This window comes from Bubalus bubalis, chromosome 7, assembly GCF_019923935.1.
Source record: "Bubalus bubalis isolate 160015118507 breed Murrah chromosome 7, NDDB_SH_1, whole genome shotgun sequence".
Lineage (NCBI taxonomy): Eukaryota > Metazoa > Chordata > Mammalia > Artiodactyla > Bovidae > Bubalus > Bubalus bubalis.
The window spans coordinates 16,688,549-17,776,735 of NC_059163.1; the positions used below are offsets into that span (position 1 = coordinate 16,688,549).

General features: G+C 38.9%; 1 protein-coding gene and 1 non-coding gene across 17 annotated transcripts; both read right to left on the minus strand.

The window, feature by feature from the left end:
- Positions 1 to 425: 425 nt before the first annotated feature.
- ARHGAP24 (Rho GTPase activating protein 24) lies at positions 426 to 553,253 on the minus strand. Of its 16 annotated transcripts, none has more exons than XM_006079368.4 (10): positions 552,879 to 553,253; positions 457,718 to 457,918; positions 302,539 to 302,626; positions 70,711 to 70,833; positions 47,687 to 47,894; positions 12,908 to 13,040; positions 11,793 to 11,866; positions 9,160 to 9,281; positions 7,051 to 8,128; positions 426 to 1,443 (listed from the first exon to the last, which is right to left on the minus strand). In XM_006079368.4, the coding sequence occupies exons 2-10, from the start codon at positions 457,895 to 457,897 to the stop codon at positions 1,200 to 1,202; spliced, it is 2,250 nt and encodes a 749-aa protein (XP_006079430.2). In that variant the 5' UTR covers positions 457,898 to 457,918; positions 552,879 to 553,253; the 3' UTR covers positions 426 to 1,199. The 16 variants fall into 16 exon arrangements, with proteins under 16 accessions (XP_006079430.2, XP_044801621.1, XP_044801627.1 ...); XM_044945686.1 differs by lacking the exon at positions 552,879 to 553,253 and adding an exon at positions 463,398 to 463,540; XM_044945692.1 differs by lacking the exon at positions 552,879 to 553,253 and adding an exon at positions 463,505 to 463,524.
- Positions 553,254 to 1,075,604: 522,351 nt separating this feature from the next.
- Positions 1,075,605 to 1,075,676, minus strand: TRNAE-UUC. The gene has a single exon. It is a non-coding gene; the product is annotated as a tRNA-Glu (tRNA).
- Between the last annotated feature and the right edge of the window lie 12,511 nt (positions 1,075,677 to 1,088,187).

Consider the following 1,088,187-nt stretch of genomic DNA (forward strand, 5'->3'; position numbering starts at 1 on the left):
AAAAACAAATTAGAAGCCAGATAGTTTCTTCCAAACTGTCTCCTCCTTCTCCTGGTCCCTGTTCCCTCCATCACCTCCCTCTGGCTTCAAACTACCTTTGCCAGCTCTCGTTCGGAAAGGATCCTAGATGACAACAGAACAGTCAGCCTGAGCAAAAGAAGAATATAAGGCACGTACTCCAGCAGTTTCACTGAGAGAGATACGGTAATACTATTTCACTGTTTGCATTTCCAGAGGGCAGTTCAGGGCAGGGGGAGGTTGGTAGGGGGACAGGAGCTCAACGTGGACACCATAATTAGCAAACATTGTTTCTCAACTTCCCAACGGCAGGAAGAATTTTCTCTCATAACCATCCAGCAGAAAGAGTAATTCAAGGCATGACTACTTAAATGCTCTTTTTTTTTTTTTTTAATGATTTTCCCCCCCCCCCCTCTAAAGTGCATCCTGCATAGGAGACATGCGTCTATGGCATGGGCAAGACAGACCAGGGGACTTGAGAAGGAGAACTTTTTACTTAATCTAAAATTTCCTGTGTCAAACCATCTCATCAAGAAAACTGAACAGTGTCAAGGGCAGAATTCATAGAGTGATTCAAAGTTTCCTGGGGATTCCATCATATTTTATAAAATTATTTACATTTCTCTTTTTGGTCACGGCAAGGTCTATCAGCACAAACAGCACAGCCACAAAGTATTCTTTTGATTTTAATAACTCATCTCATATATATTTTTATATATTTATATATCTGCTTATCTCCGTTTCCTCAGCAAAAGGGGAAATAAAAATATTGATCTATAAAATAAGCTGATGATAACACAATGCCAAAAATAGCTTATGTTAAGTGCAAGGGGTGAAGCTTGAAAGCAAGCTAAATTGCAATGACATACTGATTTAACATTTTAAATACAAGACTGCCAATAAAATAATTCTTGAGATACGCTTCTTGTTTTTAGTTCACTTTTTAAAAACTACTCTATATACACATATCCAGTTGTAACACTTAACAGTAGCATTATGGGACATGATACAACTTTGGTACACATTGAAGATATGGGTGGGTAATGTCTATAAATGATATGCCTTCCCCAGCTAGAACTCTGTACAGCCAGGTGACCAGCCACCTGGTCCCATATAATCTTCCCACCAGAATCCCCAGAGTCCTTCCCAGGGCCACTCGAGACAGCAGGAGAGAGAGCCCCTCACTGGATCCATATCGTGTTTCCTCTCTCGGTTCTCCTGGGTTCCACTGTCAGCTCCCCAAACGTGGAAAAAAACTGCTCCATCTCTTTCTGAAGCATGTCATTTCTTTTCTCTGCATCTTCTTTTGCCCGTTCAGCATTTCGCATTTTGATTTCTATCATTGTGAACTTTTTCCTTTCTTGATCCAGTTCATCGTGGAGGCTCATCATTTCTGTTTCCAAAGTCAAGTTTCGCTGTTCTAAGCTGCACAGGGTGGAAGAAGGAATAAGACATAAAGTAATTTTGTTTTTTGAAATGTAAAAAAGATTAAAAAAATATTTCCTAAACTCTGTCTCTGCAATGCTTTGGAAACTGGAACGAGCCCTTTCAAATCAGTGAATCAAGGTCCACTGATTAATACATACATACATATATTTTCTTCTTTTTCTTTTTTTTACTATTTCATAACATGATTCACCATCATTTCTGCAAGACCCCAAGACCTCTCTTGGAAGTACTTCATTGTCATTTGATAGTGAATGAGTGAATTTCAGCACAAAGAAGCCAGAGACCAGGGTCATCACGCAGCACAGAATTTGGCAGAAGCAGGAGGGAGCCCAAAGTACAAAGCTTCCTGCGTCATTAAATGTAAATTTGTCTTCACTAAAAGAAAGAGGAAAGTCTGATAAAGTTGTAGAGAAAATAGGGCCATCAAATTTGCTTTCTACCAAAGGAAAAAGAGTGACAGTGAAAATGTCATTGCTAGAGAGAGTAAGTCCACATTTAAGAATGGACTTAGAAGGGACTATACAGCATCCCTCTTATAAAAGTGGTTCTAAAAGTAGCCGCCTTACATTAACAAGAGAAGTAGAACTTACATGTGTTGAATAAGTAATTCACCTGACATTTTGTGACAACAGAGTCCACTTAAGTAGCCTGCTAGCTGCAATTCTGTCTTCCAAGTTAAAGTATCTTAAGATCACTATACAGTAAATTCCCTACATACAAATGAGTTCTGTTCCAAGACCACATTTGTAAATCCAATTTGCTTGTAAGTCCAAGAAACAAAGTTAGCTGAGGTATCCAACTAACATAATTGGCTATATAGCACTGTACTATAATTGGTTTATCATACTTTTCACAGAAATAAGACATTAAAAATACAAAAAAGAAAACATTTTTAATCTTACAGTATAGTACCTTGCAAAGTACAATAATACAGTACAACAGCGGGCATACAGGGTCTGGTATCAAGTAAACAGGCAAGAAGAATTATTGCCTGGAGGAGGGAGAGGAGGTAGGAGATGGTAGAGCTGAAGGATCACCAGCAATAGGAGTCAGAGGCAAGTTGCAATTTTGCTCACACCTGACATTAATGGGATGCACATCTGCATCTTTGAAAGTTTACAACTGGAAGGTTCCTATGTAGGGGACTTGGGCTTCCCTGGTGGCTCAGAGATAAAGAATATGCCTGCAATGCAGGAGACGTAGGTTCAGTCCCTGGGTTGGGAAGATCCCCTAGAGGAGGGCATGGTAACCCACTCCAGTATTCTTGCCTGGAGAATTCTATGGACAGAGGAGCCTGGTGGGCTACAGTCCATAGGGTTGCACAAGAATTGGATATGACTGAAGTGACTACGCAGCAGCAGCAGCAGCATGTAGGGGACTTGCTGTATTTTATATATTGATAGCTGTGTTTTTTTAGATGGCTATATAATTTTAGATAATTTCCTAAAAAGTAGAGTTTTCTCCATATTCACTAAGTTCCAAAACACAACTTATTATTGCTGTTGCTCAAGGAGGAACATTAAGCACTTCTTTATTAGATGATATGTGTTGGTAATAGCTGGCATCTTAATTTCTCCTGTTATGCGTGGAAGTTGCAAGGGTATGCTTGAATTTGCCATGCTACTGAAATGTGAGAGGCTAATGCACACTTAGCACTCAAAAATCTGATTATTCTAATAATTTTCAAATTAAAATCTCAATTATTTTTCTGCTCTGAAATAATGAGTCCCATATGTTATTTCATCCAGATAATCATAAGAACACTTAAAGATGAATCCACTCTCCCTTTGTAAGCAACTAAGATTAAAAAAAAAAATCACATTCTTTAATTAGTTTGGAAGGCCATTTTGATCACACGATCACGTGTTTTACATTAAAAACCTGGTAATGTGCTGGTTCTCACCCAGAACTATTTCCCAATATATTCTCTTTACTTTGTAAAGCTATTTGTTTTAGAAATAAAAAAGTTGGAAGAAACTCAACCTTTGATATCAAGGAAGACTATCCTTTAAAAATATACTAATGCATTTGTACATATCAGGCACCTGTATGAAACTTCCTGGGATCTAATGGCTGAGTTGAAAATAGAAGAAACCCCTCCCATTGCAAGCACAGACTAATGTTGGAAAAATATGTTAGAAAAATATTTTTAAAATACAAAGTTAAAAAAATAAAAGAGCATCTTCAGGTATCAGAACCAAGGAAGAAACAAGGTTAGAACAGCAAGTGAAAACATACGAGGGGTATTTGTCTCAGATAGAAGCCCTAGAAGCTGCGACTAGGTTTTCACTTTTCACACAGGGAAGAGGACATCTCCAGTATAAGAGAGACAGAAGGCTGAAAGTGACTCAACTGAGAGCTTGGAACATCAATAGTCTTTATGGCAAAGAGACTGCAAAAACTCTACTCATGGGCTGAGTGAGGTGACAGAATTGAATCAGAAGAGGAAATAAATAAATGAGAAAACAGCTTTGAGAAAAACTACCCAAATGCCTCATGGAATGAAAAAAGATGAAAATTTAATATAAAAAGGTGAAATTAACAAAGATGGAGAGGGAGATTGGACTAAGAAGGTCCAACATACTTTAGTAAGGGATGTAGAGAGAAAATTCAGAAAATGGGGGAGATGAAATAAACAAAAGAGGAGATGTACTCTTTTGTACTCCAGGACTGAAAAAATATGTCTTCAAATAATTATACACAAAACTTGAAACAATGGAAAATATATAGCAAGGAGTTATTAATTAAAATAGAAATTATATAGGAATATTAACATCAGAAAAATATTTGGGGGCAAAAAGCAATATTACTATTATTTTATGATAAAAGGATCAATTCATTAGGGGGATATAAGCAATTCTGGACTTGCATTCATCTAGTTGTACAGCCCCAAGTTACTCAATATAAAATATAACAAAATTATAAATATAAATAGATAAATCCAAAAAAATTAGGAAATTTTAAGAAAGCTTTGTTAGAAATTATAGATCTAGCAAATAAAATTTAGGAGAAATGCAAAATATTTGAACAGCTTGATTAACAGATTTGATCTATTGGTCATATATATAATCTCAAACCAATAATAAGATAATACTTCTTACCAGACCAAATGACTGATATCTATAAATGAATTGATCTGACCACAGTATAATAAAGCTAGAAACTAATTTGAGGGAGGGAAGAGCATTAAACTCACATGTTTAAAAACTAAAAATCATATATATCAATGATACATAAATAAAGTAATATCTATTTATTTCTCCATGATCTATCTATCAAGGGATGTATGTATATATGTACACACATATCTATCATCTATCTAGCCTCAATACTTGTAGAGTTAAAAAGGAATTGAAAGAGAAATATATAATTTTAAATAATAATGATCAATAATTAGAACAATCACTTCTTATACTGCTTGGCTTGGTCATATGGCAGATCCTCTACCCTGTTTTATCATGGACCTCTTCCTTTGCTTGTCAAGCGGGTAAAAATGCCAATGAAAGAGGCCAATGAGATGACATTCTGTTGAAACGTTCTTTTATCAAAGTCTCTGAAATGCACCACAGACTCAGAACATAAATGTAACACCAATGTTCTCATAAATGAATGTGTACATTTGCAACTGTTCAGAATAATATATGTTCTATCTTAATTCAAGTTTCAAGTGTCATCTCTTGCTTTCCACTGCTAAGTGCTAATTTACCATCATGCATTGGCAGCAATTCAGAGATTTGGTAGCCATTGGTTCCATAAACTACATTCAGAAAGAAGAGCAGCCTTATAAGATGATAACGCTCTTTTTTCTTCTTATTTAAGTCTCCTGTCACTTGGCATTATTTAGAAAAATTCAAACCAAGCTTCTGTTTCCAACAAAGTAATTTTTCAATCTAACGTGTAAGTATTTTTATTTATTTTTCCATAGCTCTTAAAAATATGTATCTTTTGGCTTGATAATTGATAAATGGATGGGAAACATTAAAATACATTAAAAACAATAAAATACAACTTTATATATAAAGAAAACAACCATGTGTGGTTTAAGGCCATGGAAGCAGTTGAACAGGACAAAGATGTTCACGTACTATGAGGATCTTAGAACACGAAGGGGTCTACCAAGGCTGTGCCTGGGACTGGGGCTGAGGCCCCTAGAGGGGCTACTTCAGGCTGAACTGAGCCTCAGACCTGCTCTTAAGAGTGCAGGGTCCTTCCCCTATACTACACTGAAAGGTGAACAGAAAAACAATCAGTTTTGTAATTCCTGTAACTCTGGTGAAATTGTGGAGTGTGGTGATATTCAGGTTTCCAGCGCAAGGCTGTACTTGGGGGGCAGCAGCTCCATTTTCTGTATTGCTGCCTCTCAAGACCTTGGAGCATCTGATAGTCAGGGGCATTGTCAAGGCAGTATGCTCAGCCAATATCCTTTATCTTTCCCAGGTTACCTCCTTGAAGTTGCTAAGCCAACTCCTCTCTTGGATATTTTATAAGAAGATGTCAACTGGTATCACTTGGGTTTCAGCACAATGGTTTCCTTATAAATCATATTTTTTGCTCCCCGTTTGTGCTACAAGTTTCCTGTCTATATGACTATATTTCACGCTATCACTTTTCTCACAAACTTGCCTGGATTCCAATCTCAGAGTAAAAGCCAAAGATTAAGATGATCTTGAAGGTTCTATGGTACCTCTCTGAGCTCCTTGTCCATCCCACCTCAGGGCATTTCCACTTCTGCTGGGTATCTGCATCATTGCTTCCTATAGGGCCCTACACTTAGAATTACCCTCAGCAACACTTCTCACCCCTCTTCCCTGCTTCAGTCTTCTACTTAGCATAGGATCAGTTTACTTATTTATCTCTCTCTTCCAGGGGACTGTGAGCCTGTTCCACAAGGGCTGAATTTTTGTCTTCTTTACTCACTGCTGAATCCTCGTGGCTTGGTCTGAGCCTGGGAGAGAGCAGACAAGCATTCACCCCAAGCATTCAACCATGGAAATAATGAACAACAAAGATCTGTTTATTTTCCAACTTTTCTTTACTCTCATCATCCTCTTCCTGTGATAACAAACTCCTTGTTCTCCAGACATCCCTTCCCACTCCTCTCCCCAGCTTTTGAACCTAAATCCATGCTTTTACTAATAACAAGAGGTAGAATTACTGAGCATCTGCTCTGTCCTGGGGACAATGTGTAATGATTTCTTAACACGATTTTGAGGTTGGTAAAGAATCTGCCTGCAACGCAGGAGACCCGGGTTGGATCCCTGGGTTGGGAAGATCCCCTGAAGAAGGAAATAGCAACCCACTCCAATATTCTTGCCTGGAGAATCCCCATGAAAGAAGAGTTGGACACATCTGAGCAATTTTCATCTTGAGGTAGATTACTACTAGAGTTTAAAAATTTTCACATTGGCAAGCTGAGACTCACAGAGATGAAGTGAACTTTCCCTGAGTCCCACAGCTTACAAATGTCGAACGTAGGACCTGAACCCAGGTCTCTGACTGGAGTTAGCGGATTTAACCCGGGCGAGCCTCACAGGAGGCTTGTCGCACCCTCTCTGGCCACTAGGGGCTCCAGGTTTTCCTCACCTCTTTATCCTGGACTCATACTCTATCTTCTGTTTGGTCATTTCCTGTTTCAGGCTGGACACTAAGCTGTGCAGGGCGCTGTGGTTGCTGGTGGTGTTGCTAACGAAGGTCTCACTGTTGTCGCTGCTGCTGGTGGCCCGACTACTGCGGCCGCCCACACTCCTCCGGTCGCTTTTGTTTTCATAGTCCGCGGGGTGGGCGAGGTCGTCCTGCGGGGGCCCATCCAAAACGGGGTCCTCAAAGTTCCCACCGTAAAAGTCTTGCTCCGGGCAGGTGGTGGTGGAGGAGCGGCAGGAGGTGGAGTTCTCGGGTAGGGAGATCTCACAGGAGGAAGTGGACCAGGTGGCGCTGTCGACGCTCTGCTTGTCGTCGAGGCTCATCGCCGAGAACTGTTGGTGGACGTTATCGTAGGTGGAGAGCCTGTTGTGCTGGCCCGACTCTCCTGCTTGCTCTTTCTGCTTATTATCCCTCAGGGTCACGTAGCCATTGGGCAGCCAGCTCATGCTGCGGCCATTCCCGGGGTTCCCCAGGGTATCAGAGTTCAAGATGCCCATGCGCACGGTTCCGTTCTGCACGCTGTGGGTGCCCATTTTGGTACCAGACCCCTTCAGGGAAGAGGTCCTTCTGGCCTGTAAGCTCCCATTGGGAGTGGTCTGGGCTTTCTCGAGTGCTTCAGCATTACTGCTGCTGAAGGACCCATTGGTGACAATTCCACTGCCCTTGTTGAAGGCGGGATTCTTTTTGACCATGAGAGGGGGGCTTCTAGAGACATCCAGCTTGTGGATGCTGTTCCTGGGGCTGTTGGTTTTGCTGCCTGGCAGAGCTGTGGGGGATCCATTATCCGTGCTGCTTCTTTGGGGAGACTCAGGCTTGTCCCAAGAGCACCGCCTTACGGGACTGTCCTTGGTATTATTGTTCTCCTTGTTCTGTAGCTGCCCCATGAGGGCTTTTTTCTGAAGGTCATTGTTGTTGTTGCTCATGCCATCCTGGGGCTTGCTTTGCAGCTCTGCATCTTTGGGGAAGAGGCGATCATGTTTGCCAATCATCACTGACATCAGCTGTTGGACCACCACAGTGCCTGGAATTGCAAAGAAAGCAAAGGCGTATGAGCAAAACAGTTTTGATTTGTCTCCTATTTTGAAAGTGACTTTTAAAGAGCCATATTTAGGTACACATTCAGCATTATTATTAGCAGTGCGAAACTATGTTTTTCATGATAACAATAGCAATTGTTGTTGTTTGGTCACTAAGTGGTGTCCAACTCTTTTGTGACCCCATGGAATGTAGTCCACCAGTCTCCTCTGTCCATGGATTTTCCAGGCAACAAGACTGGAGTGGGTTGCCATTTCCTTCTCCAGGTTAGGGAGACAAGAGCAATTGCAGCTAAAAACTTCTTGAACATTTAACATGAACTGTACTAAGCACTTTACTTTTGTTAGTTTAGTTGGGTTTTTTAAAATTTATGAATAGATACTGTTATTATCACTATCTAATAAAGGTTAAGTAACTTGACCAATGTCCCAAGCTCTGAAGGAGAAAAAGAAGAGCTTAAAACCAGAATTAACTAGCTCGCCAAGACCTGCACATCAGTGCTGCTACTAATGCCCACAAGAAAGAATGGTACTCTAGCAAGGACACCTGCTGAAAATAAATAGAAGTAACCTTTCATTGTGATAAATAATTTGAGGTATCTTGTAGTATAAAAAACAAGAAATTCTTCATGTTTCAACCCAAAGTAAATAAGCAGCATTGTCTTAGAGGCCCATGTTTTCTGCCTCTTGAAGTCAGTCCAAAAAACGAGAACTAATAAAAATATATTAACTTAGAAGCATAACTATTTGAGGTTTCAGAAAATTGCATCAAACTCAGAAAGTGAAGTAGACTTTTCCAGTTCTTGTGTGATATTTTACAGATGATTTATGCAAGTTCTGTTAATTCTCATGAAAATATGGAGGAAATGCTTAGTAACTTATGTTTAGTAAACTCCTCAAAAAATGCCTGGCTCTCAAAAGAAGGTTTTACATTTGAAGAACTTGAGTCCATAAATGAAATTACCATGGGTTTACTGACTGTTCTTCTGATGACGATATATGATAGTAATTCACTTACCCTCCATAATGGTCAAGGGATCTTCCACTTTGGGACGCAGGATATTAGGGCCAAAGACAGTGGCCAAGTTCTGCACACTCATTTTGTTAATTCCTGAATAGGACTGCACTTCATCCAAGAACCTGTTGAGTAAAAGAGTATGAACAAAACACAATGGGATCAAATTTGTCAGTGGAAAAAAAAATGGGTTATTGGGAAATTTATGAACTGGAGTCTGTTCAAAGATGATCATGGACACACAGTCATTTAGAAATTCAAACATCTCTCTGCCAAATGTGAAGAATATATATTGCAAATTTTTAAGTATCAGAATCATAAGAGATCATATAAAGTATCTGCTCTGGCCTGGCTTGGTTTCCCCTGTCAGTCACAGGAACGAGTGTGTTTGGATAATGCTATTGTGGACTTGAGATTCAAGAATATGAATTTCTTTCTTATCTCTAAGTAAATATCCAATTTATATACATATTTAATTGGAGAACTATAAAAATAAGCTTGTCTGGTACAATCTCTTATTTCTGAGAAGAGGAATCAATCCCCCTTGTGGGTAAATTTGTGAGCCTCAAATTTATAGTCTATTAAAAAAGTGACATCAAACATGGTTTAAATTAAAACCTCGGTTCTATTGATATGAGAAACTGCAAACACAAATTGTTTTAACTTGTTAGGTGCTAAAGAATAAGAGCCATGCAACAGTCCTTTCCTGGAATGATTTTAGTAGCAGAGATTGTTTCTGTAATCTTTCAGCTTTTGTTCATTTCCCATCCCCTCTTCAGTACTACAAGAGCTTCTATTAATTCATGGCTTATTGATTGTACTAATGAGACAAAGAAGCAAGAAAAATATTTTTAGAAAACTTACTTTGTGTGTTATTTAAAATAATATATTTCATTCTGTGCCAGTCATGGTGCTAGCTTATTAAATTCTCATAGCATCTCTGAGTGAGCTAAATACTATTATTATCTCCACTTTACAGATGGGACACATGAGGCACCAGAGAGGTTAAGAAACTTCTCCACGGACACAGAGTTAATAAGCGGAAGAACTGAGACCTGAACCCAGGTGCTCTTACCCTAGGGTCTGGGCTGTTGACGACTATCTCATGAGTTTCTAAAAAGGTGCCTATTTCCACATGTTCACTACTCTTATACATCCTAAATTACAGCAAAATCAAAGGGCAAAAAGTCCAACTACCATTTATTATTTGAAATAGATGAAATTAGTAGTGTGGTGTGCTCACTCAGTTGTGTCCAACTCTTTGCGACCCCATGGACTGTAGCCTGTCAGGTTTCTCTGTCCATGGAATTTTCTAGGCAAGAATACTGGAGTGGGGTGCCATCGCCTTCTCCAGGGGATCTTTCTGATCTTGCTCTTCCTGTTGTCTGGCAGATCTTTTACTACTGTGCCACCTGGGAAGCCTTTATTAATCATTAATCTCTTTATTTAAATTTAATATGCTTCATGTATTTCCACTATACTCCAATAACATTTTTAAAAATAAATTCAATGTGTTTCAGTCATATATACTTGATTTCTTAAGTAGCAACACAGACATGGGACATGCCATCCCTGGCCTTAAACATGGTCATTGACAGAGAGTATTTTGAAGCACAATTAGTGTTCTAGCAAAATTGAGTTACAATGTTTTTTTCAGTGAGCCTTGAGAAAAATGGGAACAAATAATATATTAACATTCATCATATGTATAAATATATATGCATATAAAATTTTTAAAAATGTATTGGAGTATAGTTGCTCTACAATGTTGTAATAGTTTCTGCTGTATAGCAAAGTGAATCAGCTATCCATATACATATATATCCCCTCTGTTTTGGATTTCCTGCCCATTTAGGTCACCACAGAGGATTGAGTAGAGTTCCCTGTGTTACAGAGTAGGTTCTCATTACTTATTTATACATAGTATCAATAGTGTAATATACTTTAATTTTTAAAACAATCATGTGAAATGTGTGTTTTCACTACCCTTTTATCTATTAGGACTCTTAGTCTCAAAGAGGAGAAGAAAATTGCATAAAATCATGTAAGAAGTCAGTGGTAGAATCTGGACTCCTAGATAAATGATTCTCACGCCAAGATACAGGCTCCTTCTGTTAAACAATGGTACATGGTACACGTACAAACAACTTTGATGGAAGTTCAAAGCCACATATCTTCAATATGTAGAGGTCAGAGAGACTTCAGAAACAACAGATTACAAAATCAAGCAATTTTAGTCCTCAGAGAAACCTTTGAGATCACCTTGTCAAACCTCTTAACTTTACAGAGGCCAACACTGGAGCTCAGAGCAGTTAAGTGATTTTTGTTGTTTTGTTATTTTAGTCACTAAGTCATGTCCAACTGTGACCCCATGAACTGCAGCCTGTCAAGCTCCTCTGTTCATGGGCTTATCCAGCAAAGAATACTGAAGTGGGTCGCCATTTCCTGCTCCAGGGGAATCTTCCTAACCCAGGGATTGAACCCGCGTCTCCTGCATCTCCTGCATCGGCAGGCGGATTCTTTACCAGTGAGCCACCAGGGGAACCCAACTGATTTTTATTCATTGTCAAAATGGACTATTGTCAGTGTAAATACAGTCTTTTTAAATTCCATTTTGTCTTTAGGACAATTCTTACCTGCAAATATACTTGAGAAGGTTGTAATTGACCACTGGCAAACTCTTCACTTGCTTCGCTAATTCTTTAACACCCTGAGTATAAAGAAGAGAATGCATGTTATCTAAGTGTTGACCTTGGAATGGAAGCACATGGGAAATGGGCATGCAGTTTTTTGTTTTGTTTTGTTCTTGTTAGTTTCGCCTATTACCAGTGATGGATCCTGTCTTAAAAACTTGCCACTATCACAGAGAGCATTTCAGAAATATTTTCGAAAGATGTGAAAGCATCTCAAATATCTCTGTGAGTACTATTTGTGGAGAAACAGATTTAACATTTTTAACATTTGTTCACAACTGACTGAAAAGGAAAAATAGCCTTATTTATAGTTAGGTTATTTGGGGCTTCCCTTGTGGTTCAGAGGTTAGAGCATCTGCCTGGAATGCGGGAGACCTGGGTTCGATCCCTGGGTCGGGAAGATCCCCTGGAGAAGGAAATGGCAACCCACTCCAGTACTCTTGCCTGGAGAATCCCATGGAGAGGAGCCGGGTAGGTTACAGTCCATGGGGTCGCAAAGAGTCAGACATGACTGAGTGATTTCACTTAGCAAACCACAAAACTTAAACTTAGTAGCCTTAGGGTCCTTCCAATCTTTAGCATTTAGGGGGCAGTGTGGCAAGGAGTGCTGATTTCATTTCTTCAGCTCTACTTTCCTTTTTAATGAGAGAGAGGATTATAAATGGGACCTGTGTTAGTGAAAGTGAAGGTTACTCAGTTGCGTCCAACTCTTTGCCACCCTATGGACTATACAGTCCATGGAATTGTCCAGGCCAGAATACTGGAGTGGGTAGCCTTTGCCTTCTGCAGGGTATCTTCCCAACCCAGAGATCGAACCAAGGTCTCCCACATTACAGGCAGATTCTTTACCAGCTGAGCCACTAGGGAAGCCCAAATGTAAAAATCTAACTGTGTAAAAATCTAACATGTATAAAAATCTAACTGTGTGTAATGTCAATACTTAGCATAGTGGAAAACAATCCAAAAACAGGGCAAAGGAAAATTTACAGGTTAAAGACAAGGAACACTGACAAACCCCCCAAATAATAGCATTTTAAGAAATAGTTGCATTGACTTACAGCTTCCTCTTCTTTGCTGAGCAGTTTGGCACAGGACAAGAAGTCTTCATACTTGGCATAGGGAATAACCGGTTCTGGGAGTTCTCGGAGATACAGTTTAAGAAGTGATGCCACTGTGTGTACATCCGTGTTGCTGTGGGGATAGAAGTATGAAGATTTTATACTATTTGATTAATTTTTCATCAAATATACATCTAAGAGTCAGACTTCTGTATTCTGTTGGCAATTAAATTAGTCAGTCCAGCTTTCAAGAGGCATGTACTTAGGTAACGCCTATTAGATGCTACCACAGGTGGGGAAGAGAAGGACCTAGAGGGACTTGGAATCCTCAGTGTGGTTTGAAAATATTCAAAAGTGCAAACACTCATCTTTTGTGTGTATCTGATGTTAAGCAAGAAAGTTACTTTCATAAAACAATGAGAATATATGTACCAGATTTTAAATAAAACATAATGCAGCATACCCCGAATGCCCAATCTACATATGTGTGTGATCAGTTATCTCCAACTCTTTGCGATCCCTGTCCCACCAGGTTCCTCTGTCCATGGAATTTTCCAGGCAAGAATACTGGCATGGGTTGCCATTTCCTACTCCAGGGGATCTTCCTGACCCAGAGATCAAAGCTCTGTCTCCACATCTCCTGTATTGCAGGCAGATTCTTTAACCACTGAGCCACTGGGAAAGCCCTATGTGTATATTAATTAATACAAAATTAATTATCTCTGGATCCTAAATTCATTTCTTCTTCTCTAGAAGACATTGGTGATTGGTTATAGACACATGAAGTTTAGTATGGCATGTTCTAGCTTTTTAATAAAGCTCATTTTAAAGATGGTTGTTCTCAGCATGATTGCTTGTCTAATAATCTAAGATAGCTGTGAATCCTTAGAGTCTTTTAGAAAGCAAAGGGAGGTGCTACAAAAATAAGCACTGAAAACTCAATGTGTCCTTTGTGTAATACGCAGAATTTATTTTTATTTTCTGCTGAATACCAGAGCAGCAGGATAATCTGCTGAAATATTAATTTATATTTTTTCTCTGTATCCCCTGTTAATCCATGAAGATGGCTGACAGTAGAGATAGTAAGAGGCAGTTGTTTGTTTTGGGGATTTTTTGGTTTCCTTTTGCTTTGCTTCTTGGGGGCTGGTGGGGAAAAGGAGCATGGGAAGGAGAGGTGGTGGTCAGGGGGAGGGTGAAAGGTCAATTGATTCCCAGGAAGTGGGAAGAGCGGTGGCGAGCAAGACCAGGGATTCTGTAAGCTGTGGGAACAAACACTCCACTCCCTGACTCTGCTTTGGGAAGTACTGAGTCGCTGAAAGGTCTTCCTTCAGAAGCTGGGATTCAGGCACTGGGACTTCCTGCCTCTGTGACTATTCTCTTGCCCCAAGGGTGACATAGAAGCAGAGTTGAGTTCATAGTTCTACATGGACTGAAAAAACGGGCATCTCAGTTCTCAATTTTGGACTCTCAGTTTGATTTCCTCAACTATTTCCCCCGCATCTATTCCGTAATGGAAATTACAGAAAACACAATGGCTAGGACCCTAAGGAGTATTCTAGCCTGCTCATAATTTATAATCTGGTGGGGGCAGGAGACAAAGTAGATAACACAGGTGCATGCAGGCTAAGTCCCTTCAGTTGTGTCCGACTCTTTACAACCCAAAGATCCAAAGGATCGTAGCCCGCCAGGCTCCTCTGTCCATGGGATTCTCCAGGCAAGAAGACTAGAATGGGTTGCCATGCCCTCCTCCAGGGGATCTTCCCTACCCAGGGATCAAACTCGTGTCTCTTATGTCTCCTGCATTGGCAGGTGGGTTCTTTCCTGCTAGTGCCACCTGAAAAGCCCTAATAATACAAGTCAGTCAGTCAGTTCAGTAGCTCAGTCGTGTCCGACTCTTTGCGACCCCATGAACCGCAGCACGCCACGCCTCCCTGTCCATCACCGACTTCCGGAGTTGACTCAAACCCATGTCCATTGAGTTGGTGATGCCATCCAACCATCTCATTCTCTGTCATTCCCTTCTCCTGCCCTCAATCTTTCCCAACATCAGGGTCTTTTCAAATGAGTCAGCTCTTCGCATCAGGTGGCCAAAGTATTGGAGTTCCAGCTTCAACATCAGTCCTTCCACTGAACACCCAGGACTGATTTCCTTTAGGATGGACTGGTTGGATCTCCTTGCAGTCCAAGGGACTCTTGAGTCTCTCTAACACCACAGTTCAAAAGCATCAATTCTTTGGCACTCAGCTCTCTTTATAGTCCAACTCTCACATCCATACATGACCACTGGAAAAACCACAGCCTTGACTAGACAGACCTTTGTTGACAAAGTGATGTCTCTGCTTTTTAATATGCTATCTAGGTTGGTCATAACTTCCCTTCCAAGGAGTAAGCATCTTAATTTCATGGCTGTCGTCACCATCTGCAGTGATTTTGGAGCCCAGAAAAATAAAGTCAATAACACAAGTATCTAACTGCAAAGTGTGTGAATGATAATAAGGAAAAGTATTGGGTGCCATCTAATAGCAAAAAAAGACTAATTCAGGAGTTGAAGGGCTTCTCTGAGGAAGTGATGCTGAGGCTAAGATGTGAAGGAATGTAAGAATGAACTGAGAATGAAGAATAAAAGAAGCCATTCTGATTAAAGCAAGGCAGGTAAACAGAGCCCAAAGTGGGAAATTGACAATAAGCTAAGGGAGAACAGAGGTCAGAGGATGAAGTCTGAGCAGAGGGGAGCATCCTCAAAGACCACAGGACTTCATCTACCTCAGAATTAGACAGGGTAAGGGCTGAGGTTTTCCATTTTAACATCGAGCCAGTTGGGGCTGGTAGGATATACTGTCAACCATTTTACAGATGCTAAAATGATGGGGGTGTTCTCACAGGACCTGTCTTTAACCAATTTTATTCTTTTCATAATTATAGAAATGAATTTTTTTCTATTAAGTTTCTAATAGACAATATAGAAACCATCTTAAAGGCTAGTAAAGAAAATAAAAATCATGTTTCTGGGACATCTTGAAAACTGTGTTCAAGTTCACTTATTCCTAAAAATACTTTCTAAAATATTTTTTGAAAAGATATACATAAAATAGTCGTAATGGTAAAGCAAAATAAAAGACACTAGTTTTTTTTTTTTTCTTTTCTGGTAAATTACTCTATTTCATACAGTCCAAAGCCCCCCTGTGTTTCTCTAGATATGCAGTAAAGCATCAGACGCTTGAAAGCACAGTCACGAGTATTAACAGAACCACAACCTAGGGCAGGATATGCAGTGACATCTATTATTGCAATTGAGGATTTCCATTTTTTGATTCCATTCATATCTAGCCCACTCTATTCCAATCCAATCCACGACTAGGTTGTTGGGTTGTGTTGCCTTCAAAGTTAATGCTCCTTCTAGTAGCGTTAGAGAAAAGCACAGCAAAGAATACCAAAATAATATAAAATGAGTATAACTTCAATGGGGCTTCCCAGGTAGCTCAATGGTAAAGAATCCATCTGCCAGTGAAGGAGACATAAGAGACTTGGATTTGATCCCTGTGTACAGAAGATCCCCTGGAGAAGCAAACGGCAACCCACTCCAACATACTTGCCTGGGTAATTCCATGAACAGAGGAGCCTGGTGGGTACAGTCTATGAGGTCAGAAAGAGGTGGACACACCTGAGCCACTGAGCCCATGTGCGTAATTTCAATATGTGGAGTATATCAAGTATAATTTATAGGCTCATATAAATAGAATATATAAAAATGTGAATTAAATGCAATAAATAAATGAGACAATAATGATAAATAAGAAATATATTTTGAAGAAATCTGTTTGTGTTTCCATGATGAACTATTCATTACATTGCCTGTTCCCAAGCACGCTGTTTTTAAGGTAGCTTGCCTGTTGTCGTTGTTTAGTTGCCAAATTGTGTCCGACTTTTGCGCTCCCATGGACTGTAGCCTGCCAGCTTCCTCTGTCCATGGGACTTTCCGGGCAAGAATACTGGAGCGGGTAGCCACTTCCTTCTCCAGGGGATCTTCCCCACCCAGGGACTGAATCCATTTTTCTTTATCTGCTCCTCTGGCAGGTGGATTCTTTGCTACTGAACCACCTGGGAAGCCCAGCTGACCTGTTATTTCCTGTATTATTTTGCTTCTAATGAAGTTGAGCTGTAGCAGTGAGGACCTTTGAACAGTAGGTGGCGCTAAAGCAAAGTTAGACTAATGGCAATGGTGTGAAAACTGTGAAGGATGAAAGAGCGCAGAATCATTCTTCACCCACCAGCAATTTTCTTAGCACCAAAGCTGCAGTAATGCTCCAGGAATAGAAATATCTGAGCTATGAATCAAGATAAGAGATGTGAACCGGGATAACTATTTTATTCCTTCCCTAAAGTGATACATTAATTAGTTTCCAGCATTATAAGTATATACCTATACTCTGCTAGTTATATAAAAATGGTAAGAAAAAAATGACAAATATGTTATTTTTTATTTCAGTTAGTAAAGGCTATTACATTTTTTTTTTGCTTAAAGGCAACAACTTAAAAATTTATGACTTTTTGAGATGCTTTGCTAAATTTAGGTTATTTTGTAGAAATAGAGACTTCTCCCTTTGCATTGTGCTCTCATTTTTAGCTTTGTTCTTTTTCCACTGAACTTCCCTTGTGGCTCAGCTGGTAAGGAATCTGCCTGCAATGCAGGAGACCTGGGTTCAAACCCTGGGTTGGGATGATCCCCTGGAGAAGGGAAAGGCTACCCACTCTAGTATTCTGGCCTGGACAATTCCATGGACTGTATAGTCCATGGGGTCACCAAGAGTTGAACACGGCTGAGTGACTTTCACTTTCCCACTGAATGGAAGAAAACAATTGTTTCAGGAAGACTGGAACATGTTTGTCAGTTCCAGTTCACCTCAGGAGGATCCTAGTCCATCCTCCTTAACTGCCAGTAGGCTACTCACTGCAAGGGGAAATCTGATGTTTCTCTGAAAAATCTCTTTGTATATCCATTCTACAAACAGCTACCTCCTGCATCTAACTCTGCAGCCTTGTAACTCTTACTGAAAACCCCCTATTTTGCCTAATTAATATTTGCTTTAATATGTACAGTCAATTAAGTACATATCCATGGTATGCGTTAATTGCTCAAAGTATCTCATGCGATACACTCTTTGCCTCAGAGAAATATATCATGTCTTACAACTAAGTAAATTGACTGTATTAGAACAAGAGTCGATATACAATAGGGAGTTAAAATCCCTAAACTGGTTAATAATAGTAGTAGTAATAATAATAGCAACAATAGCAGCAGCACACACTTATACACATCTGTCCCTGTCTCAGGTCCTCAGAGTAGCCCAACGAGTGGATCCTTTTAAACTCCACTTGGGTAAACAAACAGGAAACTGCACAGAAAGCAAATTGGAGCTAATCACTGAGATATGAGGGGTTTTGTTTTTTTTAAAGAAGCTCTTTTGAAAAACATTTTATTTACTTATTTTTGGCTGCCCTGGGTCTCGCTGCTGCACATGAGCTTTCTCTAGTTGTGGCGAGCAGGGGCTACTCTCCAGTTGCAGCGCTCAGGCTTCTCACTGCGGAGACTTTTCTTGTTGCTTTCGAGTTCGGGCTTTGGAGTTTGGGCTTCAGGAACTGTGGCACATGGGCTTAGCTGCTCTGCGGCATGTGGGATCTTCTCCCACCAGGGATCGAACCCACGTCTTCCACATTGGCAGGTTCATTTTTTTACTGGACCACTAAGGCAGTCCCAAGGTGGGGGTTTGGGTGGTTTAAAAATCACACTCTTGGTAGAAATTCAAAACTATGTGCTAATGTAAATTCATTACCCAGACCTCAGGTCTTTTTCACTCACCTGGTGGTAAAATCTGTTTTCAGAAATTAAGTTAAAAATTGTGTATGTCATATCCAGTGAAAGCAAAAAGACCATGGCAGGCCCAGGGATCCCGAGTGAAAGAGCTATCAGGCCAGAAGATGCTCTGTAGAATATGTCCCTTAATTGCTCAACAGATGGAGTTTGTTTCACCTTAGATTGGACTTGGACTTTAATTCTGGTTTCTGTGGTGTTTTTTTAAAATCAAGCCTGATTTCCATGTGACTTTCTATAAAGGACCCAATTTTACATCCTTGCAGGTCTTCCTTTGGTCATTTTGAGATTGCTCTATCATTCACTCACCAAATAGTTCTTGAACACCTACAGTGTCTACTGCCTTTCACCCCATCCTAGGTATAACAGACATGAACAACATAGATCTTTTTTGTCCCCCTTGGGCTTATATTGTTAACCCATCATCATCAACTTCCCTGATAGCTCAGTTGGTAAAGAATCCACCTGCAATGCAGGAGATCCTGGTTCGATTCCTGGGTTGGGAAGATCTGCTGGAGAAGGGATAGGCTACCCACTCTATTATTCTTGGGCTTCCCTTCTGGCTCAGCTGGTAAAGAATCCGCCCGCAATGAGAGAGACCTGGATTCAGTCTGAGTTAGGAAGATCCCCTGGAGAAGGGAAAGGCCACCCACTCCAGTATTCTAGCCTGGAGAATTCCATGGACTGTATAATCCATGGGGTCGCAAAGAATCGGACACGACTGAGCAAATTTCACTTTTCACTTTCATCACCATCAACACGTTTCCATACCATGCTTCATTTGTTTGACTTAAACTTTTTCTGTATATTCCAGGTGGAAAGTCCCTGCCAGGTGTGTGGTTGTAAGAAGCTTTTTATACTTCCCAGAATTTGCTTGTTTATTTATAATCTATGTACAATATAGGCCTCTGACTAATCTGGGAAAAAGGAATCTGACAACAATCCCTCTTGCTCATCCTCTAACCCCACTTCCACCTTCCCTGATAAACAGACTCATGCACACAGATAAGGAGAATGCCACAGTGATTACAAGTATAATACCACACAGATCAAAACCTTAAAACTTTTAAGCCTCAAAATTAGAAGTGGGAATTTTTCACTGTGGATACAGAACACATCATAATTTAAGTGACTAAAATGAATTTCCAGTGTACCCACACAGGAAATTTATTACAGTTATTGCAAAGTTCTTTGCAACACATATAGTGAGATGACCTAAGATCTGCTTGGAATTAAGAAAAAATAATGTAATACCCATCAAGTCACAGGGAGAACATATATGAGACTGAAACATTCAGGAGCATTACCAAGATGAAGCCTGCCAACAAACTGTCTAAAACTACACGCTGTTCTGTGCGCCAAATTCACCAAGACATAGAAAAGTGAGTCCAAAGGCAGTAGGCAGTTCCAAACTAAACATTTACAAGAAAAGTCTGGTTCTGTTCTAGCTTTTCTTTTTTTTAAATGTATCTGTCATAACCAGATACCAGTACGCTTTTTGGCAGTGAAATCTGAATCTGGTTAAACTGTCTCGCCTCACTGTAGTTATGTAAGAGTCACTGCTGAATTACATACAACACCAAAGGACAGTTTTATCCGTCTGGACCACACTGAATTAGTGCTTGTCTCCAAGAAGCCTCCAGGCTTAAAAGCGACGATGGCAGAGAACTGCATGATGACCCTTGTATGGACTGAACACGTTTCCCCCAAATTTATATGTTGAAATCTCAACCTCCGATGTGATGATGTTTCGAGATGGGACCTTTGGGAGGTAATTAGGGTTAGATGAGGTCATGAGGGTGGGACTCTGGTTTGATGGGATTAGGGTCTTTATAATAAAAGACACAGGTAAGCTTGCTTCCAACTCCACTTGCTCTTGTGCCCAGGCAAGAGGAAAGGCCAGGTGAGTACAGGGTGAGAATGTGGCCATCTAAAAGCCAAAGAGAGAGTCTTCACCAGAGCCCACTCATGCTGGTATCCTGGTCTTCGACTGTCAGTCTCCAGAGCTGTGAGAAAATAAATTTTTGTTGCTTAAACCACCCCGTGTGTGGTGTTCTATTAAGGCAGCCTGCGTGCATGCGAGCCTGCTCAGTGTCTCAGTTGTGTCCGACTCTTTGCGACCCCCTGGACCATAGCCGACCAGACTCCTCTGTCCATGGGATTTCCCAGGCAAGAACACTAAAGTGGGTTGCCATTTCCTCCTCCAGGGGATCTTCCACCCCAGGGATCGAACGTGTATCTCTAGCATCTCCTGTATTGGCAGGTGGATCCTTTATCACTGAGCCACTTGGGAAGCTGTAATCTAACTCCCAAATCTGCATCTGGTGAGCTTACTTATAAAACCATGAAGGTATTGACAGAGTCCTAGGTAATGAAATGTCATCAGAAAGACAGAAACATGCTTTTAGATAATGTGGGTTTATGGACATGTTGCCAGATTAACCAATGTGACACAGAAGAAAGTGATTCTCAGCCTTGGTTGTTCACTGGAGTCCCCGGAAAGCTTTTTAAAAACACTGATGATTGGTTCTTATATATTCTGATTAAATTAGACTAAGTGAAGCTTGGGCATTGAAATTTTTTAAAGAGCTCCTCTATTCTCCAGGTTGATTCTTAATAAAGAATATGTACTTGAGGTGGAAAACTTCCAAATAAGGAGGCAATTCTAATGTGTAATGTCATATGTTAAAATCTGGCTACTCTACCATCCATTAGAGCTGACTAATTACATACTCATCTCCCCAGTGTTCCTGATGACAAAGGTAGGAGGGATGGTGATGGGAGATGTTGTTCCTGCTCAAACCAAACTGTCACGTTGACATTTTTTTCCTACTTCTAAGTTACTTACACGTATGTGATTACTTATGTGTGTATAGACTTCTCCCTTAAAATGTTAGCTAGTCTGGAAATCAATCCTGAATATTCATTAGAAGGACTAATGCTGAAGCTGAAGCTCCAATACTTTGGTCACCTGATGCAAAGGGCTGACTCATTAGAAAAGACCCAGATGCTGGGAAAGATTGAAGGCAGGAGAAAGGGACTACAATGGACGAGATAGTTGGATAGCATCACTCAATGGATATGAGTTTGAGCAGGCTCTGGGAGATGGTGAAGGACAGGGGAGCCTGGTGTGCTGCAGTCCATGGGGTCACTAAGAGTCAGACATGACTGCAACTAAACAACAACAAATCAGATAACAAGAATATTTGACAGTATGATATAAACCCAACATACCATACACACATATGCACACACATGTGCACACACACATATATGTGTATAAGGTATTCAAAATAAGAAATAAAATACTCTGAGTGCAGGTGTAGGAAGATATTCCTTTGAGAAATCTGAGCTTGATGATTCCACATAATAGAACACTCAAATGAAAATAGCTATATCTCTACATGAGAAAAAAATTCATGGATATTCCTTGATTTGCTATTTCTGACAAATATTTCCCATGGGTAAGTCTCTAATTTCATTCATATTTTGCCACCTCACTCACCTTCTCCTTCTCTGGCCATCATTGCTACCTAATCAGCCCCCAAGCCTTTTTCCCTCTGCTGGCCTCTAAGTGTTATTTTCTGTGTATACACCCTGGCTAAATCCAGGAGGTCAATTATCACTTCTCCACAATGATTATGAGTATACATCTCCATACCAGACTTTTCCACTGAATTCTTAGACATCCTATATCCTCTCTGAACTCTGTATAAACAAAGCTGGATAACAGCAAAAATCTTGCAATAAAATTCTTTCTTTACCATTTTCTCAATGATGAATGGCATCACCATGCATACAAACAAGCAAGAAACCTGGAAGTCAACCTAAATTTTGCTTTTCCTGAGACTCTATATCTAAGAGTGACTGACTAGTGATTCTCAGACTGAGCTGCAGTTTGGAACCATCTGGAAAGTTTGAAAAATGCTAATAACTGGATCCTATATATTCTGATGTCATACCTTATGAATCCATTCCCTCTTTATTGACACTACTCAAGTTCAAGATCATATCACTCACTTCCATTAATATAACAGCATTGGTCTTTTTTGCTATAAGCCTGTCTTCCTACCCTAGACCCCAAACACACATATATAGGTGATAATCATTTTACCAAATACATAATAAGTGACAAGTAAAATGCCTTGTCATATAGCTTTTGAGGCCTTCCCAGGTGGCGCTAGTGGTAAGGAACCTGTCTGCCAATGCAGAAGACATAAGAGGTACAGGTTCAATCCCTGGGTCAGGAAGATCCCCTTGAGGAGGAAACGGCAACCCACTTCAGTATTCTTGCCTGGAGAATCCTATGGACAGAGGAGCCTGGAAGGTCCATAGGGTCACAAAGGTTTGGACAGGACTGAAGTGACTTAGCACGCATGCATGCATAGCTTTTGGATACTACATCTGAATACAAAGGGAGGATGTTTAAGAATATAAGATAAATATATATCACAGAGAAACATACATACATATTTTATAGGCAAGTCATTAGAGGTGACATCATTTAGTCAGTTTGGATTAGTGTTTGAGAACATTGCTTCACTTTATAAATAGCCACACTCTTATTTCTCTAAGTAAGTTAAAAATTTAGACTAAAAAATAAAAATAAAATCCAACGTTTTCCATTACAGCACCAAGGTCATTTCACTGGAGTGGAAAGGCTAATGCAAATTAGACATTCAAAAGGCTTTATGTAGAATATTCAGAGACATTTCCTCACAGCAATATTACAACAGTATAACTCTATTTTAAAAAGGCTACCATATTCATAAATAGGCTTTCAATTCCAACAATAATAAAAACAAAAAACCTAAATAAACCTTAAATTGCTAATAGTAGAGAAGTTCTGGACATCTAACACACAGCATAGTGAATTCAGTCAACAATATTGTATTATTAATGTCAAGTTTGCCAAGAGACTACATCTTAATTGTTCTCACTAAAAAAAAAAATTATAATCATGTGATCTGGTAGATCAGCAAATCTGGAAAACTCAGCAGTGGCCACAGGACTGGAAAAGGTCAGTTTTCATTCCAATCCCAAAGAAAGGTAATGCCAAAGAATGCTCAAACTACTGCACAATTGCACTCATCTCACACGCTAGTAAAGTAATGCTCAAAATTCTCCAAGCCAGGCTTCGGCCATACGTGAACCATGAACTTCCAGATGTTCAAGCTGGTTTTAGAAAAGGCAGAGGAACCAGAGATCAAATTGCCAACATTTGCTGGATCATGGAAAAAGCAAGAGAGTTTCAGAAAAACAGCAATTTCTGCTTTATTGACTGTGCCAAAGCCTTTGACTGTGTGGATCACAATAAACTGTAGAAAATTCTGAAGGAGATGGGAATACCAGATCACCTGAACTGCCTCTTGAGAAATCTGTATGCAGCTGAGGAACTGCAACAGTTAGAACTGGACATGGAACAACAGACTGGTTCCAAATAGGAAAAGGAGTACATCAAGGCTGTATATTGTCACCCTGCTTATTTAACTTATATGCAGAGTACATCATGAGAAACACTGGGCTGGAGGAAGCACAGGCTGGAATCAAGATTGCCGGGAAAAATATCAATAACCTCAGTAATGCAGATGACACCACCCTTATGGCAGAAAGCAAAGAAGAACTAAAGTGCCTCTTCATGAAAGTGAAAGAGGAGACAGAAAAAGTTGGTTTAAAGCCTAATATTCAGCAAACTAAGATCATGGTATCTGGTCCCATCAGTTCATGGCAAATAGATGGAGAAACAGTGGAAGCAGTGGCAGACTTTATTTTTTTGGGCTCCACAATCACTGCAAGACGGTGATTGCAGCCATGAAATTAAAAGGTGCTTACTCCTTGGAGGGAAAGCTATGACCAACCTAGACAGCATATTCAAAAGCAGAGACATTACTTTGCCAACAAAGGTCTGTCTAGTCAAGGCTATGGTTTTTCCAGTGGTCATGCATGGATGTGAGAGTTGGACTATGAAGTGAGCTGAGTGCCGAAGAATTGATGCTTTTGAACTGTGGTGTTGGAGAAGACTCTTGAGAGCCCCTTGGACTGCAAGAAGATCCAACCAGTCCATCCCAAAGGAGATCAGTCCTGGGTGTTCATTAGAAGGACTGATGTTGAAGCTGAAACTCCAATACTTTGGCCACCTGATGCAAAGAATTGACTCATTGGAAAAGACCCTGATGCTGGAAAAGATTGAGGGCAGGAGGAGAAGGGGATGACAGAGGATGAGATGGTTGGATGTCATCACCGACTTAATGGACATGAGTCTGGGTAAACTCTGGGAGTTGGTGATGGACAGGGAGGCCTGGCGTGCTGCAGTTCATGGGGTCGCAGAGTCGGGCTGGACTGAGCGACTGAAGTGAACTGACCTGGTGAGATGCTAGTGAACACTACAACGGCAATCCTGCTGTGATATATATGTTATGGGCTCCCCAGGTGGCGCTAGTGGTAAAGGACCCCCCTGCCAATACAGGAGATCCATGAGTCAGGGTTTCAGTCCCCCAGTCAGGAAGATCCCCTGGAAGAGGACACGGCAACCCACTCCAGTATTCTTGCCTGGAGCATCCCATGGACAGAGGGACCTGGTGGGCTACAGTCTATGGGGTTGCAAAGAATTGGACACGATTGAAGCGACTTAGTGTGCGCGCACACACACACACACACATGCACATCTGTTATATTGAACAAACACTGCATGCCTTAAACTTACAACATGTTTTATGTCAATTACATCTCAATAAAAATAAATTTAAAAAGGTGTTTTCAGTTACAAAATTAATTAACATATATAGTAAAATGAGTTAATATGGCCCTTATGACTTGGGATCCAAGGTCCACTGTTATGTCCAAAGTTAACTTGGAAGTAACATTCAAACACTCATGGTGCATCCTTTTACTATAAATGACATTTTGTGTGTGTGTGTGTGTGTGTGCGTGTGTGCACGCGCTTGTGCTCAATCATGTCCAACTCTTTATGATCCCATGGACTGTAGGTCACCAGACTCCTCTGTCCATGGAATTTTCCAGGCAAGAATACTGGAGGGGGTTGCCATTTCCTTCTCCAGAGGATCTTCCTGAACCAGGGATCAAACCCACATCTGTTTCATCTCATGCACTGGCAGGTGGATTCTTTACCACTGCGCCACCTGGGAAGCCCCATAAATGACATTAATACCATACAAACTCTTGTTATATGCTATGAAAAAAATTTTCCCATACATTTTTCCCATAGAAAATAAATCTGAGGTCAAAGAGTCACAAAGATTTTATTAAACTAAGACTCTATCCATATTTATAATGTATATAATACTTAGAATAAGTATTAACCTAAAGAATTATTTGAAGGTCACCAATGATGTGATTAGAGATAGTCCATTTGCAAACCACAGAGATTCTGCATGTGTATTTACATACTATATATACATATATACATACTACATACACATTAAGGTACTACAAATGCAAATAAGCAACATGTAAAACTAGTCGGTGTGGAAGACATTAATAAGAAAACAAAGTTATATTAAGGAAACTTTGGTGGTTAGTTTTCAATAACTAGAAAAATTATTCTAGAAAAATTATTTGTTATACTTAACTCTGAGTTGCAAGGAGTTAGGCACGATTGAGCACTGCTGCTGCTGCTGCTAAGTCACTTCAGTCGTGTCTGACTCTGTGCGACCCCATAGATGTCAGCCCACTAGGCTTCCCCGTCCCTGGGATTCTCCAGGCAAGAACACTGGAGTGGGTTGCCATTTCCTTCTCCAATGCATGAAAGTGAAAAGTGAAAGGGAAGTCGCTCAGTCGTGTCCGACCCTCAGCGACCCCATGCACTGCAGCCCACCAGGCTCCTCCGTCCATGGGATTTTCCAGGCAAGAGTACTGGAGTGGGGTGCCATCGCTGTCTCCCCGATTGAGCGCGCACACACACACACACACACACACACTATTTATAGTACAAGGATGCACCATTTGTGTGGGAATGTTACTTCCAAGTTAAATTTGGATGTAACATTGAACCTTGAATCCCAAGTCACCAGGGCCATATTAATTCATTTTAATATCCATGTTGATTAATTTTGTAACTGAAAACATATTTGTTTAGTTTATTTTTATTGAGATATACTTGACATATAACATCGTGTTAATCTAAGGTGTTATTCATAGACTTTTTGACGATATATCCAATTGGTTTTATGGTATGAAGAAAATGAATCAAGACTCCCCCTGATTGACTATGCATGTTGGATTTTGTGTTCTCTCAGTGCCAGAACTTTATTATATTTATTCAGAATTGTCTCAGGAGAAAGCTCTAGCCTTTGACATTGCACAGAGTATCTATTGTTGCCAATGGAAGAAGTAGTTAGTTTGCTACGATTTTTAATAAACATAGGCATTTCTAATTTAGGTTGGGAGTCACGATGGAGTAATATCCACGCGTTAATACTTTCTCTGGCTGTTCTGTGAAATATGATTTCCTAAATTCATGAAGTGTGAAATATATGCCAGGAAATGCACGAATGATTTAAAAAATTGGAAAATTATTGTCAATTCAGATGACCTATTTTCAGGTGGATATAAAGAAAGCACTCATAGTAAGTGACACAAGAAAACTCATTGACAGATATTTTAAAATTATATGTAACAAATTGCACTTATTATTCATTGGATTATGTGACTACAGCTTGAGAGAAGTGGACTAAGATACTTCTTGTTCACTTCACATATCCCCCAGGAATGGCTCAGGAAAAAAAAAAACAAAAAAAACTGGAAGGAATAACATATATTTGCTAAGCAAGACCATCCCCAAGAAAAAGAAATGCAAAAAAGCAAAATAGCTGACTGAGGAGGCCTTACAAATAGCTGTGAAAAGAAGTGAAAAGCAGTGGAGAAAAGGAAAGATATACCCATTTGAATGCAGAGTTCCAAAGAATAGCAAAGAGAGATAAGAAAAGGGAACCCTCTTACACTGTTGGTGGGTATGCAAACTAGTACAGCCACTATGGAGAACAGTGTGGAGATTCCTTAAAAAACTGGAAATAGAACTGCCTTATGATCCAGCAATCCCACTGCTGGGCATACACACTGAGGAAACCAGAAGGGAAAGAGACACATGTACCCCAATGTTCATCACAGCACTGTTTATAATAGCCAGGACATGGAAGCAACCTAGATGTCCATCAGCAGATGAACAGATAAGAAAGCTGTGGTACATATACACAATGGAGTATTACTCAGCCATTAAAAAGAATTAATTTGAATCAATTCTAATGAGATGGATGAAACTGGAGCCTATTATACAGAGTGAAGTAAGCCAGAAAGAAAAACACCAATACAGTATACTAACACATATATATGGAATTTAGAAAGATGGTAACAATAACCCTGTGTATGAGACAGCAAAAGAGACACTGATGTATAGAACAGTCTTATGGACTCTGTGGGAGAGGGAGAGGGTGGGAAGATTTGGGAGAATGGCATTGAAACATGTATACTATCATGTATGAAACGAGTCGCCAGTCCAGGTTCGATGCATGATACTGGATGCTTGGGGCTGGTGCACTGGGACGACCCAGAGGGATGGTACGGGGAGGGAGGAGGGAGGAGGGTTCAGGATGGGGAACACATGTATACCTGTGGCGGATTCATTTCGATATTTGGCAAAACCAATACAATATTATAAAGTTTTAAAATAAAATAAAAAAAAAAAAAAAAAGAAAGCCTTCCTCAGTGATCAGTGCAAAGAATAGAGGAAAACAATAGAATGGGAAAGACTAGAGATCTCTTCAAGAAAATTAGAGATACCAAGGGAACATTTCATGCAAAAATGGGCTCAATAAAGGACAGAAATGGTAAGGACCTAACAGAAGCAGAAGATATTAAGAAGAGGTGGGAAGAATACACAGTAGAACTATACAAAAGAGATCTTAATGGCCGACTCACCTAGAGCCAGCCATCCTGGAATGTGAAGTCAAGTGGGCCTTAGGAAGCATCACTATGAACAAAGCTAGTGCAGGTGATGGAATTCCAGTTCAGCTATTTCAAATCCTAAAAGATGATGCTGTGAAAGTGCTGCACTCAATATGCCAGCAAATCTGGAAAACTCAGAGAAGTGGCCACAGGACTGGAAAAGATCAGTTTTCATTCCAATGCCTGACAAAGGCAAAGAGTGTTCAAACTACTGCACAACTGCACTTATCTCACACACTAGTAAAGTAATGCTTAAAACTTTCCAAGCCAGGCTTCAACAATACATAAATTGTGAACTTCCAGATGTTCAAGCTGGTTTTAGGAAAGGCAGAGGAACCAGAGATCAAATTGCCAACATTTGCTGGATCATAGAAAAAGCAAGAGAGTTCCAGAAAAACATCAATTTCTGCTTTATTGACTATGTCAAAGCCTTTGACTGTGTGGATCACAATAAACTGTGGAAAATTCTGAGAGAGATGGGAATACCTGATCACCTGACCTTCCTCTTGAGAAATCTGTATGCAGGCCAGGAAGCAACAGTTAGAACTGGACATGGAACAACAGACTCGTTCCAAATAGGATAAGGAGTTCATCAAGGCTGTATATTGTCACCCTGCTTATTTAACTTATACGCATAGTACATCATGAGAAACGCTGGGCTGGAAGAAGCACAAGCTGGAATCAAGATTTCTGGGAGAAATATCAATAACCTCAGATATGCAGATGACACCACCCTTATGGCAGAAAGTGAAGAAGAACTAAAGAGCCTCTTGATGAAACTGAAAGAGAGAGAAAAGTTGGCTTAAAGCTCAACATTCAGAAAACGAAGATCATGGCATCTGGTCCCATCACTTCATGGCAAATAGATGGATAAACAGGGGTAACATTGTCGGACTTTTTTTTTGTGCTCCACAATCACTTCAGATGGTGACTGCAGCCATGAAATTAAAAGATGCTTACTCCTTGGAAGGAAAGTTAAGACCAACCTAGACAGCATACTAAAAAGCAGAGACATTACTTTGCCAACAAAGGTCGTCTACTTAAGGCTATGGTTTTCCCAGTGGTCATGTATGACTGTGAGAGTTGGACTATAAAGAAAGCTGAGTGCCGAAGAATTGACGCTTTTGAACTGCGGTGTTGGAGAAGACAAGGAGATCCAACCAGTCCATCCTAAAGGAGATCAGTCCTGGATGTTCATTGGAAGGACTGATGTTGAAGCTGAAACTCCAATACTTTGGCCACTTGATGCGAAGAGCTGACTCATTTGAAAAGACCGTGATGCTCGGAAAGATTGAAGGCGCGAGGAGAATGGGATGACAGAGAAGGAGATGGTTCGACGGCATCATTGACTCAATGGACATGAGTTTGAGTAAATTCTGGGAGTTGGTGATGGACAGGGAGGCCTGGCATGCTGCAGTCCATGGGGTGACAAAGAGTCGGACATGACTGACTGAGTGATTGAACTGAACTGAACTAAAGTATACTATGATTATGTAATTATCTAGTGAGATGTGATGGAGAAGGCAATGGCAAGCCACTCCAGTACTCTTGTCTAGAAAATCCCATTGATGGAGGAGTCTGATAGGCTGCAGTCCATGGGGTCGCTACGAGTCGCAACTGAGTGACTTCACTTTCACTTTTCACTTTCATACATTGGAGAAGGAAATGGCAACCCACTCCAGTGTTCTTGCCTGGAGAATCCCAGGGACGGGAAGCCTGGTGGGCTGCCGTCTATGGGGTCGCACAGAGTCCGACACAACTGAAGTGACTTAGCAGCAGACTTAGCAGCAGTGAGATATGAATGATGATCTCACATTTCTTGTTTAAAATGGGGTATGCCATCTTTCCTAACATTTGACTCCTCATGTACAGACATGAAGTATTCTTTCATAGAGGGTTTATACAATGCTACCATCGTTCATATCTTGACATTAGTAACTGTATGTACCTGAGACTGTCACATAGCTCCTGCTGGCTTCAACTGTACTCAGTACTTGAAGCATTATGAACTGTAATTTCAGTTTCATGTGGTCTTCAAAATCCTGGCAAACAGTTAATGAACTTGCCTTAGCTAAGATAGAGAAGTTACAGCTGTATTTAGTTACTTTACAATTTTATGTTGTCTGCCTACATATTTTTCCCTTTACTAAACTCCACAGATGGAATTTCAGGAGAAACAAAGGAAATGGCATCATCATAATACATTCAACTATTAATCTTTTTTTTTTTTCTGAGAGATTTCAGATTATGCAACCAAGAATGTTCCAGAGAAGCATTATTGATGTTCTGATGCTGATGGGCATATGCTAAAAATATCTTTTAAAATTCCCCCAACAGCATTTAAAATCCATGTACATAATTTAATATTTTCATTTTTAAATAAAAAAACCAGAACTAAGTATCACACATAATTTTTCTAGTTATTGAAAACTAAATAGCAACCAAAGTTTCCTTAATATAACTTTTTTTCTTATTAATGTGTCTTCAACACTGACTCTTTTGCATGTTGCTCATTTATTTTTGTAACCATCGTAAGTTTGGGAATTTTTGGAGGAGAGGGGCTGAGTGGCAAGGCCTGTGGGATCTCAGTTTTCCAACCAGAGATGCAGCATGTGCACTGGAGGCACAGAATGTTAGTTAACCCCCGAACCACCAGGGAAACCAAAATTTTGGAAGATTTTGATGATCTGACTCTAGGATAAACAATAAAGGAGGCAAACATTCTTTTCCAGAATACTTATTTTCTTCTAATAAAGTCAATAATGTAGGGAAAAAAAATCTTTGTGCATTATAAAGGAGATGAATAAAGGTTTAGTTTTACATTGCTGAATCTATGATTCATAGTCTTAAAAGGAACTTAAATGGATTTTTCTGGTGTATCCATGTGAATCTACAAAATCAACACCAAAAGTGTTCAAATCCACTCAAAACTTGTCCCTCCTTTGGACACTTCAGTGGTCTTTTATTATGACACAAAAGCATTCTCCACATGTGAGCTAAATGATACCATCCCAGTTGGGGCTTCCCAGGGGGCTCAAAGGTAAAGAATTTACCTGCCAATGCAGGAGATACAGGAGACATGGGTTCAATCCCTGGATCAGGAAGATCCCTTGGAGGAGGAAATGGCAACCCACACCAGTACTTTTGCCTGGAAAATTCCATGGACAGCAGAAGCCAACATTACAGTCCATGGGGTTGCAAAGAGTCAGATATGACTGAGTGTCTGATCACACACATATATATTGAGGGAAAGAAGAAAAAGTTTTAAAAGAATCCAATTATATACTTATTGTGGCTCTCACACTAAAATGTTGTTCAGCTCTTTGTTGGAAAGGATACTTTACTACCACATATACAGTTGCTGCTGCTGCTGTTAAGTCACTTCAGTCGTGTCTGACTCTGTGAGACCCCATAGACGGCAGCCCATCATGTAAATTCCCTATATTACAGCTCTTCGAGTTGTGAACTTTCAAAGATGCAAACACGTATTCCATCCATGTCAGTGTGTGCCTGATAAGTCGTGTTCAACTCTTTGTGACCTCATGGACTGTAACCTGCCAGGCTCTGCTGTCCAAGCATTCTCCAGGCAAAAATATTGGAGAGGGTTGCCATTTCCTCCTCCGGGGATCTTCCCAACCCAGGTATCAAACACACATCTCTTGCATTGCCAGGCAGATTCTTTATCACTGAGCCACCTGGGAAGCCCAATGCCAGGCATGAGAGAAATCACAGCTTGCCCTCCATTTCGTATTGCTGACCATCCTTCAGCTCTACCATATCCCACCCCCTTCTCCCTTCCCCAGTCAGTAACTCTTCTTGCCTGTTCGCTCAACACCAGTCCCTGTAGGCCAGCTGTTACACTGTACTACTGAACTCGTCAAGGGACTGTACTGTAAGATTAAAAATGTTTTCCTTTTGTGTGTGTGTTTTTAAAGTATTATTTGTGTTAAAAGTATTATAAACTTATTACAGTATATACAGTATTTGTGTTAGTTGGGTACCTAGGCTACGGCAGGAGGAGAAGTGGGTGACAGAGGATGAAATGTTTGGATGGCATCATCAACTCAATGGACAAGAGTTTGAACAAACGCCAGGAGATAGTGAAGGACAAAGATGTATTGAATGTCTACATTGTGTCAGACACTGTTGTAGATGTTAGGGGAAAAAAGATGATCAAGAGTCTTAAAATTCTCTACTTTCTTTGAGCTCATGTTTCAGTTACACATGCAGAGTTTTGCTTTACAAATATAGATTTTTAAGTGAATATCAACAGTGAGATCGTCATGAGTATGTATATGTAGGCTTCTATAGTTCACAGATGTTTACCTTAATTCCCAGAATACAATCTTGTTTCTTTAGCAATTTTTCAACCATTTCCTTATAATAAAGTATCAAGATAATCAGAAAAATAAAAAACCGTATGCCTTCTAAGATGTATTTAAAGAATGGCTCATACACATATAAAATGATGCACAGAATCAGTGTCATCAAGGAAATGCGAACTACAACAGCAATGAGATACCATTCCACATTCACTAGAATGGCTAGGATAAAAAAATGAAACACTCATACATTGCTAGTAGAAATATAAAATGTTGCAGCCATTTTGGAAAACAGTTTGGCAATTACCCAAATGTTCAACACAGGTAAAGCCTAGCAATTCCACTTGTAGGTGTGCACCAAAGAGAAATGAAAACATGTCCACGCAAAATGCATATTCACAATATTACTTCTAAAAGCCAAAAAGCAGAAGCAACTGAAATATCTACCAACCGATAAATGAATAAACAAACTGTAGTATATCCACACACTGAAGTTCTATTCATGAATGCAGAGCAACAAACTGCTGATATTTGCTGAAATATGGATGAAGTTCAAAAGCATTATGCTTAAGTGAAAAAAGCTGGATGCAAGAGACCATATATTGAATAATTCTATTTATACAAAATGTCCAAAAAAGGGAAAATCTATAGAGACAGAAAGTACGTTAGTGACTGCTGGGGAGGAAGGGCAGCTAGGAATAACAATAAGGGTACAAGAAATGCTATTTGAGTGATGAGAATGTTCTAAAACTGATACATGGTAACAGCTGCATAATGTGGGAAATCTGTTAAAAATCACTGCCTTGAAATGGGCAAATTGCATGATATGTAAAATGTAACTCAATACATTTATTTCACAAAATATATACCTTTAAGGGATGTACTTTCACCAAACTCCTGCAAGAATATTTGCAATCTGACTTACAAGACACACAAAAACATATTTTCAGAATATAAGACCTTATACGTATCTTACTTATCTGTTTCAGTAGGAATCGCTATGGAGATTTCAAAACTGAAAAGAAGATATTCTGTATTAAAAACACTGAAGAGTTCATAGTTAAGCACAATTTCTGTATTTATGTGTTCAGGCATATTACTTTTCCTTGTCACGCGTGCATGCTATGCATGCCAAGTCACTTCAGTTGTGTCCAACTCTTTGTGACCCCATGGACCACAGCCCGCTAGGCTCCTCTGTCTATGGAATTCTGCAGGTAGGAATACTGGAATGGCCATGGCTTCCTCCAGGGGATCTTCTTGACCCAGAGATCAAACCTGTGTCTCTTATGTCTCCTGCATTGGCAGGAGGGTTCTTTACCACCAGTGTTCTTGCCTGGAGAATCCCAGGGACGGGGCAGCCTGGTGGGCTGCCGTCTATGGGGTTGCACAGAGTCGGACACGACTGAAGTGACTTAGCAGCAGCGGCGCCACCTGGGAAGCCCAAAATGTTAAAACCATCATCATCAATGTCATGATACTTAAATGATAATAAATATGCTAACTGCCTTCTTCACATTGTACCATTTATTCCTGGTGTTTTTGTTCCACTCTCTTTTATTTTTAAGTGCATGAATACAATTGAGGGGGTTGTTAGGGATTATTTCCATTTTACATACAAGGACACTAGGAATTTGGAGAAGTAACTAGTCTCAGATTGTTAACATATGAAGTAAATGGTGCCTGCTTCTCATCAAAGTCTGAACTCTTATTCCTCCACTGTTTCTTACAAATAAGTACACAGATGCCAACTGACAGATATGCCAAGTACTGGGAAAGTTCTCGGTTAATTGGCTATTTTTTTTTTTTTTTCATCACTCCATCAGGTTAGTGGAAGTGAGCTTAAATTTATTCAAAATTAAAATGAAAGGAAAAAGAAATTCAGGTCCCCCGCTTCAGATGTACTTTTAAAATACATTACCAAGAGAGTAAGCATAATGGAACACGACAGATTTCCAGCTAACAATCTGTCTTACATAAAGTATTTAGTAAGTATTCATTTGAGCAAGTATTTTCCACATATGAAACATTTTCCCTGAAGCTCATTAATTTTTCAGACCTTGGTATGTTTACAAGAGGGTTTCAGGAGACTCTTGCAAGTTACACCCATGGTTCAAATTAGATATGAAGCCAAACATTCACGGAAGTAGGGCTGTCAGTACTGGCGAAGAGTGGACTGTATTTCCCAAAGTGTGGTTGTTGTCCAGTCACTAAGTCATGTCAGACTCTTTGCAACACCGTGAACTGAAACACGCCAGGCTTCCCTGTTCTTCACTGTCTGCTGGAGTTTGCGCAAACTGCTGTCCATTAAATCCGTGATGCCATCCAACCATCTCATCCTCTGTCACCCCCTTCTCCTCCTACCTTCAGTCTTTCTCAGCATCAGGGTTTTTTCCAATGCACTGGCTCTTCACATCAGATGGCCAAAGTATTGGAGCTTCAGCTTCAGCATCAGTCCTTCCAATAAATATTCAGTGCTGATTTCCTTTAGGATGGACTGGTTTGATCTCCTGGCAATCCAAGGGACTCTCAAGAGTCTTCTCTAGCACCACAATTCAAAAGCATTGATTCTTTGGTACTCGGCCTTTGTCATAGTCCAATTCTCACAACCGTACATGACAATGGGAAAAATCATAGCTTTGACTATATAGACCTTTGTTGGCAATGTGATGTCTTTGCTTTTTAATATTCTGTCTAGGTTTGTCTTTTCTTTCAAGAAGCAAGCATCTCTTAATTTCACGGCTGCAGTCATTATCCATAACGATTTTGGAGCCCAAGAAAATAAAATTTGTCACTGTTTCCACTTTCCCCCCATCTATTTGCCATGAAATGAAGGGACCAGATGCCATGGTCATAGTTTTTGGAATGTTGAGTTTAAAGCCAGCTTTTTCATTCTCTGTTTTCATCCTCATCAAGAGGCACTTCCAAATCAAGTGCCACATGGACAGGACATTAAGTGATAACAAATGACACAGTAGCAACACTAGTACATTTTTGATTTGCTATTCCTGATTATTATATCAAGTGGAAGTACCAGTTGGGGATGAAAGAAGTTCTCAAGTGCTTCTGGCACCTGCCAATCTTTACTTTCATCAAATAAACAGAGGTTCCAAGGGTCAGAGTTTTCCCAAAGCAGCTATATTCAGATAGCATTTAATAATATGCTTTGTGGCCATTGCACTTGTGCTGTATTAACCTTGTATTTATAGCAAGTGATGCTGCTTTTTAGGGGGGAAAATATCAAGTTCCTTTTACAATGAAATTTATCAAAAATAAAAACACTGAAAAAAATTTAAGGAAAAATATCAGAAAATCAAACACAGGTGTTACAAGAATATGGTCAAAGTCAGGATAGTCCTATGTCATTCGACAGACATTTGAAAAGTACTCTAATACAATGGTTATCAGTCTTGTCAAGCCACCATAATATATAAGAACTGCATCAAAATATAGAAATGTTAGGAGCTACCATAGCTAAATAGATGCCCAGAACTTTGGAGGGCTGACTTCTTTCTGAACTTGGGAAAATCATCTCAATTGCTGAAAATAAGTAGCTAATTTGCCATCTATAAGTTCAGGGCTTGCCTTAGGTGAACCCCTCTGAGTCTGTACTTTGCTTTTCCAACTCTACCTGTTCTTATGCCCTCAAGCTACTATTTTGTTTCTTCACTTTCCACAATCAGGCTCGGCAAGATCTTTAATTTATACTATGATACAAATGCTCTATGTCTGTAGTATGTTATCCAACTCCACAGTGTTTGAATTTTAACATGGATCAAAATATTGTTGTTCAGTAGCTAAATTATATCTTACTCTTTGTGACATCATGGACTGCAGCACACCAGGCTTCCCTGTCTTTCACTATCTCCTGGAGTTTGCTCAGACGCATATCCATCGAGTTGGTGATGCCATCCAACCATCTCATCCTCTGTCATCCCCTTCTCCTCCTGCCCTCAAAAATCTTTCCCAGGATCAAAGTCTTTGCCAGTGAGTTGTCTCTTCCCATCACGTGGCCAAAGTATTGGAGCTTCAGCTTCAGCATCAGTCCTTTCAATGAATATTCAGGGTTGATTTCTTTTAGGATTGACTGGTTTGATCCCCTTGCTGTTCAAGGGACTCTCAAGAGTTTTCTTGACATCAAAGCAAAGGTATAGGGATGTATTTTTTAGGCTGTTCTAAAATTTCAGACCCATTTTAGCAGATAGGAAATTTTTTATTTTACACATAAAATGCATTCCCCAGAAAGTAATTTATTTTTCACAACAGTGTAAGACCTGTTTAGCCAAGTCAGAACTAATACGCTGCTCCCAGTAGTGCCTTGATGTTAATTTTTGTCTTCATTTCATATATTAGAAAATGGAGGCATGTCACTATCAGATCAGATCAATCGCTCAGTCGCGTCCGACTCTTTGCAACCCCATGAATCGCAGCACGACAGGCCTCCCTGTCCATCACCAACTCCTGGAGTTCACTCAGACTCACGTCCATCGAGTCAGTGATGCCATCCAGCCATCTCATCCTCTGTCGTCCCCTTCTCCTCCTGCCCCTAATCCCTCCCAGCATCAGAGTCTTTTCCAATGAGTCAACTCTTTGCATCAGGTGGCCAAAGTACTGGAGTTTCAGCTTTAGCATCATTCCTTCCAAAGAAATCCCAGGGCTGATCTCCTTCAGAATGGACTGGTTGGATCTCCTTGCAGTCCAAGGGACTCTCAAGAGTCTTCTCCAACACCACAGTTCAAAAGCATCAATTCTTCGGCACTCAGCCTTCTTCACAATCCAACTCTCATATCCATACATGACCACAGGAAAAACCATAGCCTTGACTAGACGAACCTTTGTTGGCAAAGTAATGTCTCTGCTTTTGAATATGCTATCTAGGTTGGTCATAACTTTCCTTCCAAGGAGTAAGCGTCTTTTAATTTCATGGCTACAGTCACCATCTGTAGTGATTTTGGAGCCCAAAAAAATAAAGTCTGACACTGTTTCCACTGTTTCCCCATCTATTTCCCATGAAGTGGTGGGACCGGATGCCATGATTTTTGTTTTCTGAACATTGAGCTTTAAGCCAACTTTTTCACTCTCCACTTTCACTTTCATCAAGAGGCTTTTGAGTTTCTCTTCACTTTCTGCCATAAGGGTGGTGTCATCTGCATATCTGAGGTTATTGATATTTCTCCCGGCAATCTTGATTCCAGCTTGTGTTTCTTCCAGTCCAGCGTTTCTCATGATGTACTCTGCATAGAAGTTAAATAAACAGGGTGACAATGTACAGCCTTGACGAACTCCTTTTCCTATTTGGAATCAGTCTGTTGTTCCATGTCCAGTTCTAACTGTTGCTTCCTGACCTGCATACAAATTTCTCAAGAAGCTGGTCAGGTGGTCTGGTATTCCCATCTCTTGAAGAATTTTCCACAGTTTATTGTGATCCACACAGTCAAAGGCTTTGGCATTGTCAATGAAGCAGAAATAGATGTTTTTCTGGAACTCTCTTGCTTTTTCCATGATCCAGCTGATGTTGGCAATTTGATCTCTGGTTCCTCTGCCTTTTCTAAAACCAGCTTGAACATCTGGAAGTTCATGGTTCACATATTGCTGAAGCCTGGCTTGGAGAATTTTGAGCATTACTTTACTAGCGTGTGAGATGAGTGCAATTGTGCGGTAGTTTGAGCATTCTTTGGCATTGCCTTTCTTTGGGATTGGAATGAAAACTGACCTTTTCCAGTCCTGTGGCCACTGCTGAGTTTTCCAAATTTGCTGGCATATTGAGTGCAGCACTTTCACAGCATCCTCTTTCAGGATTTGGAATAGCTCAACTGGAATTCCATCACCTCCACTATAAAGAAGCAATTTTCCTCCAACCCACACTTCTGCAGCCCACTGTCTGTCTCCCATGTCCCAAGTTGTGGTTAGAACACCATGTGTTTAAGAATGCATATAAGGATTATCTGGGGATTTGCCCGAAGTGCAGATTCCTAGGTATCCTCAATCCTTTTAAATCAGAATGAGAGCCATTGGGGTCTTGAGATCTCTCTCTGGGTCATTCTTTTCCAAAATAATGTTTGAGAATCTGTAGTGTGTCCCTTTCAAGGTCACTTTTTATAACTCAGGTCAGTAAGGCTCAAAATATGGCTACCCAGAGGGTAAAATTAAAATGTGTCTGGCTTTTCCTAAACATTAGGTTTTTTATTTATTTATTTTCATTTACATCTGTAGACTTGAAGTTTGTTTAGTGATCCTGAATCAGTCACCAACACAAATGAAAAATAAACAAAACAGGAGAAGAGGAGGAGGGATGAAGGCAGAATGAGCTCAGTATAAGGGGGAGGGCAGTTGGGGTACCTCGGACAGCAGCTGTCTTATGGGATTCTTGGACAGTGTGTAAAATCGCAGGCTTCTCCAGCCTTCTGTCTTAGCTCTTAAAGGTGGTGGTGTAAGTGTGTAGTTATTTTGTTGCTGAGCAATTAATGCTACAGTGTGACACCCACATGGCCATTTTTGACCCTACCTTCCCAGCTCTTCCAAACTGCATCTTCTTTAACAGCTGATACCATCTGGAAAGCTTTGGAAACAAAATAACACTTGGCTCCTAATCTGGTTTCACACATTCTGCATTTCATTTTTGTCCCTTCAATGTGGGGAAGTTTAACATAAAATGTTATATTTTGATTTGTTTCACTTTGAAACAGAAATAATAAGAAAAGAATGGTTAGGAACTCCAACATCTGTTGTTTTTTACAGTTGACATAAACTGATTAAATACAAATTCTTTCAGGTCAGTGAAAGTGTCCTTTCTCACAGAATTCCCTTTGGTCAAGGAGTCTGTGGAAATACCTCATCTAACTGTGGGAACAAGTCATTCATATATAAAGGCCTCAAACCTGGACCTCAGAACTGGGAAAATAGCATTTGATACCGTTAAAGAAGAGCGGAAAGTGCCTGGTCTCATAAAAGCTGGCACATGCACTTGCAATTTCTAAATTCAAGCAGTCTATGTTCTACATTTCTCTTTCTCAAACCATCTTTTTCTTCTCTTGTAACACAAGATATTTCCTTTCATTCGAATATGAAATATTAACTTCCAAATGGATCCACAGCTTCAAAAGCACAGGCTGATTTATGAACACAGATGCTCAGCAGTATATGACTGATATATACAAAACATTGAAAACAACAACAGAGGAGAATGAGACAAGCCCATATGATGGTATGATGAATTATTACCAGTTCAGCTCGGTCGTTCAGTCGTGTCCGATTCTTTGCGACCTCATGGGCTATGAATTATTATATTATCGCTGAAATCATGTTTATGAAAATTACTTAGTGACATGGAAAGTTATTTATGATACAGTGTTAACATGAAAAGGCAAAATGCAAAAACTGTGTGATTCCAGTATTTGTGTGTGTGTGTGTGTGTGTATATAATATATATAAATCTGCAATTAGATATATCTTTATTTTTATTCTGTACATATCAACTTATATATATATATATATAAGTTATATATATATATAAAACAAGACCTCTCTGGGTTGTTTTGTTTTAAAATATTCATCTTTCTTTCTTATATGCTTCTATATTGTATACAAAATGTTATAATTTAAAATGTGATTTTAATAATGTTTATATTAAATTTTAATAGCACTATACTTTTATAAGTATAAAATGTTATTTAAAAAACTTACTTTAAAACTCAAAGAGCTTAATATTAGAGCTATAGTACTTACTATTAGGCCTTAATATTAAAGTTAGAGATGGTCTTTGCAGAATTCCTGTGGGATTCTCTTTCCAGATTTTAATAAAGATAAAGATGAAAGCTAAATCCAATTGACTCTTTAGTGAGATATAAGCTTTGTTAGAATAAACAGGGGATACTATTTATTCATTCTTATTCTTTAACATATTTCACAAAGAAAATTTTCTGTACTTTGCTTTATATACTAATATCTAGTCAAAACATTGTGCACAATCTATATTTTTAAACATATTCTTTTTAGATCACTTTGAGGATGAACACTGGTGAGAAGAACTTGAACTAGTAAATGTTCCCCAGCAGTTTGCCTTCACATCCCCCCAAACTGAAACCTGAACTAGGACTTGATCACATGAAATTTTAAACTCAGCTAGTTCACTAAAAAATCTGATGGGCTGAATACTGTACTTGAACACATTTCCAAAAGTAATTCACTCTCCTTGGAAAATTATGGATTATTTATTCCCAAAGAATGTAGTTTACAATTACACTTGGTTACAAACATGTGACTCTTTTTATTTTGTGGTCCATGGATGTGGGAATTCTTTTTTTTTTTATCAGCAGCAATTTTCATATCTGCCTCCCTATGACTAAGGGACTCAAGCTAAACAATTTACTTATCAAAACAAGCATATTCAGATTGCTAGAGTATGATAACATGATCTCTTTTGATTTTCATCCCTAGCTCTTGGTCAGAGCACCTAAAACCCTTGTAATTTCATAAATTACAAGAATATAGAAGCATTTTTTGTTATTTTCTTTTTATCCCCGGTTCCTAAAATAGTTCTGGAATGAGGAAAGAGAAAGGAAAAATTCTTCGTTATTCCTACCAAGTTCTTTCAACTGTGCCTGAATTTACTTAAGGCATCCTTGAGAAAGTCCTTAAGGAGCATGAAGGGTGGAGTGGGTGAAGGGTGGTTGCCAGAGAAACCAATCAGAATAGAAGGTTGGAACCCTAGCCCCAAAGATTAATCAATCATGCCTATGGCAAGAATACTGGAGTGGGTTGCCATTTCCTTCTCCAGTGGATCTTCCCAACCCAGGGATTGAACCTATGTCTCTTGAGTTTCTTGCATTGGTAGGTGGATTTTTTACCACTCTGCCACCTAGGAAATCCCTATGTAATGAAGTCTTCATAAAAATTTCCTCACTGAAGGGGTTCAGAAAACTTCTAGGTTAGTGAACATGTCCAGGTAAGTGCAAGGAAGGTGGTATAAGTGGGGAGGGTGTGACTGTTCCGAGCCCCTCCGCCATCCCTGCCCTACACCTCTCTTTCATCTGTGTTCCTGAATTGTACCGTTTTATCACAAACCAGTAACCTGGTAAATTGACTGTTTTCCTGAATTCTGTGAGCTCTTCTAGCAAATGATTGAACTTGAGGACTCTCAGATTTATGGCTGGTTGGTCAGAAGTACAGGTGATAACCTGATGGGACTCCTGATTGGTGCCTGAGGTGGGTGGGGGGTGGTGAGGCAGTCTTGTGGAAGTGAGCCCTTAACCTGTGGGGTCTGAACTAACTCTGAGTAGTTATTGTCAGAACTGATTAACTCATAGAACAGTCAGTGGGTGTCCATCAAGAACTGGAGAATTTGCTTGTTGTGGAAAACCTACATATTTGGTGTCAGAAGTGCTCTGTGGGTAGATTAGTAGAAAATATTAGTTTTCTATCACAGAGTGATTTTTTTTCTTTTTAACATGTAAATAAAAATTTTCCATTTGTTTAAGTGTCTTTCAATGGATTTCCATTTCACTTAGAATAAAAATGACATTTCTTATTATAACATACTGCATTGTTCAGGATCAACCTCTTTCACCTCATCTCCAAGGACGTCATTGGTAAATTTTACCCAAGATACGTGGAGGATATAATACAACCTACATACACTTTTTCTGAAAATAGAGGTTGAAGGAATACTTTCCAGCTACTTTTGAGACCAGAATTTCTTTGATAATAGAAGTAGTCAAATGCATTACAAGAAAATAAACTGCTGAGTCAGCAACCACAAAGCAGATGGGTTCAAAAATCCTCAGCAAGTTGTTTAAGAGTAATACATCACAACCAAATGTGGTTTATTCTAGGAGTGCAAAGATGGCTTAAAATGTGAAATCCACCTCATTAACATAATTAAACAGAAGAATCATATAATTTCTACAGTAAATATGGGAAAAGAGGACTTGATAAAATTCAGTTGTCAGTCATTATTAAAACTGTTAGCAAACCAGAAATAAAAGAGCATTTTCAAACATGATAAAGGGCAACTACACAGAACTTATAGCTACCATCATGAATAATAGCAAAAAACTAAAAACTGCCCTCTACATATAAGAAACATATGTCCACTCACCATTGTTATAGTTCTTAGCAAGGACAAAAAGACAAGAAAAAGGAATACAAAGCATATCAAAAAAGAATAAAATTCTCATTATCTACAGTCAATAAGGTCATGTATAGAGAAAATCCTAAAAGATCTAAAAAAAAAATCCTCTAGCATTTATAAATAAATTTGTCAAGTTTGTAGGAAAAAAATCTCTCTATAAATCTCATATTTATATAATCTAGCAGGAGAAATTAGAAAATTAAACATAAAAACAATGGTATTTATTGGAGCATTAAGGGTGAATGTAACAAAACAGAGCAAGATCTTACAGTGAAAATTACAAAATACTGCTGAAATATGAAAAGTCCTAACAACAGACTGGTTCCAAATAGGAAAAGGAGTACATCAAGGCTGTATATTGTTACCCTGCTCATTTAACTTATATGCAGAGTACATCATGAGAAACGCTGGGCTGGAAGAAGCACAAGCTGGAATCAAAACTGCCAGGAGAAATATCAATAACCTCAGTAATGCAGATGACATCATCCTTATGGCAGAAAGTGAAGAGGAACTAAAAAGCCTCTTGATGAAAGTGAAAGAGGAGAGTGAAAAAGTTGGCTTAAAGCTCAACATTCAGAAAACGAAGATCATGGCATCTGGTCCCATCACTTCATGGCAAATAGATGGGGAAACAGTGGAAAGAGTGTCAGACTTTATTTTTTTGTGCTCCAAAATCACTGCAGATGGTGACTGCAGCCATGAAATTTAAAGATGCTTACTCCTTGGCAGGAAAGCCATGATCAACCTAGATAGCATATTGAAAAGCAGAGATTACTTTGTCAACAAAGGTCTGTCTAGTCAAGGCTATGGTTTTTCCAGTGGTCATGTATGCATGTGAGAGTTGGACTGTGAAGAAAGCTGAGCGCTGAAGAATTGATGCTTTTGAACTGTGGTGTTGAAGAAGACTCTTGAGAGTCCCTTGGACTGCAAGGAGATCCAACCAGTCCCTTCTGAAGGAGATCAGTCCTGGGATTCCTTTGGAAAGAATGATGCTAAAGCTGAAACTCCAGTACTTTGGCCACCTCATGTGAAGAGTTGACTCATTGGGAAAGACTCTGATGCTGGGAGGGATTGGGAGCAGGTGGAAAAGGGGACGAAGAGGATGAGATGGCTGGATGGCATCACCGACTCGATGGACAGGAGTCTGGGTGAACTCCGGGAGTTGGTGATGGACAGGGAGGCCTGGCGTGCTGCAATTCATGGGGTAGCAAAGAGTCGGACACGACTGAGTGACTGAACTGAACTGAATGACACATTGAAATGGGCTATGTTCAAGGATTAGAAGACTTCATATTTTTACACTGTCACTTTTCTTCTAATTGATTTCTAGAGTCAATGAAATATCTATCAAAATCATATAGGCATTTTTTTGGTAAAAACTGACAAACTTACACTAAATTTTTTAGAGATACGCAAATGTTGTAGAATATACAAAACACTCTTGTAAAGAACAAAGTTGGGGAACTTGCTCCAATTTATTTCTAGATTTTAAAGCTATAGTGATTTTCTTCTAAAATAACATCCCACAAATTCTTCCTTTCCTGTACATGTGTGCCACTTCTATCCATTAAGCTCTGGAGTTTATTTCCTTTCCCTGAAATCTAGGCTGCCCCTCTTTCGTGACTTGTTTTGACCAATGCGGTGCTTACAAGCTTCCATATTCACTCTCTTAGAAGCCTGAGCCATGTCACTGAGTCTGATTAATCTGATATAGATAAAAGTTGCATGAAGAGATGCTCTACTGGATGTGAGACTTCAAAGAGAGAGAGATTGCAGCCTCCAGCAATCTTCTGTGTACGCTAAGTTGTTTCAGTCATTTCTGACTCTTTGAGACCCCATGGACTGTAGCCCGCCCAGCTCCTCTGTCCATAGGATTCTCTGGGCAAGAATATTGGAGTGGGTTGCCATGACCTCCTCCAGGGGATCTTCCCTACCCAGGGACTGAACCTGTGTCTCTTACGTCTGCTGTGTTGGCAGGAGGGTTCTTAACCACTGGCACCACCTTGGAAGCCCAGCTAGCTTAGTCATCTCAGATAATGCTCCAGACATGTGAGTGATGCCTTAGATCCTTCAGACTTAACTGATCTATATTAATCAACACCACGTGTTGGAGAAATGAGCACATCCTCATCAAGTCCTGCCTAAATTGCTGATTTATGAACAAGTGATTGGTTGTTCTTGCTGATACCACAAAATTTGGGGGTCAGTTCGTATACCAGGGTAGAAATCTGACTGAGCAAATGAATGACACTCCTTTTTCTCAAAGCAGGCTACTAACATCATCATATCGTGCCTTATGCTGAAATACGCTCTGTAAGTCTTTTCTACAAATTTTCTAGGGAACAGGCAGTTTCTGTAGATACACTTCAGAAATTACAAGACAAGGACATTTTTGTGCAGCATGAAATTAACTGAAAGACCTTTCGGATTAAATTTCTGATTATAAAAGTTAAGGTTTACTGAATTTATAGTATAAAAAAGGGGAGTACGTTCCTCTTCATTACACAAAATTAATGTTTATCTTTTCTTATATTTTCTTTGGTCTCAATGCATTGATGCATTTTATGGAAAAAGTGCATTTTTTGCAATTGGGATCATATTTTATATAAAGTTTATTGTTAGCCCATCGTTATCAGGAAATAGTTGCTTACAGGGCACATCTCTTCTTACAAGTACCCTAAGACATAAAATAGACCCTTATTCTCACATTTAGCAAAGATCTGTAATCAGAAACAAACTTCAAATGCTTATGTCAGGAGAATTTTTAATAAATAAACTTTACTATTAAGGTCATCTGCGTGTACTGAGACCATTACATAAATACAAAGAGAAAGGTCATTGAAATTTATCAATGTCACATGAAGTTCGTTGTACAGAATACTGTTTTCCCCTAATGTGATATTTTATTAAAAGAATCCCATTGACAAACTTTTTTCTAATTTTAGCACAAAACTTCACATTTCTCCTAGATAAACCATTGTTTATATATTCTAAACAGGCCTGAACTATGGAACCACTGAATTTTTTTTTTCCAAAGTATAGACTAAGACATGAGGCTCCCCCACCAAAAGTATATCTGCATTTTTGAAATGTATTCTCTGACCTTAGTTTTGAATTCATTTCCTTACCTTTACATTTAATTTTCTATCAGGGAGGATTTATGAATCTTTATAAACTGTGATACATTTTGTAAAATTAATTTACCTGTCTTATTTTTCCATTTAGCATTATATAATTAGCATTTTCTGAACATTTTAATAACTAAGCAACATTTTATTATAGTAATCACACTACAGCTAGAGATAATAGATTGTGTTCATTCTTCAGTATTATAGAAATTATAAGAAACAACTCTGCACTTCAATTTTTTCACAAATTTGGTTTTTTTCTAGGATTGGGCTTTCCTTAAGGGGTCTTGAAATATATTACCAAATTTCTTTAGAAAGATTACAATGATCTCTAATCATGAGGGTGCCTACCTCAACACACCTTGCCAGCACTGAGTAGTATTATTGTTCAGGATTTTGTTAATGTGACCAGTAAAAGGATCTCAAATGAGTTAACATGATTTTTAAATTATTATTATTAGCACAAACCCATACTCTCAATGATGCTTCCCTTACCTTGTATCAAGTATTCAAGAGTCTTCTTGTCTATTTGTTCTATAGACCTGTGTCTATCCATGTGATAATTCTATACTTTCAAAGAGAAAGTACACTACATGATTACCTCTAATAGTGAGAAAAGTCACAATATAAATGTTCAACATTACTGAAGTAGTTATATGTGACATAGCTACAGAGTGAAACGATTATTAAAAATTATGCTTATAGAGTTTGCCAATGATCAGATGTTAAATTAGAATATGTTGGCATAAAGGCATTTTTCAACTATTGATATGGAAAAAAAAAACTTGTTTCTGTTGAATTAAAAAAAATGAAGAGGTAATTAACAAAATATTTTCAGTGTTTAACTCAGTTAGTGGAGTTATGGGTGCTTTATGCATTCTTTGCTGTAACTTTGTTTTCTAAATTGCACCAAGCTATATACTTTCCCTTGCTTCCTTGCAAATCTATTCTAGATTAGGGTGTGGCTATATATTTAAGACACAATGCTTGTAATTACATTGTCAATATCCCAAGCTGTTGATCAACACTTTAAATATTCTTCATCTGAAAGAATTCAAAGAAACATCAAACAAGAGAAGACTGCTATTTTAAAAATTCACTTTTCCAATGCGAAAGTTTAATCTTTGATTTGAGACCAAAGGAAAAGAATAAATAATAATGTTTTAAAGGGGGAAAAGCATAGCAGAGAAAGACACCTAATACCACATTTTTGATTCTGTAACTTAATAAACACAACCCATCTTTGCGAGGCCATATAATTCATCTTCTAAACTGTGACAGTATCAATTCAAGTTACGCCATTTCAGCTCACAGCAACCTTTTAGTTTAGTTAGTGTCTCAGTGAAGGATGATTAGTAAAATCTTGAAATCTACCTGTCAAATGACGGCTTCTCTCCACAGTCAAAAGCATCCTGCAGTTCCTTGACCAGGTTAGCCTGGCCTGGCAGTCGGAAGAGACCCTCTTCCTTCAGCCCCCTTTGTCGGATGAAGTCCACACACTGCTCCACCAACATTGGAGCCAGGCGGTTCCCATATCTCTTCTCATAGCGAACAGTATCTTCCAGTTTCTGTCCGAAAATGCCTGGAGAAATAAAGGATCACAATGAATTTGAGAGATTCATCTGTTCCTACTGCATAAGTTTAAGCAACCTCTGGGAGATAGTGAAGGACAGGGAGACCTGGCTCTCTGCAGTCTATAGGGTGGCAAAGAATTGGACACGACTTAGCGACTGAACAACAACTCCTACTACTCCTTTGTTCTAACTGCTGGACCACAAGAAAATTCTCCTCTCTTCACTTTTGTTTTCTTTTTCTTTTTTAAATAAAATGGCACCTTTTGTTTTCAATCAAGTGATGATGCCATGATTATAATCAACGTGATAAACCATGAAAAGAGACACAGAATTTTCACCCATATAAAATATTTCAGACAGTGTCTGCTCTTTAAAATCTTAAACTATTAATTTACTGGAAAGAAAAAAATTGAATTATGAAGCTCTATGTTCCAAAAGTGAGGAGACAGGGTCATGGTGGTTTTTCCTAACAAGAATGAGTATCTGATTACATATTGTCTAGAATTAGCAGCACATGGGGGTAATAAAAATCAAAACCATTTTGACCAGTTTTATTCATTATTTTTAAATACTTACAAATGATGCATTTCTTTGTGCATGCATTTGGGGCTGAATATCCCCACTCTTAATCCTTGGTACCCCACTGATTAAGAAACAATGCCTCTAAAATATACTAATATGACTTGGAACTTGGAAAAATAACCAACCAATGAGAACAGAGGAAGAAAAGAAGCCAAAGCAAATATGATTCCAATGTTCCCAGATGGGATGAATATTACTGAAAGGTTTTAATGGCCTAATGAGTTTCATAAAAGGGGAAGAAAAATTTGTGGTGCATGTTGAAACTATGTAAGACTCTGGAATGTTTGGGGAATTATTTAAAAACTATTAAATTCAGGATTTAACAATAAGAACATATGCTTTACTTCTCTATCGGTAAAATAATTTATGTATGGATTCAGTAAAGTAAAACCATCACATTCCATGCAATAAACACTTGCTACCAAAGAGAATATTCCTAGCCTAGGCAGAAAGAAAAACACAACAAATGAAACTATTCTCCAGCTGGTATCAAGTCTAGCACTAACGTATTCCTTTTAGGAAAAAGGGTTGAATGATCTGATGTTAATATTTAAGTGCATATAAAACAACTGGAAATTAGCTGAGTTTGTAGACTTTACAACAAGTAGTTTCTCAATAATGGTATGTTAAAACTGGAATCACTGACCTCTGGATTTTCTGTTACTTGAGGCAGTGTCTGATACTTTATGAAGTGGTGATAATGATTTGAAACTCTTTTAGTTATTTTAATAACAAAGCTTAAAAGTGATTATGAATGAAGAACACTGACTCTTTCTCTATGGAGCACTTTTGTGCTTTCTTGCTTGGAATGTTTGGATTCTATCCTGCCAAAATTAAGGAGATAGCCTTTCAGAGGCACTTATAAATTAAATAAAAAAATAATGTCAACATTAGGGAATAAATCCTATCTATCTGATTTTTCACTTCTTTTTCTTTTGGATTGACACGTTATTAATACATAAGGTATCTCCCTAAATCCAGCAGAAAAATCTATTAAAGATGTTCCAGTTCAACCCCAATGTGTGCTACAAATTAGAACCAAACTGCCAAGATTTAGTTTTACACAGTAATGAAAAACAGGCAAGCATGCTTTTCTGATCAGTGTCCTTTATGCCCCCAAAACTCAGGGAGGTGATAAAGGATACAGTAAGTTTTGCTTTAGATGGGTATTCTGGTTTTCTTTTTTCCCCCCTGTTACACATAGGCTTGCCTGTATGATAAGAATTTTCTTAAGTATAGCAACAAACTAAAAGCCAAGAGCCCCCAACATTCGTTCATGCATTAAGTACCTAACATGCACTAAGTTGTTGACATGTATTCTCTTATTTCCATAATAAATATACATGGTAGCTATATTATACCTGATGAAACTGAGAAAGATTAAATACATAAGGTTAGTTACACAGCTGGAGAAGGCAATGGCACCCACTCCAGTACTCTTTCCTGGAAAATCCCATGGATGAAGGAGCCTGGTAGGCTGCAGTCCATGGGGTCATGAAGACTTGGACACGACTGAGCAACTTCACTTTCACTTTTCACTTTCATGCATTGGAGAAGGAAATGGCAACCCACTCCAGTGTTCTTGCCTGGAGAATCCCAGGGACGCGGAGCCTGGTGGGCTGCCATCTATGGGGTCGCATAGAGTCGGACACGACTGAAGCAACTTAGCAGCAGCAGCAGCAGTTACACAGCACCAAGTCGCAGAATGGAAATCCTTATCTAGACTTAACCTTACAAATCTTTGCTTGTCTCTGAATACTTGTCCTCTTCCACTTTATTTAACTCAATCATCATGTGTTCTCATTTTCTAGTAATTTAAAATATTAATAAATTCTAAAAGTGAAGAAAACAGCATATCTTTTCTGTGCTCTGAAAAATGGTAATAGCTGGGCTGTATATATGTATGCCAGGCATGGGTACAAGCAGTTTATCTGCACTTCTGTTACTTAAAACTCACAGCATTCTATGAGGTAGGCACCACCATTTTACTAAGGAGGAGACTAAAGCACAGAACAATTAAGTAACTTGCTGAATGTCGCAAGGTAAAAGGTGGAACCAGGATTTGATCAAGGCTGTTGAATTTCAGAGCAACTGTGTGTGCATTACAAAATATTGCATAGTGGGCATAATGGCTAAAAATTGAGTTACAGAGGAAGAGCCGACTCATCAGGAAAAGACCCTGATGCTTGAAAAGATTGAGGGCGGGAGGAGAAGGAGGGCAGAGGATGAGATGGTTGTATGGCATCACCGAATCAATGGATATGAATTTGAACAAACTTTGGGAGATTGTGAAGAACAGGGAAGCTTGGAGTGTTGTAGTCCATGGGGTCACAAAGAGCTGGACACGACTTAGTGACTGATCAACAGTAGAGGAGGTAACCTGCCTCTTACTAGTTTTCTGGCCTCAATTCCCGTCATCATATTAAGGGTGGGGGAGGAGATTTCTGTTGAGAAAATGAAAATTGGGGGGAAAGGTGGAAGAAAGGAGAAGGAAAAATTCAGCATCCTGGCCAACAAAATGATTTCCTTAATATAAAGAGCTAGGCAATGGCACCCCACTCCAGTACTCTTGCCTGGAAAATCCCACGGACGGAGGAGTCTGGTAGGCTCCAGACCATGGGGTCACTAAGAGTTGGGCACGACTGAGCGACTTCACTTTCACTTATCACTTTCATGCATTGGAGAAGGAAATGGCAACCCACTCCAGTATTCTTGCCTGGAGAATCCCAGGGACAGAGGAGCCTAGTGGGCTGCCGCCTATGGGGTCGCACAGAGTCGGACACAACTGAAATGACTTAGCAGCAGTAGTAGCATGCCTATTTAGCAACAGAATATGTGAGAGAGTTTTAGAATGTAGACAATATGTACACGTGCTTAGAATTCCTGTGGGGAAAACAGTAATTTTCTGCTGTTTATCCAGTCTTGCAAAGCATTAGGTAATGATTAGTTGTATATCCCCCAGTCTGTAGCATTGGAAATAGAATGTTTCAAAGGTCTCTGACTTACAAAGGTAGATGGTGAAACAACTTCTGTATAAGAATTTTTTGTTTTTGGTGTGGAAGTCAGGGAGAAATTGTGTGCTTAGTCACTCACTCATGTATGACTCTTTGCAAGCCATGGACTGTAGTCTGCCAGGCCATTTGTCCATGGAGATTCTCCAGGCCAGAATACTGGAGTAGGTTGCCATGCCCTTCTCCAGGGGATCTTCCCAACCCAGGGATGGAACTCAAGTCTCCCTCGTTGCAGGTGGATTCTTTACCATCTGAACCATCAAGGAAGCACAGGGGAAAACTGGAGTTGCAGAAACAGAGAATGGAGCTAAGGGCACAGATAGAGGGGGAAAGGGAAGGAGCAATGAACTGATAGATTGGGACTGACATATATACACGACCATGTCTAAAATAGATGGCTAGTGGGAACCTGCTGTATAGCAAAGGGAGCTCAGCTCTGTACTCTGTGGAGACTTAGAGAGGTGAGACTGGGGGTGGGGTGGGAGGGAAGCTCAAGAGGGAGGGGATACATGTATACATATGGCTGATTCACTTCATTGTACAGCAGAAATTAACACAGCATGGTAAAGCAATTATACTCCAATAAAAGAAGCTGCTTTAGCTAGAACTTCAACATTTAAACTTCAAATTTTAAAATTAACAACAACAAAAAAAGCACAAAGGTCGTGAGCTATCCCCAGCTAGCAGCATGAAGAAGAGGATGCACCGATTAGTAGATTATTAACGAGAATATTCCCTGTGGTGTGAGTCTTGCAAGCAGTTCCAGCTATGCCCAGGTAAATTCTCAGAGAGGTTTCACATTCCCTAACAAAAGCATCCTTGGAATTTCTGGGTGACAACAGTATGTTACGCATATTTCCCCCTGGAAATTCACTGATGGTGCCATAAAGCATCATTCAGGACGTGACTTTCCACTAGACTGAGAAAGTAAATTACACAGGTGATTTTATTATATCTTTGGGAGGCTGTTTCAGCTGGAGGGAGACACAGAGAGGAAAAAAATATATATAGAAAATCTAAATAGCTTCAGGATTTGTGAGGTTCTTTCTTTACATGTAAATTATATACTCCATAGCTAGAGGCAGCCTGTGGGATCACTGAGTGTGATCAGAAAAATATATTCAAATTCTACTCATCACATAAATAAATAAAACACAAAGCCAAACATCTTTGGACTCTTCATGCTTTGTAATTATTCAGTTTGTTCCTTGATTCCAAGCTAGGTATAACACTGGCTCCATTTAATCACTTCATATCTTCTTGCTGATCTGTTACAATATAGCCTCTGACACCGTCATTTCACTAAAAGAGCTTTCAGAATAATTACCAATAACTACCTAGTTGCCAAATCATTGACAGATTTATTTTTTGCAGTACTTTATGGTTCACTCCCTTTATAAACCATCAATCTCACTCTTCTTACTGATACTTCTCACATCTTATGTAATTCTTGCCTTCCAGAACATTCTTTTTAGTCTCCTTCTTGACTATACAATCTACTACACCCTTCTTATAAGTTTGCTGGTCCTCTGGATTCTGTCCACAGCTTAGTTTTCACCTCACTTTACACAATTTCTTTGTTGGATTATACTCAGTCTCACGGTGTAACAATTATTCCCAGATTTGTATCTCAATCTGGGCCCCTCTTGCACTGGATTTCCAAGTGCCTATTAGACCCTTCAACATGGGTATCTCAAAACATTGTCAAACTCAAAATTTTTAAGACTTTCTGAATTATTTTTCTTCAAAACCTGTCATACTTCCTATAATCCTGATTTTGGTTCTCAGGATCCCTCCTGACATTTGAAGGGCCATTTGAGAATGGACCTAGATTGCACCTTCCTTCACAAACCTCATTTAATGACCACATCAGTCCCTTCCAAACTCATTGCCATTAGATCCTCAATACCTCTTAACTGACTTTTATAGAGCCAAGTTTCCAAGTCAGGCAAGTGTTGCCATAGTGATAGTCATAATATTTAAATCAGATCACGTCACTTTTTTTGTTTAATTTCTTCCAATGGTACCCACTGGCTAACCAAGCTCCTTTTCATGAAATGTGTGTGTGCTCAGTCATGTCCGACTCTTTGCAAACCCATGGGCTGTGGCTCAACAGGATCCTCTGTTAATGGCATTTTTCAGGCAAGAATACTGGAGCAGGTTGCCATTTCATCTTCCAGGGGATCTTCCCGACCCAGGGATGGAACTGCATCTCCTGCATTGGAAGGTGGATTCTTTACCACTGAACCACCTGGAAGCCCTTTCATGAAACATAGTCTCTGTAATCCAGTCTCTGCCGCTTCATTGACAATTCAATCAACAGGCGGTTAGGTAGCACCCTTTCCATGCCGGGTTCTGGGCCATATTCACCCTCATTACTGCTGCTCCCTCAAAAACAACCTACTCAGTAACTATATTGAACTATTTGCTGTTTCCTATGTGTGTTATGACTTATTATATCTTTGGGTGTCCTGGTAGAACATAAGTCATATTGTCAAGAGTCAGCCTAGGAAAACTTATCCTGAAAAATTCAACTCATATAATCTCCTGTGTTGCTGCTGCTAAGTCGCTTCAGTCGTGTCCGACTCTGTGCGACCCCATAGACGGAAGCCCACCAGGCTCCCCCGTCCCTGGGATTTTCCAGCCAAGAACACTGGAGTGGGTTGCCATTTCCTTCTCCAATGCCTGAAAATGAAAAGTGAAAGGGAAGTTGCTCAGTCGTGTCTGACTCTTAGTGACCCCATGGACTGCAGCCTACTAGGCTCCACCATCCATGGGATTTTCCAGGCAAGAGTACTGGAGTGGGGTGCCATTGCCTTCTCCGAATCTCCTGTGTTAAGTCCTTATAAACATTGCCTCATACCCATCCCAGTCACAAACTTGTTATGTTTCTTCTTTGATTTATTAATATATCATTTTCTAATTATTTATTTAGATCCTTATCCACACTGAACTAGTTCCCCACCAGTCAAAAAAGGATTGTTTAAAAAATAAAAAAAGATTATACTTTCACAATTATTATAAGACAACAATAGTCTACATTTATTATTATTAAAAATGATGCTGGATAACAATTTATACTACTATTTATTTTATAAACTGAAGGGAAGTTTGAGTAAATTTCTTAAGGTTCTTCAGACACAAGGACTGAACTGGGATTTGTGACAGATGTGAAGGACTCCAAGGCTCATACTTCGTTCTATCATCGTGTCCTGGTATGAATGTTATTGTCCCTCCCAAATTTCTATGTTGAAAATCTAATTCCTATGGGAATGATTTTTGGAGGCAGGGCTTTTGAGAGGTGATTAGATCATAAGTATCCCTTCCCCTTGGTGACTCAGATGCTAAAGAATCTGCCTGCAATGCAGGAGACCCAGGTTCGATCCCTGGATCTGGAAGATCCCTTGGAGAAAGGAATGACGACCCACTCCAGTATTCTTGCCTGGAGAATACCATGGACAGAGGAGCCTAGTGAACTACAGTCCATGGGGTCACAAAGAGTCAGACATGACTGAGTGACTAACCCTTTCACCTTTCACCCTAGGTCATGAGTGCAAAGTTCTCATGAGTGGGATCAGCATTGGGTTGGCCAAAAAGTTAGTTTGAGTTTTGTCATAAGATGTTATGAAGGACTTGAATGAACTTCTTGGCCAACCCAAATACCTTTATAAAAAGGACCCCAGAGAGCTGGCTCTTTTTCTTTCTACTCCTTGAGAATGTAACAAGTGGACAGTCTCAATCCAGAAGAGGGAGCTCATTGGAACCCATTCATGCTGGCTTTATCTCAGTCTTTGAACCTTCAGAACCATGAGAAATAAATTTCTATTGTTTAGAAGTCAAACAGGATGTGGCATTTTGTTATAGCAGCTTGAATGGACTTAGGCACACTGCCTTATTCTCTGGAACTCAATACCAAAGTGGGTAAGGATTGAGTGTTCCATAAACATCTGTGGAATTAATATAGGCATTAAAACAAAATACTTCACCCCCTCAATTAAAGGAAATAAATGAATAACTCCAAGGTAAAATGAAACTTATCAAGACTTCACAGGTTGTGGTACTGATTTCTACAAAAACTTGAAAACAAAAAAGTCTTTGTTGATGAAAAAGGTACAAGTTAGCCAATTTCTTGGTCATTACATACATTTTCTACCATCAACTATTTTTCAGAGTTCCCTGACCCTCCCATTCCATAGATTACTGCCAAGTCATATAGAGAATTTGCTTTTACTTATATTTCTATTTACTGCAACCCTGCTAGAAGAGTAAGTCTTGGTGTGACCAGGATTGTAATAATTTTCAATTAAAAATGAACATATGCCCATGGTAAATGGACAAATCAAAATAAAAGACATAGTATAGAACTAAGAAGCAAAGTCAGCCAAGGCTTACTTTGGTCTCTCACCAGCAGTTTCTAAGTAGCCAACAAACCTTACATGAACAGAAACCTTTGAATTCAAGAAGCTCAGAATCTATATAACAACCAAAGAATTTGGTAAAAGCTTGTCTCTCCTTGTCAGAATGGGGACCAAGGGAGAAAAATAAAGTCTTGAAATAATTAAGAAAGTGTAATAATGTGCAAATAGTGACCTGGTAGCATTGGTCCTAGACCAGCAGAATAATTAGCAGAGTAATTAAACTCATCATTTACATCCAGGTACCAAGCCACAGAATTTACACGTATTTTCTTATTTGACACTCACAGACATTCTACAAGGGCATCTCCCTTCTATAAACAGCCTCAGAGATGCAAGGTTACCTAAAGTCATACATACAGAAAGCAGTAGATCTGGGATAGGAACACGGGTGTATATGATTCTAAAAGTCTTTCTTTTCTACTGGATTATATTAACTCAATTCAGACATACAGTTTTTTCCCCACAGGAACACTGACTACTCTCTTAGGATCATGTAGTAGAAAATGTCTTTCCATAACTTCCAAAGATCAAATCTGATTTCACGTTGTTCATATGAATCACTGCCTTTCCAGATGAACCCATAGTGAGTCTTCTTATTCATAAGCTCCTCAGAATTCATACATAATTTGTTGTAGTGCTTTTTACATATTAAACAATTCCTTTTATTTATGCTTCCTTATCCTCAAGGAGGGTGTGAGCTTACAGATTCCAGGCAACCTGTTTTGTCTGCTTTCTCACCCCCAGAATCACTTGGTAGGTGACTCTGTAAAACTGTGATGTGTGAACTGATGAGCTATTAATACTCACAGCACCATTTAAAATTATATTGATTTAAATAGCAGCATTCTGTTGGACAAATCAATTTCCATAAATGTGATTATAATATCCAAAATATACAACTAACTTAAAAAATTATTGGTTGTATTCATTATTACTATAAAGATATTCTATTCTGTTATTGCCTATGAACTAGTAGGTTATAATACTGTACGTCACCAGTTTGTAATAAATCTTAAATCGTGGATTGAAAAGACCTATTGCTGTTTTTAACTTTCAGAAGAAATAAACAAATACATATATAATATATATGTCAACACACACATGCACATATATATATGTATACACACACATATATGTATCTTATCACAAATGTGTTTAAAAGCACTTGAAGATAGATATGAAGATAAAGTGGCCTGATGGCAGCATGCAAGACATATAAGGGAGGGCTTCCCTGGTGGTACAGTATGTACCACCAATGCCGGAGATATGAGTTGGATCCCTGGTCCGGGAAGATTGCACATGCTACTGAGCAATAAAGCCCATGTGCCACAACTATTTAGCCTGTGTTCTAGAGCCCAGAAGCTGCTACTACTAAGCCCACGTGCTGCAACTACTGAAGCCTGAGCCCTAAAGCCTGTGCTCTGAAACAAGAGAAGCCACCACAGTGAGAAGTCCATGCACCACAACTAGAGAGCAGCCTCCATTCCCTACAACTGGAGAAAAAGCCACGCAGCAACAAAGATTCAGTGCAATCAAAAATAAATAAATAAATTTAAAACAGTAAATATAAGGACTACAGAGTAAAGAATACAAGAGGTGAACAGAGACAGCCTAATGAAGAAGTGAGAGCCAACAATGACTTGAATAAAATGTGGACAGACTGCAGAGGAGGGATAATGAACAGAAACAAAGCAGTGGGGTAGGAGATAGGTTCAGGGAGGAAAGTGGGGCCAGTCTAGGGAAGTGGGAACAGTTGTAATTGCTTAGAAGGCCTTGATAATGACATGAAATAGTCAGGAGATCCTCCTGGGAGCAACAGGAACTCATAAAACATTTCTGAGCTGTGGAACACTGCTTAATAGTACTGTTTCATGAATATCAGTTGGATGACCCTTAGCAAATTAACTGTATGAAACATGCGAACAATATTGAGGGTAAAAAGAGGTGAGGATGGATGCTGTCTTGAAGAGCCACTTTTAAGGTTAAAATCAGTTTTGTGCTTCTAAGATGTTTGTTCCTTGGAAGAAAAGCTAAGACAAACCTAGACAGCATATTAAAAAGCAGAGACATCACTTTGCTAACAAAGGTCCATATAGTCAAAGCTATGATATTTCCAGTAGTCAGTCAGGTATGGTATGGATGTGAGAGTTGGGCCATCAAGAAGACTGAGAACTGAAGAATTGATACTTTCAAACTGTGGTGCTAGAGAAGATGCTTGAGAGTTCCTTGGACTGCAAGACCAAACCAGTCAATCCTAAAAGAAATAATACTGAATATTCATTAGAAGGACTGGCGCTGAAGTTGAAGTTCCAACACTTTGGCCACCTGATGTGAAGAGCCGACTCACTGGAAAAGGCCCTGATGCTGCGAAAAATTGAGGGCAAGAGGAGAAGGGGACATCAGAGGATGAGATGGTTGGATAGCATCACTAACACAAGGGACATGAATTTGAGCAAACTCTGGGAGATGGTGAAGGACAGGGAAGCCTTGCATGCTGCAGTCCATGGGGCCGCAAAGAGTCAGACACGACTTAGCAACTGAACCACAACAACAATTTACAAGAGCCAATACATGGAAGCAAACTAGATGACCATTAATAGATAAAAGGGGATAAAGAAGATGTGGTGCACATATTTTAATACAATGAAATATTATTCAGCCATAAAAAGGAAGAATCAGAGTCAGTTCTATTAGAGTCTGTTATACTAGTGAAGTAAGTTGAAAAGAGAAAAACATCATATATTAATGCATATATATGGAATCTAGAAAAATGGTATTGATGAACATATTTGTAAGGCAGCGGTAGAGATGCAGACATAGAGAACAGACTTATGGACACAACGGGATACAGAGAGTGTGAAATGAACCGAGAGAGAAGCATTGAAACATACACCACGATATGTAAAACAGACAGCCAGTGGGAATTGGCTACCTGACCCAGGGAGCTCAGTCTGGTGCTCTGCGACATCCTAGCAGGGTGGGATGGGGTGGGAGATTGGAGGGAGGTTCAAGAGGAGGGGATATATAGAAATATATATGGCTGATTCATGTTGATGAATCAGAGGACAACACTAAAGCCAATACAACATTTTAAAGCAGTTATCCTGCAATGAAAAATAAATAAATTTTTAAAAAGTCAGTTGTGTGCTTGAAACAATAAAGGCACAAACAACTAAGGTGATGGAAACAGAAATGAAGCTGAAAGTATATAAGGAAGGAAAAAGCAATACGTTGCTCTTAAGTTGCTAAGTTGTGTCCAACTCTTTGTGGCCCCACAAACTGCAGCCCTCCAGGTGCCTCTGTCCATGGAATTTTCCAGGTAAGAATACTGGAGTGGGTTACCATTTCCTTCTCCAGGAGATCTTCCCAATCCAGGGATCTCTTTCGTCTCCTACATTGGCAGATGGATTCTTTACCACTAGTGCTACCTGGGAAGCCCACAGAAGCAATATCGTATGACCACCAAATGGTTATTGGAGATGGAAATGGCAACCCACTCCAGTGTTCTCCCCCGGGAAATTTCATTGACAGAGAAGCCTGGTGGGCTACAGTCCATGGGGTTGCAAAGAACTGGACATGATTTAGTTACTAAACAACAATAACTAAATGGCTATGGCATGTGTGGGGGGAACAACTGGGGAATTAATGATGACGTATCTCCAAGAAGAGAGCAACTCGAGAAAAAGACAAGATAAAGTTAGGGCATAAAATTGTACTTTAGTATGTCCTGTGATCACAACAATCGTAAACCAGCCAGCCCTTTCTGACTAGAAATTTCACTGACATCAGGATCCAAAATATTACGCACCCCCAAGTAATCAAAAGACGAGTTATGCTCTGTATATTCAATATTAGTCTTATGGAGGTAAAAAAAAAATAAAGTTTCAAATAGCAAAAAATACATTCTAACCTTTATCTCAGCAGAACATAAATCCAACAAAGCAGCACTCTCCCCAGCTTCCTGCCTGATAGATGGTTCACATTCCCTCGATTTTTAAAACCACTGGGAAAGTATGTTCTGAGACCCTTGTGTATGTGTGTGTGTGTGCGTGCACGTGTGCTCAGTCGCTCAGTTGTGTCCAATTCTATGTGACTCTATGGATTGTTTCCCATCAGGCTCCTCTGTCCATGAGGATTTTCCAGGCAAGAATACTGGAGTGGGTTGCCATATCCTCCTCCAGGGGATCTTCCTGACCCAGGAATGGAACCCATGTCTTCTGCATTGACAGGCAGATTCTTTACCACTGTACCACCTGGGGAGACCCCTGCTGCTGCTACTGCTAAGTCGCTTCAGTTGTGTCTGATTCTGTGCAACCCCACAGACGGCAGCCCAACAGACTCCTCCGTCTCTGGGATTCTCCAGGCAAGAGTACTGGAGTGGGTTGCCATTTCCTTCTCCAATGCATGAAAATGAAAAGTGAAAGTGAAGTCAATCAGTCGTGTCGAACTCTTAGCAACCCCATGGACTGCAGCCCACCAAGCTCCTCCGTCCATGGGATTTTCCAGACAAGAGTACTGGAGTGGGTTGCCATTGCCTTCTCCAGAAAAACAGCTGCTGCTGCTGCTAAGTCACCTCAGTTGTGTCCGACTCTGTGCGACCCCATAGAAAGCAGCCCACCAGGCTCTCCCATCCCTGGGATTCTCCAGGCAAGAACACTGGAGTGGTTTGCCATTGCCTTCTCCAGGGGAGACCCCTATTAGTACCTAAAGAAAGAAGCAGAGATGGAAAGAACAGTAAAGGACAGAAGAGGTCTGAAAGAGAAAGGATGGCTGAGCAGTGAGTTCCACTGGCTCAGTATGGAAGCTGCAATCCCCACAGACCTCTGGAAACTTCAGTCCAACTCCCCTCTGCATTCTGAAAGCCTATCCATTCTGTCAGCCTAGCCAGGACAACAGAGAGAATATGTTTTAAATATGGATCAGGAAAAGCAGACATGTCACCATTTTTCACTTCTGGATGCCTTCCCATGATTCCTGAAAGGATTTCAGGGGATACTTTCTAAGAGGCTTGAGAGAGGAACTCCAAAACCCCCATCTACTTCTAGAACTCCCGGAGCACCCAGGGGATGACACAAAGAACAAAATGACACTCTTTTCTTAAGGTAGCATGGCTTGGGAACCTGGGATTGAAAGAAAAGTTCATTATTTTCAGTGCAGGCCCTTGAATAAAGATCTAACTCTCTGCTGGACGCTGCTGCTGAAGGGACTGGCTAGTGCAGCACAGAAACAGTCTCACAGCCACAGCCTGGCACTTTTTCCTCCAAAGCCTCACTGCCTAACTGGCTGAGCAGTGACCTGGGAGAGGCTGGTATGCAGGGCTCAGCAGAAGGGGAGAAGGAACTTAAAAAACAGCTGAACGCTTCCGGTACGTCTCCTCTGACAGTGACCAGAATGCAGCTTTGTCAATTAAAAATCTGTTAATCCTTGACTCAAATGCTGAACATTCCTCAGATTACCAAGACTTCGCAGAGGCAAGGACAATCATTTAAAAATAGCCCACGGGAGATGATAAATGGACGCTATTCCCACTCTGTGGCTGCCCTTTGCCAGCCTGCCCATGTTTTTTTGTTTGTTTGTTTGTTTTTTGCAGCATTGCCTTCCCTTGCTGATATTTCAGGAGAGAGGGAAGGGGGCATAATGAATAGCAGGGCTAGCCAGGATTCTTGGAGAAGTGCTATAGCTCACGACAAGACAGAAAGTGCAAAACATAAAAAAACCACTTTGTGTTTCAAAGATAAAGTAATTGTTCCCCAGAACATTCCATGTGACAAATGAGCAGTGATAACCTGGAAATTAGACCTTCTCTCCTTGTTTGGATAAACCCAATTTAGTTGCCGATGGGTGGAGGGAGCAGAAGAGGGGATGTCCTTGAAGCAATCAATTCCTAGCTTTTTTCAGTTTCATTGTCAATTTCTCTATCAATGATGCAATCTTACAGTAACCACAAGATCTCTAGAGATCTGTAAAATATGAGATGTATCTCTCATTTAATTGTCTTTGTGGATGAGAGAGCAATATAAATTAACACCCAATTCCTTGCTTATAATATATGATAATGATTACAACCAGATATTAACTGCTCAAAGGAAAAGATTCAGAAGGAACGAGGCTGTTTTTTAAAGTTCCCACTATATCCTGCTTTAAATATGGCTTTTTTCTTCTATTTTTTGTTAATTACTAGATAGAGAATGTTAATCAATGGGCAAATCAAAGCAAAAAGGGGAGAAGGAACCACATTAGATGTTACTCAAATCAGCTCCTGATTAAGTTATTAACTTAGTATACACAACTTTAAAATTATAATAACCTAGTTCCAAGTTAAATAATTTGATTTAATTACTCCCATTTTTAAGTCAAAGGACATTTTAAAGTATTTTGATACATAAACATTTTCTAGAAATATTCTTTATATATATATTTTGTACCCTTTAACTCCCCCTACACAAGTCATTTCTGAAACAGTTTCTTTTACTGATTATAAACTCTTATTTTCCCACTCCTTGTTCCTGATCGTTCATATCTTTGCCCTCTCCCAATGCCACCTTCTGATATATTTGGAAAGTCAAGGTGACCCCTATTTCTAATCAGTGTTAATCAATATGATTGAAAGCCTTCTGAAAAAGAGTCACTACAGATAAAGTGATTACTAAAATTTTCTCATTAGGGAAGGTGAGGCAAGGGCAGGCAGACAGAATCAAAGTGATCTGATGGGAGCACAGGACAGAGACTTGACAGGGACTCATCTCAAGGGGGAACAACAAGGGTACTGGATGTGGGTCTGGGAACAGCCCAAGGCAGCCTTGGGCCCTCCCCCCAGCATGGTGGGGCCAGCTTGCTTGTTCTCCGGCTGTCAAGGTGATCCCATAGGACCACCTTTCTTTAAGCCCCGCCCACTTGGCCCATTCGCAGACAGTAACAAACAGATCGATAGGCGCCTCCAGAAATACGTGCAGACAAGCAAAACCACCTATAAACCACTCTAGTGCAGTTTTAAACTCTTGGTTTCCAAATTCCCATTTTGTCTGAGCATAAACTGACCTTAAAGCATCAGAAAATATCTGTACATTTTTTTTAAGGACATGAACATATTATCTACCTACCTTTCCGAAAACTAAAACACCGTTTGATTCTTCGGTATGTAGTTTTAGGAATGAAAGTAGTAGACGCCAAGGCACCTGAGGGGCGCTCCCCAGTATTTCGGTCTTCAGGCATCATACAGGCCCAGAGTTCTGAACCCAGTTCAGGCTTCCTTTAAAACCTGCCTCTGGGCGATCTCAGGACCCCACAGCCACTCTGCCTCATGCTTGTTAGGTTTGAAGCGCGGTTTCCTAGAACTTGAAGATTTTGATCAGCCAGGTCCTGGATGGGGGACAAGTTATCCCCTCTTATTTACTTCTTTTTTGGCCCCCCAAAATAATAATTTCCTTTTCTCTTGCCTAATCCCGAGAGTTCTGGAGGCTGTTTCTTTTTAAAGTTTCTGCAGACATTCCAAAATGTCACAGCAAAAAGCACCACAGCAAGCAAGCTGCACCTCCCATTCAGACAGCAGGATTGTTTAATTTTTTAATTGAGAACTGGCTTCTCAGCTGGAATTGGGGGGGGGGTACTGAGGTTCCTCTGGAAAGGTCAGCAAATAGCCATGAACCGGGGGCAAGAGGAACAATGACCACAAGGCCCCTGAGGGATATACTTCAGGACCGTCCTTGCCGGCTCCTTTCATCTGAGCAAAAGGGGAGGCTGATAATGGCACCTTCTCCAGAAGGCATTTCGATGCATGAGAGATTCTTTTCAAAGAACTCCCTCGGTCCCTTTACAGCACCCCTCAGCCTTTGATGCTCTCGGCGGGCTTCTCCCTTCTGTCTTTAAACTCCCGGGGCTCTCCAGGGACCGCCACGTCAGAACAGCCCCAGTGCCAGTTCCAGGAAGGCTCAGGAGGATCCCTGTTGGAGGCAGCTGCTCAGGGAGCTTTTCCTCCCCCTCGTCCCGCTCCTGGTCCCCTTTTCTCAGTGAGAGCTGGGCGGGAGCTGGCAGGGCTGCAGCCGCCCTTACCGCGCCGCGGCTGCGGCTGCCGTCAGTGCCCGTGGTCACATGCAGCAGGTGCAGTCACAACAGTGCGAGGGGGAGGAGGGAAATGCCACGCGGCCGTGTGAACCCCTGGTTTCTTCCTCTGACTTTGCCGCTGCCTCCCCTGGCGGCTCTATTCCTCTACATACCTTCACAGCTGGCTGCCTCAGCCCCAAAACATCCCCACGGGGGGGTCAACTTTTTGACCCTTCCTTTCTGCATTTATTCCATTCCTACACAAGATTTTTTTTTTTCCAGGTACTTTGCCACTGAATCTATTTGTGAGTGCCGATCTCAATGTGCATATCATTAAAACCTATGGGTGTAGGGACTTCCCTGGAGGTACAGTGGTTGAGACTCACCTTTCAACCCAGGGGGTTTGGGTCCCATCCCTGGGCAGCGAACTAGGATCCCACATGCCTTGTGGCCAAAAACACAGAGAACATAAATAACAGAAGCGATATGGTAACAAAGCCAGTGAAGACTTTAAAAATGGTCCATATTAAAAAAAATCTTTAAAAAAAGCAAAAAATATGTGTATGTTTATACACACGTGTGTGTGAAACAGAAAAATATTCAAAACATAGCAACAAGGAATCTGCAAGTATAACCACAAAACAAGTTAACTCCTTTACACATATATATATTTATATCTAACTAAAACGGGTTCTTATGTGTGTTTTTACATTTATATATTTATTTCTCTGGCTGTGGTTTGAAAATTGATCCTGTTTTTATATTTTCCCCAGCTCTTGCATGCACCCACTGAACCCCAGCCCCCACGTCTTACCAACCCCCTTGGTCCTAGTCACTGAACAATTGACTGGCTAGGTTAATCATTCATCCACCTGGCTGTTCCATGAACAGATTGGGAATGCGAGTGCTTTAACCCCAACTGACCCCTCTGGCCTCTGGGTGCCTTCCGAGCCTTTCAGCAGGAGTGTTAAAAAAAGCTGTGAGGAATACTACACAAAGGTCCTCCCTTGAGAAACTTCATCATCATTACTCTGATGAGCATGCCTAGATAGGAGAACTTCTGTTGGAAATCGTTATTATTTCTGTCCCATGGTTCAAACATTGTTTTTGTTTTCCCCGTCACAGCAGGATGCTAGGAAAAGAAGGAACTGTGACATACATAACTCTGTCCACCAAGACAGTGGCAGTGCTGGAGGGAGGCACCTTGGTGACTGAAAGCATCTCTCCTCTGAGCCTTGGTATGGAGGGAATGCATGTAATCACAGGACTTTGGAGTTGGACTGAATCTTAGTTGACACATTTTTCTCCAGTGTTATTTCACAAGTATGGAAACTAGAGGTGGGAGTAACACCACTTATGGGAAATGACACAGTGGTCTGTGTCAGAGGCAGGACCACAGAGCTTCTTAATTAACCCCTGCTTGCCCACGTGCTAGTTATTCATCATGAGGATTACATTCAGTATTTTTACTGCCTTGATACATCTCTGACTCAAGGCTTTTCGTAAGGAGACAGAGATATACAGGAAGAACCCGTTTTAGTTAGTAGCTAAAATTAGGCTCTGCATTCAGGTCTAATGAACAACTAATGGAATTCTTACTCTCCCCAGATCCCAGGCTGGGTACCTCCATATACACTGCCTCAAAAACAGTGAAAAAGGAACCCAGAGAAAAAAAAGACAAAAACAAACCAACAAGACAAAAACAAAGCCCTAAAATTTTCCAAAGTTAAATACATGTTTCGACATCGCAACTTTTGGATTTGACTTTTAAGCAGATACCATGTACTTCTCAGTGAGCATTATGAATAGGGAAGCAACTTTATCGGGGGAAGTTAATCAGGTAACAGAAAGTGGAGGTATCTAGATTCAATATTGAACTAGGTTATCAGGTTTGGTTGTTAAGAGAGGATGTCTCCTTTTTGCATTTCCACTGGTTCCTTTCCTTCATCTCAGTATTCATCATAAGTTTGTTGTATTTCATAGGAAGAAACACCAAAGTCTATATTTTATGATTTTCACTTAGTTTTTAATTTCTAAATATTGAAAAGCAAGGCAACTTCCTCAGGTGTTGCCTATATTTTAATTAAAAGTCCAATATAAAAACCATAAAGAAGAAATATATTACATGGATAAACAACCTGAACAAGATAAGCTCCAGTGCCTTATGAAAATCTGTAACTGTTTAAAAACACAGGCTGTCAAACTGCAGTTATAGACACTGAATTGTCATAATTGCTTTTCATTGGAGAATACATTTCCCTTTCCTATCTTCATCACAGAATCCAAGATCATTAATCCCAAATAAATACCTGTTGGCTTCCAATCTCCTTCCCACTGCTCAAAGATTGTTGCTGTCATTGATTAAATGGCATCCATAAAGACTTTTCACCAGGTGACTTTTCACCCTGATTTATCATAGTCTATGTAGTACCTTTGGATACATCTTCAATGTATTTATTGCAAAGAAGACATTTCATTGTCTATAATTGCAGTTCCCCCATCCCAGCCCTAAGCAATCAGTAATCTACTTTCTGTCTCTATAGATTTCTCTGTCCTGTACTTTCATATAAATAGGACTATAGTTCAGCAGTAAAGATTTGGCCTGTAATGCAGGAGATGCAAGAGATGCAGGTTTGATCCCCAGGTTGAGAAGATCTCCTGGAGAAAGGCATGGCAACCTACTCTAGTATTCTTGCCTGGAAAATTTCACGGACAGAGGAGCCTGGTGGGCTGTGGCCCATAGTGTTGCAAAGAGCTGGACATGACTAAAGTAACTGAGCATGCACGCACATACACATACAGCTCCTTCTGGCTGGCTTCTTCCTCCTAGCAGGTTTTCAAGATTCAATTGCACTGTAGCAGGTATCAATACCTCATTCTTTCTATGGTTGACTAATCCATTGTATGAACATACCACTTTCTGTTTATCCATTAGTGCATTTCCACTTTTTGGCATTTAGGAATACCACTTTTTGGCATTTAGGAATAATGCTGCTATAAATATTGATGTACAAGCTTCCCAGGTGGCACAATGGTAAAAAATCTGCCTGCCAATGCATGAGACACAGGAGATTTAGGTTTGATCCCTGGGTCAGGAAGATCTCCTGGAGTAGGAAATGGCAACCCACTCTAGTATTCTTGCCTAGAAAATTCCATGGACAGAGAAACCTAGTGGGCTACGGTCCATGGGGTCACAAAGAATCGGACACAACTGAATGACTGAGTATACCAATATTGATGTACAATTTTCTGTGTGGACATACATTTTCATTTCTTTTGGGTATATACCTAAGATTACAAATGTTGGGCCATGTGGTAACTCTATGTTTAATCGTTGAGAAACTGCCCAAGTTTTCCAAAACAGCTACATTTTACATTCCCAACAGGAATATAGGGAGGTTTCAATTTCTCCACATCCTCACCAATACCTGTTATTATTGAATTTACTGATTCTAGCAATCCTACCGTGTATGAAACAATATCTCATTGTGCTTTTGATTTTTATTTCCTTGATGACTAATAATGCTGTGCATCTTTTCATGTGCTTATTTGGATATTTGTATGTTTTCTTTGCAGAAATGTTTATTCAGATTCTTTGCCCATTTTTAAATTAATTCTAACTGAGTCAAAATTTTGATTTGTCTTTAGTTTTGAGCTGTAAGAGTTATATATACATTCTGGATACAAGTGCAAAATCAGATTTATGATCTGGAAATACTTCCTCCCATTCTATGGGTTGTCTTTTCACTTACTTGATGACATTAATTCAGATTTTTTGAAGGACTCAACTATACTCATTCTACTTATCACACTTTTAAACACTCGTGTTTTTTATGTACTGAATAATATACTATCAATAAAACAGGGACTTGTAATTGTGGGCTTCCCAGGTGGTGCTAGTGGCAAAGAACGTGCTTGCCAATGCAGGAGACATAAGAGACGCTGGTTTGATTCCTGGGTTGGGAAGATCCCCTGGGGGAGGGCATGGCAATCCACTCTGGTATTCTTGCCTAGAGAATTCCATGGACAGCGGAACCTGGTGGGCTATAGTCCATACGGTCACAGAGAGTCAGACATGATTGAAGAGACTTAGCACACGGTCCCACAGTGAAAGTAACAGATCACACTATTGTGTAATAAAGCAGGAAGCTCACTAGTCAGAAGACACAAGGTTTCTTCCTACTTATATTACTCAGGATATGACACTTGAAAGTCATTCTTTCTCGCTGGGTCTTAATGACCTAATCTACAAAATGTGAGGTTGAACTAATGGAGTGATTTTAAAATATTCTTAATCAGTGAAAAACTCAGCTTATTTTCAAGGAAGTACTAAGTAGAATCCCTAGGATAAAGGAATTCTCAGTCACATAAATTTATTGTTTATTGCCCAAATTTATAATATTTCTTTAAAAATCAATCAGTAAGTATAGAGGAGCCATATTAATACGAACACTTGAAACAAGATTTTTGGTGACATTTGCAACCTTCTATTGGGATCAGCATCAGTTTGGTTCTGCATTCTGTAATAACTTTAGAAAATTCTGACTTTAAGATGAGTCACAAAAAAGATTTCTTGCAAATTGAATGAGTAAGAGTTTGGTGTTCAATCTCTTAACACTCTTCAATTAAACAAAGAGGGCAAGAGAAGATTTATTCTTCAGACTATTGTTTCTATTCTAAGTGCTCTATGTTAAAATAGATCTCTTTATTTTTTTTAATTTTATTTTATTTTTAAACTTTACATAATTGTATTAGTTTTGCCAAAGATCTCTTTAAAAGTAAATTTGAATCAAGCATTTGCAAAATTTTTGAAGCATATCCCATAGGATAAAGAATGTAAACTAATCAACTACTAGAGTTCCAGGTTCATAAATTTGAAGATTAATGCTTAAGAACCAAGATCATTTGTGATACCCCTGTGCTGACAGGACTTGTTGTGGCCACTGATCTGGTGAAGTAAACTGGATCTCATTCGTTTTCCTTAAGAAAAGGACAGATGGAAGAGGAGGAAAGGGAGAAAGTAACACACTTGATGGAAATAATCCCCCAACAAAAGTACCATTTTCTACAGATATTAAGAATCCTCCTGAACTCAGGAGCCCCCAAAATCTGATAATGGAGGGGAGAAGAGGGTCTTTAGAAACAACACAAACTTTGAAAATACATATCCTTAGTATTCCCCATAAATCCTTGACCCTGAAGGTAACAGCACATGTATCTCTCATGAATAATCACGAAGACCCCTCTGCTAAGGCACTGGGATGGAGTCTTAGCCCACCAGCCTCTTCAAACATTTTGAAGTCTTATTAGCCATTTTAGTATATGAATAGGGTGACCATACAAATTGCCATCCAAACTAGGACACCATGAGAGCGAGAGGTAGCACTATCAATAATTAGCCTGGGATTTACTGTTACCCCTGTTACACTGTTACCAGGCAAACTGGGATGAATGGTCAACCTCTCCTTTTCCCACATCATGCTAAAGGACCACCAATTTTAAGACATGTACCACCGCTTTTATAAAATATCAACACATCTTCCATGCAAGTTCACTATTTTAACTTTAACCTAACTTTTCAAGTTTTTAAACTAAATTTTTGAAGTTATTTTAAAATATAATAAGGTCAGTCATTAAGAAGCATCTGATATGTTAAGGGAAAAACATTTCACATCTGAATTCAGGGTGCTGACAATACACAAAAGAGAATATAAAATAAATACAAAAGTTGCAGTTGCTTTATTAAATATGCATTTGATTTATGCCATCTATTTTAACTACATCAACATAAAATAATTAGGTTTTACAGTCTTAGAAATACATGTTAGTTATAGATGAATATTTTGGGGTCCTTATTTGTTTGGTTCCATTTACTGAATTTTCTCTTGAAATATGTTTTTCTGTTTATATCATTTTATTTTATAATACTTGACAGAAAAGATCATATCTTTTATCCTTCCTTCCCTCTTTTAGCTCTGTTCATAGCACCATAAAACTTTTTCTTCAAATATGTATTCTTTACACTGTATAAATAATATTTTTTTTTAAAAAAACACATTATCCAACCCAGAAATGCTTTCCTGATTTCAAAGATTTTTTTTTTAACTCTGTTAATTAGCAGATTCTCATTCAATGCTTTGCTACTTCTGTTTGATACCACCGTGCATTTGGGGACTGAAATCTCATCCAAAACTAACAGTCAAAATGTTTTTTGTCCTGTATCTACATGCTATTAACTAATCCACATTTATGGTATCAGGGTCATATATATTGTTAGTACAATACAAAAAGGAACAATCTAAAATAAAAGAAAAATATTATATCTTTTTATAATTCAAAGTATTCATGAAAGAAATTTGGTTACTAATGATATTTGATCCAAATTCCCAGGTGGTGCTGGTGGTAGAGGACCTGCCTGCCAATGCAGAAGACATAAGAGACATGGGTTCGATCCCTGGGTTGGGATGATCTCCTGGAGTAGGAAATGGCACCCCACTCCAATATTCTTGCCCAGAGAATCCCATGGACAGAGGAACCTGGTGGACTACTGTCCATGGGGTCGCAAAAGAGTCAGACACCATTGAAGCTACTCAGCACACACACAAGCATTTAAAAGTTACTTAGATATGTGTCTAAAAATAAATCAGTAGTCTACTACTTACTTTAACATTCATTCATGTGAAAATAGGAGTTGATAGTGACACTGGGTTGGGGAAAGGATGAACAGGTTTGGACAACCTTCCTGTTTTTCCATGATTTTAAAATATACTCACCTCCTCCAAATGGTCCCCAGATGACTCGGCGGATGGACTTGACCCAGTCTTCCATATCATTCTGGGTGCTCGCCATAAGGAGATAGCTCTCATGATTGGCTGTCATTCGATCTCGATCACCTCCTGTAAAAAGACAGGAACAGTTACACATGAGTGTATGCTCAGCCAAAGTTTCCTCATCAGCTGCCTCCGATGAATCCCTGAAACATAAACTGTACCTAATGCAGCTAGCACTAGGTTCTACCCAATGAATTGAAAATATTTACCATGGTTTCAGCATGGGGAAAAAAAAAGAATCTGCTTAAAAGGGAAAGGCTCTTATGTTTCCAAGAGAAAGCCAGCAAACAAATGTCATTCCCCAAACAAAGCCTAGCTTTTTGTCCTAGCAACAGCCCATAGGCCTGCATTAACTCATAATCCAGTCTATTCACACTGCACTGCTGAATAAGGAAAAATAGCAATAGCAAAATGAAAGATGGAGAAGTGGTCCACAGAGCCTGAGCTTTCATTCCAAGCAAGAACTGAACAGTCTGCCTTTGCTCAGCACACACAGGGAGGCCACCAGGATATCATGGTTGAGAACAAGAGTCCCAGGAGAGGGGAAAGAGCCACATGTGAAAATCTGACCCAGAGGTTTTGCCTCTATTTTTCTGTGCTGGAAAAGGGAGCCTCTTCTCCTTGATCACAGTTTCAGGGGAACAGACAAAAGAAGACAGAAGCCTGGCCAGTCACAATGGCCAAATCAACATCCCAAATGGCCCTCCCACCTAAGAGTGAGCTTTAGGAAACCTCAGCAGTTAACTCCTTGCTTGTTGTTCAGGTGCTAAGTTGTATCTGACTCTTTGCGATCCCATGAACTGCAGCATGTCAGGCTTTCCTGTCCTTCAATATCTCCTGGAGTTTGCTCAAACTCATGTCCACTGAGTTGGTGATGCCCTTCAACCATCTCATCCTCTTCGCCCCCTTCTCTTTCTGCCTTCAATCTTTCCCAGCTTTAGGGTTTTTCAGTGAGTTGGCTCTTTGCATCATGTGGCCAAAGAAAAGCGTTAGCTTCAGCGTCAGTCCTTCCAATGACTATTCAGGGTTGCTTTCCTTTAGGATTGACTGGTTTGATCTCCTTGCCATCCAAGGGACCCTCACAAGTCTTCTCCAAACCACAGTTCAGAAGCATCAATTCTTTGGCTCTCAGCTTTGTTTATGGTCCATTTCTCACATCCGTACATAACTGCTTGCTTGTTGGTTTCTCTTATTTCCTCCTCCCCTTCCCGGAAAGATAACACATACACTTTGAAACCTGTATAATCTCTGAAATCAAGCTTGAAATGCTAGTGGTCTCTGAATACTTTTATGCTTAAAGGAGTATTTCTGAAAACAAGTATCTGAGACTGAACTGCTTCACTCTCTTTACTCATGACTAGCATTGTTCACAGAAGGAATAATTAAGAAATTGGATCACTAAATACTTAATTCTGAATTCTGATAATATGTCAGTATTATTCGATTTCTAAGGTGCTCAAACTATCTATGCACAATTTAATTTTCATGAAGTGCTGGAAAGGTGTAGCCTTGGTTTGGATGAATTCATACCCAGTGTTTTATTTGTTTAAGACATTGCTGTCATTTGTTTGTAAGTGATCAGAGCAGATACCAACTGTTTTAATTCACAGCCCTTTAGTTCTGAGAGCTGGCTATCACACCTTACAATTGAAGGAGCTCAAAAACAGCTCCTTTATGAGGAGCTTGAGGCTCCAATTTACAAGTCCCACCACTCCCTATTCTTGCACATCCAGCCTCATTTGCAAAGCTCCAAAAACTCTAGAATTTGAGTTTGTGTTCTCTGAATTTTATACAAATGTCCTAGGTTGGAAATATGACGTTTCTAGCATGATGCAAGTTAACAGAACAGGTGAGAGGTTAGAGAAATGAAATAACTTTAAGCCAATCAGTAGAAATGCCAGCATTGATGTTTTACATTTCAATACAATTGAATTAGGGGGTGGGGATGGTGAGAGACAACATCCAATCAGTTTCCTAAAGTTTATAAATCTCTTGAATAAACAAGAGGAGCCTTTTCACTTTGAAGAGAACAGCTCACTATTAGGGAAACAATGACCCTCTTACACTTCTAGGTCTATCCTAGGTCAATCCTCATACTTGTATCTGAAAAAGTATAGGTTCAGGATATCAGAGAAAACCCTGCTGAAACCGCAGTTATATTTTCTATTAGCAGTGTATCTTCTGGGAAATCACATAACTTCTGGAAACTCAGTATTTTTAGTCATGCTTTAGAAATAATAGTCTCTAATAAATTTTTTGTGAAAATCAAATGAAACGAAGTTAAAATACTAGTACTGTTAGGCTGAAAGAGAAATTCTGAAAATATTCATTCATTCTAATTTAACTGCCTCCTGTATCTACAAATGCAAAAAGGACATAGTACATCTAATTTGACCTCAGAGATATACAAGTCGAGTATGCTACTAAGGGCTTAGGAACAATTAGTCAATAATACACATACACAGGAGGCTTTTTTTTTTTTTTTAGAAGGCTGTCTTTCTTTGATACATAACACTGCACATTAAAATTGTATACTGTACATGTAGGAAAATTTGCTAAGTCACTTCAGTCGCGCCCGACTCTCTGTGACCCCATGGACTGTAGCCCGCCAGGCTCCTGTGTCCATGGGCTTCTCCAAGCAAGAATACTGGAGTGGGTTGTCAAGCCCTTCTCTGGGGGATCTTCTCTGTAGGAAAATCTACCACACATTAATATGCATATGCATGACTGTGTGACATAAGTAGCAGAAAGAACTAAATGACAAAAGAAAAAGATGCTTCATTTGGCATGGCATAGTACTAAAACTTCATTCTGTATCTGATCCACTCATAAAAAACATTACCATTTTGAAATCAAAATATTTTAATTATTGTCTTTGCCTGGAGGATGCTTAGCAATTCAGACAGCAATATCCTGCTGTGTCACTCCCAACCCTGGCAGAGACAGGCCTAGTAATGAGAGTGAGCGACAGCCACTGGAGTGTTTCTGCCTGAAAACGGGGGGAAAAAAAGAGAATGATAAGCACTACAGGCCATTATCCCCTGACTTTTCATTTGATTCTCTATCTCTGCCAACGATGTTGTGTGTCTGACCCTGAATCTCATTTTGACTGTCAATCACAGATATAAAATCCCACCTGTGAATTTCACCCATGGATATAGATCTCAATTCTTCAGTTGAATTAGCAGAAGAAGGGGAAGAAGATTTAGAAAGACTTTTCTCTATAGGTCTCAGTGGAAATAAAAGACTCATTGCTAAGAATGTGATTAAAACAATTGGAGACATTTATATAGATATGAACTAAATTCTCTGCACTAAAGGTATGTGATTTCTAACTGGAGAAGCCACCTGTTCCTAATTCATGACCCTTCAGTTCTGAGAGTACGGTGTTCTGAGAGTACACAGTTCTGGTACGGTGCCCTGCAATTGCAGGGACTCAAAGACAATTTATTAAATGTATGATTTGATAAATGAATAACCTCAATGTTGACTTTCAAGGATTGGGATCAAGTTTCACTCTTAATGTTCCATTTAACTATTTAACCTAAAATTCTTTCAAAAGGTAAAATTTTAAAAAGCATCCTTAAGATGTAACTACCAGAGTGATAGTATTATAGTCATCTTCAATCCATGTATATGTGTAATATGGATATATATTATAATATAACCAGTATACATTTTCCATTTGTAAACTCTGCTCGAACATAAATATCTATGCAGTGCTATTTTTATTTTTTATTATTATTATTATTTTTTAATTTTATTTTATTTTTAAACTTTACATAATTGTATTAGTTTTGCCAAATATCAAAATGAATCCGCCACAGGTATACATGTGTACCCCTTCCTGAACCCTCCTTCCTCCTCCCTCCCCATTCCATCCCTCTGGATCGTCCCAGGGCACCAGCCCCAAGCATCCAGTATCATGCATCGAACCTGGACTGGCAACTCGTTTCATACACGATATTTTACATGTTTCAATGCCATTCTCCCAAATCTTCCCACCCTCTCCCTCTCTCACAGAGTCCATAAGACTGTTCTATACATCAGTGTCTCTTTTGCTGTCTCATACACAGGGTTATTGTTACCATCTTTCTAAATTCCATATATATGCGTTAGTATACTCTATTGGTGTTTTTCTTTCTGGCTTACTTCACTCTGTATAATAGGCTCCAGTTTCATCCACCTCATTAGAACTGATTCAAATGTATTCTTTTTAATGGCTGAGTAATACTCCATTGTGTATATGTACCACTGCTTTCTTATCCATTCATCTGCTGATGGACATCTAGGTTGCTTCCATGTCCTGGCTATTATAAACAGTGCTGCAATGAACACTGGGGTACACGTGTCTCTTTCCCTTCTGGTTTCCTCAGTGTGTATGCCCAGCAGTGGGATTGCTGGATCATAAGGCAGTTCTATTTCCAGTTTTTTAAGGAATCTCCACACTGTTCTCCATAGTGGCTGTACTAGTTTGCATTCCCACCAACAGTGTAAGAGGGTTCCCTTTTCTCCACACCCTCTCCAGCATTTATTACTTGTAGACTTTTGGATCGCAGCCATTCTGACTGGTGTGAAATGGTACCTCATAGTGGTTTTGATTTGCATTTCTCTGATAATGAGTGATGTTGAGCATCTTTTCATGTGTTTGTTAGCCATCTGTATGTCTTCTTTGGAGAAATGTCTATTTAGTTCTTTGGCCCATTTTTTGATTGGGTCATTTATTTTTCTGGAGTTGAGCTGTAGGAGTTGCTTGTATATTCTCGAGATTAGTTGTTTGTCAGTTGCTTCATTTGCTATTATCTTCTCCCATTCTGAAGGCTGTCTTTTCACCTTGCTAATAGTTTCCTTTGATGTGCAGAAGCTTTTAAGGTTAATTAGGTCCCATTTGTTTATTTTTTCTTTTATTGCCAATATTCTGGGAGGTGGGTCATAGAGGATCCTGCTGTGATGTATGTCAGAGAGTGTTTTGCCTATGTTCTCCTCTAGGAGTTTTATAGTTTCTGGTCTTACGTTTAGATCTTTAATCCATTTTGAGTTTATTTTTGTGTATGGTGTTAGAAAGTGTTCTAGTTTCATTCTTTTACAAGTGGTTGACCAGATTTCCCAGCACCACTTGTTAAAGAGACTGTCTTTAATCCATTGTATATTCTTGCCTCCTTTGTCAAAGATAAGGTGTCCATATGTGCGTGGATTTATCTCTGGGCTTTCTATTTTGTTCCATTGATCTATATTTCTGTCTTTGTGCCAGTACCATACTGTCTTGATAACTGTGGCTTTGTAGTAGAGCCTGAAGTCAGGTAGGTTGATTCCTCCAGTTCCATTCTTCTTTCTCAAGACCACTTTGGCTATTCGAGGTTTTTTGTATTTCCATACAAATTGTGAAATTATTTGTTCTAGCTCTGTGAAGAATGCTGTTGGTAGCTTGATAGGGATTGCATTGAATCTATAGATTGCTTTGGGTAGTATACTCATTTTCACTATATTGATTCTTCCAATCCATGAACATGGTATATTTCTCCATCTGTTAGTGTCCTCTTTGATTTCTTTCACCAGTGTTTTATAGTTTTCTATATATAGGTCTTTAGTTTCTTTAGGTAGATACATTCCTAAGTATTTTATTCTTTCCATTGCAATGGTGAATGGAATTGTTTCCTTAATTTCTCTGTTTTCTCATTATTAGTGTATAGGAATGCAAGGGATTTCTGTGTGTTGATTTTATATCCTGCAACTTTACTATAGTCATTGATTAGTTCTGGTAATGTTCTGGTGGAGTCTTTAGGGTTTTCTATGTAGAGGATCATGTCATCTGCAAACAGTGAGAGCTTTACTTCTTCTTTTCCAATTTGGATTCCTTTTATTTCTTTTTCTGCTCTGATTGCTGTGGCCAAAACTTCCAAAACTATGTTGAATAGTAATGGTGAAAGTGGGCACCCTTGTCTTGTTCCTGACTTTAGAGGAAATGCTTTCAATTTTTCACCATTGAGGATAATGTCTGCTGTGGGTTTGTCATATATAGCTTTGATTATGTTGAGGTATGTTCCTTCTATTCCTGCTTTCTGGAGAGTTTTGATCATAAATGGATGTTGAATTTTGTCAAAGGCTTTCTCTGCATCTATTGAGATAATCATATGGTTTTTATTTTTCAATTTGTTAATGTGGTGTATTACATTGATTGATTTGTGGATATTGAAGAATCCTTGCATCCCTGGGATAAAGCCCACTTGGTCATGGTGTATGATCTTTTTAATGTGTTGTTGGATTCTGATTGCTAGAATTTTGTTAAGGATTTTTGCATCTATGTTCATCAGTGATATTGGCCTGTAGTTTTCTTTTTTTGTGGCATCTTTGTCAGGTTTTGGTATTAGGGTGATAGTGGCCTCATAGAATGAGTTTGGAAGTTTACCATCCTCTGCAATTTTCTGGAAGAAAAGAGATCATAGCAAAAATCAACAAAACCAAAAGCTGGTTTTCTGAAAGGATAAATAAAATTGACAAACCATTAGCCAGACTCATCAAGAAACAAAGGGAGAAAAATCAAATCAATAAAATTAGAAATGAAAATGGAGAGATCACAACAGACAACACAGAAATACAAAGGATCATAAGAGAGTAATATCAACAATTATATGCCAATAAAATGGACAACGTGGAAGAAATGGACAAATTCTTAGAAAAGTACAACTTTCCAAAACTCGACCAGGAAGAAATAGAAAATCTTAACAGACCCATCACAAGCATGGAAATTGAAACTGTAATCAAAAATCTTCCAGCAAACAAAAGCCCAGGTCCAGACGGCTTCACACCTTAATTCCACCAAAAATTTAGAGAAGAGCTAACACCTATTTTTATTTTTTAAAACTATCTTTTAGATATTAACTTGGGTTGGTAGCAATGCTTTGGTACTAGTGTTAACACTTCAAGCATTTGATTTTAAATTAACCAAGTAGGTCACATAATTCAATTTTACTTGTTTACATGTAATTGAAAGTATGTATACATTTCATTGGGATCTTCTGTATATTTGCATTTAATATGAAGTTTTTCCTTCCCCAAAATAAAATAAATTCTCCAAAATAAAATAATTGGCATGATTAACTTTTGCAAAAATTAAAAAGTAGATTAAGAAAAGCCTAATGAATTTAATAGATTAAGAAAAAGCTTAATGTAAAATTCAAGTGTATGTGTGTGTGTGTGTGAGTCGCTCAGTCGTGTCCAACTCTTTGTGACCCCATGGACTGTAGCCCATCAGACTCCTCTGGGATTTTTTCCAGGCAATAATACTGGAGTGGGCTGCCAATTCCTCCTCCAATGGATCTTTCCTACTCAGAGATAGAACCCACATCTCCTATGTCTCTTGTATTACAGGTGGATTCTTTACTTAACCCTGAGCCATGGGGGAAGCCCAAAGTAGATGCACAGTTATTCAATAAATAAATACAAATATTTACTACATGGAAACTTCAACCCCTCTTATATGACAGAATAATAATTTAAAAGATAATACTTTTGACAAAAACCTCTGCAAAGATTTTAAATATTTAAGAGAAATATTGGGAATGGTATACTGAGATATATATGCTCACTGTTGATGGGAATATGGATAATATTCCTTATGATGAAATCACTAAAATTAAGATTTTGAAGAATATTTGTTAATATGAACCTTTAATACACAAGAGAATGTACAAATTATATAGATACACATATGATATCTCTATTTTCATATAGATATAAAGCCAGATAAATAAGGTACTAGATTGAAACACACAATAATTTTAATGATGATTATCTGTGAATGCTAGGATTGGAAAATTTTTGCTCTCTTTTCGTGCTTTTCTGTATTTTCCAGATGTTCAGCTATGTATTATTTTATCATCAGAAAGAAATTATTGCAAAGAAGAAATGATAAGAATTGTATGCTCATGAAAGCATTAATCAGCAAAAATTCCAGGTGAGCTGGAAGGTAATTATGACTAACTTCATTCAGTGCTGCTTAAAATGCTTCAATTTTGAACTTTCAGAATTCTCAGTAGGTTATCTACCTATGACCTCTTTCCTCTTTCCCAAAATACATCCCTGAGTACATTCCCAAGAGAGGATTTGGGGCAGCAGACCGGCATTGCTCAAAGTATAGGCTGCGTCATGTAACTAGGACTTTCTCAGTAAAATAGGCTGCTACCTTTCATAAAGACAATATTTACAGAAATATTTCGCTGAATTTATTGTGTGGAAATTTCCAAAAGCAGTCACCAAAGTAGGTTATTATCCCTTGGAGAATTAACTGTAAATTGTCAAAATTATGAACTTAAAAGCAAAATGATCAGAAGTGAAACATTATATGTGTATCAGCTCAAGTAAACAAACTTTTAAAGATACACAGTGAACTACTTGCTTGTGTTTAAACTTTAAAACAACTCGCTCATGGGAAACATTTGGGTTCAGTTTCCAAGCAGAGTTCATGGTACAGACCTGAGGACATTTCAGTGAACACCTCTGATACTGTTAATAATTTCAAGGGCCAAATGTTTCCTCATTCCCAATTACAGATCAGTTCAGACTGAGACCTAGTGTACTACCAATTTAATTAGAGCTTACAGAAAATATTTAAGTGTTTCAAGTAGGGCTATTAATTTTTACACATATGACTCCAAGGTCTTAATTTTTTAAGCATTATTTTCTTCAGCACTTAGTCTGAGTCTTCAGTAGTAGAACTCTAATGATAAATTGCAAGATAAAAAGTAAATTATGAAGCACATCAGTGGAAAGTTACTGAAATAGAAAAACATTTCTTCCCTTTTATGGAGAATGACATTTGGAAAACAACCAGTGTCCTGTGAACTACAAGCAACAAATTGTAGGTTTCTATGGATACAATCATCTCAATAAACAACAACAAAAAAATAATAAAATAGCATGTAATTTACAAAATAAGGCGAGAGAAAAAATTGACCTCACATTCAATATCCTTTTCATTTTTTCATGTGTACTATAGAGACATTGTTCTCTGAAAATTAAGAGTTTTGGTATGCTTTACTAATCATAATTTTTACAAGTATTTTTTCCTCCAAGGTTAATTTCAAAAATATCAGAGTGGCAAAATTTCAATGCATTTTGTCAACAGAAACTTTGCATTAATCTTTAATGAGATTTAAAAAATGTTAATACTCTTAAACAAGAAAATGAGAATTAATTAAAGGCCGAAGGCTGTACCATCAGTCTATAGTCTGCTGTCAGGACACAGCAAACACATTACTAAATGTCTTACATTATAATAAAATTAATGTGACATTTTAATTTCATGACTACTTTATAATACTGTTTTACATACTTCTTATACTCCTTACTAGATCATATTCTTTGTTTTTATTTTTTTATTTTTAAACTTTACAAAATTGTATTAGTTTTGCCAAATATCAAAATGAGTCCGCCACAGGTATACATGTGTTCCCCATCCTGAACCCTCCTCCCTCCTCCTTCCCCATACCATCCCTCTGGGTCGTCCCAGTGCACTAGCCCCAAGCATCCAGTATCGTGCATCGAACCTGGACTGGCAACTCGTTTCATACATGATATTTTACATGTTTCAATGCCATTCTCCCAAATCTTCCCACCCTCTCCCTCTCCCACAGAGTCCATAAGACTGTTCTATACATCAGTGTCTCTTTTGCTGTCTCGTACACAGGGTTATTGTTACCATCTTTCTAAATTCCATATATATGCGTTAGTATACTGTATTGGTGTTTTTCTTTCTGGCTTACTTCACTCTGTATAATAGGTTCCAGTTTCATCCACCTCATTAGAACTGATTCAAATGTATTCTTTTTAATGGCTGAATAATACTCCATTGTGTATATGTACCACCGCTTTCTTATCCATTCATCTGCTGATGGACATCTAGGTTGCTTCCATGTCCTGGCTATTATAAACAGTGCTGCGATGAACATTGGGGTACACGTGTCTCTTTCCCTTCTGGTTTCCTCAGTGTGTATGCCCAGCAGTGGGATTGCTGGATCATAAGGCAGTTCTATTTCCAGTTTTTTAAGGAATCTCCACACTGTTCTCCATAGTGGCTGTACTAATTTGTATTCCCACCAACAGTGTAAGAGGGTTCTCTTTGGAAGAAGGAATCATCCTATCATATATAGCTACATTATGTGTAAGCTGAAAACAGCTGTAAACGCACATTTATTAACCAACTATGATTGGTATTTATTATTTATGGTACATTTCTAAAATTTTCTAATAATATTTATAAATGATTTATTTTGAGAGTCTGTCTATACTTGGCTAGTTGTTGTTGTTCAGTCACAAAGTCATGTCCGACTTTTTGCAACCCTACAGACTGCAGCACACCAGGCCTCCCTGTCCTTCACTATCCCCTGGAATTTGCTCAAATTCATGTTCATTGAGTCTGTGATGATATCTAACCATCTCATCCTCTGTCATCCCCTTTTCCTTTTTGCCTTCAATCTTTCCCAGCATTACGGTCTTTCCCAGTGAGTTGGCTCTTTGCACCAGGTGGCCAAAGTATTGGAGCTTCAGCTTCAGCATCAGTCCTTCCACTGAATATTCAGGATTGATTTTCCTTAGGATTGACTGGTTTGATCTCCTTGCTGTGCAAGGGATTCTCAAGTGTCTGTCTTCAGCATATTTCTAAAGTATCAATTCTTCAGCACTCAGCCTTCTTTAAGGTCCAACTCTCACAGCCATCCATGACTACTGGAAAAAACATAGCTTTGACTAGATGGACCTTTGTCAGTAAGGTGATGCCTCTGCTTTTTAATATGCTGTCTAGGTTTGTCACAGTTTTCCTTCCAAGGAGCAAGCATATTTAATTTCATGGCTGCAATCACCATCTGCAGTGACTTGGGAGCCCAAGAAAATAAAATCTGTCATTGCTGGCACTTTTCCCCCTTCTATTTGCCGTGAGGTGATGGGACCAGATGCCATGGTCCTAGTTTTGTTTTCTTTTTAAATGTCGAGTTTTAACCCAGCTGTTTCACTCTCCTCTTTCACCTTCATCAAGAGGCTCTTTAGTTCCTTTTTGCTTTCTGTCATTAGGATGGTATCATCTATATATCTGAGGTTATCGATATCTCTCCCTGCAATCTTGATTCCAGTTTGTGATTCATCCAGCCCGGCATTTTGCATGAGGTACTCTGCATATAAGTTAAATAAGCAGGGTGACAATATACAGCCTTGATGTACTCCTTTCCCAATTTGGAACCAGTTTGTTGTTCCGTGTCTGGTTCTAGCTATTGCTTCTTGACCTGCATGCAGGTTTCTCAGGGGGCAGGTAAGTTGGTCTGCTATTCCCATCTCTTTAAGAATTTTCCACATTTTGTTGTGTGGATACATAGTCAAAGGCTTTAGCATAGTCAATGAAGCAGAAATAGCTATTTTCCTGAAATTCCCTTGCTTTCTCTATGATCCAACGGATGTTGCAATTTGATCTCTAATTCCTCTGCCTTTCACAAATCCAAAGGGTACATCTAGGAGTTCTTGGTTCAAGTACTGTTGAAGCCAAGTTTGAAAGATTTCGAGCATAACCTTACTTGCATGTAAAATGAGTGCAACTGTCCAGTAGTCTGAAATTCTGTGACATCGTCCTTCTTTGGGATAGGAATGAAAACTGACCTTTTCCAGTACTATGGCCACTGCTGGGTTTTCCAAATTTGCTGACATATTGAATATAACACTTAAACAGCATCGTCTTTTAGGATTTTAAATAACTAGCCTGGAATTCCATCACCTGCTAGCTTTGTTTGTAGTAATGTTTCCTAAGGCCTACTTGACTTCACACTCCAGGATGTTTGGCTCTAGGTGAGTGATCACACCATCATTATCCGGCTACAGATATAGAAAGCATTGACCTAAAAATTCTATACCGTACAAATGATTTCTGATGATCTTTCTACAGGCTTCACTCTAAGAAATGTCCAAATATGTGACTATCAGAGCAAAAGTGATGCCTGGATCAAATTGCAAAGACAGATATGTGCTTATGAAGAAGTACTGAAAAGTGGTTAAGAGTTAAGACAGAGAAGCCAGATTCAAGTTCAAATTACTCACTGACTAGCTATGAGATCCCTCAGCTTTAACTGAGGGTGACGAGTACCTGCTTCTTAGCATTATTGTGAATTAATCGGGCAAGTAATACCACAAAATATGTTGTATAGTGCTTGGGACATAGAATACCCTGCTGCTGTAACTGCCGTGTATCATTGCATGCTTGCTTAGTCATGTTCGACTCTTTGTGACCCTATGGACTGTAGCCTGCTAGACTCCTCTATCCATGGGATTTCCCAGCAAGAATACTGGAATGGTTGCCATTTCCTTCTCCAGGGGATCTTCCACGATCCAGGATTTGAACCTGCATCTCCTGTGTCTCTTGCACTGGCTGGCAGATTCTTTACCAACTGTACTACCTGGGAAGCCCCACTGCCATGTAAAATTCAAACATAAAGTTTTTTGATAAATTAATTAAATATTTATAATTTGAATCCCTTAAAATGCAGGAAAGTAGCTTACTTTTGAAAAGTATACATATATTCTGACTAAAGCTATGTCAAAGCTATGGTTTTTCCAGTAGTCATGTACGGATGTGAGAGCTGGACAATAAAAAAGGCTAAGCACCGAAGAATTGATGCCTTAGTACTGTGGTGTTGGAGAAGACTCTTGAGAGTCCCTTGGACAGCAAAGAGATCAAATCAGTCAATCCTAAAGGAAATCAACCCTGAATATTCACTGGAAGGACTGATGCTGAAGTTGAAGCTCTAATACATTGGCCACCTGATGCGAAAACTGACTCATTAGAAAAGATCCTGATGAGGAAAAGACTGAAGGCAGGAGAAGAAGGGGATGACAGAGGATGAGATGGCTGGATGGCATCACCAACTCAGTGGACATGAGTTTGTGCAGACTCCAGGAGATGGTGAAGGACAGAGAAGCCTGGCATGCTGCAGTCCATGGGGTCGGAAAGAGTCAGGCATGACTGAGGGAGTGAACAACAAAGCTTACTATTGAAAAAAATTTTATATATATATTCCAACTATACTTAAGGAAAGTCCTTTTATAGGAAAGTAACCATTGATTTATCTTTTAAGGAAATGTTAATTTTCATATTGGTCATGTTTTAAAAGTACAATTGTGATACATTTATTTTCAAATGATTAATTAAAACTTTACAAACTTAAATAGACACAGTTCATATTTCCTCTAATTTTCTACATTTCTTGGACTCATTCTTTCAAAAACCTACTATTTGTGCTGAGGACATTAACTATAAAAAGTGATACAATTTTTACATTTTGGGTAGCTGTTTTCCAGATTGCACTGAGCAGTCAATAGAAGTCCAATTTAAATCCAACAATATATTTTGGACTCACTTCTGTCAAAGATTCAGGATCGAGTCACTTTCTTCACAGTATCTAATTAAATTTTGCTGATGAAAACTGAGAATTTAAAGTAGAACATTTCTTTAGAAGAACCAAAATATGTAGACGTTTGCCTTTTAATTTAGCTTGGCTCACTTTGGGAGATCAATGAATTAAAAATCTTATCTGATTGACATAGAAGGCAGGCAACGCAACGAGAATAAATGACATGTATATTCGGATCAGAGTTACTCTGACAGTGGTGATACAGATGAAAGTTACAAATGAAAGCAAGTCCCGATGCAATAATCTACAAGTTGTAGCAAATGAAATGCCATTCACAGTTTAAAAAGCAAGGCACAGAGGTTTTGCCTTGAATGAATCTAAAGTGAAAATGTTCTTCAATAGGGAGGTCCCTTAACAGTATAATTGATGACTTTAATATTGGGGAATATTGGGAAATTTTGGAGAAATGTTTTGGAGTTATATTGAATTTTATATTCCATATGAACATAACAATAAACTTTTTATTGCAGCATTTCTCAAAGTGTAATGAAACTCGTATCTGTCCAAGAGAATAATAGGAAACAACTGAGAACCTGTTAGACATGCAAATACTTGGTCCCAAGCCCAACTGAATGAGAAACAGTGGTGGTGGGACCCAGTAACCTGTGTTTTAAGGTGCTTGCCAGGAGATTTCTATGCACCATAAAGTTTAAAGAAATCAACCATGAATATTCATCAGAAAGACTGATACTGAAGCTGAAAATCCAACACTTGGGCCACCTGATGCAAAGAGCCGACTCATTGGAAAAGACCCTGATGCTGGGAAAGATGGAGGGCAAAAGGAGAAGGAGGCAGCAGAGGATGAGAAGGTTAGACAGCATCACCAACTCAATGGACATGAGTTTGAGCAAACTCCGGGTGATAGTGGAGGACAGGGGAGTCTGGGGTGCTGCACTCCATGGGATTGCAAAGAGCCAGACATGACTTAGTGACTGAACAACAACAAGAGAACTTGTTATAACAGGCAGAACTTACAATTTTAGAATTGATGCGTTTCAACTGCATTCATTGTATTAGCTTGCATCCATGCCTCATTCTTTCATTGACAGCCATTAAGCCAGAAAGTGTTAAGCTTTAAAGCTATGAATCATATAACTTATCTAATTGCTTATTTCCATTGTAAATGATTAACACTCTGCAACTAGTTTTGCAAGGACCTGTCTTTCAAGTTGGAATTACTGAGTCTATCAAATTTGTGGGCCTCATGCATTAAAGATACTATGCTTTTATCAGAGTAAACATTAGAGCATTTATTTTTGCACTTGAATACAGATTCATTATACCTCTTTTCTTGGTTCTCAGAGTCTGAAGAATGAAACAGACCATTGAATTTGGGGAGACATGCCATTTTCGAAAATCTAGATTAGAAACTTGAAAAAATTATAAAAATCCTCTCATCCTGTTGTTTAGCTGCTCAGTTGTGTCTGACTCTTTTGTGACCCCATGGACTGCTGCCCACCAGGCTCCTCTGTCCATGGGATTCTCCAGGCAAGAATACTGGAGTGGGTGACCATTTCCTCCTCCAGGGGATCTTCCTGACCCAGGGATCCAACTCCCATCTCCGCATCTCCTTCATTGCAGGCAGATTCTTTACCGCTGAGCCATGGGTAAGCACCACCCCCCACCCAAATCCTCTCATATCCTACTGCTTTTATCATTTTTGAATAGTGCAAAAATGCAGGATGAATAATATTATGACAATTTCAAGGTAAATTACCTTTATCTCCTGATTTTACTTGGTTTCTACAACTACCCTGAGAAATAAAACAGAACATTCATTCATTTATTCAATTAATATTGATCGAGCACCTGTACTGTGTCACTCTTCTGAGGATATAGCAGGGAACAAAACAAAGGGAAAGATGTGGACTGAAGATACAGATTTGGAAGTCATCAATGTGATAATATAAAAAGACATAGACCTGGATGAGGTCCCCAGGGAATACTGTAGCTAGACTAGAGCAAAAAAGTTCAAGTGAGCTCCAACTTTTAGAGATTAAGAAAAGGAATCAGATTGAGATGATGGGAAGAGAAACAAGCGAGGTTGAGTAAAGAAAGTGATCAGGTGAGGGTCAGATGTTGTCGAGGGCATTCAAGAAGATGAAGAGTTAAGTACAGACCACTAAATTAGGGGAAGCAGGGGTCACAGATTAGATAGCATGGAGCTTATCGGTGACCTTGAAAGACTGACTAGGCCAACACAAATAAAATCATCATTGGAATGTGTTCATCAGATCATGGAAGAAATTGACATGTACAAACTGCTATATTTAAAATAGATAACCAGAGAATTCTCTGGTTGTCCAGTGGTCAGGACTCCGGGCTTTCATTGCCAGGAAGCTGGGTTGAGTCTTTGATCAGGGAAATAAGATCCCATAATCCAGTGGTATGTCCATAAATAAATAAATAAAAGTGAGGTAACCAACAAGGACCTACTGTATGGCAGCATGTTTAGGGAACTCTGCTCAGTATTCTGAAATAACCTAAATGGGAAAAGAATTTGAAAAAGAAAGTCCAGGTGGTGCAGTGGTAAAGAATCTGCCTGCCAGTGCAGGAGACACAAGAGACATGGGTTTGATCCTTGAGTCAGGAAGATCTTCTGGAGAAGGAAATGGCAATAAACTCCAGTATTCTTGCCTGGAGAATTCCATGGACAGAGGAGCCTGGTGGGCTACAGTCCATTACAGTCGCAAAGATTCGGACATGACCGAGGAACTAACACTATGGGAGACAGAAAACAGAAATGGCCAATATAAACAAGTCTCCTAGGCATTTTAATGTATAGAGAAGCAGAGAAATAGGGGTGGTGATGGGTGAGAAGGGGCGCTGTAAAGGGATTTAAAAGGAGAAATATTTCAGAATATTATATTCTTACTGGACTTATTCACTGGAGAGGGAAAATTGATGATGTAACAGAGAAGAGGTTTAAAGACTCATCTATATTTCTTTAAAGCTATGTTCAAAATTTCTCATCATCTCTATGACAAACTCTAGGTCCATCCACGTCTCTACAACTTCCAGTTTCATTCCTTTTAGTGGCTGATAACATTCTGTCGTGCCACACTGTGTTTATCCATTCATCTGTCCCTGGACATCTAGGTTGCTTTCATGTCCTGGCTATTGTAAACAGTGCTGCAACGAACACTGGGGTGCATGCGTCCTTTTGAGTTATGGTTTTCTCAGAGTGGGACTGCTGGGTCATATGATAGTTCTGTTTTTTAGTTTCCTAAGGAATTTCCATACTCTTCTCCATCGTGGCTGTATAGAGTGAAATAAGTCAGAAAGAGAAAAATAAATGACATATTAATGCACATACGTGGAATCTAGAAAAATGGTACAGATGAACCTAATTGCAGGGCAGGAAGAGAGATGCAGATGTAGACAACAGACGTGTAGACACGGAGGTGGGAGGAGGAGTGGGGTGAGTTGGGAGATCGGGACTGGCATATATGCACTGCCATGTGTGAAACAGCTAACTAATGGGAGCCTGCTTACAGCACAGGGAGCTCAGTGCGGCTCTGTGCTGACCTAGAGGGGTGGGACGGGGATGGGGGTGGGGGAAGGTGGGAAGGTGTCCAAGAGGGAAGGGATATATGTACACAAATATCTGATTCACTTCATTGTACACTGCAAACTAACACAACATTGTAAAGCAACTACACTCCAATAAAAAATGAAAATAAAAATTTCTCACTCTTTATGAATCTTTAATAAGGTTTGAAAATTGATATAATGAATTTTCCCTCAAGTGTATTAATTTCAAAATATATAAAACATCTAGGAGAGAACCCCTGAAAGAAAAAGAAGAGACAGAGTAGCTGTTTTCCTCACATCTCTGCCTGAGAGCAGCATAAGGAGGTTATACGGAAAAGTCATCTTTTAAAGTTAGATTTTACTATTTTTATTTGAACACAATTTTCAGCATATTTGCTCAATAGGAAATTTCTGGCAACTTAATTGGGATAATATTCTTTATACTCTATTAGTTTTAATTGCCACAGATGCTAATTGCCCAGCTTTACATAGCAGCAATTACATAAAATGTGTTTTTATATAAACAAAAGAATTGATATCTTAAAATGCTATGATGCAAAACTCAAAATTTAATTATTTCACTCAACAAATGACAACTAGTAATCATTGTGATAGTGTAAAATTAAGAAGAACTCTTTGATTTAGGTTTCAATGTTGTTCTCTTGAGCAGCTAAAATTAACTTTGTGATCAGAAGAGCTCAACTGTACACTGTGCTTTATTTCCCACAGTTTATGAATTTTCTGTTTTCATGAGATTTCATGTATATATGAAGGGTAAGATAAAAAATTTGTCTTAAGAATCTGGAATTTGAACTTAGGCTTTCAGGTAAAGACACCACTTCAAAGAGCACACATTTGTATAATGTGTCAAAAGCCTAAACAGACAAGATCATTTGTATTCTGAAACTATTATCAGTTCCACTGGCAAGGATACCTGGGAATAATTTCCTAACTCACTTGATATAAATATTTTTGCTGTTGCTTAGTCGCTCAGTCATGTTCAACTCATAAGCAGTGAAAATTTTTAATTCCAGAGAATTTGAAAGGAATTTCAACTTTTTGAAATCTGTAAGACTGAATTACTATGAAGTCTTGCCTGCATGGACTGTAGCCCACCAGGCTCCTCTATCCATGCGATTCTCCGGGCAAGAATCCTGGAGTGGGTTGACATTTCCTTCTCCAGGGGATCTTCCTGACGCAGGAACTGAACCCACATCTCCTGCACTGCAGGCAGATTCTTTACCACTGAGCCATAAATATATTACACATTAATTCTATGATTTCCTTAAGTTTAAGCAGTTTCCACAATGAATGGTGAAAAGACTCTGTATGTTCACACAGTGTCTGGGGTTAGGGGTGTCACCTAATTGTCCTATTCTAATTTAAATAATTCCATGATCCTACAGGAGTAGGGACAGGACACATATTGGTCCCAAACTGACTACAGACATAGGAGTTCCTAGAAAGAATACTCTTCCATATCTGCTTCTTAATCCAAATTTAGAATGGTTAACACTATCAGAAGGGCTATGCAACACAGAATTTCATTTTTAGTTTTCATATTGGTGACATGAACACATTTTAGGATGATTTCTTTCAAAATAAACACATATGAATATACTCATAACTGCATTCAGGTTGATTATAGATCATTTGATCTATTCTTTTTTTTTTTAATTTTATTTTTAAACTTTACATAACTGTATTAGTTTTGCCAAATATCAAAATGAATCCACCACAGGTATACATGTGTTCCCCATCCTGAACCCTCCTCCTTCCTCCCTCCCCATTCCATCCCTCTGGGTCGTCCCAGTGCACCAGCCCCAAGCATCCATTTAACTCCTTGCAGGCAAGACTTCATAGTAATTCAGTCTTACACATTTCAAAAAGTTGAATTTCCTTTCAAATTCTCTGGAATTAAAAATTTTCACTACTTATGATAGGTTGAAAATGAAAGTTGCTCAGTCATGTCTGACTCTTTGTGACCCCATGGACTGTCATGGAATTCTCCAGGCCAAAATACTGGAGTGGGTAGCCCTTCCCTTCTCCAGGGGATCTCCCCAACCCAGGGATCAAACCCAGGTCTCCCACATTGTAGGTGGATTCTTTACCAGCTGAGCCACAAGGGAAGCCCAAGAATACTGGAGTGGGTAGCCTATCCCTTCTCCAGTGGATCTTCCCAACCCAAGAATTGAACCGGGGTCTCCTGCACTGCAGGCAGATTCTTTACCAACTGAGCTATCAGGGAAGCCCTATGATAGGTCAGTGCATCAGTTTTCAATATAATCAATATAATGACATTACAGTCAGGATTAATAAGTCAGGTAGGAAATTTTATTATTAAATGAAGGTGTAGGATCAGTAAATCAGTTGGTGAAGAGATGATTTAAGCCAAGCAGAAGGCAATGGCACCCCACTCCAGTACTCTTGCCTGGAAAATCCCATGGATGGAGGAGCCTGGTAGGCTGCAGTCCATGGGGTCGCGAAGAGTCGGACACGACTGAGAGACTTCACTTTCATTCTTCACTTTCATGCATTGGAGAAGGAAATGGCAACCCACTCCAGTATCCTTGCCTGGAGAATCCCAGGGACGGGGGAGCCTGGTGGGCTGCCGTCTCTGGGGTCGCACAGAGTCGGACATGACTGAAGCAACTTAGCAGCAGCAGCAGCAGCAGCAGATATGTACTGGCAGAGTTTAACTAACTTCAGAATTTTTGAAAGAAAAATATTTATGGAATCTAAATGCTTAAATATAATAGGTTGGCAAGTATTCATTATCTACTTGGAAAGATTTTGGTATAGCTCTATGACTGCCTTGGGAGGTGACAGAAGTATTAATTACTAATGAGAATTAAATATATTGTACAATTTAAAATGATACAGGGATTTCAAGTAGTATCTTTTGTTATTGTTGTTCAGTCTCTCAGTCATGTCTTGACTCTTTAACAATGTTTATTTCAGTTCAGTTCAGTTCAGTTGCTCAGTCGTGTCCGACTCCTTGCGACCCCATGAAGGCCGCAGAAATCTAATCTGTCAAATTCATGTTTATTGAGCTTTAAGCAAAAACATATAAAAGTTATTTTTAATCATAACATAATTTACTAGATTTATATGTAAAATAGGAATAACTGGAACTACAATTGAAGGCTCAGAAAACTCTAGGGTTCTACATCTTTAATTAATGGAATAATAATTTAAATACAATTATTCTTGCCTTGTAGCTCACATGATAAAGAATCTGCCTGCAATGCAGGAGACCCAGGTTTGATCCCTGGGTTGGGAAGATCCCCTGGAGAAGGAAATGGCAACCCACTCCAGTATTCTTGCCTGGAGAATCCCATGGACAGAGAAGCCTGGTGGGCTACAGAACATGGGGTAGCAAGAGTTGGACATGACTTAGAAACTAAAGTATGCTGCTGCTGCTAAGTCGCTTCAGTTGTATCCGACTCTGTGCGACCCCATAGATAGCAGCCCACCAGGCTCCGTCGTCCCTGGGTTTCTCCAGGCAAGGATACTGGAGTGGGTTGCCATTTCCTTCTCCATGCATGAAAGTGAAAAGTGAAAGTGAAGTCGCTCAGTCGTGTCTGACTCTTCACAACCCCATGGACTGCAGCCTACCAGGCTCCTCCATCCATGGGATTTTCCAGGCAAGAGTACTGGAGTGGGTTGCCATTGCCTTCACCAAGAAACTAATGTATACCACCACAATATTGAGGAATGTTTGCCTCAGCTAAAGTAAAAGTGTTAGTCGCTCAGTCTTGTGTGACTCTTTGTGACTTCATCAACTGTAGCCTGCCAGGCTCTTCTGTCCCTGGAACTCTCCAGGCAACAATACTTCAGTGAGTCTCCATTCCCTTCTCCAGGGGATCTTCCTGACCCAGGGATTGAATCTGGGTCCCGCACCGCAAGTGGTTTCTTTACTCTCTGAGCCACTAGGGAAGCCCAGTACCCCTCTTAAATGATTTTTCTTTTTAAATCTTGAGTAGACACTAATTTTAAAGCTCAGAAACACATCAAATCTATCTTACTAAAATAGTAAACTTTCTGTTTACTCCAAATTAGATTGAATCTGACTAATTATATCATAATTATTATAGAAAGGTTTTCTTGGGCTTCTTAAAAAGTCAATTTTATAGTTTTCGATATCATTAAGTTAGCAAATGAATGAAAATCTGAAAGTCTCCCTTAAAACTATGGCTCTCGTAACCATTTGCAGGCTGAAACATAAATATGGAGTCATATACTACTTATAACAAATGAGAACCATCTTGAGAGAACCATCATAAAGCCAAAAAAACAAAATATTTCAAGAATTCCTTCCTATTTCTCAAAATAATCTGCAACTACTTCCAAAACCTTAAAAAACAGTGACCATCCTTAGCAAAGAGAAGTATAATGTTCACTTAGGACAACAACAGAATGTTCCAAGTTCTCATAATTATCCACTAATCTACAAATATGTTAAAAAGTAAAAAAAAAAAAATGCCACTTCACTTTTGCATGAATTTTGGATAACTGAGTCCAAATGAGAATTTAAAGAGGAACAAAGGCAAGGAAAAGCCCCTAGAAAAAACTCTCAGATCTTTCACATTGCGTTCATTTTTTTGTTATATATTATGTTTCATATATAATACAATATCCACTTCTTTGAATTCTTAAAGCTTTACAATTTTCTAGACACATGCAATAAATTAAAATTGATCCTGCCTGCTGATAGATTGATGTTATGCATCTCATAATTTTAAATTGAAGAGCAGTCAGCCAGAATCCACAAGTCAATTCAACTCAGCATACCATTATTAATTAACGTTTAATGAATACCCTCGGGTGTCTGCAGCAGCATTCGAAGTCAGTAAACCAGTTGCTGTTTGGGGGTATGTAGTCTAATTCATATATAATTACCAACCTAAATCTGACTAAACTCTGAATACAAATTGGCAGATCGATGGGTATATTGTTAAACTAGAGGCAAGGTTCCAAAAAAAGAAAAGTGAGAAAATATTATTTTTTTCAAATATAATGTACAAAAGTCACCAAAGAGGTAATAGATATATGCTATATATCCTGATCTTTTGTGTGGTAGGTGGGGTGTCAGGGCAAGAGAATAAAATGAATGGATAGATACACATCTCTTTATACATATACATCAAGACAGAAAAAGAAAAGGGATATAAAGCCAGTTATTTACTGAAGAAGAAAGTTTCATAGTTGAAACCAAGACTAAATCAAGGTCACTGAGTTTCTCTTCAGTAGAGTTCATAAACACCTCAAAGTTAGCAAATTCAATATTTTAGATAATGGAAAAATCTGACCCTTTTCAGAAGATGTGAAGAAAGTAAGCGAGAACTAGCTATGAGAGTTGTTGAAAGATCTTTCTTGAATAACGTAATAGAAGATTAGAGACTTATATGACTCCATTCACTGAACATTATCATTTTTTGCTCTTTAATATGCATGTAGGGGCTTCCCAGGTGGTGCTAGTGGTAAAGAACCTGTCTGCCAATGCAGGAGACTTATGAGACATGGGTTCAATCTGGGTCTGGGTCGGGCAGATCCCCTGGAGGAGGGCACGGTGACACATTGCAGTTTTCTTGCCTGAAAAACCCCATGGACAATGGAGCCTGGCCGGCTACAGTCCATAGGGTCACAAAGACTTGGACACAACAGAAGCAACCTAGCACACATTCATGCACGCACAATATGCATACAAGCTTGACCTAGAGTATATTGAAACCCACCATGAAGACTTCTTTACGGTTTACAACGTATTTAAAAGGAGGAAATGAGCAAAAATGGGGAAATTATTCAGTACCCAAACTATCAATAGAGGCCAGCAGAGAACAACCATACACGAGAAATGGTGGAATAACTTACCGACTATTGTAAGTGATCCACCACCCAAGACAAAAGTTACCATGTGAATCCAAGTTAGAAAGTTATTTTGTTGATGATTTGTTTGTTTGCCCTTTTAAACTTTTTTAACTAGTCAAAGTACAATATTGTGGTTATTTTCAAATGTACAGCTTCACATTCTTTTCCATTACAGATTATTACAAGATACCCAAAATAGTTCCCTGTACTATATGGTAAATTCTTGTTGCTTATTGGTTTGTTTGCCTTTTTATCTATAGTTTCTCAGCCTAATAACAGGTTATTATTTTGTAATCTAGAATAAGAATTTGGACATAATAGTCTCTGTGTCTAAAGGGAGTACTCCTAACAATTAAATATAGCTATTGGTACTTTTCATACATTGTCTCATTTAATCAATAAAAGTAACCTGTGAGGTAAGAATTACTATGTCTCTTTTACAGATGATAAAAACTGAGCATCAGAGAGGTTTATTCATTTACCAGCTGCTAATAAATAGAGCTGGGGTTTGAACTGCTTTCAGTTTAACCCCAAAGGCCAATTTTCTTTTCCTATTATTCTTGATTTCTTCAGAATCATGCTATGCTCTTTCAGGAATCACCTTGTCCTCTCTGTATAGTATCTCCTTCCTCTTTTCTTCATTAGAACAATGAAAGGTCTTACCCAAAGGAGAAACCCCGCTGTCTTTCCAAATAAAGTTGACTCCTCCCTCCCTGACTTCCCAGCACTTTGAATGTATCTATTGGAGAAGGAAATGGCAACCCACTCCAGTATTCTTGCCTGGAAAATCCCATGGATGGAGGAGCCTGGTAGGCTATGGTCCATGGGGTTGGAAAGAGTTGGACACAACTGAGCGACTTCACTTTCTTTCTTTTCTGGCATAGTACACGTAACATTTTGTTATTAAAGTTGAATGGCATCACACAAGCATTTGACTTAACTGAATAGAAAATCTGTTTACTATTAATTTTTAAAGAAAACATTACTCTTAGTAGTAAAAATTTTCAAGTATCACGGCAGGCTCCATTAAGAGATGATGTGCCAGATATTGTCCATGAGTTCCTTCAGATACGCTCTGCACTTTTCCATCCAGACTCCTGCCCAGAGAGACTAACTTGCATGGATAATAGAACCAGTTCCCGTCCTTATAGTTTTCCCTTTGGATTAGGCCAAAATACAGAGCTAACTCAATGCAACCCCAGAGCTAAGGAGTCAGGGAAATAAATACTCTGATCTCACACTTCTATCTCACCTCCAATCTGTCTCCTGCCATGGCTGCCTATTGGCTAAAACCAATACTGCCATCTTTTTCCAGGATTGCTGTTTGCAAATAATTGCTCCATGATTATAAGATTCCTCAGATAGACGAGAAGCAGCTAAGCATCCCTTTTTGGATAAGTTCATCATCAGCAACAGGACATGACATGGCAAGCACCAAATTAGTCAAGAGCCATTGACACAAAGATGATTGTCATAATTGTTCGCAAGTAGTATGCCTTTGAGTAGGAGAAATTAAAGAGTATATGAATCTCCACTTGCTGTTCCCAATAAAAGCAGGGGCATTGTGGGCAAATACAATGATTACACATATACAAATGCATACATACACTGACATATACGCTTGCTCACACAAAGACACTTTTGCTGGTAACCTTGTATCAGGCAGGAATTCATTTGCACATAAGCTTATAATGAAGAGAAAATATGTAATATTAAAATCATCCAGGGAATCAATTTCAAAGAGAGTATAGAAGTGCAAGATCTTTGATAACTATGCAGATAATACTTCTTTTTACTTAATTCATCTGGACAGATCTACTTAGGTTTCATAAAGGGATTCAGGTGAACAAAATATATTGAACATTTAAATATATGCATAATTTTAAATAAAATAAACAGATTTGCTTGGCTATTCATGTTTGAGTTGACATGGGAATTCCAAATGCTAACTTGGCCACAGCGGGGCTATTCCTTTTTCTTGGTACCTGACAACATATTAACACCAGGAATACATTAACAACTGCAAAGAAGAAAGGTGGTAAAATGAAAATCCAATTCAGAGGTTCAGAGTTCGGTCAAGACTGAATCATTGTTCCATTGAAAGATGTCTGAGCAAGCAAAATGTCATGCAAATCATATTTAATTTTCATTTTGCATCTACAATTTGATTTAGATTTAGTAATCAGAAGATTTAATAATCAGTCAGTTCCTTGCATATTCAGTCTCCTTTTTCACCCATATGTACCTTCCTGCCAGGACTTTAACCTTCTCCTTTAGTCAAAATAGAAATAATAAAAATATCATTCTGATTTATAAAGAATAGCACAAACTGGTGGGTGAGAGACTCTTCCTTGACTAGGATCCCTGTTTAAATATAAAAATCATAGATTTCATGTAGCTCAGCCACATCTCTCTTATCTTGCCCCTCATGAAATTTTGGCAGTGAATCAGTCTATTATCGTCATCTTCCAATGATGCTGAGAACTTTACTGTCCAATATTATGCACTAAAAATTCCAAATGCTAGCAATGATGAAACTTTGAGATCTATTCTTTAGTTATATGAAATATGGGGTCAGTATGGTGATGTTTTTTTCTACAATTTTCCATAATTTTTTTCAGTTTTCTGCTTATGTTAGTTTGTAGAGCAAAAATTTAAATGGTACAAAATTTAAGGAGCATCAAAGCACATAGTAATCAACATAAAACATTTAACAGAAACAAATTAATATTTAAAAAGCCCATCATGAATGAAATATAAAAATAAAGACACCATCACTATTACTGATTTTTCCTTTTGCCTTAGGTTCCTATCGGTATTATTGATCCTAGCCCAATTAGTTTGAATGTTATCAATCCCAACTATTACCTTATTTCTAAACTCCCATTTCTGCCAAGTGAGCATACCCCCTGCCTTCCAGATGATAAACCCTTTATTCGACTCTGAGAAATAGCAGAGAGAGATATAATCAACTTCGTTATAAAAATGATGGGCTTCCCAATTGGCTCAGATGGTAAAGAACCTGTCTGCAACGCAGGAGACACAGGAGATGGAGGTTCAGTTCTTGGGTCAGGAAGATCCCCTGAAGAAAGGAATGGCCATCCACTCCAGTGTTCTTGTCTGGAGAATTCCATGGACAGAAGAGCCTGGTGGACTACCATTCATGGGGTTGCAAAGAGTCAGACATGGCTGAGTGACTAACACTTACGTAAATGATAAGCTTTAGTATGCTGGAAAAATCTATAATATGCACCTTGTATGCTGGTATCAATTACCATAATTCTTAAATGTTTGTGATAGGTTTTCACTATCTTTCTTTTGTAAGAAGACTGAAAAAGCAAGACAATTCCTGCATAGTCTCTCTTTATTGTAAACTCCTGCATTAAATACAGTTCCTGGACGAAACAATGTCTTTGGCCTCTAGCACCTGGTTAAATACAGCTTAGCAGTAACCTTGGTGCCAAGATGAAATGAGCCGATGGCCTTATTTCAGCTCCTTCTTGGCAGATGTCCAGTGTACTAATTGGCACCCAGAAGACAGCATCATGAAACCAACCAAGGTGAATTAAATGTGTAAAATAACCCATGGACACAATTTTAGGGCATCTACAAACTTGAAATCAGGCATATGAAGTTTTATTTTTGCTTCACTAAATGTAAGGGGAAAATTGACTGCTTTCTGACAATCCTGCTAGCATTATAATTTTAAGCAGAAGATTCTTTATATGTATTTAGGATAAGGTACAATGATGAGCTTATGATCCAAGGAGGACTGATGCTCAGTGCAAACCAATGGCAAAGGGAAGCATCTCTTCACACAGAACACATGGAGACAGGACTCTTCATTCACTTTCTTAATATTTTATATCAGATTTACTGTGTAATAAGCACAGAGTTGTTAAATACAGTGGAAGAAAGAACTGGAACAAAACAGGGCAGGGCAGATAAAGGAATAACAGGGAAAGGAAGTAAACAGTGTGGATACAGATATAATATCTAAGTCCATTATCACACACACACACCATTATCACAAATTTTTTTAAAGAAACTAAGCAACGGATGATGTTGTCTGTAACTATAAGAAGATTTAAAGAAAATTTCTTCTACTTCAGTGATATAATGTACTTAGTGTGCCTAGCTTAGTGACTGGCCCATGTGAAGTGAAAAGACACTGATTAACAAATCACTCTTTTTCCAGAGGTAAAACTAATGATTCCTTCCTCTTCTTTTTTGATAACATTTTCCAATGTTATGGAAATGCTTCCTTTCTTAGAATTGTGACTGTATGTCTACCTCCAAACCCAAAATGTCTCTAATATCTTTCCCTAGTGGAAGAAAAATACAAATATAATTCAAACTTCTTCTGAATATATTACAATAAATTAAAAAACTCAAGTAACTAATTTTGACAAATTCTCTGTCCCCAACCTCTGAACATAATTTTAGATTTGATCCTCCAATTAAAGGCAATAATTTTTAAAATTATTTATTTTAATTAGAAGATAATTACTTTACAATATTGTGATGATTTTTGCCATTCATCAACATGAATTGGCCATAAGTATACACGTGTCTCCCATCCTGAACCCTCTCTCCACCCCACCCTATCCCTCTCTGTTGTCCCAGAGCACTGGCTTTGGGTGCCCTGATTCATGAATCAAACTCTCAGCTGATCATCTGTTTTACATATGGCAATGTATATGTTTCAATGCTATTCACTCAAATCATCCCACTAAAGGCAATAAATAAGCATTTGTAATTTGCCTTTTTACCAGTCTATTGGTAAAAACTTGTGATATGAAAAGAAGCACTCACCAACAAAGTGTGTTTATTTCTAAACTTCAATTCAGCAGATTTCTAATAATACAGTGACAAGAGCACGTTTGGTAGTTTAGCTCCACGGAACCATTATTCCATTCAGGGAACAGGCACTCAAGTCACTGAAACAAAACACTCATACATACTTATTTATTTGCTTTCTTCCTGATTATTTCATGCAGTCAGAAAATAAATCATACAAATGTTGACTTAAAAAAAGAGTCACAACCTAAAAGTTGAGCTATGCTTTATTGGTGGGAATTTTTAGAACTTCAAGCCTGGGAGACACCATCTCAAATAACCCGGAGAGAACCATTTTGAGGAGGCAGTGGGGAGGGGTCCGCTTATACTGAAGTTTGCAACAAGGGGTAGGAGTCTGAACATCAAAACCTTATGATGTAAGCTGGTGCCCTGGGACAAGCCAGAGGGATGGGGTGGGGAGGGAAGTGGGTGCGTGGGTTCAGGATGGGGGGACACAGATGCACCTGTGGTCAATGCATGTCGCGGTATGGCAAAAACCACCACAGTATTGTAAAGCAGTTATCCTCTGATTAAAATTAATTGATTTAAAAAACGTTATTGTTAATTAAGGAAACCAGATATCTCAAATTAAGAAATGTAGTGCTTTTCTATGTATGCAAGATGCAACAGTCTGATGTTCAACCAGAAATCACTGAAATCATTCCTTTCATATGCATCTCAGCTGTATGGGGGCCAGCATCCTGAGATTTGATTTTTTGCATCCTTAGTTCCTCCCTCACCATAGGGAGTGGCAGCAGCTCACTGTGGCAGCTCAATGGCTGCCACATAGCAGGCACTATTCTTCCTGGGCTCAGAAATTCACATTTGGAGGGCCAGGATCCCTGAGGGCTGTGACATCATCGTTTATTGATATGGCAGGAAATACTCCATTTCACACAAAAGTAATGTGACTCTTCAGTATTTAATTTTTAGACACCATTTAGGCAATAGAAATATTCCATTCATAGGTCTAAATGGAGGTAAAATGTTTTCAATAGCTTTGAATGTGGCCCATTCTCAAATATGTTATAACCATATTGCATTAGAAAGCAGTACTGATGTAAACAACAATTTGGATCTTGTCCAATTTTATTCAGCAGAATTTCTCAAAGGACATTCTGGAGAAAATAGATTTCACAGTCTAGTTTTATACTCAATATTTTGAAATAACTGATAAGGGAAAAGGACCTGAAAAAATATGTAGAGATATATATATATATTTATTTATTTATTTAGAGCTGAATCACTATGCTGTACACCTGAAACTTATACAACATTGCAAATCAACTATGCCTTAATAAAAAAATAAAATATAAAGCACCATGGACAGAAAAAAAAAGTTATCCAGGATCAAGTCCATCTGAGAAACTACAGGTTACACTAAGGTAGAGTTAATTTCTGCAGGATTTCCCAGAACCTCAATATTTAAAAATGTTTTACAAAAATGCCAAGAAAGGATGATATGCAGATGATACCTCACATCTTGATATTTGAGGATGTGACCACATATTTGTATTTTTAAAACAGTTCCTAGAGTAATTTTGATGTTTTAAACACCCTGTGTTTTTGTTTGTTTGCTTTTGTTTGGTTTGGTTTTAGTTTTTCAGGAATACTTCAAGCTGTAAGCAGTTTGAAGTCTCGAGGTTGTACTTCACATTACAAATAGTGGAAGTTTTCAAATATGTCTCTAGATAAAGTTAACTTAGTAAAATTTTTATACTTATTGAACTACATTCTGGAAGGAGAACACCAAAATATTATGGCTATCCAGCACAAGAATCCTGAGGTGAACAAACTATAAGATTTTTAATAAGAACCAAAACTAAAAGCTCATTTTTAAGTTGCAATAGCCTAGCTTCAGTAAAATCAAATGTAGTATATATATCAGTGCTTTTAGCATTGCCATAGGTCCAGCATATATCAGAAGAATTTTAGATTTTAGATGCTTTTGACCAAAGATCAAAATGTTCAGTTAATTAGAAAAATTATTTGACCTTGCTCCCCTCTCTTACATGCAATATAGAACTATACAAAGTTTCTAATTTAAAAAAAAGTTAAACATAGTGTTTTTGATATTTTCAATAAATTGGAAGGATAAATATTTTTCAGTACACTCTCAGTTACATCCTCAGTTGATTATTTTTAAATCATACATGAAAATACCCTGTTTACTAGAGACAAAAAAAAAAAAAACCTGAGATGTGGGACAGAACAATTAAACCTTTCACCAAAACGCGGGTCAGTTTCAACAAGAAAGTTTTATGTTTTCATCAAATTTCAAAACTCTGGTCACATCTGATTGATATTTTGTTCCAGACAGGATTGATCTGCTTTTTAAAACAGATCTGTGACTCAAGCCAAGGGGAACATGTTACAAATAAGGGCAACCTATGATTACCAGACCATGATTACCAGACCATGGAAGTTTTATTTTCTGCTCTCAGCCAACCTTAAAAACGAGTGGCCAGTTAAAAGCTGAAAGGTTATTTGAGACAGAGAACTGTGATGTTGTATCAACCTACATTGGAATGTACAAGTATAAAGACACTAGATCCCCTCAATGTGATCATTTGGAAACCAAACTTCCTGGGAAAGAAAATATCATAATCTCTAAATTAGATGGACCAGTAGGCTTCATTTGTTAACTCTGTCTGCTGCCTGAGTTAATAGAGACTTTAAAATCTTCAAGAGTCTCTACCACAATAGAAGTGTTACACATTAAATATACCCTGAAGAGTATGATGCAGTCAATATAACTCAAATGCCATATATAGTTTGGTAAACAGAGAGTAATGTTGCCTGGAGAATCTCATGGACAGAGGAGCCTGGTGGGCTACAGTCCATGGGGTTACAAAGAGTCAGACACACCTGAAGCGACTACACAGACATGCACAGAGAGATTGCCAACAGAATGAACCATCTCTTATGATCAGTAAGTCTACAATAAATATTTACTTTCTATTTGGCAAACAAATAACTCCTTGGCTGCTAACTGAGATTCTTGAATGAGCAGGAGTACAATACAGTTGCTAATGCAACTACCGTATTATTTGGCTTAATTACTTTCCCATGAAAGTTTTCAAGTTACTTGCTGAGTAAACAAAACGTGCTTTTCAAGGAGGTAACCTATCAGCTAACAAACATTATCGATCCTATAATATAATGTCTTCTGCTTAGGATTCTAAAACAGCAGGTAAAAATCTGTTTACACATCAGATGGTCTACCAAGTCTGCTCCATCTAGTCTACTAATGATACGTAATTGAGTCTAGTCTACTATATGATACGTAATTGAAATGTAAGAAAGATTTCTTACAGTTTCGAGGTTCTTTTCAGTTATTTTTTGCTCTATGATTTCCCATAATGGATCCTGACAAGAAACAAACCATTACAACTTTCTATTTCTCCTCTTTCAATATGAAGGAATGAAGTTAAATTGAAGAGAGATCTCCATAACATAAATAATTACCTTTGATGATGTGCAACTCAGGTTGGTAAATCATTTATTTTTCTTATTTTTTTCTGACATATTTCTAGAACCAAAACAAAGGAGAAAATATGACTGCCCTAGAAGATGTTAAGTAATTGGTCTTGGAAAGATTTCCTTAACCAAGAAAAAAACAAGGTGACTGCACTTCATATGTTAAAGTTGCCACGAAAGTGAAAGTCGCTCAGTCGTGTCAGATTCTTTGTGACACCATGGACTATACAGTCCATGGAATTCTCCAGGCCAGAATACTGGAGTGTGTAGTCGTTCCCTTCTTCAGGAGATCTTTTCAACTCAGGGATCGAACCAGGGTCTCTTGCATTGGAGGCGTATTCTTTACCAGCTGAGCCACCCAGGGAAGACCATAACATGTTAAGATATGTATAAATAGTAAAAGGTTAACTTTGCCTTTAAGAATGAAGGTCACTGTTGGCACTGAGAGGTCACATGGTGAGTGTAATCAAAAGGGAAGAGTAATATTTATTGTACACCAACTATATGCCTGCCAAGCACTGTGTTTGGCATTTTTACACATTTTACTGTATTTAATTCTCCCAATAATCCTGCAATAGAGGTTTTATAATGTCTGTTATACAGATGAGATAACTGAAGTTCAGAAACATTGAGTACTCTTTTGACATCCAAGAGTCATTTGTTACTGGGAAAAGCACGGATGTTCACTATGCTTTGCTGGCACAAAATAGTCTTACCTAACCAGTCAGACCATAACATATACTTGCTTGAATAACACCACCAAAACTGTCCCTAGATAATTTGATAGGAGATGACTGTTTAAGTTATCATGATTTTGTATCAACAAACCATGCTGTTGTAGGAAGTTTAGAATGATGTAAGAATACTCTTCTTCCTATTGGGAGCAAAATTGACTCTATTTTCTCTAGATTAGGAACATCTTTACTTTGAGTACTCCCCAGAAGATAAACAACATTTCTAAGCCCTGAAGGCTTAACCTTGAAAATTAAAAATGTATTCATAGGTGAATTTTTTTTTTTTTTTTGCCAAATGTAGTTAGAAAAAGAAGAAAAGAGAAAGAAAAGAGACATAAGAATAGAGATAGAAAAAGACAGATAGAACCCTGAGGACAGTTGTACGCCATACAGAAGAGAGTGACTTTAGAGTATTTATTCTGGAGTTTATGGATAAGGACAACTTTATATATACCTATATAGGACACAGAATTTTCACAACCTTGACGTAATAAATAAGAGTTTCTTCACTAGCTTCCCTTGGTGTCACGGGTAACCAATGTTCTCCATTTCCTTCTATAAAACAGATTCATTTTTCCTCATAGGACTCGAATAAGTTTTGTGGCTGCCTTCCTTCTTGTGTGTGTGTGTGTTGTTAGTTGCTCAGTTGTGTCCGACTCTTTGCAGATCTAATTCTGCTTCCATCAGCTGGGTAAATTGTGTTTCTTGCCAAACGCATGTATGTAAGTCAGACTTGTTGCAAAGGCCATGAAAAAGTTATTCGGTCAGGAAACTTGCATAACTTGTTATAGAATTTCATAAATTTACTTGATCTAAAAACTTTTACTTCACTCCAATACCTACAGAAAAATGGTCTGATGTACTCAGTTTCATAAATATTATCATGTAGTGTATGTAATATGAAGTGATCAAACATGGAGGCAAAAAACAAAGAGAGGTGTTCCTATGAAAATGAGTTTAAGGATTTGCTGTATAAGACTGACATAAAGTCATTATTAAGTTAGATGTGAGCAAGACCAAAGTAATAATTGGTTTAAAAAAAAATCACACCTCAATATATTGACCTGACTTTAAAAACAAATCATAGAAATCTAGGAAGATTCTGAGCTTATATTACTTTGTAAAGAAACTGAATATGAAAATTGCAAGTGCTAAATTTTGCAAGTGATAAAAAGACAAGAAGAAAACCAATCATTAGGTTCCTACTCAAAGAGCCCAGTCTCACATCAAAATTGGCAACTGCATATACACTTAAATGTTTTAAATTGATACAAAACTTCTACATTGTGTATGTCCTGTTTCACAGTTCCCTACTTTAGCCAACATTTTCAGTGGATTAATTAACTGAACATCTTCTAGTCCAAACATAGTGGTGAAGAGAATTTCAACTGTATGGCCATGATACTCTACAAATTTATCTTACAGATATCTTCTCTTCTTTCTAAAGGAAGCTGTCCTTTTCCGCTATTGCAAGAGAAAATCAGCAGTGTAGAGTTCAAGTATGAGTGGAATTTGGAGGACTGATTTTGTTCAATGGAAAGGCATCAAGTCTGGAAGCCTGGGCTCAGCATTTCTGGGACCCCAGGAGAATCTCGTGACTCTGTGGTGCCAGGAACACTCTTTCTTCTGTATGAAGAAAGTTTTGGTATTAAAAATGATCTGCAGGATAAGACAACTTTAAATTCCTCATATTACTTAGTTTTACATACAAATGAATATTAATTGCACTTGCTGCATACTCTATTCCTTCTCAGACTCAGTCAAAATGATCAGCCAATCCATCCTGAATAGATAAGAGAAGAAAATATGCTGATACAAAGGAAGGATGCATTTGATATTGTGTGTGCTAGTCACTCAGTCGTGTCCAACTCTGTGCGACCCCATGGACTGTAGCCCACCAGGCTCCTCTGTCCATGGAATTCTCCAGGCAAGAATACTGGAGTGGGTTGCCATTTCCTCCTCCAGGTATTTTCCTGACCCAGGGATCAAATCGGGTCTCCTGCATTGCAGGCAGATTCTTTACTATCTGATTCTTTCACAGCAGGGAAGCCCCATTTGATATTAAGAACCTGTAAATATATAGATTAGCAGGTGGACATTGTCAAACAGCTGTTAGAAACAGCTAGACTATGTTCTTTGTTCAATAATTTCTGTGTTTGCTCCAAGTTTGCTTTGCACTGCAGGCTGGAAGCATAAGCACTTTAAAGCACACATTCTTTTTGTTCTTCTGGTTTCTTTATCATGTTAGCCATTTTAATGTTGCAGAACTTAGTAGACATCTCTCCATTGATAATTTTATAATCTTCATTATTCTGTGAATACCTTTATCATGTGAGGCTTGTCACATTTTAAAAATATTATCTTAATGGATATGGACTACTTTAAATAGTTTTATATATTACAGATGGCGATCTGAAGTTAAGGTGTTTTGGAATTTTGAAGAGTATTGAAATTAGACTTAATTTACTGTTTGGTTTAAATTTAATTTTGCCTGGAAGCTAACCAGATGATATCTCAAAGTATATTTTGTTTCTAGAACTTAAATTATGTTTGCCACATAATCTCAGCCTTATGTCTTTATCACTGGGTACTATCTTACTACCTTTTCACCTTTAAAGAATAATTTCTCCATCTTCCTTTTCCTTGTTGATTCTACCTCTGCATAATGGAAGTCGTCATACAAAAAGTAAAGAAAAGAAACAGTGACCTCTGAAAGTGTGTAGATGAAGTGAAGATAGGAACTGAAAGGTTCTCCTGAACAGTGCCTGTAACACAGCCAATCCATTTACTGATTAACTGACCTTGTCCCCAAAGCAAAGGAGGTACAATGCTATTTTAGTTACCAATGTAGTTTTGTTCTTTTCTTATTTACATTCTATAAATAAATTTCAAGCAATCTATGTAGTAGAGAAATTCTTATTCCCTCTAAAGATTTTTTTTTTCTTCACAAAACAGAGATTTTCCCAAAACAGAGAAAAGAGTAGTTCTGACTTTAGACATTTTACTAACAAGCTGCTGCTTTAAGAATTTCCAGAAAAGTTATCTGGTTATATTTTTTAATACAGGATCCATCAGTTTTTCTTTAAGCCACTAAAAATCTTAGACACATATTAAATCCCTGTAAGACTGATTTGATTAACTCTCTTACATCTTGCTAGCTGTTTGTTTTTTCTTAAGAAAAGTGGTGAACCATTGAGATCCTAATTCTGCCAGTTGATCAACTATCCTGGTTTGATGTTTTTGAAAATGCATCAGTCTTTATTCACGTTCACGTCCTGATAATTTACTTTGTAAATGCACTTTTTAATCTTACATGTATCCTAGACTAAACTACTCAGAAAGGACATCTCATCAACTCCAGCCTGAGGCAGTCATCTTGTTCTATAATCAATGAACAGGGTGTGACCATGTAGGTACAGATGCGTACCTAAGAGGGTATATGCACCCACGTTTAGGCACGAAGCTGATAGTGCTCTGTGCAAAGTGCCTTGGAATAAAATACTATTGGTAATTCAAGCAAATCATGTTGAAGTTTTATCGAGAGTTCTGGACCCATCATTCATGTAGTCATGTGCCACTTGGCCATGACTGAAACTCCACGTGCCACTTGCTGAAACTCCTTGGACCCATTTTCTTCCTGTGTAAGATGGAGATGACATTTTTCTATTGACAGTTCCTCAAAAAAGAGTATAATAATTGGCCTCAGAAGAAGAACAACAACAATAGTTTTTAAAAAGGCATTTCAAGAAGGATAGTAACAGTTTAATATTTTGAGGCTCAATTTCATTTAGAGATCTTTCCTAAAACCAAAACAAACAAACCCAACCAAACCCCAACCCCTCCCATGAAAAAGTTCCCCTAACGGACAAGCAAAACATCTAACCAAAAAAAAAATGAGCAGTAAATTGCTATATAGAAAGCATTTCTTATGCCTGGTCCATCTGAACCCGAGTCAACTCAGAGTGGATACATGTGTGCGTGTGTGTGCACGCGAACACACACACAATGTTATCTTCCCCCACCGCTGAGCATTTCTTTTCCTTCCTCACTTGTCTTGCTCTGTCTGTCAATTTAACCACTCTTCAAGTTGAAAAAAGAAAAGAAGAAAACTGGAAAACCATAGGAAGAAGAATAGATGATGAGAAAGTATCATAAAGAATGAAGAAGATAAATGAAAAAGAACAAATATAAGAATGGATGGAGAGGAAAGTAAAGGAATAAGAAAAGCAATAAGATGAGAGTTATGGGGAGAGAAAAGTGGGAAGCTGTTGGTTTCATTTTAATACTGATGATAACATTAATTTGTGTATCTGGAACCCAAAATGCAGGGCTTCCAGCAGCCTGGCCTAGGTCAAAAATCAAAATGAACTCAGCACGCACTCAGGGAAATGCCTCACTGTCATAGAAATCTAACACCAATCACAACCCTCCAAATCAGCTTACTCTAGAAAATGGGACCTGCCAGCCTTATAAGGAAATCCTTGACCTCCTAGCTAATCATGCCCTGCTCCAGCATGACAGACAGCTTCTCCAGCTCCTAAAACAGGCTCCTGCCATGACCCTCAGGAGTACTGCTCCACCACTGTGAGGCACTGTGCTCTCCCAATCCATGCGTTGATTCCCCTTGAATAAAGAATATCAGACTCATTACTAAATTGCTGTAGTTTTGAGAATATCAGACTCATTACTAAATTGCTGTAGCTTTGTCATTTGACATTGGTTAATCACCCTTTTGAGTCCCTGTGAAATTTTTCTCTCCATATCTTTAGATATCTACGTGTGTGCTAAGTCACTCAGTCGTGTCTGACTCTTGGTGATCCCATGGACTGTAGCCTGCCAGGCTCCTCTGTTCATGGGATTCTCCAGGCAAGAATACTGGAGTGGGTTGCCATGCCCTCCTCCAGGGGAGCTTCCTGATCCGGGGATTGAACCCAAATCTCTTATGTCTCTTGCACTGGCAAGTGGGTTCTTGATCTAAATTACCATGTTTGTTGCCATTAAGTTAGTTACTTCTTTTTTTAATATTAAGAATAAGAACAATAATCCATCATTCCTTAACACTAGAGTTTAAACAGATAACTGAACCTAATAATATCTTGGGGTCACATTTACTACTATGATCAATGTTAGTGAAGAAAAGCTGGTGTATGTAGTCCTTAAATAAAGCATATAACACACAACTAAATAAGAAAAAAAAATCTGATTACATGCAGTATTTAGAGTGGTTTCCCTCACACATGTCTTTTGAATGACTATTGACTTGAAGTGGGTGGTGCTTCTGCCTGAAAATTGATCCGTGTTCACACTAGCATTTGAACTGAGAGTATGGTGGAACAGGGATTGATTTGGTGAGTGACTCTGCATCCTTTCAAGAAAGAACTCAATCTGTGGGGAAAAAAGATTGAGACATCCATGTGTCCCGCGGGAGTGGGTAACTGCTAAAGAGGAGAAAGGATCAGGTGATACAGCACCCATTTCCTTTTAATCATATCTTCCTCAGTTTGGTTCATATGGCGCATCTAAGGCAGAAGGTTTGAATAAACTCTACAAGAGATATTAAAAGCAAACTGCATGAAAGGTTTTGAGAGTTCAAAGAAGTGCATCCTGAGCTCATGGGGAAGAAAGTCTTCCGTCTAACATTGGGGCGTGATAGGTTCTGCAAAGGATATTATGTCTTGAGCAGCATTGCAGACAATTCTGTATTTCAATAGAGAAATGAGAAAGAACATTGCAATTCAGTGGCATTCAAAAGAGAGCCCCAGAGCAGAAGCAGACAGCGACAACTGCAACCGTGGGAGCTGAAAGCATGGTTGAGAGAACAAGCATGCAACACCGTCAGGGCCTCCGAGCATCAGGAGAAGACGGAGAAAGTGAAGGCGCAAAAGGTACTGGGATAAAGGAACCTTATCTCTATGGCCCTCAAACAAGCAAAGAAATACACTGCTTGCTCTGGGAGTGAAACTTTAAGAAGAGGAATCTGGTACCCACTTCTAAACACATTCTAGATATGAGCCACTTCTACACAGAAATTCTATAACAACATTATTGGGGAAACTTCAGGAGGCGAGAATTTCCAGCATGAGGTTGCAAAAGGTGCCTGTGCTTAGTCACTCAGCCATGCCCAACTCTTTGTGACCCCTTGGACAGTAGCCTGCCAGGCTCCTCTGTCCATGGGATTTCCCAGGCAAGAATACTGGAGAGGGTTGCCATTTCCTTCTCCAGGGGACTCTTCCCAACCCAGGGATCGAATCTACATCTCCTGCTTGGCAGGGGGCTCCCCTGAGCCACCTGGGAAGCCCAATGTTAACAAAATAAACTACAGAAAATATTCTTGTTATATTTCTACCACTTCATTAATACAGATAAATTTGGTTTAAATATCATATCAAATATTTTATTTATTTAGCTACACCTGATATCAAGAGGCACATGCTTCCTTAAGAGTGGGAGCTCTTTTGTTCCTGCATTTTTGTTTCAATAAGGTAATTATTCTTATGAATTTAGTCATAGAAGCCATTAATGTTACATTGAAGTATAGTCTACTATGGAATTAAGGTAATCGATCACTATAGACTGTGAGATCTATATACAACTATTGGAAGAGAGAAATGGCCTATAAATCTTTCAGACAGGTTGTGGGAACCAGTATTAAATTTCCATATTATTAGGCAGGCAGGCTAGAAACAATATCAAAATACAAAGAAATAAGATAAGAACTATCTAGCACTCAGCTTTTGAAAGTTATTTTGTTGATCATTTACCTCCAATAAGTCTGTCAAGCAAAATTTCCATAGAATACTCTTTATTCATACGTTGCACCATTTATGTTTAGAATCAATGCTGACTTCAAAGATTGCACAGACAGAAGTCAGACTGGATGCATTTTAAGGAATTAGGATTTAGAAATATGAATTATGTCATAAAACATTGATGCAGAACATACCACATCAATAGTTGCAAAAAATAAAAACCAAAAAAGAAAAAATCTCTCCTGCAAAGTTTTCTCAGGAAAACAAATACACAAAATGGAAAACCCAGATGCTCAGAGAGCATGGGATGGATTCCACAGTTACTTATATGTGATTCTTCATGAGTGTTTTGTTGCCTGGAGCCCAGGGGATCTTAGGGATGACTGCCTTTAACATGAGAAACTGGTCATAGTCCAGAAAAATTTCCACAGGCTTCGACAGTTCTGGTTTTAAACTCACTAGTGTAAACTTCTCCATGGCAAGCCACAGAAGCTGGCAACAATAAATAAGTAAATTATGTCCTTCATTTTCATCCCTTTACCAATTCTCTGTTTTGTCTCCTGCCTGTTAAATATTTTCAAGAATCATGTGGGGTTTGGTCACCTACTGTCATTAAATTCCTAAGTGATTCGACTTGGCCTAGAGTTGACAAAGAAGATGAGCAAACTTTCCACCCTCAGTCATGTTTCATGCTGAATGCTGTGGATGTGAAACACAGCGGGACCTGGGGTCCTTGCCCTCCATCTCCTCAGTCTGCCTTTTGTCTGTGGAAAAACTTTAGCCAAGAAATAAGTTTAATCCGAGAAGTGAGAAAATGCAGAAACAAAGAAAAACAGTCCAACAAGACTGAACAATAATAGTTTAGTCATTAAGCCTAGTCGAGGACCTTCAGTCCCTCTCCCAGGGCTATAGATAGTATCCTGCTGCATTTCCCTTTAGCTGTTTTATAGATACCAAAACCCCCACCAGGTGGAAGAAATTAACTACACCATGATCAGACTAGTCGTAACATAAGCTGCCACGATTCTGAGAGCTGATCTCAGAGAAATGGGAACAAACTGACCCTGGAACTGAAGATCGACTGTTCTTAAAACAATCAAGATGATGCTGGTCAGACCACCACGTGACCAATTTCACCGCATGACTGTCAGAGCTGACTGTGCTGTTTCTACACTTAGCCCCCTCCTTCCATCTATAAAAGCTCATGCCCACTGATTGTCAGTGTGTGTGTGGGGGGAGGGGGCGGGGGTTGACTTTTGGTCAGGAGTCCACTCTCCCTACCTCCCCCGGGTTGCTGGCCTTGGAAATAAACTTTCCATCAACCTTGCCTCTTTATTGGCTTCAGAGAGCTAAGCAGGAAGACCCCCACTTTCAGTAACAGACGAGCCTGTTGTATCTTCAAAAACCAAGAGAAGAATGTTGTTCATAGAGGAGGAAGACAGGAGAGAGTAGACAATCTACACTTTTCCTGGAACTTCTTTCTTTTTTGGTTGTGTCTCCTCCTCTCCTGTCAGATAACTTTCTTTATCGTCGCTCTAAATAGTGACCTTCTGGTGTGAGGCTTTTCCTGAGGAATCTCATTTGCTTCTGCCAGCTTGGTTATTAACACTGGGGTGATGGTTCCTAATTTTACTTCTCCATCTCTTATATAGATGAGAAATGTACTCTACTGAATGCAAACATAAAGTATCCCCAAATAAGAATCTGTAGAAGGAAATGGCAAACCACTCCAGTCTTCTTGCCTGGAAAATCCCATGGACAGAGAAGCCTGGTGGGCTATAGTCCATGGCATTGCAAGAGTTGGAGACAATTCAGTGACTAAACCACCACCAAATAAGAGTCATCCATTTCACCCCCAAATCTGCATTTTCTCTTGTCTTTCTTATTTGGAAGTTACTTTAGTCCTATTGCAGAATGCTTCAATCCCCACACTGAGGTTCCAGACTTTATCAGTCACTGAGCCTGTCAATATTGTCGTTGGTCAGTTGCTATGTCCGACTCTTTGTGACCCCACGGACTGTAGCCTGCCAGGCTCCTCTGTCCATGGGATTTCCCAGGCAAGAATACTGGAGTGGGTGGTCATTCCTTCTCCAGGGGATCTTCCCAATCCAGGGATGGAACCTGCATCCCCTGCATTGGCAGGTCGATTCTTTATCACTGAGCCACCAGGGAAGCCCTGAGACCTGTCAATATTATGTCCAAAGTCATTTCACCTCTCCAGTTCACATTTCTCATCAAAGCAACACCTGGTCCCTAGCTCAGGTTGTCATCATCTCTCACCTAGATCACTACACTGTCTCCTCACCACGTCCCATCTCTGGTATCGGCCGTTAGCAATTCCACTGTCACATTGACCCTCTGCAATCTTCAGAACAGACATTTGCTGTGTACTTACTGATGCCTGCCAGCTCTGTAAAGTTCCTGTCCTAATGGATTTTGTGTGCTACTGTGATAGATTTCATTTGATGATTCTTCAGATTAAAAATCCATCATTAGAGAATAAGGTCTCCAGTTTTAGAGGTACACAAAGCTCTTAACAATCTGACTTTAGGGAACTCGACTCAATGCTCTGTGGTCCCTAAATGGGAAGGAAATTGAAAAAAGAGGGGATATAGGTATACGAATAACTAATTCACTTTGCTGTGCCATAGAAACTAACACAACATTGTAAAACAACTATACTCCAATAAAAATTAAAGAAAAAAATCCAGTCTGACTTCAGAAATATTTCTAGTCCTCTTTTCAATCAGAACCTCACTCTTTTCACCATTTTCTTTTTTAAATTCTAGCTGCTATTACCTGAATATGCTTTTATTAATGTATTTCCTCCTGACTCATTTATTTGCAAAATTTCTATTAAAGCTTTAAGACCCTAGCTAGAAAATGTCACTTTCAGTGAAGTTACCCTTGCCGTCCTAGCCAGGTTTCATTGATGCTTCTTTCATGTCTATGTTTGTTCATGCCTCTATCACTGATCATATTCACAGAATATTATAATTCATTGCTTGCACCTGTATGTCCCCCTCTAGGTTGTAAGTTCTTTCATTGCAAAAATGACGTAGTCATCTTTGAATCTTGAGTCCTTATCAAAGCAAAATTTCTACCATGATAAGAACACGGTAAGGATGTGTTTAAGGACCAAAAACAGAAAAAAAAACAGGAAAAAAAAGGGAAGAGGGAAAGAAAGAGAATAGTGAACAGAAAGGTGGGGCATGCTCCGCAATGCCCTAGAGGAATGGGATGAGGAAAGAGGAGGAAGGTTCAACAGGGAAGGGATATATATATAAATATGTCTGATTTGCATTGTTGTATGGCAGAAAACAATGCAACATTGTACAGCAATTTCCCACCAATTAAAAAAGAGAAAAAGAAAAAAATAAAATTGGTAATTTATTGTATTTCCAAGTTTTATAGATTTCCAAATAATTAAAAAAAAACAACAACAAGAATACAACATATGACAGAGTAGGGGGAAATGAATTTGGTTCCAGCTAATCTTAAATGTTAGTTTCATCTAATTAAAAGAAAAAAAGCCAAAGTTTAAAAAGCTACAAAAAAAAGAAAAAGAAAGAAAGTTGGGGGAAGGGAAGTTTTCAGGTTAAAAGTATGGGTGATAAAATGGTTAAGGACCTTTATTTTACACTCAATAAATGCTAAGGATTAGGTGTCATTGTTAGCTGACAGCTAAGAGGAAAGACACTGATTGTCCCCAGCAGACCTTTCATCATTCTAATGATTCATTTGCTTCAGCTGGCTCTTCATAACAGAGACGCTTTTCTTTCCTGTAACCCTGACAGTATGCTGGGGAAGAAACTATATATACATCATTCACAAGAAAATGAAAACTATAACCCCCTTTTCAGCTCGTGGATTTAGGAAATAAAAAAGAAGAAGAAGAAAGAAGTGGCAATAAAAAATGAATGAAATGGCAATAAAAGTCTTGGAGGGTCAAGACAAGATTCTGCCAGGGCGCAGATGATTTATACATGCATAAGGCATTGGGAGGATTAAGAAATATTGTGCTGGGGCTGCTTTTGCTACTATAAACTGTAAATGATAGAAATACCAGGAAGCATGGCATTATTTATAGAAGAGGCCATTTCAATTGCTGTGTAAACTTTGGGAGATTGAATGTGCATTACCTTAACCAGATACTGAGTGTTTTCTCTTGACTTTCCATCCATTTTGCTCTGTAAACACCAGTACACAAGCAGCTAAACAGTCACTGAAGGAAGACGTGTGGTTATCAAAGTGCTCTGACATATCCACTACAGAATCACTGTGTATACTATTGGGTTGGCCAAAAAGTTCTTCAGGCTTTTCATCAGCTGTTACCAAAAACCTGAATGAAATTTTTGGCCAACCCAATATTATACTGTGTGACTAAGCCTAGCAAACAACAGAATAAAAGGTGTTTTATTTTCATTCTAATTTCATGAGGTTTTATACTAAAAAGGAAACAGTGATTCCTTTGAGATTTCTCCCTAAGTATTTATTTTATCGAGAAATGCTAATGTTAATTACAATTTTGCTAAGGAGGAAGACATAAATTTGCAGTTTACCTGCAGTTAGCACAAAAAGCTGACACATTGAATAAATACGAGAATTCTGCCTCTCTTACCACCTTGCAGGTGACTACTAATGTAAACACTTTCTCAGCAGGAATGGGAAACAAAGCTCCTGTTACAGTACAACTCTATGCCCAAATAGAATTTACTTTTTGTTTAATTATATCTCTGATATTTTCTGGATGAATTGGGTAGGATTTTCTTCCACTTGAAATAATTACCTAATAAAGTTTAAAAGACAGACTTAATAAAGTTTTTGACTGCTGTAAAAATTGCTGCTCAGAACAATTAATGCAATATAAAATATATCTTAAGCTATAAACATCACTAGTAAACAGTAAAAATAGAATTTTTTTAAATCCAGATCACTGAAACATGCCAAAAATTTCAAACAAGGGCCTTAGAAGCAAAAGATCACAAATACACGAAATTTGTTTAATTGTATTCAGGGGTAGTGATTTTTAAAAACACATTATATGCCAATTTTTAAATAAAGCATGAGATGCATAGCCTTTCAAAAAATGTATGAGATAAAATATAGACTATCTTGTGCCTATATGAAGAGGGGAAGGGAAGGTGAAAGATACGGAGAAAAAAGATAGAGAACAGAAAGAGAGGTGGAAAGTAGGTTTACATGATAAAAGGTGAGAGGGGTGGTACTTCCTCTGGGTCCCAGAAAAAAAACTGACCATAGAAAAAAAGACAGTATTTATCATAAAGCACCATTCAGGCTTGTTAATATCAATATGTATCTTGTGTTGCAAGGAAAACTATGATTCATATATAATCCAGGATAGTCTCTAGTTGGCAAGGAAAGATCAGCAACTTATATATATAAAACTTTATGGTCTCTGTGATGACCAGTAATAAACTCTAAGCATAAAACAGATATATAGTCCATCATGAGTCACCCTTATTTAACATTATCTTATATCAAAACATGTATCAACTATTGCTTTAACATCTGAATGTATGGGGTTAATTTAAACTACTTTATTTGTATTTTTTTTAAGGAAAAATGCCTGCAGTGTAGCATCAACATTTTGGCTGCTTTATGAGTGATTTCAACTTAGAATGTGTTAGTCTATGTGGAAACAAAGAAGATACTCAAGTAATACTTTCAAAGCTCTAGGAATATGTATCAATTTTAAAGTGCCATTCAGAAAATAAACATCAACTGTTTATCATGTCTTCCCTCTCAATTAGTTTGAGTAGGCTAAAATCAAGGCTATTTCAGCAGTGATTTTAGGAGAAACACACGATCTTGGTCTATGGTGATAAAGTTTAATACTTGTAGGACCATTTGTAAAATGCTCACCTTTACACCTCATGAGAATGTTAATCTGGAGTCAGGATGAAAACTAAAAATGGAAAGTCTACTCTATCCATGGGCTGCCTCACTGTTGTATATGAATCTTTTTAAGCAATCCAAGTTATAATTCCTATTTCACTTAGTATATATGTTTTACAATCATAAAAAAGCAAATATGTTTTATGATTTTTCTGTGAAGTTTAGCATATTATAGTAAGTAAATCATGTTTTAAGATAATGGGCATTGACAATCTTTAAACTTTTGCTAAAAACATGGTTTGCTAAAGTGTATTTTCAGCCCTTAAACAATGAATTAATTCTGAGTCCAGCTACTGCTAAATTAGAGATAAACCTGAATATAACCCCTGAAAGTATTTTGAAATAAGCATAAGAAGATTCAAAATTCTCTACAGCACTAGAATAGTGATAGTGTGATTTTGATTAATATTTATCTTTAATTTTTGAACAAGTCCAATAATTAAATTGATTATTAGATTCCATTTTAAAATTCTCTAAGTGAGGGCTTCTCATTCTAGGCAGTGCATTAATTATCCAGGATTTTGCTCTCTGAGGCATAAAAGACAATAGATGAAATATCAACCAACATAATTTACCCTCTCTAACTCTAGCTTTAGACAATTAAGGAGCCCAGATGCTAAGAGAAATGACCCCTGTACTAACCATAACAACCTGCTGTTTTAGTTTTCCATATGGTTTCACGAATGAGACATTATCAAATGTTTGGAAGCATATGGAAGACCTAAGAAGAACTACTGTCTTCTTACTTTATTAGAGAAAGCTCAAAAAGAAATTAATAGGTATTAAACATTTATTGCATTGCCTTTTATTTTACAATTTAAACCATACAGTGCATGATCAAACAGTGCTTTTGATATATTCGAAATTCCTATATTTCAGAGACACTGAATAATCTTCCAAAATGTCCTTGAAAATTCTAAAAATGCATTATTACATTCTCTGAGAAAGTTAATACCACCCTCAAACTGGACTTATTACTTACAGATTTATAAAGAAAACGTACTATGAATTCAGCATTTGTAAAAATGGTCTTTACTTGAAGAGCACAATTAAAAAGGAGTATAAATAAAAACATACACTTAAAAATCTACACATAGACACTAAGTTTCCAGAGGAAATATAAACCTAAATTAGGCTATCCATGTAGATTACAAAACTAAAAGCCTAGGGGAGTTATATTGCATTTAAAACACTATAATTGAAGCCACATACACAAACAGTAAACTCTGCAAAAGGAATCACAATGAATCTAATATGTACTGCAAAGACACTAAATCCTAAAATGTCTTCTTAAAATTCATTGGCCAATAGTGAATAAATACAAAAAAAAAAAAAAAAAAAAAAGGCTATTTGCCTTAAATAAGAAAAATATTCTCAAGTCTTACTTTTTCCCCTGTTTGCTTCTATCTGGTGACTATCAGGTGACTAGAATTCTTTAAGTCTATTTGAATTTCTTGACAGACATAAAGAACCTATACAATTTAAAAATTTCCGAACCCATTTTCACCGTATTCACACATACAAAGTAGCAAATGTTAGAGATTATATTTATACATACCATTTACTTATGAAGGCAGCAGAAAATAAACTGAAATAATAAATCTTTAAAACAACAATTTTAGTTGACACAATAATGTCTCTCTGCCCTCAAACCCCAACCTCCATCCTCAACATTTCTAAATATTTCTAAAAAGGAAAAAAAAAAAATCAATGATTTTTACCTTCCATATTTTCTAGAACGAAGTCAAACATGCCATAACTTGACAGTTTCAAATTCAATCTTCCTTCACTAGACGTGTGTTTGTGGATAGCGGGTTCATTTCTAGACCCTCCAGAAGAAAACTAACCCAGACTAGAGGTTTGCTGACTTGACACTCATCCCTCCTTTTATCAGCTAAGGGTGAGAGACCAGTGACCACACATAATAGTTCCGTAACTCCCCCTTAACAAATGTTTAGAAAGCTTGTCTTGACAGAAACTGATTACAGGGATAAAAATCACACCCCCTTGTCCCCTCACAACAAAGAGCTCAACAATGAGAAGATTAAAAGACAAGCTTTGAAGTGGCTTACTGTCCCCCACCCCCCCACCCCCACCGGTCTTTAAAGTCAAAACAGACACAAAGTTTTCCCCTCATTAACTTTTCAGCATCTTCTTATTTGAATGAACTGAAATCTTCTAAGATCAGATAGTACTTAAAGGGATTTGCCTGAGAAAGCTTGAGCAAAATGTCTTTGAAAAATAGGGTATAGAAAATAAATTGGAATTGCCAATTCCTTAAGTAATGATTAGGTAAGTTGAGAGTGTTAATAAAATGAATACTAAGTCATGTATTATTGATTACAACTTAACCTACAGGTTTTTGCCCAAGATTTAACCACTTTTTGCCTTTTTTTTTTTTTAGAACAGATGCTGTAAATAAAGTTTTTGCACACTTGTCCTCAAAACAACCTCAGGAGTTTTAAGTGAACAAGTTTTGTTTTTTAAAATCTCTATTTTGTAAATAAAGAATTTGAGACATAGGGTGTTTTCCACTAAATGTACATGAAAAACTATAGCTCAACATGCAATAAAACTAGAACAAATAGTTTTAGTGTACTTCGTAATCATGGTGGCTCAGTGGCAAACAATCCACCTGCCAAGCAGGAGATACAGGTTTGATCTCTGGGCCAAGAAGATTCCCTGGAGAAGAAAATGGCAAACCACTCCAGGATCTTTGCCTGGAAAACTCCATGGACAGAAGAGCCTGGCAGGCTACAGTCCACAGGGTCGCAAAAGAGCTGGACACAGCTTAGCGACTGAAACAACAACAAATAATCATATAAGACCAAAATGCAGGAAAAACAGATTGAATGCCTTCTCAATTTCTTATATTTTCCTAAATTCTATCTGTGTGTTTGGGTTTTCACTATGCAGCCATATTGCTCCAGAAACTCTCATGAGACTTGGCTCCCAGAACTTGTACTATCTTGATTCTTTCATTTCTCCTAGCTTAGCTAATTATTCAAGGTTTTGTCATGTCATGTCTCTTTGTTTGTGTAATGATGTATTATTCTCCTTTCTCTCAATGTAACACGCCAGCAAGTTTTCCCAGCACCTGCACTAGCAAGGCTGGAAGACTTTGGCCCCCAAATAAACTGTTCTTTCCTTTGGGTCTTTGCTAATGGCACTCCCTCTGGTTGGAACAGTCTCCCAAGAGTGTTTTTTCAACCTCAGTTGCATATTAGAATCACCGAGAAAGGAGAGGAACCATGCCATATTTTACAAGCCAATTCAGGTGATTTCAATAGTCAACTTAGGTGAAAAACCACACAAACCTATCAAAATTTTCATCTCTTCAAACCTTGCTTATAAACCTTTCAGCCATATTGAAGTTTCTTTTGCAAATTTCCAAGAATCCTTGCCAAATTCTTCTTTGTATGCAGACAAAGGCTCTTCTCTGAGCCCTTCTTCTTAATGATAAGCTTACAAAGGGGGACAAATGACGGTCTTCCTCACTGCTCTACCTTTGTATCTGTTTCCTAGATCTGTTCCTGCTGATTAGCTTGACACAGACCATTCAGACCAGGAAAGGAAGTTTTTAAATATTCTCAATGTCTTTCCTCACCAATCTGGGTCAGTCCAGCGAGGTCCTACTCCATCTCCCAGTTGGCAGCTGCAGTGCAGGGCATCCTGTGCTGTGGAGTGCTGAGTTGTGTCTTGCCCAAGACTCTGGTCTTCAGTCTGCTCTGGGCAAATCCTGCTTTGGTTCCTGTTTGACTCTCATTGGAGACTCTAGTTATACCCCAGGACCTCGTTCCAATCACTGGGGTTTCGACAATCATATGCTGATTCTGGCCTGCCATTTGACACCTGCATTGTCCTTCACATTCTCTGTTGCTACATTCTAATCATCATCTATTAGAAACCTCCTCCATCCTCGGAAAATCTTTGCAGAATGCTTCCTGGATCCCTTGGCCATGTATAGCACTTCGTGATTGACTCACTAAGCTGGCGGTCAGTTGGACCTGCCTTGTGTGGCTCCAACTGTAAGAATTATGTTGGGTCCCAGATCTGTTCTTACTCACCCAATGTGTTTTTGGCTCTTAGAAACTGTCAGGCATTACACTGGAGCCCTCATGTAGATAAGAACAGTGTCTTACTTATCTTTTGCTGTTATATTTCACAAAGTACCTGGCACTTGTTCAAACTGTTTTGCACATTTTATTTATTTTATTTTTCAAAAGATTTTTTTTTTAACATAGACCACATTTAAAGTCTTTATTGAATTTGTTACAATATTGCTTCTGTTTTAAGTTTTGGTTTTTTGGTCCCGAGGCATGTGGGATCTTGGCTCCCTGACCAGGGATTGAATCTTACTCCTTGCATTGGAAAAGGAAGTCTTAACCACTGAACTGCCAGGGAAGCACCTGCACATTTTATTAGGGAAAAAAATTCATAAGCTTAATTTTAAGAAAATGAACCTTATTTAAATTTTCTATCATTCCCATCCTTGTTCATTGCACTCAAATATCTCAACATATAGAATTAAAAAATAGAATTCAGAAGAACCAAAAAGATTATTGTGTTCATATTTTTCACTTTATAGATCAGAAACTAGGGAACAGAAGGGCTTAATGAACTGGCCAATGCTGTGCAAATAGTTAGTAACAGAGATGGTGGATAGCCTAACTTCTAATGCTGTCATCTTAATTATCAGGAGGGTCTGAAGATGAACATAGCATCATGGATAAAAAATGGGAGAAAAAGACCACTGATTAAGCACTTGTTGTGTCATGTCCTACTCTTTTGCAACCCCATGGACTGTATCCTGCAAGGCTTTCCTTGGGATTTCCCAGGCAAGAAATCCATGGGATTTCCCAGGCAAGAATACTGGAGTACTTTGCCATTTCCTCCTCCAGGAGATCTTTCTGATCCAAGGATTGAGACTGTGTCTCCTGTGTCTTCTGCATTGGCAGGAGGATTCTTTACCACTGAGCCACTTGGGACACCTAATTCAAACTCATATTTTTTCTTTATTCACAGTATCCAATGGTGACTTCAAGACCCAAGGGAAACTTCTAAGAGAATTTAGACCTCATTAGAAACTGTGCACTAGGAATCATTATTTGAAAATTTCATCAAGTTTTATATATCTTTAGAAAATCAGCAAAGTAAAATGTCATTTACTTATCATTTAGATCACCGGGGCTTCCCTCGTAGCTCATTTGGTAAAGAATCTGTCTGCAGTGCAGGAGACCCAGGTTTGATTCCTAGGTCGGGAAGATCCCCTGGAGAAGGAATTGGCAATCCACTCCAGTATTCTTGCCTGGAGAATCCCATGGACTGAGGAGCCTGGTGGGCTGCAGTCCATGGGGTTGCAAAGAGTAGGGCATTACTGAGTAACTACACTAACCCTTGATCACCACTTATATACTACTCAGAAGATATGTTTTGAAGGAGAAAGTTTTTACATAATAATAAGTGCATAATTCTTTTGATTTGAGCCTAAAAGCTGACCTAAAATTGTGAAAATAAACTATTTTGAATTATGTTTAAGGGGAAAAGAGTGAGCACTGAATTTTGCAACAATTTACTACAGGCCTTAAAACATGTAGCCTTGTGTGCTCATCCAAGTCTACAATCTTTTACGTTTTCTCTGACTGAAAAGTCATCAAAGTATTTATGATGCTGATTATATTCAGCAGAATTTATTCCCCCACTTCGGACATTAATGTGTGTTTGGAGGCAGGTGGTCACTGTTGTAAAAGACCACCACGTGTGAGTGTTGTGTGCTATTTTGCCACCAGCCAGGTCTGATTTTCACAGAATCAAACTCCTCAGAAAATCAGTTAAATAGGGGAGATTTTAACTTAGTAGAATGTATTGCTCATGGTCACAGACAATTACAAAGAAACTATCTTGTCAACATAGGTCCCTGCTTGGTAAAAATGTACTGTTTTGGTGAGCAATGTTGGTAATGAGGTAGGTTAGGCCCGTGTGCAGAGGGAAGGGCAAATGGGACTCTCTACCTTTATCTTCGTTTTTTTGTAAATCTAAAACTACTCCAAAAAATAAAGTCTTAAAAAAATTATATATATATATAAGTGGCTCAGATGGTAAAGGATTCATGCAATGCAGGAGACCCAGGTTCAATCCCTGGGTCTGGAAGATCCCCTGGAGAAGGGAAAGGAAACCCCACTCCAGTATTCTTGACTAGAGAATTCCATAGACAGGGGAGCCTGGCAGACTACACAGTCCATGGGGTCACAGAGAGTCGGAATGACTGAGCAACTAACACTTTTTTCACTTTTTCAGGAAAAAAAAGAAAGAAACTACCAGAAATTGGTACATACAGTGAAAGGAGAAATGAAGCTTTATACCAGCCTATCACATACTGTGTTATATAGTGATCACAATCCTGACAGTGGAGCTTCTAGTAGAGGAATGGAATCCAGAGCTACAGAGATGCTCATGGTGTTCAGGACACTGAGAACTGCCAGCTTGTTTCCCCAGGTAGTTCAATATACGCTCATCGGGTTGAAGGTACAAGCATCACTGATTCACATGGTTTGACCAAAATAGACAATTCTGACCAAATAGACAATTCAACAGTCTCACTGTGGTCTAACCTAGACTTGAGGAGATGAAAGAAAACTTACCCCAGAGATTAACATAAACCATGTAAAAAACCCTGCACAAGCTGCTCATTCTCCGCTATTTATTTTAATGAACAAAAAGCATGGCAAGGTTAATATTACAAAATAAATAAAACATACAAATGTTGCCTCCTCAAATCATTTAATTTTATTATTTTCTTTTCTATTTTGGTTACTATTCTTAGCACAGATACTATTTTATGCTATTTTTCAATTATTATAATAGTAATTAGTATTCATATTATAAAAACACATTCATTTTCAACAGCTCATAGTTCCACGAGATGGAAAACATAATTTAATCTAAGAAATGACAGTAACATCTTTAAGAGGATAAAAGCAAACCAAAATGATTATTAAACTATTTATATTTTATTAATGCTATTGGAACCAAATGGTAATTTCCCTAACTGGTCCATAAAGGTACATTTTTCTTGATCACTATCATTTGTTGCATTTATATAAATATATAACAGCTAAACAATGATCATAGAAAAGTCCTCAAGACTCATAAAGATAGGCAATGTGTTGGACAGAAATAAATTGTATCTCACTGTAATGCAAAAAAAAAAAAACTCCCAAAGAGTAATTTTCAGAATTAACCTAATACAATTGATATGTGCATGGACCACAATTTTACTGATTATGTTATCTTAGAGAAAATTCATAGAACAAGATCATAATGTTGCTATTTTATGCAAAAAAGTCAAATAAAATAGTATCCTCATTACTACACATAGTTACTATGCTTCTATAAAATATATACAAGTCTTCTATTTCTTAATATTTTAGAGATAAAAATTCCAGCTTCAAGCAGCTAGCCTCTGTAGTATATCCACAAGCACTGAAACATCTGGTATTGTACTCGGTTGAATTGCTTACTGGAGATTGAGTGCCATGTCAATTTTTCATACCACATTTTTACACAGTTTCTTCAATGCTTTCATAAAGGTGATATCTTATAAAGCTTGGCCAAAGAGAAAAATTCAATGTTGTAGAGAAAATGGACATAATGTAAGAGAAATGTTATATCAGAGATAAGGGGGGAAAACTTAAAATTGCTTTTTTATTAATCTCTTAAGGGATATAACTGGAGGAGCTTCAAGATAGTAAGATTCTCTGTGATAACAAATACTATGCTCTTTTATAATGAAACAAATGGATTATACAAGATCAAAAATGACAAGATTTTCATATTTTATTCCAAGATAAGAGATAAAAGACACGAACATAGGATCTAAAAAATGTATATATAATTAATGCTGCTTCAAAATTGACTGAAAATATCACCTGGGTCTGGCTTAATTTTCATCTATTAATGAACACGCATTATTATTGTTTATTAATAGGGGTCTTAATGTAGAATTTTTCTCCTCAGTCTTAAAAGATGATGGAACAATTAGCAATTAATATTAATTGTAACTTTAGAAAATTAACTATCTCTTATATAGTATACATAAATGTGGGCTATACTGTGGTTGTTCCTACCTTTTTAAAATACCTGAACACACAGTCTTCCCGAAATCTTTATTAAGGAATTATCTCATTGCACACTGTATTCACTTTCTACTAAAAAAGATGCAAGTTGGTCTTTTAAAAGAATTTACAGCATCCAAAACACACATATACACATATCTGTCTATATATGTGCCTGCTTGAAAATTAAAGGGATAAAATAAGCTTTTTTGAGTACTTGCAATTAACTGAAATAATGGACTTGATAGATAACAGGATAATTTAGCTAGATATTACAAAGATATTTTCTCTTTTATGAATTCCATTTTTGTTAGCTACAAAATAGGGTTACTTCCTAACCATTTTAACATCAAATAAACACTATAAAACTCTGAGGTGTGCATTAATTTAATATTTAATTAACTGTCAATTCCTTGTATTTTCTATATATTATTTTATTCTCATAATCATGCACAAAATTTTTCTTTCACTAGTAAACATAAATGCATGAAACTCCATATTGTTTGGGCACATTTAATAAGTTTTCTTAAACAATTTATGAAACACCTAATTAAGTCTTTATCAAACATAAAAACATTCTGAATAGTTTGCCCCTACTTAATTTCCTTATATTTTATATAGGATGAAATGTGCCCTTATGTTCTTATACTTTTATTTCAAAACAGAAATCTACATTCATTACTCATTTTTGCTTTTTCTGTATCACCCTGAATTAAATAATAAATATACAATAGGGATGAAACATACAAAACAACAACAGAAATCTAGCTGACTGAAAAACAGAAATCTAACAGACTGCAAATACTTAAAACATTTTAAATTAGCTACCATATTTTCTAACAGTCTCAAGAAAACAAAAAGAGAGATGATAGATAAATATAGAAAGATAGAGCTGGAATACAGAAATGATATTTATAACTGAAGATTTATATGAAAACTGAATTTAATAATAATGTCATAGTTAAGAAAGTACATCAATTTCAAACTCATGTCAGCCTTAGTCTGTTATCTTTTTAATAGATAAAAGGAAAAGTCTGATGAATGGTAGAATTAGATTGACTGCGAACTATCCAAGAATCTCTTTTTGATCAAACTTATTCAGGCTCCTCTGAACTCTCTTTTCAACTATATCCTGACTCTTGAATTTCTGTTTGTCTTTGCATTACCCAATTTTAGCAAGAATCTTGCTAAGTCGGTTTAGCTAGAATCCCCAACCTTGGTATCTGATGGGGTTCCTCATGCCCTAGTAACCCCACATGATGTCTGATCACCCTGGCCTTCCTTTAGCAAGAGTCCTGTTAGGTTGGTTTAGCCAGAATTTCCCCTTACCCTTGATGTTTCCTCTTAGTAATTTTCTATTCACTGACCCCTCACCTTCTTCCTTGGCTATAAAGTCCCAAGTGGACTTTATATATATTCTTTGTTATATTCGGAGCTGAGTCCAATTTCTCTCCTCCACTGCAAAACCCCAGTGAAGTGGTCCCCATATCTATTGAAACGGTCCCCTGGAATAAAATCTGCCATTGTTTAGTTGTTAAGTTGTGTCTGACTCTTTTGCAACCCCAGGGACTGTAGCCCGCCATACTTCTCTGTCCATGGAATTTTCTAGCCAAGAATACTAGAGTGGGTTGCCATTTCCTTCTCCTAAATCTGCCTTGTGCTGTGCTGTGCTAAGTCACTTGTCATGTCGAACTTTTTGTGACCTTACGGACTGTAGCCCACAAGGCTCCTCTGTCCGTGGGACCCGCCTGCTCTGTCCAGGCAGGAATTCTGGAGTGGGTTGTCATGCCGTCCTCTAGGGGATCTTTCCAACTCAGGACTGACCTGCATTGCTTGGGTCTTCTGCATTGGCAGGTGGGTTCTTTACCACTAGCTCCACCTGGGAAGCCCCAAATCTGCCTTATTAGTCTTTAATTCATGGGGCTTCCCAGGTGGCTTAGTGGGTAAAGACTCTACCTGCAATACAGGAGATGTGGGTTTGATCTCTGGATTGGGAAGATCCCCTGGAGGAGGGCATGGCAACCCAAACCAGTATTCTTGCCTGGATAATCCCATGGACAGAGGAACCTGGAGGGCTACAGTCCATAGGATTTCAAAGTGTTGGACACAACTGAAGCAACTGAGCGTAGCACAGAACATCTTTAATTCATACTGTGAAAAATATTTTTAACCAAAAAAGCACACAAATATTCTTAGGTAGTGCCAAAAGAAGCTTTATAACACAAAGTTGTCATGCAATTGTAAAACAAGGGCACTAATTGGGAGTCTTTACAGGATGGTCAAGTACCAGTGAGGTTATATTCAATTCTATCACATTTACAGCTGATGGTCAGAGGGGTTGAGTACTATAATCCACTGGGTGCTGGAAGGAAATATTACAACTTGATTTGATATTATTTTCATAGAATAAAAGAAAGAGATCCAATGTTAGAAATGTTTAACATGCGATCGAACCTGAGACTTTCACAGAGTGCAGAGGTCAGACACTCAGTTTTGCTTACTGAAGATGAAGATTCTTGAGGGAAGAGGAGGGGTTTCACAAGGAAGTGAAAGCAGAGATCTCACAATTGTATTTGAGCTTTGAGGATACTAAATATATTGTACTTTACAGGCATGTGGTTCAGTGAAGTAATGGATCAGAGCCTCCATTTCAAGAAACTAGACGGGGGAGCCTGGTGGGCTGCAAGTCCATGGGGTCACTAAGAGTCGGACACGACTGAGCTACTTCAACTGAAGTGACTTAGCAGCAGCAGCAGCAGTCCTCATGAAATGAACAGATAGCATACAAATATTCCTTCCAAGAAACCAAGAATTAAAGACAATGCTGGTAATTCAAGCACAAGTCAGTTCCATCAGGTAAATCACAAGATGAAACAATCTAACTGGGTGTGAGGAAAAGCAGTCCAAAAGTGGTGAAAACATAAGATTATTTGAAACATAAGTATATCTTCTATCTTGGTTGACAGACTTTGCCTTGGGTGTATGTTGATTGCCTGGAATATATATTCTGCCCTTGTGGGACAATGTATTTCAGTCATAATAGTCAGCAAAATAATCACTTCTATAAAGATTATGAGAGGGACCATATATTAAAGGTATGTTTCATTTAAATTAAGATATTTTTGCATTAGTCATAAATGAAGTTATTATTTTTAAAACACGATCTCTTCTGCTCTGTGTTTCTTTGACCTGAATTTCGTCATGTGTGATTGTACATAGAGGAATAATACCAGTAGGATTTAATAGTAGTTTAGGTTCATACATGACTTTTTATTAGAATGTTAATGCTTTGAAGAAATCAGGCGCAATCTTTATCATAATAAAAGAGAAAGCCTTAGCGATATTTGAAAACCTTAATAATGGAGCTGAAAATCTACAGAGGGGCCTTCTTCCAATAGTGACTCATTAAGGAATTTTAAGAACTTCTCATCTTTCTAATAGTGTAGTTGTATAAACTGCGTAAGATACATACTCTCACTTAAATGGTGGATTAATGAGAAAGACCACACTTGGGGTGAGATTTTTTATTTTGATGACAATGGTGTCTATTAAAGCAAGTTCCAGAAAAAGATCTATTTCTGCTTTATTGACTATGCCAAAGCCTTTGACTGTGTGGATCACAATAAACTGTGGAAAACTCTGAAAGAGATGGGAATACCAGACCACCTGACCAGCCTCTTGAGAAACCTATATGCAGGTCAGGAAGCAACAATTAGAACTGGACATGGAACAACAGACTGGTCCCAAATAGGAAAAGGAGTACATCAAGGCTGTATATTGTCACCCTGTTTATTTAACATCTATGCAGAGTACATCATGAGAAACGCTGGGCTGGAAGAAGCACAAGCTGGAATCAAGATTGCCGGGAGAAATATCAATAACCTCAGATATGCAGATGACACCACCCTTATGGCAGAAAGTGAAGAGGAACTCAAAAGCCTCTTGATGAAAGTGAAAGTGGAGAGTGAAAAAGTTGGCTTAAAGCTCAACATTCAGAAAATGAAGATCATGGCATCCAGTCCCATCACTTCATGGGAAATAGATGGGGAAACAGTGGAAACAGTGTCAGACTTGATTTTTGGGGGCTCCAAAATCACTGCAGATGGTGACTGCAGCCATGAAATTAAAAGACGCTTACTCCTTGGAAGGAAAGTTATGACCAACCTAGATAGCATATTGAAAAGCAGAGACATTACTTTGCCAGCAAAGGTCCGTCTAGTCAAGGCTATGGTTTTTCCTGTGGTCATGTATGGATGTGAGAGTTGGACTGTGAAGAAAGCTGAGCACCGAAGAATTGATGCTTTTGAACTGTGGTGTTGGAGAAGACTCTTGAGAGTCCCTTGGACTGCAAGGAGATCCAACCAGTCCATTCTGAAAGAGATCAGCCCTGGGATTTCTTTGGAAGGAATGATGCTAAAGGTGAAACTCCAGTGCTTTGGCCACCTCATGCGAAGAGTTGACTCATTGGAAAAGACTCTGATGCTGGGAGGGATTGGGGCAGGAGAAGAAGAGGACGACAGAGGATGAGATGGCTGGATGGCATTGCTGACTTGATGGACGTGAGTCTGAGTGAACTCCGGGAGTTGGTGATGGACAGGGAGGCCTGGCGTGCTGTGATTCATGAGGTCGCAGAGTCGGACACGACTGATCAACTGAACTGAACTGAACTGAAAGCAAGTTTCCTTCCATACCTACATCTCAAAGAGATTCAAGTTGCAAAGGCTTGACTGCCTGACAGTGAGGTTTGGGCCAGTTTCTATGGAAATTTAACAGTGCTAATGTTTATATGCAGACATTTTCCACTTTTGTTTGTGCTCTATTTTCAAATTGCTCTAGGTTTCAAATGATCTCTTCTTAATTCTATGGGAAAACTCAAGCCTTAATACTTTTATTAAGTAATTTTGCAAGATGGAATTTTTATGAACTCACAGGGAGCTTAATAGGAGAAAGCCTAATTTAATCATCCAATCTTAAATTTTTTTCTGCGTGTTTTAAAAATACATTAATAAAAATGTATAACATACAAGCAAATAAATACCTTATTTACATTGGAATGCATAGTCTATTTATTGTATTTTTTTTAATTGAGGGAGCACAGGTGAAAATGTTTTGTGGGTACTACTCCAATTTTTTTATTACCCTCCATGGAAAAAAGTGAATAAAAGCAGACATCAGCTTCAGTGTGGAGAATGAAAGTGAGGAACTCTCAACGAACGGGTCAGGTAACAGAAACCCAAGATGGATGGATATACTGAAATAGAAATGCATGAAATGATGTCACATGAAATGAGTGCTTGGAAATAAAAGCAAGACAGAACTCGGTCATGCAGCAGACAAGAAAGGGATCTCTCATTCTGAACATTCTGAACGCCCTGTGGCAATGTTTATCACATTACATTCCAGTTGGTTTTTGCTGTCCCCACTCCTGGGACAGGGCACCATGTCTTATTGAGCTTTAAAAACCCTCTGCATTTGGCAAATGCCTTGGTATGCAGGGCTTCTCTGGTGGCTCAGAAAGTCAACAATCCACCTGCGATGCAGGAGACCCGGGTTTAGTCCAGGTTCCACCTGAGTTGGGAAGATCCCCTGGAGAAGGAAATCATTACCTACTCCAGTATTCTCACCTGGAGAATTCCATGGACAGAGGAGCCTGGGGGTCACAAAGAGTGGGATACAACTGCGCAATTAACACTTTCACTTTCCTTTGGTATGATTACAAGCATTTGCTAAGTGAATAAAGTGATTTATGAAAAAAGATGTGGCTTCACTTGGAAAGGAAATAGGGTCAAAAGCAAGAAAATGGATAAGAGAATTAATATTTATCAAAGTCACCTATGTGTTAGAAGGAGAGTCAAGTACTTCATTACTCTAAGTTGTTCTTACAGCTCACCTATTCCCATTTACAGAGCAGAAGCTGAAGATCAGAAGTTGATTTGTTCCCCCAAAACAGACATAGCTAGTAAATTGCTGGATCAGAATCTGCAATAGGATCTGACCTGGGAGTTATACTATCATCTTCCTTATGTTACCAGTAAGGGGTAGGGCCTCTGTTGATTGCTTGCTTGGTGACTCAGTTGTGTCTGACTCTTTGCGACCCCATGAACTGTAGCATGTCAGGTTCTTCTGTCCATGGGATTCCCTGGGCAAGAATATTGGAGTGGGTAGCCAGTCCCTTCTCCAGGGGATCTTTCTGACCCACGGATTGAACCCAGGTCTCCTGCATTGCTAGCGGATTCTTTACGGTCTGAGCCACAAGATTGAAGTTACCATCATAAATCTTTTTAGGCATAAGTAACATGGATACCAGCTTCAGAGTTCTGTAAAGTGCAGAATGAACTATGACTTCCCAATCAGGGAAGAATAACCGGCCATTAAAACTTACCTTTTCTTTATAGTTCAATTCCAATGGATTTGTTTTTGTTTGTATAAGATATGGCTTAAGACTTAGAGTGATTTCTATAATATATTAATGTGTTGATAGGTTCTGTCTCTTAATGTGAAATATAAGACAGGAAATTCAAATGTTCTTGTGAAAGATAAAAAATTTCGTTAAGTTCAAGGTTGCCAGCCTATAATCAAAACACAACCTATTAGACAAAAACAAATACTCGTTCAGCCTGTTTGAAGTATGTGAATAAATAATTCATGTATATTTTTGCAGTTCTTCCTATAAGTACACTGGCAATTTAGACTTAATATGTGATGCACACTAGACTTTGGTTAAATATCTAGTTTAAAGAGCAAATTAACTTTTAAAGCTCATGGCTGTAATCATTATTTTTTGATGAAAACAATTTCTTTTTTACCCACATCTTAGCATAATAATGTCATCCAATAATTAAGAGTCTTCAGGAGAATAAAACATATGGATAATACAATGCCGCTCTTTGATGGTGAAAGGAAGGGTCAGTTTGCTCTTACTACTTTGTCCCTCAAGCAGGGGAGAATTAATTTTGGAACAAATGAAGCTTAAGCTTCAAGGCTTCTCAACTGCACAGCCCTCATCCAAGGTCCTGCAGGGGTTATGTCAAGCTGCTCACATGGTCATGTACTTTTGTAAAATTCTCAAAAGTAAGATGCGTTAGCCACAGTCTTGGAGAAGGCAATGGCACCCCACTCCAGTACTCTTGCCTGGAAAACCCCATAGACAGAGGAACCTGGTAGGCTGCAGTCCATGGGGTCGCTAAGAGTCGGACACAACTGAGCGACTTCACTTTCACTTTTCACTTTCATGCATTGGAGAAGGAAATGGCAACCCACTCCAGTGTTTTTTGCCTGGAGAATCCCAGGGACAAGGGAGCCTGGTGGGCTGCCGTCTATGGGGTCACACAGAGTCGGACACGACTGAAGTGACTTAGCAGCAGCAGCAGCCACAGTCTAGTAAACCCCCTGTTTGCAACCATCGTACCTCCCTTGGTCTGTTAACACTGGAATGGGCACCAGCATTTTTGGTATCCAGATAAGAAGACGTACTGAGGATACATCTAGCTCAGGTTCCCTGGTGGCTCAGCTGGTAAAGAATCTTCCTGCAATGCAGGAGACCGGGGTTTGATTCCTGGGTTGGGAAGATCCCCTGGAGAAGGGAATAGCTACTCACTCCAGTATTCTTGAGTCAGACACAATTGAGCAACTTTCATGTTTTTTCACTTTAGTGGAATATATGCATGTGGTTCAAGGAAAGGCTGAATTATCTTTTCACTCTTTCTGTAGAAAGTGATACTACAACATAGTTGTCAAAAGGTAATCAGAGAGTACTCTGTCAATTAAGGTAGGGCAGAAGGCGTTTTAGGCATTCTGTAAGTAACAATCCTGTTATTTTTCTGGATTTGTGATTCTTGTGGGTACTGGGTTGCTGTCATAAATTTGGAATTTGTTGTGAATTCTTTTTCATTCTGAGATCACAGTTGATTTCTTATTCATAATTTTGTACTCTTTCTCTTAAATACGACTCCCACATGGTCTAAGTTTTAGATCCCTCAAACCTTACTTTATAGAGTAATCTGAAATATTCATGGAGACATTTATATACTTTCTTTATATACTTTATACACATCTATACACTTTATATACTTTCTTTGGAATAGACAAGAAAGTCAACAGCTTTCTTCCAACTAGGAATTATTTAAGAGGTATTTATTTAAAAAAGAGAATACATAAGAATAAAAGTCTAGTCTGTCTACTTAATAATTCCTCCCCTTGTTTCAACATTACCGAGGTAAGCAAGTAGAAATACAATGGTACCATTTAGTAGGTACTATTCAGTGCAAAGAAACAAAGTAGATTTGTGAAACAGTAAACAATAAAATAGAGTACATGCCATCTTTAAAACAAAGCAGGTTTTATTCTTTAATCTCTGTGATATGTATGAAAAAAAAGTTTCCTTTGTAAATATTTACTATCAAAGGAAAGGGCCTCAAAACCTTTGCTAGATAATTAAATGTTATTATACAATGGGAGTGGACTTTAAGTGTGCCCAGAGCACAAAGTAAAACCCTTAGAGACATCTGTCCCAATGTACAAAACACCATAGTCTCCAAGAACCCTATGTTCAAATCACCCATAAATATGTGAGTTCGTGGAAAGAGAAAGTCTCTGATAATTAGTGGACTTTACTTCTGAAGAAGTTAACCCGTAAGTGTTGGGGCAATCTGGATAATAAGCTACCATACACAGACAGACAAATGAGAGTCTTCACTGATGAGTGAGGAAAACTCAGCAGAGTACACTGGATTTATATTTCTTCCTGAAGAGCAAAACTAACAACTGAAGTCAATTTGCTTTATAGGCATACCTAGTGAATGACTTTATGGCTTAAATTTCGTCTTTGAAAGAAAATATAGACATATACGTCTGAAAGTCTTAACAATACAGGTAGGATGTAGACTTGTATTTATAGACATGATTGGCACTGCTTAAGGCTGGGGAAAGAGAAAAAGATAAGTTATGCATAGTATATGATAACATAAATTATGAAGCCTCTTATATTGCTCTCCTGTAAGTGTGGCGCTACTAATAATTATCATAATAACAGCTAACATGTATTAAGTGTTAGGCACTGTTGTAAGGGCTCCACATGCATTAATTCATTAATCCACACAGCATCTCAGCTAGCTACATTACTATCATTCCCCTTTTTTATATGATGAAAATTAAGGTGCAAAAGTACTGAGATACTACGCAAAGGCACGAAGCCACAGTACTGGCAGAGCAGGGCTTCAAACCCAGGCAGCGTGGATGCCTAGTCCAAGCTTTTCACTTTTATGTCATATGTATCATGAGCTGACTTCTCTCTTCTGAATAATTCTAATTTCAAATATTCTCCCTTAATCCTTAATACAAATTCTATTTCTCTGATATATGCCTCAACTTCAGTTTCAGAAAACAGTTCCCCAAAATTCAGTATAATCAGCTCCTTTACCAAGAGGTTTCTCTTAATCTACAAAAGAAAAACAAATAGATTATGGAAATGTATGGGTAAAGAAAAGCTTTTTCTTTTCCACAAGTTGGTGTAATAAAATATGCTCCTTTATTTTATCTGACATCTGATTGGAGAACTGTTCTCCAATCAGATGTCAAATTGGTGAGCTGAGAGTTTCTCAGTTTTGCATTTTGCTTTTTTTTTTTTTTTTTTCCTTCCCCAGAACAGGACTGTAGTATCTTAGAGTTAGATGATAATAGAAGACACCAGGCAAATGCAGCTGAAAGCATCATCTCATAAAAATGACTAGAAATTAGAGCTAATGTAGTGAAATACCAGAGTTCCCTATAAGGAATGATAGAAATGGAAGAGAAGCAGGATCTTCTTGGAACTACAGACATAGACAACTGGGTGTTCCAACAGCCACCCCCAATCCTCACTTGAGTTTCTGTACAGACTGGTATTCAGTCATGTATCTGTAATATGTAGCAATGTTGTACTATGTAATAACTCACTTATTTTGTACTTTGGGTTACAATCCAATACTTCTTTATTTTTTTTTACATTTTTTCCCAGTTTTATCTATTGGGAGCTCTTTCAGGTGGTTATTTTGTTCCTTTGACATATCCCCATAACTATGTTTTTGCTTTTAAATAATACACCTTTAGCTCTGGCCCTACAGAATGCTGCAGGTTCATCTTGTATATTTCCTGCCCCAGACCTAGAATCAGACATTTTTTTCCAGGAGACCTGATTCTTTGTTGGATAATAGTATTAGAAACCAAGATCTGGGTGCTTGGTGTATAACTGACATTTAAAAAAATATTCCGTGGAGTGTTTCATTAATTTTCTCAAATTTAAAAGTGACTGCTTTTTCAGATCATACCCTTTCCCTATAACTTACTCCCTTTTCTTCTCCCTTAACGTCCATCCTCTTTTCACAATATTCCTAAGTGGCCACTATATTCTTTTTTCACCATTGTCAATGGAGGAAGTGTGAATGCCCTACAGTTCAAGATTTCCAATTATATGGTGAGCAAGATTAAAACAAAATCACAACAGAAAGAGAACTTCATCCTACCATCTGAATTCTAATCACCATTTCTATGCTTGTGCTCAGTGAGTGTACACTTTTGGTTCACAATGACCTCTGGACAAGGTTATCTTGGTTGTCATATATCATAATATCCACTATCCACATATAAACTCTTAAGAATTTAAATATAGAAAGTTTAGATCACCTAGATCACTATTGCCTGATAATAATAGCACTAGGATTGAGAATTGAATATAAAAATAGGAGTCTAAAAAAAGGGGGAGCTGTAACTTCCAGGCATTACTATGTTTCCATATTTTTCTCATAAAAAAAAAGCACAGTAATTTATTGGGCAAGCTAAATGATCTGTGCTATTTTCAGGAAAAGAGGATGCCTCAGCAAAAAATAAAAAGAAGGAAATCATATGTTTATTATTGCTTATTCCCTCATCAACTACAGTTCTGTCAGCATCCTCCAATCTCTGGACTGCTGGAAAGCCAAATATTTTCTACATTAGCTATTTGGCTAATAAACATAGGTCTGATGTTCTTTTAAGTCTGACATCAGTTGTAAATTCAGTAGAATCCATGACAATGAGGCCCAAATTATACTTAGATGTGTTAAAGATGGAGCATAGAGTATAAATAACCATGACATTTTAGAAGAAAATAGAGCTCTTCAGTCAGCATTACATTAAAAAAAAAAATGAAAATGACTGGTACCGGCCAGGTGCTTTATGTAAACATAAATTATTTCATGTAGTCCTTTGCTTTAGTCTTCCTTATTCATTCAAAAACTAAAGGTTAAGTGATTTGTCCAAACATCCATGAAGCATGCAGTAGAGTCCAGATTTAAAGATATGACATTTTTTCTGACTGAGATTCACAAAGAGTGTAAGAACCACTTATACACTATGTCTGTCAGGATACAAGCAGGAAACAGCCCATGCAGATTAGGATAATTGGTGGAGGGGTTAATGAAAAGACTACTAAAGACATAGGTAGGCAATAGGGAAACCACAAGGCACTTCCCAGGCTGGGCACAGTAGAGTAGTGCCCTCCCCCAGGGTACAGCCAGCCAGACACGACCCACCCAGCCCGCCACCCACAGTGAAGGAGTCAGGCCAATAGACACCGTCCTTATTCTCCCCCCATCACCCGATGCCCTGATTAGGTCCTCTGTGAGCCAACTCCCACCAAAAGGCATAGGACAAGAGAGAGAGGAAGCGGTCCTCCCAGTTCTGCCTTCTGGAGTGGAGAGCAGGAAGGGGGTGGTGAACAGTGGCAGGAGAGGTAATCGCAAGAGTTCAGCGAATGCTGACATTTCTCTACCATTGGTTTAAGCATAGAAACAACATAGGATTCACATTCATTTAAATATGCTACGTATTTATTCTCTTGAAAATAAACTTGAAAAACAGCAGGAAAAAACCTTTGCACCGAATCTTTCTAAATGTGGATGGATCAAAGGTGAGTTTGTTCAAGTGGAAAAAACAAATCCATAGAAAAACCATAGAAACCATGGCCAAGGCTCAAGTAGAGCCTTTGCTGGTTGACAAGGTGAACCAAAGCAATGTCTTATAAGCCAGGACTCTGTCCATGAGATTTTCCAGGCAAGAGTATTGGAGTCGGTTGTCATTTCCTACTCCAGGGGATCTTCCCAACTCAGGGATCAAACCCATATTTCTTGTGTCTCCTGTGCGTGTGCCCACACGCGCACACACACACACACACACGACTCTCCAGGCAACACTTATTGCTCAGTGAAGAGATTCTGAAGCATGAGAAGTTATTCCAGAAGAACTGAGGCTCTAGTTCCATTACTGAGTGGTTGAATATTCTTAGACAAATGACTTAATAACATTGCTTTGCCTCAGTTACTTTCTCTCTCTCTATTTTGATACCTAATATATATTCAATAAGTTATCAAATTAATATTGCATAAGATCAGCATAGAGTGAATCACATGGTCAAAGATGTTTCCAATAACCATTTCTCTGCTCATTTTAACTGATTTTTTTGATTTTCTTTTCATTGTTTGGTTTTTCAGTGTGAATTATCCAAAACATATATAAATGTACAAGGAATAGTTTCTCAATAAATACAAGTAATAAATATTTAAGCTAACTTTTAAAATTCAATAAACCAATAATCTTTTGAATGTACTATAGATGCCTTTGACAGAAGAATCCAATTGGAAGTCTTTTTGAATATGTTATGCTAATTGAAATGAATAATCCCTTTTCTTTGTTTATTTTGATTTCAATATTCCAGACTTATTTTTACATTAAATTACATAATCAGTTCTGGAAAACATAAATAAAATATAATACGCTTCCTGATCAGCATAGGTAATTTATTTAAAGTGAATAGGTGATTTCACCTCAATAATCTTAGGATTTAATTTGGTCACAATAATTATTGACCTAGAAAATCAAGAATTAGCTTAAAAAGCTTTTTGCTTATAAAATGAAGTTGAATAGCACTGTAAAGAAATAAATAAGAATTCTGAAACTCATCCTAACAGGTAAGCCTAGAAGGAAAATTGTTCTCTAAGAGGATTTAGCAAATTTTATCAAGTCATTTCTCCACCTATATATCTCAAGAAATCTGACTTGCCTCCTAACGAGTGTTAGATGGGAAATCAGGGCCATGACACCACATGAAAGAGGGAGATGGGTGTAGCATATGAAATTTATTTTTTCAGGGTGACAGAGTTTAGTCATTTCAAATGTATGTACATTCTCAAGATGCTATTATAAATGATTTACTTCAAATACATTTTAGTAAAAAGCTTCAGAGCTCTTCTATTTCTTTAAAACACATGAAAAATCAAAAAAGTTTACCCTGCCTAAATGCTGTGCATTTCTGTGCACTTCTTACTGCTCTCATTCATTGCCAGTGGGCCTGGCTCATGAACTCACCTCTGAAGGATTCTTCTTTCTTTCTCATACTATCGTTTACATTCTCTGCTTCCTACCCAAGCTTGTATTTGGGGTCTGTTAGTCCAAAAAAACAAAACCAAAAAGCTAATTTTCTTCCTTTTCAGAAAATTACCTGTCCTGTCCATCTTAAGTTTGGACTCAAAGTTTTCATACAGATGTCTTTGACATGCCAGAGGAGAATAACTTTGTTTTTCTTAGGATATACTGAATTTAAGATAAATCTGTGCCAAATTTTACATGGCTATTCAAGCCTCTTATACGACTATATTATTTTATTTGGCAGGGCTCTACTAAAAGTCATACTAAAAGTTCCCTAAAACCATTCAGATTTGTATTCAAGGGGCAATGAGCTGTTACCTAGCAAATGTACTCCCCCATCACACCCCGTACACTTAATTTGACATTTCAAAGATCCTATTTCAAAAACATTAACAATAAAAATTTTACTGAAGTCCAGGTGTATGTAGGATACTTTTTAGACATTAGGGAAGCAAATGTTATAAGAAAAACTCTGCAACAGTGATAAGTAATAGTATTAAGGAGTGGAAAATACCTTGTGCCCTCAAAGTAGTGCTCGTTCATTTAACTAATATGTTTGCAGCATCTATTATCACCTAACACAGTGGGGCTAGAAACACAAAGATAAACAAGTAGACCTAATCCTTGACTTCACTGACCTTACATTATAGTGTTAGTGAGAGATGATTTTTTAAAAAAAGGTCTATAAAGTTGGACTATAAAGAAAGCTGAGCGCCAAAGAATTGATGCTTTTGAACTGTGGTGTTAGAGAAGACTCTTGAGAGTCCCTTGGACTGCAAGGAGATCAAACTAGTCAGTCCTAAAGGAAATCAGATATTCATTGAAAGGACTCATGCTGAAGCTGAAACTCCAATACTTTGGCCACCTGATGTGAAGAGCTGACTCATGTGAAAAGACCCTGATGTTGGGAAAGATTGAAGGTGGGAGGAGAAGGGGATGACAGAGGATGAGATGGTTTGGATGGCATCACTGACTCGACGGACATGAGTTTGAGCAAGCTCTGGGAGTTGGTGATGGACAGGGAGGTCTGGTGTGCTGCATTCCATGGAGTTGCAAAGAGACAGATATGACTGAGTGACTGAACTGAACTGATAATATAAAGTAAATATATAAATGTCTAAATAATAGAGATTGCAGTAAATGCTGTGAAAGAAACAAATAGAGTTTGGTGATAGAAAATAATGGGGTGGTAGCCTACACTATTTAGGGGTGGTTAATAAAGGCCTCTCAAGTTTAAGCTGAGACTTGAATGAGCAGCCAGTCACTCAAGAGAAATAGGCTGCTGGAGTGGAGAGATGGATTTAAGTGTAGAAGCCTAAATTAAAAAAGAAAAAAAAATCCTGGTGGTGTATGTAGGAGTCACTGGAAAGCCACGATGGCTAGAACATACATCTGGAGAGAGTGGCCCAAAAGAAGATTAGTGATGTACCTTGTCATGCTAAGTCTACAGGTCATGGTGAAGCATGTGGACCATTCCAAGCAGGGAAGCAACAGGATCTGTTCTCAGCAGGGATCTCTGTTGGGCTCTGGAATCCTTGTTCTAAGCAGGGACCAAACAGTATTTGTTTGTTTTAATGGCTATTTTGTGGAGAATGTGTTTGAGTGGAAAAGAGACATTTTAGGAGATGCTTGCAGTAGTTCAAGTGATGGTGGTTTGTGCTCGAGTGATAGCAAGAAACATGAAGGTAAGTCCAAAGATGTGAAACATATCTTGGGAATAAGACTGATAACACTGCAAATGAACTGAATGTGAGACACGAGGAAAAATGGGACCCTACCCAATATTAGATGAATTATGTTGCCACTTACTGAGCTAGGAAAGGATGGAAAAGGGACTGGTGGTGGCAGGGGAGTGTATATACAGCGGCATTTTGGACAGCTTAACTTTTAGATCATAATAACCATGAATCAGTTATGTGAGTCCTTGCATCAAGGGAGAGGGCCAGGGCAGGAATTCAGAAGAAGAGGCTAGCCCTGGTGGAAGAGCTGAGACTCTAGTTGGGACCTGAAGGAACAGTCAGCCTTGGAGAATTAGAAAAAGAAGATCCCATTCAAGGTACTTAGAAGCATGGGTTGATCTAATTGTGGAACAATAAAAAGTTTAGCTGCAGTAGAGATTTCTTGTAGGAATGCACTAAAAGAAAAAATGTTGGAGAAGTAAGTAGGAGTCAGATTAAGAGAGCTTTTAAACTCCAAGTTTATGTTTTTGTTTTTGTTTTTTTTTTGCCTAATTTTAAGGAGCCATCTGAGCTTCCCAGGTGGCTTTAGTGGTAAAGAACCTCCCTGCCAATGCAGGAGACTGAGACGTGGGTTTGATTCCTGGGTGGGGAAGACCCTCTGGAGGAGGGCATAGCAACCTACTCCAGTATTCTTGCCTGGGGGATCCCATAGACAGAGAAGCCTGGCAGGCTACAGTCCATAGGGTTGCAAAGAGACAGACACAACTGAAGCAACTTAGCACACAGCTCAGGCAGACATCCAGGGTAACTGAGTAGAGATGCAGAGTGGGAGGTGTTGTGTCAGTGAAAGTGAAAGTGTTAGTTGCTCAGTCATGTCTGACTCTTTTGTGACCCCGTGGACTGTAGCCCACCAGGCTCCTCTGTCCATAGAATTCTCCAGGTAAGAATACTGGAGTGGGTTGTCATTCCTTTCTCCAGGGTATCTTCCTGACCCAGAACAGGGATCAAACCTGGGTCTCCTGCATTGCAAGCAGATTCTTTACCATCTGAGCCAAGAGGGTGAGTGAAGGGTATCATTTAAACAGTGACTTTTTGTGTAAGATTTGGGGAGGTATGGAAAGTATTAGGCTGATGTGATGGTCTCTCAGGACACCATTTTAATAATTGTGGTATGAATGGATGTTTGTGCTAAGATCATGGGCCCAGAAACAGAAAGGAAGAGAAGGATAAAGTAACATTAAAAAATATTTGGTGCCTGAGACATCAAGAGGGGAGGGGAAATAGAGGAAATAATTTGGTAAATACCATTCAGCCTTTATTCCTTCCTTAACTAACCACTATACTTTGGCCACGTGCCTAAGCAGTGTGTATTACGTATGCCTTGCTTCATGCTGGAATGGCTGACTCTGATCTACAAAGCCATAGTGGGAGACATCAGGACAAAATTGGTGATTGCTGGGCCAGACAATTTCCAGCACAGAAATAAGGAATGCTGAAGGGTTTGATGAATATCTGCAAAATCTACACTTTCAGCAAAGAAACATGCGCAACAGCACATATGTTATGCAGCCCTCACAGCATTTAATCTTTTCTTATCCTACTTCATATAAGGCTTTTTATTTTATGGGAAGGGGGGATCACCACAATGTAAATTTTGCAAAAGTACACCAAATAAACAAGGGGGAAAATTCTGTCACCAGCAAGAGCTAGCTGAATGCCAAGACAGATTAACAGCCTGCTTTATGTTTAATTTTGACATTCTTATTTTTGTTATGTTGTTAAAACAGTATCTGGCCTTGGGCAATTCTTTCCCTTTTTGTGTCCTGGTTTTACCATCTACAAAAGGAAATCACTTAATCTAGTGAAGTGGGAGAGAGTTGTATTTGAGACCATGTGTGTGCATGCAGAATAATATATATTCTTAAAAGGCACCTAGAAAATATAGAGGCATAAAATAGATATTAAATACTGACAAATGGGTCTGAGCAAAACAATATTAAACATAATGCATTCCTTCCAAAGCATTTTATTCAAACCAGCAAGGAAAGATTTAATAATATTAATAAGCAACCTGCTCACAAAATATGATGAGTAGGGAGAGTGACTCTCATGATTCATTTTAATAACAAATGAAAAGATAAAATGGATGCCAGCAATTGCCTTCCGTAATGCCCACCTTCATTCCACTGGTGATTGACAAATTATTTTGTATTGTACCTAGAGTACAATATTAAATCTACTCCTAATCGTTCATCATTTTATGGTTGTCCTGTCCTCAGGAACTCCAGTTATGTTTAATGCCTACTTTCCTGCTGTAATTGGCGCTTCATTCCAAGTGAAGTCATCTATTCTAAGCCAGTTTTGGGTTTTGCAGAGACACATGGAATAAAAGCCTTCCAGTCTGTTCAGACTACTACGCTGGTGATTCTATCATAATGGGTCCTGAAATAAATGGCTGAAGAGTTGTCCCTGCCTAAGGGGGGCTGACAAGTTGAATATTAAACCATAATGAAGAGATGTCACAAAAATATCGTGTGTACCTAATATCTGGTCTTTGGAGAGACCATCTCTATAAATCGCGATTCTTTCATGGCATTGTCCATGTTTTCTTTGGATTGTATGTCAACGTGCTCTCACAGGGCACCATATTTCAACAAGTCACCCTGCTTGCTCCCACCTCTCTACACACTTGCTTTTTATATTCTCCATAAATAGCACTTAGTCCTATAATTTATCTTCCATGCCTCATTCATTCTAAATCTCAGCTTCTTGGCCCTGTTTCTGCCATATTAAAATACTTCCCATAGCAAGCTCATGTTTAAAAGGAAAATCAATTGTTCTGATTTATCTGACGTGAGCTTCTGGGTGTTTTTATAACTTATTGTTCACTCAGGTCAATATCTCTCCGATACCATCATTAAATATTAAAGGATGCTTAAGGGCACTATGCTTATCAGAAAGCTCTGCCCTGTTATTACAATACTGGGGAAAAGGATACTCTCCCACTAGGGAGAATGCTTCGCTTTTTTAAAACTGCAAGCTCTAAAACGGGTCTGCCACTTTGATACGGTGGTAAAGAGATTAAAAGATAACCAGGAAAGTTCAAAAGGATGGTCATTGTCTGTTGCCCCCTCTTTCCGCCTGCTACAAAAATGGCCTCATTAGTAGGCGTGGGCCCTTAAATGAAATTGAAAGCTAGAACTCCAGGGTAGAGCATGCTGGGAGAATCTGTCAGTAAAAATAGTCCACACACAGATATATATGAACGCACTTACTGGAAAGTCCAGACATCTTACCCCTGGCCTGGAAACGTCACTTGTCAACATAATCCTACCTATTAGCATGGGTCTGTGGCGATACTAAGACCTAAATCTTTCCTAAAACATCTGAAAAGGAAAAAAAAAAAAACCCACATGGAACTATAATTCCTAGTTATAAAGAGAGAGAATATTTCAGCAGTTAGGGTGCAAAGTTTATCATGAATTTAAACAATTGATTTGTAATTACTAAAACATGCCTGCACTTACTGAGTACTTTCATTTTTATCTGCCAAGATGATTTATCCTTCTATCACCATTTTCTGTCTTTGCTCCATAAGTGAACATTCTTTAAGTAAATCTCTTTAAGATTCTGATGTCAAACGTTCATGAAATAATTCTTAAGGGATGTCTGAAGGGATGTCCAGTCCTTCATAGCTCATGGTGGAGGAACTGACTGTTTAGTGCACAAAACCCAAGCTGTTCTCAATTAAGGCATAAAGACAAGGGCATTGTGTGTGCATGTGTGTGTGCGCACACACGCACACATGTGCCATGAGGTAGATATCAGATCTCCACCCCTCACTTTTTTCCAATGGTAAGAGGTCTAAGTTTTAATGACCACAGAGACCTGCAGTAATGTGTGAAAGAAGGAGATACTACTCATCTAATGTGAGTTCAGGAATCTGCAGACTGACTAACGTACCCCTGTTGCCTTGCTCTTATTTCATAAACATTAGAGTTGTCTCCTTAGCTCCCCAAAGCTTAGTCCAGTGCTTTGTACAACTGTATTATTTCTTGAAATTGCACAAATGAGTGTCTTATCCAAGAGGAGCATGCATTTACGTGTCTGTTCTAATTATTCTATACTTCTCACCACTCTTGTGGTATGGAAGAACTTATTCTGTGGTATAGAAGTGAAGTTGCTCAGTCATGTGACTCTTTGCAATCCCATGGACTGTAGCTTACCAGGCTCTTTTGTCCATGGAATTTTCCAGGCAAGAGTACTGGAGTGGGTTGCCATTTCCTTCTCCAGAGGAACTTCTCGACCTGGGGATTGAACCCGGGTCTCCAACATGGCAGGCAGACGCTTTACCCACTGAGCCACCATGGAAGTGCCTATTTTGTGGTAGGTACTGAAGAAAAAGTAAAAAGCAACATCTGTTCCACTTAAAGCTCTAAATTGAAAGCAAAAGAGATTTTTTAAATGACTAATTTAATCAGAAGCATAATTATTAAAGTTATGAGCTCAGAATCAATGAGAGGCCAAGGGTCAGGCTTCAGAGTGTCAGAGGGCTAGAAAAGTAATTAAAATAAAAAGTAGGGTCCAGAGGCACAGTACTCAGCCTACCACAGTAACTTACCAGGTATGGTGTCTTTTGCAATTATTGTTCAGATGTGAACTTTCCAACCATTTCTGTCTATCCTGTGTATCTTACAACTGAGAGAAAGCACTGAATTGGTCAAAATAAATCCATGTGCTATTCTCTGCCTCTACTGGACTGAGGCATTAAGGATCCAATGTCTTCTGCTTCTTTAAGATAAGGTGTAAGCCTAGATTTTTTCCTACCATTAAAACTTCACAGAGATAACTTCTGAATAGGAAATGAAGCATTATGAGGGAGAGTAAATGGATTCCAGGAGTAGGAGATGGCAACCCACTTCCAGTATTCTTGCCTGGAAAATTCCATGCACAGAGGAGACTGGTGGGCTACAGTCCATGGGGTCGCAAAGAGCTGGACACGGCTGAGTGACTGAACACACACACAGGAAGTATAAAATATATGTATATATATAAAATAACATATATATAATAACTGATCACGATGATTAACTTGAATTTGTAACCCATGCTTTTCTTATTCCTAAATAAACAAATAGTGGGAAATGGAGTATATGCAATACACCCGATATTTCCAGAGAATATTCTATTCCGATACTCTTATTCTAGTAACGTTATTGCTGCATTATGCATTTAATTTATATTCATGACAAGCTTCTTTTTCCTTGCTGTTGGTGAAAATAAATATTTATGAAATCACCTTTGTTCTGCTTTCCCCACAGTCTTTGAAATAGCAAGGAAGTTTGTTCCTGCTAATAGTTTTGATCATTACCCTGTAGTAGTAAATTCCTGAACAGCAAAAAATTTGCTTTGCTTACTACTGTATACTCAATGTCTAGAACAGAGCCTGGCAGAAATGCTCAATAAATACTTGCTGAATGTTGATTTCTTAAACGTGTTCATACCAGAATGCTAATTGAGCCACTGCTTATAACAACACAACAAAAATGGGAACAGTCTATGTATCCAGCAAAAGGGGAATAATAAATATTGTTTGATGGATAAATATCTATGAGATGTGCATGATATGTCAAATTTTTTTAAAAAAATGAGTTACCAAATGAATAACAATATATCGTAGTTTTTAAATATTAAGAATATACATAAAAGTAGTTATAGAAAAAAGTACTAAAATGATAAGACAGCTTAGTATTAAGAGTAGATTTGGAAGGGAAGAATAAGAAAGCTACTTTCACTTCTTATTTTACATAATTTCTTTAAAAAATACTTTAATTATTACAACAGAATGACACATGCTTTGTAAAAAGTAAGTGCTGATAAGGAGGACTAAAAAAATTAAAACATCTTTAACTTTTAAAAATTAAAACACAGAATCACTGGGCATCTATCTACATAAAGATATTTTTTAACCAAAATGAAATCATTCTGCACATAAGGCTTTTCTAGTAAATAACACCTATATTTTCATTTCAGTAAATTTTCATCTAATACAGAAGAAATATTTGTAATTGTCTTCATCAAAATTTAACTTTTGTTCTTAGAAAGACATAGCTAAGTAAAACAAAAAGGCAAGCTCTGTACTGAGAGAAAATATTCATGATACCTACATTTATCTGACAAAAGACTTCTATCCATAATATATAAGGAATTCTCACTACACGTTAATAAGAAGATATAAAGCCCCTTAAAATAAACTAGCAAAATATGTGAACAGTAAACCAAAGAAAATATATAAAAGGCAAAAAAGTATATAAAGAGATACTAATGTCATTAGTCATGAGAAAATAAAATTAAAACCACAGTGAAATTCCACTAAGTTCTACCTACTAGAATAACCAAAATTTAAAAAAGAAAAAATGACTGACATTACCAAACAGTAGCCAAGCTGTGAAGCAACTGAAACTCTCATATATACTAATGAGAATATAAAATGGTACAAATCATTTGGAAAAGAGTTGGTCAATTTCTTATACAGTTAAAAATGCACTTTGCAAATTACTCAACCATTCTTCTCCCAGGTTTCCCTCAAGAGAAATCTAAACTCATGTCCAAAAAAGAATTGTATATGATGTTCATAGAGGCTTTATTTATAAGAGCCCCAAACTTGACCAATGGTATTAAAAATTGATTTTATATGGAAAATAGCACATCACTTATAGAGGACAACTCCAAAGCCAGTCTGAGGGAATGAGGAACTGCTCAGTATCCTGCTTTTCTACATAGAATGGAAACATCATGGGAGTCTCAGTCTTCATGTAGGCTATCAGAGTCTGTCTAATTAATCCTAGACTTGGTGATCCTGTTTGAGCACTCTCACTCAAATGTAGGATTAGAATGTCTAGGCTTAATTTCACAGAGCCTTTTCTCTGTGTAACCCAGTCGTGTTTTGTTCCATTTCAGATGTAGATTTCTGTGGTGTAGAGAAGAAAGAGTAGATTTCGAGTCTGAAAAACGTAGTTTCTCTTTGGCTTAGTGTTCTTATACAAAGACATACACGCAAATAATGTTTGGCTATAACAGACTAGTAATCTAATACAAACAAACTCACAGGGCTAGTGTGAATACTACATGAGATAAACCACAGAAAATTGTTTTTCAAAATGGAAAGAGCCCCACCAGTATCCGATCTTAGCTGCAATCCTCAGGAGTGATGGTGGTAGGCTTCATACAAAGTAGATTGCACCAGGCTACCTGACATTACTGTTACAAGAACAAAACAAAGTTAACATGAAGCTAAGACTTTCAAACGGAGAAGGCAATGGCACCCCACTCCAGTACTCTTGCCTCGAAAATCTCATGGACAGAGGAGCTTGGTAGGCTGCAGTCCATGGGGTCGCTAAGAGTTGGACACGACTGAGAGACTTCACTTTACTTTTCACTTTCCTGCATTGGAGAAGGAAATGGCAACCCACTCCAGTGTTCTTGCCTGGAGAATCCCAGGGACGGGGGAGCCTGGTGGGGTGCCGTCTATGGGGTCACACAGCATCGGACACAACTAAAGTGACTTAGCAGCAGCAGCAGGACTTTGAAAAGTACAAGGTCTAGTAAATAGCCCCTTGTTCTTAAGGCAACCCCAGGACTTTAAAGGTACCAAGTGTTGTTGTTTTTCTTTTGGAAATGCTGCCCGTTAGGTGTTGGAACTAATGACACGCATGGCTAAGGATCTATTTCCTATATTGTGAAGTCATCCCTGAAAATACCATTTCAAGTGGCGAAACTCCAGGGACCAAGGGCATATGAGATTTCTGAGCTCACTCACTAGCTCAGCATAACCCCTGGTTTCACTTTAGACCTAGTGGGAGAAACATGGTCACTGAACTGTGAGGCTTTGGGGCTTTCTAGGCTAAAGGAAAAGAGAGAAGTAAAAAGAGCAATTAAGAGATGGATTCATGGAAACTTGGAACTTTCCACAAGACACCTTAAAGATTAAGAGATAATGTTTTAGAACACCTTCAATTTATAAGTAAAGTGGGAAAGTTGGGAAAAGGGAAGAAATAACTTCCCCAAGACAAAGCTGACCAACACATTAGTCTTAGTACTTTTCTTCCTTGTCATTGTTGATGTTGAATTTTCACCAGCTAACAACACACCAGCACCATTATCTAAAAATGCATTGAGTCTAACTAGTGAAATCAATTTGCTAGTTTTTCAATTCTGTAAATTCAAAATGCCATTTGTTAAGTGTGTTGAAAATGAGGACCTATAATGGTCCTTGCCTCTGTGATTTCAGTTCATGTGGACAAGATTTCTGTGGCAGTCATCATTTCACAGACTATCTTTCCATATGTAAATATACCGTTTGGATATTTTATATCTCATATTAACAAATTGAAAAATGGGAGACATTTCATTGGTCAGCTCACTTGTTTCTGATTTGAGGTACAGAAATGGACATAGTAGATTTATCCCATGCAGAGACAGTGTGGTGAACTGGGAGAAAAATATAGAACACAGAGGCTACCAGCTCTGCCATTTACCATGTAATCAGGTATAACATGAGCTTCCCAGGTGACTGAGTGGTAAAGAGTCTGCCTGCCAATGCAGGAGCTGTGGGTTTGATCCCTGAGTCAGGAAGATCCCCTGGAGAAGGAAATAGCAACTCACTCCAGTATTCTTGCCTGGGAAATCCCAAGGACAGAGAAGACTGGCAAACTACAGTCCAAGAGTTGGGCATGACTTAGCAACTAAACAACAACAAATTGGGTATAACATACCTAGATTCACTTATTGTGAGATGTCTTCATTTGAAAAACAAGTCTAAGTCTTCTGCAGCATTGAGATACTTGAAACCACTAAACCTGCAACCTGAGCGACTGATGATTGGGTCCTTGGCAGTGCTGACCCACCAGATATCACCACATTCTGAACCCTACTGTTGTGAAGAAACAGATCATCATTTAGCCAATGAGGACGTTATGTGCGTCTGAATCTGATCTCATCTGCTCCCTAGGCAGGTCTCCTTGCAGTTCCTCCAACAAGCCAGGTACATTCCCACATCTGAACCTATCCATCTGTGGTTTCCTCTGTTTGGACAGCTTGTTACACAGCAACCTCCCTTAGGCTTTGGCTCACAATTCACTACTTAGAGGTATGTCTTGAAAATCCTACATAAGATAGTGCCCTGCTTCACTCACTCTTTGGTCTCTTTTCTCTTATTACTCTGCTCTATCTTTCTCATAGCCTTTACTGCCTGGAAAGCTTTACATTTATTTTACTAAGCATTATCCATACATAATGCAATATTATTATATATCTTCTGGTATCTAAAATGTAAGATTATCAAGGACAAAGAGACTGTCAGTTTGACTCATTGCTATATTCTCAGTATTCAGAATAATACTTATCACATAATTAACATTAACAAGTATTTGTTGAATGAATGAAAAAATAAATCAGGCAAATTTTCTGGGGATTCAAAATGATCAGGTGATATTTTAATTTTTCTTATTGTAAGTTTATTGCAGACCAAATCAAGAATTGATAGATATTGAAGTATTATAATGTTATAAAAATGTACTGGAATAATTTTTTGTATGTATTCCAGAAAGTTTTAGCAGAAATGTGATGTTTAGAAATTCCCAACAGAGTTCATAAATGGATGTGCCCTCAAAATTCCCCCTTTTATTTCTAGAGCCAGCTGGCATCTAAGATCTTTTGAAAGAATGTATGAATTTGGATTTATTTTGGCTAAATTATATTCTAGCCTTTGCAAGAACTGAGCTATGAAATGGTGGCAAAACTATTGTAAATCTCACTATGACATCTTACCCTGAAATATGCATAATCAAATAGTTCTAAAGGTGGTCCTCTGACTGAAGGGTAACTTTCTACATAACTATATTTTAGATATCAAACTTTGTGAACTTGTTTCTTTATTGCTTTTCTTAATTAAAAGGCCAGAAATCAATTTTTCTGAGACCCTTGGCATGGTGATGAAAACAGTCTTGGAATCCAGACAAATTATTTTTTATCAAGGTAACAGGGCAGAGTGAAAGTTGGTTAATAACCACATTGTGAAGTGTGAGAATTACCCCATTACTATTAAGTGAGAATTAATTGATTGTTTTATAGCTATTCCAATAGGAAATGTAAAAGTCTTGACTTTAAAAAAGCACTTGCCTAATCCTAATGATGGATAGTAGATGATATATGATTTATGTTTACATACTCATTCTACCGAAGAAGCAAAATTAAGATATTAAAGTAGTATCTCAATAAAAAGCATCGTTGATCAAAAATCCTGACTTGATTGTGAAATGCTGAGTTCTTCAATCTCTTACGTTGCTGGGAGCAGAGCAGAGAGGGAAGACAAGCTGCTGCAAGAGGACAGCTTTGTTTGTTTTGCCTTCTACCAATGCATAACATTCCATAGAAAAGCAGTAATAATCAGAAATATTAAAAAAAGATCTTCTTTTTACTTTAAAAAGAATAATCACCAATAAATCTTCTTAGTAGCTAAATAAACTTTTCTAACGACTTTGAAATCTTTGGTATTAAGAAAAAGTGAGTCCTAGTCTAACCTTCTCAATACCCACTAATGGAAACTATTTTTAACTTGATTTTCCTTAATCCTATTAACATAACTGGAAGCTCCCAATTCATAATTCAGCATTTATTATTGCTGATGAGAAATACAGCAATGTCTTGTATGTTTTAAGTAAAACATATTGAAAGGAGAGGGAACAAATAGAAATGGGAAAAAATCCTAAGGAAGCAAATGCAAAAACTCAATTAAATTCCAAAATATGTACACAGATATACAGTAATGCATTACATGACTGCATACATTAATGTTTCTGTAGTTTGAGAGGGAGACACACAAGTAAGGATGGGATTTTTCCACTTACTACCCATGTGACTTTAGCAAGGTGTCTAATCTCTATTGGTCATAGTTTTTTTAAATCTTAACATGCTAAATTCAATATACATGTAATCTAATAAAATAGAATGTTTCGTTCTATCTTTAAAATTCATTATCTGTCTACACATCCCTTGTTCCACCCTGCTCAGACACAACTTGCACGACACTTGTATACACACATTTGCACACTCATGTGCCCATGTGTACACTCACACATCTATGTCCATTGTAGGAATGCAAAACAATGTGGAACAATAATTATCCTGCAAACAACTGAATTTTACTCTAATTACAGTTGCATATTTTTTCAATCTAATAACACTGTAATATCTTCCATGTCATGTTCAGTATTGTACTATTAATTCTACAGAACAAAGCATGTTAAAAATTTTTCCTGAGTACTAACAAAAATCACATGAAAAATGACTCATGAGAAAGGTTTAGCTTTGAATGAACAAACTTTCCATAAACTGTCTCTCCATGAATATATACAAATTTATATTTGTCAGAAATTATGTTAAATTATAATATTGGATATAGAGAATCATTATTTCTTATTTTTTTATTATGCACCAATCTCTAAATTCAGATTTATCCTATCAGTTGGAATGAATGTTTAAGCAATATTGGTATGCTGCTGCTGCTAAGTCACTTCAGTCGTGTCCGACTCTGTGCGACCCCATAGACGGCAGCCCAACAGGCTCCCCCGTCCCTGGGATTCTCCAGGCAAGAACACTGGAGTGGGTTGCCATTTCCTTCTCTAATGCATGAAAGTGAAAAGTGAAAGTGAAGTCGCTCAGTCATCTCTGACTCTTAGCGACCCCATGGACTGCAGCCTACCAGGCTCCTCCATCCATGGGATTTCCAGGCAAGAGTACTGGAGTGGGGTGCCATTGCCTTCTCCAATATTGGTATACTTTGGTTTAAATATGATTATCTTATTAGCTTAGCTAAGAAACTGTACATTATTCATAGAAACCACCATCTGCCTTCTAATCTACAATGGATGAGTTAAAAGACTTCAAGTCTAAATTTACGAATCTACTATCAAATGTTTCTTATCACAAATCTCCTTCGGATCTTCTGTTATTTGCATCTTGAATATGGATATTAGCTTTGCCACTTACTAGCTGTTTAACTTTTCCTTACCTGTAAATCTCAGAAAATAATATAACATAGAACTAGAATGCAGGTTTCCTGACAAATGGTGCAGTTTTGATTCTGTTAATCTATTTTATGTTATGAGACAGAGAAAATAAAAGAGCTATCTAGCTAATCTAGCATTTTAATGGCAGTATTAACCTAATATAAAATCTTACTGTACCATCAATCTAATATTTTAAAAACTTAAAGGCAATCATAAAAATTCTAATGGTAACTTGTATATTTGACTCAATAATAATGACAAATTTATTACTCTGCCCATGAGCTCATTTCTTATGGATAATTACAAGAAAAAAGTATAGTATACTTCATACCCTATGCATTTTAGTTTTTTTCATACATTTAAAACTTCTTAATTTGATACATAATTTTCATCCCTTCCACATTTTTCCATTTTTACCTTAGTAATAAGGAAGAAATATGAAAAATTACAAAGAGAGAGAAAAAATTGAACTGAAATATGCAAGAAGCTTTTGAGTAAATTTTGGATGGGAAAAAAACTGGAGGCCATAAATATTTGTTGATTATACATTTTTCAAATATCTTAATGTGAATGGGGTATTTCCTCATGTGAAGTTTTTTATTTTTACTGCTAAGTCCAACTGGTCAACGATGAATCTACTTGGCATTATCAAGAATAGTCAATGGTCATAGAAAACAAACATAATTACCAAAGGAGAAAGAGAAAGGAGTGATAAATTAGGCAATTAGGATTAGCAGATACAAACTGTTACTTCTAAAATAGATAAGCAACAAGGTCCTACTATTTAGCTTACTGTTGGGAACTATATTCAACAACTGTGAAAACCATAATGAAAAAGAACATGAAAAATAATATATATGTATGCACTTTGCTATATACCAGAAACTAATCCAACACTGTAAGTTGACTATGCTTCAACTAAAAAAAAAAAAAAAGCAGTCAATGGCATGGCCTGACTGACTTTGAAGTCAGAATACCATTTGCCCCTGGTGGGTTTTTGGCTGGCTTATTTGACCTCCCTAAGTCTATCTTCCATGTGTACATCAGGGGTATTGATACCACCCTACCAATGAGCTGGGAGAACCAAACGAGACAAGTTACACAATACACTTGGCACAGAGAGTCGCTCAAACAACATGAGCTCCCTTCCTCTTCCCCTAATGCCAGCTGGCTGGCAGGCCACATTAAACAAAAAAGGAAGCTGTGTTCTCCTTTTTCCAGACAGCTGGTAACCCAGACATCACAGGCCTTTACAAACAATGTTGACTTATTTTTGCCACAGCTGATGTGTATAAAACGTGCGTTGCCAGTTCTCCTCATGGTTTGAGTTCATGACCATGGAATAATTGACTTGTTTTTTTTTATTGTTTCTCATTTTATGGGACCCAATTGAGGTAAAGTGGCCGTTTCATTATGTTTTGTACATTTCACAGACCTGGAGGACTTCGTTTATTGTCTTGTAATAACACCAACAAAAATGTTTAATACTGTTTTGTCCCCATCCCAGCCCTCTAATGTATCTCCTGTTAAGCCTTCCAATCTGTGGATGCAGGTACTGGGAAACACAGGTTCAATAACTTGCCCAGCATCACCCGGGTAAAAGGGACAGAGTTGGGATTTGAATTGATACATCCTGATCACAGAGTCTATGCTCTAAATTCATGGAAATGAAAATGAGAGAGCTTGATACTCCCATGGAGTGAACACAGGCTTTAAACTCCCATCTGCTTTCCACTGCACAGAGGTCAGGGTATAGAACATATCACCAAATATCAGAATGATGACAATTATGCATTTATTTAAAAAGAAAAACTCTGGAATTTCCTCTTGAGCGATATATATGCATCTCCTCTTTTTTCTTTTAATATTTATTTGGCTGTGCCAGGTCTTAGTTGTAGCATGCAGGATTTTTGATCTTTATTGTGGCATGTGGGATTTTTTTTTTAACTTGTGGCATGTGAACTTTTAGTTGTAGTATGTACGATTTAGTTCCCTGATCAGGGTTTGAACTCAGACTCCCTATATTGGGAGCATGGAGTCTTAGCCACTGGACCACCACAGAATTCCTTGCATCTCCTTTTATACCACTCAAGTAGAGTGCATGTTTAACAGGCAACATAGTTTAGAAGTGGTCAACAGAGGATGAAATGGTTGGATGGTATCACTGACTCAATGGACATGAGTTTGAGCAACCTCTGGGAGATAGAGAAGGATAGGGAAGCCTGGCATGGTCCAGTCCGTGGGGTCTCAAAGAGTCGGACACGACTGAGTGACTGAACAGCAACAACAAAAATATTCAGTAGTTTCAGAGGCACATTCCTCCTCTTTTGGGTCTCTGTTACCTATGGGGAAAGGGTAACATAAGCTGGCTTGTGTGTAAGTGCTTAGACTAGCGCCTGGTACACAATGAGAACTATACTAATTATTTACAATTTTGTTAATATTTTAATGTTATTATTATTATTTACAACCCAGAGGCTGCATAACATAGTGTTTAAGAGCCCAGATTTGTGAACCACGCTGGCTGGGTTCTGACTTCAAATGCACTCTTAACTAGCCAGATCAGATCAGATCAGTCGCTCTGTCGTGTCCGGCTCTTTGCGACCCCATGAATCGCAGCACGCCAGGCCTCCCTGTCCATCACCAACTCCCGGACTAAGTTGTTATTTAACCTCTTCAATTTCCTTACCTGTGAAATGAGAATGATAGAGCTTATTGCATAACAATAAGAATTACTGGGAATAGTTTCTGGTTTACCACTATGCTGCTACTGCTAAGTTGCTTCAGCAGTGTTTGACTCTGTGTGACCCCATAGACGGCAGGCCAACAGGCTCCCCTGTCCCTGGGATTCTCCAGGCAAGAACACTGGAGTGGGTTGCCATTTCCTTCTCCAATGCATGGGAGTGAAAAGTGAAAGTGAAGTCGCTCAGTTGTGCCCAACTCTTAGCGACCCCATGGACTGAAGCCTGCCAGGCTCCTCCATCCATGGGGTTTTCCAGGCAAGAGTACTGGAGTGGGGTGCCATTGCCTTCTCCAACATAAGTCCCATACATATATTATATTTTAGTACTGTTATCATCATCAATTTTATCTATCTTACTATAGGAATAGTTTTGTTTGTTCTTTTGTTTTCCTTTGTTTGTTGTTTTTTTGGGTTTTTTGGGCCCTGATGCCTAGTTTGTGGATCTTAGTTCCCTGACTAGGGATCAAACTTGTGCCCACTCCAGTGAAAGCACAGAGTCCTATCTCTGTACCACCAGGGAAGTCTCAATTTTTGTTTTTATTAGAATTATTTCTTCAAATGAAACTGGACACAAAAGTCCAATATACATAAAGCAGATTTTATATTGTATGGCAATGTGCATAAAGCCACCACTGTCTGGATAAATGGGGGTGAGAATCTCTTCCTCTGACCTCACCCTAGCACACCTGCACATAAGGCACATCTGGGAGCACACTTCATTCAGCAGTGTTAAACAGCCCTGGGCACCAGCAGGGTGCTCCTTGGCAGCCTATAAAGTCGAATTGAGGAGGGTTGATTAAGCAACAACTTAAGGGCTCCTGGCCTCTTTTGACTTGAGGCTAATTGAGTTTGGACCCGACTCGGCTATTTGATAGTTGGGAAGTAATTCCATCCCTTTAACACTTGGTTGTTTCCTCCTTTGCTGTGAGATGGAAATGACCCTATGACCACTTCATAGGGCTGTATTTGGGTAAATAAAAATCTAGTGTAAGTATTTATATCATCTCAATGACACACAAGCCCCAAATTATTGGCGTTCAAATAATCTAAAAAGAGAATTCTTCCATCACTACTCCCTCTTTGAACACTTGTCCTGAAAAAAAAATATGAAATTATATGAAAGGATTGTACTTTTATAATAATATCTTCTCCTTTTACCCATCTGGTAGAAATAGGAAACGTTGTAATGTACTGCATTTGTTTAAAATAGGAGTTATCAGTAGTCGATTTTGGAGTTTAAAAATCTGCCCATATTTCCTATTTTAAGTAAACAACATAATTTGGATACATCAAAATTTGTACTGAAAAGCAAGCAAGCACACATTTTGAAAACTACATATTTTAACCAAACTTATACCAATGTTGAAAACCATGTGTGTGTGTGTTTTAACAGAGCTTAAAATTATACCTTTTGAATATTTAAAATTATCTCTCATTCATATTAACTAAATCTCAGTTGCCTTAAACCTGGCCTGAAATTAATTACAATAGAAAGCTTCATTACGCATTCTCCCTCAAGAATAGGAAGCAACATGAAATAAAAAGATATATGTTAGAATGACTGAATTCACTAGGAAAAAGAAGAGATACACAAGATCCCTACCCCCTTTCACATCTGAAAAGCATTTTAGAAGTTGAAAAGAAAGTTCCTCTTCACAGAATTTATACAATTTTCAATCACTAGCCCTGAAATATAAACTTGAATTAGAATAAATGAATGCAAGATTTCTAGTCTGACAATATCATCTGAAAGCCTTCCCAATAAGAAGATAAAATATAACAAGAAACTGAGGGAAACTATCAGTGTGGCCAAAGCAAACAAAGAACTGTGCCATGTTATGTGGCTCCATCCTATTTGATGTTCAGTGAATCCTTTCACACTATTTTTTAAAAAAACAAGAAAACAGCAAAGGATCCTCCCTCTCTCCTAGAAGCTGTTTTAATAGAGCCTCAACCTAACCCATTTCGAGAGTAAGGATTTACAAGCTGCAGGGGACTACAGTATGGGCTTCCCTGGTGACTCAGAGGGTAAAGAATCTTCATGCCAATATAGGAGACATGGGTTCGATCCCCAGGTTGGGAAGATCCCCTGGACTAGGAAATGGCAACCTACTACAGTATTCTCACCTGGAAAAATGCCACAGACAGAGGAGCCTGGCAGGCTAGGGGGTTGCAAAGGGTTGGACATGGCTTAGTGACTAAACAACAACAAAACAAAGAGACTACCGTGTACTTCGTCTCTCTTTGTTCAGTTACTTGAAAAATCAATTGTGGTAGAAGTTTCCTCTTTTATTTGGTCTTTGATCACAGATTATCTGCTAAAAAAGGTGAAAATATGTAGACATTCAAATGACTTGATCACCTACTTATACTTCTATGGTCACAGTTTCATGAGAGTGTTTTTCATCATGAGTCACTAAACCAATACAATATTGTAAAGTTAAAAATAAAATAATAATTAAAAAAAAAAGAATTTCCAGAAAAAAATGCATACTGTACTGATCATACAGAAATAGGCCCTATTGAATGAAAATATTCTATTGAACTGTCATTCTAGATTCAATTTAAAACGATTCCCCATGTCCCTTGAGTACTTTTGAACTTAACATTAGTTTTCCTAAGTAATTTTTTTAATCAAAGTTTACTTCTATTTATTCTGTCATATGTTTTTCATTTTTGCTTTTTCTTATTCTTTTCCCCCCATCCAGATACAGGTTTCTTAAGAAAGGTACTTTATACCTTCTAAATTAATTTCAGTTAAATTAGTATTTATTTTACATCTGCTTTGGTCAACAGATTGGAATTATTTTATTCTCAAAATTATTTTATTCTCAAAAAGTGTTAGAATTACAGTCAGAGATATGTATATTTAGTGCTTTATATGTAGTGATAAAGAAATTCTGTGTGAACTGTTACCAGGGATTCAAATTTGAGAAAATATTGATAAAAGGTAAAAAATATCTATCCTCTGATATTCAAATTTTAATCGATATGGACACTTTCCTCTGTGAGAAAGGTACTTGGAAGCAAGAACTATGTTAAGTAATACCAAATTGCTGTAATACCAAATTACAAATTGCTGTTTTTCATGTTTAAAGATAATTTATGTGATTATTTCTGTTGAGTTCATTCTGTTTCATTACAATTTCCCAAAGCTGTAGGTGTAGCTAATATTTCATTGCCCTTGTGTGTTTCCCCTTCCCTCTAGAATTAAGTATATGTCAAACATGTATTGCTTCCCAGGTGGCAAAGCGGTAAAGAATCCACCTGTCAATGCAGGAGACACAGGAGATGGAGACACAGATTTGATCCCTGGGTCGGGAAGATTCCCCTGGAGTAGGAAATGACAACCCACTCCAGTGTTCTTTCTTGGAGAATCGCATCAACAGAAGAGTCTGGCAGGCTACAGGCCATGGAATCACAAAGAATTGGACACGACTGAGCATGCACGAGCATTTATTAGCTGTCATGTAAGGCAATTAGTTGTTCAGGAGAATGCCATCGACAATACTCAGGTTGTGGCAACTGACCTATGTTTTTTCATTAGAACTGTGTTTAGACCTGAACATCAGCAAAAAAATAAAAACAAGGAACTCAGTTTAGCCAGAGGCAGGTGCAAGGAGAGGAAGAGCAGACACATCCAAGGTGCATCCTCGGGTGAAAGATGAAGGCAACAGGTGCACAGAGACGGCAGGTAAATGGAGGGGGTGTGGAAAGAGTGACGAAGAGGTGAGGTACGGAAAGCATTTTTTTGGTGTATGGATGAAAGGAAATGTGCCTGAAAGATCACAGACCCAAATACCTTTTCCCCAATACTAGCAGCTTTTTTTTTTTTCCCCCTCAATGAACCTTATTTTAGCATTAAGTTGTATGACTCAGCTAGCTGAGTCAACTTAAACTATAGACCAGGTTGGCAGAAAAAAAGCAACATATACAAGCAAAGGAAATGTGGGAGAAAACATATGAGCACTCTCTGTATATAGTGATCTTCTGAGTTTTCTCCTAAGGGATAAACTACAATGAAGTAAATTAATGATAATTGAAGTTTAACTCCTAAAGATATCCCCAGAGATCAACATTCCCTTAAAAATTAATTGCCATAGCTGTGCTGGAATAATGGCCTATACTTGCTGAGTACACATATTAATGGGGCTTCTGCATATAAACATTATTCTTTTTTCTTCTCCTTCTTGGCATTTGCAGGTTGTGCTTCTATTCTATGAGCTAGAATAGCTCCTCTCAAACTTTATTGTATAAATAAAACATGAGGTTTTAGGTAAAGATGCAGAGTTTGATTCAGTGGACCCTTAGATGAGGCTGAAGGTTCTGTATTCCTAACCAGCTCTGAGGTGATGCTGATGCTGCCAATCCATTGACCACACTTTGGACAGCACTGACGTAATAAAACAGCCAGTCCTATTCTCTGAATTCTCCCTGGCTTTCTTTTTTAATTATTTATTTATTTATTTGGCTGCACCAGGTCTGAGTTGTGGCATGTGGAACCTTTTAGTCATGGCATGTGAACTCAGTTGCAGCATATGGGTTCATTTCCCTGAACAGGGATCGAACCCGGGGCCCCTTCTCTGGGAGCACAGAGTTTCAGCCACTGAACCAGCGGGGAAGTCCCTTGTCATCACCTCACTAGAGCCAACGTTATGAGTTGAATTGTGTCTACCCCCCAAAGAAAGATATGATGAAGCTCTAACCCCTGGTATCTCACAATGTAAACTTATTTGGAAATAGAAAGGGTCTCTACAAAGATAATTAAGTCAGTAGAGTAGGCGCTTATCTAATATGACTGGTGTCCTTATAAAGAGGGGAACTTTGGACCCAGAGACAGAGACTCACAGGAGGAAGATGATGTAAAGACAGAAGGATAAGATGGCTATCTACAAGCTAAGGAGAGAGGCCTGGAACAGATCCATTCCCAGTAGCCTTCAGAAATGGCATTGACCTGCCAGCACCTTGATTTTAGACTTCCGGCCACCTAAAGTGTAAGACAGTATATTTCTGTTGTATAAGCCACCCAGTTTGTGGAATCTTGTTATGGCAGCCTTAGGAAAGTAGTACAGATTCGTATTAGCAGCTTTTCCATGACACCTTTCTCCTCTCTGACCTGTATGAACCATTTCAGCACACCACTAAACTTAGTACAATGTCAAGAATGTGAGGGCAACATTCCATACACAGATAAGGTAACACAGAGGGCTAGGTCATGTTTCTCAGGTCTGCCTAAGACAAAAGCTTGGATTGGCCCTAGACTTGTTGCAGGCGTTAATCATGGAACAGGTTAAATCTACCGTCTGGGTTAGTTCCCCTTGTGTGTGTGTGCATGCTAAATTACTACAGTCATCTCCGACTCTGAGACCCCATGGACTGTGACCTGCCAGGCTTCCCAGGCTTCCATGTGATTCTCCAGGCAAAAAAACTAGAGTGGATTGCCATGCACTTCTCCAGGGGATCTTCCCAACTGAGGGATCAAACCCACATCTCTGTTGTCTCCTGCACTGGCAAGCAGGTTCTTTACCACTGCTGCTGCTAAGTCACTTCAGTCGTGTCCCACTCTGTGCGACCCCATCGATGGCAGCCCACCAGGCTCTCCCGTCTCTGGGATTCCCCAGGCAAGAACACTGGAGTGGATTGCCATTTCCTTCTCCAATGCAAGAAAGTGAAAAGTGAAAGTGAAGTCGCTCAGTCGTGTCTGACTCTTAGCGACCCCACGGACTGCAGCCTACCAGGCTCCTCCGCACATGGGATTTTCCAGGCAAGAGTACTGGAGTGGGGTGCCATTGCCTTCTCCGTCTTTACCACTAACACCACCTAACACTCAAAGGACATAGTCTCAGACTTTTGTGAATCTTGAAATTCTCAAATGCTTCTATAGAGAATAATTTCCTTCAGAAAATGAAACTTGGAGTGTTCCTTTAATAATCCTATACGCATAGACCTAAAATAAATTATAAAGGCACTGAAATGGTTTTCCACATCATTTTTTTTGTCGTTGTTGTTGCTGCTGCTATTTAGCACATCTGGTGGACTCCTTTTTACGTAGATCATCGGTACTGCCAAATTTGAACTCCATCGTTTATTCAAAATTGCCCTTGTCTATGAATTCCCACTTGTTTCCACCTCTTCACATTGTGCTTCATACCCTACAAAGTGCTTTTCTTTTTGAAGCCACTTTTCTGCAATGAAACAAGGCTGTTCTATTTTTGTTTTTATTTTTATTTTTTTATCTATTTTTGTTTTTAAATCACACTATGAAAGTTACTAAGTTTGCAGTGAATACACATGGAAAGAACAATCCATATAGATTTTAATGTGAAAAGTGTAGGAAAGAATGGGGTAAACTGATCTTACTCAGTAGCTAAATGATGGGTCTGGACAAATCAGTCTCACTCCAAACATGATTCAGATACATTCCTCAGCAAAGTGACAAATTACTCAAGATCTTTGCATTCATTTCAAAAGAGTAAAACACAAGCTTCCAAGGTCTGTGAAAGTCAAGGGTGGGGAGTTCTTGATTTTGGTACTTAGCCATTTCTGAATATAGTTCATCTCATTTTTTAAGCTCTCTGTGGTTCCCAACTGGGGGGTGGTACCACTCCCTGAAGGGGTGTATGGAAAAGTGTAGGAGTGTTTGAGTTTTCAGAAGAAATGGAGGGAGTTATTGGCATTTAATGGGCAAGGCCTGGGGAAACTAAATAAAGCAAAGCAAGAGATAATAAATCTTTGCCCCTCGCCAGACGCCTACAGCTTCTCTATGTTGAGGCCCTCCGCCCATTTGGACATGTCTTTAAGATGAATGGTCTTTCCAGTTTGGGCTCTGGGCTCACCTCTTGACTTCTACCCGAAACCATGCTGACTTCACAGGTTTCCTTGTCTCTGATTTAACAGGTGTGCCATTCCTTTGCATGTTCAGAGAATGCTGGTTTCTCCCCCCCTTCACTTATGGGCTGTAATGAAGAACATACTGTGTAACTAACATATCTATTCTGGATTGCTGCTGTTGTTTTAGCATTATAGACAAATCCAACATGTATTTCAGACAGGATATCGTGAAGATGTTTTTAAGCATTCTTTTTGCAACCATCCAGCTCTCTCCACTATTATGGTTATGGTCTCATTTCTTCCTTTTTTACTTCCTTCTTCAAACACAAATAAGCACTTGCTCTAAGACATGGTGTTCAGACTCATGGAAGAAGGTTACATATAATGATAATCAGATCTTCCTTCCAGTATAGCCAGATTTACCATCTTTTATTTCTCATTATTTATTTTCCTTATTCCCCCTGATAACTTTCCCCAACTTTGAGCTTTTGCCTGATCTGAAAAAAAAAACTCACTCCACAAAACTGTGACAATTATATTTGCTAAAATATCTCCTTTCACATCTATATTGATTAGCTTTTTAATGATTTTTCCCACCAAAAAACAAGTCTACATACATAATTTATCATTTTAACTTTAAAATTTGTAATGTATGCTAACGTCAGAGATGTTACAAACTGAAGCTTAAAAGGTTAAACAACTTTCCCACAGTAAAACAACTTGTTCATGGATTTAAAAACAGGTCTAACAGCCCCTAATGCCTGTGTTCTTAATGAATATAAAATATTCCTGATAATTAAAATCACCTTCTTGTGACTGCTAGTGAACTTTATATGCCCTACTTTTAAATCTCAGCATAGACGCGGTTGACCTTCATTCTCAGCGCCTTGGCTAAATTCATCACGACTGTTTTAGAAAAGCGGTTATACCTTCCAAGTTTCTATTACAAATAAATCAAAAAAAAAAGTTTAAAAGCTTCCCTGGGTTTCTTAGCTAATACAAAACCCACAGAGCAGAAGTTCCAAATATAACTAGGTAGTCCTCTGTGATTTTTCAATGTCTGCAGGCTTTTGAAGTGCTGTGAATGTGCCTTAATCTGTTGCTAGGAACACTGCGCACTGCTCCAAACAGGCTGCCAGTCTGAGAAACCTAGCGTGAATGACATAAGTGTTTCTTTCATCCAGGTCAGAGGATGGTGTGCGGTGTTATGGGAGGTCAGAGGAGGGGAGGAATTCAGGATCGAGAGAGGAACTAGAGGAAAAGGAAGTGACAAAGAAGAAAGAGGCCACAGACCCTAAAGGAAAAGCTTTCCAACTGAAGCTCTTCTGCTCTTACCAAGCACACTCCCCTTGAGAGCTTTTCGAGTTGGTTCAATCTAGTCTGACAACAGCTCAGAAGGGCCCGGGCACAGCTGACAATATTTCGTTCCCTTGTCACTCCATGGAAATCACAGATGAGAAACCTGCTGATACCAGAGTCAGTGAAGCCACTTTGAGGCCTCAGTCATGCGTCAGATTTGGGAATCAGGAGAGTTCAGAGCAAGAAATCAGTCTGTAATTTTTTCCCGGTACTGGTCTGGTCCCAGGATAAAACCCAGAGCATCTGCTTTGGAATGAAAACAAGAAATTGGTGATTTACACGTATCCCTTTCTTTGCTTCCTTTCATCTCAGGATCTTTGGTGTCTGAAAGACACAGAGAATGATGGGGAAGGTGTGTGGAGAATGAACACTTAGAACACTTCCCTTCTGCTATAACCATCGCAATTACCACCAAGCCCAGGCACCTCTCGAGCAGCAGGCTGCCACTTCTACTCCTGTTCATGGCTGCTTAGTGATTCGGTCACTGTAGCATCTTCTCTGTGCAAATCAGTACACCAACGCCTTCTTCTAGTGTGCGTGTAGTTTCATATTTTACGTCTAAATCTTCGACTCCTCTAGAATTTATTTTGGGGTAAAAGATAAGCCCTTGTCCCCCTCAGATGGCTATCTTGTTGTACCCAATTGTGCTCAGTTGCTCTTTGTGACCCCCTGGACTGTAGCTTGCGAAGCTCCTCTGTCTGTGAGATTTCCCAGGCAACAGTACTGGAGTGGATTGCCATTTCCTACTGCAGGGGATCTTCCCAACCCAGGGATCGAACCCAAGTTTCTTGCATCTCCTGCATTTGGCAGGTGGGTTCTTTACCACTGCACCACCTGGGAAGCCAGTAGTACCAATACCTGTTGTTAACTCAGTCATTCTTCCCCCACCGTTTGGAAGTTCCATATTTATTACACAATAAATTCCCATGGGAAATTCCAGTAACTGGAATGGAGAAACTAAATAGGGAGAGGGAGAAAATTCTCTTTCCACTGCAACACCGTATGCATGCTTTCTCCTTTCCTTTATGTTTAAAAACGACGAAACAGAAATATTACGAGGGAAAATGCCACACTTCTAAGGCGTCGTCTGATTACAGGTTATTTTTAGCACACGTTGGTCTATCCTAATTTGATAAATTAGCTATCCTATTCATCTGCTAAATGTTCTTGATCCCTCTGTGCATTACTGCTGACTGAAGGAGTAGGGCATTATGAATGACGGTTTTGCTGGTTCAGCTGAAACAGAATTGTTACTCAATTTATATATGTCCCTTGCCACATTTTATATTTGTTTATACTAGCAGCTCGTCGTGAATATTTTTAAGTGACAAGAGACTCAGCTTTTGTTTGAGCAGAATAATCAACATAATTTGCTCTTCTTTCCTTAATTTCCTTATTATGAAAATCATACTGGAAACAATGCAAAGGCTCTTAGGGAATCTGAATAAAATTCTGCCAATGAGCTCAGGTGACTGAATGAATCATTTATTTATCCATTGAGCAATTATTTATTAACTTGTGTGTGCCAGGAGTTGGTTCCAACCAAAGGTGAATGGTGAGTGCATAAAGTTAAACTTTCTTTAATAATTACAGCCTATTTAAGGATTTTAACACAACTCTAATGTGGAAGCATTTATTGTTAGACTCTAACTCGAATAATATACAGCTGTGTACGCCAAGTAAAATGTGCCTAGTTTTTAAATAAAGAGGATTTAGCTATTTTTTGACCTTTTTGTTGTTTTAAAGTATTGAATTTAAAAAACAAAACCAACTGAACCAAAACCTTTCTGGAGTTTACTGGCAGAGGTCGTGGAATTGATGAAGAGGTACATTTCATGTCAAGAGATTGTTGTCCATAGTGGACCAACCAGGTGAATACCAAATTTGGCAAAATGATACTAAGTAATCAATATATTTCTGTTTGGCTGTGCTAGTGTGTATTAGCAATGCCTTTTAATTTTCTGTATTTCTTAAAAAAATTTTTTTTTTACTGGAGTATAGTTGCTTTACAATGTTGGGCTAGTTTCTGTTGTACAGCAAAGTGAATCAGCTGTATGTATACATGTATACACTCTTTTTTGGATATCCTATCTGTAATCTAGAAAAATGGTACAGATGAACCTATTTGCAGAGTAGAAATAGAGACACAGACATAGAGCACAAATGTATGAACACCAAGTGGGGAAATGGGAGATGGAATGAAACGGGAGATTGGGATTGATACATATACTCTACTATGCATAAAATAGATAACTAATGAGAACCTGCTGTATAGCACAGGGCACCTACTCAGTGCCCTGTGGGGACCTAAATTTTCTGTATTTCAAATGTTTGGCATCTGGGCTTTGTTGACCATAAGCAAGCTGCCCTTTCTAGGGCAAGCCAATTCCTAAAGATAGGAAAGACTAACCCAGAGCATGCCTTTTAATGCAAATAAATCAGTTCTGAGCCCTAACCCCAATCAGGTCCTTTATCTGAGTCTCACAAGGCACTCATACTCTGGGCTAATATCCATTTGCCCTAGGCATCTCAGGACCAGGTACGTAGACAACTAGAGACTCTATGCCCCAGAGACTGCTGAAATTATTCCAACGATACAAGCCTAAGCTTTCTTACCCTACTTTGTTCTTCCCCAGTTCAGTTCAGTCACTCAGTCATGTCCAACTCTTTGTGACCCCATGAACCGCAGCATGCCAGGCCTCCCTGTCCATCACCAGCTCCCGGAGTTTACCCAAACTCATGTCCATTGAGTCAGTGATGCCATCTAACCATCTCATCCTCTGTCGTCCCCTTCTCCTCCTGCCCTCAATCTTTCCCAGCATCAGGGTCTTTTCAAATGAGTCAGGTCTTCGCATCAGGTGGCCAAAATATGTGTTCTTCCCCAAGGAAAGCACAATAAAGGCTCTTGGCCATGCTTTCCTCTTTCTCTCTCTCTGCCTTCTGACCAACCCTGGGGCTTCCCTGTGTGGCCCTTCAAGACACGCTGTGTCCAGCCTTCTGAAACTGAGTAGCTCACTGTCTTTGCAATAGCAATCATCTCCTGATCTGTTGTTCTCACTCTATATCTAAATAATAATAAACCCAACATTTTAATTATTTCTTTAATTTTTAAAATCTTTACTTAGTTTTGTTTTTAAATTTTTGACCATGCCACATGGCATGTGGGATCTTAGTTTCCCAACCAGGGATTGAAAACTTGCCCCATACATTGGAAACAGAATCTTAACCACTGGGCTCCCAGGAAGTCTCCAAAGCTTACATTTTAAAGTTGAGTTCTTATATTAACTTATAAAGGAAAGGAGATACTTCCTTATGGCTACAAAATAATTCCTCTTAACATATTGATGTGTTCTGATAAGAGTTATTCAGTATGCAAATCCCACACTACAGGAGAACAGGAGTGAGAGAAGGGACAGGCTCTAGTGTGTTTTATACTTTATCATAAAATATATTTCTAAGCAGGCTGATCTTGAAAATACTCCATCACAAAAGAACATCTAAGAGTCACTTTGTATTGACTTTGGAGAGTTGGAATAAAATTCTTGAACATTCCCTTACGATCCAAAATGTTTGTAACAGGAAACTCTGCAATAATTTTTTGGTGATGGTTTCTTGGCCTTTAGAGATATCTGGAAATTGTAATTTTATTCTCTTGAAGTGATTATTCAAATTATATATGGATGAAAACTGTTTGGCTATTAAAATGTAAAGAGCTTAATTGGCTGTTAGTATTTCTTAAAAATTATTTGTTTTGTGTGGTAGAGGGTAGCTATTGGAGGGCACTGGTTAAACATTAGGGTCAGGTTTGAAGCCTGCCCAATGGGGCTTCCCAGTTGGCCCTAGTGGTAAAGAACCCCCCCTGCCAATGCAGGAGGCATCAGAGACTTGGGTTTGATCCCTGAATTGGGAAGATCCCCTGAAGGAGGACATGGCAACCCACTCCAGTATTCTTCCCTGGAGAATCCCATGGGCAGAGAAGCCTGGTGGGCTACAGTCCATGGGGTTGCAAAGAGTCAGACATGACTGAAGCAATTTAAGCATGTGCTAGAAGAAATAATTTAAGGGTTGTAAAAACAGGATTTATACTGGTTGTAAAAATGTGTAAAAAATATGGTGATGCATTTTGTGTGGAGGTCTGTCACAATCTGGGCCCACCTGCTAGCAACCAGACTCTGCCCATTCTGTTTACTTAGAAGACACACTGGATTTAAGACAGATGAGGCAGATCTCTTGAGAAGACTTGTAGAAATGTTTTTCATCACGGTCTCCAGTGGAGAACTGCCTGCAGCCACCTGCTCCTCCAGCAGCTGCCAGGTTCTTGCAGCCCAGGGGTCCACCAAGCAGTCCAGAGATGATCTGGGCACTCTATAGCCTCAGGGGGACATCTACCAGAAAAACAGATCATACACCCTGCCTCCCATGTTTCTTGTCCAGAAACAATCTGGGCCTACTTTAGGGAATCTTGAAATAATAATTAAAAGTTGTGTGAATGCTCATGGCTTCACCTGAATGTACAGTACTTCATGAGGAATTAATAGGCAAAATAGAACTTAATTACCTTAATGCTAAGCTGGTGGCTCAGATGGTAAAGTGTCTGCCTGCAATGCGGGAGACCCGGGTTCGATTCCTGGGTCAGGGAGAACCCACCCCAGTACTCTTGCCTGGAAAATCCCATGGATAGAGGAGCCTGGTAGGTTACAGTCCATGTGGTCACAAAGGTTTGGACACAACTGAGCGACTTTACTTTAGGGTAAAAAAGACAACCAATACTACTTTAAACCAATCCCATACACTACAAATCATATTTAATCTCAATTTACCAAGAGTCTTCATGACAGGGTAACTATGCTGCTATGTGCAAACATTTCTTGATAAAGGTTTCAAAGCCCAGTAGCAGACTAGATGGCTAAGAGCATGAATAGCAGAAACACTAAGTGAGAGAGGCATGGCCATTGCCTGCCTGGGAGCCATTTCTCAGTCCATTGTTTCCCAGTGATCATCACATTTCCTGCTCAGAGAGGGAACATTTGTCTCTTGGTCTCAGGGAGGTGGATCTTCCTCCAGGAGGTAAATCATCAATTGCTTTCTTACCCAAGAAGAAGAGATTGAGTGTAGATCAAAAGAAAGAAGGTTCAGTAAATTCGGTGGCACCCCACTCCAGTACGCTGGCCTGGAAAATCCCATGGACAGAGGAGCCTGGTAGGCTGCAGTCCATGGGGTAGCGAAGAGTCGGACACGACTGAGCGACTTCACTTTCACTTTTCATTTTTATGCATTGGAGAAGGAAATGGCAACCCACTCCAGTGTTCTTGCCTGGAGAATCCCAGGGATGGGGGAGCCTGGTGGGCCGCCGTCTATGGGGTCGCACAGAGTCGGACACGACTGAAGCGACTTAGCAGCAGCAAATTAAGGATTTACCAAGTTTAAAGTCTAGAATCAGGTATAAAGCTAAAAGAAGAGAGGAAGAGAGAATACAGTGTGTTAAGAAAATTAAGCTTTAAAAGAAAAAAAATAGAGATAATCATCAAATACATAAATATAGCCTAATCTTTTCCTTTAACTAGGAGTACTTAATTGCATAGACATAAATGTGTTTGCACAGACTAGCATGTGCTTTGAGGTCAGTACCTATAATCTCTAAATCTTTTTAAACCTCTTTGTATGCTATGGTAAGCTAGTTATCTAAAGAATAAATGTGGACACTATTTAAGGCATTTCTCGGCTGCTTACACTGATTGTGGTTTATCAAAGAGATGACAAATTTTCGAAGGTGGAAGTGACCATGGGTACAGATGGACACACCACATTCAAACATATCAGACTGCACTCATCAGAGAGACAGGACTTCTCTGGTGGCTCAACGGTAAAGAATCTGCCTCCAATGCAGGAGACACAGGAGACACAGGTTCAATCCCTGTATTGGGAAGATCCCCTGAAAAAGGAAATGGCAACCCACTCCAGTTGCCTGGGAAATCCCACGGACAGAGGAGCCTAGCAGGCCACAGTCTATGGGGTCGCATGAGTCAGACAAGACTTAGCAACAAAACCACAACCACCACCATCATAGAGACATGGATACTCTCGTGTTTATAAAACCATGATAAGAGGTCTTCCACTACCTCTTTTCAGTCCTGGTGATAATGTTATGTTACACCCTTTTAAAGAAGCAGTCAAATTTGAGATGGAGGCAGCTGAAAAGTCAAGGTATTAATAGTATAGATTCTAATATGGAAAGGCCAACTAATCATGAATTCTTTGTACACCTCAGGTTTCATATCTATCATATGAAAATATTTCTGTCCTAAACTCATAGAAAGCACGACAATGGAGAACAGTGTGGAGATTCCTTAAAAAACTGGAAATAGAATTGCCTTATGATCCAGCAATCCCACTGCTGGGCATACACACTGAGGAAACCAGAAGGGAAAGAGACTCGTGTACCCCAATGTTCATCACAGCACTATTTATAATAGCCAGGACATGGAAGCAACCTAGATGTCCATCAGCAGATGAATGGATAAGAAAGCTGTGGTACATATACACAATGGAGTATTACTCAGCCATTAAAAAGAATACATTTGAATCAGTTCTAATGAGGTGGATGAAACTGGAGCCTATTATACAGAGTGAAGTAAGCCAGAAAGAAAAACACCAATACAGTATACTAACGCATATAGATGGAATTTAGAAAGATGGTAACAATAACCCTGTGTACGAGACAGCAAAAGAGACACTGATGTATAGAACAGTCTTATGGACTCTGTGGGAGAGGGGGAGGGTGGGAAGATTTGGGAGAATGGCATTGAAACATGTAAAATATCATGTATGAAACAAGTTGCCAGTCCGAGTTCAATGCACGATACTGGATTCTTGGGGCTAGTGCACTGGGACGACCCAGAGGGATGGTATGGGGAGGGAGGAGGGAGGAGGGTTCAGGATGGGGAACACATGTATACCTGTGGCGGACTCATTTTGATATTTGGCAAAACTAATACAATTTTGCAAAATTTAAAAATAAAATAAAATTAAAAAAAAAAAAAAAAGAAAGCACGACAATGTTAGATTCAAGTGTTTTCTGCTCACCATTCCACAGTGTTGTGACGAAGCCTAAAAGCAAGAAACTATGAAGAGTGGATCCACGGAGCTCAGCAGTTCAAGTGTATGTAGCAACAGCTGACATTCTAGTTTAGAAGATCAGTGTCTTTCTAAACGGACGTAATTCAAAAGTGGGACAAAAAATTTTCTTATTGTATATTGTTTGTTAAGTGTTTTGAACAACTTCAATGTTTACTGCATTTTAATACATCTTATGTTACTTTATTAGCTTTCCAAATCTACCTAAATGAAAATAAATTTTAAATAAAATTTTAAAATCTATATTTTTAAACAAATTCTATCAATCTAGGCAACAGAACTCAAGTTGATTAAGTATATTCCACAGGTAGGTTGAAACCATGTCTTATTAAGAAATTTTGCTCTGGGCTTCATTTCTGCACACTCTGAATTTCCTTAAATATGCTATTGTTCTTTCATTAGACTTATAAATTTAGCAGTTGAAGTACTTTTCATATCCCAGTGCACTTTCTCCTCATTTTAATGTATTGTTTTCCTCTCCCTGTAAAATTTGATAGCTTTTCAAACTTTTGCTCGTCCTATTTTCACTACCCAATTCCCAAGAGCTTTCTCTTTTAGCGCATGTGTTTTATTAATACAAATCTCCTATGTATTTATTTAGATATAATAATACACTGTATCTCCTTTACATTTTGCGTAAGTCCATTAAGTAGCTAACACACAAAACTGGTGCAGCCTTAAGGCCTGTCAGCTTAGCCAAGGGTACATTCTGGATTCCTATTTTATTCCTAGTAAGCACATATTCCATGTCCCCACATGCCTTCACAAACACACACTGCAGCTGTATTGTCCTTGTGCATACAAAATGCAAAGTTCCAAAATTTAAAATACGCTGATAACAAAAGCTTTAGGAGCTGATTAAATTAATAAGTACATCAAAATATAGCTAAGCAAAATTTGTTTTTCTTTTGAGTCTCAGTTTCTTTTTTAAAAATTATACCCTCCCCCCACCACACACACACCATTGGCCAAGCATAAGTTTTCATTTCCACAAGCAAAAACGCAGAAAACTCCCATGTTACTTTTATCACCAGATCAGACCCTAAGACACTCTGCTCTCTCCAAAGTTTCACCTACTAAAATATGAGCAAAGAATACACCCCAGCAATTACTCCAAAAAACAGCAATCCAGATTTCTATCGGAAGCAGTTTTCACACGCTTTCAAATCAGTGCTGGAATCCCGTCTATGAACAGCTCTATCATTTGGCAGCAGTGATCAATGAAAGAATCCAAGCAAAAGGCACCAAACTGTTCACATCGCAGGGTAAGAACAGCAGTTCGTCCAATCTGTTGCCATAATTTGGACACCGTGCAGCACTGAATGGGTCACCATAGAAAACAATAAATCAAACCACACACAGTCTGGGTCCTGAATTTGCAGCGACAGAAACCTCCCCAAATGAGCAAACACAATCAACAGCAATACCTGGCAAGTTGTCTCCAAAGTAATGAGAAAGCACCCAGCTCTCACCTTGCACAAACACACACTTCAGCAGTCAGTGACAAAGGCAGGCTGCACTTGCAGGCTGGGAGAGGGAGCCAGCTGCTCTGTCCTGAGCCGCTTAAACACAGTTCAGCCCTGCTGCCGCTCGGGTCCTACTCTCCGTTGGTTCCCGACAATTTCTCCCATGACTCCATCACGCAGGAATGGAAACCAACCGCTGCCCTTGCCCCAGCACCAGCAGGTTCCCCGGCTACTGAGCTCAGGTAAAAATGCTGAGTCGTGCAAGGTCATTGCAAGGTGAACGGGGGGCAAAAGGAATGAACAGGGGAAAGGGAGGGACCATCAAGGAAATACTGTAAACTTAAGACACCTTGCTTTTCAAGAGATTTTGAACTCCATAAATCAGAGCTGCAACAATAGTCAGAGAAGCAGTAAATCTGAGAAGCCCCAAATGGCTCAGTGCCAATCTGCTAAGCCAGAGGCACTCTTGAGTAATCTCTCTCTCTCTCCCCGCTTCCCTCTCTTTATCTGTGTGTGTCACACACACACACACACACATATACATACACACGCACACACACACACACACACACACACACACATGGACTTCAGTGTAGCTATTCTAATAGATCAGACGTCCTTTTCAAGCCAAAAAGTTTTTTGTACGCCCTTTTAATGTGGTTGCTGCTCAGTCACTAAGTCATGTTTGACTCTTTGCGGTAACACAGCTTAAAGAAAGATCTTAGAAAATTAAAGTACTTGCCAAAATCAAAATAAAATAATTCTTTTCAGAATAAAATCATTTCTGCTCCATAAACTAATTCACATTAATGAAGTCTTGCTCTGGGGACTCATATTTGAATTATGTAAATCCCCCATATTAAAAAGACAGTAAAGATACATCTATTTCAGAGATGACTGGCAAAATCAACTAAAACTTCTCATAAAAATTCTTGCCATCTTTTTCAAGATTAGTCTTGACTGATGCACATTTTAATTTGGAGAGATTTCAGAAAGGCGTTTCTGGCCTAAAATATAATCATTCTGCATGTAGATGTTCTAGGCAGATACAAACATGTTTATAAATGTTTCCCTGTAAAGTCTGTCTAGGTTTTTTTTTTTTTTAATTGGGGTACAGTTGCCTTATAGTGTTGTATACTCAAATGAAGCAGGTATATGTGTGTGTGTATATATATATGTATATATATCTCCTCACTTGTGGCCCCCCTCGCATTCCACCCCATCCCACCCATCTAGATCATCATAGAACACCGACTGAGCTGAGCTCCCTGCCCTAAACAGCAGGTTTCTATTTATCTTATTTTGGTTTTCCTATCTGAAGTGGAGAAGAAACAGTTTTTAAGCTTGCCAAAACATTATAAAACATTATTTCTCATTGTTTTCTTTTTTATTCTTACAGGTAAACCATTATTCACTGAGGATTAGATTGATCGCATTAACAGGAAATCATTCTTACTCTTTAACCACTTTCCTCTCCCCTCCTTCTCCAACCATGTAACATGAGCAACTCATCTAACCTACTAAACATTGGGTTTATAATCTATAAAATGGGAATTTACTGCCAATGTCTGCTTTGGCTCCCTGCTGGGTCAATATGAGGATGAAATGAGACAGCACGTAGGAGCAAACGCTTTATAAACTGTAGAGGGCTAGAAAAAAATGTACTTACTGCATTTTCCACCCTTCTGTTGCCCTAGTTTGGTACTGGGACTAGTGAATTACTTTCTGTGTACTCAAGGAGGACTCCTCAGGCTTCATGGGAGAGTGTTTGTTTCAAGTAGGCTATAAATAGAATTCAAGATTTTATTGAACTGCTGTCCTCCTGGTGGCAGATCTTGACGGCAGTGACCACATGGCCAGAGTCAGCCCACTGTGAACAACATAAGATCTGTCTGGTCTTTAAGGACAAATGAGACCAGCTGAAAGCCTGGTAGAAAACGCTCTTGTGCATGACTGGTTTCACAGTTTCTGGTGTCTAGGAGTAAGACTGTGTTTAAGGATGTTGCCCAGGAGGATTAATGAAGGGGAAAGTTTGGGGAGAGAATGCCAAGTTCACTGCTGAGTTAATTCAGTAACAAATGCATCAGGCCATTCATGTTGATGTTCCTACAATTATGTATGCACTATTTGGAAATTAGGTTGAGGGAGGGTAAAGGAAAGAGACTAATGGGAAACAGGAAAGGAGTTAACCTATGAACATGTGTCTCCTGAGACACACAGGGCTGGGGGCTTCACGAATGTTATCTCAGTTAATCCTTGTAGATGCTATGAGGTAATTGGTGTTATTCCCAATGTATTGCTGTTGTTCAGTCGATCAGTTGTGTCCGACTCTTCGTGACCCCATGGACTGCAGCACACCAGGCTTCCCTGTCCTTCACTATCTCCCAGAGTTTGCTTAAACTCAAGTCCATTGAATGGATGATGCCATTCTATCCCATTTTATCAGTGAGAATAATTTGCCTGCACACTGTTACTGGTGAGTGGTGGAGCTTGAACTACAATCATGGTCTGCCTGGCCTTGAACTTGGAGGAAATTTGTTGATTTATAACTTTCTCAAAAGAGGAACAGAAATAAAATGTGCTTTATAAATACAGAGTAGAGAAGACAAGAATGCAATTATCACAAAACCTTGAGAGTATCTGCCAGGCAAGTTAGCTTTTATAAAGAGCACAGAAATGTTTAGAAAAAGTTTTGTTTTTGTTTTTGTTTTTTTTTAAAAGGAAGTTGATGTAGGATACAGACAAAAAATGATAGTTTTTGTTAATATGTGCCTATAATTCTTTTTTTTTAATGGATCTGGCCTGTCTTCAAGCTGAAGATGAATGTCTATTTATTTTTTACAGAAAGGAACAGAATATGTATTTATTTTAAATTAATTTTTATTGGTGCACAGTAGCTTTACAAGGTTGTATTAGTTTCTACTGTACAGCAAAATGAATCAGCCATACATATATACACATCCTCTCCCATTTGGACTTCCTTCCCGTTTAGGTCACCACAGTGCATTAAGTAGAGTTCCCAGTTGCAGTGGTAAAGAATCTGCCTGCCAATGCAGGTATGGGTTTGATCCCTGGGTTGGGAAGATCCTCTGGAGAAGGAAATGGCAACCCATTCCAGTATTCTTACCTGGAGAATTCCATGGACAGAGGAGCCTGGCGGGCTACAGTCTATGGGGTTGCAGAGTCAGACATGACTGAGCAACTGAGCACACATTCATATGCCATACAGAATATTCTGAAGATGTGAGTTTAGAGGTGTTTCTATATAGTAGACTACCACTCCGTTTTTCACAAGTATTATTTTATTTTAATTTGCTTAAATTACAAGATCCTTAGAAACACCCACAAGGGAACAGCAATCTCTTACCCTTAAATGTAGCAGACAAGGCATTTTTTTCAACTACAGTTTGGAGTACTGTATCAGAGTCACAATTTTCAGTTCCCTGAGTCTGAGGATGTTAATAAAACACCAGGTTCTTTCTACTAGTTTTATTGGAATGCTAGAAGCAGAGCCTGAAATGCAGCCCTGCATGGTATGTGTTTCTGCTCTCCTCATTTTAAGTGGCACTGCCAGCTAAAAGAGAAACCTTGAAATTATATCTGCAAGCCAGCAGGGCAATTCACACCAAATCCTTCAGATAGGGTAACTGTTCGTGCCTTCAATCTCCTTTCCCATATTTTTACAATCTTCTCTGAGAATGCCACTGGCTGATGATACTTTGCCTCTGCTTTTAATACTCTCATGTGCAAACTGCACCATCCTCCATCACTTCATAAAACCAGCCTCTTCATCCTTGCCAAATCTAGCCTTAAAAAGAAAACTAAATTCAAAATCTTGGAGCTAGAATCAGTGTGTTGCAGATATTTTCTTTAAAGAGATAAATATAACTGGACCACTGATTAAACTAGTGATAAGTCAAAATAAATAGCAGAGAAAAAGAATAAAAACAGGGACTTTAATATTTTTTCAGGTTAAATTCTGAATAAAAAAACAAAAGCACTAACATCATCCTGAATAGCCAATCAGCCCACATAAAACACGGTAAAAGGCCTTCAGCTATTTGGCATTCATTCCATTGCTATTTTTGCTCAGAATACACATTGTGACACTCAACCCTCTTGTTCTATGGCACCATATTTAACTAAAGAGCAAGTAAACAACGTTAGTCCATAGAGAAGTCTATGATGACTTATATGGGGGTGGTGGTTTAGTTGCTAAAGTCATGTCAGATTCTTGCGACCCATGGACTGTAGCCTGCCAGGCTCCTTTGTCCATAGGATTTCCCTGGCAAGAATCCTGGAGTGAGTTGCCATTTTCTTCTCCAGGGTAGTTTCCTGCCCCAGGGACTGAACCCAGGTCTCCTGCCTTGCAGGCAGATTCTTGACCAACAAAACCACCATGCAGCAAAGTGAAACAGCTGCTTTCTCTTATTCCCAAACTCGTTTTATTTCTGAAGAAAGGCTAAAAACACAACCATGTCAGAATTATTATTTGTTTTAAATTTAGAAACTACTGCAGTGATCTTTTAACAAAAGAAAAATCTACTGGCAAAGTTTTCAACTATCTCTCAAATCAAAAATAATGAAAAAGGAAACATCATTTCTGGCATTTTCTACCAATTGTTATACTGTCCCATTAAAGCACTTGGTTTTTCAAACACTTCAGCTAGTGTTTTCCTGAGTGTAATTTCACAGAAGAAAATACAGAAGAGCACATTGCATCCTCTCTTTCTTTGTCTCAGAAACTTCATTTCAAGATCCTGATTTCAAATCATGTAATACCATAAAACAGGCTGAGCTCCAAAGAACTGATGCTTTCGAAATGTGGTACTGGGGAAGACTCTTGAGAGTCCCTTGGTCTGAAAGATCAAACCAGTGAGTCCTAAAGGAAATCAACCTTGAACATTCTTTGGAAGGACTGATGCTGATGCTGAAGCTTCAATACTTTGGCCACCTGAGGCAAAGAGCCAACTCATTGGAAAAGACTCTGCTGCTGGGAAAGATTGAAGGCAGGAGGAGAAGAGGATAAAACAGGATGAGATGTTTGGATGGCATCACTGACTCAATAGCCATGAGTCTGAGCAAACTCCAGGAGATAGTGAAGGACAGGGAAGACTGGAATGCTGCAGTCCATGGGGTCAAAAGAATCGAACATAACTGAGCAACTGAATAACAACAACAACAGATGAAAAGAAACTTGTATTAAAGTTTAAGTGTATAAAGAAAGCATTTGGAAGCATGGGCCAGTATTTGCAATGGGTAAAAGAGCAAATAAGATGGTTTGGTTTTCTGCTTGGTTCTTGCTTCCTTTCCCAATGATGATACCTTCCTGAAGTGTCCTACTGGCAGTATTTAACTTCACACAGATATTAAAGGAGGTCTGGCCTGCAATCCTTAGAATCTTTCCAGTTAGGGTCGAACTGGGTTCCTGTATGAGTACAATTCGGTTGTTTCTAGTTTGTAATCTAATGAGAAAAATGGTTTTGCTAGCATATTTTCCCCTGCCCTCCCCTTCAATTTAATTCCTTTTCTTGGGCCTTAGAAACAACACCACATGATAATAACTATTATTAGCGATGGAGGGCAAATATTGTTAAAACACTGAAGGTCATTTAGGGAAAAATGTAAAGTAATCTGAAATGTGTAAGCTTTTAGATTGTCAATCATTTTATGTGGATGCTTAAAGATACATATATTGGGTCTCCTAATGTATATACAGTCAAAATCATGAAACTGAACACTTCCTGAACAGTAAAAATTTTTTATCTTGAAACATAATTTTATTTTGTATTGAAGACATTTTTCCCCTGAAGCCTAAAAGATGTTTCTGTTCATATCTCTCTACTCTATGCTGTAAATAATCACTGTCCTGATTTTACTGAATGTTTTCCTAAATATGTTCGAGTGGTTTTAGAAAAAAATACTTAGGAGTATAAATTAGGAGAGAAAAATTCTGAAGATTATCATTTTGTGAACCCAGGGAAAGGGATTTCTGGGTATTTAAGTTGTTTTAAAATGTACAATCAGGAGCATTGGACATATTTGAAATTTTCATAAAAATATAGTCTTGCAATATAATTGTCACCCACGTACAGTGTGACAGGCCATTATAGTCAGGTGGTCTGAGGGAAAGCTTTCAGTCACCTGGCAACCTGGGCTAGGTGACTATAGCCTCAGATGCTGTTCCACCAACATCCTTCAGTAAGCGCTCCTTTTGGAAGCCTGGGACCCTCTGGGACCTGGGTACTTCTGTTTTCTACAAAGTAGGTCCTTGAGGGTAAAACCTTCAAAACATCAGTGTCAATGTCCCTTGAAAGTGAAAGTGTTAGTCACTCAGTCATGTCCAACTCTTTGGGACCCATGGACTCTAGCTCACCAGGTTCCTCTATACATGGAGGGGCTTCCAAGGTGGCTCAGCGGTAAAGAATCCATCTGCCAATTCAGGAGACTTGGGTTCGATCCCTGGGTCAGGAAGATCCCTTGGATAAGGAAATGGCAACTAACTCCAGTATTCTTGCCTAGAGAATGCCATGGACAGAGGAACCCAGTGGGCTACAGTCCATGGAGTCACAAAGAGTTGGACATGACCTATCCACTAAACAGCAACATTAACAGCAGTGAGACAATAGCAACAATTTTTTATCTTTTTTCTATTTTCTAAATATTCTGCAACAATTGTTACTACCATGTAGTAAAAAGAAAGAAAAGAAAGGAAGATGGAAAAAAGAAGAAAAAAAACCCCAATAACTCTAGATCATAATATTTTGGAATCATTTTTGAAAAAAAATTTCGAACTAACTCACCCATGTTTATAATCTCTGCAAGTGGAAACATTCAGTCTTTATATCTGTTATTATCATTTCTCTTACCAACTGTATTAAGTGTGTCTGTGATCAGAGTTTTGGAATCACTGTGCTATGCTTAGTCACTGAGTCATGTCCGACTCTTTGCAACCCCATGGATTGTACCTGCCAGGCTCCTCTGTCCATGGGGTTTCTCCAGGAAAGAATACTGGAGTGGGTTGCCATGCCCTCCAGGGGATCTTCCCAACCAAGGATCAAATCCACGTCTCCTGCAATGCAGGCGGATTCTTTACCATCTGAACCACCAGGGAACCGCTTGGTTGTTCAGTTGCTCAGTCATGTCCGACTCTTTGTAACCCCATGGACTGCAGAATTACAGGCTTCCCTGTCCTTCACCATCTCCCAAAGCTTGCTCAAACTCATGTCCATTGAGTCGGTGATGCCATCCAACCATCTTACCCTCTGTCCCCTTCTCCTCCCAACTTCAGTCTTCCCTAGCATCAGGGGCTTTTCCAATGAGTCAGTTCTTCACAAATTAGTGGAATTTCAGCTTCAGCATCAGTCCTTCCAACGAGAATATTCAGGATTGATTTCCTTTAGGATTGACTGATGTGATCTCCCTGTAGTCCAAGGGACCCTCAAGAGTCTTTCAATACCACAGTTCAAAAGCATCCTTCAGCACTCAGCATTCTTTATGGTCTAACTCTCACACCCATACATGACCATTGGAAAAACCATAGCTTTGACTATACAGACCTTTGTTTGAAAAGTAATGTCTTAGGAATAAGTAGAGAACCCCTACTTATTCCTAAAAGGGGAATGATGAACTAACAGTATATACAATCAAGAAAATCTATTGTCTTCTAAAAAAAGAGCTTGCTTTAGTGCATATTTTATAGAGCTCTGTTCTGTAAAGTCAATATAAATTTATTTGGGGGTAACCAGGGTGCCTCAACTCACTCCCGTTTTCTGGCCTGGAAAAAATTCCATGGACAGAGGAGCCTGGTGGACCACAGTCCATGGAGTTGCAAAGAGTCGGACACGACTGAGCACTTGTCAGCAGCAGCAAGCAGGGTGCCTAAGGGAGAGACTGCATCGCTGAAGTCACTTGGGCCTTACTTGCACTTTTGTTTGTGTTCTATATATCTTCTGACCTAACTAGGAACCAGCTGGTAGAGAACACGGGAGTTACAAGAAAATAAACAAACACCAGCCTGTTAATTAAGTGGCAGACTCAGGTCCTCAATTTAAGTGTTTCTTGTTCCCAGCTGTGTTGAGCATAAAGGTCTTGAGGCCAGTCAGGAGTATTTGGACTCAGGTTAAAATTCATTCACCTACTACTGTTTTATTTGTGTGCTTGTCTGCTTAAATAATATTTGAGGAACTGGAGAAATAGAAAGACTGAATTCATGCATATTGAGCATTTAAATTTTCAATAGTTAAGTCATAGACATATGTTTTCCTTTTTAAATTGAATAAAAATTTTCTAACATGCTCATAAGGAGAAACAGGTTCATTAGATAAGCAGGAAGGGGATGGGTTTTGCTCTTTAAACAAAAAGCCAGCACAATAAAACTGAGAGAACAGTATGCTTTTCAGATAATACTGAGCTAGAGGATCAAAAATATAAAGGTGTGATATTCTCAAAACAACAATCTCCAACAGACTTTAAGAAAAACAGTAAATTCTTCTACTTATTTATATCTTTGTTTGGACTGTGACTAAACAAATGTGTGTGTTTACATTATTCCTACTCTTTAGTTGGGATACTATTAGAACTCCAGGGTTATTTTTGGAAGCTAAATAAAGTTTGAATACACTTAAATTATATATTTATGGAATGAATTCATCTTGGTTGGCTAAAAATTTGAGAAACATGATTTATTTATTCATATAGAAATTATAGTAAAAGATGTTTTATGGATTCTATTCAATTCCATTCTATCATGAAAAAAGACAATATTTTTTAGTTTAATCTATTCAAAAGGAATAATCACATTTCATCTTCTGTTTAAAATTTAGAATGAGTTTTTGTTTAAATATCTTAATATTAAAGAAAATTTTATATATATATATATAGCTCCCTCAACTATATACTGTGTGTATCTATCTACTATCTATCTACATAATGCATACACACATTCCAGCCTTTATCCATATGTAGCATTTTATGTGGTTATTGTCATAGTTTATTTATAAATTTTTAAATACTATTTCACTTTGAATATTTTATAAGCATTTTCCTTTTATCAAGAATCATCAAATGAGATACTGCAAAAAAAAAGCAAAACACTTTCAAATTGTAAAATATATAAATAAAATTATTATTTTATTTGCTGTTTTCAATGTCTGAATAATATTCTTTTGCATGGTATAACACAGGCTATTTGTCTGTTACTCTATTTGGAGGCATAAACTTAGCTTTCAGGGTTTTCTTTTTAGTAAATTGTATTACCCACTACTAGGAATATTTTTGTTTTTCTGTAGATTTCTTTTTTCAAAGCCTTAGAATGAATTTCTAGGAAAAAGGATTGCTATGTTAAAAAGGCTAATCTAATTGGGAGCTTTATTCTGATGGCAAAAAATTAGCATATATTAATTTTAAAGTACCTCTTTTGGGGACAGAATGTGAGTGAATGAGCACGTTTATAAGTATTTGTTATAAATTATTTTGGATACTTTAATCCATATATCATTTTTTTGTGTTCTGATGGTTCAAGTTGTTTGTACAAATTTTGTAACCAGGCTTATTTTTATCTATAGAACAAGGACAGACATTATCCCAATAAAACATTAGATACAAGCTGGTGCTGATCCTCTCTTTCATTTATACATGAGGATAAGTTCTAAGTGACTTCTTATACATTCTGGTTACCATACATCTATGTCACCCAAAGAAACCACTGCAATTTTTATTTGATAAATTCCATGTGTGGATCCTTTGAAGGTCTCAAAGCACATCTTGCAAATTGAAAAATATCATTAAAATTAATGATGGAGGAGAACAGCCATTGTTTCCATGTTGCAATTCATCAATCACTTATTCACAGTAAGAGGCATATTTAAATTTATTCACATTTTACATTTTAATAGTTGCTTTAAAACTGTATCTTGATACTCATTCAATATGTCCACATAATTTCCATATTATTTAATCTAGAAACAATAGAGTACATTATAACAGTGAAAACAAATTTGTTAGTCATACATAAATTTGCTTTATTAAATTGAACTTATCCAACTATATCAATAGAGCATTTTTAAGGAATTATACTTAAATATGAGGCAGGAGTTTCATCCTTTTAGCCTACAATAAAACACATTAGAAGTATATAAAATAGAAGGATTAACACTGGTATAATTTTGCACTGACATCTTTTTCTTATTCACTTTTCTTGTCTCCACCATTGCACTTTTTGACAAGGGAAACTAGAGAAATAAGAAGAATCTTAGCACCACTAAGAATTAGCAGCAAATGGAGAGGTGTCCTTGTCTGGTAGAAAGAGAACAGGAATGGGAGGCAGGGGAAGTCTGCTATTTGTTGACTGAAAACCTGGGCACATCACTTTCCCTCTCCAGGCCTCAATTTCCTTACCTGTCTAATGACACTCCAATAAGACAATGGATGCTGAGATGTCATGTAAACTGAGAATCTAAGGAGTTCCTATCAGATGTTAATCTGTACTTAATTTTATGAATTTGGTGTTGGATTTTTGTTGATTTTAAAATGAGCTCCATGGCTTTTACTGCTAGGCAACTATAAATAATAACACAATATAAAGGTCCATTACAAATCTTTCAGTTCATACCAACAGTCATTCATAAAGCAAAAGATAAACAAGTGATGCAGACAAACTGAAGTCATAAGCATTTCCATGAAGCTTTTCAAACTGGCTAAATGGCGGTTGTCAAAATTTTTCTTCTGATACCTACTACCCTTCACATGTCCCATGACATCTCCCATTAAAACAACAGCAAAAAAAGAATCTTTATAGCAACAAACAATCTGTTGCGACGAGGCTATTGTGACATTTTGAAAAGGAGGGGAAGACGAGGATAAACAAGTAGGCACAGGCAATAGTGGAGGTAATAAACACCTCTCCCTCAACAGGGGATCAATAAATGTCAACCAGCTGGAGAGAAGAAAACAACCCAAAGAAAGATTTCACGGAGGAGGAAGAGGACTCAGCACAGGGAAGAAACCTAAAACAGGAGACCTATTTCTCTCTAATGAAAAGTTATAAATTACCTGAAACTAGTTTTCACTTTCTCACAAAGTTGTCAACGCTAAGGTCATAATATTAGAAAGAAAAAGGGATTTGCTGACATCTCATTGAGGCTCTTGATGATAAAACCAATCACCTCTGTGGTGGTGTTGAATGTCTCTTTTTCTGATTTACATAGCAATCCAATTAGGCTAACTCCTAGAGAAGGAAATGGCAACCCATTCCAGTATTCTTGCCTGGAAAAAACTCCCACGGACAGAGGAGCCTGGTGGTTGCGAAGAGTCAGACACTATGACTGAGCAACTAAGCACAAGCATGAAATTAGGCTAAAATGAACAAGAAAAGGAAAAGAGCCCACAAGACACCAGAGGTTTGTGCTTTGCCTTCTTCATCATGTTTCTGAGAAAAAAGAAATTAATTAGAGAGTAAAGACTTAATGCATATAATCATTTCCATTTTACAGATAAGGAAAATGTAGCTTAGGAAATCAATACCACTCTGTCATAATATCGATATCACCCAACAAGTGGTCAATAATTCTACACTTTCTTAGGTCTAAATCAAGGAGGGATATAGGCACTTGGATTTTAATAGCCAAGATAATGGGAATATCAGACACAAATCATGCTAAGAATTTAAACAAAGAAACTAGCCAACTGGGACAGATCTCAACCTAGAACCAGAATCTGGGGTACAGGGCCATGATTTTGTATTAAATATCTCAGAAAAGTCTCTACATTAAAAGGATTATTTTCACTGTACTATTTATACTTGGCTTTAATCACATGATAACATGTGAAACTCTTAATTCCAATAAAATGAATTATATGCAAATTATAAAATTATTATTAATTTTAACTTAAGTAATAAATTAAGTAATAAATTACCTATTATTTATCAAATAAATGATTCAATAAATTTTTACACCTGCATTCTATGATGACTTCTAACTTCCATCCACCTACTTCTCTCTTAAGGATATAATGGACACCTATCAAGTAAAATCTGCTTTACTATTTAGGTAACTTTCACTTTAAGGAATTGACCATGAATCATAGATATGAAAAAGACTGTAGGAATTTTACAACTGAGGACACTGACACCTTCAAATAAAAAGTCTCTTGCTCAAAGTCCCATAAATACTGAGCATTTGACTCTGGCATACGAAACAGCATGGGATTCTTCATTTGGTTGTTATTCCTACTTTACTACGAAGTTTTGTTTCATGATTTTTACTCAAGTAGTTGGTCTTTTTTCCCTATTGTTACAGATCCACTGCCCCAGATGGTCAAAAAGAGGTGGTTTACAGAGAAATCTAAACTGACTCATTCCCTGTTGCTCCTGTCCTCTCCTCCTATGTGAATGTTGGGCTCATTGAGGTCTACCAAAGTGAAGGTGTCAGTTGCTCAGTCATGTCTGACTCTTTGCAACCCCGCAAGGCTCCTCTGTCCATGGAATTCTCCAGGCAAGATTAGTGCAGTGTGTATCCATTTCCTTCTCCAGAGGATCTCCCTGACCCAGGGATTGAACCCAGGTCTCCTGCATTGCAGGCAGATTCTTTACCATCTGAGCCACCAGGGAATTCCAAGGTATACCGAGGTGATTACTATTCTGTCATGGACTTTGCAGTGAAGACCGACCATGGGTATTAACTCATCCTGATATGAGGTAGTTGTACTAAAAAGAAAATAAAGCAAGAAGAAGGCTCTCAAAGAGTAGAAGCAGCAGATTTTTCTGGCATTCTGACTAAGGTCTAAGTTGAGAGGAACATGGAAAGTGCCTAGCAAGTCAATTGATTGAGAGGTCATAAGATAGAGCCTCCTACTTTGAGACAGAAAAGGGCCCATGCTGGAACTGAAGCCAGTCTCCCTGGAGAACAGGAGAGTCGTGGCACAAAACCACATGTGTGTGTGCTTAGTTCTCAGTCGTGCTCGACTCTTTGTGACCTGATGGACTGTAGCACACCAGGCTCTTCTGCCATAGGGATTCTCCTGACAAGAATACTTGAATGGGTTGCCATGCCCTCCTCCAGGGATCTTCCCTACCCAGGAATCAAACCCAGGTCTCCTGCATTGCAGCAGGATTCTTTACTGTCTGAGCCACCAGGGAAATAATTGCTTGTTATTTTCCTTTATTTTCTCTGGGATCCTTGTGAGAATCCAGCCTTGCATCAGGTGTTTTATTGGCTGTAATTGGACTGGCTGTACTGATAAATTATGAAAGCAAAAGGCTCTATGAAGTCATCACAAGATGACTGCAAATAGCTCATAGAAATAAATCTCCTGAAGGGAAAAAACGCTACAGGAAGTCAGGCGAAGGGAATGGGAGTTACACGTCTCCATGTGAGACTCTCTGACATCTTAAAAATCATGGGTTTTATTGTTAGGGCTGGGGATAGTTTTCTTAAGGTAAATGAAGATATTTTTGGCTGGGGGAAAAATCAGTTTCAAGTTCCAAATTTTCTGTTAGTTTTATCTAGATTCTGAATAAAGTATGAATTAGTTTTTTGGAACTTAATAGATGTCATATAAAATAATCTTAAGTTCAAGATACTGCTTTCAAACTTAAAACTCCCATGAACTGACATCTGATAGAACAGCCAGGTTTACTTTATATAGCTATTACTATTCCAATAATCATGTTATGAAGAAATATGAAAATGATTTTTTGAAAAGGTGAGAAATTCTCACTTGGAGGTCTGATCCTTATTATTAAAAATACAATTATTATAAAAGAAAATACTAACTATGTCACCAGCTTTTATTTCTCTAGACAGAAAGTGATATGAAAATATCACAGAAGTTATATGAAAATATTTGAAAAAAATGCTAAAATCAATTTTGCATTAATGCATGTATTGATTTTTCTCTAGCTCCTCCTAAAGATTTTGAACTTATTCATGTTATAATAAAAGATGTGAAGATTTTCTGTTTAATCAGTAAATACTTGCTCTTAATTCTGGCTAAATCTTCATCATTAAAATTTTCTACTTTTACTATAATTATCAGTGGGATAAAATGATAAATATTTAAGTAGTGTAATAAGAAAAATAAATTTTAGGCTAAAGGCATCCTAGAAATTTTGTTCTATAGATTAAGTAGCATGAATATAAGAAGGAGTGGAGATGGTCGATAATAGGGTAACATCCTTGTCTGTCAAGCCAGTGTGGATTGGGAATTTCAGGTTTCTGACTAGGACTCTCTATGCTTCAAGCATGGACATCACCAGATGGTCAATAGGGAAATCAGATTGACTGTGTCTCTGCAGTCAAAGACGTGACTCTGTATGGTCAGTACAAACAAGACCTGGAGCTGACTGTGGCTAAGATCATAAGCTTCTTATTGCAAAAGTGCACGTACGTTTGCTCAGTCGTACCTTACTCATTGAGATCCCCTGGACTGTGGCTCGACATGATCCTCTGCCCATGAGATTTTCCAGGTAAGAATACTGAAGTGGGCTGCCATTTCTTCCTCCAGAGGATCTTGCCAACCCAGAGATCAAACATGTGTCTCCTGCATCTCCTTGGAGATATCAAGAGAATATTTCATGTAATGAAGGGCGCAATAAAGGACAGAAGCAGTAAGGACCTAATAGAAGCAGAAGATATTAAGAAGAAGAGGTGGCAAGAATACACAGAAGAACTAAACAGAAAAGGTCTTAATGACACAGATAATCGTGATGATGTGGTCATTCACCTAGAACCAGACATTAGTCATCAGTGCAAATAAATAGAGGAAAACAATACAATGGGAAAAACTAGCAATCTCTTCAAGAAAATTAGAGACACCAAGGGAATATTTCATGCACAGATGGGCTCAATAAAGGACAGAAATGGTCTGGACCTAACAGAAGCAGAAGATATTAAGAAGAGGTGGCAATAATACACAGAAGAACTGTACAAAAAAGATCTTCACCATTCAGATAATCACAATGGTATGATCACTCACCTAGAGCCAGACAGCCTGGAATGCGAAGTCAAATGGGCCTTAGGAAGCATCACTACAGACAAATTTAGTGGAAGTGATGAAATTCCAGTTGAGCTATTTCAAAAGCTAAAAGATGATGCTGTGAAAGTGCTGCACTCAATATGCCAGCAAATTTGGAAAACTCAGCAGTGGCCACAGGACTGGAAAAGGTCAGTTTTCATTCCAGTCCCAAAGAAAGGCAAGGCCAAAGAATGCTCAAACTACTGCACAATTGCACTCATCTCACACGCTAGTAAAGTAATGCTCAAAATTCTCCAAGCCATGTTTCAGCAGTACCTGACCCGTGAACTTCCAGATGTTCAAGCTGGTTTTAGAAAAGGCAGAGGAACCAGAGATCAAATTGCCAAAATCCATTGGATTATCAAAAAAGCAAGAGAGCTCCAGAAAAATATCTATTTCTGCTTTATTGTTATGCCAAAGCCTTTGACTGTGTGGATCACAACAAACTACAGAAAATTCTTCAAAAGATGGGACTACCAGACCACTTTACCTGCCTCTTGAGAAATCTGTATGCAGGTCAGGAAGCAACAGTTAGAACTGGACATGGAACAAAAGACTGGTTCCAAATCGGGAAAGGAGTACATCAAGGCTCTATATTGTCACCCTGATTATTTAACTTATATGCAGAGTACATCATGAGAAATGCTGGGCTAGATGAAGCACAAACTGGAATCAAGATTGCCAGGAGAAATATCACTAACCTCAGATATCAATAACCTCACACCACCCTCATGGCAGAAAGTGAAGAAGAACTAAAGAGCCTCTTGATGAAAGTGAAAGAGGAGAGTGAAAAAGCTGGCTTAAAGCTCAATATTCAGAAAACTAAGATCATGGCATCTGCATCACTTCATGGCAAATAGCTGGGGAAATGGTGGAAACAGCGACAGACTTTATTTTTGGGGGCTCCAAAATCTCGGCAGATGGTGACTGCAGCCATAAAATTAAAAGACACTTACTCCTTGGAAGAAAAGTTATGACCAACCTAGACAGCATATTACAAAGCAGAGACATTACTTTGCTGACTAAGGTCCATCTAGTCAAGGCTATGGTTTTTCCTGTGGTCATGTATGGATGTGAGAGTTGGACTATAATGAAAGCTGAGCACTGACGAATTGATACTTTTGAACTGTGTTGGAGAAGACTCTTGAGAGTCCCTTGGACTGCAAGGAGATCCAACCAGTCCATCCTAAAGGAAATCAATCCTGAATATTCATTGGAAGGACTGATGCTGAAGCTGAAACTCCAATACTTTGGCCACCCCATGCAAAGAACAGACTCATTTGAAAAGACCCTGATGCTGGAAAAGACTGAAGGCGGGAGGAGAAGGGGATGATAGAGGATTAGATGGTTGGATGGCATTGCCGACCCAATGGACCTGAGTTTGGGTGAACTCCGGGAGTTGGTGATGGACAGGGAGGCCTGGCGTGCTGCAGTCCATGGGGTCGCAAAGGGTCAGACACAACTGAGGGACTGAACTGAACTGAACTGAACAAGGTAATGCACAAAATCCTTCAAGTTATGCTTTAACAGTATATGAACGGAGAATTCTAGATGTACAAACTGTGTTTAGAAAAGGTAGAGGAACCAGAAATCAAATTGCCAACATTCATTGGATCATAGAGAAAGCAAAGGAACTCCAGAAAACAATCTACTTTTGTTTCACTGACGACCCTAAAGCTTTTGACTCTGTGGATCACAACAAACTGTGGAAATTTCTTAAAGAGATAGAATACCAGACCACCTTACCTGCCTCCTAAGAAACCTCTATGCAGGTTAAGAAGCATCAGTTAGAATCAGACATGGAACAACTGACTGGTTCCTAAATGGAAAAGGAGTACATCAAGGCTACATATTGTCACACTGTTTATTTAACTTCTATGCACAATACCTCATGTGAAATGCTGGACTGGATGAATCACAAGTTGGAGTCAAGATTACTGGGGAAATGTAACAACCTCAGACATACAGATGATACTATTCTAGTGGCAGAAATTGAAGAGGAACTAAACAGCCTCTTGATGAGGGTGAAAGAGGAGGGTGAAAAAACTGGCCTAAAACTCAGCATTCAAAAAACTAAGACCATGGCATCTGCTCCTATTCCTTCATGGCAAATATAAGGGGAAAAGTGGAAATAATGACAGATTTTATTTTCTTGGCCTCCAAAATCAGTGAGATGGTGACTGTAGCCATGAAATTAAAAGACTCTTGCTTCTTGGAAAGAAAGCTATAACAAACCTAGACAGCATATTAAAAAGCAGAGATATCACTTTGCTGACAAAGTTCCTTATAGTCAAAGCTATTTCCAGTAGTCATGTATGGATGTGAAAGTTGGACCATAAAGAAAGCTGAGTGCTAAAGAATTGATGCTTTTGAACTGTGGTGTTGGAGAAGACTCTTGAGAGTCTCTTGGACTGAAAGGAGATGAAGTCAGTCCTAAAGGAAATCAACCCTGAATATTCATTGGAAGAACTGATGCTGAAGTTGAAACTCCAATACTTTGGCCACCTGATGTGAAGAGCCCAGTTCAGTTCAATCACTTAGTCATGTCTGACTCTTCGGGACCCCATGGACTGCAGCACACCAGGTTTCCCTGTCCATCACCAATTATCGGATTTTGCTCAAACTCATGTCCATTGAGTCAGTGATGCCATCCAACCATCTTATCCTTTGTTGTCCCCTTCTCCTCCTGCCAGCAATCTTTCCAGCATCAGGGTCTTTTCCAATGAGTCAGTTCTTCACACAAGCCCAACTCATTGGACACAACACTGGTGCTGGGAAAGATTGAATGCAAAAGGAGAAGGGGCCAACAGAGGATGAGATAGTTAGATAGCATCACTGATTCAATGGACATGAGTTTGAGCAATATCTGGGAGATAATAGAAGACAGAGGAGCCTGGCGTGCTGCAGTTCATGGGGTCATAAAGAGCTGGAGATGACTTAGCGACTGAACAACAAGAAGTATATGCATCAACCATATAAACCAGCAGCCAGATCTCACATCTGGGTAAACTCTCCTCTAGGATGAGGAATAATGCAGTAACATATGCTAAAGGAAAGGGAAGCTTTCAAATTTACATAGTTTAAAATTTTTTATTAAAATTATTTTATAGCATTTGCAATTTAGTATCTTAATACAAAGCCTTTTTGATCCACACTAGTTATAACTCTAGACATCATTTCAAGTGCTACCATTTTTAATTACCAATCACTTTCCAAGAAATACATACATATCAAAGGATCTCATAATTAGAGAAAATGCCAGTGGCCCTGTAGTTCAAATTTGTAAAGTGAAAGTGTTAGTCGCTCAGCAGTATCTGACTCTTTGCAGTCCCATGGACTGTAGCCTGCCAGGCTTCTCTGTCCATGGAATTCTCTAGGCAAGGATACTGGAGTGGGTTGCCATTCTCTTCCCCAAGGGTTCTTCCCAACCCAGGGATTGAGCCTGAGTCTCCTGTAAGCAGATTCTTTCACCACATGGAGCACCAAATTCCTCCTTACTCTTAATTTTAAAGTATGGCTTGAACAATATTTTTTTCTTGCTCATTATAACAGACCCTTAATATTAGAAAGGTTCCAAACTTTTTATGAATATGGAAATGTTTACACTGATACTATATATCATGAAAATTCACTCATGAATAGGAAAACCCACCAAGTAAATACTGAGAAGGTATTGATTAATAAATACATTACCTTCATACTTTCTCCTCTGTGTTAATAATTATAATAATACACATTTCTGTATGACAGTTTCTCAAATTACTAGTAAATTATTTGTTACATAGCTCTATAACTAAAAGAGAAATGACATTCTAGAACATTTTTGTCTGACTGGGGTGAGAGAATGAAGTGCTGGTGTTTAGCCAGCTTGTGGTAAAACAATGTAATACTTTCATTAAACTATTTATTACATTTGGAAAGCAGAGCGCCAGTAGGATAGATGAGGTAATAGAGATTTGAGGACAAATGATTTTCTCTATATCATTAGAAAATTAAGTTGTGCAAAGAAAATCTATAAAATGGAAAAAAAAAATGAGGCATAAAACAGCTTCCTGACCTGCCCAGAACATTCAGCTACATTAAGCAGGGGAACCATGAGAAGTAACTCAGGTCATGTTACCCTACAGTCCATGCTGCTGACGCCAGGCTGTGTTGGATTATGTATTTTGCAGCATATTGATGCATATGCCTCTTGCTTTAATTATGATCAAGAATAAAATGGATAGCAGGCTATTAGCACCATGACCTTGGAGGACTTGAGCATTCCTCAAGATATTACCCCTGTTATTTCACGTGTGAAGAAACTGAATCATACAAAGGTTAAGGGCATTGCTCAAAGTCAAAAAGCTATTTTGTGCTGAAAAATAAAGACAAAGGAGATATTATCTAACAAAATTGGTAATTTAGTTATATAAAAGGCAAGGCTGACATTTTTAGAATAAGTTCAGTCATAACGTCTGCTATTTATGGAGTGTTGATTATTTTTCAAGGACCTTATGTACATTTTTATTATTCTCCCAACAGCCCTGAAAGGTAGATGATCATTTTATGATATAATCCTCATGTTACAGATGAAGAAATTGAGTCTCAAAAATGTAAATAGCTTGCTTGCCCCAGATTACACACACACGTAGCAGATGATGAATCCGGATTTGACTCTGAAGACCACACTATTTTCAAATATAATGTTGGGGGACTCCAGTTGATATTTCAATGCTGGAGGTTGACTACGGAAATAAATCCCATAGCTGGGCACATCAGTTCCTTACCATCTGTCTCGCCTCACCTCATTTTGCTGATCCTGTTCTACTTCTTATCAATCCTCAGGTCTGGAAAACCCCATCCATGCCATTTCACTAAAATCTTCATTTATCATCTAAGCTTGCCTCATCAGACTGTTTTGTGGGCCAGAAGATTTACACAACAAAGAATGTTAGAACTATTTACTAAAAGTCCTGAAGTAGATCCTATGCCTGAAAACAGGGGAGGGGAGTGCTAAAGAATGTTAAATAAACGTTTACATGTAGAAGTATATTCAGTTCCATTGAATATATGGAACTATATATTCATGTGTTAAATCACCTCAGTTGTGTCCGACTCTTTTTGACCCCATGGACTTCAGCCCATGGGTTCTTCTGTCCATGGAATTCTCCAGGCAAGAATAATAGAGTGGGTTGCCATTTCTTTTTCCAGGGGATCTTCCTGACCCAGGGATCGAAACTGAGTCTCCTTCAGCTCCTGCACTGCAGGCAGATTCTTTATTGCTGAGCCATCAAGGGAAGGTTTTGGAAGTGACTAACCCTTGAATGGAATAAAGTAACTCTGTTTCTTATCTGGGATACTTATTTGATGAATCACATGAATAACTCATTTACTGGCTTTGTCATTAATACTTCGATATGAATCTCTATATAACTAGCCATATATGATTATTTCTTCTCTTAATTTTATATACTTACTATCAACTCTATTAAAATGGAAGTACTTTTTTTGAGGTTAAAACTTTTTTTATTATTATTATAAGCAGAAAGTAAGGTATAAAGCCAAAACTTGAACTGGAGAAGACTCTTGAGAGTCTCTTGGAGTGCAAGGAGATGAAACCAGTCAATCCTAAAGGAAATCAACCTGAATATTCAATGGAAGGACTGATGCTAAAGCTGAAGCTCTAATACTTTCAGCACCTGATATGAAGAGCTGACTCACTGGAAAAGACTCTGAGGCTGGGAAAGACTGAAGGCGAAAAGAGAAGAGGGTGGCAGAGGATGAGATGGCTAGATAGTATCATCAACTCAATGGACATGAATCCGAGCAAACTCAGGGGGATGGTGAAGGACAAGGAATCCTAGCATGCTGCAGTCCATGGGGTTGGAAAGAGTGGGACATGACTTAGAGACTGAATAACAACAATAACAAGCAGAAAATAAGGGGTAAAGCCAAGACTTGACCACATGACCGCCTGTCCCCAAGGCTACTTCCTTCCATTCTGCTATGATGCTTCCATGACACGCACTGAGTAAGTGTCTCCTGTGTAGGCTCTATCATGTCAAATTACGTCTCTCCAATTTCAGCTATTATCTGAGCAAGCAAACAAAATTCCTTGGCTCTTATTTTCTCTGAACATGATGTAAGGGGATAGGTTACAGAGATGAAAAAATATTTAAAAAATTACCTCACTCTGTACTTTTATTTGCTGTACATACACTGCAGAATGATATTTTATATAATTATCTCTTTTATAATTGTCTTTTGGGCATTAATATTCTTTTAAAATATAGCCTTTTGTTCATTATCTTTGAATTAAGAATACATTTTCCATAACTTTTTTCTATTATCTATCCTTTAGTAAACAAAAAATCTCAACTGTTAATATATTCCTCTTATAAAAAAATGATAAATCTTTAAGTGGTTCATTAAACAGATATAAAATGCTCCTTTTAGCTGTTTCTTCTCATTTTGGAATATGTTGCCTATAAAATGCTTTTGAATGATCAGTTTTGTTGACTGTACAATATTTATCCTTGAGGTATGTGATGGTTTGGTTATGTGGACTGGCTTGTTGTTTTTCATTTAAACTTCTTTCAATACCTAATTGAGATATACCAAATTATTAATGATGTTGTCAATGGTGGCTAAATATAAGTCAAGAAATGTTTACAGTGATGACTGAAGAAACGGTTTTCTATCTTGCTTGTAAAGATATTAATGGAATGCCCTTCTGTCCTAAATCAGTTAACCCTGGAGCTGGTATATCCCAAAACTTCAACAAGGTATCAGTAATGACTTTCTATCCAAGGCTTATGAAAGATACTCACCTTTGCTGTAGGTGGGAGGAGTTGAACGAATGATTCTGCAATGATCTCCTCTATGACTTCCAGGAAAGCCCAGCCTTCACTTCATGTGTAACAAGAGCTTGTTCTATGTCCACAGATTAATTTTCCAAATCACCTATCTTCCCTCATCATACAAAACATTTTTTTTTTTTGCTTTACTCAACTGCTTTTACTTTTGGATCTTTTTCTCTCATAATTAACACAGATGATTACTACCATATGGACATCTGAATGAAGTAACAGGGATGGAAAGTATCATTCAAAAATCTCAAACAAGACTAAAGAAGAGCTGCTGTATGAGGGCCAACTTTCTTTCATTCTAGACTTAAAAGTTCACATTCTCTAGAGGATTTCTCTTGAGCTTCCTTCTCTCTGATAATTTTCAGAAAATAAAATATGAACAGAGGCAGTGGGAAGATGCAGTGGAGTTAATACCTTCGAAATCTGGACATCTAGTTTCAGACCACCCCTCTCTGGGGAAGGCTAAGGAAAGCTGGCTACTAACAACATACTTCCTTTTTTACCTGAAAAAAAACTCAAAATACTTTCATCTGAGGCAACTGAAGTAGCATCAGAGACAATAAAGTGTAACTGACAGGTTCACATTTATGGGGAAGAAGGGTTTAAACAGCTGAACAGAAGCTGACCTAGAGAAGAGCACTACCGCTCAGAGGTGAATCTCATCACCTGCCTGGATACAGTCTTGGAATGGCAGGGTGTGGAAACGCCCAGTCACCCCTAGGACCGAACAGTGGGAATTCTGCCTTATATTGATGCCTGCTACACAATTTTACCGAAAAGATCATATTGAGGGGCTTCCCTGGTGGTTCGGTGGTAAAGAATCTACCTGTCAATGGAGGAGACATGAGTTCAATCCCTGGTCTGGGACGATCCCACACACCGCGGAGCAACTAAGCCAGTGCACCACAATTTTTGAGCCCATGCTCTAGAGTCCACACACCACAACTACTAAAGCCCACGTGCCTTACGGCCTGTGCTTCACAACAAGAGAAGGCACCACAATGAGAAGCCTGTGCAGGGCAACTAGAGTAGCCCCTGCTCACCGCAACTAGGGAAAAGCCAGCGCAGCAAGGAAGACCCAGTGGTGCCAAAAGTAAATAAATAGATAAAATTACAAAAAGATCACGTTGAAATAAACAGCATAGTTTGGGGATTGGAGGAAAAATACAAAAATGCTGGCATGTCCAGTCTTTCATTATAAGAAGAAACAAACAACTATATAAAACTATCAACAACTAAATAAAAATATGTATTAGTTAGGAAAAAGTCCTCTGCTCCCAGGAAAGACAGATCAGCATTGTGTTTATAAATGTCTACAGAGGGGAAAATTGAAAATCGTCTAGGGGTGCTGGGATGGGGTTGGGAGGGAAGGAAGGGGTGATGTGGAGACAGAGATTAAGAGAAGGACTTAGGGGCTTCCCAGGTGGTGCTAGTGGTAAAGAAACCCCCTGCCAAAGAAGGAGATGTAAGAGACATGGGTTCAGTCCCTGAGTTAGGAAGATCCCCTGGAGAAGGAAATGGCAAAGCATTCCAGTATTCTTGCCTGGAGAATCCCATGGACAGAGGAGTCTGGTGGGCTACAGTCCAAAGGGTTGTAAAGAGTTAGACACAACTGAAGCAACTTAGATTAGAGGGATAGGGACCCATGTGGTGACCTCAGAGTAAGAAAAAGCCATTGGAATAGTGGGGTTTGAAATACCCCATGGAGATAACAGGACTAGAGGAGAATGGTGACTTAGCAAAGTTCTGGCTCCAAGGTTGGACAAAGCCGCCAGTGACCTTGGCACAGAAGCAACAGAATTATCCATCATCAGAGCATTGTGTGGCTTGGGCATTGATCATTTCAGCCTGGTGTAGGTTAAAGACCTGAAAATCCTTTCTCTGAAATTTTAATACAGCCCCTGTTTGGAGGTGGGAAAGATGAGATGAAGAGGAAAAATAATGGCTAAGGCTGAATTTATATTTCTTCACTATCCTGGTGACTTGAATTTCAAAGTTTAGTTTAAGTTGGTGAGAGAAACAATGAAGTGTTAGGCACTGAGTCAGTTGTGGGGTAAAAATTATACTGTGACAAATACTTGTACAATCTTACAAAATACAAAAGGCTTTCTGGCTCGAAGATACTGATTATTACTTGGAAATATCTTTCTGACACCAGGCCTCTCTGATTTGGGTAAGAGGGTAAATATAGCTGTTCTGCTGCTGCTGCTGCTGCTGCTGCTGCTAAGTCGCTTCAGTCGTGTCCAACTCTGTGCGACCCCATAGACGGCAGCCCACCAGGCTTCCCTGTCCCTGGGATTCTCCAGGCAAGAACACTGGAATGGGTTGCCATTTCCTTCTCCAATGCATGAAAGTGAAAAGTGAAAGGGAAGTTGCTCAGTCGTGTCCAACTCTAGCTACCCCATGGACTGCAGCCTACCAGGCTCCTCTGCCCATGGGATTTTCTAGGCAAAAGTACTGGAGTGGGGTGCCATTGCCTTTTCTATAATAGGCTAATACAGACCTTCTGTCAAGTTAAACAGTGTATCACAAATGTTTTTCTCTGCCACCTGAAAAATGCTTTATTCAGATTGACCCAAAGATAATTAGAATTGGCAAAAAGCTATATGTAGCAAAACCTACCTATTTTGAGACTGTCATGAGCTTTCTCTTAATTATCTAATTCTTGAGTTTCATTGTATCCCCATTTTACAAATGGAAAATTAGAACTAGAGATTGTGTGTGTGTGTGTGTTAGTCACTCAGTTGTGTCCAACTCTTTGCGACTCCATGGACTATAGACAGCCAGGCTCCTCTGTGCACAGAATCCTCTAGGCCAGAATACTGGAGTAAGTTGCCATCTTCTTCTTGAGGGGGTCTTCCCAACCCAGGGATTGACCCTGGATCTCCTGCATTGCAGGCAGATTCTTTACCACCTGAGCCACTAATAAAGACTCAACTAGAGATTATCAAAGTAAATTTATGAACATAATTATCATTTAAAGAGATAACTGGTGAAAAATCTTTATTTCTTAATTCCCGTTTTTGTGTCTGTCTTAAGAGATAGCAAGGGGTTATGTAGCAACCTTCTCTTGAATTCCTAATCCATCCCCCAGAAAAAAACAAAAGTTACATCCATAGGGAACAACTGTTACACAATAGATAATGTCATCTGTCTCAGGCATGTTAGGATTGTTTCCTAAAGCCTTCTCTCGAATGAAATGAGAAATAGAATACATAATTTTAGACCATGCATTTCATGATTTTCTAACACTACTGCCAAATGCAAAGTGTTTTCAATAATGACCCTGCCACACACTCTAAGCTGCAATGAATTTTAGCTTTATTGGCAGAAAGCATTACTTCCTTGCTAAGAAGTATGTGACAGAGTCCCCTAGATGCAACTTATCCCTGAATCTACTTCAGGCTTCTCCTGGACTCCTCACCTTAGATCTGAGGTAACCAAGACTGATAAAGTGCAACTGGTTTAATCTATCATGCTTTCCAGTCTGTAGGGAAACTTACTTAATTGGGAGCCATTAAACTGAATCATATTGGAACAAGTTTAGTTTCTAAATCCAGAGTTCCTGTTTGCTAAGTGTTAGTGTGTTAAATCACTCAGTCATGTCCGACTCTTTGAAATCCCATGAATTGTAGCCCGCCAGACTCATCTGCCCATGGAATTTTCCAGGCAAGAATACTGGAATGGGTTGCCATTCCCTTTTCCACGGGGTATTCCCAACCCAGGGATCAAACCCAGGTCTCCTGCATTGCAGGCAGGTTCTTTACCAACTGAGCCACCAGGGAAGCTGAAGAACCAAGTCAAACAGGTTCTTAAAAATCTAGTCAAATAAAGCAGTTGAATGGGGGTAAGGCTGCTGGTATGAAACAGAGGAAATGTTACATGTACAAAAAAGGGTAACAGTGTGTCTGATGAACACATATTTAATCTGGGATTTGTGGATTTAGCATGAATTTCCCAGGTGGCTCAGTGAGTAAAGAATCTGCCTGTGATGCAGGAGCCTCAGGAGACAGAGGTTCAATTCCTGGCTCAAGAAGATCCCCTGGAGGAGGGCATGGCAACCCACTCCAGTATTCTTGCCTGGAGAATCCCATGGACAGAAGAGCCTGGTGGGCTATGGTTCATAGGGTCACAAAGAGTCGGACACGACTGAAGTGACTGGGCAAGTACACATGGACTTCAAAGAGTCTATGATGCCTTGCCTGAAATTGGATCCAAGAGTGTGTGATTATCTGCACAAGTGAATTTTTCTAGGGAGATTATCCTGACTAAATTTCCAGATAGGTTTGTTGAGGACAGCTGTCAAGGGTTTGACACTGCTAGGTTGTGGCTGACCTCTTCTTGAAGCTCAAAGCTGATCAGTGCGACTCTACGTGGAGCATGCAAAGTTAATGAGCACTAATGGGGCATTAACAAAAGGCCAAAGGAAAAATCTCAAACTCAGGAAATTTACATTTTAATGCAGTGGCACACCTGAGCAAAGTATCTCAAATCATAAAGCCTTCGCTATTAACCCTACACAGCAGGGGAATCATCTGTGATCAAGACAAATTTTAATATAATCCCTAATCAACACAGCAGAGGAGAGAATTTCACATCTCTCTCTTCCAGATGGTGCCATTTTATCAGAGCTTCACTTCTTGGTATGCTCAGTTAATTAAAGTCCTTACTGTTTGTTAATGGCAGATTTGTGCAGCAAAAATGACTCTGGAACAGATGTCGGCAAATTTGTCAAAGTGGCTGGATAATCATCCTGACTGCTCTGAAGGACCATTCCATTTCACCCACACTCAGACTTGCAGGAGTCAAATTTCACCTTTGTCTTTACTGCTTTGAAAACGGAGCAAGGGGAAGGGGTAATGGTGGAAAGGGGAAGAACAGCCAGATCCTTGGTCAAAGTCATTCACTTTGCAAGGAATGATTAGTAATGAAGGCATTTCGGCAGACAGTTTCAAATGCAGAAGTATCAAGATGATATATTTTTATGAGACTCTGCCTACACGTGTCACTGCAGGCTCCCTAATCAACTTGCATGCACACTTGCTATAAACTTGCAGCTCAAATAAACTTTTATCTCATATCTTTGTTCCTGTTTTGTCAGCCTATGTCTGCAACTATAATGGCACCCTATTATAACCAGAGATTAAAGGAAAAGGGAATAAGGAGAAGCCAGTGATTAACACAAAAATCAACCAAAGCTACGGCAGGTAACTTGTCTCTCCTCTAAAGCTCTATGGATCTTTGAACTCAAAATTGCAGAAGGGGAGTTTGGAATATTGTTTGTCCTTTGGCAATTTTCAGAGCACTGAATATAGTGAATGCTTCCAATAGGAAAACACAAGAAAGGGTTAGAAAACACAGCGTCATTACAATAAGATAAAATAAAACAGTTAGAAAAATATAAAGCCCTGTACAGATGCCACATCTTTTTAAAAAATTACTTAATTCTGGTCTCTCAGAAATGTATCACTTATGATGTAATATATAATGATGAAAAAATCTTTATCTGGCCTAGTAATTTGATTTGCATTTCTGAGCTGCCTAATCCAACTACATAGGCAAGTGTGTGTAAGTGTGTGTGTTTTAAATAAACCAAAATCACTTATATACTGTTTGGTAGTATTACCTAGTTCTTTTAAAGAAAAAAAAAGTTATCTCGTTTATGTTAAAATATAATGTGTTTTTTTGTGATTCATTAAATTTTTGCTTTATATAGAATTTTATATCTAAATTTTGCATATGATATATTTCAGTATATAGTTAGTAAAATTATTGATGGATGTACAGGAAAAATGTTATATAAGACCTATTGTAAAGATGAGAAAGAGCTGCCTTGAAGAAACATGGAATCATTTGTCAAAGTTATTGGGGCTGAACAAAAACCAGGACTCAAGTGGCTTCCATATCAAGCTTTTCTTTTTTTTTAATTATATAGCACATCATAATAAACTTCACAAAACTTTAAAAAAATTTCTTAACTCTAACAGTACCTATAGTCCCATTCCATAACATCCTATTTAAATAATTTACTTATTTATAAAAATATTGGGTTGGCCAAAAAGTTTGTTTGGGTTTTCTGTAAGATATTTCTTCCTGCGATTGGGAATAGAGCATTTACATTTATAATAAATGAAAATGTGTGAAATTAGTAGGAGCCTCTTTAATAAAATTATGCAAAGAGTCATGGCATACTGTTTTCAAAGTCACTTTACATGGCTCCACAGTAGAGGGCACAGTGAAACTCCCAGAAAAGAGGTGAGAACTGCCTTTCAAATAACCAGCCTGGGCAAATGGCAGAGGGATATTGTGGCTATACATTTTAGAAACATAAAAATCTCCTAACTTTTAAAAAGTTTTGGGGACAAATTAAACTTCAAGTCCATGAAACAAAAGGAAATATATGCGAACACAAAGATTAAAAATGTAAAGGGAAAAAGGCAAAATGAGCATCATAAAAAAAGATACACAAATTGTTCCAAAGTGCAGGTGTGAAAGTATTAGCCTAGTTCTCTGATCTAGTGAAGATTTCCCACCTTTCCTCCCCTTCACCCCAACAATGGGGAGGAGACCTTGAAAGGGATCCATCATCCATCTGTCGTAGACAACAGATAAGCTCTATTTTAGTTAGGAAAATGTTATTAGTCATTAAGCACACTTGCCCATAGTTCTAGCATTTTCTAGTATTTAGAAAACTGCTCATGGGAAGCTCGGCCAGTAGAGAAGGCGACCACTGGCAACCATGGACTCCCATATAAGCTTCACTCAAGCACAGAGCCAGACCTTGACGTTTCATCTTAGTATTCTGAAGTTTACAAAGTACAGGGCTAAGCACTGCAGGTTCCCACGATGCATCAGACAATTCATTCATCTTCACATATAACTTGTTTTTATCTTAACCTAGTATTTTTCCTAATTATTGTTTTGCAAATGCAGAAACAGAAATGAATAAGTGCTAAGATAACTTCCACGAACTTTGCTAAAGATCTGGGAATTCCAAAGCAAGTTAATCCAATTCAGACCCCTGCTCTTTTCATTTCAATGTGTTGCCTATTAAAACTATCTTGACTTTCCATAAAAAATATTTTTCAAACTGAACATTAGCTACTTTAAATCTAATTGTCTTGATTTTTTCTATTTAAAATTAAGTATTATTATTCTTTATTTACCATTGATAAGTCAATAATCATAACGTTTGACTATTTCTCTGGGCATTTCCACATTCAAGTCTTAAGTTGAACTCTTTTAAGTTTTCTGTTGCTTGGAGTTGAGCACATGAAAAGCCAATCCTAGCTCAAAACTCTTTCTAGCTTTAAAACATAGAGGCAGTGGACTAAGAGGAAATTATTTTATTTGAAAATCTTTCAGTTCAATTCAGTTCAGTCGCTCAGTCGTGTCCGACTCTTTGTGACCCCATGAATCGCAGCACGCCAGGCCTCCCTGTCCATCACCAACTCCCGGAGTTCACTCAAACTTAAATCCATCAAGTCAGTGATGCCATCCGGCCATCTCATCCTTTGTCGTCCCCTTCTCCTCCTGCCCCGAATCCCTCCCAGCATCAGGGTCTTTTCCAATGAGTCAACCCTTTGCATGAAATGGCTAAAGTATTGGAGTTTCAGCTTCAGCATCAGTACTTCCAATGAACACCCAGTACTGATCTCCTTCAGAATGGACTGGTTGGCTCTCCTTGCAGTCCAAGGGACTCTCAAGAGTCTTCTCCAACACCACAGTTCAAAAGCATCAATTCTTCAATGCTCAGCTTTCTTCACAGTCCAACTCTCACATCCATACATGACCACAGGGAAAACCATAGCCTTGACTAGACGGACCTTTTTGTCAAAGGAATGTCTCTGCTTTTGAATATGCTATCTAGGTTGGTCATAACTTTCCTTCCAAGGAATAAGCGTCTTTTAATTTCATGGCTGCAGTCACCATCTGTAGTGATTTTGGAGCCCCCAAAAATAAAATCTGACACTGTTTACACTGTTTCCCCATCTATTTCCCATGAAGTGATAGGACCAGATGCCATGATCTTCGTTTTCTGAATGTTGAGCTTTAAGCCAACTTTTTCACTCTCCTCTTTCAAAACATAGGCTTCCCTGGTGGTTCAGTAGTAAAGAATCCACCTACCAATGCAGGAGACTCAGGTTCAATCCCTGGGTCAGGAAGATCTCCTGGAGAAGGAGATGGTAATCCACTCTAGTATCTTTGCCTGGGAAATCCCATGGACGGAGAAGCCTGGCTGGCTGCAGTCCATGGGATCACAAAAGAGTCGGGCACGAATTAGCAACTAAACAACAACATTCAATACATATAAATGTTATCTTAACTGGTCTTTACAACAACCTTTAATAAAAAGTATTAGGAGGTCCTGAGAAGTTATTTGTTTAGATATGTATAGCTAGCTACTGGTGGAAATCCTTGGAAGACACGAAGCCAATACTATCAGTTCTCATCCAAACATTGTCTACAAAAGGGTCCTAGTTAATGGATTTCAGTTATTTCAATCTGCCACCAAGTTTATCCCTATTGTGAATGGCTCAGTCTGATTATTAGACTTGTTACATAGAATGTCCATGCTTCAGATTCCAGGCTTACCTAGTTCCCTTTCATTGTCATCTAGATATCTTATATATCTTAACTGCATGGAGCATAGACGATAATTTTACTGACAAGAGGGATCCAGCTCAAGCAAAATTGGGGCTGGGGTTCTGGTCTTCTCTATCATTATCTTGAGCTTGGATAATGTCAATAATCTATGATACATGAATACACTAATAATGAGCTCACAGAATCCGACTAATGTATTGCTATGGTAAGGAATGCCTCCTTGAGATAGCTGGCTCATTTCTAGTTTCTGCCTATGCAAGCACAAGGTTTATTCCACAGGGAACACTTTAAACAATATTCAAAGGATTTATACAGTATAGAGAAATGTAACAGTCCCAAAGATACTCTGGTTACTCCTATTTTATTTAGAATATATCACGAGACACCATCATTTCATATGCTTCATATGAAGGAATAAACTGTAAATATATTTCAATTTTTACCTGGAAACAAAATTCCTATAGCATAAAAACTCATCTTTCATGAGAGAGAGAAGTCAAATTTTAAAATTAACCACGTAGAAAATTTGGTATAATGTTTAGTTAATTAAAGCTAGACTCGGTAACTTTTCCCAGGCTTTTTACTTAAAGTAAAATTAGACCAAACTCAAAATATAAATGACCAAAACAAAACTATTTCCTGGGCACAGACTCTCATTAATCAGGAAGTCATTATAATAGGAATATATGAGAAGACAGTAAAATACAAGTTTAGAAATTTATCACCCAATTAATTGTTATTTGTATGCATTTTAAAATTGCTCCTTGAAGAACAAAAAAGAAAGAAAAACATGGAAACCTATAAAACTGTACATAGTTGAAAATGACTGACCATGACTGACGAGACATAACCATCCATACATCATCTGTTCTTTGCTGTATTCATCTTAAAGCTGTATGTCCTTCAGAAGTTAGGAGTCATTTATAAATTTAACAAAGGAAAAAAGATACTGTGTTTAAATAATTTCTTAATGTAAACTCCCTTTTTCTGTTACTGAAAAATTTCAACTGGAAATATTAAGTCAACTGGATATATTCCCCTTGTGAATATCTAGGTTATAATCTACCTGTGCTATAGTTTTCTTGCATAATATAAGGCAAACTTTAAAATTCTTCCTGATTTCTAACATTGAAGGAAAATAAGAAGACTATAAGATTATAAGCATTTTTTCCATATAGCCTGGTTCAGTTGCTCTGCGTCAGTTAAGTTCTAGCCTTTTGATATTGCTTCATAAAATAAATTTATATTCTAATAGCTAATTCTAAAAGCAAGAACAGCTTATGCTTGAGCATTTTTATATATATATATATTTTTTTTTTTCTCCTCTTCCTCTTTCTCCTCCTCTTTTCCTTCTCCTTCTTCTGATTCCTACCTTTGTACTACGGTGGTTTGGGATGTTATTATTTTAACATTTGCAGCCTACTTCAGCCTGGGATCTATCTGCTGCTAGGCTCTTCCTGAGCAAATCGACGCCCCTACAAGAGCCAAGAGCTGGGAGGAACTCAGCCATCAGTCACTAGCACAGACCTGATCTGGTACCTTAGTGTTCATTCTAACTTTTCTTTTTCCTCATTTATATGTTTTGATATTGTTTTTGTTGCTTTTTCCCCGATATTATTAAAATATCTGATTTTGGGAATAAATAGCATGAGTACCTATTTTCTTTTTATTTCTTATATATATCCCGACAGGATATATATACTTAATGTATATTAATGTTAATATTTAATTTTGCTTACCATGAAGAAATCAAAAATTGAAAGGGAACTGATTTTTGATACCCTGGTTCATTATCAGAAATCCAGCCTCACTTTACTACCAATATTACTTTTAATCATAATTTTAAATAATTTTACTCTTGTATATAAAGTTGCCCCCCCCCAAAAAAAAATCACACAGGTTTCTTATGTACCCTCTACCCAGATTCCTCTAAAGATAAACATATTTGAAAATGGTGGTCAAAACCAGGAAAGTAACATTTGTACAATACCATTAATAAAAAACCAGATCTTATTGGTGCTTTGCTAATTTGTACATGCAGTCAATGGGGGTTGGGGGTTATAGTATAGTTTGTTGCCCTTTAGTCGCTCAGTCATGTCCAACTCTTTGTGACCTCATGGACTGGAGCCCACCAGACTCCTCTAGCCATGGGATTCTCCAGGCAAGAATACTGGAGTAAGCTGCCATTTCCTTCTCCAGGGGATCTTCCTGACCCCAGGATCGAACTCAAGTCTCCTACATCTCCTGCATTGGCAAGGTGGCTTCTTTACCATTGAGCCACCAAGGAAGCCCATAGTATAGTTAGTTCTATGAAATGCATCACATGTATTGATTTGTGGAACTATCATGGTAATCAGGATGCAGAGCTCTCCCATCACCCCAAATAAACTCTCATGGTACACTTTTAAAGTCACAGCCTCCCAAATTTCAACTCCTGCAATCGCAGCTTAGTTCTCCATCAGTATAATTTTGTGATACATTTCAAGAATGATTTAGAAAATTGAATCACACTGTAGGCAGTCTTTTGAGATATGTTTTTTTTTTTTTCCAGCACAATGCCTTTAAAATCCACCCACATTTTTGTTTATATTAATAGTCTGTTTCCCTTTTTGCTGAATTATATTAGATGGTGCATATACACTGCTATTGTGGAGAAAAATGTTTGATAAATACATCCATCCTCTCATCTTTGAAAAAAAGTTATATTTTGTAAGTTTTTTCATTCTGTTTTAACAAAAATCCCGAGTTCAAAACTTAATTCAGACACTAGCATTTTGCTTTGTAGTTTTTCCTGTTAGTATAAACTCAATGGATTTGATTAAGCTAGATGGTCTAAATTGTATTCAAGATCTAAAATCTTGTAAAAACTGATGTAAGACAGTGAATAAGCTCAAAGGGGCATAAGGAATGTCTTTAAGGCATGCACGAAATTCTGATGTTTCCCTCCTTAGCCCGTGCTCCTATTCATCCAAAAGTGTTTTGGCCCATCCAGTGCAACCTCCTCATAGTCTGGTGATGTTGATCCAATGAGGGTAAGGGTAAGGGAAGCAGAAACATAATGCCATGGGATTTCCCTGGTGGTGCAGTGGTTAAAAATACACTTTTCAATGCAGGGGACATGGGTTTGATTCCTGGTTGGGGAACTAAGATTCCACATGCCTTGGGGCAACTAGGACCATGGGTCACAACTACTGAGTCTTCTCACTCTAGCGCCTGTGCTCTGTACCTAGAGACAGCTCACACACTGAAATGAGCAGTCTACACGATCAAAAAAAGGAAGAGGAAAACATAATGCCAGACGAGGGAACACATGCATGCGTGCACGCGCGCACACACACACACACACACACACCAGCCACACCGATTTGAAGATGGCTAAAGTCAGACAAATCTGAATTAACAGTACGGCAGTACTCCATAACAGGATTTTTATTACAACTGTCGAGCGGAAAAGCTCTTTGGCTGCTAAGTTCTTGAATTCATCCTGCCACAATATGGATGCAGTCAGCCTAGGAAGAAGCCACCCAAAGGAAAGAAATACAGAGAATCAGAAAATAAGCAACACTTTTGAGATGCTGACATCATTTGAGATTTCACTTGCGATCTCACTACATTTACTCTGAATCCATCCTTTTTCCCTGCTCTGTGAAAATGGTACACGCACGTGTGCTCAGTCCATCTTTGTGAGAGCCCAGGCAAGGATACTGGAGTGGGTTGTCATTTCCTCCTCCAGGGGATCTTCTCAACTCAGGGATCAAACCTGGACCCTTCCCGACCCCAGGGATCAAACTCGCATCTCCTGCAGCTCCTGAATTGTCAGGTAGATTCTTTACCCCTTGTGTCTCCTGGGAAGCCCTGTGAAGGTTGTTAGGTTCGATCTAAAAATATTTCCTTTGCCAGTTGGCACCGTGTTAAAACTTGGCCAGTAGAGGGCATATGAGAGACATTGCAGAAGAAAGTAGGTGTTGCTTCCTGGTTCCTGTCTGGTGGCTCTACAGGTTCTCCAGCTTCCAGCCCTTCCAGTCTACAGAGGCTTTCTCGGTGCCCAGCAACTGCAGCTCTGGCAGCTTCTTTTGCATCGAGCATCTGCAGTGCATCCCGGCCCTAATACTCAGTGGCCAGCAGTTTCCCCCATACCTCCTCAGGCCCTTTGGTAACAAGCATCTCCAGTGAGACAACTCTCTGTGAGTTTTCTGACACCCTGGACAGCACATTTCAGCCATGTTCCAAAGGAAAGACTTTGAAAAAGTTCTGCCAGTGCTGTACCACAGTGATACTTGGCCATTTAGTGAGCTAAGGCCATACCCTGTCCAAAGGTTTCTGGATTTCAGCAGGGTGGGAGGGGTGGGAATTTCATTGGGCAATCAATCACACCTCTAGGACTCATAGCTGCTATTTATATCTGAAATATGTATATTCTTTGGAATTCTTTTACTTCTTACTAGCCATTTTTCTAGATGTAAAGAGGTTGCCGACATATGATAAAATAGGGAAAAAAAAAAAAAAAAAACCAACAACAAAACACTATAGAAAAGAAGGCTTCCCTGGTGGCTCGGATGGTAAAGCGTCTGCCTCCAATGTGGGAGACGTGGGTTTGATCCCTGGGTCAGGAAGATCTTCCTGGAGAAGGAAATGGCAACCCACTCCAGTACTCTTGCCTGGAAAACTCCATGGATGGAGGAGCCTGGTAGGCTACCGTCGGACACATCTGAGCAACTTCTCTAGACATTCTTCTACTTCTTACGTGTGTGCGTGCTAAGTCACTTCAGTCATGTCCAACTCTTTGGAACCCTATGGACTGTAACCCGCCAGGCTCCTCTGTCCATGGGGGTTCTCCAGGCAAGAATACTGGAGTGAGTTGCCATGCCCTCTTCAATGTACTAGTCAATTACTTATATACTAATCCTCTATTACACTTAATAATTCTTTATACTAAACTTCCCCTGTTCAAATTACTATGTGGTTTCTCTCTACTGATTGGATTCAAATTGACATACCATGCCTGAAGGCTGAGCTACCCTTGGATTTCTCAATTTTGTGATCTCATAAATTCCATTTTTTGTGGATGTTGGCTATAGTTACAACTGAAACTGGAAAAGTTCTAATACAAATAAGGTCCATGAAATTAATAAAAAGAATACTACAGAGAAAATTGTCTTAGAAAGACATACACATAAAATTCCATACACATATTTTTAAAAAGCAGACTAGAATAGTCAGACTTAATTAACACAGATTCCAATTCTAGAAAACTTCTGATCTACACAGGAATGGTATTATAGTGATACTTTGGAATATGCTTTAAATTGTTTTTTTTTTTTTAAAAAAAACTTATGAGTAAACTTCACATCTTTGGTTCTGGACATTAGTATAAGGGACCAGATTTATGTTATATGCCTCCTTGCATGCAGAAGGGAAACCATTTCTCAAGGAATTGACACCAAACACTCTCTGGTGGTGAATTAATGTAACTAAGTAAACATTAAGTAGTTAATGCACTTACGCACATCCAACGACTAGCCAAGATGAACAAGTGTTCATCTGAATGAAAACTGAATGAAATAGATACAGTAAGCTGAGTGGCCTTAAGTGAAGAAGTATTATAAATTATTTTTACTTTTAGTTTTGTGCTTTTAAATTATTTTATGTGTATACAGAAGTTGATTCTTAACAAGTTTTTTCCACCATGCCTCATTCATTGAAAACATCTCTTCTTTTTTGGAATAGATATAAATTGTGTAGTCAAATTACAGTAAATGCTAAAATAACAAAACCTGCATGGTTCCTAAAAGATACTTTCTGAGTAAGAAAATAGCACACAAATAAATAGCCTGTTTCAGATTCTGACTGCCAAAAAGTAGGAAATGCTGCAATGATTTGGATAAGAATATTTAATGATTGTTGCCTATCTACAAATTTCCAATGAACTAAGATACAACAAACAGCAATATTCTAGATAGGATCTGCCACTAGTCAGATCAATAAATATTTCAAAACTTAAAGAAAAATTGACTAAAACACAAACAAGTAGAATGTCAAACTTTGGTTAACAAGCCTCCAGTGTCTACTGTCAATAATATGTGGGTAGGAGGAGTGGCCAGATTTTAAGGGTCTCAGCCCAAACTGTGTTCCTTTGATTGCTTTAAAAGAGATAAAGACCTTTATATGACCAAGAGTTAATGACACTTGACTACCCTTTCTCAGCCTGTCATCTCTTTCAAAGCTGTATGAAGGTCCAAGAGATTCTAAATTATTTGGATTAGAGGTCTTGTCACTAAAGTTTAGGGTTCAGTTCAGCTCAGTTCAGTCGCTCAGTCGTGTCCGACTCTTTGCAACCCCATGAATCGCAGCACGCCAGGCCTCCCTGTCTGTCACCAACTCCCGGAGTTCACTCAAACTCACGTCCATCGAGTCAGTGATGCCATCCAGCCATCTCATCCTCTGTCATCCCCTTCTCCTCCTGCCCCCAATCACTCCCAGCATCAGAGTCTTTTCCAATGAGTCAACTCTTCGCATGAGGTGGCCAAAGTACTGGAGCTTCAGCTCTAGCATCATTCCCTCTAAAGAACACCCAGGGCTGATCTCCTTCACAATGGACTGGTTGGATCTCTTTGCAGTCCAAGGGACTCTCAGGAGTCTTCTCCAACATCACAGTTTAAAAGCATCAATTCTTTGTTGCTCAGCTTTATTCACAGTCCAACTCTCACATCCATACATGACCACTGGAAAACCGTAGCCTTGACTAGAGGGACATTTGTTGGCAAAGTAATGTCTCTGCTTTTCACCCCACTCCAGTACTCTTGCCTGGGAAATCCCATAGACAGAGGAGCCTGGTGGGCTGCAGTCCATGGGGTCGCAAAGAGTTGGACATGACTGAGAGACTTCACTTTCACTTTTCACTTTCCTGCATTGGAGAAGGAAATGGCAACCCACTCCAGTGTTCTTGCCTGGAGAATCCCAGGGACGAGGGAGACTGGTGGGCTGCCGTCTATGGGGTCGCACAGGGTTGGACACGAGTGAAGCGACTTAGCAGCAGCAGCAGCAGGGGTTGAAATATTACAGAGATTTCATGTTTTCTTGACTAGTGTGCTATTTTTAAGAAGTGACTTGATTGAGTTCCAACATTAATATGTTTGAAATGTATTGATATTTAGAAAGAAGTCATGCATTCCTAGCTTACAAATTCTTTTTGATGTTTTCAAGAAAAGGCTAAATTGATATTTAAAGTGAAGTTTTGGATACTAAAACTTGGCTTTTATTACTTAGAAATGAATTCAAAGTAGTTTTCTTTTTCATTGAGTTGAGAATATATTAACTTGGTCTCATAGCAGTATACATAGAAGAATAATCTTTTTGTTTCTGTTAGTGTATTGTCTGTTTTTCCTTTGAAGCCCACATACTCTAACAGTAACAAAATTAAGGTTATATGAGGGAAGATGGGAAAATAAAATAAGGAGTTCCAGCAGAATTGGAGCCTGGTGGGCACCCCAAACACTGGAAGAGGGACCCAATTATTATTTACTACACATATATTTTTTTTACTACAAACTTTACATGAGCTGTTTCATTAGACTTCACAATAGTCTTGTGAAAATAGCATCATTATTCTCCTGTGGAGAATAAAACAAAACAAAACAAAACTGAAAGCCAAAATAGTCCACTCTAGCAGACTCTAGTTCAAACCCTAAGTTGTTGGAATCCACAGCCCAAGGTCTCTCGAATAAACCATACTGCCTTTCAGTGGGAGAAAGAGGAAGAGAATAGAAAATAGAGCCAAGACAGAGAATGAGGAAGAACAAGTCATGAGGTTATTACCATATATATATATTTTTAAACATCTGGGTAAGGTTGACTCCTTTGTGTGAACTTGGTGTGAATTTCTATATCAAAGTATGTGTCAATTCTCAGACAAATGCCAATTTTAAAATATTAAAATGTTTTGATATTTGGCAAAACTAATACAATTATGTAAAGTTTAAAAAATAAAATAAAATTAAAAAAAATAAAATAAAATATTAAAATGTGAAAAAGTGGAATGTGGAATGAAGGAAATATGATAGTGAGAGGTGACATTTTTCTCTATACTTGATAGAGCCTCCCTGACCCTGGCTGACAACTACTTATGAAAATGCCCTTGAGCTGATTAAGGAATGTTTCTCCCTTTCATTCCTAATACCTCTCAGGCTGTCCTTTGAGGAGAAAAACCCAGTAGGTACATGAGGGTAGATTTTATCAGTTGCAGAACATATCAGATGAAGCCACTGGTGAGATGAAACAGAGGGATGAACATGGTTACAGGCTCAGTATTACTCATTTGAAAGATCACATAACTGAAATTTCCTGAGATGCTTAAGATAATGTTTAAGTAAAAGAATCTGCAATAATACCTTGAAGATAGCATATTTTAAAAGCATCATATACTATGGTTATATTTAGGTATTATTTTTTCTCCGCTTGTATTTTATTAATTATCCCACTGACTTCATAACTAATGTTACAAAAAGGGTACTGAAAACGTCTGCAGAATAATCTTCAGTGGCATATGGTATCTCTTTTTCATTCCACCACTTCCTTATGTCAATGGAATTCAGATACCCTCTTGACAGATGTAAATTGCATTATGAAAGTCTCACACTTCAGTAGACTCAAATGACCTAAAAGCGACAGAAATGGTCATAGAAAATTGACATCCCATTAAAGGTAAAAGTGTATTTTTCCTCAAAATTCAAGAATATATGACTTTATCCCCTCTCTATGATATTCATTTAGATTGTCTCATTAAACTATTAAGCATGCCTTTCCCCGTCAACATAAGGAATATAGTTTCCTAAAGAAAGTGGCGAGAGTTATACACTAACTCTTCCTAATCATTACCTCATAATGCTAAATAAACCAAAACATTTTCTGCTCAGGTGAAACCTCAATAAATTTCCTTCAAAAATCTTCTTATTTATACCCCCATCACTTTGCTTTCTTTTTCTTGTAGGATACATGCTGACAATGAATCATAAGTTTGCAAAAAAAAAAAAAAAAAGGTACTGCTTCTGTGTGTGTGTGTGTGTGTGTGTGTGTGTGTGTGTGTGTGTGTTGGGCAACACCCACTGTGCTGTGGACAGTGGATTAATAATGAAGAGAATTTTCTTAGGGGCTATTAATCTCTTCTTTTCAAAGAATACACAAGAGCATTCTACTTTATCGGGATAGGAAATAGCCTAATCTCATTCCCATCACATATTTTATCTAAGATAAAAAAAAGAGTATATACAAACTGAGGGTCATAATTTTAAAGCTGTGAAGACTTGTTTAAAAACAGAATGTGATGGAAAAGAGTTTACCAGGTACCATAAACAGAACTAAAAGAGGAAGGACTAGCCTATCTTTGGATTATTCTGTGGGAAATAGGTTTAAAATTTCTACTCACCTCATCCTCATTTATCTGGGCTATCGTTTGCAAGCTATGTATCCACCCAGTTCCTGTATTTTAAAAAACCATGTCCCCAAATCAAAGCAGATATCTCTAAGTAGTCACCCACTTAAGGAGACATACAACTTGCTTAACTTGGTTTCCTTAAGGACTCCTCACCACAGAAATTTATTGTAAATAAGAACTTAAGATTTATTTAAACTTAAACCTTACAATTTATTGTAAATGAGAACTGCTGGCAGTTTCTTGAAGTATACATTTTAGAGATGTTTCATACTCAACAAAGTACATCAAACTTACTATCTAGACAAAGTTAAAGCTCGCATATTCTGTACTACCTAATGTTTACAGACGTAGGGGGTAGTGAAGTTGTATGCTGCAACACTTAATGACCTCCAGCTAGGACAAAATTTCATTCTTTAAAAATTTATTAGTGTTATGTAACTGGGAGCTAACTTTGCTTCTTTTATATCTGTCAACTCTCTATTTATCTTACTGTCTCAATTTATGGGGCCAGGAAAAATATTCTTCCATTTCAACTAGAATTTCCTAAGTACAGAAAAACAGTGAGTTCTCTGCCTACACCGACAGTTTTGAGCCTAATTAAACAATGACAGTGAGTTAAATCCAAATATTAGTTGATGGGAGCAATTTGTTCATGTACTTCAATGGTGCCTGACAATAAGGTCTGACAGAGCTTCAAACTGTACTATCATAAATCAACTTGATGATTCTGCACTTCTGAAAGAGGAAACACAGAAGCTCTTTGAGATCAGATATTTCCTAAGAAAATCAAGTCAAACAGGGATACTGTTGGGAAGAAAGACATACTGGCAATGTTTTTTGAGCAATTAGCATTTTGGAACATTATCCATAAATTGTCACACTGTGCTGTGTGTGCTAAGTTGCTCAGTCATGTCAAGCTGATTGTGACCCCCACAGACAGTAGCCCATTTTCCAGGCAAGAATACTGGAATAGGTTGCCATTTCCTTCTCCAGGGGATCCTCCCAACCCAGGGATCAAACCCAGGTCTCCCGCGTTGCATGTGGATTCTTTACTGATTGAACTACCAGGGAAGTCCGAAGCAGGAAGAGGGGATTTTAAAAAGATTAAAAAAAAAAAAAAATGAGGGCATGGACTAGTTTCAGGGTAAAAAAAAAAAAAATTGTGAGTGTTCAGATTAACTTTGGGGACAACTGCAAAAAATTGGAGAATTTTTGAGAGATAATGCAATGAGTCAACAAGTAGAACATAATCTAACATACTTAAAGTTTACTGGAATTAAAAATTACATTTACAGTTAATGGGCAAGTTTCTTCAAAGCAGTCTATGCTATTGAGTAGACCATGTGCACTTTGGCTTTTATATAGGTAAAATATAATACTCCATTTCCTTTCAATTCCTTGATTTGGGGTTCTTTTTCAGCACCAACATATTCTTAACTCTCTTAATGCTGATCACCATGTTTATCTAAAATACAGTTTTAAAAATTGCTAAAACTTTAGATTTTTAATGGGGAATGACAGCAAATTTTTCCATATTTGTATTTTTAAATATAAATTTGTTTCAAGCTCAAAGAAAAATTTAAATAGTTGAACAAAAAGTAGTATCTCTATCACGTTCACTTGTTTTTAATTTTCAAATGTTATCAGTGTTGAGAGTTTTTTGTACATTACTTCTCATTAATGTATATATAAATGAACACACATTTTTAATATTATTTTTAGTTCTTTGAAATTCAGCTCTGATTCCAAAATTAAATAAGCACGCTTCTTTCTTTCCATCATACTCCTTTAAGGGATATACAATGCACACCTGTACATTATTGACAATCTCTATCTTTACATCTTTACTTGTGAAACCCTCATTTTCTATCAAAATATTTGAAGCATTTTTTGTTGTTGTTGTCTTTGTCTCCATGTTTATAGCTTTACTAGTCAGGATAGGCTTGGAGAAGGCAATGGCACCCCACTCCAGTACTCTTGCCTGGAAAATCCCATGGATGGAGGAGCCTGGTAGGTGCAGTCCATGGGGTCGCTAAGAGTCGGACACGACTGAGCGACTTCACTTTCACTTTTCACTTTCATGCATTGGAGAAGGAAATGGCAACCCACTCCAGTGTTCTTGCCTGGAGAATCCCAGGGACGGGGAAGCCTGGTGGGCTGCTGTCTATGGAGTCGCACAGAGTTGGACACGACTGAAGCAACTTAGCAGCAGCAGCAGCAGTCAGGATAGGCTGAATGATGCTGCACTAACAACCAGTTCTATAGGAAAAATTATGTCTGATTTATACTATTGTCCATTGTGGGTCAGGAGGAGCTGCAGCTCATCATACTCATTCAAAGACCCTGATAAGCACCCCTACGCTCCTAGAGCAGCAGGAAGAGCACACAGCATTCTGGACAGTGGCACCTAAAACTTCCACCCAGAAATAAGACGCATCATTTCTGTCCATCTTTCATTGGCTAAGGAAAGTTACATGGCCCATGGCTCCCTTCAGAAATGGGAAATATAATTCTTTTATGTGATCCGAGAGCAGAGAGCTGAAAACATTTGGTGAACACAATTTGTGACTCTGATTTTCATACATGTAATTTCTTTTCTGAGGTCATCTCTCAAATCCTAACCATTTTTTGGAAGATGGCAATATTTTATAGTATTAGTATCTATCTTTACCCTCAAATATGCATTCAAAGTCTACCTGAACATGCTACAGAAGCAGAATTTATTTATTTTTTAAAGCTTTTTTTGTTTTTGATGTGGACCATTTTTAAAGACTTTATTGAATTTGTTACAGTATTGCTTCTGTTTCATATTTTGGTGTTTTGGCCTTGAGGCACGTGGGATTTTAAATCCCTGATTAGGGATCGAACCCTGCACTCCTTGCATTGGAAGGCAAAGTCTTAACCACTGGTCCAACAGGGAAGTTCCCAGCAGCAGCAGAATTTAAAGCACTGAGAAATTGGTAAGGCTACTATAAAAAAAAAAAAAGTAAGACTGCACACATTCTCCAAATGAAGACATTTATTTCCAGTTCTATCTGCTTTTTTAAATTTTGGGACAACTTGCTGTATACACTATTTCATGGAGTTCCTTCTTTTCTGTGATTCTTAACTTCTTTGTTGGGTTAGAAAAGGTAAACACAGAAGAGAGTCTTGACCAGCCTGGACTGGCAATACGTGGCATGCGCCTGCTGTATAGATCTTACAGACCCTAGTTATAACAAATGTTTACTGATTAGTGTTTAAATGCCTGATATATTTATTTTTAGACCAACTTTTCATTTTTTCCAATCCAACTCATGAAGAACGAAATCATATGTGAAACAGTCACACTAAACTTGGCCCCAAACAAAAGGCTATGAGTACTGTGCCTGGAAGAATGCTTATTCATTACTCCCTAGACTAGCATATTTCTCAGCCGAGAGAAGAGCATATACTGTAGCCATGGAAAATCTGGGGAACTGGAACTCTTGAAAATACCATTTATGCTACATCAAACTTGAGCCCACTCAGGCAATGTAAATCTTTCCATATGTGATGAGTGCTTGCTGCCCAGCTTCCAATTCTGAAAGAGACACTGAAAATATCCCAAATACTCCTTTTTAATTTATACCAAGAGTCTCCATCTGTCTTTATGCTTTGAGTTAAGGAATGGTTCTCTAATAAACTAGAAAGAGAGGAGAGCAAAGAGATACTATCTCATATTTCAGGTATAAATTGAAACCATCTTCATATCCCAGAATAGATCTACATTTCAATAAAAATTAATTGCCCCTTCAATTGTAGATAACAACAAAATTAAAGACAGCCAAAACACAATCTATCTTGAATTTTGAATTGCATCCTAAAACTCTCAATGTTTTGGCCCAGGATAATGTTATGGGGACCATTTTCTTAATCCAAAACCAAGACATATGGCGTGATAAGGAATGGTTTGTGCTGCTACATGGGGAGCAAGAGATAGTCTGAGAGCTGTAATAGAGCCAATAAATTGCCAAAATCCCTAAGGTATTTAGATGACTTAAAGCAGTGCTTTTCAAGTATGACCCATGGACCACTTGCATCATTATCACCTGGAGTTTTTGTTAAACTACCTATTTCAGGGCCTTGCGCTAGACTAACTGAATCAGACACTCTGGACAAAGGCTCAGAAATCTGCTTTTTAGGTTCTTCAGGTGATTTTTACACCTGCTAAAGGAAATATTATACTCAAGAGTTCCTGAGAGAAAACAAGAGAAAGGAGTATTAACATCAGGGCATTGGAGGACAGGCCAGGAACTCAGACAAGAAAACATCCTTATTTAGATCTTAAAGCAAGATGTAGTAATCTTGGAAGAGAAAGTGTCAGGCTGATGCCACTTTAATAGGACTTCCCAAAGGGATTTAGAAGAATCCTTGACATTTTACCTAAGGAAGGTGGGCCACCATAATCTCCAGGAACAGCCTCTATAGGGAATGGATTGAAATAGCTGCACTAACTTCCCCATCCCCTATAACTTTCTGGTAGTCAATCACAAACATCAGAAGCCCAGACTAGGCATTGTTGTTGTTGTTGAGTCGCTAAGTCCTGTCTGACTCTTTGTGACCCCATGGACTGGATTTCCCAGATAAGGATACTGGAGGGGGTTGCTGTTTCCCTCTCCAGGGGATCTTCCTGAACCAGGGGTCGAACTTGCATCTCCTGCATTGGCAGGCAGATTCTTTACCACTGAGCCACCAGGGGAGCCCTAGAATAGACAAAGCCCTACAGAATATCTGGTTTTCTCTGATCACTAACACTGGTCATATGCAGAACTCTACTACTGTGTGACTCACTGCTAGCCCTGCCCCAAAGATTTGAGATCTCCTATTGTAACCTGAGTTCTTGCTTTTTTTTTTTTTTTGGTGTCTCAGTTCCTATCTAATGTCTAGTCCCCAGGTGCTTAAGGAGCCTGCATCTTACTTTACATTTTACTCTTAAGAAGAGTCCTCTTCATGAACTCCAGTCAATCTGCGGACCGATTTCCCTGAAAACACAAGGCTGCTTGACCTGTTCGGCATCCCTCTTCTTTGACTGCCTGCCATCTTATTCTCTTTGACTGACCAGACCTCATTTGCCATATTCTGGTAGGCCTGATGCTGACTGCTTCTCCAGATTATACCTCAATGTTGCTTAACCTGGCGGATGCAGTGTCTGGCCTTTCAGAAAAGATTTTTGTTCAGAGCCTGCATTTGCCTGTGCATGGAGGGTTAATCTCTTATCCCACCCATGCACACAAGTCTACTTCTGCACACCACTCTCTTCTATCTGCACAATGAATAGTAAGAAACTGGGCCATACATAGGCAGTTATCGAGTTTTGGCCAAGAAATCCCATAGATGTCCCAGAAGACCAGTGAAGACCTAAACAGATATGAGTTAGAAAATTCTCCCATCAGTAAGTTGCATTATGAACTCCTCAGGGAGGCTCAAGCAGGAGGGTGTATATGTATACTTATAGCTGATTCATGTTGCTGTATGGGAGAAACCAACACAACAGTGTAAAGCAATTATCCTCCAATTAAAAGGAAAAAAGAACTCCTCAGGATCTTTACAAGGAACTTCTTGGCAAGTACAGATTCAGCCTTTACTCTTTGAGTAAACTGTAAACTACTCAGAAAGCCAGTCAGTGGCTTTTTTTTTCCTTTCTCTATGGCGCTTACAGACTTGGAGCAGATTTTTTTTTTTTTTTTTTTTTTTTGTAGCTTAGCTGTGTTTTAAGAACTTGGGTAAGGATCACTCATTACCAGTATGAACTCTGTTTATAAGGTACTTTTTGACAGGCAACAATCCTGAGCACTTCACTAAAATTTCAGCATTTGCTCTGTGTCCCTTAAGAGAACATCAATAAGGAACAGAAAGATAACAGATGTTTCCGGTCCTTAGAGATCAGAATTTGAATGAGATGGAAACTAAAATATGAGGCTCTATGAAGCTGTCTCATGTAGAGATTCTCCTATAAGATTTTTCTTTTCATTCCCTAATCCTCTCACCTCTACGTGGAGCTCAAGACCTACAAACGTCACATCCTATACTTTGTCTTTCCAACCTTGATCTTCCTCCCACTTCAAAGAAAAACAAGTACAGTTTAGACTTTTAAAATGAAAACAAACATTATTTCCACACTAGTATTTTTTATAGTAATGTAGACGAGAAAGAGCAATTGGTTTAAAAAACGATTTCTGTAGAAGAGAGGAATGGGAGTTCTATAAAATCCAGTGCACAACGTAAAACTTCTTCATTCTTTGTTACTGTCAAGTGGTTAATCCAGGATCCCCCCCTTTCCTAGAAGCCATATGACATTGTGGACATTTAGGGTTCCATGTCTGGGACGAGGGAGAGTGGAGACGTGGTCCATGGTCACTATACACTGCCCACATAGGCTTCTCTGAGATGCTGATTTCCTCCTTTCTTGTCAGTTGGTGGAGGTCAGTCCACATACCCTGGGAGTAAGTCCTCTTTGTCCTGACTCCTGACATCACGCTGCTCCTTCTCTTCCCCTCTTGGCTGCATTTACAGCATAAGGATCAGCTGGGAGAATGTTTTGGACATGTCTGCCTAAAAACTCATGTCTAATGACCTGGCATCAGGCAGAACAGCACTAAAACTGGTTCCAGTTTTATACTTCCATGCACTTCATATAGGAAGTAATTTATAGATTCCACTGCTCCTGTTTAGTCTAAATCTTTTGTGACCCCATGGACTACAGCGTGCCAGGCTCCTTCTGTCAGTGTGATTTCTCAGGCAAGAATACTGGAGTAGGTTGCCATGTCCTTCTCCAGGGGATCTCCCCAACCCAGGGATTGAACAGGTGTCTCCTATGTCTCCTGCATTGGAAGGTGCATTCTTTATCACTAGTGCAACCTGGAAGCCCTCTCTTACATTTCCCCAATATGATCCAGGTTTTCAGGTCTGTCTCCAAGGTACCTGGTTCAGGGAGTGAGAGAGAGGATGCCAGAGCATGGAGCCCCTACGTGGGTGAGCCCACATTTTCCAAGCATCTGAGGCCCCTCTGCTTTCCTTTAATTTTTTCCTTTGGTCCCACTACCATGAGAATCATTATCTGCTCTTGGGGATGGGATAAAAGGTCTGCTTTATTTTGTTTTTGTCATTATTTTGAACCTGAGGATTTAAGAAGTTACCTTTTGAAACTCAAAAGCTGTCACAAACAAAAATATCTAAAACACTTCTTTCCGAATTAGGCCTTTCCTGAGGCAATATTTGTCATAAAACAAAAGAGATTTGAGCAACTACAAAAGAACAGACCATGAATGAATATCTCAAAATATTTCTTGAATGTTAACACTGAGTCTAAGCTTCCATCATATATAGGGATTGCTGAAACTCTGACAAAAGGCAAAGAAGCTAAAATTTTAAAAGTTTAATGAAACTATCCTTGACCCTAACCTGAGTGGCAAAAATGGTCATCAACTTTATCATAAAATCTGAGTAAATGTGGAACAAAATATATTTAGAGGAAAAACCTGGAATAATATACCCAGAGGGAAAAAGAAGCAAGCTCATGGTCTTTTGCCTGTGTCTTTTTATTTTCCAATGGACTGACCAGATGTCTAGAGGGACAGGCTGGCCCAGCCTTTCCATACCATTGTATGGGAAAACCTTACACAAGATTTATGTTCCTTGGTAACAAGAAGACTAGAGCAATACCAAGCCCCTAAATTTGGCATCTGTGCATCAGGCAATGTGCTGCACACTGGCCAGACAATCTATAAGACAAAAGCCTCCAGGAGCTTACAATGCAGTGGAGCTAGGAAAGTAAGCTAGCAAATAAGAAGTTAAAATGCAAAACAATGGAAGTCAATGAAGAGGGCTGTGGAGTTGAAGTGCAGGGATGGGGCAAGGGAGAAAATCTCAGAAGAGGGAGGTACTGATTTCTGGAAAGACAGGACTGACCAACTGTCTTTCTAGGCTGAAAGACCCCACCTTGTGTAAAATATAATGCAGAGGGGAGACTGCAGAGATGCTAATGCCAGGTGCATATATAAGAAAGTGGCAGAGATGGAGACACACCTGAGGGGAGGGAGGGAAACAATCATTCTTATCAAGTTCATCATCTCGAGTCTTTTCCCCCAATCTCTGCGTGTGTTCATAAGAGATTAGTTTTTCATAATTTTTTTTTTGCTCCCGTATTACTTTAAAAAAAATTATTGGAGTATAGTTGTTTTACAATGTCGTGTCAGTTTCTTCTGTACAGCAAAGTGAATCAGTCAAACGTATACATATATCCCCACTTTTTGGATTTTCTTCCCTTTTAGGTCACCATAGAACACTGAGTGGAGTTCCTTGTGCTATATACAGAAGTTTCTCATTAGTTATCTATTTTACACATCGCATCAACAGTGTATATATGTCAACCCCAATCTCCCAATCCATTCTACCCCGTGGTTTGTCATATTTCAAAACTGTATAACATAAAGTTCATACTTTCTGAAATGTATGAGTTTATCTCTGGCATAGAGCCTGACTTCAGAGAGGACTGTGGAGCACTGGGAGTTGTACTTTGCAGATAACTCAAAAAATTTCATTATTTTATTTGCTATACATATATCACTCATTCTCATTTCAGAAGTTGAAGAAGTTGAATATCAAGCAGATGGAAGGCTTTCTTTACCAAAAAGCAGCTCCTATGAATGAAAAAGAGATGGATCTTAATATACAAACTGAATGCTAACAATTCCTGCTGACTCAGAAAGAGAGAAAAGGGGAGAGAAGAGTCAGGCTTATTCTTTGTGAGTTTGAGACCATTCGTTTCAATCAATATTCCAAGTTGCCAGTATAAACGCAAGGTAGATGTTCTTCCAGAAGAAACATGTTGTGGACTTGCTTTATGATCATGGAAAAGTCACTTAGCCTACTTTGAACTGTTTTGGTCATTTGAAATATGTGCAGGCTCAATGACAAGATCTTTAAGATCCCATCCAACTGCCTTATTGTATGATTTGTGCAACTTCCATTTAGAAGTAATTAATGAGCTGATTAAGGAAATGAAATAAACCACAGAACCCTTTGATGTTAAGAAAGAGCCTAAGTCGTCTGACAGAACTAATTTCACGGTCTCTAGGGGAAAGCCCTAAAGGAGACACTAGCATAGCTTTTAAAAAACTCATATTTGACACAAGGGCAAATGGTCAGTGTGTTTACCCAAAGAGACAGGCATGTATCAATTTGGAAAAACCATATTAATCCATTGCTCTAGGTTAAAATTATAGTGAAATAATATTCCTCGAAGACACCTGAAAACACTTAATTGTTACTGTGGAGTATTTCTGCTTAAATTTGACTATGTCCCTGCATGGATTCTTAAATTCAAAGAAAGATAAGCAGTAAGCTGGATTTAGAAAAGGCAAAGGAACCAGAGATAAAATTGCCAACATCTGCTGGGTCATCAAAAAAGCAAGAGAGCTCCAGAAAAACATCTACTTTTGCTTTATTGACTACACCAAAGCCTTTAACTGTGTGGATCACAACAAATGGTGGAAAATTCTGAAAGAGATGGGAATACCAGACCACCTGACCTGTCTCCTGAGAAATCTGTATGCAGGACAAAAAGCAACAGTTAGAACCGGACATGGAACAGCAGATTGGTTCCGAATCAGGAAAGGAGTACATTAAGGCTGTATATTGTCACTCTGCTTATTTAACTTTTATGCAGAGTACATCATGCGGAATGCCAGACTGGATGAAGCACAAGCTGAAATCAAGATTGCCAGGAGAAATAACAATAACCTCAGATACACAGATGACACCACCCTCATGGCAGAAAGCAAAGAAGAACTAAAGAGCCTCTAGATTAAAGTGAAAGAGGAGACTGAAAAAGGATGAGATGGTTGGATGGCATCACTGATGTGATGGACATGGGTTTGAGTAGGCTCTGGGAGCTGATGATGGACAGGGAGGCCGGTGCTGCAGTCCATGGGGTCGCAAAGAGTCAGACTGAGCGACTGAACTGAACTGAAGCAAATGAGGCAGGAAATTTATTATCAAAAATCCTGGGTAGACTTCTGGTTATTCCACCTGTTTGCTTTGTGACTATAAGGTTGAGTTGTAGAGAATAAAGAAAACCATAGCAATATAAAAGTATTTATTTGTACCATGTAGTTTATAGTTATCAAAAAGGGGAAAATAATGGTTTAACTTTTCTCGTTCTCCTTTCTTAAAAGAAAAAAGTGAGACCAGAATGCCTTTGTCTCAAAATGAAATGACACACTCATCACCACTTGCAATTAGACTAAGGTCATTGGTGTTATCGGAGAAGGCAATGGCACCCCACTCCAGTACTCTTGCCTGGAAAATCCCATGGACGGAGGAGCCTGGTGGGCTGCAGTCCATGTGGTTGCGAAGAGTCGGACACGACTGAACGACTTCACTTTCACTTTTCACTTCCATGCATTGGAGAAGGAAATGGCAACCCACTCCCGTGTTCTTGCCTGGAGAATCCCAGGGACGGGGGAGCCTGGTGGGCTGCCATCTATGGGGTCGCACAGAGTCAGACACGACTGAAGTGACGTAGCAGCAGCAGTAGCAGCAGCATTGGTGTTATTTGGGTTTGACTTCAGTGTTGGGTTGTTGTTCAGTCACTCAGTTGTGTTTGACTCTTTGCCACACCATGGCCTAGGCCTCCCTGTCCTTCACTATCTCCCGGAGTCTGCTTAAACTCATGCCCATTGAACTGGTGATGCCATTAGACCATCTCATCCTCTGTCGTCCCCTTCTCCTCTTGGCCTCAATCTTTCTTAGCATCAGGGTCTTTTTTTTCCAACTTTAGTGTAGGTTTCTTCATTAAGCCAAATGAACTCAAGAAGAGTAAATAAGCCAGTCACTTTAAAATTAATTAGGTTTCACCTTTTAAGAATGTTCAATATAAATCTAATAAAATTTGCTCTTTTGAATAGGAAATGAAGGAAGGAATGCATGGGAAGTGTATAGAGCACTAGCTAGAACACATACATGTTATTCATGATTGGAACTCTTATTTTATGTGAGAAAATGAAAGCTTACAAATATTAAGTAGCTTGCATAGGATAGTACATGTGAAGTGTACCAGAGCTGGGTCCTCAAATCCTGAAAGTCAACTCCATAGCCTTTGCTCTTGATCTTCTACTAAGAACTCACTGAAAAATTAGTTGGGGGGAAGACTATACATAGATATGTCCTTTAAATTGCCAGTGGTGTGGATTGGAATGGTAAAGGACTGAAGAAATAATTAAATTCTGAAGAAGATGGTGCCCATGAGAACAATGAGAAGAAAATGCTGAGAATACATATTTTTGAATCCTGTAATCACCATCACCTGGCTATATAGGAAGTGAGGAAGAAGATAAAGATGAAGGACTCATTTGAGTGGAGGAAAGACATTGAGTTCGAAACACTAGAATACCTGAGACAGGTATTGTATAGGGGGCTCTGACCAGCAGGGCAGCTACTTAAGAAATAATATATAAGTGAAATGGCATGGCTGTGTTTCAAGAAAACTTTATGAAAATAGGCAGAGGGCCAGATTTGGCCTGTGGACTATAGTTTGCCAACCCTCATCCTAGATAGCTCAAAGTAAAAGGGAATATTATGGCAATTTTGCTTATATTAGCCAATATGCCTATAGGCCCATCTGTCACTGGCCAGGAGTGAAGATGTCATATAGGCAGGTACTGGCACAGGAATGGGGGTAGTGGGTTACCATAGTAAACCTCAGAATCTAGTATGGGAAAGAAACAGAAATAGGAATTCCCAGCTTGGTCCCCAACTCATTAAAAATGACTGAGTCTACATACAAAATGTACCTTTCTGACATAAAAATACCTTTTCGATATTCTGTATAGTCAATTTGGGACTAAAATACAGCCCAGTTCCCTGCCAAGACAAAGCATTGTGAATCCATAGGAAGGGGGCCTTTAAAACAACTTGTACAAAGTATGAGTTGGAAGAGATCTTGCTGACCTGATCTCTAGATTGGGCTTTAAGTTGAAGCCATGAGACTGGATGCAGTCTTCTGAGGAAGAAAGTATAATAGGGGGAAATCAAACAATAAAACAAACACAGAACCAGGAAGTGGCAAGAAGACAGGAGACCTCTGAAGAGAGTGAAGAAAAAAGGGATGGAAGTGCAGGCCAGTATCAGATCCCTGATACCCCAGGACAGAAATATTTCAAGAAGAGAGCACAAAGGTAAATATTATAAACGGTAGCAAGGGGAGGTGGGCACGAAGATAAGAAGCTGTTGGATTTAACCATCAAATCAGCCATCATTAGCAACCTCTGAGAGATTTTCAGTATTGTGATAGAAATAAATGTCCAATTGCAAAGAGTTATAGACTCAGAAACTCCAATACCTTGGCCACCTGATGTGCAGAGCTGACTCATTTGAAAAGACCCTGATGCTGGGAAAGATTGAGGGCAGGAGGAGAAGGGGATGACAGAGGATGAGATGGTTGGATGGCATCACCAACTCAATGGACATGGGTTTGGGTGAACTTCGGGAGTTGGTGATGGACAGGGAGGCCTGGTGTGGTGCGGTTCATGGGGTCGCAAAGAGTCGGACATGACTGAGCGACTGAACTGAACTGACAGAGTCAGAGGGAGGCGAGGAAGCAAAGACAGAAAATTCAAATTTTTCTTGGCACCAAAAAGAGAAAACTTGGTTGAGAAAGCTGAGTGTGTGTTTTTTCAGTGTAACAGAGGCCTGAACATTGGTTGTGCTCTGAGGAAAAGCACAGGAACAGGTAAAAGGACATAATTTATGAAGCAAAGCCTGGTTTCATCTTCATAAATATTTTGTTTAAAAGTTCCATAAAGAGCAGTGGCCCAGGAAATGCTTAAGCAAATACTCATTAATGAAACGACAGCTATTTAAAAATGTTCCCATAGCTGTTATATGTTTATCACCCCTTGTGTAATAAAGACTTCTGGCATGGAATTTTGAGTTCCTTCTTTAGTATGAGAACGCTTCCGTTCCCTGAGGATTTTCAGAGAATAGGGTACATGGTTGACCTCTTACTCAACAGAAGGAAATTATGCTTTCACCTCTTGCCCCTGAATAATTTTATCATCCAGTCATTACTTCTTCTGGATGAAGACAGAAATTAGACTGAAAGCCGGAAGCCTAGATGCTAAATGAGTAATATTTCCGGACTTAGTTCCCCTACTCTGTAAAACGAAGGATTTAGACTTGCTCATTGCTAAGTCGTCATAGCTCTAAAAGAACCAAATGAGCAGAAAAGACATATGTAAATCAATGCTTGTTCTTATTTTATTTATCACAGAACACACTGAAACAATGCAGGTCCCCAACAGTGGGGGAGGGGTGTATTTTATTATGTGTGGGATAGTCATAGAACAGAGGATTATACCCTTGTCAATTATTTGTTTTCCAAGGTGTTCTGAAGATATAGAAAAAGTTGCCAATAAAATTTTACATGAAAAAGGTGGAATCCAAATTTGCAGTGTGAAGCCAATTTTGTAAAAATAAGGTGAAACGAAATATTGGTGCCATATTATGAACACAGATACAGAAGGAAATCTAACAATAGGAATTACTCTACTAGAGAGTGAAATTCGTGACAATTTATTTTCCTTTTATATTATCATTCTCTTTATAATCCTCGTAATAGTTAACTCCCTTGTGAGTTAGGAAAGGTGTTTTACATTTGAGGTTTTACAGGAAGGTCGCTTTCATTTCCATTGTACTCAACTCTACTTAAAATGTTTTCAAGTGGGGAGGAGGACCTCTGGGTGCTAACTTTCCTGATGGACTAGCCCTGTGCTCTGGAGAAGGACTACAGAAGATATGCTTGATATTAAACATATTCAAAAGCAAGTTGGTTGGAGATAGAAGATACAGACAAATGAAAACTGCCCCTCAGAATTATTATTTTCTTGTTAATTTGGAAGTGAAGTGAAGTCACTCAGTCGTGTCTGACTCTTTGCAACCCCATGGACAGTAGCCTACCAGGCTCCGCTGTCCATGGGATTTTCCAGGCAAGAATACTGGAGTGGGCTGCCATTTCCTTCTCCAGGGGATCTTCCCAACCCAGGGATCGAACCCAGGTCTCCTGCATTGCAGACAGACGCTTTACCGTCTGAGCCTCCAGGGAAGCCCTGTTAATTTGGAAAGATGTAAGTATTTTACCTAGATCTTTGTAACTTATCTAATCTTTGTTTAAAGCTTAACAAAATAATATTTGGCTTGTAAAATTGTCTTAGACTCAGCCATTGCCATTTTTATTTATTCTTCTGTTTCCACCCCCCCAACTATTAATACAGCAAATGCTAGCAGCATCTTCTTGTATCAAATGCATTATCAATTCCACAATGCTTTCAGTGAAATCAACAAACCAAAAAGGGGTATTGGAAAATGGCTGATACCTCCATGTCCTCCAACTCTACTTTTTAAATTATTATTGACAATGGGCACCTGATGCTGTTTCTTCGTAGCAATTTACAGCTCCAAATTACTTGTTGCTAACAGCAATTTCATAATTTGTTAAATGGCATTATATAATGAAATTTTCATGTTTTAGCAGTGAACTAAATAACAAACACTTTGGTAATAAAATATGAAGTAAAACATATATGGTTTTTGGATCATGTATTTGTTAACAACCTTTTAAGTTATATTCACTTAACAGACACTTAGATCTGCTGCTGCTCAGTGGTGTCTGACTCGTTTTGACCCCATGAAATGTAGCCTGCCAGGCTCCTCTATCCATGAGATTTCCCAGGCAAGAATACTGGAGTGGATTGCCATTTCCTTCTCCAGGGGATCTTCCTAATCCAGGGATTGAACCCATGTCAACGGTGTCTCCTGTGTTGCAGGAGGGTTCTTTACATGCTGAGCCACCTGGGAAGCCACTTATTGCACTAAAACGTACCAAAAGAATCTCGGTCTTTAACTACATCACCTCTTCAATTGTCCAGAAGTATTGATTTAGTTCATCAAAAAAGGCCAGTATATAAGGACATAGTTCTGCGGTTTGAGCATCTTTTCTTTCCTGAGAGGCTGCAATTGAAAATAAGCTAAATGCAGATGTTTATCAGAACAAATTAATTATCTCTCTGTTCACCAATTGAAGAAATATCAGTAGCTTCTCTCTCTAGTTCACATCCTACAGCATTAAGCTTGACAGCCCCTTGGAAAGCATACATCTTGCTCACTGAATTCTAGTTTAAGAGGGGCTAGCTTTGACTACTTCTGGAGAATTCTCACAAGGTTGTGCGAAAAAAAAGGATCCTTATAAGGCACTGAGGGCTTCCCAGGTGGCACAGTGGTAAGGAATCTGCCTGCCAGTGCAGGAGACTCAGGAGACGCAGGTTCGATTCCTGGGTCAGGAAGATCCCCTGGAGCAGGAAATGGCAACCCACTCCATTATTGCTGCCTGGAGAATCCCATGGACAGAGGATCCTGGTGGGCTACAGTATAGAATGTTGCAAAGATTCAGATACAACTGGGTATGCACGCAGACACATAAGGTATTATCAGTGAACACTGTCACACGTTAATTTATTTCAAATTTTCCTTTCTTTACTAATTTTAAGAGTCATTTTCTAAATAGAAATCTTCCCAAGTGTGCATTCCTAATGACACTGAGTTTTCAGTGATAATATATATCATGCGTCAAATTTTCTAATTAGGTATGAATGTGAAAATTAAATTTTAATTAACCTGAGATAGTCAAGTAGAGAAAACTTTCACTGAATTAACATAGTATTCTTTCCATTTGAAAATGACTCATGTCATTTCACTAAAAGTAGGGGGCAAAAATAAGCAAAATTTCTACTTTTTAGATAATGTTTCTACATTTATGCAGACCCTAAATTCACTGTTGCAAACAAAAGATAGTCCCTAGTTCATTGTTTCAAACAGAAAGAGCGTGTCATATATATCACAAAATGCTTTTACACCTAGGACCAATTTCCGCAGCGACTAGGTGAAACCTGTTTGTTTTTTTTTTAAAATAGTTTCAGTTTGAAAAGAGCCTTCAATACAAAAGACCTCACAGCGTAATTCTTTATAAAGCTCTATGATCAAGGAATTAGCAGTGGATTCTTATTAAAGCTGGAATGTAGAACTACCCTGGACTCAATCTATAGCTTCACATATTATCTAACATATCCAGTTTTAATTTATTTCTTGTGTCAAACAGAATTAATGATCAAGATCATTGAGAAACCAGTGATCCATTTTGCTCTGAAATTCACTACATAAAAAATGTGGGAAGATAAGAAAACATATATTCAGCTACTATATTCAATGTTTTATGGCATTTTCAGCTTAGAAAAAGCTGTAAATAAGAGAAAGATGCAGATTTTAAAAACCAAGATATAATGGAGACAGTTAGCCTTACTTTCCTCTTTTTTTCCCTAAAGTTTCATCAGCACACAGAAGAAGCATAGATTAGATGACAATGATCATTTTTCCTTTTCTCTCTTTTCTACCAAGCAGTATTATGCTATTTCTCAGACACACATGCATGTGAACAGCATATATGTGAATGAGGCTAAAATAATGTACTTAGTACTTGTCCACTCACGCACGCTCAGTTGTGTCCAACTCACTGTGACCCTATGGATGGACTGTAACCTGCCAGGCCCCTCTGTCCATGGAATTCTCCAGGTTAGAATGTTGGAGTGGGTTTCCATTTCCTTCTCCAGGGGACCTTCCCAATCTAGGGATCAAACTCTCATCTCCTTATCTCCTGCATGGCAGGCAGATTCTTTACCACTGTGCCACCTGGGAAGCCCATATTTGATTAATACTAATTAATATTATAGCCCCCTTGAAATTGGTTAGTCACTGATTCCTTGACACATGCCTCCGGTAATTGTGTAAAAAGGAAAACAAACAGCACTTTCTGTATCTGATGTAGGAATGAGGTAGTTATCCCAGAGCCACTTCCATGGCAACTTCTACTACAGAACACAACTAAGAGTTTGGACACAAACCAAAAGCCTCCTTAGCACCTAAAATAGATGTCACTATGTCTGTGCACTTTGGCTCTGCACTTTCCTCATAAAAGATTCTCTTGGGTCTTCGGATAAAGTTATAGCCTCTCATTCTTTCCATATTTTTTTTTATAAACTTGTTTGTTTTCTGGTTTTCTTATGCACAGCACAAATGAAATGATCATTACAAAGAGATGGTTGAAGCTGAAGAGAGTTAGTAGAGGAATACAAATTGTCCACACCAGCAGGTAAAGAGATCACAGTTCCATATGGATGATGAACACAAGAAAAAAAAGTCCCATAAAAATAATACAATTTTTTAAAGCACAGTAATTATGTGACCTTATGACGTAAAAAGGATGGCCTTACACACCACAGAACAGGCCCTGCAAGTATTGTTATGTTATAGAATAAGTCTATGATGTGTATTCATGATGACAATACTGAGAAACTCACAAAACTTTGAATTTAGTCCTCTCCAGAGAGACAGTAAAATATCTAAGGCTTCCCAGGTGGCTCAGTGGTAAAGAATCCGCTAGCCAATGCAGGAGACTTGGGTTCTACCCCTGAGTTGGGAAGATCCCTTGGAGGAGGAAATGGCAACCTAATCCAGTATTCTTGCCTGGGAAATCCCATGAACAGAGGAGCCTGGCAGGCTACAGTCCATGGGGCTGCAAAGAGTTGGATACAACTGAGCACATACATATTATTATAGATTTTAGAAAGATAACTCTCCAAAAAATGGCTAAATTCTCTCTAAACTTTTGGAGTTTTCAGTAGTAAACTTTTAAGCTTCCTTTTCTGGAAAGTCCATAGATAGAAAACTCCGTAGTTCTCTGTTACTTGTTTACTGACCAGCAGTGAATACTATATATAGTATTAGCTAACCAGGCCTCTGGGGCAAGAGGGACATCTCAGATGACAGTGGTAAATGGGGTCTTATCTGTCCACTCCACTGCCAGGTGGGCTACTCCTCTTCTGCTCTGAAAACCCCTTCAGAGCTCAGTGATTTGAACTCTTATAGCAGATATCACTCTTAGAAATGCTGTCCCTTTAAGGTGGATGAACTTAATAAGATAAACTTCATCCAAAAATTAAAAAAAAAGAAAAGTTTACCAGAATTTGTAGAACTAAATATGGATAAAGGGAAGGAAGGGTTAAAATGAACAAGTATAGAAACAAACTAAAGATAAAACTCCAGTTTAAAACCTCATGTTTTCCAGGTCAGATACACCAAGCTGTGATGAGGTCAGGGAGACTTCACCCAGACAGTTTAAGGGCCTGGGCTTGCCCTGTGCTGGTTTCCTTATCTGATTGACTCTATAGGTTCTGCACTTCAAGCTGACAATGGATTAACCAACCTCGGCCCCTCTTCCCCAAGTCAAGAGCCTTCTGTACATTCTGTAATATTAAAGCATATCCTGCTTTATTCAACCTGAACAATCAAACATAAAAGCCACCCATGACAAGAGTCAACAAAGGACAAAACTAAACTAAGATTCAATATAAAATAACAACAATTCTTAGTTTCCTAAAAGCAAAACAAGATCTTAGCAGCTTCAACCAACAACAGCTCCAAAGCAATACTGAAACGCTCAAGAGCTAAGATATTCTAAGAGTGTGTTTTCTCTCAGAATAGAGGCAAAGTGGGAGAAAAAGGTCAGATGACCACAGAATACTTGTGCCTGAAAGAAATGAACCTTGAAGGAGATTTCTATGAGTTAAAAAACAGTACCTTATAAGTAACTGGTCTGGTCTACTCACAGCTGTTTCCAGTGTCGACTCTTGTTTAACTGTCTACTGACTTCAGTTTAAAGTTAATTCTGTTGGCAAAAAAAGTACAGAGCTTGTCTGGAAAGTGCTGTTGGGACATAAACCATTCCTTTCAAAGCGGTGGTAGCTGTATTAAGTTTTCTTGTAGAGGGGGATAGAAATCCTTCCTGTAGCAAATCTTCTTCCTCCTTCCCCTCAGACTTACTCAGTATCCTCCTATCCCATATACTGAAGAAAGAGACAGAGAGGGAAGAAAAAAAAAAAAAAAACTGCCAGGAAATATACCTTAAATAATGTAGTATTTGAGCATTTAGAAATAGACCAAAAAAAAAAAAAAGGGCGGGGGTTAAAAATGAGAACCAGAGAAAGCACATCAGGATCTTAAATATAATTTAGCCCAATGCCTTCACTTTATAAATAATGTAAGTGATGCCTAGAGAAAATACGATTTGTGCAAAGTCACTCACAAAGCTCATATGTGTCAGCTAAGAAAAGCTATTGGATTTCACAACTCCCAATTCAAGGCTTTTTCTATTACGCTATTGTACCCGAGGGGAAATGGTTTACCTTTTTCCTCTGCATCCTTGTAGAATACCCACACGAGCTGGCAGCGAGAAGTAATACAATGTCAGAACCACCTGTTCTCAGAAAAAAGCATTTCCCTCCACTTCACAGTCCTTAATATTGAACATCTCTCTCTCTAATGTCTAATTTCTTCTATATTTAGGAAATAATATTTTCCTCTGCTGATTTCCCAGAATATTTTTTATGTCTCAGGAGTTGCCATTTTTCAGGGGCTATGAATATCCTTTAGTCCTTACAGAGGACTCCTGAAAAGGATGGAGCTATGACAGTTGTTAGAGTAAGTAGTTACTTGGCTCTTGAATCAGAAACACATTATTATTACCAAAAATCTCTGCTTCTAAATTGTAAAAAAAAAAAAATTTCACCATATATACAAGTTTATTTTTTGATCACTTTTTAAAAATATTTTTTTGATGGGGACCATTTTTAAAGTCTTTATTGAATTTGTTACAATACTGCTTCTTTTTTTATGTTTTTAGCCATGAGGCATACAGGATCTTACCTCCCCCACCAGGGATCAAACCAACACATCTACACTGGAAGATGAATTCTTAACCACTGGACCACCAGGGAAGTCTGCGATTCTTGACTATGACTTTTTATATATTTTGTTAAATATAAGATAAACATCACAATAATTTTTATTTGGTATCTGTCACATCACTTTTCCTACTTATATATGAGAAATTATTTTTCTTGAACTGAAGGGATGATTTCTTTATTATAATTTTTAAAAAAGTTTCCTTTTGAAATAATTCATTCACTTATTAAACAAATATTAATTGAATATTTATAAAGCTACCTCATCCATCCCTTGTGGAATATAATAACTGACAAGCAATAGCTTTTTCAGAGAAGTGCATAATTTTCAAATAAAATCAAAGGGTTTAGATGGGAAGTAAGGCCAATTTTCTATAACTTATGTTTTTCTTCATTCCCATACATCAACCATGTGCCCAACATTTACTTACATTCTACCCATTGAGTCATTCACTCTCAAAAACACCCATCCTAGGGTCCGATAAGCCAAAATATGAAGTGGCCCAGGCTAAAATTGCTCTGGTCACTACTGATCTTTCTATTTGATATGACTCCTTAAAATATTAATGTCAAATCAACTTTACATGCTATGACTCAAAGACACAATTAACTAAATTCTCAGACCATTAAAGACCATTTTCAAACTTTTACTCATTCCTTATCTCAGAAATTCACTGTTTGGTTTTGATATTGCTTGTCTACTTTTAAGATTCCATTTATCTATGCTTGTCCTGGTCTTTGGCAGAAAGCAATGTAATTGTGGACAAATAATTGCAAAAGTATATTTTAAAAATGAAAATTGGATTAGATTTTTAAAAACATTTTCCAAAGTGTTGAGTAATTAACACATACCATATAAATCTTCCAACCCTGACAAATAAACAGTTGATATTCAGAACACGTAAATGTTGAGAGAGAAATCTTGTAAAACATACTCTGTGCTTCTTGACACAATGGTAGATCCTATTTTCCTTTTGTTCTTAATTAATCTTGCTTGATTGAGCTCTAAGAAAATGAAAACCCCACAGACATTAACATCTAATCTACATTTATACCTAACACTAATATGTCAAATATGACAAGAGTTTGACACACAGATGTGTATTCCTTGGGTTTACTAAAATTTTTCCATATTTTTCCTTTACTTCTTAAGCTTTTACTCTTTATTTGAACATTTGGCCTTTTGGATGTTAGAAGGGGCAGGAAGGAAGTGTGAGTAAAACCTTAAAGGAGAAGTAGGCTGTGAGGAGGCACAGAGATTCAGATGGAATGACTGACGTCAGGGTGATTCAGGGCTGTTGAGTAGACTCAGGGGAAAAAAAAGGTGTAGAGAGAAGTCATGTACCCACAGGTTGTTTAGAACAGAAGTGGGTTGAGTCACAGACAATAGATTATAGGTACTGATTTCAGGAACCAAAGTCTCTCAAAATAGGGTAAGCAAAGAAAGAACCAGCAATTTTGGTGACCAGTGCAAGCAACAGGAAATTGGCCCTCAAACTTACTTTGTAATTCATAACCCTGTTCCTTTCTCCCCATTGAGAGGGAAGCAATTGCTGTCAATATGTGAAATTTAGCACTATCTAAAATAACACAGTGGTATACAATCATTTTAAAAAATCCTCTCTCTTTATATTTAGGTCCCTTGGACATATTCCAGGTTGCCCAACTCTGGGCATGCTCTGAATTTCAGAGTCCTTAGGTAAGTTTAGAGGGGAAGAATTACTGTGTTATGAAGATGGAATCTATGGAGTTGAATTCCACTGATGGGAGTAGCACTTAGAGCAGAGGTGAACTCCAGGGCAGACTGTATTAACATAGGCAAGGCCGTCGGAATTCTCAAACTCTTGGTCTCCTCCTCTCAATTTTCAGGTTTACAGTAACATTAGAAGAAGGTTTGTACTAAAGAATCCCAGAGAGCAGTTTTGTGATAGCAGGGAAGGGAAGTGATCACGTGAACAGCTGTTAGATTATTTTGTGTTTGGGAAGAGTTTTCATAGGTGGACATTTTTAACTGTCCCAGGAGACTGACGCATATAAAAATCTCAAGCATCAACTCTCTTAAACTAGTTCAAGCTCCTGCTTGCTATGTTGCCTTCTCTGTTCACAGTCCAGTCTCCTCACAGCAGCCAGAGTCACCATTCCACTCTTCATCTCCTCTGTTGGTTTCCATCATCTCCTGCTTTATATCATCCAACGGGTTCCCACCATCTCTCTCCTTCATTCCTTTCAGTTTCGCATTATCCTCTGGTTCACTGTTCAGTCATTTGCCATTATTCCTCGCTTCATCCCTACAAGGGTTTCCCATTTTCCCCTGGTTCACACTGTCCAAAAATTTCCCTTCATTCTCTGCTTCATCCCTACAATGATTTCCCATGGCCCTTGGTATAAATCCAAATGCCTAGCCACAGCCTCCTAGGCTTTCCATCATTTTGCCTCCATTTATCTTTCCTACTTTCCTAAATGCTGTTCCATTTGTCTAGAAAGTGCCTTCCTCATATCTTCACAGAACTATTCTCTTCTCAGCATTCAGAGCTCATTTTAAATGCTTCCTCTCCAGAAAAAGAATATCCTGACTAGTCTGGTTAACCATCCTCCCGACCACATACACACACTCTCTCTACCTTGTTTCTCTACTTTGGTTTTTCTTCACAGCACTTACCACTACCCAAAATTATCTTTGGTTCTTTTTTAGTTATTCATTAATTCAATTAGTTTAAATATGTTCACTGTATCTCTTCTAGAATAACCTGCTATATAATGCAGGGAACACAGACTGGTGCTCTGTATGACCTAGATGGGTGGGAAGAAGGTTCAAGAGGGAGGGGATATATATACACATATATAGTTATGTGTATATATATACATGTATATAGCTATGATTGATTCGAGTTGCTGTCTGGCAGAAACAAACAATATTTGTGAAGCAATTATTGTCTGATTTAAAACAAATAGAATAAGTTTTATAAACTAATTATAAAATATTATCAGAAATGTATCAGAAGTTACAAATAAGATCAGAAAGATAAGATTTAGGCTCTTTTAAACCTCATCATCCCCTGTGTTCAGAACAGTGTCGACTATAAAATGGCAATCCACTCCAGGACTATTGCTTGGAAAATCCCATGGACAGAGGAGCCTGGTAGGCTACAGGCCATGGGGTCGCAAAGAGTCAGACACGACTGAGTGACTTCACTTTATAGTCCCGCCTGGGTTACTACTCTTCATTCAACAAGCAACTAACCTAAGCCCACAAGCATGAGGGCAAAGACTAACCCACCTTTACAACTGATGGAACCCTGAAAATCTCCTCGTGGCTCAGCAGCTAGGCATCCCAGAAATAAAGAGCCCCTGTTGGGCTCTAGGTATGTAACTGTTCCTACACAAGGGGACTCTAAGCCCTTAAATTTTCTTAACACAAAGGCCAGAGTATACCTCTGACTTGTCAGAATATCCTTTATGGATACATGCACCAGACTAGGTATGGGATTATATTTGCTAGAAGGTCCTGAGAGCTTCCGGATATTTCCTTTGTTTCCTAAACTCTACAGTAACTGCCTTTATTTAAACAGCAGATATCCGACAACAAATTCCATCCTTTCCAGGTGGTTTCGAGAAACTGCTCTCAGCTGCCAACTCTTTAGGAGAAGAAGCTAAATCTTTGCATTCACAACACATGTTTTCTAAATGAAAAGGGGGAAGACTAAGTAATTTTAGAGAGGTGAGCTCACAGATAATCTCATCACCATCTCAGTCTTCCTCCACACTGATTCAGAGCTCTCCAGTGAGCTGTGAATTGGATTGCCTCCATCTCCTCTCCTACTGCTTCCTAAATACCTGTTCTAGTGAGTCAGCCTCTGGGTCCTGGGGCTCAGATGCACTGTGGGACGATGAGACTGGCTCAACACATGCTGGGTCCAGTCACATCAGAAAGGTACTGAAAGGGAAACTTCCCTGATGGGCCAGTGGTTAAGACTTTGCCTTCCAATGTAAGGGGTGTGGGTTCAATTCCTGACTGGGGACCTAGATCCCACATGCCTCATGGCTCTGCTCCAAAAAAAAAAAAAAAAACACATAAAAAAGAAGTTAAATAAATAAATAAGAAGTAATATTGTAACAGATTCAATAACAAATTTTAGAAAATGGTCCACATAAAAAAATTTCTTTAAAAAAGAAACATGCTAATGTGATGGTGGGCAAACACAGGGGGATTCCTTGTTAGGAAGAAAATGATTTTTCCCAAGCACACACCACAGCAGTTGTCCCCTAGGACACAATGATGTAGAGAAAATCCCTTGCCAGAACACTGTTGCCACTAAATGGAAAATAGCATCATATAAAATAACTGTTGGAAAAAAATGCCATTTTCTTATGGACTAAGATAAAATATTAATCTAAATACATAGGTGCCACTTATTTAGTCAATAAATCAAAGCTACAAATATTTTTTATTGCTTCCTATCAACAAAGTTTTATGCTAAGTCATGAGGTCTCTCATCCTGGAGTCTGAAGTCAAGTCGGCCTTAGGAAACATCACTACGAACAAAGCTAGTGCAGGTGATGGAATTCCAGCTGAACTGTTTCAAATCCTAAAAGATGATGCTGTGAAAGTGCTGCACTCAATACGCCAGCAAATTTGGAAACTTAGCAGTGGCCACAGGACTGGAAAAGGTCAGTTTTCATTCCAATCCCAAAGAAAGGGAATGCCAAAGAATGTTCAAACTACCACAAAATTGCACTCATCTCACATGCTAGCAAAGTAGTGCTCAAAATCCTCCAAGCCAGGCTTCAACAGTATTAGAACCAAGAACTTCCAGATGTTCAAGCTGGATTTAGAAAAGGCAGAGGAACCAGAGATCAAATGGCCAACATCAGTTGGATCATAGAAAAAGCAAGAGTGTTCCAAAAAAAAAAAATGTACTTCTGCTTTATTGACAATGCCAAAGCCTTTGACTGTATGGATCACAACAAACTGTAAAAAATTCTTCAACAGATGGGAATACCAGACCATCTTACCTGCCTCCTGAGAAATCTGTATGCAGGTCAAGAAGCAACAGTTAGAACCAGACATGGAACAATGGACTGGTTCCAAATTGGGAAAGGAGTACCTCAAGGCTGTATATTGTCACCCTGCTTATTTAACCTACCTGGAGAGTACATTATGCGAAATGCTGGACTGGATGAAGCACAAGCTGGAATCAAGATTGCCAGGAGAAACATCAATAACCTCAGATATGCAGACACCACCCTTACAGCAGAAAGTGAAGAAGAACTAAAGAGCCTCTTGATGAAAGTGAAAGAGGAGAGTGAAAAAGCTGGCTTAAAGCTCAACATTCAGAAAACAAATATCTTGACATCTGGTCCCATCACTTCATGGCAAATAGATGGGGAAACAATGCAAACAGTGACAGACTTTATTTTCTTGGGCTCCAAAATCACTGCAAATGGTGATTCCAGTCATGAAATGAAAAGACACTTGCTCCTTGGAAGAAAAGCCATGACAAACCTAGACAGCATATTAAAAAGCAGAGACAGTTCTTTTCTGACAAAGGCCCTTCTAGTCAAAGCTATGGTTTTTCCTGTAGTCATGTATGAATGTGAGAGTTGGACCATAAAGAAAGCTGAGTGTCGAAGAATTGATACTTTTGAACTGTGGTGTTAGAGAAGACTCTTGAGAGTCCCTTGGACTGCAAGGAGATGCAACCAGTCCATCCTAAAGGAAATCAGTCCTGAATATTCATTGGAAGGACTGATGCTAAAGTTGAAGCTCCAATACTTTGTCCACCTGATGCGAAGAACTGACTCATTGGAAAAGACCCTGATGCTGTGAAAGATTGAAGGAGGGAGGAGAAGGGGATGACAGAGGATGAGATGGTTGGATGGCATCACCGACTCATTGGATATGAGTTTGAGCAAGCTCCGGGAGTTGATGATGGACAGGGAAGCCTGGCATGCTGCAGTCCGTGGGGTCACAAAGTCGGACATGACTGAGTAACTGAACTGGACTGAACTGATGAGGTCTCTATAATAATCCCCTGTTATATCATGGTATGATAATATTTCCGTATCCAGAATACAGAATTCCCTAGGGAAATAAGGTCTCTCTTCCTTTCTTTACTTCTTTATTTTCTTCAGTTTATTGAAGCCTGTATTTATTAAGTTCATATAATGTGCAATGTTTGAGTATAAAGAAAAATACAAAATCCAACATAGGGAATCTTGGAGGTGAAAGAAGTCTACTGACTATTGGGAAATCAACACTGAGTTATAGGAGAACACAATGGAGGGCTTCCCTCATGGCTCGGTAGTTAAAAAATAATCCACCTGCCAATACAGGAGATGCTGGTTTGACCCCTGAGTTAGGAAGATCCCCTGGAGAAGGAGATGGAAACCCACTCCAGTATTCATGCCTGGAAAATCCCATAGGGAGAGGAATCTGGTGGGTTACAGTCCATGGAGTCTCAGAGAGTTGCACATGACTGAGCGACTGAGCAGGCACACATGTGACACTATAAGAAGGGACATGACCAAAGGTTTCCTTGAGGAGGTGCAACCAAGAAATACTTTGAGTGCATCAGGAAAGGAAAAGGACTAACATTTCAGGCAGGAGATAAGGATAGAGTTGGGCCACTTCAAGTAGTTCTACAGAGCTGGAAGGTAGAATGAATAACATACCGTAATGGGTAAAATGCTATGCTATGCTATGCTAAGTCACTTCAGTCGTGTCTGACTCTGTGTGACCCCATAGACAGCAGCCCACCAAGCTCCCCCGTCCCTGGGATTCTCCAGGCAAGAACACTGGAGTGGGTTGCCATTTCCTTCTCCAATACATGAAAGTGAAAAGTGAAAGTGAAGTCGCTCAGTCATGTCCGACTCTCAGTGACCCCATGGACTGCAGTCTACCAGGCTCCTCCATCCATGGGATTTTCCAGGCAAGAGTACTGGAGTGGGGTGCCATTGCCTTCTCCGAATGGGTAAAATATGCAGAAAGAAATATAGGCAAAAGCCAGAGTCAGGAACCTAGGCTTTATCCTGAAGGTTGTGGGTCGCTACTAAAGGATTTTAAACATTGGCTATTTTGGTTTTAGACTGCTAAGTAGAAAAAGAATTTAGGAACAAGTGATCTAAAGGACGACTTAAGAGGATGCTACTATACCACTGTAAGACATTGTGATGGTCTGGAGGGACTGAAAGACAGAGATGATCTCAAAAGATATTGAAATTGTTCCATAGGTAGGAAGATATAGGATAGACAAACTTACTTCCAAAATGTCCATAAAATCATTGCAGAAAAATGTATGCAGTGTTAGATGTGCATGAAAATGTAAATCCTTATTATATAAAAAACATTTTTAATAAAGTCTATCCATTTGCTGATTAAGAAGCCGAGGCACCAAACTTAAAAGAGTGATAGCAGAATTTGAACTCATGTTCCCATGGCTACAATATCATATGTTTTATGCTGAATTGTCCATCCCTTTTAGGAGATCATAGATTTTGGACACCTTTTTAAACTTTGGTGACTAGGATTGAAGAGACTGGAATATACTTTGGCAGAATCTTAGAAGATTCCTTACTTAGGCAGACTGTTAAGATTTTTCAGTTATAAGCATGTTCAGATTTGAAATTCAACACAAACAATGGGCTTCCCCAATAGCTCAACAGGGTAAAGAACCTGCCTGCAATACAGGAGACATGGGTTCAACCCCTGGTTCAGGAATATCCCCTAGAGAATGAAATGGCAACCCACTCCAGTATTCTTGCCTGAAAAATCCCATGGACAGCAGAGCCTGGGGGCTACAGCTCAAAGAGCTTCAGGAAGTCAGTGAGTGAATAAGCACGGCATACAACACACAAAGAATTATATGTGCATTGTGTCTATGAAACTGTATGTTTTGCTCCCTGCAAAAGCACAAACCCTTCATCAAATTCCTCTTGATAATGTAATCATTTTAAGCCTGAAAGATTTATTCACACTCTATAGAAGGATAGCCGGTTGAAACCAAAATGAAAGTCAACTTGGCAGATATCCTAGTTCAATCAAGTCAAATACTGAGTTTTGAGTACAATGCAGTTTGAAAGACAAATCAGCTTCAATGAGTCTAGGAAGGGAAGAGGCAAAACTCTTGAGACACTGAAAACAGAAAGGGGCAGACAGCTCAAACAGGAAAAAAAAATGCTGAGATTTGTCTTAAAGTTGGAGGAGGGAATTCCTTCTCTAACATATTTTGCACCTACTACAGGTAGGATAACCATATAGTTCACTATCCAAAACTTGACTCTTTTAGATTAAAAAGAGGCACTGATTAATTACAGTGGGATAGCAGATAAAAACTAGGGCTCTTACAGACAAACCTGGATATACACCATCCTACCTAGAGGTTTGCATTAAACCTGCCTTTCAGATGATGATATTATCAAAAATGAGGTCATTGGTTTTAAAGTAACTGGCTCTTAAAGTGAGTCAAGATTGAAAAAAAAAATTTTATACAACTTGGACAAGGTATTCAAATACATATACAAGGGTCAGATCAACTGAACCATTTGGGATGTAATAATCCTTTTAGTTCCATAGTTTATTGTATTAAAAAATGATGTCGAACAATAAAAATTACACTTCATTTTAAGACAGTAACAGACAGCAAGTATACAGTGTTTGGTAATAGTAGTGTTAGTCACTCAGTTGTGTACAATTTTGAAACCGCATGGATTATAACCCACCAGGCTCCTCCGTCCATGGAATTCTTTAGGCAAGAATACTGTTGTAGGTAGCCTTCCTTTCTCCAGGGGCTCTTCCAAACCCAGGGATCAAACCCAGGTCTCCTGCATTGCAGGTGCATTCTTAACCACCTGAGAGACCAGTATCTGGTATCCCATAAAAAGTAATGTATTCACATACACATTTTTGCTATAAAATATAAAGATATTAGTTTTGATGGGTGCCCTGAGCTATTTTGATTATTTCAAAATAAGCACAGGCCTTATTGTTCAATGCATTAACCATAACAGAATCAATATTAATAACACCAAATTGAGTAGAATCTCAATCCATTTTTTTTCTTAGATGAAAAAAATCCTTTTTTTTTTCTTAGATTTTTTTTTTAGATGAAAATATCCTTTATTATATGGCAAAGTTCCTTACTAAGCTGGACAAAAGGAAGGATGAGCATAGCACAGGAAGCAAACATTCTCAGGTACAGACAGGAGATATCAGCCACAATTAATTAGGTTTCCAACCTTGGACAAAACAATTGACTTCACTGGGGCTTAGTTTTCTCCTATTTAAAACATGAGTGGATTTAGTTTGAGTACATCAGGGGTTATTTCACATGTGAAGTTGGACTATCCTCTGAGATAATTATCTCCCATATGTTTTATATTTGTTTAAGGTTTATTCATCTATGAGGACTAAAGATCTGTTGCATCATAAAAATACTAAAACAGCCAGTTATTGAAGAAACAACTGCACTGGTAACCACAATTATGATTTTTTTTAAGATTTTCCAGAATAAAAACATAGACAGTGGGGAAACATTTTATTTTTTAGGGCATAATAGGAGGACTGTTAGGATTTTCTTATGGGAAAAGTCATCAGATACAAAATGTTGAACCACCTAGTGCTTAATATTTTTTAAATATTAAGCTTCTTTGGGGTCCCCAAACCACTGAATTTATACAGAAAAACAGATTTTTCTCAGAAGTATAGAGTTGCTTCCTGACACTGTCACTTTTAACAAGGAAAGAATGAATCCACATTTACAAGACAGAGTGTTGGAAATAAATAGAGAAGGCTCCTCCCTGTGTTGTAGTCCTTGACAAGTCCCTAGATACATGAGCATGGTTCAGAAAATTATAAAAACAAAGTGCCCATCAATTCTTTGACATTGGACCTCAAGATTCAAGGCCAACAAAGACACTTGCTCCTTGAAAGAAAAGCCATGACAAAACTAGACAGCATATTAAAAAGCAGAGACATTACCTTCCCAACAAAGGTCTGTATAGTCAAAGCTATGATTTTTTCATTAGTCATGTATGGATGTGAGAGTTGGGCTATTAGGAAAGCTGAGCATAAAAGAATTGATGCTTTTGAACTGTGGTATTGGAGAAGACTCTTGAGGGTCCCTTGGACTGCAAGGAGATCAAACCAGTCAATCCTAAAGGAAATCAGTCCTGAATATTCATTGGAAGGACTGATGCTGAAGCTGAATCTCCAACACTTTGTCCACCTGATGAGAAGAACTGACTCATTGGAAAGGACCCTGATGCTGGGAAGGATTGAAGGCAGGAGGAGAAGGGGATGACAGAGGATGAGATGGTTGGATGGCATCACCAACTAGATGGACATGACTTTGAATAAGCTACGGGAGTTGGTGATGGACAGGAAAGCCTGGAAGGCTGCAGTCCATGGGGTCCCAAAGAGTCAGACATGACTAAGTGACCAAACTGAACAAAAAATAATGAAGATGAATATAATGTAAAATTTAATGTTTCTACCATCTTAACTGTCACAAATTCTATTATTAAGGATCAACAGTTGTAGTACATCCACCCAGATGGTCTATCCATTCGTCCATGCAACTATCTACATCTGCACACATACATACATATGTATATCTACAAATCTGGTTTTCAAAAGGTAAACATTCCCTTATTTACCCCAATTTTTGAAATTATTAAAATGTGTTTACCTTTAGAGACAAGCAAGCAAACATAATTACACATATGTCTTCTTTAATCATCATAAATCTCTCTCCTCCATTCTTAATAACTTGGACTTACACAACTTCTCAGGTGGCTACAAAAAATAAATGCAATGATATTTTACTGGCAGTCAAGAAGCTTAACAAAATGAGTACCTAACAAACGTTTACCGATTTGAATGAATCACACCAAGGATCCTAACCTCATCAATGTGGAAGAAGCCGCCATTAAACGATATCATGTGAATTGACTTCCCTACTACCCATTCCTCTGTTTTATCAAGTGTTCAAGAATTACTTATTTGAATACTTCTCAAGCATTGCTTTTGTGTGAGGATTTGTCTGTTTCAAATATGAATACTGTATTTTTCATCACTATATGACCACTAAGCAATAAAAAACCATACTTGAATAGATCCATCTTCACAAAAAATTGTCCCCTGAAATTTCCTTCATTTTAATCAACACATTGTTGAATTTATTAATCCCCGCATCCTTATTTGAGATTACAAATGTCAATGAGTATTCCCCATAGTTCTACGGTGAAAAAGTAGTCCCACAGGCCAGTTTAGCCAGCAGTTATTGAACTGGTAAGATAATTACTGGCAGTTTTCGCTTACTGAGAAAATAATTTTTTTCTTTCTAATCTGAGTAGATTCTTTATATCTTTATCCTGGAAATTATCAAGTCTTTTGGTTTTTCAATAAACTTCAACTTTGATTTCTTTCTTGATATTATTCAATGAATCTATCATCATCTATGTTAGTAATACTTTCTTATTAAAGAATATATATTTCAGTCAAAGAGAGAGATGTCATTGGACTTTGTTGGTGAAATGCTAGAGTGTTTTTATTCTTTAAACTCCATTTGTTATTGACAAGTAGACAACATTTAAAGACATGAGTAGATGAGATGATCAGAAAGAGTGAGTGTAACTAGCAAAGGTGAACAAGGACAGAGACCTGTGGTATTTCAATGAAGTGTTAGAAGTATTGGGTGTGTGTGCGTGTGTGTAATTTATAAATATATGAATGAGACATATATGTATTGGAATTCGCCAATCGGTGAAAAACTTGGAAGATTCCTGTTTCTACTCAGAGAGATGTAGTACAGAAATAGCTGTGCAAAGGTGGAAGGGCTATAATAGAGATATGAGTCATTATTAGGTGTTTGTAAGAAGAGAATGACAGAGGATGAGGTGGTTGGATGGCATTACCAATTCAATGGACATGAATTTGGGCAAACTCCAGTAGATGGTGAGGGACAGGGAAGCCTGGCATGCTGCAGTCCATGAGGTCACAAAGAGTTGGCCACGACTGAACAACAACACTTTTTATTTCAGCACAATTTCAAACTCACAGAAAGACTGTAAGAATACTGCAAACAAAACCTATATACCCTCTACCCCAGTTTACCGATTTCCATCTACCAATCTCTGTATAGGCATATGACTTTTTCTCTGACTCACTGAGAGTGAGTTGGAGTCAATGTGCCCTTTAGCAGTACACAGTGTGCGCTTCCTAAGAGCAAGGATATTTTCTTATATCACTTCCCTACAGTTCTAAAAATTATGAAATTTAACATCGAACAATATTATTATCTAATCCACAGTTCACATTCACATTTTTAAATTGTCCCACTAATGTCCTTTAGAGCTACTATTTCTGTAGTTCAGGATCCAGTCCATAGTCACCCATTGCATTCAGTGTTCTTTTTCTATAGATTCCTTTAATTTGGAACATTTCCTCAATCTTTGTCTTTATACATCTTAAAATTTTTAAGGGTACAGCAAATTATTTTATAGACTGTCTCCCAGCTTGGATTTGCCTCACATTTCCTTAGTATTAGACTCAGGTTATACATTCTTAGCAGAAATGTCAGGGAAGTGATGTTTTCAACACGTTATAGCAAGAAGCACATAATGGGAAGAAAATTCAAAAAAGAGGAGATACATGCATATGTATAGCCGATTCACTTTGCTGTACAGTAGAAATGAAAACATTGTAAAACAACTATACTCCAAAAAAAAAAAAAAAAAGAATCACATGACATCAGGTTGTTCTGAAATTGATGAAATTTGATCCATTTTCTTATCATACTCTTACACAGCAGTTTTTAGCACCCATTGATTATTTCTATATTAGCTGTCATTTTATTGTAAAAGAGAGCTTTCCCATCCCATCTATGTATGTATGTATTTACTTATTTATATTAAAATAAACTCATGGATTTTTATTTTATTCATTTATTTATTATATATTTTAATATTGAAATTATTTCAAATGTGGCCAATAGGAGCCCTTTCAGCCCAGATCCTTTGTCCTTTTTTATGTCACTATCATTCTTTGAGCACGTTCTTATTTCTGGGACAAAATGTTTCAGGCTTAGCTATATGTTCCCTGTCCCAGACTCAAATGAGTCTTCTCTCCTTGATTTGTCTTAATGGAAAACAGCATTTAGAAACCATATGCCATGGGACTTCCCTAGTGGACCCATGGTTAAGACTTCACCTTCCAATGCAGGGAGTGCAAGTTCAATTCCTGGCCAGGGAAATAAGATCCCACATGGCTTGTGGCCAAAAAAAACAAAATGTAAAAGAGAAACAAAACTGTAAAAATTCAATAGAGATTTTAAAAATGGTCCACATCAAGAAAAGCTCTTAAAAAAAAAAAAAAACACATGCCAAACACTCATACCATTGCTTCTACCGTCTTGCCAGACATAGCTAGGGGAAAAAAAATTAAAGATATAGTATATATGCACACACACATGAGTATATATTTTATTTATTTAATCATATATTTCAATTTCTCACAACATAATTGGACTCGCAGGTTTAAAATTATGGGCAATTATTACTTATACTTCCATCGCCTTTCCCATCTTTTCCTACTTTTTTAAGTATATATAAATATCTCAAAAATAGTAAGAATGATGCTATACCTACCTTCTGTTCTATAACTAAGTGTGTGTGTATGTGTGTGTGTGTTCAGTTGCTCAATCATGTCCAAATCTTTGCAACCCCATGGACTGTACCCTGCCAGGCTCCTCTGTCCATGGGTTTTGCCAGGCAAGAATACTGGAGTGGGTTGCCATTTTCTTCTCCAGGGGATCTTCCCGACCCAGAGATCAAACACATGTCTCCTGCTTAGCAGCAGATTCTCTACCACTGAGCCACTTGGGAAGCCCTAGTCCTAGAGTTAAATTAATTCAGTGTCACTGTGAGAATTTTATCATACATTCCCATTCTTGAGTTTTTGATTTTGGTTTCACAAAATCCACACTTGAGTAATTTTTTTTTCCAGGAAGGCAGATAGGTATTATATCATTGAGAATATACTCCTACAGCAGCTTGGTGGATATATTTTCATTGGTATCACTTATTATCCTCCAGTATCTCCTGGCACTCACAATTTCTATGAAGATGTCAGAGGTAAGCCTGTATTGTTTGTTTTTCCCTTTCTATGCAACTTGATTTTATTTTATCATCTGGATGACAGTAGAATTCTTCTTTTTCCCTTAATGCTAGATAACAGGTTATGTTTGGATATCCTGTTTTATGTCAACTTGATGGACCCATTCAATCTGCAGACCCAGATACTTTTATTCTTTTCTTCTTTCAATATGTTTTAAAATATTTTTCCTTTCCATTCATTGGTTTTCACCCTTCAGAGATACCTATTTTTCCTTCTTTCTATCATTTTTTTGCTAATTATTCTAATTTCTGTATCTTCCTTCTGCTTTTGCCACAATTATTTCAAGCATTTCCTTCATGCCAGTGATCTCATCTGTAGTTCTGTCTTTCTTGATTCCAATTTATCTGTTAGATTTATAAGAGTCTTGTTAAAGTTCTCAGTTTGCCTCCTCAACTCTGAGCATTTTTTTTCTGTTGTTTTATCATTGAGTTCACATCTATGGAATTCATGGTTTTTCTTTAGATAATGTATTTTCTTTCATAATGCATAACATTGGGTACTCATGGAGGACTTCAGATTTCTATCTCATTTTTATCTTATCTTAGGTAATTTTTTCAATCTATATTTGACAGGCTAGTTTCATTTGTTTTCATCTTCCTTCCTTTGTTTTTAATTATTTACTTTTTTACTGTTACTATTTTGCTAGAGCATGTTTGCAGGTTGTCATGCCAACTCATTTCACTTTGCTCATGGTTAACAAAGCCTGCACATCTAAACAATCTCTTTTCTCTGAGCCTGTGAGCATGAATCTCTTTGACACTTTTCCCACCTTGTAAGAACACTGTTTATCTTTCCTTCAAAGCAAAGATGTCTGGACATTTCTTTAGGAGTCGGTATGTTTCTTTGATTGTACCCGCAGAAATGTCTTAAGCTTTTCAAATTTAGACCAATTCCTTTCCTCAACAGTACTTCCAAGGGCCTAGTTATAAACAAAAATTGATAATGTAAGCACTGCAGCCTTATATATACAAACATGTACTGTATTCTCCGGTTCACACATCAGAGAATTATTTGCTCAACAAAAACAAGGATAACAGAAATTTAATTCCTATATGTCATAGTTTGGGAAGAGCCTCTCTTTCTCTCTCCAGTCATATTTGACATTTGTTAACAACAGCTAGAAATGTTATAACTGCCATGGCTAAAGCACAGTACTAAAATTTGAAAATATGTTTTCTTTCTTCTTTAATAACTTGCCCCGCCTTGCAGTCGACTGGCTGAAAAGCAGATGCCCCTTTTCTTCCTCCCTCTCAGGTACTCCAGTTGGTTTTGTTGTTGCTGAGATGTGCTAAGTCTCCAGGGCTTTCAACCTATACAAATAACCCTTCTTCCTCTTCCATGGGCTTCCCCGATAGCTCAGTTGGTAAAGAATCCACCTGCAATGCAGGAGACCCCGGTTTGATTCCTGGGTCGGGAAGATCTGCTGGAGAAGGGATAGGTTACCCACTCCAGTATTCTTGGGTTTCCCTTGTGGCTCAGCTGGTAAAGAATCCTCCTGCAATTTGGGAGACCTGGGTTCGATCCCTGAGTTGGGAAGATCCCCTGGAGAAGGGAAAGGCTACCCACTTCAGTACCCTGACCTGAAGAATTTCATGGACTGTAGAGTCCGTGGGGTCACAAAGAGTCGGACATGACTGAGCGGCTTTCACTTTCACTTTTCTCCTCCATAGGAATGACAGAAACTGTACAGTCTTACATCATGTAATGAAGAGGATGAAGCATCCATATGAATGTGCTTATGTATCATGTGTGTTTATGTATCCTGGTCACACAACACATACATTACCAACACACAAATGAAAATTTGAAAGAAAATAAAGCACCTATCTACATGGAAGGGGCTTCCCAGGTGGCTCTAGTAATAAAGAACTGCCCGCCAATGCAGGAGACACAATAGACATGGGTTCAATCCCTGGGTTGGGAAGATCCCCTGGGGGAGGGCATGGCAACCCACTCCAATAGTCTTGCCTGGAGAATCCCATGGGCAGAGGAGCCTGGTGGGCTACAGTCCACAGGGTCGCCCAGAGTTGGACATGACTGAAGCGACTTAGCATGCATACACACATCTACATGGAAATAGACAGTTGGAAGTGGTGCAACCTAGAGAAAAAAATTTAGTGAAAACCAAAATATTAAAATATTATTACCTGAAGACTTGAGCTGACAAGGAGAAACACACTATTTGAGATTATTTATTAAATGTGAAAGTTATGAGAAAGTTTTCGTTTGATGTTGAGAAGCCGAAAAAGGCAAGTGAATCCCGCACGGTTTGTTTTTTTCAAGTTAGAGCTAATGAGTGACCTTAGGGACGCAGGAAGTCTTAGTCTAGCGGGAAGCACTTGGCATAAGTGGAGAATTTTATGTTTCCTCTGATTTATGCTTTCATCCTGGGAGATTTTTCTTCTGTTTTTCACACGCTGTTTCTCTGTTTGTGGTCTCTGGTTACAGAGGGACAAATGCACACTCTGCCAGTAGATGCTGGGCCAGGCATGGCTGCTCTTCTCAATCTTAGCAACATATGATCACCTGCAGATCTGCCTGAAAATACAGATTCTGATTCTGGCCCTAGGGAGAGAGTGGAAACCTGAGAATCTGATTTTCTTACACATCCCAGTTGATGCTGCTGGTCAGAGGGTTATACTTCGAGGGGCAAGGATCTGCACACTACTGATTTAAAAGGTATGATTCTATTTAAATGACCAAGAGATTCTGCAGGGGCCAAGGAGCAAGGGGTTCTTTGTGTTAAACGGCACTCCTGACACTTACATGCATGCTAAGTCACTTCAGTGGTGTCCAGCTCTTTGCGACTCTGTGGACTGTAGCCCGCCAGGCTCCTCTGTCCAGGGGGATTCTCCAGGCAAGAATACTGGAGTGGGTTGCCAGGCCCTCCTCCAGGGGATCATCCTGACCCAAGAATTGAATCTAAATCTCTTATGCCTCCTGCATTGCAGGCAGGTTCTTTATCACTAGTGCTACCTGGGAAGCTTCCAGACATTTGAGCAAGTGCAATCAATTCCAAAACCTTCTTCTAATAATTTTATTATTCACTCCTTTCTTGTCTTTCTTTATCTCTATTGACTTTTCCAATTCCCAGCTCCTAGCTCCTTCTCCACTTCCTTCTTTTATATATAAAAGATGGATGAATCACAATATTCAGAATTAAGAAATGGGGACATTATTTAGATGGATTCTCCCTTCAGGGCTTTAAGTATTTTGATTCTGCATTTCCATTGTTGATATTATTTTAGGCTGAAAATAGATTGCAAAGAACAAGACATCTGACTCAACAGTAAAGTACAGCAAATCAACGTGTTTAATGTTTGCACAAACTGTAATCCATAAGTCATTAAGGGTGGGGAAAAAACAAGCTTATATCGACAGAAATAAAAGTCGCCCCAAGACTAAAAATAACCCTGTGCTCTTGAGTGTAAAACTATCTCTGCTCTGTTCTCAACGTTTCATCACTAAAGGACTAGGCTGTACGTGAGATTTCACGTTTTCAATGACAGTGGCCACTGACTTTTTAAAAAATGTACTTTCCATTTGAAAAACTGGTTTCTCTCTTGACACCTAGAATTAAATTTTTAATTTTCAAATCTCTTCTTACTGCCTATTTCCATGATCTTTCATAGTTATTTTGCTAAGTTTTGTCCCTCTGAAACTACCAACACATAGTAATTTTTAAACTTAATTGCTAATAATAATTAAAAAAAAAACAGCAGATGCCCACAGCTCTTTATTTAAACTACGATTGTGTTTGGAGACCTAAGAGAATATGAAAATATTCTTACCCTTAAGAATTTTTCTATTCCTTCCTCAAAAATCTTTGTACATCCATACCTTAAAAAAAATTCTTGATTCATTTTTTTTCTAGCATTTACTTGCTAAATATTAATTATTCATCCTGAATCCATACATTGCACTTAGGTGCTCTGAAGTTAGTCAACAAATCAATCAAACTTCATAATTCCACTCACAAGCATGTTCTAATATTGTACTCACTACACAATCAAACTCATAAACCATAAACAGAATTATTCTCACATCAGTACCACCAAATTAAGTTTAAAAGCACATTTTAAGCCATGGCAAGTTTTTACTAAACTTGTCGTCTAGAATGTATCGGGCATTCAACTTAAGAGTGGACTTTCATTTAAACATTAGCTCAGGAATTAAAACTTAATGCTTGATTCCTGATCAGTCATTCATTAAATGGTCAAACAAATATTCTATTTTTATGATATAGAAGCAGATGCAGATGAAACCTTTCAAAGATAGTCAGGCATGTGTGCAAAACACAAAAATCTCCAGATCCTCCCCACGATAATGCCTTTTACAGGACAACAGTTAAGTATACCTGGTTTGTTTAAATGTAAACACGTGTAGGAGTATTGTAGGCTTTCTGAATTGAAAAATGGGAAGCTGCTGTAGAGCACAGGAGCTCAGCTCAGTGTTCTGTGATGACTTAGAAGGATGAGGTGCTTTGCCTGATGCTGGGAAAGATTGAAGGCAGGACGAGAAGGGGACAACAGAGAATGAGATGGTTGGATGGCCTTACCGACTCAGTGGGCATGAGTTTGAGTAGGCTCCGGGAGTTGGTGATGGACAGGGAAGCCTGGAGTGCTGCAGTCTATGAGGTTGCAAAGAGAAAGAGTCAGACATGACTGAGCGACTGAACAACAACAACAAGAGGGGTGATGTGGGGGTTGGTGTGGGAGGGAGCTTCAATAGGAAGGCTGTATAGGCATACCCATAGCTGATTCATTTAGCTGTACCGCAGAAACTAACACAACATTGTCAAGCAATTCCACTCCAATGCAAAATAAAAATAAAGGGTCTTAGCCTAAGGAAAAAGAAAGAAAAGTTTTAATGAGGAGAAATATCATGAGATATCTTTGAACATAAAATAACAGAAGAGGTTTGCACTTATGTCACACTAATGCCTCTATCCTTCTGAACAGCCAGACACTGCTGTTTCACTTAAGTAGCTTTCTGTGTAGATAGCAAAAGACCAGACATAAGAAAATGTCCTTGGTTTCTCCTCCTCTTTGTTAGCTGCTGGTAAAAAAAGAAAAACAACAAAAAAACACAATTACTTCAGAGATTGGAGAAAAGGAGGGAGAGGAATGTACCTCTTGTCTCTGTAAACAGCTCGACACTAATAAAATCTCAGATCTTGCTTCTCAATCAATACCAAGCTCTGTGCTTAAAAGCGCAGCATCAAAGCAGGATTTCATCTCATTAATGATATCAATAAAGGTTATCTCTACATGGAATGAAAAGGTCACTAATCAAATTGCAGTGCCTCCCTCACATGATTGTTGCTTGGGAATGCATTTCATTGATTGTTTAAGTTTCCTTGCATGGGATCTCCTCCTCTTTAATGTATTGATTATTGCAGGGGAGGACAATCATACAATGTTGTATTGCAAAGTTCACTTCACAGTAAAAGAAAAGTGGATTTCTTCAGCATATCTCTCTATAATGCTCTAAAATAAAGTGAGAGGAAGTACAAATGAAAGGAAAGCTGGAGGAAAGAAAATTTGCTTAGAGTTTTGGGCATGAAAAAAAAAATTAAAAAGCTGTGAATAAATTTCCCAAGAATCTGTCAGTGTTGTAAACTGCACACCATTCAGCATGACATGTTATGCTCAGGTCTATGCTTTTACAAAATCTGTTGATCTATTTCCACGCAGGTCATAACATTTATTAGGAGAGACAGAAAATGAACATTTTTTAAAAAAATGAAGTGTGATATATATTCTAATATGGAAAATATAAAATGCTGACTTCTGGTGTTTACATGCAGTGTTAACCATGCAATATTAATGTAAATATCAATCCTGTTTATTTGCTTTTGCATTTTGTATAAAGGTCTTTTATGTAGAAAGGCTTTCTCAATCCTGGTAAGAAAGCATGCTTATGATAGCTTCAGTTGAGTACAGTTCAGTCACACAGTCGTGTCCAACTCTCTGCGACCCCATGAATCACAGCATGCCAGGCCTCCCTGTCTATCACCAACTCCCAGAGTTCACTCAAACTCATGGAATTTAGAAAGATGGTAACGATAACCCTATATGCGAGACAGCAAAAGAGACACAGATGTACAGAATAGTCTTTTGGACTCTGGGAGAGGGAGAGGGTGCGATGATTTGGGAGAATGGCATTGAAACATGTATAATATCATACATGAAATGAATTGCCAGTCCAGGTTTGATGCATGATACTGGATGCTTGGGGCTGGTGCACTGGGATGATCCAGAGGGATGGTATGGGGAGGGAGGTGGGAGGGGGGTTCAGGATGAGGAACACGTGTATACCCGTGGTGGATTCATGTTGATGTATGGCAAAACCAATACAATATTGTAAAGTAATTAACTTCCAATTAAAATAAATAAATTTATATTAAAAAAAACTCATGTCCATCGAGTCGGTGATGCTATCCAGCCATCTCATCCTCTGTCGTCCCCTTCTCCTCCTGCCCCCAATCCCTCCCAGCATCAGAGTATTTTCCAATGAGTCAACTCTTCTCATGAGGTGGCCAAAGTATTGGAGCTTCAGCTTCAGCATCAGTCCTTCCAATGAACACCCAGGACTGATCTCCCTTAGGATGGGTCTGTTGGATCTTCTTGCAGTCCAAGGGACTCTCAAGAGTCTTCTCCAGCACCACAGTTCAAAAGCATCAATTCTTCAGCGCTCAGCTTTCTTCACAGTCCAACTCTTACATCCATACATGACCATTGGAAAAACCATAGCCTTGACTAGACGGACCTTTGTTGGCAAAGTAATATCTCTGCTTTTTAATATGCTATCTAGGTCGGTCATAACTTTCCTTCCAAGGAGTAAGCATCTTTTAATTTCATGGCTGCAATCACTATCTGCAGTGATTCTAGAGCCCAAAAAACCAAAGTCTGACACTGTTTCCACTGTTTCCCCATCTATTTCCCATGAAGTGATGGGACCAGATGCCATGATATAGTTTTCTAAATGTTGAGCTTTAAGCCAACTTTTTCACTCTCCTCTTTCACTTTCATCAAGAGGCTTTTTAGTTCCTCTTCACTTTCTGCCATAAGGGTGGTGTCATCTGCATATCTGAGATTATTGATATTTTTCCCAGCAATCTTGATTCCAGCTTGTGCTTCTCCCAGCCCGGCATTTCTCATGATGTACTCTGTGTATAAGTTAAATAAGCAGGGTGACAATATACAGCCTTGACGTACTCCTTTTCCTATTTGGAACCAGTCTGTTGTTCCATGTCCAGTTCTAACTGTTGCTTCCTGACCTGCATATAGCTTAGAGGGTACTTTATTAAGTATGTCATAGACTACTGAAAGTTTGGAGGCTGTAATAATTCAGGAGGGTAAAAGAGAACTATTTAAGACATGCTCTCCCTTTGAAATAAGAAATCAATGAACAGAACCAAGAATAAATGACTGAGTAATCCTAGACTCCTCCCTCCGTGACACTGAAGCCTCTGGTTTCCTACCCTGTCTCCCCAACTAGCTCGTGGTTAAATACTGACCCAGGCTTCTTTCTTGGTTCCTGCCCTCTACTTTTTGTTGTTGGTAGGTATACCCTACCCAAGGGGCATCAGTTATTCCAGTGGCACTGAGATGGATCTAATAGATTTTCTGTAAATTGCCAAACTAACAGGTTTTATCACCTGGAAAATACAAGAAACAGCTGCTTATGCAAGTGCCCTAGGCACCTTAGTTAATAGTTCTCGCAAATAATATGACACGGGCTATAATTCTGGTTTGCTGCACTCAGTGTTTTTCTTAATATAAGAAAATAATGGTCTGGTGACCATAGCCACATGTCAGTGATTTATCACAACTGAGTGCCATATACTGCCTGCTTTTTCAGAACAAAATAACTACCAAATCATTCCACTTGAAGCACTAAGTTCCTGCAATTATAAAATACCAGAATGTGGCAGTGGATATGTACTCAAGACACAGATACAATGTTTGCAAGATGCCACATTTATACTTAAAACTATTTAATTTTAGATATTAATAGGAAAATCAGTCATTTGAAAGAAGACTTAAGCTATTATGTCATGAAATTTTAAACATGCACTCAGAAACTCCAAGTTTTATAACATGCCATCTTGGTTTTCCTTTCTTTAAAAGAAAGCATTTCTGAATTCATCGATTCTTTACGGTTCTGCTAATTAAACCAACGATACAGAGTAAATGTTTTGTTTTAGGCAGAGTAGAATTCTTCACATAAGTGTAACAGAAAATTAATGAGGAGCTTGTGACTATAAGGAAAGGCAGCAGATTCTAAATGCTAAAGCATGGGTTAGACAGACCTGGACCAATCCTAGCTCATTCCCTCATGGGCTACATGACGTTGGCATTTGTTTTTCAAACTTTTGGGTCCTTCACTTTCATAATTTATAAAAGGGAGATAATAATCTATCTCCTGAAATTGTCTAAAGGAATGATTCAGATAAAATATGCAAAGTAATTAGCATTGCCATCTTTAAAGAAACCATAGTTTTATGAATTATACTACTGTTCATTTATGTTAATTACATTTGGTACAGAGAAGGTTAGAAAAGCGGAAGGCTGGCAGTAGGTTATCATGTTTTCTCTCTTGGATCCATCTTGTTTTATTATTGTTCAGTTCAGTTCAGTTCAGTCACTCAGTCTTATCTGATTCTTTGCGACCCGATGGACTGCAGCACACCAGGCTTCCCTGTGTGTCCATCACCAACTCCTGGAGCTTACTCAAACTCATGACCTTTGAGTTAGTGATACCATCCAACCATCTCTTCCTCTTTTGTCCCCTTCTCCTCCTACCTTCAGTCTTTCCCAGCATCAGGGTCTTTTCAAATGAGTCAGTTCTTAACATCAGATGGACAAAGTATTGGAGTTTCAGCTCAACATCAGTCTTTCCAATGAATATTTAGGACTGATTTCCTTTAGGATTCACTGGTTTCATATCCTTGCAGTCCAAGGGACTCTCAAGAGTCTTCCCCAACACCACAGTTCAAAAGCATCAATTCTTTGGTGCTCAGCTTTCTTTATAGTCCAACTCTCACATCCATACATGACTACTGTAAAAACCATAGCTTTGACTAGACAGACCTTTGTTGGCAAAGTAATGTCTCTGCTTTTTAATATGTTGTCTAGGTTGGTCATAGCTTTTCTTCCAAGGAGCATTTTTTTTTTAATTTCATGGCTGCTGTCACCATATGCAGTGATTTTAGAGCCCCCCCCCCCAAATAAAGTCTTTCACTGGTTCCATTGTTTCCCCATCTATTTGCCATGAAGTGATGGGACCGATTGCCATGATCTTAGTTTTTTGAATGTCTATTAATTTTCTTGAATGTTTATTAATATTATTTGAATATTATTATTATTTTCATTTTTTTAACTGGAGGATAATTGCTATACAATGTCGTGTTAGTTTCTGCTGCGCCACAACACCAGTCAGTTATACATGTACACATGTCCTCTCCCTCTTGAGCCTTGCTCCTGCCCACCTCCATCCCACCCGTCACACACAGCACTGAGCTGAGCTCCCTGTGCTATTCGGCAACTTCCCACCGGCTATTTTATACATGCTAGTGTGTATATGTCAACACTACTTTCTCAACTCACCCCACAGTCTCCTTCCCCAGCTGTGTCCGCAAGTCTGTTCTCTACGTCTGTATCTCTGTTCCTGCCCTGCAAATAAATCCATCAGTACCGCTTTTCTAGATTCCAAATAAATGTGTTAATATATGATATTTGTCTTTCTTTTTGGATCCATCTTCTAACAACCTTATTCCCTTTTCATTCTCTTGGAAAATGCACCCTATGATTTTCTGGATAGGAGACAAATGCTCAGAATCAAATATTAGGCTTCAGTGTAATCGCATGCTATGTTGTTGTTGATGTTTAGCCCCTAATTGTGCCTGACTCTTCTGTGGCCCCTTAGAGTATAGCCTGCCAGACTCCTGCCTGTGGGACTTCCCAGGCAAGAACACTAGAGTGGGCTACCATTTTCTTCTCCAGAGGATCTTCATGACTCAGGGATCAAACCCTCATTTCCTACAGCTCCTGAACTGGCAGGCAGATTCTGTACCACTGAGCCACCAGAGGAGCCCAATTGCATGTGCATATAGTTTTTACATAAAAACAATCAAATTTCTTCATGATACTGATAATTGTTCTATAACATGGCATAGTGTTTGGACACTCTTTTGAGCAGTTCATTTTTCTTTAAATACTGTTCCCTAATTCACCCAAAACCATATGACATTTCAAATGGAAAGCTGAGTTTAAGCAGAATGCTGAAAGATGCACCCACTGATGGGATGTATTTATACTTACCAGCAACAAAAATTTTACTGTGGCCCCCGGCCAACTGGCTCTGTTCTCAGAAAGACAATATAAAGGCTGCGAGACATAAACAGGAACTTTGGGGAAGAAACAAAACAGCCCTGTTGATCATAATACAGCCGTTACTATGGACTCAGTCTTTAATCTCCCAAAACACCTTCAATCCATTTGTTGGTTCACTGAGAGTTATGCTCTCCCTGAGAAAGGAAGAGTCAACATCCATAAGGTTAAGTCCTCAGTGATGCTAAAGTAGAAAGATATCATCTCTGCCGCCTGCTCCCTGGCGTGTTTGCTTCGGAAACTTTCAACATCATTCCATCCCACGGAGAGAATGTATTGTAGGCATATTTTTGTTTCATCTGAAACTCCAGCCCTTTCTCATACCATATTCATTCTTCACTGGACCCATGCATCAAGACTTTATTTTCTCTTCCTTTCAAAATATCCTCTTTCTACATTGGTAGATGCCAAGGACTGGGGGGTGGGGGTGAGGAGGGGGGATGGGGAGGTAGTGTTTAATGAGGACAGGGTTTCAATTTAGGAAGGTGAAAAATTTGGAAGATGGATGATGGTGAGAGTTCCACAGCAATGTGAATGGACTTAGTGCCACTGAACTGTATAGTTAAATATGGTTAAATTAGCATGTTTTATATTATGTGACTTTTACCACAATAAAAAAAGACATTAAAAAGTCTTCTTTCAGTCTACTCAGGCTTCCAAATATAATTTCCATTGGTCTCCCTTTAACTCTTTCTCTCAGTTCTACCATTCACCTTCTTTGGATCACAACTTCTGGCTTAGAGGAAATAACATGAAAATTCACTCATATAAATAAATGACCAATAAAGACCCATGTATTCCCAGCGTGGCTCTTTTAGGGTGGGATACATGTGATCACTGAGGAGTTCTGGTGAGAATCTTGTCAGCTACTCAGAGGCACCAACAGATGCTGAGACTAAAAAGAAATCATCCTCAGGCTTGGAGAAAAAAAATCTCTAGAACTATCTTGGCTGCACTGATAAGGTTTGGGTACAGCAGCTGGCTCAGTGGTAAAGAATCTACCTGTCAAAGCAGGAGACTCAGGAGACAGGGATTTGATCCCTGGTCAGGAAGGTCTCCTAGAGAAGGATGTGGCAACCCACTCCAGTATTCTTGCCTGGAGAATTCCATGGACAGAGGAGCCTGGTGGGCCACAGTCCATAGCATCACAAAGAATAGAACATGACTGAGGGACTAAGCCATGCACGCACATTCATTTCTTTAACTTTGATAAAGCACAGAATAACAAGAGAGAATCAAATTACAAAGAACTCCAGCAATCTGCGTGCTGTTGTGATCCGAAGCACTGCTGAGGCAGATGGTGGTGCAGCTTCAGCAGCACCAGGAAAGCGTGTGACTGTAACCCTCCTAAAATAATCTGACTAATGTTTTCCTCATTACCATGTCTTCATTTTTCCTGTTGACACTGTAATGCCTACAGAGATCCCATTACTGTTGTTTTCCAAATTTTTGCCTTAAATTATTGATAAGCTGTTGGCAATACTGATCCATAGCTGAAAATAGGTGGAGGCAGGGAGCTAAGAAGTGTATTTTAGAGAGCAGTTGGAACACAACAAATTCACATCTGTCAAAACTGGAAAGCAGAAAATGTACATAAGATACAGCTGGACTGCTCAATTTGTGAACTACTTGGGGCAAGTTAGATCTCTTCTGAGTACAATTTGTAAGAATCACTAATGTGACAGGCCTTGAACTCTTCCAAGTTCTGTCCTTCTTGGCTCCAGGGCCTTGTCTTCTTGCTACATCTCATTATACTAGCAATTATAGTCCAAACAAAATCATATGGCAATGATTGAATTGGCTTCAATTCTTGCTCCAAAGGTAAGTGTCATGGGCGCTTTTGGTCCTACTCCCTGTTTTTCCTGTTTGGAAGCAGATTATTCAAATAGCAGTAAGAAAATGTCATTTCTATTGCCATATGGGAAACTCTAAGCTACAGTTAAAGAAAGTTCAAGTAGGAAATTTTAAGTTTCCTAGATTTGCCTGTATGACTCCATCACAATATAAAGGAATGACATTTCATAGGATTGAAGCACTGATTAAATATGAAGTATTACTATAAAAGCAAATTTCAAGTTAATGAGCTCATTATAACTGCTGAATACTATTCTAGTAGTATTAATAAATATTAAAATAATCCAATCCTGAACCACATACATTTGCCTTGACTTCAGTTATCCCAAAGTTTAAATGTTGTTTATCATCATTTGGGGTTAAAATCAGATGTCCCCTTATTGAATAATCTTGCCAACATTTACTCAAACAAGTAAATAGCATTAAACATGGTAGGATGTAATTCAGTAAACCTGAATCAGAAAGAATAAGAAAGAAAAGTCTATCTTTATTTGGCTAAATGAAGCCCTATCTACTGCAACAGTTTGGAATGCTCAGGTATCAACACACATTTTCCTCTTGTCTTTGCCACTTTGCTTCTCTGAATCAACTACTGAATCTCGAAAATAGAGGTGGATTGTCTTTGGCCACACCCTAACTGATGCACAATTACAACATACAAAATTTTTGAAGACAAAGCCCCTTCCTTGGACTTCCTTGGTGGTCCAGTGGATAAGAATTCACCTGGCAATGCAGGAGACAGCTTCAATCCCTGGACTGGAAAGATTTCACATGCTGTGGAACGACTAAGCCTGTGTGCCACAACTACTGAGCCAGCATGCTGCAATTACTGAAGCCCACATGCCTAGAGCCCAGCGCTCCACATAAGAGAAGCCACCGCAGTAAGAAGCCCACGCACCACAAATGGAGACTAGTCCCCACGCTGCAACTAGAGAAAGCCCATGCCACAGCAACAAAGGCCCAGCACAACCAAAAATAAAATAAAAAATAAATAAAATTTAAAAAGCCCCTTTCTCATTCCAAGAACTGATGAAGCACATTAAAAAAAATAAAAGTTAAACAGCCAACCTCTTCCCTCCTTAAGATCTGTTCTATTCATTCCTTCCTTCCATTCCCACTGCTCTAGCCCTACTTCACAGACTCATGTCTTCAAACCCGGACACTTTCTTCTACTTCCTAACATGTCTTTGCTTTCAGTTTTTGCCCCAGGCCTACAGAAAGAGAAGCTGTCCTCGAGTGCCATTCTGATTATGTAGCTCTGTGCAGACACCTGCTGAAGTGACCACAGAATACATTTCAAACTTCTTAGTACTCTGCGGAAAGCCTTTTATGAGCTGAGTTCAACCTCTGTGCCAGCATTTCAGTCATCAGTCTCTCTTCACCAGCCAGGGCTTCCCTGGTGACTCAAATGGTAAAGAATCTGCCTGCCATGCAGGAGACCTGGGTTTGATCCCTGGGTTTGGAAGATTCCCTGGAGAAGGGAATGGCAACCCACTCTAGTATTCTTGCTTGGAAAATTCCATGGACAGAGGAGCCTGGTGGGCTACAGTCCATGGGGTCGCAAGGAGTTGGACTTGATTGAATGACTAACACTTTCTTTCTTTTCACTTCATTAGCCAAGCAGGTATTGATTAATTATTCTGTTCCTTTTTGCTAGAAGGTTATTCCCACTACTTTCCCTGTAAAGAATCTTACTTATGTTTTGAGACTGTGTTCAAATGCCAGTTCCCCATTAAATCTTCCCTGAGTCTTCTGGCACTGAAAGTAATTTCTCTGCTTTTTATGTTCCCTTGACATTTGGTTATATCTTTCTCGTATAGTTCTTATTAAATTATCCTTCTTAAAATTATTAGTATATCGGAATCAATTCTAATACAGAGAGTCCCCAGTTGACACATAGAGAAAAATAGAGATTGGGATTTATATTTTCCCAGTGATATTCAAATTATAAGCAAAATTTTACACTAGTAGGTTATATTAAGTTAGCCAAAAAGTTTGTTCTAGTTTTCAGTGAGATATTATAGAAAAACCCAAACGAATTTCTTGGCCAACCAATATTTATGCTAAGTGAACATCTGAGAGTTAAATTTGGGGGTGAAAATGCAATTATTTCTATAAATTGAGAACTTTTTGGATAGTTCATGCCGTCCTATGAGATAAAATGGAAGGAGTACAGTAATAATAAGAGGAAATTAATTAATTAATAATAATAATGAAAGGGTAATGAAAATAATTTTTATGCTCAAGTCTCACTAGTGAAATTATAGAACTTCCTGTACCTTAATCCTCTCTTTTGCTTAGAAGGGTCCTGGGGTGACTCACGCATCATATTCCTTGACCGCATTGTATGTTTCCATCCAGAGACTGGGGTTCCTGTGTTTCGTGCTTACTGCGTGGTGCACAATGGCTCAAATGCTTCTTCTCTTTTGTTTCCCCTCATCCTTGCCACCATCCACAAAGTTAGTTGTTCCCCCTCGAGGCGTTTCATAAAGTCATTTCACTGTCAACCTGCTCACTTCCCTCCAGTAATGTGCCACGTGCACTGAGGAACTGGGGTCCTCTCTCACAGCATAAAACTGCAAAACGAGATGCTCACACGCCTTTCTCAAATTCCCTTAGAATGCTGCATGGAAAATAGTGTGAGTGGCAGTCCTTCTTGCAAACATATCACCTAGATGAAGCCAGGACCCTTGGCTCATTATTGAATGGAGAGGAATATCCCTTCCCCTGCCATCCCTTTTCCTCTTTGCCCCAGCTCTTTGGAGAGGTCCATTCGTTGTCCATCACTTCTCACTCCTGGACTCTAGGCCTTCTCCTTCACTCTCTACTCAAACTGTGGTTTGACTCTCAGCATGGACACAGAGAACAGTCCTTTGGGGATCCATACCCCCACAGGTATACAACTGTCTCAAGTTAAGTGTAGCTGATGAATGCCTTGGAACTGACAGATTTCTTGCATTAAAATAGCTGGCTTACAATAGAAACAAAAGCAAAAAGAACCAAATGGAACCTAATTAAAATTATAAGCTTTTGCCTAGCAAAGGAAACCATAAACTAAATGAAAAAAGCAACCTACAGAATGGAAGAAAACATTTGCAAATGATACGACCAACAAGGTCTTAATTTCCAAGCTACACAAACAGTTCATACAACTCAACAACAGAAAAGCAGACAATCCAATCAAAGAAATGAGCAGAAGACCTAAATAGACATGTCTCTAAAGGAGAGATACACGTGGCCAATAGGCACATGATAAGATGCTCAACATCTCTAATTACTAAGGAAATGCAAATCAAAATTACAATGAGGTACATCTCACACCAGTCAGAACAGCCATCATTAAAATCTCTACAAATAACAAGTTCTGGAGAGGATGTGGAGAAAAGCAAACCTTCCTACATTGTTGGTTAGAATGCAAGCTGGTACAGCCACTATGGAAAACAGTGCGGAGGTTCCTCAGAAAACTAAAAATAGAGCTACCATAGAATAAAGCAATTCCACTCCTGGGCATGTATCCAGACAAAACTCTAATTGAAAAAGATACATGCACCCCTGTGTTCATAGCAGCACTATTCACAATAGCCGAGACATGGAAACACTCTAAACGTCCATCAACAGGTGAACAGATAAAGAAGACGTGTCACGTACATACAGTGGAATACTACTCAGCCATAAGAAGAAGGAAATAATGCCATCTGCAGCAACGTGAATACAACTAGAGATTATCATACTAAGTGAAGGAAGCCAGGAAGAGAAAGATAAGTACCATATGATATCACTTATATGTGGAATCTAAATAGGACACAAATGAACCTATCGACAAAACAGAAACAGGCTCAGGACCTAGAGAAAAGACTTGTGGTTGCCAAGGAGAGGCAAAGTGGAGGGATGGAGTGAGTACAAGGCTGGAGTTCGCAGATGTAAACAGTTACATATGAAATGGATAAACAAGGTCCTACTGTATAGCCCAGAGGACTATATTCAAGATCCTTCAATAAATCATAATGAAACTGAATCACTTTGCTGTACAGCAGAAATTAACACAACACTGTAAATCAACTGTAATTAAAAAAAAAAAAAGCAAGGTTTTCTTTGTCTTTTACTCAAGTTTTTGTGAAACAAACGCACTCACATGAATAAAGTATTGGTGCCATTGCCTTTTATAATGAAAGTAGCTTCCCTGGTGGCTCAGATGGTAAAGAATCCGCCTGCAGGGCAGGAGACCTGGGTTCTATTGCTGGGTTGGGAAGATCCCTTGGAGGGCATGGCAACCCACTCCAGTAAAGTTGCCTGGAGAATCCCCATGGACAGAGGAGCCTGGCGGGCTGCAGTCCATGGGGTTGCAGAGTCAGACACAACTGAATGACTAAAAACAGCACAGCAGTAAATAAACTTAAAAACTATTAGACTTTTTTCTTTTCAAAGCACATGATGCACTCTAGCAAATTCCTAACAACTGGTTCCACTGACTCCCTGCTGCCCTCTAGTGAGTGTCTGGTATAGTCCCCTTGGGTTCCAATCAGGAAGAAAGTAGTAGACCTGGGAGAAAGAGGGAGATAGTCTGACCCAAAACTGCTATAACTGATTCATTCCAGGCTCACAAAGGCCATCTGATCTCAGAGAAGAGGTTGATGCCAGGAACCTTCAGGCAACTGTGCTGCTCTGGTCAGAAGACAAACAAGAAAGCACACAAAAATAACTTTGGAACATAGTTAAGATTACTCAGGGGCCCAGGAATACCCTGAAATGAATTTATTCCTGATCATTGCTGTAGACTTAGGACCAGTGCTGCCACTGGGGGATTCCTCATATTCTAGTCCTAATTCGAACCCCACAGTCATCAGGGGGCTTAGGAGTTATACTGCCATTTGGTAAACAGGTTTTGAATCCTGGAGGTCAATAAAATACAGCCAACTGCGGAAAAGAAAATACCTTCTATAGCAAGCCCCTGTCCTGGTGGCTCAGATGGTAAAGAATCAGCTTGCAATGCAGGGGACATGGGTTCAGGCTCTGGGTTGGGAAGATCTCCTGGAGGAGAGAATGGCGACCCACTCCAGTACTGTGGCCTGGAGAATGTCCACGGACAGAAGAGCCTGGTGGGCTACGGTGCATGGGGTTGCAAAGAGATGGACATGACTGAGCGACTAAGCACACACATAGCAAGCCCCAAGTGAACGACATCTGGCAAAGGGGCTGGCACCGTCTTGTGTGATTTATGAGACTTTTTCTCTCTAACAGTATGAAGACTTCCTTTACGCCAAGCTATTGTAAGTCATTGAAAAGTTTCCAGTCATTGAAAAAAGAAAAGATAGTAAGACGAGAACCTATTCGGTACCTCAAAATATTTGTTCAAGACACTTCCCTCTGATTCTTATCATTTTTGGAAATGAGGAACTAGGCTCAGTAAGTTCTTTCCCAATAAAAATAAGGGAATATTCATGAACAATACCATAAAATGATATTATAATGGAAAAAGTCTTGAGGTTGGAATTTCAACCTTTGAAATCAGATATAAAATGTGAAGGTTCTAATTTTTAGAAGGTGAGTTAGGTATGGGTCATAATGTTCATTCCCTAAAAATGTCTATTTTTATTAAATGTATAGAATAACTTAAATACATGCTTGTGTGCTCAGTCATGTCTGACTTTGAGTATCCCATCAGGCCCCTCTGTCCATGGGATTTTTCAGTCAAGAACACTGGAGTGGTTGCCATTCCTCCTCCTGGAGATATTCGCGACCCAGGGATTGAACCCATGTCTCCTGCATCTCCTGCATTGGCAGGCAAGTTCTTTACCACTGAGCAACTCAGGAAGCCTAGAATAGCTTAAGTCCTCGCAATCATTTTGTAGGTGTACAGACCTGTAGTTTAATAAGTACATTTATTAATTATTAAAAACCAATTTGATGGGTATGGATATATAGTATAGTCTGTTGGATGTTGCAATCTCCAGCATTATTGATGTCTTTGCATTTTATCTTTTGCTAGAAGGGGCTGTGAACAATACTCAACTCAATGTAACCAGTCATAATTGATAGAAAATAATGGAAGCTTCCCAGAGCAATGTTTTTCCCCACAGGTCAGTAGCTGAAGCAGTGCTGACACATGAAAGAATATGTTTACTTTCCAATATAATTAAAGAAGAAAACATACTATTCAATCAGTGAAGAATTCAGGGTTATGAAACCAATGTGTTGGTATTATTATTACTTCATGTGTTGTAACACTCAGTACCATACAAGCTTTGACATGTCTGCATTCTGATCTCTGACACCAGATACACATAGAAATATAACACCCTGAAGTTGGACTTCTCAAGAAACTTCCACCCTCTGAGTTTAAAGGCTCTTAGCACGTAAGCAAGTTAATTCACACGAAGGGAGAATTGTCCCCATAAGTAGGTGGAGATGATAAGCAAAAAAAAAAAAAAGTTATATTTTATCATTCTGGAAAAAATGCAAAATAAACAACCTCATGGAAAATCACAATGGGAGAATCACCTCCCTTCATTCATTTGTTCAGGACTCAATGTAGAGCTCATGACCCCAAGATACAATCTTTGTTCACAAAAAGCTTACAGAACTTAAACTAGAGGCAATCCAAACCAAAGACAGACATCTGAAGAGCACTGTATAGCTACAAATCTCCTTCACAAGCATCTTCTAATCTGATTCTTGTAACAACCATATGAGGTAGATAGCAATAATCACCCCAGCTTTACAGACTTGTAAACAGAGGAACCAAAAATGCAAGTGGGTTGTTCAGTGTTGCATGATTCACAAATGTCTCAATCAGGACTAAATACACTTCTAAGTTTAGTGCCCTTTCCCCTACATTCTGATTGATTTCATTACTTGGCAAACATCAAAGTCTCTTACCAATTGCTCATCCTTATTTTTATAAATTTTCAAGAGGCAAGCCTACACATTACTTGCTCACAAGAACTTAAAGTTCAATGCCTACTCTATTCGAACCTGAGTCTCTTATTTAGTGCCGCCTGGGAAACCCCTACCTAACTATGCAGTATTAAATTCTTCATAAATTCACAAACTTTTAAGTGGTAACTTTAAAGTTGTGTTGCCTACCATATATCTCCTTGGAGGACAATTCCAATCTGATCTTTTCCAGGGAATAAGATGAGAACCTAAATATCACTGAAACTCTAATAAGGATAATACATGAGAAAAATCTGCTGTTTACTGCCAATGGAAGTTATAATCTGAAAGCTAAAGTGAAAGCTAGATAGCATATTCAAAAGCAAAGACATTACTTTGCCAACAAAGGTTCGTCTAGTCAAGGCTATGATTTTTCCAGTGGTCATGTATGGATGTGAGAGTTGGACTGTGAAGAAGGCTGAGTGCCGAAGAATTGATGCTTTTGAACTGTGGTGTTGGAGAAGACTCTTGAGAGTCCCTTGAACTGCAAGGAGATCCAACCTGTCCATTCTGAAGGAGATCAGCCCTGGGATTTCTTTGGAAGGAATGATGCTAAAGCTGAAACTCCAGTACTTTGGCCACCTCGTGCGAAGAGTTGACTCATTGGAAAAGACTCTGATGCTGGGAGGGATTGGGGGCAGGAGGAGAAGGGGATGACAGAGGATGAGATGGCTGGATGGCATCATTGACTCGATGGACGTGAGTCTCAGTGAACTCCGGGAGTTGGTGATGGACAGGGAGGCCTGGCGTGCTGCGATTTTTGGGGTTGCAAAGAGTCGGACATGACTGAGCGACTGATCTGATCTGATCTAATGCTTAGTAAGAAAGGTAATGATAAATAAGCATATTCCCAGGAAATCTATTGCTTGTTCAGAAAAATAACTGCTGATCTGAAAATAAGTCAGAGAGAAATATTCCTCTTTTCAAAACCACTTTAACAGACAAGTTTTTGAGGAAGCCATCAGCTAGTGCACGAAGGCTCATGTGGGGGTCCGCAAATTGCTCTATTGAAATGTTGGCTGTAAACACTATTATGAAACATGTGCAGATTCAAAAGCTGGAGTGATACTCTGGCATCAAGGGAAAGGTTTATTAGCCACTGATGCATGTGCTCATGAGACTTTGAAATAAAGGTCCCACAAAATGACTACCTTATTATCCGAGAATTCTAAGTACATACTGGAGGCTCTTGCCCTTTCCAGGGTTAAGCCCTATGGAAAATGGTGATTTTCCAATGATGCCAAGTCCACTATGCCAAGAAGACAGAATAAGAAAAACAGAAGATAAAAAAGTAACCTTGCAATTATCAGAACATTATCTCACCACTGGAACATTTCCATGTAACTCAAATCTGTGGTCTTCATTCTGTAAGGGGCTTTGTGATCAGTTTAGCCATCGTTTCAAAAAGACACATTCTTTCTCTTCTTCTACACCAGTGACAAGGAGGTGTCAGAAGATACCTTATCTGCTCATCCTCTTACACCCACTGAAAACTTTTCCCAAATTAAACATCAACCGGCTAACTGAAAAGAAAGTTTAGTCCTATTTATGAAAAGACTATTTTAATCAAGGCTGCCAAAATGTATATTGCTTTATTCCTGGCAAGACAGAACCTCTACGGTGCTGAAATTCTGGCAGTGATTAGAGGCAGTATCTCTAGTCACAGGTCAGTATAGAGAATCATAAATCAGGGTGAACATTTATTGAATATTTAAATATTAAGGTTTCTTTGTGCCATGCTAGGAAGGTGTCACGGACTTTGCATATATTTTTTCAAGTAATACATATGAAACACAACCCAGCTATTTTAATGAGAGTTTTTAACCCATTTACCCATTTTACAGAAAACTGACGCTCAGAAACATGGAGCAGTTTGCTCACAGCATGAAGATACTGAGTGCCAGTGTCAGATTTGAAACTCAGGCTTTCCCTTTCCAACTCCCATGCAAGTCCCTCCACAACACCAAACTGTAAGCACAGGATCTCTCTTTGCTCGTCTGTAACAGAAAGACAGGCCCTGATATTTGATGCCAAGTGATCAGCTCTGAATGAGAGCCCAGCCAGAGTCTGGAGCTGTATCTGGGTTTCCTGAGTTAATGAAGAGAATAAACACAAAGGCAGTTCAGCAGACGCCAATGACTCTGAGGCAGAAATCTGTGCTTCCTAGACTTGAAGCTGAGGGTGGCTCTGCAGTGATTTACACTGACAGAAGCCTGTGAAACGGGGCAGTGATGCTTCCTGGTGGGCATGGAGGACTTTGCAAGGGGTGGAAAGCAATGCTGGGAAAGCTGTGTTTATCCACCGAGCTCCCCAGTAACTGCACTCGGTGGTCTGGAGAGGCGCTCTCTTCTACATTGCCTTGTAGTCTGGAGATTTGAAGTGAAGGAGAGAGAAAGGGAAGGAGAGATGGGGGAAGGAAAGGAGGAAGAAAGATGTGGTTTATGAATAAATAAATCCTTGCTTAAGAATTTAGAGTCAAATATTGTGTTGAGCAGTGCTTGCAGTAAGAATTATGTCATTTATTTTTAAGGCATGTATATCTGTATGTGTTACTGGAATCAAGCTAGAAAGGTTAACAATTTACCAAATTTCATTCTAGAGCCAGCCTGGTCCATATTTTCTCTTTTCAGCTACCCAATTCTCTATACAGCTACCTAATTCCTACAATAAATGACTCTGTCTCTGGCACTAGAGGGAACAGGAAGGCAGTCACCTGGGAACATTCCTGAATGGAAATGTGGGTCTAGTTAACAGGAAACTATGATTTTGTAATGATAACAATCCATATAGTTTTCTCACTTGATCTAACAGTGCATAGCATCCAAGACAATTCCTCTCTGTTTTGACAGCTGCTAGAAATTAAAAATAAACAAAGTTGGGCCAAAAGCCTTGAGAGGAATTTTACCATTAGGTCAATCCAGATAAAATTGCCAATATTTGACCATTTTTTACTTACAGACTCCAGAATTTATTTGGTTAACCTAATATATAAATTTAATACACACACAGCATTTGAGACAGCTAGTATGCCAAGATATATATATATGTGTGTGTGTGTGTGTGTGTGTGTGTATTGAAGTCCAGTTGATTTGCAATATGGTGTTAATTTCAGGGTACAGCAGTGATTCAGGTATATGTGTGTGTGTGTATATATATATATAAATGTTTTTCAGATTATTTTTTCTTATAGATTATTATAAGATATTGAATATATTTCCCTGTGCTGTACAGTAAATCCTTGCTGCTTTTCTATATTATGTATGGTAGTTTGTATCTGTTAATTTCATACTCTTAATTTATACCTCCTACACTCCCTTTCTCCTTCGGTAACCATAAGTTTGTTTTTTTATGTCTGTGAGTTTGTTTCTGCTTTTTAAGTAAGTTCACTTGCATTACACTTTAGATTTCACATATAAGTGATATCATATAATATTTGCCAAGACATACATGAAAAGATGCTCAACACTGCTAATCCTCAGAGAAATGCAAATCAAAAGTACAGTGAGGTATTACTTCACACTAGTCAGGATGGCCATCATCAAAAAGTCTACAAATAATAAATGCTGGAGAGGGTGTGGGAAAAAAAGGACCCTCCCTCACTTTTTGGTGGAAATGCAAATTGATGAAGCCACTATGCAGAACAGTAAGGAAATTCCTTTGAAAACTTGAGAATTTCATGAAAAAAGAGAATTGCATGAAAGTGAAAGTCGCTCAGTTGTGTTGGACTCTTTGCAACCCCATGGACTATAGAGTCCATGGAATTCTCCAGGCCAGAATACTGCAGTGGGTAGCCATTCCCTTCTCCAGGGAATCTTTGCAGCCCAGGGATCGAACCGGGGTCTCCAGCATTGCAAGTGGATTCTTTACCAGCTGAGCCACCAGGGAAGCCCACGAATAATGGAGTGGGCAGCTGTTCCCTTCTCCAGGGGATCTTCCTGACCCAGGAATTGAACTGGGGTCTCTTGCTTTGCAGGTGTATTCTTTACCCGCTGAGCTATCAGGGGAGCCCAAAGAGAGTTGCCATATGATCCAGCAATCTCACTCTTGGGCATACATCTGGAAAAGATGAAAACTCTAATTTGAAAAGATACATGGACTCCAATGTTCACAGTGGCACTATTCACAATAGCCAAATCTAGAAACAAAAACCCTAATGTCCATTAATAAAAAAGTGTTAAGTGTCCATGGATAAAGAAGATGTGGTACAAATATACAACTGAATATTACTCAGTCATAGAAAAGAATGAAATAATGCCATTTCTAGCAACATGGATGGACCTGGAGGTTATCATGTTAAATAAAGTCAGAGAAATACAAATATCATGATATCACTTAGATATGGAATCTACAGTATGATACAAATGAACTTAATGACAAAGCAGAAACAGACTCACAGACATAGAGAACAAATTTATGGTTACCAAAGAGGGAAATGGGAGTGTGGGAGAGATATATTAGAAATTAGGTATTAGCAGAGATTAATACAAACCACTATATGAAAAATAAACAACACAGTCCTATTGTATAACACAGGGAACTCTATTCAATAGCTTTTATTGATCTATAATGGAATATATATATATGTATATATATACAGTATATATATATAATATACAGTATATATATATATAATATACAGTATATATATATATATAACTGAATGGTTTTGCTGTATACCAGAAACTAATGCAACATTATAAGTCAGCTATACTTCAATAAAAAAAATGCCAAAATATATTTATGAGGTTACAGTTTTGTTTTCAGTAGTAAATACTGTAGCAGCCTAAATATCTATTAAAATCTGGATAAAAATTTTATTTATTTTGCATATCTACAATGCAATACTATGCAGCTATTAAAAAGAGCAAAGTATATCTATGTGTAATGATAGCAAAAGGCATCTAAAATAAATTCTAAGTTTAAAAAATATACAGAACAAGAATGAACACTATTTCCAATAAATTCACAAGTGAATGGCTAAATTATCTTATTTACAAATAAACACATACATCTATTATTTGCACACACATTCATTTATATAAATATAGTCAGGGAGATTGATGATGTGAAATGTGTAATTCACGAAAACATAAGTTCATATAATGCTTTAAGAATGATTATAAAAAGGCAAAGAAAACATATTTTGAAAACCACAACAAGAACTGTGTAGAAGGGAGGAGAGCTCTCTGGGATTTCGGCCCTGCAATAGAATGGGGAAGGGAGAAATCTCTGAGTGGAAGAAACAGGGAGGACATAGGAAGGAGTCTTCCCTGGTGGCTCAGATGGTAAAGAATCTGCCTGCAATATGGGAGACCTGGGCTCGATCCCTTGGTTGGGAAGATCTCCTGGAGGAGGGCGTGGCAACCCACTCAGTATTCTTGCCTGGAGAAGTTCATGAACAGAGGAGCATGGCAGGCTACAGTACATGGGATCACAGAGTTGGACAGGTCTGAGCAACTAACTTTCGATTTCAGGAAGGAGCCAAGTTAATTCCCTGTGCTCTCGATAGAGGGCGAGCAAGAGCCATTTAAGGATTAAGTGGATCTACTGGGACAAGTTGACAAGATCATCTTGACCCTCTCAGTCTCCTGAATCCCTCACCTTCCTGCTAGAATCCTCTGTCCTGGTTCTAGAACCACAGCTGCTAAACTAAAGTTTAGGAATCTCTGATCTCATTGTCCAGTTAAACAGACTTCCCAGTCACTCCATATCACAATTCCTTAATTTGTTTTATTTTTCTTGAAAACCATTGCACTTGGGTTTCTCTGGTGGCGCTAGTGGTAAAGAACCCATCTTTCCATGCAGGAGAACTAAGAGACATGGTGTTTATACAGTATGTAAGAACACTGAGATTTGAACTCATTCTGATTTTCCAATTATGCACCAGGAAATACTACCTTTCCACATTATTATTTGGGGAATAAAACATATTTCTTCCTTCAGACATTTTTATTTTCGTGTCTATTTGCAAAGCTTTTATATATTACATCATTTAACTATTAGTTTCTTAGAGTCTCTCATTTGCATCTATAATTAAAAATATATCCACATCTCATTTAAACACCAAAATTTTTGTCACAAGCTAGTTTGAATTATATATTCTTTCTACTTTTTATTTTTAATTATTGAGGACAACTGAGTTTAATCTACTAACTTTCCTCTGCTACAAAAAAATGTGACTATAAAGCAGCATCATTATTTTTATTCTTAAACACTGTTCCTGGATTTTATATAGCTCACTGTCTTTCTAGTATATCAGACTACTTTCTTAATTCTGGTATGATATGTCATGTGTGTGAGAATAGAGGATGTGTATCGCCAACCTTATCACAGAGTGAAAATCTTTTAAGAACTGTGGATAGTGTATATTTTAATAAACAACACAGATCATGCAGCTGTTTTAGAGGATTCGACTTCTATACGTGTTCATCATTCACAGAGGTAGGGGCATGGCCCAGGTTGCTTACTGTTAAGACTGACATCAGAGCTAAACACACATGAAGTCATCCATGTAAGTTAGGCTCAAGTTCATTCTAGCCATGTACACACTTGAAGACAAGTGACTGTCTTACAGAGGAACTGCAGAGGGCAGTATTGCTGTGTATTTTGCACATAATGATTAAGAAACTATTACTACTGAGCCAAACAACCCAGGCATCAACAAAAATAAGTGTACTAGGTTAAGAGTCTAATCAGCTTTTTTTTTTTTTAACAATACATAGCTTTTTACTTTTATTTGAAAATCACTCACAAACTTTTAAAACATTAGAAGTCTACCCTGTACCCACACCAAAATCCTCTCAATTTATTTACGACACAATTTTTATTGACTGTTCTGTCCTAATGATTATGTTTTTAAAACATTAAAAATTATTTCATTTTGGGTTCTAAATATAAAAGAGAGATGATCACTTTTTGGCTGTTTTAATGTCATATTGTGGTTGGTTTTCTCTTTTTGTTTGTTTCATGCTTGGTGCTTCTTTTTGCACAGTAGGAAATCACATCACATCCTCTAAGGTTACCTCTCAAATGAGATTTTTTTTTTTAAGTTGTACTAGACCTTTTATACTTTGGAAGTATTTTAATAGTTACATTTAAAAAACGCAACCAAAATCCAAACTGACATAAAAGCAAAAAATGGAAGAGCTTATGTTTAAAGAAAGCTTTGCTCAGACATTTACTTAAAAGGGAGGCGAAAAAAAATTTTTTCTAATGCTGTTCATAATGATTTTACATGACAGAAAGAAACAGCTATTCTCAATATATATTGGTACTGACTGGCAATGGGATCCAAGCCATGGTTTGTGTGTGTGTGTGTGTGTGTGTGTGCACACGCGTGCGCACACGCACACACCCTCAGACATGTCTGACTCTTTTCGACCCCATGGACTGTAGCGTGCTGGGCTCCTCTGTCCATGGAATTTTTCAGGCAAGAATACTGGAGCAGGTTGCCATTTCCCACTCCAGGGGATCTTTCTGATCCAGGGGTGTCTCCTGCATTGGCAGGCGGGTTCTTTACCACTAGTGCCATCTGGGATGCCATGGTTTGGTTACACATAAATAAGGGCCAGCCATGCAAGCAAGCGGAGTGCCTCTCCTATCCAGGCATGTTGCTAAGGGATACACAGAGAAGAAAAATATAGCCCCTGCCCCAAGTAATTCACACTTTATTTTAAAGGTCAGGGTATGAAATAAATGCTTAAAAACTTGAAATTATATTGAGGAAAAAATAACAAATATAAGAAATATCATAAGAAAAAAATGTATCTTTCATGACTTAGTGGTTTAGTGGTTCTGGGAGTGGTTATTGAGAGGTTTACTGGAAGAGGAACTGCAAAAACATGTTGAATTTGAAAACATACAAATTCTAGCCTCCCATCTACTCCAACTGATGAGAATTCTCCCTTCAGTGAACTCCTCCAGTACTTTCTTCTGCACAGAGAACTTTCCTACATGTAATACATAATTTTTTTCTTTTTTGGTACTCTGGCTTCCCAGGTGATGATCAAGAATCTGCCAGCCAATACAGGAGACATAAGACACAAGAGTTCGATCCCCAGGTTGGGAAGATCCCCTGGAGAAGGAAATGGCAACCCACTCCAATATTCTTGCCTGGAGAATCTCATGGACACAGAAGACTGGCAAGCTATGGTCCATAGGGTCACCAAGAGTCAGATACAACTGAAGTGACTTAGCGCACATGCACTCAGTCAATTAGATTAAATATGTCTTGAGTTTAGGTCATCAACTATTTGATCCATTTTTTTATGTCTTTCATACTGTGTAGTGTGCGAGTAGATACATGATAGATACTTGTTGAATTTATAAGATTTTCCTCTTTTCACCTTTTCCTGGCACCAATTCACCCATATCTGACAACAACGACCTCTTTGAAGATAAAAGCACCTCGCTTTAACCTCACATCCATATTTAAACATTGTTTAGAATGAATAATGGAGACTATTGAGACTAGATTAAGATCCAGGAGGTTTCTGAAAATGAAGGGCATATTTTGACTTGTCTGGCTGTGGATGGAGCCTTGTATACGAGCCTCTGTACCACCTGGCTAATTCCCTCTAATGACTGCAGTATCTATTAAGAATTCTCTGAAATATGGGCTTCATGAAGGATATTTATGGGGACAGGTATATTTTTAAATCACTCAAGAACCATTCAAATTAAAGCAGCACTGCATAATGGAAAAGATCCCTGAACTAATATGAAAGATGATTCAACACAAGCAGCCCCTCGTGCTATGAGTTGCTCTGGAGTTCTGTCAGTCAGGAATGTCATAACCACCTGCGTGCTCAGTCATGTCTGACTCTTGGTGACCCCACGGACTGTAGCCTGCCAGGTTCTTCTGCTCATGGAATTTTTCCAGGTAAGAACTGGAGTGGGTTGCCGTTTCCTCCTCCAGGGGATCTTCCTGACCCAGGGATTGAACCCGCATCTCTAACGTCTCCTGCGTTGGCAGGCAGGTTCTTTACCACTAGCGCCACCTGCGAAGCCCCAGAAATGTCAGCGCTACAAGCAACTGCCCGGTGTGTCTCTAACAACGTGTGTGGAGGGGAGGGTGGGGTTTACTAGAAACCTTGGTCTATCTCAGTCCCGAGTACTCTCTCTCCCTCTCACCCTATCTTTTTCTTCTTAAACATGTGGAGTAGCCTTTAATAACCAAGATGCCAAAGGTCTGTTCTCATTAAATTCTTACTCAGAGGACTCATTTGCATGCCCAAGTAGGAAATTTCAGTGACTCAAGCCTCATATTTTTCTCACACATACAGCATAAGGATGCAACTGAGATTTAAAACAGAATTCTAAAAATTCATAGATTCAGGGGCCATGGGGTTTGAAATCAAGCAAATAATCATTCCAGGGAACAGAAGCCAGGTCGCCTGCCTCTCCAGGGTGTAAGCTTAATGCCAGACATGTTTGAATTGTTGTGTTACCAGTGAAGGGCCCTGGGGTCTTACACAATGAAAAGCATTTTTCAAATGGAAAATGGCTTCCATTTTTTTCTCCTATGAATATTTGGAAAACATTGAATGCATGTACGGTAATCAAAACAAACACAGCAGAACCACTGGAAAAAAAGATTTATTCACAAAGAGATGGATTCCTTAAAAGAAATGCTTAAAAAAGAAAATCCTGAAAATGAAAATCACCGACTGAGCAACAATTCAGTAGCTCTTAGTAAAACCATCAGTAAATCATAGGATTTGAGATTTGGAAAGTCCCGAGAAGTTAAATACTCATAGTTTTCAGCTTCAGTGCATGCTGCTGTGTTATGAGCTACGTTTTGCAATTTAGGAGTAGCTAATGACTAAATTAGTGACATTGGCAAATCTACTGATTTGCTTATTTATGATTAAAGTTATTTAACGTTACTTTCACTTGAGTTTTGGGGTGCTTCCTTGAGTGGGAAAGCAAGAGGCAGAATTACAGTCACTGCTCTCTCATGCTAACTTGTATTGAGTCTCAGTTGGCCTGGGGGCGGGGGAGGTCTCAGAGGAAACAGGAAGAAAGACTGGGATCTGTCCCTCCAGGGAAGCACCAACGCTTCTATTCTCTGTGCCTTTGGTTTCTTTCACTCTTTCAAACACTTGACTGACTTCCCTTAGTCTTTTTCCCTATTTCTCCTCCAAGGTCGCAGATATCTTATAGTCTCCTAAATATCGTAATGACAGTGATGTATTCTAGCTTCCATAGAAGTTCTGATCCCCCCCCCCCGCCCCTCTTTTCCAGACAATAACCGTATACTGTAATCTAACAACATGGTCTTCCTTTATTTTCAATTTCTTCCTGGAGAATCTGGATTTCAAAATCATTCATGACTGCTCAGAGATCCAGATTCTCTTGCTTTAACTGTGTTCCAAAGGTCCTGATAATGCATGGAAATTTCACATATGCTGTGATTATCTAAGACTTCAGTACCTGGGTCTCATGTAAGCTATGAGGTTTACAACATTTTAACAAAATTAGGGACTCCGTGTGAAATTTCAGACACACTTTACCATAAAATATCTATGTTCTAACAAGTTTAAACAATATGCTAAAGGTCATAAAATGATTATTCATTGCTTATTAACCATGTGCAAGATGGCATTGGGATATAACAAAGTTAGGGCAATGTTTTGGCCCCCTAAGAGAAGTATAAGCTAGCTAGTGATATTTAAAAAATAAAAAACAAAACTTGAAACCATTAATAATGAAGAATATACAAACATCAGATACAGCACATGCTTTGGAGTTATACAAACCAAAGACGAAAATTTGTCATAAACCTCAGTTTTTACATCTATAAACTAGACTCAATCATTGTGAAATTTACATCATACTTCTTTGCCTGGTATAGAGTAGGAATCAATGAATTATTTCAACTTGCATTTATATCTATATCTATCTAAAGCTACACATAGATATCTGCATGTCTACACACACATTTATCATTCTCATCTTTTCTCCTTGTTTTTGTTTAGTTGCTAAGTCATATCCAACTCTTTGCGACCCCATGGACTGTAGCACATCAGATTCCTCTGTCCATGAGATTTCCCAGATAAGAATACTGGAGTGGGTTGCCATTTCCTCTTTCAGGGGATCTTTCTGACCCAGGGATCAAACCTGAGTCTTCTGTATTGGCAGGCGGATTCTTTACTGCTGAGCCACTGTGGAAGCCAATCTTTCCTCCTATTCTTTTAGCACTTTGGTAATTCTGTTATTTACTGATTCAGAAATGCAGGTTTCCTATTCCATTCAGTGCGCAAAATCAGTCTCGATCTCAGCTGAATAGATGCGCAGAGTTAATCAGTATTCTTTTTTTCCACTCTCCTCCCTTACTGTCTTGTGCCTTCCCTCATTTTCTCCGTTTCTATGTTGCAGGATATGAGAGAGACACCATCACTATCTCAGGTCAATGACTGTCTATCTCTCGAGGAGAAAGCAGACTGTTGGGTCAGCTGCCAGCTTCTGCCTCCAAAGCCGAGGACAATTGCCCACTCTGTGCCCTGGTGACCAAATCCTGCCAACTGGTGGCAGATGGCGTCTTCCCTAAGAGTCACATGGCAATTGGCCTGTTCACTCCACCCAACTTTTCCATTCCCTCCCCCACTTTGGCAAACAGAACATAGACTTTGAAAACACTGTCCTGTTTTCCATAATCCTCTCAGTGGAAACAAGAGTTTTTAAAGAGCAAATCGTTTTAGCTGGTGGAGTGGTGTCTGCTGCCACATAAAACATGAAGGCAAAGCACCAAGGTCTGCAAAAGAAGTTACCTCCCGGGGACACTTCTTGCCTCTCCTACACTCATGGAACAGAGCTGACAGTTTGTAAAACCACGCACCAAAATGTCACTAACAAATTTAGTTTCTGTCTCAATTTTCAGTCAGTTTCATTATCACCGCCCTTCTTCCAATTCCAAGGGAGGAAAACAGCCCACACTCAGGTAAGGCGAGGCAGAACCTGGCCACAGTCCTTGCAACCATTCACCAGGTATGGGGCTTCCCTGTCTATCTCCAAACCATGTGCATGTTCAACTGGATAAAACTGAATCGGAAACAATAAATATGTAACAGACAGCAAGAAGCTTCACACATTTAATGACACCACTCTCAGACTATTGCCTTCAGAGATATTTCTGAAAATGAAAACAAAACCCCTTTCTGTCTTAAAAAATTCTTTTCCTGTACTTCTGAGTCATTTAATAAGATATCACCATTGACATTTCCAAGAAGTCTCCATTTTTCTCCCTGATAACAAAGGCCATTCAGGAACCATCATCCCTCTTGATCCAGTGTTGTTTCTACAGTGTCTTTTCTCTCTTGCCTAGAGGGACGTACATATCCACCCTTCTGATGCTGAAGGGGGAGAAAAACCTGTTAGCATTTAGTCTCCTCAGCTGTTTCTGAAAGAAGCACAAAATGGTTACATGAAAGGGACCCTGGCTCTGCCATTTTACCTGCAGACCTTGGACAAGTGACTTCACCTTGAGCTTCCTCTTCTTTGTAAAATGATAGTAAAAATAGCAGCTACTTTACAGTATAGTTAAGTTAAAAAGGAATTCAAATGTAATGAACGGAAAAAATGCTCATAGAAGTTAGTGTGTTCCTCTTGTTCTTTTGTGCCCCAGGGATCTATGTTTTAGGAGAGTGTGGGGTTAGTGAGGAGCGGCTACAAGTGGCATTAAATTTGAAAATATCCCTGAACAGAGGACATGGTAGGTGAGGTGGGTGCTTGGCTGACGATAAGCTAAGCCATTGCCTAAAATATGCAAAGAATGACATCTCCTTTCACTCACTGGATATGAAGGAACCAGGAGCAAGAAGAGGGAAGAAAGAGAATAATGAGAGTGTGTCCTTGTATTTGATTGATTGTTTAAGTCTGCCAAATATGACCTGAGCACAGAGAATACAATGATGAAGTCATTAAATTCAGAATGTAAAGCCTTGTGACAGATATGAATAAGATGACTAGTAAAGAATACTATTATGGGAGAAAATATTTGCAAATGATACAACCGATAAGGGGTTAACATCAAAATGTATAAATAGCTCATACAACTCAACATTGAACCAAAACAAACCATACAACTCAATTTAAAAATGGGCAGAAGAACTGAAGAGACATTTTTCCAAAGAGGAAATGCAGAAGAATAACAGGCACATGAAAAGATGTTCAAATCTCTAAACCCTGGGGAAATGCAAATCAGAACCACAATTAGATATCATCTCACACCTGTCAGAACAGCTATCATCAAAAAGAACACAAGTAACAAATGTTGATGAGGGTGTGGAGAAAAGGAGCCCTCCTACTGTTGGTGGGGGTGGAAATGGTGTAGCCACTGTGGAAAACAGCATGGTGATTCTAAAAATAGAATCACCACATGACCTAGTAATTCCACTCCTAGGTACATATTCCCTGGGCCCAGCAAAGGGACCAAGTTTCCCGAGTCTAGAAGACAAGGGGTAACACCCCAAAAGACAGACTCATTTTCCACTCTACCTTCATTGGCCAAGCAGCTGCCAAGAACAAAGGTTGCATCTCCCGATACCTGGCAAACAAATGCAGTATTGCCTCACAAATCGATTGCTTCTCTGAGGTGCCCACCAGTGTCTTTGGGGAGAAGCTTTGAGAACAAGTTGAGGAGTGGCTGTCCTTCTATGAGACTGGAGAGATTCCCTGAAAGAATCTGGATGTCATGAAGGAGGCAATGGTTCAGGCAGTGGAAGCAGCTGCCAAGATTACTAAGATGCTCAAGAAACAGGAGAAGAAACTCTTGAAGAAGGAAAAGAAAAGGCTGGCTGCAGTTGCCCTGGCTTCTTCAGAAAATAGTAGTGCCCTGGAGGAGTGTGAGGAGACAAGTGAAAGACACAAAAAAGAAGAAAAAGCAAAAGCCCCAGGAGGCTCTTCAGGAGAATGGTACGGAAGACCCATCTGTCTCTTTTTCCAAACCCAAGAAAAAGAAATCTTTTTCCAAGGAGAAGCTAGTCAGTAGTGATCTTGAAGAGACAGCTGGCACTGGAAGTCTTCCCAAGAGGAAAAAGGAAAAGAGGTTCTGAAAGAGGAAACAGTTATTGACCCTGATGAGTCAGAAAACAAGAGGGTCCCCAAGAAAAAGCAGAAATTGTCTTCCAAGGAGAAGCCACTCAGCAGTGGACCTGAAGAGGCTGCTGTCAGTAAGAGCAACAGCTCCAAGAAAAAGAAAAAGCTCCAAAAGCTATCCCAGGAAAGTTAGAATGGACATCTTCCTAGTGGGGCATAACTTACAGAGGTATTCCCCATCCCATCCCCTAGAGCCCAATAAAAATGAAAACAAAAAACAAAAACATGAATTTTAAAACATACATGCACCCCGCTATTCATAGCAGCATTATTTACAAGTATCAAGGTACAGAAGCAAGCTAAGTGTCCACCAACAGATGAATGGATAAAAAAGATATGGTATATGCATACACACACACACACACACACACAATGGAACACTACTCAGCCAAACTTTTTTTTATGTATGGCAAAAAACCCAAAATTTTACCATTCACAGCAACATGGATGGACTTTGAGGTCATTACGCTAAGTGAAATAAGTCAGACACAGAAAGACAAATACTGTATGATGTCACTTATGTGTGTGTGCTAAAGTCATTTCAGTCATGTCTGACTCTTTGTGACCTTATGGACTGTAGTCTGCCAGGCTCCTCCATTCATAGGATTCTCCAGGCAAGCATACTGGAGTGGGTTGCCATGCTCTACTCTAGGGGATCTTCCAGACCCAAGGATGGAACCTGAGTCTCCTGTGTCTCCTGTATTGGCAGGCAGGTTCTTTACCACTAGCGCCACCTTGGAAGCCCCAATGTCACTTATATGTAGAATCTAAAAAATAGAACAAACTAGAGAATATAACAAAAAAGCAGCAGACTCACAGATACAGAGAACAAACTGGTGGTTACAACAGAGAGAGGGAGGAGGGGCAGGATAGGGGTAATGAATTAATAAGTAGAAACTATTAGGTATAAAATAGCCTACAAGGATGTACTGTATTTAATACAGCCTGGGGAATATAGTTGGTATTTTCTAATAACTATGAATGGAGTATCATCTTATGACTCACTATATTATAACCTGTAACAGATAATATTGTACATCAACTATACTTCAATATAAAAAAAGAATATTAGGTTGGTGGATTCCTTCACTAGGAATCTCCTCTGAGAAGACATTTAAATTGAGACTTGAATGATGAGAAATACCCAAAAACAAACAAGGCAAACAGAAACCTGGGGCAAGAGCATTACAAGGAGGGAGTTCAACATGCATAAAGTAAAGCGAAGTGAAAGTCGCTCAGTTGTGTCCTACTCTTTGCAACCCCATGGACCATACAGTCCATGGAATTCTCCAGACCAGAATACTGGAGTGAGTAGCAGTTCCTTTCTCCAGGGGATCTTCCCAACCCAGGGATTGAATCCAGGTCTCCCACATTGCAGGTGGATTCTTTACCAGCTGAGCCACCAGGGAAGCCCAGGAACACTGGAATAGGTAGCCTATCCCTTCTCCAGGGGATCTTCCCAACCCAGGAATTGAACCGGGGTCTCTTGCATTGCAGGTGGATTCTTTGCCAGCTGAGCTATGAGGGAATCCCAACATGCATAAAGGCTTTATATTTGAAAAGCCTGAGATTTCTCATGAACTCTAAGGCAAGCTGGTATGGCTGCAGCATGGTGAGCAAGAGGTGGGGGCTGATCCTGCAGGGCCAGAAGCAGGAGTCTGGATGATATGCTAAGTGCCATGGGAAGCTGTTGAAGCCTTCACACAGCCAGGGACTTGGTTCAACTTACGCTAAAATGATCCGTCTGGAATCTGGGAGGAAAATAGAGTTTGGAAGTCTAGGAGACAGATGATATGTCCTAGACAGGAATGAGAAAGAGATGATGAAGGAAAGAGGACAAAGTGGAGATAAATGTTAGAAGTACAGTCAGCACCTCTGATGGTTGGGATGTCAAGGATGAGGAAGACATAAGATTTAAGGATTGTGTCCTGAGTGATCTAAAAGTCCAGAGTTTTTCATTCAGTGAAATGCATATTGGCAACCTGGGGATGGACACCAGAGGAGAAGTCCAGGCAGATTCCAGTTATCCAGACCAAGGGCTGTGGGATGGCAGGAGGGGAGGAGGCACGTGAGAGGGGAGCCACGTGGGGAGCCCAGGCAGTTCATCTAGCCTGAAGATAGAAACAGGCTGGTGGTCCCATGAGGAGAAGCAGTCAACAGAGCAAGCCAGATGAGGCACAGTCTCTAAATGCTCCTTTTATTTTCAAGGTTTTAGTAACATCACAAGGCAATCTATGGTGATCCCACGTAAGAGCTCGAGCATCTTCCCTGGGGCTAAAGTAGATAGCAGGCAGCGGACAAGAGAATGATTGAAAATTAAAGAATGAGACTCTTTAAAAAACATGCCTGGTCTCGTGCTATCTGCAGCTGAATCAACCAGAGGGAGAAAATCTCATAACTTAACGAATCAAAAATAGTGCCAAGACAATCCTACAGGGAAAATGCCCCTTTCAACACATGGTGTTAGAAAAATGAGATATCCATGTGCAAAAAAAAAAAAAAAAAAAAAAGCTAGACCTTTTCCTTACACCATAAACAAAAAATGAAATCAAAATGAATCATAGACTTAAATGTAAGAGTAAACTATAATAAAATCTTGAAGAATAAAACTTCATGACCTTGATTTAGACAAAGTCATCTTTGATAGGGTACAAAGTGATAGGAATGTAAAAACAATGCCATCACTTTGGGAAACAGTTGGGCAATCCCTCAAAATGTGAAACATGGGGTTACAATGTGACTTAGCAATTCCACTCCTAGGTATATACCCAAAAGAATTGAAAATATATGTCCACACACAGACTTGCACATGAATATTCAAAATAGCCAAAATGTGGAAGAAAAGCAAAATATTCATCAACAGATTAAATAATAGTGTGGTATGTCAATATAATGAAATATTATTAATCAGTGAAAAGGATTTCAAGTTACAACATGGATAAACCTTGAACATGTGCTAAGTGAAAGAAACAAGTTATGAAGATCACATATTGTATAGCCCCATTCATATGAAATGTCCAGAACAGACAAATCTACATGGCTAGAAAGTAGATTGATGGTTGCCTGATGTCTGAAGCTTGGGTGAAGTAGAAATGAAGTAATGAGTATGAGGTTTCTTTCTTGGGGTAATGAACATGTTCTAAATTTGATTATGGTGATGACTGAACCTCTCTGTGAATATAATAAAAAATATTTAATTGTATACTTTAAAGGGGTGAATTGTTTGGTACAGGAATTCTATCTGAATCAAACTGTTAAGATCAATCTTTCTGATAGAATAGTTACAAAAGTGAAGTGAAGTCACTCAGTCATGGCAGACTCTTTGCGACCCCATGGACTGTAGCCCACCAGGCTCCTCCATCCATGGGGTTTTCCACGCAAGAATACTGGAGTGGGTTGCCATTTCTTTCTCCAGGAGATCTTCCCGACCCAGGGGTTGAACCCGGGTCTCCCACATCGTAGGTAGACGCTTTACCATCTGAGCCACCAGGGAAGTCCTAATAGTTACAAAACTACAAGTTAATTAACATGTTTGCCCTGATGGCTCAGAAGGTAAAGAATCCACCTGCATTGCAGGAGACCCATGTTGACTTCCTGGGTCGGGAAGATCTCCTGGAGAAAGGAATGGCAACCCACTCCAGTATTCTTGCCCGGAAAAATGCCATAGACAGAGGAGCCAGGCAGGCTACAGTCCATGTGGTTGCAAAGAGTCAGACACGATTGAGTGACTAACACTCACTTCACTTTCCCATACAAAAGTTATCAAATAATATACTGCCTTTAAACAAGCCATCAAATTTTGTCAATTTACATTGATTTGCTTACTTGGACTGCAAGGAGATCAAACCAGTCAATCCTAAAGGAAATCAGTCCTGAATATTCATTGGAAGGACTGATGCTGAAACTGAAACTCTAATACTTTGGCCACCTGATGTGAAGAACTGGCTCCTTGGGAAAGATCCTGATGCTGGGAAAGATCGAAGGCAGGGGGAGAAGGGGATGGCAAAGGATGAGATGGTTGGATGGCATCACTGACTCATTGGACATGAGTTTGAACAAGCTCTGGGAATTGGTGATGGACAGGGAAGCCTGGCGTGTTGCAGTTCATGGGGTTACAAAGAGTCGGACATGATTGAGTGACTGAATTGAAGGTAAATATTCAAGAAACACTGGCCATTGCACTGAAATTTTTCAGATGATAAACAGTTGGCATAACAAGATGGTTCAACATCATGTCACACTGTTCGATAAATCTTCTCTCCTTCCATATGGCATTTTCATGACTTTTAGTCCATTTCTTAAATTAGTTTTCCATGAAATTATTTACCATCTTATTTTTAATACACTTATGCATACACACTTAACAAACTACTGAGAAGACCCAAAAGTTTTCCTATCACTCCATATTCTGCCTTCATTTTGACACTGGGCAACACTCTGTCCACAAATGTATATATGGCAGGATAGGGGGCGGAAGGCTTCCGAATTCTCCATCTGCCTTGGGACATAGATGTAGTTACTTCAGTGTCTGTCCCTCAACAAGCATGCAGGACTGAGGCCCCCCACCCTTTACAGAAGATGTATAACAGTTGAGAGCAATGGTTGGTGGTTTAGTCACTAAGTCCTGTCCGACTTTTTGCAGCTCCATGTACTGTAGCCCAACAGGTTGCTCTGTCCATGGGATTTTCTAGTCAAGAATACTGGAGTGGGTCTCCATTTTCTTCTCCAAGTGATCTTCCTGACCCAGGGTTCAAAACAAACTCAAATCTTGCTGTTTAGAGGAAGAATCCCTTTAAAACCTAACCCAGACATTGAATGGTAATTTAGCCGGGGCGGGGGGTGAGGAGGGGGTAGGAATTGTTGTCAAATATGGAAGCAGTTTCCTAATCACATGATGTATGAAAATAACAGAAATTTTCATCAGAAGATATATTGAGAGTTAAGTACAGACACTGTATTCTAGAGATCTAATGAGAAAACTCAGTATTTTTACTAGAGGACAAAATTTTAATTTCTCTGATCATTTTCTATTTCTCATCCTAGGTAAATCAATTTGGATCTGAACTCTGTACCACAAATTTAGTTCTGTGATCTTGGAAACCTTCTGAATCTAACTTCACCACATGAGAAAACAATATTTAACTCATAATGATGGCAAAAATTAAATAAAATTATGTATAAAGAGAACTTAATACTATACTTAGCACTTAAAGTACATCAAATAGTAGCTATTGTGATGATTACTAAATTGTCATCTCTGTACTACTAAAATCAAGCAGACTAGAAGTAGTCTTGCTACTTAAACTTAAGAAATCAAGGAACTTTAATACCAATACAATCAACAGATATGGAAGAGCAGAAAGACCACTTAACTGGGAATATGGGCATTTATACAAGGTTGTTCACAATAACCTCTCAGAAAGCCATAATCCTCACCATGAAATGAACACAACAATCTTTGAGGTTCCTTACAGCTTCTATAAAATAAGAGAAAAGGACTCATTGAATTTCATTTTCCTTAACATATTCTTTACAATATTATTTTTGTCTTAATTTCAGACTCAAACTAATTTCTTTTAAAGACAATTCATGTTTGGAATAGAAGGATGGAAAACATAATGGAAAATCACACAAAAACTAGTGAATATAATCTTTTCATGCATTTAAATCTATAATCTTGGGAATATATAAAAAAAAGCCACGCTCACCTATCCCTTCAATAGAAAAACACTTTAACTGTCTGGAGTTGACATGAGTGAACAAACTTGTAAAGCCCTAAAAAGCAAGGGATCTTATCTGATCCAGATTCCAGATTTCTCAAAAATGGGAATAACATGCTAGACTTCCTATTGCTGTTCTAACCACATCTAAGTAAACAGTTACTTGTCCCTCACTGAAGAGGTTGATCTTTACCATTTCTGTTATGGGAGATAGTTTCTATCTCATGTATGTGACCAGCATTGAGAAATGCCAAGAAACTACTTCTTTATTGTTATTTTTTTTTTAATGGACAAGTCTTAACTCTAATTTGGAACACATTTTTAGTTCAAACAATCCTTTCAAAAGTAACATCTATGATGCATATTGTAAGAAGACATTTATTTTAAATCTTGAGATTCTAAAAGAAAACTATATTCCCCCATTTGATTTTTTTTTTTTTTTTTGCAGTGGTGTTGGAGAAGACTCTTGAGAGTCCCTTGGACTGCAAGGAGATCCAACCAGTCCATCCTAAAGGAAATCAGTCCTGAGTGTTCATTGGAAGGACTGATGTTGAAGCTGAAACGCCAATATTTTGGCCACCTGACTCACTGGAAAAGACCCTGATATTGGGAAAGATTGCAGCCAGGAGGAGAAGGGGACGACAGAGGATGAGATGGTTAGATGGCATCACCGACTCAATAGACATGAGTTTGAGTAAACTCCAGGAGTTGGTGATGGACAGGGAGGCCTGGTGTGCTGCGGTTCATGGGGTCACGAAGAGTCGGACACGACTGAGCGACTTCACTTTCACTTTCCACTTTCATGCATTGGAGAAGGAAATGGCAACCCACTCCAGTGTTCTTGCCTGGAGAATCCCAGGGACGGGGGAGCCTGGTGGGCTGCCGTCTATGGGGTCGCACAAAGTTGGACACGACTGAAGTGACTTACCAGCAGCAGCAGCAGCAGGTCTCATTTAGAAGTAATCTTTGATATTAATTTGCCCAAGAAATCCTCAAGATTCAAGATTTGCTGATCGTTAATTGCTTCAAAGATGGTATTTTCCAGAACTTGAGCCCAATGTGGTGGTTTATTCACACAGGGCTCAGAGTCTTATGTAAAGCAAGCCAAGCTGCTGCTATGTGAGTGCTATCTTTCCTTCTACTGTGGACTCTTTGCTCTGACCCTTTCAGTATAATTTATTTTACATTGGTGGTAGTTGTCAAGATGATGTGCTCTTTCATATGCTTAAATAGACAACCTAAAGGTGAATATGAATTTTGCAAATGCTGTGAAAGTGAGAGCATGTAAAAGCTTCAAATTTAAATATTTAAAAATGAGATCTCTAATTAGTTTGAAGAGCAAGGAGACGGTAATACTGCACTTTGAATCAGATTGTGTTTTCGGCCACTATTAATATACTAAGTCATGATGCCTGGTCTTTCTGCATAATTCAGCCAGTTACCCATAAGCTGAGCATATAATATAATGCACTCCCCTTGCACGGTCAGTCCCATCACTAGGAGTACCATCAGTAGTATCATTTATGCCCTTGAGGCTTTGTGTTCCAGGAAACTAATGAATAGGAACTGCTATCTCCCAGGAAGTGAAGGAGACATTCATCTCAAACGAAGCAGTGGTTATATCCACTGGGGTCCACGAATTAGCAGCAAAGTGGGAACAGAATGGGTGGGTTTAACGTTTGGTTGTTAGGTCATATTGACCAAGGACAGGAGTCATTTATGACAGATCTAGATTTTCTGCATTTTGAGAGGGAATGGAACACAACTGCATAAGAGAAACCCACTGTTTACACAGGCACACAGATCATCCCATTCTTTTTTCACTGACTTCTTTTGCACAATTTGAGCTTTACACATCATATCAACTAGAGGAGAAATTGATAGAGGATGGTGTTATTAAGACTTATCACTGGATTACAACACAGTAGAAATAAGGAGGTGCCCCTAAAGAGAAGAGGGCTGAGGACAAGTCAGACATGCATATGATGGGAAGACTAATGGGATGAAATGATGTTCAATGGGTGACAACAATTTGCAGACACTGACATACACACTCTCCTCTGGTAATTCCATGGTGCAGTGTCTATTTCACTGATGAGGAAATGGATGCACAGCAATTAGAGGACTTGTCTAAGAGATACAGCAGAAGTCTCATTTCACCCACCTATTAGTTCTATAAATTCTGGATTGCTTCACAAATGGGTTTAAGCAGTGTTTTACAGAGGGTTCAGTGGAACTCCATCTCTAAGGGATGTTCTCTGGGATGACAAACCATGACTGCTTGAGAATAAGAATTTGCTACATAATATCTGGCTCATAGTTGACTCTTACTAATGTTTGTTGAACTAACCAAACCTTGAGTGAGAACTGAGTAACAGAATTAGTGTTATACTCAAGGCTCTTGATTATCAACCTCAGAACCTACCCATTTCTAGATTATACCGACTTCCTATATCTCCCTTCCCCCTTCTTTTTCACCCTTCCTTCCGAGTTCCTCTCTCCTTCTCTCCGTTCTTTTCTTCCACAAATATTTATTGAATGGCCACGATGTGTTGGGTAGTTTTCTATGTGCTAGAGATAAGATAATGAGCCAAAATACAGAGATCTAGTTTCATGCAATTTACATTTTTGTGAGGAAACTTACATTTTAATGAGCAAAAAAACCAAACATAGAGCTCTCATGAAACTGACATTTTTTGTAAGTTAATAAATAACTCACATTATTTATATAAGAAAAATGGGTCATGGGTCTTCAATCATGGGTTAAGAAAGACTGGGATGGAGAATTAAGCTCAGGGATAGCTGGAGAAGCTAACTGATTAGGCACTATCTGAGAAATGAGTAGGAGTTATCTCAGGAATCTTGCAATGATGGGAAGGCTAATTTTTAAAAAATAGAACAGCATATAGAAAGGCTCTGTGGCTAGAGTGAAGCATGACACATTTGAGAAAGTGAAAGAAAACCAATATGGTTAGAGTCCAGAGAGCAAGAAAGAGATGAAACACACTGGATAGTCTATGTGGGGGCCTAATTAATGCTTTTGAACTGTGGTGTTGAAGATTCTTGAGAGTCCCTTGGACTGCAAGGAGATCCAACTAGTCCATCCCAAAGGAAATCAGTCCTGAATGTTCATTGGAAGGACTGATATTGAAGCTGAAACTCCAATACTTTGGCCACCTGATGCAAAGAACTGACTCACTGGAAAAGACCCTGATGCTGGGAAAGATTGAAGGCAGGAGGGGAAGGGGACAGCAGGGGATGAGATGGTTGGATGGCATCACCGACTCAATGGACACGAGTTTGAGTAAACTCCAGGAGGTGGTGATGGACAGGGAGGTCTGGAGTGCTATAGTACATGGGGTCACAAAGAGTTGGACATGACTGAATAACTGAACTGAACTGAACTGATGGGCTGTGATATGGTTATTAAATAAGAGATGACTTGATTGGATTTGAATATCAAAATCATCACTCTGTATAAGAGAGCTCTGTACTTTCTGCACAATTTTTGTTTTTAATAAATCTAAAACTTCTTTAAAGAATAAACTTTATTTAAAAATATCACTCTGGCTGCACTGTATGGGATAAAACAGAATGACAGGAAGAGTGGAGTCTCCTAGCTCTCCTCTGAGTGAGCTAGGAGAAAATTAGAGATCTCTGAGACATAGAAGAACAGACACAGAGCCCAAGGTCCCTCTTCCATGAAAAGGTTAAGCAGACAAGGAGGAACAGGCAGTGGTGACTGAGAAGACAAGGGCAGTGAAGTAGGAAGAAAACCAAGAAAGTGTGTCCCTGAAGCCAAGTGAAGAATGTGTGTCAAGAAAGAGGTGGTGATTGATTATATCAAGTGGTCTTATCAGCAATTATTATTATGAGACCTGAAACGTAATTGTTGCTTTTAAGAAAATTAGAGCCCTGTTAATGACAATAATAAGAAAAAGTCAAGTGAAGTGTGTTGGGGGACAAATGGATTGGGCCAAAGACAGGAACTGGAGAGAGTGTAGTAAAGAATATAGAGCAGTTTTATTGAAGAAGAAACAAAATATATGATGTAGTGGGAGGAGTGTGGCCAAGAGGTTTTTTTTTTTTTTTTTAATCAGAGGACTGATAACATGATTGTATGCTCATATTTTTAAAGCTTTAGTATGCATACGATTAATTTGCTTTTTTAAATAAAAATGCCAGTTCCCAGACTACCCCTGTGAGCCCATGGGACTATCTCAATTTAGAAGACAAAGTTACATAACAAGATGCAAACAGTACAATCAGGAGATTAAGAGAGGCTCCTGAAAAGGTGGGAGTGGGTGGAATTCAATGACAGATGCTAGATTGATTTAGGGAGGAAAAGAGACCAGTGCTCTGTTGTAACAGAGGGGAAGAAGATCAAATGGCAGATGTAAGCAGTTTTGTATATTTGGTATCAGGAAATTGAGGTAATTTCCATAAAATTAAGTTGGCAATAAGGTTCTCTGTGGGAGGGAGAGGCTAAAGAAAAATAAAATAAAATAAATCATCTCTTCAAATGAGATTTGATTTGCACCAGTTAAAGCCATATGGGAATGAGTTGTCATTCAATCAAAGAACCCATTATGACAAATCAGAGCCCCTGCATTAGAGCCAAAGAGCCCTGAAGCACAGATCTGTCATTATCTCCCCTGTGATTGCTGTAAGCCAGTGACACATCAGAAATAGTGAGTCATGAGATGATTGGTGCTGGAGAAGTGAACCCTACCTCGTGGCATGTCCCTGCACTAATCATTTTCCAGAAGCCTTAATTGCCTGCCTTGATACTCTTTGCTCCTCTACACCCTGAGTGACAAGTTAGTAATTCACTGTGGAAGGCTTGAGCAACCAGATGAGATCTATCAATGGTTTCTTTGGCTTTCTCCCCTGACTAGACACATCACAGTAGTACTTAATGCATTCGTGTACCACTTTTGGAAAGGAGTTTGCTCCTAAATAAAATTGAGCCTGGACTTAAAAAAAAAAGCCCAAAGATACTGACTACTAACAATGACACAAGGCTCCATGCCTGGTCGATTTCCTTTAGACAAAGTGATAAAAGCAAAGGACAACAACAAAAACAAACCATGGAACAAAATTAAGAAGTTTAAATCCAAGGACAATTTGCAGGAAAGACTAGCTAGATACAAAATATCAGGGCTTTCTCTGGGCAGCCTCCATTTCTATTTCACAGGTAGTTTTGTTAATACTTTGGCTGGTAAATCACTCAGGTTTTCCAACCTTTTATGAAAGAGATGAGTGGAACTCTGAATTGTGGCTTGGTGTACAAATAGCAAGGTTTGAATTTGTGCTTATTTCTTTGAAGAATATGGCTCAAATAGTACATAGTAAATGTGAGAAAGACTTTGCCCCATAAAAAGAGAGGCCTCTGGAAGAACAGTAATATCTCACCTTTTTTACTTTGTCATGATGTGAGCTGTGCTCTTCCAAAATACAGATGTTGGAGATCTAACATCTAGCACCTCAGAATCTGACCCAGTTTGGAAAGAGGGTTTTAAAGAGGTGTTTAAGTTAAAATTAGATCATTAGGGTAGGCTCTAAGCCAGTATTGTGCTGTGCCTAGTTGCTTAGTCCTGTTAGACTCTTTGTGACCTCATGGGCTATAGCTCACGAGGCTCCTCTGTCCATGGAATTCTCCAAGAAAGAGTACTGGAGTGGACTGCCCTGTACTCCAGGGGATCTTCCCAACCCAGGGATTGAACCCAGGTCTCCTGAATTGCAGGAGATTCCTTACCATCTGAGCCACCAGGGAATCCCAACCCAACATTACTGGTGTCCTTACAGAAAGAAAAATTAGGACACAGACATACACGGAGGGAAGTGTGTGAAGACAGGGGAAAGGCAGCCATCTACAAGGCAAACAGAGAGCTCTCAGAAGAAATCAATCTTACTGACACCTTGATCTTGGACTTTTAGCCTCCAGACTGTGAGAAAATAAATTTCTGCTATTTAAGCCTCCCAGTCTGTGGTCCTTTGTAATGGCAGCCCTAAACAGAATAATAAGCACTCTTTCTACTCCTCCGTATTTCTTGTCACAGATACACAAACATGTAGTTTAAAACTACTGCTGGGCTTCCCAGGTGGCTCAGTGGTAAAGAATCTGCCTGCAATGCAAGAGACACATGAGATGCGGGTTTGATCCCTGGGTCAGGAAGATCCCCTGGTGGAGGATATGGCAGCCCACTCGAGTATCCTTGCCTGGAGAATCCCATAGACAGAGGAGCCTGGTGGGCTACAGCCATGGGGTCGCAAAGAGTTATGCACGACTAAGCGACTTAGCAGGCACAAGCATGCATGCATGCCTGTCTGACAGGGAGGTCCGATACCTTCTCTTCCTACCCTGGCCTCCAGGGAGGCCATCACAGCTTTCTTTGCTCACCTCGTCTTCTCCCCTATGCATCTCTTCTCCTAGGTCCTAGGTTTATTCTACTCTCAAATATCTAAAGCAAAGAGCTTTGTAGTTACCAAACTATTTAGCAAATCACCTGGAATAAATAGGGGTTTTATAACTCCTAGGTGGCTACTTCAAGTTACTAGTTTTCTTATTTAGGGTGGAGGGATTTTAGCAGGTAGGAGTACACATTTCTGCTGCATCAGGATCTCTCCAGACTTCCATCTGGGCCTTTCTAGGCCTCAGGTCATGGGCTGTGAAGATGGACAATTCTCAAGAAAGGAGGCATTTGAAAAACAGACAGGGCCAAGGAACCCACAAGTCAATAGACAAAGATAACAACCTTTCTAAAGCCAGGATGCCACCCGGACCCCAGGATGCAGATGGTCCTTGAGGTTTCACTTTTGGAAACATTCAAGACCAGTTCAGCTCAGTTTTATACTGAAAATCAGAATGAGAAAAAGAAGAAAAATGAAAATGGCTACCGTGGTTCCGTGAGAGTTGGCGCAGGACGTGAAGTCATGCTGGTTCCATCCTTGCTGCCAGCTATTTCCCACCCTAATTATCAGCAGCTGCTCTGCAGCACGCTCGTCCTCCCGATATGCTGCATTTTCTGTGAGACATTTCTTTCTCAGTCCCACATCACTTCTAACCTACAGTTGTTCTCCTCACTGACCACTGCCTCATTCAGACACACTCCTTCTCTATGACACAGCTCAAGGAAGCCCTGCCACAGAAAAAGAGGACAAATCCTCTTTTCCTAGTAACAGCCACTGAAGTTCCTTTAGCCCTGTACTGTCTGTTTTCTGAGCTTGATTGGGTTGCAAAGGCCTTTATGATTATTGGATAAAAAAAGACAGGTGAACTCAAACAGCCTGCGAGGACATAACAGGTCACAGAGAACAATGAGGGGGAAGGGATCACATTTATCCCAGCAGATAACTTGTTCATCAACAGCTTCTATCATGAAAATACTAAATGACACGATTGGTGTTGAGTAGTTATGATGGACTGAAGGGAGAGACAATGCAGACTGCTTTTAAAGAGCATAGAGTCGGTGGAGTTAAAGAACTTCTTCAGTCTCCAGTCTCCTAAGGCATAGAGACAAAGAACGGTGATGAAATTAAATACCTCAGAGCAGCAAGGTTCTTTTCATTTTAGCTAATCCAATGAAATCCAATGAAATCATTCTCTGAATGATAAAACTGAGGTCTAGTCTATTCAATAATTCAGTGAACATGCATTGAGCGTATACTACAAGTGAAGTAAGTCATAAAGAAGAAAACAAATATTGTTTGTTTTTTTAACACATATATATGAAATCTAGAAAAATGGTACAGATGAACCTATGTTTCAGGGCTGAAATAGAGACTCAGACATAGAGACTGGACATATGGAGGAGAAGGGGAGGGTGGGGCAAATTGGGAGAGTAGCGTTGACATATATACACCACCATGTGTAAAACAGATAGCCAGTGGGGAGCTGGAGCGTAATACAGGGAGCTCAGCTCGGTGTTCTGTGATGGCCTAGAGTGGTGGGATGGGGCTGGGGAGGTCCAAGAGGAAGGGGATATATGTATACATACAGCTGATTCACTTTGTTATAAGGCAGAAACTAAAGCAACATTGTAAAGCAATTGTACTCCACTTAAAAAATTAAAAATAGTTATATTTTTTAAAAAATATCACATCTGATGGAGAAGGAAGAGACTACAGATAACACAAGAAACATGAGTCCCAACTGGAGCCTATTATACAGAGTGAAGTAAGCCAGAAAGAAAAACACCAATACAATATACTAACGCATATATATGGAATTTAGAAAGATGGTAACAATAACCCTGTGTACGAGACAGCAAAAGAGACACTTAGGTATAGAACAGTCTTATGGACTCTGTGAGAGAGGGCGAGGGTGGGAAGATTTGGGAGAATGGCATTGAAACACGTAAAATATCATGTATGAAACGAGTTGTCAGTCCAGGTTTGATGCACGATACTGGATGCTTGGGGCTGGTGCACTGGGACGACCCAGAGGGATGGAATGGGGAGGGAGGAGGGAGGAGGGTTCAGGATGGGGAACACATGTATACCTGTGGCAGATTCATTTTGATATTTGGCAAAACTAATACAGTTATGTAAAGTTTAAAAATAAAATAAAATTTAAAAAAAGAAAAAAAAAAAAAAAGAAACATGAGTCACATGGAGAGAAGAAGGAGATGCAGATTACACTAACTCTGAAATCCCTAACCTCATTTCTTCATTTGTCGTCCTTTTTTTCCCTAACTTTTGGATACCTGGCTCTATGGGAGCTAGTATGTGTGTGTGCTCAGGTGCTCGGTCGTGTCCGACTCTTTGTGACCCCAAGGACTGCAGCCTGCCAGGCTCCTCTGTCCTTGGGACTTCCCAGGCAAGAAGAGTGCAAGGGGTTGCCATTTCCTTCTCCAGGGGATTTTCCTGACCCAGGGATCAAATCTGTGTGTCTTTGTAGCTCCTGCATTGGCAGATAGGTTCTTTGCCACTGAGCCACCTGGGAAGCCCTAAAATAAATCTATTCATATTCTCATTAGTACAAGAAAGCTGCAGCATGTGGTGGTTTTGTGGGCTCAGTTGAGTATGAAGCCCAGTTGTAGCATTTATTAGGAATGTGAATTTGTACCACTGTTGAGCAGTCAGGGAATGACATCTATCACAATTGTATTTATATTAAATGAACTGTTGTATTTAAAACCTGACATACATGAGTACAGGGACTGATTCATAATTCAGTAAACATAAGCTCTAAAAATTATGGGAGTGTTTCTCACACTGACGTTAAAGGGAAACTGGTGGGATAGTAGTAGAGATATGCTCATAAATGACAGGTGGGGTGAAAACACACAGGGCCCTGTGGGGCTTCCAGGCACAGAGGTCTTTTTTGTCCTTCATTTCTTATAGGCAAGGTTCTAGCCTCCACAACCTTCCTTGAATTCCAAAGGGCAAATTAAAACAATCAAACAAGCCCTTGCTAATCAAGGGAGGAACAGCCAAGAAACCACCTAAGGCAAGATTAAACAAACCAGAGAGGCTCATCAAGATTAGGAGACCCTTGTTCAGAGCCCTAACATACGACCAAACCCTTTGCAGCCCTATGGATTGCAGTATGCCAGGCTTCCCTGTCCTTCACCCTCCCCTGGAGCTTGTTCAAACCCATGTCCATTGAGTCAATGATGCCATCCAACCATCTCATCCTCTGCTGTCCTCCTGCCTTCAATCTTTCCCAGCATCAGGGGCCTTGACAATGAGTTGGCTCTTTGCACCAGGTGACCAAAGTACTGGAACTTCTGTTTCAGCATCAGTCATTCTAATAAATATTCAGGATTGATTTCTGCTAGGATTGACAAGGGCTTCCCTGATAACTCAGTTGGTAAAGAATCTCTGTGCAATGCAGGAAACATTGGTTCAATTCCTGGGCCGGGAAGACCCTCTGGAGAAGGGATAGGATACCCACTCCAGTATTCTTGCCTACAGAATCCCCAAGAACAAAGGAGCCTGGTGGGCTACAGGCCATGGGTTGCAAAGAGTTGGACACAACTGAGCGACTAAGCACAGCACACACACTTATAGCTTTAAGACGCTAATGTACATTGTGAAGAGGAGGATTTAGGAGAAACATCATGTTTATTTCATCTTTCAAGGGATGCTTCCATCTCAGAATACTAGTGAATATCACCCCAAATGTGTGTGGGCTGAACAAAGTATGGGGAATGTTTTTCATGCTAGGCACACCCAATCTCCTATTAATGGTATTCACTGCTTCAAAAGCACATCACAGATTTCAGCTCTGGTCAGATTGTAGAGTTCTGAAGGACCTAAGACAGAATTTAAAGTGAGAATTTCAGTTTGGTCGCTAAAACATTTTAGATTCATCATGATTGGTGGGGGGAGAAAAAAGACATTATTCCAAGATGGAGCTTCTAAATAAAAATATTGGCAAAAAGCTCCTGAATCATGATGTTGAAGCAGTGGCTAATGCCATGGCCTGGGGAGACAGGCTGTCCCAGAGTTCTAATTTTGGCTCTGGTGGCACCAGTGGGGATTAGTGATTTATAATAGTATCTTCCTGCTCCTTTTCATAGTTTTGCTGTTTTTAATCTAGCACAAGAGTTGGCTAGTTATGGCCCATGGGCCAAATCTGGCTCACTGTCAACATTTTTAACTGATTAGAGAACAAAAATCCAAAGAAGATAACACTTCTTGATATTTGAAAATTATATAAAATCCAAATTTTGGTATTCATTACTAAAGTTTTTTTTTTTTTTTTTTTACTACATTGGATCTTCATTGCTGTGCAAAGACTTTCTCTAGTTTTGGTGAGAGGGGGCTACTCTCTAGTTGCAGTGCCAGGCCTTCTCATCAAGGGGTTTGTGGAGCACATGCTTTAGGTAAGTGGGCTCAGTCACCTCACATCATGGGGAAATCTTCCTGGACCAGGGACTGAACAGGTGTCCTTTGCTTTGCGAGGCAAATTCTTAACCACTGGACCACCAGGGAAGCCCAATTAAGTTTTGTTGGAACACAGCCATACCATTTGTTTATGCTACAATGGCAGAGTTGAATGGTTCTAACAGAGACTTCATGGCCAGCAAAGCCTAAAATACTTGCTTTCTTGTTCTTTCTGGAAAATGTTTTCTGACCCTTGAAGTAGGATATAAAATGAAGGAAGGAATTAAATGTGAGTAGGTCAACACGTCTACAAACGCTGTCAGACAATCCTCCTCATGTGGACACTTCTCATAAGTGGATCTTAAGATCGGTTTATAAAGTGCTCCAAATGTCTTTTGGTTGACAGGGGAGTAGCTGGAATCGCAAGAAATCACAAACATTTTAAAATGCCCCTTGTGTTATTTTAATGGCCTCTTTTAAATGTATATTTTAAAGCATTCTAAGTAGGAAGGGAATTTTGAAGCAAACATCTCAAATACATTTTTTTAAATAGAAGAATAGACAGTAGTTAAAGCATGCTGATTTTCAATGCATTTATTTAAGTCATGTTCAGAACTACTTGTGTATACAGAAATATGTTTTCATACCATAAACAGTTCCTACTCACATTCCTAAAATGATTTGCACACATTAACCAAGCAAAGGGGAAAAAAAAAATACAAGCTTCAGGGCTGCCTACAGACTTAGGCAGACAAAAAAAGAGATTGTCATATTTGCCTTTGGGTAACAAATTTAATTACATGGATTTCAACTTACAGTACTAACACAAAAGGGATAAAATAAAGGGAGTGTTGTAAATTAAATGCCTTAGCAGCATATTTAACCAGTAATCAAGAAAATAACCAATTTCTATACTAAAATACTATTTAAATATCTCCACATTTTCATATAAAGTAGATGCTAAATACTGGTTTACATTTAGAATGATGGCAAATTAATTTATCCAATAGCATTATTTGATCACCCTAGCAGGAGTTGCAAAACAGACATGGATGAAAAACTTTCCTCACTGATGTCACATAATTATCTCAAAAACTCAAAAAACCGGCTACACTTTTTTCTCTCTCAGAGACACCCATGGATATCTCTCAGAATTATCTATTTCTCAGATGGCCATAGCACAGCTATACAGCACAGCTGCACTGAACGCCTAAATAGTTCACATTTTGGTAAATTAAAAATTTTATAGCCTCCAGAGCCATGAAATGTTCTATCTAGAAGAAAGTTTTTTTTTTTTTTTGGTAAATACATAAAACAGGTCTGTAGAGCTATACAATCATAGAACCAGGGAGGGAAAAACTCACAAGTGAATCAGGGTGGTAAAAGTGAAACACTGATACTACCCCATATTTGTACCCTACATAGTTACAAATAATAGGAAAAAATTGTAATGTTTATGCAATACCTGTTTAGATGAAATAGATGATGTATAGAACATAGAGACAAATACCTAAATATAGAGACAGAGATAAAGATCAATAACATCTCAGGTCCCTAAATTTAAGGTACAGCTCTAAAGCTGGAATCCACATTGGGTTTCAGGGACTCTCTGAAACCCCCTAAAGTGTTTGCAATTGTGGTAGGTAAACACTTTTTTTTTTTTTTTTTTAAGTAAGAAGATCCGTAATTCATTTATTGGACTCTCTAGGCATCCATATTGTCTAACTTTTCAATTAGCCCTTGAAAATCCTTCTGGAAAAGAGTTAAAATGGAAATATTTTTCCTTAAAATTTAGATAAGTAGTATGTAATTATCTAAGGATATTTAATAATTAATATATTCCTGGTTAAAGGTGAGATTAAATGACACTTTCTCTTTTGTTGAAGGATTAATTTCATTTCCAGGCAGACAAAAATCACTTCAATTACCCTTCAAATTTTCTCTTTTTTTCTTTGTTCCCATAGTTGGCTCTCATCTTTCACCCCGCTTTCTCCTCTGTTCACCTCTTCTTTTTTCTTTCTGTGGGAAGGACGAAAGAGGAAAACCTCCAAGTTTTAGTCATTATTGATTTGGAGCACTGGGTTGAGACTGGGCTTTGGAAATCTGCAATATTGGTAATTGCCCTTAAAACTTGTAATGAGTCTCTGCTTGGACAACACTGTGCAGGTCACTGGACTGATTCCCAATAAAGGAACAGTAGTAGGTCTGCTTATCAGTGCCTAGACAGTGGATGATAACTTGGCCAGGGTGTGGAGGGGTCTAGTGAAGAAGTGAGAACAATTTTAGCAGTGTGAGTTCTGTCACGAACAGTATTGAACCCCAGTGTGTAACAATTTTCTGAAGGAAAAAATTACAGGTCCAGATTTTTCCTTTGATACAGTTATTTATATACATGAAAGGGCACTGCAGACAAGTGTGGTTTTCTTCCCTTTTTTTCATTAGAGTAGAATTGTGGCCTTCTAACTTTAAGTCAACATCTTTACCCAAGATGCTCCTTGGAAGAAAAGCTATGACCAACCTAGACAGTGTATTAAAAAGCAGAGACATCACTTTGCCAACAAAGGTGCATATAGTTAAAGCTATGGTCTTTCCAGTATCATGTATGGCTATGAGAGCTGGATCATAAAGAAGGCTGAGCACCGAAGAATGGATGCTTTCGAACTGTGGTGCTGGAGAAGGCTCTTGAGAGTCACTTGGATAGCAAGAAGATCAAGCCAGTCAATCCTAAAGGACATCAACCCTGAATATTCCCTGGAATATTTGATGCTGAAGCTGAAGCTCCAAAATTTTGGCTACCTGATGCAAAGAGTCAACTCGTTGGAAAAGACCCTGATGCTGGGAAAGACAGGGCAAGAGGAAAAGGGGGCGACAGAGGATGAGATGGTTGGATAGCATCACTGACTCAATGGACTTAAGTTTGAGCAAACTCATGGAGATGGTGAAGGACAGGGAAGCCTGGTGTGCTGCAGTTCATAGGGTTGCAAAGAGTGGGATATGACTTAGCTACTGAACACAACAACAAAAACATTTTTCTGATAGGCTTATGTATAAAAATAGTTGCCTGTAAATGAAAAAACCTATTCTTACTTCAAGTGCCCAAATTCTCATCCTTAAGCTAAGAGATACAAGTCTATCCACTTCACTGACTACTAATAAAAAGAGTTCACAAGTTCATTATTTCAAAAACTAGGCCCCAGCCTCGAATACTCTATCTCATATGTTAAGCCAAAATATATATATAAAATCAGTAATAAATTATATATATATATATACACACACACACATACATTTATTTACTAGCTAGTGTTAGTTATTTGACCTTGATCAAACTACTTCTCTGTTCCTCAGTTTCTTGATCTGGAAATGGATATAATAATAGAGTTGAGGATTAAACAATAATGTAGTGAGGGTTAATTGATACATTTAAAAAGTGTGCAATAAAAAAAGAAGGACAAAACAAACCAAAATAAAAAAGCCTGTAACATGTCTGGGATACAGAAAGCCGGATACAAAAAAGCTATAGATACTCTAATGGATATACTGTGATGCTTTGTCTAGATTCTAGAGGTTGTTACATTGGCTGCTGTAGCTCTCAGAGACCCTCATGGAAAATTTCTCCATTGTAATGCAGAACTGCTTCACCTGGGTTTATTTGTCTCATCTTCCCGCAGTGAATGACTTTATTAGCTGATGCCAGGAAACAAAGGCTTGGAAACTCAGGTTAAGGTTAGAGGGACTCTAAGAAGTGTCCAAGCTTCAGAGTTCCCCAGAGCATCCGCTGAGACCTCAGGTGCTGCGGCGCAGCAGGCCAGCTGCCGCTTCTGCCGGATCCTGCCTTCCTCACGTCCTTGGAGTATCTCCAGAGAGAACCCCCAGTAAACGTCCCAACATAACTCTTCATCCATGTGTTTATTTGGAATTCAATGTAAGATTATAGATAGACAAAAAGTTATCGTTCCATTATCCTGAAATTGCTACGATCTAAATCTGAAGACAAAAGTGCTAAAACCTTAAGTTAAAACAAAAATCAGTGGAAGTTATGCCTGGCCACTTACCTGTAGGGCGTCCCTGTAGGAGAAAATGCATTTCAGAGAAGGAACCCAAATGCCATCTCCCTGCCCCTGTGTTACCAGAGAAAGACTAGAAAAGAGGATGTGCCACTTGGATATAATGGTTTTCAAGCCAAACAGTGCCACTTGGATATAACGGTTTTCAAGCCAAACACGATTTTTTTGAGGAGAAGGGAAAGAATTTCTCTCAACCATCAGAACAAGTCAGGGAAGCAGAAGCGAGTAGGTCATCAGTTTTGAAGCTAGAACTGCCACCCAGCCCTTCTCCAAGTTGAAGACTCTCATGAGGCATGAAACCACTGAACTGCTGGGTATGACGCTCATGCTTCATGGGGAATGGGGCGAGATGGAAGTACTGAGGGAAGCAGTTTTCATTACCCTTTCTTGGCAGATCAGGATACGTGAGTTTCCGGGTCACCAAATAAGCTCAACGAAATCAGCTGGCCTTTAAGCCATTTTGTTGCTATGCCACCAGGACCATGCTCAAGGTGGAGGCTCCTACCACACGACGTGCCTTTCCAATTCTAGGGACATTACATAATCTACACATGCATCAAACGAGAGATGCAGCATTTGAAGTGGGATGAAACAGCCGTTAGGGTTTCCTAGGTGACGCTAGTGATAGAGAACCCGCCTGCCAATGCAGGAGACCTAAGGGAAGCAGTTTCCATCCCTGAGTCAGGAAGATCCCCAGGAGAAGGAAATGGCAACCCACTCCAGTATTCTTACCTGGAGAATCTCATGGACAGAGGAGCCTGGTGGGCTACAGCCCATAGGGTTGCAGAGTCAGAAATGTCTGAAGCAACTTAGCATGCAAGTAGTATCCAGTCAGTGTTGAGAGGCTACACCACAGGGGTAGCTTCTCTGGAGGAAGATCTCTATCGTCTTCCATCTTTCTCTTGGTATCATTACCAGAGAGGAAGGCAGAGGAGTAAGAAACAGGATCTGAGGAGCTTCCCTCCACTTCGGGCCCTAGAGCCATAAAGAGGTCTTTGCTGCACCAGGAGATGCAACGATTCCACACAGCAGGAAGTAAGCCTTCAACACAGCCACGGCAAGTAGTTACTGCCAACAGTAAACCCATTTCATATGCTTGAGTTTCCTCCATAAATCTGGTAAATGCATACACTTCGTTTCCTCCATAAACCTGGTAAATACATACACTTCAGTAAGAACTCGGCACCTTGCGTTACACTTCCAGGTGTTAGGGATACGGTAATGAGAAGAAAGCTGTGGTTCTTTAACTAGATAAAGTACCTACTTCCTCGTCTCTTTTTACCTGTCTCTGAATTACTACTCCTTTTTCTCCCTCTGGCAGAATATTCTTCTAAGCAAAGACATCATCATTCCATCAATTACTCTGTTTATTTTGTTTTAACATCACAAGGGAAACATGCACAGAACACATTTGGAGAAGCAATGAAACCAACTGCATTTTCTTTCTTCAAGTACTATACACGAAAGTCTGCCAGCATTCCTTTCTCAACCACATTTCCCCAAAGCTTAGCACTTGGCTATAAAAGTTCACTCCAGCCTACAATTTGGCATGTCTGTCAGCAAAGTCTTCAAATTTGCCAATTTGGCTAATGTCTCCTTTTTGAGTAGCAAGCAGATAAATAGGAAACAATTGGAGCAAAATGCTATAAATCATGACATAATTCAGAGAGACAATTCATTTCATGGGATAGTAGTCTATAAGAAATTAACCCTAAATTATGATAGTTTTTTTTTCACATAGACTTTTTATAGAAGTCTAAAATCTGCATAGAAATGCAATACAAAACAAATGTAATTAAATACTATACAAAAACCTGAAAGTCTTAATTCTGTTGAAAAATCTTTTTTTTCTCTCAGAGTTACACATGATTATTATTTAATTCCACAGGACACTTCAGACTAATGCAAAAACAAAAATGAAACGAAACAAAACTCTGACCTACATAATATATATTGATAAATTATAAAGGCATAACTTTATAGGTGCTGATGGTATATAAATAATATAAATATGCATGTTTTATTTTATATATATAGATATACATGTGTATATATGTGTGTGTGTGTACACACAATTTTACACAGACATTCATACACAAATGTGTGTGTATGTATATAGTGCTAGAATATTTGGCAGAGCTTTCTGGAGGTATTTGCCATTTTTACTGAAAATCATTACAAGCAGGTATGATTAAAGCATTTAATCCTATTCATTGACTGTAACTTGGGTAGTTGGGCTTAAGACATTTGTCCATAAAGACAGAATTGTGTTGGATATGTAAGTATCATTTGCAGGATGAATTTTCAGAAGTGGTGATCGAGAGAATTCCACAGAGAAAGCCAGTGTAGAATAAGTATGTGTTATGAGGATCTGCAGACAGGCAGTCCTGCAGAAGATTCTATATAAGACATTGATCACATTTCTCCACTCCTTCCCGTCTCCTGTATTTTCTGACAAATGAAAACACTCTTGCAGCTTTCCAGATTCCCCACATCAAACTGTCACACAGCTGGAATAATTAGAAAATAGTATCTTGTTATTCTAACTTACAAAGATAAACCAAATGCTCTGCTATCTTTAAGCAATCTTGATTTTTGCAAAAACTGGTTAAAATCATGTGATACAGATCCCTCCATTCCAATACATGTACGGAAGCATTTGCCTGGAAATTCCATCCTAATGTAGGGACATACCCAAAAGCTCTTATGACCAAGACTAATGGCACATACACTGGATTCCTAATGCAGCCATAGTATTTTTTCAGCTCTTTCTTTAAAGAAGCATTTGGCACAAGTCTCTTGTTACTGCCAAAGATGATTCAGAATTATTAAACCTAATTTAGAAGCTACTTCATATTGCATTAATTATTCAGGAAGCATCTTTTCAAATGAGCTATGGGCATAGTATGTTTATTTCCATAACTACTGCAGCCACCCTGAACTTCCCTGAAAAACATTACTTTTTTGAAATGACAGCTTTCAGATTCCACAGCACACAGTCTTAAACTCCTTAAGCTTTGCTCATTAAAAGCCATTCTGTCTTACGTGTTGCACATGAAACACATACCCTAGAATTGCAACCTTGGAAAGGAGGTTTTGTGACTTTCTGGGTTTGAAGACACAGCTCTTTCTAGAACAGTGTAGGTGAGAACATCTTCACCAAAAAGTGCAATCTCTACACAAATGGGAGACTGCATGAGAAAGTAGACCTTTAGTATTATCGGAGATGAAGAATCAGAGCTGCCAGTTTAATACCATGCTCATTTCAACGCTAACAGGCCTAATGTTTGAGAATAAATAGTGAAATTTCCTCTACTGATACTTCAAAGACTTTGCAACATCTGGAATTTGGTTCCATATAGGGTATTCCACTAAGAAGTAAGTATAACAAGATTTTAATAGAGCAAACAAGGTTCAGGTTTCTTACAATATGTTTTCCCTGAGGGGAAACAAGTAACACAATGCATCTGACTAACCTTTCTGCACTTGAGCTGCATTAATTAACATTTAGTCATGGATTCCACTGTGAGCCAGATGAACTCAGAGCTACAGCTGTTTTCACTGAGGGAGGAAAATATGCTTTTGCATTTTAGATTCCCAGCATTTACAAATCTGGGGAAAATGTTTTACTGACTGCCTCTGCACCAGCATTATTGATATGCATTATATATTAGTCACACAAATAAATTCACACTCACCCTAAGCTGTGATGAAATCCATGTTGATATCGCATCAACTGGCTCAGTCAGAATCAAAGATATAAAAGCCACATTCCTAACTCCCTTTTTCTTACAACAAGAGTTAAAAAAGGGCTAAGGAACTGACCAAGGAAGTAGATCATGACCTTGAAGAAAGTGTTGCTGGGTGACTCAAAGACTTAAGTGCAGATGAGGTATTCTGAGAGGGGTGGATGCAAATGACTAAAAGAAAAAAAATGAAAAGTGAACAGATGTTGAAGACTGAAGACATGGAACTCCAGGATCTGATCACTTGGCAGAGATGTCCTCAAATGCTCTAAGCCAAACATGTGGAAGTGGTTGGTTGTGAGCAAAACTGGTGTGACTGATCCTTTGTCAGTCATTGAAGGACGGCTTTTGTTCTGTTTTGATTTTATAGCCGATGCTCCTTAAAGATGAAATTTTGTGAGGGAACCTGATGCTGAATCAGCTAGGCAAGGCATTCTACCTGGAACACCTGGTCAAATCTTATACTGCAAGAGAGCTGTAGAGTCACCTTTGCCCCAGTAGTCCCCATAGGAAGGCTGTATCATGCCTTCTGGTCCACTCTGCAGTCTCATGGACAAATGGAAATCCAGTAGTCATGTGGGCAAATGCATGTGCATAGGTGTGTTCATTTGTACCAGTGTACAAACCTGGAATCATTAGTCTCTGTGTGAATACCAACCAAATTTGACACTTGCCTCTTCAAATGAATGTTCACTTGAGAAGAATAAAGGCTGTCTGACCTGTCTTTACCAACATGGAACAGCAATTCTTGAATCAAAGCAGAAAAATATCTTACCTGGAACTACTTCAAAAAGAAACTTCCCTGGGCTCTCTTCATTGCAGGGATGTTCAAGCACTTTATTTCCAGGCAGGAAAATTGTACCCTGTGAACACAAATGCCCTAAATATCAACATCATCAGATGGCAAATATCATCATCACCAGTGAACATCCAAGGTGTGTCTGTAACCCAGTATTTAGTGATGTGCATCTGACTCATTTATATTCCCAGCTAATCAAAAATCACATAACAGCATCATATACATTCAACATTTAACAAATATTTGTTGAGCACCTCATAGATATAAAACACTGTGTGAGGTGCTGAGTACTTTTTTTTTGTAAATTAATTTATTTATTTTAATAGGAGGCTAATTACAATATTGTAGTGGTTTTTGCCTGAGAAGGCAATGGCACCCCACTCCAGTACTCTTGCCTGGAAAATCCCATGGACGGAGGAGCCTTGTAGGCTGCAGTCCATGGGGTTGCTAAGAGTCGAACACAACTGAGCGACTTCACTTTGACTTTTCACTTTCATGCATTGGAGAAGGAAATGGCAACCCACTCCAGTATTCTTGCCTGGAGAATCCCAGGAATGGGGGAGCCTGGTGGGCTGCTGTCTATGGGGTTACCCAGAGTTGGACACGACTGAAGCAACTTAGCAGCAGCAGTGTTTTTTGCCATACATTCACATGAATCAGCCATGGATGTACATGTGTCCCCCATCCTGAACCACCCCCCCCCATCCCATCCCTCAGGGTCGTCCCAATGCACCAGCCCTGAGCTCCCTGTCTCATGCATGGAACCTGGACTGGCGATCTATTTCACATATGATAATACATATGTTTCAATGCTATTCTCTCAAATGATCCCACCCTTGCCTTCTCCCACAGACTCCAAAAGTCTGTTCTTTACATCTGTATCTCTTGCTATCTCGCATATAGTGTCATTGTTATCATCTTTCTAAATTCCATATATATGTGTTATTATACTGTAGTGGTGTTTTTCTTTCTGACTTACTTCACTCTGTATAATAGGCTCCAGTTTCATACACCTCATTAGGACTGATTCAAATGCATTCTTTTCAATAGCAAAGTAATATTCCATTGTGTGTATGTACCACAGTGGAGATTCCTTAAAAAACTGGTAATAGAACTGCCATACGACCCAGCAATCCCACTGCTGGGCATACACACCGAGGAAACCAGAATTGAAAGAGACACATGTACCCCAATGTTCATTGCAGCACTGTTTACAGTAGCTAGGACATGGAAGCAACCTAGATGTCCATTGGAAGATGAATGGATAAGAGAGCTGTGGTGCTCCTTTAAGCATCAATTTAGTAAATGTATTCTGTGTGCCAAAATCTTTTACTGAGCATTCAACCAGCATAATATTATTTGTTAGAAAAATTTTATAAGGTAGGTATTATATATCCCCATTTTATAGCTGCAGAAACCAAGGCAGAGGCATTCAATAACACAGCCAATGCTCCCATAGCCTTCTCTTCATTATCTTCTCTCTTTTCTGTTAAATTTTCTTTTCTATAGTGGATCATTTCCGTCAGTACTGAGACATATTTTAAAAATTACTTTTTTGATTCCACCTTCCCCTCCAGTTCTCATTTCACTTTTTTTCCCTTGCCTAGCAATGAATTCTCTACACTGAATCCATTTATTCATATGGATTCACTGTAGCTTGGTAAATTTTCAATCCTCCATGAACTTGACTCCTTAGGAGCATTCAGCACTATTAACTACTCTTTCTTGATGTCTTTATTTCCTTGCTGTCTTAGTTTCTCCAGGTTTTCCTTTTATTTTTCTGTCGACTGAGTCTCTTTTGCTGGTAATAACTGGCCTTTAAATGTTAGAGTTTTCCAGAGATTTATCCAATGCTTCCTTCTCCTCTGACTTTATACACTCTTTCTCTAAGCTATCTCATCCATGCCTATGACTTGAATAACCAACTAGAATCCAAAGAATATCAAATTAATATTTCTATCAAGGACTATCTGACCTCTAGACTTTTGTATCCAAGAGCTTATTTGACATTTCCATTTGGATATTTAAAATGCATCTCCAACTAAACTTAGCAAAATTCAAATGCAGTTAATTTAGGTCCTGTTTATATATTCCCTAAAAGGTCTGTATAGACAAAGCTATGGTTTTTCCTGTAGTCATGTACGGATGTGAGAGCTGGACCATAAACAAGGCTGAGCACTGAAGAATTGATGCTTTTGAACTGTGGTGCTGGAGAAGAATCTTGAGAATTCCTTGGACTTCAAGGAGATTAAACCAGTCAATCCTAAAGGAAGTCAACCCTGAATATTAATTGGAAGGACTTGGAAAGACTGAAGGCAAAAGGAGAAAGGGGCAGCAGAGGATGACACAGTTGAATGGCATCATGAACTCAATGGACATGTCTTTGAGCAAACTCTAGGAGATAGTGAAGGACAATGGAAACTGGCATGCTGCAGCCCAGGGGTTGCAAAGAATAGGACATGACTTAGTGACTGAACAACAACTTGGGACCACCTTCCAATCAGTTGCAAAAGCCAGAACCAGAGGAGTCATTATCTCTATGGTATCTCTACTATTCCCTGGTGGCTCAGACAATAAAGTGTCTGTCTGCAATGCAGGAGACCTGGGTTCGATTCCTGGGTTGGTAAGATCCCCTGAAGAAGGAAATGGCAACCCACTCCAGTATTCTTGCCTGGAAAATCCCATGGATGGAGAAGCATGGTAGGCTGCAGTCCATGGGGTCGCAAAGAGTCGGACAGGACTGAGCAACTTCACTTTCACTTTCACTACCACCACGCCCTAGTCCAAGAGACTATATCTCTTATCTGGAATGTGTCAAATACCCCCTCACTGAATTTCTCACACTACTCAAACATCTTTTAATTATTTTTTTTCCTGAACATGGTCAGAGTGATCTCTAGAAACATAAATTTGATCTTGCAACTTTCTTGCTTAAAAATGTCCAAAGGCTTTCCTTTGTCTTAAAATAAAGTTCCGTGTGGGCTTTCCAGCTGGTGCAGTGGTAAAGAATCTGCCAGTCAATACAGAAGACACAAGAGACATGGGTTGGAAAAGCCCCTGAAGCTAGAAATACTGAAGACAAAAGGAGAAGGAGGCAGCAGAGGATGAGATGGTTAGATAGCATCATTGACCCAATGGACATGGATTTGAGCAAGTCCAGGAGAGAGTGGAGGACAGAGGAGCCTGCGGTACTGTTGTCCATAAGGTCACAAAGAGCTGGACAGGACTTAGAGGCTGAACGAAAACAACAACAAAGCTCTGGGTGGCCTGGCTCCACCTACCCCTCCAAACTAATTTTCCCACACTTACATTTTCAGTACTTTCTATAATCCAGCCAACTGCCCTTCTATAAATGTCACCATGTTCTCACTTACCTTAGGACTTCTTTCTCTCTTTGTTGTTTTATACCCATCTTCCAGACTGACTACATATAAAATATACTTGCATAACTTCCTGAATGTTCCTTAGACTAATTTACCACTGTATGTAATTATGTTATTTGTAAAATTATTTGATTAATGTCTATCTTCATCATTAAACTATAAAAGAGCAAATGTAATGTGCTTTTTAAATTTTTTATTTATTGACTTATTTTTATCTTATATTTATTTTTATCCTCAAGGTGTGTGGGATCTTGGCTCCCTAACCAGGGATCAAACCCATACTCCCTACACTGGCATTGTGGAGTTTTAACCACTGGACCACCAGGGAAGTCCCAACAATGTATGTTTTGTACCTTAAGCTACCGGCAAAGCCTAGCACTTCACATGGCAAAAGGTTAATGCTTTAAAAAAGGGTATGGTTGAGTCAATGAGTACTGTTAGTGCAATAAAACCAGTATTCAAAATAAAGCACAATGGGATTCAAAAGCCTATACTCGGTGCACCATATTATACTGTCCATTTTCCCAGCTTGAAGCAATATTTAGCTCAAATACTTTACACAACTTTCATTCTACCTTGTTTAGCACAGAAAATTATAGTCATCTTATTGGTCCCTCCATCTGGGCTTGGAGTGATAATGGACAGCACTGTCTAACTAAAACCCAGGGAATTAGAGGTTAGAAGGGTCCCTCCCTGTCCGTACTTTACAAAGTGAGGTATTGGAGGCAGTGCCTTTGTTTTCCTCCTTCAGGAAGTAAAATATCTTAGTTCTCATCACATCTAATGTTCCTTTGCCTATGGATTCCGTTTTACTTTCTAATATTTTTTAACAACTTAAGACTTTGAAATATTCATGGTAATTAAGATCATTATAGAGAGGTTTATATAGAGTACTAAAATCAGTTGTTTCGATTACTAGTGGATTTTACTTACTGAAATGATTTTGTGAAATAATTAAATGTGTGATTTAGCCCAACTTTAGAATATACTACCTAACTTTCAACATAGATACAACATTCATTTCTGATTGCATATACATTTGTATGCATGTATATATGACTCATTTAATTCTATGTCTTCAGGTTCTATACAGAATCTTAAACTGTATGTGTGCCCTATAAGTTAAATTCAAGCCACTTTTCTGCATAAATTATTCCCCTCCATGAAATCCCAATCCACCTCGCTTGGTAATTAAAAGAGAGAGTAATGCTATCCTTTGTTGTCTCTTTCGTAGATGAGAAATAACTACTTCTGGCTGAAATTTTCATTTTCATGTTCAAGTTTGATATTACACAGGTTTTATATTTTGACAGTTTTCCAAACAAATTGTGATGTAAAAATAATAGTTTATTTACCAGTAGGCAATGTTTAGGACAGGGTATATTGTAATAGACAAACATTTACTGCAGTTACTTCATTAAGTCATTCAATAAGTAAAATAAAATCCTTTAATTAAAATGCCTAATTTGATCACCTTGTATAGAAACCAAGCAGTTAAAATCTATAACTAAGGGATAGGTATTAGCTGTGATAGTTATCTTCTAAATATTTTGTAAAGTATATATTGTCAGAAAATGCACATAACCAAACAAAAAAAATCTATAATTTATCCATCACCATAGACAACCAATATTAAAATACACATCTCTCCATATTTATATGTATATAAATATATATGTGTATTAAATACACAGTATTTTTAAAAAAAACAGTCAAAATACTTATCATGTGCTTCAAAATTTAGGTCATATGTTGTTATTATGCTAATTTAACAATCTACATCATTTTTAAAAACTAGCACAGTATAGTACTTACTCAAATATACATACTTTCACATCCTCTATTCTTATAAGTGTAATTTTTTGTGTTACTATATATAATGTTTTCATGAACATACATGAAGCTAAATCTCTGACCTTTTCCTTAACTTGCTTTTTAGGACAAATAGAGAAATTATTAATAGTACTCAAACATATGCACTGTTCATGTGGGATTGGTTAATTCTTCCAGAGTTGCTCTAAACTTGCTAACCAAATGAACAGCTAATAAGTATATATAATTCAAGTACCTCATATAATTAAGACTTCCCTGGTGGCTCAGATGATAAAGCGTCTGTCTCCAATGCGGGAGACCTGGGTTTGATCACTGGGTGGGGAAGATCTGCTGGAGAAGGAAATGGCAATCCACTCCAGTACTATTGCCTGGAAAATCCCATGGACAGAGGAGCCTGGTAGGCTACAGTCCATGGGGTCGCAAAGAGTCGGACATGACTGAGTGATTTCACTTCACTTCACTTCACTTCTTCATATAATTAAGGGCTTCCCTGGTGGCTCAGATGGTAAAGAACATGCGTGCAATGAGGGAGACCTGGATTCGATCCCTGGGTTGGGAGGATCCCCTGGAGGAGGGCATGGCTACCCACTCCAGTATTCTTGCCTGGAGAATCTCATGGACAGAGGAGCCTGGCAGGCTGTAGACCATAGTATCACAAAGAGTCAGACATGACTGAGCCACTAACCACAGAGCAGCAGAGCACATATTATTGAAACACAATGTATTGAGATACAACCAGATGTCAGACACTATTTCTAGAACTATCTCAGGTGATGTCAGATATGTGAAAGAAATAAACTCTACTTTCAATAGAAGATTAACACAGTATATAACTGCAGAACTAGTAAGTGCAAAAGTATGTTGAAAAACAAAAAGAAACATAATAAAAGTTTAAGAAGAGAGTGCCATAAGAGCAATCCGATTAGTTAGGAAAGATAATAGGAAAGATTTTTTTTTAAGAAGTTAAGGCTTTAAGATTTAATGAGCAAGGGATCAGTTCAGTTCAGTTTAGTTCAGTCTCTCAGTCGTGTCCAACTCTTAGCAACCCCATGGACTGCAGCACACCAGGCTTCCTTGTTCATCACCAACTCCCTGAGCTTGCTCAAACTCATTGAGTCAGTGATGCCATCCAACCATCTCATCCTCTGTCATCCCCTTCTCCTTCTGCCTTCAATCTTTCCTGGCATCAAAGTCTTCTCGAATGAGTCAGTTCTTTGCATCAGGTGCCAAAGTATTGGAGTTTCAGCTTCAGCATCAGTCCTTCCAATGAATATTCAGGACTGATTTCCTTTAGGATTCATTAGTTGGATTTCCTTGCAGTCCAAAGGACTCTCAAGAGTCTTCTCCAACACCACAGTTCAAAAGGATCAATTCTTTGGTGCTCAGTTTTCTTTATAGTCCAACTCACACATCCATACATGATTACTGGAAAAACCACAGATTTGACATTAGATGGACTTTGTTGGCAAAGTAATGTCTCTGTTTTTTAATATGCTATCTGGATTGATCAAGGCTATGGTTTTTCCAGTGGTCATGTGTGGATGTGAGAGTTGGACTAAAAGAAAGCTGAGTGCTGAAGAATTGATGCTTTTGAACTGTGGTATTGGAGAAGACTCTTGAGAGTCCCTTGGGCTGCAAGGAGATCCAACCAGTCCATCCTAAAGGAGATCAGTCCTGGGTGTTCATTGGAAGGACTGATGTTGAAGGTGAAACTCCAATATTTTGGCCACCTGATGTGAAGAGCGGACTTATTTGTAAGACCCTGATGCTGGGAAAGATTGAGGCAGGAGGAGAAGGGGACGAGAGAGGATGAGATGGTTGGATGGCATCACTGACTCAATGGACATGGGTTTGGGTGGACTCCGGGAGTTGGTGATGGACAGGGAGGCCTGGCATGCCTCCCCAGTTCATGGGGTCACAAAGAGTCGGATCTGACTAAGCGACTGAACTGAACTGAGGTTGGTCATAGCTTTTCTTCCAAGGAGCAAGCGTTTTTTAATTTCATGGCTGCAGTCACCATCTGCAGTGATTTGGAGCCCAATAAAAGAAAATCTGTTTCTGTTCTCATTTTTTCCCCATCTATTTGCCATGAAGTGATGGGACCGGATGCTATGATCTTTGTGTTTTGAACACTGAGTTTAAGCCAACATTTAAGGGAGGCCTGGCATGTTGCAGTTCATGGGGTTGCAAAGAGTGGGACATGACTGAGCGACTGAACTGACTGACTGACTGAAGGATTGTTCATGACATCAAGGACATGCTGTAGGAAATATAAGCCTTAGAAGAGGATGCTGCAGTTTATGTCCATGACAGCTGAGACCCACAGAAGGTTCTTGAGCAAAGCACAGGCGATTTAAAAATACCAGCCTCTTAGTAGTTTGTTGCTGCTGCTGCTGCTAAGTCGCTTCAGTCATGTCCGACTCTGTGCGACCCCATAGATGGCAGCCCACCAGGCTCCCCCGTGCCTGGGATTCTCCAGGCAAGAACACTGGAGTGGGTTGCCATTTCCTTCTCCAATGCATGAAAGTGAAAAGTGAAAGTGAAGTCACTCAGTCGTGCCCGACCCTCAGCGACCCCATGGACTGCAGCTTTCCAGGCTCCTCTGTCCATGGGATTTTCCAGGCAAGAGCACTGGAGTGGGGTACCATGAAGCAATTAATTTGACATAAAATGGCAAAGTCAAGCCATAAATGTGTTAGCAGTAGAAATCTGCATTAGAGATGAATTATTGGAGATCTATTTTGAAGAAATATGAAAGAAACTGGTTATAATTTTAACTCAGGGGATGAAGAAGGAAGAGTCAAAGATGACTTCAGTTTTTCTCTTCTGTATATTTGAAAGAAAGGTGTAACCTCTTGTTAGAAATGAGGATTTAGGAAGAGTCAAGCTCCATGAAGCCCATGCTCTTGAGCCCAAATTATGTGATATTCTTTCATTTTCTTTTAGAAGCTATGTTGGGTATTCCCTGTTTGCCCTCCAGATCTATCCATCAGTCTGTTCTGTGTCCTAGGAGACTAACCTCTATAAATTGCATAAACCAGGCTCTCTTGATGTCTGACTTCAGACTGGGTTTGAGAGGCCATAGCAGGTGGTCAGAAGGCCACCAGAGTCAAATCAAGATAACCATTGATCTATTACATTCCATGTCAGGCAGTGTTTTATGCCTGTTGTACTGATTACCGTAGTCCACAAGTTCTAAACCTGCAGGTTCTCTGGCTTTTCCAGTAGACAGGTGGTGGTTTAGTCACTAAGTCGTGTCCGACTCTTGGGACCCCGTGGGCTGTAGCCCACCTGGTTCCTCTGTCCATGGGATTTCCTAGCCAAGAATACTGGAGTGGGTTGACATTTCCTTCTCCAGGGGATCTTCCCAACCCAGGGATTGAACCTGGGTCTCCTGCATTGCAGGTGGATTCTTTACCTACTGAGCTAACCAGGGAAGACTAGAGAGGTAATGGGTTCCTCCCTGTTTTTAGCCCCAGGGCTTTTTCACTATCGGTTGGTTTCCTTTAGCCTTTCCAAAACTTTGTAAATGATTTCTTTATCACACACCCTTCAATTACACTTTTTGAAGCAGAGGTATCAGCTTCTTGCTGGGGATCCTGAGAAAATAACCAGGGTACAAATATTCTGGAATTTTTTTTAAGAAAGAGTATATTAACCTAAACCATGGTGTTCAATATGCTTCATTGCAAATTTTGGATGATCAGAGAGAAGAGGCTCAAGAACAAAAAAGGGAATGTAATCTTTTTGACAGGAGTTCACTACATATGGCAATAATCAGCATATTCAGAATGGAATTATACTTAGTTTTCTCCCCTCTAGGGACTATCCCTTTTATAAGGAATCTTTAACTTTTCAAAATGGGATAATATGTTATTTTTTTATATATATATTTGACAGCTAAGAGTTGGCAAAAGAAACATAATTCAGAACCACACTAGTATTTTGCTTTCAGCTAAAATTGCCATTAGAAAAGCAGCTCATCTCTAGTTAATATCAGATCCGCTGACAAGTGCTCACTCTGATCTTTGCAACCCCATGGACTATAGCCCACCAGGCTCCTCTGTCCATGTAATTTTTCCAGGCAAGAATACTGGAGTGGGTTGCCATTTCCTTCTCGAAATATCAGATCACTGAGCCCAAACCACAAGATACTGGAGGTAAGGCTAGATGCTGTTGAAAATAAACATGGTATTTTTTATTCTCTGGGATTTGGACTGGAAAAATATACGCATGTGCTGTATCTTTGTTAGTTTCATAAGTACTAGAGCAAATTCTTTTTTTTTTTTCCCAGTATGAACAATGATCATGAGCATCACAAGAAACAAGGTGAAGTCTCAGCTTGACAATACATATGAATTTTTAATATGACCAGACAGAGGTTTGAAAATGATATCAAGGGAGGGAGGCTCCAGAAGGAGGAGATATATATATATGAGTATGACTGATTTGAATTGATGTATGGCAGAGACCATCACAACATTGTAAAGCAATTATCCTCCAAGTAAAAAAATAAAAAAAGAAAATGATATCAAGGTGAAATAAATATTACTCAACAATTTTTATTAGAGTATAATAGAGAAGGTTTCAGTAGAGTAGATGGGTATAATTTGCTTCTTTGTAGCAAGTAACTTCATTAATTCATTCAACAGTTATTAAATAACACATAGCATGTGCTAGGCCCTGTCTTAAGCACAGAGAAATGTAATGCTAGAATGTGCTAATAATGCCTTTATACTCCTGGATCTGAGAATCACTCAGGGAAGACAGGAAAAAAAAAAAACAAAAAAAAAAAACAGAAAAACAATTACAGACAAGCCCCTGTCACGAAAAGGAAATAGGATACTCAGTTCAGCTCAGTTGTGTCTGACTCTTTGCAACCCCATGGACTGCAGCACACCAGGCTTCCCATACTGTATGCTTATAAAAGACATAAATTGTATCCACAAGTGCTCCAACCATATCCCAATCTACCGATGGCAATGAAGTCAGTGGTTAAGTAAATAAATCTATTCTGGAGTCAAGCTGCCTCGGTTCAGATACCCACACATCAGCCAAGTGACTTCAGGCAGGACACTTATCCTCTCTATTCCTCATGTTCTTCATCCTTAAAATGGAATAAAAATAGAACCTTCTTCATAACTGTGAACTAGCATATGTGTGGTTTGTAGAAAAATGCTTGGTACACAGTATTTTTAGCTGCTTTTAATATTTTTTTAAAAGTCTTTCTTATATTCCAGAAGCCTCAAAGTTATTTTGGGCCCATATTTTGCTAATCCTCCAACAGTGAGATGATTCTAATAATGGTTCAAAAGGCATCTACTAGTATCATGAACAGGGAGGGGAACGAATTAGAAAATTTGAAGTTAGTTTTTTACTATCATGTCTGTAAGACTAGATTAAAACCAACAAACCTCTAATTAGCAATGACAGAACAAACAGCACAGCAGAAAAGATGTTGATAATGATGATTGCCAATGTTTCTTGACCATTTATTACTTTGCTCAGCAAATGTGTATGCTACTTATATCATTAATTTGCCTAGTGACTCAGTCATAAGTGTCTCCCATTTTATACATGAGGCAAATTAAGCTCAGGAGGCACCAAGGGAAGAGGCTGGCAGAGTAGATTCCAAATACTTATTTGCATTAATTATTAACACAATTTATGTTCTTAGCTCTAATCAATCACTTTTGCTTAAAGCAGTTTGAAGAATTTTTATCAATAATTATCAAGTTTCTCCTTCACCTCTGAAATTAGTTACACTGCTTTCTAGGGTGCCGTCAGGGAGATAAGAGATGGAGAGATTTTCCAGTTGGTTCAAATTTAGGATCTACCAAAGTAATTCCAATGTGCAAACTGTTTGGGGAACACTGACTCAAGCATTGCTATGAATTATCTATTAGAAAAAATATACATGTTTCAATGCCATTCTCCAGGTTCGATGCATGATACAGGATGCTCGGGGCTGGTGCACTGGGATGACCCAGAGGGATGGGATGGGGAGGGAGGTGGAAGGGGGGTTCAGGATGGGAAACACATGTACACCCATGGCAGATTCATGTCAATATATGGCAAAACCAAAACAGTATTGTAAAGTAATTAGCTTCCAATTAAAATTAAATAAATTTATATTTAAAAAATAAAGATTTTTCCAGATTAAAAAAAAAAAGAAAAAATAGCATAATATTAAAAAAGCTATACACTCTGTAGAATGTACTATTTTTTCTTAGCTAACAAAACTCATCAAAGCAAGTAAGACATGTAATGTTTCCAAACCATTACTTAAATTAACCATGATAAACATGATAGCATGAGGCCATTTTATGATTATGGATTCATGGAAAGAAATTCTCTATACAGAATTCTCACCCTGATGCTTTATATTCTAAACTGCAGATTTAGCACTTGAGAAGCACTGTCATTCTGGGTCCACTTTAATTTTAGCACAGCATTTGTGAAACATTATTACAGATGTTCAAATCCTAGAAGGCTACTAAGAGCATTAATTGTGATAGAAAAAACTGTGCAGTGTTTTGATGTGATTTATTCTTTTTTAATTTAAATTTATTTATTTTAATTGGAGGCTAATTACTTTATAATATTGTATTGGTTTTGCCATACATCAACATGAATCCACCACGGGTGTACACGTGTTCCCCATCCTGACCCCCCCCTCCCACCTCCCTCTCTGTATTTTTATTTAAACGTTTTTAAGGACTTCTCAAGTGGTCCAATGGTTAAAACTCTGCGCCCCCAATACAGGGGGCCTGGGTTCAATCTCTGGTCAGGAAATTAGATCCCAAATGCCACAACTAAAGATACCAAGTGCCACAATTAAGACATAGTTAAATATAGATGAACATATATGTGTGTGTGTGTGCACATTTGAAGGCATTAGAGTATGACATACAATAAACTCTATAAATATTAGCCGCTATTATTGTTGTCATAATGATTGTTGTCTGAATGCCGCAACTAAGACCCAGGGAAAGGAAATAAATAAACAGATATATGTAGTTTTTAAATAACAGCTTTTAAATCTTTTTTTTTTTTTTTTTTTTTTTTTTGAGACACAAGGATCCCTGCCCCGTGTGAACTCCTCCTCTGGACGTAACAGAGGAAGTTCATGAATTTCTTCCCTGATAGCGTCCTTCTAAATAAACATTCTCCCTGGAAATACCGCCATTATCATTCAGGCTCCATTTAGGTCACTCATATCTCTCCACATGGGCTTCCCTGGTGGCTCAGCGGTAAAGAATCTGCCTTCAATGCAGGAGATGCAGGAGACTCGGGTTCTATCCCTGGGTTGGGAAAATCCCCTGGAGGAGGGCATGGTAACCCACTCCAATATTCTTGCCTGAAAAATCCCATGGACAGAAGAGACCTGTGGGCTACAGTCCATAGAGTTGGAAAGATGGGACATGACTGAAGCGACTGAGTATGCATGCATCTGTCTACATGTTTTTAATTCATTGGAAATCGAAGAAATTCCTTGGCTACAGAGGGGAAAACAGATTGGAAATGTGGGAAAAGGAAGATGTCATTATTTTAAACCTAAAATTCTACAATTACACTCTCAAAATTCGTAGTCATTTTTCTCATACTTATCTAATAGATGAATCCCTTTGTGATAATCACAGGCATCTAGAATTTTCCCACAACATCTAACAACATTTCTTAAGGTGCCCCATGCCATTTTCAAAAGATTGTGCTGCTGTGATGTGCTCAGTCATGCCTGACTCTTTGCAGCCCTATGAACTGTAGCCCACCAAGTTCCTCTGTCTATGGAATTTTCCAGGCAAGAATACTGGAGTGGGTTGCCATTTCCTACTTTAGGGAATCAAACCAGTCTCTGTGTCTCTGCCTTAGCAGGTGGATTTTTTTTACCAATGCACCACCTGGGAAGCCCCTAGAAAGACTGCAATTGGAAGAAAAAAATCCAACTGTTGACACAAAATCTATCCCCTCAAAGTTTCTACTCCAAATTCTTCCCTTCAGAGTGAATCTTCTTTTTCCATCTTGCATCTTTACAGCTAACCATCCACTGAGATTTACTGTATACACAGCTGCACATTTTAATCTTATAAAACACTGTATGTGGAGGTACAGTTACTATGGTCCATTTCATAGAAGGAAGGCCAAAGCATAAATAAGCTGAGGTGAGCAGCTGGTGAAGTGTAGAGATACAGTTTGACCTTCTATAAACCCAAACTCCACTTCCTTAACCAGTTTTCTTTCTATGATAGAAACCTGTAGTATGGTTTACAAGGCCATTCAGTTACTTGTTTATTCATCAAACACATATTTACTTTGTATATATGCCAAAATGCTTATAAAAATGGAATGTTAATATGAGCTATCTTCAGATAGGTCATAGATAATTTTTATTTTACTAAGTTATTCTTACTTTTTAAAAAAAATTAAAATGATGAGTACATATTACTGTGTACTAAGAAAAAATATACAAATACATATTTTAAAGCAAAAAAAGTGACAATACAAGGTAGGGTTGAATAGGAGCATTTTGGAGTCTCAAAGTTAGGCTTCTGCCTTGAAATAAGGACTATGGAAGTAGTTCTTTTTACAAATCAAAATACAGTCCAATACCCTGAATATTGGCCATCCAAAGATATCAGGTCCTAATTCCTGGCACCTGGGAATATTATCCTGTTAGGAAAAAGATCTTTGTAGATATGATTAAGTAAAGGATCTTAAGAGACAGAGTTGTCCTGAATTACATGTGTGGACCTTAAATTCAATCAGAAGTGTTTTTATAAGAACCGACAGAGAGAGATTCAGTGCACCCACATAGGAGAAGATGATGAGAAAAGGGAGACAAAGATTGGAACCAAGAAATGCTTCCATGGTGGTTCAGTGGCAAAGAATCTACCTGCAATGCAGGAGACTGCCTGCAGTGCAGAAGACTGGGTTTGATCCCTGGGTCGGGAAGATACCCTGGAGAAGGAAATGACAACCCACTCCAGTATTCTTGCCTGGAAAATTCCATGGACAGAAGAGTGTGGTGGGCTATGATCCATGGGCTGGCAGAGTCAGACACAATTTAGCAACTAAACCACCACCACCAGCATCATAAGCTGGAGGAATTTAGTCCTAGAGTCTCTGAAGGGAGTTTGGCCTTGCCAACATCTTGAGTTTCGACTTCTGGACTCCAAAACTGTGGGAGAATAAACCTCTGTTGCTTTAAGCCACTAAGCCTGTGGTGATTTGTTATGTCAGTCAAAGGAAACAAATAAGGATAAAGACATTGAAACAAACTTTCTGAGGACCCCTGTGAATGTGCTAAGTTGCTGCAGTCCTGTCTGATTCTTTGTGACCCTAGGGACTGTAGGCCACCATGCTCCTCCATCCACGGGATTCTCTCCGCAAAAATACTGGAGTGGGTTGCCATGCCCGCCCCCTGGGGATCTTCCTGACCCAGGGATTGAACCTGCATCTCTTATGTCTGCTGCATTGGCAGACGGGTTCTCTACCACTAGTGCCACCTGGGAAGCCCAGTGGGGTGGAGCTTATAAACATCTGACATTTTGAAAGGAGTCCTCTGCTAATTCTCAAGTGCTGGTAAGTGGTGCCTAAATTTTAATAAGCTCTGATTTAGGGGGAGAATTCACAGTGTGCAAGGCACTCATAGGTGGTGGCTAAAGAAAATCCTTCCTCATCCAACCCTCAACTCTCAGTAGGAGGAACTGATGACACCAGTGTGGCTTCACATTTTTGGGATCCCAGGGCAGAATATCTGTGGCAAGATTAAGACTTATTCGGAAATGACCGGGTTCAGCTGCTAACCCTTCTCAGTTAGTCACTGGGACTTTGACCTTTTATTTCATGTCCAACAGTATACGCTATTTTACAACCTTTATTATTTCTCAATTAGAAAAAGAAATGTAAGTTGCTCAAGGGGTGGTAAATGCCAGGGGTTTGACGTAAAGCCTATAGCAGAAGAAAAAGGAAAGAACTGATTTTGAAGTTTGTGTTTCACTGTGAAAGAGAAATATAAAGAGCAAAACAGACATAGCTATATAATGCTTATTATGGGAAAATCTGGAACCCTAAAGAGAGGGGTCCAATAAGCCATTATCAATGGATCAGAAAGTTGTTAATAATTAAACCTTCTATTTAACCCTTTAACTAATCAACTCTTTGTATGTTTAAAAATAAAGTAGAAAATACCCAGGTTTAACCTTGGAAGAAAGTATATACTAGCTAAATCCATAATACCAAAATAAGTGCTGTATTAAGGGATGTGGAAAAAGTGTTCTTGCTAATTTTTTGACAACAGAGTGAAATTATTTTAGAGTTGGTATGATAATTTTCTGGGCTTACCAGGTGGTGCTGCTGCTGCTAAGTCACTTCAGTCGTGTCCGACTCTGTGCGACCCCATAGACGGCAGCCCACCAGGCTCCGCCGTCCCTGGGATTCTCCAGGCAAGAACACTGGAGTGGGTTGCCATTTCCTTCTCCAATGCATGAAAGGGAAAAGTGAAAGTGAAGTCGCTAGTGGTAAAGAATTGCCTGATTATACAGGAGACTTAAGAGATGTGGTTCAATCCCTGGGTCAGGAAGATCCCCTGGAGTAGGAAATGGCAACCCACTCCAGTATTCTTGCCTAGATAATTCCATGGACAGAGGAGCCTGGCAGGCTACAGTCCATGTGGTCACAAAGGGTCAGACATGACTGAGAACACATGCACACATAATAACTTTCCATATATTTGAATCTCAAAACTGAAAATTTTAACTGAGAGGAAAAAAGTCATCAGCAGGAAAAAGTCAATGCAGGACTTAAGCACACAGCTGCTTTTGACATTCTGAACTTTAGAAAAAAAATAAATCACCTTTGGCTTACTGTACACCTATTTTTCTTGGCATGCCTCTACTTCTTTGACCTACAATTAACCATGTTCTATGTAATCCTTAAAATATGGTCCTGAACTTGCAAGTACAGTGTGATATTTACTTCTGTAAAGGAAATATGCTTTTGCAAAATTAAAGAAGCTTAACAACATATTCTGTTGCTAAGGAAAACATTACTCTCATCCACTGGTGGCAAAATGGTAACATTTATACAAAGGGCACGTTGGTACTATTTATCACACCCACACGCACAAGAAATGGCTTATGTGCACAGTCCTCGGCTTTCCAAACAGCATTACGTGTAATAACAGGATTAGAAACAAATCAAGTGTCCATCAATGAAAAATTGGCTAAATAAACAATGAAATATCTGTGTAATGGAATATTATGTGGCCATAAAAATAAAATAAGCCTTATCTATTAAAGAATACATATGAGAATACATATATGAGTAGTTCTCTATGGGATATATTATCAAGATAAAGGGTAACTTGATTTAGAAATAAGCATTCATTTATTTTAAAATGTTTTATTCAGATTTAAAAATTTGAGATTTTTAAATTACTGCAAAAAAATTCAGTCACACCTAATGATTTATTAACAGAATGTAATGGTGGTGTATTGGGCTTCCCTGGTGGCTCAGATAGTAAAGAATCCACCTGCAATGTGGGAGACCTGTGTTTGATCCCTGGATTGGGAAAATCCCCTGGAGGAGGGTATGGCAACACACTCCAGTATTCTCTAAACAGAAATCCTGCTGATGTGCCATAATAAGTTGTCTATTAGGTTTTAAAAAAATCACTATAGGGCATGACACAATACCACAAATTACAGTAGGGATATTTTGTAAGAACTTATTCAAACTTGATAATTCTGAGTAACTGTATCTTTTGAATACAGCACTTAAAAATGTAATAAATATTTTAAATGAGGAATAAACAATGACAAGAATATAGATTTGTATTTGCCCTTATTCACATAAAAAATCATGGGTATACACACACACACACACACACACACACACACACTGGAGAACTACTCAGCCATAGAAAAGAATAAAATTTTGCCATTTGCAACAATATGCATGGACCTGGAGAATATTATATTTAGTGAAATAAAAGAGCCAGAAAAAGACAAATACTGTATGTTATCACTTACAGGTGGAATCCGGAAAATGTAAGAACACAACAAAACAGAAACAGACTCTCAGATACAAGAAACAAATTAGTGGTTACCAGTGGAGAGATGGCAGAGGAGAGGGACAGGCTCGGGACAGGGGACCAAGAGGAACAAACTACTGTGTAGAAAAATGGAGTGTAATCCATAAAAATATTGAATTGCCACACTGTACACTTGAAACTTACATAATATTGTAAATAAGCTATATTTCAGTTACAAAAAGTAGTTATCTAGGGACTTCCTTGGAGGTCCAGTGGTTAACACTCCATGCTTCCAATGCAGGGGGCACAGGTTTGATTCCTAGTCAGGGAAATAAGATCCCATATGCCACATGGAACAGCCCCCAAATAAAAAATATATACATTTTTATTTACAGCAAGAGTGTGTTTATGGAGGGTAAAATAAGAATAAACAGGGTATAAAACTTTTCAATGTAAACATTTAATACAGTTTTGATTGTGAAATTATTTGAATGTTTTTATCTACTCAGAAATTAAATTTATAATGAAAATAACATGCAGAGAAAAAAGTTGCACAAAAATACTAACACCTTCTATGGCTAAAATTTTAAATAGTCTTTATACATTTTTTCCAGAATTTTCTACATTGCAAGAATACTACATTTTTTTGGATATAAAAATTTTTATGTTTGAGTTAATTCACTCAGTGTTAAAGATAAAGTTGATGGCTTCTATATGTGTCATTCTAGATGAGCTAGGACAACTTGGAATTTAGAAACTTCAGGAAGTATGAGGCTAGGTGTAATTTTCTAAAAAAATTTTTCGTATCCAAGTTTCTTTGATGATGCATGTGAATTTTTTTTATTTTATTTTTATTTAATTCTGTCCTTCCTTGGCAAACAACTACTCTTCTTGTTTAGTAAAATAATCTCAGGGGAAAATGTCTGTGACTAAAGTTTTGGACTCAATAGTCTAATATTTTTTATCTCAGAAGTTCCATTGATTTAATAGTTGTTCTCACACAATATTACACTGTTTGTTTGTTCCTGGCTCCTGCCCCATGCTACTCAAATGGCATTGATTTGTTTCTCTATCTTAAAAATACTGACTTGGCTTCTATAATTAAGAGGCAATGTGCTTCAATTCTAAGTATTCATTTCACAATGCCTCTGTCACATTGACTAGAGACAACGTAGTCATCCAATTAAAATCTAGTTTAATTTGCAACAGCTAAAATTAATATAACAGTCTTTTCACTTCTAAAACACATTAAGGAGAAACTGTTGAAGTTGTTTTCTTGATAAGTGTTTTAAGAGGCATCAGTTTTCCTATACAAAGAAAGCACTGTAACAAAACACAAGTAGGTAGAATGGCCAGATATCAAGACAATGATACTCTCGTAACACAGCATGAATTGTTATTGCATTCCTTTCATCAGAGGAGGCTCTGTATGCCAAAAATATAGCAACATATGCAGTAGGTATGGCTCCAGGAGATGGTGATGCACAGGGAAGCCTGGCATGCTGCAGACCATGGGGTCACAAAGAGTCAGACACAACTGAGAGATAGAACGACTGACGGAGTAGATGAAGTCCCTGTTCTCAGGAAGCTTACATTTTAATGAAGGAAGAAAGGCATAAATTCACCTATACATAAATAATTTTGAATCACAAGGGAATTATAGATGATGTAAAGTACTGTGCAGTTAATTAAAAAAGGATGTTCTATGTGAAAGTGCCTATGTGTGGCTACTTTGGAAAGATTGTTCAGAGAAGATTTTTCTGACCAGATGACATTGTAGCTGAGATCTGAATCCTAAGAAATGGCCATCCAAGTGAAAATGAAGGAGAGAACAGCAATGTCTGAAAGGAAGGCAGGGGTGATCAGGTTCTACCTTATGAGCTAAGGTTGAGTGTTTGGATTTTTATTGTGAGTGCAGTGAGATGCCACTGAAGGATTTTGAACGTAGTATCCAAAATCACTGCAGATGGTGACTGAAGCCATGAAATTAAAAGACACTTGCTCCTTGAAAGAAAAGCTATGACCAACCTAGATAGCATATGAAAAAGCAGAGACATTACTTTCCCAACAAAGTTCTGTCTAGTCAAAGCTAAGGTTTTTCCAGTAGTCGTTTATGAATGTAAGAGTTGGACTATAAAGAAAGCTGAGCACTGAAGAATTTATGCCTTTTTAACTGTAGTGTTGGAGAAGACTCTTGAGAGTCCCTTGGCCTACAAGAAGATCCAACCAGTCCATCCTAAAGGAAATCAGTCCTGAATATTCATTGGAAGGACTGATGCTCAAGCTGAAACTCCAATACTTTGGCCACCTGATGGGAAGAACTGACTCACTGGAAAAGACCCGGATGCTGGGAAAGATGGAAGACAGGAAGAGAAGCAGGTAACAGAGGATGAGATGGTTGGATGGCATCACTGACTCAATGGACATAAATTTGAGCAAGCTCTGAGAGTTGGTGATGGACAGGGAAGCCTGGTGTGCTGCAGTCCATGGGGTCACAAAGAGTCAGATATGACTGAGTGACTGAACTGAACTGAACTGATCAACTGCTTCAAGGTTTCCCTCATGGCTCAGTGGTAAAGAATCTGCCTGCCAATGGAGAAGTTACAGGTTCAATCCCTGGGTCAGGAAGCTTCCACTGGAGAATGAAATGGCAACCCACTCCCCTGTATTCTTGCCTGGGAAATCCCATGGACAGAGGAGCCTGATGGGTTACAGTCCATGGGGTTGCAAACGAGACATGACTTAGTGACTAAACAACAACATCTGATTTGTATTTTCAAAAGAATACACTGGCTATTGGCTAGAAGAAGGATCACAGAGGGATAAGAATGAAGCAGACACCCAGACTATCAAGATAGTGAAGACCAGTACCCATTAAGAAGAAGAAAACTGATGGTATTTAGATTATGTCTTAGAGGTAAACAGCAGTTGGTAATGTGTTCGGTGTGGGGCTTAAGGGAAGAGAAGAAACAACCACTGGAGCACTGGATGGTTTCACATGGAGAAGATAGCAGAGGGGAGAAACAGGATTTGGGGAGAAATCAAGAGTTCAGCTTAGGCTGTATTCAGTTTGAAATGCACATTATACATACAGGAAAATGAGAAGTAAGAAGTTGGTTATACAAGCCTTAATTTCCAGAAAGAGATATAGCTAGAGAAAATTATTATAAATATTTGTATTTGATTCCTTACTAGGAAAATGGATCTAAAAAGGAGCTTTCTATAGAGGTTTGTTGATAGGTTTAAATAAAATTATGTATATGAAGAGTTTAGCATAGTACCTGATATATGGTTAGTCATCAATAAATAGAAGCCATTATTAAGATGGCTTTTCATCTAAGTCTAATTGGGTGATTCATTGGGTACAGAAGAGAGTTTTAGCTCAATAAATGTTTTCTATTATTATTTACATGTATAGCATAATAGAAAAAACACATATTGGAAAGTGCTCACACATATACACAGATAATGTTACTCAAAATAACATATATTGAAGAATCAATGAGGCCTGAGAAAGATACTGCTTGATACATCTGTGAGTTTTCAGGTTCATTTTCCCAGGAGTTTTCATTTGGCAAATTAGGAAATGAAAACCAGCAAGCCTCTGACCTAGAATTAGTCTCAGTCCTAAACAATAATTTCTCAGCTCACTTGGACCATTATGCCAACTATAAACAACAAGCAGGTGGGGATTAGGGGGAAAAAATGACTATATCCTTTTTTTTTCCCTAAAAATAATTATAAAATTAACAATTAATTTAGGCTAAATCAGATAGGCAGAACTCAGGGTGCAGCAGTCATGCTGGTCTCCTTTTCATTCCAGGTTGAGTTAATCAATTTTCATTCTTGTACCACAGGTACTGCTGACCTAGTTTCTGGATAAGGCAAAAAACAGTCCAACTTTACTAAGGATCTTTAGATTTTCTTTCTTTCTTCCTTTTTTTTTAAAGTAAATACAGCTTGTGTCCTTTACATATGTTCAAAGGGCAGAAACTATTTTTCAACTATTTCTATTTTTAATACAAAATAAAAATTTGTAGGGGATCACTGTTTGTGATTACCTATATGTATATCCAGTACTTTCTGAAGGTCTAAAATTTGAATTTAAATCCAGCTATATTTTATGATTATCATAACCACTGATGTATTAAAAACTTCATTGGAAATACTTTTCTAGACAGAGTGAAAATAGAAGTTAAAGAGATTACAGTTACCTCCTAGATAGTCAAAATAAAATACTAATTCAGGAAGCATACAGAAGGATTCCAAATGCCTCTTGTAAGGAAAATTTAAAAAGTCCCCAATATTGTAAAGTTAAAAAATAAAATAAAATTAAAAAATTAAAAAAAAAGTCCTCTAAAATCATTTGTATTTCTGCATTTTCCTTAACCCTACATTCTGGTAAAAATATTTCCTTGTATGTATGTATAACAATGGTATTAAGCAAGAAATTTGAATTTTTAAAAATTAAACAAAAAAAAGATATTCCTAATATCTCAACTTTTAAAAATTAATGATTGTTAATTACAGAAAAATACTGAATTAAAAGTAGCCTCTATACTAGAGTTCTTCACTATAACAGGTGAATTTTAGTAAGCAAGGTGAAATTTTACATTAGCGTTTATTGTTCACTAGTAAATTTCACAGTATATTAAAATATTTCTATTTAATAGTCAAGTCAAGAAAATACATTTTGTTAAATTGTCTTTAAAATATACCTAGTGATTCAACACATGTAGAATTTGACAGATTTGGAATCTCTCAGGCAAATAATTTTTCTAATGGGAATCTGAGAGGTAATCTGCCCTATAACCTAAATTTTTATCTACATATCATATATGTAGAGTTGGAAAGTTATTTTATCTACATATCATATATGTAGAGTTGGAAAGTTATTCAGTTCATTCTCCTAAAAAATACCCTGATTCTGTCTTCATCCATTTTCCGTGAACACTCCAATGAAAAGGCACTTACTATCCCTTGAGGAAGTTCTTTTCATAACGGTAGCCTGTAGTCCTTCCCAAGATTTGCTTCATAGCCAACTACAACCTGACATTCGAGAATCTCTGCCGCTGCCAAATATTTGATTGATAATGTTCTTTGATCCTTGATGTCTTTAATGACTTATGTCCACACTAAGTCTTATATTTTGTTCATTCATTCAGAAAAATTAATGTCAAAGCACCTCATCATCCACACAAACTGCTTTGTATCCCAGCTTGTTGGTCCTTAACTGTTGGGGCATGGTGCCCCGAACCCAGCGCTCCAAATGAAGAGCCACTGACTAGCAGCTAAGAGCATAGTTTCTGGAGTCAGACTGTTTTTGCTTACATGTAAGCTCTGTGGCTTGTTAGAAAGATATAGAGCAAGTTCCTGATTCTATCTGTATCTCTTTTCTATCTATAAAACCAGCAGTTGACTTACAGAACTGTTAGCAGCCTACCACAATGCCTTCACATGGTATGTAGACAAAAAAAATGCTCATTTTTAACAGCACAGGACTATAAACTAATAACCTTCTATACCTAGACAATGCAATTCATTCAAAAGTGTTTAAAATTTTGCTAATACTTCAGGTGTTCTGGTGACATTATTGTTGCTTCCAGAGAGTATATGATCACTTTTCATGTGAACTTCTTTATACACACAACTACTAATTTTACATGCATTAGAGTAATGATTTATCCTAAATGTGTGTGTGTGTGTGTGTGTGTGTGTGTGTGTGTGCGTGTATACATATATATAACTGAAAGTGTTAGTCACTCAGTCATGTCTGACTCTTTGGGACCCCAGGGACTGTAGCCCACCAGGCTCCTCTGTCCATGGGATTCTCCAGGCAAGAATACTGGAATGGGCTTCCCTGGTGGCTCAGACTGTAAAAAACCTGCATGCAATGCAGGAAACGTGGATTAAATCCCTGGGTTGGGAAGATCCCCTGGAAAAGGGAATGGCAACCCACTCCAGCATTCTTGCCTGGGAAATCCCATGGACAGAAGAGACTGGAAGGCAAGAGTTCATGTGATTGCAAAGAGTCAGACATGACTGAGCAGCTAAGCATGCATGAGTGGTATACAGGTGGTCCCTGACTCACTATAGTTGAGGATATAGTACTCATACTATCATCTCAAGATTGATTGGGAGGATTTAATAAAGCAACAAGAAACTGCTCAAAAATTGTTAGCTGCAATTGTGTGCATGCTCAGTTGTTTTGGTGGTGTCCAATTCTACGACTCTATGGACCATATACTACCAGGCTCCTCTCTCTATGGGATTCTCCAGGCAAGAATACTGGAGTGGGTTTTCATGTCATTCTCCAGGGGATCATCCTGACCCAGGGGTCAAAGCCACATCTCTAATGTCGCCTGCATTTGTCAGTGAGTTCTTACCCACTAGTACCAATGGGGAAGCCAAAAGTTGAATACTACTCAGCTATAAAAAGGAAGGAGCTACTGAAAACACAGAACAGCATGGTTGAATTCCCAGTGCATTATATTTAATAATGAAACAAGGCATATAGCCATTGATCCTATATGGCTATATGCCATAGATTGCATTTATATTTAGAATAGCTAAAACTATAGGAACAGAAAAAAATATCATTTGTTACCAGGGGCTGAGGGTAAGAGAGGGGAAAACTGTGAAGGGGCATGAGAGAATTTTTGTGTTGTGACGTAACAAATCAGTGTCACTGATACTCTAGGGAGCCAAAGGGATTCACAGTGCTGCCAGCCAGTCAACCAAAAACAGTACTTTATCCTGTCAACTACAAATTGACACTTGCCATCTCCCTCTACAAGGACTAAATCATGTGCTGTTGCAGCTGATGATTTTCCACACCCCACTGAAAGGAGTACAGGGTAGAGAGCAGAAATTAGCTACTCTGTGCTCTGAAAAAAACTGGCAGAACCAGTCTTCAGATAGTTGGATATTTTCAAGAGCCAATTTTACAAGTCCAATTCATATCTCCACTCATATCTAGAAAAGCATTAATCACAAACAAAGCAAGAGGATTCCAGAAGAACATGTACTCTGCTTCACTGACTACATTAAAGCCTTTGACTGTGTGGATTACAACAAACTTTGGAAAATTCTCTAAGACATGGGAATACCAGACCACCTTACCTGCCTCCTGAGAAATCTGTACGCAAGTCAAGAAGCAACAGATAGAACCAAACATGGAATAGACCGGTTCTAAATTGGGAAAGGAGTACATCAAGGCTGTATATTATCACCCTGCTTATTTAACTTATATGCAGAGTACATCATGCAAAATGCTGGACTGGATGAAGCACAAGCAGGAATCAAGATTGCAGGGAGAAATATCAATAACCTCACATATGCAGATGACACCACCCTTATGGCGGAAAGCCAAGAGGAACTAAAGAGTCTCTTGATGAAGGTAAAAGAAGAGAGTGAAAACGCTGGCTTAAAACTCAACATTCAATAAATGAAGATCAAAGAATCCAGTCCCATCACTTCATGGCAAGTAGACAGGGAAACAATGGAAACAGTGAAGACTTTCTTTTCTTGGGCTCCAAAAATCACTGCAGATGATGACTGTAGCCATGAAATTAAAAGCTTCCTCCTTGGAAGAAAAGTTATGACCAACCTAGACAGCATGCTAAAAAGCAGAGACATTACTTTACCAACAAAAGTCCCTCTAGTCAAAGCTATGGTTTTTCCAGTAGTCATGTATGAATGTGAGAGCTGGACCATAAAAAAAGCTGAGCATGGAAAAACTGATGCTTTTGAACTGTGGTGTTGGAGAAGACTCTTGAGAGTCCCTTGGCCTGCAAGGAGATCGAGCCAGTCAATCCTAAAGGAAATCAGTCCTGAATATTCATTGGAAGGACTGAAGCTGAAGCTGAAGCTCCAGTACTTTGGCCACCTGATGTGAAGAGTTGACTCATTGGAAAAGACCCTGATGCTCGGAAAGACTGAGGGCAGGAGGAGAAGGGGACGACAGAGGATGAAATGGTTGGATGGCATCACCAACTCGATGCATATGAGTTTGTGCAGGCTCCAGGATTTGGTGATGGACAGGAAGCCTGGTATGCTGCAGTCCATGGGGCTGCAAAGAGTTGGACACGAGAGTGACTGAACTGAACTGAAAATCCTACATGGTGAAGACTACTCCTCATGACTAGCACAAATCTGTAAGAAACATGTGCTTGATTGCATGTACTCCCACTTCACCAAAATCACATATACACTCACTTTCTCCCCCAATACCTTTTTGTAGCAGTTTCTCATGAGTTATCTGAGGTGTTGTCTCCCAGGCTATAGTCCTCATTTTTTTCCCCAAATAAAACTTAACTCAAAACTCTCACTTAGTGCATTTTTTGACAATTTTTATCCTGGTGTTCAGGCCCACCTACAATCTCACTCCACTGACCCTGAATTCCTCATCCTGTGGGATCCTCTCCACACACTACTCCAGGGAGACTGATCGATCCCATGCCCCATGCAATAATCCTGTGAAGTTCTCCTAGCAAGAATGCCCAATTCCTCTTCTACTCTTTATCCTCATGTTAGTAACATGCTCAAAGACAGGAGTTAATGGCATGATGTATTTTTTGCAAGCCTTTCCACAATATCACACTCCACGCAGAGAAATTATAGTGTCTTTGGTAAGTACTCAAAAAATATTTGTAGAATGAGTAAATGAATAAATAAGTAAGTAAGCATGTGAATGAATTCCCTATATAGCAAAGGCTCTTGGTGACCAGGCAACTTTTCATTTGAATTAGTCAAATAGAATAAGCCATGAGAGGATCTGTTTTTAATGTAAACAAAAGATTAAATTTCCTACATTTTTGTCAACAATGACCTGATTGCCTCAGTCATTATCTTGGTGGGATCTTTATTTGTTTTATTCATTTATCCCCCTCATCCTGTCAATGTGAAGACTTCTCTTTTTTCCCCCACATGTGATATTTCCTTTCACATGGGTCCCTGTGATTCTCTTACTGGCAGTTTCTGACCTACATTTCTCTCCACTCACAACCAAACTGGTCTTACGCAGAGCAAAGGTCTTCTTCATCATCACACTGAGTACATCTTAACACTTTTCAGACCCAGACTGTAGCCTTCAAGGGTCACCTATATGAAGCTAATATTTGACTTATTCACAGGCTGTTAATGAAGCTGGGTGGGTGGGGGACTGAAGGTACTTGAACTTCAATACACAAATACACAGACCAAAGTCACATCAAAGTAAGCATCATCTACATTTTCACAGTAATGAAAGTCTAGTTTAAGTGTTCAAAACTGTATACAAGTAATGCTGTGAATTAAACATGAATTTATCATTACAACCTGGTTATGGACTCTGAAAACAATCTCAGTTAGAGTACATCAAAACTCACAAGCCCTCTGAGGCAAATAAATAAACAGTACACATTTGTCTTTTTGCTTTTAGTATTACACTGAATAACTCATTGACAATTTGGGTATGAAAATATTACACCTTTCTTATCCATTCATCTGCTGATGGACATCTAGGTTGCTTCCATGCCCTGGCTATTATGGGATGAAACTGGAGCCTATTATACAGAGTGAAGTAAGCCAGAAAGAAAAACACCAATTCAGTATACTAACGCATATATATGGAATTTAGAAAGATGGTAACAATAACCCTGTATACGAGACAGCAAAAGAGACACTGATGTATAGAACAGTCTTTTGGACTCTGTGGGAGAGGGAGAGGGTGGGATGATTTGGGAGAATGGCATTGAAATATGTATAATATCATATATGAAATGAGTCGCCAGTCCAGGTTCGATGCAGGATACTGGATGCTTGGGGCTGGTGCACTGGGACAAACCAGAGGGATGGTATGGGGAGGGAGGTGGGAGGAGGGTTCAGGATGGGGAACACATGTATACCTGTGGTGGATTCATTTCAATATATGGAAAAATCAATACAATATTGTAAAGTTAAAAAATAAAATTAAATTAAAAAAAATATTACAAAATTAAAAATGACTAATTTTTTTATTGTCTTAAAAATGTATCTTTTCCTATAATAATTTGAAATCTATAAAACACTAATATATAAATAAATATTGAAGTATTTCAGTTAAAATAATTGAAGAAATATATATCATTAAAACAGATATTAATAAATTATTAATAAGGTTGACATCTATTTAATATGGTGCTAGAAAGCAACCTGTAATAATCATTTTAATATATGCACTATTCTAATTTTATGAAAACTGCATTTGTGCAAATATAATGTACATTTGTTTCTCTTAGCCATAAAAAGGGAAGTCCATGTTAAAAACTTGTTTCACTTCTTTATTTCATTCTGTCTTTTCACCAAAATATAAAAGTATACTTCCCTTTTTAACTTCCTCTTCAAGGTTCATCTTATCTTTATCCTCATGTATAAAAGTCCTAAAGAGGGAAGCTTTATTACACATGGGTATGTACATTTTATACACATATATATTCTAGCCAGAGAGAGAGGGGGGAAAAAAAGAGAAAGAGACATACATTCACAGGCCAACTGGAGTTTAGTAGAGATGAAATAACCTTTCAGAGGAGAAATATGCACCATGGGACTGATGGATTTTTGAATGGCCTTCTTTTGACTGAGGAACTAGGTCCAAACCTCTGGTTATTTTGTTCTCTCAGACGAGACATGAAGGAAGTGTGATGTTACCACAGTACAGATGGTTTGAATGATTAACTTTCAAAAAAGAATTTTATTAAATCCACTCGCCACATGTTTGCAGTCAGCTGGAGCCCTCATTATAGTATACACATACATATAGTATGCATCTGTGAGTACATGACTTTATATGCATCTTGATGTCACTAACACTATAGTTTGTGCTAATACGAGGGTTTATAAGTTTTCTGAACATCTGTCAGGACCACCCAAGAAATTCTCAATTTTAAAAAGAGAAAATTGCAATCAACCCAAATCTGACCAGATAAGATAGGGACTACAAGGACAGACATTTCCTTTTATGACAGTTGTTTTAAATTCTTGATTTATTGATGTTATTTATTTTACAGTAGGATGCAGTCATGCAGAAAGTACAATTTTTTTTAAAGATGCAACAAATATGACAAAAAAGTAGCTAGTGGTTATTAGACAAAGGAGATCAAACCAGTCAATCCTAAAGGAAATCAATCCTGAATATTCACTGGAAGGACTAATACTGAATGCTAAAGTTCCAATACTTTGGCACCTGATGCAAAGAGCCAGGTCATTGGAAAAGACCTTGATGCTGGGAAAGATTAAAGGCAAAAGGAGAAGGAGGTGGCAGAGGATGAGATGGTTAGATAACACTGCTGACTCAATAGACATGAATTTGAGCAAACTCCAGGAGACAGTGGAGGACAGAGGAGCCTGTTGCGCCACGCTCCATGCGTGCACACTACGTTGCTCCAGTTATGTCCGACTCTTTGCGACCCTATGCACTGTGGCCCATAAGGTTCCTCTGTCCATGGGATTCTCCAGGCAAGAATACTGGAGTATGTCATGCCCTTCTCCAGGGGATCTTCCCGAACCGAGGATTGAACAAGCATCTCTTTCATCTCCTGCATTGGCAGGTGGGTCTTTACCACTAGCACCACCTGGGAAACCCTGTACTACAGTTGCCAAGAGTCAGACAAGCCACCACCACCACCTTTGAGGGATAATTAAGTCATGAGGATGGGGCCCTGGTCTGATGGAATTAGTGGAGGCACCCTGATCTCAGACTTCCAGCCTCCAGAGCTCTAAGAGAAGAAATGTCTGTTGTTTAAGTCACCTAGTTGATGGTTTTTGTTAACTAGTCTGATGGCAGCCCCAGCAGACTAAGACAACTCCACGGTGTTAAAGGTGGAAACTTTGAACTGATGACACCATGAAGGATATTATTACATAGAGAAGTGTCATGTTCCAACACAGCTTATAGCACCTCACACGTGTTGAGACATTTAACATTCAATTAATCCCACGAAATCTTGCTAATTCTCTCTCAGAAAAATTTCTGGAATCTGCTTACTTTTTCATTTACTACAGCTATGCCCCTATAATAGCCTCCTACACAGTCTGCCAGCCACCCCTCCAACCTCCTCAGGCAGCTACGGTCACAGAAACCTTATTAACTCTCTACGCATCCATCAGTTCATCAAATGATTAAACACAAACATTTCCTGTTAAGAGTCCTAGTTTCAGACTGACAAAGGTTTTGAAACATCTGTACACCTGAACTCACTGAATTTTATTTAAAACTGTCACAGTGGGCAGAACCATTAGGAAATTTTAGTGAGAGCTTGGTTATATAGATACTGCTGGCTGGCTGCCCCTCCCACTTTTCTGTTCCACACTCACACTCCCATCAAATGTACCACTTGCTTAATCATGCTTTATAAATGACACTATCATACATGTGCTAAGTCACTTCAATTGTATCCTTCTCTTTGCAACCACATGGACTATAGACCAACTGCTAGGCTCCTCTGTCCTTGGAATTCTCCAGACAAGAATACTGGAGTGGGTTGCCACACCCTTCTCCAGGGAATCATCCCAACCCAGGGATTGAACCCTCGGCTCTTGTGTCTCCTGCATTGGTAGGTGGGTTCTTTACCAGCTGAGCCTACTGGGAAGCCCCAAATAACACTACAATGTGACATTACATTATATGTAAATATTAAATGTTTACATATGTAAACATTATATGTTAACATATGTAAACATTATATGTTAACATATGTAAACATTATATGTTACATTAATATGTAAACATTAAAAATAAAATAGGGACTTCCCCGGAGTTCAGGTGGTTAAAATTTAGCCTTTCAATACAGGGGGTCTGGGTTCAAACCCTGGTTGGGGAGCTAAGATTCCACATGCCTCATGAACAAAAAAACCAAAACATTAAACAGAAATGAGATTGTAAGAATTTAAATAAAAACTAAAAAAAATTTTTTTAAGGACTCAACATTTCTATCAAGTTTTGTAGCTTTTCAACTTGGGCTCTTCCAATGTTTTTTTAAGGTTTTTTTTTTAGGACCATTTTTAAAGTCTTTATTGATCTGTTATAACATTATTTCTGTATTTCTTTTCTTTTCTCTTTTTGACCATGAGGCACATGGAATCTTAGCTCCCTGACCAGGGATTGAACCCACACCTCCTGCAGTGGAAAAGAAATTCTTAACTACTGGGCTGCCAGGGAAGTGCTCAGGGCTCTGTCGATTTTGATTTTAATTTCTCTGCAGCATCTACTATCACCTCTGGTCAGGGCACCTGTCCTTTTTCAGCTTGCCTCCACCTTCTCCACCCCCCGCCACCCCTGAGTATTTTTACCTTCTGTGCTTTACTCATGCTCTTCACTCAACCTGGGATGCGCTTCCTCTCATTTTCAGTTTTCAACATTTGGCCTATCTTAAAGCTCAAACTCAATCTTCTTCACCATTCCTTTCCTCAGATACTAAGCCCCACTGATCGCCATTTTACCTAATTTGTTAGTCTCTCTTTTAGAACATAGGAACATATTTATATTATCTTATCTGCTGTCTATTATACAATGAGTTTCCCAGGTGGGTTGGTGGTAAAGAATCTGCCTGCCACTGCAGGAGACACAGGTTCAATCCCTGGGTCAGGGAGATCCCCTGTAGTAGGAAATGGCAACACACTCCAGTATTGTTACCTGGAGAATCCCTTAGACTATAGAGGAACCTATTGCACAATTGAGCTTATTGTCATAGCAGTGTGTTATGTTGTCCAAGTGATGTTCACTGGTTTTATGCCTTTTTTTTTTTTTATTGCACACAACTAGATTGTTTTTTATGTTGACCATTTTTAAATTATTTACTGAACTTGTTACAATATTGCTTCTCTTTTATTTATTTATTTATTTTTTTGTCCCTGAGTTATGTGGGATCTTAGTTCCCAGACCAGGGATTGAATCTTCACCCTCTGCATTGGAAGGCAAAGTCTTAACCACTGGACCACCAGGGAAGTCCCTACACAACTAGATATTTAAGCTCCTTGAGTATAGAAGCAGTGGACATTATCGTTTAAAACTTCTTTGGAGCATATCCCAATGCTAAGGACAAAGTAGTTCACTGTGTATAATAATCAATAAAAGTTTGTTAGCATGACAAATGCATGGTGGTTGATTAATCAAGTTGGAAAACAACATAAAACTATGAGATCCTTTCCTCACTAGCTGACCTTGATTTATCTTCCAATGATCTTTTGTGGTTCAAAGGGAGTATTTCTTAGGCTTCCAACTGTAGCACAACCATTATCCTTTGATATTATTATCCTAGCCTACATCTGAACTGCACTCCAAATACATCCAACCAGGAAAAATTCTTCTGTCATTTCCCAATCCTCTCACTGCTTCTTTTCCCACTGGCAGGAAGAGGAGGTCCTCAACAACTTGAAAAGCGCTCTGTTGGACTCATCATTTCTGCATGGTGTCCTTTTATATAAGTTAACAACAGAGTCAGGCAACTCCTGCTTCTGCCTAGCTGACAGAGCAGCCCCTCTCCTGCCTTAGCCGTGAGGATGACCGGCTGGCACGTTTATTTACAATGAGCACAATCCAGTTCTGAGTTCAGTTGAAAGAATTTGCTTCAGAAATAAAGTGCTTGCACATGTGATGTCAGTGAATCCTTTTCAACAAACTAAGCTGCCATTTAATGCAGGCTTTAAAACATATAAAAGGATACCTAACTTAAAACAAAACCATTACAGGCATTAAAAGTGAAGTCAGAAAGATTAGCAAAGCAAAGGAAACAAACCATGAATCTGAAATAATTCAGATAAATCATTCAGCCTTATTGGGTTCTAGACAGGGTTGGTATTTCTTGAATATACACCTGCCTTTTTCTTATTTAATTGGTAAAAATATGGTGTAAATGTTTTTCTTCCTATTATTTCCTTGCTAAGTTATCAATCTGAATTCTGCTGCTGCTGCTAAGTCACTTCAGTCATGTCCGACTCTGTGCGACCCCAGAGACGGCAGCCCACCAGGCTCCCCCGTCCCTGGGATTCTTCAGGCAAGAACACTGGAGTGGGTTGCCATTTCCTTCTCCAATGCATGAAAGTGAAAAGTGAAAGTGAAGCCGCTCAGTCGTGTCTGACTCTTAGCGACTAGACCCTAGTAAAAACTGATGATGGAACAGAAACAAAACAAAACAAAACAAAACCCTACTGTTAATCAATAGCACTCAGGTTCAATTAAAAACAAACAAACAAACAAACTATTGGGTCCCAAATGAGACCCATCACTCTCAACTTAATTCATATCATCAGAAAAATTAAAATCATCCTAAGCTTTGGCAATGTTAGTCTTTCTCTAAAAATGCTACATCATCATCATCATCATCATCATCATCTTTTATCTGTACATGACTAAATAGAAATGAAAAGGAAACTGCCCATGCCTCTGGCTGACTTAAACTATGTGTAACTGTGTCAACATACTTCCTTCAGGAAGATAAATTCAAGTTATACTCTATCAGTATATTTCCTCCATGGAACTGTATATGCTTTTGAGTAACATGTGTCGGAGACAGGAGGTAGGGACAAGCAAACACTGTGGAATACATTTTATCAATTAATTTGGTCTCTTTCAAATAAAACTGACTAAGAAGAAATTAACTGGATTTACTCTAATGAATATTAACTAATATCAGTTAATTTGAAAACAGTCATCTCTTATTTATTTGACTTCCTGCTGTTATAGACCATCAAATGACCTAGGTGTGATTTACTCAGCTTCAGAATTTTAACATATTAATGTCAATATTTCAGAGTCAGTGATAATCAAAGAGACCACAAATCCTTCATTAACAATCACACTTGCTATAGCAATGGGGCTTTAGTTCAAAATAGAAGGTTGCCAGTTTAAAAAGAGGCACTTCAGACAAGAATTCCCTTCTTTTTCATCTATGGGATGATCAGGCATTCTGATTACACTAAGAAGGTATGTTTCAGTTTTATTTTTAAGCTCTTTCAAATGGATAAATGAAGCAGAAGTAGCTAAAGTCTTTCCCCATGCCCACATTATGGACAAACATCCAGGTGAATGAAAACCCTGTCTTCACTGTGTTGTCCCCCATGGCCTAGGAGAATATGAGCCAAGGTCTTTTGAGGCGGGCAGAGAAATAGCATAGTCCTGTATCAGCATCATTTCATTTATTTTTGGAGAGATGGATACATACGGAATCAAAATAGTGTTTTACCTTACTTTTCACTGTGGGAAGTACAAAATAAGTGAAAAAATACATATATTACAGGTTTACAGTGGAGATGACATCTTGGGGTTTGGATCTTTCTAAAACCCCAAATAAAAATGCTTAAAATAGATTTTGGGGTCCTAAGGGTATCATTTCATCTTCACATCAATTGTTGTTTTCCTAACTGAACTAAACATGACTTTGTATTTAGTTACTTACCCTTAATAACTTATATAAAACCTGAAAACTCAGTGCATGATGTATGGGGCTATTTCATTCCTTGAGGAGATTTATTTATGACAAGACTTATAACTGAATAACTACATTGAGATGAAGATGCATCTATATAATTAGAAAAGAAAATTCTCTAATATTTACATACAGTGGTCTAATATATTCTTTCTTTGTAGGCCAACCATCTGACCTGCCTCTTGAGAAACCTGTATGCAGGTCAGGAAGCAACAGTTAGAACTGGACATGGAACAACAGATTGGTTCCAAATAGGAAAAGGAGTATGTCAAGGCTGTATATTGTCACTCTGCTTATTTAACTTCTATGCAGAGTACATCATGAGAAACGCTGGGCTGGAGGAAGCACAAGCTGGAATCAAGATTGCCAGAAGAAATATCAATAACGTCAGATATGCAGATGACACCACCCTTATGGCAGAAAGGGAAGAAGAACTAAAGAGCCTCTTGATGAAAGTGAAAGAGGTGAGTGAAAAAGTTGTTTTAAAACTCAACATCAGAAAACTAAGATCATGACATCTGGTCCCATCACTTCATGGCAAATAGATGGGGAACCAGTGGAAACAGTGACAGACTTTATTTTTGGGGCTCCAAAATCACTGCAGATGGTGACTTCAGCCATGAAATTAAAAGATGCTTCCTCCTTGAAATAAAAGCTATGACCAACCTAGACCGCATATTAAAAAGCACAGACATTACTTTGCCAACAAAGGTCCGTCTTGTCAAGGCTATGTTTTTTCCAGTAGTCATGTATTGATGTGAGAGTTGGACTATAAAGAAAGCTGATCATCGTGCTGACGAATTGATGCTTTTGAACTGTGGTGTTAAAGAAGACTCTTGAGAGTCTCTTGGACTGCAAGGAGACCCAACCAGTCCATCCTAAAGGAAATCAGTCCTGAATATTCATTGGAAGGACTGATGGTGAAACTCCAATACTTTGGCCACCTGATGCAAAGAACTGACCCATTGGAAAAGACCCTGATGCTGGAAAAGATTGAAGGCAGGAGGAGAAGGGGACAACAGAGGATGAGATGATTGGATGGCATCACCAACTCAATGGACATGAGTTTGAGTAAGCTCCGGTAGTTGATGATGGATAGGGCGGTCTGGTGTGCTGCAGTACGTGGGGTTGCAAAGAGTTGGACACGACTGAGTGACTGAACTGCACTGAACTGAACTGAGGCTAAAAGCTAAAGTAAACTGGAAAAAAATGCATAGTTATTAAGTTGTTGTTGTTCAGTTGCTAAGTAGTGTCTGATTCTTTGTGATCCCATGGACAATAGCACTTCAGGCTTCCCTGTCCTTCACTATCTCCTTGAGTTTGCTCAAACTCATGTCCATTGAGTCAGTGATGCTATCTAACCATCTTATTCTCTGCCACTGCCTTCTCCTTTTGCCTTCTTTCCCAGCATCAGGGTCTTTTCCAATAAGCTGGCTCTTCACATCAGGTGGACAAAGTATTGGAGCTTCAGCTTCAGCATCAGTCCTTCCAATAAATATTCAGGGTTGATTTCCTTCAGTATTGACCAATTTGATCTCCTGGAAGTCCAGGGGACTGTCAAGAGTCTTCTCCAGCTCCACAGTTTGAAAGCATCAATTCTTTGGCGCTCAGGCTTCTTTATGGTCCAATTCTCACATTCATACAGGACTACTAGGAAATCCATAGCATTGACTATAACGGACCTTTGTCAGCAAAGTGATGTCCCTGCTTTTCAATACACTATGTTTGTCATAGCTTTTCTTCCAAAGAGCAAGCATCTTTTAATTCATGAGTAGTGCTATAATCTTCAGTCAGAAAAGGAAAACTTTCATTCAAAAAGCAGTTGTATTGCTCCAGCCACCAGGCACACCATTGGTGAAAAAGATGGATAGAGCTCCTGTTTCACTGGAACTTACATTTGGCATAATCACTGGATTCTGACTTGTGCTCCTGATACCCCTGACTCCAGGTCCCCTGTTCTTTCAAGGGAAGACTAGGGGATCTCTAAGTAGATCTCTAAGTCCCTCTTGCATTAACAGCCAAAGATTCTCTACTGTGTCAGCAATCCCATAGTTTCCCAGAACTTAAAGAAAAACAAAAGCTATGTATAAAGAAACAAATAAATCAAGAAGGGCACCCATCTATTTTCCAAACTAAGTAACTCCTCTGCAAAATTTCAAAACTTCTTCCTATTGATTTCACCCTAAACAGAAATCTTAGTTAAAATTATCAACCTATCTATATATCCATCTATAATCTATATAGTTAGAACTTGGAAAATCATTCTAGAAGTTGATAAATGTATGATCATTTCCTCTCGTTCCATCTCTACATTGACACAGAAGAACACTTGGTAAGAATCCAAAAAGTTAGTGGCAAGGGTTCTTCCACCTACTTTCTAGTAAAATATCTTCTGAAAATATTTGTAATGCTCATGTTTGGTGGCCAAATGTCTGAAGCAGAGAAGACTAATCGACTGATACAATAACTTTGTTAAAAATGTATCCTCTTCTTTCAAAGTGCTTCTTGCTCTTCCAACTGGGTGTAACCTTATAATTTAAGATACGAGACAATAGAAGTGTGTTCAAATTTTGCAAGTACATTTGGATTTCAAAGGTAGGCACTCTTTTTCAATAAGCAATCAGGCTTAAGGATGCATTTAATGTCTGAAGAGGATTCTTCACAAAGAGAAGCATGAGGGCAGCTCACACACACACACACACACACACACACACTCACACACACACACACACACACACACGCACACACAGCTCTCTAGCCTGTCAGTAGTGTTGCAAGATATTCTGAGTAACCTTTCCAATACTACATACCTCCCTAAAAGTTCACTTGGAAGCTTTCATTTAAAGTCTCATCAATACAAGCCATCACCAGTGGCTCAGTTTTCTTGGTGAACACTTCTTTGTCATGACTCACTCTGGAAAAATATAAGTAAAGTTCCTAAGCTTATATATATTTGTTACCTTAAAGAGGTTTGATAATGGAGCATATTAACCTCATGCCCTGAATTTAATACATTTTTAGATTATAAATTAATAGTGCCTTTTTCTCTAGCAAATATTTGCTCCATTTCTTTTATTCCTACTGACTCATTATTATTTCTTATACTATCATTTGGTGCGGTAAATATGGGTACAACTTTTATGGCACTCTTCCCATCAAGTGATGAAATGTTTGGTCTTTCCCTTAAATATAGGTGGACTGTATGACTGCTTTGAATTTGTGAGAACACTGCCTACTGGGACATACACTGGGAGTCCTTATTCTCTACAAAAACCTACCAGGTATCTAGAGATACCTCTGCTAGAGAGCCCACACATAGATGTGTCAATCAACAGCTGTGATTGAACCCAGCTGTCTGAACCTAGTGCCAGACATGTACGTGAATCTGTCTCGAGCCCTTTAGAGCAGCCCATCCACTAATGAATACCACGAGTGCCTTTGGCTGCTGTCAACCAGGGCAAAAGAACTGTTCAGTCAAACTGTCCAAATTTCTGATCCAGGAAACCATAAGATATAGTAAAATGATTATTATCCTAAGCCTCTGAATTTTGGGATAGTTTGCAGTGATACACAATAGAAGCATAATATGGTATGGAGAATTCAGTGGCTATTGTTAACAAAAACCTACAACATGTAGTATGGCCTTTGGCTGAAGCAAGAAGTCTTCAGAGAGACTTCTGTTAGGGGTTGGGGGCAGGAAAGACAGTGAGGCAATCAGAAACTGGAGAAAAGATAACCCTAGGTATGTAGTGGCAGAGTGTTTGGCAACACTGTACCATTGATAAGGTATAAAAATATATATACTTAATGAACTGGTCAATTTCACTAAGATATTCAGGCAGAATGTTGAAAATGACAACTGTTTTCTTTTATCTACATAGGACAATGTATAACTAGAAAATGACAAACTAAAAAAAAAAACATACTATAAAAAGGCCTTTAGAGAAAATATATAAAGAAGACAAAACTTACTCATCAAACTGTTTTTATAATGCCCAGTTTCTCTAGGCAACCTAAGAGCACAGCATAAGAGCAAACAGCAAATTCAGAACACCACCAGTCAAGTGGTAATCATTTCAAAAGTATGGCTGTAAGACCCCTTGCTGAGACCTCAGATCGATTCTAAGGGTGTGCAGTAGAGCCTCTGAAAATCTCAGGGACATGACACTCAGACCCTTTTTATTTGTACTTAAAAGAGCCTCTAAAAATCATAAGGGTTTACCTTGTAGACCACTAACTAAACAAAAAGTCTTCTAAGAAGCTTAGGGCATTATTCACCAGCACTCTGACTCTACATCCAAGATAGAGAAAGGCCTAGTTCAGAAAAAAAAAAAAATGTAGTGTAGCTTTTGTTTAATTAAATGTATTATAACATGATACACTGAAGGCCCATGCAGTCCAATGGGTCACAAAGAGTTGAAAGCTACTGAAGCGACTCAGCCCGTACTCACACTGAAGGGCTACAACATTTTAGAAGAAATTATAGCAGCTTGGGGGCTTCCCTGGTAGTTCAGATGGTAGAGAATCTGCCTGCAATGCGGAAGACCAGGGTTCAATCCCAGGCTGGGAAGATCCCCTGGAGGAGGGCATGGCAACCCACTCCAGTATTCTTGCCTGGAGAATTCCCCACGGACAGAGAAACCTGGCAGGCTACAGTCCATGGGGTTGCAAAGGGGCAGACATGACTGAGTGACTAGGCACAGCACAGCACAGCAGCTTGGATGGTCAAGGATGCACTACAGCACAAAATAAAATGAGACCTATTATCGTCAGCCGTCTGCAGCACAGGAGGCAGTCTAGAAGGCCATTTCCAGGAGCACACAGAGCGTTTCTTATGTCAAAGAATGAATGACTTCGGAGAATAGAGATATATAGATATGGGATTTGTTCTCTAGATGTAATTATAATTTTTAAAAATTAAAACATAATGTTTTATCACTAATCATCAGGGAAATGCCAATCAGAACCACATGAGCTATCACCTTACAGTTGTTAGAATAACCCTTATTAAAAAAAAAAAAAAAAACGAAAACAAGCATTGAAGAAGTGGAAAACTTGGAATCCTTGTGCAGTTGCACTGTTGGTAAAACAGAAAATGGTATAGTCACTGTGGAAAAGAGTTCAAAGATTTCTCAAAAATTAAAAACACTGTATGATTCAATGAGTCCAATTCTGTGTATTTATCCAAAACAACTGAAAACAATATCTCAAAGAGATGCTTGTACTCATTATTTAAAATAGCTAAGAGGTGGAAATAACTTAAGTGTTCATCAATGGCTAAATGGGTAAAGAAAATGTGATAGATATGTACAATGGACTATTATCCAGCTTTGGAAATCTTGATATATGCTTCAACATGCATGAACCCAGAGGACATTATGCTAAGTGACATAAGTCAATCACAGAAAGACAAATACTGCATGATTCCACTTACATGAGGTATCTAAAGTAATTAAGGGCTTCCCAGGTGGCTCAGTGGTAAAAAAAAAAAAAAAAAAAAAAAAAAACTGTCTGTAAATGCAGGAAACATGGATTTGATCCCTGGGTCAGGAAGAGCCCCTGGAGAAGGAAATAGAAACCCACTCAAGTATTCTTGCCTGGGAAAGCCCATGGAAAAAGAAGCCTGGCAAGCTGAAGTTCTCAAGGTCAAAAGAGTTGAACATGACTTAGCAACTAAACAGCAGCAACAAAACTAGTCAAAGTCTTAGAAGCAGAAAGTAAAATGGTAGTTGCCAGGGGCAGGAAGAGCGGGGATTGGGGAGTTGCTATTTACCATGTGTAGTGTTTCAGTTATACCAGATGAGAAAGTTCTAGAGATAACTTTGTGCTGCGTAACACTGTGCATAGAGTTAATAATCCTGTACTGTACAGTTCAAAATTTGTTTAGAGTAGATCTCATCTTATGCATTTTTATCACAATAAAAAGCTATTCTAAAAGGCATATATTTTCCATGTTCAAAACTAGAACACTTTCTAACACCATCACACACACAAATCTCAAAATGGATTAAAGATCTAAATATAACACCAGAAACTATAAAACTCTTAGAGGAAAACATAGGCAGAACACTCTCTGACATAAATCACAGCAAGATCCTCTATGACCCACCTCCCAGAGAAAGGGAAATAAAAACGAAAATAAACAAATGGGACCTTATTAAACTTAAAAGGTTTTGCACAATGAAGGAAACTATAATCAAGGCAAAAAGGCAACCTTTAGAATGGGAGAAAATAGTAGCAAATTAAACAACTGACAAAGAATTAATCTCCAAAATATACAAGCAGCTCATGCAGCTCAATACCAGAAAAATGAACAACCCAGTCAAAAAGTGGGTCAAAGAACTAAACAGACATTTCTCCAAAGAAGGCATACATATGGCTAATAAACACATGAAAAGATGATTAACATCAATCATTATTCAGTTCAGTTCAGTCACTTAGTTGTGTCCGACTCTTTGCGACCCCATGAATTGCAGCACGCCAGGCCTCCCTGTCCATCACCAACTCCCGGAGTTCACTCAAACTCATGTTCATCAAGTCGATGATGCCATCCAGCCATCTCATCCTCTGTCATCCCCTTCTCCTCCTGCCCCCAATCCCTCCCAGCATCAGAGTCTTTTCCAATGAGTCAACTTTTCGCATGAGGTGTCCAAAGTACTGGAGCTTCAGCTTTAGCATCATTCCCTCCAAAGAACACACAGGGCTTATCTCCTTCAGAATGGACTGGTTGGAGAAATGCAAATCAAAACCTCAGTGAGGTATCATCTCATGCTGGTCAGAATGGCTACCATCAAAAAGTCTACAAACAATAAATGCTGGAGAGGTTGTGGAGGGAAGGGAACCCTCTTACACTGTCGGTGGGAATCCAACCTGGTACAGCCACTATGGAGAACAGTGTGGAGATAAAACTGGGGGGAAAAAAAAAAAAACCCTTAAAAAACTGGAAAAAAAAAAACTGCCATATGACCCAGCAATCCCGCTGCTGGGCATACACATGGAGGAAACCAGAATTGAAAGAGACACTGTTTACAATAGCTAGGACACGGAAGCAACCTAGATGTCCATCGGCAGACAAATGGATAAGGAAGTTGTGGTACATATATACAATGGAATATTACTGAGCTATAAAAAGGAACACATTTGAGTCAGTTCTAATGAGGTGGATGAAACTGGAGCCTATTACACAAACTGAAGTAAGTCAGAAAGAGAAACACCAATACAGTATATTAATGCACATATATGGAATTTAGAAAGATGGTAATGATGATCCTATATACAAGGCAGCAAAAGAGACACAGATATAAAGAACAGACTTTTGGACTCTGTGGGAGAAGGTGAGGGTGGGATGATTTGAGAGAATAGTATTGAAACATGTATATTACCATATGTAAAATAGATGACCAGTGCAAGTTCGATGCATGAAGCAGGACACTCAAAGCCAGTTCTCTGGGACAACCCAGAAGGATGGGGTGGTGAGGGAAGGCGGGGGTGTTGAGGATGGGGGGACACAGGTGCACCCATGGCTAATTCATGTTGATGTATGGCAAAAACCATCAACATATTGTAAAGTAATTATCCTCCAATTAAAAATAATTAATTAATTTTAAAAAAGAAAAAGGTAATATGTTCAAATATTACAAAGTGTGACAACTTCAAAATACTTTATAATAATCCAAGGCACCTATTATCACAGAGGTCATGTTTTAATTTAAAAAATAGCTCTAATAATTAGCTCAAATATTCTTTGGATGAGTAGATGAGTTAAAAGTTAAATCATCAATCCAACAATTAGAAGATTACGGCTTAGGTCTTTGCATAGACCTGTCTATAAAATGAGGTTTTTAAAAGCAGTTTTTTCTTTTTTCTTTAATCATCACAGACAAGGATAGAATTTCACAACTCATTACATTGTGTGGGAGAGTTTATGCAAACACGTGCTGACAGATGGGAAGTTTCTAATGGACAGCTCCAACCCCTTCCATTCTGCTTTGCATATCTCGAGTTATCAGAACTGCCATTTTTTTTTTTAATCAAGACTCATTGTTTCCTGTTTATCCCAATCTCTGCCTCAGTCTCTCAGTTTGTTCACACACAAAATTGAGGGAGGTGAGAATTGGTAATGAAGTCAGGGAAAGTGAAGGGTGGAGGGTTTGGTTCATCCAAGTTCTGAACCCAAACCTACGGACCAGCATAGGTAGAGAGGCCTATAATTTCCCTCATTTCTTGGAACACAGCAGGCAGAGAAGGGAGAGAGATCTTTCTGGCAATGGGACATTAATGAGCAAAATTAATATATATTACATATCTTTAGAGTGTTTAACTATTAGGTAAGCATGAGATCCATTGGCTACATTGATCAGAAACACAAGCAATGCTACTTCTTGAAGCAGTAGTTCTTGAAGGAAAAGCTTCTCTCTATTTTGTCCCCTTCGCCCAAGTCCAATACTGTTAAGGTAATCAATGTAGTTTTCATAGTGCCTGCTTCTGAAGGTCTATTATTGCATATGTGTGTGCTCAATCACTTCAGTCATGTCCGACTGTATGCAACCCTATGAACTGTAGCCCTCCAGCCTACTCTGTCCGTGGAATTCTCCAGGCAAGAACACTGGAGTGGGTTGCCCTGCCCTCCTCTAGGGATTGTCCTGATCCAGGTATTGAACCTCCATCTCCTGCACTGCAGGTGGATTCGTTACCACTGAGCCACCGGGGAAGACCCAAGAGGAGGTAAATGTGCTATGCAAGCAAGGTTGACAGAACCAGGTAAAGTGGAAGGAATATTTTTCTCTCAAGTATTCAACCTGAGCCCTGAGCTTCTGCAATCCTTGAAAGTAACTTCTTGAGTTCTGTTCCTAGAGGCTAAACTGATGATTGTGCATTTCCATAGTACCCCTACGCTACGCTACGCTAAGTCACTTCAGTCGTGTCCGACTCTGTGTGACCCCATAGACGGTAGCCTCCCAGGCTCCCCCGTCCCTGGGATTCTCTAGGAAAGAACACTGGAGTGGGTTGCCATTTCCTTCTCCAATGCATGAAAGTGAGAAGTGAAAGTGAAGTCGCTCAGTCGTGTCTGACTCTTAACGACCCCATGGACTGTAGCCTACCAGGCTCCTTTGTCCATGGGATTTTCCAGGCAAGAGTACTGGAGTGGGGTGCCATTGCCTTCTCCGATAGTACCCCTAGCATATGTCTACTTGCTGGTTCCCAAAACAATGCAATTTGGTTTACATGGTGGCCATGTGGGAAGTCCACTAGAGGTGAAAAGTCAAAATGGCTGCCTGCAATTTCCCTCTTCTTATTCTGTAGGGTTCACAAGATGAGGCCTTATTGCCTTTGCTTTGAAATAATGTGTTACGTCTGAGGCAATGCAAACCACTGTTCTTCCCAAACAAGCAAGATACTAGGGCTTTCTGGCCATATGATAAATGAGCATATGTTTTCAAATTACAGCACTCTGTTGAATTAACTGTAAAGTCACATAAGGTAAGTAATCAGGGATATTTGTCTATCTGTGTCTGTTACATTTCTGTACATTTTTACATTTTAATGTTGTGACGGTGGACCACTGCTATGGGTACTTAGAGGACACTGCCTTACTCAGCGTGGTGATGCTTCCTGAAACAGATCCTCTTTCAGGGCACAGTGAAACACTGTGGTTAAGAGCCCAAACTTGAGTCAGACAGACTGATGTGAGTTAGGCTCCATGGTAGTTTCTCACCCTAAGCCTCTAAACTTTGCCCTGCTGCTGCTGCTGCTAAGTCGCTTCAGTCGTGTCCAACTCTGTGTGACTCTGTAGACGGCAGCCCACCAGGCTCCCCCGTCCCTGGGATTCTCCAGGAAAGAACACTGGAGTGGGTTGCCATTTCCTTCTGCAATGCATGAAAGTGAAAAGTGAAAGTGACGTCGCTCAGTTGTGTCTGACTCTTAGCGACCCCATGGACTGCAGCCTACCAGGCTCCACCATCCATGGGATTTTCCAGGTAAGAGTACTGGAGTGGGCTAGTTTTCATCTATAAAAGGAGAATCACAGTGTACATTCTACAGGTATTTTAAGAATTGAAATATATACTCCATATAAATTCTTTTGAACGACAGTCAACACATAGTAAGTGCTCAATAAATCTTAAGCTGCAATATTTCATTTCTCTTTCTCTTCTACAAGAAAGCTTTTTGTTATTGAAAATACCATCAATAAGGAAAAGAAGGCATGACTAATAAACACATATTAACAAGGTTGATCTATAACTTCTCCCCAACTTGGCCAGTTCCATTTCCTCCATGATGATCATGAAAAGCTGTTACCTGTTGTTATGTTGCATATGGGATCTCAAAACACCGATTTTTCTGAATTACTACATTTAAGTTTCATACATATACTTCTTTGGCCTCCTTCCCAGGAAAAGTGGGCACTCTCTGGGGTGAGCCTGTGATTTCCAGATTTATTCAGAGAACTCAATGAAGCTGTTATCTCTCACTGACCAGCCATGTCTGGCTCCAACGTTCCAAACTGGAAAAAGTCCTGGGAGGAAGTGGACAGCTGCATGTCATGTGAGTTAGCAAGAGCTTTCTTGAGCTTACATCATGTTTAATTGTATCAAATGCTGTTTCATTATGTGGTTAGGTTTGTGGTGCTTCTTGAAGGAAGGAACATGGAAAAAAATTACTGGCATCTGAAACAAAACCAGAAATCTCTGTTCATTGGGAACCTCAAATTAGACTTGAGTCATAGGATTGTCGAGTTGTTCAGGCTGGAGTCAGCTGGGGTAACTGACTTCTTAGAGCACAATACACATATTCTTATTAAATCTCATTGTCTAAAAAAAAGAAAGAAAGATTCTCAGAAAACAAGATGTGGGAAGAATTAGGACACCGTTTTAGCTTCAAGTCTTAAAATGAGTTGACAGAAAATTCTATGGTAATTCTTAAATAAAAGCTCTGGTGTATTCATGCAAGACACACTCCTGGATGTCAGGACCAACCTTGCAACAAGACAAGCTCTAAGATTCCTCTCTATAGTATTTTTCCCTTTATCTTTAGGAAAGTCTTAGAGAAATATAAACAGAAAGGCTCATCACTGAGATTTTTCTCAGGCTCATTAGAGGGGACTTTTAAGCTTTGGGGAGCATGTGAAACTCAAAGTAAAGTTATACTTCCTAACTCATGATATATACAGTGTTATATCTATCCAAACAATGAGGAGGAGACAGTTATCCATGCACAGGGCTTCAGGATACTTCAATTTTATTTCACCTCTGCCACTTCACTGCATGACTCTAGGTTGATTACCTAACCCCTCTGAATCTCAACTTACTGTGAAATATGTCAAAACAACACTTATCTCCCAAATTTCAAATACTGCACAAGTACAATGCTGGAGTACGATGCTATTGTTGGGATGAAGAAGCCATAGCCCTTATCCCCGGATCTCAGTGTAGGACCATCAAAAGTTGAATGAGAGAAGACACATGAAACTACCGTGGTACATTTTTAGCTCTCAGTATTAATTGGTTTCAATTTAGTAATAAAATTCCAAATCTGTATTTACTTTGGTACTATGGTATTTGATGAAATGTTAATTATGCATTGGGTAGTAGGTAGGGCTTTTTAAAAACCTTTCTAAACTGCGTTTCATCTAATTAGATGTTGAGCCATGGATAGGCATGGAGGAAAAAAAAGAACATCCACAGGGAAATATATTTCAGTAATGAAAAAAAGAAAAATTTTAAACATTAATGAGGGTTGTTCAAAGACAGAAAGGGAAACTATGGGTTGTCAGTGTTTCTCATCAATGAGACTGCTTACATAGAGGCCGGACAGCAATCTGGTGATGCTCATGTCAACCAGATTCATAGTATTGGAGATCACTGTGCCTGGATGATCACTGTGCCTTGATGACTTTTCCTGAGCTCCCTCATTTGGGCCAACAGAAGGACTCTTTCATCTCCTTGGAAGGGAGTAGAGTCAGAGAGAGAGAACTTCAAATGAGTAGCAAAGTTTCAAAGCTTCAGGTCAAGAACATGACAGAAAGTTTCAATTAGGCAGAACCAATATATTTCCTTGTATCTACTCCTTATTTCCACTAGGTTAAAAAGAATATGAACTTGGATCTGTAATGGGAGAAAAAAACTGAAGGAGAAACAAGAGAGATACCAGTCAGACTCTCATAGAAAGGATGCTGTGTCCTGACATCCTTGAGCTGACCTCAAGGTCAATTTGTCTGGAAAACAGGTGATATGTTTTTCACCCCATCCCATTTCATGGGGCAGTGTCTGCAGAGTGTGGATTCAGGGAGCAAGGAGGAAGAGTTTAATCTTCCTGAATCTTCAAGGAAGGCACTGGAGTTAGCTGAGAATGAAGAAGGTCCAATATGTGGGTGAGGAAGAAAGAAAATTTATGAACTGAGGATCAGAGACCGGGAAGACACAGGACATTATCACAGCAGATACAAGTGTTATTGTTGTTCAGTCGCTAGGTTGTGTCCAACTCTGTCGCCATGGACTGCAGCACGCCAGGTTTCCCTGTCCTTCACTAACTCCTGGAGTTTGCTCAAACTCATGTCCAGATACAAATATGTAGAGGTGACTTCTCTGAAGGAATGATTTCTATTGCAGTGGATGCTAACACCTCTTTAGGTGCTCTGGTGACATGTATTGGGTTGGCCAAAAAGTTTGTTTGGATTTTTCGTTAGATGTTACAGAAAACCTGACTGGACTTTTTAACCAATCCAATGCTTTCTAGAACATAGTGCTTTTTCTGGACACAAGGAGAAATGAAATCCTGTTTCAACTGACTGTAAATCTGAATTTACAAGAATTGTGTGAATCATGCTTTGACTATAATTCAGAATAGAAATTTAAAATTCAGACTAGTATGAAGTATATAGTATATTCACACATAAGAATTGTGTGAATCATGCTTTGACTATAATTCAGAATAAAAATTTAAAATTCAGACTAGCGTGAAGTATATGGTTTCCCAGGTGGCACAAGTAGTAAAGAATCTGCCTGCCAATGCAGGAGACAGGAGAGATGCAGGTTCAATCCCTGGGTCGGGAAGATCCCCTAGAGAAGGAAATGGCAACCCACTCCAGGAGGCTTGCCTAGAAAATCCCATGGATAGAGGAGCCTGGTGGGCTACAGTCCATGGGGTCACAAAGAGTCAGACACAACAGAGCATGCACATACATACCCACATATCAACTGTAGTTACATTTTATTTAACGCTGGGTTTGTAGTCTGAGAGATTGATACTACCCAATTTCATAGTCCTTTGCAACTCTGAGTATCTAAAATTGTAGTCTAAATAAGACTAAGCTTTCTGGTATTAATTGTACTCCTCCAACTAACTTTATTATTTGGCTCTTGTTTCAATGTTTTGTTTGTCCCTGTTATTAAATGCCTCTTCTAAATTCTTTCTGAAAGCATTATAAATAAAAACAAATTTGGGCACTGGACCCAGATCTCTTGCTGATTATGCTGAACTCTGATACTAATTTTCACATGAAAATAACCCCTTCAAAATAATTTAGCAAAAAATAGCCTACAAAATTGAAAAATAATGCATAATACCAACACATGGTTGGTTCAAGTTTGTTTTCCTGACAGTTGATGAAATGTGTCTCCCTGACTTAAATAGACCCATGGCATCACTTGTTGACTAGTAAACCTGGGCTATATTCCTTTTGAAGGATCATTATTAAAAGCAATGAGAAGATCAAAGGGATTTTACCCTTGAAATGTTATCAGAGGACACACAAAAGTTCATGGTTAAAAACTCACTTTACCATCAAGAACAGCAGCAGGAATGGATGCATCCTTAATGACTTGTCAGGTCAAAAGGCTAGATAAAACATATATTCTGAATGTGAAATTGGCTAATTAAGCCCATTGTTCCCTGGCTGTCACCCTGAGGGACAGCAGGGAGGGATAAGCTGTGCGCCTAACTAGGTTGAGTGGCAAACCTGAACCCCCTCTGCCTCCCAAAGGTGCATATAAAACATGGACTGCCTGCCAAGGTCAGGAGAACAAGCTAGCTCTCTGTGTATAAACATGCTAACATAAAAATGGAGGATTAAAAGCTCATTAAGATGTTGTGATGAGGATAAAGAGAAAAGACTGGAGCAGAAGGAAAAGCAATGACCCACACATGTGTCTTTTGCTAATGCCCTTTATTTAATCAAAGCTCAGAATTCAGAGGTTATCCAAGCTGCTCAGGAGTACACTGCATAGTGTAAAACGCCTGCACAAAATCACCATTTCCCTGCAGCATGAATGCTCTGCTCTGCCTCAGGAAGGGTCCCTCCTTCCTGTGTGGCTGAGCCTCCTTTCTTTGAGTCTCCAGGAGGCAGAAGCTCTGTTTGCTTCTTTCCAGCTCTGCCCTTTTTCGGAGTGCTGGTACCTGTGTTATTTAAGGAGCCAGGGATAGGAAATACAGGAATCCTTTCCTTAACAGGCTATTATACTTCAAAACAACTACTTCATCTGACTGAATTAAAGAGCAGTACATTTAGGGAGGGCTTCCCTGGTGGCTCAGCGGTAAAGAGTCTATCTGCCTGCAACGCAAGAGATGAGGGTCCAATCCCTGGATGGGGAAGATCCCCTGGAGAAAGGCTTGCAACCCGCTTCAGGATTCCTGCCTAGAGACCTCCATGGACAGAGGAGCCTGGCAGGCTACAGTCCATAGGGCCACAAAAAGTCGGATGTGACTGAAGCAATTTAGCACACATGCATGCACGCATGCACATTTAGGGAATGAGATAATACTGCTCTGTTTGCTTTGGTAAGACTTTCACAGGTGAACGAGGGGAACTTGGCTCCCTCCAGAATACACTGTTCATTCCCATAATACTGCCCCTCACTCTCCTCCACTCCACACCTATGACACACTGTCCTTTCCAACAGTGGATCCAGAGGAGCTGAAAGGCCACCAGGTAACAGCAGGAAAACCAAACACTAAGGTTTCTTGGCTTGTTGTCCAGTGCTCTTTTTCCATTTCCCTGAAATTCTGACCACTCACCCATCACTCTTTAACTCTGCCCCTAGCCCCCCAACACCAAGTCCCGATTGATGTGCAGATGTAAACACGAATCTGGGGGAGCTGGCTTAACACTCATTGCTGAATTCTAATGAAAAAACTCGGTGATGTCCGTTTACAGAATCTTGCAAGATGATCTCTCAGAGTGCCTGGAATATGAAAGGCAGCAGCAGAGAAAAATGTCAGAGCTAATTTGCTGTGGCTTTTGGTTGAATGCAGAATGGCTCATTAAAACCTTAAACAGGTGGCAGGTTTGGCAGCCCACTGTGTGCATGCTCTGGACAGATTTATTATGCCTTTCATTTTCAAATATTTATGCAAAAACAGACTCCATGAGATAAATGATCACGTTCACAAGAGCATTCTGTTCAAGGCTGCTGTGATAACTGCCATATCAATCAAATTATGCAATGAAAACTTACCATCGATTTTACAATCATCATCAATTATTTGTAACTTAGGAAACTCTTTTCATTACTTTTCCATTTTAGTTTTGCAACCTTCCAGACAGTTTTTACTTAACAGCAGGAGACAGGGCCACAAAATGGGAACTATCTGCAGGTATCACCCCATATGCCAAGGTTCAGAGTGGGCATCTGATATGCATTTCAAAGCAAACATAATTCCGTGTGAAGAGCATTGGCTCCAAGGATCCTGTGTAATGACTGCAAGTAGAAAGGAACATGTAAATATTAGGGGCAAGTCCAAACATGGAGGCAGCTCTGTTTCATCAAATGAGTTGTTCCATAAGCCTGTTGAAGCTCAGCATAATGTCAAGCAAAGCAAAGTACGCACTTCAGAGTCACTGTTGAGTCCTTAATGTTGTTGTTCAGTCGCTAAGTAGTGTCCGACTCTTTGCAACCACATGGACTATAGCATGACAGGCTTCCCTGTCCTTCACTCTCTGCTGGCGTTTGTTCATATGCATGTCCACTGAGTCAGTGCTGCCATCTAACCCTCTCATCCTCTGCATCCCCCTTCTCCTCCTGCCTTCAACCTTTCCCAGCATCATGTTCTTTTCCAATGAGTCAGCTCTTTGCATCAGGTAGCCAAAATACTGGAGCTTCAGCTTCAGCATCAGTCCTTCCAATGAATGCTCAGGCTTGATTTCCTTTAGGATTGTCTGGTTTGATCTCCTTGCAATCCAAGGAACTCTCAAGAGTCTTCTCCAGCACCACAGTTCAAAAGTATCAATTCTTTGGTGCTTAGCCTTCTTTATGGTCCAGGTCTCACATCCATACATGACTACTGGAAAAACCATAGATTTGACCAGACGGACCTTTGTGAGCAGAGCGATGACTCCTTAAACAATTGCAATAACCCCCTAGACTCACTGTGATCACTTTTCCAGGAGCTGATAGTTTCTACTAGTGGCATCTGCCATTTGCAGAAGGTTGGTTTCATCAGCTTTAAACCCTACAGGAAATTTTCTGCTAGGATATCCAGAAATGAATCCCCTCAATCCACTCTCACAGAACTTTCCAGATATTTTTGACCATGCAATGTCTGAAATTTCACACAGATTGACCAATGTAACATGCTGCCAGCTAATTTCTTGTCATCTTGATGTACTAATGTCACTTCTCACAACTGCAGGATACATGCCCAATCTCACTTCTCACAGTTGCAGAATACATGCCCAATCTCACTTTTCACAGTTGCAGGATACATGCCCAATCTCCTTCATAGAGGACTAGTAAGGGGGACAATACAGCTTCCATTTGTTCTTCCACTGAGCTTCCATTTCTTCTTCCATTAGGGAAACTCTGATTTTTTTTTTTTTTTTAGCTTTTTATTTTGTATTGGATTCTGTGTGTGCTCAGTTGCTTCAGTCATATCCAACTCTTTGTGACTCCATGGACTGCAGCCTACCAGGCTCTTCTGTCTGTAGGATTCTCCTGGCAAGAATACTGGAGTGGGTTGCCATGCTCTCCTCCAGGGGATTTTCCTGACCCAGAGATTGAACCCGCATTTCCTGCATCTCCTGCTTTGCAGGCAGAATCTTTACTGCTAAGCCACTGGGGAAGCTCCGTATTGGAGCCAATTAACAGTACTATGACAGTTTCAGGTGGAAAGCAAAGGAACTCAGCAATACAAATACATGTATCCATTCTCCCCAATACTCCCCTTCCATCCAGGCTGCCACATAACATTGAGTAGAATTCCCTGAGCTAAACAGCAGGTTCTTGTTGGGAAACCCTGGATATATTCTCTGCTGTTTTAGCTGAGCTTCTCAGGGATACATGCATCTTAGTTTTTCAACTGGCTTCTAACACACAATTGTATCTTTCCATCTTCACTCCTGCCAAGAAGGCTTACCAGTCTTTACTTATTTTTTTTCTCACTAGAAGTGCTCTCCTCTCTATTGCAAACCACATCATATATCTTCTTTTCAAAACACTTCTCAAGAATAACCTCTATGAAGATTTTTCAGCCTTAACTCTCTGATTTCACATTGTTGCAGCTTCTCTCTTAGCACCTGTGAATAGGTCTGTACAACTCTAATTAGCTAGATGTATATTTACTTGTGGCCATTTTTGGTTTATATTTTCATCCCCATCATCTATTAGGAACTCTCAAACACTAAGAAAAAGCCTACCTCAAGGCAGATCCTTCAGATCAATTCAAAAGTCCTAAAATGTGAACAATTAGTTCAAGGTGTACAGGGTTAGTCTGCATATATCCTGCATAGGCAATATTATGCAGGCTGACATGTCTTTTATGGCAATGAAGGGTGCCATTAGCTCATAGGATTTCACTATTAGGCTGTCAGAAGAATGTAAGATTACTCTCAGAAATACTAAGTTGTAATCCTTGCTGTCTCTGCACTTACTAGCTTTGTGATTTCAAGTCACATAATGTTCTCAGACTAGGCTCAGCTTTCTAGTCTATAGAATGTGCAAAACAGCATTGCTCTGGAAACTTTTAAAGGAAGGTTGACTTAGATGAGGCATATATGCACTCATTTAGGAAACTATAAAGAAAGATATAGTATTCAAAAAAAGAAAGATAAAGTATTATTGTTATAACCATATATTAAAGTTTTTTTTTTATTTTGGGATAAGTGATAAAACAGCACAATTGATATAACAGTCTTGAAAAGATGAGTATACCTTTGACAGTAGATGATAAATAATTTTAATTTAATATTGAGATGGGTGATTCAGCAAGACTAGTTGAATTTGCCTGCTTAATCCCTTTTAATTAGTCTAGTGATAACAGAAATAAACCCTGCTACTTCCCCTAGAGCAGCGGTTCTTAGAGCATGGTCACTGGTCTTGCAGCAATAACAGCATCTGGGAATAGTCTTAGAAATGCAAATTATGGGCACCCCAGACCAACTGAATCCACATTCCAGCTGATGAATGCCAAACACTGAAAACCACTGTCTCAATTTGTAGGCTGTTAGTTCAGATACCACTAACTTGTCCAGTAAGCTTGGAGGCCAAGCTGGGATAAGAAGACATTATGAGAGTCTGTATATGAAAATCAACTAATTTTTTCTGATTTTCAATCAATGCAGATTTCTTGTGATATTATTTTCATGGAATATAAGCTAGGCAACAAAATGGGGCTTTGTCAGCCTTGATAAGTCTTTTTTTCTTTAAATAATAAATTCACATATATTTTTTTAAGAAGAGCATGGCCAGATCAGGGAACCAGAGTTGAGGGTTCTAAAAATATGGCTTCTGAAGTTACAAGGGAAACGTCTCTGACTTTAGGTGACTAAGTGCATGAGACCAAGGTTAGCATCAGCTTCAGAGTAACACAAGGCAGTGCTGAGATGACCCTGCTTGTGAAGTGAAAGGTTGTACTAAAACATCCTATACAACTCTATCAGCTCTCCCCGTGCTAAACTGGAGTCTTCTTCCTATTTTTCTTTCTCTTTCACTCACATTCTAAAAATTGGTTTCTTAGAAGAGAAGCCATGAAGGAAAGTCCAGAGAGAGAAACCCTGAGAAGTTTCATTTGCCATACCATGAAGTAATTGAAATAAAGTCATAAGAACTAATTAGAATTCAGCTGTGATATAAGTAAGGCCACCTGCTGCTGCTGCTGCTAAGACGCTTCAGTCGTGTCTGACTCTGTGCGACCCCATAGACGGCACCTAGGGAATACTTTTTAAGTAAGTTCTTCACCTCCCCCATTAGAGATAACAGTTTTCATAATTTATATCATTACTCTCATATATGAGTTTGTACCATACACTTGCACATTCATAAATGATACACAACAGTATCAACTGGTTTTTATTTTATATAAATGACAGCAGTTTGGCACTTACTTAAAACTCATTCATTTTAACTCCAATACAGTGTACTGACTTACTATCCCTCAATTTATTTATCCTTAGTCTTATTACTGGATGTGAGTGTTTCTGAGTATTCCTAATTACAAACAGAACTGAATCAATACTCAAGTATTTCTCTCCATGAGCACATGTCCAAGAGCTCTTTAGAATAAAGCTGATGGTAGAACTGCTATGTAGTATGGTACATTTCACAGTTTTGTCAATTTATATTTCAGGAATAATACAGGAGAGTTATCTTATTCTCACACCCTCATTTGATAGAGTCTGTCTTAATTTTATCAATCTCATGTGTATGAAGTACCATATTTTCATTTGCCTGCTTCTGAGCCTTTATAATGAGATGGATCACCTTTTCATATTTCATTGTTATTAAGGTTTTCTTTTATGAGTTGCCATTCTAATTCTTTGATGTATTTGTCTGTTGACCTTTGCCTTGAATACTTTTCAAATATTAATTTTTTCCAAATATATCTATATATGTACATACATATATATATAAATGATATAAAAATACATACATCTTCCTAAAAAAATTCAGCTGTGAAAAGAATATGAAACAGTACCAAGTTTTAAGAATTACACAATCAATTATGTCTATCCTTTAAAAGGAGCCTGCATGTAGGTGAGTGGGAATGCCTTGAGGACTTTTTGTATCATTATAAAGTGGGATGAGGAACTGTCCCAAATAAGGACAGTACAAATACAGGTGTACAGCATGGGATCTTCAAATCTAGGACACTGAGTCCCTGATGCTGGGAAAGGTTGAAGGCAGGAGGAGAAGGGGATGACAGAGGATGAGATGGTTGGATGGCATCACCGACTCAATGGACATGAGTTTGAGCAAGCTCTGGGAGTTGGGGATGGACAGGGAAGCCTGGCGTGCTGCAGTCCATGGGGTTGCAAAGAGTCAGACATGACTGAATGGTTGAACTGAACTGAACTGAAGGGGAGGGAGAATTTAAGCAAAAAGAAGGGCAGAGGTCAACACAACTGCTACAGACTGAGCATGTTTCCTGTCAAAGCTCATCTTTGTCTTATTGAGGGAAAATCTCTTCTGCAAGCTTCTTCTATCAAAAACATACCACAGCCACCGGAAAGCTTAGCAAAGGTGAAACTCACACTCCTCTGAGTACAGAAATTAATGCCTACCAAAACAAAACAAAACTCCAGTGCTCTTAGAGAAAGGATGACATAGATTCAATGTATTATTCAAGATAGCATGCTATTATACCATTATGGCTACAGAACATCAAATTATCAGACATAAAGAAAATAAGTATTCAGTAGGGGAGATAGTTAATTATACAAAGAGAGACAGCTGACCTCTGAATACTAGAATTTAGTATTTTACATTTCCACTTTTCAAATGTCTTTAAATAAAGTTTTCCCTGAATCCCCATCCTGATTGAGACTCAGCAGCAAAGGTTTTCTTGCCACGGAGAGATCCACACAGCCAGCTTCTTCCTCACTGCTGGAGCCCAGCTGGAACCAGAAGCCTGCCTCTATTTCTTCTTGGCACAAAAACTCAGAGCTGACTGGGTAGCCAGCTCTGCTGCTGATACAGAGCAATAATAAAGCTGATGATGAACAAAAGTCTACCTAACTCACTGCCAAGACCAGTCTCTGCAATTCCAACTGAGGGTGGGCTGGGTGGGGTAGGTTGGGAGAAGATACTCAAGTACAGTCTCTCCCACTTGGAGGCTCCACATTGCCTTTTCCGTCTATCCTGTGCCATGACTGGAACAAAGTTATGAGGTCCCAGAGTTGAGAAACCATTCATGCACTTCTAAAGGGCAGCCATTCCCCTGTGTTCAAGCTCAGTCGTGTCTGACTCTTTGTGACCCCATGGACTGTGACCCACCAGGCTCCTTCTGTCCATGGGATTTCCCAAGCAAGAATACTTGAGTGGGGTGGCATTTCCTTCTCCATGGGGATCTTCCCAACCCAGAGATCAAACCCTGGTCTCCTACATTGGCAGGTGGATTCTTTACCACTGCACCACCTACACTTCCACTTTTAAAGGGAGGCTGGACTAAAAGGATGAAAGGAAATGTACAAGCAAGGGAGGTTTGTAGCCAGAAATTGACAACTCTCATCTTGCCACCACATGTCTTAACTGGACTTCTTCTCTCCTTACTTCATTCCTACTCCACTCAGATTCTCTCCCAGTGCTTTTGTCTTTATGCACGAGGCTAAGTAATTCATGAATTGGAGAAGGAAATGGCAACCCACTCCAGTGTTCTTGCCTGGAGAATCCCAGGGATGGGGAAGCCTGGTGGGCTGCTGTCTATGGGGTCACACAGAGTTGGACACGACTGAAGTGACTTAGCAGCAGCAGCAGCAAGAAATTTTAAGAGAAATTCAATCTGCATGGTTTATGATTCATTTATACACATAAAACACATCAGAATGGCAACTGAAGGGCTTTCTAAGCCTGCTTTCCTGAGCCTGCTTCCTCATTAGGAATGGAAAACTGTGCTGTGTTCATATTAAACCCATTCATCTTTTCACGGGTTAATGTTTCACTAAAAAGCTTGGGTCCCAAAAGGAAGGAGTAAGTTAAAAGTTGGTAACTCTGCTCCATAAATGGGGGGAAAGCACTGACCACAGACCTCAGGTCTTTTGAGGATTCTCTAAGAAAAAGCTTAGAGATTTCCCTGCATTTGCTCAGTGATACTTGCAATATATTCTGCCATTCAGTAGAGGCTTCAGCAGGTATTCATTTTTACAGGCAATCCTAGTCATCAGTGATAATTTTCCAAGCTCAGAAGTCAGAATAAGAAAACTTTTACAGAGAGCTCTGCTTTCAAACAGCTTCCCTGGTGGCTCAGATGGTAAATAATCTGCCTGCAATGTGGGAGACCCAGGTTCAATACCTGGGTGGGGAAGATCCCTTGGAAAAGGGCATGGCAACCCACTCCAGCATTCTTGCCTGGAGAATTCCATGAACAGAGGAGCCTGGCAGACTACAGTCCATGGGGTTGCAAAGAGTCAGACACAACTGAGCGACTAAGCACAATATCTGTTTTCAAACACGTAAACGTGTGGAGTTTCCACAGTGGTTTCCAGAAGAAAAAGAAATGTCTTTTTAACAGAAATAGAAGCCTGTACTCACAGATCCAACATGAAAGGCTGGAGCACAACCTCTGTTTATATTGGGTTGGTCAAAATGCTCATTCAGGTTTTCCCACATGATGTTACAGAAAAACTCAAATGTAATTAATTTTTGGTCAATCCAATATATAGGTCCCAGCTTCCTCATGAACAAGCTTTGTGGGGTCATTTCTATTCATTCTTACACTTATTAGATTATTCACATTTTCATTTGACAAATACTTATTTCATTGCCCACTTGAAGCCAAGTATTTGGAATATGGAAATGCAAATTTTTTTAATTTCTTGGAAGGAAAAATGAAAGCAAATATAATAAGTTTTATAGTGGCCCTGTGGACAAAATGGGCTTCCCAGCTGGTATTAGTGGTAAAGAACCCACCTGCCAATGAAGGTGACATATGAAAGGTGGGTTCAATCCCTGGGTCAAGAAGATCCCCTAGAGGAAGGAATGGAAACCCATTCCAGTATTCTTGCCTAGAGAATCTCATGCACAGAGAAGGCTGGCAGACTTTGGTCCATAGGGTCGCGAAGAGTTAGAAATGACTGAAGCTACTTAGCATGCATGAACAAAACACAGAGGGAATATAAAGAAAACTGAACATTTAATTCTTGCTGGGAAGGACAGAAAGGTTTAGAGAAGGTACAGCTAGACAGATAGGACAATTCAAGGAAAGGGAGGTCTAGTCAGAGGGAATGTCAGTGCAAAGGCACTGAGGTAGAAACGAAAAAGCGCATTCCCCAAACTAAAGGGAATTCAGTATTGATGAAGCAAAAATATTAAGTGACATCTGAGAATGTCTGAGTCAGGGGACAGATAATGAAGGGTTCTGTATGCCATGCAAAGAACTTTAGATTGTATTTTGTAGGACAGTTGTTCTTAACTGGGTATATCCTAGAGATTCTATTCCAAACACATGCTCTGACTCAAGAGATTCCATTTTTATAGGTCTTGAGTGAAGCCTTTCATGTACATTTCATGTACGTTTTCTTAACCATTCACAAATCGTGCTGCATGTCCCTGCTCTAGGTTTTCAGTTCAGTTCAGTCGCTCAGTCGTGTCCAACTCTTCGAGACCCCATGAATTGCAGCACGCCAGGCCTCCCTGTCCATCACCAACTCCCAGAGTTCACTCAGACTCACGTCCATCGAGTCAGTGATGCCATCCAGCCATCTCATCCTGTCGTCCCCTTCTCCTCCTGCCCCCAATCCTTCCCAGCATCAGAGTCTTTTCCAATGAGTCAACTCTCCGCATGAGGTGGCCAAAGTACTGGAGTTTCAGCTTCAGCATCATTCCCTCCAAAGAAATCCCAGGGCTGATCCCCTTCAGAATGGACTGGTTGGATCTCCTTGCAGTCCAAGGGACTCTCAAGAGTCTTCTCCAACACCACAGTTCAAAAGCATCAATTCTTTGGCACTCAGCCTTCTTCACAGTCCAACTCTCACATCCGTACATGACCACAGGAAAAACCATAGCCTTGACTAGACGGAAGACGCTTACTCCTTGGAAGAAAGGTTATGACCAACCTAGATAGCATATTGAAAAGCAGAGACATTACTTTGTCAACAAAGGTCCGTCTAGTCAAGGCTATGGTTTTTCCAGTGGTCATGTATGGATATGAGAGTTGGACTATGAAGAAAGCTGAGCACCGAAGAATTGATGCTTTTGAACTGTGGTGTTGGAGAAGACTCTTGAGAGTCCCTTGGACTGCAAGGAGATCCAACCAGTCCATTCTGAAGGATTTCTTTGGAAGGAATGATGCTAAAGCTGAAGCTCCAGTACTTTGGCCACCTCATGGGAAGAGTTGACTCATTGGAAAAGACTCTGATGCTGGGAGGGATTGGGGGCAAGAGGAGAAGGGGACGACAGAGAGGATGAGATGGCTGGATGGCATCACTGACTCGATGGACATAAGTCTGAGTGACTCCGGGAGTTGGTGATGGACAGGGAGGCCTGGCATGCTGCGATTCATGGGGTCGCGAAGAGTTGGACACAACTGAGCGACTGAACTGAACTGAACTGAACTCAACTGAAAAGGACTGTAGGCATGGGAAAGCCATTCTGCTTGAGTGTTGGTAAGTCTCTCTGTGGGAAATGTGGTGGAAATTTTGCAAGTGATAAAAAGACATACCAGGCAAGGAATGGTTTGAGAGGGAATGCAAACTTTCAGGCAAGAATGCTGTGTTAGAATGTGGCAGGCAGCAAGGTAAGTGCATCTGAAAGAAATGATGGGAATCAGATCAGTAGGAATTGATGACCTAAAATGACATTTGCTCTCTTCTTTATGCCTTGGTGACAGCATTCTCCAAGAAGGGAGATATGGGGTGGAAGAGAGGGGGATGAGGAAGTGAATTCAAGTTCTCATCTGTTTAGTTGACTGGGTTCAGGATGTAAATTATATAGGAGACTGAGAAGGTATTAATTTAATATTCCCTGGCACTTTCTCATCTGTTTGCAGTACTGGTGATTTGGGAGTGGTTTTATTTGAGTTGGCTAACACAGCATTTATTAAGGTTTCACAATTCCAAACACCACGGGCAAGTTGCAATTCTAACAATTTATGTCAAGTAAATGTCATACAGAATCACCCTACCTTCCCGTAAAGGTTGGGAGGACACTAAGTAGGCAACCTCTGAGAATGTCCCCCACCTTCCAATCTGCTCTCTTCCTCTGCTGGAACAACTGGGTACCGTGGTCTATGTTCAGCTTCTTTATTCACCCAAACAAGCTTAACAGCTTATTGGATTAAAAAAAAGTGGTTGGGTTATGTAATATTCAAGTAAGAGAAATTATTCTTGGGATAGAATCAGGTTTGCAGTCATCTCATCCCAACTCAGACAAAAATTACTTTTCACAGCTTCACATTCCTTCTTTCCTCCTTCTACTTTTCCTGGCTCCCTTCCAAGAGTCAGTGCTCTGGGGATCTGTTCTTCAGCCCCACTATAGAGTGTCGACATACTTTCCTATACAAGTGAAGAACTTAGCTTGCCAACATCCTGGGTTTGTTTTTCCTGAATTACTGAAAAGATCTACATATTTGATTGTGCTTTTTGTTACAGTTTTGTGTGCAGGAGTAGATGCATTAAAAGATTTTTCTACCACTATTTTCTGTGGAAAGTTCAGTCCACTAAAATATATATGATTAGACTGAAATGTCTGATATATCACATAGAAACCTATGTTCTGCATGTTTGAAAGTACAGGGTCAATGCAGTTTACCTTTTAATATATATCTATATATATTATAGATATCTATATCTAATATATATCTATATCTATATCATATATATATAGAGAGAGATCTGTATCTAAGAAGTGAAGTGAAAGTTGCTCAGTAGTGTCTGACTCTTTACAACCCCATGGACTATATGGTCCATGGAATTCTCCAGGCCAGAATACTGGAGTGGGTAGCCTTTCCCTTCTCCAGGAAATCTTCCCAACCCAGGGATTGAACCCAGGTCTCCCTCATTGCAGGCAGATTCTTTACCAGCTGAGCCACATATTAAAAGGTAGACTGCACTGACCCTGTATTTTCAAACAAATATATATATATATATATATATATATATATATATATATTCAGTGTCAAATATATATATATATATTGTAGTGTCAGTGATTTTGGAGTAGTTTTATTTGAATTGACTAAATAGCACTTGTTAAGATTTCATAATTCCACACACCATGGGCAAGTTGCAATTCTAACAAGTTATGTCAACTAAACACATGTGCATATAAAAATTTGCAAATTAAACACATTATATGTAGTACATATGTATTTGCATGCTTTAATTATGTTGCTTTAGTCATGTATGACTCTTTGAGACCCTATAGACTGTAGCCTGCCAGGCTCCTCTGTCCATGGGATTCTCCAGGCAAGAATATTAGAGTGGGCTGCCATGCCCTTCTCCAGGGGAACTTCCCAACCTGGGGATCAGACCCGCATCTCCTGCATCTCCTAAATTGCAGGTGGATTCTTTACCCACTGATCCACCTGGGAAGCCCAAGTGTATGTGTATATATAGAAACACACACATATATATATATACACATATACATTTTTTTATTGGTGGTTATTTTGAATGGTACTTCCAGCTATCAAACATTATCTCTCACTTCTTTTTCTAACTTCCCCTTCTCATATGAAGTCTAGCAAGATGTAAAGTGTGACTGTCCTGGAGAGATTAAGATGGGCCTCTTTACCTGCTATCATACCCTATTTTCCAAATAATACATTATGAATTTTTCATTATATGTGTTGCCACAATATGTTGCCAGTATGGCCTTGACATCTGAATTAGGTTAAACTTCAGATTAGGGTCAGACTTCCTCAATTAAATAACAACATGCTGTTTCTCTAGGCAATTTGCTTTGGAAGTGAAAGTTGAATTTTGAGGCACTTCTCCCTGGGTGTCAGTATAACAGGTGGATTTTGAAGGCTCAACATTCTTCAACTTTGTGCACTCAACAGTGAACTGGGAACATGGTCACTGAGTTAGAAGCTGCAACCACCGAGATTTCCAGAGCAAATCCTGTCCCTTGTTGATGAAATGGCTGCTAAGAGAACCACAGGAAAGGCATGATACAAATGGCAATGCTAGAAATTCTAACACAGTGTAAAATCTAGATGCATCCCGTCTAAGACTGCACCTTGGCTCAGACCATGACATCTCTCTCCCTGGTTTTTTCACAGACTCCTAACTGATGGTCTTAACTTTGGTCTTCCCTTCTCCTTTCTCCTCTCCAAAACCAGAGGCATATAGTGAATATCCAACACTTTAGTTTATAAGCTTAAAACCCTACATTGTTCTCTGGGTCAACTTCCAGTTCTTTACTGTAGATTGGATCCCAAGGCCCATTATGAAGGACTGTTTTCCCTATGCATGCGCGTGCACTCAGTCATGTCCAAATCTTTGTGGCTCCATGGACTGTAGGCCAGCAGGCTCCTCCACCCATGGGATTCTCCAGGCAAGAATACTAAAGTGGGTTGCCATTTCTTACTCCAGGGGATCTTCCCAATCCAGGGATCAAACCCACGTCTATTATTGTCTCCTGCATTGGCAGGTGGGTTCTTTACCACTAGTGCCATCTGGGAAGCCCTGTTTTCCCTATATCCATAAGTGTTGTTTCCTGAGGCTCTCATCTCTGAAACGCAGACAAAACACGATATGCAAAATCCCATGCTCTTTGCAAGGACAATCTCTTCTTTTCTCATTCTAGTTAACTCTCACTCATCTTTTGATCTCAGATTAGAGGTTATTTCTTCTAGGAAAATACCTTTAGTCCCTTCTATGTACTACTATTCTAACCTGTACTTGTCTGTGTTTAGTTAGCATTTTACAAGTGCACTATAATTGTCTATCAACTTTCCTGCTCTTTCATTTTCTCCATCAGCTCCACCATTTTCTCCATCAGAGCTTGTCTTATTTTCCTAGAGGCCCCTGTGGCTTGCTCCCTGCCTGCACATAGTAAGCTCTCAGTTACCAGCTGTAGCATAGATGAATAAATGGAATAAAACTGAACACTATTTCTGTTTTGTTGTAATGGTCTTTGACTTGATGACAGAGAAATTACAAACTACAAGTCTGGAGAAAGTCTATGAACAAAGGATTAGGGTAAGTCAATCAAAACACTGAGAAGAAAATGGGCCAAGCACTTTAGTAAGACACTCATTATACTCTGAATCCTGTGTTTTTTTTTTTTAATTATCAGTCTATCAAGAGTACTGGGGCTTCCCTGATGGCTCAGTGGTAAAGAATCTGCCTGTCAATGCAGGAGATGTAGGTTCAATTCCTGGGTTGGGAAGATCCCCTGAAGAAAGGAATGGCAACCCACTCCAGTATTCTTGCCTGGGAAATCACACAGACAGAGGAGTCTGGAGGCTACAGCCCATGGGGTCACAAAAGAGTCAGACATGATTTAGAAACTAAAAAAACAACAAAAAATCAAGAGTACTATAAAGAAAGTATCTCAAGATATTGTGCCAACTAGCATCTAAATAAGCCTTCAGATGCCTACAATTTTCACATTTAAAAGATCTTTGGAATATTTCACTCAACCACTTAAGGAAGCCTTTGTATTTGTTTATTTAGTACAAATGCTTCGTACAAATGCTTCTAGATGCTACCAAACTCTTTAACTTCAATTTAAGTGTTTTCCTATTCTTTGTTTCTAAAAATAGATGGGGGGAAAAAAAAGACACAAACCAGTAGCTAAACAACTGTGAACCCCAAGAGAATCAGACAACAACCCAATAAGAGATTTAAGAAATTCTTTTCTGCCTTTCTGGTCGATTTCTATTCATCTTTCGTGGTAACATGTGATTCTTTAGGACACTGAATACAGAAAAACACAAATATTAACTTACTGGTATAGAATTCAGTAATATGATTTATGGGTCTTAGGAGAAGAGCATAAAATGAATGACAACATTAAACAGAACCTACATATTTGATAAATTAAATTGAGCTTTTTGTGTAACTTGCAGTTTCTGAAAGTTTACAAGATTAGGGAAAGTAAAGAAAGACCTTGTGATGATCTGATTAGCAAGCTGTAATGGATCAAGCCTGTAAGCTATTTCCTTTTGACCACCAAAGAAAAAGTTAAACCAGAAGAGTTTGTAAATGGAGTTGCCCTGCTCCTTCCCTGGTACTTTAGAAAGATTCACTCCCCAGTCACTCAATTGTAGTTAACTGCACTACTTTTCTTCCTTGCTGATTATGAACCAGTCACAATCTGTATTTTATACTTCTGACATTACCTGTTCATTACATTTAATTTCAGGAAGATGCCCCTACACATCAATTTTGCTATAAACGTATTTACAGCAAAATCCATGAAGTGTTCCTAATGACTTTTCTAGGTTTGTAACATGTATCAGTCATCCTTGTAATATTCCTGATCAAATGTCTGGATTTAAGTATTTTAGTAAGAAAATGGAAGCCACATGCATCAAGGTATTTGTCTATGACTTTCTATTTCGGAAGTCTTAATAAAGGTGGTGTAAGATGAATTGAAACTCTCAAAATACCAAATGGACTAGAAATTGAAACTCTAAAAATAACAGAGAAAACTTTGCCTAACAATAGCTTTCTAAAGAATCCCCAGGTACAGATTCTCTTTTAAATTAATTCAGCCAAGTCCCCTCCCCTTGCTGTGTTTCTCACCATTTCATTCCTTGCCATCCTGGACATCTGAGTTATAAAACCAGTAGTTGTGAATGAATGATCTGGCTGTTCTGTTATATTTACATGGAAGATGCATTTTAAAGCTACTTTAACACATTATTTGAAAAGAAAAGTTGACATTTTAGAAACAAAAAAATGAGAAATATTGAGCAACACTAAAGTGTGAGAGTTAATTCAATCACTAGCATCCACATTTTCCCTGCTTTGTGGCTGGTGGGTAGGTCTAAGGTATTTACTGATTGGCTTCTTTCTCTAGAGAAAATAATGCACATAAGGAGAGAATGAGAGGGGGAGTCACAACTAAGTTAATTATAAAATTAAATTTTAGGTACTCTACTACGAAGTTAAAAGCCTTTAAAATCTTAGGCTAAGCAGATTTCATTTTTTCCACACAACCCACCAAGGTTGACTGAGAAGTAATAAGGCCAATTTCCCCTAGCAACAAGTCAGGCTGCCCTCGTAGCTGCTTGTGTAGCTGCCAAGCATTCTGAACTTTAAGGAAAAAGGAAGCTATTTTGAAGAACTAACAAGTGAAAAGAAACCAATTATTTTTCAGGATGGCCTCAAAAGAATATCTTCTAAGCTATCAGACATGGTGCTTAGAGAACTGAGTGGTACTAGGGATCCAAAACAAGGGAAAAAATGTAAATAGGAAAGATTCCTAATATAATCTCTCCTTTTATAAAGTCCTTCTATCATGAAGATTTCCTTTTCATAAAAATCAGAATGAGTAAGGGGATAAAAGAACTATAACATATAACATATATTACTGTAACATATAACGTATTAGGAAACATATTAATAACCTTGCTGTACTTTATTTATAAAAATGTTTATCAAAATGAGACAGAATTCTCTAACATGTCTAATATGTAATATATTATATCTGACATATCATTTCAAGTAATATAATAGAATTGGCAGGGAGACAATTAACATGGCCACTCTATACATCTGAAATACTCGAACCTATGTCCCACCTTGTCTCAAACACAGGCATAGTTTGAGATACTACCGCTATTCTATAGGAATTTAACTAAAAAAATTTTAAATCAGATAAACTTCTTCATTTTTATTTTTTGACATTGTAATTTTTGAAATCAGCCTTTTGAAAATCTAAGAGGCAGAATCCCTGGTTTCACTTCCCCAAACCACTCCATTAGCAGCCTCCTCGTTCTATTACTGGCAACTCCATCCATTCAGTTGTTCTGGCCAAAAATTTCAGTCCAAAGTTTCATTTCTCAATCTCAACATCATTGACACTTGAGGCTGGAATGTTCTCCTTCGGAGAGACCTGTTCTATGCATCATAGGATGTTTAGTAGTATCTCTGGCCTCTGTCTGCTTGACACATAGCATCTTCCCCAGGTAGGATACCCAATATATGACCAGACACTGTCCAGTGTTCTCTGTCCCCAGCTGAAAACCACTGCCTGAGAGTCATGATTGACTTGGATGTCTCTCACACCCCATATAAATCTCCTAGCAAATCCTATTGGCTCTGCTTCAAGACATACTGAAAATACAAGGACTCCTCACACCTCCACTGCTTATGCCTTGATCCAAGCTGTCATCATCCAAATCCTAGATGACTCCAAGGGCCTCCTAACCTGTCTCTTTGCTTCCACCCTTGGCCATGTTTATTCCCAACACACCAGTCAGGGAGATACTACTAAACTATTATAAACTTCTCTACACGAAATCTTCCAATAATTTTCCCTCTTACGAAGAGTAAAGCCAAAGTTCTTAAAATGGCTTTTCTGATGTTATCTCAATCTACTCCAATCACACTGGCCTCCTTGCTCTTTCTAGTACGTTTCAGGCAGGATGCTGCTTCAGGTACCTGCTGATTCTTCTGCCTGGCAGGCTTATTCCAAGTCTTTGCTTAAATGTCACCCTCCCCCCTCAGTGAATCCATCCCTGACAACTAGATTTGAAAGGGCACTTCTCTCTACCCCAAATCTCTGTCCCTTTTGTTGTTATTTTTCTCCAAAGTACTTACCAGCTTACTGTATCATACATTTACTAATTTTGTTCATTATCTGGTTCTTCTCACTAGGTTGTATATTCTATGATGATAGCATTTTCTACTTAAAAAAAATTTTTTTTTATTTTACTAATTTATCTTCAGGGCCAAAAATAGTTCCTGGCACATTATTGAGAGGCTCTGAATCAAAATGAATGGAATGAATGGTCTCTGAAGGATTAATACTGGATACCCTCAAAGGGACTTTTTAGGATTTTCAAAACCATTTATCTAGATTTGGTTATTCAGTTTAGAGAATGAAAATGTAAATATTTTATTTGTGATAGTTTCAAATTTTTGAAACTGTTCTGAAGTCTCAGAACAACTTTTCTTATAGTGCCCTTGAATTTGAAGAGCAAGGTGATACAAATTTTTGCCCTTGATGCTTATAGAACTTCAAGGAAATATTTTTAGATTTTTCTTATGCTTGTTAGTTAAAACTAAACAAATCTTTACAAAACTCATTTAGTCAAAACTGAATCATAATATTGTTTAACACAACCTAGAGCCACAAATTTCTTCAGTGCTTCATTCAACCTATATCAATTTTTAAATCTCAACTATGGGGTCGCAAGGAGTTGGACACGACTGAGCGACTGATCTGATCTGATATGATGCATAAAAGTATAAAGTTTGATTTTGCCAAACAATTCATCTTACAATTAAAGAAAATTTGCTCAATATCTTGTAATAGCCTATAAATGCAAAAGAATCTGAAAAAGAATATACACACACACATATGTATACATACATATGTATAACTGAATAATTTTCCTATACACTTGAAACCAATACAACATTGTAAACTGACTATACTTCAATAAAAAGAAAGAAAGAAAGAAAAAAAAAACTCAACTCCATTTTCAACAGGAAGTCTTTTTCCTTGCTTTGTCTGGATGACCTCAGCTCATAGCAATGCTACTGTCTACCTTGGGACCATTCTCTGTTAATTCTTTTTATAAATCAAAATAACCACTCAGAAAATATCCTCAATTGCTTGAATGTTGAAAACACTTGGGAACAGTTTAATTTTTCAGGTGGTTTGCTTATGAGGGCCTATATTTACTTTTGATTTCTTTTACTCTTAATTTTCTTTTGTGAGTATCACATATGAGAGGCTGAAGGGCTTGGATTTCTCTGCTTACCTCCCTGGCTGGGTAAGTCTGCCTTTCCCATGTGTCTTTGCCAACATCATACTCACAGGGCCAGTTAAAAGGAGCTCTAAGACTTGGCCAACCACAGAGGAAACAAATGGCTTCAAAGATTCCCATGGCCCACATTTGCGACTAATCTGTGTGAGAACATGCCAACATTGCTATGAAGATGGTCCTGGGAAAATGAACGTAAATGTAATGATGCTGAACCAAATTCAGAATCAAATTTAGTCTCATGTAGTGGAATACTTTAAAATTCAGAAAACCAATGCAAAGCAAGTATTTTTTGAGTGCTTACTGTATGCTTAATTCTGTATATAGCACCATTTCATCACAATAACTTGGGGTTCAAATAATATTTATCAAAAAATTTCTATTTGGTCCAACAAACAACAGGTTGACAATAGTAGTTCTTTTCATTGGTTTTCATGGCAAGAAAACCAATGTGTACTGAACTTTGTCTCAGAGTCTCGATAATGAATTTCACAGAATGATCAATTACATATTCCTTCAAATTTAATAATCTTGCTTTGCTTACTGATAAAAAGGGGATAGTAGATCCAAGAGTCCCAATATCGGGAGCTTGATTTTTTTTTAAATTATTTAAAGTATACTATATAGACATTTATACAAGAGCAGTGTAAAGGAAAAAAAAATGTTCCTTCTATTGTCAGGGGCAAAAAGAAATTCTTGACAAATTGGTCAGTGAGAATGTGATTGTAAGTGAAGAATAATTAGAGCTGTGACATTGGTAAAACTTGCATTTTGTAGTCATTAGCAACCCCTGAAGTATTTGTACTTTGCCAACAAAATGAGAATATTTTTTCCTTGTGAAAGTGCCTAGAGCATAAAGTCTTTAATTTCTCGAATACCCCATCCCTATGGGAGAGCAGGCAAGCATGAAGTGTTCGAAAGACTCCTGTTTTGACTGCTTTACCTCCCAGATTTCATTATTTCAGTTTATTTTTTAAGACCCAATTTTATTTATTTTTTCATTTTAACTTTTGGCTGCATGGCATGTGGGGTCTTAGTTCCTCAACCAGGGATCGAACCCATGTCCCCTGCATTGGAAGGTGAGGTCCTAATGACTGGATCACCAGTGAAGTCCCCAGATTTTTTAGATACCAATGGAAACTTTCATCCCTGGCTAGATATTAAAGATTCATTGCTAATTTCAGTACACAAGTTCTGAGAAGGAAGGGTTAAAAGAGAAGAAGGTATTTCCCCTTTCCTTGCAGAATTCCTTCTTACACTTTACGGAACTCTAAAGGAAGAACAAAAGTAGGCCATTCAGAATGCATTACCTTTTCTCCAAAGGTTTTAGTGTGCCTGACAGCACTTCATTAAAACACAATCATGAGTAGGTTCCAAGAAATTATTTTTCCAATTATACAGCTTACATAAGTTGAGGCTTGGAAAGATGGAGAAATTTAGCCATGTCCTCCCCCACCCTCCAAAAATCAAAAGGTTAAGGAGGAAAAAAAATCCAGCAATACTTACATCAAAAAAAATGAGGATAAAATAAAAACAAGACAAAAATTCTTTTCTTGTTTTATTCAATAGAAAAGTGATTCAAAATATCATTAAAATGTGAGATCTGTATTACTTATATCCTTATTTTGACCTTATTTTGCACTATTCTAAGAAAATTAGAGATACCAAGGGAATATTTCACGCAAAGATGGGCTCAATAAAGGACAGAAATGGTATGGACCTAACAGAAGCAGAAAATATTAAGAAGAGGTGGCAAGAATACACACAGAACTGTACAAAAAAGAGCTTCATGACCCAGATAATCACGATGGAGTGATCACTCACTTAGAGCCAGAAATCCTGGAATGTGAAGTCAAGTGGGCCTTAGGAAGCATCGTTACGAACAAAGCTCTTGGAGGTGATGGAATTCCATTTGAGCTATTTAAAATCCTGAAAGATGACGCTGTGAAAGTGCTGCACTCAAAATGCCAGCAAATTTGGAAAACTCAGCAGTGACCACAGGACTGGAAAAGGTCAGATTTCATTCCAATCCCAGAGAAAGCCAATGCCAGAGAATGCTCAAACTACCACACAATTGCACTCATCTCACACACTAGTAAAGTAATGCTCAAAATTCTCCAAGCCAGGCTTCAATAGTACATGAACTATGAACTTCCTGATGTTCAAGCTGGTTTTAGAAAAGGCAGAGGAACCAGAGATCAAATTGCCAACATCCGCTGGATCATGGAAAAAGCAAGAGAGTTCCAGAAAAACATCTATTTCTGCTTTATTGACTATGTCAAAGCCTTTGACTGTGTGGATCACAATAAACTGTGGAAACTTCTGAAAGAGATGGGAATACCAGACCATGTAACCTGCCTCTTGAGAAATCTGTATGCAGGTCAGGAAGCAACACTTAGAACTGGACATGGAACAACAGACTTGTTCCAAATAGGAAAAGGAGTACGTCAAGGCTGTATATTGTCACCGTGCTAATTTAACTTGTATGCGGAGTACATCATGAGAAACGCTGGGCTGGAAGAAGCACAAGCTGGAATCAAGACTGCTGGGAGAAATATCAATATCCTCAGTTATGCATATGATACCACCCTTATGGCAGAAAGTGAAGAACTAAAGAGACTTCCTTGAAAAGATTGGCTTAAAGCTCAACATTCAGAAAACTAAGATCATGGCATCTGGTCCCATAACTTCTTGGCAAATAGATTTGACAGACTTTATTTTGGGGGGCTCCAAAATCAATGCAGATGGTGACTGCAGCCATGAAATTAAAAGATGCTTACTCCTAGGAAGAAAAGTATGACCAACCTAGATAGCATATTAAAAAGCAGAGACATTACTTTGCCAACAAACGTCCGTCTAGTCAAGGCTATGGTTTTTCCAGTAGTCATGCATGGATGTGAGAGTTGGACTATAAAGAATGTTGAGCACTGAAGAATTGATGCTTTGAACTGTGATGTTGGAGAAGACTCTTGAGAGTCCCTTGGACTCAAGGAGATCCAACCAATCCATCCTTAAGAAGATCAGCCCTGGGTGTTCATTGGAAGTACTGATGTTGAAGCTGAAACTCTAATACTTTGGCCACCTGTTGCGAAGAATTGACTCATTTGAAAAGACCCCGATGTTGGGAAAGATTGAAGGCAGGAGGAGAAGGGGATGACAGAGGATGAGATGGTTGTATGGCATCACTGACTCAATGGACATGAATTTTGGTAAACTCTGGGTGTTGGTGATGGACAGCTTGGCCTGGCGTGCTGCAGTCCATGGGGTTGCAAAGAATCAGACATGACTGAGGGACTGAACTGAACTGAACTGAACATATATTGTTGTAAGCTTTTTCATCAACCTATACTCTGGTCAAGAATAAGTCTAAATGAACTATGAAAGGACAAGATTTAGTCAATACTAGGACTATTAGATCGGAGAAGGCAATGGCACCCCACTCCAGTACTCTTGCCTGGAAAGTCCCGTGGATGGAGGAGCCTGGTGGGCTGCAGTCCATGGGCTCGTGAAGAGTCGGACACGACTGAGCGACTTTACTTTCACTTTTCACTTTCATGCATTGGAGAAGGAAATGGCAACCCACTCCAGTGTTCTTGCCTGGGGAATCCCAGGGATGGGGGAGCCTGGTGGGCTGCCGTCTATGGGGTCTCACAGAGTCAGACACGACTGAAGCGACTTAGCAGCAGCAGCAGCAGCAGGACTATTAGATAGGTCACTTCTGTGAAACTCACATGACAGCCGTGGTTAAATATGGCCACAGGCCATGATTACGATGCCTGCATTTTTAAAAAGCTGATTATTTAAAATTAAGATTAGTAAATCATTCATATGAGATAAACTATTTTTTTCTAAAATACTGTACATCTTTCTGCTGTTATTCATGGTGCAGTATTTTTATGCTTAAACATTTTAGGCTAAGTAAAAATCCTTGCTTTCTTATAGTGTCATTAAATTTTTAACTATAATTTCAAATTCAATGGTTTCACAGATTATTTCTCGTTCTCATCTTAGACAGTGCTTTGAAACATATTTCAGAATTGCCTCTGAAGAATAAGAATATTAAGTGGTCTTATGTTTATGATTACCACTTTTTCTTACTAATAGTAAATAATTCACAAGCATACTTTGACCCGAGAATATAGAATTATAAGTGTCCATGCAAGATGCAATAGCTGTAGGCAAATTCTAAAACTGCAACGTGCAATTTGAATTTATCCAGCAGTCAAGGAAACAGCATATTTATTCTATTGGGAAACAACCCAATAAAAGGAGTCTTCTCATCAGCTACTGAGTGGAATTGTTTTATTTTATTCTGATAAAAATTTTGAATACTTTCTTCAAGTGTACAGTACATTATTCTTTCAAGGCACAGTCTAATGAAACTTCATTTTAAAGCTTCAATGTCTATGATCAAGAGTTATGCATAAAAATTTCCTCTGGCAGTTATTAGACTGAATAAGTTATTAAAATGAATATGAATTAAAATTTTCTATTCAGCTCACTTGATATGAAAGTTATTTTGCAGAAGCATGTCTCTAAAGGACATTACTCAGTAACAGTACTGAAATAATACAACTGAATAATAAACCTGGTAAAAAGTCCACAGGAGTATTCATGGAAAACAGTTACCTAATTGTGAGGCTATTTTCACCCTACCACCTTTGAACATAGATAGTTCTTACAATCGAACCACAAGTAAACCTAGACAGAATACTGTGTTCTAGCAAAGAACATTCACATCTCCATTTAGCCCTAAAAACATTCACCAAAAAAGTTATATTCTATTAATGAAACGTATCTAAAATACAAGAAATATTTTTAAAATAACCATTTTTAATTGAGCAAAAATCCTTTGTGCAAGTAAATGAGAGAAAGAAAATTAAAACAGAGCATCTTATAAATCAACAGATAATTTTCTATATATTCGATTACCAACTCTGTATGAATTATAATATATGAAAATTTTTCTTATATTCAAAACTATGTCTTCTGGTCTTAGGTTACTAATTCTAAGCTAACATACAAAGTACACAGGTATACATGCATGTGTTTATGTAATATCAACTGTCATGACTGACAATTTATATAGCATTGTCATGCATGACATGTCATGACATTGTCAATTCATGACAATTGTCATGAATCTGACAAAATATAAATATATTTTTAAAATTGTCAATAGCTATGGTAACAATAACCCTGTATACGAGACAGCAAAAGAGACATTGATGTATAGAACAGTCTTTTGGACTCTGTGGGAGAGGGAGAGGGTGGGATGATTTGGGAGAATGGCATTGAAACATGTATAATATCATATATGAAACGAGTCGCCAGTCCAGGTTCGATGCAGGATACTGGATGCTTGGGGCTGGTGCACTGGGACGACCCAGAGGGATGGTATGGGGAGGGAGGAGGGAGGAGGGTTCAGGATGGGGAGCACATGTATACCTGTGGCGGATTCATTTTGATATATGGCAAAACCAATACAATATTTTAAAATTAAAAAATAAAATAAAATAAATAAAGTGTCAATAGCTAGATTTGAATCTGTGACCAAGTTCATCCCAATCCTGCTCTTGTTCTGTAGAATATAGATTTACATAAGCTACATAAAGAGCCTCAGATTTTCCATTTGCAAAATGCAGATGAATGAATTTATTTTTATTCATGAATTCATTTACACTAAAAGTATAGGCATATAAAGATCATGGCATACAAAATGAGGGCCTTCCCTGGTGGCTCAGTGGTAAAGAATCCTTTTACAATGCAGGAGACATGGGTTTGATCTCTGGGTCAGGAGGATCCCCTGGAGAAGGAAACGGCAATCCACTCTAGTATTCTTGCCTGGGAAATCCCATGGACAAATGAGCCTGGCTGTCCATTGGGTCACAAAAGTCAGACACAAGTTAGCTACTAAACAGCAATACAGCATGAGAGGCCTGGATTTGAGTCCTATCTCTATCAACCACTAACTATCATCATGATAGTTTCCTCGTGTGTAGAATAATAAGACTGATATTGTAAGATTGTTTTAATCATCGAACATATATATATTAAAATGAACATTTTCTGATATATACTCTGGTACCAAAATGTTACTTCTATTTCTAATTATGCACTCAGTTGCTCAGTCAAGTCTGACTCCTTGTGACCCCATGAACTGTATCCCGTGAGACTCCTCTGTCCATGAGATTTTCCAGGCAAAAACACTGGAGGGAGTTTCTATTTCCTACTCCAAGGGATCTTCCTATCTCAGGGATCGAACCTGTAACTCTTGCATTTCCTGCACTGGCAGGCAGATGCTTTACCACTGGGCCACTTAGGAAGCCCACTTCTCATTATAATCTTTATTAATAATAAAATTAAAATGAGGGAGCATGTATTAGTTGCACCTAGAGCAGCAATGTCTAACAGAATGTTCTGCCATGATGAAAATATTCTATAATCCGTGTTGTCCAATATGGTAGTTGCTAGGCAGACATGACTATTGAGCATTCGAAATGTAGATAGTACAACTGGAGAACTCAGTTCTTATTTTAAATTAACTTATGTTTAAATAAACACATGTGGCCGATGGTTACTGTATTGGAAAGCACAAATCTAACGTACCTACATCTACACAAGTGAATTTCATCTTGTTTAGATTTTCTAAGTTTTTCTACCACATATTACACAGATTTCTCAAGACCCCTTCGCCAAACTATATAATTAGTACAGAAAATCCTCCAGTGACTCTGTAATTATTCATACGCAGAATAAAATGACTTTTCTGTCTACAACAGTAATGTGTTCCTGTTTAATCTGGTTCTATGTAATCAAAGGTCACATATTTAAACATAGTAATGTTTCATTGCATATTATTACTTTGGGGTTGGAAATTTTACCAGCCTCTCCCTTGACTTTTGGACATAACTTAGTCTTGCCTTTAAGTCACAAGTTCATCATTTTGAATATCATTTTAGGGGGAAAAAAAGCTTTTAAAACCATCATAAGTTTATAATACATCTCAAGAGCTCTTAATATCTTGAGGCAAAATTAAAATTCAAGGAAAACCAACACACAAAAAAAGTAACGAGGAAAACAAACCTATGTCCAACTCAAAAAATAAAGAAAATCATTGATTACAATCATCATATAAATACCTGAGTTCTTTCAAAGTTACTCTACCAACCAATCAAGACAGATCAACTGCACAACAATTGCATATGTAATGGAAGGGCACCAAACACACCACCTCTATTGACTTTCCTAAAATCTATAGTTTTTATATCCTTCCAACAGCAGTATATCTTCTCTTTTATTTGTGATACATTACTGATTGAAAGAAAGGTAAATTATGCCTCATATCTACAAGAATTGGTGCTAGAATGATTCAGGAAGTTCTTACTACAAAGTTTGAAAATTTTCCTTCTTCATTTTCACCATCATGAAACACTAATGAGAACTTTGGCTATGCTTTTAAAAAATTGCCTTGATAAAAATTCTAGGCACAAGAAACATACATGCTAGTATTAATGGGAATGCTAACAATAAGGTCCTTGACAACCTAACTTGTAATATGGATCAACTTCTCAAGGATTTCTTCAATACATAGAATTTTATGTTCTGAATTATATCCTATATCATAGAGTGAATCAGTAAAGGATTTTTGTGGGACAATAAAATAGGACAGGTATTACTAATTAGTAACTCTATTTCCTTATATAGAGTATTCTCTTTATCACTTTTGATTAATCAAGCTGAAATCACAGAATGACTTCTTATCTCAATATGAAATAAGAAATAAATGTAGAACAACTCTGAATCTCTATATGAACACGAATCATTAATTTTTCATAGTAATATATCATGAAGCATAGAGCCATGTTTTGCTCTAACACTGAAAAATACCTATTGAAGTGAGCAAGCAAAATGATGGAGTAGTTTCACCAGCATTTTAAAATTCTCAGACTATAAACTGTACCAAGAAATGAATTTTCTGAGGAAGACATTAAATTGTTAACTATCAGAGTTTTCTGAACAATTTTCATATCTTTAAATCCACTTGTTAATAATTATGTCTAATTCTGAAAGATAAAAACCATCCTTTTAAAAATAAGATCTAGTTTAGTCAATGATATTTTTCATTAATCTTAATGAAATAACTAATAATGGAAGATGGTTAATATAATAAAAAAAGCTGACCTTGAGGAGATATATATGCAGGCAGTCATCAAAATTATTAAATTATATAAAGATGCATAATAATATAAGAACACTTATGAGCTAGTCTTAAGTAAAACAGAAAAAATTCAACTACATGTCTACTATGTTTACAGTTATTAAATCTATTCAGTTCAGTTCAGTTGTTCGTTGTGTCTGACTCTGCGACCCGATGGGCTAAAGCACACCAGGCCCCCCTGTCTGTCCATCATCAGCTCCTGCAGTTTACTCAAACTCATGTCCATTGAGTCGGTGATGCCATCCAACCATCTCATCCTCTGTCATCCCCTTCTCCTCCTGCCTTCAATCTTTCCCAGCATCAGGGTATTTTCCAATGAGTCAGTTCTTAACATCAGGTGGCCAAGATTGGAGCTTCAGCTTCAGCATCAGTCCTTCCAATGAATATTCAGGACTGAGTTCCTTTAGGATTGACTGGTTGGATCTCCTTGAAGTCCAAGGGACTCCCAAGAGTCTTCTCCAGCACCACAGTTCAAAAGCATCAATTCAGTTTTCCTGAGTCCTCTGTGGCCCATGCATCTTATGTCCAATTCAAACCACCAGCAAGCCCTGTCATTTCTGCTGCTAAACCTTCACAAATCCATCCATGTTTTCATCCCTGGACTGATGAATGTCTCCTACTGGTCTTCTCCTGGGGTGATTCTGAGTAACTCAGAGGAGGAGGTTCAGGTCCTCCAAGGAAAAACCCTCACACTGTGACCAATACCAGTGAGGATCTCCTGACCAGCCCTTGCTCAGAGGATGATGAATGGCTCAAAATGACAAGTTCTGAACAAAGTAAACTATTTTTTTTTCCTCAAAGGCATTAATAAGTTTCAAAAGCAGTTCCTTTCATAATATGTCTGCACCAGAAATAACAATTAGAATTATAAAACATTAAAAAATTTCTCTTTTGGCCACACTGTGTGACTACTGGGATTTTAGTTCCCCAACCAGGGATTGAACCCACATCCCCAGGAGTGGAAGCACAGAGTCCTAAACCACTGAACCACCAAGGAAGCCCCTATAAAGCATTCGGAATAGTGCACTGCCACGTCCTGCCTGAGAGTGCAGAATTACTGTTCTTTCTTTGTAGGCATGTGGCATGGGATTGACACAATGGAACAGTATTTGCATTTGTACTGTCTTAGAATATACTTTAGCTTGTATGTTGGCTATAAATCTGTGGATAAAAGAGGGTTTCCTCATTCATTTTTCTCTCTAGGTTCATGACAGGGAGGGGAATACCCATCTGCTTCTACCCCTTTCTATTGCTCTAACCCAGTCTGTTAGGGGCATCAGCTTGATCTGTCACTGAGAGAAAGCAAAACCCAGTGCAAGATTCTCATACAGCTCTAAAAAAGGCTTGCTTTCTTTGTGATCCAGTGTCCATTTTGAAAATGCCTATCCAGTCATCAGATATGAGAGTTGCACCATAAAGAAGGCTGAGTGCCAAATAATTGATGTTTTTGAACTGTGGTACTGGAGAAGACTTTTTAGAGTCCCCTGGACAGCAAGAGATCAAATCAGTCAATCCTAAAGGAAATCAATCCTGAATATTCATTGGAAGGCCTGATGCTGAAGCTGAAGCTTCAATACTCTGGCCACATGATGCGAACAGCCAACTTATTGGAAAAGATGCTGATGCTGGGAAAGGTTGAGGGCAAGAGGAAAAGGGGATGACAGAGGATGAGGTGGTTGGATGGCATCACCAACTCAAAGGACATGAGTTTGAGCAAACTCTGGGAGACAGTGAAGGACAGGGAAGCCTGGCATGCTGCAGTCCATGGGGTTGCAAATAGTTGGACCTGACTAAGCAACTGAAAAGGAACAACAACATATAGTTTCAGTGGCTATTCTTCCAGGATAAAGTTCAAACAGGATCAGCAAGGTTTTATAATTGTCACTCCTCATGGTCAAATAGCAGTTCAAATGAGAGTATGGTTACTGAAGGGGAAAAAACTCTTATAGTGTACCTATACCCTAAGGTTTCCCTGCCCCCCAAGTCTTCTCTACTCAACAGCAGCCTATTCTTATATTTAAAACCTCTTAATATATTTTCCACTACTTTTAGAAAAAGCTTAATTTTTTTTCCAGAAACGTCCAAGAACCTATGTGTTCCCAGGTCTGTCTATCCCTCCATCTCCCTCTTCTGTTATTTTCCCTCTTGCTCAGTAAGCTGCAAGTTCACTGATTTTTTTCTAACCTCGATATCTTTGCATGTGCTATTTCCTCCACCTAGAAAATTCTCTGCACACATCAATAGATGTTCCTACAAGAGTAACCTCTGCTTAAACTTCAAGTGATTAATGATCACCTTACCTAAAGTCAGTCCAAAAAAAATGTTATCTGGAAAATTGGGATTTTTATTTAGATTCTCTCAGGGAATTCTTAACTTCATGGCTAATAGTTAATGCTCAATTTCCAGTTGACTAAGGATCTTGACCTGGGATATGTATTACTAGAAGAAAAGGTCTCTTAAAGGATCAACTCTTTAAGATATTCATCTTCTCAACTGGAACCCTACCTCTTTCATGCAGTCTTCTCTGACACAGGATGAACTTCCTTCACCTTATTATAATGTATACTTTTTTCATTGTTAAGTTTCCATAATTCATTGTAGATAGCGTTAACAATATGAATTATTCTGTTACAATAACATATCAAAGCCAGTGCTTACATGGGCTTCTCTGGTAGATCAGCGGTAAAGGATGTCTGCCAATGCAGGAGACACAGGTTCAATCCCTGGGTTGGGAAGATCCCCTGGAGAAGAAAATGGCAACCCACTCTAGAACTCTTGCCTGGGAAATCCCATGGACAGAGGAGCCCAGCAGGCCACAGTTCATGGGGTTGCAAAGAGTCAGACACAACTAAGAATCCAAACAACAACAGTTTATATAAGGTTTACTACTGGAGCCAGGCAAATGCTCTAAGTAATTGATGTATATTAATCCATTGACTGATGTGAAGACTGGGCACAACAGCCTAGTAAGATGGGCACTCTTACTATCCACACGGCACAGATGAGAAAGCTGGAAGTTCAAAGACTGTTGACGAAGTTTTTATTCAGCTAGTGATAAAGGTGTGTCTCACACTCAAGGAATCTGCTGCTAGTAATATGCTAAATACACACTCAATATTGAAAGAACAACAGAATGAAATAATTGATCGTTTCTTTGCAGTAATTCTCTTGTCTTTAGATGATTTTGCATGAAAATTTTTGAACTGATTTTTCAAAGGCATGGACCAAGAGTACCCTAGCTTCTTTGGGGGACACTAAATAACCACCAAATTGTGTTGATTTCAAGATCTTTCTGTGTTGTTGGGTGTTGTCATTATAGACATGCCTGAATCGGCTAAGTCTGATCCTGCCCCTAAAAAGGGCTCTAAAAAAGCTGTGACCAAGGCCCAGAAGAAGGACGGCAAGAAGCGCAAGTGCAGCCGCAAGGAGAGCTACTTCGTGTACGTGTACAAGGTGCTGAAGCAAGTCCATCCGGACACCGGCATCTCGTCCAAGGCCATGGGAATCATGAACTCCTTCGTCAACGACATTTTCGAGCGCATCGCTGGTGAGGCATCGCGCCTGGCGCCTTACAACAAGCTTTGGACTATCACATCCAGGGAGATCCAGACCGCCATGTGCTTGCTGCTACCTAGGGAGCTGGCCAAGCATGCGGTGTCCGAGGGCACTAAGGCTGTCACCAAGTATACCAGCTCCAAGTAAATATAATATGCCTTATAATATGCTGTTAACAGAGAAGGCAATGGCACCCCACTCCAGTATTCTTGCCTGGAAAATCCCATGGACGGAGGGCCTGTTGGGCTGTAGTCCATGGGGCCGCTAAGAGTCGGACACGACTGAGTGACTTCACTTTCACTATTCTGCTACATGGTTCATTTCTAAAATCCACCCTCTTTTGCTTCATGGATAACAATTTCTTTCATGGTACAAACTTTCAAAGAAAAATGTGCATTATTTTACCTCAAACCACTGCCACATAGCATTATGGAAAGACCATACACTTCTTTTATTTATACTGTATTGCTGAGTATAATGTCTCTGATTGTGTAAGTAAGAAACATGGGAGGTAATGTAGTGGAAAGGCTATATGATTTGGAGCCAGAAAGTCTGGGTATTTTTGTCCTTTTTTCTTCCATTGCTAGTCACATGACTTTCAGTGTCTGCTTTGATATCTTTGAGCTCAATTTACTCACATATAAAAAGAGGAAAACAATGCCTGACATTTAAGGCACTATAAAAGGGTAAAGAATATCAAAGAAATACAAAGAAAGCATTTTCTTTGCTGAAGCTACTGAATATATGCAAGATATTACATGATGCTGAAAGACAGTCCACGTGGACTTTATTTCTTATCCAATGAATGACAGAGGAGGAAAGATGAATAGACTATCAGAAAAGTTGTCCTGGTTTTGTTGGACTAGTCTTGTTTCACAATTAGAATATATCAGAATTTGAGACTAAGTCTCAAGTTCTGTGGATCAGGAATGTTTATGACAGACCATCATGAGAGTCATTGATTTCTTAACCATGTATTAAAGCAATCTGGATACCAATAACAAAAGAATACTTTACATTATATTAAAGAATACCACATTATTAAAGAAGGGACATGTGTTTAGTACAATAAGCCCTAGACTTAGAATCAGAATGCCTAGGTTTTAATTCAGGTTGTATGATTAATAGCTGTGAGAATTTCATCTAAAAATTGAACACCTCTGAAACTATTTCCTTAGCTCTAACATATTTACCCAAAGGATTATTATGGCTACTAAATACGATAGTGAATTTTAAAACACAAGACCTGGTTAATATGCTAAAGGTCAGCCAAGATTAAGGAAACTACTAAACTGAAGCCATTCCATGACTAAGGAATTGGATTGGTCTCATAAAATGCAGAGCTCTTGTCATGGCTTAGATGTTTAGTTAATACCATGGAATTGAAGCCCACCACACCAAAAGTTCCTTCCACGATATTTGCCTATTCTCTAGTTCATTTGTAGCCATTTTTAGCACCTTAATTTCAGAAACAGAAAATAGATATAATATTTTTCATAATACAGAGTTCTGAATGCACGTATGTGACATAGCTGTGAATTCTTTGTAGGAAGGATAATTTCTATTGACAATTTTTTAAAAACACAAGATTTTAATATGCTCTACTTTAGAACATTGCAATTGGGTGTACTGTTAAAAAAAACAAACAAACAGGCTTTATAGAAGGAAATCGAGTGGCAGATACTGGAAAGCTTCCCCATGGACACAATAATTAAGTTCTAGGAGGCAAGGGTGACTACAATTTCCAGAAATAAAACTAATTTTTAAAATAGTTAAAATATATCAAACCAGCATGAATTTCACAAGCTGAGACATAATTACTTTTCTAGTTCATAAATCACAAGCTATATCATTCCTATTAAAATTTTAGAGGATACAACAACAGTTTTCACTTCCATAACATACTTGGTTCTAGGATTTTTGGTAGTAAATGGCAACATTACATTTTTGGTCTTGATTAATTTAAAGTTGTCCATTCTGCCATCGGTTGTGAATCTAATGTGCTATTTGCAAAACCCCAGAGTAAAACACATATTTAGATATTCTTATCATTTGCACTCTCAAAGAACACACAGCACAATTCATTTTACCTGTGTGAATCTTTTCATTTGTTCCTGTTAGTTTTAAGCAAATAATGCGACCATGTACCTAAAGCTCAGTACAAAATTTATGAAACTAAATTTAAACTATAACTGAATATCTGAGAATAGCATGCACTATTACAATAAAATGTCAGAGTGTCAGACAGAAAGGTACCTTGTTCAAGGCTTTTCGGGGACCTCTGTGAGACACAACTGACAAAACGTTACCTATCCTTAATCGACATGGCATGGGAGCAGGACTTTGTTTAGAATCAGTTCAGTTCAGTTCAGTCGCTCAGTCATGTCCGACTCTGTGACCCTATGGACTGCAGCACACCAGGCTTCCCTGTCCATCACCAACTCCCGGAGCTTGCTCAAACTCATGTCCATTGAGTTGGTGATACCATTCATCCATCTCATCCTCTGTTATCTCCTTCTCCTCCTGTCTTCAATCTTTCCCAACATCAGGGTCTTTTTCAAAGAGTTAGTTCTTCACATCAGGTGGCCAAAGTATTAGAGTTTCAGCTTCAGCATCAGACCTTCCAATGAATATTCAGGATAACTAGGTTTCTGAAGAAAATCTGTAAATGCTTACATATTGCCTCGGATAGGTATTAACAAGTCAGTGTGAAGCATATATAGTTGACTACATTAGCTGACCTCCCTAGCGGCATTTGGGCATTCATTCTATCAAAGAAAGTATTCAATCAATGACAGTCACTCTTCTATGCATTAGTGATACAGCAGTGAACAAAGCAGAATTACATCCCCCACTCATACAGCTTACATTCTAGTTCGGGAAAACATATTAAATAAATAAGTAAAATGTATGGCATAACAGATGGTGATAAGTTCTATGGACAAAAATAAAGCAGGAATGAATGGGGTTTAGTTGCAGGAAGAGGACTACAATTTCTAAAAGCTTGGTCCAGTCCAGTTGACTGAGATGACATTTGAGCAAAGATTACTGACATCTGAGTATTTAGTGTATCTTGTACCAACCACTGCCAATAAAGGCAACATCTTTATTATCAACTTTTATAAAGTCATTACAGTTAAAACACATCTTTACAACCAATACTGGATTTATTCTTTGAGGTAAACATTCTTTCCCATTAATTTTATATGTGGAAATAATGAAATGACAAATGTTTAAATAACCTGTTCAAAGTCACTCTCTTGTGACAGGTTAACTAGGATTGGACCTCAACCCCAAGTTGTTTGACCCCTCCACTTGTACAATTACTACTTGTGAGCTGGGCTTCCCAGGTGGCTCTAGTGGTAAGGAATCCACCTGCCAATGCAGGAGATGCAAGAGATGTGGGTTAGATCCCTGGGTTGGGAAGATCCCCTGGAGGAGGAAATGGCAACTCACTCCAGTATTCTTGCTTGGAAATTCCATGGACAGAGGAGCCTGGTGGGCTACAGTCCATAGGATTTCAAAGAGTCAAACACGACTGAGCCACACACACGGTGAATATGGAGGTGGATCACTACAGCCTAATGTGAGTATTAAGTGCCAAAGTCAGTGCCCGATTTGCTGTTTTGCTGTGATTTGGTTGTACTGTGTTTCATGAGTGTCTCAGTAACTCAGTAGAAATTATGCAAAATATACTTCATAAAATGTAAATTATAGTATTAAATCCAATTTCACAGTTGTTTCTTGCACTGTTCACCCAACCTGGGGACCATGGACCTAACCAGATTGCCTATCTCCTCCCACATTGACCCCACTTCACTTATTAGAGAAATGTCTTTCAAATGCAGACATCTAGCTCTAATCCTGTATCATGTAATTTCTTCCCAATTCCTCAGTTTCAGTTAGAATTCATTTCTCTCACCCTTATACTTTCAACCTAATTGCTTAACTTAACGAGATTTTAATGTATGTTTGTCTCTTCTACTGAGCTAAGAATTTTTATATGGCAGGTTCAATGTTTTTTGTTTGTTTTGCTTTGTTTTATAAGCTATTGTATTTTTAAACATTATTTTATTATTCTTATTCTTATTTAATTTATTTTTATTTTTTTGGCCATGCCACACAGCGTGTGGGATCTTAGTTGCCTAAGCAGGGATCAAACCCACACTCCCACATGGAAAGCAGGGAGTGTGAACCACTGGACAACCAGCTAAGTCCCAAGTTCAATTTTTTTCCATCTTTGCATGCTACATAGATCTGAATGAAGTTGCTTGAATTGAAATCCAATAGCAAACAACCTCATTTCCCCAACTAGAGTCTAAAATGCATAGCAATATGACCAGATCACTGTCTACTTGTTCACCATATATTTTTGCAGCAACTAACAAGCATACATAGAAGACAAATAAAATAAAATTAACAAAAATGAAATTATAAACTAGTCAAATAGTGACATCTGCACATAGTTTATACACTGAAGGTCTATGAGTTTATAACTATTTAATCCTAAAATGATGCATCTTTGAAAAGTGAATTTTGAAATAAAAAGAAATACAGCTTTAACTTGAAATAGTATAAGAAATAATGGACTTATTCCAATAACAGACTTATTTCAAATTCATATAGTCAAAAGATGTACGGCATAAATTAACACAACATTTTAAAGCAAGTATCCCTCAATTAAAAATAAATAAACTTTATAAAAAGAGGGGAAAACTGAACAAAAGGTACAAATCTGTGGCTTATCTTTTTTCCACATCTTAATGAGTGTTACAATTAAATGAAATCTTTGAAAATATGTGCTCAGTGAGATACAACTCACATCTATGGTTTAATATATGGACAACCAAACATTAACACATTCCTCAGTAATACAGCTTCATGATATATTCTGAAATCTTCATAGAACCAGGATGATCATTTCAAAGCCATTTAAAATCTGTCTCATATAGATTCATCAAAATGCTCTAAGTGAGATTCAGTTTCTTCTTGTGGGCTTCAAAATTATGCTATAAAAAAAGCTTCTTTGAGAAATATTTACTGAGAGTCAACATGTTTTCCTCAATATGTGCTTTTTTTCAGAGTTAAAATGAAATTTACTAAGCCAGGACATTTACCACAAGAAAGCATACAGTTTCGAGGTCCATTTGCCAGTGCCAATAGCAAAGACACTTGCTTTTTCCAAGTCAGTCTACTTTATACAAAGACTACTTTCATACTCAGAAAGCATTTTCCAGTATTAAGGTAAATCTTCATATACTTCTATCTCTATATAGTTCCTTTATAACCAAATCTGCACTTCAGTGTTTCTCTTGATTATCATACAGACTCTTTCATTCTTAACCACAGAGCAGTGATATTAATATTGCATGCAATCAAGACTTTTAACAAAACAGAACCTAAAGAACGTGTTCAAGGACCAAATTCTATTACTAAAGCCACCACGACTCTGTCCGGTTTATTCTGCAAGTTTATCTTATGAAATAATGTTTAAATTAAATGTGCCAATGACCAGAGCATGAAAATAATTTTGTAATATGGAAATTTTTATGAAGGAATTTGTTTTCAGTGATAGACTTACTCTTTATTATTAAACTACCTGGAATTTTAATCTTGAGCTACAAGGAAAACAAACTCTACAGTATAAAAATAAGCTGATGTCCATGGACCATAACTAGAATTTATCCAAGAGAAAACTGCTTAAATATAATTTTATTATCTAGGTTACTTTTACTTCTACTGGTAATTTTTTTAAAGTAACAGATCGGATACATGTTGATATATGGCAAAACCAATACAATATTGTAAAGTTAAAAAATAAAGTATAAAAAAAAAGAAAATAAAAAAAAATAAAGTAACAGATCATTTTCGGGACCATCATTTTAAGGCCTGATCTTTACAAAAACTGTAGGAAATGAGTTTTTCATTCCTCTTGCCATCATCTAGTTTGGTGGCTCATGAGTTCCTATTTATCAGATGAAACTCTGACAATTTAATGAGATTTTGCCACATCTTACAAAATCCATATATAATTGTCATATACAGTACAATGAATGCTACACACAGGCCTGCAATATTCCCTCAAAGAAAAGTTAACTACAAAAGAGCAAGAGTAGGTGCTTATCTACATCATTCAAAAGCTTATATTGTTTATCTGTGAAATGCCACATGCATATGTCATCTTCATTAATTAGTATTTTTGAAGCCTCATGGTGCCTTCGTAAGGCCAAAAGTTATTTTAATAGCAAACAAAAATTAAGATAATAAATTCTAATGGTTGAGTCATCTCTAATTTATCTAGAGAATAAATTTCCTACAGAAATAAGTTACTCATTTGATAAATGGCTCTAAGGAACTATGCCATTATCATCAGAGAATTAGAGGCTGTTAGAACTATAATAGGTCTTAGATGCAATCTGGTACTATTTTTTTTGTTTTCAAATACAGACAGAGTCATTAAATGACTTGCCTCTCTTATGCAAATGGTTACTGATGAAGTCAAACTTAGATCTCTTAACCGAAGATGATATCTTTCAATTAAATAAAGCTACCTTCCCACAGTAATAATTATACTAACATCTGATGATTATCAAGAAATTCCTATATTCCAAGTCCTATTCTAAGCTATTTACTCATTTAATATTCACAATAACTTATTTCTATTCCTTAGTACTCTGAGTTCTACTATTTTATATATGAAGAAACTCAGACAGCACAGTTTAAGTCATTGCTCTTAACGTAACTTGGTAAGACATTGAGCTGTTGTGGCTGCTGAGCCCTTGTTCTAAACCATGCAATATATGATTGTAAATACTTTGCAGATAGACAACTTTCTCCTATGAACTGTACCAAAAGTGAAGTGAATAGCTTTCATCTTTTACTTAGACTAACCTCCAATCTGGGCTTCCCAGGTGGCACAGTGGTAAAGAATCCACCTGCCAGTGCAGGAGATAGATGCAAGAGACACAGGTCTGATTCTTGCACTGGGGAGATTCCCTGGAGGAGGGTATGACAACCCACTCCAGTATGCATGCCTGGAGAATCCCATGGACAGAGGAACCTGGCAGACTGCAGTCCATAGGGTCGCACAGAGTCAGACATGACTGAATTGACTTAGCATGCATGTACTACAAATGATAATGCCAGTTCACATTCATTACTTCATTCATTTGTCCATTCCATCAACAAATATTTAGCAAGAGCCTACTATCACTAGACACTCTTCCAGAGAATAAAAGAAAGATTTCTGCTCTCGTAAACTCACACTCCTGTGCAGATAAAAAGACAATAAAGAATAAGCATAATGAACATACATTTTATAGTATATTAGACATTAATAAAGACTATGGACAACAATAATAAATAAATAAATAAAAGAAAGAGTAGAAGCAGAAGAAAAACAGAAGACTCTTCAGAGTCCCTTGGACAGCAAGGAGATCAAACCAGTCAATCCTAAAGGAAATCAACCCTGAATATTCATTGGAAAGACTGAAGCTGGAACTGAAGCTCCAATACTTTGGCCACCTGATGAGAACAGCTGACTTATTGGAAAACACCCTGATGCTGGGAAAGACTGAGGGTAGGAGGAGAAGGGGTCGACAGAGGATGAGATGGTTGGATGTCATCATTGACTCAATGGACACGAACTTGGGCAAACTCTGGGAGATGGTGAGGGACAGGGAAGCCTGGCATGCTGCAGTCCATGGAGTCGCAAAGAGTCAGACATAACTTAGTGACTGAACAATAACAATAACAAAGAGGCAGGTTTGGTCTTATTTGAAGTGTAGAAGGGAAGGTAGTTTGCAATTTTAATTAGTGTGATCCAGATAAATCTCCTAAAGAAAGTGTCATTTGAATAAAGACTTAATGAAGAGTTAACCATGGAACTGTTTGGAAGAAAGGCATTTGAAGACAAGGGAAGAGACCTTGCAAAGGCCACAAATGAGACTATCACTGGGGTTTTGATCCAAAATTAAGGGGAGTGGTCAACGAAGAGAGAAGTGGAAGATTCAGTCAGAGAGACACCAAGACACCAGATAGTGAAGGGTCTTGAAGACCATTACATGTGCCCTGGCCTTTGTTCTAAGTACCGTGGGGAATAATGCTGGGTTCTGAGCTAAGGAGTGACACCTAAGAAGAATCACTGTGGCAGTTACATTGAAAATGAACTGCAGTAAGACAAAAATAGAAACAGGAAGACAAGCCAAAGGATCTGGGAGAAAATTAGCTATGAAATAACAGTGGCTCAGACCATGGTGATAGTAGTAGAGATGTAAAAAGTGATAAAGAAGTAAACAGTGAGAAACAAAGAGGCTGTGTGACCTGAATATCAAGTGAAGAAAATTAATCAATTGTGTCAAAGTCTGTTCAAAGCTCTAGTAAGAGAAGGAATAAAAACTGACCCCTGGACTTGGCATCACTGAAGTACAGGTCACTTTGACCATTAGTGGAATGGCAATAGGTAGAAGTAGGAAAAAAGGAGCTGGATTCTAGTATTAAATATTTTATTCTATTCTCATTATTAATGTCTTTTTCATTTCTCCTTATCAATTTGGGGGCTTATGGAGGACGAGGTCATAGTTTTTTATCTTGATAGACTTTAGGCTTGATAGTTTCTGATCAATATCAAGTGTTCAAGTACTTTTTCCTGTTCAAGGAATGAAAAAAATTTATATATAAGACAAAATTTTATCTTTACTGTAACTTAACTATATAGCTGGACAAACAAAAGTCTGGTTAAGACCAAAACTTCTGAAGCTGTTCAGAGGAAGAAGTACTCTTTGAGGACTGGGTGATCAATCACAAAAATAGGGAGATTTCAGATGGACTCTGGAGAAGTGTGTCAATGTGCACACAAGCACTATTACTCTGAAAGACTGGCTGCACTGTCACTTTGTTTGATGGCAATGACACTTCTCTCTTAAAAGAAGAAGGAGGAGGAGTTGAATTCTGTCGCCACCCCACAGAAAAAAATTCATGTTGTAGTCCTAAAACTTGATACCTCAGAATTTCACTGCATTTGAAGATAGGATCTTCAAAAGGAGTGTTGCATTAAAACAAGGTCGTACTAACCCAGTATGACTGGTGTCCTTATAAGAAGAGGACTTTTGGACACAGACACATACAGAGGGAAGAGCATGTAAAAAGAGGGAAAAGATGGTCATCAATAAGCCAGACAGAGGCATGAAATAGATTCCCCCCAACATGCTTCAGAAGGAAATAACCCTGCTAGCACTTTGATCTCATACTTCTAGGCTTCAGAACAGTAAGAAAATTAATTTCTATAGTTTAAGCTGCATAATCTGTGGTACTTTGTTATAACATCCCCAGAAAACTAATATAGAATATAAAGTTAAAATGGCTCATCCTTTACACTCCATCTGCAAAGGATAGGAAGATTCCCCAAGAGCATGAAAGGTAAACTAAGAAGTTCTGAAATTTCTTCTGAGTTTGCAGTGATGTCTATATGCTTGCATGCTACAATCTTGACTGACTCCACATCCAACTATAGAAGTAAACACTGCTCCCATAATTCAATCAATATAAAAAACATTATATTATATTTTAATAATCCTTCAATTGGTCTATACAACTCTATAGCTCTCTGTCTGTATTAGATAATCAAATCTTGACTATATTTATGCCAATGCTATGTGCTAAGTCGCTTCAGTCACGTCTGACTCTTTGCAACCCTGTGCACTATAGCCCACCAGGCTCCTCTTGTCCATGGGATTCTCCAGGCAAGAATACTGGAGTGGGTTGCCATGCCTTCCTCCAGGGGATCTTCTCTACCCAGGAATCAAACCAGCATCTCCTGTGGTCCCTTCATTGCAGGCAGATTCTTCACCGCTGAGCCACCAGGGAAGCCCATACTCTAGTAATTAAATGCAAACTGTAATTTAAGTTTTAAAAAAAAGCTTCAGGAGATTTCTTGTTATCACAGATCCAGTTTGACAAGGTGTCCCACACATTGTGGGAGTGCACATATACAGGCTCATGTGAGCATACGTGTGTGCACACACACACAGAAAATTAAAATCTATGTTAATAGTAGAGGAGAAGAAAAAGGAAAACCACATTTTGTATTGTTAAGTTGAGAGTCATGGACTGACTTGTTCAGGTTGAAAATAAGTTGGTATCACTATGGAATTTCTCTTTCCATAACTATTAGAGGGTCTGAAGAAGTCACATGCCAGTTGATGAATGCATCCTTTCAGTTTTTCAAGTGTTGCCAAAAGGTGTTAAGAGAGAAGAATATTAAATTGCACCAGGCTCTTCTCTAAATTCGTTGGAACAGCTGAATTAAAACCACTAAGTCAAGCAGAATCTTACTCAGCAGAAGGTGTATCTTATTACATGTGGAAGCCTACTAAATATCATTAAATGTGGTATTTGGTTCTAAAATAAAATACCAGAAAACTAGTATAAAATTATTTCTCTCACTAAAGCATTGCTATAGTTCTTCTTAAATCAGGGCTAAGCTAGAGTTTTGAACATGCAGGATCGTGCCGATTGGTGAGAAGGAGAAGATAAGACAGGTTATTACAAAGCTATGCCACATTCCTGGCCTCCATGGTACTGGTTACTAAGGAAAAAGAGTATCCTGTGACTGGGGTGGTGTGTGGTGTAGAAGAAGCTTCTGCTCAGGAGCTGTGGCAGAGGGCATGTAGATTTTGGATAGAGTCTCATAGTAATGCACACCACAGTCCTAGTTCTTGGCAACAGTCTTCTGTGTTAATACCTGCTCCTATTTTAAAGAACAGCCTCAACTATCTCTTTGATATAGATCAATGCTGTGTAATAGACATACATGAACCAAATACTTAATATCATCTAGCAACTACATCAGTTAAAGTAAAAAGAAACAGCTGAAATTAATGTTAATTATACATTTAATTTAATATGTCCCCATTCTCATTTCAATATGATTATATATTGAAAATATTAATGAGATATTTTACATTCTTTTTTCTTTCAATGCAAGAATTTTGAAATCTAGTGTCTTTTATACTTAGTGAAGTGAAGTTGCTCAGTCGTGTCTGATTCTTTGCGACCCCATGGACTGTAGCCTACCAGGCTCCTCTGTCCATGGGATTTTCCAGGCAATAGTACTGGAGTGGATTGCCATTTCCTTCTCCAGCGGATCTTCCCGACCCAGGGATCGAACCCAGTTCTCCCGCATTGTAAACAGACAGATGCTTTACTGTCTGAGCCATCAGGGAAGACACTTAGAGTACATATCAATTCAGATTAGTCACGTTGGGCTCAATTGGCGCTAGTGGTAAAGAACCCACCTGCCAATGCAGGAGACATAGGAGATGCGGATTCATCCCTGGGTCAGGCAGATCCCCTGCAGGAGGAAGTGGCAACTCACTCCAGTATTTTTGCCTGGAAAATTCCATGGACAGAGGAGCCTGGCGGGCTACAGTCTGTGGGGCTGCAAAGAGTTGGACAAGACTGAGCAGCCATGTGTTCGACAGCCACATGTGTTTAGTGGTTACCATGTGTGGCTATTGACAATAGATGTTGGACTCTATTACTGACGAATACCAAGAAGGTGAAGGCATGTTTAAAAAAAAACCAAACAAACAGTGAAGCTAAATGAATGCCTATTGGTATCTTAATTAACCTAAAGTGTCCACTTTTCCTGATCCTGTCACTTACTTGTTGCCAAATTTTGGTGTTGTAGAGAATGTAAATGAATTTTACATTTCATGTAAAGATGGGCACAATAAAGGATAGAAACGTTATGGACCTAACGGAAGCAGAAGATATTAAGAAGAGGTGGCAAGAGTAAACAGAAGAACTGTACAAAAAAGATGTTCAGAAGAACTATACAAAAAAGATGACCCAGATAACCATGATGGTGTGATCACTCACCTAGAGCTAGACATCCTGGAGTGTGATGTCAAGTGGGCTTTGGGATGCATCACTATGAACAAAGTTAGTGGAGGTGATGGAATTCCAGCTATTTCAAATCCTAAAAGATGATACTGTGAAAGTACTGCACTCAACATGCCAGCAAATTTGGAAAACTCAGCAGTGGCCACAGACTGGAAAAGGTCAGTTTTTATTCCAATCTCAAAGAAAGGCAATGCCAAAGAATGTTCAAACTACCACACAATTGCACTCATCTCATATGCTAGCAAAGTAATGCTCAAAATTCTCCAACCTAGATTTCAACAATATGTGAACCGAGAACTTCCAGATGTTCCAGCTGGATTTAGATAAGTCAGAGGAACCAGAGTTCAAATTGCTGACATCTGCTGGATCATCAAAAAAGCAAGAGAGTTCCAGAAAAACATCTATTTCTGCTTTATTGACAATGTCAAAGCCTTTGATTGTGTGGATCACAACAAACTGTGGAAAATTCTGAAAGAGATGGGAATACCAGACCACCTGACCTGCCTCCTGATAAATCTGTATGCAGGTCAAAAAGCAACAGTTAGAACTGGACATGGAACAACAGACTGGTTTCAAACTGGGAAAGGAATATGTCAAGGCTGTATATTGTCACCCTGCTTATTTAACTTATATGCAGAGTACATCATGAGAAATGTCAGGCTGGATGAAGCACAAGCTGGAATCAAGATTTGCCAGGAGAAATCCTCAGATATGCAGATGACACCACCCTTATGGCAGAAAGTGAAGAGAAATTTAAAAGCCTCTTGATTAAAGTGAGAGAGGAGAGTGAAAAATCTGACTTAAAACTCAGCATTTAAAAAAACGAAGATCATGGCATCCAGTCCCATTATTTCATGGCAAATAGATGGAAAACAATGGAAACGGTGACAGACTTTATTTTCTTGGGCTCCAAAAACCACTGCAGGTGGTGACTTGAAATTAAAAGATGTTTGCTTCTTGGAAGAAAAGCTATAGCCAATCTGGACAGCACATTAAAAAGCAGAAACATTACTTTGCTGACAAAGGTCCGTCTAATCAAAGCTATGGTTTTTCCTGTGGTCATGTATAGATGTGAGAGTTGGACTGTGAAGAAGGCTGAGCAGCAAAGAATTGATGCTTTTGACCTGTGGTGTTGGAGAAGATCTTGAGAGTCCCATGGACTGCAATGAGATCAAACCAGCCCATCCTAAAGGAAAACAATCCTTATATTCATTGGAAGGACTGATGCTGAAGCTGAAGCTTCAATACTTTGGCCACCTGATGCGAAGAACTGATTCATTTGAAAACACCTTGTTGCTGGGAAAGATTGAAGGCGGGAGGAGAAGGGGACATCAGAAAATGAGATGGTTAGATGGCATCACCAAATCTATGGACATGAGTTTGAGCAAGCTCTGAGAGTTGGTGATGGACAGGGAAGCCTGGTGTGTTGCATGCAGTCCATGGGGTTGCAAAGAGTCAGACATGATTGAGCAACTGAACTGAACTGAATTGAGTGACCAGGAAGCTTATGTGAAAGATCTTTAGACTGAAACCTTGACTCACTTCACTTTCTTTGCCAGTGGATTTGAACTATGATTAGACTTTAAGGATGAATAAGGAGTGGATTATTTTTATTTGAATCATAGGAGAAGAGAAAGGAAAATAGACAAGAGCCATAGAGTTGTAATAATTATGAGAATCTGAAGGATCTGTCACTGAAAAGGCATTTTGGCCCAGTGCACTCAAACCTGAGATATGGGACAAAGATAGTCAAGAAAAAAAAAAATAAAACTTGCAGGTATTGGCATTGGTAGTTTCATTGAGGATGGGAGAATCCTAGGGACACAGGTCAAGTCTGCCACCACTGGACACTGAGAGTGGTACTGCTGCTTAAGCAAGTATGAACAGAAGGGCCTTCTGTGGATGTCTGTAAAAATTAGATTGTAGAAGATGAAGCAGTGATAAATGTGAGGGGAAGAAACCAATGACTGATTTGGAAGCCAAAGGGAATAACTCAGTGAGCACATAGTAGACATCATCTGATAATAGACACTAGTCTTGAGATGCATTTAAAGATGCTTAAGTCCCTGAACAGTAAGAAAAAACTGAACCAGATAAGTCCTATATTTGACCATTATCATGATCTCAATTTGCATCCAGCTGGAAATTAAAAATAGAGAAATCGAGTATTAGTGATAATCAGAGGCAGAACAAATTTTTTGGACTAACTCTTGAGAATATTTAGAATACTGAACTCATAAATTCTTGAAACAAAACTGCTCATACTGAGATGTTATCTTTTAATTTTTTCATTGCTTATTAAATACATCAGTATATAATATTAACTCACTGATTAAAAGATGGCCAAACCATTTGTGAAAAATTTTTTTCATTCCCTTAGTTAAATAGGGTGGATAATTACAACATGCAAAATACCAGTTGCATAAAAAGGAAATGGCAACCCACTCCAGTATTCTTGCCTGGAGAATCCCGTGGACAGAGGAGCCTAGTGGGCTGCTGTCCATGGGGTCGCACAGAGTTGGACACGACTGAAGCGACTTAGCATGCAATTACATTCAAGTGTCATGTCAAGTTATTTAAATAAAAACAGTAATCATTATCTTCAGAGGAAGCTACATTATGTTCCTGCAGAATGTAGCTGGAAAAACAATTAAGGACCTAACCTATGACAAATACCAAAGCAACATTTACTGGGGAAAAGAAAATCATGTTGATTGCCAGCAGCAGAACCAGAAGCATCTGCTTACCAAGCCAATCTAAAACGCAGAGCTTAGCTTCGGAGAGAAAGAAACAGGCTCCCAAAATATTTTAGGAAGTACACAACAATCATACCTATTCTAAAAGTGTATCTTAGGAATTATTGATTTACAACTGTTCATTAAAAGGGAATAAAAACTAAAGTCTTAATCTAAAATCACTCTCTAGTTTCCTAAATCTTGATGCATAAGGTAAACAGGTAAGATAGACAATGGTTGTAAATATCACTCTGCTAGAAGAACTTCTTGGCAAGAAACTGTGCTATTTTACATAAGGCAAAATAAAGAGCAATTTACATGAAATTCTTAGGACTTTGCAGATGCATAAAGGTATAAGAAATTGCCTAGTTTAAACCATGGTAACATAGTTCTGTACTCATAGAAGATACTGAGTAAATACTTCTACCCACTCCAGTATTCTTGCCTGGAAAATTCTATGAACAGAGGAGCCTGGTAGGCTAGGGTCCATGGAGTCACAAACAGTCAGACACGACTGAGCAACTGAGCACAAGGAAAGACTAGACTACATGCTCATTTGTCAAAATCATTTATAGTGGGTAACTTTCTAAGCATTTTTATATAATCCAATGAAGGGTAAGCTATCATAAAAAAACATATGCCTTCCCTATGTGTGTAATTTATAATAAGATTGACAGATAACCAAAAAAATACACATCACGAGGAAAAGAGACTTAGGCAGCCAAAGAAATGCCAGACAGTGAGAAAAGCAAAGGAAAACACAGACAGCCATTCAGATGAACTGTTCGTAAGACAGGTGCCAAAGTTTCCACATGGGCAATGTGGTAACACTATATGTAGACATATACCAAGCATTTTAATAGGCAGGTTTCACTAGGAGCTGAAAACAGTAGGTGTTAGACAACCGTTTGCTCATTATTATTTTTCCTTTGGGCCAAACATACATATAAAAGAAAAAAAAAATGCTATCCACTGGAACAAATCCAAAAGGAAAATGTTTTAATAAGCCTAATATATTCTAAGTAAATGATACTGTTCTCTGGGTAATTAGTGTCGTAGAGCATCTGTTATCTCGCCAGGGAAAACAAAACCTAATTTTAACTCCTCATACTCTAAAACATTTAGAAACCTGCAAATGACACCCTCATGCCATGAATAAACATACAGCCCAGGGTAATTGCAATTGCAAAGCTAAATGGAGCTTGGAGAGGCAAGCATTTCATAGACATTGCTATTAGACATGAATTTGCTATTAATTAAAGCAGATTTGGCAGCTGAACTACCTACCTATTAACAGAAAGTGGAATTTTAAATTATCACTGTATACATGTGATATAAAAGACATAAAACACAGCGAGACACAAAATGAAATGAAACACGAAATGAAACATAAAAATGTTTCATTTTCTATTTTCTTTCACAACGTGTATAGCCTACCTTAGGTTTTGTTATGTAAAATCTAGTGAGATGGACTTCTGAGGACTTACACGAGGCGAATGCAAGAAAATATGTCCTGACTCAAACAGATCTCTTCTTTTATGAATAAAAGAATGGTAGTTCTTCAGGCAATACATGTTTCCTCCTCCCCAGTTATGTGACACATAGCTTAGAACAAGAAAAAATTCTCTATGGAAGGTCAACCTTTACTTGTGGCAGAAACTTCTAATTGTCTCCCAATATATGTGTTTCCTAATTGTTTTAAATAGGAATATAAGCTAAATATTTATATGCACACATGACTGTATGAGAGACCAGAGAACATATAGTGAGGAAAAAAAAACAAAAAAGATGAATCTGATAAAGGCTGATAAAGTTCAGAAAAGTAGTGGGGAAAAATACAAATATCAGAGAAATAAAGAAAAGATAAGACAATATTAGAGCAGACAAATTATAAGACACAGGTGTGCCAGAAAACATGAAAGAAAAAAGTTTTAAAGAGTTAAATGAGTTTAATAAAATGATAGATATGGAAATCAGACAAAGGAACATGCAAAATATTAAAGTATAAATTACAAGGACATTTTCCAAACTAAGGAATAATCAGATCTAAGGATACAGAAGATACACCCCATAGTAGGACCATTTCACAATGAGATGCATTCCGGTTACATTATTGTATTTGTTAGCCAATGAAAAAATTATTTGGGTGGCCAGGCATGATTAAATCACTTTTAAGCAGTAAAAACTCGGTCTGATCTCAGTTTTCTCCACCACAATATTCAACTTTTAAAAAAAAAGTAAAAAATAAAAAGGTGACAAAGTCCTCAAAGACATAAAATTTGATCTAATAATTTTCCACTCATATTTTTCAACAAGCAAAACCAAACTCATATTGCTATGAGCTCATCTTGAAGAAGTGACTTGTGTAATAAATAATTTTTGCCAAAAATAAAAGAATGGGAAAAACTATAGCAAAATGAGATGATGTGAACATTGAATCTATTTAACTAAAACATATGGGGAGCAGGGTTATAGAACTTCTATATATGTTATACATCCTGATGGTGTGATAATCTAATAAAATGGGCAGGAAAAGAAAGAGAAAAGATTGGAAATTTTACAATGTACGGTCAAGTTACTTTTTCTCTTATACCTAGCTGAAAAACTATTATTTAAAACTGGTAACTTGGAGAAGTTTCAGTTTACTTAACAGCATATAGGTATGCATGAAGACATACAACATTGTCAAACTGGGTGTGAAGAAAAAAAGCTAATGGCAGAAATACACCAATATAATCATTGTTCTTTCTAGGGAGTAAACAGATATTTGTGTAAAATATAGAGAATTAAGAATTTTATATAAATTGACTAAGTTTAGACATATCTCCTTATGTAAAAGTGATTTTTCCCATATTATCAGAAGAAACACATGCAAATCAAAGGAAACAGAAGTCCCAAAAACCAAATGCTGAAAAAAATAAACATATTATACAAAGTAAAAGCATACTGTATTGTAAAAGAACATGAGATAATTCTCATATTAATCATAACAATATATTGTAACTGGATTAAACTCAACTATCTTTTATAAAAGAAAATAACAAATTGGAAAAATGCAGTGAAACCTGATTATCTGATGAATGTGAGAGATGAACTAGAAAAAACTAAGCTTAAAAACTAAACCACTTGAATGAAAATTTCAATATATTCCAAAAGAGTAGAATAAGCATAAATATCTTCTGATAATCACTTAATAAAATTAGGAATTAGCAAGAATAAGAAAAAATAGCTAAGAAATTGACAATTTTTAAAAATTAAACTAACTTTGTCTTCAAAAACATGAGTCAACAATGAAATCAAAGCTAAAATTTTAACATATGGATAAAAATAATAGACTAAAATAACTATCTGGCAAAGCTTAAGGAAGAGAACTAAATGGAGCCTAGAAGACTATGTCAACTTTAAACATTCATATTAATCTTAATTTAGAAAAATGAAATAAAAAGTTGACACATAAAGAACTTTGAAAAAGAGTAAAACAAAAGATTAGGGAAGGCCAATTGAGGAATTAAAATAAGAAAAATATAAAAATATTATAAATCATTAGAAATAGTAATAAAATAATAAATCATTAGCTAAATAAAGTTTAAAAAACAGATTCATAAGAAATTATGTAGCTCAAACTTTTTGAAAATACATTTTAAAACATATATGTAGTGTTTGATATTCTAGATAATATAATTTATCAAATATCAGAAAATGTAGGAAATTTCAACCACTCAATTTACAAGTTTGGAGACATTTTTTTTATTGCAGTGATTGTATGAGTGGGTACTAATGGCATCTGGTAGGTAGAGATGCTGCTAAATATCCTTTTTTCTGTTTTTTAGTACCAGTAAGGATGCATAGGTCAGTGTTGTAAAACTGTCCAGAAATGTTAATAGTATTGAAGTTCCAGGTATTGCTAATTATGCTGGTTTGTAGACTCTGCTTTGAGTAGCATTGTTATAGAGCAAGAGTCAATAGGCTTTTTTCTCTAAAGAGTCAGAAAGCATACACTTTTAGTCTTTGTGGACCATACACAATCACTGTTGCACATTCAGTGTTTATTTGTACAACCCTTTAATACTTATGTAAAGCTATAAAGAAAGCTGAGCACCGAGGAATTAACACTTTGAACTGTGGAAGCACTCTTGAGAGTCCCTTGGACTGCAAGGAGATTGATCCAGTCAATCATAAAGGAAATCAGTCCTGACTGTTCATTGCAAGGACTGATGCTGAAGCTGAACCTCCAGTACTTTGGCCACCTGATATGGAGAACTGACTCATTGGAAAAGACCCTGATGCTGGGAAAGATTGAAGGCAGGGGGAGAAGGGGACGACAGAGGATGAGATGGTTGGATGGTATCCCCTACTCAATGGACATGAGTTTGAGAAAGCTCTGGGAGCTTTATATATATATAAACTATTTTTAGCTCATTGTTGTTTTTGTTAAGTTGCTAAGTCATGTCTAACTCATTTGTGACCTCATGGACTGTAGCCCACCAGGCTTTTCTGTTCACGGGATTTTCCAGACAAGAATACTGGAGTGGGTTGCCATTTCCATCCCCAAGAGATCTTCCTGACCCAGGGATCGAACCCACATTTCCTGCCTTGGCAAGTGGGTTCTTTACCATGGAGCCACCAGGGAAGCCCATCTTAGCTCAGACCTTACCAAAATAGACCCTTTCATAAATAAAAGGATTATATATATGTTGTGGAATAGTACAAATACAAAGAATATAAATTCTTCCTGAACATGATAAAAGATATCATTCTTAGTCCTAAAACTAACCCTCAAAATTAATGACAAATTCTAGCAGGTCATTAATTTCAGGGACAAGTAGAGGATCTTCAGTATTACCACTATTGTTTCACACCTTTTAGTGATGATAGTCAATATAGTCATACAAAATAAATAAATTGTTCTTCTAAAGGTTGTCAAGCAGAAACATAGTAGAAACCAGCTATATGATCACCATGTCTACTTTTTTTTTTTTAGTTTGAAAGTGTTAGTTGCTCAGTTGTGTCCAACTCTTTGTGACCTCATGGACTGTAGCCCACCAGGCTCCTCTGTCCATGGAATCCTCCAGGCAAGAATATTGGAGTGGGTAGCCATCCCTTCTCCAAGATACCTTCACAACCCAGGGACTGAACCCTGGTTTCCTGCATTACAGACAGATTCTTTATCATCTGAGCCACCCGGGGAAGATTGGATACATATAGAAACTAAATTTCCCAACAGGCAAGGCCATATATGAATTCTACAAGTAAAACAAAAGCAGAAGTGAGGTGTACTAATTCCAAGTCTGTCTAATAAAAGCATTCCAGGTGATCTGGGTTCTCATTTCCAACATGTGCCAGCTGGATACAGAGAATCCCATGTAGAAATCTGAAACCCAAGAACAGGGCTTGGTTGGCAAACCAGCTCATGGGCCAATGCTGGCCCACCCCCTGGTGTTGTAAATTAGGTTTTATTGCAGTCATACTTACTCATTTACGTATTGTCGATGACCGCTTTCAAGCCACAGCTGAGCCGTTGTGAGAGAGACTGTATGGTCAGTAAATCATAAAATATTCATGGTCTGGCCCTGTACAGAAAAATATTTTGACAACCTATGCCCTAAGATGATGGAAATAGAAAATGCATGTTCAGTCTCTCAGTCATGTACAACTCTTCTCAAATCTATGGACTGTAGCCTGACAGACTCCTCTGTCTATGGGATTCTCCAGGCAAGAATACAGGAGTGGGTTGCCATTTCCTCCTCCAGAGGATCTTCCTGACTCAGGGTAATAGAAGACAGAAGACACTTATATCTCTGAGTTATTCCTTGGGTAGAGCCACCCCATCCCATTATACTGTATCCAACTGTATCCTAAAATAAAGCTTTATTTGTTTAAGCCTTTGAGATTTAGTACTTACTTCAGGCGCTGGCTAGGGCTGGTTATATTGGGAAGGTGAAATTATGAGCAGATATGATGAGTACATGCTTTTGAACTGTGGTGTTGGAGAAGACTCCTGAGAGTCCCTTGGACTGCAAGAAGATCCAACCAATCCATTCTGAAGGAGATCAGCCCTGGGATTTCTTTGGAAGGAATGATGCTAAAGCTGAAACTCCAGTACTTTGGCCACCTCATGCGAAGAGTTGACTCATTGGAAAAGACCCTGCTGCTGGGAGGGATTGAGGGCAGGAGGAGAAGGGGACGGCAGAGGATGAGATGGCTGGATGGCATCACAGACTCGATGGACGTGAGTCTGAGTGAACTCCTGGAGTTGGTGATGGACAGGAAGGCCTGGCGTGCTACGATTCATGGGATCGCAAAGAGTCGGACACAACTGAGTGACTGAACTGAACTGATATACAGCCGTGTATGTGTTTTTAGTGATTAGTATAAGCACTGTCAAATGTAAAGAAATATCTTAAATTTTTTTCAGCAATCAGATTGCCAAAAATAAAAAGTTTGACAACACATAATGTTAGAGAGGGTATGAATAAAAAATACTGTAATACCTTGCTAGCAGTGATGTAAGTTGGTGAAATTCCCATAAGTGACCATTTGCAAATATCTACTCAATGGTAAAGAATCTGCCTGCCAATGAAGGAGAAAAAGGAGATGCGGGTTTGATCCCTGGGTGGAACAGATCCCCTGGAGAGGAAATGGCAACTGACTCCAGTATTCTTGCCTGGGAAATCCCAAGGACAGAGGAGCCTGGAGGGCTACATTCTATGAAGTCGCAAAGAGTTGGACATGACTGCACAAATACTGTAAAGATCCCTATTGTGGATATATGGATACATTCAACATTTAGATATATTTAACATATAGTTATACAATTTATATATATATATATATATATATACACAAATAAATAAAACATGGATGGTATATTTAACAGATATTAGATGCATGAAAAATTGTTATGCTTTTCTACCACTTATTGCTATGTTCAGTTCAGTTCAGTCGCTCAGTCGTGTCCGACTCTTTGCAACCCCATGAACTGCAGCACACCAGGCCTCCCTGTCCATCACCAACTCCCAGAGTTCACTCAAACTCATGTCCATCGAGTCGGTGATGCCATCCAGCCATCTCATCCTCTGTCATCCCCTTTTCCTCCTGCCCCCAATCCCTCCCAGCATCAGAGTCTTTTCTGATGAGTCAACTCTTTGCATCAGGTATACATGCAAATATTTGCATCTCATAATCTGGAGTTTAGAGAAAAAGACTATTTGTAAAAGGGAGTAAAAGAACAAATAAGCAAAAAATAAAGCATTTGTAAAACTGGGCATTAAAAAACAAAAATATAAAAAAGTAATCTGATACCTTCTATAACATCTATTTTTATAGACTGTATAATTTACACAAAGTCATGACCAACTAGAGAACTGGAATGGATGATTAGAGCCCTCAAACATTAGAATATCTAAAATATTACAAATAAGAATCATAATAAGGAATCATCACAAACTGTTAAAATTAATGATTGTTCAAAGGTCAGACATTATAAAAACAAGAAATCTCAATAAAGCTAGAATTCACAAATTCATATAGACTAGGATTTCCATAACTGCCTGTCAGCTATTCTAATCACAATATTAACTACTTGGAAATTTCAGGAAGGCTGTTACTAAGATAGCTTCAAATATTTTATTTTAAATATGCCCCTCAGCTGCTGGATTAATATAGTTTTGCGCCTTTGGTTTTCAGGCTGGAAAATGAGATGAAGAACTCAATGATGCAGAAAAGGCATAAAAGTTCCTCTTCCTTTAAAGGTAGCAGTTTGTGGTTATTGTAACTCCGAGTTCTCCTTGAGTCAGATCGGCTTTAAGGCACATAATTCAAATACACATCCTTCCAGCATCAGAGAAACACAAATACATGAAATTTTGTCCATAACCAGCTGAAGATGCTGTTTTGGGATAGGCACTCTAAAAAGTATTTTTTTCCTAGAGAAATAATGCATGCAAGACTCTGAACGACCACAGCTTTTTTATCATGGTCACATGATTTAAAACTCTATTTAACTAATAAAGCAGGTCCTTTCAACTAAGTGTTTCACTAGTTCCTTGTATGAGGGATCCCCACATTAATTATTAATGAGCAATTAATATGGAAGCGGTGCAGTCACTGGTCTGCTCTCTACAAGTTTATATTTGCTTAAAATTTTCACAATATAATTAATATAATTAATCCTACACCATGGGCTTATTCTTGATTAACTTTTTTTGTTATCAAAAATAACATCTAGCAATTTTTTTTAAATTTTATTTTATTTTTAAACTTTACATAACTGTATTAGTTTTGCCAAATATCAAAATGAATCCACCACAGGCATACATGTGTTCCCCATCCTGAACCCTCCTCCCTCCTCCCTCCCCATTCCATCCCTCTGGGTTGTCCCAGTGCACCAGCCCCAAGCATCCAGTATCGTGCATCGAACCTGGACTGGCAAAGATGGATGTGAGCATGATTCATGTCTGAAGTTATCTGACAACTGGAGAAAAGAATCTGGCACCCCAGCCATGCAGACCACACTTGCAGCAACCCTTGTAAAACAGTACCCTGGTAAGCTTTATTTACTCCTGCTCAGGTGAGCTGCATATTAAAGTACTGAAGATCAACCAAATTAATCTCTCAGTGACTATTATTTTTTCCAATCACCAGTCATAAAATTAATTTTTATCTTTGTTTTAAGAAGGGTTTAAACTGAGACATGTTTTAAGATAAAAATCTAGCACAAAGTAAAATAAATACAAGTAAGATAAAGCAATAAGACTGAGGTGGAAGGAAAATGAGGGAAGGAAAACAAAATGAAGTATGGAAGGAGATTAGTATATAAATTGCAATTGCATGCCCTAAATCCTGTGTAAGCAGCCTGAACCGAGAGATCAATGTTCTCGAAAACTGACAGTTGTTCTCTGGGCTGGGAGTATCCCCTGGAGAAGGAAATGGCAACCCACTCCAGTATTCTTGCCTGGGAAATCCCATGGACAGAGGGGCCTGATGGACTACAGTCCATGTGGTTGCAGAAGAGTCAGACACGACTGTGACTGAGCATGCACATAGGCATCTGACTCTTTGATGGTTTAGTTTAATCACAGGATCTGTGAGAAAATTTTAATAATGATAAGGTTATACAGGATTAATCTCCTAATATATGATGTTATGAAAAGGAGTTACTGTGACATTTATGTACTTTAAAGTCATGGAAACCTCACCCTTGGACATTATATAGTAGAGAGCAATGGTTCCAATATGTATAATTTGCTCTATGGTTGGTGCCTAGGCTCAGGATCAGTCCACCTGCGCTCTGGCTCCTGGCTGGCCCAGAATAGATCATCCTAAGAAAATGAGAACTCTGCTGGAAGCAGTACAAAGCAACCTCCTACGGTAGATCAACATACTTCTGGTCAACATCAAGTCAAGGTTTAGGGAACATGATAAAGATGTCTAGACTTTGGAGCACAACTTATCCTGGAAAGTCCTCTATAGTAGCTTGTCAATGGTTGTTTGCCTGCTTTTTTTTTTTTTTTTTTTGGCTGTGTCTGGTCTTAGTTGTTGCACACCGGCTCTTCAATGCAGTGCACAGGCTTAATTGCTCCATGGCATGTGGGATCTTAATCCCCCGACCAGGGATGGAACCCACGTCCCTGCATTGGATAGCATTTCTCAACCACTAGACCAACAGTGAGTCCCAGTCTTCTTATATAAGGCTATTTGTCCTCTTTTTCAGGTTCAATGCAGGATACAGGAAGCTTGGGGCTGGTGCACTGGGATGACCCAGAGGGATGGTATGGGGAGGGAGATGGGAGGGGGGTTCAGGATGGGGAACACGTGTACACTCGTGGTGGATGCATGTTGATGTATGGCAAAACCAATACAATATTGTAAAGTAAAAAACAAATATAATAATAATTAAAAAATAAAAAAAAATTCAACATCTTTAATGAGATATAATTCATCTAAGGTGTACTATTTAGTGGTTTTTAGTATTTGGTCATGCAGCTATCTGTATAACTTCAGAACATTTTCACCATGCCTCAGAGAAATTCCCTACTTCAAACTCCATACCCAAGGTAGTCAAGCCCAGTCTAATGCCCAGTTGTTGCCTAGGTGGGTCTTCTGAAAGTGGGAGAACATTATGGATTCTTTACCACTGAGCCACCTGGGAATCCCAAAGAGTCACACAGACACTTATTAATAGATGGCCCTCCTTCCCCATCACAGCATTGTTTTTCTTGGATTGTAATTTGACTTGATCTCACATGCCTACACCTAGAAGTATCAAAGATAAAGGCCTGTGAAAACTAACTTTTCACTTATCCTAAGGATGTTTTCTATCATATTACAGTGTTATTCTCAAAATCATCCACAAAAGAAACTGAGTCTTTATAGATTTGACTGTTCTGAGTATTCCATGTAAATGGAATATACAATATGTGCTTTTTTGTAACTAGCTTCTTTCACTTAGCATAATGTTCTTTTTTTTGACATAACATTTTTTTTAATATTATAATTGATTAACAGCATTGTGTTAGTTTCAGGTATACAGAAAAGTGCTTTAGATAGACAGGCACATATATATATTCTTTTTTAGATTCTTTTCCCATATAGGTTATTATAGAGTACTGAGTAGAGTTCCCTGTGCTACAGAGTAGGTCCTTGTTGATTATTTTTACATATGGTAGTATATATATGTCAATAACAAACTCCTAATTTATCCCTCCCCACTTCCCCTTTGTTAACCATAAGTTTGCTTTCTAAGTCCATAAGACTGTGTTCTTTTTTTTTATGTGCACCTAAACAATACACTCTTCATTTTCATCATCATTGAGATCAACTTGGCATGCAGGAAAATGCATCCATTTTAAGTCTGATGGTGTGCTGTGCTGTGCTAACTTGCTTCAGGTGTGTCCAACTCTTTGCTACCCTATGGACTGTAGCCCTCCAGGCTCCTGTGTCCATAGATTTCCCAGGCAAGAACACTGGAGTGTGTTTCCACGCCCTCCTCCAGGGGATTGTCCCTACCCAGGATGGAACCTGCATCTCTTAGGTCTCTTGCATTGGCAGGCAGGTTCTTTACCACTAGCACCGCTGAATTTTCACAAATAGGGACATCAATTTAATCAGTACAATCAGTACAAGATATATTTGCCTGAATAAAGTATACTCAGCTGCTTCACATGTCAGGTAATAACAAACTCAGCTAAGTTTGAATTTCATTTTTTTTCAAGGGAAAGGAAAGTATACAGGTATCTATTCGGTAGTCTACTAGTTTACATAGGATTCATACCGTCAGCTCTTCAGCATACAAAATCATTATGTGTAACTGATTCACTTTGCTGTGCAGCAGAAACTAACACAATGTTTTGTAAAACAACTATACTCCAGTAAAAATTAGTTTTAAAAAATAAAATTTTAATAGTAACAACAACAACAAAAAGAAATCAACCTTAAAGATATGCAGGTATTCTGATATGCCCCCTTCACCAGAATAAGTGCAGTTGACCTCTTGGTATACAGTTGACCTCTGAACAACATCTTTGAATTGCTTGGGTCCACTTAGAGATTTTTTCAAATGGTAAACAACATATTATTGCACAATCTGTGGTTGGTTGAATCTGTGGTTACAGAACCACAGACATGGAGGACTTATTGTAAATTATATGCAAGTTTTCGAATTTGGGGGGCTGGGGCTTGGCACTGCTAACCCCTGCCTTGTTCAAAGGTCAACTGTACTTAGGTAATCCTACCAGATCCCACTGATTCAGTTCAATTCAGTCACTCAGTTGTGTCTGATTCTCTGCGACCCAATGGACTGCAGCATGCCAGGTTTCCCTGTTCATCACCAACTCCCGTAGCCTATTCAAACTCATGTCCATCACGTTGGTAATGCCATCCAACCATCTCATCCTCTGTCTTCCCCTTCTCCTCCTGCCTTCAATCTTTCCCAGCATCAGAGTATTTTCCAATGAGTTAGTTCTTCGCATCAGGTGCCAAAGTACTGGGGTTTCAGCTTCAGCATCAGTCCTTCCAATGAATATTCAGGACTGATTTCCTTTAGGATGGACTGGTTGATCTCCTTGCAGTCCAACAGACTCTCAAGAGTCTTCTTCAACACCATAGTTCAAAAGCATCAATTATTTGGCAGTCATCTTTCTATAGAGTGCAACTCTCACATTCATACATAACTACTGGAAAAACCATAGCTTTGACTAGACAGAGCTTTGTTGGTAAAGTAATGTCTGCTTTTTAATATGCTGTCTAGGTTGGTCATAGCTTTTCTTCCAAGGAGCAAGCTTCTTTTAATTTCATGGCTGCAGTCACCATATGCAGTGATTTTGGAGCCCCCCCAAATAAAGTCTCTCACTGTTTCCATTGTTTCCCCATCTATTTGCCAGGAAGTGATGGGACGAGAAGGAAGGTTATGATCAACCTAGATAGCATATTCAAAAGCAGAGACATTACTTTGCCAACAAAGGTTCGTCTAGTCAAGGCTATGGTTTTTCCTGTGGTCATGTATGGATGTGAGAATTGGACTGTGAAGAAGGCTGAGCACCGAAGAATTGATGCTTTTGAACTGTGGTGTTGGAGAAGACTCCTGAGAGTTCCTTGGACTGCAAGGAGATCCAACCAATCCATTTTGAAGGAGATCAGCCCTGGGATTTCTTTGGAAGGAATGATGCTAAAGCTGAAACTCCAGTACTTTGGCCACCTCATGTGAAGAGTTGACTCATTGGAAAAGACTCTGATGCTGGGAGTGATTGGGGGCAGGAGGAGAAGGGGACGACAGAGGATGAGATGGCTGGATGGCATCACTGAGTTGATGGACGTGAGTCTGAGTGAACTCTGGGAGTTGGTGATGGACAGGGAGGCCTGGCGTGCTGCGATTCATGGGGTCGCAAAGAGTTGGACAGAACTGAGCGACTGATCTGATCTGATCTGATCTGATGGGACCGGATAATGGATGCCATTATCTTAGTTTTCTGAATGTTGAGTTTTTTGGGTTTTTTTTTTTTTTTCATTTTATCAAAATAAGTTTATAGAGTCTAAATTTCAGGCACACAATTTGTTAACGTTAACAAAGAGAATAATAGAAGAGATTTCTGGAGGAAAAGTAAAAGAATGGAGAAATTAAATTTATATTACTACAATAGGTAATATGTTTTCTGAGAATTCATCTAGTGAAATAAACTTCTAAACTGTAATATAGCTATTTCTAACATCTAAACAACATATATGGAATCATAATACCCTGTAAATATATCAACTTTCCTATATAGATATGCTATTTCCATATTGTTGAGTTTTAAGCCAGCTTTTTCACTCTCCTCTTTCACTTTCATCAAGAAGCTCTTTAGTTCTTCACTTTTTGCCATAAGTGTGGTGTCATCTGTGTATCTGAGGTTATTGATATTTCTTCCGATTAGCTGTCTGTAAATACTCAATGCTTCATTTCCATAAGCATGCCTTGTGCTTTCCTGTTTACAACAGAGCACTAATCATTGCCTTTCCTATCAAAGAAGACATTTAGGGGCTGAAGGTTTTTTCTGTTTCCTTCCTAAAGACTTTTTGTGAACAGATAGGACAGAATTCTTTATCTACTGCTTCACCTAAGTTTCATCAATATAATCTGATTACATATTTTTCCACTAAGTTTTAAAGAAGAGTGGCATGCTTAAAAACATAAGAAAATGAAAATCCACACTTTTTATTCTAACTGCAAACTTGATCTGTTTGTCTTTTCTATCTTGATTTTCTTTTTGCCCAAATGTATAATGATGCTTATCTCCTCTGATTCTTACTAAAAAGGGGTGAAGTTAAACTGATTCTATAGCTGTGTGTGTCTAATTTTTACATTAAAAATTGCATTATTTTTCTTTTTTCTCTTCTCTCTGCACATTCTTTGCCATGAGACTCTCAGTACTCTTCCCTGCCCTGTTGACCTTAGACTTTAACCAATAGGATGTTAGTGGACATGATGCAAACAGAGGCTTGAGGTATGCTTGTATTACTGAGTTTTACCTCTTGAGCCTCTGTGATTACCAAGAAAAAGTCAAGCTACAAGTAGTCCATGGGCCAAGGAAGAGAAAAGCCATGTGGAACAGATCTGGATTCAATCTGCAGCTTATAATTCAACTCAGCCAAGCTCAGCCTATATCAACCTGTCTACAGCTGTGAAAATCTAATGTGAAACCAAAAAAAATTGATGGTTTTTTATGACACTGAGTATTGAAAGGTTTTTTAGGCATTATTATGGCAAAAGATAAATGATAATGAAATTGATACCTAGAATTACGGTACTGCTGTGCCAAAATCCAATATGCACAGCATTGACCTTCAGACCAAGTGGGGAACGACAATAAACTATTAGAGGAGGCCAGAGAAACAGGGAAGCATTCATGTAGTGCACCAAAATACTTGGTACAACTGTTGCTTGTGTTACCTTGGAGATGGAAAAAAACACCTAGCAAACTTGTGAGCTTAGGAAAGCAGGTTTTCAACTGGGATATTAGAAGCATGAGCAGGCTTCTAGTAGGTGTATCTGCCAAGGTGCTACAAGAAATAAGTTCAGCGAATAGCTGACTGGTTTGCAAACAGAGATGAGAGGACGTATAGTGAGTTCAAAAATTCTAGGTTTTGCTGGGCAGAAAAATGAAAGTTTCTCATTTCTAACTTTATCAGTTAGTAAAACGTCATCAAATTACAGTTTAATCTGGGGGTAAAAATCATACAGCATATATATGTATATTAACCTTATGATTTTTGCCCCCAGATTAAACCTTAATATATATATATGTGTGTGTGTGTATATATATCACAGTGCCTGACACTTGGAGGCATTCAATAAATTTAAGATCTTTTATAACAGGACTGGTTTCATGCAGTGAAATATTATAGAGCAGTTCAAATTAATGAACTAGATACTAAATATTGATATGGATAAATTTTTCAAATATAATGCTGAGTGATAAAAGCAAACTACAAAAAGGAGTTAAAGATTATTATGAGATTGATTAAACTTTTAAAACATTTGCTGAGTGTATATTGTTTATAAATATCCACGTGTATAAAAATGTGCAAAAGCATGCATGAACACTAAACATACCAACTTCAGGAGTAGTTAAGTCTAATATAAAGGTGAGGGGGAAAGATAGGGCTTTCCTTAAGTTTACAACACTTTGTTTCTTTACAAAAATATTACCTGAAAAACTATGGCAAAAGGTTAATTCTGTTATGTGGTGCATACACAATTAACTCTTAAATCAGTTTCCTTTTTTTAATTAAAGCTAAAAATAATACTAAATGGAAAAGAAATAGAAATTACTCCTTTGAGTATACAGCTTCAGGCCAGTTCTTCAGAGATGAAAATAATAAGGTGAAAAAAAAAAGAAAATAATAAGATGATATTTAAATACTAAAGCACACATTTTGCTACTTGGATCATTTTAGTCTTAAAATACAATTTTCACACCTGAGAAGAAGGTCTAGAAATTGGCATATCACCTCTTGCATCATGCATGTGTGTGTATATATATGAATTTAATGAGAAAGAACCCAATTTATACATGTACATGCCTGGCTAGCCACCAAAGAAGAAATGAAACCTTAATTATTTGCATCAGTTATTTTTTAAGGGTTCCTTGCCAGTGCATGGACTCAATTACAACAAACCCACTGGTACTAACCTGGAGAAAAGTACAGGTCAAGTTAAGGGATTATAATTAAATACCTGGATGAAGCAAGAAATGATGTGCCTACCGCATAAAGTCAGGTGAGAGTTTGAAAATAAGCCAGTTGCTATGCTCACATTTTCCCTGCATACCCCATCAAGTTTCAACAAGTGGGTAGTACAGATTTTCATCAGACTTCTGTAATCAACTCAGAGAATAATCATAATTTCCAACTGTACTCTGCACCATCTGAGAGAGACCCATGTGCCTGAACTGCTTTTGTTAGTAAAGAACATTGTGAAAGGATGGGATCAGGTCATGGAAAGAGGAAGAGAAAGTGGGACCACCAACGACCAGCTCAGGTAATGAGTTACTGATTCTTGCAGTTCTAATGAATAATCCAAATGTTTCCAGAAACAACAGTTTTTCAAACAGGAAGAGCTAAACACAATTTGTAAAGCCCTAAAAACACAGACACTTGAAAGCCATCTTTTTCCTTAGGTGGATAATTGTCTTGGTATCCAATGGAGATGCTTGTTTATTATTACACACAGATTTTCACTTCTCTAACAGAGTGACAAATGTGTTTCTCACCTATTAGTTTACTCACATAATAATATTAGGAGAGTCTTTTTTATCTGAAAATTTATTGTCCAGGTCCCTACATTTATGAGGTCATACCGAACAGCAAAGGCTTTGATAATACAAAATTTTCACTTATAACTAACCTGTAAGATTAGTCCTCATGCAAACATTCTTCCCAGTTTACCCCATAACCATAGCACATACTGGCAATTATAACTTGTTTATATTAGATGAAATACAATTATTTGCATGACTGTATTTTCAAGACAAATCCTAGTAAAACTTTATTGCTTATGATGCAAATAGGTGCTCTGTTTACATGGATTCATTTCTTTTCTATTTCCAGTTTTCTTTAATAATGAGCATCCTCTGTTCTACTCTGACCACAGTTTTTAGATGAATATACTGATGTCAAAAGGCAGTCTTTCTCCATTTCTTTCATATCCATAGAACACCACTCCAAGAGCCTAGACAATTCCAGGTCTAACTTATGTCACAGTTCATGCTTTCACCCATTATGCAGTCTAACTTTCTAAGAGAAAATAATAAGAGCCACCATATTTGAGATGTGACTTTAAGGAGTCATAGAGAAACAGTGAAAGAGACAGTAGAAGATTCTTAATAAATGTGAATGAAACCTTGGGAGCTTCTAACACACAAGACCTTTGAAACTGGCAACACTCTTCACCATGATAGCCACAATCACTGAACATGAGAAACGGGCATGTCAGGGGCTGTTTTCCCTGACATAGACCCTCAGGGACCGGAAACCAATTTGACAGACTTATTTCTGATACACTCCAATGCACCTTCACCTGTATCAGAGCCTTTGCATCTGATCGATTTCTGTTGATGATACTGAGCCAAATCCATTAAAATGAATCAGTTTGGCTCCATAACCCATGAGTGCTCTCTAAGGAAAACATGTCTGAGAGCATAGCATTCTATGACACTCCTTCAATTCAATTTACCAGTGCAAACCCTCTACTAGACCTGAGGAGTGAAGAATTGATTCAGATTTGATCCACACTCCCAGGGTGCTCACTTGGATAAACAATAATCATTAAATTGCCTTATGCCTAAATCAGCAGGTAGTCTAAAACTATCCATTGCCAAGTGGATAAACATAAGTTCCTGTAGATACGGTGCGGTTTGATGACATTTAAAACTGCCATAATGCTAAATATAAAGAATCTCTTTTACAATTCACAATCCAACCAAAATTTCCCCACCCCCAAAAAAGGGAATGCATTGGGTTGCCCGCTTCACTGTTGTAATAAAAGCAATAGAGAAGGCACGGTAAAAGAAACACCATGATAGAAAACAAGTGAAAGCATTCCCAGATTAGTTTAAAAATGTAAGGGCAAGCAGTTTGCAGAATATGTTAAAGGAGAATAAACTTGCCTTAGAAATGGATAAATAGTGGACTGACAGTGAACCTGGAGCATTCGCAGAAGCAGGGACAAAAAGTTAGTCTTGCAACAAAGTTAGCACTTGTATCTCAGAAGAATGTGGGGCACATAGAATGCGATCAGCTGGACTGCTGGACTAGGACACCATAAAATGTCCTAGATGAGAATGGAAACAATGCCTGCTGGCTAATGATGTTCATCAATTTCTCAATGACAAGAAAATTCAGTTGATAGAAGCACCCAGTATATAATATTAATATTATTCAGCTTACACTTAGCAAATGGAGTAGGAAATGTCAACTCACTCCAGTATTCCTGCCTGGAGAATTCCATGGACAGAGGAGACTGGCGGGCTATAGTCCATGGGGTTGCAGAGAGTGGGACAGGACTGAGGACCTCAACCCACTCACTTAACAAAATAGATGATTGTATAGAGTTTCATTTCAGAGTATGGATTTAATTCCTAATTAAATAATAGCAAGCATTATTCTAGCCAACAAAGGTCCATCTAGTCAAAGCTATGGTTTTTCCAGTGGTCATGTATGGATGTGAGAGTTGGGCTATAAAGAAAGCTGAACACCAAAGAACTAATGCTTTTGAACTGTGGTGTTGGAGAAGACTGTTGAGAGTCCCTTGGACTGCAAGGAGATCTAGCCAGTCCACCCTAAATGAAATCAGTCCTGAATATTCATTGGAAGGACTGATGCTGCAGCTGAAACTAATACTTCGGCCACCTGATGCAAAGAACTGACTCATTGAAAAAGACCGTGATGCTGGGAAAGATTGAAGGCAGGAGGAGAAGGGGATGTCAGAGAATTAGACTATTGGATGGCATCACCAACTTGATAGACATGAGTTTGAGCAAGCTCCAGGAGTTGGTAATGGACAGGGAAGCCTGGCATGCTGCAGTCCATGGGGTCACAAAGTCAGACACAACTGAGCAACTGAACTGAACTGATTATTCTAGCACTTACTATTACTTTAGCACTTTTGTAAGCATTTTATACACACAATTTATTTTATCATGATCATAAGCTTTGCCAGAGGCAATATTATTATTCTAAGTTTACAGATGGAAAATCTGAGTGACAGAAAGTTCAAGTAACAAAGGTCCTACAGATAGTAAGTAGAAGAGACTGGTTCAAACTAAGCAGTCTGACTCCAGAATTCATCTCCGAACTGTGCTGCCTCTCCAAAGAAAATGCTCAGATTTGATTATATTAACAAACTCATGGGAAAGAATATTTATTCAGTACTGTCAACCAGATGCTATATTGACCATATGGCTTACAGAGATGAATACCATTGCATACATGTTTATATGTAAATTATGAACACAAAAGGTCTCCTAGAGACTAGATTATATATGACATTAGTGCAGGGCATAAAGAAAGGAGTGATCAGCATTTTATACATGACTATTTGTCCTAACTATAGCACTCATTTCTTGTGGCCTCTACTGACAAAAACAGAGAATCATTAAGTAATCAACATCCTTTTAAAATTTTTATATTAACATGTCTTAAGTGTGTTAGGGTTTCCCTGATAGCTCAGTTGGTAAAGAATCCACCTTCAATGCAGAAGACCCCAGTTTATTCCTGGGTCGGGAATATCCGCTGGAGAATTAATATGTCTTATGTCTTAAAGTGTTACATATTTCAACAGTCTCCTTTCCTTCCTCCTCTGTTTTGTCTCTCCCTTCCTTTTTTCATTCTTTCTTAAGTTCAATTCACACTTTTTTAAGCATATAATAGAACAAGACACTTCCTGCAATAGAATCGGTTAAAGACAAAAAGGGATCCTGTAAAGAAGGCACCTTTAAGTAGAGTTTGGAAAATTTCATTTTATTCTTAGTTTCCCACTGACACATTTTACAGCTTCCTTTGTGTAACTGCAGAGCCACAGACGGTCAGAGACCCACCTGCATCACCAGCAGCCCCCAGAGCTTTAAGCTGGTCTGCAGCCAGCACGAGGCCTCCTGTACGCGCGTATTCCATCTCAAGTGAGCCCCATTAACACCTGAGAAAAAGCAGGAGACCCAGGGACTCAGCCCTGAGAAGCCTGGCGCAGAGTGGCCTCTGCTCCAACACCTGGACTGAATGAGGAAGTATCAGAGTTACCGTGTGGCCAATCAAAAACACTTTCCTTTTCCTTCCTTATGATTTAAAATTCATCCCAGAGTGGCTATGTTATGTGTTGAAATAGACACATCCACAGAGAAAAGTCTAGGAGAGATTAAAATGGATTGAAATTATCAAAGATATTAGGGAAGGGGTAAAGAGACAACTGAGCTGTAAATTTCTTCGTGATACTGAATGACTTGATTGACACCAGTGAACTTAGATTGTGTGGTGCTTTTTCTTTTTTGCCAATTTTAACTTCTTTGAAGAATCTTTGTGGTTAAAATAAAATGAACTTAAATGGATTTAATGCAGAGTGCAAAGCTCTTAATAGGGAATGCTGTAATCTATATTTCGTTAGTTCTGCTGAAGCAGAATGGAAATCGTCTGACAATTCTAGCCCTGAGAGAGATTCTGTTTTTCTCATTCCATTTATTTATAAGGTCTATCCAGCTCCAAAGGGAGAATGCCCCAAAGTAGATGGACGTGAACTCACACCCCCTCTTACAAAAGGACTTCACAGAAGTCTAGCCGCATGATATTGAAGATATCCTTCTACACTGCAAAGCCTGCTTGCATAGGTCTAACAGCCCACTGAAGGAAGTAAAGCATTTGTTATTAGTATCTCTCATATTCTTCAAGATATTTTCAAATAATGCCTTATCTGTCTTTCTTGGGTGAGTCCTTATAAAACAACAATCATTTCCCACCTTACCCTCCAGCTTTTCCTCCCCCCTTGCTAGTTCGAGTTTTCACCAAAACGTTTAACTCTGTCTGGAATATTATGTATTTATATATTGTCAGTTTCTATCTAGTAGAATGAAAACCTTTGTTTTGTTCACTTGTCTACCCTGTAACTTGGAAAAGTGCCGGTCAGATGTAGTCAGTATCTGTTAAATGAGTAAATAATGAATAAACAAATGAGCATAAAGTCTCAACTTGCTCAATTTATACAGCTAATTGGTGGTAACCTCTAGAGTTAAACCTTCAACCTTGCAAATCTATATCTATTGTGCTTTCTGCAAAAATCTTAGAAGTCCCTTTGAGGCCTGATATCTGAAAAAGTAATTTCCCAAGGTGTTTGGCACCCATAGTAGGTACTCAATAAATTTTGTTGCATTTGAATCTGAAAAAAACTTAATATACTACCCACCACATAAATGGGCTTCCCTGGTGGCTCATGTGGTAAAGAACATGCCTGCAATGCACCGACCTGGGTTTGATCCTTGGGTTGGGAAAATCCCCTGGAGAAGGATATGGCAACCCACTCCAGTATTCTTACCTGGAGAATCTCACGGACACAGGAGCCTGGGAGGCTACAGTTCATGGGGTTGCAAAGAGTCAGACACAACTGAGTGACTAACACTTTGACTTTTCACTTCACCACATAAATGGTATGATTTTCCACATTCCTGAAAGTCTTTGAAAGAACTCTACTGGGAGAAAGGGAGAAGTAGACAGTCCCTGAGATTTCAAGGAGAATAAGCAAAGCAAGTCAGTTAATAAACATAAACTATAATTCTTCAAGGAATCCACTGCAGTCCTCATTGGTTACTCCACACACCCTCAAGCCGATTCTCCCCACTAATCTCTTCAGGGTGAAATGTATCTTTTTGGTGTTGAACTTAATGCATGCTCTTTGTAGAAATTTAGAAATGCACAGAACAACACATGGAAGAAAACATAAACCTGTACTTTTACTGTTCATAAAAATAATTATAATATGCCTCTGTATATCTTTTCATATCTACCATATGCATGTATGCATATTGTGTATTGTAAATAGCTGAGATTCTAATGTACATACTATTTCTCTACCTGCTTTTTAAAAATTTAAATATGAATCATAAGCATTTCCCATTTCATTGGCTATTCTTAAAACATGAGTTTAAATGACTTTTTCTATGGATGCAATAGAATTTGTTTAACCATTCCCATATTTGATCCTAATCATTTACTACTATAAACAAAGACCATGAAAATATCATATAAATGAATATTTGTAAAATTTTATGAGTATTTTTTAATATACATCCCTTTTTGTGGAATTGCTCAGTCTAGAACATGCATTCATTTTTTCATTTCATGTTTAAATCTTGATTTCTCATGTATAGTTTCCTCAAACTATAGACATTTTATGTTTTGAAGAGTGTTGTGGACCCTCCATCTGGGTAGGCTATATTAGATTAAACTGTCTTAGCAATATATTTCCCTAAAGTTTTGTCAACATCTTATGATTAAAAATTTCATAGACAAATTAGATTGCTCATTTCCTATAATTTTATTTTATGACAAAAATAGTATATATTCATTACAGAAAATATGCAAATCTAGACATAAAGCAGAATAAAAGAAAAACCACCCACATTCTATCACATGCAAAACTTAACACTTTCAGGCACTTTCAGCTTTGGTTCTTGGTGTATATTATGAATGACCATAGTAGTATATCTAAAAATAATTTAAAATTTTAAAAGTAGGAGGAAACATATATTTTTAACTAAAAATATGAACATTTTCTCCTTTTTATTAGTTATTCATCTATAAAAATATCTTAATGGCTGCTTAGTGCTCCAATGTATGAATAATATTTTTCTCAAGTCCCTTATTTTTGGTTATAAAGGTTAATTCCAATCATATTACTTCAAGCATATTGAATAATGAGACATATATTTATTAACCATGGGTAATTCTTTCGATTCGTCTCATATATCTATTTTTTTTTTCAAAAGATATAGGATTAGTTTTTTTCCCATCATTGGACAGCTGGGGATTTTTACAGCAGGCAAGATAAGCAACCAGCCAAGGAAGTGCTTCTCATTTTAACATGCAGAGAAGAACATCTCTGTAGTCACCACAGTTCAAAGCATCTTTATTCAAGCCTAATGAGTCATCTAAGCCTGTTACTGGAAAACAGGAAGTCTCAAGTTCCAGTCCAGTTTTGACATCATCTGGGCAACAGTCTAAGGCAACAGCTTGTTCTGCAGGCTGGATTCTGACTGCAGACGTGATATTTACTGAGTTGCCTTACAAGGATTTGCAAAGATGCGTACCACCTTTTAAACAATTCTAAAAATACTGAGAGGGGCTAATGAGGCTCCTTTTTGGTCAGAGTATCGCCAGGCAGCAACTTGAGTAATAATGAGAGATGTTGTTGTCCAAACGAAAGCTCTGACTTTGAAAGTAGAACTTATATGGATGCTTAATTGATTCCGAGCGTCTAGTCCATCCTCCATCAGTAAGCTAACTACCTAACTAATTTGCACAGGTGCATTAATGAGTCATTAGTGTTGTCCCATAAATGTCTCACCAATAACCAGCACAGTGCTAGAAATACATGAGGAAATCAAAATTTAAACATGAAATGAAAGAATGAATGAGTGAATATGTCTTCTTCTCTCTTTACTTATACCAAGTTTTCTAATATATGTAACTCATACTGTGACTATTTTGATTTTAATTTGACCATCAGCTGAGAAGTGAGGAAACTAATGATATTCTGATGATCTTAAAGGCTTTAACTGATTTCTTTGTTCTTATTCAGAAAAATCCCCAATATCTATGTATTGAAAATAAAGATATTCAGTATTCAAATGATCTTTATAAGAGTCCTTTGAAACACATAAGGAACATTTTTATAACTAAAATATTATTTTTAATTAAAAATGTTGATGTGAACTATTTTAAAAAATTTTATTAAATTTGTTACAAAATTGCTTCTGTTTTATGTTTCAGTCATTTGGCCATGAGGCATGTGAGATCTTAACTCCCCAACCAGGGCTCAAACCCACAGCACCCCCTTATCACCGCCCCCACCCTCCACCCCTGCCAAACCTGCATTGGAAGGCAAAGTCTTAACCACTGGACCACCAAGGAAGTCCCTTAAAATATTATTAAAGGCCAAAGTTAATAAGTTATTGGATGGTGGAAGGTGCCAAGGATGATAAATGAGAAGCATGTGAGCTGCAATTATCAGCAGCAGACAAGAGCCCAAAGGAAGAATTGTCCCTGCACAGATGCATTTCCAAAGTGGCGGCCACCTCATCATGGTCTTAAATATTCAAATGAATAACCATACTAAAGACAACTTCATGTGCATTTTCTTATACCCCCAAATTAATAGAGAACAAAAAGCCATGTTAATTAAGTAAAAGTTTAACTTTAGTTTCTTCTGAAAGTGAAAAACATTAGTTTGCCTACAATGATTAAGCAGTTTATTTCCTCACAGTGCCATGAGGTGTAACAAGATAAACGGGCTGGTGCATTGAAGAAAGCAGCATCTTTGCTCATAAATGTCACTGAAAGTAGGTTTTTATGAACTTGAAATATAAAATAATCCCTAACACAGGAGACCTTAAAACAGGGAAGCTGATGTAGGGAGGCAGTGATGATTAATCAAAGATAATTTTCTCGGGGTCATCACAAAATATACACTGCGATATTTTGTTCTGAAATGTAATAATGTTGGACCTGAGATGAAAGTCCCTTTTACCAAGGACTGAGGAATTCAGAATGGAAAACTCAGAGGAAAACATTCAGAACTTGCTATGGCAGGAAAGGAGAGGCCACTTTTTGATTCTCCAAATCAGTTGAATTAAAACCTCCAGTGAGAATTTAATATAAGACAGCCTATTACATAATTTTGGACTTTTTTGTGCACCATTACTTTATTTGCTTCCATTAATAATCTCTTAGTTTGGAATCCTATTAGTAAATTATTTTGAATATTCATGTATATAATATGTGAAATGTGTGTGTGCACATGCTCAGCTGCTTCCATCGCTTTGCAACCCCATGGACGGCACCCTGCCAGGCTCCTCTGTCCAGGGGATTCTCCAGGCAAGAATACTGGAGTGGATTCCCATTTCCTACCCCAGGAGGTCTTCCAGACCCAGGGATTGAACCTGCATCTCTTGTGTCTCCAGCACTGGCAGGCAGATTCTTTACCAGTGCACCACCTAGGAACCCCCCAACATGTGAAATACATGAGTTTAAAAGATGGCATAGTGACAAGCAGGGAGGAAGGTAGTAATATCACTAAATTTTTGTGATAAAATAGATTCTTTGAGTACCTCTGACATAGCCACTGCTTCCTTCTAAAATAGGATTATGCTTTCTTGCCTTATCACATTAGCAAACTTGTTTGTATAAAATAAAACATTTCGTGGAGGATGATTAAAAATCACTCTGTGGCTCTCAAGAAGTTTCTACCAACACCCAAATCTTCCCTTAAACGTTTTGTGTTTCCTCCAAAAAGCAGAGCCTCATTATAAACTATGTGGTCATTTGCTTTAAATATTACATTTTACCTTGAAAATTATGTGAAATATATTTTTTCAATACTGCTTCCTCTTCAATGTTCAATGCAGAGTTTTATCTGTATCATAGCTTAGGTTTGATTAAAAAAAAAAAACCAGACACAATTCTGGGGATAGTAATGTAGATATCTCACTAAATGCTCTATCACACAGAAAAAGTCTAGCTATCTTGCCATACTCAATAAAGCCCTGCTTCCCAACTGGGTTTATACATTCAATACTATCCCATTCAGAATCCCAGCAAATTATTTTTCAAGTATCTACGAATGGATTCTAAAGTTTATGTGAGAGGCAGAAGAACCAGAATAGCCAACACATTATTGAAACAAAAGAACAAAGTCAAGAACTGGCACCACTCAACTTTAAGACTTATGAAAAAGCAACAGGAATCGAGACAGTGTGAGGTTGACAAAAGAACAGACAAAAAGTTCAGTGGAATGGAGCACAGAGTCCAGAAGTAGACCCACATATCAGAAATATACTCAACTGATCTTTGACAAGAGAGTCTCTTCAACAAATGGTTTTGGAATAACCAGACACCAATATGAAAGAGAGAGAGAGAGAGAGAATCTAGAATAGACCTTAATATCCTTCACAAAAATTAATTCCAAATGTATAATAGACCTATAATTAAAACAAAAAACTACAAAACAGAAGATCATTGGAGAAAACCTAGATGGCTTTGGGTATGATACATTTTAAAATATAAACACCACCAAAACATGATCCATAAAAGAAAATAAATGATTGATAAGTTGGACTTCATTAAAATTTAAAACTTCTGCTCCATGAAAGAATGTCAAGAAAACAAGAGGACAAGCTATAGACTGGGAGAAAACATTTATGAAAGGCACAGCTGATAATAGTTGGTTTTCCAAAATATAAAAAGAACTCTTAAGAACTGTGTGTTCTTTGTTGATCTCTATGAATTAACAGTTTTAAAGAATCTGTGACTCCTTGAAGTAGTTTTTCTACATGGACCAAAGGAGAAGATTATATCCATTTCTGTTTACTTTCTTCATAAAGTATTCTATAAAATTTCAAAATAAAACTTTCAACATAGAAATACCAAAATTCAAAAAAAAAAAAAAAAAAAGCACACACACACAAAAAAAGAAATCCAAAATTCAGCATGCAATACTTCAGAACCTAAGCAGTTCCACCACTGGTATTTGTATACTGTACAAAAAACTTTTTATCGGTTCTCAACTGGGGACACCTGGCAATGTCTGCAGGCATTCTGAGTTGTTACAACTCGGGGAGGGCATGCTATTGGCATCTAGTGGGTAGAGGCTAGCGATGCTGTAATTCACAAGACATACACACAAGGAACTGGTTGGCCTCTAATGTCAATAGAGTTGATGTTGAAAAACCCTACTTTAAAGTGAGTTAAAGGAAAGATTCAAATAAAGTGGTTGCTATCAATACATGTAACACTGGGCAAAAAGTTATCTCTCAAATGGGTTTTGATACAGTAGAAATAATACAGTTTATTTCTGAGTGTTCATTCAGACATTTATTTACCTAACAAATATTGAGCACCTGTTGTATGCCAAGAACTATTGTACATGAATTCCTAAGGATACATCCTTAAGTAGAACAGAATACAATTTCACTTCTACAGCAGTGACATTTTAGTTGAAAAATAGATTACAAAAAAATAAATTGAAAAATAAAGACTATGGTGAATGGTACAAAGGAAAGGAACAAAGGGGGCTCATATAGTGTTGAATATTCATAACATTCTTAAAAAATGAATAAAATAATAACATGTCATAACATTACTGAAGTGTTTGGACAAAAATGAATATAATCGTTTGTGCTGTAAAAACCACCCTAAGAGCATATTCAAATTTTATCCATCACTTAGGAAAAAAGACTTATTTGAGCATTTATTTCTTACATTCTTTAGTAAGAGATGACCAGAATGCAAAGCTAAAAAGGCTTTTCAAGGCATGCATGAATTTTAATATATTGCCCCAGGAATTTTTTTTAAAAAAAAGTTTATGTGGGAGCTGTTAACAGAGTTGAATAATTATAGAATATTACATGCTGCTGCTGCTGCTACTAAGTCGCTTCAGTCATGTCCGACTCTGTGCAACCCCAGAGACAGCAGCCCATCAGACTCCTCTGTCCCTGGGATTCTCCAGGCAAGAATACCAGAGTGGGTTGCCATTTCCTTCTCCAATATTACATGCATGTTGCATGAAAAGCATACTGATGGGAACCACATCAGGAAGGAGAAGCAGCGCAAATTCTTCAACTGAATAGCTCAGCCCAGAAGTTCCTGAACTATGAAAATACTTTACCATATCTGATCTAAAATTTGCTTTGGAGTTTCAGCCTTCCAAAGGAAGATAAGTGATCTCTTTAAGCCACTGTAAGAGAAATTTAACAATATGCTTGGATGCTCAGTCAGGTCTGACTCTGCAACCCCATGGACTGTAGCCCGCCAGGCTCCTCTGTTCATGGGGTTCTCCAGGCAGTAATAGTGGAGTGGGTTGCCATGCTCCAGGGCATCTTCCCAATCCGGGGATTGAACCCAATGCTCTTATGTCTCCTGCATTGGCAGGCCAGTTCTTTACCACTAGAGCTACCTGACAAAACACACATCTGAATGTGCTGTGCCTTCTAGACCTTTTTCTCTGATAGATGAAAGTCCCATTTCCTCTCTCCTCACTTGAAGTACAGAAAGTTCTGTTTTCTTAGTTTCTTTCTTGCTCTTCTGAAAATACTTTCCCCTAAGAGACACATGCCCCACTCCAGTACTCTTGCCTGGCAAATCCCATGGACGGAGGAGCCTGGTAGGCTGCAGTCCATGGGGTTGCTGGGAGTTGGACACGACTGAGTGACTTCACTTTCACTTTTCACTTTCATGCACTGGAGAAAGAAATGGCAACCCACTCCAGTGTTCTTGCCTGGAGAATCCCAGGGACGGGGAGCCTTGTGGGCTGCCGTCAATGGGGTCACACAGAGTCGGACATGACTGAAGTGACTTAGCAGGAGCAGCATCAAGAGATACATGTGAATTACTATTCAATTGGATGCATTAAATTTTAGTTTTGTATTATACCTACCATGAGTCCTACATGTAAAATTCAAGTGGAAATGACTCTACTATTTATATTTTGCATGTTATACTATGACCTTAAATCAGCACCATACTTGTAGTAATTACAGATGTTGTATAAATTGTAGTCTGCAAAGATAATACTCTTTTTAAACAAAATGAATTAATTTGACATTGTTTATTTGTTCATTCAGTTAATATATATTTAACACTTACTTTATACTCAACAACCTGTTATATGCTGGGACTAAAACTGAGGATAAGGTGGCATGGTTTCAGCTGTATGGGACTAATGTTTTATTTGGGAATACAAACAATAAATATGTCACAAAAAGAATTTATAGTTATAAATCACGATAAGTGCTGTATATAGAAAAAAGAAACCAGTGTGCTGAAATAGAGAATTGGGAGATGGCATAGCAGATTTCCTCTCTAGAGAGGTCTACAGTGGTAGAAGGGAATGGCAGGTGCTAAGGCCCCGGGGTAGAAAAGAGCTGGGTGTGTTATAGACACAGAAAAGAAGGCACTGCGACTGAGGCAGAGTCATGAAGTGAGAAGAGGACAGGAGAATCTGGAGCTATAGGCATGTCCAGATAATACAAGCCTCTGTTGAGGACATTTACCCTTCTCAGCCTCAGTTTCCTTATAAATGAACTGAAGGGTGGCTTTTAGGAAGAATGACAATTAGCTACCGTAATTGTGATATGCCTAAATACGAATAGTTAGAATTGGATATAGCTGTAGAATGTGAGAATAGCTCCATGTTAGTGCCCAATGAATTCAGACTCTCAGTAGCTCTGGATTTTGTATTCACTTATTAATCATACAGAACACAGCTAAATTTTTACCTCATTTAAAAAAGAAAATAAATAAATTTCAAAACTAACAAGATGAATTGACATCAAATTGATCTTTTGAGAAGTCATAAAGTTTCTACTTTTTTGCTTTATAATGTGCTGCATAAAGAACAAGGATTCTTGTGACATATTAAACTTTAACGTATCTATCCCTCAGGATAAGCTTGAAGTCATCCTCCAAGTTAAAGTGAAGGATGAAAGGTGCACGTGAGAATCTCCCACGTGCCATCTCAGTTGTCACATGCTGTCATCCATCATAATTATGAATTCACACGTCTTCAGATATATTCACCGATATTTTAATGGGGAAATTTGTTTGCTTAATTTCATGTTATAACCAATTTACTATAGGCTCAACTGATAGATAGCATCACTGACTCAGTGGTCACGAATTTCAGCAAACTCCAGGAGATAGTGAAGGACAGAGGAACGGTGCTGCAGTCCAGGGGGTTGCAAAGAGTTGGACATGACTCAGCCACTGAACAACAACAATTGACAGTATTCTGACAGTCAAGTTTTATTTATTAAGACTATTTATTAATCTGTTAAGGAGGCAGCCTTTCCAGATGGAAATTATCAAGGTATTTATAATTACAGTTTTAATAAAAAGTCCACTTCCGTGTGTGTATATATATATATAATATCTCATTAAGCAAACATCTATTTAAGGCCCTCCCACACATCAGTGTCTACACTGAGAAAGATGCAGGCACAGGCCAAAAGAAGCATAAAGTTAACATTTTTGCAAGTTTTTCTTTTTTTTAATTTAAATTTATTTATTTTAATTGGAGGCTAATTACTTTACAATATTGTATTGGTTCTGCCACACATCAACATGAAAAGAGATTTTATACAAACTTACTTGCAAGATCTTTGGGGGACTCATATGACTAGAGATAAAGAACCAATGCATACATAAAGTTTGGGAACGGGTCATATGTTTTTCTGCTCCTTACCCCTCTAAACAATTCCTACCCACCCTGCGAGGAACCACTTTTCTCTCCTCCAATAAGGACTTGATTTTCTCCAGAAACTTGGTTTTCTGAAGTATTTTCTCCTTTATTTATCTCGTATTACTCTCAACTACATTATTTAAGTGCTAACTATGTGCTTCAGCTTCAGCATCAGCATCAGTCCTTCCAATGAATATTCAGGACTGATTTCCTTTAGGATTGACTGGCAACTCTCAAGAGTCTTCAACACCACAGTTTAAAAGCTGAAGCCACCTGATGCAAAGACCTGACTCATTGGAAAAGACCCTAATGCTGGGAAAGATTGAAGGCAGGATGAGAAGGAGACGATAGAGCATGAGATGGTTGGATGGCATCACCGACTCAATGGACATGAGTTTGAGCAAGTTCCCTGAGCTGGTGATGGACAGGGAAGCTTGGTGTGCTGCAGTCCATGGGGTCGCAGAGTCAGACATGACTGAGCGACTGAATTGAACTGACTGAACTATGTGCTAGGCAATGGGAACACATAAATAAGACTTTGTAGCTTTCCTCACCAAGTACATAGCCTAATTAATAACTATATTTAAAGCAAGGAACTCACATATCAAAAACCTAAGTATTGAGTTGTGAGGTTTTAGGCACAATGAAAGTTGTTGAGTATTTAATTGAAAAAATAATTTGTCCATTTCACTTTAAATGAAGAAAAGGAAAAAATTCTATATTTTTTAAGTTACCAGTTTATACCAATAATGCCTTCTACATTAAGATCAGGTGAAAAATATTTTCTAAACATTACTTCAAACATGTAATTTATTTATGAAAGTGCATGCTCAGTCACTCAGTCATCTCCAACTCTTGTGACCACATGGACTGAAGCCCACCAGGCTTCTCTCTCCATGGCATTCTCCAGGCAAAAATACTGGAGTGGGTTGCCATTCTCTTCTCCAGGGGATCTTCCTGACCCAGGGATCAAACCCACATCTCCTGTGTCTCCTGCACTGTTGGGTGGATTCTTTACCACTGAACCACTTAGGAAGCCCCATTCATGAAAGTGGCATCTACATAAGATGTATATTTAAGTATTAATGGTTACAATGAAATGTGAAAACCTTGCTTTAAAAAAAAGCTATTTTTCAATGACAGACTGAGTGCTTTGTATAAATCTGCTAGTCATTGTTCCTTTAACATGAACATTTTTTCTTTGACAAATGATCACTTTATATATTTTTAAAATTTTATTTTATTTCAAATGATACTTGGACTTAAAAATATTGTTATCTCTAGTTAGAGAGGAGGTAAGCAATGGATATTTTGAATGCTACTGAAAAACACTAATGGTAAACTTGAAGTTGGACTCCTTGCTCCTCATTACAGTAAAAGAAATTCTAGCCATTAAAGCCATACAACTTTTATCTTTTTTGTTTCTTAGAACACCTGATAAATCTGTATGTAGGTCAAGAAGCAACAGCTAGAACCAGATATGACAAGAGACTGGTTCCAAATTGGGAAAGGAGTACATCAAGGCTGTATATTGTCACCCTGCTTATTCATCTTGTACATCATGTGAAATTCCAGTCTGGATAAAGCACCAGATGGAATCAAGATTGCCAGGAGAAATATCAATAACCTCAGATATGCAGATGACACCACCCTTATGGCAGAAAGTGAAGAAGAACTAAAGAGCCTCTTGATGAAAGTGAAAGGGGACAGTGAAAAAGATGGCTTAAAATTCAACCTTCAAAAAACAAAGATCATGGCATCCAGTCCCCTCACTTATTGGCAAATAGATGGGGAAACAATGGAAACAATGAGAGACTTTATTTCTTGGGCTCCAAAATCACTGCAGATGATGACTGCAGCCATGAAATTAAGAGACTCTTGCTCCTTGGAAGAAAGTTATGACCAACCTAGACAGCATATTAAAAAGCAGAGACATTAATTTGCCAACAAAGGTCCATCTAGTCAAAGTCATGGTTTTTCCAGTAGTCATGTATGGATGTGAGAGATGGACCACAAAGAAAGCTGAACACTGAAGAATTGATGCTTTTGTACTGTGGTGTTGAGAAGACTCTTGAGACTCCTGTGTACTGCAAGGAGATCCAATGAGTCAATCCTAAAGGAAACCAATCCTGAATATTTACTGGTAGGACTGATGCTGAAGCTGAAACTCCAATACGTTGGCCACTCAATGCGGAAAACAACTCATTTTAAAAGACCCTGACGCTGGGAAAGATTGAAGGCAGGAGGAGAAGGGGAAGATAGAGGATGAGATGGTTGGATGACTTCACTGACTTGATAGACATGAGTTTGAGCAAGTTCTGAGAGTTGGTGATGGACAGGAAAGCCTGGTGTGCTGCAGTCCATGGGGTCAAAAAGACTCAGACACAACTGAGCAACTGAATTGAACTGAACTGAACTGTGAACACCTAGGCAAATGATGGATATTATGTTCAATTGTTTTATGTATAAATTCTATTCCATTTGTATTTCAGTAGAATATTCCCAATTTCATCCCCTTGAATGTGACCATTTTTATTTTACAAAAGCTGGTTTTAAAACTGAGAGACAAGTAAGATTACAGGGAGAAAGTAATGCAGGATTTTAACTGTCCTCCTCTTAACCACAAGCATGTCCAGTTAAACCAGAAGAGAATTCCTTGAGTCGCTGAAAAGGTTCCATCTCCCTTCTCTTCTCTTAACTCATCCAACTTTTATCTGAACATCACTAGGAAAGTAATATTTTCTATGGAAGATAAATAAAAACTGGAAAATACTCACTCCAAAGTTGTTATTACAACTTTATTATAAGTCTCAGGACCTTGACTCTTGATCATTCTGGCTGTCCACTCTCTACTTAATATTTAACTTTCAATGCTGGCACAATTTTGGCTCCATACCCCAAAGCACAAAAGACTGCAGGCACATAACGAGTAGAATCCTTAGGATAAAACTGGACTCATAAACATGCATCACAGTTTTCTTCATATAAAGTGAAAGCACAGTTCCAGGAATTATTTGGTTTCTGCTTGTCATATCCCATTCTGTCTATACCAAAAGATTTTAACCACCAATTGTGATTCTGGTTAGGTAGAAGAAAGTAAGTTTTAATTGCAAAATGATATTTTTTTGCATATGTGGGCATTTATTATTATATTGGTAAATAAGAAACCAAAAATAAAGTATACTAGTTCCTTTGGAGAAACTATCATCCTAGGTATTGCTGAGTGAGAAAAGCAGGATGGAGAAAAGTTGGCATGTATGACACAATGTTTTTAAAAGAACATACCCTCCTATTTTGCAAGTAATGGTGAGTATGAATATTCATGTGTATGTATATTTCCTATAATTATATGCATATGAAAAATACAGAGGGAAAAGTACTAGGTTGTTAACATGGGACATTTTTATTTGGGGAGAAAATGAAAAAGAAAAGAGGGACAGAAAAATGTCAAAAAAAAAAAAAATGTGGCACTGAAAAAGTCAACAACATACTCCCAAGGGTTGGAGAATGAACATAGAGAGGGTTGCTAGGTGAAGACAGATGTCTGGCAATGGCAGAATGAAGAAGATTCCAACTATATTAATTAAGTAAAATTATGTATGCATACATATTTATTAGAAACTTAATGTGATAAAATATATTACATTTGGTCATTTTGTTAAACATTTCAGCAATGCTTTCATTGAACTACCAGTGATTTCAAACCAGTGAGTCATTTCCAGTGCATTAATCATCCTCCTTTTAAAAAAAAATCATACATTTTATAATTCATTTTTAAACAATTGATAAACATCCAATAATGGAATCCAACTAACTGAGTTAGGTCATCATCCAGTACTATTAACAAAAAATTAAGATACTTTGAGCACTGAATTTAAATCCAAAATGTTCTGTTAATGAAATATTTCAGGGTATCTTTCTTTATTGTTTGATTTTTTCATTGAACTGTTATGAAATAATATGTGATACCTGATGAAAAGAGGAAATTAGATACAAATTAAAGAGGAGAATACAACATACATTGATAGTAACAATTATTTGAAGAATAAGAGCATCAGGAAGCAGTCATTTTGTAATTAGCAAAAGAAAAATGTCAAGATAAAGGATGTGATGAGATGTATATCAGTGTGCATCCTTCTCCTTTATTGAGATCTTTATATCCTTGCTGCTGCTGCTGCTGCTAAGTCGCTTCAGTCATGTCCGACTCTGTGCGACCCCATAGACAGCAGCCCACCAGGCTCCCCCGTCCCTGGGATTCTCCGGGCAAGAACACTGGAGTGGTTGCCATTTCCTTCTCCAATGTATGAAAGTGAAAAGTGAAAGTGAAGTCGCTCAGTCATGTCCAATACTTAGCAACCCCATGGACTGCAGCCTACCAGGCTCCTCCGTCCATGGGATTTTCCAGGCAAGAGTACTGGAGTGGGTTGCCATTGCCTTCTCCGCTTTATATCCTTAGGCAACTTCAAGTGGCTGCCTCTTGCCCTACCACTGCATCTTGCAGGATTCCCTTGACCTTTTCTTGGAGGGCAGATCTAGTGATAACAAACTCCCTCAGCTTTCTTCTTTCAGGGAACACCTTACTTCCTCTCCGTGTTTTGAAGGCTAGTTTTGTTGGATACAAAATTCCTGAAGATGTCGTGTTTTTTTTTTCCCCTTCTTTTAGCACTTTGAATATTTTGACAGATAAGAAATATGTTGAAAACCTTATTGCGAATCTCTTGTGTGGGACAAGTTACTTAAGTCTTGCTGTTTTCAAAATTCTTTTTATCTTTGACTTTTGATAGTTTGATTATAATGTGTCTTGGCATGGTTCTCTTTGGGTTTGTCCTACTTCATTATTGAGTTTCTTTGGTGTTTACATTCACATCTTTCATGAAAGTTGGTAAGGTTTCAGCCATTATTTCTTCAAATATTCTCTCTGCCTCTTTCTCTCCTCTCCTTCCAGGATTCCCCCAATGCTTATATTGGTCCATTTTATATGGCACAGATCCCTTAAACTTTGTTCACATTTTTGTAATGATTTTCCTTTGTTCTTCAGGCTCAGTAATTTCCATTCTTATATTTAAGCTCACTGATTATTTCTTCTGTCTGCTCAAATCTGCCTTTGAATGACTCTGAATTTTTTATTCATTTTATTATTTTAGTTCCAAAACTTCTTGTTGGCTTCTTTGCAGGTTTTCTATCACACACTAGCAAAGTAATGCTTAAAATTCTACAAGCAAGGCTTCAGCAGTACATGAACCATGAAATTCCAGATGTTAAAACTGGATTTAGAAAAGGCAGAAGAACCAGAGATCAAACTGCCAACATCTGTTGGATCATCAAAAAAGAGAGTTCCAGAAAAACATCTACTTCTGCTTTATTAACTATGCCAAAGCCTTTGACTGTGTGGATCACAACAAACTGGAAAATTCTGAAAGAGATAGGAATACCAGACCACCTGACCTGCCTCCTAAGAAATCTCTTTGCAGGTCAAGAAGCAACAGCTAGAACTAGACATGGAATAACAGACTAGTTCCAAATCGGGAAAGGAATATGTCAAGACTGTATCATGTCATCCTCCTGATTTAACTTATATATGCAGAGTACATCATGTGAAATGGCAGGCTGGATGAAGCACAAGCTGGAATCAAGATTGCCAGGAGAAATATCAATAACATCAGATATGCAGATGACACCACCCTTATGGCAGAAAGTGAAGAAGAACTAGAGTCTCTTGATGAACATGAAAGGGGAGAGGGAAAAAGATGGCTTAAAGCTCAACATTCAGAAAACTAAGATCATGGCATCTGGTCCCATCACTTCATGGCAAATAGATGGGGAAACAATGGAAACAGTGACAGACTTTTTTTGGGGGGGACTCCAAACTCATTGCAGATGGTGACTGCAGCCATGAAATTAAAAAATGCTTGATCCTTAGAAGAAAAGTTATGACAAACCTAGACAGCATATTAAAAAGCAGAGACATTACTTTGCTGACTAAGGTCCATCTAGTTAAAGCTATGGTTTTTCCAGTAGTCATGTACGGATGTGAGAGTTGGGCCATAAAGAAAGCTGAACACTGAAGAATTGATGCGTTTGAACTGTGGTGTTGGAAAAAACTCTTGAGACTCCCTTGGACTGCAAGGAGATCCAACCACTCAATCCTAAAGGAAATCAGTCCTGAATATTCATTGGAAAGACTGATGCTGAAGGTGAAACTCCAATACTTTGGTCACCTGATGCAAAGAACTGACTCATTGGAAAAGACCCTGATGCTGGGAAAGATTGAAGGGAGGAGGAGAAGGGGATGACAGAGGATGAGATGGTTGGATGGCATCACCAACTCAATGGACATGAGTTTGAGCAAGGTCTGGAAGACAGTGAAGGACAGGGAAGCTTGGCGTACTCCATCCATGGGGTCACAAAGCGTCAGACATGACTGAGCGACTGAATTGAACTATCTCTTTATTGATATTTCCATTTTGTTCCTATATCATTTTCTTTACTTTCTCCACATCTTTCCCTAGTTCTTTGCACATCTTTAAGACAGTTTGAAACTGATTTTTTTCTAGTAGATCTGTGATTTGTTCTTTTTCAGTGATAGATTCTCTTGATTTATTTTTTCCTTTAAATGGTCCATACTTTCCTGTTTCTTTAAATGTCTTGTGGATTTTTGTTTTTGTTGTTGTTGTTGCAAACTGGACATTTAAATCTGATTATGTAGTAACTCTGAGAATCAAATCCTCCTCTTTCCCCAGAACTTGCTGTTTTTGTTTATTGTCTGTTTTATTGTTGTAGGCTGTCTCTGTGCCAAGAATTACCCTGAGTTGTAAACTGAAGGTCTTCTCATATCTTTTCAGAGCCTGTGAAGTTCCCTTGGCATGTGTCATCACTTTCTAATTTTCTTCCTAAATGCAGTTGCTTTTCAATATTCTAGCTTTTAATGTCTGGCTTCCAAAAAGTAAAAAGAGAAACTAAGGGGGAAGGGGTGGGAACAAAAGGATACAGGCCCTTTAAATACCCTGGAAGTCACTTCAGCTGAGAGATTTGCAGCAATGGTGGGAGATGAAACAACAATGGATGCCTGCTTCTTTGAACTTCTGTGATCAGAAGAAGCAATCAGTGATCAGAGAACAGATGCCCCAGATTTGGAGAACAGGGTCCTTTTTTGCCCATCCTGGCTTCCATAAATTCTATACAAGTTGCTTCTGCAACATATGCACAACTTCCTGCCATGTGGCTGGAGGTGGGTGATGGGTAGCTGCTACTCTGCTAGGAGCTAAAACTGATCAAAATTATATTCATGATCATTTATACTGGCCATGCCTTCCCCTGGAATTACAAGCTTCAAAATAGTTACATCAGACAGATTCTGCCAGCACAATCTAGGTGGGGAGACAAATTTCTGATGCGTCCTATTCCACTATCTTCCCAGAATCCTCCAAAATAATATTGATTTTTAACTAAAAAGACAGTGCCATCAGTTTCCTGATGGAAGTACTTATATACAGGCTAGGCACTGGCATTCAGAAAGGAGTTGGAGACTGGGACGCAGTTTCTTAATGGTAAATCAGAGCAAGGCATCTTTCTTCTATTTGTCAGATCATCATTACTAAGTCAGGCTTCCCAGGTGGCTCAGTGGTAAAGAACCCACCTGCCAATGCAGGAGATGCAGGAGACATAGGTTTGATCCCTGGGTCAGGAAGCTCCCCTGGCAGAGGGCATGACAACCCCCCCAGTATTCTTGCCTGGAGAATCCCAGGGGCAGAGGAGCCTGGCGGGCTACAGTCCATAGGTCACAATGAGTTGGGCACGACTGAAGCAACTGAGCATTCAGGCATACATTACTAAAGTCAGCCTTAACATTGTATTAATTATTCTAGTATGACGAAACACACTGTGATGCCTACACTTAACATTATTGGACCTCTTGGGAAATGAATACGCTGTATAAAAGTCATATAATTCACAAGCTACACTTGTCTTTGTAATGTTTCTTTTTCAGTTATTTCAATCTCTGAAACCATTTTGTGAGGCTTGTTTTCATTTTCCCCTTTTATTTTACACTTCTTTCATAGCCCTTATTTGTATTTCTCTACCTAACCATTTATTTAGCAGCAGCTTTTCATTATGTTCCCCAAAGTCTTTTTACATAAACCACACAGGAAAAGAAGGTACCAATTTTCTAATTCAGCAGGGTTATTTGCATTTATGAGCAAATGCTAAACACTGAAATTCAGTGAGAAAATTAAACCATGAATCTCAACCTAAGTATGGTTTAGTTCTTTAAAAGGAACTTTGAGACTTTGCCTACACCTATAAATACCATCTAATTTGTTTACTGTTAGGTGCTTTATGCTATCACTTTCTAGGTACAAAATGAACTAGGCAAAATAGACAATGTGTCTATGGTTGCCAGAGGGAGACTTATTTCTAGTGAAATCTTCATATATTGGATGTCTGAAAGGAAAGGAGCTTCCCATTTCCTGATGTGCTCCATCAACCTGAGAAAGGGGTTATTCCCTTGTTGTGTTTGGCTTAATAGTTCAGTTTGTACCATTTATTGGAGTAGGGGAAAGTTTTCAGGTTCTGCAATGCCCCATTTCTTTCAGGTTCATTAATGTCCCTTGGACAAATAGTGTCCAGGTCTGAGTGAAAAAGGAGGTGGAGTTGGTTATAGTGAGCATGGACATATTAGGCAGATTAGGGTCAACAGAAGAGAGCAAAATCATAAAGAGGTTGTTGTTTTTTTAAAAAAGGAAAGTATATAGGATTGCAGTGTTTGTCAGCTGAGTCTCTTCTTTTTTCTTCTTTTAAAGATTTTTATTTGATGTGGACCATTTTTAAAGTCTTTATTGAATTTTTTACTACCTCTGCTTTAGCTTTTTTTTTTTTTTTTTTGGCTGTGAGATATGTGGGGTCTTAGCTCCCCAACCAGGGATCAAACTTGTACCCCCTGCATTACAAGGTGAAGTCTTAACCACTGGACCATCAGGGAAGTCCCTAAACTCACGTTTCCACATTGACTATATGATTACCTTTCATATGAATGAATCAAAGAATGGATTTTGTGTTCCATTTAGTCTCTTTTGTACCTGTATACAGTTAAGTACATTTTAAGTAATGTTTTCATTTTGTTTTGTTAATGTACTGACTGGTGAATGGATTGGAAAATGATAGGTGACTTTTGTGGGGTTACAAAATACTTGCTTGCCATATGTTTTAGAGAGAATAAGCCATTACTGGCTTCCCCAATGGCTCAAGTAATAAAGTATCTGCTTTCAATGCAGGAGACACAGGAGACGTGGGTTCAATCCCTGGGTCAGGAAGATTCCCCCTGGAGGAGGAAGTGGCAACTCACTCCAGTATTCTTGCCTGGAAAACTCCATGGACAGAGAAGTGTGGCAGGCTACAGTCCATAAGAGTAGCTCTTGTCCAAAGAGCTGGACAAGACTGACCATGAGTATTGATGATGATGATGAATTCTAATGAGTTCTTGACATTCTAATGCTTGTATTCAGAAGAGATGGAAGTTATTTTAGTAAGTACCCTGAGACAGAAAATAAGATTCCTTTCTTTACATATGGATTAGAGGGCCAATTCAATAGCTATTCAATCTAAGGCAAGGCTGGTAGATAGATTTCATCTCTCCTGAAAACCCTGAATGACTTTTTGTGGCTGCCTGGAATGCTATATTAAGAAAGATTTCAATGCATTTACCAGCCTAGTGAGAAAGGAGTGCTGGGATGGAGTGGACAAGTCTGCCTTGAAGATAGAAAAGAAGAGGACCCACTTCTGACAAACCAAGCCTAAGATCATTGTACATTAGACTGTATGTTAGGCCAGAGGTTTTCAAACTTATTTTTGCTTCTGCTATGATGTAAGTAATTGGTAGTAAAGCTAATAATAATGTATGCATGTTGTCTTTGTGGATGTTGGTTGTTCATGGTCTAGAAATACTATTAACTAACATACACTAAGTATTTCCTACATGCCATATACCGTGCTAAGCACCTTATAGGTAGCAGCTCACAACTACCATTTAGTGCTCACACCAATCCTTTGACAAAGTTATACTAGGGTCAGTTCTCAGCGCCTTATCTGCAATTCCATGCTTTTCTCTTTTCATGAAGAGTGTCAGAGTGCCAGTAGTACAGAGACTATGTTGAATGCACTGAAATATTTGAAAAAGTGAAATTTTCTCAAGCTTTAATAGTTTAATGACTTGTGACACACCTCCTAGCTTATTGACACAGGAGCATAGCAACACTCAAGTTGAGCCCTCTGATACTACACTTGCCATTCTGCCCAGACTCACTCCCTAATCCCAGACTGAATGTCATGGAAACGTGCGAGTTTTTGATAAAATGGAAAGCAGGTGATCATTGGTAGAGGCGTGACTGCCAGTTCCCCAAAAGTGCTATCAAATCAGTTACAACTGCAAATAGTACAGGTTAGTGGTGCTACAAGAGAAGGGCAGTAAACCTACTTTAGTTAATCCTTTCATTTTACACATGTGAAAACTAAGACCAAGGATTCTTATTTATATTTCACTACTCTTTAACTTTTTCCTATACATATTTTAAGAACTGTGGCAAATGTACTGAAAAAAGTGAGAGTGTTAATGTTAAATTTTACATACACCCTTAGGTCTACTTTTATGTGCACTGATAATTTTGACAAAGGTTGTAGGGAGTAAAACTCGATCTATTATAATATATATTATTTGGGAGGGCAAATATGTCAGATGGCAGGTACTCAATGAGGGTTTATTTTAATTAAAGACAGAAGACAAGGAGAAAGTGAGAGAAAGAAGAAAGGAACAAGAAAGAAAGGGAGGAAAGAAGGAAGCTTTCCCATTCCCAATGAATTAAAATCTCATCTACATTAAATAGTCATGTTCTAAATAGTAGCATCTCTGGGCTAACAATTCATTCTCTAGCACTCATATATTAAGCATTGCTTTCAGAGGGACTTTTTCCTTCTTGAAAAGGAGATAATCAAACTGAACATGCAAAAAATATAGTAACTAGTACACAAATATGGCATGGTATGGAAATTTACAAAATGGCTTTGAAAACTATTCAATTTAACTTCTAGACTTTTAATTAAAAGGAAAACATCTGAAAATTAAAATCTACATTCTATTTTAAACTCTTGAATCTACTTTAAAAGCATTGGGTAGCATACAGGATTAGTATGTACTATGTATTTCTATCAAAGTATTTTGATGGTAAGATATCTCAAACTAAAAAAGGCACCAAAACCACAAAATGTAAAATTTCTCTCAAAATTAACACAATATCCTTTACTTTTGTTGTAAAAGATAAGGTTTCTTTGTGATATATTTAACAAAGAAGATCTGTCAAGCTGACTTCTCTGAAGCACAGCAGGTCTCCACTCTAACCAACTCAATGCAAAGATATGGCTCTAGCTACATTCAAACAGGAATTATAAGGCTCAAAAGAGGATCAGAAATGAGAACAGCTTGATATTGAGAACCAAAGAAAATGAAAGGTGTATACATCTGTTGCTAATGGATTAGCCTGAGGTGTAGAAGTTGTTAATAAGAACCAGATTCATTATCTGGTAAGTTTTCAGACATGCCTCCAAACTGGTTATTATCATAATTATATGATAAAAAGAGCTTGCTCCAATATTAAACATAAAAAAAAAATGTATTTTCCCTAGTCAAGTTTACTAGTGCTATAATGTTCTGTCCTCTGGCTTTTTTTTTTTTTTTGTATTGGGTAAACGAATTTTGGAACACTAATAAAAGATGCATTTCAACAGTTATTAAAATTTCAAGCTAAAAATATATTAGAAATCTTCTAGTGCAATCTTCTGTTTTTTGTTTTGTTTCCTTTTAAGATAAGCAAATGAGTCTCTAGATTAATTGTTTAGGTTTTTAGTAAGCAGAGTTAAGATTAAATTCAGGTCCTCTGATCCTTGCTAGACCCCAATCCCATTTGTTATCAAATGTAATTCACCCCCACGCAAATGCCCACAGAAGCTAAAAGGAGGTGGTGGAGTTTACAGAACCTCTATCCATCATATGCCCAGTGCAATTTCGTTTACAAAGTTGTCTTCACCTGCAAGCTTTATTTTGCAGGTGATTTACCTCTAAGACTATCACCTGATGGCCTTTAGAGAAGAGACAACTTCTCATGTTTTTCCATTTTAAATCAGCTCACTATTAAAAGAAACTTTCTGGGTCAGAAAGAAAGACTAAGTATTCAGGATCCAAAGACTTCGGCAATCACTGCCTTTATAACTCCCTCTCAAGCATTAGTTAGAAACTTGCATGGACAATAAAATATAGGGCTAATGTTTTTGCAAACTTAGACCAAAAAACAAAAACAAAAACAGAGATTTAATCCCCATTATGAATTTTAAAACAATCTCAGGTAAAAGTGTCATCACTTCAAAATTGTGTACTTTTCCAGAATTATTTTTTATAACCATATACTTTGAAGAGTTAGATATTCATGTTGAACTCAAGTTTATGATACTGATAGGGACAGAGTAAAGAGATGAAGTAGGTGGGTTAAATAGTTAATCCCTCAAGAGACTGTAGTCATTATAAAGAAAAAAAGTATGGGAGACCACTGTAAGTTAAGGATCACTCAATAAAGCAGGTTTTCTTAACCACAAAGCCAAGCAACAAAACCATGCAACAGAAGCCTGAGACATGCCACCAAACAATAAAACAATGATAGCGTGAGACCCACATCTTGTCCAATGAGTTCAGTAAGTTAATGACTCCTAGGATATGCTCCTCTGTGCACACTCTGAGACATAAAGAATCAGAGCTCCTTGGAGTCCTCCCAACACATTTCAGCATCATTATTACCTGTCTATGTATCTATTCATTCCCTTCATAGCTCTTTACTATGTTACTATTACGTGTTCCAAGGTTGTCTCCCTTATTATAACCAATTGTCATTATAAATTATCAACATTAATGTGATCTACTAGATGATGTTTTTTTTTTAATTAATTATCACTGGCGACTTGAATTAGGTACTAAATGCTCTAGCGTGGGGGATATCTAGAAGGAAAAAGAGCCAATTATCTCTTCAACTTTTGCATCTACTTTGTTCTTAGCCCAATATATAAAAGACTTGATCCTCATTCCTCATTGGAGAAACAGTTTATGACTCCCTGAATTTGTCTGAGTTTCTTTTTTTTGTCTCTGCATCTCTGTCTTGCTCTTTTCTCGTTCTCCATTCTGTTTTTTCAGTGTTTGATTCCAGGGATTCTCGTGGTTGAGGAGGGGGATGGGGAGTGAAAGGGGGATGAGGATTAATGTCTGCAAATGCTCCAGATTATTCTTTTTAACCCATTAGTGGGAACCACCACTAACACGATGACCAGTGAAAATGCCCTCAATGGGCAATGGTTTTGACAGGCTAGTACATGTTCTCCCCAGTTCCCTGTCACATGCCTAAGAAGATAGTCCCTGGTACATTTCCTGATTAGCCATTTCCATTTTACAGATAGTAAAACAGTCATCAGCCACTGCTTGGTATCACGTTTGTCTTGCATCAGAAACAGAATACATCACATCTGTTTGTTGTCCATGAATTCTCTTCATTGTATGAGTTGGTAAAGACAGCCAGAAATAAAACTCAGGTTTATGTCAGGTGGTGTTAATGGATCTGAGCAGGATAATATGAAATAACCAGAAGTAGGGACCACCTGGAAATGCCTACACAGCTAACAGAGGTTCCTTTCATGAATGACTGTAAAAACTGAGTCCTGGATGTAGGCAGGTGGGATTTAGCAGGGTCTTTATCCCATCTTGGCTGCACACTCTGAGGACACATCCCAAGCTGCCAGGTATCATCTACAGAAGCTAACATCTCCTATCCTAGGACCTCTCAGCAGAAATTAAGTTATTAACCTAATTCCTAGAACTCAAGGATGCCTATAAATTGCCATTATTTAAAATGATGGGTTCTTCATCAGGATTCCATGCAAGCTACATTCCTATTTATCCATTTCTTCTTTTTTTTTTTCCTCCCTTATTTGATAAATAAACCTACTCAAAAACATCTCAACTCTAGTTTAGATCCTGCTGGCCTCCTAAGAACATTTTTTTTTCCTTTCTGACCTTCTTTTATTATTTATTTCATTGTTCTGCCCAGTTCTGCCACTTGTTATCTTTGGAACATAGATTATTTTAACCCTTATGAAGCTGAGTCTTACACAGAAAAAACTGCATAGAGTATAATAGTACTATCAGAATTAATGAGATAATAATATAAATAGGATAATGAACAAAGGACACAGCACATAACTATTCACCAAAAAAAAAAAAAAAATTGCCTCCTTTCATCTCCCTGGAAAGCTACAGTAGTCAGATTATTTTAAAAATATCTTCAATTTTTATTACCTGAAATTATTTTTAATTGCCTCTTTAATAAAATATTTGAAATTGAGGAATTGGGGCTTGACTTTGTTCCACTTTAAAATAAAAAAGCTAATTACTATATTAGTTTCTGAGCATTTAGTAAAATCACTAATATAATTCATATAAGAAAATCTGAGATTTTCAGAGAGACATCAAAACAAGAGTTAGAAAAGTATCAATTATATGGAATACAACCAAATACAAGACTTCAAGGATAGCATTGTGCTCAGTCATATCTTACTCTTTGTGATTTCCTGGACTGAACCCATCAGGCTCTTCTATCCGTGGGATTCTCCAAGCAAGAATACTGAAGTGGGTTGTCATTTCCATCCTGAACCAAGGATGGAACCCACCATGTCTCCTGCATTGGCAGGCAGATTCTTTATTACTGAACTACTTGAGATAGCATATTCCTATTTCCCAATCCTAAGAGGGGAGAACAAGTCAGAAATAAAAATGTAATTTCTATTAAAATAACTGATCAGAGATGTGTAAACCTGGAAAGGCAACAAATACTGCTTCTGCCAATAATTATTTCTATGATCAAATTAAATTATGTGATTCATAATGTCTTAATTACAATATGTTGCAACTTTCAGTTCATATTATGTATTTTGACAGATATGTATTTGAGTTTCCTTACCCAGTAATATTATGATGTGTTACAAGATTTATAAATGAATACCTGATATTTAATTGACCTCCCCTCTGTAAGTGTTTTGGACAAGGACACAAAGAATGTCACAGTCTCTGCTTTGAAAAAGGAATTCACTGATAGAATCTCAAACAGTAAACAACAATCTGATGAATGATTTATGCATGTTTGAAAACCCAGCCAAGTTTTCTATTTCATGAGTTTCGCATTTCATAATTTTGGAAGGAAAAGGCTTCAGAGGGAGCAAAATAATTGTTTATATCTTTAAAGCATCCTCAATCATTTTTTGGAGAAGGCAATGGCACCCCACTCCAGTACTCTTGCCTGGAAAATCCTATGAACGGAGGAGCCTGGTAGGCTGCAGTCCATGGGATCGCTAAGAGTCAGACACGACTAAGCAACTTCACTTTCACTTTCACTTTTCACTTTCATGCATTGGAGAAGGAAATGGCAACCCACTCCAGTGTTCTTGCCTGGAGAATCCCAGGGATGGGGGAGCCTGGTGGGCTGCCGTCTATGCGGTTGCAATCATTTTCAAAGAGTTAAAAAGAGAAAAATGCTTTAAATAAACATTGTATTTTTATCACAATTGCATATGAAATGATGATATCTCAAAGAGGAAATTTTGAAAACAGTGAGCATTTTAGATGTGAAATTACGTTATACCTGTGATAATGACTAAAACTGCCTTCCGTGAAGATTTTTGTTTAAATATTCAAGATGCAAACGAAGAACACTTGGAACATTCGTGAAATCTTTGCCTGATTGGAAAATGGACTGCTCATTTTCCCCCAGTGTGCTAAAAGGTAAAGTGCCCCAATTCCAAAATATCTATGGATAGTCCATGAATATTTAGTAGGCAAATGTAAAGATTTGGGGAAAAAATTAAAGGATTAGTTCAGTGGAAGAATTATGAAAGTTTAATTTCTAGAAAGCAGCTGCATTTGTGGGGCTAAGAAAACTTCTAGAAATCCGGAATCAAAGAGCAGCTCTGAAGCCATCAGCTCCATCTCCTCATTTAACAGAGGAAGTCCTGAGAAAACTAAGTCAGGATGATATGCTCCATTAATAGAGAATTAAGTCCATAACACAGGAGGAAACTTTGGCTCCTGCAGCAAGCATTATGTGCTTTGTAAAACACAGAAATTTACAGGATGTCAACTTTCTCATTAAAATCTAGAGGAAAATGTAAGTCTTAAGTCTAGTCACTAAAAAAATTTAAACTAGGAAAAACGGTTCAAAAATAGAAACAGGAATTTTGGCACTGCAAAACTGTCTGAAAATGCATTAGAGTCTTACAGCTGATGTGTCCGGCCTTCCCTGGAGAAGCTTCTGAATGCTAAATAACACAGTCAAGTTAGGGTTATGTTCAGTTCAGTTCAGTCGCTCTGTCATGTCCAACTCTTTGCAACCCCATGAACCGCAGCATGCCAGGCCTCCCTGTCCATCACCAACTACCGGAGTCCACCCAAACCCATGTCCATTGAGTCGGTGATGCCATCCAACCATCTTATCCTCTGTTGTCCCCTTCTCCTCTTGCCTTCAATCTTTCCCAGCATCAGGGTCTTTTCAAATGAGTCAGTTCTTTGCATCAGGTGGCCAAAGTATTGGAGTTTCAGCTTCAACATCAGTCCTTCCAATGAACACCCAGGACTGATCTCCTTTAGAATGGACTAGTTGGATCTCCTTGAAGTCCAAGGGACTTGCAAGAGTCTTCTCCAACACCCCAGTTCAAAAGCATCAATTCTGAGCTCAGCTTTCTTTATAGTCCAACTTTCACATCCATACATGATCACTGGAAAAACCATAGCCTTGACTAGATGGACCTTTGTCAGCAAAGTAATCTCTCTACTTTTTAATATGCTGTCTAGATTGGTCATAACTTTCCTTCCAAGGACTAAGCGTCTTTTAATGTCACGGCTGCAATCACCATCTGCAGTGATCTTGGAGCCCCAAAAAATAAAGTCAACCACTGTTTCCACTGTTTCCCCATCTATTTGCCATGACGTGATGGGACCGGATGCCATGATCTTAGTTTTTTGAATGTTGAGCTTTAAGCCAACCTTTTCACTCTCCTCTTTCACTTTCATCAAGAGGCTCTTTAGTTCTTCTTCTCTTTCTGCCATAAGTGTGTGTCATCTGCATATCTGAGGTTATTGATATTTCTCCCAGCAATCTTGATTCCAGCTTGGGCTTCATCCAGCCCAGAGTTTCTCATGATGTACTCTGCATAGAAGTTAAATAAGCAGGGTGACAATATACAGCCTTGACGTACTCCTTTTCCTATTTGGAACCAGTCTGTTGTTCCATGTCCAGTTCTAACTGTTGCTTCCTGACCTGCATACAGGTTTCTCAAGAGGCAGGTCAGGTGGTCTGGTAGTCCTATCTCCTTCAGAATTTTCCACAGTTTGTTGTTATGCACACAGTCAAAGGCTTTGGCATAGTCAATAAAGCACAAATAGATGTTTTCTGGAATCCCCTTGCTTTTTTGATGATCCAGTGGATGTTGGCAATTTATGTTGTTTTATTCAAACAATCAGTGTCCATGGCAAGTATGGTCAGGAGTTTTGCATATTCAACCCATATCTAGGTCAGTGAGCTCACATCTACAGATTCAGTTTGTTATTCTAGTCATCCACTTGACAATTTCTCAAAACTGATCACAAGGTAGGCCAAATAGAAGATGTGCATCTACTTATCTGAACTATCTTTTTTTTTTTAATTTCAATGTGGGATGAAACATTATTTAGGCATGTGTGACCCCATACTTGAAAAAATAAATTTAAGTAGGAATACAGGTTCATTGGAAGGACTGATGCTGAATCTCAAATTCCAACATTTAGGCCACCTGATGCAAAGAACTGACTCATTTGAAAAGACCCTGATGCTGGAAAGAAGAAAAGGAAAGATATAAGCATCTGAATGCAGAGTTCCAAAGAATAGCAAGAAGAAATAAGGAAGCCTTCCTCAGCGATCAATGCAAAGAAATAGAGGAAAACAACAGAATGGGAAAGACTAGAGATCTCTTCAAGAAAATTAGAGATACCAAGGGGACATTTCATGCAAAGATGAGCTCGATAAAGGACAGAAATGGTATGGACCTAACAGAAGCAGAAGATATTAAGAAGAAATGGCAAGAATACACAGAAGAACAGTACAAAAAAGATCTTCATGACCCAGATCATCACGATGGTGTGATCACTGACCTAGAGCCAGACATCCTGGAATGTGAAGTCAAGTGGGCCTTAGAAAGCATTACTATGAACAAAGCTAGTGGAGGTGATGGAATTCCAGTTGAGCTATTCCAAATCCTGAAAGATGATGCTGTGAAAGTGCTGCACTCAATATGCCAGCAAATTTGGAAAACTCAGCAGTGGCCACAGGACTGGAAAAGGTCAGTTTTCATTCCAATCCCAAAGAAAGGCAATGCCAAAGAATGCTCAAACTACCACACAATTGCACTCATCTCACACGCTAGTAAAATAATGCTCAAAATTCTCCAAGCCAGGCTTCAGCAATATGTGAACCATGAACTTCCTGATGTTTAAGCTGGTTTTAGAAAAGGCAGAGGAACCAGAGATCAAATTGCCAACATCCGCTGGATCATGGAAAAAGAAAGAGAGTTCCAGAAAAACATCTATTTCTGCTTTATTGACTATGCCAAAGCCTTTGACTGTGTGGATCACAATAAACTGTGGAAAATTCTGAAAGAGATGGGAATATCAGACCACCTGATCTGCCTCTTGAGAAATTTGTATGCAGGTCAGGAAGCAACAGTTAGAACTGGACATGGAACAACAGACTGGTTCCAAATAGGAAAAGGAGTTCGTCAAGGCTGTATATTGTCACCCTGCTTATTTAACTTCTATGCAGAGTACATTATGAGAAACACTGGACTGGAAGAAACACAAGCTGGAATCAAGATTGCCAGGAGAAATATCAATAACCTCAGATATGCAGATGACACCACCCTTATGGCAGAAAGTGAAGAATTAAAGAGCCTCTTGATGAAAGTGAAAGTGCAGAGTGAAAAAGTTGGCTTAAAGCTCAACATTCAGAAAATGAAGATCATGGCATCTGGTCCCATCACTTCATGGGAAATAGATGGGGATACAGTGGAAACAGTGTCAGACTTTATTTTTTGGGGCTCCAAAATCACTGCAGATGGTGACTGCAGCCATGAAATTAAAAGATGCTTACTCCTTGGAAGGAAAGTTATGACTAACCTAGACAGCATAGTCAAAAGCAGAGACATTACTTTGCCAACAAAGGTCCGTCTAGTCAAGGCTATGATTTTTCCTGTGGTCATGTATGGATGTGAGAGTTGGACTGTGAAGAAGGCTGAGCGCCGAAGAGTTGATGCTTTTGAACTGTGGTGTTGGAGAAAACTCTTGAGAGTCCCTTGGACTGCAAGGAGATCCAACCAGTCCATTCTGAAGGAGATCGGCCCTGAGATTTCTTTGGAAGGAATGATGCTAAAGCTGAAACTCCAGTACTTTGACCACCTCATGTGAAGAGTTGACTCATTGGAAAAGACTCTGATGCTGGGAGGGATTGGGGGCAGGAGGAGAAGGGGATGACAGAGGATGAGATGGCTGGATGGAATCACTGACTCGATGGACATGAGTCTGGGTGAACTCCGGGAGTTGGTGATGGACAGGGAGGCCTGGCATGCTGTGATTCATGGGGTCGCAGAGTTGGACACAACTGAGCGACTGAACTGAACTGAACTGATGCTGGAAAACATTGAAGGCGGAAGGAGAAGGGGACGACAGAGGATGAGATGGTTGGATGGAATCACTGACTCAATGGACATGAGGTTGAGCAAGCTCCAGGAGTTGGTGATGGACAGGGAGGCCTGGAGTGCTGCAGTCCTTGGGGTTGCAAAGAGTCAGACGTGACTGAGCGACTGAACTCAACAGGTTCACAAAGCTGTGCTGAGGGTCTTGCTGATGCATTGAATTGATTCCATCAAGCTCTTCTATGACTATGACACAAACAGGAACAAAGAGTTTGAAAGAAGTAATTTAGCACAGTTAAAATATATTGGTGGGCCAAAAAGGTGGTTTGTGTTTTTCCATAACATCTTATAGAAAACCCTGAACTTATTGGTCATAATGATCATGCCTGGATTTCAGAAGCTCAAGTTTAAGCAGGGAAAGTGTGTGGCCTGGTAATGAGCTCTTAGGAGCAATAAGCTGTGGGTGTACTGCCTGTGAGAGCTAAAGGGTGAAAAAAAGAGAACAAGATGCTGCCCCATGTCCAACATCCTGGGTAGTCGATGTTTATGACCATAAACATAAACAGGCACAAGTTAGCCAGAGAAACAAGAATAACCAAGATGGCCCTGTAGTCTCCTTACAGCCATAGGCTCTTAGGAAGAGATGCATTTGTCCTTTTTTATTCTTCCTCCCTGCCAGTCCAGAAATGTCAAAGAGAAGAAAAAGGTACCCAATTCATGGTCCTCACACATGTGTAGACACACACACACACACCCAGTGCTGGAGAGAGGGGAGAGAAAGTGTACCTGTGCTTCCTGTCTATATGAGGTAAGCCATCCAGGCTGGCAAGCATTGGGGTAGGGTGAGTTGTTGTTACTGTGTAGTTGCTAAGTGATGTCTGACTCTTTTGTGACCTCATGGAATCCTCTGTCCATGGGATTTCCTAGCCAAGAATACTGGAGTGGGTTGGCATTTCTTTCTCCAGGGTATCTTCCTAACTCAGGGATCAAACCCACCTCTCCTGCATTGGCAGGCTGATTCTTAGAGGGACATAAATGAGATTTAAATCAAGCATGAGGCCTGAGTTTTAAATTAGGTTGGAATTTAATAATTAAAAAATGGTAGTATTTCCTCAAAAGGTTAAACACAGAGTTACTATATATCCCATCAAACCCACTATTATGTATATAAGCAAGAGAAATGAAAATGTATGGCTACACAAAACCTTATACATGCTCACAGCAGTCTTATTCATAAACGCCCCAGAGTGGGAAACAACCCAAATGTTTGTCAACTGAAGAATGGATATATATATAAAATGTGGTATATCATTACAATGGACTTTATTAGGCCATATAAGGAAATGAAGTGCTAATACAGATACAACATGGATTAACCTTGAGAATATTATGCTAAAGGAAACCAAAATTCAGAAGGCAAGAATAATAATTCAAGCAACCAGGATTGCTTCCTTTTACACAAAAATTGATACAAAATGTTTCATAAATCATAATTTACAATTGATAGTCACTGAATAAACATATGGAAATAACATTGGAAAACAGAGACCATCTGAATTTATGCAGAATAAATCTAAAGAAGAAGGGACAGAAAGATTGAGTGCTCAATAGAAATCTGAAAGAAAATAAATAGCAAATAGCTACGAAATACTTTATATACCAGGGGGAGAAAAAGTAACCCTTTAAAATACATTACTCTAAACACTAAAAATAAAAACATTCAAATTACATTTCCAACCATTAATTTTTTCCCCTAAATTCTCTTCTCCACTAGTTGGGGTGATGGAAATAAACCTAAGTTTATGCTGATGGTTCTAGTTATTGAATTCCATCACAAACACAAAAGCCTTCAGTCAATAAGTAAATGTTAGAAGCAGAACTCAAGGGATTCAACTCCAGTAGTTCTCTCTCCAAATTGTTCTTCAGGAATAAGTGCTGTGAGTGAGACGAGAAAGTTAGGGCTGCCTCCCTCTGGGTTGGTCCAGTTTTGCAAAAAGAATCCTTAAAGCCTCCTCAGCTGTCATCAAAATCATTTGGTAAGCTCTGAAGGGGTCCCAAAAGTAATTTAAACAAAGAGAAAAGACATACTACAGAATTTAGCATTAGCTTTTTTTTTTTTTTTTTTTTGAGAATCCATTTAAATTCAGTGTATTGGCAGCATAGATCACAAGGGAAAACAAGTTATTTTCTGCTCCTATGTTAGCATTACTTACAAGGGCTGATCATCTACCGTTTCAGTTTTGTTATACAATAAATAAGGTGCTTATTATAGATATTGATTTCTAAACTGCTGTGTCAGAGTATTCTGATGGTAAAAGACGATGAAAATGATGGCGATGAGAATGTTGACTGTGGCATCGGTGGCAGAAACAACAGCAGTTGGTGGCACAGTGGTGAAGACTCCATCTGCCAGTGCAGGTAACATAGGACACATGGGTCTGATCCTGGGTCAGGAGGATCCGCTGGAGTAGGACATGGCAACCCGCTCCAGTATTCTTGCCTAGAAAATTCCATGGACAGAGGAGTTTGGTGGGCTACAGTCCATGGCGTCACAGAGTTGGACACGACTGAGCGATTGATTACACACACACACACAGACTGAGAGATTAGTATGTGGCCAGGTATTGTATAAGTATTCTAGAAACATCATTTCATGTATGCTAACAACTACTTATGAGATAGGTATGATTATTACTCATAGTTTACAGATGTGTAATTTATCCAAGTAAACAAGTAATTTACCACAGGCTCATCACTAGTGATATAATCTAGGCTGAACATAGGCAGTGTGACCCAAGAAACTATATACAAAACAACTGGGCTCAGCCACTCTCCAGAGAAATGCCTACACTGGACAAAGTCAATTCTAGAGGACAGTATGAGGATGAAATTTTCTCTCACACTTATCCCTCTGCCCACCATGCCCATCCATCCATCAATTTCCCTTCATCCAAGACAATCTTTGCTGATCTTTCACCCCAAGTATCCTTTTCAGCAGCAACAGATTTTATCCACTCTTCCTCTTACAGTCAAAAGTGACCTGATGGGATTCATGGTTAGGTAATAATGGCTGCTGCTGCTGCTAAGTCGCTTCAGTTATGTCCGACTCTGTGTGACCCCATAGACGGCAGCTCACCAGGCTCCTCCATCCCTGGGATTCTCCAGGCAAGAACACTGGAGTGGGTTGCCATTTCTTTCTCCAATGCATGAAAGTGAAAAGTGAAAGTGAAGTCGCTCAGTTGTGTCCGACTCTTCACGACCCCATGGACTGCAGCCTACCAGGCTCCTCCGTCCATGGGATTTTCCAGGCAAGAGTACTGGAGTGGGGTGCCATTGCCTTCTCCGAATAACAGATGACAGAAGGCCAAGTGTTTGTGGTATAGTTGCTTTTCAATAATTTCTCTGCAAATTATTTCACTACACAAAATAATAAACAATACAAACAGACAGAATTGCAAAACTGTTGCAGGAGGCCTTTTTGGATAGGTGAACATTTTGGATTCCTTAACAGTGAGATGCACATAGAATAAGCCCTATTTTCACTGTTTGGCTCTAAATCCAATAAACCAAGAAAAATATGCACATAAAAGCAAGGGGAAATGTAAGGTCTCAGAATAAAATAAACAATCTCTAGCACTGCTTACTGGACTTGTAACAGACTTGTCTGTGTTTACATCTCCAAATTCATCTCTTATCCCTGCTGTCTCCTTTCTAAGGTGCTGAAATACTTAACCATTATTATGGTTATCAAATCGTCAACGATCTACCAAAGGGCCATGACCTACACCTTTAATTCTGCCACATATATCAACCAAACAGCTTATAATAATGTTATGTTCTCCTTCATTTCTGAGGTTAAATATATCTTCTTTAGAAAAACTCTCCCTGAACCTTGAAGTGGTTATAGATGCCCCCTTTCTGTTGCTTCCTAAGTATTCTCTACACTTTCTTTATTTAAATACTCATTACATCGTACAGTAACTGCAATTGACTATAACAGCCACTGGAACTGAATACTATCTTTATGGATATTTTTTAGTATTAATTGATCATCTGTGGCAGTGACAGCTAGCTCTTTTTCCATACCCATGTTCTCCTCTGATCGAGGATAAAGTGGGTACATGCCCAGCCTCCTGTGCAGTTAGGCATGATCATGTGACTCAGTCCCAACTACTGGAATATGAATAGAAGTGATAAGAGGCACTTGCACACCGAATGGTCTATCTAAGCCTTCTATGCAGTAGTCTATTTTATACTCTTTCTAGATTACTGGAAAGGAAATGATCCTATGATAAGTTTCAAAGCCAAAAGTTAAAACTGCAAAATCTCCAGAAGCTTAAGTTTCTAAACAGTTATTTGAAGCAGATCTCCTCACTTAGTATCACTTTGGACTTTCACCTGAGAAAGAAAGAAAGTTCATTTTAAACCCTTGTTCATTTAAACTACCGCACAATTGCACTCATCTCACACGCTAGTAAAGTAATGCTCAAAATTCTCCAAGCCAGGCTTCAGCAATATGTGAACCGTGAACTTCCTGATGTTCAGGCTGGTTTTAGAAAAGGCAGAGGAACCAGAGATCAAATTGCCAACATCCGCTGGATCATGGAAAAAGCAAGAGAGTTCCAGAAAAACATCTATTTCTGCTTCATTGACTATGCCAAAGCCTTTGACTGTGTGGATCACAATAAACTGTGGAAAATTCTGAAAGAGATGGGAATACCAGACCACCTGACCTGCCTCTTGAGAAATTTGTATGCAGGTCAGGAAGCAACAGTTAGAACTGGACATGGAACAACAGACTGGTTCCAAATAGGCAAAGGAGTATGTCAAGGCTATATATTGTCACCCTGCTTATTTAACTTATATGCAGAGTACATCATGAGAAACACTGGACTGGAAGAAACACAAGCTGGAATCAAGATTGCTGGGAGAAATATCAATAACCTCAGATATGCAGATGGCACCACCCTTATGGCAGAAAGTGAAGAAGAACTCAAAAGCCTCTTGATGAAAGTGAAAGTGGAGAGTGAAAAAGTTGGCTTAAAGCTCAACATTTAGAAAACGAAGATCATGGCATCCGGTCCCACCACTTCATGGGAAATAGATGGGGAAACAGTGTCAGACTTTATTTTTCTGGGCTCCAAAATCACTACAGATGGTGACTGCAGCCATGAAATTAAAAGACGCTTACTCCTTAGACGGGAAGTTATGACCAACCTAGATAGCATATTCAAAAGCAGAGACATTACTTTGCCAACAAAGGTTCGTCTAGTCAAGGCTATGGTTTTTCCTGTGGTCATGTATGGATGTGAGAGTTGGACTGTGAAGAAGGCTGAGCGCTGAAGAGTTGATGCTTTTGAACTGTGGTGTTGGAGAAAACTCTTGAGAGTCCCTTGGACCGCAAGGAGAGCCAACCAGTCCATTCTGAAGGAGATCGGCCCTGGGATTTCTTTGGAAGGAATGATGCTAAAGCTGAAACTGCAGTACTTTGGCCACCTCATGCAAAGAGTTGACTCATTGGAAAAGATTCTGATGCTGGGAGGGATTGGGGACAGGAGGAGAAGGGGACGACAAAGGATGAGATGGCTGGATCACTGACTCAATGGACAGGAGTCTGGGTGAACTCCTGGAGTTGGTGATGGACAGGGAGGCCTGGGGTGCTGTGATTCATGGGGTTGCAAAGAGTCGGACATGACTGAGTGACTGATCTGATCTGATCTGATCTTTTTATAGTCGGAGAAGGCAATGGCATCCCACTCCAGTACTCTTGCCTGGAAAATCCCATGGACGGAGGAGCAGTAACAGTTATATCATCTTTTGTTTCTAGAGTCTAGCATAATAACTGCAGGAACATTAGAATTCTACAAATATATGTTGAAAAAAAACTAAGTGAAAGAATGATGAGTATGACCATCTCAAGAAATAAATTCTTTTTTGTCAAATTAATGTTATAAAAATAGCTAACATTTACTTTATATTTACTATATGCTTCTCCTTTCTAAAATTCTTTACATAAATTGATCTCACATAAACCTCTTTTCCCATTGTACAGATTATTGAATTGAAGTTTAAAACCAGCTTATTCAGTCTAATATATCATAGTTATTTGGTAGACGAATCAAAATTCAACCCAAATAAACTGACTCAAAAGCCTATTTTTTTAACCACACTGATATAAAATAAAATGCTATGCCTAGATGACTTCTATAAGCAATAAAAAATTATTTGACCAATAGCAGAATAAAACATTCACTATTAATAACACTACCTTGATATGATTTCTAGAAAAGAGGTAAGAGTTCCTAAAAATTTATGATAACACACAAATCCTTCTTATGTGTCTTTTAGGATGCCAAGAGACTTAGATACTACACTGAAAGTCAGTTGGGCTTCCCTGGTAGCTCAGGTGGTAAAAAAAAAAAACCCTCCTGCCAATGTAGGAGACATAAGAGATATGGGTTCAATCCCTGGGTCAGGAAGATCTTGCCTGGACAATTCCATGGACAGAGGAGCCTGGTGGGCTACAGTCCATTGGGTTGCAAAGAGTCAGACATGACTGAGCGACTAACACACACACACACACACACATACAGAAAGTCAGTTATGTGTGTTTCCAGCATTATTTTACACACATAATCAGCACTTTGGCTGCTTCTGGGTCATATACTTTAACAGAGAACACCAATTACCTTAGAGATTTCTAGATTTCATTAACTCACGTTTCATTAGATATATAAAATTAGAGTTTACTCTTAAACCAGTAATCAATTCTTGCACATTTAGAAGTCAGGATTCAGGTTATAATTCACTTAAAATCACTTTGTTCTTTAAGGTAAGAAAATCCATTGTGATCTAATACAGTGTCATCTTCATCAGGTCCAAAAAATACCTTCCCACACAACTGGATCAATATCTGCTGTAGGAAGTCTAGACTAGATTAATTGGGTTAGTGCCTGTTTGGATTTTAGTCGTTTTATCAGGAGTCCCAGGTTGGCTTCTAAAAATCGATGCTTTCCAGGGTATGTCAAGTTCTAGTACCCAAGGTATATTAGAGATATTCAATAGTATGGCCAAACTTGAGACTCGGCAGTTATTTAAGTAATAATATACTTCAGGATAGAAGTAAAGCAAATTGTTCCCCAAAAGCACTAGGAATTTATCACTAGATTCATTTAACAAAATCTATATAACTGCTTTATTTTTAAGATAACTATAATAATCACTTTTTATCTATGTATCAGCTTCATCCCCTCTGTTATAGTATCTATAAGGCCACAGTCATTTGTCATGATTATTAATGAAAAATAGCCATACAGATATTGTTACAAGCTTAGTTTAAAATATGTTTTAAAACATTTTTCATAGCTATCCAGAATTCCTAGGGGTACATAAGGTAGATGAAAGATTTCTTTTTAAATAAATTCTTATGTACAGTATAATTTTAAACTTTTTTCTATGTATAAACAGGACATTATTTTAAAGATTAAAAATAGAATAAGTATTAAATAAATATTTTAAAAAATACAGAATTATAAAATGCTTACAGCAGTGGCCTATGAGTAACAGAAATTATGGATACATTGGTATATATTCAAACATTGGCTGCATACATCACTATTCTGTTGGTTTTTTCAGAAACAACCAAATCAACTTTATTTTTTAAATCTGTTCTAAATAAAATCTGTTTCCATGATAATTACAAACAGTGGAGTTTCTGGAGTGAGTTTGGGCTAAGATGAACTAAAATTTCATTTTTAAAACTATAGGATACTAAATATTTTAGCTTGATGTATATTAAATATAAAACACTTACACTTTGAGGTAGAACCCCAGGGGAATTCTGGCTACAGGCTGGAAAGTCTCATTTACAAAAAGATATTGTCGCCAGAGAAAGGAGAACCTAGAGGGGCTTTTGCCTTTTGCTCAAGAAGAAAATACAAGGGTCAGTTTAGAGACTTTCTAAGTTCCCAGACTTGCCCAGATTGTGGAATATTTAGGAAGCAAGGTGCAACCTGAATAAGAACACGGTACATCAATGTTAAGTTTAAGTAATTAAGTCTATAATGTACTAAATCAGATATACTAGGTTCTAGTAAACATGAAAATTGTACAGATGGAAGAAAAACTTAATTGAGAAAAGTATATTCATTAACATAGGTTTTCAACATATTAGGTGTTATGGATTGAACTGTGCCCGCCCCTGCACCCGCCACCATTCCCATTAAAGTCCTAATCCTCCATGTCGCTAGGACTTTAATGTGAATTATGGAGGGGGGCACAATTCAATCCATAACACCAAATATGTTGAAACCCTATGTTAATGAATATACTTTTCTCAATTAAGTTTTCCTTCCATCTGTATGGTCACTTTCACAAGGAGATAATCAAGGTAAATGATGCCATAATGATGGGGCTAATCTGAGAGGACTCGTGTCCTTGGAAGAGGACACCTGAGCTTTCTCACTCTCCAGTGCACAAAGCAAAGGCCATGTGAAGACAGAGAGAAAGTAGTTTTCTACAAGCCAGGAAGACAGGCTTCACCAGAAACCAGCACTGGAAGCATCTCGATCTTGGACTTCCAGCCTCTAGAACTCAGAAAATGAATTTCCGTAAAAATTAGATACCTATTCTATAACTCCAAGTCTTTTCCTCTGCTCTGAATTCCTCTTTCCAGTTTAGGTACCTGGAAAATTCCCACCAATCTTCAACATCCTAGTTAAGGGTCACAGCCTCCTCGACTCCTCTAGCCAGTCATCACTCCCTCCCTGGCACTAATTATATCTGTGCTTTCTGAGTACTTCACGCTTACATGTTAGTCTGTCACAATTATAATTCTATTTACATGTTTCCCCAACAGATGTGTAGTTTTTAATAACAAGGATAATGATGGAGCTTGACTCTCTTTATTGAGTTGAGAAACTCAGAGAAAGTTTCACTAAAATAAATTGATAGGCTTTTTCTAGGATAGGAGGGACACATACTTCAAGGATTTTAATACTTTAATTTTAGAAATACTATTAAGAAAGAGGAAAACCAATTCAGATTAAGTTTATTGAAAATTTTCAGCTGGTTAGGAATGCTCAGAAGAGTAAATTTTTTCATTTCATTAGTGATGTTTCCTCCAGTATTATTTAAATAGCCCTCAGCAAAAAAATATGAAGGCCAAGGGCATTCTTAGGCTTGAAGGTGCCCATATTGAAAATAGTCCTTCTGACTGAAAACAAATCTAAAGAAAAGCTGCGGATTTGTGAGCAGGCAAAAGGCTAAGCTGAAGGAACATTGGATCAGGAGCAAGGAAATTTGATTTTCAGTTTGTTATTTGCTACTCACCAACAATATCTCTTGGCTGATACATACACTCTCTCTCACACACACACATACACACACACACACACACACAAACACACATGCATCCTTTATCTATAAAGTGAGGAGTTTTATAACATTTTTTTCCCTGTTTTAACATTTTTCCAAGGCTTTCAATTGCTACTTATTGAATTTTTTAGGGTTATTCTATGATATGTCACTACAGGATTTTTTTAATGTGATTTAAACCACATTGTTTGAAAAAGAGGTTATGATTTTGATATATGAAGCTGAGAATAGTCCATGTTACAGCACCTGGTCCTGGCCCAACCCTGCTTGGTTTAGATATCATTTATTGACTCACCAACTCATCCAAAAATGTGCCTTGCACTTACAATGTGTCAGGCAGGCATCTATTTCTCATTTTAAAAATTCACTTTAAAGTAAGGAATGAATCCATTCATGGACAAATACACAGTCCTTTCAAATTACAAACTGTCCTCTGACATAGACACTGCTGTTTTCATCTGATTCTGTGTATACATGTCTAAACATCTGTGCAAAATATTAAAATTTAAAAGTACAATGTCAAAATTCCTGGTGCTTACATGAAAGATTGTCCAAAAATGAATAATAATTCAAAGTTATTCACCCCAAATTATCTTACTTTGTTAACAGCAAATCTTTAACAAGTAATAATTAGGAAGAAAAAATATGCAAACTTTTTTATGGAGGAATAATGGTAATCTATGTTTCGTTTGTATAAGAATTAGCCTTTTCTTATCAATATAACTCTATTTTGTTAGTTTCACATATTATGTCTACAAATACTAGTAACATACTAATAGCAAAATACTGCTTATCTTAGAAATACTATGAATTAAATTAATTTTCACTTCAATTCAAATTTCATTTGAATTGATCAGAAGTTTTTGCATTTCTTATTTAAATTTCCAACTTTTTATCAAAATAACTACATTGCACAGAATACTGTGACTCTGTCGATCTTCTGAGAAACCCCACAGAGGACAATAACCAAAGCAATTTGATAATATCCTCTTTGAACAGTTTAAGGGGTTCATGTACATATTCTCTGACATCTGCAGGTTCTCAAATTTTAGAAACATTAAGCTCAATCTTGATCTATTGTAGTCAATCTTCATTACTAGAAGGTACGTTGAACTCACCAAAGAGTCAGAACAATTGTTTAGTCTGCTTCAGCTCTCCAGTCACTCAGCTCCTAAAACCTCTGTTTGCTCCCCTAATCCTTTGTTTAGGTTCTAGATGAGACCTAATTAATGATTTAATTTGTACTCATTCTGGTTAACAACCCAGCCCATCCAAAGTATGCCAGAACAAAAGTCCATAGAATAAAATATTGAATGTTACTCATCCATCTCCTTCTGTATTCAACATGGTCCTCCATATCAAAGTTTCCATAATGAATGCCTCATGTTCTACTTTTTTTCACATTAACCTGAGTTTGGTAAAAATAATTTTATGTTCAAGATAATACCTTACTGTATTGCATAGTATAAAACAAGGTACAATGAGAAAAGAACTCTAGAGTATAAGATAACAAACAAAACTCCTTGGCCTCTGATCTCTATATGATGGTGCTCATCTCAGCCACAGTTTCTTCATTTGTAATAATAACTCCCACATTCCCCACTGTTTTGCTATGATGAAAGGAATGTCATTGCTGTTGCTCAGTTGCTCAATCACATCCAACTCTTTGTGACCCCATGGACTGCAGCATGCCAGACTTCCCTGTCCTTATGGAAATGCCTTATAGCTGTCATGACATAAATACAGGATAATCTTATTAACTTATTTATGAGATCTTTGAATGAAAGCATATGAACTTGGACTTAACTAGAGGCAAACATGGCACCACTATCTAACTCTGGGTAATATGCTTTATACCTAAGCATTGATTTCTTCATACATGAGGCTAATCCTACCTCGAAGGATTATTTTAAGCATTTCATAACATATATATACCAATTCTTAGTCAAATGCTCGGCCTTGGTAAAGGTATGCTAAAAAACAGAAATTTCAAAAAATGAGTGGAGAATGTAATTTCATTGCTACTTTTATGTATTAATAATTCAGTTAGACTAATGAGAAGTTTGTTAAATTATGTCTGAGGAATTTAAAATACTAAAGCAGAGCCTTGATCCAACTTCCTAATTAAGTTCTCAAATTTTAATACAAGGAAAATAGCCCCAAGAACATACCGTTAGTGTTTATGTAAACTACCCTAAAACATTTTTTCTCTTAGTTATTTTATAGATGTAGATGAAGGAAAAACACAGAGGGAATGCCTCCATTCCCATCTTCTTTCATCAATTGATAAGCAATGATCACAGCTAAGAAAGCTTGTTGTAGCTACAGGGAAGGATGGAGAATTTTTCCTAATTGCAACCCAGAGATCTGTGGCTGAGGAAATGAGAAGTAAACAAGCAACTAAAAGACCATTAAGAAACCACAAAGAAACACAGAAACTGTCCCCGGGGGATTATATTGTGTATGCTGGTTGGATGTATGAACACTGTCTGGGTTTAGCACTACATCCATATTTTATGTGAGTTAAAGCAGAGAGAAGCCCCCAGAGAACAGATACTGACAATGTCTCATAAATTAAAGTTCCAGTTACAGTTTTCCTTCAAATCTTTCAACTTGCTTCTGAGAAAAGGAAAGATGCTTTGGCTACAATATATATATCTTCTAACAGAGGTCCATTAATATTTTCATACGATAACCCCCATGTCCCCTACTGGTTTGCTATGATGAAATCAGTAACAAGTATGGAAATGCCCTATAACTGTCATGATACCAATATGAAATATTCTTTTTATTTTTTTGAGTACTTCTCAAAGATATTCTTATTAATTTATTTATGAGATCTCTAGAACTCATTTATTTTGGTCCAGCTTAGTAAAAGTCAAAATTAATATTCAACAAGTATAAATTTGTCTCTTGGCCTCAATTAGCAAGTTTATCCTCCTGAACCAAAGTAAACAATGAGTAAAAGTGTGAAAGATGCCAGTGAACTGAAGGAGACCAGGGAGATTGAGTTGACCTCAGTCTCCAAGTTTCTAACAAACCCCACCACTTCTTAGGCTACTAAGCACTAAAGTGCTTTTTATTTTTTCCTACTTACCAAGGGCTTGGTTTCATCTTCATCTTTGAAGTAATAGAGCTGATCACCCTTGAGCACAAACCAACGGGTATGCCAAGTCTTGACAAAGCCTCCTTGCTTCCTCAGCCACCCACACTTCACAGCATTGTTCCTCCCTAGGCCTTGCGGGGAGTTCTCCATGGAGTCATTGTTCTCCTCCATTATCAAGCTGATGGACTTTTCCTATGTAGCAAACAAAAAACAACAAAAATAAGGTGCTCTGATATAGCCAACCCCCTCTTAAATTACCTGTCCCTTAAAAAAAAAATGCTGGAGGAATAGTGAAAAATGTACATCAACTCACATTCCAAATTTCTAGAAGCAAACCACAAATGTGACAACAATATTCCTGGAGGAAACTTGGACAGAGTTCCTTGTGTCTTCCCTAAATGAGCTAGTCAACGATGTGATAATATCTCTTTTTTCCAAAGTGGAATTAAAGAATAGGAAAGTTCTAGACGTAATGTGTTAAGAAGTTGGAGGAGGCAGCTATGCGCACCACTACACCATGGTCACAAGAGGCAATATTTGAAGACAAAATAAAAACCACCTTTAAAAAAACAAACAAACCCAGGACTCTCGTGATAATGGGCCTCTGTGTCTGGTGTGCACTGATTGGAGCCTGCTAGTGCAAGCCTGTGATTATTTGAGCAAACTTAGTCTCACACATGTTAAAGTTTAGAGGGACTATTTTAAAAACCTCAATGGAAGGCATTTGTTTTACATATGTGAGAATTTCTCAAGCTGTCTCTGCCTCTCTCTCTCCCTTGAGAGTTTCTTTGGCTGGTCAAGAATTAGTGCAGCTGAAAAATGTTGACGAAAAATGCAAACAAATGAAAAATAGCCCGGCTTGGCCAGTGCATCTCCTTCAGACTTCTGGAGTGAGTGGTATGTTCCAGTCAACTGCATGATGAAGAAAATTTCAAGGTTATGCGGGAAGGAACACAAGGCCAGACACACGGTACATATCAAGCATATGAGTCTATCTTAGAGCCAATATTAATCAACAGGTGAGATGCTAAGCTGCCACAGTAAGTAGCTGGTTTTCTGGAAGAGCCAGGGAAAAGTAGTTAAGAACAAAAGACATTTTCCTGTCCCAAAGGCTTCCTGCAGGCTTTTGCTAATGTTTATTCCTAAGCATTTTTCATGAAGTGAAAACTGCACTCTGACCCTTGTGTCTTTCTTGAGGATATAAGGATACAGATTAATTAATAAAACATAGAATAATTCTGTGCTGGCATATTCATTCCAAAGCTTCTATTTTTTCAGCTTAATTCCAGAAAACAAGTTGCTTTCTATCTAGTCTTTATTTCACCACGAATTTTTTCAATTAATTTGTATATACACAAGTCTAGTTGTATACTCCATGAAGTTTCAATTGTCAGCCCTCAACTATCTACATTTCTTCCTTGAAGGTACAAGGATCAACCCTTCCATCATTGGACCTCTATAACTGAAGCACTATGAGAATCGCTTTAGCTTCTATGCTAAGATGCCCATGGAGGAGAAGGCTATGGAGATGGTGGGGAAGTGCCCGGACAAATATTTCCAGCATCTCTGTGATGACCTGGAGGTGTACGCTGTTCATGCTGGCCCCTAAATGTGAGGTCAGAGGACCTGGGGCTGCTGATGCGAAGGCAGGGCCTAGTCACTGACCAAGTCTCCTTGCATGTGCTCATGGAGCAGCACCTGCCCCTGGGGTACCAGCTGCTACTCACCCCTTGTGCATTCTGTCTTCCCTGCCCAGTAGTGGCCAGGCCTCGACACCTGTCCTGTCCTGGTTTCTTTCTTTTTTCTTCCCATTTTATTTATTTATTTTTAATTGGAGTACAATTGGTTTGCAATGTTGTATTAGTGTCTTCTGTACAACAACATGAATCAGCTTTGTGTTATGCTTCCCTGGGGGGCTCAGATAGTAAAGAATCCATCTGCAATGCAGGAGACCTGGATTCAATCCCTGGGTCGGGAAGATCCACGGGAGAAGGGAATGCCAACCCACTTCAGGCTTCTTGCCTGGAGAATCCCATGGACAGAGGAGCCTGGTGCAGACTACAGTCCATGGGATCACAAAGAGTCAGACACAACTGAATAACTAACACACAACATGCATATATCCCCTCCCTCTTGAGCCTCTCTCTCACCCCCCGCCTTCATCCAACCCCTCTAAGTCATCACAGAGCGAAGCTCCCTGTGCTTTACAGCAGCTTCCCAGTAGCTATCTGTTTTACACATAATAGTGTATGTTTCGGAGAAGGCAATGGCACCCCACTCCAGTACTCTTGCCTGGAAAATCCCATGGATGGAGGAGCCTGGTAGGCTGCAGTCCATGGGGTTGCTAGAGTTGGACATGACTGAGCGACTTCACTTTCACTTTTCACTTTCATGCATTGGAGAAGGAAATGGCAACCCACTCCAGTGTTCTTGCCTGGAGAATCCCAGGGACGGGGAAGCCTGGTGGGCTGCTGTCTATGGGGTTGCACAGAGTCGGACACGACTGAAGTGACTTAGCAGCAGCAGCAGCAGTGTATGTATATCAGTGCTATTCTCCCAATTTGGCCCACCCTCCCCTTCCCCAGTCCCTATGTCCACATGTTCAACTTCTACATCTGCATCTCTATTTTTGCCCTGCAAATAGGTTCATCAGTACCATTTTTCTAGACTCCATATATATATATTTATATTATTATATTATTAAATATATAAAATATGTGTAATACATAACATCATTCTAATGTTTATTAATTATAATTACAACTATTAATCATATACATAATATACATATATTAATATATAATTATATCTTTGAATTCAGTCCTGCCATTCCAGTTACAGGGGATGAAGAAGAGCTCTGGTTCTATATACTTCTTATTTTGATCATTTCAACCATCCTCTGAGGAGCTCTGCCTCTTCTATATGTATTCCAATCTAGTTCCAGCCTTGCTTTCTATCTTCATCTCCTCAAACTACTTTTAAGCCTCATGTAGGTCATTTGACTGCCATCTGTTTCATTTAGTACCCACTTTTCCCTTTCTTATCCTGAAACACCTTCTAGATGAACAAGCTCTCATCTCTACAAAACATCTTGAAACTTCCTTTGGTCCATAGGGCTTTCCCTTGGCAATCACCACTCCCTGAAAGAAACAGTCTCCCATCGTGTGTGCGCATGTTGTGTGAGCAGCCTGGATCATGCCTGATGCTTCCAGTTTGTTCTGCCCTTAGGGCAGGATCTTTCATCCCTTTCTTTCATAGTATTTGACCTAGTGTAAAAAGCCAAGTAAACCTCACTCTAAATGAATAATGAATGCTGTAACTTAATATAGATAATAAGTAAGCTCCTTGGAAGGAAAGCTACAACAGACATATACAGCATGTTAAAAAGCAGAGATATCACTTTGCCAACAAAGGTTTGTATAGTCAAAGCTCTGGTTTTTTCAGTAGTCACGTATGAATGTGAGAGTTGAACCATAAAGAAGACTGAGTGCCTAAGAATGGGTGTTTTCAAATTGTGGTGCTGAAGAAGACTCTTGAGAGTTCCCTGGACTACAAGGAGATCAAGCCAATCAATCCTAAATGAAATCAACTCTGAGTATTCATTGGAAGGACTGATGCTGAAGCTCCAATACTTAAGCCACCTGATGCGAAGAGCTGACTCACTGGAAAAGACTCTGATGCTGAAAAAGACAACGCAAAAAGAGAAGAGGGTGGCAGAGGATGAGATGATTAGATACCATCACTGACTCAATGCACATGAATCTGAGCCAACTTCAGGAGATAGTGAAAGGCAGGGAAAACCCGGTGTGCTGCAGTCCACAGGGTCACAAAGAGTCGAACACAACTTAGTGACTGAACAATGACAATGTGTATTTAGACCACCCTAAATAATCTTTTTTCATTTCCTGGCATTTAAACAGTTCACATCTACACAGCTTGCTATTTCATCATCACCTATTAATTCTTTAACCAAATATCCTAACTTACAAATTGAATAAGTCCTTAAAACAAACATTTCAACACACACCCCCACATGCACACATAAAAATCTAGAATTCATTGCACAACAAGTTTTTTTTCTTTCCAGCCCTTTATTTCTTTCCTTTCATGTTAATGCTTTCTGTTTAATTTGAAAAATCCCCTCTGAAATGCTTCAAGATAATTAGCAACCTACCATCAATAATATAAAAAATAGAAGTGCCCAATTCCACATTTGTCTCCTATTAATCCTTAGTAAAAAACGTGTGCACATTTGAATGTGGTTTATTATTCTTCTTGCATATGTTGTTTATAAGCCTAGTCAAACCAATGATAGCATCTCTCACCAAACCCCTGGCTACAGTGCCCAAATTTTCATGACTTCAGATTGCATCAGAAAGTATTTCAATGGTACTAATTGTAACAATCATTAAAACAGAAATGAAAACAGATTGTATCATATCCCTAAGGGAAAATAATACCACAGTTATTTTGATTGAAGTTAAGTTTTACTAAGATAACCATAATTTTTATAGAGGAGTCTTGATATTTCTGCAAAAATCAAAAGCTTCAAATTCTACCCTTCATCTTTAAGGATGTTGGATTGGATGATTTCCAGCTATGGTCCCTTCTTGCACTCTGAAATCTACCATCTCTGTAATTCCATAAGCATAAGGACACCAGATATCCTCAATACTTAGTATAACATCTGACATATGGTGAAGCTCAATCAATGTTTGATGAATTAATAAATTTTGCAATAGGCTTGGTGCTAGATATCTAAAAGTGAACATGATCTCCTTCTGAAACGTGATCTTGCCCAAAACCTGATCTTAGTAAAGGCTACCATGATATGCCTAGTTAGGGAAAAAAAAAAAGTGATCATTTTAGATTCCTGATTCCTCTTCACCCTGAACATCAAATGTATCTTTAAATTCAGAAAGTTATACGTCCAAAAGATATTTCAAATCTATCCAGTTGATTCCATCTCCATCTCCACTCTATGACCCAAGCCACCACTGTCTTTGATTAGATGATTCTAATAGCCCAGCAACTAGTCTCATTGCTTCCATTTTTAACCACAAACATGAACACATAGGCACATGCTCACACATTTCCTTCTCCACAAAGTAGCCAAAGTGAGCTCTGAAAAATTAAATCAGACAATGATTCTCTACATGGACAATTTTGATTGGTTCCTACTGTACTTACTTTAAAATCTGGAGGCGTAAACATGGTATCCTGCTGCTGCTGCTACTGCTAAGTCACTTCAGTCGTGTCCGACTCTGTGCGACCCCATAGACGGCAGCCAACCAAGCCCCCCCGTCCCTGGGATTCTCCAGGCAAGAACACTGGAGTGGGTTGCCATTTCCTTCTCCAATGCATGAAAGTGAAAAGTGAAAGGGAAGTCACTCAGTCGTGTCCGACTCTTCACGACTCCATGGACTGCAGCCCACCAGGCTCCTCCGCCCATGGGATTTTCCAGGCAGGAGTACTGGAGTGGGGTGCCATTGCCTTCTGCGAAACATGGTATAGAAGGCTCTGAATCATCTGGCATGTGTTTACCAACATAATCTAATCTCATTCTACCTCCTTCACACTTCCCCCCATAACATACACACTTTAAAGCTCTGAACAGTATAGTAACACCAGCTGACTTTCAGTTCTGGAAACACAGAAGCTCCTTTCATGCCTTGAGTTTTGATGATTGCTGATCTCCACCTAGGCTGCTCTGCCTCATTCTCTTAACTTTACATGGTCCATCTCTTCTCATCCTTTAAGTCTCAGCCTGAAACCTACCTCCTCCAACTGTCAGTACTAATCACCTAGCAAATCAGCTTCCTTCTTGTTATTCTCTGCTTCTCAGGTGGCTCAGATGGTAAGGAATTTGCCTGCAATGCAGGAGACCTGGATCTGATCCCTGGGTCGGGAAGAGCCCCTGGAAAAGGGAATGGCTCCCCACTCCAGTATTCTTGCCTGGAGAATCTCATGGACAGAGGAGCCTGGTGGGATACAGTCCACGGGGGTCGCACAGAGTTGGACATGACTGGAAGACTAACACTTGCCCTCTGTTATTGTCTATCCCTGAACTCTGTCTTCTGTCTTCCTGACACTTCTCTAAATTGCTGCTTCTTCACCTGTTTACTGCTGATCACCCCTTCAGGATCCCATAAACTTCACCAACTCAAGGACTTCCTTCTTCTCACTACAATATACCCAGTGCTTACTTGCTATTCAGTAAACAACTGTCCAATCAAGGAGTGAAGCCATGTAACAATCACAATAGAATTCCTACAAAGAGTATTTCAGAAAGTTGTAAATTTGCATTTAATGCCTTAAAGAATATGGTCTACTGTAAGAACTTGATTTTTTTTCCCCCCTTGGACACAGGAGACTTCCATTAGCATTAAAATTGTACTAAACACAATGTCAAAATCATCAAACTGAAGTGAACCTGAAATTGCCCTTACTGAAGAAATTCAAAACTTCCTTTTCCTTGGCAGGAAATACATGTAATCAATTCTGGTTTTGCATGAAGGAACGTATGGTTCACTCACTCAGATTCTGAGAGAATGTTTAACTGAATCTGCACTGGGAAAGTATTTTCCTTGTGGTCAGGCTATGGCAGCTGGGTAGTTCATGAGATTTCCAGTAGGACCAATGACCTCAGTGTTTAGCAAAGCAACAGAACAATAATATAAATAAATGGTTACCCTAAACTAAAACAAAAACAGAATTAAGTTAAGTTGTATCTTTACAACCTGAATGATAGCTACTGTACCATGCTGGGGCTTAAAAAGATCCCCTCATTTGATGGGATCACAGCTTTAAATTATTTTCCAGCAGTGGAAACTGGTTTGTGTATCTATTCGTATGGTTCTTTTTGCCATCAGATGGGCTAGGAACAGATGAAAATATTATATGAAGCAATCAGAGATGAATTTCATGCTCTTAACAGAATTTTCTAGATGCCAATAGCCACACACATAGGTATTTATATTTGTAACTTTGTTTCCATAAAGAATATATATATATATGAACACACACATAAACAAAGATGTTTATAAATAAAATGCCATATGACATAGAGTTGCAATGTGTTTGAATTTACCTACAAGACTAGTTCAGGAAACGCAAGAGAATAGCAGGAGAAGGAAGCTAGAGGAGAAGGGAGAACACGTGCTCCCACACATGTGGGACAGACGGGAGGTGCATTTTCACAGCACGTGTCAGCTGCCTGAGCTCTGGTGGGGAGAGTGTGTCGCAGTGCACGCGTGATCCCAGAGCCTCTGCGTACATACAATTTAACACCACATGGCCACGCAACACAAACTCCCCGCTATTGTTCAAAAAAATAGGGATGTGTTCTGTTGCTATGAGAAAAAAAACTGCCAGAGTTGGTAAAGTACTGCAATTTGTGAGCGATGTGTGTAACTTTTGAGAGTCGTTTTGTTCACATCCGATTGTCACCATTTGTGTTGATATTGGAACCTAACACCTTTGTAAAATGAATGTGATTGCACTCTACATGAAGTATAACTACAGAGGACCAATATATATCTGAGTTCTAACCATTCTCTTTTTTTAATATAAATTTATTTATTTTAATTGTAGGCTAATTACTTTACAATATTGTATTGGTTTATTTTTTTAAAAATGTCTTGTAGCTGTTGCTAACATGCTGGTTTGTCAAGCGGTAGTACATTTTATTGAGCTGTATGCCTAAATGCTGGGCTTCCCTGGTGATTCAGTGGTAAAGAACACGCCTGCTAATGCAGGAGATATGAGTTCGATCCCTAGGTTGGGAAGATCCTCTGGAAATGGTGACTCACTCCAGTATTCTTGCCTGGAAAATTCCATGGGCAGAGGAAGCCTGGCAGGCTCAGTCCATATGATCGCAAAGAGTTGGACGTGACTTAGGGATTAAACAACAACATGCCTAAATGCTAGCATATTACCTTTCTACAGGTAATGGTTCACACACAAAAACACACGGAATAAACATATGATGTGTATATACTCACATATACGCATATATGGATGTGCTCACACACGTGTGCATACACATGTATATGCATGTGCATACCTACATACAAATACACACATCTACACATGCTATTTACAATGTACATGTACATTGCTTTTGTATTCCAATCCTCTATGATGAAAAGGATGTCTTTTTTTTTTTTTTTTTTTGGTGCTTAGTTCTAGAAGGTCTAGTGGGTCTTCATAGGACTGTTCAACTGCAGCTTCTTCAGTATTAACGGTTGGGGCATAGACTTGGATTACTGTGATGTTGGATGGTTTGCCTTGGAAACAAACGGAGATCATCACATTTACAAAGAATGTGAAAAAAACAATTTAAAGAATTAAATCTTAGTAGCCTAAGTAACTGCTAACTAAAGAAAACTGATGAATGAAAACCAGTTCAATTTCTGTCCCTCACCCTCTACCACTCCACCAGAAAACTAAATCAAATTATGATACCTACAAGGCAATCAGCACTCTAAGTCCCATGGTACAGTGGATCTAATGGAGATTGTTTTAGATTTGAGATAAATTTCAGGAGGCCAGATCTGTTTTTCAGGAAGTAATTGATTTTTTTCTAAAAATCTCTTGAAAGAACCTTGGGTTTCATACATGGTTGTTTTCACTTAACTTCTCTCCATCCCTCAGCTCCTCTAGAAAGGCTCCCCTAGAGCTACTGCTGTTCCCAATCTGATTTTTCCCTTCCATGAGCTTCCATGTCACTCTGGACTGAGCCTTTACCACATGTGGTCATATGCTTATTCCTGTTTAGTCTCCTACAGCATAACTCATGGAAGATATGGGTTCCCTTCCTCAGGGAAGATATGGGAAACCCGCCCCCCACACTCTTCTAAATACTAAATAATTAGAATATGCTAAATACTCAAAGTTTTGTTAAATAAATGTAAGTGAATGAAGAAATAAAGAAATAAACAAATCCATCAGTCAGTCTTTGGGGCCTAACTGAATGGACCTCAGAGCCCTCAAGGTTCCCCAGAGTGCAGTGCAAAAATCCTAAACTATTTGATATTATTATATATGTCAATGAAGGGATTTCCCTGATGGCTCAGACAGTAAAGGATCTGCCTACAATGTGGGAGACCTGGGTTCAATCCCTGGGTTAGAAGATACCCTGGAGAAAGGAACAGCAACCCACTCCAGTATTCTTGCTTGGAGAATCCCACTGAAAGAGGAGCCTGGAGGGCTATAGTCCATGGGGTCACAAAGAGTTGGACACAACTGAGCGACTAACACTTCCACTTCCATACCAATGAAAGGGCTTCAGTCCAAATTCCTTCACCTAAGTTTTAGTGGCTTAAAGCTAAACCAAACTTCAGAAATTGTTGAGCAAAGGGAACTCCCATTTTTTTCTCACTGGATGTTACCCATAAGTATAACTCAAGTTAAGTAAAGAAATATTTCTTCTTAAAACTGTAGAGTCTAAGTGTAAAGAAAGCAGGAGAATTGAATAATGTACAACAGTCATGAATACAAAGTTTAAAATAGTCACCAGAAGAGCACACCTGGGAAAAATTTAGCAGTAATAACTTTATAAATGTGCAGTTATTTTCCTGAAGAAACACTAAATATCCTGCTCCTTGATTCATTTGAAATTAAATTGTCCAAAACAACAGAGAACAGACAAAAATAGAAAATTATGTACCTGTTGGCGTGGATCAGAATGTCAATCTATATTTTATATTTTAAGCTTCAATGTTTCCATATTCACTTTAAAAAAAGTTTAAATATTTACTTTGTGTTTGTTGTATGTTTAATGACATTCTTGGTAGAGAGAATCTGCTACCACTTAAGGAGGTTTTCATTCAACTGGGAGAAAAATATTCTAATATATATTTAGATGTGTTCCTACTGACACGTCAGTCTCCAAGGAATTAGAAGAAAAAAAAAAAATTGAGACCCACTGGAATTCCCAAGGGTGAATAGAAACAAAAATCAAATTAAAACAAATGCTTTACCATTGATAGAACCAAGAGAGAAGGCAGATACATGGCATCTATATTGCTACTCTTAAGCTCATGAAAGACATTATTAATTAATCACAATTCTTTTCCTGAGAAACCTAGATGCACTTCTCAATTCAGCACTCTAGATAGTCACAACCAATCAATCACATACAAAAAGGAGAGAGAGACTCTTTGTTACTTTGATTCTATAAATAAACCAAGAACTGATAATATCCCTCCAACAGAAAATAGAAACTCAGGTGTTCCCCAAGAGAGAATGCCATTTGAAATGAGAAAAGATAAGAAAATCAACTTACTTTTTCTTTTTTAATTGAGGTCTAATTGATATAACATATTAGTCTCTGGTGTACAAAATCAATATTTGTAAAGATTGCAAAATGATCACTGTAAGAAATCAAGTTAACATCAACCTCAATATATAGTTACAAATTTATTTTTCTTGTGATAAGAACTATTAATATCCACTCTCTTGGATACTTTCAAATATGTAATACAGTATTATCAGCTCTCATCATCATGCTATATATTACATAAAAATACTAAACACCTCACAAATTTGCAGGGGCCATGGAGCATTCCAATTTCAGTAAACATGCTGTGGAAACAAGCAAGGAAGTCAACTTCTTTTAATGGAAAAAACTTAGAGCGCTCTGAGATGAGAGTTCTAATATGGCAAGTAGTATTGCATCATATGGCCACAAAACAAAGCAAACAGATCTAAGCAGAGAACAGAAAACAGGAGTTGAATGTCCTTTGTTTTATATTAACTAACTCCATCTTTGACAAGACTCTTAAATAAAGGATCAGAAAGCAAATTGTATAAACATCTCAATGTTTAGGATTTTGTGTGCCCTTCCCCTCCCTTATTCCTAGTTCAGTTTTCATTAGTAAAACTTTATTTTGAAAAACTGTCTCAGGGAACAAAGAAAAGAAGCTTTCCCTCTAAATCTGAAAAGTAATGGGATTATATATCTAGAGGATGGGGGAAGAATGGCAGCAATACAGGTGAGCTTTGATACACAGTGGGCAGAGTGAAGAGAGCAAAGCTGAAGCAAATGGGATGCTGAGTAAGACAGGCTAAGGCGGGGAGAATGCCCCAGCTGGGTTTTCCTCTCACAATAGGGAAATAACCTCTGGGCCCATCATTTAAAGAGTTCCTCCATCTCTGTCTCCTGATGGCCACATTTTTATACTTAGACAAAAGCCTGTCTAAAAAAATACTTTTGATGTCAGACTTCTTTAATGAAGCCAACCCAGGAAAATCAGATATGGTGTCGATTGCATTATCATATCAAGGCTCTCTATGGGGGCCAGCTTTTAATTTAATCACACTTCAAAGAAAATATTATACAAGTAGGCAACTTTGGCTGAGATAGTCATTGTCTAAAATGAACTTTCAAGGTTTTTCCTTCAAATGCAAGCCTTGAGGTGCTTAATGATTTCCAGTAAGAATCACTTTTTTTTTTTTTTTTTTTTTTGGTAAAGTAATCCTGTGGATTGAACATCAACCTAGAGCTTTAAAGTTCTGGAAAAATACTGGGCACTCTTGAGTGTATAAATCTTGCCCTAATCACTGAACCACAGTTTCTCTCCCAGTGGTTTATTTTATTGAGGTATTAACAATCCAACTTTTTCATTTTAATTTGAGGAAATTGGGGAGATGTCAAAATGAAAATATCTGACTGCTCTTCCACTTCGTTCAGCATCATTCACATCATGATGGACTTTGATGTATTAAACTTTACTCTTCCATGAGGTACCATTAGTCTCATATAATTTGAACACATTTGAGTTCTTCTAAGTATCTAATTAATTCACACTTCAGTTTTAGATGAGCAGAATAGAAATCTAGCTTTACTGCTGCTGCTGCTGCTAAGTCACTTCAGTCGTATCTGACTCTGTGTGACCCCATAGACAGCATCCCACCAGGCTCCCCCGTCCCTGGGGTTCTCCAGGCAAGAATACTGGAGTGGGTTGCCATTTCCTTCTCCAATGCATGAAAGTGAAAAGTCAAAGTGAAGTTGCTCAGTCGTGTCCAACTCTTAGCTACCTCATGGACTGTAGCCTTACTGCACCTGAATATATTTGGGTTTCATGAAAGATAAATGAATATCATATATAAAAAAGCCATTTTTTAAACTTAATTTTCATTTTATACATTGCAAAAAGCCATTTTTTTAAGTAGGAATCTTGGTGGATCATATGATATTTGGAATGTCCAGAAGCCTGTCCTTGCGGAGCCCTCTGTCCCTCATTCCATGTAGTCTCAGACGGCAGCATCATCCCACAGCCACAAGGTGGTCTAGATTTGACTATGCCTAGGTCCTGAGCTCCCTAGCAACAGTGACCACCCCAGGAAGGGGGCGTATGACTAAAGCATTGCCAAGTCAAGTTCTTCTTTAGGACAACTTTAGTGACACTGGAAGCATGAGCATCTGGGATGAATGAGGGTGAAATCATTTATCTCCCCTGGCCTTAGAAGACAGCAGTCTTCACAATGAAATGATGCAGAGATAAGCAGATGTGAGAAAAGCCTGGAAAGAGCCCTGGAATACCCATACTAATCCAGCTCCTGAAGTTTTGGCCTTTGTGTATCTTCCTTTAATCCTATGAGATATGTCTTAGTCTTCCCAGCAAAGTGAGCAGATGAATTCCCATACCTACTCTAGCTTGCTGGACAAGGAAGCCTGGAGTGATGAGGTCCATGGGGTCACAAAGAGTCGGAAATGACTGACTGCCTGAACTGAACTCTAGCTTGAGTTGGTTTTAATCACTTCTACCCCAAAAAATTTTTCTTAATATCCAAAAAACATTCTTTACCAAGTGAGCCACCAGGGAAGCCCAACTAAGCACAGCACAGCACCCCCAAAAGTTTTTCTTAATATCCGAAAAACATTTAATGATAATACATATGGGAAACCTTTCTTTAAAATAATAAAAATCTAGACTTACAACAAAGAGCTTTTCCTGCCTCGTATTATACACAACACTTAATTCAAAATGAATATTAGGCCTAAATTTAAAGCTAACACTTCTAGAAGAAAACACAAGAGAATGAATTCACAACCTGGGATTGAATTTTTTTTTTAGAGAACATATAAAAATAACAACCATAAAATGTATAATTTAGAAATTATTAAAAGTAAAAACTTCTGCTCATCAAAAGACATTATTTATAAAAAGAATAGACAAGCCAGATATTGTTTGAAAATGTTTACAAAAATATATCTGCCGAAAGACATACATCCATAATAAATAAGGATTTCTACAACTCACTAACAAAGAGACCAAAAAAATTAGAAAATGAAAGTAAATTAAATAAACCCTTTACAAAAGAAGTTAAACAAATCTCCAATAGTCTCACAGAAAAGTCCCATCACTGTCAGTTATCAAAGAAATGTGTACTAAAATCACAATGAAATATCATTACATAAACATTTGAATGGCTACACTTGAAGACAGCTGATGACACCAAATGTTGGTCAGGATATGGAGCCATAGCTCTGAAAAAAACAGAATTTTCAGACATTGCTGATGAGAGCATAAATAAAACAACCACTTTGATAGAAAGTTTGGCAATTTCTTATAAAGTTAAACATAATTTTTAAACTTTCATATAAAGTTAAACATAATTTCAGAGAACTGAAATCCATATGCTCACAAAAATATTTGTACAAAAATGCTTATAACTGTTTTATTTATGTTAGCCTCAATTAGAAATAACCTGATGAACAGATAAATGGATAAGAAAGCTGTGGTACATATACACGATGGAGTATTACTCAGCCATTAAAAAGAATACATTTGAATCAATGAGGTGGATGAAACTGGAGCCTATTATACAGAGTGAAGTAAGCCAGAAAGAAAAACACCAATACAGTATACTAACGCATATATATGGAATTTAGAAAGATGGTAACGATAACCCTGTATGTGAGAGAGCAAAAGAGACACAGATGTATAGAACAGTCTTTTGGACTCTGTGGGAGAGGGCGAGGGTGGGATGATATGGGAGAATGGCATTGAAACATGTATAATATCATATAAGAAACGAATCACCAGTCCAGGTTCGATGCAGGATACAGGATGCTTGGGGCTGGTGCACTGGGATGACCCAGAAGGATGGTACGGGGAGGGAGGTGAGAGGGGGTTTCAGGATGGGGAACACGTGTACACCCGTGGTGGATGCATGTTGATGTATGGCAAAACCAATACAATATTATAAAGTAATTAGTCTCCAATTAAAATAAATAAAATTAAAAAAAAGAACCTGATGCTCATCAACAAGTGAGTAGATAAACAAATCATATGGTGAAATACCATTAGCAATAACAAGAAAAAACTATACATATACATAACAGCATAGATGAATTTCATAGTTATTATAATGAGTAAATGAAACCAGATACAGGAATATATACTTCATGATTCCATTTATATAAAGTTCTAGAATAGGCCAAGCTGGTCTATGGTGATAGAAATCAGAAAAATGACTACTCTGGAGGGGTTGGGAAGGGGCACAGGGACTTTCTCAGGTGATAGAAATGACATATCTTTATGGGATATGTGTTACATGGGTGTGTGTAGACATCTGTCTAAACTCATGAACTGTACACTTGAAATTTATGCACAATCTATGCTGTTCTAATTAGACATGATAACTCAACACAGTGCTTGAGCCTGGCTTGAATTCTGAGTCAAAACAAAATACAGAGAGAGAGCACATTACAGGAAAATTGATAAAAAATTAAATATAAACTGTGGATTAGATATTATTTTATCAAATTTAAATGTTCTCATTTTGATCATTGATAATTATGTTATTAATGCAGTTATGTGACTTGTTTTTAGGAAATACAAATCAAGTATTTTAAAAGGTATAAGATGTCTTCAAATTATTTTCAAACAATTCAGAAATAATCATAAACACACACATATATATGTGTATGTATACACACACACACACACAGAGAAAGACAGAATGATACATGAAACAGAATGTAAACAATTGGTGACTTGGGGTTAAGGCTGTTAGGAATTCCTAGTACTATGCTTATAACTTTTCTGTAAATGTGAAAGTATATCAAAACAAAAAGTTATACAACCCATATGCCTTATTGAGTGCTGACTCAAAAGAGGTGCAGATTTTGTTCTTCACTGGATCACCATGAGTAAATTTCACATACGCTGCTGTAGTTGAAAAGGCACCACACTAGAACTTAGTAAACATGTCTTTGAAATTACATAGCTACCTGACCTTGAGAAAAACATTTGATTTTCTCAGCCTCAGTCCTCTAAGCCCTCAAATAAAGACATTGAATGAACTATTCAGTATCTAAGAGTTCTGCTAATTCTATTAATACAATGTTGTGAGTCTTAGAAATGGTCTTTTGACAGCATTATACTTCTAAAGGTAAAAGGATTCGTAGGAAAACTGTTCTAGTTCATTTACCGCTAAGACTTCTAAATGAAAAAAGACAGTAAATAGAGTAGAACTCTTGTTCTATTCCTGGCCCTCTATATTGAATTGCTATACATTCTATCATTGTATCATTTGATTTTTTGAAAATGGCATGCTTTAATTTAGAAGACTATAAAAACAACTACCACTGAAATATATACTACATTTTCTCTGCTTTTTATAGAAATATGATTTTACTTGTTTATTAAACAATATATGGAATGAAAGTGAAAGTCACTCAGTTGTGTCTGACTCTTTGCAACCCCATGGACTGACTATACAGTCCGTGGAATTCTCCAGGCCAGAATACTGGAGTAGGTAGCCTTTCCCTTCTTCAGGGGGTCTTACCAAACCAATGATTGACCCCAGGTCTCCCGCATTGCAGGTGGATTCTTTACCAGCTGAGCCACCAGGGAAGCCCAAACAATATACAGCATTTACTATATGCTGACACTATATATGATATATGTGTACATGTATATGTATATGTATGTATACACTTATTGAATCCTTACAACAGTTCTATGAAGTATGATTATTATTTCTACTTTACTGATAGGGAACCTAAAGTACTAAAAAGTACCTACAATTCTATTGCTAATGAGTAGCTCTTTGAAAACAGCCATGCAATCAAACCTAGGCAGTGTGGCTATAGACTGTGTCTTAATCACAATTCTATATGGGCTGAAATATTACATAAGAATAAATTTTACAAATTTTACATGTTATATAAAAATAAACTCCAGCTTAGAATAGTACACATATTTTAAAAATTCCATGAGAAAAATTGATCTGAGTCATAAAACTTTGTCATAAGAATAAATACACATATGTGTATGTATAATATATATACACAAATTATGTTCTTCAATTATATACATAAATGTCTATATAGATGAAGACTTATTTTCCAGATTTATCAGTAAAATATTTTTACCTTGATATTTATGCACAGATATTTCATTTTGAGTTAAAATTCTAATACTCGGCAGACACTTCCATGTGAACTTCCTGCCACATTGATTTGTTGCTCTTTCCCCTTTAGCAGATTGAAGGCAGTCAACTGAAAACCTGAGAAGTTACAGGTTGTCTGTTCTTTGCAGAGGGCCAGAAATAAAGATGCCCCACCTTGCTCAGCACACTCTTAACCCAGGGGAACAAAAATGAGGCCTGTGTGCTTGGTCCTTCATGAGAAAATCAGCAGTGAAAAGGACAAGTTACGTTTTGCTTTATAAAAAAAGAAACTATGGAGCGCTGTGTCATTTCAGTTGGAAAAGTACAAAGTTAAGTCCTGAGAATTTTATTATAGTTTGAGTAACATCTGCTGCCTCACTCCAGGTGCCAATATCTGTAGTCACCTGCTTAGCTCAGTAAGGCCCCCCTAGATGCTGGAAAATTATTCATGCAAATCCCAAATTCACCTTTCATGAGATTGAGGGTAGGGGAAAACACAAAGCTGAATAACTCAAGCACGGGTACATTTAAATGGCAATGGAATGAACTGAAAGAGAGAAAAGCCAGAGAGTGACAACAGTAAGAACTGGAACCCATAATGATTTAACATATCTGACACATTACCTTACAAAAAATACTAATAATTACTAATATTTATATATAAGGCTTCTCATAAATTCCATATAATCTGAAATTCATACTCTTCTTATGTTTTTAATATGGACCATTTTAAAGTCTTCATTGAATTTTTTACAGTAGTGCTTCCGCTTTATGTTTTGGTTTTTTGGCTGTGTGGCATTTGGGGTCTTAGTTCCCTGGCCAGGAATTGAACCTGCACTCTCTGCATTGGAAGGTAAAGTCTTAACCACTGGACCACCAGAGAAGTCCTCTCCATAGATTCTTTATAGTCCATATAATTCCATATAATCCCTGACAAAATCATTAAAATATAGAGCTGATGTTCATATGATATATAGGATCTAAACAGCTAAGGTGACTTGCTTCAGCCATAAACCTAGCAAATCTGAGAGAGAAAATGAAAGTCATTCAGCTGTGTCCAACTTTTTGTGACCCATGGACTCCTCTGTCCATGGAATTCTCCAGGCAAGAATACTGGAGTGGGTAGCCGTCCCCTTCTCCAGGAAATCTTCCTGATCCAGGGGTTAAACGCTGGGCCTAGATTCTTTACCAACTGAGCCACCAGGGAAGCTCAACAAGCATCTGAGCAGATATTATTTTACTCTGGATCCTAAGAATGTTCTTTTCCTTTTTTCCAAACAAACTACAGTGCTTTCTACTAACACCATCACCTTATACAGACCACAGCGTATACTTACTAGCTTTCCTTAAAACTGAAGGGACAAATAATATACAGCATAACAGAACAAAGAGTGAGCACTTAAATATTTATTACATCATAGTTTGTGTGTGTGTGTGTTACTCGTTTAGTCGTGTCCAACTCTTCGCAACACCATGGACTGTAGCCTGTTGGCTCCTCTGTCCATGAATTCTCCAGGCAAGAATACTGGAGTGGGTTGCCATTCCCTTCTCCAGGGGATCCTTCGGACCCAGGGATCAAACCCATGTTTCCTGCATTGCAGGCAGATTCTTTACTGTCTGAGTCAGGGAAGCTCCATCATAGTTTAACACTGTCTTAAAAATGTATAAGATAAAATTAACAGACTATTGAGGAAATAGTCTAACAGTATTGACTTTTCATTGAGCTACTTTAGGATTTCAGAATTTAAACATAAAAAGGAGATATTACATGAAGAGTCACTTATAAAAATTCAAGTATTAGCACAACTTCAATTACAATCAGAATAAGAAGAAAAATGAAACATGCTTTAATGGCTGCAGAAAAATTCAGCCTTCCAACAGGGTTATGAAATGTAACACTTGGGTTAATTAAATATGAAGTCTAGTCATATCTTTTATAACAAGGACAGATGGTCAATTTCCAATTAATTAGAAAAATAATCATATTAATACTTATCATCAAAACTATAATAAACACAATTCAGTCTTGCTTTGAGATTCAGAAGCCATTCAGAATCTTGTAATAGTATAAAGGTCAGTTTTATTATTAATAGATCACTAAATAATCCAGATTCAGTATCATTTTCTCCTGCCCAGCTAAAGAAGTGAAAAGTGAAAGTGTTAGTCACTCAGTCGTATCCAACTCTTTGTGACCACATGGACTGTAGCCTGCCAGGCAGCTCTATCCATGGGATTCTCCAGGCAAGAATACTGGAGTGGGTTGCCGTGCCCTCCTCCAGGGGATCTTCCCACCCCAGGGATCCAACCCAAGTCTCATGTCTCCTGCATTGGCAGGTAGGTTCTTTATCACTAGCGCCACCTGGGAAGCCCTTGCCCAGCTAAACTAGTAGTTAACAGTAGTATTCTTTTTGTCCCCACAACTAGAAGATCCTTTTTTCCTAGCCTCCTCATTCTCTTTATTCCAACTAGCTTAGTTCTACCTCACTACCACCCCTTTGCCTCACATCTGTATGACTTCATTCTAGTCTAGTTTGATGCTTCTAAGGACTTTCTCTCAGTGCTACTGTCAGACTGGTCATTCTTAAACATGTATTTTATATAGCCCAGAACCTTCAATTGCTTCCAACTGTATGGCACATTATGTTTAAATTTAACCTCATTTTCAAAGTATCATAATCTAACCCATCTTACCTTTCCAATTTATTGTTCATTGCCCCTCAATAAGTGCCCTATGAAACAGTTATCCAAATCTGTGACTCAACACAAACACACAGAGTTTATTCTTACCTCCTCCTTCTTGGAACTTACTACAACTAAAATAATCTTTATTCTTCATCAACACAACAGCAAACACATAATTCTTACTATGCACCAGGTGATATCATAAGTGCATCACACTTGTTGGTTTATGTAATTCTCACAATAACTTTGCAAAATAGATACCACTGTTATTATCTTCATATTACAGAAAGTATAAAGCAATCAAGGAACTCATGCAAGGTCACAAAGCTAGTATAGTAGAGCAACAATTCAAACCAGGCAGTTTGGTTCCAGATTTTCACCTTCAACCACTATCTATATACTTCTTGATTACTAATTAATAAATGCACTCATTGTCAGTGAAACAGCTCCTAATTATTTCACATATGCTACTCTTATCTCTTTCATTGTGAAATTATACCAAGGGCTCCTTCATATAAGATATACATTGAGCTCCAAACATATGTTTCTAAGGGAAATCATTTTAATCAAAGAATCAAGGCAAAGACCTAAGAATTATGGTCAGTCAGAATATATAGAACTACAAATACTGTCATCAACAGTCCTCTGAATCAGGACTTGTCTGGCAAGAGTACTGAGAGGCTAGAGGCTGGAACATGGGCTGGGCAGCAGCTGCTTGCGGGGGTTCTACATTGGAGAGAATGCAGGTCAGCTTTCTGCTTGTATGAAAGACTAGAGATTCAGGAAAACTTGCTTTGAAGCTCCAGTTGTCAAACAAGTACACTTATTGGGATTGTAGGTTGTAAATAAATAAAAACAGAAACATGTCCTAAAGATACTCTTACTTTTTCTTCACATAACATTGGGAAAACATAAATAACCCATGTTAAATTATCATTGATTAATATGGCAGAGTGGATAGCACCCCAATAACCCCTCAAAACTTTGTAGGGCCAGGAGTGACTGCTCAGGCTGATGACCTGAAGGAAGAGTTAAGTAAAGTCTGGACAACACTTAGAAACAACAGAGTCACTTCCCTCACTTTCAAATGAAGCATACAACTTTTTGAAATAAAAGAGAAAATTCTCAGGTTTCTATACTCTCAAGATTAGAGACTCATACTTCAAGGTCCAGCTCAAGTGTCAACCCACATGTAAGATTTTCTTTTGCATAATTAATTACTGCTTCTTCTGTATTATAACAGCATTTTATAAATATCTCTATTGGATTACATATAATGACTGTTTAGAAAAGGTGTAGACTTTGACTTTGTAGACTACCAATCCAAATGTATATCAACAAATGAACAGATAAGCAAATTTTATACAATCATGCAATTAGTGCAACTCAGCAATGAAAAATACTAATTATTAACTTGTAAAACAACATGGGTAATTCTAAAAAACATTAAGCTAAAGAAACAGTGTAAGATTTTAATTTCTTGGGCTCCAAAATCACTGCAGATGGTGACTGCAGCCACAAAATTAAAAGACACGGTCCTTGAGAGAAAAGCTATGACAAACTTAGACAGAGTATTAAAAAGCAGAGACATTACTTTGCCGACAAAGGTCTGTATTCTCAAAGCTATGTTTTTTCCAGTACTCGTGTATGGATGTGAGAGCTGGACCATACAGAAGGCTGAAAGTGAAAGTCTCTCAGTTGTGTCTGACTCTTTGCGACTCCATGGACTGTAGTCTGCCAGGCTCCTCTCTCGATGGAATTCTCCAAGCAAAAATACTGGAGTGGGTTGCTATGCCCTTCTCCAGGGGATCTTCCCAAACCAGGGATAGAACCCAGGTCTCCTGCATTGCAGGCAGATTCTGCACCATTTTAGCTACACGGGAAGCCCCACCAAAGAACTGATGCTTTTGTGGGGTTTTTTTGGGTTTTTTTTTGTTTTTTTTTTTTTTTGAAGATTGATGCTTTTGAACTGTGATGCTGGAGAAGACTGTTTAAGAGTCCCATGGACACCAAGGAGATTAAACCAGTCAGTCCTAAAGGACATCAACCTTGTATATTCATTGGGAGGACTGATGTTGAAGCTGAAGCACCAATACTTTGGCTACCTGATGAGAAAAGCTGACTCATCAGAAAAGACCCTGATGCTGGGAAAGATTGAGGGCAGAAGGAGAAGGGGACAATAGAGAATGAGATGGCTGGATGGCATCACTGACTCAATTGACCTGAGTTTGAGCAAGCTCTGGTAGATAGTGAAGGACAGGGAAGCCTGGGGTTCTGCAGTCCATAGGGTCACAAAACGTTAGACACAACTTAGTGAACAACAACAAAGAAACCAGACACAAAAGAATAAATCCTAGTGTCGAGAACTGTGAAGAATCTGAGATGTTACTCAATGTGTCAGCTTATAAGTTTCAGGCAGGTTGGCAGAAGACACAGACTCTCGGGTAACAGACGAAGGACTCTGCTACTCACAGCGATAGGAATACCTAGAGTACAACATCTGCCCAAACAGTGGGTTGTATTACAGGAGATGAACCTGGGGGATTTAGGAGCCTGATTCTATTTTAGTGGACAGTTAAGCCACCTGATTTTGCCACAGGGAGACACATTATCTCTGTTGCACAACACAATAACACATTTTACTCTTTTTTAGGAAGAAGGGGCTTCCCAGGTGGCTCAGTGGTAACGAATCCACCTATCAATGCAGGAGAAGCCAGTTCAATCACTAGGTCAAGAAGATCCCCTGAAGAAGGAAATGGCAAACCACTCCACTATTCTTGCCTGGGAAATCCCATGGACAGAGGAGACTGGTGTCCATGGGGTTGCTAAAGAGTCGGACATGACTTAGCAACTAAATAACAACATGATTACTGAGATGAAATTAGCCAATTGAATATTCTTAGTAAGTTCTCATAAAGGCTGGTTGCACTAAATTATTTTTTTAATTAGCAATAATGCTTAAAATGGGCCTTGGTGTATACTACCTTGTCCTATGTTTATTTGAAATTTCATCATATTAAATTTTTAGAAACTATTTGATTGTGTCTATTTATAAATACTAATACATGTGAATATCAATGAATATTTGTATGCTCATCAAATCAAATTTGCATTTTTAAAAATAAAAATTTTAAATACTAACATGTTGATGCAGGTTGGTTTTAATAATGTGACAATTTCCGTTAAGAAAATTTTTGCTAATCATAATTAGGTAGTTTCCATATCATAGACCCAGTTGACTAACTCCTTTAAAAACACAATACTTTTCAAATCAATCTTCAGAACGAAGACAGAAAGATATTGGAAATTTGAAAGTCACAACAACTGTTTATGATTTTCCTTTCATTTAACCAATTACATTGAAATAAAATATCTGTTATCTATTAAGTGGTAATTTAGGCTACCAAAACCTAAAAAAAAAAAAAATAAAAAGTTACAGCTTCAGTTTTCCATATACAAAAGAATTTTCAAAACTTTTTTTTAATATATACTGTAGTGTAATTTTATAATTTATTTTATAGATGATGACTATTTTTTCAAAGAATATACTAATTTGCATTAAATAATTCCCTTAACTCACATTAAAGTATCCTTTGAAAATGTTAAGACAGTAGATCTAAGTAAAGTTATAAAATGGTTTGTTACCTTAGTATATATTAATCTGCAAGTTAAAAAAAAAAGTCTTACTCTTATGTTTTATCATGTTTTCTGATCAAATATTGTAGTTAACCATACGAGGTGATGCTAAGAGTTAGTCACAATCCTGAAGAAAGTTTTCCACAATTGTAGATGCCTACAGGTAAACATATGCAAGAGAAGAGTTTTAAAGCTTAAATAAGCAAAACTTTTTCTAAATATCAAGACTCAGCTTACCCTAGAGAATACTTTCAAAATTTAGCAGGAAGAATATTCTTTTTTCCCTATGGGAATCTCTTGGCTCTATATGGGTTTTTACAGTTGAATTGTTTTCTGCTCACATTCTTTCACACTAAAGTTCTATGTTTTCATTGCTCAAAATAGACACCTCCTGCCCTGGCCTAGAGCCAACAGTCAACAGAGAAAAAGAAAGAATATTAAAGTATGCATAGCTGGGCATAAGAGTGGGACCTTGTATCAATAGTTGATGTGTTTTCCTTTAATTGTGTCTTAGGCTTGATCTTTATCGTACCAACCAGATGGGGAAAACTTCTCAGAGTCAAGGGTTGTATTTTATAATTTCCTCATGCATAGCCCAGAATTGAACGTGAAGTGGGTACTCAATAGGTGCTAGTCTATTGATTGAAATGCAAAATGATAGAGTATTAAAAAAAAAAAACAAAAACAGTAGTTATACAGAGTATCTAAGGTAGTAAGGATAATTTTCCTTCTCTGGATTAATTTTTCCTTGAATAAATTGGGAAAAAAATTAAGGCTCTTTCCCCAAAAATGTGCTTGCAGTCTTGACCTCCAATACTTTTTATAGTAGGAATGCAGTAAATTCTTGTGGCTTTGAATATTGATTTTTGATAAACCATTGTATAAAATTACTTCGACCTAAAATGTTCATAAGATATATATATATATGTTTTTTTACTGAAAACATAAATATTCATGTATTTTTAAAGTATACATTTTTGTTACAAAAAGGCACTATTTTTCAAATCACATCAGCCAAGCTAATACATTAATGGTAATTTAACATTGACAGTTTTATGAAAAAGGAATTCTTCATCACTCTTCCTCATCTTTATTCAAAATCTGTAGTTAATATAAGTTCACAAGATGTATCCAAAGTCTTTTATTATAAAAAAATATTGCTTGTCATAGATTGACCACTTATTTATTTGGCAAAATACCTAAAACTTTTGGCATCTGAACATTAAATCTCCTTTGTGATCCAAAGGCCCCATACCTTCTGTTAACTAGTTAAAGCACCAAATCAGCAATCTATTATGATTAGACAGATACTTTGAACAATGAGTATTTGTAACAGAGTTGAAAACAAAATATAAGGGACTGTTCAAGATATGAGTGCATTTTAATCACAGTACAGTGTATTTTCAATGATATGTTATTGTTCAGTCACTCAGTCATGTTTAACTCTTTGTGACCCCATGAACTGCAGCATGTCAGGCTTCCCTGTCCATCACTATCTCCTGGAGTTTGCTCAAACTCATGCCCACTGGGTCAGTGATGCCATCCAACCATCTCATCCTCTGTCACCCCCTTCTCCTCCTGCCCTCAATCTTTCGCAGCATCAGGATCTTTTCCAATGAGGAGGCTCCTGGAGTAATTAGTAATTATATCAGTGATATGTGCTTATATCTAAAGAAAAAAGGTCCAGTAATATATTTCCATCTATATTTGATATGTGTGCATGGTCTGATTCTTATGTTGAGAATGCTAAACAAAGATAAAATGTAGCATATTATATGATGTATCTTCATGCCCTACACTAGGGATATATTATAGGGATCTTATGTTAAGGATGAAAACATTGAAATCTCACCCATCTAGAGGTAAATCTCTGGGCACCTCAGTCACAAGGACATGGAAACAACACCCCTGAATAAGGCACAGGTCATCCAGAAATAAAATAATGTATAGGTGATGCAGTGATCCTTGAGTCTTTATCTATGTAGAAAGTTTTAAGTGTTTATAAGACCATATGCCTCTCTTCTGTGGCAGTTGCCACAAATATAATTCTGTATTTATTTGTGAGGTTCCCTCATTAATATTTATTCATCTGAGTAGACCCTATGTTCTCTGAGAATACCAGGTCAGCAGCAGCAGGGTCATAATTATATCACTTCAATGGATACTGTGCCTAGCACATGAGACAGTCAATAAATACTCTCGAATTTGTTGAATGAATGAAACACAGGTGAACGCTGAACACTAGAGATGTACAAGAAATACCCTGACTTGGAGATGTAACCTAAGTCAGGGTATTCCTTGTCACAATTAACATCAAGAGACACAAGCAATCACCAACTAGGAAGACTGAAAATAGAGCCCTTTGTGTTTTCAACAATTCAGAGGTGAGCAACAGAGAATGTATGGAAGAGATGGCTAAGGAACTGTCTGAACCATCAGTGTTTAGGACGGGGTGAAGGAAGTGGAAGAGAAAAAAAAAACTGTAAGAATGAGTGATGTATTGAGAGAGAAGAATCAAGGCTCAGTAGATGGGAAATTGAAGATGCAACATCAAGTTTGGAGATTGGAGGTGACTTTTTCCTGTGGTCATGTATGGATGTGAGAGTTGGACTGTGAAGAAGGCTGAGCACTGAAGAATTGATGCTTTTGAACTGTGGTGTTGGAGAAGACTCTTGAGAGCCCCTTGGACTGCAAGGAGATCCAACCAGTCCATTCTGAAGGAGATCAGCCCTGGGATTTCTTTGGAAGGAATGATGCTAAAGCTGAAACTCCAGTACTTTGGCCACCTGATGTGAAGAGTTGACTCATTGGAAAAGACTCTGTTGCTGGGAGGGATTGGGGGCAGGAGGAGAAGGGGACGACAGAGGATGAGACGGCTAGATGGCATCACTGACTCGATGGATGTGAGTCTCAGTGAACTCTGGGAGTTGGTGATGGACAGGGAGGCCTGGCGTGCTGTGATTCATGGGGTCGCAAAGAGTTGGACACAACTGAGTGACTGATCTGATCTGATCTGACGGAGTTTAAGCAGAAAGAGTTTCAGAGTGATAGAGATGGAATTAAAGCAGAAATGGGAAAAATGGAGGCACTGAGTATGAGCTAACAAGTTTACTTTTCCAAGAAGATCAACAGTGAGGAAAATAGATAAATAATGCCACAATTTAGAGATGGCAGCTTTTCAAACTGCATGAGGGACTAAGAAACATGTTCATAGACATATATACATACATCAAACTGTATCATAGAAATTTTGTGTAAACTCTTAGTCTTTTGCGGGGTGGGGTGGGGATAAGAGAGTTTGGGAAGAATTTAATGGGCATAAGGAAATGCTATGTGATTCAGACCTGACAACATCCTTCTTAGGAACTCATTATTCTGCATTACAAATCACATCCCTTCTGAGTTTTTATGGGCTCCTTTGTTTTCATCATCACTAGAACTCTGGATAAGGTAATCTGCAGACTCATTTCTGCCTCAAATTTCCTGAGCCCTTTCTAACTTGCATTCAATTTGTGTGCTACGAACAACATGATAATTGCCAATTTCTATATTGTCAAGTATTTACCATATAGCCGACTCCCTCATTTCAATTTGTAGTGTTAAATTTATCGACCTGGATGCATGTTCTTCATATGTAAGTAGGATATTTTGTGTTTGTTCTACAATAATGAGGACTAATTCTGGATATAATGGTCATTTTTCTTTCAGTCTTTTACTTTTAACTTCTTTCCCTTTAACAGAAAGGTGCAATTTATTTACCACCTATTAAAAAGTAGGACAAATGAAGCTACATACATAATACAGCTTTGTGCCTCTAACATCAATGAAAAAACTATCAGCTAAATTTGAGGCATTTTACAATTATATTTTGATGTCACATACATCTGATTGGTAACTGGAGGCTTTGTATTATACAAATAACTTTATGCATAACTAAGTATCAGCATAATATGGGAACTAGCTATTATGCTCTCCATTTCATTCAACTGATCCAGGGTTTTCAGAAGTCACTAATTTCACCATCCTTCTTCTAACCCTCATACGTTTCCATCCACTTTAATCTTCTCCAACTACCTTCTCTGCAAGTAAACAGACCAACATACTCTACCTGTAACCAGGCAAATCTGTCAAACTGGCTGCTTTTGCTGTCTCAACTACATCCTTTTGTTAGAGGATGTGGCAAGATAGTAGACCTTAGTGGTCCAACAGAGAGATCTAGATGAAAACCCCAGCCCAGCTACTTCCTAGCTCTGCAAACTTCAGGCAGTTACTGACAATAACCAACTATGAATAACTTAGAGAATGGTATTAATTATTCATAACTCAAGGAAGTTATTTACAAACACCAAACTTGCTGATTATTGTGTGATTTGCATAAAAATGGCTGTGCGTGCATGCTAAATCACTTCAGTCCATCTCTGTGCGACCCTATCAACTATAGCCCGCCAGGGTCCTCTGTCCATGGGATTCTCCAGGCAAAAATATTGGAGTGGGTTGCCATGCCCTTCTCCAGGGGATCTTCCTGACCCAGGGATCGAACCCCAATCTCCCACATTGCGGGCAGATTTTTTACCGTTTGAACCACCAGGAAGTCCCCAAACTGGCTGTATCCAGAGTCAAATGAAGAGATGGCAATCAATAACCCTTACTTGTCACCCTTTCCCTTGTGTCTTTTTCAAGTTGCCACAAATTTACCTTTCTGTATTGGTAATGCTTTTCATTCCTATGTATAATTTTTATATATAATATATAAGACATGTGCTGTGTATTTAGTCTCTCACTGGTGTCCAACTCTTTGCGACCCCTTGGACTGTAGTCTGCCAGGCTCCTCTGTCCATGCGATTTCCCAGGCAAGAATACTGGAGTGGGTTGCCATTTTCCATTCCAGGGGATCTTCCCAACCCAGGGGTTGAAACGGCATCTCCTGCATCTTCTGTATTGGCAGGCAGATTCTTTACCACTGGGCCACCTACTATATAGAGACACACATCAGTGGTAAGCTTCATTCTAGTGTTAGTGGTTCACAGGCACCCCCACCCTAGTTCTCTTTGCCCCAGCTCACTCCATTCACTTATTCCCATCTCCAGGACTTGCAGATTTCTCATTCTCTAATCACTGAGCTCTCATGCGCACCCTGAGCCAAGCTGAGTAATGTACAGGTAAAAGTATCTCAGCTAAGGTTATAATGTTCCTGTGAGCCCTCTGTGTCTTCAGAAGAGAATAACTTAACATAAGCTAGTTCTTTAGTTAAAATATTTCTCAGAGTTTTACATTAGTGATTATCATAGTGTGTTCTCTGGAGAAGAGAAAGGCTACCCACTCCAATATTCTGGCCTGGAGAATTCCACGGACTGTATAGCCCATGGGGTTGTAAAGAGTCGAACACAACTGAGCAACTTTCACTCACTATAATGTGTTCTAGCACATTTCATAGGGTTTCACTGTATTTGAGTGTGCACTGATTTTATAGTTGCAATATTTATAATCACATAATAACCATATCCACAAAAGCACAAAATCTGCTAATGAGTGCATCTTTATGTTTGGCATTTGAAAACTGAGACAGAGGTTGAAAGGTAAATTTCAGATTCTATAAATAGCTCCCTAGATCCAAAGGTACATTCTACCCCTACCTGTGAGATAGGTATTACTTTTTTCTATGCTGTAAATCATGCAGAACACTTTTACCTATAGAGCTAATTAGGCACTGAAAACCACATTCTCAAAAGTGTAGAACAGGAGAGAGTTCATTTTAGAGAATATTTTCATTCAGACTTTAATTGCTAAATGCATATCCCATAAAATAGACAGTACAATGCAACTTTACTGCCAGAACAATGTAAATTTAAGATCAAAAATAAAAATAATTAAAAGGAAGGTGTAGGAGAAACACTGACTGTATTTCAATAAAGTATACTTACCTAGCTTGAAAACTAGGACAAAACTAACAGTTAAAACAGTCACAACAAAAGAACAGGGTTAATATGGAAGTTAATTAACTTCCCTCCCTCAAGAAGAGAGTTAATATGGAAGTTTTTTGATCAATAGGAAACATCTCATTTGAGAACTAATACTATAAGCCCACTCAAACATGTCTAGTAGCTACTATTTCTAACTCTCCACTAAACACTCCTGCTATATATTTTATCTCAGATGGTTACATTTTTTAGACTTTTATAACCTCTCGTATACTGAAAGCAAAATACAAAACCATGACCTTGAAGGTGACTTTGTTTCCGGTGTCACCCCACGCTCATAGCAGAGAGGTTTCCTCTCCCAAGTCAATGCTTTTGTTGACAGAACTGGTTTTTGTCTATTGAGAGCTGCCACTGATCAGTGACTAGAACGGACTCAGGAACTCAGAAGCTTTCCATCACTGACAGTGAAAAATATAAAAATAGCATTATACACTAAGGATTTATTGAGGCTTCCTAGGAGTGACAGGATTACAGTAGTCATAGCACAGCTTTGTTTTGTTTTGTTTTCATATAGCAAGACCAGGAAATGGCAGAGCATTCATAGAATATAATATGCCAATAGGAATAACCGTTGTCAGATGCTCACTGATATTCAAATGTTCACAGTATTTATAGTTTCTCTTTTCAATGACAGTACAACATTTGGTATTAAATATTTTCAGTCTTTCATAGAGAGACCAAATTCTACAGGGTCAAATTGTAGATAAAGGATGTTTTTATAATCCCAAATATATTCTCCCACTGAACCATATACTCTCCATTAAAAGAAAATTACATAGACAGTCATGATTATAGATAGAGATAATGTTTCAAAACTTATTTATCCAATCCTCAATCCACAGTATTTCCATTTGTCATCTACAGCCCTCATTCCTGGAAGATTGTTCAGTTTTTCTCTGTCCTGATAAGGAATTTGGGGTTCCCTCATGGCTCAGATAGTAAAGAATCTGCCTGCAATGCAAAAGACCCAGGTTAAATCCCTGGATTGGGAAGATCCCCTGGAAAAGGGAATGTATATCCACTCCAGTATTCTTGCCTGGAGAATTCCATGGACAGAGGAGCCTGGGACTATAGTCAATGGAGTCACAAAGAGTTGGACATGACTAACGAATTAATTCCTTAAAATCTCTTCATTTCATCTATCTAGGGTGAACTTTATTTTCTCATGAGGACCCTAACTGAAACACTATCACTCACAAAAAGACAAAATGAAAGTCAATGAAGTGTCCTACTACATACAGTAAGTTCCCTACAAATGAACCTTAAAGTTGAGAACTTTGAAAGAAGCAAATGCGGATTCACATATTTGATCACGTATGTTAGTTCATATGTCTGATGTACATTATGATGCACGTGTATCATCTACAAGTGGTTGTGCGTTTGTGTACAATACAAGCTGTGCCGTGTAACACAAACAGCTTACTGATTAAGACCAGATGGAACAGGAGGCCCAGAGAAAGGACAAAGAGAGACAAGAGGAAGAAGAAGTAACTGAAGACCAAAGAGATTCATAATGCAGGAAAGGGCATGGGGATTTTCTTTATCTGAGGAGGCACTGGTAGTTTTTGAGGCATGGGACCTGAATGGTGAACAATACACGAAGGTTGCAGCAGCTGTTCCCAGAATGCTACCCGATGCTGCCATGAAATCTATGAAGAGAAAAGATGAGCTATGACCCAGACATCACTGCACCGTTTCTTCCAGAGGGTAGATAGAACTGAATCTGGCAAGGAACCAGAACCTGTACCATCAAGATCAAGCGTAAGGAAATTGCAGTTTGCCTTCCATCTCTATTGCTGCCAGTCCTTCAGTTCTATCGCCTCCAGTCTCCTCTCCCTCCTCCAGTCAGTAACTTTCCCGGTCTGCTCACCCGCTGCCAGCCCCTGTATGCCAGCTGTTGTACTGCGCTACTGTACTTTCCAAGGTCCTATACTGTCAGATTAAAATGTTCTCTATTCCTTGTGCTTGTTTTTTATATATTATTTGTGTGAAAATTATTATTAACCTATTACAGTACAGTACCTTATAGCCAACTGTGTTAGTTGGATACGTAGGCTAACTTTGTTGGACTTAACAAACAAATTGAACTTATGAACACACTTTCAGAACAGACCTCTTTCATTGGTAAGGGGCTTACTGTACCCTTAAATTTTTAAATCCCAATTCATTTCACATTATGACCTTAATATTGATTCATGAAAACCATGACATCCATCATCTCCATTATCACTTTATGTGGCTAGGTTGCTACTGTAACTTGATAAACATTTATGCTTTGCAATATCACTGTATATCCCAAAGAGCCCTGAAAGACTCAGCACTCTACAGTTAATAGATGGTGGTGCCGGAGAAGACTCTTGAGAGTCCTTTGGGCTGCAAGGAGGTCAAACCAATCAGTCCTAAAGGAAATCAATCCTGAATATTCATTGGAAGGACTGATGCTGAAGCTGAAGCTCCAATACTTTGGCCACATGATGCAAAAAGCAGATTTACTGGAAAATATCCTGATACTGGGAAAGATTGAAGGCAAAAGAAGAAGGGGGGACAACAGAGGAGGAGATGGTTAGATAGTATCACCGACTCAACGGACATGACTGAGCAAACTCCGGGAGACAGTGAAGGACAGGGAAGCCTGGCATGCTATAGTCCATGGGGTTGCAAAGAGTCGGACATGACTGAGCCACTGAACAACAACAAGGAAAGCCAAAGGAACTGGTTCCTGATCACCATGATACAGAAAGTAGACAGATTTTTTGAAATAAGAAGCTTAAGGACGAAGGTAGTATGTACAAATCAGTTTTACAAGCTTCACTTTTTTTTTTTTAATTTTATTTTATTTTTAAACTTTACATAACTGTATTAGATTTGCCAAATATCAAAATGAATCCGCCACAGGTATACATGTGTTCCCCATCCTGAACCCTCCTCCCTCCTCCCTCCCCATTCCATCCCTCTGGGTCGTCCCAGTGCACCAGCCCCAAGCATCCAGTATCATGCATCGAACCTGGACTGGCAACTCATTTCATACATGATATTTTACATGTTTCAATGCCATTATCCAAAATCTTCCCACCCTCTCCCTCTCCCACAGAGTCCATAAGACTGTTCTATACATCAGTGTCTCTTTTGCTGTCTCGTACACAGGGTTATTGTTACCATCTTTCTAAATTCCATATATATGCGTTAGTATACTGTATTGGTGTTTTTCTTTCTGGCTTACTTCACTCTGTATAATAGGCTCCAGTTTCATCCACCTCATTAGAACTGATTCAAATGTATTCTTTTTAATGGCTGAATAATACTCCATTGTGTATATGTACCACAGCTTTCTTATCGATTCATCTGCTGATGGACAAGCTTCACTTTTAAGTGGAGGAAATAAAAGCTCATTTTATAGGATTGCTGTGAGAATAAAAACAAACCACAAATATGAATATTTAATGAAAAATCAAATATACTCAGCATAATGATTATCTTATATTTACAGAAAAGAGAGTTGAAATACCTATATGAAGGATTTGATAAAACAGAAGTTGCAAGGTCAGTAATAAAATAATATGTATTGAGATGCTTCTCTTTTCTTACAGTGATCAGCCTAAAATCAAAGTGGTTTAGAGAAGCTGCAAATTAGATAGACCTGAAAAGTCATTTTTGAAGTATGTAGTAATACATTCCTCATCCATCCAACACATTCATCCATGTTAGTCAAAGTCCTATGCTTGGATAATGCATGTTCTTTGGTACCACTAACGTACTCATTCACTAAACAAGTACTTACTGATGGTTTCCTATGCTCCAGACAGTGTTCTAAGGATTGCAGACAGAGCAGTGAACAAAACATATCATCAGTTACCTGGAACTATTCACAACCTTGTTAATCAACTATATTCCAATATAAAATTAAAACTTAAAAAAATGCCATCAATGTATTTTGCCAACAATAATGTCATCTCCCAGAATTTGGTGTGCATTTCTTTCATTTTTATCTTCATTTTTATCTTCTCTTGGTCCTGTATTTTTTAACCTCTAGATCAGGCCAGCTGCTGAACTCGTGGGCCTTAGTTAAAGAGTTGGTACACAAGGTCCTATCGATTAACGGTTAACATATATACTCTAAGAAAGACAGAATTTTATCCAGAAAGGGAAGTGAATCAGCTGGTCTTTGTAATTTGTGTTGCTAGAAAATTATAGAATTTTCTACCACACTGCATGAATGCTGTTCTTAAAACCAAACTGTATAAAAGCTACTCTTAAAACCCCATATCATCTTGATTATGGAAAATAATCCTTGTACTTATGCAAATAAAAAACCCAAGGCCCAATATTCCTTTACTCATTAATTAGTTCTTTGAACAAAACCTGCTGCTGCTGCTGCGTCGCTTCAGACGTGTCTGACTCTGTGCCATCCTATGGACAGCAGCCCACCAGGCTCCGCCATCCTTGGGATTCTCCAGGCAAGAACACTGGAGTGGGTTGCCATTTCCTTCTCCAATGCATGAAAGTGAAAAGTGAAAGTGAAGTCGCTCAGTCGTGTCTGACTCTTAACGACTGCATGGACTGCAGCCTACCAGGCTCCACCGTCCATGGGATTTTCCAGGCAAGAGTACTGGAGTGTGTTGCCATTGCCTTCTCCAGGTGAACAAAACCTACTAAGTGCCAACTCTCTGTCTCAATCTTTAGTACCAGTTTCCTAGGGATTCTTGAATAACTATTAATATATACACAAAATAGTATCATTCAGGAAGAGAATCCACATTAGCTGAGTGAATTCTGCCTCTATTCTTATACTAGAGAATGTTAAAGAATGTCAGAGGTAATTTCTAATTATAAAGAGTTTACAATCTATTTGGAGAGGTGAAATACTACATATGGAACAATTAATAAAGCCAGTATTAAATATGCCAGTGTTATATTTCTCAATAAAGTGTTATTTGAGCTCTTATTGGAAAATCACAATCTAGAAATGCATTCCAAGCACCCTTGTTCAGAAAAATGAGGACAATTAAAATGTACAATATGGAGACATGATGCATTGTGTTCTTGGAGATTTGCAAAGTAACAAGGACTAGTAAAGAAAATATTTTTATGAAAGTTAAGTATCACAGTGAAACAATTCAGAGAAAATACTTACATAAGAGAAGTTCTCATGATAAAACATACACTGTGAAGATGAACAAACAGCTTATCATGACTCTCATGCATTTGGAAAATCAAGTATACATTTGTTAGAACTTCACTGGTTTCATATTTAATCATCTTTCCCTATTTTTCTACCCAGTAGATCCCTGCTCTTTTGATTATAATGAAAAGTAACTCAGAAATATTCACCTGTTAAGTAGGCCTGGAGGAGTACATGGCCCTTACTTGTTTTTTGTTTTTGTTTTTTTAATTAAGAAGCAGATCCCTTTTGTAAGGGAATTGAATAGTGATTCTTTCACAATAGATATACATGAGAATGAGGCCCATTTTTTCATTTTGTACATTCAAACATTCAAAAAACTTAGTCAAACTTTAGTTCTTGGCATTGTTCACTTAATATGAATAGATTTAAATTAACCAGTTCTCAAAAGAAGCAAAAAGAAGTTGCAAAGAGTTTTTTTCATAGCACAACATTCATATGGCCAAATACAGAAATTAAGAAATTAGCTTTATAGTCAACCAGGTGGCATATAAGGTTTTGCCTGGCATAAACTTCCTAAGCAGGATACCTAAAACAGTAATCTAGTAAAATAATTTGGAATAAAATACTGGTAACATATTTGGGAAAACCCCAGAGATAAATTTGCTACATTGAAGAAGGTTATTAAAAAAACTGAAATTGCTCAGACGAACCCTGAGCAACTTGATATTCCAGATATGTGGTTCAGGAAAACTGCATCCTTTTAGTGTTTGTTATCATCATTCAAAAAGCAAAGGCATTCACTTCACCCACAAAGGTCCACACTGTTAAAGCTATGGTTTTTCCAGTAATCATGTATGGATGGGAGAGTTGGACCATAAAGAAGCTGAGCACCACAGAGTTGAAGCTTTCAGGTTGTGGTGCTGGAGAAGACTCTCAAGAGTTCCCTGAACTGTAAAAAGATCAAACTAGTCAATCCTAAAGGAAATCAACCCTGAATATCCACTGGAAGGACTGACACTGAAGCTGAAGCTCCAATACTTGGGCCACCTAATGAGAAGAGCCGACTCACTGGAAAAGACCCTGATTCTCAGAAAGACTGAAGGCAAAAGGAAAAGGCAGTTGCAGAGGATGAGATGGTTAGATAGCATGAATGACTCAATGAACATGAATTTGAGTAAACTCTGGGAGACAGGAAAGGACAGGGAAGCCTGGTGTACTGCAGTACATGGGGTTGCAAAAAGTCGGACATGACTTAGTGACTAAACAAGAACAATGAAAATCATCCTTTAGAACAGTTATTCTCAGTTGATCCCTACCTCAACACCTCTGAAGACACTGCAACATTGGGAGGTATGCTTGCTTGTTAAAATTGGAGGAAAGTGGTTCCCCTGGATCTAGAGGGGTAAAGGTCAGGATGCTGGTATACATTTCACAACATACAGGAGAACTCCCACAACAAAAAATTATCTGACCAAGAATGTCAATAATTCTGAGGTTGAGAAACCTTGATATGTATGTGTGCTCAGTTGTGTCCGACTCTTTGTGACCCCATGGACTGTAGCCCACCAGGCTCATCTCTCCATAAAATTCTCCAGACAAGAATACTGGAGAGAGTGCCATTTCCTACTCCAGGGGATGCCATTTCCTACTCCAGGGGATCTTCCCGACCCATGGATCAAACCCACCACATCTCTTGAGTCTCCTGCATTAGCAGGTGGTTCTTTACCACTAGCTCCACCTGGGAAGCCACAAGAAACCTTGATATAACATATTTAAATAGTGATGAAAAGCCAAAAAATGGGTGATCCAAAAGGTTTCAGAGCAACTGAACTTGAATAAGTCCTCTGACAGGCTCTACTAATATTTTGTTCTCAAGCAGCAATAATCTTACACTTAAAATCAGAAGACTAGACCAAGTCAAGCATGTCTTTTCATAGTCCAAAATTAAATAAAAATTGATGATAAATAAAATTCAATTATAAGCAGGTGCTCTATTTAATCAAACATAGGAGTTACAGGCAATAAAATTACACATCACAATGTACTTGCCAAAATCTATGATTTGATTTATGACTGGTTCATCTAGAACACTGTAGTTCATGGTCTTTACTTGGAAATAAATTTGAGTTCCAATAGGATACTTAATGACAACAACAAAATCCTTTTATAGTTATGTGCACATAACCTTTAAAAGATGTGTGCCCCAGATATACTACAATGACTACTATATGTACAAAGGGATTTGCTGTCATTGACAATAACCACCTGAACAGTAGTGAAGGTGTTATTATGTATTTGACTCAGAAGACCAACACTTGTCTTTACCTTTAATGGTATTAAATAGACAAATATCAATTAATATTATGATAGCTGAAATCAACTGAAAAGAACAGCTCTTTATTACTGTCTGTGCAAAGCAAATGACATAGACGTAGACACAATTCATCTCTAATTACAACAATCTAGGACTCATGAATATGCAAAAGACATACAAGCAATATTCATCTGTTTGAATTTTGTTTAACAAACACATAGCACTAACAAGGCACTCTTACAAGAGCTTTGAAAATGTTAATTCATTTAATCCTCATGAAAATCCTATGAATTAGATATTATTATAATCCTGATATTTACAGATGAGGAAACGGATACAGAGAGGTTAAGTCCCAAACCCATGTCATTACTACCTAATTACACTTTACCTATATTATTGTTATAATTGTCAACTGATCTACCCCTAAATCTTTCTCCTTCCAATCCCTATTCTAAACCATTTTTCTGTAGCATACTTACTGATTAATTTTGCTGCTTAAAAGTCTCCAGGGACACCTGATTTCTTACCGGATTATTATGGTTATAAATAAGAAAGTATTTTTAGCACAGACAGCTAATATTTTTTTCTTGCCTTCTGTGTAGGAAGTCCTGCATTTAATCACTTTACATGTAACATCTTGTTTAAACCCAGCTGTCATGATATGGAACACAGGGTATGCCACAATCTGACCCAATTCACACCCCTTTTCACACTTCTATGCCTTTGTATGGACTGGTTCCTTCTTTTAGTGACTTTCTATCTCTTTTCTCTCTGGGGAGTCCTATTCTTCAGTTCTTCCAGAGCTAGGTCTTCTGTTCTTTGTGTTCATATTACATCTCACACAGACACTGCCATCGTGACCCTAACTGTGTCACACTGTACGGTATTGTTCATACACCTGTGCCCTTTATCCCTTTGAGAAGTTCATTCCAGATACATTTATGTTTCTGCCACACAAAAGGTACTAAACAAATATATTGAATATGTCTCAGGAAATCAGAAATAAACTGGGTGTTTGTTACCAATGTGGAACAGCAGAAAAAATCCATATCCACTGTTCTGATCAAATCAAAAGATTTGGCACACAAGGTAAAATTTCAGGAGTCATTCAAAAGACTGAAAAAAAAAGTATTTAGCAGGTTTTCGCGAGAGTATTTTTGCTGTCAGAGTCATGCTTGGGAAGCAGCATAAGAATGAGGGTATCTAAAAAGCATTAAGTTCCTCTGACTTGAACAAGAAGAAAACTAAATTATGAAAGAAGGGATGAGTGGAACAGTTCAACACACTCAGGTAAAATTTTCCACATGCAAAATAAGGATCCCTGAGTGGATGAGTTTGGCAATGGGAGATATTCAGAAGAAGAGGGGCTTCTTCAAGCTAGAAATGGCCTTGCCATATCTAAACTTCTGTAACATTTTTATGGAAACACCATGGCTCAACACTTTTAATTTCAGAGACATGGAAGGACCTGTAGTCCACAATACAGAGGGAAGTAAGTTGGAAAGAGAAAAAGCAAACATTGTACATCAATGCATATATATGGAATCTAGAAAAATGGTTTAAATGATCTTATTTGCAAAACTGAAATAGAGACACAGACACACAGGACAAATTATGGACACCAAGCGGGAAGGGAGGCTGGAATGGATTGGGAGATGGCGATTGACATATACACACTGCTGCTGCTCAGTTGCTCTGCTGTGTCCGACTCCTTGGGACCCCATGCACTGTAGCCCGCCAGCCTCCTCTGTCCATGGGATTCTCTAGGCAAGAATACTGGACTGGGCTGCCGTTTCCTACTCCACATAGATACACAACTATGTATAAAACAGATAACTAAGGATAACCTACTGTATAGCACAGGGAACCCTACTCAGCACTCTGTGGTGACCTAAATGGGAAAGGAATCCAAAAAAGAGGGGATCTATGTGTATGAATAGCTGATTCACTTTGCTCTACAGCAGGAACACACACAACATTGCAAATAAACTTCACTCCATAAAAATTAATTTAATAAATAGTTTTGCTATTTAAAAAAACTTTTAATTTTGCATTTTTTACTAATAATATGTAGCTCTCACCTTCCCAAATAGGAAATATGCCCAGCTTATCATAATACTCCATACCCTAGTGCAACATTTGACACATAATGAATGTCCCAAATGGGTCTGCTAATTGAATAGAAATCACAAGTGAAGCCTAGGAGGAGGTAGTGAAAACATGCTGGAGCTAGACTGAATGTAAGAAATGCAAAATTACTTTGAATTCTAAATTATAATGAATTATTAATAAGTGACAGCCTCAGAAAAGACAGCAATGTCCCCTGAAACTCTTCCCACTTCAGCTTTCTGGACCATCATGTAACTTACCATGTCTATCACACCTTTCTCTAGCACTCTGAGGGCTATACACACTCCATTGATCTATTCCGCATCTCCTGAGAGAAGAAAATGTGCTGACCCACAACAGGAGAAGCAGTGAGCGAATTTTAAATAAGACTGAAGAATAAAATCACTGCCTGAACTCCTCGGAAATAAGTTACAAAATACATGTACAAATGATGTGTAATAATCCTAAAAGTTAAACATCAGCACAACATAATAGAATTGTTCCATAAGTGTATGTCTAAATAAATGAGCTGAGAGCTATTTATCTTTAAAGACGATGGGAGGATACATTTCCTCATGTATATGTTCTAAATAAGGGACTCACTAATTTATTACTGACAGTTACTTAACAAGAGTGATTAAAGTGGCATTTGCACTCAAAATTTCAGTAGCTATCTAAAGCAATCGCCAATAGAATGCTAAGAAAGAGAACAGATAAAAGTGAGTTTGTTAAACAGTTACAATCAGGAAAAAATGATCCTATGACTTGTTCCTCTCTCTTCAACAGGTAGAACTTCTGGTCTTCAGTAGCAGCTTCAAAGTACTGCCAGTAACATTGGTGTATGCTGAGTGCTAAGTTGCTTCAGTCGTATCAGACTCCTTGTGATTCCTATGGACTATAGCCCTCCAGGCTCCTCTGTCCATGGGAGTCTCCACGTAAGAAAACTGGAGTGGGTTGCCATGCCCTCCTCCAGAGGATATTCCTGACCCAGGGATCAAATCCTTGTCTCTGGTGTCTTCTGCCTTGGCAGGTGGGTTCTTTACCACTAGTGCCGCCTGAGAAGCCCCATATCATTGGTATCTAACACTTAAAATCATCAAGGTTTCCCCTCCCATAATCTGGTTTCAAGAAAGCTATGTTGAGGTGTGAAAAAAACCCTTTAAAACATAGTTCATTCTCTGTTCAGTTCAAGTTAGTGTTCATCAATACAAATTCATCAAAACAAACTCTGAATTCATTAGGTCCATAATCTCTGTTTCAAAGGAAGGAAACAGAACCAAGTGTTTAAAAGCCTATTGTGCATTGTGTGTGTGCTCAGTCATGTCCGAGTCTCTGCGGCCCCATGGACTGTAGCCCACCAGTTTCCTCTGTCCATGGAATTTTCCCAGCAAGAATACTGGAGTGGGTTGTCATTTCCTTCTCCAGGGGATCTTCCCCACCCAGGGATTGAACCCACGTCTTTTGTATCTCCTGCATTGGCAGGTGGATTCTTTACTATAAGCCTATAACTCAGAAAAAGGCACTCCTGGAGGGGTATAAACATTCCTGAAAAAGACCTGATTCTGTTTTTCTACCATAAAGGAAGAGTAAAATAAAATGATGTCTCTAAAAAAGACAGGAACCTAGAGAATATCCACCACAACCCTCTAGGAATCCCAGGTTGTGGATCCTTGTGTAGATGAGGCCAATGCACTAATAGTAAAATATCTACTGGGGTGCTTCTTACCAAGAACAGTTACAAGTGTGCCCTGAAGCAGCAATAGTGTATCACCTATTCCCCTGGAAAGCAATCTCTAAAAGACTGACTTCAGTGATTAAATTTAATGAGCCAAAATCATGCAAAGAACCTAGGACAGGACATGACACAGTAGGAGCTTAATAATTAGTATGGTTTATTTATAGAATGGGGAGGGCATGGCAACACACTCTACTATTCTTGTCTGGAGAAGCCCATGGACAGAGGAGCCTGGTGGGCTACAGTCCAGAGGGTTGCAGAGAGTCAGACACAACTGAAGCGACTTAGCACACATTTATAGATAATCCTTGGCTCAAAAAGCTACAGTATGCTCTCAAGACTTAGCCATGGTTTTTATCTAAAAAATTAATGGCTTTTCATGCTGGCCGTTTTTTGTTTTTGTTTTTTTTAGAAAATGTATCAGAATTGTGGAAGCTGATTTTTTTTAATGGAAAAGTTAAAACATTTCCTGATTTTTTTGAGATGCATCTTAGTGCAGAGAATAAAGCTTGAATCAAATAGAGTAAGATCTAAAAGGTAAGCTAGAAGTGTGAAAAGGACATAAATGTGTAACATGAGCCCAAAGCATTAGCTATATTTTTTAATGCTAATAATACACGGGCATGTAAAACTACTAACAAAAATACAACTGTAGGAAAAAGTCCAATTAGATCTTGAATATTTTACAAACACTACTACAGCTTGGTATCAAAAATGCAGTAATTTGGATATTAATAAAATAGTGGATACAGTATAGATGTAAATGAAACCAAATCAAACTATATTAGGCTGGAGCTAAAAGGTTCAGATCTCATATAGATGGCCTCCATCACAACACAGGAATGTAAAGACACAGCATTTCATAGGAATCCCAGAGGCAATCAAAATAAATTGACTGAGTTGGACAATCAATAAGCCATCTCCTTGCTTTCCCTTCTCTTCACCCCTGTCACGTTTCTAAGATTTTAGTCTGTTAACATGTCTTTGTGTGTTTATCATATATTAAGCCTAAAATACAGAATCTCAGAACTATCTCACTAAAAGCAGCTCATTGCACACGGGTGTCTGGTGGAGAGAGGGGAGAGGGGCAATCTACCTCAGGTTAAGCTTGGGTACCGTAGCAGCTGCACCCTTCCTTCAAAAGGATGAAGAGACCTTTTCTGCTTCATATGAAGGTGCCATGTGAACTTGTGCTGTCCCTGTGCATTGCTACAAGTTCATTAACAAGGAACCTGCCATGGTGATTCCAGTATAGTCTTTGGACTAAGCCACACTTGGGTTGAATTCCCAGTGCCATCCCTTACTAAAAGTAAGGCCTTATCCTTAGCTCTCTCACCTGTCTCTTACCTGTAAAGTGGGAATAATATCAACCACCATGGCAGGCTGTTGTGAGAGTTGCAGATCCTGAATGGCCATGAAACATCATTTTTTGTTCATATGTTCAATATGTGATAAAGATACTGCTATGATTAACTCTGCTGCTGCTAAGTAGCTTCAGTCATGTCTGACTCTGTGCGACCCCATGGACTGCAGCCCACCAGGCTCCTCCGTCCATGGGATTTTCCAGGCAAGAGTACTGGAGTGGGGTGCCATTGCCTTCAGATCTGCAACAGAAACTAAATTACACTCCTATTCATTAAATGGTTACAATATTATACAGTGTGTTAAAATCTTAACCATTAAATGGTTATATCTCACAGAATAATCTTACATATCAAAAAACAGTTATGTCCAACATATGGATATTAAATATCAAATGCTTAAGATCACCCAAGAAAGTGGTAAAAATGTAGTTTTTAACCAAAGATTCTAATCCAAAATGAGGGAGGGAGGAAAGAAGTGTCAGGATTTTGCATCAAAATTCTCCAGGTAATTCTGTAACATACAAACCATATTTCGCCAACCTGTACTACATATAAGTATTGTATCTTTAAATGAGCCTGTGATTATCCAATCTCCAAAAGACTAGCTAGATATACAAATATAAACCAAGAATTGGGTTGTTCATCCCCACCTCTATATGCAAAAGACCAATCTATATAATAATTAATCCCATCACAGTATAGTCATGTCATGAATAGGTTTTAGGGTCCACAATATGCATTTATTAGTTTGCTTATTTCCTATAAAATTATAATTCTGAAATAGGAAAGTCAAAAGAATCAAATTCTTTAAATATTTCATCTCACTTTTTTTAACCAAGAAACTTTCTTCCACAGAGGAGGAAAATCACCTTTCTTCCTACAAACTCATCTATAAGGCATTTATTCATTTATAAGCTAAGTGACCACAGTTGCTAGCTATATTTACATATTCTGAGTGATAATTCCACTTAGAAATTTAATACGCTCCTTTAAACATGCTAAAAAAATTCCTAAAATAACATTTTCAACTTTATGCCTTCAGATTGTTCCAAATTACACAATTACCTTTGGCTGACTAAGTGCAAAATTTTCATAATTATGACATTTTCCCACCATTTACCCTTAAGGTAAGAAGAAAAGTGTTTTCTGAGTTGTTTTGTATCCTGTCTTTATAAAGTAATTTTGGAATTCTAAAAGATAGAGACAATCTTTTAGACTAGACAGGAAATAACAATTCAGTTTTGGCTAGGTTTGAAAATGTCACTACATCAAAGACAACTCATGCCAAGAGCATCCACAGTCCACACAGAAATTCTAAGCATGAATAGTATTGCAACAGTGGTCAAATTAATGAGTATTTTGAGATATCATGCTTTATTCCCAATCTTCGGTGCGTTACTATATTGCATCACAAGGAGAGAAACATACATAAACTCAGTAAATCCCACAAAGAGTATTTATTGAGAACCCAAGCAGCTACATAATCAGGGCAAAGCATGGGTCTCTGAAGTGACTCAACTGGTAGTCTTGGCTATAACTGCTTTATGAATTAAGATTAAAAAAAGAATAAATGAAGTGTAGTATCATGAGGAAACATCTCATTCATGTTAATAAGGCTGTCACTAGCACAAATAACAAACATTTATATTTGTTTAAGAAGCACGACTACTCTAATCAGACTTTAATTAAGTCACGTCTAAAATTGGTTTGAGTTCTTTGAGACCATAGCAACAGACGGCAATGAGGAGGTGCTCTGGGGCATATATATTCACAAGCTATAATTGTTAGTTATTTTTTAAAATGGGGTATCTAGGAGTCACACACAGTACTTTATTCTAGCTCTCCTGAAAAGAAAATGTGACTTAATACATTTTATTTTCATCTTAGAGTTAACGGTGAAATTAGATGACACATGGGAAAATGTTAGACATATAACAAGCATCCTTAAATAGTAGAGGCTTTCCTTACTGTCTGAGAAAAGAACATGGTCTCCATCTATGCATGGGCCTTTGTCCTCAGTACTGAATAGCTAACATTATCCGAATACACTGGATACCATTCCACCACGTGAAAGACTGGCAGAGCCACCTGGATGTGTGTCAGCCGCCAAAAGGCCAAATGACCAGTCCATCTGGCATGTGGTCATGTGACCAGCAGTCTATTTACATACACACATCAGACAAGGATATAAAAGCGGCCAATTATTTGAATAAGCAGGAGAAAAGGCAAATCAAGACACGGTAGGAGACTCTAGTTCCACATACCTCTTAGGCTGACCCCAAAGAAAAAAGAAAATCATGTGACTGTACAATTCATATCCTGTGGAATACTAAAACAGGATCCCAGGACAGCACAGTGTACTACAACATGCAGGAGTTTTGGAGCCAGGGATCTGAGTTCAAATCCTGGTTGTAAGACCTTGGGTGTATTACCTAAAGTCTTTGAGCAGGAGTCTCTACACCTACAAAGTTGGGATAGGACCATCTACTCAGTTAAGTTTTTGTGCTGTTTACAAATAATCCTCATAAAATACTTAGAAAGGTACTTGAGTAAATGAGAATGTGAATAAATGGTGAGGAAGGTGTGAAGGGAGAAACAGAGAGTAGTGTAACTAGTAATAACAACACGTCGCCTGTATCGACCGTCACCATGGACTTCAGTTCTGCTGCTGCTAATACTACTTCTACTACTACTAACACGACACCAACACTTTTATACAATATTATAGAGAGTATGTTGTGAAATAAAACAATTTACAGCAATCTAAGTATGTGATACTTTGGAGTTTTATTAGCTGAGTTTATTACTTGAACCAAAACAAACAAAAAAAGAAAAAAGATTCAGGATGTCAGTAAAAGGCTAAAGCTATCAAATTATTAAACCCTCATTCTCTAAATCATTGAAATGTTGGGTGTTTGTTTTATAGAGTCTGATAGCTCAGACAGTAAAGACCCTGCCCGCAGAGTATAGGAGACCTGGGTTCAATCCCTGGCTTGAAGAGATTCCCTGGAGAAGGGAATGGCTACCTACTCAAGTATTCTTGCCTGGAGAATCCCTTGGACAGAGGAGCCTAGCAGGCTATGGTCCATAGGGTCTCAAAGAGTTGGACAGGACTGAGTGACTAACACTAACCCTTGTAGAATCTTCTGAGAAGTTTAAAGAAATATGAAACAATATTTACCTTAGGGTATTATAATCTTTGCCCCACTCCTCCAACATACTCTCTACTTGAGTAACTCTTATCTACCCAAGTATTTTCTAAGTATGCCATACCTTCTTACCAATGTCATTGGTCAAATCATTAATCTTGTCTAATATTCCTTTTTGCCAAAATTTTCCCATTCAAGTCCAATCAATGATAACCATGCCTGCATCCTCAAGATTTCCTGCACCAAGCATTTTACATGTTCAACTGATTACCCCCTGAATCAACACTGGTAAAACTGAGCACTGCATGGATAAAGGTGACTTGGAAGAGGGGAGGGATAAATTGGGAGGTTAGGATTAACACATATAAACTACTATATGTAAAATAGCTAACTAGTAATGACCTACTGGATAGTACAGGGAACTCTACTCAATAATCCATAATGTCCTATATGGGAAAAGAAACTAAAAATGAGTGGATATATGTATACATATAACTGATTCACTTTGCTTTACAGCAGAAATTAATACAACATTGTAAATCAACTATACGCTAATAAATGTTTATAAGATAAAAGTGATCTGAAAGTGAAAGTGTTGGTCACTCAGTCGTGTCCAATTCTTTGCCACCCCATGGACTGTAGCTTGCCAGGCTTCTCTGTCCATGGAATTTTCCAGGCAAGAATACTGGAGTGGTTATCCATTCCCTTCTCCAGGGGATCTTTCTGATCTAGGAATCAAACCTGGGTCTCCTGCATTGCAGGCAGATTCTTAGTTCAGTACCTTGTATATAAGAGAAAAGTCAAGAGGTATTTTAGTGTAAATTAGAAGATGGGATGTGGAATATATTTGCCTATATTTGCAAATAGTTATCACTGATTGAGAATCCATTGTGGTTTGGGTACTACATTAAGCATTATTGCGGGCTTGTGACAGAACTGGCATTTTCAGAGGAACATTCTTTATGCTCATCCTCTTTGTTAAGGATCTCCTATATTAAAGGAAATCAAAAGAGACAGATAAGGTAGCTCAGTTTTGACATTTTCTGTGTTCCCTGAGAAAATGGTATTGTAATCTAAGGAATTCATCAATGTCTCTACTGATTTATCCCCATCTCTCCTCCTTCACCTGGGTACTCAGATTTATGGATCATTTGAAAAGTCCTTGACAATCTTTTCACCCTTTGTATCACAAAACTGCATAAATCTTATCTGTTTTCCTACATTCAATGTAGGTATTAAACCCCTTTTTTACATACTATTTGTCTGGTTTGGCTGGTTCAGTGGTGAGAAAGAAGGCCAAAGATTTTTTGAAGCAATAATTCATTGAGTATAAAGGAGGAGTGTGCCAATGGCTTCATCTTACTAGGTAAGCATGTTTCTAAAGAAGACAACAGTTGATGGATACGAAAAGTGGAAAAGTGACTTAAAAAAAAATCACCTCCACAAAAACATTTTTGCAAGATGGAATGTAGAAAATGATGTAGGAGAGCATTTGACAGCAAACCAGACAGGGAGGGCTTTGAAGACAGACAAAAAGCATTCTTTCATTTCTTCATTTCTCTCTTATAATCAACAAGACTAAGAGACTGCCAGTCCCAATAAAGAATTCAATGGAAGGAAGGATGAAAGACTATCTAACAGATGACTATAAAGTGCCTTGATCCTAGAGTCAGCTTATGAGACTGCTATTCCTTCAAAGATAAGAACATTCAGAGCCTAGAATAATCTAATTGCAGCCTTGAAAAGGCTTCCAGGCTGACTCAGTTGCTCTGAGAAAGACAACTAAAATGGACTTTAAAATTTTCTTAAGGTCTTCTGTCATATGTATGTCCTGTTTCTCCAACAAAATTGTAAACCATGTCCCCCTCACTCCCAACTTTTCATTATTAATCATTGATAATTAAAATAATTTTCTGATTTACTTGGGAAACAGTGAATCAAATCTAGGCATGACACGGTGCCAGACATCATGAGAAAGTAATTAGCCGTATGGGGAGAACCAGACAATACTGGGTTCAAAATCCACTTTGGAAAGGAGCATAACCTCTCCAAGCCTTCATTTCCTCCCCGGGAAAGCGAGGGTGGGTTTAAAAATAAGTATATAGGAAAATGGCACTCAGCTGGCATTCAGTGCCTATTAACACGTGGCATTAAAGGGGACTGAGGAATAAACCAAGATCATTATTTTCCATGTGTGTACAATCTAGGAAGCCATATAACACAGGTGACAAATTTTTATAAAATGTCATATAATTGGTACCCCTGGGAACAAGTCATTCTTCATAGACAATTTTCCTGGTTGGCTATGAATTTTATGCCTAAAGACCTTTTCAAAAAATTATTTTGAATCAGAAATATTTCTAAAAATATTTATTTCTTTGCTTTTTCTCCATGATATTCTGTAAATCATTTGACATTTTCATAACTGTATATCACTTTTATGAACATCAGTTAAGGGCACTTTAAGGTCTCTTTGTACTACCTTCAATGGACTTAGAGTGTTATTATGTTGAGGATTTCTGTGTAATATTTTTAGAAAGCCTTTTGTCCTTTCATCAAATGTCATTTTTTAAAGCTGTCAAAATTCTCACCTTTAATATTCCTTCTGCCTTCTAATTTACTGCTTCAAACCAGGGAAGAATGTCACCGAGGAAGTTAAGACTATTCCTTTATTTTGGATAAATTTAACGTATTCATTTACAATTATAAAGGCATATCAGCCCTATGAGTGAGAAATAATTTTAGAAATGACTAATTAAATAATAAAGGAGAAGGAAATGGCAACCCACTCCAGTGTGCTTGCCTGGAAATCCCATGGACATAGGAGCCTGGTGAGTCACAGTCCATGGGGTTACAAAGAGTTGGACACGACTGAGCGAGTAAACAACGACAATGGAATAATACGAAGCAAATAATAATACACAGTTTTTCAACCTAAAGTTTAAATTATCAGCCTGATAAAGCACAAATAACACTAAAAATTTAATAAACTGGACGAGCGTTGCAGTATGATTGATGAAGAGTAATACCTTTACACGCAAATTCATATAAATCAATAAGAGAACACTGAAATAAAACCAAGATGGAAAGTAAGTCACAAAAGAGAAATGATAACTAATGAATGAACATATAGGAAAATGTTTTACCTTTTTAACAATCTCAGTTTAGTTCAGTTCAGCCTCTCAGTCGTGTCCAACTCACTGTGACCCTGGGGACTGCAGCACGCCAGGCTTCCCTATCCATCACCAGCTCCTGGAGCTTGCTCAAACTCACGTTCATCGAGTCAGTGATGCCATCCAACCATCTTATCCTCTGTCGTCCCCTCCTCCTCCTGCCTTCAATCTTTCCCAGCATCAGGGTCTTTTCCAAGGAGTCAATTCTTCCCATCAGGTGGCCGAAGTATTGGAATTTCAGCTTCAGCATCAGTCCTTTCAATGAATATTCAGGACTGATTTTCTTTAGGATTTTAACAATCTAAGAAATGCAACTTAGCCTTTTATCTATAAAGTAATGACTTTAAGTTTTAAAATTCTAAATATTGTGACAACTGTCTAACGGTTATTCTATTTTTATAAAGCAATTTTGCCATCTGCACAAGGAAAACTATAATGGCCACAACTGTATAACATATGAAAAAGCTGTATAGGCAAGAGACTACTCATTGGAAAAGACCTTAATGCTGGGAAGGATTGAGGGCAGGAGAACAGGATGAAAGAGGATGAGATGGTTGGACGGCATCACTAACTCAATGGATGTGAGTTTGAGCAAGCTCTGGGAGGTGGTGACGGACAGAGAAGCCTGGAATGCTGCAGTCCATGGGGTCAAAGAGTTGGAAATGACTGAGAGACTGAACGACAATACAGGCAAAGATAACATGATAATGATACATTTGCTGTTAAAACCGAAGGAAAAATCCTAGTTGTCCAAAAATATGGAATAGGAGAAGGAAATCTGTTTTATTAAGTCAAATATAGTTAGGTGGTGGTGAATGACCTAAATCTGCTAAAAATACAGGCTGAAATATACTGCTTCTAGGTTTAAAAGAGTGAGGTACTGGCTCATGCATAGACACAAGACTAATGGAGCAGAACAGAAAATTCAGAAACAGACCCAAATACCACGGAAATGTGTTACATAATAAAAGTGTCATCTCAAATTACTGGAGAAAAGAATGGATTTTTTAAAATACTGGGGTTTGGGAAACTGGATAACTATCAAAAAAAAAAAAAAAAAACCTAAAAGTAGATTTTACCTCACACCATATACCAAGGTAATCTCCAAGAGCAATAGATATATAAATGTCAAAATAAAACAAAACTATAAAAAAAGAACAACAAAAAAATCAAAACCATACAAGTACTAGAAGAAGACATAGGTATAGAGAAAGTTTAGGTATTACTTAAAGTCCAGATCAAATCAAAGTTTGACAAATTAAATAATATAAGATTAAGGGAATAAATCCTCTGCATGATTTTTTAAAAAAGCAAAGTCAAAAGACTAATGACAGAGAAAATATTTACAATGTGTATCACAAAGACTAAATCCATGAAAGCTCTTGGAAATTAAGGAATGAAAAAAACAAACTCCCAGTAGAAAAAAATACAAAAATACAAAGTTTATCCAAATAATAATATATAAATTTCCTGGCTTACAAAAACAAGGAAAGATGGAATTTCCCAAATAAGAGAAATTCAAATTATAATTATGCATATCAGATAGACAAAAATGCTAATGTTTGACAGACAGGATACTCCATTGGCAAAGCCAAGCAGAAACAGACATTGTTAGGTATTGATGTAGGAGTGCAACATTGTATAACCGTATGGATAGGAATATGGCAACATCGTTTAAAACTACACTGCATTCACCCTTTTACCAAGCAATACTATTAATTCTTCTTAAATTTTACCCTAAAAATAAGCCTCTAAAATTATGAAATAACTTGTGCTCATTGTTTCCACCACACAACAACATGAATCATCAAAGTCACACTAGCTGCATAAACTTGTTTGGTTAAATATCTTATTTTGAGTCTCTGATCTTGTTTGCCTGAAATAGGGATTTTCTGCTTTTACATTTTTTTAAAAAAACTATGCCTATAAACACCAGGGCTTGGCATCATTTGGAGATGGAGGAGACAATACATTTTACTATTAATTAAATTTCCTTCATGGTTACTGATTAATCATAATTTTCATTTTTTCCAGGCTAGGTTAATAACCTATGTTTTTCTAGAAAATTACCCATATTATCTAAAATGCTAAACTGATTGCTACAGTATGGTCATGCAACGCTTCTATGAACTTTAAAGTCTCTTTTGTATTTCTAACTTTAATTCATCTTCATTCCCAATGTGATTGATTTGGGCTGTCTCCTTTTTTCTCATTTTCCTATCTCTGGATGGCAATTTCTCCTGCCGTAGCCTGCAAGTGGCTTTATGCCATGGTTAAATCCTCCTGTGGAAAAGGATATGAGAAGGCATTTGAAAGAGAAGTAAAAAGTCAAAGTACCTGAATGAGGATGCTCCTCCTAGCACAGATAGACGATGTGACATAATGTAGAAAAAATAAGAGAGTTTAGTGATTTGAGTAGATATATCTGCAGAACAGTGTATTAAAGTCACCCTGTATAAATTAGCCTCTATGAATATGAAAAGAATACTATAATAGTACCTTTGTGAACCATCTAACTCCAGAATTTATTTTGCACATTCATATTCATAAAGTGTTACTGACATAAGAATTTTAGACAATATAAATCTATTTATGTAGTAACTGAGTTACTTGCATAAGCAAAGACAAAATTGTAGATGATACTTAGTATGTTGCTACAAAAGGCAATCCATTTTTTTTCTCTACAAAACTCAAACTTTTTACTTATTTATTTTCTTTTTTTAAATTTAAATTTATTTATTTTAATTGGAGGCTAATTACTTTACAATATTGTATTGGTTTTGCCATATATCAACATGCATCTGCCACAGGTGTACACCTGTTCCCCATCCTGAACCTCCATCCCCATACCATCCCTCTGGGTCATCCCAGTGCACCAGCCCCAAACATCCTGTATCCTGCATCGAACCTGGACTGGTGATTCGTTTCTTATATGATATATTATACATGCTTCAATGCCATTCTCCCCAGTCATCCCACCCTCGCCCTCTCCCACAGAGTCCAAAAGACTGTTCTATACATCTGTGTCTCTATTGCTGTCTCGCAACACCAAGGAAACCAGAATTGAAAGAGACACGTGTACCCCAATGATCATCTCATTCTTAAGCTTACTAAGAAATAAATGAATGACCTATTGTGGAAGTGTTGGAGATATGGTTAGTTACTGAATGTGTAAAAGGTGATCAATACATCAAAGAACAAATACACAAAAAAGGAAGAAGCATACACTATGTGTACAGAATTATGTTGACAGGGAAGAATTTGAGTTATTATAGAATAAAGTCTGTGGGAATGACATTAAAATAAACCATTTCACAAAGACTTTCAATAAGACTGATGAGAAGCTAATTTCCAGAGACAGAGAAGAGGAATGCAGATCTTTTATAAGAGAAAACATTGAGATGAAGTCAACATACACACTTTAGGAGCCTGTCATGACAGTTCTCCAGGTAGAGCAAGTAAAGACACTGTAACTGCAACTTAGATCAAACCTCTAAGAGAAACACCAAAATTACAGACAAACCAGAATCAGGCAATCTGAAGAGTGGAGAAAAAAAATCTATCACAATAGGAAAAAATCATGGGGAAATAAAATCAAGCAGTAGATAAGAAAACATTTCATAGTATCAGAAACAATGGACATTTATTACATATTCTAGGAGTCAAATATCAGCTATTCCTTTGAGAAATTACCCCTAGTGTCGCTGACTATGAGTCCCACTCCACTGACTAAAATGTACATAGATTCTATTGAGCTGAGTTAACCAGAGCCTACTGAGGAGACTGATCAATATTATACTAGGAGAAGAGAACGTGTTTCTTTTCTTATTATCAGGCTGTAGTGATTTGAACAAGGTCTTCCTGCAGAAGGTTCCCTCACTGGAGGAGAACATAGCCTCAGTGAGAGAAGCCATCACCACACAGAGAAAGAAGGGAAATGGAGAGAATCCTGACACTTGTCAACCCCTAGCTTAGGATAGCCCTAAAGTGAGCTACACACTAACCCTCCCTACAGTTGCTTATATGAGGAATAAATTCCTCCTCACATTAAAACCATTTCACACTGGTTTTCTATCTGTAGTAGACAAAGACTCATGACTAAGAGATCAGACACACATCAACAATCAAGTTATTGTTAAAAAGAGAAAGAAAAAGTAATTCCAACCATGGAGTTTTTAGGTGACTGGACAGGAGAATTGAAAATTGAACAAAAGTAAATGTTTCTTCTTAAATGTGGTGTGCTATGACTTCTAAAACTTACTGTTTTTGTAAGTGGGATAAAAATTATGGTTAGCAGACAGGAAAGGGTATATTGGTAGTCCCAGAAGCCAAAATGAACACTAAAGTAGGAATCCCAATGTGGTCAAACATGGAGGAAAGAGGAAAAAGATTCACATTTCTTCCAGGGGCTGATTTTGCTCAAGAATTCCTGTTTCCCTTTTATTCAAATAGTCCACTGGAGGTTTGGTGGCAACTTCTAAGTGACAGTTCCAAATAAACCTCTTTCCTAGTCCTCATTTGGAGTTAGACAGCAAATTCCCTGTAGATGGTGATTTCCCAAGATGGCAAATCACCTCTTGAATGAGATGTTCTGGTGAACAAGGGAAGGTCCAGTAGCTATTATCCTTCTTTGTGTATACAGCAGGAGAGACACAGAAGAAGTGCCCAAGATCCACAGAGCAGAGACAAATTCAAAATAAGAGGCAGGAAACACAACCCATGGCCAAGCATTCATCAAGATAGCTCATGCACCTATCTTGGAAAGCACGCTCAAAACCTTTCTAGGGACACTGTCCTCTGGAGTATGAACAGTTGATGGAGTACTAATTTTAGTTAGCCTCTGATTTATTTGAAAGTCTTTTGGACCATGAGGAGGAATTCAACCTCTTTCAGTCTCTCTTTATTCTTTATCCAAGAGTGGTTCATTGTTATCATACAATAGCCAGTATGCTTAGTTTTGTATTTGTTGCATGTAAATCAACTAAGCTTCATCTTAAAAAGAAAAACTGTTTTGCAACAAGTTACAGAGAAATCTGACTCAGGCTCTTAAAATTCAATTCCTTTCATCAGTTATGACCCACAGTGCTAGGTTATCTAGGGATCCCCTAAATTTCTAAACAATCCCAAAAGGTATCATAAATTAGCTCCAGTTGGCAAACCTTTAGTAAAATATAGAAACCTCAACCACTCCATAGATGACTATTTTTAAAGCATTTTCATCATCAACAGTACACTAATTATAATGACCCTGAGTGACTGCAATTTAATTATACTGACCCTAAGTAACAAATTTAACACTCAATAAGCAAACGGATCAGGTACTAAGTTAGGATGTCTCTCACAACAACAGCAATAAAGATAACAAGCTAAATAATAACCACAAATATAGCTAATATTTCCTTAAATATACCATGTGCCAGACATTTTGCTTAGCATTATCTCATTTAATTCATACAATACAGCACTATGAGGTAGGAACAACATGTAATCATCTACATGTTACAGTTGAGACTCAGTGAAGCTAAGTAATTTGCCAAAGTTCACACGATTCATTGATGGAATAATGAGAAGAGAACCCAGACCTCCTGATATAGATTAAATTGTGCTCCCCCCTCAAAAAGATACATCGAAGTCCTAACCCCCACTACCTCAGAACATGACTTTACTCGGAAATATGGCTGCTGCTGCTATAATGAGTTATGATGAAGTCATACTGCAGTATTGTGGTCCTCGATCCAACATGATGGTGTCTTTATAAGATGGCCATGACTATACGGAGACACAGAGAGAACACATGTGTCAATAAAGGAAGAGATTAAAGTGATGCAGCTACAACCCAAGGAACACCAATACTGCAGGGAAGCCACCAGTAGCTGGGATGTGGCAAAGGAGGATTCTGCTACAGATTTCAGAGAGGGCATGGCCGTGCTAACACCTTCATTCCAGACTCCTAGCTTCCAGAATTATGAGAGAATACATTTCTGTTGTTTTAAACTACCCAGTCTATGGCACTTTGTTACAACAGACATAAACACCTAATATGATCTGTGAATCTGCTTCTGTTTTGTAAATAAGTTCATCTGTGTCATTTTATTAGATTCCACATATAAGTGATATCATGTGATATTTGTCTTTCTCTGACTTACTTAGTATGATAACCTCTTGTGCTTAGTCGCTCAGTCGTGTCTGACTCTGTGACCCACTGGACTATAGCCCACAATGCTCCACTGTCCATGGGATTTTCCAGGTAAGAATACTGGAGTGGGTTGCCATTTCCTTCTCCAGGAGATCTTCCCAACGCAGGGATCAAGCCTGAGTCTTCTGTTTTCTCCTGCACTGAAGGCAGATTCTTCACTCGCTGAGCCATTGGGGAAGCCCTATGATAACCTCCAGGTGAATCCATGTTGCTGCACATGGCATTATCTTATTCCTTTCTTTTATGGTTGAGCAACATTCCATTGTATATAGGAAACACAACTTCTTTATGAAATCAAACTCATGGTTACCAAAGGGGAAAAACAGGGGGAAGTGATAAATTCAGAGATTGGGATTAATATATACACACTACTATACTACACATAAAATGGATAACTAATAAGAACATACTGGATAGCACAGGGAACTCTACTCAATATTATGTAGTGACCTATATACGAAAAGAATATGAAAAAATGGATATATATATACGTACAACTGATTGACTGTTGTACACCTAAAATTAATGCAACATTGTAAATCAACTATATTCCAATATTTAAAAAAAACTAATTTTGATATCTATTATTATATATAGTATATTTTGAGTTTGTAGTTGTAACTCTAAAGCCTTCAGAGTGCCAAGTTTAATTATAATATCAGCTTGAAGTCTTTGCAGGATGATAAAAAAATTGACTTACATGTAAAATAGATAAATTTTTTCAATTTTATTAAATTATAGCTGCATTAAAATCTACATAGACAGGTCTTTCTTTTAATCAGAATCCCCATTCTCTCCATCAGCTTTGGTATACATAGCTTTTAGTAAGTTATTTTTAAATATTTTATAAAATAGCTTCACTCTACTCTTTTAACTTACTGGAATGACCAACATGTATCCTGAACCAATTCTCATCTTCAGAAAGGATTCTTTGTCTTTTGTTGGGGGATATTAGGCTTTTATTTGAATTACCACACTCTACAAAGGTCCGTCTAGTCAAGGCTATGGTTTTTCCTGTGGTCATGTATGGATGTGAGAGTTGGACTGTGAAGAAGGCTGAGTGCCGAAGAATTGATGCTTTTGAACTGTGGTGTTGGAGAAGACTCTTGAGAGTCCCTTGGACTGCAAGGAGATCCAACCAGTCCATTCTGAAGGAGATCAGCCCTGGGTGTTCTTTGGAAGGAATGAAGCTAAAGCTGAAACTCCAGTACTTTGGCCACCTCATGCAAAGAGTTGACTCATTGGAAAAGACTCTGATGCTGGGAGGGATTGGGGGCAGGAGGAGAAGGAGACGACAGAGGATGAGATGGCTGGATGGCATCACTGACTCGATGGATGTGAGTCTGAGTGAACTCTGGGAGTTGGTGATGGACAGGGAGGCCTGGTGTGCTGCAATTCATGGGGTCTCAAAGAGTCGGACACGACTGAATGACTGAAATGAACTGAACTGAACTGAAGAACTCATCTAGAAAAAAAATAGACAGTCGGGCAAACAAGACAAGTTTATACAATACATGGATTCTACACAGCCAATACTTTTCCAGAGAAAAGACATGGGTTTTCCTTGCAGAAGAAAAAGAAATGGTAGAGAAAATAGAGACTCAAAGGAGAGAGAGGAAAGACATAGTGAATATACAGTGTCATGGATGTGATAGAGAATGAAATGGACATAATAGCTAGGCAGAGGAGGAAAAATGAGCCTGAAGACAGGAAAGGAGGTGTGATAAAGGAACCTAGAAAGGAGCCTGGGAGAAAGAGAGAGAGAAGGGGAGGTGCAGAGGAGAATGGAGGAAGGAAAATGAACTGGATACCCCTGAAGCTTTGAACTCTCCTCTTTGTCCACTGATACTCAAGGAAGACATTGTCTTCGGGGTCCTAGAGCCAGCTGAAACTGAAAGAAATACACACATTCCATGGAACTTTCTCATAATGATAAGTATCCAGTCAGAAACCCAAAGGAGGAAAATATTCTTGTAAAGTGTCATTTTTTTAATATCTTGGCAAGGTATTTTCTCTGAAACAAAAGAGCAGTGTACATTCCTATCACTTTATTTTGAAGAGGCCCTTTTAAGAGCCGCTGTGTCACATGCAATATTTGATCACCATCAAAGCCCAGGTTTTCTAGTGCCAAGAGCCAGTGTGTTGTGGTTTGATCTTTGAAAAATATTTCTGGATAGTCAAGATTAAGGGCCATAAATATGGAGCCACAGCTTGTCACCATTCTATCTCTGTGCTCTTAGAATGTATTTATTAGGGAGGGGGCTTTACCAAAAAAAACTGTGCCAGTAAAAGGTACAATTATAGCAGCTCATAATACAAAAGCAGCATTTTAATGGGTTATATTTAATTTATAAAGATACACAATAATTAATATATTTACTATCTATATCATTTAAAATTTCATGAAAATCCTCAGAGTTCAAAGTAAAAAAATAAAAATAAAAAAAACTCACCTTTTAATATAATCAGACCTGGAAAAATATCAAGAAAAAGGAGGTCATCAGAATTATAGCTGTAGGTTCCAAACCAGGTTTTTATTATGCTTTAAGAATAAACATGCTACCAGGTTAGAGGAGATGAGTCTTTCAAAATACAGGGATAAAGAAAGAGTTCCTCAAAGCAAAAGTATTCTGCATGTACTGCTTCAACTTTCTGTGCTAAAACATATTTCTCTATTTAATACATTGATAATTTTGTCATCCTCTGTAACACACTGCATGTTTTTAAATGTGTGTGTGATTTTTTATAATCTAGACATCCCTTTTTCTTGCAGTTTTTTAAAACGCAATTAAGATTTTTCCAGTGAGGACCTATACGTGAAAGATAATACCAGAAAGTCAAATTTTATTTGTTGTTGTGTAGTCACTCAGTCATGTCCGACTCTTTGCGACCCCATGGACAGCAGCAAGCCAGGTTTCCCTTTCCTTCACCATCTCTCGGAGTTTGCTCAAACCCATGTCCATTGAGTCGGTGATGCCATCCAACCGTCTCATCCTGTCATCCCCTTCTCCTCCTGCCCTCAATCTTTCCCAGCATCAGGGTCTTTTCCCGTGAGTCAGACAGCTCTTCACATCAGGTGGCCAAAGTATTGAAGCTTTAGTTTCAGTATCAGTCAAATTTTACAAATGAAGAAAATCAACTGTAGCCAGAGTTCTCTAAAACTGAAGACAATGGAGTGATCATTCAGTGCTGGAACGGGCTGGAGGAAGCTTTCACAGAAGGAAAAGACAGCAGCCAGTCCTGACAAGAGTCAGACAAGGAGGGAGAAGGGAACTCCAGGCAGGGAAAGGAGCAGTGGAATGCAAGAGGATCAAAGAAAGAACAGCCTATGGGGAAGAACAGATAGAGAAATAAGGTTGCCTGGGTCAATTCGAACTGGAAAGTCCCATCAAGAGGAGACCAATGGGGATTTGTGGACAGAAGAGAGACATGAAGACTGAACTGGCACCACATCAAAGATGGATTTAATTGTAGCAAAGGCCAAAGACAAATAGGCTAAACTGTTGCAAAACAATAGCAATAACCCAGATATCAAATGGTGAGGGCCTAGGGAGGAGTCACAGCAGTGGGAATGGAAGGAAAGAATATTAACCTGGACACATTATCAGAGCTTGGAGACAGAGTGCTGGAGTTTTATCTTTAGGATCTATATCGCATTTCTCTTGTGGCTGGCAGTGACAAAATTTTTCTAAGTAATTTAGCCTTAGGTCAGATACTTAGGAATCAGTGAGAGAAACACTCTTTTTTCCCCCAGTTTCACTGAGGTAAAATTGACAAAATTATAAGATATTGAAAGTGTACATCCCAAAGAAACACTCCTTGAAAGCCATCATTTATGAATGGAAGATCAGCCCTGTAACCTTAGAAATGAACCCCTGAGTTCTACATATATTTCTCTGAGGATGGCACTGCCTATTTTTAGTTAGCATTTTTAATGCACCATTTCCTTAATAATGACCTTATCCTTGTCACTTCCAAATTATTTTCTTTGGATATATTTGATTCAGGATTCCAGAAAATATTTTTGTTTGTTGTTTTCCCCAACTGCTTTATATTAGAGAACCTGTATGAGCCATGTGAATGCATATTTTACTGAGATATGCTTTCCCTACAGTGGAAAAACTCAATCCTCAGGGCATATATCCGAAAACCTCAAAAATCTTCATCAATCCCAGCTACTCAACAATAATAAAAAAGTTAATAATGCTAAAAAGACAGAAGAGATGTGAAAATATTAAAAGGTTCATGGATTTGCACACATCAGTTTTCTTCATCAGTAAGAACTTCAAGCTTCTTCTCAAAGTTTAATCAGAATTTAAAGATTCTTCTAATTAGAGTGGTTATCTGAAATTTCAGGTAGATGGAAAATAGATATACAAACAGTGGCAAGGGTGGGGACCTGCCATTCATTCTTTGACTCATTTATTAATTCTATGCAATAAGTTCAAAGATGAATAAGAACCTGGCCCAAAGACCAAGCAGGATGGGATGGGAGAGGGGTGGTAGGGAAGCTCAAGAGGGAGGGATATCTGTATGTATGCATAGTCACTCAGTCATGTCTGACTCTTTGCAACCCCATGGAGTGTGTGTATATATATATATGCCTAATTTGCATTTCTGTATGGCAGAAACCAACTCAATATTGTAAAGCAATTATCCTCCAGTTAAAAATTTTAAAAAGGAAACTCTCTAAAGCTGAATAAAGTGAAATCTTGGATTTTTAAAATTCATCATGGTTTATCAAGTCCATTCACTTACTATGTGAACACTTCTAACAACCCTGGGAAATGGGAACCATTTTTATATCTTTAGATCAGAAAATGGAACCACAAAAGTGTGTTGCTACCCAAATCTCATAATCTTCATACCCATCACTATTTCTTTGCTTATTTTCTTTCTTCTGAGGAGAATGCTCTCTCATCTATTCATTCAAATATTGATATATCAGTCATAAATATAACTGAACACCTGCTATGTGCACCAAAGTCTTTAGGTTGGGAAAGGGGAGATAAATAGAATCTCTGTCCTCAAGGAGTTCACATCTTAGTGAGTAAAGAGGCAAGTAACAGTTACAGAAAACTGATCAGTGACCCAAAGTGTGCATGCATGTGCGTGCTCAGATCAGTTCAGTTCCGTCGCTCAGTCTTGTCTCTTTGTGACCCCATGGACTGCAGCATGCCAGGCTTCCCTGTCCATCACCAACTCCTGCAGTTTACTCAAACTCACATCCATCGAGTCAGTGATGCCAGCCAACCATCTCATCCTCTGTCGTCCCCTTCTCCTCCTGCCTTCAATCTTTCCAGGCAACAGGGTCTTTTGAAATGAATCAGCTCTTCTCATCAGGTGGCCAAAGTATTGGAGTTTCAGCTCCAACATCAGTCCTTCCAATGAACATTCGGGGCTGATTTCTTTTTTTTTCTCTGAGTTTTCTCTTTTTTTAATATAAATTTATTTATTTTAATTGGAGGTTAATTACTTTACAATATAGGATGGATTGGTTGGATCTCCTTGCAGTCCAAGGGACTCTCAAGAGTCTTCTCCAACACCAGAGTTCAAAAGCGTCAATTCTTCGGCGGTCATCTTTCTTTAGAGTCCATTTCTCACATCCATACATAACTACTGGAAAAACCACAGCTTTGACTAGACAGAACTTTGCTGGCAAAGTAATGTATTTGCTTTTTAATATGCTGTCTATATTGGTCATAACTTTTCTTCTAAGGAGCAAGCGTCTTTTAATTTCATGGCTGCAATCACCATCTGCAGTGATCTTGCAGGCAAAGAAAAGAAAGTCTGTCACTGTTTCTACTGTTTCCCCATATATTTGCCATGAAGTGATGGGACCAGATGCCATGATCTTAGTTTTCTGAATGTTGAGCTTTAACCCAACTTTTTCACTCTCCTCTTTCACTTTCATCAAGAGGCTCTTTAGTTCTTCTTCACTTTCTGCCATAAATGTGGTGTCATCTGCATATCTGAGGTTATTGATATTTCTCCCAGCAATCTTGATTCCAGCTTGTGCTTCTTCCAGCCCAGCATTTCTCATGATGTACTCTGCATATAAGTTAAATAAGCAGAGTGACAATATACAGCCTTGACATACTCCTTACTCGATTTGGAACCAGTCTATTTTTCCATGTCCAGTTCTAACTGTTGCTTCTTGACCTGCATACAGATTTCTCAGGAGGCAGGTCAGGTGGTCTGGTATTCTCATCTCTTTCAGAATTTTCCACAGTTTATTGTGATCCACATAGTCAAAGGCTTTGGCATAGTCAATAAAGCAGGAGTAGATGTTTTTCTGGAACTCTCTTGCTTTTTCAATGATCTGATGGATGTTGGAAATTTGATCTCTGGTTCCTCTGGCTTTTCTAAATCCAACTTGAACATCTGGAAGTTCATGGTTCACGTACTGTTGAAGCCTGGCTTGGAGAATTTTGAGCATTACTTTGCTGGCATGAGAGATGACTGCAATTGTGCAGTAGTTTTAACATTGTTTAGCATTGACTTTCTTTGGGACGGAATGAAAACTGACCTTTTCCAGTCCTGTGGCCACTGCTGAGTTTTCCAAATTTGCTGGCATATTGAGTGCAGCACTTTCACAGCATCATCTTTTAAGATTTGAAATAGTCAACTGGAATCCCATCACCTTCCCCAGCTTTGTTCATAGTGATGCTTCCTAAGGCCCACTTGACCTCATATTCCAGGATGTCTGGCTCTAGGCGAGTGATCACACCATCATGATTATCTGGGTTGTGAAGATTTTTTTGGATAGTTCTTCTGTGTATTCTCTTCTTAATATCTTCTGCTTCTGTTAGGTCCATATCATTTCTGTCCTTTATCGTGCCCATCTTTGCATGAAATGTTCCCTTGGTATCTCTAATTTTCTTGAAGAGATCTCTAGTCTTTCCCATTCTATTGTTTTCCTCTATTTCTTTGCACTGATCACTGAGGAAGGTTTTCTTATCTCTCCTTGCTATTCTTTGGAACTCTGCATTCAGATGGGTGTATTTTTCCTTTTTTCCTTTACCTTTAGCTTCTCTTCTTTTCTCAGCTATTTGTAAAGCCTCCTCAGACAACCATTTTGCCTATTTGCATTCCTTTTTCTTGGGGATGGTCTTGATCCCTATCTCCTGTACAATGTCATGAACCTCTGTCCATAGTTCTTCAGGCATTCCGTCTATTAGATCTAATCCCTTAAATCTATTTTTCACTTCCACTGTATAATAAATAATAAGAGACTTGAACTGTCTAGTGATTTTCCCTACTTTCTTCAATTTAAGTCTGAATTTGGCAATAAAGAGTTCATGATCTGAGCCACAGTCCACTCCCAGTCTTGTTTTTGCTGACTGTATAGAGCTTCTCCATTTTGACTGCAAAGCATATAATCAATCTGATCTCAGTATTGACCACTTGGTGATGTTCATGTGTAGAGTCTTCTCTTGTGTTGTTGGAAGAGGGTGTTTGCTATGATCAGTGCATTCTCTTGGCAAAACTCTGTTACCCTTTGCCCTGCTTCATTCTGTACTCCAAGGCCAAATTTGCCTGTTACTCCAGGTGTTTCTTGTGTGTGCTCTGTCATGTCTGATTCTTTGTGACCCCATGGGCAGGTTCCTCTGTTCTCGAAGATTCCAGGCAGAAATATGGGAGTGGGTTGCTATTTCATGCTCCAGGGCATCTTTTCAATCCAGGGGTGGAACCTGCGTCTCTTGTGTCTCCTGACTGGCATGTGGATTCTTACCCCTTGGTGCCATCTGGTGAGCCGCTGGTGACCCTAAAGTAAGCCCACTATGTGAACATTCAGATCTTCAGGAGCTCTACCCTCCAGACCATGCAAATCTGACCACCCAAGCTCAAATCTCACCTTCACTATATAGCATTACACAACCTCGGTTCACATTTGTTTGGTTTTCCCCCACATTCCCAAACAACTAGAATCTACCAAATTTAGTCCTTTATTATATAGGTTGATGCTTTCAAAATGTGGAGAAGACTCTTGAGAGTCCCTTGGACAGCAAGGAGATCCAACCAGTCAATCCTAAAGGAAATCAACCCTGAATATTCATTGGAAGGACTGATGCTGAAGATGAAACTCCAATACTTTGGCCACTTGATGCGACGAGCCAACTCATTAGAAAAGACCATGATGCTAGGAAAGATTGACGGCAGGAGAAGAAGGGGACGACAGAGGATGAGATGGTTGGATGGCATCACCACTGAGTAGATATGAGTTTGAGTAAACTCCAGGAGTTGGTGATGGACAGGGAGGCCTGGCATGCTGCAGTCCATGGGGCCATAAAGAGTCAGACACGACTAAGAGACTGAACAATGATATATGTTTTTTTATATTACCAAATTTTAAAAATATGCTTCTTAGCTTCTCAGGTTTCTAAGATCCCCACAGGTGAAGACAGTCTTTTGGGCTTTTGTATTTTACTCTGAGACCACGAGAATTGTAAATCTGATATGATGATTCATAAATATTTATTGTTTGATTTATGCAATATGTAATATATTTGGAACAATATATTTTGCTTAGCTAATTTTGACTAAGATAAATCTCTTTGAAAGTTGTGGCAAGGAAATCTGGAATAAGAAAAAATTTTGGTAAGCATTTATTCAGGCCTCACTCTAAATATTTCTAGTTGTTTTAATGACTTGATTCCTATATATTAATATTAGCTTGGCATTAACTCCATTTGGTCAACAAATCTGTTTTCTGAGTCACAAAGTGGTCAGATTACTTCCTAAAGTCATAAAAGCATTTATTGTCATAACCCAATAATATAGATTTAGTCCCTGTTACAGTATGGGCTTAATATAAATGCCATGGAACGCTGGAGTTCTCAGTACCCAATACTATGGACTATGGGGATTGTCATAAATATCTGCATCAGGTTTGTCTCACAGAAATATAATGGAAGCCACATATAAAATTTTCTACTATCTACATTAAAAAAGTAAAGGGGAACAGGTAAAATTAATTCTAATAATGTATTTTAACCCAATATATCCAAAAATGTATCATTTCAACACACAAACAATATTTTTTAAAATATATTTTATATTTTTTTTACTAAGTCTTAGAAATCCACTGTGTATTTTATACTTATAGCAATCTCAAGTTGGAGGCTAAATTGTTATCTGAAATGCTTTATTGGTATTTGGTTTTATAAAACTACAATTTTATAAAACTCACAATTTAAAAAACAGACTCCCAAAACCAAGTTATTCCCCAAAACACTTATTTTTTTCCAATGATTCAAAAATATTTAAGCTTTTTTAATTTAAACATAAGTTAATAAAAATTAAATAAAATTAGATACAAGTTAAAAGCTCAGTTCCTCAGTCATACTAGACTCATTATATACATTCAAGAACTGTAGATACCATATTGAATAGCACAGATAGATATATTTCTATCCATATTTCTTTTTCAGCAATAATATTTAAGCCACGTTTCTTTGTCTTATTTCAGTTTGTTCTTTGTTATTGAATGAGATCCTCCTTTAAGATATGATAGTTTGAGATAATCATAGGAACTAATATAATGAATGAAAGGGTCAATCCTGGGTGGGAACTAAGTAGGACTGGAAAAGAATCAGTCTGCAATACAGGAGACCCCAGTTTGATTCCTGGGTCGGGAAGATCCGCCGGAGAAGGGATAGGCCACCCACTCCAGTATTCTTGGGCTTACCTTGTGGCTCAGCTGGTAAGGAATGCACCTGCAATGCGGGAGACCTGGGTTTGATCCCTGGGTTGGGAAGATCTCCTGGAGAAGGAAATGGCTACCCACGCCAGTATCCAGGCCTGGAGAATTCCATGGATTGGATGGATAGTCCATGGGGTCACAAAGAGTTGGATGTGACTGAGCAACTTTCATTTTAGTTGGACCCCTTGAGAATTCTCCTTAATTTTTCATGGATTCAAATATGTAGACTCGAGTCCTCACGATAGGCAAGAAGAAAAGAGAAAGTGAAGGAGTGGTAAAGGTTTTCTAGTCTTCCAGATACTTCCCTCCCACTTAAAGTCATGTGAGTACACGTCAATGAGAGTATCTGCTATCTTCTGAATGATTCTAAAACAGAGCATTTTATTAATTTTAAATTCAAATATAAGCTAGATTATAAAACTATAGGCTTAAAAGTCTAATAGATACACCAAACTTAACTTACATCTCCAACCTATCTTTACATTTTCTTAAATCTAGTCAGTTTAGAAGGTGAGATCTTAATGATGCTTTACTTACCAAAATATATGTTGATATATTCTTTCAAACATCAGTGTTGGTATGTATTCTAACTCTAAAGCAACAGAACTAAGATAGAAGTCATTCTGAGCAAGATCTAATAAGTAAATAATAACACTGAACTAAGAAGAGCTGAACAAATGATAATAGGCTGGTTATGAATAAAAATAAGCTGTGGAATAAGTGTGAGGCACTTAACAGCAAGGTTTCTTCTCTGATCTCCTGAATGGCACTAGTTAATCTAGTGAAATTCTAAGTTGCCTGAAGCAAATAAAAGAAAATGTAATGCAATATTTGAAAAGAATGAGTTCTTAGTGATTTGTTATTTGCTGTCTCAGAGATAGCTTTCATGTTCTTAGAAATGTGAATAAGTGCTTATTAGTTATACATGGCTGCATTTTTGTTTTTCACAGAAGGGCCAGAGTAGGGGATGGACATTTTAGTAAATATACTTCAACTTCGGTGTACAGAAAACTCACTTAAGGGATTTGTTGGAATGTAGATTTCAGGGCCTTTTTCCAAAGATTCTAATTCTTCTCTAGGTTTTAGAGGAGAAATACACTTTTTGCGCTCTTTGCTTTCTTGTACTCATAATAGCATATCAGGCCTGTGGATTTCCCCACTTTGGGCATGGGGGGTTTAACAAGAGGCTCTGCCCAGGCTCTGCCCTGACTCTGCCCTGACTCATTTGAAAAAACCCTGATGCTGGGAAAGATCGAAGGTGGGAGGGGAAGGTGACAACAGAGGATGAGATGGTTGGATGGCATCACCGACTCAATGGGCATGAGTTTGAGTAAGCTCCAGGAGTTGGTGATGGACAGGGAGGCCTGATGTGCTGCAGTCCATGGGGTTGCAAAGAGTTGGACATGACTGAGTGACTGAACTGAATTGCCCACAGAATGAGCCACAGAATCATTCTGTCCTAGGGCTCATTTCCTTTTCTCATTAGTAAAACAGAAAATTTTTACAATAACCCAGTAAACGAATCATAGGAAAAATAATAACACAAGTCCTTTGAGGTGCTTTCTATCTAGTATTGGGTTAAGAAGCAAGGCTGATTCTACAGAACTTGAGCAAGGCCTGCCCAGGCTCACTAGGGTACAAGTCACATCAAAATTTGGTACTGAGAGCCAAACCAGGTATCAAGGACGCCCTTTATTATCCTGCATCCTTAGTTCCCCTGGAGTAGGTGTTTGGATGAGATTCAAGATGTTAGTCACCTTTGACACATTAACACTGATTCTTTGCAACAAGGATTTTATTTCCTCACCAAAATCTTCTCGTTCCTGTCACCAAAGCAAAGAAAATAAACTATCAGCCTGCCTCATGGCTTGTGCATTTATTTTATTTGGATGAAAGGACTGCACACCTTTCATTAATCAACTTAAGAGAAAAAGAAGCATAACTGCCTCTTGGTTCATTTAGATTAGAAAATAAAAAGATAAAGGGAACCAAATGCTGGGGAAACCCAAGTCCATGGCAAAACTGTGGTGCTGTCTGGAGATTGCTACAAGAGTGCAAGGGAAAAATTAAGGATGCGGTGTTACGTTTTTTAATTTAGGGTAGACAAGAATCACAGGGACGGCGGAGCCTGGTGGGCTGCTGTCTATAGGGTCACACAGGAGTCGGACACGACTAAAGTGACTTAACAGCAGCAGCAGCAGACAAACTGATTTTGCAAACATACATTTTTAATGTTAACAATTACTAGCAATGAGCAAAGGATAACAATACATTCTGTATTTATGGTCATTACTAAGTGACTTCTCTCTTCCAATTAGTCTCTATAAAATCTCTGAGAAGTATTATTTTCCAGACTCTCAAACAAGTAGAAGTTATTTTTCCAAGGTTGCATATATGATTGAAAGAGTTGAGACATGGAAACATATTTTTAGGTTTCACAAAAACTTTAAAAAGCACATGATTTTATGCCCTAATTGAGCTATTCAGAAATGAATGGGCCAAAGTGAGACAGTCACTAATATCTGTGACTTACGCTCAGTTGGTTTGGGTATTTCCAACCCCCTTCTTACTAACCTCCTTCCGTTAATTAGTCACAAAGTCTAGTCATTGTAACCCTTTCATAATTCTTGACTCCATTTTTCCCTCTTTATCAGCAGTTTCCAAATTCATCCTAAACTCCTGGACATTTACCAAACACTGCCTAGTAGTCTGACCACAATATTGTTTCTTTGTACTTGGGTTTCTCTCTGCCTAAAATGACTTCTTTTCTTCCTTGTATACTTGTAAACTTCAGAATACTCCTCCCTGCTTTTTCAGCTCATAAAATTCATACTCATCCTTCAATATTCTCTTTAGTAGGCTTTTTCTCAGGAAGAATAGGCTTTCACCAAAAACATTTGGGAAACAGCAATTTTCCCAAAGTTTTCAACTTCTAAGCAAAATAGGGACACTAATGTTTACAGCTGTGTGTGTGTGTGTGTGTGTGTGTGTGTGAGTGTGTGTGTGCGTGTGTGTGCACATGCGCTCAGTTGTATCTGACTCTTTGCAACCCTGTTGAAGCCCCAGGCTCACTGTCCATGGGATTTTCCAGGCAAGAATACTGGAGTGGGTTGCCATTTCCTCCTCTAGGGGCTCTTTCTGACCCAGAGATGGAACTGGCCAACCCTTAAGTGTCCTGCATTGGCAGGTGGCGTCTTTAACCACTGTGCCACCTGGAGAAATCTGCAAAACTCTCATGAAAATGTGGCACCAATTATGAACCATGGAACACCTGTTAAATGTTAAACATTTAACAAAAGGCTGTGCTTTTTTAACATCACCCCTGAATATACCCTGGAGCTCATGTGTGTTTGTCTTCACATTGCTACATGTCCATTTTTATGAATAGGCTGTTGAACTTTATCCTTGTGATTCAAACCTGTTCAAAATGACATGACGTATATTTGTGGTCAATGATTAGAAACAATTGGGATATTTGTCTCAGGAAACATGCAATGTAATCATTCCCGTGTTTTCCAATCCCAGTTCAGGTTCTCCCTTTGTCTGGCCAGGCACAAATTGAGCCTGGATATCTCAGTCGCGCTGGCTTGCTCCAAACGGGACTTATTGGATATGTGGCTCTTACCTATGGGCATGACTTCCCCCTGGTTAGATAGGGAGATGCACCCTGGGTCTAGCCTTTACTCATGGCTTTATATTTTCAGAGCTTCCAGAAAAGCCTGCTAATTTACCCCACCTTAAAACTCGGTGGACAAGGTCTGTATTTCATTGGTATGATTATTTGGCTGCAGCATTTGTTCCCTCTTTGGGAACTACAGATGTTATGTTACGAGTGGATGCTTTGACTAATTTTACTCAACAGACATTACAGGATTCTCAAAAGGCTATTTCAGCTCTTAATGCTGAACAAGCACAAATTAGAAAGGTGGTTTTACAAAACAGATTGGCTCTAGATATTCTGACAGCTGCACAAGGAGGAACTTGTGCCATTTTTCATTCCCAATGCTGTACATATATACCTGATATGAGCACAAATGTTACTCATTTTACTAACCACATGAACAAGATGATTAAGGCCATGGATACTCCTGAAGCCTCAATTGCCTCACTTTGGGAGATGTTAACTAGTTCCCCATGGTGGACAACTATCTTAATTACAATAATTCTGGTTGTTTTGTTCTTGCTGTTTGCTCCCTGCATCTGTAATTATATAACTAGATTTGTTTCTAGCTGCATGAAAGCTTTTAAGTTACAAATGGTTGCTCAAACTCCTGCTACTGCTGTAGCTTCCTCCAGCTACTATTTGGGGCCCCTGGATCAGATATCCTCAATATGAGGATTAGGAAAATATGTTGCCTCACCAATTTAGGGACAATGCCCCTTGTCCGCTTGGAAGTAGTTATGAAACGAGAACGATGCCCCTTTTCCCTAGGCAACATAATTCTCCTAAAAGAAAAGGGGGAAATGAGAGAGTCAGTTCCTAGGCAAGTTGATAGGGCGTCTAGGGGTCCCCAAGGAGAGAGGGGTCTGGAATTCTCAAGGAGGAAGAAAGGACAAGCTTTTTTTCTTTCTCCACATTCCTTAGGATTATTTAACAATAATGTATCCTGCCTAAGGACAGTCTTTGGATTCAACCTTTTGTTATCTTAAAATGTTAATTATGGGAGTAGACCTGGTCTTTACAAGGATGTATCTTGCCTGAGGACAGTGTTACCTTAAGATGTAAATTATGCAACCTCCAGACATTCTTTGGATTATATAACCTCATTGTTAACACTAGCAAGCGGGTACTCTTTCTGCCCCCTTCTGATGCCTATGTCAGAAGCTTTCTCTATCTCCTTTATACTTTAATAAAACTTTATTACACACACAAAAAAGATGATCAATAAATCATGCAAAAGATCACAATCTTCTCAAAAGTCAGAGGCCAAATAGACTTCTTCAAAGAAGGAGTTCTTTAGGCTATGAAAAGTAAACAAATAAACATTCCCACCATACCAAGGATTCCCTGACTTAAATCAACAGGGCCTGTAATGATCCTGTTTGTGCTGCTGTTGGCCCAGCCACATGGTGATACGGTCAAGCTATTACTGTTTTATAACTGCTAAACCAGAAAGGCACATGCAACCGAAAGATTTCCTAGATCTCTGCAAAGTGTGACAATAGCATATCAATGACTCTCTTATTCAGTTCAGTTCAGTTCAGTCACTCAGTCATGTCCAACTCTTTATGACTCTATGGACTGCAGCATGCCAGGCTTCCCTGTCTATCACCAACTCCCAGAGTTTACTCAAACTCATGTCCATCGAGCTGGTGATGCCATCCAACCATCTCATCCTCTGTCATCCCCTTCCCCTCCTGCCTTCAATCTTTCCCAGCATCAGGGTCTTTTCAAATAAGTCAGTTCTTCGCATCAGTTGGCCAAAGACACTCTTATTGAACCTCAGTAAATAAACACCAATGGTATCTTCCTTTTTATGGTTCTCTGAAACTCTAAACACATACCCTTCATAAGCCAAGCATTTACAAAAAGGTTGGCATTTGTATGAAAGAAAACAGAATTTTGTAACTGCTAATGATGGGAAATGCAGTCACTAAAAGAAAGAATTCACTGTGCTGTTTAAGATAAAGATGGAAATTTCACACCAGGAATAACAGTAGCTTAACTACTTCATTCATTCTCAAGAGTTTGGAAGCTATATAATCAAAATGAGATGCAAATATACACACAATAAAGAGTAGCATTGAAAGATTGGAAATTTCCTTCTCTATCCAAGAGGCATAATCTGGACATTCATAAATCACAGCTAGGAAAAGAAACTCAGGCACTGGCTCACTATCATACCTCTATCTAGGCATCAGAAACGCTTGCGACATCTATTATGTTATAGAGCACTAAATTCTGACACATTATTAAAGACAGGCATCCTAAAAGAAATCAACTTGCCCTCATATATGTTAATTCCTGATTAAGAACAATAAACATTTTCTGTATCTAAGTTATTTGGTTTGGGCTCAGTTCAGTTCAGTTCAGTCACTCAGTCGTGTCCGACTCTTCGCGACCCCATGAATTGGAGCATGCCAGGCCTCCCTGTCCATCACAAACTCCCGGAGTTTACTCAAACTCATGTCCATCGAGTCTGTGATGCCATCCAGCCATCTCATCCTCTGTCGTCCCCATCTCCTCCTGCCCCCAGTCCCTCCCAGCATCAGAGTCTTTTCCAATGAGTCAACTCTTTGTATGAGGTGGCCAAAGTATTAGAGTTTCAGCCTCAGCATCAGTCCTGCCAAAGAACACCCAGGACTGATCTTTTTAGAATTGACTGGTTGGATCTCCTTGCAGTCCAAGGGACTCTCAAGAGTCTTCTCCAACACCACAGTTCAAAAGCATCAATTCTTCGGTGCTCAGCCTTCTTCACAGTCCAACTCTCACATCCATACATGACCACAGGAAAAACCATAGCCTTGACTAGACGGACCTTTGTTGGCAAAGTAATCTCTCTGCTTTTCAATATACTATCTAGGTTGGTCATAACTTTCCTTCCAAAGAGTAAGCGTCTTTTAATTTCATGGCTGCAGTCACCATCAGCAGTGATTTTGGAGCCCCCAAAAATAAAGTCTGACACTGTTTCCACTGTTTCCCCATATATTTGCCATGAAGTGATGGGACCAGATGCCATAATCTTCGTTTTCTGAATGTTGAACTTTAAGCCAACTTTTTTACTCTCCTCTTTCACTTTCACCAAGAGGCTTTTTAGTTCCTCTTCACTTTCTGCCCTCTTCACTTTCTGGGTTGGGCTAATCTCCTCTTTTTAGCATTTCCTATCCATCCCCCAACCCCTTCTTCACTTTCCTTTTCACTGAAACCCAGAGACAAAGCAGAAAAAGAGACTCTAGTTTGCAGGTCTCGTCTTTCTGAAAAACAAAATTGCTTGTCAGAATGAAGTATCTATTTTTGGCTTAGACCACTGCTTATCTTGGGACTTTTCATGAAATTTTGTCTTAATGTACTCAATAAGACAGGCTGTTTTCTGTTACTTTACTTCATATGTGAGAAATAAATCAATATTAAAGATATTAAGATAGCAAAAACATATAGTAATATTATATCAGTTACTCTTTTGTTTCATCCTTACCTAATATCTACTCTTGACTCATTTTAAGGCAAAAATAACTATTCCTGCTCTTTATTGCGAGGCTTCCCTGGTGGCTCAGTCGTAAAGAATCCACTTGCCAATGCAACAGACATGGGTTTGATCTCTGGGTTGGGAAGACACCCTGGAGAAGAAAATGGCCATGCACTCCAGTATTCTTATCTGGGAAATCCTATGGACAGAGGAGCCTGGGGGGCTACAGTGCATGGGGTCACAAAACAGTTGGAAAGACTTAGCGACTAAACAATGAAAGTGAGAGTTAAAGAGACTTGAAACAATAATATAAATAAACTATTTTTTATTCTAGTTTCTAAACAAAGTATAACAAAAGCTTAAAAAATTAATTAAAAACTCCAATATAATGACATGCAGTTTCCATGGGCTTTTACATTTTCCTAATTGTAAGCAGCATGTTTATCCAAATTCCACAATGCCTGGAAACATATTAGAAATATGAGACTTCCTTTTTATGTTGGTAACAAAGCATGTTGGGAATTAGTTTATTAAAGAAAACAACACTTTGATTTGTAGGTTACTTGGTTAAGTATGAAAATATTCAAATCAAAACAATATCTCTATAGTTTTCTTTGTACGCTGTTGTGTTTTTACTCTATAAGACTAAAGAAAAATGTAATTTTTAATAAAAAAAAATGTCACAAGTATTGTACTTTAGTTAGCAAATTTCTTTTTCACAGAGATATGAATTAGCAATTCTGAAAGTATTGCATGTGTATTGATGGAATGAGGAAATTAGTGAATATATTGTAGGAGAAATTAGATCATTATTTTGTCAATGAGCACATCTAACACTTAGATCTTGGTTTCTAAATACCATTTTTCAACAAAAGAAATCTGGGCTCCCTTCATAGCTGCTCCAATGGCTGGATCAGAAAAAAAGTATAAGGTAAACGGAGGAACTTGTGGTACCAGATAGTAAGAAGGATTCTAAAACTTCTTATGATATGAAGAAAGGAGACAGGAGTCAGTTTCAAGATTGGCCAAATGACCAAATCCTGAACAATTTAAGCAACAAAATAAATACTAGTTATAATGGGTTATGGGGCTTCCCAGGTGGCACTGGTAGTAAAGAACACATCTGCTAATGCAGGATACTTAAGAGATGCAGGTTCCTACCCTGGGTCGGAAAGATCCCCTGGAGGAGGGCATGGCAACCCACTCCAGTATTCTTGCCTGGAGAAACCCATGGGCAGAGGAGCCTGGTGGGCTACTATTCACAGGGTCACAAAGAGTCAGACACGACTAAAGCAGCTGAGCACATAATGGATTATAATTCACAGATTGAAACAAATATCCACAAGTCCATATGGATATAAATAAATAAATAAATGAATAAGGAGCAGGAAAAATTCTTTATTACAGAAGAATTTTACCTAACAAATGTAGAAGATAAAAAAAATTACCATTTGGAAAATACCACAGTGACAATTGTTTCAATATGAAATCATCATTGAATGCTAAATTCTGTGATTGAAAGTATGATGAAAAACTAGTCATTTACATAGTCTCAAGACACCTCCCCACAAGATGCTTACTAATTACAAAAAGGAAACTAGCAACTTAACAATCGAAAAACCTGGCAGACCTCAACTGAGAAATCAAAGTTAACATCATGAATAATTAGACATACTGACATCATAGCCTCATTTATTCAATGGTATTTTCCCAAAAATGCCTAATCTGAATTTAATCACGAGAAAACATCAGAAAACCAAAATTGAGAGACTCCAAAATACTGGTTGCTACTCTTCAAAGGTGTCAAGATCATGTAGGACGAAGAGGACTGAGGAACTGTCTCAGTTTGGGGGAGACTAATATTAATAGACATGACAACTAAACATATGCGTGATTTCTGTTGTATCCTGGTCCAGGAAAGGAACACTGGCAGTGCAATATACTGGTATATATATATAGGTATATGTTAGCAAATAATATCATGTCAAAGTTAATTTCCTGGATTTGATATTTTTAAGATATTAATATCTAGAAAAAGGTTTTATAGGCATTCATTGTATTCTGTTTGTAAAATTTTATTTTTCTGAAACTATATCAAAATAAAAAGTTAAATATATATATATATATAAATTTGAAAATGTCCTATGATATCGAACTGTGATCCTCTTCATTAGTAATTTTCAGAAACAATAATTCATTTTTGCAGTTAACTGCTTTCAACTACATCATTTCATTTGACTATCATCCCTGTTTTACGAAATATTTGAAGTGACTTGCCACAGCTAGTATGCAAGTCAGGAGGCAACAGTTAGAACTGGACATGGAACAACAGACTGGTTCCAAATAGGAAAAGGAGTACGTAAAGGCTGTATATTGTCACCCTGCTTATTTAACTTACATACAGAGTACATCATGAGAAATGCTGGGCTGGGTGAAGCACAAGCTTGAATCAAGATTGCCAGGAGAAATATCAATAACCTCAGATATGCAGATGACACCACTCTTATGGCAGAAAGCAAAAAGAAGAACTAAAGAGACTCTTGATGAAAGTAAAAGAGGAGAGTGAAAAAGTTGGCTTAAAACTCAACATTCAGAAAACTAAGATCATGGCATCTGGTCCCATCACTTCATGGCAAATATATGGGGAAACAGTGGAAACAGTGGCTGACTTTATTTTTGGGGCCTCCAAGATCACTACAGATGGTGATTGCAGCCATGAAATTAAAAGAAGCTTACTCCTTGGAAGAAAAGTTATGACCAACCTAGAACAAAGCCTTTGACTGTGTGGATCACAATAAACTGTAGAAAATTCTGAAAGAGATGGGAATACCAGACCACCTGACCTGCCTCTTGAGAAACCTATATGCAGGTCAGGAAGCAACAGTTAGCACTGGACATGGAACAACAGACTGGTTCCAAATAGGAAAAGGAGTATGTCAAGGCTTTATATTGTCACTCTGCTTATTTAACTTATATGCAGAGTACATCATGAGAAACGCTGGGCAGAAGAAGCACAAGCTGGAATCAAGATTGCTGGGAGAAATATCAATAACCTCAGATATGCAGATGACACCACCATTATGGCAGAAAGTGAAGAGGAATTAAAAAGCCTCTTGATGAAAGTGAAAGAGGAGAGTGAAAAAGTTGGCCTGAAGCTCAACATTCAGAAAACTAAGATCATGGCATCTGGTCCCATCACTTCATGTTGTATATGGGGAAACAGTGGCAACAGTGTCAGACTTTATTTTTCTGGGCTCCAAAATCACCACAGATGGTGACTGCAGCCATGAAATTAAAAGACGCTTACTCCTTGGAAGGAAAGTTATGACCAGCCTAGATAGCATATTGAAAAGCAGAGAGATTACTTTGCCAACAAAGGTCTGTCTAGTCAAGGCTATGGTTTTTCCAGTAGTCATGTATGGATGTGAGAGTTGGACTGTGAAGAAAGCCGAGCACCGAACAATTGATGCTTTTGAACTGTGGTGTTGGAGAAGACTCTTGAGAGTCCCTTGGACTGCAAGGAGATCCAACCAGTCGATTCTAAAGGAGATCAGTCCTGGGTGGTCTTTGGAAGGAATGATGCTAAAGCTGAAACTCCAGTACTTTGGCCACCTCATGCAAAGAGTTGACTCATTGGAAAAGACTCTGATGCTGGGAGGGATTGGGGGCAGGAGGAGAAGGGGACGACAGAGGATGAGATGGCTGGATGGCATCACTGACTCAATGGACATGAGTTTGAGTGAACTCCAGGAGTTGGTGATAGACAGGGAGGCCTGGCGTGCTGCGATTCATGGGGTCACAGAGAATTGGACATGACTGAGCAACTGAACTGAATTGAGACAGCATATTAAAAAGCAGAGACATTACTTTGCCAACAAAGGTCCGTCTAGTCAAGGCTATGGTTTTTCCAGTGGTCATGTATGAATGTGAGAGTTGGACTGTGAAGAAAGCTGAGTGCCGAAGAATTGATGCTTTTGAACTGTGGAGTTGGAGAAGACTCTTGAGAGTCGCTTGCACTGCAAGGGACTGCAAGGGACTGCATGGAGATCCAACCAGTTCATCCTAAAGGAAATCAGTCCTGAATATCGATTAGAAGGACTGATGCTGAAGCTGAAACTTCAATACTTTGGCCACCTGATGTGAAGAACTGACTCATTGGAAAAGACCTTGAGCTGGGAAAGATCGAAGGCAGGAGGAGAAGGGGACAACAGAGGATGAGATGGTTCGATGGCATCACCGACTCAGTGGACATGAATTTGACTGTGGGACTTGGTGATGGACCGAGAGGCCTTGAGTAATGCAGTCTATGGGGTCTCAAAGACTTGGACAGGACTGAACGACTGAACTGAACTGAATGAATATCAGAACTGACTCTCAAATCCAGAGTATTTTGAACCAAGAACCAATGTAATATTTGCTACATCAGCTGCTTACCTGGTTTTACACTTCCACGAAAGCTTTCCGGGGGTGGGAATAGAAGGAAGGAGCTGGCAACAGTAGGCATATGATACTGTGATCAAGCAATTTGGGACAAAGTGGAAAACCTAGAGTGTGGATTCATTCAAAGGGGACAAAAATAATGATCGATGCAGTGCATCCTGAAAATGTGTAACTGAAGAAGAAAGGAGGCCAGATAAACACCATGGACAATAGCAATGAGAGGCAATATGGGAAGCAAATAGGACACTGATATGACAAAGTTCTAGGATAATAAAGAGATAAAGCAAAGAAACAAAATAAAGGGAATCGAAGTGAGAGAAAGAGTAAAGAAAGAAAAAAGTGGTTAGAGAAAGGATAGAAACCAAACCTTGAACTTCAAAGAGGAGTCTGTCACTCTGAATTGGAATGGAAGTGACCAGAGTGTTGATGTAGTGGTTGACTCACAGCTGTCCCCTGCTCAGTACAGTTTCAAATTCGTCGGAATTCAGAACATGAAGCAGCAGAAACTGCTGCTAAGAGAACTGAAGGTTAAAGGAAGTGAATTGTAAGTCGCTCAGTCATGTCTGACTTTTTGTGATGGACTATACAGTCCATGGAATTCTCCAGACCAGGATACTGGAGTGGGTAGCCTTTCCCTTCTCCAGAGGATCTTCCCAACCCAGGGATCAAACCCAAGTCTCCTGCCTTGCAGACAGATTCTTTACCAGCTGAGCCACAACGGAAGCCCAAGTCTAAGGGAACTCAAGGTTAATTCTTCTGAAGTGGCATTACAGACACCCAAAGTCAGTGAAGCAGTCATCACAGAACAAAATCTGGGGTGTGCTGGTCAACAGTGTACTCTAGCCAGTGCCCTCCTTGAATCAAGAAGCAGGGGTAGATTCATGGCAAAAGTCTAGATGAAAAACAGTGGCTCCAAGACCCCAGTAAGTACGTAATGCACTCTGAACTCTTCTCTGGACATTTGCCCAGCATCAGTGTTCTCTTCAGTCTGGTTTTCACAGTCATGTGGGTGTGAACAGACCCCAGGAGGTCTGGTGATTTCTAGGTAACACTGGAGCTGAAAATGGAGCCCATCTGACTTAACCCAGATCAGTGAAAAAGTCACAGAACAGTAAGTGGTAATTAGCAGCAGAAGAACAAATTTCCATTACCTACTTTTGTAGTTATAATTTCTGAGTCTGATATTTCAAGTCAAACATAAAAATTAGCAGGAGAAATGAAAGGGAACAAAACCATTGCTTTCTTAAAGGATCACTTGAAATGGAAGAAATGTACCATACTAGCTATAATGAACTTAAAAATAAACAATTACAATCCAAAAACAATCATCAATAATGAAAAAAGTCATCAATTTAAAACTAGCTTAAGAAAGCATTATTTTGTGTGATAAGTTGCAAGACATTTAATATGCCTGATTTAGTCATAACTTTGAAGACAATAAAGAGAATAATAGGATAATTGATCAACCCAGAATACCAAGTTTTATGCTAACTCTTTAAGTACCACTCATTTATATACTATTATTATTACCAGGTGAAAAAAAGTCAGTCATGCTTGAATATCAGAAATGCATTACACTAAACAAACTTATTAATAAAAAAATATACTGGAGTCTGCAGATAGACACGCTTGTGTTGTATAAAAAAATACAAAGATTAAAAAATCTAAGACTCAAAATTATATGAGACAGTCTCTATGGGGAAAAATTCATTACTCAGTTTTACAATAATGAAGGTTTTATGGTATCATGCCTGTTTAAAAAAAAAATTCAAACAAAATATCAAATAGTAGTTAGTGGCAACTTGTTACCACAAGAAAAGCATTACCCTCATAAAACTCCAGAGGTAAATGCATTTGTCTAACAGGAGTTGAGCTGCCAAACAGACATTCTATGGCTAAATTGTTTGCTACAATTCTGAGCAGTCAAAAATTAAAGGTGCTTCTCTCTCTGACTAAAATCAATTACAGTGCCAAATTCAGTGTCTCAGAAAGCAGGCAGGTAGACTGGTTCCTGTGTGAACTTATTCTAGAGAGAATTCTCTGGAAACTTCACAATGGAATAACAGGAAATTGCAAGGTAGAGGAACCACCAACTCAAGAAAAAAGCAGTTAATACCTTTGTTTCAAATCAAAGCTCAGATTTGAGATAGAAATTTAACCCTGGTCCTTTGGAAATAAGTTAACCAGAGGGCTTTGCTGTCTGCCCCCAAGTCTGTAAATACAGCCCTAGTTACTGCTACAATTTATGACTCCCCATGGTATTAGGAATCAATTTCAAATCTCTTTTAAGCAGTCCCAGGATCTGTTTCCTGACAGTATTGACAAAACAGCAAAACTAGCTGTAACTCAACGCATCCTACGCTCCTAGGAGAGATCACCAGCAAGTCCAGCACTTTCCACTTAACATCACACATATATTTACCAATTCTCTCCTCCCTACCTACCTCTCTCTCTCTTTCTTCCCCTCTTTGCAACTCCCCTCCATCCCCACTTTCTCCAGGCTCATGCTAATATGACCTTTACACATCAATTACTCTCCCTGAATTATTTTAGCCTTTCACATTAATAATACAGCTTATAAATGATATCATACACAAGTTGCTTGGCATTTCTATAAAGCAGTTCAATATAATTTTATTGTCTTAGTGGCTCTTTCTAAGACATTAAGAATATCTTTATTACATCAAACAAACAGACAACAGCAATAACATCAGCCCACTATTATTATCATCAGGCATTTGGTCAGAGTGTGATTTGCTAAACAAATAAGGACTAACCTTCATAAGCCACTAGGATCCTATTCTTGCTTGAAAGTATTATTAGAAGCAGAGTCCCAATGTGACACCATTGAGCTGCTTGCAAACATCTGAAGGAAGTCTAAGCATTCAGTATTGTCTCTTTTGTGATACAGAAATAACCCTGGTTTTCTGAGATAGCATCCCACAGTTTTCAAAGCTGCCTGAAAAGGTGCCCAGAGCTGCAGGCTCTGCATCCCACAGCTCAGTAGCACAAAGGTCTCACCTTGCTCCCCGACGAGGAGTCCGGCTCAACCAGCTGAGCCATGTGCCCCTCACCCAATTTGCACTATTGGTCGTCCCGTGTCTCAGACAGGACTCCCACAAAGTCTTCAAGCCCAGTCCCAGGCTCGTCTCAGGGAAGCTAAGGCTACTCCCTGGAATGCTCCACAAATTAAACAGTAGTGGACGGGACTGCAAACAGAGAGATAATAAAAGCACCGCACAGAAGAAAACTCTCCCTGATTCTCAGTGTTACACAGCAGTTACTATGAGCTAAAGCCTCTTTTTCTCCCTTTTCCATTCTTGCACTCTTCTTCAATGATTATTTGACTGGTTGAGGCAGTGTTTAAAGAACACCTGCTGTTTTCTTCTTTTTAATTTTTGTTTTTGTTTTCTGCATGAAATCTCTTAGCTTTTGATATACCATCAGGCTTATTTATATGCTTCCTTTTCAAGAATATGGAAAATATAAGAGAACCATTGTACAATTATATTGTGGTTTGAAGACTAAATTGAATGAAAATCTACAGTGTATTGAGAACATTCATATGAATGGATTCAAAATCTTATTATTGGGCTTCCCTGGTGGCTCAGATGGTAAAGAATCTGCCTGCAATGTGGGAGACTTGGGTTTGATCCCTGGGTCAGGAAGATTCCCTGGAGAAGGGAATGACAACCCACTCCAGTATTCTTGCCTGGAGAATTCCATGGACAGAGGAGCCTGGGGGGCTACAGTCCATGGGGTCACAAAGAGTCAGACACAACTGAGCAACTAACACTTAGATTTAAATATTATTACAAGGAATTAGGTTAAACATGTAACCCAAAACAGAAAGTATCACACCTTGATTTTAATATGCTATATTTTTCAGCTGCCTTTAGGGTTACTCTGGGCTCTGTAAAAATGCTTTTTAAAACATTACAGATTCACTTGCTCCTCTCTCAGTCATGAGTCCTCATCTTGGGCTTCCCTCATGGCAGAGCTGGTAAAGAATCCGCCTGTAATGTGGGAGACCTGGGTTAGATCCCTGGATTGGGAAGGTACACTGGAGAAAGGAAAGGCTACCCAACCCTATGAACTGTGTAGTCCATGGGGTTGCAGAGTCAAATACGACTGAGCAACTTTCACAAGTCCTTATCTAATCTATAGAACACAGAAAATCATGAGTGACAGTTTTGCCAAATGGTACTTAACAAGGACCCTTGTAGTTGAAGAGCAAAGGAGATAATTCATTATATGCAGTGATGCCACAGGCTAGCATGTGGGTTTGATGATTTCCAGGAACTCAGAGGTGAGAAGAACCTCTGAGAAATGGGGTAGTGGGGTAGAAACATAAATCACTAAAAATCAAGAGCTTGGTCTGCCTCTTCCTAACTCGGTATTCTGGGACAAAATGCCAAGATCAGGGGTCCCCAGCCTCCAGGCTGCAGACCAGTACCTCCTGTCAGATCAGCAGCAGCATTACATTCCAGAGTCACCGGTTTACAGTCTACAGGAACTTGAATAGAATTTGTAACCGACTGTTGTGTGAAAATTGTATAAATCTTAATTATGTTGATTTGGTTCACCGTGCTTTTCAGGTCTGCTATATCCTTCTACTTCTCTGAATACCCATTCTATTAACTTTTTTGAGAGTTTGCTATTCAAACTCCAACTAAAAGTCTTAATTTGTCTATTTTTTAAAAAATTGTAATACATAGTGGAACTATATGTAAATTTGTTCTGTATTTTCCAAGTGTCCTGTAAATGTGTTTTCATACTTTCATAATTTAAAAAAATAAAAAATTAAAATAAAAGAAAGAGTGCACACAACAAATGTAATGTGTTTGACTCATCCCCAAACCACTCCCCCCACCTCTGGTCCATGGAAAAACTCTTCCATGAAATCGGTCCCTGGTGCCAAAAACGTTGGGGACCGCTAACCTAGATCACTTTGAACTCATTTTCCATATTAAAAGACTGAGATAAGGTGGTTATAGCTATTTTTCTAAATATGCTTTTATTCTGATGTACAATGAATTCATTCTAAGGAGAATGTAGCATGTAATTTATAATTTATTAACTGAAGAGGCCCACCATAGATAATTAACATGAAAGACTCCCCAAAATATATATATATATATACATATTTTAAATTCTGTAGTTTCAACCCTCTCCTGAAATCTAAAATTTTACCAAATTTACAGGAAAAAAAAAAGTTACATATTTCGGTTTCACCTCTGTTTGCCTCTTCTCCTGCTGAGTTATTAAGGCCCAAATTCACCAAATAAAGCAGAAGCAGGGGTTCCTTGTCACTCCTGGAAAATATTGTTGACTTTTATTCACTAGGCAACAATTTTATCCGTACATGTGTGTGGGCTCAGATGTGTCTGACTCTTTATGACCCCAGTGACTGTAGCCCACCAGGCTCCTCTGTCTATGGAATTTTCCAGGCAAGGATACTGGAGTGCAATGCCATTTCCTCTTCCAGGGGACCTAACGGACCCAGAGATCGAACCTGCATTTCCTGATTCTCCTGCATTGACAGGTGGATTCTTTACCACTGAGCCACACATTAACAAAGCAAGGAGTCCACAAACACAAAAAGGAAGATGGAAGAGAGAAAAACAAAACAACAAAAAAAAGAAAATGATCCTGTGACTTAAATGATTCCAAAGCAAAGTTCATGTCAAATTTGAAAATGTTACCAGAGTCCTTGAGGAGGCCCTGGGGGAGTCACTTTGCCGAGTAGGCTCTATCCTTAACCTGACCCAGAATCTATGAGGCCAACACAAGGGCAGACGAGGCCAGAGGAGGAACAGGAAGAGTTCATGTCATTGACCATCATGTGCAGAACTGTTAAGCAAGTAGTATTTCTTATCACAGAGAATCAAATCTACATTTTGATCCTGGCATAACATATTGATCCTTCATCCTGGTACTATTTGAACCCAAGGAATGTCCAGTTGCATTGAATGGAAACTTCTGCAAGTGATTTGGAAACTAGTAACTTCACACTCAAAGAAACCATTCCTAGTATGTCTTCAAGTTATATTTGCCCCCTGTACTAACAGAGCTGAGATGTTGCTGCTTTTCCTATTGCATTGTCAATATATAGAGCAGCGAACTGAAGGCTGTTCTCCCCCGTGCATCATAAACACCAGTTGTCATCTAACAATAGCCAGGGTTTGCATTTGTGTTATAGCAGAAAGTATACAACGACTTCATTACAATTTCCCAGGTGACTTTATAAAATATGGAGTTACAGCTCAATCTTTTCACTTTATCTGCTGGTGTTTTGCAATGGATGTTTTCAGCATTTCAGGAAAGAAAATTCTTTGCAGTGAGGGACTGTCACTCTGTAAGACATATGGCAATCTTGACCCCTGGGCAACGACTGCCAGTAGCTTCACCCAGTCATTGCTATAACCAAACATACTCTCATACATTCTCAAGAGCCTCCTAGTGAGTAGTGCCACCCATGGTAAAAACTAGCCCACTGGCACAAGGAAAGGTCAGGCTAAACTTAATCATGTAATCTAGAGACTTCCAGATCCTCACTCCTCCATAAAGGCAACATCCAATTTTCAGAGCCCTGGAAATGGCACCCATAGCTACACTCTTATCAAAATTATTTCAAAGAAGCACACTACCATTTAGCCACAGAGGCTTTTTCAAAGCTGGAACAATCTTAGAAAGCATTTACTCTAACACCTTTATTTTACAGATAAGGAGACTAAAGTCCAGAAAAAGGAAATGATTTGCCTGAGTTCACAGATGCTAATTAATACCAGAAGTAGGACCAGAGCCACCTCATTCTAGCTCCTTCCCATTCAGTCTTCCCCAATCATAGATTACAAAGCAAAGAAGGATCTTTTGAAACATCTCTCAAGCCATTGTTTTTATTTTATTTTTAATTGGAGGATGGTTTCTGCCACACATCAACGTGAATCAGCCATAGGTACAGTTTCAATATAAAATCTTACCTGCAGTGAGCCAGAGGTAGACTTTTTTACCCCTAAAACTGATTCTTTCTGACAATTCTGTCCTACAAATATTTTCATACACTATTAAAAACAAAAGCATGAACACAAAGGGTGGAAGAGGTGGGTGAATTGGGAGACTGGGATTAACACATATACACTATTGATACTATGTATGAAATAGATAACTAATAAGAACCTACTTTGCAGCACAGGGAACTCCACTCAGTGCTCTGTGGGGACCTAAATGGGAAAGAAATCCAAGAAAGAGGGGATCTATGTATACATATAGCTGATTCACTTTTCTGTACAGTAGAATATAACACAATATTGTTATATTCTCCAATAACAATGTAAGATAAAATAAAAATAGAAAAGTTAATATATATTTATTAAAAAGTAGTTTAAAAAAAATCCAAGGAAATGCTCTTTTAAAGAAATGGAAAAGAAAATCCTCAAACTTTTTCTAGTGAATCTGAATGCTGTATTTTCAAACATAATTCTTCCACGTCTTAAAGTAAATACACCCTCCAACCGAAGGGCTTCCCTGGTGGCTCAGGCTGTAAAGAATCCACCTGCCAGTACAGAAGACTGGGGTTCAATCTCTGGGCCAGGAAGATCCCCAGAGAAGGGAGTGGGTACCCACTCCAGTATTCTTGCCTAAGGAATTCCATGGACAGAGGAGCCTGGTAGGTTACAGTTCATGTGGTCACAAAGAGTCAGACACGACTGACCAGCTAACACTTTCACTTTGACCTTCCAACCGAAAATCAAATACAACAGTAAACACAAAAAAATGAACAAAAACTAGTCAATTCAATATTACCTGCTCTCTCTTTAAAGTAATGACATACAGTCAATAAATATCTTAAACACATTTATTGTTTTCATTATTAGGAAAAACATCTCTTTATAAAAATTTATATGACTTCCATTTTTACCAAAATAGATTTTTTTGTTGTTGTTGTTTATCATCAGTATTAGTACTGCATTAACTAGATTGCCAATCTCTTGTCTGCATGTACTTTTCAAAATAAATATCTCAGTAAAATACTGAATGCAGTTTTTTTATGAGTTCTTAATTCAATTCCCAGTTTCACAGCTGTTCGGGCATCTGGACTATTATCATTAAAATGTTTCAAATTGAATACAACTTAGATATTCAGGGCTCTGGGCTACTCCCAAAGAATATTAAGCTTTTATCTTGTAGTTCTAGAAGAAAGTACCGATCTAACTACTCAATGTCCTTCTATATACAAAAGAATTGACTTCTGTGGGACTCAGCCACCTGAACTGTGAGAGTACAGCATAGAAAAAAATAGGAGAAAAGACTACACAAAACTAGTCACAAGACACAGAAAAGCATTTTATAGAGAATTAACAGCTTTAGTCAATATAAAACAATATGTTCTTCTAACTGTTCTTAAGTAATTTAGATATATCCTTACCTAATTTTAATCATGATTTACCAGCACCACTTTTGAATAGGTAATAGTCTTTAATCATCTGAGGTTCTTGTTAAAACTCATATGGCTGGGTTCAGGTAGGTCTCAGTAATTGCATTTCTAACAAGATCCCAGGTGAAACTGATGCTTTTGGTCTTGAGACCACACTCTAAACTGCTACTTTAAAGGATTTTTAAAATACTTTATCTTGACAGTTATCAATAATAATAAGTACATTTTTCATTTTTACCCAGGGTGTGAGATACTTACACCCACATTTAAAAAACTGAAAATTAAAACATGTGAATTCTTACTTTTACTATATATAATGAACCCTGATTTTTCCATTCCATTCCATCCTGTTCTATCCCTTTTCATTGAAAAGTGGTCATGAACCACTGATTTGATTCTATGACCACTGATGCATCAAGATCTATATTTTGAAAAATACTGCTCTAGAATCCCATGTTCATCATGAAATTTAATAATATTACAATAACTGTTGACATGTATTGACATTTACCAGATGCTAGAAACCCTTCCAGTATCTTACAGGCAATGCTCATGCTCACTTCATAAATTAAAAGCCTATAACAACACTGTGGAGTAGATATTATTAAATGCCCATTTCACAGAGAGGGAATCTGTGGTTCAAGGAGGTTAACACAACTTGCCCAAGGTTACAGGGCTTTGTGTAATTCCAGAGCATAGAGATAAAGTATGGTATAATATCTCACAGGAAGATACTTTAGTTTTGAATCCCACATCTACCACATAGTGCCTGTGTGACTTTGGTAAGTTACAAAGACTTTACAAGTCTCTGTTTGTTTGTTTGTTTTTTTATATTTGATTTTTTTGTTTTGTTTTGTTTTGATGAGGACCATTTTTAAAGCCTCTATTGAATTTGTTACACTAATGTTTTCTGTTTTGATTTTTTGACCATGAGACATATTGGATCTCCCTGACCAGGGATCAAACCCATAACCTCTGCGAAGTCTTAACCGCAGGACCACCAAAGAAGTTCCAAGTTCCAGTTTTCCCACCTATAAAAGATAATAATAGCTTCTATTCGTGTGGGAGCTTGAAGATTAAAGGTGATAACCATGGAAGAGCTTGGCATAACTAGCACATAGTAAGGCTTTAATAATTGCTATCAATTATTAAAAATAGAGACTCATTCTTGTTTGTCACATCATATGCTGCCTCCCTGCCCTTGAATTCTAGTTTCCAACACTGTCTCTGGATTTGCCTTTTCTCCTAACTAATTCTTTGATTTCTGACACGTATCATCCTGTGACCTTGCTTCTCCCCTTCTCCCATCCATCCTCCTCCAGCAGCTCCCTCTGTTGAGAGGGAGTCCTCAGAGCTCCTTCCCCAGATAATCCTTCACAACCCCCACCTGTTTCTAGGCATCGATGTCCAAGGCTCCCCCACAGAACCTGTCAACTCAAACCTAACCCTACAAACACATAAAAGTTACTCCATGATGAAAGCATAAGTTGTTAGCAAAATATGAAATCTCTAATCAGTAAATCACGAACATGAGAGGGCTAGTCCTTCTGTATACCCATAATTGCCTTTGTATAACATTGCATGCATTGCACTTGACCATTTCACAGTAATAAACCACGTGCATGCATGTGTGCCTGCTAAGTCACTTCAGTCGTGTCCAAATCTTTGTGATCCTATGGACTATAGCCCACCAGGCTCCTCTGTCCATGGGATTCTCGAGGCAAGAAAACTGGAGTGGGTTGCCATGCCCTCCTCCACAGGATTTCCTAACCCAGGGATCAAGCCTAGGTCTCTTATATCTCCTGCACTGGCAAGTGTGTTCTTAACCACTGGTGCCACCTGGGAAGCCCTGTAATAAACCACAATGGGATACAAAAACCAAAAAGGAATTCTAAAGGCAGTACTCCTGTAGCTAAATTCTGCTTTTATGCAATTAGGTGCAACAAGATAACATCAAGCTCCTTTGACTCCCCTAGGTCATCTTTTCCTCCTAGAAGTTTCTTCATAGAAGAAATTTTAAAACTAGATATTCCCTGCACAATAGAACAATCAAAAATGACACCAGGAATATGGAGAACTTTTTTCTCTATATCATCAAAAACAGGAGTGACATGCACTCCAACAGTTTCTGGGATAAACGCTCCTATCTTGAGAAAGACTAGCTTTGAAATTACTTTCCCTGCAGCCCATTTCATTTCAGTGTGTCCAGAGAATACTGTCACCAAGAACTCAACCTTTCTCCCCTTCTCAGTTGCTACACCCAAAGAAAGAATCCCTTCCTTCTGTATTTCAGCTTTTTCTTTTCTTGGTTTTCATCAAAATATAGTCTATTTATGATAGAAAGTTTCAGTTTTATAACACAGTGGATTCTACTTTTATAGATTATACTCCATTTAAAGATATTATAAAATATTGGCTATATTTGGCATGCTGTACATTATATCATTGCATCTTATTTATTTTATACCTAGAAGGCTGTACCTCTTAATCCTCTTCCTCTATCTGGCCTCACTCCCACTCCCCCAGTGGTAACCACTAGCTTGTTCTCTATCTGTGAATCTGTTTCTCTTTTGTTATATTTCTTCATTTGTTTTACTTGTTTAGATTCCATATATAACTGAAAACATATGGTATTTGTCTTACGTCAATAAGCATAATACCCTCCAGGTCTATCCATGTTGTAAATGACAAAAAATTCATTCTTTACTAATGGCTGTATAATATTCCATTGTGTATAAATGCCCCATCTCTTTATCCATTCATCTGTTGATGGATACCTAGGTTCCTTCCATAAGCTTCCCGGGTCATGCTAGTGGTAAAGAATCCACCTGCCAATGCAGGAGACATAAAGACATACAGGTTCATTCCCTGGATTTGGAAGATTCCCTGGAGTAGAAAATGGCACCCCACTCCGTTATTCTTGCCTGGAAAATTCCATGGGGCCACAAAGAGTCAAAGATGACTGAGCAACTGAGAATGCGACACAGGCTCCTTCCATACCTTGACTATTGTAAATAATGCTGCTATGAACGTTGGGGTGCATCTATCTTTTCGTATTCATGTTTTTGCTTACTTCAGATGTGTACCCAGGTATATAAAGACATCACCCTGTATCTTATGCTGGTGCTCAGTCCTGACCGACTCTTTATGAGCCCATGGACTGCTACCCACAGGCTCCTCTGTCCATGGGATTTTCCAGGCAAGAATACTGGAGTGGATTGCCTTTTCCTTCTGCAGGGGATCTTCCTGACTTAGGGATCGAACTCATGTCTCTTGCATCTCCTGCACTGCAGGCAGGTTCTTTACCATAGCACCACCTGGGAAGCCCAAAGAGCTCGTACAACTCCATATAAAAAATGATTTTAAAATGGACAGAAGGCCCAGAGAAACATTTCTCCAAAGAAAACATTCAGATGGTTAACAAGCACATGAAAAGGTGCTCACTCAACATAACTAATCATCAGGGAAATGCAAATCAAAACCATAATAATATCATGTATGAAACGAGTTGCCAGTCCAGGTTCGATGCACGATACTGGATGCTTGGGGCTGGTGCACTGGGATGACCCAGAGGGATGGAATGGGGAGGGAGGAGGGAGGAGGGTTCAGGATGGGGAACACATGTATACCTGTGGCGGATTCATTTTGATATTTGGCAAAACTAATACAGTTATGTAAAGTTTAAAAATAAAATAAAATTAAAAAAAAAAGAAATGGCAAAAAAAAAGGAAATAAATAAAAAATAGATAATAAGGCATACAGAATTAAAAAAAAAACCATAATAAGACATTTCCCCACATTGGTCAAAATGACTGTCATCAAAAAAATAATAATAATAAATGTTGGCGAGTATGTGGAGAAAAGGGAACCCTAGTACACTGTTGGTGGGAATGTAAATTGGTAAAGCCACTATGGAGAACAATATGGAGGTTCCTGAAAATATACATTATTTCAGCTTTTTCAAGTTGAGTCTCTAGTCCTCAGCCCTAGGACCACCTACCTCTTATCTCTCCACTACCTCTATCTGTTTCTCACAGTATTCCAGGAATACTTAACGGTGGATATAAGCTTGGTTTACTATAATAGAGTACACTGTTCATGAAAATATTATAGAAGGCCTGAACCTTTAAAATCACCTTTTTAATATAATTTGATGAACCTAGTATTAAAAGTACTGATATATGAGAAGTATCACCTGAAAAAAAAAAAAAAGAAGACCTCCCCTTACCTGAGTTTCCTGGGATTATTTCACACATAAATCACTTGCCCTAGGGGCAAAAGTCTGGGAATTAAGCAATAAGGATAAATCGTTGGTTTTATCCTACATGGTTTTTCCAGTAGTCATGCATGGATGTGAGAGTTGGACCATAAAGAAGGCTGAGTGCCAAAGAATTGATGCTTCTGAACTGTGGTGTTGGAGAAAACTCTTGAGAGTGCCTTGGACTGCAAGGAGATCAAATCACTCCATCCTAAAGGAAATCAGTCCTGAATATTCATTGGAAGGACTGATGCTGAAGCTGAAACTCCAATACTTTGGCCACCTGATGTGAAGAGCTGACTCATTGGAAAAGACCCTGATGCTGGGAAAGATTGAAGGCAGGAGGAGAAGGGGACAACAGAGGATGAGATGGTTAGATGGCATCACTGTCTCAATGGACATGAGTTTGAAGAAAGCTCTGGGAGATGGTGAAGGACAGGGAAGCCTGGGGTGCTGCCGTCCATGGGGTCACAAAGAGTTGGACACGACTGAGTGACTGAACAACAAATAAATCATTGGAGTTACATGGACCGTATGTTTGCTGTTCACCTCTCACCAGAAGATAAATCTGGTCAAGCCAATTACTATGAGCAAACCTTGATAGTGGCAATCCATCCCATGGGTCCCAACTCATCAGCATAACATTGTCATCTTAAAGATCCACAGGAGAACGTCAAGGCCAGTTCTTTGAGACCATGTTGGGACCAGAGTCTGTACTATGTGTCAAGCACATTGAAACACAGATTATCATTCTAAAATTAATAGAGAGAAAAGCACTGAGAGAAGGTGACATATTAGAAAAATGACAGGGTATTTGGATTCAGATAGATCTGGTTTTCTCAACTCTATTACCCCTTACTAACAATAATAGCTTGAGTAAGTTTTACCTCTTTGAACCTAAACACACTCACAGAGTGGGAATAACATATCTGAATTAGATATAACATAGTTTACTTCTAGAATTACTAATTATTTCTAACTATTTCTAGAATTATAAGTAGTGTATTTAAAAAATAAATAAAACTCCCATGGAGTGCTTGGTACTTAGCAGGTACTTGATTAGTTAGCGTGATTATTATTACAAGTCTGTGTGACTTAAAGAGGCAGAAAAACTCAAGACAAAATGAGAGTTATTTCTCCTCCATGGGAAATTTGAAAAATTACTTTCTTTAATGGAAAACTCAATTTGATGGGCAGAATACAGCCCTAATTACAGATCTTAATTATGATTTTTACTTCAATCTATTGATAGATCTTACTTGTAAGAAAAAGAAATATGCTTCTGAGATACTCCTGAGGGCACTCTTCCATACAATTACAATATGCATATTGAAAAGAACTCACATGTTTGCTCTGAAGGATTTGCTTTCAAAATTATTCAGATATGATTTTCTTTCTAAGGTTTTCAAGAAATATAGTATTTCGGGCAAGGACATTTTATCTATCAGGGAGTATAAAAACAGTACTTAGAAATGATTCAAGAAACCACAAAAAATAATCTGGAAAAATTATTGGCTCTGAAACACTAAACTGAAGCTACAAAATAAAATTTTATACATATTTAACTACATGTCTAAAAAAAAGTGGTGCTTCCCAGGTTGCACAGTGGTCAAGAATTCATCTGCCAATGCAGGGGACACAGGAGATGCATCATCCCTGGGTTGGGAAGATCCCCTGGAGAAGGAAATGGCAACCCACTCCAGTATTCTTACCTGGAAAATCCCATGGACAGAGGGGCCTGAGGGGCTACAGTCTATGGGGTCTCAAAAGAGTCAGACACAACTTAGCCAACTAAACAACAACATACTAAAAAAAGTTTAAAATGGAGGTAATTTGGCCTATTTCCATAATGCATTTAAGCTAACTTTTAACTGTTAAATGGTATGGGTATTTTAAGATCATTAAAGTAGTCTGCTGCTGCTGCTGCTGCTAAGTCGCTTCAGTCGTGTCCGACTCTGTGTGACCCCACAGACGGCAGCCCACCAGGCTCCCCTGTCCCTGGGATTCTCCAGGCAAGAACACTGGAGTGGGTTGCCATTTCCTTCTCCAATGCATGAAAGGGAAAAGGGAAAGTGACACGACTCTTAGCGACCCCATGGACTGCAGCCTACTAGACTCCTCCGTCCATGGGATTTTCCAGGCAAGAGTACTGGAATGGGGTGCCAGTGTGCAAACCACATGAGAAAACCTCAACTAAGGTATAACTGTGCATCAAATTTAATATTGAGTTCATGGATGACAAACTAAAATGATAAACATGGTGATTTTTAGCCTCTGTTCTTCTAAGAAAAGAAACAATGCTAGCTAATCAGAAGAAACACATTTTCTAAAGCAGTAAAAGCAAAGATGGATTTGTAGAGATCTTTACATAAGGAACATTGAAATACATAACAAAAAACACCAAGATGTTTTCCATGGAGCCCATCTCTTTTCAACTGACTCCCTGCAAAAAGTAAAAAGTATTATATTAAAGCATAGTGAATGAAGACAATGTAATAAAAAGGAGTTGTAACATGATTAGGAAGGGTAAATTTTCAATTTGATAAAAATAGAGAGCATGGAAGATTTAGAAAGCTGAGTAGACTATTACTTTTAAATATCAGTGGTTGCTTGTCCAGTCTCCTCAGAGATACTATATAAAGAGCAACATGAACTGTATATGGTCCCTGGATAGTGCCTGAAACACAAGTATTATGCATTCTTTATTGAAAAATTATCCACGTGTTACACAGCAAGTATACAAGTGACAAAAGTATCACAGTTCTGAAAATAAAATAAACCCATTTGTATTTTGGCTCAAAGCACATATACCCCCCACCCCCACCTCCTACATGTTAGGCAGCATAAATAATTGTAGACTAATTTTTTACAGGAAGGAACTTTGAGCATAAATGATCAAAGGAGATAGAAATAAAACCAATATAATTTTAAAAGTCAGCAAAAGGAAGGAAGGTGCCTTTCTGAATTTCCTCCTCTCCATCCACCTTCACATTCTACTTTAATTAAATTTGATTCCCTCAAGCACTAGCATTCAAGATAATTATTAAATAGCCCAAATTAGTACTTCTATTTTGTTTTATTAATTAAGATTATTACCCAGTCCACAGGCAACAGGATCTCCAATTCAGCTCCATTATTAGCCCTCACAGCTAAATCCAGGACCTCCCACTGGGATACAGCAGATTAGAGATTTTACAGTATAATATAAAAAATAATTGTGGGAGATGTTTATTTATTCTAACGGTTTCTACTCTCTTTAAACTCAAGAGTATTTTGTAATTTCAAAGAGGAAAAAAAAATTGGTTCCACTCTAGATTTTGTTTTGTTTTGCTTTTACTTTAAAATAGTAAAGCACAATATTTTATCTATTACAGAAATAAAATAGGCTTGTGTGGGCCAGTCTGGAAAGTGAACTATATTTGGTAGCATCATTACCTTCAGAAAATGAACTCTGAGTCCAAATAGACATTTTTTGAAATGAACTTTGGGGAAATAACTACCTGCATAAATTGGAGTCCACCACGGCTTTCTTCATTCATGACTTTGCTTGTTCATTTACTAAGGAAACATTAATAGATGTCTAGTACACTTCATACTCTGTTCTAGGAGCTAGATACAGGTATTCCCACCACCACCAATACACCCATTAAGGAACTCACTGTAGCTGGCTGGGGGAGGGTACATAAAAATTATTAAAATAATCATTCACGGTATGTTTAAGACATTACAGAAGCAGATGAGAAGACATGATTAATTCTTCCTGCATGGAATTGGGCAAATCTTCCAAAGGAAGATCCACTTGAAGTGGACCACTGATAATCAACAGAGGCTTTCCAGCCAGAAGACATTTCAGGAGAATGAAATCCAGAAGCAAGAAATTAGAAGTATAAAGAGTGAGGGTCCCTGGTGTAGGAAGACACAGCTAAAAATGAAGGGCTTTGAAGAGCTTTTAGTCCCTGTACTAAGGCATTTAGAGCTGCTGTTATAGGTCTCTGGGGTCTATCAAAGGTTTTAGAACACGGGACTTACACAGTTAGATCTGCACTTTACAAAGATTAATTGTGGCAATGCCACAGTAGAATGGAGATACTGCTTAAAAGCACACATGTGCACAGTATCCTCTGAAAATTGAACATTCTTTGACTTCATCACAATAATCCCTCCACTTCCAAATGGGCTTTTATTTAGTGCTGAAACCATCATAATCTTGTAAAGTTTGAGTTTATATAGCAAAGACAGATGGGTTACCATTGCAGACTCAATACGAAAGTCCAACTCTTCCCATGAAGAACATTAACTTCATGGCTAAGTGGCCTATTTATGACTTTAATTTTAAATACCTTTTTCCATCTGGGAGAAATATTAATAATTTAATCACAAATTTAAGTGTAAACAGGCATCTTTTTTATTTTAAATCTCTTCTGCCTTTTTCCTCAGAAAAAGGTGATCAGGATAGAATGGCTACCTCAGGTTCTTGTTATTATCAAGCTTCTCCACACTCATGTGTGACCAACTGGGTGGCTGTCCCTCCCTACTGAGGGGTTTTCCAGGTGGCAGTAGTGGTAAAGAACCCTCCTGCCAATGCAGGAGATGTAGACACTAGGGTTCGATACCTGGATCCAGAAGATGCCCTGGAGAAAGGCATGGCAACCTACTCCAATATTCTTGCCTGGAGAATCCCATGGACAGAGGAGCCTGGTGGGCTACGGTCCATGGGGTCGCAGAGAGTCTGCCATGACTGAAGTGACTTTGCTTGCATACATGCTCTCTTTACCGGCCTCCAAGCTGGGCCTCCATCTACCTCTCCCATTTTATTTTTCCAAGGCATTCAGCTTTACCAAAAAATTGAAACATGGCAGAAAGAAGGAAACAGCATTGCATAAGCTCAACTCATGGGAAAAGAACCCTTCAACATTGGCCATAAAAGAAACCACAGGAGAACAACCACAGGTAACAAAGAGGGTCCTTCAGCAAACATGTTCTGCAAACATGAAGAACAAGAACCAGATGTATCGCCAGGACTTTGCATCAGCACTATGTACTTTCAGCCCTGAGAAACCAATCAGGACACTAATAGAACCAGAAAGAAAACACACTTCAGTGGGCCAGTAGGTCACAGCCAAACTATTCAGGGCACTGTTGGTAAATAGCAAACTAGGCTTTGACCAAGACAGCAAAATAAACAGACTCAAGCTACTCATTACCACCGGCGGCACATTCCTAGCCCTTCCTGCCTGACCCCGCCTCCACTTTCCTAACCCTCTCCCTTCACCCTCGAGAATCCAAGATCACATAATCAATAAGACCTTGATAATGAGAACTCTCTGAGTTTTGACCACTGCTCTCCCGAGCAAAACCTTAAAGGATTTCACTGGGAATTACAGACCAGAACACTTTCCACTTTTACACTGAAGTTTACACTTTTGTCTGATTAGGTGCATCGGTATTTGTTCTGCGCTGACTGTTTTTTCTTGCAAACACAGTTCTAACCCCCTCTTATTATCAAATCTGTATTTTCAAAATGGTTCAAATTCACTGTATATACAGCCCACAAGAACATAACTGAGAAACCATCCTCCTCTCAAACCCAAGCCCCTGTGATTAAGTAATAAAACCAAATAACACAATTGAAATAAAACCAAATAACACAGTTGAAAGCCAAGGACAAGACTGAGTTTCAGCAGGCTTTCCCACGTAGAAAGGACCACAGAGTCTCCTTCTTTTTTATCACTCTAGCTGTGTATTCCTTACACAAACCTCAAACTAAAGTCCAGATCTGAACAAGTTCACAGTTTTCCCCTTACTCTCACTTAAAGGTCTTCCACCAAGAAGACACCCTCTCTGAAGGGTAAGAGGATTTTATTTATCTTAAGGTTTTGTCAATATCTCCGTCCTCCAAGATGTCTAAGGGGAATTCTCTGACAACTCAGTAATGGCTCTAAAGAGAACAGATTTCTCCGCTTGCTACCTGAAGGTCAGGCACCCAGGGAAGACAAAAAGGGGAATTGTATTATTGGGCTTTCTTAGAGGTTGAAATATCCCCAGAGAAGAGGAAGTATTAAGAAATTTAAAAGGAAGAGTGAGGTCTTAATAAGTCTAATGTGAGCTTTATATTTGTTTTCTGTCTTTTTCTAATATATTAACTGTGTGTGTTTTATATTTTATGATGCCCAGCCTAATACCAACACCCATTCTTGCCCTTAATGGTTGGTTTTGAGGTCTAATTAGAAGCAGGAGACAGATTGTTTGTATTTAATCTGTCTGTCCATCTTCTTCTCAGTAATTGAGTAAAGCTCTTAACTCTACTGTAAATATCCCCGAATTTCAATTAATTTGCTCAACTTAATAGACACAGCAACACATACTGTTTTACTTATGGATAAGCAGACACGTTGCAACTTTTATATTTCAAATATGCGTGGTTTATTTACTTCCTCATTTTAGAAAGAGATGAGATAATAATGTCCTGCTAGGTTTACCAAAAACGAGTAAGCTACGATGGAAACAGAAATATATTGGAAATGATATTTTAAATGAATTAATATATGCATAGAGTACAAGGCAGTCTGGGTTCCCTATTACTAGCTGGTATTGAAAACCTAACACCTCTAAGGAATCCAGAGTAATATTATCTACCCTTCTATTTGAGGACTTGTACAAGAAACGCAGTCTGAAGTAGTCTTTTTTTAATGATAACATATTACATATCTCTATCCTCAAAAGAGGTCGGATACTTCCTCGAAAAGTTTCCTTTTAAAAAATCTAAACAAATTCTTTTGGGTGACTGAAAACTCACCAAAGATTCCCAAAGGCTTTGTTTACAATTACAGTATCTACTATTAAAACATATCTCTGAATGGCTGTTATCTAGAAAACTCTCGTGATATAAGACACTAACGGAAACGAGCAGCGGAGAAGGGGGCGGATAGTGAGGGAAGTAAACTGCGGAGTCTTTATTCCTTCCTTCTATTTTTAAGCCTAGAAACGCGTACTATCAGCTTGCTCTGTTTTCTTCCTTTTAAAAATAATAATAAAGGAGCATTGTTCCCCATCATCTACATGCACGCGTACGCGCGCGCGCGCACACACACACATACATACACACACACGCTCACACACACACACACACACACACACACACACACACACTGCACCAGCACGGGATTCCTGCGGTCCCTCCTCGCCCCCTGCAGCCCCCACGCGGGTCGCCCGCAGCTGTGCCCGCAGCCCCCCGGGGCGCAGGCGAGGCCAGGTCCCAGCCCCCCCAGGTCACCTCGGAGCACATCACTGCCCCCCACGTCCCAAACCAGGTCACCTACCCTGCTCGGAGCGCACGACAGAAGGGGGACGGCGACTGCTCCGAAGAAAAAGACCCCCAGGACGAGCAGGAAAAAAAATAAAGCGGGGAGGGCAGTCCCTTACTTCCCACAACAAGGGGAAGTATTGCGCCCCATGCACTGGGTAGCTCCGCAGCCGCGGTTTCGGAGGAAATGCGCGGCGGCAGAAGGAGCTGCGGCTGGGGTGGAAAGTTGAGGGTGGTTCCCCCCAGCCGCCCGCGCGTCGATCCGCTCCGGTCCCCGCCGCAGTCTTGACAGCTCCCCCGGCCTTCGAGACCCTCCGAAGCCCCGCCGCCGGTTTTCACCCGGAGCTGTGCTGAGTTGCCACATGCACTTGAGATATCCTAGCAGTTGCGCACGGAAGAGTCCCAGAAGTTAGAAAGAGTGATTGTGTGTGAATGTGTAAATATACAGTACAAGAGGCTGGAACAACTGAGCGGGGCCAACCCTCAGACGCAGCCCGGGGTTTCAGATTTCATTTGGCAACTGGCAGCTTCAGAAGATTCGAGCCGCACCACGGGGGAGGCAGGAGGAGCCCGGTCCTCGCCCAGCGCCTCCCTGCTGGGTTATCTTAGAGCCTGGGTGACACTCGGGGGGTCCCCGGACCCTCGACGGCCAGACAGAGCCCTGCCTCGGTACCCCCGAGGCTGGCTTGACCCGTTTATTTCATTCATATCACAGACACACGTTGGTGTGAATCTAGGGCTGTAGGTGCGGAGAAGGGATGCCGAATACATATCCCTTTGCCTCCTAGAAGCTCAGCATGTCTTCGGCCAAACCCCACAAGGTTTTACTTGCTTCTGTCAGCTCTCTGTATAAAATCGTATTTATCCAATCAGAATTACCTGGGTCATTAAACCTGTATTCCTAGAAATGTTTATTTAGATGAATACCCTCTAGTTAGATCTTTAGAGAAATTCAAAGCATAATTACTTCCTTATCATGGTTTAAGAGCTCTCAAAATTATACAGTATAAAAGAAAGAGGATGGGGTAGTAAACATTTTGCTGATGCAGTCCCCTCTCCTCCCACCACCAAAAAAAAAAAAAAAAAAACCCACAATTTCAAATCTAGATATTATGGCACTGATTACCTGGAATGCCAACTCAACTATTAAAACATTTTTATACATATAAATATCTCTGCTTTAAAGTATTTAAAAACCATCACTATGGGTCTCCAGTGATATGGAAGAGCACACATTTAAATTTAGAAACACCAAAAATAAAAGTCTGTGTGGACACATGTGTTTCTGTTTTTTTTTTTTTTTTCTTTTATCTTTCTTTTTCTGGTTTCTTGTAGTCTTTCTTTCTGGTGATCTGTCTCATCCTGGCTTGATGTCCCACTAGAAAATTGATTTTCTGGTGGAAGAATTCTCAACCATCTAATTAAGCTCTGCAGGGAAAAAATTCTTTGGGTATTTCTTTTTTAAAATGTGTGTTGAATTCCTAACCAGAAGCAGTGTAACTTATTTTCTAATTGGTAGGAATAAATGACCTTCACATGGTTTTACATATTCTACCTGAAGCCTGGCAGTTAATGCCAATGGCAGTTTTAGATGAAAGCTGGAAAATAATGAAATTAACCAAAATGAAATCTGCACACACTTGAGGGTCCCAAGAGCCTCAGGAAGATGTGTCAATGATTCAAGATTCTGACATTTAGAAAAGACAAGGAAGCTATCATGTTGGTAACCTAATTCAGGATATAACAACTACTACAACAAGCAACTTTGAATCAAGACAATACAAAATTGAACTCAACATGATTACTGTTGCTGCTGCTGCTAAGTCACTTCAGTTGTGTCCAAATCTGTGTGACCCCACGGACGGCAGCCCACCAGGCTCCCCCATCCCTGGGATTTTCCAGGCAAGAACACTGGAGTGGGTTGCCATTTCCTTCTCCAATGCATGCAAGTGAAAAGTGAAAGTGAAGACGCTCAGTTATATCCAACCCTCAGCAACCCCATGGACTTCAGCCTACTAGACTCCTCCATCCATGGGATTTTCCAGGCAAGAGTACTAGAGTGGGGTGCCATTGCCTTCTCCCAACATGATTACTGGGTAGTCCCTAATCCAAAAGGTTAAGACACGCCTCTGTGACACACCCTCACATCTAAGATCTTTGCTTTCACATCTTCTGACCTCTGTCTCCATCCCTTCCAGTTCAGTTCAGTTCAATCACTCAGTCGTGTCTGATGCTTTGCGAACCCATGGACTGCAATACACCAGGCTTTCCTGTCCATCACCAAGTCCCATGTCCATTGAGTCAGTGATGCCATCCAACCATCTCATTCTCCATTGTCCCCTTTTGCTTTCAATCTTTCCCAGCATCAGGGTCTTTTCTAAAGAGTCAGTTCTTTGCATCAGGTGGCCAAAGTATTGGAGTTTCAGCTTCAACATCAGTCCTTCCAATGAACATCGAGGATTGATTTCCTTTAGGATGGACTGGTTGGATCTCCTTGCAGTCCAAGGGACTCTCAAGAGTCTTCTCCAACACCACAGTTCAAAAGCATCAATTCTTCAGTGCTCAGCTTTCTTTATGGTCCAACTCTCACATCTATACATGACTACCAGAAAAACCATAGCTTTGACTAGATGGACTTTTGTTGGCAAAGTAATGTCTCTGCTTTTTAATATGCTGTCTAGGTTGGTCATAGCTTTTTTGCCAAGGAGCAAGTGTCTTTTAATTTCATGGCTGCATTCACCTCTACAGTGATTTTGCAGCCCAAGAAAAGAAAGTTTCTCTGTTTCCATTGTTTCTCCATCTATTTGCCATGAAGTGATGGGACCGGATGCCATGATCTTAGTTTTTTGAATGTTGAGTTTTAAGCAAGCGTTTTCACTCTCCTCTTTCACTTTCACCAAAAGGTTCTTCAGTTCCTCTTTGCTTTCTGTCATAAGGGTGTAATCATCTGCATATCTGAGGAGAAATATCTGCATATTTCTCCCGGCAATCTTGATTCCAGCTTGTACTTCATCCAATCTGGCATTTTGCATGATATACTCTGCATATAAGTTAAATAATCAGCATAACTATATACAGCCTTCATGTACTCCTTTCGCAATTGGAACCAGTCCGTTGTTCCATGTCCAGTTATAACTGTTGCTTCTTGACCTGCATACAGATTTCTCAGGAGGCAGATCAGGTGGTCTGGTATTCCCCCTTCCACCTGAAATCATTTCATTGATGTGTATGATGTATGTGATTATCTTAAGCTAGACAGTACAACTGAAAAATGGGAAGAGTGTCACTTGAGGATTAAGCAGCAGGGAAAGTATATCTACAAAACCCTGTCTTCCCCTCTCACTTCTCTGCAGAAAGAAAAGTGCCACTGTATTTGTTTTCTAGAAGCTCCTTAGGGATTTAGCAAAGATCTTTGTTACCAATCATATAAACTGAACTAGAAAATGCTTGATTGTCCACAGGACTCAAGTATGTTGCTGTTGTTCAGTTGCTCAGTCATGTCCGATTCTTCGCGACCCCATGGACTGCAGCACGCCAGCCAGGCTTCCCTGTCCTTCACCATCTCCTGGAGTTTGCTCAGACTCATGTCCATTGAGTTGGTAATGCCATCCAACCATCTCACCCTTGGTCACCCCCTTCTCCTCCTGCCATCTTACTTTTCTCTCATTTGTGGATTAATTGGGACTAGAAGACATTTCTCATGCAGATTTTAGCAACTTTAAAGGAGAAATAAATTTGAAAAGAGGAGACTTGAAAGGTTCTACCCAGGGGAGGATGCCAATGTGATAGATACAGAGTCCAGGGGGTGTGGTGTCTGTCATTCAGTTCCCAAGGTCTTTGGTGAGAACTTGCACGGGGTATCACTTAAAGCTGGACTTTGCCAGTCAACTCAATTCAGAGTTAAAGGCATTTCTTTTTCAGACCAACTCTACAAACCCCACAAGTGCTTCAAGGGTAAAAGCTAAGTTTCCAGGATTCTAAGTCATATCCTCAGAAGGAGTATAAAAGGTATGCAAAGTTTGAGAAGCTTTACAAGGAGATTTACAAGGGAGATGTGTGATCCTTTTAAGACCAGAGGGAGTTCAGGAATCTAGAAAAGAAATAGAAGGAGTCAGAGGAGGAGAAGTGTGTGGAGGAGGAAAGGAAGGAAGAGGAGAGAAAGCAGATAATGGCCTTATTATACTTGATCAAGTTGTTTGGATATCAGTATTGCCAGACTCGAGGACAGAAAAATATCCATAAACAAAGCCCCCTAGACACTGTTTCTGTCTTGTCACTTAGGTTAGAATTTAATTAGAGAAACCTTAGCAAGAATTTGTACAATCACTTTAATATTTGAAGTATGTGGGTCCAATAGTACTATAAAACAAGTATGGATTAAAAACGTGTTTTAATGCACTTTACTAATTTAAAAATTGTAAGGTTTTCCACAAGATTCCTTGCCAGATTCTTTGAAGATCTTAGCATAGAGTAATGTATTGTCATGTTACCCACTGTCCATTAATATCAGATACTGGGACTCTTTAATTATGTTTTCTTTGGGGAAAACATAAATTCCTAAGAGGGCAAAAAACACAGTAACAAAACTGAATAGTCAAGAATTGCCAAAATCCTAACATTTCCTTCGGGTTGTCACCAACAATGCAGAATTTGTGTGGGTACTGGAATATGCCAAGATATGACTGCAGAATTAAGACAGAAGGCTGTGCTGTAGCTCAAGTCTGTTTCAAACCTTCAGTGTTCAGGTTTTCTAGTTCCTAGGGGAAGTTTCTTTTTTGGTGGGGGCTGGGGGAAGTGTGAAATCCAGTCTGTATCTATCACATTGGCATCCTTCCCTGGTTAGAACCTTTGAAGTCTCCTGTTTGCAATTTTATTTCTCCTTTAAAGTTCCTAGAATCTGCATGAGAGATGTTTTCTAGTCCCAATTAACCCACAAATGAGAGAAAAGTAAGATGGCAGGAGGAGAAGGGGTTGTCTTAGCTAAATAAAGTAGAGAAAGATTAAGGGAGTTTTGTGCCCACCCTCATCCCAATACTTTGGATCACATGATCTAGGAAAAGGGGTAGCGCTACTACTATTAAAATGTTAGGGCCAAAAATATCCAACCAAATCCCCGTGAGGAAGGAGAGAAAGTATAAAACAGAGACAGGTACCTGTGGTGGAGTCCTTCCTGCCCCTATAATTTCATCACAGGTCTGCTGTCAGTCAAGGGCCTTCAAAGTGAAGCAACAAGCATGCAATACACCCATGTAGATCCTGAATGGACTAGAGTATCAACCATTACTATAAACTTTTATCTAATGGATTTATTTTTGGTTGCAGCCAGTATCATACTCCATTGTCCCCTATGTGTTAGTCACTGAGTCATATCCGACTCTTCGCAACCCCATGAACCATACCCTGCCAGGCTTCTCTGTCCATGGCATTCTTCAGGCAAGAATACTGGAGTGGGTAGCCATTCCCTTCTCCAGGGAATCTTCCCGACCCAGGGAACAAACCCAGGTCTCCTGCATTGCAGACAGATACTTTACCATCTGAGTCACTAGGAAACCCCTAGGTCTTCAAATTAGATGGTATACACACACACAAAATAATCCATGATTACATTCACTTTTAAAATAGTGTTCTTTTTTTGTCTAATTACAAAATTAATATATGTTCAACTCAGGAAACTGGGGAGCTGCAAAGAAGCATAAAAGAAGAAATAAAAAATTGCCATGATCTCACCATACAGAGAAAAAGTATTACTAACATTTTGAGTATATCTAAATGTTTATTCACCTCTGTGTGCGTGCATGTGTGTGTGTGTGTGTGTGTGTGTGTTAAATAATGGTTTGGTTCACATTATCAACCAAAGCAAGACTGTCTTTGCATGGGCTGCAAATGGAAACCTCAGTTTCCAATTAAAATGGTTTTCTTTTATTCTGTTTAGAGCCAGACTGTGGAATTTACTGGACTATGTTAAAGAACCAAACTCTCCCCTCCAAGATATGCAGACTCCCTCCAGTGAGCTCCCAGAAAAATTCCCTGCTTTATGCTTTCACATTCTTTCAGTGGCCATTTCTAAATCTCTCCCTTACTGGGATTTCCTTGACCTTGTTGACTCAAAATTTCTCTAAGATAGTCTTTATGTTCCTGTCCTTCACATCCCAGCTCTTCTTTCTCTTCCTGAGTACAAGTATGCCTGTGTGCACCCCCCGACACACCCACCATATACATTCACATGCCTGTGCACACCCACAGTGAAACGTTCCCCCAGACGTGAGACTTTCGCTCTCAGACTCAGCTCTTAATATTAAAAACTAACATGAAACGTAAAATATTTCAAAATCTAATTCCATCTGAGTAACACCAAGATGGGCTTAGATTCAAGATACATACCTTTTTGTAAATTTCAAGCTCATTGTCATGTTGGAATCTTCTCATTAAGTTTGTGTTCTTTCAAAAAGTAAACACTGCCATTGAAATAAAACCATCTGCTCCTAAGAATTATTTACTTGTAGGCTACCTAAATTATGTGTGACTTATAAGTGGTTTCTGTTTTTAAGCAGATAGAAAGTAAGTGATAAGTAGGTTCTTCGCTGTTGCTGTTAAGTCACTTCAGTCGTGTCCGACTCTTCGTGACCCCATAGACGTCAGCCCACCAGGCTCTCCTGCCCCTGGGATTCCCCAGGCAAGAAAACTGGAGTGGGTTGCCATTTCCTTCTCCAATGCATGAAAGTGAAAAGTGAAAGTGAAGTTGCTCAGTTGTGTCCAACTCTTAGCAACCCCATGGACTGCAGCCCACCAAGCTCCTCCATCCATGGGATTTTCCAGGCAAGAGTACTGGAGTGGGGTGCCATTGCCTTCTCCTAAGTAGGTTCTTTACATGTGTTTAATTCCAGTGTCATATATTCTAAGCCTTATCATTTGTCCAGAATACCCTCACTCCATCCTATTTTCATCATATTCCATGCTCTTTCAATAATGGATGTACTTTTTGCCTACTTTTCCATTTTTCCTTCTTCAAAATTGCCTGCTTTATCTAGTTTCAGATAATTTGAAATTAAAGAAGAAAAAAAAAAGAAAAACCTTTACCTCATTATGGATTCTTGTCCCAGTGATAGGAAATATACAGTCTAGATTCAAAGTTGAGCCGTTAAGACTGCTAATGGCTTTGGATATTAGGCACAATTGATCCCATTCTTGAGTAAATATTATTTCTCTGGTTTGGGGTGTTAACTAGAGACTTGGAGGTCTACATTAAGTAACTTAAAGCCAGTGAAGTTTAATAAAATAAAATGTTTTCTCATTACAGAGTGCAGACATAATCATCAATTTTTAAAACCATCCTGCTTGAAAACTAAATAAGAAAGTGTCAATGAATCAAAATAATTCATTCAAACACATTACTAAGGATGACAATAATAATAATGATTATAATTGTAAAGTAATAGGAGTATTCCTTAGAGTTTCTAAAGTGTCTTCCTATATGTGATGTCTTTTCATTGTGGCAGCCCTATAAAAAATCTGTTATTGCTTACTCTTTACACAAGAAAGATCAGAAAGAAGCACTGTATACACCTTGTTTAGGATAATATAAGCTAATGAAGGGTGGAGATGAGACCTGAATTCAGGCCATTTGAGTACAAATTGTGGATTCTTTTCATTCAGGTGTCAGCAGCAGCATCTCCTTATACAAAAGACAGTACAATTCCCCTTTCACACATCACTTATACTGGTCAAGTGCTTGACAATAATTGTATCATTACATTCTTCTATGAGAAGGGAAAACTATCATTCTCCTGCAGATCAATTTTAAGTCCTATTTTAGGTATTAATTTTAGTGTCCTTTCCTACCAAAACTTTTATTCATGTTTCCAAAAAAATGACAAAATTAACTATTCTCCCTCTTTCTCTCTTGGCTCACCATTTGCTGGAGGTGTTAATGAACAGTGAATTGGCCACAAAACAGGCAGAAATATCAGGAAGAAGAGCAGGCAATTTAGATAATTCACAAACTTGAAAATTACTTCCTAAGAAATGATTATTGGTTTTAAGATGTTGAAGTAAAACTGAGAAAAAATTGAAATTAGAAGTCTGCTTAAGACATAGAAAAGATAGATGTCGATTACATAAAGAACAGAGATGGAGATAACTAGTTCTTCAATATTTGAAAAATTACCAAACATAAACTTCCTTGGGAAATCAACAAAAATAATGCAATTTTTGAAAGATTTTCAAAGTAATATTCCATAATAGTGACCAAAGGGTAGTTCAAGATGTGGGCTATTAAGCAGACAAAACAAAACAAAAAACCAAACACACACACACAAAAACAAACAACAAAACCAGATAGGACTGAAAAATTATTATCCTCTCCTTTTCTTCTCTCAAATTTCTCAATTTCCTTCAAAGTTTAGAAATGCTAGCAAGCAAGCTTTTTGCAGGCTTGCTTTGCAAAAGTGGAGAGGTTGGGCTGGGAGTAAGGAATGAACTGTAAGGGTAAGGGTTGAGGCTGAAGAGATCGCGTGGTGAAGTTTCTCAATGCCAAGCAGTTTGTCTGTCCTAGATGACTTCAACGGAAGACACTCTGTCTGGTATGTTTTACTCAAGAATTCACAGACCAGTGAAAGAGGCTTCTATATGGCTCTTGTTGGGAAAATGTCCAATGAGATAGAAACAGAAGCACCAAGACTTCAGCCCAAGACCAGTGCATTTTCAAGGAAGAAAGATGCTTATAGATTGGACATCAGATAAGCCATTCTCTTGAACTTGGGGAAAGTGATTCCAAGTTCTTCAAGAAAGAGGTTTTCAAAAAAAAATTAAAAAGTCAGAAAATGAGACCACCCTTTGGGGAGCCCAATAAAATAATTTTAAGATTCACTTAGAGAAATCCTCTCCTATCTGGGTTGGAGAAGGTGCTCAGCATCTGTGAAAACAGCAGCAGCAGCTACAAGATCAGACCTGGCTGTGCCTTCAAGGTCCAACACTGGAGCAGATTCAGCCACCAGGAAAGAGAGTGGACAGCAGAACTGAGGTCTACAGCAGAGAAATATCAATGACTCCCAAAGAGAGGATCTCCAGACCCTGTGAGGGGTAGGTGGGAGGCCCAGGGGGATGGCGGTTTCCACTGATCGTGCTGGGTAGAGACTCAGAGCCGAAGTCTAAAGCTTAGACTTCACTCATGTAAACATTCTCTACCAATGTAAAGCTTTACCCATGTTCCTGCCTAAGTCCCTTTAAATGTTGTGGATACTCAAGTTCTAACACAAGGAACTAGAAATTCAGTGTAATTAAGCCCAATATTGGAAATTTTATGAAGAAAAATAATATCGGGAGAATGAGAAATTTTAAAATGTAGATATTAACAGTTGCTATGTACATGGGTGCTTTCTTTATATGGTTGAAAGCATTAACAGTTTGGTTGCTTAGTCGTGTCCGCCTCTTTGCGACCCCATGGACTGCAGCACGCCAGGCCTCCCTGTCCATCACCAACTCCCAGAGCTTGCTCAAACTCATGTCCATTGAGTTGGTGATGCCATCCAACCATCTCATCCTCTGTTGTCCCCTTCTCCTCCTGCCCTCAATCAGCATCAGAGTCTTTTCCAATGAGTCAGTTCTTCACATCAGGTGGCCAAAGTTTTGGAGTTTCAACTTCAGCATCAGTCCTTCCAATAAATATTCAGGACTGATTTCCTTTAGGATTGACTGGTTTAATCTTGCAATCTAAGGGACTCACAAGAGTTTTCTCCAACACCACAGTTCAAAAGCAGCAATTCTTCAGCGTTCAGCTTTCTTTATGGACCAACTCTCATATCCATACTTGACTATTGGAAAAACCATAGCTTTGACTGGACAGACCTTTGTCACAAAGTAATGTGTCTGCTTTTTAATATGCTTTCTAGGTTGGTCATAGCTTTTCTTCCAAGGAGCAAGCGTCTTTTAATTTCAGGGCTGCAGTTACCACCTGCAGTGATTTTGGAGCCCCAAAAAATGAAGTTTCTCACTGTTTCCATCGTTTCCCCATCTATGTGAAAGGATTAAGTGAGTGAAGTGAAGTCACTCAGTTGTGTCCGACTCTTTGCGACCCCATGGACTGCAGCCTACTAGGCTCCTCCGTCCACGGGATTCTCCGTGGCAAGAATACTGGAGTGGGTTGCCATTGCCAAACTTTTCCCAAATGTGAGACCTGGGCAGAATGCAAAGTCAATTCAGGCCTTGTCTGTGCCTTCATGAAGTTCATATACAATCACTGAGAAGGAGTGAACCTAAAAGTTTAGAGTAAATGTTTCCTTTTCCTTGAAGTTCAGGCAGAAATGATGCTGCAATACATTTATTCTTGGCCCAGATCAAGCCTCAGAAAGTTGCTGGCATCATCTTCAGAGGCAAACAAAAGGCTTATTCTTTCATATGATAATGTTACACCATTATTTTAGACAAACACTAGCCTTCACTTTAACTGGTATATAAAGACGTCTTGATGTAATTTATATTTTTTCTCATCTGTTCTCTAAATTCTCAATGCATTGCTATATAGACCAGAAGACAATTAATGTATTTAATGTGAAAACTGTCCAGGTACTTACCAGGTGGTTTTTCTTAACATGCATTACACTGTGCATGAATATACACTAATAGAAAAAGCACTCACTATTTATAAACAAATAACAGAAATTTAGTGATAATATCAAATGCTTGAAAATCAGTTTACAAACATTAAAATAGTTTCTGAATTGAACATTCCATGAGGAAAGCATAAAGTAACAACAAATTCCTTTTATCTTAACCATTAGCTTCAATCGCTCATCAAATTCTGGCAACCCCCTCCAGTATTCTTGCCTGGGAAATCCCATGGACGGAGGAATCTGATGGGCTACAGTCCTTGGGGTTGTAAAGGTCTGACATGACTAAGCACTCACACACACACACACACACACACACACACACACTATATTTGGCTTGAAATTTCCCATACTTACTTAACCCAAACTTGACAAAATTTAGATAAATGTAATCTGTAGGTTAAAAGTAATTCAAAAGTTGCCTTTTTTCTCCTGTGTCTGCTTTTATTTTAGAGGATCATTATTAGGCCTGTTATAAAATTAATATTATAAAGCAAACATTTAAGTTTAAGCTACGTGCCGTGTGTAAAATGACTTACTAATTTCTCATGATGTGCTTCATTGGGTTTTAAGAATAGAATCAAATGGTTATCTAAAATAATCATATATTTTTCACACAAAGATTATATTAATTTAAAATTTTTGAGACTAAGGATTTATGTTATTTCAATGAAAGGAAGATTATAGCAATGTTGATCTTTCATTTTATTAATGAAAAAGTTAACTTTAGAACTAAAATATTTGTCTAAATGTAGGCTTTTCTGCACACAGCTCCTTTTAATAAGTTGTCATATTCAGAATTTATTTTGCAAAGAAAATCATTTCTAAACATAAAGTCCAGTAGGCCAAAAATTCAGTACTCTTATGCACATAGGGGACTCTTTCTGCTGCCTTCTGATGTCTATGCTTATGTTTCTTGTCAAGATTCCTAGGAGAAATATCAATAACCTCAGATGTGTAGATGACACTACCCTTGTGGCAGAAAGCAAAGAAGAACTAACTAAAGAGCCTCTTGATGAAAGTGAAAGAGGAGATTTAAAAAGTTGGCTTAAAGCTCAACATTCAGAAAACTAAGATCATGGCTTCCAGTCCCATCACTTCATGGCAAATAGATGGAGAAATAATGGAAACAGAGAGAGACTATTTTCTTGGGCTCCAAAATCACTGCAGATGGTGACTGCAGCCATGAAATTAAAAGATGCTTGCTCCTTGGAAGAAAAGCTATGACCAACCTAGACAGCATATTCAAAAGCAGAGACATTACTTTGCCAACAAAGGTTCGTCTAGTCAAAGCTATGGTGTTTCCAGTAGTCATGTATGGATGTGAGAGTTGGACTATAAAGAAAGCTGAGCACTGAAGAAGTGATGCTTTTGAACTGTGGTGTTGGAGAAGACTCTTGAGAGTCCCTTGGACTGCAAGGAGATCCAACCAGTCCATCCAAAAGGAAATCAGTCCTGAATATTCACTGGAAAGAATGATGTTGAAGCTGAAACTCCAACACTTTGGCCACCTGATGCAAAGAACTGACTCATTGGAAAAGACCCTGATGTTGGGAAAGATTGAAGGCAGGACGAGAAGGGGAGGACAGAGGATGAGATGGTTGGATGGCATCGCCTAGATGGACATGAGTTTGAGCAAGCTCTGGGAGTTGGTGATGGACAGGGAAGCCTGGCAAGCTGCAGACCATTGAGTTGCAAAGAGTTGGACATGACTGAATGACTGATCTGAACTGAACTGAACGCACTCGATCCATGTTGACTTTGTAATTACTATTTCTGTTTCTGAAATACTATATAATTTTGTATAATAAATGTAGATAGACATATTAATAATAAAAATTTTGCATTTGCACTTTATTGTGGTAAGATTAATGACCTTATGATTGCATTTTTATTTAATAGCTGCAGGAATACCCCCTGAAAATAGCCATTTCCGGGGAGAGGCCACTATGCTCAAATGTAAGCTAATAGTCCAAGAACACACAGTTTTGTAATAACCTAGGACAGCATGAAAAATTTATGTGATTAATAATAATAATCATAATAAATAAATAATAATAAATATAATAAAACAACTAATGAACTTTAATAAGTCAATCTACAGATATTTATCAGTAATCTGTGTGGGTTTTGAGCAGTCATGAAGCTTTAATTTAAAAAGTGAAGTATTTACTTAAAAGCCTGAAATAAGATTATAAATTACCTACATTGAGTGATGTGTACTAATATCATTGGTAATTCTTAAACACAATAAAGTTGAGATTTATTTACCTGTATAAATAGCCTTTTAAGTATTCATGACATAAAGTCTCAATATTCAAAGATTAGGGATGAAGAGTAAGTATCCAGCTTCATTCTTCATTTAGTTTATATTTTCTTCAAAATAGAAATACAAAAAAAAAAAAGAACTTTGTGATAAGTTAAAGGCAAAACATTCTTATAGAAAGAGAAGGCAGATGACAGATGTGTTGATATCTACATAGTAATCCACTCTCCTTTTTCCTAACCTCCTGTTCAGATTGATATCCCAAGAAATTGCAGAAACATGGGAGCCTATCTCATTTCACTCCAGATTTCCAATACCAATGGCCTTATCCTGGGGGAGAGAAAGAAAGGGAAGGACAGAAATATAGCAGCTTTGTCTGAGAACTAAAATATCACAGGTTCAAACAAAATCTCACTAATACTTCCTCTACTTATGTAGAAGTTGTGACTAACAAAATGCAAATTGCTGCTGAAATCATAAAACTTGGTGTCATGATGCCTTTTATTAATCAATAGGATTCTAAAAATACAACCACTTATATGCGAGGAGACTTTTAAATATTTTCATGTTTATAGAGTCCCCAGTTGTTGGAAAAAGACTGGGGACTCTCACCTTAGAATGTTCCCTCTTTTTTACTGTCGCCATTGTTCTTTGGAAGAATTGTGCAAAGAGAGATAACACACACGGATGGTAACTACTCTTCTCAAATAGCACGCACAGCATTAATTCATAACACAATTCATTGCAGAGCATATTTAGAGTCCACAGTCTAAATGTCCTGCTACTACAGTTTTACCAAAGGGACATGAAAGAAATGTGCATAATAGATTTCTTATGAAAATTATTGAGCTGGTTTCAAAATAACTTAATTATTATTGCTACCTTTAATGGAACTCATTAAAATGGCTGTCATGAGTCTATTGAGATGGTTCCACTATAATTCAGTTTTAATTAACTTGATCATTATTTTTAACTATGCTAACAAACAAGCCATGCTACAATCTCATCTTAACCTTGGATCTTTCAGCACAGAATTTAGAGATTTAAACCCTTTGCTTTCTTTCTGTTTTAAATTGCTGTAGTGATACTGAACAAATTACATTATTAAAATTGACTGCTTCCTGTTCTCATCAATTAGTCTTTCATTAGCAACCTTCAATATATTTATGTTCCAAGAAGATTTCAACTGCTCTCCTGCCTGGCCTCCACTAGCTTTATATTGCAGGACACAAGGGCTCTGACATGAACAGTGCATATATTGATATTCGTGTCATGTAAGTACAAAACTTCAAACATTTTAAAATATATCATGGACCTGTCATGCTTTTGAGATATTTTGGAGATAATGGAGGTATTTTTCATTGTTTAAAAATGAAAGTGCTCAAGTCTGATAGTTCAATACACAATGCGACCTGTGTGTGTGTGTTCAGTCGTTAGGTCATGTCCGACCCTGCAGTCCCATGGACGGCAGCACACCTGGCTCCCTTATCTTTTACTGTAACCTGGAGTTTGCTCAGATTCATGACCATTGAGTTAGTCATGCTATCTAACCATCTCATCCTCTGCCACCCCCTTCTCCTTTTGCCACAATCTTTCTCAGTATCAGGCGGGTCTTTTCCAATGAGTAGGCTCTTCATATTAGGTGGCCAAAGTATTAGAGCTTCACCTAGACTACTGTTAATAATACGATTCTATGAGATTTTCACCCTTCTTGTTTAACTTATATACAGAGTACATCATTAGAAATACTGGGCTGGAAGAAGCACATGCTGGAATCAAGATTGCCGGGAGAAATATCAGTAACCTCAGATATGCAGGTGACACCACCCTTATGGCAGAAAGTGAAAAAGAACTAAAGAGCCTCTTGATGAAAGTGAAAGAGGAGAGTGAAAAAGTTGGCTTAAAACTCAACATTCAGAAAATGAAGATCATGGTATCTGGTCCCATCACTTCATGGCAAATAGATGGGGAAACAGTGGAAACAGTGACAGACTTTATTTTGGGGGGCTCCAAAATCACTGCAGATGGTGATTGCAGCCATGAAATTAAAAGACACTTGCTCCTTGGAAGGAAAGTTATGACCAACCTAGACAGCATACTTAAAAGCAGACACATTACTTTGTCAAAAAAGGTCCATGTAGTCAAAGCTATGGTTTTTCCAGGAGTCGTGTATGGATGTGGGAGGTGGACTATAAAGAAAGCTGAGCGCTGAAGAACTGAAGCTTTTGAACTGTGGTGTTGGAGAACTCTTTAGAGGTCCTTGGACTGCAGAGAGATCAAACCAGTCAATCCTAAAGGACATCAGTCCTGAATATTCATTGGAAGGACTGATGCTGAAGCAGAAACTCCAATACTTGGCCACCTGATCCAAAGAACGGACTCATTTGAAAAGACCCTGATGCTGGGAAAGATTGAAAGCAGAAGGAGGGGACAACAGAGGATGAGATGATTGGGTGGTATCACTGACTCAATGGACATGAGTTTGAGTAAGCTCTGGGAGTTGGTGATGGAGAGGGAAGCCTGGCATAGTGCAGTCTATGGGGTTGCCAAGAGTCAGACATGACTGAGCAACTGAACTGAACTGATGAGATTGGGAAAAGTACACAAATCTTCACAGGTGCTTTACTCAATGAAATTGTAAAGGGTGGAGCCAAGAGGCTAGAATAAGATACTGCAAAAATCCCATCCATTAAGTTAAGTGACTTCCTAGAAACTCCTAACAGGAAGCCAACCCACTTATTCTATAAGAACCATAGATTTTCCCTGAAGATCCTTATTTTTTGTTAATTTTGGCATCAGTTTCTTCAAAAGTCTTTTCCTCACTTGCTGGCTGACCTCCTGCCACTATATATAACCACTATATATGACCTCCTGCCACCACACACACACACACACACACATACACACACACATATATATATAATACACACACACACACACACAAACATATATATAATGCTCTAGTAACAGATACAAGTCTTGTTTGGTCCTTATTAAATGGCATTCTTTTCACCAGAGATTTACTGATGAAATATCAGCTCCTGTCCCTCTGCCCATTCATCCCATAGGTGTGTGTTCTTCAGCTGGGAGTCATTAGCATCATGATGGTACTTCACAGAACATAAAACATGGATATAAAATAAATTATTTCTATACATCAGTGTCTCTTTTGCTGTCTCGTACACAGGGTTATTGTTATCATCTTTCTAAATTCCATATATATGCGTTAGTATACTGTATTGGTGTTTTTCTTTCTGATGTATAGAACAGTCTTATGGACTCTGTGAGAGAGGGAGAGGGTGGGAAGATTTGGGAGAATGGCATTGAAACATGTAAAATATCATGTATGAAACGAGTTGCCAGTCCAGGTTCGATGCACGATACTGGATGCTTGGGGCTGGTGCACTGGGACGACCCAGAGGGATGGAATGGGGAGGGAGGAGGGAGGAGGGTTCAGGATGGGGAACACATGTATACCTGTGGCGGATTCATTTTGATATTTGACAAAACTAATACAGTTATGTAAAGTTTAAGAATAAAATAAAATTAAAAAAATTAAAAAAAATTAAAAAAAATAAAAGTTTACATAAAAAAAAATAAAAAAATAAAATAAAATAAATTATTTCATGTGAACCAAAAAGCACAGTGGCTGACATAGTTAACAAATAAGAGGTTTTAGTATTCCTATGAGTCAGACTTGGTCATCTTCCATCAAGTCTCTGCCATCTTTACCCAGAGCAAACATTCATGAATGAGCACTCATCCCCAGTGCTCTCTGAGACCTTGACCTTCATGACTCCCACAGATGTGACATTACAGAATCAAGATGGCCACTCCACTCAATATGAACATTTGTGGTAAACACTGGGAAAGACGAAGATTTCAGATACAAAAGTCAGGAAGATGTTCTCTGGAAAGCTGACAAGTTGAGTCAAGTAACACATATCTAGTTTGAAAAAAAAAAAAAAAACATGATGTTATCCAGCTTTCCAATTAGCTGTCTAGCCAAATTGCTAATTGAATTTCCCATCCTATCCTTGGAATTCCTTACTTTACTTTTTAAAAAATCTTTCCTCTATCATTTATCTCTGTTTTTTAAAATTATTTATTACTATGCAGTTGATTTACAATGTTCTAGTTTCTGCTATACAGCAAAATGAATCAGTTCTACATACACATTTATCCACTCTTTCTTACATTCTTTTCCCATGTAGGTCATTACAGAGTATTGAGTAGAGTTTTATACACTACCAAAATAACCTAGAGCAGGTTTATAGAGCCAGACAAAGGATTGCTGAAGACAAAGGGGAAACAAGATGGCAGTTCTGAATCCTCTTCTCCTTCTTGAGCCTCTCTCAGAGACTTCCCACTTTCACAATAGAATGCCCACTCTGACTTCTGAGATGGAATGTCTAGGATGCCTTTCTTTATTAAAAACGGATTCTGTCTTCACTCCGAAATGAAGATGAGTTTTAATTCAGCCTGTTATGTACCTAAAACCTAGTGTGAGCAATGGCTGTGGCCACAATTCCAACCCAATAGTCTAACTTCAGAGGTGGGTCTGACTGATGTAGAAGTAGAACACAGGTTCTTCCCTGAGAGTGAGAGTGGGAGGACCAGAACTAGACCTGAAAAGGTGATTTTTCCTGGCCAGTTTTCCATTTTTGCTAGAAAGCAAAAACACAAGCTTATCTACTAACTTCAGAGACAGAGGATAAAGATCGAAGTTGCAGAGACTTTGCTGTGTCACAGTCCACAGGGAAGAAGAGAAATCCTTGCTGAAAGGAAAGGCTATTTGTAGTTACAAAGAAAAAGCAAAGATCAACAGAGAGCAGGAAAACAAGGTAGGAAGCAAGCCCGAAATACAGCAGGATCCTGGGTGACGTTGACTCGGCTCCGGGTTGCTCCTCCTCTGGCCAGCTCACAGCTGGAAGAGCCCTCAGCTCAAATACTTAGTAGTCAGAGGGCTAGGATGACTGGAAGCAAGCTAACCGGGAGTCCTCTTACAGCAGCAGGTAATATATCCCTAACAACTTTGATTGAACTTATGGTACCTTTTCATATAACTATTTTTCACATGGTGGATAGGTCTTAGAGCATTTCTGTTAGATGGAATTGTATTTATATGATGAGATACTACCTTTGAAATACTAATCAATGCATTTTTTTTTCTAGGATTCTCTTTTCCCCTGTGCCTTCAATCTATCAGTTCACTTGTTTTAGGCAAAGGGCAGCACAGGGAAAATGATGAAAAACAGCAGCAACCAAAAAAAAAAAAATAGATAGATAGATAGATATAGATATATAGGTATAGGTTAAATAGGAAGGAAATCTAAGGAAGAGGGGAAATATGTATAGGTGTGGGTAATTCACTTTGCTGTACAGCCGAAACTAATACAACATTGTAAAGCAACTATACTCTTAAAAAAAAAAAGCCTATGGCTTAGGCCAGGCCATAGGCTTCAACTGGCATAGGACTGATTCAGTTCAGTTCAGTTCACTCACTCAGTTGTGTCCGACTGACTCTTTGAGACCCCATGGATCGCAGCACACCAGGCCTCCCTGTCCATCACCAACTCGCGGAGTTTTATGAATAGGCAATAGACTCGGTGAGAATACCTTGTGATTTAGAGACAGCTTCTTCCCTGGTGGCTCAGCTTGTAAAAAATTCGCCTATAGTGCAGGAGACCTGGGTTTGATCCCTGGGTTGGGAAGATCCCCTGGAGAAGGGAAAGGCTACCCACTCCAGTGCTCTGGCCTGGAGTGTTTCAGGGAATGTATAGTCCATGGAGTTGCAAAGAGTCAGACATGACTGTGTAACTTTCATCCTTCACTCTAGTCTAGAAAGAAGTTCTCGATGTGGAGAAATAGAGTGGATGAAGGAGATGTGTTAAGAGGGTGAGAGACAAAGGAATGAGATGTAGAGCAACACACAGACTTGGGCAAAGACATGCTCTGAGACCTCCAAGCATGCACCTAAGTGATCACGCCCACTGCTTCCATCCAGGAGTTGTATGGGAAGTGAGCCATAGAGGGTCCAGTGTCCACCCCGGTAAACAAAGGATACCATGCATGCAGAGAAGCTGTGCTAATCTCTCCCTTAGATAGCCCATCAGCCCCTATCCTTCTAACAGAAAAATTGACCATCTGTATAAGAGTTTGCTTAGTTCCTGTGTTGTCTTATATTACTTTCCAGATAGGCAACCTCCTTTCAACCCTAAACTTGCCAATAGGCAACAGGGGCCACACTAAAAGGTAAAAGTGTCCTGGAAAATTGAAGAGGAGTGGTAAGAGGGAGCACCCTCCCAAACTCATGCAACGTTATGTTTAGTTACCTTCACGGGTAAAGTCAGATAGTGTGATTATACTAAGTTTTATTTTCATTCTAAGAGTTTTTACTTCATTCTAGGATACTGAAGGGTATAAGCAAGAAATCAACATGGTCAAATTTGTTTACAGAGCAGCAGCCGAATAAAGAATGGAGAGAGGATGTGGGTTACTAACATTTATTATTATGAAGGAAACCTTTCAGTCTAACAATCTTGGTAGACCTTTTGTGTATATTGCCTCACTTGATTGTTTAACCAAAGGTATGAAATTGAGAGATGTAAGTGACATTTCTTAAGTTATATAAGCAAAACGTTCTGGGTTGAGAAACTAAATCTATCTAATCACTAGCATTCTTTCTTTTAGTTCTTGTTTTATTCCAACTTCTCCAAACCTGATTTAGAAGCAGCTGTTAATATCACAAAATTGGGGCTTGGATGTCATGCACATCAGTCATACTATTCTTTGTTTCCAGTTTTAAATGAAACCCCTTAAATCCTATTTCTTGTTACCAACAATGACCAAATCAGTAGTGAATTCTTACAGCACAGGGAATTTTGCTCAATGTTATGTGGAAGCTTGATGGGAGAAAGTTTAGGGGAAAATGGATACATATATATATGGAGCTGAGTCCCTTTACTGTCCACCTGAAACTATCACAACAATGTTGATCAGCTATACTCCAATATAAAATTAAAAGTTGTAAAAAAATAAAGCTCATTATGCGAAAACCTTAAGAAAAAAAGGGTAGTGAGATCTTAGATGGTAACGTCTTCTCATACCCAAATCCAGCACTCTTCAAGATTATGAAACAGATACACGAAAGACTGAAATCCACATGATGAAATGCTATAGAGAAAACTGCAGCAAGGCAGCCATACCCACAAGGAAAGACCGATTTTACAACGATCCTCTTGAAGAGGATACAGTCATCACAGGTAGATAATTCTGACATTTAATCGCCTGAAAAGCAAACTTGCTCTCTATATTTATGAGTGGCAGCAGATCAAGGATTAGGGCTTTGCAACCAGGAAGCAGCCTCCCTGTGACCTGTGAACGAAAAAATAGGCAGCAGGTGAGTCCAAATTCAAGCAAGCAAACATCCAAGAGCAGAGGATGTAAGTTCAAAGTCCATACAAACAGTAAGCACTCAGGAGATCCTTATGAGTGGACTGAGCAGTTATAAATGCATGAAGTCAAAGAGCCAGGAAAGAGTTCGTGTGGCATTGCAGGAGGCAGAAACTAGCAGGCAGAATAGATGCCTAGCCCTTGACGTGGAGAAAATGCTTTGAGAAAGAGACGGTTGGCCCTCTCCCCTTCACCCTGAAATTCTCCATGTAAGCCTGGAAATAGTCACTAGAGATGGGGCCCTTGAGAGTATAGACTGGAGACAACAGTCATGCAGAATATAAGGGAAACCATTTAGTACTTACTGAGCTTGAAATAGTCAATAAAACATTGTCAGTGAAGGCTAGACTACCTGTCACAATATTCCAACATCATCACCTGCATATGAAAGGTTCAATAAATAGATGTTAACACTGCATATTGCATACTTTGTGGTTAATTCTAGACCCACCCACAAACCTTTTTTTTTTTTTTTTAATTTATTTGGAGAGACAGGACTGGAAACCTAACTCAGGAAGAGAGAAAGTATTATTTAGTACTCACTGCTGCCTGTAAATCAGACATCCCAGTGGCAGCAGTGGTAAAGAACCCACCTGCCAATGTAGGAGACATAAGAGACATGGATTCGATCCTTGAGTTGGGAAGATCCCCTGGGTAAGATCCCCTACCCATTCCAGTAGTCTTGTCTGAACAGCCCCATGGACAGAGGAGCCTGGCAGGCTACAGTCCACAGGGTGGCAAAGAGTTGGACATGACTGTAGCGACTTAGCACACCTATAAATCAGTTGTGCAGTAGGCAAGAGGTTCTAAGGAGAAATTTGAAGTGAGTTCCCATTGTGTATGGGACATGCTGGAGAGGCTTAAAATAAGCAAAGGCTTGATTTTATCTATCAGTGTCTGTTCTTCAAAGGAGAATGTTGTTCACATTGCTAGGTTCCCAGTACCAGAAAACAAGATCATCTCCAATGATCACAAGGCCAAAAGGCAGGGAGCAGGTGAGAGGGAAACAAACTAGTACGGGGGGCTTCACACATGTTTCAGCCTAAAGAAGGGTCTGTGGTCAACGCAGCTCTAAGATATGGAAGATTAGCTCAGATATATTTTTTTCCCCTTTTGATAGCATCCTTAGAATTGGAAAACTTTACTTTCCTGCTGGAGCCAAAAGAGCAAAGGGAAGAACTAGCTTTGAACAATAATGTGTTATTCATGACTAACAAGACCCTTGTCTTGCACTTACTCTGCAACACTCTGCCTTCTCCTCCTATCACAGACAGCATCATTGCAGACAAACCACCCAACAAGACAGTAGGATTTGTTGTTCAGTTCAGTCACTCAGTCATGTCTGACTCTTAGTGACCCTATGGACTGCAGCACACCAGGCTTCCCTGTCCATCACCAACTTCCAGAACTTGCTCAAACTCACGTCCTTCAAATTGGTGATGCCATCCAACCATCTCATCCTCTGTCATCCCCTTCTCCTCCTGCCTTCAATCTTTCCCAGCATCAGGGTCTTCTCCAGGATTTGTTGTGGTTTATTAATATTTCATTTAACTCCTATTTAATAATACATTTTGAGAGGGAAAGCCTACATATTCCCTACTGTGCTAAATGAAGTTAACGTGAGAAGGGATTTTTGTTGTATGACTGGCCTGGAGAAAGTGGGGGTGTGCCACAGAATAAAGTGGCAGAAGTGGCCATATACAAGAAGATAACAACGCCAACTGAGAAGGTGTCAAGGTCTGATTGAATTTAGTTCCCTCTCTCAGAGCTTCTCGTGCTGGGAGCTTTTCTCGACCCCTGTGCTGGAGTGGAGGAATGTGTGTTTTGGACAAAAGGGCCAGTCCATTCACACAAACTTAAGTTTTGTCTCAACAAGACTAAAATAGCTCCGTAAAGACAATGGCATTTGTTCTGAGGCCTCTACCTGCCCATCAAAATTGTGACTACACACAATTATGAGTACACACAATTATGAGTACACACAATTATGAGTACACACAATTATGAGTACACACAATTATGAGTACACACAATTATGAGTACACAGTTGGCTCTCTAATGTAAAGTCATGGGTGATTGATGTCATGCCTGAGTGTACTAATGCCTGAGAGTGGTAGAGAGGGGTATATAATTCTTTCAAGCTTCCATGAAATATATGGGCCCTTAAAAGTTAATACATGCAAATAAGTTCATCAGTACCATTTTTCTAGATTCTGTATGTATGTGTTAATATATGATATTTCTTTTTCTCCTTCTGATTTACTTCACTCTGTATGACAGACTCTAGGTTCATCCACATCACAACAAAGAGCCTGTTTCATTCTTTTTCATGGCTGAGTAATACTGCCTTATGTATATGCACCACATCTTCTTAATCCATTTATCTGTTGATGGACATCTGGGTTGCAGGAATAGAGGCACAGCCACAGAGGACAGGCTTGTGGATGAGAGGGGAAGGGGAGGGTGGGGTGCATTGGGAGAGTGCCGTATGTAACATAGACAGCTAGTGAGAAGCTGCTGTATATACAGGGAGCTCAGCTCAGTGCTCTGTGATGACCTATAGTGGTGGGGACGGAGGTTCAAGAGGGAGAGGATACCTGTATACACATAGCTAATTCACATTGTTGTACAGCAGAAATTAACACAACATTGTAAAGCAATTATTCTTCAATTAAAAATAATTATTTTAAAAGGTGAATGCATGCTATAGTGGATAATATGACCAAAAAAAAAAAAAAATAGCACAGAAATGCAGGTAAATCAATGAGTTTAGCTGGTGGCCCTTAGGAGTGAAGAAATCAGGAAGGGAGGATCAGAGGTGATTACCTATTTTTTTTCCAGGGAATTAATATGGTTCCATTAAAGGCAATGCCAAGAATGTTCAAACTACCGCACAATTGCAGTCATCTCACATGCTAGTAAAGTAATGCTCAAAATTCTCCAAACCAGGCTTCAGCAATATGTGAACCATGAACTTCCTGATGTTCAAGCTGGTTTTAGAAAAGGCAGAGGAACCAGAGATCAAATTGCCAACATCCACTGGATCATAGAAAAAGCAAGAGAGTTCCAGAAAAACATCTATTTCTGCTTTATTGACTATGCCAAAGCCTTTGACTGTGTGGATCACAATAAACTGTGGAAAATTCTGAAAGAGATGGGAATACCAGATCACCTGATCTGCCTCTTGAGAAATTTGTATGCAGGTCAGGAAGCAACAGTTAGAACTGGACATGGAACAACAGACTGGTTCCAAATAGGAAAAGGAGTTCGTCAAGGCTGTATATTGTCACCCTGCTTATTTAACTTCTATGCAGAGTACATCATGAGAAACACTGGGCTGGATGAAGCACAAGCTGGAATCAAGATTGCCAGGAGAAATATCAATAACCTCAGATATGCAGATGACACCACCCTTATGGCAGAAAGTGAAGAGGAACTCAAAAGCCTCTTGATGAAAGTGAAAGTGGAGAGTGAAAAAGTTGGCTTAAAGCTCAACATTCAGAAAATGAAGATCATGGCATCCGGTCCCACCACTTCATGGGAAATAGATGGGGAAACAGTGGAAACAGTGTCAGACTTTATTTTTCTGGGCTCCAAAATCACTACAGATGGTGACTGCAGCCATGAAATTAAAAGACGCTTACTCCTTGGAAGGAAAGTTATAACCAACCTAGATGGCATATTCAAAAGCAGAGACATTACTTTGCCAACAAAGGTTCGTCTAGTCAAGGCTATGGTTTTTCCTGTGGTCATGTATGGATGTGAGAGTTGGACTGTGAAGAAGGCTGAGCGCCGAAGAATTGATGCTTTTGAACTGTGGTGTTGGAGAAGACTCTTGCAAGTCCCTTGGACTGCAAGGAGATCCAACCAGTCCATTCTGAAGGAGATCAGCCCTGGGATTTCTTTGGAAGGAATGATGCTAAAGCTGAAACTCCAGTACTTTGGCCACCTCATGTGAAGAGTTGACTTATTGGAAAAGACTCTGATGCTGGGAGGGATTGGGGGCAGGAGGAGAAGGGGACGACAGAGGATGAGATGGCTGGGTGGCATCACTGACTCAATGGACGTGAGTCTGGGTGAACTCCGGGAGTTGGTGATGGACAGGGAGGCCTGGTGTGCTGCGATTCATGGGGTCTCAAAGAGTCGGACACGACTGAGCGACTGATCTCATCTGATCTGATCTGATTTCTCTTAGGAAGGGAGGCCATGTGAATAGCACAGCTTCCAAGTTCAGGAGTGCTGGAGCAAAAAGTCAGATGGAGGGAAAGTCAGAGGAGGGTGCACCAACAGCCCAGAACCACACAGGAGCACCAGGGCCGATATGAGATCACACTGAAGCATGTCAGGCTGCTGGGAATTTGGCAAAATCAGAGCTCTAAGTAGAAAAATGAAAAGCAAACAGGGAGTAAACAATACCAATGCAGCTAAACGAAGTCATTCTTTTTGCGAGATCTTAACTATGAATACAAAGTTGTTGAGGACTAATATGCTTTGAAACAATCTAGACATTTTCCTATTTTCTAAAGATGGGGTTCCCTGGTGGCTCAGCAGTAAAGAATCCACCTGTAGTGCAGCAGATACAGGAGATGTGGGTTCCATGCCCGGGTCAGGAAGATCTCCTGGATGAGGAAATGGTAACCCACTCCAGTATTCTTGCCTGGAAAATCCCAAGGACAGAGGAGTCTGGCAGGCTACAGTCCATGACATTGCAGAGTCAGACACGACTGAGCACTCATGCAAAGTGGTCATAGTTCCCCAGAGACCAGCCCAGGTTAGCTTGATCTCTGCAATGAGATCAAACCAGTCAATGTTAAAGAAAATGAACCCTGAATATTCGTTGGAAGGACTGATGCTGAAGCTGAAACTCCAATACTTTGGTCACCTGATGTGAAGAACTGACTTATTGGAAAAGACCCTGATGCTGGGGAAGATTGAGGGCAGGAGGAGAAGGGGCAACAGAGGATGAGGTGGTTAGATTTTAATAGCATCACTGACCCAATGGACGTGAATCTGAGCAAACTCCATGAGATAACGAAGGACAGGGGAGCCTGGTGTGCTGCAGTCTGTAGGATTGCAAAGAGTTGGACACAACTTAGCGACAGAACAATAATAACAAGCCCCAGGCTTGATTTGGACAGTTCCCTAAGAACTTTCCTAGCTAATGATAGAAAAACTCTCATTTGCTTCCTGACCCTGCTCCCTTGTGTTTCTTCCTGCAGTGCCCCAGTTCTTACTTCTAGGAACAAGTTACTGTCAGTGAGCCCAGCCTGGGGGACAAGTGTGCAGAGCACACAAGTCTTTTGGATTCCTTGTCAAAAACATAGAATCTCAATCTCTTGAAAGTCTTAAGTCCTTTCTTCCCCAAATGATATCCTAAAGGAAATTCTGTTATTAGTTTATTCTATGACTAGGGATTCAAATAGCCTGAGTGACTTAAGAGAGCATTATTTGAAATGCATGGTATGTCTTTAAAGACTTTAAAATTTTTAATTACAATGTTTATTATTATGAACAATATATACCATATTACAGTTCAAATCATAGTTATTTACTTTCACTTTGCCTACTTCTTCCTTTTCCATGTCACTTTCTGTTCAAATATCTTTCCTTTATTTCAAGAAGCACACTCTACTGTTGCTCTCTCTTCTCTCTCTTTCTCTTACCTCTTTGTATTACTCTGAATGAGGAATGTAAACGAATAAGAGAAAAAAGCTGCAGAAAAAACCTAGATAAGGTCATACTCATTCGAAAATAAAATCTATGAGACTATAAAACATAATACACAAAGTAGGATGATAAAAGATCACATGGTTTATAACATATTTTAAAAGAATCCATAGCATATATACAAGATTTAATACATTAAAGACTAAACATAAAAATAACCACATGAAATTAATCAAAAGACCAATTTTAGGTAAGCCTAAACTTCAAAAAATTCAGTGTCAGTTAACAACATAAGAATTTCTCTATAAGGAAGAAAGAATACTTTAAAAAAATTATTCTCGAGATTAGTTGTTTGTCAGTTGCTTCATTCGCTATTATTTTCTCCCATTCTGAAGGCTGCCTTTTCACCTTGCTAATAGTTTCCTTTGTTGTGCAGAAGCTTTTAAGTTTAATTAGGTCCCATTTGTTTATTTTTGCTTTTATTTCCAATATTCTGGGAGGTGGGTCATAGAGGATCCTGCTGTGATGTATGTCAGAGAGTGTTTTGCCTATGTTCTCCTCTAGGAGTTTTATAGTTTCTGGTCTTACGTTTAGATCTTTATTCCATTTTGAGTTTTTTTTTGTGTATGGTGTTAGAAAGTGTTCTAGTTTCATTCTTTTACAAGTGGTTGACCAGTTTTCCCAGCACCACTTGTTAAAGAGATTGTCTTTAATCCATTGTATATTCTTGCCACCTTGGTCAAAGATAAGGTGTTCATATGTGCATGGATTTATCTCTGGGCTTTCTATTTTATTCCATTGATCTACATTTCTGTCTTTGTGCCAGTACCATACTGTCTTGATAACTGTGGCTTTGTAGTAGAGCCTGAAGTCAGGCAGGTTGATTCCTCCAGTTCCATTCTTCTTTCACAAGATAGCTGTGGCTATTCGAGGTTTTTTGTATTTCCATACAAATTGTGAAATTATTTGTTCTAGCTCTGTGAAGAATACCGTTGGTAGCTTGATAGGGATTGCATTGAATCTATAAATTGCTTTGGGTAGTATACTCATTTTCACTATATTGATTCTTCCAATCCATGAACATGGTATATTTCTCCATCTATTAGTGTCCTCTTTGATTTCTTTCACTAGTGTTTTATAGTTTTCTATATATAGGTCTTTAGTTTCTTTGGGTAGATATATTTCTAAGTATTTTATTCTTTCTGTTGCAATGGTGAATGGAATTGTTTCCTTAATTTCTCTTTCTGTTTTCTCATTATTAGTGTATAGGAATGCAAGGGATTTCTGTGTGTTGCAACTGACAAACAACTAATCTCAAAAATATACAAGCAACTCCTACAGCTCAACTCCAGAAAAATAAATGACCCAATCAAAAAATGGGCCAAAGAACTAAATAGACATTTCTCCAAAGAAGACATACAGATGGCTAACAAACACATGAAAAGATGCTCAACATCACTCATTATCAGAGAAATGCAAATCAAAACCACTATGAGGTATCATTTCATGCCAGTCAGAATGGCTGTGACCCAGAAGTCTACAAGCAATAAATGCTGGAGAGGGTGTGGAGAAAAGGGAACCCTCTTACACTGTTGGTGGGAATGCAAACTAGTACAGCCACGATGGAGAACAGTGTGGAGATTCCTTAAAAAACTGGAAATAGAACTGCCTTATGATCCAGCAATCCCACTGCTGGGCATACACACTGAGGAAACCAGAAGGGAAAGAGACACGTGTACACCAATGTTCATCGCAGCACTGTTTATAATAGCCAGGACATGGAAGCAACCTAGATGTCTATCAGCAGATGAATGGATAAGAAAGCTGTGGTACATATACACAATGGAGTATTACTCAGCCATTAAAAAGAATACATTTGAATCAGTTCTAATGAGGTGGATGAAACTGGAGCCTATTATACAGAGTGAAGTAAGCCAGAAAGAAAAACACCAATACAGTATACTAATGCATATATATGGAATTTAGAAAGATGGTAACAATAATCCTGTGTACGAGACAGAAAAAGAGACAATGATGTATAGAACAGTCTTATGGACTCTGTGGGAGAGGGAGAGGGTGGGAAGATTTGGGAGAATGGCATTGAAACATGTATAATATCATGTATGAAACGAGTTGCCAGTCCAGGTTTGATGCACGATACTGGATGCTTGGGGCTGGTGCACTGGGATGACCCAGAGGGATGGTATGGGGAGGGAGGAGAGAGGAGGGTTCAGGTTGGGGAACACATGTATACCTGTGGCGGATTCATTTCAATATTTGGCAAAACTAATACAATATTGTAACGTTTAAAAATAAAATAAAATTTAAAATAAATAAAAATAAATAAAATTTATATCATTTTCCAGTAAAAAAATATATTCTCTTTTAGAAAAGCTAATATCAAAACAATTAAAAACCCTAGTTTGAAATTATTTTTTCAGTAGCAGGGTAAACAGAGGAGTGGAATATTTGAACACACTGATATACAGAAATCAGAGGGAATAGAGCTGTTTCCTAGAATCAATTCTCTGTGATGGTTAGAATTCACAGAGCCAGGATGGTTCTAACTCTGAAATTGACTTAGGATTACTGCCGTTTATTCCCACTCACTCCTGTTAATAAGAACAAATAGTGAGACTGCACAGTTGCTATTTTGAACTTTTGGAATTTCTGGAACTAGTCATCAGTCACACCTGGATTCACTGCAGTTCGCACCTTCCTCCTTCTGACCTCACTTTAGGATCCCAGTCTGGAAATGTGTGTATGATTGGGTTGGCCACAAAATTGGTTTGGGTTTTTTTGTAAGATGTTTTGGACCCAAACTAACTTTTTAGCCAACCCTATATATAGTGAGAAGTATGTGAGAAGGCTAATTGAAAGCATTTGCTCTGTTTGGAGAACTCTGATATTTAGAAAGAAGAGTGCTTCATACTCTGAAAGATCTGCCTAGTGGCATTCCTGTTCTGTCAGCCATTCTCCAATATTTTCATTTACCTGGTTAGCAAAGGGAAAGCCTGGGAAACGAGCATTCCTGAAAAGTGCTTCTCTCATCTCTTAGATCAAGGGCACTGGCTGCTGAACACACCTTATACTATGGGTCTCAAACCAGTGTACCCTGCTCATTCCCTTCAAAATGGAGCCGTTTATTGGCATCAGAAAAGCAAAGAACATAAAAAGCTATCCAGAATTAAAAATCAAAGTCTGTTTGAAAGAGTGTAATTTTAGTTTTCTCTCAGCCTATAAATCAGAACACTAGCATTTGGGGGGTTTGTTCAAAATGCATGATAGGAGACACACTGCAACCAAATGTTACGGGTAAACCCTCATGCTGTCTCAGGAGGTCTGCGTGAGAGAAATGCCTTCTTCTCCACTTCCTTGGAGACCACAAGATCCATCACCCAGATTTCAAAAACAAACAGAAAAGGGGTTACTCCAGCGTGAAAGACTGTATTATGTCCCTGATCACTCATAAAGAGGTTTGGCAAATATTATGTAACATGCAGTGTTGACCTGAGTATTTCTTGACACACAGGAGGTTAGAAGTGGCAGGCTGGGGGACTTCCCTGGTGGTTCAGTGGTTAAGAATCCACCTTTCAATGCAGAGCACGTGGGTTTGACCCTTGGTCTGGGATCTAAGATCCCACATGCTGCAGAGTAACTAAGCCCAGGAACTGCAACTACCGAGTCAGTGAAGCACAGTTAGAGAGTCTGTGAGCCACAGTGCAGATCCTACTTACCAACACAGTGAAAGGAATAAAGAGAGAAACAAAAGTGGAAAGAATGAAAGAAAAAAGGAAGGAAGGAAGAGGCAGGCTAGAAGGTGCAATCAAAGCAGAAAGAGGAATAAATGGATTCAGGAAAGTTTGAGAAAAGGCATTCAAGGAAGACAAAAAAAGAAGCAATAGCTCTGGGCCCTATTTTATTGCTGTAACTAAACAATTCAAACATATACAATTAATAAACAGTATCACTGCACCAGATTATAATTTGTGTTTGTGATGTTACAAACATACACATTAAAAAAATCCAGAAATTTCCTCTAAGAAGTCAGAAAACTTTCCTCAGGCAGTCAGTTCAGTCACTCAATCATGTCCGACTCTTTGTGACCCTATGAATTGCAGCACTCCAGGCCTCTCTGTCCATCACCAACTCCCGGAGTTCACCCGAACTCATGTGCGTCGAGTCAGTGATGCCATCCAGCAAACTTTCCTCATAGTGGATAAAATAGGCAAGGGATAAGACAGAGATAAGACCCAAGTGTTTGGAGCATGATCTGATGTTAAGAATCTGGATACTGAATGAATGTCACTAAATCTCATGGGGCATCATATGCTCTGCTATGCCCTGCTTGCTATTTGTGAGTCTGAACAGGAATCCTCTCTCCACCTTGATTTCTTCATCCTAAAATTACTGAGATAGAATACTCAGCTTCCTTTTAGTTCTAAAACTTTTCAGTGGCATGATTTTATTTCTGATAAGCAATTTCTTTATAAAATTAGTTCTTTTTAAAAACTAATTTTTATTGCAGTATGGTTGCTTGTCAAAGTTATGATTTTTCCAGTAGTCATGTACACATGTGAGAGCTGGACCGTAAAGAAGGCTGAGCACCAAAGAATTTATGCTTTCGAACTGTGGTACTGGAGAAGACTGAAGAGTCCCTTGGACTGCAAGGAGATCAAATCAATCAGTCAAAGGAAATCAACCCTGAATATTCATTGGAAAGACTGTTGCTAAAGCTCCAGTAGTTTGGCCACCTGATGTGAAGAGCTGACTCATTGGAAAAGACCCTGATGCTGGGAAAGATTAAAGGCAGGAGAAGAGGGTGGCAGAGGATAAGATGGTTAGATAGTTTCACCGACTCAATGGACATGAATCTGAGGAAACTCCAGGAAATAGTGGAGGACAGGGAAGCCTGGCGTGCTATAGTCCACGGGGTAGAAAAGAGTCAGACATGACTTAGCAAATGAACAGCAACAACAAATAGCTGTTTTACAACATTCTGCTAGTTTTACCGTACAGCAAAATGAATCATCCATACATGCACATATTTCCCCTCCTTTTTGGATTTCCTTCCCATTCAGGTCACCAGAGTACTTTAAGTAGAGTTTCCTATGCTTTACAGTAGGTTCTCACTAGTTATCTATCTAGTTATCTCACTATGTTATTTTATACACAGTATCAATAGTGTCTTACTTCTTCAGTCAGTTCAGTTCAGTCGCTCAGTCATGTCCGACTCTTTGCGACCCCATGGACTGCAGCACACCAGGCCTCCCGGTCTGTTGCCAATTCCCAGAATGTACTCAAACTCATGTCCATTGAGTTGGTGATGTCATCCAACCTCTCATCCTCTGTCTTCCCCTTTTTCTCCCACCTTCAATCTTTCCCAGCATCAGGGTCTTTTCAAACGAGTCAGTTCTTTGCGTCAGGTGGCCAAAGAATTGGAGTTTTAGCTTCAGTATCAGTCCTTCCAATGTATATTCAGGACTGATTTCCTTTAGGATGGACTGGTTGGATCTCCTTGCAGTGTTACTTCTTAATTCACTGCAAATTTTGAATAGAACATCTCAGACACAGTCTGTAACAAAAACCCATGTGAGCTCTGGTCTAACACTAAAGCACCAAGGAAGAACCCTGCATAATTATTTCAGCGGAAGTCTTGGGTCAAATAGTTCTTTATCTGCCACGGAATATATGTAAACATCCTAAAAACAGTTCACAAGACAAATGTAAGAGCATCAACGAAGAGGAAAATAAAAAGACAGCTTTTATATAAGCCTGAAAAAAACACTGCAAGTTTAGCTAGTAGAAACAAAAGCCATTTAAAGAATGAAAAAGATGAAGATGAGTGTCTGAGGACTGTTTGGCTTAATCACGGTGGTAAGTTATTCCTTGGGGTCCAGCTGGTTCTTTTTTCTCAGGGGAAGGGAGAAGGACTGGCTGTACTTATCTGATAAAAAACAGTTGATATGGGCAGTTATGTAGTTCTCAGCAGAAACAAAGTTCTGTCACAGAACTAGCCACCCTTGCATGTTACCATGACCCAAAAATACTAGAAAAGATTCTTCTTCAGAATGAGAGTTTGCCCATGCTGGGAGCCGGCATATTGCATATTGAGTGCATATTGCATATTGAGTGCAGCACTTTCCACAGCATCATCTTTCAGGATCTGGAATAGGTCAACTAGAATTCTGTCACTGCCGGGAGCTAGCGTGAGGAACTTCGCCCATGGCAAAGGTCATGAGGAAGGGGGCTCGGCATACACAAAGGCGGGATCGAGCCTCAAGAGTCCCCCTGGAAATTCTCGAGCATCTACCCCCAAAACCAGAGTCTGCCTACTTTCTGCTTTGTGCTTTCACCTACACCTCTGACTTTACCAGGGGCTGTCCCCCACTACCTCTTTCTGAAAAAAGAGTTAGCTTACAGCTCCAGTTAATAATTCCTGGGTGTGACAGTGTTTCAACCTACAAACTCCTTTGGAAATCCTCTAGCCTGCCTGAATAGGTTTTTCCGGCCACATGTGATTGTTCAGAGCCTCCCAACTGTGAGAGGCAGAAGATGTTCTAAACTGTCTAAACACAGATTCCTTTGAGTAGTTAAAAGATTGATTAGAAATTGTATTGGTGAAGGGTTTTTCACTTGTTGTGCCAATGTTTGCTGCTAAGTCTCCATACTCCTTACCTACTGTGTCCTTGGCAGTGTATTGATTGATATAATGGGTGTATAGAAATGTAAGTAGTAGCCTCAATGTTTGTAACCTTGGACCCTTGAGTTAATTCTTTTCTTGATTGAGCCCACCTCACCTTTGCCCTATAGGAATGCAGCTTTGTCCAATGCTTTTTTGGAGGCTGGTGCCTGACTTTGGAATAATCACCTTTAGAGAAAAATAAGTTTCTTAAAATGTTAACAGGCCTCCGGGCCAGAAGATGATGTCAATCACCTGAACTTTTGCATATGATAAGTTTGAAAGCCTGGCTTCGATTAGGATCAGGAACTGCTGTCCTTGCATGACTCCACCCCTTCCCCCATTATCCTCTATGCACAACTTAAGGTATAAAAACTACTTTGGAAAATAAAGTGCGGGCCTTGTTCACTGAAACTTGGTCTCCCCATGTCGCTCTCTCTCTCAAATTCTGGCTGAGTCTCCATCTGGAGCGTGGAACCCGCCATGCTTGCTAATTATGCCTGGGCTTCTAAGATCCGACTGGGGAGGCCTCAGTGTCTCCTCTCCTTCGGGAGAACGGAAGGACGCCTGCGGCCTACGTAAGTGGTGCAAACTTCTTGTCTTGAAGCTTTATTGGTCTCCCGTGTAAACCAAGCTACTCAGCCTCTTTTCTCCACTGAATTTTCCTACTGAGCTATCCTCATTCTATTACTCTTTATATCCTTAATTAACGTTTAATTAAGCAGTTGTTTCCTGATCCTCGCCTACGCCGTCTCTCCTTCGAATACCCTGGATCAGCCGGGGCTGGTCCCCGGCAGGCCCCTATCTAGAAGCCTAGGGCTCAAAACTTTCAAACAGTGAAGAAAAAACTGTCCAAGAAAAATGCCAGCAGAGAAATTAAAATCAAGATAAATAAACTGAGACTGGTTCAGTGAATTAAGAATACCATTACAAACATGAATGATGCAGGTTGGATCTGAGTGGCAAGTGAATATTTTCTCCAAAAAGTCAGCAAAGAGTTGGAACTTGCATAGTTAAAGGAACTTTACTTGACAAGGAAAACTGAAACAAAGCCAAGGAATTTTAAAATAGATGCAAATGGTGAGGGTGGCAAGGAAGTAGAAGGAAAGTTCCACCATTGGAGGGATCTGGAAACCCAATGTACCTCTGGAGAATAGATGTAGGTATCGAGTATTAACAAAGATATTTTGGATAGGTGAATCTGAAGACGGAGGTGATTTGAAAATAAAAGGTGAACTGAGACTTTAAAAACATCAAAAAAAATGAGGAAAAATCCAATAGGAAAATTTGAGTCAAGACAATTGATAGAGTTCATTTAAAAAAATACTAAGTTGGTTGATTTGCAGATATTGAAGAATCCTTGCATCCCTGGGATAAAGCCCACTTGGTCATGGTGTATGATCTTTTTAATGTGTTGTTGGATTCTGATTGCTAGGATTTTGTTAAGGATTTTTGCATCTATGTTCATCAGTGATATTGGCCTGTAGTTTTCTTTTTTTGTGGGATCTTTGTCAGGTTTTGGTATTAGGGTGATGGTGGCCTCATAGAATGAGTTTGGAAGTTTACCTTCCTCTGCAATTTTCTGGAAGAGTTTGAGCAGGATAGGTGTTAGCTCTTCTCTAAATTTTTGGTAGAATTCAACTGTGAAGCCGTCTGGACCTGGGCTTTTGTTTGCTGGAAGATTTTTGATTACAGTTTCAATTTCCGTGCTTGTGATGGGTCTGTTAAGATTTTCTATTTCTTCCTGGTCGAGTTTTGGAAAGTTGTACTTTTCTAAGAATTTGTCCATTTCTTCCACGTTGTCCATTTTATTGGCATATAATTGTTGATAGTAGTCTCATGATCCTTTGTATTTCTGTGTTGTCTGTTGTGATCTCTCCATTTTCATTTCTGATTTTATTGATTTGATTTTTCTTCCTTTGTTTCTTGATGAGTCTGGCTAATGGTTTGTCAATTTTATTTATCCTTTCAAAGAACCAGCTTTTGGCTTTGTTGATTTTTGCTATGGTCTCTTTTGTTTCTTTTGCATTTATTTCTGCTCTAATTTTTAAGATTTCTTTCCTTCTACTAACCCTGGGGTTCTTCATTTCTTCCTTTTCTAGTTGCTTTAGGTGTAGAGTTAGGTTATTTATTTGACTTTTTTCTTGTTTCTTGAGATGTGCCTATATTGCTATGAACTTTCCCCTTAGGACTGCTTTTACCGTGTCCCACAGGTTTGGGGTTGTTGTGTTTTCATTTTCATTCGTTTCTATGCAAATTTTGATTTCTTTTTTGATTTCTTCTGTGATTTGTTGGTTATTCAGCAGCGTGTTGTTCAGCCTCCATATGTTGGAATTTTTAATAGTTTTTCTCCTGTAATTGAGATCTAATCTTACTGCATTGTGGTCAGAAAAGATGCTTGGAATGATTTCTGTTTTTTTGAATTTACCAAGGCTAGCTTTATGGCCCAGGATGTGATCTATCCTGGAGAAGGTTCCATGTGCGCTTGAGAAAAAGGTGAAATTCATTGTTTGGGGATGAAATGTCCTATAGATATCAATTAGGTCTAACTGGTCTATTGTATCATAGACATAAAGTTTGTGTTTCCTTGTTAATTTTCTGTTTAGTTGATCTATCCATAGATGTGAGTGGGGTATTAAAGTCTCCCACTATTATTGTGTTATTGTTAATTTCTCCTTTCATACTTGTTAGCATTTGTCTTACATACTGCGGTGCTCCCATGTTGGGTGCATATATATTTATAATTGTGTTGGTGGGAATGCAAACTAGTACAGCCACGATGGAGAACAGTGTGGAGATTCTTTAAAAAACTGGAAATAGAACTGCCTTATGATCCAGAAATCCCACTGCTGGGCATACACACTGAGGAAACCAGAAGGGAAAGAGACACGTGTACCCCAATGTTCATCGCAGCACTGTTTATAATAGCCAGGACATGGAAGCAACCTAGATGTCCATCAGCAGATGAATGGATAAGAAAGCAGTGGTACACATACACAATGGAGTATTACTCAGCCATTAAAAAGAATACATTTGAATCAGTTCTAATGAGGTGGATGAAACTGGAGCCTATTATACAGAGTGAAGTAAGCCAGAAAGAAAAACACCAATACAGTATACTAACGCATATATATGGAATTTAGAAAGGTGGTAACAATAACCCTGTGTACAAGACAGCAAAAGAAACACTGATGTATAGAACAGTCTTATGGACTCTGTGGGAGAGGGAGAGGGTGGGAAGATTTGGGAGAATGGCCTTGAAACATGTAAAATATCATGTATGAAATGAGTTGCCAGTCCAGGTCTGATGCATGATACTGGATGCTTGGGGCTAGTGCACTGGGACGACCCAGAGGGATGGAATGGGGAGGGAGGAGGGAGGAGGGTTCAGGATGGGGAACACATGTATACCTGTGGCGGATTCATTTTGAAATTTGGCAAAACTAATACAATTTTGTAAAGTTTAAAAATAAAATAAAATTAAAAAAAAATAAAGATTAAAAAAAAATACTAAGTTGGGGCTTTTGCTTGAGAAGGCAAGTATAAAGAGATATTATTAAAAAGAAGTCAGCTCCAAAGGGGAATTGGAAAAGGCGAGAAAAGCCCTCTGTCTGAATGTAACACTGATTGTCTGTTATGATTGCCTGAATGACAAAAAGTTGGTCTGGAAGATATTATGGTTTTACAGCTCTGTTCTCAACTCCTTCTGAAAACAATTTTCAGTCTATACAGCTATTAGCCCATCTCCTCTCTTTAGGAATAGAAATGAGACAGAGTACAGCTGTACAAAGTATTAGGTGCTTCCAGGAATGTGTAGGAGAAGACTGGGATCTCTCTTCTGAGCATCACAAGATTGCACACCTGGAGCTGTGTGATTCTCTATAAAACCAAGATACACGCCCCTGTGATGGCCACAGTCCGTTCCTGCTGAGACCGGGAAAACCCTCATGGAAAGCGTATGTCACCACCAGAAACACTAATCCAAGAGTAAACAGTCAAGCTCCAGGTTAGGCCAGTTTTTATCACGATGGATGATGACATAAAAACAGCCATCTAGAGCCATAGATTTGAGAAGGAGAAAAATTGCAACCTGGAGCAATTTTCCTTAAAGGAATAAGCATTTCAGGCATGATAAAATTTTAATATGATACTGTTGACATATAAAGGAATGTCAGAGAACTCAAGATCATTAAGTTATAAGAATGTCATCTGATTTGTGTTTCAGAACTCCAGGTCCTTTGCTCATTTCTCTGCAGCCACAGACCAAAGGGCAGTCATTCAACTCTCCGTCAGGGCTCAGCCTGAAAAGACACAGAAAAATGAACACACGAGCAGAGGGTTTTGTGCAGCATTTTTTTTTAAAGGTAGATTAGTGAAGGAAAGGAGTTGCTGATTTAGCATTCTCTAGGATTCTAATAATATCACCTTGACCCCAGCAGCCACATTAGCTGGTTTGGGAATTTACCTAACAAAAAAGCAGATTTTCTCATCTAAAATAGATCTAACCAACAGGCCTGTATATTCATCGATCCATGAACAGTCTCACTCCAGGAAGTCTCCTTACTTCCTTGTTAAATTTCCATAGATGACTCCCTGTCCTCCTCTAAAGCTAGCTCTGACCATTCCTTCTGGACATTCCACTTACTTGTCCAAAGTGTAATAAACACACCTCAAGATCAACTTTCTCCTGTAAACCTGCCCATTGTTTTTTATTCAAACTGAGTGTCTGCACTTTGTTCCTCTAGGTTTTTTTCCCCAAGAATCCTCAGTTCCTCAGGCAAATAGATACACGAGAATAGCCTTTACTAGGCTCTTGGACATGCTGAGACATAAACTAAATCCTGGGGTAAACAACACAGTTTAGTCTCCAGCTGGAGCTTCTGCTGCACTTGGCTTTCAGTAACTTTTATGTTTTAATTATATAGCATCAAGTACATTACTACCTGAAGATTTGGCCTCAATAAAAATAGGCGATAGTCCAGCTTTGGTTGGGCTGTACCTCCCAGCAACTACAATTATATTCCAGGATGACGGTGATCTCAGCAAGAATTTAAAAGTTAGCTTTAGCTTAACTGACTTTTAAAATAAATTATATATTAGATACCGATTTAAGAGAAGAAAACTCACCTTAAAACAGAGTTTTCTTTTATACTCAGTAACTGACATTTATTTAGTGCCTACAATGGGCCAAGCATTGGGTTGAGCATTTTACAAGATTTTGTCATATGACCATCACAACAAGCCCTACGAGACAAGTACCATGATTATTCCCATTTTGCAGATTAACAACCTGAGGCCCAACATGGTTAAGCACCAAGGTCATGGTTATTCATTGTAGAAAATTTAGAAACTCTTGTAGGGAAAAAGAAAAAAAAAATGGAACTCACCCAAAATCTACTTCCCAACACTTCCTGGTATTAAATTAGATAGCTATACTGTAACGTACTTACAGGATCCTGTTGTTGGACATTTAGGGTGCTTAGAGAGGTTTAAAAGCCAAAAAGAGGAGGAGTGTGTACTTTAGTTCTGGATTTTCCCAAACCTGTAATATACTTGAAACTACCTATTTTCAACAGAAGGGTTCACAGAAGGGTTTGTGGATAACTTGATGTGATACTTTAGTCAAGTCATTTAACCATTTGAAATCTGTTTTCTCACCTGTAAAAGGAGATTATTACTTACTGTTCTCAGTTATTGAAAAGAATAGAGATAATCCTTGGCCGAGTGTCTGATATCCTTATCACTAACACTATGTGCATTCCCACTGACGTTACCTCTCCACGTCTACAGGAGTATTTCATTAACTAATCCCCATGGACTAATTTGGAGAAGGCAATGGCAACCCATTCCAGTACTCTTGCCTGCAAATCCCATAGACGGAGGAGACTGGTGGGCTGCTGTGCATGGGGTCGCTAGGAGTCGGACACGACTGAGCGACTTCGCTTTCACTTTTCACTTTCACGCATTGGAGAAGAAAATGGCAACCCACTCCAGTGTTCTTGCCTGGAGAATCCCAGGGACGGGGGAGCCTGGTGGGCTGCCGTCTATGGGGTCACACAGAGTCGGACAGGACTGAAGCAACTTAGCAGCAGCAGCAGCGGCATGGACTAATTACCTCTGAGATTTGAAGTTTCTGTTTGGAGACTTTAGAAATTATCTAATCCAAGGAAAGCAAACCAGTCAATCCTAAAGGAAATAAACCCTGAATATTCATTGGAAGCACTGATACTGAAGCAGAAGCTCCAATATGCTGGCCACCTGATGCAAAGAGTCAACTCAATGGAAAAGACCCTGATGCTGGGAAAGGTTGAAGGAAGGAGGAGAAGGGGACAGCAGAGGATGAAATGGTTAGATGGCATCACCAACTCAATGGATATGAATTTGACCAAACTCTGGGTGAGAATAGGAGAAGGCAATGGCACCCCACTCCAGTACTCTTGCCTGGAAAACCCCATGGATGGAAGAGCCTGGTGGGCTGCAGTCCATGGGGTCACAAAGAGTCAGACATGACTGAGCAACTTCACTTTCACTTTCATGCATTGGAGAAGGAAATGGCAACCCACTCCAGTGTTCTTGCCTGGAGAATCCCAGGGACGGGGGAGCCTGGTGGGCTGCCGTCTCTGGGGTCGCAAAGAGTCAGACACGACTGAAGTGACTTAGTAGTAGTAGTAGGTAGTAGTAGCAGCAGCAGCTGGGTGAGTGAAAGACAGGGGAGCCTGACGTGCTGCAGTTCATGGGGTCACAAAGAGTCGGTCATGACTTAGGGACTGCACAACAGCAATCCAGCCCTAACTTGGAAAGACACTGCAAGGTTTACAAGTAGAACAAGGTCTTCTAGCCCCTCCCTAGTTATGCTCCTGCTGCTAACAAGCTTCCCCTCATGGCTGTGGGTGGAGCAATCAGCAGGAAACTGTGGACTACTTTTGTGAGTGGGCTGTTCAGTGAGTGGCTTAAACATCTGCAGTGCAGTGATGTATTGCCATGTATGTCACTGGTGATGTGGTACTTCTAATAGTTAAAAGTGCAACATTTTCAAAAGAATCATGAGTAGTAAGTAATACAGTGGACTCAGGTGTATCCATCCTGTTGTGATTTCCAGTATTCTTCTATTCCATTGGGTTATGCTTCTTTCATGAGAAGAGATGGAGTTAAACTGTGCCCTGGAGTTATAGCTGCTCTGTCCAGACATTTTTCACCTGGATATTCCATCTTTGGGATATTCAGTTCAGTTCAGTTCAGTTCAGTCGCTCAGTCATGTCCAACTCTTTGCAACCCCATGAACTTCAGCACGCCAGGCCTCCCTGTCCATCACCAAATCCCAGAGTCCACCCAAACCCATGTCCATTGAGTCGGTGATGCCATCCAATCATCTTATTCTCTGTCGTCCCCTTCTCCTCCCGCCTTCAATCTTTCCCACCATCAGGGTCTTTTCAAATGAGTCAGCTCTTCACATCAAGTGGCCAAAGTACTGGAATTCCAGCTTCAACGTCAGTCCTTCCAATGAACACCCAGGACTGATCTCCTTTAGAATGGACTGGTTGTATCTTCCTGCAGTCCAAGGGACTCTCAAGAGTCTTCTCCAACACCACAGCTCAAAAGCATCAATTCTTCAGCACTCAGCTTTCTTTATAGTCCAAATCTCACATCCATACATGACCACTGGGAAAACCATACCCTTGACCAGACAGACCTTTGTTGGCAAAGTAATGTCTCTGCTTTTTAATATGCTGTCTAGGTTGGTCATAACTTTCCTTCCAAAGAGTAAGCATCTTTTAATTTCATGGCTGCAATCACCATATGCAGTGATTTGGGAGCCCAGAAAAATAAAGTCAGCCACTGTTTCTACTGTTTCCCCATCTATCTGACATGAAGTGGTGGGACTGGATGCCATGATCTTAGTTTTCTGAATGTTGAGCTTTAAGCCAACTTTTTCACTCTCCTCTTTCACTTTCATCAAGAGGCTCTTTAGTTCTTCACTTTCTGCCATAAGGGTGGTGTCATCTGCATATCTGAGGTTATTGATATTTCTCCCGGCAATCTTCATTCCAGCTTGTGCTTCCTCCAGCCCAGCATTTCTCATGATGTATTCTGCTTATAAGTTAAATTCATTGGCATGTAAAATCCATCACTCCCATGGGTCAGAGAAGTGAAGAGATAGAGAACTAGGAGGTGAGAGTACTAGACTGAGGCAGTTGTTGTTCTTTAGTCACTAGGATGTGTCCAACTCTTTGTGACCCCATGGACTGTAGCCCGCCAGGCTCCTCCGTCCATGGAATTTCCAAGGCAAGAATACTAGAGTGGATTGCCATTTCCTCCTCCAGGGGATCTTCCCGACCCAGGGATCAAACCTGCATCTCCTTCATTGGCAGGTGCATTGAGCCACCAGGGAAGCCCAAACTGAGTTAAACCTTGTATTTAATACCAAATGGCTTTATCTGTTCTCTGACCTGGGCTCTCCAAGCAGTTCTGGCTCCTTCAGGTGAGCATTACAGTGACTTTGGAGAGGCTATAGATAGATTGGTGCAAATCCATTACCCATAAAAGAGGAATCCCAAAGAACCTATGTCTTACCATTGTATTACATTGGACCAAAAGTTCTTTCGAGTTTTTCATAGCATCTAACAGAAAAACCTGAACAAGTATTTTAGCCTACCTAGTACTTTTTTCCTAGATGAAGGTCAGCCTGTTGATATCTGTATTTCTGAACTCAAAATACCTTTAACTGGTTACCATTTTACTACTTTTTATAAAACACTAGCTTATGCTGTACCCAGGTTTCTGATGGCATCTCAACCATAAATTTGCCTGTAGATAGAATAACTATGCAATTAAATTCAATGGTACATGAACACTTGCCAATGTCTGCCTTGTATTAGAAGTTTTTGTTTATCTTAGATTGTTAATTGCCAAGTCTCCTGAAGTCAGAGACCTTGTTCCTCATAAGTGTTCTCGTTTACATTTTATTTTAAATGAACTAATCTAATAAAAATAGTTGAATAGTGAAAAAACGAACCTTCAAGAGATCATGATGATTTCAATAATGACAAAAAACACTCAAAGCTTTTTTACCTGAATTTTCCAAAATACCAGTTAATATCAACAATTTTAACCTTTGACAATTTGAGAGATACAATATGATTCTCCTTATAACTGGCATTTAACAAAGGCTGAAGCATTTGTCATTTAAAACTATTTTAAAAATAAAACACATGTTTATGTATTAATGTTTGAATGGAAAATACTGTAAACTTCAAATGGTTGAGTACACCCACAGGAGAAGATCGTGGCTTTTAGACAGCTGCAAGAAATGAGGAAGTGAATGCATGGCTGTTTATTTTTGCAGATTTGTGATCTTTCTGGTACTGAGGTTTGAAGATAAAAAATGATCAAAAACCAATACTCCTTAGGTACAAATTAGCCATCTTTATTGGTAAAGGGACTTGTTGATGACAGGAAAGAGTGGATTTTCTGAAGCTTCCTTTGATTAGACAGCAGACTGGAGTTTATAAAGATGACAGTGTAGTGTAGGGAAGTGGGAAAAAAAAAATCTCACACCTGCAGTTTGTTTCGTGTAACCCCGGAAGAAAGTTCCAGCACAATTTAATGAAATCATGTTCCATGCCAGAAGAATGTGTTTGCAAAGCTGATGAAAATCTGATGGGCACTCTGCCTGGAAGATTGTAAGGAAATGAACAAATGTTTTCCACTGTGATTATCAAGTCAGCAAAGCTCTAACCATGGTTTACAGAAGAAGAATCTACAGAATATCGACACCATTGGTAACTTGTAGGGTATTGCATTAAATCAGCCATCAATCAGGATAAATATCTCAGAATAGCAGTAGACTTTCAGTTTAAAAAAAAATTATGGAAGATAAATTCTGGCCTTTTGCAGTTCCAGTGGCATTTTTAATATAGGTTTCTGTGTTTTGTTAAGTCTAAATCGAATCCCTCTCTTTTGGGGCTCCTTTTTTCCTCTAACTCTGGGAAAAACTGTGAGCAGACAAAATCCTGCAACCCTAGTACTATTTGTCTATTGATGCATTTAGTATAGATTGTCTGAATAGCTTTTATGTTGCACTGGAAATACACAAAGATATTAACATTTGGCACATGTCATCAAAGAGTTTAGTCTTATCTCCCTTGAAATTTCTCCTCTTCCTCAAATAACTTTCTTAGGTATATTTTGATCTCAGACCATTAAATATTTCCCACTAAAGTATCCCTTGAATTATGTAAGAAAATATTTGTGAATGATGTTGAATGATCATCATCTGGTAGGTACTCAATAAATAACTGTATCTTTGCCCTTGACAGCTAAGGTATCAATGACCAATACAATGGGTATTTTCATCTTACCAAGGACTCGTAAATACCCAAGGTAATGAAACTCTGAACATGAAATGGCAGACAGATGGATAATATTTGGATCAGGGAACAGAATGCTGTGGGTATTCTTTCCAGGTCTCATTTATCAGCCAATCCAGCTGTAGTGAGTCTGACTGCAGTTGTGCACAGCTTCCTCTGCTCTCCAGAGGGTTGTCTTCACTCAAAATCTGACCATCTGCCTGTGTTCTAGAACCCACGAGCTGCAACTCCTGAGCCTGTGTGCCACAACTACTGAAGCCCTCGTGCCCTAGAGCCTGTGCCCTGCAACGAGAAGCCTCCACAACTAGCCCCTGCTTGCCACAACTAGAGAAACCCTATGCACAGCAACAAAGACCCAGCACAACCAAAATACAGAAAAATCTGAATATCACTGGGCTGACAAGGTTGTCCCCTTCTCCAGGTGGACCTATGGATGCTCTCTGTGGGGCTATGGATGTTCCCAAGCTCCCCATGTAGCAGACTGAAGCTAGAGTTCTCCTGAGAACACATCCTTGCTTAGCCTCTTCTTTTGTCCAAGCTGACTTCCTGCACTCCCTTTCTCCTGGGAGCACTCCCTCACAGAATTATGCGTTTCCAAAACCCTAACACAGGCTCTGCTTCAGGGAACCTGACCCAAGGCAGCTCCTCAAATGATCCTATGTAGCCAGTAACCTATAGGGCATGTTCTTCCTGCTCTAATATCAGCAAAAAACAAAAAAAGACAAGAATGCATGAGTCGAGCAAGATTATCAACTTTCTTAAGAAATCCAAGTCATTCATTATGAAAATGTTTACATGGTGAGCAAAATATCAACCCCATAATGATATTAAAATTATTTCTGATATTTAAACGTTCCAAAAATAATAAAAATAATATTTCTTCTGTTGAATGCTCAGTCAAGCAACATTATAAACTTAGTTTCACCATTTGTTCTATGAGAAATCATGAATAAGCCATGAATTTACAGGTAAGTGAAGGAACAAAACAGTAATACTGATAACAAGAAACCTTTGCTCTTTAGATATTTTGAAGTGGCTTTTCTCGCTTTACACACTGACCCTGAAACACAGGCAATACTGATCAAGGGATACAGAAATCTTCTGTCATGGTGCTTAATCATCATTAATTTTATAGTGTTTTATGTTTTAAATGATAAAATACATTATTTCTATTGATTTTCACAATAATCCCAGGATATAAAGAAGTTTAGTACTTTTCTTTTCAATCATATGGAGGTACTGAAACCCAAATAATCTATCAACTCTGATAGCTCACTAGAATCAACAAAGGGAGCTTTCAAAAAATGTGGAGGCCTACAAGACACAGAAGCATTCTAAATGGCCATCAACAGATGAATGAATAAAGAAGATTCCATTATATATGTATATAAGGGGATATTACTCAGCCCTAGAAAAGAATGAAATGTCATTTGCAGCAGCATGGATGGACCTAGAAAGTATTATACAAGTGAAATCAGACAGATAAAGATAAATATTATATGATATCACTTATATGTGAAATCTAAAAAAAAAATTCAAATAAATTTATTTATAAAACAGAAATAGACTCACAGACATGAAAAACAAACTTATGGTTCCCAAATGGGGAAGGAGAGAGAGAGGGACAGATTAAAAGTGATGGATTAACAGATACACACCACTATATATAGAATAGATGGACAGCAAGGGCTTCCTATATAGCACATGGAACTATATTCAGTATATTGTACCTATAAAGAAAAATAATCTGAAGGTATACACCTGAAACTAACACAATATTATAAATAAACTATAGATATATAATTTTTAAAAGATAAAAAGAATATGGAGGTCTAGAATCCATGCAAAAGTATTTAAACTCAAATCTGGGATAACAATATTTTATGGAGACCTGGGTAATCATATTTTAAAGCTTCTGAGTGTTTCTAACTTGTCATCAGATTGAGAAACATCAAATTAAGTACTGTGGCCAAATCTCTCAAGCACACAGCTGGTAAGTTCTAGAGTCCTATCTCCAGGCCAGAATACTGGAGTGGGTAGCCTTTCCCTTCTCCAGGGGGTCTTCCAACCCAGGAATGGAACTATGGTCTCCTTCATTGTAGGTGGATTTTTTACCAACTGAGCTATCAGGGAAGCCCTATTTGAACCTGGGTTTCCTCAGCCCCATAGGACTTCCTTCTAGTGATTCCACTTCACTGGAAATTCTGAATTTTAACTGAAATTAAAGAATGTGATGTATGCAGGTCAAGAAGCAACAGTTAGAACTGGACATGGAACAACAGACTGGTTCCAAATTGGGAAAAGAGTACGTCAGGGCTGTACACTGTCACCCTGCTTATTTAACTTATATGCAGAGTACATCATGAGAAATGCTGGGCTGGAGGCAGCACAAGCTGGAATCAAGATTGCCAGGAGAAATACCAATAACCTCAGATATGCAGATGACACCACCCTTATGGCAGAAAGCTAAGAATAACTAATGAGCCTCTTGATGAATGTGAAAGAGGAGAGTGAAAAAGTTGGCTTAAAGCTCAACATTCAGAAAACTAAGATCATGACATCTGGCGCCATCACTTCATGTCAAATAGATGGGGAAACAGTGGAAACAGTGACAGACTATTTTTTCTGGCTCCAAAATCACTGCAGATGGTGACTGCAGCCATGAAATTAAAAGACGCTTGCTCCCTGGGAGAAGAATTATGACCAACCTAGATAGCATATTAAAAAGCAGAGACATTACTTTGACAACAAAGCTCTGCCTAGTCAAAGCTTTGGTTTTTCCAATAGTCATGTATGGATGTGAGAGTTGGACTATAAAGAAAGCTGAGCACTGAAGAAGTGATGCTTTTGAACTGTGGTGTTGGAGAAGACTCTTGAGAGTCCCTTGGACAGAAAGGAGGTCCTACCAGTTCCATCCTAAAGGAAATCAGTCCTGAATATTCATTGGAAAGACTGTTGCTGAAGCTGAAACTCCAATGCTTTGGCCACCTGATACGAAGAACTGACTCATTTGAAAAAACCCTGATGCTGGGAATGATTGAACGTGGGAGGAGAAGGGGATGATAGAGGATGAGATGGTTGGATGGCATCACTGCCTCGATGGACATGAGTTTGAGTAAGCTCCGGGAGTTGGTGATGGACAGGGAAGCTTGGCATGCTCTAGTCAGTCCATGGAGTTGCAAAGAGTCGGACAAGACTGAGTGACTAAACTGAACTAAACTGAAAGAATGTGAAGTAAGACTGCATCCTACTGGAAGGCAAAGGATATGAAAAAATATATAAACAACCTTGACTTTGAATGGATTTTCATAAACAAATTTTAGATGCATAAACCATTTAAATATGTATAAATTAAAATTTTCAAACATCAATGGATTTATAAATGACGGAAACTGTTCAACAAAGCATAAACAAAGTTTTAATGTTCCCCAAGTGCTTGTAAAACACAGTAGTTGAGTTTCTTTTGCCTAAAATGTGCCCCTATCAACATAATTCATGAAGACAGCATTAATTTCTCAGAAGACAACAGGACACTAGAGAAGAAAGTCTAAAACTGACACAGAGCTATCTCACTGGTAGACCCATCAATTAGACATTTGACCATTTTCCCTATAAAATAGTGTTGAATCTGTATTTATCTAAAACGTAGTTTTTAGGACATTATATCAATCACTTATAATGGGGAGAAATGGTAAGAAATTCAGCAAGTACAACAAGGTTTTTTACAGCTGCTTGTGGAGTTGAGTGTTCTACAGTGAATGTGCGTGTTGTCAGGGAGACAGGGATTGAAAGCATGTTAAATTAAGGACCTGAGGACCTGAGAAAATACTGAACTCCAAGTTCCTACTTGACTCTTACAGGGCTGGTTCCCTGCTCGATGTAGAATTCAGCTCTTGTCTCAAGCCTGGTTGAATGGAGCGCTGAGCCCCAGCCAAAACCTATCAGTCCCAACACTCTAGATCAGGGTTTCTTAAACATTTTGTGCTGTCTGATAAAGCCTGTGGACTCCTCAGATTCCTCAGGATTGTAAAGGAAACCAATTACACTGAAAAACTTTCCAAATCAAGCTTGAGAGTTGGGATGAAAAATCACCCCTAAAAATATAACCATGGTGTTCATTTTTCCCTGAAAACCACTGCATTCTAGGAGTCTTTGCTTTGATGTATGATGCTTTGAACTCTTAATTTGAACTGCTGGAGCTACAAAGATGGAAGGCAGCCTTCTGGTAGGCTCAGATATTCCCTGCTCCCAGCCTCCAGAAGGAAGATCTGCAAATTCTGAGCATATACCCTGAGATGAGGCCACGGAGCTTAGGATTCGGCTGACCGTCTGAAGCTGGGTTGGCTCATACTGTGATTTGCATTCTGAAAAATTGATCAAGTTAGAGCTTTGTTTACTTCAAAGGTGCTGCCTCTGTGATGAAGAGGAAGATGGACTCTTTAATACCAAATGCTTGTTAGAGAAGGTGTCTTAAGATGAATTAAAATATGTAGTTTTATGAGGTGTAGGCCTGCACATTAGTCATAAGAATTAGAGAATTACAGGCTAATGGTGTCATAAAGATTTGATCGGGTTACATTTGTGGATATGTGGTGAGATTGTCAGTTAAGAAATACAAAGGGAGTACTAATAGGAATGAGTTAATTTCATTCCAAAATAACCAGTGTACCTGAATATTTGGGAAGATTCTGAAACTAGAGAATAAGATGTTAATAAATGGAAAGAAAAATATTGATGCATTATTCTGCTTTATGTAAACTAAAATAGAATGCTTTATGTGAACTATAATATATCAAAATTATTAATAGCACAATTCATTAAAAATTAAAATAAATTGAAAAAGTCATCTGAAAGCCACATCTGAGCCCTAGAAAGGGAACTCTGTGTCATAACACATTTACATTAAAGTAAATTCCTTCAGACTTTCAAGGGACAAATCTTTGCCACATTATATAAGCTATTTCAGAGAATAGAAAAAGATTAAAAATATTTCAGATCATTTTAAGAAAAAACATACCCTAGTTTTTACAATTCCAACAAATTCCAGAAAAAAATATAGCTGCATGTCATTTAATAAAGATATTTTTTAACTTAAATAAAATGATAGCAACTAGACTTCAGTAATATAGAAAAAGGAGTTTTTTACTTATAGCCAAGTAGTATTTATTATTGGAACCCACAAATAGTCTGAAACTAGAAAACCTATTTGTATACCACATTAGTAGATTTAAATTCAAATCAAAAACATTTTAATAGTAGCATATCTTCTTAACATATCTTTAAGATGTCCAGTTCAAACCATCAGCCAACATTTTAGTTAACAGTGAAATAATAAAATAATTCTCATTAAAATACAGATAAATGAATTCACTGTTATTATTTGATATTATTATTACTAATAATATCATCTGACACTTGAGTTCTCATATATCAGACACTTGCTAAAGGATATACATACATGTTATTTATTTAATATCATTTCAAACATTCTTAAGATATAAAACAAACATTAGAGGGAAGAGACAAAATATGGTTATTTATTGTGATGATTTTAGAACATAAAAATAGAAAGAAATCAAATGAAAAGCTATTGGAATTAAATTAAAGATTTGCATAATAGCCAGACAAGATATAAATATTCTCGTATACCAAACACAATTTAATAGAAAAAACATAAACTGAAAAGATCCCATTTATAATCACAAAGCAAAATTTAAATTAACAGAAAATAATGTCTTATGTGACAATAAGCTCAATGTTTTATAAACAGATATAAAAGACAAAAAAGCTGAATAAAGGAAGAAGGAGGTCTAATGTGATTCTAAATAGGAAACTAATTTTTACATAATAAAAGTTTTTATTAAAAAAAAAATTACATGTAAGGACTTGATATTTCATATTTCCTTTCTCATTGGAGTATGGTTGTTTTACAATGTTTTGCTAGTTTCTACTATACAGAAAAATCAATCAGCCATACAGGTTCATAAATACCCTCCCTTTTGGATTTTTTTCCCATTCAAGTCACCACAGTGCCTTAAGTACTATTCCTTGTGCTATACAGCATGTTCTCATTAGTTATCTATTTTATATATAATATAGATGATACTGTATGCAAAGCATATTCCCTTTCTCTTATGGATATAGATATCACTGTTTTAGTGCCTTCTATCACCGCTAGATGGAGAAGGCAATGGCAGCCCACTCCAGTACTCTTGCCAGGCAAATCCCATGGACCGAGGAGCCTGGTAGGCTGCAGTCCATTGGGTCGCTAAGAGTTGGACACGACTGAGCGACTTCACTTTCACTTTTCACTTTCATGCATTGGAGAAGGAAATGGCAACCCACTCCAGTGTTCTTGCCTGGAGAATCCCAGGGACAGCGGAGCCTGGTGGGCTGCCGTCTATGGGGTTGCACAGAGTCGGACACAACTGAAGCGACTTAGCAGTAGCAGCATCACTGCTAGAAAAACAGACACAACTGATTTCAGCCACCATTATTTAAATCATTATTTGTGATCATTACTTTATGTTAATTGACTATGTACTATCTTTTTCATTATATACCTTCCCCAGAAGTTACTCTTAACTAATGTTGCAAACTGTAAAGCAGGTGTCTAAAATCACTTTGGGAGACAGTGGTAAAAGAGAAAGTATCTCTTTATTTTTTAGCATAGAAATTAGGAATTTTCTCTTCTCATTGCTACTCACTGAATATTTAATAATCATCCATTGCATTGATAACATTTCTGCATCATTTATTCAAGCACTCTTTCTCAAAACATTTATTGAGCAAATACTTTTTTTCTGCTGGGAGCAGAAATAGCCATAATCTTTTATAGAGAGAAAAGGTTCAGGACTTCCCTGGTGGTCCAGTGGCTAAGACTCCGTGTTCCCAATGCAGGGGGCCCTGGTTGGATCTCTGGTCAGGGAACTAGATCCACAGGTTGCAAGTAAAGATCCCACATGCCACAAGAAGATTGAAAATGCCAGTGCTGCAATTAAGACCCAGTGCAGCCAAATAAACATTTTAAGAAAGAAAGAAAGAGAAGGTCCAAGGCTGTAAAACATTTAAGGAAGCAACTTCTCAAATTACTTGCATATTAATCACTGACTGTAAGTTCTTCCCAGCTGATACAAGGCTGAAATTACCAGAATAATGCTATTAAAATCCACCTTGGACTAACTGAGATAAGATAAAGATAACATTTGCAATAATGGAACAGTTATGTGCTTTGGAACTACAGCTTATTGTTGATGGCACATTTTGGATCTTCATGTTTTGAGGAAGAAAATGTAGGCTGTCAAATAATTCAATAAAAATCTTTATTTCACCTTTGCTAAATGTAATATTAATGTTTTTTTCCAGTGTAATTGCTTATGCTTTGATAGAGAAACAGATGTAGAGAACAAATGTGTGGATACCAAACAGAAATGGGGTGGTGAGATGAATTGGGAGATTGAGACTGACATATAAACACTATTGATACTATGTATAAAATAGGTAACTACTAAGAACCTACTATACAGCATAAGGAACCCTACCCAATGCTCTTGTGGTGACCTACACAGGAAGGAAATCCAAGGAAAAGGGGCTATATATATATATATAATGCATGGTTGATTCACTTTGCTATAAGGCAGATAGTAACACAGCATTGTAGAATAACTATACTCCAATAAAAAAATAATACTTGATCTACTTGGTAAATTTCACTTAGATAGGAGTCATGCCTCTCAGAGAAAGACCAAGAACAAGAGAAAGCCTGGTCACCAATCTTCTGACTTTAATTGTGTACTAGTTATGGCAAAGTTGAAGCTACAGACCCCAGTTTCATGGCTTAAATAAGAGAGACATTAAGTCTCTTCCATGAAACAGTCCAGGAACATAGGGCGGCTCCATTCCGGAATGCTTTCCAGAATGAAGACGTGACCTTGCTATCTTAAAATGAAGCTTGCAAATATGGTTCGGTGGTCACCGCGCCGCAGAGGGAAGGGGGAGGGAGTCAGAAGAAGTGCAAGCGCAGTGCTTTAAGGACAAGACTGAAAGTGGCACACTCACTTCCGCTTGTGTACCACCTGTAGGAACATCGTCATATGCCAAGCTACTAATGCAAGGAGGGGGAGATGGCAGTTCTAGGTGGGCAGCTGTGTACCCAGGAAAAACTCTTGTTGATAAGGAAAATGGAGAGAATTAATTTACGAAAGAAAAAAGTGAAAGTGGAAGTGAGTGTGTTAGTTGCTCAGTCGTGTCTAGCTTTGCGACCCCATGGACTGTGGCCCCTCAGGCTCCTCTGTCCGTGGGATTCTCCAGGCAAGAGTACTAGAGAGGGTTGCCATTCCCTTCTCCAGGGGATCTTCCCAACCCAGGGACAGACCCCAGGTCTCCTGCATTGAGACAGATTCTATACCATCTGAGCCACCAAGGAAGGCCAATTTTCAACATTGTCACAAATCTAACTCCAGAGTGATTTGCATTTCTGTTTACATTTTCTATTTTCAATTACAAACTAAACTTTATCAAATATGGTAACTCATCCTGGCAATAGGTCACACAACCTTTCCATTTGCAAGACTTAAGTAAAGTGGGTCTTGTATGCAAATTATGTATTTTAGTGTTTAGACTCTTTAAAAAATTCTTCTAGTTTTTTATGCACAAAATATAGGGAGAATTTCAATTTTTTATTTTTGACATGTGTTAAAAAATGTCCCACATTTTCAAATTTACATTTTCAATAAGTACAGAGTTGTAAATACATTGAATCCCCTAGAATTACATGTATAAAATGTTTTAAGTTACAAAATATATATTAACCACAACCATCTCTGAAGTTCTACTGTTTGGGTTAGGTTCATTATGTACATTATTATACCTCAGAAACTGTTCCTTAAAATGCAGGCACAATTCACCCAGTTTTGCTGATCAGAACACTTAGACAAAAAGAGTAGAGATAACTTGGCCAAGTTCCTAAGTGTTAAAGCAGGGATTTGAAACCAGAGCTGTCTGATTCTGAAGCGTTTTCTACTGATCATCTCACTTAATCCTCATAACAATTCTTTGAAGTAGGCAGCTGGTCTTTGCCTCATTTAATACAGTAGAAAGCAAAGATCAAAAATGTTAAATGGCTTGCCAAATAAACATAGTTACTAAGTAATGAAATGAAAGTTTTTGAATCAAGAAATCTATGCTCTTTGAATAACTGTCCTTGAAGTTGCACTATATTTACAATAACAAGCCCATTCACTCAAGATAACAGACATTATCTTCTATTTTGGTGAGGTTGGGCAAGCTACTTAGTTTCCCAATATTCCAAGGATAACAGTAGGTATCTCAAAGTGCCATTGTAGGGATTAAATACGTTTCTGTAATGTGTATGCAATAAACTCAATGTCAGTAGCTGCTCACTCTATAATTTTTAGCGATTTCTTTCTGAATCTGAATTAGGTGTGTCTTTAGACAGACTATATAGCCACATTTAGAACCAGAAACATGGAATAGAAAATGGATCTCTTCGAAGTAATATTAACTAACAGACCTTAGGATTCTGTTCAGTTATAAAGATTTAAGAGTACTGGAAGAAGCCATTTGATGCCAAAACAAGAAAGCATTTTTTCACAAACTTAATTTAGTGGGTACAAAAAAGAACTGTCATTAACTCGTATCTCAAAGAGAAAACTGGGAACAACTTAAGTCTTTCCCAAGGAGTCCTATAACATCATTTTCTCACCGAATTGATCTTTTGACCCCTTTAAGATAAAGCCTTATATTTAATAAAGCAAGAGATTTAGGGAATTATCCCTCCACAGCCTTCTTATTCATTAGTGTCCCCCCCTTTTTTTTAATGTAAACTATTTTCAAAGTCTTTGTTGAATTTGTTACAATATTGCTTCTGTTTGTTTTTTGGATTTTTTGGCCAGGAGGCACATGGGATCTTAGGTCCCTGACCAGGGATCAAACCCACATCCCGTGCACTGTAAATCAAACTCCTATCCACAGGACCACCAGGGAAGTCCCCTCATTGCTATTGCTAAGTCACTTCAGTCGTGTCTGACTCTGTGTGACCCCATAGACAGCAGCCCACCAGGCTCCCCCGTCCCTGGGATTCTCCAGGCAAGAACACTGGAGTGGGTTGCCATTTCCTTCTCCAATGCATGAAAGTGAAAAGTGAAAGTGAAGTCGCTCAGTCATGTCCGACTCTTCGCGACCCCATGGACTGCAGCCTTCCAGGCTCCTCCATCCATGGGATTTTCCAGGCAAGAGTACTGGAGTGGGGTGCCATTGCCTTCTCCAAGTCCCCTCATTAGTGTTCTTGATATACAAGACTTCCTTCTGTTTGTCTCTAAGTTTATTTTCTTTATGTTATTGAGTCCTATGGTTTCAGGAGAAGAGTCACTTTTATGTCATACAATATGAGTAATAAAGCTAATGTAATGATTAATAATCACAGTAGTATTTTTTATTTAACAATTTCCTAGGTACATTTTGTCTAATAATTCTCTTAATGTATAAGAACATTATTAGGTACGTACTTATTATCTCTGTTTTGCATTTGGAAAAATGAAGCACACAGAGATTAAGAAGTTTATCCCTGGTCCCGTGGTTGGTAAGAAATGAGTGAGGTTTCAGACCATGAAATCCAGCACCAGTCTATGCCAGTAACCACCACACAATCCTGCCTATGAGCTAACATGATCTTACTTGTTAAAGAAAAAAAAAAAAAAAACTTTAGTGGCTTCTAGTACCCTTTTTAAACTATTCCTTTCTGGTAGAGAATTAATATCACTATATTATCTTAAAAATTCTTTCATGGAAAAGTCAAATTGATTAATTTGTAAAATTCCTCTTTTTGTTTTTGTTCCTCAGTTGCTAAGTCATGTCCGACTCTTTGTGACTCCATGGACTGCAGCATGCCAGGCTTCCCTGTCCTTCACTATCTCCCAGAGTTTACTCAAATTCATGTCCATTGAGTCAATGATACCATCCAACTACCTCATCGTCTGCCACTGCCTCCTCCTCCTGCCTTCAATCTTTCCCAGAATCAGGGTCTTTTCCAATGAACTGGCTCTTCTCATCAGATGACAAAGTATTGGGGCTTAGCTTTAAATTCTTCTTTAAGATGTCAAAAAATCTGACGTAACTATTTTCAAGACTGTATACATTTAACTCCCTTTTCTGTATGCAAAAAGTTAAGATCAAACTTCTTTTTTTTTTTTTGCTGTTGCCAAATTATGACCATTGAGAATGGAATCTCCCATTTGTTACAGTGAGTGGGTCTGGCCTGACAATGCTGAGTCTATGAATTCTTACAGTTTTAGAAAGTAAATATTAATTGTTACACAAGTAGTTCCCTCTGACTGATCCACTGCAGAATAATTTCATATTAATAGTGCATAAACATAGAGAGTAAAAAATACAAAGAAAAGAAAACCTCAACTGAAAGTGTTTTTCTGACTTCACCTTCTGTTCTGCCGAAGATGTGATGGTAGAAATCACCTCAGAATCAGTTGTTTGGTTATTGACAGATTTGCCTCAGGTCTTATGTCCATCCCATTAGGTCTCAGCTGGGCAGCATGCCTAAATCTCAGCCATAGGAGACGAAAGAGACTAATGTAGGATCCTGCAGAGTGTACTGAGCTCGCCTTCCAGGCTGGACTTGGCTCCCCAGTGAAGACAAAAGTGCCCTTTCTCTCCATACCAGGCTGCCGAGCTTAGTCACTGCCACGTTCCCTCTCATAACCCGAGGCCTTTAAAAAGCCCTCACAGCTGAGCTCCTAAATCCAGATAAACAACTATGCTTCGAGCTCTGTCCAAGTTGTTTCAGCCAAAGTCATTTTCAGTTTTATATAAAAGACAGTGGGAAGACTTAAACAACTTCACCTGTACTCTAACATATTTTTGGTCCTTCTGTCGCTCGGATTCAGTAAAGACTATCTTAGAAAATACGATTGCATGTTTCCCATGACTTCTCAAATGTTGGTCTGAGGCAAATTTTAAGCTTTTTGGTTTCTACGAGACTATCTTGTCAGGATCTAATGCCTTCACTGATTGCAACTGCATAAGAAGCTTCCTTAATTGATCCTATAGAGTTTGATGGGCTTCTCAGGTGGAGCTAGTGATAAAGAACCAGCCAATGTGGGAGACATAAAAGATGCAGGTTCAGTCCCTGAGTCCAGAATATCCCCTGGAGAAGGGCATGGCAGCCCACTCAATTCTTGCCTGGAGAATCCCATGGACAGAGGAGCCCGGCGGGCTACAGTCCACGCAACCATGGGGCTGCAAAGAGTTGGACATGCAGCGACTTAGCATGCACACATAGATTTTGATGTATATATTGGTTTGAGAGTCAAGAAAAGGCTGAAAATAGTTGTTTTAGGATTCCAGTGTACTTCTCCCACCTTTGTTTTATTTTTCTTCACAGCATGATCACCTGAAATTACACCAAGCATTAACAGTAACTTGTTTGCATTGTTGTCTACCTCGGCTACTAGAAGGTAAGGTCCATGAGGGCAAGGACTTCATCTGCTTTGCTCACAGATGTGTTCCCAGGGTTTATGTAGTGTTTGGTGCCTGGTAGGCCCCTGTTGGAATAAATGAATGCATGCATTATGCATGTGCGAACGTGTGCATGGTGTCTATCACAGAAATGGTCATTTAACACTAGCGATTAATAGGATTGAATTGCAAAAACAAAGCAGGAGTAGTTAAATGAAGTAGAATCCATAAAGCCCCAGGACACTGAAAGTTGTAGCAGCAACAGTGAATAGAGAGAATTGTGGCTGTGGTGGCAACGCCTCCAGTGTCCTTGATATTAAACATCAGGGAATTGGGGCAGAAATGTTGGCTTCCTTGGCTTTGGGTATTGGCAGCTCCAGAAGAACAATAATGCTTTCAGTTAGCATCAATGTTATACCTGCCACTTTTGGGTGCTAGCAGTAAGTGGGCATTATCATAATGTGTCAGAGAAGACGAAAAGGAAAGGCATTGATTCTAGACTCCCAACTCTGACCATCCTAAAAAAATTTTTTTAGGCCAATCTGGAAGGAATTCCAGAGAATGTAGAGTTTCTTCAGAATGGGGGGATCAGAGTAATAGAAATACTATTTTGCTTTTTTATGACTATAATTGTATAATAACTATTTTTACAAACAGAATTCCTGAAAGTACAACAATAATAGTGTGTTTTCTAAATGGAGTGAAGGGAGAGATATTAAAGGACCAAGTAGGCAGAAATTACTCTGGGGTAAAAAAAAATAACCAAAGGGGACCAAAGAATAATTTTTCTTTGGAGAGGCAGGTAATACAACCCAACAAAAGTAAGAAAGATAAGAGGGAAGACAGAAATCTTCAGGAAATTGGCACCAGGAGGCAGAGCCTGGGCATCTGTGGGGTTGAGCACAACTTATTGGAATGGGCTCCAAAATCACTGCAGGTGGTGACTGCAACCATGAAATTAAAAGATGCTAGCTGCTTGGAAGGAAAGCTATGACAAATCTAGATAGCATATTAAAAAGCAGAGACACCACTTTGCCAACAAAGGTCCATATAGTCAAGGCTATGGTTTTTCCAGTAGCCATGTACAGATGTGAGAGTTGGACTATAAAGAAAGCTGAGTTCTTTGAAATTCTTTGAAAGCACCAAAGAATTGATGCTTACAAATTGTGGTGCTGGAGAAGACTCTTGAGAATCTCTTGGACTGCAAGGAAGTCAAACGAGCCAATGCTAAAGGAAATCAATCCTGAATATTCATTGGAAAGACTGATGCCGAAGCTGAAGCTCCAATATTTTGGCCACCTGATGTGAAGAGCTGACTCATTAGAAAAGACCCTGATGCTGGGAAAGACTGAAGGTAAAAGGAGAAGAGGGTGGTAGAGGTTGAGGTGGTTAGATAGCATCACCAACTCAATGGATATGAATCTGAGCAAACTCTGGGAGATAGTGGAGGACAGAGGAGGCTGGCATGCTGCATGCAGTCCATGGAAGTTGGAAACGACTTATCGACTGAACAACAATAAAAACATGGGAATAGGAAATGGCCTGTGATGTACTCTCAGGAGGGTGTCCAAGTGCAAAATTTAGCTGCTGTCTTGGAGGCCACTGAAATCAATAGGCAGAGTTTCTTGCTAGAATAGACTAAAGGAAATAGAAAATAGTAGATGAGACCAGAGAGGTTTGGGTTGGGGATGCAGGTTTTATCAGAGCAGGGGTTTGGAGGTGATAATAAAAACTGGGGGTTTTATTCTGTTTAAGTGGGAAGTTCTGAGGAGTTTCAAGGAGAGTTGTGACTGTTAAAAGGATCGATAACATTTTACAAGAATCACTCAGACCACCATAGAAGGACAAGTGTATAAGCAGAGAGCCTGTGATAATCACACAAGCAACAATCTATGACTTAGTGACTAAAGACAACAACAGCAACAAGTCTGTGATTAGGGTAGTAGCAGTCAGCAGTGAAAAGGAGTTAGACTTCTGGAAGCCTTTTGAAGACAGAGAAAACAAAACTTGCTGATGGTTTAGATGCATAGTACAAAAGAAATAGCAGAGAGGATGACACCAAAGAAGTTTATTTATTTATTTATTGGACCTGAGTAACTGAAGGATAGAGCTGCCATTTGCTGTGATGGAAAAGAGACAATTATAGCAAAGTGGAAAGTGAAAGTCACTCAGTCATGTCCAACTCTTTGTGACCCCATGGACTATACAGTTCATGGAATTCACTAGGCCAGAATACTGGTGTGGGTAGCCTTTTCCTTCTCCAGGGCATCTGCCCAACCCAGGGGTCAAACCCAGGTCTCCCACGTTGCAGGCAGATTCTTTACCAGCTGAACCACCAGGGAAGCCCAAGAATACTGGAGTGGATAGCCTATCTCTTCTCTAGCAGATCCTCCCTACCCAGGAATCAAACTGGGGTCTCCTGCATTGCAGGTAGATTCTTTACCCACTAAGCTATTAGAGCAAATAAGGATATAACAATAATCAGCTCCTTTTTGGCATGCCTTCTTGACATCTAATCAGAAATGCCAAGTAGTACTTGAATATATGTGACTGAAATTCAAGGTGAATTAAGCTAAAGTCATCACCATATAGGTGGGATTTAAAGCCATGGGACTAGATGAAATTACTTTGGAAGTGACTATAGATGATGTCTGATGACTGATTTATGAGAACACTAATATCTAGAGTCAGAAAAACATTCTGGATGATCCAGAAGAGAAGACTGAAAGCAAATAGCCAGAGTGTAGAAGGAGAACTTTGTAGTATCGTTTAGATACATATACAAGCACAAATAGCAAGACAGAGGATATATGGGAAGAAGAAAGGAAGTAGGGAGGTTCGGCAGGAAAGAAGAAAAGAAGCAAACTAATCAAGAAGGTAACAGTAGTTCTCTAGGAAGGAGGACTGTGTTAGTTGTTCACTCATTCCCAACTCTTTGCAATCCCATGGACTGTAGCTGGCCAGGCTCCTCTATCCATGGAATTCTCCAGGCAAGAATATTGGAATGGGTAGCCCTTCCCTTTTCCAGTACAGTAGGACTGTAGGCATTTTTGTTTTTGTGCTCTCTGATTTATCTTTCTTTTTACTTTGTTTTTCAAACTTCCCAGGGAGAACATTTTTTTGGAAATAAGAATTTGAAGTATAAAATTAAAGAACATGTTGGTTTTAAGTACTTAAAACGCTTTAACAGATGAAAATTGGAACTTACAAGGATTAGATGGTTACTGTCTTAAACCTGTTGACATATACATTACATTCCTGAAAAGAAGGGACTGAGGGCCAGCTGTTGGGAGCAGGACCCTTAAGCTGGGTTGCAAGAGCTGATGAAGCCATGAAGAGCCTAGCAGTCTTCTTAGAAAGAAAGGCAGGCTGGAAGCCAACAAGAAAAAAATAAAAAGAGAGAGAATCTAAAGTGATCTCTAGAGTAGAAGGGGCTGAGAGAAATGCCATTAAGAGGATTTAGACTTGAGGAGAAGAGAGAGGGTTTACAGAGTGAAAAAGAAAAAGGTTAGGGCAGCAACACTGACTGTGCATCTACTGTTTTGCCACTAACTTTGAGACAAGAAATAAGGGCCTTGAACCCCCAGGGAGCTGAGAAGAAAGCCTACACAGCACAATAGAAACTTCCAAGAAAAACTCCATTCTTACTGCATCTTTAGAACTGTAGGATCAAGCCAGGACCAAGGTTATCCCTGGATTTTTCAGCTATCAGCTAATACACTTCCTTTTCCCTGGTGGCTCAGACGGTAAAGTGTCTGCCTGCAATGCGGGAGACCCGGGTTCAATTCCTGGGTCGGGAAGATCCCCTGGAGAAGGAAATGGCAATCCACTCCAGCACTCTTGCCTGGAAAATCCCATGGACGGAGGAGCCTGATAGGCTGCAGTCCATGAGGTCGCAAAGAGTCGGACAGGACTGAGTGACTTCACTTTCACTTTTGTGTTTTAGAGAGTTTGAATTGGGTCTTCTCTCATTTGCTAACACAAAAATCCTGACTGATAGAATAACGACATTAAAATCTAAGCTGATATCTTCAAGCAATAAACATTTTTAAAGGAACCTTAAGTTCTGAAGTAAGCACACAGGTGAAGTTATAATGTGGCTAAAGCTAATTAACATTTATCTGACACCATATGTCAGACTTGCTTCCAAGTATTTTACAGATTTTATCTCATTTAATCTTCCCAACAACCCCATAAGAAAGGTGCTATTATTAATTTCACAAGCAAGAAACTTGAGAGAAATGAAGAAGTGTGCTAAAGTACCACACCAAGTAAATGACAGATGACCAACAAGAGAAATTCTCTGCAAGTTCAAAGAAGAGTTTATTCTTGACTGGCAGCTTTTACCTTCTTGGTCTTTGATTTATCCTTAGGATTTAATAATGCCTCTAGGTCATGTGACATTATATTTGAGACAATAAATTTTAATCTCCAGGCAACTTAGCTGTCTTCCTGAAACCTGTCATTTTATTTAGGTTTTAGTAAAATGGGAAGAAAAAGAACCTCTCACGTTTCATCCATTCCAGCCAGATTCTTCAGTGAAAGTTCAAATTAATGGCATAAGGAATTTTCCTTTTTGATTTCTCAAAACCATTTGCTCTCAAGCTGACACCAAAAATGGGGTGTTTCTCGAGTTTATAACGGGAAATTTGTAGAAGCTATGACTCTTTCTTTCATGAGTGGCTTTGTGAAAGCACGAATCATGGTTCTTTGTAGAAGCGCCAAAAGAACTTTCCAGATGGACAAGGCGTGACTTTCACTCCTTCCATTTAAATCCATTTTCTCTTCTCAGCTTTCTTATAAACCTGAACGAAACATCAACTTCCAACAAAAGTGTGTAAAACTTTGCTTGGCTCTTAGTTTAAAATGTTTCACCAGAGACTCCACAAGGTCGATATGATGAGAGTGTTCAGCCTGAACTATGGATCAGAGTTAATTAAAGTCCGTGTGTTTTTATTAGCCTGGCTGAAAATGGCTTTTGTGTTTATGAATTTATTTGCAAAGGCTCAGAAACTATGCCCTTTGCTTTAAGTTGCCTCAGGGCACAGATACACATAAAACTTCATTAATTAAAACAGTAAACTACCAAGGTCACAAATAAAGAGCTAGTAGTTATACTGATGATTAAATACAGGCAGCTAAGAAATCAGAGTCTCCAAGCAGAGTTGGTCAGGAGAGAAGTACAATCTTTTTTTTTTTTTTTTTTTTTTTTTAACATTTTACTGTAGCTTCCCAAGGAAAATCTTGGATAGGTTTGAAAAGGTAGAGATAAATAGGATCATACTGTATATAATCAGAGGTTCAAACCATTTCCAGACTGAAATCTGTAGACTAACATGAACTCCATAGACAACAGATGCAGTCAGAGTTTCTCTGAGGCTGCAAATCTCTGAATTGCTGCAGCCTGGGATAATATGGGGCTTCCCAGGTGGCTCTAGTGGTAAAGAACCCGCCCGCCAATGCAAGAGACAAGAGACGTAAGAGAGGTCGGTTCAATCCCTGGATTGGGAAGATCCCCTGGAGAAGGGCATGGCAACTCACTCCAGTATTCTTGCCTAGAGAATGCCATAAGCAGAGGAGCCTGGCGGGCTATACAGTCCATAGGTCACAAAGAGTCGGACACAACTGAAGCTACTTAGCACTGGATAATATGAGATATAAATCTGGAATTTGGTTAAGGTGTGTGGACAAATGTATGTACAAATATGTACAAATTTGAGAGTTATCAGCATATAGATAGTATGTAGAATTGGATATTATCTATAAAGTCAGTAAGAGAGAAAAGGGGCCTAGAAAAGACAAAGGGGAAGGAAGGGGTTGGGGGAGAGAAGAGGAGAGGAGCGAGCACAGGGAAAAACCCTGGAGCTATATAACCAGTGGAATTATCACAGCAGTGATTCAGATCCTGTCTGTTCGTATTAAATAAACTCCAAAAATAATTATTCAGATTCTCTATAGCAACCCCTTTATTTTCAAAATGGTGGTACTGAGTATAACAGCTTTTAAAAGCAGTTTGCAGCTTAACTAAATTTAACTATTCTTTAAATCAGTTTGAGTGTATTGATGACCATGCCAATGTTCACAGCAGGCAAAAGCTTTGAAACGTTAAGAAATATCTTCTGTTCACTTCGGAGTAAACAACACTAATTGCTGAATTTATTTGCCTCACAAACTGGTCCAGGAATACAGCAGAGTTGGTGTTAATTATATATATTTTTTTCCATTTAGCAAATAAGCTTGAATCCCATCAGTCCTCTTGTTCACACCAGTGATCCAACTCAATCACTATTCCCATCTGAGTTTAATAACTAACACTTAGTCCTTTGAATTAAAATGCAGAGAGAAGAATAAGAAATAAATCTTAAATGCTATTCATTTTTACTAATTTATAAATCAATCAAAGCTTTGTCTTATTTTTTTATTAGAATATAATTGCTTTACAGTGCTGTGTTAGTTTCTGCTGTACACCCAAGTCAATCAGCCACATGTATACATATATCCCCTCCCTCTTGGACCTTCCTCCCACTCCACACCCCGTTCCACTCCTCCAGGTCATCACAGAGCACCCAGCTGAGCTTCCTGTGGTTTACAGCAGCTTCCCACCATCTATTTTACCCACGGTTTTATATATATATATATGGCCAGAGAAGGCAACAGCACCCCCACTCCAGTATTCTTACCTGGAAAATCCCATGGACGGAGGAGCCTGGTAGGCTCCAGTCCATGGGGTCGCTAGGAGTCGGGCACGACTGAGCGACTTCACTTTCACTTTTCACTTTCATGCATTGGAGAAGGAAATGGCAACCCACTCCAGTGTTCTTGCCTGGAGAACCCCAGGGACAGAGGAGCCTAGCGGGCTGCCGTCTATGGGGTCGCACAGAGTCGGACACGACTGAAGCAACTTAGCAGCAGCAGCAGCATATATATGTCAATGCTACCCTCTCAATTCATCAAGATACGGATGGACCAAGAGCCTGTCATACAGAGTGAAGTCAGTCCAAAAGAGAAAAACCAATATCATATATTAACTCGCACATGTGGAATCTAGAAAAATGGTACAACTGAACCTAATTCCAGGGTAAGAACAGAGATGCAGATATAGAGAACAAACATTTGTGTCTTATTTTTACAGCCTTGACAAAACTAAAATCTGCCTCTAACAGCCACGCTCGTTTATTTGGTTTCTTAATGCTATTGGAAATTTATTTTCATATCTACTTGTCATTTTCTCTTTCTTCTTCCATTGGTATTCAGTGGCTTACAAATTATTGTCAATTTTAGTTTCAAAATAGCTCTTGGTCTTTTGGATTTTTAGTCCAACTGCTACTACTATATTTTTAATATATTTAAATCTTAGTTAATGCATAATTCATAAATACTATGATATTTAGGTTCTAAGTGTACAGTTTGGTGAGTTTTAGTCTATTAATAAGCAAACTGAGTAATCTCCAGCCCAATCAAGATACAGGACAGTCCCATCAACCCTTGTAGTTTTCTCATAGCCATTTCTGGATAATCTCATCCTTGGCCTCATTCTTGAGGCAGCTACTGTTCTCATTTTCCTCACCATAGATTAACTTCAAACAAATTAAATCATATATTCTTATTTCTTTCTGTCTAATTTCCTTCATTTAACAGAATGTTTTGAAGTTCATTCGCACTCTGCTAGTATTATAAATTTATTCCTTTCTATTGGTATGCTGTGTTCCATTATGAACACATCACAGATTCTTTATCCAACCACCTACTGATGGACACTTGGACTTCCCAGGCAGTGCTAGTGGTTAAGAACCCACCTGCCAATGCAGGAGACATAAGAGATGTAGGTTCAATCCCGGGGTTAGGAAGATCCCCTGGAGGAGGAAATGGCAACCCACTCAAGTATCCTTGCCTGGAGAATCCCATGGACAGAGAAGCCTGGCAGGACGCTTAAACTGTCTTCAGTTTGGAGCTGATAAGTAAGCTGCCACAAGCACTTTTGTTGACATGTGTCTTTACTTCTCCTCCCACTCTGTGGTAGACAGTAAGTCCCCTTAAAGATATCCATGCCCTGAATAGCCAAATCAGTCTTGCAAAAGAAGAATGGAACTGGAGGAATCAACCTTCCTGACTTCAGATTATATGACAAAGCTACAGTTATCAAGATAGTCTGGTACTGGCACAAAAACAGAAACATAGACCAATGTAACAAGATAGAAAGCCCAGGAATAAACCCATGCACCTATGGTTACCTTATTTTTGACAAAGGAGGCAAGAATATACAATGGGGCAAAGACAGACTCTTCAATAAATGGTCCTGTGAAAACTGGACAGCTATATATAAGAATGAAATTAGAACACCTCCTAATACCATACACAAAGATAAACTCAAAATGGATTAAAAACCTAAATGTAAGACCAGAAACTATAAAACTCTTAAAGGAAAACATAGGCAGAACACTCAATGACATAAATCAAAGCAAGATCCTCTGTGTCCCACCTCCTAGAGTAATGGAGATAAAAACAAAAGTAAACAAGTGGGCAGAGAAGGCAATGGCACCCCACTCCAGTACTCTTGCCTGGAAAACCCCATGGATGGAGGAGGCTGGTGGGCTGCAGTCCATGGGGTCGCTAAGTTGGACACGACTGAGCAACTTCACTTTCACTTTTCACTTTCAGGCATTGGAGAAGGAAATGGCAACCCACTCCAGTGTTCTTGCCTGGAGAATCCCAGGGACGGGGGAGCCTGGTGGGCTGCCGTCTCTGGGGTCGCACAGAGTCGGACACGACTGAAGCAACTTAGCAGCAGCAGCAGCAGCAAACAAGTGGGACATGATTAAACTTAAAAGCTTTTGCACAGCAAAGGAAACTATAAGCAAGGTGAAAAGACAGCCATCAGAATGGGAGAAAATAATAGCAAATGAAACAACTGACAAAGGATTAATTTCCAAAATATACAAACAGCTTATACAACTCAATGCAAGAAAAACAAACAGCCCAATCAAAAAGTGGGGAAAAGACCTAAACATACATTTCTCCAAAGAAAACATACAGATGCCTAACAAACACATGAAAAGATACTCAACATCACTCATTACTAGAGAAATGCAAATCAAAACTACAATGAGATATCGCATCACACTGGTCAAAATGGCCATCATCAAAAAGTTTACAAACAATAAATGCTGGAGATGGTGAGGAGAGAAAGGAACACTCTTGCACTGTTGGTGAGAATGTAAATTGATATAGCCACTATGAAAGACAGTATGGAGATTCCTTAAAAAACTAGGAAGAAAACCACTCTGTGACCCAGCAATCCCACTCCTAGGCATTTATCCTGAGGAAACAAGAGATGAAAAAGACACATGTATTCCATTGTTCACTGCACCACTCTTTACAATAGCTAGAACATGGAAGCAACCTAGATGTCCATTGACAGATGAATGAATAAAGAAGTTGTAGTACGTAAGCACAATGGAATATTCAGATCAGATCAGATCAGTCACTCAGTCATGTCCGACTCTTTGCAACCCCATGAATCGCAGCATGCCAGGCCTCCCTGTCCATCACCAACTCCCGGAATTCACCCAAACTCATGTCCATCGAGTCGGTGATGCCATCCAGCCATCTCATCCTCTGTCGTCCCCTTCTCCTCTTGCCCCCAATCCCTCCCAGCATCAGAGTCTTTCCCAATGACTCAACTCTTTGCATGAGGTGGCCAAAGTACTGGAGTTTCAGCTTTAGCATCATTCCTTCCAAAGCAATCCCAGGGCTGATCTCCTTCAGAATGGACTGGTTGGATCTCCTTGCAGTCCAAGGGACTCTCAAGAGTCTTCTCCAACACCACAGTTCAAAAGCATCAATTCTTTGGTGCTCAGCCTTCTTCACAGTCCAACTCTCACATCCATACATGACCACAGGAAAAACCATAGCCTTGACTAGACGAACCTTTGTTGGCAAAGTAATGTCTCTGATTTTGAATATGCTATCTAGGTTGGTCATAACTTTCCTTCCAAGGAGTAAGTGTCTTTTAATGGAATATTACTCAGCCATAAAAAGGAACTCATTTGAGTCAGTTCTGATGAGGTGGATGAACCTATTGTACAGAGTGAAGTGAGTCAGAAAGAGAAAGATAAATATCATATTCTAACACATATATATGGAATCTAGAAGATTGGTACTGAAGAACTTATTTACCGGGCAGCAATGGAAAAACTCAAGGCAAATTGGAAGTGATCAAACAGGAGATGACAAGAGTGAACATTGGCATTCTAGGAATCAGCAAACTAAAATGGACTGGAATGGGTGAATTTAACTCAGATGACCATTATATCTACTACTGTGGGCAGGAATCCCTTAGAAGAAATGGAGTAGCCATCATGGTCAACAAAAGAGTCTGAAATGCAGTACTTGGATGCAATTTCAAAAATGGCAGAATGATTTCTGTTCATTTCCAAGGAAAACAATTAATATCAGAGTAATCCAAGTCTATGCCCCAACCAGTAACACTGAAGAAGCTGAAGTTGAACAGTTCTATGAAGACTTACAAGACCTTCTAGAACTGACACCCAAAAAAGATGTCCTTTTCATTATAGGGACTGGAATGCAAAAGTAGGAAGTCAAGAAACACCTGGGGTAACAGGCAAATTTGGCTTTGGAATACAGAATGAAGCAGGGCAAAGGCTAATAGAGTTCTGCCAAGAGAACGCACTGGTCATAGCAAACACCCTCTTCCAACAATACAAGAGAAGACTCTACACATGGACATCACCAGATGGTCAACACCAAAATCAGATTGATTATATTCTTTGCAACCAAAAATGGAGAAGCTCTATATGGTCAGCAAAAACAAGACCGGGAGCTGACTGTGGCTCAGATCATGAACTCCTTATTGCCAAATTCAGACTGAAATTGAAGAAAGTGGAGAAAACCACTAGACCATTCAGGTATGACCTAAATCAAATCCCTTATGACTATACAATGGAAGTGAGAAATAGATTTAAGGGACTAGATCTGATAGACAGAGTGCCTGATGAACTATGGACGGAGGTTTGTGACATTGTACAGGAGACAGGAATCAAGACCGTCCCTGAGGAAAAGAAATTCAAAAAAGCAAAATGGCTATCTGAGGAGACCTTATAAATAGCTGTGAAAATAAGGGAAGTGAAAAGCAAAGGAGAAAAGGAAAGATATACCCATTTGAATGCAGTGTTTCAAAGAATAGCAAGGAGAGATAAGAAAGCCTTCCTCAGTGATCAGTGCAAAGAAATAGAGGAAAACAACAGAATGGGAAAGACTAGGGATCACTTCAACAAAATTATAGCTACCAAGGGAACATTTCATGCAAAAATGGGCTCAATAAAGGACAGAAATGGTAGGGACCTAACAGAAGCAGAAGATATCAAGAAGAGGTGGCAAGAATATACAGAAGAACTATACAAAAAGATCTTCACGACCCAGATAATCATGATGGTGTGATTACTCACCTAGAGCCAGATATCCTGGAATGTGAAGTCAAGTGGGCCTTAGAAAGCATCACTACGAACAAAGCTAGTGGAGGTGATGGAATTCCAGTTGAGCTCTTTCAAATCCTGAAAGATGATGCTATGAAAGTGCTGCACTCAATATGCCAGCATATTTGGAAAACTCAACAGTGGCCACAGGACTGGAAAAGGTCAGTTTTCATTCCAATCCCAAAGAAAGGCAATGCCAAAGAATGCTCAAACTACCACACAATTGCATTCATCTCACACGCTAGTAAAGTGATGCTTAAAATTCCCCAAGCCAGGCTTCAGCAATATGTGAACTGTGAACTTCCAGATGTTCAAGCTGGTTTTAGAAACGGCAGAGGAACCAGAGATCAAATTGCCAACATCCGCTGGATCATGGAAAAAGCAAGAGAGTTCCAGAAAAACATCTATTTCTGCTTTATTGACTATGCCAAAGCCTTTGACTGTGTGGATCACAATAAACTGTGGAAAATTCTGAAAGAGATGGGAATACCAGACCACCTGATCTGCCTCTTGAGAAATTTGTATGCAGGTCAGGAAACAACAGTTAGAACTGGACATGGAACAACAGACTGGTTCCAAATAGGAAAAGGAATAAGTCAAGGCTGTATATTGTCACCCTGCTTATTTAACTCCTATGCAGAGTACATCATGAGAAACGCTGGACTGGAAGAAACACAAGCTGGAATCAAGATTGCCGGGAGAAATATCAATAACCTCAGATATGCAGATGATACCACCCTTATGGCAGAAAGTGAAGAGGAACTCAAAAGCCTCTTGATGAAAGTGAAAGTGGAGAGTGAAAAAGTTGGCTTAAAGCTCAACATTCAGAAAATGAAGATCATGGCATCCGGTCCCATCACTTCATGGGAAATAGATGGGGAAAGAGTGGAAACAGTGTCAGATTTTATTTTTCTGGGCTCCAAAATCACTACAGATGGTGACTGCAGCCATGAAATTAAAAGACCGCTTACTCCTTGGAAGGAAAGTTATGACCAACCTAGATAGCATATTCAAAATCAGAGACATTACTTTGCCAACTAAGGTTCGTCTAGTCAAGGCTATGGTTTTTCCTGTGGTCATGTATGGATGTGAGAGTTGGACTGTGAAGAAGGCTGAGCGCTGAAGAATTGATGCTTTTGAACTGTGGTGTTGGAGAAGACTCTTGAGAGTCCGTTGGACTGCAAGGAGATCCAACCAGTCCATTCTAAAGGAGATCAGCCCTGAGATTTCTTTGGAAGGAATGATGCTAAAGCTGAAACTCCAGTACTTTGTCCACCTCATGCGAAGAGTTGACTCATTGGAAAAGACTCTGATGCTGGGAAGAATTGGGGGCAAGAGGAGAAGGGGACGACAGAGGATGAGATGGCTGGATGGCATCACCGACTCGATGGACGTGAGTCTGGGTGAACTCCGGGAGTTGGTGATGGACAGGGAGGCCTGGCGTGCTGCGATTCATGGGGTCGCAAAGAGTCAGACATGACTGAGCGACTGATCTGATCTGATCTGATTCTGCTTAACTTCTTTCTTCAGGGTTAAATAAAAACTAGTATATTACATAAAGTTCTGTAATCTCAGCCCCAACCTGTCTAACCAGACTTATCAGCCACCACTCTACCTAAGAGTACTCTGCTCTTTATTTAGTATGCCATTCTTGATTTCCCCACATGTCATACTCTTTCTAAAATCTGTGACTTCTGCCTCAATGGTTCATCCCCTAATTATTCAGCAAGCAAATATCTATTCTTTCCTAGTGCCTAAAATGTTCTGTGAAGCCTTCCTTTACTTTTTCAGCCAAAATATAAACCCTTTATTTGAAGGTCATAAAACCTCTATCATGACATACATCATATTACATTACAATTGTTTGCTTGTAGTTGGATCTGACTGCAACTAGCATGTAAGCTTTTTGAGGGGAAGGATCATATCTTTCTGTGACTCCCACTACCTAGTATGGTAAACACTCAGAGTTATTGAATGAATGAATATACATAAAACTTGTATACTCATCATACAAATAGAATTTTAGGTAACATACATATTTTTATCATTTAAACCTTGCCGATATTCTCATTTATCATTTTTTGATTCTTTAATGCATTCTTACATGTTTTAAAGCAATTATTATTTTTTTAATAATCAATAAAATACTAACAGGTTTCTCTTTACGGAAAAAAAAAAGTGTATTCTTAAAATGTTTTCAACCATAAATTTAAAATAAAAACAACTCTCTGAAATGAAAATACAACAATATATACACAGTACTCTTATGCACATTTTGTGTCATGATCTACAAGCTTGTGAAGTTCACTCTATAATTATAGATGCTCATTTAACATCTTTCGGGAGATGGCTTTGGATGAAGGGTACTTCTGACACTAACAATAATTTTGACTCAATGGATGATTCCTTACTTGGTCCGTAAAATCCATATAGTTCCAAATTTGACACGATGAAACTTTTCTGCCTAGAAAACCACTCTGAGCGAAGCTGTTTCTTGAGGCTGCGTTAAGAAGTGCTGACTCTGAGCACTGGGGCCCCCATATCTTTTGTTCATTTTACACACAACACTAAAACCCAGAGCCTGAGACTCAAATCTTTGTTGATTTAATAAATGAAAGAATTCTATAGGATGCCTTGGCGCTAGATTGGGCAGAAAGAATTCTCAGGTTATTACTTAAGCTAAAATTCACAGTTGGCCCAATAACTAAAATGATCATTTTTAGGTCTTTACTGCCCCATAGACCTCTCTAAGCAGGATTTTCTCTCTGGCAGTCACCACCAGCCTTCTCTTATTTCTCTATTTCCTCCACTGTATGAAAATCCCAAAGAAGTTCATTATTTTCATCCACAGTGAGCAACTTCTTTCCATCTTTGCCTGCAAGCACTATGGAGATGGTCACTTCCTCTTTATTTTAAAAATAAGCATTGCAGGAAAATATTGAAAGAAAGGAACATGGATCAAGGAGAGTAGAAAGGAAAATACACGCTCATTTGTTACCAATCCCAGACCCTTGCGAGCTGAGCCAAAGCCCTGCCATCTCTGCTTGCCTGCTCACATTTCCCAGGGACGAGGCGGTGCAGAGACTCCAGTGGTTCCAGGGTTCTCTCCCCGCCATCTGCAGATCCCAACTGTGCTACAGAAATGCTCTGCCGTGACTCCCGGAGCAATTCTACTCACTCTGCTGTATGCCTGCTGTTGCCAGTGGTTTTCTCTCTCTCTCCTGACAGCCTTGATATTTCTCTATGCACCGTTGGGCTTCTTCCAAGAACACTGAATGAATAGACAGCAGCTGGGAAGACATCAGGAAATTGGACCCTGTAATTCCGCTGTTACAGAGAGCAGAGTCCTCCCAGTGACTTGAAGACCCAGACCTATGAGAGTGGGTAGAGCTACAGGTTCCTGAGCTGGCATATCATTTGACCTTCTCAACACCAAATATCTGAAATGCTCAGGCATGGAGTCTTGTTCATTTTTGGTAATCTCATGCTAAATATTTCGCTATAGAAGATTTCCTTATACTTGGCTCACTTTTTTTAGCACATACAAGACAATACGTTCCTTTTAAAACAGGAAACTTTTTTTTTCTGGCTTTAAAAAAGAATAGAATATAATTGCTTTACAATGTTGTGTTAGTTTCTGCTATACAACGCAGTGAATCAACTATCTGCATACACATATCCCCTCCCTCTTGGACCTCCCCCACCCCTCTAGGCCATCACAGAGCACTGTCCTGAGTTCCCTGTGCTATACAGCAGCTTCACTCGCTATCTATTTTACACATGGTAGTGTATATACGGGCTTCCCTGATAGCTCAGCTGGTAAAGAATCTGCCTGCAAGGCAGGAAACCCCAGTTTGATTCCAGGGTCAGGAAGATCCCCTGGAGAAGGGATAGGCTACCCACTCCAGTATTTTTGGGCTTCCCTGGTGGCTCAGATGGTAAAGAATCCACCTGCAATGTGGGAGACCTGGGTTCAATCCCTGAGTAGGGAAGATCCCCCGGAGGAGGGCATGGCAACCCACTCCAGTATTCTTGCCTGGAGAATCCCCATGGACAGAGGAGCCTGGCGGGCTACAGTCCATGGGTTCACAGAGTTGGACACATGACTGAGCAATGAGAGGCTAAGCACAGCACAGCACGTGTGTGTGTGTGTGTGTGTGTGTGTGTGTGTGTATCTCAATCCTAATCTCCCAATTTGTCCCACCCTCCCTTTCCCTCACTGTGCCCACCTGTCTGTTCTCTATGTCTCTGTCTCTATTCCTGCCCTGCACATAGGTTCATCTGTACCATTTTTCTAGATCCCATATATATGCATTAGTATATGACATTTGTTTTTCTTTATGCCTTAATTCACTCTAAAACAATAAATTCTTTTAAAATAAGTTTTGATCAATTATTAAATTCTTTTAAAATAAGTTTTAATCAGTTTAATAAATTTTAATCAGTTATTAAGTTATTTAATAACTTGGAAGATAAAGATATAACTTATCAAGGTGCGTAACCAAAAAAAAAGATAGGTGGTTTATAAATTTTAATTAGCATCCAAATGAACATCTGCTTATGGCTGGGAGTCTGCCAAGTCCCCTGTTCTAGGCCACACTTGGCACGGTGAGCAGGTTCAGATATCTTTATAGCAGAAGGTACTGGCAGCATCAGTTTACTTCAGTCTCCACAGTAATCCCTGAATATCACAGCACAGCACAGAGCACCATATGTACTGCTTCACTGATAAACTGCTTTACCAGCAGGCACTGTAATAAATCATACAGGATGAGGATGATGATGATGATGAGTTATAAAACAAACACAGATGCCATCCAGAGCTCCAGCATTGGATGAACATCCCCATGGGCCTGGGCTGTACTGGGCATCAAAACACACCACATTATTTCCTCTAGCCCTCTGAGATTGCTCCCTAGCATAAGGAAACAAAGCTTTTTCTCCATACCTTTCTCATGGGGCCAGGGTTTTCTATGGATATTAACAAAGTATAACAAAATATGCTTGTTCCTTCAAGTGTTACTAAAAAAAAAAAAAAAAAGTCCTTAAAATAGAATTTTCTAGGCCCATTTTCTTATCTAAACTCTCCCAGTCCATAAAACTTTTGAGTAAGAGACTCCAAAAAGTATGCACCTCCACATTTGGCTACCACTATGTGGCCACAAGTTTATCAGCTTCTCAGATCTTGGAATCTTTTCCACTTGTGTGACCTGACTCATCATTTATACTCTTTGGAATTTAAAAGCCATAATCAGACATAGAGCCACATCTTGCTATCAAGACACCCTTGTCTTATCTAAAAAACTAGAAAAGACTCACCTGTGAAGGACATGTTCACAGAGTAAACAACTGCCCCCTGCTCAGGCCTCTTCAATCCCCCCCACTGCCCATCTCCCTCCAAGCCTTCTATCTTAACTGAGATTGCAACTGACCAGGGGTGATGAGCCCCAGACTACCCCAAGCAGATTCCTCAGCCCCCAGGTCCATGACCTCAGCCCCCCAGGACAGCCCAGCTGTCCTGCCTCCTAAATCCAGCCATCACACTTCTTGGTTCCTGAAAAAGAAAGGAAAGTGAAGTTGCTCAGTTGTGTCCAACTCTGCGACCCCATGGACTGTAACCTCCTAGGCTCCTCCTTCCATGGGATTCTCCAGGCAAGAATACTGGAGTGGGTTGCCATTTTCTTCTCCAGGGGATCTTCCCAACATAGGGATTGAACCCAGGTCTCCCACACTGCAGGCAGACTCTTTACTGTCTGAGCCACCAAGGGATCCTGAAGTTAAATATATACACACTTTTTAAATTGATGTAGCCTTCCCTTTTCTCCTCCTCCTAGAAATGACCCACTTAAAATATAAATGAGATTTTTTTTTTTGGCTTAAAACCAATAGCTTTTAAGTGTACATGTGTGTTCAGTCATGTCTGACTCTGTGATCCCAATGGACTGTAGCCCACCAGGCCCCTCTTTCCATGGAATTCTCCAAGCAAGAATACTGGAGTAGGTAGCCATTTCCTACTCCAGGGAATCTTCTTGAACCAGGGATCTAACCTGCATCTATTGCATCTCCTGAATTGACAAGTGGATTCTTTACCACTGTGCCACTTGGGAAGCCAGCTTTTAAAGTGTACCTAGAATAAATTTTAAACTCTTTATCACAGACTATATGAAAAGTCTCTCTTTTTTCTCTCCAACCGCTGCCTCCAATCTCTCCAATCACTTCCTCCCTAGCAGCTTCAGTTCAGTCGGTTCAGCTCAGTCACTCAGTCTTGTCCAACTCTTTGTGAAGCCATGGACTGCAGCACACCAGGTTCCCCTGTCCATTACCAACACACGGAGCTTGCTCAAACTCATATCCATCAAGTCAGAGATGCCATCCAACCATCTCATCTTCTGCTGCCCTCTTCTCCTCCTGCCTTCAATCTTTCCCAGCATCAGGGTCTTTTCAAATGAGAAAATTCTTTGCATCAGGTGGCCAAAGTATTGGAGTTTCACCTTCATTATCAGTCCTTCCAATGAATATTCAGAACCAATTTCCTTTAGGATTGATTGGTTGGATCTCTTTGCAGTCCAAGGGACTCTCAAGAGTTTTCTCCACACCACAGTTCAAAAACATCAATTCTTTGGTGCTCAGCTTTCATTATGGCCCAACACTCACAGCCATACATGACTATTGGAAACACCATGGCTTTGACTAGGTGGACCTTTGTCAGCAAAGCAATGTCTCTGCTTTTTAATATGCTGTCTAGGTTGGTCACAACTTTCCTTCCAAGGAGCAAGTGTCTTTTAATTTCATGGCTGCAGTGACCATCTGCAGTGATTTTGGAGCCCAAGAAAATAAAGTCTCTCATTTCCCCATCTATTTGCCATGAAGTGATGGGACCAGAGGCCAAGATCTTAGCTTTCTGAATGTTGAGTTTGAAGCCAAAATGTTCACGCTCCTCCTTCACTTTCATCAAGAGGCTCTTTAGTTCTTCTTTGCTTTCTGTCATAAGGGTGGTATCATCTACGCATCTGAGCTCATTGATATTTCTCCCAGCATCTTGATTCCAGCTTGTGCTTCATCCAGCCCAGCATTTCACATGATATACTCTGCATAAAAGTTAAATAAGCAGGATGACAATATACAGCCTTGACATACTCCTTTGCCAATTTGGAACCTTTCCATTGTTCCATGTTCGGTTCTAACTGTTGCTTCTTGACCTGCATACAGATTTCTCAGGAGGCAGGTCAGATGGTCTGGTATTCCCATCTCTTTAAGAATTTTCTACAGTTTGTTGTGATCCACACAGTCAAAGACTTTGGAGTAGTCAATAAAGCAGATGTTTTTCTGGAGCTTGCTTGCTTTTTCAATGATCCAAAGGATGTTGGCAATTATATCTCTGGTTCCTCTGCCTTTTCTAAATCCAGCTTGAATATCTGTAAGTTCACAGTTCATGTACTATTGAAACCTGGCTTGGAGAATTTAGAGCATTACTTTGCTAGCATGTGAGATGAGTGCAATTGTGCAGTAGTTGGAGCATTCTTTAGCATTGCCTTTCTTTGACATTGGAATGAAAACTGACCTTTTCCAGTCCTATGGCCACTGCTGAGTTTTCCAAATTTGCTGGCGCATTTAGTGCAGCACTTTAGTAACATTATATTTTAGGATTTGAATTAGCTCAACCGAGATTCCATCACCCCACTAGCTTTATTCATAGTGATGCTTCCTAAGGACCACTTGACTTCACACTCCAGGATATCTGGCTCTAGGTGTGTGATCACGCCATCATGGTTATCTGGGTCAAGAAGATCTTTTTGTATAGTTCTTCTGTGTATTCTTGCCACTTATTAATATCTTCTGCTTCTGTTAGTTCCATAATATTTCTGTCCTTTATTGTGCCCATCTTTACACGAAATGTTCCTTTGTCATCTTTAATTTTCTTGAAGAGATCTCTAGTCTTACCCATTCTATTGTTTTCCTCTACTTCTTTGCACTGATCACTGAGGAAGGCTTTTTTCTCTCTCCTTGCTATTCTTTGGAACTCTGCATCCAGATGGGTATATCTTTCCTTTTCTCCTTTGCTTTTAGCTTCTCTTCTCTTCTCAGCTATTTGTAAGGCCTCCTCAGACAGCCATTTTGCCCTAGCAGCTTACATGCACACAAACATACACACATATATCTTACATGCCTGACTTCTTTCAAATCTCCCACAGCACCAGTACTCAGAGAAAACTGTGATAGACAGAATAATGGTGCTTCAAAGGTGTCTACAGCCTAACCCCTGAAACCAGTAAACAGGTTACATGGCAAAAGAGAATTATGGCTGCAGATAGATTAAGGTTGTTAATCACCTGGCTTAAAATAAGAATATTATCCTGGATTATCTTGATGTTTCCACTGCAATCACAAGAGTCTGCAAAAGTGGAAAAGGAAGCTAGGACTATGGCAGAGAGAACCCTAGAGATGGCAATATGAGAAGGACTCAGCATCTTTGAAGATGGTAGAAAAGAGTTGTGAGCCAGGAACGGAGTTGCCTGCAAGCTAGAAAAGGACAAGGAAAGAGATTCTCCTCTGAGGTCTCCAGAAGAGTTGTAGCCTCCTGACACTTTGATTTTAGCTGAGAACCTATTTTCGTATTTCAGAACAATCAAGGTGTCACATAATACGTTTGTATAGTTTAAATCAAGCCATTAGGTTTGTGGTAGTTTGTTACAGCAGCAGTAAGATACTGATACACGCTTCTTCTCGGATCACACCACTAATCCAATCCCCTCCTATTATTTGCTGCATTTAGTCAACTAATTTTATTGTTGCAGACTCTGGGTGTCAGATTCTTTTGCTGCTCCTGCAGATACACCCAGTGAACAAACAGATGGAAATCCCTTCCCTCATTTTGTTTTACAATCTAATACGTAAGTCCCATTTTTTTTTAATCACAATTTGGGCTTTTTTCATAATTCATTCATCCATTTATTCATTCATTACAATAAACTTTGGGGGCTAGCATACAAAAACAAGACACAGTCCATGCACATGAAGAATTTATACTCCCAAGGAGCCTTTTCATCCATTTATTCATTCAGTACTTGTTGATCATGTTCTCAGGTGTTCTCACTTGCAGAATGCTCTGGTCAGAATGACCTGCAGAGCTTTCAAAAATTAGTATTGTTCAGGTCTCACCCTACTTAGAACTGCCAGACATCTGCTTTTCTTTAAAGTTTCATGGGTGATGCTGGTGTACAGCTAGAATGAGAAGCATAGTTCACTGTTTGAGTCAGCACACATCTCCTGTAAATAAAATACAGGATAATTGTATTTTATTTAGTATGTTTTCTAAGTCATTCTTTGTGATGTTCTGTGTATGAATCTTAGCTACTATAATGCCTCTAGGCTCAGTAGCTCTAACACTGAAATTATCTTGAGATAACCTAAGTTTGTTTTTGTTTTTTTTTTAATGTAGTATTTTACATACTGTTTTGGTTTTTGTTTGGGGATTTTTTTTACTTGACTCTCCCCTGATAGAGACCATCTCTATCTAGTTGATCACTACACAAATCCAATAGGGTCTGACACATAATGTGTTCAATAAGTATTTAATTAATCAATGACCAGGTAATTTAAAAATCTTCTGATAATGCATATTTCCCAGAAACTCCTCTTCCCATTGTTTATTTTCTTGGGTTCCTTTTGCTGCTGTGCATCATTACTCAAAGACCCATGGATTTGCTACATGTAAAGGAAGTAGGATTCAAAGGAATCCTAGCAGTAAGAAAATTTTATACAGTTAGTGTTGCTATATCAAGTATACCATAGACTGAGTGATTTAAATAAAAGAAATGTATTTCTCATAGTTCTAGAGGTAAGAGAGTCCAAGACCAAGACACCAGTAGATCCAGTATCTGGTGAGAGCACTCTGCGGTTTGCAGATGGTCATTTTCTCATTGTATCTTCATATGGTAGCGAAAGAGAGAAATCATCTCTGCCCTGTCTCTTCTAATAAGGGTGCTAATGTCATTCATGAGGGCATCACCCTCCTAACTCAATTTGATGCTCCCAAATTGCCACCTCCAAATACCATCACATGGGGGATTTAGGTTTCAAAATACTAATTAAGAGGAGATGCACACGTTGAAAAAGGAAATGGCAACCCACTCCAGTATTCTTCCCTGGAGAATCTCATGGACAGAGGAGCCTGGGGGCTACAGTCCACGGGGTTGCAGAGAGTCAGACATGACTGAGTGACTGAGCACACACATACACATTCAGTCCAAAGCTTATAAGTGATTTGGTTTGCTTAATGCCAAATGGTTGGTGATAATACTGTTTCTTTTCTTGATCAAGTCTGCTATTTACCTAGACTAATGGCGCCAAGATGGAAAAAAAAAAAAAAAACAAAACATGTCTTATTCCTTAATTTTCTTTAAGATCCAAGCACTTGTTGTTGTGCCTGGAAGCATCCCAATGTCTGATTGTTGAATTAAGGAATGAATAATGAAACAATTTGTACTTCAGATTGAGATAGACTGAAACCTGGGACCTGGGATCCTTTGCTGTAGTGCTTATACCTCGGCAAATGTCTCCTCAAGCAACAAAATACAAAGAAACTATAAGAGTCCCACCACTTCATTGCAAATAGAAGGGGGAAAAGTGGAAGCAGTGACAGATCTTTTTTCTCAGGCTCCAAAATCACTACAGATTGTGACTGCAGCCTTGAAATTTCAAAATGCTTGCTCCTTGGAAGGAAAGCTATGACAAACCTAGACAGCATATTAAAAAGCAGAGACATCACTTTGAAAAAAAAGGCCCATATAGCCAAAGTTATGGTGTTTCCAGTACTCATGTATGGATGTGACAGCTGGGTCTTAAATAAGGCTAAGTGCCCAAGAATTGATGTTTTCAAATTATGGTAGTGGAGAAGACTCTTGAGAGTCTTTTGGACTGCAAGGAGATCAAGCCAGCCAATCCTAAAGGAAATCAGTTCTGAATATTTATTGAAAGGACTGATGCCGAATCTCCAATATTTTAGTCACCTGATGCAAAGAGGTGACTCATTGAAAAAGAATCTGATGCTGGGAAAGATTGAGAGCAGGAGGTGGTAGAGGATGAGATGGTTTGATTGCATCACACTCAATGGGCAAGAGTTTGAGCAAACTCTGGGAGACGGTGAAGTAGAGAGGAGCCTGGCAAGCTGCAGTCCATGGGGTCACAAAGAGTTGGACACAACTTAATGGCTAAACAGCAACAAATAAGAGACTAAAAATAACTGTGTGCATGCACAGTTGGGGCAAACTGTGGATAAAAGATACAAAAAGAAAAAAACCCTAACTGCCACTTCTGAAGATTCAAGAGCAAAAGCAGAGTACTGTGCATGACCCTGGCACTCAATACCATCAAAGGAGTAGGCAAGCCACCTAAGCCCCTGCTCCGGCCAGATGCCTGGACACAACCCTGCCTTCACCCCATATAAGGAACAAGTTCACCTCCCCTTGGGGAGATGAGCAAAGGAAACTGTTATTTGTTTATCCTCCCCATGCTGTAGCAGTGGGCCTAATAAAACCTTGCCTGAATTTCTTATCTGGCTCCAGATCAATTTCTATTGGTTGGAGATGACCAAGAACTTGAGTCAGTACCAAGATTACAAATGTTTATAAATCTAGGCTTCATACAAACAATATTTTGGTTTCTCTGCACCCAGAGGATGAACAGCAAAATACTGACTTATTATAATTAGCAGCATTATGCAAAAAAGGAAATGGACTCATGCCCAGTGGTGTTTGGCTTTTATTTGGGAGACAGGAGGTAGCAAGTGCATGGAGTGCCTCTCCATATTTATGTAAGGGAACAGTAATTTTAGTCGAGTATTTGTGGTAGTTTAGTCACTCAGTCGTAGCCAACTCTTTGCAATCCCATGGACTATAGCCCACCAGGCTCCGCTGTCCATGGGATTCTCCAGGCAGGAATGCTGGAGTAGGTTGCCATTTCCTTCTCCAGGGGGATCTTCCCAACCTAGGGATTGAACCCGGGTCTTCTGCATTGCAGGCAGATTCTTTACTTACTGAGTTACAAGGGAAGCCCTAATCGAGTATTTACTGAGCAGTTAATATCTCGCCATCTTCAGGTGGCAACATCCTGCTGTCTAAGGAAATGCTTTTTATTAAGTTGATATCCTAAGAAAAGTTTCCATCTGGCTTGTAGACTATCTCAACTCTGGTGCCAGGGACCCTTAGGTAGAAATGGGGGCTGAAGGACAGTCATGATGGAAGATCGGGGTACAGGGCCATGATCAAAGGCACAGAGGAGACAGTAACAAAAGAAAGAGATGAGACAAAGATTGCAATGTTTAAAAATCCCCCAAAATGATCAAAAATGAATTCCTTCCTATAAATGCAAGTCATATGAGGATATATTCAAGAATGATTTCCTTAAAATGAAAATCAGTTGCTTGCACATATGGCATATATATTTTTAGCCTTTCCTAACCTTTCACATATTCAGTTTTCATTTTAAAGACAGGCATAATATAAACATGGCTGTAAAGGAAACTGAGTATTTAGTGGACTATTGTTTCCTTTTATGAAACTTCCTCAGTTCATTCCTATTTTTAGAATACTATTCCTTTAAATTCTCCATTCATTTGGGTTCAAAAAACCTTCATGATTAATAGTTTTTCTGTTCTCTCTTAGAAAATATTTAAAATATCAAATATTCAAACATTAACACAGGCATACTAATAATAAAAACCTCAAGTGTGAATTTTTTTCAACTCACCCTAGCACTTGAATTTTTACAATCTGATGTTTACATTAGGATTGCAAAGTCTCTGTTAGGTTTAAGGATACACTTCAAAATCCTTAGCAGAAGCAAATGAAAATTAAGATGCAGGGACTTCCCTGGTGGTCCAGTGGTTAAGAATTTCCCTGCAAATAGAGGGGACACAAGTTCTATTCCTGGTCTGATAAGATTCCACGTGCCACGGGGCAACTAAGCCAGTGCACCGTACCTGCTGAGCCTGCTCTCCACAGCAAGAGAAGCCACTGTGATGACAAGTGTGAGCACCACAACTAAAGAGTAGCTCTCACTCACTGCAACTAGAGAAAGCCTGTGCAGCAACAAAGACCCAGCACAGCCAGAAACAGATACATAAATAAAAATATTAAGAAGCAGAGAAAACTTCATTTACTAAGAATGAAGATTATTCTTAATGTCATAAGATAGTGAATTATATACTGAATTCAAGAAGCAGGGCTTTCATTTAGCAAAAGTAGTAGTGCTTTCTGTCCATGCTGCTTAAGAGATACCGTTTGATGTCTAAAGATGTTTATTTTCCCAAGATGCTGAACCCTAAGAACACCTATTTTTCTCTTTCCTCATACCACTTCATTGGAGTTCTTGTTTTTCTTTGAGCAATAGTTTGGGGACAAATGTACCTTCATGTTTCTCTATTAATAAAAATCTGCCATTGCTAAATAGTGTAGCAGTGAATAGTGGTGATTGCAGGGAACAAAGGGGATGATTACTCAGTAAGCAGGTCCTGTTAGTGCTCACATCTCTGAGTGGTAAAGAGTATTTTGACAGAGAAGACTGATAAAGATCCTGTGTAGTCTAGTCATGGATGCCTCAGGTTCTTGCTGCCTGTAAGAATGAATTGATCCAAAGCTCTTCTTCTGTAAGGAAGTCCTTCTCAACTGCAAGATACATTCCTAAACATGTTATTGCTTTGCTAACTAGATATGCTTTGAAAGTAACATATGTGTAAAAATATTGAGCAAAAATATTAAGCATATATCAACATGAATCTGCCACAGGTATACACGTGTTCCCCATCCTGAACCCTCCTCCGTCCTTCCTCCCCGTACCAAAAAAAAAAGGAAAAAAAAATATTAAGCATAATATTTAAGAATATTGAAACTGTGATTTTTGGTATATGAGTTTTGAGAGTCTGATTATTAGTAGGAAGGAATACTAGAATCTGGATGCTGATGGCTACACAAATCAAAGAGATGCTGTGGGAAATCATGAGTTTATAGTGTATGAGAACTCAGTTGACTAAAGCCTGGCATTGCTGATGCCAAGGTCACTGGCCCCACCCCTACAGAGGAAGAGGTTGCTAATTAAGGAACTGCTTGCTGGTCCTTAAACTGAAATGTCTGCTGTTGGTCACAAATGAGACAGCATGAACATTTTAATGAGTCCCATAATCCCACTAGAAAAACAAATCAAGCACATTATTGAAAATCAATAGCATTATTTTTTCTGATTGTATACAAAGGAAAAGGAGCTGTTTCAAAATGAAAATATAAACAGGCTAACCACACTCAGCATGTGAGCCAGTAATGAATTTAAACACAAAGTGTGGCTTTGAATCTGTTATGACAGTTATTAGCAGGTATCACTGGGCAAGATATTTAACAAACTCTGTCTTAATTTCACCATATAGTACCCTCTCGTGATCCCCCCAACACACACACACACAGAGTTGTTGTCAGGTCTACAGATGCTGTATATGAAAAGTACTTAGCAAATAACAGTACTCAATTAAAGGGAGCGCATTTCCTTCATGTGTTGTTTACTTTCCATCGATAATTACTACCCCACTGGGCAGAGGTTCATAAGCACAGGGACCTTTTAATTGCTCTAATTTGCCAGCACCAGGCAATCCAATTCAGTTTAAATCAACACATGCTTACTGTGACCTTATTCTAATGTAAGTGTAGTCTCATATACTGAGGACCCAAAGGCATTTAACGGAAAACAGGGGTCAGTCCTTAAGGAGTTCAAACTAGTAAAAGATTCACAGACAATTCATAGTAAACACTGTAACACCGATTGGATGAATAGATGGATAATGGGAAATAGACAAGGAATGACTGCTGTTACATCATTTCAGCCTGTCTAAGGTTTCTACCCTTCAATATTGAAACACAAAGCCACAGCATATTTACTGTCATTGATACTTCTGGCTAAGTTAATCAGCTGGTGAATGCTACTAATAATTTAAGATGCACTATAAGTTAACTTCATGTGTTTCAGTCACTCCAAAATGACTGTAATGACAAGTTCATAAACTAAGTGCCAGAAAACCAAGGTGGGTATTTATTTACAATGAAGGGAGTAATATATTCAATATTCAAGAATATTCAAGGCTTTCTTACTCTTCTGTTCCCAGAAGAAAGCTAAAGAAACAACCAAGAGGTACTCTGAATTAATGATCTCAAAAACACAGTGAGTAAAGTTATTTTCTGTGATAAATACTATTTTAATACCTAGATGTGGATTTAATTTTAATATATCTCTTCATGATGAAAACAGCAAAATAATTTTGTAAAATCTAGAAGAGTAAAAATAAAACATAACCACTAATATGTTTTGCTATTTTTATCTTTGTGTATTTCTTCTATATTCAAAGATATTTTCTATAGTTTAAATACAGTTGTTTTTAAAACATGGATTCTGCTTTTAACTTTATAGTTGTTTGAGGTGCACTGTTTTCTTCTGATCATGTACTATATACCATCAATCCCACTTCAATTAATCCTTCTACATGGTCTTTGCAGAAACAGTGGTCTTCTCTTGATCCTGCTTCAAAGGCATGATTGATAAGTCTAGAAGAGGGCACCAGAGTAGGACCAATGTGGGTCTTCATAGAAATCTAAGTCTGATATCAAAAGTGAAAATCAGACTAGTTTCTTCCCACTGGCTAGAGCTATACATTGTTAAAAACATATCTGGAAAGACTTTGTTATATGGTGAGAAGGAGTGTGTTTGTATAGATTGATACACACATACACACACACACACACACATATAAAATCTGCTTTCACAATCAAAATGAGATGTCCTCACACAAGTTTCACTTGTTCCCAAGTTTCATTCTTCTTCCTGTCTTTGGGCTCCATGTATTTTCACTGCACCCTTACAGTAAATTAAACTATTTGCTTAAATTGACTCAATTTTGGTTTCTGTCACTTATAATTAAACAGGTTCTTTTTTTTTTTTTAATTGGAGGATAATTGTTTTACAATGCTGTGTTGGTTTCTGCCATACAATATGGCAAATCAGTTATCTGCCATATATATATATATACACATATATATATCACCTTCCTCTTAAGCCTCCCTCTCCTCCCCCCAAATAAGTTCTAACACAACATTATATTAATGTTTTTCCTTTTAAAACACAGAAGGATCAAATTTAAGTTAAAAATATGAAGATTCAATCTTAGAAGAGAAGAAAGACTAAATTAAAAAAAATAATTGTGAAAGCAATGAAGATGTCCTTCAATAGGAGAATGGATAAACGAACTGTGGTACATCCATACAATAGAATATTTTTCAGCAATAAAAATAAATGAACTATCAAACCACAGAAAGACTTGGAGGAACTTCATATGTATATTATTGAGAGAAAAGAGCCAATTTGAAGAGGTTACAAATTATATGATTCCAAGTATATGACATTGTAGAAAAGGCAAAACCATGGAGACAGTAGAAAGATGAGTGTTTGCCAGGGCAAGGGGGAAGGAGGAATGAGTAAGCAGAGCACAGAAGACCTTTAGATCAAGGAAACCGCTCTATGATAGTATACTGGTGGGTACTTGACATTATACATATGTCAAAACCCATAGAATGTGGAAAATATAAAGTGAACCTTAAGAGACTCTATAGTTCATTATCATACAGCAACACTGGCTCATCAATTGTAACAAATACACAGAGCTAATGTAAGATATTAATAACGGCGGAAATTGAGAGTTAGGTGAACAGATTTATGAGAACTCTGTACTTTCACTCAGTTTTTCTGTAAATTGCTCAAAAAAACAATTTTCACCTTCTAATCTATCTCTGCCCCTCTGGAAGCAACTTTTCAAGTACCACAATACATTTCCAATAACAAAAATTTTATGTTTATTTTTTTTATTATACATTGTCAGTCACTTTAGAACAGGATTAGTGTCTTACAAAGCTTCATAATTTGCTTGTAATTTGAGGCAGAGTAATTATATGTGGGAGGAACACAATAAATATTTGATAAATAGCAGATGTAAAAACAAATATACTGTCAACAAGCTAGTGTGTAACCTTCAATGATCAAATATTGAAATAGCATTTTAAATTAACTCTTAGTTTCTTTCTTCTGCGTCTATAAACCATTCGCATAGCAAGTATAATATTTCTCATATGTCTAAGCACATAACTCAATTTAAATTGGCTTTCAAGTTACAGTTTTGCTTAAAAATAAAGAAAGCAAACAAACAAACATAATGTTCCCAATTTGAGAGAACTCCATTTTCTTTTAATTTAGAATTGAGTCTCCTGGGGGCAAATACTCACTAAATTCAGAGTTCCCCTTTTATTCCCTTCTTTCTTAAGATCATTTAAATTATCAAAAGGCTTACATGTCATCCTTGGAAGAAAACTGGATGCTGACCTTTGCCTTCATTGGACCACAATGAGGCTTAGTTATCCTCACCTCCAGCCATGGCTGTAAGACTGTCCCCTCTGAATCTGCACCACTAACATCAGAAGGACCTCTAATTGGTAGGCATGTGCCTCTGCGGTCTCTTATTTTCAACGTCCTGCTCTCTCCTGGACCACCAGCCCATGGCCAGCTTACCTTGCCTTTTTGGGGATATATGGGCAATTCAGATGATTTCTGTGATACTTGTGGGTACTCTGGACTCTTTCAGTTCTATGTTCCAACCACTGAAAACCTTAGTCCTAAGACACCTGGACTGACTCTTCACTCTGTCTGGAGTACACCCCTGCAAGATATCCCCATGGCTCTCCATGAGGCTCACCTGGTTCTTTGTTAAAATGTTTTCTCCCTAATAAGCCAATTTCAATCACCCTTTAAACTTTAACATCCTCCTGCACTCTTGATTCCATTTGCTATGCTTTCATACTATTTTTTCCCCATAGTTAAGTATCACTTTTTAAGGTATTTCCATTTTTTTACTATGTTAATCGTTTATGATCTGTTTCCACTACCCATCCCAAATGTAAACTTTATAACACATCCTTTCTTCCTCCTTTATTGATGAAAAATCCCAAGTGCCTAGAATGTAGCCTGTAATATAGTAAATGCTTAGTAAGTAGATTTTGAATCACTACATCTCTGGCTTTTTAAATAAAACTGATCCTCCCTGCAATGTAGAACACGTTTTCCATACAAGCCATATGAAATAATGTCTGTCCTTGTCATTCTCACACAATCTACAGCCTCTCCCCACCCCACTTCTCTGCTTGTCTGTTTCCTTGCTCCATAGTTATCCTTACCTCTCTGATCTCAGAGCCTATTTTCACATGTTCAAGACCTTGTTTTGGTTTTCCTCTTTCACCGGTGACGCCTTTAGCTTATCTGCCTTGCCTCCCCCTTAAATTATGGATCTGTAAACTGTCTTAGGTAAGGCATATTTTTTTGACCAGTTCTCATAATGGATCTAAGACTTCTACTATCACTCAGTCTGCTTCAGACAGTAAGGCTGGTGACTCACGCCATGGGAGTGAACACAACTGTTTAAAGAGAGTGTTGTTGTCCAGCACTAAGTCATGTCTGACTCTGCAACCCCAAGGACTGAAGCAGTCAGGCTTCCCTGCCATTCACTATCTTCCAGAGTTTGCTCAGATTCATGTCCATTGAGTCAATGATACTATCTAACCATCTCATCACCTGCCACCCCCTTCTCCTTTTGCCTTCAGTCTTTTCCTAGCATCAGGGTCTTTTCCAGTGAGTCAGCTCTTCTAATCAGGTGGCCAAAGTTTTGAAGCTAGAGTGAGACAAGTTCAAAGTGTGGAGCCCTGGGAAGAACTAGTGTTTAAGGACTGAGAAAAGTAGAATAACTGAGAGGAACTAAAACAATTAAAACTGAAGAAATTAAGAACTCTCGGAAGCCAACCAAGGAAAAGTTATTTCGCAAATATAGTGGCCATCATTAGTACCATGGCTGAAGGACAGTCAAGTAGGACTAGACCTAAAACCCTCCCTTGGCTTTACTAATTAAGTTGGTCATTTTGTTCTTAGTAGGATCAGCTTCTGTGGAATTGGGGAAGGGTGGAGCCTAGACACCAGACGATAATGAGCTGAAGCAAAGGGGTGAGATTGTCATGTCCCGAGCCCATCACTGGGCAGGGAGCCCATCCGAGACCAGAGAACTGCTCAGTCAAACCCACCTACAGGCTCACGTGCTGAATAAATGGTGCGAAGTTACTGCATTTGGGGTGGACTTTTGTGCAGCAAAATTGATATGAAAGCAAACCTATGTCATGTAAAACGAATAAATGAGAAGCTGCTCTGGAAGGGAGAGTCTGAGAATTCAGAAAAGAGAAAACAAAGCATAGCATATAACGGGGTGTGGAAGAGTGGAATTCCAATCAGTGTGGAGGAATAGATGTAGATGGAATGAGTTTATAGGTGAGGAGACAAGAGATTAAGGGGAAGAATTCACAGCCTGGAGACTCAGATTCACAATGCAGAGATGAGTCAGGGACTTGAAGACAGTGGCAAAGCTTTGATTGATTCCCTCTTAAGTAATCCTGTGGCTAAGAGACTCTATGCCCAGTCACACCTCTTTTATCACCACATTCTTCCCTCTCCATCCATTTCTGAATTACCTAGTAATAAATATCACACATAATTTAAATAACTGCTTCCTCAGTAACTTTGCTATGCAATGATAATCCAGTTATAACAATTCTGGAAATTCTTCAAAGTAAGTGAACAGAGACTACATCCATCATTGGAAATTCAAATGATTAATATCTTCTTGTCAGTATCTTGAAGAATTAAAAATAAAACTACTGATGTAGAGAACAAAGATATGGACACCAAGTAGGGAAGAGGGTGATGAATTCAGAAATTGGGATTGATATATACACACCAAAGGCGAAACCATTAGTTGCTCAATTGTGTCTGACTCTTTGCGACCATGTACACTGCTATGCATAAAATAGATAACTAATGAGAACCTGCTGTTTCGTTCAAGGAACTCTGCTCATGGCTATGTGGTGGCTTAAATGAGAAGAAAATCCAAAAAAGAGGGGATATATGTATATGTGTAACTGATTTATTTTGCTGTACAGTAGAAACTAACACAACCTAGTAAAGCAACTATATTCCAATAAAAATTAATTTTGAAAATAACTACCTGCCACAGGACCATGGTTTGAAGTTGAAACAAAATGTGTGCTATGTACACTCAGTTGTGTCTGACTCTTTGTGATGTCACGGACTGTAATCCTCCAAGCTCCTCTGTCCATGGAATTTTCCAGGCAAGAATACTAGTCAGTTGCCATTTCCACTTCCAGGGGATCTTCCAGACCCAAGGATCAAACCTGCATCTCTTGCGTATCCTGCATTGTCAGGGAGGTTCTTTACCATGACAGTACTTGGGAAGCCCTGAAGCAAAATACTTCAAAATAAATCTGATTTAATCAAATACCAAAAAACAAACATTATTTTTATTTGGGACATGAGGTGTGTGAACTGAATTGCATCATCTCACAATCCCTACGTTGAAGCCTTACCCCCTATACCTCAGAATATGACTGTTTGGGTATAGTACCTTTGAAGAGGCAATCAAGTTTAAAAAGGAGTCAATAGAGTAGGCCCTACTCTACTATGACTATGAATGAACTTATAAGGATGGGAAATGAGGACACAGACAACACAAACAGAGGGATAAAGGTGTGAGGATGCAGCAAGAAGGTGGAGATCTGCAAACCAAGAAGAGAGGCCTCAGAAGAAATCAACCATGCCGTCACATGATCTCAAACTTCTAGCCTCCAGCACTGTGAGAAAACAAGTCTCTTCCGTTTAAGTCACTCCATTTGTGTTATTTTGTTATGGTAGCCATACCAAAGTTATACATAGGGGATTTTGTTTTTTAATTAAAGGTGGGCTGCCGTCTCTGGGGTCACACAGAGTTGGACATGACTGAAGCGACTTAGCAGCAGCAGCAACAGCAGAATAAGGAAAAAAAGTCAATATTTTATAAACACGCATCAACAGAAATATCAGCAATATAGATTGGTGAATGAGAGAATGAAGCCACAACCTAGAGGAGACAGACGAGGGGTAAATACTAGTGATAACCAAGCCTGGTGAAGGACTAACATCCAACTGCATCAATCAGTAAACCAGCATAGGACATCTAAAATGTGACCAAGAGACCCATCTTCAAGAAAGAAGAGGCCCAGTCTAAAATGTAGAGAACCTCAGCATTAGCAGAGTCACAATCATGGGGTGATGCTAAGAGTCAGGTGGGTGGGATCCTATTCATGATGCTAGATATACAAAGTAGACTATGTCTATCTGTAGGTATGGAGAAGTGTCCAGTTCCCGGGGCAGAAGAGGATTTGAAAAGCCAGCCCTCTTACACTGTTGGTGGGAATGCAAACTAGTACAGCCACTATGGAGAACAGTGTGGAGATTCCTTAAAAAACTGGAAATAGAACTGCCTTATGACCCAGCAATCCCACTGCTGGGCATACACACCGAGGAAACCAGAAGGGAAAGAGACACGTGTACCCCAATGTTCATCGCAGCACTGTTTATAATAGCCAGGACATGGAAGCAACCTAGATGTCCATCAGCAGATGAATGGATAAGAAAGCGGTGGTACATATACACAATGGAGTATTACTCAGCCATTAAAAAGAATACATTTGAATCAGTTCTAATGAGGTGGATGAAACTGGAGCCTATTATACAGAGTGAAGTAAGCCAGAAAGAAAAACACCAATACAGTATACTAACGCATATATATGGAATTTAGAAAGATGGTAACAATAACCCTGTGTACGAGACAGCAAAAGAGACACTGATGTATAGAACAGTCTTATGGACTCTGTGAGAGAGGGAGAGGGTGGGAAGATTTGGGAGAATGGCATTGAAGCATGTATAATATCATGTATGAAACGAGTCGCCAGTCCAGGTTCGATGCAGGAAACTGGATGCTTGGGGCTGGTGCACTGGGACGACCCAGAGGGATGGTATGCGGAGGAAGGAGGGAGGAGGGTTCAGGATGGGGAACACATGTATACCTGTGGCGGATTCATTTCAATATTTGGCAAAACTAACACAATATTGTAAAGTTTAAAATAAAATAAATTAAAAAAAAAAAAAAAGAATTTGCAAGCAACATAAAAAAAAAAAGAGTTCCAACCAAGTTCACCAGTGTCACCGTAGATAGTCAAACCCCACATGGAAACCAGAAGACTCAGTCACAGCTCTATCATTGGACGACTGAGTTGAGTCAGCTGAACGGAGGTTGTGGGAAAGCAGTCATTTCATAGCAAAGGAAGGCTGATTGACCTTGCTGGGACATGACTAACTCTATAGCCCCACCTGCTGGTAGAAGTGGGAGGTTGTAACCATAGGCCCTGTATTGCCAGAGCTGTCTCAGGAACCGCCTTGAGCCAAGCCAGTCAGAGGCAGGGAGTGACAGTGTCGTTTTTTTTTTTAAACTTTACATAATTGTATTAGTTTTGCCAAATATCAAAATGAATCCGCCACAGGTATACATGTGTTCCCCATCCTGAACCCTCCTCCCTCCTCCCTCCCCATTCCATCCCTCTGGGTCATCCCAGTGCACCAGCCCCAAGCATCCAGTATCGTGCATCGAACCTGGACTGGCAACTCGTTTCATACATGATATTTTACATGCTTCAATGCCATTCTCCCAAATCTTCCCACCCTCTCCCTCTCTCACAGAGTCCATAAGACTGTTCTATACATCAGTGTCTCTTTTGCTGTCTCGTACACAGGGTTATTGTTACCATCTTTCTAAATTCCATATATATGCGTTAGTATACTGTATTGGTGTTTTTCTTTCTGGCTTACTTCACTCTGTATAATAGGCTCCAGTTTCATCCACCTCATTAGAACTGATTCAAATGTATTCTTTTTAATGGCTGAGTAATACTCCATTGTGTATATGTACCACCGCTTTCTTATCCATTCATCTGCTGATGGACATCTAGGTTGCTTCCATGTCCTGGCTATTATAAACAGTGCTGCGATGAACATTGGGGTACACGTGTCTCTTTCCCTTCTGGTTTCCTCGGTGTGTATGCCCAGCAGTGGGATTGCTGGATCATAAGGCAGTTCTATTTCCAGTTTTTTAAGGAATCTCCACACTGTTCTCCATAGTGGCTGTACTAGTTTGCATTCCCACCAACAGTGTAAGAGGGTTCCCTTTTCTCCACACCCTCTCCAGCATTTATTATTTGTAGACTTTTGGATCGCAGTCATTCTGACTGGTGTGAAATGGTACCTCATAGTGGTTTTGATTTGCGTTTCTCTAATAATGAGTGATGTTGAGCATCTTTTCATGTGTTTGTTAGCCATCTGTATGTCTTCTTTGGAGAAATGTCTATTTAGTTCTTTGGCCCATTTTTTGATTGGGTCATTTATTTTTCTGGAGTTGAGCTGTAGGAGTTGCTTGTATATTCTCGAGATTAGTTGTTTGTCAGTTGCTTCATTTGCTATTATCTTCTCCCATTCTGAAGGCTGTCTTTTCACCTTGCTAATAGTTTCCTTTGATGTGCAGAAGCTTTTAAGGTTAATTAGGTCCCATTTGTTTATTTTTGCTTTTATTGCCAATATTCTGGGAGGTGGGTCATAGAGGATCCTGCTGTGATGTATGTCAGAGAGTGTTTTGCCTATGTTCTCTTCTAGGAGTTCTATAGTTTCTGGTCTTATGTTTAGATCTTTAATCCATTTTGAGTTTATTTTTGTGTATGGTGTTAGAAAGTGTTCTAGTTTCATTCTTTTACAAGTGGTTGACCAGAGTTCCCAGCACCACTTGTTAAAGAGATTGTCTTTAATCCATTGTATATTCTTGCCTCCTTTGTCAAAGATAAGGTGTCCATATGTGCGTGGATTTATCTCTGGGCTTTCTATTTTGTTCCATTGATCTATATTTCTGTCTTTGTGCCAGTACCATACTGTCTTGATAACTGTGGCTTTGTAGTAGAGCCTGAAGTCAGGTAGGTTGATTCCTCCAGTTCCATTCTTCTTTCTCAAGATCGCTTTGGCTATTCGAGGTTTTCTATATTTCCATACAAATTGTGAAATTATTTGTTCTAGCTCTGTGAAGAATGCTGTTGGTAGCTTGATAGGGATTGCATTGAATCTATAAATTGCTTTGGGTAGTATACTCATTTTCACTATATTGATTCTTCCAATCATGAACATGGTATATTTCTCCATCTTTTAGTGTCCTCTTTGATTTCTTTCACCAGTGTTTTATAGTTTTCTATATATAGGTCTTTAGTTTCTTTAGGTAGATATATTCCTAAGTATTTTATTCTTTCCGTTGCAATGGTGAATGGAATTGTTTCCTTAATTTCTCTTTCTGTTTTCTCATTATTAGTGTATAGGAATGCAAGTGATTTCTGTGTGTTGATTTTATATCCTGCAACTTTACTATAGTCATTGATTAGTTCAAGTAATTTTCTGGTGGAGTCTTTAGGGTTTTCTATGTAGAGGATCATGTCATCTGCAAACAGTGAGAGCTTTACTTCTTCTTTTCCAATTTGGATTCCTTTTATTTCTTTTTCTGCTCTGATTGCTGTGGCCAAAACTTCCAAAACTATGTTGAATAGTAATGGTGAAAGTGGGCACCCTTGTCTTGTTCCTGACTTTAGAGGAAATGCTTTCAATTTTTCACCATTGAGGATAATGTTTGCTGTGGGTTTGTCATATATGGCTTTTATTATGTTGAGGTATGTTCCTTCTATTCCTGCTTTCTGGAGAGTTTTGATCATAAATGGATGTTGAATTTTGTCAAAGGCTTTCTCTGCATCTATTGAGATAATCATACGGTTTTTATTTTTCACTTTGTTAATGTGGTGTATTACATTGATTGATTTTCGGATATTGAAGAATCCTTGCATCCCTGGGATAAAGCCCACTTGGTTATGGTGTATGATCTTTTTAATGTGTTGTTGGATTCTGATTGCTAGAATTTTGTTAAGGATTTTTGCATCTATGTTCATCAGTGATATTGGCCTGTAGTTTTCTTTTTTTGTGGGATCTTTGTCAGGTTTTGGTATTAGGGTGATGGTGGCCTCATAGAATGAGTTTGGAAGTTAAAAGACTAGCAATGTCTACTGGAGAGATAAAGACATAGCATAGAAGCAGCAAGCTATTCTAAAATGACAAATCGCATTATATAGTTCAAACTGTCCTTTTTTACGTCCTGAAAAAGAATTTAAAACGTTACTGCACATTTCTGCATTCTCATGCATGCTAAGTCACTCAGACGTGTCCGACTCTGTGCAACCCCATGGACCATAGCCTGCCAGGCTTCTCTGTCCATGGGATTTCCCAGGCAAGAATACTAGAACGGGTTGCCATGCCCTGCTCTAGGGGATATTCCTGACCCAGAGATCAAATCCGAGTCTCTTTTGTCTCCTGTATTGGCAGGTAGGTTCTGCATTCTTAGTGCTCAAGTATCTAAAGTAACAGATCTTAGTCTGTATTTCCAAATCAATATGTCAGGCACTGCCTTGAGACTGAAAATACCATTTAAAAATTGTTGTGAGAGTGAGAACAAATAATCATTCAAATAAGCTTTCTTGCTTTTTTCTCTAAAACTCATCTCAATACAGGGATAATTCCAAATGACAGGCAAACCCTACCCACCCCCAAAATTTATTGAAATCTTGTAGAGGTTACCTCACCACATATATTTAGATATGTCCATTGCTATTTACCAACTTCATAGAAAAATTAGTTCAAAATGGAAAATGGTGATCTAGATATATTAGCCAGCTATGAAAATGCTTTCTAAATCATAAGTCTCCAAAAAATCTCAATGGCTAACAACAGCAGACATTTATTTCTCTCTTGTTGGTCATCAGATGGGCCAGGATGAGTCTGCTTCAAGCTGCTGGTCAAGTTTAGTTTCAGGTCTGCTCCACATGCCTCTCCTACTGGGACCAGTGGTTTCCCAGGCCATCTAGATGGCAGAAAGACAAGAAACCACACCTAACCATGCAAACGCATCTGGAACTTCAGTTTATGTAACATCTGCTAACATTTCGCCAGCCAAAACGTCATGTCACCAAACCTAAAGTCAGTGGGGTGCGGGTGTACACCCCTCCCACTCTATGGGGAGGTACTTCAAGGGCTGTGAATAATTCAAACCATCAGAACAGTTTGTCAGTGGTTGTAGCTACAGAATCTTCAAGAGTCATGAAGATCAATGGTGAATTTCTTGTTGCTCCAGTTTCTAGGGGCATGTAGCAATATGTGACTTCGATAAATATGGATTTGTACCTCCTGGTCAATTCTGTCTTTGTAGCAAGGTATGTGAGTCATCAAAGGCAAAATGTCTGCATTCTTTTCTTTTAGGTGATTGAACGATAATATAAAATGATTCCTTTGGCTTTTGTTAAGAGTTTTTCTAAAGTTAATAAAGTAAGCATCTGTGTCAGCAGGGCAGTTAAAATATCACCAACTGGCCAGTGTAACATAACAGAAATTCACAAAACTATCTTTGAGGGCCATTACCATATGTTGTTTTAGTTCTTAGATGATGTGTGTGAGCTCAGTTATGTACAACTCTTTGCAGTCCTGTGGACTGTAGCCCACCAGGCTACTCTGCCCATGGAATTTTCCAGGCAAGAATACTGGAGAAGTTGTCATTTCCTCCTCCAAGGGATCTTCCTGATCCAGGGATTGAACCTGTGTGTCTTGCATCTCCTGCATTGGCAGGCAGATTCCCAGGTGATGCTAGTGGTAAAGAATCTGCCTGTTAATGCAGGGGACACAGCCTATAGTCCATGGGGCTGCAAATAGACACAACTGAGCAACTGAGCACATTAGCACAGTATGTGCGGTCACAATTAAATTTGCTTTGACCAGTGATCAGTAAGAAAGAGGTCTCAGATATAGAATTAATGGTACGGCAAGGAATCTAAGGCTTAGACAGAAAGATTAAGCCTTCGGGTACTGTTACAGTGCTGTACCCTGCCTAGATTTTGAACTATACTCTGAGCTCCTTCAAAATGATCATCTCCCACTAGCTTAAGCAGAAGGGATCATTGAAATTTGCATCAGATCAGATCAGATCAGATCAGTCCTTTGTGAAGTAGAAGACAACAGGACACTGTCTATTCACTTGTGATCTTCTCTGGTAGATATTCTTTGCTTAACTAGTTGCCTAGGTTAGTGGTTTACTAATGTGAAAGCAACCTTGGCCCATTTCTAGACGGAGTCATTTGCACTGTAGCCTTCGCACCTTGACCAATTCTAGAGCCATATTATTTGAAAGGAGACCTTTTAATCAAGAGATTAACAAAAATTGATGTATTATCAGAATATATTAGAAAAAAAATAAAAAATACAAAGTAAAAAATACCAGAAGCTATTTAAGAGTCTAGAAATTAAGGAGCTTGCAGTTTGTACACTTGAATCATGAAGATGCTTGTTCCTTGAAAGAAAAGCTCTGACAAACCTAGAGAGTGTATTAAAAAGCAGAGACAACACTTTGCTGACAAAGGTCTGTATAATCAAAGCTATGATTTTTCCAGTAAGTCATGTATGGATGTGAGAGTTGAACCATAAAGAAGGCTGAGCATCAAAAAACTGATGCTTTTGAATTGTGGTGTTGAAGAAGACTCTTGAGAGTCCCGTGAACAGCAAGAAGATTAAACCAATCAATCCTAAAGGAAATCAATACTGAATATTCATTGTAAGGACTGATGCTGAAGCTGAAGCTCCAATACTTTGATCATCTGATACAAAAAGCCGACTCACTGGAAAAGACCCTGATGCTGGGAAAGACTGAAGGCAAAAGGAGAAGGGGGCAGCAGAGGATGAGCTGGTTTGATAGCGTCACTGACTCAAATGACATGAATTTGAACAAACTCCAGAAGACAATGAAGGACAGGGAAGCCTGGCATGCTGCAGTCCATTGGGTCACTAAGAATCAGACACAACTTAACAACAAATCAATAATGGACAGGGCAAGAATAGAGACACTCAAAGACATTGTCCAGGCTCTTTCCTAGGTGCCAGGACCGCCCCCTCCCAGGGTGCTCTGACTAGAGGGAATAAAATCGTGGTGTGAAAATGGTAAAGCAAACATCCTGATAAACCTCGAGCCACAGGTATCCTATAGTGCATAGAGCCCTCCACTATTAGAGCTCCAGGCTCCCAGCTGGATGGACTGTGGTCTGGCTAGCCTTTAAGCTCTTAAAATAACTGTTGTTTCTGCTGCTGCCTTTGTTTGTTTGCTTGCCAACTTGCTTACTTGGTCATTTCTTTAATCTCAGAGATTGATGAGGGCAGATATTCTAAAATTATAACTAAAAATATTTCCTGAGTTTCCTTCCATTACATGGGTTGCACTTTCATGTTTTCTAATTCTGATGATTAAAAGCAAGAACAATGATGGCTTACATTCACGGAGGGTCTATTCTGAGGCACTGTGCTTCTTCTTTACATGGACTTCCTCATTCCATTCTCACAGAAGTTCCATTAATTAGGTACCATGATGGCAAACCCTCTCCAGTATTCTTGCCTGGAAAATCCCAGGGACAAAGAAGGCTGGCAGGCTACAGTCCATGGGGTCACAAAGAGTCAGACACGACTGAGCATGCACGCAAGCAATTAGTCATGCAATGCAGATCAGTTAGCAATTAGAGGTAGCCCAGATTGGAATCCAGGCAGTAGACTTGGGAGCTGGCACCCTGGAGGTGTCCCCATAAGGATGTAGGCACAGCCACTGCAGCCATTTCCAATTCAGTTCACCCTCTGCCACAAGGAGCTCATCTGCTGAAGCACTTGGAGTCTGAGCCCTTCAGCTACAAGAGAGCAGTGGAACTCTTCTCTGACATTCAGCACTCACTATCAAGCCACACTTGAATGCTAGCAGGGCCTTATAAATTATAATCTATAATAACAGAGGATTACCCTTTCCGTCATTAGTATCATTAATCTGATCCTGAATTGACCCAGCCAGTATACTCAAACTCTGCTTAGCCCCCATTTCTTCTGCTGGCAAAGAACAGAGGACTTACCCCTGCAATCATCATGCCCTCATTTGCATTTCATCTCACATAGTGGATCTATTAAACAAGTCATTTGTAGTGTATCCTTGTCAAACAGATTAAATGTAGCCGGTCTCACACAAATGCATAAATTGCTTTCAAAATTTTCCCAATTTCAGCAACCAACAAAGAGCTAATGTTTTGGCAAAGGAACATGTCCTCATCTAACACAGAAACTGGGAGCCTTTCCATGGAGGTTTTATTGTCATGCACAGAACTGAAAACTGAAATATCAATTCGCAAGCCAGCTTTTGTTTTTTACACAGCACAGCATCCCCTTCTGCAGGGCTGTGTCTTTCTAAAAGGAAAGCTGTAATTTAGAAATAGAACCTGTGAAAACAGTGTCGGGTAAAAACCCAAGACAAATAGCAGGTGCTGATGGCTGATGCTGAATAATCCTTAATTTCAGGTGGCACACGCAAGAAAATGAATCAATTTAACTCAAGACATCACAAGATTAAAACACATAAATAAAATGAAGAAATTTATTCACTACACTTCAGCTAGAATTTTCATTTACTTTCAAAACATTTTGCTTTCTCCCATGGATAATTTTTATTCAGAAAAGGAAAAGGTCACCTCAAAAATTCCTTTGCAAAGATGACTCTTGCAACTGGGAATTTAATCACAGTCCTCTGAGACCTGATTCCTTCAAATAAGTAGTTCATTATCTTCTATAATATCTCTCTCTCTCTCTGGCAGCACCCATTTTTTTTCAACTTATTTGACCATATCCAGATTTCCTCTTTTGTGTAAAAAAAGTGAAACCACTTTTAACAGTATTTTCTCCCATATTTATTAGAAAAACAGTCTATTCTTAGAGTTTCCACTTCCCCTATTCATTCATTAGTCTATTTATGCATTCATCTATCCATTCATTAATTCAGTAAATATTTCGGAGAAGGCAATGGCACCCCACTCCAGCACTCTTGCCTGGAAAATCCCATGGACAGAGGAGCCTGGTGGGCTGCAGTCCATGGGGTCGCTAGGAGTCGGACATGACTGAGCGACTTCACTTTCACTTTTCACTTTCATGCACTGGAGAAGGAAATGGCAACCCACTCCAGTGTTCTTGCCTGGAGCATCCCAGGGACGGGGGAGCCTGGTGGGCTGCCGTCTCTGGGGTCGCACAGAGTCGGACACGACTGAAGTGACTTAGCAGCAGCAGCAACTATATATAATGCATGTATTAAGTGCTGTTGAGAAAAATACTTAAATAATCATGTTCTGTGTTTATGCCATCACTTATTTGCCACAAAAAATATTTACTAAAACCAGATCATTAAAATTTTCAATAATCAATGGCACGACTTTTTTTCCAGAGATTTTCATGCTTTAAGCTTGTTCAAAGCTATCCTTTAACTTCTAATGATGGAATTTCAGGTACCAGGAAAGAACATGTTTTGAAAGGGATCCCTGCTTCTGTCTGTGTTAGGGTTAAGTGGAAAGCTAGCTGAGAGGCTAACCAATAGGAGGAAATTAGATGGAGGTGATTGAAAAGAGGGAGACAGAAAGAGGTATAGCATATTGAAGCAGGATTTCAACGAGGCAAGATTTTGATTCTCAGAAGGCATTTGGCAATATCTGGAGACATTTTTGGTTGTCAAACAGAGTGGCAGCTAGTAGGTAGAGGGCAAGGATGCTTCTTCAATGGGCTGGATGGTCCCCATAAAAAAGAACCATATAGCTCCACACGTCAATACTGCCTAAAATTGAGAAAATCAGGATTAGATGAATAAGTATGAATTGTTTCCATTTTTCCTTGCATACCACAGCAGTGATGACCAGAAAGTCACTTGTAAATGACCAGGGCTGGCCAACTTGACTGTGTAAGATAAGTCTTGAAAACATTTTGTTAACGTGCAGGAAACAGCGCAATTGTCTCCATACAAAGGAGGTGCCATAAGAACTAGTGGGAAGGGGGGCAAAGAGCCTGACTGTTGAGAAGAGAGTCCTGAGCTGCTTCACAGGACACCTGGGTTTGAATCTAGGTTCACATTTACACAGCTCTGTAACTTGGCCAAGTCACTAAAACATCGCTTAGTTTCCTCATCTGTGAAAACAATCTGACAGGGTGGTTAAAGGACTAGAACAGATAATGCCCAACAAAATAAATAACACATTCTAACAATTACATGGCTTATATTTCAGGGCCTCTTATTATCTGCCTGGGTGTTCTAAGCACTTTTAATGTATTAACTGAGTTAATCCTCATAGCAAATTCCAGGTAGGTTAGTGTTGTCATCTGTTTCATCAGATAAGGACTTTTAAGCTAAGTTAAGCAACTTGTTCAAGGTTGAACAACTGGTAAATGGTTGTTTCAGGCTCTAGAACTTAAGTGCTAGCTCAGTAAGTTTTTCTGAAGTGTTGGTGAGTCATACACCTCAGATACTGGAGATAATGAAGTCTGAGGTAGGCTATTCAGTTAACAAATAATTTTTAAGTGTCTATAGTCCCACTTACTAAAGATGGAATGGTGTGCAAAACAGAAATTACACCTACCCACACAGATCTCACAATATCAGCCAGTGTGCACAAAAGAAAAGCTTGTCAAGGATATGGACTCTCAGGCCCATCTCTGAGAGTCCAGGTTGGTTGATCCGAGGTGGTGTTCAGAATTCTGCATTTCCAACAAACACACCAAGTACCTGATACTAACGGTATGATGACAACCCTTTGCAGAATACTTGGTCAGTCACAGGTTTTGTACTGTGTGTCACTGGGTTGAAACAGGAGCACATAAGTTCATTACAACTCAGTACCACCTAATGGGAAAGCAATTCAAAATATAAACCACATGCTAGTCACAAAGTCAAGCCAATGAGGGCAGACAGAGTGTCAGGGCAGCACTTAAAGAGGTGAGGTTGTCTGATGGGCACTAACTCCTAACAACAACAGTTAGAACTGGACATGGAAGCAACAGTTAGAATGGACATGGAACAACAGACTAATTCCAAGTTGAGAAAGGAGTATGTCAAGGCTGTATATAGTCACTCTGTTTATTTAACTTATATGCAGAATACATCATGCAAAATGCTGGGCTGGATGAAGCACAAGCTGGAATCAAGATTGCCGGGAGAAATATCAATAACCTCAGATATGCAGATGACACCACCCTTATGGCAGAAAGTGAAGTAACTAAAGAGTCTCTTGATGAAAGTGAAAGAGCAAAGTGAAAAAGCTGGCTTAAAACTCAACATTCAAATAACTAAGATCATGGCATCTGGTCCCATAACTGCATGGCAAATAGATGGAGAAACAATGGAAACAGTGAGAGGCTTTATTTTCTTGGGCTCCAAAATCACAGCAGATAGTAACTGCAGCCAAGAAATTAAAAGATGTTTGCTCCTTGGAAGAAAAGCTATCACCAACCTAGACAGCATAGACATTACTTTGCAACAAAGGTTTGTCTAGTCAAAGCTATGATTTTTCCAGTAGTCGTGTATGGATGTGAGAGTTGGACTATAAAGAAAGCTTAACACCAAAGAATTTGAATTGTGGTGTTGGAGAGGACTCTTGAGAGTCCCTTGGACTGCAGGAAATCAAACCAGTCTATCGCAGGAAATCAAACCAGTCTATCCTAAAGGAAATCAGTCCTGAATATTCATTGCAAGGACTGATGCTGAGGCTGAAACTCCAATACTTTGGCCACCTGAGGCAAAGAAATGACTCATTGGAAAAGACCCTGATGCTGAGTTAGACTGAGGAGAAGGAGCCAACAGAGAATGAGATGGCTGGATGGCATCACCGACTTGATGGACATGAGCTTGAGCAAGTTCTGGAAATTGGTGATGGACAGGGAAGCCTGGTGTGCTGCAGTCCATCGGGTCACAAAGAGTCAGACATGACTGAGTGACTGAACTGAACTGAACTGAACTCCTAACAAGAGACCAGGTAGGAGTCAAGAATGTTCAAAGCCTCTTTCCAAAGGGAAGGCCTTTTGCTACTCACATAAAAGATATCCTCTAGCTAATTCTACTTAAGGCCATACAGGGCAGTGATTCTACTCATTGTAGAATCAAGAAAGTCCAACTACAGTGATGAACAAAAAAGTCAAAATTCTAGCTCTCAAGAGTAACTCCCAAGTTCATTCCTCTTAAGGAGCCTCTGCCTGTTCCTTCTTTATAGGCATACTAAGAGTGAGTGATTTTGCATATATAATTATCTAACCAATACAATTTTAATGTGTATTTATATTAAAAAATATTATTCCCAGCATCATGGACTTTTCCTGTGAGTCAGCTATTCATATCAGATGACCAACATATTGGAACTTCAGCATCAGTCCTTCCAACAAGTATTCAGGGTTGATTTCCCTTAAGATTGACTGCTTTAATCTGGTTCCTGATGCCAGGAAAGATTGAGGGCAGAAGAAGAAGAGGGCATCAGAGGATGAGATGTCTGGGTGGCATCATTGAGGCAGTGGACATGAACTTGCGCAAACTTCAAGAGATAGTGAGGAACAGGGAGGCTTGGCCTGCCACAGTCCATGGGGTTGCAGAGAGTTCGACATGACTGCGTGACTTAACAACAATAACAACAATATTAAAAAATGTTATGTAATTACAATTATAATCCTTAAGCAGTCCAACATGTAATTGTCTAACAGAAACATTGAAAATTAATGCCGTACATTAATAATTATATACCAGTATTGAGAACAGATCACATCCAGAAAAAGAAAAAGATCTGGGTTCTGGGCTGACCTGTCCATTTGTTGTTGTTTAGTCACTAAGTCTGGGCTTCCCAGGTGGCACTAATGGTAATGAGCCTGCTTGCCAATGCAGGAGACCTTAGAGACACAGGTTCGATCCCTGGGTCAGGAAGATCCCCTGGAAGAGGGCATGGCAACCCAGTCCAGTATTCTTGCCAGAAGAATCCCATGGACAGAGGAGCCTGGTGGGCTACAGTCCATAGCGTCACAAAGAGTTGGACATGACTTAGGTGACTTAGCACAGCACAGTCACTAAGTCTGTCTGATTCTTCTGCAACCCATGGACTTTAGCCAACCACACTCCTCTGTCCGTGAGATTTCCCAGACAAGAATACTGGAATGGAGTTACCATTTCCTTCTCCAGGGGATTTTTCCCAACTCAATGTTTGAATCTATATCTTCTGCAGTGGCAGGCAGATTCTTTACCACTGACTACCAGGGACCCCTATTCATAGACTATGAAAAATTCACTTAATTTCTAGGACTATCTAATTCTTCTATAAGATGAAAGGCTATTCAAGATGATCTACAACAATATTTTATAATATCATATGGAATATAAAATTAATTCAGTGAGTCAAGACTAAAATTCTGGACTGGATAATTCCATGGACTGTATAGACCATGGGGTCACAAAGAGCCAGATAAGACTGAGTGACTTTCGCTTTTTTCAAGAATATAATAGAGAATAAGTGCTTCCCTGCGATAAAATCAACTATTATTATTTTTTTTGTACGTGTATGTGCGTGAAACTTGTTTTAGACATGCATATATAGATACTGAGTCATGATGTAAAATGAATTCTTTATTGCAGGTTTTTGTTAACATAGCCAGAAACCTACTAATTTAAAACCTCTTCTAGTTCCAAAGTGCTCTAATTCTGTAATTTCACCTGACTTGCTACTGACCTTGAAAATCACCACATGATGCTAACTAATCCAGATTTGTTCCTGCTTTACCACAGCTTCAAGCTTATCAGCATATTCTGAAGAATATGTACGCTTCCAGAAGGTCACAGCCCCATCTCCCGTGGCCTCTTCTCTTGTGAGCTGATTTTGGCATTTTCTACTGACCACATAGCTAAGATAACACTGGACTACACATATAGCTACAGATATATTCTCTAAAATATCAGAAAAAAACAATTTAAGAGGTTAAAAAATCATCACACTCTTACAGAATGAGAAAAATATAAAAGCCCACCTGAGACATGATCTCAGAAAGTGGACGGGTATATAATTAAATCACGATGTTTGGAGGAGCCAGATGAGAGAACATAATAAAACTAGGATAAGCTAAAACCCTGGAGAAACTATAAGCAAAGGTTTCCCAGGCTCTTATTCCTCAAATCTCTCACACCCATTCTAAGAATTCCGTTGTGCTGATTTTAATCCATGCCCAAGAGTAATTAAGTTAGGCACATTACTTTATAACTTGAGATTTATAATCCACCCTTTCCATGACAGTGATTTGGGGGGAACTGGAAGGAGGGTCTCAGTACTCACACCTCTTCATTTCTACCCTCGCTGTCTTCACATAAAGTTGTATCAGGATCACATGAGGAATCTTTTCAATTACATCTGTCCACACACAGATTTAAAGAATCAAAGTCAATAAATGCTCACTATTTCACATATAAAGGCCATTCCAGTGGAGCTGGAATTTTTGACTTATGTAACCCCTTTGCATCACATTTCTCCTCAAACCCACACCTAGTTGCATCAGTTGATTTACACAAATGCTGAGGAACTCCTGCCATTGTAGATAAATGTGTCTAGAAAACTGAGGACTAGGCAAACAGAAGTCAAATTTCAAGTGGGGTGTGTAGGGGTTTGAGAGAGAATTGAAAGTGAAAGTCGCTCAGTCATGTCCGACTCTTTGTGACCCCATGGACTCTAAAGTCAACGGAATTCTCCAGGCCAGAATACTGGAGTGGGTAGCCTTTCCCTTCTCCAGGGGATCTTTCCAACCCAGGGATTGAACCCAGGTCTCCTGCATTGCAGGCAGATTCTTTACCAGCTGAGCCACCAGGGAAGCCCAAGAATACTGGAGTGGGTAGCCTATCCCTTCTCCAGTGGACCTTCCCAATCCAGGAATTGAACCAGGGTCTCCCGCGTTGCAGGCAGATTCTTTACCAACTGAGCTATCAGGGAAGGTCAAAGAAAAGATACGAAAAGGCTGAGGAGAATTTGCACAGAGTTTGAGGGTCAGAGGAGAGGTGTAGTCCTGTGTGTGTATGTGTGTGCGCGCGAGCTCAATCACTCAGTCCTGTCTGACACTTTGTGATGCACCAGGTTCCTATGTCCATAGGATTTTCCCTTCAAGACTTCTGGAGTGTGTTGCCATTTCTTCCTCCAGGGTATCTTCCCAACCCAGGGAACGCACATCTTTGGCATCTTCTGCCTTGGCAGGAGGATTCTTTACCACTGAGCCACCTGAAAAGCATAGATCCTTCTACACAACTAATACTAGAACCTCTTCCCACCTAGATTCTGGGTTGGTTTGTATACACCCTAAAGAGAAAGGGGCTAATTTTGCTAACTAAAGGAAGAATTTCACTAAACTCTTAATATCTTGAGGTCCTTGCTAAGGAATCCCTGTAATCAATTACATTTTGGAGGAAGGATACCATTCCCATGTCCACTCTAAGTAGAAGAACTGACACTGGGATGGATGAGAGCACTGGTGACCCAAGTCATCAGCCTGGCTGCCCACACTGGCAATGGGTGCTGCTCAGTGGATGGCAGCGTTACCACACTGCCCAGAAAACAAAGTAGTGGATGTATACCTCCAGTTCAGAGAACACCAGTGATAACAGATTCCTGGCCTTGACAACAAAAGCAAGGATTTTGTTTATAAAATCCTAGATCAAGAAGGCTGAGCATCGAAGAATTGAAGCTTTCAAATTGTGGTGCTAGGAAAGACTTTTGAGAGTCCCTTGGACTGCAGGAGATCAAACCAGTTAATCCTAAAGGAAATCAACCCTGAAAGTTCATTGGAAGGTGATGCTGAAGCTGAAGCTCCAATATTTGGACACTTGATGGGAAGAGCCAATGCATTGGAAAAGACCCTGAAGCTGGGAAAGATCGAGGGCAGGAGGAAAAGGAGGGTGACAGAGAATGAGATGATTGGATGGCATCACTGACTCAATGGACATCAGTTTGAGCAAACTCCTGGAAATAGAAGAACAGGGAAGATTGGCATGCTGCAGTCCACAAAGAGTTGGACACAACTCTTTGTTGCTTACTGAACAACAGCAACAACAAATCAATGGCATGGATGGTGTGTATCTGTGTCTACAGACAAGCCATAGAAAGCCACCAGCAGCAGCACCATGAACAAGCAGTGTTAATTTTAATGGAAACAAAAAATTCCTATGAAGAGTCTTGGGTACATTTGGGAAGAACTTGGCAAGCTTGGAAAAGTCTGGTACACAGGGTAAACTTCTAGTAAAATTTGAATTATATTGCTCTCGGGACACTGGGCTTCTGTGATGGCTCAGATGGTGAAGCATCTGCCTGCAATGCTGGAGACCCAGGTTCGATCCCTGGGTTGGAAAGATCCCCTGGAGAAGGAAACGGCAACCCACTCCAGTACTCTTGCCTGAAAAATTCCATGGACTGAGGAGCCTGGTAGGCTACAGTCCATGGGGTCACAAAGAGTTGAACATGACTGAACAACTTCACTGCACTTCTTCAGGACATTATCATGAATAGGTGATGGGTATAAGTGTTTGCTGGAGAAGGCAATGGCACCCCACTCCAGTATCTTGCCTGGAAAATCCCATGGGCGGAGGAGCCTGGTAGGCTGCAGTCCATGGGGTCACTAAGAGTAGGACACGACTGAGCGGCTTCACTTTCACTTTTCACTTGCATGCATTGGAGAAGGAAATGGCAACCCACTCCAGTGTTCTTGCCTGGAGAATCCCAGGGACAGGGGAGCCTGGTAGGCTGCCGTCTATGGGGTTGCACAGAGTCAGACACGACTGAAGTGACTTAGCATAGCATAGCATAAGTGTTTGCACTGGATACAAAAGGGAATAACTTCATTTTAAACAATCCTAAACAGGAATCACTAAAGCCATTTCTAAGACAAGAGCATTGAACATTTATGGTCATCTTTGTAGGCAGAATAATTACAAAGAAACATTACACTTAGTTACAGGACCAATAATCAAGAATGATAGCAATAGGGTGTCCTACCAGTTAGATGATATTTATCCATCACTTACAAGGTATGCTACACCATGCAAAGTATGGGGAAATGAAAGTGAAAGTGAAGTCGCTCAGTCATATCCAACTCTTTGCGACCCCATGGACTGTAGCCCACCAGGCTCCTCCGTCCATGGGATTTTCCAGGCAAGAATACTGGAGTGGGTTGCCATTTCCTTCTCCAGGAGACCTTCCTGACCCAGGGATTGAACCCGGGTCTCCCGCATTGTAGGCAGATGCTTTACAATCTGAGCCACCAGGGAAGTCCAAAGTATGGGAAGGGAGCAGAAATTCACCCATTAGGTTTTATGTGCTCATTAGCATCTCCTGGTCTATCTGACTTAAATTCCTCTAAGTGTAAAAAGCATAGTTGTTTATAGTGAATTCAATGAGAATCAGAATTTTCTCCAAACTTCACAGAAGTGAAAATAATGATCTCGATAAGCTTTTCTAGGCACTTTTTAAAAATTAGCAAAATGGCATTGATTAATCTTGAAACACATTTACTTTGTGAACTGCAAAATAAATTTCTCAGTTTTTGTTAAATATCAACTCCAGACTTAGTCCTTCATTCAATGAGAATAGATTGGATCTGGTACTGCCTCAGGCATTTGGGCATAGCATTAAACACTGCATTGGATTAAAAACAGGGCTGAAAAGGCATCATTTAGTTCTTTGAGTATCTAAAATCTGGCTGAGAAAGCAAATTATACAAAATTAAACAAATCAAAATGACAATTTCCAGAATATTACTTTGCTCTTCCTGTGGAAGTTCTATGAAATCTCATAAATGCTTCATTCTCACACAATATAATGTGAGTGAGTGTTCTTGAAAGAATTATTTGATATACCCTGCTGCTGCTGCTGCTGCTAAGTCGCTTCAGTCGTATCCGACTCTGTGACCCCATAGATGGCAGCCCACCAGGTTCCCCCATCCCTGGGATTCTCCAGGCAAGAACACTGGAGTGGGTTGCCATTTCCTTCTCCAATGCATGAAAGTGAAAAGCGAAAGTGAAGTCACTCAGTCATGTCCGATCTTAGCGACCCCATGGCCTACAGCCTACCAGGCTCCTCCATCCATGGGATTTTCCAGGTAAGAGTACTGGAGTGGGTTGCCATTGCCTTCTCTGATTTGATATACCCATACCCAGGAACATAGAAAAGACAATAGATGATTGATATAAACAGTGTATGTAATGGGGGAGAATCCATTTTGGACAAATAGCTTCAGCATTTGTTGATTTTGTAGTTCAGATTCAATAATGTGCCTATGAGTTTGTTGAAGACCACATGTGATTATAAAAAAAAAAAAAGTAAAGATAGTAGAATTTATTTATAGAAAACAGTCAGAAAAAGAAAGTGGGAAATTGGGCAATATTTATTAAAATAGGCCCAAATAAGGCAGCAAGTTTTTGGGTAACAAAGAACTCGTGGATAACATCCACTTTATAGATAGAGTTATAGGCAAGATATTATAAAACACACTCAGTTGTTATATTTAAAAAATAAAAATCACTTCTCCAAATAAATAGTGTGTTCCTCAAGAAATCATAAACTAATAAAGTCTCTGGATTAGAAAAAATAATAAGTTCTCTTCTTTGAATATCCACCACAAAATTAAAACCTCTATGTTTATTGTTGTCATTCAGTCGCTAAATTGCGTCTGACTCTTTGCAACCCTAAGAACTGCAGCAGGCCAGGGTTCCCTGCCATTCACTATCTCCTGCTGCTGCTGCTGCTAAGTCACTTCAGTCGTGTCCGACTCTGTGCAACCCCACAGACGGCAGCCCACGGAGCCCAGGCTCCGTCAAATTCATGTCCATTGAGTCATTGATGCTATCTAAGCACCCATCCTCTGTCACCCTCTTCTCCTTTTGTCTTCAGTATTTCCCATCATCAGGGTCTTTTCCAGTGAGTCAGCTCTATTTACTGTTTTTATTTCAGTTCAGTTGCTCAGTCGTGTCCACTTCTTTGAGACCCCATGGACTGCACCATTCCAGGGTTCCCTGGTGGTGCCATCCAACCATCTCATCCTCTGTCGTCCCCTTCTCCACCTCCCTTCAATCTTTCCCAGCATCAGAGTCTTTTCTAATGAGTCAGTTCTTCACATCAGGTGGCCAAAATATTGGAGCCTTAGCTCAGTATCAGTCGTTCCAATGAATTTCAGGACTGATTTCCTTAAGGATTGACTGGCTGGATCTCCTTGCAGTCCAAGGGACCCTCAAGAGTCTTCTCTAACACCACAGTCCAAAAGCATCAATTCAAATAAACAATTTATTAGATGCAATTCTAACAATTTACTGTTTTAGCAAGTGTTTGTCTCTTCAGCCACTAGTTGGATTGCTCTATGGAGAATTCACTGACTCTAAGAACTCAGATGCAAACTGACACTTCTCTCCCCTCTTCTTTATTACTGTCAGTATCCAGTATAAACACTATCAATAAAAATACCACTTGGAGACAACTCATCACCCTCAATTCACTATTGTGTTTAATTTAAATGAAGAACTATTGGGGGAGGGTTCAAGACAGTGTCATAGGAAGATCCTGATCTTACCTCCTCCTGTGGACACAATAAATCTACAAACACTTATGAAATAACTCCCTTGGAAAGGGATCTGAAAACTGGATGAACAAAATCTCCACAGCAAAGTTTACAAAGGCAGCATCAGGATGGGTGGAGAGGCAGAGACACAGTCTCTTCAAAAAAATTAAAAAGTGCTCCCTGGAAGATACCCTGGGGAAAGGAATGGCTGCCCACTCCAGTATTCTTGCCTGGAGAATCCCATGGACAGAGAAGCCTGTCGGGCTACAGTCCTTGGGGTGGCAAAGAGTTGGACACGACTGAGCCACTAACACTTTCAGTGGCAGCAATCCACAATTGGAAGGGGTCACAAAGTTGCAGAATGGATGTTTTCTCTGAGAAGCAAGAGATTCGAACTCCAGGCCAGGCACCTCAACCTTTAAATTCTACAAGGGAGAGACAAGTATTCAAAACACTTGGCTTTGAAAACCGAAGGGGAGTATATCCAAAAAAAAAAAACAACAACAACTATACTTGTATGAAACAGAATTGAGACTAATTCTGCTGCATGCATGAACCACAGTAGTCAACAGCTTAATTTCATTCAAAAGGCTCTGTGATGACCTAGTGGGGTGAGATGGGAGACTGGGAGGGAGGTTTTAGAAGGAGTGGTTATATGTATACTTATAGCTGATTCATGTTGTCGTACGGCAGAAACCAATACATTGTAAAGCAATTATCCTCCAATTAAAATTTTTTAAAAAATCTACCAGGAGCCATCCTTACTGTTTTGTGTGTGTGTGTGTGTGTGTGTGTGTGTGTGTGTGTGTGTGTAATAAAGTTTTATTAAAGTATAAAGGAGATAGAGAAAGCTTCTGACATAGGCATCAGAAAGGGGGCAGAAAGAGTACCCACTTGCTAGTGTTAACAATGAGGTTATATAATCCAAAGAATGTCTGGAGGTTGCAAAGACCTCATCAGACCCACTCCCATAATTTACATCTTAAGGTAACACTGTCCTCAGGCAAGATACATCCTTGTAAAGACCAGGTCTACTCCCATAATTAACATTTTAAGATAACAAAAGGTTGAATCCAAAGACTGTCCTTAGGCAGGATACATTATTGTTATATAATTCTAAGGAATGTAGAGAAAGACAAAAAAGTTTGTCCTTTCTTCCTCCTTGAGAATTCCAGACCCCTCTCTCCTTGGGGACCCCTAGACTCCCTATCAACCTGCCTAGGAAATGACTCTCTCATTCCCCCCTTTTCTTTTAGGAGAATTATGTTGCCTAGGGAAAAGGGGCGTCGTTCTCATTTCATAACTACTTCCGAGCTGACAAGGGGCGTTGTCCCTAAATTGGTGAGGCAACATATTCTCCTAATCCTCATATTGAGGATATCTGATCCAGGGGCCCCAGCTGTGTTACATGGCAGGGAAGAGCAACACTGCATTGATCCATCCAAATATTTCTGTTCTTTAAATTCTGGAGGGATCTCTTTGAGAGTCTCTTTATTACACAGACTTCACAGGCTATTTGCCTGTAACTTAGGAAGTTTTGACTTGAAGGTGGAGGAGGTGATGTCGAGTGTCTTCTCTTTCCTCCTCACAGCCATCCCCGCTCCCCTTCCCCATCCTGGGCCACTGGCCTGCACAGATTGTCCAGGGAATTATCTTGCCCTCTAGGGTACAGTGAGGCAGCCCCTGGCATACAGAGCAGGCAACAGCAGATGCAAAGGAAGGGAAGAGAGGAAGGTCAGGGATTTGTGCCTCAGGTTGGCTGCGTCTTTCTCCCAGAGGCCACATCTTGCCTTTCCGCTGTCTGTCTCTGCAATTTCAGCACCTGGGGAACCCCACTGGCTCTCAAATGTCACTACCCAGGTTCCTCAGTCTTCCTTGTTCCTTTACCTAAGTTGAGCCCACACCTTTGCAAATAGTCCCTTTGTTAAACTCCCCTTGCTGCTGCTGCTGCTGCTAAGTCGCTTCAGTCGTGTCCGACTCTGTGCAACCCCATAGACAGCAGCCGACTAGGCTCCTCTGTCCCTGGGATTCTCCAGGCAAGAACACTGGAGTGGGTTGCCATTTCCTTCTCCAATGCATGAAAGTGAAAGTGAAGTCGCTCAGTCGTACCGGACTCTTAGCGACCCCATGGACTGCAGCCTACCAGGCTCCTCTGTCCATGGGATTTTCCAGGCAAGAGTACTGGAGTGGGATGCCATTACCTTCTCCGTAAACTCCCCTTAGATTACTAATTCCGATTGATATAGGTGACTCCAGAATACACCTGTGTCTGGCTTGGAGTGACTAGACCGGCGTTTCCCAAAGGTTGTTTTTTGAAACAGAAATTAAAAGGTTTCGATGTTCAATGAGTTTGACAGGTTGGATTTAGCAAAATTAAGCCGCATTCTTATTTTAGAATCTCACACATCCTTGGTGTGTAAACAAATGTTCACTCAGAATCACTAAGAGGAGAAAATGTATGAGCAGTATTCCACACATTTTGTTTTGCCCGCCCCCCAGAGGAGTGGCTCGAACTACAAGGATAGAATCCAGACAGGACTGTTGGAGAGTAATAAAGGAGGTGGCGATGCTGAGGCTTTGCTGGGAATTGAAGCTGTCCAGTGACCACAGGCTGCTGTTGTGTGCTGGGTGGACCACCTGGAATGGAAAATTGGGTGATGGCGTCATGAAAGGCTGAGCAATGCTCGCCAACACAGTAAGTAATCTCTGGCTGCTGGATTCAGCTAACTGATATTTCCTCTGCCTCTTCCCTCATGACGATTTCTGATGCTGCCTGTCACTTCTCATCACAGTTCCTCATGACTACTCATTTTTTCCTTCTCTCTTCTGGCCATATTGCGTTTGCAACAAGACTAGCCAGTTGACTTTCTGAGACAAACTAGTGTATGAGTGAGTGAGTGAGTGAAGTCGCTCAGTCGTGTCTGACTCTGCGACCCCATGGACTGTAGCCCACCAGGATCCTCCATCCATGGGATTCTCCAGGCAAGAATACTGGAGTGGGTTGCCATTTCCTTCTCCAGGGGATCTTCCCAACCCAGGGATCGAACCCAGGTCTCCTGCATTGCAGGCAGACGCTTTAACCTCTGAGCCACCAGGGAAGCCCTGGTGTATGGATATTTCCAAATACACTTTCATCAATCTCTTCACTGTTTACTATGTTACTTCTCCAGGTCTTCTGGGCTTTGGTGTCAATGGGAACGGAGTTTTAGTGTAATTATTCATTGCAGATATAATGCTTTTCCTTTTTGCCATTAAATGTTCTGAAATGTGTTATGAGCTATTTTTATTGTTTTGGATTATTAGCCTTTTTGCTTATTTTCATGTTCCTTGTTGTTTTGGAAACTTAATAGTGCCAGAAAGCTGAAAGTCAGATGACTGCTCAACTGAAAAATTCTAGTTTTATTTTGCTCCTTCTGTTTGATGCAGTTCAGTTCATTTTACTAACAGACAACAGTTTTTTGATATATTTTGACACTCTAGTTGGTTTTGAATGGCACTAGTTGCTGTCTTCATTCAGTAGTGTATTTTACCATTCTTACGTGGATGTGTCTATTTACAAAGGACAAGTAAATTTACAGCTTTAAACTTAGATATGGCAATAGCCCTCCTCTTGACTTCTTGGCCATGTGGTCCTTCATCCTTCCCACAGCTGCTGCTGCTGCTGCTAAGTCGCTTCAGTCGTGTCCGACTCTGTGCGACCCCATAGACGGCAGCCCATCAGGCTCCCTCATCCCTGGGATTCTCCAGGCAAGAACACTGGAGTGGGTTGCCATTTCCTTCTCCAGTGCATGAAAGTGAAAAGTGAAAGTGAAGTTGCTCAGTTGTATTCGACTCTTAGCGACCCCATGGACTGCAGCCTACCAGGCTCCTCCGTCCATGGGATCTTCCAGGCAAGAGTACTGGAGTGGGGTGCCATTGCCTTCTCCACCTTCCCACAGCTAGAGAGTCTTAATCTCAAAAACTGGACTCAATCCAGGCCTCCAATGTAGGACCAGTCCTAGATGTTAGTCCTAGATTAAACCACCAGTAATTCAGCAGCAAAACAGCTGGCTCTTGATCCCACTCTAATCCTGAATACCAGTTGTTATCATTTCACTATTGCCTTATTCCTCCTCAGCAGTCCCATGTCTCTTCCTCTGATTATTCTGACTAAGCTTCTGCCCCACAGTGGAGCATGGCACTGTCTGACCTTGCCCAGTGGTGTGACTGGTGAGGGCCTTAGAGTCCAGTGGCTTGGGTTTAAGTCTCTGCTCCCTGCAATTGCTAGATTTCTGTGCTCCAGTTTCTTTGCCTGATGAAGCTAGTAATAGTTTCCACCTCCTAGTTTTGCTGTGAGGTTTAAACAAACACACACTCATGGCTTAATCTGGGTAAGCATGCTCAGTCACTTCAGTCTTGTCTGACTGCGACTGTAGCCCGCCAGGCTCCTCTTTCCAAGGGATTCTCCAGGTAAGAATACTGGAGTGGATTGCCATGCCCTCCTCCAGGGGTTCTTACCAGCCGAGGAATCAAACCTGTGTCTCCTGTGTCTCCTGCCTTACAGGACAAGACACCTGGGAAGCTCAGTGGCTTAATGAATGTTGGCTATTATCTTGGGTCCTTTGAAACTAGGGTCCCATCTTTCTTTTCTATTTCTATCAGTCAGAGAATCAGTAGGAAATAGAAACGGACTCAAAATAGTTAAGAGACTTATTTAGTCACTAAGTCCTGTCAGACTCTTTGGGGATCCCTTAGACTGTAGCCAAACAGTCTCCTCTGTCCACGGGATTTCCCAGGCAAAAATACTGTGGGTTGCCATTTCTTTCTCCAGGAGATCTTCCCGACCCAGGGATTGAACCCGCATCTCCTGCATTGCAGGTGGAGTCTTTACTGCTGAGCCACTGGAGAATCCATAAGCAAAATGAATGAAGTTCAACTTACAAAGCAGTGGGCACAAGTTAAGATAATCACTATGAGGTTTTGAGGCACCTGAAGACTAACAGCAGTGGGAAGCCATTACCACCTAGTTCTGAAACCCTGGAATTCAGTGAAAACTGGAGCTGTGGAGGAAGGGTTCTTAAAAGGTCCTGGAGCTGCGCTTATGGAAGGTCTGAGTCACTGCCAGCTACATGGCCCAAGAAGGGCATGGAAAAGAAATCCCCTACTTTCCCTCCCCTCCAACCTTCAGTCACTACTGGGGCCTCCCAGTGAGAGCCAGTTAGCAAGGGATTCTGGGTAATGCAGCGCCAATACATTTACAACTTACAGAACGGCCACAAAGGATGGGAACATGGCCTAGGGTCAAGGCCAACAGAGAGAACTAGGAAGCCAGTCCTTAAGACGTTTTTCTTCTAATCCAGTTCCCCCGATTAGTTATAGCTGCCACACTTGCCAATGCTCAGCTAACTCTTTTGACTCAGCGTTTGTTCTAGGACTACAATGGGGCCCTGAGGTCTCAGATCCTGACTGTCCTACTTTGGCTTTCCCCCTAGTCAGGCAGTCAGGTTTTACTCTTCTCCCTCAAGCCTTGCTTCTGAGGGAAAGTATTTTCTAGTAGGGATTTTTGGAACTTGCTTTTGATCAATGTCCATAAAATGGATCCAAACTGACTACTGAACTAACAGATTGGCTATTTTCCTCTGTGTTGGTTTTGGTCATAAATGCAAGGTAATAGTATAGCATGAGTATCAGGAAGGAAAAAAAATACGAATAAATAGAAAGTGTAGAAGAAAACTGGGCTTCCCTGGTGGCTCAGATAGTGAGGAATCTGCCTACAATGCAGGAGAGCTGGGCTCAATCTGTGAAATGAAAATACCTCCTGCCATATCAATAAACAAGAAATGTCACAGCCAGCAGCAATTTCTGGCCTCCAAATGTGAATGAGAGCTCACAAAACAGATGCAGCAGATGCTGCCACTGCCCCACGTTGACTGCTGAGGAGCTGGCGGAATGCAAGAAGCAAGGTGATTAGAAAGATGGTAACAATAACCCTGTGTACAAGACAGCAAAAGAGACACTGATGTATAGAACAGTCTTCTGGACTCTGAGAGAGAGGGAGAGGGTGGGAAGATTTGGGAGAATGGCATTGAAACATGTAAAATATCATGTATGAAACGAGTTGCCAGTCCAGGTTCAATGCACGATACTGGATGCTTGGGGCTGGTGCATTTGGACGACCCAGAGGGATGGAATGGGGAGGGAGGAGGGAGGAGGGTTCAGGATGGGGAACACATGTATACCTGTGGCGGATTCATTTTGATATTTGGCAAAACTAATACAATTATGTAAAGTTTAAAAAATAAAATAAAATCTAAAAAAATAAAACAAACAAACAAACAAAAAAAAAAGAAAACAGGATTGGCCCCAGACACGAGAGATGCATATGAAAAGAGTGAATCAATGAGCCCAGAGGGGTGCATCTTCCCATACAGTTCAGTTCAATTCAGCTGCTCAGTCGTGTCCAATTATTTGTGACCCCATGGACTGCAGGACGCCAGGCCTCCCTGTCCATCACCAACTCCCGGAGCCTACTCAAACTCATGTCCATCCCGTCAGTGATGCCATCCAGCCATCTCATCCTCTGTCGTCCCCTGTTCCTCCTGACTTCAATCTTTCCCAGCATCAGGGTCTTTTGAATGAGTCAGTTCTTTGCATCAGGTGGCCAAGATACTGGAGCTTCAGCTTCAGCATCAGTGCTCCCAATGAATATTCAGAACTGATTTCCTTTAAGAGTGAATGGTTGAAGCTCCTTGCAGTCCCAGGGACTCTCAAGAGTTTTCTCCAACACCACAGTTTAAAAGCATCAATTCTTCAGTGCTCAGCTTTCTTTATAGTCCACCTCTCACATCCATACATGACTACTGGAAAAATCACAGCCTTGACTAGATGGACCTTTGTTGGCAAAGTAATGTCTCTGCTTTTGAATATGCTGTCTAGGTTGGTCATAGCTTTTCTTCCAAGGAGCAAGCATCTTTTAATTTCAGGGCTATAGTCACCATCTGCTGTGATTTTGGAGCCAAAAAAATAAAGTTTCTCACTGTTTCTTTTGTTTCCCCATCTATTTGCCATGAAGTGATGGCACCAAATGCCATGATCTTAGTTTTCTGAATGTTGAGTTTTAAGCCAACTTTTTCACTCTCCTTTTTCACTTTCATCAAAAGGCTCTTTAGTTCTTCACATATAAGGGTGGTGTCATCTGCATATTTGAGGTTATTGATATTTCTCCTGGAAATCTTGATTCCATCTTGTGCTTCATCCAGCCCAGCATTTCACATGATATACTCTGCATATAAGTTAAATAAGCAGGGTAACAATATACAGCCTTGATGTACTCCTTTGCCAAATTGGAACCCGTCTGTGGTTCCATGTCTGGTTCTAACTGTTGTTTATTGACCTGAATACAGATTTTTCATGAGGCAGGTCAGGTGGTCTGGTATTCCCATCTCTAAGAATTTTACAGTTTGTTGTGATCCACACAGTCAAAGGCTTTGGCATAGTCAATGAAGCAGAAATAGATGTTTTTCTGGAACTCTCTTGCTTTTTCCATGATCCAGTGGATGTAGGCAATTTGATCTCTGGTTCCTCTGCCTTTTCTGAATCCAGCTTGAACATCTGGAAGTTCACGGTTCATGTACTGTTGAAGCCTGGCTTGGAGAACTTTGAGCATTACTTTGCTAGCGTGTGAGATGAGTGCAATTGTGTGGTAGTTTGAACATTTTTTGGCATTGCCATTCTTTGGGATTGGAATGAAAACTGATCTTTTCCAGTCCTGTGGCCTCTGCTGAGTTTTCCAAATTTGCTTGCATATTGAATGCAGCACTTTTGCAGCATCATCTTTTAGGATTTGAACTAGCTCAACTGGAATTTCTTCACCTCCACTAACTTTGTTCTTAGTGATGCTTCCTAAGGCCCACTTGACTTTGAATTCCAAGGTGTCTAGCTCTAGGTGAGAGATCATATCATTGCGGTTATCTGGGTCATGAAGATCTTTTCTGTATAATTCTTCTGTGTATTCTTGCCACCTCTTAATATCTTCTGCTTCTGTTAGGTCCATACCATTTCTGTCCTTTATTGTGCCCATCTTTACATGAAATGTTCCCTTGGTATCTCTAATTTTCTTGAAGAGATCTCTAGTCTTTCCCATTGTATTGTTTTCCTCTATTTCTTTGCATTGATCACTGAGGAAGGCTTATCTCTCCTTGCTATTCTTTGGAACTCTGCATTCAAATGGGTATATCTTTCCTTTTCTCCTTTACCTTTAGCTTCTTTTCTTTTCTCAGCTATTTGTAAGGCCTCCTCAGGCAACCATTTTGCCATTTTGCATTTCTTTTTCTTGGGGATGGTCTTGATCACTGCCTCCTATACAATGTCACGGACCTCCATATTTCATAGTCCATAGTTCATCATGCACTCTATCAGATCTAATCCCTTGGATCTATTTCTCATTTCCACTGTATAATTGTAAGGGATTTGACTCAGGTCATACCTAAATGGTCTAGTGGTTTTCCCTACTTTCTTCAATTTAAGTCCGAATTTGGCAATAAGGAGTTCATGAACTGGTCACAGTCAGCTCCTGGTCTTGTTTTTGCTGACTGTATAGAGCTTCTCCAACTTTGGCTTCAAAGAATATAATCAATCTGATTTCAGTAGTGACCAACTGGTGATGTCCATGTGCAGGGTCTTCTCTTGTGTTGTTGGAAGAGGGTGTTTGCTATGACCAGTGTGTTCTCCTGGCAAAACTCTACTAGTCTTTGCCCTGCTTCATTCTGTACTCCAAGGCCAAATTTGCCTGTTATTCCAGGTATCTCTTGACTTGCTACTTTTACATTCCAGTCCCCTATAATGAAAAGGACATCTTTTTTGGGTGTTAATTCTAGAAAGTCTTGTAGGTCTTCATTGAACCGTTCAACTTCAGCTTCTTCAGCGTTACTGGTTGGGGCATAGACTTGGATTACTGTGCTATTGAATGGTTTGTCTTGGAAACGAACAGAGATCACTCTGTCATTTTTGAGATTGCATGCGAGTACCGCATTTCAGACTCTTTTGTTGACTATGAGGGCTACTCCATTTCTTCTATGGGATTCTTGCCCACAGTAGTAGATATAATGGTCATTTGAGTTAAATTTGCCCATGCCAATCCATTTTAGTTCACTGATTCCTAAAATGTCTATGTTTATTCTTGCCATCTCCTGTTTGACTCCTTCCAATTTGCCTTGATTTGTGGACGTAACATTCCAGGTTCCTATGCAAGATTGCTCTTTACAGCATCAGACATTACTTCCATCACCTGTCACATCCACAACTGATGCTAAATTCCTTAAGTAAATTCCTTACTTAGATGTGGCATATCTCAGCAAAATTCCCTTACTATGAAAAATCATAATAGGAAACACAAGCCACGAGTCATACTCATGCAAAGAATGATCTCATTGGATCCAGAAGACTTAATTCTTTATCTGCTCCCACTCTTGCTTTTCTAACTCACATCACCATTTTAGAAGCACTAGCAACAAAAACCAATGTTCTGAACTATGAAGGAAGCATTCACAAGCACAGGGCTTAGTGGATCTTGAACCACAGTGGAACTGAGCATCCTGACTTGGGGGTAGTGCGTTGTGTGGGTGCGGCAAGGAAGGGGACCTGCCCAGCTTTAACTTTCCAGATAAACGCATCCCCCCACAGTCAACCCTGTATGTGGGAAGTTAACCAAAAGACAACAGAGTGTTTCAGGCAAGTCCCCAGTTCTCCTAAAACCTGAACCAAAAGTGGAAATGCTGTAATTTGTGACTCATTCATTTGTAGTAAGTATCTCCTGCTGCCTATGTTTTTATAAAATTGCCATAAATGTTTCCATCTCCAAGAAAAATAGTCTAATAACTTTACACTTGGGAGGTCTAAAGCAGCATGAGAGAACTGGATACCTGTGGTAGAAGGGAGGAAGATTAAAAATGCATGAATATAAAATGAAGAAAAGTAAGCCCAGTGTACTGGAGACATTAGCTATCTATGAAATCAAAATGGCTCACACCTTGCCTTTTCATTTTGTTTATGGTTTCCTTTGGTGACATTTGCAGAGATGTGGATAGACCTAGAGAATGTCATACAGAGAGAAGTCAGTCAGAAAAATAAATATTGTATAATATCACATGTGGAATCTAGAAAAATGGTACAGATAAACTTTTTGTAAAGCAGAAATAGAGACACAAATGTTAAGAACAAACTTATGTATATCAGGGTATGAAAGAGGGGATGGGGTAATTTGGGAGATTAGTATTGATATACATACACTGCTGCTGCTACTGCAGCTGAGTCGCTTCAGTCGTGTCCGACTCTATGCGACCCCATAGACAGCAGCCCACCAGGCTCCCCCATCCCCGGGATTCTCCAGGCAAGAACACTGGAGTAGGTTGCCATTTCCTTCTCCAATGCATGAAAGTGAAAAGTGAAAGTCGTGTCCGACTCTTAGCAACCCCATGGACTGCGGCCTACCAGGCTCCTCCGTCCATGGGATTTTCCAGGCAAGAGTACTGGAGTGGGGTGCCATTGCCTTCTCTCATACATACATACACACATTACTATGTATAAAATAGATAGCTGATAAGAATCTACTATATATATATATATATATATATATATATATATATATCGCTCAGGGAACTCGACTCAGGCCTCTGTGGCAACCTAAATGAGAAGGAAATCTTTTAAAAAGAGGCTGCATGTATACATATAACTGCTTCACTTTGCTATACAGTAGAAACCAACACAACATAGCAACTATGTTCTTATTCAGTCTCTAAGTCGTGTCCAGTTCTTTGCAACTCCATGAACTGCAGCACACCAGGCTTCCTTGTCCTTCGCTGTCTCCCGAAATCTACTCAAACTCATGTCCATTAAGTCAGTAAAACTAAAACAACATTGTAAAGCAACTATACTCCAATTAAATTTTTTTAAAAAAATGGCTCATGCCTCCTCATGGTGCCTCAGGAGAGTCTAGTCAAGAAAGCAGCATGATGTAATGAAAATAGCAAAGGTTTTGGATCTAGAGTTAGCAACATAGGATTTCAATCCTAGTCTCCTTCTTCTTAGCTATGTGACCTTAAGAAAGATACTTAATGTATCTGAGCTTAACTTTCTTGATCCACACACACAAAAACCATCTTTTAAAAATACTTGCTATAAAAGATCATTGAAAACATACAATTATAGAACAGATCAGCAAGTGGAACTTGTTAGCATTCTCTAAATGTCAGCGGATGTTATTTTTTAATTAGCATCATTAATCACTACACTATATTGTCCAGAACGTAATTAATAGATGTCAGTTTACCCAAGTTAAATCAGATTTAAGTGATGTGCTTGACTGCATAAACAGACAAATTCTTTACACTTGGATCTTGATTCTCAAATAATCAGAGTCAAGTAATAGTGAAGGAAGTTCCTGAGAGAAAAAGAATGTATATATATTTTTACAAAAAGTATGATTAATATACCTACTGTTTTTACAACATAAATGATAGAAATTAATGTATGACAAATTGTCTTGTAGGTCAACAGTCTGAAGAAGATAAAGGGACTGCAGAAATACAATAGCATGGGCTAAAAATGATGGCTTAGAGAACAAATATGAGCCTTGGAACTGGAAACCAGAAGCCCCTCATTCCCACCAACTTGATAAAGAAATGCAGTTTCTTTATTTTTTTTTTTCTGTGCCAAATTTCCTTGTTTAACACAAACAACTAGTTCAGGTTATCCACTTATCAAACTTAAAGGAACATACACATTTATTAGATCCAAGATAGTGTAAAATTTCCAGGTGGAGAGGTCCCCTCCAGGCCCAACCCAATCAGAAAATTCTGGCTCACATCTACCCACATGGATCCACTTTCTAGCCTACTTCATGGAAATTATCTGGACCAAAGGATTGCAATTTCTCTCTTGCCACAAATAAGCTTCAGAGACTCTACAGGTTAATGAAAGACCAATGCTATAGATGTGAGGAATGGTGGTTGGTTTTTAAGCCAGGCTCTTCTAGCTGATTCACAAGTTGTAGCCCATTAAGTGTCTCAGCAAGGGACTTCTTGGGAGAGGAGTATTTGTTTGTTCTTTTTTATGGAATCTAAATGTTAGTATTCATAAAACAGATGTCTTCAAAGCAGTGTCAGTCAGCTTAAACACAAATATGATATTAGTCATTTGTAAAGCAGATACACATATTTCTCTAATGGGTTGCAAGACTCTGATTTTTTGTACTAATTCATGATTTAATACATTGCTAGTTGCTCTTGAGTTAACTTTTCACCCAAGCATTAGGGTCTATTTTGGGCTCACTGGACTATTAATTCTAGGCACCAAACAAAATCTTATGAGAGATGGGATTTTTTTAAAATATTGTCCTTTAAGTTATACAAAGAAGCAAAAATTCCCTCCAGGAAATTAATACTTTAATTATAAACTTTCTGGTTGAGAAAGTTTTGAAAGGCTTCGTCTCTTCTACGAAGTCAAAAGTCTTTGGCTTGGCTTCACTTAATTTTTCCCGTTCAGAACATATGGGAATATTCCCAAAACATCAGAGCAGCTGGTCCTTTTGAAATCAGAAAAAAAAACTTTTCTTTCTAATGCTACTTACATTATAGAAAAAGGAATCCACACTGCTGGCAAAGCAGCTGTTCTTATTTCTGAAGGATATTGCAATGGCCAAGGCAACATGTTTTCCTGCTTAAATTACAGTTTTGGAAATGAGAAAGATCAATCATTGTTTATAAACTGAGTTGTAATAATATCAGTTCCCTTCTTTCAACTTATCCCATTTAGAATGTTTCCAAATATGGGGCAGATTATCACACAGCCCAAATGTTCACATTTTTGACTGACTTTCTCAGTTTACATTGAACAGTTGATATTTTACAGTAGATACAGCTTTTCTGAAAGTTATGACACTGAATTTTTTTTCTCCCAATATTTACAGTTGTACATGCAAGACATCAAGACATTATTTGAAGGGAAAAGAGGCAATTGAACAAATCAAAAAAGTATCTTCAGAAGTTTAAATAATATCCTAAGTTATATATGCCCTCAGTAATAAAATAGACTTTAATAGGCTGCTCCGTGCTCTCCTGGTTGAGTGGACACAAGACTATATCAAACCTCAAATGTTCTTTCGATAACTCTCAGCTTCTTACACGAAGGTGGCAAATGTACTGTGTAAACTGTTCACAATTCAAAACTGAATCTATAGAAATATTCACTCATCATTATTTGGATAGAAATTTGTACTTCTTAGCAGAAATGATGGAGAAGGCAATGGCACCCCACTCTAGTACTCTTGCCTGGAAAATCCCATGGATGGAGGAGCCTAGTAGGCTGCAGTCCATGGGGTCGCTAAGAGTCAGACACGACTGAGCGACTTCACTTTCACTTTTCACTTTCATGCATTGGAGAAGGAAATGGCAACCCACTCCAGTGTTCTTGCCTGGAGAATCCCAGGGACGGGGGAGCCTGGTGGGCTGCTGTCTATGGGGTCGCACAGAGTCAGACATGACTGAAGTGACTTAGCAGTAGCAGCAGCAGCAGAAATGAGTAAAGGTTAAAAGAAAAAATGTTTCCCTGGATTTAAAAAGAACAGAAGCTTAACAAATACTTGATTTAAAAATTTATTCAAGACCAGAGCAATCCCTTGACTAATATGATCTGTAAGGTAAAATAGTACTTGCTACCAATCAGTAAATTCTTAGGTCAGATTTCCTAGTTATTGCTTTAGCAACAAAATGGAGGCTATTTTCTTCGTAAAACCACTTAATTCATGTTATCTTGCAGTAAAATAACCAACTACTTTTAAGTTCCAACTATATGCCAGAAATGGAGCTCAATGCTTTACAGACATGATTTACTTTAATCTTTGAATTATGCATGTGGTGTTGGTGAAATTAATCCATTTTACAGTAGGGTAAGTCAGCTTAGGGAGTTTTATATTATTTCTCATTTATCTTAAAATTCTTTAGATTGGACAATATGATATATACATACATATATATACATACATATATAGCTTTGATATATAGTTTTGTTTTATTCCCTACAGTGATTAGTAAACATCTGAAGTACCTAATTGGGCAAACATTGCAAGGGTACTTAGCACATAGCAAGACTAATTGAAAGCCATAATCTACAGACTGACACTCTAATTTTTTCATCTATCTTTGAAAAAAACTTAACAGAGCTTTTGTTAATTGGCAATATGGAGGATATTAACATTTACCAAAGAATTGCAAGTAATCAAATTGGTTTAAATCAGTTCACAAGACTGATTACATAACTTGCTCAAAATGGTATAGTTGAGATTTGCACACAAGTCCTCCTCATTCAAAAACCCTTGCTTTGAACCACAGTGTTCACTCTTACCTCCCCTCAACACAGAACAGAATATTAGTCTGGTTGAATTCCTGATTGGTATGTGAATGATATACAAGAAAAGTAAGGACAGAAGGGAAAAGGCAGGAGTTCTCCTCCCACGACTGGCACAAGGGACCCCCCACACATAATTCTTATCTTGGTGAATCAAGGTCATAGGCCCTTCTCCACTCTCCCATATTGGACATCTGTTTTAGGCTGATAAGGCTTCCCTGACAATATACCACAGACAGGGTGGATTAAACAACAGAAATTTATTCTCACAGTTTCGGAAACCGAAGGTCCAAGATCAAGGTGTCAGCAAAGCTGGCTTCCCCTGAGACCCCTCTCCTTGGTTTGCAGATGGCTGCCTTCTCTCTGTGTGCTCACGTGGGATTTTCTCTGCATCCCTGGTGTCTCTCATGTGTTCTAATCTCCTCATCTTCTTGGGACACCATTCAGATTGGATTAGGACCCACCATAATGGCTCTCATTTTAACTTGTCTCTTTAAAGATGTATACAGTCACATTCTGAAGTATCTGGGTTAGGGCTTCAACATATAAATTTTGAGAGGAGCACAATTCAATCCATAATAGAGAAACAGTAGTTTCTTTCCAATGTAAGCTGAGCACAATCTCACAGTATTATTATTTTAAAATGACACAGCAAGCCAAAACAAAAGCTTTAGGTTCTCTACATCAGACACTACTGTCCCACTATGTGGTTGATTTTCTAGGCTGCACTGATCAAGATACCACCCAGCTTAAAACCCTGGATGTATACAAATTGCCTGTGGTTGAAATTGAACTTTATGAGAGGTGCATGCAAACTCTGCGTGCTTTTTCTCACCTCCCCTACCTTACCCTCTTACACTTGCAGTTTACCCAATGCGTGCAGTTCCCTGCACATGACGAAAGACACCCTTCCACATCTCTGCTCATGTCATTCCACCGAACTTCTCTTCTTTTTCCCTTTCCAGACTCAAGTTTTTCTATTTAAAACTTAGACCAGATATTGCTTGCTCTAGCCTCATTGCTTGACCTTTGCCTGCTTACCTCTCTTCAACAAAGTGGGATTTGCTTCCATTCCAAAGTGTTTCTCCAAACATCCTTCTTTAATGGTGGTTTAGTCACTAAGTCATGTCCAACTCTTGTGACCCCATAGCCAGAGGAGCCTGGCAGGCTACAGTCCATGGGATTCTCCAGGAAGGAATACTGGATTGGGCTGCCATTTCCTTCTCCAGGGGATCTTCCCAATCCAGGAATTGAACCCAGGTCTCCTGCATTGTAGGTGGATTCTTTACCAACTGAGCTACAAGGGAAGCCCCCTTCTTTAATAGCAGCTGTCATTTTAAAATTAATTTTATTGAAGTATATTTGCTTTACAATGTTGTATTAGCTTCTACTATATAGCAAAGTGAATCAGCTATACATATACATATATGCCCTGCCTTTTGGATTTCCTTCCCATTTAGGTCACCGCAGTGCAGTATGTTCCCATCAGTTCTCACCAGTCCCAATCTTCCAGCTCCTCCTCCTTGCTCCTTGGTATTGACAGATTTGTTTTCTATGTCAATAGCAGTTGTCACATAATTATGACTTCATTTATCTACCTTGTGAATTCCTGGCAGCAGGATTTATTCTTGTTAATTGTCATGTCCTGAGTGTCACATACAGAATCCAGCTCTAGTAGGACCTTAATAGATAACTATTAACTGAATGAAAGTTACTATTAAGGGATAAAATATGAACTATAATAATTTCTCCTGTATTACAGCTTCTATAAAATTGTTCAGCTTCTACCACAAAGATAAGCAGTATGGATTTGGGACATGTCTGTTTGTTTTTTGTCATCTTATCATTTTTCAAGAAACTGAATAAAGTATTAATTTTTGTGGAACTCAATACATGTATGATGATTGCTCTGAGCCTGGGCTAACAGAATTTGATACCTGAAATAGACCAAAGAATTTTTTCATATGATCTAGAAGATCCAATAAACCTGTTCCTGAACTTTTAAATCTAGCCATGTTACATATAAGTAACTAACCTCACAAGGGATTTTTTTCCTTTGGTCTTTTAGTTATTTTTTTAAACTCCTGAGTGAAAAAAAAAAAAAAGACTCCCTTTGGCACTGAATTGTCAGTGCCTTTGAAGACAAATTTTACCCAGCAAGATCGTGTTAAGGACAGAGGCTTGTTTTGAGACATACTGCCTGTGGGATGGTTTATTTTAAGCCATGATACTATGATATTAGCAAGTTGTTATTCATGGAGGCATTGATTAATATGCTTTTCCTCCTGACAGCATCAAAGCACCAGCCCATTCATTTCTCCCCACTGAGTCCTTGGCACATAATATATTATAAAGACCTAATGAAGGGTTCTTTCAGTCTCTGTAAGATTGTACTGAGCACAGGTCTTTTTATTCAGTGAAAGGACAACATATCACTACAAAATATTTGTAAATTGTCTTAGTAGTTTATCCAGAATGAAAAGAAACTCTGCAGGCTATCAGTGTTAAAATTGAAAAGTAAAGCAAATTCTATTAGCAAAGAGTTGATAAAGTCCAACGTCACATAGGGATAAAGGGCAGAATGGAATGATGATCTCTTGAAAGATAGAGGGTCTGGTGCATTTCCCATAGGAACCATATTTCTGTGTTCATCAACCAAATACTCATCAACCTAACTGGCAGCATTCAAAAATTAATAAATTTCACACAATCTTACTACCATAATGAATAACAGAAAGCAAATATAATGATTTTATGAAATGAGCTACATTATTAGTTAACTGTAAAGCCTAATCATCAAGGTACAATGAGAGGATTCCTTTAAAACATAGCTGCTCAGCACTATTTACAATAGCCAAGACACGGAAGCAACCTAAATGTCCACTCTAGGAATGGATAAAGAAGATGTGGTACACATATACGATGGAATATTACTCAGCCATCAAAAGAAGAAAATAAGGATGTTTGCAACAACATGGATGGACCTAGAGATTGTCATATTGAGTAAGTCAGACAGAGGAGCATATATTTTGAATGGCATCCCTTATATGTGAAATCTAAAAAGATATGATACACATGAACTTACTCACAAAACAAAAATAAACTCACAGACTTAGAGAATGAACTTATGGTTGCTGGAGGGAAGGATGGGGAGAAGGGATACTCAGGGAGTTTTGGATGGTCAGGTGCACACTGCTATACTTAAAACAGATAACTAACAAGGACCTACTGTATAGCACAGGGAAATCTGCTCAAAGTTATTTGGCAGCCTGGATGGGAAGGGAGCTCGAGGGAGAATGGATATATATGTGTGTGTGGCTGAGTCCCTGTGCTGTCCACCTGAAACTATTACAACATTGTTAATCAGCTATGCTCCAAAACAAAATTAAAAATTTAATTAAAAAAATGAAAAAAAAATATCTGCTCAAAGTAGGAATTTTTAAACATAAAGCATCCAGAGACAAGAATACTGACATTCTCCAACCCAAGAACTGCACTCTAGAGGGTCTAAAGAATAGAAAATGTTTAGATACGTTAAGTTACATACATAGACTATAATATCCAGTTACTAATGTTTTGAAGAGTGGTGGCTCAGATGGTAAAAAATCTGCCTGTAATGCAGGAGACCTCAGTTTCAATCCCGGGGTTGGGAAGATTCCTTTGGAGAAGAGAATGGCTACCCACTCCAGTGTTCTTGCCTGGAGAATCCCTTGGACAGAGGAGGCTGGTGGGTCACAGCTCATGGGGTCACAAAGAATCGGACACAACTAGCAACTAACGCTAACCCAAAATGATCTCATCTCTAGATCCTTATTTCAGTAACATCTACAAATACCCTATTCTGAAGTTCTGGATGGACATACATTTTGGAGGGCCACCACTGAAACCACTCTATGACCCCAAAGTGTTACCTTGCTTTCAAAGCAAAAAAGCACCTTTAAGTATTCATTTCCATGGCTAGGTGAATGTATATATCATATTATCTAGCTTTAAACAAGTTAATTTTCACAAAGTGACAAGTGGATCAAACTTCTTCAGTTTTTAAAAAAACAACAGATTGAGCATAAGAATTATGCAACCCCATTGAAAAAATCAGGAATATAGAAAGATACTTCTTCCATCCTTTGTATGAGTTCTTTATCAGCCACAGAAAACTACAATAACATAATCATACCTAATACAACCAAAATAGACCAAAATTTTTAAAATCACCAGGATATCTGCTACCATCAACAATAAATCTTTGAGACTTTCTTTAATTTTGGTATGATGTCATCACAATTAGTAATTCATTTTAAAATTAAACACTCAACATAGAGACACAACTCCATAATTTTTTCAGTCATGTTTAAAAGTCATCTTAATTTTACAACATTACTCAGTCACACAATAGACATAAAACCACCTTTGGAAGTTTCTCACTATGAGAAAAAAATTTTAAAGCCACATATTATCTAAGAAATCTTTGTTCTTTTTCTGGGTAAAAATTAGCAGAACATACACACACACACCCCACACAAAATGAAAGCAAAATAATAAGCCTTTTATGAGTAAATCATTTTGGAAGACGTATAGAACATGTTGGTGACTCAGATAGTAAAGAATATGCCTGCAATTCAGGAGACCTGTGTTTGATACCAGGACCAGGAATATTCCCTGGAGAGGGAATGGCTACCCACTCCAGTATTCTTGCCTGGAGAATTCCATGGACAGAGGAGCCTGGCGGGCTACAGTCCATGGGGTGGCAAAAAGTCAGACACAACAGAGTGTCTAATACTTTCACTTTTCATAGAACATGCAACTGAAGACTGGAAGAAACAAGAAGTGGAATGACAATCTGCACACGATGATATGTTTTCCCTAAAGCTGGAGGATAATATTGATATTTATCAATTAGAAATATCAATATTTCTAATATAATTCATTCTGCTTACTAGATTCTAAGTCATGTCCAACTCTTTTGTGACCCCCATGGACTGCAGCCTGCCAGGTTCCTCTGTCCATGGGATTTCCCAGACAAGAATACAGGAGTGGGTTACCATTTCTTCCTTCAGGGGATGTTCCCAGCCCAGGGATCAAACTTGCATCTCCTGCTTGGCAGGCAGATTCTTCAACACTGAGCCACCAGGGAAGCCCATACATTATTGGTACTATGCATAAAACAGATAACTAATAAGAATATACTGTATACCACAGGGAACTCTACTTAATGACATGAACGGAAAGGAAATCCAGATGGGAGAGGATACATATATATGCATGGCTGTTTCACTTTGCTGAACATAGAAACACAACATTGTGAAGCAACTATAACTCCAATAAAAATCAATTAAGAAAAAAACCAAGCGTTTAAATGTGCTGACCTGGTCCATGGAGCATGAATCCCTTGGTAGTATAGCCTCTAGCAGAAAATTTCAAAAAATAGTGATAACTGTATATAACCTGTCCATTCCACTTAAAGATGAAGCTTCAATAATGAAAAATAAAAAGGTGTTTTGTAAGAGTGGTGAAAAGGGAATTGTTAAAATGACTGTTCTTAAATATTTCTACACTTATGTGCATTTGCTACAAAAAATCTGATTTGTACCATCTAGAAAAACTTATATCTTCACACTTTTAAAATTGGGAACATTCTGTCAAATAACTGACCAGTATTCCTCAAATCTGCCAAAGTCATCAAAAAAAGAGGAAGGTCTGAAAAAACAAGGAAAGTTAACTGTCACAGTCTGGAGAGCCTGAGGAGTCACATCCTATTCTGAAATAGAAAAAGGACATTAGGTAAAGACAAGGGAAATCAGAAAAAGTTTGGACTATAGTTAATAGTAATATATTAATATTGGTTCATTAGTTGTGACTAATGCACCTGCTTGTGTAAGATGATAACAGTTAGGAAACCAGGGCTATGCTCCATGCAAACCCAATGTACTCTGCATTTTTTCTGTAACTCAAAATATTCTAAAGTTAAAGTTTATTTTTAAAAAACATGTAATCAGAATTTTTAACCCACTTATGAATCTTTCAAATGAAATATGGCAGTGGACTCATATACTAAATATACAAACTGCATCATCCTCCAAGTAACTCGAAAGAAAACTTAATAATGAATATCAGGGAATTTACTAGCCAGAGACTTTAATAAAAACATTTGCATGATTAGCATCTGGGACGAAAGTGAAAATCATGGTTTAGTAAGTATAGCTAACACCATATTTCCTCCATTTGCATCTGGTTATCTTGGTGAGGTATCTCTAACCTGTGAAAGAAGTGAAAAACAAATATTCAAATAAAAGGAACCAGATCTTCAAACCTCTGTATGAAAAACTGTAAGCCAAAAGTTTTCAAATAATGCAATATTCAATCACATTGTTAGTCGCTCAGTCGTGTCTGACTCATTGTGATCCTACGGACTGTATAGCCCACCAGGTTCCTCTGTCCATGGACTTCTCCATGCAAGAATACTGGAGTGGGTGGACATTTCCTTCTCCAGGGGATCTTCCCCACACAGGGATTGAACCCAGGACTCTCGCATTGCAGGCAGATGCTTTACCATCTGAGCCACCAGGGAAGCTACAGAGGGCCTGCAGGATGATGATAATTCTCACCCCATTGCTATTAAGCTTAGCCGGATGACTTCCTTTGACCAATGAAATGGAAGTAGAAGTGGAATGCACCACTTTAGAAGAGAAGCTTTAAGAAAACCATATGCTTCTAGAATCTCTTCTTCTGTCATGAGTGCAGCAATCCCCCCACCCCCGGGAAGAAGCAGTTCCAAATTAGCCCAGTTCCCTGAGTAAGGAGTCAAAGGTGACCCGCAGCATACATTTAAGTCAGAAACAAACTTTGATTGCATTCCATACTGAGACTTTGAAATTGTTTGGTGTTATAGCACAACTAGGCAAAACTGGCTACCATGAGCAAAATTAAGGGCCCACTTAAAGGTACCATCATGAATGGTAAGACTTCTCGGCATGGCCATGGGTTTATTCCCAACCACATTCATCTGTATGGAGGCAGGCATGGCTTGTGTGTAGAGCTAGATTTAAACAGGATTGTGAATCATTAAAGTGTATAAAGAAGAAATTAGCAAAAGATTTTGAATGTTACAAAGAAGTACTTATCATAATTAAACATGACATTGAAGTAAGAAATAAGGAATTGAAGGCACCTAAATCAAATACCTTATGATTATACAGTAGGAGTGAGAAATAGATTTAAGGGACTAGATCTGATAGACAGAGTGCCTGATGAACTATGGACTGAGGTTCGTGACATTGTATAGGAGACAGGGATCAAGACCACCCCCATGGAAAAGAAATGCAAAAAAGCAAAATGGCTGTCTGGGGAGGCCTTACAAATAGCTGTGAAAAGAAGAGAAGTGAAAAGCAAAGGAGAAAAGGAAAGATATAAGCATATGAATGCAGAGTTCCAAAGAATAGCAAGAAGAGATAAGAAAGCCTTCCTCAGCAATCAATGCAAAGAAATAGAGGAAAACAACAGAATGGGAAAGACTAGAGATCTCTTCAAGAAAATTAGAGATACCAAGGGAGCATTTCATGCAAAGATGGGCTCAATAAAGGACAGAAATGGTATGGACCTAACAGAAGCAGAAGATATCAAGAAGAGGTGGCAAGAATACACAGAAGAACTGTACTAAAAAGATCTTCACGACTCAGATAATCTCAATGGTGTGATCACTGACCTAGAGCCAGACATCCTGGAATGTAAAGTCAAGTGGGCCTTAGAAAGCATCACTACAAACAAAGCTAGTGGAGGTGATAGAATTCCAGTTGAGCTATTTCAAATCCTAAAAGATGATGCTGTGAAAGTGCTGCACTCAATATCCCAGCAAATTTGGAAGATGCAGCAGTGGCCACAGGACTGAAAAAGGTCAGTTTTCATTTCAATCCCAAAGAAAGGCAATGCCAAAGAATGCTCAAACTACCGCACAATTGCACTCATCTCACATGCTAGTAAAGTAATTCTCGAAATTCTCCAAGCCAGGCTTCAGCAATATGTGAACCCTGAACTTCCTGATGTTCAAGCTGGTTTTAGAAAAGGCAGAGGAACCAGAGATCAAATTGCCAACATCCACTGGATCATGGAAAAAGCAAGAGAGTTCCAGAAAAACATCTATTTCTGCTTTATTGACTATGCCAAAGCCTTTGACTGTGTGGATCACAATAAACTGTGGAAAATTCTGAAAGAGATGGGAATACCAGACCACCTGATCTGCCTCTTAGGAAATCTATATGCAGGTCAGGAAGCAACAGTTAGAACTGGACATGGAACAACAGACTGGTTCCAAATAGGAAAAGGAGTAAATCAAGGCTGTATATTGTCACCCTGTTTATTTAACTCCTATGCAGAGTACATCATGAGAAATGCTGGACTGGAAGAAACACAAGCTGGAATCAATATTGCCGGGAGAAATATCAATAACCTCAGATATGAAGAGGACACCACCCTTATGGAAGAAAGTGAAGAGGAACTAAAAAGCCTCTTGATGAAAGTGAAAGAGGAGAGTGAAAAAGTTGGCTTAAAGCTCAACATTCAGAAAACTAAGATCATGGCATCCAGTCCCATCACTTCATGGGAAATAGATGGGAAACAGTGGAAACAGTGTCAGATTTTATTTTTTTGAGCTCCAAAATCACTGCAGATGGTGACTGCAGCCATGAAATTAAAAGACGCTTACTCCTTGGAAGGAAAGTTATGACCAACCTAGATAGCATATTCAAAAGCAGAGACATTACTTTGCCAACAAAGGGTCCATGTAGTCAAGACTATGGTTTTTCCTGTGGTCATGTATGGATGTGAGAGTTGGACTCTCACAAAGACTGAGTGCCAAAGAATTGATGCTTTTGAACTGTGGTATTGGAGAAGACTCTTGAGAGTCCCTTGGACTGCAAGGAGATCCAACCAGTCCATTCTGAAGGAGATCAGCCCTGGGATTTCTTTGGAAGGAATGATGCTAAAGCTGAAGCTCCAGTACTTTGGCCACCTCATGTGAAGAGTTGACTCACTGGAAAAGACTCTGATGCTGGGAGGGATTGGGGGCAGGAGAAGAAGGGGATGACAGAGGATGAGATGGCTGGATGGCATCACTGACTCGATGGACGTGAGTCTGAGTGAACTCAGGGATTGGTGATGGACAGGAAGGCCTGGCGTGCTGCAATTCATGGGGTCGCAAATAGTGGGACACGACTGAGCGACTGAACTGAACTGAACTGAACTGAAGGAAGAGTGAAAAGATATTAAGGAAACAGATTGAAAGTCCTGGTTGGGAGTCAAAGGATTTTTGGAATTGAGTTACTGGAGAGAGTAAAATGAAAAAATAAGAGGCTGTGGCCAGAGCATGGATGCTCCCTCTATGCGAGAATGGCTGTTTCTGGTGACAAGATGTAGAGCAGGGCCCCTCAAAACAATATCAAAGTCAACCTGTGAGCCTCATATGGGTCCACAATAAGATAATTGCAGAAACTGGGAATAAAAAGTAGAAAATATGACAACTTGACAGTGTTGTGGCACCTTTGCATGACATTTAATTGTGGGTTTGCATCCTTTGCATCTACATACTTTGTAACAGTTTTAAAATTTTCCAAAAGCATCAGTTCACAATAAGTTAGACATTACAAAACAACAAAAACCAACAATATAGAATGAAGGTTTCAACTTCCTAGACAGTTTCACACAGTACTTCTCAACTTTCTGATTTCTGGACCCTTTTACACTCTTAAAGATTATTGATGGCAAAAGCATTTTATATAGTTTATATCAGTTAATATTCATTGTATTAAAAATATAAATAGGAATTATTAAAATATTTAATTCCATTAAAATGTAATAAACCCATTCAGTGTTAACATGTCTATTTTTTATAAAAAAAATAACTGTTTTCCAAAACAAAATATGCAAAGAGTGGCATTGTTTTGCATTTATGCAAATCTCTCTACTATTGCCCCAAATAGCAGACAGCTGGATTCTTGAATCTGCTTCTACATTTAACCTATTTTTACATTATAGGTCATGTAGCCTCTGGAAAATATACTATATTCATGAGAGAATGAGAGAGAGTAACATCTTAGCAATATTATGAAAATAGTTCTTAACCCTTGGGCACCTCAAGGTACATTGGACCACACTTTGAGAACTGCTGGTTTAGACCGTAGACAATGGAATGTCTGAGGCAGGATGTAAGACAAAATGGTTGGAGGAAAGAAGCTGAAAAAACTGAGAGGCCAGAGTATTGGAAATCACTGATAATTATGGTAGGAATTGTGTTAAAGAGAACGGTTGTGTGTAGAAGAGCTAGAAATATACAAGGCCGGAGTGAGTGAAACAGAAGGGATAAGTTTCCTGGATGACAGAAGACATGAGTAGTGACTTGTAGAGTCTTCCTTTAGAAGTTACAAAATTTGAACAAAGTTGTTAAGAGGAAGTGTTCAGTTTAATAAAAATCAGGCAAATTAGTTATTTTAGCTCTTCACAGAGTGTTAAATATGATGAGGCCATAAGAGATGTAGGGATTAAAATGCTTTTGTTCCTTTCCCTGGTGTGATTTCTGGTCATTTATATTTAGTTGGTAGTTATTAATTGCAATGACTTTATTACCAGCAGGTCTGAATGATGCTAGCCAGCCACAGTTGTTGTGTTTTGGCACTCTATAAATCTCCTCCTATGATACAACAGGCCAATAAAATAAGCATCACAATCCTTCAAGAAACAGTCAATAGTTTATAAAATCTAGGCAATGATTGACATGTCTGGTTTTATTCTCTGCCAGCCATTAGTAGCAAAGGTCAAAACAGAACAATAAGTCAACTGAAACTTCAAATAAGCTTACATCTCTCTTTTTCAGATAAATGAGACCCATACCCCCAGGAATGTGCAGCTCAGAAATCAAAATGACATCTTTGGCTGAGCTACAGGAGAAGAGAATTGGGGATTTCAAGTAGACTTAAATGCCACATTTAAAAAGGTTTTAAAATAAATCACATCTAAATCCCAAACCCCAATTAAAAGGCTATTACTCTTGTTGAGTTTTGGCATTTCTAAAAAGATCTTAGGGCAGAGGAAGGAGGAATGAACAGAGGACTAGGACAAGAAAACAGAGTCCAGGGACCTCCTAGGCTCACCAATGAAAACATTATTTAACAGAATAGGAATGATTTGTCAAGGCGACATTCACATTCCCAGCGTAATTAATTTTCATTCCCATCATTGAGCATGAAGAATTAGAAAGTACATGAAGCAGAGAATTATAAATGTTCCCGGGTGAAAAATAAGAAGTACTTGACAGTATTGGTATTATTTAACGCTCACTGAGCACCAGAAAGGGGCTGGCCTGGCATGGTCCTGAACAAGGCATTAACATGCCATAAAGTCCTGAGAATGGCTGTGATAAGCCAAAGCCCTTATGTTTCATCAGTACTACTATCTGTCAATCTGGATTCAGTAGCAATTTAAATCCTGGCCATTGTTTGCAAATGCTTTGTTATACCTTTTTTTAGAACTACACCACTCTCATAAAGCCAACTCAGCAACTGCTTGATTGATTATGTTCCTATTTAGGATATCTTCACTTTGATTCATGCTATCTGCATTCTATGTACCCAGAAGGAGATGAGCTGAAGTCACAATTTATAAATTTACAAGCAGTTTACCACTTCTGATCTGTCCAACCTACAGTATTCTGAAGGAGTGTAAAATGTGTTTACTAGAAAGAAATGGCAAAAAGAAAAGCAGATTCATAAATGTTTGTGGGGAAAGAACTCAAAAGACATTTACCTTTTCTGCACATATACTTCAAATGGTACTCTCTTTATTTTTAATTTTTTATTGAAGAATTATTGATTTGGGGCTTCGCAGATAGCTCAGCTGGTAAAGAATCTGCCTGCAATGCAGGAGACCCCAGTTCAATTCTTGGGTCAGGAAGTTCCCCTGGAGAAGGGATAGGCTACCCATTCCAGTATTCTTGGGCTCCCCTGGTGGCTCAGATGGTAAAGACTCTGCCTGCAATGTGGGAGACCTGGGTTCGATCCAATCCCTAGGTTAGGAAGATCCCCTGAAGGAGGCCATGGCAACCCATTCCAGTATTCTTGCCTAGAGAATCTGCATGGACAGAGGAGCCTGGCAGGCCCCAGTCTACTGGGTTGCAAAGAGTTGGACATGACTGAGCAACTAAGCACACACATTCCTGATTTACAATGCAGTGTGAGTTTCAGGTATACGGCAGCAAAATGATTCGGATATATATTTTCTTGAGATTCTTTTCCATTATAAGCTATTGTAAGATACTGAATATAGTTCCCTGTGCTATATAATAGGGCCTTATTGTTTATCTATTTTATACATAGGAGTATGTACCTGTTAATCCCAACTCCTAAATTATCCCACTTCCACCTTTTCCCCTTTGGTAACCATGTTTATTTTCTATGAAAAGACATTAACCTCTACCCAATATCCATTCCTTACATACTCATCTGTACCCCAGGTATGCCCTGCAATGTTGAGTCTTCTTCCCTGGCAAAACCAAGAAGAGCATTTAAGGCATCACATGCTCTTTGTTTCTCCATGCAACATGAGTGTGTGCTAGCTAAATCACTTCAGTCATGTCTGACTCTTTGAAACCCTATAGACCATAGCCTGTCAGGCTCCTCTGTCCATGGGATTCTCCAGGCAAGAATACTGGAGTGGGTTGCCATTCTCTTCTCCAGGGGATCTTCCCAACCCAGGGATCGAACTTGAGTCTCCTGCATTGCAGGTGGATTCTTTACCACGAGGGCCATCTCAGAACTCAGCAAATGTGAGAGTGCTAATGCAAAGTTGCTTCAGTCATGTTAGACTTGGTGCAAACCTATGAACTGTGTAGCCCACCAGGCTCCTCTGTCCATGGGATTCTCCAGGCAAGAATACTGGAGTGGACTGCCATTCCCTTCTCTGGGGATCTTCCAGACCCATGGATCAAACCGGCATGTAACCTGCATTGGCAGGCGGGTTCTTTACCACAAGTACCTCCTGAGAGTAGTAACGCATGATTTAGAGAACTTAGTACAAAAATGATCAAATGATAGAGTACTAAGACCTTAAAGGAAATCATGGATTTAAGCATAACGGTAGCTAGTATCACAATCTTGAAGAAGGAATAGAGTCATGATACATGCTTGAGATTCCTTTCCAGAATTCCAGATAAACACAGAGAAGCCAGTTGGTCACCTCTGTGTGATCATGGAATCATCAAAAAGGATTCGGAACATATTCTTTCGCTTGTGCTCCCTCTTTCCTCAGGACTAACATGTTGCTTCTACAACATAGCTTGTATCACTCTGACTCGATCTAAACAGGCATGCCCCTTTTAAACAGTGCTTCAAAGGGAGAAAACTAAAAGCCTTTTATCCATTCTGCTCTTCTCAGCATGTAATATTTTATATTCTAATGCAGAATCCTAGCAGCATTTTCCAGTTTATCCCTCTTAACTCTTAAAACGAAGCTTTGCAACTGGATTGCTGACTAGAGATTCACTCTAAGAAGGTACCAAGCTGTTTTGGTAAATGGCCAACTATTGATAATAAGATTACATTAGGTCCCTTTCATGTTATCTTTAGCATTGCTTTGGTAAGGATCTAACTATGGAAGCATTTTCACAGGTACACAGGTTTTCTGTAACATTTCATCCCATTTAAGGCATTTGTATCTGTTAATGATTGTGCATGCCCAAGGTCACTGTGTTTATTTCATTTATGTCATGTTCAAAATGATATAGATTTAGTTCAGACTCTGATCATAAATTTTAGGTGATGCCACTAATTTAGGTGTTTTGGTGATACCACTAATTACAAACCAGTCCAACTTTAATATCTTCACAGATGTAGATAATATTCTATGCAACCTGGGCCAAAAAAAAAAAAAAAAGTGATGACAAGGGAACTAATCAAGCATAAGAAAAGATTAACACCAAAGACAATAACGTCAAGCAAATTCTCTCATCTAGATAACCTATCCTATATTTAAACAAGTGACATATTTCTAAACTGAGCTGCTTGATGTTACAATTAAGCAAAGGGACAAAGCAGGGAGTAATTCCCCTCCATAGTCAGCCAGAATACTTTGTGTCCAGAACTCTCTCAACATAGCAGAAATAATGAGTTTTGTGGCTTTTTGTAATTTTTTTCAAAGAACATTCATTTCTATTATTTCATTCTTATCACCACCTTACAAAGACAGTACAATGGATACTTTCATCACATTTGACAGAAGACACTGAAGCAAAGATTTGTCCTGAGTCAAAGTTAAGTAAAAAATCAAACATAAGAACTTAGCTCTCCTGGTTCCTGGATGTGAGAAGCTGGGGTACAGTCATTTCTCTACTTTTGGCTTTGTGAGTAGACAAGACACTCAGGAGTGTTCCAGGACAGTATCCGTCAACCTCAACATTAATCCTATTTTGGACAGGATTATTCTTTGTCTTGGGCTTCCCAGGTTGTTCAGTGGCAAAGAATCTGTCTGCCAATGTAGGAGATCCAGGTTTAATCCCTGGGTTGGGAAGATCCCCTGGAGAAGGAAATGGCAACCCACTCTATTATTCTTCCCTGGAGAATTCCATGGACAGAGGAGCCTGGGGGGCTATAGTCCAGGGGTTGCAAAAGAGTTGAACATGCACATTCTTTGTTGTGGGGCAGAGGAAGGACTGTTCTTACATTGGAGGATGTTTAGAAACATCCATGTCCTCTACCTGGACTTTCCTGGTGGCTCAGATGGTAAAGACTCTGCCTGCAGTGTGGGAGACCTGGGCTCAATCCGATCCCTGGGTTGGGAAGATTCCCTGGAGGAGGGCATGGTGACCCACTCCGGTATTCTTGCCTAGAAAATCTCCACGGACAGAGGAGTCTGGCAGACCCCAATCCCTGAGGTTGCAAAGAGTCAGACACGACTGAGCGACTAAGCGCACACATGCCCTCTACCCACCAGACAGGAGTAACACCTCCTTTCCAGTTATGACACCAAAAATGCTGCTGCTGCTAAGTCGCTTCAGTCGTGTCCAACTCTGTGTGACCCCACAGACGGCAGCCCACCAGGCTCCCCCATCCCTGGGATTCTCCAGGCAAGAACACTGGAGTGGGGTGCCATTTCCTTCTCCAATGCAGGAAAGTGAAAAGTGAAAGTGAAGTCACTCAGTCGTGTCCGACTCTGCGACCCCATGGACTGCAGCCTAGCAGGCTCCTCTGTCCATGGGATTTTCCAGGCAAGAGTACTGGAGTGGGGTGCCATTGCCTTCTCTGAAAAATGTTTCTAGACATGACCAAATGTTCCCTGAGGGGCAAAATTTCCCAACTTGAGAACCACTGGCCTAAAGATGACTTCAAAGAAGTCATGTGACTCCCCTGCTCTCAGTAGCCAAGGGAAATAACTGATTTGGAGAGTTTCACCATTCAGAGCTATAAGAGAGGGTCTGCAAGAGATTGCTTTCAGCATAACGCAGGGTTTTGGGAGCAGCAATCTTTCCTCCACCCTTTTTCCCTCATGTCAGAAGCAAGGAATTCAATGTCACTTACTATAAGACGGTTGGTACACTAATGTGTTCATGTGTCCAACTCTTTGCAACCCCATGGACTGTAGCCCACCAAGGCTCCTCTGTCTATGGAATTTTCCAGGCAAGAATACTGGAGTCAGTTACCATTTCCTCCTCTAGGGTATCTTCCCAACCCAGGATTGAACCTGTGTCTCCTGCATTGGCAGGTGGGTTCTTTATCACTGCACCACCTGGGAAGTTCACTAACAGCCTTCACCTATAGTGACCTTGCTGGTGAGAGAAATCAGCTTGTATCTTGAGAGTGCTGAGCCATAGCGCTTGGGAGGTGAACAGCAAATCTCAGGACTGCCGTGTATGAGCATCAGGGCTGTGCCCTGCACAAGAACACTAGTTGAGGTGGCAAAAAAGAACTGAAACACAAGCTACAGTCAAGCTGTGTCAAAGTCAAAGTCAAAGTCAAGCTGTGAGATTTGATCTGGCACAGAGATACATCTCTCAAAGAAAGAGAAACATAGTTTTATTTTTTCCAATTTAGTTGGAAATTTTTTTTCCAATTCAGTTGGATTTTTTTTCCTAATCCAATTTTTTTTTTTAACAAATCATTTAAAGGCACCATTTGAGTTAGTGGTTCTACTGGGACATGGTCAAAGGATGAGGAAAGAGAGAGAGAAATGAGGAATCCAGGAAGATGTCAACACTACCTCCAGTTGGCCATGAATCATGCCATGGATTCAATGGTCTCCTGGAGAAGTCAAGTTCAGACATAACCCTTATATAGGTCACAAGCTAGGCACTGGGACTCCTGCAGTAAGAGGCTATGTAATGAACTGATTGGGTCAAGGCACATAAATGAAAGTGGGCTATGATTCATTGAAGAGAATTATGAGGCATGAACTACCCACCTTGAGCTACTTGAAGAACTAACATATATTATTAGACAGAGATGCAATGTCTAAAAAACAGACTTGAGAGAGAACCTTACCATCACTGACAGCCAACTCACCAGACCATCTTCTGGGAAATATTCTCTTCTATCTCCTGCGTGCCCCTAAACTAAGGATCACACACAGAATAAGGAGAGGGTGTGAAAAGGTCCCACTATTCCAACATGCTAGAACTAGAAGTCTGCCTGTGCATGGACCAATAAGCACTGTGAATTAAATATGAGATAGGAACTTGGAAATAAGCAGGACTACATTTCAAAACAATCATAAGACTGGTGTACTAGTTAAGGGTAACCCACAGCTCAGTTGGTAAAGAATCTGCCTGCAGTGCAGAAGACCCTGGTTTGATTCCTTGTATGGATGTGAAAGGGGGACCATAAAGAAAGCTGAACACCAAAGAATTGATGCTTTTGAACTGTGATGTTGGAGAAGACTCTTGAGAGTCTCTTGGATGGCAAGATCCAACCAGTCAATCCTAAAGGGAATCAGTCCTGAATATTCATTGGAAGGACTGATGCTGAAGCTGAAACTCCAATACTTTGGCCACCTGATGTGAAGAACTGACTCATTGGAAAAGACCCTGATGCTGGGAAAGACTGAAGGTGGGAGAAGGTGATGACAGAGTATGAGATGGTTGGATGGCATCACTGCCTCGATGGACATGAGTTTGAGTGAACTCCGGGAGTTGGTGATGGACAGGGAAGCCTGGCATGCTGCAGTCCATTGGGTTGCAAAGAGTCGGACATGACTGAGCGACTGAACTGGGCAGCCAGTCAGCTTTGCAATTCTCAGGATTTTACTCTCCCTGCCTCTCCCTGCTGTCCCCACCCAGGCTGGTATTTTCCATGTGGATATTATTTCTAATACCTAATTTCAAAATAATCTTGACACATTTCCAAAAATTTTAAGAAATATAGAAATTAAGAATTTGTATATTCTTCTACCTCTTAGCTTATTTACTTATGTATCCAGAGACAAAGGTATTTACTAAATGGAAGAAAACAGACAGGAGAACTTAGGGGTCTTATCAAAGACTCAAAGATTGTGTGCTCAGTCATGTCCAGCTCTTTTTGAACCCATGGACTGTAGCCCACCAGGCTCCTCTGTTCATGGGATTTCCCAGGCAGAAATATTGGAGGGGGCTGCCATTTCCTTTTCCAGGGGATCTTCTGGACCCAGGAATCGAATCCATGTCTCTTGTATCTCCTGCATTAGCAGGCAGATTCTTTTAACACTGTGACACCTGGGAAGTCCCAGTCAAAGGCTCTGAAAATATAAATAAAACAGTGGTCTCTTCATTGGTGCCAGAAACACAATCAGTCTGAAAATTTCTCCCTCCTCATTCAGGGCTCCCAGATTGGAGTTTCTCTATAACCCATCCTCCTTCCAGTGCTGTTTCCCTTGCAAAAGCTCAGCTCTAGACAAATCTAAATATTCAGCTTCTCTATTCCATGTCCATGTCATTAAGCACTAGTGAGGCCTTAATTCTATGATGAATCAACCTTTGAAGCAGTTGTTGCTGCCTGGATACCTAAGCACAGACATTTTGTTTACTCACACATTCCAACTCTATTGTTTTTGTTGTCCAACTCTAGACATTATTAAGTTGATCTGATGTCTCTACCAGGATTCCCTTTGCACATTTAATCTCCATCGAGTCTTCCCAGCCTTAGGAGTCAGTGTAGTCCCCTCACCCTTGAGAAATTTTGCTTGACTTCTTCAGCCATGATAGGTTATTTGCCTCTAGGTTTGCATGCAGATTTTTAATACAGTTATCACAACATTTCCCTACTGTTCTATAACTGATGATTTACATTGCTGACTTCCACACGAGAAAGTGAAACCCTTAAAGGAAATGATTTTGTATTGCTAATACCTAGCATTACGTCTAGCACATATATATTCAATAAATGGCATTTTAAAAAGAGATGAAGAGAGGAAAGGAACGAAGAAGGGAAGAAGGGAGGAAGGCAGGGAGAAAAGGAAAGAAAGAAGGAAGAAAGGGAGGAGGCGAAGAGGGAAGCAGGAGGGAGGGTGAAAGACATTATAAAGGCACTGGGAACTTTCTCAGAAGACAGATTCAGGCATCCATTTTTTTTAAGCCTTCCCAAACACAACCCCTACTTCTCAATTTGCTACTGACCTTTGTATCCACACAAGCTCTGCCTGTCACATTGCTGTAGTACATTCCTGTCATACTGTTGAGTTTCTCCTTTGCTATTCTCTAAAGAACAATTGTGGAAGGATGTGAATGTGAATGAAATATATAAAACCTTAAGCCTAGAAGCCTTGTGTTCCCTTTCTAACACACCTATCATGATACACCCCTTTCATCTTACTCTTTAATGAGCCTCACCATTCCACTAGGAATGTGCCTCTAGGAATCTGTCACCGATTCCCTGGGACAGAGCCAGAGGTTAATTTCAGTGATGCTTCATTGCTATGTCTAAAATTCTCTCTCCCCATTGATCCCCAGCTAGAATAGCCCCCAACGCTTGAGTGAGTTGACTCTTTTCTGTCAATATGCTCATCACACTGCTAGAGAGATTAAGGGCAGCTCTTGTGATCTGATCACTTAGGGGTTTCAGTGTAGGGTCACAGAGGCAGCAACTGTTGGGCTCCAATATGTACAGTCTTCTCTTTTCACACAATCAAAAAGAAATTTTGATAACTAGGTCATCAGCTCCTCCAATAAGCTAGGACACAAGGGTTTTCAAGTTTAGACCCTAGCCTTGTTGCCCTCATTCGATCAAGAACTTGAAGAGGCTGAAGTTGGCAAACACTTCAATAAAGTTTTCCCTCAGGAAGAGGTGCTTGAATATTTTTTATATTGGAATAAAAAGGTGAAGGCTAAAACCTTCAAATTGTTGTTGCTACAACTCTTCTCAGGTTCATTGTTATTTATTTGAAAGAGACACAGAAACAAACTGAATTTGACTAAAACTCAGTTGGCATGCACTTTACATTTCCTTTTAGGAAAAAAAATATTACTGATAGAAACACTATAAGCTAACGATTAGAAATAGTTTGGTAGTTGTTCAATTAATAGTCATCTTATTATAGAAAATTTGACTTTAATCATAATTTAAGCTCCATTTTGTTATGCTGTTTAACCATAATTTTATATTGCCTCTTAGCTGAGTTTAAAATTATGGTGGACAAGTGAAAATGTCCTATAGATAACTGAAAAGAAAAACTAGAATATAGTTAGGAGGCCATGATCAGAGAAATGGATTAAGAAGTTATTCATAGAGGTGATAACTGAGTAAAAGTATTGATTATAGGGGCTTCCCAGGTGGCATTAGTGATAAAGAACCCACCTGCCAATGCAGGAGATGTAAGAGATAAGGGTTTGATTCTTGGGTCGGGAAGATCCACTGCAGGAGGGCATGGAAACCTACTCTAGTATTCTTGCCTTGAGACTCTCATGGACAGAGTAGCCTGGCAGGCTACATTCCATAGGGTTGGAAAGAGACATGACTGAAGCAACTTAGCTTGCATGTATGCATTGATTATAGAGAATAAGAGAACAGAGCATTGAAAAAGATGCTATTCATAAACAAATCAAAAGAATGAAAAGACAAATCTACCATGAGGAAAAGTTTTGGCCTCACTGTAGTTAAGGCCAAAAAGTATCTGTCTTCTTTTTCAAGTACCCGGAGTGCCTGACACTGAGTTCTCTGTAAGTATTATATGTGTGTGAATATGTACGTATGTGTGTAGTAACATCTCTGTAAATACTTGATGACTAAATAAGTAACAGGGTGTTAAATCAGATACTAAAGCTGAAGTATATTCTACACTTAAGTGCTGCTGCTGCTGCTGCTAAGTCACTTTAGTCGTGTCTGACTCTGTGCGATCCCATAGACGGCAGCCCACTAGGCTCCTCTGTCCCTGGGATTCTCCAGGCAAGAATCCTGGAGTGGGCTGCCATTTCCTCCTCCAATGCATGAAAATGAAAAGTGAAAGTGAAGTCGCTCTGTCGTGCCTGACTCTTAGCAACCCCATGGACTGCAGCCTACCAGGCTCCTCCGTCCATGGGAGTTTCCAGGCAAGAGTACTGGAGTGGGTTGCCATTGCCTTCTCCGACATTTAGGTGCTAACTGTAGATAAACTACAGATAAAATTAAAAGTTAAAATGTTCAATCTTAAAAGGATTTTAAGATGAAAATTGTATACACATGAAAATTTTGTGAAAGAATAATTTGGTCATTTTGGCATGAAGAACTAGGGATCAGTGGTGACTGATGCTAACCAAACTCATTGTGGCATATCTTTTCACAACAGACACCTATTTGGGATGGACATGTACACACTGCTATATATAAAACGGATAACTGACAAGGACCTACTGTGTAGCACAAGGAACTCTGCTCAATGTTATGCAGCAGCCTGGATGGGAGAGGAGTTTGGGGGAGAATGGATACATGTATACATACAGCTGAGTTCCTTTGCTGTCCACCTGAAATTGTCACAACATTGTTAATCAGCAATGTGTGCATGTGTGCATGTTCAGTCACTTCGGTTGTGTCTGACTCTGCAACCCTTTGGACTGCAGCCCACCAGGCTCCTCTGTTCATGGGATGCTCCAGGCAAGAATACTGGGGTAGGTTGCCAACCCCTCCTCCAGGAAATCAGTATTCCAATATAAAATAAAAAGGTTAAAAAAAGTTATAATGTTCAAATACAATAGAAGTTGACTTCTCTTTCATTTAAAATGCCAATTGTGTATTCCTGGTCAGTTTTTTTCTTTCAAGTGCTGACTCAAGAATTCAGACTCACTGTGTCTCGTGGCTCTGCCATCTTCATAACCTGGCTTCCAATATGGGGAACATCTGAGCATGCTCATCTACAGAAAACTGCCTAAAGAAGAATTTGGCAGATTTCATTCCCCCTCACATTCCATTGGCAAGAACCAATGTTATGGAACCGCTTAGACATAAAAGGACTGAGCAATATACCCTTGACTGGGCACTTCTCTCAGACAACTACAGCATAAGAGAAAGTACAACTTTTTCGCAGGATGATTAATCACCTCTGAAATGAATCAGGAGATTTGTTTTGCTTTGTTTGTACAATCATTAAGTTTAGAAGAATTAACTTGATTTAAAGTGTCATCAGAAGAGACGAAAGGCGAGACACTATAGATTCAAATGAAGACTTAAATGATAACTACATTCTGGGACAAGCCATACCAATTAAATGGCATAAAATCAAACAAATTTTTAGTCTCATCTTGAGTGGAGTTAAAACTTCTGTCTCTTGACCCTGATACTACTAATAAAAGTGAAATAAATGTTCATCTTTTGAAGTAGAGTTAGCAATTTCAGTTCATTATAGCTATAAAGCTGCTAAAAGTTGTTTTTCTCTTCTAGTTGGGTGGAGAGGTTTGCCCTGAGTGGAGGAGGGTAGGATGAGGAAGAGGTAGTTACAGGCCTATAATTAAAATGCTTTGTTATTCAGGCAGAAAGTTGTGAGTGATAAATGGAGTACTACAGTGTAAATGCCTGACATTAAACTGTTGATTGCCAAGGCATTCAATTCAAAAGACTCTCATATGAATAAACACATTGCCAGTTATAAGACACAGCTACTAGCAAGCTAAGTGGGTAAAGAAGTAGGCTACCCACACCCACAAAGTTTCCCTTTCAGAAAACCCTGGGCAACCTAGATAATTGACTGTGAGTGACCCTGCCTTCACTCTCCTGCACCAAGTAGCCAATAAGGAGTTCAGTTCAGTTCATTCAGTCGTGTCCGACTCTTTGCGACCCCATGGACTGCAGCACGCCAGGCCTCCCCGTCTATCACCAACTCCCGGAGCTTACTCAAGCCATCCAACCATCTCATCCTCTGTCATCTCCTTCTCCTCCCGCCTTCAGTCTTTCCCCGCATCAGAGTCTTTTCCAATGAGTCAGTTCTTCATATCAGGAGGCCAAAGTATTGGAGTTTCAGCTTCAGCATCAGTCCTTCCAGTGAATATTCAAACTGATTTCCTTTAGGATGGACTGGTTGGATCTCTTTGCCATCCAAGGGACTCTCAAGAGTCTTTTCCAACACTACAGTTCAAAAGCCAATAAGGAATGACCCTGCAAAACCCTAGACACCTAACTCAGACCCTGATAAGAGCAGAGCATGAAGTCCTTTCTCTTATATATCTGTGACCATATTGTATAGCCTTCCAGTATGCCCCATACCCTCCAGGATATGAATATTTAATGTTGTTCTTCCAAGTTCCCTGATGGCTTTTTACTGCAGTGTGGCCTGAGGTCATAATTATTAGAAATACAAGCCCTGACTCAGCCACAACACTGGCCCCAGTGTGATAATGTCTATGGAGCTTGGTGGGAACAGTGCAGCCCAGGCAGTGCCTTAAGCATTTCTAGGTGTGAGCCCTGCTGTCAATCGGCTGGGACCAATGCAAGTACTGTGATGGAGACAGTACTGAATTACTTTCTTTCTAATAATAAAATAAACCTTGTATAACATGAACAAATAAAACTTGTTTTTTCCCCCCTCTGTTTGGATTAAATTCAGCTCTGTGTGTGTGTGTGTGTGTGTGTGTGTGTTCAGTTGTGTCTGACTCTATGTGACTCTATGGATCGCAGTCTACCAGGTTCCTTTGTCCATGGGATTTTTCCAGGCAAGAATAATGGAATGGGTTGCCATTTCCTTCTCCAGGGGCACTTCCAGATCCAGGGACTGAACCCAGGTCTTCTGTATCTCCTGCACTGGCAGGTGGATTTTTTACTACTGAGCCACCTGGAAAGCCCAAATTTTGCTATAACATCTATCAAAGATTACTGATCAATCCAAAAATATGAATAATTACATATTAATAAGGTGTCTATCCCAAAATCAAGGGGGAAAAAACTTTTGGAACATAAGGTACTTTGTTCTGGGGGCCAATACTATAAACTAACAACAACAACAAAAAGACAACTCTTCAATTAAATAGAGATTTTTTTGAATAAATGAGAAGCAGGGTACTTTAATAGCAGGTGTTTGGGTTTTATTGAAATGTATTGAAAATTTGAAAATAAAATCTAGAAATTTGATACATTCAGAAATTAAATTTAGAAAAATTAAATAAAATACGGAGTTGAATGTTCCTTGTCATCCAATGCCAAGTAACAAATTTCTATTTAAAAGAAAATTTGGTGGAACAGTACACATAGGAAGATGAAAGTAGTCTTTAGTCAATACTGCAGTGTTTACTCGGGGAGAACATTCTCCACTTGGTTATGGAAAGGATGTGGTGGTGATGATAATGGTGGTGGCAGCGATGATGAAATAGTAGTGGAGGAACACATATGCCAAACTCATTTATGCAGTACAGAAGTTCTGTGTCTTTCAGTCTGCTATTTTCCTCTTTTCAAATTAGGTCCTTCCCTAGACATTATCATGCTGAGTGAAGTCAGATACAGACAACTATCATATGATATTACTTATATGAGGAATCTAAAACAAAGGTTGCAAATGAACTTATTTACAAAACGGAAATAGAGTCACAGGTGTAGAAAACAAATTTATGGTTGCTGGGGAAAGGGCAGGGAGGGATAAATTAAGAGACTGGGTTTGACATATACACATATATATAAAAAGCCTCTTGATGAAAGTGAAAGAGGAGAGTGAAAAAGTTGGCTTAAAGCTCAATGTTCAGAAAACTAAGATCATGGCATCTGGTCCCATCACTTCATAGCAAATAGATGGGGAAACAGTGGAAACAGTGTCAGACTTTATTTTGGGGGGCTCCAAAATCACTGCAGATGGCGATCGCAGCCATGAAATTAAAAGACGCTTACTCCTTGGAAGGAAAGTTATGACCAACCTAGATAGCATATTCAAAAGCAGAGACATTACTTTGCCAACAAAGGTCCGGCTAGTCAAGGCTATGGTTTTTCCAGTAGTCATGTATGGATGTGAGAGTTGGACTGTGAAGAAAGCTGAGCGTCGAAGAATGGATACTTTTAAACTATGGTGTTGGAGAAGACTCTTGAGAGTCCCTTGGACTGCAAAGAGATCCAACCAGTCCATTCTAAAGGAGATCAGCCCTGGGATTTCTTTGGAAGGAATGATGCTAAAGCTGAAACTCCAGTACTTTGGCCACCTCATGCAAAGAGTTGACTCATTGGAAAAGACTCTGATGCTGGGAGGGATTGGGGGCAAGAGGAGAAGGGGACGACAGAGGATGAGATGGCTGGATGGCATCACCTACTCGATGGACGTTTGAGTGAACTCTGGGAGTTGGTGATGGACAGGGAGGCCTGGCGTGCTGCAATTCATGGGGTCGCAAAGAGTCGGACATGACTGAGCAACTGAACTGAACTGAACTGATATATAAAATAGATAACTAATAAGAACCTACTGTATAGCACAGGAGGCTCTACTCAGTACTCTGTAATGACCTATATGGGAAAGGAATCTAAAAAAGAGTGGAGATATATATATATGTAATATGTGTAACTGATTTACTTTACTGTATACCTGAAACTAACACAATGTTTTAAATCAACTATACTCCAATAAATTATTTTTAGAAAAATTAGGTCCTTTCAAACACTTCTAAAGAAAGTGTACATTTAATGTAATGTCCTCCAATAGATCACACAGGGATTAGTAAAGACAAAAACCAATAGAAACAGCAAGCAAATTAATAATAAATACAATTCTATTCTTTTTTTTTATTGTGTCTTAGAAAGGTAATAACAACCACAAATCTGCCCTTCTATATGAGGGTTGGACAAGGAAGCCTGGCTTGCTGCAGTCTGTGGGGGTGCAAAGAGTCAGACATGACTGAGCAACTGAACCGATATGATGGTTGCATGACTGTCATCAACAACCAACTCAATAAGTTCAGTATTTTCAATCAGCAAAGAACTTGGCTCCACCTCTCACTGACATTCTTGACAATTATTTAACCTCTTCTATGCCTCAGTTTACACATACGTAAAATGGAGATAATTATAATAGTAGTAGTCTTCTCACAGAGTTTATAAAATATTTACATAAAATAAAATATATTATGCAATTAGTATCTTGCAAATACAGCAGTACAGAATAAACAGAGTATTATTTGCCCTTACTGCTACATTCATTGAGACTTGGGCACGGTGCTTCATAAATCTCAAGTTACCTAAAAGAATCACCTGATACTAGTCATTATAAGAACAAAAAAAAAATATAAAGCCAAATAATTACTTACTTAGCATTGAGGGATATTTCCTGCCTGAGATGCGGCTTGATCTAAGATGATACCATTATTAAACTCACTCAACTAAGGAGCCTTAACTGAACAATATATTGGAGAGTGATTTATCAGAAATGAGTTGCTTTACCTAGGAAGGTCTTGGAACTAAGTGATTGTTGTCTGGATATGTAGGATAGCCTATAACAAGCACAAAAACAAATAAACAAACAAACAAAAAACAAGAGCTTTTACTTGGGACTTTGAAGTTCAGAATCACAGGCCCATACCAAATAAAAACCATAGATTCTTTAACTTTTAGTTATGTCTAATGGGCATATTCAGGTCAGTCACACAGGTTAATGTGTAATGGAGTAAGTGAATCAAAAGCAATATATAGACGACAGAATTCTCAGTAAGAGTTATACCCTCAATACATGGTGACTGATGAGCCAATGATGACAGAGACAATACCTGAATCAACCAATCAATTACTGTGAGGAGCGTGACGTCAGCATCATGGCGGTTTGAGTCGTTCTTTTTGTCTCTCCTCTGATTTACAACTAATCCGACATCCACAACTAGGGGAGTCGAGGGGAAAGGGGAAAGAAACAGCACAGTATACCAGGATGCCCAACATATTCATTCTCTGTTGGAAAGTAAGTAGATTGGACCACATAGCAAATGGAGCCTGCAAGCAAGAGAGGCTGCCACAGCAGAGAAGGAGGTAGACTGCTAGCCAGCACAACTTTTCTGGCAGAGGAACCCAAAGGTGAAGGCGGTGAGGGAGGAGGGTCTGGCCACAAATGCAGTAGCTGGAGAGACCAGTTATTCTCTCAAAAGGAGAACTGGAGTGACTGGAGGAAGGGAAAGGAAGTAAGTAGGCAGACATAGAGGGCTGATAGTGTCTCCTGCTTTCTGTCCCCTGGAGGCAACAGGACTGCCCACACTCCTCTGGGACTCCCTCACTTGATGATCCCCCTATCAGGCCATGGGTACATCCAAAGCCCTAAGTGCTAAGTACACACCTCCCCACACCCCCTCCCCCGACTCTGCTGCCATCCTTAGTTTTGTTTTTTAATGTTCAGTTTCCCAACCTTAGCACCTACGAGAGAAACCAAAAATGTGTGGTATAGCGCCACCTTCTGGAAAACAAAAGGTTCCTAACTGCCAACCTGTTGAATTACTAAAATTGTAGTCAATAAAACCTTGTCTAAATAAGTATCCACTATTTCAAATGTGATGGTAGAGGCACTTTTCATTAAACACCATGAAAAATCACAATAATAAGCTATCACAAAAAGAAAAATGACAATTTTCTAGCAATGACTATTATGAAGAAATTAAAGGAGCTATGAGAAAACTTGGGAAGGCAATGCAATACTCTCAGGGATGAAATTAATGAACAGAAGGAGTACTTCACTATAGAATTTGAAATCCAAAAAAAGGACCAAATAGAAATTCTGCTGCTGAAGAACTCACAGGATGAGATGAAGAATGCATTAGAAATAAAGCTGGTCACGTGGTTGATTCACATTGTTGTACAGTGGATACCAGTACATGGTACAGTAATTATCCTCCATTTAAAAATAAAAAATAATTTTTAAAAAGAAGTAATAACTGAGAATTTTGAAACCTGTGGAGGCAACTGGATATACAAGTCCGTGAAGATACTAGAACACCCTATTAATGCAAAAAGACCTTCCCCAAGACGTATTATATTAAAACTGTCAAAAGTAAGTAATAAAGAATTTTAAAAGCAGTCAGAAAAAAAAAAAAAGTAACCTGCAAAGATAACCCCATTAGGTTATCAGAGATTTCTCAGCAAAAATTCTACAGGCCAGGAGAGAATAAAATGATATATTCAAAATATTTAAAGATAAAAACTGACCTCTAAGAATACTCTAAAAAGCACAGAATTAAACTCTTCCATATATAGTCAACTAATCTTCAACAAGGGAGCCAAGAACATTTCACTGGGAAAAGACAGTCTCAGCACATGATGCTGGGAAAACTGGAGAAACACAGGCAGAACAATTAAATTGGATTCTGATTTCATACCACTCACAAAAATTAACTTAAAATGGATCAAAGATTTAAACATAAAACCTGAAACTATTTAACTCCTAGAAAAAAATTAAGGAGAAAAAGTTCATTCGTATCCATCTCGGCAATAATTTTGGGTGCACGACACCAAAAACAGAAACAATGAAAGAAAACAAATCAACAAATGAGATTATACCAAACACAATAACTTAAAAAGCAAAAGAAACAATTAGCAAAATGATCATAACGGTAAGATTTTGCACACCATATACTGGCAAGTGATTGATATCCAAAATATAAAGAATTCAGTCAAATCCACAACAAAAAACAAGCAACTCAACTTTTTAAATGGACATAAAAATTAAATAGACACTTCTCCAAAAAAGACATCAAAGTGGCCAACGGATACATGGAAAGAGATTTTAACTATTAGTGAATGCAAATTAAAACCACAATAAGAAATCACCTCACACCTGTTAGAATGACTATCCTCAAGACAAGAGACAACAGGTGCCGATGAAGATGTGGTAAATAAGGAACTTTTATATATTGCTGATGGGAATGTAATTGGTCCAAGCACTATGGAAAAAAAATATAGTTTCCTCAAAATTTAAACATAGATCTATCATACAATCCAGCAATTCCAGTTCTGGGTATATACTCAAAGCAAATGAAAATTGGATTCAATGAGATATATACACTTCCATGTTGATGGTAGCTTTATTCACAATAACCAAGAAATGAAAACAAACGAAATGCACATCAACAGGTGAATGGACAAAAAAGATGTGATACATATGCTCTGTGGAATATATTCAGTCAGGAGAAAGGGATATGTCTTCCCATTTGTGACACTGTGGATGGACCTTGAGCACATTACACTAAGTGAGATGAGTCAGACAGAGAAAGACAAGTACTGGATAATGTCACTTACATGTGGAACCTAAAAAAGTTAAATGTGTAAAAACCAAAGCAAAGTGGTGGTTTCCACAGATGGGTAGTGGGGGTAAGACTGACGGTGTTAAGGGTCCGTACTTGTAGCAAGTAGTAAAAAAGCCATAGAGATCTAATGTACAGTACAATGAATATAGGAAATCATATTGTACTATCATTATATAATGTGATAAATATTGCTACATTGGGAATTATTTTACAATATATAAAAGTATCAAAGTAAAAAAAAAACTACCATTGTAAACCCCTCCCCAGAGTTCACCTCCTCTAGGAAAGTTTCTCAGTTTCTCTAAATAGAGTTAGCCGTAGTTAGGACTTTCCCGGTGGCTCGGCAGTAAAGAATCTGCCTGCGATGCAGAAGACTCAGGAGACCCAGGTTCAATTCCTGTGTGGTGAAGATCCCCTGTGGAAGGGCATGGCAATCCACTCCAGTATTCTTGTCTGGAGAATCCCATGGACAGAGGAGCCTGGCAGGCTACAGTCCATAGGGTCACAAAGAGTCAGAAACAACTGAAGGAATTGAGCATGAGTACATGGTCACTTATCTTTATTTTTACATAAACAAAATACAAAATATTATCTAACTTACCTTCCATCTTTTCTTCTACCTGACAGTGACCAATGTGACCGGTCAATATTTGACATTCCAATACTTAATAGAATATTTTACTTGCTTACTCTGTGCTAAGAAAAGAACTGAGTAGCTGCTGATTTTAGAATTTGCCTTAATTGCTTTCTTCAGCTACTGTAGTAGGTGAGTCAAAATGCTGTTGGATTCTTTTTAATCTTTTTATTCATTTGTCCTAGTATAAAATAGGACATTAATTTCCTGACCTTCAGATTTCATAGTCCCCTAAAGTTTTCCCCCATAAACCAACATTTTTTCCACTTCACTTTGGAACAGTGGAACCCTTGTTACTGACCAGCATTGTCTTTGGACCAACATTTGGGAGACAATGGTTCATGGAATAATGCTAAAACTATTTCCAATAGTCATGTATAGATGTGAGTTGGATCATAAAGAAGGATGAGGGTCAAAGAATTGATGCTTTTGAACTGTGGTACTGGAGAAGACTCTTGAGAGTCCCTTGGACTGCAAGGGGATCAAACCAGGCAATCCTCAAGGAAATCAATCCTGAATATTCATTGGAAGGACTGATGCTGAAGCTGAAACCCCAATACTTTGGCCACCTGATGCAAAAAGCCAACTCATTGGAAAAGACCCTGATGCTGGGAAAGATTGAGGTCAGGATAAGAAGGGGATGACAGAGGATGAGATGGTTGAATGGCGTCACTGACTTGATGGAAATGAGTTTGAGCAAACTCCAAGAGATGGTGAAGGACAGGGAGGCCTGGTGTGCTGCACTCCACTGGGGTCACAAAGAGTCGGACATGACTAAATGAGTGAACAAATAACCATCCTGAGCCAGTGATGTTACTCCAGAAATAAGGCCTTGGTCTTACTGATACCAAGAGGAAAAATTCCAACTGCACATGAGCCCAGAGACCAAAAGGTCTATGTTTCTGAGCCTTTGCTCTCAAAAGATGGCTGCTGCTGCTGCTGATGCTGCTGCTAAGTCATTCAGTCGTGTCCGACTCTGTGCGACCCCATAGACGGCAGCCCACCAGGTTCCCCCGTCCCTGGGATTCTCCAGGCAAGAACACTGGAGTGGGTTGCCATTTCCTTCTCCAATGCATGAAAATGAAAAGTCAAAATGAAGTTGCTCAGTTGTGCCCAACTCTTAGCAACCCCATGGACTGCAGCCCACCAGGCTCCTCCGTCCATAGGATTTTCCAGGCAAGAGTACTGGAGTGGGTGCCAGGCTAACATTAACTAATTGACAAACTGCAAGTTCTTAGTGGTGGTCATAACTTGTACCATTTTCTCAGTAGGTGCCCTCATCCTACCATTCCTAGGAAGCCCCAGCCATTGATAAACAAGGCAAAGTGTCTCACATGGTTTGGGAAGGCAGATATTCTGGGCCATGTGGAAGACACCTGCAGAGATATTTTTAAGAGACATTCAGGCACTGACTCTATTTTCCATCTCTAGTTGCTAGTTCTGAAGCTACTTCATGAACCAGAAGAACCTGATGTATTTAAACAATCCCTTAGATATAGATGTAGAGAACAAACATATGGACACCAAGGGGAGAAAGGAGGGGTAGGATGAATTGGGAGATTGGGATAGACATATATATGGTTTAGCCACTCAGTCATGTCTGACTCTTTACAACCCTATGGACTGTAGCCTTCCAGCCAGGCTCTGGTGTCCATGGAATTTTCAGGCAAGAATACTTGAGTGGGTGTCATTTCCTTCTCCAAGAGGATCTTCCCAACCCAATGATCAAACCCCAGTCTCCTGCATTGCAGGTAGATTCTTGACCGACTGATCCACCAGGGAAGCCTATATATATATATATATATATATATATATATATATATATAAAATAAAATAGATAAGTAATAAAAGACCTACTCTATAGCTCAGGGAACTCTACTCAGTGCTCTGTGGTGATCTAAATGGGAAGGAAACCTTAAAAAGAGGGGATAGATGATTCGCTTTGCTGATTCCCTTTGCTGTACAGAAGAAACAACATTGTAAAGCAACTATGCTCCAATAAAAAGTAATAAATAAAGTGTGGTCACCACAATTTTTTAATAAAAAATAAACAATCTTTACAAAAGCTATTAAAAACCTAGGCAGTTATTAAAAAGCAGAGACATCACTTTGCTGACTAAGGTCCATATAGTCAAAGCTACATTTTTTTCAGTAGTCATATATGGATATGAGAGTTGGACCATAAAGATGACTGAGCACCAAAGAATTGATGCTTTTGAATTGTGGTGCTGGAGAAGACTCTTGAGAGTCCTTTGGACAGCAAGGATATTGAACCAGTCAATCCTAAAGGAAATCAGTCCTGAATATTCATTGGGAAGACTGATGGTGAAGCTGAAGCTCCAATACTTTGGCCACCTGATGTGAAGAGCCAGTTCACTGGAGAAGACTCTGATGCTGGAAAACATTGGGAGCAAGAGGAGAAGGAAGAAACAAAGGATAAGATGGCTGGATAGCATCACCAACTCAATGGACAGGAGTTTGAGCATACTCTGGGAGGTGGTGAAGGACAGGGATACCTGGTGTGCTGCAGTCCATGGGGTCTCAAAGAGTTGGACACAACTTAGTGGCTGAACAACAACAATCCTTTATACAGAAGCATGTAGATTACTTCTGTCAATAATGAGATGTAAACTTAAGTAGATAAAAGCAGGGAGTTAGCAAGAATTCAGCCTCTTTCCCAACCCTAGCAGGATCCCCAAAGTCCAAGAATGTCAAAAGCATAAAGAATCTAGAGTCAAGAGAAAAATCTTACTAAAAATATTGCCCTCGTTTTTGCTCTGTGTAGCTATCTCATTTCATTTAGGTTCCATATCCTGGGTAGGAATTAGAGACACAGAAAGAGATAGGGAGATAGATAGATATTGAGCAAGAAGTTCTGTCCCTGTCAATCTCCAGCCCAATCTGTACATAACACCTTAGCTATAAAATGAGAGTTACATTTCTTGGCAAGTCACTGAATTCTGTGACCATTCTTCAAAACACATAGGAATCATATTTTACCATTTAAGGATACAGGCATTCAGAATACAGGTGGACCCTTATTTCCAGCAGAAAATTTGATAATGTAGAATTACATCATCTAATTAATAATAATCAGATCTCTGAACATTTATTAATGCCACAGGTGCATAACTCTTCTACTTTAGCCTGAGGTCTAGAAAGACATGAAGCAAACACTGAAACAGCTGTGCTCTGTTTTCTCTGCCTTGACAGTGAAATAAGAGCTGTGTGGCTAAATGACCATGTATCTAGACCCCATATGTGCTACATGGTCCATTTAGAACTGAAAATAGTAGACAAAATATAATAACCATATTCAAATATGATGAGCAAATGTAATGTTCTTAACACAAAGTCTCATGCAACCATTTTAACCATTCTTCTCAAGAGAAGGCAAACTGTATTTGGGGTTTAAGGTAGAGCTTGTGAAATGTGAAGTTTTTAAAATCTGCAGCAGTTTATGACTTTGGTTTTGCAGTTCCTTTAGGGAACATTTATTTTAATGGCCCTTTCTGATTTTTTACCATAATAGGAATTGGAAGGGTGTCATACAAAGAAGGGCTTCCCTTGTGGCTCAGCTGGTAAAGAATCTGCCTGCAATGTGGGAGACCTGGGTTCGATCCCTGGGTTGGGGAGATCCCCTGGAGAAGGGAAAGGCTACCCACTCCAGTATTTGGGCCTGGAGAATTCTATGGACTGTATAGTCCATGGGATCGCAAAGAGTCAGACACAACTGAGCAACTTTCACTTCACTTCCCTTCATATGAAGAAAAAATGAAATAGGAAGACTCTATGTGGAACAAAATCATCCATAAGAAAAACTTTTTGAGTCAAAGGAGACGAAAGGCAACGATGAACGGGAAGGAAATAGAGTTAAATTACATTGCTGAGCTACGTACCAGATACTGAACTCAGTCCCTTCTAAGTTACTTCATTTAATCCTCAAAAATACTAGTATTTGAGAGATGCAGATATAGACACAAACATTTGGACGCCGAGTGGGGAAAGTGGGGTGGGATGAGTTGGGAGATTCGGATTGACATATATACACTGTTATGTATAAAAATAGATAACTAATGAGAACTTATTGTGCTACTGTATAGCACGGGGTGGGGGGGTGGGGAAGAAGGTACAATCTGTTTGATGTATTCAATTAACCCTAAAAATGCAATCCAATGTATATTAGGTGCAGAAAAATACTGTAGATTAGTCAAATTCATAGAGTCAGAAAGTACATTGGTAGATGTCAGGGGGTGGGGTTTGGGGAGAGGAGAGGGAATGGGGAGTTCATGTTTAATGGGGACAGAGTTTCAGTTTAGGAAGGTGAAAATTTGGGGAGATGGATGATGGTGAGAGTTGTACAACAATGTGAATGTACTTAGTACCACTGAGCTGTAGAGTTAAATGTGGTTAAAATACATATTTCATATTACATGACTTTTATCACAATAAAAAACACATTTAAAAATGCTAAACAAGGGTGAAAAGGCAGCCTTCAGAATGGGAGAAAATAATAGCAAATGAAGCAGCTGACAAAGAATTAATCTCCAAAATATACAAGCAGCTCATGCAGCTCAATACCAGAAAAACGAAAAACCCAATCAAAAAGTGGGCCAAAGAACTAAACAGGCAGTTCTCCAAAGAAGACATATAGATGCCTACTAAACACATGAAAAGATGCTCAACATCATTCATTATCAGAGAAATGCAAATCAAAACCGCAGTGAGGTATCATCTCACAGCAGTCAGAATGGCTGCCATCAAAAAGTCTACAAACAAATGCTGGAGAAGGTGTGGAGAAAAAGGAACTCTCTTACACTGTTAGTGGGGATGCAAACTGGTACAGCCACTATGGAGAAGAGCGAGGAGATTCCTTAAAAAAATGGAAATACAACTGCCATATGACCCAACAGTCCCACTGCTGGGCATACACACCCAGGAAACCAGAATCGAAAAAGACACATGTACCCCAATGTTCATTGCAGCACTGTTTACAATAGCTGGGACATGGAAGCAACCTAGATGCCCATCAGCAGACGAATGGATAAGGAAGTTGTGGTACATGTACACAATGAAATATTATTCAAATATAAAAAAGAACACATTTGAGTCACTTCTAAAGAGATAGATGAAACTGGAGCCTATTATACAGAGTGAAGTAAGTCAGAAAGAGAAATACCAATGCAGTATATTAATGCATATAGATGGAATTTAGGAAGACTGTAACAACCAGCCTATATGCAAGGCAGCAAAAGAGACACAGATGTAAAGAACAGACTTTTGGACTGTGTGGGAGAAGGCGAGGGTGGGATGATAGGAGAGAATAGCATTGAAACATGTATATTACCATTTGTAAAATAGATGACCAGTGCCTGGAGAATCCCAGGGACGGGGGAGCTTGGTAGGCTGCCGTCTACGGGGCCGCACAGAGTCGGACATGACTGAAGCGACTTAGCAGCAGCAGCAGTCCAAATTTGATACATGAAGCAGAACACTCAAAGCTGGTGCTCTGGGACAACCCAGTGGGATGGGGGGAGGGAGTTGTGCGGGGAGGGAGTTGGGAGGGGGGTTCAGGATGGGGGGTGAATGGGTACCTGTGGCTGATTGGTGTCGGTGTGTGGCAGGGGCCTCCACAGTGTTGTGAAGTGACTGTCCTCCGATTAAAATAAGTAAATAAATTTTTTTAAAAAACCTGTGGCGGATTCATTTTGATATTTGGCAAATCTAATACAGTTATGTAAAGTTTAAAAATAAAATAAAATTTAAAAAAAAATAAAAAAAAATAAAATAAACATTCAAAAAAAAATAAAAAAATAAAAAGCTTGATGAAATAAATAAGCAATAAACAACAAACAAAGGATTTCAAGAGAAAAAAAAATGCTAGTATTTGGTCGTTATTGTCCACCTTATAGATGAGAAAATGGATTCAAAGAGTCGAGGTCACTCGTCCAAGTGCACACAGTTGGTAAGTGGTAGAGTGAGGTTTTGAACCCAAACTCATACATGCTTTATAAAATGCATATTTGGCTTATTCCTGTTTACTTAGGAATGTGAGGGCCACTCACAATATCAGTGAATTCCCTCCTGTGTCTTCCCCTAATTGCTTTTATGGTATACCTGATGAACCACTTTTCTGATGAACTTTGCTTTGATGTTCCCAGACTCCAGTTTTCTCTTGCTTGTGTGAAATTCCAGATCATTCATTTATTCCACACTCATACATCCTACATCACATGCTACCTGGTTTACTAGTCAACTTCTACACATGATTTATGTTCTTGATTATTCACCTGAAGGTGGAGATCATATTTCAAAGATCTTTGGGTTCCCCATTGTACAGAGCTGCAAAATACATTTCTTCTCTCCTACCAACTTTGAGCAATTAGTATTGCTGCCTCGAGTGTCAACGTTGAACAACTTGCTTGCACATTGTACAACCTGCTTCCTGTCTCAGCAAAAAAACCAATTTTTTGATTAATTGGTGATGGTGTGGTGGGTATGATTGTGGAATGATGAAAACAGAAGTTAGAGGAGGGGCAGAAAATGAGAGTACTTATGTGTATGTGTGCTGAACCTGCCAGAGCACTTCCATAGAACTTTGTACATTTTAGAGTTCCATGTTCAGTGAAAATCACTCATATAAATGAAAATAATTTGTCTAAAATTTACATCAAAATTACAAACCACTAATTTAAGTGATTTTTTAATTCAGGTTAAATACGCAGAGGAAATGAAGACTTTTAATCTTGTTCCAACAAATTCCTATCCACAAAGAATCCTTGTGGTTGACCCTCTGCATGCACGTGTATACGCAATCAAATCCAACTCTTTGTGATCCCATGGATTGTAGCCCATCAGTCTCATCTATATATTGGATTTTCCAGGCAAGAATCCTGGAGGGGGTTGCCATTTCCTACCCCAGGGGATCTTCCTGACCCAGGGATCAAACCTGCATCTCTTGAGTCTCCTGCATTGGCAGGTAGATTCTTTTACCACTGAGCCACCTGGGAAGCCCCTTTAGTTGACCCTGGCTTGATCTTCTCAGTTCAGTTCAGTTCAGTTCAGTTGCTCAGTCATGTCCAACTCTTTGCAACCCCATGTATTGCAGCACACCAGGCCTCCATCACCAACTCCTGGAGTTCACCCAAACTCATGTCCATCGAGTTGGTGATGCCATCCAGCCATCTCATCCTCTGTCATCCCCTTCTCCTCCTGCCCCCAATCCCTCCCAGCATCAGAGTTTTTTCCAATGAGTCAACTTTTCACATGAGGTAGCCAAAGTATTGGAGTTTCAGCTTTAGCATCAGTCCTTCCAAAGAACATCCAGGACTGGCAAAAATTGATTAACTCTCCAATTCTGGTTAAAGCAATAGATTAGGGATTAAATCGTAGTTGGTTCATTTTCTCTGGATAAAATTTCTCAGTGCCTCTAATATTCTCCTCTTCCTTCAAAATTCCTAAGGAATCTTCATAAATAGAGAAAGAAGGGTGGAATGTAGAGCACAGATGTCCTTGAGGGCATTATGGGCCCCCCTGCCTCCAAGGCATGGATAGAAATGATGACATGCTAATTTTCAGATGTGTGCTCCCTGCTGTGCACTGTCCTAAAGGGCTATGATGGCCTTCATTCACCTTAACATTATGAGCCGTGTGTGTGTGTGTGTGTGTGTGTGTGTGTGTGTGTGTGATTCAGTCGTATCTAACTCTGTGATCCCATGGACTGTAGCCCACCAGGCTCCTCTGTCCAAGGGATTCTCCAGGCAAGAGTACTACCTGCCTCTTTTGCTGCGGTTTAGAGTTAATAATTCATGATTCAGTGTTTTGACTCTAGAAGCTCTCATACACAGCATCAGTCATTTGTTATTCAGTCTGTTTTGAGTCCTTGAAGGCTGCACCTCCTGAGTCTAAAGCTCCTCCTTCACCTGGCCCCAGGCAGAGTGCTTCACTCTCTCCGGTGCTGTTGGGATCACCTTGCCTCCTGAAATGGTCCTGATTCTTAGCCCAGAATTTTTAAAGTATCCATCTGATCAATTGTGTGTGTGTAACCTCATTCTGGAGACCCAGATAAGTACTAGTTCAAGAGCCCTAATTTTCTTGAGCTCCCTAATCTTAGCGATCCCCCAAGTTAACCACAACCAAAGCCCCAAAGAGAAACTGAGACATACACAGCTAAATGCTTTAGCATCTTCTTTTCTTTCCAACCTTCATTATCCAAATACCTGGGCCAATCTTAATGGGAAAGAGATTTCTCCTGTTTCCCTCATATCGAATCTTCCTTCTATCAAGAAGGCCTGTCGTAGAAGGATAGAGTGTATTCTTTACACTGTTAGAGAAAACTGAAGAGAGTCCTTGAAACTTAATTTGCTAAAGCAGAGAATAAAGGAATTTGGAAAACTCATTTTCAAGGCTACGGCAAGATCTGAAAGGCTAACATGTGGTGTGATTTTTATTTTGCATATCAAAAGGTGAATATCAACTAAATCTTTCTTCTTGTATTCTACACCATCAGTTCCTAAAATAGTCCTGGGCAATGTCTACCCCTGGGGAACTAGGGCAAAAGTCTTATATGCAAAAAGGTAAAAGAAAAAAGCACAGTAGTCATTTTCAAACTACATTCTCATTTTACCTCAATGTCAGTAATACATAAAATAACTAGTGGTTGGTACACTCTGTTGTCAGAGGCTGAAGTCAACTGTCTGACTTCCTGAAAGTCCAGTTCGTTTCAGTAGTTCATGGTTAAGTGCTAAACTCTAACTTCAGGCTATCATTCTATAACTGCTTATTACTAGTCATATAAGGGAATAGACAATCTGGTATGAATAAGTAGTATAAATTTAACTATAATTCAAAATCATGATTGAAAAATATATATGCCCTCATGATGTTAATCATTAGTTTCATTTTTATAATATTTCATTGAATCAATTGAGATGTTAATATTCTGAGCCCACAAAATAATATGGCAGTGTTCCACTTTCAGAGCATACTGATCTTAGTTCTTCTCCCCACTCCTGAGGCCTACTGTTAAAATTATATAAAATTGTATTGCATAAATCCAACCAGATTAGGAATTTTCCTGAGTCTTTATTCATGTACTATTTATGAAGATGAAGAGGCAGAAAGTCAAGAGTCTCTTGAAGAGGATGAAAGAGAAGAGTGAAAAAGTTGGCTTAAAACTCAGCATTCAAAAAACTAAGATCATGGTATGTTGTTGTGCCATTCGTTCATGGCAAATAGATGGGGGAAAAGTGGAAACAGTGGCAGATTTCTTTTCTTGAGCTCCAAAATCTCTGGGGATGGTGACTGCAGCCACAAAATTAAAAGACACTTCCTCCTTGGAAGGAAAGCTATGACAAATCTAGACAGCATATTAAAAAGCAGAGACATCATTTTGCCTAGAGAGGTCCCTATAGTCAAAGCCATAGGGACCTCTCTAGGCAAAGAGTAGTCATGAGGATGTGAAATTTGGATGATAAAGAAGGCTGAACACTGAAGATTTGATGTTCTCAAACTGTGGTGCTATAGGAGACTCCTGAAAGTCTCTTGGACAGCAAGGAGATCATACTAGTCAATCCTAAAATAAATCAACCCTGAGTACTCATTGGAAGGACTGATACTAATGCTGAAGCTGAAGCTCCAATACTTTGGCCACCTGACTCAAAGAGCCAATTTATTGGAAAAGACCCTAATGCTGGGAAAGATTGAGGGCAGAAGAGGGCAACAGAGAATGAGATGGTTGGATAGCATCAGCAACTCAATGGAATTGAGTTTGAACGAACTCCAGGAGATGGTAAATGACAGAAACCTGGGATGCTGAAATCCATTTGCAAAGAGTCAGATGTGACTTAGCAACTAAACAACAGCAATTTATGAAGGTGGAAACAAATGATGTTCAAATAAATCTAAAGTGTTCAGCGCTCAGTCGTGTCTGACTCTTTGTGACTCCATGAACTGCCCACCAGGCTCCTCTGTCTATGGGGTTTCCCAGGCAAGAGTACTGGAGTGGGTTGCTGTTTCCTTCTCCAGGGGATCTTCCCAACCCAGGGATCGAACCTAGGTCTCCCACATTGTGGGCAGATTCTTTACCTCTGAGCCAACAAGGAAGTCCTAAATAAATCTAACTAGATTTTAAATATATATATGAGTCAAAACTCTTTTATAATTTTTTTTAAATGCCTGGATCTTTAAGTAAATATATAGCCAGTTCTTAAAGGATCTCAGTCATGTTTCTAAGCCTTGTCATTTGACCAAACTGGTTTTGGATTCAGTGACTGTCCAATTGATGAGTGGATGCCTATTGATGGCCTCTTTCAAATAAGAAGGCACATATTGCTCCTCAGCTAGAAAAACTACCCAATGCTTTATTCATTCATGCTGTGTTTCACTTACTTCATCCAAAGAGGGCTGGATCAGACATTGTGCTTCACTCAGTTGGTTTTAAAGAACAACAAAAGTAAGGCACTGGATTTCTGCCTCTCATCATGACAGAGCAAAGGGAAATGGACATAGGCCCTCACAAGTGAATAACTAGAAAACTGGACAAAAAAAATTAAAAAAGTATGTTCAGACATTAGACAGCAGGCAACAGGGGATCCTGAATCCTTCCAGAAAAGGAAACAAATGAAGTGGTCCCCATAACTTTCTCAGCTTTCTACCTGGAGATGCTATTCAGGCCATGGTGCAGGGAGAAGGATCTGGATCAGAACAAAAACACGTCACTGAGTTGATAAGATAGACATGTGAGTCAGTGAGCTGGGTGCTTGGAATTTGAAGGGTAGAGTTTTAGAGAGGAAAGTTTGAGAGACTCAGAGCTCCAGAAATACACACAGCAGTCCCTTCCACTCTTGCTGAAAATAAAGTCATGATGCATAGTTTAGAAACCCACAAGTCAGGATAAAAAGCAAAGTGTGGCGCTGAGCTCTGAATAAGAGCTTATATAAGCCTGGGAGACATTTGAGTTCATACTAGCTGAAGAGTAGAGTCCTTCTTGAACACCTAGGCATTCAAGAGAAACTCTAGAAGGAAAATGCCTCAGTAGTATGTCTAAACTAGGCATAGATGAAAAGCTGTTCTAAATGCAAGGGCCACTATTACCACAATAACAAAATCGAAGATTATAAGAAAACTTCAGATCATTAGTTCTCATAAACACAGATGAAAATATCTTTTAAAAGTATATGTACACCTATGGCTAATTCATGTTGAGGTTTGACAGAAAGCAGCAAAATTTTATAAAGCAATTATCATTCAATAAATAATAAATTAATTTTTTAAAGTATATGTGAATAAAATTAAAAATAATTAAAAAGGATAAAATCATAACTAAATGGATCTAATCCCAGGAGTGTAAGCATGCGTTAATATCCGAAAATCAACAGATGTATTTCAGTATATAAGCAGGAATATATATATATAAATATTTATATATATGTAAGAATTTGGAAAACTCAGCAGTGGCTGCAGGACTGGAAAAGGACAGTTTTCATTCCAATCCCAAAGAAAGGCAATGCCAAAGAATGCTCAAACTACCGCACAATTGCACTCATCTCACATGCTAGTAAAGTAATGTTCAAAATTCTTCAAGCCAGGCTGGAGCAATATGTGAACCATGAACTTTCAGATGTTCAAGCTGGTTTTAGAAAAGGCAGAGGAACCAGAGATCAAATTGCCAACATCCGCTGGATCATAGAAAAAGCAAGAGAGTTCCAGAAAAGCATCTATTTCTGCTTTATTGACTATGCCAAAGCCTTTGACTGTGTGGATCACAATAAACTGTGGAAAATTCTTCAAGAGATGGGAATACCAGACCACCTGACCTGCCTCTTGAGAAACCTATATACAGATCAGGAAGCAACAGTTAGAACTGGACATGGAACAACAGACTGGTTCCAAATAGGAAAAGGAGTACGTCAAGGCTGTATATTGTCACCCTGCTTATTTAACTTATATGCAGAGTACTTCATGAGAAACACTGGGCTGGAAGAAGCACAAGCTGGAATCAAGATTGCCGGGAGAAATATTAATAACCTCAGATATGCAGATGACACCACACTTATGGCAGAAAGTGATGAGGAACTAAAAGCCTCTTGATGAAAGTGAAAGAGGAGAGTGAAAAAGTTGGCCTAAAGCTCAACATTCAGAAAACAAAGATCATGGCATCTGGTCCCATCACTTCATGGGAAATAGATGGGGAAACAGTGGAAACAGTGTCGGACTTTATTTTTGGGGGGCTCCCAAATCACTGCAGATGGTGATTGCAGCCATGAAATTAAAAGACGCTTACTCCTTGGAAGGGAAGTTATGACCAACCTAGATAGCATATTCAAAAGCAGAGACATTACTTTGCCAACAAAGGTTCGTCTAGTCAAGGCTATGGTTTTTCCTGTGGTCATGTATGGATGTGAGAGTCGGACTGTGAAGAAGGCTGAGCGCTGAAGAATTGATGCTTTTGAACTGTGGTATTGGAGAAGAATCTTGAGAGTCTCTTGGACTGCAAGGAGATCCAACCAGTCCATTCTGAAGGAGATCAGCCCTGGGTGTTCTTTGGAAGGAATGATGCTAAAGCTGAAACTCCAATACTTTGGCCACCTAATGCGAAGAGTTGACTCATTGGAAAAGACTCTGATGCTGGGAGGGATTGGGGGCAGGAGGAGAAGGGGACGACAGAGGATGAGATGGCTGGATGGCATCACTGACTCGATGGACATGAGTTTGAGTGAACTCTGGGAGATGGTGATGGACAGGGAGGCCTGGCGTGCTGCAATTTATGGGGTCGCAAAGAGTCGGACACGACTGAGTGACTGAACTGAACTGAACTGAAAGATAAACTACCTAACTGAAAAGCAGGCAAATATAAATGACCAGTAAACATTTGAAAATATGTTCAAAATTATTTGCCTTCAGAGAAATGCAGATTTAAAAACACAATAATATATCACTACATATTAGAATAACTAAAATTTAAAATATTGGTAATTTTAAATATTGTGAAGGAGGTGAAGCAACTGGAACTTTCACACATTTCTGGAAGCATAAAATGGTACATTTATACAATTACTTTAGAAAATAATAAACAGTTTTTTTCATAAGATTAAACACCAGGTATTTACTCAAGACAAATAAAACCTTGTGTCCACACAAAGAATTACATAGGCATATTATATAGGAGGCTTATTTGCAATTGTAAACTTGAAGTAATCCAAATATGCATCAATATTACTTAGTGAATAGGTTAACAAATTTCAGTATAGCCATAAAATTGAATAGTACCCAACAATAAACAGGAAGAAGCTATTGATTCACACATGGATGATTCTCAAAATTAGGCCAAGAAAAAGAAGCTGGACACAAAACAGTGTGGATTCTATGGGTCCCATTTAAAGAGAATTCTACAAAAGGTAAATTTAATCTATAGTGATTAGTTATAGTGGTTGACTAGAGCTGAAAGCAGAAATATAACTAAAAATGTTCATGAAAGAATGAAGTGATGTAAAATGTTCTCTAGGCTGATTTTGGTGGTGTTTGCACCAGTGTATGCATTTTTCACTCATCTAATCATGAACTTAAAATTAGTGGATTTTATTGTGTATATAAATCATATTTTTAAAAAGTTGATTTTTAAAAAAATCAAAGGGAAAAAGTAATTCACTACCTTTTTTGTGCTTTTTCTGAGTCATATTGTACATTCAAATCATTAGATATTTGCTCAACCTTGAATACGATACCCTGATAGTCTATAATTAATAGAAATCTACACATAACACTACTATTCCTTTAAATCATTGCCCTGTGAACTCTAGATATTCAGGTGATACCTTCTAATAGCATCACCAGCTTCTAGATAGTTTTGAAACTGCCTTAAAATGATGACATTAGCACAGTAAAATGAGAGCCATAGGCAGATCAGTAAAAGACCTGAAATTAGCTATGAGCTCTATTGCATAGCTATGGAGAATTACTTAGGATACAATAAATGATGCAATAATGGATTTTCCACTTTTTACTTATTGTTTGCTGTAAGTAAAACTCAGGAAAATGGAGACAGTATAAAAACATAAATGTAACTCCCTAACTACTTACTCCTGAAATGAATAAAAATTTATAATTTCATCTTGGCAAAGAAGTTTGTAGGATTCTTATTGACTGTGCATTACTAAAACCAAGTAATACAAGTGGCAGTGTCAGGGTGTTAGTAAAACAGTCAGTAGGAAGGAGATGAATTATCATCTTTCTTGTATTAGAGTTCTAAGAGATTTGGCAAACAAACTTCTTCCAGAAAAAAAAAAAAAAAAAGCCAATGTTTTAAAGTTAAAAAAATTTTAAATTCCCTTGAATATATTTGAACTTATTAAATTAACATATTTAATTAGAAGCTATCAACATAATTTTCTTAGTACTGAGATTATAAAAACACTATATTTACACATGCTCAGTTCAGTTCAGTCACTCAGTTATGTCCGACTCTTTGCGATCCCATGAATGGCAGCACGCCAGGCCTCCCTGTCCATCACCAACTCCCGGAGTTTACTCAAACTCACGTCCATCGAGTCAGTGATGCCATCCAGCCATCTCATCCTCTGTCGTCCCCTTCTCCTCCTGCCCCCAATCCCTCCCAGCATCAGAGTCTTTTCCAATGAGTCAACTCTTCGCATTAGGTGGCCAAAGTATTGGAGTTTCAGCTTTAGCATCAGTCCTTCCAATGAACACCCAGGACTGATCTCCTTTAGCATGGACTGGTTGGATCTCCTTGCAGTCCAAGGGACTCTCAAGAGTCTTCTCCAACACCACAGTTCAAAAGCATCAATTCTTCGGCACTCAGCTTTTTTCACAGTCCAACTCTTACATCCAAACATGACCACTGGAAAAACCATAGCCTTGACTAGCCGGACCTTTGTTGGCAAAGTAATGTCTCTGCTTTTGAATATGCTGTCTAGGTTGGTCATAACTTTCCTTCCAAGGAGTAAGCATCTTTTAATTTCATGGCTGCAATCACAATCTACAGTGATTTTGGAGCCCAGAAAAATAAAGATTCATGTTGATGTATGGCAAAACCAATACAATATTGTAAATTAATTAGCCTCCAACTAAAATAAATAAATTTATATTTTAAAAAAATAAATAAATAAAGTCTGACACTGTTTCCACTATTTCCCCATCTATTTCCCATGAAGTGATGGGACCAGATGCCATGATCTTCATTTTCTGAATGTTGAGCTTTCAGCCAACTTTTTCACTCTCCCCTTTCACTTTCATCAAGAGGCTCTTTACTTCCTCTTCACTTTCTGCTATAAGTGTGGTATCATCTGCATATCTGAGGTTATTGATAATTCTCCTGGCAATCTTGATTCCAGCTTGTGCTTCTTCCAGCCCAGCATTTCTCATGATGTACTCTGCATATAAGTTAAATAAGCAGGATGACAATATACAGCCTTGACGTACTCCTTTTCCTGTTCGGAACCAGTCTGTTGTTCCATGTCCAGTTCTAACTGTTGCTTCCTGACCTGCATATAGGTTTCTCAAGAGGCAGGTCAGGTGGTCTGGTGTTCCCATCACTTTCAGAATTTTCCAGTTTATTGTGATCCACACAGTGGAAGACATGAGTAAAATGATCTTAAATGATCTTTTCAAACGCAACCTGCAAAAAGCACCCTATCATTCTCTTTGACAATTTAAATATGAAAAATATTTTTTGGAACAAGCATGGCTACTTTCAATGTCTGAGAGGTATTACAGGAAAAATTTCAATTAATTCTCTACAGCTGAATTTTCTTTCTACCACATAAATTTTTATGTGATAAGATACTTCTATGGCCTTCCCACTGACTCTAGGATAAGTTTTAAATTTTTGCTATGGCAGTACATGACCATTTATACTCTAACTCCATCCCAACTTTTTGTCATTGTTGTTAATCATCAAGTTGTGTCCAACTCTTTGTGATCCCATGGACTGTAGCCTGCCAGGCTCCTCTGTCCTTGGGATTTCCCAGGCAGGAATACTGGAGTGGGTTGCCATTTCCTTCTCCAGGGCATCTTCTGAAACCAGGAATCGAACCAGCATCTCCTGCTTTGGCAGGCAGGTTCTTTATCACCGAGCCACCAGGGAAATTCATCCTACTTTACCATCCACATATTTCATTACCCAACCAGCCTCTGCTTTCCCTAAAAACTAAGCCAACCCTCATTCACAAAAATCCAGTGTGCTCTGCATCTCTATCCTTTGTACATATTATTCCCTTTTTGTATCTGTTCTTGGTATGTGTCATTTTGCAAGGCTAAGCTCAAATACTGCCTCCTGGAAAACCTAACTTGGTTCTCTGTGGTTCTCCAGGTCCCTGGTAAGTAACTTTATTACAGAAGGTATCACAAGACACTCTTAATTTTGTGTTCTTGCCTCCTTGGTTGTATTAGAAAAAAATTTTCAGAGCTGGAACTATAGTCCATTAATTCTTGTTACTTTGCTTCTTAATTATTACATACCCTATTCCTTGTATGGTCACTGTGAAGAGTGGAAACACAATAAAGTCTAAAGAATATAACTTTACTGGTCTTTTATTTTTTTTTGTTTTTGCTATAAGTGAAGTTATTTTGTTGTGTTTCTTTTTCCTTTGTTTTTCCTCTCTCACCTCACTCATTCCTCTTTAGTGTTATGGGATGTTTATTGCTTGTTTTACTTTCTTTAATTTAAAAAAATTTTTTTATTGAAGTATAGTTGATTTATAATGTTGTGCCAATCTGTCCTGTACAGAAAAATAATTCAGTTATACACATATATATTTCATTTTTTATATTATTTTCTATTATGGTTTATCACAGGAGACTGAATGTAGTTCCCTGCGCTTGTTGTTTATCCATCCTACGTATAATAGTTTACATCTGCTAACTCCAAACTCCCAGTCATTTCTTCCTCTACCCCCTCTCCTTGTGTTTTTTCAAGGCTGATAAAATATGCTTAATTTTAAAAGTAAGGGTTTTAAGACCTTCTGAGAAAGAAAAAAAAAAGTCCTTACTTGCAAAGTAGTGATAAAGAGGCTTAGATAATTACTACTATGGGAAATTCCTCAAAGGGCATGTACCTTGGAGAAAGGGTCAACATAATTAAAAGGCAATGTTCTATGCATAAAATGCTAAGTATGCAAAATCTCCAATAGTTTTTTCTTATGCCTCAGACTTACAGCACATGTTTCCCCCCAGATTTAAGAAGTTTCCACTGATTTTACAAAGTTGCTACATCCTTACATGTGTCTTTTTTTTACACATTCAGCCTTCTCTATATTTTGTGTATAGAGTAATAAGATTACACTGATAATTGCAATCACATAAAATTTTCCCAAACAGCTTGATTCTCTAAAGTGAAATTGAAAGTCGCTCAGTCATGTCTGACTCTTTGTGACCCCAAGGACTATCCGGTCCATGGAATTCTCCAGGTCAGAATACTGGAGTGGGTAGCCTTTCCCTTCTCCAAGGGATCTTGCCAACCCAGGGACTGAACCCAGGTCTCCCACATTGCAGGTGGATTCCTTACCAGTTGAGCCACAAGGGAAGCCCAGTATGGTCTATAGCCATACCACCCTGAACATGCCTGATCTCATCTGATTCTCTAAGTTCCATTTCAATTCATAGGTGTTTGAGCTATTGCTGACCTCTACTTCTTATGCAAATTAGCTCCTCCTTTTGAATATTACTATATAAATTATTCAACAAATCCCCATGCCTTACATGTATTATTTAACTTCAAAAAATTGTTAGGAGCTAAAATTTCCTTCAAAAACCACCTGTTTTAAAGATGAGCACCAGCTGCAGTCTTATGAAATCCAGAGATGTCTGAAAATTGTAAAGGGCTTTAGTACAACAAAATGCAAGCAGTGGATAGAGAAGAGGAGATCTGACCTGTATTTGACAGGGCTGGGCTTTCTTGAAACAATCAATAATTATTGCCTGAGCCTCCAGGAACTGAATTGCCCACATGAGTAGAAGGATCTGCCAACAGAGTGGATAATGGTGTTGGGTCCTGCCAGTCTTCAAATATCAAAAGAGGATCTCATGAGTCAAGATGCCTCTCAGGATTGAGGAGGAGGTGAACAGCTTGATTTCTAGGAGCCATCAGAGAAGAAGGGCCATTAGGAGAATTTCTATTCCAGACTCCTATAACTACACCTTCGCTCTCAGCAGTGGGTGAGAACGAGTACACATCTATGCCCTCCTAATTACTGAGAAGGGTCAAAAGAGAAAAGAGAAGAATAATTACCTAAAAATCATATCATTTGGCAAATAGCACACAGTGCTGAAAGTGCACATAAATACAAACACTCAAGACAAATTTTATATGTATGTATAAATATTGGAGGAAATATGTGAATTCAAATGTGCATGGACAACACTAGACCTTCTTGGAAATAATGATGGCTGTTCTAATTGATGAAGGGCTATTACTGGGAAATGAATTAAACCAGTTCTATGCAGTTCTGAAGGCTTCTCAGGTGGCTCAGTGGTAAAGAATCCTCCTGCAATGCCAGAGATGTGGGTTTGATCCCTGGGTCAGGAATATCCCCTGGAGAAGGAAATGGCAACTCACTCCATTATTATTGCTTGAGAAATCCCATGGACAGAGGAGCCTGGCATACTATAGGCAATGGGATTGCAAAAGAGTCAGACACAACTTAGTGACTAAACAATGACAAAAATGTAGAGCTGAAGAGTAGAGATAGTATCAAGAGTGAAAATTAAAGGGAAATTAATCTCAATCCTGTGAAGAGAATAACCTTCTAAAATATTAAGTAAATTTCCTTTCCTATATTTTTCTCTGAGAACTTTCCATCATCTCTACTGCAGTTTAGTTTCCCTGTTTATAACACATCTATTAACCTCCTTGTTATTTCCTGATGCTTGAACTTCTTAGAAATTAATTTGGCAATGCAGAAAATTTTCTTCAGGTTCTATAGCAATGCAAGTATATATTAAATCAGTAAGATGGATAGCTGGTTAAAACAAAGATCTGATTAATTTTACGATGTTTTTTATAATGGGTATAATTTTACATTATTTAGTGAATAGTCATCTTTTCCTTTGAGGAAGTATAAAACAATATGTGTCACAAGTATTCAACAGGTGTTCTCAGTAAGTAATTGTGCCCTTGATTTCTTGGCAGTCCACCATGAATGTAAAATTTTTGTAAATAATCAAGAACAATGCCTCCAACTGGTCCCTTGAGAAAATAAATATCGTAGCTGCCAACAGCCACCCTTTCTAACCACTGATCTATATTAGAGGATACATCACTGACTCAACAGACATAAACTTGGACAAACTTCAGGAGATAGTGAGAGACAGAGAGGCCTGACATGCTGTAGTCCACGGAGTCGCAAAGAGTCAGACGACTTAGCAACTGAACAACAACAGTAATAGAGACCAATAGATGCTCACATCAAAATATGTACAACTGCACCTTTCCAGAAAACCAAAAAGAGGTAAAATTATTACTACATGACAACAAATTCTCTTGTTAACAGACAGCACCCTTGATCCTCTCTCCTAACTGCATAGGATGAAAATCCCTACTACTATGTGGGAAAACATGGTTGTAAAACCACTGATTAACATCTATTTTACCTTAGGTAGAGCTATGGTTCTTTTCCAGTTAATATGTGAAAAAGAATATGAAGAAAACACACAGAGAGTCTCTGTATCTCATCAAGAAGCCCCAGGCCCTTGAGACTGGATCCAGTTCATCTCAGTGAGCCCACATTCCCTTGTGACGCGAAACGGTTACAGTAGCCTTTACACCCATTTCTCTCCATCTCATATCTCTATCTGAGATGAGGCTCAGAGTATCAAAACTATTGTTTGCCATCTGAATTTCGATAGACCCTGAAAAAGATTCCATATAGGAAACAAGGAATTGCCAACCCCATGGCACAGGGGTCTGCTGATACTAAACCAGAGAATCTGACTGATTCCATTTCATGTAATTCACTGATGTTCATTAGGGCTGGTGTTAGACATGGGTGCATAGTTTGGTGGAGAAAATGTAAACAGCATTGAGAACAGTGCTCATACATGATTTGAGCATAAACCAATTTTGCCCCTCGGCACCTGCTTTAACATCTCACAGAACATGCTTCATGAAACGCTTCATGGAAAACAGTTTCACAAACACTGGTTCAGTCATTAGAAGCACACATGCATACACACTTAGGCACATGCACACTCATATCTCTAAATAGTACCAAGGAATGGCCTAATATATGGGAGTCTAATGACATTTTATGGATACACAAATCTTTCTGATAACAAATGCTAAATCACAAGGGCAAGTTAGAAAGATGAAATAAATGTGAGTCAAGCCTGAATAATAACTATTTGCCAAAAAGGCCTAAAATATTTATACTCCTTGAACAAATTAGTCTGAAATTTGACTCAAGGAAAAAGTAGAAAATGCAGGCAAATGTTTATGTCCTCCAATTTTTTACTTGCAATGTTATTTATAGTAATTAAAAAAAAAACTAGGAGTAACATAAATATCCAACAACAGGGGAATCAAATATATTTATGATAACTCTATTTACTCAGACTCAGTGATTAAAAATTATCTTTCCTTTCCTATAATGTGGAAAGAAGTTTCTGATATAATGTTTGGGGGAAAATCAACAGGATTCAGTATGGTACAGAGGGTATAATCTCAATGTACAAAGGCAAGGCACACAGACAAGGGCTGAGCAGAAACATATCAAAATGATAAAGTATTTCTAAAGAGTGAGATAATGCATAAGTGCTCTTTTCTTCTTTATACATTCTGGTATTGGTAAAAAAAAAATTACACAGTTGGCAAATCTTGTTTTTAATGGCAGGAAACAAAAACAAACTTTACTTCCTTATAAAGTTGTCAGTAACTGTTTCCTGGAGAAGTCACTCTCTGGGCTTTTTATCTTGAAGCAATGCTGCTTCTCTAATGACATTTCCCCCAAATTTAATTAGTGATTGTGGAAATGAGAGAAAAAACAGTTAAACTGGAGAATATGATCTCCTCAAACATCTTTTATTTAAAACGAGTTTTGATTGTCATGACACCTCTGGGGTAACTTGACCATTCAGGAGAAGAAATTTTCCTCCTGGAGCAGTGAAAGACAATCCCAGGCTTTACCTCTTGGGATCTTTGGCTTCCTCTCACCTCCTTCAAGATGTCAATCAAGCTCCTGATGGTCTTGGTAACACTGAATCTAAAGCAGACCATTATTAGTTTGTCTTGCCAGCCCTGAGAACGGTAGGCTCTCTGGGAATTAAAGAGCAATGTGGTTGCTAGGCACTGCTGGTCTCAGATGTACGACTTCATTAACTCCACATTACACAAGACTTAGAAATAGAGCCCTGGAAAGCGGGAATAGGCCTCCAAGTTACAGTCTCTTTTCAGCCAGTGTGAAAGGATTTTTCCTAAACTGAATGGAGGAAAATAAGCTTCTATGCAACAAATTGGATAAACATGTATCTAAAAATAGTACAACAATTAGAAAATACGTTGATGTCTCCCCCAACTGCCACTGTTTCTTCCTGCCTTCTGTGAGCCATGACACAACTGTTGTGTGATTGTGTGTGTCTGTCTGAAATTAATGGTTCAGAGCAATGCATGTGAAATCTAATTTTTGGCTTTATCAGTTTCAAAAAGTGTTTATTTCATAAACTATTTGAGGATCTATTATGCGGACAACACTGGATTGTAGGTGAAACCAAGGAAATAGGAAATAGATCAACGAACCATGGTTCACACACACAGTCAGCTGCTGCTGCTAAGTCGCTTCAGTCGTGTCCGACTCTGTGCAACCCCATAGACGGCAGCCCACCATGCTCCCCCGTCCCTGGGATTCTCCAGGCAAGAACACTGCAGTGGGTTGCCATTTCATTCTCCAATGTGTGAAAGTGAAGTCGCTCAGTCGTGTCTGACCCTCAGCGATCCTATGGACTGCAACCTTCCAGGCTCCTCTGTCCATGGGATTTTCTAGGCAAGAGTACTGGAGTGGGGTGCCATTGCCTTCTCCACCCAGTCAGGGAAACAACCAAATTCGCCCTTTGGTCAAAGAAGAGTACAACAAAAGTGTCACTTCTAAATGCGTGTGTCTCTTCAGCATACTTTTCCTCCATATCTTTCTTCATTATTTTTTAAAAAAATAACTGGTCTCATTAAAAATAAGTAATAAACAGAAATGAATTATTCTAGGACCTGTATACAAAAGCTACAAAAATGATTGAGAAGAGAGAGAGATGAAAAATCCATACAGAGATGAAGAGTTTAGTCAAGTTATTCAATTATTTTAAAAAATTTTTAAAGTAACTTAAAAGTAATTTTAAAATAAAACATAAGATCTATTTTAAGATGAAAAATTGAGCTGATGGTGCTCAAAAAATAGAGGAAGAAAACTAGGGACAAAGAACTAAGCATAAAAAAATCACAAAAATAAAATAGAAATGATCAAGAATATGATAGATAGGAAAAGAAATAAAGTTCTCTGATACATACCTAGTGTTCATAATGCAGAAAACAGAACAAGTGGAACAGGGGAAATATTCAAATATATCATAGAGGAAAACGTTATTGAGGTAAAAATTAAAACTGAAGGTTGAAATGGCTCTTCATGTACCAGGGGAAAAAAGCAGATAGTTATCAAAATTAGGATGAGTCCTTGGGAAATCTGACAAAAATATTTTATGCAAAATGAGCAACATCAAGATATATTTAGAGAAAGGCACACAATTACAAAGATTAAAAAACAAATCATAAGGGACTTGGTGGGGGGGGTGCGGAGGCAAGGTGCATGTAAACCAAGCAAGGAAGTAGGAGAAAGCATGAACTTGACAATTAATTTCTTCACTTTTTACAGTGCTGTCTAAAATGGAAACATGTAGTTAAATATAAATATACAAAGACAGAAATGAATGCTCTAACTTTTATTTCTTTAGATTTAGGGAGATTTTTAAAGACCCAATCAATCTTACTTGTGGTAGAGAAATATTTATCTGAAAGTCTTTCCTTCAGATTATTTTGCCAAGCCTTTTTATTTCAGAGGATTGTACTTTTGTTAAATGTAATTAAAATTAAAGCTTAAAAATTAAAGGTAGTCTACTGTTGGACTTCCCAGTTGGTGCTAGTGGTGAAGAACTCACCTGCCAATGCAGGAGAGAGATGTAAGAAACATGGATTCAGTCCCTGGATTGGAACGATCCCCTGGAGGAAGGCACGGCAACCCACTCCAGAATTTTTGCCTGGAGAATTCCATCGACAGAGGAACCTGACAGGCTATGGCCCGTAGGGTCCAAAGAGTCAGCCATGACTGCAGCGACCTGGTGTGCACAGTCTACTGCTCTCCATTATTTTCCTAAAATTACCTTAGGAAAAAAACCTCTCTCTCCACATATGGGTTGAAAGATGTTTGAAATGATGCTATCATATTTGGTTATTTCTGGGTTGTGAAATTTGAAAATGTTCTTTTTAACTTTACTTTCTACCCTATACTTTTCTATACTGCATCAAAATATGAAAACAGCAGTTGTGTGTTAACAAGTACAGTTAACTTGAAATGCTTTATTGAGGAAAAATAAACAATTTGTATATATTTAATGTGTCCATCAGTGTCTGCTGACAGGTGTCATGACTGCTGCTGCTGCTACTAAGTTGCTTCAGTCGTATTCGACTCTGTGCGACCCCATAGACGGCAGCCCACCAGGCTCCCCTGTCCCTGGGATTCTCCAGGCAAGAACACTGGAGTGGGTTGCCATTTCCTCCTCCAATGCATGAAAGGGAAAAGTGAAAGTGAAGTCGCTCAGGTCATGACTGCAGGCAATAGCTAAACTGAGGGCCCTATACAGAGAACATCACTCTAAGAAGCACATCACATGAAAGGTAACACGGGAAATTCATGTGTCCACTCTCTATGCCTATCAAAAGTGAGGATTACAAATATTTGCCACATCAGTCCTTCTTAGTCAGTCACACAGTACTCTGACATACACTGGATCATTTTTCTTTCTTTAGCTACTTCTTTATTCAGGGAACTGAAGCTTCCATAGAAATAGTCACACTTTGACATTAATCCACACTTACAAAAAAAGATTCAGCACAGAGGTTAAAAACTCACAATGAGTTTTTTGATGAGCGCTATTATCTTTTAGTTACATTGTAGATGCCCAAATAGGCATACTTTTCTTAATCTTTAAGCAATTTTCTTGCTTGAGACCCTCAGAATTCTAAGATTGGGGTGACCCTCCACAATGAACTTCCTGTTCTTCACCTCTATTCTTTTCCTCAAACCCCATTCCTATTCATGATCTATGGTGTATGTCATTCAGAATGATCTTTCTAAAAGTCAAATCAGTTTTTCTAACTCTATTCGTAAAATTCTTTAAATAAGACCCAATGCCTGTCCTGTAACATCAAACCCTGTCATGTCATAGAAGGTTTGTTTTATCCTTCCTTTATAAATGAATTTTAGAAGAGAAGAATGTCTCCCCCATACGAATCTTTATTCTTTTCCATCATGGTTTATCACAGGATATTGAAAGAGTTCCCTGTGTTATACAGTAGGACTTTGTCATTTATTCATTCTATATGTAATAGTTTGCATTGGCTAATCCCAAATCCCCAATCTTTCCCTCCTGCTGCAGGAATTGAGAAGCACTTTACTTTGTGACATGTCTGTCACAAATGATGCCTCTACTTGACACATATTCAGGATGGTAAGAGCTTCTTGTTGCATTTTTTGTACTTTAAGTCATTACATGATCTAATTTCCATGGCGTGAGTTTTCATTGAGGACAAATTGTTCCTTTGCACAAGGAATAAGCGTGGCCTCTCTCCACCTTTGATTAAATCCGCCCCTGAGGAGATGGAGATGGATCTGTTTGATAAATTCAGGGAAACAAACTGGAGTATGCAATGGTGAGCATTGTCCCTCTTCCCCCAGGCTCTAGGCAGTAAGCTGCTCGTGGGAAACATGATCTGCTCCTCTTCTGAGTCTCTGTGTCTTTGTACTGGTCCTTTGATTGGACAAAGAAATCTAATCCATCAAAACTTCAGAATTAATGAACTTAATTTGGCTACCAAAACTAAAGTCACATGCTCAACTTAGCCACTATCAAGAAAAAAAAAAAAAAAAAAGGAGAGAGAGAAATTATGCCCCTTTGCACCTTTTCCCCTCCTCAGCCTTTTCAGAATCCTGATGGGAAGAAGGGTTCTTGTTGTTGTTTTTAGTCACTAAGTCATATCCAACTCTTTTGGGACACCATGGACTGTAGCCCACCAGGCTCCGCTGTCCATGGGATTTCCCAGGCAAGAGAACTAAAGGAGATTGCCATTTCTTTCTCCAGGGCATCTTTCCAACTCAGGGATCGAAGCCACATCTCCTGCATTGGCAGGTGGATTCTTTACCACTGAGCCACCTGGTGTTGTTGTTCAGTCACTGAGTTGTGTATGACCCTTTGTAACCCCATGGACTGGAGCACGCTAGGCCTCCCTGTCTCTCACTATCTCCTGGAGTTTGCCCAAGTTCACGTCCATTCAATTGGTGATGTCACCTAAACATCTCATCCTCTGTCACCCTCTTCTCCTTCTGCCTTCAATTTTCCCACCATCAGGGTCTTTTCCAATGAACTGACTGTTCACATGGGATTTCCTGGGCAAGAATACTGCAGCGGATTGCCATTTCCTTCTCTGGGGAATCTTCCTGGCCCAGAGATCGAACCCCAGTCTCCTGCATTGGCAGGCACTGGTAGGCAGATTCTTTACTGCCGAGCCACCTAGAAGGGTACTGTCTACTGATTGTTTCCCCAGTGACCTCAATAAAGCTCATTTAGGCACTGAATAAAAGGTCATTGAGGCATTACACTTTACCAAGTATCATTGATGAGTGCTGTGATATGGATTACATTCTTTGGTCTTACAATCATTTACCTCTCCATAGCCTCAGTCACTCAGCCTTTGGCTCCACAAACCCCTTCACCACCCTGGATCCTCAACATTCATGTGTATCCACTGAGCTTGGTAGGGAAGGGAAGAGTCCCTACTCCAATTTGTAAAATAATAACGAAATGGAAATTTCAGGATAATCAAGAGACAGAACTGGTAAAGTGTTTTGCATATGCTGACTTTCCTATGGAATGTAGCATTCAAACAATTTTGAGTTATCACATTTACACACTCATTTGAACCCTCCATCCAAACATGGGAAACATCAGTGATGCAAATGGTTCTGGGACCTGAAACTGAAGTTTCTAGCTTGGTAATTAAGGATAGATGACAGAAAGGGAGTTTCCTGACCCCCTCAGAATAGCTGAGCTATTCTGGAGAATTTTTAACAAATAGTTCCTGCTTGGGAACAAAAAATGTGTTGAATCTTTTTATTTTCCCTGGCATATGATTCAGGGGCCTTGTTAAAAATGACTTACATTTACTTCACCATGATAAAATCCCACTAGAATTTGATCCATAGAAGAATAACATTACACTCTGGTTTTGAATTTGTTTTGCAAAGAACCTACTCTCTCCCTAAAAAAATTAGAGAAACATACTTATCAAAAGGGTAAGCCAGTGGGATTATTAAAAGAGGAGTTTCCCAAAAAAGGAGTCTCATAAAAGGATGTACTGGTTATTTCTTATCCCTTAATATATATTTGGAGACGTATCATAGGAAAGGTGAGAGTTGTTGGTCTTGTGCATACTTAGTTGCTCGGTTGTGTCTGACTCTTTGCAAGTCTACAAACTGAAGCCAGTCAGGCTCCTCTGTCCACAGGATTCTCCAGGCAAGAATATGGGAGTGGGTTGCCATGCCCTCCTCTAGGGGATCTTCTCAACACAGGGATTCCGACCCTCATCTCCCACATCTCCTGCACTGACAGGCAGATTCTTTAAAACTAATGCCATCTGGGAAGCTTCATGTTGGCCTACCTTGCTTAATAATAATTGTCACATATTATTATCCTTTGTTTCTATAAAAAGGGATGCCACTGAATCATGATATAATCAGTGCCTGAAGGTTCAGTCCATGGTGAGCATTCTCCAAAAATCTAATACCATACTGCTCTCTTTTCTGATTCTTAGTCCCACAGTTTTTTACGTTTTATTTTCAATACAGGATTAGTGACAAAAATTGACTATTAGTTCCTAGAAATGAATAATGCCATTAATAATATATTTGCTGCTGCTAAGTCACTTCAGTCGTGTCCAACTCTGTGCAACCCCATAGGCAGCAGCCCACCAGGCTTCCCCATCCCTGGGATTCTCCAGGCAAGAACACTGGAGTGCATTGCCATTTCCTTCTCCAATGCATGAAAGTGAAAAGTGAAAGTGAAGTCACTCAGTCGTGTCCGACTCTGTGCAACCCCATGGACTGCCGCCTACCAGGCTCCTCCATCCATGGGATTTTCCAGGCAAGAATACTGGAGTGGGGTGCCATTGCTTCTCCAAATAATACATTTACAAAGCAATAAACATAGATCCAAGTAAGAATAATTCATTTTTTGCATTTTTCACATTTTGAAATAATATTAAGATAAATGATAAATAATAAACAAATATGGGAAGAGTAAGAGGAAACTACATGCACATATTTTCAAAATATTAAAAAATTTAATTGCATTAATATTAAAATTTAAATACAATTTTTTATTTTTTATAGTAGTAAAAATCTCAAGAAAAGACATGTTTAATGGTTCTATTAAGTTCAGTTCAGTTCAATCGCTCAGTTGTGTCTGACTCTCTGCAACCCCATGAATCACAGCATGCCAGGCCTCTCCGTCCATCACCAACTCCTGGAGTTTACTCAAACTCATGTCCATCAAGTCAGTGATGCTAACCAGCCATCTCATCCTCTGTTGTCCCCTTCTCCTCCTGCCCCCAATCCCTCCCAGCATTAGGGTCTTTTCAAATGAGTCAACTCTTCACATGAGGCGACCAAAGTACTGGAGTTTCAGCTACAGCATTAGTCCTTCCAATGAACATCTAGGACTGATCTCCTTTAGGATGGACCGGTTGGATCTCCTTGCAGTCCAAGGGACTCTCAAGAGTCTTTTCCAACACCACAGTTCAAAATCAACAATTCTTCAGCACTCAGCTTTCTTCACAGTCCATACATAACCACTGGAAAAACCATAGCCTTGACTAGACAGACCTTTGTTAGCAAAGTAATGTTGCTGCTTTTGAATATGCTATCTAGGTTGGTCATAACTTTCCTTCCAAGGAGTAAGCGTCTTTTAATTTCATGGCTGCAATCACCATCTGCAATGATTTTGGAGCCCAGAAAAATCAAGTCTGACACTGTTTCCACTGTTTCCCCATCTATTTCCCATGATGTGATGGGACCAGATGCCATGATCTTTGTTTTCTGAATATTGAGCTTTAAGCCAACTTTTTGACTCTCCTCTTTCACTTTCATCAAGAGGCTTTTTAGTTCCTCTTCACTTTCTGCCATAAGGGTGGTGTCATCTGCATATCTGAGGTTATTGATATTTCTCCCGGCAATCTTGAGTCTAGCTTGTGCTTCTTCCAGCCCAGCATTTCTCACGATGTACTCTGCATAGAAGTTAAATAAGCAGGGTGACAATATACAGCCTTGACGTACTTCTTTTCCTATTTGGAACCAGTCTGTTGTTCCATGTCCAGTTCTAACTATTGCTTCCTGACCTGCATACAGGTTTCTCAAGAGGCAGGTCAGGTGATCTGGTATTCCCATTTCTTTCAGAATTTTCCACAGTTTCTTGTGATCCACACAGTCAAAGGCTTTGGCATAGTCAATAAAGCAGAAATAGATGTTTTTCTGGAACTCTCTTGCTTTTTCAATGATCCAGTGGATGTTGGCAATTTGATCTCTGGTTCTTCTGCCTTTTCTAAAACCAGCTTGAACATCTGGAAGTTCACAGTTCATGTATTGCTGAAGCCTGGCTTGGAGAATTTTGAGCATCACCTTACTAGCATGTGAGATGAGTGCAATTGTGCAGTAGTGTGAGCATTCTTTGGCATTGCCTTTCTTTGGGATTGGAATGAAAACTGTCCTTTTCCAGTCCTGTGGTCACTGCTGAGTTTTCCAAATTTGCTGGCATATTGAGTGCAGCACTTTCACAGCATCATCTTCCAGGATTTGGAATAGCTCAACTGGAATTCCATCACCTCCACTAGCTTTGTTCTTAGTGATGCTTCCTAAGGCCCACTTGACTTCACATTCCAGGATGTCTGGCTCTAGATCAGTGATCACACCATCATGATTATCTTGGTCGTGAAGATCTTTTTTGTACAGTTCTGTGTATTCTTGCCACTTCTTAATATTTTCTGCTTCTGTTAGGTCCATGCCATTTCTGTCCTTTATCGAGCCCATCTTTGCATGAAATGTTCCCTTGGTATCTCTAATTTTCTTGAAGAGATGTCTAGTCTTTCCCATTCTGTTGTTTTCCTCTATTTATTTGCATTGATCGCTGAGGAAGGCTTTCTTATCTCTCCTTGCTATTCTTTGGAACTCTGCATTCAGATGCTTATATCTTTCCTTTTCTCCTTTGCTTTCACTTCTCTTCTTTTCACAGCTATTTATAAGGCCTCCTCAGTCAGCCATTTTGCTTTTTTGCATTTCTTTTCCATGTGGATGATCTATTAAAGTATATCACAAACTTGAGATTTAGCATTCTTATTTGATTAATTCTTCTAAAACATCAGAGAGGAAATTTATAGGTGGGGAAGCCAGACAAATAACTTCTAATTTGTAATAAATGAAACAAACCTCTTCCAAGAAAATACAGTTCAAAATCAAATCAATATCCCATTTTAGTTAAATTTTCCCATTAATAGTGAAATTAGTAGTTAGTGTCAGCCAGCATACCAATATTTCAACTTAATCTGAAAGTGCTACTTTCTGAAAGCATAATGTCTGCCAGTCGAATGGACTGAGAAATTTTTGGTAGGTTAGTGAAGTAGAGTTTGAAGAGATCTTTTATTTCTTCCAGAAGAAATTATATTTCTCTAGTGAGAATACAGTTTATCAATAAGCATCTAACAAAAGTAACCATATGCATCTTTCTCAGCCTTAATCAAATTTCTGAGAAATTAAATACATAAAACCTAAATTTAGGGCACCCCACACCAGTATTTTTGCCCAGAGAATCCCATGGACAAAGGAGCCTGGCAAGCTACAGTCGATAGGGTTGCAAAGAATCGGACATGACTGAGCACCTAAGCACATATGTACACAAGTGTGCTTTTGCAGAATTGTGCTTCTATACCAGACAGAAATAATAGGTTTGAAATGTTACCAAATCCATTACCTAAGTCACCTCAATAGAAGTAGCAGCAAATTCAGAATTGCAGAGCTATCAGTCTCCATGTGGCTGAGTAAGTGTCAAATAGACCACAACCCAAGCTAAGCAAACCCATGACATTTAGGTCAGTGCTCTACTCAGTGACTGTGCGAAGCCCTTGATGAGGACTCTGCCAAGGCTTCACCTATTTGGTATGAACTATAATTTGCATAAAATAATGTATGAGGTTGTGTTGAAAACAGCACATCTACATGATGAATCTAAATTTCTGGAGTTAGACTGAAAAACTTGAGGTTTCTTTTCATTCTTATTATTGATCTGTCAACCTCCCGAGTTTCAGGTTTATTTTCTGCCAATATGTCACCAAATACTGGGCAGGTAAGCTTCATGGAGAAAATTGGTCTATAAAAATACCAATAAAGTGTTACTGTTCATAATATCATAACAGAAGAGAAATAATACACACTGAAGTCTAAATTTGATAGCAGAAAATGGTTTTCCATGGATTAGCCAATAAACCCTTGAATCTTTCTGAATATATGGCAGCAAATGCTCCATAAACAATACCAAAAATTAAAAGATAGTAAGTTACTCTTCCAAGTAATGATTTATTTTATTTTACTTGGCTTCATAGGCTGGGAATTTATGTTCAGCTTTTAATTCTCAAGGATTTGAAGGAAAAAGAAACTAATTGCCCATTTTTTTTCTCTTTCTGACTCCATTTTCTAGTTTGAATAAGAATGTCTTCTGTGAGGCTTCTCTGGTGGCTCAGTGGTAAAGAATCTGCCTGCCAATGCAGGAGATACAGGGAACGCAGGTTCAATCCTTGATTCGAAAGATCCCACATGACTTGGAGCAACTAAGCCTGCGAGCCACAGCTGCTGAGCCTGTACTCTAGGGCTCATAATTTGCAAGTAGAGAAGTCAGCACAATGAGAAGCCAGTGCACCGCAACTGAGAGCAGGCCCCACTCGCCACAACTAGACAAGGCCTGGGCAGTAGGAAGGCCCAGTACCGCCAAAAATAAATAAATACAATTATTTCTTTCAAAAAGAACCTCTTCTGCTTAAGCATTAAATGCAAATATTTGTATTTTTATGATATGCTATCTAAATCTTTTAATTCGCTAATATTGCTGCGGCTAAGTCACTTCAGTCATGTTCAACTCTGTGCAACCCCATAGACGGCAGCCCACCAGGCTTCCCCGTCCCTGGAATTCTCCAGGCAAGAACACTGGAGTGGGTTGCCATTTCCTTCTCCAATGTATGAAAGTGAAAAGTGAAAGTGAAGTCGCTCAGTCCTGCCCGACTCTTAGCAACCCCGTGGACTGCAGCCTACCAGGCTCCTCCGTCCATGTGATTTGCCAGGCAAGAGCACCAGAGTGGGTTGCCATTGCCTTCTCCATAATTCGCTAATATATTCACACAAAAAGCAATTTTTTATCGGGCACCTGGTCTGTGCCAGGGATGTCCTGATACCTATAAACTGTGTTTTAGAAGTTGCCACACAATCAGGTCCGGTACATAATTTGTGAGTGTAGTGAAAATGGAAGAATGTAAAGTCCTTTGTACAAAATTTGTTAAGAATTTTAGAAGCACTAACCAGGGGTAAGACACACTGCAAGCTCATGAAACCAGCCCCACCTGGGACATTAGCACTGAAACTTCATTACTCTTCTCAGGGTGGAAAAAAAATGATTAATGTGCATTTAGAATGCTTAAGGAACCATGAAATAATAGGAAAAGGCAGCCGAGCCCTTCACTGGCAGCTTGTGTGTTTGCATCTTTTGCACATTTCTTTATTGAATTCATACGCATGAGTTTCTAGGAAGAGTTAGTGATGTATTTTGATAATGTTATTACCCAAATACTTCATTTTTCTGCTTACAGAACTGAATACTTCAGAGATTAAGAAGTGTGAGTGGTAGCCTCTGTACTATGATTGTAGAGCCCATTCCATGTTAAGAATAACACCTTACTCTGAAATGGGTAAATAGCTAATAAAACTGAGACTGTCTCCAAGAGCTGGAGTGTCAAATACAGAAGTGTGGTCAGCTATAAGCACAGAAGGGGAAGGCTTTTGCTGCTAGAAAACAAAACAGAGGCAGAATAAGATTAAAATAAACTACCTTCGATCAGGTCAACAAATATTGAACACCTCCAATGTATCAGGTGCTTCCCAGGTGGCTCCGTGGTAAAGAATCCACCTGCCAATGCAGGAAACTCAGGAGACTTGGGTTCGATCCCTGGATTGGGAAGATGCCCTGGAAAAGGAAATGGCAACCCACTTCAGAATTCTTGCCTGGAAATCCCACAGACAGAAGAGCCCAGCAGGCCACAGTCCATGGGGTTGCAAAGAGTGAGACACAACTGAGTGACTGAGCATGCGCCCACAATACACTGGATAGTCTTCCAGGGTCCAACATACAGCTGTGACCAGAACAGACAAAGGTCTCCATCCTCATGCAGCTCACAGTCTAACAAGATGGCACATGAGAAAGCTGACACACACATATGAACGTGTGTATCTTTCTTTGCAACTTATATCAAAAGAGTTTTCTCTTGATAGGCGAGTACCTTTAATTTGTATTTGGTTTTTTGCTTATTCATTCAACAAAAGCTTACCAAATATCCTTTAAGATCTAGGCACTATGCTAGGATTTCCAGGCTTCCCTGATAGCTCAGCTGATAAAGAGCCCACCTGCAATGCAGGAGACTCCAGTTCGATTCCTGGGTCAGGAAGATCTGCTGGAGAAAGAATAGGCTACCCACCCCAGTATTCTTGGGCTTCCCTAGTGGTTCCACTGGTAAAGAATCTGCCTGCAGTGCATGAGACTTGGGTTTGATCCCTGGGTTGGGAACATCCCCTGGAGAAAGGAACAGCTACCCACTTCGGTATCCTGGTCTGGAGAATTCCATAGACTGTATGGTTCATGGAGGTCACAAAGAGTTGGACACTACTGAGCGACTTTTACTTTCATGCTAGGATTTAGAGTTGAATCTATAACTATACAGTTGTAGTTATAAATTATGTCATATTATAAGAAAAGTAACTTAGACTGCACCTGAGCTTATTCTCCATTATCTGTGCCTTCAAAAGGCTTCATTGTCCCACCCAGTGATTTCAAATATATGGCACTCATACTACTATTCTCTCTTTTGACTGAGACAAAAATCACTAGTGAATCTGGGCTCTGTTTTCCACTGAACTTATACATAACCTCAACATTCTGCTATGGTTTACCCTTCAAACTTTCCACAGTCAAACCCATAATTGTCTAATGAGGTGAAAACATTTGCCACTTTTGCCTGACCGTGGACTTCAAAACTCACAGTTGATTTCTAAATGGTAGGTATAATATTTAGGAAGAATGGTAAATCTACTAATAAGCTGCACTGTTCAAGGTAAGCTAATTATTATATAAAAAAAAGTTTCAAAATCTTTTTGACTCAATATTATAAAAATTAATTTTTATTCACTTCATAGTCCTAAGAAAAATGGCCAAGAGGCTCTAGGGCTTCATCCTCCTATTCCCATTCAGGGAATCAGCTGGTTTTTTTCAATCTAGTCTCTCAACCATTTCCTGTAGCCTTGAAATCATCTACTGAATCCTCCTTCAAGGGCCGTTTTAATGGGGAAAGAAAGGATGTGAAGAAAGATAGAATTTTATGTGTATGGCCTGTTTGTGCCATATTGTATTTTTTGTCCACATTCCATTGGTCAGAACTCAATCATGTGACCATGCTTCCCACCTGCAAGAGACAGTAGCAAGAATACGCTACGTATGTGCCTAAGAGAGAAGTGAAATGAGATGTGGGGAGTATGGGCCCGCCAGGCTCCTCTGTCCATGGGGATACTCCAGGTAAGAATACTGGAGTGGGTTGCTATGCCCTCCTCCAGGGGATCTTCCCAAACTAGGGATTGAAACCAGGTCTCCTGCATTGCAGGTGGATTTTTTTTTTACCATCTGAGCCATCAGGGAAGCCCAAGAATACTGGAATGGGTAGCCTATCCCTTCTCCAAGGGGAACTGCCCAACTCAGGAATCAAACCAGCTCTCCTGAATTGTAGGCAATTCTTTACCAGCTGAGCTACCTGGGAAGCCCACATTATATAGTCTATTAAATGGCAATCCTTTGGCCACCTGCTGTGAAGTAATGACTCACTGGAAAAGACCCTGATGCTGGGAAAGATCTAAGGCAGGAGGAAAAGGGGACAATAGAGGAAGAGATGAATGGATGGCATCACTGACTTGAAGGACATGAGTTTGAGCAAGCTTTGGGAGTTGGTGATGGACAGGGAAGCCTGGCGTGCTATAGTCCATGGGGTTGCAAAGAGTCAGACACAACTGAGTGACTGAATTGAACTGAGAGTTGTGTCTAAAAAAAAAAAGTAAAAACCTTAATTTAAAAATACTTTATTGGTTAAAAATGCTAACCATCACCTGAGTCTTCAGCAAATTGTAGTAGTAACATCAAAGATCATCATGGTGACCAGAAATCATCATAACAAATATAATAATTATTGAAATATTGCATGCATTACCAAAAAATGCGACTCAGATATGAAGTGAGCAAATGCTATTGGAAGAATGACACCTATCGACTTGCTCAATGCAGGGTTGCCACAAATGATTAATATATAAAAAATGTAATATTTGTGACTTGTGGTAAGCAAAGTGCAATAAAATGAGGTATACCTGTGTACAACATTTCTATACTGCATCAGGCTCACGCAGGGTGAGATGGTGATGCATACTGAAAATGTGAACTTAATTTACTACCAATAAATAATTCTCAGCTTATAGAACTCAGATATTTAATAATACTTTGAATTAGGTGTTAGTGACCTGTACCTCCAAATACTGCTACATCTGTGTAAGACGGTCCATTGTCATGAAAATACTATTATTGTTTGAACCAATAGTGACTACCAGAGAAGTTTTGTTTGTAGTTATATTATAGTTATGAAATTTGTGTACCTGTCTTTTTAAAATTTTTCTATATGGAAAAAATGTATAAATGTAGGTCTAAGTTCTAAGGAAACTGAATCCTTTTTAGGTCAACTTAGGTCTCTAAATTCAATTAGGGCTGGAAGTCTGGTTTGACATTCTATTTCTGCGACCAGTTAGTCTTGTCAACCAGTAATAGACTTCTTGGAAGCACTAAAATAATATTTTCCAACCTTCTCAAAAAACATAGAGAACCATTAAGATGGTAACCAATGAGAGTGAATTTCATGGCAAAATCATTCCCATAGACATTTATTTCACAGGATTTTGGTGCAAATAAAGGGCCTGCATATAAAAAAAGACAACAACAGTAAAAACCCTGCCACCAGTATTTCATAATGAAATAAGATATTTCAAGCTGGAAGGAATCCTAGAGATGATAAACTGCATTAATGTGCTTCTGGGATCTACAAACCGCATTTGTCGCTTCTCACTCTTTGGTGTGGTTCAGGAAGGAGGCCTGACAGCACCAAATTCTACTTACTGTTTTCCAACCCTTAGAAACCTTTGTTGGTCAGTGTTCTTCAGCTCTACTCCTTAGGTCTGACTAATAAGGAAAAACAAGTTGATTGAAATTGCTGGGCAAGCAATGTAAGAAATGATCTGCTCGGTGTGGTATATAGGAGGAAAGAAACAGCAGGTGGCAATGTGTGTGTGACAGGCTGTTTTCTAAATAAAACACAAGATACATCTATGGCCACTGCCAAGAGGAGAAAAGTGGCTGATGAAAATCATCTGTTCCAACATAAAAGGCCTGGGGAATAATGTTTTTAAGATTAAAAACATCACTGATTTTTCCCATTTGCACTGGGAAAATCTTGTTTTGAAGAATACAATATTGAGAGCGGCTATGTGATTTCAGTTAAGTTGTTTAGAAGACTAGAAAGGAGGCAAAACACACCAATTTCAAAAACAAATTCTAATTTAGTCTTAACATTCCATCATGATCATGCTTTATTGCATTTTCTAAAATTTAATTCAAAAAGGAAACTATTCACAGAGAAAGAATAAATCTTATATATAGTGACAGCTGGCTTCCCTGGTGGCTCAGACCGTAAAGAATCTGCCTGCCATGCAGGAGACCTGGGTTCAGTCTCTGAGTCAGGAAGATCCTCTGAAGAAGGGAAATGGCTACCCACACAATTATTCTTGACTGGAGAATTCCATGGATAGAAGAGACTGGTGGGCTACAGTCCATAGGGTTGCAAAAAGTTAGACATGACTGAGAGACAACTATTGTATTTTCTGATAAAAAAAAATAAACATAACTAATAAAATTTCTATTTTGTTTCAAAGGATAATTTTCCTGTATTAATATTCATGCAAAATAGTGAGCCCATAATTGATCCAATCCAATGCCCCGACCATAAAGGCAAGAAAACAGGTATCTTGGGAGTTAAAGCAGCAGGATCCTATGGGGTCTTCCTGGCCGAGATCCCTCCCCCAGTTCCTCTGCAGTAGCTCCTCTCTGAACAACTTGATAATAGTATTTGATGCACATTTCCTGAGTTACTTTACAGATGCCAGTTAAGAAGTGAAGTTGCTCAGTCCTGGCCGAGTCTTTGCGACCCCATGGACTGTAGCCTACCACACTCCTCCATACATGGGATTTTCCAGGCAAGAGTACTGGAGTGAGTTGCCATTTCCTTCTCCAGAGGATCTTCCTGACCCAGGGATCAAACCCAGGTCTCCTGCATTTTAGACAGATGCTTTTACCATCTGAGCCATGGATGCCAGAATCCCCAGTAAATGGAAGAAATTAACTACTTGATGACCATGAATGCTTAGCCCTAAGACCTACTGGTTAAGGATTGATAATGTTAAACCCTGTGACACCACCCTGCTGTCTCACAATCAACCAATCAGAGAACTGTACACAAGCTGATCACATACCCTGGGATGTCCTACCTCACCTGGTCTTCAAAAATGCTTTGCTGAAACTCACTGGGAACTTTGGTCTTTTTGACCACTAGCAGTCCCAGACTCCTTGTTTGGCCTTGTGAAAAACAATACACTTTCCTTCACCACAACCCAGTGTCAATAGATTGGTTTTACTTTGTGCAAGTGGACCCAAGTTTGATTTATTAGTTGTTGTTGTTCAGTCATTAAGTTATGTCTGACTCTTTGAGACCCCATGGACTATAGTACACCAGGCTTCCCTGTCTTTCACATTTCCAGGAGTCTGCTGAAACTCATGTCCATGGAGTCAGTGATGTCATCTAACTATCTCATCCTCTGTCACTCCCTTCTCCTCTTGCCCCAAATCTTTCTCAGCATAGAGGTCTTTTCCAATGAATGAGTTCTTCACATAAGGTTTCCAATGAATCATTTCTTCACATCAATTCTCATATCACTTCCAAAGTATTGGCACTTCAGAATCAGTGCTCCCAATGAATATTCAGGATTGACTTACTTTAGGATTGACTGATTTTTTTCTCCCTGCTGTCCAAGAGACTCTCAAGAGTTTTCTCTGGCACCACAACTTAAAGGCATTAATTATTCTGGCACTCAGTTGGGAAAGGAGTAATTCAAGGTTGTACATTATCAACCTATTTATTTTTGGTTCAGTAACAGACCAAGATAATCACGATGGTGTGATCACTCACCTAGAGCCAGACATCCTGGAATGTGAAGTCAAGTGGGACTTAGGAAGCATCAATATGAACAAAGCTAGTGGAGGTGATGGAATTCCAGTTGAGCTATTCCAAATCCTGAAAGAGGATGCTGTGAAAGTGCTACACTCAATATGCAAGCAAATCTGGAAAACTCAGCAGTGGTCACAGGACTGGAAAAGGACAGTTTTCATTCCAATCCCAAAGAAAGGCAATGCCAAAGAATGCTCAAACTACCCCACAATTGCACTCATCTCACACACTAGTAAAGTAATACTTAAAATTCTCCAAGCCAAGCTTCAGCAATACGTGAACCATGAACTTCCAGATGTTCAAGCTGGTTTTAGAAAAGGCAGAGGAACCAGAGATCAAATTGCCAACATCTGCTGGATCATCGAAAAAGCAAGCAAGTTCCAGAAAAACATCTATTTCTGCTTCATTGACTATGCCAAAGCCTTTGACTGTGTGGATCACAATAAACTGTGGAAAATTCTGAAAGGGATGGGAATACCAGACCACCTGACCTGCCTCTTGAGACACCTATATGCAGGTCAGGAAGCAACAGTTAGAACTGGACATGGAACAACAGACTGGTTCCAAATAGGAAAAGGAGTTCATCAAGGCTATATATTGTCACCCTGCTTATTTAACTTATATGCAGAGTACTTCATGAGAAACACTGGGCTGGAAGAAGCACAAGCTGGAATCAAGATTGCTGGGAGAAATATCAATAACCTCAGATATGCAGATGACACCACACTTATGGCAGAAAATGAAGAGGAACTAAACATCTTCTTGATGAAAGTGAAAGAGGAAAGTGAAAAAGTTGGCTTAAAGCTCAACATTCAGAAAACAAAGATCATGGCATCCGGTCCCATCACTTCATGGGAAATAGATGGGGAAACAGTGTCAGACTTTATTTTGGGGGGCTCTAAAATCACTTCAGATGGTGATTGCAGCCACGAAATTAAAAGACGCTTACTCCTTGGAAGGAAAGTTATGACCAATCTAGATAGCATATTCAAAAGCAGAGATATTACTTTGCCAACAAAGGTCCGTTGAGTCAAGGCTATGGTTTTTCCAGTAGTCGTATATGGATGTGAGAGTTGGACTGTGAAGAAAGCTGAGCGCCGAAGAATTAATGCTTTTGAACTGTGGTGTTGGAGAAGACTCTTGAGAGTCCCTTGGACTCCAAGGAGATCCAACCAGTCCATTCTAAAGGAGATCAGTCCTGAATGTACTTTGGAAGGAATGATGCTAAAGCTGAAACTCCAGTACTTTGGCCATCTAATGCGAAGAGTTGACTCTTTGGAAAAGACTCTGATGCTGGGAGGGATTGGGGGCAGGAGGAGAAAGGGACAACAGAGTGAGATGGCTGGATGGCATCACCGACTTCATAGACCTGAGTTTGAGTGAACTCCAGGAGTTGGTAATGGACAGGAAGGCCTGGCGTGCTGCAATTCATGGCATCGCAAAGAGTCAGACACGACTGAGTGACTGAACTGAACTGAACTGAACAGAAGTTAAACATTTTTTCAACACCACAAAATAAATGTATTCAGTTGACATTACTAAGTGAGTCTTCAGAATGTGAATCCACAGTTCTTACTACTGAAACTAAAGCTCAAATGAGATTTTTTTGAATGTTGCTTTGTGTCTATACATAGCAGATGATGGCTACTAATGATAATTTTTACATATTCTAATTTGTACATTATTTACTTTAAACTACATTTTAGCTATAAACTGTAAGTCCAAATATACAAGATAAAATGTCTACCAATTCATTAAATCTCCAATAGTGTTTTAAATATAATTGCCTAGACACATCTGAAAATATGGATTAGATATTTTAAAGACAAGAAAAAGTGTGATGATCCTGGTATTTAACAGTAAACAGTGAGATAGGTTTACTGATGCTGATGCTGGGAAAGTTTGAAGGCAGGAGAAGGGGATGACAGAGGACGAGATGGTTGGATGTCATCACTGACTCAATGGAGATAAGATTGAGCAAGCTCCTGGGGATGGTGAAGGACAGGGAAGCCTGGCATGCTGCAGTCCAAAGGGTGGCAAAGAGTCGGACATGACTGAGTGACTGAAAAACAACAAAATGAGATAGGTTGCCAACTTAACAGAATTCAGAGATATGATTCTAAGAGGCTTGCACAATGAGACTCAATATAAATAGTTATACATTATAATTAGGGGTAAAGGGGGGAAATTAATATACCATTTCCTAAAATTATGGAAACAAATATTAGCCTTATAAAATAAATTACCTCTGTAGCACAGAAGTGAATTATTATATTAGTATGGTACACAATTTTCAGGGATAAAATTGTGCAGGATGCACGAATAGAGTTTCCTCTAGTGTAGTAACAAGTAATTAGAAATGGACAGAACTGACAATTTATCTTGAGTAAACCTATATGCACTCAAATCTTATTCCCTTTGTTTTTAAAAACATGCTCCTTATCCTTGAGGCATTCACGGTCTAGCTGAGGAGACAGATATATTTGAAATAAGAACTGATACTTTTTACCCTTTTTCAGTATGTCTGATTCTCTTTATTTGTATAATAATATGATGTTGTAGCATACACCCTCAAAAAAGACTGTTCACTATAGGAAATAGAACTATTTTTTTAAGTTTCAAAAGTCTACTTTCTAAGGAGACTTATGGAAAAGAAAAAATTGATGAGTTAGAACTAAACTTCCTGCACTCAAGATAGAATAAATGTTCCCCAGTGTAGAAAGAGGAGAAATTAAGCAAACAGGAAGGGAGGAAGGGATTATAAGAGGTGATATTTTGGTAGAGTTTAAGACAGTGTAGCCAGACCTTAAGAGGTCCTGCCGCAGTGAGAAAAATTAGTAGGCAGAGGCCACCCTGCCCTCAGCTGAGTTCCAATTTAAACCATCATTCTGTAACCTACCTGGTAACCCCAAAGGGCAGCTGCTTCTAATGGTTGTGATCTCCACTGCTCTAGGGTGTTACTGCTCACATAGATACTGATGAGAATGGCACTATCTGGGGTTGTGCCCCTATGTGCAACAACTCTAGAAGCCTCATGGAGCCAAAGAAGCCCTTGAAAACTGCCCAGTCCTTATCCACGGTACAAGAAGTCATAATATGGATTCTTCTTACTGGTATCTGGTAAACTTCTTCTTTGATGGTTGTCAGCAGCATTTCACCCACTGCCCATCAAGCAGGGTGTCTGTACCCTAAAACTTTACTTGGCCCACCATCCAACCTACCTTCCACTCATTATTCAAGGATACATACAGTTAGAAAATTCTATTATAGAAGGAAGAACAAAGGGGATGGAAAAGCCTGTTTTGATGATGAAGGATTGGAACAGTTTTTAAGAAGAATCGTAATGTGAGTTTTCTATCATGAAGAAGTGTTGTGGCTTGTCAATAGTTTACCACACTGATAACAACCAGGAGTATTTTTAAAGATCCTTTTATCCACCAAGCATTTGTCTAAATGCTTTAGAAAAGATTAGTATCGGTTAGTGATTCGCCATTTAAAATAAGGATACCAGTATTGATTAAAAGTCAATTTGTATCCTTGTTTTGTATCCTGGATTCCACTTCTTAATTGTTCAAATCTTGGGTAAATTTATTGTCTACTCTGTGTCTCCATTTCCTCCTCTGTAAAATGCAGTGGCATGGGAAATATTAAAAATATACAAATCAAGCTTCTAGTTTGATTATGTAGGGTAATGAAAACACAATGTGTAGGGTAAAAAAAAAAACAAAACACTAGTATGGGACAATGAATGTGACATTACAGAATAAAAGGTTAGTGAACTTGAAGACATAGCGATAGAAAATTATCAAAAAGAGAATCAGAGAGAAAAAGAGACTGAAAACAAATTCACAGAAACAATTCTGACTCTCCTATTTATAATAATCTGATGTAGCATACAAACTTCAAGAACTATTGATTACCATAAAAAATATGTTTTTTTTAAGTTTCACAAGTTTCAAATTCCCCCTTCTAAGGGGAATTAGAGCAAAGAAAAAAAAATCAATGAGTTAAAACTAAATTTCCTATCGTCAAAGTAGAATAAAAGTTCCCCAGGGTAGAAGGAAGAAAGTCAATGAGCTGTTAAGTATATACATGCAACTGTAACGAGAGTCTTTGAAGAAGAAGGATGGGGTAAGAAAAATATTCAATGAACTAATGACTCAAATATATCCAAGTTTAATGAAAATGAAAAGCCTATAAATCCAAGGAGCTCTTTTAATCCCAAACACACAAAATAAAGAAAATTACTAGTGAGGCACATCAAAATCAAATTGCTTAAAACAGTGAGAGAGAAAAATCTTAAAAGCAGCCAGAGAAAAAAGATGAAATAGGTACAGTACTCTTGCCTGGAAAATCCCATGGACGGAGGAACCTGGTAGGCTGCAGTCCATGGGGTCGCTAAGAGTCGGACACGACTGAGCGACTTCACTTTCACTTTTCACTTTCTTCACTTTCACTTTTCACTTTCATGCATTGGAGAAGGAAATGGCAACCCACTCCAGTGTTCTTGCCTGGAGAATCCCAGGGACGGGGGAGCCTGGTGGGCTGCCATCTATGGGGTCGCACAGAGTCAGACACGACTGAAGCAACTTAGCAGCAGCAGAAGCAGGTACAGAAAAACAAAGATAGAAATGACTGTAGGTTAGATCCATAGCAAGTCAGAAGATGGTGGAATGACTTGTTTAAAATACCGCCAAACTAAAATGAAAATATCGAAGATGGTGGAGGAATAGGATGGAGACAACACTTTCTCCACCACAAATTCATCAAAAGAACATCTAAACGCTGAGTAAATTCCACAAAACAACTTCTGAATGCCAGCAGAGGACATCATGCACCCAGAAAAGCAACCTATTGTCTTCTAAAGGAGATAGGAAAAAATATAAAAGACAAAAAAAGAGACAAAAGAGGGAGGGACGGAGCTCCGTCCCAGGAAGGGAGTCTTAAATAGAGAGAAGTTTCCAAACACCAGGAAACATTCTCACTGCTGAGTCTGTGCCGAGCCTTGGAAGCACAGAGGGAAACATATCAGGGAGGAAAAATAAATAAACAATTAAAACCTGCATATTGCGAGCCCTACGGTAACTCACCCAGCGGAGAAGCAGCACAGACGCCTGCATCTGCCACTAGCAAGCGGGGGCTGGGCAGGCAGGCGTGGCGCGGGCTGCATTGCTTAGAGTAAGGATCTGGCCTGAATACCCCGAGCACTACCTGAGCAAAATAACTTGGGCTAGCAAACCAGACTGCGGGATATCTACCACACAAAAAGCCAGCCCTAACCTAAGACACCGCCAGGCCCGCGCACGGAACAAAGGACTGTACAGAGATAGCCGGCTGCAGACCGTCCCCCTCCAGTGACAGGCAGCCAGAGCTGGAAGGGGGCAATCGCAGCCCCAGAGATACATTATCTACAAAACTGTAAGCAGGCTTCTTTGCTAACTAAAACTTCTTGGGGTTCTGGACAGTCAACATCCGCCTGAGAAGGTGCGCCGGTTGTACACCCAGATAACCGAGCGGCAGGGAGGCGATAAGTCGCAGCAACCGCGCTCGCCAAACACCTCATCATTGAAAGACAAGTATATGTCTTGTCTTTCTTGTCTAAGCTGCTTGGACCTGGGAAGGGCACAAAACGCAGGCCCAACAGAGTCTGTGCCTCTGAGGACTACCCGAGTGCCTGAACCTGAGCGGCTTAGACATGGGAGGTGCAAGCAGCTCAGGGCCGGCTGCGGATGGTTCCCAGTGGAGCAATCTAGAGCCTGAGCAGTGTGGGCAGGGAGACTACATGCGCCGTGAGCGGGGGCAGGCCCAGTGTGGCTGAGGCAGTGGGAGCACACACCAGTCTTCTTTATTTGCAGCATCCCTCCCTCCCCACAGCACGACTGAACAGATCAGAATAGTTGCTCAGTCCTGTCCGACTCTTTGCGACACCATGAATGGCAGCACGCCAGGCCTCCCTGTCCATCACCAACTCCCGGAGTTCACTTAGACTCACATCCATCGAGTCAGTGATGCCATCCAGCCATCTCATCCTCTGTCGGCCCCTTCTCCTCCTGCCCCCAGCCCCTCCTAGCATCAGAGTCTTTTCCAATGAGTCAACTCTTCACATGAGGTGGCCAAAGTACTGGAGTTTCAGCTTTAGCATCATTCCTTCCAAAGAAATCCCAGGGCTGATCTCCTTCAGAATGGACTGGTTGGATCTCCTTGCAGTCCAAGGGACTCTCAAGAGCCTTCTCCAACACCACAGTTCAAAAGCATCAATTCTTCGGTGCTCAGCCTTCTTCACAGTCCGACTCTCACATCCATACATGACCACAGGAAAAACCATAGCCTTGACTAGACGAACCTTTGTTGGCAAAGTAATGTCTCTGCTTTTTCAATATGCTATCTAGGTTGGTCATAACTTTCCTTCCAAGGAGTAAGCTTCTTTTAACTTCATGGCTGCAGTCACCATCTGCAGTGATTTTGGAGCCCAGAAAAATAAAGTCTGACGCTGTTTCCCCATCTATTTCCCATGAAGTGGTGGGACCGGATGCCATGATCTTCGTTTTCTGAATGTTGAGCTTTAGGCCAACTTTTTCACTCTCCACTTTCACTTTCATCAAGAGGCTTTTGAGTTCCTCTTCATTTTCTGCCATAAGGGTGGTGTCATCTGCATATCTGAGGTTATTGATATTTCTCCTGGCAATCTTGATTACAGTTTGTGTTTCTTCCAGTTCAGCATTTCTCATGATGTACTCTGCATATAAGTTAAATAAACAGGGTGACAATATACAGCCTTGACGAACTCCTTTTCCTATTTGGAACCAGTCTGTTGTTCCATGTCCAGTTCTAACTGTTGCTTCCTGACCTGCATACAAATTTCTCAAGAGGCAGATCAGGTGGTCTGGTATGCCCATCTCTTTCAGAATTTTCCACAGTTTATTGTGATCCACACAGTCAAAGGCTTTGGTATAGTCAATAAAACACAAATAGATGATTTTCTGCAACTCTCTTGCTTTTTCAATGATCCAGTGGATGTTGGCAATTTGATCTCTGGTTCCTCTGCCTTTTCTAAAACCAGCTTGAACATCAGGAAGTTCACGGTTCACATATTGCTGAAGCCTGGCTTGGAGATTTTGAGCATTACTTTACTAGCATGTGAGATGACTGCAATTGTGTGGTAGTTTGAGCATTCTTTGGCATTGCCTTTCTTTGGGATTGGAAATGAAAACTGACCTTTTCCAGTCCTGTGGCCACTGCTGAGTTTTCCAAATTTGGTGACATATTGAGTGCAGCACTTTCACAGCATCATCTTTCAGGATTTGGAAGAGCTCAACTGGAATTCCATCACCTCCACTAGCTTTGTTCATAGTGATGCTTTCTAAGGCCCACTTGACTTCACATTCCAGGATGTCTGGCTCTAGGTGAGTGATCACACCATCGTGATTATCTGGGTCATGAAGATCTTTTTTGTACAGTTCTTCTGTGTATTCTTGCCACCTCTTCTTAATATCTTCTGCTTCTGTTAGGTCCATACCATTTCTGTCCTTTATCAAGCTCATCTTTGCATGAAATCTTCCTTTGGTATCTCTGATTTTCTTGAAGAGATCCCTAGTCTTTCCCATTCTGTTGTTTTCCTCTATTTCTTTGCATTGATCACTGAAGAAAGCTTTCTTATCTCTTCTTGCTATTCTTTGGAACTCTGCATTCAGATGTTTATATCTTTGGTGTCCACCACCACCCGCTTTGTATCAGGGTGGAAATCAGACACTGAAGAGACCAGCAAACAGAAGATGCTATAACAGAGGGAACCTCCTTGGAAGTGAAAGGCAATAGATTAAAACCCTGTGGTTAGTACCGACTACATAGGAAGGGGCCTACAGATCTTGAGAAATACAAGCTGGAACAAAGAACTAGCCGAAAATGAACTGAACCCACAATACCCACAACAACATCAGAGAAAGTCTTTTATATATATATATTTACTATCATTCTTTCTTTTTTTTTTAATTTTTAAAAAATTTTTAAGTCCTATATTACTTCTTTAATTTTCACTTTTATAACCTACTATTACTTTGCAAAAAAAAAAAAGACCCTTTTTTTTTTAAAAAAAAAGCAAACTTCATATATATATATTTTATAACTTTTGTGACCTTGTTTTTTTCTTTTTTTTTTTCTTCTTTTCTTTAACATTGTATTCCTGAAATTCCAAACTCTACTCTAGATTTTTAATTTATTCTTTTTGGTATTTGTTATCAATTTTGTAACTACATCTTCTTTATAATTTTTGTGCCTTTGTTTTTGTTTTTGTTTTTTTTCTCTTTCTTTTTCTTCTTCTTTTCTTTAACATTGTATTTTTGAAATTCCAAACTCTATTCTAGATTTTTAAATTTTTGCTTTTAGGTATTTGTTACCAATTTTGTACCTTTAAGAACCCAATCTTCAGTACCCATATTTTACTAGGGAGTGAGATTACTGGCTTGACTGCTCTCTCCCCCTTCAGACTCTCCTTTTCCACCAGGTTGCCTCTGTCTCCTCCCTAACCCTTTTCTACTCTACCCAACTCTGTGAATTTCTGTGTGTTTCAGGCAGTGAACACTTAGGGAACTGATTACTGGCTGGATCTGTCTCTCTCCTTTTCATTCCCCCCTTTTATCCTCCTGGCCACCTCTGTCTCCTTCCTCCCTCTTCTCTTCTCTGTATAACTCCATGAACATCTCTGAGCAGTCCAGTTGTGGAGTGCACATAAGGAAGTGATTACTGGTTAGCCCACTCTCTCCTCTATTGATTCCACCTCATCTCATTCGAGTCACCTCTAACTCCCTCCTCCCTCTTCTCCATGTAATGCTGTGAACCTCTCTGGGTGACCCTCATGGTAGAGAAACTTTTCATCTTTAACCTAGATGTTTTATCAATGGTGCTGTATAGAAGGAGAAGTTTTGAGACTACTGTAAAAATAAGACTGAAAACTGGAAGCAGGAGGCTTAAGTCCAAACCCTGACTCCAGGGAACATTAATAGACAGGAGCTCCTCAAATGCCTCCATACCTACACTGAAACCAAGCACCACACAAAGGCCAACAAGTTCCAGGGCAAGACATACCAAGCAAATTCTCCAGCAACACAGGAACACAGCCCTGAGCTCCAATATACAGGCTGCCCAAAGTCATCCCAAAACCATAGACATCTCATAACTCATTACTGGACAATTCATTGCACTCCAGAGATCAAACGCAAAGAACAAATATTAAAAGCAGCAAGGGAAAAACAACAAATAACACACAAGGGAATTCCCATAAGGCTAACAGCTGATCTTTCAATAGAAACTCTCCGAGCCAGGAGGGAATGGCAAGACATACTTAAAGTGATGAAAGAAAATAACCTACAGCCCAGATTATTGTACCCAGCAAGGATCTCATTCAAATATGAAGGAGAAATCAAAAGCTTTACAGACAAGCAAAAGCTGAGAGAATTCAGCACCACCAAACCAGCTCTCCAACAAATACTAAAAGATATTCTCTAGACAGGAAACACAAAAGGGTGTATAAATTCGAACCCAAAACAATAAAGTAAATGGCAATGGGATCATACTTATCAATAATTACCTTAAACATAAATGGGTTGAATGCCCCAACCAAAAGACAAAGACTGACTGAATGGATACAAAAACAAGACCCCTACCTATGCTGTCTATAAGAGACCCACCTCAAAACAGAGGACACATGCAGACTGAAAGTGAAGGGCTGGAAAAAGATTTTCCATGCAAATAGGGACCAAAAGAAAGCAGGAGTAGCAATACTCATATCAGATAAAATAGACTTTAAAACAAAGGCTGTGAAAAGAGACAAAGAAGGTCACTACAAGAAGAAGATATAACAATTATAAATATATATGCACCCAACATAGGAGCACCGCAATATGTAAGACAAACACTAACAAGTATGAAAGGAGAAATTAACAATAACACAATAATAGTGGGAGACTTTAATACCCCACTCACACCTATGGATAGATCAACTAAACAGAAAATTAACAAGGAAACACAAACTTTAAACGATACAATAGACCAGTTAGACCTAATTGATATCTATAGGACATTTCATCCCAAAACAATGAATTTCACCTTTTTCTCAAGCGCACACAGAACCTTCTCCAGGATAGATCACATCCTGAGCCATAAATCTAGCCTTGGTAAATTCAGGAAAATTGAAATCATTCCAAGCATCTTTTCCGACCACAATGCAGTAAGATTAGATCTCAATTACAGGAGAAAAACTATTAAAAATTCCAACATATGGAGGCTGAACAACACGCTGCTGAATAACCAACATATCACAGAAGAAATCAAAAAAGAAATCAAAATTTGCATAGAAATGAATGAAAATGAAAACACAACAACCCCAAACCTGTGGGACACGGTAAAAGCAGTCCTAAGGGGAAAGTTCATAGCAATACAGGCATACCTCAAGAAACAAGAAAAAAGTCAAATAAATAATCTAACTCTACACCTAAAGCAACTAGAAAAGGAAGAAATGAAGAACCCCAGGGTTAGTAGAAGGAAAGAAATCTTAAAAATTAGGGCAGAAATAAATGCAAAAGAAACAAAAGAGACCATAGCAAAAATCAACAAAGCCAAAAGCTGGTTTTTTGAAAGGATAAATAAAATTTACAAACCATTAGCCAGACTCATCAAGAAACAAAGGGAGAAAAATCAATAAAATTAGAAATGAAAATGGAGAGATCACAACAGACAACACAGAAATACAAAGGATCATAAGAGACTACTATCAACAATTATATGCCAATAAAATGGACAACGTGGAAGAAATGGACAAATTCTTAGAAAAGTACAACTTTATAAAACTGGACCTGGAAGAAAGAAAATCTTAACAGACCCATCACAAGCACAGAAATTGAAACTGTAATCAGAAATCTTCCAGTAAACAAAAGCCCAGGTCCAGAAGGCTTCACAGCTTAATTCTACCAAAAATTTAGAGAAGAGCTAACATCTATCCTACTTAAACTCTTCCAGAAAATTGCAGAGTAAGGTAAACTTCCAAACTCATTCTATGAGGCCACCATCACCCTAATACCAAAACCTGACAAAGATCCCACAAAAAAGGAAAACTACAGGCCAATATCACTGATGAACATAGATGCAAAAATCCTTAACAGAATTCTAGCAATCAGAATCCAACAACACATTAAAAAGATCATACACCATGACCAAGTGGGCTTTATCCCAGTGATGCAAGGATTCTTCAATATCTGCAAATCAATCAATGTAATACACCACATTAATAAATTGAAAAATAAAAACCATATGATTATCTCAATAGATGCAGAGAAAGCCTTTGACAAAATTCAACATCCATTTATGATAAAAAACTATCCAGAAAGCAAGAATAGAAGGAACATACCTCAACATAATAAAAGCTATATATGACAAACCCACAGCAAACAGTATCCTCAATGGTGAAAAATTGAAAGCATTTCCTCTAAAGTCAGGAACAAGACAAGGGTGCCCACTTTCACCATTACTATTCAACATAGTTTTGGAAGTTTTGGCCACAGCAATCAGAGCAGAAAAAGAAATAAAAGGAATCCAAATTGGAAAAGAAGAAGTAAAACTCTCACTGTTTGCAGATGACATGATCCTCTACATAGAAAACCCTAAAGACTCCACCAGAAAATTACTAGAACTAATCAATGAATACAGTAAAGTTGCAGGATATAAAATCAACACACAGAAATCCCTTGCATTCCTATACACTAATAATGAGAAAATAGAAAGAGAAATTAAGGAAGCAATTCCATTCACCATTGCAACGAAAAGAATAAAATACTTAGGAATATATCTACCTAAAGAAACTAAAGACCTATATATAGAAAACTATAAAACACTGGTGAAAGAAATCAAAGAGGACACTAACAGATGGAGAAATATACCATGTTCATGGATTGGAAGAATCAATATAGTGAGAATGAGTATACTACCCAAAGCAATTTATAGATTCAATGCAATCCCTATCAAGCTACCAACGGTATTCTTCACAGAGCTAGAACAAATAATTTCACAATTTGTATGGAAATACAAAAAACCTCGAATAGCCAAAGCGATCTTGAGAAAGAAGAATGGAACTGGAGGAATCAACCTACCTGACTTCAGGCTCTACTACAAAGCCACAGTCATCAAGACAGTATGGTACTGGCACAAAGACAGAAATATAGATCAATGGAACAAAATAGAAAGCCCAGAGATAAATCCACGCACATATGGACACCTTATCTTTGACAAAGGAGGCAAGAATATACAATGGATTAAAGACAATCTCTTTAACAATTGGTGCTGGGAAAACTGGTCAACCACTTGTAGAAGAATGAAACTAGAGCACTTTCTAACACCATACACAAAAATAAACTCAAAATGGATTAAAGATCTAAATGTAAGACCAGAAACTATAAAACTCCTAGAGGAGAACATAGGCAAAACACTCTCTGACATACATCACAGCAGGATCCTCTATGACCCACCTCCCAGAATATTGGAAATAAAAGCAAAAATAAACAAATGGGACCTAATTAAACTTAAAAGCTTCTGCACAACAAAGGAAACTATTAAGCAAGGTGAAAAGACAGCCTTCAGAATGGGAGAAAATAATAGCAAATGAAGCAACTGACAAACAACTAATCTCGAAAATATACAAGCAACTCCTACAGCTCAATTCCAGAAAAATAAATGGCCCAATCAAAAAATGGGCCAAAGATCTAAATAGACATTTCTCCAAAGAAGACATACAGATGGCTAACAAACACATGAAAAGATGCTCAACATCACTCATTATCAGAGAAATGCAAATCAAAACCACTATGAGGTACCATTTCACACCAGTCAGAATGGCTGCGATCCAAAAGTCTACAAGCTAATACAATTATGTAAAGTTTAAAAATAAAATAAAATTAAAAAAAAAAGTCTACAAGCAATAAATGCTGGAGAGTGTGTGGAGAAAAAGGGCACCCTCTTACACTGTTGGTGGGAATGCAAACTAGTACAGCCACTATGGAGAACAGTGTGGAGATTCCTTAAAAAACTGGAAATAGAACTGCCTTATGATCCAGCAATCCCACTGCTGGGCATACACACTGAGGAAACCAGAAGGGAAACAGACACATGTACCCCAATGTTCATCGCAGCACTGTGTACAATAGCCAGGACATGGAAGCAACCTAGATGCCCATCAGCAGATGAATGGATAAGATAGCTATGGTACATATACACAATGGAGTATTACTCAGCCATTAAAAAATACATTTGAATTAGTTCTAATGAGGTGGATGAAACTGGAGCCTATTATATAGAGTGAAGTAAGTCAGAAAGAAAAACGCCAAAACAGTATACTAATGCATATATACATATATGGAATTTAGAAAGATGGTAACAATAACTCTGTATACGAGACAGCAAAAGAGACACTGATGTATAGAACAGTCTTTTGGACTCTGTGGGAGAGGGAGAGGGTGGGATGATTTGGGAGAATGGCATTGAAATATGTATAATATCATATATGAAACAAGTCGCCAGTCCAGGTTCGATGCACGATACTGGATGCTTGGGGCTGGTGCACTGGGATGACCCAGAGGGATGGTATGGGGAGGGAGGAGGGAGGAGGGTTCAGGATGGGGAACACATGTATACCTGTGGCAGATTCATTTTGATATATGGCAAAACCAATACAATATTGTAAAGTTAAATAAAATAAAATTAAAAAATAAATAAAATGAAAATATCATTACAGCAGAAAAAAGTTAGATAAAATGAAAACATTTTCCCTCAGACCAGGAACAGGCAAGCGTCACTATTCTCAGCATTTCACATGAAATTCACATTAGAGGTTCTAAGCTTGTTTAGGAAACAAGAAAAATAAATAAATGGTATACAGTTTATAAATGGAAGAAGTAAACTATATTTGCAGACTATATAATGACTGTGTAGAAAATGCTATGGAATGTAAAAGAAAGCTACTAGTAAGGCTGAAGGATACAAGAAATATACAAATACAAATTACATTTCTATATACTAGCAAAGGATAATCGATATTGAACTTTTAATGCCATTAACAATAACATTGAAAATAAAGAATCCTTAGGGATAAATCTGTGAAATGACATAAAAAACCTGTGCAGTGACAATGAGAAAAGGCTGAGACCTAAGCAAATGGGGGAACTTACTATGTGTGTGGAATGAAATATGTCAGTTCCTGCAGACTGATTTATAGTTTCAATGTAATGCCAATAAAATTATAGCATACTTTTATAGAGATTCAGAAATTGATTCTAATGTTCTCATGCAAATGAGATCTAAGGTAGCTAAAACAATTTTGAAAAAGAAAAACAAACTTGGCTTCGATTTGGGGTTTCAATAATTGTTATAGAGCCACAGTAACCAAGACTGGGCAGTACTGGGGGCAAAGTAGTAAACTTTGCTCAATACTTCAATCCATGTATAAAAGTTAATTAAAAAGACATTATAGAACTAAATTTAAATCCTAAAATCATAAAACTTCTAGAGATAATATTTGTAACCTTGAACTAGACAGAGTTCTAAGATATGGCATGAGCAGCACAATCCATAACACTTCTTTAAATTGATAAATTGCACTTCATCAAAATTAAGAATGTTTGCTCTGCAGAATACATTATAAACAAAATGGAAACAAAAGTACAGAAGGAGACAATATTTTCCCAGAGAAAATATTTTCTAATCACAGATCTCATTAAAGATTTGTCTCTGGAATATCTAAAGACCTCTCAAAACATAGCAATAAAAAAACTGAATTAATTAATTAATTAAAATGATTGAATGAACAGATATTTCATCAAAAGAAGAATTACAAATGGCAAACAAGTACATAAAAGGATGTTCAACATCAACTCTCATTAGAAAAATACAACTTTAAAAAAAAATGAGATATTAGTATTTGGGGGGGGGGGGGGCTCCAAAATCACTGCAGATGGTGAGTAGCAGCGTTGAAATTAAGACACTTGTTCCTTGGAAGAAAAGCTATGACCAACCTAGACAGAATATTAAAAGCAGAGACATTATTTTGCCAACAAAGGTCCTTCTAGTCAAGCTATGGTTTTTCCAGCAGTCATGTATGGATGTGAGAGTTGGACTATAAAGAAGGCTGAGTGCCAAAGAATTGATGCTTTTGAACTGTGGTGTTGGAGAAGACGCTTGAGAGTCCCTTGGAAAGCAAGGAGATCAAACCAGTCAATCCTAAAGGAAATCAGTCCTGAATATTCATTGAAAGAACTGATGCTGAAGCTGAAACTGCAATACTTTGGTCACTTGATGCAAAGAACTGATTCATAGGAAAAGACCCTGATGCTGGGAAAGATTGAAGGTGGGAAGAGAAGGGAACAACAGAGGATGAGATGGTTGGATGGCATCACTGACTCACTGGACATGAGTTTGAGCAAGCTCTGGGAGTTGGTGATGGACAGGGAAGCCTGGTGTGCTGGAGTTCATCGGGTCACAAAGAGTTGGACACGACTGAGCGACTAAAATGAACTGAACCGAACTGAGGTTTGCCATAGGTTTTCTTCCAAGAAGCAAGCATCTTTTAATTTCATGACTACAGTCACTGCCTGCAGTGATTTTGGAGCCCAAGAAAATAAAGCTTGTCACTGTTTTCATTTTCTCTGCATTTGCCATGAAGTAATGGGACCGGATGCCATAATCTTAGTTATGGATGCCATGATCTTAGTATTTTGAATGTTCAGTTTTAAGACAGCTTTTTCTCTCTCCTCCTTCATCTTCATCAAGAGGCTCTTTACTTCCTCTTCTCTTTCTGCCATTAGGATGGTGTCATCTGCATATCTGAGGTTATTGATATTTCTCCTGGCAATCTTGATTTCAGCTTAACCTTCATCGAGCCCAACATTTCACATGATGTTCTCTGCATATAAGTTAAATAAGCAGGGTGACAATATACAGCCTTGACAGACTCCTTTTCCAATTTGGAACCAGTTTGTTGTTTCATATCCCATTCTAACTGTTGCTTCTTGACCTGCATACCGATTTCTCAGGAGGCAGGTAAGGTGGTCTGGTATTCCCATCTCTTTGAGAATTTTCGACAGTTTGTTGTAATCCACACAGTCAAATGCTTTAGCATAGTAAATGAAGCAAAAGTAGATGTTTTTGTGAAATTCCCTTTGCTTTTTCTCTGATCCAACAGATGTTGGTAATTTGCTCTCTAGTACCTCTGCCTTTTTTAATCCAGCTTCTACATCTGGAAGTTTTTGGTTCATGTACTATTGAAGCCTAGCTTGAAGGATTTTGAGCATGACCTTGCTAGCATGTGAAATGAATATAATTTTGCAGTAGTTTGAACATTCTTTGGTATTGCCCTTCTTTGGGACTGGAATGAAAACTGACCTTTTCCTGTCCTGTAGCCATGCTGAGTTTTCCAAATGTGCTGGCATATTGAGTGTAGAACTTTAACAGCATCATCTTAAGATTTAAAATAGGTCGTTTGGAATTCCATCACTTCCACTAGCTTTATTTGTAGTGATGCTTCCTAAGGTCCACCTGACTTCACACTCTAGGATGTTTGGCTCTAGGTGAGTGATCACACCATTGTGGTTATCCAAGTCATTAAGATCTTTTTTTATATCTCTTCTGAGTATTCTTGCCACCTCTTCTTAATATCTTCTGTTTCTATTAGGCTCATACTGTTTCTGTCCTTTATTGTGCCCATCTTTGCAAGAAATGTTCCCTTGGTATCCCTAATTTTCTTGAAGAGATCTCTATTGTTTCCCATTCTATTGTTTTTCTCCATTTCCTTGCACTGATCACTGAGAAAGGCTTTCTTATCTCTCCTTGCTATTATTTGGAACTCGGCATTCAAATGGGTATACCTTTCTTTTTCTCCTTTGCCTTCCGTTTCTCTTCTTTTCTCAACTATTTGTAAGATCTCCTCAGACAACCATTTAGCCTTTTTGCACTTCTTCTTTTGGGGGATGGTCTTGATCACTGCCTCCTGTATAAAGTCACGAACCTCTGTCCATAGTTTTTCGGGTGCTCTATCAGATCTAATCCCTTGAATATATTTGTCATTTCCACTGTATAATCGTAAGAGATTTGATTTAGATCATACCTGAATGGTCTAGTGGTTTTCCCCTACTTTCTTCAATTTAAGTGTGAATTTGGCAATAAGGAGTTCATGATCTGAGCCACAGTCAGCTCCCGGTCTTCTTTTTGCTGACTGTATAGAGCTTCTCCATCTTTGGCTGCAAAGAATATAATCAATTTGATTTAGGTATTGACCATCTGGTAATGTCCATGTGTAGAGTCATCTCTTGTGTTGTCAGAACAAGATGTTTGTTATGACCAGTGCACTGTCATGGCAAAACTCTTGTTAGCCTTTGCCTTACTTCATTTTGTACACTAAGGCCAAACTTGCCTATTACTCCAGGCATCTCCTGAATTTCTACTTTTGTATTCCAGTCCCCTGTAATGAAAAAGACATCTTTTTTAGTTTATGTCTAGAATGTCTTGTAGGTCTTCAAAGAACCATTCAACTTCACCTTCTTCAACATCAGTGGTTGGGACGTAGACTAGGATTACTGTGATAGTGAATGGTTTACCTGGGAAATGAACAGAGATCATTCTGTCATTTTTGAGCTTGTGCTGAATACTGCATTTTGGACTCATTTGTTGACTATGAGAACTACTCCATTTTTGAGGGATCCTTGCCCACAGTAGTAGATATAATGGTCATCTGAATTAAATATGCCCATTCAGGTCCATTTTAGTTCACTGATTCCTAAAATGTGGATATTCACTCTTGCCATCTCCTGTTGACCATTTCCAATTTACCTTGACTCATGGACCTAACATTCCAGATTCCTATGCAATATTGCTATTTACAGCATCAGATTTCACTTTTACCATCAGACACATCCACAACTGGGCACTGTTTCTGATTTGGCTCAGCCTCTTCATTCCTTCTGGAGCTATTTCTATGCTCTTCTCCAGTGGCATAATGGATCATACCAACCTGGGAGTTCATCTTTTAGTGTCATATCTTTTTGCCTTTTTATACAGTTTGTGGGGTTCTCAAGGTAAGAATGCTGAAGTGGTTTACCATTCTCTTCTCCAGTGGACCACGTTTTGTCAGAACTCTCCACCATGACCTGTCCATCTTGGCTGGCCCTACATGGCATGGCTCATAATCTCACTGAGTTACACAAAGCTGGGATCCATGTGATCATTTTAGTTATTTTTCTGTGATTTTGGCTTTCATTCTGTCTGCCTTCTGATGGATGAGGATAAGAGGCTTGTGGAAGCTTCCAGATGGGAGGGACTGGCTGGGGGGAAAACTGGGTCTTGCTCTGGTGGGCAGGGCCATACTCAGTAAATCTTTCATCCAATTTTCTGCTGATGGGTGGAGCTATGCTCCCTCCCTCTAGTTTGGCCTCAGGCCAAACTATGGTAGGAGTAATGGCATAACGGTGGCCTCCCCCAAAAGTACGTATGCCAGCATGCTGCGCCTCCCACGACTGCTGTTGGCAGTGCCCCGACCCTGCAGCAGGCCACTCTCAACCCACACCTCCACCAGAGACTCCCAAGCACACACAGGAAAGTCTGGCTCAGTCTCTTGTGGGGTCACTACTCCTTTCCCCTGGATCCTGGTACACACAAGGTAATTTTGTGCCCTTGAAGAATCTGTTTCCCCAGTCTTATGAAAATTCTGTAATCAGTTCATGAGATAGAGCCTTCAATCTTTCCACATACATGACAGAATTTTCTTTCTAAATCACCTAGCTGCCAGAAAGGTACTATAATGCCGGGATAAGCAAACTGAGGCTTTATTAAGAACAAAGATTTATTCTTTTTCTCATGTTAGCTCACTGAAAGTTAATTAAACACACACTGCTGCATCTGACCTGTCATTCATTCTGCTGCTGGTCCGGGAGTTCTCAGGCAGCTGAGGCCACAAAGGGCAGAGATGCCAGCAATTTACATATCATATTAAGCATATGATGACAGAAGAGCTGGGCAAATTTAATTTTTTATTCCACGTATACTCTAAAGGTGCGAGATAGTGCATTTAATATGCTCCATGGGGAAATATACATTACAGAGCACTCAGAAACACTCCCTTATTTAAAATTAATGTATAATCTGAGAAGCGACTCAAATCTGTAATGGTGTTGCCTCTGTGTAATAGAAACAAGAGAATGGAAGAAAGGTTTACTTTTTGGCATGGCTTTTTATATGCTTGGAAACTGTCATGTGAACAATTTACATTTTCAAAAGAAAAACAAATAATTAAAAACGTTAAGTGAAGTACAACTCTGCCACTGGGATTACTGTTGCTGGATCAGGCCTGAAGAAAGGGTTTAGTACGAGGGCTCCCCTCTTCCGATGAAAAGAGTCCTTATTTAGATTTTTATTTTTGTTTTTTTTATTTACTACTGCTCTATAAATCCTATTTGACATATTAAATTGGTGCACCACTTGTAGAGATAATTGGGGGATGGTGACTGGTAACCTTGTGATTTGCAAACAGGGATGAGAAATAAATTGTTAATGCTTACAGTGACTCCCTCCTCCTGGCTTTAATAGCTATGGAAACATGGGTTAATCCAGCAGATTGTTTTTCATCTATAACTTGAGGGCTATCTTTACCCATTTATGTAGTTGTAGCTAATTTACATTCACTTAGCATCTTTGGAAATATTCATTATATACAGCATTACTGTTAACTGCTTTCCATAAAGAAACAAAATGTGCACTGTTATCCATACTCAAGGTGTTTCATTAAAAGATATCTTTCCCTATCATTTAGTAACTTTTTATCCTATTAGAAAGCTTCCAAAATGTTAGCAGTCACTCATTATCAGATCAGATACTTCTTACTTTCAATTTTTCACCTGTATCCAGTGAAGAATGGTATAAATGTTCTTTGTATTTTATCTCATGATAAACTCCACTGGCAAAAAAACAAAAACAAACAAACAAAAAAAAAAACCCTGCTTATATTCAAGAAAACCTAATTAGAGATGTCAGTTTATCCATGTACAAGCACCAACAAGAGAAGCAGTATCTGTGCTTAAGTGAATCATTTTCTTTAAAAAAAAAAAAAAAAAAACTAATAGAGAAAAAAGAAACTTTAAAAATACAAAAGAAATATGTTAAATTATTCTTTACAAACCTGCACAAACTCTTGTTATACATAATAAGATTATAATCTCCCTTATGGCACCTGTGAACTCTTGTAACAATGATATATTATTTTGCTTTATAACACTATCAAAAGGAATTTTAGTACACAAATTGGTCAGTGTCTAAAGTTCCAAGAGCAACTATTGTACCAAATCTATTGCCAATTATTCTCAAGCATATTTGGTTTCAAAATACCACTTTATTACTGACTAATTCTGCAAATCTCAACATGAAATTTATCTCTATCATGCTCAGTTTTCTCAACTATAAAATGGAGACAATAATTCATGCATCATAGTTCTATCATAAGGTTTAAATTAGATGATATGCATAGGTGCACACTTCCCAGGTGGTCCAGTGGTAAAGAATCCACCTGCCAATGCAGGAGACATACGTGACTCGGGTTCAATTCTTGGGTCAGGAAGATCCCCTGGAGAAGGAAAATGACAACCCATTCCAGTATTTTTGCCTGGAAAATCCCATGAACATAGGACCCTCGTGGGCTACAGTCCATTGAGTTGCAAAAGAGACAGACATGACTTAGCAATTAAACAACAACAAAAACATGTACAGGAGAAGGCAATGGGACCCCACTCCAGTACCCTTGTCTGGAAAATCCCATGGACGGAGGAACCTGGTAGGCTGCAGTCCATGGGGCCGCTCAGAGTCGGACACGACTGGAGCGACTTAGCAGAACATGTAAGATGATCGGTGTGTGTATGTGTGTGTGTGTGTCTGTGCTCGGTTGTGTCTCACTCTTTCATCTCTTGTATTGGCAGGTGGATTCTTTACCACTGCACACCATCTCGGTAGGTACCAAGATGCTTGGTATGATAAATACTCAACTAATGTTCTTATCTCACTGTTCAGTATTATAAGCAGCAGACCAGCTCAGCCAGTATTTTTTTAAATGAAAGAATTAAAACTTCCCTTTCAGCTAATGGTTTAATCTTATCAAATGAATTAAGTTTAATGGGTCATTACTATCACAAACATATATTAAAATAATGCTTTCATTCAGTAACTTGAGTCTTATACATTGTATTATTGGAAACAATTTCAGGACATCAACCTTATAACATATATACCATTTCCTGAGGAATACTAGTTCCATAAAAGCTACACAATGTGATTTTGTACGTTTAAAACCCCTTTCAGGTTATAAGTTATCACTTCCATACTATAAAACTTCTAAAACCCAGGAGACCATTCAGTCATTTGAGTAAGCTGAGACACAATAATTTTACAGAGTTAGCCTAAGAAGGGGAACCTCCTCAACCAAAGATTTTAGTATGTTGGTGAAAAAAGGCCCAAAGTCATTAATTAACCAGCAACCTGAAAAACTCTTTCAAAAAGTTTTTTCAATCCACTCTACTAAAACACTCAATAATCAGAAACACAATTTATACATATTATACACAAAAGAGGCATAGATACTAAACAGCTCTAAACAATTGTAATCACACTATTCTTTATTGAGTAAGCTTTTATTAAATGCTTGTCAGGTATCAAGCTCTGGAATCCCTAGATTAGAAAGACATATCACTGTCACTCAAGAATCTAGTTTCTAGTGACCAGAGCTGCTGCTGCTGCTGCTGCTAAGTTGCTTCAGTCGTGTCCGACTCTGTGCAACCCCATGGACTGCAGCCTACCAGGCTTCTCTGCCCATGGGATTCTCCAGGCAAGAACACTGGAGTGGGTTGCCATTTCCTTCTCCAATGCATGAAAGTGGGAAGTGAAAGTGAAGTCGCTCAGTTGTGTCTGACTCTTAGCAACCCCATGGACTGCAGCCTACCAGGCTCCTCCATCTATGGGATTTTCTGGGCAAGAGTACTGGAGTGGGGTGCCATTGCCTTCTCCATGACCAGAGCTATTAGACATATAAACAGGTAATTGTGGTAGTGGGTAACATGCTGTGATTAGACAAACACTAGAGAGTGGTATAGAGGGGCTTCTGGCCCTCAGCATAGGCTTGGAGAAGTCTTTACGGACAAGATAGTACCTGAACTGCATCCTAAAGGGTGAGTAAGTGAGAGCTAGTTACTCAGTCGTGTCCAACTCTTTGCAACCCCATAGACTGTACCTGCCAGGTTCCTCTGTCTATGAAATTCTCCAGGTAAGTATACTGGAGTGGGTTGACATTTCCTTCTCCAGAGTATCTTCCCAACCCAGGGCTTGAACCCAGGTCTCCTCCCTTGCAAACAGATTCTTAAAGGATGAGTAGAAGTTAGCTAAGTCCAGACACAAAGAAAATGCCATCTATGCAGACACCTCTAAGACTCTACAAAAATAAAGTGCTGGCTTCAGGATGCAATACCAAAGAACTATTTGAAAATCTTTCTTGTTGATATTAGTAAGAAAGCCTTAAAATGAAGCACAATTTCTTTGGAATCTGACAGACTATTCCCTTGCCAGCTTAAACCTGTTAAATATGAGCTGCTTGTAAGATGACTGAAAATGTCACCACATGCAATTCAATCTTTATTAATCCAAAATTGTCAGGCAGCATATTTCAGGAAGCTGTATCAGCAACAACTAACAACCAAGATAGGCAAACAAAATTAGAAGATTTACTTCACAAAGAGAAAGCTCTGAGTGTGTTAACTAAAGAAAGAATATGCATCCAAATGAATTCATTAACAAGAACCAAGCAGCTGCCAGAGTACTACTCAGAAATGAAGAGCCTATTGAAATATAAACCACAAGAGAACTGGACAAACGGTAAGAAGCACAAGAATATTCTCCAAAAAGATTCCAAAAATACATCAATTGGCATTGCTTAATTTAAAAGAATAAGTATGTAACTCTTCAAAATTTCACAAAATAATAAGTTTTTGCTTCTACTATTTCTCATTTATCTTTTCAAAAACAATATAATAGAGGCAAACTCAACACCTCATAATCCTAGGGGGTTTTTTTGTAATAGATTAGCAAATTAGACATCTGTTCACATCCTATGAAAGCTTTCAATAAGAGAATTCAGTGGAACTAGGAAACCTATTATCTATTCAGAAGTACACCTTGTGTGACATTTTGGCAGATGTTTTGCAAGCCGAATGTACACAAGTGAGTCAGTTTCCCTTTATTATTCATAAACATTGTGCAAAACTAGACATTTCATGGTTAACCAATCTTGATTTATAATTTTTATGCAAAGTATATGGATTTACATAGCTTTAAACTACCTAATTATAAAATATTAAGGAGGCAAAGATATCAAATGTCATTGTAAGGAAAATATAATTAACAGTAACCTCTCCAGAAGAAGTAGTCTAGCTTATAACAAAGATGTTGTAAGGAAAGAGTATTCTATTTTATCAAATAATGATTTACAAAGATCTACAATGACAAATAGACAGCACTATAATTTAGAAGTTATAATGCAAAGAAATAGAGGAAAACAACAGAATGGGAAAGACTAGAGATCTCTTCAAGAAAATTAGAGATACCAAGGGAACATTTCATGCAAAGATGGGTTCGATAAAGGACAGAAATGGTATGGACCTAACAGAAGCAGAAGATATTAAGAAGAGGTGGCAAGAATACACAGAATAACTATACAAAAAAGGTCTTCATGACCCAGATAATCACGATGGTGTGTGTGATCACTCACCTAGAGCCAAACATTCTGGAATGTGAAGTTAAGTGGGCCTTAGAAAGCATCACTACGAACAAAGCTAGTGGAAGTGATGGAATTCCAGTTGAGCTATTTCAAATCCTGAAAGATGATGCTGTGAAAGTGCTGCACTCAATATGCCAGCGAATCTGGAAAACACAGCAGTGGCCACAGGACTGGAAAAGGAGCATTTGAGCATTCTTTGGCATTGCCTTTCATTCTAATCCCAAAGAAAGGCAACGCCAAAGAATGCTCAAACTACAGCACAATTGCAGTCATCTCACATGCTAGTAAAGTAATGCTCAAAATTCTCCAAGCCAGGCTTCAGCAATACGTGAACCGTGAACTTCCAGATGTTCAAGCTGGTTTTAGAAAAGGCAGAGGAACCAGAGGTCAAATTGCCAACATCCGCTGGATCATCAAAAAAGCAAGAGAGTTCCAGAAAAACATCTATTTCTGCTTTCTTGACTATGCCAAAGCCTTTGACTGTGTGGATCACAATAAACTGTGGAAAATTCTTCAAGAGATGGGAATACCAGACCACCTGACCTGCCTCTTGAGAAACCTGTATGCAGGTCAGGAAGCAACAGTTAGAACTGGACATGGAACAACAGACTGGTTCCAAATAAGAAAAGGAGTACGTCAAGGTTGTATATTGTCACCTTGCTTATTTAACTTCTATGCAAAGTACATCATGAGAAACGCTGGGCTGGAAGAAGCACAAGCTGGAATCAAGATTGCCGGCAGAAATATCAATAACCTCAGATATGCAGATGAGACCACCCTTACTGCACAGAGTGAAGAGGAACTAAAAAGCCTCTTGATGAAAGTGAAAGAGGAGAGTGAAAAAGTTGGCTTAAAGCTCAACATTCAGAAAACGAAGATCATGGCATCCGGTCCCATCACTTCATGGGAAATAGATGGGGAAACAGTGGAAACAGTGTCAGACTTTATTTTTCTGGACTCCAAAATCACTGCAGATGGTGACTGCAGCCATGAAATTAAAAGACGCTTACTCCTTGGAAGGAAAGTTATGACCAACCTAGATAGCATATTCAAAAGCAGAGACATTACTTTGCCAACAAAGGTTCATCTAGTCAAGGCTATGGTTTTTCCAGTGGTCATGCATGAATGTGATAGTTGGACTGTGAAGAAAGCTGAGCATTGAAGATTTGATGCTTTTGAACTGTGGTGTTGGAGAAGACTCTTGAGAGTCCCTTGGACTGCAAGGAGATCCAACCAGTCCATTTTAAAGGAGATCAGTCCTGGGTGTTCTTTGGAAGGAATGATGCTAAAGCTGAAACTCCAGTACTTTGGCCACCTCATGTGAAGAGTTGACTCATTGGAAAAGACTCTGATGCTGGGAGGGATTGGGGGCAAGAGGAGAAGGGGACGACAGAGGATGAGATGGCTGGATGGCATCACCGACTCGATGGACGTGAGTCTGAGTGAACTCCTGGAGTTGGTGATGGACAGGGAGGCCTGGCGTGCTGCAATTCATGGGGTCACAAAGAGTCAGACACGACTGAGCGACTGAACTGAGCTGAACTGAACTGATAATTTAGAAGTATGAACACAATTACATACAAGTTCTAGACTTTTTTTTTCCCCTTTTTTTATTTTTATTTTTTTTAATTTTATTTTTAAACTTTACATAACTGTATTAGTTTTGCCAAATATCAAAATGAATCCACCACAGGTATACATGTGTTCCCCACCCTGAACCCTCCTCCCTCCTCCCTCCCCATTCCATTCCTCTGGGTCGTCCCAGTGCACCAGCCCCAGGCATCCCGTATCGTGCATCGAACCTGGACTGGCAACTCGTTTCATACATGATATTTTACATGTTTCAATGCATTCTTCCAAATCTTCCCACTCTATTTTAAAATTGGTTTCTTTAGAAGGTTTTTAGGTCTAAACAAAATGCTTTGTAGAACATGCTTAAATAATATTGTCTCAGTGTAATCACCATAGTTTGAAGTGATTAGAAACTTTTCATGTAAGAGGACCTAAGGTATCAAAAGGCTAAGAATTCTGTCCTATGAAGAGTTCATTTGTTTGTTCATTTATTCATTCAAATATTTATTAAAGCCTACCACATACAAGGCATTCTGCTAAGAACTAAAGCAACATAACTAAATAAAAAGACCTCTCCATCTGTGAATTGACATCTGCTATGGATTGAATGTTAACGTCTCCCCAAAATTTACATGTTGAAACTTTAATTCTCAATGTGATGGTATTTGAAGATGAGGCCTATAGGGGGTAATTAGGTCATGAGGGCTGAGCCCTTATGATGGGATTAGTGCCTTTTTTAAGAATAAACTCAGGATAGCTTGCCTCCTCTTTCTGCTCTCCACGTGAGGATGCAGTCAGAAGGCCATCTACAAACCAGGATCTGCTGTCCTACCAGATCTGCTGGTGCCTTGATCTTTGATTTCTCAGTCTCCAGATCTGTGAGAAATATGTTTGATGTTTAAGCCACCCAGTCTAGGATAATTCCACCAAACTGACTAAAACAATATCCCAGTGGTTAAATTAGATGTAAATAAAAATTAAACCTCATGGATTTTTATACTTTTGTCTTTTATCATTTTCATCCTAACTGATATATCCTTCAAAAGAGCCTATAACCTTATTTTCTCCATCAATATTCATTATTTTGCTTTAATAACATAGGATGAAACATTTATTATTAATTAACAATTACTGGTAACAATAATGGGTATTAACAATAATGTGTAGAATACTAGTAATTCTTATTGGTATTATTAATCTAACTATGTTAGTTGGAATAGACTAAGTTCTATGCAAATAAGACCACAAATTTACAATGTTCAAGCACAATGGAAGTGTGTTTCATGATCCAGAGACAGTACTGGATGGGTGAGTGAGTGGTAGGAAAATGCTACTCTACCGTCATTCACAGATGCATGGTAACAGAGGTTCCGCCACCTTGGTGGTTTCCAAGGTCACTTTGGACATCATGTCTATTTTGACAGCTACAAGAAAACAATAGATGGAATATACCGATAGGAGGATTTTAGAGGCCAGACCATAATATTTATTACTTCTTACAATCTATTGCCTATAACTCTTCATATGATTACTTCCAATCACAAAAGAAGCTAGGAAGTACAATCTAGTGCACACAGGAAAAAGAGCACTTACTTGGGTAAGGAGCCCCACCACATCAGTCAAGAGGCTAATTCCCATTTAAGCAAAAATTAGGTTATGAATTAGAGTGGTCTTGAGTAAAGCCAATTATATTAAATTATTTTTATTTCTGGAAATAAATTGAATATTTCACAATAGTAATTATTTCATATGCAAATATTTAGAATTATTAGTCACATGCTGTGATTTGTTTCTAAATATATTCCAACCACATATTAAATTCATAGTTTATCATGAATTTCCTAAACACACTCCCTTTTAATTTCTTTCTTTATTCAGTGAAGTTAAAGGAGGAGTGGGTTTTTAATCAGACCAATGAAAAGTTCACTTTTGCTCAGTTCAGTTCAGTCACTCAGTCATGTCCACCTCACAGTGAACCCATGGACTGCAGCATGCCAGGCTTCCCTGTCCATCACCAACTCCTGAAGCATGCTCAAATTCATGTCCATTGAGTCATGATGCAATCCAACCATCTCATCCTCTGTCATCCCATTCTCCTCCTTCTTTCAATTTTTCCAGCATCATAGTCTTTTCCATGAGTCAGTTCTTTAAATCAGGTGGGCAAAGTATCAGAGCTTCAGCTTCAGCATCAGTTCTTCCAATAAATATTCAGGGTTGATTTCCTTTAGGATTGACTGGCTGAATCTCCTTGCTGTCCAAGGAACTCTCAAGAGTCCCAACACTTCAGTTCAAAAGCATCAATTCTTTGGCACTCAGCTTTCTTTATGGTCCAACTCTCACATCCATACATGACTACTGGAAACACCATAGCTTTGACTAGATGGACATTAGTTGGCAAAGTAATGTCTCTGCTTTTTAATATGCTGTCTAGGTTTGTCATAGCTTTCTTCCAAGGAGCAAGCGTCTTTTAATTTCATAGCTGCAATCACCATCTGCAGTGATTTTGGAGCCCAAGAAAATAAAGTCTCTCACTGTTTCCATTGTTTCCCCATCTATTTGTAAAGAAGTTATGGGACCAGATGCCATGATCTTTGTTTTCTGAATGCTGAATTTTAAGCCAACGTTTTCACTCTCTACTTTCAATTTCATCAAGAGGCTCCTTAGTTCCTCTTTGCTTTCTGCCATTAGGGTGCTGTCATTTGCATGTCTGAGGTTATTGATATTTCTCCTGGCAATCTTGATTCCAGCTTGTACTTCATCCAGCCAAGCATTTCACACGATGTACTCTGCATATAAGTTAAATCAGCAGGGTGACAATATACAGCCTTGACAGACATACTCCTTTCCCAATTTGGAATCAGTCCACTGTTCCATATCTGGTTATAACTGTTGCTTCTTGGCCTGCATATAGATTCCTCAGGAGGCAGATCAGGTGGTCTGGTATCCCCATCTCTTGAAGAATTTCCCACAGTTTGTTGTAATCCAAACAGTCAAAAGCTTTAGCATAGTCAATGAAGCAGAACAAGATGTTTTTCTGGAATTTTCTTGCTTTTTCTATGATCCAACAGACATTGACAATCTGATCTCTGGTTCCTCTGCCTTTTCTAAATCCAATTTTAATGTCTTGAAATTCTCAGTTCATTTACTATTGAAGCCCAGTTTGAAGAATTTTGAGCATTATTTTGCTAGCATGTGAGATAAGTGCAATTGTGTGGAAGTCTGAACATTCTTTGGCATTGCCCTTCTTTGGGATTATAATGAAAACAGACCTTTTCCATTCCTGTGACCACTGCTGAGTTTTCCAAATTCGCTGCCATATTGAGTGCAGCACTTTCACAGCATCATCTTTCAGGATTTGATAGCTCAACTGGAATTCCATCACCTCCTCTAGCTTTGTTCGTAGTGATGCTTCCTAAGGCCCACCTTATTTCACAGCACTCCAGGATGTCTGGCTCTAGGTGAGTGATCACACCATTATGGTTATCTGGGTCAGTAGGATCTCTTTTATACAGTTCTTCTGTGTATTCTTGCCACCTCTTCTTAATATCTTGTGCTTTTGTTATGTCCATACCATTTCTGTCCTTAATTGTGCCCACCTTTGCATGAAATGTTCCCTTGAAAGTGAAAGTTGCTAAGTTTTTGAGGCTTGATTTACTGATCTTTTTCCTCATGATAAAACATTTACCAGATGAGATTATTAAATTTACAGAGTTGTATGCATGGAAATGTATTATGAAAAGTATGAACCCACTGACTGGCATTCATAATAAATGTTCCCAAAATAATGGCTCTCATTTGTAGATCAGTCATTTTATGACTTTTGTCTAGTTTTTTTAATTATGGTAAAACACATATAACAAAATTTAGCATTTTAGCCATATTTAATTGTGAAATTCAGTGGTGTTAAGTACATTCAGTTTGGTATACAACCATCACCACTATCTCCAGGACTTTTTCATAATCTCAAACTGAAATCCCATACTTAATAAATAATAATATAACCCCCTTTTCCACTCCTAGTAACCACTATTCTAGGTCTGTCTCTATGGATTTGACTATTTTAGGTATTTCACATAGGTGAAAATCTGATTCTCAGTACCTTTCATGTATATCCCTTATATATTTTCTTAGTTGTTCCACTGAGGATTACATATATCAATAAAATCTTAAAGTTATAGCAATCTAACCTGAATGGATGCCAGGTCTGCTCTGTTCATAACATATCTCCACCTCAACTTTAGATTATTGATGCAGGAATTACATTCTCATACATTGTGTACTCATTAACCAAGATTAATAATTTCTTTAATGCATTTGTATTTTAAATTCTGTAGAAAATAAAAAGTGAAGTTATAAGCCAAAATTATAACATTGTTTTTTTTTGTTGTTTTTGCATACAGTTAACTCTTATTGGAAATCTTTATATTTTACATGACTTTGAGATACTGAATGGTATCTTCAGCACTTTTGATAAGGCGGACCTAGCAGCAGCAGCAGCAGTGGTAATAAACTACCCTCAGCTTTTGTTTACCTGGGACTATCTTAATTTTCCCCTCATTTTTTGAAGGATAGTTTTGCCAGACACAGAATTCTCGGTTGAAATTATTTTCTTTCAGCACTGTTAGTATATCCCACTCTTTTCTGTCCTTCAAAACTTTTGCCAAGAATTGTTGATAGTTTTGAGAATTTTTATAAGTGACAAGTTGATTTTTTCTGTTTCCAGCACTCTATTTGCCCTTGGCTTTGACAATTTTATTATAACGTGACTCAGCGTGGGTCCCTTTAAGTTGCCCTACTTCATGTTCATTGACATTTTTGGATTTGTAGATTCGTGTGTTTCCACAAATTTGGGAAATTTTCAGCCACTGCTTTTCAAATAGCTTCTCCATCCTTTTGTCTGTTTCCCTTGATTCTGAGGGATTTCTCTCGGAAATCCCTTAGACTCTGTTTACTTTTCTTCGATCTCTTTTCTTTCTGTTCTTCAGACTCAATAATTTCAGTTGTTCTGTTTTCAAGTTGGCTAATTCTTTCTTCTGCCTACTCAAATTTGGTTTTGTACCTCTGTAATGAATAATTAAATTCAATTATACTATTTTTCAGCTCCACAATGTCTGTTTGGTTCCTTTTGATAACTTCTATCTCTTGATTTTCCTATTTTGTGCATATATCATTTTCCTGATTTTGTTTACTGCTTTATCCATATTTTACTTCAGCTATTTGTTCTAGTAAATATTAATATGTCTTTCTCAGGGATGGTTTCTGTCAATTGCTTTTGTTTCATTTTAATGGATCAGATTTTACTGTTCCTTTCTACTATGCCATGTGATTCTGTTGTTGTTGAAAAGTGGGTATTTGAAAAAAAACATGCACCATTTTCAGCCTTTGCAAATTGTCTCTGTTTCAGGGCACCCCTTCAGGTAGGACTTGCTCTAAAGCTTGGAATTAGCTCAGGTCTTTCCGAAGTTTGCATCTTACCTAAGCCTATATGTGGTATCTCAAGTCCCCTGTGTTCCCAGATGCTTTTGAATGTCCTAATTTCCAAGAGGGTCTCATTCCAGCTTCTCTTTAGGGCCAGTCTATTTATGTCCCTACCTGTAATCCCTAGTCCTTGGAGACTGAAGATCTATAGTCTCTTTGCATCTTTCACTAGTGGTTCGGTTCAGTTCAGTTCAGTTCAGTCACTCAGTCGTGTCCGACTCTTTGCGACCCCCATGAATCGCAGCACGCCAGGCCTCCCTGTCCATCACCAACTCCCAGAGTTCACTCAGACTCACATCCATCGAGTCAGTGATACCATCCAGACATCTCATCCTCTGTTGTCCCCTTCTCCTCCTGCCCCCAATCCCTCCCAGGATCAGAGTCTTTTCACTAGCGGTACTCACTGCTATTTTCCAAATTAGGAGAGACAGAGACCAATCCTTCAGTCAGTCCCCAGACAAGTTAGAATGCTGCAAATAAGTTATGCTTTACTCCCTCCAGTTCAAGGTAGTGTTATAGACTGAATGTTTGCATTCTTCCCAAATTTAGTTGACAAAAACAGAACCACTAAAGTGATAGCATTTGAATGTGGAACTTTGGGAGGTAATTAGAGATGGGGCCCTCATAATAGGGTTAATGCCCTTCTAAGAGGAGACACCAGAGAACTTGCTCCCTCTCTGTCTTCCATCTGAGGACACAGAGAGAAGGCAGCTGTCTGCAAACCAAGAAAGGAGTCCTGACCAGAACCTGACCATGCTGGCACTCTGATCTCACACTCCTAACCTCCAATAAACTTGTGAGAAAATAAACTTCTGTTATTTAAGCCACACAGTCTATGATATTTTGTCATGGCTGAATCAATAAAACAGAGAACTGGGAACTCGGCTGTCACCTCCTCAAGAACAAAACCGACAAAACCATACCATGGGATGTGGTGAGATAGGTTTGAGTAAAAATGCCATGAAATTTCCTACCATTTCATTGAGTGGTTTTCTTAATGGGTTATTCATTTGCTTCTATAGACCTTTGTTTTTTGCACTCCTATAAAGTTAGTTCCCTGATTTCTAGTTGTTTACTGATGTTTCCAAAGAGGAACAAGAACTTGGAGTTTCCTAGCCTGCCATTTTGCTGACATCCAGCCTCAAACATTTTTAAATAAAACTCCATTTAGTTATCACTATTATTTTATGTAGATGAATCAAAAGATATTCTCTAAATGAAATATTCATAATAAGCAAGACAAACTATTTCCAAATATTTTGTCAGGATGCAGTATCTATTAAATGCATCATCTCACTCTTCTGGAAAAGTTATTTGCTATTACTAGATTAAACTCTTATAATAAAGCTTATCATTTTACAATTAGTTTTGTAATAAATTCAATTATAAAATCACTTCAGAGCCATATGCCTAAAAATAGAACCAATATACAATAACAAACACTCATTTCTTTCTCTTTATTCTACTGCCTATGAAAGCTTTCTGATTTTCTCTCAAAGGGTTATAATTAATCTCTACTAGCAGAATCCTTCTGGTTATTTTCTTGCCTTTTATGCCACACACTGGCATTGCAATTTGAGCTTTATTTTAATTAAATACTACATGCTTTCTAAATTAGGATGTAATTCAGCTTGAAATATAGTGATTGTTACCAAGACTCATAAAAATATTTGTACCAATCACGGCTTTAGGGATCATATAGATTAATCCCTTCATGATCCAGACAGAGCATGATAGTGAACGTAATAGAGCAGATTGCAGTTCTTTGGTTGGTTAGTTCTAAAGTCACGATATAACCAGACCCTTTACTGATAGTCTCTTGCTCTTTTTACTATTTCATACTTTCCTTTATCTGTTTCCCAATTACTCAAATAAAAACCATACTGAACTATATAATATGGTCATTTCCAGGGTGATATTAAAAATGTTTAATAAGAATGGCTGAAGCAAGAGTTCTGAAGGAGACTCTTATGGTTCCAGATCCTAAATCTTTGGAAGCAGAGGGTAGAGTTTACTTCAGAAGAAGGAGTGAGTAGACTGGGGATGGGAACACCCATCTGAATCAGAGAAGCGGCTATTTACTGACCAGTATGGGTGCATTTTAATAGTGTGATTGCAGAACTGGGGCAACTTGCTTATTGTAAGATCAGGTCATCCCCTGGCCTTCTCTTTGTTTCTCTGATGCTCCAGGGTAACTTCCAAACCTAGAATATGTTTGGATAAGTCTAACCTTTTCTGGAAAAAAAGAAAACTGTAAAGCAGTCTTTAATACCTAGCAACCTCTCCTGCTTTAGGAAGCTTACAAGCTAACTGGTTGCCAGGTAACAACTAATTTCTTGTAGCGACAACAAAAATGAACAGGTCACCTTTTTTTCAGCCAAAAAAAAAAAAAAAAAAGCCTTAGGTTTGTAGAGAACTGACTAAAACAGGTCTGGAGGCTGTCATTGAGGTCTCTTATGAACACTGACAATAACTAGATTATAATTAGGATACAAAGAAGAAACTGAGGGAGAGCTTTACACATAAATGATGAGAGAAACAACACTTAGGCTAAACTACAAGGGATGGATACCTTCTTTTCCAATATTTTGCATTACAATAGATATATGTTAGAAATACTGTATTATTCAAACTGAGATAAAGAGGTATGCCTGGGGTTATGTTGCCACAGAGTAAATAAAACATATTTTTCTTGAACATCCATTTCTTTTATTTATTTCTGGGTCAAAATAAACATATCATTGAACAGAATTCAAAATTACATACATTTTTGAGGAAACATGAAACAAAGAAATCTTATAACTATGGAGCAGCAGTCTGGTTTTATCTCAGTCTTAGACTATGGCCGGAGAAGGCAATGGCAACACACTCCAGTACTCTTGCCTGGAAAATCCCATGGACGGAGGAGCCTGGTAGACTGCAGTCCATGGGGTTGTTAAGAGTCGGACAGGACTGAGCAACTTCACTTTTACTTTTCACTTTCATGCATTGGAGAAGGAAATGGCAACCCACTCCAGTGTTCTTGCCTGGAGAATCCCAGGGACGGGGGAGTCTGGTGAGCTGCCGTCTATGGGGTCGCACAGAGTCGGACACGACTGAAGTGACTTAGCAGACTATGGCAGTGAGAGCCATACTCCTTGATTGTTCTCTATCCTGGATCAGTTCAGTTATCAAAACCACCCTAAAGCTTGGCAGTTTAAAATAACAATGCTTTATTATGTACTTCTCACAATTATATAGGTTGTCAAAGTGAGCCATTCTTGTAGTCTCATTTGGATCTCTCATATAGCTGCAGTCATCTGATGGCTCAACTGGGGCTGGAGAACCCAAGGCAGCCTCATTCATGTGAGGCAGACAGTGCTGTCTATCTCGTGGGAAGCTTTAATTCTCCTTCATTTGACTTCTCATTCTCTAGAGGCTGGTCTCATTTCTTTAAAGGATGATTCTAACAAGTAAGAATACAAGCTACAAGAAGCTCAAGAACTCACACAGTGACTTGCACCACACTCAAAGCAAGTTAATTAATCAAAGCAAGTTACAAAGCCAGCCTGAACTTAAAGTGTATAGAAATAGATTCTACTCCTCACTGAGAAGAGCAACCAATTCACAATGTACATGTACGCTGACAGCTGGGGTTCACTGTATTTATAACTGCAATAACCTCTGGGGAATTTCAGTGAATTGAGCATACTCTAGTGAACTGAGTGTTGTGCGTTTTACAAGGCCTTAGGAATGGACATCCTTCACTTAAGTGAAAGGAACACTAATTATTTGGCATGGAATAGACCCTAAAACCTTATTTTATTTTCAGTTTGGGAAGGAAGGCCAACACAGGAAAGCTTTGTGCTACCACAGATGTTGTCTTTAATAAAGGCAAAGTTAGAAAGAATGTGGGTGGTTGCTAAGCTCTCTGAGGATAAGTAGAAGCTGAAAGCTCTACATCTAATGAATTCTAAGTCAGAAAGCACCAACTTGGTGATTGATAGAACTCTCAACGACCATGAAACATGTAAATCATCAATATGCTATTTTTTTTATCCTTCATCCTCCAAATATACTGGAAACAAAAACAAAGAAACAGAATACTATCTCTGGTACACCTCGATGGGAGGATAAAAGTAGGTGAGGGTGGCAGGCTAGATCTTTACTCACTAATAATCATTTATTATTTTCTGCTCTGGTGCTATCTCTTATCATTCTTATTCCTTATAACTCTGACTTGGGAAAAGAGAAAAGCATAAACAGGTGGCCTATACCTTAGATGGCAGCTTAGGGAATAACCTTCCAGTAAGGAGTCAACTAAAACTTACCGACCCTAGTTTTCACACCTTTTGCCAGCAACTCTTCTTTCTTGCTCCCTCAGCAACAGCTACATCATCAAGAAAACCTGATCCTAAGCATTTTGAAAACTAGGCTGGTAACTTTTAAAACTTCATTACTGGCTAATTGAATCTGACTTATTTTAGCTTAAACACAGAGAGAGAGAGAGAGGGAGAGAGGGGGAGACAGAGAGAGAGAGAGAGAGAGAGAGAGAGAGAGAGAGAGAGAGAGAGAATAAGCTACACCAACTGAAAAGGACCAGAGAGAAAGTTTTAAATAGGAAAATTCATTAAGTAAAAAAATTAATTGAGCAATATGAGTGTCAGTGGGAACACTAACACGAGAATGACATATTTTCCTAACCTCAAGTTCTTACAAGGCTTCATTCCATATACAGTTTAAGGATTTTCACATTACAGTATTGGAGTCAATAAATAAAAATCAGTAGAAGTTCATTTGCTTTCGGTATTACTCAAGGCAATTTCAGGTATTACTGTGCCAGTTTGTCTATTCCTTGTGTTTAAGAAACTGCTTTTTGCTGTTATTCTTCCCCTAAGATGATAAAAGGAGATGGAGCAAGAAAAGGTGATAACCTTTGAAGTACAATTTATTAGAACCTTCTCTTGTGATATTGTGGATTTATTTATTAATATTTAAGTAACTTGCATAAATATTTTGTTATAATAGCCATCTAAATGATTTGTGAGAATTGACTGATACAACTAAGTCATACATTGATCATGAAACCTTTGTGATGAGTTCACTATAAAGAATAGTGTTCTCCCCTCACTGTATATTGTGAAAGTCTGAGTCTGCTTTTATAGGAAAATGTAAGCTTGAAATGTACATTTTATGGGGATACATAAAAAAAGTGTACATATACAAAATAGTTTACAGAACACCTTGGTAATTGAAGTGAAAGTTTTTAAAAAAGAAACAGGAACAGGAAGGGAACTTTTTTTTTTTTTTCACTTTACAATATTGTATTGGTTTTGCCATACATCAACATGCATCCGCCACGGGTGTACACATGTTCCCCATCCTGAACCCCCCTCCCACCTCCCTCCCAATACCATCCCTCTGGGTCTTTTAATATTCTTAAATAACACTGGACAATGAGCTGCAAAATCACTTAACAAAGGAACTGCCTGTATACACAGAAAAACTAAAACTAAGAAACTCCTGACAATCCTAGATCAGATCAGTAGCTCAGTCATGCCTGACTCTTTGTGACCCCATGAATCGCATCACACCAGGCCTCCCTGTCCATCACCAACTCCCGGAGTTCACCCAGACTCACATCCATCGAGTCAGTGATGCCATCCAGACATCTCATCCTCTGTCGGCCCCTTCTCCTCCTGCCCCCAATCCCTCCCAGCATCAGAGTATTTTCCAATGAGTCAACTCTTTGCATGAGATGGCCAAAGTACTGGAGTTTCAGCTTTAGCATCATTCCTTCCACAGAAATCCCAGGGCTGATCTCCTTCAGAATGGACTGGTTGGATCTCCTTGCAGTCCAAGGGACTCTCAAGAGTCTTCTCCAACACCACAGTTCAAAAGCATCAATTCTTCGGTGCTCAGCCGTCTTCACAGTCCAACTCTCAAATCCATACATGGCCACAGGAAAAACCATAGCCTTGACTAGACGAATCTTTGTTGGCAAAGTAATGTCTCTGCTTTTCCATATGCTATCTAGGTTGGTCATAACTTTCCTTCCAAGGAGTAAGCTTCTTTTAATTTCATGGCTGCAGTCACCATCTGCACTGATTTTGGAGTCCAGAAAAATAAAGTCTGACACTGTTTCCACTGTTTCCCCATCTATTTCCCATGAAGTGGTGGGACCGGATGCCATGATCTTCGTTTTCTGAATGTTGAGCTTTAAGCCAAATTTTTCACTCTCTACTTTCACTTTCATCAAGAGGCTTTTGAGTTCCTCTTCACTTTCTGCCATAAGGGTGGTCTCATCTGCATATCTGAGGTTATTTATATTTCTCCCGGCAATCTTGATTCCAGCTTGTGCTTCTTCCAGCCCAGCATTTCTCACGATGTACTCTGCATAGAAGTTAAATAAGCAGGGTGACAATATACAGCCTTGACATACTCCTTTTCCTATTTGGAACCAGTCTGTTGTTCCATGTCCAGTTCTAACTGTTGCTTCCTGACCTGCATACAAATTTCTCAAGAGGCAGGTCAGGTGGTCTGGTATTCCCATCTCTTTCAGAATTTTCCACAGTTTATTGTGATCCACACAGTCAAAGGCTTTGGCATAGTCAAGAAAGCAGAAATAGATGTTTTTCTGGAACTCTCTTGCTTTTTCCATGATCCAGCGGATGTTGGCAATTTGATTTCTGGTTCTTCTGCCTTTTCTAAAACCAGCTTGAACATCTGGAAGTTCACGGTTCACATATTGCTGAAGCCTGGCTTGGAGAATTTTGAGCATTACTTTACTAGCATGTGAGATGAGTGCAATTGTGTGGTAGTTTGAGCATTCTTTAGCATTGCCTTTCTTTGGGATTGAAATGAAAACTGACCTTTCCAGTCCTGTGGCCACTGCTTAGTTTTCCAAATTTGCTGGCATATTGAGTGCAGCACTTTCACAGCATCATCTTTCAGGATTTGGAATAGCTCAACTGGAATTCTATCACCTCCACTAGCTTTGTTCATAGTAGCTGCCAAACTCAAACTTGTTCCTAACCTCCACGTTCATTCTCCCCTTCCCATGGTAGATTATTTCACTCCTCCTTAGAGGATCAATTCCATTCCCAGAGTCTAAAACTAATTTAAGTCAGAGTCAGTTTTATGGTTTGAGAGTGAGCATCAGGTCACTTTGATGAAACACACTGAGGTGGTCATTAGGATCTACTTCTTAGTCCTCCAACTACAGAGACAGTAATTAACTACGAATCTTAGTTGCTGTGCTCTAAAATCCATTGGCACACTGGCACAAGGCCATGCTCTCCCACAGGCTCTTACTGAGCATGGTAGGCATAGGATAGTGAGGCAGACTCCCACTTATGAGAAATATGAGGCTTCATATTATTGACACTGACGGTGATTCTCAAACAGCCTTGTAAAACCTTTATTAGGATGCATGGCAATTTAAGGCACTTCTTCCCAACCTTTTCTCCTTTTGCCTCCAGGATCAGCATTGCATCTAATCTAATGGCTACATCAGGCTTTTGAAGCTCCCTGTTCCACTTTCTCTTACACAGTCATTTCTGATAAAATTCTTGAACTTTTAGTTTTATCTTGATGTGTATCTTGTACAGGTCCTAAACTAGCACACGCTCTGCAAATGTGAAAAATCAGTTCCTACCTTTTCTCAATTCCTAATTTCCTCTCATCTATATCCCCCAAAGACTCAATTCTCGTTCATGACTTCTATCTTAGTCTTTCCTTGTGAGCTCCTAGGTGATAACCAAAAATATGACAATAATAGGGCTTTTATGTTCAAGTACAGACTTTCAGTTTGCCCCTCAGTCAGTCTCTCCCATCAGGAAGCTTCCATAAGTCTCTTCTCCTTCTCCATCAGAGAGTACAGAGGCTGAAAACCACAATCACAGAAAACTAACCAATCTAATCACATGGGCCACAGCCTTGTCTAACTCAATAAAACTATGAACCATGCTGTGTAGGGCCACCCAAGAAGAAGGGTCATGGTGGAGAGTTCTGACAGAATGTGGTCCACTGGAGAAGGGAATGGCAAACCACTTCAGTATTCTTGCCTTGAGAAACCCATGAACAGTATGAAAAGGCAAAAAGATAGGACACTGAAAGATGAACTCCCCAGGTCGGTAGATACCCAATATGCTACTGGAGATCAGTGGAGAAATAACTCCAGAAAGAATGAATGGATGGAGCCAAAGCAAAAACAACACTCAGTTGTGGATGTGACTGGTGATGGAAGCAAGATCTGATGCTGTAAAGAGCAATACTGCTTAGGAACCTGGAATATTAGGTCCATGAATGAAGGCAAGCTGGAAGTGGTCAAACAGGAGATGGCAAGCATGAACGTTGACATTTTAGGAATCAGCTACTAAAATGACTGGAATGAGTAAATTTAACTCAGATGAACATTACATCTACTACTGTGGGCAAGAATCCCTTAGAAAAAATGGAGTAGCCATCATAGTCAACAAAAGAGTCTGAAATGCAGTACTTAGATGCAGTCTCAAAAATGACAGAATGATCTCTTCATTTCCAAGGTAAACCATTCAATATCACAGTAATCCAAGTCTATGCCCTGACCAGTAATGCTGAAGAAGTTGAAGTTGAAAGGTTCTATGAATACCTACAAGACCTTATAGAACTAACATCCAAAAAAGATGTCCTTTTCATTATATGGGACTGGAATGCAAAAGTAGGAAGTCAAGAAACACCTAGAGTAACAGGCAAATCTGGCCTTGGAGTACAGAATGAACCAGGCAAAGACTAGTAGAGTTCTGCCAAGAGAATGCACTCATCATAGCAAACACCTTCTTTCAACAACATAAGAGAATACTCTACACATGGACATTGCCAGATGGTCAACACTGAAATCAGACTGATTATATTCTTTGCAGCCAAAGATGGAGAATCTCTATACAGTCAGCAAAAACAAGACCAGGAGCTGACTGTGGCTCAAATCATGAATTCCTTATTACCAAATTGAGACTTAAATTGAAGAAAGTAGGGAAAACCGCCAGACCACTCAGTTAGGACCTAAATAAAATCCCTTATGATTATACAGTTGAAGTGAGAAATGGATTAAGGGATTAGATCTGATAGAGCACCTGATGAACTATGTATGGAGATTCGTGACATTGTACAGAAGACATGGATCGAGACCATCACCAAGAAAAAAAAAAAAATGCAAAGGCAAAATGGTAGTCTGAGGAGGCCTTACAAACAGCTGTGAAAAGAAAAGAAGTGAAAAGAAAAGGAGAAAAGGAAAGATAGACCCATTTGAATGCAGAGTTCCAAAGAATAGCAAGGAGATAAGAAAGCCTTCCTCAGTGATCAGTGCAAAGAAATAGAGAAAAACAACAGAATGGGAAAGACTAGAGATCTCTTCAAGAAAATTAGAGATACCAAGGGAACATTTTGTGCAAAGATGGGCTCAATAAAGGACAGAAATGGTATGGACCTAACAGAAGCAGAAGATATTAAGAAGAGGTGGCAAGAATACACAGAAAAGAAAGTGAAAGTGAAGTCGTGTCCAACTCTTTGCGACCCTGTGGAGCCCACCGGGCTCCTCCATCCATGGGATTCTCCAGGCTAGAATACTGGAGTGGGTTGCCATTTCCTTCTCCAGGGGATCTTCCCGACCCAGGGATTGAACCCAGGTCTCCTGCACTGCAGACAGACACTTTAACCTCTGAGCCACCAGGGAAGCCCAGAATACACAGAAGAACTGTACAAAAAAAGATCTTTATGACCCAGATAATCATGATGGTGTGATCACTTACCCAGAGCCAGACATCCTGGAATGTGAAGTCAAGTGGGCCTTAGGAAGCATCACTATGAACAAAGCTAGAGAAGGTGATGGAATTCCAGTTGAGCTATGGGATTCTCCAGGCAAGAATACTGGAGTAGGTTGTCATTTCCTTTTCCAGGGGATTTCCCCTATCCAGGGATCGAACCCAGGTCTCCTGCACTGCAGGCAGATGCTTTAACCTCTGAGTCACTAGGGAAGCCCAGAATACACAGAAGAACTGTACAAAAAAGATCTTTATGACCCAGATAATCATGATGGTGTGATCACTTACCTAGAGCCAGACATCCTGGAATGTGAAGTCAAGTGGGCCTTAGGAAGCATCACTATGAACAAAGCTAGAGGAGGTGATGGAATTCCAGTTGAGCTATTTCAAATCCTAAAAGATGATGCTGTGAAAGTGCTGCACTCAAAATGTCAGCAAATTTGGAAAACTTAGAATTAGCCACAGGACTGGAAAATGTCAGCTTTCATTCCAATCCTTAAGAAAGGCAATGCCAAAGAGTGTTCAAACTACTGCACAATTGCACTCATCTCACACGCTAGTAAAGCAATGCTCAAAATTCCCCAAGTTAGGCTTCAACAATATGTGAACTGTTAATTTCCAGATGTTCAAGCTGGCTTTAGAAAATACAGAGGAACCAGAGATCAAATCTCCAACACCTGCTGGATCATCAAAAAAGCAAGAGAGTTCCAGGAAAACATCTTTTTCTGCTTTATTGACTATGCCAAAGCCTTTGAATGTGTGGATCATAATAAATAGTGGAAAATTCTTCAAGAGATGGGAATATCAGACCACCTGACCTGCCTCTTGAGAAATCTGTATGCAGGTCAGGAAGCAACAGTTAGAGCTGGACATGGAACAACAGACTGGTTCCAAATAGGAAAAGGAGTACATCAAGCCTGTATATTGTCACCCTGCTTATTTAAGTTATATGCAGAGTATATCATGAGAAACACTGGGCTTAATGAAGCACAATCTGGAATCAAGATTGCACGGAGAAATACCAATAACCTCAGACATGCAGATGACACCACCCTTATGGAAGAATGTAAAGAACTAAAGAGCCTCTTGAAAGTAAAAGAGGAGAGTGAAAAAGTTGGCTTAAAGGTCAACATTCATAAAACTAAGATAATGGCATCTGGTCTCATCACTTCATGGCAATAGATGGGGAAAGAGTGGAAACAGTGGCAGACTTTATTTTGGGGGGCTCCAAAATCACTACAGATGGTGACTGCAGCCATGAAATTAAAAGACACTTACTCCTTGCCAGGAAAGTTATGACCAACCTAGACAGCATATTAAAAGGCAGAGATGTTACATTGCCAACAAAGGTCCATGTAGCCACGGCTACAGTTTTTCTAGTAGTCATGTATGGATATGAGAGTTGGACTATAAAGAAAGCTGAATGGTGAAGAATTGATGCTTCTGAACTGTGGTGTTGGAGAAGACTCTTGAGAGTCCCTTGGACTGCAAGGAGATCCAACCAGTCAATACTAAAGGGAGTCAGTCCTGAATATTCATTGGAAGGACTGATGCTGAACCTGAAACTCCAATACTTTGGCCACTTAATGCAAATAACTGACTCATTGGAAAAGATCCTAATGCTGGGAAAGATTGAAGGCAGGAGGAGAAGGGGATGACAGAGGATGAGATGGTTGGATGGCATCACTGACTCAACGGACACGAGTTTGAGCAAGCTCCGGGAGTTGGTGATGGACAGGGAAGACTGGCTTGCTGTAGTCCATTTGGTCACAAAGAGTCGGACACGATTGACAGACTGAACTGAACTGAACTGAATGGCACAAGGGAGAGGGAATATACTTCCTAAAAGAAAATTGCTTCAAGGAGGAAATCAAAGTCTTGGACATGTGTGTTCATTGAATTGAAAACAAAGGGGTCCTGAAATACAATGTATTTGAAGACATGATTTCCTTGGTTTCTTTGTATCAATTTGTTTTTGTAAAAGGTTTAGATTTACTCATCACAGAACAATTATTAAGATAAAATATTTTACATCTTATAAAATACTGGCTGGCATTACACTCTTATTACTCAATTATTGCTAAAGTATTGCCAAGTTCAACTGACTCTTGCTTTGGACCACATATGAACAAAACATGTCCTATTGATTGGTTCTGACCCAGGACTTTATCTGTTCTTGGTCTCATTAAGGAAATCAATGGTGCCTTTGTCTGGGGAAAATGTCATATTATTATCAATGTAGTGTTTCCAAATCAATGACTGGTTTAATGCTAATAATAACATTGCCCATCTGCAATAGGGTGGGGTGGCATAAAGAAACTAATTCCTTCTTAAACTTCATGAAAAAATTCACTAGTTTTTTTGGTGTAGTTTCTTAAAAAAAAAAAAACTGTAGTTTAAGAAATAGTAATGACTATGGTCTTAAAACCTTAGATATCTTTAAATGTTCAATAAAGCCAACTTTATGAAAGAAAGAGAACCACAGACTCAGTTTCCCCATCTTGCATGTCACATGTGGTCTGCAATAACTGGCTTACAATATGCCAAATACAAGCCAAAATACAGAGGAGCCTACCGAGAGCATTTATGAAAATACCATCGCTCTGTATATAAATATCACCACATGTGCCCTTTATACTATACGAAGTGGAGTCAGGCAATATCTGAACAGATCTCTGGACAATTTCAAACTGATTTACATCAACTTTTCATTGGAATTGAAATTTATCACCACACTCAAATTCTTTTTGACAGCTCTTTACAATATTCACTATTGTTCACTATTTTCTGGGGTAGACTTTAATAATTGTCCCTTTTTTTTTTTTTTTTTTTTTCAGGATACAGCTGCTTTTCTCTCTGAAGAGAAATTATTTTGGTCCGCAACTATAAACAGAAGACAGCCTCCGACTATTTTATAGGGTGCAAATTATTAAAGATTATGGGGTTGGGGGGAGGACAAACATGGTTGAGAATGAAATATTGAACATACCCAAAAAATACAATAAAACAAATAAACTATATTGATCTAAATAAGTACAAAGGAATTTGGATCTATAGAGAGAAAGAAAGGTTTGAAAATCAAAAACAAAGAAAAAAAATCTGTTTTGAATATTTGGTAAATAAAAAGCTCATAAGCCAACTAAATATAGCACATAATAAATTCCATTAGAGGTTCAAGATTATGAAAAACAAACTGTTTCAGACTAAAGAAGGCTGAGGAAACATAATGAGTAAGAACAATGTGGTATCCTTGAATGGATCCTGGGAAAGAAAAAGGTCATTAGTGGAAAAGCTGGGACATCCAAATAAACTCTGGAGTTTAGTTATAGTAATGTAACAATGTTGCTCTCTTAGTTTTGACAAATGTACCATAGTTATGCAAAATATTGACATTAGAGGAAGCTAGGTGAAGGGTATATTGGAACTCTCTGTTCTACTTTTGTAATTCTCTGTAAATATAGAACTATCCCAAAATAAAAAGCTTATAAACAAGAACATAGACAACCAATAATTTTATTTTCACACAGAAGACAGAGGACACTTTGAAATTTCAAGTTAGCTGATGTATAGATGGTGATCATGTGCTTAGGAGTTATAGTTGTTATATATTGAGGCAAGCCTTTTGTTTCCATCATTACTTTCTTTTTAAGCAATATTTCCTCATTTTAAGCTTAGACTAAAATTCAGAAAGATGGCCACTGCTTCAAAGAACACTAATGAAAAGAAACAGGCATATAAGAAGCTTCAGCTTTGGCATTCTTATCACAGTATTTTACATTGTACAAAGAAATTCAGTTTTCCAAAATGTTTCTTTTATATTAATGTGCCATCCCTCTTTATTAATGAAAAGAAAGGATAGCAGAAATGTCTCAGTAAAAGTGTAAACTATACAAAAGTGCAAAAGTTCCCTGAACAGAGTTATTCTTTTATATTTTTGTATCTCTGTTCATGTTCTAAAAATAACATTGGAGCAGAGTAGCCCATCGGTTACTCTGTGGCAATAGCTTCCTCGGTGTCTAATGAACCACAATTATGCTTCATCTGAATTAGGCTCCTATGAAAGCATGAATTTTCTTCAAAATAATAAATCACATCATCATTATGCCATTTTCTTAGATCCATCTACATTTTTAATATGAAATTGTGATTTTCTGAGAAATACTGTTTGGAAAACCATCTGCCCATGAGCATTTGAGGACAGAAATCAGGGAGGAAGCCAGTGCCCACAGAATAGCCCATGTTCAAAGGCACTATCCTTGCAACTGGGAAGCTAAGACAAATAAAAGCTCTCTAGAACACTGTTTTTTAGTGTTCGATGGCCTTGGAATAGTCTCCATAACATTTAAGCAAATTTATAATAAGTAAGGATTTATGCATTTTCCCATTTTTATTGTATTATACATGGCCTAATCAACGAAATACACAATAAGATATGCCCCAAATTCATACAATTGGGACTTGTGATTCATATGAGATCATTTGGGTTGCCACTGGAATTAATATATTTATCTCCAGCCAAAAATACATTATGCTTTAGTTATCCGTACAATCTTATTATAGGAAACTGTGCTGTTTCAAATAAACATTTTGAGATATAAATAGCTATTCTGTGCACAATGTAATTTTTAGGGTTACTTAGAAGCACAAGCTGGAATCAAGATTGCCAGGAGAAATATCAATAACTCAGATATGCAGATGACACCACCCTTATGGCAGAAAGTGAAGAGGAACTAAAAAGCCAAAACGAAGATCATGGCATCTGGTTGCATTACTTCATGGGAAATAGATGGGGAAACAGTGGAAACAGTGGAAACAGTGTCAGACTTTATTTTTGGGGGCTCCAAAATCACGGCAGATAGTGATTGCAGCCATGAAATTAAAAGACACTTACTCCTTGGAAGGAAAGTTATGACCAACCTAGACAGCATATTCAAAAGCAGAGACATTACTTTGCCAACAAAGGTCTGTCTGGTCAAGGCTATGGTTTTTCCATTGGTCATGTATGGATGTGAGAGTTGCACTGTGAAGAAAGCTGAGCACCGAAGAACTGATGCTTTTGAACTGTGGTGTTGGAGAAGACTCTTGAGAGTCCCTTGGACTGCAAGGAGATCCAACCAGTCCATCCTAAAGGAGATAAGTCCTGGGTGTTCACTGGAAGGACTGATGCTGAAGCTGAAACTCCAATACTTTGGCCACCTCATGCGAAGAGTTGACTCATTGGAAAAGAGCCTGATGCTGGGAGGGATTGGGGGCAGGAGGAGAAGGGGACAACAGGATGAGATGGCTGGATGGCATCACTGACTCTATGGACATGAGTTTGGGTAAACTCTGGGAGTTGGTGATGGACAGGGAGGCCTGGCGTGCTATGATTCATGGGGTCGCAAAGAGTTGGACACGACTGAGCAACTGAACTGAACTGTCCTGAACTGAACTGATAGACCCAAGGGTCTTCCTTGACCCTTGGCCCATCTTCCAAGGTGGCAAGTAGTAAAGAACCTGCCTGCCAATGCGGGAGATGTAAAGAGACATGGGATTGATCTCTGGGTCCAGAGGATCCCCTAAAGGAGGAAATGGCAACCCACTCCAGTATTCTTGCCTGGAGAATCCCTTGGAGAAGAGCCTGGAGGGCTACAGTTCATAGGGTCACAAAGAGTAGGACACAACTGAGGTGACTTATCATGCACGCATAGACCCAAGACTCAAGCGTGGGAATCAGTGCTTTAGGGATAGACACTAATAGATATCTAGTAGTTGCTTGATTAATAGGAGTTGGTTGATTATGTCATTTAGATATTTCTGGTCTCATGCCTGGACACCCGCATTATGCAGTCAAATGCTCTATCCCTGAGCTATACCCCCTGAATATTTGCACCATTAAAGAAACAAGATTGGGGCTTCCCTGATGATTCAGGCAGTAAAGAATCCACCTGCAATGTAGGAGACATGGGTTCAATCCCTGTGTCAGGAAGATCCCCTGAAGGAGGGTATGGCAACCCACTCCAGTATTCTTGTCTGGGAAATCCCATGGACAGAGGAAACTGGTGAGTTATTATCCATGAGGTCAGAAAGAGTTGGACATGACTGATCACATGATGGGTGGATAAAAAAGAAAAAATGGTTAAGAGATGGAGGAAGAGAAAGATTGATGAGAAAAATGCCAAGTGTATCAAAGAAGTTGGGCTCCTACATTGGGGATAAGAGTCAAAGGTGTCCTATCTCTAGATGAGATGCCATGGTTAATTTGGAAATGAGAGGAGCTGGAAAGGGAGTGCTAGAGAACCATTCTCAGTTCAGTTCAGTTTAGTCACTCAGTCGTGTCCAACTCTTTGCAACCCCATGAATCGCAGCACGCCAGGCCTCCCTGTCCATCACCAACTCCCGGAGTTCACCCAGACTCACGTCCATCGAGTCAGTGATGCCATCCAGCCATCTCATCCTCTGTCGGCCCCTTCTCCTCCTGCCCCCAATCCCTCCCAGCATCAGAGTCTTTTCCAATGAGTCAACTCTTCGAATCAGGTGGCCAAAGTACTGGAGTTTCAGCTTTAGCATCATTCCTTTCAAAGAAATCCCAGGGCTGATCTCCTTCAGAATAGACTGGTTGGATCTCCTTGCAGTCCAAGGGACTCTCAAGAGTCTTCTCCAACACCACAGTTCAAAAGCATCAATTCTTCGGTGCTCAGCCTTCTTCACAGTCCAACTCTCACATCCATACATGACCACAGGAAAAACCACAGCCTTGACTAGACGGACCTTTGTTGGCAAAGTAATGTCTCTGCTTTTGAATATGCTATCTAGGTTGGTCATAACTTTCCTTCCAAGGAGTAAGCGTCTTTTAATTTCATGGCTGCAATCACCATCTGCAGTGATTTTGGAGCCCAGAAAAATAAAGTCTGACACTGTTTCCACTGTTTCCCCATCTATTTCCCATGAAGTAATGGGACTGGATGCCATGATCTTCGTTTTCTGAATGTTGAGCTTTAGGCCAACTTTTTCACTCTCCACTTTCACTTTCATCAAGAGGCTTTTGAGTTCCTCTTCACTTTCTGCCATAAGGGTGGTGTCATCTGCATATCTGAGGTTATTGATATTTCTCCCAGCAATCTTGATTCCAGGTTGTGCTTCTTTTAGTCCAGCGTTTCTCATGATGTACTCTGCATAGAAGTTAAATAAGCCTTGACGTACTCCTTTACCTATTTGGAACCAGTCTGTTGTTCCATGTCCAGTTCTAACTGTTGCTTCCTGACCTGCATACAAATTTTTCAAGAGGCAGGTCAGGTGGTGGTATTCCCATCTCTTTCAGAATTTTCCACAGTTTATTGTGATCCACACAGTCAAAGGCTTTGGCATAGTCAATAAAGCAGAAATAGATGTTTTTCTGGAACTCTCTTGCTTTTTCCATGATCCAGCGGATGTTGGCAATTTGATCTCTGGTTCCTCTGCCTTTTCTAAAACCAGCTTGAACATCAGGAAGTTCATGGTTCACATATTGCTGAAGCCTGGCTTGGAGAATTTTGAGCATTACTTTACTAGCATGTGAGATGCTAGAGAACCATTCTAGTACCAAAGAAAAACATCATGGCTGTTCAAATACGATTCACCTGGCAAATTTTCACACTTATTTACTGTATTTATTAAATATATTTCCAACTTATGAACACAATAGGGAACTGAAATAGTGATATTTTCCAAGCAGTATTTTTCTTTACAATAGTCCTTGAATTCTCAAAAGATCTTGCATTCATTTTGAATTTTGATTAGATCATGTAACCACTAACAGATATATCACCATGAAGGAAAATCAATGTTACCATGCTTGCCTACCCAAACAGCCTTCTTTTCCATATTCAATTTCACCTTGTCCCATGAAATAAGAAAGGGCACACAAATTTAACTACAGGAGTGGAAAACATTGTAAGGAGAAATCTGGGAGTAAAGTGATTGATGTGAGGAATTAATACCATGAACAGTAACATACAGCATACATAATTGTTGACCGTGTTCAGGAAGGCTACTCAATGCTACACTTTTATAGTAAAAGTCAGATATTATTATTTATATTTATAATGATCTTTTCACCCCAAATCTCATGGCCTTTTGCTACAGGGAATTCAGTAACATCCTCAAAAATGGTTTAAACACAACTTCTAATACCTGACTCCCTGAGATCACAGCTAACAGAATGGTGGTTGGATGCAAGAAAACTAGACATCTATGTAAGAGCTATAAGATGAAGCAATGCTAGCACAGGACAGGCAGAATCAAGGGTACAAGACAAGATCATAATAAATCCCATTCACATGAAGCTTGGCAAGTTTTCGACCCTAAATCTTGGGATCTAAGGTGAAATGTTCCTAACAGATATCTCTTCACAGTGATAGCAACTGTCAAAACTTCCCCAGCCGCACATAGTCATTGCTTTATAGCACTTGGATATAATGTGGCTTAATAGGAAAAGCAATGTATTAAAAAAAAAAGACACCTAATTACAGAACTGCCCATTTAATTAGGAAAAATGAACAATTAACTCTTTCAGAGTAGGTTTCTTGATCAGGCTCATTAGAGGATCTGATCACATATATTCCTTATAAATTCAAGTTCCTAAGGTGGGCATGACACTGGGATTTTCCTGAGGATGTTTCTTCTTATGGAAATCCATTATGTGCTTCCTGGGTGCCTAAAATGGCTAAGAAGTCCCCAGATTACCTGCAGACTCATGTCTCCAGTAGATATTATGGCTTACTCAGGTAGTACTAGGAATCCATTATTTAAGGATTTACAGATTTACAAGGGAGCTAGTTTTCCTAGTTATTCCATGACCTCTAGGACAACAATTATTCTGGACTTGAATACAGAAGTACCACATCAGAAATAAACATATTAAAAGCTCACTGCACATTTTTATAGCATTTCGGTTTCCACTCATGCATCCTATTCTAATGCTTACTGGTATATTGCTAACCCATATTTTTCTAAGTTTCATATTGACTTTTTTATTCAAATCTGCCATATTACTGGGGGCTTCCCAGGTGGCTCAGTGAATAAAGAATCTACCTGCAATGAAGGAGAAGCAGGAGTCACAGGCTGGATCCCTGGGTTGGAACAATCTCTTGGAGGAGAGCATGGCAACCCACTCCAGTATTCTTGCCTAGAGAATTCCATGGACAGAGGAGCCTGGCAGGCTACAGTTCATGGGGTTGCAAAGAGTTGAACACAGCTGAAGACTCTGGGCATACATGAACCATATTACTATGCTAAATGTGATGTATAGCACTTAGTGATATAGCAAAAAACACCCTGAAATCTGTATTTCTTCAGGTTCAACTCTCTTGAATTATATATATTCAATATACATATTGAACTGTAGACCACATTTTCTTTATCCATTTACGCAGCAATGGACACAGGTTTCCTCCTTATCTTGGCTATTGTAAATAATGCTACAATAAACAGCAGAGTGAATATCTTTTCTAATTAGTGTTTTCTATTCCTTTGGATAAATGCCTGGAAGTCGAATGGCTGGGTTGTACAGTACTTCAATTTTTAATTTTTTAAGAAACCTTCACACTGTTTTCCATTGTGACTGCACCATTTACATTCCCACCAACCGTGCACAAGGGTTAAAATGCCTATACCATCCAAAGCAATCTAAGATTCAATGACATCCATATCAAAATACCCATGGCATTTTTCACAGAACTAGAATAAATACTCTTAAAATTTGTATGGAACCACAAAAGGCCATGGATAGCCAAAGCAATATTAAGAAAGAAGAAAAAAGCTGGAGATAGACATCATATTAAACTATGCTACAAAGCTATAGTAACCCAACGAGTGTGGTACCAACACAATAAACGACACATAGATCAATACAACAGAATAGAGAGCCCGGAAATAAACTCATATTTATATGGTCAACTAACCTATAAGAAAAGAGGAAAGAATATACCCTTCTTCAACAAATGGTGTTGGGAAACCTGGACAACTTACACAAAAAAAGATGAAAATATACTACTTTTTATACCTTTACAAAAACACAAAACTGATTAAAGACTTAAATGTAATACATGAAACCACAAACTCCTAGAAGAAAATACAGGCAGTATACTCTTTGAAATCTTGTGACTGTCTATGTGATGTTTTCATTAAAATGTTGAAAACAATATTTTAAAAATTTCAGGAATAAAATTCAAAATATATTTTCTCTATTTTTATAAAGTAATGCATTCACAAGAGAAAGTACAATTATAATGGCATACAAATCTAGTCTCCACATTTAAACCCCTTTCTTCAAGTCCTATCCTATAGAAGTCCTCATTCTGGGTTGTAGATCTTCTGGTGGTACTCCCTAAGTATACCTTAGTTTTGCATAAAAGATATGCAAATACCTCTATTTCTTGTTGTATTGATTGGTTCCCAAGACAAACATGACCAATAGACTTGATGGATAGAGAAATAGATAGAGCTTTATGATAAGGAATTAGCTCACGTAATTATGGATACTGAGAAGCCCCCAGATCTGCAGGATGAGTCAATGAGTGATAGTTTATTTTCAGTCTAAAGGCTGGCAGCCACAAGACCCAGGATCAGCTGATGTCTCAGGTTGAGTGCAAAGGCAAAAAAAAAAGAAGAAGAAAAAGAAGGAAAAAAAAAGCCAAAGTCTTATTTCAAGCAGAAGGAATTTTCTTTTATACAGAGAAGGATCAGCGATTTTGTTCTATTCAGGCTTTCAACTGATAGGATGAGGCCCACCCACAGTAGAGAGGGCGATCTCTTTACTTTGACAATATCATCCTTAAACACCTAGACATCTCACAGAAACACCTAGAATGTTTGGCCAAATATCTGAGCACTCCATGGCTAGTCAAGTTGACACATAAAATTAAACATCACACTGGAATTATTAATATCAGCTCTATCAATGTACTTTCTCTACAGTTTAGCTGTGATACCAATTCCCTCTAAAGGTAGGGAAAACCACTAGACCATTGAGGTATGACCTAAATCCAATCCCTTTCAACTATACAGTGTAAGTGAGAAATAGATTCAAGGACTTGGATCTGATAGACAGACTGACTGATGAACTATGGATGGAGGTTTGTGACATTGTACAGGAGACGGATCAAGACCATCCCCAAGAAAAAGAAATGCAAAAAAAAAGCAAATTGGCTGTCTGGGGAGGCTTTACAAATACCTGTGAAAAGAAGAGAAGTGAAAAGCAAAAGAGAAAAGGAAAGATACACCCATTTGAATGCAGAGTTCCAAAGAACAGCAAGGAGAGATAAGAAAGCCTTCCTCAGCGATCAGTGCAAAGAAAAAGAGAAAAACAATAGAATGGCAAAGACTAGAGATCTCTTCAAGAAAATTAGAGATACCAAGGGAATATTTCATGCAAAGATGGGCACAATAAAGGACAGAAATGGTATGGACCTAACAGAAGCAGAAGATATTAAGAAGAGGTGGCAAGAATACACAGAAGAACTGCACAAAAAAGATCTTCATGACCCGGATAATCACGACGGTAAGATCACTCACCTAGAGCCAGACATCTTGGAATGTGAAGTCAAGTGGGCCTTAGAAAGCATCACTACGAACAAAGCTAGTGGAGGTGATGGAATTCCAATTGAGCTATTTCAAATCCTAAAAGATTATGCTGTGAAAGTGCTGCACTCAAAATACCAGCAAATTTGGAAAACTCAGCAGTGGCCACAGGACAGGAAAAGGTCAGTTTTCATTCCAATCCCAAAGAAAGGCATTGCCAAAGAATGTTCAAACTACTTCACAATTGCACTCATCTCACACACTAGCAAAGTAATGCTCAAAATCCTCCATGCCAGGCTTCAGCAATACATGAACCGTGAACTTCCAGATGTTCAAGCTGGCTTTAGAAAAGGCAGAGGAACCAGATCAAATTGCCAACATCCGTTGGATCATAGAAAAAGCAAGAGAGTTCCAGAAAAACATCTATTTCTGCTTTATTGACTATGCCAAAGCCTTTGACTAGGTGGAAAATTCTGAAAGAGATGGGAATACCAGACCACCTGACCTGCCTCTTGAGAAACCTGTTTGCAGGTCAGGAAGCAACAGTTAGAACTGGACATGGAACAACAGACTGGTTCCAAATAGGAAAAGGAGTAGGTCAAGGCTGTATATTGTTACCCTGCTTATTTAACATCATGAGAAACGCTGGGCTGGAAGAAGCACAAGCTGGAATCAAGATTTCCAGAAGAAATATCAATAACCTAAGATATGCAGATGACGCCACCCTTATGCCAGAAAGCAAAGAAGAACTAAAGAGCCTCTTGATGAAAGAGGAGAGTGAAAAAGTTGGCTTAAAGCTCAGCATTCAGAAAGCTAAGATCATGGCATTTGGTCCCATCAGTTCTTGGCAAATAGATGGGGAAACAGTGGAAGCTTTTATTTTGGGGGGCTCCAAAATCATTGCAGATGGTGACTGCAGCCATGAAATCAAAAGATGTTTACTCCTTGGAAGAAAACTTACGACCAACCTAGACAGCATATTAAAAAGCAGAGATGTTTTACTTTGCCAACAAAATTCCATCTACTCAAGGCTATTGATTTTCCAGTAGTCATGTATGGATGTGAGAGTTGGACCATAAAGAAAGCTGAGTGCCAAAGAATTAATACTTATGAACAGTAGTGTTGGAGAAGACTCTTAAGAGTCCCTTGGACTGCAAGGAGATCCAATCAGTCTATCCTAAAGGAAATCAGTCCTGAATATTCATTGGAAGGAATGATGTTGAAGCTGAAACTCCAATACTTTGGCCTCCTGATGCGAAGAACTGACGCATTTGAAAAGACCCTGATGCTAGTAAAGATTGAAGGCAGAAGGAGAAGGGGACAACAGAGGATGAGATGGTTGGATAGCATCACCGACTCAATGGACATGAGTTTGAGTGAACTCCAGGAGTTGGTGATGGACAGGGAGGCCCGGCGTGCTGCAGTCCATGCGGTTGCAGAGTCGGACATAACTGAGCAACTGAACTATACTGAAGAACTAGTTCCCATGTATCAGTCTTCTTTTCCCTCATCTTCCCCATATTCCTCATGATCTAGGTGTATTGGTTTCATTTTTAGTTTTTCCTCTGATTAGCCCTATAAAGTTATAAAGTTTTTTCTTGATCCTACCTTAGGTACTATTTCTTAACATTTTTAAAGCACTATTCCACTAATTCTCTCTTCATCTTCTAACATCTGTCAGCTTTATCATCACATGCATATTGTCAAGGTTTATAACCTTTATACATCCCATTCTATAAGAATAATTAAAATTCAGTGCTTTATTGTAAATTTAGAACCTAAGAAACAGTATTTACTACATAATTATGTAACTACTATTAATTCTAATTAATTGAAAGCCCCATTAATTGACTAGACCCACAGAAAAGGAAAATACACTAAACCCCAGCTATTATTAGAATATTACACACATCAAGATCAAATGAATTCTCTTTCTTTTTACTCCTTCAAGTACTCAAAATCACTCACAATTTTCACTTGTATCACATTTGGGCTATGACTTTCTTGTATGTTTATGTCCTTTGTTTTAATTTCAAATTGCTCTTCCTGTCTTTTTCAATATTATTAAGAACTTTCAGTTTTTAATCATATTATCCATGGAACAAATTGTATCCTGTTCTTCTAAAAGATAGTCTTAAAAGAGCCTTCTGACCTCTTCTTCTAATTTAGACTGACTGCTTTCTATAGCTGCTGTACATCTGTTATCCTGGGATTTCTTTTTATTACTCTCTTGAGTAGTTCTTTTGTTCCCTGGTACATACTCTTCCTTTTTCCTGTTTTTTTTGTTTTTTGTTTTTTTTTTTTTAATTTCCTGCTCCTGGAAAAACACTCAAGTAGTTCCTCCTTTACCACCCCTGAGAAAACTTTAGTGGTAGTAAGAGTATCTGAATCCTTGCAGACTGTAGAATGGAATTCTATGTGCAAAATCACATTTCAACAAAACTCTTAGTACAGTAGCTGTTAAAGAGAAAATCTGTTAAGAGACTTGAAGAAAAAGAATCTGATTATTACTTTGCACACATTTTTTTAATTTTCTGCAAGTAATAAGGAATTTTTACTTATCCTTGTTGTTGAGAAGTTTCACAGAAATATGCCTCTGTTTCTTAAAATATATTCAATCTGATTGACTTCAGTAGACACTTTCAAACTGAAGACACGTGTCTTTCTTCAGATCCAAGATATGTTCTCATGTTTCCTCTTTTTATTAGTCTTTTTTTAGATTCATATTAGAGTTTTTGGAGTAATATTTCTTATCCCTTTAATCTGCTATCAGGTTTTCTGTTTTTACTTTCTGAAATATTTCACTCATTTCATTTTTAAGATATTCTATTGATTTTATTTTGTTAATCATATTTTTAATTTCCAAGAACATCTGCTAGTCTCTAATGATCATTTTCCATAAAAGCTAGTTTTGCTTTATGGGTGTACTGTCTTCAAAGATTTCTCTAAGGATATAAATTAAAATTCATGAAGCATTCAGTTGGTTGGGTAGTTGGTTTTCAGCTCCTTACATTATCCCTGTTTCTGCTTTAATTTTATGGTTTTTCACCTTGGCCAGTCCCTTTTTTTGTTGCTTGCATTTATTAAATATTTAATAAAACTTTGAGTATTCATTCAAATTTCAAAATGAAAGACTACATTGGTTTAATGTAGGTAGAGACCATCGTTTCCTTCTACTTTGGACAAATTTATTTTTCCAAATATACTTCTTCCATCAATAGAAAGTTGACTATATCTTCTAATTTTTGAGCTATCAACTGGAGAACTCACTCCACGGTCTACAACATAGGAGCAGGCATATTGAAGAGGGCTCACCAAAAATGTGAAGGTAGAGATTGTACTCTGATGACAGCAACCTCAACACTTGAAACCCTGTCTCTACCAAGACAGATAACTGGATCTCTTTTGAAAACAATCTTTTTGGGGGGTAAACTTTGCTTCTCTCCACTTCATACCATACTAAACTAAAGCATATATATTTGGCATCTATGAGCCCCCTTTCATTTAGAGTATTTATGATTCCAAATAAGTCTTTTTTTTTAAAGGTTTCCCCTTCCTTGAACATACACACAAAGCCCACAGAGCCTAACTGGTGTCTGCACAACCAAGAACAAAAAGGGCTTTATCAGTCGATAATGGAATCCTGTAATCTCATTTACCACTAATTTATACCTGCCAAGAACACAATCTCTAACTTGTATACTATGCAACTATTCAAAAGAATCCCAAGCCTTAAATCCTCAAAAACCCCTAGCAAGGTAAGCAATAAATACACATGTGTATATGTGCGTGCACACACACACACACAGGACATAAAGGGGATTGAGAAAAAAAAAGAAAACCAAATTACGAAAAAATTATACAGTCTAATCCATTATTTTGTATTATACCTAGAACAATGTCAAAAAAGGCTTCCTGCTAATAAGAACACAGTAAGTTGTTTAGTCCCTTTGTTAGTTTTCATTAGTGTTATGATCACTTCTTGGCTATAATCTTCTCTCCAATCCACTTAATTTACCTGTTACTGTAGATATCACCACTGAGCTACAAAGCTGGCTAAAATCGACATGAGTTTCAAGCGTTTTTATTATGAAGCCTGACAAATTAACACTGTCCATCTCTTTAGAGAGCTACTCAGTATTACTAAAAGGAGCAGTTATAGTGTGACTGCAGGAGCAGCAAGGACAAGCATTATCTGCAATATGCATGGACCTGCCCAGGGATTCCTTTGAAGATGACTTTGGAAGTTACCTGACATTTCCCTAACATCACTGTATTATAACCCTCAATCTGCTTTTCAGGACAGCTGGGACACAATCTGCATTAGTGTTAGCATATAAGAAGTAGAAAGAAAATTATATCCCAAGTATGGATTTTTCCTATCTGGTGCTTGAAAAATGAGCCATTTCTCTCAGCCTTCAAAGTCTGTGTATTTATATTGAAAGCCTCTAGGTCAAAACCAAATATTTATTAACTGTAAAAAAGTAAATGAAAAAAAAGAGTAACAAATAAAACAATTCCGACTTATGCAAAATTGTTGTTCGGTCAGTAAGTCATGTCTGACTCCTCAAAATCCCATGGACTGCAGCATGCCAGGCTTCTCTATCCCTCACCATCTCCCAGAGTTTGCCCAAGTTCATGTCCATTGAATTGGTGATGCCATCCAAGCATCTCATCCTCGGTTGCCCTCATCTCCTCCTGTCTTCAATCTTTCCCAGCATCAGGATCTTTTCCAATGAGTCAGTTCTTCACAAACTGTGGCCAAAGTATTGAAGCTTCAGCTTCAGCATCAGTCCTTCCAATGAGTATTCAAGGTTGATTTCCTTTAGGATTGACTGGTTTGATCTCTTTGCTGTCCAAGGGACTCTCAAGAGTCTGTTCCAGCACCACAGCTTTAAAACAACAGTTCTTCAGCATTCTGTCTTCTTTATGGTCCAGCTCTCACATCTGTAACATGACTACTGGTAAGACCATAGCCTTAACTATAGGACATTTGTCAGCAAAGTGATGTCTTTGCTTTTTAACATGCCATCTAGGTTTATCATAGCTTTCCTGCCAAGAAGCAATCATCTTCTAATTTCATGACTGCAGTCACCTTCTGCAGTGATTTTAGAGCCCAAGAAGAGGAAATCTGTCACTGCTCCCACCTTTTCTCCTATTTGCCATGAAGTCATAATCATAATTATTTCTCTTCAGTCATTAGACATTTATTCAACACCTACTATTTGAAAAGCACTAAGGAGGATACTTTGGAAATACAAAGGTATTTAATATATTGTCCCTATCTTCAAAGAGTTTATAATATAATAAGTTTTATAATGTTATAAAAAAATTCATTAGTGTTAGTTGCTCAGTCAAGTCCAACTCTTTGTGACTCCATGGACTGTAGACCAGCAAGCTCCTCTGTCCATGGAATTCTCCAAGCAAGAATACTCGAGTGGGTTGCATTCCTTTCCAGGGATCTTCCCAACACAGAGCTCAAACCTGGGTCTCCTGCATGACAAGCAGATTCTTTACCATCTGAGCCACCAGGAAAGGCCAAAAAAGTCCCTGTTATTCCTCATAAATAAGGACTGATTATGATAAATATCAGGTACATGAAAACTTAAATATATAAAGATTGCTTATTCTCAAACCTTTAACATAGAATTCCTACTTGAATGAGAATAATGGGATTAAAGAATAGATGGAGCTTGCAGAAAGGGAAAGTCTAGTTCTATCTAAGAGTAATTAATTGAAGGAGAGGAAAGGTAAACCTCTGGGACATAATTAGGTAGCCCAAGGGCAAGAAAAAACAACTAACAACTAAATGCTAGGGGTAATGTGTATTACTCCCTTAGATAGAAATTCTAACTGATGAAGTCAAGTAGAAGTGCCATAATAGAAAGCACTTGCTATTACTAACTACTGACCCAGTTCAGTTCAGTCGCTCAGTCGTGTCTGACTTTTTGCGACCCCATGAATCGCAGCATCCCTATCCATCACCAACTCCCGGAGTTCACTCAGACTCACGTCCATCGAGTCAGTGATGCCACCCAGCCATCTCATCCTCTGTCGTCCCCTTCTCCTGCTGCCCCCAATCCCTCCCAGCATCAGGCTCTTTTCCAATGAATCAACTCTTTGCACGAGGTGGCCAAAGTATTGGAGTTTCAGCTTCAGCATCAGTCCTTCCAATGAACACCCAGGACTGATCTCCTTTAGGATGGACTGGTTGGATCTCCTTGCAGTCCAAGGGACTCTCAAGAGTCTTCTCCAACACCACAGTTCAAAAGCATCAATTATTCGGAGCTCAGCTTTCTTCACAGTCCAATTCTTTCATCCATACATGACCACTGGAAAAACCATAGCCTTGACTAGATGGACCTTTGTTGGCAAAGTAATATCTCTGCTTTTTTTTTTAATTTATTTATTTTAATTAGAGGCTAATTACTTTACAATATTGTATTGGTTTTGCCATACATCAACATGAATCCGCCATGGGTGTACATGTGTTCTCTACTTTTTAATATCTACTTTTTAATAATGTCTAGGTTGGTCATAACTTTCCTTCCAAGGAGTAAGCATCTTTTAATTTAATGGCTGCAGTCAGAACCCAGTAGTTTGATCTGAATGGGAATAGACCTTTCTATTCCCATTCTATTCCCAGGGGGAAATATAGCCTCAATTAAGGTGAGACCAAAGAAGAATCTAAGGAGCTGCTGAAAGAATAGTTGACAGGGCACCAAGGGAGCAAAAGATAAAATTTGATGTAGACCAGGAAAGCTCTAAACAACACGGTAAGTGCTATATAGGGTGCTATAGGCAGTCTTCACAGAATTACATCTTGGAAGTGCGTGGCCCTCCACCCATCAGCAAAGGGTGGTCTGTTTTTAATTTCAACTTCAGGATGCTGACTTTAAAAGTATTCCTCTGTTACCCACTAATTTGTTGGAAGAAGAGAAAGATGACTGCAGACAACCAAGGGGATATCCAGAATAACTAGGATGGGGAACCAGTGAAGTTGTTCAGTCGTGTCCGACTCTTTGCGATCCCATGGACTGTGGCCTACCAGGCTTATCCATCTGTGGAATTTTCCAGGCAAGAGTACTAGAGTGGTTTGCCATTTCTTTCTCCAAGGATGGGGAAAGGTTAAGGAAAAGATAAAGCTGTGAGAATACAGGGAAAGGAGGAATTACTGCCAACTGTTAGGATCAGTGAAGGCTGGGGGCTCAGGGGGCACATGAGCTTGGCTTCAAACCCTGAGCTAGATTTCCACAGACAGGGAGAAAAATGGCAGCAGGTGAACACAGGGGATATTTAGGGGAAAATGAGGAGTCTGATTGGCTTCTGCAGAGATTATATTTGGGAGTTTATATGATTATATTTGGGAGTTTATATGAGCTGATTTCCAAAAGCACAAACTGAATCTCAGAGAGACTTGGTAACTTCCCCCAGGTTATGCACCTAGTAAGGCCAGAGCTCAGAAACAAAAATCAAAGAAAGAAACAAATCAAGGAAGAGTCTGAAATTTGTCACAACCATCCAGGAATGAGATCATCAAGCTTGAATTGATATTGCAGAGATACAAATACAAAAGATTTGTCTGGGAGATTTGGCAGAGGGAGAAAGGACAGGGCTTGGTGAATTATTAAAGGAATTAAGAATGAAAGCACAGGAAAATAAAGGGAAAAGAATAGCTAAACAAGACCAGCATTATCAAATAATACTGTACTGTGTGTTTAGACACACACACAACACATGCTTCTGCAAACAAACATAGAGTGCCAATTAACAAGGAAAACTGGAACTTAGTCTTTACAGAAGGAGAATTTTTACCCCATGGATTCAGTTCTACCATGCATTGTCTCTGGAAATAAACACACATACTGAAAGTCTTACTCTGTAACATATGGAAGTTCTATCCCCACCACTAAGATTATAAACCAAATTCCCACCAACCTAGGCAGTATAATATATACTGACAAATAAGGAATTGTTCCTTAAATAAATCTACAGGTTAACAGTTTCCCTCTGTGGTTTTATTTGTGCTTGCGTCCATAAAATGGAAAGTAAATAAAATGAACTATTATATCATGTTAATCTCTCAGCTGTGTCTGACTCTTTGCAACCCCATGTTAGCCCACCAGGCTCCTCTGTCCATGGGATTTCCCAGGCAAGAATAATGGAGTGGGTAGCCATTCCCTTCTCTAGGGGATCTTCCTAACCCAGGGATAGAACCTGGGTCTCCTGCATTACAGGCAGATTCTTTACAGTCTGAGCCACCAGGGAAGCCCATAGCTATGATCTTAGTCAATGTAGCCTCGTGGAAAGGGGCATCAAAGGAGGATGGCAACCACTATCTATTTGCCATGTAAATTCAATACCAAAGTGGCTTGGGAGCTTGGGATTTTGGAGAGCTAATAGATACACATATTTGTGAGATGAACTAATGAACAAATTAACAATTTAAGAACTTTGACCACATGGTCATTGACATATTCAAATATATCAGGCTTTATGGCAGTTATCTGAAATTCCAAACTAAGAACACACTAACAATACATACATATGGATGAAGGGAAGATAATGTTACTCCATATGGCTATCTGTGATTTATAACCAGAGTTCAGTTCAGTTCAGTCGCTCAGTCGTGTCCGACTCTCTATGACCCCATGAATCACAGCACGCCAGGCCTCCCTGTCCATCACCAACTCCTGGAGTTCACTCAGACTCACGTCCATTGAGTCAGTGATGCCATCCAGCCATCTCATCCTCTGTCATCCCCTTCTCCTCCTGCCCACAGTCAGGGTCTTTTCCAATGAGTCAACTCTTCGCATGAGGTGGCCAAAGTACTGGAGTTTCAGCTTTAGCATCATTCCTTCCAAAGCAATCCCAGGGCTGATCTCCTTCAGAATGGACTGGTTGGATCTCCTTGCAGTCCAAGGGACTCTCAAGAGTCTTCGCCAATACCACAGTTCAAAAGCATCAATTCTTCAGCGCTCAGCCTTCTTCACAGTCCGACTCTCACATCCATACATGACTACAGGAAAAACCATAGCCTTGACTAGACGGACCTTTGTTGGCAAAGTAATGTCTCTGCTATTGAATATGCTAACCAGAGTAGCTGCTACCAAATGTTTTGATTTGCTGGAGCCTTGAAAGTCAAGTGATTCAAACAGTTCTCCTACTGACCTGTTGTGTCGTGTACCATGGACCGTGGCCCTCAGGCTCCTCTGTCCATGGAATTGTCCAGGCAAGAATACTGGAGTAGGTTGCCATTTCCTTCCCCAGGGCATCTTCCTGACCCAGGGATCAGACCCATTTCTCTTACATCTCCTGCAACAGTAGATGGATTCTTTATCACTAGCACCACCTGGGAAGCCCATTGACCTGCTAACCACTGATAAATTTCTCCCTGAAGGCTGTTTTGCTAATTTGTATTAGATTTAATAACAAACTCATTTAAAGTAACAATTTACTAATAAATAAAGTGATTGTTATTGCTATTATGCTAGAAGTCCTGAAGGAAATAATCTGAGATAGGGTACAGAAACACTTTAGTTATAATAACATGAGACTGTCTCTCTGAAAGAAAAGCTTCTGATTCAAGATCTAAAAAGAAAAATGGCAACTGTCATAGGCTAGGATGAGGGTGAAGCATTCTAAGCAAAAGAAACATCAGGCTTAACATTTGAAAGAACAAAAGAAGGCCTTGAACACAGAGTGTTTAGAGCAGGTCATCTAGCCAAGAATGGAACAATAGCTCTGGAATATTTACTATGGGAGTCCTGCATGGCTAATAATGACTCATTTTGCCTTTTGGCTGGCTTGAACTTCAACACACGCCCATGTCTTTAGGCCATAACATTTCCCAAATCTTTTGGCTTGGTTTCAGACCCATACTGTTGACTCCAGTGAATCTTCTCAGCCTCTGAATCTTACTAGACTTCACAATATGATCCAACATTTCATGTCAGTGCTGAATTATAGTCAACTCAGTATCACCATCTCCTTCTTTTAAAATTTTCTTTGACTGAAAAGGGATAAGCTTTCCAAAATCCTTTTCCTTCTGCTTTCTAGTTAGACCTTGTCATTCGTTGAAATCTGGAGGAAGAAGAGGCCATTATTCTGCAAAAGCAGGTTCAGCCAGATGCAGTCACTCACATGCAGGTCCCCAGGTAAACCCTTGAGATGTATTCTGTCTGTGCTTTGTGTTAAGATGGTCAACGGCAGCTTCCCTGACTTTATTCTGTGGCTCTTAGAATAGTATTAGGATCCTCTGGTTCTTTATCCCAAAACCCTTCACATCTGGGCCATAGAGAGTGGCTTTACATTTGATACCAGAAAACAGAACTTCAAAAAAATAGGAATTGGAATCAAATGTCTAGGCTGATTAGATATAAACGAAGTCATAATAACCTCATCATCAGTAAAAAATGGAGCAATGACAGTTCATGGCATGCAGTAGCAAAAGTCACTGCACATATTAAGTCTCTGCTTGGAATCAAGTGCTGAAACATGTCAGCATTTCAGGGAAACAAATATATTGATAAGAGCACCCTAAATAAATAATGCTGCAGTCAGTGTTTTAGCTTGAGTAGCTACAAGTGTTTCTACCAGTTCACTTAGTTTACTGGAATATAGACTCAACACTGGCCTACTTAAATGAAATTAAGATGCTAAAACTTCTTTGTATAGTATAGAGGCAGAAATCCAACAGCTTAGGGGATCTTGGAGGCAATTTATTACCTATGACCTCACCACCCTCTAAATATATCATAGTGAAGATCTAAGGGACATTTCCTTCACTAAGGTTTTGATTGACCCAGTTAACCCATCCTTCTCTTCTCAGACTCTACTCTTTTGACCACTATGACACAATATTCTTCTGAGGATTCCTTCACAGTATTCCACACTTACTCCTCTTCCTCCCCTGAGTCATAATACTGATGTTCCCCAGGTTTTACTCCTGGTTCTCTTTTTTTCTCACTCTATACCCTCTCTCTGTATATTGTCCATACTCACAGTGTCCTCTACAAACCATGCACTATTGATTCCCAAAAATGGTCTCTGTCTCATATCTCTCTCCCGGTTCCAGACCCATATATATGGATGCCGTTAAATTTATACATGTTTATACATGACAAGCAGAGGTCTGCTATTGCTGGGGTTAGGAGAGAAACTCCTACACAAAACAAGTCATGGATACAAGACTGAATTTAGCTGCTTCATGGAGGAGAGGCAGGAATGATAAGAATGCCCCATCTCTGAGATCCAGGTATGCAACCTCTTCCTAAGATTGAGGCTGGACTAAAACAACAGAGGACCTCATCATCACTACTACAAGCCAAACACTGCGCAACCAGCAAGGGCGTGGAGAGATCCCTTCTGTGGTGCAGAGATGCAGAAACACCTGCAAGCTGAAGATAGAGCACAGACACAGAAAAATCTTCTGGCAACCCAGACCCCACACTCAGCCAAAGGCAAAAGCAGTCCAACACCAGGGAAGGAGGATGACCACAGTGCACTGAAGACAGCAGCAGTGGCACACACCAGACCCAGATCGGCTCCTTAGGGAACTGAGTCAAGTCCCCGGGTCCTGGGGGAAGAGATGGCATGCTTATTTATATTCTGGCAAAAAGTACTGTTTACCTCGGTCTCTACTGTTCTATACATAATGCCCAACATTTAACACAAAAAAATCACAAGACACACAAAAAGGAAAAATAATCATTTTCAAAAGATAAAAGAAAAATCACTCACTTTTAACAATTAAAACAATTAACAGAACAAGAATCTGATAAGCCAGATAGTGGGACTATCAAGTTTTAAAATAACTGTGGTAAATATATTGAAACATATAGTGAAAAGGTAACAGCATGCATGAATATATGAACTTTAGAAAAGAAATGAAAACTATATGAAAGAACCAAATAGAAACATTTGAATTTATTATATTAAAAACACCATATCAGAAATAAATAATTCCACTGAAAGGCTCATCAGTAGACTTGATAGAGCTAATAAAATAATCACTGAAACTTAAAATGTATTGATCTTTCTTGAAAATTTTTGTAAAATTGGAAGTTGGTAATTTTAAAATATTGGCTCACTTAATTATACAGATCTTCCAAATGCTGTCATGTTTTATCACATAGTATTTTTTGAAACATGTGTTTAATGTTACTACCAATTTCTTTTTTTTTATTGGTAATTTATTGTCCATGTACTCTATTATAATTAAAAAGCAAAAGTAATATTAGTTACTAGTGTGGTACAGCTGCAACCACCTCAAATATATTATCAGTTTTAATCATCCCAACATAACTGGAAATAAACACTGCTGCTGCTGCTGCTGCTAAGTCACTTCAGTTGTGTCCGACTCTGTGCAACCCCATAGACAGCAGCCCATCAGGCTCCCCTGTCCCTGGGATTCTCCAGGCAAGAACACTGGAGTGGGTTGCCATTTCCTTCTCCAATGCATGAAAGTGAAAAGTGAAAGTGAAGTCGCTCAGTCGTGTCCGACTGTTCACGACCCCATGGACTACAGCCTTCCAGGCTCCTCCGTCCATGGGATTTTCCAGGCGAGAGTACTAGAGTGGGGTGCCATCACCTTCTCCATCACTACCAATTTCAATGGAAAAATCTTTAAGTATTTGGAAGCCATCAAGTCACAGTAATAAATATCAGTTTTTCAAAATTCTCATTTTTGCTTGAAAGCTCAAATTTTATCATTAGCAACAAATACCACCAGATATTTTTCTTGAGGTGATAGCTCATTTCATTCATTTTTCAAGACTCCAAAGAGTCTACTCTGAATAAATATAGTTTTCTGTCAGTTTTATTTTTAAGTAAAATTGATATTTCTTTTGAAAAAAGTGGCCAGTTCAGCTCACAACTCAAACACAAGTGATTCACCCACAGACAAGCTTTGTAAGTCAATGTGTGTTATTTTCTCATTTTGCTAAATGGAATATAAGAAGATACGCACCAAAGGGTAAAAATTAAATATAATTAATAACTTTTAGGGTTTCATCAAGGACATTCTTAAATGAAACTGGACACTGTTTAAGATGCAAGTGCTTGTCAGTAAAGACTATGATGACAACAGGAGTATAACTTGCCTTAGTAAGCACTTAGTAATTGATGCTGCATCAGCAGCAATTGAACCCAAACTGCTTCTCATTATCAGTGTAAATGTTGACATACTTTTAAAAATCAATAATGTCTTAGTATTTATTATAAAATACTAATGGATTTTTAGTAAAGCAAAGGAGAAAAAGAAAGATATAAGCATCTGAATGCAGAGTTCTAAAGAATAGCAAGGAGAGATGAGAAAGCCTGCCTCAGCAATCAGTGCAAAGAAATAGAGGAAAACAATAGAATGGGAAAGATTAGAGATCACTTCAAGAAAATTAGAGATACCAAGGGAATATTTCATGCAAAGATGGGCTCGATAAAGGACAGAAATGGTATGGACCTAACAGAAGCAGAAGATATTAAAAAGAGGTGGCAAGAATACACAGAAGAACTGTACAAAAAAGATCTTCATGACCCAGATAATCACCATGGTGTGATCACTTACCTAGAGCCAGACATCCTGGAATGTGAAGTAGAGTGGGCCTTACCTGTGGCGGATTCATGTTGATGTATGGCAAAACCAATACAATATTGTAAGGTAATTAACCTCCAATTAAAATTAATAAATTTATATTTAAAAAAATAATAATAATAAAAGAAAGTATTACTACGAAAGAAGCTAGTGGAGGTGATGGAATTCCAGTTGAGCTATTCCAAATCCTGAAAGATGATTCTGTGAAAGTGCTGCACTCAATATGCCAAATTTGGAAAACTCAGCAGTGGCCACAGGTCTGGAAAAGGACAGTTTTCATTCCAATCCCAAAGAAAGGCGATGCCAAAGAATGCGCAAACTACCGCACAACTTCAGTCATCTCACACACTAGTAAAATAATGCTCAAAATTCTCCAAGCCGGGCTTCAGCAATACGTAAACTGTGAACTTCCAGATGTTCAAGCTGGTTTTAGAAAAGGCAGAGGAACCAGAGATCAAATTGCCAACATCCGCTGGATCATAGAAAAAGCAAGAGAGTTCCAGAAAAACATCTATTTCTGCTTTATTGACTAGGCCAAAGCCTTTGACCGTGTGGATCACAAGAAACTGTGGAAAATTCTGAAAGAGATGGGAATACCAGACCACCTGACCTGCCTCTTGAGAAACCTATATGCAGGTCAGGAAGCAACAGTTAGATGGGACATGGAACAACAGACTGGTTCCAAATAGGAAAAGGAGTACGTCAAGGCTGTATATTGTCACCCTGCTTATTTAACTTCTATGTAGAGTACATCATGTGAAATGTTGGGCTGGATGAAGTTTAAGCTGAAATCAAGATTGCCAGGAGAAATATCAATAACCTCAGATATGCAGATGAGACCACCCTTATGGCAGAAAGTGAAGAGGAACTAAAAAGCCTCTTGATAAAAATGAAAGAGGAGAGTGAAAACGTTGGCTTAAAGCTCAACATTCAGAAAACTAAGATCATGGCATCTGGTCCCATTACTTCATGGGAAATAGATGGGGAAACAGTGGAAACAGTGCCAGACTTTATTTTGGGGGACTCCAAAATCACTGGAGATGGTGATTGCAGCCATGAAATTAAAAGACACTTACTCCTTGGAAAGAAAGTTATGACCAATCTAGATAGCATATTCAAAAGCAGAGACATTACTTTGCCAACAAAGGTCCGTCTAGTCAAGACTATGGTTTTTCCAGTGGTCATGTATGGATGTGAGAGTTGGACTGTGAAGAAAGCTGAGTGCCAAAGAATTGATGCTTTTAAACTGTGGTGTTGGAGAAGACTCTTGAGAGTCCCTTGGACTGCAAGGAGATCCAACCAGTCCATTCTAAAGGAGATCAGTCCTGGGTGTTCATTGGAAGGACTGATACTGAAGCTGAAACTCGAATACTTTGGCCACTTCATGTGAAGAGTTGACTCATTTGAAAAGAGCCTGATGCTGGGAGGGATTGGGGGCAGAAGGAGAAGGGGACGACAGAGGATGAGATGGCTGGATGGCATCACCGACTCAATGGACGTGAGTTTGAGTAAACTCCTCAAGTCAGTGATGGACAGGGAGGCCTGGTGTGCTGTGACTCATGGGGTCACAAAGAGTCGGACATGACTGAACGACTGAACTGAACTGAATTGAACCTATCTCAACTCTTCACAGCACCTTAAACTCATATTGAACATATCCCGATTGAAAACCCTTCCCCTAAAATTCAATAAACCATGTGCATTTCTTACTTTGAATGATTACACTACAGTCCAGTTACTCATCAAAATATTGAAATGACCAGAAATAGAAATAGCACTAGGTAATAATCTCTTTTGTCCTCCATTTTCTCCCACTCACATCATATTCATCCTATTAACTTAACTCAGTGAAATTATTTTTACAGTTGACCCTTAAACACCATGAGTAAAGGGGGAACTGATTCTCCATGCAGCTGAGAAATCTGAGTACAACTTATCACTATAAGTAATAATAGGCCTCCCTATTCTCAGTTCCTTCATATCTGCAGTTCCACATCCACTAATTTAACCATAGATCCTCTAGTATTCTAGTATTTATTATTGGGGAAAAAATGTATAAGTGGATTCATATAGTTCAAACCCATGTTGCTCAAGGGTCAACTGTATCTATTTCACCTGTCACCACACTCCACTTTTATTGTCATAACATAGTTCCCTATAATTTCTCCTTAATAACATTACTATAGCATACTAACAATTACCACTTTTTGCCCCACTCTCCCCTGTCATTGCTCTTCCACATTTTCTAAAATTCAAATCATTTTCCCCAGACTATTTGCCCATGACATACACAGCAGAATTGTCCACAAAATCCTCCCTAATGCCTGTATACCTTTATGGTTCAATCTTTAAGTCAGTTACCTGCACTAACATACATACACATTACACTCCAACCACAGGATGTTTCATACCTTACCATTTTATACCCATTACATTCCTACTTATCCTTGATGACTTAGCTCATGAATATCCTTACCTAAGCGAAGTTGATAATCTCCTCTTGAATATCTAAAGAAGAGAAATGAGCCAGGATGAAGACAGTAGGGAAAAGAGGCTTCCCAGTAGAACAAGTACAAAGACACACTGGATTGCTCAAAATGTTAGTGCTGGAATAAGGATTAAAGACATGATTACCTCATAAACATTTTATTTCATGATTTTGTTATATGTAGTTTTTATGTTTTTGGTAATAGTGTTTCACTAATGTTACATACAATTCCTCCTAATAAGACTTACTGTAATAGAGGACTACTCAGTAGCATTGCCCTAATTTCATTTTTAAAAACAATCATTGTTACAATGCAGGACATCATGATATCCTGATCTGCCTTTTTGTAAAAGTCATTTTAAAAACAGATTTATATGTCTCAAATGAAACTTTAAAAACTGTCCTTTTTGACAGAAATTAAACCACATATACTACTAAAGTAAGATTTAAGCAAAATAGCCACCTCAATATCATTCAATGGAAAAAGACATTTTCCTGCACAGAAAAGGAACCTTTGTTTAAAAAGTACCAAAACATCCTCCTTATTCTGTGTTGCCTCTCTCTTAAGGACAATGGGATCTATTTGCATTTCTTCAAGCAAATTCTGTTATTCCCTTGTCTATAGTTAATGAATGTGTCAGAGAATCTGATTGCCAGCCACTTTTATATACCAGTTTGGAGTGACAGCCAGGCATTTAATTTTGTCATGACTAGGATGAATTCCTCCAGAGAAGCCCTATGTATTGAGTTATTGGATTCTATTGCCCTTCATACTATTAACTGGTAAGATTTATAAAGCCATACTTCTGAACATATCTGAAATGTTGATAATTATAGATAACAATAGCTATAATATCTTGAAATATAAGAATAATCTGAATCAAAGGAAGGTTATATTTTATTCCTTCCTAAAATATAGACTTGATCATGCCACTGTCCTGCTTAAACACTTTTTATTCTAATTGCTATCAACAAAGGCTAAAGTGTGTTCCATGAAGCACAGGTATCCTTTAACATACTAATAAAAATTTCAGAAGCAAATTTTTCATGGTTAAGTAAGTTTGGGAAACACTATATTAAACAAGGTAAAATAAGTCTTGACTGCAGGATTGTCCTGAACCTTTAATGTGTCATTATGTACTATGAATGCCTGAGAGAAGGATATATGCAGGATTTTCAAAACTTGTTTGTTTATAGTCTTTTGGGGAAAATTTTTAAACTCTACCAAACACCTATATACACCTATATAGGTGAAGCTCTGGCTTTCTCAATAAAGTGCCAATGGCTTAGCACTGTCTTTAAAGTCTCCTTACCTTGCCACTGGGCATTGGTCTACCTTCCTGGGCTCACTTCCCACCACCAACCCCAGCACAACAACACCCCAGCTACATTAGACTACTTGCTATTTCCTAAACATATTCCCCTTAACATTTCTCACCAGTATACTGAACCATTCTATGCACCATGCCTGTTTTTTCTCTCTGCCAAAGACACACTACTCACGTTGCAAGTTATGGTCATCAAACCTCAAAACTATTCAAGCCAAATGAATCCCTTAGTCCTCAGTGCTCTCAGAGCATCTTCATGCACCAGTGTACATGTAAATGAGATGAACTTTATGTTTCCCTCAGGTTACGAGTGGCGTGCAGGCAAGAGTCACATCTATTACACTGTACATTCATTTAAGGACCTAAAATACAACATAGTAAGCACCCAGTTTGTCTTCACAGAAGTTATACTTAACTTTTATATTTAAGTATAACGTAGGTTTAAAAGAATTTACTATATCTCTTGGAAAATCAGTAGTCTATGCTTTATATATGGCAACAATTACTTAAAACATTTGATGAACTACAAATTCCCTATTACATAATTATGATGAATAACAGAGTCTAGTATAGGGCATTCAGAAAGATGTTTAGAATATTCAGTTAAAATTAACCCACTTCTGGGCATACACACTGAGGAAACCAGAATTGAAAGAGACACGTGTACCCCAATGTTCATCGCAGCACTGTTTACAATAGCCAGGACATGGAAGCAACCTAGATGTCCATCAGCAGATGAATGGATAAGAAAGCTGTGGTACATATACACAATGGAGTATTACTCAGCCATTAAAAAGAATACATTTGAATCAGTTCTAATGAGGTGGATGAAACTGGAGCCTATTATACAGAGTGAAGTAAGCCAGAAAGAAAAACACCAATACAGTATACTAACACATATATATGGAATTTAGAAAGATGGCAACAATAACCCTGTATACAAGACAGCAAAAGAGACACTGATGTATAGAACAGTCCTTTGGGCTCTGTGGAAGAGGGAGGGGGGCGATGATTTGGGAGAATGGCATTGAAACATGTATAATATCATATATGAAACAAGTCACCAGTCCAGGTTCGATGCACGATACTGGATGCTTGGGGCTGGTGCACTGGGATGACCCAGAGGGATGGTATGGGGAGGGAGGAGGGAGGAGGGTTCAGGATGGGGAACATGTGTATACCTGTGGCGGATTCATGTTGATATATGGCAAAACCAATACAATATTGTAAAGTTAAAAAATAAAATTAAAAAAAAATTAACTCTAAAAGAAAAACAATACCAGACCCAATCAAACAAAATATAATCCATTTATAAACTGACAAGCAAATTGAATCTAAAAGATGAACATGGTTAATTTTATGATTACTGCCCAATTTATCTATAGACAGTAAAAGCCTTGGATCATCATCCTATCATTAATAAATAAGAAAGGAATCCTACAAGCCTACAAATGAATGCCCTCTTTATAAAATAATAATCTGAGCTATTCTTTTCTAGGACTTAAAAAAATCACATAAAAAAAAAAAACTAGTAATCTATGACTGCCAGATTATTTGGTTATTCTTTCTCCTCTACTCTCACATAAGATTTCAGAAATCTATTTCCTAACCCTATAGAAAATATTAAACTATGGATGGAGGTTCGTGACATTGTACAGGAGGCAGTGATCAAGACCATCCCCAAGAAAAAGAAGTGCAAAAAGGCAAAATGGTTGTCTGAAGAGGCCTTACAAATAGCTGAGAAAAGAAGAGAAGCAAAAAGCAAGGAGAAAGGAAATATGCACACATTTGAATGCAGAGTTCCAAAGAATAATATGGAGATAAGAAAGCCTTCCTCAGTGATCAATGAAAAGAAACAGAGGAAAACAATAGAATGGGAAAGATCACTTCAAGAAAATTAGACATACTAAGGGAACATTTCTTGCAAAGATGGGCACAATAAAGGACAGAAATGGTATGGACCTAACTGAAAGAGAAGATATTAAGAAAAAACGGCAAGAACACACAGAACTATACAAAAAAGATCCTCATGATCCAGATAACCACAATGCTGTGATCACTCACCTAGAGCCAGATATCCTGGAATGTAAAGTCAAGCGGGCCTTAGGAAGCATCACTACAAACAAAGCTAGTGGAGGTAATGAAATAGCCAGTTGAGCTATTTCAAATCCTAAAAGATGACACTGTGAAAGTGCTGCACTCAATACGCCAGCAAATTTGGAAAACTCAACAGTGGCCACAGGACTGGAAAAGGTCAGTTTTCACTCTAATCCCAAAGAAAGGCAATGCCAAAGAATGTTCAAAACCACACAATTGCACTTATCTCACACTCTAGCAAAATAATGCTCAAAATCCTCCAAGCCAGGCTTCAACAGTACATGAACCATGAACTTCCAGATATTCAAGCTGGATTTAGAAAAAGTAGAAAACCAGAGATCAAATTGCCAACATCTGTTGGATCATAGAAAAAGCAAGAGCGTTGCAGAAAAACATCTACTTCTGCTTCGTTGACTACACCAAAGCCTTTGACTGTGTGGATCACAACAAACTGGAAAAGTCTTCAGGAGATGGGAATTCCAGACCACCTGATCTGCCTCTTGAGAAATCTGTATGCAGGTCAAAAAGCAACAGTAGAACTGGACATGGAACAACAGACTGGTTCCAAATCAGGAAAGGAGTACATCAAAGCTGCATATTGTCGCCCTGCTTATTTAACTTCTATGCAGAGTACATCATGCGAAATACTGGGCTGGATGAAACACAAGCTGGAATCAAGACTGCCAGGAGAAATACCAATAACCTCAGATATGCAGATGACACCACCCTTATGGCAGAAAGTGAATAAGCACTAAAGAGCCTTTTGATGAAAGTGAAAGAGGAGAGTGAAAAAGCTGGCTTAAAGCTCGACATTCAGAAAACTAAGATCATGGCATCTGGTCCCATCACTTCATGGCAAATAGATGGGGAAACAGTGGTTGACTTTATTTTGGGGGGGTCCAAAATCACTGCAGATGGTGACTGCTCCATGAAATTAAAAGACACTTACTCCTTGGAAGAAAAGCTATGTCCAACCTAGACAGCATATTAAAAAGCAGAGACATTACTTTGCCAACAAAGGTATGTATAGTTAAGGCTATGGTTTTTCCAGTAGTCATGTATGGATGTGAGATTTGGACTATAAAGAAAGCTGAGTGCTGAAGAATTGATGCTTTTGAGCTGTGGTGTTGGAGAAGACTCTTGAGAGTCCCTTGGACTGCAAGGAGATCCAACCAGTCCATCCTAAAGGAAAGCAGTCCTGAATATTCATTGGAAGGAATGATGCTGAAGCTGAAGCTCCAATACTTTGGCCACCTGATGCAAAGAACTGACTCATTGGAAAAGACCCTGATGCTGGGAAAGTTTGAAGGTGGGAGGAAAAGAGGAAGACAGAGGATGAGATGGTTGGATGGCATCAATGACTCGATGGAGATGAGTTTGAGCAAGCTTCAGGAGTTGGTGATGGACAGGGAAGCCTGGCGTGATGCTGTCCAAGGGGTTGAAAAGAGTCAGACACAACTGAATGACTGAACTGAACTGAACTGACAGAAAACATTGTACCATATGTTTGTATGTGTGGGTTCAGTCTTGTCCAACTCTTTGAGACCCCACCATGGACTGTCGCCCACCAGGCTTTTCTGTCCATGGAATTTTCCAGGCAATAATACTGGATTGAGTTGCCATTTCCTTCTCCAAGGGATCCTCCTGATCCAGAGATCAAACCCTCATCTCTTGCATCTCCTGCACTGGCAAGCAGATTCTTTACCACTGAGCCACCAAGGAAGCAAGGAGAGCATTTACCACTGCTCCTTTACCCCAGTGTCTCCACCCTTGCCACTTATCTTTGCTCTTTGATCTTTTGAGGCCATTATTTGAGTTAAAGAAAAATTTGAAGAGATAGGGAGTTTAAAGGTGGTGAATGGGGACAAACATCTTTAAGAAGAAATTGTATTAATAGCTTTTATTTCAGAAGTCTATAGGAAAAGTAAGTCCCCCAAAATATGAAATCTCCTTCCCTCTCATCTGCTTCCCTCCAGTTCCCTCCTTCTTTCTCTTCCCTTCCTGAACTTTTCAGTCTGAAAACCCGTGAGATGGGGCAGAGCAATGTAGGCAGCCACGCTAAGGAAAAGCTTGATGTAGGCTGCCAGAGCTCAAACTCTACAGTGAATTCATTAAAAAGTTTGGGACTTCCCTGGTGGCACAGAATATAGGAATCAACCCTCCAATGCAGGGGACACAGGTTTGACCCCTGGCCTGGAAGATCTCACATGGTCCATGGGCCATAACTACAGAAGTCAGTGTATCTAGAATCTGGGCTCTGCAACAAGAGAAGCCACCACAATAAAAGCCCATGCATCACAACAAAGAGCAGCCCCCGCTTACTTTTTTCAAAAAACTAATTACTTTTTTGAAAAAAGAAAGATTGTAGTCATCTTACAGTGTGAATGCTTTTAGGGGGAGGAATGAAGGGAGGCGCATATATCCATAATTACTTGAGTTAAAAGGTAAGATATTGAGGGCTTTTATTTCAGTTCAGTCCAGTCGCTCAGTCGTGTCCGACTCTGCTACCCCATGGACAACAGCACATCAGGCCTCCCTGGCCATCACCAACTCCCGGAGTCTACTCAAACTCATGTCCACTGAGTCAGTGATGCCATCCAACCATCTCATCCTCTGTCTTCCCCTTCTCCTCCCACCTTCGATCTTTCCCAGCATTGGGGTCTTTTCAAATAAGTCAGCTCTTTGCATCAGGTGTCCAAAGTATTGAAGTTTCAGATTCAGCTTCAGTCCTTCCAATGAATATTCAGAACTGATTTCCTCTAGGATGGACTGGTTGGATCTCTTTGACTCTCAAGAGTCTTCTCCAACACCACAGTTCAAAAGCATCAATTATTCGGCTGACACCAAAGTATCAGAGGAAAAGGAGAGTTCCTTTGTTTAAAATTTAGAAAAAGAAAGAAATTTGCTTTCTCTCTGGTTAATTGTTTTGCTTGCTTGCTTACTCTTGAAAGGGAGTTGTAGAAAGGAGAGAAGCTAAGAGATGAAAGAAGCGGGTAATAGCACAAGAGAGGCTGGGAAGAGCAGAGCTTCTTCACGGTGGCAAGGTCAAGAGTGAATGTTTTGCAATGGCAACACCTACACTGAAAATTAAAGCTATCTGTGTCACAGCAGTATAAATCCTTTTCTGACTCCTCCATGAAATCCCCCATAAATTCAGTTTACTAGTCAGTTTTCTGTGAGTGGTTGTGGGTAAAAGTCAAAGAGATGCCAATTTCATGTGTGGGTCAATTTGAGATAACACATTCTAGGAATCAAGAGGAAGTAAACAGCCACTGCAATATTAGACCCCTGAAAATCTGCATAAGTTGAAGCATGGGATTTTGTAATTTCACAAGCCATGATTTTAGCAAGCTTTGAATCCCGATACAGCTACTTGGTCTTGAATCCCAACTTGACCATTTATTGGCTGTTACCTTGGGTTAATTAGTTAATTTCTAGCTCCATTTTCTTATCTGTGACATAAACATAATGACAATGCCCCCAGTATATGCCTCGCAGGTAAGAAGCATCCATTAAATGTTAGTTATATACACTTTAAATTGTTCAACAAATGGATTGCCAAGAACTAGGGCTCTTGAGTGCTACAAAGTGAAAAATACAAACACTTCATTAAAGAAGCATTTTTTAAACCAGCACGAAATTTCTTTGAAAATCAAGTCTCTCTTGTGTTGTAAGGCAGTCCCACTGTGACTCTCAGTACCACATAGACGGGACGGTGACGCTCCAAATTTCTTTCCTCTTGACCCCTCCTGTAGTTGTGTTTGAATACTTACAGAGATTACACAAGGATACATAAGATGGAAGGGCTAATTTGTTCAAGACTCACTGGCACAGGCTGGCCATTCAGAGGAAGTTTCAGAGCACTGAAAAGCATCCGAGACAGGTGCTAAAGGCAATCACCACTGTATACTGAGCAAGTGAATTGGGCCCCGGGGCCACCAAAGCATCAGCTGCCACCACCAAGTTGGAGCCTCAATGCTTGATGAGGTCTAGGATTAGGTGGATGCTCTCCCAGTTTGGAGTCAATATTAAAAAAACAGGGCCAGACACCAAATATATACTAGGTAGTCCTTTCTGTGCCTCTAATTATGCCAGGGCAGGGCTAGTTTTCCCCAAGCAGACAGTTTATAAACTCACAACCAGGCTTCCTGTCATGGAGTCTGATGTCTGATGCGCCAGATCCATTGGTTTCCCCAAAGTGCAAGTGGAGCCGGGGTACCCACTCCTGCTAATATTCCTATCTCCATGAATTTTAATCAATAAATCCTGTTCCAAAAAATTGTGAGATGTGTGTGATGCCTGGACATCCATCATTGCTTCCTTATTAGAGCTCAAGGGACTTCTTTAGTCTTTGGACAGCTTTCCGCCCGCCACCCCCCACCCCCATGATTGTATTAATAGCTTTACCGTTAATTGAGCATTCCATCTGCTGCTCATAAACAAGAAAGCAAGCCTAAGCCAGTGAAAGAGAATGTGTGAAGTTGGCTGCTGACAGCTGACTGGACAGTTTTGCCCAGGAGACTGTCTGATGGGTTTAAATTCAGAAGTAAGAGTAAATGCCACTTTCCAATTACTAGCCTCAAGCCTTCGTTTTCACTGAACCATTTCCACCTTCTGCATGTCTTCTCTCAATTGTCTTGTCCAAAGACATGACTGTTCCTTTAATTAGCTCCTTTTTTTAAACCTTTGCTATTTCTTCTTATTAAAACTACCCATCTTAGCAGAGTATGGCTCATCCTTCCTTCTCACAAGTTTGTTAAGAGGAAGAGCTGGAAGGTTTTACAAGTTTATTTATAAATGTTAACAACCAAAAATAAACCCTGCCAAATAAAGGCAATAGCTACATCTACACAGTATTTCTAAGGGTTCTCGATTATACCCAGGCTTCCCTGGTGGCTCAGTGGTAAAGAATCCATCTCAGTTCAGCTCAGTCACTCAGTCATGTCCAACTCTATATGACCCCATGGACTGTAGCATCCCAGGCTTCCCTGCCCATTACCAACTCCCTGTAAGAAAGGCTTTGCCTTTCTTTGGGATTGGCATCAGTCCTGAATATTCATTGGAAGGACTGATGCTGAAGCTGAAACTACAATACTTTGGCCACCTGATATGAAGAACTGACTCATTGGAAAAGACCCTGATGCTGGGAAAGATTGAAGGTGGTAGGAGAAGGGGACGACAGAGGATGAGATGGTTGGATGGCATCACTGACTCCATGGACATTAGTTTGAGCAAGCTCCAGGAGTTGGTGATGGACAAGGAAGCCTGGCCTGCTGCAGTTCATGGGGTCACAAAGAGTAGGACACAACTGAGCAACTGAACTTACTGACTGACTGATTTCCTTTACAATTGACTGGTTTGATCTTGCTGTTCAAAGGACTCTCAAGAGTCTTCTCCAACACCACAGTTCAAAAGCATCAGTTCTTAGGTGCTCAGCTTTCTTTATGGTCCAACTCTCACATCCAGTCATGACTATTGGAAAAACCGTAATTTTGACTAGACAGACCTTTGTTGGCAAAGTAATGTCTCTGCTTTTTAATATGCTGTCTAGGCTTGTCATAGCTTTTCTTCCAAGGAGCAAGTGTCTTTTAATTTCATGACTGCAGTCACCATCTGCAGTGATTTTGGAGCCCAAGAAAATAAAGTCTGTCACAGTTTCCATTCTTTCCCCATCTGAGATGCAGGTTGAATCCCTGGTCAGGTAGATCCTCTGGAAGAGGGCATGGCAACCCACTCCAGTATTCCTGCCTGGAGAATCCCATAGACAGAGGAGCCTGGCAGGCTACAGTCCATGGGGTTGCAGAGTTGGACATGACTGAGCACGCACACCCTCCATCGCCAACCATACAACAGAGATAACATGAAATACCATTGAATGTTCCTAAAGTAAATTAGATTGGATCCCAAGGCTTACAGGAAAAGGATAGAGTGTGATATCTTGTCTTCTCTTTGGTGCTGTAGCTTGACAAAGTGTTCTATCCTAAAGATCCCAGTCTACATCCAACCTTTCTTCCTTCCACCCTGCCTCCTCTTCCCCCAACTCTTTCCCTCAAAACTCTACTGCAAACTTACCACTTATGAAATAAGAGCACAAAGATAATGTGAATGCACAAAATAACAGGCTAAGTTATTTGTTTTCAATATTTTACATGAAATCGTCTCCCACAAGCCTCATAAACATCAAGATTTCCCAGAAGTCTTGTTTCCTCACTGACACCAAAGCTTCAGTATCCACATATACACTGAGGACTCCAAAATCTATATCTTTAGCTCAGAACCCTCTACTGGCTTCAAAGACATGTATTTAATTTGTTTTAATATAAAACACCATCTATCCCCAAACACGTGTTCTTTTTCCTGCATTTCCTTTCTTGTGGACTAGCATCACCAACTCACGCATTCATCCAGGGGTACATAAGATACACGAGAGATATCAATTTAATGGCTCTTTAATCTGTCCTTTCCTTTCTACTCCTTAAAATCCTCATCTCTTTTCCCCTGGATATTGCAGTAAAGTCACAGTTACATGGGCTTCCCTCAGTCTAGCCTACTTCCTCTGCTCCTCCTGACTGCTGCCAGAATGATGTTGCTAATATATAAATATCATTTTTCTCCTCTGCTTAAAATACCTTTTGTATGTACCCATAATTTTCACCTTAGAGTCAGAATGTCTTCATTTACACACAAAGCTCTTCATGACCAGGCACCTACCTACTAAGTGAAGTGAAGTGAAGTGAAGTCGCTCAGTCGTGCCCAACTCTTTGTGACCCCATGGACTGTAGCCTACCAAGCTCCTCAGTCCATGGGATTTTCCAGGCAAGAGTACTAGAGTGGGTTGCCATTTCCTTCTTCAGGGGATCTTCCCGACCCAGGAATCGAACCTGGATCTCCCGCATTGTAGGCAGACGCTTTACCGTCTGAGCTACCAGGGAAGTCCCACCTACCTACTAACACTCCTTCATATACTTCTTCCCCTTAGTCCACATCTATAGATGTAAAATGCTTTAAATGTATATACTGTTCAGACTTTCCCCCATTCAAATGCCTTTTTTATTCCTGTTTTCAAGCTAATTCCTACTTTCCCTTTCAGAACTCAACTCAAAGGCAGCATACTTCTGAAACCTTTCAAGAATTCTTCTTGCTCCCATATGATTTGTGTTCTCATTGAGCATGCCTCTCATACAGTCTTTATCCTGTAGGACGATTACTTAAACAAGCACACCTTGTTTAATGCTCGTCACTTTATTGAGATTTGCAGCTATTACATTTTTTCCCACAAATTGAATGTTTCTATCAATCCTGCATCAACCAAGTCTATCGGCATCATTTTTCCAAGAGCATGTGTTCACTTCCCATCTCTGTGTCACATTTTGGTAATTCTCACAATATTTCAAGATTTTTCATTATTATCATGTTCATTATGATGATCTGTGATCAGTGGTCTTTGATGTGACTATTATAATTGTTTTGGGAACCATGAATCCTGCCCATATAAGATGGATAGCTTAATCAATAAATACTGTATGTGTCCTGACTGCTCAACTGATTGGCTATTTATTCCCTTATTTCTCTTCCTCTCCTCAAGCCTTTCTATTTCAACCATACTGAAATCAGACCAAATAATAGCCCTATAATGTCTTCTAAGTATTCAATTAGAAGGAAGAGTCATGTGTCTCACTTTAAGTCAAAAGCTAAAAATTATTAACCTTAGTGAGAAAAACATGTCCAAAGCCAAGTTCAACAACAAGCTAGATCTCTTGCACCAAACAGTTAGCCAAACTGTGACTTCAAAGGACGTGATCTTGAAAGAAACTAAAAATGCTACTCTGGTAAACACACTAACAATATTTTGAACTGAATTACAATAAAACTACATTATATCAAAAAAAAAAAAAAAAAAAAGAAAGTTAAACCGCCTTATTGCTGATAGGAAGAAAGTTTTACTGGTTAGACAGAAGATCAAACCAACCTTAAAATGCCTGTTAAGTCAAAGCCTACTCCAGAACAAAGCCCTAACTCTCACCAATTCTAGGAAGGCTGAGAGGGAAGCTGCAGAAGAAAAGTTTGAAGGTAGCCGAGATTGGTTTATGAGGTTTAAGAAAAGAACCTCCATAACATAAAAGTGCAAGATGAAGCAGCAAGTGCAGATGTAGAAGCTGCAGCAAATTATCCAGAAGATACAGCTAAGATCATGTTGTTTGGTTACACTAAATAACAGACTTTCAATGCATACATAACAGCTTCCTATTGGAGAAAGATGCCATTTAAGAGTTTCATAGTGATAGAAGAGAAGTCAATGCCTGGCTTCAAGTTTCAAAGGACAGGCTGACTCTCTTGGTAGGGCCTAAAGTAACTGGTGATTTTCAGTTGAAGCTAAAGCTCATTTACAATTCTGAAAATCCTATGTCCCTTAAGAATTATGCTGAATCTACCTGTGCTTTATAAATGGAACAACAAAGCCGGATGGCAGAGAATTTGTTTACAACATGGTTTACTAAATATTCTAAACCCATTGTTGAGACCTACTATTCAGAAAACAAAATTCTTTCCAAAATACTACTGCTTACGGACAATGCACCTGGTCAATCAAGAGCTCCAATAGAGATGTACAATGAGATTAATGTTGTTTTCATGTCTCCTAACAACATCCATTTTTACCCCATGAATCAAGGAATAATTTCTACTTTCAAGTTTTATAATCTGAGAAACACATTTCATTAGGTTATAGCTGCCATAAACAGGCATTCCTCTGATGGTTCTGGGCAAAGTAAACTAAAAACCTTTTGGAAAAGATCCACCATTCTAGTGCCAATAAAAACATTAATAATTCATAGGGAGTGGTCAAAATACAAGATTAACAGGAGAATGGAAAAGGCTGATTCCAACCCTCATGGATGACTTTGAGACATTCAAGATTTCAGTGAAGGAGGTAAATGAAGATGTGGTAGAAATAGCAAGAGAACTAGAATTAGAAGTGGAGCCTGAAGATGGGACTGAATTGCTGCAATATCATTATAAGACTCATGGATGAGAAGTTCCCTCTTACGGATGAGCAAAGAAAGTGGTTTCTTGAGATGAAATCTACTTCTGGTGAAGATGCTGTGAACACTGTTAAAATTACAACAAAGGAATTAAACTAATACATAAACTTAGTTGGTTAAGCAGTGCTGGGGTTTGAGAGGATAGACTCCAATTCTGAAAGAAGATCTACTGTGGGTAAATTGCTATCAAACAGCACTGTGTGCTACAGAGAAATCATTTATGAAAGAAGAGTCGATCAATGCAGCTGATTTTATTGCTGTCTTGTTTTAAGAAATTTCCACAGCCATCCCAACCTGTGGGCTTCCCATGTGGCTCAGTGGTAAAGAATCTGCCTGCCAATGCAGGAGATGCAAGAGATGAGGGTTTGATCACTGGGTCGGGAAGATCTCCTGAAGGAGGAAATGGCAAACTACTTCTTTGCCTGGGAAATCCTGTGGACAGAGGAGCCTGGTGGGCTACAGTCCATGGAGTATCAAAGAATCAGACACGACTGAGTGACTGAGTACACACACATGTAGCCTACACATCAGCAACCACCACCCTGATCAGTTAGCAGCATAAACACTGAGGTGAGAACTTTCATCAGCAAAGGATTATGATTTGTTGAAGGCTCAGATGATGGCTAGCATGTTTTAGCAATAAAGTATTTTTTAAATTAAGGTATGTCCATTGCTTTTTAGACATACTACTATTTCACATTTGATAGACTACAATATAGTGTGAACATAACTTTTATAGGCACTGGGAAACTGAAATCTTTGTGTGGCTCACCTTACTGCAATTGTTGTTGCTCAGTCACTAAGTCATATCCAACTCTTTGTGACCTCATGGGCTATAGCACGCCAGGTTCCCCTGTCCTCCACTGTCTCCCAGAGTTTGTTCAAACTCATGTCCATTGAGACAGTGATACCATCCAACTATCTCATCCTCTGTCACCCCCGTCTCCTTATTCCCTTAGTCTTCCAGCATCAGGGTCTTTTCCAATGAGTCGGCTCTTTGCATCAGGTGGCCAAAGTATTGGAGTTTCAGCTTCAGCATCAGTCCTTCCAGTGACTATTCACGGTTGATTTCCTTTAGGATTGACTGGTTTGATCTCCTTGCTGTTCACTGAAGAGGTCTAGAACCAAACTTCAATATCTTCAACACATGCCTGCAGCTGACTCACAAGTCTGTCTCCCCCATTAGACTGTAAGCTCCTTCAGGCCTCATCCATACCTGCCTCACTTATCTTTCCAGTGCCTAAAACAGTACTTGGAAACCTTATTCTTCCATACAGACCTGGTGAATGAATTGTTGAAAGAAAGAATACAATGCATGTGTCACACCTGGCAAAATTCTTAAGACTTTGCAAACCACTCTCCACTCAAGGAAAACACTCATGAAAAATGTCTGTGACAGTTTAAGCCAGGTTTCTTTCTCCACTCCAAGGTGGGCCACTCCACTCCTTCCCTGCTGGTCCCCTTCTTACACATCTAGTGCCTACCTAGGAACTGGGAGCAGCTAGGAAGAGTACCTGACACCACTGAGCAACAGTCTGCTGCCATTTCAGGTCACAGCAGGACTCTCTACTCACTCATCCTTTGGCCATGTGAAAGCGTTAGTTGCTCAGTTATATCTGACTCTTTGCGACCCTGTGGACTGTAGCCCACCAGGCTTCTCTGTCCATGGGATTCTCCAGGCAAGAATGCTAGAGTAGGTACCCATTCCCTTCTCCAGGGGATCTTTCTGACCCAGGGATCAAACCTAGGTCTCCCGCATTATGGGCAGATTCTTTACCATCTGAGCTATTAGGAAGCTCCCTTTGGCCACAGGAAGTATTAAAATACTGCAAAGCCAAGGTGTGATTTTCAGCTTAGATTCTGATGAGAAAGAGATGATTGGAATGGAAAGGGAGCAAAATAAAGTCCTGCTCTTTGTCCTTACTCTCCAAGAAGAACACAACTGGCTCTGAGAACACAGATGCAGGACAGAGCAGTGACAGCAAGAGAGCAGCAGGGCCAGGCCGGCTAAACAAAACTACTCCCCTGCCAACAAAAAAGCAGTCAGCCAAGACCTTTCCGAGCAGATTGGAGAGAAATGCGGCATTTTGTGGAAATCGATCAATAAAGATTTTATATTGGAGGGGACACGGAGTAAAATAAGGGACAAAGAAGTAAACAGTAAACCTGATACAAGAACCTGGCCATGGCAGAAACTGCATTCTCCAGTTGCCACCAAGTTCCACTTTGTAAAGAACAGAGCCACTTTTTAAAAACAGAGGTTTTAGCTAAAAGACAGCATTTCCTTGCCTGTGTTAGAACAAAGTTGTCTTGTGACTAGATGTAAATGGAAATGTTGAGTGGGACTCCTGGAAAGGCTGAGTAAAGGTAGCTGCCTCCTCTGAAAGGAAATTTCCTGCCATTATCCCTTTTTTCCTATATTCTTCTTTCCACTGGATACCATGACAAGTGCATCAAAAACCTTCTTAAGACTATGGGTTGACCTTGAAGTTGGAAGCACATGCTAGACACACAGAGAAGCAGAAACTGAAGGGGGGCGGGGAAAAAAAGCCTGAGTCCCTAGAGACTATGGGGACACCAATTCCACTCTATGCTATATACCTCTGGATTCATATGATGTTAAAATATGAACAACTATGTCATTTAAGTAACTGTTATTTCAGGTGTTCTATACTATTGAGCCGTGGGCTTCCCAGGTGGCACTAGTAGTAAAGAACCTGGCTGCCAATGCAGGAGACATAAGAGATGTGAGTTTGATCCCTGGGTCCAGAAGATCCCCTGGAGGAGCGCATGGCAACCCACTCCAGTATTCATGCCTGAAGAATCCTGTGGGCCTAGGAGCCTGGTGGGCTATGGTTCACAGTGTCACAAAGGATTGGATGTGAAGAAGCAACTTAGTTCACACGCATGCACTATTGAGTTACACGTAATTCTGAACCGTATCATAACAATCCCAGCACAGAACCTGTATGACAGTAATGCCAGAAGTGAACACCATTGGAAATACTTGAGGAAAAGAAGAGCACAGATCAGAAAAAAAGATGTTAACTTGGATATATATTGTCAGTGAAAAATACTTAGTGTGGAATTCAGTAGCCTCATAATTTATACATAACATAAATGTATACAGCTAAGAATTTAAGAACACTGGTTCAGTCATTCTCAACAAATCTTGTCATCTTCATAAAGCTTGGCTCAATCAGTAAAGAATCTGCCTGAAATGCAGGAAACCACCTGCAATGCAAAAGACTGGAGTTCAATCCCTGGGTTAGAAGATCCCCTGAAGATGTAAATGGCAACCCACTCCAGTGGGTTCTTGCCTGGAAAATTCCATGGACAAAGGAGCCTGGGGGGCTACAGATCATAGGGTCACAAGAGTCTGACACAACTTAGTGACTACACCACCACCACCACCCACGCCCTTGGTGATGCTGTATGCAGAGATCAGAGAGAGAGAGGTAGAAAAACTCTCCAGTATTTATAGGAACTGGCACTCTGTCTGCCTTATGCCATCAAGTGTCTGGTCCTCATTGCAAGAAAAGCAGACCTTCCTTATGCAACATGGATACTGACAGACTTATTCCTAGATGTGTTATGATCTCTCAACTCTCTGCTCCAATACCTAGCAGAGCCCAAGCAAACAACACATAATACAGTAAACATTCACTGAGAGAGATGAGTTCCCCTCTTTCGCACAACTCCAGTCCCTGCAAATGATATTTCCAACGACACCCCATGTGTTTTGGGGAAGAAGATGTTAATTTGATTTCCATGATGCCATCTACCACTAGTAATTCTCCTGCTGCTGCTGCTAAGTCGCTTCAGTCGTGTCCAACTCTGTGTGACCCCATAGACGGCAGCCCACCAGGCTCCCCCATCCCTGGGATTCTCCAGGCAAGAACACTGGAGTGGGGTGCCATTTCCTTCTCCAATGCATAAAAGTGAAAAGTGAAAGTGAAGTCACTCAGTTGTGTCCGACTCTTAGCGACCCCATGGACTGCAGCCTGCCAGGCTCCTCCACCCATGGGATTTTCCAGGCAAGAGTACTGGAGTGTGGTGCCATTGCCTTCTCCAGTAATTCTCCTACTTTCCAACAAATTGTCTATTGAATTTCCAATTTTCTTTTGTACAGGTTGGATGTGGGTAATGGAAAATGATTATTATGATTTAAGAAGTTCTACAGAAATAAGTAGCAGCTCTCTTTAGAAGTTGTACATATGAATTGCCTACTGCCCTTCACTTTGAGGCTTTGGCAGAAATCCAAAGACAAAAGGAAAAGTCCCATTCTACATTCATCAACATAGGCATTATCTGTGTTCACCTCATATGCGAGGAGCTTTGTATGGATAGTGGAAAGAGCTCCAGAATCAAAGCTGGATATCTATGTAGGGATTAGATCATATTCAGTTCAGTTCAGTTCAGTCGCTCAGTCGTGTCCAACTCTTTGTGACCCCATGAATTGCAGCACGCCAGGCCTCCCTGTCCATCACCAACTCCCGGAGTTCACCCAGACTCACGTCCTTCGAGTCAGTGATGCCATCCAGCCATCTCATCCTCTGTCATCCCCTTCTCCTCCTGCCTCCAATCCCTCCCAGCATCAGAGTCTTTTCCAATGAGTCAACTCTTCACATGAGGTGGCCAAAGTACTGGAGTTTCAGCTTTAGCATCATTCCTTCCAAAGAACACCCAGGGCTGATCTCCTTCAGAACAGACTGGTTGGATCTCCTTACAGTCCAAGGGACTCTCAAGAGTCTTCTCCAACACCACAGTTCAAAAGCATCAATTCTTCAGCGCTCAGCCTTCTTCACAGTCCAACTCTCACATCCATACATGACCACTGGAAAAACCATAGTCTTGACTAGACGGACCTTTGTTGGCAAAATAATGTCTCTGCTTTTGAATATGCTATCTAGGTTGGTCATAACTTTTCTTCCAAGGAGTAAGCGTCTTTTAACTTCATGGCTGCAGTCACCATCTGCAGTGATTTTGGAGCCCAGAAAAATAAAGTCTGACACTGTTTCCACTGTTTCCCCATCTATTTCCCATGAAGTGATGGGACCAGATGCCATGATCTTGGTTGAGTTTTAAGCCAACTTTTTCACCCTCCTCTTTCACCTTCATCAAGAGGCTTTTTAGTTCCTCTTCACTTTCTGCCATAAGGGTGGTGTCATCTGCATATCTGAGGTTATTGATATTTCTCCCAGCAATCTTGATTCCAGCTTGTGCTTCTTCCAGCCCAGCGTTTCTCATGATGTACTCTGCATAGAAGTTAAATAAGCAGGGTGACAATATACAGCCTTGACCTACTCCTTTTCCTATTTGGAACCCGCCTGTTGTTCCATGTCCAGTTCTAACTGTTGCTTCCTGACCTGCATACAAATTTCTCAAGAGGCAGGTCAGGTTGTCTGGTATTCCTATCTCTTTCAGAATTTTCCACAGTTTATTGTGATCCACACAGTCAAAGGCGTTGGCATAGTCAATAAAGCAGAAATAAATGTTTTTCTGGAACTCTCTTGCTTTTTCGATGATCCAGCGGATGTTGGCAATTTGGTGTCTGGTTCCTCTGCCTTTTCTAAAACCAGCTTGAACAACTGTAAGTTCATGGTTCACGTATTGCTGAAGCCTGGCTTGGAGAATTTTGAGCATTACTTTACTAGCGTGTGAGATGAGTGCAATTGTCTGGTAGTTTGAGCATTCTTTGGCATTGCCTTTCTTTAGGATTGGAATGAAAACTAACCATTTCCAGTCCTATGGCCACTGCTGAGTTTTCCAAATTTGCTGGCATATTGAGTGCAGCACTTTCACAGCATTATCTTTCAGGATTTGAAATAGCTCAACTGGAATTCCATCACCTCCACTAGCTTTGTTCGTAGTGATGCTTTCTAAGGCCCACTTGACTTCACATTCCAGGATGTCTAGCTCTACATAACTAGGCTTAAACACATCTTTATTAATCAAAATATGAACAATTACAATCAACATATTTTGAGAAATAAGTTTATTCCTGTAGCATAAAAATACATGATTCGGGATTCACCGAACTCTTGAAAAGCATTTTCTGCCTCCTGCATGTAGTGGAAGCATTTTCGCTACAAAAAGTTGTCAAAATGCTTAAGAAATGGTAGTCATTGGAGAAAGGCCAGATGAATATAGCAGATGAGGCAAAACTTCATAGCCCAATTCATTCAACTTTTGAAGCATTGGTTGTGTAACATATGGTTGGGCATCGTCATGGAGGAGAATTGGGCCTTTTCTGTTGACCATTTCTGGGTGCAGGCCTTGCAGTTTTCAGCGTATCTCCTCAGTTTGCTGAGCATATCTCTAGACGTAATGCTTCACCAGGATTCAGAAAACTGGAGTGGACTGGACAGGCAGCAGACCACCAAACAGTGATTATGACCTTTTTTTTTATGGTGTGTGTTTGGCTTTGGGAAGTGTTTTGGAGCTTCTTCTCAGTGTAACCACTGAGCTGGTTGTCATTGGCTGTCGTACCAGATCCACTTTTCATCACATATCACAATCCAATTAAGAAATGATTTGCTTTTTGCTGTGTAGAATAAGAGAAGACCACATTTTTAAATGAATTTTTTTTTTTAATTTTTGGTCAGCTCAGGAAGCACCCACTAATTGAGCTTTTTCATGATTCCAATTTGCTTCAAATGCTGAATAAACATAGAATGGTCAACACTGAGTTCTTTGGCAATTTTGCATGTGGTTGTAATAAGATCAGATTCAATGATCCACTCAATTGATTGCTGTTGCATTCTGATGGCTGGCCACTGTGCTCCTCATCTTCAAGGTTCTCATCTCCTTTGCAAAACTTCTTAAGCCACCACTGTACTGTACATTCATTAGCAGTTCCTGGGCCAAACTCATTGTTGATGTTGCAAGTTATCTCCCTCCATTGTTTTATGACCCATTTTGAATGTAAATAAGAAAATTGCTCAAATTTGCTTTTTATCTAACATCATTTTCTTAGTTTAAAATAAATATAAAATGAACAGCAAGTAAAGGCTTCCCAGGTGGCACTAATAACCCACCTGCCAATCAATGCAAGAGATATAACAGACATGGGTTCAATCCCTGGGTGGGGAAGATCGCTTGGAGGAGGGCATGGCAGCCCACTCCAGTATTCTTGCCTGGAGAAGCCCATGGACAGAAGAGCCTAGGAGGCTGAAGTCCATAGGGTCACAAAGAGTCAAATACGACTGAAGCGACTTAGCACTCATACAAACAGCAAGTAATAAGTCATTAGCAAAATAAATAAATACAGTGAGAAAACATATGAGAAACATATACATTAAAATGATGTACAACATAGAAACATTTAAGAATGTATTCCATTATCAAACCACAAAGTTCAACAATGCAAAACCTCAACAACTTTTGCACCAACCTAATAAAATGTTTCATATGCTATGCTAGGAAATTTGGACATTATTTTTAAAATATTTCAGAACACCTGAAAAGTTTTTAGCAGGAAAGTAAAAAGGTCCTACTTGCATTTAGCAAATATCATCCAGCTGCATGAGGGAGAATGGATTCAGTGTGAACGGTGTTGGAGTTTGACCAGTTACGGAAAGTTGCAGCAGTAATCTAGGAAAGAGGTGATCAGACCTTGAGCTAGGGAAAGCTGTCAAGAAGTGACAGGGGACAGAGATATTGAGATGGCACAGGACTTCATATTTACTGTTGAGGGGAGAGACGGGAGAGTCACAGATGATGGCCGGTTTGTGCTTGAACACCTGTTTGGGTAGAGTTCTATCACTCACCATGATAGAAATCCTGGCAGAGGAACAGATGTGGTGTGAAACATGATACATTCAAACTATGAGAAGAACATTAGCAATGTGAGGTAGTAAATGACATATGACAAGGAAATGACACAGTCCCCAGTGCCACAGAAGTTCAAAGGTAGACTGCCAAGCCTTGCACGGGTAGAAAAGTCCTTGGAAGGAACAGAGATTTGTCTGGGACCTCTAAAATCAGGAGACAGGTCAACAGCCGAGAGGACAGATGAGAATATTAAAGGTATGGGAATAAAATGAGCTGTCACAGAAACCAGAGACTCACATGTTGTGGAACTGCTGCAACACAAATTGGGAGACCATGCTTGCTACTTAGCAAACTAGTGGAAATTAGCTCAGAGCAGGCCAGAATACACAAAACTCTAAGGGAAAGCAAAAAAGAACCTAACTTCTCTCTCCTCTGGGTTATGAAATCAATAAATAATACAGTAGGTTCAGTACAATACAGTAGATTCAGTACAATTTGCCTTACCCTCCCCTTAAAACAAAACAAGCCTCTATTTCCTACATGGAAAGTTGATGAAGTCTAATACAGAGAAGACATAAGTGCACATTTAAGCAACAGTGACCTACTAACTAGGGAAGGCTACAAGGTTTTAGAGAATACTCATGCCCAACTAATCAGCCATTATTCTTGGTAGGAAAGAGAGAAGGAAGTAAGGAAGGGAGGGAGAAGAAATAAGCAAACAAGTGAATAAATAAGCATGTGAAAAAGAAAATAATCTATAGTTTACTTGGATTATTTAGAAGTCTTTGACAGCATTACTTAATGAAGATTGCTTTGAGAGTTTAATTCAGTGTCTATTTGTGGTACAAAAGATACTTTGTGATAAATGGAGAATTGGTTCAATGTTGGGGGAAAGGCATGGTAATAAATGGGCCTCTCTCTCTCTTCTTTAAAGTATTGAGCATGTATTCTGTTCCAGATGATTAACATACATTCATTTAATTTAGTCCATTCAAGAACTCTATGGAAGAAATGTTACTATCTGTCACTAGCGTGATGAGAAATCTGAATGCTGAAGATTGGGAAAAAAAACTCTGATTGAATCTGGGTAGAATCACATTATAAATCAAATAAAACTTTTATGGGAAAGCAGTTTTTAAAAATCATGTGTACATCTGAAATTATGGCCTATAATAATTTCTGGAATGCTTTTACCAGAGAATGGTACAAAGAAAGCAACGTTACTTCTCCAAATTCAATCTGATTCTTTTTGACTTCTATATAAAGCACATTAACATCCAAAGCATTAACTTTAAAAAAAAAAAAAAAGCAAACAATATAAGAATCAGAATATGATACTGACCATGAGCAGAAATATTTTATCCCCTTTTCTTTGAGAAGTTTTCATGAATTTAACTAACAATAAAAATTCAAAGGACTCCTTTTGGCTATATCCTGCACCTTATAAGGAATGCTTTTTCTCATTGCCAAACTACACTTTCAGTGGGAACCCAGATTATCCCATGGAAATGGAATAATGAGAAAGACAGTGGAAGGTCTATTACATGTATCTAAAAAGAAAGAAAAAAAAAATACATTTTAAAAAATAGAAAGAAGCAGAGTTCAGATATGTGAATCTAATTGCTTGAGATAATTAATTTCTAAATTGGCTACCAGACTCAGCTAGAATTAAGCGTTTGTTGACAATCCAAGTTTTTTATGTTTTTTACCTAAAGTTCCCTGCAGGGCATTCCTACTAATAGAGCTACTCAAACTTGTTAGGCCACAATGACAACTACATTTAGACAGCACAGTGTTTTGCTTGCAGCCTTCTTTTTATGTAAGCTGAATTAAAATATAAAGTTAGAGGAAAATCAGTTGGACAAGTAACATCTGTTTATTATTGAAAAATACTCAGTATATCTGCTTTCATTTTTCTTATGTTGATATTCTTGCTAAGTAAATTTAGCCAGGGCACTCACTTATCCACCTTGGACAACATCTTTCCAATTTTAAAAATGTAGATAATTGCTGCTAGTATGTGACATTTCACAAGAATTAAAAATTTTGTTAAAAAAAATCCCAAAACATCTAGAATGAGCTTTTATCAATACAGTATTTATCAGTAGAAAGTAAAAAGTCACATGTCTTCCAATTGCTATTAAAGACAGTTGCTGTTAAAGAACAGGTTTTATATGATAGATCAGTTAAATTCAGTCCCTCAGTCATATCTGACTCTTTGCAACCCCATGGACTAGGTCTCCCTATCCATCACCAACTCCTGGAGTCTACTCACACTCACATCCATTGAGTCAGTTATGCCACCCAACCATCTCATCCTCTGTCATCCCCTTCTCCTCCTGCCTTCAATCTTTCCCAGCATCAGGGTCTTTTCAAATGACTCAGGTCTTCCCATCAGGTGGCCAATGGATTGGACTTTCAGCTTTAACATCAGTCCTTCCAATGAACACCCAGAACTGATCTCCTGTAGAATGGACTGGTTGGATCTCCTTGCAGTCCAAGGGACTCTCAAGAGTCTTCTCCAACACCACAGTTCAAGAGCATCATTTCTTCAGCACTCAGACTTCTTTATAGTCCAACTCTCACATCCATACATGACTACTGAAAAACAATAGCCTTGACTGCTGCTGCTGCTGCTAAGTCACTTCAGTCGTGTCCGACTCTGAGCCCACCAGGCTCCCCTGTCCCTGGGATTCTCCAGGCAAGAACACTGGAGTGGGTTGCCATTTCCTTCTCCAGTGCATGGAAGTGAAAAGTGAAAGTGAAATCACTCAGTAGTGTCCTACTCTTCACGACCCCATGGACTGAAGCCTACCAGGCTCCTCCATCCATGGGATTATCCAGGCAAGAGTACTGGAGTGGGGTGCCATCGCCTTCTCCGATAGCCTTGACTAGACATTACTTTGTTGACAAAGTAATATGCTATCTAGGTTGGTCATAACTTTCCTTCCAAGGAGTAAGCGTCTTTTAATTTCATGGCTATAATCACCTTCTGCAGTCATTTTGGAGTCCAAGAAAATAAAGTCAGCCACTATTTCCCCATCTATTTGCCATGAAGTGATGGGACCAGATGCCATGACCTTAGTTTTCTGAATGTTGAGCTTTAAGCCAACTTTCTCACTCACCTCTTTCACTTTCATCAAGAGGCTCTTTAGTTCTTCTTCACTTTCTGTCATAAGGGTGGTGTTATCTGCATATCTGAGGTTATTGATATTTCTCCTGGCAATCTTGATTCCAGCTTGTGATTCATCCAGCCCAGCATTTCTCATGATGTACTCTTCATGTAAGTTAAATAAGCTGGGTGACAATATACAGCCTTGATGTACTCCTTTCCCTATTTGGAACCAGTCTGTTGTTCCATGTCCAGTTCTAACCGTTGCTTCCTGACGGGCATACACGTTTCTCAAGAGGCAGGTCAGGTGGTCTGGTATTCCCATCTCTTTCAGAATTTTCCACAATTTATTGTGATCCACACAGTCAAAGGCTTTGGCATAGTCAATGAAGCAGAAATAGATGTTTTTCTGGAACTCTCTTGCTTTCTCGATGATCTGACAGATGTTGGCAATTTGGCCTCTGGTTCCTCTGCCTTTTCTAAAACCAGCTTGAACATCTGGAAGTTCATGGTTCATGTATTGCTGAAGCCTGGCTTGGAGAATTTTGAGCATTACTTTACTAGCGTGTGAGATGAGTGCAATTGTGCGGTAGTTTGAGCATTCTTTGGCATTGCCTTTCTTTGGGATTGAAATGAAAACTGACCTTTTCCAGTCCTGTGGCCACTGCTGAGTTTTCCAAATTTGCTGGCATATTGAGTACAGCACTTTCACAGCATCATCTTTTAGGATTTGAAAGAGCTCAGCTGGAATTCCATCACCTCCACTAGCTTTCCTTGCTCACTATCTCTCCTTGCTATTCTTTGGAACTCTGCATTCAAATGGATATATCTTTCCTTTTCGCCTTTGCTTTTTTGCTTCCCTTCTTTTCACAGCTATTTGTAAGGCCTCCTCAGACAGCCATTTTGCTTTTTTGCATTTCTTTTTCTTGGGGATGGTCTTGATCCCTGTCTCCTGTAGCTCCATCCATAGTTCATCAGGCACTCTATCAGATCTAGTCCATTAAATCTATTTCTCATTTCCACTGTATAATCATAAGGGATTTGATTTAGGTCAAAATGTATTCAAAGCCAAGGATAATTAAAAAACAACAAAGTTGTTTTTGAGAGGTGATTAGCTGGTAAAGAATCTGCCTGCAATGCAGGAGACCCGGGTTTGATCTCTGGGTTGGGAAGATCTCCTGGAGAAGGGAAAGGCTACCGAATCCAGCATTCTGGCCTGGAGAATTCCATGGACTATGTAGTCCATGGGGGTCACAAAGAGTCATACACGACTGAGGGACTTTCACTTTTCACTTTCACTTATTCTATTTCAGACAGTAAATAAGTATATTAGAAAGAGCTTCATCTTCCTTGTTTTAGTGCCTTATAAAAGAGTCTCTCCTAAGCTACTCTCAAGGAATAAGGCTATCACCCAAAATCCAAACTTAGTATTTAAAAAGAGTGAAGCCCTGAAAAGAGAAATATTTACACCAGTCAAGCATCTAAAAAGAAATTATATCCAGCCTCTCTGGTCTGTATCTCTTCCCTCTGAGACAATGTACATGTACAGTTGTATATACTCCTTTTTATTCTTCTGTTAATGTAAAGTCATATATTATTTTAAATGAGCTTATAAATTATGTCCCTTTGCTATTTTATGGGGTATCAAGAAGTGGACTTGAGACTGACCGTGTATGGAAAGTGAGAGAAGAAGAAGAAATAAGAATAGTTTTTTTATCTGAGTAATTTACCTGACTAAAATGGAAAAACCAAGGAAGTTTTGTTTGTGACAGAAGAAATATATTGATGGGAATTTATATTATTTTGATTTCCCTCTGTTAATGACAATATTCAGTTAGTAAGTGCATGAATTATACATATGTGTAGGGGTTTTTCTGGTTATATAGAATAAATTTCTAGAAAGAAACTGTGGGTTCACCAGTGCATTAGAAATATATTAAGGCTTTGAGACATGATGTCAAATTCACTTCTAGAAATAATAAAATTACAGTTGTACCCATGTATAAAAATGTCCATTTTCTTATATCAGAACTACTGAAATAAATCACAAGTTTTGAGCTATTCTTTCTTCAATTAAATTTTTAAAAAAGAATGTCCATTTTCTAAAACCATACTTGGTATTTTTCTGATCACTAAGGAAACTGAATATTTTACCTGTTTTTTAATCAAACTGCAATTTTTGTATTTGTCCATACATGAATTATTCACTCATTTTTAGCATTTTATAGTAATATGGTATTACTCTCTGATAAGTTATACACTATCTTCTTATACTTAAGATAATAATGATTTGTTCACCTCCCCCACAAAAAAAACAAGGTGAGATGACTATGGCTGGGTATATCCATGTCTAAAAAATTATATATTAAATTCTTCCTTCCATATATTCATCTTTTATGCAAATATTTCTATACTACTTCTAATCAACAAAACTATTTTCCAAGAAACAAATCCCATTGAAGACTTCCTTAAACTGGTGAAGAGATTATCTAATAGACACAAATATTTATAAATGAGGAAACATGCATAAAGCTACTAATATCTTGTTAAAATCACATAGCTAGTGAGTAATAGAGCTTTTATCTATTTTATCTACTTTTTATTTAAAAGTAAATATGCTTTTATCATTACTTGAACAAGTGAGAAATCCTTGGAAATTATAATTTATCAAAGAGAATGAACGTTTCCAATCTTACTACAGAACTGGAATAATTTTGTATTCAGTCTAACGTCTCACCTAGAGAATTTCACGTTGTTCAAATTTGATATCCATGCTTGTTTAAAGCAGCCCCCAAAGAGGTCTTAATCTGTGAGTTTTTAGAACAAGAGGCTTCATGTGTAAATGATTTAAACATGGAAACCATTTTCAACCTGGCATCCATTTTTGAAATTACAGTATAAAGAAGCATCTGTGCCAACTGTCCCTGTTAAAACAAGAGAGCATAAAATAAGAAAATATCCTTTAAATGTTGAGAAATCTGGCAAAGATTCCTAGTGATTCATAGACAAATGGGTGTGAATATTTTCAGTGATTCATGAATTGTAAAAGCTTGGGAGTATGCTGCCAGATGGACAAAATAAGAAAAAAGAAGCAAAACTGGCAAGACCATAAGTGATAACTCTGTTCAGGAGATGGAAGCTTGCCCCAGAATTAATGATTGGTGTATAGTACTCATAACATTTTGGAGGAATCATTTGTCGAGATATGTACTATAGGAGAAATTACATCAGCTAGAACTTGGGAATAGACACTAAAACTCATGGAAATAACTAAATGCTAAAGAGGAAATTCTCATGAAAGAAAGACTGTGTGCGTAAACTCAAAATGTATTACAGATCTAAATGTAAGGCTAGAGACTATAAAATTCTTAGAGGAAAACATAGGCAAAACGCTCTTTGACATAAATTGCAGCAAGATCTTTTTTGACCCACCTCCTAAAGTCATGAAAATAAAAACAAAAATAAGCAAACGAGACCTAATTAAACTTCAAACCTTTTGTACAGCAAAGGAAACCATAAATAAGTTGAGAAGACAACCCTCATAGTGGGAGAATAATCACAAGAAATTAATCTCCAAAATATACAAACAGTGCATACAGCTTAATATTTAAAAAAAACAAACAAACTCTATCCAAAAATGGGCAGAAGATCTAAATAGACATTTCTCTAAAGAAGATGTACAGATGGCCAAGAGGCACATGAAAAAATGCTCACCACCACTACTTATTAGAGAAATGCAAGTCAAAACTACAGGGAACTATTACCTCATACTGGTCAGAATGGCCATCAACAAAAAATCTACAAATAATAAATGCTGGAGAGGTGTGGAGAAAAGGGAACTCTCTTACATTGATGGTGGGAATGTAAACTGATCCAGCCTCTTTAGAGAAGAGTATGGAGGTTCCTTAAAACAGAGTTACTGTATGACCCAGCAATCCCACTCCTGGACAAATACCTAGAGAAAACCATGATTCCCAAAGATACACGTATCCTAATGCTCACTGCAGTACCATTTACAATATCCAGGACATGGAAGCAACCTAAATGTACATCAACAGAGGAATAAAGAAAATGTGGCATATATATATATATAATGGAATATTACTCAGTCACAAAAAGGAACTAAATTGTGCCATTTGCAGAGACATGGCTGGACCTAGAGAGTGTCATATAGAATGAAGCAAGTCAGAAAGAGAAAAACAAATATCATACATTAACACATATATGGAATCTAGAAAAATGGTACAGATTAATCTATTTGCAGGGCAGGATTAGAGACGCAGACATAGAGAACAGACAGTAGACATGGGGGGAGGGGAAGAGGATGATGGAATGAACTGAGAGAGTAGCATTTTCATACAAACACTACCATGAGCTAGTGGGAAGCTGCTGTATAGCACAGGGAGCTCAGCTCAGTGCTGTGTGATGACCTAGAGGGGTGTGTTGTGGGTGGAGTGGGGGAGAGAGAGGCTCAAGGGGTAGGAGATATATGTACACATATAGCTGATTCATTTCATTGTACAGCAGACACTAACACAATTACAAAGCAATTATATTCCAATAAAAAATTAAATGAAAGATTTAAAGTTATATTAATTGACAATAGACATATGAGCATATGCAGCAGTGTTAATTATAGGGCAATGAAAATTAGAAGCACCACAAGACATCTCGACACACTCACTAGAATGGGGGGAAAAATTACGGACTGACAGTGCCAAATGTTGCCCGGATGTGAAGCACCTAGAACTTTCATACATTGTCTGTGGACATATAAGTATAAAGTGGACAATAATCTGGGAAAACTGTTTAGCAATTTCTAGTAAATATATTCCCACGCTATGTTCGATTACTGTCTATTTTATATTTATATGCCCACAGGCAATGTATGAAAGTTCTGCGCGCTTCATGGAAGGGCTTCCCTGATAGCTCAGTTAGTAAAGAATCTGCTTGCAATGTAGGAAACCCCAGTTCGATTCTTGGGTCAGGAAGATCCGCTGAAGAAGGGATAGGCTAACCACTCCAACATTCTTAGGCTTCCCTGGTGGCTCAGCTGGTAAAGAATCTGCCTGCGGTGTGGGAGACCTGGGTTTGATCCCTAGGTTGGGAAGATCCCCTGGAGAAGGGAAAGGCTACCCAGTCCAGTATTCTGGCCTGGAGAATTCTATGGACTATTCCCATGGGGTCACAAAGAGTCAGACACACCTGAGTGACTTTCACTTTCACTTTCTTGATAAAAGTGTGGCTACAGTGGAGTGCACATTTATCAAATTCATTGAACTTACAATGTGCATTTCAATGAAAGTAAACTCACATTTTCTTTTAAAAACTAAAAATATTAACTGATTAGTTCAGTTCAGTTCAATCACTCAGTCATATCCGATTCTTTGCGACCCCACAAATTGCAGCACACCAGGCCTCCCTGTCCATCACCAACTCCCGGAGTTCACTCAAACTCATGTCCATCGAGTGGGTGATGCCATCCAGCCATCTCATCCTCTGTCATCCCCTTCTCCTCCTGTCCCCAATCCCTCCCAGCATCAGAGTATTTTCCAATGACTCAACTCTTCACATGAGGCGGCCAAAGTACTGGAGTTTCAGCTTTAGCATCATTCCTGCCAAAGAAATCCCAGGGCTGATCTCCTTCAGAATGGACTGGTTGGATCTCCTTGCAGTCCAAGGGACACTCAAGAGTCTTCTCCAACACCACAGTTCAAAAGCATCATTCTTCGGCACTCAGCCTTCTTCACAGTCCAACTCTCACAGCCATACATGACCACTGGAAAAACCATAGCCTTAACTAGACAGACCTTTGTTGGCAAAGTAATGTCTCTGCTTTTGAATATGCTATCTAGGTTGGTCATAACTTTCTTCCAAGGAGTAAGCGTCTTTTAATTTCATGGCTGCAATTACCATCTGCAGTGATTTTGGAGCCCAAAAAAATAAAGTCTGACACTGTTTCCACTGTTTCCCCGTCTATTTCCCATGAAGTGATGGGACCATTTGCCATGATCTTAGTTTTCTGAATGTTGAGCCTTAAGCCAACTTTTTCACTCTCCATTTTCACTTTCATCAAGAGGCTTTTTAGTTCCTCTTCACTTTCTGCCATAAGGGTGGTGTCATCTGCATATCTGAGGTTATTGATATTTCTCCCAGCAATCTTGATTCCAGCTTGTGCTTCTTCCAGCCCAGCATTTCTCATGATGTACTCTGCATAGAAGTTAAATAAGCAGGGTGACAATATACAGCCTTGACGTACTCCTTTTCCTATTTGGAACCAGTCTGTTGTTCCATCTAACTTTAAAAATTTAGTACATTTATTCTTCCTACTTGGAATTAAGTCAGTCATGCTAAACTCCAAAACGAAAAATATTTATTAAATGCTTATAATTTCTTTTTTTTTTTTTTTTGGAGATTCTTCATGTATCCCAGAGGTCAACTATATTCACTTTTTCCAGTCCAAACTGCTAAGCGGTATCTTTGTTCTGAATTATTTGAATGGATTCAAACATGGTCAAAACTCAAGTCAATTTGTAACTACATTAAAAACTACAGCATGAGAATCTCTGTAACTGAACATGAACTGCAGAGTAAACTAGAAAAGCAGCCTTCACAATCTAGTGAAAATAATACTCAATACTGAATTTCTATGAGGCAATTAAGCATCTCAGCCATTATTTCAGAGAAGGCAATGGCACCCCACTCCAGTGTTCTTGCCTGGAGAATCCCAGGGACGGGGGAGCCTGGTGGGCTGCCGTCTATGGGATCGCACAGAGTCGGACACGACCGGAGCGACTTAGCAGCAGCAGCCATTATTTATTTAATTTGCCATGCAAAAAGTAAAATCATGACAGCAATCTTAACAATGTTTTTACACTTGACCAACGACACAATAATAACCTCTGATGTTCACCAAGATAATGTGTTACCTTGCATATTCTCTCATTATAAAACTAAGCCCACAGGCTGCAACTCCTGAGCCCTTGCACTCTGAAGTCCTTGCTCCACCACACGAGAAGCCCAATCTCCACAACTAGAGAAAGCCCACATGGTGCAACGAGGACCCAGCACAGCCAAAATAATAAATAAACAAAATCTTTATTCTTTGATGGTGCAATCATGATCAGAAGCCAGAGTTTTCTTCTAACAGTGATACTTTCCAGGCATGGACATCTTGCTAATCCATTTATTTTTTTCTGGCTTGTTGATACTTGTATCACATTCTTAACATAAAATAATGAGGAAACATGGCTTTTTTAATAAACAGAGGAATAACAAATAGGATCTACAACTTTTTTAATCCTTAAGCTATTTCTGTTGTAGAAACTAGCTTCAAACCACTTTGGCATAGTTCTGCTGCAATAGTATAATTGATTCTACTTAGGAAATGATTGGGCTTCCCAGATGGCTCAGTGGTAAAGAATCTGCCTGCAGTGCAGAAGACGTGGCAGGAGCCATGGATTCAATCCCTAGGCCGGTAAGATTCCCTGGAGAAGGAAATGGCAACTCCAGTAGTCTTATGTGGAAAATCTCCTGGACAGAGGAGCCTTCGGGCTACAGTCTCATGGAGTCACGAAGAGTCAGGCATGATTTAGCAACTAAACAACAATAGGAAATGCTTTATGTCTGATGAACACAAAATGAAAAAACTTCTTGTAATCATAAACCCTACATCTTTAAAAATCACAAAGGTCTTCAAAAAGCTAATATTAATAGGAAGTATTGTACATTTTCAGATGGTATCAGTGAAACAGACCAACAAATAGGAAGACCAGCAACCCCTCAAAAAGACTCCCAAAGTGGTTGTTTATCCATCATAAGTTCATTGCTGGCACAAACTATGTGGGCCAGATCACTGAATTTGTGAGTGCAAATGAGAGTAACAAAGGTTCTCAGGGGCAGACCACATTAACTAAACTCTCAGAGACTAGAATGATAATTTGGCCATGTCAGAAGCTTTTTCCCTATAAACAGGCTACAGAAGAATGCAAATTACCATAAATTTGCATAGATTCAGAACAATCGGAACAAGTTGATAAGATATAGCACTCAATGAAAGGGCAGACTTGCCACCATTATTTCTTCACAACTTCATTCAATATGTTAGTGCAGAGTTCCTGCTCTCTTAGCGTTTATCTTGAGAGACATATATCTACTTGGTCAAGCCATTCTCACCACTGAATAGTGCTTAGATGGGCTCTTCTGACTGTCCTACGTTAGGGTCTCCAAAGCCTAACACTGTCACATGTTCTCCAAACTGAGCGTGAAATCATAGATGAGGTTTCTTCTCCCCAACTGCAATCTCATTCCCCTACTTTCTCCCATAAATGACTCTGTCCAGTTCACTTTTGTTGGTATTTTATTTGTTGGCCAACTGAAACACATACTTGCCACAAATTTGACCACATATTTGTTCTTACAGATAATCACATAACTTGCATTTGGATTGATTAGTCTAACTCTCAGAAGACAATCTACATCTTCAAGTTCCTGGAAGATACTTCATTGGATTCCCGCATCCTGGCACCAGAAATAAAGTTCACTCCTCGGCACTCTATAAATTAACTGTATATTTGCACTTTATTCTGTCATTATCTCTATCAACCTTCACAAATATTAGACTAAAGTTTCCATTTTATTCTAAAAAAAAGGTAGGGATTATCTTTTCAAGGAGTAAACTGCATACCACCTGCCACAGTTTGGTTATAAAAGAATCTTCATTCTTGGATGATAGCTGCATTCTGAAATCTTTGTCTGTGTGCCTGAGAGGGCTCAGCAGGAAGCCAAATATCACTGAATCTGAAAACATTTTCCATGTTAAGGGGCCTATAGCATGCATGGAGAGTCTTGAAATCATCTCTTCTTGAATAATATGACTTGGTTACGGCTGGAAACTTTCATGTACTACTTACCAAATTGTATTCATATGGGTAGGAATTTATATTGTGCAACCTAATCACTACTGCTGGTTTGATGGCTCGGCTGACAGAGGTAATACACCTATAATCACAGCCTGATTGCACCACCCCTCGCTGCCCTCACAGCAGCACTCTGCTCTGATTCATCATTTCCTTTTCAAAAGAAGGTCTTTGCTGCTTTGTTTTGATACAATCTTGAAAGTCAGACTATTTTCTACGAGATCAGGAGTAGAGATTTGAATTATCCTTTTGATAGTAAATGACAGGACCAGTCTTAACAACAAGAAAGAACTTTTCTGCTGAAAGGAACTGTGCTTTGTCCCTGTGTTTGAAAAATTCATGTTTCTTACTGCAAGTCTGGTCTTAAGCCATATATTCAAGGAATGGACATTGGAAAGTAAGATGGTACCGGCAGTTTTTTATATGTGGTCAAAATGCCTTTGGGGGCTCCTAGGGTCTATGTAGCAATGGGAAAGGTAGAATTAGTGGATTGCACTGGGTCTGGCTCCAGCCCCCAATCCCACCCATGCCCCCACTTCAATTCAGGCAGCTTTGCTTTCAGTAGCATGCTTATCTTGAACAGAATGAAGCTAAGTTTCAAGGTCTTGCACATATCTTTCTTCTATGTTTTGTAAAATTTTCAAGAGAAAAAGACATTAACAATTAGTTAAGAAAAAGAAAAAGGCCTTAACAATTAGTTAAGGCCACTGTCTCTTTCCAGTCTCATTTCCCCTGATACTGTGAGGCACTGGAATGGTCAAAGGCATTTTGATCTGTGTATGAGTGATTGCCAGCTAACCAGTGCAGGGATGGCTTCCAGGCTTCCCCCATCATTCACTGTGCCAACTCACCTAGCATCATGACACAAAGGTGGAGGGCCAGAGGTGACCCAATGATGTGAACATGTGTTATGGAATAAATCAAAGTTTGAAATGTATGAAGCCAGAAGTTAATTTGCATGAAATTTCTTCAATCATCAGAGTATAAAAACATACAGTTCTCATGTTAAAGAATCCATCTGTCAATATAAGAGGTGAAAGAGACGCAGGTTTGATCCCTGGGTCAGGAAGATCCCCTGGAGGAAGAAATGGCAACCCTCTCCATTATTCTTGCCTGGAAAATCCCACAGACCGAGGAGCTTGGCAGGGTACAATCCATGGGGTTGCAAAAGAGTTGGACATAACTAAGCACACACACATGATGTATGCTTAGTCTACAATACAGGCTCTACACTTGTGGAGACAGAGAGCATAAAGACAATAATTACAGATATAAAATTAGATAGGGGTGCTTCTATATAAAATAAAACATGAAAGGACAGTAGAATTGAATTTTTAAATAGGATTAATATATACTGGGACTTCCCCAGTGGCTCAGACAGTAAAGAGTCTGCCTACAATGCAGGAGACCCAGGTTCAATCCCTGGATCAGAAAGATCTCCTGGAGAAGGAAATGGCAACCCAATTCACTGTTTTTGCCTGGAAAATCCCATGGACAGAGGAGCCCAATAGGCTACAGTCCATGGGGTTGCAAAGAGTCAGACACTACTGAGCGACTTCACTCACTCACAATATATACTAAACCAAGAAGGAAAATTTCAGATGCAAGAATCAAAACTAAATAAACAAAGAAATTGCTTAATCTGATGCAATTTCTTAAATTGCAAACTTAAATAAATACCAGTTATTAAAATAATAATAATTATCACTGATGGATTGGGGGCAAGAGGACAAGGGGACGACAGAGGATGAGATGGCTGGATGGCATCACTGACTCGATGAAAGTGAGTCTGAGTGAACTCCGGGAGTTGGTGATGGACAGGGAGGCCTGGTGTGCTGCAATTCATGGGGTCACAAAGAGTCGGACACGACTGAGCAACTGATCTGATCTGATCTGATAGGAGGTCAGAGAACAAGATGGAACTAAAATTCACAAGAGCAATAGAGCTGAAGTTGAAGGATGGAAGTTTAGAGTTAAAAAGCAATTTCTTTATATTGCTTGGAAGAGGGTAGAGCTCTTGACACAGTTTTCATTTGTTTCATGTAAATGTTATAAAGTAATAATAATCACAGAAATACAATAAGCTGAATGTATAAATTTCCAAACCAGTAAGTCAGGAAGAAGATTTCATCTGTAGAAGATGGAGGTAACATCTAACCTGGGTTCTGCAACTAACCTGGGCTAGTTCCCTCTGACATCAACCATTGTACAGACCCAAGTAATAGCCCTAACCTGCTGGTTCATCCAACAGCCTCAAATTTTATGCTTTTTGATAACCTACACAAAAACAGATAAAGATAAAATGAGAAAAAATATTTTAGGTATTATTTCTCTTTATTAATGACCATCTTAATACCTGGTGGCTCAGACAGTAAAAAATTTGCCTTCTGTGCAGGAAACCAGGTTTGATCCCTGGGTCAGGATGATCTCCTGGAGAAGGGAATGGATACTCACTCCAGTATTCTTGCCTGGAGAATTTCTTGGACAGAGGAGCCTGGTGGGCTACAGTCCATAGGGTCTTAAAGAGTCTGACATGACTGAGCGACTAACACTTTCATTTTCACTTTCACTTTAATATAATCAATAGCAAATGGAAAAATAGTCAGAAGATACTAAGTATAGATTAAGTGAAAATGAGGGCTTTCTAGGTGGTGCTAGTGGTAAAGAATCTGCCTGCCAGTGCAGGCGCATGAGACATGAAGATTCAATCCCTGCGTGTGGAAGATCCCCTGGAAAAGGGAATGGCAACCCACTCCAGTACTCTGGCCTGGAGAATCCTATGAACAGAGAAGACTGGTGGGCTACACTCCATGAATCTCAAAGAGTCGGACACAACTGAATGACTAACACCTTCACTTTTCACTTTACTTAGATCAAGAATTGACTGGACTACTTATTTTCATTTCTTAGCAGCCATAGCAGGTATGATTTTTATTTTATAAATGACTCAACTGGGAGAAAGTAAGATTACACTGTTTTTCTGTAGCACAACTAGAAATTTCATAACCTCTAAATCAATTTGATAATCTTTAAATTTATAATTCAGATTTCTATCTCATTACCTCACTTATGAGATCCTAAAATCCTAAAACACTGGTTGATTATTTCATTGCTCCAAATTTTAAAAATTAAAATATTTCTTCTATTTCAAGTAATTATTTTCTAGGATTATACAATTTTTTGTTATATGCTTGTCTTTGGTGTTAGGTTATCCAGCTTACCTGTGTACATGGAATCTTGGAGTTAACCTATAATAAACTTAACCTATTTTACAGAAAACAAAATAAACTGATCCTTGACTTACTCTTCTGCTCTTTTCTTCCTTTAAATTGTGAACCTAGATTGGCTATGTAATTACTAGAAAGTATATGAAGTTTTAAACACTCCATTTTAATTTTCTTTATATTCATGAAAGGCACAAAAGGAAAACTATTAAATAAACTAAGTAAAACCAGTATCCTAAAAAAATACAAAAATCTTCTACCACATTATAAAATAAATGTCCTTGCTCTGATCACTTTACAAGTAGCCTAATATAGATATTGAGCAGTATTCATTTAATCAAAGACAGACATGTAATTCTACAAATTTTCCTTACAAACTCTGACCTTAATTTCTTACAGCAAAAATTTTTTCTTTGCCATCCAATACACATATTGGCATGGATGTGATTTTATGTTTATATTATTTATATTTTAATGCCTGCTTTCTTGTCTTCATTGCTCAAGTTCCAAGTTTCTCACCATTATATACCAAAGACTTAGAGTGTCTGACATATAGATGCTTAACAAATTAATTGCTTGTGCTAGACATAGTCTGTGCTGTGGTGTGCTGTGCTTAGTCACTCAGTCATGTCTGACTCTTTTTGTAACTCTTTGGACTGTAGCCCACCAGGCTCCTCTGTCCATGGGATTTTTCAGGCAAGAATACAGGAGTGGTTTGCCCTTTCCTCCTCCAGGGGATCTTCCCAACCCAGGGATCAAACCCATTTCTCCTGTGTCTCCTGGCTTGCAGGTGGATTCTTCACCTGCTGAGTCATTAGGGAAGTCCAGCTTATAAAAGAGGAGTTTCATTTTTGCATTTATTTATGAGCTTAAAATTTTTATTACAAACTGTTATAATCCAACAAGCCTTTGTAGGAACAACCAAAATAACCATACATTAAGTAGATATGCTTAATGTATTGAGAAATAATAAAGAAATGTGTCTGAAACTTGGCAAATACGAAGTGCTATTCCTATTAAAAGCAACTGAATATTTCATTCTTCTAGAAACAGTCAACAATTTAATATTTAAATGAAGTATCACAGTAATTATCTGAAAATAAAGGGAATCTACTGGCTTTAGGCAGATACCAGTGACAAGTCTTCAAAATATTTTCATTCACTTATTTTCCTTAACTTATAATTTGGTTTGACTTTTCAATACAAATGTTAAATATTATATTTGAATGGTTTAATTCAAGGTAAATATTATATTTGAATGGCTTAATTCTCTTGATTGACTGATACTCTTCCTAATATTTTATTATTCACAACTCATTTTATATGTCACGTAAGAGGGAAGGATATGATACAAAATCTGAAACCCAGCCTGTGAAATTGTATAGGCTTGTTCTATTTTTGCTAAAATTTGACTCCAAATAGAGATTAATAAGTATCACTTTCTTCATTTATAATTTTTTTCAGCCATTCGCATTCAAAATTCATAGTCCATCTCTCTTGAAAGAGAAATAAATTACTTATAATTCTGTAAAGTCAAAAGAGGAAATCTCCTATTATATGACTCTGGTATTTTTCTACTAGATTATTTAAATGTTTTAAGTATCAGTTCAGTTCAGTCACTCAGTTGTGTCCGACTCTTTGTGGCCCCATGAACCGCAGCACGCCAGGCCTCCCTATCCATCACCAACTCCCAGAGTCCACTCAAACTCATGTCCACTGAGTTGGTGATGCCATCCAACCATCTCATCTTCTGTCGTCCCCTTCTCTTCCTGCCCTCAATCTCTCCCAGCATCAGGGTCTTTTCAAATGACTCAGCTCTTCACATCAGGTGGCCAAAGTATTGGAGTTTCAGCTTCAACATCAGTCCTTCCAATGAACACCCAGGACTGATCTCCTTTAGAATGGACTGGTTGGATCTCCTTGCAGTCCAAGGGACACTCAAGAGTCTTCTCCAACACCACAGTTCAAAAGCATCAGTTCCTCAGCACTCAGCTTTCTTTATAGTCCAACTCTCACATCCATACATGACCACTGGAAAAACCATAGCCTTGACTAGATGAACCTTTGTTGGCAAAGTAATGTCTCTGTTTTTCAATATGCTGTCTAGGTTGGTCATAACTTTCCTTTCAAGGAGTAAGCGTCTTTTAATTTCATGGCTGTAATCATCATCTGCAGTGATTTTGGAGCCCAGAAAAATAAAGTCAGCCACCATTTCCACTGTTTCCCCATCTATTTCCCATGAAGTGATGGGACCAGATGCCATGATCTTAGTTGTCTGAATGTTGACTTGTACTTACTGTTAAAAATCCTCACAAATAAAAAATTTAATGAATGATCATCTAGAAATTTCATCTTCCACAGGAAATCAAAACAACGGTAGTAAATCTGATTAGATTTGACCTGAAGTTTCTTACTAGAAGTTTACATTTGTATTTACAGAATACTTAATCTATCAAAATATTTATTCATAACTAATTATGAATTTATTTTAAAAAATAAAAATTTTAATCAAGAGTATTGGCACTAGTATTAAAAAACCCACCTTCCAATGCAGGAGACAATAAGAGACACAGGTTCTATCCCTGGGTTGGAAAGATCCCCTGGAGAAGGGCATGGCAACCCACTCCAGTATTCTTGTCTGGAGAATCCCATGGACAGAGGAGACTGGTGGGCTATAGTCCATAGGGTCAGACAGAGTCGGACATGACTGAAGCGACTTAGCATGCATGCATACATATGTTAAATTATTCAAGAAAAACTATCAAGGGTACGATTGTCATGAATTTACTTCAAATAAATTATATATTAATCATAAAACGTGTGCATCAGAGTTGGCAGTGGTTAGACTTACGCTATTACATGTTCCACCACCATTGTTCTTAAAAATCTGAAGTATGTTGTCATTAAGTAATTATTTTCACTGATAATCATAAAAATATACAGTAGAAATTAAACCATATGGCAAAAACTCATCTTTAATTTTCTTCAAAATGTTGTAAAACTCTTTCTCTAAAATTCAGTGGTGCCTATATATTTTGCTATAATCTTCCCAAGCAGCCTAGTGGGGTCTCATGCAAACACAGCTCATGTAGTTTATAATTTATTGATGTGCATGTGTCTGTGCATATCTGTGTGTGCATTTATCCAGATATTCCTGCAGTAAATGTGCCAAGCTCTTTTCACTTTAAACTAATAAATAAAAGTGATGAACATAAGCAAAGATTAATTGTAGACCAAAAAGCATGATAAAAATCAGAATTTTACATTAAAAATGAAAATCATTCTGTAGATAATGTTGGAAAAAGTAGATATCCACACACAAAGATAAAAGAAGTGAAGTTGAATGCTGACATTACACCCCATACAAGCATTAACCGAGAATGAATCAAGGATCTAAAAGTAATAAATAAAATGATAAAACTTTAAATCAAGGCAGAAATCTTCATAACATTAGATATAATACTACTTTCTTAGAGATGACACAAAAGGCATAAGCAACAAAACAAAAAATACACAATTTGACTAAATCAAAATTATAAACTTTATTACACCAAAAGGCATTATCTACAGAATGAACTGGCAGCCCACAGAATTGGAGAAAACAACTGAAAAAGGGATTAGTATCCAGAATGTACAAAGATTTTCTAAAATTCAACAATACAAGACAGAAAAGTCAAAAATAGGTAAAGGACCTAAATGTTTTTCCAAGGGAGATATGCAAATGGACAATAAATACATGAAAAAATAAAAATTAGCTTAACACCACTAATTAGTAGAGAAAGGCAAATTAAAATGAAATAAGATATCATGGGAAGATCAGACCACCTGACCTGCCTCTTGAGAAACCTGTATGCAGGTCAGGAAGCAACAGTTAGAACTGGACATGGAACAACAGACTGGTTCCAAATAGGAAAAGGAGTACGTCAAGGCTGTATATTGTCACCCTGCTTATTTAACTTCTATGCAGAGTACATCATGAGAAACGCTGGGCTGGTAGAAGCACAAGCTGGAATCAAGATTGCCGGGAGAAATATCAATAACCTCAGATATGCAGATGACACCACCCTTACGGCAGAAAGTGAAAAGGAACTAAAAAGCCTCTTGATGAAAGTGAAAGTGGAGAGTGAAAAAGTTGGCTTAAAGCTCGACATTCAGAAAACGAAGATCATGGCATCCGGTCCCATCATTTCATGGGAAATAGATAGGGAAACAGTGCAAACAGTGCCAGACTTTAGTTTTTTGGGCTCCAAAATCACTGCAGATGGTAACTGCAGCCATGAAATTAAAAGACACTTACTCCTTGGAAGGAAAGTTATGACCAACCTAGAAAGCATATTCAAAAGCAGACATTACTTTGCCAACAAAGGTCCGTCTAGTCAAGCTATGGTTTTTCCAGTGGTCATGTATGGATGTGAGAGTTGGACTATGAAGAAGGCAGCCAACTTTTTCACTCTCCTCTTTCACTTTCATCAAGAGGCTTTTGAGTTCCTCTTCACTTTCTGCCATAAGGGTGGTCTCATCTGCATATCTGAGGTTATTGATATTTCTCCCGGCAATCTTGATTCCAGCTTGTGCTTCTTCCAGTCCAGCGTTTCTCATGATGTACTCTGCATAGAAGTTAAATAAGCAGGGTGACAATATACAGCCTTGATGTACTCCTTTTCCTATTTGGAACCAGTCTGTTGTTCCATGTTCAGTCCTAACTGTTGCTTCCTGACCTGCATACAGGTTTCTCAAGAGGCAGGTCAGGTGGTCTGGTATTCCCATCTCTTTCAGAATTTTCCACAGTTTATTGTGATCCACATAGTCAAAGGCTTTGGCATAGTCAATAAAGCAGAAATAGATGTTTTTCTGGAACTCTCTTGCTTCTTCAGTGTTCCAGTGGATGTTGGCAATTTGGTGTCTGGTTCCTCTGCCTTTTCTAAAACCAGCTTGAACATCTGGAAGTTCACGGTTCACATATTGCTGAAGCCTGGCTTGGAGAATTTTGAGCATTACTTTACTAGCATGTGAGATGAGTGCAATTGTGTGGTTGTTTGAGCATTCTTTGGCATTGCCTTTCTTTGGGCTTGGAATGAAAACTGACCTTTTCCAGTCCTGTGGACACTGCTGAGTTTTCCAAATTTGCTGGCATATTGAGTACAGCACTTTCACCGCATCATCTTTTAGAATTTGAAAGAGCTCAACTGGAATTCCATCACCTCCACTAGCTTTGTTCATAGTGATTCTTTCTTTTTTTTTTTTTTTTTTTTTGCTTCTGTGGCTTTTTTTTTTTTTTTTAATTTTATTTTATTTTTAAACTTTACATAACTGTATTAGATTTGCCAAATATCAAAATGAATCCGCCACAGGTATACATGTGTTCCCCATCCTGAACCCTCCTCCCTCCTCCCTCCCCATTCCATCCCTCTGGGTCGTCCCAGTGCACCAGCCCCAAGCATCCAGTATCGTGCATCGAACCTGGACTGGCATCTCATTTCATACATGATATTTTACATGTTTCAATGCCATTCTCCCAAATCTTCCCACCCTCTCCCTCTCCCACAGAGTCCATAAGACTGTTCTATACATCAGTGTCTCTTTTGCTGTCTCGTACACAGGGTTATTGTTACCATCTTTCTAAATTCCATATATATGCGTTAGTATACTGTATTGGTGTTTTTCTTTCTGGCTTACTTCACTCTGTATAATAGGCTCCAGTTTCATCCACCTCATTAGAACTGATTCAAATGTATTCTTTTTAATGGCTGAATAATACTCCATTGTGTATATGTAACACAGCTTTCTTATCCATTCATCTGCTGATGGACATCTAGGTTGCTTCCATGTCCTGGCTATTATAAACAGTGCTGCGATGAACACTGGGGTACTCGTGTCTCTTTCCCTTCTGGTTTTCTCAGTGTGTATGCCCAGCAGTGGGATTGCTGGATCATAAGGCAGTTCTATTTCCAGTTTTTTAAGGAATCTCCACACTGTTCTCCATAGTGGCTGTACTAGTTTGCATTCCCACCAACAGTGTAAGAGGGTTCCCTTTTCTCCACACCCTCTCCAGCATTTATTACTTGTAGACTTTTGGATCGCAGCCATTCTGACTGGTGTGAAATGGTACCTCATAGTGGTTTTGATTTGCATTTCTCTGATAATGAGTGATGTTGAGCATCTTTTCATGTGTTTGTTAGCCATCTGTATGTCTTCTTTGGAGAAATGTCTATTTAGTTCTTTGGCCCATTTTTTGATTGGGTCATTTATTTTTCTGGAGTTGAGCTGTAGGAGTTGCTTGTATATTCTCGAGATTAGTTGTTTGTCAGTTGCTTCATTTGCTATTATCTTCTCCCATTCTGAAGGCTGTCTTTTCACCTTGCTAATAGTTTCCTTTGATGTGCAGAAGCTTTTAAGGTTAATTAGGTCCCATTTGTTTATTTTTGCTTTTATTTCCAATATTCTGGGCGGTGGGTCATAGAGGATCCTGCTGTGATGTATGTCAGAGAGTGTTTTGCCTATGTTCTCCTCTAGGAGTTTTATAGTTTCTGGTCTTACGTTTAGATCTTTAATCCATTTTGAGTTTATTTTTGTGTATGGTGTTAGAAAGTGTTCTAGTTTCATTCTTTTACAAGTGGTTGACCAGAGTTCCCAGCACCACTTGTTAAAGAGATTGTCTTTAATCCATTGTATATTCTTGCCTCCTTTGTCAAAGATAAGGTGTCCATATGTGCGTGGATTTATCTCTGGGCTTTCTATTTTGTTCCATTGATCTATATTTCTGTCTTTGTGCCAGTACCATACTGTCTTGATAACTGTGGCTTTGTAGTAGAGCCTGAAGTCAGGTAGGTTGATTCCTCCAGTTCCATTCTTCTTTCTCAAGATCGCTTTGGCTATTCGAGGTTTTTTGTTTTTCCATACAAATTGTGAAATTATTTGTTCTAGCTCTGTGAAGAATGCTGTTGGTAGCTTGATAGGGATTGCATTGAATCTATAGATTGCTTTGGGTAGTATACTCATTTTCACTATATTGATTCTTCCAATCCATGAACATGGTATATTTCTCCATCTGTTAGTGTCCTCTTTGATTTCTTTCACCAGTGTTTTATAGTTTTCTATATATAGGTCTTTAGTTTCTTTAGGTAGATATATTCCTAAGTATTTTATTCTTTCCGTTGCAATGGTGAATGGAATTGTTTCCTTAATTTCTCTTTCTGTTTTCTCATTATTAGTGTATAGGAATGCAAGGGATTTCTGTGTGTTGATTTTATATCCTGCAACTTTACGATAGTCATTGATTAGTTCTAGTAATTTTCTGGTGGAGTCTTTAGGGTTTTCTATGTAGAGGATCATGTCATCTGCAAACAGTGAGAGCTTTACTTCTTCTTTTCCAATTTGGATTCCTTTTATTTCTTTTTCTGCTCTGATTGCTGTGGCCAAAACTTCCAAAACTATGTTGAATAGTAATGGTGAAAGTGGGCACCCTTGTCTTGTTCCTGACTTTAGAGGAAATGCTTTCAATTTTTCACCATTGAGGATCATGTTTGCTGTGGGTTTGTCATATATAGCTTTGATTATGTTGAGGTATGTTCCTTCTATTCCTGCTTTCTGGAGAGTTTTGATCATAAATGGATGTTGAATTTTGTCAAAGGCTTTCTCTGCATCTATTGAGATAATTATATGGTTTTTATTTTTCAATTTGTTAATGTGGTGTATTACATTGATTGATTTGCGGATATTGAAGAATCCTTGCATCCCTGGGATAAAGCCCACTTGGTCATGGTGTATGATCTTTTTAATGTGTTGTTGGATTCTGATTGCTAGAATTTTGTTAAGGATTTTTGCATCTATGTTCATCAGTGATATTGGCCTGTAGTTTTCTTTTTTTGTGGGATCTTTGTCAGGTTTTGGTATTAGGGTGATGGTGGCCTCATAGAATGAGTTTGGAAGTTTACCATCCTCTGCAATTTTCTGGAAGAGTTTGAGCAGGATAGGTGTTAGCTCTTCTCTAAATTTTTGGTAGAATTCAGGTGTGAAGCCGTCTGGACCTGGGCTTTTGTTTGCTGGAAGATTTTTGATTACAGTTTCAATTTCCGTGCTTGTGATGGGTCTGTTAAGATTTTCTATTTCTTCCTGATCGAGTTTTGGAAAGTTGTACTTTTCTAAGAATTTGTCCATTTCTTCCTCGTTGTCCATTTTATTGGCATATAATTGTTGATAGTAGTCTCTTATGATCCTTTGTATTTCTGTGTTGTCTGTTGTGATCTCTCCATTTTCATTTCTAATTTTATTGATTTGATTTTTCTCCCTTTGTTTCTTGATGAGTCTGGCTAATGGTTTGTCAATTTTATTTATCCTTTCAAAGAACCAGCTTTTGGTTTTGTTGATTTTTGCTATGGTCTCTTTTGTTTCTTTTGCATTTATTTCTGCTCTAAGTTTTAAGATTTCTTTCCTTCTACTAACCCTGGGGTTCTTCATTTCTTCCTTTTCTAGTTGCTTTAGGTGTAGAGTTAGGTTATTTATTTGACTTTTTTCTTGTTTCTTGAGGTGTGCCTGTATTGCTATGAACTTTCCCCTTAGGACTGCTTTTACCGTGTCCCACAGGTTTTGGGTTGTTGTGTTTTCATTTTCATTAGTTTCTATGCAAATTTTGATTTCTTTTTTGATTTCTTCTGTGATTTGTTGGTTATTCAGCAGTGTGTTGTTCAGCCTCCATATGTTGGATTTTTTAATAGTTTTTCTCCTGTAATTGAGATCTAATCTTACTGCATTGTGGTCAGAAAAGATGCTTGGAATGATTTCTATTTTTTTGAATTTACCAAGGCTAGCTTTATGGCCCAGGATGTGATCTATCCTGGAGAAGGTTCCATGTGCACTTGAGAAGAAGGTGAAATTCATTGTTTTGGGATGAAATGTCCTATAGATATCTATTAGGTCTAACTGGTCTATTGTATCATTTAAAGTTTGTGTTTCCTTGTTAATTTTCTGTTTAGTTGATCTATCCATAGGTGTGAGTGGGGTATTAAAGTCTCCCACTATTATTGTGTTATTGTTAATTTCTTCTTTCATACTTGTTAGCATTTGTCTTACATACTGCGGTGCTCCCGTGTTGGGTGCATATATATTTATAATTGTTATATCTTCTTCTTGGATTGATCCTTTGATCATTATGTAGTGACCATCTTTGTCTCTTTTCACAGTCTTTGTTTTAAAGTCTATTTTATCTGATATGAGTATTGCTACTCCTGCTTTCTTTTGGTCCCTATTTGCATGGAAAATCTTTTTCCAGCCCTTCACTTTCAGTCTGTATGTGTCCCCTGTTTTGAGGTGGGTCTCTTGTAGACAACATATGCAGGAGTCTTGTTTTTGTATCCATTCAGCCAGTCTTTGTCTTTTGGTTGGGGCATTCAACCCATTTACGTTTAAGGTAATTACTGATAAGTATGACCCCGTTGCCATTTACTTTATTGTTTTGGGTTCGAATTTATACACAATTTTTGTGTTTCCTGTCTAGAGAATATCCTTTAGTATTTGTTGGAGAGCTGGTTTGGTGGTGCAGAATTCTCTCAGCTTTTGCTTGTCTGAAAAGCTTTTGATTTCTCCTCATACTTGAATGAGATCCTTGCTGGGTACAATAATCTGGGCTGTAGGTTATTTTCTTTCATCATTTTAAGTATGTCTTGCCATTCCCTCCTGGCTTGAAGAGTTTCTATTGAAAGATCAGCTGTTATCCTTATGGGAATTCCCTTGTGTGTTATTTGTTGTTTTTCCCTTGCTGCTTTTAATATTTGTTCTTTGTGTTTCATAGTGATTCTTTCTAAGGCCCACTTGACTTCACATTCCAGGATGTCTGGCTCTAGGTGAGTGATCACACCGTCGTGTTTATCTTGATTGTGAGGATCTTTTTTGTATAGTTCTTCTGTGTATTCTTGCCACCTCTTCTTAATATCTTCTGCCTCTGTTAGGTCCATACCATTTCTGTCCTTTATTGAGCCCATCTTTGCCTGAAATGTTCCCTTGGTATCTAATTTTCTTGAAGAGATCTCTAGTCTTTCCCATTCTGTTGTTTTCCTCTATTTCTTTGCGTTGATCGCTGAGGAGGGCTTTCTTATCTCTCCTTGCTATTCTTTGGAACTCTGCATTCAGATGCTTATATCTTTCCTTTTCTCCTTTGCTTTTTGCTTCTCTTCTTTTCACAGCTATTTGCAAGGCCTCCTCAGACAGCCATTTTGCTTTTTTGCATTTCTTTTCCATGGAGATGGTCCTGATCCATGTCTCCTGTACAATGTCATGAACCTCATTCCATAGTTCATCAGGCACTCTATCTATCAGATCTAAACCCTTAAATCTATTTCTCACTTCCACTGTATAATCATAAGGGATTTGATTTAGGTCATACCTGAATGGTCTAGTGGTTTTCCCGACTTTCTTCAATTTAAGTCTGAATTTGGCAATAAGGAGTTCACGATCTGAGCCACAGTCAGCTCCTGGTCTTGTTTTTGTTGACTGTATAGAGCTTCTCCATCTTTGACTGCATAGAATATAATCAATCTGATTTCGGTGTTGACCACCTGGTGATGTCCATGTATAGAGTCTTCTCTTGTGTTGTTGGAAGAGGCTGTTTGCTATGACCAGTGCATTTTCTTGACAAAACTCTACTAGTCTTTGCCCTGCTTCATTCCGTATTCCAAGGCCAAATTTGCCTGTTACTCCAGGTGTTTCTTGACTTCCTACTTTTGCATTCCAGTCCCCTATAAAGAAAAGGACATCTTTTTTGGGTGTTAGTTCTAAAAGGTCTTGAAGGTCTTCATAGAACCGTTCAACTTCAGCTTCTTCAGCGTTACTGGTTGGGGCATAGACTTGGATTACTGTGATATTGAATGGTTTGGCTTGGAAATGAACAGAAATCATTCTGTCGTTTTGAGATTGCCTTCAGGTACTGCATTTCGGACTCTTTTGCTGACCATGATTGCTACTCCATTTCTTCTAAGGGATTCCTGCCCACAGTAGTAGATATAATGGTCATCTGGGTTAAATTCACCCATTCCAGTCCATTTTAGTTCGCTGTTTCCTAGAATGTCGACATTCACTCTTGCCATCTCCTGTTTGACCACTTCCAATTTGCCTTGATTCATGGACCTGACATTCCAGGTTCCTATGCAATATTGCTCTTTACAGCATCGGACCTTGCTTCTATCACCAGTCACATCCACAGCTGGGTATTGTTTTTGCTTTGCCTCCATCCCTTCATTCTTTCTGGAGTTATTTCTCCACTGATCTCCAGTAGCATATTGGGCACCTACTGACCTGGGGAGTTCCTCTTTCAGTATCCTATCATTTTGCCTTTTTATACTGTTCATGAGGTTCTCAAGGCAAGAATACTGAAGTGGTTTGCCATTCCCTTCTCCAGTGGACCACATTCTGTTAGACCTCTCCACCATGACCCACCCATCTTGGGTGGCCTCACAGGGCATGGCTTAGTTTCATTGAGTTAGACAAGGCTGTGGTCCTATTGTGATTAGATTAACTAGTTTTCTGTGAGTATGGTTTCAGTGCGTCTGCCCTCTGGTGCCCTCTTGCAACACCTACCGTCTTACTTGGGTTTCTCTTACCTTGGACGTGGGGTATCTCTTCACAGCTACTTCATGGCATTAAGTATCAGTACTTAATGCTATAGAATTGTACACTTATACATGGTTAAAATGGTAAACTTCATGTTATTTATATTGAATCACAATTTTAAAAGTAAAAAATAAATTTTAACCTATACCAAAAACACACAACTGAATCATTCTTAAGATGTAAGTCATAGATGTTCATTTTGGCTTTCATATGCAATGACACTCAAACTATACCAATGACAAATACAGACAGCATATTAAAAAACAGAGACATTACTTTGCTGACAGAGGTCCGTATAGTCAAAGCTAATAAATTTTCTATCTCTCCATCCCTCTGCACTTGAACTCTGTGAACTATGAAAGTAAAAGTGTCAGTTCCTCAGTCCTGTCTGACTGCAATCCCATGAACTGTAGCCCACCAGGCTTCTCTGTCCATGAAATTCTCCAGGCAAGAATACTGGAGTGGGTTTGTTTTTTTTATCCTTCTCAAGAACCCTAACCCTAACCCATTTCCTTCTGCAGAGGATCTTCCCAACCCAGGGATCAAACCCATGTCTCCTGCATTGCAGGTGGGTTATTTACCAACTGAGCCACCAGATAAGACTGTGAACTATGAAATATTCTTAATCGGAAAAGTTGCTTGAAGAAAAGGAGGCTTAAGTTTGTAATGCCAGGATGCATTCTCCTAACTGCAGTTTGCATTGGTCCTTCAGTTTTAAAATCCTGCATACTACTAGCCACCTCACTATATATATTCTATCGGCATCTTTTCCCCAAAATAGAACAATTTCCTCTTCATTGGATGAAGGATTCTCCTTCTTCTAAAAAAATCACATTATCAGCAGTTGCAGCCTCTCTCTTCACTTTGATGTTGTGCAGATTCAAATAGAACTGGAACCTCTGGAAGCAGCCATAGCTTGCAGCAATAATCTCATCAACCTCACTTTCAGCATGCTTGAATTTTAGTTCTTCCAGCAAACTCCTAGACATCTTCTGAATGTACATTAAGCTAGTAAACATTCAACTTTGATCCTCTAGCTTCTCAAAGATTTTCAGTTTTGTCCATCAGTATTCCTATTATCAATTGCACAGGCCCACTCAGCACTTTTCTCAAAAATAGATGAACACTTCTTGTCCTAACTATTTCTGCTGTGAAATAATTCATCCTATATGCTATATTTACATGCAAAATTTACCTTTTATTTTTGCCACTTTCAATTTTTACCCCTCATCTCTCTTCTTGAGAGCACATACACAGCCAATGTGACAAACTTAAATGCCATTAAATGCCAGCTAAGTATAGGCATTTAAAATGAATAGGCTACATGTAAAAGGGTTTTCTGGGGTTTACAGCAAAATTGAAAAGTGCTTGTTCACCTAAAAGCATTACCATCTGAGCCACCAGGGAAGCCCATGCAAACTGAACAAAAAATAAAAAATGAAAGCACTGGGTTGTCAAAATAAAATGATCTGCTGTCCAAGGGACACCAATTTATGACTAAAGCCTTACAGTAACCAGCAACACATAGAACATGAGGTCACAAAGAGGTGGACACGACTGAAGGACTAACACTTTCACTTCAAAAATGACTACAGACCACTATTAATACTATGGGTTGATGGTGAGCAGAACTAAAACCTTTTGCCCTGAAACATAGCTCTGTTCGTACCTATGAAAGTTCAAAATTGACTATAAGTAAATGATCAGCATTAATACCACAAGGAAAACACATTTTTTAAATATATTGTTAGTAAATGCTGGAAGGTGGTGAAAATTTTGTGGACTCAGCAATATTTTTCTATTTCTTAGCCTAATTTTATTCTAAATTAGATAACATATTTGTCTGGATATCTGTATTTTCATGGACTTTGATTTTTAATTAGAGAAGAAAACAAATTTGGCTCACCTAAAGCCTGGCATTGCTTGGAGGTTTATGTTTTATACCACACTGTATGCAAAGTAGGAAATGTACATGCTGGGGTTGCAGGCACCCCGTAAGGTGAAATCCTTCACAATGCTGCATGTTAAATTATGAAATCTACTTCAAAAGGGGAAATAATTAAAGCGAAAACAGGGTTAGCACATCATTGTTGGAGTAGGAAATGGCAACCCACTTAAGTATTCTTGCCTAGGAAATGCCATGGACAGAGGAGACTGGTGGGCTACAGACCATGGGGTCACAAAAGAGATGACCATGACTTTAACAACTGAGCATGCATGCTCACTTCATTGTAATTAAGAGGTTCTTCATTCTGTTTCACTACTAAAATGAAACCATTGTCTTGAGACAAAAAAAAAAAAAAAAAATTGCTTTCCAGAGTGTGGCTAAATGCAAATTCGACATCTGCCTTGCAGAGTTGGTGAGAAATAAGTTAGACACACTGAGAAATCCTTGTTCAAAAAGGTATATACGGTGATCTTGTAAATGAGAAAGCGATGCGTCAGAGGTGGGTTATCTGAAAGAGGACTGGCTTGAGATTTGGAGTTTGGAAACCTAATGACTATACGCTCTGAATTAAACTTTTGCTGATGCTTCTTTTGTTTTTGTTGTTTGTGTGTGGGTGCCTGTTTTTTCCCACTTTTTCATTTCAATAACAAGTAAGTTACATAAGATTTTATAATGTTTAGTTATCACTCATCAATCCCAAATGATCTGTTTTTTTCTCTTCATGAAAATGTCCATGTTCCCTAGACTAACTCCGAATTTGCAACACAATAGGAATTCAAGGAATGTTCTGGAATTTATAAATAAATGAATGTTCGAAAACATGTACAAATATTAACTGACCTATTCCAAATATTTGAATGATTTCAATTATTTAAAAATTTTCAGTGTGCTAATGAATATTCCACAAAACTGAGGGTCTAATTGTAAAGTATAATCTATCTTTCATGCATTTCTACTTGTAATATATTTACCACACTTACATTAGAACTAAAAAAGGAATTAAGTGAAAATGTCATCAATTTAACACTTTTCATTATTTTTTAATTTCAGAATTATGAGCTTAATTGTTGCAATAAAAACCTAATATAACATAACATGTTCATCTATAAGGTATAGATTGAATCCTGTAAAAATGTAGGCAGCTATTCACAGAGCATGATGTCAAGAAAGCCACACGGAATCACCAACCTGTGTATGTTCCACAAAGCCTGAAATTCCTATGTTGCCATTATTCCTGGAGTGACTTGTAAAATATATAAAATTTTACAAAGGAAGCATAGGAAGGCTTGTGTACACACCCACTTTGATCACTGTCACTAGCCACTACTTTGGATACTGAGGAAAGCAATCAGTTAAAACAGGGCATGGGACAGGTAGCTTTTGATGATGAGAGTGTGGGTGCAAGAATTGAAACCACCCAGAGCTTGGGCACACCAGGAAACCAAATGTCCATGTGACCAAGAGATAACACATTAAGACAGAACCAAGAAGAAAGCTTTAAAAACAACAGTTTCTGCTCTCCCACACATAGCTCTCAAGGGAGGACAGCTCTAACACACAACTCCCCCTTTCCACCACCAGTAAGCACTGTTTTCAACTCAAGGCAAGCAAGCAATAAAAATGTATGTACATTTCAATTAAAGGCTTTATATTTAAAGTACAAAATTAATCATTATGTTGATTCACTCATATTGCATTTTTAAAAACTCAAGCACCCTTCAGTCAACTCCAAAACCTGAGCAGAAAAATAGCCATGTTAATATAACAAATTTAAAACCAAATTAACTTCATCTTTTTTTTAAAACTGAAATATAGTTGATTTACAATGTTGTATTAGTATCAAGCATACAGTGAAGTGATTCCATTATACATATATATTGCATATATCTATATTCCTTTTATTCTTTTCCATTATTATATATTACAAGACACTGAATACAGTAAATCCTTGTTGTTCATCTATTTTATATATGGTAGTGTGCATCTGTAAATCCCATATTCCCAATTTATCCCTTCCTCACTTCCCCATTGGTAACCATAAGTTGGTTTTCTATGTCTGTGAGTCTGTTTCTAATTTGTAAATAAGTTCACTTGTATCATTTTTTAGATTTCACTTTTAGATATAAGTGATATCATATGATATTTGTCTTTCTCTAACTTCACTTGGTGTAGTGATCTCTAGATCCATCCATCTGGCTGCAAATGCATTATTTCATTCTTTCTTAGGACTGGGTAATATTAACTTCATCTTTAAGTATTCCATTTTTCCACTTGTGTTATTAAAAATGACCTTATACTATTGTTAATTTAGTAGAATAAATACACACAAAGACACATATCTCTCCCTACAATGCGACTTTGGGGGAAATAATGCTAAGCATTGATTTTGGGAACATAGAAGATAATTATGTGTTTTATGAGAAGCGACACTACATTCCCATATAACTATTATATATGCATTTTCAGTTCTTTTTCTAACAGTGGTTGCAAATTTGTGTACAGTTATCTATACACTTTCAACTGGATTCTCCTTTAGCCAATAGTTTATATTTAAAACACTGGCCAAGTAATTTAAAATAATAGAAGCTGTCTGTGATTATGTACCCTGGGGACATAAAATCAGTACCATTTGATTTCTTCACTAGTCTGTCAGCACTCAGAAGCTGTGGCTAATTTGTGTGGTCTTTTCTAACTGCAATGGTTGAAACAAGTAATCCTAGTCTTGGATAAGACTTATCCAAGTCTTATCAGAGATGGATAAGACTAAGAAGTAGAGGCTTCTAAGCTTACAAAGAAAGATTGAGAGGATGAATTAATGATAAACAATGAAAGGGGATGTCCTGCTACTTTTTAAGACTTTGTCTTTATCCCAAATGAATTCCTTTTTATTTAAAAACATAAAACATATTATATTATTAGATTTGTTTCTCTTTAAACACAATAACTGCCATATTTATCCCCTTGTCAGGAAGATGAGTAAAAGGAACCTAGGAACAAATGACAGTGTCCTCTTATCTGTCTGTCGGTCTGTCTAGAAAGAATAAGAGAGAGAAAATCCACATGACTCCCGTTTCTTGTATAGGCGTTTTTCCCAAGGGAAAACAGCAAAGGCATCACTAACAACCATGATCTATAAGGCACTAGCAAACATTAAAAGGCAAGCAGTGAAATTCCTTGGTTGAAAGGTAATTTAATTGATAGATACCAAAGATAAATGAATCATAGGAAACTTTTATGTCATCTATCAATCCAGTCCAAACATGTTTTCCATCTTGCCTGTTTACAAAATGGCAAAAGGCTTACAATGTTAAAATATATATATTAGAAAATAATTTTTTCAAAAAAATCTGGTTTCCAAAAATATTGACCTTTTGAAGTCCCTGGAAGAGAAAAGAATCATTCTTTGGGAAATAGATGAAGAAGATCTGGGCTTCTCTGGTAGCTCAGCAGTAAAGAATTTGCCTGCCAATGCATGGGTTTGATCGCTGATCTGGGAATATTCCATATGCCATGGAGCAACCAAGCCCATGCACCAAAACTATTGAGCCTGTGCTCTAGGGCCCTGCAAGTTGTAACAAGAGAACCCACCACAATGAGAAGCTGTACACTGCAACTAGAGAGCAGAACCTGCTCTCTGCAACTAGAGAAAAGCCCACACAGCAAGGAAGACCCAGCACAGTCAAAAACAAATAAATAAATAAAACAATTTTTAGAAAAATAGATAAATGAAGAAGACCTGAATTGAAGGAAGGGCTTCAGAATGCTTTCATACATATATTTCTATTCTTGTACATTCACTGAGCACAGATGGTGATCCCACAAAAAATGATGAGAGTTGAGTGTGCTGGGGAAACTTCAGGCCTCCTGGCTTCAGATGGAGGGTGAAATATCTGAAGTGCTTCTCCTTCTCTCTAGAGGTCACTTGATTTATGGGTCATGGGGATTAACTATTCTCACCCATCAGAGTCCTCTCTAGAAAGAGTGATCAGCTGTTTGATGTCTAACAGCCATATGACCAACCTTCAAAGCTTATTATAGAATTACCATTCTGTATTAAACAAGGAGAAAAGGGGGTCCTCTATCTACAGGCATCCTACACAAGACATAGAAGGGGGACAGAAAACAGTATCTAGAAAATGAATCACCTATTTTTTCCAAAGGTATATATTTCCCTTTACAGTCTTTTCTATTTATCTTATAACCATTAGTATCTACAAGAGGTTAATTTAATTCCAGGGTAATGAGTATTTGTTAATTTGTTAACAACCAGAAGAGGACTAAGAGTCAAAGAACAGAGATCTAAAAATAGACACACATAAATATACCCAGTTGATTTCTGACAAAGATACAAAAGAAATTCCATGGAGAACACACTGCCATTTTAATAATACTGCATGTTACTACTGCATTTAGGTGTCTATAACTGAAAATTTTCTGTTCCTTCAATGATTCCTGCTCTTTTTTTCTGCTTGTTTTTGGTTTATTTTGTGCTCTTTTCTAGGTTCTTGAGAAAACAAATTATCAATTTAAGAATTTTTGCTTTGTCTAACCTATGCATGGTGACTGCAGCCATGATTTAAAAGTTTCTTGCTCCTTGGAAGAAAAGCTATGACCAACCTAGACAGCATATTAAAAAGCAGAGACATTACCTTGCCAACAAAGGTTCATCTAGTCAAAGCTATGGTTTTTCCAATAGTCATGCATGGATGTGAGAGTTGGATCATAAAGAAATCTGAGCGCCGAAGAATTGATGCTTTTGAACTGTGGTGTTGGAGAAGACTCTTGAGAGTCCCTTGGACTGCAAAGAGATCTAACCAGTTCATCCTAAAGGAAATCAGTCCTGAATATTCATTGGAAGGACTGATGCTGAAGCTGAAACTCCTATACTTTGGCCACTTGATGCGAAGAACTGACTCACTGGAAAAGACCCTGATGCTGGGAAAGATTGAAGGCAGGAGGAGAAGGGGACAACAGAGGATGAGATGGTTGGATGGCATCACCAACTCAATGGACATGAGTTTGAGCAAGCTCTGGGAGTTGATGATGGACAGGGAAGCCTGGTGTGCTGCAGTCCATGGGGTCACAGAGTCAGACATGACTGAGTGACTGAACTGAACTGAACATATGCATTTACTACTATAAATTTCTCTTGTTAGCACTACTTTAGCTAAAGCACAATTTTTGTGCCCCACAATTTTTGATAAAGAATCTCCCTTGAGACTTCTTCTGTGACCTATGCATTATTGAGAAGTATATTATTTAGTTTCCAAGTGTTTGGAGATTTTCCTCTTATCTTTCTGTTACTGATTTCTAGTTTGGCTTCATTGTAGTTAGAAAGCAAATTCTGCATGATTTCAGGTGTTTTAAATTCACTGAACTGTATTTTATGGCCTAAGATATGGTCTATTTTATATTCCATAAGCAATTGAAGAAAATGTGTATTCTGCTATTGTTGAATGAAATATTCTATAAATGTTAGTTAGATCCTATAAATGTTAGGTGATGGTGTTACTGAGCTCTTCTATACCTTTGCTGACTTTCTGTCTTATCTATCAATTATTAAAAGAGGTGTCTTGAAATCACCAGCCGCAATAGTGTTGGTGCTGGTTTAGTTGCTAAGTCATGTTTGACTCTTACAACCCTGTGGACTGTAGCCTTCCAGGCTCCTCTGTCCATGGGATTCTCCAGGCAAGACTACTAGAGTGGGTTGCCATTTCCTTCTCCAGGGGATCTTTCCAACCCAGGGATAGAACCCAGGTCTCCTGCATTGCAGGAGATCTTTTGCATTGCAGGCAGATTCTTTACCAACTGAGTCATGCTATAATAGTGAGATTATCTATTTCTCCTTTCAGTTCTATCAGTTTTTTCTCCATCTAATATGCAGCTCTACTGCTTGGTACATGCACAGTTCGCATTGTTCGGTCTTTTCATGGATTGACCCTCTGTCTCTAATAATCTGCCTTCTCTCAAGTCTATTTTGGCTTATATTAAAGCACTCACTCCTACTTTACTTTGATGTTTCCACGATGTATCTTTTTGCATCCGTTTTTAAAAAAATAATTGTATTTATTTATTTTTGGCTGTGCTGGGTCTTTGTTGCTGTGTGGGCTTTATGTGGTTGCGGCGAGCGGGAGCTACCCTCTAGTTGCGGAGCATAGACTTCTCCTTGTGATGGCTTTTCTGGTTGGAGATCATGGGCTCTGTGTGCTCGGGCTTCAGAAGTTGCAGCATGTGGGCTCCATAGTTATGGCTCTCCAGCTCTAGAGCACAGGCTCTATAGTTGTGGCCCACAGGCTTTGTTGCTCCGAGGCATGTGGGATCTTCCTAGATCAGGGATCGAATCTGTGCCTCCTGCATTGGCAAGTAGATTCTTTACCACTGGTTCACTAGAAGAATCTCCTAGCCCCTTACTTTCAACCTTCCTGTATTATATGGGAGATCCCCTGGGGAAGGGAATAGCTACCCACTCCAGTACTCTTGCCTGGAGAATTCCAAGGACAGAGGAGCCTGGCGGGCCCCAGTTCTTAGAGTCACAAGGAGTCAGACACAACTGAGTGACTAACACCTTCACTTTCATACCACACATTTGGACTGAGTTCCTTATTGACAGCATATAGTTTTGCCGTTTTTTAACCCATTCTACCAACCTCTGTCTTTTATTTTTGTAATTAATTTATATTAATTGGAGGCTAATTACTTTACAATATTGTAGTGGGTTTTGCCATACATTGCCATGATAGCATGCTGTTATTGTGGTACAGTCAGTAAGTCTTCTCCAACTCTTTGCAACCCCATGGACTGCAGCATGCCAGGCTCCCCTGTCTTTTACCATCTCCTGGAGTTTATACTAATTCATGTCCACTGAGTTGATGATGTTATCTAACCATCTCATCCTCTGCTGCGCCCTTCTCCTTTGCCTTCACTCTTTCCTAGCATCAGGGGCTTTTCCAATGTGTTGGCTCTTTGCATCAGGTGACTGAAGTATTGGAGCTTCAGCATCAATCCTTCCAATGAATATTCAGGGTTGGTTTTTTTCAGGATTAACTGGTTTGTTCTCCTTGCAACCAAGGGACTCTCAAGAGTCTTCTCCAGCACCACAATTTAAAAGCATCAATTATTCAATGCTCAGTCTTCTTTATAGTCCAACATTTACATCCATAAATGACTACTGAAAAACCATAGCATTTAGCCTCTTAACATTTAATATAATTAATGATATCTTAGGGATTAGCTCTACATTTTACTTTTTGTTGACTTTTCTTCATATTTTTCATGTTTTTTCATAGATTTCTGTTGAACAGAAACATTATTTCAACATTTTTTTTAGATCTATTCTGATTTATTCATAGTGATTTTAATGTATCTTTTAATATAGCTTTTTACTGGTTGCTCTAGATATTGTTATTATGCACAACTTTTCACAGTCTATTGGTGGTGTCATTTTATTATTTCAAGTATAGAGACCTTTTCTACCTTTATATTCCTTTCTTTTCCATTTTTATACTATAATTATTTTAAATATTTCCTCTATATACATTTAAAACATCAGATGTATTATAGCTTTTGCATCAATCATAAAATTTAGCAAACCCAAAAGGAGAAGGAAAGGCTATTTTACTTAGCAATATTCTCACTTATCATGTTCTTTATTCCTTTATAATCTTCCATATCTCCTTCTTTTATTGTTCCTTTTCTCTTTAGAGAACTTCCTTAACCATTCTATTAAGGTAAGTCTTCAGGTGACAAATTCTCTTTCCCATCATTTGAAAATATATTGATTTCCTCTTCATTCAGGGGGATTTTTTTTTTGCTGGGTATAAAATTCTGGGTTGAAATTTTTTTTGTTTTTTCACAGCCTGAAAAATAGTATGCCTTGCTCATTTGGCCTCCATGGTTTGTGATGAAAAATGTACTATCATTTTTGCTTACTTGATTTTTTTCCTATATAGATAGATACCTTTAGATACTTTGAAGATTTCTCATCGCCTTGACTTTCAGAAGTTTATAATGGGTCTTCAATTTTTTTATCCTTTTGAAGATTCACTCAGCTTTTGGAGTCCATAGGTTTATGTCTCTTGCCAAATTTGGAAAGTTTTAGCTATTATTTCTTTGAGTATTCTTTCAACTCCACCCTCTTTCTACTTTCCTTTGGGGATACTAAGAATATACGTTTTAAGTTTTGTTATAGTCAAACATTTATTGTAGCCAAACAGATACCTATGGTTAGCTTATTGGTTGTTTGCTTGGTCTGTCTAGTCTATTTCCTTTCTGTCATTCAGATTACATCATTTTTATATTCTATCTTCCATAGAACATGGAACTAACTAACTGAACATGGAACCATCAACAGAGGAATGCATAAAGAAGATGTAGTACATATATACAATGGAATATTACTCAGCCATAAAAAGAACAAAATAATGCCATTTGCGGCAACATGGATGACCTCGTGAAGCAAGTCAGACAGAAAGACAAAAATCACATGATATTGTTTACATGTGGAATCTAAAGAAAAGGGGTAAAAATGAACTTATCTACAAAGCAGAAACAGAGTTACAGATGTAGAAAATAAACTTATAGTTATGCAGGGTTAAAGAGGAGGAGATCAAACCAGTCAATCCTAAAGGAAATCAACCCCGAATATTCATTGGAAGGACCGATGCTGAAGCTGAAGCTCCAGTACTGTGGCCACCTTATGTGAAGAGACCTTGATACTGGGAAAGACTGAGGACAAGAGGAGAAGGGGGTGACAGAGGATTAGATGGTTGACTAGCGTCACCAATTCAAGGGACATGAGTTTGTGCAAACTCCAAGAGATAGTGAAGGATAAGGAAGCCTGGCTTGCTGCAGTTCATGGAGTAGCAAAGAGTTGGACATTCTTTAGTAGCTGAACAACAATAGCAAATCGGAGGAGGGATAAATTGGAAAATTAGTATTGACATATATACAATACAGTATATCAGATCAGTCACTCCGTCTTGTGCGACTCTTTGCGACCCCATGAATCGCAGCACGCCAGGCCTCCCTGTCCATCACCAACTCCCAGAATTCACTCAGACTCATGTCCATCGAGTCAGTGATGCCATCCAGCCATCTCATCCTCTGTCGTCCCCTTCTCCTCTTGCCCCCAATCCCTCCCAGCATCAAAGTCTTTTCCAATGAGTCAACTCTTTGCATGAGGTGGCCAAAGTACTGGAGTTTCAGCTCTAGCATCATTCCTTCCAAAGAAATCCCAGGGCTGATCTCCTTCAGAATGGACTGGTTGGATCTCCTTGCAGTCCAAGGGACTTCAAGAGTCTTCTCCAACACCACAGTTCAAAAGCATCAATTCTTCGGCACTCAGCTTTCTTCACAGCCCAACTCTCACATCTATACATGACCACAGGAAAAACCATAGCTTGACTAGACAAACCTTTGTTGGAAAGTATTGTCTCTGCTTTTGAATATGCTATCTAGGTTGGTCATAACTTTCCTTCCAAGGAGTAAGCGTCTTTTAATTTCATGGCTGCAGTCACCATCTGCAGTGATTTTGGAGCTCAGAAAAATAAAGTCTGACACTTTTTCCACTGTTTCCCCATCTATTTCCCATGAAGTGATGGGACCAGATGCCATGATTTTCGTTTTCTGAATGTTGAGGTTTAAGCCAACTTTTTCACTCTCCACTTTCACTTTCATCAAGAGGCTTTTGAGTTCCTCTTCACTTTCTGCCATAAGGGTGGTGTCATCTGCATATCTGAGGTTATTGATATTTCTCTCAGCAATCTTGATTCCAGCTTGTGTTTCTTCCAGTCCAGCGTTTTTCATGATGTACTCTGCATATAAGTTAAATAAGCAGGGTGACAATATACAGCCTTGACGTACTCCTTTTCCTATTTGGAACCCGCCTGTTGTTCCATGTCCAGTTCTAACTGTTGCTTCCTGACCTGCATACAAATTTCTCAAGAGGCAGATCAGGTGGTCTGGTATTTTCATCTCTTGAAGAATTTTCCACAGTTTATTGTGATCCACACAGTCAAAGGCTTTAGCATACTCAATAAAGCAGAAATAGATGTTTTTCTGGAACTCTCTTGCTTTTTCCATGATCCAGCAGATGTTGGCAATTTGATCTCTGGTTCCTCTGCCTTTTCTAAAACCAGCTTGAACATCAGGAACTGTGAACATTCACAGTTCACATATTGCTGAAGCCTGGCTTAGAGAATTTTGAGCATTACTTTACTAGCGTGTGAGATGAGTGCAATTGTGCAGTAGTTTGAGCATTCTTTGGCATTGCCTTTCTTTGCAATTGGAATGAAAACTGACCTTCTCCAGTCCTGTGGCCACTGCTGAGTCTTCCAGATTTTCTGGCATATTGAATGCAGCACTTTCACAGCATCATCTTTCAGGATTTGGAATAGCTCAACTGGAATTCTATCATCTCCACTAGCTTTGTTCGTAGTGATGCTTTCTAAGGCCCACTTGACTTCACATTCCAGAATGTCTGGCTCTAGGTGAATGATCACACCATCGTGATTATCTGGGCCATGAAGATCTTTTTTGTACAGTTCTTCTGTGTATTCTTGCCATCTCTTCTTAATATCTTCTGCTTCTGTTAGGTCCATACCATTTCTGTCCTTTATTGAGCCCATCTTTGCATAAAATGTTCCTTTGATATCTCTGATTTTCTTGAAGAAATCTCTAGTCTTTCCCATTCTGTTGTTTTCCTCTATTTCTTTGCATTGATCGCTGAAGAAGGCTTTCTTATCTCTTCTTGCTATTCTTTGGAACTCTGCATTCAGATGCTTATATCTTTCCTTTTCTCCTTTGCTTTTCACTTCTCTTCTTTTCACAGCTATTTGTAAGGCCTCCTCAGACAGCCATTTTGCTTTTTTGCATTTCTTTTCCATGGGGACGGTCTTGATCCCTGTCTCCTGTACAAGGTCACGAACCTCCATCCATTGTTCATCAGGCACTCTATCTATCAGATCTAGGCCCTTAAATCTATTTCTCACTTCCACTGTATAATCATAAGGGATTTGATTTAGGTCATACCTGAATGGTCTAGTGGTTTTCCCTACTTTCTTCAATTTAAGTCTGAATTTGGCAATAAGGAGTTCACGGTCTGAGCCACAGTCAGCTCCTGGTCTTGTTTTTGCTGACTGTATAGAGCTTCTCCATCTTTGGCTGCAAAGAATATAATCAATCTGATTTCGGTGTTGACCATCTGGTGATGTCCATGTATAGAGTCTTCTCTTGTGTTGTTGGAAGAGGCTGTTTGCTATGACCAGTGCATTTTCTTGACAAAACTCTACTAATCTTTGCCCTGCTTCATTCCGTATTCCAAGGCCAAATTTGCCTGTTACTCCAGGTGTTTCTTGACTTCCTACTTTTGCATTCCAGTCCCCTATAATGAAAAGGACATTTTTTGGGGGTGTTCGTTCTAAAAGATCTTGTAGGTCTTCATAGAACCGTTCAACTTCAGCTTCTTCAGCGTTACTGGTTGGGGCATAGACTTGGATTACTGTGATATTGAATGGTTTGGCTTGGAAATGAACAGAGATCATTCTGTCGTTTTTGAGATTGCATCCAAGTACTGCATTTCGGGCTCTTTTGTTGACCATACTATATATAGGATAGATAACTAATAAGGACTTACTGTATAGCACAGGGAACTCTGCTCAATACTTTATAATGGCCTATATGGGAAAATAATCTTAAAAAGAGTGTGTATATGTATATGCATAATAGATTCATTTTGCTGCATACCTGAAACTAACAGAACATTGTAAATGAACTACACTTCAATAAAAAAAAAATTTTAATATTGAACCCTTTTTTTCTTTCTTTCTCTTTATATTTAGAATAGATAATTGGCTGCTAGGCTGCTAATGACAGCTATAAACCTCATGCAAAAATAATGAAAGTCTATTGCCTGTTAACAAAGGTGGCTTCTACTATTTCTCCTTCATCCAGCTATGGTGTGAACAGCTGTCATCCATTCTAGATAACTCCAGGTATTAGACCATTACATTTTAAAATGCATCAAATCTTCCTCCCTAGTGTTGCTACCTAAATAGCCTCAGTTTTTACATTGACATTCAGCAGACAGACCAAACACTGCAAAGCCATTTTTCTCCTAATTCTGATTAGGTCCTTTAATGCTTTTTCACATGACAGAATTAAGCTCATCTGGTTGACTAGTCTTTAAAATGTAGCACCTGGAATTGAACACAATACCCTGAATGTGATCTGAAAAGTTCACAATTGATTTTCATTTATGAACCTTTCATTTTACAAGCATATACTATATCCCTCATTTTATTGTACATTTGTATTGATATACCTTAAGAATATATTCAATTTTGGAACATAGCCATTTCATACTAGTCCCTTGGACTGCAAGGAGATCCAACCAGTCCATTCTGAAGGAGATCAGCCCTGGGATTTCTCTGGAAGGAATGATGCTAAAGCTGAAACTTCAGTACTTTGGCCACCTCATGCTAAGCGGTGACTCATTGGAAAAGACTTTGATGCTGGAAAAGATTGCAGGCAAGAGGAGAAAGGGACGACAGAGGATGAGATGGCTGGATGGCATCACTGACTCGTTGGACGTGAGTCTCAGTGAACTCCGGGAGTTGGTGATGGACAGGGAGGCCTGGCGTGCTGCGATTCATGGGGTCGCAAAGAGTCGGACACGACTGAGCAACTGATCTGACCTGATCTGATCTGAACACACACCAAGATTTTTTTTTCCACACAAAATTATTTTCATTAAATTTCATCTCTTTAATTTTGTACCATCATTTCCAATTCATAATGTGAATTTTAAATTCATATTATTTCACCTTGCAGAATTGTTATTCCACCTGCATTTGAGTCACTTGAAAATTGGTGACAAAGAGTTCTTTAAGGGGGTGCCTGATAGACAATATCATTTTTGTGCTCAGAGCTTACAACAATGTGTGATAATAAAAGGCAATTGATACAAACAGATTATATTAACTCTTGAAATAATGGACATTTCTTGATAAAGTCTAATATATATTATTGTTGTGCTTTAGTTTCTAAGTCATGTCCAACTCTCTTGCGACCACAAGGTCTGTAACCCACCAGGCTCATCTTTCCATCGGATTTCCCAGGCAAGAATACTGAAGTGAGTTGGCATTTCCTTCTCTAGGGGATCTTCCCGACCCAGGGATCAAACCCATGTGTCCTGTATTGGCAGGCAGATTCTTTACCACTGAGCCACCAGGGAAGCTCAACAATAAATATTAGACTTAGTATTTAATATTCCTTAATATTAAAATCTGTTAAAACCCAAGTTCATCTACTTTTCTTAAACATTTTTCTTTCTTCCTACTTTCTGACTCATAAAATGACATAGCCATTCTTACATACTATTGAAATTCTAAACTTTGGAATCATTTTCAAATATAGCTTTATTTCACCCTCAACATCCAAACATTCACCAACACTCCATCCACAATGGTGATTATACCACTCTCGCTCTTTCTATTCTAATGAAGGACGCTATTTAATTATTCATTAGTAACAGTGACATTAACAGATTTTATTGCTAATGAGACACTTGTCTCATGATATTATAGAATCTTTATTATGATCTAGCTACACCCTGACTGACCTGGAGTATGCTACTTGCAGAATATTCCCTTCAGGTAAACTATCACATCAGTGAGTGCATTTGCTCAACTAGTTGCACATAGTAGCAAGAATTACACATGCCATCAAACAGTGAACAGCAAACAAACTACTGATAGTTCTCTATGTTTAGGTAAGAAATCAAGAGAAACGCAATTATGTACCTAAAATGTTTATGCCTGTTTATTTACATACATACCAAACAGTAGGTCCATTTCACTACCATTAATTGAAAATCAACTTGGCCAACCACTGGGCTCTTCACTCAGATGAAGGAGCTATAATTCCTGCCCTCAAGTTCATGGTCTTGGTTGAAAGGGAGAGGGAGAGGGTGGGATGATTGAGGAGAATGACATTGAAACATGTATAATATCAAAGAAACGAATCGCCAGTCCAGGTTCGATGCATGATACAGGAAGCTTGGGGCTGGTGCACTGGGATGACCCAGAGGGATGGTACGGGATGGAGGTGGGAGGGGGGTTCAGGATGGAGAACACGTGTACACCCATGGCAGATTCATGTTGATGTATGGCAAAACCAATACAATATCGTAATTAGCCTCCAATTAAAATAAATAATTTTTTTAAAAATAAATAAATAAAAATTCAACATGAAGTATCTCTGATGGTTCAAATAGGTACAAAGCATTTTGTACCTGTTTTGTACTATTTTTTACCTATTTTACCAGGAAATGCTGAGCAAGATCTGGGACCTTTGGGAATAACAATTAAGAGAAAAGTGAAAGTGAAAATACTAGTTGCTCAGGCGTGTCCAACTCCCTGCGATCCCATGGACTGTAGTCTACCAAGCTCGTCTGTCCATGGGATTTTCCAGGCAAGAATACTGGAGTGGGTTGCCATGCCCTTCTCCCAGGGATCTTCCCATCCCAGGGATATTGCTTTATATGTAACAGGAAATGTATGAATAACTAATGCTAAAGATTTCTTGGTGAATATAAAAGCAATGCTGATGTTTTTCAGCAAGAGAAACTGCAAAGGGAAGTGTGGCAAAGATAAAGGAGTAAGAAGACCTAAGTTCATCTCCTCCATCAAAAATTACACCCATTTACAGAGCATCTATTGACGAGAATGTGTAAAGACTAACACAAAATATTTTCCACAATTAAAGATTCAAAAACTGAACCACAAAGAAGGGTAGCCTCGGGGTCCTGTCCTGAGAAGATGAGCCCTCAGAATAATCTGGCGTTGAAGTCCACCAGGGCTATACTGGAGAACACAAGGACTGTGGGAAACAGAGACTTCACTCTTAAAGGACACATTCTAGATCTCACATGCTCCAGGACCCCGCAGAGAGGCAGTAGTCTGAAAGGAGCCTGGGTCAGACCCACTTACTGATCTTGAAGCAGCTCCTGGGGAAATACGGGGCAAGGGAGAGGACTCATCAACAAATTTAGAAATGAAAAAGGAGAAGTTATAATTGACACTGCAGAAATACAAAGCATTATAAGAGATCGCTACAAACAACTATATATGCCAACAAAATGAATAACCTAGAAGAAATGGGCAAATTCTTAGAAAGATACAAGCTTCCAAAGCTGAACCAGGAAGAAATAGAAAATATGAACAGACCAATCACAAGTAACAAAATTAAAACTGTGATTAAAAATCTTCCAACAAACAAAAATCCAGGACCCGATGACTTCACAGGTGAATTCTACTAATCATTTAGAGAAGAGTTAACAACTATCCTTCTTGAACTCTCAAAAAATTACAGGAGGAACACTCCCAAACTCATTCTATGAGGCCATCATCACTCTGATACCAAAGACACATCATCACTCTGACAAAGACACCACAAAAAAAGAATATTACAGGCCAGTATCACTGATGAACAAAGATGAAAAAATCCTTAACATATTAGCAAGCCAAATTCAATAATACATTAAAAATATTATACACCATGGGATTTATTCCAGGGATGCATGAATAGTTCAACATCCACAATCAGTCCTAACCACAAACAAATCATTGTAAAACAGCACATTAATAAATTATTTTTGACCACGTCACATGGCTTGTGGAATCTTAGTTCTCCAACCAGAAATTGAACCCAGAGCCCCAGCAGTGAAAGCACCAAGTCCCCAACCGCTGGAACATCAGGGAATTCCCTACATTAATAAACTGAATAATAAAAATCACATGATTGTTTCAACAGATGTAGAAAAAGCATTTAACAAAATTCAACATCCATTTATGATAACAACAACGACAACAAATTGAACCAAGTGAGTGTAGAGAGAACATACTTCAACATAATAAAGGCCATATATGACAAACCTACAGCCAACATTATTCTCAACTGTGAAAAGCTAAAAGCTTTTCTTCTAAGATCGGGAACAAGACAAGGATGCTCACTCTTGCCACTTTATTCAACATAGTGTTGGAAGTCCTAGTCACAGTAATCAAACTGTAAAGAGAAAGACAAGGAATTGAAATTGGAAAGGAAAAAATAAAACTGTCATTGTTTGCAGATGACATGGTATTATATATAGAAAATCTTACAGACGCCACCAAAAGCTGTTAGAATAAGTGAAATTAGTAGCTTCAGAATACAAAGTTAATATACAGATTTTCTTTTTGATGTAATTGTAAATTTAAATATTTTCTTAATTTCTCTTCCTGTTAGTTCATTGTTAGCGCTCTGTTACATTTCTATACACTAACAATGAAATAGCAGGGAGAGAAATTAAGAAAACAATTCAATTTATAATTATATCAAAAAGAATAAAAACATCCAGGGATAAACCTAACCATGGAGGTAAAAGACCTGTACTCAGAAAACTGTAGACATTGAGGAAAGCAATCGAAGACAACACAGACAGCAGAAACTGGCACAACACTGTAAATCAGCTGTGCTACAATTTTAAATAAACAAAAATGGAAGAAAGCATAAATAAGTGGAGTGATATTCCATATTCATGGATTAGAAGATTTAATACTGTTTAAATGACCAAACTACACAAGACGATCTTCAGAGTCAATGCAATCTCTATCAAAATACCCACAACATTCTACATAGAACTAGAACAAATCCTAAAATTTGTATGGAAACACAAAAAAGCCCAAACAGTCAAAGCAAACTTGAGAAAGAAGAACAAAGCTGGTGGTATTATGTTACTTGATTTCCAACTATACTATGAAGTGATAGTAATCTAAAGAGCATGGTGCTGGCACAAAACCACATATATCTATGGAATAGAATAGGGAACCCAGAAGAAAAACTCACATATATAATCAGTTAGTCTATGACAAACAAAGCAAGAATGGGAAAGAGACAGCCTTTTTAGTCAATGATGTTGGAAAAACAGGACAGCTGCATGAAAAAGAGTCAGACTGGCCTATGTCTCTGGAGAAGGCAATAGCAACCCACTCCAGTACTCTTGCCTGGAAAATCCCATGGATGGAGGAGCCTGGTAGGCTGCAGTCCATGGGGTCGCTAAGAGTCAGACACTTACTGAGCGACTTCACTTTCACTTTCACTTTTCACTTTCCTGCACTGGAGAAGGAAATGGCAACCCACTCCAGTGTTCTTGCCTGGAGAATCCCAGGGACAGCGGAGCCTGGTGGGCTGCCATCTGTGGGGTCGCAGAGTCGGACATGAGTGAAGCGACTTAGCAGCAGGCCTATTTCTCACATAATATACAAAAATGAACTCAAAATAGGTTAATGACAAATATGAGCTCTGAAACTATAAAACTCCTAGAAAAAATATAGGCAGTACAGTCTTTTTTTTTTTTTTTTGTAGTATACTCTTTGACATCGGTCTAACAAGGGTTTTGTTTTTGTTTTTGTTTTTTTAATCTATCTCCTCAGGAAAGAGCAACAAAAACAAAAATGAACAAATGGGACTACATCACACTAAAATTTTTTCTCCAGTTAAGGAAATGATCAACAAAATGAAAAGGCCACCTACTGAATGAAAGAAGATATTTACAAATGACGTATCTGACAAGGAGTTACTATCCAAAACATACCAAGAACTTATACAACTCACCATTAAAAAAACAAACAATTAAAAAATTATAGAGAAACTCAATAGGTATTTTTACAAAGAAAATACAGATGGCCAAAGGACACACGAAAAGATGGTCACAATCATCAGGGAAATGCAAATCAAAACCAGAATGAGATATCACCCCACGCCTGTCAGAATAACTGTTAACAACAACAAAAAATAACAAGTGTTGATCAGGATATAGATAAAACCAAACCCTCATGCACTGTTGGTGGGAAAGTAAATTGGCACAGGCACTATGGAAAACAGTATGGAGTTTCCTCAAAAAATTAAAAATAGAACTTACTCTATGATCCTGAAATTCTACTCCCGGGAAACTAACTCAAAAAGATACATGCAACCCTATGTTCATCACAGCATTATTTACAACAGTCAAGATACAGAAGCATTCTAAGCGTTCAGTGATAGATGAGTAGATAAAGAAGATGTGGCATATATGCACAATGATACATTGCTCAACCAAGAAAATGAAGAAAATCTTGCCATCTGCAACAACATGGATGGAGTTAGAGGGTATTATGATAAGTGAATAATTTAGAGAAAGACAAATACTCTATGATTTCACTTATATGTGGAATGTAATAGAAGAAAACCAATGATCAAACATTAAAAAAAAAAAAAAAAAAAAACAGAAACAAGGACTTCCCTGGTGGCACAGTGGATAAGAATCCACCTGCCAATGCAGAGGACACGAGTTCGACCCTTGGTCCAGGAAGATTCCTCGTGCACCACAACTACTGAGCCTGTGCTCCACAGCAAGAGAAGCCACCTCAATGAGAAGCCCAAGCACTGCAACCAAGAATAGCCCCCACTCACCACAATTAGAGATCGTCCGTGCAAAGTGACAAAGACCTAACACAGCCATAAATAAATAAAAAATAAAATAAATAAAATTATTTTTTTTAAAAGGCAGAAACAGAATCATAGATATAGTGAACAAACTGGAGACTGCCAGAGAGTAGGGGTATGCATGAAATAAGTATAAAGGATCAGGGAATATAATCTTCCAGTGATAAAATAAAGTCACAGGATATAATGTACAGTATAGGGAATATAGTCAATAATCTTTTAATAACTTTGGAGGATAACAGATGGTAACTAGAATTATAGTGATGATCATTTTATAATATCTAAAAAATATTTAATCCCTATGTTATATAGCTCAAGCTAATACAATATTGTAATAGTTTGATTAAAAAAGAAAAACAGAAAAACTGCAAAGATAGAATTAGTGACTTCTAGTCAAGATTCAACAAGAGGTAGTAAGATATACTACCTCTGCTCCAAACACATAGCAATGGTGGATAAAATACAGACAGATAAAGCCAAAGAGACAGAACTGGAATAAGATAAACATCTCTGTTTGGCCCTGGTCTCCCAAGAATGCATAGCCTTGGGAAAAGGCTAACTACTTTATTAGATAGTACAGACCTATGGAGCAAAAATTAAGGGAAAGATGAATGAGTCATGGAAGAAGAAAAAACCAGTTCAAGGTATTAAGCATGACTGATAGACCATCTCATAAAACTGTCTTCTGAGAGGCTATATAAACAATTTCCAAATCCATGGAAGAAAGGAAGAATTTATTTGCAGGCTACCATCTCCCATTGGTCAAGGCTTAACTACATAAGTGTTTAACTCTTTCCCATCCACCCCTCTCACACTCACACACACTTCTGGGTGGTACATGCTTGGACCACAGCATCACCTGCCTGTTATCAATGAGGAGGAGGGGGTAGGAGGTAAGAGTGTACACAGCAAGTGCTATTTACTCATACACATGTGAAGATTTTTGTCTTCTCCAAAGATAATTGTTCAGTGCAGCAGTGTGTGTGGCTAAAATGAGTCACCAAAGCTGCCAGAGACAAGATAGGATGAGAGGGTCTGAATTGTCTGAAATGCCTAACAGGTGTCTGATGTAATTTCTATGGACTTGAGATGCAAAGCAGTGAGCAGAGCTAAAGCCACTTTCTACTGGGCTTTGATTTGGAAGCAGACAGTGACCTCCATCACATATGACACTGATAATCACAAAATCCAGGCTAGTGTTTACTCCTAGGGAAAGAAGGAGAGGAAAGTATATCAGGAAGAAGTGAACAGAGAGGTATCTGTAACCATCATTTTTATTTCTTCCAAAGAGTTCTGAGAGGAAAATGGCAAAATATTACACTTGTGTAAAATTGAGTATTAAGTACCTGGGTATTTGCTATACTACTCTCTTAACTTTTTATATGTTTGAAGAATAGCTAAATAAAATTCAAGAAATTAAAACATCTATGGTCATCAATTGATGCTTTTGAACTGTGGTGTTGGAGAAGACTCTTGAGAGTCCCTTGGACTGCAAGGAGATCCAACCAGTCCATTCTGAAGGAGATCAGCACTGGGATTTCTTTGGAAGGAATGATGTGCTAAAGCTGAAACTCCAGTACTTTGGCCACCTCATGTGAAGAGTTGACTCATTGGAAAAGACTCTGATGCTGGGAAGGATTGGGGGCAAGAGGAGAAGGGGACGACAGAGGATGAGATGGCTGGATGGCATCACTGACTCGATGGACATGAGTCTGAGTGAACTGTGGGAGTTGGTGATGGACAGGGAGGCCTAGCATCATGGGGTTGCAAAGAGTCAGACACGACTGAGCGACTGATCTGATCTGATCTGATGGTCATCAAAATGATACTAATCATATTAATGATACAGGAATGTGTCATAGGTATTTGAGTCCTCAAGTCATATGTTTTAGTTGAAGATACTTTCCTCTAGTTTATTTTTGTAAAAGTTCAATATGATATCGAGAATTATTTCTTATTGACAAACACCAAAGAAAACAGGATACTTATTTTTAGCACATTTCTCTTGCCTGGAAAATCCCATGGACAGAGGAGCCTGGTAGGCCGCAGTCCATAGGGTCGCGAAGAGTCAGACACAGCTGAGCAACTTCACTTTCACTTTTCACTTTCATGCACTGGAGAAGGAAATGGCAACCCACTCCAGTGTTCTTGCCTGGAGAATCCCAGGGACGGGGGAGCCTGGTGGGCTGCCATCTATGGGGTCACACAGAGTCGGACACGACTGAAGTGACTTAGCAGCAGCAGCTCTAATCAATCTTAAAGACACCGTTAAAGCTAATCCGAAAAGGTTGCTTAAACAGACCCTATTACTCAGTCTCTCCATTTTCACCTAGATTGTATGTAATTCAACCTGTTCATGCAGTTATTTAGTGTAGAGATGAACACCAGCTCCAAATTTTCTCGTTGATAGACACTGCCTTTATTTCTCCAAGAGTACTTTGATGTCATTGTGTTCAGAAGCAGGAGTACAGGGGCAATGATTCTTCCAATCTCACACTTCTTCAAATTCCAAACTTTTATAGCCTAAATCTAGTTAGAGCTATGAGAGCCATTTTTTCCTTTCACCCTCCAAATACACCTCAAAGAGAAGTTGTCAGCTTTGCTTACCCATTAAACAACAATTAAATGTGTGAACATTTCTGCTGAACGGAACTCGACTGTATAGTGACCATTTAATCTGACCAGTTTCCTTTGGATGGCCCAAATTAGATTACCTTTCTCAATAGAATACTCGTCACACTTCCCTTAGGGTTGGACAAATCAATCTCACTGATTTCTTCAGGCTTTCTCAGCTAATCTTTGACCAGGTCTGCGACAGGATTAGCTTAAGCCTCTTTGACAACACAGGAAAATCAGAACTGTAACTTTAATTAATGACTTCCTTCTACTTTTCTAGGAGACATTTTCTGCCCTAGGAGATTAGACATTAGGAGTAGGTAAAGGAGGAGGTAGGAATGGAGAAAAGGTGAAAACTGACACAATGAATGAAAAAATACAAGGTCTGTTAGGTGACTTTAAGCTCTTTGTAAAAGCAGTTGAGCAATGTCATCCCTGGCTTATTTGGCCCTGAGAGCGGAGCATTTCTCATTACTATCCCACTCTATACAACAGAATTATTTTCAATAATAATCATGACATAGAATGAGTAATAGCCAGAAAAGATAGGAAGACAGTGAATTTTTCCTTTTATTAAATTTTGTCTATATGTAATCATGCCAGTTTTTAAAGTGAAGCTTAATAATACCAAGATGCCTAAACCTACTAAATCATCCTGACATGTTTTATTCCCTGTAGTCCTTTAGTTTTAAAGCAATTAAAATATAAAAAGAAGAGTAAATTTCAATTTTAAAGACATTACTTGAATTCAGTAAAATATTTCATGTAAGAACTAAAATTTGCATTTACCAAAAAATTACCTCAGTCTGCATTATTTCACCGTGTAAACACAAATGAAAGCTCCAAATTATCACAAAGAAAGACAAAACTGAAGTAACTAATCTTTACACTTTCTGTGCCACTGTTCTTCTTTTTAACCTATTGTTTAAGGTTAACAGGACTATACATTGTGACAGAGGTTAGAGACAAGTTCTGCCCTAAGCAAGCTAGAGGGAAACCAAACCTTTACAAACAAGCCCTGGAAACATGGTATGTAACTGACCTCACATGTCAGAGGTCAATTATATAAATGGGAATATTCCATGGAGAATACAATGAAGAGGCAGAATACAACATTCATGTTAAAGTAAGTTTTAAAAAAGTAATGAGTCATAATTTAGAACTTAGACCAAGAAAATGTATTTTTTTAGGGAGGAGTATTTAAGTGACTTAGCAACTGCAGCAGCCTTTTCATCACTGACATCATTTTAGAATTGCCAATGCATGATGATATTTTAAAACTTAAATTTTAGTTATTATTATTATTGTTTTTAACTTTTTCTACAGACCATACATCCCCTTATTGCCTGTTTCTGATAGCTTCCAGCACTCCATCTCCACTCTCGATCTTCAGGTGGGTAGATATACTGGTGGGGCTTTGTTTTTTCTTGATAATAGAGAAAAATCAATACCACAATGGAGGTTAGGTACCAACACTGCACCTTGATCAATTCATCCTAATCTAACACATAGAGCTCACCGGAGGCAAATATATTGACCAACTTAGATTTCTGAACAAATAACTAATATTAATACTAAATATATTATTTTCATCTGTGTACAGCATCTTTTGCCAGAGTTTTACAATGGATATATTGCTTTCACTGATATTCATTTAAGAGAAAAACAATATTATAAATAAAACACACCTAATCTGAACTCTCCATTTACTTCAGTCCATACTGTTAACTCTCTTCCTGTTTTTCTTTCAAATTTTGAGAAAATGTGGCAATACGCTTTGCCATGTAAAGACAGAAAGTCTCCTCTTTACCACTACTTCCAGCATTTGTTAGAATTCTGGGCACTTCTGAAAGCCACATTGCTGACTATAGCCAGGAAACCAGGATTCCTTCTTACTATGATTTGTATCATGACTTTGTATAAAAATATACAGATGTGCTGAAGTTAAAGTACAGTGAAAACAGAAATGTGAATGCAAGTTAAATTGCATTTATATTGGCCTTGATAGGAAAATTTTGTATAGGATTACTTTCATAGAAACCAAAACAAAAAATTTAAGCTTAGTGGCCTATAGGGACATTCTTGGGACCAGATCATGGATTCTGGTCCCATCACTTCATGGGAAATAGATGGGAAAACAGTGGAAACAGTGTCAGACTTTATTTTTTCGGGCTCCAAAATCACTGCAGATGGTGATTGCAGCCATGAAATTAAAAGACGCTTACTCCTTGGAAGTAAAGTTATGACCAACCTAGATAGTATATTGAAAAGCAGAGACATTACTTTGCCAACAAAGGTCCGTCTAGTCAAGGCTATGGTTTTCCCAGTGGTCATGTATGGATGTGAGAGTTGGACTGTGAAGAAGGCTGAGCGCCAGAGAATTGATGCTTTTTTTTTTTTTTAACTTTACATAATTGTATTAGTTTTGCCAAATATCAAAATGAATCCACCACAGGTATACATGTGTTCCCCATCCTGAACCCTCCTCCTTCCTCTCTCCCCATACCATCCCTCTGGGTCATCCCAGTGCACTAGCCCCAAGCATCCAGTATCGTGCATCGAACCTGGACTGGCAACTCATTTCATACATGATATTTTACATGTTTCAATGCCATTCTCCAAAATCATCCCACCCTCTCCCTCTCCCACAGAGTCCATAAGACTGTTCTATACATCAGTGTCTCTTTTGCTGTCTTGTACACAGGGTTATTGTTACCATCTTTCTAAATTCCATATATATGCATTAGTATACTGTTTTGATGTTTTTCTTTCTGGCTTACTTCACTCTGTATAATAGGCTCCAGTTTCATCCACCTCATTAGAACTGATTCAAATGTATTCTTTTTAATGGCTGAGTAATACTCCATTGTGTATATGTACCACTGCTTTCTTATCCATTCATCTGCTGATGGACATCTAGGTTGCTTCCATGTCCTGGCTATTATAAACAGTGTTGCGATGAACATTGGGGTACACGTGTCTCTTTCCCTTCTGGTTTCCTCAGTGTGTATGACCAGCAGTGGGATTGCTGGATCATAAGGCAGTTCTATTTCCAGTTTTTTAAGGAATCTCCACACTGTTCTCCATAGTGGCTGTACTAGTTTGCATTCCCACCAACAGTGTAAGAGGGTTTCCTTTTCTCCACACCCTCTCCAGCATTTATTGCTTGTAGACTTTTGGATTGTAGCCATTCTGACTGGTGTGAAATGGTACCTCATTGTGGTTTTGATTTGCATTTCTCTGATAATGAGTGATGTTGAGCATCTTTTCATGTGTTTGTTAGCCATTTTTATGTCTTCTTTGGAGAAATGTCTATTTAGAATTGATGCTTTTGAACTGTGGTGTTGGAGAAGACTCATGAGAGTCCCTTGGACTGCAAGAAGATCCAACCAGTCCATTCTAAAGGAGATCAGCCCTGGGATTTCTTTGGAAGGAATGATGCTAAAGCTGAAACTCCAGTACTTTGGCCACCTCATGAAAAGAGTTGACTCATTGGAAAAGACTCTGATGCTGGGAGGGCTTGTGGGCAGGAGGAGAAGGGGACGACAGAGGATGAGATGGCTGGATGGCATCACTGACTCGATGGACGTGAGTCTGAGTGAACTGTGGGAGTTGGTGATGGACAGGGAGGCCTGGAGTGCTGCGATTCATGAGGTCGCAAAGAGTTGGACAGGACTGCGTGACTGAACTGAACTGAACTGAGGGACATTCTTGAACTAATTGGGTAACTCCCTGAGGTGGATGTGAGTGGAAATGGAAGAGAGATTGAGTATTTAGAAGAATGTTCAAAGATATATCTTTTATTTTAGTTCAGGCAAATATCCTTTTACAACAGTAACTCTCAACCCTGAATACACATTGAAATCATCTGCAAACCTTTGATAAACATTGATGGCTAGACTCCACCCTGAGAGATTCTGATTTAATTGGCTGGAGGTGGAGAACTGCCATAGGAAGTGTTAACTATCCCTTCACCCTGATTCTAATATGCTGCCAACATTAGAACTTTTGCTCTAGAAAATTGCTTCTCTGTTCTTGGCTATTGAGTGGCAGCTGCAAAGTTTTAGGAGGGTCTTGGAGGAAACAAGCTGTTGAAAGCTAGGAGACTTAGAAACATATACTGAAGCTGTGTCTGCACATCAAACCCACAAATTTTACTTAGGTTATATTATTTGGAGGTGAGTGAGGGTATTATTTTTTATTTTAATAGCATTTTATTTAAAGGTAAAGTCATTCAAAAACAGTAGAATCAGAATGCATTTTGCTTTTTCTTCAATTCAATTTGAATTAATTTAAAATTATATTTTGATCTATTTTCTTTAAGAAATCATCATTCAGTTCAATTCAGTTGCTAAGTCATGTCCAACTCTTTGGACCCATGAACAGCAGCATGCCAGGCCTCCCTGTTCATCACCAACTCCCAGAGCCTACCCAAACTCATGTCCATTGAGTCGGTGATGCCATCCAACCATCTCATCCTGTCATCCCCTTCTCCTCCTGCCCTCAATCTTTCCCACCATCAGGATCTTTTCCAATGAGTCAGCTCTTCACATTGGGTGGCCAAAGTATTGGAGTTTGAGCTTCAGCATCAGTCCTTCCAAAGAAATCCCAGGACTGATCTCCTTTAGGATGGACTGGTTGGATCTCCTTGCAGTCCAAGGGACTCTTTGAGTCGGCTCCAATACCACAGTTCAAAAGCATCAGTTCTTTGGCGCTCAGCTTTCTTTAGAGTCCAACTCTCACATCCATACATGACCATTGGAAAAACCATAGCCTTGACTAGATGGACCTTTGTTGGCAAAGTAATCTCTCTGCTTTTTAATATGCTGTCTAGGTTGGTCGTAACTTTCTGTCCAAGGAGTAAACGTCTTTTAATTTCATGGCTGCAATTACCATCTCCAGTGATTTTGGAGCCCAGAAAAATAAAGTCTGACACTGTTGCCACTGTTTCCCATCTATTTCACCACGAAATGATGGGTCCAGATGCTATGATCTTCATTTTCTGAATGTTGCACTTTAAGCCAACTTTTTCACTCTCCTCTTTCACTTTCATCAAGAGGCTTTTTAGCTCCTCTTCACTTTCTGCCATAAGGGTGGTGTCATCTGCATATCTGAGGTTATTGATATTTCTCCCGGCAATCTTGATTCCAGCTTGTGCTTCTTCCAGCCCAGCGTTTCTCATGATGTACTCTGCATAGAAGTTAAATAAGCAGGATGACAATATACAGCCTTGACCTACTCCTTTTCCTATTTGGAACCAATCTGTTGTTCCATGTCCAGTTCTAACTGTTGCTTCCTGACCTGCATACACGTTTCTCAAGAGGCAGATCAAGTGATCTGGTATTCCCATCTCTTTCAGAGTTTTCCACAGTTTATTGTGATCCACACAGTCAAAGGCTTTGGCCTAGTCAATAAAGCAGAAATAGATGTTTTTCTGGAACTCTCTTGCTTTTTCGATGATCCAGTGGATGTTGGCAATTTGATCTCTGGTTCCTCTGCCTTTTCTAAAACCAGCCTGAACATCTGGAAGTTCACGGTTCACATATTGCTGAAGCCTGGCTTGGAGAATTTTGAGCATTACTTTACTAGTGTGTGAGATGAGTGCAATTGTGTAGTAGTTTGAGCATTCATTGGCATTGTCTTTCTTTGGGATTGGAATGAAAACTGCCCTTTTCCAGTCCTGTGGCCACTGCAGAGTTTTCCAAATTTGCTGGCATATTGCATGCAGCACTTTCACAGCATCATCTTTCAGGATTTGAAACAACTCAACTGGAATTCCATCATCCCCACTAGCTTTGTTCGTAGTGATGCCTCCTAAGGCACACTTGACCTCACATTCCAGGATGTCTGGCTCTAGGTGAGTGATCACACCATCATGATTATCTGGGTCATGAAGATCATTTTTGTATAGTTCTTCAAGAAATGGAGTAGCCATCATGGTCAACAAAAGAACCCAAAAAGCACTACTTGGACGCAATCTCAAAAACAACAGAATGATCTCTGTTCGTTTCCAAGGCAAACCATTCAATATCACAGTAATCCAAGTCTCTGCCCCAAACGGTAATGCTGAAGAAGCTGAAGTTGAACGGTTCTATGAAGCCCTACAAGACCTTTTAGAACTAACACCCCCAAAGGATGTCCTTTTCATTATAGGGGACTGGAATGCAAAAGTAGGAAGTCAAGAAACACCTGGAGTAACAGCCAAATTTGGTCTTGGAATACGGAATAAAGCAGGGCAAAGCCTAATAGAGTTTGGCCAAGAAAATGCACTGGTCATAGCAAACACCCTTTTCCAACAACAAAAAAGAAGAGTCTACACAAGGACATCACCAGATGATCAACACTGAAAACAGACTGATTATATTCTTTGCAGCCAAAGATGGAGAAGCTCTATGCAGTCAGCAAAAACAAGACCAGGAGCTGACTGTGGCTCAGACCATGAACTCCTTATTGCCAAATTCAGACTTAAATTGAAGAAAGTCGGGAAAACCACTAGACCATTCAGGTATGACCTAAATCAAATCCCTTATGATTACACAGTGGAAGTGAGAAATAGATTTAAGGGACTAGATCTGATAGATAGAGTGCCTGATGAACTATGGACGGAGGTTCATGACATTTTACAGGAGGCAGGGATCAAGACCATCCCCATGGAAAAGAAATGCAAAAAAGCAAAATGGCTGTCTGAGGAGGACTTACAAATAGCTGTGAAAAGAAGAGAAGTGAAAAGCAGAGGAGAAAAAGAAAGATAAAAACATCTGAATGCAGAGTTCCAAAGAATAGCAAGGAGAGATAAGAAAGCCTTTCTCAGCAATCAATGCAAAAGAAATAGAGGAAAACAATAGAATGGGAAAGACTAGAGATCTCTTCAAGAAAATCGGAGATACCAAGGGAACATTTCATGCAAGGATGGGCTCGATAAAGGACAGAAATGGTATGGACCTAATAGAAGCAGAAGATATTAAGAAGAGGTAGCAAGAATACACGGTGAACTGTACAAAAAAGATCTTCATGACCCAGATAATCACGATGGTGTGATCATTCACCTAGAGCCAGACATCCTGGAATGTGAAGTCAAGTGGGCCTTAGAAAGCATCACTATGAACAAAGCTAGTGGAGGTGATAGAATTCCAGTGGAGCTATTTCAATCCTGAAAGATGACGCTGTGAAAGTGCTACACTCAATATGCCAGCAAATTTGGAAAACTCACCAGTGGCCACAGTACTGGAAAAGGGCAGTTTTCATTCCAATCCCAAAGAAAGACAATGCCAATGAATGCTCAAACTACCACACAATTGCACTCATCTCACAGGCTAGTAAAGTAATGCTCAAAATTCTCCAAGCCAGGCTTCAGCAATATGTGAACTGTGAAATTCCAGATGTTCAAGCTGGCTTTAGAAAAGTCAGAGGAACTAGAGATCAAATTGCCAACATCCACTGGATCATCGAAAAAGCAAGAGAGTTCCAGAAAAACATCTATTTCTGCTTTATTGACTAGGCCAAAGCCTTTAACTGTGTGGATCTCAATAAACTGTGGAAAACTCTGAAAGAGATGGGAATACCAGACCATCTGACCTGCCTCTTGAGAAACCTATATGCAGGTCAGGAAGCAACAGTTAGAACTGGACATGGAACAACAGACTGGTTCCAAATAGGAAAAGGAGTAGGTCAAGGCTGTATATTGTCACCCTGTTTATTTAACTTCTATGCAGAGTACATCATGAGAAACGCTGGGCTGGAAGAAGCACAAGCTGGAATCAAGATTGCCGGGAGAAATATAAATAACCTCAGATATGCAGATGACACCACCCTTATGGCAGAAAGTGAAGAGGAACTAAAAAGCCTCTTGATGAAAGTGAAAGAGGAGAGTGAAAAAGTTGGCTTAAAGCTCAACATTCAGAAAATGAAGATCATGGCATCTGGTCCCATCATTTTGTGGGAAATAGATGGGGAAACAGTGGAAACAGTGTCAGACTTTATTTTTTCGGCCTCAAAATCACTGCAGATGGTGACTGCAGCCATGAAATTAAAAGACGCTTACTCCTTGGAAGAAAAGTTATGACCAACCTAGATAACATATTGAAAAGCAGACACATTACATTGCCAACAACGGTCTGTCTAGTCAAGGCTATGGTTTTTCCAGTGGTCATGTATGGATGTGAGAGTTGGACTGTGAAGAAAGCTGAGCACCAGAGAATTGATGCTTTTGAACTGTGGTGTTGGAGAAGACTCTTGAGAGTCCCTTGGACTGCAAGGAGATCCAACCAGTCCATTCTGAAGGAGATCAGCCCTGGGATTTCTTTGGAAGGAATGATGCTAAAGCTGAAACTCCAGTACTTTGGCCACCTCATGCAAAGAGTTGACTCCTTGGAAAAGACCCTGATGCTGGGAGGGATTGGGGGCAGGAGGAGAAGGGGACAACAGAGGATGAGATGGCTGGATGGTATCACTGACTTGATGGACGTGAGTCTGAGTGAACTCCGGGAGTTGGTGATGGACAGGGAGGCCTGGCGTGCTGCAATTCATGAGGTCGCAAAGAGTCGGACACGATTGAGCAACTGAACTGAACTGAACTCTGTGTATCCTTGCCACCTGTTTTTAGTATCTTCTGCTTCTGTTCAGTCCCAGTCCTTTATTGAGCCCATCTTTGCATGAAATGTTCCCTTGGTATCTCTAATTTTCTTGAAGAGATCTCTAGTCTTTCCCATTCTATTATTTGCCTGTATTTCTTTGCATTGATTGCTGAGGAAGGCTTTCTTATCTCTCCGCACTATTCTTTGGAACTCTGAAATCAAATGGGTGTATCTTTCCTTTTCTTCTTTGATTTTCACTTCCCTTCTTTTCACAAATATGTTTCAAAAATTTCACAAATAAAATAATATTTTGATCTATTTTCTTTAAGAAATCATCATTACCATCTTGTAAAAGTTAGAGGATGTCATTTGGATTGGTGGGAAACGACCTCTACCCCTGAGCCATGTATTATCCTTGTGGGGAAGAACTTTGTACTCAGGCAGATCCCAGCTTGAGTTATGACCTGGGTGTCCATAGAGGTGCACTGCTCAAATCTCCTTTTAGTAGAATCTGCTCATGGGATCACAGTTGACTGGCAGCCCCCTGATGTCTACACCTTTGGGTCCAATTTGGGGCTCAGAGAGTCCATGCTTCCCTTGGGCTGCTCCCAACCCAAGACTGAGTGGCAGGAGAACTAGATCCTGGCCGTTTCTCCCTAGTGCAGGACTCCTCCAATGAGCACCTTTTGTCCAAGGATTCCCTGAGGCACTGTCCTGGCTGAGACTTCCCCGGAATGCCATTCAGTCTGTGACTTTTGCTTCCTTTCCTCTCCTTTCCTGGGTGTCAGACCTGTATCGTTGTCTGAAGACTCTCCTGCTCCCTGTCTTCCACAGGCATTTCCCTCAATAAATCTCTTACAAATCGAATTTCATCTTTGTGTTCACTTATCAGAGGACACAAATGGACTTATGACTCTGACACCACGTGATGCTAGGACAGCTAATAACCTTCCATGAGCTTTAGTTTCTTCATCTGTTAAAATGGAGAGTGAAAACTATAAGGGATTCTGCAAAGATTGAATGATATGTGTATGTGTGTGTATGTGTATATATATATATAGATAGATAGATAGATATACATTTTAATGTTCCACTTTTATCCTTTATTTTAAGAATCTAGAGACAACCAGGCTACTTGGCTTTCAAGACTCTGCAACTCCAACCCCTCAACTACTGCATTAGATCAAAATGCTTCAAACCAGATTGAGTGCTAAAGACAGACAGTAGAGAAGAAAACATCAGTGTCAATGAATGAGATATATTATCAGTGAATAAGGTAGCCAACTTCCTGGAACACAGAAGGAAGTAAATAAATATTAATATTTCTTTTCAGCTTTTACGGCCACACACATTTCTGCCTCGTTTCAAAGAAATTGTTCACAGTCCAAACGAACACAAATTTGCTTCCCCCAGAAGCTAGCCAACAGATACCATGAAGGAATCTTGCAATAAACCAACAGTACTATCAACAAAGTTAGGGGGATGGAAGAAGAGAAATAGAGACAGTATTACTTGTTTCTCCAAAATATAAATAAAAGTGAAAAACTGTATTTAAAATCCAGTCAGTTCTGCTGGAACATGACATATGCACTCCTTAAAATTACCTTGCTTTCCAAAAGCACACAATAAAAGCCACAGGGCTTGTGAGAAAATGAGTCCTGGAATGCAACTCTCAGAAACCACATCAGTGACAATTTTTTTTTAAAGACTGAAACCTAATAAAAATGGTAGCACAATTTTATACACGCAAAATAGTTTCAAAATGCATAAATACTACAACAAACATGGCACTTTACCTTGAAAAAGACATGAAGATTACATAAGGGTTGCACCTGTGAGTCATTGTAACATGATGGAAGGAGGGTTACCTGAAATGGATCTGAAAGTTCTAACATCAGATGTGAGTGAGTGTGGCTTATCATACATACCTGGTAGAACTTGAGATGTGAGCATGTGTGTTGTGTGAATTCCTATGCAGCTGGATTCAGCTGACTACAGTTCATTACATCCACCTGTATTTTTTTTACAAACAAAACTGTTCAAAGCACAGACAAAATCTGTGTTGTGCTCAAAGTTTCCTAAAACATCAACTGTGTCAGAACAATTTCACGTTTTCAAAACACGGATTATAGCAGAACTTACCGTCTGTTGTAAGATCCATAAGGATTTTTTTTTTCATTGAAAGGAGGTATTTCATTAAGACACAATACATCTTTGAACTAATCATTTAAGTAAAATGCAAAATAACAAGTTGTTAATTAGTCCCCTGGATAAAATATTTATATACACTAAACTTAAAGGAAAGTAGAACATAGATTGGGGTCTTTCTAATATTGGTTTGCTATTTTTTAAAGAAGCCATTACTGATCAAATCATTTCCTGACCTTATAAAATAAGAAAGCAAAGAGGGAATTAATCTGCTAGATTCTAAAATATACCTATCTCTTTTCCTTCATATTTATTTTTCTTTTTTTTCTTCATATTTAGAGTTGACATTACTAATATTTTTTATGGTCAAGTTTTTATCTCCGTCAGCATCTCGTGCCCTGGCACCCATGCATTTCACCCAATCTAGGCAAACACCAGCCCTTACACCAGTCATTAAGAGAACCATATGGTCTTTTGGTTCCATTTGGCCATTCATTAAGTGGGTGACCATGAACATAGACTCCAAGGCAACAGAGATCATTTCTAGGCATTTCTTTAAGATAAAGTTCAAAACTCAATTTTAGAGTTCCTCCCAAAACTCTTACCATAGGAACTGTGGACTTCAAATTGCAATCCATTTGCAAGGAACGTAAAAGCTAAAATTTTGCCTTCATATGGTGTTACAGGTTTGCCAAGTCCTTTCACAAAACTATTACCTCATTTAACTTAATGTAATTACCTCTCCCTGTATCAACTGCACACTTTGAATCCTTTTCCTATTCATTCCATTTTTCTTTCTCATCTGTGTTATTTGAAATCTTTCCAACCTACTTATGGAAAACAAGATTTCACCAAGCATTTCCAGAAATATGTTACATCAAGTGTTTGAAGAGATCAGTTACAGCTAACATATGTAAAGCACCTGGGGAAACCTGCAGCAGAATTGAAATTGATGATGCATCAGTTGAGTCACTCAACTGTTGAGCTCCTCAATTACTTAGAACACATAAGTCTTTTGTATTTGGTTGGTTGGTTTCGGTTTTGCATTCTGGAGGGTAGAACAAGCTATCAAAGGAGGCTATAGGGGGAAGATCCAATCAAGTTCTGTTTTCCATGAGGAGAAACGTCCTAAATGTCCTAAATACCACCAGCTTTTTGTGCACAAGAGGGGGTGAGTTACCCGACTGGTGAATTTCAGAGAAGAACTGGACATGACTAGCCCAGCTCCTTCGGCATCTCCCTCCCCTATGATGCAGCTAACTACAGAGTGTAGGCATTCGGTTCTGTTATTCCAAGTCCCATGTTTTACACAGCAGATTCTGCCTCTACCCAAGATCTGGGAGTTCAGGTCAAGGGAGTGTTAGGATATGGTGTCTTGAGCCAGGAATATTGAGAAACAGACATGAAGTGGAATCTGGCAAGCGAAAACAATATTGAATCATGAGGCACTGGGTGAAGTCAGGCTCTGTCTGTGGTTGACTCCTAGTGGTTTGTGGGGGCTTTATATTGCACCAGGCAACTGACTTTCACAGTTGTGTGAAAGTGAAGTCGCTCAGTCGTGTCCGACTCTTTGCGACCCATGGACTGAAGCCCACCAAGCTCCTCCATCCTTGGGATTCTCCAGGCAAGAATACTGGAATGGGTTGCCATTTCCTTCTCCAGGGGACCTTCCCAACCCAGGGATCGAACCCAGGTCTCCCACATTGCAGGCAGACGCTTTAACCTCTGCACCACCAGGGAAGCCCTTAAACACAAGAATACAGTCTCTCAGAAAACCTCCTATAGAGACACAGAACTTCAGATCCAAGTACTAACATCAAAGATTTCAAGGGAGGAGAGGAAGCCAGGTTGAAAGAAGCAGCAGGAGGAGGCGGGAGAGGGGGTGCGAAAGGGGTAGCCTTACAGATGTCTCCTGCCACCTACAGATACCCAGGCGTTATGGGACTTTTCCCTGGGCCTCCAGAGAAGGGAGGACTGGAACTCGGCCCTACCACAAATCAGACCAGACCAGAACCAGAATTCGAGTTCTCTGCCAAGAGGAGGTGATCAGTCTCCAATCCTCAGCTCAGGCTGAGGGCCCTTTGACCAGATTCCTGCATCCAGGACCGGGGGACTAGAAAAATGGGGAAGGATAGGAAGGGTTAAGGAGATAAAAGAGAGAGGGAAGGGGAGAAAGGTCAATAAAGTCTGTTCTTCCTTACCGGTCGGGACACTCTGGCCAGTTATCAGGAGGAGACCAGGGACAAAAGGGTCCCAGCTGTGGCTCCTGGGTCTGGTCCATTGGCAGGCAAGCTGGCCCCTGAGTACTCCGAGTGGTCAGGATGTCAGTCTCAGTGAAGAAGAGTCCCCGCCAGAGTCACCAACATCACAGTTGTGTGGTGTGCTTATAATCAGTGCAGCCTTGGTGGCAGCTTTAGGACTTGTATTTTAAAGGAATAGGTCACTATGCAGGTTTACATTTGGTGGAGGACTGCAGCTTACCATGGCTTGTCCACAGATGTGTGACTGTGTTTTATAGAGTGAGAGGCTGTTTTTACACCAGCAGGGCTTTCCACACCTTAAATCATGCCGTGTGGGCCACAGAGACCTTCAGAAGCCGACTGCTGTAGCATGAGTTTGAAGTATCTACTGTTGTGGACAACAGGTGAAACTATTTTTGTTTATGTTACTATGTTTCTCAACCATGTCAGTGGAACACCAGTGGCTCCATGCTGAAGAATCTGCCTGCCAATGCAGGAGACGCAGGCTCGATCCCTGGGTCGGGAAGATCCCCTGGAGAAGGAAATGGCAACCCATTCCAGTATTCTTGCCTGGGCAATCCCATAGGCAGAGGAGCCTGGAGGGCTACAGTCCACGAGGTCACAAAAGAGTCAAACACAACTTAACGACTACAACAACTTTTTATATAGGAATTGTCTTTAATCACATACCTAAATTCTATGAGCACTTTTGGATTGCACATAGGTGAGGTCCTAGTTGAAAATTTTTGTATCAAGTAACATTTTCTTGAAGAACATAGGAAGATACCTTTTCTCACTGAACCCTTTTAAGGCTACAAGCTTTAAAAAATATCTATGACAGTGTGAGTTTAGGAATCTGCTGAACATGTTTCTCCAGCTGGAGGAAGGATAAAGAGGAGAAATTTTCTCTAGGAGATTTCATTTCATTTCTAGCAATTTCATAGCCAGAGCAGTAGAATCAACCACCATGGAAAAAGAGAGAGAGGTGGACTTATTAGTAAACAGAATCCACACTAAATCACCATCAGAATGCACCCCCCTACACAAAAAAAGGCTCAAGAGTATGCCAAATAATAATGGAAAGACCCCAGCAAAGTCCTAAACTTGCTCAGCGCATCTCAAGTGTCCCTTTCTTGGAAAAGAGATTGTGTTCATAAATGCGTTTTCCCTCAAGACCTGGTAATTCTCTAGGGCCAAAGGTAATTAATATATTTATAGGTGACTTCTCCCAGTTGAATTCAAGTTTCCAAATCATCGATTCTGAAAATCTGGCATCCTAGTCAGACCAAAATCAAGACTGTGCATGCTATTCTCAGAACTCAATGAATCTCTTCTAGAATCTTTACTATCACTAAAAATTGAGTTTGGGAAACACAATTTTCTCTGGAAAAACTATTCTAGGAGCTAAGTATTGTTCATTTTTTTTCCCAAATTTGGTGAGAATGGGGCCAGTTCTTTAATAATCTTGTGATCCACTTTTCTAAAAAAATTAGGTATATCAAAAACTTGGCAACAAATTAATGTTATTTCCGAAGTTGTAAAGGAGTTAACCCATTCCATGAGAAACAAATCAGGCTGCAGCTGTTGAAGGAAACTTACCCTCTCCAGCCAGTAAGACATCTCTGTTGAGGCTAGACAGAATGAGAAATTGGCAAGGACAATTTTTTTCACTAATTCTCTAAAATCACAAAGGCCACATAATTTGATTCTGAGCTCTAATTCATTTGACCAGTAAAATTCAAGGGAGTTTACATTTATACTTTAATTTTTGTTGAGGAATTTAGTAGTGGGCAGAGATTTATATTTAGGACCTCTAATTTTTTGGTGTGTTATTATTGGAATAGCTCCATTCGGTCATTTGATATTATTACAAAACTTCTAAAAAACTTGGACAATGTAGCTAGATAGTAGTTTGAGTTGGGAATAAAAAGAAGAGAGTTTTCAGCTGCAGCACAGACTGTCCTTTTGGACACTTCTGAGGGAATAGGGTCTCTCTCTCTCTCTCTTACTGGCTTCCCAAGCAGGTCCTCAACAAGTCAGAGGTCAGTGGTGGTAGGACAACAGCCTCATGGCAGTGGGGCAGGACGTCTTGATAGACTACAGAGTTTCTCAACTAAGACAATAGCAGCCATCTTACTTTTCATAGCCTTAGTGGTTAAGCTCCATGAAGTTAAAAAAAAAAAAAAAAAAAGAACACAAACCCCTGGAGAATATTTTGAGTGGTAGTGGTCTTGGGACATTCTTTCCTTCCCTTGGGTTTCTGTAACAAGGCATTTCCAAAGTTTCTCATCCCAGAAAGTCAGTGAGCTGACCGATGAGTTTGAGAAAGGAATTAGGTAGATGCAGTTCGGTCCCTATTGCCTACATCCTGGAGGGAGCCAGTTAATCTGAGATGGTATACACACTCCACCTGTCTTTCAGTGGAACAAGGGCCAACTTCCACCCAGGATCTTCCCAACTGCCTGCTCTGGCTGAGCTTGGAGTTTGGTATTAAGATTTCATCACTTCCCCAAGTCACAGTGTCTAATATTAGTTTTATCAATCATAAAGGACAAAGGTAATATTTTGATTTGTTTGATCTCCATCTGTCTTACCCCATACATATAGGTATGTGTGTGTTATTAACTCAAGCAGGGAAATCAAGACTAACTTACTTTTTAAACAAGGTTTAGGGACATACAAAGTGAGAGAAGAGGACTCCCACACAAAATTCAGTCCAGTGAGGCAATACAGAAAAGCTTTGATTTAGGGTTTGAGAACCATGAAGCTATACCAAAGAAAGCTACTGAGAAAACTTGTCCCCTCTAGTTTCCAAATGAGAAAATTTAGCAAAATTCCAAGTACAATATTTTAAATTTCATGTCCATTTAGGTTTTAAGTCAGTAAAGGGAATTTCCTGGGATTATTTGAGTATCTAAGCTTAAGAGGGAAAGAGTGTAATATGCCTTAAAGCAGGAATAAGGTCATAGAAAATTTATGATGAAATCAAGAGCAAAAGCACAGCTATTGGCAGGGACACTGTGTATTACACAAGAAGATAAACTACCTTCTTTTACTTCCCTCGTCATCACACCTTTAGCATCTGCTGTCAGGCTGAAACATTCAATATGGCTATTTGCAAGACAGAAATGTATAGAATGAGAAATTGGAATGCTACAGAAAATCAAGGAATGGAAAAACAAACAGGGTATTTTCTTCAGTTCAGTTGCTCAGTCGTGTCCAACTCTTTGCAACCCCACGGACTGCAGCACACCAGGCTTCCCTAAGAAATACTAAAGTATTTTCTTAGTAGTGTTCAATTCACCTAGTAAGGCTCAATTTGACCATATTGTCACAGACCATGACAACACTTCTATTTGGCCTTTAAGGTCTTGAGGGTACTTTTTTATATGTCACTCCCAGCAATTCTCTTGAATTACTTCTTATAAAAATTTTTTTCATTAAAAAAATAAATAAACTAAAGCTTAGTGATGTTCATGGTTTAAGGTAAACCCATTTGCCACAACTAAGAATGGCACATCAGAAGCAGAGAGCTTAAAACCCTCATCTTCCTTCTAATACAATATTATTTTCTGTAATCCACGCTTCTACACAGCTGGTAAGTTAGAGGTATTTCTCTCAGTAAAAACTCAGCCCTTTCTGACCAGAGAAGGGTGAATTAGAGTTTCCTTACTTCCCTAACATGGACAGTGAGATAAACCCATTCATTTCTTTGCTTTTCTCAAGTGAACTTACAAAAAAAGATAAACATGATCTACATTCATGAAAAAATGGTTAAAATTTTTTTTTCATATTCTAGTGCTACCCAAATGTTGCCAGTCTCAAATTCTCTGCAAAAGATTGGAAGATGGAATTCAAAGCATCTCAACAGTGAATAGTAATCCAAGCCTCTGATTCATCCTCAATCCCACCACAAATAACTACCTAACTCACTAAAGCTATTCCAAAAGATAAACAAGCTAAAGAAGCTGGATTACCATTAAAAATTAGGGTAGGGTAACACTAAGCTCTTGACTGACATGACCTCTTAAAAGTTGTGATCAAGTGTATATGACTGTATGGAGAACACACACACACACAAAGACACACACACATACCATGAGCCAGTAAACTCAAGTCCAATCCAGACTTGTAATGAGTTACTTTGGCTCTGAAGAGCTCAGAAGACTTGAGGAGCTAGACCCTTTCAGATAGTTTAGTCTGGAACTTCTTAGCTGTTCCTTTTACTAACATAAGTCAAATCCAAAACTTTCCCCCCACTAGTACTTCAGAAGTTATATGGAGTGGGAAAAAACAATCCTCAAGAAACTGACTCCTCTATCAGGGATCAAAAATGTACACCCTAAGAACACCCAGTTTTCGCATAGTTCACTTCTATTGGAGAATTTTAATTCTTTTAGATTTCCCCGTTCATTTCTTCCTCTTGTCCAACTACTGACACTCTTCCTCCATCTCTGTCATTACCTCATGGTTGACTGAAAAGACAAGAGTTAATCTGCAGAAATCTTTTGACTAAACCCAGGCTGACTGTGTTTTATCCTTAGATAATTGGCTTCACAAAGATGATCTTGCCACTGAATATGAACTATAGACTAAAGATTGCTATTCATAATTGAGGCTGACACTTCACACAACCTCTCACCAGCACAACATTCACTTTAAACCCAGAGAAACGAAAATGAAGGTCACATACTTAGTTTATCTGCAGCTCACCCACTTGAACACATCTGTGATCTTTGGATCACTGAAATGTGATTTTTCAGAGGGCAAAAATAATACAGGCTCTTCATTTTCACCCATCCTTATAATAAAAACTACCAAAAATGGAAGAAAATCATTATGCCAAACTCAGAGCAACAGATATCTTGTCAAAACACAGCACACATAGCAAAGCCAGCTTATCTCTCATAAGAAACTCATATAGCCTCAGAATTTTGTTTGGTAAGAAATACAGCTTTTGCAGAACAGAATTGGTATAAATCTTTACTGAAAGAAAAGACTAGGATTTTATTTGTATCAACTTTTGTGGCTTGCCTACACTATTGCCATTTACTTCCGACATAAACGATAAATGAATAAATTCTATCCGGATACTCACAGCAGAGAGCTCAGTTCTGGCCCCTAACATCAGACGTCGCCGCTGCAAACTGAATGCTACTGTTGGGAGGTGCTTTTATTTTCCTAACAAAGTAGCACCCTCTAGTGGCTTTTCAAAATTATTAAGTACACACTTGGCATGTGACATAATTGTTTACTATCCAATTATGCAATGTCAAAACAGGTGAGAACAAAAGCTTGCTCAGAGCCTTATAGGATGCGTATGCGAAACTCATTCCATGTTTTCCCTAGGAATGCAGCTTTTAAAGGAAAATATGTTTAAACATCATTCCTATTTCATATATATAGTGCACCTCTGAGAAAAATATACCTTTCCCTGGTAATACTTTATTATAATTTGATATTACTAATATTATCATTGCTGTTAATATTAATAAAAATGCACTTCACTATACTGGAAAATGCATTCTGGAATACAGTAAATAATGCAAAAACATACATTGTTTTGCATGTATTATCTCATTTAAAATTCACTATAAATACATAACCTAGGTTTATCCTCATCCTGTGTGATGGACAAAAATACTGAGGCCCACATGTGTAATGAAAGTTGCCCAAAGTCAAGTACCTAAGAAAAGGTAAAGTTCAAACCCATCTTTATGTCTTTGCAAAGATTCTTACAAATCTGATTTTGACAATTACCAGTAGCTTTCACATGTATCTGGAATCATGAAAGAGTAAAACCCAAAGAAATTATTCAACAACATAATAAAAAACTGAAAATTTGTGTAAAGTCTGTTAATTTTATGTTAGAAATACAGCCATTTTCTACAGTAAATAAAAATCAAGTACCAGTTCTTGGATGGCAAATCTCTAAAGAATCAGTTTAGTTCTCACATTTTACCATATGCTTTACAAAAGGGTACAGCACTTATTCAGTCCTGATAGTTTATTAAATCAAAAGAGGTATATCTGCTCAATTAGGCATCCAACAAACATTTATTGAATGCCTCTAGTTTTCCCTCTAGTTCTGAGAGGTAATGAACCAAGATGGTTTCACTAAGCAAGTTGCTCTATGAATACCAAGAATTATCAGGCAAGAAAGACTCCTGAACTAATCATTTTTTCATGGTTGCAGGACTTATATATTACATTTTAAAGCCATGCATTTGATCCCTAGCAGATAAAACATTCTTGATATTTACATAAGACTTGAAGAAACCTAGAGAAAGCAAACTGTGAAGAATGTTTATTAAGCATCTACTAGATGCTCATAGGTAGTCTGTTTTGTTTTGCTGTTTGGCTGCACTGAATCCTCCTTGTCACATGCAGGCTTTCTCTAGTTGCTGTGAGTGGGGGCTACTCTAGTTGTGGCATGTGGCCTTCTCATTGCAGTGGCTTCTCTTGTGGCAGAACATGGGCTCTAGAGCGTGAAGACTCAGTCGTTATGGCACACAGGCTTAGTTGCCCCAGGGCATGTGGAATCTTCCTGGACCAGGGATTGAACCGGTGTTCCCTGCATTGGCAGGTGGAGTCTTAACCAAGGGACCACCAGGCAAGTCCCTTGTAGGAAGCCTTTCCCTTCTCATAGATCCCTGTGGCATAGACTGCTAACAGTTCATCAAACCTATTTATTCTTTTTAAGAATACATTCCCAGCCTATATTGTACTTGGGTTCAACCGTGCAACTGGGTTCTAACAACTGGAAAATGAGCAGAAACAATGTGTAACACCTCCACACCTGGCCCATGAAAACCTCCCTCTTGAGATCATCCATGGTCCTTTGCCCTTTCTGGATGATGGGAATGGAGACAGTTCCCAGGCAAACTTGGAAACCATGTATTGCAAACAGCAGAGCCACAAAATGGAACAAACGTCCCTGAATCATTACTTGGAGAAAATATATCTGACAATCAGGATCATGTATTTTGCAGTTTAAGTGAGTTAGAAACAAACTTCTCTACACTCTGAGTCATTATGCAGTTTTGCATTTGATTGTTAGTACAGCAGCAAGCATTGCCTTAATGCAGTTATTTCATCTTCACAGCAAAGCTGTAAGTTTATGTGAGTTAATCCCATCTTATAGGTGGAAAAACCTGAAGTTTGAATAGTTTAATAACTATGCCAAATATTCACAACTAATTAATTCAAACCTGAGTCAAACCCATAACTCAAATTCCGAAACATATTTGTCCTCAATGTTGCACTAACAGTTTATCCCCTGCTTCTTAATAGTATGTAACTATTAAGTTCCTTTGTAATAACCAGTTTAGTTAGGTACTGCAGTAACAAATGATGCTGAAAATCTAAGCTTTTTGAAATAATAACATCATTTATGTCTGTGTCTGTCTCGGTTCCTGATGAATGCCTTCTTCATCCTGGGACCCAGGCTGAGGGAGCAACCCTTATTTTGATGTCATAGCAGAAGAAAAAGAATACAGAAAGACCTTGGAGACGTTGTGGATTCAGTTCCAGACTACCATGATCAAGCAAATATTGCAATAAAGTGAATCAGACAAATTTTTTGGTTTCTTCATGTATATAAAAGTTATGTTTATGCTATCACAGAGCCTATCAAGTGCAAAATAGCATTGTGTCTAAAACCCAATGTACATACCTTAATTTTAAAATGCTTTATTACTAAAAACAAATAAATAAAATAAAAATGCTTTATTACTAAAAAATGCTAACCATCACCTGAGACTTAGTGAGTGATAGCAGTAACATCAAAGGTCACTGATCACAGGTCACCAAAAGGAATGTAATGACAATGAAAAGGTTGGAAATATTTCGAGAAGTACCAAAATGTGACAGAAAGATACAAAATGAGCAAATGCTGTTGGGAAAGTGGTGCTGAAATCCTTGTTCAACACAGGGTTGCCACACTCTCCAATTTATAAGAAGCACAATAAAGTGAGGCGCAATAAACTGAGGTATGCCCATAATGGAGAGCTACGTGATGGCTCTTAAGTGTTACCTCCACTTGCATTCCATTGGCTCAGCAAGTCAATTGACCAAATCTGATATCAGTGGGGTCACGAAGTACAGGCCTCAAACAGAAAGCGAAAAAATAATTGAGAAAAATAACATATTTGACTACCTCATTCTTGGAAGCTAAATATTAAGAGAATATCATGACAAAGTTATGATAAAGTTAAAAGGAAATTAAGTGAAAAAGTGAAAGTCACTCAGTCATGTCCGACTCGTTGCGACCCCATGGACTACACAGTCCATGGGATTCTCCAGGCCAGAACACTGGAGTGGGTGGCCTTTCCCTTCTCCAGGGGATCTTCCCAACCCAGGGATCAAACCCAGGTCTCCTGCATTGCAGGCAGATTCTTTACCAGCTGACCAACCAGGGAAGCCCAAGAATATTGGAGTGGTAGCCTATCCCCTCCCCAGCTAAACTTGCCGATCCAGGAATTAAACCAGGGTCTCCTGCATTGCAGGAGGATTCTTTACAGACTGAGCTACCAGGGATTGTTGCCAAATCATGAACGAAGAGTAAAAGAAGCAAAATATCAATGAGATTATATACTCTCCTTGATCATCACCAAACAATGTAATAAAGCTAAGAATTCAAGGAAAAGATGGAGAAGGCAATGGCAACCCACTCCAGTACTCTTGCCTGGAAAATCCCATGGACGGAGTCTGATGGGCTGCAGTCCATGGGGTCATGAAGAGTCGGAGATGACTGAGCAACTTCACTTTCACTTTTCACTTTCATGCATAATGGCAACCCACTCAAGTGTTCTTGCCTGGAGAATCCCAGGGATGGGGGAGCCTGGTGGGCTGCCGTCTATGGGGTCGCACAGAGTCAGACACAACTGAAGCGACTTAGCAGCAGCAGCAGCAACGAAAAAATATGACTTGAATCCAACTAGCTCACAAGAACAGCAATTAGATTTCTGAATCATCTCAATGAATCTCTTAAACACACATGCACATATATACACATACACATGTATTTTTTAATTAATTTATTTATTTTAATTGGAGACTAATTACTTTACAATATTGTAGTGGTTTTGCCATACATTGACATGAATCAGCCATGGATATACATGTGTTCCCCATCTTGAACCCCCCTCCCCTCTCCCTCCCCATCCCATCCCTCAGAGTCATCCCAGTGCACCAGCCCTGAGCATCCTGTCTCATGCATCGAACCTGAACTGGCGATCTGTTTCACTTATGATAATATACGTGTTTCAATGCTATTCTTTCAAATCATCCTACCCTCGCCTTCTACACAGAGTCCAAAAGACTGTTCTGTACATCTGTGTCTCTTTTGCTGTCTCACATATAGGGTCATCGTTACCATCATTCTAAATTCCATATATATGCATTAGTATACTATATTGGTGCTTTTCTTTCTGACTTACTTCACTCTGTATAATAGGCTCCAGTTTCATCTACCTCATTAGAACTGATTCAAATGCATTCTTTTTAATGGCTGAGCAATATTCAATTGCACACACACAATTAGACATTTTTTTAAAATTTTATTTTATTTTTAAACTTTACATAATTGTATTAGTTTTGCCAAATATCAAAATGAATCTGCCACAGATATACATGTGTTCCCCATCCTGAACCCTCCTCCCTCCTCCCTCCCCATTCCATCCCTCTGGGTCGTCCCAGTGCACCAGCCCCAAGCATCCAGTATCGTGCATCGAACCTGGACTGGCAACTCATTTCATACATGATATTTTACATGTTTCAATGCCATTCTCCAAAATCTTCCCACCCTTTCCCTCTCTCTCAGAGTCCATAAGACTGTTCTATACATCAGTGTCTCTTTTGCTGTCTCGTACACAGGGTTATTGTTACCATCTTTCTAAATTCCATATATGCGTTAGTATACTGTATTGGTGTTTTTCTTTCTGGCTTACTTCACTCTGTATAATAGGCTCCAGTTTCATCCACCTCATTAGAACTGATTCAAATGTATTCTTTCTAATGGCTGAATAATACTCCATTGTGTATATGTACCACCGCTTTCTTATCCATTCATCTGCTGATGGACATCTAGGTTGCTTCCATGTCCTGGCTATTATAAACAGTGCTGCGATGAACACTGGGGTACACGTGTCTCTTTCCCTTCTGGTTTCCTCAGTGTGTATGCCCAGCAGTGGGATTGCTGGATCATAAGGCAGTTCTATTTCCAGTTTTTTAAGAAATCTCCACACTGTTCTCCATAGTGGCTGCACTAGTTTGCATTCCCACCAACAGTGTAAGAGGGTTCCCTTTTCTCCACACCCTCTCCAGCATTTATTACTTGCAGACTTTTGGATCGCAGCCATTCTGACTGGTGTGAAATGGTACCTCATAGTGGTTTTGATTTGCATTTCTCTGATAATGAGTGGTGTTGAGCATCTTTTCATGTGTTTGTTAGCCATCTGTATGTCTTCTTTGGAGAAATGTCTATTTAGTTCTTTGGCCCATTTTTTGATTGGGTCATTTATTTTTCTGGAGTTGAGCTGTAGGAGTTGCTTGTATATTCTTGAGATTAGTTGTTTGTCAGTTGCTTCATTTGCTATTATCTTCTCCCATTCTGAACGCTGTCTTTTCACCTTGCTAATAGTTTCCTTTGATGTGCAGAAGCTTTTAAGGTTAATTAGGTCCCATTTGTTTATTTTTGCTTTTATTTCCAATATTCTGGGAGGTGAGTCATAGAGGATCCTCCTGTGATGTATGTCAGAGAGTGTTCTGCCTATGTTCTCCTCTAGGAGTTTTATAGTTTCTGGTCTTACGTTTAGATCTTTAATCCATTTTGAGTTTATTTTTGTGTATGGTGTTAGAGAGTGTTCTAGTTTCATTCTTTTACAAGTGGTTGACCAGATTTCCCAGCACCACTTGTTAAAGAGATTGTCTTTAATCCATTGTATATTCTTGCCTCCTTTGTCAAAGATAAGGTGTCCATATGTGCGTGGATTTATCTCTGGACTTTCTATTTTGTTCCATTGATCTATATTTCTGTCTTTGTGCCAGTACCATACTGTCTTGATAACTGTGGCTTTGTAGTAGAGCCTGAAGTCAGGTAGGTTGATTCCTCCAGTTCCATTCTTCTTTCTCAAGATCGCTTTGGCTATTCGAGGTTTTTTGTATTTCCATACAAATTGTGAAATTATTTGTTCTAGCTCTGTGAAGAATACCGTTGGTAGCTTGATAGGGATTGCATTGAATCTATAAATTGCTTTGGGTAGTATACTCATTTTCACTGTATTGATTCTTCCAATCCATGAACATGGTATATTTCTCCATCTATTAGTGTCCTCTTTGATTTCTTTCACCAGTGTTTTATAGTTTTCTAAATATACGTCTTTAGTTTCTTTAGGTAGATATATTCCTAAGTATTTTATTCTTTCCGTTGCAATGGTGAATGGAATTGTTTCCTTAATTTCTCTTTCTGTTTTCTCATTATTAGTGTATAGGAATGCAAGGGATTTCTGTGTGTTGATTTTATATCCTGCAACTTTACTATAGTCATTGATTAGTTCTAGTAATTTTCTGGTGGAGTCTTTAGGGTTTTTTATGTAGAAGATCATGTCATCTGCAAACAGTGAGAGCTTTACTTCTTCTTTTCCAATTTGGATTCCTTTTATTTCTTTTTCTGCTCTGATTGCTGGGGCCAAAACTTCCAAAACTATGTTGAATAGTAATGGTGAAAGTGGGCACCCTTGTCTTGTTCCTGACTTTAGAGGAAAAGCTTTCAATTTTTCACCATTGAGGATAATGTTTGCTGTGGGTTTGTCATATATAGCTTTTATTATGTTGAGGTACGTTCCTTCTATTCCTGCTTTCTGGAGGGTTTTTATCATAAATGGATGTTGAATTTTGTCAAAGGCTTTCTCTGCATCTATTGAGATAATCATATGGTTTTTATTTTTCAATTTGTTAATGTGGTGTATTACATTGATTGATTTGCAGATATTGAAGAATCCTTGCGTCCCTGGGATAAAGCCCACTTGGTCATGGTGTATGATCTTTTTAATGTGTTGTTGGATTCTGAGTGCTAGAATTTTGTTAAGGATTTTGCATCTATGTTCATCAGTGATATTGGCCTGTAGTTTTCTTTCTTTGTGGCATCTTTGTCAGGTTTTGGTATTAGGGTGATGGTGGCCTCATAGAATGAGTTTGGAAGTTTACCATCCTCTGCAATTTTCTGGAAGAGTTTGAGTAGGATAGGTGTTAGCACTTCTCTAAATTTTTGGTAGAATTCAGCTGTGAAGCCGTCTGGACTTGGGCTTTTGTTTGCCGGAAGATTTCTGATTACAGTTTCAATTTCCGTGCTTGTGATGGGTCTGTTAAGATTTTCTATTTCTTCCTGGTCGAGTTTTGGAAAGTTGTACTTTTCTAAGAATTTGTCCATTTCTTCCACGTTGTCCATTTTATTGGCATATAATTATTGATAGTACTCTCTTATGATCCTTTGTATTTCTGTGTTGTCTGTTGTGATCTCTCCATTTTCATTTCTAATTTTATTGATTTGATTTTTCTCCCTTTGTTTCTTGATGAGTCTGGCTAATGGTTTGTCAATTTTATTTATCCTTTCAAAAAACCAGCTTTTGGTTTTGTTGATTTTTGCTATGATCTCTTTTGTTTCTTTTGCATTTATTTCTGCTCTAAGTTTTAAGATTTCTTTCCATCTACTAACCCTGGGGTTCTTCATTTCTTCCTTTTCTAGTTGCTTTAGGTGTAGAATTAGGTTATTTATTTGACTTTTTTCTTGTTTCTTGAGGTGTGCCTGTATTGCTATGAACTTTCCCCTTAGGACTGCTTTTGCCATGTCCCACAGGTTTTGGTTGTTGTGTTTTCATTTTCATTCGTTTCTATGCAAATTTTGATTTCTTTTTTGATTTCTTCTGTGATATGTTGGTTATTCAGCAGCGTGTTGTTCAGCCTCCATATGTTGGAATTTTTAATAGTTTTTCTCTTGTAATTGAGATCTAATCTTACTGCATTGTGGTCAGAAAAGATGCTTGGAATGATTTACTATAGATTATAGAATAACTCATGTTAACAAGAAGAATATGTGACTGAGTGCACAAAACAAGCAAGTCTAAGACATATGTCAATTAATAAACATTTTTAAATGGAAATGGGGTAAGGGTGGGGATAGTGAGAAAAGTACTGCACAACTCTGCTTATAAAGGCACAAACAGGAAGTCATGGTTCGGTTCTTACAAGTACATTCCCTATTCATTTCCTTATCTCATAGTCCTACCTATATTTTTAAGGAAATTATTTTTTAAAATATGGTCAATCTATTCTCTGTTTTTTAAAAGTATGGTCAGTCTATCTCAAGTTATTAATGTCTTATCAGTATATTAAATCAGACATGTTAATTCAAATTTTTCAAGTCAAATATTTGATTCAATTTTCAGGCAATAATGGCCAAACACAGAAGAGGCATTGCCTAATTCTGATTAACTCACTTCTGCGGCCTTATAAAAACAAATTGGTTGAGCATTTCTATCTTCTCTGAAATCATTTGCCTATTTTAGTCTCATTGAATATTGGGTGAATGCAATGGAAATTCCCTGCTTCCCTACATAATATTTATATATTTAATACTTAGGAAGTTCTACAGGAAGACTCTATATTATATTAACTTTTGGAACCCAGTAAAGAAAACCAAGATAACACCTGCAAAGTGAAAATAGTAGTGAACCAGAACTAAACATCAACTTCTAATAAATGGGAAGACATAATAAAATAAATCACCAATAGAATTTCCAGGCAAGAATACTGGAATGGGTTGCCATTTCCTTCTCCAGGGGATCTTCCTGACCCAGAAATCGAACCCAGGCCTCCTGGGTTGCAGGCAGATTTTTTACCGACTGAGCTACAAGGGAAGCCCTATAGATAGACAAAATAGTCAAATTCAGCAATCTGTTGCAGAAAATCTATGAAATAAATGCAATTATATTTTGACTGTTGGTATTCACCATTAGACTGGATTTCTGTGAGAGCAAAGCCCATATCTAATTTAGTTGGCATATTCTTAGAACTTAGCACAGTGGTTACTGTAAAAAGAGTTCACTAAATACTCATCAGATCAGAATGTGTCAATAAAAATGTTCCTTTGATTGATGATTTCTCAAAAATTATCTTTGTTCATCTTCAGAACACCACTAGAGTTGAGTTTATTGATCGCAATTTTACTAAAGAGGAAACAGTCTAGAGGGATGAGCTTCCCAGTCTCATAATTAGTAAGAGCAGAATCAAAATGAAAAAAAGAGTAGGTAAATACATAAAGTATTCTTTCAGATATAAGTACTTGATCACTCAGTGAAAGGAGGTATCATTAGATTGGCTGAGTTGAAGGGTGAGATAAAGGACACAAAATAGGAAATGTATTTCTATAAAATGGAGCCAGATGTTCAGTGGATTTTTCTGTAATAAACAATAGAAGACGACAGATAATAGAATGAGCAGCAAGAGGAATTACAAATATATTTATTGGAACTAAGAATGCATGTATCAATAAAAGCAGCAGACTGAGGTCTGATAATGCCAGAAATGATGGGAATAAAAGAGCTAAATTTCTCTGTAGAAACATGAACTTCATAATTAAAGATGTTTCTTTAGCCTAGACAGGAAGTGCATGTATCAGAAATGTCACATATACAAACCAACCACAATACACCATACAATGGCAAGATGAGGGTCCTTGGTCCTCATGTGTCTAGACCCTTTATTTTCCCATTGTATTATGTCACTTCTCTGATTTGTGTGTATATCTTATGATATATTAAGATGAGGGCTTAATAATTTCCTCAAAATTATAACAAGATAGATTAAATGAAGTGGCAACCCACTCCAGTATTCTTGCCTGGGAAATCCCATGGACAGAGGAGCCTGGTGGACTATAGGCCATGGAATCACAAAGACTTGGACACAGCTGAGTGACTAAACCAACAAATAAATGAAAACAGAAAGAAGATAAAAAGTCAAATAGCTGCCTTATCCATACAAATGGTTTTCTATATTTTAGAATGTTGTTGTGGATAAATTCTAGGTAATATAAATACAGATGGGATGATAGGATGAGAGTATAACCCTTTTGCAACCCTAATAAAACAATGGATCTATGCAATAACCATCAATGGCTACTGAAACAATTAGATGAAAGGTTATTGGGGAATTTAAAATGGTAGATCAGAGGTCATCTGGAACCAGCGATCAATCTTATTACAACAAGAAAGAACCAGACATTATGAATTTTCTGCTGTGGTTCAATAAGAAATACATAGTACCAGTAATGATATGTTCTTGCTACAGAAACAAGTGTGAATCTGATCAAGCTTCCAGACACACTCATTCTTTCACAGAAAAGCCAAGGGTGAGAAGTACATGATAAGTAACATACTGGAATGCTGTCAGCTAAAACCAGGATGTAGGAAATTCTAAACACATGTGACCTGTTTTCATCAACGAGTAAATGGCAAGGGGAAAAAAGTAAACAGGTTGGAAGAACTGTTATTAAAGAGTCTTAATGTGTTCTTTATATGTTTTATATGTGCTCTCAATGTGGACTTTGTATAGGACCTGATTCAAATAATAACCAACTACAAACAGAAATGTATAAGATAATCAGATAAATTTGGATACTGAATAGATATTTAGTGATATTAGGAAACGGTTGTTAATTTTGAGGGATGTGACGTTTTGAATGGTTCTTATTTTTTACAATACACACAGAATTTTAGCAGATAAAATAATAGGCTATTACATTGAGGTTTACTTCAACATACTCCATGGGGAGGGGGCAGGTCAGAGAATATAAAGATTACAGTTGAAATAAAATTGGCCATATGCTGATAATTGTTGAAGGTGGTTGATGGTTCTTTGTACTATTCTCTCTTCTGTTTTTATTTTAAATTTTCCACAGTGAATGGTAAAAAGAGACCACCTAATAAAGTTTATAGAGAACTTGGTATTTCATTAACATAAAATCAATTTTCAAGGCATTGTGAAGAGTGAGGTGTAGCACTGCAATAACCAGCTATGTCCCCATCCCTAGAAATTCAGACTTAAGCTCGTGCACAACATGACTGGAAGAGCACAACAGACTTCTTCCTGGAGTAATGACTTTATACCACTATTAAAGTTACTCTTATCTCAGACACACTGGCTGATTCTGGTCCTCATGGAAACCTTCTTCCTTTTCATTCGTTAAGTCTCACTTTGATCTCCATCTTACATATACCACTACCTCTTAGCTATCATACTGGTCTCCCTTTGGCAAGAATGTTTGGAATACCTGTGTGGAGGAATCTGTGCCTAGGGCCACATTGTCACATTTGGATGATCAGTGCCTAAACCTACCTAACTGCCTAAACACTGTTCACCTCTGAGACCCTTAAAGTCAACCTGCCCACTACTTACAATAGCTCGGACATGTGAGCAATACAAATGTCTATCAACAGAGGAATGGGTAAATTTGTGGTACAGGCTTCCCACATATATGGAATGGAATTTATTCAGCCATTAAACAAAACCATGTCATTTGTAGAGATGTGGATGGATGAATATGGTACAGAGCAAAGTAAGTCAGAAAGAGAAAAATAAATAGTGTATATTAATGCACATATGTGAATCCAGAAAAAGGTATAAATGATCCTATTTGCAAAGCAGAAATAGAGACACAGACACAGAAAACAAATGTATAGATACCAAGGGTGGAAGGTGGGGTGGAATGAATGGGACGATTGGGATTGACACGTATACACTATTGACTGTTGTTGTTATTGTCTGGTCACTAAGTCTTCTGTGACCCCATGGACTGTAGTCCACCAGGCTCCTGTGTCCATGGGATTTCCCATGCAAGATGCTGGAGTGGGTTGCCATTTCCTTCTTCAGGGGATATTCCTGTCCCACAGATTGAACCCACATCTGCTGTGTCTCCTACACTGGCAGGCGGATTCTTTACCACCGAGCCACCAGGGAAGCCCCATACACTACTGATAGTGAGTATAAAATAGATGACTAATGAGAACATAACCGTATAGCACAGGGAACTCTAGTTAATGTGCTATGGTGACCTGAATGGGAAGGAAGTCCAAAAGGGAGGGGATATATGCATATGCATGACTCATCACTTTGCTGTACAGCAGAAACTAAGACAACATTGTAAAGCAACTATACTCCATAAAAATTAATTTTAAAAAATTCAACCCAGAGTCAGGATTGCTTACATTTTTTTCTTCTTCCCACTACTTGCCTACTTCTATAATCTTGCCGACCAATCTTTATCCCTAATGATTTTTGCAGTCACCTTTTTTTCTCTTTTGGGGGGTCTTCCTTTTTGGTTCAGCTGGTAAAGAATCTTCCTGCAATGCAGGAGACCCAGGTTCAATTTCTGCATTGGGAAGATCCCTGGAGAAGAGAAAGGCTACCCACTCCAGTGTTCTGGCCTGGAGAATTCCATGAACTCTACAGTCCATGGGGTCGCAAAGAGTTGGACACAACTGAGTGACTTTCACTTTCACTTTTTTTTCTCAGATCTATTAACTACACACCCTCTCACCTAAATGACCTTTTTGAAATATTGAGCAGAAGCCCAGACACCTTCTATCTCTTGGAACCAAAAAAAGCGAATAAAAAGGCAAGACTTTATGTCACTCTTCTTATGCACCTCACAGCTGAAAACCTGCCACTTGGTTGGCAGTGGAAAGGTAGCCGCTATTCCGGCCACAACCTGTGACCTGCTGTCACCCGTAACTCTGAACCACAGTATGAAACTGAAACACTGTATCCATAGCAACCACCTGGTGCCATTCAGGCTTGCGGGAAGCTCTAGAAACACTTGTCGGTGGGGGTTATGATGAATCACTACGAACTTGGCAGTGTTTCACTAGGGCTCTCATTCAGTTCTTCCGCACAGTTTCCAGTAGTTTCAAAGGGATCAAGACAAAGAAAGAGATATACCTCAATAAGTTGGCCTTTGTTTTTTCCAGAATGTTTATTTTAGCGTAACTGGTGATGTATGTTACTTGAAAAGTCTTTTTTTTTTTTTCCTTTAGAGAAAGGCGATAGTGCACCTGTTCACATGCTTCAGCTGCAGGAGGAAGTACTGGAGAGAAGTGGTCAGCCAATTTGGCAGCTATGGATAAGCAGAGCTTCCTTTGGTGCAATCCTCAGATGGAAATACTTTTTCGACTTGGCAAATATTTGAAGGCTGTCTACAGCCTAATGCTGTCTACAGCTGCAAACAGCCTTTGGGAGACTAGTAACCCAGATATCAGTGGTTATATCAATATGATACACAGTACCATTAAAAAGGAAATCATGGAAAACTGGTTGTTTTCAATAGAGAACACTGAAAATCTGGAGAACATCTGCCAAGTAATTAATCTCCAATTAAAATAAAAAAATTTATATTAAAATAAATAAATAAATTTATATTAAAAAAAAGAACTCTTAGTCTGAGAATCAAATGGAGATGAAGTTGAAGTTGAAGAGGTTACAGAGGAAAAACCTAAAACATATTTCACTGGTTATATATCAAGTAGTGTTTCTGTTTTTTAGAAACACTTTTCAAAATAGGATTCTAGAGTTACTTTAAGAGAAATGTTATGTGACATTCTATACATTATAATTTATAAGCATATATTACATAATCATAAAAATACAATTAGAAATCTAAATGTTTTGCCATATTAAAAAAAAAGACATCTAAACGTACTTCTATTTGCCCTTATTATATACCTTTAAAAAGACATCAAAACACATTAGAAACTGCCTTTTTAAAATTAAAAATGCCTTTTAAGACCCACTTAGAAATTGAGATTTGCTGTCAAACCTTAGTCTCCAATTGGCCTAATTCTGGAAGAATAATAGCTCATGAAAGCTTGGCCAGAAAGTTAGAAAGCAACCTGGGATGAGTTCTATATCATAGTCAAAGGACTAGATCTCTGGCCCTGGTTCACTTTAAATCAACAGCACAATAGACCTGCCAAGTATCATTTCTGAGCATCAGTTTTGTTGCAAAGAAGATGAGGGATGTGTGCTTTCTGCTCCCAAAATAACTTGCATGACTTTATAAATTAAAAACACTGTAAAACTTGAGAGTTCAAGTTTAAAAAAATTCAAAGCCCAAAGATGGCCCATGTAAAATGATAAATGGGATTAGCTGTTACAGGATTTCTGAAAGAAATTGATTTCCAGATTGGGGCACTGTGTTTGATAAAAAAAAGTTTCCTGGTGAGAATAATTTTTTTTTTTAAGAAAAATAAATTCACCAGCAAAAACAACCTTATTTCTGGAAATAAACAGGAATAGGAATTAATTCATTTCCTTTCTATAATAGAGTCTGGCTGACATTGTACAAATGTGTCATTTAATCAATTACAGCTTTATAAATGGCACAGAAATGATGCTCACATGCAGGTTTCAATTATAACCCACTCAATAAAGACAGAGAAAGACATAAAAGAATATGAGGATGAGATACTATAGCCTAGGAATGCTATTCCCTGACAATTCCACCAGAGAATGGAATGAGCTCTTTCTCAAACATCGGATGTCTTAAAAGAACTTTATTCAAAGCAGCTTTCTGGTCAGCATAAAATGTTTTCTCTAACTGCATTTGTGTGGTATCTAGACTGTAATTTTGGCTAAGGTTCAAAAATATATGCTTTAGGTATCAGAGAAAATGGAGGTAAGTTGTTCATTACGTTGTAAAAAATGTACCAGCCTGCCTGGCATTTTGCCTAGACAGGAAGCTAACCTGCTCTTTATGAGAGATAGACACCTCCTCCACAAACGGAGCTAATTAAACACAGACTTGAAAACTTTCCAGAAATCTGCACATGTTAGTTGTATAGTGCAGAAGAGCATTTGCATACGTAACAATTTATAGGAATCTTTTTATATTATGGATATAACCCTTGATCTGTGATTTCCATTACTGCTCTTTTCACACTATCATTTTGTGTCCTTTGTTATATTAAGTTATATTTATTTTTATATGATGAATTACATTTGCCTTTCTCTTTATGCTCTTAAGTTTTCTCTCTTATTTCTGCCATGTTTCCTATTTTCTTTTAATTTTGTTCCACCTGGAATTTGCTTTAATACATATTGTGGAGAGATTTTTGTTTTCCAGACAGGCTGCAAATTAGGATAGGATACCTTTACTAAATAAACTTGGACTGTGATTTTTTAATTTATTTATTTTTAATTGCAGGATAATTGCTTTACAACATTATGTTGGTTGCTGCCATACATCAACATGAATCAGCCATAGGTATGCATAAGTCTTAAATCTCTCTTAAATCCCTCTTAAATCTCCCTCTCATCTCCTATCCCATCCAACCCCTCGAGATTCTTATAGAGCCCCAGTTTGACGTTCCTGAGCCATACAGCAAATCCCCATTGGCTATCTATCTTATATATGGTAGTGTATATGTTTCCATTAGAGTGGTATCCCTTGGATTGCAAGATCAAATCAGTCAGTCTTAAAGGAAATCAACCCTGTATACTCACTGGAAGGACTGAGCTGAAGCTGAAGCGCCAGTATTTTGTCACCTGATGCAAACACATGACTCACTAGAAAAGACCCTGATGCTGGGAAAGACTGAGGATAGAAGGAGAAGAGGGCATCAGAGGATGAGATGGCTGGATGGTATCACCGATGCGATGAACATGAACTTGGGCAAACTCCAGGAGATGGTGAGGGACAAGGAGGCCTGGGATGCTGCAGTCCATGAGGTTGTGAAGAGTCGGAAACAACTGGGTGACTGAACAACAATAACAATATGATTCCATATTACTCTCTCCATTCGTTCCACCCTCTCGTTCCTCCCCCCATCCCCATGCCCATAAGTCTGTTCTCTGTGTTGTATACTAACGCATATATATGGAATCTAGAAAGACAGTACTGATGAACCTATTTGTAGGGCAGCTATGGAGACATAGACATAAGAGAACAGACTCATGAAATTTTATTTTAAATGTAAAAAAGGATATAACACTATTGGAATTTTTAAAATTTTTATGTAATTGATGTTTAGCTCCCTAAGGGAATACGGGCCTATAGACCTAGGTGCTTCTTGAAACGTTTTCTACTTATAAAATAAAATTATGTCATAGACCTAAATGATGATAATTATCATTAAGCTTATTGTAATCTAATATACTTATAGACAGGAATCATACAACTCAATCAACAACTCAGATATTCAGATAATAACACTCTAATGGCAGAAAGCGAAGAGGAAATAAAGAGCCTCTTCATGAGAGTGAAAGAAGAGAGTGAAAAAGCTGGCTTAAATCTCAACATTCAAATAATTAAGACCATGGCAACTGGTCTCATAATTTTATGGCAAATAAAAGGGGGAAAGCTGAAGCAGTGACAGATTTTATTTCCCTGGGTTCCAAAAACACTGCAGATAGTGACTGCAGCCATGAAATTGAAAGACACTTGCTCCTTGGAAGAAAAGCTATGACAAGCGTATTAAAAAGCAGAGACATCACCTTGTCAACAAAGTCCGTATCATTAAAAATAGGATTTTTTCAATAGTCATATTGAACTGTGATGCTGAAAAAAGGTCTTGAGAGTCCCCTGGACAGCAAAGAGATCAAACCAGTCAATCCTAAAGGAGATCAACTCTGAATAGTCACTGAAGGACTGACGCTGGAACTGAAGCTCTAATATTCTGGCCACCTGATGTGAAGTTAGTTCAGTTGCTCAGTCATGTCAGACTCTTTGCGACCCCATGGACTGCAGCACACCAGGCTTCCCTGTCCATCACCAACTCCAGGAGCTTACTCAAACTCATGTCCATTGAGTCAGGGATGCCATCAAATCCCCTCATCCTCTGTCAGTCCCTTCTTTTCCCACCTTCAATCTTTCCCAGCATCAGGGTCTTTTCTAGTTAGTCAGTTCTTCACATCAGGTGGCCAAAGTATTGGAGCTTCAGCTTCAGCATCAGTCCTCCCAATGAATATTCAGCAATGATTTCCTTTCAGATAGACTGGTTGGATCTCCTTGCAGTCCAAGGGACTCTCAAGAGTCTTCTCCAAACACCACAGTTAAAAAGCATCGATTCTTCAGTGTTCAGCTTTCCTTATAGTCCAACTCTCACATCCATACATGACTACTGGAAAAACCATAACTTTGACTAGGCAGACTTTTGCTGGCAAAGTAATCTCTCTGTTTTTTAATATGCTGCCTAGGTTGATCATAGCTTTCCTTCCAAGGACCAACCATCTTTTAATTTCATGGCTGTAGTCAGCATCTGCAGTGATTTTGGAGCCCCCCCAAAAAACAATTAAGTCTCACACTGTTTCCATTGTTTCCCCATCTATTTGCCATGAAGTGACTGGACCAGATGCCATGATCTTAGTTTTCTGAATGTTGATCTTTAAGCCAACTTTTTCACTCTCCCCTTTCACTTTCATCAAGAGGTTCTTTAGTTCTTCTTCGCTTTCAGACATGAGTGGTGTCATCTGCATATCTGAGGTTATTGATATTTCTCCCGGCAATCTTGATTCCAGCTTGTGCTTCATCCAGACTGGCATTTCGCATGATGTACTCTGCATATAAATTAAATAAGCACTGTGACAATATACAGCCTTGACATACTCCTCTTCCGATTTGGAACCAGTCTGCTGTTCCATGTCCAGTTCTAACTGTTGCTTCTTGACCTGCATACAGATTTCTCAAGAGACAGGTCAGGTGGTCTGGTATTCCCATCTCTTTCAGAATATTCCACAGTTTGCTGTGATCCACACAGTCAAAGTCTTTGGCATAGTCAATAAAGCATAACTAGGTGTTTTTCTGGAACTCTCTTGCTTTTTTGATGATCCAACAGATGTTGGCAATTTGATCTCTGGTTCCTCTGCCTTTTCTAAATCCAGCTTGAACACCTGGAAGTTCATGGTTCACATATTGTTGAAGCCTGGCTTGGAGAATTTTGAGCATTACTTTACTAGCATGTGAAATGAGTACAATTGTGCAGTAGTTTGAACATTCTTTGGCATTGCCTTTCTTAGGGATTAGAGTGAAAACTGACCTTTGCCAGTCCTGTGGCCACTGTTGAGTTTTCTAAATTTGCTGGCATATTGAGTGCAGCACTTCCACAGCATCATCTTTTAAGATTTGAAATAGCTCAACTGAAGTTCCATCACCTCCACTAATTTTGTTCATAGTTATGTTTCCTAAGGCCCACTTGATTTCTCATTCCAGGATGACTGGCTCTTGGTGAGTGATCGTACCATCGTGGTTATCTGGGTCATGAAGATCTTTTTTGTATAGTTCTTCTGTGTATTCTTACCACCTTTTCTTAGTATCTTCTATTTCTGTATTTCTGTTCTTTGTTGTGCCCATCTTTGTATGAAATGTTCCTTTGGTATCTCTAATTTTCTTGAAGAGATCTTTAGTCTTTCCCATTCTATTGCTTTCCTCTCTTTCTTTGCACTGATCACTAAGGAAGGCTTTCTTATCTCCCCTTGCTATTTTTTTGGAACTCTGCATTCAAATGGGTATATCTTTCCTTTTCTCCTTTGCCTTTTGCTTCTCTTCTTTTCCCAGCTATTTTTAAGGCCTCCTCAGATAACCATTTTGCCGTTTTCCATTTCTTTTTCTTGGGGATGATCTTGATAACTGCCTTCTGTACAATGTCACAAACCTCTGTCCATAGTTCTTCAGGCACTCTGTCCATCAGATCTAATCCCCTGAATCTATTTGTCACTTTGACCATATAATCATAAGGGATATGATTTATGTCATACTTGAATAGTCTGGATGTTTTCCCTACTTTCTTCCATTTAAGTCTGAATTTGGCAATAAAGAGTTCATGATATGAGCCACAGTCAGCTCCCAGTTTTGTTTTTGCTGACTGTATAGTGCTTCTCCAACTTTGGCTGCAAAGAATATAATCAATCTGATTTCAGTATTGACCATCTGGTGATGTCCATGTGTAGAGTCTTCTCTTTTGTTGTTGGAGGAGGGTGTTTGCTATGACCAGTGTGTTTTCTTGGCAATACTCTGTTAGCTTTTGCCCTGCTTCATTTTGTATTCCAAGACTAAATTTGCCTGTTACTCCACGTATCTCTTGACTTCCTACTTTTGCATTTCAGCCCCCTATAAAGAAAAGAACACTTTGTGGGGGGGAGGGTGTTAGTTCTAGAAGGTCTTGTAAGTCTTCATAGGCTCATTCAACTTCAGCTTCTTCAGTATTACTGGTTGGATCATAGACTTGGATTACTGTGATATTGAATGCTTTGCCTTGAAAATGAACAGAAATCATTCTGTCATTTTTGAGCCTGCATCCAAATACTGCATTTTGAACTCTCTTGTTGACTATGAGGATACTCCATTTCTTCTATGGGATTCTTGCCCACAGTAGTAGATATAATGGTCATCTGAATTAAATTCACTCATTCCAGTCTATTTTAGTTCACTTATTCATAAAATGTCGATATACACTCTTGCCATCTCCTGTTTGACCACTTCCAATTTACCTTGATTCGTGGACCTAACATTCCAGGTTCCTATGCAATATTGCTCTTTACAGCATTGGACTTTACTTCCATTACCAGTCACATCCACAACTGAGTGTTGTTCAAGTTTTAAGATGGTGGAATAGAAGGACATGTGCTCATCTTCTCCTACTAGAACTCCAAAATTACAACTCACTGCTGAACAACTGTTGACAGGAGAATGTTGGATCCTACTAAAAAAAGATACACCACATCCAAGGGCAAAGGAGAAACCCCATCAAGATGGTAGGAGGGGCAAAATCATGTTTAGAATCAAACCCCATAACCACCAGAGATGCTCGGAGGGCTCAAACAAACCTTGTGCATACCAGGACCCAGAGACCCCCACACAGACTGAGCCGGAACTGTGTTTGAGTGTCTCCTGCAGAGGTACGGGTCAGCAGTGGCCTGCTGCAGGGGCAGGGGCTCTGGGTGCAGCAAACCTGGGTATAACATAAGCCCTCTTGAAGGAGGTCGCCATGATCCCCACCATCGAGCCACCAGAACTTACACAGACCTGGGGAAACAGACTCTTGGAGGGCACAAACAAAACCTTGTGCACACCAGGACCCAGGAGAAAGGAGCAGTGACCCATAAGAGCCTGACCCAGACTTGTCCGTGAGTGTCCAGGAGTCTGCAGCAGAGGCAAGGGTCAGCAGTGGCCTGCTGCAGGGTTGGAGGCACTGAGTGCAGCAGTGTGTGCATGGGACCTTGGAAGGAGGTCGCCATTATCTTCATTACCTCCACCATAGTTTGGCCTCAGGTCAAACAACAGGAAGGGAACACAGCTCCACCCATCAACAGAAAATTGGATTAAAGATTTACTGAGCGTGGCCCTGCCCATCAGAACAAGAACCAGTTTTCCCCTCCATCAGCCTCTGTCCATCTCTCCCATTAGAAAGCTTCCGTAAGCCTCTTATCCTTATCCATCAGAAGGCAGACAGAATGAAAACCACAATCACAGAAAACTAACCAAATTGATCATATGGGCCACAGCCTTGTCTAACTCAATGAAATTATGAGCCCTGCTGTGTAGGGCCACCCAAGATGGATGGGTCATGGTGGAGAGTTCTAACAAAACGTGGTCCACTGGAGAAGGGAATGGCAAACCACTTCAGTATTCTTGCCTTGAGAACCACATGAAGAGTAAGAAGAGACAAAAAGACAGGACACTGAAAGAGGAACTCCCCAGGTCAGTAGGTGCCCAATATGCTACTGGAGATCAATGGAGAAATAACTCCAGAAAGAATGAAGAGATGGAGCCAAAGCTGTTGTGAAGAGCCAGTCTCACAGGAAAAGACCCTGATGCTGGGATAGAGTGAAGGCAAAAGGAGAAGGGGGCAGCAGAGGATGAGATGGTTAGATAGCATCACCAACTCAATGGGCATAAATTTGCATAAACTCCGGGAAATTGTGGAGGACAGAGGAGTCTGGCATGCTACAATCCACGGAGTCTCAAAGAGTTGACCATAACTTAGTGACTGAACAACAACAATTCCACTATAATTCATGGACTACTTTTCATAATTAGGTTATTTGATAAAACTTATTCAAATTAACACTTTAGAAGTTTAGTTCAGTTCAGTTCAGTAGCTCAGTCGCGTCTGACTCTTTGCGACCCCATGAACCACAGCACTCCAGGCTTCCCTGTCCATCACCAACTCCCGGAGTTTACTCAAACTCATGTCCATTGAGTTGGTGACGCCATCCAACCATCTCATCCTCTGTCATCTCCTTCTCCTCCCACCTTCAACCTTTCTCAGCATCAAGGTTTTTTCAAATAGGTCAGTTCTTTGCATCAGGTGGCCAAAGCATTGGAGTTTCAGCTTCATCATCAGTCCTTCCAATGAATTTTCAGGACTGATTTCCTTTAGGATGGACTGGTTGGATCTCCTTACAGTCAAAGGGACTCTCAAGAGTCTTCTTTGACTATAGAAGTAGACCATGTATCTAACTTATCCAAGAGAATTGAGGCTATTTTTAAAATAAAAGAGGTTCAAACAGAATTGTGTATGTCCCCATAGAAGACTCATTTTGCATGTCTGATAACATGCCATACAGTTACTACAGAAGAATGCATTATAACTGCTATACATGCAGATTTGTAAATAACAGCACAGATTTTTAAATCAAATCCTAACCTTACTACATACCACTTTTTATATTGAGATTAATTTCTACCCAGTTTCTAACTGGTTTTATTCTCCATACTGACACTGATTCCAACTGAGTCCGTTAATAACAAATATATGTTTAACGTATCTATGCATAGATACGTTAAACACATATTTGTTTAGAAATAGAATTGTACAATTTTTCTACAATCTGCAAAATGAGGACCAAAGGGCTTTTTTGATTACGGAATCACTTACTGGAGTTCACATCCATATCATGGGTGGCCATGTCATTTATCATTCAGACTAGGACTTTTGAAAGTGAAAGAGGTCACTAAAGTAATTAAAGTTGCATGATTTTTTGAAATATTTACATATTGACAGACTTTAAAAAGTAGCTTTAAAAAAATTTTTTTCTTGCTAAAAAGTAATGTGTGTATAAATATTAAAACAAATGTTTAAAAACCTTCAATTTAATTGTCTAATATTTTAAAACAATAAACAGAACAACTAAATGGTCTTGGTTTGCATCCACATGCTTCAAGCGGTTTCTTAGCCATATCTGTTTAATATTGGTCACTGGTATTTTTCTAACTAATGTAATTTTTCTAATATGCTTTTACTGGTTTCTTTGTTTTATTTTGTTTTTTATCTTACAAAATTGCTTACAATCATCTTCAAAATTGCATTTTATAGTCAATAAACTTTAAAATATTGATACATTCAATGAACTTTTCTGTGTAGGCATAATGTTTTTTAAATTAAAAAATATTGTTACTCCCTACAGACAATAATTTTTCACTTAGAAATCTGTAAATGTTTCAACATTTCAACAGTATTTTCAGAGTATTGCTTTTTTTACCTTCCTTCAGGCTGTCTTTCTTCAGCCAATATTTATATAAGATAAAACTTATCCAACAAGTCATTTCTGTTTACTGCATATGCATCTCACACATCAGTAAAAAGGCCATGGCAGAAGCTTCCAACACAAAATAGAGGTCTAACCCGCCCCAGGCTTAGATGCAAATATTAATGTTAGTACTTAGTTTCAGTAAAAATGCTAAATTAAATAGGATGCTGGATCACCAATCATTAAGCAAGCAGTTTCAGGCAAGACAAGATGTGTAGTCACCTTATATATAATATGACATCTGTGATTTTCAGTTTGAGCTTTTTTTAAACAGAGTAGAAAGTTAAGTACTTTTTAAGTAATCTGAGTGCATAATTTTTTTGCAATTCATAAATTATAAATTCATTTTACAGTTTTCCTCTCAGTTTTTTACCCAGTTCAATCTTTTACCCAATTCAGCAAACTGCATTTAGCAAGTCTTTCCATAATATTAAGTTCAGTTTTCCTAGGAACCACTACTGTCTTAATACACTCAGGTAGATTTTTATGAAACTTCTCTGGTGGTACAGTGGTAAAGAATCCATCTGCCAATGCAAAAGAAGCAAGAGATGCAGGTTCATTCCCTGGATCGGGAAGACTCCTGGAGAAGGAAATGGCAGTCCACTCCAGTGTTCTTGCCTGGGAAATTCCATGGACAGAGGAGCCTGGAGGGCTACAGTCCCAGGGTTGGGAAGAGTCAGACACAGTGGAACACGCACATCCTACCAGATTTTTATAATACTTAATTAAAGCATGGAATTTAAAAACATAAGTTTAACCAGTAAAAACAGGTTTGGAAACAGATACAATCATTTTTAGTCATCATCATGGAATTAGAAGCATAAGTCCCCTATTTGAGATAGAAAATACACAATCAGAACTATAAGTCCCCCCTCTAAGAAGAGATTTAGCTATAAATAAAAATTATGAAGCAATTACTAGATTTTTGTTTCATGAGAATTAAGCAAATTTCCCTTGCTTTGAATTATCTACTGTACCTAGTGATGAACAAACTTCTTAATGTCTTTGTTAAGATTCTGATACAAACTATATTTTTCTATATTCTGGTGTCTTTTGCTCACAATATTTTATGACAGTGAATGTCTAAGGAGATGAGTTCTCAGATACAAACATATTTTATTTTACAACACAAATCCTAACTCTTTACATATATTTTAATTTTTGTAAAATTGTGGAAATCACCTATACACATCACCCTGACTAGTAAAGGAAAAGAGAATAGTTCAAACTTCTGCTCATGAGTATTTAGAATGAGAATAAACTTGCAGCAAGACAAGGTATTTCTTAATTTCTTCTTTCCTGCTTTATTCTGGGTCTTCTACTTCCCAATAATGTAAAAATTCACTATAATACACACCGATACCAGTATGAATAAACAACTGAATAAATAAATTAATGTGGGAAATTAGATAATCTCCCATGCAGAAAAATTCCAAATAATGGATATTGATACTCTCCCCTGGAGGCAGTAGAGCCTAACTTTCCACCTCTTAAGTGTGGGCTGCACATGGTAATGTTCTTTGAAGAGTACCACATGGAAGGGGGAGATGAGGAAAGAGCAATTAACAGGGGATAAACCTGACAAATTCTACTTAGACATGCAATCAAGGTCCCCATCAACAGTAATAAGTTATGCTGATAGTAGGTACCCCTGAATGTGATGTGATGAAAGTAATACATCACCTCTTTCTCCAAAATACCCATCACCCCAATCTAATCTTCTAGTGTCGAATAGTTTGGAAAATTTTCAATATTCAAAGAGAACACAGTTAACTTAATAATAATAAATCTCCTCAAATGTTTGCATGACCACCCAACAGACTATCAGCTTATCATTTAGGACATACAGATAGATGTATGGTTTACACCATCTTTTCTGAACTATAAAGTTGTTTTTGTTTTTTTTCTCCAGGATTGGAGCCAGTTATTCAGGACAGTTTCTAAACATTGTCTGTAGCAGGAGACCTTCTCAGGGGCAAGAGTTCAACTTTAAATGACAGACCAAGAAAAGGTGGGTATGGGTAATGAATACCTTCTACTAGCTTCTAGATGGGAAAGTTCTTAGGATAAATAATTTGAGAGACAATTCTAGTGAAGACATCAACTTCTATTAACCTTCTCAGTCCATGTTACAGGATGGTCACGCAGCTGAGCCTAAAGCATTTTGCAGATCCATTATAAACTACTTGGGGTTTTGCTATTGTGTTAGGTTTTCCCTTGGGGAAGAATGGCAAAGATGGACAGTGCTTTCCCAGGCAAGAGTGATGATGGAGGTGATAATGATGTATGATAATGACAACAGACCACAGCATCAAGCCAATAGTAATACAATTTAGTAAGAAACTTATCTGTCCCAAATACTACACTAGGAACTTTACATTTAGCATCCCACTCAGCACAACAAACTTAGGAGCAGAACATTTTCTCATCTTAAACATGAAAAAACTGAAGTACAAGGTAATTGTTAAAAACCATACCAACAAAGATTGATTTGAATGGCTGGACTTGCTGTACTCTATGGTACCACCTCTGAAAAACATCAGCTTATTTCTAACATATGAGTGATCCATGATTCAATGAGTAGCATATATGCATTAAAATGCATTGATCTTACTGGTACTTGGAGCAAAATTGGGGGAAATGCATTCTTTTTTACATGGGCCAGGTGGCACAGATATTAACTCTTGGATAATAACTAAAAATATAGTTGCTAACTCACTCTCACCTCCTCTGAAGTTTTTGCCAGAGGTCAAGGTGAAGAAGTGAACTGAAATCCCAGACATGAGAAATCTTCTCATGTCAACTAGACTGTAAAAGTCAGACAATAATATTGATGAGTGGCATCTTTGTCTTTAATCCCCAATCTGATGATGTCAATAAGGACACTTCAAGCTTCAGGAGGGTACTTTTCCTTGAGATTTCATATTATTAAGAAATAAGCATGCCTAGAATTAGTTAGGTCTAAGAGTACTAGTCACTGCAGCAAAAGTGATGCGCATAGGGACTTCCTTGGTGGCCCACCGGTTAAGATTCTGCCTTGTGATGCAGGGGACGTGGGTTCCATCCCTGCTCAGGGAAGGAAGATCCCACATGCTATGGAGGAACTAAAAACATGAGTGCTGCAACTACTGAAACCCGCCAGCTCTGGGGCCTGCAAGCCACAACTAGAGACTGCACCATTACAAAGATCCAGCATCATGCAAGGAAGATCCCTCAGGCTACAACCAAGACCCAACACAGGCAAGTAAATAAAGTTGACAAATAAGAATGATGAGCATATTTAACTATTTCAGAAGATGAAAGAGCTAAAGAAGCAATTACTACAATCAATGTATGAGTGCAGACTCTGGCTGGACCAAGTGATACAAAATGAGGGTCAGCCTGGGGGAAAAAAAGCATCACAAACTAAAAAAAAATGAAACTTGAAAGAAAAATATACAAATACAGATAGAGAAGATTCCAAATTACACATATATTTACAGAGCATTGGTCTAAGAGTTATAATAACTGGAAACCTTGGGTGCCAAGTATCATCAAGGTTATACGTGAGAAATTCTACAGTTCTCAGTATCGTTCAAGTGTGTCACATGTGGTGAAATTAGTATTCTCTCTAGTCTTATAAAAATATGTAAAGAATTTAAGAAAAAGCTCTTCAAATTGCTTCAAACTGCAGGCCTTGAGAAATTCCTTCACAGAATTTCAATGCAGCATTGGAGGAAATATGCTGCAGCCTTTGTAATTTTATGGAACTCATAAAAGGGCTCTGCAATGTAAATTGTGCCTTGGTTGTCATAGGAGATTTGCATTCACTTTTACTATACTATACTCAGTGGTAGCATGACAGTCACCATCCTAAGACCTTTGTGAATGTTTCCAAAAACAAAAACCTACAGCATTGTTTTCTCATTAGTATGTGTGTTAGTCGCTCAGTTGTGTCCAACGCTTTGCAACCACATGGACTATAGGCTGCCAGGCTCCTCTGACCATGGGATTCTCCAGGCAAGAATACTGGAGTGGGTTGCCATGCCCTTCTCCAATTCCTCATTAAGAGAAAGGAATTAAAAGATATCAACTCTAAAAGTCGCATTCTGATGATAAGCAGAACATTTATTAAAGTCACTCCAAAAGTAAGAACAATCCAGTTCAGTTCAGCAGCTCAGTCATGTCCGCCTCTTTGCGATTCCATGGACTGCAACACACCAGGCTTCCCTGTCCAACATCAACTCCCAGAGCCTGTTTAAACTCATGTCCATCAAGTTGGTGATGCCATCCAACCATTTCATCCTCTGTCATCCCCTTCTCCTCATGCCTTCAATCTTTCCCAGCATCAGGGTCTTTTCCAATGAGTCAGTCCTTTGCATCAGGTAGCCAAAGTACTGGAGTTTCAGCTTTAGCATCAGTTCTTCCAATGAATATTCAGGGATGATTTCTTTTAGACTGGTTTGATCTCCTTGCAGTCCAAGGGGCTCTCAAGAGTCTTCTCCAAAACCACAGTTCAAAAGCATCAATTCTTCAGCACTCAAGCTTTCTTTAAAAGAGTCCAACTCTCACATCCATACATTACTCTAAAAACCATAGCTTTGACTATACAGACCTCTGTTTTTTAATACACTGTGTAGGTTGGTCATAGCTTTCCTTCCAAGCAGCAAGCGTCTTTTAATTTCATGGCTGCAGTAACTGTCTGCAATGATTTTGGAGCACACACACAAAAAAAGTTTTTCACTGTTTCCATTGTTTCCCCATCTACTTACCATGAATGATAAGACCAGATGCCATGATGTTCATTTTTTCATTGTTGAGTTTTAAGCCAACTTTGTCGCTCTCCTCTTTCACTTTCAAGAGGCTCTTTAATTCTTCACTTTCTGCAACAAGGGTGGTGTTACCTGCATATCTGAGGTTATTGATATTTCTCCCAGCAATCTTGATTCCTGCTTGTGCTTTATCCTGTCTCGTATTTTGCACAATATACTCTGCACACAAGTTAAATAATATACAGCCTTGATATAATCCTTTCCCAGTTTGGAACCAGTCCATTGTTCCATATCCCGTTCTCACTGTTGCTTCTTGACCTGCATACAGATTTCTCAGGAGGCATGTAAGGTGGTCTCATATTCCCATCTTTTGAAGAATTTTGCACAGTTTGTTGTGATCCACACAGTCAAAGGCTTCAGCATAGTCAATAAAGCAGAAGTAGATGTTTTTCTAGAACGTTCTTGCTTTTTGTATGATCCAACGGATGCTGGCAATTTGATCTCTGGTTCCTCTGCCTTTTCTAAATCCAGCTTGAACATCTGGAAGTTCATGGTTCACATACCTTTAAAGCTTGGCTTGGATTTTTAGCATTACTTTACTAGAGTGGGAGATGAATGCAATTGTGCAGTAGTTTGAACATCCTTTGGCATTGCCTTTCCTTGGGATTGGAATGAAAACTGACCTGTTCCAATTCTGTGGCCACTGCTGAGTTTTCCAAATTTGCTGGCATGTTGAATGCAGCAATTTCACAGCATCATCTTTTAGGATTTGAAATAGCTCAACTGGGATTCCACCACCTCCACTAGCTTTGTTTATAATGATGCTTCCTAAGGCCCACTTGACTTCTCATTCCAGGATATCTGGCTCTAGGTGAGAGATCACACCATTGTGGTTATCCGGCTCATGAGGATCTTTTTTGGATAGTTTTTGTGTGTATTCTTGCCACCTCTTCTTAATATCTTCTGCTTCTGTTAGGTCCATACTATTTCTGTCTTATACTGTGCCCATCTTTGCATGAAATGTTCCTTTGGTATCTCTAATATTCTTGAAGAGATCTTTCCATTCTATTGTTCCCCTCTATTTCTTTGCACTGATTACTGAAGAAGGCTTTCTTATCTCTCCTTGCTATTCTTTGAAACTCTGCATTCAGAGGGATATATCTTTCCTTTTCTCCTTTGCCTTTTGCTTCTCTTCTTTTCCCAGCCATTTGTAAGGCCTCCTCAGACAACCATTTTGCATTTTTGCATTTCTTTCTCCTGGGGATGGTTTTGATCACTGCCTCCTGTACAATGTCACGAACCTCTGTCCATAGTTCTTCAGGCACTCTATCTATTGGATCTAACCCCCTGAATCTATTTGTCACTTCCACTGTATATTCATAGGGGATTTGATTTAGGTCATACCTGAATGGTTTAGTGGTTGTCCCTAGTTTCTTCAATTTAAGTCTGAATTTGGCAGTAAGTAGTTCGTGATCTGAGCCACAGTCAGCTCCCCATCTTGTTTTTGCTGACTGTATAGAGCTTCTCCACCTTGGGCTGCAAAGATAATAATCAATCTGATTATTATATTGACCATCTGGTGATGTCCATTTGTAGAGTCATCTCTTGGGTTGTTGGAAGCGGGTGTTTGCTGTGACCAGTGCATTCTCTTGGCAAAATTCTGTTAGCCTTTGCCCTGCTTCATTTTATACTCCAAGGGCAAGCTTGCCTTGTATCTCTTGACTTCCTACCTTTGCATTCCAGTCCCCTATGATGAAAAGGACATCTTTTTTGGTGTTAGTTCTAGAAGGTCTAATCATAGACCCGTTCCACTTCAGCTTTTTTGGCATTAGTGGTTGGGTCATAGACTTGGATTACTCTGATATTGAATGCTTTGCCTTGGAAATGAACAGAGATCATTCTGTCATTTTTGAGATTGCACCCAAGCACTGCATTTTCAATTCTTTTGTTGACTATGAAGTCTACTCCATTTCTTCTATGGGATTCTTGCCCACAGTAGTAGATATGAGGGTCATCTGAATTAAATTCGCCCATTCCAGCCCATTTTAATTCACTGATTCCTAAAATGTCAATATTCACTCTTGCAATCTCCTGTTTGACCACTTCCAATTTACCCTGTTCCGTGGACCTAACATTCCAGGTTCCTATGCAATATTGCTCTTTACAGCATCAGACTTTACTTCCATCACCAGTCACATCCACAACTGGGCGGCTGTTTTTGCTTTCACTCTGTCTCTTCATTCTTTCTGGAGTTATTTCTCTACTCTTCTCCAGTAGCATATTGGGCATCTACTGACCTGGGGAGTTCATCTTTCAGTGTCATATCCTTTTGGTATAGTAACTATACCAAACGTACCTTTATATAGTAAAAGATATTTCATATCTTTTTGGTATAGCATGGTATGCTGCTGCTGCTGCTAAGTCACTTCAGTCGTGTCCGACTCTGTGCGACCCCATAGACGGCAGCCCACCAGGCTCCCCCGTCCCTGGGATTCTCCAGGCAAGAACACTGGAGTGGGTTGCCATTTCCTTCTCCAATGCAGGAAAGTGAAAAGTGAAAATGAAGTCGCTCAGTCGTGTCCGACTCCTAGTGACCCCATGGACTGCAGCCTACCAGGCTCCTCCATCCATGGGATTTTCCAGGCAAGAGTACTGGAGTAGGGTGCCATTGCCTTCTCTGATAGTATGGTATAGTAACTGTAAAGTCTAATACTGGGTAAGTAAAAATTAATAAATAAAAGACAAGATACTTATTAGAGCCCAGTTTCTGTGGTAATAAAGGCTATTAACATTTGGATTCAACTTAAGAGTTAAAACCAGACCAGCCAGCAGGGACGGGACACGGCACATTCAGTGAGGAGGTGGGCTTGCGGAGGCACAGCTAGTGCAGGATTTAAGAGAAAGTCATTACAAGAAAGCCTTAGCTAAAGACATGAAAGTAGGAACATGAAATCAGACAGGAATTACAGCTGACGACTGGCCAGGATGATCAAAGAAACAACAAGACAGGGTGTGTGAGCCATCCTGAATTTCCATGATATAAACTACCCGCTTTAAGAAACCTAAACCACCACAACTAATTAAGAAAAACAGCCGAGTATTTTCAGCCTGCTAGCCCTTTAGTACCACACGTGTTCAATAATTCACTTGACATGGAAAGACTTGACCTTTTGCTGAATATGACCTTACAGGAGCCCTTGGTGGATGGGGAATACTGTGTGCTCTCAAATCCCAGCCTGTGTCAGCTGAAGGTCAGCACCATGCTTTGCCGGCACAAAAATACCACTAAGGTCATACCTTCAGCTGAGTGGCTCTTGATACATATAAAATTTTTAGTTTTAAAAGGTGATATTAACTTTAATAGTTTATTTAACTTTATATACCCAAGAAGTATCATTTAGACTTATAATCAATATTAAAAATTAATGACATTTTATCTGTTTTAATTCTATCATGAAATGCTGTGTGTATTTATAGTGACAGCCCCCATCAGTTTGGACTAGTCACATTTCAAGTACTGTATAGCCGCATGTGGTTAGGAGCTACCATACTGGACAGTGCAGAGCTGAACCATCACTCAAATATGCCTAATTTATCCTTCAATTGATATATGAGAAAAACAATGACAACTAACTTTTGTAAAACACATTATAAATCTAAGAACTGTAAACTCCTAGGACCCAAAACAATAATTTATGGTGTTGGTATGACAAATACTACTTCTAGTTGGCAGGTCACAGAACATAATATCTTAAATTTTTTCTAAGTTAGGAGCATCATCCTGATAACTAACTTGAACTTCAATTGTTTTTTATCCAGAAAATAGGTTTCCCTGAGAGATTAAATGAATTGCCAAAGGCTAGCCAGGGTCACTAAGTGTCGGACACGACTGAGCGACTTTACTTTCACTTTTCACTTTCATGCATTGGAGAAGGAAATGGCAACCCACTCCAGTGTTCTTGCCTGGAGAATCCCATGGATGGAGGAGCCTAGTAAGCTGCAGTCCATGGGGTCACTAAGAGTCAGACATGACTGAGCGACTTCACTTTCACTTTTCACTTTCATGCATTGGAGAAGGAAATGGCAACCCACTCCAGTGTTCTTGCCTGGAGAATCCCAGGGACGGGGGAGCCTGATGGGCCACCATCTATGGGGTCGCACAGAGTCGGACACGACTGAAGTGACTTAGCAGCAGCAGCCAGCATGTCAACTGCAGAATGTAAGTGAAAATGTGTCAGAGCTCTTACCACTCTGACAATACTGCAGAGGCCCTAAGACTTATAAATACAAATATCTTAAGGTTTTCTGTCCCTGCAATTGGTCTGAAATTCAATACTAATCGCATTGTTAAACTTTGGGTTCTTTGCTGAACTACTGATCAAAGGCTGTTGAGAAGTGTGATGTGATTCTTCAGCCCTCTCTTCTCATGTTCGTGGCGCTGTTGTCACGGGAGTATTTTAATGGGTTCTTACATATTGTATGGCAAGAATAGGCAAGAATCCCTGTACAAGTTGTAGAGGAAGGATTTGAGACAAATTACTAAAATTATTTTTTATATAGTAAAATGCACTTGATTAAGCATAATGTGATGCCATTTTGTAAAACAATCCATAATCGTGTCCCCTGTAATTATGTTTTTGAATAAGTGTAACATATGCAACATATGTTTTAATAATGATAATAGCATGCTGAAGACAACACAGCAGATTATTATTCTAGGATTCAGAAAACTATGTGGTAGAGGGTAAAGACCAAGTAGAAAAGAGAAAGGCAAATGAAAAGTAAGAAAGGAAAAGAACTGCACCTATAATATGACCCTGTTGATGTAAAACAGAAGCTTGTATGTGCACAGAGATATTTACATATTTGTGTGTATGTATATTTAATATACACACAAATGTATATATTTTTTATTTTTATAATACTGACTTTCTTTGTCAATATATAAACATATGACAATTTATCTACCCGCTATTCTGTTGACAGACATTTGGACTGTCTCCCATTTTCCATTATTACAAACAATGTTGCAATGAACATTCTTGTAAATGTTTCCTCATGCACAAGTGCAAGAACCTAGGGTATGCACTCATGTCATCCTATGTGATTCAAGCACAAGTGTAAATTGGTACAACCACTTTGGAGACCAAGCAGGCAAAATCTAAATGTGAACATGCATACATCCTTCAACCTATAAATGAACTCTTTATAGTCGTGCCATATGAATAGTTTCTAGCTGAGAGCTAAGAACCAAAATGATTGATTAGCTTTTTAAAATTGGAAGCAGCAACTTAACAATTTGACCTGTAGGATTTTCAGAATACACATTTTTAATAAATCACATGTCGTTTAATAATGACTCTGAAAAATTTCATAGGCTGTGATATTAATCAGAAGAAAATATCTATTGATGGCCTACTATGCACCAGGTACTGGTCCTGGGGACTCAACAGAGGGCAAGATGAAGTCCCCGCCCTTGAACAGTTTACATTCTAATGTGGGGAAGCAAATGGTAACCATAGAAAATTAATTACAATACTTTGGGGCCTTTTAAGTGTGCATAGTGACAATCTGATGTATATTTGTAACACTTAAAATGATGAGATGTGGTCAGATTCAGGATATAACTTGGAAACATGGGCAACTGGACTTGCAGATGGATTCAACGTGGGCAGAGAGGGGAAGAGAAGATTTTAAAATAAATTCCATGGTTTGGGCCTGAATGATCACTAGGTGGATGATGAGTAAACATTACACATGTTTACGAACTTGTGTAATGATTGAGAGAGGATAGGTTTTTTTGTTTGTTTGTTTCCCAAGAAAATTAACAATTCTGTCTTGGTCATGTTAGGTTCGTGCATGCTCAGTCTCTCAGTCGCGTCTGACTTTTTGCATCCCCATGGACTGCAGCACACCAGGCTCCTTCTGTCCACGGGATTATCCTGGCAAGAATACTGAAGTGGGTTGCCAGTTCCTTTTCCAGGGGATCTTCCCAACCCAGGGATCAAATCAGTGTCTCCTGTGGCTCCTGGACTAGCAGGCAGATTCTTAACAACTGAGCCACCTGGGTTAGGTTAAAGAAGCCTAAAAGATACCCAAGTAAAAATGTTGAGTAAGCATCAGATAAACAGATGTACTTTTCTTGATTTTCAGGGCAGAGTTCAGGGTGGAGCTGAAAATTTGGGAGCACTTAGATATTATTTAAAGCCATGAGACTAAACAGACTCTCCTGAGAACATGTAGCCAGAGAAGATAAGAAAGCTGAAAACCTCTGGGGCACTGTAACATTACTCTAACATTAGAGATGTGCTAAAGAAATGGCAGTGACAAACCTAAGAACAATTTGAGAAAGCAAACTGATCAAAAATACAAGTCAAGAGCAACAGAGGAGGAAGGTAGTGTATGTGTCTATAAAGATAGGCAAGTAGTAGAAAAATTAGGCAATTCTTGGTGATTGCATTTATTTTCTCTAGGAAAGATAAGGCCTTGTCATCAGTTGAGAGTAAGAAAGAATAAGCAGTATGTCAAGGTTGGCAAGGAGAAGAGAAGGTATCAGATAGTCATCTAAAGAGGATGAAGGGGAATTTACCAGAAAAGGAAAATGGGATTTTCTGCAGTGTTCAGTGCTTTTGAAATCTGAGGTCATAACTCTGAAGCTAGGCTGACCAGCACTGTACTGTGATGTTATCCAACACTGTTCAGCTGCTCTGGTTTATAGAGCCAGGATACACAAATAACTGGGCTTAAGGAGGGCTAAAGTTTGGTCAGGTGGATACAATGCAAGGGGTAGGAAAGTCAAAAGAATTTTAGATGTTAGCAAGGGAATGGTTATGGTATCAAAATATGGAATTTAAGTTGGGTTAAAGGGAGAGGGAGGAGATTAAGGGGTTATGCATAACAAAAACACGGAGGGTCAGTTAATAAGTCTTTAAGAGTTTGAATTACCAAAGTGGAGGTACAGGAGTGGGGAGTTGGGAGGCTGGGAAGAAAAGTCAGAGGGGATGGGATGCTGGTGGGAGTGCAGTCAGTAGTGGTACCCAGGGAGGATGTAACTGTATATATATGTGGTTCGGGAAGGTGGAGAGGAAGGAGAGATCTTGGAATTAAGAAAGCCAAAATCAACTGAACATAGCAGTAAGAGAAGTGGAGGAGAGAAAGGAGTGAAGGTGGTTATGTTCATCCAAGAGTGAGAGGAAAAGCTAGAAGGAGTCATGGTAAACTGAAGTCAGGAGCTAAAAAAGAAATGAGAAAGACAGGAAGGTTTGTAGGCAGTGAAGAAAAAAGAGAGGTTGCCTACTCACCTCCAGGCCCTAAAGTTCAAACTGAATAAGAGAAAACACAATTGCCCATAGAGTGATGCAGAGAAAGTAATATTAGTGCAAGCTGGTGACACTTGAACACGAGTGTGGTGGGGACAACGAGACTAGGGCTGGAGGATGTTGAGCAGTTTCCAGATAATAGACCCTGGGCTCCTGAGAGAAGAGGGGGAGGGTTTGGATGGACTGGGAGAGGCCGGAGATGCCATCAGACCAGGGTGTGTCCTGAGGAAGACGAGGAGAATCGTTTTGTAATGATGGGTAATTTGGGAGGTCTTGTGGTTTAATGGTAAAACTCTAAGGTAAGCAAGGAAGTAAGGCTTGTTAGAACTGGTCCTGACACTTAGACTTTGGTTTCTGGGAGCATGCAGTGGTTCCCGCCCATAGCTGGAGAGATCATACTAATGTCTTCAGGTCTGGCTGTCCTTTTACAGATAAATGCTGTCTTTCCTTCTTCAAAAGGGCCAAAAACTAGGCAAAACTGAAGGGCCAAAAACTGAAAACCAAACAAGGCAATAACCTAGTGGCTGAAATAGAAGTAAGGAAATACTAAGGAATGAGTTCTAGGACCCTGCTGCCGTGCTGCTAAGTCACTTCAGTCGTGTCCGACTCTGTGCGACCCCATAGACGGCAGCCCACCAGGTTCCCCCATCCCTGGGATTCTCCAGGCAAGAACACTGGAGTGGGTTGCCATGTCCTTCTCCAGTGCATGAAAGTGAAAAGTGAAAGTGAAGTCGCTCAGCCTAGGACACTAGTGCTTTCTAAATGCACAAATTGATGTAATTTGCAATTTAAAGGAAAAAGAAGAGGATGAGACCTCCTAAAGCCCTAGGCTGTTCTTGAATAGTAAATCTAGGGGGAACTTGAGCTGGAAGGTGAATAAATCATGTATCCATTATGACCCATTTGTTGCTAATTTCCTGAACATTGATTACTTATATTGCTTATATCTAGGATCTTTAAAATGCCAAATGCAAAAATAAGTATAAAAAATGTATTAACTTTGGGTAGGAGGAGGCAAAAAAGTAGAATGTGTGATGGAAAGAAAATATGGCATGCATATTTTAAGTAAACAATTTCCTTTTATAAAAAAATAACCATTAATTCTATGTGTTTAAAGTGACATGATGAAAACTCCTACATTTATATCAAATGAATTAGTTTTCCAAATGTAAAGGTCACTTATTTTCAATAGCTGAATTTTCCGACTTTTTCCAATTATCAGAGCAATGCATGTGGAAAATAAATAATAAAGTTCCATTATGGTAATGTTATAATGTGTTACAGGAAAAGCCAGAAAAAAAGTCTCTTGGGAATGTCAGCCTAATTAAATGATATTACACTTGTGTTACTGTCTAGGCAATTTTTTAAAGCTTTGGAAATGTGAAAACCAGCTCTAAAGACAGTTTATTTTCTAAATGATTTTAGTCAACAATTGCCAAACAATTATATTTAAGGTGATACATGCTCATCCAGATGTACTTAAGCTGGAAAAGCCCACCATCTGCCCTACACACCATTTGGAATTAGAACAGCTATTTGGGAATCATAACGACCCAAGGCTTCTACCCACACACTGCCAGGCTCACCTCCTCTCTCCTGTTGTTGAGAGGCAGTTTGATTACCCTAAAACTAATTCTTCTCTACGTCACAAAGGACCTGATATCCTTAATACAGTCAATAGTTTGGGCCAAGGATGCTCATGTTGTAACACACACACACACACACACACACACACACCCCTAGATCTTCCTGTAAATAAACTATAAAGGGAATTTCTTGAAGACATGTCAAAAGTTAGTTCTAGGAACCTTGTTCTCTTAGAGCATTGTCAAGCATGTTTCTCATAAGCTGAGTTTACTACAGTTCAGGCAATACTCAATTTCAAAAGTAATTGTCCCGCTATTATATGAAACAGATAAGGGTAGATTCCTTCTTTAAAAATTCAGGAAGTTCACAATCTTCTAAAGGAGACAGATAAAATCCAAGTAATCATGAAACTGTGATTTCAATCAACTGGGCATTCTCCAAATATATTGGCCTGTTCAAAATGTTATTCAAGTTTTTCCATAAGAGCTTGGAACTCAAATAAACTTTTTGGCCACGCCAATATTTTAGCTTAACTAGTCATAGGTGAGTCAGCCTTGTTGCTAGGATAGAAAAATTGAATGGACTAGTGAATGTGAATTGACTGTTAAAACGGCAGATCCCACTCAAGCTATGGGGAGTGGAGAGTTTAAGATGACATCCTCAAAGGATCTAAGTCATTCAGGATTCCTATGAATAATGTTGGGGAGTTTGTAATTTCCTCGGTTCTCTCATCACAACAAAAATTTGAAGAGACAGACGGACCAGAGTTGCAGCCCTCAGATGGACCAGTGTTACAGCTCCGTGTTACAGCTCAGTTTTATTTAGAAAGCAAAGGAGAATACATCCTCGAGGTGTGAGGGCAGGTTGACCCAAAAGACCCCAAGAGAAGAGAGGCCCCCAGCCCAATTTTGGCTCCTCTTTTTATATTTTTTTTTTCTCCTCACCCTGGGCCTGCCCTAGTAAATTGGGCTAGCCAGGAGTGCTGTTTGTTTTACCTGAGGTTCTCACTCCAGTCCTCGGACCTTCCTTTGTTCTATTTTCACAGGCTTTTCCCTTCCTTTTCTTTTAGCCACTGTCATTCTGGACTCCTTTTTCCGATTCTAACTACCTAACAGTAAGAATTGGACTTGAAAGCCAGTGACTATCACATATATCATGAGGCAGCAGTCAGATAAGCATTAGCTCAGCCTCTCCTTCTTTCCTCTGCTCCCTCCCTCTCCATGACTGCATGTGGCCAGCAAGGCCATGAGTCTCAAGCTTACATGATCTCCTGGGTCCAATGCCTACCACTGTTTATTTGAATCAAGCTCTGCATCCCAACTCCAAATTCCAGGCTTAGTGTGTGTCAGGGGTCCGTCAATGTTGCAGTCAGCCACAGCACGGAGGATGAAGTCATATTATAGTACATAAGGCTGCCCCCTTCCAGGGATTAGAGGAACGCAGATTCCCTAAGGAAAGGGTGTGTGGAGGGAAAGGATGATTGGCATCTCTACCACAAAGGCATTCATTCTTCATGGTCCCACATGCTCCAGTCTTTGTACCTGGACAGGTCCCAACACACCACAGCAGGCGCCAAAGATCAGCTCAGGGGTGAATGCACAGAGGTAACAATCAGCTTTGGGATTGCCTTGGGAGTGTAAGTAATAAAACCCCTCCATCATATGGCTGTGTGTTAATTAGCATGTGTGAGGTCACAGAGGCTCTCTTTTGGACTCTTGGTAGTGCTATAAAATTCTTGTGCCACATACCCTGTAATTATCACAATGGGGAGCAAATATCTCACATTCATAAGTCAGGCTTATTAAAAGCAATAAGAAAAAATAAATAACTTTACTACAAAAAGAAGAAAGCACGCACAGTTACCTACATGCAGAATAAAAACAGATGGGTAAGCATTGGTTAGTGAGTGGTTTCCTATTTTCTTTGATTTTGCTCAGACACCTAAGGTCAGTTTTTTTCTTCCTACCATTCTGAAGTCTACAGTCTCTCAAAACCCAAAATATTTCTACATCTGATCCAAGTCTACTTCTCCTTTCCTGTCCCTCTTGATCTCGGCTATGGTGGACAATCCTAGCAAATGTCTTTTCTGCTTTCCAGACCCTCCTACAGATCCCTAAGTTCTCTTTGAGCCATTTCCCAGAAACAAGAGCCATCTTTCTCCACTGTACAAATGAATCAGTTTATTCCTTTATTCATTACCAGCTCCTATTGCTATTAGTTATATATATTCCTATTGGCATAGATAACAATATATACCAACAGTAATGCTGAGAGTAATTAAGCACCAGATTTTACTGGTCTGAGTAGTAATTACAGTGGGGAAAATTCATATATTGTCTTTAATTTATTGATACTCAATGTTATCAGGTCAAGATTGTCATAAATGGTCTGAAATTATTTTGTTATAACAAATGTGAGCCTCACATTCTACTCCTCCTCCTAAACATTCAAATAACAAAGTCCTTAAAACAATTGGACCAAGTGAGAATAAAAAGACAAAAGATCTTATTTTTCCTAAATAGAGACGTTATTAAAAAATCTGAGAATAAATTCTAGATATGATAATAGGAAATGACAACTAAGAAAATAAGTTACTTTATGCATTTCAAAGCAATGCTATTTATTCAGCATTCAGCACTTCAAATGATTATGATTTAAAGTAGGGCAGAGTCCATGTATCCATAAACACTATTCATAAATGCCTACCTTATGCAGATGCTATGTAGGGCAAATTAAAAATTAAAATCCTATGCCTTGGGAATTTTAAAGTCTAATTGAAAACAAATGCATAAAGAGAAATGACCACTCTCAACTTTTGGAGATCCTGAATACATTCAATCACATTTCAACCAACTAAAAGTATTATGCCTTTTTTCTGCCCTTTTGATTGATACCCTAGCTAAGCACAGAATTACAGGCTGGAAATCATTTCAATCAGAATTTTTAATATGTCACTCCATTATTTTCTAGCATCCAGTGTTGTTCATGAGATGATATGTGCAATTTTGAATCCTAGCCATTTTTTTCCCATTGCAAGTCAAGATGCAGCAGTTTGAACTGGACATGAAACAATGGACTGGTTCAAAATTGGGAAAGGAATACCTCAAAGTTGTATATTGTTACCTTGCTTATTTAACTTATATGCAGAGTACATCATATGAAATGCAAGGTCAGAGGAATCACAAGCTGGAATCATGATTGCTGGAAGAAATATCAACAGTATCAGATATGCAGATGATACCACACTAATGGGAGAAAGCAAAGAAGAATTAAAGAGCCTCTTGATGAGAGTGAAAAAGCTGGCTTAAAACTCAGTGTTCAAAACACTAAGATCATGACATCCAGTTCCATCACTTCATGGCAAATAGATAGACAAAAAGTGGGAACAGTGACAGACTTTATTTTCTTGGGTTCCAAAATCCCTGCACATGGTGACTGCAGCCACAAAATTAAAAGCCACTTGCTCCTTGGAAGAAAAGCTATGGCAAACTTAAGACAACATATTCTAAAGCAGAGACATCACTTTGCCAACAAAGGTCCATCTAGTCAAAGCTATGGTTTCTCCAGTAGTCATGTGATGTGATAGTTGGACCGTCAAGAAGGCTGAGTGCCAATGAATTGATGGTTTTGAGTTGTGCTGCTGGAGAAGATTCTTGAGAGTGCCTTGGACAGCAAGGAGATCAAATCAGTCAATCCTAAAGGAAATCAAGCCTGAATATTCAGTGGAAAGACTGATGTTGAAGCTGAAGCTCCAATGCTTTGGCCACTTGATGTGAAGAGCCTACTCATTGGAAAAGACCGTGATGCTGGGAAAGATTGAGGGCAGAAGAAGGGGATGACAGAGGATGAGATGGTTGGATGGCATCACCGACTCAGTGGACATGAGTTTAAGCAAACTCCAGGGGATAGTGAAGGACAGGGAAACCCAGTGTGCTGCAGTCCATGGGGTCGCAAAGAGCCAGGCTTGACTTTGTGACTGAGCAACATTTTTTTCCACAGAAAATTTTAGGAGTCTCTCTTTGGTCTCAGTTTTCTGAAATTTCATGTTGATGTACCATAGTGTGGATCCTTGCCTCACCCTTTGTTCTGTGGTCTCCCTGTGGTCCTTAAACAAACTGGTAATTTATATCCTTCAGATATATTTTTTGTATCTCCCCAATTGTTTATTCTCCTCTGTCTTCTCTGTTCTCCCTGTTTATCCTATTATCTGGTAGGACCTCTTGAGCTTACTTTTTAATTTTCTTATACTCTCTCAACTATTTCCCACCTTTTTGTTTTACTCAAAAAATGTCCTCAAATATACCTCTCTTCTAGCTATCTATTTTCCACAAGGTAGTCCATGTGTGTCCAGGCAACTCTCTCAGTTCATCCCACCCTCTCCTTCTCCCCACCCCATGTCCACAAATCCATTCTTTATGTCTGCATCTATATTCCTGATCTGAAAATAGATTCATCAGTACCAATTTTCTAGATTCTATATATATGTGTTAATATACAACACCTGTTTTTCTCTTTCTGACTTTCTTCACTCTGTATGACAGACTCTAGGTTCATCCATATGACTACAAATGATCCAGCTTCATTCCCTGTGATGACCTATAGAGGTAGGGAATGGGAGGGCAGCTCAAAAGGGAAGGGATATGTGTGTACATATAGCTGATTCACTTTTTTGTGCAGTGGAAACTAACACAACATTGTAAAGCAATTATACTCCAATTTAAAAAAGATAAAGGTTCTAAAATTTTAAAATAAAATATACTTTTCTAGCACTCTATTGAATTTTTAAGTTTCATAGGTTTTATTTCTAAGAATTCTAGTTTGTCTACTCAATTTTTTTGTTGTTATTTGTTTCATGTATGGAACATATTTTCCCATCTATTTAGGGATATTAGCTACAGCTTTCTTATTTGTCATCTTTACATTTTTTATTTACACTATTTCTACTTCTTTGGTTTGGCCTTTACATTTTAAGAAGCTGCCTCGAATGTTTCTCAGCCTTTGATTGCCTGCTCATCTCACTTTAGGAGTGAGGCTCTGAAAGCTGAGTAGACACTCTTGACTTAGACGGGGCCTGTTGACTGCATCAGTGGTGGATCTCACGTTGCCATCTCACCGGGCCTGCAACCATCAACATCTGTCGGCAGACATTTGGCAGTATTATCAGTGCTGATTTAGGTAATGAGAGGAAGGGAAGGTCATGGCACAACATTTAGGTTTTAGTTTGGTGTATTTCTCTGAATGCTTGCCCTGCTTTGAGTTGTGTCCACGTCCGGAGTCTGTTTGGTTCAACGTCTCCAGAAATTAAACCTCTAGTCTTCTATCAGCATGGGGAAGGGCTCAGTAACCTGTGGGAGGAGATCAGGAGGTCTCTTTTTGTATGGACTTTTAACCAATCCTTCTATTTTCAGCCCTACTTGTACCCTCTCCCTCTTTTCAGAAGTAGCTGAAATTCCTAAGCCTTTCTAGAGTTCTGTGGCAGGCTCAGCTAACCTATGTGTTTTCTTCACTGCTAGCTTGGGTTTCAAATTCCTATCTTCTAAGTTTGTTATTATTCATATATCTAGGTAATAGATTAACAAAGGTCATAAATTGTTGCCTCACTGTTATACTGAGGCTACTACTTGGACTAACAAAATATGGCAGAAATGCAGTGCTCTGGGACAACCCAGAGGGATAGGGTGGGGAGGCAGGTGGGAAGGGGGTTCATCATGGGGGGACACATGTATACCTGTGGCTGAGTCATGTTGATGCATGGGAAGAAAAAAATCACAATATTGTAAAGTAATTATCCTCCAATTAAAATAAATTAATATTTTAAAAGAGAAAAAAATATGGCAGAAATAGATAATATGCCAGTTGTCAGCTACAGGCCTTAACAGAGTGACACCTCCATGTCCTCTCTCTTGGAAACTCATTGTAGGTGTCCTGAGATGCCAGGTAAACAAGTCAGCCATCTGCAGGAGAGGTAACATGCAAGTAAGGGAAAGAGGTCCAGCTGAGCCCAAAATCCCAGCTGCCTCTGCCAAGGTGCAAGAGTAAATTATTTTGGACAGTCCAGATTGGTCCTGTTGTTGTTCATTTGCTAAGTCGTGTCCAAATCTTTGAGACCCCATGGACTGCAGCACCCCAGGCTTCCCTGTCCTTCACTATCTCCTGGAGTTTGCTCACATTCATGTCCATTGTATTGGTGCCATCCAACCACCTCATCCTCTGTCCTCTGCCAGATTAGTCCTCCTGCCAGATAAGTACCCCACAGTCATGCTATACAAAATGGAAGATTCACTCAACTGAACTCTGCCCAAATTTTTAACTGTAAAAAAACTGGGGGTGGAATGTGGGGTGGGAGGGAGACCCAGGAGAAAGGGGATATATGTATACATGTAGCTGATTCACTTGGTTGTATAGCAGAAACTAATACAACATTGTAAAGCAATTATATTCCAGTTTAAAAATTGTGAAGTGTAAGGTAGTTGTTTAAATCCAATAACTTTTAAAATAGTTAGTTGTTCAGCTATAGATAACCAGAACAATCTGCTTTCCCCTTCCAAACTATTAATATGTTTTACTTCTCCTTTCTCCTAGTCCTTTTGTCCTTGTGACTTACGACTTTTTTTTTGATCTCTACAAAGTTTTCAGTGCAGATGGTAGTGAATGTATATATGCTATCTATCATGCTTAATGAGAAACTGCCTCATTTATTCTTCAATCTCTTTTACCTTCTGAAGTATGATTTATTTTTGCTATATTTCATTGTTAGATTTTTAAAACATAAATGGGAAATTTTGATAGCATAAGCTATCCCTTCCATTAATTATACTTTCACAAACCAAAGTCATTCTGATAAAACAATTACATTCCTTCTGATATACCAACACATTGGTGATATTAAGATTGAGTTATATTTCTAATAAAGTTTAGCATTCATTATTCTTCCCAGAAAAGCCCATGACAGATAAGAGCCGTGAATCTAATACCACGTGTCAACTCATTTTACAGAACTAAAGAGACTGTCCTTTTTTAAAATCTAGTTAAAGAAAGGTCTTATCACATTTTTTAGCCCTTTTCCCAACAGGATCCACTGACACATGGTAAAAATTGGATCAAATTCATGCTTTCTGGCATGCATTAGCAGCCAGGAAGGCCATTCATTAGTGTGAGAAATACAGCATCTCAAATAGACAGAGGTGCTCCTTGAGAAGGGACCACACTAGTGCTTCATCCCAACCCCTTTCACCCCAACCCAAGGTCCGACACATGATTTTATTCAGCTGGAGTATAACCAATAACAGGCGCTCCAACTGCTATTTCCCTGGAAGTAGGCATGCCATTGACATGTGGCTAAACAGCAATTACAGTGAGTTAGGGGCTTATTTCAGTTGGTAACTCCTGCAACCATAAACCTGATTATAACAGAGAATCAGCAAGTGGGGGATGAGAAAGGAAGGATGCCTGCATGCTGAGTTGCTTCCTTCGTGTCCACCTCTTTGCAACCCCATGGACTATAGCCAGCCAGGCTCTTCTGTCCATTGGATTCTCCAGGCAAGAATACTGGAGTGGGTTGCCATGCCCTCCTCCAGGGGATCTTCCCCACCCAAGGATAGAACCCATGTCTCCTGTGGCTCCTCCATTGGCATGGAGATTCTGAGCTACCACGGAAGCCCCAAGAAAGGAAGGCTAACGGTACATTTATTTGTATTTCTAGGTAGGTGCTCCATAGACAAGAGTTCCTCCTACCCTGTTGTTTTGTCCCCATATGGAATTATCTGATGAGTGCCATCTATGGAGCATATATGGAGCCAGTTCAGGAGAAGAGAAAAAATGATTCTGGAAAGTATGTTGGAGTCCAGAGCTTCTCAAATATGAGTTCTCAATATATGACTATGTGTACATTAATCACCTAGGAGCTGGTTAAAATGCAGATTCTGATTCAGTATCCTCCTTGGTGCTGAGATTCTCCATTTCTTACAAGATCCAAAGTTATGCCAAAGCTGCAGGTCCACAAGGCACACTTTGAAAAGTAAGGCCACAGTCCAGTGTTTATGTATCGCTCTTCCCTTGTTGAATTTCACAACTTATCCTCCAATGTACCAACAAAATTCAAAAAAGGTTTTGCTAAAGATTTAGGGCAAAATACCATAGCATGCCAACTGAAAAGCTAGACATGTATGTATCCCTAAATATCTGATTATTTTGCTACAATTTTTTGAACTTTATAAAAAAATGTTATTATCTAGTATACAATCTCCTGAGACTCGCTTTTTTTCTTCATGTGACCCATACAGATGCAGCTTCAACAGTGATATTGTTTTGATTCTTAGACTGAATGATAGGTCCACAGGGCTCATTTTATTATTACACTTCAAAAATTAAACTATATATTCTTTTGGGCTTGCCTGGTGGCTCAGAGGTAAAGAATCCACCTGCCAATTCAGTAGACTCTTGAACTCAAACCCTGGGTCAGGAATATCCCCTGAAGAGAGAAATGGCAACCCACTACAGTATTCTTGCCTGGGAAATCCCATGGACAGAAGAACCTGGTGGGCTACGTATGGTCCATGGGGTTGCAAAAGAGTCGGATTCAGCTTAGTGACTAAACAGCAACATATATTCTTTTATATGGATCAAGTATTACATTATAAAATAAAAAGTTTAATGAAATATTTGGCACTTCCCATTAAAAGGAATAAATTTAAGTCAGTTATAGAGAGATGGATGAACCTAGAGCCTATATACAGTGTGAAGTAAGTCAGGAAGATAAAAACAAATATCATATATTAATGCATATCTATGGAATCTAGAAAAATGGTACTGATGAACCTATTTGCAGAGCAGCAATAGAGACACCGACATAGAGAAAAGACTTGTGGACACAGAGGGGGACAAACTGAGAAAGTAGCCCTGAAACATATATATTACCATATGTAAAACAGATACCCAGTGGGAATTCGCTATAGGGGCATGGGGCTCAACCTGGAGCCCTGTGACAATCTAAAGGGGTGTGGTAGGGAGTGGGGTGGGAGGGAAGTTAAAGAGGGAGGAGGTAGATAGATACCTATGGCTGATTCATGTTGACACATGGCAGAAATCAACACAATATTGTAAAGCAATTATCCTCCAATTAACATTCCAAAACATTATTTTAAAAAATACTTGGCACCTTCATTCTTAAAATTCCCACTGCCATTAACACCTCCAGTAACGTTTTATTTCTGATCATCCCTCCCATGGAGCCCAACTGAAGACCACTTTATTTGGTTCCAATCTCCCTTCCTCTCTCCTTTCATTTGCTTTCCTTTAGTTCTAGCTCTTAACCTTTCAATGCCTATCACTGATTTTTCTACATGTATTATCCAACATTAACTTGTGACAGACAACCCCAATGTCTCATCAGCTTTATACAATAATACAATGTTCTCACTCTTACAAAATCTAGAGCTGACATTCCTAGCCATAAGATCTCCTGGGCTGCTTCTTTAAGCAGTCAGCTCAGGACTCAGGACATGGCTATTGTGTGTTCCACCATATCAAAAGCCTCCCTTTCCCACTATCTAGTTAGGGGAGGAAATCAGAGAAGACTGCACAGGGAATCATCTGCCTCCGGGCCTGGAAGTGGTACATCATTTCCCTGGTGGCTCAGAGGGTAAAGCATCTGCCTGCAACGTGGGAGACCCAGGTTCAATCCCTGGGCCAGGAAGATCCCCTGGAGAAGGAAATGGCAACCCACTCCAGTACTCTTGCCTGGAAAATCCCATGGACAGAGAAGCCTGGTAGGCTACAGTCCATGGGGTCACAAAGAGTCGGACATGACTGAGCAACTTCACTTTCAGTTTCACTTTCCATTAGAAGAGCTCAGTGACACAGTGCTTAGGTTCATGGGGATACTGGGAAATATGTCTTCCCGTGTGTCCAGGGTAAATATAAAATAATTTCATGAACTAAAAAACAAATTTACCCATGCTCTCTGCCACCGTACACAAAAGCACTTAAAAGCTAAATTCTTAGCAATATTCAAGAAATGAATTGGCATGGGTAGTTATCTGTGAACAGGAAAATAATCTGATGACATACCCCTGGCTCCTGAGTAATTTTATATTTTTAAACTCCATTTTGTTGAATTGGTTTTTAAAAATGTGCCATATACATGCCTCTTCACTATTAAGGGTTCAGCTCCAGATTATCATAATAAAGCAAATATTGCAATAAAATGAGTCACATGAATTCCTTGGTTTTTGAGTGCATATAAAAGTACATTATTAAATGTGCAATAGCATCATGTCTAAAAAAAAGTAATTTTAAAATAGCTTATTGCTAAGAAATATTAATCATTACCTGAGCCTTCACCAAGCCATAATCTCTGCTGGTGGAGGGTTTGAAATATTGCAAGAGTTACCAAAATGTGACACAGAGATGTGAGGTGAACAAATGCTATTGGAAAAATGGCACTGATCAGATCAGATCAGATCAGTCACTCAGTCATGTCCGACTCTGCGACCCCATGAATCGCAGCACGCCAGGCCTCCGTGTCCATCACCAACTCCCGGAGTTCACTCAGACTCATGTCCATAGAGTCAGTGATGCCATCCAGCCATCTCATCCTCTGTCGTCCCCTTCTCCTCTTGCCCCCAATCCCTCCCAGCATCAGAGTCTTTTCCAATGAGTCAACTCTTCGCATGAGGTGACCAAAGTATTGGAGTTTCAGCTTTAGCATCATTCCTTCCAAAGCAATCCCAGGGCTGATCTCCTTCAGAATGGACTGGTTGGATCTCCTTGCAGTCCAAGGAACTCTCAAGAGTCTTCTCCAACACCACAGTTCAAAAGCATCAATTCTTCAGCGCTCAATGCTGGCACAAACCTTCAATTTGGACAAATGCACTATCTGTGAAGTGCAAGAAAGTAAAAGTGCAATAAAGTGAGGTATGTCTAAAATTGAAACTCAATCAAATATTTATTGAGCACAACATTAGTGAAAGTGTGAAAGTATTAGTCTTTCAGTCATGTCGAACTCTGCAGCCCCATGGACTGTAACCCTCCAGGATCCTCCATCCATGGAATTCTCCAGGCAACAATACTGGAGTGAGTAGCCATTTGCTTCTCCAGGGGATCTTCCCAACCCAGGGACTGAACCTGGGTCTCCTGCCTAGGGGGCAGATTCTTTACAGTCTGAGCCACCAGGGAAGCCTTGGATAATACAAAAGGAAACCATAGTCCCTGCTCTCTGAAAGCTTATAATCCAGTTAGTAAGAAAAGATACTAGCTGTGCAATAATTGCTATTGCTATTGCTAAGTCACTTCAGTCGTGTCCAACTCTGTGAGACCCCATAGATGGCAGCCCACAAGGCTTCCCCGTCCCTGGGATTCTCCAGGCAAGAACACTGGAGTGGGTTGCCATTTCCTTCTCCAATGCATGAAAGTGAAAAGTGAAAGTGAAGTCGCTCAGTCGTGTCTGACCCTCAGTGACCCCATGGACTGTAGCCTTCCAGGCGCCTTTGTCCATGGGATTTTCCAGGCAAGAGTACTGGAGTGGGGTGCCATTGCCTTCTCCAAGCTGTGCAATAATACATAATCTAAATACCGATTTTAAAATAACATAAGACCAATTGCGAAATAATTGTTGCAGATTATGGAGTATAAATTTTGATAAGGAAATAGTAAGTTATGGCTGGGGAAATCTAGAAGAGTTTGAAAAGATAGATATACAGAAATAATGAAATAAAGAAGAGAATCTTCTATCCAAAATGTACAAGGCACTCTTGTAATGCACTGAAAAGTACAAATAGACAAAACTTAACATCTTTTTATTTTATTAGCTTGACCTATGCTGCAGGAGGCCCGTTAATCCTATAAGCTCATCTCTAAGTATAGTTTATGCCCCTGTAAAAATAAGATACTATAATGTTCTATTCTAACTGTTATGCTTCCATTTTACATTAAAAATTCCCTTGGTAATAAGAAAACAGGCAAGTTCATTTATCCCACAGGGCCTCTAAATTCAGTAGACAGCATCCTGTATTGCCCTTAAAATTAATCACATCCCAGAGTGCCTCAAAATGAACTTTAGCATATAATGCAACTGTAATAAAATTTGCATATCAGATTTACAGTGTATTCCATGCTTCTGTTTCCCCCATCTCAGCACTTCTCTCCTAAATGAGATTGTACATAGCTGGTAAGAGCAAAGTTGATATGCACAGCAAGTAATATCAGCCTTAATAAAAGGAACATATACGTGACATTTTGTTGTCCTCTGGGAGCACTGTAACAGCATCACAGCAGATGGTGAAGCTGCAATTAGATTTCCAGTTGCTATTTGAGGGCGGGACACACAGGTTACCTAGCAAGATCCTATTTTCTCTTTCTGGCAGTATCGTAACAGGATAATGGAGACATTCAGAATGTTGAAGGGAAAGCTGTGACATATTGCTGCTGCTGCTGCTGCTGCTAAGTCACTTCAGTTGGGTCCGACTCTTTGTGACACTATGAACTGTAGGGTCAGTCTGTCTGTCTGTCCATGGGATTCTCTAGGCAAGTATACTGGAGTGGCTTGTCATTTCCTCCTCTGGGGGATCTTCTTAACCCAGAGATCAAACCCATGTCTCCTATGGCTCCTGCACTGCAGGTGGATTCTTTACCACTGAGCCATGATGGAAGCCTGACTCATATTAATCAAAAGCAGTATCATCCCAAATTATAAGACATCAGGATGAGACTAAGAAAAAAATCCATGAGAATCCATGCTAATCTTAGAATGACCTCCCCCATCCCCATACAAACTCTTCTCTCCTGCCCCTAATTACAAGCACCTGATGGTCTCAACAACACAAGAGATGACTCTACACATGGACATCACCAGATAGTCAATACCAAAATCAGATTGATTATATTCTTTGCAGCCTAAGATGGAGAAGCTCTACACAGTCAGCAAAAACAAGACCAGGAGCTGAGTGTGGCTCAGATCATGAACTCATTGCAAAATTCAGACTTAAACTGAAGAAAGTAGGGAAAACCACTAGACCATTCAAGAATGACCTATATCAAATCCCTTACGATGATACAATAGAAGTGACAAATAGATTCAAGGGATTAGATCTGATAAAGCGCTTGAAGAACTATGGGAAGAGGTTTGTGACTTTGTACAGGAGACAGTGATCAAGACCATCCCCAAGAAAAAGGAATGCAAACAAGGCAAAATAGTTGTCTGAGGAGGCCTTACAAATGGCTGAGAAAAGAAGAGAAGCTAAAGACAAAGGAGAAAAGGAAAGATATACCCAGCTGAATGCAGAGTTGCAAAGAATAGCAAGGAGAGAGAAGAAAGCCTTCCTCCATGATCAGGGCAAAGAAATAGAAGAAAACAACAGAATGTGAAAGACTAGAGAGCTCCTCAAGAAAATCAGTTACCAAGGGAACATTTCATGCAAAGGTGGGGACAATAAAGGACAGAAATGGTATGGACCTAACAGAACCAGATGATATTAAGAAGAGATGGCAAGAATACACATAAGAAATACACTAAAGAGATCTTAATGACCCAGGGAACCATGATTGTGTGATCACTCACTTAGAGACAGACATTCTGGAGTACAAAGTCACGTGGGCCTTAGGAAGCATTACTACAACCAAAGCTAGTGGAGGTGATGGAATTCCAGCTGAGCTATTTCAAATCCTAAAAGATGGAAAAACAATGGAAACAGTGAGAGACTTTATTTTCCTGGGCTCCAAAATCATTGCAGATGGTGACTGCAGCCATGAAATTAAAAGACGCTTGCTCCTTGGAAAAAGAGTTATGACCAACCTAGACAGCATGTTAAAAAGCAGAGACATTACTTTGCCAATAAAGGTCTGTCTAGTCAAAGTTATGATATTTCCCATTGTCATGTATGGATGTAAGAGTTGGACCATAAAGAAAGCTGAGCACCAAAGAATTGATGCTTTTGAACTGTGGTGTTGGAGAAGACTCTTGAGAGTCCGTTGGACTGAAAGGAGATCAAACCAGTCAAAACTAAAGGAAATCAATCCTGACTATTCATTGGAAAGTCTGATGATGAAGCTGAAACTGCAGTACTTTGGCCACCTGATGCAAAGAATTGACTCATTTGAAAAGACCCTAATGTTGGGAAAGATTGAAGGCAGGAGAAGAAGGGGATGACAGAGGATGAAACGGTTGGATGGCATCACTGACTCAACAGACATGAGTTTGAGTAAACTGTGGGAGTTGGTGATGGACAGGGAGGCCTGGTGTGCTGCAGTCCAAGGGGTCGCAAAGAGTTGGACACGACTGAGAGACTGAACTGAACTGAACTGATGGCCTTAAGCTCTCTTTCTCTGTCAAAATGTTCTCTTAGAAGGAGATCTGCTGCCAGCAAATTGTCCATCTATACTCTAGTCTTGTCCTTTTCAAGGAAGAATCAGGAAGAAGGTAGAGCAGCTGCTGGGGAACAGTGCAGCTATGGATAGACAAAGTCTCAGAGTAAAACTCAGGCCATGCATTGAGAACGTCAACATGATTCAAAGCAAAAGACCTTCCTGGTAAAACAAGCACACAAGCAGAGTATCTGCTTTTAAATTCACTCTAAAAATAAACTCTTGGTGTAGATTAGCTTCCTGAACCATATCACTGTTACGTCCAGTTCAGGTCCAGATGTGTATGTTTACACTCGTCTGCCTTGATGGATACTTAGAAGGAAAATTTTGAGAAACTATCTCCACAATTGTACTGTTTAGGGATGAGTGTACTCTCCAATGAGTCAAGAATCAGATCTGTACAGGAAGCTCTCTTTTTCATAGTACAATGCTTCTCACCTTTTTTCTACATGAATACACCTGGTTATATAACACTCTTCCACAAATAACACAGAGAGTGACTCTCAGCAGGGTGTCAGAATCTTGACAAAAAGCTGATTTTAATCATTCCTTCAGAAGACAGTGTCTCTTATTACCTCATCCCATATTTCTATCTATTCATTTAGCCAATCAACATTTTTTATAGAAGTACAGTTGATTTATAATGCGTTAGTTCCTGCTGTACAGCAAAGTGATTCAGTTATACATATATATACACATATTCTTTTTCATATTCTTTTCCATTATAGTTTATTACAGGATGTTGAATATAGTTCCCTGTGTTATACAGTACGACCTTGTTGTTTATTTTATATATAGTTTGTATCTGCTAATTCCAAACTCTCAATTTATCCCTCCCCCACCTTCTTTCCCCTTCAGTAACTGTAAGTTTGTTTTCTATATCTATGAATTTGTTTCTGTTTCGTAAATAGGTTCATTCATGTACATATCCTACATATAAGTGATATCACATGATGTCTGTCTTTCTCTTTCTGACCTTTCAATTACTATGATTATCTCTAGGCCCATCTAGAGATACGGACCATCTAGGTTGCTACAAATGGCATTATTTCATTCTTTTTTATAGTGATAGTTGCTCAGTCAAGTCTGCATGCACTGTAGCCTGCCAGGCTCCTCTGTCCATGGAATTCTCCAGGCAAGGATACTAGAGTGGGTAGCCATTCTCCCCTCCTGGGCATCTTCCCAACCCTGGGATCGAACCCAGGCCTCGCACATTGCAGGCAGATTCTTTCTTATGGCTGAGTAATATTCTATAGTGTACGTAGCCCACATCTTCTTGATCCATCTATCTGTTGATAGATGTTTAGTTTGCTTCCATGTCTTACTCAATCAACATTTAAAGTCTGTTCTCTATAAGTGAAGTGCTATGCAATCATTAAGAAACATGTTTTAGGTTGGTGCTAAGGACGACAGTGGAAAGTTCATTGTAACATAATGCAAACATCCAATGTATAGACCTTTGGAAAAAACAATAAAATGTGTCTGAAAGCCAAGGAGTAAAAAACACAATCAGACCCAGGGATGATTCATATATTGGAATTAGCAGAAAAGTTCCCATATAGTCTTCAGCCCTTGCCTCCCTTTGTCTCAGCCCAGTCACATGTAAGTCATATGGGAGACCAGGAAACAGAGACCACAGAGAAGGTTCAGACCCAGCTTACAACACAGATCAGGATATGAATGAGAAGGAATCTGGGGACAGTTAGTCCTGGGACCAACACATAAATCATATATAAAAGGACTATAGAAAGAATATTAGGTTTAACAAGTATGAAGTCAATGATGACTAATCTTGAGATATCTAAGAAGTACAGAGAGAAAAGAGACAAGACAGAGAGTAAAGCACACAGTCCCGGAGCAGATAAAGTGGATTTAAAAACACAAATTACAGGACTAACCTTGGGTGATAAAGGTCAAAATATGCAACCTCCCACTCAACTGTGCAAAAAGAAATTAATGTAAATTTATTTTATAACTAACTTTATTCTTTTTCAATCCTCCTTCCTATACAGTAGCTGCTGCTGCTGCTACGTCACGTCAGTCGTGTCCGACTCTGTGCGACCCCATAGACGGCAGCCCACCAGGCTCCCCCGTCCCTGGGATTCTCCAGGCAAGAACACTGGAGTGGGTTGCCATTTCCTTCTCCAATGCATGAAAGTGAAAAGTGAAAGTGAAGTCACTCAGCCGTGTCTGACTCTAGCGACCCCATGGACTGCAGCCTACCAGGCTCCTCCGTCCATGGGATTTTCTAGGCAAAAGTACTGGAGTGGGGTGCCATTGCCTTCTCCGATACAGTAACAAAACAAAACTAAAACCTTCATTTGACCATTGACGTCTTCTCAGTCTTTAAGAATAATACAGGCTCTTTCCGATTAGTCTTCTGGGGTGTGTTCCCAAGGACCACTTGTGTAGGTCCTCCCTTTTCTGCTTGATCTAAATCCTGGGGATTTTTCTTATTATTGTGGCACCAGGATAAGGGATATATGATATACTCTTGTTTCTGCTTTTCAAATCTTCCTCACCTCCTTAAAAAATGTCCTTTATTTCACCTGATATCCTAGGTCTGCTGCACTGATATCTGATAAAATACCACTGTTTTTCTAAAGCATTCCTAGCATCTCTAGGCCCCACACTGCATCCTCTTGGCCTCAACAATGGGGCTCTTCTAAGCCTCCATAGGAAGCCTGATGATGTCAGGCTGCTCTCTTAGTACTTCCTTATCCACCATAGGAAGCCTGATAATGTCAGGCTGCTCTCTTAGAACTACACTGAGTACCTTCCATCCTCAGGCCCAAGTCTAATCTACTGTAACAGTGCCATGGTAGTTAGGTACCAAGCAGAACGTGAGAAGGGACTTGAGAGTTTCCCCGTGGATACCCTGGGAAAGAAGAAGCAAGACATTCTTGTAGCCCTTGCTCTGTCTTCTTCTCCCTCTCAACCCATAACAGAGGGTTTTCAACTTTCCTTTTTTACCTGACAAGAACTCCAGACAAGTTCAAAAGTGAGTGGGTCCTCATCCCCTCATCGGTAAATAAAGGAGGAAAGCTATAGCCAAATGAATTCAATTGTTTTTAAAAATGTGACTGTAAAATGGATTTTATATTAAATATTATTCTTTAACCCTTAGAAGTCTTAGGTGGCAGGTCAGGTGCAGGTCTGCTAGAGGCCCAAAACACAACAAAAAATAAAATACAAAAATATATGACTGAGGCACAGGCAAGAATGTCTTTACTAGCAGTAAGTGGACCACTGATGTTATCATGTCCCCACCTTCAGACTAAGGGTTTGAAAGGCAGAGAACAGTCTGAGGCTTTGCATCTCCTCTGAACTGGTGGTTTTCAATTTCCCCATGGGCAGTATTGATCACAGGGGCCAGGTGGCAGATCCTTCAGGAACGAGGGAGGCATCAGGTAACTGTATACATTCATTTATGTACTTTTCTGACGGACCTAATTTACGTAGTTGTCTGCTAGGTGATCAAAGTGAAAGCAACCCTGAGCCATTTTCATTATGGTTCTGGTGGGTCTTTAATTAATACCAACTTTCAGAACCAGGGTTTCCCTGGTGGCTCAGATGGTAAAGAATCTGCCTGCAATGCAGGAGACCCAGGTTTGATCAGTCCTGGGTGTTCTTTGGAAGGAATGATGCTAAAGCTGAAACTCTAGTACTTTGGCCACCTCATGCGAAGAGTTGACTCATTGGAAAAGACTCTGATGCTGGGAGGGGTTGGGGGCAGGAGGAGAAGGGGACTGACAGAGGATGAGATGGCTGATGGCATCACCGACTCGATGGACGTGAGTTTGAGTGAACTTCGGGAGTTGGTGATGGACAGGGAGGCCTGGCATGCTGTGATTCATGGTGTCACAAAGAGTCAGGACACAACTGAGCAACTGAACTGAACTGAACTAATAAATTTAGTTATTTTCATTTTCTCAGCTTTTTGGATTTACCAGTTTAATTTTTAAAAACATGAAAAAAATTTTTGACCATAAACTATTGATCTTAAAAATAAGTCATTGTGAATTCATTTAAAGCACACTCACTCATCAAATTAGATCACGATAAGAGACTTTTTCAGTAATAAACACATAGACAAATAAAATAGAGGACCCAAAAATGGGCCCACATAAATACACTTAACTGATTTTTGACAAAGTTACAAAAGCAACTCAGTGGATAGCCTTTGTAACAGATGACTGCAACAATTTGACATCCCTTGGCAACCAAAAATAAACCTTTGTTTAAACGTTTAAACTTATACAAAAATTAATTCAGAGTAAATAATAGTATACAAAAATTAACTCAGAGTAGATTACAGATTTAAATATAACACCTGAAGCTGTAAAGCTTTCAGGAAAAAAATACACATACATTATTTGGAATCTAGAGGTAGTTGGAGTTCTTAGAATTAGTGCCAAAAGCACAAGCCCTTAGAAAAACCGATAAACTGGACCTCATCAAAGTTTAAAATTTTGCTGTATGAAAGCTGCTGCTGCTGCTGCTAAGTTGCTTCAGTCGTGTCTGATTCTGTGGGACCCCAGAGACGGCAGCCCACCAGGCTGCCCCGTCCGTGGGATTCTCCAGGCAAGAATATTGGAGTGGATTGCCATTTCCTTCTCCAATGCGTGAAAGTGAAAAGTGAAAGTGAAGTCACTCAGTCATGTCTGACTCTTAGCAATCTCATGGACTTCAGCCTACCAGGTTCCTCCATCCATGGGATTTTCCAGGCAAGAGTACTGGAGTGGGGTGCCATTGCCTTCTCCATGAAAGCCCATGAGAATAGACTAAATAAATGGCAAATAGGCAAATTTTTTCAATATCATCAGCCATTAGAGAAATACAAATTAAAACTAAATTAGCAATTTTGGATTAACAGATACATACTACTATATATAAAATATATATAAAATAGATACACAACAAGGACCTACAATATGACACAGGGAACTATATTCAATACCTTGTATTAACCAATGGCCTATAATGGCTAAAGATTATATATACATACTCTTCTTCAGATTCTTTTTCAGACTCTTTTTGCCATCATTTTGCTGTATACCTGAAACTAACACAACATTGTAAATCAAATATATTTCAATTTTAAAAAGAAAAAAATATGGAAAAAAATAAACTACCAGGTAATTTCACTGCACATCTATCACAATGGCTAAAATTTTAAAAAGTGACACCAAAGGCTAGAAGCTGGATCATTCATTCATAGTTTGTGGGATTACAATCATTCAGTCATCCTGGATAACAATTTGGCAGCTTCTTATAAAACTAGTTAGGGAGTTTGGGATGAACACGTACATTCTGCTTTATTTAAAATAGGTAACCAAAGAGCACCTACTGTGTTGCACAGGGAACTCTGCTCAATGTTATGTGGCAGCCTGAATGGGAGAGGAGTTTAGGAGAGAATGTGTGCATGCATGCAAACTCAGTCAGTTGAGTTGTGTCTGACTTGGCAATCCTATGGACTGTAGCCTGCCAGGCTCCTCTGTCCTTGGGATTTTCCAGGCAAGAATACTGGAGTGGGCTGCCATTTCCTCCTCCAGGGGATCTTCCCGACCCAGAGATCAAAGCTGCATCTACTGCGTCTCCAACATTGCAGGTGGATTCTTTACCCACTGAGCCACCTGGGAAGCTTAGGGGAGACTGGATACATGTATATGTATGACTGAACCCCTTTGCTGTTCACCTGAAACTATCAGAACGTTGTTAATCAGTCATACTCCAATACAAAATAAAAGGTTTAATATTTAAAAAACTAAGCACTCACATATCATACAATCCAACAATTGTACTCCTTGGCCTTTATCCCAGAGAAAGGAACATTTACAGTCACATAAAAACCTGTACATAAAAACATGAAGCAGCTTTATTGATAACAGCCAGAAATGACATGAGCTCAGATGCCTTTCAGCAAATGAATGGTTAAATAAATTGTGGGATATTGCTAGCAATTTTTAAAAAAAGAAACTTTGCCTGCATGAAACAACCTGGATGTATCTCCAGAGAATTATACAGTGTGAAAAAATCCAAGTGCTAAATCCAACTGTGATATGTATGATTCTAACTATACAATATACTGGAAAAGCCACAGCTGTGGCGACACTGAAAGATGCATGGTTGCAGGAACTGGGGAAAAGGAAGGGATGAGGAGCCAGAACACACAGGATTTTTAGGACAGTGAAACTATTTTGTGTGATACTCTAATGGTAGACATATGTCATTATACATTTTTCCAAATTCATAGAATCCATACTACCAAGAGTTGAATGCTATGTAAAATATAAAAATTATGGACTTATAAACTACAGACTTTGGCTGATAATGTGTCAGCATAAGTTCATCGATTGTAACGTATTGATATGTGCCACTTTGGCGGGAGACACTGGCGATGGGGGAGGCTACGCATATATTGGGGTAGGGGGTATATGGAAACTTTCTGTATTTTCTACTCCATTTTGCTGTGAACCTCAAACTGTTATAGAAAAATGAAGTCTATACTGTTCTCCATAATGGCTGTATGAGTTTACATCCCCACCAGCAGTGTAAAAGATTTCCGTTTTCTCCACACTCTCTCCAGCATTTATTATTTGCAGATTTTTTGATGATGGCCATTCTGACCACTGTCAGGTGCTACCTCACTGTAGTTTTTTGATCTGCATTTCTCTAATAATTAGTGATGTTGAGCACTTTTCATAGGCTTCTTGGTCTTCTGTATGTCTTCTTTGGAGAAATGTGTCCTTAGGTCTTCCACCCATTAAAAAGGAAATATATTAATATGTATACATACAGCTGATTCACTTTGCTGTACAGCAGAAACTAACAACAGAGTAAAGCAACTATACTCTGATAAAAATTTTTTAAAATAGAAAGGTTTATTTTTTTAAAAGCTACCTAGTTTATGATTCCATTTGTATAACATTATATAAATGGCAAAACGTAGAGATAAGGAACATATTAGTGGTTGTTTAAGAAGGTTGTGGGCTTTCCCAGTGACTTAGCAGCAAAGAATCTGCCTACAATGAAGGAGATATGGGTTTGTTTCCTTGGTCAGGAAGAACCCCCTTAGAGCAGGAAATGGCAACCCATTTCAGTATTGCCTGGGAAATCCCATGGACAGAGGAACCTGGTGGACTACAATCTATGGAGTCACAAGAGTCTGACACAACTTAGTAACTAAACAACAACAAACAAGAAGGCTGTGGGGGCAGGAGGGAGGTGGATGTGTTTTAAAAGGACAACACAAGGGATCTATCTGGCATCGGAACTGTTCAGTACCTTGACTGTGGTGGTGGATACATGGACCTACAAGGTGATAAAACTGTAGAGAACTTAATACACACGCATTCATTTGATACAAGTGCATGTCTGTGTCTGAATATAACACGGGAAATCTAAGACTGTCAACTTGTATCCATGTCAATGCCTTGGTTGCTATTACACTATAGGTGTTACCAGTGGGGAAACTAGACAAAGTGTGCAAGAGATCACTCTGTATTATTTACTATAACTATATGTGAATTATGAGATCAGATTAGTCGCTCAGTCGTGTCTGACTCTTTGCGACCCCATGAATCGCAGCACACCAGGCCTCCCTGTCCATCACCAACTCCCACAGTTCACTCAGACTCTCGTCCATCGAGTCAGTAATGCCATCCAGCCATCTCATCCTCTGTCATCCCCTTCTCCTCCTGCCCCCAATCCCTCCCAGCATCAGAGTCTTTTCCAATGAGTCAACTCTTCACATGAGGTGGCCAAAGTACTGGAGCTTCAGCCTTAGCATCATTCCTTCCAAAGAAATCCCAGGGCTGATCTCCTTCAGAATGGACTGGTTGGATCTCCTTGCAGTCCAAGGGACTCTCAAGAGTCTTCTCCAACACCACAGTTCAAAAGCATCAATTCTTCGGCATGCAGCCTTCTTCACAGTCCAACTCTACATCCATACATGACCACTGGAAAAACCATAGCCTTGACTAGACGGACCTTTGTTGGCAAAGTACTGTCTCTGCTTTTCAATATGCTATCTAGGTTGGTCATAACTTTCCTTCCAAGGAGTAAGTGTCTTTTAATTTCATGGCTGCAGTCACCATCTGCAGTGATTTTGGAGCCCAGAAAAATAAAGTCTGACAGTTTCCACTGTTTCCCCATCCATTTCCCATGAAGTGATGGGACCGGATGCCATGATCTTCGTTTTCTGAATGTTGAGCTTTAAGGCAACTTTTTCACTCTCCACTTTCACTTTCATCAAGAGGCTTTTGAGTTCCTCTTCACTTTCTACCATAAGGCTGGTGTCATCTGCATGTCTGAGGTTATTGATATTTCTCCCGGTAATCTTGATTCCAGCTTGTGTTTCTTCCAGTCCAGCGTTTCTCATGATGTACTCTGCATAGAAGTTAAATAAGCACGGTGACAATATACAGCCTTGATGTATTCCTTTTCCTATTTGGAACCAGTCTCTTGTTCCATGTCCAGTTCTAAGTGTTGCTTCCTGACCTGCATACAAATTTCTCAAGAGGCAGATCAGGTGGTCTGGTATTCCCATCTCTTTCAGAATTTTCCACAGTTTATTGTGATCCACACAGTCAAAGGCTTTGGCATAGTCAATAAAGCAGAAATAGATGTTTTTCTGGAACTCTCTTGCTTTTTTCCATGATCCAGCAGATGTTGGCAATTTGATCTCTGGTTCCTCTGCCTTTTCTAAAATCAGCTTGAACATCAGGAAGTTCACGGTTCACATATTGCTGAAGCCTGGCTTGGAGAATTTTGAGCATTACTTTACTAGCGTGTGAGATGAGTGCAATTGTGTGGTAGTTTGAGCATTCTTTGGCATTGCCTTTCTTTGGGACTGGAATGAAAACTGACCTTCTCCAGTCCTGTGGACACTGCTGAGTTTTCCAAATTTGCTGGCATATTGAGTGCAGCACTTTCACAGCATCATCTTTCAGGATTTGAAATGGCTCCACTGGAATTCCATCACCTCCACTAGCTTTGTTTGTAGTGATGCTTTCTAAGGCCCACTTGACTTCACATTCCAGGATGTCTGGCTCTAGGTCAGTGATCACACCATCATGATTATCTGGGTCATGAAGATCTTTTTTGTACAGTTCTTCTGTGTATTCTTGCCATCTCTACTTAATATCTTCTGCTTCTGTTAGGTCCATACCATTTCTGTCCTTTATCGAGCCCATCTTTGCATGAAATGTTCCTTTGGTATCTCTGATTTTCTTGAAGAGATCTCTAGTCTTTCCCATTCTGTTGTTTTCCTCTATTTCCTTGCATTGATCACTGAAGAAGGCTCTCTTATCTCTTCTTGCTATTCTTTGGAACTCTGCATTCAGATGTTTATATCTTTCCTTTTCTCCTTTGCTTTTTGCTTCTCTTCTTTTCACAGCTGTTTGTAAGGCCTCCTCAGACAACCATTTTGCTTTTTTGCATTTCTTTTCCATGGGGGTGGTCTGGATCCCTGTCTCCTGTACAATGTCACGAACCTCATTCCATAGTTCATCAGGCACTCTATCTATCAGATCTAGGCCCTTAAATCTATTTCTCACTTCCACTGTATAATCATAAGGGATTTGATTTAGGTCATACCTGAATGGTCTAGTGGTTTTCCCGACTTTCTTCAATTTAAGTCTGAATTTGGCAATAAGGAGCTCATGGTCTGAGCCACAGTCAGCTCCTGGTCTTGTTTTTGCTGACTGTATAGAGCTTCTCCATCTTTGGCTGCAAAGAATATAATCAGTCTGTTTTTGGTGTTGACCATCTGGTGATGTCCATGTATAGAGTCTTCTCTTGTGTTGTTGGAAGAAGTTGTTTGTTATGACCAGTGCATTTTCTTGGCAAAACTCTATTATCTCAATTTTAAAACTGAACCAAAAATATTGGAGTAGGTAGCTATTCCCTTCTCCAGAGGATCTTCCCAACCCAGGGAATGAACACAGGTCTTCTGTATTGCAGGCATATTCTTTACAGTTAGAACCACCAGAGAAGCCCAAATTCTTCAGTAAGTTTTACTAATGCCATAAATATTGCCTTCCTAATTTTTCTATTTGCTGTCAGTGTTGACTCTGCAGCTAAGGTCATCAGCCAGTCAATGTGACCTGCTCCTATTCTTTGAGAACAGAAAGATACACTGGCCTTAGAAATTGATATGTCTCAGTCTGAGGCTTTCATTACCTTGCCTGTGAAGTTGTGCAGCCCTTCCTCCAGAAATTAAAAGAATCCAAGTTCACACGTCATGCCCTGCCAGTGATTGGCGGCTCACAGCTCTATTGATGTCACTGAAACACGTGCTCAACTGGGTTGAAATGGCAACTTACTTCCAAGGAAAAATGATGTTACACCAAAATGAAAAAGATGCAGCCAGCCACCAACCAAAATATTATTGCAGAAAGCAGGGGGTAATGAAAATTGGAAAGAGCTGTAAAGAGAATTTCTTTCTCTTCAGTAACAAAAGGAGTGTACTTCTGGCATTCTCTCAGAAATAAAAAGAGAATCAAGCTAGATTGTAAGGTAGCCACTGCTGAAAACTGAATTTTGTTTGAACCATGAAATTGCATCTACTATCTAAAGTGTAAAATGTGAAGATTTTGTGGGGATCTGACTCTATCTGACAAGAAACAACAGATGTTGATAACAATAGAAGAAAAATGCTGCATATTAAACTAAAAAACATTAGAGTCAGAGTATAAATGAAAGACCAAGTACAGAACAAGCAAGGAAAATCAAGTACGAAACTGGTTTATTGTTTGCTTTTAATCTTCACTTTCTTATCTTTTTTCTTTTTTGTCCTTTCCTGCTTCTCCTTCTACTTCTCATCTCTTCTCCTCTTTATTGTTTTGTGTGTGTGTGTGCATGTGTTGTTGTTTTTAAGATTCTTCATTCAATCCCATCACCCAGCTCTTACCTGACTGGTTCATTTTTAGGCTTCAGGCATGACTAAACATTCTGACAGAGTTGGGGAAATGGGTGAAGGAGGGATATATAGAAACCCACTTACATTCAGGACTGAGAAGCAAGCCTCTTGGAAAAGAACATATTCAAAGAACATAAAGAACTTGGTTCAATAAGAAAACCTTAGTCACAGACAGAGAAAGCAAAGTGTATACTATAAGCCATCTGCCCTGACCCACTGACTCAGTCCCAGTTATGTTTACGTTCATGCATGATCTTCACCAAAACCTCTCAGCATGAGTCTGATATCTACATGGGTAAACAAACCCAACATGGAAGAGAGACACCCTCCCACCACGACTGCAGCGGGACCTGGTGGTGGTGCCCAGTGACAGTGCTGAGAATGAGGCCATGGACACCGGAAGCAGCTAGCAAAATACCTTTACATAAGCAGCACCACTTACTGATAAAAAGAAATGAGTGCAATCACAGGAGACATTCTCTGCTGATGCCCAAAAATGTATAGACGAAATATGGGGGGCAATGGAAATAATGAAAAAGTAAATAGTAAAATATCAAAAGAAAGCATATTTTACTGTAATGAACATAAGTAGGTTTGTACCCTAAAGCTGGATTAACTCAGGGAAATACAAGTTTCAGGTACATGTGTGCGTGCTCAGTCGTGTCCAACTCTTTGTGACCCTATGAACTGTAGCAAGGGATTTTCCTGGCAAGAATACTGAAGTGGGTTGCCATTTCCTCCTGCAGGGGATCTTTCCAACCCAAGGATCGAACTCATGCCTCCTGCGGCTCCTGCACTGGCAGGCAGATTCTTTCCCACTGAGCCATCTGGGATGCAGTACTACTGAAATGGAATAAACCGACCTTGGTCTCCTTCCAGATCTGTCTGAGTAGCCTCTGTATGTCTTCCTATTCATTATACCATTAGTAGAATACAGCTTTCACCACTGGCATATTTTCTTTAACACTAGAATATAAATGTGCTTGTAAATAAAAACTTCAAAATATAATTTCATATATACAATAACTGATTGTCTGCAACTAATTTAATGTAGCATGTAGCATACTATCGATTGCCCCATGGACGTGATCTTTTACCTCTGAGCAAACTATAAGATAAGCTCCAAGACATAAAATAAAAATTCTTCATGAAAGACCATCCGGGTAATGCTTGTAACACCCTCTAATTAGTTCCATGATTTTACCTAATTATCTAATAAATTCCTTCTCCCTAAATGGAAAATTCCATGGCCCTTTGGCCATTATTTCCATACCTGAACTGCACTCTCTTAACAACATTCTTTAAACGTCAGTCCCTTCTTTGTTCTATTTCATGCCCTCCTGCTTTTGAACTATTATATCCTTGAAGAGTTTCCTTTTATATACTATTTTTATGCTCGAAACTTTATCTGCATTACTCATGTTCACCTTTCATTTGCTTCTCAAGAATGAGCACTGACCTCATTTTTTTAGTCTCCACAAGGAGCTCTGACCTAAAGATCTTTTATCATTGGGTTTGTCTTTGTTGATGCTTCGTTACCATACCTGTCATATAAGGTTAGAATCATGCACGAAGCTCCAAGTGGGATAGGTTCCTGGCCCTTTGAAGGGCTTTTATAATGATGCATACCCGAGTTCCCAGAGAAGGCAATGGCACCCCACTCCAGTACTCTTGCCATGGAAAATCCCATGGACGGAGGAGCCTGGAAGGCTGCAATCCATGGGGTTGCTAAGAGTCAGACATGACTGAGGGGCTTCACTTTCACTTTTCACTTTCATGCATTGGAGAAGGAGATGGCAACCCACTCCAGTGTTCTTGCCTGGAGAATCCCAGGGACGGGGGAGCCTGGTGGGCTGCCATCCATGGGGTCACACAGAGTCGGACACGACTGCAGTGACTTAGCAGTAGCAGCAGCACCCGAGTTCCATCCACTGTCCTGATCACTAAGATGCTATTACTGGTCAAAAAAAAATGATGCTACTGATCTGTTTTTGGTTCATCTCTATAAATGTTGTTACTAATATCCCCTTTAAGAATTACTATTTTCATATACATTCCTTTGAAAGCTTTGGTTTAATTCTTTTCTTCATTTTTCTACTAGTTTTCTACATGGTTTCTAATGTGACATATAACAAATGCAGTGATAAACACATTTTCTTTAGTATGAAAATGAATAATGCAATTATGTTCTAATTAAATCAACTTGCATGAATGTTTTTATCTCACAAGAATACCTTCTAAATGGTTTCTATGTGATATTTGTCACAGAGGGAAAGGGAGCCAGGAGAAAGGAAAGGGCAGAAAAAATAGCATAGAGCTATCCCCCCATTAGAAGAGGAACGCAAGAAACCAATTATTAACCATAATACCATATTACCAATTATGGACCAGTAGAGCCAATTCTATATAATGAGCAAATTATATAGATCTTTCTGAAAGTATTTACATGACATGAAACTGTTCACAAAACAGTACAAAAATACAAAATTCACAACTAAACAATAACTTAAAAACTCAGAGAAGCTGTACTTCGTTATCAACTTTAGGTTTTGATACTTCAATTGACTTCATTTTGGTATCACTTTTATTTTTACAGTTCTGAGAATTAGGTAGTGAAAAGCCCCCAAGCACTAATTGTTCAAAGTTACCTACACGTTGATTACTCAACTGGACTGAGAAGTTTTAGCAGCCACATTCACACTGCAGATAATCTTTTGCCTTACTACCTTATAACATTTCACAATTTTGCTTTCCATGTTTCATATTCCAGGAAAAAATGACAATTAGTGAATTCTGAGATTTCTCATCTTTCTTTTTCCTTCCTCGATAAAGAGGAAGGAAACCAACATGCTCAAAGTTACCTATCATATACATATCTTATCTACAATGTTCAAAAAAGAGGTAAAAAAATTCCTTGGGAGCTATCCCAGAGACATAGAAATAAGCCACTAGTACAGGTAAAACAGGAACAAGTCTTTCAGTGATCATAACAATCCATCTTCCTGCTTGCTTCTTTTTATTTCTCTCTTTTATATCATTTACCTTTTATCTCTTACACATCCCACCCCCAACTATACTTATCTAAGAAAGTTCCTACAGAGTTGAATCTCTATTCACTGGAACTCATTTCTGCCATTGTGGAGAAATTTCTGCTAGAGTCTAGAAATAAGAATTGAAAGAGGATGGGCATATCTTATTCATATTTTTAACCTCAGCATGTAGCAAAATCCTTGCCATACAACTGATACTGATTTTTTATTCTCTCTTCAGAGTTTACTATCATCTTTTTATCATTAAGACTTCTATCATTTGTGGACGGAGGAGCATAGTAGGCTAGAGTCCATGGGGTCGCAGAAAGTCGGACATGACTGAGCAACTTCACTTTCGCTTTTTGCTTTCACCTGTGAGAGGCAACAAACTCCATAGGAACATGAGATGAGTTATGCATAGTATTGTGGGTCAAAGTGCTAACTCTGGAGCCAGACTGTCTAGATTCAAATTCCTGCTCCACCATTTATGAGCTGTTGGAATTAGGCAAGCCAGTTAATTACTTCATATCTTAGTACATCCATTTGGTGTAACACTATGTACTTTACCAAGTTGTATGAGTTATCAAGTGAGCTAATATTCATAAACCATTTAGAATAGTGTTTGGTACATGGTAAAGATTACATAAATGTTTTTTAAGTTGTTTTCTGAAATAGTACTGTCAGCCAAGAAGAATTTACTCAGTATTTGTTATAGAAAAAAAGTCTTGGTAAACTACTAAGACTACTAAGTATCTTTATGAAAATATCTCATTCTAAATGTAATATTTTAATTCACAGAGACTATTAAGACCTGAGAATAATGGACTGAATGACAATGGGGATAAGTCATAAAATTCAACTTCTCCATCCTCCTCTCCCTGTTTATACTCACACAAAAATTTTACAGCAATTCCTCCTCTTAAAATTTGGAAATGCTCATTAAAGAAGATTGTTTCTCCTTGCCAAATGAGAGGTTTTGGCCTCTGGCAACCTGGAGAAGACACCCTGGGAGGTCTTTCCAGACAAAGCACCAATATGATATAACTTGCACTACTGATTCTTTTAATACATAGCTAAGAATCTAAAAAGTAAACAGAAATACAGTGTGATAAATTGGTACCCAAATGACTTCTGCCCTGAGGATACATGCTGACCCCTGGAACTTAGAGCCTTATGTGTTAAGCTACATTGGATGGATTTTGAAATAAATTTGCCACAAGAAAGCAACTTTTATTATACAGCTAGATAAATATGACTGTTAATGCTGTAGGGACAGACAGATTATCAATGGAGTAGAAGGTGGGAGGGGGGTTCAGGATGGGGAACACGCGTACATCTGTGGTGGATTCATGCTGATGTGTGGCAGAACCAATACAATATTGTAAAGTAAAAAAAATAATAATAATAAAGAAATAAAGAAAAGAGTGTCCAGAAATTAGCACACAAAAATACAAATGACAGAGGCATTATTACAAATTAGGGCAGAGGTTATTACAAATTGAAGGAAATGAGTGTTTCCTTTTTACAACAAAGGTGTTATTATAAATAAATGGTCTAAGGTAACTGGGTTCTTTATTTTAAAAAGCTCTGCCTCCTGCCACAGACCAAGGTCACTTCAAAATAAGTTAGGATCTTTGAGAAAAACAAACTATAAATATAGGAAAATATCCTCCAGATTTCAGGGAAGGGAAAGACATCTTAAGATACAAAAAATACTAACTATAAGAAAAAGGATGATACGTTTAACAACATTATAACTAAAAACTCGTTAAAAGACACCATAGAAAGAGAAGGAAATGAGCAAAAAAGTGGAAAAAGACAATTGTGACATGCATAATTAACAACAGTGTTAGTGACTCAGTCGCGTCCAACTTTTTGTGACCCATAGACTGTATCTCACCAAGCTTCTCTGTTCATGGAATTTTCCAGGCAAGAATACAGGAGTGGGGTGCCATTCCCTTCTCCAGGGGATCTTCCCAATCCAGCGATCGAACCCAGGTCTCCTGCACCGCAGGCAGGTTCTTTACTGTCTGAGCCACCAGGGAAGCCCCAAAGGACTAGTATAAAGAAGACATAAGAACTGCTACTAATCTATGTGAAAGAAGCAAACTACCCAACAGAAAAAAATGGGCAAAAGACAAAAGCACTTTGTCTTTAGAAGTAAAAAAAAAAAAAAGGCATCTTAACGGCCGCTAAATATATGAAAAGATAATCAGCCTCACTGCTGCTGCTCCTGTCGCTCAGTTGTGTCCGACTCTTCGCAACCCCATGGATTGCAGCCTACCAGGCTCCTCTGTCCATGCGATTTTCCAGGCAAGAGTACTGGAGTGGGCTGCCATTGCCTTCTCTGAATCAGCCTCACTAGCAATCAGATAAATGCAAATTAAGACACCTTGAAATACCATTGCATACCTCTCAAATGACCAAAAATAATAGAAGCTAAACATTACCAAGTGCTGGTGAGAGTGTAAAACCAAGAAAATTCTCATGTACTGCTGGTGAGAACATAATTGGTAAAGTCATTTTGAAAAACAGTTTAGCATCAGTTAGGGAAGTATGGCCAACACCAAATTCAGACTGATTATATTCTTTGCAGCCCAAGATGGAGAAGCTCTATACAGTCAGCAAAAACAAGACCAGGAGCTGACTGTGGCTCAGATCATGAGCTCCTTATTGCCAAATTCAGACTTAAATTGGGAAAACCACTAGACCATTCAGGTATGACCTAAATCAAATCCCTTATGATTATACAGTGGAAGTGAGAAATAGATTTAAGGGCCTAGATCTGATAGAGTGCCTGATGAACTATGGATTGAGGTTCATAACACTGTACAGGAGACAGGGATCAAGATCATCTCCATGGAAAAGAAATGCAAAAAAGCAAAATAGCTGTCTGGGGAGGCCTTACAAATAGCTGTGAAAAGAAGAGAAGCGAAAAGCAAAGGAGAAATGGAAAGATATAAGCATCTGAATGCAGAGTTCCAAAGAATAGCAAGGAGAGATAAGAGAGCCTTCCTCAGCGATCAATGCAAAGAAATAGAGGAAAACAACAGAATGGGAAAGACTAGGGATCTCTTCAAGAAAATTAGAGATACCAAGGGGACATTTCATGCAAAGATGGGCTCGATAAAGGATAGAAATGGTACGGACCTAACAGAAGCAGAAGATATTAAGAAGAGGTGGCAAGAATACACAGAAGAACTGTACAAAAAGGATCTTCACGACCCAGATAATCACGATGGTGTGATCACTGACCTAGAGCCAGACATCCTGGAATGTGAAGTCAAGTGGGCCTTAGAAAGCATCACTACAAACAAAGCTAGTGGAGATGATGGAATTCCAGTGGAGCCATTTCAAATCCTGAAAGATGATGCTGTGAAAGTGCTGCACTCAATATGCCAGCAAATTTGGAAAACTCAGCAGTGGCCACAGGACTGGAAAAGGTCAGTTTTCATTCCAATCCCAAAGAAAGGCAATGCCAAAGAATGCTCAAACTACCGCACAATTGCACTCATCTCACACACTAGTAAAGTACTGCTCAAAATTCTCCAAGCCAGGCTTCAGCAATACGTGAACCGTGAACTTCCAGATGTTCAAGCTGGTTTTAGAAAAAGCAGAACGAGAGATCAAATTGCCAACATCTGCTGGATCATCAAAAAAGCAAGAGAGTTCCAGAAAAACATCTATTTCTGCTTTATTGACTATGCCAAAGCCTTTGACTGTGTGGATCACAAGAAACTGGAAAATTCTGAAAGAGATGGGAATACCAGACCACCTGATCTGCCTCTTGAGAAATTTGTATGCAGGTCAGGAAGCAACACTTAGAACTGGACATGGAACAACAGACTGGTTCCAAATAGGAAAAGGAGTACGTCAAGGCTGTATACTGTCACCGTGCTTATTTAACTTCTATGCAGAGTACATCATGAGAAATGCTGGGCTGGAAGAAGCACAAGCTGGAATCAAGATTGCAGGGAGAAATATCAATAACCTCAGATATGCAGATGACACCACCCTTATGACAGAAAGTGAAGAGGAACTAAAAAGCCTTTTGATGAAAGTGAAAGAGGAGAGTGAAAAAGTTGGCTTAAAGCTCAACATTCAGAAAATGAAGATCATGGCATCCATTCCCATCACTTCATGGGAAATGGATGGGGAAACAGTGTCAGACTTTATTTTTCTGGGCTCCAAAATCACTACAGATGGTGACTGCAGCCATGAAATTAAAAGACGCTTACTCCTTGGAAGGAAAGTTATGACCAACCTACATAGCATATGGAAAAGCAGAGACATTACTTTGCCAACAAAGGTTCGTCTAGTCAAGGCTATGGTTTTTCCAGTGGTCATGTATGGATGTGAGAGTTGGACTGTGAATAAGGCTGAGCGTCAAAGAATTGATGCTTTTGAACTGTCGTGTTGGAAAAGACTCTTGAGAGTCCCTTGGCCTGCAAGGAGATCCAGCCAGTCCATTCTAAAGGAGATCAGTCCTGGGTGTTCTTTGGAAGGACTGATGCTAAAGCTGAAACTCCAGTACTTTGGCCACCTCTTGAGAAGAGTTGACTCATTGGAAAAGACCCTGATGCTGGGAGGGATTGGGGGCAGGAGGAGAAGGGGACGACAGAGGATGAGATGGCTGGAATGGCATCACCGACTCGATGGATGTGAGTTTGAGTGAACTCCGGGAGTTGGTGATGGACAGGGAGGCCTGGCGTGCTGTGATTCATGGGGTTGCAAAGAGTCGGACACGACTGAGCGACTGAACTGAACTGAACTGAGGGAAGTAATGATGCACATATTTTGATTGAAAGGAAATGGATTTTTTAAATCTTTATTTATTCAAAAGAAGGTAGCAAAAGAGAAAAGAATCATATAAAAGGACAAATAAAGACAATAAAGTAACATGGAGGAATTAAACCCAAATAAGTCATAAATTGGACTTCCCAGGTGCTGCTACTGGTAAAGAACCTGCCTGTCAATGAAGAGCTAAGAGACACGGGTTCAATCCCTAGGTCAGGAAGAAACCCTGGAGGAAGAAATGACAACCCACTCCAGTATTCTTGCCTGGAGAATCCCATGGACAGAGCAGCCTGGCAGGCTACAGCCCATAGCGTCCCAAAGAGTTGACACAACGGAAGCAACTTAGCACACATGTCCTAAATCACATTAGGTATGAAATTCAAATTTAAATATTTAAGTTTGCCAACAAAGATTGTCATGTTAGATTTATAAAAAGTGTTCAGTTAGTTGCTGTTTATAAGACACACAAATATGATCAACATAAAGATACAGCTTTTTAACAATAAAGAACATGCTCCAGATAAAAATCACTCAAAGGAAGTCTAGTAAGGCTATATTAGTATCAGACAAAAACAAACATTAAGGCAAAAAATAATAATAATAATCAGGATTCACTACATAATGATGTTTTTTTTTATTTTAAAGGAGCATCTAATATTTCCAAATATATATCTTCCCAATAACACAGTTCCTATGGCAGACAAGCCAGTTATTCACCAAATGTTGGACAATAGTTGGACTATATTTTCCAGTCTCCTCTATGTTAAGTGAGGCCATCTGACCTCACCAACAGAATATAGTCTTTCATTCACATGACAAGAGGATGCTCTTATGCCACATAAAATCATTTATTTAGTAATTCACATTTATTCAGTGCTGATTATGATTATTAGAGATACTTAGATATTAAGACCAAGTGTTAACTCTCAAAGAAGTTCAGGATTTTGAGAAGACATACATAGAAATTAACAAGTATAGTGCAACAGTAACTGCTATAACATACTGGAAATTGTATACAAAAAGTATCACAAGAACCAAGAGAAAGAAGTTATTTCAGTCACAGCTTCATATCACTGAGGAACCAACACTTATCACAGAGAAACTGACTAATTAGTGAGAGCAGATAAAATGAAGAGATTGGGAGGCCAGCACAAAAGCATGAGGGTCTATGGCTAGTTTGCAGGACAGAATAATTCAGAGTGACCTGAGCACAGGATCCATGTGGGAAAATGATGATCTGGTCTATGGGAAGCAGTAAAGAGTTGAGAGAAGACCATGTTTCCAACAGAAATTAGTGACTTACTGAGAAGGAAAGAAGGAGGTGGCATGCAGGATTATTCACAGGTAGATTGTAGTGGCATTATCTGAAAAGGAGATTAGAAAAGTAGGTTATGAAGCAGTTGTGTTTGAATTTCAGGAGAACGTTTTAACTGAGGATTATTTGTGTATATTTGGTAGCTGGGGCAATAGACGTACGTAAATTTGCCTGGAGAACGTTTAGAGTAAAAAATAAGAGTGCCAAGGAAGGCCTAGTTTTACCTCAGATGCTTGGCAACCTGGTAGTAAGTATTAATACCAGGAGAATCTAAGGGTCCAAATCAGAGGGTGACCAAAATCCTAATTATTTGCGAAGTTTCCTCTCAGTAAACTAGTAAGCAGTCTGGGGTGGTGAAGCATTTCTAAATCTTTGCTACCCGATTCTCTGGGGGCATGCTAATCTTTTCTCATAGAAAAACAATCTGGGCCAGGGAAAAAAAGAACCAGAAAATCCATTTTGTATTTTAATTATTTTTATTTAAAGCCCAGCGGAGTGGAACTATATATTATATGCAGAATATCGAACTGTGCTTGGGCTCAATTCTTTGCAGAATCTCCCAAATCAATCTTGAGTGATGTCCAAGGCAAATTCCTCCGTGTTTCAATCTCTGTCATGGCCTGTGTTGCTTCCTCACTGTAAAAGTGCCAGGACTATTTTGCATGGAGAGAAAAAACAATCAGTTCATCAAGGGGCTCAAACGACAACTCAGTCACCTGAGCAAGCTTGAGTTAGCACAGTAGAAACTCTCTCTCTCTCTCTCTCTCTCTCTATATATATATATATATATATATATATAAAGGCAATGGCACCCCACTCCAGTACTCTTGCCTGGAAAATCCCATGGATAGAGGAGCATGGGGTCACTGAGGGTCGGACACGACTGAGAGACTTCACTTTCACTTTTCACTTTCCTGCATTGGAGAAGGAAATGGCAACCCACTCCAATATTATTGCCTGGAGAATCCCAGGGACAGGGGAGCCTGGTGGGCTGCCATCTATGGGGTCGCACAGAGTTGGACACGATTGAAGTGACTTAGCAGCAGCAGCATATATATATATATACATATACAGGGCTTCCCAAGTGGCTCAGCAGTAAAGAATCCTCCAGTCAGTGCAGGAGACTTGGGTCAGGAAGATTCTCTGGAGTAGAAAATGGCAACCTGGTCCAGTATTCTTGCCTGGAAAATTCCATGGACAGAAGATGCTGGTGAGGTATAGTCCATGGAGTCACAAAGAGTCGGACATGATTGAGCAACTGAGCATGTGTGTGTATATATATATATATACACACACACACATATACATGGGAGAAGGCAATGGCAACCCACTCCAGTACTCTTGCCTGGAAAATCTCATGGACAGGGGAGCCTGGTGGGCTACAGTCCCTGGGGTCACAAAGAGTCAGACACGAATGAAGTGACTGAGCATGAGCATACTTATACATACACTCACACACACACAGGGGCTTCCCTAATGGCTCAGAAGGCAAACACTCTGCCTGCAATACAAGAAACCTAGCTTCGATCCCTGGGTCAGGAAGATCCCCTGGAGGAGGGCATGGCTACCCACTCCAGTACTGTTGCCTGGAGAATCCCATGGACAGAAGAGCCTGGTGAGTTACAGTCCGAGGAGTCACAAAGAGTTGGACATGACTGAGCAACTAACACACACATGCACATAGACATATATGTATATATATAATGTGTTCAGGCCTGAAGTTTTCTTACTTTAGAAAAAGTCTTGGGGGAATTCCCTGGTGGTCCAGTGTTTAAGAATCTGTCTTCCAATGCAGGGGACTCAGGTGGTGGCTCAGAAGGTAAAGAATTTGCCTGCAATGCAGGAAACCCAGGTTTAATCCCTGGGTTAGGAAGATCCCCTGGAGAAGGAAATGGAAACCCACTCCAGTATTCTTGCCTGGAGAATTCCATGGACAGAGGAGCCTGGTGGGTTACGGTCTATGGGGTCACAAAGAGTCGGTCGCGGCTGAGCGACTAACACTTTCACTTTCAGCGATTTAAGATCCCACGTGCTTCAGGGCAACTAAGCCCATGTGCCATAACTACTGAGCCCTTGTGCTCTGGAGCCCATGCACCACACCTAAGATCCAACACAGCCAATAAATAAATTTATTTTTAAAAAAATAAAAGGTTTTGGGTATATTATATAAAAACTGGAATTGTAAAATCTTTGTGGTATGAAATATATGCTTTGTGCTTATATTTGCATTCTCAAGACTATTTAGAAGATGGGCGTATATGGCATTATGTTCTTTGATATACTAAGAACCACTAATGACGGTGGAGGAGAACACTTCCAAAGAGATCTCCTTTGGGAATAAAATATCCTGATAAATTACCTACTTATTTGTTGATGTACAAAGACAATCATGAATAAATAGATACTAGCTATGTGATATCCATCAAGTACGGTTCGAGACCAAAAAATATATATATAATAGTATATTACTGGAACTTGAGTAATACATTAAGATCCCATTTGCCAACAAGCTGGCTAGTTGAAATTCCCAACTTGCAGGTTCTACCTAGAAAAAGAAATACTGATTACAAAAGTTCCCTGTGTTGGATGCTTTCATTTGCCCCTCCACATTCACGTTCCAATTCCTCTGCCCTGTTCTGCAGCCTGGGACATTGATCTCTATGTACTGCATTCACAGGCTCCCCAGTGAGAAGCAACATCAGGAAGCCAGAATAAGAAAGGAAAGAAAAACCAGAATATTTAACCCTGGTCATCCCCCGATACACAGCAGCAGCAGCAGCTTGGAGCCTCGAGTTCATCGTAACTGCCGTCTTTTATTTAAGTCTGAAGCTCCCTGTGGGAGGCCCTCCTCCACGGCAAAGGGAATGGTGATGGTGGCGTCACTGTCAATCGTCCCACGGTGGGTTCCTCCCACTGACTGCTGTTCTCTTCACTTACCCCCACTGAGTAGGCCTTCTGTTTCCTGTTCGAATCTTGACCATTCGAACCTCTATGAAAACACATTTTATCTAAGACAGGAGAATGAAACAAAGCTGAGCTAGTGCTCCCATTAAATCCTGATCCCCATCCATACATGGGCACGGGCTTGTTCTGAATTAGCCAATACAAGGAAAGAACACAAAGCTCTGACTGCAGGAGGATGAAACACAGAATAGGCATGTTCTGACGAATGTAGAAGTAAAAGGAGTTTGCTCGGTGTCCATGGTGGTGACCACAGAGCAGCTGGGGACAGCAGGAAGAGCAGCAGCTGGGAGAAGGGACTTTCCAAGAGCAAGTGGGGAAAATAGAGAGCTATCTATTTTGGTGCCTACAGGATACAGAGAGAGGGATTAATCTGCCACTCTGCAGTTTTGCCTGGGGATGACTTTACTTATCCCATGATGCCCCCTCATTTTTTTTAACTCAAAAGTGAATGGCTTCAATTAATAAAAACTATAGCTCTCTTTTTCTTTAACTGTTTTTAAACTAAGAGCTTGCTGCCTGTTTTTTATTTTATTATATGTATTTAAGTAAACATCCAAACAAAATGTATATTCTCCCTGGTGAGAGTTTCCAAGATTAAAATATGTGTGTGCTAAGTCGCTTCAGTCATGTTCGACTCTCTGTCACCCTGTGGATTACAGCATGCTAGACTCCTCTGTCCATGGGATTCTCCAGGCAAGAATATTGGACTGGGTTGCCATGACTTCCTTCAGGGGATCTTCCTGACCCAGGGAATATACCAACATACAAAAATGAACTAGAGGGCAAGTAAATATATCAGCTATTACTGTTCATATCTGGTAACACTATGGCCTTTCAACTTGCAATTTATGCCACCTAGTGATATAATTTGGTCTTACAACTTGACAACAGCAAGAATAATGATTCCAACTCTGAAAAAGACAACTTGAAATTTTTGGTTTCCTACTTCAATGATTTTAAGAGAACCTCTCACCTCATGCCATCATCTGGTAAAAGTCTTCCACAGAATGGTACCAGATGAAAGCTTGATATTTTTAGAATTAAAGCTAACTGAAACCAAATATTAAAATAAAAACATGAATCTATCCTTTCTTCTCTAAGGTAAGTCCAAGAACTATTGAAGTAATTTGAAGGCAAACCTGTTTGAAAATTAACATCGGGAATTTACCTGTTTATATTATGGTTTTCTTATAACAGTGATAAACTCTCCAAGTTTCAAGTCAAATTCTTAGCATCCCCCTTTCATGTCAGATTAAAAAAAAATGTTTTTAATATTCTTTAATTCTGAGAGAGTAAAAGAAATAGCCCACATTTTACTTTTTCCATGTACAGCATTCTTTCAAATTCAACACACATTTATTTTGTGCACGATGCCATTTATTCTAGGTTAATGGATTAATGGAGGGAAAATAGACAAAATCTCTGCTTTTACTTATACATTATATTCTTGAATACTCCTGGGATTATAGACTTGTATAACTGGGAAGATATCTGTACAGTTGGGAAGACAGAATTAGTTAATTCAACCTAGTTGTTTTACTTGTGATTCAATACTAACAAAGAGGAAAATACAAATGCAACTGGTAGGAAAAGAGGTACACAAAAGCCTGCCTTTGAGCATTCACAATATTTTGGGTTTATGGCAAAGTTTTACTTTTAACCACACCTGGTACTTGTTATGCAAAAATAAGCCCTGGGTGCAGACTCCAAGTCACTGCTTATCCACTTTCCATCCCCACCTGTACTGTCCCTTCCATACTGGACTCCTCCTTGCCACCATCCTATGCTCTTCCCAGTGAATCTACATACTTTGCTAGTCTCCCTAGCACTCAGGTCTAGACTGAAAACCAAACTGCTTGAAAAGGGCCCTGAAGCCCCATCTAGTTCCTCCCAGTCTTTCCTCAGCTTCAGGGTCAGACCCTAGTTCATACCTGCCTTAGGTGGGCTTCCTGATGACACAGGAAAGTTCTCCAAGTATACCTGGATTTGAGTAATACGTACCTACTCAGTTATTTCATTCATTTGACAGTTCTGGGTAGAAAATGAAAAGTGTTAGTTGTTCAGTCGGGTTCAACTGTTTGGAACCCCATTGACTGTAACCCACCAAGCTCCTCTGTCCATGGGATTTTCAAGAATACTGTGAGGGTTGCCATGTCCTTCTTCAGGGATTGAACCCAGGTTTTCCACATGGCAGGCAGATTCTTTACCATCTGAGCCACCAGGGAATCCAGAAATACTTTACAAACCAGGCATGAATGTGGCATTCACCTTGGACACTGCGCCTTGAGCTTTCCTCATAAGGACCATGTAGACCAGTAACTCTAGCCCATTTAATTTTCCAATGGCTTTACAGGAAAGGCTCACTTGAATTACAATATTTGCAAGGTATCAACATAAAGATGCTAACAGATGTGGTAAGAGTGCACAGGGATACAATGTAAAATATAGGAAGAGAAGCTGTTCAGTATTTCTTTGGGAGTCTATCTCGCTCCCATTTTTAGGCCACATGCTTCAAAGAAAAAATATGCCCTAAATCCCAATTATGGGAGTTTGTGACCTAGGCCTGTTAATTCCAGTCCTTTCTCCACCTCCCTGACTAAGGTGATTAACTCAGGGAGGATTCCAGAACCCAAGCTAGGCCCAGTAAGTGTCATATCTAACTTATAAAGTTATCAGAAAAGAGATATTGTCTTTTCACCAGAATTGTTAGTTATGAGAATAATGTAAGCCTAGAGCTGTCAGTGGTCAGCGCCACATGGAGTCCACAGGATGGAGGAACAGAGCAGAGTCTATTGATGATTTTAGAGTCCACGAAAAGGCCCATCTCTACATAATCTGTTATTGTTTAGGCTGGTCTGAGTTGTGTTTTTATCACTAATAACTGAGTGCAGAACCTCAGGTAGCACCCATTTTTTTCATATATGAAAGACAGGAACTAATGAAGTAATTACATATGATAGCCAAATATGTCTGAAAAGAAACAATGAAGCTAAAGAAGGTTATAAAAATGACATGGGATTGTGAGATACACAATGGATCCCAAAAGTCCAATGTCAAAGAATGGTCATCTGGCATGAAGATGAAGAAGAAATGATTGGATTTGATAAATTAGAAGATAAAAGGTGATCTGGGGATAAAAGTTGTGGATATTATGTGCTGTACTAAGTCGCTTCAGTCGCGTCCAACGCTTTGTGACTCCATGGACTGTAGTCTGCCAGTCTCCTCTGTCCATGGTATTTTTCAAACAAGAATACTGGAGTGGGTTCCATGCCCTCTTCCAGGGGATCTTCCCAACCCAGAAATCAAAGCTGCATCTCTTATGTCTCCTGCGTTGGCAGGTGGTTTCCTTACTACTAGCACCACCTGGGAAGCCTGTGGATATTATAAAGCAGCATAATTACACACTAAGTGAAAGAAGTCAGAAAGAGAAAGACAAATACCATATGTTATCACTTATATGTGGAATCTAAAATATGACACAAAGAAACCTACCTATGAAATAGAATCAGGGACATAGAGAATACACTGGTGGTTGCTAAGCGGGAAGGGGTAGAAGAGAGTTGGATTGGGAGTTAGGGATTAGCAGATGCAAACTATTATAAATAGAACGGATAAACAACAAGGTTCTACTGCACAGAACAGGAAACTATATTCAATATCCTATGAGAAACCATAATGGAAAAGAATATGAAAGAGAATGTAGAAAACTGTATCACTGAATCACTTTGCTGTACAGCAATAACAGGACATGGCAAATCAACTGCATGGCAATTTGAAAACCAGTACAAAGAATAAATGGAAATGAAGGTGTAGAAATATGAAATGAATAAGTATAGAAGTAGAAATATTGATTTCTTCAAAAGATTGAGCAGTGATGGGTATGAGGAAGGTGGGCTATAGCAGTAGCTTAAAAGACAGCAGATGAGTTGGTACAAGGAAGGTTGGTCAACGTATCTGAGCTCAATGGAAAGAGCTGTGAAGATGAGATAGTAGGAAAGAGAGCTAAAAGAAGGACTAAGTAAGCTTAAACTTGGGACTTCCCTGGTGAGCCAGTAGCTAAGACTCCCCACTCCCAGTGCGGGGGGCCCAGATTTGGTCCCTGGTCAGGGAACTAGATCCCACATGCTCCAACCAAGAGTCCACATGCTGCAACTAAAGATCCTGCCTGCCACAGTGAACATCCAAGATCCTCCTGGGACAGCCAAATAAATAACTAAATAAATTTAAGTACGTTTTTAAAAAGAAGGCTTAAACTTGGAAAAAGGGTTGAAGTCCTCTTTCTCTGACTAAAAGGAAAAAGAAGAAAGTTTAGATAAGAATTAAATACAATTTGAAATTTAAGAAAAAACAGAACGTGAGGGAATTCATATCTAAGAGCACCTATATTCTCAGTGGATACGTGAGAAAGCATTTCACTAAGAAGTGTGCTGGATATGTTAAGGAATCCACAAATATAAAGGTTTGAAGCCTGACCATGGGTAATGAAAGAGGGAATGAAATAATGAGTCATTAGAGACAACTATAAGAATATTACAATTGCATCTTATTAAATTCCAAAGAAATATGCTAATGACCCAAAACTGATTGGTGCAAAGCCTAACTCATTGCTATAAGAATAAAAAGGGAGAGTAGAGAAAGAACAGTTGAACACAAAAAACATGGGACTAGTCAACTTTCAAACAATAGCACAAAATGCATTTATATTCATTCATTTAACCAGTTGATATAAAGAGCCTACTATGTGTTAGGCACTATTTCAGGCAACTGAGGATTCGTTGAGAACAAACTAGAAATGTCCCTGCTCTCATGTAACTTGCATTCTACTGGGGGAAACAGATAAACACAAAGTAACACAATGTCTTCCTGAACCAGGGATTAAACCCTGGTCTCCTGAATTACAGGCAGGTTCTTTACCATTTGAACCACCAGGGAAGCCCTGTATGATGTCAGGTAATGAGAGAGCTGACAATCTATGATGCACATTAAAACTGGAGAGGAGGATAGAAAGTGACAGGGATTGCTGTTTTAGAGAAGAGCCCCAGGGAAGTGACAAATAAGCATCATGGCAAATGAGCTGACACCTGAACCAGTGAGGTAGGGGGCCATGTAAAGATATAGCAAATGAGCAGTCTCCATAAAACAAACAACAAATACAAGAGTCCAGAAATAGGGATGGTCTTAGTGCATTTGAGAAATAGCTAGAAAGTCATGTGACTGGAGCAGTTTGAGAGTAAGGAATAATAAAAGGAAATGAAAAGGAAACCAGGATTCAGGTCATTAGAAGAATCATAGGAGAGAAGTGTGGTTTTTAATCTATATATGATATGAAGCACCCCAAACAGGAATATAACATAGTATGGCTCATGAGTAAAAAGAATTGAGCTGCCATGCATATGGAGAGGCAGAGCATATACAGAGAATCTCTGTACCTTCTACTCAATTTTGCTATGATCCTCTAATTTCTTTAAGAAATGAAGTCTATTTTTTAAAAACTTAGGGAACTTCCCTGATGGTCCAGTGGCTAAGACTCCATGCTCCCAATGCAGGGGGTCTGGGTTTGATCCCTGGTCAGGGAACTAGATCCCACATGCTGCAACTAAGACCTGGCATAGCCAAATAAATAAATATTTTTAAAAAATCTAAAAAGGGGGAGGAGGAGCCAAGTTGGCAGAGGAGTAGGACGGGGAGAACACTTTCTCCCCCACAAATTCATCAAAAGAACATTTAAACGCCGAGTAAATTCCACAAAACAACTTCTGAATGCCGGCAGAGGACATCAGGCACCCAGAAAAGCAACCCAAGTCTTCGAAAGGAGGTAGGAAAAAATATAAAAGACAGAAAAAGAGACAGAAGAGGGAGGGACGGAGTTCCGTCCCAGGAAGGGAGTCTTAAAAAGAGAGAAGTTTCCAAACACCAGGAAACCTCCTCACTGCCGAATCTGTGCCGAGCTTTGGAAGCACAGAGGGCAACATAACAGGGAGGAAAAATAAATAAACAATTAAAACTCGCAGACTGCGAGCCCTAAGGTAACTCCCCCAGCGGATAAGCAGCGCAGACGCCTGCACACGGCATTAGCAAGCGGGGGCTGGGCAGGGAGGCGCGGCGCGGGCTGCATTGCTTAGTGTAAGGACCTGGCCTGAATACCCTGAGCGCTATCTGAGCGAAATAATTTGGGCTAGCAAACCAGACTGTGGGATATCTACCACGCGAAAAGCCAGCCCTAACCTAAGACACCGCCAGGCCCGCGCATGGAACAAAGGACTGAACAGAGATAGCCGGCTGCAGACCTTCCCCCTCTGGTAACAGGCAGCCAGAGCCGGAAGGGGGCAATCGCAGGCCCAGAGAGACATTATCTATAAAACTGTAAGCAGGCTTCTTTGCTAACTAAAGCTTCTTGGGGGTCTGGACGGTCAACATCTGCCTGAGAAGGTGCGCGGTTGTACACCCAGATAACTGAGCGGCGGGGAGGCGATAAGTCGCAGCAATCGCGCTCGCTAAACACCTCATCACCTGAGCTGCTCGGACCTGGGAAGGGCACAAAACGCAGGCCCAACCGAGCCTGTGCCTCTGAGGACTACCGAGTGCCTGAACCTGAGCGGCTTGGACCTGGGAGGTACAGGCAGCCCACGGCCGGCCACGGATGGTTCCCGGTGGAACAACCTAGAGCCTGAGCAATGTGGGCAGGGAGGCTACACGCGCCATGAGTGGGGGCAGACCCAGTGTGGCTGAGGCACTGCGAGCGCACGCCAGTGTTATTTGTTTGCAGCATCCCTCCCTCCCTCCCCACAGCGCGACTGAACAAGTGAGCCTAAAAAATTAAAAAAAAAAAAAGTGTCCTCCACTGCCCCCTTTGTGTCAGGGCGGAAACCAGACACTGAAGAGACCAGCAAACAGAAGAAGCTATAACAGAGGGAACCGCCTTGGAAGCTACAGGCAATAGATTAAAACCCTATGGTTACTACCGACTACATAGGAAGGGGCCTATAGATCTTGAGAAATATACATCAGACCAAGGAACTAGCCAAAAATGAACTGAACCCACAATACTCACAACAAAACCAAAGAAAGTCCTCGATATATTTTTACTATTTTTACAATCATTCTTTCTCTCTTTTTTTTTAATTTAAAAAAAAAATTTAAGTTCTCTATTATTCCTTTAATTTTCACTTTTATAACCTATTACTTTGCCAAAAAAAAAGACCCTATTTTCTCCAGCAAACTTCATATATATTTTTTTTATAATTTTCTGACCTTGTGTTTTTTTTTTTTTCTTCTTCTTTTCTTCAACATTATATTTTTGAAATTCCAAACTCTACTCTAGATTTTTAATTTTAGCTTTTTGGTATTCGTTATCAATCTTGTACCTATAGTTTTTTTTATAATTTCTGTGACTTTTTTTTTCTCTGTTTCTTTCTCGTCTTCTTTTATATAACGTTGTATATCTGAAATTCCAAACTCTACTCTAGATTTTTAATATATGCTTTTTGGTATTTGATATCAATTTTGTACCTGTATTTTCTTTATAATTTTTGCGACATTGTTTGTTTTTGTTTTGTTTTGTTTTGTTTTCTCTCTTTCTTTTTCTTCTTCTTCTTCTTCTTTTTTTTTTTTTTTTTTTTTTGACATTGTAGTTTTGAAATTCCAAACTCTACTCTAGATTTTTAACTTTTACCTTTTGGTATTAGTTATCAATTTTGTACCTATATTTTCTTTATAATTTTCACGACCTTGTGTGTTTTTGTTTGTTCATTTTTTCTCTCTCTTTTCCTTCTTCTTTTCTTTAACATCGTATATTTGAAATTCCGAACTCTACTCTAGATTTTTAATTTTTGCTTTTATGTATTTGTTACCAATTTTGTACCTTTAAGAACCGAATCTTCAGTACTCATTTTACACTAGGGAGCGAGATTACTGGCTTAACTGCTCTCTCTCCCTTTGGACTCTCTTTTTTCTCCACCAGGTCGCCTGTGTCTCCTCCCTAACCCCTCTCTACTCTACCCAACTCTGTGAATTTCTGTGTGTTCCAGACGGTGGAGAACACTTAGGGAACTGATTACTGGCTGGATCTGTCTCCCTCCTTTTCATTCCCCCCTTTTATCCTTCTGGCCACCTCTGTCTCCTTCCTCCTTCTTCTCTTCTCTGTATAACTCCGTGAACATCTCTGAGTGGTCCAGTTGTGGAGTGCACATAAGGAAGTGATTACTGGCTACCCCACTCTCTCCACTATTGATTCCACCTCATCTCATTCGGGTCATCTCTAACTCCCTCTTCCCTCTTCTCCATGTAATGCTGTGAACCTCTCTGGGTGACCCTCATGGTAGAGAAACTTTTCATCTTTAACGTAGATGTTTTATCAATGGTGCTGTATAGAAGGAGAAGTTTTGAAACTACTGTATAAATAAGACCAATAACTGGAAGCAGGAGGCTTAAGTCCAAACCCTGACTCCAGGGAACTCCTGACTCCAAGGAACATTAATTGACAGGAGCTCATCAAACGCCTCCATACCAACACTGAAACCAAGCACCACACAAGGGCCAACAAGTTCCAGGGCAAGACATACCAAGCAAATTCTCCAGCAACAAAGGAACACAGCCCTGAGCTTCAAGATACAGGCTGCCCAAAGTCACCCCAAAACCATAGACATCTCATAACTCATTACTGGACACTTCATTGCACTCCAGAGAGAAGAAATACAGGTCCACCCACCAGAATACGGACACAAGCTTCCCTAACCAGGAAACCTTGACAAGCCACCTGTACAAACCCACACACAGTGAGGAAACGCCAAAATAAGAGAACTCCACAAACTGCCAGAATACAGAAAGGACACCCCAAAATCAGCAATATAAACAAGATGAAGAGACAGAGGAATACCCAGCAGATAAAGGAACAGGATAAATGCCCACCAAACCAAACCAAAGAGGAAGAGATAGGGAATCTACCTGATAAAGAATTCCGAATAATGACAGTGAAATTGATCCAAAATCTTGAAATCAAACTGGAATCACAGATAAATAGCCTGGAGACAAGGATTGAGAAGATGCAAGAAAGGTTTAACAAGGACCTAGAAGAAATAAAAAAGAGTCAATATATAATGAATAATGCAATAAGTGAAATTAAAAACACTCTGGAGGCAACAAATAGTAGAATAACAGAGGCAGAAGATAGGATTAGTGAATTAGAAGATAGAATGGTAGAAATAAATGAATCAGAGAGGAAAAAAGAAAAATGAATTAAAAGAAATGAGGACAATCTCAGAGACCTCCAGGACAATATTAAATGCTACAACATTCGAATCATAGGGGTCCCAGAAGAAGAAGACAAAAAGAAAGACCATGAGAAAATACTTGAGGAGATAATAGTTGAAAACTTCCCTAAAATGAGGAAGGAAATAATCACTCAAGTCCAAGAAACCCAGAGAGTCCCAAACAGGATAAACCCAAGGCGAAACACCCCAAGACACATATTAATCAAATTAACAAAGATCAAACACAAAGAACAAATATTAAAAGCAGCAAGGGAAAAACAACAAATAACACACAAGGGAATTCCCATAAGGATAACAGCTGATCTTTCCATAGAAACTCTTCAAGCCAGGAGGGAATGGCAAGACATACTTAAAGTGATGAAAGAAAATAACCTACAGCCCAGATTATTGTACCCAGCAAGGATCTCATTCAAGTATGAAGGAGAAATCAAAAGCTTTTCAGAAAAGCAAAAGCTGAGAGAATTCAGCACCACCAAACCAGCTCTCCAACAAATACTAAAGGATATTCTCTAGACTGGAAACACAAAAAGGGTGTATAAATTCAAACCCAAAACAATAAAGTAAATGGCAACGGGATCATACTTATCAATAATTACCTTAAACATAAATGGGTTGAATGCCCCAACCAAAAGACAAAGACTGGCTGAATGGATACAAAACAAGACCCCTATATATATTTTCTACAAGAGACCCATCTCAAAACAGGGGACACATACAGACTGAAAGTGAAGGGCTGGAAAAAGATTTTCCATGCAAATAGAGACCAAAAAAAAGGCAGGAGTAGCAATACTCATATCAGATAAAATAGACTTTAAAACAAAGGCTGTGAAAAGAGACAAAGAAGGTCACTACATAATGATCAAAGGATCAATCCAAGAAGAAGATATAACAATTATAAATATATATGCACCCAACATGGGAGCACTGAAATATGTAAGACAAATGCTAACAAGTATGAAAGGATAAATTAACAATAACACAATAATAGTGGGAGACTTTAATACCCCACTCACACCTATGGATAGATCAACTAGACAGAAAATTAACAAGGAAACACAAACTTTAAACGATACAATAGACCAGTTAGACCTAATTGATATCTATAGGACATTTCATCCCAAAACAATGAATTTCACCTTTTTCTCAGGCGCACATGGAACCTTCTCCAGGATAGATCACATCCTGGGCCATAAAGCTAGCCTTGGTAAATTCAAAAAAACAGAAATCATTCCAAGCATCTTTTCTGACCACAATGCAGTAAGATTAGATCTCAATTACAGGAGAAAAGCTATTAAAAATTCCAACATATGGAGGCTGAACAACACGCTGCTGAATAACCAACATATCACAGAAGAAACAGAAAAGAAATCAAAATTTGCATAGAAACGAATGAAAATGAAAACAAAAACCCAAAACCTGTGGGACACTGTAAAAGCAGTCCTAAGGGGAAAGTTCATAGCAATACAGGCATACCTCAAGAAACAAGAAAAAAGTCAAATAAATAACCTAACTCTACACCTAAAGCAACTAGAAAAGGAAGAAATGAAGAACCTCAGGGTTAGCAGAAGGAAAGAAATCTTAAAAATTAGGGCAGAAATAAATGCAAAAGAAACAAAAGAGACCACAGCAAAAATCAACAAAGCCAAAAGCTGGTTCTTTGAAAGGATAAATAAAATTGACAAACCATTAGCCAGACTCATCAAGAAACAAAGGGAGAAAAATCAAATCAATAAAATTAGAAATGAAAATGGAGAGATCACAACAGAAAACACAGAAATACAAAGGATCATAAGAGACTACTATCAACAATTATATGGCAATAAAATGGACAACGTGGAAGAAATGGACAAATTCTTAGAAAAGTACAACTTTCCAAATCTGGACCAGAAAGAAATAGAACATCTTAATGGACCCATCACAAGCACGGAAATTGAAACTGTAATCAGAAATCTTCCAGCAAACAAAAGCCCAGGTCCAGATGGCTTCACAGCTGAATTCTACCAAAAATTTAGAGAAGAGCTAACACCTATCCTGCTCAAACTCTTCCAGAAAATTGCAGAGGATGGTAAACTTCCAAACTCATTCTATGAGGCCACCATCACCCTAATACCAAAACCTGACAAAGATGCCATAAAGAAAAAAACTACAGGCCAATATCACTGATGAACATAGATGCAAAAATCCTTAACAAAATCCTAGCAATCAGAATCCAACAACACATTAAAAAGATCATACACCATGACCAAGTGAGCTTTATCCCAGGGATGCAAGGATTCTTCAATATCTGCAAATCAATCAATGTAATACACCACATTAACAAATTGAAAAATAAAAACCATATGATTATCTCAATAGATGCAGAGAAAGCCTTTGACAAAATTCAACATCCATTTATGATAAAAACTCTCCAGAAAGCAGGAATAGAAGGAACATACCTCAACATAATAAAAGCTATATATGACAAACCCACAGCAAACATTATCCTCAATGGTGAAAAATTGAAAGCTTTTCCTCTAAAGTCAGGAACAAGACAAGGGTGCCCACTTTCACCATTACTATTCAAAATAGTTTTGGAAGTTTTGGCCACAGCAATCAGAGCAGAAAAAGAAATAAAAGGAATCCAAATTGGAAAAGAAGAAGTAAAACTCTCACTATTTGCAGATGACATGATTCTCTACATAGAAAACCCTAAAGACTCCACCAGAAAATTACTAGAACTAATCAATGACTATAGTAAAGTTGCAGGATATAAAATCAACACACAGAAATCCCTTGCATTCCTATACACTAATAATGAGAAAACAGAAAGAGAAATTAAGGAAACAATTCCATTCACCATTGCAATGGAAAGAATAAAATACTTAGGAATATATCTACCTAAAGAAACTAAAGACGTATATATAGAAAACTATAAAACACTGGTGAAAGAAATCAAAGGGGACACTAATAGATGGAGAAATATACCATGTTCTTGGATTGGAAGAATCAATATAGTGAAAATGAGTATACTACCCAAAGCAATTTATAGATTCAATGCAATCCCTATCAAGCTACCAACAGTATTCTTCACAGAGCTAGAACAAATAATTTCACAATTTGTATGGAAATACAAAAACCTCGAATAGCCAAAGCTATCTTGAGAAAGAAAAATGGAGCTGGAGGAATCAACCTACCTGACTTCAGGCTCTACTACAAAGCCACAGTTATCAAGACAGTATGGTATTGGCACAAAGACAGAAATATAGATCAATGGAACAAAATAGAAAGCCCAGAGATAAATCCACACACATATGGACACCTTATCTTTGACCAAGGAGGCAAGAATATACAATGGATTAAAGACAATCTCTTTAACAAGTGGTGCTGGGAAATCTGGTCAACCACTTGTAAAAGAATGAAACTAGAACACTTTCTAACACCATACACAAAAATAAACTCAAAATGGATTAAAGATCTAAACGTAAGACCAGGAACTATAAAACTCCTAGAGGAGAACATAGGCAAAACACTCTCCGACATACATCACAGCAGGATCCTCTATGACCCACCTCCCAGAATATTGGAAATAAAAGCAAAAATAAACAAATGGGACCTAATTAAACTTAAAAGCTTCTGCACAACAAAGGAAACTATAAGCAAGGTGAAAAGGCAGCCTTCAAAATGGGAGAAAATAATAGCAAATGAAGCAACAGACAAACAACTAATCTCAAAAATATACAAGTAACTCCTACAGCTCAACTCCAGGAAAATAAACGACCCAATCAAAAAATGGGCCAAAGATCTAAATAGACATTTCTCCAAAGAAGACATACAGATAGCTAACAAACACATGAAAAGATGCTCAACATCACTCATTATCAGAGAAATGCAAATCAAAACCACTATGAGGTACCATTTCATGCCAGTCAGAATGGCTGCGATCCAAAAGTCTACAAGCAATAAGTGCTGGAGAGGGTGTGGAGAAAAGGGAACCCTCTTACACGGTTGGTGGGAATGCAAACTAGTACAGCCACTATGGAGAACAGTGTGGAGATTCCTTAAAAAACTGGAAATAGAACTGCCTTATGACCCAGCAATCCCACTGCTGGGCATACACACTGAGGAAACCAGAAGGGAAAGAGACACGTGTACCCCAATGTTCATCACAGCACTGTTTATAATAGCCAGGACGTGGAAGCAACCTAGATGTCCATCAGCAGATGAATGGATAAGAAAGCAGTGGTACATATACACAATGGAGTATTACTCAGCCATTAAAAAGAATACATTTGAATCAGTTCTAATGAGGTGGAGGAAACTGGAGCCTATTATACAGAGTGAAGTAAGCCAGAAAGAAAAACACCAATATAGTATACTAACGCATATATATGGAATTTAGAAAGATGGTAACAATAACCCTGTGTACGAGACAGCAAAAGAGACACTGATGTACAGAAGAGTCTTATGGACTCTGTTGCAGAGGGAGAGGGTGGGAAGATTTGGGAGAATGGCATTGAAACATGTATAATATCATGTATGAAACGAGTTGCCAGTCCAGGTTCGATTCACGATACTGGATGCTTGGGGCTAGTGCACTGGGACGACCCAGAGGGATGGTAGGGGGAGGGAGGAGGGAGGAGGGTTCAGGATGGGGAACACATGTATACCTGTGGTGGATTCATTTTGATATTTGGCAAAACTAATACAATTTGTAAAGTTTAAAAATAAAATAAAATCAAAAACAGAAAAATAAATAAATAAATAAAAATAAAATAAAATTTAAAAAAATAAATAAAAAATCTGTTTTTGGATGTTTTAGCCTAAAAAAAAAAATCTAAAAAGGATTGAACTGCCTGCAGTGTGGAGCAAGGACACAAGTTAGGAGACTGCTATAGAAATTGAGACAGAAATTTAATATATGGTTATCAGTTCAAGGGAGAGGCAGGAATAGGCTACACGAGCTATTACCATATAGACGATATTCAAAACCATGGAACTGGATGAGAAAATGTAGATGGAGAAGAGATATAAGGACTGGATCTGGAGTATTCCATCCTCTCAAATGGAGCCCTATAAGAGAAATGTACTTTAGAGTAACAAAGAACTAAACAAAGATGAGAGTGAGAGAGCAAAAAGAATGCAAATAACTCTGAGTCTTTCATTTCCAATTAATGTTTCCAAAGAAAACTAGCGGTTGACTTTATGCATTATAGTAATAATATCACTGACAGAAAACCATTGGGAGCTTCTCTGTGACAATAGTTACAAAAGTTCAGATGAATTATATGATGAGAACTGACGTACAATTGATTTATGTCAATTATGTCATTAAATACAGTCTTTGCAATTTCTTCTCTACATTTGTTTTAAAAGTCCTCTTTTACTGCTCCAACTATTTAATCATCATAGTATTGACAGGCAGCTATTATACATCACTATCACTGACATGAAAACTTAAAATAATCCACTGACTTTAGTACCAGCATATTCTTCTAAAATCATCTCATGGAGTAAGCACATAATCTCCTTTACATACAGCATTATTCACAATAGCCAAAAGGTGGAAGGAACCCAAAAGACCTTTGACAGCTGCATGTATAAAGAAAACGTGGTGTACACATGTAATGGAATATTATGCAGCCTTCAGAGAGAAAGAAATCCTGTCACTTGTTACAATGTGGATAACTTCTGAGTACATGACGCTAATAAGACAGTCACAAAAGGACAAATGATGTATGATTGCACTGGTACGAAGTATCTAAAGTAGTCAAAATCATAGAAAGAGAAAATGGATGGTTTTCAAAGGCTGGAGTAGGGGAGGGAAAATTAGAATTTAACAGGTATAGAGTTTCAGTTTTGCATGATGAAAAAGCTAGATAGATATTTTGCACAGTAGTGTGAATGTGCTTGGAGACAGAAATGGCAACCTACTCCAGTACTCTTGCCTGGCAAACCCCATGGACGGAGGAGCCTGGTAGGCTACAGTCCATGGGGTCATGAAAAGTCAGACACGACTGAAGCGACTTAGCAGCAGCAGCAGTGAGGCTGATTATCTTTTCATATATCTTGGTGTTCTTAGAAGATACTTTCACATTTTCTGAAATACAGACAGGCTGAGAATTTTTCAGATCTTTACATTGTGCTCCCTTTTTGCTAGCGCATCTTTCTTCAATTAATCTCTCTCTTCTCATGTTTTGCTACAAGCAGGTAGGAGGAACCAAGGTTTAAGAATAATCCTCTTAGGCTCAAGCCCTGCCTTCCAGCCCTACTGGACTGACAGCATCATCAGTACAGTTTATTTGGAGTGGTCCAAAGTGATATTTCCTTGTCCAGAACCTTACCTGGACTCTATCTACACACAAACACACAAACATACAAACATTTACATATTCAATGGATCAATTAAGAAATGAAGACTGAAGAAGATACTGATAACTAATTCAAAATTCAACTACAGTATGGCATCAAATACACTTGTTCCTTGGAAGAAAAGCTATGACAAACCTAGACAGCATATTAAGAGCAGAGACATTACTTTGCCGACAAAGGTCTATGTAGTCAAAGCTATGATTTTTTCAATAGTCATGTATGGATGTAAGAGTTGGACTATAAAGAAAGCTGAGCACTGAAGAATCTGATGCTTTCAAATCGCAGTGCTAAAGAAGACTCTTAAGTGTCCCTTGGACAGCAAGGAGGTCAAATCAGTCAATCCTCAAGAAAATAATTCCTGAATAGTCATTGGAAGGACTGATGCTGAAACTGAAGCTCCACTACTTTGGCCACCTGATGCGAAGAGCTGATTCATTAGAAAAGACCCTGATGCTGGGAAAGATTGAGGGAAGGAGGGAAAGGGGACAACAGAGGACAATACAGTTGGATGGCATCACTGATTCAATGGACATGAGTTTGTGCAAGCTCCAGGAGATGGTAAAGGACAGGGAAGCCTGGCATGCTGCAGTCCATGGGGTCGCAAAGAGTCGGACACAACTGAGTGACTGAACACCAACATGACATCACAATCATAAGAACATATTCTGTGAAGTGTGTATCAGTTGACTCTCATTTATTTCTACATTATTATTGACTGTTCTAACATTTGCCCATAGAATACCAAGGCGAACAGGGTAGGTTGGAGGGAATGGGAGGTATTTACAAACTGGCAGTTTCCCAATGGTTCTGAGCATTGAAATGTCCTACGTTCCTAGGAAACTGACAGCATCACAAGAATTAAAGCACTGATCCTATGACATCCCACCCTCAGGGACTAGTTCATCAATGTCAATATGTGTCATAATGCTTTATTGAGCCCAGAATGTTCAGAGAAAACAATAGACTCTTCCCAGCCCCGGTGCTCCATGGAAAATAAGTAATCTGGAGAAAAGAGCTCTGTGTCAAATATGTTTGGAAAGCATAAGCTAATCCCCTTTTGGAGTTTTACAATGTCTATTTGCATAGTTAAGACTTTAAGAAATCCAAAATTAATATTTTTAATTGGGTTTAATTTTTTTAACCCTTGTGGTTCATAACATCTGTTAGCAACCCAGCACCATTTCCCACTCCTACACAAGAGGGGTTGAAGTCCAAGGAATGGTATTTCCAAGAATCCCTTAGCGACATGGTTCCAGGTTATAATCTACCAGGGAGAGATACTCACAAGAGATTTACAAGACAAAAGAAAAACAGAAGCAACTGCTTCACTACCTTGTTTATGTGGGCAGATACATGAGCAGTGAAAGTCATGAATCCCTTAGAGTTTCCTTGCAAATCACCCACGTCTTAAGGAGCTCATCAAGTAGTAAAAAAAAAAAAAGAGAGACATAATAATAATTTAAATGGAGAAGGCAATGGCACCCCACTCCAGTACTCTTGCCTAGAAAATCCCATGGATGGATTTAAAACATTTATTAAGTCTTTACTATGCACCATCATTTTCTTAAGGTTTTACATGTATTAACTCATTTACCTCTTACGATAACACTTTGGGGTAGGTTCTATCATTTAGGTGACAGTTATTGGTATTTATTATATTGGAAATTTGAGCAGAGAATTTTAAAGCATTTTCATATTAAAATAAATTTTAATTTAAAAATCATACATGTACTATATGTAAACACAGATTATACTGCTATGAAAATAATTATATTTTCCAAACATATTTTATAAAGGTGATATCCGTTGACTTTCATCTATTTCTATATTACTATTGGCTGCTCTAAAATTTTCCTATGACATACCAAAGATGAACAGAGTAGAATGGAGATGGGAAAATTCAGGGGATGGGAGGTTATTTACAAAAAATGTATTAACATAAGTGCTACTGTTTTATAATTTTGCCAATCTCTATGTGTGTGAAAGCTTAGTCTCTCAGTCGTGTCTGACTCTTTGCAACCCCATGGACTATAGCCCACCAGGCTCCTCTGTCCGTGGGATTTCCCAGGCAAGAATACTGAAGTAGGTTGCCATTTCCTCCTCCAGGGGATCTTCCTGACCCAGGGATTGAACCCACGTCTCCTGTATCCCCTGTGTTGCAAGCAGATTCTTTACCTGCTGAGCCACTGGGGAAGCCAATCTCTATAGAGAATGACCAGTAAAAGAGAGCTGTACTGTCCCATCTGCTTCTGCATTCAGTCTATTGCAATATGTGCTTGTGGTTGAGTATATAAAGATAATCCATCATCACACAAATAAGCAGTTGAAAAAAAGGTGGAGGCAATTGTGGATACTACCTGAGTACTACCAGCAAAACTCAAAAAGTGATAATTTCTTAAAGGTTAGTTGCAATGTGGAATCTGAAATCATATTAATCAAGTTTTTTGAACTTGAATACACCAAATTTGATTTGTCTTAAATTTTAAATGGATTTTTTTAACCCATGCTTTATTTCGTAATGTCATGCACTGGCCCACTTGAAAAGTATTACTTCATGAGTTACACAGAGCTTCCAAATATTGACAAATTTCATCCTACACAATATAAATCACATTAGTTAATATCAATATTGATCTCAACAGAAACGTGTCTAAGTATTAGGAAGCTGTCAACCTCAATGTGGCAGATAAAAGTCTTCCAAATTCTAATTTTCATCTGAAAGCTCCAACTTTGCAATTGGCAACAAATATTGTCAGTACTCTTCCTTTAGATGACAGACTCAGTTTGCTTGTCTGTTTGCTTGATTGTCTGTTTGATTAACCAATTTTAATTTTATTTTTCCAGCTTTATTAAGGTATTGACAAACAAATGTGGTATATAACATGCTGTTTTGATATATGTATGCATCGTGAAATGATTCTCCCGGTCAAACTAACTAACCTATCCATCCATTTTGTTTCTGAGAACGTATCCATCCAATACCTCCTCTGAATGACCATAGTTTGCCTTTATCTCAAATGAAAATGATGTTTCACTTTTTAAAAAGTGGCTAAGCCAGCTTACTTCAAAACAAGTGCATTTCCTTAAGGAAACCATGGTATTTCAGTATGCAGAAGAATGCTTAATGCAAACTATCCATTTTGTCACAAAGAACACTAAAAAGATACATACTCGAGTGAGACTTAATAAAATTAATCATTTTTACAGTTTCATCAGGGACATTCATAAGCAAAACTGACACTGCACATGCGTGGTGACTAAGAATCTAATAACTATTAGCATCTGGTGTCACCACCATGATTCATGCAAAGATGCTACCCACCGTGGTCTTACCCATTCCTGCTTTGTATTATAAGCACAAGCATCAACACAGTGAAAGAGGTAAACCATAGCTTAGTATTATCATGAGCAAAGATTTGACTTCACAGTTCACTGAAAAAAATATCTGGGACATGTCCAGGGTCTTTGGACCGTACTTTGAAAACCACTGCTTTAGTCTTCTTGCATCCTACAATTAGGTTTTCCTAAAAGACTGGTTGGTTATTCTCCATCACCTATATTACAGAACTCCAACAGCTGAGCCAGCTTTTAAACGTGAAATCATTCTCTGACTTCAATCTACCTTTCCAATGTTGTCTCCCAGAAACCATCTACCATAACCAAACCCTATTCCATAAGTGAGTCTGATCTACTCCCTAGATGTCCACTCTGCCCTCACTTTAATATTGCACAAACTACCTGCTTGCATGAAACGCCACACCCCTTCCTCAATGGCCATAAAATCACTACCAGCTGAAGTTCTTCCTCAATGATGCCTCCCTGATTTCTCTCATCCACAGTAACTTGGCCATCTTGTACATTCAGGATTTACTGTCTGAATCATTCCTTTAGCACTTCCTATACTTTGTTGAAGATATCCTTTGTAGTTTTCTTTTTAACAACTTAGTCACACTTTTATGAACTGACACCTTGTCTTCCCCGCTCCCTAATGGCAGAAACCATGTGTTACAAACATTTTATAGGCAATAGGGGATGCATAGGCTCAAAATAATTTTTTAATAAAAGCTGTGGTTGCCCCAGTTAGTCCACTAAAAGCCAACTCCTGACAGTTCTTAAGGAAAAGTCTGTTCTCTAATCACTGATGAATCTTTTATGAAATGTCCAAATGAAAAAAAAAAGGCCATAAATTTCAGCCACAATAATATGTATTCCTCCAAAGTGGTTCCCTGGGCCTACATTATTTAAGACAAATATTTCTTAAGAACTACAAGCTTGACAAAGGACACGCACATGTCAGTAAATATCTGATGACCCTTCTTGTTGATGATAATTCCTGTTATCCCAGTGCAATAAAAAAAACTACTAATTAGAGCCTGTTCCAGTTTGTGTATTCTTGATGAGAGATAATTTTACTAACCAGATGTATAAAAACTGGGCTGTTTCTGGACATATTCTATCAGCTTCAACTTGCTGCAGCTTTATCATAGAAGAAACAAAAGGATGCTCCAGCCATTGTAAGTGCTGAAAATGTCTTTTTTTTTTTTCTCCTTCTCTAGGCAACAAGGTTGCATCGTATATTCAGCAAATGCTATCAAGAGGCCTTGAGCTTCACAATACTTTGAGGTTCTCATCAAGGCTATAAGACTGCACAATGGGAGTGTGTTTTCTAGTCATCCAAAAAGTGTGTTTTCATAAGTCTAATCTTTCAAGTGAGCAATTATGAGAAAAAGAAACACTCTCCAGTCTGATTTTAGTTTCACAGAAGTTATCATTAAAAAATCACCATGTTGGTAGTTTGTCGTCTCCACCTCAGTTCTGGCCTCAAGAATTAAGTAAGGACGATTAGGTGTGTGAAAGGCAGACAAGGTATAAGAGGAGTGGGCAGAAAGGTACTGAGACAAGGAGACGAAAACCTAACATCTGTCTGAATAAGGAAAGTTATGACCAACCTAGACAGCATATTCAAAAGCAGAGACATTACTTTGCCAACAAAGGTCCGTCTAGTCAAGGCTATGGTTTTTCCTGTGGTCATGTATGGATGTGAGAGTTGGACTGTGAAGAAGGCTGAGCACCAAAGAATTGATGCTTTTGAACTGTGGTGTTGGAGAAGACTCTTGAGAGTCCCTTGGACTGCAAGGAGATCCAACCAGTCCATTCTGAAGGAGATCAGTTCTGGGATTTCTTTGGAAGGAATGATGCTAAAGCTGAAACTCCAGTATTTTGGCCACCTCATGCGAAGAGTTGACTCATTGGAAAAGACTGATGCTGGGAGGGATTGGGGGCAGGAGGAGAAGGGGATGACAGAGGATGAGATGGCTGGATGGCATCACTGACTCGATGGACATGAGTCTGAGTGAACTCCGGGAGTTGGTGATGGACAGGGAGGCCCTGCGTGCTGTGATTCATGGGGTTGCAAAGAGTCGGACACGACTGAGTGACTGACCTGAACTGAACTGAATATAATTTAATTTTCTTGATAGCACAGGTACTCATATCCTCCTTTGTGTAGCTACTATCAAACTAGAAAGGAAGAAGAGGTATTACCAACACATAATCTGTACTTTCAGTCTCATGTAAAAGAAGCAACTTACACAAAATTGAGTCTTGCCCATTTCCTAATGTCAAGATCAATTATTGAGGATGAATTTTCCAACTTAAAAAAAATCCATTTACATATATGCATTTATCTGTTTTTAAATCCACACTTAAAGAGAATTTATATCATATAAGTCTTAAGGAAATTATGATAATCTGCAAATAAGCCTTAAAAGATCCCAAAAATTATTTAACTCAAAGCCATGTGATTTCATGGAGACAAAAACAGGTTCAAAGAAGTTGCAATTTTTCCAGAGTTATAAAGTGATTATATGACTATATAAGCAGCATGACCACATGGTTGTGATCTAATTCCAAATGCAACTTTCACGTCGTTAAAATAAATAGAACTAGGGTTAAATCCCACACTCCTGATTCTTAGTCCAGGGCTCTTCACTTCAGTACACTGCCTGTGTCATACCACATTTACCTAATGAAGTATCCCGAGGTGTGATGGTTATTACAAATGCTAATATTTATTATCCACATTCTCAGTGTTTCCTAAAATGATATAAATTCAGAAACATGATTACTGCAAAATGAAGAAACAAGCTTTTCTCTTCAGCATAGTGATACCTAAATTAAACTAAATTGCAAGAAATACTTGTCTGTATTAATAAAAGTATGAATTATAAAGTATTCTGCATATAATATATCCCATTTCTTACAGAGTATTTGGGGTTGCTTATAAGAGTGTAATTGCTAAATATGAATAAACATTTATCATCAGAACAAAGAAGTATAAGTTGGAAGAGGCAATTAGAGACCTCAGTGGCATGAAGAGAGGTTGATGTGGAGAAATTAGAATACCTGTCGTGATCAAATTTATGACTATTTTTCAGTTATCATTTGATACAAAGCTAACTGAAGCCAAAATGGAAAGGGAAGCATGGTCAGTGACACATTTTACATTATCCTCTATGATAGAATACTCTAATTCTCCGGGGAAAACAAACACTTCCCACATCTCATGCTAAAATTAATTTCTCCCATGAGTCATATATCTCATCTACACCAAAGTGCAGCTAAAGTTGTCTGTGAGTTTGTAATGTTAGTGCATGCGTGCTCACTCACTACAGTCGTGTCCGACACTGTGCGACGCTATGGATGGTAGCCCGCCAGGCTCCTCTGTCCATGGGATTCTCCAGGCAAGAATACTGGAGTGGGTTGCCATGCCCTCCTCCAGAAAAAGGATGTTAGTAATGTAGTAGTAATTAGTAAAATTAGATTAATTTTATAATAGCATTAAAGTCCATGTATACAAAATCTAAATAGAAGCGTTTATCAAAATCTGATTGCAGTCATGTCACCTGCTGCTTGTTAAAAATACAGATTCCTGGACTTCCCTGGTGGCACAGTGGGTAAAAATCCAGCTGCCCATGCAGGGACACGGGTTCAGTCCCTGGTCCAGGAAGATTAACCACGTGCCTCGGAGCAACTAAGCCCCTGCACTACAACTATTGAGCTTGTGCTCTCGAGTCCCAGAGCCACAGCTACAGAGTCCATGTGCCCGAGAACCTGTGTCCCGCAACAAGAGAAGCCACCACAATGAGAAGCCTGTGCATCGCAGAGGCTACAAAAAGTAGCCCCTGCTCACCACAACTAGAGAAAGCCTGTGGACAGCAAAGACCCAGCACAACCAAAAAATAAATAAATAAAATTTTAAAGGAGTAAAAAAATGCAGATTCCTAAGTACCACTTGAAATCTAAAGAAACTGAATTTCTCCAAGTGGGGTCTGAATTTGACAAGTTCCGAAGTTGTTTCATATATATTTTAAAGTTTAAGAATCACTGATGGAGATCTCTAGAGCTCTGATGAGCAGCTCTCCTTCCATAGGGACCCATGAAGCCTCTCCAGCATGACCACAGGGTTGCAATCTAATTCCGCATGCAACTTGCACACATTAAAAATGCCACAATCTGAAATCAGCCATTGCTCAGAGTTCCCCCTTGGGAAAACAGCTGATCTCAGGGTAAACAATCCTTCCATCAACTGAAGTCTTGGCAAGTGTTGGACAGTAGACCATCCAGCTATAGAATATAAGCTATAAAAGCAGCAGCTTTTCTTGGCTTGCACCCTCCATGCCTAGAACAGGGTTGGGCCCAGAGAAGACACTCAATTAGTATTCATTCACTCATTATTTGTCAAGGGCCAGGAAAATAAGTATTCAGTGTTACTGAATGTATATTTTAGCTATGAATTTCCTTTTAGAAATTTTTTATTTTCCTTATGGGAAATTCTATTACCATTATATGAAGACAGAATAGAATCTTTTAGTGATGGCTATTTTCATTAAGAAACATAAAGTGAAAAAATTTAAGCTAAGTACTAGATTTAACCAGTATTTAACAATAATTCATAATTATTTGTAATTACCATTTGAAGTCATCAGCATAGCAAGGAGACTTTTCCTGTTTTATTATTATAATGTTTTCATTAAAATTGACTCTAAAACTACATGCTGCCTTAAGTAAACATTATTATGATGATCGTATTTTATTCTTACATTTTATAGCTACTGGAGAGGTCGAATTATAAGAGATCTCAGAGATTAATAGTAAAACAAATATATTGCATATAAATTACTGAGATTTTTCCTCAGAGTTTCTCTTTTACATTACAACAAAATATGCTAAATTAGATGGCTAGGAATGGCCACTAAACTCCTTTTGCAAAAAGAATGATGACTGTTGATACTAATGTTACTAATATTACTATCATTTTGTTGAAAAATATTTTGCTTTCCTGTGGAGATAATATCAGAACCTCTCAGTTAAGGCAATAAAACTAAAGCAATGCATAAACCATGATACTATTTTACCACATTATAAAAGTTTCAAGCAAATTCTAAAAGGTACCCTGGCCATGTAATAATGGCAACATTTCCTCTGCAACATCTCAACATCACAACTAAAATACTCTGCATGTCTCACAGGAAGTAAAAAAAAAAAAAGGATTGTCCATATGAGCCATTCAGAAGACTCTCAAGTATAAACCTGAGTAAATACTGCCTCTGTAAACTGATCACTGGACATAAGTAGTTTACATTCTAAAATGCACGGGTTATTGCTGACTTTACAGCAACATAAGCAATTACACGAAGCTAACAGACATATGTATGGCAGCTATCAAGAACACTAACATTGGAACCTCCTTGGTGGTCCAGAGGTTAAGAATCTGCCATCCAGTGCAGGAGACATGGGTTCGATCCCTGGTCTGGGAACTAATACCCCACACACTGCAGGGCTACGGAGCCCACCTGTCACAACTAGAGAGCTCCTTGCGCTGCAATGAGAGGTCCCCCATGACACAGCGAAGATCCTGCATGCAGCAACTAGGACCTGATGCAGCCAAATAAATAAATATTTTTAAAAAGAATGCTAAAAGCACAACCAGAAGGAAAACATCAGCTACTCAAAAAGTCAGATAGAGGAATTGATAAAGACACATGTAAATGTGTAACATCAGGCAAAGTTCCATCTCAGTAACTGTGGACTATACCAACCCTCATTATTATGAAATTCATCAGAAATTAATCCTTATGTAATGATGATAAACAATTAACAGAATTCTCTAGAAATGTAGGACTATTTTGAAACTAGTTGTTGTGAGATGTACTCATGAATGTAGAACTGACCAATAAATCTTGGCCAATGTACTAAGCGCCCTGGGATTTGATAAAATAAATATCAAAAGCACTGTGCCAGTTCTATCACCTAGCATAACTATACTAAATGAAAAAGAATAATCTCTAAACTAGTTTTGGAACTAAATATTTATCATCTTTTAGGAAATTTTCAAAACTTTTTTTTAATTTTCTTTTTTTTTTAGTGTATCAAAAAAAATTTTTAATATAAATTTATTTATTTTAATTGGAGGTTAATTACTTTACAATATTGTATTGGTTTTGCCATACATCAACATGAATCCACCACGGGTATACATGTGTTCCCCATCCTGAACCCTCCTCCCTCCTCCCTCCCTGTACCATCCCTCTGGGTCATCCCAGTGCACCAGCTCAAGCATCCTGTATCATGCATCGAATCTGGACTGGCGATTTGTTTCTTATATGATATTATAAATGTTTCAATGCCATTCTCCCAAATCATCCCACCCCCTCCCTCTCCCACAGAGTCCAAAAGACTGTTCTATACATCTGTGTCTCTTTTGCTGTCTCACATACAGGGTTATTGTTACCATCTTTCTAAATTCCATATATATGCATTAGTATACTGTATTGGTGTTTTTCTTTCTGGCTTACTTCACTCTGTATAATAGGCTCCAGTTTCATCCACCTCATCAGAACTGATTCAAATGTATTCCTTTTAATGGCTGAGTAATACTCCATTGTGTATATGTACCACTGCTTTCTTATCCATTCATCTGCTGATGGACATCTAGGTTGCTTCCATGTCCTGGCTATTATAAACAGTGCTGCGATGAAATCTGGGGTACACGTGTCTCTTTCAATTCTGGTTTCCTCGGTGTGTATGCCCAGCAGTGGGATTGCTGGGTCATAAGGCAGTTCTATTTCCAGTTTTTTAAGGAATCTCCACACTGTTCTCCATAGTGGCTGTACTAGTTTGCATTCCCACCAACCGTGTAAGAGGGTTCCCTTTTCTCCACTCCCTCTCCAGCATTTATTGCTTGTAGACTTTTGGATTGCAGCTATTCTGACTGGCATGAAATGGTACCTCATAGTGGTTTTGATTTGCATTTCTCTGATAATGAGTGATGTTGAGCATCTTTTCATGTGTTTGTTAGCCATCTGTATGTCTTCTTTGGAGAAATGTCTATTTAGTTCTTTGGCCCATTTTTTGATTGGGTCACTTATTTTTCTGGAATTGAACTGTAGGAGTTGCTTGTATATTTTTGAGATTAGTTGTTTGTCAGTTGCTTCATTTGCTATTATTTTCTCCCATTCTGAAGGCTGTCTTTTCACCTTGCTTATAGTTTCCTTTGTTGTGCAGAAGCTTTTAATTTTAATTAGGTCCCATTTGTTTATTTTAGACACTTGCATTTTCATGCAGAAATTTCTACCCCAAGAGATTATTGAAATGTGTTATTAAGAATTAAAGTAACTTAACCCACATTTGGAGAAGGCAATGGCAAGCCACTCTAGTACTCTTGCCTAGAAAATCCCATGGATGAAGGAGCCTGGTAGGCTGCAGTCCATGGGGTTGCTACGAGTCAGACGTGACTGAGCGACTTCAATTTCACCTTTCACTTTCACGCAGTGGAGAAGGAAATGGCAACCCACTCCAGTGTTCTTGCTTGGAGAATCCCAGGGACAGCAGAGCCTGATGGGCTGCTGTCTATGGGGTCGCACAGAGTCGGACACGACTTAAGCGACTTAGCAGCAGCAGCAACTCACATTTATTTACGTAATTGAAGATTTTGTGAGGTATTGTTATTACTTTGTATGGATCGTTTCAAATCAGTTTTGCATACATTATTAAATGTCTCATGTCTCCTATAGGAGATTCCTAAAGGCTTTCCATAGGAACTAGCTCAGAAATATATTATTTCTACTTCTTGACAAAAAAGCTAAAAGAAATAAATTTTGCAAAAACTTTGCTTGAGTTTAAGTCCAAACATCATCAGAATATTAGATGTAACCCAGCCTAAAGATCTAAATCCTCTAATTTCCAGATTCCAAACCCATGTTTCTATAATTAAAGAAATTTGGAAGGTTATTACAATTTACAGCTAATCCGAGTCACATCTCTATAAAGTAGACAAAGAAACAGAAAGATTCAGTTAGAGGGTTTATTCACTTAACAAAAATAGCTCCAGAAGTTACCTATAAATAACATTTTAATAGGAAAAGGAAAGTATCCAGATTAACTATGAACCAAGGAGGGTTTTAGGTACTCTTCATGTTTTTCCTAAATTTATTTTCCCATTAGTCCTGAGAGGCAAGTATTATGACACCATTTTGTAAAAACTAGCTCAGAAAGCTTCAGAAATGATGAAGTACTTTATCCACTGGCCTGCTGCTTCTCAACCTAACCCCCAAGGTGCCTCTGAGGGCAGAGGTCAAGGATTCCAAGCTAGGTTTCCAGCCTTGTCCCTAGCCGCTCCACCATCACTAACACTCCCGGCACACCTCCACACTGTCTAGGTTAGCTTTCCACAAGGACACACAGGTCAATACACCAGACCTCTAAGGCCATTCAGACACTCCAGGTCTATACACATACAGAGGGCATCGCACAACTCTAGGCTCCTGACCGCGTTTATCCTTCTGCTCAGGGGACTATTTCTTTCTTCATTACCCCAAAACCTCTTACTCCTCCCCTCAAAACTCAACTTAAACATCACCTGCTAAGTAAATCCTTAAACCTTTTTGACTCCTGTAAACGGTGACCTACACAATTTGTTCATATGTATACCCAAAGAGTTGACTCATTGGAAAAGACTCTGATGCTGGGAGGGATTGGGGGCAGGAGGAGAAAGGGACGACAGAGGATGAGATGGATGGATGGCATCACTGACTCGATGGACATGAGTCTGAGTGAACTCTGGGAGTTGGTGATGGACAGGGAGGCCTGGCATGCTGCGATTCATGGGGTCACAAAGAGTCTGACATGACTGAGCGACTGAACTGAACTGACTGAACTGATACAAGAACATTAACTACACACTAACTACAAATCTTACTGTGATTTATTACTTCCTAGCTATCATGTCACTAGGCTTTGAGCTCTCTGAAGGTAGAAATCTCTCTGATTCATCCTTGTATCAGTAGTGCTCAGCACAGTTCCTGAGACAAGACAGATTTTCAATCGTATTTGCAGAATGAATAGTCACTATTAGTAGATAAAATAGAAAGTTAATAACCACTGTGTTGATTGAATGCAAATATGCTTCAAAATTATTTCTGGGTAGAGAATGAGTGTGCATGCATTCATGCTCAGCTTCTCTGCCGTGTCTGACTCCTTGCAACCCCATGGACTGTAGCCCGCCAGGCTCCACTGTCCATGGGACTTTCCAAGCAAGAATACGGGAGTGGGTTACCATTTCCTCCTCCAGAGAATCTTCCCAACCCAGCAATCAAACCCATATCTCCTGAGTCTTCTGCATTGGCAGGTGGATTCTTTACCAGTGAGCCACCTGGGAAGCCCCAGAGAATGAGTGAATAGTTTAAAATAGTGTATTCTTATTATTCATTGAAATATTCTTTCTATAATATTGTTTTCTCCACCTACTTACTCTATCATTGATTTAAGACCTGGCTAGGAAAATTTTACCCAGCCTAAACAATGACAAATTGCTAATTCATACCATCCAAGTTAATGAGGTGTGCATATTTATAAGGGGAAAAGAGATACTAAAAACAACAATGCCCCAAAATACTAAGTAGTTATTTCCTTTTAATAGTCAGAATAATCAGATTTAACTAACCTATTCAATATTTTCTATCCTGTTACCATGGAAATACACTTGAACAGTCTCAGAAAAACAAAAACTCTAATCCATGAAACTGATTTTTATAGTTTTAAAAGTAGATGTCTTAAAAATTCCAAACATCAATGTATATCTTTTACCAAGTTTTGACAAAGCATACCAAGTAAACTTCTTTTGAAAGAAAGAAGTAGGTATCAATGTCCTCTTGTTACTCATTCATCTGTGCTTGCCTTAGGGAAATATGCATTTTCATGGAAATTACACACGCTTTCAAAAACTACAAAGCAATGACAAAATAACAAGATAAAAAAAGCTTTTCTCTACTGAAATCAAAAGGCAGTTTATTTCCTATACTTCAGTGTTTGTTTTTTTCTTTTTTTTGGTCTAGCTAAGATCCTTGCTCTAATAATTTCAACAGTAACAGCATGAATAATATATATGTTACAAGAAGTGATATTCTTCATGGAGATTTGTTTCATTATAGAGTTCTCCCACCCCAAGAGCAGCAAATGACCCCCTGACCACCCAAAAACAGTGGCAGTTTATAAACCTGGCAACAAGTACCACAGAGGGCTAGAGTAGAATTAGCAACCCTCAGAGTCACTTTTATGACAATAGATGTCCAAACACAAAGAAAAGAACAACCTTCAAAACCACGAAGCCCACAGGAAAAGCAGCACACTAGTCCAAGAAATACTTACTGATCTCTGAGTGTGTGCATGAAAGCAGTAGCCGCCAGCCCTGGCAGAAGGGCTTCTTTGAGGGCAGAGTGGACAGTCAACATTTTGGATATTAAGTAGCGAAATCCAAAGGAAGGGAAGAAAGAGGGAAGCCCTCCCGGAGGGGGGGGTTAATTATATTAGATATAGCATCCAGTCTCCAGCTTATGAAACTGTTCCTATAAACCCACCTGCTGACTCCCCCTTCCTTATCCTTTCATAGGATGTGAAAGCAGACAGTCAGAAGCAGTTGTAGGTACCGCCCTCCACCACCACCACTGATCCGCTGTAGGTTGGCAAGAGAGAGTGAAAAGGAGCTAAGTACCACCCCATCTCCTACCTTTTCGGACAGGTTTAATATTGATCATCATTTGGTCACTGGCAAGTCCACCGGCGGCAACTGCTACTTCCACCTTCCCTTTCACATTCGCATTTCAATTGCCTTCATCCTAAGGCTGAAATGACTCAAAGCTTTGTTTTGCCTGACCTTGTGTAGATAACAAGGAAGGGACACTCTTCCTCATCAGTCACTACCTACCCTTTGTGTCATCCTTGAAGTGTGCTTGGGTAATATCATTTTCTCCCAAAAGATATTCTAAAAATAATCAGACTACTGTTTTCTTTTATAAGCGGGAGCCTTTATAATATATACATGCAAATTATGTACATATGCCAGTGTATGTATACATATACGCATGCAATCTGATTATATGTGCCTTTCTTTGTGAACTGTTTGCTTGGTGATCATTCAGCTTTAAATGTTTTTATAAACAGCATATTTTCATTTTGACTAACGATGAGAATTTTAGTTCCATCCGTAAAGGAAACTCTTAAATTGCAGCATATTTATGGGGTGAGGCTCAGTAGCTGGGAAAGTTGAAGTGTGGGCTTCACTAACAAATGTGATCTGCCAAGTACTTTCATAATATTTGAGACACTAAATTAGGCACTTCCTGCAGCCAGAAAAAATGACAGTCTTTTCCCTTATTGGGTTTATATTCTCACAGATATCACCATCTGCTATTTATTCTCCTTATTTTGAACATGGCATCAAAGACACACAACAAATTTAAGTACACTTGTAAGATTTCATAGTTAACATATTCCATCCAGGGAACTAGAAAATTTGGAGGTTTTTAAATTTCACTTTTGTTGGAAGACATTCCCTCACTTAAATTGATGACTAAGAGCCCAGACTATGAAAGCAGATTGTCTAAGTTTAAATCTCACCTAGCTCTACCATTTGATGGCTGTGGTGGCAGCCTACTTAAACTCTCTGTTTTTCTCATCCACAAAATGAAAATGATATATGTAGGTACTTCTCAGAGATGTGGTTAAGGATTAAATGAGTGATTATATATAAAGATCCAGGTTCACAGAAAATACCCATGAGCTGGGAAGCTACCCAAAATGTATGTCTTGTAAATCCAATATTCAAGTCTACATAGCCACCATTTCTATATATTTAGCACATTTTCAATTACAATCACAAGCCTACTTTAAACGTGAGTACAAGCCATTTCCTAAATATTCCAATACTGTTAGCTGCCTATCCAATCCGCAATCCTCACTTTTTCCTTAACAACATAATCCTTTTTATTTTAGGAAGAGCAATATGCCCAGCTAAAGGACAGAAAACACATTTCCCAGATTTCTGTCCAGATGGGCATTCATGAGACACAATTCTGGCCAATGAGTTATAAAGGAAAGCTTTTGGCTGAGCTTTCTGAGAATTCTTTTAAAGGGAGGCAACTTACTGTCATGTGGATTTTGCTTTTGCTCATCACCTTTTTCCTTCCTGCAAAGTAGATGCAATTGCTGGAGCTCTAGCAGCCACCACATGACCATTGTAAAAGGTACACACACACCAAGGCTGGCTAAAACAAAGTGTGGGAAGAGCTTGGGTTCTGACTTCATACTAGACTTGCCAGGCAGCCCTGGACTACCTTTCTTCCAACAGACTTATTATTAGGTAATAAAAGTAAATCTTTATCTAGTTGAACTATTCTTATTTAGGTTTTCTCCGTATGCAGCCAAACTTAAATTCCTGACATAACCACTAAGGTAAGTGGGTATCACTTTCACCATTTACAGATAAGGTTAAAAAACGTCCTTCCATGACACAGTTTGGAGATGACAAAACTGAATTTGGAACCGAGGCAGCCTGGTTGTTAATTATATGATATATATCTCTTCAAAGATCGCCAATAGGATTAGATTCAGGAAACAAAATTTACTTTTTCTCCTATCTGTATGCTCCCTTTTCATGATCCACCATTCACCCCTTTAGACAACCAACAACCACCAAATGTATTAAGTGCCAAGTACAAAGTGCTGACCACCGGAGACACCAAACTGAACAAGCCAGACAAGGCCCCTGTCCTTGGACAGCATACAGCTGTGCAGAGATATAGATGTGACATATGAGAGAGATATAAGAACTTAGACAATTGCAAAATTGTATGTGCAGTTATGCGAAAGATACAAAGTACCTTGGGGAAACAACAGGAGACTACCCATGGCTAGTTTTCTCCTCCTCCCCCAAAATATTTAGTTACTAATTGCCCTGAAGTTCAGGAAAAATTCCACAACAGTCAACCACACTACCTGATTCTCTCATAGACGATTTTCTCCCCAAGGGAAGTAGGGCAGGCTGGACAACTTTCTCGTACCTCTCTTGGCTTGACATGGGATTCCCAAGACTTTTTCCACATTTACTCTGCATTCACTCTTTCTCCTACTGATAAGGATTCTTACTCTCAAGGTGCAGAGGTGAGAAATGGTTCCCTATTCTGTTACTCCATCATAGATGAGTCCTGCACCTGTATGTCTTCAAACTGTGCTGCTCCCCACACTAAGAGGTCACCTTTCAATCTGTCTCATTTAGAGCTATCACCACTCAGCTTGCCCTTGCTCTTACCCATCACTCCTGGATGGAATGGCAATTGATACAGAACAATAAGGGCATTCTTCATAAATCTTCAGCATCAGATCTCACTAAAATAATTCTCTTCTCTGGATCATAAAGCCAGACCTTTCCTTTTGGCCCCACTTCAGACTTTGTCTATGATTCACATACTTAATATGTAAAGACTCCCTTTTGTTAATCACCACGTCAAGAAATTGAATAAAATGATAGACCATTTTCTTTTGTTCTTACCCTCAACATCCTTCTCTCTCAATAGAGCAATAGATCTCACAGGATTCTAAAAAGGAAAGGCAGAATGAGATTGTCAAACCTTCTACTGCATTTTGATCTTCTTTTTATCTTGTTAAATTTGCACTCACCATTTGCCTTTGAGTAGGAAACATGGAGCATCATGGAAACATGGAGTTCTCTTTGATGGTTTCTACCAGTGACAGGAGCAACAGTGGAGTCACTTGACAACCCTAAAAGCAAGGACAGTATTCAGGTAATAGAGGCAGCACAAACAGCAACAACAATGAAAAAAGCAAATATGTAATTCTATTTTGGTTCTCCTTAGTGGCTTAAAAACACAGCACAGACTATGTCTGTTGCATGAAAAATGGCCCATTTTGCTTTCCAGCTCTTTGCATCAATGGACTTTTGTGCTTGTCTCATTTCTTAACATTTTATCTGTGGTCACGCCATTTGTCACTATAATTATGTGACTCGAAGGACAATAATCTGGCAAAATGGGACTGTGAGTTCTTGTCCCAACTAAACAAATAACTTCCCTTTATGACCTTGTAGGAGTCATCCAAGCTCCACATCCTCATCTTTCGAATGGCAGTGACAATAACCTGCCTCACAGGTTTATGTGAAAACAAGGAGATTATTTTTACATTATGATAAAACCCTTCATAAACAAAGGCCTTTGAAGCTGCATTATCATTCTCAGGCTTGTACTGCATTTCCAATTACAAAGTAAGTCAGTTACTGATTAATCATGGCTAGAGCAGTAGCCCCTTCCCAGGAAGTGCAGCCACAGAGCAGAAGAGTGTCAAGATGAAATATGCATCGAAACATTGCTCCCGAAACTTTAGATATCAAAAGATGCCATCAGATCTTTTCATTGTCACAAAAATCACCCGAGTTTTTTGCATTCTCATAGAAAACTAAATGTGGGGTAGCTTGATAGAAGTCAAGGATGAGAACACCAATTTCCATCATTTATCCTTGCCACGCTGGAGGAGAATCAGTAACAAACATGAAATCGGGACTGCTATCTTGCAGTACACTCACCTGTTCTCAGTGGCTGGCAGTAGCAAGGTTTAGCAGGTTGGGCAGCAAAGGTAGATTCAGGTGGCAAAGTTGTGTTCATCTCAAGACCCTGCTTTCCTCATCCTTTTCACCCTCTTTCCATCATTCTTTGTTTATCCTGGACTCTCAGACTAGATTTTTGTACACTCTAGTCGTTCAGCTCCAGGATTCTGGACCTTCTCCCTCTTCCTAGAATTTCAGGTGAAATTTCCACTTGTGAAAGCTGTATTTGTGGTCAACATTCGTATTTATTAGAGACAAAAGATGGTAACAGCCATTAAACTTAACTCTGCTGGAACCCTCTATTTCTATGGTTTTTGCCTCAACGTTTCTGGCTTCTCCTAGCCCTCATCACTTCTGTTAGCTCCCTTCCCTTTTCTTTTGATTTATAAACCCTTCAAATTCTCAGCTTCGGTAAGATGAAAACTTTAGGAGCATGCAGGACAGTTGCCAAATCCATATGTCTATTGCTTCCAGAAGTTGCCCCCTTTCCCCTGTCATGCTTTTCTCCACTCAACCACTAGGGCGAGCTGTTGAAACCGTGAATCAGACCATCTCACTCATTTAGTTAAAACCCAGGGATTGAACCCTGGTCTCCGAAGTTACAAGCAAATTCTTTACCATCTGAGACACCAGGAAAGCCCAGAACCCTGCCATGGCTTCCCACAACACTCAGAAATGCTAAGTCCAGACCACGACCCACACATGTCACTGGCAAAGGCCACAGGGGCCCCCAGGAAAAATAAGATGGATAAGGTCTAACCTCTTCTTTTGTGCTTAGTCCGGTTTCACTTAGGCTTCCCAAGTGGCTCAGTGGTAAAGAATCCCCCTGCCAAGCAGAAGATGCAAGTTCCATCCCTGGATCAGGAAGATCCGCTGGAGAAGGAAATGGCAACCCCCCCCCCCACCGCATCCAGTATTCTTGCCTGTGAAATCCCATGGACAGAGGAGTCTGGCAGGCTACAGTCCATGGGGTCACGAAACAGTCAAACACATCTGAGCAAGTAAACAATGACAACAACTGGTTTCACTTGCCTGTAGCAGGCCCGGGTGCAGAGGCTCGCACCTAGTACACTGGATGAGTTCCCAGCGTAGAACCTGCGGCACTGACGTCCCAGCTTTGCAGAACATGCGCAGAAGGGTTGAGCACGCTTCAATTCAAGATGGCGGCAGTGAGCAGTGTATGAAAATGCTCCACGTGGCACCAGGATCCGGAGCGTGGCCAGCACAGAGGCTCCAGTCCGCGGAGAACTCTCCCCACCCCACCCCCACTCCCGGAGATGCCTCTAAAGTACCCTCGTATGTGGGGGAGGTCTAGTGCTCTAGAGCGGGGCCCTGCACCTCTCCGTGCTCTGTTCAAAGAATGAAAATAAAGTTTTCCTTTGCTTCGGAACTGAACTCAGTCTCAAAGGACACTGGGCAAGAAGACTCTTGTTGGGGAATGACTCAGGAGGGTGACAACGTTTTGTGACTCTGGTGAGATGGACATTGGGCTTTTCACCTGCACCTACCCACCAGGGGCTTCCCAGGGGGCACTTAGTGATAAAGAACACACTTCCCAATGCAGGAGACACAAGAGGGTTCTATCCCTGGTTGGGGAAGATCCCCTGGAGGAGGGCATGGCAACCCACTCCAGTATTCTTGCCTGGGAAATGCACTAGGCTCCAGGCTCACCCCAGCTCCAGTGAGAGGACGGTGGAAGCTTTGGGAAGTTCCCGTGAGGATGGCTGATCTCTGAGGACATTCTGGAGGGGTACAATGGTGGAAGCCTTAGGTCAAATTCAGAGTGATCTCAGGTGGCCTCAGCTTGCAAAGTCATGAAGCTAGGGATTGGGTTTCCAGACAAAGAGGAAGTTGAAGAGATCAGAAACAATACAGGTCACACTATTTTCAGACTGGGGAATCAAGTGGTCCCAGATAAGGAACCCAACTGGGACCACCAAGACGATGGAGAAGAGAGTGGAAGACAGAGGTTGACCTGCTATAAAAATATGATCCTAAAGGGAATCTACGCAGCAGGAAAGAAACCTGTCAATTGGAATAAAATAAAGAAATCTATCAGGAACCAACAGAAAAGCCTTAGGCATTCCTAGAGTGCCCCTAGGGAATGCCTCCAACCTTAGGCGTAAACTTCAGAAACTGGAAATAGAACCAGATCCTCTTACCACCCACCTGGTCAAGGTTGCCAATGGGGAGTTTAATAGCCAAGATATAGAAGAGGGAAAGCCAGAAGGTAAAAGGGCCAGGGAAATTCCACCAACTGGCCTTGCCCTCCAGTGTCAACCCATTTTCACAGGATTCTGTACCAACCACCCACAGAGACTGTCTATTCAGGTAAGTCAAGAAAGTGTGGCTGAAATGGCAGGTCCAGGCCATTACCCTTGAAGACAGATGGTCCAAATACATGAAAAATGACAGGATTGGGGTCTCTTAAGCTGGCTCTCCAGTTGACCTCCAAGGAGCCCCAGTGGGCACTGGACATAGGAAGAAAGACAATGGAATTCTTAACACCAGTACCACATATTGGATTCTGAACACCAGATCAGGCAAACTCGGTCACAAGAGTTGTAAAATGAGGGGGTTATCAGGGAAGACCTGAGAATGGGCATTTGCAGAGCCATTAGATGCAAATTGGACAAACACACACTCATTCCTTCCTGTATGTCCCTGAATGCCCTGGACCCCTGCTCAGAGGAGATATTTTACAAAGATTGGGGGAGGGGGTTCTATCCACCTAATGTAAGGCAAACTGGAGATTGGTGTCCTCTTAGACAAAGGGCACAAGATGATCATGTTAATGGCTCAGGACAAACTTCCCCAAACAGAGCAAGTCAACCATCCTGGAGCCACAGTCTGGGCCCAGGGACTGGCGGGGTGAGCTATATTGGTTCTGTGGGCTCAGTGACACCAGGTAGAAGGACCTGCCTAGTGTCATTGTTGGTGACCAACTTGAAAGAAATAAAGACTTACATGATGGAAACTTCCATTACCATATGTAAAATAGATAGCCAACGGGAATTTGCTGTATGGCTAAGAAACTCAAACAGCGGCTCTGTATCAACCTTAGAGGGGTGGGATGGGGAGGGAGATGGGAAGGAAGCTTAAAAGGGAAGGGATATATGTATACCTATGGCTGATTCAGGTTGAGGTTTGCCAGAACACAACAAAATTCTGTAAAGCAATTATCCTTCAATAAAAATTTTTTTTAAAAAGGCATATGATTTGGCCACCGGTTACCTCACCAATGTACTTCCGTAGCCTTCTCTCTGCTCTGGTTGTCCTGTCAGCACACCGTTCCTCGTATACCCCAATAAACTCATGCCTCAGGCCCTTTGCATTTGCTCTAACCTCAACTGAGAAGCTCTTCCTGATAGTCACATGGCTTATTCTCCGCCTTATTTCAGGTCTACACAAATCTTTCTTTATCACAGAGACCTCCCCTGACCACCCTATCCTTAACAGCCCCCTTACCTTCTACTATTACCTCCTTCTACTATTACCTTAATCCGATTTAGCTCTATAGATCTATCATCTGCTGGTATTTTTTAATGGAAGAAATTGCAAAATTTTATTGAAGGGTATTAAAGAAGATCCCATCAAGAGATAGCCAGGCTTATGGATTGGAGGATTCAATATTGTAAAGATGTCAATTGTTCTCTGATGTATTTATTTATTTTCAGTAACAATAGTTGGAGGCGTCAATACACCCTTTTCAAACTTTTTAATTGGAGGATGATTGCTTTACAATGTTGTGTTGGTTTCTGCCATACAATAATGCAAATCAGCCATAAGTGTGTGTGTGTGTAAGTGTGTGTGTGTAAGTGTGTGTGCATATATATATTCCCTCCTTCTTGATCCTCTCTCCTAACCCCCCATCCCACCCCTCTAGGTGGTCGCTGAGTACTTGGCTGGGCACCCTGTGTTGCATTGCAGCTTCCCACTCGCTATCTGTTTTACACATGATAGTGTATATATGTCAATGCTACTCTCTCAATTTGTCCCATCCTCTCCTTCCCCTGCTGTATCCACAAGTCCATTCTCCATGTCTGCATCTCCACTCCTTCCCTGCAAATAGTTTCATCAGTACCATTTTTCCAGATTTCACATAGATGTCTTAATATGCAATATTTGTTTTTCTCTTGTTTATTGACTTCACTCTGTAACAGGCTCTAGATTCATCTACCTCAGTTCAACTGACTCACATTCATTCCTTTTTATGGCTGAGCAATGTTTCATTGTATATATGTACCACAACTTCTTTATGCATTTATCTGTCCAACCTAGATGAACATCTAGGTTGCTTCCATGTCCTGGCTATTGTAAATAGTGCTGCAATGAGTCTTGGGGTCTTTCTGATTTATGGTTATATTGTTGTCAGTCTACTTGTTATGAACTTATTAAAATGTAAATTTCATAAGAGCAGAAATTTGCTCTCTTTTGTTCATTATTATATGTATCTCTAGCATAAGGAACAATGCATGACCTTAAGGAAGTTTTCAATAAATACATGTTGAATAAAAGAAGAAGAGGGAGCGAGAAATGCAGGAGAGCAGGCTGACAAGAAACAAGGAAGAAGGGAAGGAAGAAAGGAGTAAAAAGTGAGGAAGGAAAAGCAGAGTATGAGTGTTTAGATGCTGATGGATATGTGGTGGACATTCTATGGAAGTTCTGGTTTTGCTCCTTCATTTCTCATGATGATGAAGTTGAGAGTGATGACAAGAAAGAAGAGGGTTATGGATTTGAAAGCAGAGGTGAAAATATGAAGTAGTTGTCTAAGAAAGTGGGCCAGGACAATTACCTGGTAGAATTAACGTTCCTATATCGATTTTAAAGTGACAGTAGTCGTTATAGTCATGTTTTTCTCCAGCAATACTCAGATGCACGGCCCAGAGAAGGAAGGATTTAACCTAAATGCAGTTGCATGAAGCAGTACAGAGAAGAGAGAGATGGGATAAGGGAATCAAGAGTAAGTGTGAGGGAGATTATTATGCTTGCCTACAGTTGAACCTGGGTAAGAAAGGTAATGAAGATGTCACAAGGAGAGGGACAATTTAAATGAATGAACTGTAGGTCCCAGTGGAGGTCTAAGGATGGCTGGATGTGAGCTGGGAGAAGTGTTGGTTAGAGAGTAGGGTACATGAATACTGAGATTATGAAGGATTTGCATTTATTGGTACTCACAAGGTCTAGGATATAATCAAAACAGTGAGGGCCAGCACTAAGGTGGAAACAAGCTCTTTGAAGAAGAGTCCAAGGGACTAACAAATCAGGGCGTTGGAAAGATTCCTTCTGTCTGTATTAAAATTAGCAAAAATTTTGAGTATACTATAGGTAGCAAGAATGAGCCATGAGTAAAACTGTAGAAGATAAGAGGAAAAGGCTGGAGAAGGTTGTAGGGTGGAAAAGGGAAGGAGGGTGTGAAAGCAGCAATAAGGTATAAGAAAGAGACACCTAGGGACTTCCCTGGTGGTCCAGTGGTTAAGACTCTGAGCTTCCAATAAGGGAATATGGGTTTGATTCCTGGGGAGGGAACTAAGATCCCACATGCCATGTAGCACAGCCAAAAGTGGAGGGTGGGGCGGATTACTAGTGTAAACAGAAATAATTGCTAAGCAATCTATAGTAGGAATAGAAAAGAGTTTTAAAAAGAGAGAGAGAGAGATACCTTCTCCACCCACAGCTCAGTGGTAGGATATTTGAAGAAGAAAAGCATCCATCACTTGGTGGGTCAAGTTTCTATTGTCAGGGAAGCAGAAACTTCAGGATAGTGCCAGATTTCTTTCACAGCAAGGAGATGAAAGGGCTATTCAGAAAACAGTGGAGATACAGGAGATTTTCATTCTTGTGGAATTGAAATTCTAGAGGGCACTAGGGAAGAATTTTAGGAGTTGGAGAAGTGCAGGGAAAGAGAGCAGAGTGGAAGTATGTGGAACTCAGTAGGGATCTGAATGTGGGAGAGGAGAGGTGACATGAACGTCTGGGGATCCTCTGGTAACTGACATAAATAGGCATGAGTGGAATAATAGAGTTATCCCAATAGATACAACGGAGATGCTGATAGGTTATGAGTATCGATGAGTAGGGAAAGATGGATGTCTAGGCCTTCCTGATAATAAGAATAGAAGACTAGGAGTAAAATGATCATAGTCTGATGCACCATTTCTCTCTTAGCCTGTGCTACGTGCGTGCTAAGTTAGTTCAGTCATGTCTAACTCTCTGCAACCCTGTGGAGTGGGCCTGCCAGGCTCCCCTGTCCATGGAATTCTCCAGGCAAGAATACTGGAGAGGGTTGACATTCCCTCCTCCAGGGGACCTTCCCAACCCAGGGATCGAACCTGTGTCTCTTACGTCTCCTGCATTGGTGGACGGGTTTTTTACCACTAGCACCACCTGGGAAGCCTCTTCCAGATCAGATCAGATCAGTTGCTCAGTCGTGTCCGACTCTTTGTGACCCCATGAATCGCAGCATGCCAGGCCTCCCTGTCCATCACCAACTCCCGGACTTCACTGAGACATTGAGTTCATCGAGTCAGTGATGCCATCCAGCCATCTCATCCTCTGTCGTCCCCTTCTCCTCCTGCCCCCGATCCCTCCCAGCATCAGAGTCTTTTCCAATGAGTCAACTCTTCGCATGAGGTGGCCAAAGTACTGGAGTTTCAGCTTTAGCATCATTCCTTCCAAAGAAATCCCAGGGCTGATCTCCTTCAGAATGGACCGGTTGGATCTCCTTGCAGTCCAAGGGACTCTCAAGAGTCTTCTCCAACACCACAGTTCAAAAGCATTAATTCTTCGGTGCTCGGCCTTCTTCACAGTCCAACTCTCACATCCATACATGACCACAGGAAAAACCATAGCCTTGACTAGATGGACCTTTGTTGGCAAAGTAATGTCTCTGCTTTTGAATATGCTATCTAGGTTGGTCATAACTTTCCTTCCAAGGAGTAAGCGTCTTTTAATTTCATGGCTGCAGTCACCATCTGTAGTGATTTTGGAGCCCAGAAAAATAAAGTCTGACACTTTCCACTGTTTCCCCATCTATTTCCCATGAAGTGGTGGGACTGGATGCCATGATCTTCGTTTTCTGAATGTTGAGCTTTAAGCCAACTTTTTCACTCTCCACTTTCACTTTCATCAAGAGGCTTTTGAGTTCCTCTTCACTTTCTGCCATAAGGGTGGTGTCATCTGCATATCTGAGGTTATTGATATTTCTCCCTGCAATCTTGATTCCAGTTTGTGTTTCTTCCAGTCCAGCGTTTCTCATGATGTACTCTGCATATAAGTTAAATAAACAGGGTGACAATATACAGCCTTGACGAACTCCTAGGGGAGAGGCAATTTTGTTATAAGCTGATATCATCTTGACCCCTATGAATGGACTTCAGGATTTGGGGAGTAGCCAGGTGCCAACCTAGCTGCACTTGTTCTCTCTTCTACCCTCCCCCAACTTCATTATCTCACCAATGTAATGACTCAAATAAAGAGAATTTTGAGAAAAGTAGAATAGAAAATGATGTCATGAAAGACAAACAAGAATAAAAGTTTAGACCAAAGAGAGCCATATTGGGCACCCCTCAGTCTATTGTGACTGTGCACTTAACTTTCTACTAGGATGAACCCCACTCCAGTACTCTTGCCTGGAAAATCCCATGAACGGAGGAGCCTGGTAGGCTGCAGTCCATGGGGTCACTAAGAGTCGGGCGCGACTAAGCGACTTCACTTTCACTTTTCACTTTCATGCATTGGAGAAGGAAATGGCAACCCACTCCAGTGTTCTTGCCTGGAGAATCCCAGGGACGGGGGAGCCTGGTGGGCTGCCGTCTATGGGGTTGCACAGAGTCGGACACGACTGAAGTGACTTAGCAGCAGCAGGATGAACCCAGACGTACCCTGCTCCGTGAAGTTGATGGGATCACTTACGTTTTCCTTCATACACATAAGTTCCACTCTTCCTAATCTTTTCTTAAAATAACCATAGGAATGCAATTCTGAAATATATCTAGCCCTTGAGAATGTACACACACACACACACACACATAGTTAGCTACAGCAGAAGCAGCAATAAAAACTTACATGGCTTCCCTGTGGCTTGGTGGTAAAGAATCCACCTGCCAATGCAGGAGACACAGGTTTGACCCCTGATCCAGGAAGATCCCACCTGCCATGGAGCAACTAAGCCTGTGCGCCACAGCTATTGAACCTGTGCTCTAGAGCCCAGGAGCCACAACTACTGAGTCCATGTGCCCTAGAGCCATGCTTCGCAACAAGAGAAGCCACCACAATGAGAAGCCCAAGCACCACACCTAGAGAGAAGCCCCTGCTCACCGCAACTTGAGAAAGCTCAGGCAGCAGTGAAGACCCACCACAGCCAAAAAGAATAAATAAATACAATTATTTTTAAAATAAACTTCCAGTTAAAATTTTCAATGTAAATGAAATTATTTTTACTTTATACATAGTAACAACCAACATTCAAAGTACAAAAAGCTAATAGGTAATCAACCTAAAATCTCCAAAATGAGAATTCACCTACTTATGAATGAAAAATCTGCTAAATTAATGAATTACAGTCGACCATCCATATCCACAAGTTCTACACCTGTGGATACAGAGAGTCAACCCAATACATCATTTTATGTAAGGGACTTCAGCAATTGCAGATAACCAAAGAATGACTAGTTTTACCTAAACTAGGCTAATGTCACTAAAAAAGTATCTCCTATAATACTCAGTTTGAGCCAAACTAAACTTGCTGACATTCAGCTGATTTGCTTTTTAAAGGTAAATTACTAATATACACACTGACAAGACAGGTGAAAATGCAACATGTGCCATAAAACATAATCTTGAGTAACTTTATCCTTATCCAAGCTTCACCTATTACCAATACTCTGATTCACTTATATTCTCAAATAGTAGTCATAATGGGAGATTAAGCAGCAGTGTGATCTCTTCTTAACACATATGTTCGTCTACCAAGAAGAAAACAAGTTGGGGAACTGTATCAGTTTCTTCACAGACACCAAATAGCACCCCCAAAATGGACATTGAAAAGAGTTTAACATATAGGTAATTTACAAAATGTGGTCAGTAATAAGGGAAATCCAATCCAATAATGGAATAATGAAGCAGCCTGGCCCAAGCAACCATGGGAAGTTACTATTTTCCCTCTGTGTGAAGGGGCAAGAAGAAGGAGTAAGTCCAAAAACCTACTTGTTATGCCTTATTAATACTTGTTAAGCCTCACAGGAGCTATGACCCTCTGTAAGGAAATTCAACCACTGCCCATACATGGCTCAGCAGGGAGATTTCCATAGAAAATAAATACATCAATTTGACCTTCTCCCCTCATTTCAATACCCTGCTGATGCTTCCCATTGTCCAAACCCAACTTTTAGAATCCAGAGGGCAATGAAGCTTATTGCTGTCATCTGTAAAAACCACCCTCCTGGGGCACACAGCAGGAAGAAGGATGGAAAGTGAATCTGGAGTGACAAATGAGAATGTCTAGTTCAAGGGCCAACACGTGATATATTTCAACAAAGTTGCAGGAATCAGTCATAGATGAGGGGTGGGAACTGATGAAGCAGCAAGGAATAAAAGAGCCAGTTGAGTTTCAAGAAGAATGAGTAAAAAAGTACCCACACACAGTCCTATCATCCCTCCTCAACTTCATCAGAGATACATCATTGTGAATGTTCATGAGACTGAGAATAAAAGTAAAATCCAGTGTTGTGTGTCAGAACACAATGGTGCAATGTCTTCAGAGTTCTCAAGAAAAAAAAATATTTTGATCTGATTACTAATAAAATATGAGGACAAAATACGGACATTCTCAAACATGTGACAACTCTGAAAATGTACACATGCTAAACCTTTTTTTAGGAAGTTGTCTGAGGATGTGCGCCAACAAAACAGGGAAGTAAACCATAACAAAAGAAGAAATTGAGCCATTTGGGGAGAAAAGCAGTTAAGAGAATTTTCAAGTTGTTCAACAGGCAGAGAAAATAAAGAGCTTAAGTTGGAAAAGGAGAGTAAAAAGCTCTGCCAGGAGATCTCTAAGGGAACACGGGATGGAGGATAATTCAACATAATTTATAGTATGGATAACAGCTGAAAAACCTCAAGACTATGTGCATTGATGCACATCACACAAGTAAGTAAAGAATGAGAGATAAATCAGCAACATGAAGGAAAAAAAACTACAAAAGAAAGGCAGTTTAAATTTGAAAGAAACTAAAATATGACATGAGTTTAAAGAAAAGATAAAAAGAAATCTTTTGAACTTGATACTAGAGCTATTCTCTGGTGGATAACACTGGATCCTGACATTGTAAACTTAAAAAAGAAAACATCATAGTGCATTACTTGGCTCAGAGAGCAATACTTTTTTAACCGTTGAAAGACTGAATGTTGTGTGCTGGCCTTCAGTGTTAAGAATTTACCTATATGCGATTCCTTTAGTTTTTAATTTTTCCAAATTAAAGTTTATCCATTAAAAAAAAAGCTAAGATCCAGCACAGCCAAATAAAAGAAAATAAATATGATAAAATAATTCCTTTCAAAATGGAGAAACCTAAAAGCAGAGCTGATACATTTATGGAGATGAAAAGGAGGCAAAAGGTGAAGCAATGAGGAAAAAAATGACAGTGTTCTCACATTACAAGATTAGTGGGAAAAACATGTGCTTTCTTTAGGTTATAGAATAAGAAATGGAGATTAGATACACAGTTGATATTTTGCAGCATGACCAGTGGAGCAACTGAGAAAGGTGATATCTGTATCAAGGGAAGGAGGAAGGTAGGGATGGGATAGGAGAAACATGGAAGTGATGGAGGTGGTAAATGGTATTTGCTCTTGTTGCTTATTCACTCAGTCGTGTCCGACTCTTTGCAACCCCATGGACTGTAGCCCACCAGGCTTCTCTGTCCATGGGATTCTCCAGGCAAGAATCCTGGAGTGGGTTGTCATTTCCTTCTCCAGGGGATCTTCCTGACCCAGGAATCAAACCCAGTCTCCTGCACTGCAGGCAGATTCTTTACCACTGAGCCACCAGGGAAGCCTGAGTGGATGATATCAAAATACACTAAATCCTCATTATCTTAGAATAGTCCATAAAACCATCAGGAAAACTAAAATAAGAATTTTTAAATAGTTTTAAAAATAATAAAAACTTGTTGCCTCTAGAGGGTGGCTTTACTTTGGTAAGGACTAGAAAAGATGATTATATTAGTCAATGTTCCATCAGAAGGGAGTGTGTGTTAGTCAATCAGTTGTGTCCAACTCTTTGCAACCCCATGGACTGTAGACTGTCGGGCTCCTCTGTCCATGGGATTCTTCAGGCAAGAATACTGGAGTGGGTTGTCATTCCCTTCTCCTGGGGATCTTCCCCAGCCATGGATCAAACCCCGGTCTCCTGCAATGCAGGCAGATTCTTTACCATTTGAGCCACCAAGGAAGCCCATATCAGGAGAGAGAAATCCCCTAGTATCTGAAGATGGAAAGTTAAATACAGAATGCTACTAACTATAATGGGATTAAAGTAACAAAAATTGAAAATAAGAACTGAAGAGGACTCTGAAAAATATAGGAATAGCCAGTTTAAAAAAAAAAACAATGAGCAGCCCCTATGCTTAGGGCTGACTTTTCTAAAACACCAGGGCTGGCTGGAAATCTACCCTCTGTGGTGCCAAAGGAGGGCATTCATAGGCAAGCAGAGGCCCTGGTGGCTCAGATGGTAAAGAATCTGCCTGGCCATGCAGGAGACCCAGGTTCAATCCCTGTGTCGGGAAGATCCCTTGGAGAAGGGAATGGCTACCCACTCCAGTATTCCGGCCTGGAGAATTTCATGGACAGAGGAGCCTGGTGGGCTACAGTCCATGGGATCACAAAGAGTCAGACATGACTGAGTGAGTAACACTTTCACTTTCCTTTACTGGGAGGTGCTCCACCTAAGAACTTGTTGCCAACCTGCCAGGGGAGGTGTCCCAGGAAGCTGCTGGCCACTGTGTGCTGGAGAGACTACGAGCCCAGCCAGAGCCTGGAGAGGGCCACTCATGCTTTCGGTGCCAGAGTGCACCAAAGCCATCCACGCTGCCGGAGCTGACTGAAGCAGCATCAGGAATCAGTAAGAGAAATTCCTTCCTCTTCCAGTGTCCTTCCAGTGCCCTCTGCTGTGAAAGCTCAACACCGTGCTTGCTGCAAAGGGAAAATGCTTCGAGGGTCCACAGCCGGCAAAGACAGCTAGATTTGGGGCTGAGAGGCAAGTCATCCATAACTGCCACACTGTAATCATGTTTTGTTTGTTTCTCAGCCATTACTGATCATCTGATGCTTTTAACCATCTGTATGTTTTGATGAAAATTTTAAGTCGAATTTTATTGTCTAAAATCCTATTTATCTATAATGTAATTGTCTGATTTTCAGACATACCTATTGAGCATTTCCTCTTATATTTCATCTATAAATTAAATTTAGGAATGAGCCATCCTCTTCCATCACTCCCCTCCAAAAATCCTATTCCTGATTCTCCTCCTATCTTTCTTATCTCACCTGATAGCCCTAAGACGGAAAGATAGCAGTTAAACTCCCTCTACACAGTCACACGCATTGCCACACCACACACACACACACACACACACACCCTCAACATCTCCTTTGTCACTAAGTAAAATCATCCAGTGTTCTTATCTGTCTAAATTAATCCTTCCTTTCCTTTCCTACTGCCATACTTTAGGTCCTCATTATCCTAATAGACTCCTAATGGTCTCTCTCACCAACACCCAACACATAATCTATATTTTACACTGCTGCCTGGGGGCTTTTTCAAAATCCATATCTTTATGCTCTCTTTCAACTTTCCCTGTACTTCATTACTCAATTGCCTCTCTTTTGGAATAAAATCGAAATTCCTTAGCACAGCACACAGAGGTCTCCAGGATCTAGGTACTTGTCCAGTCTCACTGTTGAAAGTAACTGCTCCCAGACACATTTTGTGCTCCAGTGACACCAGACTCCAGGTATATCTCCAAGAGAATATGCTTTCATAATGGGGATTAGATATAATGCATTCAACTAATTATGCAACCTACTTTGCATTGGGTAAACTACCATCAATTTTAAGTCAATTTCTATTAGGAATGAATAGCTCACCAGTAGGAGAGGGGAGGAGGCTTTCCAGGTGACGCTAGTGGTAAAGAACCTTCCTGTCAATGCAGGAGATGCAAGAGACATGGGTGCGATCCCTGGGTTGGGAAGATTTCCTGGAGGAGGAAATAGCAACCCACTCCAATACTCTTGCCTGGAGAATCCTATGGACAGAGGAGCCTGGCGGGCTACAGTCCATAGGGTCACGTAGAGTCAGACAAGCCTGAAGCAACTTAGCACACACAAACACGTGGGGGTGGGGGAAACCCATACAGAACAATGCCTGGAGAAAAATGACTGCTTTTGAGGGTAGCCAAGTGCTCAGCTAACATCTTTCCATGGACGTCGGGTTTTTTTGGCTCTTTTGTTTACCTTTAGCATCTGCTATAAAAGTAGCAAGCGCAGTTGTGAGGTCAGGACTCAGCAAAAAAGGAACTGAGGCTGCATGGAGCCAAGACTAAATGAGAAACTGTTTTGCTTTCATTTCGATTTTTTTGTTGTTGTTTATAACATGAAAATATCCTTTTAACAATAAAGATATCTTTATTATTGAAATTTCTGCAGGAGAAAAAGAAACCTTACTATTACAGTCTTGAAGGTCTCTAACATCTTATCTTTTTTCATTGAAGAAGTTATAATGTGACTTTTAATAACAAGAGGCTTCTTAGGGATGCAGCCAAAATCTACTTCCTGTGTTTGCCTAATTTCTGCTCCTCCTTGAAGTAAACAAAAACCTGACCTTTAGAAGTATATTCTCTCTGATTCGCTTGACCTAAATCCAGTATTCTTTATCCCTGCTACCATGGCACTCTGAATATATCTCCAAGTGTACTCAGCACTCCCCTACAATTGTTACTGTTCTCTCTTTCCTGCATTTGTATATCACAATGGCCTTAAGTGGGCTTCTGTGGTGACTTAGTTGGTAAAGAACCTGCCTGCAATGCAGGAGACCCACGTTCAACCCCTGGATGGAGAAGATCCCCTAGAGAAGGAAATGGCAACCCACTCCAGTATTCTTGCCTGGAGAATTCCATGGACAGAGGAGCCTGGCGGGCTACAGTCATTGGGATAGCAAAGAGTTGGACACAACTGAGCTTCTGAGCATGGCCTTAAGTGGTGTTTCATATACAATACATTCATAATACATGTTTGTTAAAAATAAGCAATAGATTAACTGTCTAATGGCTTGATTGATTATATGACTGCTATTCTTGTTTATTTTGTGAATTTGTAATGGTGCACGTTCCCCTTCCTTCAAAATTTCCTAAGGGGCTCCAAATTTCTAAATTATAATAATTTGCTCCAGCAATTGTTACTGTAACTGTAACTCACATGAAAATTGGGAAATCATTCTATTCACTTCATGTTCAGGGAGCTGGCTTATACTTAAGCCATTATCCATCCTGTTGTTCAGTCACCAAGTCATGTCCAACTCTTCGCAACCCCATGGACTGCAGCACATCAGGCCTCACTGTCCCTCACCATCTCCCAGAGTTTGCCCAAGTTCATGTCCATTGAATCAGTGATGCCATCCAACCATCTCATTCTCCATCTTCCTCGTCTGCTTTCCATCTTTCCCAGCATCAGGGTCTTTTCCATTGAGTTTGCCGTTCGCATCAGGTGGCCAAAATATTAGAGCTTCTGCATCAGTCCTTTCCATGAGTATTCAGGGTTAATTTCCTTTAAGATTGACTGCTCTGATCTCCTTGCTGTCCAAGGGACTCTCAAGAGTCTTCTTCAGCATGACAGTTCAAAAGCATCCATTCTTCTGTGCTCTGTCTTCTTCATAGTCCAGCTCTCACAACCTCATGTCAGCAAAGTGATGTCTTTGCTCTTTAACATACTGTCTAGGTTTGTCATAGCCTTCCTCCCAAGAAGCAATCATTTTCTAATTTCATGGCTACAGTCATCACCCGCAGTGATTTTAGAGCCCAAGAAGAGGAAATCTGTCACTTCTTTCACCATTTCCTTTTCTATTTGCCATGAATTTATGGGACCAGATGCCATGATCTTAGTTTTTTTTAATATTAACTTTTTTTTAAATTTTATTTTATTTTTAGCTTTAAAATATTGTATTGGTTTTGCCATATATCAACATGAATCCACCACAGGTATACATGTGTTCCCCATCCTGAACCCTCCTCCCTCCTCCCTCCCCATACCATCCCTCTGGGTAGTCCCAGTGCACCAGCCCTAAGCATCCAGTATCGTGCATCGAACCTGGACTGGCGACTTGTTTCATATATGATATTATACATGTTTCAATGCCATTCTCCTAAATCATCCCATCCTCTCTCTCTCCCACAGAGTCCAAAAGACTGTTTTATACATCAGTGTCTCTTTTGCTGTCTCGTATACAAGGTTATTGTTACCATCTTTCTAAATTCCATATATATGCGTTAGTATACTGTACTGGTTTTTTTTCTTTCTGGCTTACTTCACTGTGTATAATAGGCTCCAGTTTCATCCACCTCATTAGAACTGATTCAAATGTATTCTTCTTAATGGCTGAGTAATACTCCATTGTGTATATGTACCATAGCTTTCTTATCCATTCATCTGCTGATGGACATCTAGGTTGCTTCCATGTCCTGGCTATTATAAACAGTGCTGCGATGAAATTTGGGGTACACGTGTCTCTTTCAATTCTGGTTTCCTCAGTGTGTATGACCAGCAGTGGGATTGCTGGGTCATAAGGCAGTTCTATTTCCAGTTTTTTAAGGAATCTCCACACTGTTCTCCATAGTGGCTGCACTAGTTTGCATTCCCACCAACAGTGTAAGAGGGTTCCCTTTTCTCCACACCCTCTCCAGCATTTATTGCTTGTAGACTTTTGGATCGCAGCCATTCTGACTGGCCTGAAATGGTACCTCATAGTGGTTTTGATTTGCATTTCTCTGATAATGAGTGATGTTGAGCATCTTTTCATGTGTTTGTTAGCCATCTGTATGTCTTCTTTGGAGAAATGTCTATTTAGCTCTTTGACCCATTTTTTGATTGGGTCATTTATTTTTCTGGAATTGTGCTGCAGGAGTTGCTTGTATATTTTTGAGATTAGTTGTTTGTCAGTTGCTTCATTTGCTATTATTTTCTCTCATTCTGAAGGCTGTCTTTTCACCTTGCTTATAATTCCCTTTTTTGTACAGAAGCTTTTAAGTTTAATTAGGTCCCATTTGTTTATTTTTGTTTTTATTTCCAATATTCTGGGAGATGGGTCATAGAGGATCCTGCTGTGATGTATGTCGGAGAGTGTTTTGCCTATGTTCTCCTCTAGGAGTTTTATAGTTTCTGGTCTTATGTTTAGATCTTTAATCCATTTTGAGTTTATTTTTGTGTATGGTGTTAGAAAGTGTTCTAGTTTCATTCTTTTACAAGTGGTTGACCAGTTTTCCCAGCACCACTTGTTAAAGAGATTGTCTTTAATTCATTGTGTATTCTGGCCTCCTTTGTCAAAGATAAGTTGTCCATATGTGCATGGATTTATCTCTGGGCTTTCTATTTTGTTCCATTGATCTATATTTCTGTCTTTGTGCCAATACCATACTGTCTTGATGACTGTGGCTTTGTAGTAGAGCCTGAAGTCAGGCAGGTTGATTCCTCCAGTTCCATTCTTCTTTCTCAAGATTGCTTTGGCTATTCGAGGTTTTTTGTATTTCCATACAAATTGTGAAATTATTTGTTCTAGCTCTGTGAAGAATACCATTGGTAGCTTGATAGGGATTGCATTGAATCTATAAATTGCTTTGGGTAGTATATTCATTCTCACTATATTGATTCTCCCAATCCATGAACATGGTATATTTCTCCATCTATTAGTGTCCTCTTTGATTTCTTTCACCAGTGTTTTATAGTTTTCTATATATACGTCTTTAGTTTCTTTAGGTAGATATATTCCTAAGTATTTTATTCTTTTCGTTGCAATGGTAAATGGAATTGTTTCCTTAATTTCTCTTTCTATTTTCTCATTATTAGTGTATAGGAATGCAAGGGATTTCTGTGTGTTGATTTTATATCCTGGAACTTTACTATAGTCATTGATTAGTTCTAGTAATTTTCTGGTGGAGTCTTTAGGGTTTTTTATGTAGAAGATCATGTCATCTGCAAACAGTGAGAGCTTTACTTCTTCTTTTCCAATTTGGATTCCTTTTATTTCTTTTTCTGCTCTGATTGCTGGGGCCAAAACTTCCAAAACTATGTTGAATAGTAATGGTGAAAGTGGGCACCCTTGTCTTGTTCCTGACTTTAGAGGAAATGCTTTCAATTTTTCACCATTGAGGATACTGTTTGCTGTGGGTTTGTCATATATAGCTTTTATTATGTTGAGGTACGTTCCTTCTATTCCTGCTTTCTGGAGGGTTTTTATCATAAATGGATGTTGAATTTTGTCAAAGGCTTTCTCTGCATCTATTGAGATAATCATATGGTTTTTATTTTTCAATTTGTTAATGTGGTGTATTACATTGATTGATTTGCAGATATTGAAGAATCCTTGCGTCCCTGGGATAAAGCCCACTTGGTCATGGTGTATGATCTTTTTAATGTGTTGTTGGATTCTGAGTGCTAGAATTTTGTTAAGGATTTTGCATCTATGTTCATCAGTGATATTGGCCTGTAGTTTTCTTTCTTTGTGGCATCTTTGTCAGGTTTTGGTATTAGGGTGATGGTGGCCTCATAGAATGAGTTTGGAAGTTTACCATCCTCTGCAATTTTCTGGAAGAGTTTGAGTAGGATAGGTGTTAGCACTTCTCTAAATTTTTGGTAGAATTCAGCTGTGAAGCCGTCTGGACCTGGGCTTTTGTTTGCTGGAAGATTTCTGATTACAGTTTCAATTTCCGTGCTTGTGATGGGTCCATTAAGATATTCTATTTCTTTCTGGTCCAGATTTGGAAAGTTGTACTTTTCTAAGAATTTGTCCATTTCTTCCACATTGTCCATTTTATTGGCATATAATTGTTGATAGTAGTCTCTTATGATCCTTTGTATTTCTGTGTTGTCTGTTGTGATCTCTCCATTTTCATTTCTAATTTTATTGATTTGATTTTTCTCCCTTTGTTTCTTGATGAGTCTGGCTTATGGTTTGTCAATTTTATTTATCCTTTCAAAGAACCAGCTTTTGGCTTTTATGATTTTTGCTATGATCTCTTTTGTTTCTTTTGCATTTATTTCTGCCCTAATTTTTAAGATTTCTTTCCTTCTACTAACCCTGGGGTTCTTCATTTCTTCCTTTTCTAGTTGCTTTAGTTAGTTTATTTATTTTACTTTTTTCTTGCTTCTTGAGGTATGCCTGTATTGCTATGAACTTTCCCCTTAGGACTGCTTTTACCATGTCCCACAGGTTTTGGGTTGTTGTGTTTTCATTTTCACTCATTTCTATGCAAATTTTTATTTCTTTTTTGATTTCTTCTGTGATATGTTGGTTATTCAGCAGCGTGTTGTTCAGCCTCCATATGTTGGAATTTTTAATAGTTTTTCTCCTGTAATTGAGATCTAATCTTACTGCATTGTGGTCGGAAAAGATGCTTGGAATGATTTCCATTTTTTTGAATTTACCAAGGCTAGATTTATGGCCCAGGATGTGATCTATCCTGGAGAAGGTTCCGTGTGCGCTTGAGAAAAAGGTGAAATTCATTGTTTTGGGGTGAAATGTCCTATAGATATCAATTAGGTCTAACTGGTCTATTGTATCGTTTAAAGTTTGTGTTTCCTTGTTAATTTTCTGTTTAGTTGATCTATCCATAGGTGTGAGTGGGGTATTAAAGTCTCCCACTATTATTGTTATTGTTAATTTATCCTTTCATACTTGTTAGCATTTGTCTTACATATTTCAGTGCTCCCATGTTGGGTGCATATATATTTATAATTGTTATATCTTCTTCTTGGATTGATCCTTTGATCATTATGTAGTGACCTTCTTTGTCTCTTTTCACAGCCTTTGTTTTAAAGTCTATTTTATCTGATATGAGTATTGCTACTCCTGCCTTTTTTTTTGGTCTCTATTTGCATGGAAAATCTTTTTCCAGCCCTTCACTTTCAGTCGGTATGTGTCCCCTGTTTTGAGGTGGGTCTGTTGTAGTCAACATATGTAGGGGTCTTGTTTTTGTATCCATTCAGCCAGTCTTTGTCTTTTGGTTGGGGCATTCAACCCATTTACGTTTAAGGTAATTATTGATAAGTATGATCCCGTTGCTATTTACTTTATTGTTTTGGGTTTGAATTTATACACCCTTTTTGTGTTTCCTGTCTAGAGAATATCCTTTAGTATTTGTTGGAGAGCTAGTTTGGTGGTGCTGAATTCTCTCAGCTTTTGCTTGTCTGAAAAGCTTTTGATTTCTCCTTCATGTTTGAATGAGATCCTTGCTGGGTACAATAATCTGGGCTGTAGGTTATTTTCTTTCATCACTTTAAGTATGTCTTGCCATTCCCTCCTGGCTTGAAGAGTTTCTATTGAAAGATCAGCTGTTATCCTTATGGGAATTCCCTTGTGTATTATTTGTTGTTTTTCCCTTGCTGCTTTTAATATTTGTTCTTTGTGTTTGATCTTTGTTAATTTGATTAATATGTGTCTTGGGGTGTTTTGCCTTGGGTTTATCCTGTTTGGAACTCTCTGGGTTTCTTGGACTTGAGTGATTATTCCCTTCCCCATTTTAGGGAAGTTTTCAACTATTATCTCCTCAAGTATTTTCTCATAGTCTTTCTTTTTGTCTTCTTCTTCTGGGACTCCTATGATTCGAATGTTGTAGCATTTAATATTGTCCTGGAGGTCTCTGAGATTGTCCTCATTTCTTTTAATTCGTTTTTCTTTTTTCCTCTCTGATTCATTTATTTCTAACATTTTATCTTCTAATTCACTTATTCTATCTTCTGCCTCTGTTATTCTACTATTTGTTGCCTCCAGAGTGTTTTTGATCTCATTTATTGCATTATTCATTATATATTGACTCTTTTTTATTTCTTCTAAGTCCTTGTTAAACCTTTCTTGCATCTTCTCAATCCTTGTCTCCAAGCTATTTATCTGTGATTCCAGTTTGATTTCAAGATTTTGGATCAATTTCACTATCATTATTTGGAATTCTTTATCAGGTAGATTCCCTATCTCTTTCTCTTTTGTTTGGTTTGGTGGGCATTTATCCTGTTCCTTTATCTGCTGGCTATTCCTCTGTGTCTTCATCTTGTTTATATTGCTGAGTTTGGGGTGTCCTTTCTGTATTCTGGCAGTTTGTAGAGTTCTCTTTATTGTGGCGTTTCCTTGCTGTGTGTGGGTTTGTACAGGTGGCTTGTCAAGGTTTCCTGGTTAGGGAAGCTTGTGTCCATGTTCTGGTGGGTGGACCTGTATTTCTTCTCTCTGGAGTGCAATGAAGTGTCCAATAATGAGTTATGAGATGTCTATGGTTTTGGAGTAACTTTGGGCAGCCTGTATATTGGAGTTCAGGGCTGTGTTCCTGTGTTGCTGGAGAATTTGCTTGGTATGTCTTGCCCTGGAACTTTATGGCCCTTGTGTGGTGCTTGATTTCAGTGTAGGTATGGAGACGTTTGATGAGCTCCTGTCAATTAATGTTCCCTGGAGTCAGGAGTTCCCTGGAGTCAGGGTTTGGACTTAAGCCTCCTGCTTCCAGTTTTCAGTCTTATTTTTACAGTAGTCTCAAAACTTCTCCTTCTATACAGCACCATTGATAAAACCTCTAGGTTAAAGATGAAGTTTCTCCACCGTGAGGGTCACCCAGAGAGGTTCACAGCGTTACATGGAGAACAGAAGAGGGAGAAGGGAGTTAGAGGTGACCCGAATGAGATGAGGCGGAATCTATAGAGGAGAGAGCAGGCTAGCCAGTAATCACTTCCTTATGTGCACTCCACAACTGGACCACTCAGAGATGTTCATGGAGTTATACAGAGAAGAGAAGAGGGAGGAAGGAGACAGAGGCTAAAGAGGATAAAAGAGCCAGGAGGATAAAAGGGGGGAATGAAAAGGAGACAGACAGATCCAGCCAATAATCAATTCCCTAAGTGTTCTCCACCATCTGGAACACACAGAAATTCACAGAGTTGGGTAGAGTAGATAGGGGTTAGGTACGAGACACAGGAGACCTGGTGGAGAAAAAGGAGAGTCCAAAGCGGGAGAGAGCAGTCAAGCCAGTAATCTTGCTCCCTAGTAAAAAATGGATACTGAAGATTGGGTTCTTAAAGGTACAAAATTGGTAACAAATACCTAAAAGCAAAAATTAAAAATCTAGAGTAGAGTTTGAAATTTCAAAAATACAATGTTAAAGAAAAGAAGAAGGAAAAGAAAGAGAGAAAAAGGAAAAAAAAAAAGCAAAGTCACAAAAATTATAAAGAAAATATAGGTACAAAATTGATAACAAATACCAAAAAGCAAGAGTTCAAAATCTAGAGTAGAGTTTGGAATTTCAGAGATACAATGTTAAAGAAAAGAAGAAGAAAAAGAAAGGGAAAAAAATAAACAAACAAAACAAACAAAGTCAGAAAAATTATAAAGAAAATATAGGTACAAAATTGATAACAAATACCAAAAAGCATAAATTAAAAATCTAGAGTAGAGTTGGGAATTTCAGAAATACAATGTTAAAGAAAAGAAGAAGAGAAATAAAGAGAGAAAAAAAGTCACAAAAATTATTAAAAAATATATATATAGGTACAAAATTGATAACAAATACCAAAAAGCTAAAATTAAAAATCTAGAGTAGAGTTTGGAATTTCAAAAATACAATGTTAAAGAAAAGAAGGAAAAAAAGAAAGAAAGAGAAAAAGAAAAAAAAAACAAAACAAGGTCACAAAAATTATAAAAATATATATATGAAGTTTGCTTTTTAAAAAAAATAGGGTCTTTTTTTTGCAAAGTAATAGTAGGTTATAAAAGTGAAAATTAAAGGAGTAATAGAGGACTTAAAAATTTTTTTAATTAAAAAATAAAAAGAAAAAGAAAGAATGATCATAAAAATAGTAAAAAAAAATATATCTAGGACTTTCTCTGGTGTTGTTGTGGGTATTGTGGGGTCAGTTCATTTTTGGCTAGTTCCTTGGTCCAGATTATATTTCTCAAGATCTATAGGCGTCTTCCTATGTAGTCGGTACTAACGACAGGGTTTTATTCTATTGCCTGTCGCTTCCAAGGCAATTCCCTCTGTTATAGCTTCTTCTGTTTGCTGGTCTCTTCAGTGTCTGGTTTCCGCCCTGATACCAAGGGGGTGGTGGTGGACACCTTTTTTTTTTTTTTTTTTAGGCTCACTTGTTCAGTCACACTGTGGGGAGGGAGGGACGCTGCAAACAAATAACACTGGCATGTGCTCGCAGTGCCTCATCCACACTGGGTCTGCCCCCATTCACGGCGCTTGTAGCCTCCCTGCCCACACTGCTCAGGCTCTAGGTTGCTCAGCCGGGAACCATCCGTGGCCGGCCCTGGGCTGCCTGCACCTCCCAGGTCTAAGCTGCTCAGGTTCAGGCACTCGGGTAGTCCTCAGAGGCGCAGACTCGGTTGGGCCTGCGTTTTGTGCCCTTCCCAGGTCCAAACAGCTCAGGTGATGAGGTGTTTGGTGAACGCGGTTGCTGCAACTTATTGCCTCCCCGCCGCTCCGTTTTCTGGGTGTACACCTGGCGCACCTTCTCAGGCAGATGTTGACCGTCCAGAACCCCAAGAAGTCTTAGTCAGCAAAGAAGCCTGCTTATAGTTTTGTAGATAATGTCTCTCTGGGGCTGCAATTGCCCCCTTCTGGCTCTGGCTGCCTGTCACCGGAGGGGGATGGTCTGCAGCTGGCTATCTCTGCTCAGTCCTTTGTTCCATGCGCAGGCCTGGCAGTGTCTTAGGTTAGGGCTGGCTTTTCACGTGGTAGATATCCCACAGTCTGGTTTGCTAGCCCAAATTAGTTCACTCAGATAGCTCTCGGGGCATTCAGGCCAGATCCTTACTCTAAGCAATGCAGCCCGCGCCTCCCTGCCCAGCCCCTGCTTGCTAGTGGTGAGTGCAGGCATCTGCGCTGCTTCTCCGCTGGGGGAGTTACGATTGGGCTGGTAATCTGTGGGTTTTAATTGTTTATTTATTTTTCCTCCCTGTTATGTTGCCCTCTGTGCTTCCAAGGCTCGGCACAGACTTGGCAGTGAGAGTGTTTCCTGGTGTTTGGAAACTTCTCTCTTTTTTAAGACTCCCTTCCCAGGATGGAGTTCCATCCCTCCCTCTTTTGTCTCTTTTTTTGTCTTTTATATTTTTTCCTACCTCCTTTCGAAGACAATGGGTTGCTTTTCTGGGTGCCTGATGTCCTCTGCCAGCATTCAGAAGTTGTTTTGTGAATTTACTTGGTGTTTAAATGTTCTTTTGATGAATTTGTGGGGGAGAAAGTGGTCTCCCTGTCCTATTCCTCTGCCATCTTCTAATATTAACTTTTAAGCCAGCTTTTTCACTCTCTTCCTTCACCCTCATCAAGAGGTTCTTTAGTTCCTCTTCGCTTTCTGCCCTTAGATTAGTGTCATCTGTATATCTGAGGTTGTTTATAATTCTACCAGCAGTCTTGATTCCAGCTTGTAACTTATTCAGCCTGGCATTTCTCATGATGTGCTCTGCTTATTAGTCAAATGAACAGGGTGACAATAGATAGCCTTGTTGTACTCCTTTCTCAATACTGAGCCAGTCAGTTGTTCCATACAAGGTTCTAACTGTTGCTTCTTGACCAGCACACAGGTTTCTCAGGGGACAGGTAAGGTGGTCTGGTATTCCCATCTCTTTGAGAGTTTTCCACAGTTCGTTATGATCCACACAGTCAAAAGATTTATTGTAGTAAATGGAACAGAGGTAGATGTTTTTCTGGAATTCCCTTGCTTTCTCTATGATCCAGTGTATGTTGGCAATTTGATCTCTGGTTTTTAAACCCAGTTTGGACATCTAGAAGTTTTCAGTTCACATAATGTAGAAGCCTAGCATGCAAGATTTTGAGCATAACTTTACTAGCACGGGAGCTGAGGGCAACTATCCAGTGGTTTAAACTTTCTTTAGTACTTCTCTTATTGGGAATTGGGATGAGGATCGACCTTTTCCTGTCGGCCACTGCTGGGCTGTCCAAATTTGCAGACATACTGAGTGCAGCACTTTAATAGCATCATCTTTCAGGATTTTAAATAGCTCTGCTGAAATTCCACTGTCTGCACTAGCTTTATTGACAGCAGTGCTTTGTAAGGCCCACTTGACTTCACACTCCAGAATGTCTGGCTCTGGGTGAGTGACCACACCATCGTGGTTATTTGGGTTATTAAGATCTTTTTTGCACAGTTCTTCTATGTATTCTTTCCATCTCTTCTTGGTCTCTTCTGCTTCTATCTATCCTACCTGATTAAAAAAATAAAAAAGATTAGCTGGCATGGTCCTTGACGATCTGAATCTCTTTCTAAACTGGGAAGAAGACATTTAGAAATCAATAACTCATAAAACATGCCAATAGCGTCAATTAGTGGATGTCGCTGGGTGCCACATACTCTATCTATCCTCTTCCACACACACATCAAGCGTTAAATCACCAACTATGTATATTTGTTTATTCATTTGTTTGCTTAAGATTTATACTCTACTTTCCTTAACATAATTTTATAAGAGTGATTAGCTAGGAATACCATTAACATTCATATTTCAGGGACCTTATGATTCATGAGCATGTGGCAATAGCTAATAATAGCTTGGTTCTAAATCAGTAGCTTAGTTTTATGTCTGCTTTCACTGGCCTGTGTATCAGCAAATTTTTCAAGAATAGTTTATGAATCAAGAATATTGTGATATCACATAGCTTGTGTACAGAAAGTATGGAGGTATTTTGTATGAATCTGTGTGTATAGAAAACAAAGAGAACTTATTGAATGCTTTTGTATATAACCAAATGATTGGTAAGTTTTTTTTTAATTCAATAAACTATAGCTGAGAATTCAAGAGAAAAACATAAAGACTAATTCTGAAAATCAATAGCTATAGCAAACTGCACACTTAAAATGAATGCATTATCTTGTATGTAAATTATGCCACAGTACTTTAGAAAAAAAAATCAATATCTGTAGAGACAGAAAGTAAATTGGTGTTTTCATGCAGCTGAGGAAGTGAGAATGATATAAAGCCACACAAATGAATTTTTGGAGGTGATAGAAACGTTCTGTTTCTTCCTTGTGGCTGATGATTATTTGGGTGGATGTATTTATCAAAATTTATCACACTTAAAAGAGGGCTTATTTAATTTTATGACTATCATACCTCAATGAAGTTAAATAAAAAAAGTGACTAAGCAAAGCAAAATTCTTATTTTGTTCAAGCCCCATTCAATTGCTTTTTTGAACATTTATAATCAATGGTGAGTTCTATTATGGTGACTTTTCTTTGCCAAGTATCTCACAGACACAAATAATGCATGCAGATCTCATTAAATTGAATAACATCATAAAATGTCTCTCTCTATGAAGGGAAATTATTAATGTTCAATAATGTAAAGCCACTGAGTTGCTTATGTATATTAAAATGTGTATAACACTCCATGTGTATAGCAACTTAACATTCAGTGCTGAGGCCTGTTCTAAAAGAAAAACAAATAGCTGATAAACTTGTGAATTCACAAATATAGGTCACCTTAGGTTATATTTAGATGGAGAAATTGTCACTTCTCCATAGAGGAATTTTAACAGTAACCTTTATCAAGTAGACAGTATCTGGTTAGGAAACTCCCACAGGTAACAGTGAAGTTCTGTAACTGCTAAGTGTGCATAGCACCTCATGTGGAGACTTCCCACACCTGGTCTCCCACCATCTTTTTAACAATATCCTCTGTATTGTATGAGTTTTTTCATTGTCAGTTTTGAATCCCCAGGATAAAATTAGGAAAATCTATTTTCTCACTATACTAGGCATCCAGGATACAAGCAAATGACCTTGGTTCTACCAGTCAGAGTCACCCACATGAGGTTTCCATTCATAACAAGAGGAAATAGGCTAAATGTTAGGCACTTCCCTAATGGCAGTGGCAGTTGGGTAACTTGCTTTAAAGGGTAAAGTAAAATCCCAATGAAGTTGAGTTCAGGTAGAGGATAGAGTAGAACCTCAGTGAAATTGCTGATGCTGTGAAAGTGCTGCACTCAATATGCCAGCAAATTTGGAAAACTCAGCAGTGGCCACAGGACTGGAAAAGGGCAGTTTTCATTCCAATCCCTAAGAAAGGCAATGCCAAAGAATGTTCAAACTACCACACAATTGCACTCATCTCACACCTAGCAAAGTGATGCTCAAATTCTCCAAGCCAGCCTTCCGCAATACGTGAACCATGACCTTCCAGATGCTCAAGCTGGTTTTAGAAAAGGCAGAGGAACAAGAGATCAAATTGCCAACATCTGCTGGATCATCAAAAAAGCAAAAGAGTTCCAGAAAAACATCTATTTCTACTTTATTGACTATGCCAAAGCCTTTGACTGTGTGGATCACAATAAACTGTGGAAAATTCTGAAAGAGATGGGAATACCAGACCACCTGACCTGCCTTTTGAGAAATCTGTATGCAGGTCAAGAAGTAACAGTTAGAACTGGACATGGAAAAACAGACTGGTTCCAAATGGAACTTGGCAAAGGAGTATGTCAAGGCTGTATATTGTCACCCTGATTATTTAACTTATATGCAGAGTACATCATGAGAAATGCTGGGCTGGAAGAAGCACAAACTGGAATCAAGATTGCCGGGAGAAATACCAATAACCTCAGATATGCAGATGACACCACCCTTATGGCAAAAAGTGAAGAAGAACTAAAGAGCCTCATGGTGAAAGTGAAAGAGGAGAGTCAAAAAGTTGGCTTAAAGCTCAACATTCAGAAAACAAAGATCATGGCATCTGGTCCCATCACTTCATGGGAAATAGATGGGGAAACAGTGGAAACAGTGTCAGACTTTATTTGGGGGGGCTCCAAAATCACTGAAGATGGTGACTGCAGACTTGGAATTAAAAAATGCTTACTCCTTGGAAGAAAAGTTATGACCAACCTAGAGAGCATATTAAAAAGCAGAGCCATTACTTTGCCAACAAAGGTATGTATAGTCAAGGCTCTGGTTTTTCCAGTAGTCATGTATGGATGTGAGAGTTGGACTATAAAGAAAGCTGAGTGCCAAAGAATTGATGCTTTTGAACTGTGGTGTTGGAGAAGACTCTTGAGAGTCCCCTGGACTGCAAGGAGATCCAACCAGTCCATCCTAAAGGAGACCAGTCCTGGGTGTTCATTGGAAAGACTGATGCTGAAGCTGAAACTCCAATACTTTGGCCACCTGATGCAAAGAGCTGACTCATTTGAAAAGACCCTGATGGTGGGCAGGAGAAGGGGACGACAGAGGATGAGATGGTTGGATGGCATCACCGACTCAATGGACATGAGTTTGAGTAAACTCCAGGAGTTGGTGATGGACAGGGAGGCCTGGTGTGCTGCAGTCCATGGTGTTGCAAAGATTTGGACATGATTGAGCAACTGAACTGAACTGAAAGCAATTTTAGAGATATGTAATCCAATCCTTGGGGTTTCCCAGGGGCTCAGTGGTAAGAATCCTCCTGCCAGTGCAGGAGTTTCAGGTTTTATCCTTAGGTCAGGAAGATCCCCTGGAGAAGGGAATGGCAACTCACTCCACTATTCTTGCCTGGGAAATCCCATGGACAGAGGATCCTGGTGGGCCACCATTCATGGGCTCTCAAAAGAGTCAGACAGGACTTAAGCGACTAAACAACACCACCAACATAGTGTTTCTTGCATCTGGAATGTGTGCTGTGGTAGCCATGACGGTGTTTCCACACTAGGCAAGTTCTTCACTGTGTTTCTGGGGTCAGAGGCAGCTGCAACAATATGCTTATCCAGCCAGTGTGTGGTTGGTTCTCAATGTGATTCCTGGTGATTTAACCTGGTGCCTATATCTTTAGCTCTGCTGAGGATTCCATGAGCTTCCTGATTGTTTGTTTGTACCTGTGCTCAGTCACGTCTGACTCTTTGCAATGCCATGGACTATAGCCTGCCAGGCTCCTCTGTCCATGAGATTCTCCAGGAGTAATACTGGAGTCGGTTGCCATGCCCTCCTCCAGGGGATTTTCTCAACCCAGGGAAGACTTGTGTCCACTGCATCTCCTGCATTGGCAGGCAGATTCTTTACCACTTTGCCACCTGTGAAGCCCTGATGTTCTCTACTAAATTCTTTGTTAACTTAAACAATCTGGAATGGATTCTGTATGTTGCTTTGACCAGCATGGACATCTCATACAGGGGTTTGATCAGCTTCTTAGGAAGTTAAAAACATGTGGAGAAGATTCTAATCTGGTTTATTTAGAGGAGACAATTTTATAGTGCCACTAAGTGCAAACCATTTCACAAACTCTTCCCTGACTACCCCTAACTGGGCAGTCTTCATGTTTATTCAGTAATGTAGACCCTCTTTGTTGGTATCAGATGCTAGAACTCTGGGCATGCACTGAACCCCATGCCATGTATAATGATTATAAATTGTATCCTTCAGGACTTGACTCCTATGCTCTATTTCTCTCTGGGTGATTTCATAAAGTCCAGGTGATTCCATGAAGTCCAGTCCATTGCTCCCCAATGTTTATCCAATTTGATCTCTGCTCTAAAGTTCAGACTCATTTGCAGCTTCCTGTCTCCTTTTGGATGTCTGATATATAACTAAAATTCGACCTAGCCATTTATTAGATATGACCCAAAAACAAAAACAATAAAATAATAAATTTTATTATTATTATAGAAAAAAATAGACAAACTGGATTACATTCAAATTTAAAACTTTTGTATTACCAACAATACCATCATAAAAGTGAAAAGACAACCCAAAGAATGGGGGAAAATATTTGCAAATAATATGCTGACTCAGGGCTTGTATCCAGAATATGTGAAGAATTTGTACAACTCAACAATAAAAAAATGTTTTAATGCATAAGGGGGACTTCCCAAATGGCCCAGTGGCTAAGACTCCACACTCCCAATGTTGAGGGCCTGGGTTCAATCCCTGACCAGAGAACTAGATCCCACATACTGCAACTACGAGTTCACATGCTGCAATTAAAGACTTCAAATGTCACAACTAAAAAGATTCTGTGTGCCACAACAACAATTAAAAAAAAGACCCCACATGTGGCAACTTAGATCCCACATAGCCAAATAAATAAATATTTTAAAAATAAAGGATTTCGATACATATTTCTCTGGAGAAAGTATAGAAATGGCCAATTCTTCTTGTTGTTGTTGTTCAGTCTCTAAGTTGTGTCTGACTCCTTGCAACTCCATGAATTGCAGAACACCAGGCTTCCCTGTCCTTCACCATCTTCCAGAGTCCACCCAAACTCATGTCCATTGAGTCGGTGACGCCATCCAACCATCTCATCCTCTGTCATCTTCTTCTTCTCCTGCCCTCAATCTTTCCCAATTAGTCAGCTCTTCGCATCAGGTGGCCAGTGTATTGGCACTTCAGCTTCAGCAGCATTCAGCTCCATTCCTTCCAGTGAATATTCAGGGTTGATTTCCTTTAAGATTGACTGGTTTGATCTCCTTGCAGTCCAAGGGGCTCTCAAGAGTCTTCTGCTGCATGACAATTAGAAAGCATCAATTCTTCAATGCTCAGCCTTCTTTATGGTCCAGTTCTCACATCCATACATGACTACTGGAAAAACCATAACTTTAACTATATGGACCTTTGTCAGCAAAGTGATGTCTCTGCTTTTTAATATGCTATCTAGGTTGGTCATAGCTTTTCTTTCAAGAAGCAAGCATCTTTTAATTTTGTGGCTGTAGTCACTGTCCACATTGATTTTGGAGCCCAAGAAAATAAAATCTGTTACTGTTTCCACTTTTCCCCCCCATCTATCATACATGAAGTGATGGGATCAGATGGGACACATGGCCAATATGCACATAAAAACATGCTCAACATCACTAGTAATTAAGGAAATGCAAATCAAAACTTCAATGGCATACCACTTCACACCCAGTAGGGTGGTTACAATGAAAAACACAGACGATAACAAATGTTGGCAAGAATGTGGAGGAATTAAGACCTATTCAATTGTTGATGGACAGAAAAAATGGTTCAGCCACTTTAGAAAATATTTTGGCAGTTTTTCAAAATATTAATCATAGAGTTACTACATAACCTAGCAATTCCATTCTTGATTTTTCACTAAAGGGAAATAAAGACATATATCCAAACAAAAACCTGTCTACAAACATTCATAGCAGCATTATTCATAGTAGCCCAAAAGTAGAAACAACACAAATGTCTAAAGGAAATAATAACTAGTATATACCTGTGTTAGAATATTATCCAGCAATAAAAAGGATTCAAGTACTGATTGATTGATACATGCTACAATAAGGGTAAAAGTTAAAAGTGTTAAAGGAAAGAATCCAGCCATAAAAGGTTCATATATTGTGGCATTTTTTAATATGAAATGCCAAAATTGGAGAAATTTATAGAGACAGAAAGTAGGTTAGAAGTTGCCTAGGGTCAGGGGAATAGGTAGAGGGTTTTTTTGTGAAGTGATAAAATATTCTAAACTTAGATTGTGGTGATGATCCCATGACTCTGTGAATATACTAAAAAGTCCTTGAACTGTACACTTCAAATGTGTGAATTATATGGCATATGAATTATATCTCAATACAGATGTTTTAAGAAAAGACTTTTAGGAGGTTAAAGCTGAACCCTTCACTGCTTACTCCCTCAAACCCAAACCTGTTTCTCTCCCAGCTTTCCACTAGGTGTCTAGGCCAGTAGCATAGAGTCTTCCTTGACTCTTCTTTATACATCCCCACAGCCAATCTATGCACAAGTCCAATTATCCTTGCCTCAAAATATATCCCGATTCTGACATCCTCACTCCTTCTTAGCTCTAGTCCAAGTCACCATCATCTATAGTCCAGTGTAAATTCGTTCTAACTGGTGTTTCAGCTTCTATATTTACTTCTTTGAGTCTGTTTCTTTATTACAGCTGCTGCTGCTGCTGCTGCTAAGTTGCTTCAGTCATGTCTGACTCTGTGTGACCCCATAGACAGCAGTTTACCAGGCTCCTCTGTCCCTGGGACTCTCCAGGTAAGAATACGGGAGTGGGTTGCTATTTCCTTCTCCACTTTATTACAGCTAGCTGACTTTTTTTTTATATTTCTAAAAATTTATTTTTAATTGAAGGATAATTGCCTTACAATATTGTGTTGGTTTCTGCAATACATCAATATGAATCAACCATAGATGTACATATGCCCCCTCCTTCTTGAATCTTTCTCCCCTCCTCCAGTTGGTCACAGAGTCCCGGTCTGAGTTCTCTGCATCATACAGCAAATCCCCACTGGCTATCTAGTTTACATATGGTAATATACACGTTTCCATGCCGCTCTCTCCATCCGTCTCACCCTCTCCTTCCCCTCCACCCCCCATGCCCACAAGTACATTCTCTCTGCGTCTCCACTGACAGCTAGCTGAAATTTTAAAACTAGTAAATCAGACTGTATTATCCACTGCTTCTACTGAATTCCTACTGCACTTAAATGAAATTCAGTCTCCTTTCCACAGCCCACTAGTCCCTACAGACTCTAGTGCCGGCCTTCCTCAGCAAATTCACTGCTTGCACTCTGCATGCCATCTTCCTCCTCTTCCTTGAGCAGGCCAAATTTGTTTTGGCCTCATGATCTTTAGGTGGCGCTAGTGGTAAAGGCCAGTGTTCTTGCCTGGAGAATCCCGGGGACCGGGGAGCCTGTTGCGCTGCTGTCTATGGGTTCACACAGAGTCGGACACGACTGAAGCGACTTAGCAGCAGTGGTAAAGAACTTGCCTACCAATGCGCGTGTTCCATCTCTGAGTCAGGAAGAGCCCCTGGAGGAGGTCACAGCAACCCACTCCAGTAATTCTGCCTGGAGAATCCCATGGACAGAGAAGCCTGGTGGGCTATGGTCCATAGGACCTCAAAGAATTGGATACAGGATACCTGAAGCAACTTGGCAGGCATATGACCTTTGCACTTAACCATTTCTCCTGATTCTTCTGACTGAGGCTTGCTATCCTTCAGGTATTAAAAGTCATTCCCTTACAGGGGCTTTCTAAATAGCATTGCATCTCTGGACTTCTGTTTTATTACTCTGCTTTATTTTATTAAAAGAAAGTGAAAATGACACAGTCAGGTCCAACTCTTTGAGACCCCAAGGACTTTACAGTCCATGAAATACTCCAGGCCAGAATACTGGAGTGGGTAGCCTTTCCCTTTTCCAGGGACCTTCCCAACTCAGGGATCGAACCCAAGTCTCCTGCAGAGAAGGCAGATTCTTTATCAGCTGAGCCACAAGGGAAGCCCAAGAATACTGGAGTGGGTAGCCTATCCCTTCTGTGCATCTTCCTGACCCAGGAATTGAACCGGTGTCTCCTGCATTGCAGGTGGATTCTTTACCAACTGAGCTACAAGGGAAGCCCAAGGTGGTTGGAGGAAGAGCCAAAAGTTTTAGCAGAACACCTAAATAAAAAAGTCCTTATAGAGAAGCAAAAAATGTGGCACTGGAATATTCACAAAAGATCAAAACTGGAGAAAAAGAATTTCAATATTTCTCCTTCAAAGATGGTGTTACTTTAAAACTGAATTAATGACCTAGCAAAATTAAAACATTGAGTTTTCTAACAAAAGTAAACTCTAACACTCCTAATGATTCTACAAAATTCTACCCACGTAAGATTTAACGTTAGACTCAGCCTCTCAAGATGATTGGCTTGAGACACTCATACAGGAGGGAATTCATAGAGAATGAGAGCATATAAACATGGAGGAAGGAGGAGATGGATGATATGGTTTAAAGTGATTGTTTTACAAAGCCACACTTGCTCTGTAGACCCAAGATTACATTTCCCAAAACCAAACAAATAAACAGGAGTGTTCAGATGTCCCAAACCCAGTCTGAAACTTTCAATGGTATTTCAAAGATTTATAACCTGAAGCCTAGAAAGTGTTCTCTTTTCTTGTTTTGATGATCATTACTTTTCTCTTCTTCATTAAGTCTTTTTTTAATCTGCCACCCCTGGGATGCTGTTTCATGCTTGCATTCACAGCCAGTTAAATGTTAATTACTCTTCAACACCATCTTTCAGATTTCTTTTTCTAAATTACTATAGCATTGCACTGAGGAACTTGAGATTTTAAGGAAGCTGTAAAAAGGCGTGATGACAGTGAATAACGATAAAAAATAAGCTGTGTTAAACATGGCTTCCCATTAGGTTTCTCCAAAGTTGAACTTCGAGTTTTATGTGAATATATTTGAATACATTACACTTTCGTTTTTTTTTAAGTCTATTATTTACTGGTATGATCAGTAAGCATGTGCGCACACACACATATATTCTTTTCATTCATTCTTTCATTAATTTATTCAACATTTCTTGAGCCTCACCCTATGCAGTAATCATTGCATTAAATGTTATTCCAGAAATGTTGTTCTTCCTCATAGTATTATCTAATTTAATGTTTGTCATTCTCTAATATTCCTTTATGTTTTCTTCCCCAAACTAGTTTTGTTACTAAAAATAAGAATATTGTGACATTAATCCAGCTGTGATTCTTAATGGTGTTCTATTAAAACTTTGTTGTATTGCCAGAGCTGGTTTACATTCAAAGGTTAATAAGCACCTACTATAGGTTCGTAGAGTCAAAGTTATGTTTTTTCCTATAGTCATGAATGTGAGAGTTGGACCACAAAGAAGGCTGAGCACCAAAGAATTTGATGCTTTCAAATTGCAATGCTGGAGAAGACTCTTGAGAGTCCCTTGGACAGCAGGAGATCAAACCGGTCAATCCTAAAGGAAATCAACCCTGAATATTCATTGGAAAGACTGATGCTGAAACTAAAGCTCCAATACTTTGGCCACCTGATTAGAAGAGCCAACTTGTTGGAAAAGACCCTAATGCTGGGAAAGATATAAGGCAGGAGGAGAAAGGGACAACAGAGGATGAGATGGTTGGATGGCATCACCAATTCAATGAACATGAGTTTGATCAAACTCTGGGAGATAGTAAAGGACAGGAAAGCCTGGTGTGCTGCAGTCCAAGGGGTCGCAGAGAGTCAGACACAACTAAATGACTGAACAACAATAAAGCACATAGCAAATAGGAAGACACAGATCTGGAGGAGAACAGCACAGAAAAAGAATCCTAGGGCTATCACTTAACTAACTGTACGACCTCTGAAATATTAATATCTCAAAGCCCAGGTTTACTAATCTGTAAAGTTGAGCTAGCCACACAGTGGTGGTGAAAGTTTCGCAAAGGTGATCACAGCCTTGTCGTGGCAAAGGGGCTTTCATAACTCAATGAAGCTCTGAGCCGGGCTGTGCAGGGCCACCCAAGACAGACAGGTCATAGTGGAGACAAACATGGCCCACTGGAGGAGGAAATGGCAACCCTCTCCAGTTTTCTTGCCTGGAGAACCCCATGAAAAGTATGAAAAGGCCGAAAGATATGACACCAGAAGATGAGCCCCTCAGGCCTGAAGGTGTATGCCCCTGGGGAAGAGCAGAGGGCAATTACTAATAGTTCCAGAAAGAATGAGGTTGCTGGGCCAGAGCAGAAACACCCTCAGGTGTAGACATGTCTGATGATTGAAAGTAAAGTCCAATGCTATAAAGAATAATACTGCATAGGAACCTGGAATGTTAGGTCCATGAATCAAGGCAAATTGGACATGATCAAGCAGGAGATGGCAAGATGACATAGTTAGACTATCTCATAGTTAGATGAGATAGTTGAGTCCCTGACTCAACAGATATGAATTTGAGCAAACTCAGTGAGATTGTGGAGGACAGAGAAGCCTGGTGTGCTGTAGTCCATGGGATGGCAGAGAGTCAGACACAACTCAGTGACTGAGCAGCAACAACAAAATAGAATATGTAGAAGATAGTACTTAATAAATGTTATCAAGTACTTTGTTTCTATCTCTTCTCTGAGAAGATTTAAATTTAACTGTTACTCTAATATATTCTTATATAGGATATATATACGCAAACACACATACAGGATACTACATATCCTCACATGAGATTATCCTTACAAGTGAGTAGTGTCAAGGGTTCTGCTTTAGGGAGAAAAGAAACAAAATGTCATTATTAATCTACAACGATTTATTTTCCTCTATCTAAAAGAATAGGGTGCTAATACAACATGTAAAGCAACTATACTCCAATAAAAAAATTTTTAATGAATAAATAAATAATAATAGGGCAGGTTAGAAACTCAGATCTTGAAATTCCAAACACTTCATTGGGTATATTTATGTTACTGTCTATTTATATCTATGAAGGTAGTGGTTGTAATTGTACCTTTGGCCAGATTTGCACTGGGTAGGGGAAAGGAACTCAAATATAAGTATCGTGTGTGTGTTTGTATTTGTATTGTGTTTCAGTGTTTATTGTGTTTATTTGCGCCACATACCATTTTTCAAACTACATCTAGAGTAAGGAACGCTGGCGTCCAGTGAAAAAAACTTTAACTTTTCACCTCCACCCTTACCTATTCCTCCAGAGATCGGAGTCCCAGTTTACTGATTGGTACATTACTCTAAGCCTCTACTGAATGCATGTATTTCCCCATTCTCTCTTTTTTCTCTGAAGAAGGCAAATATGACCTTTCATTGAATTGAAATAATAAGATTCAAGACTTTGGTTTGAGTTTTGGGGTGGAAATGGACCACATGAGCTTAATTTGAGGTTCCGTTAGTATACCTGGTATGATCATCCGTTAAAATGCTACCAAAGTGTTAATTTAATGGATCCCAGTAAGATAAAATTAAGGTACTATTATGGTGGTCTTTGCATACATAAGTACCCAAACCTTCCTTAACCCACCTCTCCCCACAGTGTTGTAAAGGAGGTATAAGAGCATACGATGAATCAAAACAAAGTCACCTTATTATTAAATATTACCCTAGGTCCTGTCACAAACTCCAGTGTTAAACACAAGTTTTATAGATTAGACGAAGAAGAAACCCCTTGTCTACACCAGATGGGCCTTAGGAGCCCTGAATCAGAAGATCTGCTTCACTTATTTCCACTGCAAAGTCAAGTTCAAGTCTCAGATCTTATTTTGTCAATTTTATACAGAAAGCTGAGGAGGACAAAAACATGCTGTCTAATTCATGCCTGTCCTGCTTATACTCTAAAAATGTGCTCTGGATAATGCCTTGCTGTGCTGTGCTTAGTTGCTCAGTTAAGTCTGACTCTTTGTGATAGCATGGACTGTAGCCCGCCAGGCTCCTCTGTCCTTGGGGATTCTCCAGGCAAGAATACGGGAGTGGGTTGCCACACCCTCCTCCAGGGTATCTCCCCAAATCAGGGATAGAACCCAGGTCTCCTGCATTGCAGGCGGATTCTTAACCATCTGAGCTACCAGGGAAGCCCAGATAATGCCTTCTTGAATCCCATTTAACACCTCATCAGAGTGAAGTAGAGAAGGGTGGGTATAGGCAAGTGGCAACTGCAGGATATAGAAAATACTCCCAAAAGGATCAGCAAAAGATTTTCTCATTAACTTTAAAATGTTTAATAAAATAAAACTACACAGATCTGCAAGCCTTCAGCTCACGTGAATTAATTTCACTGTGTTTATGATCTTGCCAGAAAAATATGGAAAATTTGCCAGAAAAATATGGAAAGATAAATATCTCTATATAATCCTAAAACAGATATTGATGCTCAGGGGCTCCAGGAATGTTGATGTTAAGTATCAATAAAAATGAAATCAACTTACTAGAGTAAATAACTAACTGAAACCTTTCTTTATTCACAGTCACAATGATCTCATGACTTCTTAATGTATAATCCATAGTCTAGCATATTGGAAATGGTTCAGCAGTTAACTGACAGCCTTTTTCAAAGAAAGACATGGTATGGTTAGTGGAAAATGGTGAATACAATATTAATCTTCAAAGAGGAGAGGAGAGAATTCCATAGCAATACAGTGGTTAAGACTCTGTGTTCTTACTACTGAAGTTCCAGGTTCGATCCCTGGTTGGGGAACTAAGATTCCACACAAGCTATGTGATACAGCCAAAAGTGAAAAATACTATCTAAAATAATACAAAGAGGAGAGGAAAATCCAGTTCAGAAAGGGGTCTTATACCTATCATAGACATTTCCAGTCACTGCTATTTTTGTGACATATAGGGCCTAGGCTAGGCAAGCATTGGCTGATCATATTTGAATTCCTTTTCCAAATGCTATCACATGCCTTTATAATATTATCCTCTCATGTCTAACACTTCATTTAAATACCAATATAAACTTAATAAAGCTTTTCTTCTCATCCTATAACATTTTCTCAAAAATAATGTCCCAAAAATCTGATACTCTGATGATTGATATTTTCTATAGGAAATGACAAGAACCAATATACTATTGATTTGTTCAACTAAAGAATTACAGATGATAAAAACTAATCTCAGGGCTTCCGTGGTGACTTAGTGGTAAAGAATCCACCTGGCAATGCAGAAGACACTGGTTCAATTTCTGGGTTGGGAAGATCCCCTTGAAAAGGAAATGGCAACCCATTCCAGTATTCTTGCCTGGGATATTCCATGAATAGAGGAGCCTGACAGTCTACAGTTCACAGGGTCACAAAGAGTCAACATTACTGAGCACACAAGCATGCATGCATGTATAAAAACTAATCTCACTGACTGAAGTGGAAAGACCAAGCAGGAAGATGTCAGTGAAAACCGTACACTTTGGACATCAGCAATTATCAACTTGTCTCCAAAGAGAGCCTGCATCTTCAGCTTTGTCAGCAATATTGTACTAAGACAAAATTAGCTTTTGAAAAGGAGTGGAAACATGGCAAAATTAATAAGTGCCTAGGGAAAAGAACAAATATTCTCCATCTTGGAATTCGGGCAAGAATAATGTGATGTGTGTGAAGCTGCTTTATAAAGTTCTAAACAGATGTTAGCTACCAGTCACATTAGAAGCACTTAATAAAAGTTTTTTGAAGGAATAATTGCCAATTAACTAAATAATTAGTTAAAATTAATGTGAAGTGAAGGAGGCACATGAAATATGTTATACTGAAGCATGATTTGTGTGACTCAGCCAATTTTCCCTTCTTATGAAGGGTAAAATCATGACTCCCATTCAAACAGATTTTCAGCACAGCTCTCCAGACAACATTACGTTTATGCTCATAATATGACCTATGCAATTAAGTCAGAAGAGCCACGAAGCTATATTAACATTTTACATTGATCAGAGGAAATGAAGTTAATTGACTCATTTATTTAATTCAGCACAGCAACACCTCCCCTTGAAGTATTTCTCACTTGAGAATCTCAAGGCACTCTATAAACCTTTAGCGAGAATATTTCCTCTCCATTTTAATAGGAAGATGCGGAGGCACACTTAATTTTAATAAAACGTGTCCAGTGGGAAGTGATGGGTCTTCACTCTGAATTTAACATGTTAGAATGCTGTTGCCCATAGTGTTTCCAGCTAGTATGAAACAAAGCATTGCAAATAATGAAAAATTCTCCTTATGGTATAACAAAATGTCATTCCCTCAAGAGTATACTTCAGAGGATAACAGAAAAGAAACTTTCAAAAACATCTTTTTTGAGCTTTGTGGTTGTTAAGGGCAAAGGCTTTGAGCCAGGCCGATCTGGCTTTAAATTATAAAATCAAGACTTACAGAGACTTCCCTGGTGGTCCAGTGGCTCAGACTCCATGCTTCCATTCAAGAGACCCAGGTTTGATACCTGGTCAGGATATTAGATTCTACATAAGGCAACTGAAAAAAAAAAAAAAGATCCCACATGATGCAACTAAAGATCCTGTGTGCCCCAACTAAGATCTGGCACAACCAAATAAGCAAATTTTTAAAAAAATCTAAAACTTACATATTGTGACTTGGACAAATTATTTAACTGTTACAAGGTCTCAGTTTTCTCATCTCTATGATAACAATAGTAACCCCTTCATAGGGTTGATGTGAGGATTAAAAGGTGTACACCAAGTACCACAGTGTCTGGTACACGTTAAGCACACAATACTATGTACCCATTATTGTCATCATCATTAACATCACTGCTCTAAGCACATGTGATGGTTAACTTTATGATCAACTCAACTCAGAAGGTGTTTGGGATGATATTAGCGTTTGAATCAGTGGACTTTGAGTAAACAGTTTGCCCTTCAGTTAGACTACACCCAGTCAGCTAAAGGCTTGCCTACCTTCCCGGGCAACAGGGAATGCTCCATAAGACTGCCTTTGGACTTCACCTGCACTATCAGCTCTCCTGGGTATCCATCCGGCTGCCCTTTGGACTTGAACTCTGCCGTCTGGTCCTCACTGCAGATTTGGATTTGCCGGCTTCCATAATCCTGTTCACCAACAGGAACAGGAACAAAAAACCTCTTTCTCTCACTCTCTCTCTCTCTATACAATGTGTTGGTTCTGTTTCCTAGGAGAACTTTGGTTAATACAGCACCATATACAAAATTGAGAACTTAAATAATAAAATAGATTTGATGGGGGCTTCCCTGGTGTCTCTCGTAGAGAATCTGCCTGCTAATGCAGAAGACATGGTTTCGATCCCTGGTCTGGGAAGATTCCACATGCCATGGAGCAACAAAGCTCAGGTGCCACAACTATGGAACCTGTGCTCTAGAGCCCAGGAACTGCCATCACTGAGCCCATGTGCCACAACTACTGAAGCCCGTGTGCCCAGAACCACTGCAATGAGAAGCCCGGGCACAGAAACTAGACAGCCCCCTCTCGCACCAACTAGCGAAAAGACTGTGCAGCAACAAACACTCAGCACAGCTAAAAATAAAGTAAAAATTAAAATAAAATTATTTTTAAAAGATTTGATGGTATAAAAGAGGGTACTAACATCATCATCACTTAGAATATGAGATACTTGAGGGCAAGGATTAACCTTTAAGAACTAACCTTGAAACACATATTCAGTAAATGTCTGAAGAATAAATGAATCAATTGGTATATTTTAGTATAGCATGCAAATATAGTGTCATTTTTAAAGTATAGTGGACTGATATCATACATTAGTCATAGCCTTATAGGATTATAAAGTTAAAAAGACATGGATGAAGAAGAGCTCGAATCACCAGCTATGCCAGATGGCCATTGGAGTGTGTGAGCTGCCCCAAATGTCATCTGAGGGAACAGAAGGTCCCAAAGGAAACAGAAAACTAGGAAATGGATGAATCACATCTGCCGTTGTCATGGATACTGTTCATCTTATCTGTGTGAACTTGAAAACTGAAAGCACCATAGAATAGAGTGGCTAGCTATCTAATTGAAGCCTCATCTGTTACTAAAAGACCTAGTCCAACAGTGAAATCCTTAATATTTTAATGAGTGTAGTTGGCCTCAGGCAAAATGTCCAAAATATATGAACATGGTTTCTATCCTCCTATCCAGTTGTTCTCCACTCTGGGTGCTCATTAGAATCATCTGGAGAATTTTTTTAAAATATCTTATGAAATTCCATCCCCAGATATTATGACTTGGTGCTATAGGGTAGACTTGAGCATGAATAGTTTTAAAAGCTCCCCAGGTGATGCTAATATTGGGTAGCTGGGGTCAAGGACTATTTCTCTAGGCTCCTACAGTCTAGTGATGCACAAAAACACGTGTAACATACACACATATTAAGCCTTTTCACATATTAACACTCTTCATGATCATTCATATTTCTAACTCAAATATTCAGACAGTGGTTAGCAATGATGTTTTCTGTCTTAATGCTTGAGATCTTCTCTGCTGCTGCTAAGTCGCTTCAGTCGTGTCCGACTCTGTGCAACCCCATAGACTGCAGCCCACCAGGCTCCCCCGTCCCTGGGATTCTCCAGGTAAGAACACCAGAGTGGGTTGCCATTTCCTTCTCCAATGCATGAAAGTAAAAAGTGAAAGTGAAGTCCACCTAGTTATTTCAATGTTCTTTATTTCCCTTTTCAGAGAGTAAATAGAGGTAGGCATATAGGCAAATGGGAGGTAGCAAATGAAAGATTGAATAAAACCGAAGCTTGAAGCTAATGGTTAATAAAGAAGTTGTACTTATATACAATGGAATATTACTCAACCATAAAAGGAACACATTTGACTTCGTTCTAATGAGATGGATGAACCTAGAGCCTATTATACATAGTGAAGTCAGAAAGAGGAAAACAAATATTGTATATTAATGCAAATATATGGAACCTAGAAAGATAGTACTGATGAACCTGTCTGCAGGGCAGCAATGGAGATGCAAATATAGAGAACAGACTTGGACACAGAGAGGGAAGGAGTGGGCGGGGCAAATTGAGAGAGTAGCATTGAAACATTTGCATTACCGTATGTAAAATTGAATAGCCAGTGGAAATTTGCTATATGGCACAGGGAGCTCAAATCTGGTGCTCCGTGACAACCTAGAGGAGTGGGATGGGAGGGTGGGTGGTATAAGAGGGAGAGGACATTACACTGAGTGAACTAAGCCAGTCACAAAAAACAAATATCACTTACATGAGGTTCCTAGAACAAATTAATAGAGATAGGAAGTAGAATGGAGGTTGCCAGTGCTAGGGGAAAAGAAGAATGGAGAGTTGTTTCTCAATGAGTATAGAGTTTCAGTTTTGTACAATAAAAAGAACTCACGACGAATGGTGATTACAATTGCACAACAATATGAACATATTTAATGTTGAGTTGTACACTTAAAAATGGTTAAGATGATAACTTTTATGCTATGTGTATTTCACCACAATGAAAAATGATAAAGAGTAAAAATACCATCATCAATCATTCTGCTCATGAACTCACAATCTGGACAGAGCTGCTTGTGGGTGGCTCTAACCTGGTCCACGTGGGGTCAGTGGGCAGTTCCACTAACACCTGGAGGATCCACTCCCGTGAAGGCTTACTCACCTGCCTGACAGCCTTGGTGCTGCTATTGGCTGAGAGCTAACCCCAGGCTACTGATCATGGGCCTTAATTCTCCACATAGACTTCTCCATGAACATTTTGGTGGCATTGCATGTTGCTTACTTTCTAGAGTAAGTACTTAAAGAAATGGGAATTGGAAGCTAACAGTCTCCTGAAATTCCCAAGTGACAAAGTGTCAAAGAATTTGCAACCATTTTTAATCTATAATACCAACTAACCAACTTTTTTTTTTCTCTATGTATTTCAGAACTTTTCTCCACCTACTCGCTTCTGCTTATAACTCAGATTGTCCTAACTTTTCATAGACCTAAGTCTAATAGCTCATTTACAGCTCCAAGTCTATCTCAAGGGCTTCCCTCTACACATACTTGGCTTCAAACCCACTATTAACTGATTCTTCTTTCCTCAGTCATGTAAGTGGGAATAAGAATATAATTGACCCAGCTCACCAATTCATGCTAAGTCATGGTTACAGACAGATCTACGCACCAGCTGCTATTAGATCAAGTGATCCTAATCCAATGTCTGTAGCCAAGGGGGCTATTTTATATTATATGACTGCTTTGGATAATTTTTATCATATGTGCTGTGAGTATGGGAATGAGGGAGATGGTAGAATTGTGCAAGGACTGTGAATGCAGCAAGCACCATAATTCATTTTCCTAGAATAAATTGGAGCCTTTAAAATACTTAGCTACTGCCTCCCCGGTCATTAAGTTATTGAAGATATAACTGCTTTACTGCTTCTCCTTTTTATACCTCCTTCAAAAAAATGCATATGGGGGCTTCCCTGGTGGCTCAGCGGTGAAGAATCCACCTGCCGATGCAGGAGACAAAGTTTCGATCCCTGATCCGGGACGATCCCACAACTAAGCTCTTGAGCCACAACTATTGACCTGTGCTCTCAAGCCCGAGAGCCACAACTACTGAGCTGATGTGCTATAATGGCCGAAGCCCGCATGCCCTGGAGCCCGTGCTCTGCAGCCAGAGAAGCCACTACAACGAAAAGCCCACAGACCACAACTAGAGAAAAGCCCAAGCATCAGTGAAGCTAGCACAGCCAAAAAAAAAAAAAAAAAAATTTGAAAAAAAATGCATGTGTATTTCCTATAACATTTTCTTTTCCCCTTAAGATTGCCCTGAAGATCCACTTAATATTGCTGCTTCTGAATAAAATCGTAGTGTGATTTTTCCTGGACTGTGTAGTCTACCCAAGATTAATATTTTTTTACTCACATTAGCAGTGAAAAGGCAGCAGTACATATGGGATCACTTTTTCCTGCTTAACAAAAACTCTCTTCTGGCCAAACTTTGGTCAGGCTCTTCTAAGTCCTCTTCTCAATTAGGTTTTGACTTTGGGCCTCAGTGTCTATCCTGCCTGGGCCTGCATCAACCAGTTCAGCAAGAATCTCCCACGCTCCATATCTGATCAAATTCCTCATTTCTTACCAATCTACAGGTGATATCTGCTCACCCTGGCCTGTCTTCCACAAGAATCCTGTCAAGTCAGTTTAGTCAGAATCCTCCCTTATCCCCAGATGTTTCTACTTAGTAATTTTCCATACATGGATCCCTTCCTTGCTCCTTGGCCTGTTGATGTTGTTAGTCACTCAGTCGTGTCCGACTCTTTGTGACCTGATGGACTGCAGCACACCAGGCTTCTCTGTCCTTCACCAACTCCTGGAGTTTGCTCAAACTCATTTGAACCATTGAGTCAGTGATGCCATCCAACCATCTCATCCTCTGTCTTCCCCTTCGCCTCCTACCTTTAGTCTTTCCCAGCATCAGGCTCCTTAGCCATGTCAACTAAAAAACATATGTGCAACCTAAAAGTTGAATGTTGGGTTTTATTCAGTAGGAATGTTAGGACTCAAGCTGGGAGACAGTGTATTTCAGGTGATCCTGAGAGAGCTGACTCTGAGGAGGCAGGGGAGGAGCCAGGCTATACATAAGTTTGCAGCAAGGGGCAGATAACCTGAATATCTAAAGATTACTGTTAATTAGGAAAACCCAAATCTCTCACATGAAGAGATTTAGCAATCTTCTATGGATGGGAAGGGGCTTCCCTGGTGGCTCAGATGGTAAAAATCCACCTGAAATGTAGGAGACCCGGGTTCAATTCATGGGTTGGGAAGATCACCTGGAGGAGCGCATGGCAACCCACTCCAGTATTCTTGCCTGGAGAATCCCATGGACAGAGGAGCCTCACAGGCTACAGTCCATGGGGTCACAAAGGGTTGGACACAACTGAGCGCAGATAGCACATGGATGGGAAGATTCAAGTATCCAGGCTTGCTGAAATCATCTTTCATATGCATCTATCTATCTGGGGCCAATCCTGCTTTCTTTATTATTACATCCTATTCTTTGATTACCATAAGAGGTGGTGGATGATCACCTCTTACATCCTCCCAACTCTTCAGTGCTTATTGATTACTGGGGAGGAAGTAGCTGATGGCTTCAGAATAGGTGGCTTTGTTTCACCTGGGCTCATAAATTTTTATTTGGAAAAGGCTTGTTTACTGGTAGAGTGTAAAGCAGAAAACATTTCATTTCACAGCTAAAAAATCCCCATTTGCCCCTGTTGTTTCTTCAAATCATTCCTGGAACCACTGTTGTTCATTTTGGTCCTCCACAAAGAAATGCCAAGATGAGATTAGATGTACAAAAGATTTATTGAGAAAAAAGCCCTGTGAAGGAATGGGCTTCCCTGGTGGCTCAGACAGTTAAAAATCTGCCTGCAATGCAGGAGATCCGGGTTCGATTCCAGGATGGGGAAGATCCCCTGGAGAAAGCAATGGCTTCCCACTCTAGTATTCTTGCCTGGAGAATCCCATGGAAAGAGGAACCCATCAAGCTATAGTCCATGGGGTCACAAAGAGTTAAACACAACTTAGTGACTAACACCTTCACCTGTGAAGGAGAAGGAACCTGAGGAGGTAGGGAAAGCCTTCAGATTGCAATCCAGGTCTCACCTACCTGTGAGAGAGAGGAGATGGACAAGGATTGTACAGACATGGTCTTGGATGTGGCATAGTTCGGAGAAAGTTTCATCCAGGCAGAAGTCAGGCGAGTCCTCTGGCCAAAATTACCTGTTTAAGGATCTGGTAAATCATAAGAATGGGCATGCAAGCGTGCTCAGTCATTTCATTGTATCCTACTCTTTGTAGCCCCATGGACTGCAGCCCACCAGGCTCCTCTGTCCATGGGATTTTCCAGGCAAGAATACTGGAATGGGTCACCATGCCCTCCTTCAGGGGATATTCCTGACCCAGGGATAGAACCCATGACTCCTACATCTCCAGCCTTGCAGGTAGATTCTTTACCGCTGAGCCACCCAGAAGCCCCAAAGAATGGGCATGCATTAGAACAAATCCCCGTGCTACTCAGACTTTGGCTGAGAGAAGCCTGTGGGAAGCATGGCCTTTATGTGAACACAAGCGTGAATCCAGAAGAACAGCATTGGGGCCATCAGTCAGTTATACTTCCTGCAGAAGGAAACCTGAGTGCTGCATTTTCATGACCACAAATGAATACTTGCTACAAATGAGGCCACAAAGTAGGCAGGCAATGGTCAGAGGATAAAGTGCTTTGTATTCAAAGTTCAAAATTTATCCTATAGGCCCTGAGAAGTGAAGTGAAAGTAGCTCAGTTGTGTCCGACTCTGAGACCTCCTGAACTATACAGTCCATGGAATTCTCCAGGCCAGAATACTGGAGTGGGTAGCCTTTCCCTTCTCCTGGGGATCTTCCCAACCCAGAGATTGAACCCAGGTCTCCCACATTGCAGGCATATTCTTTACCAGCTAAGCCACCAGGGAAAAGGGGTTGGGAAAAGGAAAACAGAGTCAAGAGATAACTGTGAAGTAGAATTAATGGGACATGATGGCAAATTAGACTTGACAAGAAGAGAGCCTTGACTCCCAGGTTTCTGTCTCTTGGGACTGTATTATATCTGTTACATGAGGTCAATATTTTGGGGCAAGATGAACTAAAATTCATCACATGTTACTGGAAAGAAAACTGCACCAAGTCTTAAAGTATTGGTATTATTGCTGACCCAGTCCAACACTACTAAATACCTACATAAATAATTCATCACCTCTGTGTTCCCTTAGCACAATAATAATAGCACACTATTAATAATATTAATGCACTCTAGTTAAAATATAAAGTAAGGGAGTTTAAACTCTTGAAAAGTTTATTTGAGCTTTGATGTTGTTCATTTGCTAAGTCAGGTCTGACTCTGCAACCCCATGGACTGCAGCACACAAGGCTCCTCTGTCTTCCACTATCTCCCAGAGTTTGCTCAAATTCTTGTCTATTGAGTTGGCTATCTAACCATGTATATTTTTATTTGAGCATACAGTGATTCAAATTGGGCAACACCAAACTGAAAATGACTAGGAAAGTGAAGTCACTCAGTCATGCCCGACTCTTTGCAACCCCATGGACTGTAACCTACCAGGTTCCTCCATCCATGGGATTTTCCAGGCAAGAATACTGGAGTGGGGTGCCATTTCCTTCTCCAGGAGATCTTCCTGACCCAGGGATTGAACCCTGGTCTCCCGCATTGTAGGCAAACGCTTTACCATCTGAGCCACCAGGGAAGTCCATTGGCAGGTCGGCACTACCTTAAGCCTAGCTGGCTCTTTGTGATTGGCTGTCTCCAGATTGCTCTTTCTTGATCTTCAGACATCTGCAGAAACTGACTCTGGCTTAAGTTTAATTTGTTTACATAGGCTATGTAGGCTTTAGAGATACCTTGGTCTAATGGTCTCCTCATTAATTATTCTAACACTACTACTTCTTAAAGCTTAGTATAGATGTTATATGAATAGGAACAATCTAAATTCTTCATATTTGGAATAGACTGGTTTCTAGAAGAAAACCAAGATATGTAAGGTATGCTTCACATCTTAGGTAAATTCTGGAAGAAAAGAGCCTTAGTCATTGTAGATGGAGAGTCTGAAATGAAGGCAAGCATCTACCAACTCACTGTAGCTCTGGACAGCAGCCTCCCAAAGAAGATGTGGTACAGATCTACAATGGAATATTACTCAGCCATAAAAAAAGAACGAAATAGTACCATTTGCAGAGATGTGGATAGACCTAGAGACTGTCATACAAAGTAAAATATGTCATAAGGAGAAAAGCAAATATCATATAATATCACTTATATATGGAATCTAAAAAAAAAATGGTGCTGATGAATTTATTTGCAAAGCAGAAATAGAGACACAGACATAAAGAACAAACATGGATACCAAGCGGGGAAGGAGGCAGGGGATGAATTGGGTGATTGGAATCGACATATATACACTACTATGTAAAAAATGAATAACTAATGGGCTTCCCTAGGTGGAAACCTGGGCTTCCCAGGTGGCTCAATGGTAAAGAATCCACCAGCCAATGCAGGAGGAGCAAGAGATGTGGGTTTGATCCCTGGGTCAGGAGGATCCCCTGGAGTAGGAAATGGCAACCCACTCCAGTATTCTTGCCAGGAAAATCCCATGGTGGACTACAGTTCATGGGGTCACAAAGAGTCAGACACGACTGAGCATGAACATACAAACACACACACACAAGCACATGCTACTTATTGATTCGTGGATCATTCATATGTCAGAAATAAACTGATGTTTTACAGAGGTGATACCGTAGAGTATAGATGGCCCAGACATTCAAGTCACTTATTCTTAGTACAGTTTTTATCAATTACCTTATACTTCAGTGGGCTTCCCTGGTGGCTTAGCTGGTAAAGAATCCACCTGCAGTGTGGGAGACCTGGGTTTGATCCCTGGGTTGGGAAGATCCCCTGGAGAAGGGAATGGCTATTTACTCCAGTGTTCTGTCCTGGAGAATTCCATGGACTGTGTAGTCCATGCGGCCACAAAGAGTTAGACACGACTGAGTGACTTTCACTTTCACTTTTCACTCTATGCTACAGTATTTTTTTCATATTTAGGATGGGAAAATGTTCTCCTCACAAGTTAGTTGTGTTAACTTTAAATGTGAATTCCTAGTATAGTGCTTGGGACAGAGGGTTGTTTTTTTTTTTTTTAATGAATTGTATTACTACTGGCTTGATATTGTGGTCTATAATAATCATCATACATCATTATCATGACCACCACCACCATCACCCCTGCCTGGGAAAGCAGCAGCTGAGCACACACACACACAATGAGAATCTCCTGTATAGCACAGGGAACTCTACTCAATGCTCTTTGGTGACCTATATGGGAAGGAAATAAAAAAGGGGGTATATAGTATACATGTAGAAGATTCATTTTTCTGTACAGCAGAAACTAACACAACATTGTAAATATATTCCAATAAAAATTAATACAGATTTTTATTAAAAAAAAAAAAAAGTAAGGCTCCTGGCAGCCAAAATCTGCTACAGGGAGCTGATAAGAGGCACTGAAATGCTCTGGGGTCAGGCCTCCCTTAAGATTCTTCCATCTTAAAAAATATAAAGAAAGAAAGAAAGATTCTCTAATTCCATGGAGAGAGGAGTCTCCACAGGGAGGGTTCAGGACCCAAGAAAGAGGAGAACTTGATGAGGAGCCTGAGGGCAGGAGACAGAGGAGAGCAAATTAGGAATGAAGATGAAAATGGGTCTTAGAATAAGGCTTCATCAATCTTTGGTAGCACATAGGAGCAAACTTAACTAAAGTTAAAACTCTCACCTTTCAATTTTATACTGCTCTAGGATAAACATTTCACTTTTAAAAAATAGAACTAAATTGTCTTATTGTGTGTTGGTTCACAACCTCATGACTTCTCCCTGATGAAATTCGAAACTGCCTGGGAACATGGAGGGCAAGGAGAGATGGAAGAATGAGACAGACCTTTTTGTTGTTGGATGGCACTCTTGAGAGCTTCCCAGTTAAAATCTGAATTAGCGGCCATTTGTGGAGGTCAGGGAGAGACCAAAGAAAGTGGCAGCCATGCCAGGTATGTGGCATGCTTCATAAGCAAGGGAATTATATAGAGGCTTGTCTTTGGGCGGCTGCGGTCTTATCAACACCTTGCTCTCTCAAGGCTACATGTCCTTGAAAATGGCTCCCACTGTGGGAACAGTGGAGAGAAGTTTTATCCCAAGGACCAGAGCAGGTGAAGAGCCTTCAACTGCCCACGGCCAGTTCACAGGTCAACCGGCAGTCATGTCCTCCTGCTCACCTCCTCCTGCACCATGGTACACAGTACAAGAGTCAGAAGAAGGGTGGCACTCAAGAAGGCCACAGCCTGACTTCCTGCACATCTACTGTCTGGTCACCATTAACCTTGCTCTGTGGCATTAGTTCAGTTCAGCTCTGTTGCTCAGTCCTGTCCCACTCTTTGCAACCCCATGGTTTGCAGCACATCTGGACTCCCTGTCCATCACCAACTCCTAGAGATTGCTCAGACTCATGTCCACTGAGTCGGTGATACCATCCAACCATCTCATCCTCTGTCATTCTCTTCTCCTCCTGACTTCAGTCTTTCTCAGCATCAGGGTCTTTTCCAGTAAGTCAGTTCTTTGCATCATATGGCCAAAGTATTGGAGCTTCAGCTTCAGCATCAGTCCCTCCAATGAATATTCAGGACTGATTTCCTTTAAGATTGACTGGTTTGATCTCCTTGGAGTCCAAGGGACTCAAGAGTCTTCTCCAACACCTCACTTCAAAAGCATCAATTCTTCAGTGCTCGGCTTTATGGTTCAACTTTCACGTCTATACATGACTACTGGAAAAGCCATAGCTTTGACAAGATGGACCTTTGTGGCAAAGTAATGTCTCTGCTTTTTAATATGTTGTCTAGATCGGTCATAGCTTTTCTTCCAAGGAGCAAGCATCTTTTAATTTCGTGGCTGCAGTCACCATCTGCAGTGATTTTGGAGGCCAAGAAAATAAAGTCTGTCACTGTTTTCATTGTTTCCCCATGTATTTGCCATGAAGTGTCTAGTCAAGGCTATGGTTTTTCCAGTGGTCATGTATGGATGTGAGAGTTGGACTGTGAAGAAAGCTGAGCACCGAAGAATTGATGCTTTTGAACTGTGCTGTTGGAGAAGACGCTTGAGAGTCCCTTGGACTGCAAGGAGATCCAACCAGTCCATTCTAAAGGAGATCAGTCCTGGGTGTTCTTTGGAAGGACTGATGCTAAAGCTGATGAGGTGGTACTTTGACCACCTCATGCGAAGAGTTGAGTCATTGGAAAAGACTTTGATGCTGGGAGGGATTGGGGGCAGGAGGATAAGGGGACGACAGAGGATGAGATGGCTGGATGGCATCACCGACTCAATGGACTTGAGTTTGGGTGAACTCCGGGAGTTGGTGATGGACACGGAGGCCTGGCGTGCTGCAATTCATGGGGTCGCAAAGAATCAGACACGACTGAGCGACTGAACTGAACTGAACTGATAAGACCAGATGCCGTGATCTTACTTTTTTGAATGTTGAGCTTTAAGCCAGCTTTTTCACTCTCCTCTTTCATTTTCATCAAGAGGCTCTTTAGTTCTCTTCACTTTTTGCCATAAAGGTGGTGTCATCTGCATATCTGAAGTTATTGCTATTTCTCCTAGCAATCTTGATTCCAGCTTGGGCTTCATCCAGCCCAGCCTTTTGCATGATATACTCTGCATTAGTAGGGCTACAGTTTCTGCAGAAGGTATTGAAGAATAGTGTCTGTACTTCTCCTACTATATGATACGAGAGGTTGACTGTCAATTTTAAATATTAAAGTACAATAATTGTTGTAGATGCTCAATTAAAATAACTAATCAGACAAGAGTTTTTTCTCCAAAGCTCATTTGAATTATAGCTTTGACTTAATTTTAAAAGTTAATAAGCTTTTAACTTTTATGCAACTATCACACACTTCATTTAAAATAAGATTTGGAGGAAGATGTGATTGGTATGAAAATCAGATGTCAGTGTAGCATTTGTGCTTCGATTTTTCCAATATAAAGAGGGAAGACTTCTTAAAGAATGGAGCTTGTCCTGAGAAGGCCTTAAACCTGCTTACCAAAACATACACATTGTTTTGCCTAATCTGCACAAAACCTCCAACAATGGTAATAATATGAGCCTCTCAATTGAAATAGCGCATTGTATTTTTGGCAAAGAATAAGCACGACCAAAAAAAAAAACCCTAAAGCAATTAGAATAAGAATTAAGATAGAGAAAAACCATTTTAAAAATAGCCATGATACTTCGCAATTTCAGTTGCAATTCTGCTGCTGATGCAATACAAATCATGTATTAGACTCAACCTCCACAATAAATTCTTTATCAGCATCACAAATTTAGAATATATAAAAACATCAGCACCATTATCCCATGTTACTATCATAATACCTTGGTTCAGTTCCCATGACTATGGTTCCTTTAAAGCAGATTTAGAGAATCACCAGAACAAATTAGCAATGTTGTTTAATAGAAGGCTTTAATAAGGTGTAAAATATATTTTGTCCAGTTCAGTCGCTCAGTCGTGTCCGACTCTTTGCGACCCCATGAATCGCAGCATGCCAGGCTTCCCTGTCCATCACCAACTCCTGGAGTTCACTCAAACTCATGTCCATCAAGTTGGTGATGCCATCTAGCCATCTCATCCTCTGTCGTCCCCTTCTCCTCCTGCACCCAATCCCTCCCAGCATCAGGGTCTTTTCCAATGAGTCACCGCTTCGCATGAGGTGGCCAAAGTATTGGAGTATCTTAGTTTTCTGAATGCTGAGTTTTAAGCCAGCTTTTTCACTCCTTTTTGACTTTCATCAAGAGGCTTTTTAGTTCCTCTTCACTTTCTGCCATAAGGGGTGTCATCTGCATATCTGAGGTTATTGATATTTCTCCCAGCAATCTTGATTCCAGCTTGTGCTTCTTCCAGCCCAGCGTTTCTCATGATGTTCTCTGCATATAAGTTAAATAAACAGGGTGACAATATACAGCCTTAGCTTACTCCTTTTCCTATTTGGAACCAGTCTGTTGTTCCATGTCCAGTTCTAACTGTTGCTTCCTGACCTGCATGTAGGTTTCTCAAGAGGCAGGTCAAGTGGTCTGTTATTCCCATCTCTTGAAGAATTTTCCACAGTTTATTGTGATCCACACAGTCAAAGGTTTTGGCATAGTCAATAAAGCAGAAATAGATGTTTTTCTGGAACTCTCTTGCTTTTTCCATGATCCAGTGGATGGTGGCAATTTGACCTCTGGTTCCTCTGCCTTTTCTAAAACCAGCTTGGACATCTGGAAGTTCATGGTTCCCATATTGCTGAAGCCTGGCTTGGAGAATTTTGAGCATTACTTTCCTAGCATGTGAGATGAGTACAATTGTGTGGTAGTTTGAGCATTCTTTGGCATTGCCTTTCTTTGGGATTGGAATGAAAACTGACCTTTTCCAGTCCTGTGGCCACTGTTGAGTTTTCCAAATTCGCTGGTATATTGAGTGCAGCACTTTCACAGCATCATCTTTCAGGATTTGAAATAGCTCAACTGGAATTCCATCACCTCCACTAGCTTTGTTCATAGTGGTGCTTTCTAAGGCCCACTTGACTTTACATTCCAGGATGTCTGGCTCTAGGTGAGTGGTCACACCATCATGATTATCTTGGTCATGAAGATCCTTTTTTGTACAGTTCTTCTGTGTATTCTTGCCGCCTCTTCTTAGGGAACAATAATTTATACTTGACCAATAATAATTTGTTTTCTGACTTTTAATTTTGGATAGCCCAATTTATCTGCAACCATCTTTCCTCACTATTTCATTTTGTCAATTTCATTTTCCTTGTTTCTCTTTTTTAGGTTTAACATATCAGCATTATCTCTGATTTGCCTTATTACTATTAAATGTCTCTAATTTGCTGGATTCTGGCTAGGAAGGGGATCAAAAGGTATTTTCTGCCCTCAAGGGTTTCATACTATAGAAACATAAAAATTTATAAAACATAAATCACTAATACTTTCGGAAAGTACTAATCTTCCTTCTCTATATTGGAAAAATCAAAGCACAAATGCTACACTGACATCTGATTTTAATACCAATCACATCTTCCTCCAAATCTCCTTATCCTTTAATCTCAAATTAAGGATTATAAAGGAAAATTAGATTAAAATTTATAGTCAATATATTAATTTTTAATAAACCCTTAAAATACAGAGCCTATAATTTATCTTCTTTTTTATTGAAATATAGCTGATATATACTATTATGTTACTTTTAGGTGTACAACCTAGTGATTTGACATTTAAATACATTACAAAGTGATCATCATGATGTCTAATAAGCATCTGTCATTATACAAAATTATTACATTGTTACTAAGTTGTGTATTATTTACCTCCCTGTGACTTTGTACCTCTTAAGTTTGTACCTGTGAGTTTGTACCTCTTAATCCCTTTCACCTAAACCTCTACCCTCCTCTCCTCTGGAAACCACAAGTTTTCCCTCTATTATGACTCTGTTTCTGTTTTATTTTGTTTGTTCATTTGCTTTATTTTTTTTAGATTCTACATATAAGTGATATTATATGTTATTTGTCTTTCTCTTGTCTGACTTATTTCACCTAGCATAATACCTTCTAGGTCCATCTATGTTGTCCCAAATGGCAAGATTTCTATCCTTTCACCTGCTGATAAATGCTTGGGTTGCTTCCATTTCTTGGCTATCATAAGTAGTAATGTGATGAACATAAAGGTGCCTATGTCTTTTCAAGCAAGTATTTTTGTTTTCTTCAGGTAAATACCCAGAACTGGAATTGCTAGATCATATGGTAGTTCTATTTTAAATTTTCAAGGAAACGCCACACTGTTTTCCAAATTTACATTCCAATTTACATTCCTACCAACAATGGACAAGAGTTCCCTTTTCTCCACATTCTCACCAACACTTGTTATTAATATTTATTGACTCTGATGATAGCCATGCTGACAGATATGCAGCAGTATCTGATTGTAGTTTTGAGTTGCATTTCCCTGATGACTAGTGATGTTGAGTGTGCCTGCAGGCCATTTGAACGTCTTCTTTGGAGAAATATCTATTCAGGTTCTCTGCCCATTTTTTAACCAGATTTCTTGGGGTTTCTGATATTAGATTATATGAGTTATTTATATAATTTGGATATTAATCCCTTAATGGCTATATCATTTGCAAATACATTCTTCCATTCAGTAGGTTGCCTTTTCATTTTGTTGATGGTTTCTTTCACTGTGCAAAAGCTTTTTAATTTGCTGTAGTCCCATTTGTTTATTTTTGCTTTCCATTTGTGGTTCTCATTTATGGCATTCTACTTCCTGCCCCTTGCCAAGAACTTTTTATAGAAAGTGTTGGGAACCAAATATAACCAAATGGGAAAAATATTGATATCTGTTGAAAAACTGGATGATGGCACATGAGGAATTTATTATGCTACTCTCTCAACTTTTGTGCATGCTGAATTGCTAAGTTGTGTCTGACTCTTGAGACCCCATGTAGTGTAGCCTGCCAGATTCCTCTGTCCATGAGATTTTCCTGATAAGAATACTGGAGTGTGTTGCGATTTCCTCTTCCAGGGGATCTTTCTGACCCAGGGATCAAAACTGCATATCCTGCATCGGCAGGTAGATTCTTTACCACTGAGCCACCTGGGGGAACTTTTGGGTATGTTTATATTTTTCTATGATAAGAAGTTGGCTAGCTCTGTCTACTGAAAAGATCTAAAATTAGTGACCCAACATAGTGTCAGATTGTGAGCACTAAAGATCATCCACTTAATAAAAAGAAACTAGAGATCCTTATGGAAAGGGACAGATTCAGATGAAGAAATTTATAAGATATGCCTTAGATATTCTAGTGTGATCCCAAAAAAGTCACCAAACTATACTAGGATTATATCAAAATGACATAAGAGCCAGGTTGGCCAAAGATGGAATACTGTAATTTGCCAGGGTCCAGTCCCAGTGGATCCAGGGAATTCAAAGGGGAGATGGCTTCGGCGATTAGGAAACAATAGATCAATTAAGCGTTAATTAAAGATATAAAGAGTGGTTAAATAGGGATAGCTCAGTAGGAAAAGTCAGTGGAGAAAAGAGGCTGAATAACTTGGTTTATGTGGAAAGCCAATAAAATTCCAGACAAGGAATTTACATCACCTATGTAGGCTGCAGGCGTCCTTCCGTTCTCCCGAAGGAGAGGAGACACTAAGGCCTCCCTGGTCAGATCTTAGAAGCCCAGGCATAATTAGTAGGCTTGACGAGCCTCCACGCTCCAGATGGGAATTCAGCCAGAAAGTGAGAGAAAGAAGAACCTGAGGAGACCAGTCTTTCTAGGAACTGATCCCATTCTTTGTTTTCCAGAGTCTGCTTTTATACACAGAGATGTAATACAAAAGTCACGCCGGTCAGCAGTCCTGACTTTTATCAAAATCAGGTGCTTCATACAAATGTATACAAAGGTCTTAGGGGTGTTACATCATCTTCTGACCAGGGGGCCTGCTAACAATTTATGACCCTCTCCTTATGATAGTGGTCAGTCAACCAGAACACTTATTTCTCCAGGAGTGATTAATCTTAAAACAGACGCCACCTTCCGAAGGCACCAGATAAAGTTACACTCCTTTAGGGTGGGGGTGTAGTGGGTTTTAATTAAGGAAAGAATTTGCTTAGCCTAAAGTCTAACATGATTAATATCAAAGGTTAATATTTATTTCTCTTATATGTTAGTTATACACATTCATTAATGTGTATAAGGGGCAAGGGATATGGAGATGTAGCAGCAAATTTTGGCTCAACAATGAAACCCTCCACCGGTATAATTCCTAACTAGCCCACTAATACTATACTAAGAATTTTCTAACTTCTCAAAAGAATCTGTTTTTAGAAAGTTTAGAGCATCTTGTGCCTCTCACAGTTGGGAGGCTGTGAACAATCACATGTGGCTGGACAAGCCTGTCAGGTAGGCTAGAGACCTTCAGAGGAGTTTGTAGGTTGAAACACTCTTGTCATGCCCAGGAATTTTATTAACTGGAGCTGTAAGTCAACTCTTTTTCAGAGAGAGGTGGTGGGGGACAGCCCCCCGTAAAGTCAGAGGTGTAGGTGAGAGCACAAAGCAGTAAAGTAGGCAGACTCTGGTTTTGGGGGTAGATGCTCGAGAATTTCCAGGGGGACTCCTGAGACTCCATCCAGCCTTTCGTATGCCGAGCCTCCTTCCTCATGACCTTTGCCATGGGCGGAGCTCCTCACGCTGGCTCCTGGCAGTAATTTGAGTGTAAAAACAATAACGTCAGTTCACTGAAAATAATTTTATAAAAATGTATGAGTCATAACACTATTCCAAAAAAGAGAACAAGAGAGCAAAAACAAAAAAGTAACAAGAACTTATCAGAACTCACTGGAGGCAATTAGAGCTCTGACTTCTTATTTTGAAAATGGCAATTAAAGAGAAAGAAATAAGCTTTTATCCCATCAACCCTGTGTCATATATTTAAAATAGTCCCAGTTGATGAAGGAAAGCTATTTAAAGAAAAATTACAGAAAGTAAACGTTAAAGAAATGATAGAATAAGAAAAAAGCCATCAGGAGAAAAATCTAAGAGGAAAATTTAACAATGGGAGTATCAGTTTATCACCACCAAAACCAATGATCCAACTTAGGCATCACTAAAAGTTGGGCAACCACTTATTATGAGCCTTTCGGTATAATGTAATAAGAAATAAACAGCACAAATGCTCTTGCAAAAAAAAAAAAAATTCAATCTGAATCCAATTGAAGCTTTCAAACTAACTTCTAGTTTAAGAACAATAGGGGCTAGAGACAAGTTAGACAATACCACAAGGAAATAAGCAGAAAAATACAGAATATTAATAATTCCTCAGAACCTGAGGACAAATGATCCACTTGCTCCAATAAATCAATGGCAAGAGGGAAAAAAGAAGGTGAGATTGTTCTGTATTAAATAGAGCAAATAATATAATAAGAGATAATAACTGTGAATCTCATGTGCTTCCTGAGTCAAATAAATCAACCATGAAAAGAGATTTTTTTATGAAGTTGGAGAAACTAAAATGTGGATTTCATAATAAATAACATTAAGAAAATATGTTAATTGAATTTAATATGATGTTAGCAGTGTCCTTATGTCAGAAAAAAAACTTATAGTTTAGTAATATATATTAAAGAGTTTATGGATAAAATTACCTAGTGCTAGGAATTAATCTTAAACATACTTCCTTTTCAGAAAAGTGTGTAAGTTCTCCAAGTGTAAATTACAAAGATTTCAACAAATACATTCAAACAGCCTACTGTGTGATACTATTTTTTGTCCTGGGAACCCTCAGAACAAAAATAAAATCTGAAGTGAATTATAAAATTTGTGTAAGTTAGCTGACATTTGAATTTGATTTGCTAATATTTTGTTGAGATGAATTATTGCATCAATGTTCATCAGATATATTGGCCTGTAATTTTCTTTCTTTATAGTATCTTTATCTGATTTTGACATCAGGGTAATATTAGCCTAGCAAAATAGTTTAGAAATGTTTCTTCCTCTACACTTTTTGAGAAATAATTTGAGAAAAATAAGTATTACCTCTTCTTTAAATGTTTGGTGTAATTCACCTGTGAAACTATTTGGAACTGGACTTTTTAAATTTTTTTTGATTACTAATTTAACTACTAGTAATTGGTCTATTCAGGTTTTCTATTTCTTCATGATTCAGGCTCATCAGTCAGTTCAGTTCAGTCACTCAGTTGTGCCTGACTCTTCACAACCTCATGGACTGCAGCATGTCAGGCCTCCCTATCTATTACCAACTCCTGGAGATTGCTCAAACTCATGTCCATCAAGTTGGTGATGCCATCCAACCATCTCATCTTCTGTCATCCCCTTCTCCTCCTGCCTTCAATCTTTCCCAGCATCAGGGTCTTTTCCAAGGAGGCAGTTCTTTGCATCTGGTGGCCAAAGTATCAGAGCATCAGCTTCAGCATCGGTCCCACCAATGAATATTCAGGACTGATTTCCTTTAGGATTGACTGATTTGATCTCCTTGCAGTCCAAAGGACTCTCAAGAGTCCTCTCCAACACCATGGTTCAAAAGCATCAATTCTTTGATGCTCAGCTTTCTTTATGGTCTAACTCTCATATCCATACATGACTACTGGAAAAGCCATAGCTTTGACTAGACAGACCTTTGTTAGCAAAGTAATGTCTCTGCTTCTTAATATGTTGTCTAGGTCAATCATAGCTTTTCTTCCAAGGAGCAAGCATCTTTTAATTTCATGGCTGCAGTCACCATCTGCAGGGATTTTGGAGCCCAAGAAAATAAAGTCTGTCACTATTTTGATTGTTTCCTCATGTATTTGCCATGAAGTGATGGGACCAGATGCCATGATCTTAGTTTTTTGAACGCTGAGTTTCAAGCCAGCTTGTTTACTCTCCTCTTTCACTTTCATCAAGAGGCTTTTCAGTTCCTCTTCACTTTCTACCATAAGGGTGGTGCCATCTGCATATCTGAAGTTATTACAATTTCTCCCAGCAATCTTGATTCCAGCTTGTGCTTCATCCAGCCCGGCATTTTGCATGATGTACTCTGCATATAAGATAAATAATCAGGCTCATAAGCTTGTGCATTTGTAGGATTTATCCATTTCTTCTAAGTTACCTAATTTTTTTGGTATATAATTGTTCATAATATTCTCTTATGACACTTTGTGTTTCTGTGGTATCAGTTGTAATTTCCTCTCTTTCATTTCTGATTTAATTTATTTGGGCTTTGATCTTTATTATTTTCTTCTTTCTACTAACTTTGGGCTTTGCTTGTTCTTTTTCTTTTTCCTTTAAATGAAAGTGCTAGTTCAAAAAGGATGTGTATCACTATGTTCACTGCAGCATTACTTACAACAGCCAAGACATGAAAGCACTCTAAGAATCCATCAATAGATGAATTGATAAAGCAGAGGCAGTGTATATACACAATGGAATATAACTGAGCCATAAAAAGGAACAAAATCTTGCCATTTGCAACAACATGGATATGACCTCAAGGATATTATGCTACCTGAAATGTCAGACAAAGAAAAATACCATTGGATTTCATTTATATGTGGAATCTAAAAAAGAAAACAGATGAACAAACAAAGCAGAAACAGATTCACAGAGATGGAGAATAAACCAGTGGTTGCCAGAGGGACTGGAAGACAGAAAAATTTAGGTTAGAAGAGATTAAGAGGTACAAACTTCCAGCTATAAAATAAATAAGTCATGGAGATGTAATGTACACATAGGGAATATAATCAATAATATCATGGCAACTTTGTATGGTGACTGATGGTAACTAGACTTATTGTGATGATTATTTCATAATTTATAAAATATCAAATTACTATGTTGTACACCTGAATAATATAATAATATAATATTGTCTGTTAATTATAACTCAAATAACAAACCAAGCAAATAAATTATTTAACTTGTTTGCTAATGTGGGAAATGACTATAAACATTAATTTGATAATCTATCTTTCCATACACATTGTTCCAAAAAATAACCAGATTTGACCAAGATGATCCAAAAGTTTAATTTTTATTGCTACAATTCCTCTCCAGTATCTCCCTTACAGATTTCTTCCATTCTTGAGAAATTATGTAGATGCTACCAAATGTTTATTTTTGATTCAATTTTTTCTTCAGAATTTTACTCCCAGATTTTAAGCTGTGTGTGGCATGAAGAAGTGAAGTGAAGTGAAGTCGCTCAGTTGTGTCCGACACTTTGAGACCCCATGGACTGTAGCCCACCAGACTCCTCCATCCATGAGATTCTCCAGGCAAGAATACTGGAGTGGGTTGCCATTTCCTTCTCCAGGGGATCTTCCCGACCCAGGGATTGAACCCTGGTCTCCTGCATTGTAGGCAGATGCTTTACCATCTGTGCTACCAGGGAAGCCCAAGCTTCTAGGGAAGCCTGTGTGGCATAGTTATACTCATATATTTTCCAACCTTCTTAAAATTTAAAGTTTCTCTTTTTTTTTAATTTAATTTTATTTTTAAACTTTACAATACTGTATTGGTTTTGCCATATATCGAAATGAATCCGCCACAGCATACATGTGTTCCCCATCCTGAACCCTCCTCCCTCCTCCCTCCTCCCTCCTCCCTCCCCATACCACCCCTCTGGGTCGTCCCAGTGCACCAGCCCCAAGCATCTAGTATCGTGCATCGAACCTGGACTGGTGACTCGTTTCATATATGATATTATACATATTTCAATGCCATTTTCCCAAATCATCCCACCCTCTCCCTCTCCCAGAGTCCAAAAGACTGTTCTATACATCAGTGTCTCTTTCCAATGCCTTCTCCCCTCCCAAGCTGGTACCTATTTTCTCTGTTATTAGCAATGGGATTAACAGTTTTTTGTTATCCTGATTCCGAATCAAAAAAAAATTATCTTTCACATAGTTCTCTCTTGCTCTCCAAATCTAAACATAACAAAAATCCTGATAATTCATCCTTCAAAGTTTGTCTTCCATCTTCCCTACTTTGCTATTCTGCTTCTACCACTCTAGTCCTGGTCCTTCTTTCCTTTATATTTAACCTTCTTCACTCACCTTCTCTTCCTAAAGCACTGTTTCTTTTGTGTCATTCTTCTGTTGCAAATGGTTCTAACTTCCTACTATCTGTAGAAGTGTTAGTCTCTCAGTGGTGTCCAACTTCTTGCAACCCCAGGGACTGTAGCCTGCCAGGCTCCTCTGTCCATGGAATTCTCCAGGCAAGAATACTAGAGTAGGTAACCATTCCTCCTTCAGGGGATCTTCCCAACCCAGGGATCGAACACTGGTCTTCTGCATTGCAGGCAGATTCTTTACCATCTGAGCTGCCAAGAAAGCCCTACTATCTGCAGAATCAAGACACAAACTCTTAAATCTGGCATTCAATCTAGGATTCAAATTTGATCACATTCGATCTTTCCTAGCATATGTATTAAAACTTTCAACCAAACTGAAGAAATGCCCTTATTCCAAATGGGCTTTGCTTGTCCAGATTCCCACTGTTTAATCACATCTTGAACCGACAGAAGTGCCTTTTGTCCTCTGTTCCCAGTTCTTCCATTCATAGGCATTTATTCATCCAATTAATTAAGTATTCATCCAATTAATTATTGAGCATCTCCAATTTCCAGAATTTTTATATAAATAGAGATGCACAAGTCATGGTCCCTGACTTTTTAATCTGGTGATTAAAAAACCATTGATGTGGGGCTTCCCTGGTTAAGACTTAACCCAGTGGTTAAGACTCCACCTACCAAGGCAGGGAACATAGTTTTAATCCTTCGTCTGGGAAGAGTCTCCATGCCGCAGGGCAACTAAGCCTGTGTTCCGCAACTACTGAGCCAGCTCTCTGGAGCTCATGAGCTGAAATTACTGAAGCCCACGTATCTTAAAGCCTGTGCTTCCCAACAAGAAAAGCCATCACAATGAGAAGCCCACACATTGCACTTACAGAGGAGCCCCTGCTCACTGCAACTGGAGAAGGCCCGTGCAGCCAAAAATAAATAAATAAAATAAACTATCTTTTACAAAACAGAACAAAAAGACCCACTGATGTAATGAATAATCCTATAATGAAAGCATAAACAATGCTTAAATTAAATGACCTACTCAGTCAATTTCATTATATTTCTAAAATTTGAGAGGGGTGCTTCAAATTATGGAGTTAGAAGTTCATTTTGCCTCCATGAAGCCATGGTAAGGATGTGTTAAGTTGCTTCTGTCATGTCCGACTCTTTGTGACTCTATGGACCATAGCCGGGCAGGCTCCTCTATCCATGGGATTCTTCAGGCTAAAATCCTGGAATTGGTGGCCATACCCTCCTCCAGGGCATCCTCTGAGCCAGGGATGGAACCTACGTCTCTTACATTTCCTACATTGGCAAACAGATTCTTTGCCACTAGCACCACCTGGAAAGTCCAATGGTAAGGATAGTGAATATAATTGAGGAAGAGAATGAGTGAACAGACTTTCCTATAGCTCAAACGGTAAAGAATCGCCTGCCATGAAGGAGAACAGGGTTCACTTTCTGGGTTGGGAAGTTCCTCTGGAGAAGGGAATGGCAATCCATTCCAGTATTCTTGCCTGGAGAATTCCATGGACCCAGAAGCCTGGCGGGCGACAGTCCATGGGGTTACAAAGAGTCAGACATGACTGAGCAACTAACACACACGAGTGAAGCCAGTCTACCATAGCTAAAAACACCAAATGAATTAAAATTAATACAAAATCCAGATCTTCACATTTCAAACATTTTAGAGTCCATAGCCTATCTGCTAATAGAATAATAGCAAATGGATAAGATATGTGGCTACTACTATGACTGCTACTCTTTATGCTGGCGATGACCTCTTATTGACCTCTTATTTCCTGATGGAGCCCCACACTGACCAACATTTAACACATTTGTAACCACTGTTAGGAGTTGGAGTCAGATGAAAAGAACACATTATTGACCCTATGGGCATTTTTCATGTTCCCTTTGACCAAGAGAGTAATTTTTAAAACAAAACAGAAAAAAAATGGTTGCAGATATAATAATGGTTGTTATCAACCTAAGCACTGTTTGTAACTTAGCTGATGGTGGTGATCTATCACTTGTTTCATTTGCATCTCAGTGGAAGCGATCTAATAAGATAAAGTATTTATTTTCTCAATTTGCCATGCAAGAGTTTATGTGTTCCTTACTCATGCTTGCGGGAAGTCACAATTCTCATTATTTTTAAAATAGAGTCGGTAATCTTTTTGTATTATGCAGAACTAACCAATCAATCAACAAATATTTAGAGAGTAAGTAAGTGCAATATGTTGGGAATAACAACAAAGGAGAAAATTAGAGGTTGAGAAAGAATAAAAGAGGTAAAGCTGATGCAGGGTAGGAGCAGATGTTTTTGCAATGCCCTCTAGGAATGGACAAAGGAAGCAGAGGAAAAGTGGAGTGGGTGAAAAAGCAAGCTCTCTTTAGATTCAAGAGCTGGACTCAGACCTGTGTAAGTGAGAGGCTAGTACCCTTGGATCAGAGAGTTAGTAGGCACCAGGGGACTTCTGTGGTGGTTCAGTGGCTAAGACTCTGCAGTCCCAGTGTAGGGGGCTCAGGTTTGATCCCTGGTCAAGGAACTAGATCCCACATGCCACAACTAAAGATTCCACATGCCACAACTAAAGATTCCACATGCCACAGCTAAGGCCTGGTACAGCCAAATAAATAAATATTTTTTAAGAAAGAAAGAAAAAAGAAGTAGGAGGAAGAACACATGACCACCTGGCAGCGGCATGAGAGAAGTGGAAGGTGAGGCTAGTGGGTAAGGATTCTTCTCTTAGTAGCCCCTGAGAAATAACGTAGCTATGTGTTTCCAGCTTAGTAACTGTCTTTAGAGATGTTGTGGAAGTTCTCGCTAATCATATAGTATACACAAAGAACCATAAATATCTACTCTTCAACCCCCAAGGAATCCACAGCTCAATTAGAAAAACAATTCATGTTTAGGTGACAAACCAACAAAAATCTGTCACTGCATCAGTTATTCTTTCTCAATTCCAAGTTCATTTTGTGAACGTTTTAACATTTTGTGTATAATTTCAGCAACAACTAGATCTCCATTTGACTGATAAGGATCACACCTTGATAAGAATAACAGAAAACACTCCAGAGAGGGACTTGGCGGGTGGTCTGGTGGTTAAGAATCCGCCTGCCAGTGCAGGGGACCCAGATTTGACTGCTGCTCTGGGAGGATTACACGTGTTGAGGAGCAGCTAAGCCTGTGAACTGCAACTACTGAAGCCCACGTGCCTAGAGCCAGCGCTCGGCAACAAGAGAAGTCACTGCAATGAGTAGCCCGTGCACCGCAGGTAGAGAAAGCCTGCGTGCAGCAACAAAGATGCAGTGAAGTAAAAAATAAGTAAATACTTTTTTTAATAAAAATAAAATTTTGAAGTTAAAAAATAATACAGTGACTGGTATAGAAAATAGAGATAAAATAGGCAGCAGAAGAGGTGACCACATTTGAAGCCAAGACTTGAGAGAGACAAAGTCTAAAAAAAGTAGGTTGGGGACTTAACCTGCACTCTGGTGGTAACTGTGGGGGAGAAGTACACTGAATTTACAGTCAATAAATCTTGTTATTCACACAGAATAAGCGTATCCCTTATGTAGACTGACATACTCTAAATTGTTTTTACCAGCTGAGCATGTTAAATAATACACAAGATATCTTTTAAATCAACAGTACCTCAGGAGCACAGTTTGTAACTCACAGTGTCTCTAAACCTTTAACATTTCCTTCTTTTGTTATAGAAAGTTCACTCATTGGATACCTAATATGTATATAATTAGCTTTCCTTCCTTCCTTCATTATTTTACCTGTTGTATTACCTATCTAAAATATCCTCATTTCATACAAACCCAGCTTATCTTTTAAGATTGAAATCATATTACCCCTCTTTGTAAATTCCTTCCTATCACTCTGTGCTTCCCAGGTGACACGAGTGGTAAAGAATTCACCTGCCAATGAAGGAGACATAAGAGACGCAACATTGATCTCTGGGTCAGGAAGATTCTCTGGAAAAGGAAATGGCAACCCACTCCAGTATTCTTGCCTGGAGAATCCCATGGACAGAGGAGTCTAGTGGGCTGTAGTCCATGGGGTCGTAGAGTCAGACATGACTCAAACACACACACACACACACACACACACCACTCTACAGTAATCTGATATTCTATGAACACCTAGAGCATATTTATATAATTCATTGGAAAAACTAATGTACTGCTTTAAAATATTTCTTATACATATAATGAACTAGTATCATCTGACTCTCCAACCAGATTTTAAGATCCTTGAGGTCTGTGTTACATATTTTATGAAACACTATTTTTTGTACCAAGCATGCATACATTCTAAGTCCCTTCAGTCGTCTCTGACTCTTTGTGACAATATGGACTGTAGGCCACCAGGTTCCTCTGTCCATGGGATTCTCCAGGCAAGAATACCAGAGTGGGTTGCTGTGCCCTCCTCCAGGGGATCTTCCCAACCCGGGGGATCAAACCCAAGTCTTTTATGTCTTCTGCATTGGCAGGTGGGTTCTTTACCACTAGAGCCACCTAGAAAGCCCTTTTGGTACCACACCCCTTCACAAAATGACTTGACCATTAATTTCTTGCTAAATACAAAAAATTACACAAAAACATAGGCAAGTAACAAATATGTACCTTGCATTCCTGTAATACAACCTGATCTATTTTTTAAAATAAATTGTTAGCATTGATATATTTATTTACTATTATAAACATATCAATTATAGCTAATAAAATGTATCATTAATATGTTAATATTATCTACATTGCTGCATATAATCTGTATTCATTATGATAAACCGGTAAAAATGTAACTCTCCAACTTTTCATATCTACTTCCTAAGAACAGTTTAAATAATTTGATGTTCGTTTTTAGCCCACAAGTTCAGAAAACTCCTTTCCTCCTCAGTTTCCTATTCTAGTGGAAGCAGAGAATCAGAAGCACCAGGTTTTTAATTTAGGAAGTGAAAGGCCAAGTCTAAGTTTAAGAAAATATTTTGACAGGGCATATACTTGGTGGCTCAGATGGTAAAGAATCTGCCTGCAATGTAGGAGACCTGGGTTCAGTCCCTGTGTTGGGAAGATTCTCTGGCAAAGGGAATGGCCACCCACTCCAGTATTCTTGGCTTGGAGAAGTCTGTGGACAGAGGAGCCTGGTGGGCTACAGTCCACGGGGTCACAAAGAGTTGGACATGACCAAGTGACGAACACTCAGTTTCACTGTTGATAAGCACAGGGAGTCTTCTGACCACCACATTCATGACTCCAGGTTTCTAATAGTCTCTTGACAGGACAAAGTCTCTTCCTGTCCTCTCTCTGTCCACTACAGATGGGAGCAAGCAAAGTGTAGACACTGGTATGGTCTTCAAGAAAGCATCAAGTACTCCCCGACCCTCCCATGTGGACCCCCTTCTAAACTTTATGGTCCTGCAGGAGAGAGTAGATGGTGGTGATCTCCCAGGAAATATTACAGATTTGAGACCAGAAGAGATCTGTGCTCAGCTTCGGGTCTGGTTGCACCTGAAAGACGCTAAGCACAAAAGTGTTCCTCAGCTCTGCTTGAGGATATGAGGTAACTGGGTAAGACCTCTGCCCAATGTCTAGGAGGCCTGAAGTGAGTGGGATCCTTGGAGAGCCCTTTATAGCCTAAGAAGCAATAAGACAGCCGCCAAAAGATTTTCTTCCTGGAAGTTTGAATTCTGTGATGGCTAGAGAGGTCTCACAGGTGAGAGCGGAATTTGGGCAGAAGACAGTAATAGAATTAAGTGACAGGCAACCAGATAAGGCCAACCGGGACCCAGCAAATGACAATGACGAGAGACTTTCATAACTGGGAATTGAACCCCCAGGCAGACGCCAAGCTGGGTGCTGGAGACAGCTCACACGGCCATACTATGACTTTACTTAAGGCCTTTGAAGGTAAATGCCATGCCAAGGAGAGGGAGAGAGAGAGGGAGGAAATGATAAAGGGAATTACGTCCACATGACAATGGTTACTTTTCTGCCATATAGTCAAGGCCCTGAAATAAGGTGGTTATTTTCATTGTGGTAAGGTTAAATGGCAGAAAAACAACGTGACACTTTCACTATACCTCATAATGTGGCTCAGAAATTTTTTTTTTTTTTTTTACACCTGTGGCAGATTCATGTTGATAGAAATTTTATAAATGGTGTGATAGAGAATGATCAGCTCCTTGAGGATTTTACAGTAGTGGTTTAATAAATTAGGCCATATCCCTTTCTGAGGAGTGGTTATTTTCCACCAGGGGTACTGATACACTCAGGTTTCCAAATTCATTGCTGCATCAGTTTTAGATTATTAAATTTTCTTAGAAATATCCAGTTCATTAAGAAAATGAAAATATCCATTTCATTAAATTTAATACCATCAAGGTATCATTGGTAGCATCATGGAGCAAGCATTTGTCATCTCCTGTGCTCAGTAAGAGTCCCTAATCTTATACATTCATTTTTCTACCTTTTAATCCACTTTGATGGAAGTTTTAAATTTTTATTTATCTTTATTAAATAAAGAATGAAAACAGATATTGAATGTAACAGTTTGAAGTACAAGTTCTAGAGTTAGAGACTAACTGTGTTTGAATCCTGACTCAGCCCTTTACCATGAGACTTGGAGTAGGTTACATGATCTCTGTACTTATCATTCTTGCCTGTAAACTAGTGGTTAATAGTTGTACCAAACTTATAGGGATATTATGTAGATTAAATCAATTAATACAAGTACAATTCTTAAAACAGTGCCTGGTATTACTGCTCAGCAAGTATTAGCTATTGTCGTAGATATAGTTAACTAGTATTCAGCATCCATTCCAGTCTGCTCCACGCATCACATTCTATACTGTAGCATCTGAAAGCCTGAAACCCACATTTTCCAGATCTATTTGGGGCAGGGTTCTGGGTAAAAATTAGGTCCCATCTAATCTAGTTGCTATTGCTGCCTGTCCCAGTCATAGAGATACTGGGTTTTTCTTCAAGAGCAAAGCCCAGGGGTGAAGAGCAAAGAAGAAATGGCAATGGTAGCAGGGGCAGCTTCCGAACCAAGATACCTGATCCCTGTATAAAATCTTTGATATTGTGTTCTTGAATTCAGTCACTCCTGTTGTCGCCTCCTAAATCTCCATCTTCATGATATGCAATGTTGACAATGGGAGTGCAGTTCAGCAGTCTTTTTCAGCAATCCTTAATGACTCAGATGGAAGCCCGATTCTCCAGCTTTATCAATTATGGTATGCTTTAAGTACAAAACTCATTGCATTAAGTTCTATTGAGAATAGAATGGCTTCTGTTTCCTAAACTTAATTATTGGTAATAATCCTTCTATTTTTGCAGGTCAGGAAGCAACATTTAGAATTTGACATGGATCAACAGACTGGTTCTCAATAGGAAAAGGAGTACATCAAGGCTATGTATTGTCACCCTGCTTATTTAACTTATATACAGAGTATATCATGTGAAATGCTGGACTGGAGGAAGCACAAGCTGGAGTCAAGATTGCCGGGAGAAATATCAATAACCTCAGATATGCAGGTGACACCACCCTTATGGCAGAAAGTGAGGAAGAACTAAAGAGCCTGATGAAAGTGAAAGAGGAGAGTGAAAAAGTTGGCTTAAAGCTCAACATTCAGCTAACTAAAATCATGGCATCTGGTCCCATCACTTCATGACAAATAAATGGGGAAACAGTGGCTGACTTTATTTTGGGGGCTCCAAAATCACTGCAGATGGTGATTGCAGCCATGAAATTCAAAGACACTTACTCCTTGGAAGGAAAGTTATGACCAACCTAGACAGCATATTAAAAAGCAGAGACATTACTTTGCCAAAGAAGGTTCGTCTAGTCAAGGCTATGGTTTTTTCCAGTAGTCATGTATGGATGTGAGAGTTGGACTGTGAAGAAAGCTGCGTGCCAAAGAATTGATGCTTTTGAACTGTGGTGTTGGAGAAGACTCTTGAGAGTCCCTTGGACTGCAAGGAGATCCAACCAGTCCATCCTTAAGGAGATCGGTCCTGGGTGTTCTTTGGAAGGACTGATGTTGAAGCTGAAACTCCAATACTTTGGCCACCTGATGCGAAGAGCTGACTCATTTGAAAAGACCCTGATACTGGGAAAGATTGAGGGCAGGAGAAGGGGATGACAGAGGATGAGATGGTTGGGTGGCATCACCAACTCAATGAACATGGGTTTGGGTGGACTCTGGGAGTTGGTGATGGACAGGGAGGCCTGGTGTGCTGCAGTTCATGGGATCTCAAAGAGTCGGATACGACTGAGCGACTGAACTGAACTGAACTACTATTTTTCTAATTTATTAATACCTAATTATCCTTATTCATTTCATTTACCTATTAATATACAGTTGTCTATTGTTACTTTTCTTGGTCCTTAAATATATTTCATTCTTTTTCTTTCTTCTTTCCTTTTTTCTTTCTCTTCCTCCTTTCTTTTTTCTCCCTTCTCTCCTTTCTTCATTTCTTCTTGTTTTCTGCCTTCCGTTATTTCTTAAGAGTATATACATCAAACATTATACATCTTTCTCCAAGAAGAGCTTTGAGTTCAATCCATATATTAATATGGGTAGTATTGTTAATATCTAACTAGTATATAATCGCTAGTTTATATATAACTAGCTATAATCGCTAGTATATAATCCATTTCCTCTTTTAACCCACAATTCTTTAGCAAAATATTATTTATAAGGATTTAGTAGTCCCTCTTTATTTCTTTTTCGTTACGTTCTTTTGTTACATTTTACTTGTTTAGCTTTATTGTATTATGGCAGGGGAAATGGTAGTGTATTTTTTCAGAAATTGTTAAAAATTTTTTTCACTTAATACGCAATCCAATTTTATAGATATTCTTTGGCATTGAAAAATGACAATCTTTGTTTATAGGGTACAAATCAATCTTATAATATCTTGTACATTTAAAATCTTTTTTAACCTATTCCTAATTAAATTCTCTCATCTGTATTTCTGCCAGTTTCTTCTTTTATTCAAGGAGCTTTTACCTAACACATTATAATACACATGAAGTCTCATTAAGTTACATTTTTATTGTGAATTGTCTCTTTTTTTAAAATAAAATTTGTTTAATGTGGATGGCTTTTTTTTCAAATGTGCTCATTTCTTACAGTAATTATACTTTTATATGGCTTGCATTTGCCCAGTATTCTGTTGCACATATTTCTATAAACTTATATCATTTTATTCCATATACATTTCTTTATAAACAACATATACATGAATTTTGGATGTAGACATTTATTCGATCATTAATTCATTAATTTATGTATTTTGTTATTTAGTAGCAATGCTGAGCAGCTTGTGGGGTTTTACTTCCCTGACCAGGGATTGAACCTGGCCCCCAGCAGTGAAAGTGCTAAGTCTTAACCACTGGACGACCAGGGAATTCCCTCACTAATTTATTTTTATCTTCTTTTTATTTTTATTAGGTGTCTATATTATGTTTTTAATTGCATAGTAATTAACAAGGTTTATTTATAAGAAAATTTAGTTTTATAGAAGCAATGCATATTTATCATTTAAAAAATCTAAATAAGTAATTCATAAAAATACAAAGAAAATATGCAAGATTTATCCCAAATTTTGTTGTCCCAAAGCCACCACTAAACTTTGGTTAGCATACTTTCACAATTCTGCAGTTATGCAAGTAGAATCCTATAAAATGGGGATTGAAGGATTTGATAAATTATTTAATTAAAATTTAATGACTGAAGTTGAAGAAATTGGTGAACTTGAAATCCTTCTTTATTACTACAAATATTCAATTTCTAGAAGTTTTCTCTAGAGTCAAGAAAACTATTAGAAGGTTGGCATCATGATTTTCTAAACTATATCTTGAAACTTGTCATAGTATCCATGGCCTTTTTGTTTAGAAGTTGAGGCAGGGGTGGGGGTTTGCACTTACAGGTTCTTGCAACATCCTTTCACAGATTTTCATAGTATTAATTTTATAATGTCAAAATTAATAACATTTACATTTTATTCTGCAACCAGAATTCTTGTCACTTTTTAGGAGTGGCTTTAAAAGGATTCAGTGTTCATTATCACTCCTTTCACTTCAGTTTCTTTTTTCTTGACTTCTATGTTTTATGCAGCTTTTAATTGAATATTAGTAAATTTCATTGATATCCTTTTTTTTCAAGAAGTATTGTGGACAGTGTATCCCCTGAACTTCTGTACTCTTGAGAGTTGAAGGACACCTTGATTAGGAATAAATTTTAGAGTCACACTTTCTTTCCCTCAGAAATGTATAGACATTCTTCCTCTTTTTTGGCATTCAAGTATTACTATGGGGAAATTCAAACACAGCCAGATCTTTTTTTCACCTTGACTGCTACTTGCTTTTCTACATAGATTTTTCCTAGAATTGTATCTTAATTCTTTAAGTTCAACAATTTGAATACTTTTGGTACCAGGATATTTTTTGGTGTATGTCGTTCTGCATCAGTTTTTCACTTGGACAAAGTCTACTTCTTCAATCTGCAAATTCTGGTCTTCATTTCCAGAAAGTATCATCTAATTCTCTTTTTTCTTATTTACTTATCTTCACTTGTTTAACTTCTATTTTCTTCTTCAATTTCTATTTCTGCCTCAAAACTACTTCCTTCCTAGATGCCTATATGGTATCTTTTTAAAAAATATCAAATTTGTTATTATATTGCTCTATTTTTCATTTGGCAGTGTGTGATTTCTCAAGATTGTATATTCAGTTCAAGTTTTTTTTTTGTCTTTACTATATTTTACTAATGCAGTTTTTATCTATTTATTTTCTGAGAACTTCCATCTCAATATTTCCTCCTCCCATGTCTTAAATTGTTATTCTGAACTCTTGACTTTCCTTCAAATTCTACAGTGTTGTACTAGTTATTTATTTCTGCATAAGAATGATAGCAAAACTTACTGACTTAAAGCAGCACACACTTCTTCTCTCAGTTTCTGTTGGTCAGATGTCTGAGTGCAACTTAGTTGGGTCCTCTGCTTGAAAGTCTCAGAAGCTGCCATCATGGTGCCAGTGGGACTGCCATCTCACGTGAGGTTTGGCTGGAAAAGGGTCTGCTTTCCATCTCAGCGTGGTTGTTTATAGAATTTAGTTCCTTGCCGGCTGCCGGGCTGAGGGCCTCGTTTTTTGCTGAGTGCTGCACCGTCCATGGGGTCGCTAAGAGTCGGACACGACTGAGCGACTTCACTTTCACTTTTCACTTTCATGCATTGGAGGAGGAAATGGCAACCCACTCCAGTGTTCTTGCCTGGAGAATCCCAGGGACGGCGGGGCCTGGTGGGCTGCCGTCTATGGGGTCACACAGAGTCGGACATGACTGAAGCGACTTAGCAGCAGCAGCAGCAGCACACTCACCTCCTTGCTTTGTGGCTCTTTCCATATCACATGAAGCTCGCAACATGGTAGCTCACTCCTTCAAAACCAGCAAGACAGAGTCTCCTAACAAGATGGGTTACAATGTGTCTCACTGATCCTGTTCATGATCCCAATTGTCTTGTTGTTCACACTTTCCACACTGTTTGCTGAACCCAGGGTGGGCAAGGAACGAGCTAAAAGGCTGGAAGAAGATGCAAGGAGCTGTAGGAACTGCAGATACGTTTATTCTCTCCTGACTGGCAAGGCAGCTGTAGCAGCTGCCATAGCATAACTTAACACAACACAACAGCTCTCCTGGCTGATGCAGCAGCCGTAGCAGTAAACATCCTATATTCTCTCCTCTCACGGCTGACTCAGCGGACACAGCGGTGACACAGCTGTAAGTGCCACCACTTTCCTAAGTGGAGCTCACATATCTGCATAGGACACAACCCTTGACTGAGCGAGTACCTAGTGACGTGCATGCGCAGTGCTATAAATGATCTCAGCTGTTACACAGCATTATTTACAAAATGTGGGTGAGAGAGCCTCAACATGCCATCTTGGCTAATTTGCTCTCTCCCCACACAAAGTAATGCAATATAATCACATACAGTAATCACATACATCTTATCCCATTTACTGAATTCAATTAGTTGGAAGCAAATCATGAGTCCTTCCCTGGTGGTTTAGTGGTAGAGAACCTGCCTGCCAATGCAGGAGACGTGAGTTTGATCCCTGCGCTGGAAAGATCCCCTTGGAGAAGGAAATGGCAATCCATTCCAGTATTCTTGCCTGGGAAATCCCATGGACAGAAGGGCCTGGTAGGCTATAGTCCATGGGGTTGCAAAAGAGTCATACACAATTCAGCAACTAAAGAACACCACCACTTTCATTAAAGGAGAGAAGCCAATTCCAGGGCATGCACACCAAGAGGCAGAGATCATGAGGGCCACCCTGGAATCTGGCCACCACGCTCATGCTGTATGTAATCTCTTAGAGACTGTATTAGTTTCCTGGGACTGCCATAACAAAGCACCATGAACTGGATGGCTTGAAACAACAGAAATTTATTGATTCATAGATTGGAGACTAAAAGACTGAAAACAAGGTGTTAGCCGAGCTATGATGATCTAGAAAAGAATCCTTCCTAGCTTCCTCCTACCTTCTGGGGGCTCCCTGAAATTCTTGGCATTCTTTGGCTTGTAGATAATTACTCCAATCCCTGCCTCCAGTATCACGTGGACTTCTTTGCTATGTGTGTCTCTGTTTGTCCTCTTCTGTTAATGTAAGGATATCAGTCATTTGATTTAGGGCCCACTCTAATCCAGCATGACCTCATGGTTCCCTGTTTCCCTGGTGGTGCAGAGGGTAAAGCATCTGCCTGCAATACAGGAGACCTGGGTTCGATCCCTGGGTTGGGAAGATCCCCTGGAGAAGGAAATGGCAACCCACTCCAGTATTCTTGCCTGGAAAATCCCATGGACAGAGAAGCCTGGTAGGCTACAGTCCATGGGGTCGCAAAGAGTCGGACATGACTGAGCAACTTCACGCACTCATTAATCCAGCATGACCTCATGGTAACTAATTACATCTGCACAGACTTATTTCTCAATAAGTTCACATTCTGCGGTTCTGTGTAGACGTGAATTTGGGGGTGACACTATTCAATCTCCAACAGAGACTATGATAGTGAAAGTGTTAGTTACTCAGTCTTGTCTGACTCTTTGCAACCCCATGGACTGTAGACTGCCAGGCTCTTCTGTCCATGGAATTCTCCAGGCAAGAATACTGGAGTGGGTTGCCATTTCCTTCTCCAGGGGATCTTCCCAACCCAGGGATCGAACATGGGCCTCTTGCATTGTAGGTGAATTCTTTACCATCTAAGCCACCACGCCACACAGAAACTATGAAAAAAGCACGTTTTATCTCTTGGTCTATTTATTGGGAGATTTATTTTGCACTGTATGCTCTCTTTTTGTAGTTTATCTTCATTTTAGTTTTTTTTTTCCTATATTTTATCCTAATTCTTTTTTTTTTTTGTAGTGGCACAAATGGAAGACTCACTCACCTTCTCCCTTGCCTGTCTCGACCCCAGACACTGTGATAGTTGTGTGTTTCCCTGCCTTCCTTCAAGCTACGGTTGCCATGACACAGAGTACTTGTCAATGAGTTATTGGCAGAGATCTGCTGAGGGGTGGGGAGGGAAATGAGACTGCTGGCTCTTCTCTTCCTTTCCTCATTCAGCTTTCGCTCTAGCAATCACTCTGGCTCAGAGAACAGGCTGGAAGCTGTAAAGATGGCACGCCAGCCTGGTGTCTTCTCTAGTTCCACCACTCCTTCACACTAAATGCTCCACTCTTCCTGAGGCTCCTCCAGGCCCAGATCTTGCTATTTAATCACAAGGTTTCAGGACTGTGCCTCTTCCTTGTGAAGAAATCTGTGTCCTGCTCAAGGCTTGCTTTGGTTCTCACCACTCAGCCTCTTCCTTCATTTCACTTCATTGCTTGGTAAATCTGCTTCCTATTTTGCAATTTATACTTGTATGTTTCCCTATTTCATTGAAAATGATGGGTTTTTTTTTCCCTTCCACTTTGTTTTTCAATCCTTTTATTAGTAGTAGTAGTAGTAGTAGGTATCTAGAAAGGGAACAAAATGCAAATGTCTTTATTTTTCTATCTTTAACTAAAGTAAGTGTTAGTTGCTCAGTCATGCCCAACTCTTTGCGACTCCATGGACTGCAGCCCACTAGGCTCCTCTGTCCATGAGATTCTCCAGTCAAGGATACTGGAGTGGGTTGCCATTTTTCTTCTCCAGGGGATCTTCCCGACCCAGGGATCGAACCTGGGTCTCCTGCACTGCAGGCAGATTCTTTACCAACTGAGCTACAAGGGAATCCTATCTATAACTAAAAGCTTGCATTTTAACTATCTTTAAGAATTTAAAAATAATTATTTAACCTTACTTAGTATTTTCAGTTCAGAGTAAAATTATGTACTTATAATTCTCTCTATTTGATACAATGAATTTAGTAAATTTTTCTCAGTTTTGCTAATATGGAATTTAGTTCCAAAGTGTTACTATATTAAGAACTTATAGCTCCTTCTGTTTAAGAATTACTAACAACGTTTGCATTCAGTTTATAAGCAGATTTGCAACCTTTTTTTCCCCTCCTCACATATCACTCTTTTACCTCTTTTCAATGTTTTCAGTCATTTCAAACCCTCATTTCCCAATGGCTCTTAATTTTGCTTCATATTTCAGTGGTTGGAGAAACATTTAAGGCATTAATCCTTAAGGCTGTCAGATAGGAATTGTATATCTGAGAATATCTTTCTGTTGGCTTTGTACGTTGTTAATTACATGAATGATGATACAATTCTTTGGTTAAACTCCTCCAGTCCTAGATCGGTCAGTATAGGCTAGAATGTATTATGTTAACAAATGACCCCAAACTTCAGTGACTGTAATCTTCAAGTTTTATTTTCAGTCATGCCACTTTGGCCTCGCCTTCATGCCAGCACCTGAGCTGATGAAGCATCTAGAATATTGATGACTGTACTGGCATAAAGCAAAACGATCGTGGCAAAGTGTGTTCTGGCTCTTAAGTATCTGCTGGGAAGTGACAGTTATTCTGCTTGCATTTTATTGGTCAGAGAAAGTCTCATGGTCAAATCTACTGTCAATAAGGCAGGAAAGTCTAACTGTCTTCCAGGGATAGACAGCACTGTAAACAAGAATGCAATTTACAACACCCTCCATATTTCACAGATACTGCTTCACTATGCAGGCATTTTCATTCTGTAAAAAAAAAAAAAAAAGGCCAAATTGAAACTACTACAACTGAGGTATAGGAAATAGGAATAGGTTTAAGGGAAGATAATAATTTCAGTTTTAGAGATTAAGTATAAAGTATCGAAAGGTTGTTGTTGAATCACGCGAAGACACCGGGATTCTTGGCCTCAGGAGGAGAAGAATTCAATCCGGGGCCAGAGACGAGGCTTGATCGCTCAGAGCTTTTGTGTAATAAAGTTCTATTAAAGTATAAAGGAGACAGAGAAAGCTTCTGACATAGGCATCAGAAGGGGGCAGAAAGAGTACCCGCTTGCTGGTGTTAACAATGAGGTTATATAATCCAAAGAATGTCTGAAGGTTGTAAAGACCTCATCAGACCTACTCCCATAATTTACAATTTAAGATAACACTGTCCTCAGGCAAGATACATCCTTGTAAAGACCAGGTCTACTCCCATAATTAACATTTTAAGATAACAGAAGGTTTAATCCAAAGACTGTCTTTAGGCAGGATACATTATTGTTATATAATCCTAAGGAATGTGGAGAAAGAAAAAAAGTTTGTCCTTTCTTCCTCCTTGAGAATTCCAGACCCCTCTCTCCTTGGGGACCCCTAGACTCCCTATCAACCTGCCTAGGAAATGACTCTCTCAGTATCTAACAATTTATACAGAGTGAAGTAAGTCAGAAAGACAAAAACAAATATTGTATATATGGAATATAGAAAAACGGTACTGATGGACCTATTTGCAGGGCAAGACTAAAGATGCACACATGGAGAATGAACTTGTGGACGGAGCAGGGGAAGGAGAGGGTGGGACAAATTGAGAGAGTAGCATTGAAACATATACATTCCCATTTGTAAAATATCTAGCTAATGGGAAGTTACTTTATAGCACAGGGAGCTTAATCTGGTACTTTGTGACAACCTAGAGGGGTGGGATGGAGGCTCAAGAGGGAGAGGACATATGTGTACTTATGGCTGGTACCCATTGTTGTATTGCAGAAAGCAGCACAACATTGTAAAGCAATTATCCTCCAATTAAAAATAAATTTTAAAAACTATCTAACAAGTAATTGGATATGAGGCTAAAAGTATGGGGAATGGCCTAGGTTGGGGAAATCAAGTTATGTAATCAGTGTATAGAACTGAATTTATAAGAAAGACGGAAAGGACAAGTGGAATGACAGTGTCACTTTGGGAAGCAATAACTATAAAGATCAAGCAGAAGAAATAGATGTGGTAAAGGAGAGAAAGAAGGAGGAGACAATTTGAGAGGAATCCAGAGAAGCAGTCTCATATAAACTAAAGAAGATAGTGTCAGGATGACAAAGTATCAGTGTTTCTAAAATAAGGCTAGAGAAGCTCTCATTGAAAATGGAAATCATCTGATGTTGCATTGGGAGATCACTGGTGATTTGGGTGAGACCAGTTTCAACAGAGTGTTAGAGTAACAGGCAGTTGAATGACCACTAGGGATTTGAGTAGAGAAATTGACTTAGCACGCACACACACAGTATTAATAGGACACTCCTTGAAGAAAGGAGGAGATTGGGAGATTCCCTGCTCCCTTCTTCTGAATAATGAAGAGGCCTAGAACTAAAGGACTAAGGATTGTGTGTGTGTTCAATCTTATTTTATGAGTAGATGGATATGCAAGATGAAATTGCATGGAATTTAAAACCAAAGTCAATCAACATAACTGTTTAAATAGTGTTAAGATCCATGCATGAATACATACCTCTTTAATGTCATGATATGTGATTAGTCTTGGTCCTCCAGACTAATACAAACAAAACCAGTAGGACATACATATATATATGAATACATATATATGAAATACATATATATATATATATATGAGGAGATTCAGCATAGGGGATTGATTCATACTTTTGTGGAGGATGAGAAGCCCCAAGAGCTGCAGTTAGTAAGCTGGAGATCCAGGAGAGTCAATTGTATAAGTTCCAGTCCAAAGGAGGAGAAGGATACTGTCCCAGCTTGAAGGTTGTCACACAGAGGGCAAATTCTCCCTTACTCAGCCTTTTTATTCTGTTAAGACCTTCTACAGACTTGGTGAGGTTCACCTATATTGGTGAGGGCATCTGCTTTACTAGGTCTACCAATTCAAATGTTAGTCTCATTCAGAAATACCCTTGCAGGGTACCCCATGGTCCAGTCAAGCCGACACATAAAATTAGCCATCAATATGTCATTAAATTAAATTTGATTTATTTAGAGAAACATTGATGTGTTATTGCATTGATTGATGTCATGTAGCCTCAACTGATTTTATATAACCTCAACTTGAATTTAGAATGATTTAATTTCTTGACAAAGCAAGAAAATAGAATTTGATTTGTTAGTGATTGATTCTATCTGAAAACCCAAGGTATTGAGAAAATTTAAAAATAAAACAAAGAAACTGTTGGTTGTGCTTTGGTTGATTTGTTTGTTATTGTGTCCTACTGAAAATGTTAGTCACTCAATTGTGTCCAGCTCTGCAACCCCATGGACTGTAGCCTGCCAGGCTCCTCTGCCCATGGAATTCTTCAGGCGAGAATACTGGAGTAGGTAGCCATTCCCTTCTCCAGGGAATTTTCCCAACCCAGGGATTGAACCTGGGTCTCCTGTACTGCAGGCAGATTCTTTACCTCCTGAGCCACTGGGGAAGCCCGTGTCCTACTACTCCCATCCCATTGGCTGGAAATTTCAAAAGTTCAGTAAAAAGGAACTTGATTTTGAAAGGCATAGAAAGAGAGCAGAAATGTCAGGAGATAAGGAAGAATAAGAGGAAGCACAGAACATTTCAGTGATGGAGAATATCTAGAAAAAATTAGGTCCATTTTCAACTTTGCAGTTCGTTCCCCAGTATAATATTGTCTTGTAGATAGCGCACTCCGAAATTAGCAAGCATTCTGATTAAGATAATTAAAGAAAACAAATATAGTTTCTAGTCTTATTGTGACATATAGGAAAGAAGCAGGGAAAATAATAAACTAAATTAGTGTTTTAATAAGAGAAAATAATGTGCCTTTGGAATAAATAATCCAGCTTACTTTATTCATCCTTTTTTTTGTATACCTTTTAAGTTATGGTAGTCTTTAATTGCATGAGTCAAAACTTTCTATATGAATTGCAAAGTTTTTATAATGAAAAATTATGTTTTTTTATTGACAAAACTGGAATAATAAAGAGCCAAAACAGACACGATCATTGTTCTCATTGAATTGACAGACATGTCATTTAATAACATATAAAACTATAAAACTGCATCTGTGATGAGTGCTATGAAGGAAGGCGAGTGGTTTTAAGGAAGGTTTTAGTGGTGTTGATTGCGTGACTTAGGTAGTGAAGAATAGAGGGACCAGGAATAGACTGTTCAAAGGCCCTGTGGCAGAGGGAACATGCCAAGACAGAGGAATTGAAACCAGGCCAGGGTGACAGCAGCAGAGAGAGTGCAAGAAATCATGGTGGGAGCTGAAGATGTTAGAAGGGTGGGTGGTCAGCCAACCAAGCCAGGTCCTGAAAGGCACTGAAAACTTTAAGCAGGAACCATGGATTGAAAGGGATTCAAGTGAATGTAAGCAGATTAGATGAAACATTATTACAGTTGTGATAGTGAGCAGTGTCAGAGAAAATGAAAGAAGATGAATTTTTAAGAGATGCTTAGGGAGTAAAAATGCCAATACCGAGCAGTAGACTTGATGTAGGGAGTGAGAGGCACTGAAGTGTTACGGCTGCTCCCTTTTGAGGTTTCTGAGTAGAGCAATAGGACAAAAACACTGCCCAAGGAGAAAGCTTTAAAATAAAGTTCTTGTGCAAGTCAGGGGATTATTTATCACAACTGAGCACAAGAACAAATGCTTATTGGGAACCTCCCTGGTTGTGGTTCAGTGGCTAAGACTCTGAGCTCCCAATGCGGGTGACCTGGGCTCAAGCCCTGGTGAGGGAACTAGATACCACATGTTGCTTTTAAGAGTTCACAAGCCGCAACTCTGGACAGAGGAACCTGGTGGGCTATGGTCCATGGGGTTGCAAAAGAGTTGGAAAAGACTCGACAATTAAACAACAACAGAAGCCACAACTAAAAGACCCACAAGGAATATAGACGATCCTACCTGCTGCAGCTAAGACCTGGCACAGCCAAATAAATAAATAAAAGTAAATATTTTTTAAAAAAGAACAAATGCTTATTGTATTTTAATGTATATGAATTTTGATCATGATATGTGCCCAATTAGAGAAGAATGAGGTACTTCTGTACCATCCTCTGTTCTGTATATGCTCTGTTATCATTCTTAAGACATTATAATTTTTGGTGTACATTGTCGCCTTCACTGGACCATGAATTCCATGAGGGCATACACTAGGTCTTATTTATATTTCTTGCAGTCAATCAAGTTTCTGGCCTAGCAGCTCCTCATATATTTGCAAAGTGAAATACTTAGGTCAAGAATCCAACTTTTAAATTTTCTATTTTTCAAATTATTTTGTATGATTGTACATTTAGAAACAAAAATCTTTATATAAAGTTTATCAAATTCAAAGTTCCAAGTTAATAACATCATGTACTCATTCACATTTTATTCATAAAATTAAATGTGGTTTTAGCCAAATGGCCACATTAAGGGTAGGATCAGATTTAACTGTTGGCTGACTTTTATAATAGCAACCACAAGCTAGTATAGAATATAATCTGAAATTTCTGTATAGGAGGCTGATTACTTTTACATCACTAGCAGTGATTTACAGCATGATTAAAAATATGTGGAATAAATTAATATTGATTTCTTGAATTTCTTTTTCTTCTTAGAGATGTGTCAAAGACCAGGTACTTTTTTCATTCTGGTCAGCAGATGGCACTGTTTTACTTTATTTAACTAATAGAGGGTTGTTACTAGGAGTCAGACTTACAACTTAGACAACCTATTAAATTATATAGTACTTTTGAGAGTTAATTTTATACTTTTTGATCAATATAGAATGGGGCTGGTCCAGATAAAAAATAATTCACATACTTTTTGTTTTAAAGTCAACCTGAACTTTCCTGAATCCTACTTTTTTTTAAAAAATGTTCTCATTTTTTATAAACAGGAAAACTCAGAATATTCTATTTGTCCCTTAGCTTTATTTCTGAGAAAGATCAATATTGAACAGTACTTCCGGAAATAAATTTAAATTATTTTTAAACTAAGGTGATATGGTTAAACATTTCATTGGGCTTCCGTTTCCTATCTGTAAGATTACGCCTTTCAGTTCTGAAGTTTTTAAACTTGAGAGGGAGTCAGATCTTGGTTTTATTCAGGGTACCACCAAATATACACTATGTGACATGTAATAAGCCATTTGAATTTTTTGCCAAATTTTTTTAAAGAGTAAAATAAATCTAGTCCACAGACTACTATATTTAACCTGTATAAATCTTGTCAAGGTACTGTATATTCCTTGTATAAAGAAATATAAGGAACTGAAAATTAAGAGAGCTTTCAAACTAAGTAGAAATACAATTAACAATGAAGTGTTCAAAATACCCTATTGCTATTATAATTATGATCATTATAATGAGCAACAGCAAAATTGTTACTATTGAATTTCCTCATGTGGTCATGTGACTCTTCAAAATTTAAAGCTTTACCTTGTATTACTTATTACTTGTATAACCTGAGTAAAATTATAAAAACAATGCACCAAGCTTCAACCTGACCACCCCCCTAAAAAAAACCACGCAAAACAAAGGATTCAAGTACCTCTTTTGAATGTATGTATAAGAACAGAAAAAGTCTCTAATTAGAACTTTCTAAAAGCATTTCTCCCCAATTAGAGTGCAGTAATGACTCTAAATGGCACTGTCTGGAGGACAGCTCATCAGTTAATTATAAGGAGTTCTCTAAATTGAGGAGTGAAGAATGATACCAAATTTCAATCAGTGTAGATAAATATGGCTTGTCATTATTCACTTGATAGTTTAGACAGTCCATCTAAAGAGGAAGAGGTGGAGCAGAAATATTGTCTTTTCTAAAAGAACAGAAATTATGAGAATAAAACTGAACATTTGCCCAAGACCATATTCTTGTCTAGGGTATGTTTTGTATAGTCATTCAATTCCCCTGATCCCGAGAGACTCTCATTTGCTTGCCCAGTTTATTTTCCATCTGGCTCTGTCAAGCAAGGGAAAACAATATGGCATTTCTATTGTTGTATCTAATAGCCTGGGAAAATGGACACATACTTTAAAAACAGTAGTTACTAATTTGAAAACATGCTGACTAAAGCTTCAATTCCTTTGCATTTTTGTGTCCCAGCATAATTTAGCCTTCTAGTTTTCTAGTAATAAACATCTTAAAATTCTATAATTTACTATATCTCTGGGATAATTCTACCTGTTCAAGTTTCTTATTTAGTGTTAAATGCAAGTGTAAAGAAAATACTTGTTTAAATAGTCAAGACCCATTATTTATTCTAACAATTTTCCAAAATTCTACTATTTTTAATTTTCTTCTTCTTACTTTTGCATAAGCCAAAGTTACTCTTTGGTTATTCATGTTCATAGAATTCTCAATCATGTAAAAAACAAATATGGGTCTTATTTGTCACAGATATCCTCCTGATTACGATTCTCCACAATCACTTTATTCATGAGTAGTAAGTTAGGGACCAGACTCTGCTTAGAAATAGCCCTTCATGTTTGCTCTATTCCCAGAGGACTTCGCTGCACATGCCTCGCTCTCCTTCCATCTGGCCTCT

Coding starts and splice junctions, on each gene's coding strand:
- ARHGAP24 (XM_044945686.1), bottom strand. CDS start 463,478: ATGAGAAGAGATGGACCATGTAAAGTTAAGAGAATGAGGCAGAGCAGC. Junction 302,627..457,717: donor AAGATGAAACCAAGCCCTTG/GTAAGTAGGAAA, acceptor TTGTGTTCACAG/GGTACAATTTTCCTGCCTGG. Junction 70,834..302,538: donor TCTTTTTGAAGTAGTTCCAG/GTAAGATATTTT, acceptor GTCTTTTTACAG/GAGGTGATCGAGATCGAATG.